At 35.8% G+C, this 1,140,437-nt stretch overlaps 5 protein-coding genes across 11 annotated transcripts; 2 read left to right on the top strand and 3 right to left on the bottom strand.

Moving 5' to 3' along the window:
- Positions 1 to 32,802: 32,802 nt before the first annotated feature.
- On the top strand, positions 32,803 to 158,386 carry Amacr (Alpha-methylacyl-CoA racemase). The gene is made up of 6 exons (XM_090406183.1): positions 32,803 to 33,014; positions 44,122 to 44,260; positions 60,727 to 60,870; positions 114,024 to 114,184; positions 145,202 to 145,400; positions 151,732 to 158,386. The coding sequence occupies exons 1-6, from the start codon at positions 32,907 to 32,909 to the stop codon at positions 152,124 to 152,126; spliced, it is 1,146 nt and encodes a 381-aa protein (XP_090262309.1). The 5' UTR covers positions 32,803 to 32,906; the 3' UTR covers positions 152,127 to 158,386.
- A 19,507-nt stretch (positions 158,387 to 177,893) lies between these two features.
- On the bottom strand, positions 177,894 to 449,229 carry LOC150098209 (uncharacterized). Of its 2 annotated transcripts, none has more exons than XM_090406181.1 (17): positions 448,850 to 449,229; positions 436,925 to 437,021; positions 417,383 to 417,524; positions 400,624 to 400,735; positions 381,054 to 381,236; positions 354,626 to 354,779; positions 327,653 to 327,782; positions 327,341 to 327,487; positions 320,948 to 321,011; positions 310,305 to 310,414; positions 301,161 to 301,307; positions 277,764 to 277,844; positions 261,340 to 261,475; positions 244,845 to 244,944; positions 200,041 to 200,141; positions 194,337 to 194,498; positions 177,894 to 179,288 (listed from the first exon to the last, which is right to left on the bottom strand). In XM_090406181.1, the coding sequence occupies exons 1-17, from the start codon at positions 448,881 to 448,883 to the stop codon at positions 178,060 to 178,062; spliced, it is 3,129 nt and encodes a 1,042-aa protein (XP_090262307.1). In that variant the 5' UTR covers positions 448,884 to 449,229; the 3' UTR covers positions 177,894 to 178,059. The 2 variants fall into 2 exon arrangements, with proteins under 2 accessions (XP_090262307.1, XP_090262308.1); XM_090406182.1 differs by having other exon boundaries at positions 448,935 to 449,229.
- A 49,894-nt stretch (positions 449,230 to 499,123) lies between these two features.
- Positions 499,124 to 620,098, top strand: LOC150098208 (non-canonical pre-mRNAs endonuclease FASTKD5, mitochondrial-like). 4 transcript variants are annotated; one of them, XM_090406300.1, is made up of 6 exons: positions 499,124 to 500,757; positions 529,929 to 530,047; positions 540,987 to 541,137; positions 590,554 to 590,629; positions 595,542 to 595,656; positions 619,896 to 620,098. In XM_090406300.1, exons 1-6 carry the CDS (start codon positions 499,380 to 499,382, stop codon positions 619,974 to 619,976), a joined length of 1,920 nt encoding a protein of 639 aa, XP_090262426.1. In that variant the 5' UTR covers positions 499,124 to 499,379; the 3' UTR covers positions 619,977 to 620,098. The 4 variants fall into 4 exon arrangements, with proteins under 4 accessions (XP_090262426.1, XP_090262425.1, XP_090262427.1 ...); XM_090406299.1 differs by having other exon boundaries at positions 590,524 to 590,629; XM_090406301.1 differs by lacking the exon at positions 590,554 to 590,629 and having other exon boundaries at positions 619,896 to 620,036.
- A 5,626-nt stretch (positions 620,099 to 625,724) lies between these two features.
- Positions 625,725 to 1,095,110, bottom strand: mute (gon-4 like protein muscle wasted). 3 transcript variants are annotated; one of them, XM_090406009.1, is made up of 27 exons: positions 1,094,345 to 1,095,110; positions 1,087,365 to 1,087,750; positions 1,050,957 to 1,052,220; positions 1,029,255 to 1,029,398; positions 1,012,532 to 1,012,684; positions 999,499 to 999,642; positions 992,920 to 993,069; positions 971,899 to 972,000; positions 963,654 to 963,824; positions 938,228 to 938,396; positions 918,297 to 918,422; positions 904,679 to 904,778; positions 896,792 to 896,912; positions 890,384 to 890,470; positions 857,747 to 857,897; positions 845,628 to 845,760; positions 835,793 to 835,952; positions 815,054 to 815,167; positions 770,394 to 771,260; positions 722,774 to 722,911; positions 706,664 to 706,816; positions 684,747 to 684,928; positions 681,299 to 681,497; positions 664,199 to 664,444; positions 650,078 to 650,754; positions 630,579 to 630,681; positions 625,725 to 626,030 (listed from the first exon to the last, which is right to left on the bottom strand). In XM_090406009.1, exons 3-27 carry the CDS (start codon positions 1,052,184 to 1,052,186, stop codon positions 625,941 to 625,943), a joined length of 5,910 nt encoding a protein of 1,969 aa, XP_090262135.1. In that variant the 5' UTR covers positions 1,052,187 to 1,052,220; positions 1,087,365 to 1,087,750; positions 1,094,345 to 1,095,110; the 3' UTR covers positions 625,725 to 625,940. The 3 variants fall into 3 exon arrangements, with proteins under 3 accessions (XP_090262135.1, XP_090262137.1, XP_090262136.1); XM_090406011.1 differs by having other exon boundaries at positions 1,012,532 to 1,012,678; XM_090406010.1 differs by having other exon boundaries at positions 1,094,388 to 1,094,403.
- A 24,080-nt stretch (positions 1,095,111 to 1,119,190) lies between these two features.
- On the bottom strand, positions 1,119,191 to 1,138,070 carry LOC150098206 (trypsin-1-like). The gene is made up of 7 exons (XM_090406486.1): positions 1,137,915 to 1,138,070; positions 1,133,719 to 1,133,852; positions 1,131,911 to 1,132,011; positions 1,131,690 to 1,131,768; positions 1,128,655 to 1,128,844; positions 1,125,269 to 1,125,408; positions 1,119,191 to 1,119,427 (listed from the first exon to the last, which is right to left on the bottom strand). Exons 1-7 carry the CDS (start codon positions 1,137,958 to 1,137,960, stop codon positions 1,119,272 to 1,119,274), a joined length of 846 nt encoding a protein of 281 aa, XP_090262612.1. The 5' UTR covers positions 1,137,961 to 1,138,070; the 3' UTR covers positions 1,119,191 to 1,119,271.
- Positions 1,138,071 to 1,140,437: the final 2,367 nt, after the last annotated feature.

Raw genomic sequence — 1,140,437 nt, 5'->3', positions numbered from 1 at the left:
GCAATGGATGCTAGGAAAGCATTGGAGTGTCACAGTGTAACTTGACAATTGTATTGCACTAAGACATGTTAAAAAAATAAATAAAAATAAAATAAATATGAAGTTAATTTCTAATAATATTTGTTTCCCGAGTAAGTCAATCATACTGATTCTTCGTTTCCTTTAGCTTTCAGTAAGCCCTTCGAGAGTTTTCTAGTTACCTTAGTGTTTTTATTGAGACACCTAAAGTCTCAATCTTCCTCTTGCATTGTACGATTTATTTGCACAGTTGATACGCTACTGATGTTTCAGGATAATACACACAATAAAAGAAAAGATCAATGGTAAAAACGTAAATAAGTATAGAAAGAAAACAGGTAACAAAGAGAGGCAAGTAAAGGATAAATATAATCAGGCTGATTGTAATAGCTGGATAATGAAATAAAGATTAAACAAATAGTTTATTTGTATTTCAGAATAGGAAGTGAAAGAATAATCTGCTGTCTGAAATCTAATGTTTTCTGTAATCTCTGTGAATTATTTCGCATTAAGAAAAAAAAAAAAAAAACGTATTTAAAAGTTATTGCTCCTAAATCCCAACTTGAGATAACACTCACTGCATTTTCTAATTTCCTAAAACTAAAAAAAAAAAAAAAAAAAAAGCGCAATGTAGTAATAATAACTGTAATAATGAAACATTAAAAATATGGTACTATTATTATTATTATTATTATTATTATAAACCCTACCCATAAAAACTAAATATCTCACTATCCGACATCCATCCTCCTATACACAAAGCGCTGATCCTAAAACCACAACCATCACATAGGTGAAAACAACACGCTATCTAGGACTTCACTTCGATGCTGATCAAAGTTGGAATAGCCATATAAACTACCTGCACAACAAATTGAGGATAATAGCAAGCAAACTATTTAAAGACAAACGATTTAAAGACATTGCCCTGACACACAAAAATACTAATCTATAAAGCATTATGTGAAAACATTTTAAGGTCCACAATCACATCATACGCATTCTGCGTAGACTACAAACTTAACAGGTTACAATGGTTGCAAAATAAAATGGTAAAAGTGATATTCTGGGAACAACCCACGCTTATGCGTGCAGCATGGACAGGGCACAAAATATTTAAGGTGAAACACTTACGCTACTACACAGTCATGTTAAAATATTGCTACAGCCCAACCTATAGAGGAACTACAACAACATATTAGATAACAAGACCACAGTCAACAAACTGCATAACATATAAGTATAGCAATCACTACGGCAAAGCCACCCGAAACTTCTACGTACCTGACATGATAAACAAACTGCCGTTCGACGACAGAAACCTAGGGACCTACAAGTCGCTGAAACAGGCGCTATATAAATATTATAGCGAGAATGAAAGTGAGAAAATTCATCTCTCTCTCTCTCTCTCTCTCTCTTTCTCTCTCTCTCTCTCTCTCTCGCTCTCTCTCTCTCTTTCTCTCTCTCTCTCTCTCTCTCTCTCTCTCTCTCACACACACACACCTCTCACACACACACACACAAAAAAAAAAAACCTATAACAAACCCTTCTCAAAAAACACCATTACAAGGACACAAATACGCCACATCCAAATCCTACCACACTTGCAAAAAAGTGTAACCGTGCACAAGCAGTAATAGTCTTCCGAGCACGTTCCTACAAACAGTAGAATCAACATCTGGCTTGAGATGGGTATAGAAATAAAACCACGAAAAACCCGCCATATATTATCTTCCTCAGATAAGCTCTGCAAAGCTTCTAGGAAGAAATCAGAAATATCATCCAAAGAAACAAGTAAATATTATAATCGATTTAATAAAAAGTGAATGATAGTAAATTTAAACGAATCATTGTAAATATGAATGTGAAAAAAGGTGTAAAACACATTGTTAATATCATTATTCATGCAATTTAAATAAGATATTTTCATAGCATTCTGTACTGAAAAAAGAAATTACATAGATAGATAGATAATCGTGTAATCTATCCTGTGCAACTGAACTATAATTGATTGTAAACTATTACTAAAATCGTTATTACTACTAATAACACACGAAATCTTGTACTATATGACTTGCGCACTGTACAAAGTATGAGATAAATTAGAATCTGAATTGAACCACATGTGAAAAATTGTAGTGTTATCTCTTAAATTGTATGCAGTTATATTAAGTTGTATATATTATATAAATATGTGTATTATATGTATATGTATGTAATTTAATTGACAAATAATAAAGTATTATTTGACATTAAAAAATATATAAATTAGTATTAGTATTATTATTAAGAGAGACCTCCAGGGAGTTAGGGACTCATCAAGAGAGGCCACATACTACACGCACTGCTATCATATTTATTCTTGAATTCATTCACGACATCCAATGGCGATCCATTCCAATCACGCACCACCCTATGAGAGAAAATTCTAGCCCTCACCCCTTCTAAGCAGCATTCATTCTCAGCTTCCAAGGATGCCCTCTTGTCCTTTCCCAACCTTCCATAAATTGAAAAATTCCATGAACTGAAATCCTTTATGGCCCTTTCACAAGTGTACGTCTCAATCATATCACCCCTCTTTCTCCTGGTTGCTAGTGTCTACTGTCTACAAATTCTCAGTCTGTCTTCATAATCAGTATTCCACAATCCTAATATATATCATTTTTAACACTCTCCTTTGCACACGCACTCTCTCTCTCTCTCTCTCTCTCTCTCTCTCTCTCTCTCTCTCTCTCTCTCTCTCGCTCCACTGTATCAGAATCACAAAGGAAACCAGGAGACCAGATCTACGCACAAAAATGAATACTTTATGTTATCTGCTCTTCCTATTTATATATTAAATGGTATGTTTTTGTCATCCTATTTACACACTTAGGAATTATATTTTAACTATGACTTGTGGAGCTCTGTGGAAAAGGCCTTTGTATCCATACTCCTAGGCAATCAGAAGAAAGACTGCTGCGAATTTGATTCTAGTCGCCGACTACAGGAACTCATTCTAAGGCTTACTTTGGCCGGTTTCTGAATTACTTGATTTCTGGCACAAGCAAGTAGGGTTTTTCCGCCCAGAAACTCTCTCGCAGAAATTTTATTTCCACAATTCAAGAAAATCGACCGTAGAACTCGGACTATTTCTGACAATGGTATTTAGTTTTGGGATTAGGGACCACGAGATGACAGATGTTATTTGCCGTGGTCTCTCTCCGGATTTCGATGAAAAATCCCTGAAAGCCTTAGGTCTGCTATCTGCGAGTGGCTCAGATCAGAATGAAGTCTGCAATCCACCAGTTTTTAAAAGTTAGCAAGGGCTAAATGGTCTCGCCTGCTCTCATTGGAGAATAGAAGGCGTTAGTGTATTTAAATTATGCACAAATGTGGTTCGTAGTAGAGACAGTGGATGGAGTGGATAGAAAATTTTAAAAATTGTTTGTCCTAACTATTTCTCTCTCTCTCTCTCTCTCTCTCTCTTTCTCTCTCTCTCTCTCTTTCTCTTTTTCTCTCTCTCTCTCTCTCTTCTCTCTCTCTCTCTCTCTCTCTCTCTCTCTCTCTCTCTCTCTCTCTCTCTCTCTCTCTCTCTCCCTCCCTCCCACTCTCTCTTGCTCAAGTCATCTCTTCGCATAATATGCTCAAAATATATTAACTTCTGTTTAATATTCACGTTTCCACGTTCTATAAAACTTTCTGGTTAATTTCTTGCTGTCCAATGCATTCTTAATGGTCTCTTCTACGTCCATAATTCAAAGGAATCGATATACTTTCTGTCTTTCTTTCTTAACTAACATAATTAAATTAATCGTTCAGGATCTGCCTCAGATTTTTCATCTATGAGGACTGTCTCATTACATATCCCAAATTATTTATTCCGGATGCAGTAGCGCACTCAAGATTTAATCTTGGGGGGAGGGGATTGTAAAATCGTAAAGATTTGAGAATATACACTACGCATCGCATACGACCTATGACTGAGTATCTGCAATGATCGCTAATTCATAAGTAGTATAGAAATAGAAGACACGACACAACATAAATAAAAAAAAAATAATTAATTTTAATTAGGAAAAGATTTTTGGAAATTTTTCTAGTGTTTTTTTTTTCCTTTTTCTTTGAGGGGGCCAGGGCCCTTGACCCCCATCTGTATACGCCACTGAGTGGGTGCATACCCTGTGAGTGTTACATTCACTAGATGTTCTTTTATTCTGATTTGGATTATTCAGTCAAACACTGTACCCCAAAATATATTTTCCATGCTCTCTTCTGACTATGATTACCAAACCATTTTCTTCTAAAATTTTAATGTCAAGAGTTATAAATCCTAAAGTTTTCAGTATTAAAGTAATCCATTCCTGTCCATTCAACTTAACATTATTGTTCCTTGGACGAGAAGTATTATTTGGTGATTAAAAGAAATTTCTTTCTTTCTTTCTTTTCTTTTTTTTTTTTTTCTGTTTCTTTCGGAGAAGAGGAAGGTGTCTTGCCTCTTCTCGTCTCCCTTATGGTATCCTCGAAAAGTTAACTAGCAGATAAGATATGAGTATCTTCAATAAGGTATTCATGCCCCAGTTATAACACAGTCGCATATACAGTGGATTCAGATATGAAGATTTCACTAGCATAATATGGTAGAAGCATAATAGAAGGTGGATGCAATAAAGCTTTTGCAGTCATCATCTTCGAAAACTGAAATTTCATGAAAAAAAAAAACCCTCCTAATAAGCAACAAAAATTAATCTTAAAATAAAATCTTAATGAACCTTTCCTTTTTACTACCCAAGATGTCCCCAAGTTCCCTTACATCAGCGTTACAACCGTTAATCACTGTATTAGTATTCGCATCTAGAAAATGAAGGACTTAAATACTTACGATTGGTTTTTGCAATTACTATTATTATTACTATTTATTCTAAATTAATTAAAAACATGATTTAATCACTTTATCCACAAAAAATCAGATACACGTCATTTAAAAAATAAAATAAAATAATATCACGGCATTTCCCACCTTTATTTTAATAAGTGATAAACAACAGTATTCAGATCTCTCCTTATAGCATAATAGCAATTTCTCATACACAATAGCACTATTGAAGGAAGTAAAAACTCTCTCAACCCAGTTTAGTTAAAATACGCGAATAGAATTTTGCTTTTATATATAAAAGACAGCATTTTTTATCCTTTCGTTTGCTTTCTAAATTTAGGTATCAAAATGGAGTTTTGCCGACTTGTAACTGAACTCCGCCGAGACAGCGATATTTTATTCTTGATGCCACCAAAGTTATTAAGGAGCAGTTATCGTCATGTACTGTATATTATTTTATTTTTGAAAGAAAATGACAAGAAATGGTAAATGTAGTATAGTTAAGGAGAACTACTAGAAACATTTCCCCTTTATTTTCAAGGTCTTTTACGTGTAATAGTCCTATGATATAATTACAGCCCTCCTGAATACCAATAATCCTACTGAATAACTGGTATTCAGTATTGGATGGACCGATGAAAGAACTGCGATCTTGTGGAAAACTATGCTTAGCGTGGTTAAAAATATTACAAACAAATGCAGATTTCGTAAGCTATAAGATTATGAGAGCACGATATAGGAACTGATGTAGAATCAGCATCTATGAGAAAGAAAGCACTACCTAGGACAAAACAGATGAGAAGTAGAATACCAATATCTTTCTATTATATGAACATCTTTATATGTTTCACATACATCGAAATTCCTCCTGTAGAAAGATGTTTCTATTTGTGCTGAAAAACACTTTTTTCATGATAGATTATTCAAATTTAGTATCAAATTCTAAGTCAAAAGATGTATAAGGAAATAAAATAAACGTTCCAACTTTTCCCATTTCGTCGATGTGGAAATCAGTTTTCAGGTTCTACTGAATGGTTTAGTATATCATGATGCAGCACAGTGGGCAAGGCTTTCACCCACCACACCAAAGTTCACCATGGCAACACTTCCACTGCGAGACCACGCAATATTTGTGAATATCATTTACACCTGAATATATCCACTCTCTATATTCATCTGAATGCTGCACTTATCATCATAGATACTACTGTTCAGAATGACTGACGTAAATACATTGCTGTCATGTATACTATACACAGTCTCAGATTGTCGGCACTGCTGATATACGACTTGTTTATTACTATTGATCCCGTAGTGCAGTTGTAAGAATGACGGGACACTGAGCCTCTCCCCACTGCAACATATCTAAATTCAATTCTTATCATAACGAGAGGAAGTGTTCCTTAATATATGACAAGACAATTTTATATGGGCTGTTCATCTAAAGCAAACAAGCGATCTCATACGCAAATACAATTTTTCTTCGAAAAACTCGGTTTTTCCCACATACAGGCAAATCAGCCAAAGAACAAACTCAATCAACAGACAAAAATGCTATCATTCGGCAGATGGCATAGTGTTTAGATGGAGGATTAAACCATGTGAATGAGGAGTTGAGTGAGGCGATATCCCGCAATGGGTCAGTAGATTCCCGGGAAACGTCACGTAATTTTTTTTAACACTTTATTATGTCTTGCATACATTACATTATAAAATTATAGAAATTACAAAATTTAAAAATTCTAAAAATTACATACATATAATAATAATAATAATAATAATAATAATAATAATAATAATAATAATAATAATAATAATAATAATAGTATTTTTTAAATTCAATGATTTTTATTATTAGAATTATGATTGCATATTATGCAAATTATAAAACATGTTCTTCTAGTTTTTTGTCTTTTTTTAAGAATGAATTTAATAATGAAATTTAATGAATTTAATAATAATAATAATAATAATAATAATAATAATAATAATAATAATAATAATTTCATCGATCCTTATAAACAAGAGTAAATGAGAGGTAAATGCCTGATGCTTTATAAAATCAGATGCTGTATACAATATATTCGGTTTCTAGTGAAGAATTTGTGAACCTTTTTCTATAAAGTTATTGTTATTGTAATGATTGTTGTTGTTGTTGTTTAAACGTAGGCAGTAGATTTATTATTTGGAGGTGATCAGCAGAAATGCAGAAATGACTTTTGCTACGAAGAATAGATGTAACTCAGCGTGTCACCATTCAGTGACGACGATTTCAGATTCTTCATCACATCCAACAGGCTGCAAGATCATACAGCGAAATGGCATTAAAATCCATTTTTACACGAGTAGACTACTCATGTGTAAAAACTATCATGTACCGCTATTCAGGGTGCAATACATAACAAACGCGAAAACAAAATCAAACAAAATTATTTGACAGAAGCAAGAACGCAAACTATTGTGTTTTAAAACGTTTTTCGCGGAGATTATTGCTGTTATTTGTGCAAAATAAAATTTCCCTTCAATAAATATTGATTGAAATAAAAATAATAAATGTTTGGTCTACTTTAGAGCAAGGTTTTTGGATTACTTAAGCTTAACCAACTTTTATTTTAATTATTATTACTATTAGTTCATTAATGCTGTTCATTATATATTAGTATTCATAAAATTTATCACCACAATTTGAGGGGTGCTAGCAAATTTTCAGATTTGAAAAGTGTTTTGCAAACAGTAATGCTAGAGCAGAATGTTTGCGAGCGAAGGCTTGTCCAATCGTCCACAGAACCCATCAAAAATTATTTAGCCAACCGATTACATTTTCTTTTCCATTATGAATGCGAATTTTTCTAGTGCACTAACTATACATGCATGCATCTTATCTTTTTATAAGAACATAACACTACTAGCACATCGGTTATTTATTTTTATACATAAATTGATATTATATGATCGAATATTTAGATATCGTCATTTCATGTTATTATTATTACTATTTTATATGGGCGTCTCCGCGTAGTGTATAGACTCATAGCGGTGATCCACTAATATCATCATTAACCACCGATATCAGTAGAATACTTGTTATAATTTACTTTGAAGTCATTCACCGACAAAGCACTCACAACTAGCAAATCATTCCACTTATTCACTGCTCTAAGCAAAAAAATCTCGTCCTCAGCTCTTGCTAACCACACTCTTATTTAATTTCCATGGATGACCTCTAATTTTCCTTACACGTCAAATACTGAAAATTTTCCGATAAAACCCCCTAAGCAATTTACATATCTCTATCATATCCCCACCTTTATCCGCTTATCAACCAGCTTCCGTAACCCACTGATATTCAATGTCTCGGCATATGGAGCACCCTACAGACTTTTGCCATCTTGGTTACTCGCTTCTGGATCCGTTCCACCCCTTCCACATCTCCAAAAAAACCAGGTGACCAGATCTGTGCACAAAAATCCAAAGGAGACCTTACGAAAGCCTTATTATATACAATAACCTGTGTTATCTTTAGATTCTTTTGCAAATGTCAGCAACTCTTTCATGTCTTCTCCCATACTACACTTTTCACCTTTTAGATCATTCGTATCTGCAAAAACAATCAAATCTTTCACTTTCCTTTCTGCTAATAGCTAATAGCTTCACTACCATCATTAATCTTTGTACCCGGGAAGCATGATTTCGTCATAATCTCATCAAACCAGCCTCTTATCACAGAATCAGTATAAATGTCTTCTTATACTCTCTGTTTCTTTTTTAGGAGAACATCTCTTTCTTTTCCTTCGTACCTGTTTTTTCTCTTTCTTTTCTCAGTGGTACCACTTGTTAGGGGTTTATTCAGTCCCTCAAGCTCGTGCTTCTTCCTGTGAAAGACCCCACCAAGCACGCTATTTCTTTCAGTACAACTATTAATTCACTACATCATCCATGCTTTTACTTCACTTACTAGCATCGTTCCCTCTCTGGTCTCCGATACCCTCTCTCTCTCTCTCTTTCTCTCTCTCTCTCTCTCTCTCATTATTCGCATGTCATCACGTCTTTCATTCGTCCCTCTTCACATGCCCTCACATTTTCTTGGAACCTTCTCATTTCCTCTCTTACCCTTGTACTCCCGCCCAATCTTTCTTTATTAGCTAAGCTTATGTGACGTGTCCTAATATTTCTATTCACTATCTTCCCGTGAGTCCTCATATCTTCCACTTTCTTTTTGACTACTCCTATTTATCTTTCCACAGAATGAAGAGTAGACAACGTAGCGCCAGATAGGAATGCAAGTCATCAATACGAGTCTCATCACTGTAAAGGTTTATGATTTAGTACTAACATAGAATGGACCCCGTTGATCCGTGCAGATTTCTTTTTTCAAAAAGCCTTCTGGAGGCAAGGTCTGATTATTCCAAACCGAGTTGAATTTAATCTAGAAGGTGTTGCCTTGAAAGATTGACAGAAGAAATAATACCCATACCAGATATCTGGTTATTACTTGACCCTGTGACAGCAGGAACCCAGAAATATCCTTAGACGTGATGGTTGAACTTCTTTTATTTTTACGGCTATTTCGCCTGCTTTCGTTTAGAAGTGCTCCTTTTTTGTGTGTGTCATTGACTTTCTATTCCTTTCTATTTCTGATAAATGGCCTGATAAATAGAACACTCAACCCAAATATAGTACAAAAAGAAACATGCTTGAAAATATACAATACTTTAGCAGTGCCCCACATTATTATATGGCAGTGAAATTTGGGCAATAAGCAAACAAGATAAACAAAGAATAAAAACAAGTGAAATGAGATTTATGAGAAGAACTGCAAAATACACACTATTAGATCAAAACAAGGAAAACGAAGACATTTTAAAAGAACTAAAAGTAAAATCAATAGAAGAACTAAACAATTATAAACAAAAATGGATTGAACATGTAAATCGAATGGCCAACCCGACACCCTAAACAAATACTAAAATATAAGCCAATTGGAAAGAGAAGGCAGGGTAGACCTCAAAAAAGGATATTGGATGGATAATGAGACCGGAACAGACCAATATGATCTATACCCGTAATTAGTGTTATGATGACGATGGCTTTTCTACTCAAAAATTCTTAGGGCATTATAGAGAATTTCGAATTTCGGACATACCTTGCTTGGATGTTGTTGGTTGTCTTCTTTCCGTGATGTGCATACTTCTGTTGTTAGGCTGTTCAAGGAAGGTTAGTAAAGGGGGGGGGGGGGGGGTTGAGGCAATGTGAGAGAACTGATTTGAAAAAAAAAAACGGATTTTTTATATAATATATCTATAATGTTGTTATTAAAGTTGGGCGGAGCGCTTTTTTTGGCGGGGGAAGAGATGGAATATTTTTTTTAAGGAAGGGGAAGGGTTTATCAGAAAATGCGTCAGGGGAGAGGGTTAAAGGAGTACGAATCGACCGTTCGTCATCTTCGGAAAGCATGGAGGAAGTGGATGCTATGTCATGTCGGCTTGGTGTTTCTGCCTTTGGAGTGTTTGTATTATTGCCTATTGGTCAGGGTCGTGAACTAATTTTTATGTCGTAGAGCTTCCAACACACGGAGATTATGTAGAGTCGGTGGACGTTGATTGAATTTTCGTCACATTTTATGCCTATCGTTTCCAATATTCTAAGCATTATTTCGTTATCTTGTCTGTCTATTATTATGGCCTTGTCGATTTGCGGGGTATGTTTCTGTTCAAGGGCGTGAGTTGCTATTTCTGTTTTCCCTGTACTTTGTATTCTATTTTCTTTTTGTTGTTGTGTTTTTTAGTGTTTAAATGATCTGGAATAGGAATGTTACAGTCACGGAAGTGTTTTTGTAGTCTTGCCCATAAAGACCTAATGCTAGAACCTGTATAGGTGACATCAGTCTTTTTGGCAAGGAAATTTGTAAACTAAGTTGTGGTGTTCTAATATTTCTTTGTGTGTGTGAGAGATTTAGTGGGTTTTAGAATTGTTGCCAATTTTTGGTTTGTGGTGAATAACAGCTTATAATCAGTATGTTTGAAAATGATATTATTATGATATTATTATTATTATTACACCTCCAGGGAGTCCAAAGTCTCATCGAGGGAGAGTGTGCCAACAGCATCGAACGATTGGTTTCCTTCCAACTACTAACCGCGCTCAAACTTGCTTAACTTTTTGCGAGCCATTAGTTGCAGAGGCTCTACCAATCGACCAACCTTTGCTGGCAAATTTGTAAGCTTTGTATGTGTTGTGGACGTATGGCAGTTTGATAACGTTTTGTGTTGAGAAGTTTGTTTTGATTGTAGGGTTGTTTTGACGGGTTTTTGCTGTCCTGTTAGCATAATTTATTAGTTGTGTAGGATAGTTTCGATTTTGAAAAATCTGTGTTAATTTCTTTATTTCTGTGTTGAGAGACACTTTTTCCAACCCCCCCCCCCACTTCCTTTAACAGCCTAACATCAGAAGTATGCATCACGAAAAGAAGATAGCCAACAACATCCAAGCAAAGCATGCCCAAAATTTCTCCCTCTATTATTCTGTTTATATTTGTCTCTATAATACATCAGTAATGCCCTAAGAATTTTTGAGTAGAAAGCCAATGACACAAAAAAGAGACACTGCTAAACGAAAGCAGGCGAAATAGCCGTAACAATAATAGTTTTTAAGAGGGGTATGACGGGAAGTTTCCCAGAAATAATACGTATGGTTCAACTTCTTCTGTCTTGTTATGAAGTATTAACAAAAGCTGAAAGAGGAGGCATTTCGCATAAGGCGAGGACCCCGAGCTTGATGTCTTGTATAATATAATGAGTAATCTGAGTGAATGTAGAAAACTCGAGTAGTACAGAACAATGGACTACTGCTTGACCATCTTTACGAGTCTGATCATTTGAAATGACGATGAGTGTCGACTAATTTAGCAGTAGTAAAAACGAATTACTTGTTGTTTTCTCAAATTAACTTAACCCCCCACAAGTATATATTTCGGGTGTGCTAAATATGCGTCACACACCTGGAAAACTTATAAAGATATAATTTTTGAGCAGTTATTTATTTGAAATAAATAATGAAGAGTTGTTATAAATATCAAGACATTCAGAAATTGACAGTAAATCAGATAAGGCGAGCGCTTTCGTCGAAGAAAGTCCTGACTGTATGTGACCTATGAAGAGTGAGATTTTCTATGTGATTTTTCTAATCGGAGTTATTCCTTGTGGTTCTCTGTTAGGCAACTGTATCCGACTGTATTGTGCTCACATCCTCTACGCTAAGTCGCACGAAGATAGACTAAGTTCAAGTCTAGTCGCCGACGGGAGGAGCTTATTCTAAGCCTTTCTTCGATCGGTTCCCCTAGTTAGTCGATCTCTGGCATGGGCAAGTAGGTTTTTTCTCCTGGAAACTTGGATTTTTCGTCACATAAACTCAAGAAAATCGACCGTAGAACTCACATTATTTCAGACAAAAACACATCCTGTTAGGATTACGTACCAAGAGATGGCAGCACTTGTTTGCCTGTTTCTTCATAGGTTGCTGCTTATAATTAGTGATAGTCTTGGGCCAGCTATCTCTGATTGGCTACCGGTGGATATTGAATTGACCACTCAGTCTACAAAAGCTAGACAGGGTTAAAAGGCCTCATCTCCCTATAACGGAATAAAAGACATTAGCTGATGTTTTAAATTTATTGTTTTATCCTTCTTAACAACTTGAAACACTGTTGAAGATATTTTGTGTACACCTATTTTAAACCAAGAATAAGTTACAAATTGTTAAACACGGTTAAAAAAAAAGTCGGCCTCTTGAAAATTTATGTAGCTTTTACATCTTGGAAAAGAAGGATTGAAGTAATGTATAAATAGAACGTTTTTTTCTTAATAAAGTAAGCTGGTTAAACAAATTTAATAATTTTTAATGATATTACTTTATCACATTAGAGGGTTGCTGTTGAGAACATAGTCTTAGTCATTGCTAACACTATTTTCTGATATAAAGATATGCAGAAATTCACATAGAGAGATAACACAAGAAATAAGAAAAGTATCTCTGACTATTACTAAGATAATAAGCCGAAAAGCTATTTTACCGGCGAATTTGTTAATTGAAAGGGAGATTACCATCTCCCTTTCAATTAACAAATTCGCCGGTAAAATAGCCTTTCGTCTTATTATCTTAGTAATTAACAAGTACACCACTTCGGCAATTCGATAGTAGAGGTATGTAAGTTTCGGTTCACTTAAAACCTTGATATTCCTACTCACTGATGAGACCTCAAAAAGGTTGAAACCGGTCTGGGTAGTGACCTCTTCTCATAATGTAAGACAGTGTATATACATCTCTTAGGAGCTGGGTTTTACATTATGAGAGAATATTAAAGTTAATGATGGATCTTGCTCCACCTTTGCATGGAGTTGCCCTGGTGTTGTACTATCCAAGTGATCATTTACACTTGGTTCCGCCGATAGTTTTTTCGGCATTGAAACTCTATGGATGTCGATGGATTTCGACCCGAGTTTCGTACCCGGCTATAAAATAAAACGGGATTTACCATCTCCCTTTCAATTATCTCTGACTATGTTCTTGTTGAAAGCGATATGTTCATATCGTGTATCACATGTATCATACTCCTGTGTCCTGGTCCAAAACACAGGAGTATGCAGATGGGAAATAGGAAGTGATCACTATTATTTTGACTACTAAAAAAACTAAATGTCATCGAAATAGAAGAAAGTTTTAAAGAAAATGTAACAAAATGTGTGTAAGAAAATTTTAAAGAGAATCAAATGTGATCAGCTTTCAGATATAAACTGCAGATACAGTTACACAAATACTATTCAGGAAAAACTGAGACTGAAAACAAGAATCAAATCTTGGAGATTCGGTGGAAGACAATAAGAAAATCAAAAATTAAAAACAGAAATAATAAAACATTGCTTGATTTAGTTAGAGAGCATACGGTTAGGTTGCACAGTAGAAATATCGGCAGGAGTCTACTCCATAGTGGATTCCGGTAAAGAGGCAGTCAAAGAAAAGAAAGCACATTCAAAGTTCCTGGCAAGTAAGTGAGCTTTTGTCTGATAGAATACAGACAAAAATGTAAGAAAGAGAAGCACTGCGCAAACCGCTAAACAGGACGATGGATTTGTCAAGAATATAGGAAATGAATATCGTGAAAATGGCAAAATATTCTGAAAATTATAATAACGGAATTAACTCGCGTAAATTATTCTTTATTCGTAGATTTCTTTATTCATCGATGCCATACCGAAAGGTCTTTAATGCTTCCTGTGATAGATTGAAACGCAAGTTTCATTCACTGGTGAGCCACCCCAAATCTAGTAATACTGTCATTGATACAGACAGAGTAGTGACCAACATATCAGGCCGCCCACTGACAGACAGCGAACGTTTCGTTCTGTCTAAAAAGCATAATTTTCATGTTGCTCCGAATAAAGTACCCATAATAGATTTTATCCATAGTATTGACACAGGTATTCGATCCTTACCCCAAAAAGCAGCTAACAGAACAAGATTCGAGTGTGCAAGAATTCTTTTTAACGCCAGGCCTCCGCGGCCGAACCTATCGTATGCTGGACAAAAAGCAGTGAAATCGCTAAAAAATAACAAGAACCTAATTATTACGAAAGCTGACAAAGGGAAGGCTGTAGTCATCCAAGACAGAAGAGAATACGAGAGAAAAAATATCACTGTTACTCCGCGACTATTCGACTTATAGGCCCCCTTCAGATTCTACTGGTAGTCAAATAAAAAAGCTTAATGCCCTTATAGAAAAAATATCGATATGGGATGAAGATAAAAAGAAAATACTAAAGATTAATACTAGATTATATGGTCTTCCAAAAGTGCGTAAGCCAGGAATTCCATTAAGACGGTTGTAGACTGTACAGGTTGTCTCACTTAAAAAATATCAAAATTTCCGTCAAATTTACTCACTTCTTCAACTAGAAGAACTGCTGCTTATATAAAAATTCTGTGGACTTCAGAAATAAAATTTCCGATTTGCATCTAGACGATTCGGAGATTATGATTAGTCTAGATGTTGTTTCGCTATTTACGAATGTTCCATTGGCGGACAGCATAGAATTACTACACCAAGAATTTCCTCTAGACATTGTCAAATTATTTGAATTTGTAATGAAGTCCGGTTATTTTTCCTTCAAAGACCAGTTATACCAACAAATCGAAGGGACAGCAATGGGTAATCCAATATCTCCTGCTATTGCCAACTACTTCATGGAGCATTTCGAAGAGCGTATCCTTGACAACATTACACCCAGACTTAACATTTGGTTCAGATATGTGGACGATTTTTGCCATATGGAAGGGCACCTCAGAAGAACTACAACAGTTTCTCTCAAAAATTAATGCACTTCATCCAAGGATCCAGTTCATCCTAGAAGTAGAAGTAAATAAGCAGTTAGCCTTTCTAGACCTCTTGATTCTTCGCCAACCAGATGGTTATCTACAATTCACAGTCTATAGGAGAGAGACTCATACAGGCCAGTACATCCATGCTGAATCACATCACCATCCCAGCCAAAAGGCAGGTACTATAAAAACACTAGTTCATAGAGCCCACTCCTTTTGTTCTTCAGAAGAACTTTTACAAAAAGAATTACAGTATATTAATTCCTCCTTCATATCCAATGGCTATAAGAAGGCCTTCATAAAATGAGTTTTAAGTAGTCGTGCTCCAGCATCCTCTTCAAGTACAGAAGAACCTACATGTATACCTATCCCCTATGTACACAGGGTTAGTGAACGCATAGCTAAGGTGCTAAAACCACTAAATATCTGTGTGGCTTTTCAACCCATCAGAAAAATCTCCACATTCCTAATGTCTCCAAAGGACAAGCTCCCACATCTCAGCTATCCAGGTGACCAGATTCCTTGCTTGTGTGGATTATCATATTTTGGACAAACAGGAAGATCTGCTCAAGTCCGGTTAGAAGAACACCAGTCGTACATCCAGTACCTTGAACCCGAACAGTCTGGAATTGCAGAACATGCCATCAACACCAGACATAGAGTTAAGTGAAACAAGACAAAAGTGATTCACGAAAGTCGGTTCCTAATGGAACGGCTATACAAAGAAACATGTGTAACATTACTTCCCCCAGCCTAAACAGATCCGATGGTCTACATCTTTCACCCTCGTGGGGAATAGTACTTTATAAAGCAGCAAATCTTTCCTAACATATAATTGTATACACATATATATATTTATATTTATATATATGTTTTATAATAATTTTTTTAATTATTATAATTGAATAATTAAATAATTATTATTTAATAATTAAATAACTAAATAATTATATTTAAATCATTAAAAAATAAATAAATAAATAATAATAATAATTAAATAAATTTAGGAAATTTAACCTTAGCTACTTAGGTGGCGCTTTGCGAATATAACAGTTATTGTTTAATTAGCCTTGTACATGTGTTGATGATGCCTTTGATACTCAGTTGAAAACTCTACGAATAAAGAATAATTTACGTGAGTTAATTCCGTTATTATAATAGTTAGTAACTTAAGAAGAATGCAATCAGGAGAACATATCAATACTTGAGGAAGCAAAAGCTACCAAAAATCCGATATGTGAAAGGGCAGCTGAAAGAGAAGTTATTCGACCAGAAATGCTCACACACATGAAAGTATAAAGTTATAAACACCTGTGCAGCTCAGCGAAAGTAGATGTGTCGTATACGGTAGCGCTTCCTAAACTGGACTGAAGGTTTTGTTGAGGGGGACCGTGAAATAAAGAAAACAAATTTTGAGTGTTTTAAGACTAAGTAGATTTTTTTTTTTATCTTAAAAGAAACGTATATAATTTTTATTATTTCTTTTTTGTTATTTTTTATATTTTAATGGAAAAAATCACATATTCATTGGTTCACAAATTTTGCTTCCTGCGTATTTCGGCGCTTAATGAATATTAGTAAATATATGCTTATTCATATAAGTTTCATTTCAAAGCAGAAATCTATGAATTGCAGTTTCAAATATTTCACCTGATATTGGCATAGCAGTATTGAAACGCATCCATCACATTAAATTGTTATTAAACTTCTTTTATGTTTTTAATTCTTTCTTTATTATTAATCGTTTTACGTTTCATGTGCTTGTGCTGCAAATGTTCAATAACAATATATCTATCTGTATAAAAATATAAGATAATGTATCATGTCAAATGTGTATTTAAGATGCTAAAATGTAATATTTGTATTTGATTTTTGCAATATTCGCTGTGTATGTTTTGTATTGAATATAAATACAATAAATATTAGAATAATATATGTCTATACTGTATTACGATTTTTTTTCGAAGGGGTCCTTGAAATATTTTAATTTTTCGAAAGGGGGCCCTGACATCCAGAACTTTGGGAAGGACTGGTCTATGGCACTAGAACGCCCGAAGGAAGACCGTCGCAAGTTCTATTCTAGTCGCCGACTAGAGGGGACCGGTTCCAGAGTTAGATTAGTCGATAGACAAGCGTGTGTATTTTTATCCCAGAAACTCAGATTTTTCGTCCAAACTCAAGAAATTTGACCGAAGAACGGCATTGTTTTTCAGACATAGTGTTAGGATGGGATACCACGAGATGGCTGCACTTGCTAGCCGCATGTATGATTGTATGATTAGTGATGGTCTTTAGACCGGCTCTCTCTGATGGCTACCTGTGGAGATTGAACTGACCCCCCCCCCCCCGTCAGTCTGCAAAAGTTAGGGATAAAACTGCCTCGTCTACTCCATACAGGGGAACAAATGGTTAGCTGATTTTTTTTGTTTTTTTATATTGCATAATTCCAAATGCGTGGTCAGAGGAACGAATTCCAGGTAATTGAAGTAAAGCTTTCATAGTACCGGTCTCTAAAAAGGGAAACAAAACTGAATATGAGAATTGCAGAGGAATTTCCCTATTAAGAGTTCTTAGTAAAATTAATGCAAGCATACTTGAGAACAGGCTCAGAAAAACTGTGGAATGGATACTTGGAGAAGAGGAAACTGGGTTCAGGCGAAATAGAGGTCGTCAGGACCAGATTTTCACATCAAGACAAAAGTTAAATAAATCACTGGAATATAACAATGATCTGTATTTAAGTTTGTAGATCTAGAAAATGCATATTGTTAGATGCCAAGAGAAACCTGTTTGAAACGCTACAGCTGTATGTAGTAAATGGGCTATTATACTGATCAATGCATAATCTATGTTTCAGTTGTACGTTAGGAGTTACAATTGAAAAAGATACAGGAAGATGGTTCGATGCTAATTCTGGTGTAAGGCAAATGGTACAGAGCTGCACTGTTATTCATCATTTATATGGATCGCATTATGAAAAATGGTGCCATAACAGTGCAGCTCTGGACCATTCGCCGTACACCAGAATTAGCATCAAACCAACTTCCTGTATCTTTTTCAATTGTATTTGGAGATGCTAATCTCAAGTCTTTGCTTTATGCAGAATAAAGTTATTTGGGATAGCAGAGAACAAAATCAAATTGGTAGGAATACTGTCTCGTATACAATTTAACTAGCTGCACAAACAACAATCTTCACAAAAATTTCAACTTAGTGATCTAAGAGCTGGACTAGAAATAAAAAAACGTGATCAATGACTGAAAACCACAATTATGAGAGAGATTAGGGGACATATAGAATCAATGGTAGAATATTGATTCTATATGTCCCCCAGGCAAGAAGGTTTTTCCTCCTGGAAACTCGGGTTGTGGTTGTTCATCCTGTAAACGTAAGAAAATTGACTGTAGTACCCACATTATTTCAGATAGGGTTAGGCACCAAAAGATGGCAGAATTTGTTTGCTAGTCTCTTCATCAGTAGCCACCTATAATTAGTGATAGACATGGGCCAGTTATCTCTGAATGACTACCGGTGGAGATTGAACTGCCCACTCAGTCTCCAAAAGCTAGATAGGGTATAAAGGCCTCGCCTACTCCCTATTAGGGAATAAAAGGAGTTAGCTGATTTATTTATTTTTTTATTTAAAAGTTAATGTTCAGAGTGTAAGTAATTATTCACCACATGTAATAAAGTCTACATATATTCCCTATTTAATAAATTTATATTCCATATTAAATAAAGTCTGCATTACATTAACAGCTTTTCTATTCTAGCCCATTTATGGCATCTCTAAACTTTTGTATTTTTAACTATCTACTTCCAGTATTTGTCTATGCTCTCTAAACAAGTAATAATAAAATTAAAGTATTGACTTCATTGATTTTTCTGGTAATTTAAATTTAATGCTTTCATCTTTAAAATGCTCTTCTATAACATATTGGAAAACAGTCATAATTTCCTATGTTTATTACTACTAAGATTGAAGTCATAATCTCTTTTATTCATTAATACTTATTTCTATAGGGCAGTCAGTGCTGCACGGTTCGTAGGAGATTCAATACTTTCTTCATCCGCTCATTCCCCGATTGTACGGCCTTCCAAAGATACGTAAAGAAAATATTCCTTCAAGGTCCATAGTTGAAAGTATTGACTCTCCTACATATAACTTATCAAAAAATTTTGCTACCTCCTTGAAAGACTTCGCAAAAATTCAGCTGACTTTGTCTCCAAGATAAAAAATCTCAAACTCAAGAATTCAATATCATGGCAAGCTTAGATATAGTAGCACCTTTTACTAATGTTCCCACCCAAGATGTTCTCACTCTTCTGAGAAACAAGATTTCAAAAAAGATGTTCTTTTTACTTTCACATTGTATTAATTCAGGCAACTTGAAGTTGAAGAGCCTGTGTAGCTCAGTGGATGCAAGGCCCAGTGAAGTATCATTTCTGTCCCAACCCAGAAACAATATATCATATTATGATGTTCTGTAGCAAAACGTCCAGAGTATGGAACACCATACAGAAACTCCTACATAAGACACAACCATTCTCTGAAAACACATCATTTTGGTTGGAAGACCAAAAAATGAAAAAAAAACAGAACTAATAATCATAATAATAACAATGTATGCAACATGATCCCACAGATGTGACAAAATACACGGAAGAGACACCAGACCAGACATACTAGCAAAAAATTAACAATTATTTAAAGGAAATTATCATAAACACTACACAAACCAAAAGCAAAACAACACAGCAATGGAGGAAACTCGGCCTAATTGGAGAAGAAGAAGGAAAAATAAAACTTATACTGATAATGGAACCCTCCCGTAGTTAGTGGTAAACAATAATGATAACCCACTGTCTGAACAAAAAGCATAATCCCTGACAAAGGTGCTGTTAACGTAGGCCCATTCGCCACAATGAGAGGAATAATGAAATAATGACAACAAGATATCAAATCTAATAAAAAAAAAATAATTTTAATTTAAAAAAAAAACAATAATTAAAAATAAATAAATAAATAAAAGTTTTAAAAAAATAATAAAAATATTAATAATAATATATAGGTACGCCTATATATAAGGGATAAGAATGTTATATATGTATATCTAATTGTGTAAGGAAAAAAAAAAATTGGAAATGTAAATAGCAAATTACTCCTTAAGATAAGTCAATACTATTCTAGTAATAAATATGTAGATTAAGATATATTACCACAAATATGTATATGTTCTTGTATATACAGACACAAGGACGGTAGAAATGTCAATTGTAAGAAATGCAGATAACATAAGTTCATAACATGAAAATAACCCAAAATGTTAATAGGATATGTTATCCATTTATAGACCTGTAACTAATTCTGCAATTCAGAAAACTTTTGTATATAAGAAATTACAGATTTACCTCTTAAGTTAAGCAAACAATATAATGTTAAAGCAATATGGTATTCATTTTTGTAAAAATAAGAGTGCCTACAAAAAAAAATCTGCATGAGATATAGAGATACTACCAAAATATATGCATATATAAATGTAAATAAAAACATAAGCAATGTATGTATTTTAAGAATAAGATATGCATTTAAATTAAGTTAATAAAATAATCATCCAAAATATGTGAACAAAGATATAGAATGAAGATATATGTATAACGAATTGTACATATGGAAAATGTCAATGCTAACATATATATGTATGTATATGTATGTATGTATATATATATATATATATTATGTATGTATTATATATATATATATATACATATATATATATATATATTATGTATGTATTATATATATATATATATACATATATATATATATACATACATACATACATATATATATATATATATATATATATATATATATATATATATATATATATATATATATATATATATATATGTATGTATATAACGAATTGTACATATGGAAAATGTCAATGCTAACATATATATGTATGTATATGTATGTATGTATATATATATATATATATGTATGTATGTATATATATATATATATATGTATATATATATAATACATACATACATACAGGGTGTTCAGGATAAATTTGACATATTTATAATTAATTATATTTTTCCGTAAGTTACATGTATTAACACACACTTCTCTTCATTTAAAAGTTTGGACCCTTCTTCATTCATATACAAGATGTCAGAAAGGATGGATAGCTGGAACCCACCTGAATCATGGAAGAGAATAACTTGTATCATGATGATTCGTGCCCGCCATCAAAATAAGGATATTACGACTGCTGCCCAATGCTCCCTGAATACAGTAAAAACAATCAGGCATGAACTAGAGACTTGCAATGGTGACTACGAGGATGTAGCAAGAAGAAAGATCCCTAGCAGACGATCTGATTGCGTTCGTACAGCAGAATTCCTCGCAAATCTGCAGGAACAGGTGTTGAAGAACCCTGGCATTGGAATTCGGGCTTTGTTCGTGGAGTTGCTAACTGTAGTCAAGCCCTGGATAACAAGGGTAGCCAATGGTAGGCCGTATGTATGGCAGCAGGATTCGGCCCCTTGCCACACCTCTGGGAAAAGTCAAAAATGGTTGTCTGAAAATTTCTACGACTTCACCAGTCCAAATGTTTGGCCTCCAAACTCCCCAGACCTTAACCCCATGGATTATTTTGTATGGGGCGCAGTTGAAAAAGACACCAATCGCACTTCCAGTAATACAAAAGCCCAGTTAATGGATAAAATTAAAACAGTTTTTGCGGCCCTTCCCAGGGAGACTGTAGCATCAGCTTGTTCGAGGTTCCGAAGCAGAATTGAAGCTGTGATCGATGCTAATGGTGGTTATTTTGAGTAAATCTTGTTGATAGTATTGTAATTAACTCTGCCTGTAATGTTTTTTTGTCAATTCATTAAATTTAATAGATACAAAGAAGATTTTCTTTTTCCTTACGAAACTGTCAAATTTATCCCGAACACCCTGTATATATATATATATATATATATATATATATATATATATATATATATATATATATATATAAACGTGAATAGACTGATCTGATAATAGAACTGATGATAGATCCTAGTTGATGTCATTAATGTGTAGATTGAACAATAATGGCCCAAGGACTGAACCCTGAGGTACACCACTGGTTACCTTAATGGATACCACATTATGTATGGATATAATGTATCCATTCCCTTTATCCAACTCGGCCGTAACATTGTTATAAAATATGAGCAAATTGCTAAAACATGCCCTTCCTTTAGTAAACCCATGCTGTTCCCTGCAGACTATGGAATGCTTGTCTGCCCATTTCTGTGTGCGAGTTCTTACCAACTTCTCTAAAATCTTCACTATCGCACCAGAGATACTAATAGGTTGGTAGTTAGACATATCAGTGTCTGCTACCCTTGTGCAATGGAACTATCATACATTCCTTCCATTCCTGTGGTATCATTCCTGAACTGAGACTCAAGTTATACAAATGTGTGAAAGGCCTAGCCAATTCAGCTGAACATTCCTTTAACAAACGGCCAGATATTCCATCTGTTCCTATTGACAAATTCTTACCCAGGTTATGCAAGAGCTCTTCAACCTCATTTTCATGAACCTCTAACTCTTCATCCAACGTAACAGTAGCACCATGCACAATGCTACATACACCTGGTTGATATATCTTAGCAAAGTGAGCACTCATTAACTGAACAATCTAATTAGCTTCCGACACTTGCGCACCATGTGCATTCAATAAAGTTATTCTTCCACATTCATTCATTCTTTCTTTTGCTTGCGGCATAACGATAAAATTCTTTTGGAATGCCTCTAGCTTGCATGGCCAATTTCTTTTCATACTCCATTTTAGCTTTTCTCACAATACTCATTACTTTTCTGGCCTGAGCTTTATATATTTCAAAACTCCTCTCACTCTTATTCTCACTATATTCTTTCCACATCATCTTCTTCTTGCAGATCCCTAGCTTAATAAGGCTGCACATCCATTTCACTCCCAACCTATTTATTCTTCGAACACTAGGGATACATTCAGATACCCGCCTCATTCAAGCACTTTTTCAAAGATTCCATGCATTGCTGACATTTTTTCCATTCAGTAACTGATACTGTGGGACCAAAGATGGTATTCTTCTAAGTTGATCATAATTTCCTGCTTTGTAATTCAGAATGTAGCCTGATTTAATTGGAGCTTCAATACAAGTAGATACTTCCCAAGAAAGAACAGCATGATCACCGTCACCAGTTGGTGGTAAAATAGCCATATTCTTGACAGAGATCCCTTCTGGTGCTTTGAGTAAATCCAGCACTGTTTGACCTCGAGTTCCTTCTTTCACACCTGCTTGAGAAAGTTATCTCGCAATAATTCAATAAATTCCTGTTCTTTCTAATCATGAGATTTCTCCTCTACCCAATCAATGTTTGGAAAATTAAAGTCACCCATAATGATCATTCACTTGGTACCCATAAAGCTAAATTTGCTACCCTACTTAAGTCATCTGATATCATTAGTAGCACTCCTCCTCCTCTTCTGTCATTCCTAAAAATAGTATATCCGTTACACTCGATCCCACTTACCATATCTTATTCTGATAGCCAGGTTTCTAATACCAACAATCTTAGGCAACATCGTATTCAATAAAGCAACAAACTCAACCCCTTTGTTCTAATGCTCCTGGCATTTGTGTATAGTCATAACAAATTACGACCTAGCCTATTCTTATAATTAGATATGCAATGTATTTGGTCTTGTTCTAGAATTTTCTCTTTTCCCTCCCCAGATATACTTAAAAGGTCAACCCAAAGCAAATTTTCCACCCCTTCTCCGCATAGATACCCATGTTCAGAGGCATTTATATCTTTATCATGTTTGTATACCATAGCTGAACTTTCACACACATTTTTCCCATTCCTCCCTTGATCTAGTTTCCCTGACTCTCTGCATTAAGTCTCATACGAAGAAATAATTTCTCCAGGCTTCTGATGCCAAGTGAATTCAAGTGCAGGTCATCATTCTTATACAAATCTTTTCTGCCATCAAACACCCCACACATATAAAAATTCACATCCATATCCAGAGCCGGTGCCTAGTCTTTTTCTTGTGTGTGTGATTTAATGTTCGGAGCCTTTCCAAAAAAAGTTTTTTTTGAATAAAGTGTGAATAAAACGAACAGGAAACAAATGAAAACCGCTTTACAGTATGATGTTACCTACGCATTAATCCTGCTTATACAATTTGTTTTTTACATGGAACAAAACAATTAATCATAAGTTGATTTATGATACATCAAAAAATAAAGAACTATTTTTGGTATATTTTCGTAAATTTTAATCAAAAATTACAGTTATATAATCGGGTCCAGGATACAATTTCAGAATTTATTTGTTCGTTTCCGGGAAGATCTGAAGGGGCCCGAACGGAAGACGACGTGCATTTATAATTATATGTACCATTCTATACTATTTGTTGTTCGTTTAAACTCTTATCTCATATTTTTTGACATCTTTTAGGCGACTGTGTATATATTGCACACTTCGCACACGCCACCAGCCGGCACTGTCCATATCTTTTTACATAGCCTGTGCGTGAAATCATTTGCTATAGTCTTCTGCCAGACTCACATAGCGCTTCTATTCGGTTCTGGCAAACTCGTAAGTGTATACGCTTGCATGTACATAACAATAGAACTGTAGCTCGGACTCCAATTCAAACATAACTAGTTTTTAAATGCTCTGTGTTCTAATGATGCAATGTTTTTTACGGTCTTTTATTTGCTTTTTATGTTATCACACCTGACGAAGTCGGCATTCAAACGAAACTAGTAGTGTGGTTATATTAAATTTACTTGTTTCTCTGTTATCTCGGAATTCAGTCATTAAATATATTTAACACACTGATTTGATATATATATATATATTACTTGGGAAAAAGGATTAAAAACGACAGGATTACAGTTCGTGATGGCGGCTCAGTGTTTCGTGTATTATTGATGGTGAATTGTGAATTTGATTGATATGTTTTTTAGCGATTTATGCTTATTCATTAATAATAGTAGTCAATTGCTTGCTACCATAAACAGACACTTTATTTTTCCATAGTGGTTTATCCTCCAGGTAAGTCAATTGAAATTATAAGGGCGATACGCTAGGCCTACTGCGCTAGTATCGCCATTGTTTCATATCTTGTAATCATAAGCAACTGTCTATTTGCAATCGTGACAAGGGCAAGTCATATCCTGCCCCACAGAACCGACTTTGGCGCCAATCATAGAGGCACCATATGAAGAACTAAATTTCAAAGAACTTCTGGCTATCTTCAAGCATGTATGCAATCTATTGCACACTAAATGGCCAGGTAAAGTCGTAATTCATCAAATAAAAGAGGTTGATTCAGATGACCCTCAACTCTGAACTTTTTCCCAGTTTCCATCAAGATAGCACCAGCGTAATAGAAACAGCTGCTGATGACAATTCCATTGCAGATCACAGCGATTATCAGGAGGTTCGCGCTCGCAAAAAACGCAAAACTGCAGTCTGAACCACCAAAAACGGATCGAAGAAGACGGTCCTGACCCAGACTCTCATACCTCCTCAAGGGAAAAGATACCTCCGATTATTCTGCGAGAAAAGAAAAAAATGGATGTCCCTAAGGATTATGATGTCCAATTTAAAGATTTCTTACGGTCAAACAAAGAATGTCACAGAAGGTATTAAAATACAGCCCTGCTCAGTGATGGATAATCGAAGATTGACTGGTGAATTGGATGCCAGAGGTACAGTATCACACCTTTTCACTAGGATCAGAAAGAAAGCTCAAGGTAGTAATCACAGGTGTCCTGGAAGACGTATCCATAGAAGATGTGGTTGCAGATCTACACCACCAAGACCTACTACCCGTTAAGGTCAGTAGAATGACAAAAAAATACTCCAATGCCACTGGTTTTAATTGAGCTCAGTCGAGCTTATAAGCACATATATGATCTAACATCCATCTGTGGACTAAAAATTACTATAGAACCACTAAGAATATGAGCTTCAATAGGGCAGTTCCACATGTCAAAGATTTGGCCATGCCCAGAAGATGTGCAGGACTGAATTCAGATGTCTAAAATGTGGGGTGGCCCACCCAACAAATACATGCACTAAACCAAAATCTACCCCTGCTAAATGTGCCAATTGTGGCGGTCCTCACACTGCCAATTACAAAGGATGCGCTCACAATCCAAGAAATAGAAAATCAGCAGCAGAAACAGTTTCTTCCTCACTCAGCACACCTATGTCAGAGATTACTTCACAGTTTCCTGGAGTTCAATATAAATGGTCAGACGTCCTTCAGACGAAGCCAGAGGTTCCCAAAAGAGTAATTCCGCAACAACAATCCAGGACATTTGCGGATGTAACTCGTCCTAAACAGTCATCCCGTGAACAGACAACACCACACACAAATCTGACAGCTATCATTACCTCTCCTCTCGCAAATATGCTGTTGGATTTTAGCAGATCCATCCCCTCACAAAGTTCTGCTAACAGATTTCTAAAGGACACACAGGCCATTATTTCAGCGTTCACTAATGAACAGTAAAAATTAAAACCAGAATTTCTAGAGATCATTGCGTGGAATGCGAACGGCCTGAGGAGTAAGATTTTAGCACTTCAAAATTTCGTCCAAAGACATCAGCCAGGTGTACTTTTACTAAGTGAGACGCACCTAAGACCTTCAGACAACCCCAAAATCTGTGAATACCAACTGTACAGAGTTGATTGACTATCCCACAGAGGAGGAAGCATGGCAATTTTCATTAAAAATTTCATCTCCCATCACTCCATAAACATCCCTCCTACCACCAACCTCGAGGTCACTGGCATTGAGATTCTCACGAGTTCTGTTGGCAAATTAAAAATCTTAGCAGCATATCATCCTCCACAAAAATCATTACTGTTCTCGGATTTGAACGCCTTATTCGATACCGGAGAGCCTATCATTGTGGCAGGTGATTTAAATGCCAAGCATTCAACCTGGGATAGCCGTTCCACGAACGAAAATGGAGAGATACTACGAAACTATGCTGGTTTCAACAACCTCCATATAATAGGTCCCGCTGACCCCACCCATCACAACACTTATGGTCGGGCTGATGTGTTGGACATAGCCATATTACAGCAGATCAGACTCCAATACAATTTAATGACGATTAACGATCTGTCATCAGACCATAACCCAATATGGTTAAAATTGGGAAACCTTTAAAAATTATCTCCCCCGCCTCACTCATTCATTCCTTGGGAAAGGCTCTCCAAGGGACTTCCAAAATGTATTGGTCCTGTTCCCATCATTAAATCAAAAGAAGAAATTTAAACAGCTGTTAAAAATCTAACAGAACGGATTAAAGCAGCCTGTGCAGCATTTACTACCCCTGTAACTACCCGCAAATCCAACCACTTGCCAGAAGATATTATGAATCTGATTAGAGAAAAAAAATAAGGCAAGAAAAAGATACCACAACACCAGGGTGCCGCAAGACAAACGGATCTTGAACAGGTTCAACTCTGCAGTGAGAGATGTTCTTGCAGCCTATAGAACTCAACTCTGGGAAGAAAAACTGACCTCCATCTCTACTGATAGCCACTCCATATGGAATCTCATCCGAAAGATTAAAAACAGAAATAAACCTGAAGCAATAAAGCTGAAGCAATAGCAAATCATTTTGAAAAACAATGTAAACCTGCATACGATCACCTCGATTTTAACCATATATACAAGATCCACCATAACGTCAGATATTCACTCAAGTCTGCTCTCACATATTCCACTCGAATTGCACCCACCTTACCTGCTGAAATATATGCTATTATTAAGAAGTTCAAGAACAAAAAGGCTCCTGGACCCGATGGTATCTCTAAGAAAGTAATAAAGCTTATTCCACATAGAGGCTTTATTACTTTTTTTAACTCCATCTTTATTACTTTTATTAACTCCATCCTTCGCTACAAACATTTCCCTTCCTACTGGAAAATGGCGGACTTTTCCATAAATCTGGAAAAGATCCCAGATTGCCTCAAAATTACAATCCAATCAGCCTCATCTCAAATCTCGGCAAAATTGCCGAGAAGGTAATTCTTACCTGACTCCAAGATTCAGTACTCTGACTAAATATCCTGCCTGAGGAGCAGTTTGGCTTTCGACAATTGCATAGCACCATGCAACAAATACACAGATTAATGGAACACATCATCATCACGTGTTTTCCTTGACATAGCCAGTGCATTTGACAAGGTTTGGCATTATGGTTTGCTATACAAACTGATATCATCTGGCGTACCAATCAGAATCATTCATCTTATAAAGACATACCTCTACGATAGGCGCATGCAAGTCAGGATATGTGGGGTAGTCTCGACACAAAAACGCATCTTGGCTGGATTTCCACAAGGATCCTTACTAGCACCAATCCTATTCTCCTTATACTTGTATGATATACTGCACAACCAATTATCTTCAATTAAAGCTCTAATCGCTGAGGATACAGCGATATTAGCCAGATCTTTAAAGCCTCACCTAGCCATCAAGAAACTGCAAGAAAACCTACTGCTAATCGTACAATATTTCTACAAATGGCGACTCCAAGTGAATCACCTGAAGAGCCGTCCTATTCTCTAGAAGATCAATGCTTCCTAAAGAAGATATTCTCCTTTTCAATACTAAAATTCCGTGGAAAACTTTAAATATTTTGGTATTTTGGTGTGATATTGGACAGAAAACTGACTTTCAGCTCCCATATCAAGACTCTCTGTGCAAACATATCAAGAACCATAGCTCAGCTCTATCCGCTAATTAACAGAAACGGTAAGCTGAGCCCCAGAATCAAACTTCTCATATACAAACGGATGGTTTGTCCAATACTCATCTACGCTTCACCGGCCTGCAGTCATACTTCAAATACTAATATTCTCAAATTACAACATATCCAGAATAAATGTCTCAGAATGATCCTGGGCGCCCCGTGGTTCATCCGAATTGTCCAGCTACATCGGGACACAAATGTCCCCTATATTTACACTTTCATGCAGACTATAGCGATCATATTCTTCTCAAAAGCATCTGTGCACCCTAACAAACTGATCCAACTGGCTGAAGATTATATATGCAGAACATTAACACAGTTATGGTATTTTTTCAAGCTACTTCATGTCTTGAATAAACGTGGTAATTTCACGCCGAGTGACGAAAATGTTGAATACCAAATAAAGACTAACACACACACACACACACACACACACACACACATATATATATATATAAATATATATATATATATATAGATTTAAATTTAGATTTAAATTAGATTTAAATTTAGCACCATCTGTGCGGTAAAGTGTTGCCAACGAGAAAAAAAAAGACAACGTGACAGCTGACAGTTCAGGGTTATTAAAAATGGAGCGCTACACTAAAGAACAACGCATTTCATTGTTGAGCAATATTTTAAAAATAAAAAGGTTTGGCAGCTACAGTTCGCAATTTTGATACAACATATGGTCGGAATAGTGATTTAACTTCATCAACTGTGAAAAGATTAATTTAAAAATTCAAGGAAACTGGATCAATTAGTGATCTTATACACTCTGGCCGTCCTTCAACAAGTCGTTCAACAGAAAACATCGAAGCAGTTCGTGAGAGTGTTGCTGAGAGTCCAGGAACATCAATTCGGCACCGTGATCTTGGATTGGGCATTTCAAGAAGCTCTCTATAGCGTATTCTCACGAAAGATTTGCATCTTTATGCTGTCATTACATTATGAGGGGAGGTCACTACCCAGACCGGTTTCAACCTCTTTTGAGGTCTCATCAGTGAGTAGGTAGACCTGAAAAATTTTTTCGGCATTGAAACTCATAGATCGTAGTTATCGATCTTGAGTTTCACTTACTGGCTATATAACAATATAGGATTCTTATCCATTTAACAGTTATGGTATTTTTTTCAAGCTACTTCATGTCTTGAATAAACGTGGTAATGTCACGCCGAGTGACGAAAATGTTGAAAACCAAATAAAGACTAACACAATCATCTATTCTGGAGTGAGTTTCGAATCTATTATTACTATTACTATTATTACGGGCAACTCCAGGGAGTCATTAGTCTCATCGAGGGAGGCCCCAAATCATATTCATCACAACTATCTGACATTCATACAGTATCTATCATACCTCGCCTTAAACTCATTCACTGTCACAGCATCCACTACAGACTCAGGGAGCGCATTCCACTCATTCACTACTCTAAAAGTAAAGAACCCAGCTCTAACACCTTTACTAACCACACTGTTGCCCAGTTTCCATGGATGTCCCCTAGTCCTCCCACAACCAGCCCATGTTCTCAAAAATATCTTCTGAATTAATTTTATAGAAACCCTTCAGTAATTTGAATGTCTCAATCATATCTCCCCTCCTCCGCCTATCAACCAATTTTTGCAACCCACAAATCCTCAACCTGTTCTCATACGGTTCATTCCACAGACCTGCTATCATCTTGGTCACTCGCCTCTGGATCCTCTCCACCTCCTCCCCATCAAGAAGAAACCTAGGTGACCAAATCTGAGCACAGTAGTCTAGATGGGGTCTTATCAAGGCTCGATACAGAGGAACAATAACCTGCTTGTCTCTGCTTGTCAACGTATTCTTCAGCAACCAAGTGATTTGATGAGCTGTTTTGGTCACTTTTGCAATGTGTCCCCTAAATTTCAATTCCTTATCCACCAACACTCCTAAATCTCGTGCCTCATCAATTTCCTGGAGCAGGGTTCCACCAATGCAGTAAACTGCCGCCAATCTTTTCACCCCAAAATGCATAACCTTACATTTTGCCACATTAAACTGACATCCATTCTCCTTAGCCCAGACCTCCAATCTATCCAAATCATCCTGCAAAATTTTGACGTCATCTGCATTCACTATTGCCCTACCCAACTTCGCATCATCCGCAAACAAATGAACTGTTCCGCTCAGATCATTTCCTATATCATTTATGAACAAATTAAACAGCAGTGGTCCAAGAACAGATCCTTGTGGCACACCACTAGTCACAGGCCGTCTTGTGGACTCTACTCCCGAGTAAACCACTCTCTGATATCTCTCCGTCAACCACCCTCCTATCCATCTCACCAACCCCATGTCCATTCCCATATGCTGCAATTTACTGATTAGAATTCCATGTGGAATCCTGTCAAAGGCCTTGGCAAGGTCCAGCAGAATCACCGTAAACCCATTACCCTTATCCAGTTCAGCCGTCACTGTGTTATAATACGTGAGCAAGTTACTGAGGCATGACCTACCCTTCACAAAACCATGCTGTCCCCGATACAGTATCCCATTTTCTTCTATCCAATCTTGTATTTTCCTATTGACTATTTTCTCTAAGACCTTGACAATGATTCCTGATATGCTAATCGGTCGGTAATTTACAACAGCAGTCTTGGAACCACCTTTATGCAGTGGAACTATTTTCCCCTCTTTCCACCCGCTCGGGACTAACCCAGACCCGAGACTCAAATTAAACAAAATGGTCAAGGGTACTGACAATTCTTTAGCTGCTTCTCGTACAACACGAGCTGGTATACCATCCAATCCCACAGATGTATTGACATTGAGGTTATGCAATAGACTACTCACCTCCACTTCATTAACCACAATTCCCGTATAATCTACTGGTTTATTCGTTTCTGCAATGTCACCACCTGGATGATATACTTTTGCAAAGTGCTCACTCAGTAACTCAACTATCTCAACTGATTCAGTTACCTCCCTACCATCGGCATCCTTTAAAATCAATCTGCCATGTACATTTTTCCTTTTACTTACTACATATCTAAAAAACTGTTTAGGATTCTCTTTAGCCTGCATGGCCAATGTTCTTTCGTAATCCTTTTTTGCTTTTCTTACCACACTCGTCACCCTTCTGGCCTGCGCTTTATACCGTTCATGCGCCTGCCGGTCACCCTTCTCCTTAAATTCCCTCCATAGTTGTTTCTTTTTTTGCAACTCAAGCTTAATGGTGTTATTCATCCATTTAACCCCTACTTGATTTATTATTCGGACTCTAGGTATACAGTCAGCCATTGCTTCATGCAAGCACTTCTTAACTACCTCCCATGCACTATCAACTTCTAGTCCTTGCAGTTGTATATGCCATGGCACTGAACCAATCAAACTCCTAAGCTTGTCATACTTTCCCGCCCGATAATTCCACATGTACCCTGTCTTAATTGAAAATTCTACACCTTTAGCCACCTCCCAAGCTTATTTAATTAATAAGGTATCTATAGGATAGCTTATTAATTAAATTAATTATTAATTTAATCCTTTATGAAATACATTAATGATATGATGCGTTAAGATGTGATTACTTTGAAATATTCAGATCCTAATAATTTGTTTTATTTTTTACTTTCTAACGAGTATAGCGAGGAGAACAACCGTAATTCCGGAGCTTTCTTACTAGTTTTTGATTTGTTCTTTTAACAGCAGTTTGGATTACGCCGGAACCAATAAGTGCTTTCTCTCTTCGTTATCACTAAAGGCAGAGAATGTGTATAGCGTATGGAAACGAAGTTTATAATAAACTTGCGCTTGAAAAGTTCGTGTTACATGTATGAGATAAAATGGCTCTTCGTGGGATAAAAGTTTTAGAACTGGCTGGCCTCGCCCCTGCGCCCTTTTGTGGGATGATTCTGTGCGATTTTGGAGCCACAGTTACAAGAATAGACAAGGCGAGTTTTGGCCTTTCTTTTCTAGTATATTACGGTGTTAAGAAAAAAAAAAAAAAGAAAAGAAAACCAAGTATTCCAATCGTATCTCTAATTTTTCTTTTGGTTTTTTAATTTTCTGGGGGGGGGCGCTTATAAGGTGGTCATCTTTGTGAGTCGTCACACTCAGATTTCTTGGATTTCGATTACTACTAGTGCAAAGCCCTCCGTGTTAGGCGTCACATGCTGCAACTTTTCCTTCTAGATGTTGAAAGTTTATTTTTCACTAGGTTAGACTATGATAAATTTAGTTTAATCCTTTATCCAAGTGAGAGCAAACAACGTTTGCGCCTGAAAATATCTTCAGGACTGAATATAGTGTTGTACTATCTTACCTGGGTAAGTAGTACAACACCAGGCAACTCGTAGCAAAGGTGGAGCAAGCTACCAACACTCCTATCCCAGTATCTCCCATACTGGGATAGGAGTTTTGTTAGCTTGCTACACCTTTGCTACGAGTTATATGTATTATATTATATTATATTATACTGGGATAGGAGTGTTGGTAGCTTGCTCCACCTTTGCTACAAGTTGCATGGTGTTGTACTACTTACCCAGGTAAGATAGTACAACACTATATTCAGTTCTGAAGATATTTTCAGGTGCAAACTTTGTTTGCTCTCACTGGGATAAAGGATTAAACTAAATTTATCATTTTCCTTCTAGACTTGATATATTATTCCTGGCATAGAGATTAACAATGACATCATCTGGAAGGTATAATAATTCTGAGAGGAATGAAATAGATTTATAAATACATAAAAGTCATATTTGTTTCTATTGATTGATGCTAAATTGCAAGCAACACGAGGGTACAGAATGCTCTGGTTAAAAGTGTTTATATTCCATAAAATGTGTTCGTCTTGAAGGGGAGAGAGGTTGTGAAGTATACTTTAGAAGTATAATATCGACCCCTCCCCCCACAAATCCTATTTTTTTTTTTTTTTGATGTACCAAAAGTACAGTAGATTTATCTGCAATGACATTTTATTATTATTACTACCCAAGACCCCCCATGGAGTCAAAAGATTCATCTAGGAGGTCCTTTTATCAAACACTCAAATTCTCTGAAGACACCACACTCTCAGGCAAGGCATTCCAATCATTCACAACTCTGCATGAAAAAAACTTGCTTCTCACTCCACTACTCACACCCTCCTTATACAGCTTCCAGAGATGACCTCTGGTTCTCCCCTGATCTCCCACTATTTTCTTTAGAACCTCTCCAGCATTGATCTTATAACAACCCCCTCAACAACTTGTAGGTCTCTATCATATCTCCCCTCCTCCTCCTGTCCACCAGACTCTGCAAGTTGCATCTTCTCAGTCTTTCCTCATAACTTGACATTCCAGAGGTTAAAAACTACCTTAGTCAGTCACCTCTGGACCCTTTCCAACATCTGTTCATCCTTCCGAAAACAAGATGACCAAATCTGGGCACAATAGTCCATGTGTGGCCTAATCAAAGCCTTATACAATGGAACAAGAATCTCCCTACTTCTACAAGGCAGTGTCCTCAACATCATTCCCAGAAGCCTTTGTGTTGTCTTCACAATTTTGGCTATGTGTCCCCTAAATTTTAGATCCTTATCCACTATCACTTCCAGATCTCTTATTTCCTCCACCTCTGACAATGTAGCCTCACTAAGCATAAATTCTGCATCCCATTTTTGTTTTCCAAATTTGAAAAACTTACATTTTGCAACATTGAACTCGCATCCCCGTTCCTGTGCCCAATCACTCAATTTCTTCAAGTCTTCTTGTAAGGCCACAACATCTTCTCTACTCTTCATGGTTCTTCCCAACTTTTCATCATCTGCAAACAACTGAATATCTCCATCCAAATCTTCACCAATATCATTAATGTAAGAGTTTAACAGCAATGTCCCTAAAACAGACCCCTGAGCACACTACTATGGATATCGCTCTCCCATACACAACTTGTTGATACCTATCAGATAGCCAGTCTCCAATCCAATGCACCAATGTAATATCCAACCCCATCCACTCCAGTTTGACTATCAACTTATCATGCAGTAATCTATCAAAAGCCTTTGCGAAATCTAAGTATATTACTGTGTATCCTTCTCCTCTGTTCATGGAAGCAGTCACCTTATTGTAATAAGTAAGTAGATTACTAAAACATGACCTCCCTTTAGCAAGTCCATGCTGTCCATCAAAGATAATACCATTGTTGTCAACCCAATTCTGGATCCTAGTTCTCACAAGCTTCTCCCACAGCCTTATTTACATCTAGTTTGCTCAACTCTCGCATACACCTCGTTCATGCTACTTTCCTATCATGGTGTCCATAGATATTTGATTCCAAACCATATGGGATATCATGAAGATGTTCCACTGGGAAGGCAGGAAGTTATGGGATATCAATAAATTAAACTCTTGTGGTCAGCTCTAAATTTGACATTTCTGCATTGCCACATTAATTACTATGAGTGAACTATATCAGTATATCTAGGCAATTTACCTCCATCTAGTTTTATTATTATGTGGACACCTCCTTGGAGTTTATAAACTCACTGTGGGAGGTCCATTAACATTTCACCAAGCACAAACCATCATTTGCACAGTACTTTGCATTGAACTCATTTGCTGACAAAGCACTTGTAGCTGATTCCAGTAACCTATCCCAAACATTTACTCTCCAAGCAAAAAATGTAGCCCACATGCCCTTGTTAACCACCATCACTCGATTTTGGGGATAACCCGTAGTTCTTATGACACTATTCAATTACTCAGAAATATTGGGCAAGGGTAAAGAATTATAAATTACAGAGTTTAGTGGATATGCAAAGGGTATGATATGATGAAAAGATATGACATAATAGGTTTAAGTTGGTGATAGACTTTTACAGGATTAATGCTGCAGAAATTATACAAAGAAACAGAAAATAAGAGGCCAGCAGTAGAAGTATAAAGATGGATATGGAAGAGTAGATTTTATATATGGAGAGTGTTGGAGCAGTGGAATGCATTGCCAGAATGTGTAGTGAATGAGTTTAAGCCTGTTATGATATATATCATCATTGTCAGCCATTGTCAATCCACTGCTGGATGAAGATCTTTCCAAGATTACTCCAAAACTGTCTGTCTATGGCTCTCCTTTCCCATGTCACTCCTGCGAATTTGATGATATCATCAATACTCTGTGATTTAGGATGGTGACGTGGTTGTTTTTTCTTTTGTGGAATCCAATCCAGTACTTCTTTTCCTTTCTTTTAGTGTTACATGGTGATCAGCATTTATTTCAGACAAATTATGGAGACTGCATAACCTTTCTGCCTAAGAGTCAATTATAAATATGATTATAGATAATCCAGGATCTTAACTCTAATATTACAACTCTCATGTTAATTCAGGACATTACTTTTGCTGTAATAAAACTATCTACATGAAATTGTTCTCTGATTTTGTTGTAAATAGAATATAGCTTTGATGTGGTATTTTATTTTATTTTTTTTTGCTAGAGGTCAGTCTAGTAGAATAACCATCGATCAAATCATTCTCTTTGCAGACTGTGGGAAATGTAATATAGCTTGTCTCTGTGTATATATATATATATATATATACTCCAGATGATGGATGACCTTAATATGAAAGTCAAAATGTCAGGAAATTAAAATAATTATTTATAACACAGCTGTAGTCTCCACAATTTGTCTGAAATGAATCAGTATTTCTTTTGTCCATTCTTGATCCTGTCTTCGAGCAGTATGCCCAGTTCATTGCCACTTAAGATGTTTCACTCTTCCTATGATGTCAGAGACAGACTTTGGTTTGATTTCTTATCCATGTATTGTTGGAGATGGAAGAAATAAGAGATCTGGGGGTGATAGTGGATAAGGATCTGAAATTTAGGGGACACATAGTCAAAATTGTGAAGACAACACAAAGGCTTCTGGGAATGATGCATAGGACACTGACATGTAGAAGTAGGGAGATTCTTGTTCCATTGTATAAGGCTTTGATTAGGCCACACATGGACTATTGTGCCCAGATTTGGTTACTTGGTTTTCAAAAGGATGAGGAGATGTTGAAAAGGGTCCAAAGGCGATTGACTAAGGTAGTTTCTGACCTCTGGAATGTCGAGTATGAGGAAAGAATGAGAAGATGTAATTTGCAGAGTCTGGTGGACAGGAGGAAGAGGGAAAATATGATAGAGACCTACAAGTTGGTAAAGGGTTGTTATAGGATCAATGCTGGAGAAATTCTACAGAAAATAGTGAGAGATCAGAGGGGAACCAGAGGTCATTCCTGGAAACTGTATAAAGAGCGTGTGAGTAGGGGAGTGAGGGGCAGGTGTTTTTCTTGCAGAGTTGTAAATGATTGGAATTCCCTCCCTGAGAGTGTGGTGTCTGCAAAGAGTTTGACTGTGTTCAAGTCAAAGTATGATGAGCTGTGTGTGATAAAAGGACCTCCCACAGGAGTCTTTGACTCCATGGGGTCTTCGAGTAATAATAATAATAATAATATTACTTTTGTGATCCAGTTTTGTGATACCAAGCATACTTCTTTCCATACTAATTTGTGTTGTCCCTAGTTTTTGAATTTCCTTTGTATTTAGTGTCTATTCTTGACAGCCAATGTCAGTATAGGAAGAATACATTGGTTTTTCTTTTATGGCATAATGGTCGTTGGCTTTTGAATGTTGAATGTAATTTTCCAAATGCTTTCCACATAAGCATCGTGCATCTTTTAATTTCATCCATGATATTTTGTTCATTGATATCTGTTCTTAAGTATATGCAATGATCTACTTGTTTAATTTTCTCATTATTGGTTTTTATTATTTCTGGGTGAACATAGTTATTAAACATAACCTAGGTCTTCTTTAGGTTTATCTTTAGGCCAGCTGTTTTGCTAGCAATTTGGAGTTCATGAATACGAGTCTATAATTCATGTGCAGTTGGAGAAATGATCTACAAATGCTTAGCAAAACTATTTACTTTATGCCTGAAGAAAAATGATGTACCAAGAACATGGAAGAAGGCAACCGTAATTCTGATATATAAAAAAGGTGAGGTAGAAGACTTGAACTACCAACTCATCATCAGCCTACTATCAGTGGTTTACAAAGTGTTTACAAAAGTCTTAGCTCATAGGCTTTGTACGACACTAGACCTAGCTCAACTAAATGAACAGGCAAGCTTTCAAAGTGGCTTTAGTACAATGGACCATATTCAAGTTGTACAACAGATTATTGAACAGTGTAATGAATGTTTTGGTTTTATTGATTATGAGAAAGCCTTTCATTCAGTAAAAGCTTGTGCAATACATACTTAAAGCATGACAAAACCAACAAGTGGAGGAGCCATACACCAATGCCACAGCAGCAGTTCATTTCAATGGAAACATCTCTACTGTGGAAATACAAAGAGGTATAAGACAGGGTGATACAATATCTCCAAAATTATTCACAGCGTGCTTAGAAAAATATTCAAACTTCTTGATTAGAAGGGAAAGGTCTGAAGATAAATGGAAGATATTTAAGCCATTTACTTTTTGCAGATGACATAGTTATAGCTGACCTTCTAAAAGTAGGTCAGCTATAACTCCATCCTCGCCTGCAGCTTTTCCATTTTGCAAGCTATGGATGCTCCACATAACTTCTTCTGGTAGAATCTGTGGTACTTCAGCTATTTTGCTATAACATATCTATCTCTGGTTATGGTCCCACCTTGTAGTTTGACTGCAACCATCAGTTTATTGCTTCTTATTTCTTCTGCGATATGTTTTCGGATCATTTTTCGCAGTTCAGTGTATCCAATTTTTTTCTGTAGGTTATTTGATTGTTTCATTTCTCTTTGTTTCTTCATAAGCTGTTTTGTTTCTTCAGAAATTTTGTCTTGCTTCTGTTCTGTGGTACCATATATTTCAAGTGAGCAGCATTGTAAAAGGTTTTTGATAATAATGTCATTACTTTCTGATGGATCAGCATTGTCATCTAATAAGATGTTTAAATCTATTGTTTAAATATGTTGAAATATATATTTTTTAATGTTGAGTTTGTTGTACATCTGTTTTGCTTTTGATCTTTGATCATTTTTCTTTCCTTTTGGCAGTTTATTTGAATCTTACTGCATACCATACGATGTTCACTTCCAATGTCGAAGGTGTTTATAACAGAGCAGTCTTGAAAGATGTTTTTCTTATTGGTGAGGATAGTCAATTTCACTAGTTTTTCCATGTCCACTTCCTATGTGTCTTTTTCTTGAAAAAAGAATTCATGATGTACAGGTTGTTCTTTTTGTGCAAATTCTATTAACCTTGCTCCTCTTGTCTTTCATGCCATATCCAAAATTTTCCATTGATCTTTCATTTGATTGTTGTATACCAATTCTAGCATTAAAGTCTCCCATTACAATTCTGAAATTATGTTTTTCTTCATTGTAAAGTTGGGATACATCATGATAAAAGTCTTCAGTTTCTTCATCAGTATGACTTATTGTTGGTGCATAGACTTGGATGATCTTAAGAGTGTATCTTTTTGAAATTTGAATAACAATACTTGCTATTCGATCAGATATATTGTCACGTTTTATTATGTTGTTCAATTTTTTGTTGATCATGAATCCAACTCCACTGATTCTTTCCTTATCTTGGCTTCTATAATATAGTATGTCTCCATATTTCGATTGAAGAATTTCTTCACCATTACGTTTAACTTCACACAGTCCAAGAATGTCCCATTTTAGTCGCTTTAGCTCTTCAGTTAGCTGTGCTTCACTGTTCAGAGTCCTGCAGTTTAAAGTTCCAAGGTCTACTTTCCAATTGCAGCATAATCTGGTTACCCAGGGATTCTCAGCATCCTTTGTCTTCATTATTATTATTATTATTCAGACCTCCATGGAGTCAAAAGACTCATCGTGGGAGGTCCTTCCTAAGAATATAAAGTCTGTCAAGATTCATCGAGGGGAGGTCCCCCTTAAGAAACACAAAGTCTATCATACCACTCCTTAAACTCATTGACCATTCTCGCTCTCACCACTCCATCAGGCAATGCATTCCACGGTTCAACCACCCTCCATGCAAAGAAACCACTCCTCACCCTCTTGCTCACAGTTTCCTTTTGTAACTTCCAGGGATGGCCTCTTGTCATCACTCCTTCCCGCTGTTCAACCAAGCGAAAGAACTCCCCAGTGTCAACCCTGTAACCACCTCTCAACAGTTTAAAAGTCTCATCATATCACCTCTCCTTCTTCTATCCACCAAACTCTGCAGTCCACATGCCCTCAGCCGATCCTCATAACTATCCTTGTACAGTCCTGAAACCATCTTTGTCATCTGTCTTTGTATCCTTTCCACAGTTAATTTATCCCCTTCAAATCCTGGGGACCAAATCTGAGAACAGTAGTCTAAGTGTGGTCTGATCAGAGACTTATACAACGGAATGATAACCCTTTTATCTCTGCAGGTCAGTGTCCTTCTAATAATTCTAGCAATCCTCTGTGTTACCTTTACCACCTTTGCAATATGTCTTCATGTTTAACTACCCGCTGCCATTGGTAGTAACAATCTGGCCTCTGGGAAATGAGGGTCATTTTATTTCTGTTTGGTTCATCTTGGAAGATTAGGCCATAAATTCACCACGCTGGCCCACTGTGGGTTGATGAATGGCAATATTTTCACATGGGATCACCAGTCTCAAAACCACTGGTTTATGGCTCTTTATTCAATATATTCAGAGCTGTCCTGATATCCAACGGGTGGTAGTCCGGGATTCCCCCTATCCACCACCCAGTAGCCTGTGGGAATCCCAAGCCAGAGGTGGTTGTGAGTGCCTCAACAGTGAATAAGATAAAGGAGATGCATGATGGGGGGGGTACTGAAAACTTCTGATAAATACCTAGAACAAATATGTCTGTTTGTGTAACAAGGGAAAGGCTGATATATATATATGCTGCTGGCAGAGTAAGGTTTTCCACCAAGTCTGACTCCATGGAGTTATGTTACAGATAATTACAGTAACTGTTAGTTTCATCAGTCTGTCCATCCACTTGAAACAATTTATTATTACTTACACAGGTATCTCTATGGAGTCGAGACTCATTGCACGAGACCCACACTACCCATTATTCACACGATACCTATCACACGAGGGTGTGCTGAGAAGTTGTGATAATCACCATGAAGGAATTGAGGTAGGACTATGTAACTTGCATATTATTCTACATATTACCCACAAAGTGTTATATACTTGTTACAATGCCGCTTCATCATTTGCAATCCTCTGAGAAAAAAGTCTTTCCCTTGTTGCACAAACCAAACATTTTTGTTTTAGGTGTTTATCAGAACTTTTCAACCTTCCCCCAATCATATATCTCCTTTATCTTATTCACTGTTGAGGCACTCATAACCACCTCTGGCAATCCACTCCACTCATTCACTACTCTCCAAGTAAAGAACCTAGTCTGTACATCCTTACTAATGGTACTCTTAGACAACTTCTGAGTGTGACCCCTTGTTCTCCTCATGTATTGAAAAATTTATTTTCTGTCAATCTTATAGAATCCTTTTAGTAACTTAAAGTTTCTCTCGTATCCCCTCCTCTCTCTCCTTTGCCAGTCAGCTAAACTCTGCAGCCTATACACCTTCAGTCTATCCTCATATGGAACATTCCACAGACCTGTCATGAACTTGGTCATTCGTCTCTGAATCCTCTCCACCACCACCACCTGGTTTTCTAGAAATGCATGTAACCAGTAGTGAGCTATGGAAATTTTGACAAAGGGGGCTTGCATCATCTAACAAAAAAAAAAAAAAATAAATAAATATATATATATATATATTTTTCACACAAAAACTTTTATTAATACAGCTTGTGTACAAATTCCAATCAAAAAGTATCAGAAGACAATCAACCTTTAAAGGCTATCATTTTTAAACAAATATTTCATGATCTATACATGAAATATTTGCACACAATCAACTGTGTTAATTTATCTTATAAGAAAAACATTTTTTAACTATCAAAATATAATAAGAATGAAATCTTTTATAAAACATTTGATTGGCTACTGGTTTTACCATACGATTGGCTACCAGAAGGGAGAAAGGTAAAGATAGTGCACACGCATATTTTATTTTCAAACTTGGGCTCATTCGTTATAGAGGAGTTGAAACAATAATTCCAAATAATCTATACTCTGCCGAATAGACTAATTTTTGTTAGGTTACCGTATGAGTTTGTCGCACCCTTCAGCAGCATGATGAGTATAAGGTTGCAAGCTAGGAAGGTAACAAGTGTAATAAGGAAAGAGAAATTGGCATATGAAAAGAGACTAGCTGAAACAGTAAAGCAACATCTTAGAGAATTTTATAGTTATGTTACTAATAGAAGTAAGGGTGAATATGGAAGACTAACTTTAGTTGCCAGAGGTGAAATAAGCCATATCTGCTGAAGATATAGTGTAAATGTTCAGTGAGCATCATTAGTGTATTTCATGTATGGGAGTAGGAGTAAGAGTAGTTTTGAACAGAATGAGAACAGAAGACTTAAAGGTCAAGAATGGGAAATGTTTAGAATATTAAGTAATTTTGATGTTAATAAAACTATGGAACTAGATGGGATATTACCAATGATGTTACAGGAATGTGTGAAAGAGGTGTCAGTGCATTTGACTTGGTTTGTTCAATGAAAGTTGACAACAGGAATAGTCCCAGAAGAATGTAAAGAATAAGGGAAAATCCAAATCAGTAGTGTCAAACTATAGAGTGTGTGCATATGTATCAAGTGTAATGGTGAAGGTGTTAGAGCCAGAATACAAACCTGGATTGATGGTTTTGAAAAAATATTTTTGAAAAATTAAAAAAGTAAACAAGAAGAACAAGGGGCTTGCAAGTTGAAAGTTTATTTTTCACTTGGTTAGAATATAATAAATTTAGTTTAATCCTTTATCCAAGTGTGAGCAAACAAAGTTTGTGCCTGAAAGTATCTTCAGGACTGGGGTAAGGTGGTGCAACACCAGGACGACTCCTTGCAAAGGTGGAGCAAGCTACTAACACTCCTATCTCAGTATCTCCCATAATGCAAAATGCATCTCCTTGCAGATATGTCTAATGTTATGCATTAAGGGAAGAGCCACTGGGTAGTGGCAGTGGCACACAAGCCGAACATCACAACAACGAACAAGGCGGCTCATTCGACCTGGTGCAAAGAGTGTGTGAACTGGATAATTGACCAATGGAAAACAGTACTCTGGAGTGTCGAATCAAGGTTCACCTCTTTCCAGTCTGATGTCAGGGCATGGAGGTAGCCTGGTGAGTGCTTTATCACAGTGTGTTGTACCCATAGCAAAGTTTGGTGACGGAGGAGTAATAGTGTGGGGTGCATTCAGCTGTTTTGGAGTGGGACCACTGGTCATTGTCCGTGGTTCCATGAAGGCAGCTCAGTATCTTGATATTCTGGATAGTCAGGTGCTGCGTACACTGTGGAGGTTTTATGGAATGGTCCCGTGTTGCTATCAAGACAACAATGTCCCATGCCACAAAGCTGCAGCTGTTATGGAATGGTATGAATAGATGGGTGTTAATCGACTGTCTTGGTCTGCGCAGAGTCTTAACCTCAACCCCATTAAACATGAATTGGAGCAGCAATTGAAGCCCAGAGCAGCACGTCCTCAATCTGTTGCTGAACTCAGTGCTGCTTTGATGGAGGAATGGAGACAAATTCCACTTGATGTCTGCTGCACATTGGTGGGAAAGTCTTTCTTAAAGGGTGCAGGAGGTGATCAAAGTCAAAGGTATACCCAATAATAGGGTTCGCCTGCTGGTATCAGTTGTAAATTGCTAAAGTGTCTGGACAATTATTGGTAGATAGTGTGTGTATATATAGTATTCATGAAGTTTATTAATATTTTTTTGTATTTCTTTTTTCTTCTATGTATTATGCACATGATGAAATCCTAGAAAGATGAAACTAGTAGTGCCTTTAAAATAAATTAGTTATTTTCTAATTTAATATTCAGCTATATAGTCATATAAGTGATTCTCCTTAATATATATATATACACACTCATATATGTATAGTATTCACGAAGTTTATTAATTTCAGCCAGGAATGCATATGAATATTGATAAACTTTGTCGAGGCAAGAGATCAATCGTTCTAGATCTCAGGCATCCTGATGGTGCAGAGGTATTCAAAAACTTGTGTACTAAATCTGATGTACTTATAGAACCATTTCGTGCAGGTAAATCTTAAATAACTTTGTTTCTATTAACTCAAAAATATGAACTGAGCTACTGTGTTCATTTTCAGAGTATCAATGAATTTTTTCATATTTTCATTAAATTAAAACTAATAATTTAATTATTATATTAATTTTAATTAATCTAGTAATAGGCTATTGATAATATGCAGTTGTTTCAGAATATCAAGTGATATCCTGAGACAACTGGTTGGCCGAGTGGTTAGCATATCCGCTCTCCAGCCAAAAGGCTGTGGGTTTGAATCCCACTGTGGGCATGGATGTTTGTGATTGTCTGTGAAAATAATAGTGGTGATGGTGGACAGTAGATGGCGTTGGTGTAGATGAGGCTGTTTGTGGATGAGGTTGAGTGGTGGAGATGGAGGATTGTAGAGTAGGTGCCCTCCCTCGATGAGTTTTAGGACTCCCTGGAGGTGTCACATGATAATAACTGCATATCCTTGAGTTGAGACAACTGCAACTTGATATCCTGTCTCAGAATATCGAGTGATATGTGCTGTTAGGTAACTTATTATTGATCAAATGCATACTAGAAAAGTGACAGGCATGATTACAAAAGAGATAGTGCAGCAGATATTGGCCAGTTAGGCCAAAGAAAATTCAAGGAAATTCTTCTCCAATGTGGCAAGCAAGAGGGAAAATAATTATGGGATGGTGACATTGGAGAACTGTAATGTTGGTAAAGATGTAGAAAGATTTTCAGTTAGGTGAACAAATTTTCCACATGAAGTATCCTTATGATTGACTACATGTATATGGAGGTTGTTGACCACATCACCTGCATCAATATCCCATAATATATATATCACTCTCTCTTTCAGATATTGCTATGCATTTTGGAAGGGTCACTACTTAGTCCACTTTTTATGTATATTGAGGTTTCATCCATGGAAGCTATTCTGCTTGTCAAAATTACACTTAGAAAATATAACTCATGCCGATTACAATGAAGTAGGACAAAATGTGTTATGGTTGTGTACAAATAGAATAACAGTAAAATGAGGAGACAGAATTCTCTTTAACAATACCAGTGATTTGTGTATGATTAGTCTGACAAGACAGTATCACAAACAAAGGATGGCAACCAGTGGTGTGCTGCAATGTTTGTCCTCCGGCCTTTGTTGTTTTAACTTATTTGTAAACGATATTCCATATGAATTGACTGGAGATCTTCAGTCATCTGTTACATTTGTGTATGATTAGTCTGACAAGGCAGTATCACAAACAAAGGATGGCAACCAGTGGTGTGCTGCAATGTTTAGCCAGAGGACAAACATTGCAGCACACCACTGTTGTTTTAACTTATTTGTAAATGATATTCCATATGAATTGACTGGAAATCTTCAGTCGTCTGTTAACAATGGAAAGTTGGTGAGAGTTATATGGATGTTATGTTTAGTTATATGAATGTTAATTTCCCTGCAAACTAAAAGTCTATTCAAATCTTTAACCTCCGTACTGGCCAATGTGGATGAAATAGTGACACCAAATTGCACTTCTTATCCATGTTATTCAATGGGTTTTAGAACTTTGTATATAGAAATTCGTATCAGATTTAGCTCGACATCTATAGATGTCGTGGCCGGTTGGGGGGAGGGGTAATAGACTTTTAGTTTGGACAGATGACTGAAATAAATTTATTAAATTTATTGTTATACTATTATTATTGCACACTCCATGGAGTCAGCAGACTCATCATGAGAGGTTCATTCAACTAAAAACATTTATCATGCTGAATCTTAAAATCCTTAACACCTTGCATTAACAACACATTCTGGTGATGCATTCCATTCATTGACAATTCTCCATGTAAAAGTTCTACTCCTCACACCCCTCTTCACCACACCTCTGCCGTTTCCCCCTCTCGCTTTCAACTACTCTTTTCATAATCTTATCTGGATTAATCGGATAAAATCCTCTCACTAACTTAAATGTCTATCATATCACCTCTTTTCCTCCTACCACCAAACTCTGCAATTCACTGCATAGCCAGCAGTGCAAAGCCCTGTATTGTTTTAGTTACTTGCCTCTGGACCCTCTCCAATGTCTCCACATGACACTGAAAATCAGGTGACCTGATTTGAGCACAATAGTCCAAGTGTGGTCTGACCAGTGCTTTATACAGTGGCACAACCACTTCCTTATCCCTACATGTTAGAGTTCTTCTAATCATAGCAGCACTACGATGTGCAGCCTTTGCAACACTAGCAATATGATCTCTAAACTTCAGTCTACTGTCAACCATCACGAAATCTCTAATCTTATCCATGTCCTGCTGTACAGCACCGTCAATATAGTACACAGAGTTATATTTCTGCACTCCAAAATGCAAAACCTTGCACTTAGTGATATTAAAACTACAACCCCGCTCCTTTGTCCAAGTCAAAAGTCTATTCAAATCTTCCTGAAGGGAATTAACATCAGCAGTGATACTTAATTCCTCCCAATTTTGCATCGTCAGCAAACAACTGAAGATCCTCCCAGTCAGTCCACATGATATATCCTTGACAGACAAGTTAAACAGCAGAGACCCAAGAACAGAACCCTGGGGCACGGCACTGATTACTCTCCTTTTTTGAGACACTGCTCCATTTTCACAAATGTCACAATCAGTGACACAATTCTTCTCTTAGAGAACAAATTCTGCCTAAACATTACGGACCTCTTCTTTATGACAAAATAATTTTTACCTGCAAAAGAAGGTATGGCTATGGACTCACCACTATCCCCCCCCCCCAATTGCTAACTTTTATATGGAAGTTTTTGAGCAATGTGCTCTAGATTCCTTGACTTTAAAACCTACAATTTGCTCCAGATACATTGATGATGTCTTTGTTATCTGGCCACATGGCCAGATAACAAAACCACCAAACGTTAAACACATTCCTTAGTCACCTGAACATACAACATGAGTGCATACAATTGAAATTGAAAATCAGAACTCGCTTTCTTTCCTAGATACACTGGTGACATGTCTTCCCTCAGGCAGTCTATCCCTCACTGTTTACCACAAGTCTACACATATTAGCTATTATATACATGCTAACTCATATCACCATCCTTCGCAAAAACTTGGGGTCGTTAACACCCTCAAAAACAGAGCTATAACAATTGCTCTAACGAACAAGCTCTTAAACAAGAATTACAAATTATTCACAATACATTTATAAATAATGGCTATAGCAAAAATACCATTAATAAAGTTCTTCATAAAACTTTCATCAAAAATAATATAGATTGTTTCTGATAATTTCTGATAATCCATACATTAAAGGGTATTAGAAAAAATACTGTTTTGGACTGCCTACCAAAGAGAGACATGCTTTACATCTTAGGGTACTTAAATGCAAAAGTGGGAAAGAGTATGAGTTAGGCTGGAGTGTGGCATGTTTGGTCTGAATGCATGTTTGGGTGAACGTAACACCCATGGTGAAAGACTGTTGGAATTTGCCCATTCTAATAGATTGGTTATTACCAATTCCACGACATACCTATACTTGGATATCTAACACTGATAGGTCAAAGCACCAGATTGATTACATCCTGGCTCTCCAGTGGTGGAAGACAAGCATCTTTGATGTGCATACTTGTCCTGAAGTAGATTGTGGTACAGACCATCAGCTAGTAAGAGCCAAAGTAAAACTAAGACTCCGAAAACTTCCAAGTCAGGCACATTCCACTAGATTGGATGTTAGAATAATTCCGTGGATTCATAGAAGAAACATCAACTCGGTTGGATGATATTTTGGAGATAAATGAGGAGAACTCACCAGAAATGTTTTGGAAAGGAGTCAAGGATACAGCCAAGAAGTATCTCAGCCCAATAGGAAGACCAAGAGACCTATGTATATCAGATTCAACATGGGAACTAATCAAAAGAAGGCGGTCGGAAAAACAAAGAATCACAAGAATATAAGAGGATATCATAGAGAAGTCAGAAGAGCATCAAGCAGGACAAGGAAAAGGTTTATGCTAATAAATATGAAGAGATAGAGTTTCAGATGAGGAGGCAAATTATAAAACGATGTTTTATTAATTCATCACCTAAAGCACAAGTTTAAGCCCAAATTGAATGTCATCAAAGACAGGAATAGAGCATTACTAACAGAAGAATTGGAAATTTCCAAAGACAGATGGAAAGAATACTGTTAGGAACTGTGCAATAGAGTGGATAAAGAAAATTTGGAGAAGCCCTCTTACCAAGAAAATTTCGATATGGAACCCGCCCCTCCAATTAGGCATGAAGTTGAAAGAGCAGTTAAGCAGCTTAACCAGCAATAAGGCCCCAGGTGCAGATGGAATCCCAGCAGAGTTAATTAAGGCCACAGGGAATGGAAGGATATGAGTGTTTCATAGATTGATTACAAGGTATGGGAGACAGGATCATGGCCTAGAGACTGGTAGAAGTCGGTTTTCATACCATTACATTAGAAGGGAGATATGAAGGCTTGCAAAAACTATAGAACTATTAGTTTAATATCTAATGCAAGCAAAATTTTATTGAAGATCATGCTAAATAGGATTGAGGCCAAAGTTTTAGGCAGAGATGCCTTAGGAACAAGGAGGTTTCAGGAAAGGTAAGGGCACCAGAGATCAGATTCTTTGCCTTAGACAGATCATAGAAAAATATAAAGAATTTAGACTCCTTCTGTGTTTCTTAGACTACTCTAAAGCTCTTGACTGTGTTCAGCATGTGAAACTGTGGGAAGTAATGAAAGGAATGAGTTATCCTCAGCACAATATCTGGTTGATAGCCAACTTGTACAGGGGGCAAGAAGCCACAGTAAGAATAGGTGTTGAATTAACTGATTGGCTTCAGGTTGGAAAAGGAGTTGGGCAAGGATGTTTACTTTCTCTTCACTTGTTTAGTATATATGCAGAGGACATCATGCATGAAGCATTGGATAAGCTCAAGACAGGAATTATGATAGGTGGTAGATTGATTATAATCTGAGGTATGCTGATGATCCCATACTCTTCTGTAATGACAAGGAAGAACTAGGACAAATTCTTGATAAAGTTAATAAGATCAGTAATAACAGAGGACTTCAACTCAATTCTGGTAAGACAAAGATTATGGTTCTCAAAGGAAATACAAAAACAGGGAATGCTCTTGATAAACAAGTGTACCTTAATGGAGAAAAAAATGAGGAAGTTAGCAAGATTGAGTACCTGGGATCCATTATTAATGTGAAGGGTTGCTATTCAGAAGACGTCAGAAGAAGGTTAGGAATGGCTAAAACAACAGTCAGAGACTTGTCTAAAATCTGGAAGGATTGATCTCTCTCTCCATGGGAACAAAGTAGGATTTTGGATGCAGTTGTTTTTCCAACAGCGACTTATGGATGTAAGACTTGGAACCTAAAGAAGTCAGATAAGAAAAGGATAGTTGCTTTTGAGATGTGGTGTTACAGAAGGTTGTTGAGCATGGAAAATTTTGAAAAATGAGCCATTGACTCTTCCCCCTCTTAAACCTTCTATCTGGCTAAGATATGTAGATGATATGTTCTCTGTTTGGCCTCATGGCCCAGACACATTAGATTTCTTCCTCAGTCACCTCAATAGTCTACATCCAAGAATCCAGTATATAATGGATTCTTGGATGTAGAAAAGGAAAATAACAATAGTTTACCCTTCCTAGATACCTTAGTAACATGCCTTCCTAATGGTAACCTTTCTTTCTCTGTATATAGAAAACCTACTTATACAGGCAGATACATTCACAAACTCTCCCACCACCACCCCTCCCAGCAATATGGCATTATTAAAACTCTGACCAATAGGGCCCACAATCTTTGTTCCAGTAAAACTGCCCTTTCAACTAAACTCAAACACATACACAACACCTTCCTGTCCAATGGCTATAATGATTCCTGAATTAAAAAAATAATCTAGTCCATCTCTTCAGAAGGATTTCAGAAATGCCATCACCATTCCTTACATCCGTGGTACTTCAGAAAAAATAGCCAGATCATTAAAAAAGTACAACCTCAATACAGCTTTTAACCCCACCGTAAACTTGCTACCCTTATCCGCTTCACTAAAGACCAGATCTCTCATCCATCAGTGCCTGGTGTATATAAAGTACCTTGTTCCTGTAAACTTGCCTACTTCGGACAAACAGGCAGGTCAGCATCCATCTGGTTAGAAGAACACAGTTCTTACATCTGCAAACACGATTATGGTTAATCTGGCCTTGCAGACTATGTTTTGGATACATCCCACAGGATATCCTGGGGAAAAACTACCATGCTCCACCATAGTAAATTCAAAAAAGAAAGACTATTCTTTGAATCTGCATCTGCTCAGGAATCAATCTAATTTAAACAAATACGGTTGCATTAAACTTCCCAAAATTTGGGGAACTTTAATTATCAGAGATCCCTCTTTACATCCCAGGCCACCTGCAAATGTCCATAGAGGGTGCACCACCTAGATAGGACTTTAGTTTCACTTTGTATTGTATTTGTGTGTGTGTTGTTACAAAAAGTTTTTTGTAATCCCCGAAGATGTCTCTGTGATGGATACGAAATATTGGCAGTATTAAAATTAGTTTTAATCCTTTCTCAGTGCTGTTAATATTCCATTAAACCTCTAACATGAATTCTTCACAGCACTTAAGCCTCAACACACGTAGAAGGTAAAGTTCCTGGAAAAGAGGAGGGGGGTAGACCATCAGTGAGATGGATGGTGTGTGTGTGTGGGGGGGAGAGTGACTAATCTTCAGAGAGTTGAGGCCTCCAGAAAAGCATAGAACAGGACTACATGGCAAGGCCTGGTGTGGTATACATAGATATCTGAATGATCATACAGCATCTGTGGATGCCCAATGAAATGTGATGACAAAAAATTAATAGAATTCTACACCATTATGCCACTTTTAAACCACCTATAAAATTAAAAAACTTATTCAACTAGTCTAAGGATCCTCTCTCCCTTCCCCATTGGCTCACCCCTGGAGGTTATTGTATCTATTTCACCTGTAACTTATCTTGTATTGAGGAAACTGGATGTACAATCCCTAAAAGAACATTAAATTTAACACTTTTGGTGAAGCAGGGCTGATCATGCTCTTAACACCCTACACCAAATTAATTGAAAAAGTACTTGTTCTTTACATCATACAAAAATCTGGTATGAACAGAAATTTAAAGAAGCCTGTGAAAATTTAATTAACCAACCTAATCTTAACAATAATGGTGGTATAAAAATCCCAAGAATTTGGACTGCAGACATTGAGCCCACTTAGTTCAAGTTTTCCAGCAAACCCTGACTTTAGGACTCTAAGCAGTATTTCAGCTTTTATTGGCCACCATCCATACTGGTTTGTTCATAATCTATATGTATACTTATATGAGTAACTTTTATGTGTGAACACGTTACTCTCTAGCTTAATTTAATTTTCTAACCTAATAAATTATAATAACAGGAATCTAGCTTTGATTAAGTAAGTTTTTTTTTTCCCTCCCGAGGTCAGGTCAGCAGTTTTAATGATTAACCAGTAACTTTAGTATACCATGTAGATTGTAGGGCAGCTTGCTTCTTTATTTATTTCATTTTATTTATTTATATTTAGTGTACTTAAATGTTTTGTTTTGCTTGTAATTGTTTGTACTTTTTCTTTTATTTTCAGTTTGTGTGTCATCTTATTTTGACACTATTTTGAATAATTAACAATTATGCTAGTAGTTCCTCAGCAGTAAGGAATGGTGGCGGATTCAGCTGCAGTTGCAAATGGCGTGTCGCCAAGTCCTCCATCATTTAAGAACTCTATTATAAGTAATATAATAAGGGACTTTGTGGCATGTAGTACATGCCACAAAGTTGGGAATTGAATATGTGACTTGTGAGGGGGGGGGGTGCATCTGTGCATAAAGTGAAGACAGTGGGAGGAAATGAATGCATTAGATATATCAATAACCGACCTTGTTGCTCCAGGAATGGGAAATGAATATAGGAAGATGAGTAGTATGATAGGAGAGAATGAAGAAAGAAATATGAATGAGAAAATAATAGTTGATAGTGTGGAAGGCATGAGTGACTGTGAAAGTTTAGGAGATGGTTTTGTTTGGGAGAGTGAATTCTGATTAAGAGTGACTGACCTGCAGAAGGAGATAGATGAGCTGAAAGAGGAGGTGGAATGTCTTGTGAATGAAAGGAGAAGTATGAAAGATGAGATTAGGAGAATGGAAGAGATAAATGCAAAGCGAATCAGAATAGGGGATAGAGAGAGTTTTGGGAATGATAGGATAGGAGAGAATTTTGGGAATGATAGAAGAGGAGAGAATGGAAACAGTAGGAGAGAGGGAATGAGAGAGGTATGGGAGTGCTAGAAGAGGAGAGAATGGAAATAGTAGGAGGGAGAGGTATGGGAGTGCTAGAAGAGGAGAGAATGGAAACAGTAGAAGAGAGAGAGGTATGGGAGTGTTCAAAGAGGAGAGAGAATGGAAACAACAGGAGAGATGGAATGAGAGAGAGAGAGAGGTATGGGAGTGCTAGAAGAGGAGAGAATGGAAACCGTAGGGGAGAGAGAGGGAAGAAGAGAGAGCCATGGGAATGCTAGAATAGAGAATAGGAGCAATAGAGGAGAGGGGATGAGAGAGAGATGTATGGGAATGAAAGAAGAGGAGAGAATGGAAACAATAGGAGAGAGGGAATAGTAAGAGGTATAATATATGGGGACTCAATGATCTGTGGTATTCAAGATGGGATGCATGAGGAGTGTTTGCCAGGCGGAACGATAGAAAGTGTGGCTATGGCAATTAAAAGTGAGGTGAAAGGGTGAATAAGATGATTGTGATGGTAGGAACAAATGACTTGAGTGGTAATGTAAGTCAGGCAGTGAGAGATATGAGATTTTTGCTTGAGGCTGTACAGAAGAAGACAGAGAGAGGAAAGATAGTGTGCATGTTGCCTAGGTATGATAATGATGAGCTGAACAGGAGAGCAGTAATATTGAATGACATAATAGCTAGAATGTGTGACAAGAGAGGACTGGAATATGTGGATGCTTGGAGTGCTTTTGAGGGCAGAGAGGAATTGTATGCAAGAGACCACTTACATTTGAATGAGGAAGGACGTAGGCATCTGGAGAGATTGCTGTTCTGAACAAGTCAGTGGGTCCCAGGGAGGATAGTAGCAGGGGATGGCTTCTTCTGGGAATGGCTACTTGGCAGAAGGGGGATGACATCAGGTAACACTGAGCCTAGTGGAGTCTAGAGGGGATAATGCTGGGTATAGAAATAACGATATTTATATGCTTTAAACTAATGCCAGGAGTATCTGGAATAAGGGAGAGGAATTGGTGGTGCAGATAGCATCAGCCTGGCCGAAAATTATTGGGATCACTGAGACATGGTTGACAGAAGAGGGTATAATAACAGGAATAGAAGTCACTGGGTACAGCATTTTTTGGCTGGATAGGAAGGGAAAGCGTGGTGGTGGAGTACTGCTTATGATAAGTGACGACCTATGTCCTCTAAGAGTGGAGGTTTTGGAAATCATTGACACTAATGATTTTGAAAGCATATGGTGCGAGATAGAGGTGGGCCAGACAGGATATTTAGTGGAGTGTTGCTACAGACCCAGGAGCACAGAGGATGGGGACCAGGAGATGTTTAGACACTTGAGTTTGGCAAGTGCAAGAAGAATGATTGTTATGGGAGATTTTAAATACAGTAGTATAAATTGGGGAAAGGAAGATGCTTGTAGCAATAAGGGAAGGGAATTTCTAGAATTCTTGAGGGACAAATGTCTTAGGCAACATGTAATAGAGGGAACAAGAGGTTCAAGAGTTTTGGATTTGGTTATAGCATCAGAAGAGTTGATAATTACTGAGATGACATCTCTCCCAACAGTTGGAGAGAGTGACCATATGGTTTTGACTTGGAAAAATGAATAGACATGCAGGAGTATCAAAGAGACGGGAACATATGTGGAATTATAAGGCAGGTGATTATAATAGTCTAAGACGTCAACTTGGGGAAGTTTCATGGAGGGAGGAATTGGAAGGCCAGGATATCATTAGTGCGTGGGAAATTGTGAAAGAATATTTGTTAGCAGCAATAGTAAGTTGTATACCATGAGTGAAGAAGAGGACATAATTTGGAGTAAAGTGGATGACAAACAATATTAAACAGGAATTGCATGCAAAAAGGAGGCTATGGAGGAGATATATGAAGACAGGTGAAGAGAAGATGCATGAAGAATATAAGACACAGGCCAGACGAATGACTAGCATGGTAAGGAAGGCGAAACTGGAATAGGAGAGGAGATTGGCCCTAAGATCCAAAGAAAATCCTAGGGAATTTTTTAGATATGTGGCCAGTAGGAGGAGAAATGACTGTGGAAGAATGATATTGTGGGATAAAAATGGGAATAGAGTGACTAATGCAGAGGACATCGTGGAATTGTTCAATGAACACTTTATTGGAATATTTCATCCTGGTGGAGTCAGTTTTAATACTAGAGGGATAGGGCATCTTCGAGGTTTAGAGGTACAGGAGGAGAGTGTATTTCAAATACTGAGTACTCTGGATGTCAGTAAAGCTGTGGGACTGGATGGTATTTCACCACTTGTTTTGAGAGAATGTGCTAGGGAACTGACAGTGCCTTTGACCTGTCTTTTCAATGAAAGTCTGGCTGCGGGAAAGGTGCCCATGGAATGGAAGGCAGGTAAGATAGTGCCATTGCATAAGGGTGGTAGCAGACTGGAAGTGTATATTTATAGGCCAGTTTGTGTGTCATCAGTAGTTGTTAAGATCTTGGAGAAAGTAGTGAGGAACCATATACAACATTGGGCAGATGAGGTAATGTTTTCTGTGAGAGTCAACATGGATTTGTGAAGGGGCGCTCTTGTTTTAGCAATATGCTAGCCTTTTATAATAAAGTTACAAGAGCATTAGATGAGGGAAAGGCATATACTGTAATTTTCTTAGACTTAGCGAAGGCATTTTACAGGGTATTTTACTGATATTTAAGTTGCAGCACATGGGTCTGGATGTCAGATTGGTCAACTGGATTCAGGATTGGCTGTCCGATAGGTATCAGAGAGTTGTGTATGGTGGGGCAGTTTCAAGGAGGCAGAGGGTTACAAATGGGGTCCCACAGGGCTGTACTGGGACCTATATTATTTGACCTTTATATCAGTGACGTTGTCAGTGGATTGCATGGGGATATTCAGTTGTTTGCAGATGATGCGAAGCCTGGAAGGATTATTAGTAATAGTGCAGATGTGGTAGCCCTGCAAGAGGATTTGAATAAGCTAGATAGATGGGCAAATGAATGGGGGTGTCGGTTTAATGCAGCAAAATGTAAGATCTTGAGGTTTGGGAAACATCGATGGGACGCTGCATACTCTGTGGGAGGAGTTATACTTGAGGAAGTAAGAGAGACAAGATATCTGGGGTTGATGATCAATAGAAACCAAATTTAGGAGACATATTGCAAAGGTGGTGAAGGTAACAGTGGATTGCTGCGATAATGAGAAGGACACTGACCTGCAGAGATAAAACAGTTATCATTCTGTTGTATAAGACTCTGATCAGACCACACTTGGACTATTGTTCTCAGATTTGGTCCCCATGGTTTGAAGTTCAAAGTTTAAAGCCTCTAGTTGCTTCAGTCACATGCTAGATATCGGAATTTTACCGATAGTTGTGGATGTACATATCATCATGTGTAAACATATTTTTTGTTAATAAACCTGTTTACTCCATAACATATATTGTTGTAGTTATTCAGTACTAGTGTTTCTTTCTTTTTGTTGTGTAATACTGTATACTAGGTGACCATGGTAGAGTGTACCAAGGTTAATATCTGATGATCGAGATATTTGCCCGAGTGGTGAACCAGCACACACGCATGCATGCACACACATACTCACTCTGATAATAAAATGGTGAAAGACAGATTTATCTAGGTCTAAATTTATTCAGAGGCTTAAAACTTAATCCCAAGTTTCAAGTGTGCTAGTGAAACACCAAATACATAGCCTTGGGATTAAGACTGTTTCTTGGATTAAAAAAAAAAAGAGAGAGATGTAGTGTAATTAAATTAATAAAAGATTCCTTCCTCATACATATTTCTGATAAGGAGATAGGAGTTCAACAAAATTTGGCACAGCCATACAACATATGAGCAATTTTGTCACATTCGACTGAGGTATATACACTTAATTTTTATTTAGGCTGCCATGTGAGCATATAATCTCACTGGATTCTTTGAAAAGTTGGGTTGTGGATAGGAAGTCATCGTAAATAAAGTTTTGAGCTTTATTATATTATAATAAAGCTCAAATCTTATAATATTATAAGACTCATCCATTCATGTAATATGTCTCTTCTATACTGGGTCAAATCCAAGTAAAATCATTATGGGTGCTGAAGCCACATAGTTATTTTATTTTAATGAAAGTGAGTTTTTTGTCACCCTGTCTTTTGGAATGGAGAATTTTTTTTTCTTTTTTTTCTCCCTGTCATCATGTTAATGATGGTGGCCATTTTTATCCAGTGCCTCCACAGAAATTTCACAATTTTGGATAGTTTTAAAATCATTCACAGCTTATTTCCAGATGGCCCAATTTCTGATTTTTTTTTAATTGTTATTTCAATGCTTAAGGTATGTACTTTGTGATTTCTTATTTGCATTTTCAGACAAACTAATTTTCTTCAAGATAGCATCCATCTGCTTTGTGTTCTTCCCATTTTATACTCTGTCCTGCATGCTTAGGTAGAATCCACAGATCTGATTTTTTGTGTTTTATTTTACACATAGTGGAATACGTATGCCTCATATAATCTTGATTTGAGTGTTTTTTCATGAAAAAAAATTGTCCCGCAGCTTGCAAAAAATTAAAAATAGCTGATCCTTGAACCTCCTTCCCAAAAAAAAAAAAAAAAAGGGGGGGGGGCAGACAGAAAAATTTGAAATTTTTATGAGAGATACCCACTCTGGTATTTTCATTCATTCAGCCTAGACAGCCTTTGAAAATCAAGAAAACCATAATATTCTTGTTGCTTCTTTCAGCATACAAGACATGCTTTTTTTTAGAATCTCCTGAATGGTGTGGAATAAGCATGCTATATTTGAATATTTAAATAAGCAGCATTAATGTTAAAGCAGAATAAAACTAAAAATATACCATATTTTGAAACATTTATACCAGTAACTCAGCTCTGCAGGCATTGTAATTTCATATCACTGCAGTTTGCAAAGAATATGTGCATTACAGATTGAAGTGCTCACAAAATATTTGCTTTGTTTTATCCAGTTTTAATTAGCTAGCTAGGTAATAAAAATAACTGTTACTCACCACTTAAATGTAATTTATTTTATCAAAGTATATGATCTTGTCAGTTTTAATAGCAATTCTATAGTAAGTTAATTTTAATAGTTATCGTTGTTATCAAAGACATCAAGCATAATCATTTAGTTGTGTTTTGAAATAACTGATGCTTGAGTGACTGTAGCAACTTCAAACTCTCTGAAGCAGAATAGTGGCAGATCCAATATTTTTCTTATCAACTGGAACATAGCTGTGATTCATTCTGGCACTGTCAATTTTCTCTGCTTTTTCAATTTTTTAAGTAGCTTGCCATTATGGTGAGTGTGTCTTCACTAGAATAAATTTTATACCAGCAGAATTTTGCTTTATAGCCACCTTGCAAGAGTATTGCTCATAAAAATTTCTAATTTTTTCTCCTCAGCAGATTGTAATGGTTTGCAAATTTTGAAGAAGTTTTTTTCATAGATCAAATGCTTCATTCAAGGTAATTTGGGGCATATCTTCCACTATATGTATAAATGAAACACACAAAAATCAGTTGTGGATTTACCTTTGAGCCTGCAGGCTATAATAAAAATGTGAAAAAAGAGCACTCAGAACACCTAAAGCACATGGCTGTCTTGAAAAAAAAAATTAGTTTGTCTGAAAATGCAAATAAGAATTAAAAAGTTAACATTATTAGCATTTAAATGGCACTAAAAAAAAAAAAAAAAAAAAAAAAAATTAGAAATCGGATAAACCAGAAATAAGCTGTGATTAATTTTAAAACCTTCTGAAATAGTGAAAATTCTGTGGATATGCCAAAATAAAATTGGGTGCCATATTTAATAGGATGTCAAGAAAAATCTAAAAAAAGTATTTTCTTCAATCTGTTTAAATAATTCACTTTCCTCGAAAATACAAAATTATAGCTTGAGTTTAATTTTTAATTTGATGATTTCACATAAAATGACCTACTAGCAATCAAAACTGTACTTAATAATGGTCTGCAAACAGTCAGTTTGCTAGATGTCCCACATGTGTAACTATTGTCATCCTTCGATTTTTATTTTTAAAGCTCCTAGTTTTTGTGAGTCTTCAGAGATAGTTTATTTATTTATTTTTCTTTTGTCTAGTGAAACTTCCTGAAGAAGCTATCAAAATGTAGTTTTGACCCTCGTTATTCATGTTAGAGATATAATTCTATGAACAAAGATAGTCCTGTTATCTCACCTACAAGGGTGGTCTGATAAGTTCTCAGCCTCAACCATAGATGGCAATACTATTGGCAAGATTTTTTTTTTTTTTCTAAGTTGGTACATCTGTCATAAGCATCCATGTGAAATTCAAGTCATTCTATCAAGTAGTTTGTTTTATACAGCTGTCTGAAGCAAAAGTGTTGTCCCTTGAAATGGATAAAATTGAGTATCATGTAGTTATAAAATTCTTTGTAAAAGAAGGTTTAACGCCAAAAAAATTCATTCGAAGTTCATAAAAGTTTATGGACACTCTTCTCCTTCGTTTTCGACAATTAAGAAATGGGCTGTCAAGTTTAAACATGGCCTTACCAGCCTTGAAGATGATCCACGTGAAGGACGTCCAAAAAGTGTAACAAAACCAGAAATCATTGACCAAGTGCATGATATGGTATTGACGGGTGAGTCAAAGTGCGTGAAATTGCTGAGACTATAGGCATTTCAAAAGAACGTGTAGGATATATTTTGCATGAAGAATTGCAAATGAAAAAGCTTTGTGCAAGATGGGTGCTGCGCTTGCTCACAGCAGATCAAAAATGCACTCGCATGAAAATCTTTGAACAGTTATTGGAGCGTTTTAATAAGAATAAAACTGATTTTGTGGTTCTATTTATTATTATGGATGAGACTTGGATTCACCATTACACACCAGAATGCAAACAGCAGTCAAAACAGTGGACAGAAGCCGGTTGTTTGGCACCAAAGAAGACAAAGTCTGTTCCTTCAACAGAAAAGGTCATAGCATTGGTGTTTTGGGATGCTAAAGGCATTTTGTTTATTAATTATCTTGAAAAGGGTAAAACAGTAATCGAGGAATCCGATCTTTTAAACAAACTAGATGAAAAATTTCATGAGAAAAGACCCAGTTTGCAGAAGAAAAAAAATCATCTTTCATCAGGACAATGCACCTGCCCACAAAGGTGTTTTGGCAATGGGAAAATTAAGGGATCTGCACTATGAATTGTTGGAACATCCACCCTATTTCCCCAATTTTGCTCCCTCTGACTTCTATCTCTTCCCAAAACTAAAACTTTTCCTTGCTGATCAGCGTTTTTCTTGGAATCAAGAGGTGATTGCAGCTGTAGAGGGGTATTTTGCAGATCGTACTGAGAACCACTACAGGAACAGGATAGTGGCGCTGGAATAAATGTATTAGTCTTAAGGGAGATTATGTTGAAAAAGAAAAATAATTTTGATATTATAAATTAATTTTTTCATTATTAGGCCAAGAACTTTGCAGACCACCCTTGTATCACAGTCTTAAAGACAAGAAGGGAGAGAACAAGGCTTCCCCTGTGGAAGTTGTGTAAGAGTGAATAAGGTTTGCAATCACACACAATAACTAGATATTTGATTTTAGAGTTGTTAATAGGTGGAATGGACTGTCAGAGGTAGTTCTGAATGCTTTGTAAGTAAAGGAGTTGATGGAGAGATGTGATTGACATTGTGTAACGATTAGCGTGAATCTTGCATGGTGAGTTTTTGGATTTCGTTAGTGAACATGGATATCATGCCATTGTGTCACAGAAGAGAGAAATCTTTACTCATTGAGGTCAATCCTCAATATAGAAAGAAATTTTATAAAGTTTTAATAATTATGTATTTGTACCTATTTCTGAAAAATCCTAGAAATTATTGTTTACAGGTACAGAAATTTGCACATGAAAAGGAATTAACTAATTTTTATAATAAATAGCATTCTGCCAATTAGTTTAAAGTAATTGTTAAAATGTTTACTATAAAGTGGCAAAATCAATTTTCTTTTGTATCGATGCACTGAATACAAAACTCATTTCATTGCAAACTTCTCTTGCTTTCAGTTGGCTTATGGATGAAAACAAACATATGAATATTTGTATAGCTTCAAATATTTCATGCTTCTAAATTTATTAATTTTAATGTAATGAGAAATGTATTTTTTCCTTCAGGTGTAATGGAGAAACTTGATTTAGGACCAAAAGAAATCCATTCCATAAATCCATCTCTAATTTATGCTAGACTTACAGGGTTTGGTCAAGCAGGGCCTTTAGCAAAAAGGGCAGGCCATGATATTAATTATATTAGTATAGCAGGTAAAGTATATCTCATATTATATTAGGTACCAATATCATTCTACTAATAATAAAGTGCAGTCAAATTAATTCTTGTTTTGCTAAAAGTTATTAAACCTGATATTCAATTTAGACTTATCCTACTTTTCAGCATAATCTCCTGCTTTGTCAAAATATGCTTTCTACAGTTCACTTCTCAAAAGTGAATTTACTACAGTTTATCCATTTTGGAAAATTGATGAATACATTATCAATTGTCAAAAAAAAAGAAAAAAAAAGAAGTTCCTAACAAGTCATTTTTAATAGTATGCTAGATTTAAATCAAGCATAAGAGTGTTTCATATGATTACAAGGATATGGTAGACAGAATCATGGCCTAGAGACTGGAAGAAGTCAGCTTTCATACCACAGCATAAGAAGGGAGATATGAATCACCTGTGTGACATTTTTGGAAGTAATGAAAAGAACTGGTTATTCTCAACACACTATCAGGTTGATAGCTAACTTGTACAGTGATCAAGAAGCCATAGTAAGAACAGGTGTTGGATTAACTGATTGACTTCAGGTTGAAAATGGTTAGGCAAGGATGTCTACATTCTCCTCACTTGTTTAGTATCTATGCTGAGTACATCATGCTTGTAGCATTGGATGAGCTCAGGACAGGAATTAGGATAGGTAGTAGATTGATCAGTAATCTGAGGTATGCCAATGATACCATACTCCTCTGTAATGACAAGAAAGAACTAGTACAAATTCTTGACAAAGTTAATGGTGCAACTGTTTCCTAGTGAAATGGCTGCGAGAAGGGAACCGACTGAGTTTGAAAGAGACATTGTGATGAGATGCCATGTTGCAGACCTATCTGTTCTGCAAATCGTTGACAAATCGGGCCATCCCAGATAAACAATCAGTGATACTGTACTCAGATGGAAGCACAGGGAGTCGACTGCAAGTGCTACCCACAATGGATGACCCACTACGCTCACCAAACATGAACTGTAGGTGCTACGAAGAACAACACAGGCCTGCAGAATTTGAGTCATGAAAAGTTGTCTGGAAACTATTAAATGTTTTTGATTTATATTTGACCACTGATTTCAAATCTCTTCCATTTTTCTCTATCACATAAGGATTTTTCACAAAACGGATCTCAGTATTACAGTGAAATAGCTTTAAAACGCATTATATTAAGTAAAATAACAGTATTTAAAATTTTCCGTAAACATTTTTGGAATGAAAGTATTGAAAAAAAAGTTTTGATCGAAGTAATTGAAGATTAATCTTTACTGCATAGTTTATATTTTGTTGTGGTGTCTTTTTCTTTTTCCTTCTTCTTTTTGAACTTTTTCTGCAAAATTCTTTTCCCAGGTCGTCTCTGTGCAACATCCAGCAATAGTCTGCCATCATGTGATATTCCACCTGCCCTGATACCTTCTTTCCATCACCTCGATGTCTTGGTGGAATCGCTCACCTTGCTGTTCACTGACAGTTCCCAGATTCTCAGGAAAGTAGTCTAAATTAGAGTTGAGAAAGTGCACTTTTAAGCTCATGGAGAATCCTAAATCCTTGAATTTTTATAGTATGTCTTCTACAATCATTTTATAGTTGAGATCAATTTGGTCACCATCTCTTTCAAAGCTTTCCATGCTTCTTTTTCAACAGTTGTCATTTTTTCTTCAAACAGTTTATCCTTCATAGGTAGACCAATAAAAATACCTTCTTTCAATTTTGCTATAGATAATCCCAGAAATTTTGCACAGATGTATTTAAAACACTCTCCTTCTTTCAACAAAGCCTTGACAAATTGCTTCATCAATCCCAGCTTTATGTGAAGCGGGGGTAAAAGGATTTTTCCTGAGCAACCAAAGTTTCCTGTAATACATTTTTACTTCCAGGTTCTAATGTGACTCTTTCTGGCCATTCCTTCTTGATCCAATATTGCTCTTGATCTCGGCTGTTCCACTTGCACATAAAGCATGGGTATTTGGTGTATCCTCTTTGCTAGGTGAATTTTTGCAACTTCTTGAAGCCATTACAAACACCACTTAAAATGGACACAGTTAAATGAATTTTAACGAATGACATCAACACTATTACACGACACTACGTAAAAACATTAAAAAAAACGCAAACACATTAAATTAAATCTTCACACTAACTTAGAAAATATGTCACATTTCAGAAATATAACCTTAGTAGTCAACGACTAAAGTTCATCTAAAGAATCGCAAAATAAAATGTGTCTGTGACCAACAGGAATGTCATCTGTTATCTCAGCCACCTGCACTTTTTTTGCATTCCTCCCTCCCTCCCTCTCCTATCTTAAGAATGAGAAGTTTCATGGAAATTTCTTTATTTACCATAAAAAGGCACTTCATAAAAGCACTTATATAACTAATTAGCTGTAAATAAAGGAGAATGAAAATAAATACCAATACACTGCATTTAAATCCAAATACTACTAATAAAAACGATAAAATTAGAAATTGGGTAAAATTGGTGGGTGATGGAATTTTTTTACTATTTCTTCTGAACTCAGCACCTAAAAATCTATAAGAATCAATTATCACTTCTCAGACAACTTTTTAATCGCAGGCCTGTGTAATATGTAAATATTGTCACTCGTTGGCCAACACATTGAATGTGGAGTGACTGGAACATTGACTGGAACATGAATCTGCACCAAAAATTCAGAACCGAGGCTCACAACATGGATTTCCATGGTAAGACTACAATACGCAAGTTGGGGATGCCTGGTGAATGTCTCTTACCAGAGTGCATAACCTCAACTATGAAATTCATAGGTGGCAGTGTGATGGTATGGTCCTGTTCTTCCAGGTTTGACCTCGGACCTGTGTTTGTGGTGCCACAAACATTGAACTCAGAGGTATCTGGACAATGCAATGCTTCCTACTTTGTGGCATTTCTATGGAACTGACCATTGTCTCTTTCAGCAAGATAATGCACTGTGTCATAAGGTTGCTGCTTTAACTGTGTGACTTGTGAACATGAACATCACCACACTTGACTGGTCTTGATAGAGCCATGATCTGAACCCTACTGAACATCTGTGGGATGAACTGGAGTGTTGAAATCAAGGGAGGATGTCCACCTCACAGCAGTCCAGGACTTCATTACATGCGTACAGGAAGAATGGTCCAAAATTCCCATTGATCACTAGCATATGCTTGTTGGAAGTATGACCCCGTAAGATTGCTGCAGTCATCATAGAGAAACGTGGTCTTACAGCTAATTTAAGGTGGGTGCCATAGCTGTTTGTTCCTCACACTATGGTGTCTGTTGACTTCTTTCCAAGCAGGTTATATATTCATGTTAAAGGATTCTGCTTTCCATTTTAGATAACTAGTGCAACTAGTAATGTAGTTCACTGCTTTGATTATGTAAGTAGCTAACTGTGAACATATTTCACTTTCAAACTTTTTTTTTGCTACTACTTATCTATGTACCTATTTTCTCCATGTGCTCCAGTTATCCATTGCAACTAATTTTTCTTCTTTGCAGCTCTCCCAACCAGATATCTGTTTCTTTTTTCTTTGACAAGTTAATTTAGGTCTTCCACTTTTCCTTTTCTTGGGATTTATGTAAAAGCTTCCCTTGGAATTTCTCTTTCCTTCTCAGTATGTTGCCAGTCCTGTTCCATCATCATCATTTTATTTCTTTATTTTTTGCTTTGTCTGTTCATATAACTCATTTTTTGTTATTGATTGTGACCAAAATATTAAATATTTTACACAAACACTTAAAAAACTATTTAATTTGCTTCTTGTTACTTTATCAGTTTACTTCTTTCTGATCCATATGATATGGCCTTTATATTGCTATTGAAATCATTATTTTAGTTTTATTATATTTAGATGATTCTATATATTATTGTCTTCTGAAAGCAGTATTTGTTTTCATCTATCTTTGTCATACATCATAATGATATACAAGCAAAATTCTGATTTTGCTAGTATATTAGTGCTTATTGAGTATGAAGAGAAATGGGCTTTGCAAGCTAAAGACAACTCACAAGAATTCTTTTGATATGCTACAAGTAAAAGAAAGAATGAATATGAAAGAATAACTCTTCTGCATGCAGATGGTGTGAGGGGCACAGATGCAGAAGAGGTTGTTCAACTAATGAGTGCCCATTTTGCTAAAAGCTATCAACCTAGTGTATGCAATATTGAGTTCACTGCTACCTCTTCTAAAGAAACTCAGGTATGAAGCTGTTGCACAAACTGAATAAGAATTCAGCGATAGGGATGGATGGGATATCAGCATGGGTGTTAAGAGTGTTCAGCTGAACTGGCTATTCTTTTGATGAGGCTATATAATTTGGGTCTCAGAACAGGTAAGATTCTTCAGGAATGGAAAGAATGTATAGCAATCCCATTGCACAAAGGTGGTGCAAAGACCGATGCATTCAAATATGAACCAGTCAGTATCTCAGGAGTGGTGGTGAAGATTTTGGAAATGGTTAGGAATCGCATTTAGAAATGGGTTGACAGGTAATCTACTTTGCAATGAACAGCATGGGTTTACTAATGGAAGGTTATGTTTTAGCAACTTGCTCATATTCTATATTAATGTTACCATTGAAATAGACAAACAGAATGGATACATGATTCTTTTGGATTTTACTAAGGCTTTTGACTGAATACAGCATGGAAGACTGTTGCATAAATTGGAGAATATGGGTTTGGATTATAAACTATTGGCATGGATAAGAGGATGGCTATCTGACAGATATCAAAAAATGGTATATGGGGATGCGAGTCTGCAAGATTTAAATTCTTATTCCATTAAATTCTTAAATCTCTCATCCAGACTCATCTTCTGGGAATGGATATCACAGATCAGTTAAATGACTACCTCCATGCTGAATTCTCCGAACATTTGATGCCTCGTCAACATCAGCCTACGCCTCATTCTACGACTTTGTCAAACAGGATGCAGAGAAAGAAGGCCTATGCAGCTATGCAGGCCCTCTATAAAAAGAATAGAGGACAATGTGCCAAGACCATCCTTGATGGTGCTTCCCCCTCCACCTCTAGCAGACTTTTATTTTGTTAAATTCTAAAGTACAGTCTTTTCTGCTCCGCCTCCACACTTCCCTGATGATGCTGAGATATTGATATTGAGGTCCATTCCTGCCCTTCAAATATACCAGCCGGTCTCCATCCATGAGATCAAAGCAGCTTTTCCATCCAATTTCTCCGCCTCTGGACCTGATGGCTTTCCTGTGGCTAGACTTCAGAAGGTGCCGTTGAAGATTCTTCAAGACTTATTTGACATTCTCCTTTCCAGTAAAGCGATACCACCATACCTACGTGCTTCAAGAACTCTCTTTATTCCGAAGAAAGAAGCTTCAAGCTGTGCATCAGACTTTAGACCTATTACCATCTCCCCTGTGATACTTAGACTCTATCATAAAATCTTAGTGAAACGACTTCAGCAACATATACAGCATGATTATAGAGGATGGCTGTACCGAGAATATATATCTTATTTCTTCTCTTCTCTCTGATTCCCGACGGCGCCTTAAGCCTCTATATATAGCGTCTCTGGACCTCCAAAAGGCCTTTGATAGCATCTCCCTTCCCGCTCTCCTTTGAGCGCTGTCTATTGTGTAGATGTCCAGAACGCTTTCTTTCCAATATTAGAACTATACTTGGGTAGCTCCATCACTATCACTATGGGGTCCCGTACGACTTCTATTCCCGCAGTGTTCACCAGGTGATCCTCTATCTCCCCTTTTCTTTAACTGTGTCACATAGATGGGTTTCTTCACTCTCTTCCTAGCCATATAGGCTATTCTCTAGGCGCTTCTTCCTTTAATGCTATGACTTTTGCAGACAATCTTATTCTCGTAGCCTCTACTAAGGTAGGCTTGCAGGAACTGCTTGACCGGGCAGTTGACTTTTTCTCTATTCGAGGCCTTTCTATTAATGTAAAGAAGTGCTACTCTTTAGCTCTTGTCCCCTTTGGTTGTGACAAGAAGCTTAAGGTCGAGACTTTAGAGGCCATTGCATTCTTTGACCATCCTGGAAGAGTGGAGATACCTCGGTTTCATGTTCACCCCAAAGGGAAGGTCTTCTGTCCCTTCTATCCTAGAAGCTGGGATCGCTTCTTTGAGGAAAGCTCCTCTCAAGCCCCAGCAAAGACTGTTTCTCCTCTCCCACTATCTCCTACCTTGCTTTTACCACAAGTTGGTGCTTGGTAGGACATCTATGTCGGTACTGTCCCGAATGTACAGGGCTATCTGTTCAGCCGTGATATCATGGCTCCCGCTGTAAAAATAATCATAATTTAAAATTCTAATTATTTTTACGTATTGTTTATGTTAGAATGTTTATTAATTTTAGTTTCGTAACATGCATTGTTGGCACTTGCGATGTGCCCGTTATTGAAATTGTTTTGTCAAAAATGATATGTAAAGCAGTTAAAAAATTTTATGTACTTACCGGATTTGAATAGTTGTGTTACTTTAAACAAATTTATTGTAATTTAAATTATCAAGTATTGTGTTTTGACGAGACATCCTCGTTACGCTAATGTAATATACGTGTCAGCCATTGTATTTAGTTTCTCGCTTGCCACTTTCATGGAGTGCGCATGCTCGCCAAGAAGTTTGATGTGTGATTGACAGCTGACAACCTCGGTATCGAAGCAATGGGAGAGTAAACAAGGAGAGTAGAACACAGACCCGCAGATATTCAGATTTGGAGGAATTTGAGTTTTTTTATGTGACAGTCGGAGGAAAATTAATAGTATATTCCGAAAAAGAAATCGTGGAACTATTAAGTTTAAAGAAGTATTGCTGTAGGCATTTTAAAAGGAATATTGGAGGAAACGCTAATTGGAGGATTTATAGTAAATTCTGAAAAGGAAATCATAGAACTGTTAATTTTTTAAAGTGGAAGAGTTAAGACTGTCAATAAACATTAGTGAATGAAAGAAGTTGCTATTTACGTTCTAAAGCAGGCATGGGCAACCTTTCCTAGTTCGGGGGGCCAAATTATCATTCTGTCCCCGAGTCAAGGGCCGGACCAAATTATTAAATAAAATAAATTAATATTAAAAGAATTAAAACAAGTTGCTACTTCATATTTCATTTATTTATAATATAATGCTTTGGTATAAAGCTCTACATAAATTTTATAATATAACGAACGACATAACAATTTAATGTGAAGATTGGCCTTGTACTTCAACTACGAGACTATCAATATTGACATTAATATTACTTAAGGATAATCGCATAGAATGTTCGAGGTTTTCGTCCGTTGTTCTTGTCTGTCTGAATTTTTGATTTATTGTATTTCATCCTCGAAAAAAACTGTTCACACATATATGTGCTTCCGAAAAGACAAATGATTTTTCTTGAAAAGGCACGTAAATTTGTGTATTTTTCTTCCACCAAATAAAATTTATAAAAATCCGTCAAAGCAATGTTGTTAAATTGTGATTTTAGCACTAAATCTGCCTGAAGCTCAATAAGTTCCATCTGTAAGTTTTCTGGCACATTATTTACATCAGCATCCATCGGACTAATAAAGATAGCGAATGTGGAGTCTTTGTTTTTGAAGTCAGCAAACCTTGTATCAAATTGCTCTATTAGTGCCTTCATCTCCATAACAATTATAAGGGATATTTTTATGAGTTGCTAGAGTAGGAAAATTATAACAATTTTTAGCTCTTATCTGACTTTCCAACAATCTTAGTTTATTACAAAAAGCTTTGACATGGCCATGCAGTTCATGAACCAATTGTCCCTGTTTTTGCAATTTAAGATTCACTTCGTTTAGGTATCCGGTGACATCTACAAGGAATGCTAAATCACACACCCACTCATCATCTTGGTTAATTGTGTTTCCTTTTATGTCCATAAAATCTGCAATATCTTGTCTCAGATCATAAAATCGTTTTAACATTTTACCTTTACTCAACCACTTCACTTCACAATAATCAGACACAGCTTCATAATCTGAAAATAGGTCTGCTAAATACTCCTTAAATTGGCAGTGATTAAGTGCACGTGACTTAATAAAGTTAATACTGGCTACTACAATTTCCATAACATTTGTGAATTTAATTGATTTTGCACACAGATTTTGTTGGTGGATAATGCAGTGAAAATTTGTTAAAATTTCCGAATGGATCATAGCCTATTGCTCTTTCATGAACTATTCCAATAAATCCCTTCTGTGCACCAACCATTGCATCAGTGCATATGCCAGATAGTGAACTCCATTTAAGCCCAAATCTCTCGAAGACTGTGTCGACTGTTTCAAATATCTTCGCCGGTAGTTGTTCCTTTTAACGGGTGAAGTGCCAATAATTCTTCTGTGATGTTGAAATTTGCATCAACTCCTTGAATAAATATTGCTAGTTGTGCTGTATCAGAGGCATCGGTGCCATCATCCAAAGCAATTGAAAATGCTTCCAATCTAGCAATCTTCTCTTTTAAACTTTTTTTGATATCATGAGCCATAATTTCTATCCATCGGACAACAGTATGTCTTGACAAACGAATATTCTCGAAGTCTTTTTTCTTTTCAGGACATATTATACTTGCAACATCCAGCAGACATTCTTTGATAAATTCTCCTTCACCAAATGACTTGGAATGCTTAGCGATTTTTTTCGCTTACCACAAAGCTGGCTTTGACAATACTGTGGTGCTGTGTTCTTTCCTTGTTGAACATTTGCTGCTGGATATTCAAGTTCTTCAATTTCTGTATTTCATCTTTTCATAGTTGTCCATCAATTTTTGGGTGATCCGCATGTCTCGAAGTAAAGTGTTTTAGGATACAGATTTGTTGCACAGCAAACATACAGGCAAACCTTTATTCAGAATAAAATAATAATCCTCTGTCCAGTTGTCTTGAAATTGATGATTCTCTGCATCTACTTTACTTTTTTTTGCAATAATCCCTGATATTGTCCCAAATTTATAAGTGATATTCAGAACTGTCAAACAAAACTGTCTTCTACACCGCAGGCACTGAACAGAACACAAAATCAACGCAGGCACCGAAGCACAACACCAACACAAGTACCAAACTGACACGTTGTAACACGTTCACACACGCCGCTGTCAAAGTGAGAAAGAGACTTTGGTTGGAGAAAACATAGTGTGTTTTGCGCAAGTCATATGACGTCAGCTTAATGTGAGTTAGTAGAACACACCATGTTTTCTCCCACCATGAATCAGACAAACTTCGCTGAAATAGATTAGGGCCGGATCAAAAGAAGTAGAGGGCTGGATCTGGGCCTGCGGGCCAGAGGTTGTCCATATGTGTTCTAAAGGAATGTTTGAGAAAACTGATTAAGAAGTTTCATCTGTATTAAGGATGCTGGATCTAACTATTATTTCTACTAAAAAGAGACAGAATTAAGTCAGGAAGAATTAATGTGTGCTACATAAGCAATGAGAAAGGATCCTGTGAAAATGAAGAATAAAGTCATATATCTTTGGAAAAGGGCCTTAACAGAGACAGAAATTGGCTATGAACATTTTGTCATTGTGCAAACAAAGTGTTTAGTCTAGTCTTAAGTGTAAGTTTATTTTTAAAAGGCCTTGGATCCAATTAATTTGTAGATAGTTATGTAATATTTGTTTGAAGTGTATTTATATTGTTTTTGTTATATTAAATGTATTTATTTTGGTCTTGAGTCAGTGAATTATTTGGATTCTGAAAGAAATAGTATAAAAGAGGTCATTGCACCAATCAGAGTGAACCCTTGTGCATATAAATAAATATAATAAAAGACTCTGAAATTAAAAATAATTGTTAGAAATACAGAGATTAAATAAAATAAATAAAAATTCTCCTAGTATTAACACCACTGCCGCCTGACACCCCCTACTGCATATTACCACACGAGGGTGAAGGACAGCAGGCTCGGGGTTCCATACCTGATCTACACCTGCAGCTGTCCAGAATTGTGAAGTTAGAACTATCTTCTTTCCCTATCTGCAGAGAGGCTTATAGCCCATTAATACAAGAAGACTTTAGGTGGGCCAAAGGCTGGTCCCATTATCAAGATACCTTAATTGAGTCAGCACCCGCAGAACACAAAGAGATGGGGCATCTCTGCTGCACTGTTCTGTAGATGGTGCTCCTTTAAAAGAGTCGTATCTGGTGCCTCTCCAGCATGATTGGGTAAGGGATGGCGCCAGACTCCTCCCTGGGTTCGAGTATATTGATAGTATCAGGACATGGATCAATGCCCTGCGCACTTGAGCCTGCACAGCTCAATGGGGTAGTGATGACTCAAACTGTAGGGCTGACTGCCACTACAGTGAGACATTGCCTCATATAGCCCAGTGTTGCTTCCACACCCATGGGGTCTGTGTATAGAGGCATGATGCCATGGTCTCCATTCTGAACAATTGCTTTAAGAACAAAGGTTGGGAGACTGCGGTGGAACCACATTATAGGACCTCCGCGGGTTTGCGTAAGCCAGACTTTGTGATTAAAAGAGATGGTGAAGTTTGGGTAGTTGATGTCCAGGTGGTGGTGGGAACAGGGCTCCCACTAGCCTATTGCCATAATAATAAGGTAAACTATTATAAGAATAATGAAGATCTAGTTAGCAAGATACAGGAGGAGCATGGGGCAACTCCGAGGTTTACTGGAACTATTATCTCCTTACATGCCGTATGGAGCTCAAATAGCTATAAGGACTTAAAACAGCTTGAGAAGGATATAAAAGTTCTTTCCTTGAGGGGCCCTACAGGACACACTGGTGGCATGGCATTGCCACCAGAGAATGACTACAATGATAACTAGAACAGGCATAGGGTAAAACACTTGTACAGGCTTAGGCCTATATCAAGTCTGGACATTATGTAAGGGTAGTACTGCCCATAATCAGTACAAAGATTAAAAAATATATAATAAAAAAATAAAATAAATAAATAAAAATAACTAGTGGTGTACCACAAGGATCAGTCCTTGGTCCACTCTTATTCAATCTGTACATTAATGATATTGGGAAGGATTTTACAGACGACATATAGCTGTTTGCTGATGATGCAAAGATAGGTAGGGTAATCAGGAATGTTGCTGATATGCAGTGCTTGCAGAATGATTTGAATGGGCTGGAATTGTGGGAATGGGAAAATAGATATCAGTTCATTATCAGTAAATGTAAAGTCATGCATTTTGGCATGATTAGATATCCAATGTCGTATTATATTGATGGGATTATGCTAGAAGAAACTGATGCAGAAATGAAATTTTACATGTGCTCAGGTCTTGTCTCCTGGTTTCCATTGTGATTCTGATACAGTGGAGAGAGAGTGCAAAGGAGAGTGTTAAAAATGATATCAGGATTGTGAAATTCTATTATGAAGATTGAGAATTTGTAGACTGCAGACACTAGCAAACAGGAGAAAGAGGAGTGGTATGATTGAGACATACAACTTCTGAAAGGGTCATCCAGGATTTCAGTTGATGGAATTTTTCATTTTATGGAGGGTGGGGAAAAGGACAAAATGGCATTCATGGAAGCTGAGAATGAACTCCGCTAAAAAGGGAGTGAGGGCTAGATTTTTTTCATAGGTGGTGCGTGATTGGAATGGATTGCTATTGGATGTGGTATGTGCAAGCAGTGTGAATGAATTCAAGAAGTATGACAGCTGGTGCGTGTAGTATGTGGCCTCCCTCGATGAGTCCCTGACTCCCTGGAGGTCTCTCTTAATAATAATGATCTAGATCCTCCAGCTATGATGTGAGATTGCATTTTATTCCATTTCTTATGCTTGTGACCTTTTTTCACAAATTAATATTAAACATTATGCATTCCCATTTCACACAGTCTAAATAATCTAAATCCTCCAGCTATGATATGAGATTCCATTTTATTCCTCTTTATACTTTTAACCTTTTTCATAATTCAATCAACAAGTATATATAATCCAATGCTAATATTTTAGACATAATGCATCTCCATCTCACACTGTTCCTCAATGTCAAACCATTCTGATGTTTGCTGTGATGACACAACGTTTACTTTCTTCATACATTTCTTTTATTATTCTCACATATATATTTATTGTTCTCACATTTTATTCATGTCTCTCTCTCTCTCTCATCACTGTCACTTGGCGAAATCTATAAAATTTGTGTATAGGATGTTCTAAATTCTATACTCTGTTCATTGATATTCCATAAAGCAACGATGTGCCATTGCTTTATGGAATTGCTCATGCCTTAATATCTTTTCTGTTTCATTTTTAATCCTATTTATCAAAATTTTACAAAAAGGAAAAACAAATGTGGGTCCTGACAATAGTCTAATTCTTTCCAAATTTTTTCACATTTATGTCATCTAATCAAAATTAATGAGATTTTAGTTAAAAAAATTAATACAACAGAAGACTCACATTAATATTTTTAGTAGCATAATAATTTCATTCAAGTATCACGGGCATCATCTTCATTATGAATTCAAAATTAAACAAGGCATAAGTAATATAACAAAGATTCACCAATGAGAACATGTCATCCACATATCCATATTTGAATAAAGTAGAGTAGCACTACTCTAAAGTTCCTAATTGATTTTTTTTTTTAATGCTGTAAAATATGAATGGATATGGTTGGAGACATTGTAGCAAAGTTTCCTAACTCTTTATACTCCATAAGAAAGTAGATTTTATGTAGCAGTTAAGTCTTTTTTTCACAGAATGTTATGTTTGGAGGATATGTCATGTTCAGCAAGTCCGGACTGTTCTGGCCAGTGGAATCTAATACATCCTAGATGTTCATTACGACAAACAGCCACATATCTGTCAGTTCGGCCAAAGCATGATATACCATAGGCAGATGGAATTTGATAGGTTAGGTCAAAGAAGGAAGTTTGTCAGTTGCAGAGATCAGAAAGAAGAAGTGTATTAATTGAGTGAAAAGCCACTCTGAGACCAACAGAATTAGTAATATGGAAATTTATTCAGAGATACCTTCGACACATTGGAGGGAAATACTGTTGACAGCATTTTTGGGAGATTGGTAATGGAGAAACTACATAACTGATATTGTTTACAAAGACTTGGTGAAGCCATTAGAGAATAAGTGGTTTTGATGAAATCTGTTCCTTGTGTTATCATTATCCTAAAACCCCATGGAGTCAAAGACTTATCTAGGAGGTCCTTTGTCATACACACAGCTCATCATACTTTGCCTTAAACACATTCAAATTCTCTGCAGACACCTGGCTTTCAGGCAGTGCATCCAATCATTCATCACTCTCCATGCAAAACACCTGTTTCTCACTCCCTGGCTCACACCCTCCTTATACAGCTTCCAGGGATGACCTCTTGTTCTCCCCCAATCTTCCACCATTTAATGAAAGAAGCCTCTTCAACGTTAATCCTATAGCAACCTCTTACCAACGTGTACAGTTCTATCATATCACCCCTCTTCCTCCTATCCACTAGACTGTAAATTGCATCTTTTCAACCTTTCTTCATATTCACCATTCCAGAAATCAGAAACTACCTTAGCCAATCACCTCTGGATCTTTTCCAACATCTGTTCGTCCTTTTGAAAACCAGGTGATGAAGAAATCTATGCACAGTAGTCCATATGTGGCCTAATCAGAGCTTTATACAATGGAACCAGAATCTCCTTACTTCTACAAGTCAGTGTCCTCTGCATCATTCCCAGAATTTGTTGTGCTGTCCTCAGAATTTTAGCAGTGTATCCTCTAGATTTTAGATCCTTATCCACTATCACCCCAAGATCTCTTATTTCCTCCACCTCCAACAATATATCCCCACAAAGCATAAATATTACATCTCATCTTTGTTATCTTTGTTTCCCAAATTTTAAAACCTTACATTTTGCTACATTGAGCTGGTATCCTCACTCCTATGCCCATTTACTCAATCTACACAAGTCTTCTTGTAAGGCCACAAATCTGCTCTACTCCTCATAGTTTGTCCCAACTTTGCTTCCATCTGCAAATAACTGAATATTCCCATCCAAATCATTACCAATATCATTAACATACAGGTTAAACACTGCTGTTTAACCTGTATGTTTAGGGCCATTGCTGGCCCTAAAACACCCCTGAGGCACACCACTAATGACCTTCCTCTTCTGGGATATTGCTCACCTATACACAACTTAATTGGCTGTCTCATACCTATCACCTTATTGTAATATCATCACCCTATTGTAATAAGTAAGTAGATTACTAAAACATGACCTTCCCTTAGGAAATCCATGCTATCCATCAAAGATAATACCACATGTCAACCCAATTCTGGATCCTGGTTCTCACCAGCCCTCTCCAATACTTTAACTACAAACTAATACACAGATAGACCTATAATTTGATGCTTGAATTCTGTCACCTTCCTTATAACGCAGTACAATCTTGCCTTCCTTCCACTCCTTTGGAACTTGATCCAGTGTAAAACTATTAAACAAATATGTCAAGGCAGATGTTAACTTCCTGGACACATTCTTTCTAAATATGTGCTAATATATCAAGTCCCGCAACCTTCTCCTTCTCACTTAGTCAATCTATCCTCTTTATCATCTGCTGCTTTCAAACTCTCCATGATGTCAAATTCACAAGGATGAAAGACCTTTATGAACTGCCCATTAAATATCTCAACTATATTCTTCATAGCAGTTGTTCTTATACCATTTTCTCCAATCAATGCCATCCTTCCATGATCATTCTTTTTTTTCCTTTTTTTTTCTTTTTCTTTCTTTTTTTTTTTTTTTACTCCTTTAGCTAACAGCTGCTCATACTGCACTTTTGCTACCCTTGCCAACCGAGTCACCCTCCTTGCCTATTCTTTGTATTCCTCGTGGAATGATTATTACCACTCATCTTATGTTGCCTCCATAATAACTTTTTCCTCTGTGTTGCAATACTGCCTGCTTAATCTCTTCATTCTTGTATTTCACACCTGCTTTATTTAACCTTCTGACCTTTGGAATACATTTACACATTGCTTCTACAGATTGTAGAAGCAATTGGAGATATCATCCAAACAGCATTGATCTCCTTTTCTGCCTAACTCCTCATTCTGCTACAGCTGCAAGCTGTTTCCTGAGCTTCTCATAATCACCAGCCTTGTAGTTCCACGTAAACCCTTTCCTCAGAGAAGTCCTCACACTGCGGGCAACCACCTAGGTAATCACTTCATTGTCACTCTCACCAACTGAAGGGTGATTTAATACCTCTTTTATAATAAGATCCTCTGATAAGATGAATTTCCATATAATGCCACTCATGGTTCTTTCATTACCGCTTCAATACCAACATTATTCGTTTTCTTCTTCTTCACTCTTCCATATATATCTACAGTGCACTTCATTTCACCGTGCATCCATCTCATCCCTTGCCTCGTCTTTGCCAACTCAGCTTTCAAATCTTGCATAATTTTTTTGCTATCATTCACTCTCTCTATTTTATCACCAGTCACTCTTTACTGTTAATTGCACTCTGCTTTTCAACTTTCCTTACATTCATATCGCTTTTGTCATTTTTACTACCATTGATTGTTTCATTTGATCACGTTGTTGAATAGTGCGATAGAAAGAGCAAAACAGCAGCTAGAGTGCATGAACAAAAGTAGACTGAATGAACCAACCAATAATAAAAGGTATGACAGGAAAAATAGACGTATGAATGTGAACATGAACAAAATGAAGGATAGAGTGCTGTATGGAGACTCGTTAGTACGAGGTGTGTTAGTAGAGGATTTGACAAAATCGTACCAACCTGGTGCGACCATAAAGGACGTAACTGCGTCTATTAGAGAGCAAAAGGAAAAGGTGAAAGAAATGATTGTTGTGGCAGGTACGAATGATTTGAAAGGAGATAAAATGGAAATGATAGAAGACCTGAATGAATTGTTTGAGGTAGCAAAAGAAAAGAGTGAGAGAGTTAGACTGATTAGTCTTTTGCCACGGTATGACAGTGAAATGTTTAAAAGGAGGGCTATAATTGCAAATGACTTTATGCGTGGGTTATGTATGACGAGTGGTGTGGAATTTGTGGATGTGTGGAGTGAGTTTGATGGGCGAAAGGATCTATATAAGATGGATGGCTTGCATTTGAATGGTTACGGTGTAAGAAGACTTGAGAAAGTGTTGCTGAATGTAGTGGATGTGCAAATTCAGGGAAACTAGATTTGTTAGGGGGGGGTAGAGATACAGTCCTTATGGAGGCAGTTGAATGTAAGAATGAATATAATATGCCAGAGCAAATAAGGACAACAAATCAGAGTGGGATAGTTAATATAAGGCATCAAGGTAGGGTTGGGGCTAATGGGGGTCTTAAATTCATGTACACTAATACTAGGAGTATTAGGAACAAGAAGGAAGAGTTTTGGGCCATGGTTGGGGCACTTCCAGACCACAGGTTATAGGTATTAGTGAAACATGGCTGACTGTAGATGATATAACTAGTGGGATTGAATGTGATGGGTATAGTGTGTTCAGGAATGACAGAGAGAATAAAATGGGGGGAGGAGTATTGTTGATGATAGCTGATGAGCTACAGCCAAGGAGAATAGAAGTTGAATTGCAGGATAGAGAAAAGAGCACATTTGAGGCCATTTGGTGTGAGATTGTGGCTAGCAGAACTAAATATACAATTGGGTGCTGCTATAGACCAGGTGATGGAAAAGATGGTGGTGACAGTATGCACAAGCAAATAGAAGAAATGGGTGGAAGGAGGGTGATTATTATGGGAGATTTCAACTATGGTCGCATTGATTGGAGTGAGGAGAGGACACACACGGGAGGAAGGAACTGGATTTTATGCGGTTATTAAGGGATAACTATCTGCGACAGCATGTAATGGAAAATACTAGCGGTCAGAGAGTGCTTGACCTAGTAATTACATCTGAGGATTTGGCTGTAACAAATATGACCACATTGCCACCAATCGGTGAGAGTGATCATAGGGTCTTAACTTGGGAGGTGGCTAAAGGTGTAGAATTTTCAATTAAGACAGGGTACATGTGGAATTATCGGGCGGGAAAGTATGACAAGCTTAGGAGTTTGATTGGTTCAGTGCCATGGCATGTACAACTGCAAGGACTAGAAGTTGATAGTGCATGGGAGGTAGTTAAGAAGTGCTTGCATGAAGCAATGGCTGACTGTATACCTAGAGTCCGAATAATAAATCAAGTAGGGGTTAAATGGATGAATAACACCATTAAGCTTGAGTTGCAAAAAAAGAAACAACTATGGAGGGAATTTAAGGAGAAGGGTGACCGGCAGGCACATGAACGGTATAAAGCGCAGGCCAGAAGGGTGACGAGTGTGGTAAGAAAAGCAAAAAAGGATTACGAAAGAACATTGGCCATGCAGGCTAAAGAGAATCCTAAACAGTTTTTTAGATATGTAGCAAGTAAAAGGAAAAATGTACATGGCAGATTGATTTTAAAGAATGCCGATGGTAGGGAGGTAACTGAATCAGTTGAGATAGTTGAGTTACTGAGTGAGCACTTTGCAAAAGTATATCATCCAGGTGGTGACATTGCAGAAACGAATAAACCAGTAGATTATACGGGAATTGTGGTTAATGAAGTGGAGGTGAGTAGTCTATTGCATAACCTCAATGTCAATACATCTGTGGGATTGGATGGTATACCAGCTCGTGTTGTACGAGAAGCAGCTAAAGAATTGTCAGTACCCTTGACCATTTTGTTTAATTTGAGTCTCGGGTCTGGGTTAGTCCCGAGCGGGTGGAAAGAGGGGAAAATAGTTCCACTGCATAAAGGTGGTTCCAAGACTGCTGTTGTAAATTACCGACCGATTAGCATATCAGGAATCATTGTCAAGGTCTTAGAGAAAATAGTCAAGAGGAAAATACAAGATTGGATAGAAGAAAATGGGATACTGTATCGGGGACAGCATGGTTTTGTGAAGGGTAGGTCATGCCTCAGTAACTTGCTCGTATTATAACACAGTGACGGCTGAACTGGATAAGGGTAATGGGTTTACGGTGATTCTGCTGGACCTTGCCAAGGCCTTTGACAGGATTCCACATGGAATTCTAATCAGTAAATTGCAGCATATGGGAATGGACATGGGGTTGGTGAGATGGATAGGAGGGTGGTTGACGGAGAGATATCAGAGAGTGGTTTACTCGGGAGTGGATTCCACAAGACGGCCTGTGACTAGTGGTGTGCCACAAGGATCTGTTCTTGGACCACTGCTGTTTAATTTGTTCATAAATGATATAGGAAATGATCTGAGAGGAACAGTTCATTTGTTTGCGGATGATGCGAAGTTGGGTAGGGCAATAGTGAATGCAGATGACGTCAAAATTTTGCAGGATGATTTGGATATATTGGAGGTCTGGGCTAAGGAGAATGGATGTCAGTTTAATGTGGCAAAATGTAAGGTTATGCACTTTGGGGTGAAAAGATTGGTGGCAGATTACTGCATTGGTGGAACTCTGCTCCAGGAAATTGATGAGGCACGAGATTTAGGAGTGTTGGTAGATAAGGAATTGAAATTTAGGGGACACATTGCAAAAGTGACCAAAACAGCTCATCAAATCACTTGGTTGCTGAGGAATACGTTGAGAAGCAGGTTATTGTTCCTCTCTATCGAGCCTTGATAAGACCCCATCTAGACTACTGTGCTCAGATTTGGTCACCTAGGTTTCTTCTTGATGGGGAGGAGGTGGAGGGGATCCAGAGGCGAGTGACCAAGATGATAGCAGGTCTGTGGAATGAACCGTATGAGAACAGGTTGAGGATTTGTGGGTTGCAAAAATTGGTTGATAGGCGGAGGAGGGGAGATATGATTGAGACATTCAAATTACTGAAGGGTTTCTATAAAATTAATTCAGAAGATATTTTTGAGAACAGGGCTGGTTGTGGGAGGACTAGGGGACATTCATGGAAACTGGGCAAAAGTGTGGTTAGTAAAGGTGTTAGAGCTGGGTTCTTTACTTTTAGAGTAGTGAATGAGTGGAATGCGCTCCCTGAGTCTGTAGTGGATGCTGTGACAGTGAATGAGTTTAAGGCGAGGTATGATAGATACTGTATGAATGTCAAATAGTTGTGATGAATATGATTTGGGGTCTCCCTCGATGAGTCTAATGACTCCCTGGAGTTGCCCGTAATAATAGTAATAATAATAATTAAGTAGATCACTCATTTGCTTTTTTTCAAAACTTGTTCACTACTATTTTGCTGCTCTTTTACACTGTCTATCTTTGCTATCAGATGAGCACTCATCCTTTTTGTGGCATTCTTACTACTATCACCTGCAATTACCAATATGTTACCACCTATCAAGTCCACATTCAGATCACACTTCACATGCACCCTCTTTCCATCTGTCTTAAATATCAGTTATTTATCGACATGATCTAACAAATACATATAATACACTGCACATTTCACAAAAAAAAAACTAAAATCAAAATTTAACTCTTGTAAAGACAAATCTGCCACCATCTTTCCTTCACTGGTTACTCTATTCTGCTCTAAGTTTAATGGTTTTGTAAACACACTCAAACAAACAAACAAGCCCACAAACTACAAACAAACTGCATGTGCATAACTTCTATTGCAACTCTTACACATGAACACACACACTTATTTAGAATTAATTAGTCAAAAATTTTATCTGCATCAGGAACCATCATCATCATCAAATTCCTGCCATGTACCCTCAAGGGGTGTACAGGATATGACAGTACTACATGAAAAAATTACATCATTACTAACTTCCTATCTACAATTTTCCTCCAAATCAGTCTGTTACTTGTCAAGACTCCAACATTATCAGATCTTATATTTCTATCGTCTAAGGCACTTTGTACCATATCAATCCACCTATATCTTGGTCTTCCTCTGGGTCATTTTGCTGCCAACCTGGCAGAGAACACTTGTTTTGCTAATCTTTCCTCTCCCATTCTATTTAAGTGACCATACCACTTGAGATTAGCTCTGCTAATGCATTCCTGGATGCTGACAATGTCAAGTTCTTTCCTAATATCCTCATTTTTAATATGATATTGCCATTGATGCCATCTGTTCATGCCTCTAATCTTTCTCAGGACTCTCATATCTGCAGTCTCTAGTCTTTGGTCAATTGTTTTACTTCTGACCCAGCTCTCAGATCAATAAGTTAAAACTGGTTTGAACACTGTCTTGTATATTTTAGTGTATATTTTAGCTAATTTAGTGTTCCGACTAATTTCTCTCTTATTCCATATGAATTTATTCAATTGACTTCCCACCATACCAGCTTTGCTGATTCTGTTGTCTATTTCTATATTTAATTTACCATCTTCAGTAAAAATCGTGCCTAAGTAGGTGAAATGTTTTACTTGTTCCACAGGCTCTCCATTCACAACACAGTTGACATTTTCAATGATTCTGCCTATTTTCGTTGTCTTTGTCTTTTTATTGCTGACCTTCATACCATATCTATTACAACAGCTATTCAATTTAGTCAGAGAATCTTGCAGACTTGTAGCGGATTTATTTAGCAGTATAACATCATCCACATAAAGCAAAGAGCTGACATTAACATCTCCAATTTTGATATAATGTTTAATACCACTTTCCTTCATAATGTGATCCATATAGATAATGAATAACAGAGGGGATAATGTACATCCTTGTCTCACACCAGATTTAACATTAAACCATCTTCCTGTACTTCCTTCAATTCTAACTGCTGACTTACAACTCAAATAAAGACTAAGTATTGCTTGATATAATGCCCCATTGACACCATATAACTGCAGCGTATTGAATAGCTTCTCTCTTGGCACCTTGTCATATGCCTTTTTCAAATCGACAAAACTTAAATACAGATCTTTGTTATATTCCCATGTTTTCTTTACTATTTGTCGTAAAGTGAAGATCTGATCCTGACAGCCTCTATTTGGCCTGAATCCAGCTTGTTCTTCACCAAGCTTTTCTTCCACAATTCTTCTCAACCGTTTCTCAAGTATACTTGCATAGATCTTGCCAGGAACACTCAGTAGGGAAATACCTCTGTAATTTTCACATTCAGTTTTATTTCCCTTTTTATATATGGGTACTATGAGAGCTCTACTCCAATCATCAGGAATTCGTCCCTCTGTCCAGGCATTCTGAACTATGCAGTGCAGCCACTGTAAGACTTTTATACCACCATACTTCAGCATTTCATGTCGAATATCATCTACTCCTCCCACATTTCAAGCCTTTGATGGCTTTTTCTACTTCCAGTATGGATATGTATTCCTGACTGCATGCCTGGTCAGTGTTTTTTATCACTGTGCTGTCATCACTGCTTGTTTCATTTAGCAGTTTTTCAAAGTAATTACTCCATACTTCAAGGATATCTTTTTCTCCTGTTTTCATGTCACCTTTATCATCTCTAACTCCTTTTACAGCACTCTTTCCTCCATTCCTAAGTTTCTTCAACAACCTCCAGAATATTTTGCCGCCTTCTTGATATTTATTTTCTATATTCTTGCCAAAGTCCTCCCATGACTTTTGTTTAGCTAGTTTTACACACTGTTTAGCTTTCTTACATTTGTCTCTGTATTCTGTAAGAGTAAAAGCTGACTTATTTGACAGGAACTTTTGATATGCTTTCTTCTTTTCCTTCACTGCCTCTTTAACTTCCTGTGTCCACCAGGGAGTTCTGATTTTTTTATCCTTGCACACTACCTTACCACATGTCTCTCTGGCAGAATCAATCAATGTTTTCTTCAGAGTTTGCCACTGAATCTCTAAAGTTTGATTCCTGTTCTCAAACTCTTTCATTTTCTTTTCAATAATTTTTGTGTATTTTAGTTTACAGTTCGCATCTGAGAGCTGCTCAACTTTTATTCGCTTTAAAACTTTCTTACATGTTATTCTTTTCAATATGAAATTCAATTTTATCCTGCTCAAGACTAAATAGTGATCACTTCCAATTTCAAATCCTCTGTACACTCTGGTGTCCTGCACCAGTGAGAAAACATCACTATCAACAATAACATAGTCAATGAGACTTTTCTTATTCCTAGCCTCTTCTCTACATGTGAATTTGTGCACATTTTTATGTTGGAACATGGTGTTAGTAATAACCAGTCCATGTCCTGAGCAGAAATCCAACAGATATTTGCCATTATTATTAGCTTTGCTCTTTTCTCCAAGTTTTCCCAAAATATTTTTGTATGTCTCACAATCATTTCCTACTCTGCTATTTAGATCCCCAACAAGGACCAACTTTTCCTTTTTCATTGTGTCAGTTGCTTTTTCTAAAGCGTCAAAAAATTCCTCCACTTCTACCTTAGTAGAACCTTCTGTGGGACCATAGGCACAAATAAGTCTCATTGTCCAGTTCCCCATTCTGATATTTGCCCAAATCACTCTACTTGAGACTGACTGCCATTCAAGAAGATTAGCCTCGTATTTTGTGTTGAATATTATGGCTACTCCTTCTTTTCCTTGATTGTCATTGCCTGATTATAACATTTTGTATTTATTGCTCAGAAAGATCTCACCAGTTTTGGTCTTTTTTGTTTCAGTCACCCCAATAATGTCGATCTGGTTCTTATCTAATTCCTCAGCTAGCTCCATTTCTTTGCCATTCAGACTTCTTACATTGATAGTACCGATCTTTAACTCTGGTGATGTTGAGTTGGGGTTTGTTTTCAGATTTGTTCCAGTAGCCGACTTTTCGCTGTTCGCCTGGTTCCCTGGTGAAAACAACGGTGGCCTTGTTTAACCGGGCGACACCCTAGCCGGCATGAAATTTTGTCATGTTGTACCATCATTTTTTTATTTTGGTTTAACCAATAAGAATAGAATTTGGTCGGCTAAATCCCAAATTGCCAGCCCATATCCTCGTTCGTTCAGTATCAAAGTAGATACCCAACAGGGTGCACCACGAGAAGGTGAGGTTTGGACATTAGGTCAGAAGCCCTGGTCGGTTCTCCGCATTCCTTTAAAGGCTATGTGGAGGTCTCCTCTCAGTTATACAGCTTTGACCCTTAAGCACCCCGCACCGGAACCTTCTTTTCGCAAACCTTCTAGTGAAATGCCACGTGGCAATCTCCTGTAATGTTAGTAATGCTTCAGTAGAGCAGAATCATTCAGAGCCTTTAGTAGAACCATTTGGGAAATGGTTCTACTAAAGAACTACACTGAGAACTACACTGGAAATGGTTCTAACCATTTCCAGGGTAGGCAAAACCGCAAGTGGCTTCCTCTTTTGGTCCATCTTGGTGCCATTCAAATTCCCTGCACCTGTGGTTTATCATACTTTGGCCAAACTGGCAGATCTGGTGCTGTTTGCTGTGATGAACATCTGGACAATATTAGATTCTTTAAGCCATAAAAATCTGGACTGGCTGAATGAGCTGCCCAAACCTAGAATTCTGTTATATAAAGAGAGCTGTTGAAACCTTGGCACATCCTCTTAATCTGAATAATTTCTCAGGCTTAAGCTAAATCCCATTAATGGGAAATTGTACACATAGCCCACCCTAGTTATTTTTTATTTTAATTTTTTATAGAATATAAAAATATTGTTAGGACTCTAGACCAGTTTGGACCATGCTGCTCTACTTTTCATTCATGTTAGTTAATGCATTCTCATTGTTCAGTTTTCATTTATGTTAATTGTGCCTTGTTTAATTTTGAATTTATATTGAAGATGCCTTTGATACTTAGGTAAAAATTATATACTATTTAAATATTAATGCATGTCTTCCATTCTTCCATTGTATCAAGTTATTGATTTAAATTTTCACATTTAGTGAGACTACCTTTCTTTGGAATTTATGGTTATCATTGTTTTTTTCATTGTTGGATGCTCTGAGACAAATATCTTAAACATAGCGTGCAATTTATCAGCAGCAATTTCTTTAGTTGTCTTTTGCATTTCTCTTGCTATATTGTCATTGTCATATTTCTTTCTACTCTTCATCTTGCCAATTGCATTCATTATTAGATATTCGTTCTAGTCTAATATTTGAATTCATACTATAAGTGTTCTCCATTATTTTACTCCTTATTATTAGTTATATTGTTTTGTACATTTAAAATGTCATTAAAATATTCTCTCCATCAATCTTGTTTTCTTCAGTTACACTGCATCATTTTTATCCCTTATTGGAAATACTTCCTTCTTTCAGTGCATGTTTTCCTGTCACTTTATATAATTTTCAAATTTGGCCTGACTATGCAGGCATCAGCTTCTTCTTCTGCCATATTGTCCATGTAATTTCTCTTATCATATCTTGCTGATCATTGAAATAATTTATTTCCAGTTCTTGATCAATAACCAGTCTTTGTTCTTTTTTACTTTCTTAATATGGAAATGGGCTCTTGCCACCTCATTGTATGCAGTAGCGACCAAATTAATCTGAAATAACTGAATTTTTATAAAGTTTTTGGTTTTAGTTCACTGTTTTGGTTGAGTGCTTCATGTTTTAACTGTCTTTATGATGCTTATTAATAGTGTTGTGCATTTTTTAATAGTGTAAACAAGTTGACATTAGTAGTGTTTTATTAATTTTGTGTAGCTGTAAAATGGATACATCTCCAAGAAAGTATTCACATACCCTTTCTCTGCACACATCCGTGACCTAAAGACAAATTGGCAATGAGTGTGGTATTGGTTTGGGTACTGTTAATGTGATTTTAAAAAGGTTTTGGGAGATGGGTAATTTTTCTTTTGATAGAAAAGGAAAACTACACTTACTCAAGATCGTTTACTAGTTAGGCAAAGCAAAATGAACCCAAGATTGTCTGCTAGACTTAAATAGAGACTTGGCAGCTAGTGGGATTAATGTTTCTGACATGATAGTCCATCGAAGATTGTTGGATGCAGGGAGCCACAGACCAAAAAAGAAACAACTTGATGAAGGTTATGCAGAAAAAGAGGCTCCAGTGTGCCAAAGTGTACAAAGATTGGACTGTTGAGAAGTGGAAGAAGGTCATGTTCTCAGATGAGTGCCATTTCTTTTTCTAAGGAGAGTGAGTATGCTGTTTGCAAATGAGCAGTTGAGACTACTTCTCCTGCCCACCTTCAATAAGCTCCTAAATACCCAGCTAAAAAAGATGTTCTAGGGTTGTTTTACACGACAGTACGGGATCGCATGTGTCTGTTGACGGTATGATGAAAGTGACCAATACATAAAAATATTGGAGAAAAGATTGGTCTCACAGATCCAGAAATACAAAGAACTCATCTTCCAACTGGATCTCGCTCCATGTCACATGGAGCGAGATCCACTTGGAAGCGAAAGAGTTCCTCAAAAATCACAACATCCAATTGCTTCAATGGCCAGGTAACTCTCCTGACATTAACCCCAATAGAAACTTGGGCCATAATGAAAAAGAGACTTTGAAAATTAAATTGTGATACAAAGGAGTACTTAATACAATCCATTATAAAGTATAGTTTCAAGATGCAGAAATAAGGAAAATGTGTTCTATGTTGGTAGAGTCCATGCCTAACCAAATTAATAAACTTATTATGAACAGAGGAACACATAAATTATTAGGTAAAGTTGGAGTTTAATTTTTGTACTTATTTTCTTGCAAAATTAAAATATTTCTTTGAAATGTGAGTGTTCAGATTAATTTGTTTGCTACTGTACTATCATAAAATTTTTCTGTTCCCTTTCTCATGTCATCTTCTGTGTGAGCTTTCTTTCTTCCTTCCTAATTTCTAGTTTGTCATTCTCCAGAATTTCCTTTAGTGTTACGCGGTGATCAGCATTCATTTTACACAAATTATGGACTCTACAACCATGTTATAAATAACTTTTAGTTTCCTGACGTTTCGATCTTAATATGAAGGTCGAAAGTCATCATCTGGAGTATACACACATATATACAGATACAAGCTAAATTACATTTCACATAGTATGCTGAAGAGACGATGATTTGATCAACGGTTATTCTACTGGCCTGACCTCTACTGAAAATAAAATAAATTAACTACATCAAAGCTGTATTCTATTTAAGACAACAAACATTCTTTCACATAGATAATTTTGTTACAGTAAAAATGATGTCCTAATTTAATATGGCAATTGCTATATTAGATTTAGGATCCTGGATTACGTGTGGTCCTATTTAAAATTAATTCTTAGGGAGAAAGGTTAAGTGTGTAGAATATGTTGTGCCTTCCATATGTTTGGGATCTTTAGACCATCATTATTGTTAAGATTAGGGTGATTGATAAGAATCTCACAGACCTCCTTAAATTTACGTTCATACCATGTTTTGTGTGATCTAAACAACATGTGCTTTTCCAGTCTATTCTATGTAAAGTGTTCAGAGCATGATCAGAAAGATCAGCTTGACCATAGTTATTATATTTAATGTGTCGTTTATGTTCCTTTTTTTCTGATAGGAATTGTGTATCCTGTTTCCCCTATATAGGACAAATTACAGGTGAAATGAATATGGTATACTCCAGTGGAGGGAGTGGATCCTTGGATGATTTGAGTAAGTTCTTTAATTTTGCAGGAGGTTTAAAGGTGGCTTTTAAGGTTGTATTTTTGTAGTATTCTGTTTATTTTGTCTGATATCCCTTTAATGTATGGAATGGTAACAGTTTTATTGTATTCTTGTTTTCAGGTGAGGTCTTGTACAGAATTTTGTTGATAGTTTTTTGGCAGTGATCATTTTTTTTGGAAGGTATTGCTGATAAATTTTAATTCATCTTGAAGTGCTTGTTCATTGGATAAAATCTTCAAAGCCTTGTTTTTTTTAGTGTATTAATAACCCCTAGTTTTTGTGTTGGGTGGTGGTAAGAGTTTTTGTGTATATATTGGCCATTATGTGTCAGTTTTCGGTAAACAGTGAAGGAAAGACTGCCGGAAGGACGATGTGTGACAAGTGTGTCTGGAAACGGAAGTATGTTCTGCTTTTCAATCTTAATTGTGAATTATATGCGTTTGTATTATTTGTTTAGGTGGCTGAGGAAAGTGTTTAGTGTCTTGTGGCCATGGGGGCCAGGTAGCGAAAACACCGTCAACGTATCTGAACCAGACTTTGGATTTTTAAGGAGAGGAATCTGGAGCACGTTGCTCAAAATGTTCCATGTAAAAGTTAGCAATGGGGAGGGGGATAATGGTGAGCCCATGGCTGTGCCTTCTTTTTGTAGGTAGAAAGTGTTCTGCCACACAAAATAGCCAGAATGTAGTATATGCTCAAGGAATGCTGTGATATCAGGATGGAATTTGTCCTGTAATAGAAGGATTGTGTTGTTTTTTTTCTTTATTTCATTCATTTTCAACTTGGGCATATCATATCTTATCCTTATTCAATTTACTGTCACCAAGTAATAATTAGATCTTACATTGGCTTCTTGCCTTAGTTTGCATTAAGAGTAGGCTTTTAAAACTATTCTTGATTGCATTGTAATTAGTTTGCCTTTTATTTTTACCTTTCAGTGACATTTGCGTCATTTATATACAGAGGAAAGTCAATAAGTAAATTGCAAAAAATTGAGAATATTTATATTTACATTTAAATATTCTCAATACAGATTTATTCTGCCCAAAGTAGAATAAATGAATTGGAAGTGAATTGTGTTGAATGGCATGCTCTTGTGTTCATTTCTTGTAGTCAAAAAGACTTCCTCCAAATGACATTCATAAAGAGATGTATCCTGCTTATGGTGAGAAGTATTTGTCATGTGTAGCAGTTCACAACTGTGTCCAGAAATTTTCACAGGGATGCTTGACACTTCTTGATGAAGGCCAGATGTTGAGATTGTGACAGAAGCCACTGTGAGGCAAGTGAAATATCTGAGATGACAGACGGATAATGATAGACAACATAGTGAGTACAATGAGTTGTTCTCATCCTTTCTTTGAGGCTTACACAGTGATCAGAATACATTTTGGAAAATTATGGAGTCAACTACTATGTTTGAGTAAAACTTTAGTTTAATATAAACCAAAATCCACCTAAAGTTTTACTCAAACATCATAGTTGTCTCCATAGTTTTCCAAAACGAGTTGTTCTCATGATCTAGACCAGTGGTTTCAAACTGGCGAGCCACATCTGGCCCCCGAAGCAATTTTACATGGCCTGCAAATGTGAATACATGTCAATTATGTATTTTTTGTAAATACGGTGCTTATAGTTTTAGAGACATAGAGATATGGAACTGAGCTTATGTGCGCATAAGATCAGTTCCATATCTACAATTTACAATCAGTAAATTTAGTTTGCCAGCCGACAGTTGGTGGCGCTTCAGTATTCTGCTGTTTCCAATGCACAGCTGTTCATATTGCAATATAGATGGAGACAAACTACCGTACGGCTTATAAAACCTGTTTATTTGTGCTTGTTGTTAGATCTACATTATATCAGTACCTATCGTTTAGAATTGTACATAACATTTGAGTGTTGCTTTCATACGAAAATTCATTTTGTTGAATTAAACTTGTAAATAAAATTATAATAGTGATTTTAATTAAGAGATTAAACTACAAGCCATGTCTTTAACAAAGAGTAAAAGAAAAGTGGATGAAGAAGGATGTGCTTTTCAAGATAAATGGGAAATTATGTACTTTTGTGGTGTTGTGCGCAATAAAATTATATGTTTTATTTGTAATAAGGGAATATCAGTTCCAAAAGAATAGAATTTACGTTGCCATTACGAAACGAATCATGAAGAAAAATTTGAAATGTTGGAAGGCAAATTGAGGGAAGAAAAGTTACAGTTTCTGAAATTTGGCTTACAACGACAACAAATTTTTTTTACTGAAGCAAATAAATCCAGTGAAGCAACAGTTCACGCAAGTTTTGCTCTCGCGCACATCATTGCAAAACGATCAAAACCATTTACTGATGGCAAATTCCTTAAAGATTGTTTGATTAAGTCTACTGAACTTCTTTGTCCTGACAAACAACAATTATTTAAAAATATTAGTTTGTCAGTTAGTACGCTTAACGTATTAAAGAAATCGCTAGTGATTTACGATGTCAGTTAAAAGAAAAAAAGTATAGATTTTGTAGCATTCTCAATAGCAGTTGATGAGAGTATTGACATCACAGATATAGCACAACTTGCCGTTTTCATACGAGGTGTTACAGATGAATTTGAACTAATTGAGGAATTATTGGAAATAATTCCTATGAAAGGAAAAACTGCACGGGATATTTTTTTCAAATAAAAACTGTAATAGATAAATATAAATTAAGTTGGGATAAAATGGTTGGATTTGCAAGTGATGGTACAGCTGCTATGGTTGGTAAAAAAAAAAAATGGAGTAGCAGTAAAATTAAGAAATAATAGTGAAAGAAGAAAAATTTCAGAATAAATTTTCACTATACATTGCATTATTAATCAAGAAGCACTTCATGCCAAAAGTTTGCAGATGGATAATGTTATGGAAACAGTAACTAAAACAGTAAACTTTATCCGTGGACGAGCTCCGAATCATCGAAAATTTGTTACATTGCTTGAAGAAATTGAAAGTGAGTACGGAGAAATGATTTATTATAACGAGGTGAGGTGGTTAAGTCGAGGAGCTGTATTAAAACGGTTTTTTGATTTAATAAATAAAATCAAAATTTTCATGACACAAAAAAATAAACCCATCGACGAGCTATGTAATGATACATGGATAACAGATTTAGCATTTCTTGTTGACTTAAAACCGGTCATTTAAATATTCTCAATAAAGAGCTGCAAGGAAAGAATAAACTTATCACTGACATGTATGCTTGTATTAAAGCTTTTAAAGTTAAATTGCAATTATGGGAAACACACAACTGGAATCAAAAAATTTTGTACATTTCCTACATCTTAAATCCTGCCCTATTATTTCAAATGAAAAATCTCAAGAATATGCAAGAAAAATAGCATTATTATGACAAGAATTTGAAGAAAGATTTGAAGATTTTAATAATTTGGAGTCTGATTTTACATTATTTTCATTGCCATTAAAAACGAACATGAATAACATACCAGAAAATCTACAGTGTGATATAAATCTTATTCAAAGATTTGAAGATACAGATTTGATTAACTTTTATTCATACTTGTCAAAAGATAAATACCCTCAGTTACGAATTTTTGCAATAAGAATAATCGCTTTGTTTGGGAGTACATTTATATGTGAACAGTTTTTTTCGCAGTTGAAAATGAATAAGTCTAAGAAAAGAACCTGATTGACCTATGAGCAACTACAATCCGTGATGAAGATAGTTTCTAGTAATTTTTCTCCAAGGCTACAAACTTTATCAGAATCGAAATGCCATCAAGTGTCAAGTTTCAGTAAGAAATAAAGAAGTTTATAATTATTTACATACAAACATATGTATTTTTTCTGTATGTGTCGAAGAAAAATTTAATAAATAAAAGAAAGAGAATAGGTTGTCATTATTTATTCTCAAGTTATAAAGGTTATAAAAGGGTTTCATAATTATAAAGGTTATAAAGGGGTGGTATCTATACATTAGGGGTAAGTACGGTTCAATATATATATATATATATATATATATATATATATATTCACTTTCATTTTGTTTAAAAAAAAAAATTCTGGCCCGTCAGCTGCTTTCACATCATGCATTCGGCCCGCATGCAATATGAGTTTGAGACCACTGATCTAGACTACAGCATAAGGTCTAGCCTACATGACAATGTGAGACTGCATATAGCTACAGGGAACCCTTAAGAGAATTCAAGAACTGGGAACTCCTTCACCATCCACCTTACAACCTTACCCTAAGCAACTTTCACCTGTTTTGCTGGTGATAGGAATTGGAAAAGTGCAGAGTTGGCTGAGACAACAGACAAAAGAATTCTCTGCTGCTGGTTTTGAAGGACTGATAAAGTGATGAAACAAGTTTATAAATGTTGAATGGGATTATATAGAGAAAGAAATGTTTTTCCGAGATTCATATTTCACTTGTTTTTGTTGTTTATATCCATTTGTAATGTACTTGCTGACTTTCCTTCATATTTCTTCATCCATAAAACAGTTTATGAAATGCCACCATTAAATTACATTTCTCATTTTTTTTTTTTTTTGACTGCATGCTTCATTATTTCTTTAATGAAGAAATAATGAAATGCTTCATTATTTCTTTAACTTTGGTATTCCCATCACCTATAAGAATAATATGTCATACTTCAGTATTTGCTCTATACATTTATGCAGTTTTTGATAAAAGATTTTTTTTCAAGATCCTTATTGTACGTTGTTGTATAAATCTGTATAATGGTTAATTTACTACCACTCCTCTTTCATGTTTTTTTCATTAGATCTTGCAGTATTTGATATCTATTTATAGTTCTCACTTTTCCACAACTTTCTCCACCTTGGTTCACTTTTTCCTAAAATATGTATTTTGTATTATCTAATTTTTCTAATAACTTGTGTCTTTCCATTTTGGAACCTAGTTCTAGCATTGCTTGTTGTAATTAGCATTTTTTGTTTAGATGAAGGTGGTGACCTTAACTGCCTCAAAGGTTACCGTAGTCTTTGCTCATGAAACTTCATGTATCATCCTCTTGCAATCTTATATAGTGATCACCAGGGACCCTACATGTCCATTCCCAACACCAGGAATACTGGATTGCATTTTCTCTAATCAGGAAATTTTTGTGGGGAAAGGGTATTTCTCTATTTTATTTTGCAGGGAACGGTATTAGAGTGATGAAAATCATCCTAATACCATTAAAATCGCCCTAATGCCCTTCATGTTCCTCACTAACCACCTATCTTATGTTTCCCAGCTATTCCAACAATGTTTTAAAGAGAAATTTCATGTGTTCATTGCTGTTGTGATATCACACACACCAGCAAATGCCTAATATCGAATCTCCACTGTTTGATCTTCTCTGGCTTAAAATCTCTTGAAGATGTTTTTCATTTGTTGCTGTATTGCATTCCCACTGATCTTGTTGACTTTCTATCCTCAAATCTCAAACTTCTGCAGGCCAACAACTTCAGTAGTGAAGTTCTGCTAAATTTACTGAAATATCCTTTTGGCACATACCATATGTGTGAATTATTTTCCTAATTCTCCTCCTCCTATCCATAAACAATACATCATTACTTTTTATTACTTAACTAGTCCCTGAAAACTGTCATTAAGTTAGTCATCATAAATTAAACCCTAAATTTCCATAGACTTATTTTCATTAATTATTATTTTTATTTCACCCTTTATGGAGTTGGCAGAATCATCATGGGAGTTCATTCAACAAATCTATCATACTGGACCTTAAAGTCCTAAACACTCCCTGATTTAGCAGCATATTCGAGTAATGCATTCCATTCGCCGACAATTTTTCATGTAAAATATCTACTCGCACCCCTCTTCACTACTCTCTTTTACAGTTCTCTCTAGATCTGATAAAATCTCCTCACTAACTTAAACGTCTTTATCGTATCACCTCTTTTCCTTCTATTCACCAAACTCTTCAGTCCAGATTTCTTCAACCTCACTCCATTGCCAGTATTCCAGAGTCTTGATGTTGTCTTAATCACTCTTCTCTGGATCCTTTTCCAATGTTTCCACATCACTTTGAAAACCAGGTGACCAAATCTGAACACAATAGTCATCTGACCAATGCCTTATACAGTGACATAAACACCTCCTTAACCCTACATGTTAGAGTCCTTTGTATCATAGTGGCACTATGTGCAGTTTTTGTAACACTAACAATATAATATACCCTCTAAACTTCAGACTGCTATCAACCATCACTCCCAAATCTCTAATCTCATTCACTTCCTGCAGTATGACACCAACAATATAGTACACAATTTTATATTTCTGCACTCCAAAATGCAACACCTTGCACTTATTGATATTAAAACTACAACCCCACTCCTTTGTCCAAGTCAAAAGTCTATTCAAATCTTCCTGAAGGGAATTAATATCAGCAGTACAACTTATAATTCTCTCTAGCTTTGAATAATCAGCAAACAACTAAAGATTACCAGTCAGTTCACATGATATATCATTTACAAACAAGTTAAACACTAGTGGCCCAAGAACAGAATCCTGGAGCACGCCACTAGTTACCCTCCCTTTTTGAGACGCTGCTCCATCATACACAACTTGCTGGTATCATTCAGAAATACGAGTGTATTTCTAATACACTCGTTACTTTATCATAAAATGCAAGTAAATTGTTAAAAGAAGACCTACCTTTACAAATCCATGCTGACCATCATAAAGAATACTGTATCAACCCAATCTTTTATTCTATTTCTAACCAATCTCTTCACCATCTTGACTATGACTGCATTTATGTAGACTGGTCTATAATTGGAAACTTCTGTCCTAGAACTATGCTTGTGGAATGGTATTATTTTGCCTTTTTTCCACTCCTTAGCAACCTTACCCACTGCAAGACTTTCATTAAATAACCAGATCACTGGCATAGCTAACTGTTGTGCACATTCCTTAAGAATACATGCTAATATGTCATCCAACATCTAACCCAATCAACACCTGATACATCTCTGATTCTTTCATTTCTAATTTTCTTAATACTTGCTTCCAGTCTATATATTTCATGGCATCATTTACAGCACTATGACATATGCTGATAAAGTGGTCATTCAATAATTCCACCATATCTTTTGCAACAGTTATTCTGCTGTCATGACTATCAACCAGTGTCAACCTGCTGTAATTATTCTTCCTCTTGCTTGCCCTATGCCGGCCTGGTTGGCCAAGTGGTTAGCGTATCCGCTCTCCAGCCAAAAGGCCGTGGGTTCAAATCCTGCCGTGGGCATGGATGTTTGTGATTGTCTGTGAAAATACTAGTGGTGGTGGTGGGCAGTAGATGATGGCTGTAGTTGCGGTTCATTGTAGTTGGTGGATTGAGTTGTGGTGACAGTGTTGTTGAGTAGGTGCTCTGCTTCGATGAGTCATTGGACTCCCTGGAGGTGTCACATAATAATATATTGTAAGAATTCCCTTGAATTAACCTTGACCTGACCAGCCAGTCTCCTCTGATATTGCACCTTTTCTTTTTTTTTTACCATGCTCATCAATTCTTAGCTTGCACTTTATACTCTTTATGGATCTGATTGCCACCAACTGTCTTGTACCTTCTCCATAGCAATTTTTTTTTTCAGCACAGCTTGTTTGATTTCACTGTTCGTCCATTATACTCCTACTCTATTTACTTGCTTAACCCTTGGTATGCAGTTATACATTGCTTATGTCAGATACTGCCTTATGAATTTCCATGCCCTGTCAACTGCATGTTTCTGCACAGCTTATCTACCCAACCCATTGATGCTAGTTGACTACAGATCTTCCCATAATCACCTGCCTTGTAATTCAGCAGTTATCTCTCTTTGGCAGTAACCTTTTCTTGTTTAACCACTTCCCAAATAAGTACCTCTTGATCACTTTCACCACCACTCCCAGATCTCTCATCTCCTTTACTTACTTTAAAGTTTCCCTACCAAGTGTATACTTTGTATTCCATTGTTGCTTACCAGATTTCACACTTGTAACATTGAACTGGTAGTTCCACTAACCTGCCTATTCATGCAATCTATTCAAGTCCTTGTGTAAGGCTATAACATCTGGTTGACTCTGCATTGCACTCTCCAATTTTGCATCAGCTGCATATCATCAGTTAAACCCATCCCAATATCATTAAATATACAATGAATAACAATAGTCCCAAAACTGATCCCTGTGGCACACCTCTAGTGATGACCTTTCTCTTTTCGGATACTGCACCCCCATATGCAACTTTCTTATGCCTAGCTGATAGTCAGTTACAGATCCAACTCAGAATTTTGTTATCCAATTCCATCCATTTCAATATATTTAACAGCTTATCATGTGGCAGTCTATCAAAAGTTTTTGGAAACTCTAAGTATACCACTGTATATGTAGCTCCCTTGTCCAAGACATTTGTTACCTTGTTATAGTACATAAGTAAGTTAGTAAAACATGATCTCCCTTTAACAAACCCACAAAGAATGCTGTTGTTACCAACCCATTTCTGTATCCTAATTTTCACTCTAGTACTTTCACCACAACTCCAGAGATTTACATATTTACCTATAATTTGTAGCCACAGCCTTATCAGCACCTTTATGCAGTGGAACAATTTTACTTTCTTTCCACTCTCTCGGAACCTGTGCTGTTGTAAGACTTATTAAACAGGCATGCCAATGCTACTGCCAATTCCCTGAAACATTTCCTTAGGATGCACAGTGATATGTCATCAACTCCTGTCGCATTATTGTCATCAAGTTTATTTATATCTTCATATATCTCCTGCTCACTCACATTTCAGCCATCCTCTTCTATGTCCTCTACACTTGGGTTTCTCATGATTTCACCCTGGTGAGAAACACCCATATAATTGATCACTGAGTACCTCAACAATGTCTTCTGCAGCAGTTACCATCCTGGTCTATAGCATTTTCATCCATTAACATCATCTTACCATAATCATTCTTCCTTCTACTTGCCACATATCTAAAAAAAAAACTCTGTAGGGTTTTTCTTTGCCTGATTTGCTAATTTCTGCTTATACTGTGCTTCTGTTGTACTTACTGAGTTACTCTCCTGGCCTGCTCTTTATACTTATCATGTAACTGATTATTTCCATTATTCATCTTGTACTACTTCCAAAGTGTCTTCTTCCTCCAGATTTCATGCTTAATGCTCTCATTCATCCATTTTACACCTACCTTATTTAGCCTTTGACCTTCCAAATACATTCACACATTGAAGCTGTTATGTATTTCTTTGTCACTTCCAAAAGCAGTATTTATTTCCTTGCCACTCAACTCTTTATTCCATGCTATAACTCCAAGTTGTCTCAAGCCTGTCATAATCACAAGCTTTGTATTTCCACATATATCCTTTTCTAACAGAAGTCTCTATGTGGCTAGCCACAACCCAGGTGATCATTTCATGATCACTCTCACCAACTGAAGGCAAGTGCGAACACCCACTCACAATTACATCTTCTGATGAAATGATAAGATCCAAAACTCTCAATCCTTGCATGCCCTCCTTTACATGCTGTCTGAGATAGTTGTCTATCAAAAACTCAAGAAATTCATTTTCCTTATTCCCAAATGCTATCTCTTCATTCCGATCTATACTGCCATAATTGAAATTGCCCATAATAATAATCACTCTTCTTTTATTCACTAACCCAATTTGTTTATATATTTCTTCATCACCACCCTCCCATTTCTCTGGTCTATAGCAACATGCAACTAAATAGCTCTTTCTGTCAACCTCACACCACACTGCCTCATAACCATTGCCACTATTTCCCTCTTTCATGTATACCTTATGTGGACATAATTCCCCTGCTATCATCAGCAGCACTTCCCCTCCTTTCTTGTCCTTTCTATCCTCATGAAAATTATTGTACCCTTCCATTTCTACTCCAGTTAGGAATATCATCTCTTCATTCGACCATGTTTCACTTATTTCAACGATTTTGGGCCGAATAAACTCAAGTGAAACCATTTCATCTCCATTATTTCTGATATTCCTGACGTTTGTAAATAAGTACAGCAGTTCACCTTTTGGTCTATAACCACTCCTACTCAAGGCACTTGTTAGTTGTGATTAACCTACCACACTTGCCCTTGCCCAATCATCTTTATCACCGCTTACCACGTGTCTTTTCAGTCTCAACTACCCCACTCACATCCCAATCTATTCCATTTCTATGCTGATCATTCCCATACGTACATTTGCTACTACTTACAACATTCACTCTCCCTGTGCCATGTCTCCGTGTTCATCCTCTTTATCTCTCACACTACTACTGTTTCCATTGCCAAGCATTTCTGTCTCCTCAACACCTCTTCTGACCTTTCACTTCATCTCTACTTGTGATCTTTTGCTTGCTTCACACACTGCACTTCCATCTAGCAACAGTTTCTCCAACGCACTTCAGTGTCATTCAAATCCATAACATGTATATAATTCCATTCTTCCCTCAAATACATGCCATACATCCACAAACTGCATTCCTTTCTCCTCATGCAGCTCTGTTAGTATACCATTCATGATTCTGGCTCTTCATCTCAACTCATGATTGTCATACCTTGGCAACACACACTGACAACCTTTTCCACTATACTGTTATCTTTCACTCTCCTCAAAAACCTCAAGATATTCGCCTTTACATTCTCTTTATGTCCACTTAAAATTTGTCCAAACAACCACCAATTATTCTCTTGCTCATTTTGTGTTCATCTCCAAAGCATGAATTATCTTGCTCATTCTCCCTCCTGGATAGTAGACCTTATGGGCTCTCTCATTAACCAATCAATAACTTAGAGAAGGCTTTCAACAAAATCAGATTACAGGATTCCTGAAAGTACTAGCATTAAGGAAGATACCACTGCAAATCATTGAAATGATCAAAGATATATACACAAAAGATGAATGTGCATATAAGATATCAAAATACAAATACACAAAAAAATCTCTAGAAGGAAAGGGATCAAACAAGGTGATTCTTTAAGTCCATGTTTATTTAACATAATCATAGACAAAAGAATAATATAATTTAAGAAACAGAAATTAAATGGAATAAAAATTAAAATAGAAATTTGGTTGGATATGCAGATGATGTAGAAAATGAAGATGATTTCCAAAAGCAATTATTCAAACTCCAACAGATATGCATCAATTTTAACATGCAAATATCAACAGAGAAATGATAACAATGGTAATTTCAAAAGAACTGATCAGATATAAATTAGAACTAAATGGAAAAATATTGACATTTAATACTAATGTAATGACAATTAAATACCTAGGAATAGCAGAACAGTGAAAATATAACACAGGATGAAGTAAAAGAACAATTCCTGAAGGCTAATAAAACATAAGGATGTCTAAATTCAACTATATGGAAAAATAAAGATGTAACAAAAGTAAGAATATATAAATCAGTAGTTGATCAATATTGCCATATACACATGAAAAACAAGAATAGAAACTTCAAAAATACAACAGATAAATACAGCATGTGAAATGAAAACATTAAGAAAGATAGTTAACAAAACAAAATTTGATAGAGTAAAAAAATGAAAAGATTTTTGAAGAATGTCCATCACAACTGATAAGAAAGAGAAGATTTGAATGGAATCAACATATTGGATGGACCCAAAAAGAATAGTTAAACTATTAAGAGACTGGAAGCCAAATACAAAAAGACCAGTTGGTGGACCAAGAAAGTGACAGGTAGACCACCTGCATCAAGGTATTGGGGATGCAACAAGCTTAAAGCAAGAAGACAACAATTCTGCATAATTCTTAACTAAATTAAATAGCTGTAACAATTGTGGTCTGTAAATCAGCAATAAAAAGAATGACTATGAAAATAGGCAAGCTCTGAAAACATCAGTTGCATCCTGAATGTTGAAGCTATATAACAAGTAAAACACTTGGTAGGCAAAATTTTTAATGAAGATGGCAAATTAAATATGGAAGTAACAATGGAAATAAGCAAAGCCTGTATAGTAACTAGTGAACTGAATAAATTTATATTTAATAAGAGAACTTAGCCAAAGTACTAAAGTAATTATAGACAAAATAGTGTTCAATCTAATTTTAATTTATGGATCTGAGAGCTGGTTAACAGCTCTCAGATCCATAAATTAAAATTTATCGGATCCGAGATCAGAAACAATATGATTTTTCTGATAAAACTTTGGTGCATGAACAGATGGCAATGGCAGAACCACATTAAAAATGAAGATATTAGGAAAGAACTTGACATTGCTGCTAGCATGCAGAAATGCATGATTAGATCTCACAGTTAGATTTAAGGAATGAATGAAGCACAGAAAAATAATTAAACACGAGTTTAATTATTAGAATCTAAATAAATATGGTTGTGTTGAAATTTCCAAAATTTGGGAAACCTCAGAAATTAATTCTTAGGCCTCCTACCCAACAGTACCTATAGAGGGCATCCTTCATAGAACTTTAGTCTTCTAGTCCACTGGTGTCTGACTCATTGTGTTGTGTGTTTTTGTTGTGCAATTACAATTTTAATAGTATATCTTTGATGATTTCTCTGTGACAGAGATGAACTGTAGGAATGATTAAACACCAGTTCAGTTATTTTTATGTGCTGTATTCATTTCGTTAAACGTGCCAAACCTAAATACTTCCATGAGTATAGCTAATTTCACTCTGTAAATGCAGAGGTTAGCAAACCAGGTGTTTGATACCAGGAAAAAGACTTGGTCCACCAAAAGCTCAGTGAATTGATATAAGCTTTTCATGTTGTACTATCATGGTATCCTGTACACCCCTTGAGGGTACATGTCAGAAATTTCACGATAAGTTTCATAACTGTATGTAGCTATTTGTGGATTCTGTTACATATATGCTGTTCGGCCATATTGGTGTATAATTCTGCAAATGATTATTATTATTACATGACACTTCCAAGGAGTCCAAAGACTCATTGAGGGGGGGGGGCATTCTACAACCCTTTATCTCCACCACTTAATTCAATAACTACACTGAACGCCACACAATGGCCTCTACTGCCCACCACCACTAGTATTTTTTTGTTGGTAAATTGCATGTGTTCTCATGGCTGATTTGTCTGTATGTGGAATGAGAACCCAAAGTTTCTGCGAGAAAAAAACCCTGCTACCTCTGTATGAGATCTGCTAACTCACCTTATTTTGAAAAAAACTCATATAAAGAGTCCTCTCTTCACAACAAGAATTGAACTAATGCCTCCTTTTCCAGTTGAAGGAATTGGAGTACTATCATTCTTCAAGCACTTAATATTGTAATGATGATATCTCGTTAACAGATGAAATGTAGGAATAATTAAATGTTTGTTTAATTATTTTTCTATGCTGTATTCATTCCATTAAACTAGCAATGAGTTTAAACCAGCATCTAAGCTTATATATATATATAGCATATAACCGAGACTAGAATAACAATTAAATTTATTCAAAACGCAACATGTTTCATCGGATTGTCCAACTTCTTCCGGCATGGGAACATAGAAAGCAAGTAAACACTATAAGAAACATTGTATCACTATAAAACGACTATTATAAAATCAGTTAGCTTTGAACTGTAGCTACAGTCCGTGTTGAAGTTCTATTGTTAAGTAGCTGTGTGCATCTGATTTCATGCGTGTGCCAGTATCGGATAGCAGAGCTGAAAGAGTCCAGTAGATTATAGCTGAGGTTATTATTTATGTGATGAGGGTCCATAACAATTTCCTTAGACTCGACTATGCGTCGCTCCACCTCGTCACGGCATATATGAAGGTTTGAGGTTGTTGTCCAGTTTATCTCATGTCGACGGCCTTCATCATTTGTGTTTACTGAAAACAGTACATGGCTTGACAGGGCACTTGCTCTAGTTCTTTTGTAGGCAATGTCTCTCTGATGTTCTTCTAGACGTAGGAGGATGGATTTTTCAGTTTGGCCATAGTATTGCTTCCCGCAGTCACACGTGATTTTGTACATTCCTGGGAATTGTAGATGGTTGTGAGCTTGTTTGTATTTGCTTAAAATCGATCTTAGGTTAGGAAGAGTAGAGAAACAGGTTTTTATGTTGAACTTTCTTAAAATTCTTCTTAGTTTCGTGGAGAGCGAGCTGATATATGGTAAGGAGATATAACCTTTTGGATTGTCTTGTGTTTCTGAGTTGTTTTGATGGCGGTGGTATAGATGCTTATTAATAGTTTTCGACGAGTAGCCATTACTTGTGAAGGTTCTTTGTAGATGTTGTAGTTCATTTTTTAGATCTTCATCATCTGACAGTATAGATCTAGCACGATGTGCTAGGGTTGAGATGATACCCACTTTCTGTGCAGGATAGTGATGAAATAGTTTAGAAATAGTTTCCAAAGATGCCATTAGAAGAACAAATGATGATGAGAGGATAATATTAGCTGATGAAAATGGTATATTGGTAACTGCTGAAGAGGATATTGTTGTGGTATTTAATGAACAGTTCATCAATGATAATGTAGATTTCAGTCCACACAGTTTATTTATTTATTTTTAACCTATTAGGCATGGTATGCTTTATTTTATTTTATTTTTTTTATTAAAACCTAGAGCTGCAGTAATGTGAATCTGCAGGAAAAAAGTGGGTTTTTCTCCTGTCATCTTAACATCAAACACCTGTTTTGTTAACTTTTCTTCTCTCATTCTGTTTAAGTGACTATAGCACTTATGTTAGCTCTGCTTACACATTCTTGAATGTTAGGAATGATTCCTTCTTAATATCTTGGTTTTTAATAATTCTGCCATTTGATGTTATCTATAACTTATTTTAACAGTATTACAACACCAGACTAACTAAATTATGAAAAAAGATGTTTATTAACCTGCTTATATTTTACTGGATTTCAAAGAAGCATCTTTAGAGCACATTACATGTTTCAGTTAACATGCGACAATGAGTAAGTGAAACAATTTAAATTGTAATGGACAAAAGATATAAAGTTCTATTTTAGGATCCTCTGATGTTGTAAAAAAGAAGTATTACAGCTATGTGGGAGTTGATCTTAAGATAACAGTCTCCCAAATTTTTGCATCCATACTTGTCCAGGTTAGGAGAATTCTTCATAGCAATGGCTGACTAAAAATAATCTTTCTGACCTGACCTGTAACAACTTCTATAAAGCACATTGGTTTCCTTCTGTCTAATCCTGTGTGAAGGTGTGTCCAAAGCGTGGTCTGCCAGTCCAGACTTGCAATAATAATGGTAGCAAATGTATTTTTCATGTTCTCCAAGGCAGATGTTAGCAGATCTTTTTGTCTGTCCATAGTAGGTCAAGTCACATGGAACTTCATACATATGAAGGTTATATTTTATTAGTACTTTGGCTATCTTTTCAGTTGTACCTCAGACATATGGAATAGGAATAGTGGTGTTTTGCTCTTGTGTGTTTGAGGAGGGAGGGAGAAGAGAAGAGAAGGCTATATAGTATTTTATCTATTTTGTAGGAGGTGTAGCTATTGGCTGGGAAAGTATGGCAAAGATATTTAAGTTTGATGAAAAGAGCCGCATTATTAGAACAAATAGCCCTAGCTCTGTATGTAAGTGTTTTTAGAATACCATGCTGTTGGGCTGGATGATGATGATGTGATTGCTTATGTATGTTATCTTCCTGCGTGTGTTTGTTTTCTATGAATGGAAAAAGATATTGAACTCTCAAAGCTGGGTGACTAAATATGTCAAGAAAAAGCAAACATTTTTTTTTTATAATTTAGTTGGTTTGGTGTTGTAATACCATTACTAATTTATGAATAATGTTCAATTCCTAAGCTTGTCTGTTAGATTGATGTTATTTGTTTGCTCACCAAACTTTTCTCAGAACTGTCGTATATGTAGTATCTAGTCTTTGATCAAGTGCTTTATTTCTAACTCAAATCTTGGATCCATAGCTTAAATCTGGTTTGAACACTGTCTTGTAGACTGCCAGTTTAATTTCTTTCTTATTTCATATTTGCAATTTCTCTCTTATTCCCTATGAATTTATTCAGCTGGCTCTTGACCATGCCACCTTTGCTTATTCTCCTTGCCTATTTTCATATTTGATTTGACATCTTCGCTAAAAATTGTGCCTAAATACCTGAAATATTTTACTTGTGCTATAGGTTCTCAATTCAGGATGCTGCTAATTTTTCAATGTTCATGCTTACTTTTATTGTCTTTTTCAGCATTTATTCAATTTAGATAGGGAATCCTGCAAATTTGTATTGGATTTATTTAGGAGTTATAACATCTGCATAAAGCAGAGAGCTGAGATTAACAACTCCAGTTTTCATATCAGGTTTAATATCAGTTTCCTTCATAATGTGATCCATATAGATGATAAATAACAGTGGAGATAATGTGCACCCTTGTCTCATATCTGAATTAACATCAAACCATGTTCTAGCACCTCCTTCAATTTTAACTGCAAAGTCAGATATAGACTGAGTATTGCTTGATATAATGTTTCTTCATGTTGGAGGTTTAATGGAGTATAACAGCACTATGAAAGGATTAAAAAAACTATTTTAATGTTTCCAATATTTCATCTCAATCACTGAACAAATGAACACTCATAAAACACACAGACACACACACACACACATACGTGCACGAAGAATTGGAGCCTACGGCTGCACTCAAAAATCAACTGGATTTAAATAAATACAGATGCAAGAAACTTCCCAAAATATGGAAAACATTAATCCTCAAAAATGAACTGAATTTAAATAAATAAAGATGCAAGAAACTTCCCAAAATATGGAAAACATTAACCCTCGGAGATCCAAGTTATGACCTAGGCCTTCTACTAATGCTCATAGAGGATGCCCAACTACATAGGACTTTAGGGTCAAATCCATATTTTTCATTTATTACTGTGTTGCCTTTGTGTGCTACAAGTTGTACTCTCTAAAGATGTCTCGGTGATTGAGACAAAATATTGGAAGCATTAAAATAGTTTTTAATCCTTTCTTACTGTTAATACTTTATTAATGAAGCTAGTGACATTAATAATACTCCAATGAAGTTGGTGACACGAACAAGGGGATGGCTGATGGAGAAACATTAATGAGGAGTGTATGGTGGAGTTCAATCAAGGGAAGAGGGTAAGTAGTGATATGCCATGAGGCTCAGTACTTGGACATCTTCTGTTTAATTTGTGCATTAATGATGTCAGGAATATTGGTGTTTGCGGATAATACTAAACTGGTTAGAGCGATATTCAATGAAGGTGTTAATTTAATTAAATTGACTATGTTGACAAAAGATGATGGTTATCAGTTCAGTTTGATATAGCTTAAGGTTACCCACTTTGGGATTAGAAGATTATATGCTGTGTGGAACTAGTGCAAGAAATTGATGAGACTAGGGGTTCGGAGAGTGTTAGTGGACAGAGGACTTATTGAGAAAATCGGTTCAGTAGTTCAAAATATCACTTGGATGTTGAAGAATATGGTGACAAGTTGAGAGTAGAGTACGAGTTATTATTCATTATTATTCCTCTTTATTATAAGAGTTGATACATAGATGCACGCTCTGCCATCTAATGTTTTGTAATTTATAAATTGCCTGTGTACCCTGGCCAATTTGCTAGTATGCTGGAAGAAAAACCACAGTTTTTGGATGAAAATACTTACTACTTGTAGGCGTAGGTTTTCTGTGGTTTAGCAGTTCATAAGAAAGATTCCGGTAATTGGACCACATGTTTATTAAGATAAATAACAATAAAAAAAACAGACAAATTTCGTAAGCCGTTTGACTTACATCTTCAGGGGTCAAAGGTAACTAAAAGTTTAAACACAAGAAATGAGAAATTACTCAAAATAGTTCATTCTATGCAGTTGTGGCCATCTAACTGTTCATTAAATTAAATATCTGAATGCAGATTCAGTGCAATGCTAAGTTTGAACAATGCTGGATGCTGTCACGTTCTGTTGTTCACGTTCACATTGTCTGAGGTTTGACTTGGGTATATTTTTTATCAATGCTGACTAAACTTGGTGTAGAATTAGGTCCTGGTTCTTGTTGCATTGCATTGGAATTCTAAGCATGTTTGCAGCTTCTTTAAATTTTCTTATGTAAACATTTTTTTCATTGTAAGACATGTTTGTTTTTTGCCAGAGTACATTATGGCCGGTGGAAATTGTATGGTATGCTAGGCCTGATTTGTGTTCTCTTCTCTTTTGCACGTCTTTTTGGTGTTCATTCATGTGAATTTCCCCTGATCTTCCCATCTGGTCTACATAGCAGGTGCCACAGGAAAACAATAAATTTTATAAGCACCTGGTTTTTTTAAAGGATGATGTGGAGGTTTTGGGGGATGTGGAAATCTTGAATTTTTTCCCAGAGGTAGAAAGCAACTTTGATGTTATGTTTGTTTAGTAATTTGGCCATTTTGTCTGTAACATTCTTGATGTGTGGGAGCATGATAGCGTTCTTGAAATCTTGCTTTTGTGAGATGCTCGTAGGAGGTGTGTTGAGGATTCTTTTTATTGTCTTAGGTTCATAACCTTTTTTTTGAGGATCCATGTTAAATATTTAAATTCTTCATTTCTCTGTTTTTCTGTGCTGGAAATATTATAAGCTCTGTCCCTCAAGGTTTTAATTAAACTTATTTTTTGTGAGGGGTGGTGGTGGTGTGAGGCCACATTAAGAAATCTTCCTGTGTTGGTGGGTTTTCTATAGATGGAGAAGGATAATTTATTATCTTTTTCATTGACTTCTATTAGGATATCAAGAAAGGGAAGTTTTTTATGTTCTTCTTGTTCCTAGGTAAATTTTATGTTGTTGTTGTTGTGTATATTATTATTCAGGTAAACTTCGAAAGCAGTTAGTTCTTCTGTTGTTCCTGGCCATATGATGAAAATATCATCTACATAGCATAGCCAAATTTTTGGTTTTTTATGATAATTGTTTAAAGCATTTTCATAATGTTCCATATATAGGTTAGCTAAAGCCGGGGAGAGGGGGGGGGGGAGCCCATAGCCAGTCCTTCTTTTTGTTCCCAAAATTTCTCTTGATACATGAAAAAAGTATTTTTTATTCAATGTTTATAAAGTTCTACGATGTCCGAAGGAAAAAGGTCTTCAAGGAGATTCACTCTTTCATTTCTGGGAACATTTGTAAACAGGTTGATTACATCCAAGCTTGCTAAGATGTCTGAAGGTCCTATGCATATATCTTTTACCTTCTCAATAAAATGTGCACATTTCTTAATGAAAGATGTTGTTTTTCCTGTGTGTGGTAAAATCATGTTTGTAAGGTGTTTTGCCAAATTCGAGGTCAGAGAATCTCTTCCATCCACTATTGGTCTTAAAGGAATACCTATCTTGTGTATTTTTGGTACACCATATATTCTTGGAACGGAGGTCTTTTTAGTTCTTCAGTCCAATTGGGTATCTTTTTAACTAGATCATTGGTTTTATTGTGAGTTCACCAGGTGGGATCTCTGTCTGAAGGTGTATAGAATCTTCAAGAAGAGTTTTAATTTTTTTGTTATAATCCTCAGATTCAAAACTACCATTGCATTTCCTTTATCCGCCTTAATTATAATGATATTTTTGTCTGATTTTAGTTATTTGAGGGCTCTGTATTCCATGTAAGGTAAGTTCCTGGGTGGTAATTTGCTTTGTAATAGCAATGCTGTGCTCTATATATGGATGAGATCTGATGTATCACCAGGCAAATTTCATATTCCTTTTTCTATTTGAGCTATGATGTCAATTTTTGGTAAGTAGCATGCCGTTAAAGCAAAGTCGAAACCTTTCAGAAGTAGATTGTTTTCTGTTTTTGATAGGACTCTTGAAGAAAGGTTAATTACTACTTTGGAGTAATCTAGATGTTTTCTTTGTTTTTCTTTTTTGTGAAGTAGTACATTAAATTTTTTAATTAAATTATGCTTCTTTTGATCAGAAATCGCTACAGCTTTGTTGTATGTGATATTGTCAATGTTGTTCCACAGGTTGGATGGAAGCGACGTGGCTAACTCATTGTTGTTAGATCCTGAATGGAGGATTTTCTAAGAAGTTGTTCATTCAGAATCTAACATGAAAATTTTAGCTAATTTGAGATAATACCTGCACACCAGCAGAAAGTAATAAGACTTTGTTGGTTGTATAAGAGAATGCATATTAATATGTGAATTGTATTAGAAATATTTGTAGTCAAAAACGGAAAAGTAAACTAGAGAATTATGTCAGATTAATGATTCTATGTAAAATAAATATGAGCTTAGATTTGTGTCCTATTAAGCTATCTCAAATAACGTAAGTCGGCAGACAGGTAATGAGTAACAGTGCAAAGGTCGCGTCTGAAATGCACGTATCGGTTGTAATGCTGGAGGCTACAGCGTACGTGGAAAATAACGTAAATAAGCGCTCTTTCCTTGAAGACAGCACCTAACAGCAATAGGGAGAGTAAGAATCATCTTAAGGGCATTAAAACTAAGGGTTGTGCGAAAAAAAGGATACAGCAAAAAGAGGGTCTAGAACATAGAATATAAGGCAATCCACACCATATTGCAAGGCTTTTTGTTCTGGATTTCATCTCGAGGATTCTTGACTGGTGGTCGGAGAAAGGACAAGCCAAGGTTCTATGATGTCGGACAGCGGGCCATTTTCCAGATTATGCTGAACAAGATTCCACGCGAATCATCAGCCTATGCAGAAATCGCACCAGTCGCTGGATGTCCCATCAGAAAGGAGCGGAGATAGCCCCCAGTCGCGGAAGAAAATAGTTAGAGTCCGGCAGCAGTAGAAAGGATGATGTAGCCAAAAGCCAGGCGCTGAAATAGCCGATCGAAGGATGACCAGAACAACACGTGATAGTTAATAGACCTTCAGAAAGAACTGGGTAACATGTAGAGATCTTTGTTATGTGTTATGGAAGTGATAGAAGATTGAAATTTATGTTTAATTAAGTAATGTGGACATTCCTTTAGAGAACTTGGATAAGATTTCGTATTTCAGACAGCAAATTCTGTTGGACAAGGAATTGTCAAGAATGAATCTAATTGTATGTGACTGAAGTAATAAGTGCATTTTGTTTAGTAGATAACCTTAACTGAGAAAGCAACAAGTTGTATAGTATGTACTCTATGAATAGCATGCATGAGAGAATCTTAATTTAGTGTAATATTGTCATTGCTTTCTATTGTTCTGTGTGATTAACAATTTGATCTGTCTAGGTGAACTTGATTAATTTAGAATTGTTTAATTATCTTAGCATGAGATTTAACTTAGCAAGAGATTTAGAAGTTTTAGTAATTTGATTCAATTTAGTTGTAATTGTCATTTAGTTCCGATAAACATGTTTTATTGCATATGCCTGAGTCATGCCTGAATTTGAGATATCAAATTATCACTTATAAAATTAGAACCATAGTGGGAGAAATTTTAGATATATATGTTTAAGTATATATATATATATATATATATATGTTTAATCCTCAGGGGCTCACTTTAGTGAGTACGGGTGTGGCAAACCCGAGGTACCTGATGCTGGACCATGCCTTACTTCATGTAATATATACATCTGTTATATTATCTGTAGACTGGTCCCTCCTCTTCCTCCCTTGATTCTTTCTTTCTTCTTGCTCCTTCCCCCGAATGCTATTAGAGTATTCGAGGGGAATCTTTCCTATTTTTCTATGTCATTTCGTCTTGTGCTAACAGGACATTATCAAACACTGTAACATGATCAGGCCATCAAAAAATGTTCATACCACATCATCCGTCGCGCGGGTTACCAAGGGACGCGTTCGGGTTTTAGGCAGAGGGACCCATTCGAAAAATATGTTACAGTCTCCCTTAGACACCACTCCTCAGCACTCTGCTAGAGGAAACTTCATCAATGGGCCTGCTACCCATTTGGGGAGGTGTTTATGGGCAGCGCAAAGAAATGGTTCTGCAAAAGGATGGAAATGGCAACGACAACGGCACCAGACTATGGATTTAGGTAACTGGAACATCTTCTCTCTGACAGGGAAGGAGTTGGAACTGGTCGAGGAAGCCAAGCGCTACCAGCTAGACTTATTCAGGCTTTCTTCAACCAAGAGGGGAGAATCTGGAACTGTCGACCTGGATAAGGGGTGGAAGCTCTACTACTCTGGTGTGAGCCCGACATTGTCTGCTCAGGCGGGTGTGGGGATACTCACAAGCCCCCAGCTGTCAGACTGTGTTGCTGAGTGGATCCCATTGGGGGGACGGGTATGTGTGTCAAGGCTTCAGATGGAAAACCATGATCTGGCTGTGGTGCAAGCCTATGCACCTAATCTGGAGTCAGAATACTCTGCCTTCCTAGAGGAAGTGGATGCTGCTTTTGACAGGGTGGCAGACATGGAATCAGTCCTGCTAATGGGCGACTTCAATGCACATGTTGGAACAGATGACCAGACATGGAGGGGTGTGATTGGGAGGAATGGTGCCCCTGACCTTAACGCGAATGGGTTGAAATTATTATGGGTTGAAAGTAGACTTCTGCTGTACTAACAGCTTGTCCATAATGAATACCTTCTTCTAGCACCGAGAAGTCCATAAGTATACCTGGTACAGGGATACACTAGAACAAAGATCTCTGATTGACTTCTTTATAGTCTCAGCAGACCTATTTTCCTCAGTGTTGGATGTTCGTGTGAGAAGAGGGGCAGAATTGTCAACTGACCACCACCTTGTTGTGTGCACTCTACGGCTTCAGAAACCAGATGCTACCATCAATGCTGGTAGGCCTAAGCAGCTATACCGCGTGAAATGAGAGACATTGGAAAATGAGGCTGTGAGGAAGAATTTTGCAGATGACATTTCCTCCAGGTTCAAAGAGATTCCCAAGCATACTGCAGATGTTGAGGAGGAATGGAAGCTGTTCAGAACGGCTGTCACTGCCTCTGCACTCTCATGGTGTGGCAGAAAGCGGCTCGGCTTGTGGCAACGGGCAGTGAGAAAAGGACACCTTGGTGGAACCAAGAAGTGCAAAAAAAACTGTCCAGGCAAAAAAGGAGTCCTACCTAACATAGCTTAGAGTCAGGTCACCTGAGATACGTTTGCAGTATGCTGAGGCACGAAAAACTGCTGCTAAGGCAGTAAAGACAGCAAAGCAGAAGGCTTGGAAATCCTTTGGAGAAAGATTAGATTCATCCTATGCAAATGCGAACAAAGTATTCTGGCAGACCATCTGCCGCCTTCGAGGGAGGAAATCGTGCACGGCAAGGGCAATTAAGGCCTCTGATGGTGCACTTTTAACAACCGAGAAGGATATCCTTCACAGATGGAGGGAATACTTTGAGAGCCTTCTTAACCTGGGTGGCCCAGCAGTTGTGGACATCCAAGAGGTGCAGATCAGGGCAATGACTAGTCTCACAGCAGAAGAGGTCCGTTTAGCAATAAAATCGCTAAAATTGGGCAAGGCTGCTGGCGATGATGAAATTTGGCCCAAAATGCTAAAAGCCTTAAATCGAGACGGTGTTCTCTGGCTGACTCGAGTGTGTCAGGCTGCTTGGATATCTGGGCGAGCACCAAAGCAATGGCAGACAGGCATAATAATACCAGTCTTTAAGAAGGGAGACCAGAAGGATTGCAGTAACTATCGTGGCATCTCTCTGCTCAGCCTGCCTGGGAAAGTGTATGCTAAGTGCTTGGAAAGACGGTGCAGGAGCATAGTTGAGTCAAAGTTCCAGGAAGAACAATGTGGCTTTTGTCCTGGTAGAAGCACAACTGACCAAATCTTCACTTTAAGGCAAGTCTTTGAGAAATCTTGGGAATATGCCAAGAATGTCTACACATGTTTTGTGGACTTGGAGAAGGCATATGACCAGGTTCCTCGGGATAAGCTTTGGCAAGTAGTACAGGAGTATGGAGTGGATGGTCAACTATTAGCTGCCATCAAGTCCCTGTATGAATGCCCAGAGTTTTGTGTCAGGGTAAACACCACAAAGTCTGAACCTTTCACAGTCTCCGTTGGCCTCCGCCAAGGGGGTGTTCTGTCACCCCTCCTTTTCATAATATTTATGGACTGGATCGATAGGCACAGCCGAGGCAGTGAGTGTGTCAGAATTGGAAAATGTAGCATTGGACGTCTGCTTTTTGCAGATGACCTAGTTCTGCTTAGCTCTTCCACAGATGACCTCCAGCGGACCCTGGATAGGTTTGTAGCTGTTTGTGCAGACGCCGGAATGAAGATCAGTGTGGCCAAAACTGAAACGTTTGTGGTCTCAAGACAACCACCCAGTGCACTCTAAATGTAAGTGGAGTCCCAATGAGACAGGTGGAGAAGTTTATATATTTTAAATACCTTGGGTCCATATTCACGAATGATGGAAAATGAGACGTAGAGCTAGATACTCGAATTGGCTTAGCAAGCTCAATATTGCAGGAGCTTGGCCGTTCGGTAGTATTGAAGCGGGAGTTAAGCCAGAAGGCAAAGCTGGCTATCTTCAATACAGTCTATGTCCCCATCCTCACCTATGGTCATGAGAGTTGGGTATTGACCGAAAGAATGCGGACACGAATCCAAGCGGCTGAAATGAGGTTCCTTCGAGGGATTGCGGAGCTGACAAAACTCGACAGAGTCAGAAGCTCTGCAATTCGGGAAACCCTCAATACTCAACCGCTGCTTCTCCGTGTTGAGAGATCACAGTTACGCTGGTACAGGCACCTGGTCAGAATGCCACAAGAGAGGCTCCCTCGGCAGGCCCTCTTTGCCAAGCCAGAGGGTGGGAGGCTACGTGTAAGGCCAAGGACTCGCTGGATAGACTATAATCAAAACCTTGGGTGGACACATTTGGGAATCCCACCAGAACATCTGAGCTTGGTGGCAGAGGATCATGACCATTGGAAGTTCCTCTTGCAGCTTTTGCTCCCACAACCCAATTAGGAAGAGTAGGCCTTGAAGATGTATATATGTATGTATGTATGTATGTATATGTTTAAGTAATAGATCATTGGTCACGACTGCAAAGTACCGATATCTATTTAAGTGTGTGTTTAGAGTGTATGCCAGTGAATCTAGGAATATTTCCCTGAACTTGAATAAATTCTGTTATAGGATACTGGCTGGCACAGTAAAAATACAAATTTGCCAGTATTTGAAAAGGAAATATCCCTAGGTGGAATCTGGTTAGGGTCATTTCTTAACACAAGAAATGATAGAGGTTAATGAAGTATATAAAATAAGAAATTTGAGAGAAACAAGGCAATGACAACAATGGTGCAGCAGGTAGGATTTTAAATGAGTAAGGTTTTGAATAAGAAAGGATTTAATCAAGAACAACTAATTAAATATAAATCATAAATCATATAAATAACATATTTAACACTGTGTAGAGTAAATGTATCTTGGCTTATTTCTGCTAGTTCTGATCTAGTGGCTGTAATCCTTTCTCTCAAAATTGCTTGTTCCATTCTTCAGTAAATTCTGTTAGCTTTGGTTGTATGGAATGCATTCTTGATTTGGATGAACTTAGGTACGATTTCATTATCTCTACATCGGATTAAGAATATTAGACGGTTGATGAAATTCAGGTGTTTAATGCGTAATTTCTCTAGTTGCATAACTTTATACCAAAAGCACTCACTGTGAGCGTCTAGTTGTAGGCATAGGTTTCTGTGGTTTAGCAGTTCATAGCAGTCCAATGCAATACAACAAAATCCAGGGCCTAATTCTACACCAAGTTTGGTCAGCATTGATAAAAAATATACCCAAGTCAGACCTCGGACAATGTGAACTTGAACAACAAAATGTGACAGCATCCAGCATTGTTCAAACTTAGCACTGCACTGAATCTGCATTCGGATATTTAATTTAATGAAGTTAGATGGCCACAACTGCATAGAATGAACTATTTTGAGTAATTTCTCATTTCTTGTATTTAAACTTTTAGTTACCTTTGACCCTTGAAGATGTAAGTCAAACGGCTTACAAAATTTGTCTGTTTTTTTTATTCTTATTTATCTTAATAAATAAGAATAAAAAAAACACTTCTCATATGAGATCAGCTAACTCACTTTCAATTGTTGAAAAAGCCCCATGCAAAGATTCTTCTCATCTTTTCTTAACCCAAATTTATAAGAACATCAGCCCAACAGCCAAGACAACCCAATTTATCCTAGCAGGGGACACCTTTAGGACTCTACGACCAATGCTTGTTGCCTTCTTCAGCCTCATTTGCATTCACATATCATAGTTTTATGTTCCCAGAAGATGGCAATGTAACGTTCTGAAATATTGCAAGGTATTGATTAATGTTTTTTAATTAATATTTTAGTATACATTGTCATTTCCTGAAAAATTTAAAGTCATAATATTAATATAATCCAAGGGAATTTCATCCGCTACAAATTACTGTTCTGTAATAATAATTACTGAACAGTCACACTGTCAGATGATGATAGTGGCAAATTGGAGAAAAACTTAAAAAAGTTTTCTGCTCAGTTTATATTTAACAAAATTTCGAAATATATAAAATAAAGAATAATAAACAGTCATAAAACCTCATGAATTTTTTATACTGAAAATAAAATATTTTATAATAGAATATGATATTTGTTAATAATTAAAATAAATAATAATGAACAAATAAAAATTGATTTCCATTTACAAAACAGCAGTGTTTGAAGTATTCTAGACAAAGAAGCCAGTTTAACTGTATTAATTAAATTTAATAAAAAAAAATACATTCTTTCTTTTCCATTGAAAGGTGTCTTATCTGCACTTGGTTCACATAATGAAAATCCTAATCCCCCAATAAACCTGCTAGGAGATTTTGCAGGAGGAGGTCTTCTTTGTGCATTAGGTATATGCTTGTCTATCATAGAGAGATATAATTCAGGAAAAGGACAAGTCATTGATGCTAATATGGTAATATGGTATAGAACATTGTGTCCAAACTTTAAATTAAGAAATATCATATTACTGAGAATAAAATGTACATTAATTTTGAATATCCCAAGTAAATAAATGAAAAATAACAATACACTCAATGCTTTTTATATACCATAGCCCCCCTTATCTGCGGATTCGCTATCTGAGGTTTCAGTTATCTGCGGTCAACCCTGGTCTGAAAATATTAATGGAAAATTCCAGAAATAGACAGTTTATATTTACATCAGCAAAGTGGATATTAGATCCAACATTATTTCAAAGCCAAATAATAATAAATTTACTTTAATCCTTTATCCAAGTGTGTGCAAACAGTTTGCACCCGAAAGTATCTTCAGGACTGGGGTAAAGTGGTACAACACCGGGCAACTCCCTGCAAAGGTGGAGCAAGCTACCAACACTCCTATCTCAGTATCTCCCATTATGCAAAACACATCTCCTTGCGGATATGTATAATGTTATGCATTAAGGGAAGGGCCACTACCCAGACTAGTTTTGACCTTTATTGAGGTCTCTTCAGTGGGAGCCAGACCCAAGTGGAGATACCAGGCAGAAGCATTAACAAGGTCATCTCCTCCTATAGGAGCTGCCAAATGGTGTGCCACCTTTTTATTAAATTACTCTGGATTTAGAGAAAGATGTTAAAAGTTTATTTTTCACTTGGTTAGACTATAATAAATTTACTTTAATCCTTTATCCAAGTGTGTGCAAACAAAGTTTGTGCCTGAAAGTATCTTCAGGACTGGGGTAAAGTGGTACAACACCGGGCAACTCCCTGCAAAGTGGAGCAAGCTACCAACACTCCTATCTCAGTATCTCCCATAATGCAAAACACATCTCCTTGCAGATATGTATGATAATGTTATGCATTAAGGGAAGGGCCACTACCCAGACTAGTTTTGACCTTTATTGAGGTCTCTTCAGTGGGAACCAGGCCCAAGTGGAGATACCAGTCCTTATAGTCCTTATAAGGACTGGCTTAAAGGGGCGAAGCAAGAATTCTTTTCATCTTCTCCGTTATCTGTAGAGGACAGTGTAGGGATAAGGTGTTATTGAGCTATTAAAGCTCTGATCATGGCAGGAGGGTAACAGCAATAGCCGTGCCTCAGTTAGAACTTCACTGGCTACAGCATTGCCATCCATTACCCTCCAAGGGTATTGGATTAAATGAATCAATCACCAGGCAAAAGCATTAGCAAGGTCATCTCCTCCTATAGGAGCTGCCAAACGGTGTGCCGCCTTTTTATTAAATTACTCTGGATTTAGAGAAAGATGTTAAACGTTTATTTTTCACTTGGTTAGACTATAATAAATTTACTATAATCCTTTATCCAAGTGTGTGCAAACAAAGTTTGCGCCTGAAAGTATCTCCCATATACTGAGATAGGAGTGTTGGTAGCTTGCTCCACCTTTGCAGGGAGTTGCCCGGTGTTGTACCACTTTACCCCAGTCCTGAAGATACTTTCAGGTGCAAACTTTGTTTGCACACACTTGGATAAAGGATTAAAGTAAATTTATTATAGTCTAACCAAGTGAAAAATAAACTTTTAACTTCAAAGCCGAATGTTTGTAAAAACTATGAAAGTTTTGCAAACTGACCTGAGAGCTTTCAAAATATAATCATCAGCATCCCCAAGTTGTTGCCTAAGCTACTTAAGTCAAGTAGGTAGTGCAAGCTAAGGCAACTCGAGGATGCCAATGATTGTATTCTCGTAAGTTCTCAGATCGGTTTATGAAACTTTCATAGTTTCCACAAACATTCGGCTTTGAAATAATGTTGGACCTAATATCCACTTTGCCTATGTAATTCTACATCACCAAAATGAACTGTATGGCTCTTTTTTATAGTAGTAGACAATTTGGCTGATCCCAGAGATAGTCCAACACCAGGGCAAGTTGCAAAGGTGGAGAAAGCTACATGCATCCTGCAGCTTTTTGGAAATCAGGAATACCAGGAATTGCACACTGTTCTGAGTAGTTCTCGGTTATCAGATCGATTTTCACAGTATCACAGTGCTTGTGTTCAAGTAACTCTTATTTTATTTAATAATGGTTCCAAAGTGCAAGAATAGTGATGCTGACAATTCAGATATGCCAAAGAGAAGTCATAAAGTGCTTCCTTTTAAGCGGGAAAAAAAAAAAGATGGAAGTTCTCGAGTTTATAAAATAATAATAATAATAATAAAATGTGTTGTTAATAATAATAAAAGGTTGCTAAGATTCCATTCATATTCGGATAACTTTATTACAGAATGTTGTTATAATTATTCTATTTTATTATTGTTGTTGTTAATCTCTTACTGTGCCTAATTTATAAATTAAATTTTATCATAGGTATGTATGTATAGGGAAAAAAATAGGATATATAAGGTTTGGTACTATCCACAGTTTCAGGTATCCGTGGGGTGTCATCGAACGTATCCCTCGCAGATGAGGGGGGGGATTACTGTATATTTTATACAATAAGCATGATCATATCTCATAATTAATCATTTATAATTTTGTAAAACGAGATTTTTTGTAATTAATTGACATTGGTTTACAAGTAGGAATTATAACTTGCAAATATACGCTAAGGTCATGAATATGATTAACTATGTGGTTTAATTACATGTATTTTTAAGCCAGTTTGTTTTACATGGATAAAAACCTGTTTCTAGGATGACAAATTTTTTTTATGCAAAGAACACATTGCATCATTCTACTAACTGCTGTAGTGGTCTACAGTAAGGAATACGATAATTGCTGTATATAGTGGAACCTCAACTTTTTATCCTTTTACAACTAGGATAAATTTCTCTTATGACTATGAAATTCTGGGCTACAGAAATGAAGGTGATCAGGATATAAATACATACATATATATATATTTCACCAGTGAAGATAGTTGATTGACTGAAATCATCCAATAAAACATTTTAACTAGTATGAATGATTTCTAATAACAGAATAAGCATAGTTTATTTTTTATCCAATAACTAAGTTTAATGTTACAAAATATTGCTTATATTATTTATATTTAAAAAAAAAAATTCACTGTGCCCAAATCACTTCATAGGTGCAGAGAGAATTAGTCTACAATCTGTGGTTGGAGAAAACATACTGGTGCTGTTTTTTTGTACTTTCTTTATCTTGTTTATTTCTTTGTTTATTGTCAGTTAAATTTAAAGTTATTTACAGGAGAGTATATATTTATGACCATGTATAGAAAGAGAAATACTGAATTTAAGAATACAAAATCCTTCACGATGTGGAAAGCAATAACAGCAGAGAAATGTGGAAATTTTAAGTCTTCACATTGGAACATGATGGAACTTGGAGACAACTAAAACTTGTTTTTTAAGTTTTAGTTGCCTAAAATTGGATAAATAAATTATTTCTGGGGACCACCATCATCAATTTCCTGCTATGTACCCCCAAGAGGTGTTCAGGTTACTATGACAGAACTACATGATTAAGTAAAGTTTACATTATTATTAATCTCCTGTCAGCAGTTTTCCTCCAAATCAGTGTGTTGCTTGTGAGCACTGCAATATTGTTATATCTAACATTTCATATTTCTAAGCTGCTTCTGACTGAATCAATCCACCTAGACCTTGGTCTTCCTCTGGGTCTCTTTCCTGTCATCTTGACATCAAACACCTGTTTTGCGAACCTTTCCTCACCGATCTCTTTAAGTGGCCATACTACCTTAGATTAGCACTGCTGACACATGCTTGAATTCTAATAATGTCAAGTTTCCAGGAACCATGTAACCCAATTCTTGATGCAAAGCTATGACAAATTAGGGTTGATTTATGAATGTTCACTTAATGACTTAGTGACACTTTCCATTTGTAAAATATCCAGCAGTTGGCTGTTATGCCTTTGTGATATCTTCTTTTACTTGTGTTGTGTTAATTTTATTAATTACTGTGCAATTGCTAACGTATGCTTATTCTATTTCGTTATATTGTTCTGCAATCTATATTATCCCTTTTCTATATCTAGTTCCTTTCTATATACTGTATTAATTTGACTCTTCCTGTTATCATTTACTCCACCTTCCGTATTCTTAACTCTTATACCTGAGAGCACTAGAAATTTGTTTTCGTTAATGACTGCGCCACCAGTGGTCCCGTCATGGTATAAGAAATAGTGATACTTCCAGTAGGTCTCTATCTAACATTAATCCTTTCTCAACTAAAATCCAGTCGTGGTCTTTATGCACTCCTTATCATAGCTATTATTAAATTCTCTCTTAGTCCCTTATTAACACCAATCAGTCATAGCTATTTTTTAACTCCCCGCTTGCAGGATGGAGTTTGTTTGGAAACATCACATTGCATATTAAAGATCAGGTGGTACTCCTTGAATATATATAACAAACGTTTATTAAATACTAAGACTGAATATACAACTCATACAATAGGGAAATTGCTTCTTCTAACTTTAGTTTAAAAGTTATGCTCTATATGACAAAACTTCTATAGCAATTTCCTACAATTATGCAACAGATCTTACAAAGATCACTGCAACAAAATATATAACTCCTAGTTTAAGCTATTATAGAACAAAACCTCTTTAGCAATTTCCTGCAACTATGCAACATAAAGCTTTAGAATTCACTGTTATCAATAATTAAAATTTCTAGCCTGATTACTTCTTGGGAAATTATTATGCTCTGATCTACACACCTACAAATTCCAACTATTCACTTGTATCAAATTACTCCTAGAATCTTAGCACTATAAACTTAGCAATCCATTTAAGATAGTTCTCTTACATTACATACAAAATAACATGTATTAAATAACTCACATGAGTTCTTTATCCCTTTAGTGCACTTCTTCACAGTTCGTCTCAGAGTCTTTAATTTCTTCTCCGTCTCGGGTTTTGGATTTCTCCTTAGAGGATCTTGGAGCACCGGTGTCTCATTTAGAATGGTTGGTGGGGTCTGGAATGCGGTTGTCCGGCGTCTTGAACTTCGGGCAAAGGGGTTCAATGATCGGAGCATATGCAGATTCGTCTAAGCGGCAACGCATTTTGGTCTGGCGCAGCTACTCCCTCTGTGGCTAATCGCTTCTGGCAACCATCCATCACAACGTCATCTGATCTGGATGACTTCCTTCTCCTCTTTGTCTCCTTCCAATCTCCATGTGTCTTAGCTGAAAACTGTTGATCTCGACAGTCAAAGATCCATGCCTTATATTCATTCTTCCACGGAACCCTGGATGAAGGATTGAGACCCCTGAACATTTCCGCTGCCTCTCTTGATCTTCTACTGATGCCAACTTCTCTTTCTCCCCTTATGTGCATTTTTAATCCGTTTTACTAGACTGCAGAACTATTCATGCTGCCCCCCCCCTTTACCACTGACCTTGAAGGTAGTCTTAGACTGCGCTTGTAAACAAAAGGTTTCTCTTACACTTTCTCAGATCACTAACATCAAATAAAATTCCAGTAGCAAAGGCATTGCCCTTGGCTTTAACATTTAATCATCTTTTGTTTATACAAGTGAGCAAGTAAATTCCCTTTTGGGCTTTATACATAGGCTCTTAGTATTATATTTACAGTAACAAACAAAGTTATTTTTGTAAGCTTTCTAGATGTGACCTCTGTAAAAGTCGATGCAAAGAGCCTTGAAAATTTTTGCTGCATCGAATTTTACAAATTGACCACTTAAGTTATAAAAGTGAGGGTTTACTGTACTTGATATGTTGTGGGACATTATTAGAGATCTGGTGGCATTCCACATCAGTTTCCTTTTTCAGTCTACTATAATCCTCTGTTCTTTGAGTGTTGGACACATCATTTCACACCAGTATGGAATTCACTGACAGAGTACTCTCTAAATAATCACTACATTCTTGGACAATTTTCCACCATCACTGACGGTGTGTCTGTTCTATAATTATTCTTCCTTTTTTGCTCATAATGTGGTGGAAGAATTCCCTTGGATTCTTCTGACATGCCAGTTTTCTCTCATGTTGCTTGCTTCTTTCCGTACTGCATTTACAGCCTCATTTTTATACTTTGTGCATCATTCCCTCTCCCTCTTATATCTTCTTCATAACAGATTTATTTCTTACACTGCTTGCTTAATTTCACTCTAGCCTCATTTATTCACCTGACTCTTGGTATAGAGAGATTGCTTTGGATAAAAGGTGGGAGATTTCCAAATAGACTTTAAGGAGTGGGAGAATCAATTGGGACATTTGACCTAATAACCAGACTGACCTCACCTTCACATGATGCACCCATTAAATAGGCATTCTCCCAGATACTGAATGAAAGAGGATGGACTGGCAATTTGTTAATTAACCAACAGTGGTATTCTTTATTGGCTTTGAACAGAAAAAACATGATAATACAACATGAATTTGAATATACTCAAACACAGTGGTAGTAGAATTGAAAATAGGCACCAGTAGCATAAGAACTATCAATGGAAAAGAAGTTAACTGGCAGAATAATTAAAAGTGCTATCGTTATTAAATTCCTGATATGTACCCTCATGGGGCTTAGAGGATACTATGATAGTATTACACAACGAAGTTTACATTATTACTAACTTCTTATCAATGTTTTCCTCTAAATAAGCGTGTTATCAATCAGAATTACAATATTGTCAGATATTATATTTTAATCTTCTAAAGCACTTCTAAAATCTGAAAGAATGGATCTCTCTCCACAGGAACAAAGTTCAGGATTCTGGATGTAGCTGTTTTCCCAACAACTACTTATAGATGTGATACTTGGAATCTAAAGAAGTCTGATAGGAAAAGGAATAGCTGCTTTTGAGATATGATGTTACAAAAGGCTATTGAGGACATCATATACTGAAAGGCAGGCAGGCAGACAGATTGGTGCTAGAAAGGATTGGTAGAACTTTAAGAATATTGACAGAAGAAAGTTGAAATACTTTGGACACACTGAAAGGATGGAAGGAGGGCTTCTCAAAACAGCAATTCAAAGTAAAGTGTTCCTGGAAAAAGAAGGAAGGGTAGACTCTCAAAGAGATGTATGTATGGGATTTCTGGAGTTACTGTTCTTCAGAGAGTTGAAGCCTCTAGAAAAGCATACAACTGGACCACCTGGCAAGGACTGGTGGGCACATCATTGAATATGGCATCTAATGATGTCCAATGAACAGAAGATGAAGAAGGCACTTTTTCTGCATTAATTTATCTAGGTCTTCCACAAGGTCTTTTTTGTTTCTAATATCCTGGCATCAGACACTTGTTTTCCTAACCATTCCTCTCTCTTATTCTGTTTAAATGACCATACCACCTCAGATGAGCTCTACTCACAACATTCCTGAATGCCAACAATATCAAGTTCCTTCTTAATATCTTCATTTTTAATATAATTCTGCCATTGATGCCATTTGTTCATTTCTGTAATTTTTCTCAAAGCTCATACCTGCTATCTTTAGTCTTTGACCAGCTGCTTTATTTCTACCTGTTTCTCAGATCCATAAGGAAAGATTGGTTTGAATATTATCCTATATACTATTAGTTTAGTGTTTTGACTAATTTCTCTTTTATTCATATAAATTTATTGGCTCCCTATCATATCAGTTTTTCATATTCTGTTGTCTATTTCTAAATTTAATTTGTAATCTTTACTAAAAATTGTGACTAAAATAGCTGAAATATTTTATTTATTCTATAGATCTTTATTCAGGATGTAGTTGACATTTTCCATGTTCCTGCCTATTTTCACGGTTTTTGTCTTTTTATTGCTGATTTTTATACCAAATTTATTATAGCAGTTATTCAATTTAGTAATGGAATCCTGTAGACATGTACTGGATTGATTTATCATCTGCATAAAGTAAAGAGCCGAGATTAACATCTCCAATTTTGATATCAGGTTCAATGCCACTTTCCTTTATAATGTGATTCATATAGATGATGAATAAGAGTTATATTCAAGCACTAATGAACAAGGAAAGAAAAGTAACTGTAACATTCGATATTAAACATGAACTTTTTGATTGATAGGAAATTTCAAGTCGCATTTCAAAATTAGAAATTGGCCAATGAAACTAATTTGTGCTTATGAACCCACACGAGGTAATACTAAGGAAGAAGTGAAGGAATTTTTTGAGTCATTAGAGAAGGGATCTGACAAAAAAAATGGGAAATTTCTTTGCTTGGTTACACAGTATATTATACTTGACAAGAAATTATATTTTGGTTTTAATATTACCCAAGCACAAAGAGAGTTTGCATATGAAATAATTTCAGCTTGTCTACTTGTATATAGAGGCTGTTGACTTTAAAGCAAGAATATAAATTCCTGTTATATACAGTAGACACATCATATATTGAACACTATTATAATGAGATGATGTGCTATAACAAACTCTGGAAAAATCCTTGTCCAGGCTCCATAGAACCAAACAGTAAAAGCTGAAAGTTTTCACTATAGACAAAACTTTCTAGCAAATGGCATCACAATCAAGGGACAAAGGAAATGACAGTAAATATAACAAAAGAAAGCTGCAGGAAATACTGTGTAATTATTAACACATGGAGTCAAAATACTCATTACAGGAGGTAAACACTGTCACACACAAAACCCATCAAACTGTGATTTAAATTCATTCAGTGCATCTGAATTTACCACAATCTTGAGCGACTTATTCCACTCACCAGCCATTTTCCATGCAAAGGCACATCATCCTTCTACACTTTCCAGGGATTTCTACCCATCTCCCATTATATAAAGCATTCCAGATTAACCTGGTAATAACTCCTTACCAACTTATAAGGTATAAAATGAGGTGTCTCAGTTATATCCTCTCCCCCCCCTCTTTTCCTTTTATTAATGAAGCTTTGCATTCCCTTAGTCTAACACATGGAAATGCTTATGTTGGCAGTACATATTAATTTATTTTCACAGTATTGATGACAACACAGAATGATAAGAAAATAATATTTATTAACTTACATATGTGAAACTTGTTGGAAGTGAGAAAATAAAGTAGCGGAAGCTAATTCTGAAAGCTATGAAACCGAAAGTGTTGTAATGAATGGGTTTAAATGGTAGTGAAAGAAATGTGAAAGAGTATAAATGAGGTGATTGAAAGTAGGGATAAGATAGCATATGTGAAAGTTAAACTGAAAGTGCAACAGACCTGGTTGAGATAGAGAAGAGCAGCAGGGAGGTAATTCAAGATATGAAAGCAGTTTTGGTGAAGACAAAATGTAGAGTGAAATGAGGAGAAAAACAGGTATGTATGCATGGAAGGGAGAAGAAGCCTGGAATAAAAGATGGCAGTGTGAAAGAGGTACTAGTGATTTGAGAGTGACCATGTATGAGGATTTGATTATTAGAGGTGTGGTAAATGATCAGGTGCATAAGGTTTGCTTTCTAGGGATAGATTGAGCAGAATGACTGAAGCACTAGATATGAGAATCAAGCAAAAGAGTTGGTGGTGGTGGTGGTAGTAGTAGTAGTAGGTACAAATGATCTGGATGGCAACAAGGAGAATGTAAGAATGGATATCAGGAGGTTGTTAAGGAGAGTAAAAGATAACAGTGTAGTAGGAAAGGTAGTCAGTGTTGCCCAGGTATGATGAGCCTAGACAGTGAGCGAGGATTATGAATGGGATGCTAGTGGAGATATATGAAGAGAAAGGAATTCATTTTGTGAATGTGTGAGATGAAATTTGAGGGACATGAAATTGTATAAAAGAGATGGGCTACATTTAAATGGATTTGGTGTGAGTCACCTAGAGAAATTATTGCTGTGGTAGAGGTGACATGGAAGAGCAGGAGTATAGGAGAGCTTGTGAATGCAGAAGTGAGTGGCAGGAGTGAAGAGAATGAAAGAGAAGGAACACAAGACAAAGAGGGAAATGGAAGTTGGGGTGAACAGGGAGACACTGCATGAGAAGAGTGGATGATTGGGATGACCAGGAATGTGTGTGTGTGGGGGGGAAGTGGTATGGAGGAGTCACATTTGAAGAGTAGGGTTGGGGAGGCTTGTTATATAGAACCAGAAATAAGCTAGTATTGTATGTTTAAAAATAGCAGAAGTATGCAAAATAAATAAAATGAAATTGTAACATTAATAGAGTATATTCATATTAAACTTGAACTTATATTGGCTTTATTAGTTGACCAGAGATTTTTTGAAAAATATATACAATTGTCTACAAATTTCAAATTTCACCAGCGGTTCTGTCTGGCTTCTTCAGGACATGTGTAACGGTACACAGAACTCAACATTTGCTAGTAAAAAAGAATGGAGTAATACTATGAAATAAATTAAACAGATGCGTAACATCATAAGCATGGAATGTGGTGTATCAGTCATTGTTTTTTGAGCATGTTATACAGTTTTTAGTGAAATAAAATTCTGGTAAGCTGAGCAAACTTATTAGGCTTTTCTGGATGTGTTTCAGAATCATTCCTTGATTTCTGTTTAGATTTTCTCCAGAGTGGACTACCACAGCAGCTTCTTTAAAGTTTTTACATCGAATATCCTCTTCTATATAGGGCATGGAGCTTTTATCCCAATCGATGATGTAGTTAGTGATCGAGAAGTGATGGGCTAATCCTGAAGTATCTGTTCTGTTGTTGTTCACATCTCCTACATGTTATTTTTTTCGAATTTCCAGGCTTCTCGATGTTTGCCCTATGTAATTTAATCCACAGGAACATGGAATGTTGTACGCACCTGCGTATTTGAAGAGCAACTCTGACGTTGAAGGACTTAAGGAATTTTGACACTGAGCCTGCATAAGGGATGACGATGGATGATGTATATTGTATGACAGGAGGTTGCTGTTATGGAAGGTTTCTATGAAGAATCTTTTTGATTATATTTCTTGGGTAACCATTGTTTACCAGGGTCTGAGATATGAGAGTGAGTTCATCAGGGAGATCTTTTTCTTTTGAGATAATGTTGGTCACTCTATTCTTAAGCATATGAATTATGCTAAGTTTCTGTGCAATATGGTGAGTCGATTTGAAGTGCAGATAATGTCCAGTGTGTGTTGGTTTGCAGTACCCAAGAAATATAATGAAAAAGATTCTTCATAGAAACCCTCCACAACAGCAACCTTCTGTCACGCAATATACATCGTCCATTGTCATCCCTTATGCAGGCTCAGTGTCAACAAAAATTGCAAAACTCCTTAAGTCCTTCAATGTCAGAGTTGCTCTTAAACCGGTCAAGACAATATGCCAGATTTTAAGATCACCAAAGGACATCAATGCCTTCTTCAAATATGCCAGTGTGTACAATATTCCATGTTCCTGTGGATTAAATTACATAGGGCAAACATCGAGAAGCCTGGAAATTCAAAAAAAAAAAAGAACGTGTAGAAGACGTGAACAACAACAGAACAAATACTTCAGGATTAGCCCATCACTTCTCGATCACTAGCTACATCATTGATTGGAATAAAAGCTCCATGCCCTATATAGAAGAGAATTTTCGATGTAAAAACTTAAGAACTAAAGAAGCTGCTGTGGTACTCTGCTATGGAGAAAATCTAAACCGAAATCAAGGAATGATTCTGAAACACATCCGGAAAAGCCTAATAAGTTGCTCAGCTTACCAGAATTTTATTTCGCTAAAAACTATATACATGCTCAAAAAACAATGACTGATACACCACATTCCATGCTTATGATGTTACGCGTCGGTTTTATTTATATCATAGTGTTACTCTGTTCTTTTTTTACTAGCAAACTTTGAGTTCTGTGTACTGTTACACATATCCTGAAGAAGCCAGACAAAACTGCTGTTGAAACTTGTAGACAATTGTATATATTTTTTAAAAAAAATCTCAGGTCAACTAATAAAGCCAATATAAGTTCAAGTTTAATATTTAATAAGTGACCAAATACGGCATAGAGTATGTTCACTCAAAAATTGTTGGAATCAGTGAGACATGGTTAGATGAGGATGACATTGGCAAAATAGAAATGGATGGAAAGGATGTTTTTTGTGAGGAAAGGCAATATAAAGGGTAGGAGGAGTATTGTTGATGGTAGTAGATGAGTTATCCCCATTTAAGGTGGAGATGAAAGGAGCAAACATTGGCAGTGGTTTTGGTGTGAGGTGGAGATGAACAGAATGAAATATCTAGTTGGGTGTTGCTGTAGACATGGTAATGTGGAGGACAGTGAGAAGAAAATGTAGGCAAATCAGTTTAGCTAATAAGAAAAGGATGATTGTATAGGTGATTTTAATTATGGTAATTTAGACTAGAATGAAGAGACAGCATCTGGGAGCAAAGAGAATGAATTCCTTCAGTTTTTGAGGACAGCTACCTTAGGCAGTATGTAACAGAGAGTACATGGGGATCAGGGGTCTTGAATTTGATTATCTCATCATGTAAATGAAGTGTTGAATCTCCCTCCATTTGATGAGAGTGACCATGAAGTGATTACTTGGGTAGTGGCCAGCCATATGAGGACTTCTGTGAGAAAGGGATATATGTGGTACTATAAGGCTGGTGCTTATGAATAGCTCAGGAGACAGCTTGCAGCTATATCATGGAATGAAGAATTGGAAGGAAAGGAGATAGTGCTGCTTGGGACCTGTTCAGGAATTGTCTGGCAGAGGCAATGTTGCATTCCAAAGGTCGAGGTCAAATAAGGTGGGTGTGAAACGGATGAATGAAAAGATGAAGTATGCAGTTTGGAAAAGGAAGACATTATAGATGCAGTATAACATGAGTGGTGGTAATAGTTGGTAACAGGAGTGTAATATGCAGAATTCCTTTTGCCCTCATTAGCTAACTGCCAATGAGGGCAAAAGGAATTCTGCAGTGTTTTTTTGATATGTGGTTAGTAGAAGAAACAATGATTATGGAAGGATGATACTGGTTGGAGAGAATGGTAGAATTAAGTTAAGGGGATAATAAATCCCTCATTATTTTAAAGCCGGATATGTATATACTTATTTTAAAGCCTTATCCGGCTTTAAATTAATGAGGGATTTATTATCCTCTTAACTTAATGTATGCAGCTGGAAAAAAATAGCCTCTTGGCTCTTTACTGTAGAATGGTAACCATTCAGGAGGATATAGTACAAATGTTAAATCAGCAGTTCATAAAGGTATTTCATCCTCGTGAAAATAACATCATGCAGAACTTGAGAGCAGCGAAAGGGATGAGGAGCCACTGGTGGTGAGTGAGCAGTATGTATGTGAGGAATTGAATCAACTTGATGTCACTAAAGCCATAGGACTGAATGGAACATCACTGCATGTCTTGAGGGAATGTTCTAGGGAGTTAACAACAGCTTTAACTTACCTCTTTAACATGAGTTTTAGATTTTCCCAAGTTCCAAAGGGGTGATAAGAGGGCAGAATTGTTCTGCTTCATAAGGAGAGTGGGGGGGGGGTGATAAGACTAAGGCTTTTGAATTTCTTTCTCTTTGTTTTGTCTGTTTTGTTTCTATTCGGCCAATCTCTTTGACTAGAGTAGTGGTAAAGGTATTAGAGAGGCTATTGAGGACCAGGACCTTGGATAGATTGCCACATGACAAGCTGGTAATTAAACTGAAACAGATCTGGGTGGATAGTAGATTAGTGCACTGGATTTGATATTTGCTGTCTGATAGGTATCAGCAAGTTTTATATGGGGGAAGTATCCTGGAAAAGGAAAGTCACCAGTGCCACGACCCAAGGGTTTGTTTTGGATCCATTGTTGTTTAACCTGTATGTTAATGATATTGGGGAAGATCTGAATGGGGATATACAGTTGTTTGCAGATGATGCAAAGTTGGGAAGAACTATGAGGAGTATAATGGATGTTGTAGCCTTGCAAGTACTTAAATACTTTTTGATTGGGAAAATAAATGGGGCTACCAGTTCAAGGTTTAAAGTTTGGGAAGCACAGATGAAATGCAAAATATAAGATTGTTGGGGATATCTTAGAGGAGATGAGGGATCTGGGAGTGTTGGTGGATAAGGACCTGAAATTTCAGGGATATTTTGCTAAAATTGGCAGGACAGCACAGCACATTATGGGAATGATGTGGAGAACACTGACATATAAGAGTAAAGATGTTCAGATTCTGTTATATAAGGCCTTGATATAGGATTACTGCACACAGATTTGGTCACCTGTTTTTCAAAAGATTGGAAAGGGTTTAGAGACGATTGACTAAGGTAGTTTCTGAGTCAATCGTCTCTAAACCCTTTGCAGTCTGGTAGACAGAAGGACAAGGGTGGGGAGGAGAAGGCATGATTGAGATATATCAGTTAGTAATGGGTTACTACTAGGTTAATGTGGATCAGATGTTTCATAGAATGGATGGAGATGGGAAGAACAAGAGGCCATCCTGGGGAAGCTGTATAAGGAGGATGTGAACAAAGGGGTGACGAGTAGGTTTTTTGCATGGAGAGTTATGGGTGGTTGGAATGCATTGCCTGCAATTGTGGTGTGAGTGTAGAGATAGTGAATGCATTCAAGTCACAGTATGATCAGGTGTGTGTGTGTGTAATGGAGGACCTCCTGTGATAAGTCATTCTCCATTCCATTGCATGTCCTTCCTGGAGGTCTAATAATCATAACAAAGCACACAAAATGACAACATGAAAAAGTATAAATGCAGAATAAGATAGACCTAGAAGAACCCGAAAGTATAAAAATCTAGAATTAATGTTTAAATCTTTAAAGGTTTTGTTGTTATGTTCCATCGAGTCATTTTCGACTCCTGGTGATTCTTTTCAGAATTTCCAAGCACATTCCAGTTGCTTCTTTAACTCCATCCACCCATCTAATTCTTGGTCTTCCTCTTCTCCTGCTTCCATCAACTTTAGCAAGCATCATCATCTTCTCCAGACTGTCATTTGTTCGCATAATATGTCCGAAATATGACAATTTTGCTTGATGATCATAGCTTCGAGGGAGAAATCTAACTTTATTCTGTCTATCACTGATTTATTGGCTTGCTTTGCAGTCCATGATATTCTTAGTAAGTCTCCGAACCCATAATTCAAATGCATCTATTTTCCTTCTTTCACTCTTTCTCAGGATCCAACTTTCACATCCATACAGTACCACAGGGAATACCATTGCTTTCATGATTCTGATTTTTGTTGTGAGGTTAATATCTTTATCTTTAAAGATCGTGCTTAAATTTGTCATTGCTTTCTTTCTGAGTAATAATCTTCTAACTTCTTCAGTACAATAACCATCTTTATCAATTCAGGATCCTAGGAGCACAAAATTGTTAACTGCTTCCATTTTCTCCCCATCTACTTCAAAATCATTAAGTTCACTTTGCCATAACTTTTGTCCTTTTGAGGTTAAGTTTAAGACCATATTTAGCACTTTCTTCTTTAACTTTCATAAGTTCCTCCAAATCTTCTTTGCATTCTGCTAGCAAGGTGGTATCATCTGCATAGCCCAAATTATTAATATTTCTTCCCCCAATTTTAATTCCAACTGAAGACTCTTCCAGCCCTGCCATTCGTAAAATGTATTCGCTGTACAAATTAAACAGGTACGAAGATAAAATACATCCTTTTCGCACCCCTTTACCTATTGTGAAATACTCAGTTTCTCCAAGATCTGTTCGGACAGTAGCTTCTTGTTCATAATAAAGATTCCTCAGAAGGATAATGAAATGCTCTGGGACTCCCATTGTTCTTAACACATTCCACAGTTTCGCATGATCTACAGAGTCAAAAACCTTGCTATAGTCAAGGAAACAAAGGAAACATTCTTTTGATATTCCTATGCTCTTTCTATTATCCATCTCACATTGGCAATTTGATCTCTTGTTCCTCTGCCTTTTCAAAATCCCGCCTTTTTATCTGGCATTTCTCTCTTCATGAATGGTTCCAGTATTTTCTGAATGATCTTAAGTAAGACTTTACTTGCATGAGAAATCAGTGCTGTAATACCTTTCTTCAATAAAGGTATATAAACTGATTTTTTCCATTCCCTAGGCCATATGATCCAAATTTGTTGACATAGAGCTGTTAAAATTTTAACTGCCTCTTCTCCCAGGGCTTTGAACAGCTCAATAGGTATTCCATCTCCTCCTGATGCTTTCTTATTGGATAGCTGTTGCAGTGTCCACCTCACTTCACTCTCTAGTGGTAAAAAATTACTGAGAAATTTGAAGAGCAGGATTATACACAGGAGTCCTTTCTGTACAGGGCTTCTGCATACTCTTTCCATCTTTCTTTGATGTCTACAGCTTCTGTAAGATATCCTTTGTGTTTACTTTTTAGTATTGTCACCTTGGCACTAAACTTCCCTGTTAGTTCTCTGATCTTTTTGAAAAGATCTCTTGTTTTTGCTTTCTTGTTTTGGTCTTCTATTTGTTGGCATTCCTCGTTAAAGTATTTTCCCTTGTCTCTTCTGGCTTGTCGTTGAAACTCTGCATTCAAATGCTGTACTTCCCTCAAATTTCCCGTGGCCTTCATTTTCCTTCTTTCCTGAGCAGTTTTGATGGCATCTTGTGACAGCCATTTAAACTTCTTCTTACAAACTATTGGAATATTCTTTCTTTGCTTCTGTTTTAATTATATCTTTAATCTCTTCCCATAGTTCATCTAATTCTCTTTCACGTTAATTGGGTGTGTTGAATCTGTTCTGTATACTAATATTGTATTCAGCTGGTATGTTTCCAAGGTCATATCTGATCGACATTTGTGTTGTTTTCAGTTTCCGTAATTTCACATGTATCGTAGCCACTAAGAACCCATGGTCTGTTCCACAGTCTGTTCCTGGAAAAGTCTTGACAGACTGAATTGCACTTCTCCATCTTTGTCCAGGTATGTAGTCAATTTGATTTCTGTATTGTCCATCAGGTAATATCCATTTGTACAATCTTTTGTGCTGTTTAAAGCAGGTGTTAGCAACAAACAAAGAATTCTCTGCACAAAACTCGACTAGTCTCTTCCTTGCAGTGTTACGAATACCTAAACCAAAACAACCTGTTATTCCTTGTTCCTCAGTCTCTCCCTCTTTTGCATTCCAATCTCCGATAAGTAGCCATAAATCTCGCTTTGGTGTTGCATCTATCACTTGTAACTTGCCATAAAATTCTTCAATGTCTTCTTCTGGTGCCTCAGTAGTGGGTGCATAAACCTGAATGATGGTCATATTCATTGGATGTCCACTCACTCTGAGAGAAATGATTCTGTCACTCACCGGATTATAACCTAATACATACCTAGCCATCTTTTTCCTGAGTAAGAAAGATACTCCATTTTTACGACTTGTCTCATGTCTGAGTAATACACCATGTAGTCCCTGACTGAAAATGGTCCATGCCTGTCCATCTAAGCTCACTTATTCCCAATATATCCAGCTTCTTGCACTCCATTTCCATCTTTATTATTTCCAGCTTACCTTGGTTCATACTTCTAACATTCCAAGTTCCAATCCTGTGGTTTCTTTTGAAACAGGGAGTCTCCCTTTTCCAACCAGCAACATCCATGACCAAGCTTCCCTCTGGGTTTGACCTGGACACATCATAAAAACTAGTTCTACTTGTGGAAGCCCTTTGTTCTTCCCCAGTTGCATGTTGGATGCCTTCAGGCCCGGCGTCTTACCATCTAGCACCATATCGTACTTTCTCATTTTTGGCATGTTCATAGAATGTTCTTGGCAAGGTACAGAGGTGATTTGCCATTGCCTTCCTCTGGAATATTTTTCAACTTTCCAGTCTAGATCTGCACTGTTCTGTGAAAATAGTCAATACCTCTGGAAGGATGTGACTCTTCGCCACGCAGTACGGTCTTGGTAAAGAGGAGGCTAAGTCTCTGTATTAGAGATGTATTGCGCATATCTTTACCCTGGAATAATTTCAAGTAAAGAAATTATCCTTTACCCCTAAAGGTTAGATGAGCTTAAATTAATGTTTCTTTAGGATTTACATTTAAGATCAAAAATTTAGTTCAAAAATTCTAGAAATTCTTGCAATTTCTTTTGTTTTGTTATCTGTGGTATCTTATGATATTTTTTTAATATTTTTTTTGTGATTTCTTTTTTCTGTTTCCTGTGATTCTTTAATTTCTTGAGAATTGTTTTGTTCTGTTTCTAGGGAATTTTGTCTGTCATGTTTTTCAATATTTATTTTGTGTTCTTTCCTGTGATTTCTTTTATTTCTTATGATTTATTATTATTATTAACATTTGACCTCCATGGAATGAAAGGACTCATTGCAGGAGGTCCATACTCTTTCATGCAAAAAGATCACTGAACTGTGCTGGGTTCAGACCAAATAGAAGTTGTCAGGATCAGATTTTCATTTTAAGATTGATAGTTAAGAAATAATGATAATAAAACAAGAATCTGTATTTGAGTTTTGTAGATCTAGAAAAGGCATATGACAAGGTGCCAAGAGAAAAGCTTTTCCACCTCAGGATCCAGTTTATCTTGGAAAAGGAAAACAACAACAGTCTCCCATTCCTGGATACTCTGATTATATAGCCAGAAGGATCCCTGGCATTTCCATTTACAGAAAACCTACACATACAGGTAGATGCATTAACTAGCAGTCACCCCCACTCCTCCCAACAATATGGAATTTGTTGCAAGGGAAGGTGTTCACAGTGCATGTGCAATAGTTAAGGGGTATCCAAGATGAAATATCATGCTGTATACCTAAGGTTAGCAAGGTAAATTGGGTAGAAGTTAGATGGATGAGTAGTATCATTAATCGTGAGCTGCAAATAAAGACAATGTTGTGGAAGATATATAAGGAGAAAGGGGACTAGCCAACTAATGAATAGTACAAAGGTCAGGCAAGAAAGGTGACCAGTATGGTAAAGTAGGCAAAATCAGATTATGAGAAATTAGACAAACAGGCAAAAGGAAACCCCAGAGAGTTTTTTTGTTATGTGGCAAGTAGGAAGAAGAATGACTGTGGAAGGATAACTTTAATGAGTGCAGATGGAAGATAGGTATTGGAGCAGACAAATTTTTAGGCTACTGAGTGATCATTTTGCAAAGGTATATCATTCAAGTGAAGATAATGTTATTTTTATTATTATTATTATTACATTACACCTCCAGGGAGTCCAAAAACTCATCGAGGGAGGGCATCTATTCTACAACTCTTCATCTCACTACTCCACCAACCTTCATCACCTAACACCAATGCCATCTACCGCTGACTACCACCACCAGTACTTTCACAGACAATCACAAACATCCATGCCCACAGCAGGATTCGAACCTGCTGCCTTTTGGCTGGAGAGCGGATACGCTAACCACTTGGCCAACCAGGCTGACAATATGTTGTGATAGAGGTGACAGGGACTAATGTTGAGAACAGAGGTTGAAGAATTGGAGGTACTTAGTATGTTGCAGAATCTGAATTGCATATACAGCTGTGGAATTTGACGGGATATTGACTTGTGTTTTACGAGAATGTGCAGGGGAAACTGGTGATGCCATTTGACTAGGCTGTTTAATTTAAGTCACAGCTCTGGCAAAGTCCCAAGAGAGTGGAAGGAGCGCAAAATAATTTCTTTGCATAGAGGATGATCTAAGTTAAAATTATAGACTGATTAGTATATCAGGAGTGGTGATAAAAGTACTGGAAAAGTTAGTCAAAAGAGAATTCAGGAATGGGTGGATAAGAGTATGATACTCTATGAGGGACAGCATGGCTTGTGAAGTGTAGGTAGGTCGTACCTTAGTGCTCTACTAACTTTTTTTTTATAATAGAGTGACAACTGAGTTGTATAAAAGAAGTGGCTACACAATGATACTGTTGGATTTTGCAAAGGCATTTGACAGGATACCATATGGAACTCTGTTATGCAAACTGCAACAAATGAGGATGGATAGGAAACTGTTGATATAGATAAAAGGGTGACTGATGGACAGATATCAAAACAAGTAGTATATGGAGGACTGGAATTCAGGAGAAGGCAGGTCAGTGGCATGCTGCAGAGTCTGTACTTGACCACTGCTGTTTAATTTGTACATAAATGATATAAGAAATTATTTGAAGGGAGATATTCAGTTGTTTGCTGATGGTAGGGTAATAGATAATTAAGGTAATGTACAGAGCTGGATTATTAAAAATAGGCTGATAGTATGGGCAAAATGTAACGGACAGCAATTTAAGGCATACATTCCTGTTCCTTGTAACATTTTTAATCCACTCAATGTGTACATGCCACTTGCATAGCATGCTACGAAATCTTTGACCATGTGATGAATAATGTAACCTTTAAATTGTGGTGGGCTGGATGACAATGTGTTGTAAGTTCTGGCAGTAGCTATGGTAAATGTGATCAAAGTTAGATACAGGGCAGAGAGACAAGAAAATTTCACCAAAAAAAAATCACACCAGTCATACAAAATGGTAGCAATTTCACTAATACAAACTTAAAAACCAGTATTAATAAAGATACATGCACAAATAAATCCTCTCTTAATACTGATAGTCGTCTTTTCCCTCATTTGACATTTATCTCTAGCAAGGGCCACTTCTCTGTTGCATGCTCACTGTCTGAAGATTTGGCAGGTACAGAGCCCTGTGTTATGTGGTGTGTGCATGTTGGAAGGTACATTTTCCCATTTGGGACTTCTTTTTGGATCATCATCCATTTTCTGTCTACTGTTGGATGAAGATCTCCCTTAAAATCCTCCATTCATTCTTATCTTGAGCTTTTAGTTACCACTGAGTTTCTGCCATCTCTTTGATCTCATTCTCTCCTTGGTCTTCCTGTAGCTCTCTTTCCATCTCTAGGATAGAAAGACTTTGTCCATTTTTGAGTATTACTTCTTGCAATATGAAGTAACACTCAAAAATTGCCATTTGGATCATTTAATAGCTGTCTTTCACTCTAGTCTGAGCTCTGACCTAAGTATTGCACTTTCTATCTAAATGGTAATATATGGTTTAAGTTAAGGGATATTACATCCCATATAGTTTCTTAGCTGAATAAGAAACTCAAAGAGTTTCATGCCGAATATAGTAAAAACTATATATATAAAGTTCAGCGATTCCAAGTGTAAGCAAATACCTGGATACTGCAGCACTGATCCCAAAGGGTAGTGCAAGCTGGGGCAACTCGTGGTAGAGGTGGAGCGAGCTCCGATCACTATTCTTGATGTTTGCCCATAATGTGAACTTAGCTCCTAGGAACTGTATTTTTGTTCACATTATGAGAGAAGGTCACTTCCCAGACCGGTTTCGACCTTTATTGAGGTCTCATCAGTGAGTAGCCAGACCTAGTTAATATCAAGTTTGTAGCGAACAGAACTTGTACCCCTACTACGAGTATTGCTGTAACCTCTACCACGAGTTGCCCCAGCTTGCACTACCCTTTGGGATCAGTGCTGCAGTATCCAGGTATTTGCTTACGCTTGGAATCGCCGAACTTTATATATATAGTTTTTACTATATTCGCCATGAAACTCTTTGAGTTTCTTATTCGGCTAAGAAACTATATGGGATGTAATATTCCTTAACTTAAACAAGTCATATGTCGCCGAATTGAAGCCTTTGGCTCTTCACATATCTAATGGTAATATATGGTATATAATAATACCAAGTAATGATCTTTCCATTTTCCTCTAGGGTAATCCTTAGCTTCTTTAGATTTTTAGTCAAAGTCCATGTTTCACTTCCATATGTCATATTCTACATATAATTTCTTTCTTTTGGTGTTGCACAGTGATCAGCATTCATTTTAGAAATGTCAGGAAATTAAAAGAGTTATTTATAACATGGTTGTAAATAACTTTTTTAATTTCCCGACATTACGATCTTCATATTAAGATCATCATTTGGAGTATATACAAGGACAAGCTGAGTTACATTACATACAGTAAGCTAAAGAAACAATGATTTGATCACCGGTTATTCTACTGGCATGACTTCTAGTGAAAAAAAAAAATTAAAAATTAATTATTTAGAAACTACATCAAAGCTAAATTCTATTTAAGATAACACAAGAAAAACATTCTTTCTTATATCGAAAGTTTATTTTTCACTAGGTTAGACTATGATAAATTTAGTTTAATCCTTTATCCCAGTGAGTTGCCTGGTGTTGTACTACTTACCCAGGTAAGATAGTACAACACTATATTCAGTCCTGAAGATATTTTCAGGTGCAAACTTTGTTTGCTCTCACTGGGATAAAGGATTAAACTAAATTTATCATAGTCTAACCTAGTGAAAAATAAACTTTCAACATCTTTCTCTAAATCCAGAGTAATTTAAAAAAAAAAAGAAAAAAAAAAAGTGGCAAACCTTTTGGCAACTCCTATAGGTAAACATGACCTTGCTACTGCTTCTGCCTGGTATCTCCAACTCTGGGCCTGGCTCCCACTGAAGAGACCTCAATAAAGGTCGAAACGAGTCTGGGAAGTGGCCAATCCCTTAATGCATAACAGTATACATATCCACAAGGAGATGTGTTTTGCATTATGGAAGATACTGGGATAGAAGTGTTGGTAGCTTGCTCCATCTTTGCTACGAGTTGCCTGGTGTTGTACTACTTACCCAGGTAAGATAGTACAACACTATATTCAATCCTGAAGATATTTTCAGGTGCAAACTTTGTTTGCTCTCACTGGGATAAAGGATTAAACTAAATTTATCTTATTCTTTCTTATAGTCTTCTTTCAGTAACAGTGATGACCTATTTTTAACATTACAATTGTTATTTTATATTTAGGATTCTGGATAATCTACAATCCTGTTTATAGTTAACTCTTAGAAAGAAAGGTGCTGTGGGTAGAATATGTGCCTTCCATATGGGATTTTTAGACCATCATTATTTTCAGATTGGGGTGGTTGATAAGAATCTCAAAGGCTTCCTTAAATTTGTGTTCATACCATGTTTTGGTGTGATGTAAACAACTGGTGCTTTTCCAGTCAATTCTATGTAAAGTGTTCAGGGCATGATCAGAAAGGCCAACTTCACCATAGTTATTATATTTAATGTGTCATTTATGTTCCTTTTCGTCTGATAGGAATTGTGCATCCTGTTTCCCCTAAACAGGATGTAATATATGGGATATTACAGGTGCAATAAATACGGTATACTCCAAGGTGGGCCAGCAGAGGGAGTGGGTCTTTGGATGAGTTGAGTAAGCTTTTTAATTTTGCAGGAGGTTTAAAGATGGCTTTGAGGTTGTATTTTTGTAGTATTCTGTTTATTTTATCTTATGTCCCTTTAATAGAAGGAATGGTTATAGTTTTATTGTAGTCTGGTTTATCTTTGTTTTTTATTGAGGTCCTGTAGAGAATTTTGTTAATAGTGTTTTGGGTGTAACCATTTTTTATCAGCAAAGTTATCAACAACACTTTTCTAAAAAATGGTTTCAGCCAAAATACTGTTAACAAAATTCTCTATAAGACTTCAATAAAAAACAAAGATAAACCAGACTACAATAAAACTATAATCATTCCTTACATTAAAGGGACATCAGATAAAATAAATGGCATTTGAGGACAGAGAGGAGTTGTATGCGAGATACTGCTTGCATTTGAATGAGGAAAGGATATAGGCATCTGGAGAGATTGCTGTTCTGAACGAGTCGGTGTGTCAATGCAGGGAAACTAGAATGCCCAAGGTGGATGGTAACAGGGGGTGGCCTCTTGTGGGAATGGGTACTTGGGAGTAGGGGGACGACATCAGGTAACGCTGAGCCCAGTGGAGTCTAGAGGGGATAATGCTGGGTATAGAAACAGTGGCATTTTTATGCTTTATACTAATGCCAGGAGTATCTGGAATAAAGGAGAGGAATTGGTTGCGCTGATAGCATCAGCCTAGCCAAAGATTATTGGGATCACTGAGACGTGGTTGACAGAAGAGGATATAATAACAGGAATATAAGTAGCAGGGTACAGCATTTTTCGGCAGGATAGGAAGGGAAAGCGTGGTGATGAAGTACTGCTTATGATAAGTGATGACTTATGTCCTCTAAGAGTGGAGGCTTTGGAAGGCAGTGAATAATGATTTTGAAAGCATATGGTGCAAGATAGAGATGGGCAAGACAGGATATTTAGAGGGGTGTTGCTACAAATCAAGGAGCACAGAGGGTGGGGACCAGGAGATGTTTAGACAGTTGAGCTTAACAAGTGCAAGAAGAATGATTGTTATGGGAGATTTTAACTACAGTAGCATAAATAGGGACAAATGTCTTAGGCAACATGTAATAGAGGGAACAAGATTTTGGGATTTGGTCATAGCATAAGAAGAGTTGATAATAACCGAGATGACATCTTTCCTACTAGTTGGAGAGAGAGTGACCATGTGGTTTTGACTTGGAAGATGAATAGACATGCAGAAGTATCAAACAGACGGGAACATATGTGGAATTGTAAGGCAGATGATTATAATAGTCTTAGACATCAACTTGGGAAAGTTTCATGGAGGGAGGAATTGGAAGGCCGGGATATCATTAGTGCTTGGGAAATTGTGAAGGAATATTTGTTAGCAGCAATAGTAAGCTATATTCCACAAGTCAAGAAGAGGACACAATTTGGTGTAAAGTGGATGACAAACAATATTAAACAGGAACTGCATGTGAAAAAGAGGCTATGGAAGAGATATAAGGAAACAGGTGAAGAACAGATACACGAAGAATATAAGACACAGGCCAGAAGAGTGACTAGTATGGTAAGGAAGGCAAAACTGGAATATGAGAAAAAATTGGCCCTAAGATCCAAAGTAAATCCTAAGGAATTTTTTTGCTACGTGGCCAGTAGGAGGAGAAGTGATTGTGGAAGAATGACATTGTGTGGATAAAAATGGGAATAGAGTGACTGATGCAGAGGACATAGTGAAATTATTCAATGAACACTTTGTTGGTGTATTTCATCCTGGAAGAGTAAATTTTAATACTAGAGGGATAGGGCAGGTTTAGAGGTGCAGGAAGAGAGCGTGTTCCAAATACTGAGTACTCTGGATGTCAGTAAAGCTGTGGGACTGGATGGTATTTCACCACGAGTTTTGAGAGAATGTGCTAAAAAACTGACAGCTGCTTTGACCTGGTTTTCAATGAAAGTCTGGCTATAGGAAAGGTGCTCAGGGAATGGAAGGAAGGTAAGATAGTGCCATTGCATGAAGTGGGCTCAGTACTGGGACCTATATTGTTTAACCTTTATATCAATGACATTGTCAGTCGATTGCAGGGGGATATTCAGTTGTTTGCAGATGATGTGAAGTTGGGAAGGGTTATTAGTAATAGTGATGTGGTAGCCCTGCAAGAGGATTTGAATAAGCTAGACAGATGGGCAAATGAATGTGGGTGTCGGTTTAATGCAGCAAAATGTAAGGTCTTGAGGTTTGGGACACTGCATACTCAATTGGAGGAGCTATACTGGAGGAAGTAGGGGAGACAAGAGATCTGAGTTTGATAATTGATAGAAACCTGAAATTCAAGGGACATATTGCAAAGGTGGTGAAGGTAACATAGGAGGGGGGATTACTTCAATAATGAGAAGGATGCTGACCTGCAGAGATAAGAATTATCATTCTATTGTATAAGACCCTGATCAGACCACACTTAGACTATTGTTCTCAGATTTGGTCTCCAGAATTTGAAGAGGATAAATTAACTGTGGAAAGGGTACAAAGGCAGATAACAAAGATGGTTTCTGGAGTGTGCAATGTTAGTTATGAGTATTGGCTGAGGGAATGTGGAGTTTGGTGGATTGAAGAAGGAGAGGTGATATGATTGAGACTTTTAAACCGTTGAGAGGTGGTTATAGGGTTGACACTGGGGAGTTCTTTCCCTTGGTGGAACAGCAGGAAGGAGTGATGACAAGGTGCCATCCCTGGAAGTTATGAAAGGAAACTGTGAGCAAGAGGGTGAGGAGTGGTTTCTTTGCATGGAGGGTGGTTTAACCGTGGAATGCATTGCCTGATAGAGTGGTGAGAGCGAGAACGGTCCATGAGTTTTAAGGAGTGGTATGATAGACTTTGTGTTTCCTAGGAAAGACCTCCCACGATGAGTCTTTTGACTTCTTGGAGGCCTAAGTTTGTTTTATTTTATTTTTTATATGATATGATAATATTTATTGATTGCTAAAATTTTTATACATACAATAAACATCTTGTGTGACATTGCACCTTATAATTTTACAGAGTTCAGCACTAAGTGCTGCAATTCCTACATTGGATTTCAATTAAAAATTTTAATAATACTTTTTTGCCTTTAAATTATGCATTCACAACACATGTTCTTCTAATATTAACAGTGAAGATTATACAGAATTTTTTGTATTTTTTATTTTATTTTTATTTTTATTTATTTATTATTATTTTTTTTTTTAAGTTTGAGAAAGAATAGTTATACATACAAATTTCTGCATTTGCTTATAAGTATTATTTGTAGATGAGTGAGGCAAGTTAATCCCACCTACTTCGAAGCTTGGGTTAGCTTTTATGAAGAGAGTGGGATTTAGCCTTCACTATTTGTGTTGTTGCTACTGTTTATGTCTGGGATGTAGGCATTGGATGCTAGTGATTTGTGATGTGTATATTAGTGTTAATGGTTTCTTAACTTTGTTGGTATACAGGGTGTTCGGGATAAATTTGACATATTTATAATTAATTATATTTTTCCGTAAGTTACATGTATTAACACACTTCTCTTCATTTAAAAGTTTGGACCCTTCTTCATTCATATACAAGATGTCAGAAAGGATGGATAGCTGGAACCCACCTGAATCATGGAAGAGAATAACTTGTATCATGATGATTCGTGCCCGCCATCAAAATAAGGATATTACGACTGCTGCCCAATGCTCCCTGAATACAGTAAAAACAATCAGGCATGAACTAGAGACTTGCAATGGTGACTACGAGGATGTAGCAAGAAGAAAGATCCCTAGCAGACGATCTGATTGCGTTCGTACAGCAGAATTCCTCGCAAATCTGCAGGAACAGGTGTTGAAGAACCCTGGCATTGGAATTCGGGCTTTGTTCGTGGAATTGCTAACTGTAGTCAAGCCCTGGATAACAAGGGTAGCCAATGGTAGGCCGTATATATGGCAGCAGGATTCGGCCCCTTGCCACACCTCTGGGAAAAGTCAAAAATAGTTGTCTGAAAATTTCTACGACTTCACCAGTCCAAATGTTTGGCCTCCAAACTCCCCAGACCTTAACCCCATGGATTATTTTGTATGGGGCGCAGTTGAAAAAGACACCAATCGCACTTCCAGTAATACAAAAACCCAGTTAATGGATAAAATTAAAACAGTTTTTGCGGCCCTTCCCAGGGAGACTGTAGCATCAGCTTGTTCGAGGTTCCGAAGCAGAATTGAAGCTGTGATCGATGCTAATGGTGGTTATTTTGAGTAAATCTTGTTGATAGTATTGTAATTAACTCTGCCTGTAATGTTTTTTTGTCAATTCATTAAATTTAATAGATACAAAGAAGATTTTCTTTTTCCTTACGAAACTGTCAAATTTATCCCGAACACCCTGTATTTTCCAGAGTTCGTTTTTTAATGTTCTGTGGTTATCTACGTGTTTTAACTTTCTTGGTAGGTTGTTGAGTTGCGTTGGTATCTGATGTGATCTCACAAATGAACCGTATGAGTTGTTGAAGGGTGTGAGGATGTAGAGAGTTGTTGTAGGTCGTGTTATACGATATGTTTCTCTGTTGTTTCGATAGATGATGTTGAAGTAATTCCTTGTTAATGTCATGTAGTGTTTCAGGTTTTTAATGCTCAGAATTCTGTGTATCGCCATGTGCTTGTCGGATATTGGTTGTTGCATGTAAGGTGTCCTGATCACTGTTGACACGATTTTCCTGTGTATTGTTTCTAATTTTGTTAGGTGGCTGGTTGGTTGATGTATTTGTATAGACTGTTATTCCGTATCTGAGTAGGGATTCGCAGATACCATGATATAGGAGTTTTTTTATGTTGGGTGGAATAATGTCTTTAACTTGGAAGAGTTTTGCTGCGATGATCCGGAGTTTGGTGTGTAGGTATTCTATATGTTTTGTCCATTTAAGGTGGGAATCTATATAGAGACTGAGGTATTTTGCATGTGTTACAGGTTTGATTTCGGAACATTGGCAGGTATTTTTGTTGTTAATGCAGCGGTATGTGTGACAATGTATCGATAGTGATGCAGGGCATATGATTCTTGGGTTGTGTATTATCAACATCTGTGTTTTGGTACCATTGATTAGAATTGCGTTTTGGTGGAAGTATGTTGTGATTTCATTTAGATCTTGTTGTGCTTTGCAGAGAGCTGTGTTAATGTCTGTGTGGACTGCTAGTAGTGCAGTGTCATCTGCGTATTGAAATATTTGACTTCTTATGGATATGTTATGAACATCGTTAATGTATATGTTGAATAGAGTGGGTGATAATATGGCACCTTGAGGTACACCGTGTTTTACTTGTATACTCCGACTGTGACATGTACCTATTTTTGTTACTTGTGTTCTGTTTGAGAGGTAGTTCTTGAACCATGTATGCAGTGTTCTTCTTATACCTATTGAGTATAGTTTGGTGAGTAGTATGTCATGTTCAAGTGTATCAAATGCTTTGGTTAAGTCAAGCAGTATAAGGACAGCATACTTGTTTTTGTCGAGGGCTTTGTTTATTGTGTCGGCAATGTCTTCTAATAAAGTAATGGTGCATTTTGTTTTCTGAAAGCCGTAATGGTTTTGTGAGATGATGTTGTACTTCTGTAAATAGTTCTGTAGTCTGGTGTGTGTTATTTTTTCTAGAATTTTTGAGATGACTGGTAGTGTAGCTATTGGTCTGTAGTTCTGAGTATCGTTTCTTTTGCCATGTTTGTATATTGGCATAATTACTGCAGTTTTTAGTTGTTGTGAAATAATGCCTGTGTCGAATATTATGTTCACGAGTTTCAAAAGTATTGGATTTGTTTGTTCAAAGTGTGTTATAAGGTCTGTGAGTCTTATTTTGTCTATTCCTGGAGGTGCTCTTTGGTTTTAGTTTTAGGAGTGCTTCTTTCAGTTCCTGTTTTGTTATGGGTGGAAAATACATCATTTGTTGTTGTTGACTTTGTGTTGGTAGTTTGTCTTTTTTGAGTTGTGTGATGTTGTTTGTGAAGGCGTGGTTGAATGAGTCTGCTAGTTCCTCTTGGTTTGTGTCCTGACCGAAGCTTTTTGCAATAAAATCTTGTGCTGAAGTTTTCTTTTTTCAGGTTACTAATTCGTTGAGTGTAGCCCATGTTTGCTTAACGTTGTCATTATATTCCATGAATTTTTGGAAGTAGTAGCGTCTTCTTGCCCTACGAATTTTTGTTGTTAGTTTATTTCTTGTGTTTTTGTATAAGGTTTGTAAATGTGTGTTACTGGGTGACTTTTTAAGTTTTTTCCATAGATTTTCTTTTTCAGTAATAGTATTTAGTATGTCGTCATTTATCCATGGATTGTTGTCTGTTTGTCGCCTCGTTTGTGTAGGTTTTGTTGCTTTTTTGTATATTTCTGTGAACTTTAGTTGAAAATTCTCGTATAATGTTACAGGATCGTTTATTTTAAGTAGGGAATTCCAGTCGGTATTTTTTACTTGGTTATCAAAAATGCTCTTTAGTATGATCGAGTTTTGCCGACTTTTGTGGTGGTGGAAGGGGGGGTAGGAAACGTAATAAAACGAAGTTGAGACAAAGTAGTGATCGGCAATTTTTACGCTAATTACTGATGATGTATATGTATGGATGGGAGCCCGTAATAATAATAATAACACAATTGTAATGTTAAAAATAGGACATCATTGTTACTGAAAGAAGACTATCTATGAGAAAGAATGTTTTTCTCATGTTATCTTAAATAGAATTTAGCTTTCATGTAGTTTCTAAATAATTAATTTGTAATTTTTATTATTTTTATTTTTATTATTTTTTTCACCAGAGGTCATGCCAGTAGAATAACCAGTAATCAAATCATTGTTTCTTTAGCTTACTGTGTGTAATTTAACTCAGCTTGTCCTTGTATATTTGTGTATACTCCAGATGATGATCTTAATATGAAGATCTAAACATCGGGAAATTAAAAGATTTATTTATAACACGGTTGTAAAGTCCATAATTTCTAAAATGAAGGACATATAATTTCTTCTTTACAGGCACCTTCTTATTGTGATTTTTTTTTTGCTATAGGTAAACATAGGTGGTCACTATAAATTTTCTTGTGTTCCATTTGTACTGGTTTTTTGGTAATGTATTTATTATTTGTTTTAATTATTATTATTTAGTCTATTATTTATTGCCGGCCTGGTTGGCCGAGTAGTTAGCATATCTGCTCTCCATCCAAAAGGCTGCGGGTTCGAATCCTGCTGTGGGCATGGATGGTTGTGATTGTCTGTGAAAATAATAGTGGTGATAGTGGACAGTAGATAGCGTTGGTGTGGATGTGTGGTGTAGACGGAGAGTTGTAGAGTAGGTACCGCCCTTGATGAGTCTTAGGACTCCCTGGAGGTGTCAAATAATAATAGTGAAAATTATACATTATTATTTTTTTTTGTCTTTGTTTATATTTAATCCTTTCTTTTTTACTTTCTGCATTCAATTTAGGTGATCATTTGTTTAAGTTCTTCAACAAATTGTATATGAATTGGAAAGTATTTGGTAATGTTTCTTGTTGGCAGAAGAATGAAATGGCACTTTTTTTTTGGTCCTAATCACATTGACTCCTTTCTTTTGTATTCTCTGGGAGTATCCACTGATCTTAACAAGAAGCTGGATTACTTGAATCCAGTGGGAATTGTCATAGGAGGTTTCATTTTTCTGAGTTCCAAAAACACTGTTTTTGGACTTTGACTAATTTAGCAGCTAATCAGATGTTTGATGTAGACTGGTTCTGATTAACTGTTACTGAATGCTAGACTATTAAATTAAATTAATATTAAAATAAGGAAATATAGTTGAATATTATGAAAAATTTGTAATAAAATATTCTTATATATATAGTGTAAATTATGTAAAATCCACAAAATATATGTGAAGCTAATATGTGTATTATTAGTTATATAAAATTTTACATAGCTTTTAGAAATAAGATGAAATAAAGTGGTAACTTATACAAGTATTATATTAAAATAATAATTTTATAGGTGGAAGGCTCTGCTTATATTAGTAGTTGGTTGTGGAAATCTCGAAAACCTGACATGCCACTTCCTCTTTGGGAAAAAGAAAGGGGCAAAAATGTATTGGATGGAGGTGCTCCATTTTATAAAACTTACAGAACAAAGGATGGTAAATATATGGCTGTAGGAGCTATTGAACCACAGTTCTATAGTGAGTTACTAAAAGGTAAGCACTTATTTATATTAAATGAACTCTTTACGAGTAGTGTTCTGAAGAATTCATTATTTAGCAGTATATTTTTTATGAAAAATGTCTGCTTGTTGAATAATAAGCTGATATTCATGATTATTAATAACCATTATGATCACATAAAAAAAAAACATTTTATTTAACTAATTTCTTATACAGTTTTTTAAATCATTCTGTAGGAATATGGTAAAAGACTATCAAAGACAAGAACTATCAAACATAAAAAGCAGGCTTAAAACTTATGTCTAAAAACATCAATAGAATGTAACATTAAAAAGCGATAGTGAACATCATGTAGCCTATATTATATGTACTTCGTTGTTCGTTTGGAATATGTATTATCCATTGTAAACTAACTTTGAAATTAAGATGTTTTCTGAAGAAGAATCATAACTGGTTAAGGATGAGACTTTTTTGTTACACTAAGCTGGGGAACCGGATCATCTTTATAGCTTCTTTAAATTTATAATAATTGAATTTGATATATGATATTTTTGTTAGTTTCTGAACTACTTCATGTTTTTTCTCCTTGTATGAAAGGATCTGACTTGTATGCTCTTTTTTTGTGAACATCATTTTGAAGGTTCTTTCATATGAATTTCTTCTGATTTGAGCCATTACCATCTGTCTTACATAATACATACTGTAGAAGTAGAAAATCTTGTATAAACCATGGGATGACTGGATTGATGATATCTTTTTCAGGGTTCTGAATGTCACTTTCAAGTTATGCTGTTAGAGACCACAGGTGTTTTATCTGTACGTTTTTAATGTATAGCACCTTTGTATTTGTTATTTTCCAGACTGTTGGGATTTTTAAAAAAACACTAGGTTTTTTTTTTAAAGCACTTTTTATTGTAACCATTTATTATGGGGACCTCTCAGATTAATCTAAGTGCTTTACCATATGAATATGAGATTGGATGGATATGATTCTGTCTAGCCTGTGTATTATTATCAATTACTGTATAGGCGAATTCTCTACTTATGAACCTTCAAGATACGAATAATTCATGTTTTTTTTTATGTGGTTCCCACCCACAAAAGGGTTATTAGCAAACCTATAGGACATTTATACTGTGGGTGGGTTAAGGAATCCCCCCATTTTTTTTTCGATTTTTTGTAATTTTTATTATTTATCTTTAAGTTTTTTCCATAGATTGCTGTAAAAGGAATTAGAGATGATAAAGGTGAAATGAAAACAGGAGAAAAAGATATCCTTGAAGTATGGAGTAATTACTTTGAAAAACTGCTAAATGAAACAAGCAGTGATGACAGCACAGTGATAAAAAACACTGACCAGGCATGCAGTCAGGAATACATATCCATACTTGAAGTAGAAAAAGCCATCAAAGGCTTGAAATGTGGAAAGGCAGCAGGAGTAGATGATATTCGACCAGAAATGCTGAAGTATGGTGGTATAAGAGTCTTGCAGTGGCTGCACTGCATAGTTCAGAAAGCCTGGACAGAGGGACGAATTCCCGATGATTGGAGTAGAGCTCTCATAGTACCCATATATAAAAAGGGAAATAAAACTGAATGTGAGAATTACAGAGGTATTTCCCTACTGAGTGTTCCTGGCAAGATCTATGCAAGTATACTTGAGAAACTGTTGAGAAGAATTGTGGAAGAAAAGCTTGGTGAAGAACAAGCTGGATTCAGGCCAAATAGAGGCTGTCAGGATCAGATCTTCACTTTACGGCAAATAGTCGAGAAAGCATGGGAATATAACAAAGATCTGTATTTAAGTTTTGTCGATTTGGAAAAGGCATATGACAAGGTGCCAAGAGAGAAGCTATTCAATATGCTGCAGTTATATGGTGTCAATGGGGCATTATATCAAGCAATACTTAGTCTTTATTTGAGTTGTGAGTCAGCAGTTAGAATTGAAGGAAGTACAGGAAGATGGTTTAATGTTAAATGTGGTGTGAGACAAGGATGTACATTATCCCCTCTGTTATTCATTATCTATATGGATCACATTATGAAGGAATGTGGTATTAAACCTGATATCAAAATTGGAGATGTTAATGTCAGCTCTTTGCTTTATGCAGATGATGTTATACTTCTAAATAAATCCGCTACAAGTCTGCAAGATTCTCTGACTAAATTGAATAGCTGTTGTAATAGATATGGTATGAAGGTCAGCAATAAAAAGACAAAGACAATGAAAATAGGCAGAATCATTGAAAATGTCAACTGTGTTGTGAATGGAGAACCTGTGGAACAAGTAAAACATTTCAGCTACTTAGGCACAATTTTTACTGAAGATGGTAAACTAAATATAGAAATAGACAACAGAATCAGCAAAGCTGGTATGGTGGGAAGTCAATTGAATAAATTCATATGGAATAAGAAAGAAATTAGTCGGAACACTAAATTAGCTGTATACAAGACAGTGTTCAAACCAGTTTTAACTTATGGATCTGAGAGCTGGGTCAGAAGTAAAACACTTGACCAAAGACTAGAGACCGCAGATATGAGAGTCCTGAGCAAGATTAGAGGCGTGAACAGATGGCATCAATGGCAATATCATATTAAAAATGAGGATATTAGGAAAGAACTTGACATTGTCAGCATCCAGGAATGCGTTAGCAGAGCTAATCTCAGATGGTATGGTCACTTAAATAGAATGGGAGAGGAAAGATTAGCAAAACAAGTGTTCTCTGCCAGGTTGGCAGGAAAACGACCCAGAGGAAGACCAAGATATAGGTGGATTGATATGGTACAAAGTGCCTTAGACGATAGAAATATAAGATCTGATAATGTTGGAGTCTTGACAAGTAACAGACTGATTTGGAGGAAAATTGAAGATAGGAAGTTAGTAATGATGTAATTTTTTCATATAGTACTGTCATATCCTGTACACCCCCTTGAGGGTAATGGCAGGAATTTGATGATGATGATGATGAGATAGTCTGGAAACCCTGCTCTAGAGACAAAATATGGAACTTTTTCAAGCCACTTCAGGCCTCCAGTAAACAGGGTGGTGGTCTCACATCAGGAGATGAAATTCATCTCTCACCTAAAGAGAATCACAAATCCATGCCCATGGTAGGATTTAAACCCACAACCTGTTGATTGGAGAGCAGGTATGCTAACCATTCTACCAACCAGACTGGTAAATTTATGAGTATTGCACAAACTAATAAATTGTGAATACAAATTCATGTTACAAACACAAAATCTCATGCTTATGAGCATTTTATGATGCACATGGAAAAATGTTCAGTTCTGGTGATTCTATGCCATATTGAATATTCTTCAGTTGCTGATTGTATTCCTCATGTTTGTGCATGTATTTCAGGGGTAATAATAATAATAAAAAAAGAATAGTATACATACTGTTCTATTTTTTATTACTCTTGAAATGTGCAAAACAAACAGATGTTGTGATTGTGCCAAAAAATATTCCCTTGATTTCAGCAGCAGGAACTAAACTGGATATAATATAATTAAGTGATCAGAAAATGCAAATTGCTTGCTTCAACTGGTTGTTTTTATAACATCAGTCATTTTAACAGTTGCAGCAGCTGTAAAAGTCAAACAAAAAAATTGTGATTATATTTGCAGTGCAAGCTGTGTTCAGTCTTATAAAGGATCCCACTTTGATAACTTCAACAGCTATGCCAACAGTAACTAAACAGCTGGTAGGGCCTCCCTAGCTGGACAGTTCAAGAGGTAGGTACCAGGCAATGAGAGATCAGGTTGGGGGTTTTGCAGGTTACTTTATCAAGTAAAAATCTTTAGCTCAGAACCTTTAACTCAGAAATTTTCAGACAAAAATGATGGATTACAAAGGAAAGGAAAAGATGATATTATAGGAAAAGATTTTACCTTCATCCAGGAAAGGATGAAGGTAAAATCTCAGATATTTTATAGGTAACCACATGAATGTAAGGAGTATAAATAAGAAAGGAATTCTGTAGTTATTTGAAAAAAGGAAATATCATTGTTCAATTAATGGAATGCTATTTAACGTTTTGGATTCAGAATTGAAATAGAAAAAAGAAAAACAAGTCTTAGTTTTTTAAGCTGCAAGAACATTTACAGAACATTGGCATGCTACAAATAAATGTACAAAGAAATTTAAAAAAAAAATGAAAAAATGATCAGTATCAATTTTTACTATTTTTGTAAAAATAGTAATATTTTATTACTAAATAGAAGTAAGCAAATAGTAAAAATATTTGGGATACTTGGGAAAAAGAAGAATGAGATGGCATGAGACCAGAACAGGCCACTTGGTCTAAAATTCATGTTAGGAAGAAGAAGAAGACTATTTTTGTATTAAGGTAATTTATTTAAGAAACATATTAAAAAATTAACAATATATATCATGAAAAAAATAAAATCTTTGCAAATATTAGTGTCAACTGTTAATGTGAGAACACTCATAACTGACAAAATACTACAAGAGCTGGAGAAAGCACTGGAAACAGTGAAATGGTCATGTTAGGCATGCTAAAATAAGAGAGGGTAGAATATGAGCAAATATGAGGGTTGTTTGATAAGTTAAACACATTTTTTTGGAAAAAAATCACTGTTATTTCTCACCATAATCTCCATCGAGGTCTACACATTTGGTCCAGCGAGTTTCCAATTTTTTCATCCCATCTAAAAAAGTAGGATTTGTCAAATTGTGCAAAATAGTCATTGACAGCCTTGATGACATCCTTGTTTGAAGAAAATTTTTTTTCCACCCAGCCAAATATTTAAGTTTGGGAACAAGAAGTCACATGGAGCCAAGTCCGGAGAATACGATGGATGTGGAACCAATTCGAACCTCAATTCGTGCAATTTTGCCATTGCAACAGCTGATGTGTGGGACGGTGCATTATCTTGATGAAATATTTATGGATAACTATATTAACTAGTGTAGTACTGTTTACTTCACTAAGAACTTTCTTTATCTTTGTTTTACACTACTGTAGCAATAGTAGTGCAAGATAAGTTTAGCCTGCATCCTATCTCAGAATTAATACACTGTAATCACAAGATTTAATAATTTCGATCTTAGTATGGAATACAACAGGTTTATTGGTCTTTTTTTCATTGAAAGCAACACCATTCTTACTTTGAAATTTATCTACCATTATTAACATAAATAAAATGTTATAAAGTTTATAATTCACAGCAAAACATGAAGAGATGTAAGGAGCAATGACATTATAGACAAACAGTTAATGAAAACTGAACATCGGTTGATTCATGTACGGTAGCATAATGTCACTAAAACCATTGTATGGGTGTTGGTCATAATTGAAAAGTATCTAATGAGTGGATTGTTGTAAGGTGTATACAATATAGGATAATTTATGCCAAACCATACAACAATCTGCTCATAGGATGCAGGAAATAGAATATAGATGAAACACTGAATATAGATCTAAACAGATCTGGCCTAAATTTGAAAGGAAAAAATATTGAATATTTTTTTCCTTTCAGTTTAATATACAGGGATGTTTCATAAAAAACCTGACTGGTTACAAATACTTGTTTGTAAAGCTACTGTAGGGGTAGTAAATAAACAGTGTTTAAAAGTGCAAAGTTTTTATTCTAAGTGTTGCAAATTAAAAGGATACCATATAGGTATCTCTAGTGAGATTACAAATATCAGGCCCATATTCAAAACTTCTCCCAGATCATACACATTCACTGATGTGATAATTTCTTATGTGTTCAAGTTCATTAAGAACTTGAACACGGCATGTTTCTTCAATTTTTTTCATTACTATCTTCATACAATCTTTATGGATTCTCCTGTATTATACAAGAAGTGGTAACCTTTTCTCGAAGAGTGGCCATTTTGCTTAACTCGTAGATTCATTGGAAGGAGACTTTAGTGGGAAATTTGATTACCTCTTTCTACTGTGTGACATTTGATTTATTATTTCAAAAATAACATTAAATCTGTTTAGTGCTATTTTAGAAAGTTAAAATACAATACAGCTGCTTCTTATGCCAAATAGTTGAAATGGATAAAACACATTATCTATGTTTACTCAACCAGAATTTTTGACTGTGTATTGAGGCTGTACTCGGTGCTAATTCAAATGAATAAAATGTTTAGATATAATAGTAGCGTATGTGATGTGGATCTTCTGACATTGCAAGCATTAAATTGGACCGAAATGCCAATTGGAGTTCAAATAGCTGGGTTTTTTAACTCACCTTGAAATTACTGATGTTTTATTTAATTATTTTTTTAACTTTTTTATGTATTTTGTATGTTTTTTATATATATATTTATTATGTCAGTGTGGATTTTTAAGAAACATACTTTAGAATGATCTTTTATTTATAGGGCTTAATTTAAGTGAAGAGAGTTATCCTCAGTGGACTAATTGGAATCTAAATGAGGAGATCTTTACCAAAGTATTTGCTTCAAAATCTCAAACAGAGTGGTGTGAGGTGTTTGATAACGTAGATGGTTGTGTCACTCCAGTGTTGACTTTGGACGAAGCTCCACATCATGCTCATAATTCTGCACGTCAGTCCTTTGTTAAATATGATGATGAATATTTTCCCCGTCCTTCACCACTTCTCTCTTGTAATAATGTTAAAATAAATCTTTGTGAACCATTAGTTGGTGAGCACACGGAAATGATTTTAAAAGAAATAGGATATAATGAGCAAGACATTCAGAAACTTTTAAAAAATGGAGTAATAGAAATTCAGAGTCAACGATCAAAATTGTGAAAATATATGGTTTAATCCAATAACTAAAATTCAATAGAATCTAGTTGCTAATAACTATTGGGTATTAACTAGTAAGTTAAACACATATATTCGTTATGTGAAGCATATTCATTTGAATTACTACTAACAGCAGCATGATATATTTCTAACAGGGCAGCATAACCACTACTTCCATCTATATTTTTGTAGATATCCATGTGATGTGATGTGATCATAGCATGTTGGGCCCCATCATGCTGGAAGATGCATCCTTGTGGTATTCAAAGGATTGCATAATTTTGTAAGATATTCAGGTACATTACACCTGTTTCTGTGTCCAGTCACAGAATCTGAAGTCTGAATACATCATGCATTCAGTTTGAGAGTCAGAATATTGTTCTATTACACTGTGTGACTTTTCATTTACATGCAATCCTTTGAAAACCATCCTTGTGGTATTCAAAGGATTGCATAATTTTGTAAGATATTCAGGTACATTACACCTGTTTCTGTGTCCAGTCACAGAATCTGAAGTCTGAATACATCATGCATTCAGTTTGAGAGTCAGAATATTGTTCTATTACACTGTGTGACTTTTCATTTACATGCAATCCTTTGAAAACCATCCTTGTGGTATTCAAAGGATTGCATAATTTTGTAAGATATTCAGGTACATTACACCTGTTTCTGTGTCCAGTCACAGAATCTGAAGTCTGAATACATCATGCATTCAGTTTGAGTGTCACAATATTGTTCTATTACACTGTGTGACTTTTCATTTCTCCTGGCCAACAGTTATGTCAAAAATATAAAAGGTGATCTCATCAGAGAAGACACCATGGTCAAGAAATATGTTTTCATCTTCTACCCACAATGATATTTGTGGTGCATGCATGTTTTGATAAAGCTCATCATTCATTTATAATTTCTGCACTAACTGAATGTTGTAACCTTGAAGTTGCAGTCTTTGTGCAACATTATGGGCAGTATACCATGGAATATGCAGTTTGTGACTGGAATTATGGGAGCTGTGCCATACTGTTTCAAGTTGATTTACATCCAGTGCCTGGTTACCTTCAACAGAGAACCAATTTACAACTGTTTGTCATTGCACTATGCTATTATTAATCATATTTGTCTGGAATTTCTTTACATAAAAACTGTAAACATGAATTCATCATCAAATTTCTGATATGTATCCTCGGGGGGGGGGGGGTTATATATGATACAAAAAATTTATATTATTACTAACCTCCTATTGATAGCTTTCCTCCAAGTTAATCTGCTATCTGTGAAAACTCCAATATTATCATATGTTATATTTCTGCCTTCCAAGGCACCAAGATTAGGTAGATTACCATATCAATCCACCTAGATCTTGATCTTCCTGTGGGTCTTTTTCCTGACAAAAATTCTTTTACTAACATTTCCTCTCCAATTCTAAGTGACCATGTCACCTGAGATTAGCTATGCTCACACATTCATGAATGCTAACTTCATTTTTAATATGATATTGTTTGTTCATGCCATGCGTTCACTTACTGATCCTTCTTAGAACTCTCATATCTATAGTCTCCAGTCTTTTATTTCCAACCCAGCTTTCATATCAATTAAAATTGCTTACTAAAGAAAAAGCCAAAACGCTTCATTTCAGCGATGTAAAATTACATAGGCAAAGTGGATATTAAATCCAACATTATTTCAAAGCTGAATGCTTGTAAATATGAAAGTTTCATAAGTTGGCCTGAGAGCTTACGAGAATATAATCCTCTGCATCCCCAAGCTGCTTTAGTGTGGACTACTTAAAAGATACGAGCACTGGTGAAGCATCCATATATTTGCTTTTATTAGTCCATCTAATAAAGGTTTCACTGGCCTGACAGCTGTTTAGAACTGGTTCTCTTCAGAGACCAGGCAGAAGCCCTAAGAGAGCAAAATCTCTTGTTCAGTACTAACGAAATTGAAATGTCAGAGAAATGTATTTTTCATAAATGAACTCTCGGTCGGTGCATAAAAGTAATTATGCACCGGCTTCATTTTGGCTGTGTAAAATGTTTTCACTGTCTTTTTCTTGCTTGATTTTCTTAGTAAATTTATTACAGCAGTTACTCAATTTAGGCAGGGAATCTTGCAGATTTGTACTGAATTTAATTTAGAGATTAACAGCTCCAGTTTGGATGTCAGGTTTAATGCCACTTTTCTTCATAATATGAAAAAAAGTGGCATTCTCATAAGCTCTCAGATCAACTTACGAAACTTTCATAGTCTCTACAAACATTCTGCTTTGAAATAATGTTGGATTTAATATCCACTTTGTCTACTTAATGCTAAAATTGGTTTGAACACTGTCTTACCTACAGCTAATTTAGTGGTCAAGGACTTTGTAGCTCAGTGGAAGCACCGTTTGCATCCTCTGCAGTAGGTTACCCAAAGAATGACTTTAAGTTTGATTCTGGTCACTGACTAGAGGGAACTTTTTCTAAGCCATTTTTAAACCAGTTCCTGAGTTAGTTGATCTCTGGAATAGGCACGCAGGATTTTTTTGTCCCAAAAGTGACTGTAGAAGCCACACTATTTCAGACAATAAGTGTTACAGTGAAGTACTATGAGATGCAGCACTTGTCAGCCATCTCTTCATCGGATTCTGCTTATAATTAGTGATAGTCTTGGGCCAGCTATCTCTTATTGACTACCAGTGGAGGTTTTAACTGTCCCTCTATCTCCAAAAGTTAGTGCTAAAATGGCCTTGCCTACTCCCTATATGAAAATAAAAAGCATTAGCTGATTTTTTAATTTTGGTTTAGTGTTTAGACTAATTTCTCTTATTCCATATAAATATATTCAGTTGGCATTGTATGTACCAGCTTTGCTAATTGTGTGGTCTATTTCCAGATTTAATGTGCCATCTTTACTAAAAAATTATGGTTAAAGAGAAAAATGGTGTACTCGTTCTTCATTCAGGATGAAGTTAATTTTAGTTTCTACCTGTTGTTTTCATCATCTTTTTATTGCTGATTTTCATAGCAAATTTATTCCCTGCAGACTTGTACTGAATTTATTCAGGAGTATAACATGATCCACAAAAATAAACAGAAGAGATTTTTAACAGCTCTAGTTTTGATATCTGGTTTGTCTTTTTTCTTCGTATGATCCATATACAAGTATAACTGGCAATAATGTTCACTCTTGTCTCACAACTGAATTAACATCAAACCATATTCTTGTACCTCTTTCGTTTCTAACTGCTGATTTACAACCTCAAATATAGACTGTGTTCTCAATATAATGTCTCATTTACTCCACCTGTAGTGTTTTGAAAGCTTTTCACTGGGAATTTTGTCGTGTCTTTTTTTAAGATCTACTAACTTTAGATCTTCAAAAAGATTCTTTTGTATTTTTGTATATTGGAATAGAACATATCCTTGTTCTATTCCAATGATTTCCATGACAACTATTTATTCCAATGACAACTATTTATCTTAAAGTGAGAATCTGATTCTGATAACCTGTATTTGGCCTGAACCCAGCTGATCTCCAAGCTTCCCTTCAATTTCTTTTAACCTTTTCTCAAATATACTTGTATAAATCTTACCTGGAACATCTGTAATTCTCACATTTAGTTCTCTTTCTTTATAGATACATATATACTATGAGAGCTCTACTCCAATCATCTGGAATTAATCTCTACCCTTCAGATCTCATGTGGTGAAGACACTAGAAAACTTTTATTTTTGTATATTTGAGCATTTCTAGTTGAATATTGTTAACTCTATTTGCCTTTCCAAATTTCAAGTTTTTGATGGGGTTTTTCACTACCTCAAGTGTTGATTATGTTTACCTAATTGCATTCCTGTTGAATATTTTCTACCACTGCTTGTTTCATTTAACAATTTTTCAAAGTAAGAATATCTTTGTGTTCTTACCAAAATCTTCCTATGAGTTTTGTTAGCTAGTTTTACAGAGTGCTTTACTTTTTTTATTATTATTAGCTATGCTCCTTTCTCCACATTTTCCCAAAATATTTCTATATGTCTGGTAGTCATTTAGAACTCCGACAAGGACAAACTTTTTCTTTGTGTCAGATGCCTTCCCTAATGCCTAGAAAAATCCCTCCACTTCTTCCCTAATGGAACTGTCTGTGGGTCTATAGGCACAAATAAGTCTCATTGTCCAGTTCTCCATTTATGATATGTATGTTCTCTGCATTCCTTTAAAGGTTATATGAAGGTCTCCTCCAAATTATCCAGCTTTGGCCCTTAGGTACCTCAAAACTTGAATTCAATAAGCTAAGAACACTGCACTATGAGTGCCATCATATTTGATGGCACTCATAGTGCAGTGCAGAATTTTTGACACATAGGACCACCTATTCTGTCAACTGCTATATTTATGAATTTTTTTTTTTTTGCCATTTATGAGTAAAAATATATCATTTTGTTATTTGTAGTAATTCTGCCACGTATACTGAATATCATTTATGAACACAGCAAAACCATTCTGGCTAAGTATATATATGTTGAAAGATTTAATATCAATCTCAGAAGTGTTGCTTTTAATTCTGAGAAGGTGTAGTTTAAGATAAAATTTTTCCAGCCAATTTTTGTTTACTAATAAGAAAAAACTAATAATTTATAATCATGGCCAATTTGTTTAAAATAATTATTCTTTGCAATTAATTAGCTCATAATTAAAGCTAAAATGTGATATACACAAATTAACGTTAATTTTAGTTAAAGTAATTTTAGTAAATAGTTAATTTGGTAATACTGTTGTTAATAGTAATGAGGGCTGCTACTGTATAGTGGCTACAGCACTTACAGCTACTATTTTTACTTTATGTAAATGTCTCTTAATGGATGTTATTTTTCTTGCTTTGTGCTAAATTTATATTTCAGCCATGACTGATCTACTAAACTACTGTTTTTAGAAACTGTGGTGTAATCTTAAATGAAGCATCTCCATGTACATTTGGAAGAATAGCATGTCCTTTGGTTGAAATGACCTGGACTTGAATCTCTTCTAGGATGTGAAGGGCATTTTCGTTCAAAACAAATCAGCTGAAGAATTGATAGACATAATATACTGAACTCATGGCCTTAGCTGCCTTTGTATAATCCTAAACAACAAAAGCAATGTAAAGAAGTAAGGAAAATGCTCTAAATCAATATCCTCTTCTTACTTTCCTCAAATCATTGGGTATGTTGCATCCCATTAACAGCCATTCCAAATGATGTTATTATTTTTGGTCATTCATATATACCTATTGAAGATATACATTCACAACATATGTGAATAAATCTACAGGACACAACACTCACTTGGACTTCACATGCTTTCTAACCACACTCTTAGTCAGCTCCCCATAAACTGCAAAATCTCACTTATATCTATCCTGTAAGATCTCCTTATATTAACATATAAGATCTTGTCTCCATCTATTCTTCCAGCTTTGAAGACCACATTCACAATCTCTCCTATATGTGCTATTCCACCAGCTATCATCTTGTTTTATTCTAGTTGAATCTTTTCAACTGTCTTCTCATTTCCTTAAAACTCAGGTGACCATACCTGCACACATTATCAGTGGATGTAATTGCTAAATATGTGTAAATATATCACAATCTTATATGAAACAAAAACCAGCTGAACCTAGTGGCCAAATAATCACAAGCTGTGTGTGTTTTGCTATTAGTATGAAGATATTTTGTATCACTTATGTAGTGATACAAAAAATCATCCACCAATAGTACTTTTTCAGATAATAAGCATGCAGGTTGAAAAATCTGAGTTTCAAGGAGGGGAAAAACCTGCTACTTCTGTTTGAGATCGGCTAAATGGGCAGATTGTTGAATCTGTGGTTATGCAAATGAGCTAAACAAATTTCAAAAACAAATGCTGAAGTTCATGGCTGCAAATGATTAATATTTTGTTGTATAAACATAGGTTCAATAACTGTTTTCTGTTTTTAATCTAATACATCAACTTAAGTGGTATTAAAAAAAAAACGTTTAGCCACCTGTAACTATACAAATAAAACCAAATTTCCAGTCAACATAGAATTAATTTCATTATTTCATAGGATGATGAGTATTTATAAGTAAACAAAAATAATTATGTATTATTTGAAAGCTTTACTTTTGTTTACATCTTGTAAATGTTATTTAAGATCTAATTGACATATGCTACTCATTTTAGCATTCAGGTTCCAAATAAAATGTGTCTATTTTGTAACTTCATAAGATAAAAATAACTTTTCAGAACAATAAAATTTAAATATAGAATATGCACTGATTTGATTGAAAGGATGAGATGATAAATTATTTTAGTCTTTAGACTGAGACTAGTATATTATGTATGTTAATTTCATACTTTTCTTCTTCTTTTTAGATAGTTTAGATATCTTTGTTTCTGGTATAGAAAAATCCTGCCACTTTCAATGACTGGAGAATAACACTTAAGTTGAATACCTAAATTTATAAAGAGAAAAAGCATTGTTTTTCATAACAAGGATTTCTTTAATGAACTGTGTGATCACCATGAAGCTTTTCATTTCAAAGTAAAATCTTTTGTTTGACATTTTAATTCTGTTAGGTTTGTAGCAAGTTTTTTTTTTTTTTTTTTTGCTGGTATTCATTAAGATATTTAACTCACAAGCTTTTTATTTGCTTATGCTTGGATAAAATATGGATGAAAACAATAACATACTTTCTTGTCAAGTATAATACATAACTGCTAGATTTATTTAGCTCATTTATTGATTTATAAACTGGCCAGGGTTGATTGGAAGGCAAGCCACTTCTTGTGTTCACAAAAAGATAAGTTCGTTCAAATTTTTTTTTTTTTTTTTCATCTACTAATGTCTGTTGTATCAACTGTCTGAAAAATGCACAGGTTTTCATAAGGAGCAAGATGTGTGCTTTCCATTGGACTGTGGCTACTGTCAGGTAATATTGGCAAGTAGCACTCATTACTTCTATAGTCATTGCATGGGCATATTATATTTATTTTGTGTGTGGGTGGGAGAGAGAGAAGTCCTGACCATGCAAGCATATATGAGCATAAGAAGAGGAACTAGGTAAAACAAGAGTTAACTTTATGAAAATGTCCATATAATTTATATATAAACACACAGAAAATTCCATCTTGTGGTTAGTTTTTTTTTTTCTTTTATTTATTTGCTCACTATTTTTTTTTTTTTGACATAAAATACCATTCAACTCAGTAAAAATAAAAAAAAAAAGAAATGAGTTGCTCATATTACAAGTCTTTTTGCTAGTTATTAAAAGTGCTGATAAAACTTATTATTGCAGACTCATCTTGGGAAGTTCATTCAACTGACATATTTTCATACTGAATCTTAAAATCTTTAACAACATATTCTGGTAATGTGTTCCATTCACTGACAATTCCCCATGTAAAAATTCTACTCCTTGCACCACTCAACTTCCAGGGATGACCTCTGGTTTTTCCCCTCTTGCCTTCTCCTCTTTTTTATAATCTAATCTGGATTAATCCAATGAAATCTTAAATGTCTCTATCATGTTACCTCTTTTTTTTTCCTATCTATCAAACTGCAATCAAACATTTTTTCAACCTTTCTTCATAGCCAGTAGTCCAAAGTCCTGATATTGTCATAGTCATCTCTGGACCTTCTCCAATGTCTCCAGGTGACCAGATTTGAGCACAGCAGTCAAAGTGTGGTCTGACCAGTGCTTTATACACACTGCCACAACCACTTCCTTATCCCTACATGTTAAAGTACTTATTATTATAGCAGCACTATGATGTGCAACACTACCAATATACCCTCTAAACTTCGGTCTACTGTCAACCATCTATATAATACACAGTCTTATATTTCTGCACCCCCAAATTCAACACCTTGCACTTGTTGATATTAAAACTACAGCCCCACTCCTTTGTCCAAGTAAAAAGTCTGTTCAAATTATCCTGACAGAAATTAACATCAGCAGTGCTACTTATAATTCTCCCCAACTTTGCATCATCAGCAAAAGACTGAAGATTCCCAGTCAGTTCACATGATATATCGTTTACAAACAAGTTAAACAACAGGGGCCCCAAGAACAGAACCCTGGGGCATGCACTCTCCTTTTCTGAGAGACACAGCTCCATCATACACAACCTGCTAGTATTGTTCAGAGAGCCAATCCATCTAACCCGTATACTGTTTTTGTGGTCACCTGGGTTTTAAGGAAATGAAGACAGTTGAAAAGATTCAACTAGAATAAAACAAGATGATGGCTGGTGGAATAGCACATATAGGAGATTGTGAATGTGGTCTTCAAAGCAGATTGTATGCAACTTATCATGTGATAATCTATCAAAGACTTTTGCAAAGTCCCAGAATATCACTGTATATGATTCTCGCTTATCTAACTCATTCATTACCCTATCATAAAATGCAAGTAAATTGCTAAAATGGGACTTACCCTTTACAAATCCATGCTGACCATCACACAAAAAATACTATGTCCATCATCCCAATCCCTCCAACTCCTTGACCACAATCAGTTATACAAAAATAGTACCACTCCACAAGCATGGAGTGGTGCTATTTTCCATTCTTTCTACTCCTTAGGAACCCTACCTGCTGCAAGACTTTCATTAAATAACCAGGTCAATGGCATAGCAACTGTGGTGCACATTCCTTAAGAATACTTTGCAACATGTCACCCATTCCCACAGCCTTATTAACATCTAACCCAACAAACAACTCTAATTCTTTCACTTCCAATTCTAATACTTGCCTCCCTTCTATACAGGGTGTTCGGGATAAATTTGACAGTTTCGTAAGGAAAAAGAAAATCTTCTTTGTATCTATTAAATTTAATGAATTGACAAAAAAACATTACAGGCAGAGTTAATTACAATACTATCAACAAGATTTACTCAAAATAACCACCATTAGCATCGATCACAGCTTCAATTCTGCTTCGGAACCTCGAACAAGCTGATGCTACAGTCTCCCTGGGAAGGGCCGCAAAAACTGTTTTAATTTTATCCATTAACTGGGCTTTTGTATTACTGGAAGTGCGATTGGTGTCTTTTTCAACTGCGCCCCATACAAAATAATCCATGGGGTTAAGGTCTGGGGAGTTTGGAGGCCAAACATTTGGACTGGTGAAGTCGTAGAAATTTTCAGACAACCATTTTTGACTTTTCCCAGAGGTGTGGCAAGGGGCCGAATCCTGCTGCCATACATACGGCCTACCATTGGCTACCCTTGTTATCCAGGGCTTGACTACAGTTAGCAACTCCACGAACAAAGCCCGAATTCCAATGCCAGGGTTCTTCAACACCTGTTCCTGCAGATTTGCGAGGAATTCTGCTGTACGAACGCAATCAGATCGTCTGCTAGGGATCTTTCTTCTTGCTACATCCTCGTAGTCACCATTGCAAGTCTCTAGTTCATGCCTGATTGTTTTTACTGTATTCAGGGAGCATTGGGCAGCAGTCGTAATATCCTTATTTTGATGGCGGGCACGAATCATCATGATACAAGTTATTCTCTTCCATGATTCAGGTGGGTTCCAGCTATCCATCCTTTCTGACATCTTGTATATGAATGAAGAAGGGTCCAAACTTTTAAATGAAGAGAAGTGTGTGTTAATACATGTAACTTATGGAAAAATATAATTAATTATAAATATGTCAAATTTATCCCGAACACCCTGTATATGTTAGCATTGACATTTTCCATATGTACAATTCGTTATACATATATCTTCATTCTATATCTTTGTTCACATATTTTGGATGATTATTTTATTAACTTAATTTAAATGCATATCTTATTCTTAAAATACATACATTGCTTATGTTTTTATTTACATTTATATATGCATATATTTTGGTAGTATCTCTATATCTCATGCAGATTTTTTTTTGTAGGCACTCTTATTTTTACAAAAATGAATACCATATTGCTTTAACATTATATTGTTTGCTTAACTTAAGAGGTAAATCTGTAATTTCTTATATACAAAAGTTTTCTGAATTGCAGAATTAGTTACAGGTCTATAAATGGATAACATATCCTATTAACATTTTGGGTTATTTTCATGTTATGAACTTATGTTATCTGCATTTCTTACAATTGACATTTCTACCGTCCTTGTGTCTGTATATACAAGAACATATACATATTTGTGGTAATATATCTTAATCTACATATTTATTACTAGAATAGTATTGACTTATCTTAAGGAGTAATTTGCTATTTACATTTCCAATTTTTTTTTTCCCTTACACAATTAGATATACATATATAACATTCTTATCCCTTATATATAGGCGTACCTATATATTATTATTAATATTTTTATTATTTTTTTAAAACTTTTATTTATTTATTTATTTTTAATTAGTTTTTTTTTTAAATTAAAATTATTTTTTTTTATTAGATTTGATATCTTGTTGTCATTATTTCATTATTCCTCTCATTGTGGCGAATGGGCCTACGTTAACAGCACCTTTGTCAGGGATTATGCTTTTTGTTCAGACAGTGGGTTATCATTATTGTTTACCACTAACTACGGGAGGGTTCCATTATCAGTATAAGTTTTATTTTTCCTTCTTCTTCTCCAATTAGGCCGAGTTTCCTCCATTGCTGTGTTGTTTTGCTTTTGGTTTGTGTAGTGTTTATGATAATTTCCTTTAAATAATTGTTAATTTTTTGCTAGTATGTCTGGTCTGGTGTCTCTTCCGTGTATTTTGTCACATCTGTGGGATCATGTTGCATACATTGTTATTATTATGATTATTAGTTCTGTTTTTTTTTCATTTTTTGGTCTTCCAACCAAAATGATGTGTTTTCAGAGAATGGTTGTGTCTTATGTAGGAGTTTCTGTATGGTGTTCCATACTCTGGACGTTTTGCTACAGAACATCATAATATGATATATTGTTTCTGGGTTGGGACAGAAATGATACTTCACTGGGCCTTGTATCCACTGAGCTACACAGGCTCTTCAACTTCAAGTTGCCTGAATTAATACAATGTGAAAGTAAAAAGAACATCTTTTTTGAAATCTTGTTTCTCAGAAGAGTGAGAACATCTTGGGTGGGAACATTAGTAAAAGGTGCTACTATATCTAAGCTTGCCATGATATTGAATTCTTGAGTTTGAGATTTTTTATCTTGGAGACAAAGTCAGCTGAATTTTTGCGAAGTCTTTCAAGGAGGTAGCAAAATTTTTTGATAAGTTATATGTAGGAGAGTCAATACTTTCAACTATGGACCTTGAAGGAATATTTTCTTTACGTATCTTTGGAAGGCCGTACAATCGGGGAATGAGCGGATGAAGAAAGTATTGAATCTCCTACGAACCGTGCAGCACTGACTGCCCTATAGAAATAAGTATTAATGAATAAAAGAGATTATGACTTCAATCTTAGTAGTAATAAACATAGGAAATTATGACTGTTTTCCAATATGTTATAGAAGAGCATTTTAAAGATGAAAGCATTAAATTTAAATTACCAGAAAAATCAATGAAGTCAATACTTTAATTTTATTATTACTTGTTTAGAGAGCATAGACAAATACTGGAAGTAGATAGTTAAAAATACAAAAGTTTAGAGATGCCATAAATGGGCTAGAATAGAAAAGCTGTTAATGTAATGCAGACTTTATTTAATATGGAATATAAATTTATTAAATAGGGAATATATGTAGACTTTATTACAAGTGGTGAATAATTACTTACACTCTGAACATTAACTTTTAAATAAAAAAATAAATAAATCAGCTAACTCCTTTTATTCCCTAATAGGGAGTAGGCGAGGCCTTTATACCCTATCTAGCTTTTGGAGACTGAGTGGGCAGTTCAATCTCCACCGGTAGTCATTCAGAGATAACTGGCCCATGTCTATCACTAATTATAGGTGGCTACTGATGAAGAGACTAGCAAACAAATTCTGCCATCTTTTGGTGCCTAACCCTATCTGAAATAATGTGGGTACTACAGTCAATTTTCTTACGTTTACAGGATGAACAACCACAACCCGAGTTTCCAGGAGGAAAAACCTTCTTGCCTGGGGGACATATAGAATCAATATTCTACCATTGATTCTATATGTCCCCTAATCTCTCTCATAATTGTGGTTTTCAGTCATTGATCACGTTTTTTTATTTCTAGTCCAGCTCTTAGATCACTAAGTTGAAATTTTTGTGAAGATTGTTGTTTGTGCAGCTAGTTAAATTGTATACGAGACAGTATTCCTACCAATTTGATTTTGTTCTCTGCTATCCTAATATATGAAGAATAAAATAGGAGAGAAATTTGGACATACCTTTTTTTTTGGATGTTGTTTTCTGTCTCCTTGTCCTGGCAATGTTCCTTCATCTGCTGTTAAAGGAAGGGAGTTTTTTTGGGGGGAAAGTGGGAATAAAGTAACATGGGAGAAATTATTTGAAAAAACCCGGGTTTTTTTATATGTATAATAATATTATTATTAAGGATGGGTAGAGAGCATTTGCGATAGGGGGATGAGAGAAGGATCTGAAGATAAAAGTTATTTTTTGGGGGGGAAGAGGAAGGATTTAAGGGGGTGGGAGCCATTTCGTCAGGCATTGTCTTCCTTTCCTACTATTTTATTCTTCATATACTGTATTAGTTTTATAATACTTCAGTAATGCTATAAGATTTTGGGTAAAGAGCCAATGATATTGTAAAAAAAGGGGCACTCCTAAACGAAAGTAGGCTATATTAGCCATTAAAATAATATCCTTCTATTTCTATTCCTGACATCACATCCTCTTCAGACAACAAAGTTTCACTTATTCCAATTATCTTTGGGCATACGGACTCAATCAATGCAACAAATTCAGCTCTCGTTTCAAAATACTCCTTACATTTGTGTACAAACATAACAATCTCTGTGTTCTCAAAGGCCATTGTACTAGTTATACCATGCCTCTTTCTTCACCTGACCACTCCTGTTTCCCTGACTCTGATTTCCATTCCTACCTGTTTCATCCTCGTCTTTATGCATTCCATCACTTTGTACTGCTGCAATCACATCTTCAACCCACATCCATCTCCCTTCTGTTGTACAGTCAGTTTAGTTCTGCTATCCTGCTCCACAAGTAGACTGATCTTTTGCTACATTAACTTCTTGACTCCGTGCCTTCTCAGAAAACAATACCCTTTCTAAATGCCTAACATTCCAATGCAATCCATCAACTTTAAACCATTCCAACTTTCCTTCAAATTCACTCCACAGATTTATAAATTGAATCCCCTTTGCTTCACACAACTCAGCCATCTTACTTATCTCTGCTCTCCTTCTCAATTCACTGTTGTCATATCTAGGCAACACACCTGCAACTTTTCCAATAACACTATTTTTCTTTACCTGCTGCAACAACTTCCTCAAGTCTATATCAACATTCTTTTTTTTCCCAGGCCCATGACTACCACTAATTTTGATGCCCAGTCTTTCCTTTTCTGCAATATATCAGTTATTTGCTTTATTGTTTCACCAGGAAAGCATGTTTTGTGCACTTTATTAGTCATCAGACCTCTAACGATCAAGTCTCCATACAATGATATGCGACTATCCTTTGACTCTTGCTTCGTAATACTAACTTCCTCTTTCTCATCAGCCCATCTCTTATTTAGATGTTTAAAATCCTCTTTCAGATGTTTCATCTCACTTTTCATTTTCACTAACTCTTACCTAAGCTCTTCTACTACCATCCTGACACTTGTTCCCATTTCTAATCGTTCTAATCTATCAAGACACTTTTTTACATACATTAATGCTTTCCTTCTTCTCATTTACCCTAACAGTCCACAAATCGTTCATATTTTTTGGTGCATACATATAGCCATTTTTATGATGCATCCGCTGCGAAAAATCCAAGCCAGAAGTAGATCTCCGTACCGAAGTATTATGTGTCACCGATGTGCATTTCTTTATGAGTGCCATTTTCAGAAGCAGAAGTACAAAGTAGCAAAGCACAGTATAAACAACAAAAAAATTTGAACAACTACTGAAGGTCACTTGTATCCAAACTGAAAAAATGCAGCACAATTTGCAATAAAAAGACTCGCTAATTAAATTTCACCAGACAGTGCACTGGAATTGCAAAGAAACTGTATTCTTGACAATGCATTGTGTAGTGTATACCCTCTAAGGACTAAATATTGTAACAACAAATAAAATTTTGTGACCATTTAATTTCAAATTGGTCTGTTACTTGTAAGGTCTAATGTGATTAGCCTTTATATTTCAATCTTTTAAATCATTCCTAATAATTTCACTCTATGGCATGTCATAGACTTTCCTCTATTTTTGCTTCAAACATTTGTTTTCAAGTGTTTCGCATTCCATTTTGAATATATCACCTAAAATTAAGACTCTACTTTCAAATTTTTTAATAGCAATATCAATTTCTTTTCTAATAATTTGGAAAATTTCCTTACATACCTGTGGTATCTGATCTATGATCAGCTGATTTTTTTATAATCTAGCTTCCACTTGATTTATATGTTAAAAATTGTTTGAACATTATCTTGTGTCTGATTTCATTACTGTCATATAAATATATTTAACTGGCTCCCAGCATACCAGACCTACCTTTTTTTTTTTTTTTTTTTTTAATTATCTATTTTCATATCTAATATCTTCACTAAATTTTTTTTTAGATTGTGAAAATGCTACCTGTTATACATTTTCACTGCTGAGAATGTAGTTAATATTTTTCTATCTACCCCCCCCCCCCAAGCTTTGGTTTTTAGTATTGATTTAAAATTTGTCATGGCAGGCTTATGTAAGCTTCAGGAAGAATTCAGCTTAATTAAATATCAGGTTTATATCCAATTTGAATGAATATAAATTAATGTTCAGCTGATTTATATTGATCCAAGAAATCTATAAATCAGTATAAGTACTGGTGGAGATGTACAACCTTGATCCCCGACTTATGTAAGAGTTAAGTTCTGCAAACTTGATGTAAACCGGATTATTCCCTCACTCATTAATCACAACCTACTGCTTACAGTACATGGATGTGGTAGTGCATTAACATGTTTTAAAGATTATTTCTTTTAGCTTTTTCATTCACAGGATGCACAAACAAATTAATTTCAGTATGTAATTATTAATGCATAGTAATATAATAAAGTATAAATAGTATGAGAAAATACAAGAAAATTTTTTTTCCTAAAATAAAGAGACAAAAGGCTTCAGTTCGGCAATGCAAAATTATATGTTATTAGATCCAGCATTATTTCGAAGCTGAATGTAGAAACTAGATAGAAGAGAAAATGTTTAATTTGATCACTCCATTTTCTGTATGACATTATCATACAGATGGTAGAGCAGCCAAAGATGACAGTGGTTTCCTTCTCTTCATAAAGCTCTCTCCATAACATATTAAAAGCATCATCTATTTCTCTCTGGACTTATAAGATCAAGAGGTATTAGGATCCATCTTCTGATTGATGAGTTTACCTTCATATTATGTTAAAAACATAACTTGACTGCTGTTATCCAGAAATTTTTGTCACGAAAAAAAGTGTTTCATCATGTGCACAGCAAGGGAAACCTATTTTAAAGATGTTTTTAATGCTTGCTATAACACAAAGTTCAACTTAAAAAATTTCTAAATGTGCAGAAGGACACGTTTTATATATAATAACATCTGGCATAAAAAATAATTATCTTGTAAGTACCAGATTTTTTTTTTCTTTATAATTTTCATCTCTACATCAATTTTTGTGCATTTACAGGTGGCTTCACTTTTTCCAATAATATGGAAGAAGCACACATGCACAAATATTTCTGCCTTGTAGATGACTGTGTTAGGTAGCATTGAGAGTAACACACATCCAGTAAGCAAAATTTTTATAACTCGAATTTTTTCATAGCCTTTTTTTAAGTATAATACGTGTAAGTCCAAATTTACCTAACTCAAACTGTCTGAATAAAGTTCCATTTATATGAGATTTAATATTATGAAGAGTTTGTCACTTCATCAATTTACTGATATGTACCCTCAAGGGGTGTTCAGGTTACTACGACAGCACTACATGATTAAGTTTGCATTATTATTATTAATCTCCTATCAACCGTTGTCCTCCAAATGAGTCTAATTTTCAGCACTTCAATATTGTCATATCTAACATCTCGTGTTTCTAAGGCACTTCCTGACCGAATCAATCCATCTAGAACTTGGTCTTCTTCTGGGTCTCTTGCCTACCATCTTGGCATCAAACACTTGTTTTGCTAATCTTTCCTCTCTCATTCCATATCACCTTGGTTTAGCTCTGCTGTCCCATTCCTGAATGCTAAAAATGTCAAGTTCCTAATATCTTCATTTTTAATATAATTCTACCATTGATGCAATCTGCTCACTCCCCTAATTTTTCTTAGAACTCTCATATATGTGGTCTCTAGTCTTTCATCAAATGCTTTATTTTTAAACCCACCCCTCAGATCCATAAAACTGGTCTGAACACTGTCCTGTATACTGCTAGTTTGGTGTTCTGGTTTGTCTCTTATTCCATATAAATTTATTCAACTGGCTCTCCACCATACCAGCTTTGCTTACTCTATTGTCTGTTTCCAAATTTAATTTACCATCTTCACTAAAAAGTGAACCTAAATAGCTGAAATATTTTACTGGTTCTCCATGCCAAATTTGTTATAACTATATGAGAGACTTGCAATAGATTTGTTTAACAGTACCACATTGAATAAAGCAAGAGCTGATATTAATATATCAAATTTTAATGCCACTTTCTTTAATAATGTGATCCATATAGATGACGAATAGAGTGGAAATTATGTGCATATTTTGTCTTACCCCTGATTTTACATCAAACCATCTTCCTGTATTTTCTTCAATTCTAACTGCTGACTTACAACTTAAATATAGACTATTATTACACAAGCGTACCACTGTAAAAAAAGAATTTTTTTTATACCGATATTTCAGAGCTCACATACTCCAAGCTAATACAGATCCCATCAAAAGTCAAACTCAACGACCTCTGCAGATCAAGAGACTCAGAACATACTGTGCAAGAACTGCTAGAATATATGGCTCACCTAAATTACATAAGAACAACTGTCCACTTAGATCTATCGTGGATTCTATAGGAAGTCCCATGTATAAAATTTCAAGATTTCTGTCTAACTTTCTCTGCACCCTTATTGGCCGATTCAGCTTCATCAATAAAAAAAAAATTCCTCAGAATTTCTTGCAAGAATAAAATACATAAAACTGGCTTCTGTAAATATAATGGTGAGCTTTGACATTGTCTATCTCTTCATGAATATCTCTCACAATGGAATAATAGAAATTCTACCCCAAAAATTTCCCATGACAGAGTGAACTTATTCTTCAAACTTAGTCATATCTGGTTACTTTGCCTGGACGGATAAAGTATACAAACAAGAAGGAATGGCAATAGGCTCACCACTATTACTTAACCTAGCCAACTTTCATCTAGAACACCAGGAAGAAAAAATCTTTTTGCTTGACCCTAAAACTATCAATCTGGCTGCTATACATAGACTTTGCAAGTCCGAAATCACATAGAACTAGAACTCCATTCATTGCTACAAAAAATCAACAACCTTACAATCTAGAATTAAGTTAATTCTAGAAAAAGAATTTCCTTCCTCGTTGTACACAACCAGTGGAAATAATATGAATCTATTTCCACATCAATATACCAAATGCCAACTTTTACAGGTCTCTATATCCCCAACAAGAATTGGAGACTGTCAACCAAATAGCCCTACTGAATGCATACATTCCAAGAATAACACTGAAAATGATTAACAGCTCTTCTATATAGAAGTCCACAGACTCCTATACCATATATTAAAAGCATTTCTAAGTGAGTGGCAAAAATTATGAGAAAATATATAAACTTATTATCTACCAACCAAATTCATAATATGTTGCCTTTTCCAAAAGACAAACTTTTACCATTGTTGCTACCTGGCATATATAAAGTACCATCTTCATATAGCTTGTCTTACTGGACAACAGGAAGATCTGTTAACAAATGTATCTCTGAACATCAAGACTACAGCTAGCTCATTAAACCTCACAAATCTGGCTGAAAACACCAGCCACAGGATCCAATGGGAAAAACATCAAATTGTTACACAGGTTCATGTATAAGCATGAACATTTATACAAGGAAAGTGCAGGAAATTGTCATCCATAACTGTATTAAACAAATTGTATTCTAAAGTTTTTTTTAAACTCAAAATTATCCAATTTAATTTTATTTTCAGCCCAATAATTTGTAACCAATGTCCGCATGACAATATATAGATATAGAGGGATTCCAATGTAATGCATGTGCTCTACTGTTTCTTTTATTTAAATTCCTTATTGTTGTTCTCTATCCACACAGATGATATCCCATATGTAAGACAAAATATCTGTATAATAAACCAATTTTTTTACTGTTGTACACATTTGATTCTATAATAAAGAGAAAACCATTAAGTTATCAAGTGATAATAAAAGAAAGAAATAACTTACATTAAAGACATTCTTTAAAAAAAAGTTACAACATTAAAACTATTAATAACATATGGAATAAACCATCACAGGGTTGAGGAAGACAACTAGATGACTACAACGGCATGGTTTCTTTACCTTATATCAAGAATGTTACAGACAAAATAGCAAGTCTTACAAGGACATAACTTAAAAGTTGCCTTTAGATCTCTATGAAAAATCTCCACAATGTTAAGATTGCCTAAACAACCTAGGAAGAGACCAGGAGTTTAGTTTATAAAATCTATTGCAATTGTAGTGTTCATTATGTTGAACAGATGTGATGTTCTGGAAAAATCCATCAAAACGAACATGTCAGAGATGTGGAGAAAAAATTAGTATTTAAATCTAGATTGGCTTTTCACACTACCAATGAAAACCATAAAGTCAATTGGCAAATCACCAAAATACCATACATGGAATTTAATACTTACTGTATTTACTCAAATATAACTTGCCCTCGCATATATCTTGCACCCCTGATTTTACTTTATGAAAAAATAAATGTAACGTCTCACATATAGTTTGCACATGATAAAAAGTTTAAAACTTTAAGAAATAGATAATGAATGTTGTCATGTAAGTTTTGGAATTTAGTTGAAGAGAATCAGCATTTCAACTCAGCAATCATCAACTTGCCTTTGTCGTTGAGTCATGCGATCTTTTGCTAATACCGCACATCATATGCACAGATGGAGGCAACCGGTAGAGGAAACATGAGAGAGAGAGCATTGACTTCTACTCAATCTTGAATTACATGCGGGGGATTAAGAGACTATCATTAAAACCATCGTGCAACTGGATTTTGAGACTTGGGATATGATTTTGTCAGAAATAATTAATTTAATTACAAAAGCATTATTGCAAAAGATTCAAATATATCGCATGATGAAGGTAAACGGCCAATAGCATAAATAACATTGATAATTAAAATTTAAATGCATTCATTTTATAAATAATGTGAGTAAGTATAAATTATAATGAATACAAGGATTTAATTATAAACGTCAGTTTAGTTTTTTCCTGAAAAACTTCGGTTTCTGAAAATCTCCCCATATATCTCGCACCACAATTTTTTAACTTTAATTTGGGGAAAACAGTGAGAGTTATATTCAAATAAATACGGTATGTACCCAAAATTAAAGAGAGTAGTAAGATGATATGTTCGACTCAGTGTAATAAAAACCGATTCCTAATATTAAATCAACTTTGAGAAGTATAAGATATCTACATATTGATAAATTAGGCTATGAGACAAAATATGCTATATCCTGTAACAGAGACCCAAACTTATGTTCTTGGATTCAACATCTGTCGTATGTTGAATGAATTAAAAAAAAAAAAGACTATTTGTTATCTCTTTATATTTGTGTTTATTGTATCAATCTGAAGTAGTACACAATAATGTTGTATGAAACTAGCCACTAATTTATTAAGTAGTTTGCTTTTTTATGCGATTTTTTACCATTTTTAATTTAATAATTATGAATACTATATAAGCTTTGGGAATATAAACTTCAAAAGATTTATTTGACTTGGAAACATTAAGAAAAAAACAAACACGTATATCTAAATTTAGCATGATATGAAATTGCGATAATTTAATAATGGAAAGTAGTGTGTGTGTATATATATTAAACAATGAAGAAACAGTAAATTAACTGACACTAGACACTCTGATTCATCTTCACTACATGTTTCACATGAAAACTCTGGAGCATTGTTATTAATGAAATTATTAACATGCACAGTTTCTCCCACCATGCTCATTTCTTCACTGGAAACAACGTTTAGCTGGGCACGTGTTTCCAAAACGGAACACTTTCCTGGCTTCATAACTTTGGTCATTAATTGTGGCCTTGAGCATGCTTATGAAAGTTCAGTAACTTTACACTTCAGTTTTGCATTGTGGAACTTCTGGAAATATTGGGCACTAGCATTAAATGTTTTAGCTGTAAATTACACTTTTTTTAAAGAATCATAAATATTTTATGTTTTTCTTTAATTACTTCAGTAGGAACAAACATTTTCTTTATTCTGATCACATTCCAAGAAGCTAGAATCCTTTCCAATTTTTCTTTAATAACTAGTTGAATAACAAACTCGACCTGCTTTAACTTTTACATCATTCTCTCTCTGGTGGTATGTAGTGTTGATTCACTTAGTCCACTCATTAATTTCATATCTTTCTTTTTAACTACACTCTTGTATCTGTTCTCACAAAACAAATTTTTCTTGTAACAGCCTTACTTTTCTTTTAAAATTTATTGGAATTCATATTGCAGGGTTCAATGAACTGAAGGAGAAATAAACACACACCAACTACTAAACAGGTAGGGAAAATTAAAATCTGAAGATAAACAGAGTAAAAACATTAAGGAGGAAATTAAACTAATACTAAGGTTTCTATGTACACAGAACCTACATGTGCTAGCCAAAATGGAAATTTCTAAAAAATGACAAATAAACCATGCAGTGCATGCTTGTGTGATATATACAGACAGTAACTTTAGATATTACTGTGTGTGTGTGTAAGCGAATTCTGTTAAGGTACGTTGCGAATAGTATACTTTGGCCCAATTAAGCAGCTGATCCAATTAAATGAAGTTGCATGATGTCAAGAATTTAAAAGGCATATAAGACAAAATATAAGTTTAGCCAAGTTTTTTGTTTATTGTGTAGCAAAAAAAGATTGGTTTTAAGTAAAATATTTGCCATAAAAATAACTTCATTTATGTGACAAAAGAATAACTGACACTGGGTTTAATACGTCATGATATTATAAATACTTAAACCAACTAGTTTTGTCACATATGCTAGTGACTTCTTATGGGTTAGGAGGAAGAACAAAAAAAAATACAATAAGGGGTAAACATGAGTCATTACAAAACCAAAACTGAACATGTAGAAACTGTTACACAAAAGTAAAAATAAAAACTTGTAGATAATTTGTTCTCTCACCTGACATCTTTCAACTACTTAAGCATTGTCTCAACACACAGTTCTTCATGCCTGTCTTTGTCGATCATGTGATCGATCTTATTATAGACAGACAGGAAGAACTGTGGACATCCACCTCAGTGAACATAAAAAATACATCCAGCACTATTGCTATGGTAAGTCAGGTCTAGCAGACCATGCCTTGGATACCCTTGCACACAAGATTATTATTATTACGTGACACCTCCAGGGAGTCCAGAGACTCATCGAGGGAGGGCTCTTACTCTACATCTCTCTGTCTCCACTCAATCCAACTACAATGAACCGTAACTACACCAACTCCATCTACCTCTCACCACCACCAGTATATTCACAGACAATCACAAACATCCATGCCCAGGATTCGAACCTTTTGGCTGCAGAGGGGATACGCTAACCACTCGGCCAACCAGGCTGGCATCAATTGGAAAAAAAAAAGTGCTGCACAGAAGTCGTTATAAGTCAGAGAGATTGTTCTTGGAATCAACAGAAGCCTTGAAACATACTCCAAACCTCAACAAGTATGACTGTATAAATTTGCCAAAGATTTGGGAGACAGTCATCTTAAGACCTAATTAATACATGCCCCCCCTCTCTCTCTTTTTTTTTTTCAACATAGATGGCGCCTAATTAGGACGTTAGTCTTTGTGTTGTATGTTACAATTGTTCAAACTATTCCCATTGTTATACTGGATTGTTGTTGTTTTACATACTGTGACAAACTGTTTTTGTGCTCTGAAGATGCTGGATAGCAAAATATTAGCAATAAGTTAATACATAGTTATTTTCTTATCAGTCTGTGTTCTTATCTATATCGTTAAAATTAATCAACTCATATAGGTTGCTACCTACATTTCTCTTCATTGCACCATATATAGCAAAAATTAGATATACATATGCTAAAAAAAAAGGGCAATCTCTATTACAGAAGATGAAGACACACTAAAAGACGAATTACATTCTCTTCTCCAACTACTGGTGGGCAATGGATATTCAAAGAAAATGATACAAAAAATTACTATTCTCTACTGCTCCACAACAAATTCCTGACATTCGTTACAGGGCCTCGGTTTCCATCCCTTATACTGGTAGACTTTTTCTCAAAATCGCCAATCTCATGCCATAAGAGTGGCTTTCAAGTCTATTGTGACTACAAGAGCTGTATTACCTTCACCTAAGGACCACAACTCTTTCAACAAACATCCTGGAGTTAATATTCCATGTTCTTGTGGCCTTGCTTAAATATGGCAAACATCTAGTAGTTTGGAAATTAGACGAAAAGAGCATATTGGAGGCATTAATAATAACAGAGAATAGAGTCAGGCCTAGCTTTTCAACTTCTCCTGCACTCGCCACAATATTGATTGGGACAAGAGCTTCGTACGTAGAAGACAACTTCAGTGCTATAACATCAAAGAGTCCACTCACAAGGCACACTCAACAGAAACCAGGGAATGATTTTATGTGATATTTGGAAGTCACACGCATACCTACTGAACAACTAATCCATGGCAGCTCTATGTATTTCTTTTTTTTTACTTGTGTAACAGTAACTACATGTTCGGTTATGTAGTGGTTCATGTCCCTTATTGTATTTTTTTTTTTTTTTGTTCTTCCTCCTAACCCAGAAAAAGCCACTAGCATTTATGGCAAAACTAGTTGGTTTAACTATTTATATTATTATGACCTATTAAACCCAGTGTCAGTTAATTTTTGTCACAGTTGTTTTTTTTTTGGTAAAAAAATCGACACACTTATAATTTCATTTATATACATATTAAATATGCATGCAGTTTTTAGCAATGAATGATGTTGTAGGAATTGATCGAATGTAGCCTATTGGTTTATTTTTATTTTTTTAATTGACTGAAATCAAACAATATCAAAACAGATATAGTATTGCCTCCCAACATGAAATAGAGTTGTGATATTTGGTAAAAAGTTTTTTTTTTGGTAAAAAAATCGACACACTTATAATTTCATTTATATACATATTAAATATGCATGCAGTTTTTAGCATTGAATGATGTTGTAGGAATTGATCGAATGTAGCCTATTGGTTTATTTTTATTTTTTTAATTGACTGAAATCAAACAATATCAAAACAGATGTTTAGTACAGATATAGTATTGCCTCCCAACATGAAATAGAGTTGTGATTATTATTATGTGATACCTCCAAGGGACTCATAATGGGCAGGTAATCGATTCCACTCCGCTACACACATCTAATTGTCTCCCCTACTACGTACAACTGCCATCTACTGACCATCGGTAGTCACTTGTTCAAACTCAGGAGTGTCATCACTTTCTTGTTCTTCTAATGTCCTTGATGTGTTTTCCTCCTCAAACTCTTCATTTTCATTATAGTGTTGAAACTACATCAATGAATGCAAACTTTTCATAATTTCTAATGTGGTTTATGTCTAAAGGGACGTCATTTTCACTGTCGGCCATATCTATGACTGAATGCTTAAAACTAGTGACAAAACAGGTTTGAATCGTCTTGTTGCTTATTCCTCAACAACTATCAGCCACATTTCTTGTAAAAGATTCACTTTTGCACACTGACTTCCTACCAGTAAATTTTTTTCTTGATTTCTGTTGTAATTCCATGTCCCAACTCATTTCTTAAAAAATTCAGATGTCATCCATGCATTTTTACTCGCATGGTACCAAACTGGTAAACTCTCCATGCCAATCCTTTAAAACACCGAGGCCTGGCTTCTTTTACAATAACAAACAGCATTCATTTATTAGTTCTTGACATATTTGATCATCATATAGCATTTGAAGCAGTGCTTTCACTGATCCAACTAGTGTAGCATGTTTACAACACCAGGAACCATCTGATTTGGAATGATAAAATATCCCTGTTTTTTCAGTATTGCAGATGTCACTAAATTTCTGAAGGAAAATTATGTAATTTTTTAAATGTTCCATGTGGTAGAGTTTACTGGCTGACCCAATTAAATGGACTGTGTCTGAAATAAATTAACCAAATTGCTTGTTATATTCTCATTTTGATTTTGTTCTTCCAGACTTGTCCCAATAAAGCAGCTACCTCGATTAACTGGCGGGCCAATTAACCAGAACTACTGTGCGTGTGTGTATATATATTTTTGCCTGTTCTTTTTTCATGACAATCAATTTTGTTTTAGTGACAAGCAGAATTCAGATTTCTGAAGCCCTGATAACATATGCCTTATTTGGTCTGTGCACGTCCTCTCCATAATGTTTCTTTGCATAGGGTACATTTAAGTATATTCAAATAATTAACACAAACACCATTAAATAAACAGCTCCACTTAACTGTTTACATGATTCCTACAGAACACAAAATATTTTTCATTATGTGTCAAAGAAAGTCACAGATAAATCTGTGTAGATCAGGTCTTCAGGTTAGAAGTGTAACAATAACATATTGATTATGTAGCTATTGGAAAATCGCAGATCATAAATGATGGAAATGAAACTCAAAATAATTATACAATTTCTGAAACTTCTTTTGTGAAGGAATTGGGTCAGGATCAGCTATGAAAATGACAACAAATATGTCAGTGCCATAACTAGGAAGAAGCATAGCATTCATCTGAGAGGAAAAGTATTTTATTTAAAAATACAATAAAAAAAATAAGTAGTTATATTTTACATTTGTTTTGAAGAAATTATCTCTAAATAAAAATCAACTGGAGAGAGGAAATATTTTTCTCAAGATCAGTGGGTCTTAACCTTTTCAGTGATCAGCACCCCCTTGAATATAAAAATAAGTTCTCACACCCCCTTGAAAAATGTGTTTGTATTTATTTATTGAAAAATAAACACATACATTTACATATACATACGAAACAATATCTCAATTTTTAATGGCTATGTTGTTGTTGTTTATTAAATTAAAGAAAATTAGTATTCGTTTTTACGTCAAACCACCTCGTTAACGTTTGTACTCAGAGTATGCGAACACGTGCATCCAGAACACGTGCACACGAACATGTGCTGGTAAGTGCGATGTGCTGAGGCAAAGGTAGAGAGGGTAAGTTGATATAGCATGCGGTAGTTTCCATCGAAAATTTAGAAACTTCTCTCGCACCCCCAGGGGTGCACAAACCCCAGGTTAAGAACCACTGCTCTAGATGTACAAATATCACCAGCAGTATTCTCAGTGGTTATGTTTCTGTAAAACTGCTTTAAGAATTCAAATAGATATCTTTTAATTATTATGTATAATGACTTACTATTAAGATTGACATAAACAAAACAACTCTTTTTCAAAGAAAGGTATAGCATTTCATAATGTCCACCTTTTTTTTTCTTTTTATTAAAAAAATATCAAAAAATCATATAATTATACTTTGGTATAAAAAGTACATATACACACACCTTTCTATAATTTCAGAGTAATACATTTGATTTCAGTAATTATTAATTCAAGTCTAAATCATCTAAATCTTCTCCTGTGTTGAATATTTGAGTCAACAGTTTCTTAGAAATCAAACTAACTTGTTTATTGGCTTTTGGAGAGGATGCTTTTTCAGGAGTTGTTTTACTGCTCTTACTTTTTATTTTTGGCATCTGTAATATGTTTCTAACATCAGCTAAATGCTGTTCATCTGTGTGAAATTTGTGTATGGAGTCCATAGCGATGTTTACATCTTCTCTACTAGAAAAAGCAAATTTCTGAAGCTTTGACAATACTGTAGAAGATACTTGAGAATTATTTTGGAGAGAGTTAGTTTTGCCCGTGTTTCCTTCAGATTCAGACAATTTTAGCTTTTCAACAGAAAGTGTAGTAGCAGTGTTTGCAACGGGCATATTAACTGAAGATACAGAAGGAGGTAAGGTTGGTGATAAATGCGAAGAGGAAAGAGATGCCAATGAATGCATATTTGGCATGCTGCCTTTACACTGAACTGAGTACTCATTTGAAATCACTTCAGAAGATGCAATTCTTAACCGTGGGTTATATTTAAAATTTTCAAGATGAGTAATCATATTTCTTGATTTTAAAGTTAAGGATTCCAGAGTGTCTTTGGATTTCAATGCATTGGATGTCTGATGGGAGGATTCACTTGATGATATTTCATCATTAATACTGTCATCAAGTGAAACTTTTAAGTCCTGAGAGTTTTCTGCAGTTTTCTTGCATTTTGATGGCCTTTTAACTGGATGGCGTAGTTTTCTTTTCATATGCGACTTTGTTGTTCCAGATTTTACCTTTTTAGCAGAAATGTTTTGAAAATGTAGTCTTTGACCATCTTCAGTTCCTGTGGTTTCAACTAACATTTCATTTAAATCTACAATTACATTCTTTGTTTTCAATCTACATTTTAAAGAAGAGTTATCTATATTTGTCTGTGCACCCATTTGGCATGACGTAGATGTTTTATCCTCTGCTATGATTATTTTACTATGGCTTTTTATCTTCTGAGATTGTGGATGTTGCTCAGAGACCTCATTGGCATGCTGCTTTTTTAAAGCAGAATGTTCAGTTTTATATCTTTCTTCTTCTTGTTTTCCTGCCTTCTGAGATGGGTAGCGCTTGGTAAATTGAGTAAAACACTGACTATCAAAAGTGTATTGTCCAGTTTTAATTCTTTCTGTTTCTTCCTCCAGAATGTCATTTAGTCCCAAATGTTTCAAAACAAGTGTAGCTATAAAAAAAATAAATAAATAAAATAATAATAAAGAATAGTTTTCAGTAGATTCTAAAGAAATATAGAATTGTATATATTCATCTGCTTCTGGTTGCCAGCTTTAATTACAGTAAACTTCCAGGATTTATTTCTTGTCCCACAGTTTCAAGAAATAATAAAGGCACCCACCCCTCCCCACATCCAAATGAACAGCTTTTCTAGTACATAAAACCAGAAGTTTCTCTATGTGTGTGTGTGTGTGTGTGTGTGTATTTCTTCAACTTTTTCTCAGACATGTGGCAGAGTTCGAGAAAAGGGATGTGTTAGGGAGGGGCTTTTTAATTGAAGAAATCGTTTCCTCACCATCTGAAACTAACTATTGTGCTATGCTTGTTTGAAGGGATGATAAAGTTCTGAATTTGTGTATCTTAAAAGCTGCATTAATTCAACTGTACTTTGTTAAAATTGTCTTTTATATACATTTGTTAAAGTTTTGTTAAAAACTGTTAAAATTGTAAAAAAGTGATCAGAGCTTACTCCGCCTTTACCACAAGTTGCCTCAGACCTGAAAATACTTCAGGTGCAAACTTGACTTACCTGTCTGTTTGCTTACTTGGAAAAAGGATTAAAACCAAGTTTATAGAATTGCTTGGTATCTTTAACATATAGTATACCCAAGGTAAAAAACTTTCTACATCTTTCTCTCATCCTGAGATTTTTATTTAATAAGGTCAAAGCACTTTGTGGCAACTTGTATAGGTAAAATTTATAAGCTCTGCATTACTTCAAATGCAGAGCTTATAAATCTCTGGCATCTTTGGGTCTGGCTCCCACTAATGAGACCTCAATAAAGGTCGAAACCGGTCTGGGTAGTGGCTCTTCCCTTAATGCATACATCATACATCTCTGCAAGGAGATGTGCTTTGCATTAGAGGAGATACTAAGGAAAAGTGATCAGAGCTTACTCCACCTTTACCATGAGTTGCCTCAGACCTGAAAATACTTCAGGCGCAAACTTGACTTACCTGTCTGTTTGCTTACTTGGGAAAAAGGATTAAAACCAAGTTTATAAAATTGCTTGGTATCTTTAACATATATATATATATATACAGGTAACCCTCATATAATGCAGATGTTAGGTTCCATAGAAATGCCGCATTATATAAATTGCGTTATGCGAGCCTTAGATCACATAGAAAAAGTAGGGTTAGGTTCCGAAATCGTTTTTTTTTTTTTAAATTATATAAACAACAGTGATATATCCAACAAAAACAATATTTTTATTTAATTCATGTAAGTTAAGAAAACATAAACTGTGAGATAAATACATATTATAAAAATTACAAATTGTACATAAATTTCATTGCATATAATGCATAAATGTTTTAGACACAATAAAATAAAGCGCATATTTTAATCGTCATCACTGTCTTCAGAAATAATATTTCATAGATGTTCTTTAAGTGGCCAGAGGTCACCACCACTTAAAATCTCTTGGACATCATTTGTTATAATTCCCATTGCATACTTCGGCTGGTTTAGTTATCAATAAGACTTTGCTTACCACTATGCTGCAATTTTTATTAAGTTCATAACATGGCGCTAAACAAATATCCAATTGTCTCGTGAATTTTCCGGAGCGCTCCATTGAGGCATCATTATCTGTAAAATAACTTTCTAACTTTCTTGCCAAGAAGGATTGCTAACTTTCTTAGCAATCCTGCTAATTTCTTTAAACTAAATTTTTTAACGGATTCATCACAATCAGAATCTTCGGCAGACCTTTCCCAGCCATTTGATTCGACGCCATCTATTAATTGTACCAGTTCCTCCTCATTTAAATCTGTTTCTCCATCAATTAATTCACTAATTTCGTTTTCAACCATATCGCAAAAGCCTTCTCCACCAAAAATGTGTGCAACGTTTATTATACGACTTAGCTCGGCATCCACTGGAGGTGAAGGCCATATTATTTTCCAGCAAGCATTTAGCATAGAGGGTTGTAATTCCTTAATGAACAGGGAAATCATTTTCACACAATTCAATATTGAAAACTCTTTCCACGCTTGAGGCAGTGTCATGTTTGGATTAGATTCCATTTTTTCCAAAATTAATTGGAATGTTAGGCGAATATAATATGACTTAAATGTTGATATTATTCCTTGGTCGAGTGGTTGAATAAGTGAAGTAGTATTACGTGGCAAAAAAGTTATTTTAATATTCGGATGGCTTAAATCTGTTGGGTGGCCTGGTGCGTTATCTAAAATAAGTAGAATTTTGAAGTCCATATTCATTTTCTTTGTGCAACTTTCTACATCGGGTACAAAACATTTGAAAAACCAATTTTTAAACATGCTAGCTGTAACCCATGCCTTTGTTGGCCCACCAATAAACTGGTAGAGTTGTCGAGCCCTTTCATCGCACGAGGATTTGCGGATCGGTTAATAAACATTGATTTTGTGATATAATCACCTGATGCATTACTACAAAACAGTACAGTAATTCTATCTTTGGAAACTTTGAATCCAGGAGCGGATCTTTCATTTTTCGAAATATAGGTAAGTTTTGGCATTTTTTTCCAATATAACCCAGATTCATCTGCATTGAACACCTGGTCTGCACTATAACCATCTTCTTCAATGATTTTTAAAAGTTCTGCTGGGCATTTCTAAGCAGGTTCTACGTCTGCTGATGCTGATTCTCCCTGGATTTTAAGATTATACAAAGAAAACTGCTTTTTAAAGTTTTTGAACCAACCCTTACTGGCACAAAATCCATGCTGAAAGATTTCTTCTAAAGAATCTTGATCATGTTCTTTTTAATTTATAAACTTTGAGAGCTTTTTGCTTAATAAGGTGTCCATCCAAAGGAATTTTCTTTTGAGTGCAATCTTCTATCTAAATTATTATTTAGATAGAATTTCTCTTTTTTTCTATTAGGATATCGCATACACGAGCAATGTGCTTTGCACTTACCGTTGACCCAGCAATAACACTTTCTCAGATTTTATGTTTATTTTGTTTGATTGTTTGAATTGTTGATTCATTTAAATTCAAAGTCCTTGCAACAACTGGTTTTTCTGCAATTTTCAACTGATCCAGCATTTTAATTTTTTCTTCGAGAGAAATGTTGGTTTTTTCCCTTTCATTGCAGTTTTAGTGTCCATTACAATAAAAATAAACTTTTACATAAAAAAAAAAGCATTATATATGTATGTAACTTACCAGAAAATAAACTGCTCAGCTCGAGAATAACACACTTATGATTTTTAATGCGCTTTCCTGGCAGAAAACAATTTTCAACAATAAACACTTTATACAGTAAATCCTAGGTGGCACATCTGAGAATTTTGCTGGCATGTCAATGATTTACAGGTGATATCCTTTTATATGCTTATAATTTATTCAACTTTTTTTTTTAATTATTACAACTTTACAAGTTGAATTTTGTTTTACACAAGAGAGCAGCTATAAAGACATGTATATGATTGTTGCAGTATTAACAAAAGATTGCACAACTGACAAAGACAACCAACAAATGTTGAGTTGAAATGCTAATTCTCTTCAATCAAATTGCATAACATTTGAAACTGTCATAACAACATTCACTATTAGTTTTGACAGGATGTCATTTATCGCTCTAGCAGAACTTCTCAATACCGACTGCCTCAACTCACACAAAGTTTCAACCCTTGGTTGAATTTTATGGCTGCTTGTTTGCTTTTGAGGTGGCAGGCAAATTCACACACTCATTATATGGGGTGCTTAAGGGTCAAAGCTATATAACTGAGAGAAGACCTCCACATAGCCTTTAAAGGAATGTGGAGAACCGACCAGGGCTTCTGACCTAATCCTCATCTTCTTGTGGTGCACCCTGTTGAGTATCTACCTGGATACCGAACGAACGAGGATGGGCTGGCAATTTGGGATTTAGCCGACCAAATTATATTCTTATTGGCTTAAACCAAAATACAAAATGATGGTACAACATGACATAATTTCATGCTGGCTGCGGCGTCGCCTGGTTAAACAAGGCTCCCCGTTGTTTTCTCCAGGGAACCAGGGCGAACAACGAAAAGTCAGCTACTGGAACAAATCTGAAAACACATCTCAACTCAACATCACCAGAGTTAAAAATCAGTACTATCAACATAAGAAGCCTGAATGGCAAAGAAATGGAGCTAGCTGAGGAATTAGATAAGTACCAGATCGACATAATAGGGGTGACTGAAACAGAGAAGACAAAACCGGTGAGATTTTTCTGAGCAATAAATACAAAATGTTATATTCAGGCAATAACAATCAAGGAAAAGAAGGAGTAGCCATAGTATTCAACACAAAATATGAGACTAATCTTCTTCAATGGCAGTCAGTCTCAAGTAGAGTGATGTTGGCAAATATGAGAATGGGGAACTGGACAATGAGACTTATTTGTGCCTATGGTCCCACAGAAGGTTCTACTAAGGTAGAAGTGGAGAAATTTTTTGATTTAGAGAAAGCAACTGACACAATAAAAAAGGAAAAGCTGGTCCTTATTGGGGATCTAAATAGCAGAGTAGGAAATGATTGTGAGACATACAAAAATATTTTGGGAAAATTTGGAGAAAAGAGCAAAGCTAATAATAATGGCAAATACCTGTTAGATTTCAGCTCAGGACTGGTTATTACTAACACCATGTTCCAACATAAACATGTGCATAAATTCACATGGAGAGAAGAGGCAAGGAATAAGAAAAGTCTCATTGAACTATGTTATTGTTCAATGAGAACTATGTTATTGCCATTGAACTATGTTTTCTTTCTGGTGCAGGACACCAGAGTGTACAGAGGATTTGAAATTGGAAGTGATCGCTATTTAGTCTTGAGCAGGATAAAATTGAATTTCATATTGAAAAGAATAACATGTAAGAAAGTTTTAAAGCGAATAACAGGTGAGCAGCTCTCAGGTGTGAACTGTAGACTAACATACACAAACATGATTGAAGAAAAATGAAAGAGTTTGAGAACAGGAACCAAATTTTTGAGATTCAGTAGCAAACCGTGAAGAAAACCCTGATTGATTCAGCCAGAGAGGCATGTGGTGAGGTTGTCTGCAAGGATAGAAAAATCAGAACTCCCTGGTGGACACAGGAAGTTAAAGAGGCAGTGAAGGAAAAGAAGAAAGCATATCAAAAGTTCCTGTCAAATAAGTCAGCTTGTGCTCTTAGAGAATACAGAGACAAATGTAAGAAAGCTAAACACTGTAAAACTAGCTAAACAAAAGTCATGGGAGGACTTTGGCAAGAACATAGAAAAGAAATATCAAGGAGGTGGTAAGATATTCTGGAGGTTGTTGAAGAAGCTTAGAAATGGAGGAAAGAGTGCTGTAATTAGAGATGATAAAGGTGACATGAAAACGGGAGAAAAAGATATCCTTGAAGTATGGAGTAATTACTTCGAAAAATTGCTAAATGAAACAAGCAGTGATAGCACAGTGGTAAAAAAAAAACTCAGCAGGCATACAGTTCAGGAATGCATATCCATACTTGAAGTAGATAAAGCCATCAAAGACTTGCAATGTGGAAAGCCAGCAGGAGTAGATGATATTCGACCAGAAATGCTGAAGTATTGGTGGTATAAAAGTCTTACAGTGGCTGCACTGCATATTTCAGAAAGCCTGGAAAGAGGGACGATTTCCTGATGATTGGAGTAGAGCTCTCATAGTACCCATATATAAAAAGGGAAATAAAACTGAATGTGAGAATTACAGAGGTATTTCCCTACTGAGTGTTCCTGGCAAGATCTATGTAAGTATACTTGAGAAACGGTTGAGAAGAATTGTGGAAGAAAAGCTTGGTGAAGAACAAGCTGGATTCTGGCCAAATAGAGACTGTCAGGATCAGGATCTTCACTTTACAACAGATAGTTGAGAAAGCCTGGGAATATAACAAGATCTGTGTTTAAGTTTTGTCGATCTGGAAAAGGCATATGACAAGGTGCTAAGAGAGAAGCTATTCAATACGTTACAGTTATATGGTCAATGGGGCATTATATCAAGCAATACTTAGTCTTCATTTGAGTTGAAAGTCAGCAATTAGAATTGAAGGAAGTACAGGAAGGTGGTTTAATGTTAAATCTGATGTGAGACAAGATTGTACATTATCCTCTCTGTTATTCATTATCTACATAAATCACATTATGAAGGAAAGTGGTATTAAAAATGATATCAAAATTGGAGATGTTAATGTCAGCTCTTTGCTTTATGCAAACGATGTTATACTTCTTCTACAAGTCTGCAAGATTCCCTGACTAAATTGAATAACTGTTGTAATAGATATGGTATGAAGGTCAGCAATAAAAAGACAAAGACAATGAAAATAAGCAGAATCGTTGAAAATATCAACTGAGTTGTGAATGGAGAACCTGTGGAATAAATAAAACATTTCTGCTACTAAGGCACGATTTTTAGTGAAGATGGTAAATTAAATATGGAAATAAACAACAGAATCTATAAAGCTGGTATGGTAGGATGTCAATTGAATAAATTCATATGGAATAAGAGAGAAATTAATCGGAACACTAAATTAGCTGTATACAAGACAGTGTTCAAACCAGTTTTAACTTATTGATCTGAGAGCTAGGTCAGAAGTAAAACACTTGACCAAAGACTAGAGACCACAGATATGAGAGTCCTGAGAGGCTTGAACAGATGGCATCAATGGCAATATCATATTAAAAACGAGGATATTAGGAAAGAACTTGACATTATCAACATCCAGGAATGCGTTAGCAGAACTAATCTCAGGTGGTATGGTCACTTAAATAGAATGGATGAGGAAAGATTAGCAAATCAAGTGTTCTCTGCCAGGTTTGCAGGAAAACGATCCAGAGGAAAACCAAGATATAGGTGGATTGATACTGTTCAAAGTGACTTAGACAGTAAAAATATAAGATCTGGTAATGTTGGAGTCTTGACAAGTAACAGACTGATTTGGTGGAAAATTGTAGATAGAAAGTTAGTTAGAAATGATGTAAATTTTTCATGTATTACTATCATATCCTGTACACCCATTGAGGGTACGTGGCATTAATTTGAGGATGATGATGATGGTAGAATTTTATTTGAAGTTAGCATTTGTGGTCTGTCATAATGACATCGAGAATTTCAAATGCAATAAAACAAACACTTATTTCATAATTGAAAAATTGGACAATAGTTTTTAGTTAGATACTGTGTTTCAGTGCAACATATGGTTTTGTTTGAGTCTATACAGCATAGTTTCTGTGAGAGGAGACGTGATTTATTAGTTAGTGCCGTTTTTATTCCAGCTGTATCTAATTGCACTCTTTGTTGAGAATTACATAGACTGCAAAAGCCTCTGTACCGTACCTTATTAAGGGATACAATAAAACTAAATTCGATACTTATAACTACTTGCACGATATGGGCAGACACAAATTTAATGAAGATAAAATTTGATTTTTAAATCCCGTGGTGAAAAATATATGAAAAAAAAAATTAAAGGGTTACTAGAAATTGTAGACTGCTTTATATCGAAACCGTGTTGAACAAGGGTTACTACAATTTGTAGACCGCGTTATATTGAAACCGCGTTTAACAAGGGTTACTACAAATTGTAGACCGCATTATACGAGGGTTACCTGTATATATAATTTTTATCATAATATGGAAACTCTGGTTTAGAGACCAAACATGGAACTTTTCAAGCCACTTCTAGCCTTCAATTAGCAGGGCAATGGTATCACACTGGCTGATGAAATTCATCTTTCACCTAAAGGCAATCACAAACATCCATGTCCAAGCAGGATTCAAACCCATAGCCTGTTGATTGGGGGCAGATATGCTAATCACTTGGCCAACTAGGTTGGCAAGCTGGCAAATGAAGCAATATGCATTTTCCTTGAATAAATTTTCAAGAAATACACACTACAATTACCAAATCTGGTACACAGTTTCTTCTTACTGTAACTTAATGCAATATGAAGATTTTATCATTTAAGATGGTATGGTCATTTAACCATCCCAATGGCCATGATTTTTTTTTTTCTCCCTTCCATTATGCAAAACACAGGTACAAAGTGTACCACCACAACTGAAAAAGCATGGATATAATGTTGTGGCTGATATATTTCATTCACCATTGACAGCTGTGTGGAAAGGTTGGCAGAACACATGTTTGATATGTGTTCTGCCATCTGCCATGATATATGTTCAGGATGGCAAGAAAATCACCAAGAGATAGACTGGTGTGTCTTTGTTGGTTATTGTTAGTCTGGTTGGTCTGGTGGAGAGTATATCCACTCATTAACAAACAGGCTGTGAATGCAAATACCACTGTGGGTATGTATGTTTCTGAACTTCTCTAAGTGGTAGATGAATGTCATCACCTAGTGGGAAAGCAGCATTCCTACTTACCAGAGGCTTGTATTAGCTTGAAAATGTTCCATGTTTGTTCTCTAGAGTAGAGTTTTTGGTTATCTAATCCTAATTGATCAATGGTATTAGTACTAAAGCACCATAAGTTAGCAGCATTTAGTGGGTGAGTTTCTTAAAAAAACAAATTGCATTTTGCATTCATCAAAAGGATATTTCTAGTTGTGGGTTATAATGTAATTTGCTAGGTAATTCTTTATGTGAATAATGAATTACATAATACAGTGAACGTTTCACCCTTTTTAATGTTTGCATAATACTATACAATCAACTTTCTTAACCCTCATATGGGGCCTCATATGAGGACATATAAAAATGATGTCCTAAGATGAGAACATCATTTTTAACATATACAGGGCACCAATTTAGAAAAATTAATGAATTCATGATAATACTGTAAGATTAAATGGTACTGTATCATCATTATATTTTTTTTATAAATGAATATAAAAATGCATGCATGAGAGGGTTAATTTTAAACCATATTTAAGGTGCAATGTTTAGCATATTTTTCATCAGGATTATAACAACCCTAAGGATTTATATTAGCATGCACTTTATGGACTAATTTACACAAATATCGTATCTGGTAAAGTAGTAATTATTTTAACCCTCCATCCACATAGGTGTGCAGTTACAATGAAATAAACATGTATTCATTTAGATGTGCTTGCAGGCTAATTTGCTGAAGTAAACAAGCTGATGAAAACAAACAAAAAAAAAAAAAGTCATTTTTGTCTGACTGAAAAGGCCTAGAAAAAATTTCTCACATTTTCATAGGATTTGAAATGTAACTTTCTCTTATCCTGGTAGGGGAAATGTATTCTTCTGAATGTGCCAGTGAGGTGTTTTCTTATCTTCTCCATCATCTACGGAAATCTGAACTGAATATTAACCTTAATGAGCTATGATGGTCATGAGGTGATAGAAGCAGATAAAATAGTCAAGTTACTGAGTAAACACTTTGCAAGGGCATATCATCCTAATGAGGTTACTGCATTAACATATGTGACAGCTCTCCCTCCTTCTTTAAAAAGTCTCTTTACTTTAGAACTAGAACCTTAATAAAAAATCTTAACCTAAAAAATTTAGACATCATGATCAGTTTTGATATTGCTTCATTATTTATCCATGTAACACTGACAAAGACTTGATGTGATTAAGCCACATTTTCCCCTGGCATTTGAAGTAGGGATGTACTGAACCATGATTTGGTTGAATAAATAAATACCGAATATATGGTTTGAAATTTGTTTACAAAATTTTAAATTTTGTAAACAAATATTTTGCAAAATGATGCTCATTAAAAATTTATAAAAAAATTTAATGAGTGGATTTTTTTTTGTTTGTTCAAAATTTATAAATATTCAATATTTTTCAAAATTATTCAATATGTTTTGGCCAAATAGTGCTTCAGTTCCTTTGGTTCTTACTTTCTAAGATTTCTATGTGGTCTGTTGAGAATTGATAGTTCAAAACAGCTGTCAGGCCACTGAAACCTAATCAATGCACCAATAAAAAGTGAATATACAGACTACTGGGCAGAGTTCATGTCTTTTAAATAGCTCAAGCCAAGGCAACTCTGATGTCAAAGGTTATATTCTCATAAGCAATCTTGTAAATTTTCAAAAGTTTGTAAGTTGATTTCTACATCTGGCTATAGAATATGGTTGAATCAATAATATACTCCATTTCAATATAATAAAATTATCATTAAATTTTATAGGGAACATTTATTTTGATGGAACTTTTGTTTTAAATTCTGAAATACAGAGATTAATTATTGATTTAATAGTCAAAATTAATTCACAATAAATGACAATGTAGGAAAAGGAATTTTTTGGGAGAAGTCTATGTCTGATTTCTTCATAAATATTTCCAGTTTCTGGAAGAACTCTTTTGATATGAATATGCTGGTAGTAGGTGCCAAAAGAATTGTACTGCAGAATAAATTACTCATTAACTTTCAAAAGTATTCTTTTTTTTTTTTTTTTTTTGGAGTATGGTTTCAGCCATAACATGATTACATTGGGTAACAGTCCATACTCAATTATCAAAAAAAAAAAAAAAAAAAAAGAATACTTTCGAAAGTTAATGAGTAATTTATTCTGCAGTACAATTCTTTTGGCACCAGCATATTCATATCAAAAGAGTTCTTCCAGAAACTGGAAATATTTATGAAGAAATCAGACATAGACTTCTCCCAAAAAAATTCCTTTTCCTACTGTTATACCCTGATAAGTTTAGAATGTCATGATTCTACTTATCATTGTATAACAGAGTATAAACTATATACAGTGCTTACTGAAAATACTTGTTATCTAGGTAATAGTAATGTGTATTTTATTATCAAGTGTATTAACAAGAAAAGAAAGGAAGAAATTGTAAAATATCTAAAAGAAGTGTTATGTACTAGTGTAAAAAGAAAAACTTGTTTACTTTGAGAAAAGGAAAGAATATTTAAAAAAGTATGCTAACGTTATAAGTGATAGTAATGCTTAAAATTTTGTCAAATTGTTTTATTATTTATAAAACAACATAAAGAAAATTAATCAAAAAAATTCTATACTCATGTATGCTCTAAGAGAAGAAGGGGGGAAAGCAAACCATTACCCCATACAGTCCCATGCTGGTGGAACGTGAGGGTGAGTAGCAAGAGAATCGGACGCTGTGATGTCACAGGTATGTAACAAATGATGTTCACGCCTTGGGTGAACGGCCAAGTTTACGATAGTGGCCGATAGGAGAGAGGGGTATAAAAGGGTTGAACCCCCCCCCCCCCTCGAGGTCTTCTGGTCTTAGTCCTTGTGTTCCTGAGTTGTGCTCCTGAGATCCTCGTGGATGTCCTGGGTTTTTACCTCGTGGTCAGTCATGTATCTAGGTGCCGATTCCATCGCTAGCATACAGAAGGAATGGTTGTCGGCGAAGATTCTGATTCCAAACTTCCATCACATAGTAGCAGGCTATACAGCATGAAGTGCCCGAGAAAGTTCATACCTGGAGTGCTAAGAAATTAGAGTTCCATAAAGAAGATCGCATATTGTCAATTGGAGGGAAAGAAAACAAAGCATACAGATAAGTAAAATTTTGTTCTCTGATTTGTGTGTGAAAGCAGAATCTAAGAATTGTAAAAGAATCAACTAGCAAAGAACTCTAAGAATAGTTAAAAATAAGGACTGTAGGAAAGTGATTAATTTGATCTAAAGAAAGTATTAAATGAATAGGCACTGTATGGTTGAAAATGTTAAACTTGTCCAGGAATATTAGAATGAAATTTGATCCTAGGAGTAAATGGCATGTATAATTGTTATTTCAAAAACTAGTAGTGCATAAAGGATATATTGTATGGAATAATTAAGGTTAAATGAATGGTGCCTGTATGATCCTTTATGACCAAGAATGTATGATTATTCCATAGCACGTGTATGAATTAAGAGCTTAATCTCACATAGAATTATTGTAACAAATAACCCAGAGACAATTATTATGAGGACATTAGGACAAAGAGAGCCAAGTGTGTGGAATATTATGAGTAATCTGATGAAATGTGTATTAGATTAATACCTGTTTATAAGAGGATTAATAAGATTGTGTCTAGAATGAGGATATATAATTAGAGATTGTTTAATTAAGGTTTATCGTGTTAAATAGTTGTAATAAGAGAGATATATACAAGGTTAATTGAAACAGTGTGAATTTTCATTTGAGTGACTTAGTATTGTTAGACTTGACTTAACTCTTAATCCTTATTGGATGAAAATCTTTCTTTGTGTAAATTGTATTGTATGTCTTATGTTAAATAAATTTTGCTATTCTTTAACTAAATCCTGTGTCTGTATGGAATTTAATGCACCACCTGTGAAATATTACGGATCTAAGCGGGGAACTCATTCAGTGTAAATTTTCGCTCATGATTGCAATTTTTGTGATACTTTGGCGAAGCTCTCTACCAACTTCTTGATAACATTTCAATTAATCTAAGGGTCCTAGGTGGTGCAGTTAAAATATAAATATTCTTAGGCTTTATGAGAGGTTGGTTGGGAAGATTCATCCGCATAGGTTTTGGCTTGACCCTCAGGCAATTCCTTTGTGAACCAGAGATACGTGTCACATAAGAGATCCCTTTGAGGTAAATAACGAATATATATGAAGATAGGGGACATAACACTACATTGTCATCTACATTTTTTTTTTTTGATTATTCATTAATGTCAAATAACATTTGTTGTTTGGTGGATTTACTTCGGATTTGGATTTGTTGTTGCACTGTGGTTTGTTACTTTAGTTTCATTGTTTTGTTTTACAAAAAAAATCAAAAATCAGCTAATGCCTTCTATTCCCTTGTAGGGAGTAGGTGAGACTGTTTTAGCCCTATCTAACTTTTGGAGAATGAGTGGGTAGTTTAATCTCCACCAGTAGCCAATCAGAGCTAGCTGTCAGAAGGCTATCATTTATTTTAAGTAGCAGTCGATTAAGAGACTGGCAAGCATGTGCTGCCATCTCGTGGTCTCTAAATCCATCACTATGATTGTGTTTTTACATGAGTAATCACAAATGTTTATTTCCTTTTTTCTGTATTGCCTAGATATTTTATTGTTTGCAAATTTTGAATCTTCACATTAATTATAAAACTTTCAAATATTGTTGCTTTTTTATTATTCATTGCCAAGACTGTACTCTTTTTTTTTTTTGCTATTTTAAGACAAATTTTAAGACTTCATAATATAAACTAAAAGTGCCAAAGAAATACCTATAGCAAATTAAACAAGCCTTTGTATATGCGAGATAAAGGGAAGGCTTTTCCTGATTCATCGTGTCGGTTGTGACACATGTAACAGAAATTTTTCTGCTTTGGCAGGCCAAAAAAACGAATCTTTCTACTAATTAAGTCAAAGCTGAATATTTGAAATAAGCTGAATTCAGAAGCAAAACTGAATATTTGAGGCATCTAACTGAAGAATTCAGATTCACCATGCATTCATGTATGTTTCATGGAAAGTAAAAATATACAAACAGCTAGACTACAATGTCCCCCCCCCCCCCCAACCAATTTCTACATGGAATTTCTAAAAAATCAAGCACTCAATACTGCTACATACTACAAACCAACAGTCTGGCTCTATTATGTAGATGATGTATTTTCTATTTGGCCTCAAGGCCTAGACAGATATCATAGAGATACATTTTTAGCATATTTAAACAGTGAACATTCAAAAATATATTTCACCATGGAAAAAGAAAAAACAACTGTCTTTAGTTCATATGCACACTAGTTACATAACTACCAAATGGTACATTATCCTTTCCTGTTTATAGGAAACTTATCCATCCCAACAGTACAGCATCCCCACTCAATAAACAAATACAAAGTGCAGCTGTTTGTCTGAATGGTGTAACGCTTGCCACTGAACTCGGTTATTTTAAAACTTTTTAGCCAATAGCACATTGGCTAAAAATACAACCACTGCATGTCTCCGTCTCTTTCACACCTGACACACAAGATCCAAACAAATTATTCCCATCCACTATATCCAGAGTACATCTGAAAAACCAGCTAGAACTCTTCATAATCGTCATGAAACTTTTGAACTACATATTACGCTAGCAACCTTCATTTGTTCTCTGAAGGTCAGCTTCATCCTGATATGTACCTGCAACATAGTCTATCCTGAACAGATTGTTACATCTCTTAACATCTGCCTTGAAGAACACAAAAGCTACATTTACAATTATCAGTACAGCAAAGAATTGCAGACCATCTCTGGATTGATGCAGTCTGTATTGTGTCTTGGAGAACCGAAGTGCATGATCTGAGATATTGGAGGAAGCTAATAACACTGAAAACTGAATTATGTAGTAATAATATAGTTTACATGGTGCACATTATCAGGAATTAATGATTATTATTAATTATATCAAGAAAATGTTGACAATGTAATTGATGAAAGTTGGTTCTGTTATTTAGCAACCAATCATTAATATTAGTTTTTGTTACTTGACCTTAATGTTCTTTTAGATTCTACAAGAAATGTTTTTTTTAAAACAAGACAAAACATTAATAATAAAGGTGAATTATGTTCATCAAAAAAATCATCAGCTAACACTTTTATTTTCTTTTAAGGAGTATGCAAGGCAGTGTTGGCCCCATCTAACTTTTGGAAACTGAGTGGGCAGTTCAATCTGCCTGGTAACCAATCAGAGATAGCTGACCCAAGGCTATCACTAATTTAAGTGTCACACTGTGAAGAGATGGCTAACAAGTGCTGCCATCTTGTGGTCCCTAACACAATTTTAATGTCTGAAATAGTGTGGGGTCTGTGGTTGATTTTCTTGAGTTTACTGGACGAAAAACTCAAGTTTCCAAGAGGGGAAAAACCTGCTTACCTGTGCCAGAGATCAATTAACTCAGGAACTGGTCAAAAAAATTTCCTTAGTTGGTGACTAGGATCAAACCCACAATGCCCTTTCTTTGGGTGGTCTAACACTGGGGAGTGCAAACACCACTTTCACTGAGCTACACAGGTTTCCTGTGAATTATGTTTAAAAATGAATTTAATGCATCAGCAGCCTGGAATATTTGAAATTATCATAATTTCATAAAAATAAATATATAGGGAAAGAAAAACTTCCAACCTTGTTGTATGTATTCACTTTCTGGATCACTGGGGAAAGCTGTATGGAGAGCATTCACTCCATGAATAAGAGCTGATCCTTGCATTGAAACCTCCATAAGTGTCACTGCAATGATAGCATCCCTAACTAAAACTTCCTCTTGAAACATCAGTCGTGCATGAGCTTTATAAATATATAGATAATATCATAGTATTATATAAATATAAGATACATATAAATATAGGTATTTAAGAAACTGATAAACATTACAATTATACATACATAACTTGCAACCAATTCTGCACTGACTAAATTATCATTATTTATATGATCTTTTATTATAATAAACTAGTTTCATTACAAACTTTAACCATGCTACCGGCCAAGACGTCTATAGACGTCAAGGTTATCATGGATGCGAAATGCATATTAAAATTGTAATATCATTGATATTACATTGAAATATATGATGGATACAAAGCATATGAGGATGCGTATTTGATCCATAATGGCTGCTAAGCTTATAACAGTTGTTATAAGCCTGGTAAACTTCAGCTTATAACAACTATAAGGCAATTTCTGCAATTTTATGATCAAAACACACGCACTTTGTGTACACACACACACACACACACACACACACACACACACACACACACACACACACACACACACACACACACACACACACACAGAGTCCATCAAAAAAATGTATACACACTTCAGCAAAAGAAAAACCTGTATAAAAATTGTAAATTTATATAGGCATCAAGGGATGAATACAAGTTACCTTTGACTTCTACAATTACATGAGGTACTCAAAGTGGTTACCCTTAGTGTCCACACTTATTATTACAGCGAACTACTGCGTGGGCAATGTTGGCCAAAGTGTCTAGTGGAATTGCTGCGCATGGCGTTTCAATTTCTTTCTGAAGGGCCAGCAGTGTAGCGGGTTTTCCATGATACACTACATCCTTTAGAGTCCCCCATAAGTAGAAATCCAAGGGTGTTAAATCAGGAGAATGTGAGTGGGATTCAACTGCACCTATCCATTGTCCCCTGAAAACTAGTCCTGCTGTTGATAGAAAGAATCATGTCCATAAAAGGTAGAGAAGCAAAGGGGAAATAGCGGTAGTGGTTTTCAGACAGTATGGTGTGATATAGAGGTGAATAGAATGAAATACTTCATTGGATGTTACTATCGACCTAGTAATGTAGAGGGTAGTAATCAAGAAATTAATAAGCAAATTGGATAAGGGTGATCATTATGGGTGATTTTAATTACAGCAATATAGATTGGTATGACAAAATAGCAACGGGAAGTAAAGAAAATGAATTTCTTGAATTTTTGAGGGCCAACTACCTCAGGCAGTATGTAACAGAGGGCACATGAGAATGAGGGTATTGGATTTGATCATCTCATCAGAGGATGTTATTATAAATGAGGTTTCAGATCTTTCTCCAGTGGGTGAGAGTGACAATGAAGTGATTACCTGGATGGTTACCCAACCATGTGAGGACTTCTGCGAGAAAAGGGTATATGTAGAACTACAAGCTTACTAAATAACTTAAGTAATTCACAACGTACAACAGAATATAAATTAAAGTAAACTTTAACTGCACCTATCCATTGTCCTCTGCACTATCAGGACTTTTAGGAGAAACAATAGTTTCCTCGCTTCTTCCTCATTTACTGTGTGTAGTGCCTGCGTGCACGTCTTTATTTTAAGTTCCTGTGAAGATGGCAACGTGACGTTGCGAAATATTGGAAATATTTATTAAAGTTTAATTTAATTTATATTCTATTGTACATTGTGAATTCCTTAAGTTATTTAGTAAGCATGTATAACCAATGTATAAGCCTTCCTACGAGAAGTAGAACTACAAGGCATGATTATGAGACGCTCAGGAGACAGCTTGCAGCTGTAGCATGTTATGAGGAGTTGGGTGGAAAGGGGAAATGTGAGTTCTGTGGAGGATATAATTGAGATAATTAATGAGCAGTTTGTAAAGGTCTTTCATCCTTGTGAATGTGACATCGTGGAGAATTTGAAATGAGAGCAGTGAACAATGAGGTTGAGAGACTGACTGTGAGTAAGGAAGAGGATGGGGACTTAATCAAACTTGATATTAATAAAGCTGTGGTACTTGATATATCACTGCATATATTGAAGGAATGTAAGTTGATAGTGAAACTGGAGTGTATGGGGTTGTATATTAGACTAGTGCATTGGCTTGGAGATTGGCTATCTGATAGGTATCAGCAAGTTGCATATGGGGAAGCAATATCCTGGAAGAGGAGAGTCACTAGTAGTGTGCCTCAGTCTGTTTTAGAGTTTTTGCTATAGACCTAGTCATGTGTAGGGTAGTGACCAAGAAATGAATAAGCAAATTGGATAAAGGTGATCATTATGGGAAATAGCAACCAGAAGTAAAGAATGTAATAGAGGGTGAGAAATGAGGGTCTGGATTTGATCATCTCATCAGAGGATGTTATTATACAGGAAACCTCACTTAATGTGATTAATTAATTCATCTATCAGTTAGCGCAAATTTGGAACAAAAATTACAGTATAAGCTATCATCATCATCATCATCAAATTCCTGCCATGTACCCTCAAGGGGTGTACAGGATATGATAGTACTACATGAAAAAAATTACATCATTACTAACTTCCTATCTACAATTTTCCTCCAAATCAGTCTGTTACTTGTCAAGACTCCAACATTATCAGATCTTATATTTCTATCGTCTAAAGCACTTTGTACCGTATCAATCCACCTATCATCAGAGATAATAAAAATCAGTTGCTTAAATATTTATTTAATGTCTAAATATTATTGAGTTACTTTTTTTACAAAAAAAATTAAGTAAAGATTTTTGAATCATGCTCGACATGCAATTTGCAATAGCTAGTGATCACTTCATCAAGAATTCGATAAACTTCAAAGCTTCATTCCATATCAAGATCAGCATCAACAAAATTTCATTAAAATTTCATTAACTTCTTCTTCATATGCACACTGTTCTTCTAAGTTTAAGGAGATCATTCTCGCTTAAATGTTCTGAATGGGAATCGAGCAATTTTCTCACATCTTCATTATCCAATTCATTAAATCCAAGTTCTTTTTCAATTATGCTGATTTCTTCAATAATGTTGGATCTTGTTAGTTTAAAGTTGCCCTCTGTATTGATTGCCTTCTAATAAAAGCATAAGATGATCTTTAGATACATTGTATCCTGGTTGAGATGCTTCAGGTTTATCTAGGAAAGTTTTTATTGATATACGCTTCCAAAAGAAACTAATTTCATCAATGTTGAATATTTCCAATTGTAATAATCACCTCAATTATGCTTTGCAATTCTTCAGGAAACTTGGCCACAGAATCTTTATCAACACTAGCAGATTCCCCAATTATTCTTACGTTATGCAGTCCAGTTTGATTTTTAAAATGGTCAAACCATCATAAACTAGTAGTAAAGCTTTTAGATTCCTCTTGAAATTTGGTCTCTTTCAGTGAGGTAAAAATATTGAGAACTTTTGCCTGAATATTCCCTGTACTAAGAGGTGTTTTTTTTTTTTGGTTATAATCCTCCATCCAGAGTGATAGAAGACGCTTCATCTCGATAATTAAATGGCTTCTATTTTGGGTGATCTGCATGCTTAAAGAAGCAGTATCAACTTTTCCTTGTTCTTTGTATTCTTTGCTCTTATTTAATATAGCCCAAACTGTAGACTCGCTGTGTCCCAGGTCTCACACAATCATTGTATTACTAGCATCACTTTCATGTGGTGCTAGTTTCACCACTCTTAATGACTTCCAGCTTTTCTGCTCGCTGCAAATTAGTGACAAAAAATTTCGCATAACGTAAAAAAATCGGGTTAACTGATTAATCACTTGCTTAAAGTGGGGAAATAGTATAATTTCACTCGATTGCACTAACTGATTATTGTGCATATTGAATTCGCGTTAAGTGAGATTTTCCTGTATTATGTTATTATGTTTAATCTGTATGTTAATGATATTAGGGAAGATTTGGATGGGGATATTTTGTATATGATGCAAAGTTGGGACAAACTATGAGGAGTAGAGTAAATGCTGTGGTCTTACAAGAAGACTTGAATAGACTGAATGAATCGGCACAGGAGTGGGGATGCCAGTTCAATATTATGAAATGTAAGTTTTTAAAATTTGAAAAACAAAGATGGGATGTAGAATTTACTCCTGATGGGGATATATTGTTGGAGATGGAGGAAATAAGAGGTCATGGTATGATGGTGGATAAGGATCTAAAATTTAGAGCATTATTGCCAAAACTGTGAGGACAAAACAAATTCTGGCAATGGTGCAGAGGACACTGACTTGTAGAAGCAAGAGATTCTGGTTCCATGGTATAAGGCTCTGATTAGGCCATATATGGACTACTATGCACAGATGTCACCTGGTTTTCAAAAGGATAAAGTGATGTTGAATCCAGAGTCGATTGACCAAAATAGTTTCTGATCTCTGGAATGTTGAATATGAAGAAAGGATGAGACAGTGCAGTTTGCAGATTCTAGTGGATAGGAGGAAGATGAGTGATATGATAGAGATATATTATACAAGATATCCATCTCGTATAATATATCAACGTTGAAGAGGTTTTTCATAAAATGGTGAGAGACTGCGGGAGAACAAGAGGTCATCCCTGGAAGCTGTATAAAGAGGCTGTAAGCCAGGGAGTGAGAAGCATGTTTTTTTGCATCTAGAGTTGTGAATGATTGGAATGCACTGCCTGAGAATATGGTGTCTGCAGAGAATGTGTTTAAGACACAGTGTGATGAGCTGTGTGTATTGACAAAAGGGACCTCCTAGATGAGTCTGTTACTCCATGAGATCTTAGGATGATGATAATAATAATAAATGTTATATCATTACTAGCTGGCATTTTTAATGAAAAGATAACATGAGTGAATTTGATCTCTGTCCATAAAAAACATATTTACAAGGAGGAAAGGGGTTTCGGGAAAGTTCTGATAAACACCTGGAACAAAAATTATATCAAAGCAACTGACATAACCACAAGAAAGAACATATGAGGATATAAGAACATAAGTTACCTCCATAACTCTGCTATTAGTATGTTCTTTCTTGTCATTATATCAGTTGCTTTAATATCATTTTGTTCTATGTGTTTATCAGAACTTTCCAGACCCACTCCTCATATAGCCGTGATGTAGTTTTTTATCACCAGAGTTCAGGCTAATAAAGCAACAGCTGAAGAAATTAGTGAATATATGATATGAATATGGTTTGAACTGTAATGCAACTTGTTTCTCTCTCTCTCTCTCTCTGTGTATATATATTTATATTCCAGATGAATCTTTTATGTAGGTCAAAATGATGGGAAATGGTAGTAGTTTACATAATTTTATTGTCACAAATAACATCTAATCTTCATTAAAAAATACTGCAATTTTCATTTACACTGGACATGTAACAGATTTAATGCCATTTACAATGGCAGCAAACTGCGTTACGTATCTTCTTTCCAGTACAACTTCATTATGTTTACGAATTTAAAGCTATAGAGATAATTTTGAATAATCCTGTGTTATTCATTATAATATACAAAAATGAGTCAAAAGTTGCTTAATAATCCAATAAAACTATTAAAAATAACTTAAATTTTAGCAATACTTCAAATATTAATTCAAAATATATAAAGAATATGACTAAGAACCTTGAGCCAGTCTGACCAAACTTTCCAGAAGCCTTATAGTGGTACGTGCAGCGTTGCGGGCATCTGCATTTCTTTGACACTGATAATATTTTTGAAGAATTCTGTAATAATAAAAGAATAACTAAGGTATCGCATATTATATGCAACGTACCTAGTCTAGCCATAAATACTGTTACAACTTGAACAGTTGTAACAGTATTCATAGTATTTATCACATAAACCTTTAATCTATCAGTAAATCGTTTACAGCTTTCAGCACATACAAACCACATGTATAACATGCATATAGCAGGCACTCAATGTTCAAAATGCCCCTCTTCTGCCTTCACACTCCCAAAATCTGTGAGAGCACATAATAATGGTGGCACACACAACATCTAATGGAAACACTACTATTGCTTTCTCAAAATCCACCTCAGGCTGGGGTTTCGTTTCTTGCAGGTTACTCTTTCAAGCTCTCTTAACACAATTTGAAGCCCAATGGATTTCAGATCAGAAGTTCCAAATGGCCAATCAGATGGTGATATCTGGTTGGACACATTTGCCTGTTGTGTGGTCCTCGCCTTGTGTGCAGGGTATGAGTCCTGTTGGAAGGTCTGTTGCCTACCGTGAAATAAGGTATTGTTCAGGGGCCATACCACAGATTCCAGTATCTTGATACAATTTGGCAGAGGTTTTGATTCCTTTCTTGCAGAAATGGAACTTTGATACCTCCCACAAAACCTTCACTGATGAGGGGTGATGACCGGGGCATGGTCCTCCTTTCGTGAAGAAATGCACCTTAGATACCCCCCCCCCCCACCAAACCTTTACTGATGCAGGGTGATGACCTCTCTGAATCCTGGGTGCTGTGCTATGCTATGGCACATGCTGTGTGACCATTTGGGACATATATCCGATCATTTTGGAAGTTAAACGACTCGTCAATGGTGAAAATCTTCTCATCTGTGAAGAAGATATTTCTGTGCCTGTTGTTCACATACTGCTGAAAAAGTGCCTTTGATTTTATCATCCTCTGCCACATAAGTTGTTGTGTTAGAAAGTGTCTAGTAGAATGATGAAAGGCTATCACCCTCCAGTCATCAGTTAGTACATGTGACATCATGTGTCTATTTAAGTTGAGTGTGCTGTCATGTGGCTTATGCAACCCACATTACAAAATTCACGTCAATTTGACTGTATGGTTGAATTTTTATTGATTATAAAAGTTTTAAGAGTGCATAGCACATCAGCACTCATCTTAATTGGTCCAGTGCAATAAATTATAGGATAACTTTGAATACTTTAATTTATCAATTAATATAATTTTAAATATGGAAAGCATAAAAGGTCAAATGAACAATAGCTATGCTTCACACACACCTCTTATGTGAGAAGTATGTAAGGTTTACGCTTCGCAGTGAGATTAGATTATCATTGGCAAATACTAAAGTGAGACATGGATAATTTGAATTTTGATATGTTAAATACAGCCATATAATATGCACAGAAATTGGAAAAAGTAATCACTTGGGATATTATTATTTTTCTGGATTGAATAAAAAAAAATGATGAAATAACTTGTTTTACTTAATTATTTAAACACAAGTTTCAACCTCCTTCAACTATAATCAGTCATACAAGCTGAAAGCTCTGGCAGAAAATGGGACAGTAGATCATCTACACCAGGGGTTCCCAATCTTTTTGTTTCCTAGAGCACATTCTAAAATACTGGTAGGGTGACGGGCACCATCTATTTTTTTCAAACAAATTTTTTGAATTCTTTTCTTAAATGAATACATACAAATTTTATATTATAATCAAATGTTTTATTACTTAAAAGTTTACATTATATAAAAATTTAAATATATATATATATGTAAGTTAGTGTAATCTTTGGCATTGCATTTCATTGGCCAGTGCTTCATAATTAGGAGAATATGATGATATTCCAGTTCTTAAACAATCATCAAGATACTCATCAGTGAGTCGTGATCTATATTTTGATTTTATGATATTCATGGTTGAAAACAATGATTTGCAAAGGTATGTGGAACCGAAAAACGATTTTATCTTGTATGCTGCTCTTTCTAAGAATGGAAACTTTTTTTCTATCCACTAGATTCCAGAAGTTTTCATCTGTTATATGAGATTTTAGCGTAATGTCATTCTGAAGATCCAAAATTTCTAGCTCCAGTTCTTCAGCATTTACTTGAACAAGCTTTGCAATGCATGCAGCTATTTAGCATGCAGCAAGTAAAAGGATTGATAAAAAAGTAGATCATTGGCTCAATGATAGTAAATTCCTGAAATCTCTTTTCAAACTGTTCTTTAAGCACTTGAAGATGTTTAACATCTTCAAATGCTTAAAGTGCCGATTGTTTATTTGAGGGATTTTCTAACAAACGTGAGATTATGTCAGCGATACAAGACTTACAATTGTCAAATAACACCATCACAAGAAGAACACATGTAATTTCAATGGACATACAAACTCAGTTAAAAAGTGACTTGGAAATATGTAACTGGTTCTCTTTACAATTTCACGAGTCAAGTCAACAGATGTATCAGACACAGCACAGTTAGCAGTTATGGTGAGAACTGCTAACACTGAGAAATAGTAACTTCACTGTAAAAGAAGATCTACTGAAAATATTACCCGTGAAAGGTGAATATATCACAACAAACAAACACAATTATCTTTAAAATTAACGAAACACTGTTTCCTCCCAGTCAGTGTTAAAATTATAGGTTTGTTGTCTTTTACTTGATTCGCTCATTTTAGGATTAAAAATCAAAATATTTCAAAAATTTAAGTACGAGACACCGTTAAAATTATGCACATATAACTAGCAACAGATAATGAACAACTTCGAATGCGCGTCTACTTTACATTGTATACGTTTAATACTCATCATGTGTCATTAATGCATGCGTCATATAACATACCATGAATTGTCGCGTGATGTGCACGTGATTATTTCAAACTATACGGCACACGGTTGAACAGCGGCGGGCACACACAAACTGGTCGACGGGTGCCGTGGTTTCTGCAGGCATAGGGTTGGGAAAGCCTGATCTACACTATTTCTCATTGTAAATATGTGCAAAAAAGTTATCAGTTATTCATAGAAAATTACTTATCCATATCAGTGTCCTAAACATGTCAGTTCATACTTCACGCATGCATGCAAAAGAGATGAAACTCAGAAAACAAAATCAGCAACATAAATAATAATAAAAAAACGGCAAAAAATTAATATCTGTAAGTTGAAAAGACTGGAATGATAGTCTAATCATGAGTATGATTAGGCATGTTACATGCAGTCTCTCTATTGTTGTGTAAACTCTATATATGACTGCTGACATAGGAGAGGTCTATAATGTACACGTCAATTAATGACTTCCAGATATCACGAAGGATCATTCCTTGATTTCTTTTAGTGTGCCTTTTGAGTGAATGACTTCAGAGAACTCCTTGAACAACCCGTCGAAGTAGTTCTCTTCTGAGTAGAGCATGGAGGATGCTTGCAAATTTACTGTATGATGTTCTTTGAGGATGTGCACTACAAGTCCACTTCTTTCTTCCCATTTGTTTTCAATGTTGCCTATATGTTCTTTGTTATGGATTTCAAAACTTCTCCCAGTCTGACCTATGTATATCTTTTCACAAGAGCATGGAATCTTGTATACACCCAGATGTTTATAAAATGGGAAGCGTAGAAAGCTTTGTAAGGTGTTGACTGGTTTGAAGGCTGTTCTGATGTTGACCGCCTTTAATATTTTGACTATTTTTCTTGATGCATTGCCAACGTATGGAACAAATACCATGCTTTGTAATTAATTTCTGGGCTATCACGGGATGGTTTGTCAGAAAATAAACGTTTCTTTATAGTATTTCGAGTATCCATTTTGGAGGAACTGATGAAATAGGATTTGAAGTTCTTGTTTTCGTTTGATGTCATCATTTTTTAGAATGTTTAAAGCTCTATTTTTCAAGGCTTTTAATTATACCTAATTTTTGTTGCGGGTTAATTATTTTTTGTGGTGTCTTTGGTAGTATCCATTTAGTAAAGCGGTTTGTTTCAGGGGTTTCCAATTCTTGTTTGAGAGATCCCTTGCAGGAACAAATTTTGTGTGCTCTCTACACTAAGGATTTTATGATACCATACTTTTGAGATGGATGGGGAGCTGATATACAGTATTATGAGTATTGCCTTTAAAAGTCTGTTTTCAGTAATAAGTGATAAAAGTCTGTTTTTCAGTAGAAAGTGATTTGGGTTCTGTTGGATATGTGTGTCCAGAAAGGAAATTCCTCTTGATGATTCTTTTGTTTTTAATGTGAATTTGATTCAGAATATAAATCAAATTTACATTTAAAAAAGAATCTCTTGAAAGATTCCTATTCTCATTATCTGGGTTTATATTCTCTCCCCAACCAGCCTCTCTAACACCTTCACTGCTACATCTGATATACACACTGGCATATAGTTGAACACCTTTGACTTGAATTCTTCCTGTGAGCAGTGTACTATTTTTTCCTCTTTCCACTCTTCTGGGACTGTTCCTGTCAGGCTGTTGTTCAGTAACCAAGTTAGGTGTACTGCCAGCTCTTTTACAAATATTCCCTTAACATCCTCCATTCCTACAGTCTTATTAACATCAAGCTTACTTAAAATTCTGAATGCTTTTACATTCTTGAACTGTCACTCTTCTATCCTTTTTCTTCCTATGATCCAACACCATTCACAATTCCTTTCATGAAATACTCAGAAAATATTCACTGAACATTCTATATCTTCCATAGATGTATTCCATTGTACCATTTCTAAATTCAGTCATTCATATTCTTCCTCTCCTCTAATAGCTATATAACTGTAAAATTCTCTAGGATTTTGCTTTCTTGCCTCAGTCAATCTCCTTTCATATGGCAATTTGTCCATCCTTGCAGCATTCTTCACCTTCCTAACCTGATCTTATACTAGGAGTGCCCTATTCTTTATGCCTTCTCTTTAACATCTTCCTCAGCAGCCCCTACTTAATTCTATGATCTATCCATTTCATCCCATTTATCCTCCTATTCTTAGGAATACAATCTGATATTGTTATAACAACTGATATCAAACCAATTTTCCACAATTCACTACAAGTAGATTTGCTTGATTGATAAATACCAGGTTTCTAACTCGTATACAAATGTTATTTATATTAGATATATTTTCTCTGCATGTTTTGTTGTCTAATATGGCTAAACATATCTCGACACCCAGTCACTCCGAGATTATATGGCGTGCCCAAAGTTCACAAGACAGACATTCCTTTATGTCCAATAGTTGATGACAGAAGCTTTCCAACATATCTTCTCTTTAAACACTTATCTAACCTCCTAAAGTGTCATATAGGATATACAGACTCATATTTAAAAAAAACTCTAAGCATTTTGTAGATAAACGTTCAAACAATCAAATTTCCCCATCAGATATGTTAGCCAGTTTAGATGTAGTTTCATTATTTACCAATGTCTCTGTTGAAGAATCAATAGATATACTTGAAAACCTATTTCCTCTGGACATTGCACATCTCTTCCAACATTGTCTAAAATCTTCATTTCTCACTTGGAAAGTAAAATTTTACTACCAAATATATGGTCTTGCAATGGGCTCACCTCTCTCTCCTCCGATCGGCAACGTATATGTAGGAAAAAAAAAGTTGAAGAATCAGCTATAGTACAGGCAACCTCAAAACCATAAGTATGGTGGAAATATGTCGATGACATCTTTATTGTCTGGAAATACACCCAGGAAGACCTGGAAGATTTTCTATATTTTCTGAATAATCAACATCCAAAAATAAAATTCACATTAGAAGTAGAAAAGAATGGAAAATTACCATTCCTAGATATCCCTGTCAACAAAAATATCACTGGAGGATTATCATTAGAAGTCTATCCTAGAATTTGGATCGCACATATTCAGCCCACTTAGTTCTTCAAGTTTTCAGCACCTGACTTTAGGACTCTAAGCAGTTATTTCAACTTTAATTGGCCACTATCTATACTGTTTTGTTTTAATTTATATCATATATGAGTAACTTTTATGTGAACAACAGTTACTCATATATGTATACATATAAATTAAAACAGTATGGATGGTGGTCAATAAAAGCTGAAATAACTGCTTAGAGTCCTAAAGACAGGGCTTACTGACAACTTGAAGAACTAAGTGAGCTGAATATGTGCCATCCAAATTCTTGGGATTTTTATGCCACCATTATTGTTAAGATTAGGATGGTTAATCAAAATTTCGCAGGCTTCTTTAAATTTCCGTTCAAGCCAAGTTATTGTATGATGTAAAGAACATGTACTTTTCCAATCAATTTGGTATAGGGGTTAAGGGCATGATCTGAGAGGTCTGCTTCACCAAAATTGTTAAATTTAATGTGTCATTTGTGATCTTTTTTATGGATAGGGATCATATGCCCACTTTCACCAATATCATACAAAAACTTGGTATGAAAGAAAATTTAAAGAAGCCTGTGAAATTTTGATTAATCATCCTAATCTTAACAATAATGGTGGCATAAAAATCCCAAGAATTTGGATGCCACACATTCAGCCCACTTAGTTCTTCAAGTTTTCCAGCAAACCTTGACTTTAGGACTCTAAGCAATTATTTCAGCTTTTATTGGCCACCATCCATACTGTTTTAATTTATATGTATACATATATGAGTAACTTTTGAGTGAACATGTTGCTCCCTAGCTTAATTTATTTTTGTAACCAAATAGATTGATCTACTAAGGTTTTCTTCCCACCAGAGGTCAGGCCAATAGTTTTAACGGTTGACCAAATCAATGTAACTTGAGCATATCACATACACTGTAGTGCAGCTTGCTTCTTTGTATATATGTGTATACTCCAGATGATGACCTTAATGTGAAGGTCAAAACGTCAAGTAATTATTTTAGTTTATATTAAACTGAAGTTTTACTCTAACATGGTAGTTGTTTCTATAATTTTTATGATGAATTTTAATTTACTTCTCTTTTTATATAGTAAAATAATGTTTGCATTATTTTACTATATAAATTTTATTCCATATTTGGGGTATTTCTCCTTTTTTAATGCATTCATTGAAGAAGATTTTTAATTCTTGCTTTAGAATAACCTCACCTTCTTTAATCATCTCAATTATTAAATCATCCTCTCTGGCAGCTTTAATGTTTTTCATTTGTTTTAATGCTTTTTCAGTTTCAAAGATTTCTAATGGAGGTATATCAGAGGTATTGTCATAGTCCATTTTGTCTGTTGATCCTGAAGTTTTCTTTCTATTCACTTTTATTTAGATTCATGTAGAAATTTTTGCTACTTCTGTGATTTCTTGTTTGCTAAATACTTTTCTTCCATTCTGGTGTTTGAGAGTTATAATATTCTTTCTTCCAACTGAAAGATTATTTCTTAGAATTCTGAAGTTTCTATTTTCATCAATGAATTGTACCCTTATTGCCTTATTTATTGCTGTTATTTCAATAGTTCCTCTTTTCCCTTCTGTAATCAAATGTTTTCTTTTTTCCATTATTTTTCCTTCTTCGTGGTCAATGCTTATTTGATCCTGTATTTGATGTCATTTGTATATTTTCTTTAAATTTCTTTTCCATTGATGCCTTGAAAGTATCCCTATCTGTGTAAAGTGTTTCAGCTTTTACAATATTTTACTTTTTTGTGATACAACTCTCTTAGCTTTCGCTGGTATTTCTATTTTCACTCTCAGCATTCCTAATGATCAGAAGTGATGCCAGTATGCTTTAAAACACTAACATCTTTGAAGATATGAATGTTCAAAGAAAGTATAAAATCTACTTCATTTTTTGTTGTCCCATTCAGGCTTAGCCAGGTCCATCTTCTGTTGGGTCTCTTCTTGAAGAAGGTATTCATGGCTTTGAAGTTAGTTAGTTGCAAGAAGTTGATCAGTCTGTCTCCCCTTTCATTCTGAAAGCCTAATCCCTATTTTCTTAAACGTTTCATTATTGTCCCTCTTGACTCCCAATTTAGAATTGAAATCTCCCATAACTATTGTATATTGACACTTATCTTCATATAGTGCTTTTTTGATGTCTTCATAGAATATTTCCATTTGATCATCACTTTCACTTGCTGGACTATAAACCTGTATTATTTTGATATATATTCTTTCATTAATATTTAATTTTGCAAAAGCTTACAAAACCTACTCTATCAGACAGTCGTTTATAAGTGGATATTCTACCTGAAATTTGTTTATTCACAAGAAAGCCAACTCCTTTTGATCTTAAATCTTCTGGTCCTGTCCAGTAGTGTGTATGTGCAAGGGAACCAGCAATGCCTGATTAGGCTCTTTAATTTAAGTCTCAGCTCTGGTAGAGTTCCAAGGGAGTGAAAAGAGGGCAAAATAATTCCCTTGCATAAAGGGAGGTTCTAAGACTGCAATAGCAAATTATAGACCAATCAGTATCTAGGTGTGGTGGTAAAAATACTGGAAAAATTGGTCAAAAAAAGAATTCAAGAATGAGTGAATAAAATATGATATTATATGAGGATCAATGTGACTCTGGTATGACCATCTTTTTACTATCTTTTTATCATAGAGTAACAGGAGAGTTGGATAAAGGAAAAGGCTATATGATGATTCTGCTGGATTTTGAAAAGGCTGACAGAATACCACATGGAACTCTGTTAAGCAAATTAGAACAAATAGGGATGGATATGACAAAGCATGTCTGCTGGACAGATAACAAAAAGTGGTATAAGGAGGGGAAGAATCGAGGCAAAAACAGGTGACTAGTGGTGTGCCACAAGGTTCAGTGCTAGGACCGTTGCTGTTATTTTTTGTACATAAATAATATAGAAAATAACTTGAAAAGAAATATTCAATTGTTTGCTGATGATGTGAAATTAGGTAGAGTAATAGTTAATCAAGGTGATGGGGGAGTGCTTGCAAAATGATTTAAATAGGCTGTCAGTATGGGCAAAAAATAATGGGTTTCATTTCAATGTGGAGAAATGTAAAGCTAGAGATTTAGGGGTGGTGGTAGACAGAGTTAAAGTTTCGAGGACATATTGCTAAGGTTGCTACAGTAGCCCACAAGATTACTTGGCTATTGAAGAAAACACTAACAAATAGAGATAAGGAAATTGTTATTCCTCTTTATAAGGCCTTGATATGTCCACATCTGGATTACCGTGCTGAAGTCTGACTGGGGATATGGAAGCTGTGGAGAAGATTCAGAGGAGAGTGACCAAAATGGCGAGTGGTCTGTGGAATATTCCCTATGAAGATAGATTCAGGTGTGTGTGGATCCCAGAAATTGATTGAAAGGAGAAAAAAAGGGGATATGATAGAAACAGTTAAGTTGCTTAAAGGGTTTTATAGGATAGATGCAAGGGAAATGTTTCAGCACTTGGCTAGAACAAGGGATCATCCCTGGAAGTTGAATAACGGTGTGGTGAGTAGGGATGTGAAGACTAGATATTTTGCTTGGAGAATTGTAAAAGAGTAGAATGGCTTGCCAATGGGTTGCAAGAGTCAACTGTGAGTACTTTGTCTGTTAATAGGTTCAAGGAGAGGTATGATAGATTGTGAGGATACATTAGGTCTTTTGCGATAAGTCTTCGGACACCATGGAGATGCCTGTACAATAATAATAATTAATCTGACAAAACTACTATATCAGATAGTTCTTTATAGGTCAATATTATTATTATGATTATTACGGGCAACTCCAAGGAGTCGACAGACTCATCGAGGGAGGCCCAAACATCATGTCAAGAACAACTATTCGACATTCACACAGTATCTATCATACCTCGCATTGAACTCATTCACAGTCATAGCACCCACAACAGACTCTGGCAGCTTATTCAACTCATTCACCACTCTCTCCAAGTAAAAAATCTAGCTCTAACACCTTTGCTAACCACATTCTTGTCCAGCTTCCATGTATGGCCCCAAGTCCTCCCACCACCAGTCCTATACTCACAAATATCTTCTGAATTAATCTTAATGAAACCCTTCAGTAATTTGAATGTCTCAATCATATCACCCCTTTTCCGTCTATCAACCAATTTCTGCAACCCACAAATCTTCGACCTGTTCTCTTAAGGTCATTCCATAGACCTGCTATCATCTTGGTCACTCGTCTCTGGATCCTCTCCACCTCCTCCCCATCAAGAAGAAACCCTGGCACCCATATTTGGGCACAGTAGTCTAGATGGGGTCTTATCAAGGCTCAATACAGAGGAACAATAACTTGTTTGTCTCTGCTTGTTAAAATATATTTTTCAGCAACCAAGCCACTTTTAGCCACTTTTGCGATCTGCCACCTAAACTTCAACTCCCTATCCACCAACACTCCCAAATCCCTTGCCTCATCAATCTCCTGGAGTACAGTTCCACCAATGTGATATACTGCTGCTAATCTTTTCACCCCAAAATGCATAACCTTATACTTTGCCACATTAAATTGACATCCATTTTCCTTAGCCCAGTCCTCCAAACTATCCAAATCATCTTGCAAAATTTTGACATCCTGTGCACTCCCTATTGCTCTACCCAACTTTGCATCATCAAGTGAACACTTCCTCTCAGATCCTTTCCTATATCGTTAATGAACAAATTGAAAAGTAGTGGTCCAAGAATAGAACCCTGCGGCACACTACTAGTCACAGGCCTTCTTTCGGACTCTACTCCTGAATAAACCACTCTCTGATATTCTATCTGAAATTCATTGGTTTACAAGAAAGCCCATTCCTTTTGATCTTAAATCTTCTGGTCCTGTCCAGTAAAGTATAATTTCTGAATGTAGTGGAAAACAGTTTTCCTCCTTTCTTTTAACTTCTGATAATCCAATAATGTCCTACTTTATCTTGTTTAGTTCATTTTCAAGTTCTTCTTTTCTATCCTGAGTTCCCAATGTTCTTAAATTATATGTTATTAAAGTTATAGATTAGTATTTCCTTTTGTGGTATTTGTCTTGTTCGTGAATTTATTGTCCTGTTGAACTATTGTTCCTGCTTCGTGAGATGTTCTCCCTCCAAGGATGGTTTAAAGCATCTCTGTCATATTCTTGGGAAGAAGTAGCGAAATCCAATCTTTGTCCCATTTGGACTTAGATGGCTTTTCTTAGAGGCCTTTTTTTCTTCTTTGTGACATTTGGGTGGTTGATGGGCTAATTTCCCACGCTAACCAGACATCTTGAGAAATGCATTTTTCTGCTTCTGTCAGCCTTTTAAAAGGCCGCTCCTAACATGGAGGCAGACACCCGTGTGACCACTACAGTACAGACATTACTGAAGAAAATTCATCCACCCATTCAACCACTGGGACTCAAGGTCTTCATCTGATGTAATGGCTGTTGACTTCTTTCTCTTCATCATTTGCATAACTGATAGCATCCTAACTGGGTGCTATCAGTGGAATCAGCTAAACCCAGTTTTTTTCACACAGTTGTTACTCCTCCCCTTCTCCTTTCTCATCCGGGATTGGGACTGGCAATGATAGAGTTGGATACACCATGATACTTTTGGATTTTGCTAAGGCTTTTGACAGAATACAGCATGGTGTATCCAACTCTATCGTTGCATAAATTGGAGAATACGGGATTAGATTATCAAATATTAGCATGGAGAATATGAGACTGGATTCAAATATCAGTGTGGATAAAAGGATGATGGCTGACTGACAGATATCAAAAGGTAGTATATGGGGATATGAATCTGCAAGATTTTAAGGTAACCAGTGGTGTATCCCAAAGATCAGTCCTTGGTCCATTGTTATTCAGTCTGTGTATTAATGACACTGGGAAGGATTTGACATGTGACATACAGCTATTTGCTGATGATACAAAGATAGAAAGGGTAATCAATAATGCAGCTGACATGCAGCGCTTCAGAATAATTTGAATAGGTTGGAATTGCAGGCATGAGAAAATGGCTGTCGGTTCAATTAGTAAATGTAAAGTCATGCACTTTGGTCAGATTAGATATCCAATGTCATATTATACTTGTGGGATTATGCTAGAAGAAACTGATTAGGTTAGGGATCTTGGAGTTTTAGTAGATAGGAAGTTGAAGTTCAAGGGCTGTATAGCAAAGATTGGAAACACAACTCAGACGATAATTGCAATGCTGATATACGATGTCATTTTGTCTCTTTACAAGGTCCTGATAAGGTCTGGTCTCTTTGTTCCCTTGGTGATTCTGATAATACAGTGAAGAGAATGCAGCAAAGGAGATCATTAAAAATGATATCAGGATTGTGGAATACTACTGATTATGAAGATAGATTGAGAATTTGTAGACTACAGACACTAGCAAACAGGAGAAAGAGGAATGATATTATTGAGACTTACAAACTTCTGAAAGGATCATACAGGATTTCAGTTGATAGAATTTTTCATTTTTAGAGATCTTTCGTTCATTCTCAGCTTCCAAGGATGCCTTGGGAGCTGAGAATGAATGCCATCAAGAAAGGGGTGAGAGCTAGATTTTTCTCTCATAGAGTGGTGCATGATTGGAATGGATTGTCATTGGATGTTGTGTGTGCAAGTAGTTTGAATGAATTCAATAACAAATATGACAGCTGGTACATTTAGTATGTGGCATCCCTCTTCATAATAATAATAATAATCTATCTCTCATTTTAGACAAATTATGGACTCTACAACTGTGTTATAAATAATAATTTTCAATTTCCTGATGTTTCGACCTTCATATTAAGGTCATCATCTGCAGTATACACACACATATATATATGCAGAGACAAGCTAAATTGGATTTCACACATTATGCTAAAGAGAATGATTTGATCAACAGTTATTCTATTGGAATAACCTCTAGTGAAAATAAAATTAAAATAATTGAAATAAAATAACTACACCAAAGCTATATTCTATTTAAGACAACATCAGAGAAACATTCTTTCATATAGATAGCTTTCCAGTAAAAATGATGTCCTAATTTAACATGACAATTGTTATATTAGATTTAAGATCCTGGATTATCTATGGTCCTATTCATAATTAACTCTTAGGGAGAAAGATTTGGTGGGTAGAATATGTGCCTTCCATATTCTTGGGATTTTTAGACCCTCATTATTGTTAAGAATCTCACAGGCTTCCTTAAATTTATGTTCATACCATGTTTTGGTGTGATGTAAACAACACTCTTCCAGTCAATTTTATGTAAAGTATTCATGGGCATGATCAGAAAGGTCAGCTTAACCATAGTTATTATACTTAATGTGTAGTTTATGTTCCTTTCTTCTGTGCATCCTGTTTAGCCCATTACAGGGCAAATCAGGTGCAATGAATACTGTATACTCCAGGATGGACCAGTGGATCCTTGGATGAGTTCTTTAATTTTGCAGGAGGTTTAAAGGTGGCTTTAAGGTTGTATTTCTATAGTATTCTGTTTTTTTTTTTTATTTGATATCCCTTTAATGTATGGAATGGTTACATTTTTATTGCAGTTTAGTTTATATTTGTTTTAAGTGAGGTCTTGTACAGAATTTGTTGATAGTATTTTGGCTGTAACCATTTTTTAGGAAGGTGTTGCTGATGGCTTTTAATTCATCTTTAAGTGCTTTTTCATTGGAAGCAAATCTTCAAAGCCCTATTTTTTGGTGTATTAATGACACCTAGTTTTTTTTTGTTGGGTGGTGGTAGATGTTTATGTGTACATATTGGCCAGTATGTGTTGCTTTCTGGTAAACAGTGAAGGAAAGACTGCCAGAAGAAAGATGTGTGACAAGCGTATCTAGAAAAGGAAGTTTGTTCTGCTTTTCAATCTCAATTGTGAATTGTACGCGTTTGTGCTGTTTGTTTAGGTGGCTGAGGAAAGTGCCTGAAGTCTGGCGGCCAGATAGTGAAAACTTCATCAATATATCTAAGTCAGAGTTTGGGTTTTAAAGGAGAGGAATCTAGAGCTCATTGCTCAAAATATTCCATGTAAAAGTTAGCATGGGGATGGGGGGATAATGGAGAGCCCATGGCTGTGCCTTCTTTTTGTAGGTAGAAAGTGTTCTACCACACAAATTAGCCAGAACATAGTACATGCACAAAGAGTGAGCATAGTGTGGAAGTAATTTTTTAAGTGTATCTTCAGGCCATGTAGTGACTGATTTAAGAAGCTTCTCCATTTTCTTTTTTATTTGATTGGCTGGGTCATAGTTAACAAGATGATAGGTGCTGTTGTCCAAGACTATTAGATTCATTTTTTCCAAATATGTAGTTTGATTTAGAATAACTGCAGCACTGCCTTTATCGGCTCTAGTAATTCTGATGTCCAAATTTAATTTTAGTAATTTCACTGCTGTTAATTCAGATTTTGTTAGGTTGCTAGTTATTGTTTTCGTATAATTTAAATTTAAAATATTAGAGGTTTCCAAATGTATTTTATCTACTATGGTGGTTGGGATAAATCTCAAGCTTCTTTCAATATGGTAAATAAAATCAAGTTTGTTAATCATTTTGGATGCCACAGCAAAGTTTAAATCTTTGCTGAGTAGCGAGAGTTCATCATTGTTCAGAGCATGGTTAGATAGGTTGACTACGTGACTGTTCACTGAAGTTGGTGGCTCCTGTTGTCCCCTTGCTTCTATAACATGGTTGTAGAGTTCATAATTTGTCTAAAATGAACGATGATCACCGTATAAGACTAAAGGAAAGAATAATCTATCTCTATTATCACATGTTGGTCACTGTTAATGCACTATCTCCATGTATCATGGAGATAGTGCATTAACTATCTGAATGATACATCCTTGCAAAGATCCTGCAGTAACTTAACTACATACTTCTGTCATCTCCCTACCATCAGCACTCATTAAATTTATCATACCATAATCATTCCTCCTATTACTATCACATAGTTAAAGAGCACTGTGGGATTTCCTTTGATCTGCTGTCCTAATTTCTTATCATAATGCCATACTGGTCACCCATGCTTTGTATTGCTCATGAGCCTGCTAATCACCTTTCTCCTTATATTAACTTCATAAAATTTTCTTTCTTTCTTTTTCTCGCTCCTGTTTATTTATGCAACTCATTTATTTAACTTCTACCTGATTTCTCTAAACACTCTTTGATTATTTCTTATGAATGATAGCATTCTTCCTTGGCAGATTCTCATGCCATGGCTCTTCTTCCAGCTGCCTCCTAAGCTTTTCATAATCACCCGATAGTTCTACATGCACCCTTTCTTAACTAAAAATTCCACGTTTGGCAACTTCCCAGGTCAAGCTGCATTACCACTCCTCTCCCAATTAGAAGCAATGTGGCTACCTCAGTTACTGACAAATTATTTGATATTATCATACTATCACAAGATCCAGCACTCAAACTCGGAGTTTTTCTTCCTCACATGCTCTTTCAGGTCATTATCTTTAATACCATGAAAATTCCATTTCCTTCTTCAATCCATGTTTCCTAATTATGTTCCCTTCCATTAATAATTACTCCTCCTGCACTCAGTGTACTAATCTGATAATGTATGCCATCCGCAGCTTCCTCTGCATACCCTGGCTTACAGTGGCAACTAACTATGAACGCTTTTTTGGATGCATTATTCTATCATTAGCAATACACCTCTCCCCATTCTCTCTGTTCTTGAAAATATAATATCCCTTTACATCCTAATGCCTAGAAATCTTTCCCCAGTTGAAGTAACCAATTTCAAAAAAACTCATTACCTTATTCAAATGTTCAGCATTCTTTTTCCTCCATAGCTTGCTAACCTCTAAGATTCTCTACTACATTACCAACTTCTTCCATTCTTTTCTGTCTTGAGCTCTTTCAGTCCAGTCCAGTCCAGGATTCCCATCTCAAGTAAGTCTTTTTAGATTATCCAACCCAGTGCTGCCATGGTCTTCCTCTAGATTGCTTTCCATCAGGCTTCATTTTGAATGCATATTTAGCCATTCTCTACTCACTCATTCTTTCCACATGTCCAAGCCATCTCAGTCTGTAAGCTCATGATGGGGGATCTATAGAGTTTATATAGTTCTTGATTATGCCTTCTCCATTCACCTGTTGTTTATCTCTTCTAGGTCCATATACTTTTCTGAGGATTTTATTTTCAAAGATCTGCAAAGCTTTTGCATCTTGGTCTATTATGATTCAGGCTTCTCCTCTATATAAAACAATAAGTCTAATGATTGCCTTGTATATTTCTGTTTTACCTCTGCTTGACAGGATTTTGGAAGATAGTAAATGATAAGGTCTATTGGAGGCATGTACTCTAGTAGTATTTCTGTACTAATTTTAGTATTTTCAGTAATTAATGTTCCAAGATATTTGAAGGAAGCGGCACTTTTAAATTTCAGGCTATCAATGGTAAACCGGTCATTTTCTCCTTGAATGTGATTTCAACATACTTTTAAATATTCAGTTTTTTCTGGTTGATTTGTAATCCTAGTTTTTCAGCAGAAGTTTTAAGTTTTCTGAATATTATTCTAAGGTCTTCAGCATTTTCTCTGACTAGAATTATATTATCTGCATATGCTAATATTATTGTTCTGCTTGTGTTATCTTATACAGTTTCTCGAATGCATTTTTCTAAAGCTAAGTTAAAAAGGATGGGCAAAAGGGCATCTACTTGCTTCATTCCTGTCTTAATATCAAGAGATTCTTCAGATCTAATTCCATTAGTCAATACCATACTTCTGCTGTCAGTGGTACAAATTTTGATTAAACATATTATCTCATGAGAATCCTTTCCTTTAACGTTACATGGCAATCAGCATTTATTTCAGTAAATTATGGAGACTATAACCATGTTAGGAATAATTATTTTAATTTCCTTATGTTTTGACCTTCATATTAAGGTCATCATCTGATATACAAAGATGAGCTATATTATATTTCAAACAGTATGCCAAAGTGACAATGATTTGATCAACCGTTATTCTACTGACCTGACTTCTAGTGGGAAAAAAAAAACTATATCAAAGCTATATCCTATTTATAACATAATCAGAAAACAAATTCATATCAATACTTTTAATACAGCAAAATTGGAAGCCTAATCAATAATTTAACATAGGTAAAGTCCGACCACAGATAAGAGAACCTCAGTTGGCTCAGTGCCAAGAAGAGTCAATTCATGTAGAAGGGGAGAAAGAAATAAGGAGATGTACAAATTGGTCACCAACATGCAAAATCACATGCTCTATACATAAAATTTTCCAACTGTCATACAAGCAAAATAATTACCACTTTAAAAACTACAATGATCATAAAAGAGGAGTTAATTATCTGTGGTCGGTTTATTTACCTATGTTAAATGACAATACTGTGGGAAAACAGTATTTGTTATATTAAAGGTAAGATCCTAGATTACTACAGTCCTAATTATAATGAACTCTTAGAACAAAAGGTTATGTGGGTTAAATATGTGCCATCCATATTCTTGGGATTTTTAGACCATCATTATTGTTGAGATTAGAGTGGTTGATTAAAATTTCACAGGCCTGTATAAATTTGTGCTCATATCACGTTTTTGTGTGATATAATGAACAGGTGCCATTCAGTCAATTCTATATAAAGTACCTAGGACATGATCAGAAAGGTCAGATTTACCATAGTTATTAAATTTAATATGTATGTTCTTTTTTTTTCCAGATAGGAATTATGCATCCTGTTTCACCTATATTGGGCAAATTACAGGTACAATGAAATTGGCATACTCCAGGGTGGGCCAATGGAGGAAGTGGTCCCTTGGAGGAGTTGAATAAGTTTTTTTAATTTTAAAGGTGGCATTAAGGTTGTATTTCTGTAGTATTCTCTTTATATGATATCCCTTTAATGTATGAAATGGACAGTTTTATTTTAATCTAGTTTATTTTTGCTTTCAAGTGGAGTAGTCTTGTGAAAAATTTTGTAGATAGTATTTTTGCTGCAGCCATTTTCAGAAAGGCATTGCTGATAACTTAATTCATGTTTAAGTGCTTGCTCACTGAAACAAATCTTTAAAGTCCTGTTTTTTAATGTGTTAATGACACTTAGTTTTTTTGTGTTGGGTGGTGATAAGAGTATGTGTGTATATACTGGCCAGCATATGTAGGATTAAACAATGAAGGAAGGAAGGAAGGACTGCTAGAAGGAAGACATGCAACAAGTGTTTCTAGAAAAGGAAGCGTGTTCTGACTTTCAATTTCAATTGTAGGCGTTTGTGATGATTGTTTAGGTGGTTGAGGAAAGTGTCTAATGTCTTGCAGTCCAGATAACAAAAACATTGTCAATGTATCTAAGCAAGACTTTGGGTTTTAAAGTAAAGGAATCTAGAGCACATTGCTCAAAAGCTTCTATATAAAAATTAGTAATTTGTGGGGGGGGGGATTATGGTTGTGCCTTCTTTTTGCAGGTAAAAAGTATTTTGCTGCACAAAATAGCCAGGCCATAGTACTTGGACAAAGAGTGTTATGATATCGGGAGGAAATTTGTCCTGTAAAAGAATTGAGTCATTGATTGGGACATTTCTGAAAAGGACAGAGACATCAAAATTGACTAATAAATCACTTTTTTTTTCAAGTGTGATGTACTTATTTTTGTTTACAAACTGTTGTGTGTCTGTAATAACTTTTTAATTTAATAATTTTTAAGTACTTATTCCTAACACGGTTGTAGTCTTCATAATTCACCAAAATGAGAGAAATTAATGTTATCTTATGAGGTATTCCTAGATCATCTAATATTCCCCGAAGGTCTTCTCTACGAATGCTATCCTATGCTTTCCTAAAATCTATAAACAAAATATGGACCTGGATATATTCCCATTTTTTTTTTTTCTAGAATCCGTCTTAGTATAAAAATCTGGTTGACTGTACACCTATTCCTTCAAAATCCTGTTTGATATTCATCTGTATTTTCTTGCATAAGGTAAGATTATTTTTTAGTAGAATATTAGATAAAATTTTGTAGCATGCTGACAGGAGTGATATCTTTCTCTAATTTTCACATTTAATTTTTGTTTCCCTTTTTAATATACTGGAATGATTAGTGATTCTTTCCATTCTGAGGGTATCTCTTCTTTTTCCATATTAAATTTAAGTTTGTGTATATGTGTAGTTTATTTACTTCCTCCATATTTGATGAGTTTGGCTACTATTTCATCACTACCTGGTGTTTTGTTGTCTTTCTTCTACTTTGGCTAGTGAAGGTTTAAATATTTCTGTGTGACAAGTATGATAAGTATTCTGTTTAAAAGTCTCAGCAGGTTCATCACAGTTTAGAAATTTGTTAAAGTACTCTCTCCACCTGTTTGCTATTTCATTTCTAGTGACTAATGTTTGTCTAACTATTGTTGTTTTCATATGTGGCTATGTTTTTTGGTTTCTAATTTCAATGAAAAATTTTCTAGGGTTATTTACTGTAAAGTACAGGTATCCCTTGCTTAACGCGGTTTTGCTTAACGTGGCAAAATTAATTGAGGCAATCCCTTGATATACGCGGCAAGAGTTTTCATCAATGCACCTTTAATCCTGTGGAGCTCGCAGCTGATCTGACAGATACGTGTAAAATGTTTAATATAAATATTCTTACACAATTCAGCGTATAGCTTGGAGGTCATGAGTAGCTGTGCATTCATATGTTACGAGTGATATTCTGCACTGTTTTTTTGCTGTCAGTTTGGTTTAACACATATTATGTAAAGGTTTGTGATATTTGACAGTCAATTGTACCTGAGAGATATACTGCGACCTCCGATGTCAGTATAGTATGGTTTAGTATTTTTTTTTTTTATTCTTTGTTCAATAATTTCTAGATTGTAATTGAAAATAAATAAACCATCATGTTACTTAAATATAAAAAGCCAATAGGCTTCACTTCGGTGATGTAACATTATTTAAATCTTTTTTCCGATTGATTCCAATCTTTGAGTTTCTTATTCGGTTTTGAAACAATGTGGGATTTAATATCCCCTTAATTTAAATAAACCATCATGTATTACTGAAATAGAGAGCCAAAGGCTTATTTATCATACATGTCCTCTAGGAGACGTGTTTTACATTATGGAAAATACTGAGGAAAGTGATCTTTACCTTTACTACGAGTTGCCCATATACCGCGACTTCTGATGTCAGTATAGTATGGTTTAGTTTTTTTTTTTTTTTTTTTATTCTTTGTTCAATAATTTCTAGATTATAATTGAAAATAAATAAACCATCATGTTTACTTAAATATAAAGAGCCAATAGGCTTCACTTCGGCAATGTAACATTATTTAAATCTTTTTTCCGATTGATTCCGATCATTGAGTTTCTTATTCGGTTTTGAAACGATGTGGGATTTAATCATCATCATCAAATTCCTGCCATGTACCCGCAAGGGGTGTACAGGATATGATAGTACTACATGAAAAAATTATATCATTACAAACTTCCTATCTACAATTTTCCTCCAAATCAGTCTGTTACCTGTCAAGACTCCAACATTATCAGATCTTATATTTCTATCGTCTAAGGCACTTTGTACCGTATCAATCCACCTATATCTTGGTCTTCCTCAGGGTCGTTTTGCTGCCAACCTGGCAGAGAACACTGGTTTTGCTAATCTTTCCTCGCCCATTCTGTTTAGATGACCATACCACCTGAGATCAGCTCTGCTAACGCATTCCTGGATGCAGACAATGTCAAGTTCTTTCCTAATATCTTCGTTTTTAATATGATATTGCCATTGATGCCATCTCTTCACGCCTATAATCTTTCTCAGGACTCTCATATCTGCAGGCTCTAGTCTTTGGTCAAGTGTTTTACTTCTGACCCAGCTCTCAGATCCATAAGTTAAAACTGGTTTGAACACTGTCTTGTATACAACTAATTTAGTGTTCCGACTAATTTCTCTCTTATTCCATATGAATTTATTCAGTTGACTTCCCACCATACCAGCTTTGCTGATTCTGTTGTCTATTTCTATATTTAATTTACCATCTTCAGTAAAAATCGTGCCAAAGTAGCTGAAATGTTTTACTTGTTCCACAGGTTCTCCATTCACAACACAGTTCACATTTTCAATGATTCTGCCTATTTTCATTGTCTTTGTCTTTTTATTGCTGACCTTCATACCATATCTATTACAACAACTATTCAATTTAGTCAGAGAATCTTGCAGACTTGTAGCGGATTTATTTAGAAGTATAACATCATCTGCATAAAGCAACGAGCCGACATTAACATCTCCAATTTTGATATCATGTTTAATACCACTTTCCTTCATAATGTGATCCATATAGATAATGAATAACAAAGGGGATAATGTACATCCTTGACTCACACCACATTTAACATTAAACCATCTTCCTGTACTTCCTTCAATTCTAACTGCTGACTTACAACTCAAATAAAGACTAAGTATTGCTTGATATAATGCCCTATCGACACCATATAACTGCAGCGTATTGAATAGCTTCTCTCTTGGCACCTTATCATATGCCTTTTGAAAATCGACAAAACTTAAATACAGATCTCTGTTATATTCCCATGCTTTCTTGACTATTTGTCGTAAAGTGAAGATCTGATCCTGACAGCCTCTACTTTTGCCTGAATACAGCTTGTTCTTCACCAAGATTTTCTTCCACAATTCTTCTGAACCGTTTCTCAAGTATACTTACATAGATCTTGCCAGGAACACTCAGTAGGGAAATACCTCTGTAATTCTCACATTCAGTTTTATTTCCCTTTTTATATATGGGTGCTATGAGAGCTCTACTCCAATCATCGGGAATTCGTCTCTCTGTCCAGGCTTTCTGAACTATGCAGTGCAGCCACTGTAAGACACTTCTACCACCATACTTCAGCATTTCTGGTCGAATATCATCTGCTCCTGCTGCCTTTCCACATTTCAAGCCTTTGATGGCTTTTTCTACTTCAAGTATGGATATGATATGTATTCCTGCCTGCATGCCTGGTCAGTGTTTTTTATCACTGTGCTGTCATCACTGCTTGTTTCATTTAGCAGTTTTTCAAAGTAATTACACCATACTTCAAGGATATCTTTTATTCCAGTTTTTATGTCACCTTTATCATCTCTAACTCCTTTTACAGCACTCTTTCCTCCATTCCTAAGCTCCTTCAACAACCTCCAGAATATTTTGCCACCTTCTTGATATTTATTTTCTATATTCTTGCCAAAGTTCTCCCATGACTTTTGTTTAGCTAGTTTTACACGGTGTTTAGCATTCTTGCATTTGTCTCTATATTCTCTAAGAGCACAAGCTCACTTATTTGACAGGAACTTTTGATATGCTTTCTTCTTTTCCTTCACTGCCTCTTTAACTTACTGTGTCCACCAGGTAGTTCTGATTTTTTTATCCTTGCAGACAACCTCACCACATACCTCTCTAGCTGAATCAATCAGTGTTTTCTTGAAGGCTTGCCACTGAATCTCTAAGGTTTGGTTCCTGTTCTTCAAACTCTTTCATTTTTTATTCAATAATCTTTGTGTATTTTAGTCTACAGTTCACATCTGAGAGCTGCTCAACTTTTATTCGCTTTAAAACTTTCTTACATGTTATTCTTTTCAATATGAAATTCATTTTTATCCTGCTCAAGACTAAATAGTGATCACTTCCAATTTCAAATCGTTTGTACACTCTGGTGTCCTGCACCAGGGAGAAAACATCACTATCAACAATAACATAGTCAATGAGACTTTTCTTATTCCTAGTTTCTTCTCTCCATGTGAATTTGTGCACATTTTTATGTTGGAACATGGTGTTAGTAATAACCAGTCCATGTCCTGAGCAGAAATCCAACAGATATTTGCCATTATTATTAGCTTTGCTCTTTTCTCCAAATTTTCTCAAAATATTTTTGTATATCTCACAATCATTTCCTACTCTGCTATTTAGATCCCCAACAAGGACCAACTTTTCATTTTTCATTGTGTCAGTTGCTTTTTCTAAAGCATCAAAAAATTCCTCCACTTCTACCTTAGTAGAACCTTCTGTGGGACCATAGGCACAAATAAGTCTCATTGTTCAGTTCCCCATTCTCATAGTTGCCCACATTACTCTACTTGAGACAGACTGCCATTCAAGAAGATTAGCCTCGTATTTTGTGTTGAATACTATGGCTACTCCTTCTTTTCCTTGATTGTCATTGCCTGGTAGGATTTAATATCCCCCTTAATTTAAATAAACCATCATGTATTACTGAAATAGAGAGCCAAAGGCTTATTTATCATACATGTCCTCTAGGAGATGTGCTTTACATTATGGAAAATACTAAGGAAAGTGATCTGGAGATTACTCCACCTTTACTACGAGTTGCCCATAAGGTTGCTTATGCTTACATCTGCCAAAACGTTTAGTTTCTATATATTCGGCACGAAACTCTTGTAGTTTCTATATTCGGCTATTAAATAATGTTGGATTCAATATCCACTTAATTTGTACCATCATGTATTATATTTGCAGTGTGTTTTCTTTATGTTTTATTGCTTGTTTGTCAAGGTCTGGAGAGTCATTTTGCTCGTTATCATAGAATTTGTGCCGATAAGAAAAATACTAAAACTTTAAATGACTCTTGATAACTTCTTTTGATAAAAAAAAATTGCAGGAAATAATGTAAGTACAAGTATTTAATAAAAATTTACTTTGCATTCATTTTTTATCTTTCCTAAAATAGTACCATATAAAACGAATTATTAATACAGTAATCGATCATGGACGAATTTTAATTTTTACATTGATTATTAGATTGATTAATGCAATTTTGATATACAAGGTAACATCGAGGGATTAATTAACCACGTTAATCGAGGGATACCTGTATTTCCGGATTTCTTCAGTCTTCATGTAAATTTTCTATTGTCTGATTATTTTATTGGCTTCCTTGCTGCTCTCTTTGTATCTCTGAGCAGTGTGAATATCAGTTGGGTTATTAAGCCAAATGCTAATATGTTTTTTCTTTACTGTCAATTCACATTCTTCATTACACCATTTTTATGGTGCATTTTACTTTGAATTCCAATTAAGTTATTTTTTGCTGCTACTTTTATGCTATCCTTGTTGATTCCAGATGTTTTCAGTATTTTCATTCTTTTCCAGCTGCATATTTTTTATTGTTTTAATTCATACTCACATTTTCTTCTCTCTTCTGTTTTATCTAATTTGTTAATACTGTATCTCAAATGATTCACATGTGCCGAAAAATATTTACTGTTTATTTTGACCTTAAGAATAGCACCAATTAGAAATGGTCAAACTTAGCTCCTCTGAAACTATGGATATTCTGGATGCAATTCCTATTTCTTCATATCAAATCTGATTATGATAAGGTCTATTTTGATTAAATGTATACCCATCAGCAGATTTCCATATTTGTTTGTTTGTGTGTATTCTTTCTCATGTGCTGCTTATTATTAAATTTCTAGATGCAGCCAAATTAATCAATCTTTCTCCATTAATATTTGTCTCTTCATGAAGGCAATGATTTCTAATAAATAAAAAATAAATTCCGTGTGATGATACAGCGTTCCCCCTTTTTACGGGAGTTCACGGTACCATCTAGTCCCCCCCCCCAAATTTTATCCGGGCTCCAGAACCGGCATAGGCTGACGAATCAGACCTATGGCTGGGTCAGTATTCCTGACTGTAATCTGTGTGTGTCCTCAGATGGGTTTGCCTGCTTACAGGATGAAAAACGGCAGATAAACTGGCGGGGAAAACCCTGCTGTCCATGCCTGAGACCGGCTAACTTGGCTATGGCTGAGGAAGATCCTTGAGCTCCTCACGTTATTGACGGCAATCAAACCTAGGACGCTCCTTCCCCAGGCATACAGTTGCGAAGCGCAAAGCCACTAGGCTAACCGTGTGGACATCTCTAATAGTTTTATATATATGTTTCTTCTTTTCCAATTTTTTTGCATTGAAATCTCCTAACAGAATGATTATATATCCTATTGTGGAATTTTTTCAAGGATTAGTTCCAGTTTTTTATAGAAGTCATCTTTTATTTCCTCTTTTGCAGTTTTTGTGGGTGAGTGTACATTAATAAAAGTTATCTTGAACCATTTTGCTTGTACTCTTAGCTTGCTTATTCCTTCATTAAAGCTTCAAATTCAATTGGAGATTATCATATTTTTTCCTAATGATAAAACCTGTTCCAAATTCATGCTTATTAGAGTTGTTTCCATCATAAAGTACCAGAAGATTCTCTTTCTGTAGATTATCTTCACCTGTCCAACACATAGCTTGAATTACTACTACTACTGTATACATTTGTATCTATTTAATTCACATATAAGGGTGACTTTCTTCATCTGACCCCTCCCCGTGATTTGTCCAGCATGAGAGGTCCTGCCGATAGCAATGCTAATGCCAGTAGAACCAACAGGATCATCAGAATGCACAGGCCTCCCAAAACAAGGTGGAGAAACTACTTGGGGGGAAGGCTTCCACCATTAGCATACAAAAATGAAGTGTCCCACTTGAGCCCACAACTACCCCGCATGTCCATTTCAAATTCATGACTTAAAAAACTACTTTCAGCATTTTTTGATCATCCTTACTTTCCTTAAGGGTGATCATTCCCAATTAAGAGCTCTAGTTTCACTGACTCAGCATTTCCAAAGCCTCAATGAATAATGCATTCTCCAGAGATGCCATTCAAGTGTGATCCATCAGTCATGAAAGGCCTTCTATCCATCATATTAACTCCATATATCTACAAATTGCATACCATTCTTTCTTCCAATTTACATGTTGACTCATTTTTGATCATGGCACTTCCCTTCTCTCATACCAGCAGCAAACTCACAATCTTCAATATCTCACCCCCCCCCTGCTTCTCTCAGTAACCCCTTCATATCCTTTTCATACCTATACTGCTCACTTTTCTATTTCCTAATCATTAACCCCCCCCCCTTCCAGGAACTATACAAGCTTTCCCGGAGTAAGTTTTTACAAACATGCGTGCCTTCGATGTGATTTGAACTTGCAGCCTTTGCTAAAAAACAAGCAGTGACTTTCACCAACTGAGCTACCGAGGCATTACATATATTAAGAATTATATTTTAGCAAACCTTAAAAGGAACATACACTGCTTGGAAAGAAGCCAATGGACAACACAGTATGAGGAACAAACAGCCATGGAATACACCTTATGTTGCAACGACCGCAGCAATCCTATGGGGCATACTTTCCACAAATGTACGATAGCAATTAATGGGAATGTTGGACCATTCTTCCTGTAGGCATGTAATGAGATCCTGGACTGTTGTGGAGTGGATATCCCTTGACCTCACCCGATTCTCCAGTTCATCCCACAGATGTTGGATATCACATAGTTACAACAGCAGCCTTGTGACACAGTGCATTGTCTTGCTGAAAAAGGAAATGGTCTGTTCTGCAAAAATGCCACAAAGTAGGATGCATTGCACTATACAGAATGTTCAGATACCTCTCAGAGTTCAATGTTCATAGCACCACAAACAGAGATTCAAGTTCAAACGAGGAAAAACAGGACCATACCATCACACTACCACCTCTGAATTTCATAGTTGATGGTTATGCACTCTGGTAAGAGATGCTCAGCAGGCATCTGCCACAAAAATCCATTTGCTTGGTATAGGGTATAGCATGATTCATCACTCCCTTCAAAGAGCATGTACATTCCCATTGTACATGCTCTTTGCACCACTGAAGATGACACTGTATGTTGGTTCGGATAATGTGAGGCTTCTATACTGCAGTCCTACCATGGAAACTCATGTTGTGAGCCTCGGTTCGGAATGTTTTTGTGCAGATTCATGTTCCAGTCGATGCCCAGAACTCCACATTCAACGTACCAGCCAATGAATGGCAGATGGCAGTTTTTACATATTATCCTTTATAGCATCCTACAGTCATGTTCATTTAATGTAGTGGGTCATCCACTGTAGGTACCACTTGCAGTTGACTCACTACACTTCCATCTCAGTATGGTATCACTGATTATTTATATGGGATGGTCCAATTTGTCAACAATTTGCCGAACAGATAGGCCTGCAACATAGCACCCTATCATAATGCTTCTTTCAAACTCTGTCAGTTCATTTGTCGCAGCGATTTCACCCGGACACAGTTGCACTGACTTGGGAGCATCGTATTCCTCCAATTTATACTAGCTATAAATATATGACTCATTGCATGGCACGATGCACTTTGCCCATGAGGGTGTCCACTAATTTCTTTCCAAGCTGTGTATAACCATTTTTATTTCTGTTCTGTCTGTACAACAGCTGAAAAGCTGTTGTACAGACAGAACAGCTTTCTTAAAATGCCTTTCAAAGGCATTTTAAGAAAGTTGCTTTTAAAAAGCACACTTTTTTTTTAATAGATTCAGACTTTTTAGGAATGAAGACCTTCAGCCCAAAAATCTTCAGTTCCAACTTAGCAGACTAAAGAAGTATAGTCATTGTACTCCTGTCTATATTTTGTTTCTGTCTATTCATTAACACAGGTAGAATTAAATGTATACAATGTCTTTACAACTTGGTCATACTCATACGCTGACTTGTGTGACCTGATAATAAATCTGATGTTAGATGGATGAACAATGATGTGAAGTTGGGTAGAAGAGGCATCTGTTTGGATGATCTCAGTTCAGTTCTTGGACATGGGAAAATGGATGTCAGTTAAATGTGAGTAAATGTACAGTCATTCACTTTGGCATAATTAGATATCCAATGTTGTATTATACTGGTGGGATTATGTTAGAAGAAATTGATGAGACTAGGGATCTTGGAGTATTAGTAGATATGAAGTTGAAGATCAGGGGCCATGTGGCAAAGATTGCAAATACAATCTTTCGTTCATATGTAAAGACAAGATGTCATTTTGCCTCTTTACAAGGCCTTGATAAGACCACACTTGGACTATTGTGCACAGGTCTGGTCTCCTGGTTTCCATTGTGATTCTTATATAGTAGAGAGAGTGCAAAGGAGAGTGTTAAAAATGATATCAGGATTGTGGAATACTGATTATGAAGACAGATTGAGAATTTGTAGATTGCAGACACCAGTAAACAGGAGAAAGAGTGGTTACATGATTGAGACTTACAAACTTCTGAAAGGGTCATACAGAATTTCAGTTGATGGAATTTTTCATTTTATGGAGGGTGGGGAAAGAACAAGAGGGCATCCTTGGAAGCTGATAATGAATGCCGCTAAGAAGGGAGTAAGGGCTAGATTTTTCTCTCATATATTGGTGGTTGATTCAAATGGATTGCCTTTGGATGTTGTGAGTGCAAGCAGTGTGAATGAATTTCAAGAATAAGCTATCCTACTTATTCTTGAATTATGTATGTAGCCTCCTTCTATGAGTCCCTGATTCCCTGGAGGTCTATCTTAATAATAATAATAATAATTTACAGAATGATTAAAAAAAAAAAAAAAACTTGAGTAGAACAAGAGGTGTGATTTTGTGAGAAAAAACACTGATAAAAGTTGAATGGGCAAGCTTTAGAAAAAGTTCACGAATACAAAATAACTAATAATTAAGGAATTGACAGCATACACTAGAAATATAAATTAAATAAACTTTAATATATACTTTCCGATATTTCGGCAAACGTCACGTTGCCATCTTCTTGGGAACTTATTAGAAAGACGAGTGCACACAAGTACTACATAACAGCAAATGAGAACCGAAGCTAGGAAGTTAACGTTTTCCTAGTCCTGATGGTGCCCCCTGGTGGGCTATATTGGTAGTTCTTGGCCTTTGGGCTGAAGTTTTTCTGATAAATGTTTCCCAAATTAGGGGCAGTCTCATGCATCCAAATTTTTTGAGGTTTGGCATGTTCCTAAGGGCTGAGGCTGATTCCATGAATAGTCTTTCATATTTGAACTTGCTGCGGTGTATTACTGTGGCTTTCTTCCATCTTATTCTGTAGCGAGTATCCAGAGCGTGGTCTGCAACCCCAGAGTGGCTGTACTTGTGAAATTGGATGTAATCCTTGTGTTCTGAGATGCTGATATTTGCTGTCCTGCCTGTTTGGCCAAAGTAGGACAGTTTACAGCTGCAAGGGACCTGGTATACACCAGGTAGGTCTAGGGGAAGTGGTTGGTCTTTAGTGGAGCGGATAAGGGATGCCAATTTTCTATGTGGTCTGTAACAGGTGATCAAGTCATGTTTTTTTAAGATTTTGTTGATTTTTTCCGAGGTGCCTCGGATGTAGGGAATGATGATGGATCTAGAGTAATATTTTTTGTGAAGGGGAGGGGGTGGTGGGTTGTGGATAACTGGGTTAAGTATTTTTTGGATTCTTTTTTTTTTGGGGGGGGGGGGGTAACCATTAGCTAAGAAAGTGTCACGGATGTGATTTAGTTCAGTAGTTAGGGCTTGATCATTAGAACAGATTGTTTTTGCCTTGTTGAATAGTGTCTTAATAACTCCATATTGTTGTGAGGGGAGGTGATGGGATTGTTGGTGAATGTATCTGCCTGTATGGGTGGGTTTTCTATAAACTGAGAAAACCAAGGTTCCACCAGGTTGGAGGGTGACTAGTGTGTCTAGGAAGAGGAGGTTATTGTTTGCCTCTTTTTCCAGGGTGAACTTGATTCTAGGGTGTTGGTTGTTTAAGTGTGTTAGGAAGGAGAGGAGTGAATCTGGGCCATGTGACCAAATAGCGAACACATCATCAACGTAGCAAAGCCATATGGTAGGTTTTTGTGGGGCTGAGTTTAAGGCTTTCTCTTCAAAAGTCTCCATAAAGAAGTTAGCCAAGGGTGGGGAAAGTGGTGAACCCATGGCTGTCCCCTCTATCTGTTTGTAGAATGAAAAAAAAAAAAATTCTAATGATCAAGCCCTAACTACTGAACTAAATCACATCCGTGACACTTTCTCAGTCAATGGCTACCCCCCCCCCACCCAAAAGAATCCAAAAAATACTTACCCCAGTTATCCACAACCCCCCCTCCCTCCCCTTCACAAAAAAGATTACTCTAGATCCATCACCATTCCCTACATCCGATGCACCTCGGAAAAAATCAACAAAATCTTGAAAAAACATGACCTGACCACCTGTTACAGACCACATAGAAAATTGGCATCCCTTATCCGCTACACTAAAGACCAACCACTTATCCTAGACCTACCTGGTGTATACCAGGTCCCTTGCAGCTGTAAACTGTCCTACTTTGGCCAAACAGGCAGGACAGCAAATATCAGAATCTCAGAACACAAGGATTACATCCGATTTCACAAGTATAGCCACTCTGGGCTTGCAGACCACGCTCTGGATACTCGCCACAGAATAAGATGGAAGAAAGCTACAGTAATACACCGCAGCAAGTTCAAATATGAAAGACTATTCATGGAATCAGCCTCAGCCCTTAGGAACATGCCAAACCTCAAAAAAATTTGGATGCTTGAGACTGCCCCAAATTTGGGAAACATTTATCAGAAAAACTTAAGCCTAAAGGCCAAGAACTACCAATATAGCCCGCCAGGGGGCACCATCAGGACTTTAGGAAAACGTTAACTCCCTAGCTTCAGTTCTCATTTGCTGTTATGTAGTACTTGTATGCACTTGTCTTTGTAATAAGTTCCCAAGAAGATGGCAACGTGACGTTTACTGAAATATCAGAAAGTATATGTTAAAGTTTATTTAATTTATATTTCTAGTGTACGCTGTCAATTCCTTAATTATTAGTTATAGTTCGCCCACCATTTCTAGATCCCTTCTTGGCTTTGTGCCAAGAATAGTCGATTCATGCTGAAGGGGAGAAAGAAATGAAGGATGTACGAATTGGTCGCCAACATGCGAAATCACGTGCTTTCTTGTCTGTCGCTGTACTAGTACTAGCTTGATTTTTGTTGTTCTCTTTTTGCATTAATTTTTTATTATTGATTTGTATGATGGATCCAGTACAGTCAACAAGTTCTATTGTTACACGTTTCAGTAGCTCTTGCAAAAGAATATTGAATAATATGCTGCCATTCTGCAAAAAAGAATCGTCAGAAGGCCGTCTTCTTGTTCCCCTTTCTCAAGTCATAAAACGTGCAAGTGCAATTGCGGGCGTATCGGGGTTGACTGTTAAAAGAATTCATAGGGAATCAAAAGGTGAATGTAAAAATTTAAATCTCCTAAAAAAAAAAAAAAAAGCGCCAGAGTAAAGAAAACCATCGAAACCGTAGCTTTGAATGATTTTGATGTAGACGTTATAAGAAGAGCTATTCACGAATTTTACGTATTCGAGAAAAGAGTGCCAACTGTTCCGAAATTGATTCCTGTGCTTAAAGAAAAAATTAATTTTCCTTGGAAAAGAGAAACTTTAAGGAAAATACTTCATGAAATCGGATTTTGTTTTAAAAAGTCCCAGAATAAAAGGAAACTTATCATGGAGTGAAGTGACATTGTTTTATGTAGAACGCAGTATTTGCACGTATTAACACTCTACGTACATTTTTCCAACTGTTATACAAGCAAAATACTTACACTTTAAAAACAACAATGTTCGTAAAAGAAAAGCTAAATTTTCCGACCTGTAATAATAAACAAACTCAGTTTGTTTATTATTACATCCCAGAAGACAGACTGATTACCCTATTATTGGAATGGATTCTCCTTTTTCTGACATGCGCAGTAGTTTCGAGGGACCTCAAATCGGTGGGCGAACTATATCATGTATAACCAGCGTATAAACCTCTCAACAAGAATCATGAATACAAAGATTTGGGAATTTTAGTTAAGATTAGGATTCTTTTCTGGACAACTGGGATTCCAACCGTTTTGGATATGAAAATACTCTTGGAATCAGATAAATATCCCAGAATTTTATTATTATTATTTTTTTTCCTAAATTCAAAATAAGAAGGTATGCTAATGTTACTCACTAAATCTAATATAATGTGCGATAACACTCCCTGAGTATGAAATTTTTGAATAAAGAATAAAAATTCTTACTCTCATGGTAAAATATTGGAACTTTGATATTTCAACGCAGTCCACAAATGCCTCAGATGACACCTATCATCCATATTGTAAGGTTTATTTAGTGTTACTAGAATTTTTTTTTTTTAAATTTTAAACCCCCGCAGTAAATCCCCCGCAATAAATGCCTGAGAGGCCCTTACTTAACAGGAAACCTAGGTCTGCTTCATGTTTGCTTTCATTTCCTGACCAGAGAACTCTTCCATCATTTGTTTCTTCTGACAGTGTCCATCTTATTTCTGAAATACCCAAGATGTCGCATCTCTATTTCTTCTTGAAGTAACTGCAATTTTCCAGTTGCCATGGTGTGCGGACATTTCATGTGCCTATTGATATTCCATCCCTTACAGACTTGAGTTTGATTTCTTTGTCTTTGTTTTCAGTAGCTGATTTTTTAATCCAATCCTGATTGCTCGATTGGGGATACGGACCTTGTTTCACTGGGCGACATCCGAGCTGGCATGAATCTTTTCTCTTGTTCTTTGGCATCAGATTTCAATCGTATTTTCTCTTTACTCTCAGCACGTCGACACTTATCTGACAAACCCTCAGTGTTCCTTGAAGAGCTTGGGAGAGATGTAAGAAGGAGAGGAGCATAAAGGTTATGTTCAGGCTTAGGGTAGCTAAAGCTCGCCTTGATGCAGTACCATCATTGGACTTCTGTGGCATTTTATAGAGTTATTGTAGTTTGTCCATAATCCATCATGTTCAGTTAGTATTGCTGCTTGTTGTTCAGGACTGTTTACTGGCTATTCGCAGCTAGTCACCATCTCTGGTAGCCATTCTCCGATCCGCAACCTGGAGACCCATCTGGTGGCAGTTTTGCCTCTAGGACTATAGGTGAAAGACCCCAGAGAGAAACTCCTCAATATCTAATCCAAAATCATCTCTTTAGCAATATTTTAGTAAGAACTCCAATGAAGAAAGTGCAAAATGTAATTAGTGTGGTTCTGCATTGTTATGCCAAAGCTGGTCAGGTCAAAGTTTAAACTTTGAGGCATTTGAACCAAAAACTGCTGTTATATGAAACAACAGGAAGAGAACTTCAAACATCATGACTTTATTTATTGCAGTAAAAACATTCCACTAACTTCTGCTGAATCAGAAAGAGCCCTTTCTGCATTTATAATCATTCATTTATCTGCTTATTTATAACCAAGTTGAGAATTTATCTTAGTGATAGAGGGATCGAATGGTTTTTTTTTTTAAGAAACAATTTTTTTAAAAAAATTTTAAGACAAAGGGTTAAAATTATTTTATGAATGAAGTTTGTTTTTCGATTTGCAAAGGCACTTAATTATAACTAAAGGAATATTTTAGCCTTATATTTGTCTTTTGCAGATGAATACAATGATAAAAGCATGTCCGCTGGAGGGCTACACAGCAGTGTGTAGTGTTTGCAGAGAGATCCCGAAAAGATAAGTATTATTTTGAGAAAAAATTGGCAATTGATTTAATCTTAACATAGTATTGTTTGTTTTTGGTAACTTGGTGTGTCTGTGTGATTTTTGGTGTGATTTCTACCTTTATTTAAACTAGTAGTTTAAAGATACGATTGATAGTGTAGCACATGGCGCATTGGTGCCATGTGCTACGCTATCAATCGTACAAAAACAATGCCGTCCAAAACTTGGCCATCTTTGTTGAAAAACTTTAGTGTAAGGGAATTCGTCCAGTTGTATGCTTTCCCGAAAGAGGCTGGAGTTTGGATAGATAATGATAGTGGTGGGAGACTGTGCTGAAAGTGTAAGGAAAGTGAGGAATTGAAGTGTGTGTCAGGTCGTGAGATTGTTGTTGTAGAAGAAAGCCAGAATGTGAGAGAAAATACTGGTTTGATAGTAAATTGTGATGTTGTACAGGATAGCAATGAGAGCAGTGATGAAAGAGAGAGTGAAAGTAATTATACACAGAGAGAAAATGGTGTGAATGATAAAAAATATGAGAAATTAGCTGTAATGAGTGAGATCGCACAATTATGCGGAGTAATACATAGGGCGAAGCAACAGTTGGAGCGTCTGCTTGCAAAACTCTTTCTCGAGCGCCTCGGCTAACGGAAATAAGCAAGCGTATGAAAGGAAAAATAAGTGTATGATTGGGAGCGTTTCAGAAATGAAGGAAAGAGTGTTGTATGGTGACTTGTTAGTACAAGGTTTGATAGATGAGAGTTTGACTAAATCGTACTTACCGGGTGCGAAAATTAAGGATGTAAGTGAGAGTATTAGAGCGCAAAAGCAGAGGGTGAAAGAAATGACAGTCTTAGTGGGAACAAATGATTTGAAAGGAGATAGATTTGATATGAGAGAGAACTTATTGGTGTGAGATTGAGATGAACGGAACAAAATGTACAGTTGGGTGCTGCTATAGATCAGGTGATGGAATAGATGGTGGAGATAATATGCATAGACAAACTGATGAAATGAGTAGAAGGAGTGTAATTATTATGGGGGATTTCAACCATGGTAACATCGACTGGAAGGAGAAGAGGACACATGTGAGCAGTGGTGTTCAACCTTTTTTACTAAGCGAGCTACTTTTCTACAAAAAGTTATTTGGCGATTTACTCTCTTACATATCAGTTATTCGGTGATCTACTCTCTTATATAGATCACGTTCCCCGAACCTGATATCCGATTACGGACAAATAAACAACTAAAAAAAAATACACAACTAAAAACTTTATTTGTCTATTTAAAAATTTATTTATCACTTTTAATTATTTTAATACAACAAATATTCTAATACAACAAAAAAAATATATATATATTGGAATAAAATATTTCTCTATTTTGGAAAACCAAAGTTAGAAAAAACAACAGATTGATTACAAACTCACAAGTTATAGGAAATGCTGGTTGATTAAAAAAAAAAAAGTCAATGTGAAATTTGGCATTGTTTGGACCTCGCAATATTTTCATAGTCAAGTTGATATGAAGAAGTGGCCAATCGCAGACAATCATCCAAATGATCATTTGTACTTTGGTTTCTTAATTGATTTTTTATGACAGTCATATTTGAAAAAGCAGATTCTGACAATCATGTCAATCTGAAACACGGCAGAATTTTTCACGCAATATCAGTTAATATTGGGAATTTTTCATGTGCATACTTCCAGATGACTTCATTGTTTATTGATTTTAAATGTAAACTATTCTGAATGTTTATTATCTCAAGTTCTACTTCAGCTTGGTTTATATCAAACAGCCCACAAATTTTATTTAAAATTTCTGTGATGTTCAAGTTTTCTTGAAATGGATTATTGATAAAAGATACAATCATTTCAGTTTTATTAAAATCTTTAAATCTTGAATTTATTTCTTCCTCAACTAATTGTATTTCATGAATAAATTCTTTTAAATTATTATTTATATATTATTATTGTTACAGGAAACTCCAAGTTGTCGACAGACTCATCGAGCGAGGCCCTAACATCATGTCTGGAACAACTATTCAACATTTACACAGTATCTATCATATCTTGCCTTGAACTCATTCACGGTCGTAGCACCCACAACAGACTCTGGAAGCTTATTCCACTCATTCACCACTCTCCAAGTAAAAAACCTAGCTCTAACACCCTTGTCAACCATGCTCTTGCCCAGCTTCCATGCATGGCCCCTAGTCCTCCCACCACCAGTCATATTTTCAAAAATATCTTCTGGATCAATCTTATAAAAACCCTTCAGTAATTTGAATGTCTCAATCATATCACCCCTCCTTCGCCTATCGTCCAATTTCTGCAACCCACAAATCCTCAACCTATTCTCATAAGGTTCATTCCACAGACCTGCTATCATCTTGGTCACTCGTCTCTGGACCCTCTCCACTTCCTTCCCATCACGAAGAAACCCTGGTGCCCAAAACTGGGCACAGAAGTCCAGATGGGGTCTTATCAAGGCTCGATACAGAGGAACAACAACTTGCTTCTCTCTGCATGTTAAAGTATTTTTCATAAGCCAAGTGATTTGGTGAGCTGTTTTAGTTACTTTTGCAATGTGCCCCCTAAACTTCAACTCCCTATCCACCAGTACTCCCAAATCCCTGGCCTCATCAATCTCCTGGAGTACGGTTCCACCTATGCGATATACTGCTGCTATTCTTTTCACCCCAAAGTGCATAACCTTACACTTTGCCACATTAAACTGACATCCATTTTTCCTAGCCCAGTCCTCCAAACTATCCAAATCATCCTGTAAAATTTTGACATCCTGTGCACTCACAATTGCTCTACCCAACTTTGCATCATCAGCAAACAAGTGAACACTTCCTCTCAAATCCTTTCCAATATCATTGATGAACAAATTCAAAAGCAGTGGTCCAAGAACAGAGCCCTGCGGCACTCCACTAGTCACAAGACGTCTTTTTGACTCCACTCCTGAGTAAACCACTCTCTGGTATCTCTCCTTCAACCACCCTCCTATCCATCTTACCAACCCTATATCTATCCCCATCTGCTCCAGTTTACTGATTAGGGTTCCATGTGGTATCCTGTCAAAGGCCTTGGCAAGGTCCAGTAGTATTACTGTAAATCCATTACTCCTATCCAGTTCAGCCGTCACTGTGTTATAAAACGTGAGCAAGTTACTGAGGCATGATCTACCCTTCACAAAACCATGTTGTCCCCCATACAATATCCCATTTTCATCTATCCAATCCTGTATTCTTTTCTTGACTAATTTCTCTAAGACCTTGACAATGATTCCTGATATGCTAATCGGTCGGTAATTTACAACAGCAGTCTTGGAACCACCTTTATGCAGTGGAACTATTTTCCCTTTCTTCCACCCGCTCGGGACTAAATCATAGTGAAGCATTTCTTGATTTTTTTCAAAAAATTTTAATAAATATGGAGATGTCTAAATTGACGGTCATTTTTATTTTTCTTTAATAAAAGTAAGGATTGTTGGAAAGTTTTTATTGAACTTAACATGTCAATTACATTTTTATCTCTACCTTGTAACTCTAAATTTAAGTTGCTTAATTTCGTACAGAAATCTACTAAAAATGATAAGTGTAACAACCATCTTTTATCACTCAATTGTGGATAAATATCTCCTTTTTCATCAAGAAAATTTTTTATATCGTTAATTAATACAAGAAATCTTTCTAAAAATTGACTTCAGCTGAGCCAGTGAACATTATTGTACAACAGAAGTTCCTGTAATTTAAATAACTGCCGTTGCAGTTATTTAACACGTTCGCTGCCAACTACGAGTATACTCGTAGTGGGTAAACCTGCTTCACAAGCCAGCTACGAGTATACTCGTATGACGCTTACCGCCGGGAACGAGATTATTGTAGTGACCTTGAAGAAGTGAAAATCCTTGGCTTGTGGGAATAGCATCAATACTGTGTAATGTCATAGATTGTATATGCTCTGTACAAGCCAACTACGAGTATACTCGTAGGACGTTTACCTCAGGTAACGAGATTATCATACTGACCTTGAAAAAGTAAAACTGCTCGGCGTAGGGGAACAGACCATGCCAAAGTACCGTGGCAGCGAACGTGTTAAAGAACTTTTGAAAATTATACCATTATTGGGAAGGACTAGGGGAGAAGACATTTTTTCGGCATTTGATAAATTTGTGAAACAACACAAACTTCTGCTTTTTAAACTTGTGTCTATTACTATTGATGATGCTCCTGCAATGATAGGTAATAAATCAGGCTTTTCCTCGAACAGAATTTACAATTTTAAATGTAATATCCAAAACATCTTCTGTGTTTAATCTTTTACTACACAGTACTTGTTGGTGAATAATAGTGATACATTAAAAAATCTGGATATTTGTCATCATTTTTACATAATGAAATGAAGCCTGATTTATTACCTATCATTGCAGGAGCACCATCAGTAGTAATAGACACAAGTTCAAAAAGTGGAAGTTTGTGTTGTTTCACAAATTCATCAAATGCATAAAAAATGTCTTCTCCCCTAATCCTTCCCAATAATGGTATAATTTTCAAAAGTTCTTCTTTACTTGAATAATCTTGAAATACCATTAACTGAGCAATATCAGTGAAGTCATTTGATTCTTCAAATGACTTCACTGATATTGCAACACACTGGTGAAAGTCTGATATTAACCTGGCCTGGAAACTTTTCTCCAGCAATTGGAACTCTTCCTTTCAGCAATTTGAAAGGAAGAGTTCCAATGTAGAGAAATTTCTGTACGTTGTCTGCGGCCTAGAAGTAGTCTCTCTCTCTAGCGATGTCTAGAACTGAGAAGCTCCTTTCTGGAAGCGGGAAACTCCTCTCTCAAGTAACATGGATCCGGGCAGTCTCTCTAATGGCGACTCTAGACCAGGCGGCCTCCTCTCTGACAGCAATTCTGGAACTGGAACCCCTTCTGCTTGTTTTAGTCCCTTTTTATTAGGCCTCTTCTGAGACCTCGCATGAAGTTTGCCAACCCCCAAAGAATCAGTATGAGTTTTTCATCTGAAGTTTCAAGTTCGCACACCTTTTGTTCTCCTCTGCTTTCTTTTGATTGTAAGTTGCCAGCCATCAGAAAGTTGTTTGAACTCTTTCTGACTGACTTCGGAGATGTTTACACTTAAAGCCTGCAAGTCTTTCTCATACATACAAGTTTCAATAACAATCTTTCTAATGCCGCCATGTACAGCTTCGGCGACAAAAACATTGCCTTTGTTTTTAACACTCTAACATATTCTTATTAAAGCAGTATATACAGTTAGCTTCAAAAGAGTTATTTACAAAAACATCTAATACAAACTCTACCAAGACAAACGAAGTTTATTTTTTTACAATATTCACACGGGACTTAACCTAAGTAAAAAATCGATGTAATGTGCTTTGGAATATTTAATATTTAAGCTACAATCGAGTTTTTACATTTTGCTTATAATCATATTCACTCGGCTCGCTGTTTGACTTCCACTGATCCAAATTAATTCATTTACCTGGACTTATAAGAAAATTACTGATTTGACAATTTTAACAAAAAATAAATAAACAATAGCAATACACTTAAAGCAAATTAAAAATAATACAAAATAATGATAAATAAAATATTATGTTTTCAGTTTTAACTAAATTTGTAAGTAAGGAGGAATACACAAGAGATCGACCAAAAATCGCTCCGCGATCGACGGGTTGAACACCCTTGCATGTGAGGAAGGAACCTGGATTTTATTCAATTACTAAGAGATAACTATCTGAGACAGCATGTAATGGAAAATACTAGGGGTTCGAGAGTGCTTGATCTAGTAATAGCATCTGAGAATTTGACTGTAATGAATATGACAATGTTGCCACCTATTGGTGAGAGTGATAATAGGTTCTTGACCTGGAAGGTGGCTAAATGTGTGAAATTTTCGATTAAGACATGGCACATGTGGAATTACTGTGCTGGCAAGTATGACAAGCTTAGAAGATTGCTTGGTTCAGTGCCATGGCATGTAAAACTGCAAGGGCTGGATGTTAATAGGGCATGGGAAGTGGTCAAGGAGCATTTGCAGGAGGTTGTGGTGGACTGTATACCTAGAGTCCAAATAGTAAATCAAGTAGGGGTTAAATGGATGAATAACACCATTAAACTTGAGTTGCAAAAAAAGAAACAACTGCGGAGGGAATTTAAGGAGAATGGTGACCTGCAGGCACATGAACGGTATAAAGTGCAGGCCAGAAGGGTAACGAGTGTGGTAAGAAAAGCAAAAGCGGATTATGAAAGGAATTTGCCATGCAAGCTAAAGAGAATTCTTTCAATATGCTGCAAGTAAAAGAAAAACTGTACATGGCAGAATGATTTCAAGGAATGCTGATAGTAGGGAGATCACTGAATCAGTCGATATAGTGGAATTACTGAGTGAGCACTTTGCAAGAGTGTATCATCCAGGTAGTGACATTGAAGGAATGAAGGAACCATTAGTTTATAGGGGAATTGTGGTGAATGAAGTGGAGGTGAATAGTCTATTACAGAACCTTAATGTGAATACATCTGTGGGACTGGACGGTATACCAGCACGGGTCTTAAGTGAAGCGGCTAAAGAATTGTCAGTGCCTTTGGCCATATTGTTTAATCTAAGTCTCGGGTCTGGGTTAGTCCCGAAGGGGTGGAAAGAGGGGAAAATAGTTCCAGTGCATAAAGGAGGATCCAAGACTACTGTTGCAAATTACCTACTGATCAGCATATCTGGAGTCATTGTCAAGGTCTTGGAGAAAGTAGACAAGAGAAAAATACAGAAATGGATTGATGAAAATGAGATACTGTATGGGGGACAGCATGGTTTTGTGAAGAGTAGATCATGCCTCAGTAACTTGCTCAGGTTTTATAACACAATGACGGCTGAACTGGATAAGGGTAATGGGTTTACAGTGATACTGCTGAACCTGGCTAAGGCCTTTGACAGGATACCACATGGAATTCTAATCTGTAAAATGCAGCATATGGGAATGGATAGGAGGATTGTTGATGGAGAGATACCAGAGAGTAGTTTACTCAGAAGTAGAGTCCAAAAGACGGCCTGTGACTAGTGGTGTGCCGCAGGGTTCTGTTCTTGGACCACTGCTGTTTAATTTGTTCATTAACGATATAGGAAAGGATCTGATAGGAACTGTTCATTTGTTTGCTGATGATGCAAAGTTGGCTCCGCAATAGTGAATGCACATGATGTCAAAATTTTGCAGGATGATTTGGATAGATTGGAGGTATGGGCTAAGGAGAATGAATGTCAATTTAATGTGGCAAAATGTAAGGTTATGCATTTTGGGGTGAAAAGATTAGCAGCAGTATATCACATTGGTGGAACTGTACTCCAGGAGATTGATGATGCCAAGGACTTGGGAGTGTTGGTGGATAAAAAGTGGCTAAATCAGCTCATCAAATCACTTGGATGCTGAAGAATACTTTGACAAGCAGAGATAAGCAAGTTATTGTTCCTCTGTATCGAGCCTTGATAAGACCCCCATCTCGACTACTGTGCCCAGATTTGGTCACCTAGGTTTCTTCCTGATGGGGAGGTTGAGAAGATCTAGAGGCGAGTGACCAAGATAATAGCAGGTCTATGGAATGAACCTTATGAAAACGGGTTGAAGATTTGTGGGTTGCAGAAATTGGTTGATAGGCGAAAAAGGGGAGATATGATTGAGACATTCAAATTGCTGAAGGGTTTCTATAGGATTAATGCAGAGGATATTTTTGAGTATAGGACTGGTCGTGGGAGGACTAGGGGACATCCATGGGAGCTGGGCAAGAGTGTGGTTAGCAAAGGTGTTAGAGCTGGGTTTTTTACTTTTGGAGTGGTGAATGAGTTGAATAAGCTGCCAGAGTCTGTTGTGGGTGCTATGACGGTGAATGAGTTCAAGGCAAAGTATGATAGATACTGTGTGAATGTCAAATAGTTGTGATGGACATGATGTTTAGGGCCTCCCTCGATGAGTCTAAGGACTCCTTGGAGTCGCCCGTAATAATAATAATTATGTTTATTAAATAATAAATAGCCACCACTGATGTTGAATGCAATTCAAGTATTAATGTATAAATGATATGTATAAATAATAAACTAGGCATAAGTAATTAATTACTGTGATTCTAAATGGGCATGTTATCACTAAACAATAAAAAAAATTGCCATTTTCTCAATATATCACTATTTCTTGGATTTCCTGGAAATCCCAGGATGAAGGAGCTGCATACAAAAAGAACAAAAAGATACCCTACTTGATATGAAATTTAAGATAAGGAATCATATTGGCAAGAAAATTTGTAAAACTTGCAGGCTAGAAGAAAGTAAGCTTATGCCATTATACAAGTCTCTGATCATAGCTCAACTTTGGTCTCTCAGATTTTTAACAGAATCAAAGGTATTTGGAGAAGAGTCACTAAGCACATCAAAGGATTGTATTATGCTAGTTATAATAATCAGTTATAAGTTGTAATTTGTTAATTTTATCCAACAGGAGATTTAACTGAAGTTTATATGATGGATCATGACAATGGTCTTCAGCAACTGGTTACAGAAGTAGCACATTTATGTAACTTAAAAAAATGTTGTATGGCCTGGAAGTTAATTAAAAATTTATGTATAATGATGATTTAATTTAGCACTGTTGGTCATGTTGGTACTATTGTTATGTGTTTGCATAAAATTAGGATAACTCAGAGAGAGAGAGAGAGAGAGAGAGAGAGACAAGATATATATGCATAAAGAATATATACAACCTATAGTTGGAAGTGTGAATTTTGTGAATAAGTTGATTTTAACTAAAACAGGCTAATTTTCCTCTGGTTCCCATCTCCATTTCGAGTTGCAATCAATGCTTACTCCCATCTGCATGGTCTGATTTTGTCTTCAAAAACAAAATTAACCCAAAACACATCTCGGGGAAAGACAGTTGCATATAACATGAAGGTATAAAGTATGAATTTGGTAATTTGTGAGTGAAAACATTTTTGCTTCATTTATGTCCCAGATAGGCTTAAGTGTTTTGGGATGATAAAAATGATCTTGTTCATGTTTCCTTTTCTACAAATTTACAGAGATAAGTAGTATTTGAGGAGATTGAGTTGTGAGTTTCTATCAGGAAGAGTAGGTGAGTTGGAAGTGAACATCATTAAAGTTAGAAGGCAAGTCTATGAGATGACTCTCATAGACTTGCTCCATTCGCTTTCTCATACATATTTTGCTCTATACCTTTTCCATTTTCATGGGTATCTTTGCCAATGAAGAGCATCCATTTAAACTAACTTCAAATCTATTCAACCAAGTTTGCATTCTCCTCTTTCATTCCATTTAGCACTATTCTTCAGAAGAGTCCTCATCACAATGCTCACTCCAACCAACTTCCTCATGAAGTATTCTCAACAGCTAAAACCTCCAGCTTTCAGCTTTTCAAGAAAAATATCAATAGGTTCCTTTTCCACAACCCTTACATATACTCTACATCGCACTAATGTGCTATAGGTTCTGCCACCTTTCATATGTGGGAGATATGTAAAACCCCAGCTGTTCAAGAAGCATATCAACAGATTCTCCCTCCTTAATCCACTTTCCATACACAACACCGATGTGATGCAGACTATGCAATCTCACTTGAAGTTGAACTTAGTTGTGAAGTTACTCCTTCTCTCTAAATACATATATAAACCATGGAGAATTTCACTCACCTTGTCTCTGTAAACCAGCAACTTCCTCAGAATACTTCATGAGGAGGTTGCTGGTTGGAGTGAACACTGTGATGAGGGCTCTTCTGAAGAATAGTGGTAAGTGGAATGAAAGAGGAGAATGCAGACTTGGTTGAATAATTTTGAAGATGGTTTAAATGGATGCTCTTCAATGGCAAAGATACCCATGAAAATGGAAAAGGTATAGAGCAAAATATGTATGAGAAGGTGAATGGAGCAAGTCTATGAGAGTCATCTCATAGACTTGCCTTCTAACTTTAATGATGTTCACTTCCAACTCACCTACTCTTCTTGACAGAAACTCACATCTCAATCTCCTAAAACACTATGATTTTGGTATCCTCATATATCTACATCACTATTCAGATGCACTCCCTCAGGCAGAGGCCTAGACAAATAGTAGACATAAGATAATTTGCTAGGAATCCACCTGAAGTGTTATCATTAGGTTCTACACTATATACTATTGCATGGCAGATGAGTAGAATAACCATTTCAAAGCTGTATCCCCAAAACGAAAAAATTCTGAATCTTTCCATGATGTCTCATATAATTCCAGATCATCATAAATAAGGCAAAAAGTAAAATAGCTAATCAATACAAAATTGAAAATTACTAACTAGCTCTTTTAATATTAATTATTCTTGTAATCAACTTTTTATATAAATAACTTCTGAACTCTGAGCTTAAAGTTTAATCTAAAAATTAATTTTCAATTACCTGGATAACATTATAAGTCACTAGCCTTGATATTTTATCTTTTTTTTTTTGTTGAATTATATAAATAAATATGGGACAAAACATCATACCATTTTGTTAGGGCAATAATTCATTATATTCATCTTGTGTTTGCAATATCAGTAACAGTGTATAGGGATTGTTAGCTGCTGATGATGTCAGAAAAAATGGATAATAAAATACTGAGTCTAATATAATTACTGATTGCATATTTGTTCTCTTGCGCAGCATTGTTAATTTCCAAAAAGTACAATGTCAAAAGAAAATTAGTCCATATTCATAGATTCCATAAACATGGACAAGAGAGAAAAATTTAAATATATGTGTGTATATAAAATTAAATAAATTAACAGCCCATAATTCTACCCACTGCAGGGTGAAGGCCTCTCCCATTGGGGGAGGTTTTGGGTCTACTACTCCCATGGTGACCCAGTCCATATTGGGAGAGTGTCACAAACATCCATGCATATGCGGGATTCGAACCCACAGCCTCTTGGCTGGAGAGCGAATACGCTAACTACTCGGCTAACCAGGCTGGCATATATATATATAGAAAAAAAGTGATAAAATGGAGGATAATATGAGAATAAATATATGAAAGCCTATATGTGGGATAGTAAACATTAGGTTAAGTACATTAGTTTGGTCCCAGTGATAATTACACATTATATGGCTCACATGCTGCCCTTCCCCCCTCCAGCAGTAAATTATACATCTTTGGATAAGTTGTGGGATGGATTTCTTTTCCTTTGGGTACTCGTGTTTTCCATTAAGAAAAATCATAAACTTGCACTGACAAGTTTGGTGAAGTTATACATGTTAGCCAAGAACAAACTTTGAATTGGTAATTCTTGAAGCTCCCCTACCATTCTAGATAGACTTAATACTATTAATACTAGTACTACTACTAATAATTTTTATTTAGAAAACTTTCGTTACTGTCATATGATTAGTTTGCATGTTAAACTGCCATCGATATAAATTAGAAAACTTCATACCTGTTGGTATTTTTTTTCAATTTTGGTTGAAGATTTTTTATCACACAAAAATAAGAGCGCATCTTTTCAATGTTCCAAGCTGGCTGGTGATTATGATTCACTAAGGAAATATCAGAATTATAAATAAAATCTCTATTTTAAAAATAAATATCTGCTATATAAATCAAGGGGATATTAAATCCAGCATTATTTCAAAGCTGTATTAAATCCAGCCTTATTTATTTCAGTAAATAAATATCTACTTTTTTAAAATTACAATTAATTATATTGAAAGCAAACCAAATGAATTAATTCTTTCTTACTAAATCACAAAGGATTATGAGGGCCTCATACTTGGGTAAAAGCATGATAATAAGATAGTGTGAAACATCAATTTTTTGCAAAGCAAGATATCATGTCTAGTAATGACCGCCAGACAAATGACACAAGTTACATGATAAGGAGTGTCTTAGTGGTGTCAACAGATTTTGCCGCTCCTTTTTTGACTTTATAAAGTTGCCTAACCTATAAAAATTTTTGTTTCTAAAATTGTCATAGTTTTATTTATTACATTTGCTTTCTATACCTAAAAACAATTCCAGCCAACTGTGGTTATAAGATAGTTGCATAAACACATTAAGTGATGGGATTTCTCTCTGTCTGCTCTCTGAACTATTATCACATCACCATCATATTATTTGTGGTTTAAGACAGTAGCGATTATTTGGTTGGCTAAGTCCCAAACTTCCAGCCCATTCTCAGTCATTCAATATCCAATGGATACCTACTAATGGGGCACACACCACATGAAGGTGAGGACTGGATATTAGATCATAAGCCCCAGTAGGTCTCCACATTCCTTCAAGACATTGTGGAAGTTTCGTTCCAGTTATTTGGCTCTGACCCTTTAGCAACCCTATATAGGAACACCACGGTGAACACAGGAAATTAAAGAAGCAGTCCTGGTAAAGAAGAAAGCATACCAAAAATTCCTAGCAAATAAGTTGGTAGATGTTCTAAAAGAATATAGAGAAAAATATGAGATCAAAGCTATGTGTGAAAATGGCTAAACAAGTGTCATGGGCAGAGTTTGTAAAGAATATAGAAGGCAAATATCAGAAAGGTGGAAAAATGTTCTGGAGGTTACGGAAAAAGCTTAGAAATGAACTAAATAGTACCATAAAAGGAAACAATGAAGATGATAATGGTAACATGAAAACTGAAGATAATCATCATCATCATCATCAAATTCCTGCCATGTACCCTCAAGGGGTGTACAGGATATGACAGTACTACATGAAAAAATTACATCATTACTAACTTCCTATCTACAATTTTCCTCCAAATCAGTCTGTTACTTGTCAAGACTCCAACATTATCAGATCTTATATTTCTATCGTCTAAGGCACTTTGTACCGTATCAATCCACCTACAGGGTGTTCGGGATAAATTTGACATATTTATAATTAATTATATTTTTCCGTAAGTTACATGTATTAACACACACTTCTCTTCATTTAAAAGTTTGGACCCTTCTTCATTCATATACAAGATGTCAGAAAGGATGGATAGCTGGAACCCACCTGAATCATGGAAGAGAATAACTTGTATCATGATGATTCGTGCCCGCCATCAAAATAAGGATATTACGACTGCTGCCCAATGCTCCCTGAATACAGTAAAAACAATCAGGCATGAACTAGAGACTTGCAATGGTGACTACGAGGATGTAGCAAGAAGAAAGATCCCTAGCAGACGAATTGATTGCGTTCGTACAGCAGAATTCCTCGCAAATCTGCAGGAACAGGTGTTGAAGAACCCTGGCATTGGAATTCGGGCTTTGTTCGTGGAGTTGCTAACTGTAGTCAAGCCCTGGATAACAAGGGTAGCCAATGGTAGGCCGTATGTATGGCAGCAGGATTCGGCCCCTTGCCACACCTCTGGGAAAAGTCAAAAATGGTTGTCTGAAAATTTCTACGACTTCACCAGTCCAAATGTTTCGCCTCCAAACTCCCCAGACCTTAACCCCATGGATTATTTTGTATGGGGCGCAGTTGAAAAAGACACCAATCGCACTTCCAGTAATACAAAAGCCCAGTTAATGGATAAAATTCAAACAGTTTTTGCGGCCCTTCCCAGGGAGACTGTAGCATCAGCTTGTTCGAGGTTCCGAAGCAGAATTGAAGCTGTGATCGATGCTAATGGTGGTTATTTTGAGTAAATCTTGTTGATAGTATTGTAATTAACTCTGCCTGTAATGTTTTTTTGTCAATTCATTAAATTTAATAGATACAAAGAAGATTTTCTTTTTCCTTACGAAACTGTCAAATTTATCCCGAACACCCTGTATATCTTGGTCTGCCTCTGGGTCGTTTTCCTGCCAACCTGGCAGAGACCACTTGTTTTGCTAATCTTTCCTCTCCCATTCTATTTAAGTTACCATACCACCTGAGATTAGCTCTGCTAACGCATTCCTGGATGCTGACAATGTCAAGTTCTTTCCTAATATCCTCATTTTTAATATAATATTGCCATTGATGCCATCTGTTCATGCCTCTAATCTTTCTCAGGACTCTCATATCTGCGGTCTCTAGTCTTTGGTCAAGTGTTTTACTTCTGACCCAGCTCTCAGATCCATAAGTTAAAACTGGTTTGAACACTGTCTTGTATACAGCTAATTTAGTGTCCAAATAATTTCTTTCTTATTCTATATGAATTTATTCAATTGACTTCCCACCATACCAGCTTTGCTGATTCTATTGTCTATTTCTATATTTAATTTACCATTTTCAGTAAAAATCATGCTTAAGTAGCTGAAGTGTTTTACTTGTTCCACAGGTTCTCCATTCACAACACAATTGACATTTTCAATGATTTTGCCCATTTTCATTGTCTTTGTCTTTTTATTGCTGACCATCATACCATATCTATTACAACAGCTATTCAATTTAGTCAGAGAATCTTGCAGACTTGTAGCGGATTTATTTAGCAGTATAACATCATCCACATAAAGCAAAGAGCTGACATTAACATCTCCAATTTTGATATAATGTTTAATACCACTTTCCTTCATAATGTGATCCATATAGATAATGAATAACAGAGGGGATAATGTACATCCTTGTCTCACACCAGATTTAACGTTAAACCATCTTCCTGTACTTCCTTCAATTCTAACTGCTGACTTACAACTCAAATAAAGACTAAGTATTGCTTGATATAATGCCCCATTGACACCATATAACTGCAGCGTATTGAATAGCTTCTCTCTTGGCACCTTGTCATATGCCTTTTTCAAACCAACAAAACTTAAATACAGATCTTTGTTATATTCCCATGTTTTCTTGACTATTTGTCGTAAAGTGAAGATCTGATCCTGACAACCTCTATTTGGCCTGAATCCAGCTTGTTCTTCACCAAGCTTTTCTTCCACAATTCTTCTCAACCGTTTCTCAAGTATACTTGCATAGATCTTGCCAGGAACACTCAGTAGGGAAATACCTCTGTAATTCTCACATGCAGTTTTATTTCCCTTTTTATATATGGGTACTATGAGGTTTAATACCACATCGGAAGCTCTACTCCAATCATCGGGAATTCGTCCCTCTGTCCAGGCTTTCTGAACTATGCAGTGCAGCCACTGTAAGACTTTTATACCACCATACTTCAGCATTTCTGGTCGAATATCATCTACTCCTGCTGCCTTTCCACATTTCAAGCCTTTGATGGCTTTTTCTACTTCAAGTATGGATATGTATTCCTGACTGCATGCCTGGTCAATGTTTTTTATCACTGTGCTGTCTGAAGATAAGGATATCCTAAATGTCTGGACTAATTACTTTGAAAAACTGTTAAAAATGGAAAAACTGAAAGAACAAGCAGTAAAAGAACTATAGTAGAAAAATTTCAAGAGAAATACAAACAGGAGACAAATCAATACTTAAGGCAGAAAAAGTTGTCAAAATGTGAAATGTGGAAAGGCAGCTGGATTAGATAATATTTGACCAGAAATGCTCAAAAATGGAGGTATAAAAGTTTTGCAATTGCTATACTGCATAATTCAGAAGGTCATATCCAGATGATTAGAGTAGAGCTTTCATAGTACACTTCTATAAAAAAGGGAATAAAGTTTAATATGAGAATTACAGAGGAATTTCCACTACTAAATGTTCCAAGTAAAATTTATGAAAACATACTTGAAAAAGAGGTTGAGAAAAATTATGGAAGAGAAACTGGGAGAAACTTGGTTTTAATCCTTTTCCCGAGGAAGCAAAACAATATTTTGCACGTGAAATACATTCATCTGAGCTACTCGTATATAGAGGCTAATGACTTCATATCACTTGCCTTAGTATGTATCCCATAATGCAACCCCCCCCTCCTTTCAGACGTGTATAGTGCTATGCATAATGGGAAGGGCCACTACCCAGACTGGTTTCTACCTTTACTGAGGTCTCATCAGTGGAAGTAGCTCAGACGTGAATATATTTCACACGGAAAACATTGTTTTGCTTTAATCCTTTTCCTAGGAAAAGGATTAAAACCAAGTATATAATTTCTTGGTATCATTAACGTATAATAAAGCCAAGGTAAAAAACTTTCTACAAAATGTTGTCAGGATCAGATTTTCACTTTACAACAAATAGTTGAGAAATCATGGGAGTATGACAAGGATCTATACTTAAGTTTTATAGATCTGGAAAAAGCATATGACAAGGTGCCCAGAGAAAAGCTTTTCAAAACACTTCAATTGTATGGAACAAATGGAACATTATACAGAGCAATACATAGTCTATAATTAAGATGTCAGTCAGAATTGGAGTTTAGAACTGAAGGAAATACAGGAAGATGGTTTGATGTAAAATCAGGTGTAAGACAAGGATGCCCGTTATCTCCACTCTTATTCATCATCTGTATGGATCACATTGTGAAAGAAAGTTGCATTCAACATGAATTAGAATTGGAGATATCAAACTTACCTCTTTGCTTTATGCAGATGATGTACTCCTTGACACATCCAGTGAAAGACTCCAGGATTTTCTAATTAACTGAATAACAGCTGTAACAAATTTGGCATGAAAATCAGCAATAAAAAGACCTAAACTATAAAAAGATCCAGGAACATATAAAACTTCACTTGCATTCTGAATGGACCTATAGAACAAGTAAAATATGTCAGCTATTTAGGCACAGTTTTTAGGATGGCAAATTAAATTTGGAAATAAACAGAATAAGCAAAGTTGGTATGGTTGGGAGTTATTTGGATAAATCTATATGGAATAAGAGAGAAATTAGCCAAAACATTAAACTAGCAGTGTACAAGACAGTGTTTCAACCAGTTTTAAGCTATTGATTGGAGAGCTGGATTAGAAATAAAGTCCTTAATCAAAGATTAGAGATCATAGATGATGGTTCTTAGAAAAATTAAGGGCTGAATAGATGGCATCAATGGTAGAATCATATTAAAAATGAACACATTAGGAAGGAACTTGACACTATTAGCATTCAAGAATGTATTAGCAAAACTAACAGCCATTGTGGAAGAGCCAAGTGTGGAATCTAGTCTCTCAAGCAAAAATATTGAATAGGGTAGTCAATTCAGGAAGTAAAGGTGAGTGGGACACTAAAGGGATGCAGCAGTATCAGGAACAAGAGGGAGGAGTTTTTTTTGCATTGGATAGTGCAACTTCGGCCAAAAGTTATAGACACCATATAACTGTAGCGTATTGAATAGCTTCTCTCTTGGCACCTTGTCATATGCCTTTTCCAAATCGACAAAAGTTAAATACAGATCCCTGTTATATTCCCATGCTTTCTCGACTGTTTGTCGTAAAGTGAAGATCTGATCCTGACAGCCTCTACTTTTGCCTGAATACAGCTTGTTCTTCACCAAGATTTTCTTCCACAATTCTTCTGAACCATTTTTCAAGTATACTTACATAGATCTTGCCAGGAACACTCAGTAGAGAAATACCTCTGTAATTCTCACATTCAGTTTTATTTCCCTTTTTATATATGGGTACTATGAGAGCTCTACTCCAATCATCAGGAATTCATCCCTCTTTCCAGGCTTTCTGAAATATGCAATGCAGCCACTGCAAGACTTTTATACCTCCATACTTGAGCATTTCTGGTCGAATATCATCTACTCCTGCTGCCTTTCCACATTTCAAGCCTTTGATGGCTTTTTCTACTTCAAGTATGGATATGTATACCTGACTGCATGCCTGGTCAGTGTTTTTTACCACTGTGCTGTCATCACTGCTTGTTTCATTTAGCAGTTTTTCAAAGTAATTACACCATACCTCAAGGATATCTTTTTCTCCCATTTTCATGTCACCTTTATCATCTCTAACTCCTTTTACAGCACTCTTTCCTCCATTCCTAAGCTTCTTCAACAACCTCCAGAATATTTTGCCACCTTCTTGATATTTATTTTCTATATTCTTGCCAAAGTCCTCCCATGACTTTTGTTTAGCTAGTTTTACACAGTGTTTAGCATTCTTGCATTTGTCTCTGTATTCTCTAAGAGCACAAGCTGACTTATTTGACAGGAACTTTTGATATGCCTTCTTCTTTTCCTTCACTGCCTCTTTAACTTTCTGTGTCTGCCATGAAGTTCTGATTTTTCTATCCTTGCAGACAACCTCATCACATGTCTCTCTGCCTGAATCAATCAGTGTTTTCTTCAGGTCTTGCCACTGAATCTAAAACGTTTGGTTCTCGCTCTCAAACTCTTTCATTTTTTCTTCAATAATCTTTGTGTATTTTAGTCTACAGTTCACATCTGAGAGCTGCTCAACTTTTATTCACTTTAAAACTTTCTTACATGTTATTCTTTTCAATATGAAATTCAATTTTATCCTGCTCAGGACTAAATAGTGATCACTTCCAATTTCAAATTCTCTGTACACTCTGGTGTCCTGCACCAGGGAGAAAACATCACTATCAACAATAACATAGTCAATGAGACTTTTCTTATTCCTTTCAATGTTTGTAAATGTAAAGTATGGTATGATTTTGGTATGATTAGATATCCAATTTTATATTATACTGGTGGGATTACCATATTTTTAGGACGATAAGACACGCCCCAAATTTATGAGACAATTTTTAGAAAAAATATATTAATATATAAAAATATTCACAAACCTTAAATTTCATTGTCTTTCTGCTGCTTTGTTTCCATGTTGTTTTGCATAATTTATTACAATCAATTTATAACTCACATTATATAAAAGTCTTTTTTGTTTTATACTCATGTTTATAGTTTTATGACAATAAAAAATTCAACGATTATAAAAATAATCCAAATGAACTGTTCAAAACCGCATACACTCACCCACTAACTACTATTGACGCCAGTAAAGTTTTCGTATGTAAATTTGGGATTCCCACATATGCAGCAAGATGTGTTTGGCTCACATCGAAAACACGGGAATCCAAGACTTACCCGGTATCACCTACCTTCGGACCATAAGATGCACCCTGATTCTAAGTCAATTTCTCTACATAAAAAGGTGCATCTTATGGTCCCACAAATACGGTATGCTAAAAGAAACTGATCAGACTAGTGATCAGTTTAATGCATTCTTGGCATTTTAGTAGATAGAAAGTAGAAGTTCAAAGGCCATATAGCAAAGACTGCAAATACAACTTGGAGAATAATTACAATGCTGAAACTAACTGTGACATGTAAAGATAAGGATGTCATTTTGTCTCTTTACAAGCCCTTGATAACACCTCTTGGACTGTTGTGTGCAAGTCTGGTCTCTTCATTTTCTTGGTGATTCTGATACGAGTGCAAAAGAGAGTGTTAAAAATGATATCAGGATTGTGGAATACTGATTATGAAGATAGACTAAGAATTTATAGACTGCAGATACTAGCAAACAGGAGTGATATGATTGAGACTTTCAAGCTTCTGAAAGGATCATACAGGATTTCAGTTGATGAAATTTTTCATTTTATGGAGGTTGGAGAAAGGATGAGAGGGCATCCTTGGAAGCTGCAAATAAATGCCACTAAGAAGATGAGAGATGAGGGAGATTTTTCTCTCACAGAGTGGTGCATGATTGGAATGGATTGACATTAATTGCTGTATGGTATATGCAAGTAGTGTCAATGAATTCATGAACAAGTAAGACATCTGGTGCTGGTAGTATGTGGTAAATGAGGAATACCTTAATAATAATATTCTACAGCAAAAATTGTTAATGTACACTAGTTTCCATAAATTAAGGAAGAAAGAAAAAATCATGATAACTCAAAAACTGTATGATGAAATTTTATGCAATTCAAAGAAAAGCAGTATGACATGAGATGTGACAGAAACACCCATGAAAATTGCAACTAAATTCAGTAAAATTCAGTAACTGTAATTCATTAACAGATAAGTACATGAAGACAATGGTCAAAATCAGGTTGTCAAAGTGCCTCAATAAGGAATGTGGTCACCTCTCACTGCAATACATCACTCACATTTCATATTTTTATAATTGCATCCAGGAGATCAGTTGGTAATAACAACCATTGCTCCTACAAAGCTCTTCTAAGTTCCTTAAGGTTTGGGGGGGGGGAGTTGAGAGCAGCAACACATCTACCTAGAACATCCTAGACATGCTAAATAGAATTAATGTCATGAGATCTGGCTGGTCAGTCTGTAAGTACTATAGTCTCTTATTGAAACTACTGGTCCACTAGCTTCCCCTGATGAGGATAAGAATTATCATCTTGTAGGTTAAATGTCTCCCATATAGCACCCACGTATGGATAAACATATGGATCCAGGACCTCATCTCTATAAGTTCTAGCATTCATAGTTCTGCTAGGAAGGAAGTACATACAGGTCATTGCATCAAAACCAATGAGATGCCTCCTCAGACCATCACACAACCTCCACTATAAGTGTCTCTTTCACAGATGTTAGACTGATGATAATGTTTCTGGTTCTCTTCAGAACAGAGCACACCTAATATTGCTTTGGAAAACAAACAATACCAACCTGCAATGATCTCAGGTCCAGTTGACATGGAACTTAGTTCATTCCAAACATTTTCTCCTCTGGTGTGGGGGAATGGGCATGCATCCTACTGGAAGAATAGCATACGGACCACTTTTATGAAGCCTTCTCTGCACGGTGGAAGTAGATATCAATGTTGCTGTAGTCAACAGACTGTAGCTAATTTGGGACAGCTCTCCTGTTTTGGCAACAACTATCTGTTGCCAAAACAGGTCGTATGGTTGTAGCTGGTGGCTTTCCTTCACTGTATCTCATGTTTCTTTGGCATGTAGTTTGTGATTGTTGGAATTGGTTTCACACTCTGTGAACTCCAAAACGACTGACAAGAAACCATCTGGCTACCTCCGGCTGACATTAGTCAACCTCTAGTCTTACGATGGCTTGCCACCTGAAATCATCAATTAAATGATGTCTTGCAACCATATCCAAAAATTTTGCTATCACAAAATATATTGTTCTCACTCCAGACCCAAAATGGAAAACTACTCCAAAACACCCACTTTTATGGATTTGTTAACCATTAATTTGCATATACCACTGACAACACCACTCATTTGATATAACCAGATTCAGCCTCACTTTTTTATATAATGTACCTGATTCTTGTGTTTTTTTTCTTACCCTCCCAGTTATCTTAATTTTTTTTCTTTGTTCCTTAATATACAGAAAACAGAGTATTATGAAATGAATAATAGTTAGCACATGTAATATACACTGGTATCCAAAACTTAAGGACGAACACCATTTTTCTGAAGATTACAACTACAAATTCAGACAAATCACCTTGTCGCAATTTGTATAACTGACAATTTTCAGTAGAAAGAAAGGTACACACTCAGATTTTTGAATTGCGCACAAACAGGTTACGAGGTAGCACTTAACAGGATAAAAAGCAAAAGTCTGCAATAAGAGCATTGTGTTTAATGGAAGCTCTTTTCATGAAGAAATAAAGTTGCAAACTTGGATCAACAGTTCTCAACCCTATGGTTGTGGGCACTTTTGCATCCATGGAGCTATTTGCATGTGCCGGCAGTCAATTATTAAATAAGGAAAAAATAAAATTAAAACTGGAAAATATAAGTCTTCTCCCAGTAATAATGTTTATTGAAATTGTAAAAAATTTTAACATTTATGTTATATTATGAACATTTTGTAATTCCTCTGTCTTTGAGTGCGAGTATTGGTACTGGTATGCAGATATGCAGATATCTCGATAAACTGCGACAAGTGGAGCTATATACCTGAAGGCCTGTAGTCTCCATCCCATTATCCACAGTGAATCGCAGAGCACATTTTCAGTAGTGTTGCTCCATAAAAATGGGCTAATGTACTCGTTACATATGAGAATCATTTTAGTCTTTCCTCTGATTCTAGACGCCACTTGATCTGGCGTGAAAGTGGTACAACAGGAAAACCTTGCTTAACACAAATTCGGTATGTGCGATAATCAGTTAATGCAATTGAGTGAAATGATAATATTTCCTACTTTAAGCGAGTGATTAATCAGTTAATGTGATTTTTTACGTTACGCGAAATTTTTTATTGCCAATCTGCAGCGAGTGGAAAAGCTGGAAGTCATTAAGAGATATGAAAGTGGCGCTAGTAATACAATGATTGTGCGATACCTAGGACACAGCGAGTCTACAGTTTGGACTATATTAAATAAGAGCAAAGAATACAAAGAATAAGGAAAAGTTGCTATTGCTCCTTTAAGCATGCAGATCACTGAAATAGAAGCCATTTAATGATTGAGATGGAGCGTCTTCTATCATTCCAGATTGAGGATTACGACCAAAAAGAATACCTCTTAGTAAAGGGAATATTCAGGCAAAAGCTCTCAATATTTTTGCCTCATCAAAAGAGACCAAATTTCAAAAGGAATGTGAAAGCTTTACAACTAGTTTAGGATGGTTTGACCATTTTAAAAATTGAACTGGACTGCATAACGTACAAATAATTGGGGAATCTGCTAGAGCTGATAAAGATTCTGTGGCAAAGTTTCCTGAAGAATTGCAAAGGATAATTCAGGAGAGTGATTCAACGTAGACGAAATTGGTCTCTTTTGAAAGTATATGCCAACAAAAACTTTCCAAGCTAAAACTGAAGCATCTCAACCAGGATACAAAGTATCTAAAGATCGTCTTATGCTTTTATTAGGAGGCAATGCAGAATGCAACTTTAAACTCAAGCCTATGTTAGTTTATTGTACCCAAAATCCAAGATCTAACATTATTGAAGAAATCAGCACAACTAGAAAAGAACTTGGTTTTAATGAACTAAATAAGAAAAAGCGAGAAACTTGCTCGATTCTCATTCAGAATAGTTAAGCGAGAATAATCTCCTTCAACTAAAAGAACAGCATGCATATGAAGAAGATAAGGATTGCAAACAAGAAAAAATGTTACGACTAAGATGCTAACTGCAAAAGAATTTGAGCTAGTTTTCAATCACATTGACTATGCTAAGGAAATTTTGTTGGATACTGTTCCTGATATGGAACAAAAGGAAAAACCTCGAAGCTTCGAAGTCTGCCGGATTGATTCTGAGTGAATCAATCCACCTAGACCTAGATCTTCCTCTGGATCTTTTCCCTGCCATCTTGGCAACAAAAAAATTGTTTTGCTGTTTTGTTTCCCATTCTATTTAAGTGACCATACCACCTTAGATTAGCCATGTTCATGCATTCTTGAATGCAAACAATGTCAAGTTCCTTCCTAATGTCTTCATTTTTAATATGATTCTGCAATTGATTCCATCTGTTCAGCCCCCTAATTTTTCTAAGAATCATCATCTGTGGTCTCTAATCTTTGATCAATGGTTTATTTCTAATCCAGCCCTCCGATTGATAACTTAAAACTGGTTCAAACACTGTTCTTGTATAATGCTAGTTTAATGTTTTTGTTAATTTCTCTCTTATTCCATATAGATTTATTCAAATGGCTCCCAACCATACCAGCTTTGCTTATTATATTCTCTATTTCCAAATTTAATTTGCCATCCTCACTAAAAACTGTAACTAAATATCTGAAATATTTTACTTGTTCTATAGGATCTCCATTAACAATGCAGCTGAATTTTTCAATGTTTGTGTCTTTTTATTGCTAATTTCTATGCAAATTTCTTATGGCTGTTATTCAATTTAGTTAGCAAATCCTGGAGACTTGCACTAGCTTAGTAATGAATTCTTCTTCTTCTGATGCAGGACATGCTGTTTTGGGTCATTATCCCTTAGCAACTACAAAAATTCTACTTCCATCTTGCCATGCCCCCTTTCCTCCCTCCAGTCTATGTCCCCATAATTCAAGTCTCCCATAACAATTGCTTGGCCTGCACTCATTGTACCAATATGCTGATATATGCAATCCACATCCTCTTGTGAATCCCTAGTCTATAGTAGCAGTCATAAATATATTTTGTCCTATTGGCCTCTATCTCATACCAGAGAGCCTCAAATAAATCATCTCTTCCATATCTAAAATCTTCTTTAATTTTTGATTGTAATAAATTTAGTTTAATCCTTTATCCAAGTGTAAGCAAACAAAGTTTGCGCCTGAAATTATCCTCAGGACTGAGGTAAGGTGGTGCAACACCAGGAAACTCCGAAAGGTGAACCAAGCTCTCACCACGCCTTGTCTCAGTATCTCCCATAATGCAAAGCACATCTCCTTGCAGACATGTATAGTGCTATGCATTAAGGGAAGGGCCACTACCCAGACCGATTTCAACCTTTATTGAAGTCTCGTCAGTGGCAACTTGTATAGTTTACCTATACAAGTTGCCAACAGGTTTACCACCTTATTATTGAATTACTCTGGATTTAGAGAAAGATGTTGGGAGTTTATTTTGCACTTGGTTAGACTATAATAAATTTAGTTTAATCCTTTAAATTAAATGTAAGCAAGCAAAGTTTGTGCCTGAAAATATCTTCAGGACTGAGGTAAGGTGGTGCAACACCAAGCAACTCCGAGCAAAGGTGGACCAAGCTCTCATCACTCCTTGTCTCAGTATCTCCCATAATGCAAAGCACATCTCCTTGCAGACATGTATACTGCTATGCATATACTACCCAGACCGGTTTCGACCTTTATTGAGGTCTCGTCAGTGGGAGGCAGAAGCAATAGGAGAGGTCATATTTACCTATACAAGTTGCCCTTCCCTTAGTAAATATGACCTCTCCTATTGCTTCTGCCTCCCACTGACGAGACCTCAATAAAGGTCGAAACCGGTCTGGGTAGTGGCCCTTCCCTTAATGCATAGCAGTATACATGTCCGCAAGGAGATGTGTTTTGCATTATGGGAGATACTGAGACAAGGAGTGATGAGAGCTTAGTCCACCTTTGCTCGAAGTTGCCTGGTGTTGCACTACCTTACCTCAGTCCTGAAGATATTTTCAGGCGCAAACTTTGTTTGCTTACACTTAGATAAAGGATTAAACTAAATTTATTATAGTCTAACCAAGTGCAAAATAAACTCCCAACATCTTTCTCTAAATCCAGAGTAATTCAATAATAAGGTGGTACACCTGTTGGCAACTTATAGGTAAATATGACCTCTCCTATTGCTTCTGCTTCAGTATCTCCACGTTTGGGTCTGCCTCCCACTAATGAGACTCCACATTTGGGTCTGCCTCCCTTGCTGGATATATGAGAGGCTCTGCATGGGGTAGGTTTTTGCCTGTCTCTGAGTAGAGCCACGGCTTAGATTATGGCTCTGTCTGGTGAGGGGTGAGCCTGACACTGGGTAGAGTCAATGCTGAGAAGTTCTTCTTGGTGACGGGGTGAGCCTGTCACTGAGTGGAACAAAGCTGAGTTGGGCGATCTTTCGGGATCGTCTAATTTTTAGAGAGGTCTTTACTTAAATACACCTCAATAAAGGTCGAAACCGGTCTGGGTAGTGGCCCTTCCCTTAATGCATAGCAGTATACATATCCACAAGGAGATGTGCTTTGCATTATGGGAGATACTAAGACAAGGAGTGATGAGAGCTTAGTCCACTTTTGCTCAGAGTTGCCTGGTGTTGCACCACCTTACCTCAGTCCTGAAGATATTTTCAGGTGCAAACTTTGTTTGCTTACACTTGGATAAAGGATTAAACTAAATTTATTATAGTCTAACCAAGTGCAAAATAAACTCCCCAACAAATTTTTGAGTTTGTTGATCGAAGTTCTTCAGCTACCATCAGCAGTCCACAACCTATCCTATTTCCTCTAACCTTCCAAAAAACCATTACATTCTATCTCTGTAACTATACCATTTTTGGCCAAATTGAGCCAACCAATGCTAAATACTCCTCTCCTTTATTTCTGATACCTCCAACATTTATGTGCATACATTTTAACACCCCTTTAAACCCACATTTACCCTTGTGTAATGTCATTACCAGTCCATTCAGATTTGAAACCTGTGAAGCTGCATTCAGCATTGCAGAATAATTTCTGTATACACACTCATTTGTCTCAGAGGTGTGAACCCATATGTGATTGCATCCCTCACAATACTTCTAGTTTCCCTGATTTTGCACTTCCTACCTCTCACTGAACTACACTTCCCGATTAGAAGTGTAGTGTCTATCTTAGTTATAGATTCATCTTCTGGTGCTATTATCATTCAAATGCAGTCCATCAGCCATTTGTCCATCAAATTTATTCCATATATCTATAAAATTGCATATCATTCTTTCTACACAATCTTCTCATTGACTCATTTGCACCTGTGGCTGTTCTTCTTTCAATCTTCTTTTTTGCTTCTATTAGCAACTCTTTCATAGAGAGAGACTGGTTAACATTCAAAACTGATGTTACACAGCACTTGTAATCTCAGTTATACCTATGAGGTCAGTTGGATTTTACCTTTACACTGATTAATTACAATAATTAATCACTGTAATTCCAAAGAAACAATGGTTAATTATTATAATTCAATATAGTTATAAAATCATTCAAAACAAACTATGAACAGTTAATCATGATATGGCCCAAAATTTGAAAGACATACATTAGAATATTTGAAATATGGATGGTATCATAGAGTTTCAAGGAACTTCATCAACTCAACAGCCTGGTCTTCTTCAGAAACTTCAGTTAATCTTGCTTTTTCTTGCCTACTGCTAAATTCTACGGTCCTAATATATTGGATCACCATCTAGCTTCCCAACTCGATCCAGATCTACCATATTTTTTCCTCTTCTAGTCCAGTAATGAACACCTTAACTGTCCTATTATTATCCATATATAGTCCACCCTGACCTAATCTGATGATTTTAATGTACTTGATAAATTTCAAAAAAAGAAGCGCAGAAGCTTGGGTTGATTCCAAAGCACTCTTTAGCAAGGGTCTATGGCATGGCGAGACTATTCCATGAAGTTGATGTAGTCCTGGTTTTTCCCAATTTCTAATCTCAGTAGAAATGCCCACCTATCTAACATAACAAAACAACACGAACAAGGTACTTGATAAATACCAGGTGAGAGAAAGAAAGATGTTAATTTATCCTTGATGAAGAGGACAATTTCCAAGATGCCATGGAGGTGGTGCATAGATTAAACTTGCTAAGAGCCTGCACTATTTGTTCTGACGTTCCTTTAAGATAGGATATGAAGATTTAACATTCAATTGTGGTCTGGTTGGTGGATAATATTTATTATCCACCAACCAGAACAAAGAACCAAAAAACATAACAGTGAGGATATATAAACTTCTCAACAGGAACTTCAACAAATAAGAAAATCATAAAAGCCATTCATTTCTTATATTCTTCCATCCATTCCCTCCCCCTTTTTTTTTTAACATATCCTCTCTACATTTATATAAATCCCTATCTTGTGTGCATCAGGTGTTCATTTTTATATCAGTCGAGCATACACTATATTCTCTCAAATGTGACTGTGTGAATGACATCATGACAGCCAAGTATCACTGACAGCAAAGCAAATTTTTCAGTAATGGCGGACTGGGTAATGTATGCTCATGGTGTGATGAAGTTCCTTTTCCAATTGATGATTATTTATTTTACTCAGTATAAAAAACATCTACAGGTATTTTAACCCGATCAACATAGGCAAGTATGTATATCTTACCAATTCTTCATGCTGCTGAATGATACACAGTTTTCTCTGATGACAGAGCTTACATTCAACGAAGCAGGGTTGGGCCTAACAGTCTTGCTAGTCAACTACAAACAGCGAAATTACAAGCGTTTCTGCTATATTCTTTTTACAGTAAAATATTGTTTTAACATAATTTTATTACATATAATGATATTTTTATGCATTTTTTATTCCATTTTTAATTAACTAAACTAACAATAATATTTTACATAAACACAATCATGTTAAGATATGTAAATATCTTAACATGATACCTTCATAGCATATCTTCACTTGTTGAAAACAAATGTCAATTTTCAGTGGTTTGAATTTAAGTGTTTCAATTTTTTTGAATGTAAGTTATTGACATAAATAATGACTATTTATGGAGAATAAGATAACATAATTACAAAGTTGTTCCTTTCCATCCAGAATATACGAAGATACCATTCTATCCCACTCTTCATTTCTTGTATCTAAAAGCACTAATACTAAATCAAAACGGCTCAGTAACGGACTGGCTACAGCTACATTGACAGAGAGAGACTGCAATGAAATGAAACATGATATAATAATATGAATATAGATATAAAATACAGGTAATCACTTACAGACTAATGTGAATACAGTACAAAAGAATTAAGAATATGTTTGAGAGATGCAGTCTTTCTTGTTATAGCTGCATTTCTCAAATCTGCATCTCTATAAAAACAACAACAGTTTGTTATTCTTCTCCCAAAAACACAGTCATCATCCTTGGTCTCATTCTGGGATTTGAAAAATGACTTACTCTAAAAATCTCAGTTACTTTGGATAAATTGGAAGTATACAGAAAGAGAAAAGAAGAACATATTGATTATATGTAAAAATAAATAAAATCAAAATTTTAAGAAATCCTCAGTCTGACCACAGTAATCATATACTACAGATTTACAATCTTTTATGGATAAGAGAGACATAAAAAAAATCAAGTTTCTTCAGTCAAACAAAGCTTTTCTTTCCAATCATGCATCACTTCTTCCTAAACATAAAATAAAACAGGAGTGTATGAAAGTGCTTCTTCGAAGCAGTTGCAAATATCCACACATTTTAAGAAATCAATCCTGTGAAGTATCCAAATTTAAATAAAACTTATTTGTTTGTTTTCCATTTGTTTTCCTTATGTTCCTAGATTCACATCTTCTTAAATGCATTGTCTTAGCCAGCGTTTCCTAAACTATGTTCCACGGAACACTGGTATTCCGCGGAAAGTGGACAAGTGTTCTGTGAAAAATTATCAAAATTAATATGAGCCTGGAATGGCTTTAAATGCTGTGACAAGTTCAAACATGTTTGAAAATCAGGTGCTCCTCACTTTACGTGTGGATTGTGCTATTAAGGCCATCGCACGCGCTGGCCTTGACTCAGCCACCTGCGGTTGTTGACACCTTCGAGTGCGAGTGAAGTATGGAGGTATCTATTCTAGGAAACGTGTGGTCACAAGCAAGGTCAATGTGATGCTGCAGCCTGGCATGCCTGTAGTGTGTACTTAGCTTTACATTGAATATGAGACTGATGATACTCAACTCTAATCAAGGTGTTCCATTAAAATTTCAGGATTTGTGAAGTGTTCCATCATAGGAAAAGTTTGGGAAACCCTGGTCTTAGCTATAAACAAGTTCACTACAATTATGCAAAAAGAAGATTGTATTAGACAGCCTGTATGAAAAAAAAAAAAGTAACCATACCGATACTTAATGTAGGATGGTGTACTTTTTCCTGTGGAAAGTTTTACTACTACTCAATCACAAAGTATATCATTCTTTACAAGAAATTTGATTATTATTTTGATCCTTTACTCAAGTGTAAGCAAACAAAGCTTGCATGTGCAGTACTTCACAACTAGTCTACCAGGGTCATTATGGGATAATGATTGTACAATACATAGTCTCTTCCATTCCCACCTTTCAATGGTTTGGCCTGTTCACACAAATAGGGCAAAGCAAGAATTGTCACCTTAAAAGCATATCTTCCCTAGCTGGAGAAAATACCAACTAAACCTATTGGTGGTAGATGTCTTTCCCTGTTCCAGTGAAACACCACCTCCCCTGCTTTTTTGGAACTGCAAAGTGGCTACTGCCATGTTTCATCTCCATAGTTGGATCTCATGTTTCTGTTCCTTTCCCCCATACCCATTTCTTCCTACGTGAATGTGGGTGATGCCCTTGCTGGGCATGTTCATTACACTGATTACTGAACTAGGGAGCCAGTATCTCCTCCATTTGAGGGTGCAGCAGTAAAGCAGCTTTCTGCAGGCTGACTGTGAATAGTACATACACAGAACTAAACATGATGGTAGCACACCATGTTGAAGGCTTCCCAATCAGCTGGCAAATAATCCTGCTGATGCTTACTCTGCCCCAGTCATGCCTGGAAAGTCCAAGTATAGAGGGGCAGGGGCATCATGCATTTGATCTTGTTAGACTCACCCTCAACACCACATGGCCTCAAACTCACTGCTAATTGGAAAATTGTTATCAGTATTGCAGTCATAGCTTTTTACCCCTAACTGGACTCAAATCATCCAATATCATTAGAAGCACACTACTGCTGATGCTAATGATATTGGCAGCACACTACTCCTCTCCTATTCTGTTTATTTTTCCTAAAAATACTTATAGTACTCTTTATACTCAATAATAGTTAGTATATCTGCCTCTGGTAGCCAGGCCTTAATAATTATAATCTGATAATTCCCATGAAATGGCCACCACACACACTGTCAAGTTGCTTTCCCTGTTTATATTAATCATGAACCAACCAAACTCCTCTTAATACATAATCTTGAACTATGTAACAAGCTCACAGTTGTATACAATTTATAATCTGTAATTCCCACAAATCAGCCACCACACACACACACAGTCATATTGCTTCCCCAAGGGCACTAAAGGGCATTTTTGGAAGGGTCAACTGCCTGTCATCTGGAGGTCCAATAAGAAGGCATGGGTGACACTTCAAATCTTCAAGGACTGGTTTACCAACCATTTTGTGCCAGAAGTTCAGAGGTACTGTACAGCCAAGGGTCTGCCATTTAAGGCATTGTTAGTGCTAGACAATGCCCCTGGTCACCTTGCCCACTTGGATGACTTTCACCCTAATGTTAAGGTGGTTTACAAACCACCAAACACCACAGCCCTTTTGCAGCCTATGGACCAGGGTGTTATTGCTTCCTTTAAGGCCTACTACCTCCGCAGGACATTTGCTATGGCTTTCAGGGCAACTGAAAAAGACAGGAACTTAACCCTCAAAGACTTTTGGAAATTGTATAGCATTTATAATGCCATACAAAACATTGAGCATGCTTGGGATGAAGTGAACCAGACAAATTTGAATGGTGTGTGGAAAAAACTGTGTCCTCAGTTTGTGAATGATTTCCATGGCTATGAGGAGACAGTTGAGGCTGTCACAGAGAAGGTTGTTACCCTGGGGGAAGCAGATGAATTTGGAATTGGAGGCCGAAGATGTCACAGAGCTTCTGGCATCTTATGGGGAGGAGTTGTCAGGAAGACCTCATTCAGTTAGAGAAGCAGCTGATTGAGGAGGAAATGGTTCCAACCCCTGAACCCAGGAGATTCACCACCAAGGGTTTAGCAGAAAGTTTTGCCCACACTGAGGATGGGCTGGCCAAGTTTGAGGCTGAGGATCCCAACACTGCTAGGTATACAAAGGTCTTCTGAGGAGTTATGGATTGCCTGCAGTGTTATAGGAAGATATACGAGGAGAAGAGGATGGTATCATTCCAGACTAGCCTGGAACGTTTTTTCAGGAAGGTAGAGAGGCCTGCAGCAGGTGTTGGGGAAGCAGATGAGCCTCAACTGTCTCTTCAGGTCCTCTTCCAGCCTCTCCATCTTCTTCAGTTGCACCTGCAGTATCTCCTGCACCTTCTGCAGCCTGTCCCAACTCTCCTTCCTCTCCAGCCAGCTCCTCCTCTTTCCATTAAGTCAGTCTCTCCCTCCTTGCAATGCCCCATCCAATGTGCAAGCCAACCACAGGATAAAAGGTAAAGAATTGTTTTCATTTTTGTTTTTTGTTAATCACCTGTGCAGAATGTACAGTTTCATTTGTCATTTTGGGGATTGTTCTCATTTTTATGTTTGTTTTTTTATTGCAGTTTCATTTTTGTCATTTTTCTGTACTATACAGTAATTATGTTCTCCCTTTCATTTTCCTATGGCCTAGTTCTGTTTCTTGATATATATACGTATGACTTTAGGGTGTTTTAGGTTAGGTAAGTAACTTAGGCTATGGTAATTCCGACTTGCATCGAAAATCGCCTTACGTCGGTCTATAGGAACAGATCTCCGACGTAACTCGAGGACTCCCTGTATATATATTATAAATTAATTAATTTTCTATTAATTTTTCCCCTATTAAAAACTTCCCGGCACGTCAGCAACTTTGATTTGTAAATTTTTGGCACGCGCTGGGACGTCAGCAACTCGATTTGTAAATTTTCGGTATGCACACATAAAAAGGTTCGCCACCACTGCTCTAGGCCATGAGGCCAAATACCAAATACATTTATATAAGTGCAGCTGTGCTGAGTGCTTGGTTTTCTAGAAATTCCATACAGATAATGGCTGGGAGAAGGGGGGAAAAGCATTACAGTTCCATCTACAATAATCTACTATTTATTCAACTACGTTGTGAAGTTAATTTGCAGTTCTGATAATTGAAGAGTTGGATAACTGAAGTATAATTACGTGGTGCTATACTAGAAGTTGGTTGACATGCAAGAGTTGTTTTGAAGGTCGGATAAATGGTAGATTATTGAAGCAGTTTGTATACTTTTCCTTTCCATGAAAAATAAAAGTGAATGTATGGTGAATGTGATTAATTCAAATTGTAGCTGAGTACCCTGACATAGAATGAGCTTAAAGAGAGGTATGAGCTATTGTGTGCATAAAGGTTAGTCTGGGTCACCTGATGAGTCTTCTGACACAATGCAGATACCCATATAATAGTGATATTCTTCTGTTGTTGTTCATACAGTGATGAAGAAATGTTATGAAAAACCTGTTAGCTTTCTCACTCTCTCTTTTTATTTATTTTTTTTTTCCTTCCTAAAGAAATTATTGTATTTCGGGGATAAAAATTCCAAGACTAAAGATAAGAATGTGCTAATCTTCAGCTTTGGAATAATTTTCTAGATCAGTGCTTCCCAAAACTTATGGATGACAAGGCCCCCCTTTGGAAAAATTAAAATATTTCACGGCCTCCCCATCGAAAAAAAAAGATCTTAATACAGACATATCTTATTATAATATTTATTGTATTTATATTCAATACAATTTATATTCAAGATTTTGGTTTGTAATCTTTTTTGTGTTTCTTATTAATACCTTTGAAACGAAACTTATATGAATAAGCATATATTTACTAATATTCATTAATCACCGAAATACACGCAAAAAGCAAAATTTGTTAACCAACACTAATGTGTGATTTTTTTCCATTAAAATATAAATAATAACAAAAAATAAATAATAAAAATTAAATACATTTCTTTTAAGATTAAAAAAAAATCTACTTAGTCTTCATGTTTTCATTATTTTATGGCTCCCTCAACAAAACTTACGGCCCCCAAGGAGGCTGTGGCCCACAGTTTAGGAAGCGCTGCTCTAGATATCATAAGAACTCCAAGAACTATGGATACAAAAAAGTTAAAGTGGTAGTTCCTGAAAAGAAGAAATCAACCTCACCAGGTCTTAGAACTCTCCTAGGACATCACAGGATAGCATATTTTAGCCACTCACATCTAAATGCTATCATATCTCTCTCTTTGAACCAAATATACACTCACCACACACACTCAAACCAGAAGGCCATGGACCTCACAGGCTTCCTAACTACAAGTATCCCTCACTACACACACTCAAACCAGAAGGCCGTGGACCTCACAGGCTTCCTAACTACAGGTATCCCTCGATTAATGCGGTTAATTAATCCCTCGATGTTACCGCGTATATCAAAATCACGTTAATCAAATCTATTAACGCGATTTTGATATACGCGGTAACATCGAGGGATTAATTAACTGCATTAATCAAGGGATACCTGTAGTTAGGAAGCCTGTGAGGTCCATGGCCTTCTGGTTTGATTGTGTGGTGAGTGTATATTTAGTTCAAAGAGAGATATGATAGCATTTAGATGTGAGTGGCTAAAATATGCTATCCTGTGATGTCTGGGAGAGCTCTAAGACCTGGTGAGGTTGATTTTTTCTTTTCAGGGACTACTACTTTAACTTTTTGGTAAATCAATGGTAAATAAAAACAATTTGTCCATGATCGATTACTGTATTAATAATTCATTTTATATGGTACTCTTTTAGGAAAGATAAAAAATGAATGTAAAGTAAATGTTTAATAAATACTGGTACTTACATTATTTACTGCAAATTTTTTTAATCAAAAGAAGTTAACAACAGTCGTTTAAACAGTTTTAGTTTTTTTATTATCGGCATAAATTCAAAATGACTCTCTAGACCTCGGCAAACAAGCAATAAAACATAAAGAAAAAACACTGCAAATATAATACATGATGGTACAAATTAAGTGGATATTGAATCCAACATTATTTCATAGCTGAATATAGAAACTACAAGAGTTTCGTGCCGAATATATAGAAACTAAAAGTTTTGGCAGATGCAAGCATGAGCAACCTTATGGGCAACTCGTAGTAAAGGTGGAGTAATCTCCAGATCACTTTCCTTAGTATTTTCCATAATGTAAAGCACATCTCCTAGAGCAGCGCTTCCCAAACTGTGGGCCACAGCCCCCTTGGGGGCCATAGGTTTTGTTGAGGGGGGCCTATGAAATAATGAAAACAAATTTAAAATGTTTGAAGACTAAGTAGATTTTTTATATTTTAAAAGAAACGTATTTAACTTTTATTATTTATTATTTCTTTTTTTGTTATTTTTTATATTTTAGTGGAAAAATTCACACATTGGTGTTAGTTCACAAACTTTGCTTCCTGCGTATTTCGGCACTTAATGAATATTAGTAAATATTGCTTATTCATATGTTTTATTTCAAAGCAGTGGTTAATTGTATTTACTTCGAATGCTCTCCAGGGAAGCTCCAAATCTTCCTGTCCCTTTCATCATGCGTTCGTAATCAGGGACTGTTGATATTGACTTTATATACATATCAAAACTCATTTTATATTATCACTGTCATCCGAGCTAGTTTTCTGTTACCAATAAAAGTTTCGCATATACTTCACACATGAAAAAAAGCTTAAACAAGTTCATGTGGGGAGAATAGTAACTCGCTTGCAGTGGTAAACAACACGCCCTCCCTAACAGCCACTATACTGCAGAGGCAATAAAAACAAGTGCTTTTATTATGCCAGTGAATAAGGTATGAGGAGTCTGTGTAATATATTTCTCAACAAATAGTGCAATTAGAGACAACTGGGATAAAAACACACTAATTAATGAATCACATGTACCCTCACACAGAAACTATGCTGTATAGACTGAAACAAAACCATATGTTGCATGGACAAACACAGTATCTAACTAAAAACTATTGTTATTAATTAGATGTGTGTGAGTTCGATTTAAGGCAGCAATAAAATTCAACCGAACGTGTTAAAATTCGTAAAAGTGTTAAAACTAAGTAATATATATATAATGAATGTTATGGCAGTTTCACATATGGAATTCGGTTCAAGAGAGTTAGCATTTCAACTCAATTGTTAGCTATGCTTTTATCTTTCATTTGCGCAATCTTTTGTTAATACTGAACCAATCATATGCATGTTTTAATAACTTGCCTTTACTGTCTGTTTCGCTTTAGGCTTAATTACCGTAAAGGGAGAAAAGTCACAAAACAGAAAAATGTTCCTGGTCCAGGGATTTCCTTATTCGGGTAATATTCACTAATTTCATGTTATCAGTCTGTGGTGTGCCAGTATCGGTAAGTGGTGATATTATTTGATCTATTCTACGTTAAAGCATTTAACCATGATATGGATAAGTGGCTGATAAAAAATATAAAAAAATTCCCGCGAACAATCAGAAGAAGCAGAAACAGACTCAAAAAAAAAAGGACAGTATTTCATATTTTACCAGAACAGCCCACATCATCTTCAGAACCAAACGGTAAGAGGCAAAAAATGTAATATATGCATTTGATTTTTGCAATATTCGCTGTGTATGTTTTGTACTGAATATAAATACAATAAATATTATAATAATATATCTCTCTATTACGATTTTTTTTTCAAGGGGGGGGGCCGTGAAATATTTTAATTTTTGCAAAGGGGGCCCTGACATCCAGAAGTTTGGGAAGCACTGTCCTAGAGGACATGTATGATAAATAAGCCTTTGGCTCTCTATTTCAGTAATACATGATGGTTTATTTATTTATTATAAAAAAACAACTAAACTATACTATACTGACATCGGAGGTCGCGGTATCTCTCAATATCACAAACCTTTATATAACATGTGTTAAACCAAACTGACTGCAAAAAACAGTGCGGAATATCACTCGTAACATATGAATGCACAGCTACGACCTCCAAGCTATACACTGAATTGTGTAAGAATATTGATATTAAACATTTTGTATGTATCAGTCAGATCAGATGAGAGCTCCGCATGGTTAAAGGTGCGTTAATCAAAACTCTTGCCGCGTATATCAAGGGATTGCCGCAATTAATTTCGCTGCGTTAATCAAATCCTGCGTTAAGCGAAACCGCATTAAGCAAGGGATACCTGTACATCCTTAGTTTCCTGGGATAATCCTAAGTTTTATCCCCCCCCACACACACCATAAGTTTCAAAATCTCAGCCATGTATCTGCTATGGTTGATGGTTTATTTGCACAAGGAAAACAAAAATCATACTGCACCATAGCAAATGTTACAACAGCACACAAGGTACATAAATAGTCAGAGATTAATCAGTAAATAATATGTATGTACAAAAATTAAGTTAAGCAATCGAGTATCTACATATAAATAAAATTTATAATCGCATGTGTTTTTATAAATTCTTTGTAAAAAGTTACAAATGTCATACAATTTGTCTGAGTGTATGGCTTGGCTAAATAGATAAAAATTTCATTCCTCTGTTATGTGAAGGGCTGGCACTCCACCAAAATATGAGAAGGAATAAGATGCATGTTTCATTTTTCACACATATGAGGTGGTATCAAAAAGTTTTGAGACTAGCTCTGTTTATGAGAAATTACTTTATTTATCTATGTTTATACATATAACTTTCAAAATAGTCCCCTTGCATATCAATACAGCGCTCCCAGCATTCTTGCCACTTCTGGAATGTGTCCTGGAAGTCTTCTTTTCAAAGCATGTCAAGCACCTTATGCGATTCGTGCTGGATCTCCACAATGGTGTCAAAACAGTGACCTTTGAGCTGGATCTTCATCTTCGGGAAGAGGGCGAAGTCTGAAGGAGCCAAATCTGGCGAGTAGGGTGGGTGCAGAAGTGAGATCATGTTGTTTCTGGCGAGAAACTCATGCGAGGAGAGCTCGGTGACAGGGTGCATTGTCGTGGAGCATCCAGTTTTTCGCACGCGACAGATCTGGTTGCTTTTGCCAATGTCGTCTCTCAGATGCCTTAAAACCTGGCAGTAGAACTCGCTATCGATGGTCTGGCCACTGAGGTTCTCAATGCACAATGCCACGAATGTTAAAAAAGATGCATGCACTTGGTCGAGCTGCGGACCTGCCTCGCCTTTTTCGGTCATGGAGATGATGGGCTCTTCCACTGTGAAGACTATTGCTTCGTCTCAGGAGCAGAAGGAACACTGTGTCGAAGTCTGCCAAGAACTTCGTCGGCGTGCTGTGGATGACTCATCCTTCATGTCGAGGATCATTACCTGTACACCCAAGTTTTGTCACCGGTAATGATCCTCGACATGAAGGACGGATCATTCACGGCACGCTGACGAAGTTCTTGGCAGACTTCGACGCAGTGTTCCTTCTGCTCCTGGGTCAGCAGCCTGGGGACGAACTTGGCAGCAACATGACACATGTTCAAATCACACGTGAGGATTGCCTGGACTGTTCCATATGACACACCGACAATGTTGTGTGTCATTGTGGAGTGACACACAACATGTTGTGTGTCACTCGAAACAACATGTTGTGGAGTGTTCTCTGACGATCCTCATGCACAAGTTGCTGAATGGTTTTGACATTTTTGGGGGTTGAGCACGTTGAAGGTCTTCCTGATCTCTCATCATCTTTCAGTGATGTTCTTCTGCTCTTAAAGCATGCATACCACTCAAAACACCTTGAACGACTCATTGCAGCATCGCTGTAAACTTGCCGAATCATGTCAAACGTCTCTGTGGCAGATTTGCCCAGTTTCATGCAGAATTTCACGTTTGCTCTTTGTTCTAACTTGCTGTCCATGATGAAATTGCAGATGTGGTAACGCAGGTGAGTCAGAATAGCATCAGTTGCACAGCTCCCGATGTACACAGGACGATGTCTTTTGGTACACTGACTTATGAAGGTAGGTGCTCCCTGTGACTGCAGCCTTGTGCTGCCATCTGTTGGCGTGTTACAAACCTAGTCTCGAAACTTTTTGATACCACCTCGTAAGTGGGTCATCAGCCCTCAGTAAATAAGCAAGTGAAAGATGACTGTGACCTATGGAGCCTAGCAAGAACAACTTCCTCTTTTCTGTTTCTATGTTGACTATACTGCCAATGCTTAATATCATGAAATTGTTTGTTAGTGCTTCCTGCTATTATGACTGACATTGGGCAATTAGCTCTGATCTTATAAACTGTCTGTATAAGGTACTGTCAAAAAGGAATGTACTAATCTAACAGCTGCAGTCTCATTTCCATTAATTCCTATGAACATCAAAATTAAGATTTTCATTTTTTGTACAACAGGTGTAACACCATACAACACTGAACGTAAATTATATATGGGAGAGGAGATAAACTGTAAAGAACTCGATGGGTCTGTATAAATTACATATTTTTGGTAGCACTTTTTTATATGCACAAGTGCTTTTATATGCACAGGTAGCTGAATGGCATAATTCTGCTGTATAATTACTGCAATCAGGTGGGATCAGTTGGAGATAGTAATGTCAGGAAACAGCAAATAGAAATATCAGTTTTTGAACACTCAGTATAGATGGGCAAGAAATCAGAGTGGGTTGCTCTGTGTGCATTAAACAATTGCAGGTAGACAGATGATTGTGTATGAGACTTCTGTAGTTGACAAAGTGAGAGTTGCAGGATGGAGTACAATGGAGGGATGTTATTATGTTGCAGGCAGTTGTCAATATTCATACCAACAGCTTGCATAGTCTCTTTAATATGCATATCAAAAGGACACATAGCAGTCTGACATGTTGAGTTTCCCATTGAAGAGAAAAGAGACGTTTTTAATAAATACAAGAAGGTGTCCTCTGAGACTTAAGTTATAGAGGTCTTTTAATATGCCATATCTCCAGGCTGTGTCAGAAGCTTTTTCCATGTCAAAGAACACTGAAGCAAGATCCTTGCTTCGTAATACATCTTTTATATAAGTTTCAAAACAGGCCAAATGGTAAAGTTGAACAATCTCTACAAAAGCCACATTATGCATTGGAGAGAAGGCTGGCATTAACCAATTTCTCTATTATCTTACAAAGGCCGGTGGTCAGAGCAATAGGCCGATATAATTATTTGCTTGTGTTGGATCTTTTCTTCATTTTGGGATATCAGTTATAATTGCTATCCCAATTCCGGATTCTTTTGCAAAGAATCTGGAAACTCTTCCTCTGCAAGTATTCTGTTGTAGAAGATGATGGAAGATGTTTTATCATTTCTTAATTAATGTTTCTTCAAGACCTACTGCACATGGGTGAGACAGTCAAAGAGCTATTTTTAGTTCTTCCTTAACAAAAGGCTAATTGTACAGCTCAAGCTCACTGGCAGAAAATTTAGCCACTGTTTCTCTTTCAATATCAAAAATTTAGGATGACATGAAGCTGTCACCGAGATTCTGACAACATTTTCTCCCAAAGTGTCTGCAACAGCTTTGTGATCAGCAACAACACATCCACTATGGTCTAACAAACAATGTGTTCCGTATCTACTTTTCATTTTTTACATTTTACCCCATTAAATTTTTGCATTGGTTATTTGATTAATCAATCAGGCAAACTGGATAAATCAGACAATCAGGATAAAATTGAATTTCATATTGAAAAGAATAACATGTAAGAAAGTTTTAAAGCAAATAAAAGTTGAGCAGCTCTCAGATGTGAACTGTAAACTAAAATACACAAAAATTATTGAAGAAAAAATGCAAGAGTTTGAGAACAGGAATCAAACCTTGGCGATTCAGTGGCAAACTCTGAAGAAAACATTGATTGATTCTGCCAGAGAGGCATGTGATGAGGTTGTCTGCAAGGATAAAAAAAATCAGAACTCCCTGGTGGACACAGGAAGTTAAAGAGGCAGCGAAGGAAAAGAAGAAAGCATATCAAAAGTTCCTGTCAAATAAGTCAGCTTGTGTTCTTAGAGAATACAGAGACAAATGCAAGAATGCTAAACACTGTGTAAAACTAACTAAACAAAAGTCATGGGAGGATTTTGGCAAGAATATAGAAAATAAATATCAAGAAGGTGGCAAAATATTCTGGAGGTTGTTGAAGAAGCTTAGGAATGGAGGAACGGGTGCTGTAAAAGGAGTTAGAGATGATAAAGGTGATATGAAAATGGGAGAAAAAGATACCCTTGAAGTATGGAGTAAATACTTTGAAAAACTGCTAAATGAAACAAGCAGTGATGACAGCACAGTGATAAAAAACACTGACCAGGCATGCAGTCAAAAAAACATATCCATACTTGAAGTAGAAAAAGCCATCAAAGGCTTGAAATGTGGAGAGGCAGCAGGAGTAGATGATATTCGACCAGAAATGCTGAAATATGGTGGTATAAGAGTCTTCCAGTGGCTGCACTGCATGGTTCAGAAAGCCTGGACAGAGGGACGAATTCCTGATGATTGGAGTAGAGCTCTCATAGTACCCATATATAAAAAGGGAAATAAAACTGAATGTGAGAATTACAGAGGTATTTCCCTGCTGAGTGTTCCTGGCAAAATCTATGCAAGTATACTTGAGAAATGATTGAGAAGAATTGTGGAAGAAAAGCTTGGTGAAGAACAAGCTGGATTCAGACCAAATAGAGGCTGTCAGAATCAGATCTTCACTTTACGACAAATATTCGAGAAAGCATGGGAATATAACAAAGATCTGTATTTAAGTTTTGTAGATTTGGAAAAGGCATATGACAAGGTGCCAAGAGAGAAGCTATTCAATCACTACAGTTAAATGGTGTCAATGGGACATTATATCAAGCAATACTTAGTCTTTATTTGAGTTGTAAGTCAGCAGTTAGAATTGAAGGAAATACAGGAAGATGGTTTAATGTTAAATCTGGTGTGAGACAAGGATGTACATTATCCCCTCTGTTATTCATTATCTATATGGATCACATTATGAAGGAAAGTGGTATTAAACATTATATCAAAATTGGAGATGTTAATGTCAGCTCTTTGCTCTATGCGGATGATGTTATACTTCTAAATAAATCTGCTACAAGTCTGCAAGATTCTCTGACTAAATTGAATAGCTGTTGTAATAGATATGGTATGAAGGTCAGCAATAAAAAGACAAAGACAATGAAAATAGGCAGAATCATTGAAAATTTCAACTGTGTTGTGAATGGAGAACCTGTGGAACAAGTGAAACATTTCAGCTACTTAGGCACGATTTTTACTGAAGATGGTAAATTAAATATAGAAATAGAAAACAGAATCAGCAAATCTGGTATGGTGGGAAGTCAATTGAATAAATTTATATGGAATAAGAGAGAAATTAGTCGGAACACTAAATTAGCTATATACAAGACAGTGTTCAAACCAGTTTTAACTTATGGATCTGAGAGCTTGGTCAGAAGTAAAACACTTGACCAAAGACTAGAGACCGCAGATATGAGAGTCCTGAGAAAGATTATAGGCGTGAACACATGGCATCAATGGCAATATCATATTAAAAACGAAGATATTAGGAAAGAACATGACATTGTCAACATCCAGGAATGCGTTAGCAGAGCTAATCTCAGATGATATGGTCACTTAAACAGAATGGGCGAAGAAAGGTTAGCAAAACAAGTGTTCTCCGTCAGATTGACAGGAAAACGACCCAGAGGAAGACCAAGATATAGGTGGATTGATACGGTACAAAGTGCCTTAGACGATAGAAATATAAGATCTGGTAATGTTGGAGTCTTGATAAGTAACAGACTGATTTGGAGGAAAATTGTAGATAGGAAGTTAGTAATGATGTAATTTTTTTCATGTAGTACTATCATATCCTGTACACCCCTAGAGGGCACATGGCAAGAATTTGATGATGATCAGGCAAACTGGATCCAAGAATGTTTTTGACTCTAACACCTCACATAACCTGCTTTAACCAATAATTTGTGGTGGGGTATCCTATGAAATCTCCCATGCTCTATGTTGATCTTTTTTCGGCTGCCTGACACTCTGGATTACACAGGCTTTAGATCCAGTGGAAATTGAGATGATGTTTTTGGAACTGAGGCTGTTGCTGCCTAGACAATGCAGTCTGCTACATACTTTACTGCTTCACTGATAGGTGTTTGACTATCTCTATCAACATTAAATTTCGACAGTCAAAAATAGCATCTTGGAGATAAGGTAAAGGAAAGCTACATGCTATAACTGCAGTGGGTGACCAATATCTCTGATTATCTAATCACAGAAACAGGAGTACCACCTCAAATCAGCTACGGTCTGACCCCGCATGCTACAGGAATATTGGTATCTGCTTCTGCTGTGTAAGGAAGGCTTCACAAATGTAGTATTATAAGACACACAAATATAACACCTTCACAAATATATGACCACACTGACTGGTAGTCAGTGTGGTCTTATCCACATACAGGAAAGATCATTTAAAACAAGCCAGGCTCCCCATCAACTGGAGCCAAGACCAATGCACAACACATTCGGTATAGTTTACAGATAAGTCCCAATTTGGTCTACAAAGTGATACCAGGGATCTGGGAGAACCAGAGGCACGTTATCATCAATCTAATATCTGTGAAAGGGACACTTATGGTGGACATCATGTGATGGTTTTGGCAGGCATCTTGTTGGTTTAATGCAATGACCTGTACGTGCTTCCTATCAGAACCATCAATGCTACAACTTATAGAGACAAGGTCCTGGACCCCTATGTTTGTCTGCATGTAGGTACTATAAGGGAGATATTTATCCTACAAGATGATAATGCTCATCCTCATCAAGGGAAGCTAGTCGACCAATACCTTCAAAAAGAGATTGTAGTACTTATGGACTGACCAGCCATGTCTCCTGACCTTAATCCTATTTAGCATGTCTAGGATGCTCTGGTAGATGTGTTGCTGCTCTCAAACCCCCACCACCACCAAAACCTTCAAAGACTTAGAAGAGCTTTGCAGGAGAAATGGTTGTTATTAACAACTGAGCTCTGGGACACCATTACAAACATTATGAAACACTGTTGTGAGTGATGTGTTGCATGAAGGGTTACCACATTTTCCTTATTGAGGCACTTTGACGTCTTATTTTGATCATTGTCTTCATGTATCTATCTGTTACTGATTAATTACAATTTTTGTGGTGTTTATATCTCATATCATACTGCTTTTCACTGAATTGCATAAAAATTCGCCCTATAGTTTTGAGTTATCATAATTTTTTTCTTTGTTTCTTAATTTATGGAAACCAGTCTATATTCAATATTCACATTCAGTGTGGTCTTATCCACATACAGGAAAGATCATTCAAAATGAGCCGGACTCCCCAGCAGCTGGACCCAAGACCAATGCAACACATTCGGTATAGTTTACAGATGAGCCCCAATTTGGTCTATAAGTGATACAAGGGATCTAGGGAGAACTAGAGGCACGTTATGAGATGAGGTCAATGTAATCAACATTTTCTTTGAAATAGCAACATTAGGAGACTGCTATACCATTTTGAGTCATTCTCAGATAATGTACTTTATCTTATGACTCTATTTTTTTTTTCTTTTTCATCAGGCCTTCCTACTCTTTATTGTCTCTCATAATGGTGCACTGCTGCTGTCAGGTACAGATGTTGCATGTGCCTCCAGAGTGTGGCATCATTACTCTATTCAAATCAATTTTTAACATACTCCACAACTCTAACAAGAAAAAATATTTATTGCTTAATGAGTAATAAAATTATTAAGGTACATAAAATACAAGAAGTGAAATAATCAAAAATAACAAAGCACAAGGTAAGTTCAAATATTCTTTCTCTAAACTTAAACAATGAAGTGCAGTTTTTACTTTCTTACAATGTAGCGCACCATTACGAGATATAACCAACTAATATGGTAGCTTTGACATGACAGCAAATTCTATTTAAATTCTACAGCTATTTTATGATTTTATGATTTTCAGATAAGTTTTAATCAACATGGGCATATAGTTTCTTTTATCTGTATAAACATTTCATTCATTAATAATGAACTCATGAAATTCAACCTAATTTAGCTTTCACGTGTATTTGGCAATGTGTAAATATATGTAAAGTTCACATATACTTATAATATGCTGTCCTCTTTCCATTCAAAAGGGACAGCATATTAAATATATGTTCATAGCTGTGAGATGCTAAACTTCAATCCATTGAAAAGTACTGCAAAGTGCCACACATGCAGATAGACAACATTATCATGCATAATGCTGTAATTATATTATTACCTGACTAGCATCATAATGTCCTTTTGGATTTGTTGCTGCAAAGACAGAACACTGACTACTCAATTTGCACACCAGTCCTGCCTAAAAGATAAATTTCAAGCAAGATGAGTAAAAGAAATAATATTTAATTAAAATAATATGTGCATATAAAGTAAATAAATAACTTCACCATGCCAGCATATTTCATATTTTCTGCACAGTACTTAATTTTTGAAGGAAAAATATGAACCAACAATAATAACAACTTATTTAATACAAGCCAAACCAGCTGTTAAACTATTGATTTCTAGAAATGTGAGGGCCCTTATGAGCTGGTGATTGTGCAATATAAAGCATCTCCCAGCCAAGTCATCCCCATCTTCCTGTGTTATAGCCCATTTTTACAAATGGAACTTTGGTGGGGTGAGCATTGACATTTAAATATATCTTCCCTAAAGTATATCTTACATGGGCATATCTCCACTGAACTGGCTACTACTATTCCTCCACTTTTTTCTAATCATGCACGAACTAGAGCAACCACAGGCCAACACCCAAATGTTGCCCAACTTCAAATATATCAAACAAACTTCTCATCCTCCTCCTTCATTCCATCTACCATTACTCTTTGGAACAATCTTCCCTATTATGCTTTTCCCACTGAACAGAACCTCCAATCTCTTTAACAAATATATCAATAGATTACTTATTTTCCCCACATAGCACTGCTATGTTAGAAGTCCTGTGAACTTTCATGTGTGTGTGTGTGGGGGGGTCATCATAAATATATATATATATAGGCTTAGTACGACTAAGATTTTGTATGACTACATACATTTTGTATGACTATATACATATGACATACTTTGTATGACTGCCAGCCTGGTTGGCCGAGCGGTTAGTGTATCTGCTCTCCAGCCAAAAGGCTGCAAGTTCGAATCTGGCCATGGGCATGGATGTTTGTGAATTGTCTGTAGAAATCTAGTGTTGGTGGCGGGCAGTAGATGGCGCTGGTATAGGTGCAATTAGTTCTGGTTGGTAGAGATGTAGAGTAGGTATCTTCCCTCGATGAGTCTTTGGACTCCCTGGAGGTGTCACATAATAATAATAATAATAATAATAATAATATACATAGGCTTTGTATGACTCTAGACCTAGCACAACCAAAAGAAAACAGACAAGCTTTCGAAGTGGCTTTACTATAATGGACCATATTCAATTTGTACAGCAGATTATTATACAGTGTAATGAATATCATTTACTATTATGTTATGTCTTAGTTTTATTGAAAATGGTTTTTATGAGAAAGCCTTTGATTCAGTAAAACCTTTGTGCAACACTTAAAGCATTACAAAAACAACAAGTGGAGGAGCCATATGTCAGAACCATCAAATCAGCATACACCAATGCCACAGCAGCAATTCATTTCAATGGAAACATCTCTACTGTGGAAATACAGAGAGGTATAAGACAGGGTGACACAATATCTCCAAAATTATTCACAGCGTGCCTAGAAAATATTCAAACTTCTTGATTAGGAAGCGAAAGGTCTGAAGATAAATGGAAGATATTTAAGCCATTTGTGCTTTGCAGATGACATAGTTATCTTTACTTCAACTGCACATGAATTACAAACTCGTATCCATGAACTCCAAATTGCTAGCAAAACTGGCCTAAAGATAAACCTAAAGAAGACCCAAGTTATGTTCAATAGCTATGTCCAATCAGAAATAATAAAAATCAGCAATGAGGAAATTAAACAAGTAGATCACTGTATATACTTAGGACAACTGATATCAATGGAGCAAAATATCATGGACGAAATTAAAAGATGCAAGATGCTTGTGGAAAGCATTTGGAAAATTACATTCAATATTCGAAGCCAACTACCATTATGCCTAAAAAGAAAAGTTTTTAACCAATGTATTCTTCCTATATTGAAATACGGCTGTGAAACATGGACACTAAATGCAAAGGAAATTCGAAAATTAAGAACAACACAATTTAGTATGGAAAAAAGTATGCTTGGTATCACAAGACCGAATCACAAAAGGAATATGTGGATAAGAAACCAAACCAAAGTCTCTGACATCATAGGAAGAGTGAAGCATCCGAAGTGGCAATGGACTGGGCATATTGCTCGAAGACAAGATCAACGATGGACAAAAGAAGTAATGGATTAGATTCCACGAGAGGAAAAACGACTATGATGCCAACCTAAATCACGGTGGATTGATGATATCATCAGATTCATCCAGAAGTGGATCAACAATGGATGATGATATATACATATATATAAAAGCAAAACATTGCCAACCCAGCGTAGCACTAAAACATGTTTTGAGGAAGGGAATAAAATCAGAGAGGAAATTTAAAAACAGAGAATGCGAAAATGTACAGAATCCAAAGAATATAATAAAATTGGCATTTGGCACTTGGCATTTAGATTATGAAAAAAAGCATTTAACTGAGTTAGACAAAAGTTTGGAAGGTAAGTAATTATCCCTCAGTAGGTGTATGAATTCCATTTCTTTCCTTTCAGTCTATATCTCCATAGTTGAAGTTCACCATAATAATCACTCGACCTGTACTCATGGCACTAATTTGCCAAAGCATGTCTTCCAGATCATCTGTGGAACATAGACCACAATCCACAAATCCTACATCACTGCTTCTGCACAACCTACATATTGATTCATTTGTTGCCAACACCCTCCTCCACAGTTTTTTAATGTTGAGTCCATACATGAGAGGTTGGTTGATCAACCTGTAGTACATTAGTACCGTGTATGGTAGTGGATTGGGAAAGGAAGAACTTGTTTACATTTGATTTAAATGACTGCATATTGTATTCCTTGGGAAACACAATGGGTGGTGGTGGTGGGGGGAACTGTTGCACAATACAACAGTTTCAGGGATAAAGGAAGAGAAAAAGAAACTTGTTCTGTTCATTTCTAGGTGCACTGTGAAGGGATGTTGAGCAGCAGCTGCATGTGTTCCAACAAGCTTAGTACTACGTGGGGGAATTATTGATGTTATTTCAGATGAGCATTTCCCATGGAAATATTTGTAGAATATAGATATTGCAGAAACGAAATGTCTGTGCAAAAGTGGGGAGGGGTGGTGAGTTGGTAAGAGATGAGTCATTAATAAGTCTAATTGCTCTCCTCTGTATTCAGTCAAGCATTTTGGGAAAGCTTTGTGGGCCCCACCCCATATGTTGTGAAAGCAGTATTCAATATCTGGGTGGATTTGTGATTTGTATAAGGTTAACAGCTGCTCACGGGTGAAGTAACGTCTTGAGCGAAAGAGAAATCCTAGTTTTTTAGAAGATGAGGATGCAATGGTTCTGACATATTTATGCCAGGAGAAGCTTGATGTCAGGGTAATTCCAAAAAGAGAAATCTCAAATTGTCTGGAAATTTGAGTGTTGTCAAAAATAAAACTTAGAGAAAATGGTTATTTTTTATGAAATAAGACAGTACTGGGTTTTATTAGCATTGAAATTGACTAAGTTATCTGAACCTCATTTGAGGATGGCTTGGAGATCAGAATTGAGGGCAGTGGGTTGAGGTGAGTTGTGTAGAGTAAGTTTATCAAATGAAAGGGAGGAGGAGTGCAATGTGCTGTCACTGCAAAACTGTGTATTGGGTTGGAGGTCAGCTGAAATAGGTCACTGATATATAGCAGGAAGAAGATTGGTGAGAGAAAGATGAAAGTAGAGTACGTAAGATGATAAAACAGGCTTCTAGCCTAGTCCTGAAAGAAGAATATAAAATGAAACTTTAAACTTTTAACTTTTATTTGTATATTTTCTTTTTATATGACTAATTTCAAGTGTTTTAGAGGAATGAAAAAGGTCAATAGCAGAATCAAATTAAAAATGAAGATATTAGAAAAAAGAACTCAAAATTATTAATATTCAAAATGCATACCCAGAGCTAGAGGATACTTCATTTTCCAAAAGAATAGCATAAAAAGAGAGGTGTCTCTAGAAAAACTGACAGGAAATAAACTAAGAAGACCAAAAGATCAAGATATAAGTGGTTTGATGAGTTAAGAGTGCTTTTAAAAAAAAGGAAAAGTAAGATCTTATAAAAATCATACACAAAAAATTTCGTATTTAAAAATTAAAAATTTTGTATTTCATACAAATATGATACATAATAAAAAAACTTTTATTGTTTTTTATTAAAGAAGAGATATCAAAGCTTACCAATATGTCTGTCTCTCTCAAATATTGGTAAGCTTTGATATCTCCTCTTTGTTTACCAATATTCCCTTAATTGACACCTTATCTCTCTTAGAAAACGTTTTTCCCTCTGACATCTTAGATCTCTTTTCCTTTGCCATTAACTCTGGGTATTTCTCTTGGAACAACAAAATCTACAAGCAGATAGAGGGAACTGCCATGGGTTCCCCCCCTTGCCAATTTCTATATGAAAGATTTCGAAAAACGAGCCATAGACTCAGCCCCACTCAAACCTACTATCTGGCTAAGATATGTAGATGATGTGTTCTCTATTTGGCCTCATGGCCCAGACACGTTAGACTCCTTCCTCAGTCATCTCAATAGTCTACATCCAAGAATCCAGTTCACTATGGAAAAGGAAAAGAACAATTGTTTACCCTTCCTAGACACCTTAGTCACATGCCTGCCTAATGATACACTTACCTTCACCGTATACAGAAAACCCACACACACAGGCAGATACATTCACAAACTCTCCCACCACCACCCCTCTCAACAATATGGCATTATTAAAACTCTTACCAAGAGCGCCCACAATCTTTGTTCCAGTGGAACCGCCCTCACTACTGAGCTTAACCACATACACAGCACTTTCCTCTCCAATGGCTACAGCGATCACAGTATCAAAAAAATAATCAACTCCTCCCCCATTCCCCGTCCTTCTCGTCAACAAGATTTTAAAAATGCCATCACCATACCCTACATCCGTGGCACATCCGAAAAAAAATAGCCAAGACACTAAAACAGTACAACCTACACACAACATATAAGCCCCACTGCAAACTTGCTACCCTTATCCGTTCTACGAAAGATCAGCTCCCTCCTCTCTCTCTGCCTGCAGTTTACAAAGTACCCTGTTCTTGTAAGCTGGCGTACTTTGGACAGACAGGCAGATCAGCATCCATCCGTCTAGAGGAACACAAGTCTTACATCTTCAAACACAACTATGGCCATTCAGGCTTGGCTGACCATGTTTTGGACACCACCCACAGGGTATCATGGAAGAAAACCACCATGCTCCACCACAGCAAATTCAAGAAAGAGAGACTTTTCTTAGAAGCAGCAGCAGCTCTCAAAAACCAACCAAATCTCAATAAATACGGTTGCATTAAGCTTCTGAAGATTTGGAAAACACTCATCACCAGAGTTCCCACCTTACATTCCAGGCCACCTACTACTGCCCTTAGAGGGTGCTCTACCTAGATAGGACTTTAGTGTCACCCACGTGGTTGGGCTTAGTATTGTTTGTTATTTGTGTATATGTTACATTAATTGTTTTTGTAATCCCTGTAGATGTCCTAGTGACTAGGACGAAATATAGGAAGTATTAAATTCTATTTTAATTCTTTTTGAGTGTTGTAAAAAATCCATTAAGCCTCCAACATGATAGTCGTTAAGCTTAAGAGAGAATTGTTTAATTAATCTAGTGGAGAACCAGACAAGTGAATTTTATAATATTTCCATGTCATTTTATACTTAATGAATTTGAGTTGAATTAATTTTAGTATGTGTAGTGTTAATCTTTTTATGTACCTTGAATTAGAATGAATAAATTGTTTTGTTTGTCAATTAACTTGCCTAATTCTGCCTGACCAATGCACTTCTCATAAAAAGACAGAACCTGTGTGACCTTAAGAGTAAAAGTAGCCACGAATGACAAATAGTAGAATTAAACGTTGCTTGACTTAGAGATAAAATTAGAGATATTTCCGTGTTGTGCTGGGGGTTTTTCTTGCGAATATTGGAAAAATATTCAATACCTCTACACGATCTCTGATGGCACAGTCGTAAATAAATTTTCAGAGATCAAGGTGAGAAAAAGCCAGCCATTTAGACAAAGGAATTAGCTCCAGTCAGAGGCAATTCCTAAATTCTAAAATACGAACACATGAAGTAGCATAGTCACGACCTTGAGGGGGGGGGAATAAATTCATAGACTGAAGGGATTAAAAGGTAATAGTCAATTTCAAGAAACAAGATTATACAGTTGGCATTACAACTTAAGTAAGAACAGAAGAAATATTGAGTATTGAAGTACAAACATTTTTAAAGTACAATAGAGAAAAATATCTAAATTTTACACACTACTCTATTAGGGTATTAATTTTTCCATAAAGCTGAGTTACTTGGCCTTGACATGCCACTGTGCCTAACATGTAAGGAGATGTTATTTTTTTTTTTAAATGTTTATGATATATTGCAATTAGTATGCTTTAAAAAAAAAAAAGTGAAACTGATTGATTGGCTAGTATGCTAAGGCTATGAAGTAAACATATTTGTTTCTGTAAATTGCATATGTTCTTGGAATAGTCTGCTTGCTTTGTATGATGAAATACTCAAGATTAAGAGGAAAACACTGATACATCTGTAAGAAACTGATAACCAGTTGAAATTAATGTGCATTACCCTGAATTGTAAAGTTCTCTTTCATATTGGTAAGATAATCTTTTAGTCGCAAACAATGATAAGTCACAATGCATGAAAATGAGAGGGAATCCAAATGTAATAAATGTCAAGTTAAATGACATATAGTGACCATGTGATAGGATTTTTTTTTTTTTTTTGATCTATTGGGACAGCCTTTGAAACAGTTATAGTTTTTGTGCCACGTTACACAACACAAGTTTTGATTCTGTCATTTCTTATAACCTCAGGTGGGGCAAAATTCACCAGTTATCTCTTTAAGCCAATAGTGAATATATGGATGATAAAATCCATAAGATAAATTTCATTTATCTTGTGGTAATGCTTTGGTGTTTCTGGAAGAGTTGACAAATCAAGATGAATTAGGCTGTTCAAAAACAAGTAAGAATAGCATTCATACATATTTGCATCTAAATACTGAGAAGAAAGCATATATATATATATATATGAAACGTACTATTAACTCGGGGTTGGGATATGTTCATTTTTCTAAATTAACTGACTTAAACCCGAGAATTATAACACAATGACATTTATTTGAAAAAATGCAACATGTTTCGTCAAGAATGACTTCTTCAGGTGATAAGAACATAGAAAGATAATAAAAGACACTTAAATTAACATTGACACACTCTAAAGCTATACAATTATAAAGCCATAATATTCAACTGTAAATTACAGTTATTATGAGCTTGAACTACAGTCCGAGTTAAAGTTCTATTGTTGTACAATAGAACTTTTTTTTTTTTTTTGATCTATTGGGACAGCCTTTGAAACAGTTATAGTTTTTGTGCCACGTTACACAACACAAGTTTTGATTCTGTCATTTCTTATAACCTCAGGTGGGGCAAAATTCACCAGTTATCTCTTTAAGCCAATAGTGAATATATGGATGATAAAATCCATAAGATAAATTTCATTTATCTTGTGGTAATGCTTTGGTGTTTCTGGAAGAGTTGACAAATCAAGATGAATTAGGCTGTTCAAAAACAAGTAAGAATAGCATTCATACATATTTGCATCTAAATACTGAGAAGAAAGCATATATATATATATATATATGAAACGTACTATTAACTCGGGGTTGGGATATGTTCATTTTTCTAAATTAACTGACTTAAACCCGAGAATTATAACACAATGACATTTATTTGAAAAAATGCAACATGTTTCGTCAAGAATGACTTCTTCAGGTGATAAGAACATAGAAAGATAATAAAAGACACTTAAATTAACATTGACACACTCTAAAGCTATACAATTATAAAGCCATAATATTCAACTGTAAATTACAGTTATTATGAGCTTGAACTACAGTCCGAGTTAAAGTTCTATTGTTGTACACCTGTGCGTGTGTGGAGTCACGCGATCTCCAGTATCTAATAGTAGAGTTGAAAGAGTCAGCCAAATTATAGCTAAGATTATTATTCAAATGAAAAGGGTCTAAGGTGATTTCCTTTGACTCGACAATGCGGCGCTCTATTTCATCATGGCAGATGTGTAGGTTTGGTCAATGTCCAATTTATTTCATGTTGGTGGCCTTCGTTGTTCGTGTTTATTGAAAGCAGGACATGGCCCGACAGAGCAGTTGCTCTGGTTCTCTTATAAGCAATGTCTCTCTGATGCTCTTCGAGACGTAGTAAGATAGATTTCTCTGTCTGCCCATAGTAAGGCTTTCCGCATTCACAAGTGACCTTGTATACACCAGGGAATTGTAGAAGGTTGTGAGGTTGTTTATAGTTGTTGAAGCGTGATATTATTTTTGGCAGAGTCGAGAAGCACGTTTTTATGTTAAACTTCTTTAGAATTCTGCTCAGCTTTTTGGATAGTGTGCTGATATATGGCAAGACGATATGACCTTTGGAGTCGTCCAGTGTCTCTACGTTGTTACGTTGACGGCGGGATAATTGGTTGTTAATACTTTTTAGAGAGTAGCCATTGTTTTTAAAGGTCCATTTAAGATGTTGTAGTTCCTTTTTCAGTTCTTCTTCATCTGACAGTACAGATCTTGCACGATTCGCTAGAGTTGATATAATACCCAACTTTTGCGCTGGATAGTGATGGGAGGACGCATGCAAATATCTGTCTGTGTGTGTTGGCTTTCTAAAAATAGAGACTTTAATTGATTCAGGCGTCTTGGTGAGTTTAACATCTAGGAAGCAGATGGAACTATTGTCTTCAATCTCCATAGTCAATTTTATATCTTGATGGCGGTTGTTTAAGTGGTCGAGAAACTTGTGAAGATTCTCAGTACCATGCTCCCATATGAGGAATATATCGTCCACATATCTAAGCCAAATTTTTGTTTTAAAGTAAAAGAGGAGATCGCCTTTTCTTCAAAGTCCTCGAAAAAAATGTTGGCTAACACAGGAGAGAGAGGGCTTCCCATAGCTAATCCTTTGACCTGTTTGTATAGTTTACCTTCGAATTCAAAATAGCCAGGGTTTACACAGTGAGATAACAGAGAGAACATTTTATTTGAAATCTTGTTTTTTAAAATATGGAGAACGTCCTGTGTCGGAACGTTGGTAAAGAGTGCTACCACGTCAAAGCTCACCATGATATCAGAAGATTTTAGTTTTAGGTCCTTTATTTTAGAGACAAAATCTGTTGAGTTTTTAATATAAGAAGATTTTCCCACATAAGCTTTTAACGATGACGCCAAATATTTGGATAACCTGTATGTGGGTGAGTCAATGCTGTCTACTATAGATCTCAGTGGATAGTTTTCTTTGTGTACCTTCGGGAGGCCATATAACCTTGGAATGAGGGGGTGTAAAGAGCGGATGGAGAGCCGTGTATTCCGTGGAATTTCTGTGGTCTTTTGTAGGAGATTATTTGTTCTATTGTGTATTTCTCTTGTTGGGTCTCTCTCAATTTCCAAATAACTATCTGAATTTAACAGTGCTAAGATTTTTTCTCGGTAGTCTATTTTATCTAGAACTACAGTTGCATTCCCCTTATCAGCCTTTAAGATGACAATGTCCTTGTTAATCTGTAGATTTTTAATTGCAAGTCTCTCACTAGGGGATATATTATCAGAAGGAGGTCTCTTCCTGAGGTTATTAAATGTAAGGCTTTTTTATCTTGTCACCTTGCAGTGACAAGATCAAAGACTAGCCATTCATCAGAAAAACATATCCCCGAACTTCAGGACTATACAGTAGACTAATGACTAACTCTAGCAAACACTGTAGTCAGAAACTGCTAAAAAGTTCTGTTAAGTCCCCTTGGCCCTTGTTATTGTAAAGCAGATTTTCACTATAGCAAACTCATCGCCATTTTACTTGTATGATCCCCATTGCTACATGTATTAAATAAGTGTTAAATGTAAAATTTAAATATAAATGAAATTAAATAAATTAAATGTATTAAATATAAACCAAATACCCATAAATACAAAATCAGACATTTTTTTTTAATCCCAGAATCCCTAATAGTGGTTTGGTTTCATTCTTCTAACACACCTACACATAGCTATAAATTGAATTTAGTTTTTATGTATATACATATATCAGACCCATGCTTGAAAGGCTGTATAGCACATCAGCGCTACATGTAGCAAGAGGTTAAGATGAGAAAGGAATCTGATGTGAGGAGCTTAAGACCAATCTTTGGGGGAAGACAGAATGGGGAAGGATATTCCAAAGGATGAAGGCAGACAGAATGAAAGAGGAGGAAGTAAAATTCATTAAGTTAGTTTGAAGCTGGAGAATGAATGGACGCTAATCAACAGAAGTTCATGTTCTAAGGTTTTGGAAACAGGTGTAGGGGATAATGGGCCAGTTCAACAGAACATTTTCCATAAAAATACCTAAGCAGAAGAGACATAAGGCAGAAAAACAGAACATCTATGACTGTGAGAATCTGTGAAAAAATGATCATCAGCTAATCAGACTGGAGAGTGCATGAAGTGAATTAGTGAGAAAGAGATCATCAATTAATTTCTTGACAGAAAGAAACATTCTTAGTCAGGTTACTAAAACTAATTTTTTTTATTACTGTAACAACCTGTTAACTTATCAGTGAAAGATGAAAATTAATATCCCAAATGAAAAGTGTGTGGTAAGAGTTGACAATTTCTGAGATGTATATCATAGGCTCAAATAAATACACAATAATGCAAAAAAAAAGTGGAAGAGTTTGAAAACATAAGAACTAAACCACTGAGACTGGATGGTAAAATCTGCAGAAAATACTTAGTTATTGATAGTTTTCTGCAAAGATAAAAAAAAATAAAAGCTTCCATGGTGAACACAAGTCAAAGAACAAGGGCATAAAAAAAAAAAAAAGGAAAAAATCACATATAGAAAATTCCTAGCTAGAAAATCAAGTGCTCTCAAAGAATACAGTAGAAAATGTAAGAAAGGTATATGGAAAAGTAGGGGGAAGAGAAAAACTCATGAGAATATTCTTAAAAAAAATATGATAAATATCAGGAAATATCATGAAGATAAATATCAGGAAAGTGGCAAAATGCTTTGAAGAGTACTTGTTTAAAAATGGAGGAAACAATATCCTCCCCCCCCCCCCAAAAAAAAGATTAATATAAAAGCTGCAAACAAAAAGATACTATTGATAGCTATACTATTTAATATAAAAAATAATTAAATGAAGTAATATAATATATGCCAATGCATAGCATTCCAGAAGCTATAAGATGATATTCTCATTGCAGGGCCTTATTACTTCTTATCTAGCTAATGATTATTGGTAGGACATTTAAGTTGCTTTCAAGTCTCAAAAGGAAATGAAAAGAGAACAATCTAATTAATCTTGGTACCTTGGCATGTCCAAGATAAAGAAAAGGTTAAAAGATATTAAATTAATTAATTACATAACTTAATAATTATACACAATTTTACAGTAGTGTAAACAGTAATAAGAGAGAGAGAAAGAGAGAGAGATAGCAAAAGCAAGAGTAGCAGCATTAATGGTATACAGAATGCTAAAAAAGAAAGTAATTATATTTATTGGAATAAAAGATAGAAATCAGGATTAAATAACAAGGTAATATGACTCTCTTTGGAGTATATGCACCAGTGAAAGGGGATGAAGAAAGTAATGAAAATTTTAACTCCCTCCTTATAAATAAATCCATATAAATAATAATAATATTATTATTATTTACACAGATACTCCATGGAGTCAAAACTTTTAACCAAATTTTCCAATACTTTAACCACAACTCCAGAGATATTAATTGGTCTGTAATTTGGCTACTTCTGTCTTGCAGCCACATTTAAGTAATGGAGCTATCTTACCTTCTTTTCACTCCTTGGAACCTTGGAGTGAAAAGAGCTGAGACTTAGATTAAACAACTTCATCAAAAGCACCGAAAGTTCATTTGCTCACTCTCGTAGCATGTAAACTGAAATACCACCAAGGCACTGCTGTATTCACATTAATATTTTTCAGTATAGTTCATCCACCTCAATTCTAACTTCAGTCTCTGTGACGTCAGCAACAGCAAAGTCACTATCTGGATGAGATACTCTTACAAAGTGATCACTTAGTAACTGTAACTGTGAACTATTTCTTCTGCTTCTGTTACTTTCCTACCATCAGAACTTAATAAAGTTAACTTTCCATAATCATTATTTCTCTTACTTGCTATGTAGTGAAACAACTCTTGTGAATTTACTTTGGCTGTTTAGCTAATTTTCTCTCAAAATCTGATTTAAACTTCCTTACCATACTTGTTAGCCATCATAGATGTCGGGGGGGAGGGGGGGGCAGACCCCCCTAGTAGATTATATATATAACAATGTAAACAATAAATTAGTAAAATTTGTTCTTGACAAAAGGGTTCACCAATTCAATTTCTTCTATGATGGTTGAGCAACCATCATAGAAGATGGTTTCATAATTTCAACAGCATTAAAAAAATTAACAGAAAATAAGAAAACCCCAAATATGAATTTGAATAAAAAAAACAATGACGAATGTAAGAATCAATGTGATGGATAGATCTGTTATTACCCCCCCCCTCACCTTATTCTATATCCAAACTTTTAGTTTAAAAGTCAGCCTACAGAGTAAGCTAACTTAATTATTTCTTCGTCTTCACTCCACTGAGAGCATAGGGCCTCAAGTTGAACTGCATGTATACATAATTTTTTTTTTTTCTTTTTTGATTACTGTTATTTTAAATGTTTCAGATTTGATTTAGGATGTTGTCTGTTAAAATGTGCCAAAAATGTGTCTAATGCATCTGGACCATGAGGTCAAACAGTAACTTAACAACATCAACTTAATACAGCCTGTTGGATTCTGATTATGTAGATATTAGAGTAGTTATTATTTGCTTCAGAATCCAACATGATCTTCCATCACAAAGGCTACATTTGTAAATAACTTAAATTATAATTTGATATCATGTAATTACCTTAATTATATCTAATATTTAATTGTTTAATCAAAGATATGTGTTAATAGTAATAAGATTCTGTATTAAATATTATTAAGCTATTTTATTTATTGTTATGTCAATATTATAGGAACTTGTATTTGTAATTTAACTACGCATTTATTGAAATGCAAATATTCTATTTATTCTTGTTTGTGAAAGTTTAACGTTATGTAATAACTGAATGTAGTGGTATAACTTTATGTAACGTTAGCGAAAATGTTTACGTTTATTTGTTGTCATGGAAACGCGTGAAATAAACGAGCGCGAGTGGAACAGAGCGAGGGCTGGAAAAAGAATAATAAAAAAATATAATAGGTAACAAGAGAGAGTTGGGATGGAAACTTGGAAGTGAAAGGAAGCAAGGGCATAAACTAGAGAAGTAGAAGTAAATGAAAGGTTCTTAAGGGCAGGAGTTAAGAGGATAATTTTTATAAGTGAGCAAGGACGAAGTGAATTTTATAGTTAGCTGAAAGTGAAGCCAGCAGTAATAATAAAAGGGAAATTGATGCTGTAATCGGATAATATAAAAAGCTGGACGTTCAAGGAAGAATTTGGAATAAACCCAGTTGGTCTAGAATTGCGGCTTATTTCCGATTTGCCCTAAGGAGAACCGCACAGTGTTTTAATTAGTTTATGAGTGGTAACAAGGATAGTTGAAGTACCCTGCAGTCGATGTCTGGATTTCTGAAGCGCGATTGATAGTGTTTTAATTATAACTGTGGATAAGTCTTGTAGATGTGTTCTTAAGTGAAATAAAAATAATTTAAAAGTTTGCTCACAACGTATTTGATGTACTAGGAACTATTTCCGGTAAGGACTATCTTAGTGTATTACTTCAATGCTCGAAGAATTGAGTGTTAATTACGCTACGCTTAACCTAACCTCAACTGTGGAAACTCTTTGTGATTGAGAGTTGAAGTTCAGAATTGTTAGAGAGATATTTTCAACTATTAGTGCCTGCGATATTTTGAACTTATAGCATGACTGAGAAGTGTGTGAAAACTGATTAGATAGGAAGTTCTATTATATTTATATATGTATAGGAACTTTGTAACTCAGAAGCTGAGAAAGTGTATGTGAAGGCTTGGAAGGTTGAACTAATGTGATTGACTTGGCTTAATGTTTGACTTGTTTTTATTGTTTAAATTAGAAGTAGAATTTATGTATGTGTTATATAGCTTATATTAAATGTTTGTTTTTGTTAATCAAAAGTTGTATTTTGCCTGAATCTCTTTTACTGCACCATTCATAAAATATTCGAACCAAAGCGGGTAAATTAAGTAAGTCAAATATACTCGGCCAGTATATATATTAAGGAGAAATAGTTGAGGGTTGATTTTTCTTCAATTCTTGAACTAATTCAGATATAGAGTGGCGCAGTCTTTAAATATAAATTTTCTCTATATTTGAATTAGAAACCAACTAGCAACTATTTTTAGGTTAAGAACATCGTAGTAAATAACATGTCGGATCCAAGGTACAGATGGTACAGATTAAGACGAAGTAGGATTCAACAAGCCAAACTATTGGTTTAAGTGTGGCTATGTTGAGTACTTGGTTTTCAAAATACTCCATATAGAAGTTAGCTGGGGGGGGGGGGTGACCCACTGCAGTCCCATCCAGCTGTTTGTATATTTTTCCTTTCTATAAGAAATAACTTGCATATATGATGAATGTAAATAATTCAATTATGTCAGAGACAATGTAGTTTAATGAGGTCAAGGTCTATCAAATGTAAATTAGTGATTACTGAATTAATATCAAAGTTGACCATGATGTCAGGATGTGTCAAGGTTAGATTTGTTTTTATTAATGTTTTAGAAGTGTGTAGAATTTTTAATATATGAGAGAGAGTTGACTGTAAGGGAGAAAAGTAATTTGGAATCATTGGCCCATTTGTATTGCTGATATCAGTGCTGATATTTCTTAAGGCGTATTTTTATTCTTGGGAGGTTTGGATTTAGTTAGAATACTAGCCACATCCAAACGAATGTTATTTAGCTATATACTGCGGGTGCAAGTTCATCAATACTGTGTTCCACTCTAGTCATAATTCCCAAAACTAGTAGTTTTTTGGGCACACAACAGCAAATAAGTGTGTTGACTGCATCTTCTGAGAGTGTTTGGTGACAACATATTCACCACTATGCATTCTTGTTGTGGTTGTGGACAGCTTTACTGTTGAAGAGCTTCAAATTTTTTGCAGATGCCAATTCTCAACCTTTCAGTTTCTTTACTAGCAACATTTTCAGAGATGGTGAACAGAACAGACCACAGTTCTGGATTAAGTATTTCAAGAAGCTCTTCTTGTAATGTGGTGATAGCAGTGTTGATTTTAACCAAGTATTGAAGCTTAGGTGCTGGTTTACACTCGTGATGCAGTTTAATGGAATAATTACAGCACAAATGGAAATAATTAAACAGCAGGTTTACTTGTTTCAATATTTCATCTCTGTCACAGAGACATCTCCAGGAATACAATGCTAGAATTGTAATAACACACAAGAAACAATAAGTGGAAGAAATGAAATTAGACTAAATGAAGACAAAAGTCTTATGAGAGGCGCTTTAATTCTTTATTCTTTATTAATTCTTTAATTTGGGAAGATTAATACAACCTTATTAAGATTGGGCTGTTTTTTTAAATCTGCTGCTGATTCTAGCTTTTAATTTTTTCAGGAAATGGCAATGTATACTAGAATATTAATTAAAACTTTAATCAATACCTTCCTATATTTCAGCAACGTTACAATACCATCTTCAAGGATCACAAAACAATGATATGCGCATGAAGGCACTAACACTAAGCAAATGAGGCTGAAGAAAGGCAACTGAAGTTGGTCCTAGAGTACTAAAGGGTTCTGCTAGCAGGCTAAATTGGGTTGCCTTGGCCAGCGGACTGATATTCTTAGAATGCAAGCTTCCCAAATTTGGGGGCAGTCTCATGCACCCATTGGCTAAAAAGGTGTTAAAGTCCAGTAGTTATATAGGGTTTTTATAATCCCATATTGTTGGGAGGAGGGGTGGTATGACTGCTAGTGAAAGTATCTACCTGTATGTGTAGATTTTCTGTAAACAGAGAAAGACAGGGATCCATCAGGCTGGTGTGTAATCAAAGTGTCTAGGAAAGGGAGACTGTTGTTGTTTTCCTTTTCCAAGGTAAACTGGATCCTTGGGTGTTGATTGTTTAAGTGTGTTGAGAAATTGTGGAGTGTATCTAGGCCATGTGGCCAAATAGCGAACAACACATCATCCACGTAGCATAGCCAAACAGTCTCTCCACCCATGGCCAACTTCTTTATGGAGACCTTTGAAGAAAAAGTCTTAAACTCTTCCACATAAACCCACTTTTGGCTGCACTAAATCTATCACCATTCCTTATATCTGGGATACATCCGAAAAACTAACAAAAATCCTTAAAAAACTGACCTCACAACTAGTTACAAACCACATAAGAAATTGGCATTCTCTTATCTGCTCCATCGAAGACCAGCTACTTCCCCTAGACTAACTTGGGGTATATCAGGTCCCTTGCAGTTGCAAACTGTCCTACTACAGACAAACAGGCAGGACAGCCAATATCAGGATATCCGAACACAAGGACTACATCTGGTTTCACCAATACAGCCACTCAGGACTTGCTATCCATGCATTGGACACCCACCATAGAATACCCTGGAAGAAGGTCACTTTATTACACTGCAGCAAGTACAAATATGAAAGATTATTCCTTGAATCACTGAAAAACTTCCCAAACCTCAACACATTTGGGTGCATGAGACTGCCCCAAATTTGGGAAGCTTGCATTCTAAGAACATCAGCCTAATGACCAAGACAACCCAATTTAGCCTGATAGGAGGCACCTTTAGGATTGACTTCAGTTGCTTTTCTTCAGCCTAATTTGTTTAGTGTTGCTGCCTGAGTGCACATATCATTGTTTTGTGATCCCTGAAGATGGCAATGTAACATTGCTGAAATATAGGAAATAAATATAGGAAAATAATTTTCCCAGGAAATGATGTCATTTCCTGGAAAAATTAAAAACCACGTATAACCAATGTACAAGTTTATCTACAAGAACTGCTACTGATTCTAAAAGTCTTTCAAGTTTATTTATTTATTTATTCTTATGGCATGAATAACAAAATGTGCAGTACAATACACTGTCATTTTAAAAACACATAAAATTAAAAGTCATTTTAAAAACCAATAAAATTAAAAGGTTACATCCATGTTGGTCAAAAAGATTATAGCTTCAGGTGTAGCACTTAAAAAGTCCAATATGTCTTCTGAATATTGTGACCCAATGTTCTAAGATAACATTGGGTCACAATATGATCCACAGTTTGTTTTTGAGTTCCACAATCACAATGTAGGAGATTGTTGTTTACCCCATTTAAAAAGCACATCCACACATACACCATGACCAGTTCGTATTCTATTAAGCAGAGTCCAGGATTTTTGTGGGAGGTGTGAGCAAGCATCAAAACTTTCTTGTAATTTGTTGAGAGAAAATTTTGCGATATCATCTGTCTGGCTCTCCCACTGTTCTTGCCACTTTTGATTCAGGTCGAAGTTAGATTGTAGTAGTAGTTGTGGCTAATTGTAGTGGTGGATGTCTCGATCTCAATCGTCGTACACTTAAGTCTCGGAAATCTAAGTGTATTGGTAGGGCTGTGTTCTCCTAGATGTTCTTATACTCCTGCACAGACTTGGTGGAACAATGTTGCTAAGAGCTGGAAGCCAGTGTGTGGGCGTTGATTTAATTGTGCCAGAAATCAGTCTCATTGTATTATTTAGTTGGTTATCAACAAGTTTAACATGCGTGCTATTTGGCCACACTGGTGAGCAATATTCGACAATAGAGAAAACTAGACCAAGAGCTTGTTTTACAAGAAATTGCTTGTAAAACCACATCAGCTAGGTAAATGGAATATAAAATTGTCATGACAACTCAATCAGCTGGCCTTCCTAAAGAGATGTCAGGAAACAAATCCCATTACAAACTGTCTAAGATTCTGACAGAAGTTTATATATTCTTTCCTGTATATTTCTTTAAAGAAATATTAAAGAAAGAAATTTAATGAAATATTTTTTAAAGAAATATAATGTCTACAGTGCTTTCAAACCTCATTTGAAGCTGGCTTCCTTGTCTGCTCTCCTAAGGATCCACTTACTCCCCTCTCTATTCTAGGTGTTTAAAAGGTTCCTTGTTCTTGCATCTTATCATATTATGGTCAAACTGGAGATCTACTAACATTTGCCTAGAAAAACACAAAAAATACATCCAGCACCATAACTATTGTCAATCAGACAATAGTTATGAGCAGACTATGCCTTGAATACCTTACACAGAATCAGATGGAAAAAAACTATGATGCTCCATCACAGTAAATATAAACTTTATAACCTATATGCATGACTTGCCTGCTACCATCTCATGAAGTTCTGTTATGCTGATGACACTGTAATTGCCATTCGACACAAAAACATGAGTCAGGCTGAAGAGGTACTTACAAAAGATCTGAAAACAATAGGTGAATATTACAAAAAATGGAGACTCCAGTTCAATCCAGGCAAAACAGAAGTATCAATGTCACTTTGAATATCTGCTTTGAAGGATGTTTACTATGACACAATAAGTTTCCAAAATACTCACGTAGTACAGAGACTGATATGCCATCCAGTCCCACTGCTGTGCTCACATTCATATTTTTTAATATGCTGAACACCTCCTGTTCATCTACCTCAATGTTGATATACATCTCTGTAACATCAGCAACTGTAGTATCACCACCTGGAAGATACGCCTTTGCAAAATGATCACTCAGCAACTCAACTATTTCTTTTGGTTCAGTCATCTTCCTACCATGAGCATTGCTTAAAGTCATCCTACCATAGTCATTTTTCCTCTTACTTGCTACATAACAAAAAACTCTTTTGGGTTTACTTTGGCCTGTTTGCTAATTCTCTCTCATAGTCTGATTTGGCCTTTCTTACCATATAGTCACCCTTCTTGTTTGCACTTTGTACTGCTCATGAATATGCTGATCACTGTTTTCTTTATATTTCCTCTACAATGGGTTTTTTTTTTTTTTTTTTTTTTTTTTGCAGCTCTTGCTTTATATCCTACTCATCCACTTAATTCCAACTTGGTTTCCTCCTGACCTTGGGTATGCAGTCTGATACTGCTACTCTCAAGCAATCTCTGACCACTCACCATGCATTACTGACATTCTTTCCTTGTAGCTTTTTCAAGCCATGGCACTCTTCCAAGATGATTCTCTCATAATCACCAGCCTTATAGTTAAACATAAACCCCTTCTTGACAGAGAACTCCACATGTTTGGCAACTTCTCACTGCATGGTCACTCTCTCCAAATGGAGGCAGTGTCTACCTTGGTTATGAATACATCTTCTGATGCTATTATCAGATCCAATACCCTCAAACCCCTTGTCCTCTCTATAACATGTTGTTTCATGTAATTATCCCTTAGCAACTGTATAAATTCCACTTCCATTTTGCCATGTCCCCTTTCCTCCCTCCAATCAATGTCCCCATAGTTAAAGTCTCCCATAATAACTGTTTGGCCTACACTCATTGTGCTAACCTGCCGATACATGGCATTTACATCTTCCTGAGGACCCCCTAGTCTGTAGCAGCACCCAACAATGTATATATGCCTCTATCTCACACCAGACAACCTCAAATGAACCATCTCCTTCAGACCTAAAATTCTCTTTAACTTGTAATTTTGTTGGTTGTAATTCTTCAGCTATCATCAGCAATACCTTACCTCCTGTTATGTTCCTTGTATCCTCCTTGAAAATACAATACCCTTTACATTCTATCCTTGTAACTATATCATTTTCAGTCAACCAAGTCTCACTGATGCCTATAATTTTTTGCCAAGTCGAGCTGATTAATGCCAAAAATTGGAAACCTGTGCTTCCATCCATTGAAATCCCATCCAGCATTGCATAATCATTACTGTACACATGCTCGTTTATCATAGGGGTGGCCAGACACATGCTTGATTTTCTCTTCCCTAATATCTCTAGTTTCCCTGATTTTGCACTACCACAATCTCACTAAACAACACTTTCTCCAAACATCCAACTCCCAAACCATTTAAATGTTGTCCTTCAGGCATATATATAAAAGTTCTTTTGTCCATGAAATTCACTCCATATATCAATAAACTGTACACCATTCCTCTTGCACTATCTTCTCATTAATTCATTGGCAATCAAGGCCCTTCTTCACAGTTCTGTTCTATCATACAAGGAAGCAGACTCACAATCTTTACTTTCTTACTCTTCATCTTTGCTTTCATTAACAACTTTTTCATATCTTCTCTCATTGCTTATTTCTCATAGATACTTTTAAACAATGCTTTGATCTTACCTTTTTTTTTCGCATTTCTGGTTTAGATAAATAAAGAAAAATTACAGGAAAGGAAATAAAAGCATTAGTATCCCCTCACTTGTATGAACAGCATTTACAATTCAGTGTAAAAATGGCTGAAAGCCTAGCAGAAAAAAAAGTTTTCACTGTAAATCACCTGATCGTCCTGGATGGTGTATAGCCATTTTGTGAAGCCATTCATGAAGGTATGGCCTGCCGCCACTATCAGGAGTTTGTAAAAAAAATAAATAAATAAATAAAAATAAAAAATGCAGTTTTGAATGAAGAAATTAAAAAGACTGCTGAATTTCTTGATAATATGGTAAAAAATGGACAAGCAATGCATTGCCCTTCCTGTGAGGTGATGAAAAAATGGGGATGTGACTGGCTAAAATGCTCAGTTTGCCAAACAGAAATCTACTGGATAACCAAAGGTCTGCGTTGGGGACCTAAGGGTTCTGGAGATATCAGTGCTGGATGTAGGTGTGGAGTAAATGGTATTTGGTGTCATCCACATTGTAATTATTGTCATTAAGGTTGAACAACAGTTGGAAATTAGCAAAAAGTTTCAGTTCTGGATCTTAGGCAAAGAACTAGCTATTGATAATGAGGCCAGGCTTCATAACTATAATATAACACCAGGCTGTCCAATTTTTCTTTATTAATGCTTCAATTTCTTACATTTTTCTCTTATTCAGGAAAAATGTTAGAAACCACACAGCTTACTTGCTAGGAACTTTTGATATGCTTTCTTCTTTTCTAGGAATCCTTCTTTAACTTATTATATCCACCATACAGTTCTCATTTTTCTATCATTCAGACAACTTCACCACACGTCTCCCTGGCTAAGTCAATCAGTGCTTTCTTGTCTATCAATGAGCATCCAAAGTCTTCAATGTTTAATTTCCCATTCTAATATCTGTCATTTCACTCTATATGATATTGCCTGCCATTCTAGATTGGTACTTCTTTTCAAAGATTTCAGTTTGTCTTGAATAACACTGAGGTCTACAGTTCACCACTAAAAAGACATCGATTATTTTTAAAACTTTCTTATATGCTTTTCTTTTCGGTATGATATTGAATTTAATCCTACTCAAAACTTAATGATTATTTACTGTTTCAAATGCTCTGTATACTCGTGTCCTGAACCAGCATGATGATATCCTATCAAGAATAACATGGTCAATAAGATCTCTATTATTTCTTGTGTCTTCTTTCCACGTGAATTTGTACACATCTTTATGCTGGAAAATGGCGTTACTGATTATTAGTTCATATCCTGAATGAAATCCAGGGTATGACAGATACCATTATTATTAGCTTTTCTCTTTTCTCCAAATTTTCCCAAAACATTTCTATGTGTCTTGTATTTGTCACCTACTCTGCTGTTAAGATATCCAACAAGGACCAACTTCTGCTTTGTGTCAGCAGGCAACCTTCTCTAATAACTCAAAAAATTCCTCCACTCCTTCCTTAGTAGACCTTCTGTGGGATCATAGCACAAATAAATCTATTTGATATTGCCTGCCATTCAAGAAGATTATCCTTGTGTTTAGTGTTAAATGCTGCAGTTACTCCTTCCTTTTTCTGATTGCTATTGCTTGAATATAACATCCTGTATTTGTTATTTAGAAGAATTTCACCAACCATGTGAAATTTTGATTTCAAAATCATGAAATCAAAGAGAGAGAGAGAGAGATTTATTTTATGTAGATCTGCCAAAATAAATCCAGCACCAGCTCTCAAGACTAATAACTTAAACTGAATAACCGCTATGAGAAATCTGGCATGAAAATCAGCAATAAAAGACAAATACTATGAAAATAGGCAGTGAGAACTGAATTCTCAATGGATAACCATCAGCAGAAACAAAATATTTCAGTTTCTTAGCACAATTTTTAGTGAGGTTGGCAAAGTTGGAAATAGATACTAGAATAAGAAAAGATGGTATGATGGGAAGCCTGCTGAAAAAATTTATATGTAATAAGAGTGAAATTATGTAACACTAAATTAGTAGTACAGAAGACAGTGTTCAAATCAATTGTAACTTGTCAATTCAATCTCAGATTTAAGAAATAAAATAGTTGTTTAAAGACTATTGATCAGAGATATGTTGAGAGTTCAGGGAAAAAAAAATGGCATTAATGGTGGAATCATATTCAAAAAATAAAGATATTAGAAAGAAACTTAATGTTGTTAGCAGTGAAGAATATATGAGAACTAATCCAAGGTGGTATAGTCATTAAACAAAATGAGAGGGGAAAGGTTAGCAGAATAGGTGTTTAATGCTAGAAATGGCAGAAACACACTCACAGGAAGACAAGATCTACATGAATTAATACTATTAGTAGTGCCTTAGAAGACGAAATGTGAGATTGACAATACTGGAATTCCTGATAAGTAACAAATCAATTTATAAGAAAAGTGTTGATAGTAGGCATAATAATGCAAACTTGTAGTACTATCATAGACAGTATCCTGTTATGTCCTTTGAGTATAACTGCTGTGAGAAATTTGGTTCATAGCAGTTATATACTGGAATTTGATAATGCTTTCAAACAGTCAAAAAGATACAGAATGTTATAAACCTTTCTCAGAATGTTGGACAACATTTAGCATTCATTGGAAAATATTTATGAATTAAACTGCTGTCCACAGGATAATTTTTTTTAACAATAATGCATTATATTTTTAAAATGTTAAAAAATGTTATGAAATTTGTAACTGGTGTAGGAATTTCTTGAACATAAAATATATACACATAACATATATATAAACATTTTTTTACAATATTTTAAACCTTTTCTGTTGAGAATTCCTGATGGGCGATAAGGCAAAACTATAAAAATTAAGAAATAAGAAAAGTACACTGATTATCACTATTATTACTGTGGTTTTAGTTCAAACATGTTTATTCACCTTAGCAACACTTATTGTCTGCTGTTCCATGGCTTCATGAATGCTTGAACGATCCTGTTCCCTGATGCTGTTAAACTCATCTATGCAACAAATACCACCATCTGCAAGGACCAACGCACCTGCTTCTAACTGCCATTCACCACTATCCTAAAAGAACAAAAAACTAAATTTTAATTTTTTTTTTTAATCTGAATATGGTGCACCTGCCTTCAAATATAACAAAATTTCAGATCTACAAGATATTCCAATATCATGTAGTACTAAATATTAGATACACCAGAACAAGTTTCCAGTATACTGTGAGTGAATCCATAAACTTATATAATAATTAACAAAGGACTCAAGTATTATGATAGCACAAATGGCTACAAGCTAATTCACTCTCTTCAACAGCAATGGCAACACTTAGAATCAACAGTAGACCAGAACAATAAAAATTAATGGGTACATGTTGTTATTATTATTATTATTATTATTATTTTATTTATTTATTATTTTTTTTTTTTGTGGCTGTTCCACAAACTTGTAATGGATCCATGAAAAATTTACATGGATCTCTTTCTAGTTTTAGCAGCCTTACTTAGACCAACTCAACTACAAAGTCTGTGGTATTGTAGTTATCCTATTGCATCACATGCAGTTTTCTTATAGGCACAGAACAGTACTTTAGTACTTCCTGAAATGGCAACTCCACCATTACAAAAAACATATTGTGAATACTTCATGTCTAACACTATTTCAGCTCACCATTTGTAAAAATCCAAGTTTAGAATTCATGTCATGAGTCACAAAATTTCTCTGCATGGATGCTTACAATTTCTTACATGATAACAATAATAGTATTAGTAATAATTAATAAGGTTTTTCTCCTGCCATCAAACACTTTTTCTTTCTTTTTCTTTCATTCAGATTAGGTGACAATACCACATGAGATTAATTCTGGTCACACATTTCTGAATGCTAATAATGCCAAGTTCCTTCTAGTATATTCAATTATTATATCATAATAATTAATATAATTTTAATAATTAATAGTTATATTGATTATTTAATATAACTTTATTAATAAGTTTAATTAATTAAACTTATTAATAAATTTAATTAATTTAATTAATAATCATTAATGACTTCCATTATTTTTAACCAAGATCTTGGATCCATAAATAAAAATTGGTTTGAACACTGTCTTGTGTGCTGCTACTTAAGTGTTTTTACTAATTTCTCTCATATTCCATATAAGTTTATCATTTTTTTCTCTCATGTTTGCTAATCCTGTCATCTAATTCCATATTTAATTTGCCAAATTAAATATCTCAGCTTTTTTGACAATAAAATAGATTGAATGAAAATAGCAGAAATATTGAAAACACAATCTGCATCATGATTTCAATATTTCTGCTATTTTTATTCATCCTGCAGATTTGTACTCTATTTATTTAAGAGTATAACATCACATTGTATAAAGTAATCAGCTGAGAATTAACAACTCCAATTTTGATATCTGATTTAATGGTAATTTCCTTCATAATGTGATCCATACTGATGAACATATGAATAACAGTGGAATGATATATACCCTTGTCTCACACTCGATTTTACATTTTAAAAAAATCATCTTCCTGTACTTCCTTTGATTCTAACTGCTGATTAACAAATCAAGTATAGCCTACGTGTTGCTCGATATAACATTCCATTTACCATAATTAATATTTTGAACAGCTTTTGTCTTGGCACCATGTTATGTCGATTTTCTAGATCAGCTAAACTTAAATACAGACCCAACTTATATTCCCATGATTGTTTCTTTTTAAATCTATTTGTCTTAAAGTAAAAATCTGATCATGGAAAACCTCTATTTATGAACTGTATCCAGCTTGTTCTTCTCTATGTTTTCTTTCCAAAATTTAGCTTTTTAGCTTTTTTTCAAGTATGTTTATATAAATTTACCTAGAATATTCAGTAAGAAAACTCCTCTGTAATTCTCACATTTGGTTTTATTTTTCTTTTTATAAATGGCACCATGAGATCTCTACTCTAATTTGGAATTTAATTTTCTGATCAGGAAAGTTGATCCTTTGGAATGCAGTGTAGCCACTATAAAACTTTGAAACATCCATATTTGAGCAGTTCTGGCAAAATATCATCTATTCTAGTTGACTTCCACATTTTAGGATTTTGATGGCTTTTTCTACCTGATCTCTTTGATTTATGACAGGATCATTGGAACAGAATCCTGTTGCAAGTCAAGGACTGACAGTACTTAATAATGTGATTTTTATTTAACGTATAGCTCACACATGAAAAGTTACATTACAATAATCATTTATATATATATATATAAACATAATACTTAATAGACATATGTATTATAATAATACATAATATAGTCATAAAAGAGACACTCAAAAATAAACTACAACTGTATGTCTAGGTTGATTATCCAATCAACTGCACTTGGTATAGCATGGATGAAGTCCAACAGGTTTCCATTGTATGCATGTTGGGCACATTCTACTGTAATATGATTAATTGTCAGGTGGGATGATCCATTGTTGCACCTGAGTGAGGCAATCATGCCCCATTTGTAAAGGTTGTATGCATATCTGCCATGATTGGTGTGGATTCTATTAAGGGTAGGCCAAGTTCGGATTCTATAAGGGTAGACCACTAATTCATGGAAGTCCCCTGTTGAAGTGTTACACCAGGACATTTTTCCATGTCTCCTTCATGTTAAAACTTGTCTCTGCAAGATTTTTCGCTGTTAAGATTGGGGGGTGCCTTGACTTTAACCTATTTATTTCTAGGGATGGGATGTCTTTGTGGATTGGGAGATCTTGGATTTCGATAATTTTGCTGTATTCATTTAGAAGAAAGTTGGATCTGCGAAGGTGTGGAGGTGAGATGCTGCTTAGCACTAGGAGCCAGTAGGTTTGGGTTGATTTCACTGTTCTAAAAATATGGCACATAGTGGTGTTAAGCTAAGCATCAACCAAGTACACATGGGTGTTGTTCAGCCATGCAAGCAAGTATTCAGCTGCAGAGTAAACGAGACCAAGAGCAGTGCAGCGAAGTGTTGCTGCTGACGCACCCAAAGTTGTTCCACATAATAATGTGATATTTCTATATATTATTAATTTATAGTCATAAAATTTGAAAACTATTTTTTATTGACTAGATTCAAAATATCTCCTTATAATGTGAATATCACTAATCTTTTCTCAACTTGCTCTAATTTCAGTCATAAAAAATGCAAATAAAACGGATTTTAAAAAAATATTGGTGACTGAGTGAAAAATTTTTGCATTTATATAACTTATACAGCTGTTTCTTAAAGATCTGATTGATTATAAGGGTGCTTAAGGATCAAAGCTGTATAAATGAGAGGAGACATCCACATAGCGTTAAAGGAATGTGGAGAACCGACCACGGCTTCTGACCTAATATCCAATCCTCACCTTCTCGTGGTGCACCTGTTGGGTATCTACCTGGATAAGGACGAACGAGGATGTGCTGGCAATTTGGGATTTAGCCGACCAAATAATATTCTTACTGCCTTAAATCAATATACAAAATGATGGTACAACATGACAAAATTTCATGCCAGCTGGAGCGTCACCCGGTTAAACAAAGCCCCTGTTGTTTTCGCCAGGGAACCAGGGCGAAGAGCGAAAAGTCAACTACTGGAACAAATCTGAAAGCCCACCCCAACTCAACATCACCAGAGTTAAAGATCGGTGCTATCAATATAAGAAGCCTGAATGGCAAAGAAATGGAACTAGCTGAGGAATTAGATAAGTACCAGATCGACATAATCGGAGTGACTGAAACAAAAAAGACAAAAACTGGTGAGACCTTTCTGAGCAATAAATACAAAATGTTATATTCAGGAAATGACAATCAAGGAAAAGCAGGAGTAGCCATAGTATTCAACACAAAAAACAAGTGTAATCTTCTTGAATGCCAGGCAGTCTCAAGTAGAGTGATGTGGGCTAATATCAGAATGGTGAATTGGACAATGAGACTTATTTGTGCCTATGGTTCCACAGAATGTTCTACTAAAGTAGAAGTGGAGGAATTTTTTGTTGCTTTAGAGAAAGCAACTGACACAATGAAAAACGAAAAGTTGGTCCTTGTTGGGGATCTAAATAGCAGAGTAGGAAATGATTGTCAGACATACAAAAATATTTTGGAAAAATTTGGAGAAAAGAGCAAAGCTAAAAATAATGGCAAATACCTGTTGGATTTCTGTTCAGGACATGGACTGGTTATTACTAACACCATGTTCCAACATAAAAATGTGCACAAATTCACATGGAGAGAAGAAGCAAGGAATAAGAAAAGTCTTGTTGACTATGTTATTGTTGATAGTGATGTTTTCTCCCTGGTGCAGGACACCAGAGTGTACAGAGGATTTGAAAATATAAGTGATCACTATTTAGTCTTGAGAAGGATAAAATTGAATTTCATATTGAAAAGAATAACATGTAAGAAAGTTTTAAAGCGAATAAAAGTTCAGAAGCTCTCAGATGTGAACTGTACACTAAAATACACAAAGGTTATTCAAGAAAAAATGAAAGAGTTTGAGAACAGAAAACAAACCTTGGAGATTCGATGACAAGCCTTGAAGAAACACTGATTGATTCAGCCAGAGAAGAATGTGGTGAGGTTGTCTGCAAGGATAGAAAAATCAGAACTCCATGGTGGACACAGGAAGTTAAAGAGGCAGTGAAGGAAAAGAAGAAAGCATATCAAAAGTTCCTGTCAAATAAGTCAGCTTGTGCTCTTAGAGAATATAGAGACAAATGTAAGAAAGCGAAACACTTTGTAAAACTAGCTAAACAAAAGTCATGGGAGGACTTTGGCAAGAACATAGAAAATAAATATCAAGAAGGTGGTAAGATATTCTGGAGGTTATTGAAGAAGCTTAGAAATGGAGGAAAGAGTGCTGTAAAAGGAATCAGAGATGATAAAGGTGACATGAAAATGGGAGAAAAAGATATCCTTGAAGTATGGAGTAATTACTTTGAAAAACTGCTAAATGAAACAAGCAGTGATGATAGCACAGTGGTAAAAAAACACTGACCAGGCATGCAGTCAGGAATACATATCCATACTTGAAGTAGAAAAAGCCATCAAAGGCTTGAAATGTGGAAAGGCAGCAGGAGTAGATGATATTCGACCAGAAATGCTGACGTATAGTGGTATAAGAGTCTTACAGTGGCTGCACTGCATAGTTCAGAAAGCCTGGACAGAGGGACGAATTCCCAATGATAGGAGTAGAGCTCACATAGTACCCATATATAAAAAGCAAAATAAAACTGAATGTGAGAATTACAGAGGTATTTCCCTACTGAGTGTTCCTGGGAAGATCTATGCAAGTATACTTGAGAAACGGTTGAGAAGAATTGTGGAAGAAAAGCTTGGTGAAGAACAAGCTGGATTCAGGCCAAATAGAGGCTGTCAGGATCAGATCTTCACTTTACGACAAATAGTTGAGAAAGCATGGGAATATAACAAAGATCTGTATTTAAGTTTTGTCAATCTGGAAAAGGCATATGACAGGGTGCCAAGAGAGAAGCTATTCAATACACTACAGTTATATGGTGTCAATGGGGTATTATATCAAGCAATACTTAGTCTTTATTTGAGTTGTAAGTCAGCTGTTAGAATTGAAGGAAGTAGGAAGATGGTTTAATGTTAAATCTGGTGTGAGACAAGGATGTACATTATCCCCTCTGTTATTCATTATCTATATGGATCATATTATGAAGGAAAGTGGTATTAAACATAATATCAGAATTGGAGATGTTAATGTCAGCGCTTTGCTTTATGCAGACGATGTTATACTTCTAAATAAATCCGCTACAAGTTTGCAAGATTCCCTGACTAAATTGAATAACTATTGTAATAGATATGGTATGAAGGTCAGCATTAAAAAGATAAAGACAATGAAAATATGTAGAATTGTTGAAAATGTCAACTGTGTTGTAAACGGGGGTAACCTGTGGAACAAGTAAAACATTTCAGCTACTTAGGCATGATTTTTAGTGAAGATGGTAAATTAAATATAGAAATAGACAACAGAATCAACAAATCTGGTATGGTAGGAAGTCAATTGAATAAATTCATATGGAATAAGAGAGAAATTAGTCAGAACACTAAATTAGGCTGTATACAAGACAGTGTTCAAACCAGTTTTAACTTATGGATCTGAGAGCTAGGTCAGAAGTAAAACACTTCACCAAAGACTAGAGACCGTAGATATGAGAGTCCTGAGAAAGATTAGAGGCTTGAACAGATGGCATCAATGGCAATATGATATTAAAAACGGGATATTAGGTAAGAACTTGACATTGTCAACATCCAGGAATGCGTTAGCAGAGCTAATCTCAGGTGGTATGGTCACAGAAAGATTAGCAAAACAAGTGTTCTCTGCCAGGTTTACAGGAAAACGACCCAGAGGCAGACCAAGATATAGGTGGATTGATATGGTACAAAGTGCTTTAGATGATAGAAATATAAGATCTGATAATGTTGGAGTCTTGACAAGTAACAGACTGATTTGGAGGAAAATTGCAGATGGGAAGTTAGTAATGATGTAAATTTTTCATGTATTACTATCATATCCTGTACACCCATTGAGGGCACATGTCAGGAATTTGATGATGATGATGTATCTTTAATGCTACTTTAAGTCTGTGACAAATCAAATGTCGTACAGAAGTTTCAAGTTTACCACTAAAGCAGTAATTCAAAGTGAAAAAATAAAGAAGTTAGTTTCACCTTTTTTATGGTATGATAATTACAGCAAAGGATGATGCTGTTTAAATTCATGTTTAGTGATGAAGTTAGTTACTTTTCAGATTAGGTAAGTATCAGAAGCACAAATTGTGCACTTGGGCTCATGAGCAAGGACTCTCCTATCAGGCTGTAGCAAGAATCCCTGAAAGTGAACATGATTTTGATGCTTAGTCCAAAGTAGAAAATGTGTAGATAATTCTTCTTCTTTATCACATTACTATTAGAAGGACCACCTATCTACACATATTTAGAGAACTTGTTGTGGTCATGGTTGTTACAGAACATTTTGCAGGGATTGAAGTTCCAGTAACATGGAGCTTCTACCTGTTACTGCATGAAGTGTGACAATTTCTTCTCAACTAACTATAATAATGTTAGATGAGATGAGCAGGACCAATTCCTCAGTCGTTCAACTTTATCCTCACTTTTCCATCTTTATGAAAGAGGAGAGGACATATGTCAAGAAATTTAATGATCTGAAAGTACAAATATGTGCAGTTGTGCATAATATGCAGAAGTTTAACATATATTAAATAGAGCTGCAGTAAAGATATTTAAATCTGTTTAAACAGCATTGCATAATTTGTTCAGCTATTGAAATGGAATAAAAGATGTATAAAAATATTGTTATATTGTTAAAATTTAAGCTGGCTGTCAGAAAAATATTCTGTTGTAAAGAGAATGAGGCAGCAGTGTTTGTAGTTTTGCTATCAGTAAGACTAGTGAGGGTGTTAAGCCTAACAACACCTCATGGTTAAAGTCACTGATGAAAACAATATATTTTATTTAGGAGCAACAAGAATAAATGAATAAATATGTGCCTCCTTTCATCACGGGAACTAAAGTCATCACTTACAGACATTTTTCTGCATGTTATATCTAAAAGACATCAAGTAAAAAAAAAAACCTCATCTTGAATGTGCCACTGACAAATGCACTGTGTTCACCATTATTAAATGCTCTTTGTTGTTTGTGATATCCAGCTATCATGTTAAGTTATTCACGCAGTAAAAATCACTGTATTATCAGTGATTTTTGCTGTATGAGAGTTTGCTGTACTGTGATATGCTGTAAAAGGAACGAATGTAGATGAGAAATAAGATCTGTAAACAATTTCCTTAAAAATCAAAATTAAATACCACGAAAGAATATTTTTTGTGTGTGTTCACTCGTGAAAACTTCCAAAGGATAAGGCAGGAATCACAACATTTTACCTTTGGTGGAAAAATGTTGTGACTGAAGACTGAAATCACTTTTTGTGATTGATGAATGAAAAAAAAACAATTACCTGACAACTTATTTGACCAAACTGTCAAATAAAAATACAAGTGTTTCAAAATAGTTGTGTTCTTGTTCATTGCTAGACAGTTAGCTAATTCTAGTGAATTTGGTTTCTGTTTTAACAGAACAGAGACAGAATATATTTGAAGGAAGGAAGGCACAGGTACAGATATGGATTTGAAGGAAGAGATATGGACTGACATTCTTTGTGTGTGATTGTGTGCAAGAAAATTTGATACAGTTGGTTGCCATTCCTCTTTGAGAATCTCCATTAATTCAGACTGCTCAAGGATTATTTTGGAAATCATTTTCCAAAGTTCAAGGATGAGATTAGTCAGATTTTCCCATACTACTGACTCTTTTGTATATATTTGATATGTTAACTGACTATGTCTTGGCAGACATTTTATAATTTTTATTATATCCATATTTTTAAGGTTTGAATGTGTGTGCAAGTGAGTACAAGGGTCATTATTTAAAATAGTTTTAATATTTTTTACATAGAATTTATAATTCATTTACACATGCACTGATAATAAAATGTTGGAAAGACATAGTTTTATTTTATTTAAATGCCTAAAAACTTGATCTTAATTTCCAAGAGAGAGTACGCATGCCATAGTGAAACAGCAAATACATGGGCCTGGAATAAGAATGATTAGTTAAAAAGGAAAAAAAGTTTACACATTCAGTTTCAATGACACATCATTTATGACAGGCTCAAGAAGTAGATTAATATAAATGGTGCAGCTATGACAGCATATAAACCGTTATCACAACCAAAGAAGAAATTTAATGCTGTGCTATTAGAAGTGAACAATGGAATCCTTAACTTATAACTCTTAATAAGAACTCAGTACATGTCCTGCTTAAATAATTTGATTGCTTACCATCTGTAGAGGATCTTTAGAGACAGAAGCATTTATAATCAATCAGGTCTTCATGAAATATCTTTATATAAATCTGTATATATTTATATAAATAAATAATGTGTGTGCTTATTTTTTTATTTTTATTTTTTTAAGGAGCATTTTTTATTTTTATTTTTTTAAGGAGCATCACCTTAACTGCCGAAACTGTAAGTCCAGCACTGGTGCTGCCAATTCCAGTTGTAAGGACTGAGCGAGAACTCATTTTAGCTGCATACTTCAAGAACTGAGATTTACCTGTACCTGAAATGTAAATAGTACTTTATTTATTTAAATATGCAAAATTGGGAGAGAAGAAAAGAAATTGCAATAAATAAATAAATAAAAATAAAAAAAAGGTAGGAAATTAGACTTTAAGGTGCTAGATTAATAGAATGCTACTTTCCTACATCACAAATATTACCACCTCCCAGACACAGCTGTTAGCGTCATGAAATATTTTATACATGTTTGATAAATTGGAGTAGATTACTTCTCTAAAAATAATAATAATAAATTAATAAGTAGAATTTTATCTAATGTGCTGTGAGCATCCTCACTACTTTGCACTGAGCAACACAAGCATAAATAATACAAATGATTAACAATATTAGACATAGCATTATGAAGTGTAGTAGAATGGCAGTCTTAATTACAACTAAATCCCAACAAGAACTAAGTAACAAAAAGTTTTTTTTCTTTTTTTAAAAAAAAGGAAGAAATAAATGTGACTGCAAACCCAATTAACAGTGATGAGAAGCATTAAGAAATATGCTTTTCTGATATTGAAGCCAAGCTAATTCATCAGATACATTCTAATCTAGACAACGTTGTAATGTTTTATAACTTACACTGTATGATCTTTCTGTAAGAAATCTGAAGAAAGAAAGAAATTTCTGTAAGAAATCTGAAATCTCATATTTCTATGTGAGACTTCAGTTTTCTCTGTGCAAACTGTGTCAGGAGGTAATTGTAAACCCTCCAAGTCCACACTGTTCTGACTCATGATACTAAATATATTTATTATGTTCTTCATGTCATATCAAAGGTATTAATAAATGTCAACAATATGTAGGATCTTGGTGTGTGTGTGTGTGTATATATATATATATATATATGGAAAAGCTTTAATGACTGTTACCGAGAGATAAAAAGATGACAAGATATATTTAAAAAGATACTACTAGTTTACTAGTTTCGTTGAATAGATCAACATCCTCAGATATCACAATCAAAGAAGTATATAAAAAATTACAGAGACTTAAAATTCTAATAACAGAACAAGTATAAAAAGACAGTAGCGTGTTTGAAAAACAAATGCGAGTATGAGTTCCAAACAAACGTATACTACGCGCTGTCGCGAGCGCGCCAGTACTGAACAGAAGCAACGTGTGCATCAGAGAGATTGTAACTCAGGCTGTTGTTGATATGAGAGGAATCTAGAGAAATTTCCCTGGATTCGACAATCTTTCTTTCAAGTTCATCATAGCACACATGGATGTTAGAAGTTTGAGTCCAGTTTACAATGTAATCTTAAATATAATCAGGATAGCAAAACTTCTCATTTTGACTCTACCTATCTAAAAAAAGTTGTCATCAATAAGTCTTCCCATCAATTATCTTTGGCAGAAGAAAGCATACTTGCTAAAGGTCTCAACTTTGTCACTGCTCCTACATCCATCCCTAGAGAACTTCTCTTAACAAAGATAGAAAAGGCAGCTTCTTTATTACCAAACAAAGAAGCTAACCTCCTCTGTATGGAAGCAATTTTCTCTATAAATAAAGCTAGACCTCCACCTGACAACATTTCTTACTCTGAAAGGACAGCTATCAAGTCCTTAAAAGATAATAGTAACATAGTTATCCTTCCGGCAGACAAAGGGAATGCATCTGTCATCTTAAACAAGTCTGATTACCATAATAAAATCTTGGAACTTTTAAATAGTGATACTTACTCAGAAATTGCTAGTGACTCTACGATGGAACTACACAATAGAACTAATAATTTATTAAAAACCACCTTAGAGTTACAAAGAAACATTCGGCTTTCTCTTAGGTCACTTCATCCCTTGATACCTCGACTGTATGGTCTCCCCAAGATTCACAAAACTAACTGCCCACTCAGACCTATAGTTGAGGGCATACACTCTCCTACTTATAATCTCTCCAAATATCTCGCGAGTTTTCTAAGAAATCTTTCTGGAATTTACTCTTCACATGTTAAAAACTCTGCAGATTTTGTTTCTAAAATCAAGGACATCAAACTTAAAAAAACAGATTTAATGGCCAGTTTTGATATTGTTTCTCTCTTTACAAATGTACCTGCTCAAGAAGTCCTCGATCTTCTCAAGAACAAATATCAAAAAACTCTTTGCTCTTCTCTCCCATTGCATAAAGTCAGGACACTTCAAATATGATAATAAGATCTACTTACAAAACTCAGGTCTGGCTATGGGCAGCCCACTCTCTCCGATTCTCGCAGATATATTTCTCAACGATTTTGAAGAAAAAGCTATTAACTCCTTTCACTTTAAACCAAAAGTCTGGTACCGCTATATTGATGATATTTTCCTCATCTGGGAAGACGGTGTCAATAACCTCTATTTATTTTTAGACCACCTAAACAAGTGCCATGAAAAAATCTCTTTCACCTTCGAACTGGAATCAGATGACTGCCTTTCCTTTTTAGACCTCAAACTTACCAGATGTGCTGAGAACATTAAAATCTCAATTTTTAGAAAGCCTACTCATACTGATAGATACCTTCATGCTTCCTTCCATCACTATCCCCCACAAAAATGTGGTATTATTTCCACCTTAGCTCACCAAGCCAAATCATTACTTACAGAAGAAAGAGAAATTGAAAATGAGCTCCTTTTTCTTAAAAAAACTTTTATTAACAATGGTTTCTCTCCAAAGAAAATTGACAAATTTCTTTCCCCCAGGCACTTAACTACTTCTGAAGCTCCCTCTTCCCCAAGAGCCTTCATCTCCTTGCCTTACATCAGCTCTCTTTCACCAAAACTGGCCAAGATTCTCAAGAAATTTAACTTCAAAACTTGCTTCACTACGCTTCCAAAACTTCGTTCATTACTTAGCAAACATAAACAGAAACATCTTCCTACTCAGTTTCCAGGAGTGTACAAGATTTTGTGTGATTGTGGAAAGCCATACTATGGACAGACTGCTAAATCCATCCCTCTACGTTTGGATGAACACTGTAGAGATATCTCCTATAACAGGACTAGAGCTAGCGCTCTCTCTAGCCACGTTCTCTTTTCAGCTAACGCAGACGAAGGCTGCCAACACATTGTAAACTGGACACAAACTTCTAACATCCATGTGTGCTATGATGAACTCGAAAGAAAGATTGTCGAATCCAGGGAAATTTCTCTAGATTCCTCTCATATCAACAACAGCCTGAGTTACAATCTCTCTGATGCACACGTTGCTTCTGTTCAATACTGGCGCACTCGCGACAGCGCGTAGTATACGTTTGTTTGGAACTCATACTTGCATTTGTTTTTCAAACACGCTACTGTCTTTTTATACTTGTTCTGTTATTATAATTTTAAGTCTCTGTAATTTTTTATATACTTCTTTGATTGTGATACCTGAGGATGTTGATCTATTCAATGAAACTAGTAAACTAGTAGTATCTTTTTAAATATATCTTGTCATCTTTTTATCTCTCGGTAACAGTCATTAAAGCTTTTCCATAATATTCCAACCGAGTAAAAATGAATTCTCATAATATATATATATATAGGATTTAAGTGGAGTAAAACAACTCTCATGCCACAGGTAGTATGCCCATAAGCTCTCAATCACTTTTAAAACTTTATGAGCGTTTTGAAGTAAACACTTGAAAATTTATAAAATGCACAGACTTAAAGACAGACTGAAAATTGTATTGGGAGGGCACATGGTTTCATACTACCAGAGTTGACTTGGAACAATAATAAACTGATGGCTGGTTTATTTAACATTATATTAAAAGAAAATTATACTAAACATCAATTATGTTTTATACTATGTAGGATCAACTCAATTAAAGTAAAATTCTCTAGCTGAGAGCACAATTATTGGAATGGAAATAATTATACCATATATTATAGTAATATAAATAAGTTTTTTTATTATTACAATCTAGTCTGAAAACTCACGCTAGAGGCCCATAATAACTATTATTTGTACAATACTTATTATACTTCCTGAACTCAATCACTTACAACCTTGACAATCCATTCTACTCAATCACCACTCTCTAAGCAAAAAATCTGTTTCAAGTTAACCTAGCCAAGAACTGTTCAACCTTATTCCTGAGACTTCTGTCATTAATATACATGCACTGCAACACACTTGGACCCATAGGTATCCTAAAATCTTTTAATGAGTGTCCTGTTCATATATGACATCTGGGAGACTGCATTCAGCATTCTATGATCTTTCCCAATAACACACGCTCACTTCAAGGGAGCCTGCATACATTCTCCCTAAATAGCTTTAGTTTCTCTAATTTTGTGCATTCATTCTCTCACTAAACAAAACTTTTTCCAGAGCCCAGCTCCACATCCATTCAAGTACAACATAATGTATGTATATATTAGGAACAATGTTTTTATGGCTAATTTTATACCTGAATCAAAAATTATTACTATGTACTAGTTTCATCTTCTCCCCAACATGTGAATGTATAAATAAAATAAGAAATTCCCACAAATACACCAAACACACTGATCACTACTACAAAAGAAGACTGCTCCAACTCTATGCATGCTTTGTTGGAGTTAGATATGTGCACATCTCTGTGTGGTTGAATCAATGTAGCTAGAACAATTTGATAAGATCTTTGTATATTTGAAAGAGTTTTTTCTTGGTCTCATAGTAAACATTAGTGTACCAGCTGTGAAGTACTCTGAATTACTTTGTGGCAAAAGTAAATTGGGAAAATGGTTTTCATTGAGGCCAAATTTCCTCAATGAAATTTTATTATGTTTATTCAACATAAAACAGTAACACAAATCCTTTCACACTAGATATTCACACCTGAAATAAAGTCCTTGAGAAAAAATAACAATATCAAAAATCATGTCAATAAATAACAATATCAAACAGTTCTATGCATATATTTTTTTCCATTCTGGTATAAAATTAGTTATATACATTAGTACAGATTCTCTATAGAAAATTTCTAGGGAACACACACAGAGAGAGAGAGAGAGAGAAAACTATAGTTTAGGTCGATTAACAAAGTAAGTGGCAAGAAATAGATAAAAGAAATTGTTGGAAAACAGAACAAAGGAAATGGCTGTAGAAATTTTTTTTTCCAAGTTGGTTATAAATTAAATTAACTTGCCAAGATTATATGCAAACTTTGTTTGCTTACACTTGGATAAAGGATTAAACAAAAATATAATTTCTTGGCATTTTTAATGTTAAGGAAATGGCTGGAATTCATGCACTCACAATAGAACACAAAAGACTGGAGGAGCCATATACAAAGCACACAAAATAACAACAAAAAAAAGTACAAATGCGAACAACAATGGGAGACATACGAAAGAGGATGAAAAATTCATAAATAATGTTTCAATTTTCAAAATGTTAAATTAGTTTGAAACCTATATGACATTTTCATAATAAATTAAATATGTGTGAAGTGTGTGTAATTAAAACAAAAATAACCTAAAAGCTTCAGCAGTTGAGTTTATAAATGATCACTTCCAATTATAAAGGAAAGGACACAAGTGATGAATAATTAACTTGTATCATTCAGTCTAAGGAATTAGCCCAGCTAGTTTGAAAAAGTCAGCTTCCAAATTAGACAGAGATAATGATTAGCAGTTGGCATAAGTTAATATTGTTCTGATAAAACTATAAAGTAAGACATATAGTGCAGCAATATAGAGCTTTTTTTTTTCATTTGAGGTTTAAATTATGAAGTTTGAAAATTTAATTCTTTATCCATAAAGTAAAAAATTTCCAATAAAGAACTTTTCAAAGACAAAATGAACCATTACAAAAGCTCTGAATTAAAGGAATAATGTAATTCCACATAGTCTTTTAAGAAATGCAAAGAACCGACCAGGTGAGGATTAGACTATTGGCTAATCCTCACCTTCTCGTGGTGCACCAATTAGTAGGCATCTGCTTGATACTGAACAAATGACGGTGGGCTGGCAATTTGACAATGTTTGGATTTCATAGCAGCTGGGACATTTGGCCATAATAGAAAAGAAGTGCAACTGGAAGAAAAATTAGAGAATTACCATGCCAAAAACATTATACCAAGCTTTATGTTGAAACACCATTTTCAACATAAAATTGTGCATGTTCACATGGAGAGAGAGAAAATAAGAAATAAGAAAAGTCTCACTGAATATGTTAATGTTACTGTTGCTAATGATATCTTCACAGTGGTTCAGAACACAAGTATACTGGGAGTTTGAAATAGAAAGCAAAAACACCATTCAGTTATGAATGGGATAAAAATGAATTTCATATCAAAAAAATAACTGTTAAGAAAGTTTTAAAAAGAATCAATGTCAAGCAGCTTTCAAAGGTGAACTGTAGACTCAAATATGCAAACAAAATTCAAGAAGAAAAAAAAATAATGAAAGCGTCTGAAAAGAAGAACCAAACTTTGGAATAAGTAACAGACCTCCAAGAAAATATTGATTAATGCAGCCACAGAAGCATGTGATAAAGTTGTCTGCAAGAATAGAAAAATCCTTGTAGACAAAATCATTGAAAAATGGAAAAGAAAAAGCCATAGAAAGCAAATAAGTCAGCATGTTCTCTGAGAAACATAGTGAAAAATATAAGAACACTGTGTAAAAGTAGCTAAACAAAATCATGGAAAGATTTTGGTAAGAATACAAAACATAAATATCAAGAAAGTGAAAAAATATTCTGGAGGCTATTGAAAAAGATTAGAAATACAGAAAAAAGTACTGTAAAAGGAATCACAGGTGACAAAGGTGACGTGAAAACTAAAGATATTCAAGATTCTGGAGTAATTACTTTGAAAAATTGCTAAATGAAACAAGAAGCAATAGAACGGAGGTAGAAATATTCAAAAAAAGATGTGATCAAGAAGGTTGACTGAGTGGTTAGTATACCTGCCCTCTAACCAACAGGTTCGAATCCTTAAATGGGAATGGATGTTTGTGATTCTCTTTAGGTGAGAGATGAATCTCATCACCTGGTGTGTGAGACTACCACCCTGCTTATTGGAGGCCTGAAGTGGCTTGGAAAGTTCCATGTTTGGTCTATAGAGAAGGGTTTCCAAATTAGTAAAAATAAATTTTAAAAAATACAAAAAATATATAAAATTGATAAAAAATAGAGGGAAAAAATACCCCCACCCAGGTACAAATGTACTACAGGTTTACTAATAACATTTCATGGGTAGAAACCACATATAAAAAAGGCCATTAAGACAACTGAAATGTAGAAATGCAGCTAATATTCAACCAAAAATATTCAAATATGAAGTATATAAGTTCTACAGTGACTTGCACTACATAATTCATATGGCTGGTCAAAGAGTTGAATTCCAGATGACTGGAGTAGAACTCTAATAATACCCACCTATAAAGAAAAGGGAAATAAATCAAATGTGAAAATTACAAAGGAGGTTTGTTTTTGAGTGTTCCAGGTAAGATTTATCCAAGCATGCTTAAGAAGCTAAGAAAAATTGTGAAGCTTTTTGTGGATAAGAAACATGTTAAACATCTAAAGTCCAGTATAAATTCCACATGGAGACTGTTGATCGATTATTTCAGTGAGTTTAAGCCTCTACTAGTTTTGCATAAATTATAGTACACTTCATCAGGAGAGTGAGCTAAAAAATATTATTATTAAGAGAGACCTCCAGGGAGTCAGAAACTCATCAAGGGAGACCACATACTACACACACACCAGCTATCATATTTATTCTTCAATTCATTCACACTGCTTGCACTCACAACATCCAATGGCAATCCATTCCAATCACACACTGCCCTCTAAGAGAAAAAAATCTAGCCTTCACCTCCCTTCTTAGTGGCCTTCATTCTCAGCTTCCAAAGGATGATCTCTTGTCCTTTCCCCCACCCTCCATAAATTGAAAAATTCCATCAATTGAAATCCTGTATGACCCTTTCAGAAGTTTGTAAGTCTCAATCATATCACCCCTCTTTCTCCTGTTTGTTACTGTTTGCAGTCTACAAATTCTCAATCTGTCTTCATAATCAGTATTCCACAATCCTGATAACATTTTTAACACTCTCCTTTGTACTCTCTCTCTCTCCAGTATATCACAATTACAACAGAAAACAGGAGACAAGACCTGCACACAATAGTCCAAGTAAGGTCTTATCAAGGCAGCAAGGAGACAAAATAACATCCTTATTTTATTAAGGAGGCAAAATAACATCCTTATCTTTACATGTGAAATATAATGACAGAGTTAAGCCAGAAGCAAATTAATGGAAACAGTAACACAGAATAATTGTTACAATGAGATAAAGCAAAAAAAGTATCAACCAGTGAAATAAAAGATGGGCATAGAAACAAACTAGACATGCATTGAGGAGAGAGAGAGAGAGAAATGAGATTCCAAAAATAGATTTGATATGGACCTGAAAAAAAAAAAGGGGAGGTTACTAACTTGGTAGAAGAATGACAGAAAATGAAAGGATGGTTGGGGAAACTTCAGAATTAATTGCAAAAGATAGAGGTGAACTAGGGAAGACAACTGTCAGCCTTATGTGCCATGGGAACACAAAGAGAATAGGTAGGTAAGTATGACTCTTGGTTAGGTTTAAGTTTGTGCTCCACTAAAAATTCAATCAAGATATCATTACTACTAAATACTTTGTGTAAGAAAACTTTTGCAGGAGCTTTAGCTATCTTACTAATTATTAAATACATCATGTATGTAAACTTATACCTTTGTTTTGTGACATTGTCTTTTCAAACAGAAAGGCATATTCCTAACATTAATATTGTATAATATTCAAGTATGCTAAGTGATGCCAGAAGCAAATTAATGGAAACAGTAACACAGAATAATTGTCACGAGACAATACAAAAAAAGTATCAACAGTGAAATAAAAAGATGAACATAGAAACAAACTAGATATGTACTAAGAAGAGAGAGAGAGAGAGAGATGGGATTTCAAAAATAGATTTGATATGGACATGGGAAAAAAAAGAAAAAAAAAGGGAGGTAATATACAAGATAGTCCGATAAGTTTCCACCCAGACTAACTTTTAGCGTTGACAGAAAGAAAACAACTGTGTCACGTTTCAACATAATCTCCCTTCACTTCAACAAACCTTTCACATCTTTGAATTAACATTTCTATGCCCTCCAAAAAAATAGTTTGTACTGTCTGCAAAATGGCCTAAAACTGCATCTTTCACCTCATTGTCATTTGCAAATTTTCTTCCTCGAAAGTCTTTCTTCAGTTTCAAGAATAGGTAGTAGTCAATGGATGCTAGGTCTGGGCTGCTGTGTAGGTATTCAATCTCCTGGAAGCCACAGTCCTTCACTGTAGCCTTCACGACAATAGCTGTATGAACTGGAACTTAGTCATGAAGCAGGTGAACACCATGAGTTAGCATTCCTCATCTCTTCTCCTTTGTGGCATCACGCAGTTTGTGCAGGAGTGAAGCATAATATTCTGCATTCATGATGGTATCCCTTTCCTTGAAGTCAATCAAGAGAATTCCGCAGCAATTCCAAAAAATTGTTGCCATAATCTTCTTGATGCACTGTGTGACCTTTGCTTTTCTCGGCAGTGCTTCACCTGGTTTGTGCCACTCCATGGATTCCCTTTTGGAAAGAAGATCATAATAAAGGACCATGGTTTCATCCCCAGTGATAATGGATTCCAGCACTTCTCTCTGATTCCCTTGAAAAAGCTCTAAAAACTTGCAAGAACAGATTACACGATGCTCCTTCTGAATTGAAGTTGAAGTCAGGTTCACCCAACTTGCACTGACCTTCATCGTGTGAAGCTTCTCGTGAATGATGTGAAAGATGGTTGTTATAGAAATCCCCAACCTTGCTGAGATTTTTTTGAGCTTCAGCTGTCTGTCATTGAGCAGTTCCTCCTCAATAAGAGAAACATTTTCCTTAGTCATCACAAGGATCATCTTCGATGCTCTCTCTTCCTAGGCAAAAGTGTTTAGCCCATTCCTTCGTAGTGGAATATGAAGGAGAAGCTTCTCCATAAACACCATCCAATCACTGTTTGATAGCACTTGGAGAAAGCCCTGCTTTGGTGAAAAACTTTATTACAACGCAGTACTCAATTTTTAACATTATAGCCACTTAGAATGCCACATGTTAATCAAACAAGTGTCTCCACCTGAATGATGCAGGTAGAGAGTTCAAACTGGTATGCTAAGGTCCTCATATATGGTGCTATCTGTCACATCCAGCATTTTAAAAATAGTGTAAATTTTGTATGTCAGGCCAGAAACTTTTGGAACCTATCTTGTAGCATGCTTTTATCTATTAATTGAATTTTATTTTCACCAAATATGAATTTTTAGTCAAAGGCTGATCATGTCATTATAGCATATTTTATTGTTGTGTCTATATCTGTCTGTGATGGATTGTTGATTTGTTTAAGATTGTTGATCTTGAAAGTACTAGTTCTTTAAATCTGAGTGATATGCCAGCATTTGATATAGATGAGATCAATATTTATTAAGTTGATTTATATTCTTATTGTGTTTTAAGTAACATTTTTGAATATTTCTACAATATGAGTGTTTCTACCAACTGTAGTTAGTTACCTGGATCACCGACAAGCAACAGATGAGATTCTCCTCTTACTTTGGTACCATTTTCATCTATTTTCTGTTAAAAAATAAATAACTGCCATTAGATGTATAATAAAAAATGCCTGAAAACTAATTGGAATATGCAATTTTCTAAAAATGGTACAATTGGTTTTTATTTTACATAAAAACCAATTGTACCAATTGTAAAATAAAAATTTGTTAAATTTGATTTACATTTTTTTTTACAGAAACCTTCTTTTCAATTAAATATTTTAAAAATAATGCACATATTTACATTCTTCTTTCTTGCTTGCTTGCTGAACCTCTAAGGTTCTTTGCTGAGAGCTCTTTCCACTTCAGCTAAGTCTTCTAGATGTTATCCATCCAACATACCATGGTCTTCCATTAGGCCTCATTTTGAGTCCTTGTTTAAGCATTTTGTCCTCTCCCCCCATTCTTTCGTGTTCGTTCTTTAGTAATGTTCATGAAAAGAATGCTTTGATTAGTGGACCTTTGATGTGTCAAAAAGCAGAAGAACTTGCAAAAAACAATAGGCAAAAAAAATTTCACTGCAACTGATGGATGGTTTAACAGGTGGAAAAAGTGAGAGAATATTGTGTACAAGCATATTCATGAAGAAAAAAGTACTGATTCTTTATCAGCTGACACCAAGTGGCCAAAAATTGTTGAATATGCAGACGAAACAGGACTCTATTTTCGTGCAATGCCTGAGCATACTTATATTTGATCTTTCTGATCAAAGGGCTTGGTCTATACCGACTGAGCTATGGAGGATCTGGCCATTATATAATTACTCTATATGAATTCAAAGAAAATTCTTTCACTTTCTCACTCTCATAGTTAAATTCATAAGGAAATAAAATCAAATAATGAAAAAAAAAAAAAAAAAAAACAGAGTATTCAGCAGAAAATTCTGAGTTTTACTTTGCCATATGAAAACTCCCTTTGCAGCATTTCTTTTATTGTTTTTACTCATTCTTTCACTCTGCCTTATCTCTTGAATTCCTTAGAAAATACAAAATTAAAAGTCATCACTTAACTAACATACTTGCATATGTCTTCTTTCAGTAAGCAAGTTTCCTTAAGCACATTTTCCTTTAATTTTTTGGAAGTAGGCATGAAGAGTAATTAATCAAACAATATGAATGCATTAACTAAGCAGTTCCAAATGCATTTCCAATAAAAGGAACTTTACTGCAGATTTAATCTTGCTTCTTGAAACATATACTACTTACTTCTCATATACGAAAGCTTGATAAATTATACTGTCCTTCAATTATTTGATCTTTGACTTTATTTGTCCTTCAATTATTTGATCTTTTGATTATTTGATATTATCTTAGCATTTCCTCTTTGAAAAGTAGTTAAAGATGCATATAAACACTTTTCTGATATCAGAGAACTTAATTTGATAATTTATTATACCTTTTCAACTCTCCTTCCCTGCCATGCTTGCCTACTCTTTGCTCACTAGCATTCTTGTTACCCAGCAACAGCTGTTCTAAAAACAACTAATGCACATGCCCAATACCAAGTTCAAAATGAAACTCAAGTGACAAAATGGCTGCTGTTACTACAATGCTCATATGTCATACAGTAATAATACATGATATACAGACACTAGTATAAACAAACATACAATAATATATATATACATATATATATATATATATACATCATTTCTATGTCATTCCTTAAGGATTACAAAATTTGGAGCTAGTTAACTACTTATAACTACATTTAAGTCTCCTTTATTAAGCTATCATTTTACCACATGGTGGTTATGATAATACTAACCTGTACAATCGCATTACAAAATGTGAACACATTCATATATATTTTTAGATTACTTTATCATATACCAACTGTTACAACAACAACACAAAAAAACCCATATTCATCATAAATGAAATTTTTACTCAGCGTATATAATACTGGAGAAAAATGAACATAATAAGCAAACCAATTATATGAGATTTTTACATATCCTCATGGACCTATGAGTCCAAAGAGAAATAGATGATGCGTTTAGCCTATTATTCAGAGTTCTGCGAAGAGAAGAAACAAGCTACAGTTATATCTCGAAATTTCATACAGAAGGTTAAATGGCCAAATTAAATTTTTTTTTTCTATTTTCTCATACTGTTTATACTTCCATTATATTACTTTGTTAATAATTACATCCTGAAATCTAATTTCTGTTTGCATCCTGAATGAAATAACATGGCAATGCACTACTACATATGCATACTGTATAAACGTGTAAGCAATAGGATGTAGAGTTAATAGGTGAGAGGTTAAATCCAACTAATGTCAAGTTTACAGAACTTAACTCTTACATAAGTCAGGGACTGTTCTGTATATATGAAACTATTTAATACAGTTGAGGTTAATAATTTCCCAAACTTAAAGGCAGTCATTACAATTAAGATTTGACCAATGAAGTAAGGCTTTTGCACTTTCCTTGAATAAACATTCATATTTATAAAAAGTTCTATGTAAAAATTTGATATTATCCCAGTGGATCCTGTGGCTAGTGTTGTCAACTCCATGTTGAGTAAGACTCAATTTATGAGGTTTGATAAGTCAGATATGATTCTAATGCTCTGAAATCTATTTTTTAATTGATCTTCCTGCTTGTTCATAATAAGACACATAGCAAGAGCACGGAACTTGGTACAAAGGACAAACTTTCGCCAATGCTGTTACCTGGAGTTTAACATCATAATTGAAAGTTTGTTCTTTGGAGAACATAAGGGATTGTGAATTTGACTGATAGGTTTGAAGGTAGCGGAGTTAGTATTTCCTCACAACCTTTGTTGCACATTCAGAAATGCCCTTAACATAAAATATAGAAATTCTGTGGTTCTTCTTCCACTGAATGATGTACAGGAAGACTATTAATTACTTTTTGTGTTAGTTTTGGGTTATAACTGTTTAATAAGGCCATTTGTTTGACAGTTCCCAACTCTTGTTGGAGAGATCCTACAGAGGAGCAAATTTGGCTCCTCTGTAGGATCTCAGTGGATACTCTCAAACAAACTATTATTATTACATGACCCCTCCAGGGAATTCAAAGACTCCGAGAGAGGGCACCTACTCTAAAACTTTCTGTCTCCACTAACTACAATGACCCACCATCTACATCAACGCCATCTACTGCCAAACACCACCACTAGTATTTTTACAATGACAAACATCCATGCCCACAGCAGGATTCTAACCCACAGCCTCTTCACTGGAGAGCGGACACGCTAACCACTCGGCCAGTTACGTGATTGATTATTAGAACATAATCAATCATGTTCCTGTGAATACCATCAGAGGAGACCTAAGTGTATTTGTAAATATACTTGTGCTTGAAATAAATGGTTATTCTGAGTTCATTTAGCTTATATACCTGGAGGAGTCTCTCACCATTACTGTGATTATGAATTCCCAACAGTTCTGTTACGCTTGTCTAGTAATTGAAATCAGTGCCAACCTTAGCATTCAAATTCCCTAAAATAACTTATTATCAACTTTCTTAAAACTGCCTAGTATATATTGCAGATCGTTTAACAAGCACTCTTTCTCTCCGTCATCTGAATCCTCAGTAGGGGCACAGAAATTAACCACATTCATATCTTTAATCCCAGTTTTAAATTTATCACTTAGGAGCCTTGCATTAATACAATTATATCCAAGAAGAGCATGACTTGCATTTCTATTAAGTAATGCAAATGTTTGCCTCATATCCAGAGTATATGAATTGAGTGATATCCTTCCAAATGTCAGCTTTAACTAATTCATCTTACACTGCTCAAAACAATTAGGGGATATTTTAGTTTCTGTCCGATAATTATAAATTTCTGCAAATAATTATAACTATTGGGTACTTATACATGAATAAATATTTCTTACTTATGGATAGGGTATAATTGATGAGATATTGTTTAAATAATCGATATTTATTACAAATTTAACAAATTATACATTTTAGCACGAAATAATTTTAACAAGAATAACAACAAGAATAGCAAAAATGCTTTTAATTTTTTTAATGGGGCATATGTTCCCCATTAATAGCCAAAACAGCGGTACATCTTGATTGCATGGACGGGATAAGAGGATCAAAACAGTTCTTGTGGGATGTTTCCCCACTGTTCTGTGAGAGCAATTTTGAGCTCTTGAAGCGATCGTAGTGGCACCAGTCGAGCAGAAATGTGCCTATCTAAAGTATCCCAGGCATGTTCAATTGGATTGCAATCCGGTGAACAGGCAGGCCAGTCCATTTGTTCAATACCTTCTTCCTCAAACCACTCTAGTACCAAATCTGCACGGTGTAAACGAGCACTGTCATCTATAAAAATGAATTCTTGGCCAACTGCAGCATATGGTTGAACTATAGGTTCCAAAATCTCATCGCGATACCTTTGGGCTATTAAGGAACCATTTCTGATAAAATAGAGATCAGTATGGCCACCTACACTTATTCCAGCTCATACCATCAAACTCTCACCTTGATGTTGGGATCTTTCACGAATGAAATGTGGATTATTTCTTGTTCCACTTTCATGCCATATCAAGATATGTCTGTTATCTGGTTGCAGACTGAACCTGGACTCGTTACTAAAAAGCACATGAGCCCAATTCTCATTTGACTAATTGTGGTGTTCCTGTTCCCAAATTCTTCAGACTCTTTTGTGATTTGCAGTAAGTGGAATGCAAACCATTGGCCTTTGAGCATATACACCTATGACATGAAGACAATTTTGTACTGTCTGTGTCAATACCAGTCTCCCTGTTGCTGCAGAAAGTTCGCTTTGAAGTTGTGTCACATTAATGCAGTAATGACAAATACTGATCATCTCTTGGAGTTGTTGATGATGACAAGGTCCAACCTTGTCCTTGCTTTCATCAAACATTTCCCTTCTCCAGAAAGCGATTCCAAAGTCGCAAGATTACGCTTTGAGATACACAACATGCTTCACCGAAAACTTGCTGCGTTTGTACAGCTTCTAATCGAATAATAGCTCTCCAAGCCATGGATTCTGGGATATCATGTTGCTCTGCCATTTTTAACAAAATAATGGGTGGTAGGTGACAGAAGTTTACAATTGAAGTGATAATTATGCACTATGAAAGTGAGTGCAACAAGCCACGCTTTTATACCCCTCACATGCTAATATGGCTAAAACACGTTTCGACAAGTCTTAGCATGATTTTGTACAGTTACGTGTTCTACACTGTTGTATATTAAGAATATTTTAAAATAAATGTGTTGCATTTGTAAATTATTTTTATAACTTTATAATTTACAAGAAAACCAAAATATCCCCTAATTATTTTGAGCAATGTACTTCTTGTAGGGCAAGAATTTCCAATTTGTGCCTATGAAATTCTTAAGCGAAGACATTAAGAAAAAGTCTTGGTTCAGTGTCCTTATGTTCTGGGTTCCCATGGAGAAATGATTTGTTGTTTGTTTCGGGGCCTAGCAAAATCAGTCCCCAAATCACAGGCATGGGGCAATTAAAGTATGTATCTTACAGTTCCCTTCAGCTTAAGTCACATAAACTAATTTTCAACAACATATTAGCTGAAGCTGGTGAAGCTTCCAGAAGCAGTGGAGTCCAGATTACCTCTGCTCCAAAATAATCAACAGCTGACATTAGGTCTCCTGTGTATCAGTCTATAAGTCAGGCAGCCCAAGCAAACAGAGGGACATAGGGATATAGTTAGTGGGTGAAAATATCAACCAGACATTAGTCCACAAAGTCAAGAAAAGCATCAGTCACCTTCCTATCAACATGGAAGGAACATTTGTTAAAATTAACAGAAACAAATTTAGTGTAACAACTGAACAGATAGAAGACCACATGCAAAAAAATTAAACTCTTCAACAAGGAGAAATCAAAGAAGAGGAAACAGAAAAACAAGCAAGACATCAACTGAATCTTCATGGGATTCCTTTGAAAAGCTCCTGGCACCAAATGGAGTTCATATTCTGAAGGGCTGAGATTGTTCATCAAGCTAAGGAATGTTATTAGCTATAAGGTAAGTTGTATCTAATAATGTGTGTGTGTGTGTATATATAAACTATTACACACACACACACACACACACACACACACACACACACACACACACACACACACACACACACACACACACTCTTTTTTAATAAAGGGTGAGAGAAAATAAATAAGAGACAGAAAGAGAGAAGTTATACTATTTATTAGTATAAATATGCCTACACATATAGGAATCTTTACAAATAGAAATAACAAATTTTCAACTGCAATTATTTATTTTCTTTTATTTTAATTTTTTTAAATATATTTTCTTTACTGTTTTACTTAGCCTTCTGAATATCAAGAAATCATACCTTAAGAAAAAACTTACTTGGACTCCCCCAGCTAAAATTAGTGAGACAGCGAGTTTCACCACATACAAGCCATATACCTGAGGACATAAGCTAGAGAGGATAATATTTCTTCCTTCAAGAGGCCTTCTTTTATGGTGTTCCCAAAATTCTTTTAGTTCCTCCATCTGAAATAAAGGAGTTTTTTTAATTAAAACTTTTACATGTATAAACATTAAAAAAAGCATATGCTTAACTTCTGAATTTTTTTTAAAAAAAATGTATAAGATATTAATACATCACTTAAAAATTAAGTAGAGATTTAGAAGACAGATTTTACAAAAAAAACTTACCAGTTCCTCTGAAACCACTGTTGATGTTGTATGACTGTTTTGAACCTCAACACAATGAGCATGAAGTATTAATTCAATATTACTTCTTGCATCTTGATATAATGGATTCCACCTTCTTAATAGTATTCCACTATAGAAAAATGCAATAACTGAAATAATTATAATATGCCAACCATGACTTTCTTAATATCTTAAATTATCATTTCTATAACAAAACTAAAAGGTTCCACTGACCTCTGGCTGATCTCACTGTAAAGTAATGCATAAGCATGCATTTATGGTGGAAGAATGGTCTGTTGTTGTTTTTAACTCTAATTTTGCAATTCTGCTTAAACAATATAATTTTTACAGCTTTTGTTTGATGAGGAATGAACATTCTATGGATATACTGTTGATACCTTTACTATTTATACAGGAGATCCTATGGATTTTTTCTGAAAAAACGGAATGTTTTAATTATATATTTGGTTTAATCCTTTATCCAAGTGTAAGCAAACAAAGTTTGCACCTGAAGTATCTTCAGGACTGGGGCATGCAAAGTACATCTCCTTGTGGGCATGTATAATGCTATGCATTAAGGGAAGGGGGGGGGTCAATACCAGACCGGTTTCGGCCTTTATTGAGGTCTCATCAGTGGGAGCCAGACCCAGAGGTGGTTACTAAGGTGGAAGTAATGGAGAAGTCATATTTCCATGCCAAAAGGTGTCACACCTTATTATTAAAATTCTCTGGATTAGAGATAAGTTGATGGAAGTTTTTTCACTTGGCTATGCTACCAATTATATATTTGGATTAATCCTTTATCCAAGTGTAAACATCTGGGTCTGGCTCCCACTGATGAGACCTTAATAAAGGTCGAAACCAGTCTGGGTAGTGACCCCTTCCCTTAATGCATAGCATTATACATGTCCACAAGGAGATGTGCTTTGCATTATAGGATACAAAGGCAAGTGATGAGAAGTTATACCCCCTTTGCCACGAGTTGCCCCAGTCCTGAAAATACTTCAGGTGCAAACTTTGTTTGCTTACACTTGGATAAAAGATTAAACCAAATATATAATTGGTGGCATAGCCAAGTGAAAAACCTTCCATCAACTGAATGTTTTAAATTTTGCCATTTCTAGTTGAATTTTCACAAACTATAAAAAGTAGAAAGACAATAATGGCCAACACCCGATATCCTAAACAAATACTAAAATATAAGGCCAATTGGAAAGAGAAGGCAGGGTAGACCTCAAAAAAGGATATTGGATGGATAATGAGACCGGAACAGGTGAATATGGTCTATACCTGTATTTAATGTTATGATGATGATGATAAAAATATAGTACCCTGTTTTGTGTGCCAACAATATAAAAGACTCATTCATAGCATATGCAATAACTTGAAAAATGCAACTTTACTCATATATTACTGTATACAAAACTGTATAGGAGGGATTAAAGAACAAAACATGACACATTCCAAGACCATTCACAACTAAGACTATCCATGGCGTTGCTTTTGGTATTTCTCTCATACAATATTATGCCTGCCTTTAATCAACAACCATCTATTCAATATAGGCAACTTTAATAGCTCATTTAATCAATGTTCTTCCCCTACCCATTATCACAATACAGACTAGATGATGTGTTTGGATACAATATACTAAATATTATAATTTGGTGGGAAAGATAAAATTTTCAAAAGCTAGTTATTTCATTAGAAGGTAATCTTCAAGCTGCAATAATACTAAGTATCTGAAATAAAAGGCATTGTTACTTCCAAACCTACTATACATACCAGCCAAGTATGTGTAGTAAGTTTGGACATGACCAAGTAGTAAAATACTTGGTCATGTGCATCACCATGTATTCTAAGCAACTATTTAAGAATGCTGCTGGTCAGTAATTATCAAAAGTGTTAATCAAATGAGAAAACAAAGGATCCTTCAGAGTTTGATGAAGGACTTATTGTGGATGCCAGAGCCATGATTTTGAAAACAGCAGAGCTGAATGGATCCTCAAAAAGTGAGATATTCCAGGTGTTTAATCAGTGGGAAAATAACCCACATTGCTTGTCGAAGAGGCATAAATTGTGGATGTAAGATAGTCTGTCAGGAATGAGATTGCCATCATCTGAGAGGACTTGTATGGACAAACGAAACTTCCTATGTGCAGCAATTGACCAAAGCATTTAATGAAAGCTATTTCCAACCCATATCTCACTGAACTATATACATGGAATTGAAGAGGATTGGTATTGGCATTAGCTAAAGGAGGTCCAAGATGATATTAAATAAAAGTTTCTAGTTCAGTGGTCAGTATGTGTAGTTGTGGTTGCAATTACCACTGTGGCTTAGATGTTTGATTGGCAATGATTTTCTCTTCCTAGTATGAAACTAAATCCTGTATAAGGGAGGAGTGGAGATGACTGTAAAGATATTATTTTTGGTCTAGAGAGTAGGATTTCTGGGTTATCTAATCATTAGCTCACACACACACAGCACTAACAGGCTATGGTCTTTTATAATCTTTTATGGGTGGGATTATCATAAAAAATAATTTATACAGCACTAAACATTCCAGAACATCATACATTGATTGCATAGCTTATTACTAATGCATAATGCTAATTGTAACAAGTCTAGAAAAATGATAAGTGTTGCTGTTTTAAATAGATTTAATGTACCTCATCTGATTTTTTTATTCCCACTTGGTTTGCAAAAGTTATGCCATGAATTTTTCTACACATCACAACAGTCTCCACATCAAATGGGAAATCTTCAACTGATGCATTGCACATAATTTCTCAATACACACAATCAGCAGGCAAAACAAATGTGTATTTGTCAACTAGAAGCTTTGATTTTTCACTTCACTGTTTTAAGAAAATGTAACTCTACACAAGGATTGAAAAAACAAATTTTCTACACCTACAATTTTCTACACTACTAGGAAGAGCAGCAGCTATACTGCTGAAATGAAATAGAACAAAGAGTGATAACCACTGCATTAAAATATTAACATATAAGTATTTGGTGACTAACCACAATCCTTTTTTGTGTCTGCTAAAATTTAGATAAGCTGAAGATGCTGCTTTCATAAAAAAGGATGTTTTCTGCATATTGATTAATGGTTGAATAGGAAAAATAATAATGGAGACAATTAATTTAAATTTATCATCTTTCTAAATGTGTAAATGATATTGAGATCACTTATACTTGAAAATGCATTCAGCATTTCCAAGTATGAATAACAATTTAAAGTATGAATAAGAAAAGTCCTGTGAGAGCAGTGAAATATAAATCAAATATAAAACAAGAAAACAGCTTATGTTCACTTTCTGTTAAGTGTCAGAATTTTTCTTCCTAAAATGATTAACTTCACAAATCCTATATATACACACTTTTTTTTTTGCTTAGTTATTTTATTATTATTTTAAACATTACAGTACCAAGGAAGGATGAGAATAAATAAGAAACTTATTAACATTAAACAATAACTGTATATTCTACTTTTGAGAAATATATAAAGGAAGTTGTTAAAATGAACAGCTGCTGAGGGGATGAATGAAAAAAAGAAAAATTTGTTTAGTGAAGTAAACAAGGGTACATGCCTAGCCACCATGCATGTTTTATAATGCCAATTCTGACAGAACAACAATCATATTAATCAGATATCATCATTATCAAATTCCTGACATGTATCCTCAAGGGAAGTACATATGAAAGTACTATGTAATCAAGTTTACAATATCATTAACTTCCTAGCAATAATTTTGCTCCAAATTAATGTGCAGTTTGTCAGATTTCCAATACTGTGAAATTGAAAAACAAAAAACAAAAACAAAAGGATATTGCAACATTCCATGTAACTCTGTAGAATATGCACAGGGCATCGGTTCCCAACTGGTGGTATGCGTAAGCATCTGTACTTTTAGTGTAGAAATTTTCCTTTCCCAACTCATTACCTCATTTCACTATTTTACATTAAGACAGGCACCCAGGAATAAAAGTGTCAGTATTTAAAAACAGCTATTTTAAAAACAAGGAGTTCAATTTATAGAAATGGCTTTAAAAGGGGTACACAAGAAGAAAAAGGTTGGGAACCACTGGCATAGGACAACAACTGGGGGCGGTTCGTGCATAGGCACTGCGGAACTGCAGCACCCCCAATTTTTCTCGATATATAAATATATTTATTAATTTATTTATATTTGCTTGTAATATTTAATTTTATAATCAACAATCCTATACAACTCTCTTATTTTGTATAAAAAATAATAAAAATCCATCTTGTAGCACTTAGAAGGGCAAAGGACATTAGCAGCACTGTGTTCCACAGTGTCATATTGCTATGCGCGCAAGCATATGCATGTCATAGTGAGATGAGAGCTATTAGCGTAATGCGGCACTGTCCATCGCACAGTTCCACTGTTGTCTATATGCAGTTTGCACCAGTAGTAGAGTGTTCGTAGTGCTTATCGTGTTTACTCTGTCTCTTTAAATATTTGGACATTACAATTAAAGGATTTAATTGTAATGTCCAAAAATCCATTCCTTTAATTACAATTAAAGGAATGGATTTTATTTTTAAAATCCATTCCTTTAATTATAATTTAAATAATTTAAATTTTTAAGTAATTTAAATATTTTTAAATAGTTTTGAATTATACTAAACTATATAATTTTATCGATAATAAACAATATTTTTTAATGAAACAAAACAAGAATATATTTTATTTTTAAGTAATTTTGAATCATACCAAACTGTATAATTTTATCAATAATAAACAATATTTTTTCATGTTTAATTATTTTTTTAATTTTTACCATAATTTTGATATTTTATTTCAAACACTTATACACTGTACTTACAGTGTGTATGTATAATTCAAAAGTTGCAGCACCCCCACGATTTCAAGCCACGAGCCGTCATTGGCAACAACTGAATATTACATCTTTGATAAACAGTGTTGAGTGAATCAGTAAAAGAATCATTTATGACCCTAACATTTCTCTTCTGCAGCAGTGAGTTGAGAATTTTAAAAGAACTTTCACAGAACCACCAAAAGAAGCACACGAGAAGTACGGCTGGAATTATATTATCTAGATATCTGAATGTTATAAAGAGTATGCAAAAAAGTTGGTTTTGTGAGAAATAAGATGGGACTGACATTTACAAACAATGAATTAAAAAGGATTATAGAATCCCAACCGAAATAATGATTTGGAGTGTATTTATGGTTTAATATATAGATATTGCAGAAGTTTATTATTTGTGTAGTGCCTGTCAAAAAAAAAAAAAAGGGAGTAAGTGTGATGCCATGTATGTGCCTGCTATAAGAAATCATAGACTGGATTTACAGTCAAATGGAAAAAATTGCAGATACATGGAATGAAGAAAGAAGATGAAATGGGCCTTACAGTACTCCAGTAATTACTACAATCTTTGGGCATAAAGATTAGGCCACTATCACGGCATTTTATATAGCTCCACCCATAAAAGGTTTTTCTATACACCTCTAATGCATTCATACCATGGATAGGCTAAGGATTTTTTAACATTTTTTTTATTAATTTTTCTGGTATTTTTTATTCATTTTTTACCTGGTCCAGAAACTCTGCTCAAGAGACCAAACATGGAACTTTTTCAAGCCACTTCAGGCCTCCAATAAGTGCAATTAGTAATCCAACTGTCAATGGCAGAGGGTAGACTATACTTCTGCATAATAAGTATCTCAATAAATCATCATGTCTGATATTTCTGACATTTTCTCAAAATGGCATACAAGACACAGTGATCATGCCACATAATATAATTTTCATTACTATTAACTTCTCATGAACAATTTTCTTCAAAATCAATCAGGTATTCATCAGTTTTTTTGTTTTTTTTATGTCATGATCTCTATAGCACATCAGCAGGCATAGGCAGGAGTAAGGTGTAAAGGAACTTATTAATATTCTTCTTGAATAACTGAAAACTGTAATTGAAGAACATTTCATCAGGAAGGTATTCCAGCAAAAAAGAACCAGATGGTATAAAAGAGAAAGAGAAGTAGGTTTAGTGGGTTTGCAGTAGGGATGCACAGACCAGGATTTGGTTGAAGCACTAAGTACCAAATATTTGGTTTGAAATTTGGAAGAAGCATAGTGAATTAAATTTTATAAACAAATGTTTTGAAAAAAAAACAAAAATTCATTAAAAACTGATAAAAATTTTTAATTAGCATTTTTTTTTTGTTCAAAATATTCATATATAATATTTAATTCACAAGGTTTAAAATTGAATTAAATCATGCTTTGGTCAAATTACAGAAAAAAGATAAAAAAAAAACTAATCATGAAACCACATGAAAAAGAATATATATATATATATATATATATATATAGAGAGAGAGAGAGAGAGAGAGAGAAACTTTAAAAGTTTTGAAAATCGACCAGAGGGCTTATGAGAATACAATATTCAGCATTAGAGTTGCCTCAGCTTGCACTACTAAAAAGATGCACACTGCTGAGGCATCCATATATTTGCCTGTCATTAGTCTGATTAAGGTTATACTGGCCTGACTTTTTTGAATTGCTGGTTCTCATTGAAGATAAAGCAGAAAGCTTAAAATTACAAGAATCATCATTCAATACCAAAGCGAACAGCAGTCAGTGCTAATTATCAAAGAGCCTAAATGTATTCATTTTGGCATTGTAAAATATAAAATCAATCCATATTTCATGCGCTACTTGAAAAGTTCTTAAGTGGTGCAAGATAAGGCAAATCCAATGCCAAGAATTATATTTTCATAAGCTCTCTTGTCTTTATTTGAAATCTGAGATTCCTTAATTTGAAATAAGTGAGATTCTGAAATGAAGGATATTATGGATTCATCCATATTTTATAACTAAATGTAGAAACAAACATAAATTTTTTGAAAATTTACAGAGAGATTGTAAGAACATAACCTTCTTCTCATAAGCTTTCTAGTAAATTTTCAAAATTAAGAAAATTTTTCCACATTTCTTACTTTCATTTGTTTCCGCATTTTACTATAAAACATTGATGAATCTGTAATATTGTCTATTATAATATTACATGAGACAAATATAAGCTTCTCAGCTCTATAGTTTGTCTCATGTAATATTATAATAGAGACCCACCACGAGACCACATATGATGATAGCTTTCTGATATAGCTTAGTTATAGCACTGAATGAATTTTTGTCTCCATTTCCACTTTTAAGTGTTTTAAACTTGATCAATTTGAAGCCTGGTGTTTCAGAATCATGAAACTTAATCCATTAAATAAAAAAAAAGTGAATATACAGACAGAGTTCAAGTCAACTCTGATTCCAGTCTTGTTCTCATAAGCTTGGTAAATTTTTGAAACTTCACTTTCTATCTACATTTGGCTATAAATTATAGATGGATCCATAATATCCTACATTTCAATATGTCATTTAATTTCAACAGAACATTGTATTTTTTTTAAAAAAAAACACAATATCGCATGAAATCATAACAAAATATTCCATTTATTTCTTGAAATAACAAAGATATTAATGGAACTTATTTTAAATTGTGAAATATACAGAATAATATAGATTTAATAATCAAAATGAATTTGCAAAAGATTATGATGTAGGAAAAAGCATTTTTTCCACTTTTTTTAAATATTTTTTTTAGTATCAATTTCTGATTTCTTCATAAATATTTCCAGATTCTAAAAAAAACTCTTTCAAGAAATATGCTGGTAGCTAGAAATTGTACTGTAGAATAAGTTTACTCATTAGACTTGAAACCCTTCTATTTGAATGGTCATACAAGATAAGGGGAGGCTTTTCTCAATTGGTTGTTGCATTTGTTATGATGCATGTAACAGGAATTTTTCTGCTTCAGCTGGCCAAATCCTGAATCTTTCTAATGATTTGGATGAAGCCAAATATCTGAAAAAATATGCTGAATTAGCTAAATACTTGGTGCATCCCTAGTTTGAACTGACTTATAAAATGATATGGGGCAGCCACTACCCATATTATTGTAGATTTAACAGAAAGGAAAGGAATGATTCATGCCAGTTCTGTGAAACAGCACTGTCTGTGAGATAGTGGTTGAAGCAAGCTGTTGAGAGTGGATAATCAATTAGCTGAACTGCCCTCTTAGAGATAGCATTAAAAATGGTTAAAGCTTTCGGTGTGCTCTAAACATGAGAACATTATTCTAAGCTTAGACAGATTCAGGATTTGCATAGAATTGTAGCTGAGATGAAAATTATCATTTGAGAAGAAAAGGATGATAATGAATGTTTATTTCTTGATCATCTAACTAGAGTAATTATTTGGACAATAGATCAAGTGTTAACTAATAAATATTTATTAAACCTACTACTTTCACCAAACTTTAGCTGTTGGCATCTTCAGGGTACAAGCGCTTAGGTTAAAAAACATTACACAAATATGAGTTTTAGAGTTATTTTTAGAATTTTACAGTTATTCATATTTGTGTAATGTTTTTTAACCTAAGTGCTTGTACCCTGAAGATGCCAACAGCTAAAGTTTGGTGAAACTAGTAGGTTTAATAAATATTTATTAGTTAACACTTGATCTATTGTCCAAATAATTACTCTAAAAGGATGATAAGTTTTTTAGAGGCTGAAGATGCTACTGATATTATCGTGTTGATGTTGTTAGGAAAGGCTAGAAGTGAATGTCAGATATATCACCTGAGAAGAGGGATCTGATTCCATCCGAGTGTCCCATTACTGAAGTGTAACTCAAATAATGGTAACTGTGAGGGGACCTTCCCATTTCTGTTGTGTATCAGGTTAGCAACAACAAAGGATGGACTAGCAATTTGGGACCTTGGACTTGATATAAAAATATGAAAATAAAATTAGAATGTTACTCAGGAACTCAAATATTTTCTTGAATTTTGTGCACAATTTGCATTAAAAGCAAAATCACATTTAAAAAAGAATAATAATAACATGATTTTAATGCAAATTACGCACAAAATTCAAGAAAATATTTGAGGTCCTGAGCACATTCTAATTTTATTTTCATATTTTTATACATCAAGTCCAAAGTCCATATCCCAAACTCCCAGTCCATCCTTCATTGTTTCTACATCCATGTCAGCTGACAAACAGATAACTACTAACATAACTAAAAAATCACACGTATGCCACTTTTATATTTAGTTATGAATCCTACACAAGTTTCACTACATATACAGGGTGTTTGGGATAAATTTGACAGTTTCGTAAGGAAAAAGAAAATCTTCTTTGTATCTATTAAATTTAATGAATTGACAAAAAAACATTACAGGCAGAGTTAATTACAATACTATCAACAAGATTTACTCAAAATAACCACCATTAGCATCGATCACAGCTTCAATTCTGCTTCGGAACCTCGAACAAGCTGATGCTACAGTCTCCCTGGGAAGGGCCGCAAAAACTGTTTTAATTTTATCCATTAACTGGGCTTTTGTATTACTGGAAGTGCGATTGGTGTCTTTTTCAACTGCGCCCCATACAAAATAATCCATGGGGTTAAGGTCTGGGGAGTTTGGAGGCCAAACATTTGGACTGGTGAAGTCGTAGAAATTTTCAGACAACCATTTTTGACTTTTCCCAGAGGTGTGGCAAGGGGCCGAATCCTGCTGCCATACATACGGCCTACCATTGGCTACCCTTGTTATCCAGGGCTTGACTACAGTTAGCAACTCCACGAACAAAGCCCGAATTCCAATGCCAGGGTTCTTCAACACCTGTTCCTGCAGATTTGCGAGGAATTCTGCTGTACGAACGCAATCAGATCGTCTGCTAGGGATCTTTCTTCTTGCTACATCCTCGTAGTCACCATTGCAAGTCTCTAGTTCATGCCTGATTGTTTTTACTGTATTCAGGGAGCATTGGGCAGCAGTCGTAATATCCTTATTTTGATGGCGGGCACGAATCATCATGATACAAGTTATTCTCTTCCATGATTCAGGTGGGTTCCAGCTATCCATCCTTTCTGACATCTTGTATATGAATGAAGAAGGGTCCAAACTTTTAAATGAAGAGAAGTGTGTGTTAATACATGTAACTTACGGAAAAATATAATTAATTATAAATATGTCAAATTTATCCCGAACACCCTGTATATCTATTCTATATATATAAAAAGATAAGCCGAAATTTGAAACGTTTTTATGTCACTTTTTTTGTCTTACCAGCCCGGAACTCGGGGGGTTGGGCACCGTAGTCCCCCCTAGTATGTATGTGTATATATATATATATATATATATATATAAACTACTAACATAGCACACAACAGGAAGGCAAGGACTGGACATGGGTCCAATGACCTTATTCTGTGCTACACATTCCTCACAGATTATGGGGAGATCTTTTCACAGTTACAGGTGCCAGAATGAGTTAATAGTGCCCTAAAATAATGAACAAAGTGATAAAAATCTTGTTGATTTTTTGATAAATTATTAGCTCGTAATTATTTTCCTCCCTCATACTCCAATATTTCTAGCTGAACTTTTTGATTTTCCATTAATCTTTTGGTTCCTTTAGTTTTGATTATTTCACTTAACCAGTATCAGTATTTAATTAATTTTATGCGATTCAATAATATAAAAGACTTTCTAATAATAATTTGATATGCAGATATTTCAATCTGAATCTAAAAGATCATCATCAGTACACAAGCAATTCAAAAGGTGAAGCAACAACAATGGATTGCTATTCCATTTCCACAAAGCAAGCTACTTGCTAGAGAGAAACCATATAACAAATGCAAAATAAATAAATAGAAAATAAACAAAATTTAAAAAAAGAAAAAGAAAAAAGAGGAGGGGAGTTATTATTTGCAATTTATTAGTATGAGAATCAAATTTTTGTTATGGATAGACAGTGATTCTGATTTAAGTTTGGATGATGTAAGGATGCTTCTGTACTCTCTTTGAACAATCCCTCTAGCTTAAAATAACACCAATGTAACAAGCAGTAAAGTAACAACCAAGAAAATTCTTTGCTTGACCTAATGTCTCATTCACATCATATAACTGTGGCATTTTGAACACCTTGTCATATGCCTCTATAAAACTAAAATACAGATCCTTGTAATATTCCCACATTTTTCAACTATTTGTCTTAATGTGAAAATCTAATTCTGACAACCCTCTTTTAGCCTGAACCAAGTTTGTTCTTCTCCAAGTTACTCCTCCCACAAATCTTACCTAGAACACTTAGTAGGGATATTCTTCTGTAATTCTCATATTTAGTTTGTTTTACCTTTTTACAGATAGGTACTATGAGAACTCTACTCCAATTATCCAGAATTTGACCCTCCAATCATGAATCATGATCCTTTCTGAATTATGCAGCGCAGCTACTGTAAAACTTTTATACTTCCATATTTGAGCATTTCTGTACTTTTCTGTATTTCAAGTTGTTGATGGCTTTTTCTATCTTGAATACTGATATGTTCCTAATTGCACTGTTCTTGAATATTTTCTACCATTGTTCCTTTACTGCTTGTTTCATTTAATAGTTTTCATTTTTGGCTTTATCACTTCAGTTTTCATTTCACCTTTATCACTTCAGTTTTCATTTCACCTTTATCACTTCAGTTTTCATTTCACCTTTATCACTTCAGTTTTCATTTCACCTTTATCATTTCTGATTCCATCTACTGTGCTCTTTCCTCCATTTCTAAGCTTTTTCAGCCTACAGAATATTTTGTCAACTTCCTGTTATTTATCTTCTATATTCTTACCCAAATCCTCCCATGGCTTTTGTTTAACTAAAAAAAAAATTTTTTTAAATAATAATAAAAATAAAAAAAAAACTTTTACACATAGCTTGCTTTCTTACATTTTTCTTTGTACTCTCTTGGAGCACATGTTTGAAAAAAATAAAAAGAATTGGTGTTCCTTTTGAATTTTCATATTTTAAATTAGTTTCACTTGCTAAGTCATAAGCAGAAACCTTGAAAGCGACTACACCTTTGTGTATGTTTTAGCATGTATGGAATGTATGTTTCCATGCCAGTGAGGATTACATTGGTATACGTTCGGTGCATATGTTTGGGTTGGAAGGCCAGAAGCAATAGTCCAGCCAAGGGAATGAGAATATGTACTGTTCCCCAACAACCACAACTTTCAGCTATTCATGAAAAAGGCTTAATAGTTCTTTTATAACCAAACTTCAGCCTACACTTCACATTAATGTGCTACAGGTTCTGCTACCTGTTGTATGTAAATATTAAAAAATACTCCTTTCTAGCATTTAAGTATGTAATCGCACTTTGTTTCACCCTTTTGGTTAAACTAACATGCTGACTCTGAAGTAATATTGCTACAAGATATCCCTAGACTGACAAATAAGCTACAATGTTTTACCAATGCATGAAATTAAAATTTGAAAACAAGATGCTCCTGCCTTTTCCAGGAGAGCATGATGTTCACATAAACAACACCAAAAATAAGACACAGGAGGGGGGGGGGGGGAATCACCAAATAGATATCACTTGTTAATCACGTCGCATTCTTCATCTTAATATCCCTCATCTGAAGCACTGTTAACATATATTTTTGGTCTCTGCACTAACAAATCCTGTTTACATGCACTGGCTCTTTCTCACACAGATCAACAAGATCAACAATTTCACTATATGACTAATTCTAAGAACATATATATACAGCCAAACTACCCAGTGTTAATAAAAAATCTTTTCTGTCATTATGTAGATGTTTCAGAATCACTCCGAGACATCCACATAATGCATTTGTCCTCCTACATAACTTACAGATTCGGTCACTCAAAATTATCCTTCCAAACACTTCTATGATACTGTGACAAAATGAATTCTAAAACTTTTCTCTCTTTCTTTCTTTTCCTCCCTCCATCTCTTTGACTTCTTCTGTCTTCTCATATCACACTTCTTGCCTTTCAAGTCATTCACCCCATAACCATTTCTTTCATTTTCCCTTTAGGGAAATCATTTCTTTCATTTTCCCTTTAGGATTCATCAATCTACATCACATTTAGGTCTTCATCTGAAAAATGTGTTTGACCTTTACTGTGAATCATGCTGCTAATCGGAGAATCTTCAGACTCTGCAGTCTCCTTTTTCCACATTTAAATCATGCTGTAGGTCAAATGCTTTTCCATCTTTTTTTATTTTAATTCGTCTTATTTGTCAAATATTTCTTGGAGACAGCTTACGGTGGTGCCATGACATGAGGAACTGCAAGGAAAGGATGTTAGCAGTGCTTGGGAAATGATCAACAGATCTTTTCGAAAAGCAATATCAAATTGCATCCCTAACCAGAAAGTCAGGAGAATAAATCAAGTTGTAGTTAAATGGATAAGTAATATCATTAAGTAGGAGATTAAATTAAAAATAAATAAATAAATAAAAACTATTCTGGGAGAAAATGTTCTGGAGAATATATATAAGGAGAAATGTGATCAGCATACACTCATGAACAGTGTAATTCATGGGGAAGAAGGATGACTAGCACAAGTGAGTAAGGAGATGAAATGAGAGAAAAGTAGCCAAATAGGCCAAAGGAAACTGGAGGTGTGTAGGATATTAAGAAATCTTACCATGAATGCCATAGGATTGGATGAGATACCAGCCCACGTCATGGGAAAATGTAATTGAAATGATGGTGGTGTCCATAACCAGAATCTTTAAGAGTTAGCACTGGTGGCATGCCAAGGGTGTTGCAAGAGGACAAAGTGTTCCTTTACATAAAAGAAGGCTATAACTCTAAGATTGTTTCAAATTATAAACTAATTAAAAATCTCATGAGTAGTGGTTAAGATATTAGAAAAGTTGGTTAAGAGCAGAGTTCAAGAATGGGTAGATAGAAATATCATACTCTATGGATGACAGCATGGCTCCATGAAGAGAGGTCCTAGGTCCTGTCTTAGTAATTTACTCTCTTTCTACAACTAAGTGACAGCTCAGTTGGCTAAGAGAAATGGATACACCACAATACAGCTGGACTTTCAAAGGTATTTCACAGGATACCACATGGATCCCTATTATGTTAGTTGGAGCAAGTGGGAATGGACATGAAGAGGGTTGCTAATGGCCAGAAATCAGAGAGTGGAATATGATGGAAAGAGAAATAGGTGACCAGCATGCTGCAGGACTTATTTGGGCCACTACTGTTCAATTTGTACATCAGTGATATTGGGGATGATCTAATAGGAAATATCCAGTTGTATGCTAATGATGTTAAACTGGGAAAGGCAAAGTTAATGTCCTGCAAGATTATTTGAATAAACTGACAGCATGGGCAAAGGATAATGGATAGATGTACAGGATTTTATGATAGTGAAAAATTAAACAATACTTTGGTGAATAAAAAAAGAAGTACATAAAATAATCAGAAACATCAACAAGAAATGAAGTCCAACTCAGAGAGCCATAAATAATGAAAATGGTAAAATCTTGATGAACACAGAAGATATAGAGGAAAGATGGACAAGAAAGATGAACAAGCCAGCCTGGTTGGCATATTCGCTCTCCAGCCAAAGGGCTGCAGGTTCAAATCCCACCGTGGGCATGGATGTTTGTGATTGTTTATGAAAATACTAGTGGTAGTGGTGGGCGGTAGACAGCATTTGTGCAGATGACGAGGGGTAGTTGCGGTTGGTGGAGAAGGAGAGCCATAGCTTAGGTACCCTGCCTCAATGAGTCTTTGAACTCCCTGGAGGTGTTATGTAATAATAATAATAATACTGTTCAGAGTTATATAATGATGAATTGAGGGAAATATCACCACCAAGCACAGATGGAGAAAGATATACTGAGGGATGAGGTTGTAAAGGCAATAAAACATCTGAAAAACTATAAAAACCCTGGGAATGATGAGATAACTGGAGAGAGAGGGGTTTAAACATGGTAGTGAGGTAATAATAGACCAACTGCACCAGCTATATAACATGGTAAAACACCAAAAGATTGAACAAGATCAATTTTAATACCTATGTACAAAAAAGGAAGCAAAATAAACTGCAAAAAATTACAGAATAATAGCTAGTACTTTTGATGATATTAACAGAAAGAATAAGGAAACTAATGGAAGAAAATCTGAAAAACAAGCAAGCAGGATTTCGAAGAGACAGAAGCACTATGCACCAAATACTAATGTTAAAATTAATTGTGGAGGAACCTTTATGTAAAAATAAATGTTTATGTTTTGTTGACTTTCAGAAAGCATTTGATAGTATAGATCAGAAAGTAGCATGGACTGTACTAGAATCCTATGGTTGCAGAACATCAACGACAATGCAGAGGCTGCTGTGAGAAACTGTGGAGAAATAGGAAGATGGTTCTGGATAACAAGAGACATGAGACAAGGAGGCACAATATCCCCAAGCATCTTTATCCTGCTTTTAGAAAGAACAATGGATGTCATAAAGGTTAATATAAGGGAATTTCAATTCAAGATATTAAGATAAAACAACAACTTGTGATTTGCAGATGACATAGTCATTATTGAAGTTGAAGAGGATCTAGAAAGAACAGTGCTAAGTTAAGTGAAGATGGAAAGAGATATGGGCTGATAATGAACATCGATAAAACAAAAACAATGATATTCAGAGAGAGAGAGCGAGAGAGAGAGAAGAGGATGAAAAAGCAATTAAAGGTCAATAATCAAGTGCTGGAAGAGGTTAGGAACTTCACATACCTGAGGAGCAACATGGCGCATATTTAGACTAAGAAAGAAATACGATCCCAGATGACAAAAGCTAAAGTAATCCTACAGGCAATGGACAAGATATGGAAAAGTAAATCAGTGGGCTTTTCCATAAAGTTGAGACTGCTGGAAACATGCGTATTCACAAGTGCTCTCTATGGTTGCAAATCACAAGTAATGGCAAAGACACTGTGAGACAAATATTGGCTTTTGAATGTTATAGAAAGATTCTTTGAATTAGATGGGTAGTACAAAAGGTAACAAATGAAGAACTGTACTGCAAAGAAAATCTAATGCAGAAAATAATTCAAAGGAAACTAAAGTTTTTTGGACATATCTGCAGAATGAATAATAGTAGAGAAATCAAAACCTTGATACATGGTACAATGGATGGTATAAACAGAAGAGGACAGCCAAGGTGAGAGTGGGTAGATGATGTGAAAGAGTGGAAAGAGTTTGCAGGATTTAAGTCATCAGGTGGTGGACAGAGAGAAGTGGCAAAGGATAGTGGAACAGACATTGGACAGAGGCAATGATGATAATGACTACATGAAAAGTTACATCATTACTAACTTCTGACCAACAATTTTCCTCCACATTAATCTACTATCAAAACTTCAATATTATCAATGTCTTCTAAGGCACCTTTTACTGTATCAATCCACCTAGATATTGGTCTTCCTTGGGGTCTTTTTCCTGGCAGCTTGGCAAAGAACAGTTGTTTTGCTAATTTTTCCTCTCTCATTCTTAATGGTATTAACAACACCAAGCAAATTATTTTATAAAAAAGATGTTTATTAACTAGCTTATATTTCCCTGGATTTCAATTCAGCATCTTCAGAACACAAAGCAGCATATTATAGTTTACACATGACAGTGAATAAGTGAAATAATTTAAATTATAACAGACAAAAGATCCAAAGTACTAATTTGGCACCTTCTAATATAAAAAAAGAAGTATTATAGCTATGTAGGAGTTGATCTTAACTCAAAAATTTCTGGCAAATTAATGCAACCATAGTTGTTCAAGGTTAGAAGAATTCTTCATAGCCATGGCTAACTAGAAAAATAATCTTGCTGACCTGTAACAACTTCTAAACAGCATATTGGTTTTCTTCCATTTAATCCTGTGTAAAGGTGTGTCCAAAGAGTGGTCTACCAGTCCTGACTTGCCAAAATAATGGCAGCAAATGTATTTTTTATGTTCTCCAAGGTGGATGTTAACAGATCTTCCTGTCTGCCCATAGCAGGCCAAGTCACAGTCACAAGGAACTTCATTGTTGGCCGAGTGGTTAGTGTACTAGTCCAACCAACAGGTCATGGGTTCGAATCCCAGTGTGGACATGGATGATCATGATTGTCTTTAGGTGAAAGATAAATTTCATCACCCAGTGTGAGATCACCAGCTCACTTATTGGAGGCTTGAAGTGGCTGAAAAAGTTCCATGTTTGGTCTCTAGAGCAGGGTTTCCAAACTATGTAAAATATTATAAAAAAATTACAAAAATATATATATAATTGATAAAAATGAAAAAAAGAAAAACTCCTTAGCCCACCCAAGATACAAATGTACTATAGATTTAGTAATAACCTTTTGCAGGTGGTAACCACATTATAAAAAAAAAAAAAAACTAGCATATGCTAGGGGATGGAGTTTATCCTTAGGTGAGCAGATCTAATTGAACATGCAGTTTAAATGCAAAGGTCATATTTTATTAGTACTCTGGCTATCTTTTCTGATGTACCTCTAATATAGGGAATAGGAACAGTGATATTTTGTTCTTGTATTAGAGGAGGGAGAAGTAATTGGCCCATGTAGCATTTTATCTATTTTGTAGGAATTATCACCATTTAAGTTCTGTGGAAAGAGTTGTATCATTAGAACAAATCGCTCTGGTTCTGTGTATAAGTGTTTTCAGAAAACCATACTGCCTTGCTCTGAAGATGCTGGTTTGAAATCCAGCAAAATAAAAGCCTGTTAATAAACATCTTTTTTATAAAATAGTTTGTTTCGTGTTGTTAATACTGTTAAGAATAAATTACAAATAACATTCAACATCTAAGCTTGTCTATTAGATTGATAATTCCTCTCCCATTCTGTCTAAGTGACTGCACTACCTGAGATTATCTCTGGTAACACATTCCTGAATGCTAAAAATGTCAAGTTCTTTCTTAACATCCTCATTTTTAATACGATTGCCACTGATGCCACCTCTTCACTCCCCTAATCTTTCTCAGAGCTCTCATATCTCTGGTCTCCAGTCTTTATTCATCTGTTTTATTTCTAATCCAGCTCTCACATCCATAAATTAGCATTGGTTTGAACACTGTCTTGCATACACCTAGTTTATTTTTTAGACTAATTTCTCTCCTATTCCATAAAAATTTATACAGTTGACTTCTCACTACACCAGATTTCCTAATTCTGTTGTCTATTTCCATATATAATTTGCCATCTTCATTAAAAATTGTGCCCCAGAAGCTGAAATATTTTACTTGTTCTATAGGTACACCATTCAGGATGCAGTGGATATTTTCAATGTATCTGCATATTTTCATTATCTTTTGTCTTTTTATTGCTGGCTTTCATATCAAATTTAGTACAATAGCTATTCAATTTAGTCAGAGAATCTTGCAGACTTGTACTTGATTTATTTAGAAGTACAACATTATCTGTATAAAGTAAAGAGATGAGATTAACATCTCCAATTTTAATATCAAGTTTGATGCCACCTTCATTATATGATCCCTATACATGATGAATAACAGTTGAGATAATGTACATCCTGTCTCACATCTGATTTAACATCAAACCATTCTCTTGTACTACCTTCAATTCTAACTGCTGAACTTACAACTCAAATAAAGACTAAGTATTGCTTGATATAATGTCCCTTTGACACCACATAACTGTAGTGTTTTGAATAGCTTTCTCCTTGGCACCTTGTTATATGCTTTTTCCAAATCTACAAAACTTAAATACAAATCCTTGTTATATTCCCAAGATTTCTCAGTTAATTGTCTTAAAGTGAAAATCAGATCCTGACAACATCAGGATCTGATTTCTAGCCTGAACCCAGCTTGTTCTTCAGTAAGCTTCCCTTCCACATTATTTCTTAGTTGTTTTTCAAGTATAGCTGTATAAATCTTACCAGGAACATTCAGTAGGGAAATACCTCTGTAATTCTCACATTCAGTTTTATTTCCCTTTCTATAGATGGATTCTAAGAGAACTCTGCTCGAATCATCCCGAATTCTACCCTCAAATCATGCTCTCTGAATTATGCAATGAGGCAACTTTAAAACTTTTATACCTCCATGCCTGAGCATTTCTGGTCAAGTATCATCTACTCATGCTGCTTTTCCACATTTCAGGTTTTTAATGGCTTTTTCTACTTCAATTACTGAAGTATATTCCTGACTGGATAGTTAGGAGTTTTCTAACACTATGCTTTCACTGCTTGTTTCATTTGGCAATCTTACGAAATAATTACTCTATAATTATATTACAAGAATATCTTTATCTGATTCTTTTTACAGTACTCTTTCCTCAATTTCTAAGCTTTTTCAATAGCCTCCAGAATATTTTACCACCTTCCTGGTATTAATTTTCTATGTTCTTACCCAAGTTCTCCAATGACTTTTGCTTAGCTATCACACTTCTTCACTTTCTTACACTTGTCTCTGTATTCTCTAAGAGAATAAACTTTCAATATGCTTTCTTCTTTTCCTTCACTGCCTCTTTAACTTAGGAGTCTACCATGGAGTTCTGATTTTTCTATCCATGCAACCAACCTCCCCACATTCCTCTCTGGCTGGTATCAATGTTTTCTTCTGGATTTGCCACTGAATCTCCAATGTTTTGTTCCTGTTTTCAAACTCTCATTTTTTTCTTGAATAATATTTATGTATTTTAGTCTACAGTTCACCGAAAAGTTGCTAGCTCTGATTCATTTTAAAACTTTTTTATATACTCTTTTCAATATGAAATTCAATTTTATCCTGATCAAAACTAAACAGTAATCACTTCCTATTTCAAATCCTCTTTATACTCTTGTGTCCTGAACAGTGGGAAACATTACTATCAGCTTATAACATAGTCAATGAGACTTTTCTTATTAGTAACAATTTGTCCATGTCCTGAACAGAAATCCAGCAGGCACTTCCCATTATTATTAGCTTTGCTGTTTTCTCAAAATTTTCCCAAAACATTTCTGTAAGTATGGTAATCATTTCCTACTCTGCTGTTTAAGTCTCCAACAAGGCCAAATTTTCCTTCTTCACTGTGTCAGTTGCTTTCTCTAATGCCTCAAAAATTCCTCGACTTTTTCCTTAGTAGAATCTTCTGTGGGAAGGCCCAATAGAGTTCAAAATTGTTCAGTCTCATTGTCCAGTTCATCATTCTTATATCTGCCCATATCTCTCTACTTGATACACTGCATGCATTCAAGAAGATTATCCACATATTTCAGTGTTGAAAACTATAGATACTCTTTCTATTCCCTGGCTGTTATTGCCTGAATATAATATTTTGTATTTGTTGCTTTAAAAAAAAAAGTCACTTGTTTTTGTCATTTTTGTTTCAGTCACACATATTATGTCAATCTGATACTTATCCAATTCTTTAGCTAGCTCCAGTTCTTTCCTATTGAGGATTCTTATGTTGATAGTACTAATTTTGAACTCTGTTGATGTTGAGTTGGGATGTGTTCCAGTAGCTGACTTTTTGCTGATTACCTTGGTTCCCTGACAAAAACAATATGGAACTTATTTAACCTGACAATGACCCAGCCAGCATAAAATTCTGTCTTGTTGTACCATCATTTTTCACTATAGTTTAAGTCAATAAGAATACAATTTGGTCAGCTATATACCAAATTGCCAGCTCATCCTCATTTATTCAGTATCCAGGTAGATACCTAACAGAGTACCATGAGAAGGTGGGGATTGGACATTAGGTCAAAGCCCTGATCGGTTCTCCACATTCCCTAAAAGGCTATGCCTCCTTCCAGCTATACAGCTTTGACCCTTAAGCATCCCCTTGATTATAAATTAAATTAAAAATGCCAAGAAATTATATTCTTGGTTAATCTTTATTCAACTGTAAGCAAACAAAGTTTGCAGGTGAAATTTCTTCACAAATATACTATTTATATACAGAGGCTAATGGTTTCATATTAATTGTCTTGGTATTATCCCATAATGCAAAGCACACATCCTTTTGGGTGTGTATAATGCTATGCATTACAGGAAGGATCACTACCCAGACTGGTTTAGACCTTTACTGAGATATGTTAAAGTACAGGAATAGCTCTTCAAAAACTCTAATCGATCTACAAGATCACTCTAAATCTCACTGAATGATCCTAAATGATCACTACTGAACCCATTACTCCCGACAGGAAACTTGGTGGCTCCATTCAGTGACAGCCAAAAACCTGCCATCAAGAAGAGCCTCTCTAATCCCCAGAAAGCAACTATTAAATGTCATCAGTGAGAGCTAGACCCACAAGAGATATAAAGGTTGAAGTAATGCAGAAGTCATATATATCCCATATACAAGTAGTGAAAAGGTGTCACACCTTATTATTAAAACAAATTAAATTAAATTATTAAATTAATCTACACTTGTGGTATTCTTATTCTAACAACTGCATAGTTGGTGATGGTAGAGGAAGATATTTCTACAAGGAGGAATTGCATAGTTTTTCCTGATGATTGCTAATGATTGGCTTACATAACCAATATCAAACTAAAACACTCTGGATTAGAGCTAGTTGTAGAAAGTTTTTTCACTTATTTATAAAGTAAATTAAAAATGCCAAAGAATTATATTCTTGTTTAATCCTTTATCCAAGCAAACAAAGTTTGCATATGAAATTTCATCACACACTTTGTTTGCTTACACTTGGATAAAGGATTAACAAGAACACGATTTCTTGGCATTTTTAATTTAATTTAGTTAAATTCAATACATGACACTCAACTGAAGTGATGACAAGATGATCAGATACAAAGATGCCCAAGTATGCTGATTATAACAACTATAACACAAGTGTCCCTCTAGAGACTGTTCCTCCTTCCAACTTGATCACTGCTCCTTGTCTCTTGCATGATGACTAGTAATTTTTTGACAGTAAATCTGAAAGTGTGCATCTTATAATCAAAGAAATATGGTATATAACTAGAATCAAATCTTTAAATTAAAGATACCAAGAAATTATATACTTAGTTTAATCCATTTTCCAAGTGTAAGCAAACAAAGTTTGCGGCTGAAGTATTTTCAGGACTGGAGCAACTCGTGGTAAAGGTGGTATGATTTCTCATCACTTGCCTTAGTATCCTCTCCTTGAAAATATGTATAATGCTATGCATTAAGGGAAGAGTCACCACTAAGACTGGTTTTGACCTTTATTGAGGTCTCATCAGTGGGAGCCAGACCCAGAGGTTTACGCTTGGATAAAGGTTTAATCCATGGATTAAACCAAGTATATAATTTCTTGGTATTATTATTATTATGGGCAGCTCCAAGGAGTCCTTAGACTCATCGAGGGAGGCCCAACATCATGTCAAGAACAACTATTCAACATTCACACAGTATCTATCATACTTCTCCTTGAACTCATTTACAGTCATGGCACCCACAACAGACTCTGGCAGCTTATTCCACTCATTTACCACTCTCCAAGTAAAAAACCTAGCTCTAACACCCTTGCTAACCACACTCTTACCAAGCTTCCATGGATGGCCCCTAGTCCTACCACTACCAGTCCTATTCTCAAAAATATCTTCTGAATTAATCTTATAGAAACCCTTCAGTAATTTGAATGTCTCAATCATATCACCCCTTTTCCACCTATCAACCAATTTCTGCAGCCCACAAATCTTCAACCTGTTGTCGTAAGGTTCATTCCATAGTCCTGCTATTATCTTGGTCACTCGTCTCTGGATCCTCTCCACCTCCTCCCCATCAGAGAAGAAACCCTGGTGCCCATATCTGGGCACAGTAGTCTAGATGGGGGTCTTATCAAGGCTTGATACAGAGGAACAATAACCTGTTTGTCTCTGCTTGTTTTTCAGTAACCAAGTGATTTGATGAGCTGATTTTGCCACTTTTGCGATGTGTCCCCTAAACTTCAACTCCCTATCCACCAACACTCCCAAATCCCTGGCCTTGTCAATCTCCTGGAGTACAGTTCCACCAATGTGATATACTGCTGCTAATCTTTTCACCCCAAAATGCAAAACCTTACATTTTTCCACATTAAATTGACATCCATTCTCCTTAGCCCAGTCCTCCAAACTATCCAAATCATCCTGCAAAATTTTGACATCCTGAGCATTCACTATTGCTCTACCTAACTTTGCATCATCCGCAAACAGATGTACAGTTCCTCTCAGATCCTTTCCTATATAGTTAATGAACAAATTAAACAGTAGCGGTCCAAGAACAGAACCCTGCAGCACACCACTAGTCACAGGCCATCTTTTGGACTCTACTCCTGAATAAACCACTCTCTGATATCTCTCCATCAACCATCCTCCTATCCATCTCACCAACCCTATATGCATTCTCATATGCTGCAGTTTACTGATTAGAATTCCATGTGATATCCTATCAAGGGCTTTAGCAAGGTCCAGTAGAATCACTGTAAACCCATTACCCTTATCCAGTTCAGCCGTCACTGTGTTATAGAACATGAGCAAGTTAATGAGGCATGATCTACCCTTCACAAAACCATGCTGTCCCCCATAGAGTATCCCATTTTCATCTATCCAATCTTGTATTTTCCTCTTGACTATTTTCTCCAAGACCTTGACAACAATTCCTGATATGCTGATCAGCTGTTAATTTTCAACAGCAGTCTTGGAACTTCCTTTATGCAGTGAAACTATTTTCCCCTCTTTCCACCCCCTTGGGACTAACCCAGACTAGAGACTCAAATTAAACAAAATGGTCAAAGGCACTGACAATTCTTTAGCCGCTTCTTGTACGACACGAGCTGGTATACCATCCAATCCCGCAGATGAGTTGACATTGAGGTTTTGTAATAGACTATTCACCTCCACTTCATTCACCACAATTCCCGTATAAGCTATTTGTTCTTCCATTTCTGCAATGTCACCACATGGATGATATACTCTTGCAAAGTGCTCACTCAGTAATTCTATTATATCAACTGATTCGGTTACCTCCCTACCATCGGCATTCTTTAAAATCAATCTGCCATGTACATTTTTTCTTTTACTTGCAACATATCGAAAAAACTGTTTGGGATTCTCTTTAGCCTGCATGGCTAATGTTCTTTCATAATCCGCTTTTGCTTTTCTTACCACACTTGTTACCCTTCTGGCCTGGGCTTTATACCATTCATGTACCTGCAGGTCACCTTTCTCCTTAAATTCCCTCCACAGTCGTTTCTTTTTTTCAGCTCAAGCTTAATGGTGTTATTCATCCATTTAATCCCTACTTGATTTATTATTCGAACTCTAGGTATACAGTCAGCCATTGCCTCCTGCAAAAACTTCTTAACCACCTCCCATGCGCTATCAACATCCAGCCTTTGCAGTTTTACATGCCATGGTACTGAACCAATCAAACTCCTAAGCTTGTCATACTTACCAGCCCGATAATTCCACATGTACCCTTTCTTAATTGTAAATTCCACACCTTTAGCCACCTCCCAAGTCAAGACCCTATGATCACTCTCACCAATTGGTGGCAATGTGGTCATATTCATTACAGTCAAATCCTCAGATGCAATTACTAGGTCAAGCACTCTCTGACCCCTAGTATTTTCCATTATATGCTGTTGCAGATAGTTATCCCTTAATAACTGCATAAAAACCCAATTCCTTCCTCCCATGTGTCTGTCCTCTCCTCCCTCCAATCAATGCTACCATAGTTGAAATCTCCCATAATAATTACCTCCTTCCACTCATTTCTTCTATTTGCTTATGCATACTATCTCCACCATCTTTTCCATCACCTGGTCTATAGCAGCACCCAATTGTATATTTTGTTCTGCTAGCCTCAATCTCACATCAAATGACCTCAAATGTGCTCTTTTCTCTATCCTGCAATTCAACTTCTATTCTCCTTGGCTGCAGCTCATCAGCTAACATTAATAATACTCCTCCCTCCATTTTATTCTCCCTGTCATTCCTGAACACACTATACCCATCACATTCAATCCCACTAGCTATATCATCTTTAGTTAGCCATGATTCACTAATGCCAATAACCTGTGGTCTGGAAGTGCCAACCAAGGCCAAAAATTCTTCCTTCTTGTTCCTAATACTCCTAGCATTAGTATACATGAATTGCAGACCCCCATTAGCCCCATCCCTACCTTGATGCCTTATACTAACTATCCCATTCTGATTTGTTGTCCTTATTCGCTCGGGCATATTATACTCATTCATACACTCAACTGCCTCCCTAAGGTCTGCATATCTACTTACCCCTGTTAATAAATCTAGTTTCCCTGATTCTGCACATCCACTTCATTCAACAACACTTTTTCAAGTCTCCTTACACCGAATCCATTCAAATGCAAACCATCCATCTTATATAGATCCTTTCGCCTATCGAACTCACTCCACACGTCCACAAATTCCACACCACTCAACCTGCATAACCCACGCATAAAGTCATTTGCAATTATGGCCCTCCTCCTAAACTCTTCACTGTCATACAGTCACTCTTTTCTTTTGCTACCTCAAACAATTCATTCAGGTCCTCTATCATTTCCATTTTATCTCCTTTCAAATCATTCGTACCTGCCACTACTATCATTTCTTTCACCCTTTGCTTTTGCTCCCTAATAGACTCGCTTACGTCCTTAATGGTCGCACCAGGTTGGTACGATTTTGTCAAATTCTCTACTATCACACCTCGTACTAATGAATCTCCATACAGCACTCACTCCTTCATTTTGTTTACGTTCACAATCATACTTTTTTTTATTGGCTGGTACACTCGGTAGACATTTGTGCATACGCTCCAGCTGCCACTTTGCTCTATGTATCGCTCCACTCAACAGTGCGATCTCACTTATTGCATCTATCTCATCTTTTTTATTATCTGTTAAACCATTAATTTGCTCTGTATTAATACCTTCATTCACACTTTCTACATTCACGCCCTCATAGCTCTCTGGTACAACCTCGCAATTTCTTATCATATCACTATTTTCTACATTCTGAAATTTGACAAAAATATCACACTCACGACCTGAAATACACTTTAATTCCTCATTTTCCTTACATTTTCTACACACATTCACTCCATTATCATCATCTAACCATACTCCAACCGCTCTCCACAAAGCATACATTTCGCAAATAGTACATTGAATAATCTCCTTTATATTACAGTTATTATTATACAAAGATGGCAAACCATTATTACTAGCCGCCATTTTCCTTCTTACTGGAGCCATGTGCATGCTTCTGTCGTATTTTATCAAATTAATAATTGAAACACCAAAAACACACAAACAGACACACTAAGATACGAAAAGCAAACAAAACTACGTAATATTCAAGCAAAATTGTCAATGATAACTTAAAATAACACTTATCTTATCAGGAGCTCTCAACAAACACTACAAACCACGAGTCCCTCTAGCAGCACCCCCCCCTATATCTTAAATTTATAGTATAATCAAGTGAAAAAAAAACTTCCAACAACCTTTCTCTAATCCAGAGTGATTAAATAATAAGGTGTGACACCTTTTGGCAACTGGTATAGGAAAATATGACTTCTGCATTACTTCAACCTTAGTATCACCTCTGGGTCTGGCTCCCACTGAGGAGACCTCAATAAAGGTCAAAACTCGTCTGAGTAGTAACCCTTCCCATGATGCATAGCATTATACATGTCTGTAAGGAGATGTGCTTTGCATTATGGGATACTAAGTCAAGTGATGTGAATCATACCACCTTTACCAGAAGTTCCCCAGTCCTGAAAATACTTCAGGCACAAACTTTGTTTGCTTACACTTGGAAAATGGATTAAACCAAGTATATCATTCCTTGGTATCTTTAATTTATAGTATAACCAAGTGAAAAAACTTCCAACGATCAAATCTTTGTTACCATTTTGAGAATTTCATTATAGAAATTATTACTGCTCACTTCTCAGCTTCACAACAGAAAAGAACCTAGTTATAGAAGAGATACTCAATGTTTTATAACCCTTCCCCCCCTTTTTTTTTCACAATAGTGCAGTTAGTAGGAATATTTATACAAGGGCTTGAAAATTGAAAACATACCTAATTTGTACATCATGTCCAGGCTGACAAGTATCAACAAGGTCATCTTCAAGAACAACCCACATTGACCTTGGTAAAGAACCAACAATCAAATGATGTACTTGTTCCTGAATCTTAATTTCTTGATAGTCTCGACACAGATTTGCATTCAGCTCTAAATGAATAATTCATAAAATTTTAAGATTGTTATTTTTACAATGAATATGGTGCATAATTTCATAATTTATGCATACTAGCATATGAATGTCAAAAACTGCTATTAAAAATATGGGGAGAGATACTAAATTCTGTTTCACTTTAAAATGTAGCTTGAATTCTTTTTTTTTCTTTCTTAACCTGCTTTATATATAACATACCAAAAACACTGAAAAAAAGAGCATGGCATACTTCATTATTATTATTATTACATTTTGGCTCTTATTTTTGATAAAAACATAAACTTGTGTTATATGTTTCTTTCCTGTTCTTTAAATCAGCAAAATCCGAGAAACTGAAGTTTCATTGTAGCTTACATTTAATGCATATTAAATTTATAATTCACAGTATTTCTAAGTAAACAATAGTTTACTTAGAAATACTGTAATAGTCATAATGAACGTATATAACATAATGAAAGTTTACAACAATAAAGAATGACGTATATAGAAGTATTAGAAGACATATGTATTTAATATGTAGAAGCAAAGTTATAGAAAACAATCAGCATGACTAGAGCAAAATGATACTTCAGAGAAAATTATAGACTTAAATCAACTTTAACTCACAGTAAGTATTAAACTGTAAGGTCAGAAGCCCTGGTTGGTTCTCTGCATTTCTTTAAAGGCTATGTGGAGGTCTCCTGTCAGTTATTCAGCTTTGACCCTTAAACACCCTTAAGGGTCAAAGCTACATAACTGACAGGAGACCTCCACATAGAATTTAAAGGAATGCAGAGAACCGACCAATTTCTGACCTAATTTCCAATCTCGTAGCATATCCTGTTAGGTATTTACCTGGATACCGAACAAACAAGGATGGGCTGGCAATTTGAGGCTTAGCCAACAAAACTGAATTCTTATTGGCTTCAACCACAATTTAAAATGATTGAACAACATGACAGATTTCACGCTGGATGGGGCATTGCCGGGTTAAACAAAGCCCAATGTTGTGTTCGCCAGGGAACCAGGGAAAATAGCAAAAAGTCAGCTACTGGAACAAATCCTAAAACCCACCCTAACTCAATATCACAAGAGTTCAAGATCGGCACAAGCAATATAAGAAGCCTGAATTGCAAAGAAATAGAGCTAGCTGAAGAATTGGATAAGTACCAGATCGACATAATAGGAGTGAAATGATTGTCACACATACAAAAATATTTTGGGAAAATTTGGAGAAAAGAGCAAAGTTAATAATAATGGCAAATACCCGTTGGATTTCTTCTCAGGACTTGGATTAGTTATTACTAAACACAGTGTTGCAACATAAAAATGTGCACATATTCACATGGAGAGAAGAGGCAAAGAATAGGAAAATTCGCATTGACTAAGTTATTGTTGATAATGATGTTTTCTCACTAGTGTAGGACACTAGAGTGTGCAGAGGAGTTGAAATTGGAAGTGATCACTATTTAGTCTTGAGCAGGATAAAATTGAATTTCATATTGAAAAGAATAACATGTAAGAAAGTTTTAAAGCGAATAAAAGGTGAGAAGCTCTCGGATGTGAACTGTAGACTAACATACACAAACATGACTGAAGAAAAAATGAAAGCGTTTGGGAACAGGTACCAAACCTTGGAGATTCAGTGGCAAATTCAGAAGAAAACATTGATTGATTCAGCCAGGCATAGGGTGAGGTAGTCTGCAAGGATAAAAAATCAGAACTCCATGGTGGACACAGGAAGTTAGAGGCAGTGAAGGAAAAGAAAAAAGCATATCAAATGTTTCTAGTAAATAAGTCAGCTTGTGCTCTTAGAGAATAGAGAGAATATAGGAAATAAATATCAGGAAGGTGACAAGATATTCTGGAGGCTGTTTATAAAGCTCAGAAATGGAGGAAAGAGTGTTGTAAAAGGAATTACAGATGATAAAGGTGACATGAAAACAGGAGAAAAAGGTATTCTTGTTGTATGGAGTAATTACTTCAAAAAATTGCTAAATGAAACAATCAGTGATAGCACAATGGTAAAAAACACTCAACAGGCATGCAATCAGAAATATATATCCATACTTGAAGTAGAAAAAGCCATCAAAAGACTGAAATTTGGAAAGGCAGCAGGAGTAGATGATATTTGACTAGAAATGCTCAAGTATGGAGCTATAAAGTCTTGCAGTGAGTGCACTGCATAGTTGAGAAGGTAATGACAGAGGGACGAATTCCAGATGATTGGAGTAGAGTTCTCATAGTACCCGTATATAAAAAGAGAAATAAAACTGAATGTGAAAATTACGGAGATATTTCCCTACTGAATATTCCTGGTAAAATTTATACAAGTATACATGAAAAACGGTTGAGAAGGATTGTGGAAGAGAAGCTTAGTGAAGAACAAGATGGATTCAGGCAAAACAGATGTTGTCACGATCAGGGAAATGAAAATTGTTCTTAACACATTCGCTGCCAACTACGAGTATACTCATATTTGGTATATGAGCCTCACAAGCCAACTACAAATATACTCATATGTCATTAGAAATATATACACATTAGCACAAGCATAATGTTTAATTTGCCATTTTAATAGCAGTATCAATTCCTTACATCCTCGTATAAAGTTTACCATGGAAATTGAAAAAGACGACAAGTTATCCTTTTTAGACGTCCTTCTCATCCGTTCACCTTCTGGTATTCTTACAACAACAGTTTACAGAAAACCAACTTTCACAGGTCGTTATATTCTCAAAGAATCTGCTCATCACCCTTGTCAAAAAACAGGAGTCACAAAATGTTTTATCCGACGAGCCAAAACTAACAGTTCAACTTCTCATTTATTACAGAAGGAACTTTCGACTATCAAACATCACATGAAACTAAATGGCTTCGCTGACTTTTCGATTCTTACAAACCAACACAGAACAACCAAGATTCAATATGTTGAGTTCCAATTCCTTACATTTCCGGGATTTCAGAACCAATTTCGAGAATTCTAAAGAAATATGATCTAACAGCCACTTATACACCTATTAACAAATTATCCAACCATTTTCCTTCATCTAAAGATAAACACTCGACCTTGTCTCTACCTGGTGTGTATCAAGTTCCTTGTAATTGTAATCTTTCTTACTTTGGACAAACTGGACATTCCATAGAAAAAAGAATTCAAGAGCATCAGTCATCAATTCAACACAACAAACCTGAGAAATCTGAATTAGCTCAGCATGGTTTAGAAACAAACCACAACATCCTTTGGTCCAAGACTCTCCTCCTACACAGATGTCACTACAAATTTGAATGTTTATTTAAAGAAAGTGTAGAGGGCTTACTTCAACGTCCTAACTTCAATCGTAATGACTGTATATCTATATCAAAAATTTGAGAAAGTTTAATCAGGATAACACATTAATTTTTTTTAAATTAATTAATTTATTTTATTTTTTTTTATCAGTCTAATGTTATTTAAGATCATTATATGAATTTCTGAATTAATATCTTTAATGATGTTTTTAAAAATGTTTACTCTTCTAATACTTAGTGATGACATCATGCAGCTCGTTCTATGTATGAATGATCAATTGTTTGTATTCCACTTTGTTTTTTAAAACTCGTATGTAGATTACTGACCTGCTATGCCAAGCACGAGTTAACCCATAATATAAGCACATTAATTTGGACCCAGGGCTTGTGAATAAAGTGGAAAGCACATCTGGGGGATTGGTAGAAGGAAAATAATTTCAGCAAAAGTATAGTATATTATAAGAGGTATTGTTGCTTAAACTGTGTATTTATTAATGCAAATAAAACAAATTTTTGAATTTTTTCAACATATACATATATTTATACACAATATATCATCATCTGAGTCATCGCTAGAGTCATCTGTAGGATTATAATCATCTTCGGAATCGGAACCAAATAATTCAGTCCATTCATCATCGCACATATTAGCATCATCATCAAATTCCTGATATGTACACTCATTTCATACAATTCAGTCCATTCATCATCGCACATATTAGCATCATCATCATCAAATTCCTGATATGTACCCTCAAGGGGTGTACAGGATATGAGAGTACTACATGAAAAATTTACATCATCACTAACTTCCTATGTACAATTTTCCTCAAAATCAGTCTGTTACTTTTCAAGACTCCAACATTATCAGATCTTATATTTCTATCGTCTAAGGCACTTTGTACCGTATCAATCCACCTATATCTTGGTCTTCCTCTGGGTCGTTTTCCTGCCAACCTGGCAGAGAACACTTGTTTTGCTAATCTTTTCTCGCCCATTCTGTTTAAGTGACCATACCACCTGAGATTAGCTATGCTAACGCATTCCTGGATGCTGACAATATCAAGATCTTTCCTAATATCCTCGTATTTAATGTGATATTGCCATTGATGCCATGTGTTCACGCCTATAATCTTTCTCAGGAATCTCATATCTGCGGTATCTAGTCTTTGGTCAAGTGTTTTACTTCTGACCCAGCTCTCAGATCCATAAGTTAAAACTGGTTTGAACACTGTCTTGTACACAGCTAATTTAGTGTTCCAACTAATTTCTCTTATATTCGATATGAATTTATTCAATTGACGTCCTACCATACCAGCTTTGTTGATTCTGTTGTCTATTTCGATATTTAATTTACCATCTTCAGTAAAAATCATGCCTAAGTAGCTGAAATGTTTTACTTCTTCTACAGGTACCCCGATCACAACACAGTTGACATTTTCAACAATTCTACCCATTTTCATTGTCTTTGTAATGCTGACCTTCATACCATATCTATTGCAACAGTTATTCAATTTAGTCAGGGAATCTTGCAAACTTGTAGCAGATTTATTTAGAAGTATAACATCGTCTGCATAAAGCAAAGAGCTGATATTAACATCTCCAATTCTGATATTATGTTTAATACCACTTTCGTTCATAATGTGATCCATATAGATAATGAATAACAGAGGGGATAATGTACATCCTTGTCTCACACCAGATTTAACATTAAACCATCTTCCTGTACTTCCTTCAATTCTAACTGCTGACTTACAACTCAAATAAAGACTAAGTATTGCTTGATATAATGCCCCATTGACACCATATAACTGTAGCGTATTGAATAGCTTCTCTCTTGGCACCATGTCACATGCCTTTTCCAGATCGACAAAACTTAAATACAGATCTTTGTTATATTCCCATGCTTTCTCAACTATTTGTCGTAAAGTGAAGATCTGATCCTGACAGCCTCTATTTGGTCTGAATCCAGCTTGTTCTTCACCAGGCTTTTCTTCCACAATTCTTCTCAACCGTTTCTCAAGTATACTTGCATAGATCTTCCCAGGAACACTCAGTAGGGAGATACCTCTGTAATTCTCACACTCAGTTTTATTTCCCTTCTTATATATGGGTACTATTAGAGCTCTACTCCAATCATCAGGAATTCGCCCCCTTGTCCAGGCTTTCTGAACTATGCAGTGCAGCCACTGTGAGACTTTTATACCACCATACTTCAGCATTTCTGGTTGAATATCATCTACTCCTGCTGCCTTTCCACATTTCAAGCCTTTGATGGCTTTTTCTACTTCAAGATAAGGATATGTATTCCTGACTGCATGCCTGTGGAGTGTTTTTTTACCACTGTGCTATCATCACTGCTTGTTTCATTTAGCAGTTTTTCAAAGTAATTACTCCGTACTTCAAGGATATCTTTTTCTCCTGTTTTCATATAACCTTTATCATCTCTAACTCCTTTTACAGCACTCTTTCCTCCATTTCTAAGCTTCTTCAACAACCTCCAGAATATCTTACCACCTTCTTGATATTTATTTTCTATGTTCTTGCCAAAGTCCTCCCATGACTTTTGTTTAGCTAGTTTTACACAGTGTTTCGCTTTCTTACATTTGTCTCTGTATTCTCTAAGTGCAAAAGCTGACTTATTTGCAGGAACTTTTGATATGCTTTCTTCTTTTCCTTCACTGCCTCTTTAACTTCCTGTGTCCACCAGGGAGTTCTGATTTTTTTATCCTTACAGACAACCTCACCACATGCCTCTCTGGCAGAATCAATCAATGTTTTCTTCAGAGTTTGCCACTGAATCTCCAAGGTTTGATTCCTGTTCTCAAACTCTCATTTTTTCTTGAATAATCTTTCTGTATTTTAGTCTACAGTTCACATCTGAGAGCTGCTCACCTGTTATTCGCTTTAAAACTTTCTTACATGTTATTCTTTTCAATATGAAATTCAATTTTATCCTGCTCAAGACTAAATAGTGATCGCATCCAATTTCAAATCCTCTGTACACCCTGGTGTCCTGCACCAGGGAGAAAACATCACTATCAACAATAACATATTCAATGAGACTTTTCTTATTCCTTGCCTCTTCTCTCCATGTGAATTTGTGCACATTTTTATGTTGGAACATGGTGTTAGTAATAACTAGTCCATGTCCTGAGCAGAAATCCAACAGATATTTGCCATTATTATTAGCTTTGCTCTTTTCTCCAAATTTTCCCAAAATATTTTTGTACGTCTGACACTCATTTCCTACTCTGCTATTTAGATCCCTAACAAGGACTAACTTTTCCTTTTTTTATTGTGTCAGTTGCTTTTTCTAAAGCATCAAAAAATTCCTCCATTTCTACCTTAGTAGAACCTTCTGCAGGACCATAGGCACAAATAAGTCTCATTGTCCAATTCCCCATTCTGATATTTGCCCACATCACTCTACTTGAAACTGTCTGCCATTCAAGAAGATTAGCCTCGTATTTTGTGTTGAATACTATGGCTACTCCTTCTTTTCCTTGATTGTCATTTACTGAATATAAAATTTTGTATTTATTATTCAGAAAGATCTCACCAGTTTTTGTCTTTTTTGTTTCAGTCACCCCTATTATGTTGATCTGGTACTTATCTAATTCCTCAGCTAGCTCCATTTCTTTGCCATTCAGCCTTCTTATGTTGATAGTACCGATCTTTAACTCTGGTGATGTTGAGTTGGGTGTGCTTTCAGATTTGTTCCAGTAGCTGACTTTTTGCTGTTTGCCCTGGTTCCCCTGGCAAAAACAACGGGGGCGTTGTTTACCCGGGTGACGCCCCAGCAGGCATGAAAATTAACATGAGCTTCTAATCTTCATATTAGCATAAACTTCTAATTCTTCATCGGTAAGCTTTCTTTTAATGGCCATGGTGTAATCGAAGGTTTTTATTTTGATAATTTTAAATAATTGTAAGACTAGATGCAATAAACCTTACTGCACTGAATGCTGAACATCACCGATTCTGAAATCAAGTTACACAGTCATCAGCGCATGTAAGACATAGTTGGGGGGTGATATGAGATAACTCGTAGTTGGAGTATACAACAAAATTCTGTCTGATAAGCCAGCTATGAGATAACTCGTACTGACCCTGTAGAAGTAAAAGTGAGGTAACAAACTATGCCCGAGGAGCGTGGCAGCGAATGGGTTAATCAATTAAATATCCCAAAAGAAAATATCATTGGTATAACAACAGATGGAGCTCAAGCCATGTCTAGTATGAATGTTGGTTTGTTGAGATTATTATTCAGAGACACAAAAAGATTAACAAGACATGAAATAATTTCTCACTGCATTTTGCACCAAGAAAATTTTTGAGTGCAAAAGTTTTGAAAATATCCAATGTTGTTCCACCCATTATTAAAATTGTGAATTTTATTAGATCTTGAGGACTGAATCATCATGAATTTAAGGAATTTTTGAGAGATATGCAAAGTGAATATGGCCATATTCTTTTTAACACCAAGGTTTCGGTGATTAAGTCATGGCACAATGCTTAAGCATGTGCATGATTCGAAGAGTGAAATTCAGTTATTCTTGGAGTTGAAAGATAACCCATTTCCAGAATTTAGTGACAAGGACTGGACGTGCGACTTTGCATTTTGCATTGATTGACATTACTCAACATTTGAATGAATTAAATGTAAATCTTCAAGGACAGAACAAACTTATTCATTAAATGAAATGTAAAATAAAAGCCCTTGAAAATAAACTAAAAATTTGGAATTGGCAACTGGAATCTAATAATATAGCTCATTTCCCAATTTTGAGAAAAGAAAATCCACCTGAAATGAAAAAATGTGCAGAGGAAATACAAAGACTACAAGAAGAATTCAGTTTGCAGTTCAAAAACTTACGCGAAAATAAAACTAATTTTGATATTTGCTCATCACCCTTTAATATAGACGTTGAAAGGGTTCCTAAAGAAATTCAAATGGAAATCATTGATATGCAAAGCAACACTGAACTAAGAAATAAGTTTCAAAACGATAGTCTTATTGACTTTTATAAGAGTTACTTTATAACAGATAAATTTTCATTGCTGGCTACCCATTCCAGTCAAATAATGAGTTTATTTGGTAGAACTTATCTGTGTGAACAACTCTTTTCAAAAATGAAAATTGTAAAAAATGATCGTCGAAATCACCTTGATGATGAACAACTAAAAAATTGTATTAGAGTTGCAATTTCAAACATAACTCCCAATATCGAAAAACTTGTTAATGAGAAACAGAGCCAAATATCTCGTTAATTAAATTTCAGCAGCTATTTAATTCCTTTTGATTAAAAAAAATTATGTATGTATACCTGTGTATATATTGAAAATATTATTAATAAAAAGTAAATCAAATTAAAAGAACTTTTCATTGTAAATCTATGTTAAAAATAAATCCCACCCATAAATTAAAATTTTTTGATTAATATATTAAATTATTTAATATTGTGTTCATTGCGGCCTGTATGGAATATTAAGTTTTCAACTGTGAACCACTGAAGAACAAAGGTTGTTCATTACTGATTTAGACAAAACCCTAACAGAAGGAAATATCAAATTAGCAGTAATAACAGAAACAAAGAAAAAACAAAAAAGGTTCAGATGTTGAAAGTTTATTTTTCACTTGGTTAGACTATAATAAATTTAGTTTAATCCTTAATCCAAGTGTGAACAAACAAACAACGCCGGGCAACTCGTTCACGAGTTGCCCGGTGTTGTTTGTTTGTTCACACTTGGATTAAGGATTAAACTAAATTTATTATAGTCTAACCAAGTGAAAAATAAACTTTCAACATCTTTCTCTAAATCTAGAGTAATTTAATAAAAAGGTGGCACACCGTTTGGCAACCCCTATAGGTAGAAATGACCTTGCTAATGCTTCTGCCTGGTATCTCCACTTGGGCCTGGCTCCCACTGAAGAGACCTCAATAAAGGTCGAAACTAGTCTGGATAGTGGCCCATCCCGTAATGCATAACATTATACATATTCGCAAGGAGATGTGTTTTGCATTATGGCAGATACTGAGATAGGAGTGATGTTAGCTTGCTCCATCTTTGCAACGAGTTGCTCGGTGTTGTACCACCTTACCTAGTCCTGAAGATACTTTCAGGCACAAACTTTGTTTGTTCTCACTTGGATTAAGGATTAAACTAAATTTATTACAGGTTCAGATGAAATGGATAATTACATCTATATCTATAGTGGAGTCAAAAAGGAAGAAAGAGCAAAAGCAGGAGTAATAATTTTTATTCACAAATCAATTTTAAAAAATATTACACATTACAAATACTGGAGGAAGAGAATTCTAGAATTAAGATTACAAATAAGCCGTCGCTTCCTGACTATTATTGGTGTCTATGCTCCAGAGGAAGGAGGATAGCAATGGCTTTTATTCAGATTTATAAAAAATAATAGATAAAATAAACACAAATGATTACTGTATAATGGGAGATCCAATTACTGGATAATGGGAGACTTTAATGTCAGAGTAGGGAACATTCCACTAGGTACATATATAGGAACAAATGGTGAAACAACATACAATAAAAATGGATACAGACTTATGGATTTTTCTGCATATAATAACTTAAAAATTATTAACACTTTTTTCAGGCATAAAGATTACCATAAATTCACTTGGGAAATAAGAAACCTAAAAAAGTATAAATAAACTATAATAAACTATATAATAGCTAATAGGAAAACAGCTAATATGATACTGGATAACTTGGTATTTAGAAGTGCAGAAATAGAATCTGATCATTATCACTTAGAAGGAAAATTAAGAATATCCCCAAGATGGTTTAAAATTGACCAAATCAGTGCTAAGAGAAATCTCCAGGAATCTTTCAGAGTTCAACTGTTGGATGATCAAAGTATCAACTACCTTTATTCACAAAGAATAAATGGAAAATTAGAGCAAATAAAAGAAAATGATGATAGAGAGATAGAATGAAATAATTTAAAAAACATATTGATAAATGCAGCAACAGAATGCCTTGAAACAAAAAGTAAATGGAAGAAGAGAAAAGAAATAAGAAACTGGGATAAAGCCATTGAGGCAATAATCAAAGATAAGAAAGAAGCACATAAACAATGGATAAACACAAAATCACTAGAAGCAAAAATTAATTATAAATACAAAAGAGCAATAGCAAAAAAAGCATGTTGAAAAAAGAATAGAGAAACATGGAATAACTTCATAGTGAAATTGGAAAGAGATCTTACTGTGACGAGACCAAATACATACAAAATTCTAAGGAATGTCAACAAGGAGGTAAAAGAGTGAAACTTGAAATAATCAGAGAGAAAGATAGTAACAAATCAAAAACTAATATAATGTTTACTAAAAATAAGATTACAAGAAATCCAACAAGAAATACAGCAAAAAATATCAGAGAAATCTCCTGGAGACGATGGAATAAATATAAAATTGTGCTTAAGGGTCAAAGCTGTATAACTGAGAGGAGACTTCCACATAGACTTTAAAGGAATGTGTGAAAACCAAACCGACCAGGGATTCTGAAAGGATGTCCAATCCTCACCTTCTCGTAGTACACCCTGCTGGGTATCTACTTAAATACTAAACGAATGAGGATTGGTTGGCAATTTGGGATTTGGTCGACCAAATTGTATTCTTATTGGCTTAAACCAAAATACACAATGATGGCACAACATGACAAAATTCATGCCGGCTGGGACTTGTTTTCACCAGGGAACCTGGGCGAACAGCGAAAAGTCAGCTACTAGAAGAAATCTGAAAGCACACCCCAACTCAACATCACCAGAGTTGAAGATCGCTACTATCAACATAAGAAGCCTGAATGGCAAAGAAATGGAGCCTAGCTGAGGAATTAGATAAGCACCAGATCGATACAATAGGGGTGACTGAAACAAAAAAGACAAAAACTGGTGAGACCTTTCTGAGCAATAAATACAAAATGTTATATTCAGGCAATGACAATCAAGGAAAAGAAGGAGTAGCCATAGTATTCAACATTAAATATGAGGCTCATCTTCTTGAATGGCAAGCAGTCTCAAGTAGTGATATGGGCCAATATCAGAATGGGGAACTGGACAATGATACTTATTTGTGCCTTTCTCTAGAGCCTCAAGAATTTTTTGAGGCTCTAGAGAAAGCTACTGACACAATGAAAAAGGAAAAGTTGGTCCTTGTTGGGGATCTAAATAGCAGAGTAGGAAGTGATTCTGAGAAATACAAAAATATTTTGAGAAAAGTTGGAGAAAAGAGCAAAGCTAATAATAATGACAAATATCTGTTGGATTTCTGCTCAGAACATGGACTGGTTATTACTAACACCATGCTCCAACATAAAAATGTGCACAAATTCACATGGAGAGAAGAGGCAAGGAATAAGAAAAGACTTTTGACTATGTTATTGTTGATAGTGATGTTTTCTCCCTGGTGCAGGACACCAGAGTGTACAGAGGATTTGAAATTGGAAGTGATCGCTATTTAGTCTTGAGCAGGTAAAATTGAATTTCATATTGAAAAGAATAACATGTAAGAAAGTTTTATAGCGAATAACAGGTGAGCAGCTCTCAGATGTGAACTGTAGACTAACATACACAAACATGATTGAAGAAAAATGAAAGAGTTTGAGAACAGGAACCAAATTTCAGAGATTCAGTAGCAAACCTTGAAGAAAACCCTGATTGATTCAGCCAGAGAGGCATGTGGTGAGGTTGTCTGCAAGGATAGAAAAATCAGAACTCCCTGGTGGACACAGGAAGTTAAAGAGGCAGTGAAGGAAAAGAAGAAAGCATATCAAAAGTTGCTGCAAATAAGTCAGCTTGTGCTCTTAGAGAATACAGAGACAAATGTAAGAAAGCTAAATACTGTGTAAAAGTAGCTAAACAAAAGTCATGGGAGGACTTTGACAAGAACATAGAAAATAAATATCAACAAGGTGGCAAAATATTTTGAAGGTCGTTGAAGAAGCTCAGAAATGGAGGAAAGAGTGCTGTAAAAGGAATTAGAGATGATAAAGGTGGCATGAAAACAGGAGAAAAAGATATTCTTGAAGTATGCAGTAATTACTTTGAAAAACTGCTAAATGAAACAAGCAATGATGATAGCACAGTGGTAAAAAATACTCAACAGGCATACAGTCAGGAATACATAACCGTACTTGAAGTAGAAAAAACCATCAAAGGCTTGAAATGTGGAAAGGCAGCAGGAGTATTTCTGTATTCGACCAGAAATGCTGAAGTATGGTGGTATAAAAGTCTTACAGTGGCTGCACTGCATAGTTCAGAAGGCGTGGACAGAGGGACGAATTCCCGATGATTGGAGTAGAGCTCTCATAGTACACATATATAAGAAGGAGAAATAAAACTGAATGTGAGAATTACAGAGGTATCTCCCTACTGAGTGTTCCTGGGAAGATCTATGCAAGTATACTTGAGAAACGGTTGAGAAGAATTGTGGAAGAAAAGCTTGGTGAAGAACAAGCTGAACTCAGGCCAAATAAAGGCTGTCAGGATCAGATCTTCACATTACAACAAATATTTGAGAAATCATGGGAATATAACAAAGATCTGTATTTAAGTTTTGACGATCTGAAAATGCATATGAAAAGGTGCCAAGAGAGGGAAGCTATTCAATATGCTACAGTTCTATGTGTCAATGGGGCATTATATCAAGCAATACTTAGTCTTTATTTGAGTTATAAATCAGCAGTCAGGATTAAAGGGAGTACAGGAATATGGTTTAATGTTAAATCTGGTGTGAGACAAGGATGTACATTATCCCCTCTGTTATTCATTATCTATATGGATCATATTATGAAGGAAAGTGGTATTAAACATAATATCAGAAATGGAGATGTTAATGTCAGCTCTTTGCTTTATGCAAACGATATTATACTTCTAAATAAATTCACTACAAGTTTGCAAGATTCCCTGACTAAACTGAATAACTGTTGTAATAGATATGGTATGAAGGTCAGCATTACAAAGACAATGAAAATAGGTAGAATTGTTGAAAATGTCAGCATTAAAAAGACAAAGACAACGAAAATAGGCAGAAGCATTGAAAATATCAACTGCATTGTGAATGGAGAACTTATAGAAGAAATAAAACATTTTTAGTTACTTACGCATGATTTTTAGTGAAGATGGTAAATTAAATATGGAAATAGACAACAGAATCAAGAAAGCTGGTATGCCAGGAAGTCAGTTGAATAAATTTATATGGAATAAGAGAGAAATTAATCAAAACACTAAATTAGCTGTAGTTTGAACAAGACAATGTTCAAACCAATTTTAACTTATGGATCTGAGAGCTAGGTTAGAATTAAAAACACTTGACCAAAAACTAGAGACTGCAGATATGAGAGTCCTGAAAAATATTAGGGACATGAAAAGATAGCATCAAATCTGATAATTTGGAATCTCGACGGGTAACAGATTGATTTAGAGGAAAATTGTAGATAGGAAGTTAGTGATGATGTAAGTTTTTCCTGTAGTACTATCACATCCTGTACACCCCTTAAGGGTACATGTCAGGAATTTGATGATGATGGTTCGGAAGCATTTTTCTGTAATGTATCTTGGATGCTTCACTTAACAAAAAACAGTCACTCATATCTATATGAGCAGTGCAATGCAAGGAGCATGATTTTTTTTTTATCCTTTTCTGGTTATCTCATTATCCAGGTATTGTACCCACAATTCAAATGTGTCTGCTGTCATCTAAGCTTTCACATTTAATTATACTCGGCAATGTTTTAATAACTTTGAAGCATCTTTTTTTGTTTCTTTCTTCCCATTGTCGATTACCAATAGTTTTAAGTTTTTGTGTGCCTGTCATGTTTTCAGCTAGCAAAATAGTAATTCTTTCTTTTGTCTTATCTCTCTCCCCCACCAAAAAAAAAAAGTTTCTACAGAATACAGAAGTATTCTGCTTGGAAGCAGCTTGTAGAATGACCGTTTCATTTGGATTAAATGCCACCTTGTATCATAATTCTTCATTACACTTCTTTTTTCCTTTTAAGTGTTCATGGTGAGGCATTTTCATCATAAATCAGTTTTAAAAGATTGTCTATGGCAGGGTTTTATGCAGCCATCAGAATATCTGAAATCATCTAGACCAAGATGAAATCATCTAGACAAAGCAAGTGATAAAAACCCTAACTACAGAAATAATGTTCAAGAAGACAGAATTTTCCTGTTACTCTTGTCGTGTGACCACTCGTGCATGTTTAATGGAAATAGACACCACTGTCTACTCTAAATTGCATCCATAAATTTCAAAAATGCATTCGGATCACCATGTAAGCCTAAAAGAAAGCATCCATAGTACCTTATATTGGAATTTTAGAGTTTAACTTGAACAATTCTGTGTATTATTATTATTCCAGTTATTTTGTGATTTTCTTCACTTTTACATTATTATTTTCCAATGCACTCTATTTAAGATTTTTTATTATTATTATTATTTAATATTTGATTATTTAACAATTTTAATTCCAACACAAGAATAATAAGAAAACAATTAACATTAAATCAATGTTTGATTTATATTTTAGATCCCTGAAACATGAATTTCAGTTAATATAAATACCATATACTGCTTACAAGACCACTACACTGATCCCAAGTATTTTAAGTGAAGTGCAGGGAAAGATCGTAAATTTGCTCCTTTCTTCAATGTAAACAATTCTGGCAAGGAACTATTGCAATATTATGATTCTCTTGCAACTAGAGTATTACACTACAGCAGTGGTTCTCAAAGGGTGTGCCCTAGAAGATTTCCGGGTGCACCCTGTGGTATTCCAGAGAAATGTGTGTCCAGATATAAAAATAAATATAGTTACTCTATTATACCTTTTCATTACGGATATACCGCTCTTTTTGTCAACACATCATTATTATGTTAATTAACAGCGGTTTTTCTTGCAAAGAGAACAAGAATATGGTTTATTCTTGTTGTGTATATTACTTATTTTAAAAGTGTTGGAAGTGGATGTTATGTGCATATTACTTATTTTCAGATAAATACACCCACATAAAATGGATAGATTTCTCAAAAAGAAGTGTGATATTGAAGAATCAGATTCTGGAAGTGACAAAAGTTAAGTGCAAGTAAGAAAGCAAAATCGCAGCCTACTGGCAAATATAAGGAAAGTTATTTAAGCTTTGGTTTCACTTGGGCCAGAAGTGAAGATCATCCTTTGCCACTATGTTTAGTATGTGGATGTAAAATGGCAAATGAATCAGTGCTTCCTAGTAAATTGAGTAAACATTTTAAAACTATACACTCTAATTTACAAGATAAATCTGTAAGTTTTTTCAAGAGATTGTCTGAACAGCAAACAAAAGCAGCAAATTCTTTTAAAAGTATAATGACTGTTTCTGATAAAGCTCAAATCGCTTCTTATCAAGTCTCAGAACTGATAGCAAAAAATATGAAAGATCATACTTTAGGTGAGTCACTTATTTTGCCTGCATGCAAAAAAAATGGTCATGACAATGCTAGGAAATGAAGCAGCAATGAAAATAAGCATGATTCCTCTGTCCAACGATACAGTTCACAGGTGTATTATAGAAATGTCTTCTAACATCGAGAAAAATGTATGCAGTAATAAACTTCAGTATTCAAATTTTGCATTGCAAGTTGATGAGTCAACAAACATTACCAACAAGGTGCAACTCTTAGCATTCGTCCGTTTTATTAATGAAGATCAAGTAGTAAATCAGTTTCTTTTTTGCAAAGAATTAAGTGTGTCTACAAAAGGTGAGGACGTTTTTGACATTTTGAATAGCTATCTTGATAAATGGCAGTTAACATGGAAGTCATGTGTAGGCATTTGTACAGAGCCCCTTCCATGGTAGGCTGTGTTAAGGGCCTTACATCTTTTGTAAAAAAAACAAAATGAGAATATTATCGTAACTCACTGTTTTCTTCGTAGGGAGGCCTTGATGGCAAAAACATTGGGAGAAAAATTAAGAGAAGTTTTAGATCAAGTTTTCAGATGGTAAACTTTATTAAAACAAGACCTGTCAAATCGCGTTTATTCGAAAAGCTTTGTATCGATATGTATTCATAACACAGACGGCTGCTTTTACACACTGAGGTGAGGTGGCTGTCAAGAGGGAAAGTACTTACGACAAGAACTTCTTGTGTTTTTTGAAGAGATGAAACAATTATATTTTTGTAACCTCCTTCGGTGCAAATTTTGGATTGCCAGGTAACAGTATTTGGCCGATATATTTCAGCAGCTCAATATTTTGAATACTAGCATGCAAGGGAAAGAAGAAAATATTCTCACATCCACTGACAAAATGAAAGCATTTCAGAGAAAACTACAGATTTGGAAAAGAAAAGCTGTTGAAGGTAATTTGGAAATGTTTCCACTGGTAAGTAACACTTGCATAAATGAAACACTTCCAATAATAGTTGAACATTTAACAAGTTTAGAAGAAAAATTGAGTTCTTATTTTCCATCACTTAACATTGAACAATATGACTGGATTAGAAACCCATTTATGGAAACTTCAAGTGATTTTGGTTTAACATTAACAGAAGAAGAAGAACTGGCAGCTATATCCACTGATCATGGATTGATGATTAAACATAAGGAATTGTCTCTTGAAGCCTTTTGGATTTCTATAAAAGAAGAATATGTGTCAATATCTAAAAAAGCTTTGAACATTTTACTACAATTTTCAACATCATATTTATGTGAATTAGGATTTTTTACCCTCACCACAATTAAGTGTAAAAAGAGAGGAACTCTTCAATGTATTGACGAAGAAATGAGAGTTTGCCTTTCAAATATATGCCCAAACATTGAAGCAATCACTAGGACACATCAGGCTCATGTTTCTCATAAACACAAGAATGAATAAATTTAAGGTATGTTTCATTTTATTTTTTTTTATCGTATTATTTTTTTTCTGTGATATTTAACTTAATTATTATAACATATTTCTCAGAAATTTGTATATAGTGCACCTACAATTATTTGTAGGATTTTAAATGTGCCCTGACTTCAAAAAGTTTAAGAACCACTGCACTACAGTATGAACAAGCAGCTAAATAATCATTTAATTTCTTATATGAAAATTAATTAAAAAAAAAAAAAAAAAGACAAAATAACTGAAGCAAATTCTGTTGCTTTTACAGCATATCAGAAGTTATAAATGGATGATACATATCTGAAATCTTCTTCTTTCATATATAACTGAAATTAGGCATCTATAATTAATTCATTTCATAAGGTAAAGAATTAAAGTCTGTTCTCTGCACCTATCAAATAATGATTTAGTTTTTATCTTATTGATAAAATGAAATTGCTATTATTTATACATGCAAGAAAAGAACTATTATCCCTTACAGTTCTTAAGAAAATAGCATCAATTTATACCAGCTGTCCATCATTGGTGTTACTCTTTCTCTCTCCTCCTTCACCTCTCTCTCCCCCCCCCCTATATGTTGAACCACCAATCAACAAGTGGCTTATACACCACGGCAGTATCAATCCCTTCCCCACTTCCCTATGTGATCAGGTTACCAATTACAGTCCAGTAAGTACAAAGCATTGTACAATATGAAAAAATAAATAAATAAATAAATAAATAATAGAAAATATCATGACCAAGCTGCATCAAACAAGTAACAAATAAGATATGAAAATCAATTTTAGTAAAACAAAACTAATGGTAATAGGAAGAAAAATGGAAGTAATCCAAATGAAAATAGGAAACAATAATATAGAACAAGTAAAGCAGTTCAATTACCTAGGATCAATGATCACTGAAGATCTAGACTATTTTGAAACCATCAAACACAGAATCAATAATGGATGGATAACAATGGGCAGACTACAAAAAATATGGAACAATAAAAGATTAAGCAAAGAACTCAAATTAAAGATATAAAACAATGATAATGCCCACAGTACTCTATGTCTCAGAATGTTGGATCTTAAGAAAAAAAGAAATGGATAAACTCAATGCTTTTAAAATGAAATGCCTAAGAAAAATCAATAGAACAAACTGGACAATAAGAAAAACAAATGAAAAAGTCTGAGAAGAACTTAATTTTAAAGAAATGATAATTACAGAATTAAAAAAGAGCCAACTAAGCTGGTTTGGATCAAGAATGAACCCAGAAAGACTACCAAACATTCATTAAATAGAATTAAAGGACAATCCAGCAGAGGAAGATCATGAAAGAAATGGATTGACAACATTAAAGAAAGCATCCACTTAAACTCCATAATAGAACTTCATAAAAAGACAGCAGACAGGAAGAAATTGCAAAAATTTGTCTTTGAGGAACTCAACCTGCACATGAGCAGAAGAGAAGAAGAAAAGTACAAAGTTGGCTTATCACCTAAATCAGTAAGCAGCATTTATGGGATGATTATTTAACGATTTTAATTCCAACACAAGAATAATAAGAAAACAATTAATATTTATATATAAGATAAATAAATATTAATTAATTTATTACTATTTTCATGTTGTGAATTAAAATATTAAATAAACTAATCATGAACTGTCAATAGAGAAACCTTTCTACCTGTTTGACAGTTATGGGATGCTCTGTCTGTTCCTTTCTTATACTTTATTTATTCTGAAATGGTTTCAATGTGGCCAATTTAAAAATTGGCCACACTGAAGCATGTCATCATGTATTGTTCTCTATAGTTTCTGCCATTGCACCTCAAACCATGGTGATCTTTTCAAAAGTAATTTAAAACTGAATATAATGCAGCTGTTATTATGCACTTACATTTAACTGATTTAGTGAAACATGGCTGACTGTAGATGATATAGCTAGTGGGATTGAATGTGATGGGTATAGTGTGTTCAGGAATGACAGAGAGAATAAAATGGGGGGAGGTGTATTGTTGATGATAGCTGATGAGCTACAGCCAAGGAGAATAGAAGTTGAATTGCAGGATAGAGAAAAGAGCACATTTGAGGCCATTTCGTGTGAGATTGTGGCTAGCAGAACTAAATATACAATTGGGTGCTGCTATAGAGCAGGTGATGGAAAAGATGGTGGTGACAGTATGCACAAGCAAATAGAAGAAATGAGTGGAAGGAGGGTGATTATTATGGGAGATTTCAACTATGGTCGCATTGATTGGAGTGAGGAGAGGACACACGGGAGGAAGGAATTGGATTTTATGCGGTTATTAAGGGATAACTATCTGCAACAGCATGTAATGGAAAATACTAGGGGTCAGAGAGTGCTTGACCTAGTAATTACATCTGAGGATTTGGCTGTAACAAATATGACCACATTGCCACCAATCAGTGAGAGTGATCATAGGGTCTTGACTTGGGAGGTGGCTAAAGGTGTAGAATTTTCAATTAAGACAGGGTACATGTGGAATTATCGGGCTGGAAAGTATGACAAGCTTAGGAGTTTGATTGGCTCAGTGCCATGGCATGTACAACTGCAAGGACTAGAAGTTGATAGTGCATGGGAGGTAGTTAAGAAGTGCTTGCATGAAGCAATGGCTGACTGTATACCTAGAGTCCGAATAATAAATCAAGTAGGGGTTAAATGGATGAATAACACGATTAAGCTTGAGCTGCAAAAAAAGAAACAACTATGGAGGGAATTTAAGGAGAAAGGTGACCGGCAGGCACATGAACAGTATAAAGGGCAGGCCAGAAGGGTGACGAGTGTGGTAAGAAAAGCAAAAAGGATTACGAAAGAACATTGGCCATGCAGGCTAAAGAGAATCCTAAACAGTTTTTTAGATATGTAGCAAGTAAAAGGAAAAATGTACATGGCAGAATGATTTTAAAGAATGCCGATGGTAGGGAGGTAACTGAATCAGTTGAGATAGCTGAGTTACTGAGTGAGCACTTTGCAAGAATATATCATCCAGGTGGTGACATTGCAGAAACGAATAAACCAGTAGATTATACGGGAATTGTGGTGAATGAAGTGGAGGTGAGTAGTCTATTGCATAACCTCAATGTCAATACATCTGTGGGATTGGATGGTATACCAGCTCGTGTAGTACGAGAAGCAGCTAAAGAATTGTCAGTACCCTTGACCATTTTGTTTAATTTGAGTCTCGAGTCTGGGTTAGTCCCGAGCAGGTGGAAAGAGGGGAAAATAGTTCCACTGCATAAAGGTGGTTCCAAGACTGCTGTTGTAAATTACCGACCGATTAGCATATCAGGAATCATTGTCAAGATCTTAGAGAAATTAGTCAAGAAAAGAATACAGGATTGGATAGATGAAAATGGGATATTGTATGGGGGACAACATGGTTTTGTGAAGGGTAGATCATGCCTCAGTAACTTGCTCACGTTTTATAACACAGTGATGGCTGAACTGGATAGGGGTAATGGGTTTACAGTGATACTACTGGACCTTGCCAAGGCCTTTGACAGGATACCACATGGAACCCTAATCAGTAATCTGGAGCAGATGGGGATAGATATAGGGTTGGTAAGTTGAATAGGAGGGTGGTTGAAGGAGAGATACCAGAGAGTGGTTTATTCAGGAGTGGAGTCAAAAAGACGTCTTGTGACTAGTGGAGTGCCGCAGGGCTCTGTTCTTGGACCACTGCTTTTCAATTTGTTCATTAACGATATAGGAAAGGATCTGAGAGGAAGTGTTCACTTGTTTGCTGATGATGCAAAGTTGGGTAGAGCAATTGTGAGTGCACAGGATGTCAAAATTTTTCAGGATGATTTGGATAGTTTGGAGGACTGGGCTAGGAAAAATGGATGTCAGTTTAATGTGGCAAAGTGTAAGGTTATGCACTTTAGGGTGAAAAGAACAGCAGCAGTATATCACATTGGTGGAACCGTACTCCAGGAGATTGATGAGGCCAGGGATTTGGGAGTGCTGGTGGATAGGGAGTTGAAGTTTAGGGGGCACATTGCAAAAGTGACTAAAACAGCTCACCAAATCACTTGGCTTATGAAAAATACTTTAACATGCAGAGACAAACAAGTTGTTGTTCCTCTGTATTGAGCCTTGATAAGACCCCATCTGGACTTCTGTGCCCAGTTATGGGCACCAGGGTTTCTTCGTGATGGGGAGGATGTGGAGAGGGTCCAGAGACAAGTGACCAAGATGATAGCAGGTCTGTGGAATGAACCTTATGAGAATAGGTTGAGGATTTGTGGGTTGCAGAAATTGGACGATAGGCGAAGGAGGGGTGATATGATTGAGACATTCAAATTACTGAAGGGTTTTTATAAGATTGGTCCAGAAGATATTTTTGAAAATATGACTGGTGGTGGGAGGACTAGGGGCCATGCATGGAAGCTGGGCAAGAGCGTGGTTGACAAGGGTATTAGAGCTAGGTTTTTTACTTGGAGAGTGGTGAATGAGTGGAATAAGCTTCCAGAGTCAGTTGTGGGTGCTACGACCGTGAATGAGTTCAAGGCAAGATATGATAGATACTGTGTGAATGTTGAATAGTTGTTCCAGACATGATGTAAGGGCCTCCCTCGATGAGTCTGTCGACTCCTTGTTGTTTCCCGGAACAATAATAATACATACTGCTGCATGGCTAACTGTAGGAATTTGCAGTACGCATATCTCCATATCCTACTGTGGGGTGGTTAAGGGTCAAACCTATATAACTGAGAGGAGACCTCCACATAGCCTTTAAAAGGAATGCAGAGAACCGATCAGGGCTTCTGACCTAATGTTAAATCCTCACCTTCTCGTGGTGCACCTTTATGTATCTACCTGGATACTGAATGGACTAGGATGGGCTGGCAATTTGGGATTTGCCAACCAAATTGTATTCTTATTGGCTTAAACTAATATACAAAATGATGGCACAACATGACAGAATTTCATGCCAGCCGGGGCATCACCCGGTTAAACAAGGCCCCCCCCCTTTGTTTTCGTCAGGGAACCAGAGAAAATATTGAAAAGTCAGCTACTGGAACAAATCCTAAAACCCACTCCAACTCAATATCACAAGACATCAAGATCGGTACTATCAACATAAGAAGCCTGAATGGCAAAGAAATAGAGCTAGCTGAGGAATTGCATAAGTACCAAATCGACATAATAGGGCAGACTGAAACCAAAAAGGCAAAAACTGGCGAGATCTTTCTGAGCAATAAATACAAAATGTTATATTCAGGCAATGACAATCAAGGAAAAGAAGGAGTAGCCATAGTATTCAACAATAAATATGAGGCTAATCTTCTTGAATGGCAGGCAGTCTCAATTAGAGTGATATGGGCAAATATCAGAATGGGGAACTGGACTCCTATGGTCCCACAGAAGGTTCTACTAAAGTAGAAGTGGAGGAATTTTTTGAGGCTTTAGAGAAAGCAACTAACACAATGAAAAAGGAAAAGCTGGTCCTTGTTGGGGATCTAAATAGTAGCGTAGGAAATGATTGTGAGACAAACAAAAATATTTTGGAAAAGTTTGGAGAAAAGAGCAAAGCTAATAATAATGGCAAATATCTGTTGGCTTTCTGCTCAGGACATGGACTGGTTATTACTAACACAATGTTCCGACACAAAAATGTGCACGAATTCACATGGAGAGAAGAGGCAAGGAATAAGAAAAGTCTCATTGACTATGTTATTGTTGATAGTGATGTTTTCTCCCTGGTGCAGGACACCAGAGTGTACAGAGGATTTGAAATTGGAAGTGATCACTATTTAGTCTTGAGCAGAATAAAATTAAAATTCATATTGAAAACAATAACATGTAAGAAAGTTTTAAAGCGAATAACAGGTGAGCAGCTCTCAGATGTGAACTGTAGACTAACATACACAAACATGATTGAATAAAAAATGAAAGAGTTTGAGAACAGGAATCAAACCTTGGAGATTCAGTGGCAAGTCCTGAAGAAAACACTGACTGATTCAGCCAGAGAGGCATGTGGTGAGGTTGTCTGCAAGGATAGAAAAATCAGAACTCCATGGTGGACACAGGAAGTTAAAGAGGCAGTGAAAGAAAAGAATAAAACTTATCAAAAGTTCCTGTCAAAAAAGTCAGCTTGTGCTCTTATAGAATACAGAGACAAATGTAAAAAAACTAAACACTCTGTAAAACTAGCTAAACAAAAGTCATGGGAGAACTTTGGTAAGAACATAGAAAATATATATCAAGAAGGTGGAAAGTTATTCTGGAGGTTGTTGAAGAAGCTCAGAAATGGAGGAAAGAGTGCTGTAAAAGGAATTAGAGATGATAAAAGTGATATGAAAACAGGAGAAAAAGATATCCTTAAAGTATGGAGTAATTACTTTGAAAAACTGCTAAATGAAACAAGCAGTGATGATAGCACAGTGGTAAAAAACACTGACCAGGCATGTAGTTAGGAATACATATCCACACTTGAAGTAGAAAAAGCAATCAAAAGACTGAAACGTGGAAAGGCAGCAGGAGTAGATGATATTTGACCAGAAATGCTCAAGTACGAGGTATAAAGGTCTTACAGTGGCTGCACTGCAGAGTTCAGAAGGCCTGAACAGATGGAATAATTCCCGATGATTGGAGTAGAGCTCTCATAGTACCCATATATAAAAAAGGAAATAAAACTGAATGTAAGAGATTTACAGAGGTATTTCCCTACTGAGTGTTCCTGGCAAGAGATATGGCAAGTATACTTGAGAAATGGTTGAGAAGGATTGTGGAAGAGAAGCTTGGTGAAGAATAAGCTGGATTCAGGCCAAATAGAGGGTTGTCAGGATCAGATTTTCGCTTCACGACAGATAATTGAGAAATCATGGGAATATAACAAAGATCTCTATTTAAGTTTTGTAGATCTGGAAAAGGCATATGACAAGGTGCCAAGAAAAAAGATATTCAAAGTGCTACAGTTATATGGTGTCAATGGGGAATTATATCAAGCAATACTTAGTCTTTATTTGAGTTGTAAGTCAGCAGTTAGAATTGAAGGAAGTACAGGAAAATGGTTTGATGTTAAATCTGGTGTCACACAAGGATGTACATTATCCCCTCTCTTATTCATTATCTATATGGAACACATTATGAAGGAAAGTGGTATTAAAACTGATATCAAAATTGGAAATGTTAATCTCAGCTCTTTGCTTTATGTGGATGATGTTATACTTCTAAATAAGTCACCTATAAGTCTGCAAGATTCCTTGACTAAAGTGAATAACTGTTGTAAAAGAGATGAAGGTCAGCATTAAAAAGACAAAGACAATGAAAATAGGCAGAATCATTGAAAATATCAACTGCATTGTGAATGGAGAACCTATAGAACAAGTAAAACATTTCAGCTACTTAGGCACTATTTTTATCGAAGATGGTAAATTAAATATGGAAATAGACAACAGAATCAACAAAACTGGTATGATAGGAAGTCAACTCAATAAATTTATATGGAATAACAGAAAAATTATCCAAAACAAAGCTGCATACAAGATAATTTTCAAACTAATTTTAACTCATGAATCGAAGAGCTGGGTTAGAAGTAAAACATTTGACCAAACACTAGAGACTGCAGATATGAAAGTCCTGAGAAAGATTAGGGGCATGAATAGATGGTATCAATGGCAATATCATATTAAAAACGAGGATATCAGGAAAGAATTTGCCACTGTCAGCATCCAGGAATGTGTTAGAAGAGCTAATCTTAGGTGGCATGGTCACTCAAACAGAATCGGAGAGGAAAGATTAGCAAAACAAGTGTCTGTCAGGCTGGCAGGAAAAAGATCCAGAGGAAGACCAAGATATACGTGGATTGATACAAGAAATATAAGATCTGATCATCTTGACAGGTAACAGACTGATTTGGAGGAAAATTGTAGATAGAAAGTTAGTAATGATGTAAATTTTTCATGTAGTGGTATTATATCCTGTACACCCTTTGAGGGTATATATTAGGAATTTGATGATGATACTCTGTTGTAAAAAAAAAAAAAAACTAATTTATGCTTTCTAGTTACAACACAATACATTGAAATGAAATAACACTAAAAATGAAATTATAAAATGACAAAAGAATCTAGTTTAATCCTTAGCTAATCAATGTTCAAAATAGTTCATAATGGCCAGTTCTTCAAACTCTGGTGGGTGGAAAGATGATCAAAACAAAGATTCTAATGCTTAGTTTGAGATAAGTTCGAAAATTCATAATAAAATTCATAGTTACCCAACTGAATTCCAGTACTCTTTGGAGTAGTTATATCCTCAGAATGGAGGTGGGGAGAGGCAATCATTTTTCCTTAATGTGAACCTTGACTTATAACAAACTATATCTCTGGCCCCTATGGGTTCAGTGTAGTGGGCATCTACTTGTACATAAGCAATGAACATGTGAATGAAATTTTTTATTCACATGTTCATTTGAAAAGTGACTACCCTATACAACTAAACTAAATCAACTGCAGATGTTCTCTGGGCAGTACATCTGTTATGCAAGATGAAAAACCAGAGTTTCTTTGAGGGAAAATTTTGCTCTCCCTATATAAAACCAGCTAACTGATAGTCGCCTTATAAAAGCACCTGATATTCAATGTGTGATGTAACCTTGTGTCTTTCAGATCAAATGACATTGTCACTGTTAACTCAGCTATAAAGGCATAATAATAATGAAATCATAACACTAGCTGACCTGGTTACTAAGTGGATAGTATATCCACTCTCCAATCAAAAATATGCCAGTTTAAATCCCACTGTGGGCATGGATGTTTGCGAATGACTTGAGACATGAATTTTATTGCCTGACATGAGACCAGCATACAGCTTATCAGTAGGTTCCATATTTCGTCTCCAGAGTAGAGTTCTGCATTGTGTTATCTTCAGCCCATCTAGCACTAATACATATGACTTTAGATTTACACCCTTTCATAGTAGGATTTACATTAAAAAACTAATTATAAATAGCTATGATAAAAATAAATAATGAATTTATTATATTAGTAATTTATTAAACTGGTAAAAAATAGTACATTAATGGAAATAAATGAAATCCTATTATGTGGTAGAATGAGATGCAAAAATAGCAAAACAGATAATTACCATCTGATAAAGGACTAAATTTGGTTGAGCTGCATTTCTCAGGATTAGGACAGCAAGAAGGTTTTTGCATAAGAAAATTCTGTTGAATATCAGCATTAAGAGTAAACTGAAACTTGCATTTGTTGCAAATATATTCTTTACAAAATTCTAACATCTTCACAGATGTTGTTCTTATGACAGTACCTAAATTCAAATAATGCAAAAAAAAATTTACGATAATGAAATTCACCAATCCTCATATAACTCATGAAAAGCATTGTTTCACAAACTCATCATATAGCAAAACGTAAAACTTAATGTGTGTGTATGAAAGACTATTATGCATGCATTCAACATCTACATGCCTTTCACATACAAACTCAGCTGAATACATGTTAAAAAGCATTCAACATTAACATGACTCTCATACATTTTACATGGAAGACTGATATACTTTATATGGAAGACATGAGAAAACATGTTAGAGTCATGAACAAATCACTATAAACAAATGACAATAAATATTTCACATCTTGAAACATAAGAGGAAATGAAGCTCTTTAAAAAGTATCTATATAAACATTATCTGAGTTTCAAAAATAAAATTTTTATGTGTATCTGAAGGGGTGGATATATTCTGCTACTTTATATTAGGAGGATAATGGCCTGTTTACACATTCCCACAGCTTTTGGTAAAATCGACAGAATATTTGTTGTATAAGAACTTAGACCATAATTGTTAACAATACTTTTTCAGTATATCTAAATAATTAACCTGCAAAGTCTCACAAAAAATGACTTCATCAGGCTTAAATTAATATCGCAGATAATTTTTGGGAAAAATAATATTTCATAACATATTTACAAATTCTAAGAATGTACAATAAAATAGAATTACTAAACACAATAATAAAGGAACATGACATTCTTTAACAATAATACGGTTATCAGATGTATAGAAAAGTTCAGATGTTTGCAATTGCACATCTTTGATTTTTTTGCAGTTTAATTCACAACAAAAGTAGAATAAGAAAACAAATAAGATTTATTTTAATTCTTTAGATGCTAATATTTTGCTGGTTTATACCCAAAGAGTCTTCAGAGTGCAGTTTGGTACAGCATGCAAACAGCAACAATCAGTTAAAAGTGGGAACAGTTTAAAATTGAAATCAAGAATACTAAGAATTAAAGTCCTAACTGGTGCCATCTGATAAAGAGAATATTAATTTGATCTTAAAACGACTGTCTCCCAGATTTTTAGCAAATTAATAGAGCCACAGTCGTTTAGGTTTGGGGAATGTTTCATAGCTGCTGCCGACTCCAAAAACAGTCTCTCCAACTTATAATCACTTCCGTGTAACATTTTGGTTTTTTCCATCTTATCTGAACAGGTGTCCAAAGCATGGTGTGACAGTTCCAACTTGCCATAAAATCTGTTGACATTCACCTCAAAGAACATAGATAAGAAATGTATTTTCCACAATGGTTATGACAAGTTGTGACTGGAAGACCATAATTTTGACTTCTCTTCCCACAGGGTTAGATGGGAGAAAAGCTACATAGAAGTCATTACAAGCTGAGAAGTTTGATAAGTTTTAATATACCAACTAGATTTTGAATGATCAATGAAGAAAGAAAGAAAGAAGAAATTTCAAATTGATCATTTGAAAGGTGAAATGCATGTGTGTGTGTTGAAAGTTTTTTTTTTTCAACTGGTTATATTATAAATTAAAGATGCCAAGAAATTATATTCTTGATTTAATCCTTTATCTGGGTGTAAGCAAAGAGTGTTTGCACGTGAAGTATCTTCATGACTGGGTTACTAGTATGTAGAGGCTAATGACATCAAATAAATTGCCTTAGTATCCCACAATGCAAATTACACATCCTTTCAGATGTGTATAATGCAATGCATTATGGAAAGGGTAGCCACATCCAGAAGAGATATCAAGGTTGAAATAATGCAAAAGTCATATATAGTTGACCCTTGAACAACATGTATTTGAATTGCATGGGTCCACTTATACGTGGATGTTTTTCAATAATTATACTGGAAAAATGTTTGGAGATTTATGACAATTTGAAGAAAATCGCAGACAAAAACCATATAGCCTAGAAATATCAAAAATATTAAGAAAAAGTTAGGTATATGTAGATACTAGTCTATTTTATCATTTACTACCATAAAATATACACAAATCTATTATAAAAAGTTAAAATTTATCAAAACGTATGCACACAAACACTTACACAGACCATCTATGGTACCATTCGCAGTCGAGAGAAATGTAAACAAACATAGAGATGCAGTATTAAATCATACCCATAAAATTAACTGTTATTAATTAATTAGCATAAAATAAAAAAATTATAATGATTCATTCACTAATGTATAGGCTAGGCTACAATGAAGCAATTGTATTGATTGCACTAGCTACCATAAAGTAATCAATCATACTGCTGCTTCTTCGTTATCAATGCATGAATCATCATTCATGTAAAGAAATATGAATTTCTTTTTCATGTTATCTTTTCATTTTTGATGTCTAGTGTTAGTAATATGTTTTGTTTTGTATCATATAAGACAATATTGATGTAGGTACTGACAGACAGATGATTCATCTTGTAAACAGATGGTGTAAACTTTCGGTATTGACAAATAGAGTACAACACCATAAATATATTTTCTCTTTCTCAAGATTTTCTTAATAACATTTTCTTTTCTCTAGCTTACTTATTGTAAGAATGCAGTATATAATACATATAACATACAAAATATGTGTTAATCAACTGTTTATGTTGTCAGCAAGGCTTCTGGTCAACAGTAAGCTATTAGTAGTTAAGTTTTTGGGGAGTCAAAAGTTATATGTGGATTTTTGACTGTGTGGGATCGGTGCCCTTAACTCCCACATTGTTTGAGGGTCAACTGTAACCATATTATGAAAATACTGAATTAGAGTTAGATGTCAAAAGAGATGTTGGCTCCCAGTGATGAGACCTCAATAAAGATCAAAACTAGTCTGGCTATTGGCCCATCCCATAATGCATTGAATTATACACATCTGAGAGGATGTGTGTTTTGCATTATGGGATACTAAGACAATGCAACTATTCACTATCCAGTCGTGAAGATACTTCATGCATAAACACGGTTTACATACACTTGGATAAAGAATCAACCGAGAATATAATTTCTTGGCAACTTTAATTTACAAATATATATTTGTGTATTTAAACCAGTGCTTCAAACTGTATTAATCTCAAATCTTCCTTACCTTAGAATCTTGTTCTGACATATGAGGTGGTGTATCAAACACCTCTCTAAATAGGCTCCATGCTATATGGGATGCTAAGACAATGCAACTATTCACTATCCAGTCGTGAAGATACTTCAAGCATAAACACGGTTTACATATACTTGGATAAAGAATCAACCAAGAATACAATTTCTTGGCATCTTTAATTTACAAATATATATTTGTGTATTTAAATCAGTGCTTCAAACTGTATTAATCTCAAATCTTCCTTACCTTAGCATCTTGTTCTGACATATGAGGTGGTGCATCAAACACCTCTCTAAATATGTTCTATGCTAAATCCAGAAGAAGACAATTCAGAAAAAAATAGATCCTTCTCGTACACTCCCTATATCATACAGGTATATTGATTTAGTTTTATGCTCTTCTATGGATATTTTCCTGGACACCGTTCTGTTCAGCCAGCTGACACTGTTCTTTCACTTCCATCAAAACCATAAACAAACAAGCTGCTAGTCAACAACCATTCACTATCCAGTTTCAAAAATGCCACACCAACATCTTATCTTCCTCTTTCATACCTTCTATCTCTGTGCTCTGGAACAAACTTTCCCACACAGATTTCCCTAAGGGGCAAAACCTCCAATCAAATCTTTTTGGGAAGAATTTGATGGAATATATCAACAAGTTCCATCAAATTCTTCCCAAAAAGATTTCTCTAAGGGCTACAACTTCAAGTACCTCTAAACACATACCAACCAGTTCCATCAAATTCTTCTTGACCACCTGCTCTCACACAGAGCATTGATGTGCTAAAGATATATGATCTGTTATGGGGGAACTAATAAAAAACAAGTTTAGTACTACTGTATATCTCATCATTAGAATACCTGATAACCCGAACCACTCCCCAAACACCCTAGATCTCTTTCTCACCAATGACCCTTCCAAATACACAGTGAATGTGGTGCCCCCCCCCCAGGTAATTCCAACTACAATCTAGTGCTCATGTCCTCCCTCATGCAACAATGCTTACACAGCCACTCTTATATACAAGGGTAGTTTGGCATTATAACAGTGCCAAGTGGGACAGCCTCCATAACTGCTATGCCTCATTCCATGGTTGGACAATTGCTTGTGAACCCAAACATGCACCAAAGTAATCCTCACTGACATAGAAACATACATCCCCATAGTACTCTGACCTGTCATTCCCTAACTGAACCCTGGTTTTCCAAAAGATGCACCAAGGCCGTACAAATGAAAAACCAAACATACCATAACTGGCTCAAATCAAGAATTCCATTCTCCTTTAGAGCTTATACTCAAGTCCAAAACAGATGCAAAAAAACAGTCAATGATTCAAAAACAGAGTTTGAAAGAGCAAAATAGTAGCCTGTCCAAATAGCAGCAATTGGTTGTCTCTCGCCTGTCTCTCGCCACAGCAATTGGTTGTCTCTCGCCTGTCTCTCGCCACAGCAATTGGTTGTAACTTCTGCCCAACACTACTGCCACCCCCATCATACCCAAATGGCTCTATTGCATCATCACCTATAGAAAAAGCCAATCTCCTGGCCTCACACTTTGCTCCCAATGCATGCATAACTGACAATTGTAAATGTCCCCCCCCGCAACCATTCCAGATGCCCCAATATCCTTTTGCCAGAAAGAGATCAGAAAAATACTGTCCAAATTAGACACAAAACAAAAAAGTTTCCTGGCCTTGGTGACATTCCTCCAATTGTCCTGATAGTTTGTGCACCAGAACTGACTCCTATCCTATGTCACCTATATATACTGTCTTACTCCACTGGTATCTATCGCACAGCCTGGAAATTATTCATCCCATTTCCAAGAAGGGTGACAAGTCACTGCCATCCAACTACCATCCTATCTCACTCTCAGTCCTGTCTAAAATAATGGAAAAAATCATCAATTCCCAACTCCTACACTACCTTGAAGGCACCACCTAATAAACAACTGCCAGTATGGATTCTATCACTGCTGATCAACAGGAGATCTGCTCACATATGTCATGGAGAAGTTTGGCGAATCTCAAGTGGTTCTGTCTGGAAGCACACTGTGTGTGGTGGTGGATGGTTCCTTATCCACCATTCAACTAATGCTGGGGTTCCACAAGGTTCTATCCTCTCACCAACCCTCCTGGGTTGATGAGAGGACAGACCAATATCGAAACAGACAAAAGAAGTCAACTGAATAAATTTATATGGAATAAGAGAGAAATTAGTCAAAACACTAAATTAGCTGTATGCAAGACTGTGTTCAAACCAATTTTAACTTAGGGATCTGAGAGCTGGGTTAGAAATAAAACACTTGACTAAAGACTAGAGACCACATCATCATCATCATCATCATCAAATTCCTGCCATGTACCCTCAAGGGGTGTACAGGATATGACAGTACTACATGAAAAAATTACATCATTACTAACTTCCTATCTACAATTTTCCTCCAAATCAGTCTGTTACTTGTCAAGACTCCAACATTATCAGATCTTATATTTCTATCGTCTAAGGCACTTTGTACTGTATCAATCCACCTATATCTTGGTCTTCCTCTGGGTCGTTTTCCTGCCAACCTGGCAGAGAACACTTGTTTTGCTAATCTTTCCTCTCCCATTCTATTTAAGTGACCATACCATCTGAGATTAGCTCTGCTAACGCATTCCTGGATGCTGACAATGTCAAGTTCTTTCCTAATATCCTCATTTTTAATATGATATTGCCATTGATGCCATCTGTTCACGCCTCTAATCTTTCTCAGGACTCTCATATCTGCGGTCTCTAGTCTTTGGTCAAGTGTTTTACTTCTGACCCAGCTCTCAGATCCATAAGTTAAAATTGGTTTGAACACAGTCTTGTATACAGCTAATTTAGTGTTCCGACTAATTTCTTTCTTATTCCATATGAATTTATTCAATTGACTTCCCACGATACCAGCTTTGCTGATTCTGTTGTCTATTTCTATATTTAGTTTACCATCTTCAGTAAAAATTGTGCCTAAGTAGCTGAAATGTTTTACTTGTTCCACAGGTTCTCCATTCACAACACAGTTGACATTTTCAATGATTCTGCCTATTTTCATTGTCTTTGTCTTTTTATTGCTGACCTTCATACCATACTAGAGACCACAGATATGAGAATCCTGAGAAAGATTAGAGACACGAACAGATGGCATCAATGGCAATATCATATTAAAAATGAGAATATTAGGAAGGAACTTGGCATTGTTAGCAGAGCTAATCTCAGGTGGAATGGTCACTTAAACAGAATGGGAAAGGAAAGATTAGCAAAACAAGTGTTCTCTGCCAGGTTGGAGGAAAAAGACCCAGAGAAAGACCAAGATATGGGTGGATTGATACAGTAAAAAGTGCCTTAGACGACAGAAATATAAGATCTGATAATGTTGGAGTCATGACGAATAACAGATTGATTTGGAGGAAAATTGTAGATAGGAAGTTAGTAATGATGTAAATTTTTCATGTAGTACTATCATATCTTGTACACTCCCTTGAGGATACATGTCAGGAATTTGATGATGATGACAGGTATGGGGTTGGTGAGGGATGTTTGACTAGAGGTGATGAGAAGAATGGTTTGGTTTATGTTTTATTGGCACAAGGACAACAAAGGTCAAACTGTGCCACAGCAAAGGTTACAGCAGTACATAAATAGTCAAAGATAAATTAGCAAATATGCATGTACAAAAATTAAATTAAGTAATGCAGCATCTACATATAAACAAAATTACAGCAAAGGTCACAGCAGCACACAAAGACAAATTAGCCAATAGGGTACATATCAGGAATTTGTTGATGATGATGATATGTATGTACAAAAATCAAGTCTGGCTATGCAGCACCCACATAAACAAAACCACAGCATAAGCCACAGCAGTACATAAATAGTCAACATAAATTAGTATATAATATGTATGTACAAAAATTACGTTAAGCAATGCAGTATCATATCTACATATAAATAAAATTACAGCAAGGGTTAGAGTACTACATAAATAGTCAAAGATAAATTATTAAATAATATGTATGTACAAAAATTATATTAAGCAATGCAGTTATCTACATATAGATAAAATTGCAGTCAAATGTGTTTGTATAAATTGATTTTTTTGTAAAAAGTTAAAAACACCATGCAATTTGTCTGAATCTGATAACATGCTTGAGTGTATAGGGCTCAGCTAGATAAGTAAAAATATCATTCCTCTCTCGAGTGAAGTGCTGGTACTCCACCAGAATATTACTAATGGTGAGATGGGTGTTGCATTTCTCACACCATAGGTGGGTCATTGGCTCTCAGTAAATAAGCATGTATAAGATGACTGTGACCTATTCAGAGCTAACAAGAACAACTTCCTCTGTTTGAACCCTATGAAGGCAAAACTGCCAAATTTAATTTCAGGTTTAATTTGGTATAGCTTATTATTAATCTCGCTGTTCCAAGATAGCTGCCATTAGGATAGCAGTTTTTGTATGATAATGTGCCGATAATCCGTGTGTGGTACAAGTGATTGGTAGATGATTAAGAAATGAACTGACCTTGTTGCAGTATTTGCAGCCTCATTTCCCTTAATCCCAACATGGCTTGGAATCCAATGGAAGCGAACAATGAGGTATAGCTTCCATAACTAAAAGAGGTGTTAAATTCAAGAGAGCACTACAGAGTACTTTACAAGTCTGAATACATTATGCACCTTTTGAAGCAATAGAATCTAATGTATTTTAATGCAATCTCTGTCACGTACAGCTCTGCTGTAAAGTTACTACACTCTGGTGGGATTTGTGCAGATATGATGATGTCTGGAAAGATGGCAGAAGATTCTATCAGGTCCTCCAATTTTGAATTGACTATGTAGGCAGGTACAAAATCAGAGTATTCAGTTCTGTGAGCTTTGAAGAGCTGCTATTAGACAACTGGAGGGCTGGAAAATTTTGGTAGCCTGATGAAAGAAAAGATACATGCTGACATGTTTGATTGCCATGGTGAAAGTGGATTTCACAGCTTCTGAGTTGTCTGCTGCAATTTCTAGAGCTGGTAGGAGAGCTTTTATCTGCAAAAAAGGGTTTTATGGCAGTCTGTTGAGTTGTACAGATTCTCAAACTGTTGGAAGATGACTGGATGTGTGGGGCTAGGCAGAGATTTTATTTTAGTTATGTATACCAGAGACAGGTGTTGGTGTCAAAGTGACAAAGGTGGTTCATTTGCCTTGACATACAGACTAGGAATAGCTCACATGCAAAATGCTCCAATTCTGTTGCAATTCTGATATCTTGATGGTGAAAGGGTCTAGCCATCACAGTGTACTCTCCCTGGCTGAAATATAGACTTTAGATCCATAGTCAAGTTTTGATCTTATCAATGCTCTGTACAGCTGAAGCATAGAATATCTATCAGCACCCCAGCAAGTAGAAAATAGGGTGCTTAAGGATGTTCATTGCTTTATGGCACTTCCCCCTTAATTGATATAAGTGAGGAAAGAATGCAAGTTCACTATCAAATATCAGTCCCAAGAACTGGGCTTGTGGCACAATTGGGATTAGTGATTATCCTGGCTGGAAATCTGGGTCTGGACCACGTCTGTGGCAGAAATGCACACAAATTGTCATCCACTGTGTAAATCTAAAAGTGCCCATTTTGAAAAATGGTTAATGGCTTGCTGCAGCTTCTTTCTATGACTCTCACATCATATGAATGACAGAAGATGGTAAAGTCATCCACATATAGGGCATTACTTAGTGCTGGAGGAAGTTCTTCTGTTATCGAGTTGACCTTGATTGCAAAAAGTGTGGCATTTAGAACAGAACATTGTGGGACTCACTCTTATTGATGGTTGCTGCCTGCAAAGGAGAGAGAAGTAACCACCCAGACTTGGAAGATTCAATTGAATAAGGAGTTTTTGATAAAAAGAGGTAGATCTTTCAGTATTCCAAATTTCCAAGCAGTGTCATATGTTTTTTCCATATAAAAACAAACCAATAGCAGATGCTCACATTTTAAGAAGGCATCTCTAATGGATGCCTCCATATATAGAGTGATATTTTTGGAAGCCACAATCTGGTTTCTGAAAGAGTTGTTGAGCATACTCTCAACTCTTCCTCTAATGTTTGTCTGGCCTGTACCCCATAGAATGTCCATTTAAATCTCCCATTAAAAGTAAGGGAAACGGTAACTGCATTATAACATGATCAAGGTCGTCTTCAGATATATCTGCGGCAGGAGGAAGGTAGATGCAGCATAGTGTTATAACATTTCCTTTTCTGACCAAGAGTCTTATAACAATTGTTACTATGTTGGTGCTAATATGACTTTGTTGTAAGGGGGTTGAACACAAGGATGGCAACTCCTCGGTGGGCAGGTCTATCCCCTGTTCTGTCCTTATGAATAATGGTGACATTATGGAGAATTGGATCATCATTCGACTTTAAGTACATTTCTGCAAGCCGAAGCATATAGGATTATACACTTCTGCAAGAGAGTTGATGTCATCCAAGTTTTGCCGGAATCCATGACAATTCCACTGTAGGAAGAATGTTTCCATTATTTCTTTTTAGTGATATCATCTGGCTTCCTCTGATGAGATTTTGTTTTCATTAGTCTTGGATTTTTCTTTATTGAGAATTGTGGATGGCAAGTATCCATAATTTCTTCTTCTGAAAAATATCCAAAACATCGTGAAAACTGCACATCCTCTAGGGTACTCGACATACTGACTGTTTTATCTTCCTGAGAGGGAGCAGAGGTATCCATGTTATCCATTGATAGGTCATGTAATAAAGGAATCTGGAGGCATATCTTTGATCCTCTATGGTGAGCGTTCCATTATTTTTTAGTAACAGGATTTTCATGTATGGGATGCTTTTAGGCATATCTTCAGGAGTGAGTCCATAATGACTCTCTCTTTCATTCACTCAAAGGAGACAGCAGTCATATCTTTCAGGAATGTTGTAGTTAGGAAAAAGTGGGATTGACATCCTTATCAATGTCCAACTGACACTTTCTTTAACATTGCCTTCTCAGCGTAAGAGATTTTGTTGTTGTCATTATTGTGGTATACTGCCTCCTGGTATGCAATGCATTGCTCTGTTTTTAACTTTTGTATCTCCATTTCATTCCTTTCATCTTTGGCATGCTCAAGAGTATGCAAGGTAATCTCTTTCACAGTTAGAGCATTTTGGTGTTTTCCTCTTACAGTCTTTATTCTCATGTTTTTTACTGCCACACCAGGCATAGATGGTTGAGTCATGACAGGCAGTTTGAGAATGACCATATTTCTAGTATTTAAAGCACTGTAAAGAGTTGGGATACAGAGCCATACTGGAGAGTTAAGATATCCTGCTTTGACAGATGATGGTTTTGGTTTGTTAAATGTAAGGATGAAGTTTCTGGTGGAAACCAGATGCCCATCTTCATCAGGAACATCAGGGAGGTCCTATTTGGATATTACACCTCTAGAAAAGTTTAAAGTTTTGTGCAGGATGACTGTGATCAGTATTCCCCCTGATAGATGTTACAGGGAGTAATTTTTCTGATTGTGCTAATGTAGCTGCTTCAATAAGGATATTTCCTGAATGCAGTAACTTTACAGCTTTTGGAGATCCTGCTAAATCTTTTAAACTCTTCTGGATGAAGAAAGGTGACATTTTTCCAACTGGACATTCACATGCTGAATGCAATATTAAGAACAGTGGTGTATTTATTGCAGAGTTAGAAACACAAAACTGATGTTTTTTTGTTTCTTACTTTGGTTCTCTGTTGATGATAATATGGTTTCTGAACTTGGTTGGGACTTGTTCAGAGCCCCTGATAAACAAAGAGGATGAAGAAGTATTCATTCTTAGGAGTAATTTAATTTGGCACCCGAGCACTCCATCCACCAGAGCTACAATGGATGCCCACTGACTGACAAGCAATGACTGTGCTAGGAAGTAGAACATCAGGGCCACCCCAAATGCTATAAGCACCATAACAAGCTTTAGGACCTGGACCATGGGGAAGGAGACTTACTGCAACACCCCTTACCCTTACAGGCAAGCGCACTAGCTAAGTGATCCTGGCCAGGCCATTTAGAATCACCTGTCTTGCTGAAGCAAAGGCCAAAGTAGTGCAAGACTACTAGGATCCCCTTTCTGGATGTACACAGGTCGCAACACATTGCAAACATGGTAAGCCATTAAATCTCAGTAATGGTAGTCTGGAAGATGGGATAGTAAAAAAGGCTTAGGAGAAGTACAGCAAAGAATATAAGAAGAAAAGCAAAGAAAACGAGGAAGAATGAAAATGCCAGTACCATCACTGCAAGGTCCCCTTCACTGCATACAGGTGCCTCACATGAAGAAAGGGTAAAGGAGGAGTAATCAGAGTGGAGTCCATGGGACTTGTTACAGAACCAGAAATGAAGTATCCAAAATAAATGGAACAAAATTGTTGCATAAATTGAGTTCATCTACCCATAAATTGTTGGAGTGAGATATGAATAGATGGGGATGACATCCTGACAGGAAGAGTAATGAAAGGATATGATGTTTTTAATGAAGAGAGAAAGAGCAAAACAGAAGCAGAAGTGTTGCTGATGGTGGAAAGGAAGTTATACCCAACCAAGGTGCAGATGCAAGGCACAAATAGTGAAAGTGGTTTTGAGACAGTATGGTAGAGGTGGGTGTTGCTACAGACCTGGTAATGCAGAGGGCAATGAGAAGAAAATGTATAGGCAAATTAGCCTGGCACATTATGAGTGATTTAATTTAGAGTAATATACAGTAGATTGGAATGAAGAAACAGCATCTTGGTCAAAAATAAACAAAATTGAGGTTTCTTAGAGGCAACTACCTTAGGCATTGGGTAACAAATAGTACACGAGGATCAAAGACCTTGGATTCGATCATCAGAAAATGTTATTATAAATGAAATATGAAGGCTTCTGTGAGAAAAGGATATATATGGAACTATGAGGCTGGAGATAGTGACAAATGTAGGTGATGACTTGCAGCTATATCGTAGAATGAGAAATTGGATGGAAAGGAGATCATTACTGCTTGGGCACTCAGGAACTATCTGACAGAAGCAATGTCTGAATGTATTCCAAAAGTCATGAGGTTAAATAAAATAGGTGTGAAATTGATGCCTTGAAGAGGTAAGGCATGCAACCTGGAAGCAAAATTCATTAAGGAGACAGAACAAGACAAGTGGCAATAATCAGTAACATCAGGAGTACAAAGTATAAGCAAGAAAGATGACTTGCTTGGTAAGAGTAGCAAAAGTGCAGTATGAGTGAGCAGAAGTTAGCTAGTGAGACCAAAAAAAGAAAAAAGAAAAAAAAAATCACAGAGAGTTCTTTGGATATACGGCTAGTAGGAAAAATAATGATTATGGAAAAATGACAATAGTAGGTGTAAAGGGTAGAATGATAACCACTGTGGAGGATATAGTTGAGATATTAAATGAGCAATACATAAAAGCATTTCATCCTCATGAATATGACATCATGCAGAACTTGAGTGCACTGGGAAGGAGAGAGAAAGCACTGTTGGTAAGTGAATGAACAGGAGATATATGAGGAGCTCGCTCAGTAAACTTGATGTGAATAAGGCTGTAGAACTTGATGGTATCACTGTGTGTTTTGAGGAAATGTTTCAGGGAGTTAAACAACAGTGTTCATGTACCTATTTAACATGGGTTTTAGAGGTGGCACAAGGTGATAAATGCTTTGGACAGGGAAGATGTATGCACAGTGATATAGTTATATTTCACAAAGGGCCTTTAATAAATTGCTACATGACAAGTTGGTGATTAAATGGGAAATGATGGGGTTAGATAGGAGATTGGTTGTCTAATAGGTATCACAAGTTGCATATAAGAAAGTAATGTCCCAGAAAAGAAAAGTCACTAGCGGTGTGCCATAAGGATGTGTTTTGGGGCCATTGCTGTTAAAATGGTGATATGCAAGTTGTTTGCAGATGATGGAAAGTTGGGAAGAACTATGAGGAGTAGAGTAGATATTGTAGCTTTACACGAAGATTTGAATAGACTGGCTGAATGGGTAAATTAGTGGGGTTACCAGTTCTATGTCGCAAACTAATGTTTTAACATTTGGGAAGCACAGATACAATGCAGAGTATGCAATTAGCAGGAAAGATCTTGAAGGAAGTGGAAGGAGATAAGGGTATTGGGGGGGGGGTATTAACAATGACTTTAAATTTTAAGAGACATACTGCTAATGTGAGGAAAACATAACATTTAATTCACAATATGATGAACTGTGTGTGTGTGTGTGTGTTTGTGTGTGTGTGTGTGTGTGTGTGTGTGTGTGCGCGTGCATGAAAGTGGACCCTGCAATGAGTTCTTTGGACTCCATAGAGGTCTGATGATGGCAATAGCAATAATTGGATATCTCATAACACTGAAGTGATAACTTTAAATTTGTTAGTATTGAACTGATAGTAATTTTTACATGCCAACAATCCCAGTCAACTCAAATCACTGCAAGTGCTACATGTCATTTGCATTCCAGATTACCCTTGCTGATCTCTGCATCATCAGCAAACAACAACTGTAGGTTTGCTGATGATGCAAACTCAAAGGGATAGGTTTGCAAAATAAACTTTTGAAATGGATTGGAGATTGGCTGACCAAGAAGTATTAGAAAGTGATATATATGGCGATGCTGAGTCTATCAGAAGGAGGGAAACCAGTGGTGCACCACTGTACTTGGATCACTGCATCTTAACATGTATTTTCACACTCAAGGTTCCAGTATATTAATGATATACTGAAACCTTGAGTGTGAAAATCAGTTATTTGTTGATGATGCTCAGTTAAGTTAAGCAGAGTAACAAGGAATATAGCTGATTTGAACAGACGTTACGTGATCAAATGAAAATGAATGTCAGTGCAGTGTTGCCAAGTTATGCACTTTGGATAGATGAGTACAGGCAGAATATAGTAAATGAAATTTGATGGAAGTGATTAGTGAAGCTAAACTTGGGGGGTTATATCTTACTTTAAAAGGACAACATCTGTAATATTGTATGCAGATATGAGTTCGAAGGCAATGGGAAACAGCTGGTAGAAGTATCCAAAATGATAACTGACCTATGGAATTTCAAATACAAGGGAATGTGGTATGCAAAGTTTGAGGAATAGATGGAAGAGAGAGGATACATGACAGAGGCATACAAGTTAATAAGCAGATCTCAGTACAGATACAAGTGATATTTTGCAGCTTATGAATGGTGGAGATAGACCTCTGGATCATCCCTAGAAGCTAGGGGTGATGTTGGGAAGCATTTGCAAACACACTCGTCACATCCCAGGTTCTTATGGAATGTGGTGAGTGTGGATGTTATGAGTGCATCTTTGGTGAATAATTGTTTAAAAAGGGATATGATAGGCATTTGGATATAAGTGTCCAAATGGGCCCTTCCTTTGATGAGGCATTATACACTCTGGAGGTGCATTAATAATAATAAAGTTATTACTAAATCTTCCTATGATTTTTAGCTAAACACATAACCATCATCATCAAATTCCTGCCATGCACCCTCAAGACTCCAACATTATCAGATCTTATATTTCTATTGTCTAAGGCACTTTGTACCGTATCAATCCACCTATATCTTGGTCTTCCTCTGGGTCATTTTCCTGCCAACCTGGCAGAGAACACTTGTTTTGCTAATCTTTCTTTGCCCATTCTGTTTAAGTGACCATACCACCTGAGATTAGCTCTGCTAATGCATTCCTGGATGCTGACAATGTCAAGTTCTTTCCTAATATCCTCGTTTTTAATATGATATTGCCATTGATGCCATCTGTTCACGCCTCTAATCTTTCTCAGGATGCTCATATTTGCGGTCTCTAGTCTTTGGTCAAGTGTTTTACTTCTGACCCAGCTCTCAGATCCATAAGTTAAAACTGGTTTGAACACTGTCTTGTATACAGCTAATTTAGTGTTCCGACTAATTTCTCTTATATTCGATATGAATTTATTCAATTGACTTCCTACCATACCAGCTTTGCTGATTCTGTTGTCTATTTCTATATTTAATTTACCATCTTCAGTAAACATCGTGCCTAAGTAGCTAAAATGTTTCACTTGTTCCACAGGTTTCCATTCACAACACAGTTGACATTTTCAATGATTCTGCCTATTTTCATTGTCTTTGTCTTTTTTATTGCTGACCTTCATACCATATCTATTACAACAGCTAATTCGTCCCTCTGTTCAGGCTTTCTGAACTATGCAGTGCAGCCACTGTAAGACTCTTATACCACCATACTTCAGCATTTCTGGTCGAATATCATCTATTCCTGCTGCCTTTCCACATTTCAAGCCTTTGATGGTTTTTTCTACTTCAAGTACGGTTATGTATTCCTGACTGTATGCCTGTTGAGTATTTTTTACCACTGTGCTATCATCATTGCTTGTTTCATTTAGCAGTTTTTCAAAGTAATTACTCCATACTTCAAGGATATCGTTTTCTCCCGTTTGCATGTCACCTTTATCACCTCTAACTCCTTTTACAGCACTCTTTCCTCCATTCCTAAGCTTCTTCAACAACCTCCAGAATATTTTGCCACCTTCTTGATATTTATTTTCTATATTCTTGCCAAAGTCCTCCCATGACTTTTGTTTAGCTAGTTTTACACAGTGTTTAGCATTCTTGCATTTGTCTCTGTATTCTCTAAGAGCACAAGCTGACTTTTTTGACAGGAATTTTTGATATGCTTTCTTCTTTTCCTGCACTGCCTCTTTAACTTCCTGTGTCCACCAGGGAGTTCTGATTTTTTTTATCCTTACAGACAATCTCACCACATGCCTCTCTGGCAGAATCAATTAATGTTTTCTTCAGAGTTTGCCACTGAATCTCCACGGTTTGATTCCTGTTCTCAAACTCTTTCATTTTTTCTTCAATAATCTTTATATATTTTAATCTACAGTTCACATCTGAGAGCTACTAAACTTTTATTCACTTTAAAACTTTTTTACATGTTATTCTTTTCAATATGAAATTCAATTTTATCCTGCTCAAGACTAAATAGTGATCGCTTCCAATTTCAAATCCTCTGTACACTCTGGTGTCCTGCACCAGGGAGAAAACATCACTATCAACAATAACATAGTCAATGAGACTTTTCTTATTCCTTGCCTCTTCTCTCCATGTGAATTTGTGCACATTTTTATGTTGGAACATGGTGTTAGTAATAACCAGTCCATGTCCTGAGCAGAAATCCAACAGATATTTGCCATTATTATTAGCTTTGCTGTTTTCTCCAAATTTTCCCAAAATATTTTTGTATGTCTCACAAAAATAAAAAAAAATGTAAAAAATAAAAAAATAAAAAAATAAAAACACACATAACCCTCTTACATTTTTCTTTATGCTCGCTCAGGGTACATGCTAATTATTTGCATGGGTCATACCTGGAAGTTGGTTAGGGGTATAGTCAGGAAGTAAGTGAAGTCAAAGTTCTTCTCATGGGGATATGGTGAATGTGTGTATATGTGAATGCATCTTTAATAAATGTGTTCAAGGAGAGATATGATAGGTATTTAAGTATGAGAGTCTAAATGGACCCTTTCTTGACAAATCCTTCAACTCCCTAGAGGTGCATTAATATAATAATAGTAATCTCACCAAATCTTCTCATTTTAGGTACTTTTACACATAGCTTTCTCATTTTTTCTGTATATTTTCTCAAGACACTTATTGACTTACTTGCAAGGAACTTGACATCTTCTTTCCCAAGATTACTTCTTTAACTTCTTCGGTCCACCATTAAAGTTCAGATTTTTCTATTCTTGCAAAGAATTTCGCCATGATTCTTTGGCTCAATCAATCAATGTTGTTTACAGATTTTTCTCTTCATTTTTTTTTTTTTTGTTTGTTTTGTTAAACAAAAGATGAAAGCCTTATATCCTCAGCAACTTTAAAAGCTAATCAAGAGCAGACTTTTATAAACATCCATGTTATGCAAGATTTGCACACACACAGATTTGCAGTACACAATCAGTGACTATTTCTCTACCCAGGTAATCTGGTTCTTGTTTTCAAACTCCTTCATTTTTTTTACTCCAATAATATTCATATATTTGAGTTTTATAGTTCACTTATGAAAGCTGTTCGACTTTGATTCTTTTTTAAAATTTTCATGTGTGTGTGTGTGTTTCTTTTCAATATGATATTCATTTTGATCCTGCTCAAAACTAAATGATGATCACTTCCCATTTCCAATCCAATATATACTCTTATCTTGAACAAGCATGAAGTTATCACCATCAAAAGTAATAGTCTATATGACTTTTCATATTTTTTTGTGTCTTCTTTTCTCCATATGAATTTAAGCACAGCTTTACATTTGGATTACAGTACTAATGAATTCCATTATCTAAATGGAAATCCAGCATGTACTCAACACTTATTAGCTTTGCTCTTTTCTCCAAATTTTTCCAAAACATTTCTATAGTAGTATTAATTTCCCACTCTACTGTTTAGATAACAAGGTTTTCATTTTCCATTATGTCAGCTGCCCTCTTTAATGATCTGAAGAATTCCTTTACTTCTTCCTTAGTTGAATCCATGGGGCCATAGGCACTAATAAGTCTCACTGTCTAATTTAGCACTTTGAAAGCTGCCCACTGCAGGCTTCTTGAAAATGCCTGTGATTCAAGAAGTTTATCTTCATATTTAGTAGTGAATATACCATAGTTGCTCCTTCCTTTCCCTAATCACTACATAATATCTAAGTTATTATTTAGCATATCTTGTCTGATTTTAGTCTTCTTCATCTCAGTAATAACAATTATGTCAGTTGAGTACTGTATTTCTTCTGCAAGTTTCACTTATTTTCCATTGATACGTATTATGCCCATGATACCTCTCTTCAATTCTGAGATTGTGTTTGTTCCAATAGCTGACTTGTCACTCTTCCTGGTTCCCTAACAAAAGCATCTTTAACCAGGCAATACCATGTTGATGAAAGAGAGATTGATAGAGAAGAAATACTGAAGGAGAAGGACTTTCCAAAGAATAGCAACTACAAGAATGACAGAAGAAGGATGGTTCACGTTTAATGTTGATATATATTGCGGGGTCTGGTTGGCATATCCGCTCTCCAGTAAAAAGGTTGCGGGTTCGAATCCCGCCATGGCATGGATGTTTATGAATGTCTGTGAAAATACAATTTTCACAGACAATCATAAAAAAAAGTGGTGGTCAGTGGTAGATGCTGTTGGTGTAGATGATGAAGGTAGTTGCAAGTGATGGAGACAGAGAGTTGTAGAGTAGATGCCCTCCCTCGATGAGTCTTTGGACACCCTGGAGGTGACAGCGATTTGTCATTCTTAAGAAATAACTACCAACCAAGCAGCATGTAGAAGTCACTGATATCAGTTCAGCTGATACTGGTAGTTCCTGGAATCCTTAGATATGCATACAGCATATCCAAGGACTTTGCAACATCATAAAGCAAAACCCAAAATTAGACTGATAATGCAAAAGAGAGAGTGAGAGAGTTAGTAAGAGGTCAAGCTAGTAAGAGGTCAATAATGAACTGGCCTTATGAAGAGAAAATTTTTAGGTATGGTTTGGTGATAAGCACTTTGATGTGATTGGTACATAGTAGTTATTCAGGAGATACAAAATACGTGGAGTGAAACAGAAATTCTTTTATAGAGGTTAGGGCAGCAGCTACCATATGTGATGATATATTTGCACCAGAAAAAATGTTCTTACAAAATATTAATCTAGTAGAAAAAAATATTAATCTGAGAAATCACATCTATTCAGGTCTGATGACCTGGATAGAGGTCCCCAGACAATATTAGGACAGTAAAAAGAGAGTGGTAAGTATTTTTCATATATATATATATAAAACTTTATTTATATGAATCATACATTTACAACATGAAAACACAGCAGAGAAGTGTAAGTGGATATCTACTCTATAATATAAAATAAGACTTTTTTTGTAACGTTTTTGTGTCACGTTTTTTGTCAAGTTATTTGAAACGTTTTGAAACTCAGGGCTATCTTGAGTGTCGAGTCTTCAAAATTTGAGTCATCAGAATTCAAGCAGAACAGGTATACCAGTCCAGAACTCAAGGGGGGTTGGGCGGCGTAGGCTCCGGGGGGGGACCTTTCGAACCTTCAAAATTTGAGTCATCAGAATTCAAGGAGAACCGGCCTACCAGTCCGAAACTCGGTGAAGTTGGGCGACGTTGGCGTCGGGCCCCCTGGTGTGTATATATATATATATATATATAATTTCTAGAAAAACTGCCTACTAATATTGTGAACTTACCAGCAATGCTTAGAAATTTGCCAACATCGGTATTCCTAGGAAGATTTGATCGCTGAATTTCTGCACAAAGAGGCAAAGCAGTAAGTCGGACATGTATATGAGATTTCATAGTCTGGAAGAAATTTTATAACTTTTACATAAACTTCTGATGTCATCCAGTCAACAATTGAAAGAATAAAAATTTACATCACAAACTATTTGCTCTCACAAGCACTGCTGTCAGAATAACTCTGTTAATAAAATAAAAAAGAAAAAAAAATTTAATTTAAAATAAATAAATAAATAGACATGGACTAAATGCATCAACTCTGTCAGGTTTTTGAATTATATTAAGGTGAATTATATTGTTTTAATATGATTTTTTTTATCAACAAATCATAAATAAGTACAGTAATTCTCATAGACAGGCTTATATGTTGGTTATGCATTACTAAATCACTTAAGGAATTGACAACGTAGATACGAATATAAATTAAATTACACTTTAATAAATATTTCCGATATTTCAGCAACGTCACGGTGCCATCTTCAAAAGGAACTTACAAAAAAGGCACTTGCACGTAGGCACTACAACACAGTAACTGAGAATGAAGTGATGAAGCTATTGTTCTCCTAAAAGTCCTGATTGTTTCCCTTAGCGCAGTGCTTCCCAAACTTCTGGATTTCAGGGCCCCCTTTATAAAAATTAAGTTTTTATAAAGGGGGCCCTTTATAAAAAATTAAAAAAAATTTCGCGGCCCCCTCGAAAAAAAATCGTAATTGAAACATATATTATTATAATATTTATTGTATTTATATTCAATACTAATTTATAATTTATATCCAAAAACATATGCAGCGAATATTGCAAAAATCAAATGCAAATATTATATTTTTAGCATCTTACATACACATTTGACATGGAACTATCTCAGATTTTTATATAGATAGATATATTGTTATTGTACATTTGCATATTGTACACAAGCACATGAAATGTAAGATGATTAGTAATAAAGAAAAAATTAAAAACATAAAAGAAGTTTAATAGCAATTTAATGTGATGGATGTGTTTCAATACTGCTACACAAAAAGTCAATATCAGGTGAAATATTTGAAATGGCTATTTTTAGATTTTTTTCCAATTCTTCCATTGATAAGAGGACCTATATTTATTTTTAATTATAAATAACAATGAAAATGCTGTTTCACAAAGGTATGTAGATGCGAAAAGAATTAACATATTTAAGGCTGCCTTTGCTAATGAAGGACATTCTTTTTGTCATCGAATCCAAAATTCAGATAAATCACTGTTAAGAAATTCTGATTCGAGGGTTGAATCTGCTCTCTTATCAATTAGTTCTTCTTGGGATAACCATGGAAGATTGCTAAATTGTAGAGAAGGAGCAAATGGTGTTATTATCCAATCATATTCTTTATCTTCATTCAAATTAGGAAAATATTTTTCGAAAACAACCACAGAATTTGTGAGGTGGTTAATTATTATCCTTTTATTTTCTGTTGATAGTAAAATATTATTTTCTTTAGCATATTTATGAAGAGAAATGAAACGCAACCAATTTTGATCACAAAAATGAGATGCTAACATGGGATTCTTATCAAGAAGAAAACTTCGTAGTTCATCTTTCAATATTAAAACTCGTTTCAGAACTTTTCCACGGGACAACCACCTTACTTCTCTGTGATATAAAAGAGTGTCGTAATTGGAATCCATCTCTTAGCATAAAATATGAAACAGTCTTGTATTAGTAGCATTAGTTTTTATATAATTAACTACAGTAGAAACGTCTGATAACACTTTACTCAGTGATTCTTCCATTTGTCGAAATACTAAGTTTTCTCTATGGATAAGGCAATGAACATGTCTTGCTTTCGGATAAACGTTTTTTACTTCTGCCACAAAACCTGAAATTCTCTCTGTCATGGCTTGCGGCACCATCAGTGCAAATTCCGACTGGCAAATGCACTTTTGCCAATCAAGTTCATATTCTTTAAAAAAATTATTCACTTTTTCAAATATATCTTTTTCTTAGGTTGTACCGGAAAGATTTCTGCAAAACAGTAGATCTTCATGAATTTGAAAATTATAGAGGTATCTAACAAAAACCATTGAATTAGTGTCCTTTGTATTATCCGTAGATTCATCAAGCGGAATGGCAAATGCATTACTTTGTTTGATTCGTGAAATTAATGTAGACATGGTATTATCGGCAATGCAATCTATTCTTCTTTTAACTGTGTTATTAGACACAGGAATTTTTTTTAAAAGTTCTGATATTTCGGAACCATAGATAGTTTCACAAATTTTTATTGCTGCTGGTAAGACGAGGTCTTCACCAATTGTATTAGGTTTCTTTGTTTTTGCAATTAACAAAGAAATTTCGAAAGATACTTTTACTAATTTGTCATTCAGTTTAACATGCTTTGAAAAACATTTAGTTTGTCGTTTTAATTCTTCTGCCTTTCTTTGAAAAAACTCAATTGTCTTACTCTTATATTCCCCATGAACAGTATCTAAATGGCGAAAAAGTTTTCCGGGTCGCATGCAATCATTTGATAACTGTTTACAGCAGATTACACACATAGGTTCGTTTGGATTATTACATGATGGTACAAACCCATATTTCAAATAAGAAAGATCGTATTTTCGAATTTTTTCATGAGACATTTTTTGCCTCTTACCGTTTGGTGCTGAAGACAACGCGGACTGTTCTGGTAAAATATGAAATATAGTCCTTTTTTTTTGAGTCTGTTTCTGCTTCTTCTGATTGTTTGCAGGATTTTTTTTATTAGCCACTTATCCATCTCAAGGATAAATTTTTAACGTAGAATAGACCAAATAATAGCACCACTTACCGATACTGGGACACACCACCACAGACTAACAACATGAAATTAGTGAATATTACTTGAATAAGGGAATCCCCATACCAGGAACATTTTTCTCTTTTGTGACTTTTCTCCCTTTATGGTAATTAAGCCTAATGCAAAACAGACAGCAAAGGCAGGTTATTAAAACGTGCATACGATTCGTGCGGTATTAACAAAAGATCGCGCAACCGAAAGATAAAAGCATAGCTGACATTGAGTTGAAATGCTAACTCTCTTCAACCGAAACTGCCATAACATTCACTATATATATATTTCTTAGTTTTAACACATTTACAAATTTTAACATGTTCGGTTGAATTTTATTGCTGCCTTGCGAAATCGAACTCACACACATCTAATTAATAACAATAGTTTTTAGTTACATACTGTGTTTGTCGGTGCAACATATGGTTTTGCTTGAGTCTATATATACAGCATAGTTTCTGTATGAGGGACATGTGATTCATTAATTAGTGTCGTTTTAATCTTAGTTGTCTCTAATTGCACTATTTGTTGAGAAATATATTAGCAGACTGCTCATAACTTAATCACTGACATAATAAAAGTACTTGTTTATCTTGCCTCTGTAGAATAGTGACTGTTGGGGACGGCATGTTGTTTACCGCTGCAAGGAAGTTACTATTGCTCCACGTGAACTTGCTTAAGCTCTTTTTCATGTGTGAAGTATATGCGAAACTTTTATAGGTAACGGAAAACTAGCTCGGATGACAGTGATAATAAAAAAACGAGTTTTGATATGTATATAAAGTCAATATCAACAGTCGCTTGATAACGAAAGCGTAATGAAAGGGATGGGAAGATTTGGAGCTTTCCCAGAGAGCATTCAAAGTAAATACAAGTAAAAACAATTAACCACTGCTTTGAAATGAAACTTATATGAATAAGCATATATTTAGTAATATTCATTAAGCGCCAAAATACACAGGAAGCAAAGTTTGTGGACCAACACCAATGTGTGAATTTTTCCATTAAAATATAAAAAAATAACAACAAAAAAATAAATAAATAAATAAATAATAAAAGTTAAATACGTTTCTTTTAAGATAAGAAAAATCTACTTATTCTTAAAACATTTTAAATTTCTTTTCATTATTTCACGGCCCCCCTCAACAAAACCTACAGCCCATAGTTTGGGAAGCGCTGCCTTAGTGGACTAAGTAGGTGTTCTTGGCCGTGGGGCTGAAGGTCTGCTGATGTAAGCCTCCCAAATTTGGGCCAGTCGCATACAACTAAATTTGTTGAGGTTTGGAGAGTTTCTTAGTGCTGAGGCTGATTCCATAAATAGTCTTTCGAATTTGTATTTGCTACGGTGTATTTCTGTAGCTTTCTTCCACCGTATTCTGTGGCATGTATGCAGAGCATGGTCTGCAAGACCAGAATGGCTGTACTTGTGAAAACGGATGTAGTCCTTGTGTTCCAAAATTCTGATATTCGCTGTCCTGCTTGTTTGGCCAAAGTAAGACAGTTTACAGCTGCAAGGGACCTGGTATACACCAGGTAGGTCTCGGGGGAAGTGGTTGGTCTTTAGTGGAGCGGATAAGGGATGCCAATTTTCTGTATTGTCTGTAACAGGAGGTCAAGTCATGTTTTTTTTAAGATTTTGGTAATTTTTTCCGAGGTGCCTCGGATATAGGGAACGGTAATGGATTTAGAGTAATCCTTGTTGTGGAGGGGGGAGGGGGGTTGTTGTTTGTAGGTTTCAATATTTTTTGGATTTTTTTGGGGAGATAGCCATTGGCTGAGAAAGTGTTGAGGATGTGATTTAGTTCAGTTTTTAGGGCCATGTCGTTAGAACAGATTAGCCCTGTTGTATAGTGTTTTCACCACTCCATATTGTTGTGAGGGGGGGGGGAGTATTGTTGGTGAATGTACCTGCTTGTATGGGTGGGTTTTCTATAAAATGAGAAAACCAAGGTTTCATCAGGCTAGCGGGTGATTAGTGTGTCTAGGAAAGGGAGGCTATTGTTTTCCTCTTTTTCCAGAGTGAACTTGATTCTGGGGTGTTGGTTGTTTAAGTGTGTTAAGAAGGAGAGGAGTGTATTAGAGCCATGTAGCAAACACATCATCAATGTAACGAAGCCATATGGTTGGTTTTTGTGGGGCAGAAGCTAAGGCTTTTTCTTCAAAGGTCTCCATAAAGAAATTGGCCAAGGGTGGGGAGAGTGGTGAACCCATGGCTGTCCCCTCTATTTGTTTGTAGAATTTTCCCTGCCAAATGAAATAGCCTGAGTTCACTGTGAACTGAAATAGGGATGAGATATCGGGAGTAAATTTAGCTTGGATTAGCTATAAAGTTTCCTCGAGTGGGACATTTGTGAATAAGGAGGAGACATCAAAGCTGACCATTATGTCAGTATGTTGGAGTGTAAGGTTTTCTATGCTGGCTTTGAAGTGGGCTGAGTTCTTTATGTGTGATGGTATGTTGCCAGTATAGTGTGTGAGCCCTTTGGCCAAATGTTTAACTAATTTGTATGTGAGGGAATCAATGCCATCCACTATGGGACATAATAGCACATTTTCATTATGTATTTTTGGGAGTCCATAAATATGGCAGGGGGGGGGGATATAGACTTAAACGGTTGGTAATTCTGTTGGTAACTTCTACAGGCCAAGAAGTGACTTTCTTAAGGAGCCTGTGAAGTTTTTTGATTTGTGAGTTGGTGGGATTGTATTCGATAGGGAGGTAAGTAGCCCAATCTAATAGAAGAGCATTAAGCTTACCAGTGTAGTCCTTTTGGTTAAGTACTACAGTTGCATTTCCCTTATCTGCTTTGGTGATAACTATTTCTTTATTACTCCTCATTTCCTACAGAGCTTTATATTCCTTGTTGGATATGTTGGTTTTTGGTGGTGTTGCTTTGGAGAGGACACAAGCTACATCCAGTCTTACACTGTTGGCGATTTGATTTGGAAGATGGCGGATTCCACGTTCGATCTGGATCATAATATCCTCACTAAGTATTTTTCTGGGAGCAATGGTGAAGTTGTGGCCACGTGAAAGCGCATTGAGTGCTTCAGGGTGACTGAAGAAAGGTTGATTGTGGTGTTGGTAGGAAGTTTTGGATTGACGGTCAAGTTCTTTTTTATTTCTTCTCCACCCCCTCACAACAATATGGAGTGGTGAAAACACTATACAACAGGGCTAAACTAATCTGTTCTAACAACATGGCCCTAAAAACTGAACTAAATCACATTCTCAACTCTTTCTCAGCCAATGGCTATTTCCCCAAAAAAATCCAAAAAATATTGAAACCTACAAACCACAACACCCCTCCCCCCCCCCCCTCCACAACAAGGATTACTCTAAATCCATCACCATTCCCTACATCCGAGGCACCTCGGAAAAAATTACCAAAATCTTAAAAAAAAACAACTTGACCTCCTGTTACAGACCATACAGAAAATTGGCATTCCTCATCCGCTCCACTAAAGACCAACCACTTCCCCGAGACCTACCTGGTGTATACCAGGTCCCTTGCAGCTGTAAACTGCCTTACTTTGGCCAAACAGGCAGGACAGCGAATATCAGAATTTCGGAACATAAGGACTACATCTGTTTTCACAAGTACAGCCATTCTGGTTTTGCAGACCATGCTCTGGATACGTGCCACAGAATACGGTGGAAGAAAGCTACAGAAATACACCGTAGCAAATACAAATTCGAAAGACTATTTATGGAATCAGCCTCAGCCATAAGAAACTCTCCAAACCTCAACAAATTTGGTTGTATGTGACTGCCCCAAATTTGGGAGGCTTATATCAGCAGACCTTCAGCCCAACAGCCAAGAACCCTACTTAGCCCGCTAAGGGGAACTATCAGGACTTTTAGGAGAACAATAGCTTCATCACTTCATTCTCTCAATTACTGTGTTGTAGTGCCTACGTGCACGTGCCGTTTTCGTAAGTTCCTTTTGATGATGGCAACGTGACGTTGCCGAAATATCGGAAATATTTAATGAAGTGTAATTTAATTTATATTCATATCTACATTGTCAATTCCTTAAGTGATTTAGTAATGCATAACCAACGTATAAGCCTGTGTACAAGAATATACATATATACTAAAAATGATCTACAAGTTTAATTGAATAAAGTCATACAAATAAATAAAACTTTGAATGTTTAGTTCATTTTTTCACTGTTGTTATTCTTGAACATCTGGCTGCAATATTTAGACTCAGCACATAAATACTTAACAAAAATCAAATACAGGAATTAAAAAAAAAGCAATGTCTTTATTGCTTCAGCTATGATTAGTACAGTCATAATTTAAAATGAGAACTCCTGAAGCCACACAAAAACGTTGCTATTTTACTTCCTATTAAAAAGGACAAAAGCTAAAAAAAATTCCCCTATAGCAAAATCCAATTTTGATAGCAAAAGGTCATTTAATGAATGTAAATGTATTTATTTTTAGCGAATATAAAAAAGTCACACTAAAGAGCCATCATAACATGTAAAAAGAAGTCAACCAATTTAGAAGGGCAACTCCGGTGTCTAAGGGTCAAAGCTCTATAACTGAGAGAAGACCTCCACATTGATTTTAAAGGAATGCAGAGAAACAACCAGGGCTTCTGACCTAATGTCCAATCCTCACCTTCTCGTGGTGCACCCTGTTGGGTATCTACCTGGACACTGAACGAACGAGGATGGGCTGGCAATTTAGGATTTAGCCGACCAAATTGTATTCTTATTGGTTAAACCAAAATAAAAAATGATGGTACAACATGACAGAATTTCATGCCAGCTGAGGCGTCGCCCGGTTAAACAAGGCCAAGTTGTTTTTGGCAGGGAACCAGGGCGAACAGCGAAAAGTCAGCTACTGGAACAAATCTGAAAACAAACCCCAACTTAACATCGCCAGAGTTAAAGATCGGTACTATCAACACAAGAAGCCTGAATGGCAAAGAAATGGAGCTAGTTGAGGAATTACATAATTACCAGATCGACATAATAGGGGTGACTGAAACAAAAAAGACAAAAACTGGTGAGACCTTTCTGAGCAATAAATACAAAATGTTATATTCAGGAAATGACAATCAAGGAAAAGAAGGAGCAGCCATAGAATTCAACACAAAATATGAGGCTAATCTTCTTGAATGGAAGGCAATCTCAAGTAGAGTAATGTAGGCAAATATGAGAATGGAGACCTGGACAATGAGACTTATTTATGCCTATGGTCCCGCAGAAGGTATTACTAAGGTAGAAGTGAAGGAATTTTTTGAGGCTTTACGAAAAGCAACTGACACAATGAAAAAGGAAAAGTTTGTCATCGTTGGGGATCTAAATAGCAGAGTAGGAATTGATTACCAGACATACAAAAATATTTTGAGAAAATTTGGAGAAAAGAGCAAAGCTAATAATAATGGCAAATATCTGTTGGATTTCTGTTCAGAACATGGACTGGTTATTACTAACACCATGTTCCAACATAAAAATGTGCACAAATTCACATGGAGAGAAGAGGCAAGGAATAAGAAAAGTCTCATCGACTATGGTATTGTTGATAGTGATGTTTTCTCTCTGGAGCAGGACATCAGAGTTCATAAAGGATTTGAAATTGGAGGTGACCACTATTTAGTCTTGAGCATGATAAAACTGAATTTTATATTGAAAAGAATAACATGTAAGAAAGTTTTAAAACAAATAAAAGTTGAGCAGCTCTCAGATGTGAACTGTAGACTAAAATACACAAAGATTATTGAAGAAAAATAAAAGAGTTTGAGAACAGGAACCAAACCTGTTCTCAAACTAGCTAAACAGAAGTCATGGGAGGACTTTGGCAGGAACATAGAAAAAATAAATATCAAGAAAGTGGCAAAATATTCTGGAGGTTGTTGAAGAAGCTAAGGAATGAAGGAAAGGGTGCTGTAAAAGGAATTAGAGATGATAAAGGTGAAATGAAAACAGGAGAAAAAGATATCCTTGAAGTATGGAGTAATTACTTTGAAAAACTGCTAAATGAAACAAGCAATGATGACAGCACAGTGGTAAAAAACACTGACCAGGCATGCAGTCAGGAATACATATCCATACTTGAAGTAGAAAAAGCCATCAAAGGCTTGAAATGTGGAAAGGCAGCAGGAGTAGATGATATTCGACCAGAAATGCAGAAGTATGGTGGTATAAAAGTCTTACAGTGGCTGCACTGTATAGTTCAGAATGCAGGGACAGAGGGACGAATTCCCGATGATTGGAGTAGAGCCCTCATAGTAGCTATATATAAAAAGGGAAATAAAACTGAATGTGAAATTTACAGAGGTATTTCCATTCTGAATGTTCCTGGTAAGATATATGCAAGTATACTTGAGAAACGGTTGAGAAGAATTGTGGAAGAAAAGCTTGGTGAAGAACAACTCGATTCAGATCAAATAGAGGTTGTCAGGATCAGATCTTCACTTTACGACAAATAGAGGAGAAATCATGGAAATATAACAAAGATCTGTATTTAAGTTTTGTCAATTTGGAAAAGGCATATGACAAGGTGCCAAGAGAGAAGCTATTCAATATACGCTACAGTTATATGGTGTCAACAGGGCATTATATCAAGCAATACTTAGTCTTTATTTGAGTTGTAAGTCAGCAGTTAGAATTGAAGGAAGTACAGGAAGATGGTTTAATGTTAAATTTGGTGTGAGACAAGGATGTATTATCCCCTCTGTTATTCATTATCTATATAAATCACTTTATGAAGGAAAGTGGTATTAAACATGATATCAAAATTGGAGATGTTAATGTTAGCTCTGTGCTTTATGTGTGCGATGTTATACTTCTAAATAAATCCATTACAAGTCTGCAAGATTCACTGACTAAATTGAATAACTGTTGTAATAGATATGGTATGAAGGTCAGCAATAAAAAGACAAAGACAATGAAAATAGGCAGAATCACTGAAAATGTCAACTGTGTTGTGAATGGAGAACCTGTGGAACAAGTAAAATATTTCAGCTACTTAGGCATGATTTTTAGCGAAGGTGGTAAATTAAATATGGAAATAGACAACAGAATCAACAAAGCTGGTATGGTAGGAAGTCAATTGAATAAATTCATATGGAATAAGAGAGAAATTAGTCGGAACTCTAAATTAGCTGTATACAAGACAGTGTTCAAACCAGTTTTAACTTATTGATCTGTGAGCTGGGTCAGAAGTAAAATACTTGACCAAAGACTAGAGACTGCAGATATGAGAGTCCTGAGAAAGATTAGAGGCTTGAACAGATGGCATCAATGGCAATATCATATTAAAAACGAGGATATTAGGAAAGAACTTGACATTGTCAGCATCCAGGAATGGTTAGCAGAGCTAATCTCAGGTGGTATGGTCACTTAAACAGAATGAGCGAGGAAAGATTAGCAAAACTTGTGTTCTCTGCCACGTTGGCAGGAAAATGACCCAGAGGAAGACCAAGATATAGGTGGATTGATACAGTACAAAGTGCCTTAGAAGATAGAAATATAAGATCTGATAATGTTGGAGTCTTGACAAGTAACAGACTGATTTGGAGGAAAATTGTAGATAGGAAGTTAGTAATGATGTAAATTTTTCGTGTAGTACTATCTTATCCTGTACACCCCTTGAGAGTACATTGTAGGAATTTGATGATGATGAACTCCAGTGTCTGCTGAAAACCAAATGCACTCCAAACATTTCATTTGTAAAATGTTCTAAGATGACAAAAGATTGGCACATGAATCATATCTATTCTATATATATAAAAAGATAAGCCGAAATTTAAAACATTTTTATGTCACGTTTTTTGTCTTACCGGCTTACCAGCCCAGAAATTGGGGGGTTGAGCGCCATAGGTGCCAGGGGGGAAGAGCCCCCCCCTTAGTGTGTGTGTATATATATATATATATATATATATATATATATAAAAGCAGCAGAAGATATGATGAAATGAGAAAAATAAGAAGTAAACTGGGTGCACATATTTTCTTTTTTTTCTAAAAAATAATAATAATAAATAAATAATATTTAAGAAAATACTTCAAATATTCAAAATTTCAAATATTTCAACAGTCTCATATATATAACGAGAGGGATAAAAAAACTGCCCTGGGCTCCTACCCTCTCATCAGTCCTAACAAATCTATTTATGAAAAGCTTCAAAAAGAAGACTATAGCCTATTGAAAAAAAAAAAAAAAAAAATTTCATTATTTTGTCAGAACAACAGAAGAAATGGGGCAATGAGGCAATTTTCTAGAGGATCATAGAAAATTACTGTTTTATGGTTTTATGTTTTATGAGTTGTCTGAGAAAGAAAAGAGATTGATCTCACCACTACACAGAAATTCAACCATATCTAGAAAATTCTGACATGCTGCTTCACATTGTCATCCATTATGAAAGACAGGCATGATAAAAAAATTATGAGACAGAGCCTACAACATCTCAAGTACAACAGAAAAAAAGGAATGAAGATCTCCAGCATCTGAGGCATACTCTCTCTCTCTCTCCCCCAATGGGTATGAACTGAAGATAATAGTTCCATCTGATAAACAAGATTTCAAAAATGCACTCAGCTTACCCTACATCAAAAATGTTACAAAGTTCAGTGATGCTTCATAATTACAATGCAGAAGATTTCTAGAGTCTTACATTTACTGAAACCTCCACACTCACCTATAGAAAATCTGAGAGCTCATAAAATTCACTGCTCTTGTAACATTTGTAATGTGGGCTAGACTGACCAATTCAAAGACATCCTTTAGTAAGAGCATTTAAAAGATGTGGAAAAGAAATGGAAGCACAGATTAGCCTTTTCCACAACAAATACAGCCCACCAAATATTATGGTTAAAAAAAAAGCAGAAATGCTGTATATTGACCACACTGTTTTATAAGGAAATTTAAAGAAGCATCAGAAATGCTCTGTACTCCCACACAGTATAACAAAAAAACAAGGTTTAATTGCACAATAAGTTTGGTCTGCACTCTTATCAAAAATATAACAACTGCAAATACGGGATATGACAAGAATTATGCCTCAGAACGTGAAAGCAACAACTAGATTTGTTCAATTGTTTGTATGTTATTTAAACCAATAATTTTTGTCACTCTTTTTATATGTAACAGACTGTTGAAGTTTTTGAAAAAAAAATCATGTGTAATTGTTATTGTTTTTTTTTTTTGTTTTCTTACAAGTCTTGTATTTGTAAGAAAACTAGATGATGCAAGTCTGAAGACTTTGAAACTTTTTTTTTTTTTTTTAGTTTAATAAAATTGGGAAGACTATTCCAAAGAGCTGAGGTTTAGGGAATGAAGGAGAATGAGAAATTAGCTTAATGGGTGTAGAGTTGAACTGTATATGGGTATAAACCAGCAGTTACTCATGTTGCTACATGATCAGAAGAAAGTGGAAGAATGGCAGTGGGTAGTTCAGTTGAGCAGTGCCCATGGAAATATTTACAGAAAAGACATAATGCAGCAATAGAGCATCTATAGAAAAAGCAACTGGAGAGTTAGTGAGAGAGAGAGAGAGAGAGAGAGAGAGAGAGGGATTTTCAATTAAGTGGACTGCTCTCTTCTGAATAGAATCAAGTATTCTGAGGGATCTCCTAGATGTGCCACCTCAAATGTAGGAACAATATTCTAAGGTCAGCAGATTTGATCTTCATAGTGTCAGGAGTTGAGTAGGAGAGAAGTACTGTTTAGAATGAAAAAGAACACCAAGCTTTTTGGAGGCAGAAGAGGCTATGGACCTGATGTGATTGTGCAGGACAATCAAGATGTGAAAGTCAACCCAAGAAGAGAAAGTCCTAGAAAAGTGAGGGAGAGAGTGAAGCATGGTCTTTCTTCTGGGAAATAAGACAGGACTGCATTTTGGTAGCATTAAAAATTATGAGTTTATCTTCACACCACTTGAGAATGGAAAGGAGATCAGTGTTTAAGGAATGAGTTAAAGATCTTGAAAAATGAACTACCTAAGCACTACAAGGTTTTGAAAATGAAAAAAAAAAGGAGTGGAGAGTACTGTCATTAGCAAAAATGTGAACAGGAATGGATATCAAAGAGAGGAAATCATTGATGTATAAGAGGAAGAGTGTAGGCAAAAGCACAGAGCCTTGAAATACACCAGCTTTGATTGAAAAATCTGACAGAAGGCAAACTATCCACCATGACCCACAATGAACAACTGCTGAGGATGCTGGAAATCCATTCACAAAGGGAAGGAGGAATAATATCATAACATGGTAGCTTTGTAAGAATCCATGATGCCAGACAATCAAATACCTTGGAAATATTAAGAGGATTTATGTGAGTTTCTCCTAATTTTTCCATGGGATGTGTTCAAAGGTGGGTTAGGTTGGCTAGGAGATATGCACATAACAAGAATGACAAAATCCATATTGGTGATCACTAAGTAGTTGATGAGTCTCCAAGCAGTGAAGCAATTGCCTGTTGACCTTTCCATTATTTATGAGAATATCCAAGTCAGAACAGTATGGCAATAGTTGGATGACTCAATTTTATATAGTTTTTTGGGGGGAACAGGCTGGACAAAACTTGCTTCTGAGCTGTTGGACAGATGGGTATGACAACTTGAAGAGACAATACAACATGGGTATTAGTTGTGGAGCACAAGCTTTTAGTACAACTGAAGGAACTGTACCATCAGGAACAGGAGACTTATTGGTATCAAGGCTACTAAGTATTTTTCTGATGACTTGACTTATGGTGAAATTTTAGAGAATGCATACTGTGAATAGTACATGGAATAGTGGGAGGAGATCTGCCTTGGTCATCTATACAAGAACTGGAAGAAAAAAAAATGGATACTAGAGGTCTGCCTTATCTTTATGAGATATTACCATTATACCATCAGCACATAAGAGCTGGAAACATGGGAGGTACAGAAGTTGCATACTACATGGCAAAGGACTGGAAGGCTTTGAATGCCATTTGAACAGGAAACAAGTTTAGCGCATTTGGCTCTTAACAATGTCTACTTCCGATTTGTTGACTTTGGCAGCTGTTACAAGCTGTAGTGTAAGATAAACAGACCAGTTTTTGACTTTAGACACTGAGCATATGCTGAATTTTTGGATTGGACTGCTTTGACAAAATTGCTGGAGAACAAAGATTTGGATAAGGGTTGAGGCTTGGAGTGAAGAATAAAAGCATTCAACCCAGTGAGACATTCTTCCAAAACCCTGGACTCTTTTCTTAACCAGCTCTCCCTTCAAATATGCTGTTGATGTTGACTCACTTCTTAGTAAGGCTGACTGTAACCTTTGCTAGAGGTCATCTTTCTTCCAATTATTTTCAGCCTTGTATCCTGTAGCAGTACACTTGTGCCAATTGGTATGACTTTTGGAATTTTATGGCTCATTTCCATAGTCTGATTACTCCTTCCACTCTTCTGGTCTCCTAGCACCTGCCCAAAAAATCCCAAAGGTCATCCCAGTTGGCACCACTACACTGACATGGGATACAAGGCTGAAAATGATTGGGAGAAAAAGTAAATGTGGACAAGATTATAGTCAGCCTTGCTAAGAAGAGAGCTAACATCAACAGTGTATTTGGAGGGAAAGCTGGTTATGAAAAGGGTACATGGTATCTGAAAAGTGAATTACTATCACCTATTGTGATGTTAATCTGGATGTTTTACATCAAATACAGAGAAACATGGTACTTCATTACAAAGGTGTCTGAAGAGTGAAGGAAAACATGGAATATATTATTTGAAAATGTAACTAACATTATTTAGAAATGAATTATTTCCTATGTTTTCAGACTTTTCAAGCCCACCTTGTATATGCAAAAGAGTAAAGTAATTTTTTTTAAAGAAAACTGTTTAACTTTGCTTTGGTATGCATATATTACTTCAAATATATGTTTACATTTTTATGTACTTGATTGTCTTTCACATTTGTATATACTCAGTTTTCTAATTCAACTGGAACAACTTAAATGTATGTGATCATGTGCACAGTGCTCTATTCTCCAAATCAGTTTTATGAGAAAGGGCATTTTCTCAAAACCTAAGGAAGAATAATATTTCTTAAAATTACAACTGCAAATTCAGACAAATCAGCATGTGGCAATTTGTATAACTGATAAATCTGAAATTTTCGAATTACACAAGGGGTCATGTGGTAGCACTCAACAGAATAAAATGCAAACGGGTGTGCTAAGTGAATTGTGTCTGAAGGAATCTCTTTTCATGAAGGAATAAACTTGCAAACTTGGATGTCTTGTAACATCTCTACCTTCTAGATGATTTCACATGGGGAAGAATTATTGGAAAGCTTGATGAAGGCTACAGAATTACTGATATTGCCAAAGAGTTTTGAATCACACATAGCATTATATTCAGGCTCTGAGCAGCATTTCAAACTAATGGAATGTGTTCCAGATGTTTGCTAAGAGGTTGCCCTCACTCTACCATGGAGCATGAAGACAGCTTTTTGGTTATAACAACAAAAAAAATTGATGCACCATAGCAGGTCAGCTCCATTCAAGCACAGGTACACAAATATCTCAACAAACTGTGACAAGATGTCTGCAACAAGTAATTCTATATACCCAAAGGCCTGTAATCTGCATCCATTTATCCACAGCTCATCATGGAGCATGTTTTCAGTAGTGTTGTGTCATAAAAATTGGACAAGACACCAATGGGCTAAACTGATTCTAGACGGCACTTCATCTGGCATGAAAGTGGTACTGCTTACTATCACAAGAATGTTCTTGAAAGGGATAGATATGGTGGTGGTGGTGCTGGTGTCATGGTATGTGAAGACATGTTAATGGATGCACTGAGCTACAAGTACTGGAAAAAGGGACTATAACTGGTGAACGATATTGCAACGAAGTTCTTCAACGTCATGTTTGATTGTTCCATGATGCTGTAGGCTAAGAATTAATTTTATGGATGACAATGCACACTACATTGTACATGAGAAGTAGAGATATTGCAGATATGAATCGAATCGAGTGCCCAGCATGCTCCCCAGATCTCAACCCTGCAGAACATGTTTGGGATGCAATAAGAAGATGCACTGCTGCTCGAAATTCCCTCCAGAAAACAAATAACGCCTTTTCCTTGCTCTGAAGGAAGAGTGGGTCAATTTGCCTCAAGAACTCCTGAATCACAAAACACCAATGGACTAATGTACTCTTTACAAATGAGAGTTGTTTTAGTCTTTCCTCTGATTCTAGATGGCACTTCATCTGGCATGAAAGTGGCACTGCTTACCATCACAAGAATGTTCTTGAAAGGGATAGATATGGTGGTGCTAAGCATGGTATGATGTTGTGAGAGCTGCATTGCAGTTCGGGACAGACATATTCCATACTGAAGTGTTTCTCCACTTCAGTATGGAATATGTTTTCTGTAAGCACTGTATGTTAATTCCTTAACTATGTCCTTGGGAAATTTGTAACTTTTGCCAAAAATATATTGCAATTTAATTGTATGAAATTTATAACACATTTTTTGTGTAATATAATTTATTAGTAGGCCAGCAAATAAATTTATGTTCACATTTGGCTGTAGTAGTTATGAAAATTTTTTCACATACAGGTAAAAAATGTTCTTCTTTGGCTTTTGAACACCAGCGTACAAGCATAAATCACTAGCAGCAAATTGTAGCTGAGTTCAATACAATATTTCTACTTTTGAAACTGTTATTAAATTTTTAAATTACTCTAAATTTTATTTTTGATTTCACTCTAAATGGGCTAATGAAACAAATTTTGAGGTCATTTTCAAATTCAACATTAAAAAAACCCATAAAATCAATATGCATATGCATAGCATGACATGTTGATATTAAATACTTTGATGCATGGATTAAATTAATTTTAGCAAAATTTATTTTGTAATTAAGTTTAGTTGTACAGTATATCAAAGCTCACCATTTTATCTTTGGATTCATGACAATCATATATTTCTTTCATTGCATTATAGAAGGCCATATCCAATGTGTGCAATATCTGGTAAGGATGAGTCAAAAGAGCCTCACTTATTTCAACACTACTTTCAAACAAAGACATAGCACTGAAAGAGAAATATAAATTTGCAAATACTCTGAAAATACTTATAAGAAGCTCATCTGTCAAAGCTACACAGTACAACACAAGCAAGTATGCTAAAAAACATAAAATTAATTTTGAAAAAAATCACCCTTTGCAGTAAAAATTCTATTGCCATTTGGATGACATATACAGAAAAGAAAATCTATGGGAACCAGCAGGAAGAATAATACTTCCCATCCTGTTTTACAGGAGTCTGAGAATAAATGAAAGTGTGAAAATACTGTTCTGAAAAAACAACAAATTTATTGCATCCCCACTTAAAAAATGCAACATGAATATGTAAACTGAAGCCTTCTCAGTGAACATTATCATAAAACAATTATTAAAGAAATATATATCCAAAATGCACATAAAATGTGTCCAGAAATATTTTCGCTGCAAGGATATCAGTAGAAAGAAGGCTAAAGAAATAACAAACATGTTTAAAATTGTGATTGTTGCTGCTCACTTATAATAAGTTATAGTTAAACATATATGTGTATGCAAGTGTTACAGTTAAAGCATATAATTTAGGTATTCTATGAGGGGGGAAGGATAAAACCCATGTGACATTTCCCATTTCCTCCAGGAAATGCTGGGTATATTTCCAGTAGGCTGATGAAGCATGTAATTAGGGCCAATAACCTATGTGAATTTATTGCTAATTAAAAGGAATAGAGATACAGAAAAATCATATAGTACAGCTGTCACTCCTTTTTCTCAAAGAGAAGTATGAAGCCCGTCAATGAAAGCCTCCAAGGAAGTCCACAAGCTGAAGCAGGAAGAGGTAGACACTCAAAACATCAACTCTGGAGAAACCCCACTCTTCATATCTACTTACAATGTTCATACTCTCTTAAGAGAAACCTGGCAAATTTCATGAACTTTGCACTGAGGCAGAGTCAGCAAACATTGATGTCTGCATCCAAAAACAGAGATAGAGAATAGATTTTGAACGGAATAAAGTCACATCAAGTTGCAAAAAATGGAATTTCATCTATGCATCAGCAGAAAAATCTGGTAATAGAGGTATCAGAATCCTAGTCAACCAAAGGATCTATAGTCATATTGCCAAAGTCTCAGAGAGAATAATGGTCAAAATAAAACCCAAAAGCAACAATAACCTGTACCTAAGCATCAACCAAGATTTCACGTGAAAACTCCAAGCATGTTTTCTACAATCAACTCTCAGACTTTCTCGACACTATCCCAACACACAATCGTCACATCATAGATGGAGATTTTAATGCACAAATAGGATCAGATATTTCAGGAATCACAAAATATTTTAATATAGGGTGGCCTTTCATGTACCACAGTACAACGGATGAAAATGGATATCTTCTAGCTGGGCAACACTCAACCTTGTCAATCTGAAGAGCACATTTCCACACAACCAGGAAAAAAATGGACTTGGGAACATCCAAATGGAACAAGATCACAGATTGATCATATTTTAATCAATGAAAAGTTGGTGAGATCAGCTCAAAATTGCAGAGCTTACAACAGTGCAGAAATAAATTCCAGTCATAGAATAATAAGTGCACATATAGAACTTCATCTTAGTGCTTTTAAACCTAAAACAATAATCACAAATAAATATCACTGGCATGACCTAGCTCTTCCTACCATACAAACTCAGTATAAAGAAGCACTACAAAACAAACTAATTGAATGCTCAATATCTGAAGAACCATCCCAGAGGTTTGCGTATATTGTACAATCCATCCATGAAGTAGTAGCAAAAACTTTTGTTGCCAAGACCTCATCTTCTCAAAGGAAATGGCAACTCATACCGCTGAAGAATTGGTAAAGAGATGCAATAACATTAAACAGCAATACATGAATCAGAGAATGCACAATCTGCATACTCAGTTAAAAGATGAAATACATATAACCTTTTGAAATGACAAGGAAAACCACATCCAGGCTATATGTCAAAAAGATCTCTATCAAAATATCCATAAAGTCAGAGAAATGTACCAGGTAGCTAATTCTTTATGCACCAAAAAGAGGACATCCAAAAAGACTAAGAATAAAATATAAAAATGCTAAGATACCTAAAGATAAAAGTGAAGAGCTCTTACTATAAAAGAACCACTTTGAAAAACTATTGAATAATTCATCATTCAACTTCACTACAGATGCCTTGCCAGAAATAATAATCCAAAAAAACTTCCCATTATATGTAATTTTTTTCTTCTTTCTCATCTGTCAGATGACAGGATGAGTCCCTATGAACAAATCTTTGCCATCTGGCTCTATCTCTGGCCATTTCTGTTATCTCTCTGAAGCTTGATAATTGTGATCTCTCATTCAAAGACTGTAGCCAGTGGTCTGCATCTTGATCATCTTCCTCTAATGATTCCATTCAAGACTATATTTGGTAATCTCTGAAAGGACATTCTCTGGAGGTGTCCAAATCATCTTATTTGCTGTTTAAGAATTATAGTTATGATATCTTCTCTTTAGTTTAATTAATGTTTGACTTGATCATTTGTTTTATGTTCTGACTATTGAGTCATTTATTTTTCTTAAGCATTTCATTTTGAATGCTCTGATTTTCTGTACTTCTTTCTGATTGAGTCTTCATTTTAGATGGAGGCTTTTGGAAATGCTGTTATTTTTCTAGATTTTGTTTAATTTTAGATGATCCTTTGTTAAGTCAATTTTATTGTTTCTGTGAGTAACAATTTTACAATGCAAGAATTTGAAACTGTGCTAAAAATCCAAAAGAATAAGAAAGCACCTGGATTAGATGGTATAACAGCAAAAGCCATTACATATGGTGGCAAAGAGCTTTGGAAACAACTGTTAAATATCTATAATACAGCTCTAGCTATGTCCAACATTCCATCACAATGGAGAGAAGGCCTAATATTACCAATATCCAAGAAAGCAATCTGAACAACCCAGAAAATTACAAAGGAATCACACTACTTCCTACCACACTAAAAATCTATAGCAGGATGCTTCTAAACTAAACTGAACCATATGTAACATCTCTTCTACTCATAAATCAAGCACTTGAAAAACAGAAGCACTGTTGAACACATCCAGTGTCTTATAGAGAGCAATATATATAGCTTATATCTAAGTTATAATAAAACAGTCAGAATTGAAGGAGGTATAATATGATAATCAGGTGTAAGGCATGGTTGTATGTGATCTCCACTGTTATTTATAATCTGTATGAACAGATAGTTAAAGAAAATGGTATTACACTAGATATTCATTCTCTATCCTATGATAATGTTACCCTCTATCCTTTACATTTAGTCAGTAAAGTCAAGTAAGTCATCAAACACCTTTTTATTCCCAAAGGTAGTAGATAGCACTGTAGAACATCTGTAATCTAAAGTTGACAAATGGTGCAGATGGCAGGATTTAACTAATAAACTAATATTAAAATAAACTAATAATAAAATTAACTACTACAGGTGCTTAAGGATCAAGGCTGGATAACTGGAAGGAGACCTCCACATGGCCTTTTGGGGAATGTGGAGAACTGAACAGGACTTTTAACCTTATGTCCAATCCTCACCTTCTCATGGTGCACCCTGTTGGATATCTCTACCTGGATACTGAATAAACAAGGATTGGTGGTAATTTGGGATTTAGCTATCCAAACTGTATTCTTATTGGCATAAACCATAACTCAAAATGATGATACAACATGATGAAAGTTTATGCTGGCTGGGGCATTGCTCGGTTAAACAAAGCTCCCATCGATTTCATCAGGGAACCAGGGTAAACAGTGAAAAGTCAGCTACTGGAACAAACCCCAACTCAACATCAGCAGAGATCAAGATTAGCACCATCAACATAAGAAGCATCAATGGAAAAGAAATGAAACTAGCAGAAGAAATGGATAAGTACCAGATTGACATAATAAGTGTTATCGAAACAAAGAAGACAAAAAACACATGAAATCTTTCTAAGCAACAAATACAAGATGTTATATTCAAGAAATAACAATCACGGAAAGAATCAGTGGCTATAATATTAAACACTAACTATGAGGATAATCTCGAATGGAAGGCAGTATCAAGTAAAGTGATGTGGCATAATATTAGAAAGGGGAACTAGACAATTACTTATTTGTGCTTATGGTCCCACAGAAGGTTCTAATAAGGAAGAAGTGGAGGAATTTTTCAAGGCATTACAGAAGGCAGCTGACACACAGAAAAGGAAAAGTTAGTCCTTGTTGGAGATCTAAATAGCAGAGTAGGAAATGATTACCAGACATACAGAAATGTTTTGACAAAATTTTGAGAGAACAGCAAAGGTAATAATAATGGTCAGTACCTGCTAGACTACTGCTCAGGACATGGACTAGTTATTACTAACACCATGTTCCAACATAAAAATGTGAACAAATTCACATGGAGAGAAGATGCAAGGAATAAGAAAAGTCCTCATTGATTATGTTATTGTCAACAGCATTGTTTTCCCACTGGTTCAGGACAAGAGTATACAGAGGATTTGAAATAGGAAGTGATCACCATTTACTGTCAAGTAGGATAAAACTGAACTTCATATTGAAAATAAGAGTGTGTAAGAAAGTTTTGAAACAAATCAAAGTTGAACAGCTATTAGATGTTAACTGTAGACTCAAATACACAAACATTATTTAAGAAAAACTAAAAGATTTTTAAACAAGAACATAACCTTGGAGATTCAGTGGCAAATCCTAAGGAAAACTTTGATTGATTCAATTAGCTAAACAAAAGTCATAGGAAGACTTTCGTAAGAACATTGAAAATAAATATCAGGAAGGTGGTAAAATATTCTGGAGGATATTGAAAAAGCTGAGAAATGGAGTAAAGAGTACCGCAAAAGGAATTAGAGATGATAAAGGGACATGTCACAGTGCATCGGGGTGTCCCCTTGGTGGTGGATGAGAGAGATAATCAGTAGCACTACTATGTAGGTCTCCTGGCTAGGTCCATGGGACCCACTAACCAATGACAGCTGCAGTCCTCCATTTATATTGGGGGTTGGATGGATGGTTCTGGCAGCCCATTCCGTAAAAAATGCTGCTATGTAAAGCATTGTCTAAACAGAAAAGAATTAAAGTCCGGGTAGTCTCAATATGACCGGAACGGTGGTGTCAGGGTGATATAGCAGGCCCTGCGGTATAGTCAGTCTGTGACTGCTATAAAGAAATTCAACGCAGAAGTTGCTTAAATATTGCTACTTGAAATGTAAGAGGATTGAATAAACATGCGAAATTGGCTAATGTGATGAGAGAGATGGAGAGATTGAATATTAGCATATTAGGAATAAGTGAAACTTTTTGGAAAAGATTATCATTTTTAGCAAAAACCAACAGCATGATACACATGGGAAAGTCCGGGTGGAAGATACAAAAATCAATTAGACTATATTGTAGTCAGTAAACGCTACTTCAATGGAATACGGAACTCAAAGGTGATGCCAAGTGCTGACTGTGGATCTGATCATAGACTGGTCTTAATGAAGATGAATATTCACCTGAAAACAATAAAATTTAAAAGAAGTCAACTCCTAAAATGGGATCTGCAAATGGTACAAAATCCGATAGTAAAATCAAAATTTAATGAAAATATTTCAGAACTGTTGTCTTCACAGTTGCAAAACAAAAATGAACCCTCTCAGTGGAATAGACTACAAGCAGCTATCATAACATCTGCTAAAAACCACATCAATAAACAAGAAGAAAGAAAGAAAAAAACATAGATAACTCAAGAGATAATCAACCTTATTGATGAAAGAAGAACATGGAAAAGAGCAAATGAAGAAGAAAGGTTAAGATATAAAACTTTGGATAAAAGAATCAAACAGTTATGTAAAATATTGAAAGAAAACTGGATAAATAGGCAGTGCACTGAGATAGAAGAATTACAAAATAGGAACAAAACCAGAGAAGCATTCCTGAAAGTGAAAGAACTTAATAGAAAAGCGAAATGTACACAGTCTAATAACATCAAGGACAAAGATGGAAACATAATCATTGATAAGGAAAAGATAAATGGAAGATGGGTGGAGTACTTATCAGATCTCTATGATGATGATAATGGTAACATGATAGATGATTCACGACATCTTAAGTTAAACGTAGCAACAGATAACACTCTACCCACAAGAAAGGAGGTAGAACACATAGTTAAGAATCTTCCTAGTAATAAATCCCCTGGGTGTGATAATATTCCAGCTGAGCTGCTGAAAGCTTTGATTGGCAATAATAACTATTTAGTGGAATCCATTCAGAATATCCATAAAACAATACAATTACCTGAAGGTTTTAGATCTATCTGCATACCAATTCCAAAGAAAACTAATGCACAAAATTGCGAGGATTACAGAACTGTGAGCCTAATATCCCATGCGTCTAAAATTATTTTAACCAGTGTTAACAAACAAATTAAAGAGTCTTAAGCAGTGAATTGAGTAAACAACAGAAAGGCTTCAGAAGAGGAATGGGAACCGTTAATGCTATCCTGGAACTAAAAATACTAATAGAAAGATCACTTGAAAGAAATAAGAACATTTACATATGCTTCATAGACTTTCAGAAGGCTTTTGACTGGGTAAAACATAATAAAATGTTCAATATATTAGATAAATTAGAGATAGAAGATCATGTACTTAGAAGATTATAAAAATGATTTAATGGTATAATTCAACGGTGTAAAATACAACAATCTTAGATATGCTGATGATACCATTCTAATAGCAGAAAACAGAAACAAATTAATCAAATTACTGCAGCTACTAACTAAAGAAGGTAAAGAATTTGGATTAGATATAAATGCAAAAAAGACCAAATTTATGAAAATCTCAAAAGAAAGCAGATCCGAGCCAGAAATATTCATAATCTCTTCGGATTCAATCTGTTATCTATACACAATAAAGGAATCTAATGAAAGTTTAAAAATTAAGTCATTCCCAGGAACAAAATATATGCAGAAAAACTGTTACAGATGTTTAGGAGAGACAGAGATATATATATTGCTAGGAATTACCATACAAATTTACCTATAATCCCTAAGTCCCAAAGGGCACAAGATGTCTAGGTGGTAAATGTCTTTCATTGCCTGGTGAATCACAACCACCTTGCTTTTTGGAGGTGTGAAGTGGCCACTGCCATGTTTCATACCCAGAGTAGGACCTCTGGCTTCTCTTCCAACCCCTTTCTTCAAACATGCAGTGCAGGTGATGGTTCTTGCCGGGCATGTTTAACACACTGTTATGATTATTCAACTAGGAAGCCAGTTTCTGCTCCATTTGAGAGTAGTACAGCAGTGAAACAGTTTTCTGCAGGCTGGCTGCCAGATAATGCATGGGACTGAACCCAATGGTAAAGAATCTCTTGGGGATACTTCCCGTTCAGCTGCCATATAATCCTGCTGCTAACTCTGCAAGGTCATGCCTAGAAGAAGACCAAGTCAGTGGTATGTAGAGGCACTGCAGAAGGCACATTTGGTCTGGAGTCCAAACACTCCTGTGTGAGAGTTATATACATGTCTCTCACCCTAGCTGCATGCCCCTGTTCTTTATGATTCCTGAATCAACATTAAAACTAATGTTTTAATGTTGATTCAGGAATTTCCACAAATTCCACAAAAAAGGAGTAACGTGCTTTTGTAAAGTCTGATATCCAACCTGGAATTCTACTTTTCTATCTGCTATGGCTCAATATTTCCTTACTTCACTTCATGACTGTCATGTGCTGCCTATCTGACAGTCTGACAATCATGTTGCACTTTTTTACTTATCACTAAAAATTGATTTCATACAAACTAATTACCCAAATTGTGAAACTGTCTTCCTAGGAGACTTTAACATACATAACGCAAACCGGATCCCCTACTCCAACTGCAGAGATCAAGCTGGAAGGAAAGCTGAGCCATCTGTTATCACTCATGACCTACTGCAGAGTTAACTTACCAACTGGTAAATTAACTCTGCAATAGGTCATGAAACCAAACAACCAGACAATCCTCATCATTCTTTCAACACTGTGGATATTTTCTTAAGTAGCTCTTCCACCAAATAGGCTGTGGATGTGTAGGATATCTATATTAAAATTCAGATATCCCACAAGTTTAAAATATAGAAATGAATGAAATTTAAGAAGTTAACATGATATTTATAAAGCTGTTAAACATTTGTTTTTGTATGTTGTGAGCAGGAAGTTTTGCAATGTTATTCTTATTTTTAGCTATTGAAGTCTTGCTTAGATATAAAATAAATTTATTTAAATTAGATATTAAAGATTAATTATGAATTTGTATGAGCTGTAAAAAGTTTTATAATGTTGGTACTGTTTGTACATAAACAAACATTGTTTATGGAAAATGTTGTCAATAGTAAAGGAAGCAAAAATGACCACTGTAATTCACTTCCTTGAGTGAAAGTAATTAAATGAACTTACCATAGTGCACAAAAGATCGAGAAATGAAGATCTATGATAAATTCAGGCTGTTCTATTGTGAAATTGTAATTAAGCAAACTATGGGAATTTTTCCCAGAAATAATACCTATATTAAATAAATGTTTCTGCACTGTAAATGATGGACTTGAGCAGAAGTTTCTCAGTTGCATTTCTGAGTATGTGCAGAAACAAAAAGAATGTAATTGAACATTGCTAAGCATTCAGCTGTCCATGGAGTAAGAAATGGAACACAGTAAGAGAAACTGTGGAGTTTCTGTCTTCAAAACATGAAGACTGGACAGAAATTAGAACAAAAGTTAGAAACAGAATTACCCAGGAGAGGATATCCTTGTATAAAGAGATAAGTGTAAAGTTTTTATTAGTCATTAATCCATATAGGATTTATTTCAGTTAAAGCTGAAAGGAGCTTTATTGCTCTCCAGTTTCATGTAGAAATGGGGCCAGTAAAGTTGTTTTATTTAGGATTCTCAGTCAACTACTGATCTGTTTTTAGTTATTTCTTCAGAAGCTTTCATATAGAAGGCAAGGTTGTTCTAAAGTGTTAAAACTAAGAACAGATCAACAATTCATTCTGAAGTGATGAGCTTTTAGTAGTTTATTCAATGGAGCGTGCTGCTATTTTCATATAGAAAGTACAGTTACACAAGTGTCTTGGATGAAGACAAGATTTGTTTTATTCAGTGATCTATGATTTTAAGGTGCAAGAAGAATTCGTCTTATGTTGCTGGCATAAAGAGAGCACCTTTGTTTTGTGTTAGTGTGAACTCAACAAGGAATAAAGTTCTCTAGGAGGCAAGAGAGTTGGGTTTCAGGAGTTTTGTCCAGATAGGACAATATCTGTTGGTTTATGTGACTGTAAAGAAGTTGTGTAGTTATAATGTTTTTCTTGTTGTGATTTGAAGAAAATGCACTGGTGCTAGCATAGTAGTCAGTTAATTTGATGTTGCATATATCTGTATTATTTTGGTTATAAGAGTGCAAAGACTCCATTTCTTAATGGGTTTAATTATCAAATAGGTTAAATTAAGATGTTAAGTTACATTTAAGATATCCTGGAATAGAAACATGTGTGCAAGATTTATTAGGAGTTTAGTTTAGTTTCAGATGTTTTTCTTTTTATTTTCAATTTAAGAGTTTTAACCACTCGGAGTGTGAGGAAGAATGTAAAGAATAAATATACACTCCTCCTCCCACCTCACACACACTATACAGATGTCTGCTCTTCCCTTGGCAACTGTGACCACAATCTTATTCAAGTTTGTGGTCACAGTTGCCAAGTCCATCTCTACAGTTCATCCTTCTCCCAGCAAACTCAGTCTTGCATCCTATGGTAAGAATTGTGCCAACTGGGATGACCTCCAGAATTTTGTATCCCTCTTTTCCAAGGTCAGATTACTGTTTTCACTCTCCTGATTCAAATATCTGCACTGAACTAATAATTGAAATAACCATCAGTGGAATGAATAGCTTTCATCCCCCACACCCCACTGCAAACCCCTGACCCATATCCAAGCCCTGGTTCTCAAGAAAATGAACCTCTGCAATCCAAGATAAAAATGCAGGATATTTCAATGGCTTAAATTAAAATCACCAGTTTCTCATTCGGCTTACATAACAGCCTGAAACAAGTGTATAAAAAGTCACCACTAATTTCAAAACAGCTTTCAGAAGAATGATATTTGCCTCCTGTTCAACTGGCAGTCTAGCTTTCCAGACCCATTCTGAGGTTGTTTGGCAAAACTTCTGCCCTTCCTTGTTCCCACCTTTCTTGCATCCTGATGGTACAATGGTAACCCCCACCCAAGGAAAAGACAGATCTCCTGGCATCGGCTTTTTTCCCACCAACTCTTGCTTGGAAGAACAAGGCTAAATTAAGATGTTAAGAAAATACACAAATTGTTCCCCAGAATTAACACCCATCCTTGTATTCTACTGGCATCTACCCAACAGCATGGAAGCAGGCCTTCATCCAGCCTACACCTAAAAAAAGGGAGACAAAAGTCAGCCATCCAACTATTGTTCCATTGCTCCCACCTCAGTGCTTTCAAAAGTGATGAAGGAGGTTGTCAGCAGCCAGCTTCTTCATAACCTGGAGACATGCATTAATTAGCAATCACCTAATTATGGATTCTGCCATTAATTCATTAGGACTGATGGAATATCAGCATGTGCGTAAAAAGAGTGTTCAGCTGAACTGGCCATTCCTTTGACCAGGATGTTTAATATGAGTCTCAGAACAGGGAAGATTCCGCAGGAATGGAAGGAATGTATGGTAATTCCATTGCATGAAGGTGGTGCAAAGACCAATGTATCCAACTATTGACCAATTAGTATCTCAGGAGTGGTGGTGAAGATTTTGGAAAAATTGGTTAGGGCTCGCATTCAGAAATGGGTTGACAGTGAATATCTACTTTGCAATGAACAACACCAATTTAGTAAGGGAAGGCCATGTTTTAGCAACTTGCTCACATTCTATAACAATTTTACCATTGAACTAGACAAAGGGAATGGATATACCATGATACTTTTGGATTTTGCTAAGGCTTTTGACAGAATACAGCATGGAAGAGTGCTGCATAAATTGGAGAAAATGGGTTTGGATTATACAATATTAGCATGGATAAGAGGATAGCTGACTGACAATATCAAAAAGTGGTATATGGGGGATCTGAGTCTGCAAGGTTTAAGGTAACAAGTGGTGTACCATAAGGATCAGTGCTTGCTCCAATGTTATTCAATCCGTACATTAATGATATTGGGAAGGATTTAACAAGTGACATAGTTATTTGCTGATGATGCAAAGATAGGTAGGGTAATCAGGAATGCTGCTGATATGCAGTCTTTTCAGAATGATTTGAATAGGCTGGAATTGTGGGCATGGGAAAATAGGTATCAGTTCAATGTCAGTAAATGTAAAGGCATTCACTTTGGCATGATTAGATATCCAATGTCATATTATATTGGTGGGATTAGGCTAGAAGAAACTGATGAGGCTAGGGATCTTGGAGTGTTAATAGATAAGAAGTTGAAGTTTAGGGGCCATGTGGCAAACATTGCAAATACAACTCAAAAGATAATTGCAATGCTGAAACAAACGTTCACATGTAAAGATAAGGATGTTATTTTGCCTCTTTACAAGGTCTTGATAAGACCTCACTTGGACTGTCTGCAGGTCTGGTCTCCTGGTTTCCTTGTGATTCTGATATATTCGAAAGAGTACAAAGGAGAGTGTTAAAAATGATATCAGGATTGTGGAATACTGATTATGAAGACAGATTGAGAATTTGTAGACTGCAGACACTAACAAACAGGAGAAAGAGGGGTGATATGGTTGAGACTTACAAACTTCTGAGAGGGTCATACAGGATTTCAATTGATGGAATTTTTTAATTTATGGTTGGTTAGTTGGTTGGTTTATAGTTTATTTGACACAAAAACTACAAAAGTCATACTGTGCCATACTAAAGGTTACAACATTAGCATTTACAGAATTGTAAACAATATGTCTGTACAAGAATCTAATTTCACAAAGCAGCATCTCTAGGTAAACAGAACTGCTGCAGAGGGCACAGAAACAAACAAGGTCAGAGGTTATTACAGTAGTGCAAAAATAGTTAACAATATAAGTTAATACATAATATATGAAACACTAAGCCACGGAATGCAGTATCTACATATATGTAAAATTATAATAGATGCCTTTATAGCAGTAGAAAAATAGGCAAAAAGGAATTATTATACAATATGCATGGATGAAAATTAAATTTAGCAATGCAGTAGAAACAGAATTTAGAATACATATAAACAGAATTACATCTAGTAAGATTACAACAAACATTATTATACTAATACTTAAAAAGTCAGAAAGGAATTATTATACAGCACTGATGCATAAAATTTAAGTTTAGCATTATGGTATTTACATATTAACAAAATTACAGCAGGGTGATACAAATATACAAGATCAAGGCCCATGGTAATACATAATTAGTCAGATTTAACCTAATGAATAATATATATGTATAAAAGTAAAGTTAAGCAAAAAAAAAAAAAAAAAGTATTTACATATAAACAAATTTATGGTCAAATGTGTTTGTACAAATTAATTCTTTCTAAAAAATTAAAAACATCATGCAATTTGCCTGAGTTTGCTAGCATTTCCCTGAGTGTATATGGCTTGGTTAGATAGGTAAAAATTTCATTCCTCTCTCATATAAATTTTTGATAATCTACCAGAATATGATGGTAGCTCTCAGTAAATGAGAATGTGTAAGGTGACTGTGACCTATGCGGAGCCAAGCAAGGACAACCTCCTCCCTTCTCTCTGTACGTTAACTAGAATGCCGGTGTTTAATTTCAGGTTTAATGTTATATAATTTGTTTGTTGGTGTTTCTTGCCATGTTAACTCCCACTGAGCAATTAGCTTTGATCTTATAAGTTGTCTGTATTTTGTATATGGAACTGTCAAATAGTATGTGGAGAAGGTATGGGCTGATTTAGCAGCTGCATCTGCAGCTTCATTTCCTTTTTGTGGCTGGGAATCCGGCAGAACTGAACATTAAAATTAAGGATTTTAATTTTGTGAAGCAGGTGTAGCACTTCATAAAGTACTGGATAAGGATTATACATAGGAGAGGAGATAGCCTGTAAAGAGCTCAATGAGTCTGTATAAATTATACACTTTTGGAAGCAGTTTTCTTTTATATGCACAAGTGCAAGCTGAATGGCATGTAACGCTGCTGTATAATTACTGCAGTCTGGTGGGATCTGATTTGAGATAATAATGTCAGGAAACACAGCAGCACAGCCAACAGAGGTGTTAGTTCTTGAACCATCAGTATAGATGGGTAAGAAATCAGCGTGTGCTGCTCTGTGCGCATTAAATAATTGCAGGTAAATGGATGATAGGGGTATAAGATTTTTGTAGCTGACAAAGTGAGAGGTTGCAGGATGGTGTGCAAACCTGCCATGGAGGAATGCTGTTATGTTTAGTGTAGCTAATGTTATCAACATTTATACTAACAGCTTGCACAGTTTCTTTAATATGCATACCAAAAGGATGTATAGTAGTTTGATGTGTGTGATATTGAGCTTCCCAATGCAGAGAGAAGATACGATTCCGTGTAAGGTGATCTGGGAGAGATTTTATTTTTAGGGTGTAATTAAGAGACAACTGTTTCCGTCAAAGTGATAGAGCCAGTTAATTTGCTTCTACATAGAGACTTGGAGTGGGTGAGGTGCTAAAGGCACCAGTAGCTATCCGTATACCCTGAATGGATGGAATCCAACCATCACAAGTTACTCTGTCTTGCCGAACCATAGACATGGGACCCATAATCCAGCTTTGAACGTATAAGTGCATGATAAAGATGGAGCAATGAAGCTCGATCAGCACCCCACCCAGTAGAGGATAGAGTGTGAAGGAGGTTCAAAGTTCTTTTGCACTTTTCTCTTAGTTGATGAATGTGTGCTAGAAATGTGAGTTTTCTGTCAAAAATGAGTCCCAAGGACTTGGTTTCTGTAGTTACTTGAATAACAGTAGTTCCCATTCTTAGTTCAGGATCTGGGTGATGAGTGCATTTTCGACAGAAGTGTACACAGACACTTTTTTCTGTCGAAAACTTAAACTCATTATTAAGAGTCCACAGAGAGACATGATCAATTGCTTGCTGAAGTTGTCTTTCAATTACCCTCATGTTACATGAGTGACAGTATATTGTGAAGGCATCAACATATAGAGCATTGTCTACAGTGGGAGGAAGCTGTTCAATGATTGAGTTGATTTTAATAGCAAAAAGGGTTACACTTAAAACAGAGCCTTGGGCAACACCTTGTTCTTGAAGATATGGTCGAGATAGCATACTTCCCACTCCGACTTGGAAAGTTCGCATGGACAGAAAATTCTTAATAAATATAGGGATGTGTCCTTTGAGACCTAGGCTATAGAGGTCTTTTAATATGCCATATCTCCAGGTTGTGTCATAAGCTTTTTCCATGTCAAAAAAAACCGAGATGTTCTTGCTTCAGAAATGCATCTCTTATACAAGTTTCTAACCGAACTAAATGGTCTAAAGTTGATCGATGTCTACGGAAACCGCATTGTGTATTGGAAAGAAGACAGTTGCTTTCTAAATACCAGAGAAGTCTGGCATTAACCATTTTCTCTAGTATCTTACAAAGACAGCTGGTCAGAGCAATGGGTCGATAATTATTTGCTTGTGTTGGATCTTTTCCTGGTTTTGGGATAGCAATGACAATTGACATATGCCAAGAATTTGGAAACTCTTCTTCTGCAAGTATTCTATTGTATAATAAGAGAAGAAGATCCACAGAAGATGATGGTAGATGTTTTATCATTTCATAATGGATGTCATCAGGTCCTACTGCGTAAGGTGAGATTGTAGGAGAGCTCTTTTTATTCCCTCCTTGACAAATGGCTGATTATATGGCTGAAGAATGTTGGTAGAAAAATTACGCCTTTGTTTCTCTTGCTGCTCTTTCAGTATTAAAAATTCCTGAGAATATGAAGCTATTGCTGAGATTTTAGCAAAAGTTTCTCCCAAAGTATCTGCAATAGCTTTGGGATCAGCAAGAACACTTCCATTATAGTCTAAGGTGGACAAACAATGTGTACTATATCTGCCTTTCATTTTCCGGATTTTATCCCATACAATTTTTGGACTGGTCATTTGATTAATTGATGTAGTAAATTGGATCTATGATTGTTTTTGACTCTGACGTCTTACAAAACGTGCTTTGGCTCGAGCACACTTAAAAGTTATTAAATTTGATGTGGTGGGGTATCTACGAAATATGCTCCATGCTCTATGTTGATCTTTTTTGGCTGCCTGACATTCTAGGTTCCACCAAGGCTTTGGATAGACTGGAAATCGAGATGATGTTTTTGGAATGGAGGTTGTTGCTGCCTGGACAATGCATTCGGTTATATATTTTACAGCTTCATTGATAGGTGTTTGATTGATGGCATCAGCATTAAATTTTGCAAGATGAAAGAAAGTGTTCCAGTCAGCCTGGTCCATTTTCCATACAGGTATCCATGTGGGTGAACATGGTTCCTGTGAAGACATTATACAAGGAACAGGAAAGTGATCACTTCCATATATGTTCTCTTCAACGTCTCACATGAGCAGTGGAAGAATGGAAGGGGGAACAGATTGTAAGAACAATTGCAGAATATGAGCAGGTCGGCATATGGAAGAAAGTATTGAGTTTATTATTTAGAAGGGAAAGGTTATTATCATCAAGAATTTTTTCAATAATTTGACCTCGTCTATTAGTGTTGGCACTACCCCATAGAGTATTGTGACCGTTAAAGTCACCCATCAAAAGTATGGGTTCAGGCAGTTGCGAGATAAGGTTATCAAGATCAATTTCATTTAACTCAGCATTTGGTGGTAAATAAATTGAACATACTGTAATAAGGAATCCCACAGAGAAGTGAATCGCTACCGCTTCCAGACAAGTATTAAGTTGGACCTGATGGAAAGGAGTATGACTGCCCACTAGGATAGCTACTCCTCCATGGGCAGGACCATCTCCAGTTCTATCCTTACGTACAACAGTGAAATTCCTAAAGGTACGGTCCTCACTGTGTCTTAAGTAAGTTTCCTGTACACAGAAACAGAAAGGTTTGTGTTTCTGCAACAACATCTTGATATCATCAATATTCTGGCAGATCTCACAACAGTTCCATTGTAAAAATTTTCCTATTGTTTTGATTTTATTGACTTGTCTGGTTTTCGAGAGGTTGAGGGCTTACCTTTGTCAGATTTATATTTATCCACTGTTTTAGGGAAGTATGGATAGCCAGTGTCCATCTCTTCCTCTGGTAGAGTGTTCAAAACATCAAATGTGTTAAGGTCAGTTGGTATGCTTAGTTTGCTTTCAGTGGGTATCGAGGTATCCATTTTTTCTGTGTGAATGTCTGGTGGTTTATCTTTGAGTGAAGTCTCCACCATAATTTTTTTGACTCATGAGTTTTCATTGAATGGGACCATTTTTGAAGTTGTCTCTGGAGTAAGGCCATAGGTCTTGTGATTAATGCACTTAGATCGTAAAGTTCAGATATGATGAAAATATCAAATGGTGGAATAGACATATATGTTTGAGTTGCTGTTGGCACTTTTTTAGTTGTTACTTTTTCAGCATAAGAGGATCGAAGAACAGGTGTAATGGTGGTTAGCTTTCTTTTTGCATCCTGATATGTTATGTTTTGTTCTGTTTTAATTTTTTGTATCTCTTTTTCATCTTTCCATTTCTGACATGCACGAGAATATGCCGGATGATCTCCCTGACAGTTGACACATTTCGCTTGTTTTTTCAAAGCAAGATTTATTTTCAGGTTCTTTACTACCACATCGGGCACAGGTAGTACAACCAAGACAGGCAGTTTGGGCATGTCCACATCTTTGATATTTAAAGCATCTCAGCAGGTTAGGGATGTACATTCTAACAGGACAGCTGAGATACCCTGCTTTTACAGATGCCGGAGATGTAGGTGTATCAAAAGTAAGGATGATGTTCTTGGTTGAGACCAGGCGACCATCCCTGCATATCAGGATGCACCTCACACCCGTCACTCCTTGATCTTTAAGCTCTGAACATATCTCCTCATCAGGAACCTCAAGGAGGTCCCATTCTGATATCACTCCTCTACTGGAATTGAGTGTTCTGTGAGGTGCTACTGCAATTTGTATTCCACCCATTGTCATTGCTCTCAGTAGTTTCTCGGAATGTTGTTTGCACATTGTTTCCATGAGGATATCACCAGAACGCAATTTCTTGACAGTTTTGGAAGGTGCTGCCAGTCCTTCTAAACCTTTTTGGATGAAGAAGGGTGACATTTTCCCAATTGGTTTTTCACCTGTTGCAAGAATGATTAAAAAGGTTGGTACATTTATGTTAGTATCCGATATCTTTTGTTTCTTACTTCTGTTTCCATATGCTGTGTCTATATTATCAGTACTTGGTTGGGACTTTGTTAGGGTCCCTGAAACATTTGAGGATGAAGAATTCATATTTAAGGAAATTTTTAATTCGGTGCCAGAGCTCCCCACCCACCACAGAGCCACACATGGACGCCCACTACCCAGCAAGCAAAGATTGCACTCAGGACTGGAATGCCAGAGCTACCCTGGATGCTATACCGGCACTGCAGCAGATCTACCATTAGGTGAGAGACTTACTGTAACACCATTGACCCTTGCAGGCAAGCCCAGTTTTTTTAGTTATTTTTGTCAGTTTTGCAGTTATGCATAATTGTGAGATTGTTTAAACTTATAAGTGCCCTGAAGATGCCAACAGTTAAAGTGTGATGAAACTAGTTGGTTCAGTTTAATAAAATTGATCAACACTTGATCTGTAAACCAAATATTATTATTATACTAATTTATGATCAAGAAAATACCTTCATGATAAGTATACAACTGTTTATGACATAAAACAGAATTGACATTATGTAAATAAAACTGATAATTAAATCAGAACTCTCTTTTTTTATTTTTTACTTGTCAAATAAAAAAATTCTCATTCATCACGCATAAGCAGAAGAGCACATTTTTCAAGCCGTGCGTGCATGCGTATGTGTGTGTGAGCGCGCGCGCACTAATGAGTGCATTCCTCTTGAATATTGTTGGAAATTTTTCCACTTGGTTATACTATAAATTAAAGATACCAAGAAATTATATATTTGGTTTAATCCTTTATCCAAGTGTAAGCAAACAAAGTTTGCACCTGAAGTATTTGCAGGACTGGGGCAACTCGTATATGGAAGCTAATGACTTCACATCACTTGCCTTAGTATCATTAGCTTCCATATATAAGTTGCTCAGCCCTGAAAATACTTCAAGTGTAAACTTTGTTTGCTTATACTTGAATAAAGGATTAAACTAAGTATATAATTTCTTGGTATCTTTAATTTATACCTCTTAAATATCGTCTACTACAGTTCTGTCACTGCTGGTTTTATTTAACAATCTTTCAAAGTATCTGATCCAAACACCCAGGACATCCTCATCTTCAGTTTTTATGTTATTTTTATCATCTCCGATTCCTTTTGCGGTACTTTTTCCTCCATTCCTAAGCTTTCTTCAATAGCCTCTAGAACATTTTCTCATCTTCCTGGTATTTATCTTCTATATTCTTATGAAAGTCTTTCCATGATTTCTGTTTATCTACTAACACATTTTGCCACCTTCATAGTATTTATTTCTATATTCTTACCAAAATTGTCTCAGGGCTTTTGTTTAACTATATTTACATTTTTCTCTATATTTTTTCAGAGCATATGCTGATTTATTTACTAGGAACTTTTGACATGCTTTCTTCTTTGCCATGACTGCCTCTTTAACTTCCCTACAAACACAGAGTTTAAGCTTGAAGATGAGAGCTACTATCAACACAGAGGTTTTTGTTATGCCACAATTTCGATTACTAAAAAATGGCTTGCAGAATTATTATTATTATTATTGCATGGCACCTCCATGGTATCCAAAGATTCAGTGTTGGCAGCTGCTCAACATTATAGATCTACCATCCAACATATTAGTTCATTACACCACCTACCTGCAACTACATAGTATTTTTATCTGTTAAATGCATATGTTTTCTGGTTAGTTCGATTTTTTTTTGGGGGGGGGGGTAGCAGAGTAATTTGAGAAAAACACTTTGATACCTTCATATGTTATCAGTTAACTCGTTTAATTCTATATATAGATTTTACTTTTCCTAAAATTTAGTCTCAAAACATGAATGCAGATGGCTTATTAATTATGTATTACTATACACCAAAATACCATATTTTACATTTGTTTTAATGGTTTTTCTATATTATCCTGGTTCCCTTCATACTATGTAACTGTGTGTGTGTGTGTACACAATGACGAACATTTGAAAGCTATGGAAAATTCCAAAATATACTTACTGTACTGATACTGAATAATGAAGAGTAACATCCTGATTCATTAGAATGGCTTCTAAATCATGATAATGTTGTTCAAGAGCATACAGTTTAATAATGACTGCAAAAAAAAAAAAATAATAAAAATAAGATTATGACAAAAAATATTTTCCCTATAACTGATAACAAATGAAGCAAAAGCATAACTGATATTTAAAGCTTTACTCAACTAACATTCTTCTTCTTTTCTATTACAAAATTAAGGATGAGACAAGTAAGATGCACACCTTATATGCCTGTTGTTATTAAATTCCATGAAAAAGTTCCATGCTTTGTCTCTACAGTTGGGTTTCTGGATTAACTACTGAAATCCATCTGATTATAAGCTTAGACTATAATAATTATACTAGGATAAGCTTACAGCTTTTTGTGGATAGGACTGACACTCATGCATACACACACAAAAATACTACTTCATATTCTTAACAAGATTTATACTCTAACCTTTTCAACAAAATGTTGAAAAGGTTAGATATCTGTTAAATGCCTGTTAACATTTATCTCCCATGTTAACAGACAACATTCTCTTTAACAGCAACAACTGCTTTGCTAATTAGAGCTGATAAAAAATTATATTCATTTCATCAATTATAATTAAATTCTTCTTTTCATCCAGGAATTAAAAAAAAAAAAGAATCATTTTGTTTTCGTATACTGCTGGACACTTAGTTATCAAGATTACTCAAAGTATCATAGCAAATTCTACACTAAACTAAAAACTGATAGCAGTTCCAATAAGAATCAAAACTACTCTATGTGTGGTAACTCTACTAAATGCACTCTAATAGAAATTGAATGTAAGAGGTATTATACTTCCCAAGAAGATAAACAGAGCAAGTAGGAGAGGGGGGGAGTACTACTGATGAGAGAGAGAGCAGAATAATTACAACCCAGAGGAGCAGAAATTTATCAAGAAGGTAGAACTGAGAGGCAATAAATTTGAGATTATCAGGTGTAAGACAGAGAAAAAAAGATACAGATGGCTGGTATTACACACTGGAAAATGTAAAGGAAGATGGAGAATGGCATGCATCAGCAGATTAGCTCAATTAATACAGAGATGTTATTATTAGAAAGCAGGGATTAACTATTATTAGAAATTTAACTAGGGACATGGAACTGAATAAGGAATGAACCCATGGCAGGAAGGAAATGGAATTTATGCAGCAATCTAGAGATCGTTACCTGAAACAACATGTGATAGAGAGACCATGATGTTTAAGAATGATGGATCTAGTGACAGCACAGAGGATTTTTCCTTAACTAAAGTAACCACTTTTCATCAGACCGAAAAATATGATCATGCAGTATTGACCTAAAAGGTTGCTAAGTATGTGAAACTACAGAGCCAATAATTATGAAAATCTTAGAAGCCAGTTTGGAGCAGTCCCACAGAAACTGCAAGAGATGCCAACAGTGAATAGGAAATAGTCAACAGATGTTTGAGGGAAGCAGTATCAGACTGTACACCTAGGATCAGGAGGTTAAATCTAGTGAGTTTAATGAGTAAGTAGTATTATTAAAGCAGGAGGTGAAAAAAAAAATGTTTTAGAGAGAGTATAAAAAAAAAGATGATTATCAAGCTCATGAGCTTGATAATCACTAAGAAGGCCGACTAGTGTGGTAAAGAAGCAAATCAAATAAAGTGAGAAAATTAGACACGCAAGACAATTGAATTCTTTTCCCAAAGAGTTCTTTCACCATGTGGCAAGTAGAAAAAAGTCTGATTGCGGAAGAATAACTTCAATGAATACTAATAGTGAGGAAGTGACAGAACTAGGTAAAACAGTTGTTTGCAATGGTGTATGAATCTAGATGAAAAACTGAAGTGATAGACGAGAAAGGGAACAATGTGAGAACAGAGGTAGAGCTGGAAGTGCTTAGAATATTATGAAATCACAATATGAATATAGCCATGGGAGTGGATGAGATACTGGAGTGTGTGTGTGTGTGTGTGTGTGTTATCAAAACGTGCAAGAGAAGTGGCAGTGCCACTAACTCTAGTTAGTCTCAGCTCAGGTAAGGCCTTAATGCAGTGGAAAGAACACAAGATACAGGCAGCAAACCAGGAGTGATGATTAAGTACTATACAAGTTGGACAAAGGCAGTATTCAGGAATGGGTGGATAATAAGATGATGCTCTATATCTCACGGGTCTTGCCTTAGTAAATTCTCACTTTCTATAATAAAGTGACAATTGAGCTGAATAAAGAAAATGGCTACATCACGATAACTGTTTAATGTGCAGTGGACTTTTGACATCATATCACAAATGAAAATGGATATGAAGGATAAGATGGAAGCTGATCAATGAGCAGTGTCCGGTGAAGCAGAATTCAGGAGATGGTCATCGGGAGTGTGTCACAGGCCAATGTACTTGTGCCATTGCTATTTATTACAGGGAATGATTTCAAATATTCAAATATGATTTCAAATATGATACAGGGAATGATTTCAAATATTCAATTGTTTGCCGATGATGTTAACTAAAAATAATGTACTGACCCTTCAGCATCATTTGAAGAGAATCTGAATCACAGAAAAGAGCAATCTTCTTGCTTGTTACTTTTCTCTAATTCTTACCCAGACAATTTTGGCAATTCCCTTCTGTCATTCTTAACACAAATATTCAATGTCCTCTTTCATTTTTTTTTTTTGCCAGTAAGAAATCAGAAGGATCTTGTCCAAACTAGATATCAAAAAGTTTTCTGGTGGTCCCGATGGGATTTCTCTGATTGCATTGAAGGTTTGTGCTCCAGAATTGACTCCTGTATAATTTTTATTTTCTTCTATTCCAGTGATGCCTATCCTGCAGCCTGGAAATCAGTAGTTATTCATTAAATTACTAAGAAGGACAACAAATCTATGGCATCTAATCACTGCTCAATTTCACTCACTTTAGTCCTTTATAATGGAAAATTCATTAACACTCAACTTCTATGCTACTTCAAATCCTCTCAACTAATAAACAATTGCCAGTATGAATTCCACTTGATCAACAGGAGTTATTCTTGCTTATGTTACCTATGTTTCAGGAATGTCAAGTTGCTCTTGATATATCTAAGGCATCTGACCATGTTTAGCACAAAGGCCTATTAAATAGACTTTCATCACATGGTCTGTCTTTTGCAACTAGGTTGCTGGCTTTGTCTGATGACAGAAAGCCAGCAATCACAGTGAACCCTGTCTGATAGTTTTGCTCAAGACTATCTTGTTTGAAAAACCTTTCATGGCTCCCACCCATGAAAGGTTTGTAAACCTATAGTACATTCGTACTATGAGTGAGCTGAGGAAAGGTGAGCAAATAAATAGGGATGTCAGTTTTTAATGCAACTAAATGTAAGATTTTGAAATTTTAGATCCATAGGAGGGATGATTCATACTCGTTTGGTGAAAGTATACTGGAATAAATGGAGGGAACTGGAGATCTTGGGATAATTTGTGTTTGTGTGTAGACTACATTCATTCTCAACTTCCATGGATGCCATCTTGTCCTCTCCCCACCCTCCATAATATGAAAAATTTAATCTACTGGTGTCCTATATGATGCTTTCAAAAGTTTGAAAGCATCATAGGGCACCTATATGATGCTTTTATTACATCACCACTCTTTTAACTGTGTTTGTGTATGAGAGAGAGAATTTGAAGTTCACAGGACATTGCAAAGGTTTTGAAAACAATTTAGAAAATTGCTGTATTATTATTATTATTACGTAACACCTCCAGGGAGTCCAAAGACTCATCAAGGGAGGGCACCTACCTACAACTCTCCGTCTCCACCACTCCACAAACCGCAACTACCTTCATCGTCTACACCAATGCCATCTACTGCCAACTGCCACCACTAGTATTTTCATAGACCATCACAAACATCCATGACCATGATGGGATTCGAACCTGCAGCCTTTTGGCTGGAGAGCAGATACGCTAACCACTCGGCCAACCAGGTCGGCAAATAAGTCAAACTGGTTGGCCAAGAAATACTGAGAAAGATATTTACCAAGAGAGATAAAAGGGTGATGTTCCCATTGTATAAAGTTTCGACCACACCACATCTGGATTTCTGTGTACTGATCTGGTCTCCAGGATTTGAAGGATGAATAGCCTAGGAGATGGAACAGAGAAAGATAATAAAAATGATATCAGAACTATACAATGTTGACTATGATGAAAGAACTGAAAGCATGCTGACTGCAGAGTTTGGTGGATTGAAGATGGGGGAGGGGGAACGATCTGACTCACATTTAAGCTGTTGAAGGGTTATTATTGAATTAGCACTAGGGAGATGTTTCATATGGTAGAACAAGGACAAGGAGCCATCCCTGAAATTTACAAAAGGAAATACAGTGGAACCTTGGTTGTCGAACATAATTCATTCCTAAAGGCTGTTCGGAAACCGATTTGTTTGAAAACTGAAACCATTTTCCCATAAGAATTAATGTAAAATGGATCAATCTGTTCCTGAACCCCAGATGATTGCTTATTTAAATCTTTATAACTTTTTTACTTCATGCAGAAAATCATATACAAAAACAATGAAAATGCATAGAATCTTGCACAAACACAATAAACAGATAAAATATAGACGAAAATTGATCGCCTCTTTATTTCTGAGTATTGTACAGATCGTTGATTTTGCCATACTGAACTGAATAGCAAAATCCGAGACACGAACGCCATTTTCATGTTTGGATATGATTTCTTTTTTCACCTCTATTGTGGTTCTAACAACTCTTCTTTTCGCTTTACTGCTATCACTATCCTTCTTCGGTCCGGTGTTTTATTTAATAATAATTTATAATAACACAAAATACAAAGAAAATCAAGAAAAGGTACTGCAAATTCAAGAATGTGAATGAGTTTAAGGAGAAGTATGACAGGTATTGTGTAAATAATGGCTAGTATGCAATTGTGTGTCTCCCACGATGAGTCTTTTGACTACATGGAGGCACTTTATTATAATAATAATAATATACAATAGGTGTCTAAAATTAATTAATTCTCCAGAAATTCCAGTAGGTGTCTGCACTGAGCAGAGGCTATGGCGTACCTGATGCTCTCCCACCGTAATCTCAGTCCACGGAGCACACAGTTGACAGTTGCCTGTTCAGGAACCAAGATTCTGTTCGGAAACAGGTGCATTTTTTGTTCAGAAAATATGTTCAGAAACCGATTTATTCAAGATGAGAGTCGTTCAACGACCGAGGTTCCACTGTAGTCAGTTTTAATTTATTTATTCTTATGGCAAAAAGAATATAATGCAGCTATAGGTCATTGTCTAGTCCAGAAAGCCAATCCAGGCCCTTATCTGTCTTGGAGGTTACCATGAAATTGGTGCCTTGGGCAGTCATTCACAATATAAGTGATTGACCTGGGCTATGAGGGGGGGGACATTCCCAATAAGGGTGGTCTGACAGTTTCCATTTGTGTAGTAGGTAGCTACATCTGCCCAGGTTAGTTCTGATCCTGTTGACAGATGAATAAATCTGCCTAGGAAGAGCAAATTAGACTGCAGAGCACAGGGATTTTCAACCAGGAAGCCACTTGTTGGGAAATTGTTGGACCAGTGTTCTCTCTGCACATTAGATGTTGATTGTAAGGCAGCTGAAGAGAGTTCGTCCATGGACCAGAAAGGGTTTCTTAATTTTAGGCGAGGACTAGGTGGATATTTGGGAGTCCAGTGCAGGAGAAGGAGAAGACTGCTCATTACTTTATTAAATTCTTTAATCAAGACTTGTCTTCTCTGTATATTTGGTGGAGCAATGTTGGATAGCACAGGCAGCCAGGGGAGTGGGGTTCGCAGTGTCCCACTGATTGTGTGCATTGTAGAATTTAGCTACAATAAAATAGATGATGCCCATTCTATGAATAACTTCATAGAATGGGCATCTATGATGTTAGTGTGTGCACTTCTGTCCCAGACACGGGGCACAATATTCTGCTGCAGAGACTAGTACAGATGACCTTAGGACTTCTGCCCCACAACCCCAGGTTGTTCCAGCAAGCCTTAAAATGATATTATTTCTCACTTAAATTTTGTTAGACAGGTTGGTGATATGCCTTTTATAGGTTACACTTCTATCCAGGCTCACCAGGTGAGGCTCATATTTGACCATCTTGCTGCAGAAAGAGAGGTTGAGGTGTCGATTTTCCTCTGCATTGTTTAGGTGGAATGCTGTGGATAGACACAGGTTTTATTGGATTTGGCTTCAGGTACCACTGCTTGAAGTACTCTTCCAGGATGTTAAGGTCTGTGTTCAAGGTTGTTTCCAAGTTGGCAAAGAAGGTAGATTGGTGTAGGATCGCTAGGTCATCAGTGTACATGTCATCAGCGTAATCTGGGCCTGCTCTTTTGCCCACCAATATGGACCAGGATCTTTCTGTTGGAGAGAATGGATTCAAAAAGCTGGAAAGTGTTTTTACACATTATAATACTGCCTACTTTTAGGAGGAGGTCCCTGATCCAGACTGTGTCATAAGCTGATGCTAGGTCAATGAAAGTGACTCTGATTTAAGTTTCTTCTGGAAGCCTGCCTTCAATCTGTATTGCCAGGGCCAGGACCAGGTCACAGCAGCTTCTCCCTGGCGTGAAGCCAGCTTGTTCAATTGGGAGTGCTCTTTCGATGAGTGGTTTTTTAAGAATTCTTTCAAAGAGATTAAAAATGGAGCAAAGCAAGGAGATAGGTCTTAGGTTCACATTATTTGGATCCTTCTCTGGTTTGGACACAGCAATTATTTTGGCTTCCCACCACAGTTTTGGTAGTTCTACAGTTGTTATATTTTTTGAGAACAGGGCAGCCAGCCATTTTTGACCTCGTTGGCCAAGATGCTTGAGGAACTTGGGGAGGAGACCATCTACTCCTGCAGCCTTGCCATTCTTAGTGAGTTTTAAAGCTTCTTGTACCTCTCCCAGAGATACTGGGCATACAAGTTCAGGAAGCTCGGTGCCCATTTTAAGGTTTTTTCTGATGATAGATTGCACGGTTACTTTCCTGGTAGAGCTGGAACGTATCTTGGAGGTTTTCAGTAGATGATTAGCCATTTGGTCTGGAGTTATCTCTGGTAGTTTGTATATTGTTGGTTCTGCCCCACCTAATTTTCTCAGAAGTGACCAGCTTTTCCAGCTAGTTTTGGTGAAGTCAAGGTCATGGCTGGTTGAGATCCATCCATCCTTTTTATTTTTGTTGAGAGTTGCTATGAGCTCTTTAGCAACAGTTGGGTCTTCAGTTTCTTCATATTTAACTAAAAGTTCAGTTTCCTTGCTCCAGCAGGGTGTAGGTTCTGTTCCATCTGGCTGAGTGAAAAGTGCCCTCTTGCTTGGTGTCGTAGATCAAATATAGGTTATGTGTATCCATCCAGTTAACCAGTGGTGGTTTGTAGTCAGTAAATATAAGTTTTTTGCATGGAGAGCAAAAATAGCATGGAATGCATTGCCTGATAGGGTGGTGAAAGTGCAACCAGTAAATGAGTTTAAGAAGTGGTGTAATACATTTTGTACTAACTTCCTATGATGAATCTTGTGACACCATGGAGGTCAAGAAAATAATGATAATTTTATTAATACCAGAGACCTCCAAGAGAGTCAGGGCTCACTGAGTGAAGCCCATATCACATCAGCTATCATGCCATTTCTTGAATTCATTCACACTACCTACACCTGCCACCTCCAAAGGCAATTCATTCTAGTCAAGCACCACTCTATGAGAGAATAATCTAGCTCTTCACCACCTTCTAGACTATATTCATTCTCAACTTCCATGGATGCCATCTTGTCCTCTCCCCACCCTCTATAATATGAAAAATTGAATCTACTGGTGTCCTATATGATACTTTCAAAAGTTTGAAAGTATCTATCATATGACCACTCTTTACCTGTTTGTTAACATCTGCAGTCCATAAATTCTCAATCTGTCCTCATATTCAATGTTCCACAATCCTAATATCATCTTTAACACTCTCCTTTGTATACCCTCCACTGTATCTACATCACCTCAGAAACTAGGAGACCAGATCAGCACATAATAATCCAAGTGAAGCCATATCAAGGCTTTGTAAAGAAGCAAAATTACATTTACACATCAATGGTTGGTTCAGCACTGTAATTATCCTCTGAGTTATATTTATAATCTTTATTATATGGCCCCTGAACTTAAAATTATATTTACTAAAACTCCAAGATCCCAAACTTGATCAGTTTCTTGTAGCATAATCTCACCAATATAATATGCCACCGGATGTCTCATCACACCAAAGTGCATAACTTGACATTTACTTATAATGAAGTAACTTTTACATATCCACAATTCCAGCCAACTCAAAATCATTCTGCAAATAAGCTGCATGTTAGTCATATTCCTAATTATGCTGCCTATGTTTGCATCATCAGCAAACAGCTGTATATCATTTCCAAATCCTGTCCAATGTTATTATTATTGCAGTAACCTCAATGAAGTCAGTAGACTCATTTTGGGAGGCCCACTCAACCAGCAGCAACATGTCTATCATATTGAACTTTAAAATAATTAAGCTTCCTGCATTCCCAATGCACTCTGACAGTGCATTTCACTCACCAACAACTTTCCATCAAAATAAAATCTACTCCTCATACCCTTCTTCACCACATCTTTAAACAACTTCCAGAAATGGCCTCTTGTTCATCCCATCTTACTGTCCACTCTTTTAATAATTCCTTCTATATTAGTCTGGTAAAATCCCTTAATCAACTTTAAGGCCTCTAATCATATCTCCTCTTTTCCTTCTATCCACCAAACTGTACTCCACATTAACTCAACCACTCTGCATAACCAACACTACAGAGTCCCAATATCACTCTAGTGATTCGTCTTTGGATCCCGTCTAGTGTTTTAATGAAAATTAGGCAATCAAATTTCTGTACAATAGTTCATGTGTGATCTGACCAGTGCCTCATGTAGAGACGCCACTACCTCCTTATCCCTACATGTCAATGTACCCTCAGAACTTTAATCTGCTGTCCATCATCAACCAAAGATCCCAAATCTCATCCACCTCCTGAAGCACAGCTCCACCAATGCAGTACATAGCTAAAAGTGCAGTACCTTTCATTTATTAATATTAAAATTACACCATCCTCATCTGTCCAAGCTAAAAGTCTATACAAATCTTCCAGTAAAAAATTAAAGCAACACTCCTGATAATTCTACCTAAGTTTGCATCATCAGCAAACATTCGAATATCCCAGTCAATCCATGAAATATCATTAACAAATAATTTAAATAGTAGGGGCTCAAGCACACTTCTGGTCACATTCCTTTTCTGAGACACTACTCCATCATACACAGATAGCTGGTATCATTCAGAAAACTAATCTTCCATCCATCTACACAATCTGTTATCCAATTCCATCTTCTGCAACTTATACACCAATAGGTTATGGTCATCGCTCAAATGCCTATGCAAAGTCCAAGAAAATCACTGCATATGAATCTCCCTTATCCGCAGTATTCATCATCTTATCATAAAATGTAAGCAGATTGTAAAACAAGACCTGCCCTTCACAAATCCATGATGACCATCATAGAGAATCCTATGTCCATCTGAATCCTGATTAGGAATAGAATAGCCTAATCAGTTTCTTCAATATTTTAACTACAACTGCAGATATATATATAGACCAGTCTATAATTGGAAATTTCTGTCTTAGAACCATGCTTGTGGAGAGGTATATTTTGCATTCTTTCCACTCCTTAGGAACCTTCTTCATTATAAGACTTTCATTAAATAACCCGATGAAGAGCATAGCTAACTCTTTTGCACATTCCTTAAAAATACATGGTGATATGTCATCCATTTCAACATCCTTATTAACATCTCAATCAAGCAACATACACCTCTGATTTCTTTTCACTTTTAATTCTCCTAATACTTGCCTCCCTTCTACATGTGTTGCACAATATTATTCGCACCAGTATGATATACACTGATGAAATGTTCATTAAATAATACTGCTATATCATTTGCAATAGTTACACTTCTACCATAACTAGAAGTGTCAATCTGCCATAATTATTATTCCTACTCTCATAATCTAATTTTAATTTTATTTTTTTAACCATGTTTGTCACCTTTCTGGCCTGCAGATAATATTCTTCATGCATCTGCTCAAAGTGTCTTGTGCCTCCTCCATAACAACTTCTTTTGCCACACTGCTTGCTTGATTTCACTGTTCATCCATTTCATTCCTAATCTATTTATTTATTTGCTTACATCTTAGTATGCAGTTATGCACTGCTTGTATCAGATACCTTCTCATCTCCCATGCAGTGTCAACATCTTTTCTACAACTGATTAACTCAATATATTGTTGCCAATTGAATATGAAGCTTCTCATAATCACCCACCTTATAGTTCCACATATACCTTCTTCTTGTCCACATGGTTAGCCTAGTGGCTGTGCGCTTCACAACCATATGCCTGGGGAAGGAGTGTCCTAGGTTCTTGATTGTTAACATTCAGGAATGTGTTAGCAGAGCTAATATCAGATGGCATGGTCACTTAAATGGAATGGAAGAGGGAAGATTAGCAGAACAAGCGTTCTTTGACAGGATGGCAAGAAAATGATCCAGAGGAAGACGAAGTTCTTGATGGATTCACAGTAAAGGTGTCTTACAAGGCAGAAATATAAGATCTGATAATACTGAAGTCATGACAGACAACAGATTAATTTGGAGGAAAATTGTAGTGTTATAATGTATCATGTAGTATAGTCCTCCCACAGTATAGAGAGCTGTCGTTGGAAGGCTGCCAAGAAGGGTCCATTCATGTTGAAGGGAAGAAAGAATTAAGGCGATGTATGAGTTGGTCACCAACACGCGAATTTACGTGCTTTATACGTAAAATTTTCCAACTGTTATGCAAACAAAATAGTTATCACTTTAAAAACTACAATGATCATAAAAGAGAAGTTAATTTTCCAACGTGTAGTAATAAACAACCCATCCCACAAGACAGATTGATTACCCTATAATCAGAACGGATTCTCCTTCTTTTCACATGCGCAGAAGTCTCGAAGGGTCTCAAAACTGTGGGCGTACTATACTATCATATCCTCTGCACTGCCTGAGAGTGTCAGGAATTGGATGATGATAAAAAGAGCTCCAGCACTACTAAAGCACTTTCTTTTGCAGACAACCCCCCCCCATACTATTGTTACAGTCTTCATGGGTTCAGAAGACTCATCAGAGGAGACTCTACACTGACACACTAACCATTATTCACACAATACCTATCATACTTCTTAAACTCTTCACAGACCAAGCACTCATAACCACCTTTGGCAATGCATTTCACTCATTCACCACCCTCCAAGCAAAAAATCCAGTCCTCATAATTTCGAGGTTGTAAACTGAAGATGCCAAGAAATTATATTCTTGGTTTAATCCTTTATCAAGTCTTGTTCTCTTCCTTCTTGTACTGTACAGAAAAAAATCCTCGGTGTCAATCCCATACTCCCTTAAAAAACTTATATGCTTCTATCATATCTTCTCTCTTACGCCAATCGGCTAGTTTTTTGAGCCCACTGCCCTTCAATCTATCCTCATATGAAACATTCCACAGACCTGCAACAATTTTTTTTCAATCGCCTCTGCACCCTCTCACGCTACTTCATCACCAAGGAAATTCAGGTGACCAAATCTGTGCGCAATAGTCCACGTGTGTCCTTATTAATGCCACATAAAGCGGAATAATGACTTCCCTATCCCTGCTTGTCAGTGTCGTGATGAACTGTTAGATAACCGTTTTGTCTCTGTTTAACTCACATCATTTTGATATACACTTTCTGAAAGTTACGAAAAAAAATAAAAACAATTAAACCAAATTTGATATTACATACTGTGTTTCATTACTAACCATCAATACTTTTATCTTTATTCAAACTGTTCATATTTTCCTACTCTATTTACGTATTTATCCTAATAATATTTCTACTGATTACATGATAATCCAAAAAGAACCTCTTCCAAACAAAGCAACAGCGAGTTCACACATGTAACACTGATTTTTATTGTAAATGAAGGACTTTAGCTAAAATCACTAAAAATACAAGTGTCTGGCACTTATGGATTCTTGTAATGTAACTGAACTGACGTAAACAAACAACTTGGTTAAATCTTATTAAATGGCTAATAATGCGAATAAAACGCATACTTAAACAACGCGCCAAACACCACCTTTCATAAATATATTTGAGTCACGTGATACAGTTATTTAATCTGAAGCACTCGTGCTCATTGACCTTCCACAGTGGTATTGCTACTGCGAAGAAAATATACAGTAGTATATTAACCTCCTAGAGAATTTCCGAAGTATTATATTTTAAAACTAAACCAGCATATTTCTATACTAGTATGACTCTGTTCTGATCTTTAGAAAATATTCCCAGTTCTCAAAAAATACAAAAATACAAATTAGAGAGAATCAAAGCTATAACCGATGGAAATAAATGAATAACATAAACGGATAACTGTCGTTAATTTTAATAACCATGTTTAATAACTAAGTTTAATAACCATGCATATCATTCAGCTAAAATCAGCTAACGCCTTTTTATTCCCCGTATACGGGGAGTAGGCGAGGCCATTTAGCCCTATCTAACTTTTGGAGACTGAGTGGGCAGTTCAATCTCCACTGGTACCAATCAGAGATAGATGGCCCAAGGCTATCACTAATTAAGCGGTACTCAGTGAAGAGAGACGGCTCAAATGTGCCGCCATCTCGTGGTCCCTAACCCTAACACAATATATTTTTTTAATGTCTGAAATAATGTGGGTTCTACGGTCGATTTTCTTGAGTTTACAGGACGAAAAACCGGAGTTTCCGGGAGGAAAAACCTGCTTGCCCGTGCCAGAGATCGACTAACTCGGGAACCGGTCGAAAAAAGGCTTAGAAAAATTTCCTCTAGTCGCCGACTAGACTCGAAACCAAGTCTTCCTTCGTGCGGCCAAGCGCGGTAGTTGGCAAACGCCACATCCACTGAGCTACACAGGCTCTAACCATGCATATCATTTAACATATTTATTTAAACCAGCATATCCTATATTGGTATGACCCAGTTGTGAAAATTATTCTGTTAAAAATTATTCCGGTTCTTCAGAAAAATATAAAATTCCATCACTCCACCAAAATTCATCACACACGATTCTCACGAAACGGCCAACACTACCGTACTGCTATTGGTACTACAGTATATACTTTTAATAGTTCTTGCTCCTTTTCGGGTTTTAATTCTTGCTTATCAAGCGGTTTTAGTTTTCATACTTTTCAAAATTTATAGTCCTTATGATATCATTTCCTTCTTTACCGGTTTTTTTTTTACTTGAAGATGTTATTAAAGCAACTTTCACAATATTTTAATATATCCTCCGAAATATCCTCGTCGTCTCAAGATCGCTACTTGATTTTGGTATCAACTGCAGAATGACGACCTCGGAGCAGCCATGAGTCCACATATTTGCTAGGGTTGAACTGAGTGAGAGGAGGTCCTACTATCCTGATGAACATCAGTGCAGAAGTTGTCCGTAGAAGCAGAGATGACCTAGATGAAGGTACTATAAGATTCATTTGAGAGAAAACCCCTTTTACATTCACTGGAAGATATTGCAATTGTGCCCAAAGTATGCCTTAGAGGAAGTAGTATGTCCTGTAATTCATTTTCTTGAAGATATTCACGGAAATCACGAACTGCTTCTCTTTCATTTAAGCGAAATTTGCGTGCTAACTTTTTAATTTCAGCTTCACCAAATGTCAGATGCTTCCTATCATTTTCCGGGCAATACTTGGAATCTAAAATCTTAGCACATTCGGGCAAATCAGCATCATCTCCTTCAAGCAGACGCTTTCCAACAGTTTCTTTCAGACTTTTATAAAAAGCAGATGAACTTATTGCAGGACTGTGTCTTTCATTTTTGTGGAGTTCAATCCCTTTGAATTTCATGTTCTACTGACTTTGAAGAGAAATACTGTAGTATGGACCAGGATTTTCAATTCTTTCTTCAAAAAGTTGAACTGTATTCTTTATTTCCTGTCTGCTTTGTACGTCAATATTTCTCTCTTGTAAATCTAGACTTAGTTCACTAAGTTCTTGGAGAGCATCACACATAAGGCCCAAATCAAGAACAAAATCGCATGACGTTATTTTTCTTAAAAGGCCCTCATAAAGAAAGCGATCTGTTTTGCTTCTTCTGCTATCTTCTTTAGACTGCAGAAAGTGATGGATGAGGGCTTCGAAGTCTTGTCACACTGCAGAAACAGTACGAAAGGTAGATGCAACCCAACGAGTGCTTCGGATTACCAACTTCTTAAAATTCTGCCAATTTTAAGAAGTTGAAGTTCTAGAGTCGCTGCACATTCCTGTAGTTCCCTAGCATTCTTAGGTGAAGCATGATAAGTCACATAAAGTTTGTCCATGAAACTCTTAAAGCGATTCACTCCTGCCACATTTTTCACTGTGTCACTAACAGATAATTCAAGGCGATGGCTAGCACAATGCAGAAAATAACACTAGGCAACTTCTCTTGCATTAGCCTCCTTACACCATTATGCACACCAAACAACATGGCTGCATCATCACAAGTTACAGACAATAAATATTCCTTTGAGTATTCATCAGATAATCCGAAACACTCAAGATGACTAATAAAAGAGTTTAGAATTCCTCTAGCAGTTACATCTGATAATTCAATCAAATCTAGGAAAAGACTCACAGGAGCCGAAAGTTCAGGAAGAACTATGCGAACAACAACAATCAATGTTTTTTTGGTTTATGCACAGTTGTCGATTCATTAATCAGTAAAGTAACGATATTTTGTTCTTGGAGTTCAATAGATTGTCTATTAATGTTTTTCTCATTTCATTTGCGATGTGGCTCACAATGTTATTGTAATTGCAGAATGTACTTGTATTTGCAGAATGAAGAAAACATTCCATTACTAGGCCATTAAGTTCCTGAAAATTTATTTCGTCTTCAAAGTTGTTAAATGAGCAGCCTGTGTAGGCCAGTAGAAGTGGCATTTGCACTCTACAGCGCTTGACCGCACGAAGAAGGGATTTGGTGGTTCCCTAAATCCTTTCTTATCAGCGACTGGAGGAAATTTTTCTAAGCCTTTTTTCGACCGGTTCCCGAGTTAGTCGATCTCTGGCATGGGCTAACGGATTTTTTCTCCCGGAAACTCGGTTTTTTCGTCCCATAAACTCAAGAAAATCGACCGTCGAACCCACACTATTTTCAGACATTAAAAATATTGTGTTAAGGTTAGGGATCACGAGATGGCGACACGCCTTCTTCACTGCGTGCCGATGAATCAGTGATAGCCTTGGACCAGCTATATCTGTTATTGGCTACCAGTGGAGATTGAACTGCCCACTCATTCTCCAAAAGATAGATAGGGTAAACGGCTCCGCCTACTCCCTATACGGGAACAAATAGGCGTTAGTTGATTTTTTTTTAAAGTTGTTAAATGATTGATTTCTTCTCTCAACTTATATAGTTGGGTGCTGCTATAGACCAGGTGATGGAACAGATGGTGGAGATAGTATGCATAGAAAATAGACGCAACGAGTGGGAGGGTTTTTTATTATGCGGGATTTCAACTATGGTAAAATTGATTGGAAGGAGGAGAGGACACATGGGAGGAAAAAATCGGACTTTATGCAGTTATTAAGGGATAACTACCTGAGACAGCATGTAATGGAATATACTAGGGGTTCGAGAGTGCTTGACTTAGTGTTTGCATCTGAGAATTTGACTGTAATGATTATGACCACGTTGCCACCAATTGGTGAGAGTGATCATAAGGTTGACCTGGGAGGTGACTATATGTGTGGAATTTTCAATTAAGAAAGGGTACATGTGGAATTACCGGGCTGGTAAGTATGACAAGCTTAGGAGATTTGCTTGGTTCAGTTCCATGGCATGTAAAATTGCAAGGGCTAGAGGTTGATAGTGCATGGGAAGCGGTAAAGTCAGTGATTACCTAAAGAGGTAATCACTGACTTTACTGGGTATATAGTCAGTGATTACCTAAAGAGGTAATCACTTATATACCCAGAGTCCGGATAGTAAATCAAGTAGGGGTAAAATGAATGAATAACACCATTAAGATTGAGCTGCAAAAAAAGAGACAAATGTGGAGGGAATTTAAAGAGAAAGGTGACCGGCTGGCGGCCCATGAACAGTATAAAGCACAGGCCAGAAGGGTAACAAGTGTGGTATGAAATGAAAAAGCGGATTATGAAAGGAAATTAGCCATGCCTGCTAAAGAGAATCCCAACTAGTTTTTTCAATATGCTTCAAGTAAAAGAAAAAATGTATATGGCAGAATGATTTTAAGGAATGCCGATGGTAGAGAGGTAACTGAATCAGTTGATATATTGGAATTACTGAGCGGGCACTTTGCAAGAGTATATCATCCCGGTGGTGATATTGCAGGAATGAAGAAACCAATAGCTTATATGAGAATTGAGGTAAATAAAATGGAGGTGAATAGTATATTAATAAACCTTAATGAAGTCCCTAGTGAAGCAGCTAAAGAATTTTCAATGCTCTTGAACATTTTGTTTAATTTGAGTCTGGGTCTGGGTTAGTCCCGATTGAGTGAAAAGATGGTTAAATAGTTCCACTGCATAAAGGAGGTTCCAAGACTGCTATTGCAAATTACCGACCAACCAGTATATCAAGAGTCGTTGTTAAAGATTTAGAGAAAGTAATCAAGAGAAAAATATAGGAATGAATAGAAGAAAATGGGATACTATATGGGGGAAAACATGGTTTTGTGAAGGGTAGATCATGCCTCACTAACTTGCCCGGATAAGGCTATTGGATATACAGTGATACTGCTGGACCTTGCTAAGGCCTTTGACAGGATACCACATGGAATTATTATCAGTAAACTGCAGCATATGGGATGGATATAGGGTTGTGAGATGGATGGGAGGGTGGTTGATGGATAAAAGAGTGGTTGATGGAGAGAAATCAGAGAGTAGTTTATTCAGGTGTAGAGTCCAAAAGACGACCTGCGACTAGTGGTGTGCCGCACGGGTCTGTTCTTGGACCACTATTAGTGGTCCAAGAATAGTAGTGGTAAATAGTAGTGGTCCACTACAATGTCATTTGTTCATTAACGATATAGGAAAGGATCTGAGAGGAACTGTTCATTTGTTTGCAGGTGATGCAAAGTTGGGTAGAGATGCACATGATGTAAAAATTTTGCAGGATAATTTGGATAGATTGGGGGCTTGGGCTAAGGAGAATGGATGTCAATTTAATATGACCAAGTGTAAGGTTATGCATTTTGGGATTAAAAGATTAGCAGCAATGCAACTGTACTCCAGGAGATTGATGAGGCCAGGGATTTGGGAGTGTTGGTGGATATGGAGTTGAAGTTTAGGGGGAACATTGCAAAAGTGGCTAAATCACCTCATCAAATCTCTTGGTTACTGAAGAATACTTTTAGGAGCAGAGACAGGCAAGTTATTGTTCCTCTGTATCGAGCCTTAATAAGATCCCATATTGAATAATGTGTCGAGATCTGGGTTCCAGGGTTTCTTCTTGATGGGGAGGAGGTAGAGAGAATCCAGAGGCGAGTGACCAAGATTATAACAGGTCTATGGAATGAACATTATGAAAACAGGTTAAAGATTTGTCGGATGCAGAAATTGGTTGATAGGCGGAAAATGGGTGATATGATTGAGACATTCAATTTACTGAAGGGTTTCTATAAGATTAATTCAGAGGATATTTTTCAGAACAGGACTGGTGGTGGGAGGCCATCTTTTGGAAACTGGGCAAGAATGTGGTTAGCAAGGGTGTGAGAACTAGATTTCTTACTTGGAAAGTAGTGAATGAGTGGAATAAGTTGCCAGAGTCTGTTTTGGGTGCCTTGACTATGAATGAGTTCAAGGCAAAGTACTGTGGAATAGTTGTTCTTGATATGATGTTTAGGGCCTCCCTCGATGAGTCTAGGGACTCCTTGGAGTTTCCCATGATGATGATAATAATAATAATAATAATAATAATAATAATAATAATAATCAGCAAACGCCTTTTTATTCCAGTATAAAAAGGGAATAAAACGGCTTCACCTGCTCCTAATAGGGAGTAGGTGAGGCCGTTTTTAGCCATATGTAACTTTTGGAGACTGAGTGGGCAGATCAATCTCCACTGGTACCCCATCGGTGATAGCTGGCCCAAGGCTATCACTAATTAAGCGGCACGCAGTGAAGAGAGACGGCTCAACGAGTGCTGCCATTTCGTGGTCCATAACCCTAACACTCGTATTTAATGTCTGAAATAATGTAAATTCTACGGTAGATTTTCTTCAGTTTACGGGAGAAAAAAAACCCGCTTGCCAGTTCCAGAGATCGACTAACTCGGAACGGCTCGAAAAAAGGCTTAGAAAAATTTCTTTTAGTCTTCCACTGTGCGGCCAAACGCCATTGTCTGCAAACACCACACTACTGTGCTACACAGGCTGTAATAATTTTTTTTTTATTCATCATCTTACAGAGTATTTACATATTTTTACATATTACATATATATATATATATTTTACAGTGAATTTCATACAAATTTTTCCGTTTTTTGTATTCTAATAATAATTTTTTTTATTATTGCTAAAATATTTATACATACAATAAACATCTTGTGTAATATTGCACCTTATAATTTTATAGAGTTCAGCACTAAGTGCTGCAATTCCTACATTGGATTCCAATTAAAAATTTTAATAATACTTTTTTGCCTTTATATTATGTATTTACAACACATGTTCTTCTAATATTAACAATGAAGATTAAACAGAATTTTTTGTATAATTTGTTATTTTATTTTATTTTTTTTAAAGTTTGAGAAAGAGTGATTATACATACAAATTTCTGTATTTGCTTATAAGGATTACTTGTAGATGAGTGAGACAAGTTAATCCCACCTACTTCGAAGTTTGGGTTAGCTTTTATGAAGAGAGTGGGATTTAGCCTTCACTATTTGTGTTGTTGCTACTGTTTATGTATGGGATGTAGGCATTGGATGCTAGTGATTTGTGATGTGTATATTAGTGTTAATGGTATCTTAACTTTGTTGGTATATTTTTCAGAGTTCGTTTTTTAATGTTCTGTAGTTATCTACGTGTTTTTAATTTCTTGGTAGGTTGTTGAGTTGCGTGGGTATCTGATGTGATCACACAAAAGAACAACAAGTTGTTGAAGGGTGTGGGGATGTAAAGAGTTGTTGTAGGTCGTATTATACGATATGTCTCTTTTGTTTCGATAGGTGATGTTGAAGTAATTTCTTGTTAATGTCATGTAGTGTTTCAGGTTTTTAATTCTCAGAATTCTATGTATCGCCATGTGCTTGTCGGATATTTGTTGTTGCGTGTAAGGTGTCCAGATCACTGTTGACACGATTTTCCTGTGTAATGTTTCTAATTTTGTTAGGTGGCTATATGATGTATATGCATAGACTGTTATTCCGTATATGAGTAGGGATTCGCAGATACCGTGATATAGGAGTTTTTTATATGTTTTGTCCACTTAAGGTGGGAATCTATATAGAGACCGAGGTATTTTGCGTGTATTACAGGTTTGATTTCGGAACATTGGCGGGTATTTTTGTTGTTAATGCAGCGGTATGTGTGAGTGTATCGATAGTGATGCGGGGCGTATGATTCTGGGTTGTGTATTATCAACATCTGTGTTTTGGTGCCGTTTATTAGAATTGCGTTTTGGTGGAAGTATGTTGTGATTTCATTTAGGTCTTGTTGTGCTTTGCAGAGAGCTATGTTAATGTCTGTGTGGATTGCTAGTAGTGCAGTGTCATCTGCGTATTGAAATATTTGACTTCTTATGGATATGTTATACACATCGTTTATGTACATGTTGAATAGAGCGGGTGATAATATGGCACCTTGAGGTACACCGTGTTTTATTTGTATACTCCGACTGTGACATGTACTTATTTTTGTTATTTGTGTTCTGTTTGAGAGGTAGTTCTTGAACCATGTATGCAGTGTTCCTCTTATACCTATTGAGTATAACTTGGTGAATAGTATGTCATGTTCAAGTGTATCAAATGCTTTGTAAGATCCAGCAGTATAAGGACGGCGTACTTGTTCTTGTCGAGACCTTTGTTTATTGTGTCGGCGATGTCTTCTAATAAAGTAATGGTGCTTTTTTGTTTTCTGAAAGCCGTATTGGTTTTGTGAGATGATGGACTTCTGTAAATAGTTCTAATAATAATAATAATAATAATAGCTTTGTAAGCAATTGGAAACACTTTTTCTGTTACCTCTTTATTACGAGAAAGTATTTAGGAAAACTTTCTCTAATGTTTCGTTTTTTTCTTCAGATTTTATTTTCTGGCACGCTTTGTTCGCTGCACTCTCCATATGATCGTAAACTTTTTTTTTTCGACATTAACTGCTGTTTGCAAGATTTTCCAGAATGACCGATTTTAACATTTGCCCACTCCGCTGAAATTTTCGGTCCCATGTGTTTATCGACGGCAAGACTTCCGACATCACGACACAGTTTACAGCCCAACATTTTATTCTTGACATACAGCCACGTTTCTCTCGCAGAAGTCATTTTTCTGCAAAAGTGTCCAACATTTCGGCCAATCATTATCAGAATCTGCTTCCTTTTGACCACGTGTAGCTTCTGTCTTGGTTTCGTGATCCTCTTCACCTAGTGCATTTTCGGTGCTAGTTTTCTGTTTTACAGGATCAAAAGTAGACTCAACATTTTCCATTTTCTGCTTCTTCGGCCTTCCTTTTTGTATTCATTGACATTAAGTAGCTACATATTTTATTCATATTGAACTTAAGAAAAAAGGTGCTGCCAGAAGAAAAGCACTGTATATATATATATATGGACAGGCTATATTTATTTCTACCAACTGCAAGGTGAAGGCCTCTCCCATTGTGGGAGTCCTTTGGGTGTACTACTCCCATGGTGACCCAGTCCATATTGGGGAGAGTAACAAACATTCATGCTTATGCGGGATTCGAATCCCCAGCCTCTTGGCTAGAAAGCGATACGCTAACCACTCGGCCAATCAGGCCTGCATATATTATTATTATTATTATTTTGTGACACCTCCGAGTCTTAAAGACTCATTGAGGGAAGGTATCTACTCTCCATCTCCACCACTTAATCCACTAACTACAGCGAAACCGCCACTACCGTCATAATCTACACCAACGCTATCCACTGTCCACCACTACCTGTATTTTTTGTCTGTAAATTGCATGTCTTCTGAAGGCCAGTTTGTCTGTATATGGGATAAAAAACTCAAGTTTCAAGAAAAAATATATATCAACCCATTTTAAATAATCCGGCAAGATCTGTACATTACCTTGATTACATCATCCGCTGTGTATCGTCAGCAAAACTGAATATCTCTCTTCAAATTAATACCTACAGTATATCATTTATGAACATATTAAACAGCAGTGGTCTAAGCACAGAGCCATGCAGCACACCACTTGCCACCTATCTTCTCCTCCATATACTACTTTTTGATATCAGTCAATTATTTACTCTCTTGCCATATTGCCAGTTTCATATCCATCCTCTATTTTTTTTTCAGTTTGCAAAAAAGAGTTCCATGTAGTATCCTGTAAAATGCCTACACAAAATACATCAATATATAATGTAACCATTCCCTCTTTAGAAACTCAATTGTAACTATCATAAAATGTTCGTAGATTACTATGGCATGACTAAGCTTTCACAATCCCATGCTGTCCGTCATAGAATATCGTATTTTTGCCTCGCCTACTCCCTATACGGGAGCAAATAGGCGTTAGCTGATTTAATTACCTACAGATTCCCGAATTCTCTTTTTTCGAACAACTTTTTCAGTACTTTTAGTAACACTCCTGATATATAATTCGTCTAAAATTTGCTACTACAGACACAGATCCTCCTTTATACAAGGGAATAATTTTGCCCTTCTTTCACTAGTCAAGGCATCGCCAATTCCCATACACATTCTTGTTAAACAAGAGCCGATATCCCATACAATCCCAAAACTGTATTTGCATTCAGATCTACAATATGCTAAGCATTTCCAATTCTTCAACCTCTGTTCTCACAGAGGTTGAAGAATTGGTATCAATCTCTTTTCTCACAGAGGTTGATAGCAATATCTTCATTGGATGATATATCCTTTCAAAATAAACACTCAATAACTCAAGAATTTCGTCTGCTTCCATTACCCCTCTACACAATTCACTCGCTAAATGTATACTTCCGTTCTTCCCCCTACTTGCCACATAACGAAAAACTCCTTGGAATTTAATTTCGCTTGTTCCGCTAATTAGTTCTTACTTAGCCTTATTTCCTTACTATAGTGGTCACATAAGACTCAGGCTTTCTTGCCTGAGTCTTATGTTGTTTCATGAGTTAATGGGTATCATTTCTCTTTATATACCCTCCACAGCATAACTGTTGTTTGTAGTTGATGTTTAATGATACTACTCATCGAACTCCTCTCCTGCCTTGGATGTACAGTGTGATATTGCTTTCTCTCAAGATATTTCTTGTTTACCCCTCCCCCTTCCACTGTGAACATTCCTCCTTTGTAGATCTTTATTCCATGTCAATAATTCCAGCTGCTTCCTAAGTTTATTAAAATCACCTGCCTTGTAGTTCTACGTATACCCTTTTATACTGAAATTTCCACATGTTTTGCTACCTCCCGAGCCAACTCTCCTGTCTACTCTATTTTCCCTGAAAACGCAAAATCCGTTATTCTATCCCTGTAACTACATCATCTGCTGTTTCGTAAGTCTCACTAATGCCTACAACGTTTAGCAAGATTACACTAAGCAATGCCATAAACTCTCGCTTGTTCCTGATACTTCATGCATTTGTAGAGAAATTTCAGCATCCCTTTAGGACGGAAACACTTTTAGTTTCTGAATTGACTACATTTTTCAATATTTTATGCTTAAGAGACTACATTTGTTTTCTGCACTTGTTATGGACAGGTATCTATAACAGGATTATGGACGGGTGCCTCCACAGACATTGGTCAACATCTAACTTAATTTCTTTAGTATTCCTGACTTTGCACTTCCAAACTCTCAGTGAACACTGATATCTCTAGACAACTAACACCGAATACATAAAAGTACAGTCCATCAGCATTCTACAAGTCTTGACGTCCATAAAAATCTGAATACTATTTTGCACTTTATTCAAAGCGCGATATTCAAGTAGTATGCAAATCGGAGTGCATATCATAGCCGATGTAGAAAATGTATCATGGCAGCTGAAGCAGATGATATTCTGAATTTTATATAAGCTACACCGCATAATTCATAAGGCCTATTAAGAAAGTCGAATTCTAAATGAGTCGAACAGAGCTGTCATGCTGCCATTAATAAAAAATAGAATAAAGATGAATATGAGAAATGCAGAGACATTTCCCTACTGACTGTTCATTGTAAAATTTATTCAAGCATATTAAAGAAGAGATTAAGAAAAATTGTGGAACATAAATTTGGAGATGAACCAGCTAGCTTCATGCCAAATAGAGGTGGTCAATATCAAATTTTCATTTTATGACAATAATGAAGATTTGAATATCCGGGAAAAGAATACTACAAGAGGCCTACAGAAAAGCTTTTCAAAACGTTACAATTATATGAGATAAATGAAACACCTCGGACCTCTGTTTGTGGTGCCACAAAGAGAAACCCGAGGCCAACCAGGAAACATAGAACCATTCCTGAACACCGCCACCTCTGAATTTCATAGTTGGGAATTGCGCGCTTTCGTTAAACACGTTCATCCGCAATCACGCACATCCACATTCGTCGATATGCTCGGTAGAGGGTGTGGCGTGAATTCATCGCTTCAAAGCACAGCTTTTCAAGCCTCTACGTCCCACTGTACACGTTCTTTACACTACTGAAGATGACGCTGCATATTGGTTTGAGTAATGTGAGGCTTGCATTTTGAGTTTCTGCCATGGAAACGATGTTGTGAACCTCTGTTCTGAATGTTTTTGTGTAAATTCGTTTTCTATTCTATGCACGGATTTCCACATTCAGCATGTTGGCTGACGAATGGCTTTTTTCACATGCTATCCTTCTTCGCACCCTACGGTCACGTTCGATGAGTATGGTGGATCATACTTTGCACTTCTCAGTGAACAATGATATCTCTAGACAACTAACACCGAATACATAAAAGCATTCGGTGTTAGTTGCAGTTGATTCCGTACGCTTCCATATCAGTATGGTAATACCAATTATTGAGCCGGGATGGCCAAAATTATCAACAATTAGCCGACAGATAGGCCTGCAACACAGCATCATATCACAACGCCTGTTTGAAACTCTGTCAGTTCCCTTCTCTCGCAGCTATTTCACTGGGACACAGTCGCACTAATTTGAGAGCATCATACTCCTCTAATTTATACCGGTTACAAACACTTTGCTTACGCAGGATGCACGACTGTTGACTTGTTTCTAATCAGTGTAGGTATAGCTGCCATCTTCTTATTACTTTTCTTTTCTTTTCTCTTTTTTTTTTGTTGTGGAAATCGCATATTCTGCAAGATCCTCATATTTTCTTGTTCTGGGAGAGACAATAGTTAATAACGGCAACAAGCACTTTGGACAAAAAAGATTCGGCAAGTGAATGAATTTTGGTGGTGCACGTAAATCCTAATGAGTACATCTGCACTTTCAAGCGACGTCTACCCTCTCAATTTGTGAATAAACTTGCATTTAATGATACTGAATAATACACCATAATAAATGGATTCATAAAAATCTTCATCCAAATTTTCAATTAAATGCAACGCAAAAGGCGTTCTCTAAATTTGAGATGTGGACTTGTTCGAATCATTTCATGTGATTTTGCCTGTTCCACGGTCGTTTATAGGGGAAACAATCTCTCTCTCTCTTTCTCTCGGTAACATATTTATTTCTGCCCTGTTGGAGATCTACCACAATTCTCCCCACTTTAATGATTATATGAACCTTCATTCTCCCAGCTGTTGAGTTTGATGAATTGGAGAAAGCTTCGATTATTTTCTTTGTCGAGCTAGGTCTCAATACAGGAGCCATTTCGTCTATTGCCTAGGCTGTAGGGGATCAGACGAAAATGTTAGTGTATTCTCAAGATGTTAAGATTAGGAATGCACATTATCGGTGAATTTTGGTCGCTACAGATTCCATTGAAAATGACTAACCATGATAAATGGGAAAGCTAGTAAACGTTATTATGATGCGAAAATCTATTATCCTAGTAGAATTAGTATTTTGCTGAACTATTATGTGTCGCTGATATTAATTGCTTGAAATAAGCTATATTACAACTTAATAAAAAATTTTAAGGTCAATAAAAGACTCAAGAGCCTGTGTAGCTCAGTGGGTGTGGCGTTTGCACACCATGGCGCTTGACCGCACGAAGGAAGACTTGATTTCCAGTATCGTCGGCGACTAGAGGAAATTTGGCTAAGTTTTTCGACCAGTTCCCGAGTTAGTCGATCTCTGGCACGGATTTTTCAAGAGGGATTTTTCTCCCGGAAACTCGGGTTTTTCGTCCTGTAACCTCAAGAAAATCGACCATAGAACCCACATTATTTCAGATATTAAATATATTGTGTTAGAGTTAGGGACCACGAGATGGCGGCACATTTGAGCCGTCTCTCTTGACTGTGTACCGCTTAATTAGTGATAGCCTTGGGCCAGCTATCTCTGATGGATACCAGTGGAGATTGAACTGCTCATTCAGTCTCCAAAAGTTAGATAGGGCTAAAAACGGCCTCGCCTACTTCCTATATATACGGGAATAAAAAGGCGTTAGCTGCTTTTTTTTTTTAAATTTTTTTATGAAATACTCAAGAAACTCGACTGTTGAATTCCCACAATTTCAGATAATAATATGAAAACGTAGGTACAAAGAGATGAGAGTACTTGCTTGCCAGTCTCTACATCAGTTGCGTTTATCATGAAAGAATTCTTGGGCCACGTATCGCTGATTGTCTACCAGTGGAGATTGAACTGTCCACTCATCCTCCAAAAGCTAGGTAGGATTAAAAGACTTTGTCTCTTCCCTATAAGGTAATAAAAGTCGTTTAGTTTATTTTGCATTCTGCCCTTATTTGTCCATAAAAAGAAGAAACCTGCATATCTTGGTCACATACTTCGTAACCAAAAATATAACATATTTCAATTGATTATAAAAGAAAAGAAAAATGGAAGAAGAGAACAAGGAAGACGAAGAAAATCTTGGCTGGCAGCCATCACACACTGGACTGGCATGAGCTGAGCCCTGACTGTTCAGAATGGCTGAGAATCACTCAAATTTTGCCAAGGTTGTCGCCGACTTCGGATAGGAGATGACCCTCAGAAAAGAGAAGTTATTTGTCAAATGCCTTCGTAAAATCAAGACGTTATAGTACAATCCTTGCTATATTCGGTATTGTAATTACCTACTTCCTTCTTTTGTTCTTCTTTACGAACAGTTGCTACAATTAAAACTGTCAGTCAAGTGAAGCAAAGCTCTTCATTCCATTTTATGATTCCAATTTCTCTCTACATAAAACTGTTTTCATGTTTTTTTTTTTGTTTTTTTTTCCCCAGATCTTCTATTTCCCCTTAAGTTTCATATCATATGTTCTTCTTGGTGTTAAATCTAAATTTATTCTTATTATATGTTCAAAGTACTCCAAGTGAAACTTATCATTTCTTCAACACTTGTAGTCTCAAAACATTCCTAATGCCAATATTTTTAATTCCTTCTTTCTTTCTTTCCTCGTTTTTGCCAACACTGACTTCAAAACCTTCATTTCGTTTGCTTGTCATTTTACTTGTCTTTTTTCCTTATTCATTTTGTCTCTGCTGCATAAGACAAAATGGACAATATGTAACTCTTCAGTTAACTAAAAGACTGCATTGAAGTGGGACATCACTGTCCCAAAGTGGACTAAGGACACTGTCAAAGAGATTTGGCTCAGTGAAATAGTTCACCATTCATCACTACAACGAATAGCAAAGTACACAATATACTTCTTTGTTGCAATCTATTATTAAGGGTAGATTATTTCGAATTACTAAATTTAGTCTTCACATATCCATGTGATTTATCTTACATGTTCTTCATCACGACAATTTCTTTTTTTGCTATGCATATCTTTTCTGAATCTTCCCAGTCTTTTTACTTGATTATCCTAATCAAAGACTTTTACAAATTATAAAAGTTATAATTAGGATTTTTCCACATCTAAAAATGTCTTCAGTAAGCCTTTTCCAAGTATTCCAAATTCCCAGTGTCTCTCCCTAGTTCAAAATTTCTATCTCCTTTATTTGTTTTTACCAAGTTTGTTACAACCACACCATAAATGTGGCTGTAAAATATTCCCAGTTTCTCTCCCCTACTTAAGCTTTCTTTTGTTTCTTACCATGTTTCTTATTTCAAAACACACCATAAAGATGATTGTAACAAGCCCATGATCTCCATCTAAATCATGAGATGGCAAAACGTTAAGACATTCCTACTCCAATTTTTATGATTCAGGGAAAAATGTATTGAAAATTTTTGCGCACTACTATAACATATATTTCCATTGAGCTGCCTTTTTTAACAACCCGTTTCGAATTTTTCCGAATATGTTTTCGAATTTTGTTTTGAGATAATTACTGATGATAAAATATCTAATAAGAGTTGTCATTCATCATTTTTTTGCCATGAACAATGGTCCAGAATTTTTTCTACACCTGGTCCATTTTGTTTAGCCTGTGCTTTATGATCTCCTATGGTGATTGTTCTCTTATTCTAACAAACACCTTCCAAGTGCCCATTATCATATCAATAATTCTATCATACTCTGTTACTACCTTACTGATCATAAAACCGACAATATTTTTGACTGGTCATCTAAGCCTTTCGAAAAAACTTTATCAAAAAAAAAAAAAAAAAAAAAAAAAAAAAAAAAAAAAAAAAATCAGCTAACGCCTTTTTATTCCCGTATATACGGGAGTAGGCGAGGCCATTTAGCCCTATCTAACTTTTGGAGACTGAGTGGGCAGTTCAATCTCCACTGGTACCCAATCAGAGACAGATGGCCCAAGGCTATCACTAATTAAGCGGTACGCAGTGAAGAGAGACGGCTCAAATGTGCCGCCATCTCGTGGTCTCTAACCCTAACACAATATATTTAATGTCTGAAATAATGTGGGTTCTACGGTCGATTTTCTTGAATTTACAGGACGAAAAACCCGAGTTTCCGGGAGGAAAAACCTGCTTGCCCGTGCCAGAGATCGACTAACTCGGGAACCGGTCGAAAAAAGGCTTAGAAAAATTTCCTCTAGTCGCCGACTAGACTCGAAACCAAGACTTCCTTCGTGCGGCCTAGCGCGGTGGTGTGCAAACGCCACATCCACTGAGCTACACAGGCTCTTCTGAAAGAACTTTATCTCTTTAGATAAAGTTCTTTTCTAATATTTAGAAAAAACTTTATCTCCTTTTAAATTCTTATGTTTCCATTTTTTTTTTCAAACCCAAACCATTTCCTCTACATTAGAACATCCCCCATAATTCTCTTCTTTACGTGTAAATGAAAATATTTCCAGTGATCGCGTTCTCAGTTTTCTTTACACTTCTGCTTCTCTATCATTTCTATCAGTCTGGCTTTGATTCCTTTGTTCCTTTTTTTCACTTAAATATCTTTGCCTGATTGCTGGGCCTGTTCTCATTTTCACCAAAGTCTTGCTAGCCATATTCTTCAAACATCCTAAAGAATTTTCATCCATCAGGCATCCTGTACTAATTTTAATAGTGCGTCTCGTATCCTTTCCTCTCGAACGTGGGGGTTGGACATTATAAAACTAACAGTACAGGTCAGTATGCAAAAGATTCATCGCAATCCAGCTCTGTGTTATGAACTTATCCAAATTATCCAAGACTTTCTCTGTGATTTTCCATGATGCCATCACTTTCCACTCTTTCAGGACCTTTCTCCTTGCTAAATTTTCATAAACAACTAAGTCAAATACACCGTCACTGTCAGATTTAGATTTTATATGTTCTTATGCTGGAAGTTTGAAGTCATACTTTTCTATACATATTCATGAGTTGGTCAATCTCCTATAAAGGCAGGCGGTTTTTTATACCGGAAAGTCAGGATTTTCGTCTTGTAAACTTAAGAAAATTGAAAAACGAATTTTGAATAATATTTTAGACAGTGCAGTACACAATAAAGTGTGGTAGAGCTAAAAACGACGTGAGAGCGACACTTTTCCGATTGTTTCACTGGGCTCCGTTTATAATTAGTTATAGTCTTGAATCAGCTATCTCAGTTAGGCTGCCACGGGAGATTGTACTTTCCCCTCATTTCTCTTGAATAGAACTAAAACCCCTCTTCTACAGCCTAATTGGAATAAAAGATGCTACAGATTTTATTTTTATTTATGAAAATTGAAGTTTTAAGTAACATTTGCTAAGGATGCAGTGGAAATGCTATGAGTAGTTTGTTAGTGTCTTTCGTGTAGGGATTAGGAATACTGCTGATTAACAGGAATTAGAGGAGAGAAGATTGGCAGATGAAGAACAGGAAGCATTTGGAACATTATGTTGCACCGATTGTAATTAGGCTGAGATATTTAATGACATTTTTAAAAATTACCTAATGCTTTGCATTTCCTTATACGGAATAGGCGAGGCCGTTTTAGCCCTATCTGACTTTTGGAGACTGAGTGGGAAGTTCAATCTCCACTAGTAGCCAACCAGTGATAGCTGGCCAAAGTTATCACTAATTTAAGCAGACCACAGTGAAGACACGGCTCAACAAGTACAGCCACCTCCAATGTATTTAATATCTGAAATAGTTTGGGTTCTACGGTCGATTTTCTTGAGTTTATTTACAGAACGTAAAACCCGAGTTTACATAGCGCAACTTGTAAAGGTTCAAAAAATATTTGTTGGTGGAATAACGTAGGACCCTTATAGGTTAGAAGTACGCTCTTCTGTAATGCAAAGAGCTCTTGCAATATGAATAAGGAGATGATAGTTCCGCTTCATAAAGCACTTATAGGCTGACCATATTTCTTTGAGAACGGGACATTGGGATGCCAAAAAGGATGGGGGTTATGTAATATTCTGTATTCATGAAAAAGTAAGTCGATAAAAAAAGTTTTATTACATAAACATATTGAACTTACATTATTCTTTAGTGACAGAACCCATACAAATATTTAGATAGAAGTAGAGGTGGGTCTGTATTTCACCACGTTCGTACCATGAATATTTTTCAGATGAAGTGATCTTTCGCAGCAAATTTCGGTATTTCAACACTTTATCATAAAACTTGTCACACTCCCAGACACTATTTTTTCTTACAACTAACATAGACCTCATTGTCTCAACACTTAATCTATATTTCTCCTTTGACCACATACTATTCATAACAGAAAATATTCTCTCATCAAGGGCTGTACTTCCTGGAAGACAAAGAATAAACTCTACAATATTACGAAGTCTTAAAAGTCTAGGCATTTTCGCTCATTTCAGAAAACAATTTGTACCCATTTATCAGATACATGAATGCTTTCTTTATTCCATGTATCCAACTGCCTCACAATTAAAAATTTTCAAGAGGATCCACTTATCGAATACAGGAGATTCTTCTGTTTCTGTGCTTGTGATAAGTTCCTCGTTCAAGCTGTCCTGTATTTATTTCCATTCAGGTTTCTTCCTTCGTAGCACCGACTTTAACTTCTCAATGTTTCCTAAACTACACTACCACTTGTTGACATATTCTAAGCTGGTTTCATAGAAATTCTCAATACCTCAAAAACCTAAGCCTCATTAATTTCTCTTGAATGTACAACATTTTCAGATTTTTTTTTTTTTTTTGACGTCATTATTTACAAACACTTCACTTTTTCTGGACTCTACATTGTTCATGGCTACTTCTGTAGCTGAAATATTTGGCTTTTTCAATTAAGCTCATGTATGTTGGGAACGTAGACACTTGATCTCTTGCAAATGACAATCACAATTTCAAACAGTTTTTTCAACATAACAGCGCATTTTTCTTGAGAAAGGAAATAAAAACGAAGCCCATCAAACATGCTTAACGTTCAGTCAATTGATGGGTCCAAGGACAAAAATCTTTTATTTCCATGCGCTAAGAATTTAGCTTAATTGTTTCCTGCAAAGTCACAAAAGTTTTTCAGTTCTTCTCTAACTGTGTATATCTTGAAGTATTTGTATACTTTCACTGCAAAAAATTCCATATCAATTGGTAAACAGTCGACAGCACATTGGAGACATTTGTCTATAATGTGTGCCCAACAGCCAATAATCTCTTCTTCAGTTCAGTTTCAAGTATTTGCCACACATTGTTTTCGCCAAGTCTTTTGCAACCACCAAAATTGGTGTTCGTGTTATCTGCATACAAAGAATCAATTTTGTTTTTTAAGGCAAATTTGTCACTTCTTTCCTTCAACATACCACACTGTTGGTCAAATGTTTTACCAGGTAAGGAAATCGTCTATAATTTTGTCTTCAACGCCACAATTCGGCAAAAAAGTACCGCACGACGATTGGAAAAAGTTTGATATCTTTTTGTTTGATGCATCAACTGAGTGTAATGTTTTTTATTACACATTTAATTCTATTGCTTCGCCCAGTATGTATGGTGATAAAACGTTGGTTTTTATTGCTTCTGATTTGATACGTACTGAATAAAATTTTGGTTCATAAATTTTAATTATCAATGTCGACAAGCAGTCATTTTCGCGAAAACTTTGGCCCCAACGCACAATATGATAAGCAACATGAGCTTCTCTTTCTTGCTGAAATTTTATCGTTTTCACTATCACTATCATGTCTCACCATAAACGAGCTAATGTTTTAAACTGAAACAAGAGTCTTTTCAGCATCCTTATGTTTCTGGCTACGTAAATTTGGTTGATGTCACTTTTGCTTCCATGAGCAACGGAAAGATGGACAGTACAATGTTGGTATACCACTTTTGTTCCATTACTACACAGCTTGTACAGTTTAATAAATTTGAATTCTTTCTGAAGATCGTCATTAAAACTACAGTTTCGTCTTTTTGACATTGCAAGGATAGACTTAAAGCTTTAAAATATAAGACTTAAAACTTAAAAAACAAGAATTAAAACTTTAAAAAATAAGAGTAAAAGTTTAAAAAATATGAAATTTAAACCCCCGGCATTGAATAACAAAGCCACCGGTTAGCATACAGGCAAAACAAAAACTAACGCTAGAGCAGAACAGACGCGTGTCTGAGAAGCGCAAGTGTTGCCAACATGTATTTTTTATTTTTTCCGAATAACTCACTGCAGATATCGATATTTAGTATCGAACAATGCGACTCCATGGTACAAATTACTGACATCCACGATATTGACATGCGATTATAGGTTACGAATAATAATTTATGATTGACCATTATCAAAGTATATTTATAGTTTTTTTTTATTAAAAACGGGACAAAATTGACATTTTTATTAAAACTACGGGACAAAATTGACATTTTTATTAAAACTACGGGACGACTGAAATATGAAAGAAGAAACGGAACTGTCCCGTTTTAAACGGTATGTATGGTCAACCTAATTAATTATGACTCATTTGAATTTCTAGGCACAGATCTAGTCAGTTTGCTCATTCACGATAAGGAAACATTGGATAGAGTACAGAATCGAATAACTGAGACTGTCTCATTACAAGTCTCATGACATGTCTGATCAATAAACGTCCACCGACGCTACATGATCTTCGAGAGTTGGAAGCTTCACAACATAAAAATTAGGTCACGACTCCGACCAATAGGAGTCAACACAAGTACACCAAAGACAGAAACACCTAACCGACATGACATGGCATCCACTTCTCCCACGAGTCCCGAAGATTACGGCTCACACCCCGTAACTCTCACCCCTGACTTTTCCTCTTAAATCTCTCCTCTTCCCCCCAAAAAAAATTCCTCTCTTCAGATCCTTCTCTCCCCTACTCCCAAAACGCTTTCAACCCAACTTAATAATAATGATATTTATACATATATAAAAAATCCCGAGTTTTTTCAAATAATTCCCCCACATTACTTTACCCCCACTTCCCCTCAAAACCTCCTTCCTTTAACCTTAACAGCATATGAAGGCACCTCGCCGGAATAAGGAGACAGAAAACAACATTCAAAAAGGTATGTCCACAATTTCTCCTATTTTTTATTTTTTATATTTTAGTTTTATAACACTCAGTAATGACCTAGAATTTTGGGTAAAAAGCCAACGACATTGTAAAAAAGGGACACTCCTAAACGAAAGTAGGTTATATTCGCCATTAAAGTAATAGTTTATTTTAGAGGAGTAACATGGGAATTTTCCCAGAAATAATATCTATAATGTCTCATGACTTTTGAATATAGGTATTATCTCTGGGAAAATTCCCATGTTACTCCTCTAAAATAAACAATAATTTTTACTCATTAAAAAAATATTTACTGAAATATTTACTCATTAAAACTTATTACTGTGGTTATTACGTATGTTTGTTTAGTCGTCAAACTATAATTTTATTTCTATAAGATGCTCTATTACAATTGAAGGAGAAGGGTTTCTAGAATTGCAACACATCTGCTGGTGAGAAGCAACATATAGGGGAAGTAAGGGTAGAATAATGGATAATGCGATAATGCAGTGAACATGGGACAAATTGCAAATCATAAACGAATGATTGCTATGTTGACTGAAATTATCCAAAAACTGATTGTCTAGCAGAGAAAACTCATGATAAGCATGAAGGAGAATTTATTGAGCTGTTGTAAGACAACTTTCTCAAGCAGCATTTCAACGAAGTAACTCGAGGAGAAAGAATTCTAGATTTGATCATAGCATTAGAACGTTTCTCAATTAATGATATGAATGCGTTGCAAGAATTGGAGAGTGTGATCACGTCATACTATCCTGGTAAGCAGCCAACTATATTCAGCACCGGTTACATGGCGAATTAAAATCTGGACTTACGAAAATCTCAGTAGAATAATATATTAGTCCCATGGTATCAGTTTCTCAATGGGAAGGATACCAACAGTGCATGGGAAGCTTCGATAAGGTGTTTAAATGATGCGATATCAGAATGTGTCCCTACAGATCGAAGAACGAATATGATGGGAGTCAAATGAAATATATAAAGCATATGCCAGAAAAGTTAGAGTCTAAAGGCATCCCAACATTATTTTATCGGTATGCTGAAATGTAAAGAAAGAATAATTGCCGAAAAATAGCATTGCTGAAAGCAGACAGTACCACTGTTTTAGAAGCAGATGTGAATGTTCAAATAATGAGTGCTCACTTCACTAAGATCTATTGACGTAATGTATGTAACATAGCGCACAGCGGTACAACTATACATACAGACAAATCGGCCCTTCAGAACACACACAATTTACAGACAAAAAATACTAGTTGTAGTGGTGGTGGAGGTGGGCGGTAGATGGCGTTGATGGAGGTGATTCGTAGTAGAGGTTCGGTGTAGTGGTTGAGACAGTTGTAGGTGTCCTCCCGCGATGAGTCTTCAGACTCCTTGGAGGTATCAGGAATAATAATAATAATAATAATAATAATAATAATAATAATAATAATAATAATAATAATAATAATAATAATAATAATAATAATTTTTTTAAAACATTTAATTGTCTCAGATAAATTACATACATAGATACAACAATAGTTTTATATACACGTATATATATATATATATATATATAATTACATAATATTTATAATACATTACAATTGTGAATAACAAATACTGGCCAGTTATTAATATTTTTAAATTATAATAATTTTTTTTTAAATAAATAATATTTTTGTTCACTGCTAAAATATTTACACATACATATATACAATAGTTATCTTGAGAATAATAGTAATAATTTTTTTTTATTTATTTAAAAAAAAAAAAATTATTATGTCTCAGTATAAGTTACATACAATGATAATATTTACAGTAATTACTATAAGGATTATACAGAATTTTTTTTTTTTATGTCTCAGATGAATTGCATACATAGTTGCTGTAGTAATTATATATATATAATATTTATAACGCATTACAAGTGTGTATAACAGATTATTGCAAGTTAGTAATTTTCCTCCTCGAAGCTTAGCAGAGCTTATCTGAGGAAGATAATAGATGACAGAGGGTGGTGGTTTCATGGTTGTGTTCCTATAGTGGTCACAAGCCAGGTGTTGATTTTACTGTTTGTTGGTACATGCTTGAAAGACTTCGACTGCTATTACAGTTTAACTTTTTTTTTCCTTTTTATTTTTGTGCAAATAGGGTTGGATTTAGATGTGGTGTGTTTGTTTCTTTGTCTTCTTGTAGTGATAGTTTTTGAGAGTGGGGTTGTCATAGGTTTGTGTGTGTGTGTGTGTGTGTGTGTGTGCATGTGTGGTGGGGAAGAGAGGGACAGGAATTGCTCTAATTTTCATTCTCGCTATAATATTTATATAGCGCCTGTTTCAGCTCTCTGTATGTTCCTAGGTTTCTGTTGTCGAACGGCAGTTTGTTTATCATGTCAGGTACGTAGAAGTTTCGGGTGACTTTGCCGTTGTGATTGTTGTACTTATATGTTATGTAGTTTGTTGACTGTGGTCTTGTTATTTGATATGTTGTTCTGGTTACTCTATATGTTGGGCTGTAGTAGTGTTTTAACATGACTGTGTAGTGGCATAAGTGTTTCACTTTAAATATTTTGTGTTTTGTCCGTGCTTCCTGCATTGGGTTGTTCCCAGAATATCAGTTTTATCATTTTATCTTGCAACCATTTTAGCCTGTTAAGTCTGTAGTCTCTGCGCAGAATGCGTATGATGCGATTGCATATCGTAAAATGTTTTCACATAGTGCTTTATAGATTAGTATTTTTATGTGGGTTGGGGCAATGTCTTTTAATCTGTATAGTTTGCTTGCTATTATCCTAAGCTTGGTATGTAGGTAGTTTGTATGGCTATTCCAACTTTGATCAGCATCGAAGTGAAGTCCAAGATAGCGTGTTGTTTTCACCTGTGTGATGGTTGTGATTTTAGGTTCTGCACTTTGTGTATAGGAGGATGAATGTTTGATAGTGAGATATTTAGTTTCTATGGGCAGGGTTTGGGGGTTTTTGAATATCATTAGCTTTGTTTTTCCAGGGTTTATATATATGCCGTTTTCGGTTAACCAGTTAGTGATTTGATTGATGTCGTGTTGCATATTTTTGTAAGCGATATTTGCATTGTTGTGAATGGATACTATGGCCGTGTCGTCTGCATACTGGAAGATTTTACTTTTTAGGGGGAGTTGGCTTATGTCGCGTGTGTATATGTTAAATAGAATGGGAGATAGGACAGCTCCTTGCGGTACTCCACAGGTTACATGTACCTCTTTGCTGTGTGCTTATCCTATACGTGTGATGTGCTTTCTGTTTTTCGTGTATGCTTTAAACCACTGGAGCAGACGACCTCCAATTCCGATATGGGTAAGTTTCGTTAACAAGGTTTTATGTGTTAGTGTGTCAAATGCTTCTGTTAGGTCAATGAAGACCACTAATGTTATTCTGTTTTTATCCAATGCAGCGTTTATTAAATCTGTGAAATCTTCCAGGAGTGTTGCTGTTCCTTTGTTTTTTTGAAAGCCATATTGTGTTTTGGGTATGATTTGAAATTTTTCAACGTATGTGGAGAGTTTCTGATGTACAATGCGCTCCATGATTTGGTTGATTACAGGAAGCGTGGTGATAGGTCTGTAATTACTTATTATGTTTCTTTTTCCCTGTTTGTGTATGGGTGTGATTAATGCAGTCTTCAGTGTTTCAGGTATGTGTCCCGTTTCGAAGATTTTATTTAACAGTTTTTGTATAATTGGAAGTAGGTCGGTTGAGTGTTTCTTGATGTCTTTTGGTCTGATTCCGTCTATCCCTGGTCCTTTGTTAGGATTAATTTGTTGAATTGCCAGTGATAGTTCTTCTTTTGTTACTGTGGGGAACCACATCGACTGGGTTGCTCATGGACCTAGTGGAGAATGTTCGTTTGTGTGAGGAAAGGTTGTTTCTTGTAGCTTTTGGACAGAGTTCACGAAGTGCTGATTAAAGTTGTTTGCCAACTGTTTGAGGGATTTGGGGTCGCAGGCAAAGCTGTGTTTTATTGTTTCTGAGGCAGTGATTCTGTGTATATTGTCCAGCATTTCATTAATTAGGTGCCAGGTTTCCTTTATGTCATTCTGCGCTGTTGTTAATTTGTTGCTGTAATAGTTTCTTTTTGCCGTTCTAATCTGGGTTGTTAGGAGATTCCGTTTTCTTTTGTATTCAGCTTTTAAAGTGATATTGTTTGGCGACTTCTTAAGTTGTTTCCATAGGGCATCTTTTCTTTGTATGTCTGTTAGTATGTTGTCTGTTATCCATGGATTTTGTTTCGTTTGGGGGCGTATTTTTATTTTTGTTAATACTTTGTTATATATTTTGTTAAATGCAAGTTTAAGATTATTATATACAGCTTCAGCAGAGTCTAGAGATGCTATCTGCATCCAGTCTGTTTTTCTGATTTCATCGTTCACTATTGCTTCGTTTACAATGCTACGATACTGTTTTGTAGTCTCAGTGATTTTTATGGGTTCTGGTTCAGTGTATAACTGCAATGCTGTGAAATAATGGGCTGCTAGTTTGCATGTTATGACGGCTGCTGTGTGGCTGTTTGGAGGGGCCTTTATATTTATATGATCATTGCAGGTTGAGGTTGTTGTGTTTCCAACTATCTCTTCTCGTGTATACGACTGTATGGATGAGGTTATGTTATATGCCGATAATAGGTCTAAGTATTGTTCTGTGTTGTTATTTATGTTCCTAATGTTTATATTAATGTCTCCTATTATTATCAAATATTTTGAGGTGCCTACTTTCGTGGCTGAAAGCCATCTGTTTAGTTCTTCTAGGAATTTTGTAGTGCTTAAGTTGGGTGGTCTATATATTGCGTTTAATATCAGGGAGTTTTCTTGTTTGATTTTTTAATTTCGATGCATATGTTTTCTGCGTATTCTAATTTATAGTTTATTTCTGTTACTTCTAGTTTATGTTTGGTAAATATTATTATACCACCGCCTCGTTTTGTTTGTCTGCAGTGTTTGTGTTGTTGGAAGTGTGGCATTTGGTAGGAGGTTGCATCTTCGTTTGTCGTAGATACTTCAGTCAGTATTAAAATGTCTATTTCGTCTATATCTTCCTTCAGATAAGCTTGCAGGGTCAGCCAGTATTTTTGAATGCTTCTGATGTTGATGTGGAGAATAGATAGTCCTTTTTTGGGGATTGTCAGTTGTTTCCATTCTGATATTGATTTCAGAATGTGGCAATTATCTTGTTCCGGGGCGATTACGTTTGATTGATGGTGTGCATTCATGTTGGTTGGTGTGCTGTTCCTTCTTTAGGAGTTGTCAATATTCCTTTCAATGTGATAGCCTGTTGAGTTCATCTACGGATTTTATTTCGATTGGTTTTGCGTCTTGTGTCTTTCTAAGGAATATTTTGCTGTCTCTTATCCATATAAACTGGTAATTGTTTTCTGTTTTTACTTTCCTTGTTTGGTAGAATATTTTCTGATAGTGTGGAGTAAGGTATTCAGACAAATATATTGGGATGCTGTCGTGGTCTCCTTTCAGATCCTTTACTACTGGATTTTTAATCCTGCTAGCTTTTATAAGTGTAGTTTTTGTTAGGCTGTTGGTGAGTCGCACTACGACGGGAGAAGGACGGGTATTATTTTCTCTTTTCCTTTTTTGTGGTAACCGATGCACTGACTGGATGTCTCTTGATTCAATGGGAGAGCCGATTTTTTGGCTTAGTTGCATTACAGTGTCTCTTAGATGTTCCGTAGCTATTTCTGGGAGACCATTTATGAGGAGGTCATTTTTGTGCTGCTGCTGTTGGTTTGAGAGCTCGTACTGTTGCTTTAGAGAGTTTAGTCCTTGCCGTAGGTCCGTTGTCTCTTTAATTAAATTATGCTGTCTTTCAGTTAGCTCTTTGACGCAGTTTTTAATTTCTCTAACGGTCTATAACATACCTTCTATCGAGTTATTATTAAATTTAATAAATTCTTCGTATTGGTTGAATTTTTCTGTAATTTGTGCGGTATGTTTTTTAAATAGTTCTCCAACAAAATCGATTAAACAGTCTTTTAGGTTTTGTAATCTATTTTCAAGTAATGCATTTAAGATTGCTCACCTGGGTTTCCATTGTTGTTTTCTTTGTTTTTAATTCCCTCTGTTGTTGACAGCTGTTTACTGCCTGCGGTTGTTTTCTGCATTGGCTGTTTTCCGCCTGCGGTCGAAGGCGACGTTCCTTTGTTGTCTCTGCAATGGGGACACTTCCACTCGTCACGATTCTTGTTTGATTTTCGCTGCCAAGTATTCTCGGACAATCCTGAACATAAAAAATGCATGTTTCTTTGGCAGTTCCTACATGTTACGTGGTTTTCTTCCCCCGTTAGGTCTTCTTGGCATTTGTAGCACTTCATATTTTTTGTTTGACGATCTTGCTGTATTTTCTAATATGGCGTCTTCCTTTGTTCTCTTCTCGCGTAGTTGACCAACGTATACTTCGAACTTTGAATACTTATATTTTACTTATTACTTAACAGATACTTACAGTTTTTACATCTATAATAATAATAATAATAATAAATATAATAATAATAATAATAATAATAATAATAAACTACATTGGATGAAAAGTTATAGGTGCATAAGAAGGAGATTGTAAATCCATTGCATAACCTGGATAACAATTCAGCAATATGAACAGATAATATATCACCATATGATAAAGGAATAGAAAAAATGTATGATAATCCTATTGCACAAATGTGGTGAAAAGATAGATCTGTCTATCTATCAACTTATCAGTATCCGTGGAGTGATTGTGAAAATATTATAGAAGTTTGTAATATGTTGTGTACAGAAATGGGTGAGAAAAAAAGCTACACTTTTCAATAAACAGAATAGATTTACTAAAGTGAATTCATGTCTGAGCAATTCGTTTAAAGTTTATAATAAAGTTACGGATGAGATGAGTTGGAGAAAAGGAATAGATAACGCTATGATACTCATGGGCTTTTCTAAGGCATTTGATATGATAACACTTGAAAGACTTTTGCATGAACTGCAGAATATCAATTAAAATATAAAGTACTGGCTTGGACAAATGGGTGGCCGGCAGACAAGTATCACAAAGTGGTATATTGAATAGAGCCTGACAGGAGATCATCAAGTATTTGCTGATGAAGCAAAGATAGGCAGGACAATTACAGATAACACTGACAGAGGGTGATTTGAATTGCCTGGAAGTATCCGTAAATGATGATGGCTATCAATAAAAGATTTTTATTTTGATAAAAAGTGTTTGAAGACTCAATCTCTTAATATGTTTAATGAGTGTAATGGGATGTTAAGGTTAATTTAGTGCATTTAAGTGTAAAGCTATGCACTTGGAGTGATGCGATAGCGAACGTATATTTACTGCTGGGATTATCATGGGAATAATTGACATGACCAGAGACTTGGAGTTATGTGGACAGGAATTTGATGTTCATGGTTCCCATAGCAAAAATTGCAATTACAGATGATAATTCATTTGCTGAAATGAACATTAACTTGTAAGGATGTGAAAGTAATTTAGCTTCTTTACAAATGACGTGATACGAATGCGGTTGGGTATATGTGCGAATGTCTTGTTGCCTACGTTCAAATGGGCTTAAGGAAGCCATGGAAATGATGCAAAGAACAGCTACACAGATGATATTAAGAATATGGAATGTAGATTACAAGGATAGATTGAGAGTATCTGGGCTCTAGGCACTGGCAGACAGTAGAAAGGGGGGGGGGGGTAATGTAATACAGGTGTGCTCATTGTTAAACTATTTAATTAGATAATTTAAACTGAAATATATAGATTTTTAATTGCCCCTTGATTTATAAACATACAATGCCAACCAGTTTCGCCAACGGAGCTGTTCGGCTTCTTCAGGGATTATAACGGTAAGAGAAAACTCAAAGTGGCTAGTACAGAGAAAATGGAGTAACATTATTATATAAATTAAAAAATTGAAACAGACGCATAACATTACACGCATGGAGCGTGTTGAATTAGTCACTGTTGTGTGAGCACGTTCTGTAGTTATGAGTGAAATGAAATTCTGGCAAACTGAGCGTTTTTTTATTAACGTTTTCCATATGTCAGATATTATCATTCCCTGGTTTCTGTTAAGATTTTCTCCAGAACGGAGGACTACTACGGCGAGGGCCGCGCCGTGCGGTTGAGCAGATTGTGCCCCGCACAAGGGCGCATAAAATTTAGAGGCACCATTTCACCATTTCACGGGAAATAATAATAAAAAATATATATATAAATAATTTTCTTATTCTTGAATTATATCATACTATATAAATTACACAATTACAGATTATTGTTAATGCAATAAAAATGAAATTTAAAATCAGTCGAATTGTTATGATTTTTTAATAATCTAACAATATTTTTAACTTAATATATCACCAGTTTTATTATAATTTGTTTGAAGTGAAACGTTATCAATATTACCACAGATTTTATTTCACGGATTAAGCATCGACTCAGCGAAAATTGTATAAATGTTCTCGATTGTTTATTATATTTTTAGTAGAAATTACAGTATTAGTCTAAGACAGATCGTGAACTCATTCTTACACTGTGCTTTGCCCTTTGTGGATGTGTGATTGTGACTGAAACAGTGACATGGTTCTGCAAATTTGGAAGGTAAGAAATTATAACATAATTGGTTTTTTTCGACAGTAAGCATTTTGTGAGACTTTAAAATAAAAAGGGCGGTAAAATTTACCAGCCAAAATAAATTTTGATTTTAATTGAACCTCTAGTTTTCACGAAAAGCATTTATAATTTTTTTTTAAAATAAATTGTAAATGACTGTTATTTTTGTTGTATAGTGGAATATTTTTCATTTTTTTTTAAATTTATAAATTTATCTATTATTTTCTTCTTAATCCCTTAACCGATTATCCCGTATATATACGGGTCGCTGCTGAGGGACTGTAGTCTGTAGACTTAAGATAACAACAGAACCATTTAGGAAAAGGGGATCAGCAGGGCAATGCATTAGTTGCCAAAAGTTTGGCCATAACCAAAGACTATGTAAAGCCGAGTTCAGATGCCTGAAGTGTGGTGAGAAACATCAAACCATTGCATGCTGAAAACCAAGATCCACACCAGCCAAATGTGCCAACTGTGGAGGTCCCCACCCAGCAAACTGCAAAGGATGCAACCACCACTCCAGAAATCACGGAAATACAAGACCCGTCCAACCTCCCCCAATCTGGACCACTCAAAGCATCTCAGCTGCACAGTCATCAAACCAACAAAACCCTATCCACAAAAGTCAGGAAAGGGCTCAACCTCCCACCAAGACCTATGCAGAAGCAGCCTGCCCAAAGGACACAATGCAGAGCAATCAAATAGGCTCCAATATCACAGCAATACTGACTGCCTCGCTAGCCACTATGCTGCAGGAATTCAGCAGAACAAGCCAACTCCATCCTCTACAAAGAGATTCCTGCAAGGAACCATTTCATACTGACAGCACTCAACAATGAATAAAACAAAAGTAAAACCCAACTCGCTTCTAATTGCAGCCTGGAATGCCAACAGCCTCACCAACAAGACACTAGAACTACAGGAATTCGCACAAAGACACAACCCGGACATAATGCTGATCAACGAGACCCACCTAAGACCTGCCAACAACCCAAAAGTGAGAGGATACACCATGTACGGAACGGATAGACTCGGCACCAGAGCTGGAGGCACTGCCATCTACATCAAACCGTACCTCCACCACAATGTCATATCCAACCCACAGGCTACCAACCTGGAGATTACAGGAATACAAGCCCACACAAACAATGCTGGAAGCTTCAAGATATATGCAGCTTACAACTCACCAAGCAACCCTCTACTGACAGCAGACCTGGATGCCGTCCTTGGCACCACAGACCCCCCACCATCATAGCAGGAGACTTGAACGCCAAACACACAGCATGGTTCAGCATCACCAACAACAAAAGTGGACGCATACTACACAACAACTCAACACTTAACTCAGTAGTAGCAGCAGGACCCACTGAGCACATTCATAAAAGCCCTCATGGCAGATCAGATGTACTTGACATAGCTATCCTTAGAAACATCAGTTATCAATACCAACTAGAGACGATCAATGAACTATCATCTGACCACAACCCAATCCTGATTAAACTTGGCATGCAAGACCAACTGGCCCCCCCAGCACACATTCATATCATGGGTTAGGCTAGCCAAAATCCTACCAGAATACATTATCCCTGTACCCATCATCCACAAAAAAGAAGAAATAGATGAAGCAGTAAGCAATCTAACAAACCAAATCAAAAAAGCACTAGAAGCAGTCACCAAAACCACAACCAATCACCCAACCAGACGGCTCCCAGAAAACACCATGGACCTCATCAGAACAAAAAACAAAGCCAGGAAAAGATACCACAACACAAGAGTCCCACAAAACAAGAAAACACTGAACAACTTGAACAACCAAGTCAGAAAAGCACTTCAAAACCACAGAAATCAAGATTGGGACAATAAACTGTCATCACTCAACCCAGAAGATCACACAATATGGAAATTTCTGAAGATCCTGCGCAACAAACACAACCCTCCCCCCCCATGCAAACTGCACATGGAAAGGCACACACTGATAAAGAAAAAGCAGAAGCAATAGCAGAAAACCTAGAAAAACAATGCAGCCCATCATATGACAACATAAACATCACCCACATATATAAAGTCCCAGCAAGTCAAGCGTACCTTAAGACAGACCTCAGACAAACCAGACAGCATCACCCCCACTACTCCAATAGAAATAACCAACAACATAAAACATCTAAACAACAACAAAAAAAAAGCTCCAGGTCCAGATGGAATTTCAAAAACAGAATCATCAAACTACTTCCTTCAAAGGCTATTGTGCACCTGGGTAACATAACCAATGCAATAATGAGGATACAACTTCCCCACTGCATGGAAAACAGCCAACATCATGCCAATAAAAAGGTCAGGAAACAATCCACAACTCCCGCAAAGCTACCGTCCAATAAGCCTGCTTTCCAAATTAGGAAAGATTGCTGAAAAAATTATCCTCTGAAGACTACAAGAAAAATCAGATCAATTTGGAATAATTCCAAATGAACAATTTGGCTTCCGCCGTGTACATAGCACAGTGCAACAAATACACCGAGTAGTGGAGAATATCACTCAAGGATACAACTGGAACCTTTACACAGCTGCAGTCTTTCTGGATATTGCCAAGGCCTTTGACAAGGTATGGGAACTGCTTCATCAAGGATTACTCTACAAACTCATTCAGGCCAACATTCCAACAAACCTTATCCATCTAATAAAATCATACCTCACTACAGATCCATGCAGATAAAATAAATGGAACCATCTCAACTAGGCGCCAAATCTTGGCAGGAGTACCACTGGGTTCCCTGTTGACTCCTTTACTTTTCACAATCTATGTGGCTGACATTCCACAGAACCTGAAGACTACCGTCACAGTCCTATATGCTGATGACACAGGTATAATGACAAGATCTCTCCGCCCACACCTGGCGATCAGTCGTCTCCAGGACACCATTACAAAGCTAGAGAAATGGTTCTCAGACTGGAGGATACAAGTAAACCTCATCAAAAGCTCAGCTATACTATTCACCAGACGCAAAGCCTTCATCCAAGATGACATTCAACTCCTCGGAAAAAAAGATACCGTGGCAGACAGAAACCAAATACCTAGATAAAAGCTAAATTTCAACAGCCACATCAAGCTCATAGGCACAAAGACATCCAGAACCATAGCCCAACTCTATCCCCTGATCAACCACAACAGCAAATTGGATACATGCAACAAGCTGCTACTATATCAGATGGTAATACGACCAGTAATGACATACGCATCCCCAGCATGGAGTCACACATCCAAATCTAACATGCTGAAACTATAGAGGATACAAAACAAATGCCTGCGGATGATCTTGAACGCCTCATAGTTCGTCAGAAACACGCAGATCCACAGAGAAACCGGAACCCCAGACATCCATTCTCTCCTTCATGACCATGCGGAAAAGTTCTTCAGCAAGGTACACTCTCATCACAACCCACTAATCAGACAAGCTTCCAGCTTGTCTGATATAGTGAACATGACTATCACAAACATAAAAGATCCAAGGCAATCCTGCTCTCAGCAGAACAGAGCTAACTCCATAGTTCACAAAGTCCAGCATAAGGCTCACAACCCCCCCCCCCCCCATCAAACTTCTCGACACAGACAAAGGGGAAAACAAAAAGCATTTTATGCTTCACTCAGCAAGCCAGTAACGTTGTTGTTGTTGTTGTTGTTGTTGTAGGGACTGTAACTAAAAATCTCGTATACATGCGGGGTAGACTATCGGCGTTCTTATTGGTGCGTCAGGCTGACTCGGCTCGATTTAAATTAATAAACATAGGTTATTCATGAGCTATAAAACTCTTTAGATGATCTAGATTTGTTTACACATTAACGTATACGTATATGTTACTGTGCAATTGACTTTTGTTTTATAACATATATTTATTGTTGTTAGTAATTTTTTTGTGAATTTGGATTATTCTTCACGTAAAATAAGTACGTCTATTATATTTTTGCCAAGTTTGAAAATCAGTTAAATTATTTCATTTTAGTTAATTATCTTATTTTGAAAACAAAGGATTTTTATGTTATGTTGGATAGATGTCTAGAAAATAAATAATTTTCAATAAGAGATTTATTTATATATTTCTTCTTGTTCTGGTTGGGAGACATTGGGATTGGGATCCTTTTACTAATTTCTTTAATAAATAATATTAATATTCTAGAAATTTCTTAATTATTAAACAATTACCAGAATGTAAAAAATATTAAATAAATATCACTGAGAAATGAATTAGTGGCTAATATCTCTACATGTTAATTTTCAAAAAAAAAAAAAAAAAACTAAAATGTAAGCATATTTATTATTCGAAACATCTGAAAAATCAAATTCTGTAATAAAAAAGTTTTGGGCTATTCACCTTAAAAAATAATAGTCGGTTAAGGAGTTAAAAAATACGTTTAAGGGGAAATTTCAGAAATTATTATTTATTTTGGCGGACAACTTTTACCGTTCTTCTTATTTTGAAGTCTAACCAAGTATGTTAACCCCTAGATGTCGGGAGAAAAAAAAAAAAGCCAAAGACGTTATCTGGTGCACAAAACAGGAAAAGACAATTGCAACGTGAACAACTGGGACATAAATTGACCAGATCGCTGAATAAATTTTAAACTTCAGGACCGCATTAAAAACGAAGAACAGAAAGTTCTCACGAATAATCAAATACTCAGTGTAGCTCTACTACAGAAAAAGAGAGGACCAAGATAACTATGAAGAAAAAATGTTACATGCAAAAATGAAACTGGACTGTCTACAGAAGTTGCAGCAGAAGAAATATTGGATTCCGATTCAGCGAAACCCGAAACTTCAAATTTTACTTTAAATTTTAATGTTAATTATCCAAGTACTTGGTCAAATCATATAACTGCCAAAGGTAGAGATTGTTTAGTTGAGCATTGTCTGTGTCAAGTAGTTAATAAAGAATTTTCCAAAGATGAATCTGGCCGCAAGTTTTCCGATTCATACTATTATCGAACTTTAGCAAATGTAGAAAAATGTTTACGAAGTTATTTAGTTTATTCAGAATCGCGAAATTCGGTTTTCTGTTATTATTGCAAAATATTTGGTAGTCAAAATTCCAAACTTACTAATGAATTCGGTTGTAATCATTAACCACATTTGAGTCATATACTAAAAATACACGATACAAGTTCCGCGCACATTAAAACTCTTCAAAATACAGCGAACTTAAAATGTCGTTGATTAAGAAATACATTATTCATCGCACACCAGAAAAGATTATACCAAACTGAGAAAAAAATATGGCAATCTGTTATAGAACGGTTAATCTACATAATACAATATTTATCAAGAGAGTGTATAGCTTTTATAGGTTCTTCACAAAACCTTTTTGAAAATGATAACAGCAATTTTTTAAAGTTAGTAGAAACTGTCGCTAAATTTGATTCGATAATGGCAGAATACTTGCATCGCATCCAAACATCACAAAAAATGAACATTGCTCATTATTTAGGTGATAAAATGTAAAATGAAATCATCCGTATAATTTCTGAAACTATAAAACAAAAAAGTTTAGAAATGGTTAAAGAGGAGAAATATTATTCATTAATTCTTGACACTACTCCGGGGTTTTCAATCTGTGGAAGATACCACTGGGCAAGGACTATTTGAATTTATAAAAAATTATTTAATATTATTGAATATAAACATTTCAGATTTACGCAGTCAAGCTTATGATAATGGTTCAAATATGTGAGGCAAACATAATGGACTGCAGAAAAAACATTTCTGCAGAAAAGGGCTTTTTTTATTCCGTGTGCTGCTCATTTATTAAATTTGTTAGTTAATGATGCAGCTAAGATATCCTGTGAAACTGTAAATTTTTGGGGGGTAATACAGGAATTATATAATTATTTTCAATATCTGTGAAGGTTGGGCTATATTAAAAAAACATTCTTGTTTTAAATTCAAAACCACTTTCTGCTACTAGGTGGGAAAGTAGAGTAGAAGCAATAAAGCCACTTAAAAATAATATCAATGAAATTTACCAGGCTCTTTTTGATATTATGGAAGATGAAACTAAAGATATCGATTCTAGAGTTCAGGCAGACAACTTAATTTCAAAGAGTTATTCGTTTAAATTTATTTGCTCTGTTCATGTTTGGTAAAATCTTAAGTCACCTAAATGTTGCAAGCAAAATAATGTAGAATCCGACATTTGATATAGGAAAAATTACAGAAAATCTTGATTATGTTATACAAGAATTAAATACTCGCCGAACAGACCAATATTTTGAAAATATTATTAGAACTGGAAAAGAAGTAGCAACGATCTTAATATTGAACCTATATTTCGAGATATTCTCTAAATAACAAAAACAAAAATGTTTGGTTACGAAGCATCAGATGAGACAACGCATAATCCTAAACAAAATTTTAAAACAAATTTTTCCTTCGCGATTTTAGACACGACAATAACTTCACTCACTGAAAGATTCATACTCTTAAAACAACATAGCGAGGACTTTAAAGTTATAAGTGACATTAGCAAATTAAAAGATTGGAGCGATGAAGATTTATTGAAACGTTGTAAAGATTTGCACTTAAAACTAAGCGACAATCAAGATTCCGACAATCGCGATATCGATGATAAGACTTTATTTGAGGAATTAAAAACTTTGCAATGTTTTATGAAAAAAGAGTCGGCTCCGCAGGATGTTTTAAGTTATATATACGAAAATAAATTAACTGACACGTTTCCGAATACTGAGATTGTAATGCGTATTTATTTAACCCTGCGGAGTTCGCGGCTGATCTGACAGATAAAAACAAATTGTTAATATAAATATTCTTACACATATGCAGTGTATAGCTTGGAAGTCATGAATAGCTGCGCATGCATATATTATCTGGGTATAGATAATATATCTATACATAGGGCATATATTACGAGTGATATTCCACACTGTTAATGCTGTTAATTTTGGTTTAACACGTGTTATATAAAGGTGTGTGATATTTCATAGTAAATTGTATCTAAGAGATACCGCGCCCTCCGATGTCCGTATAGTATTGGTTTAGTACTTGTTGTTTTTTTTTTATTTAACGTTGCAAATGGCTGGAAAATATATCGATTCGATAATCCATCAGCCTTTTGGTCTCTTGCAAAGGCAATTGGCCGTAACTTTTTCCCTACACTATTCCCACCTCTATACCCAGATGGCTCAATTGCAACATCACTCATAGAAAAAGCTAATCTCCTGGCATCACACTTTTGCCTCCAATGCACACATAACTGACAATGGCAAATGCCCTCCAGTCATTTCAACTGCCCAACATACAATGCCCTTATATCCTTTTGTCAAAAAGACATCACAAACCTGTTGTCTAAATTAGACACAAAAATGTCTCTTGGCCCTGACAGCATTCCTCCAATTATCCTAAAGGTCTGTGCATCAGAACTGATTCCTATCCTATGTCACCTGTACACACTCTCCTACTCCACTGGTATACATCCCAAAACCTGAAAACTGGCCTATTCAACTCATTCCTAAAAAGGGTGACAAATCACTGTCATCTAATTACCGCCCTATCTCACTCACTTCAGTCCTATCTGAAGTAATGGAGAAAACCATCAACTCTCAACTCCTAATCTACCTTGAAGGTACCCGGCTATTAAGCGACCACCAGAACGAATTCCGTCAAAGCCGTTCAACAGGAGATCTACTCTCATACATCACCCATCACTGAACAAACGCCATGGAGTAATTCAATGAATCCCAAGTAGTAGTTGCACTTGATATTTCCAAAGCCTTTGACCGAGTCTGGCACAAATGCATACTAAGCAAACTCCCATCATTTGGACTGCTTCAGGACTTCTGCAGATGGATTGCCAGCTTCCTGTCTGGACTCACGCTATGTGTAATGGTAGACGGCTCCCTATCCTCTCACCATCCAACTAATGCTGGGGTCTCACAAAGTTCAGTTCTCTCACCGACCCTCTTCCTTCTATATATCAATGACCTACTTCAGTTGACCTCTAACCCAATAAACAGATTTGCAGATGATAGCACATTACATTCCTTCCTTTCATTTGACAAACTCTACTCTACACAACTCACCTCAACTCACAGAACATCAACCACCACAGCCCTTAATTCCGACCTCCAAGTCATCTGCTAATGGGGCTCAGATAACCCCGTCAACTTCGACGCTAGTAAAACCCAGTTCTGTCTTATTTCTCACAAAAAAGAACCATTTTCCCCCAGCATTGTTTTCGATAACACTCAAATTCTCAGACAAGATGAAATTTCTCTTCTTGGAATTACCTTGACATCAAGCCTCTCCTGGCCTAAACACATCACAACCATTGCATCCTCAACTTCCAAAAAAAAACAAAAAAAACTAGGTTCTCTCTTTCGCTCAAGACGCTACTTCACCTGTTAACACTATACAAGTCACAAATCCACCCAGCTCTAGAATACTGCTCTCACATCTGGAATGGGGCTACAACAGTCCCATTCCAGATGTGAGAGCAGTATTCTAGAGCTGATACAAAGGAGAGCAATTAGACTAATAAATGACCATCCCTCACCAACTCACTCCCCCTTTCCCATACACGCTTGGTCTCTGCAATCTATATATTCTATAAATATTTCCATGGGAAATGTTCATCTGAAACAGCATTAATAATTTCCCCACCCTGTACTAAGCCGATTGGAACACGTACAGCTGCCGCCCAACATCCTATCACAGTACACCTCGAAACCCACAGAACAAGCTTCTTTTCCGTCTCATTCATCCCGGCTACTGCAGTACTGTGGAACAATCTTCCCCAGACATATTTCCCAAGGAATACAACTTACAGGCGTTCAAATCAAATGAACAAGTTTCTCCTTTCGCAACCCACCACACATATACGGTTCGAACGTATTATAGGTTGAACCAGTCAACCTCCTGTATATGGCCAAACATATATATACAGGGTGTCCCAAAATTCACGCAAGAAGTAATTTTGATAGAAAACACAGGTTTTTAATTAAAAATTGTAATTTCTTATTGATTCATAAAGTATACAGTATAGGTTTATGCATGGAATAGCATATCGGGTAAATGGCCTCCACGGCTTTGCTGACACATACGCACTCTTTGTCGAAATTTTCCATCACAATTTTGCATAAATGCGGCTGAATTTCGTTGATACAGCGCTCAATTTCCTCCTTCAAGGCGTGGGTGGTCGTGGGCTTGTTGGCATAAACCTTAGACTTCAAAAAACCCCAAAGAAAAAAGTCCAACGGCGTTAAGCCACATGATCTGGGCGGCCAATTATGATTAACAAAACGGGAAATTACACGACCAGGAAATGACTCATGTAGTAATTGAATCGTTTCTCGGGCTGTATGGCATGTGACACCATCTTGTTGAAACCACATGTCGTTCACATCCATATCTTGCAATTTAGGTACAAAAAACTGGATTATCATGTCGCGATAGCGAGCACCATTAACTGTTATTGCCTTACCATCCGCATTTTCGAAGAAGAATGGACCGATGATGCCTCCAGTCCAAAATCCGCACCAAACAGTGACACGTTGTGGATGCATTTGTTTCTCAACAATCACTCGTGGATTTTCTGAACCCCAAATGCGACAATTTTGTCGATTAACGAAGCCATCAAGATGAAAACGAGCCTCATCGTTGATGATGATTTTGTTCGAAAAATAAGCATCCACTTGTTGTTGTTCCATAATCCATTCAACGAACTCTCTTCGCTGTGTGTGGTCAGTAGGCTTCAGTTCTCGAGTCAATTGAACTTTGTAAGCATAAAGATGCAAATCTTTCGTGAGAATACGCTGTAGAGAGCTTCTCGAAATGCCCAATTCAAGACCACGGTGTCGAATTGATGTTCCTGGACTGTCAGCAACACTCTCACGAACTGCTTCGATGTTTTCTGTTGAACGACTTGTTGAAGGACGGCCAGAGTGTATAAGATCACTAATTGATCCAGTTTCCTTGAATTTTTAAATTAATCTTTTCACAGTTGATGAAGTTAAATCATCAACCAAAACATCAATCAAACAAAATCTATTCAGACCATATTTTGTACGAAAATTACGAACTGTAGCTGCCAAATCTTCATTATTTTTAAAATATTGCTCAACAGTGAAAATGCGTTGTTCTTTCTTGTAGCGCTCTATTAACTGTCAGCTGTTGCGCTGTCTTTTTTTTTTTTTCCTCGTCGGCAACACTTTACCGCACAAATGGCGCTAAATTTAAATCTTGCGTGAATTTTGGGACACCTTGTATATATATATATATATATATATAATTTTTATTATATATATATATATATATAATAAAAATAAATAAATAAAAAGATGTTGAAGAGATTCAACGATTTTGTTACTTGAGCCCGATGAAGAATTGAGAATGATAGAGTCTACTGTGAAAGTGAAAGTGATATTTGATAGTAAATTTTATCTGAGAGATACAGCGAACTCCAACTATTTGTTTAGTTGTTTTTTTTTTCTTTGTTGCTTTGTTCAATAATTTCTAGATTGTAACTGGAAATAAATAAACCGTCATGTATTATACATGTTTTTTTATCATGTATTATATTTGCACTGTTTTTTTTTTTTTTTTTAGCAGAAACTAGTAATGAATGTATACTCAGATACATGCGACCTACGCTGCAATGTTTTCGACAGCAATCTCTGCAGGGTTAACATTACCAATATTCGTAGCATCAGGGGAAAGAAGTTTTTCAAAACTGAAACTAATAAAAAAATAATTTGCGGTCAACAATGTCTGGAGAGCGCCTAACGGATTTATGAATTATATCAATTGAAAATAATACTATGAATTCATTAGACATTAAAGATATTATTAAAACTTTTGTGGCGGCTAAGGCAAGACGGATAAATATGTAATATAAATCTACAAAAAAAAAAAAAAATAGCTAACTCCTTTTTATTCCCGTCCTAATTGTTATATAGTTAAAAGCATATATCCAATTGCATTTGTACACCACGGCGCTTGGCCGCACGAAGAAAGACTTGATTTCGAGTCTAGTCGGCGACTAGAGGAAATTTTTCTAAGCCTTTTTCGACCGGTTCCCGAGTTAGTCGATCTCTGGCACGGGCCAGCGGGGTTTTTCCTCCAGGAAACTAGGGTTTTTCGTCCCGTAAACTCAAGAAAATCGACCGTAAACCCCACGTTATTTCAAACATTAAATACGAGTGTTAGGGTTAGCGAACCACGAGATGGCGGCACTTGTTGAGCTGTCACACTTCACTGCTTGCCACTTAATGGGTGATAGCCTTGGGCCAGCTTTCTCTGATTGGATACCAACGGAGATTGAACTGCCCACTCAGTCTCCAAAAGTTAGATAGGCCAAAACGGCCTCGCCTTCTCCCTATATATACGGGAATAAAAAGGCGTTAGCTGATTTTTTTTTTTTTTTATAAAAGTAATTTTTCTTTATATATATATATATATATTCTGTTGTATTTATATATTAAAGAAATAAACATTTTTGAAAATTTTTATTATTAAAAATTCCTTATTAATAAATTTTAGTGATTACAACGTTCTACTATTATTAAATAAAATTTATTTTTATGTATGCTTATAAACGGTTTTGTACTTTTAACAAAGTAAAATTTTTCGCAAACATTTTTCATGGAAACTTATTTTATGGGGACGCTGAAAAAGTTTTGCGCAAGGGTGCCTCCTACCCACAGCGCGGCACTGACTATGGCTTTTTTGAAGTTTCTATAATGGAAGTCTTCTTCTTGATAAGACATGGAGCTCCTATCCCACTCAATGGTGTGGTTTGTCATCGTGAAATGATGGGCTAGACCTGAATTATCTGTTCTGTTGCTACTAACATCACCTATATGTTCTTCTTTTTTTTTTTTTTTCGAATTTCAAGGCTTCTCGACGTCTGTCCTATATAGTTTCGCCCACAAGTTTCGGCCACACGCTGGAATGTTATACACTCCAGCGTGTTTGAAGAAAGCATTAATGTCTTTTGGTGATCTTAAAACGTGACGGACAGTCTTTACAGGTTTGAAAAGGCCTAAGAAGGTTTGTGATCAAACCTTCTTAGGCATTTCAACATCAAAGTTGCGTTCAAATTTGCAGACTTATCCCCTCCCCGTATATCACTTTTTGATATCTGTCGGTCAGCCATCCTCTTATTCATGCTAATATTCTATAATCCAAACCCACATTCTCCAATTTATGCAACAGTCTACCAGGCTGTATTCTATCAAAAGCCTTAGCAAAATCCAAAAGTATCATGGTGTATCCATTCCCATTGTCTAGTTCAATCGTAACATTGTAATAGAATGCAAGCAAGTTGCTAAAACATGATCTACCTTAGATCATGTCTTTTTATTGCTCATTCGAAAGTAGAGATTCACTGTCAATCCATTTCTGAATGCTAGCCCTAACTAATTATTCCAAAATCTTCGTCACCACTCCTGAGATTCTAATTGGCCGATGTTTCCAACCAGTGAATGAATGTTACCATACATTCTTGCCATTCCTGCAGAATCTTCCCTATTAAACAGTCTGGTCAAAGGAATATCCAGTTCAGCTGAACACACTTTTAGTACACGTGCTGATATCTCATAAGTCCTTATTGCTGAATTCTTATTCAGTTTGTGCAACAGCCCTAATACCTTGTCCTCATACACCTGAGTTTTTTCATCCAATAAAGAGGTAGCTGAGCTCAATGTAGTGTGCGCAAGGTTGGTAGCTCTTAACAAAATGAGCATTCATTACATGAACAACCTCCTATGCATCTGTAACCATCACGCTTTCTGTTTTTAGATGAGTTATTTTCATATTCATTCTTTTACTTGAAGCATGTCGATAGAATTCTTGTGGGTTGTCTTTAGCACGCGGAGCCACTTACTCTTCATACTCAGCCTTCGCTTTCCTAAAAACAGTTGGGACTATTCTGACCTGTTGCATATAATTATCATAATTGTCATCATCCTAATGCAAACGGTTTTCCCTTCCACATCATGCTTTTCTTACGAATTGCTCACTTAATAAGATTACACATCCCTTGAACTCCTACCCTAATTATTCTTCGAACTCTAGGGACATGTTCTGCTATGGCATAATTTAAGTATTGTTTAACTGCTTCCCATGCACTGTTGGTATTCTTCCCATCCAGTAACCCATCCCATTCCACTGAACTCAGTATACTCTTTAGTTGGACATAATTTCCTGCTATGTAATTCAGCACATGTAGCCTTTTCTGAATGGAACATTTATAAACTTAATCGCTTTCCAAGTGAGTCTGCATGATCACTGTCACCAACCGGAGGCAGAATAGTTATGTCTTAACTGAAACACCCTCTGACACTATAATAAAAGCTATCACTCTTTGATCTCGAGTTTCTGTTACATGCTGCTTGAGGAAGTTGTCCCGCGACAGCTAAATAACTGCATTTTCATTCTTCTTACGAGATTCTACCGCTAACACTCAACATTTGAATAATTAATGTCTCCAATTAAATTATTATTATTACTCTCATATTTTGTATTTGGTGATGCATTTCTCCCTCACTAGAAACGGATCCACCAGGTCTGTAACAACACCCCACTATGTAACTGATCTTGTTAGATTCCACCACACACCAGATGACTTCAAGCTCACTGCCACATGAAATACTATTAGTAGTAGTAGTACTATAATCATAGGTCTCAACTCTTAATGAATGCAAATTATCTGATATCATTAGCAGCACGCCCACTCCTCTCCTATCCTTCCTGTCCTTTCTAAAAATAGTGTACCCTTACACCCGATACCAATTAGCATGTCTAATTCTGATAGCCAGGTCTCACTTTGCCTACAATTTCAGGTCCCAACATATTGACTAAAATGTTGTGTTTAACCACCTCACCGGCCGTGACTTGTATATTCGTCAAGGTTACCATGCACGCGAAAACTGCATATTAAAATTATAATACCCTTGATATTATATTGAATTATATGATGGATACGAAACGTACAGGAGTGATGTATTTTATCCATATTGACGGCGATGTGTTTAACAATTGTCGGTATAATCACGAAAATATTTTCTCTATTCATAGCTCATACTTCCTGCTATCCATAATAGTATCCTATCTATTATTTGTAAATTTATTTTGGGAACTATTTCAGTTATATTTCTTTTCATATGTCATGGCCGTTGTAAACACCCCTTCAAATATTCTGTCCCATTTACGGTTCGTTCGCTCCATATATCTAGAATGCTGCTATAACACCTTCCATTTCCTGATGAATGCTTCTCAGAGGATTCATCTCTTCAGTTATCATTTTATAAAACTATCCGCATTTTCTGTTTATTCTATCTTGACGAAATAAATCATATCCAGTACGTCCCGTGTCTATAACAATGTCGTTCTGATACCGACATCTCGTTTTTCTGAAAATATGGGCTGAAGAAAAGGATTTAATGCGACATTTTCCCCAGATGTGTTCTCAATACTCCTGGCATTTGTATGTTTCTATGTGAATATGGGAATTAGCTGATTTGTATTTTATTTAAAAAATTTGCAATTATTATTACAACAATCCAGAGATATCGGAAGCAATTTTTGATTACTGTAATATTTGCGAATAGAGATAAAAGTGTTATGGTTTAAATCTAGAAGATAGAAATGATATCCTAGAATAGTTAGGACTAAAAGAGCTATGGGAATTAAAGGAATTAGGGTATTTTTAATAAACAATATTTGGTATACACCATTGACATTATGCAATTTTCAAATTAATTACACTTTTCTTTAGCTGATCACTCTCCCATCTTGGTAAAACACTGATGATGTTATTGCTTTCTCTTTGCATTTAATATTGATTAAAAAAACTTTCGTACCTTGTTGATTCTGTGGAAACAGGACATTTTTAAAACTATTTCTTCCCATACAAAGCCACACACAAACATGTAAAATAGAAATCATGTCTTTATTTCGACTAGTTTCCTAAAATACTTAATTACCATAAATCAGGTAATAACACGAACAAACTAAAAGCACGTATAATAATACGCCGATCGGAACACTTGGTCTGGAGGAGGAAAGCACAAATCAGGGCTGACAGCACCTCAATTGGAAACAAAACATCAAGTGGGATAGAAACAACTGAAATTCTCAATATCGATTATTATTTTTACTCAATAGAGTTCAGAGAATCAGCTGAAATGATGGAGCACTCTCCCCCCCTAAAGTGTAACAAAAACAAGGATGATTTTGTATCAAATCTGCCCTTCCTTGAACATTCTCGACACAGTCGTAGATACAAGTGTATCGAGATGGATCAAGAATCATATTTTGTTCTCTTATCTATCCCACGTTTTTTGTCTCACAACTGCTGATGTCTGTCCCCGTCCCACTCGCATTATTTGCTACCAAATTTTCTGATTTCTGCATGAAAATTCAGAACTTTACCATCATTCTCAATTCATTCTTATTTTCTGTTCCATAATGACTAACAAGCATTTGACCATAATCGGCCATCTGCTAGTTAAACTATGTAAGTTCATCAAAAATTCAGAATTGAAAAATGTATTTCAATAATTTGTAAACACCACGCATATACGTATCATAAATAAAATGAAACTAAATCTTTCTACACCTTTTATTTCCCAAAGGGAGTCAGTGAGACATTTATCACACTTTCAAGTCATGCTTAGAACAAGTCTTGAACATTACGATAATGATATATAATCCAAGACTATTAATGATTTCATATGCTTCCTAGATTGGATGGAGAGCATGACATGGAACTACACATTGCATGGTCCCCGAACCCTTATATTAGGTACTAAAATCTGAAATATCTGAGATTTTTACCAGCTGCTTCACAACATAATCTATCATCAAGATAAGCATGTTTAAAACATTACGAGATAGAATATATAGTATGTCCAATGCATTAATTAACATGAATGAAGAAATGAGCTACCTTAGGCTAACTTCTCCTCAGTGATTATGAACCCAAGAAGATGAACAAATTTCTTAGAACACTTCCAAATGTTCCTTTACTTAAACGATTAGAATTTTAAGAATGCAATCATGCTAACTTACATTAAGAATGTTACAAACAAAATGACTACGTTGATCAGTGAGTTCAACATTAAAGTGCCATTTTTACCATTTCATAAAATCTCGAGGTGCTTACATCAACAAAAACCTCTACATCATTTCAGGAAAAACCAAGTGGTTTATGAGATTTATTGCTATTGTGATTTGCTAAGTAGGAAAGACGAGAAGGTCAGAGTTGATCCACATGTCTGAACATGTAAAATGTGTCGAAAAAGGAAGGAATCAGGTTTTGCCATCCGCTACACTAATATAGGCCATCAAGAGTTGGGTAACAAAAAATGCCTTGTATTGATCATAATTGCTTTACACAAAAGTTCATGGATCCCTTACAACTGCTAAGGATCGCCACACAATGTAACGAACATTAAGGCTTACTCCTACATTACGTTTGGTCTGGTTTCATTAAAAAGATAACTGCTGTGGATTTAAGATACGGCACAAGTGATGCTACAGAATGTGAGAACTATCATTGTTCCAACACGTGTACAGTAATTAATTTAACGTTTTTTTTTATTCTGGTTACCTATTTTTGTGTACCATTTGTGAAGTTCTGATGACATCTAATATGTGTAGTTAATTGTTTCTAGTGTTTTTTTATTTGCTTAACTTTTGCTAGTACCCTGACGATGTAAGTCTGACGACTTACGAAACTTATACGGTATTTTATTAAACTCCTTATTTAAAAGCACGTGGTTTCTATCCCGCAAGTTGCTACAAAACTGCTAAACCACAGAAAACTTCCGTATTCAATATCTGAAATAGTGTGAGTTCTATTTTCAATTTTATAGTTTTGTGGATTAAAACCGCAGTACCTGAGAGAAAAACACATGTGCCTTGACTTATCAATTAACAACATATCTTTATCTGCAATATCATTTTATGGCTGTATCAAACAGCACCTTCTTCCAAGAGACCCATACTCCTCGATTGCCTAGACCTAAAACTCATTTGAACTTCGTACTGCAGTCACACTTATTCAACACATAACATCCCAGTACTGCTTCAGTGTTGATGTGATTCAGATACTCGATAATACTGTAGCTAGGTCAGGCGATTGCCGTGTTGTCTGTGATTTGCTAGTGGGAGGAAAGCAAATTATCATATTGCATGATCATAATGTTTATAGCTGTAAACCATGAAAGAAATCAGCTAATGCCTTTTTATTCCCGTATATAGGGAGTAGGCGAGGCCATTTTAGCCCTATCTAACTTTTGGAGACTGAGTAGGTAGTTAAATCTCCGTTGGTACCCAATCAGAGATAGCTGGCCAAAGGCTATCACTAATTAAGTGGCACGCAGTGAAGAGAGAACAAGTGCCGCCATCTCGTGGTCCATAAACCTAACACTCGTATTTAATGTCTGAAATAATGTGGGTTCTACGGTCGATTTTCATGAGTTTACGGGACGAAAAACTCGGGTTTTTCGTCCCGTCGAGAGATCGAGAAACTCGGGAACCGGTCGAAAAAAGAACCGGTCGAAAACCCGAGTTTTCGTCCCGTCGAGAGATCGAGAAACTCGGGAACCGGTCGAAAAAAGGCTTAGAAAAATTTCTTCTAGTCGCCGACTAGATTCGATACCAAGAAGGTTTTCTTTCGTGTGTTCAAGCGCCGAGGTATGCACACGCCACATCCACTGAGCTACACAGGAATAATGGAACAAAAATTAAAAAAAAATGAATAATGGCATATCTGGATATAAATTGCATTCATGACAAAATTCTTTTGTGTCAATCACTTCTTTGTAAAAAATTATGACACTTTGTACACTATGACCAGTAAGATTTGACATAATCCATATGGCTATACTAAATTAGTAAAAATTGCATTCCTCTCTCTCTCTCTCTCCACAGTGAAGTATTGCCACATCAACAGAACATGGCACATGGTGAGACGATATCACCTTCTTTGCACATAGGGGGATCATTACCCTTCAGTAGATAAAAATATATAAGATGGTCAGTGCAGACCCTGGTAAGAATAACTTCTCTTCGATATTTTTGTCGAGTAGTCTGCTAATTCATTAATTTCAAGCTTAATCAGATGCAATTTGTCAATACTTCCTGAGACGGTAACTGGCATTGATTAGCTTCGTTCGTTTCCCCTAAAATCTGCATTGGGAAGTGACAAATAAAGGCAGGATAAAATATGAGCTGATCTAGTAGCTGCAGTCTCATTTTCATTAATTCCAATGTCGGAAGAAATCTAGTACAACAGAACAACAAATCTCATTCTCCATTGAATTCCTTAGCTACAGCGAGAGGGTGTGGTGCACAAGTCTGCCATGAAGGAACATTGTTATGTTTAGTGCATATAATGTTTTCAACATTCATGCCAATAGCTGCATTATCTCTTTCACAAGCATATCAAATGGGTGAATGGAAGTCTGATGTTTATAAGATTGAACTTCAAAAAGTAAAGGGAAAAAATACCATCATAGGTAGGATGCTTAGGAAGAAACCTTCTTTTAAGGACACAGTTTAGAAACAATTCTTTCGTTTAAACCGATGCGGCGTGTACGTTTGCATCGACATCAAGACTTTCAATTGGAGATGTGGGAATGTACCAGTAGCTATTGGTACCCTGATGATGTATAGGATCCCTTTGCATCATTACAAGTTACTTTCCCTTGTCGACGTCGGAACCATTATCCAGCTTTCTTCGAACAAATGCACAATAAAATGGAAGGAAGCAAGATTGATTCGTGGTGTGGGTTCTGCAGTCAATTTTGTTGAGTTTCCGGAAGAAAAATGGATAATTTCAGATTATTCCTTGCCATTCCAGGGATTGAGTAACTCAGGAACCAGTCGAAGAAAGGTTTAGAAAAATTTCCTGTTCGTGTAGTTGGAGACTAGAGGAAAGTTTTGCTGTCCCATGCTGCTATCACTTATGAAGTTGAGATTTTCTGGGAAAAGAGGCTAGATGTGAGTGCAGAAAGTGTATTTTCAGAGAGATCTTGCATCCCACGTCATGCTATATGCTTCGAGCATAGAAGAAACGATTGCTTTGTAATCTGGAGATTTGTGGTTGCCCAGAAAGTTTTCTGCAACTAACTTAAAATGAGACTGTGCATTAGCTTCCTTTTGGTTTAAAACTTGTTCATATTTGTTCCCAATCTTTTATTCATAGTCTAATTTCTTTCCCGATGAAAATGCCCTCGTTCAGTTTTACATCACTGATCTTTGGAAATTTTTTTGTTTCAAATACTGAAACCCTGCTTTTTCCTTATTCATTTATTTCACCAAGTTTTTCACAAGTATAAGTTTGATGTGAAGTGGTGATTTTTCGTGTCTACTAATGGTACATGTTTAATATTCGTTTATCCAGGTGAAATGTGTACACAAAGGACACTGCTTCACAACGTAATGATTACTCCTGGTCCTACTGTCTCATTCTCATAGGAAGCAACAGTAGTTAGTGTATCCTATTTGTAACCCAATCAAAGTGGCAATGACTTTAATATCAGCGCAGATGTTCCATAATGTTTTCCAGCACTATCTTCATGTTTTCGTAGGTTTCCTTCATAGTAACTGAATGGGCTATTGGGATGATGAATGTAAGTCCCCATAGAAGAGCTTTCATACTGGGTTTTCACGAATCAATAGTCTCACTCACAGATCTTCCCGGGATTCCTCGTTGTGGCTTAATTACCTCTGTGTTATAGCTGTACGCGATTTGAGTATTCATGTTTTGTTTCTTTGCTTCATGCTGTTCAACATTTAAAATACAATGGGATATATTTGCAACATACAAGATAATTTTAACTCTTTGCAAGAGTGTAACTTTTAGTCTTGACGGAAGCATATCTCATGAAAGATTAACTTACCATGATACATGAATTCTACCATCGAATTCAAGTCAGTACGGTTTATAAATTAACTTTTTTTTATTTTGCATAAAGGCGATAAAGGAATTAATTCCTTAGCAAATTCCTCCGTGGACACGCGAGAACACCCTCAATTTACAGATAAAAAAAAATTTACTATTACCTTAGTTGATGGCGATGTGCATGATAGTCTTAGCTGTATAGAATGCGCTCTCGTAATGTGGCTCTTGGAGATATCAAGTAATAATAATCACAACATGCTCTAGTAGCAGTGATCTCACAATTTTGTAATACATCGCTTTTTTTTTCTTTCTGGCGTTTCCGCTTAAGCAACATATATATGAATGTTCTATAGTTACTATATAAATAATATCAAAAATGTAAGTAAATTATGCACTTCTTGATTTATCGAAATTCAGTTCACGTTAGCGATTCGTGAGATACTGCCAATTTCAAAAGATAAAGCTAGATGATATCTTTCATTCATTTTATCCTCTGCTATTAGCATTTGAAAATTTCTTTGCACGACGAACGTAATTTGTGCTTTTATTAACGCTCAGGCATGATATGCTAATTTTGGAATTTCGAGAGAAAGCAATAACCACTACGCTTTGTAAAAAAAAAGTTTTAGTGTGAAAAAAAAAAAATGTTTATGCGGGGTATTTATGTTTGGAAGTTTCTTCGTTTATCGACATGTTATTTCGAGTTTCTACAAAAAAGGTCGCGTTTTGTGAGAATTTATCGATTTCATTTTAAAATGTCAGTAATTTCTACAGGCTTTCAAATTTCGTCTTTGCACACTACTATAGCTACGAATATCAAATTTCAACAACCGAAAGAAAACCATTTTGCTCACAGCGTTATGGAACGTTTAGCTTCATATAATCAGTCAATCATCAAAGAGTCATATCTCGAAGATAATATATTTCGCAAATCAGCTTGTGGTGTTTTAGAAGAGTTTAAACTATTATCAAGAAAGAGCAGAAAGGAAAATCTAAATTTAAGCAATTTCGCCTACACCGAACTAATTACCAGTGTTTCTATGGAATTGCGTGGTATGACTGATGAAGAACTTAAGGACTGCTTACATTCCGTTTGCTTGTGGCCATCAGTATATAAAGCTAGTTCTTCTAATTTCAATCTTCTATGGAATGCTATTGATAGAGAATGTTGCGATCGCATTGAAAGATGGAATGTAGACCAGCAACTTTTAATTGCCGACTACTGGTTTCACCTACAACTAAGTCGTTTAACAAAATATAATTCTGTTTTGATAAACAATTTATATACCAAATTGCATTATTTACAATCTCATCAGATCGTGCAGTTTGCCTTTTATATCAATTTGCAAAGACAAGTATCACAATGTGTTTTATTGCAGCTAGAAACAAAACTTCTAGACATTGCTGAAAATCTAACGATTGAAGAGCTTGGTATTGTATGCTTAGGATTTTTTAAAACTTCTCATGGAATTTCTGATCCAGTTCTCTTAGAAGTACTTCTTAATAAGGCATCAAGCGAACTATATACAGCATCTAATCTGACCACGAGTGCCCTTCTTAAATTCTTCCGTAAAAGTGGATATATTTTTACAAAATCATCTGGTAATTCAAGTAGTGAACTTGCATTCACATATAAAAGGTTTCTAAATAAGTGTGTGCCATTTCTGTCAACATGGCACCCAACTGTATTAGTACATGCAGCTTTGTTAGCATCAAGTTTTGAAATATATCATCAAGAAATGCTTAATGGTATTATTTGCAATGTATCAGGAAAAACAGAAACCTTACGTCTAAAGGAAATTGATAAATTGTTATTTTGTGCAACATTTTATAGAAGCAATGACACACATGAACAATTTTTTCAGAATATAATAAATGAGTTAGGAACACATGCAAGAGAAAAAGAGATTCATAGGCATCCTGGTAACATGATTTCTAGTTTAATGAATCTTGCTATAGTTGATAAATATCCAGAAGTTTTGATTGCAAAAGTCTTCCACCCAGATTTTTTATCAGCAATAGGTATTGTACTGAGCATAATTTTTTGTACTTTTTTTTGATGCTATATTGTTTGTGTATTACTGAAATTTACATTTCCAGCAGATCAGTATTATTAAGTTATGATTTACTATTGAAATAAATAATAATGTTATGATTGAGCAATGTTATGTAGGTCAAGTGAATCATAACTGCATGTGGATTTCAAAGATGAGGGTCCATAACTGCTAGTCTGCTGTGGCAAGTGGATAGTGTGCTATTTGCTGACCAGTAGGTTGTATTAGCTGGCCTGGTTGGCCGAGTGGTTAGCGTATCTGTTCTCCAGCCAAAAGGCTGCGGGTTCAAATCTTGCCATGGGCATGGATGTTTGTGATTGTTTCTGAAAGTACTAGTGGTGGTAGGCGGCAATAGATGGCATTGGTGTTAGATGATAAAGGTTGGAGTAGTGAGATGAAGAGTTGTAGAGTAGATGCCCTCCCTCGATGAGTCTTTGAATTCCCTGGAGGTGTGAAGTAATAATAACAATAATAATAATGTAGTGATTTATAAAAATTTCTGATTATTTTATTTTACCTCAAGGGCTCACTTTAGTGAGTATGGGCATGGCAAACCCGAGGTACCAGATGCTGGACCATGCCTTACTTCATGTAATATACATCTGTTATATTATTCTGTAGACTGGTCCCTCCTCTTCTTTCTTTTGCTTCTCTCTCTCTCCTCTCCTTGCTGCTTCCCCCGATGCTATTAGAGTATTTGAGGGCTAGGGGTGAGTCTTTCCTATCTTGCTAAGTCATTTTGTCTTATGCAGCCACTGAAGGAAGGGCATCCAGTTGTAAAACTTCAATGCCAGCTCAAACTATGATATGAGTCAAAGAGGAAATGATATAAGGGCTAGGACTTACCCCTTAAGCGACGCACAGCCACATCGCCCTACAGCTGCGAGAAGTGGAGGGCTACCGCATCAAGGGCAGATGTGGCTAAAGAAGTGAGCCCAGCAGGTGGAGAGGATGTTGCGAGTGGGACTACTGAATGTTGGAAGCATGACTGGAAGGGAAAGAGAGGTGGCAGACATGATGAGGAAGAGGAAGTCGGACATTTTGTGTGTGCAGGAGACAAGGTGGAAGGGGGGAAAGGCAAAGGAACTGGGAGATGGATATAAATTGTTCTACTCTGGAGTGAATAACTAGGGAAGAAATGGTGTAGGAATTGTGGTGTGAGGCAGAATGAAGGGTGAAGTACTGGAAGTAGGTAGAAGGAACGACAGGGTCATGCGAATGAAATTGGGTCTTGGAGAAGAGCGGGTGGTCATATTATGTGTATATGCCCCACAAGCTGGTTGTACAACAGAGGAGAAAGATGAGTTCTGGAACGTGTTAGATGAAGAAATGAGGGAACTGGAAGAAAATGAGATGGTGATTGTTGGAGGAGACTTGAACGGACACATAGGGAGACAGAATAGAGACTGTGAAAGGGTGCATGGTGGCCACGGAGTGGGTATGATGAACCAGGAAGGAGAGAGGGTTGTGGACATTGCAGTAGCGTTTGATCTGACAATTGTGAACTCGTTTTTCTACAAGAGGGAAGAACATTTGATAACATTTAGGAGTAGTAACAACAGTTCACAAATTGACTACATTTTGACTAGAAGAAAACATCTTAAGGTTGTGACAAATTGTAAAGTAATTCCAACAGATCAAGTAGCACAGCAACACCGACTGCTGTGCACAGACTTTAAAATAAGATCGAAGATAAGAACCTCTGGATGCCATGGGATGAAGACAATTAAGTGGTTTTGCTTAAAAGAGGAGAGTGTGAGGAATTGTTTTAGGGAGAGGGTGTTAGAGAGGATTTCGGATGAACTGGAAAGTGTACAAGATTGGTGGAAACATAATTCAAAAGTAATCCTGAGCTGTGCAATCGAAGTGCTTGGTGAGACATCTGGAAAGATTAGAGAGCAGAAGGAAGGTTGATGGTGGAATAATAATATACAAGTGGCAGTGACAGCTAAGAGGAAGGCAAAGCAGAAGTGGGATGAGTCGAGTGGAAGAGGACAGAGAGAGAAAGCAAGAAGCCAAGAGAGTTGTGGCACAGGTGAAGGCCATGGCATATCAAGATCTGTATGATCAATTAGAAACAAAGGAAGGACAGAGAAAAATTTACCAACTAACGAAATGTAGAAATAAAGGAGCAAAGGACATCTTACATGTGAGGCAGATCATAGACACCGAAGGAAGAGTATTATGGAGGGATGTGGACATAAGAAACAGATGGAAAATATACTGTGAAGCACTTTTGAATGAGGAAAATGCAAGGACTCACAGAGAAGATGGGCAGCCTTCTGAGGGGATGGTGCAGAACATCAGTAGAGTGGAAGTGACAGAGGCCATGAAGAGGATGAGGAACGGAAAATCATTGGCTCCGACAGAATTCCAGTGGAGGCATGGAAGGCACTGGGGGAAGAGGGAATTGACCTGCTGTGGGACCTGTTCATGAAAGTTTGCCAACAGGAAAATATACCTGAGGAATGGAGGGAGAGTACTCTTGTCCCTATCTACAAGGGTAAAGGGGATGCACAAGACTGTAAAAATTACAGAGGAATAAAGTTGATGTCCCACACAATGAAAATCCTAGAAAGGGTTCTTGATGTTAGATTGAGGAAGGAGGTGGAGATTGCAAAGGAACAATTTAGCTTCATGCCTGGTAGATCAACAACAGATGCTATCTTTGGGTGGCAGCTGATGGAAAAGTAACCAGAAAAACAAAGGGAGCTACATCTGGCATTTATTGATCTGGAGAAAGCATACGATAGAGTGCCAAGGCAAGAAGTCTGGACGTGTCTGAGGGAGAAGAAGGTTCCAGAGAAATATGTCAGGTTGGTGCAGGAAATGTACAGAAATGTGAAGACAAGTGTTCAGACCTATCTGGGACAGACAGTTTTCAAGTAACAGTTGGCTTGCATCAAGGGTCAGCATTAAGTCCATTTCTGTTTAATATTGTGATGGAGGTGGTAACAGAGGAGGTGAGAGAAGATGCGCCTTGGATAATGTTGTATGCAGATGACATCTTGCTGTGTGCAGATTCAAGATGAGAAGCAGGAACTAAACTGGAAGAGAGAGGTATGAGACTGAGCAGAAGTAAGACAGAGTATATGTGTTGCACAGTGAGCGGCAGACAGGAGACGGATCTGGAGCTGGAAGGAAATGTCATCAGGAAAGTGAGAGACTTTAGATACTTAGGTTCAACAGTGGAAGAAGATGAAGGAAGTAGGATGCAGGATACAAGTGGGTTGGAGGAACTGGAAGGAGATGGCTGGAGTGTTATGCGATAAGAGGGTGCCGATCAATCTGAAAGGCAAAATCTGTAGGACAGTAGTGAGGCCAGCTATGACATATGCTATAGAAACTTGGGCCCTGAGGAAAAATAACATCAGCAGGATGGAAGTAGCAGAGATGAGAATGCTTAGGTGGATGTGCAGTGTGACCAGAAAGGATTGTCTGAGAAATGACTATGTCAGGGGAACAGTAAAGTTATGAACTTAGGAGCGAAAATACAGGAGGCAAGGTTGAGATGGTTTGTTCATGTGATGAGGAGGGAGGATGAATATGTAGGAAGAAGGGTCATGCAGATGGATGTGTAAGGAAGGCGGAAGTGTGGGCAGCCAAAGAAGAGAGGGAGCTGGTAGAAGAGGACCTGAGGATGAAGAACTTGGATGTGGTGACAGCCCAAGACAGGAAGGTGTGGAGGAGACTCATTATCAACAGTGACCCCACTTAAGTGGGAGAAGCTGCAGAAGAAGAAGATTTTATTTTACCCTTATCTTACTCGTACAATAGGATTACAACTTTTTGTATGTGTGGTTGGCGTATCTTCTCTCCAGCCAAGACGTGCAGGTTTGAATTGTGCCAAAAGTATGGTTGTTTGTGATTGTCCAACTAACCATTCGCCATATTATTATTATTATCTCTGGCAACTCCAAGGAGTCAACAGACTCATCAAGGGAGGCCCTAACATCATGTCAAGAGCAACTATTCAACATTCACACAGTATCTATCACCTCGCCTTGAACTCATTCACGGTCATAGCACCCACAACAGACTCTGGCAGCTTATTCCACTCGTTCACCACTCTCCAAGTAAACAACCTAGTTCTAACACCCCTGCTAACCACATTCTTGCCCAGCTTCCATGTATGGCCCCTAGTCCTCCCACCACCAATCCTATTCTCAAAAATATCTTCTGGATTAATCCTATAGAAATCCTTCAGTAATATATCACCCCTTTTCCGCCTATCAACCAATTTTTGCAACCCACAAATCTTCAACCTGTTCTCATAAGGTTCATTCCACCGACCTGCTATCATCTTGGTCACTTGTCTCTGGATCCTCTCCACTTCCTCCCCATCACAAAGAAACCCTGGTGCCCATAACTGGGCACAGTAGTCCGGATGGGGTCTTATCAAGGCTCGATACAGAGGAACAATAACTTGTTTGTCTCTGCTTGTTAAAGTATAGTCATCATAAACACTATCTCCAAAGATGTCATCATGAGTAATTAACAACCACTGAATGGTGGTAGGCGGCAGTAGATGGCATTGGTGTTAGATGATAAAGGTTGGAGTAGCGAGACGAAGTGTTGTAGAGTAGATGCCCTCCCTCTATGAGTCTTTGGATTTCCTGGAGGTGTGAAGTAATAATAACAATATTATACTGCTGTAATCTGTGTCCTGGTGCAATGTTATCTTTGATGTCATTGCACCATAAAAATCAAAACTAACTTACTGATCTGCTGGACTAATCTGATTTTTTACTTTTCATCCCACACCTGATGTAGTTTTTTCAAAGGCAGGGAGGATAGATTATCTGTCTTCCTGTCTTTGAAAAGGACTCAGTGGTTGTTAATTACTCATGATGACCATCTTTGGAGATAGTGTTTGTGATGACTATACTTCACTGTCTGTGCTCTCACTCTCTCTCTCAGACAGTATGCTTTCCATGGTCCAGGAAAAAAAGTCACTCCTTAACCCTCTTGGAATGGCCTCTTTCCTTGCACCTTCCCTTTGTTATACCATACCAAAGAACTCTCCAATGTCAACCCTGTAACTGCCTCTCAACAGTTTAAATGTCTCAATCATATTGCTTCTCCTATCTACCAAACTTGCAGTTGACATTCTCCCAGTCTGTCAATTATATATTTGGTTTAATCTTTTTCATAAGCAAACAAATTTTGTGCCTGAATTATATTTTTGAAGATATTTTTGAGAACAGGGCTGGTGGTGGGAGGACTAGAGGACATCCATGGAAGCTGGGCAAGAGTGTGGTTAGTAAGGGTGTTAGAGCTGGGTTCTTTACTTTTAGAGTGCTGAATGAGTGGAATAAGCTGCCAGAGTCTGTAGTGGGTGCTGTGACAGTGAATGAGCTTAAGACAAGGTATGATAGATACTGTGTGAATATCGAATAGTTGTGATGAACATAATTTGGGGCCTCCCTCGAGGAGTCCTTAGACTCCTCGAGGGAGGAGTTGTCTGTAATAATACAATATTATTACAGACAACTAACCCAGATAATCCCTTAATGCATAGCATTATGGGATTATCTGGGTTAGTCCCGAGCGGGTGGAAAGAGGGGAAAATAGTTCCACTGCATAAAGGTGGTTCCAAGACTGCTGTTGTAAATTACCGACCGATTAGCATATCAGGAATCATTGTCAAGGTCTTAGAGAAAATAGTCAAGAGGAAAATACAAGATTGGATAGAAGAAAATGGGATACTGTATCGGGGACAGCATGGTTTTGTGAAGGGTAGGTCATGCCTCAGTAACTTGCTCACATATTATAACACAGTGACGGCTGAACTGGATAAGGGTAATGGGTTTACGGTGATGCTACTGGACCTTGCCAAGGCCTTTGACAGGATTCCACATGGAATTCTAATCAGTAAATTGCAGCATATGGGAATGGACATAGGGTTGGTGAGATGGATAGGAGGGTGGTTGACGGAGAGATATCAGAGAGTGGTTTACTCGGGAGTAGAGTCCACAAGACGGCCTGTGACTAGTGGTGTGCCACAAGGATCTGTTCTTGGACCACTGCTGTTTAATTTGTTCATAAATGATATAGGAAATGATCTGAGAGGAACAGTTCATTTGTTTGCGGATGATGCGAAGTTGGGTAGGGCAATAGTGAATGCAGATGACGTCAAAATTTTGCAGGATGATTTGGATAGATTGGAGGTCTGGGCTAAGGAGAATGGATGTCAGTTTAATGTGGCAAAATGTAAGGTTATGCATTTTGGGGTGAAAAGATTGGTGGCAGTTTACTGCATTGGTGGAACCGTGCTCCAGGAAATTGATGAGGCACGAGATTTAGGAGTGTTGGTAGATAAGGAATTGAAATTTAGGGGACACATTGCAAAAGTGACCAAAACAGCTCATCAAATCACTTGGTTGCTGAAGAATACGTTGACAAGCAGAGACAAGCAGGTTATTGTTCCTCTGTATCGAGCCTTGATAAGACCCCATCTAGACTACTGTGCTCAGATTTGGTCACCTAGGTTTCTTCTTGATGGGGAGGAGGTGGAGAGGATCCAGAGGCGAGTGACCAAGATGATAGCAGGTCTGTGGAATGAACCGTATGAGAACAAGTTGAAGATTTGTGGGTTGCAAAAATTGGTTGATAGGCGGAGGAGGGGAGATATGATTGAGACATTCAAATTACTGAAGGGTTTCTATAAAATTAATTCAGAAGATATTTTTGAGAACAGGGCTGGTTGTGGGAGGACTAGGGGACATCCATGGAAACTGGGCAAAAGTGTGGTTAGTAAAGGTGTTAGAGCTGGGTTCTTTACTTTTAGAGTAGTGAATGAGTGGAATGCGCTCCCTGAGTCTGTGGTGGATGCTGTGACAGTGAATGAGTTTAAGGCGAGGTATGATAGATACTGTATGAATGTCAAATAGTTGTGATGAATATGATTTGGGGCCTCCCTCGATGAGTCCAATGACTCCCTGGAGTTGCCCGTAGTAATAGTAATAGAAATCATACACATCTGCAAGGAGATGTGCTATGCATTATTAGATACTAAGGCAAGTGATGAGAAGTTATACCACCCTTTGCCATGAGTTGCCCCAGTCCTGAAAATACTAAAGGCTCAAACTTTGTTTGATTACACTTGGATAAAGAATTAAACCAAATATATAATTGGTAGCATAGTCAAGTGAAAAAACTTCCCCCCCCGCAGTCTGTCCTCATAACTAACATTGCACAGTCCTGATATCATCATTGTTATCTGCCTTTGCACACTTTTCAAGGTTAATTTATCCTCTTCAAATCCTGGGGACCAAATTTGAGTACAATAGTCCAGGTGTGGTCTGATCAGTGCTTTATACAGTTGGATGACAACTTTTTTATCTCTGCTGGTCAGCACCTTTTTCAGTATTGCAGCAGTCCTCTTAGCTAAGCTAGTATATAGAACTATTCTTAAAATAACCAATGATTAAATTATGTTGAAGGAATACTATGACAGGATACTATGATAGTACAACATGAAAAGCTTACCTTATTACTAAATTACTAACTTTCTATTAATAATCTTCCAGATTAGTCTGTTATCTGCTAGAATTCAGTTTTCACTTTCACATCTTATTATTGTTCAGAACTCCATAGAGTCATTAGACTCATCATGAATATCCTATGTTAGATAAGTCTATCATACCATTCTTAAACTTGTTTACTCTTGAAACCCTATCAGGCAATAGATTCCATAGTCCACTCATTCAGCAAAAAAGCCATTTCTCACCCCAGACTATAACAATCTCCCCACATCTTAGTATTGCTCGTGGACTTTTTAATGTCATCTTGGCAATAAACAGCTGCCTTGCTAATCTTTCCTCTCCCATTCTATAAATGAATGTACTGTCTGACAGTAGCTCTACTCACACACATTCTTGAATGCTAACATATGAAGTTCCTTCTTGATATCTTCATTTTTAATATGACTCTGCCCTTAATGGCATCTGTTGACTAGTGTAATCTTTCTCAGAACTTCCATATTTGTGGTCTGAATTCTTTGATCAGTTTGAGCATTTCTGATATCCATAAGCTAAAATTGTCATGAATGTTGTCTTGGCTGCTAGTTTAGTGTTCTAATTTCTTTTCTCCATTGCCATCTACCCCATCTTTTTTTTTTTGGGTGTAAATTGCACGTGTTCCATGGCCGATTTGTCTTTACGTAGAATGAAAAACTGTAGTTTCCATGTAAAAACATCCTCCATATGAAATTGGCTAACTCGCCTTCAATTGAAAAAAAAAAAGTCCATATAAAGATTCCTCTCATCATGATCAAAATCAAACTCAGGTCTTTTCGAATCGAAGGGTGTAATGCACTGCTGTTCTTCCAATTATGTTACAGAGCCACTTAATTTTGTTAACTGAAGTTAAAAAGGAGTTTGTTTAGAAAGTTATTTTTATTAAATAAAAAAAATATGTTTTGTCCAGTATGCAGCTACTTGCCAGCTAGCAAAATCTACTCACACGGGCAAGTGGGAGATTGATACTGTAAGAGTTCTGCTTCAGTCATCTGGAATTTCACCTTCTGACCATGAATTATGCAATGCAGCCACTTGTCAAACTTTCATACCTTCATACTTGAGCATTTTTAGTCAAATATCTTTTTTAGTGCCTTCCCACATTTCAGGTTTTTTTTTTTCTACCCCTTCCTTCAGTTATAGATATGTGTGTGCCTGATTGCATTCCTCTTGAATATTTTCTACCAGTGTTTTGTCACTTCTTGTTTCATTTGTTAAAAGCTTTTTCAAAATAATTTAAACATCAGGAATAGTTATCTTTAGTTTTTGTGTAATTCAAAGACTCCAAAGACTGAGGGAGAGTGAGTGCCTACTCTACAACTTTCCGTCTCCACCACTCAATCCACCAACTACAGCAAACTGCATCATCTACACCAATGCCATCTACTGCCCACTACCACCACCAGTATTTTCACAGATAATCACAAACATCCCATGCCTACGGCAGGATTCGAACCTGCATCCTTTTGGCTGGAGAGCAAATATACTAACCATTCGGCCAATCATTGTGGATTTGTTTTACATAAATCTTTCTTTCATTTCTAAGCTTTTTAATAGTCAGGAAATTTAGCTCCTTTCTGATATTTATCTTCTGTCTTCTTTTGACTTTTGTTTAGATATATGCTGCATTGCTTTTTTACACTTTTCTTTGTATTCATTTAGGTCATCTGCTGAGTCATTTGCAACTTTCACTATGCTTTCTTCTTTGCAGGGCTGTTTCTTTCATTTCTTGCATCCATCATGGAGTTCTGATTTGCTATCCTTGCAGATAGCTTCATCACGTGCATCTCTGACTGAATCAATGTTTTCTTCAGAATCTGCTACTGATTCTCCAAGGTTTGGCTATTATTTTCAAACTTTTTTATTTTTCTTCCAATAATTAGTATACTTAAATTTGCATTTCACTCTGAAAGCTGCACGATTTTGATTCTTTTTTAAAACTCTTACATTTTTTTTTGTTTTCAATATGATATTGTTTTATTCTGCTCAAAACTACATGGTAATCACTGTCTATATTAAATATCCCCTGTATATTCTTATGTCCTGAGAAGATATCACTATCTGCAGTAACATAGTGAGACTTTTTTTTTTCATTCTCTTATCTGTTAGAACCTGGTGTTGGTGATGACTGTTCCATATCCTGAACAGAAATCAAACAAGTATCTATCATTGTTAGCAGGTATTTATCATTATGATAAATACTAATGATGCAAATACTAACAGAATGCCTGAAGGGGCATATGGTGGCACATCTTCTGGATGAGCAAGCTGGATTTCGAGATTGAAGTACAGTGCAACAAATACTCGCACTAAGACTAATGCTATTAGTCTTAGTAGCAGAGAAAGCTCGAAGAAAGAACAAAAAGATATATTGCTGTTTTGTGGACTTCCAAAAAGCATTTGATAATATTGACCAAAATATAACATGGGCTGTCTTGGAATCCTATGGTGTGGACAATAAATTGATCCACCTGCTGAAAGATATAAACAGCCAAGCACAAGCAAAAATCAGAATAGCAGGTGAGACTGGAGATTGGTTTGCCACTAGTCAAGGCACATGGCAAGGGGACCCAATATCACCAATCATCTTCATCACACATCTGAGAAGAACACTAGATAAGATTAAAGAAGAAGGTGGAGGCATTTCAATAAATGGCATGAGAATAAACTACCTCTGCTTTGCAGATGACATCATCCTGATTGAAGAAGACACAGCAAGGCTGGAACAGACATTGCAAAAACCTATACACAGAAGGAAAAAGATATGGACTAAATGCCAACTTTGAAAAAACTAAAACAATGATATTCGGACAACAGGAGTTACTGAACAGAGTTACGATGGAACAGATTTCAACTGGAAAATGTGGAACACTTCACATATCTTGGATGCCACATGATGCATGACTTGGACCCCAAAAAAAGAGATAAAAATTAGAATAGCCAGAGGAACAACAATTTTAAAAGCCATGGACAAAATATGGAAGAGCCGAACTATAAAGATGCAAACTAAACTGCGCATTGTAGAAACCTGTATCTTCAGCAGCATGCTCTATGGATGTGAGGCCTGGGTACTCCTGAGAGAATCTGAAAAGAGGATATTGGCATTTGAGAGGAAGTGCTATAGAAAGATCTTGAGAATAAACTGGATACAGATAGTGAACAATGAGGAAATCTACAGACGAATACAACCAAAAGAAAACCTGATCCAGAAAATAATCAAAAGGAAACTACGTCTATTTGGCCATATATGTAGAATGAATGATGAGAGAAAATTAAAAACGTTTCTGTTTGGAATGATTGAACAAAAGAGGAAGACCAAACATAGAATGGGGCGATGACATTGTCAAATGGTGCGGAAACTCTATATACAATTGAGTCATCTTGCACAAAACAGAATGCAATGGAAGAATCATATCAAAATGGCAGCAGACACCTACAGGCATTGGACCCATGGTTGTTGTTGATGATGATTTATCATTAGGGAATGTGGAAGAAATTGATTATTTTTTTAATTCTGTACCCATTGGAAAGGAAGGTGTTGTGTATGTGTGGTGAGTTTGGTTGAAAGGGTGGTTTCACTGGGACAAAGATTGTGGGCTCTATTGGTTAGAGTTTTAATAATGCCATATTGTTGAGAGGGGTGGTGGTGGTGGGAGAGTTTGTGAATGTATCTGCCTGTATGAGTAGGTTTTTCTATATACAGAGAAAGAAAGGTTACCATTAGGAAGGTGTGTTACTAAGGTGTCTAGGAAGGGTAAACTATTGTTATTTTCCTTTTCCATCATAAACTGGATTCTTGGATGTAGGCTACTGAGGTGACTGAGGAAGGAGTCTAATGTGTCTGGGCCATGAGGCCAAATAGAGAACACATCATCTACACATCTTAACCAGACAGGTTTTAGAAGGGAAGAGTTTATGGCTCGTTTTTCAAAATTCAATTCCTTCCCCATTCCCCGACCATCTCTTCAGAAATGCCATTACCATACCTTACATCCGTGGCACATCAGAAAAAATAGCCAGGTCGTTAAAAAAATAAAACCTCCATACAGCATTTAAGCCCCACTGTAAACTTATTACCGTTATCTGTTCCACCAAAGATCAGCTCCTTCCTCTCTCTCAGCACCTGGAATATGTAGTGGTTATCATGTAATTTTGTTGTTTTGTAGTTATGCATAGATAACTTTAAAATTAGACATGTATATATAATGTGTGTGTGTATGTGTTGTTCCTGTAAGCTGGCTTACTTCGGACAGATCAGCAACCATCTAGTTAGAAGAACACATCATACATGTGCAATCATGATTATGGTCAGACTGGCCTTGCGGACCATGTTTTGGATACAACCCACAGGATCTCCTGTAAGAAAACCACCACGCTACACCATAGTAAATTCAAAAAAGATAGACTGTTTTTAGAATCTGCGGTGACACTCAGAAATCAACTGAATTTAAATAAATACGGTTGCATAAAACTTCCCAAAATTTAGGAAACATTAATTATCAAAGATCCCTTTTTACATCCTAAGCTACCTGCGAACGCCCATAGAAAGTGCACCTCCTAGATAGGAATTTAGTTTTACTCACTTGTTTTATTTATCACTGTATTGTATTTGTGTGTGTTGTTACAAAAAATTATTTGTAATCCCTGAAGATGTCTCTGTGACTGAGACAAAATATTGGAATCATTAAAATTAGTTTTAATTCTTTCTCATTGCTGATAATATTCCATTAAACCTCCAACATGAACAAATTAGATTTATAGTGATGCTTAAATTTCTGTAGCTGTTGTTATTATTCCTGTTTCTGGAACAGGAAACTACATAGTCATGGAATGCAAATAAATAATTTATTAGCTAAAATTAATTATTTAGAAGCCAATGTTTAGCTAGTTTTAGCTAGCATCATTAGAGGCAATTTAATACTACACACTCATTGAAGACACAAACCAAAATAACCTGCTGAACAGGGACCCTACTCACATCATTCAATAATATATACAACAAAAAAAGCCTTGCAAAACTTCTTAAAAAGAACAACAAATCCCCCCCCCCCCACAAAACTAGACTATATATACACTACATCAGCGGCACAACAGATAAATTGGGCTCCTTGAAATGACACAGAATCAGAACAGTATACAGAACTCTAAAGAAATTACCTATCTAAAACCAAATCAAGGATTGCCTGGACCATCTCTTTTTCCTGGGTGTTTATAGCATCCTCTGCCAGTGTGGAACTCAACATGGTTTAGAGATGGGACAAACTACTTTGGTCAGGAAGAAAGAGCATAATACATCTGAAATGGAGAACCAAAAAGTGGACTCTCTCAACATGCCTTAGAGAAAGACTTCATAAGAAAGCAAGGCTACTTCACAAATTATTATTATTATTATGTGACACTTTAAAAAACTCGACGTAGTTTAAAAATATCAAAGCCCTTTACATCGATTTTTTACATAGGTCAACTCCCATGAGAACTGTAAATAATCTTGTTTGTTTCAATGTATATTTTGCAAAATATTAATGTAGTTAGCCCTGTGGGAAGTGTATGTATTTAATGTTTTAACATCAAAAACAAAGGCAATACTTTCCCAGGGGAACTTTGTATATGTATATAGTTATGTGTAAGAGCGCAGGAAAAGTTGTTTACTAGTTTTATATATAAGAGTTGCTTACTGCGCTAACACCTTTAAAGATAGTATCTAAGAGTGCCGCTAGGTTTAGAGAAGTTTCTGCGGCCCCAAAAGGAGAAGCAAAGTATCAAAGAGATCCGCTTGTTTTAGAGACAAGTTTCCGCACCTAGCAAAATACGATCAAAAGATTGCACAGAGGAGAACAAAGAGCGGGTTAAACTTAAAAGAAGATAAAAGAGTCATGCCGAATTCTTTGGGGTTTACTACCCTTAGTGCAAGGTTGTGAGATCGCAAAATAAAAGGGACTGAGCCAAGCATAAGGGGTTTCCCGGTTCCAGTCCGTTTCCAGAAAGAGGAGCTTCCAGGCCAGAGAGAGAGAGAGGGCTTCCAGACATTGCCGAAGAAGGAAAGGCTTCCAGATGCCAGAGAGAGAGGGATCCCAGTTGAGAGTTGGCGGCAGGTTTTGTTTCTTGGAGGGCACAGTTCGAGCTATTAGAGACAGCAGTCATCCAGGCATTTTCAGCGATCCAAAGCAGAGGAGAAAAGGTGATGTAAATTACCCACGGCAGCTTCGCTTGGAAGTTTTTCTTTTTGCCATGGGAGAACAACCTTTTGCCAGAACTGAATGAGTATTGCAGTCCACAGCCCGCTATTTTCCCGATGAGATATTACCGAAGCCAAACATTCCCGAGGAAGCTCAAGATCTGAGATGAAAGAATTGCCTTAGAACTTTTTGTGCAAGACTTTTGACTGAATGTGCGATACAGAGCCTTTGTAAATTCCATACTTTTGTACAATTCCTCTATAGAAAGACTTTTAAGAATTTGGTTAATAGCAGTAAGAAGTGTCATTAAGAGAATCGATTGGCATATTGGAAGTTGATATAAAAAATTGTAAAGCTAACTCTCTGTTAAGTTATCTAACCTCTTTGCAAGTAAACTAGAAGTTTAATAAGTTGAATTTTGTAAGCGGAGAGTAAATAAGATTGTGAGTTAAAGAAGTTAATTAGTGTTAAACTAAAAAGGTTCTAATTTATGCTAAAGATTTTATAAATGGATAGAGAAAGCAATCTCCCTATTGTTTAATTCATGTATAATTTGTAAATAAATGTGTTTTGATTATTTGTTAAAAGAGTGCTGCCTGATCTTTTATTTTACAACTGCACTGTTCTTAAATAAATCGGACTTGTGAGCCGGAAGTAATTTAAGGCAATAAAAACGCAGTTCAGTTACTTACGGACCACGACTGTTAAAGTAAACATTGATAAAAGTAACTTCGCTCGTAAGAGAGAGGGAAATCTACTGGACGTTTTATTTAGTCTTATGCCAATTAAATGATATATTGGTGGTGCAGTCTGACAAATTTCCAGTATTCATAGGCATTCGACTAGTAAATAAGGAAGGTGGATAATCATAGTACGCAGTAGAGTAAACGAGAAAGAGCTCAGTAGAGTAAAGCTTCTAAGAAGAAAGATATAAAGAATAAAGATAGTAATTAGTATAAAGAATAGAAAAGATAAAGATATTATATATAAGAAAAAATAATATATTTTACAATGGCTCAGACACTAGAAATTATTACAGCACCTCCAAGGAGTCCAAAGACTCATCGAGGGAGGGTACTCCACTATTCCACAACTTTTCGTCTTCACCACTCAATCCACCAACTACAACGAACTGCATATCTACACCAATGCCATCTTCTGCCCACCACCACTAATATTTTCACAGACAATCAAACATCCATCCCCACAGTGGGATTCGAACCTGCAGCCTTTTGGCTGAAGAGTGGATACACTAACCACTCGGCCAGCTGGTTTTAATCAGAGAGAGAGACTGTTTCTGTAACCAGCACAGGTTCTACAGAACCTAGTTAACTATAACAGAATGGACTGTATCATTTTACATAGATTTTGGCTCACTGTTCTATTTACCCATCAGTATTAACAACGGGAATCACCATACAGAGTGGTGATTCCACTGTCACCTTCCTTGCATGTGACTGTCCTGTTACGTGCAACATTGCAATTTATCACTGCCCACTCATTTAAGAAACAAACCAAAATGACCAGATAGTGATAAATTGTTTCTGGTAATGCTATGTCAGCTTGTAAATAGTTTATTTTAGCTAGTAAATTATTTATTTGTATTTCATGACTATATTGTTTTCTGTTCCAGAAACTTCAATGTGAAGAGTAAGTCTTATTGTCCATTCCCCATTATGATGTTTGCCCACATCACTATTTGATATTGCCTGCCATTCAAGAAGATTGTGTTTGGTGTCGAAGAATATATATTCTCCTTCCTTTCCTTGAGCATCATTGCTTCAATATAACATCTTGCAGTTGTTATTCAGAAAAATCTCACCTGTTTTTGTGCTCTTTATTTCAGTAACACTTATGTTGATGTGACACCTCTCCAATTCTGCTTCCATTTCCACTTCTTTTCCATTTTGTGGTGGCTATCATGAATTTTACAATTGTGAAGTTTGAGATTGCTCCATTAGCTGATATTTTCTTTTCACCTGGTCCCCCCTCCCTCCTAAAAAAAAAAACAAAAAAAAACACAGTGGTCCTTCTTTAAGTGGGTGAATGTCTCATCATGAGCTTTTATCTTGTTATAGCATTATAGTCATCTTGTTTAAGCTAATAAAGAAGATCTTGCTGGCTAAATTGCCAGTCCATCATCCTCTTTTGTTCATTAACCAGTTAGATACCTATTAATGCGTTGCACACTGAGAAGATAGGAATTGGACATTAGGTCTGAAACCCCAATCTTTTCCCACATTCTTTAAAAGGTTATGTAGGTGTCTCTTCTCTGTTATCTATCTAGTTTTTGACCTTTAAGCAAAGCATTACTCAGATCTCCCCTCACATGTCCTATTGTGCTCAGATTTGTTCACCAAGTTTCCATTTTGATGTGGAAGTACTGGATAAGATCCAAAGACAAGTAACTAAGGCAATATCAGGTGTCTGAAATGTTGATTATGGTGAGAGATTGAGGGAATATAAATTTCAGAGTTCAGTGGATAGCTGTAAAAGAGATGAGATGGTAGAATATTTAAGTTACTGAGGGAGGTTTTATCATATTAATACAGAAGGGATTATAAATACAGGAGGATGAGAGGCCATCCTTAGAAATTAAGTAAAAGTGTGGTGAAGAGTGAGAGATTTTTATGTAGAAAGTGGTGGGTGCAAATGCATTGCAAGAATATATTGCAAAATGCCAGGAGTGTGAATGAGTTGATAGTATATTGCTTGCTGATTAAGACTTCCTTAATCATGTGCCACTCCCATGGAGCTTTGTTATAATAATATATTATTTTTAATATTATAATATTACATGTACAAACAGTGAATGAAAAACAGACATAGTACAAATGTTTCAAAAAGAACTGGTATAATCATCTGTGCATTTATGGAAGTCTTGCTTTAGAGAGCTGTAATTGTTTTATTAGTATAATAGAAATTAGCATGAAAAAAAAATTGTTATAACACCACTAAAAGCAGTGTATACTTTATTGATGATAACTAGATGGTTAATTATCAAATGGATTATTTGCAATATTAATATTTTACATATTTTAGAATTGCAGAACCTTAATCATGTTTAGTTGGTAATATATGATTTTTTTTTTGACATTTTCTTAACCATTTCTTTCTCCAAATACACTGCTGATGTAAGCTCTCCTCTTTACAACTCTTACAGTAACCTTATCTGCTTCTTGATAGATCATCCTTCTCCTAGTCAATCCGAGCCTTGTACTCTCTGACACAAACAGTGGTGTCAGTTGGGAGGACCTTTGGAATTTCTGTGCCTCTTTCCCACAGTGTGAATATTGCTTCAACTCTTCTAATTCAAGCACCTGTCCCATTCTAATATTAACTGAAATTATTCTTGCTGGGATGAGTTCCTTTATTCCTTAGTCTACTCACTCAAGATCCCTAATTCTTTTCCAAATTTAAATTTTTCAGCAAATGTGCCAAAATGGTCTAAGCTAAAAATTAAAATGTTCAAGGTGTGTCCTCTATGGGCGTTTGTTGGTGGCCTAGGATATAACATGGGATCTTAGATAATTAAAGTTTCCCAAATTTTGGGAAGTTTTATGCAACCGTATTTATTTAAATTCAGTTGATTTCTGCGTGCCACTGCAGATTCTAAAAACAGTCTTTCTTTTTTGAATTTACTATGGTGAAGCATGGTGGTTTTTCTCCAGGAGATCCTGTGGATTGTATCCAAAACATGGTCAGTCTGATTGACCATAGTCGTGATTGCAGATGTGTGATTTGTGTTCTTCTAACCAGATGGTTGCTGATTTGCCTGCCTGTCTGAAGTAAGCCAGCTTGCTTCAGACAGGTTTTACTATATAATCCAGGCACTGAGGGATGAGGGAGCTGATCTTTGGTGGAACTGATAAAGGTAGTAAGTTTACGGTGGGACTTAAACGTTGTGTGGAGGTTGTACTTTTTAAGGACCTGGCTATCTATTTTTTCTGATGTGCCACAGATGTAGGGTATGGTGATGGTATTTCTGTAGTCCTTCTGAAGAGATAGCCAGGAAATGGAGGAGGAACTGATTTTTTTTTTTTTTAAATTCTGTAATCACTTTAGCTATTTGAAAAGGAAGGTGCTGTGTATGTGGTTGAGTTTGGTTTAAAGAGAGGCTCCACTGGAACAAAGCTAGTGGCTCTATTGATTAGTTTTAATAATGCCATATTGTTGAGAGGGGTGGTGGTGGGAAAATTTGTTAATGTATGTGCCTGTGTGAGGAGGTTTTCTGCATACAGAGAAGGAAAGGTTATTATTAGGAAATCGTGTAACTAGGGTTTCTAGGAAGGATCGGCTATTGTTATTTTCCTTTTCCATTGCAAGCTGGATTCTTGGATGTAGGATAACGAGGTGACTGAGGAAGGAGTCTAAATTGTGTGGGCCATGAGATAGAGAACACATCATCGACATATCTTAGCCAGATAGAAGATTTGAGAGGGGCTGAGTCTGTGGTTCGTTTTTTGAAATTTTCCATGTAAAAATTGGCAAGAGGGGTGAGAGGGTGGAACCCATAGTGGTTCCCTCGATCTGTTTGTAGAACAACTAGAATTGATGGCAACATTTTCTTGGAAGAACAAAATCCTCCCCCATTCCCCATCCATCTCTTCAGGACTTCAGAAATGCCTTTATTTATAACCAAAACTGTCCTCTTTTGCAATATTTTAAGAGAGAAATTATAATACTTCATGTCGAGTGGTTAGTGTATCTGCTCTCCATCCAAAAGACTGCAGGTTTCTCGTAATTGTCTGTGAAAATACTAGTGGGCAGTAGATGGCATTGGTGTAGATGATGCAGTTTGCTATAGTTGATGGATTTGAGTGGTGGAGGCAGAAAGTTGTAGAGTAGGTGGCTCTCTCGATGAGTCTTTGGACTCCTTGGAGGTGTCACGTAATAATAATTAATTATAATAATTAAAAAAAAAATAATAGAAACTGAAATAAAATACACCAAAGAAAGCACCTGTAACAAATGCAGCAAGCTTTGTATGAAGTGGTGCAAGATAAGGGGAGGCTTTTCCTGATTCACTGTGTCTGTTACGATGCATGCGACAAGAATTTTTCTGCTTTGGCCAGTCGAATACCAGATCTACTGATTTGGACAAAGCCAAATAACACACTGAATCATTGAATACTGAAGCAAAACCAAATATTTGGTGCATCCTTACTTATTATACTACACATAACATACTACATGTTAATTAAAGAAATTCCATTATAAACAATGTATAATCAAAAAGGTTTTGATTAAACTTTCTATAAAGGAATAAAAGATGTTAGCTGATTTTTTTTTAACTGGAATTTATTTAATAAGATGAACAACAACTACCATAGAAGCTTATTTTCTTCAGCCTATTTTTCAGCCCAAGATGTATAACATTGCACTTTGTCACATTGAACTGCCAGTTGTTAACCTTTGCTAACATCAATTTTTTTTTTTTTTCTCATCATCCTGCAGAATCTTCACGTTACCTTTATTAACTGTTATCTTTCCCCTCAGATGTTGGCGATAATTTTTTTTTTTTTGGGGGGGGGAGGAGACATTTCTATGGATGATTTGATTATTTGAGGGGAAAACTCTTTTAGTCACCTGCTTTCTTGACTCTTTCTACTATACACTGCTTTAATTTTTGTGATATCATGTTAAATATTCAGGTTTTCTTGCAATATCATGTTAAATATCTTTGCAAAGTTCTGTAATAACATGGAATAAGATTCAAATAAGAACAAATATGAATATGTATAATATTCATATTTGTTCATTCCAGTTCTGCTCTTAACCATCTTTTCTAATATGTAACCATGCTTGGGATATTGATTGGTCTTTAATTTGCTTTCTGTCTTAGAGTCACTTTTATCTAAAGGAAGTTTCTTTTCACTCCCTTTGTCAGTGCTGAAACTGAGGCACTGTCAATTTTTTTGCAATTATTTGTAAACACATGGGCTGATATTTCATTTGGTCATAACCTTTCATATTGACATTGAGATTGTATAATATCCTAAGTATCTTTAGTTCATTTACCTCTGTTATCACATTAGTTGCAGCCCAGTTGGCCGAGTGATTAGCATATTGGCTCTCAATCCAAGAGGCTTGAATCCCTTCGGGGACATGGATGTTTATGACTGTCTTACTATTTGTGGAAAGGGTATCTGTGATCTGCTAGCAGAAGGCTTTACTCCCAGTGAGGTATAGGAGTGACCAGTGACATCACGTGAATAAGTAACTATCACTTTAGTCTCAGTTACATCAATCACTGCATTGTATCCACCTAGAAGATACATGTTATTCTAGATACTCAGCAATTCAGCTATTTCATCTGCTTCTGACAACTTCCTATCATCCACATTCAGTTAAGATTATAGTCCCAAAATCATTCATCCTTTTATTCACCATGAGGTAAAAAAACACTTTATTCCTGTGGCATGCTGAGACAGTTTCCTCTCATAATCTGATTTTGTCTTTATTATGCTCTCATGCTTTTGTACTGCAGATCATCTTGCTGATCAAAAGTTTTCTTTATATGCCTCCTCTCGTAATGATTTTTTAAACAAAAACTGCTTAATGTCTCTATTTATTTGACTTCCATCTGATTATCTTTTTAACTCTGGATATGAAGTTTGATACTGCTTCCCTGCTATTACATCATTTTCTGTTCACTGCAAACACCGAAGTTTGTTTGCTCCTATTAGTTGATCATAATCACAATTTGTGTATTTTCACATGTACATTGATTATCTTCTTAACTGAAAATTACATGTTTAGAGTAATCACTGTGTTTCTCTCTCTCTCTCTCTGCACCCCTCCCTTTAATAATTATTTTCTTGAGCATCTTCATGGAGTCGAACACTAACTGTGAGAGGGTACTGCTAACCATCATTTCCACAATAACTATCATACTTCCTCTGCCAATACAACACATTTCAGTTAAATGGCTTCACAATTTAATTCACAGATGAAAAAAAATATACAAAATTGGAATTTTAATTTACTGAGAGGGAGGATGCTACATCTCAGCAACTAGCTTTTTATTAGTCGGAGTGTCATTGCTACATTTAAAGTCTATTATTTGAGAGGAAAGATTGTCTATGTTCACTAGGCATCTACAGATGCCGTATGGTCACTCCGATGCTCGATGATGTTCCACACTAGGCCGCACCATGTAATCCTGTTGTTTGCCCTTCTGGCAGCCTTAACTCTCTGAAGATCAGTCACTCCACACACGCCATCCATCCATCTCATTGATGGTCTACCCCTGCCTCTTTTTCCAGGAACTTTACCTTCTATTACTGTTCTTAGAAGTCCTCCTTCCATCCTTTCTATGTGTCCAAAATATTTAAATTTTCTTCTGTCAATATCCTTAAGGAGCCTTAAAGTTCTACTAATCTTTTCTAACACTTATTTGAGAGGAAAGATTCTCTGTCTGTGTTCACTGGGCATCTACAGATGCTGTATGGTCACTCCGATGCTTGATGATGTTCCACACTAGGCCGCACCATGTAGTCCTGTTGTTTGCCCTTCTGGCAGCTACATTGTGTCATTGCTACATTTAAAGTCTATTATTTGAGAGGAAAGGATTAGACAAGCTAGTTTTTTTTTTTTTTCAAGCCATAAAAGCTACACTGTGATATGAGGCCATAACTTTGACAGATTTTTGGAAATGTTTTAATATTACAAGAAACATTGCTGAATCATGTCTTGAAGTAACTGCTAGCAGTATGAGAGCTGTGTGGTGGTATGTTTTACCACATTGTGGGAATGATTTCACTAGTGTTGAATCACAAATTAAAATATTTCTGAAGACATTGTAGACATTCGGAAAGGTCTTGGATTTGAAACTGGATACTGACAATATGTGCAGATACATTGATTCACATTCAAGTTACCTAGATAATGAAATGAAATTCTCATGGAGATGGATCAACATGAAGAAGAGGAAGATATATTAGATGAAACTGTTGCTGAAGTGGATACAAAAGAATTATCATTAAATGAGCTTTTGACTTTTATCAAGAAAAATAGACAATGTTTCCAATTTTCATTCATGGATGCTGATTCCAATAGTGAAGCATTAAAGTTCAGCAAGCATTGCAAAGAAAATGAAGAAAAAATCCATGCAAACTACATTGTTTAAATACATTTTATCTTAGAGGCAGATCAAGCAGGTATCAGACTTGGCAACTACCCAGGGAGCGTCAACTTTTCCAAATGTGGAAATGATTTAAAAAATTTTTTGACTATTCCTATTTCCATTTCATTGGAAGAAAGATTTAAACAGTATGGTGCTGTTGTATATGGAATAACAAGTATTAAATAACATCGATACTTCAAAAATAATTGATGAATTTGCCTAGAGGAAAATCCTGGTTAAAATGTATTTACTTTTTATTCCAACTTATATATTTTTTCCCCTGAAAATATTTTATTTAGATTTTATGATAATTTTAATTTTTATATTGTTTTATATATTTTATGCCTGATGTTATTATAAAGGAAATTTATTGCAATGTTTTAAAACATTGCAATAAATATTAAATATAAAAATATTAAATCACATATTATGTGTGTTTATTTTTTTGTTATAGTGAAGCTCTAGTTCTCTTTGTAGCATATACATATATAAACATTTTTTAGGGGCCAATAAATTTTACTGCTAGGATTCCCCAGCTGGCTTAATCTGCAACTAGTTTTTCCAAATAAAAACTCATGTTCAATTATCAACAATAAAAATCTTCGCTACTTTTTCATTTTATTTTAATCTTTTTTTAATTTTCTGTATGCATTAATTAGTATTTCTGGTGAGCTTTCAAATGATGCATAATTATTATTATTATTTTTTTATAGACCCAGTGCTGTGTCTGTTTGGAACACATTACACTATAACACATTATAATAATATTTTAAACAGTGTGTTTTTTTGCACAGCACAGAACTTTTTTGGCACCTGTTAACTGCACTATGTAAGGTATTATATAGTGCTTTATTAATTTGATGGGGGAAAAGTATTTAATTCCGTAAACATCACAGTCCCACCCATCCCCATGATCATCACCAACTCCTAGGTTAAGAAGCACTGTCTTAATATTTTAAGCATAGAATAACTAATTTAATTTTGATGTATGTATTATTTTTTAAAATATTAAAAACACTGATATTTTACTATGGCACCTTATCACAAGCATCCGGATGCCATACCTAATGTGTTTTTGAACTAGACAAGACTAGTCAGCTTGATTAAAATGGTGTTAATCACTTTGACACTAGACAGATTTTATGTAATAATAAATCATGTTTAATTTTGTCAAATCAAACAAAAAAAATAGGGCCTATGTAGATCAGAAGTCGCATTTGCACTCATGGCGCTTGGCTGCAATGAAAACCTTGGGTTCGAATCTCTAGTCACCGACTAGAGGAACATTTTCTAAGCCTTTTCTTGACCAGTTCCTGAGTTAGTCGGTCTCTGGCACTGGCAAGTGGGTGTTTTCCTCCTGGAAACTTGGGATTTTCATACCATAAACTCAAGAAAATAGGCCATCAAATATTATTTTCAGACATTAAAAATAAAAAATTAATTAATCTTAAATTAATTTTAATTTAAAATTCCTATGCGAGAACAAAAAGGTGTTAGCTGATTTGATTTGCTTTAATTTTGTTACTTACATGCTTAATTAAAATACAAAAATTTTAATAGAGTACTCTACATGTTTTCGTTTCTTCACTGCAAAATAGAGCTTTTTATACCTCAATACTTAATACAGCATACCAAATAATTGACAGAACTCCTACACTAGATAAATTTTAAAAAATTTATTACTCCCATACACGAAAGGCAGAAGAGCCTATATCAAACAAATCCCATGTATGGGCAAGGGTTAGGAGTAGAGTAATTTGTTGATATTCTTCTTGAACTGTTGTAGGTTGTAGTCCTGTGGAAATGCTTTTTGGGGAGGCTGTTCCACAGAATTGAGGTGGAAAAAATGAAAGATGACTGGGAGTAGCAGGTTCAGTGAGTGTGCAGTTTGACTTAGAATGAATGTTGAGCATCTGTTGCTCAAGTTTCTGTAGAGCTGGCAGAAATGGGAAGCATAATGTATGCTAGTTCTGCTGAACAGTGGCCATAAATATCTGTAGATATCTATCTGTGGGATAGCGGTTAAAGTGAGTGTGTAAGAGATAAGTCATTATAGTCATAGGAGCATGAGAGCAGTATTTTAAGGTTGGTTCAGATTTGAGATTTATACAGAGCAAGTGACTGTTTGGGAGAGAAGTACTGTCTTGACCAGAAAAAAATGCACACTATTTTTGAAAGCTGATGATGCTATAGAAGTGATATGATTGTGTCAGGAAAGGTTTAGATTAAGAATTAGTAATCTTTTGTGTGTGTGTGTGTGAGAGAGAGAGAGAGAGAGAAAACGAGCAAATCAGTGTTTTTGGAAGCATTGAAATTGACTAGGTTGCTTTCATTTCATCAAGAATATTATGGAGATCAGTGTTCAGGGCACTTATTACAGATGATCTTGAAGCTTGAGATGTTTGAGCACTGCAAGACTTGTCATATGAGTAGGATGAATGTGGTGTGCTAGCAAAACTATGAATAGGGTTTGCAGTCAAAGAGAGAGCAGGTCATTTATATAAATCAGGAAGATGGTGGGTGAAATGACAGAGTCCTGAAGGACACCAACATTGACAATAAAGTCTGAAGAGCAAACACCATCCATCATTACACACAAGGATCGATCTGCAAGAGAATTAGTAATCCAGTAAGCAGTCCCAATGATGGTAACTTGTTGAGAAGTGGTTGATGCCAGACACTGTGAAAAGCCTTGTAGATGTCAAGAGTAATGACCTGCGTGTCTCCAAACCTTTCCATGGAATGAATCCACATGTGTGTGTGACTTAGGCAAGAAGATCTTCTATGGATCCATACTGGTGGTCACTCATTATGTAGCAGTTATCAAAGTGTTGAAGTTGACTCTTGGTAATCTTTATCATTACTTTAGACAAAATTGATGTGAGAGCAGTAGGTCGATAACTTGAGGGATAATTTTTATCTCCCTCCTTTTTTTTTTTTTTTTGAGAACTGGTTGTATGTGAGCTTTTATCCATGTTGTAGGGTGGATGTCAGCAATGATAAAGAACATTAGTTAAGGTGCAGATCTCTTGAGCACAGTGGATGGCATTCCATCAGGACCAGCTGCCTTTGTGGTATCCAAGTTATGCAAGATTCTTCTGATGTCTTTTTGGCAGAAGGTCACAGGAGACATGAGATGCAATGTTCTGTGCAAAGAAGGAGGTAATTTGCCACAGTGATCTATTGAGAAGTTGGAAGAGAAGAATGAAGCCAAGACACAGCCTTGTTTATAGGTGATGTTACAATGCTACTCTTAGGGTGAGATATAGCACAAATGGACAAAAGTTGCACCCAACAACTTTAAAGGACCAGAAAGCATGACTGCCAGTGGCACAAGCAGCAAGTTTTCTATATTTATCCTTGTTGAATTTAGACTTTGCTCTTTTAATTGTAAAGTGTTGCTGACAGCTGTGTAGGCCGTGAAGGAAGCTGGTGTTTTGGTCTAAAGCCACTTGCAATAGGCTGTTTGCATTTCTTGGACAGCCTTGTCATACTTCTTGGAGAACCATGGCTAAGATATGGGTTGGGAAATTTGAACAGAGTAAGGATGAAAGGTTTAATTCCAGTATGGATTATTTGTGTCCTGTCTCAGTATTGTTAAATAGAAATTCTGGGTGTGTGCGTGTATACACACACACACACACACACACACACACACACACACACACACACACACACACACACACACACACCATGCCTCTACAATTTTACAGATTACTAAAATTCATAAACTTAGAACACCAGTGTAGTTAATAGAAGATAGATTGGTTAGTGTGACATACAGACTAGCCAATCATTGCAAAATCATTATCACAGGAAGCAGAGAAAACACAATACATTTCCTGTCCTGCATCTAAAAGAAAGATGCTTTGACATTGATTCTTATTTACTAATTTACTCCTTAATGATGTACTAACTTTAAAAATGGCTTATTGGATATAATGTTCTTTTCTCCAGGGGTTCCCTGCTCCTTCATCTAAACCTCTCCACTCTAACTTCTGGAGAGATTAGACCCAAAAGGTATCAAACATCGTTGAAATCCTCCATCTTCTTACACATAAATTTATTTACAGTTTAGCTCCATGGCCCAAACATGCTAAATTTTTAACATAGCTAAATAGTGTGCACCCTGGAATCATTTTTATATGTTTTTACCCTTTTTACTTTTATTGGAAAATAAATTAACTAGTCACTAGAGGTAAACTGCTATTTACAGTCTGCAGAAATTTCTTCACACTAACAAATATATATGATGTCTTTTTTACATTTTCTGTCCCACCCAACAATATGGTGTTCTTGAACTAATCTTTGTCTTACTGAAACAGCTACTTCATAAAGAACCAGCCTTTCTAGAAAGAGCATTCATTTTCATTGGCTACAATCCATATAAAATTAAACATAATAATAACCCATTATCTCCAGTTCCTTATCATCATATAGAGACTATATCAATGCAGTATTGATATGAGGACTCTCAATTTTTTTTTTAATGATCAAACAGTTCTTTCATACCTGTTAGGAAACTAGTGTTCTACCCAGACATCCATACAATTCCACATAGCTGCATGCTGTTTCCTTCAGGCATTCCAGATGTTTTTTCTCTATTCAAAGGGAAGAATATCACAAATATATAATTTATAATAGTAAAAATTAATTATATTGGTTTTAGTCAACTATGCTATAATGTTGGAAGACCAGGACTTAGTGTCTGGTCAGCAAACATTGATTTAAAGAGATTTGTCTGCCTAAATAAATTCTGATTGGTGACAATGTCATTTAGAAAGGTAATAACCAGTCAGAATATGATTACATTATAAATAAATTATTATTATTATTATTACGGGTATCTCCATGGAGTCAGTAGACTCATCGCGGGAGATCCAAACTAGCAAAACAATATCTGTCATATCTCTTCTTGAATTCATTTACAGACGAAGAGCTCACAACTAAGTCAGGCAATGAATTCCACTCATTCACCACCCTCCAGGCAAAAAACCTTGTTCTGACACCTTTGTTAACCACACTCTTCTTTAATTTCCAGAGATGACCTCTTGTTCTTCCATCACTATCACACAGCTGAAACATTTCCCCTGCATCAATCCTATAAAAACCTTTTAGTAATTTGAATGTTTCTATCATATCCCCTCTTCTTCGCCTATCAACCAATCTCTGCAATCCACAAGCTCTCAATCTATCAATGTAGGGAGCATTTTTTATATCACTCACCAACTTGGTCACTCTTCTCTGAACCCTCTCCACAGCCTCCTCATCTCCAAGGAATCCAGGTGACCAGACCTGAGCACAGTAATCCAAATGTGGAAATGCTTTATAAAGGGGAATAATAACCTCTTTATCTCTGGATGTCAGTGTGTTCCTCAACAACCAAGTAATCCTATGTGCAATCTTGGACACCTTAGCAATGTGTCCTCTGAACTTCATCTCCCTATCTACCAATACCCCTAAGTCCCTAGCCTCATCAATCTCTTGGAGTACCTTTCCATCGATGTAGTACACAGCTGGTAATCTTTTAATCCCAAAATGCACGACTTTACACTTTTCCACATTGAACTGACATCCATTTTCTTTTGCCCATTTTACCAGCTTATTTAAATCCTCCTGCAAACTTTCAACATCAGCTTGATTTTTTATTGCACTACACAACTTTGCATCATCAGCAAACAACTGAATATCTCCCTTTAAGCCGTTTCCTATATCATTTATATACAAATTAAACATTGGCCCAAGCACAGAGCCCTGAGGCACACCACTGGTCACCTGCCTCATTCTGGACTCGGCTCCTCCATACACCACCTTATGGTATCTCTCCCTGAGCCATTCTCCTATCCATATCACCAATTTAATATCCATTCCCATCTGCTCCAATTTGCGTAACAGTGTTCTATGGGGTATCCTGTCAAAAGCCTTAGCAAAATCCAGAAGTACCACTGTGTAGCCAGTTCCTTTGTCCAACTCAGATGTTATTCTATTATGAATAGTTAATAGATTGCTAAGGCAGGATCTACCTTTAACAAAACCATGTTGGCCTCTATAGAGTATCATATCCTGATCCACCCATTCTTGAATTTTGTCTTTAACTAACTTTTCCAATATTTTTACCACTACTCCTGAGATGGTGATTGGTCTGTAATTCAATAATGCAGTTTTAGAGCCACCCTTATGCAAAGGAACCACTTTGCCTAACTTCCACTCCCTAGGGACCATACCAGAGTTCAAACTTAAGTTAAATATCCAGGTGAGAGGGGTTGACAATTCATTTGCACATTCACGCAACACCCGAGCTGATATTCCATCTAAGCCTACCGCAGTGTTTGCATTTAAGTTTTGCAATATATTTAATACCTCTGATTCTTTAGCTTCAATTCTCACATTAGGTATTGCTGTAGGTATAGAGATATCCTCACTTGGGTGATAGACTTTTGAAAAGTGATCACTCAGTAACTCGACTATTACATCTGATTTTGTCACCTCAATACCATCAGCACCCACTAAGGTTATCCTTCTGAAGTCATTCTTCCTCTTACTTGCCACATAGCGGAAGAACTCTTTGGGATTACCCTTGATCTCTTTGGCTAAGGTCTTCTCATAATCTGATTTAGCTTTTCTTACTATGCTGGTAACCTTCCTAGCTTGAGCCTTGTACTGCTCATGGGTGTCCTGATCGCCTTTCTCCTTGTAAATTCTCCATAACATTTTCTTTTTTTGCAGTTCAAGCTTGATACTACTGCTCATCCATCTAATGCCTGCCTTGTTTGACCTCCTAACCATGGGGACACAATCTGATATTGCTTTCCTCAGATACCCGCTGATTTTATCCCAAGCACTGCTAACATCTTTCCCTTGCAATATGTTCTGCCATGGGATGGCTGCAAGCTCACTCCGAAGCTTGTTATAATTGCCTAACCTGTAGTTCCGTACATACCCCTTCTTAATAGAAAAATCCACAGATTTTGCAACCTCCCAAGTCAATACCACATGATCGCTTTCACCAACTGGAGGTAACGAGGACACCTTACTTATGCATATAACCTCTGAACCAATAACCAGGTCCAACACTCTCACACCACGTGTCCCTTCAGTTACGTGCTGTTTCAAGTAATTATCTCGTAGAAGATGTATGAATTCCATTTCCTTTTTGCTATGTGATATTTCCTCCTTCCAATTGATATCACCGTAATTAAAATCCCCCATAATAATCACCAAGCCTTCACTCATTGCACTAAGTTGCTGATGCATGAATTCAATATCTATTATTAATTAGATAGATTGAAATATTTTCTTAAAATTGTTCTTGCAGTAAAGGAATCCCTTAACTATGAACGAAAAATAGCAGCATTTGATTACTGTGTAGAGGTGGAATGTCCTAATTATCATGGCCCAAGATTTGATCATGAAAAGAGGGGACATATAATACAGGTAGAATATTAAATATATATATATATATATATACACAGGGTGTTCGGGATAAATTTGACAGTTTCGTAAGGAAAAAGAAAATCTTCTTTGTATCTATTAAATTTAATGAATTGACAAAAAAACATTACAGGCAGAGTTAATTACAATACTATCAACAAGATTTACTCAAAATAACCACCATTAGCATCGATCACAGCTTCAATTCTGCTTCGGAACCTCGAACAAGCTGATGCTACAGTCTCCCTGGGAAGGGCCGCAAAAACTGTTTTAATTTTATCCATTAACTGGGCTTTTGTATTACTGGAAGTGTGATTGGTGTCTTTTTCAACTGCACCCCATACAAAATAATCCATGGGGTTAAGGTCTGGGGAGTTTGGAGGCCAAACATTTGGACTGGTGAAGTCGTAGAAATTTTCAGACAACCATTTTTGACTTTTCCCAGAGGTGTGGCAAGGGGCCGAATCCTGCTGCCATACATACGGCCTACCATTGGCTACCCTTGTTATCCAGGGCTTGACTACAGTTAGCAATTCCACGAACAAAGCCCGAATTCCAATGCCAGGGTTCTTCAACACCTGTTCCTGCAGATTTGCGAGGAATTCTGCTGTACGAACGCAATCAGATCGTCTGCTAGGGATCTTTCTTCTTGCTACATCCTCGTAGTCACCATTGCAAGTCTCTAGTTCATGCCTGATTGTTTTTACTGTATTCAGGGAGCATTGGGCAGCAGTCGTAATATCCTTATTTTGATGGCGGGCACGAATCATCATGATACAAGTTATTCTCTTCCATGATTCAGGTGGGTTCCAGCTATCCATCCTTTCTGACATCTTGTATATGAATGAAGAAGGGTCCAAACTTTTAAATGAAGAGAAGTGTGTGTTAATACATGTAACTTACGGAAAAATATAATTAATTATAAATATGTCAAATTTATCCCGAACACCCTGTATATATATTCCTATTTATATATACTGACTTAGATCCGAGAACTAGAAATAACAATTAAATTTATTCAAAACGTAACATGTTTCATCTGATTGTCTGATTTCTTCAGGCGTGGGAACAGAGAAAGCAAATAAAAAACACTATAAGAAACATCGTATCACTATAAAAACGACTATTATGAAATTCAGTTAGCTTTGAGCTGTAGCTACAGTCCGTGTTGAAGTTCTATTGTTGGGCATCTGCGTGCGTCTGACTTCACGAGTGTGCCAATATCGGATAGCAGAGCTGAAAGAGTCCGGTAGATTATAACTAAGGTTATTATTTATATGATGTAGGTTTATAACAATTTTCTTAGACTCGACTATGTGGTGCCTCGCCTCATCACGGCATATATGAAGGTTTGAAGTTGTCCAGTTTATCTCATGTTGACGGCCTTCATCATTTATGTTTACTGAAAACAGTACATGGCTTGACAGGGCACTTGCTCTAGACGTAGGAGGATGGATTTTTCCATTTGGCATTAGTATTGTTTCCTGCAGTCACACGTGATTTTGTACACTCCTGGGAATTGTAGATGGTTGTGGGAAACTAGAGGTAAACTGCTATTTACAGTCTGCAGAAATTTCTTCACACTAACAAATATATATATATATATTTTACTTAAAAAACAACACATAAGAAGTTAATACATTTTTAGGATATATAAAAAAAACTATGCTTACACAATACCACATTATGTCATGAAAAATGGAGACAGTATTATGTACAGACACAATTGCCATTCTTATTTGGTATGTTTGCCTCAGAGGCTATAATTTGGAAGGTTTCAAAAAAAGGATATATATGTGGAACTGTAAGGTAGATGATTATGGAAAGCACCAGAGTCATATCTCTCAATACCATAGATGATGAACTCTAAGGGAAAGGAATTGATAGAGCATAGTAGTTGGTTGAAGCATATCTAACACAAGTAATGTTTACACTATATACTATAGTCAGACAAATAAGGTAGAAGTGAGATGGAAGAATGGTGAAATTAGACAACCGTGTGATAGGGGAAAAATTGCTGTTGTGGAGAAGCTATAAAGTAGAAGTCAAGGACAGATTCGTGAGGGGTATCAGATTTATGCAAGGAAAATGACAAGTATGATATACTTGTATGGTTACTCAACATTACTAGGTTGCTTATCTTCTTTTTTTTATGGTAGTTCATTAATTGTTTTCTGTTATCAATTTCCTGATGACTGCTGGAGTATTGTAGTCATCTGTACTTTCACTCTTTTTCCTGTACATAAATGACCCTCTCTTACTGATTTCAAATCCTAGCCACAACTGTAAAGCTGCCTTGCAGAAGTCCAACCCCACCTTATCCACATGAGGTGGAAGTAGCAAGAAGTAGGGGATTGCTCTGTAGGATGAAGTACCAATACAGTAGCATGACAGTTTTCTTTTGTCTAATTGTTATGTCAAACCCTGTAGAAAACCTTGATTCATGCAATGTGGATGTTTCTTGTAAACATCCACATTGCATGTTTACAAGAAACAAAACTAAATCAAAATCTGAAGCTTCAAATCAAAGGCTATTCAACATTTAAGGAAATACAGACTGGATTGTTCTAGCGTAGGTCTAGCTATACTCTTACAGACCAAACAGATTAAATATAAAGAAATTGTATCAATTACATACAGCAATATAAATAGTAACATAGAGGCTCAAGCAGTCAAAATATTTCTACCAAAACACATTATTACAATAATCAGTGCATATCACCCAGATAACATAGATATAAACACAGTGCTACTTAAGCAACTAAGTCAGTGTTTATCATATCACCCAGATAACACAAATATAAACACAGACCTACTTAAGCAACTAAGTCAGTCTCAGATACAAAGAAAGCCCAACTTGGGGCTCCTCACAACTAGATTGGAAAGGAGCACAAATAGAGGACATAACTGATGATCTAAACCATATCTCTCAAAAACAACAGGTACAGAATCAGCATTAGACATCACAACAGTAGATTATGAAACTGCAAATCTTACCTAGTGGAAAATGCCATCAGTGATCATAGACCTATTATCACAACCATTAATTTACAATTAGACCAAAAACCACAAACAAAGAGATCTTGGAACTTCAGAAAAGCAAATTGGCCTAAATGCACACAGCCATTAGAAAGTCCACACGGTTAGCCTAGTGGCTTTGCGCTTCACAACCATATGCCTGGGGAAGAAGTGTCCCACGTTCGATTCCCATCGAAGACGTGAGGAACTTAAGGATCTTCCTCAGGCATAGCCAAGTTAGCCGGTCTTGGGCGCAGGCAGTAGGGTTTTTTCTTCCAGTTTATCTGGCGTTTTTCATCCCGCAAGCAGGCAAACCGGCCCTGTGAACATGCACTTCTACAGCCAAAAATATATCCCACCCCAGCGGCAGACTAGGCGACAAGTCGTTAGGAGTGATACAAGTATTTGCATCTAAGTAACACGCGGACCCTGCATAGGAAGCAGGAATAACGTGTTGTGAAAGAAGACACATAGCCATTAGAAACTATTGCACTTACACACCTACTAGTGATCAGCAACTACTAGAATTAACTAACAACATATAGACAGCTGCAGAAAATTCAATTCCCAGAAGACACAGGAAAAACAATTGGGTTCCATTTTGGAAAGATCATAATATCAATGCTATGATCACTGAAAGAGATATTCTCAACTATTATCAATGAATAGTTAAAATAATACAGAAGAAAACAGAGAGAAGTTGATAGAATTAACTAAAAAAAATTAAAGATGAAATTTCAAACTGCAAACAAAAAAAGTGGGGAGAATTCTGCAATAGACTAGATCCAAGAAAAGACTCAACAACACTGGAATATCATCGGATTATTAAATAACACAACACTTCCAGATACTGATCACTCTTCAAACACAATCTCCTCAGGAATTAATACAGCAGCAACAAATAAACAGATGGCAAATATACTAGCCAACCATTACTCTAAAGTAAGCAAACTACAATACAACAAAGAAGACAAAAGGCATAGAAAAATTGCAAAAAATCTGCTAATTCAATCCAGAACCTATCCTTCTGAAGACATTACTCAAGACCTCACAATGATAGAATTAGAAACAGCAATTCGTCAAATTGATCGTGAGAAATCGCCCGGAGTTGATCTTATCTTTGGACGCATGATTAAAACATGGGAGAAAGAGCCAAAAATCTGGAAAACCTCAGTCATTATACCCCTACTAAAACCTAACAAAAACCCTAGTGACTGTAAAAACAGACCAATAGCTTTAACTAGTACTCTCTGTAAACTAAATGAAATGATAATACATACTAGACTTATGAATTGGCTCTTAGAAAATAACAAGATCAACTACCATACTGCATACAGATCTCAACACGGTACAGAAGATCAATTATTTCATCTTTGCCAATCAGTCATAGATGGCTTTCAAGAAAAACCATCAAAGAAGACAAGAACAGTCTTCTTGGATCTTACAGCTGCCTTTGATTGCGTTTGGAGATAAATGTTAATAAAAATTGCATACGATACTAGAATAAGGGGAAATGCATTAATTTGGATTTCAGATTTCATGAAAGGAAGAAAAATTAAAGTAAAAGTTAATGGAATTTATTCCAGCATGCATTTAACTTGGAATGGAGTCCCACAAGGTTCTGTTTTAAGTCAACTTCTATTTCTCATCTATGTGGAAAATATTCATCCTCACATAATAAATGCCACAAAAATAGCATGCTATGCAGATGATAGAGTGATCTGGTACACAAGCAGCAATCCTCAGCAATCTGAAAAAGTCATAAATAATTCAATAAAAGACTTAGAAAGATGGGCAAAGGAACTTAATTACAAATAAACCCAGAAAACACAAAACTGAGTGTCTTCTCCTCAGATAGAAAAAATAGACACAATTACAACTCCCCCAAAATCAAAATATATAATACCAAAACAGGAAAAATAGTCTCCAAAATACTTAGGCCTAACCCTAGATACTAAACTGAAATTTACAATTCATATTACAGATATATCTATTAAAGCTCTTAAAAAGCTTAATATCATCAAAAGGCTTTGTGGAACAAAGTGGGATGCAAAACGAAGACACTCAAAATTACATCTATGGCACTCATATGACCCACTATAGAATATGCCTCATCAATCTGGGCTCCAGCTTCTACTAGCTCAAAAGAAAAACTTGACAGAGCACAATCAAGAGCAGCAAAAACTATTATAGGTGCAGTTTCATCCACAAATAATTTAAAAGCTCAAAAAGTGTGGGCTTCACATACTAGAAGACAGAAGAAAACTCTACACAGTTAAATTCACTAACAGAATCAGGAGCCATCAACAGGATCATATCTCATTCAGGACTTTCGATGCCAGGACAGGAAAATCTAGACCCTAGTGTATTGTGAAGATCATATTGTAAAGTAGATGACCTCTAAAAAGATCATCTACTTTGCAATATGATATGAAATTAGAAAACAGATCGACTTAGAGCAGCTGTCCATTGAAATAAGAAAAGAGCCATTCTTTTCCACTATAAAACTACTTAAAAACACAATTATTAACTTAAATCTCCTAGAACCTTGTTCAAAAAGGATTCACAGCATGAAAATAAAAGAAAAGGACTTGACAGTGTATGTCACTTAAATAATCTAAACCATGTCATTGCTACACTGATGGATCATCTGATGAAGCACTCAACCAAGGAGGATCAGGAATTTTTGTAACTCTACCTGGAAGTGAGGAAACACAAATCAAAACCACATTTGTCAAAATAGCCTCAAACTTCATTTGTGAATTAACAGCCGAAAAGCATCTCTCAAGTTCTATCTAATTCAGTAATAAACATTACAGAAGGAATAGCCATCTCCAGTGACTCAAAATCTGCAATTGAAGCATTAAAAAATGGAAAAACAAAACTCACACAGGAAATTAATGAACAACTAACAACTTTAAATTTGAAAAATAAAAACTGTACACTGCAATGGATACCAGCTCATGTAAATATTGAAGGCAATGAGTGAGCAGATAGACTAACCAAAGAAGCAAGACACTTACCTTAAAAATTACACTCACTATCACTAACTGATGCTAACTCTGTTGCAAAAATAAGTTTGGTAAAACAAACTATCAAAAAGAATGAAATTGGTGAAATTAATGAAAATAGAGAAATAACCACATTCATCACCAAACTAAAGATGCTAACAACGGAACATTTTAAAGGCGTGAAAATCCAGCTGGACGGTACCAGAAGCTATGAAATATGCAAGAATTGTCCAGGAGTCGAACTAACACTTGCCCATATCTATTCTTGTCCAGCAATTGCTGCTGCTGCTCTAAAGAAAATTGACAATAACCCTAGAGAAAAGCTTTACTCCATCAAAGTTCAACAGAATACCAAATTCTACAGGCCACCGATCATATCTAATAGCTCTTTCACAGACTTGACACCAGCAACAACAATAGCTGTAAAGCTGTGGATAGGATTTGCATTGATGATAGCACACACCATTCCTCTTCTTCATTTGGCAAATCTTGTCATTCAAAGCTACAAGCACTTCAGTAATCAGTGTCTTATGTTGTGATCTCCTTGCTCTTTAATGGGACAAGGATAAACTTGTAAATGTCAACACTACCAAAATGCATTTTTGTTTTATTTCACATAAGAAAGGTCTCCTTTATCCTGATAACATTTGATAATATCCAGATTTCCACACATAATCAAGTTTCAACTCAAGAGACACTAATACATTCCAAATCTGTCTTACCCTGGAAACTGCTCACACCATCCCAAATATTGTGAGCAGTATTTCAAGGTTGGAATATTCTTGACACATTTGAGTGATTGACTAATAACTCCTCTCAGATTGACTCTGTCATAGACATTCTCTTTCAGTTTTATGCTTATTTTATAGATATTTTCTTGGACAATATTCTAATGAAACTGGCCACTATCATTTTTCCACTTTCTTCTAAGGCTGTAAGAATATGAACAGTTGCTGTCAGCATCTAGCTTCAAACATGCAACCTAACTTCTCTTTATATCTTTCATTCCTTTGCTTCTGTTCTTTGGAACATCCTTACTCATTTTGTGTTTGCCAAAGACAAAACCTTCAGTTCCTCAAGAAATAAATATCTTTGGGCGTAATCGCAAAGTTAAAACCTTTTTTGAGAATGTCAGATTCATTTTTTGTGAGACTATGATTTGACAAATTAAAGATCACTTTGTCGTCCAGGAGGTTGTTTTGTGTCCGATATTTTTTCTTGTAAAGTTCATTGAATTTTTTAATTTGTTTGTCTTTATAAAGTTTGAAAGTTTTTACATGACTGCGTTGTATCATTTGATCTATTTGGTTCCATATGGTATACTCTAAATTGTTAGAAATGTCATCAAAGAACTTACGGCAATTAATATCACTTTTATTTAGTTCGTACCTCGTGTGTTGAATCCTTTCTCTTACAAGCGCCAATGAAGTGCGTAGATACATTTTTTTAGCTGATATAGAGTTGATATGACCTCTGACTATGAGGAACTTTGGAATGATGGAGAATTCCCTGCAACGTTTAAGGAATGTTAGGTAGTTCAAAAGTTTGGCCTTTCTGCATTTTTCGCTTTCCATGCACTGAACTTTTTATTTCATTAAACTGTTTAAATTAAACATATTTGGTCGTTTGAAAATTAAACATACAAACTTATTAATAATTAAGGGGATACAAATCCCTTGTTGTTCAACAAGGTTATAATATACAAAATATGTTATAATATGTTATTATAAAATATGTTTTATGTTATAATATACAAAATAAGTTTGTATTATTATAACATAAATTGAAAACCGTTTGGCTTTCAATTTGTTATAATATACAAACTTATTGTTTTAATACTGACCATATTGTAATGCGTACAAACATCTTACATTCTTTGCCTACCAGTTTCGCTAGCAAACTGTCCAGCTCTTTCAAGTCATTGACGGAAAAGCATAAAAAAACTAGTAAATGCAAATTGAAAGGAACATAAAAACGTTGTAAACAATCTAGTAGCTAAGGTTACACGTTCGCATGACAGAGACTGAGAGGACTTATTGTTCTTATTCATTATCACGCATGCGTGTTTGTTGTAAACGCGTAATGTGATTACTGGCTAGCTGTAGTTCAGATGGATTTAGAAAGAGGATCAGGTTTTTCCACGAACTGTTCAGAATAGTACCCTGATTTCTGTTGAGGTTTCCGCTGGTTATTAACACTATTGTAGCTTCCTTGAATAAACAATGTCTGTAGTCATCTCAACACGTCTCCTTATGATAGAAAGGCAATCCTCAACTTGAAGAAAAACAAAGATATCATCATTACCGAGGCTGATAAGGGAAATTCAACAGTTATCCTTAACTCTAAAGACTATCATGATAAGTTAAACGTATTACTATCAGACAACTCTACCTATAAGATCCTAGACAGAGACCCCACCATAAAAAATCATAATGAAACAAACCAACTAATCAAAAATTGTAACATTTGGCCAGAAGAAGTGAAGAGAACACTAAAATCCTCATATCCCATCATTCCCAGACTATATGGGACACCTAAAATACATAAAAAGGATATACCTCTTCATCCAATTGTTGATAGAAGGTCATCCCCAACTTACCTTTTGGCCAAGCATCTTGCAAACTTATTAAATAAAATAAGATCAACAGAATCCTATATCAAGAATAGTCAGCACTTTGTACATAAACTCCAAGCCATTATGATTGCATCAACAGACATGCTAGCCAGTCTAGTTGTTGTATCCCCTTTTCACCAATGTACCAGTAGAAGAGGTAATAAACATCATTCAAGACCTCTTTCCTCTAGACATTACACAGATGTTTAGACACTGCCTTCAGTCTAATTTCTTCAAGGGTAACAACACTATATACCAACAATTAGAAGGCCTAGCAATGGGAAGCCTGCTATCACCATCTTGTGCAACCTTTTCATGGAAAAACTTGAAAAAGAAATTCTCTCCACAATCTTCCCTAGACCATCTATATGGTGGAGATATGTAGATGATAATTTCATTATATGGCAAGACAGCTTAGAAAACCTAAAATCGTTTGTGAATAAAATCAATTCAATACATAACAAGATAAAATTCACTCTGGAAGTAGAAAACAACAGCCAACTGCATTTTTTAGACATCTTGATAAAGAGACAATGAAATAGTGTCAAATTATCTATTTACAGAAAGCCTACAGACACTGGAAGATATCAACATTATACTTCAAACCATCACAGGACACACAAACTGAGCATTATCCATATGTTGAAAAATAGAGCCCAAAAGTTTATATCAGAAGAGGAGGATACACAGACTGAACTCTCACTAATGGCCAACACATTATCACAAAATGGATATCCTCCGAACATCATCAAAAAATATCTATACGGTGACAACCTCAGACAAGAAGAATCAAGCTCCCAGCACATTTCTACTGTAGTGATCCCTTTCATCAGGTCAATTTCTTATCAAATAGCCAGAATACTAAAAGTCTACAACATCAGAGTGGTCTTGAAATCAAGCACCAGCATCATACAGGTTGGATCCCCAAAAGATAAGGTGCCATTCTACAAATATCCAGGAGTATATTACATTCCTTGCTCCTGTGGTCTTGCGTACATCAGACAAACTTCATGGAGTTTAGAGATCAGACAAAAAGAACATGTTGGTGATGTAAACCACAACAGAAGTATTTCTTCTGGCTTAGCACATCATTTCTCTACGTCTAACCACATGATAGAGTGGCAAAACAGCTCCATGTCATATTTGGATGACGACTATGGACATCGTTTATTCAAGGAAGCCACAATAGTGTTAATAACGGGCAGAAACCTCAACAGAAATCAGGGTACTATTCTGAACAGTTTGTGGAAAAACCTGATCCTCTCTCTCTCTAAATCCATCTGAACTACAGCTAGCCAGTAATCACATTAGGCATTTACAACAAACACGCATGTGTGATAATGAATAAGAACAATAAGTCCTCTCAGTCTCTGTCACGCGAATGTGTAACCTTAGCTACTAGATTGTTTACAACGTTTTTATGTTCCTTTCAATCTGCATTTACTAGTTTTTTTATGCTTTTCCGTCAACTCCTTGAAAAAGCTAGACAGTTTGCTAGCGAAACTGGTAGGCAAAGAATGTAAGATGTTTATACGCATTACAATAATGTCAGTATTAAAACAATAAGTTTGTATGTTTAATTTTCAAACGACCAAATATGTTTAATTTAAACAGTTTAATGAAACACAAAGTTCGGTGCACGGAAAGCGAAAAATGCAGAAAGGTTAAACTTTTGAACCACCTAACATTCCTTAAACGTTGCAGGGAATTCTTCATCATTCCAAAGTTCCTCATAGTCAGAGGTCATATCAACTGTATATCAGTCAGCTAAAAAAATTTATCTGCACTCTTCATTGGCCCTTGTAAGAGAAAGGATTCAACACACGAGGTACGAACTAAATAAAAGTGATATTAACTAAAGTGATAATAAAAAAAAGTTCTTTGATGACATTTCTAACAATTTAGAATATACCATATGGAACCAAATAGATCAAATGATACAATGCAGTTATGAAAAAACTTTCAAACTTTATAAAGACAAACAAATTAAGAAATTCTATGAACTTTACAAGAAAAAATATCGGATACAAAACAACCTCCCGGACGACAAGGTGATCTTTAATTTGTCAAATCATAGTCTCACAAAAAATGAATCCGACACACAAATATCTTCTTTCCATTTGAAATCTTTCTTGCATATATGTACTAATATGGCATAAGTTTGGCACTCTTTTGTGTATGGATTTGATATTTAAAAAAAAAATTATTTAAAATTTAGAACAATTCTGTAAGTTCTCTAAAGCAAATATTTTATATTTTAAGACATATGATATAATAATAATTTTTTTTATTCTATCAGGCATACATGAGTAGAATTCCACATAATCACTACAGTGATTTGACTCATCAAGAAAAATTGCTTTTATTTATTAGTGGAGGACTTAATTCTCTTGTGGGTGGAACTCAGTACTGGAGTTTCAGACACATATTACCTCATTTCTATTCTCCAGGTAAGAATCATATTTATCATTTTGATTATTGCAGCTGTTTTAACATTGGCTTGAGTGGCCATTATATGTATGCTCTCTGCTTGCACAGTGACATCATTATGCTTATGAATGCATTAAGCACAGCTAATATAATGCATATTTTTATTAAACAATAGTGTAATACTCATATTAACATTATTTTTTGGATGTAATTCAGATTGGTTGACTTTTTGGTAATTGTATGCATGCTATTTCAGACTAGGTAAAAAAACAGTTTGCTTGGGGTAAAAAAAAGTGATTAGAAATAAATACTTGTAATTAGAGTTCAGACTTCTGAATCATGGGAGGTCTAATGAGTTGTTTCAATATAATATATAAAAGAGGCTGCTGCTAGTGCGTGAAGATGGATGCAACTTGTGATGTGAGCTGTTAAAAAAAGATTAGTATTAGTAGTAAGGAAAGATATTATTGTGTTTATTTAGTAACAATACTGGTTTTTAAGTTTGCACTATTTAAAATGACGATTTTTTTTTTGTATAATTGTGTGGTATTTTATTAGGATTTTACTGTCAAGGTATTGTCTTCATGTGTATCAATTATATTCAATATGGTAGCTGCCAGTTTTAGTACTACATCTAGCCCTCACCTTTTAAAGACTACATTATTTGTAACTTAATTAATGATTTTGTATCTTGCTATAAAATCTTCACTTAGGTTACAAGATGCATACATACACATGTGGTATCTATGCATCTTGTTGTTTAAAAATGTAGCAGGTCTGAGACAGGGTGTGTGTGTGTGTGTGTGTGAGAGAGAGAGAGAGAGAGAGAGAAATGTAGGGCAGTGGGAAGTGCTGGGAGACATAAGTGTTTTGATCTTGGGATTTAGTGGTGGTGTAGATAGTGCTTCTGAAACAGTGATTTTCAGTTTGTGGATGCCAGTCGTGTGGAAGAGGATGGAGAGAATGTTAAAGACCTACATATAAATTTAAGTTTGGACAGTTAAGCAGACTGAGATGGTTTGTCTGATGGCTACAATTGTGTTTGTGAATGTCAATTGAAAGCAGAATGTGTGGAGAGAGAAAAGAACTCCTGAGAAAGGAGATGGAAGGAATGAAGACTGAGTTAAGGAGGGAGAACGAAGATTTTGGGAGGATAAAGAGGTTGGCTAGTGTGAGAGGAATAAAGTAGGTGTAAGAGAATGTCATCATTCTCTTACACCTACGGGAAGAGAGGAAATTGTAGAAAGTCATGAGTGTAGGAGCAAGGGACAGAGAGGTGAGAGGGATGAGGGGGGGAGAGAGAGAGAGAGAGAGATTGGAACTAATAAGAAGTCAGATGGAACAATAGAGTATGGCAATGGTAGCGAAAAGGGGTGAAAGTGTGGAGGAGATGATAGTAATGGTTCAGACAAATGACCTGAGAGGAATCGTGAGAGTGACCATGCAGTCCTGACTTGAAGGATGAATAGGCATGTGAAGGAATCAAAACAGAAGGGAGTTATGTTGAATTATAAGGCAGGTGACTATCATAGACTTAGAAATCAGCTTGCAGCAGCATGCAATTTGAAATCGATGTTGGACATAGTGCAGCAGAAATGTGTCTGTGGAAAGATAGTGTGTTGCTCCAGTATGATAATGAGGAAAAGAGCAGTGATGATGAATCAGATGATAGCAAGAATGGGCAGGAAAATAGGTCTGGGATATGTGGATGCATGGAGTATGTTTGAGGATAGAAGAGAGCTATATGCAAGAGATCAATTATATTTGAATGCAGAAAGTTACAAGTATTTCGAAAGACTGTTATTTTCTGATGAGGTGAGTGTTGGGACAGGAAAACTAGAACTGCACAGGTGGAATGTTGTAGGTTGTAGTGGCTTGAGAAATGAAGGAGTATACACTATATTACAGAGCCAGGTAATATGAGGGGAATAATAATGACTATAACAATACTAGCAGTCCACTGGTTTTTCTGTATACAAATGCTAGGAGCATTAGGAATAAAGGAAGTATATTTATGGGATTCATTTACTTAGTCTCTCCAGAGGTTTTTGGTGTGAGTGAAACTTGGTTAACTGAGGAGATGTTCTAACAGGGATAGAAATTGAAGGATATAGCATATTTTGGCAGGATCAGGAAGGTAAACGTAGTGCCAGAGTGTTACTCATGATAAGAGATAGATTGTGCACTCTCATGGTGGAGAATCTCAGTGGAAAAAACCCTAATGGCTTTGAGAGTATATGGTGTGAGATAAATGTTTATAAGACAAGATATTTAGTGGGATGTTGCTACAAATCAGATAATACAGATGGTGATGAGCGGGAAATGTTTAGGCATTAGTTGTGGAAAGTGTGAAGCAAGTGATCCTTATAGGGGACTTCAAGTATAGTGATATAAACTGGTCAAAGGAGACAGTATGCGGTAATAAGGGAACTAAATTTCTGGATATCTTCAGGGGCAGCTGTCTTAGGCAGTATGTGGTGGAGGAAACATGAGGATTAAGAGATTTGATCATAGCATCAGAGGATCTAATTGTGACAGATGACATACTTGCCCCAGTTGGTGAGAGTGACCATGCAGTCCTGACTTGAAGGATGAATAGGCATGTGAAGGAATCAAAACAGAAGGGAGTTATGTTGAATTATAAGGCAGGTGACTGTCATAGACTTAGAAACCAGCTTGCAGCAATACAATGAATGAAAGAATTTGAAGAAGGGTAATTAGTGCATGGGAGAAAAAATTGTTGACAGCAATGACAGATTGTATATCTTGAGTGAAGAATTCGGAGTCAAATGGATGACAGCAGGAATTGCAGAAGAAAAAGAGATTATGGAAGGCATATAAAGAGAGGTGGAGAGCAGTTGCATGAGAAAAATAAGCCTCAGGCTAGGAAAGTGACTAGCATCTTAAGGTGAGAAAAATTAGAATATTATAGGTGACTGGCACTGCAATCCAGGGATAATCCCAAAGAGTTTTTTACTATATGGCGAGTAGGAGGAAAAATGATAGTGGATTGATTATCTTGCTTGGTGGAGATGGGAATCAGGTTACCAAAGCAGATGACATTGCTGAGCCATTTAATGATCACTTTATTAGTGTTTTATCATGGTACTACAGGCTTTATTCCTAGAAGGATAATGAGTGGTGAAGTGTTAGAAGTGAATGAAGAGTATGTATACTGAATATGCTAAATGCCAATAAGGCAACGAAACTAAATGGAATTTCACCACATGTTTTAAGGGAAATGTGCTATGGAACTGACTGTGCCATTAACTTGGCTGTTTAATGAAAGTTCCAATGCGATAGGTTCATGGAGAGTGGAAGGAGGTAAGATATCATTGTATATCATTGTGTAAGTTGTGATTGAATGGAGTTATCAGACTATAGGCCTGTTTGTATTTCTTCTGTAGTTAAGATTTTGAAGAAATTGGTGAGAACTTGTATTCAGAATTGGGCAGGTGAGGGTAATATTATTTATGCAGGCCAGCATGGATTTATTAAAGGGCACTCTTGTTTTAGTAATCTGGTTTCCTTTTTCAATAGAGTAACAAGAGAAGTGTGGATGAAGGTAATATACACTGTCTTTTTTGGATTTTTCCAAAAGTAGTACCACATGAAAGTTGATTTTTAAGTTGCATCATATGTGTTTGGATATCAGGCTAGTGGATTGGAGATTGCTGTTTAATCTTTATGTCAATGATGTTGTCACAGGACTACGGGGAATGTTCAGTTGTTTTCAGATGATGTGAAGCTTGAGAGGTTATTAGTAATAGTGCTGATATTTTGGCTCTTCAAGAGGAGTTTAATAGGCTGGAAAGGTGGACAAATGAATGGGGATGACAATGTAATGCAACTAGATGTAAGGTTTTGGTGGAGTTATACTGGAAGAAGTGGAGGAAGCAAAGGATCATGCGGTGATTGCAGATAGAGATTTGAAGTTCCACGGGTATATTGCAAAGATTGTGAAGACATCTCAGAGAATTGCAGCATTGTCAAGGAGAACATTGACCATGAGAGATAAGTGTGCTGGTCCCATTGTATAAAGTTTGATCTGACCACATCTGGATTTCTGTGCTCAGATCTGGTCACTGGGATTTGAAGGGGATGAAGTAACCTTTGAGAGGGTGCAGAGATTGATAACAAAAATTATCAGGACTGTACAACATTGATTATGAGGATAGAAGGTAACCTTGTAGAACAAATGATCTAGACATTGAAGATATTGAAAGGATATTATTGTATTAACATTGAGGAGATTTTTCATATGGTAGAACAAGGGTAAGGTCCAAGGACAAGGGGCCATTCATGAAAGTTGCAAAAGAAGGTAGTGAGTAAAAGAGTAAAGAGTAAGTTTTTTTGCATGAGAAGTGGTGAACATACAGACTGTGGATGAATTTAAGGAGTAGTATGATAGACTTTGTGTTGACTAATGTTAACCTTCCATTATGAGTCTTGTGACTCCATGTTGGTCAGGAAAATAATAATAATAATGTGTGTTGTGTGTGTATGCAAAATAGAAAAGGCTGCTTCTTTTCTCCCATTTGAGGAAGCAAAATGATTGTGATCAGAATCATTCTTTGCAGTTAACCAAGCAAAACCATCAAAAAATAGTGTTACCAGGAATGCCAAGCCTTAGAAAATTTCAAGGAAAATGAAGATGATATAATTCTTCCTGCAGACAAAGGAAATGTCACTGTAGTCCTAGATACTGAGGAATTTAATTACAAGATGTCTCAGTTCCTTCATACCAATATTTATTTGGTTCTTGAGAGAGAGAAAGAAAGAAATATGACTCGAGAACTTCATAACCACAATAATAATCTCCTCAAGACCACTTTGGAATTCCCTAGAGAATTAAGATTATTCTCTGCACACTCTCATTCCTTGCCACAGATTATGGTGTACAACAACAAAAAAATACATTAGGAAAACACTCCACTGAGACCAGGTATAGAAGGGATTGACTTTCCTTCTTATAAGTTATCTAAACATCTGGTTAAATTATTGAAAGCTTTAACAGGGTCTGCTAACTTCTGCATTAAGATTTCTGAACGCTTCGTATCCATGATTAAAAAAAAATACATTGTCAAAGAGATGAAATCATGGCCAGTTTCGATGTCACTTCTCTCTTTATTAATGCACCCACGAAGTATTAGCGCTTACAAGATAAGTTATGTAGAAAAGTTATGACACTTTTGATTCATTGTATAAATAACATAGTTACTTCCTATTAAAAACACTATCTACAAACAGATTTTGGCCTTGCTATGGGTAACTAATATTAAAGATTGTTCTAAATAGGATTGAGGCCAAAGTTGAGGCAGAGATGTGTGAGGAACAATCAGCTTTTAGGAAAGATAAGGGTACCAGAGATCTGATCCTTTGCCTTAGACAGATCATAGAAAAGTATAAAGAATTTAGACTCCCTATGGTAATGCTTCAGAGACTACTCTAAAGCTTTTGACTGTGTTCAGCATGTGAAATTGTGAGAAGTAATGAAAATAATGAGTTTTCTTCAACACACAATTAGGTTGATAGCTAAGTTGTACAGTGAGCAAGAAGTCATGGTAACAACAGGTGTTGGATTAACTGATTGGATTCAGGTTGGAAAGGGAGTTAGGCAAGGATGCCTACTTTCTCCTCACCTGTTTAATATCTATGCCGAGGACATCATGTGTGTAGCATTGGATGAGCTTAAGACAGGAATTAGGATAGGTGGTAGATTGATCAGTAATCTGTGGTATGCTGATGATACAGCACTTCTTTGTAATGACAAGGAAGAACTAGGAGAAATTCTTAACAAACTTAATGAGATTAATCCTAGCAATACACAGATTATGGTTTTTTCAAAGGCAATACAGACAGGGAAGCTCCTGAGAAACAAGTGTACTTTAATGGAGAAAGAATTGAGGAAGTCAACAAGTTCGAGTACCTGGAATCTATTATTAATGTGAAGAATTGCTGTTCAGAAGATGCCAGAGGAAGATTAGGAATGGCTAAAACAACAGTCAGAAACTTGTCTAAAATCTGGAATGATTAATCTATCTCCACAGGAACAAAGTTGAGGATTTTGGATGCATTTTTCCAACAGCGACTTAGAACCTAAAGAAGTCCTATAAGACCTTTAGGTTCCAAGGAAAAGGATGTGGTGTCACAGAAGGCTGTTGAGGATATCATATACTGAAAGGCAGACAAACCGATGGGTACTAGAATTGATTGGTAGAACTTTAAGGTTCCTTAGAAAAGAGGTAGGCCCTTGGAAGGGATAGGCCATCAGTGAGATGGATGGTGTCTGGAATGACTGATCTTCAGAGAGTTGCAGATTCCAGAAAAGCATACAACAGGACCACCTGGTGAGGACCGGTGGCACTGAGCATCTCAGTTACTTTACGGCATCTTGATGATGTCCAATGAATAAATGGATATGGTAAAACCCTCTGTCACCTGTACTAGCAAATATATACTTAGAAGCCTTGGAAGAAAAAGTTGTAAATACCTTTCCATTAAAACCAAGACTGGAAATGAAATATCGATGATGTGTTCTTGATTTGTAGCCATAGTCCAGATTCACTCCAAGAGTTCTTGAACCATCTTAACAACCTACATCCTAGAATTCAGTTTACATTGGAGCTAGAAGTTAATGGTTCCCTTCCCTTCTTTTTCTGGATGTAAAACTAACACATTCATTGAAAAAACTGAAGACCTCTATCTACAGAAAACCTACACATTTTTACATATATCATCATGCTCAGTCTTATCAATAACCACCCCAAAAACTTGGTATCATTTCTACTTTGGGAACTGCACACATACTCTCATCAGTGAAGAAATTACCAAACAGTTATTTTCTTTTATTGACTTTTCAGAAGTTATCATAAACAGACTATTTTTTAAGCTCCAGTTTAACCCACCTGCACACTATATTGAAATATTGGAAAACTAGCGGAACATTGCGCCTTTTGATCAGATTTTCAGCGTGATGAGGGGAATCCTTATATGGGGTTTTTTAATTGAAGGTGAGTTAGCCAATCTCATATGGAGGTGGAAGGGATTTTCATCCCATGTACAGACAAATCGACCTTCAGAACACACGTAGTTACAAACAAAAGTACTGTTGTTGGTGATGATGGGTGATAGATGGCATTGTGATGGTAGGAGTGTTATAGTAGGAGAATTAAGTAGTAGTGGAGAGGATGAGATGTCTTTAGTGAAGTAGAGTGCCCTCCCACAATGAGTCCTTGGACTCCCTAGAGGTGTCACATAATAATAATATAATGATGTGGTGGGATTCGCACGGTTAGCCGAGTGGCTATGCCCTTTGCAACCGTATGCATGGGAAAGGAGTGCCCTGGGTTTGATTCCTGTTGCTGAGAGGAGCTTAGGATCTTTCTTAGACAGCCAAGTTAGCTGGTCTTGGGCATGGACTGCAGGGTTTTTCTCTGCAGTTTGTCTGGGATTTTTCCTCCTGCAAGTGGGCAAACCGGCCTTGAGAACATAATGCTTCTACAGACAGGATACGCTAGGAGACATTGGGCCAACCACCTTATCCTCTTATAATGGATGAGGTTATAAGGAATAGAAACCCTTGACAATGATGTGATGTTTTATGTGCTTTCCATATATCAGCTTCGTTTCAACCAAGTTGGCAAAAATTCTCAAGAAATATAAAACCCATACTTCATTCACTTCTCAACCAAACTTCAATCCTGGCTTTGCCTGGTAAAACCAAAACACAACAGGGCATACCATTCTTGGTGTGGCTGCAGTTCCCCATGACAAATGAACAAATGATTTGAGCTTTGTGTTGAAGAGCATGTCAGAGATATCACAAGGGCTTGAAAATTGTGCTCATCTGCATCAAGCAAGAATTTTTAGTTGACAAGTTAAAAAAAAAAAAATCAGAAGAGATGCTTTGGTTTAATTGTTAGTTTTATTTACATGATGCCAAGTCTGTTTTGTGTCGTAAATAATTTTTCGTATGTCAATTATCATTGATTTGTCATAATGGAATACAACCGATGAGAGGATTACACATTCATCATTAGAGAGTGATGTACCACAATTAAGTGATGTAACATAATTAACTGTACCACAATTAACTGATTATATCATTACTATGATATAATCTTAATTGTGGTACAGTAACCTAAAATAGATACACAGCAGACATTGGTAATTAGTTTATTTCTTATCTAATGATGGAATATGTAGAATTTGACCATTACTAGTAGATACTAAAATTTAGAGAGTTGAGAAAGAAGTATTTATTTTCCCAAAATATTTGATTATATTGATTGTAACTTAAATGTTTTTTTCAGTAGTTTTCTAAGTTACCACCGTGTGATATGACATCACTGGACCTGTCCATCTGACAGTTTTTTGGAGTCATTAAGAAATGCACTCATGTAATTATGTGTAGACTTAAGAGTTTTGTTTTATTGAGAGTTTTCAGTGTTTGTTTATAAAGGTAGAGAAAAAAGTATAAACTGTTTGCTTTTTCTTTTCCCAATAAAAATGGTTCAAGACATGAGTGTTAGAAGAAAAAATATGATATTATTAATACAAATTATTATTAATATCAATAGTATGATTATTAATACAAAATAATCATAATAAATGGTCTTGTATCACTTCATCATCATCATCAAATTCCTGAACCCTCAAAGGGTGTACAGGATATGATAGTACTACATGAAAAATTTACATCATTACTAACTTCCTATCTACAATTTTCCTCCAAATCATTCTGTTACTTGTCAAGACTCCAACATTATCAGATGTTATATTTCTATCATCTAAGGCACTTTGTACCATATCAATCCACCTATATCTTGGTCTTCCTCTGAGTCGTTTTCCTGCCAACCTGGCAAAGAACACTTGTTTTGCTAATCTCTCCTCGTCCATTCTGTTTAAGTGACCATACCACCTGAGATTAGCTCTGCTAACGCATTCCTGGATGCTGACAATGTCAAGTTCTTTCCTAATATCCTCGTTTTTAATATGATATTGCCATTCATACCGTCTGTTCACGCCTATAATATTTCTCAGGACTCTCATATCTGCGGTCTCTAGTCTTTGGTCGAGTGTTTTACTTCTGACCCAGCTCTCAGATCCATAAGTTAAAACTGGTTTGAACTCTGTCTTGTATACAGCTAATTTAGTGTTCCGACTAATTTCTCTCTTATTTCATATGAATTTATTCAATTGACTTCCTATCTTACCAACTTTATTGATTCTGTTGTCTATTTCCATATTTAATTTACCATCTTCACTAAAAATCGTGCCTAAGAAGCTGAAATGTTTTACTTGTTCCACAGGTTCCCCGTTTAAAACACAGTTGACATTTTCAACAATTCTGCCTATTTTCATTCTTTTTATCTTTTTAATGCTGACCTTCATACGATATCTATTACAACAGTTATTCAATTTAGTCAGGAAATCTTGCAAACTTGTAACGGATTTATTTAGAAGTATAACATCGTCCACATAAAGCAAAGTGCTGACATTAACATCTCCAATTCTGATATCATATTTAATACCACTTTCCTTCATAATATGATCCATATAGATAATGAATAACAGAGGGGATAATGTACATCCCTGTCTCACACCAGATTTAACATTAAACCATCTTCCTGTACTTCCTTCAATTCTAACTGCTGACTTACAACTCAAATAAAGACTAAGTATTGCTTAATATAATGCCCCATTGACACCATATAACTGTAGCGTATTGAATAGTTTCTCTCTTGGCACCTTGTCATATGCCTTTTCCAGATTGACAAAACTTAAACACAGATCTTTGTTATATTCCCATGTTTTCTCAAGTATTTGTCGTAAAGTGAAGATCTGATCCTGACAGCCTCTATTTGGCCCGACTCCAGCTTGTTTTTCACCAAGCTTTTCTTCCACAATTCTTCTCAACCGTTTCTGAAGTATACTTGCATAGATCTTGCCAGGAACACTCAGTAGAAAATACCTCTGTAATTCACACATTCAGTTTTATTTCTCTTTTTATATATGGGTACTATTAGAGCTCTACTCCAATCATTGGGAATTCCCTCTGTCCAGGCTTTCTGAAATGTGCAGCCACTGTAAGGCTTTTATACCACCATACTTCAGCATTTCTGGTCGAATATCATCTACTCCTGCTTCCTTTCCATATTTCAAACCTTTGATGGCTTTTTCTACTTCAAGTATGTATTCCTGACTGGATGCCTGTTGAGTGTTTTTTACCACTGTGCTTTCACTGTTTGTTTCATTTAGCAATTTTTTGAAGTAATTACTCCATACTAAAAGAATATCTTTTTCTCCCGTTTTCATGTCACCTTTATCATTAACTCCTTTTACAGCACTCTTTCCTCCATGTCTAAGCTTCTTCAACATCCTCTATAATATCGTATACCGCCTTCTTGATATTTATTTTCTATGTTCTTGCCAAAGTCCTCCCATGACTTTTGTTTAGCTAGTTTTACACAGTGTTTAACTTTCTTACATTTGTCTCTTGTATTCTCTAAGAGCACAAGCTGACTTATTTGCCAGGAACTTTTGATATGCTTTCTTCTCTTCACTGCCTCTTTAACTTCCTGTGTCCACCATGGAGTTCTAATTTTTCTATTCTTGCAGACAATTTCACTGCATGCCTCTCTGGCTGAATCAATCAGGGTTTTCTTCAAAGCTTGCCACTGAATCTCCAAGGTTTGGTTCCTATTCTCAAACTCTTTCATTTTTTCTTCAATAATCTTTGTGTATTTTAGTCTACAGTTCACATCTGAGAGCTGCTCAACTTTTATTTGCTTTAAAAGTTTCTTAAATGTTATGCTTTTCAATATGAAATTCAATTTTATCCTGCTCGAGACTAAGTAGTGATCATTTGTGATTTCAAATCCTCTGTACACTCTGGTGTCCTGCACCAGGGAGAAAACATCACTATCAACAATAACAAAGTCAATGAGACTTTTCCTATTCCTTGCTTCTTCTCTCCATGTGAATTTGTGCACATTTTTATGTTGGAACATGGTGTTTATGGCATGAATATTTTTTCTTCATAGACTGATAAACACACTAATACAAAAGTAGTTAGCATATTTATTTGCTTCAGCACTGGCAAATATACAGTGTAAAAATTAATTACCCTGTATAATTACCATGGCATTAACAAAAGCTCATAAATTGACCACGTCTACAAATAAACATGAGAGATAGGTATGACATAATAGGCGATGGTGGTAGAGTACACCCAGGCTAACATCTGACAAGTATGATATTTGCTTGGCTGGTAAGCCAGCACAAAATTTTTTAAACCCTGGATTTCCACTACACACCCAATGAACTGGGATAGATGCTAAATCATATATAGATGTTATGAGGAACTCAAAGGAAAAAATTGGAATCAGCAGAAATTGTACAGAACTCTGTTTGCCTTAATGTGAACCTCATTTATAATTTTTCTGATTGTTACTTCCCTGTTATTCAACTGTGGCATAAGCTAGACCAAAATCTCTTACATGTGCGCAATAGTGCAGCTAGTCCAAGAATTCCATTTTTGATTTAATACTATGTAGTTGTATGCAAATAATGTTTTTATGTATTTCTGAATTTTTTTCACTTTTATGTTATGAACTCAATGAAATCTTCTAGCAAGACAAAACTAGGTTAAAAACTATTTATTAAATAGTTTTTTTTCCCTATTTTATTATCTTTTGGCTTTTATAGTCATTTAAGTTAAAAATGTCTGATAGCCTGTTCCATTAAATATATGTATATATAAAACATCTAGTATTTGGGAAATACTTCAAAAGACCATTCCATAGACTGAGATAGATGAAATAAAAGGTGATTAGTGATAATTGTGTTATTTATTACAAAACTAATGTAATAAAAATAACTAACAATGGATTTATTGGTCGTAAAGATTTGATACTACTACTAGTTACCTACTAGTATTTACCTACTACTAGTTTCACCACATAAACTAGTGGCTTTCTGTATTTGGATGAACATACAAATATAAACAAACAACAAGCTTTGATTATGAATCAATACATTGCTAAAAAAATACCGAATGCGTAGGAACCGTTACACAAGTACAATAGAAATACATGGAGCGTGGGTACTGGCACATGGTCAATCACTGTTCAGCAGGTGTGGGAACTGTTAGTCTTCTTTCTATGACATGGAGCTCTTATCCCATTCAATATTATGGCGAGTATTGTAGAAATGCCAACCCTGAACTGTCCCCCTCTGTTGTTGTTGATGTCTCCAATATGTTCCTTTTGTCTTATTTCTAAACTTATCGAAGTTTCTCCTATGTAATTACGGCCACAAAAATATGGGATGTTGTAAACATGGAAAGTTTACAACAGGTTTGAAGGCTACTCTGATGCCATGAGATTTCAGGAGATTAGTAATTTTTTGTGAAAGTTCACTAACAAAAGGATGAAATTGAAGTTCTGTAATGAATGTCATGGATTTGTTGTAGAGAGGGATCAGAGAGTAGTATTCTTTTTGCTTTTTTTTAGGATATCCATTGCTGATCAATAGTTGGAGAATAGAATGTAATTCTTCTGTTAATGTTCCTTCATCTCTTATAATAGAGATCGCCCTCTTTTTCAGCGTATGTATATGGGTGGTCTGAAAAGTTCTTGGCCTCGACCATAGATAGTAACACTATCAGCAAGATTTTTTTTTTCCAAGTTGGTACATCTGTCATAAGCATCCATGTGATATTGCAAGTCATGCTATCAAATAGTATGTTTTATACAGCTGTCTGAAGCGAAAGTGTTGTGTGTATTCCCTTGAAATGGATAAAATTGAGTATCGTGCAGGTATAAAATTCTTTGTAAAAGAGGGTTTAATGCCAAAAGAAATTCATTCGAAGTTCATGAAAGTTTATGGGCACTACTGAGATAAAGAGCCAATAGGCTTTACTTCAGCAAAGTAAATTTATTCAAACTGTCCTTAGTATTTTCCCATAATGTAAAACACAACTCCTAGGCGATGTATGTTGTTATACGTTATGACAGAATATCACTACCCAGACCGGTTTCGACCTTTTTTTTTGAGGTCTTGTCATTGAGTAGGTAGACCTAGATGTAAATACTAAGGGTTCAGTAATATTAACAAAGCTTATTTCTTTACTGTACGAGTTGCCAAAAGGTGCACTAATAAATTGCTGAGATAAAGAGCCAATAGGCTTCACTTCGGTTTATGGGCACTTTTCTCCTTCGTTTTCGGCAATTAAGAAATGGGCTGCTGAGTTTATCTTCTATGATCATCTTCAAGGCTGGTACGTGGCCATACCAGCCTTGAAGATGATCTACGTGAAGGATGTCCAAAAAGTGTAACAGCACCAGAAATCATTGATTAAGTGCATGATATGGTATTGGATGACCGCCAAGTCAAAGTATGTGAAATTGCTGAGATATAGACATTTCAAAAGAACGTGTAGGATATATTTTGCATGAAGAATTTCAAATGAAAAAGGTTTTCACAAGATTGGTGCTGTGCTTGCTCACAGCAGATCACATTTGCACAAAAACACATTCGCATGACAATCTCTGACTAGTGCTTGGAGCGTTTTAACAAGAATAAAACTGATTTTGTGAGTCGATTTATTACTATGGATGAGACTTGGATTCACCATTACACATCAGAATCCAAACAGCAGTCAAAACAGTGGACAGAAGCTGGTTGTTCAGGGCCAAAGAAGACAAAGTCAGTTCCATCAGCAGGAAAGGTAATGGCAACAGTGTTTTGGGATACTAAAGGCATTTTGTTTATTAATTATCTTGAAAAGGGTAAAACAATAACCGGGGAATATTATTCTGATCTTTTAACCAGACCAGATGAAAAAATTCGAGAGAAAAGACCCAGTTTGCAGAAGAAAGAAATCATCTTTCATTAGGACAATGCACCTACCCACAAAGGTATTTTGGCAATGGGAAAACTAAGGGATCTGCACTATGAATTGTTGGAATATCCACCCTGTTCCCCAGATTTGGCTCCCTCTGACTTCTATCTCTTCCCAAAACTAAAACCCTTCCTCACTTGTCAGCGTTTTTCTTCGAATCAAGGGGCGATTGCAGATCGTACTGAGAACCACTACAGTGATGGAATAAATGTATTAGTCTTAAGAGAGATTATGTTGAAAAATAAAAATAATTTTGAAATTATAATTTTTTTTTTTTGATTGTTAGGCCGAGAACTTTTCAGACCACCCTTGTACAATGCCCAATTTGAGTGAAATATGGAACGAGGAGAAATGTGGATAATGACCTGTATGGGTTGGCTTATGGTACACACACTAAGAGAAATGTCTTCGTCTACCATCATCATCATCATCATCAAATTCCTGCCATGTACTCTCAAGGGGTGTACAGGATATGATAGTACTACATGAAAAATTTACATCATTATTAATTTCCTATCTACAATTTTCCTCCAAATCAGTCTGTTACTTGTCAAGACTCCAACATTATCAGATCTTATATTTCTATCATCTAAGGCACTTTGTACCGTATCAATCCACCTATATCTTGGTCTTCCTCTGAGTCGTTTTCCTGCCAACCTGGCAGAGAACACTTGTTTTGCTAATCTCTCCTCGTCCATTCTGTTTAAGTGACCATACCACCTGAGATTAGCTCTGCTAACGCATTCCTGGATGCTGACAATGTCAAGTTCTTTCCTAATATCCTCGTTTTTAATATGATATTGCCATTGATGCCATCTGTTCACACCTATAATCTTTCTCAGGACTCTCATATCTGCGGTCTCTAGTCTTTGGTCAAGTGTTTTACTTCTGACCCAGCTCTCAGATCCATAAGTTAAAACTGGTTTGAACACTGTCTTGTATACTGCTAATTTAGTGTTCCGACTAATTTCTCTCTTATTCCATATGAATTTATTCAATTGACTTCCCACCATACCAGCTTTGCTGATTCTGTTGTCTATTTCTATATTTAATTTACCATCTTCAGTAAAAATCGTGCCTAAATAGCTGAAATGTTGTACTTGTTCCACAGGTTCTCCATTCACCACACAGTTGACATTTTCAATGATTCTGCCTATTTTCATTGTCTTTGTCTTTTTATTGCTGTCCTTCATACCATATCTATTACAACAATTATTCAATTTAGTCAGAGAATCTTGCAGACTTGTAGCAGATTTATTTATAAGTGTAACATCATCCACATAAAGCAAAGAGCTGAACATTAACATCTCCAATTTTGATATCATGTTTAATACCACTTTCCTTCATAATGTGATCCATATAGATAATGAATAACAGAGGGGATAATATACATCCTTGTCTCACACCAGATTTAACATTAAACCATCTTCCTGTAGTTCCTTCAATTCTAACTGCTGACTTACAACTCAAATAAAGACTAAGTATTGCTTGATATAATGTCCCATTGACACCATATAACTGCAGCATATTGAATAGCTTCTCTCTTGGCACCTTGTCTTATGCCTTTTCCAAATCGACAAAACTTAAATACAGATCTTTGTTATATTCCCATGCTTTCTCAACTTTTTGTCGTAAAGTGAAGATCTGATCCTGACAGCCTCTATTTGGCCTGAATCCAGCTTGTTCTTCACCAAGCTTTTCTTCCACAATTCTTCTCAACCGTTTCTCAAGTATACTTGCATAGATCTTGCCAGGAACACTCAGTAGGGAAATACCTCTGTAATTCTCTAATGCAGTTTTATTTCCCTTTTTATATCTGGGTACTATGAGAGCTCTACTCCAATCATCAGGAATTTGTCCCTCTGTCCAAGCTTTCTGAATTATGCAGTGCAGCCACTGTAAGACTCTTATACCACCATACTTCAGCATTTCTGTTCGAATATCATCTACTCCTGCTGTCTTTCCACATTTCAAGCCTTTGATGGCTTTTTTTACTTCTAGTATGGATATGTATTCCTGACTGCATGCCTGGTCAGTGTTTTTTACCACTGTGCTGTCATCACTGCTTGTTTCATTTAGCAGTTTTTCAAAGTAATTACTCCATACTTCAAGGATATCGTTTTCTCCCGTTTTCATGTCACCTTTATCACCTCTAACTCCTTTTACAGCACTCTTTCCTCCATTCCTAAGCTTCTTCAACAACCTCCAGAATATTTTGTCACCTTCTTGATATTTATTTTCTATAATCTTGCCAAAGTCCTCCCATGACTTTTGTTTAGCTAGTTTTACACAGTGTTTAGCATTCTTGCATTTGTCTCTATATTCTCTAAAAGCACAAGCTGACTTATTTGACAGGAACTTTTGATATGCTTTTTTCTTTTCCTTCACTGCCTCTTTAACTTCCTGTGTCCACCAGGGAGTTCTGTTTTTTTTATCCTTTCAGACAACCTCGCCACATGCCTCTCTGGCAGAATCAATCAATGTTTTCTTCAGAGTTTGCCACTGAATCTCCAAGGTTTGATTCCTGTTCTCAAACTCTTTCATTTTTTTTCAATAATCTTTGTGTATTTTAGTCTACAGTTCACATCTGAGAGCTGCTCAACTTTTATTCACTTTAAAACTTTCTTACATGTTATTCTTTTCAATATGAAATTCAATTTTATCTTGCTCAAGACTAGACAGTGATCACTTCCAATTTCAAATCCTCTGTACACTCTGGTGTCCTGCACCAGGGAGAAAACATCACTATCAACAATAACATAGTCAATGAGACTTTTCTTATTCCTCGCCTCTTCTCTCCATTTGAATTTGTGCACATTTTTATGTTGGAACATGGTGTTAGTAATAACCAGTCCATGTCCTGAGCAGAAATCCAACAGGTATTTGCCATTATTATTAGCTTTGCTCTTTTCTCCAAATTTTCCCAAAATATTTTTGTATGTCTCACAATCATTTCCTACTCTGCTATTTAGATCCCCAACAAGGACCAAGTTTTCATTTTTCATTGTGTCAGTTGCTTTTTCTAAAGCCTCAAAAAATTCCTCCACTTCTACCTTAGTAGAACCTTCTGTGGGACCATAGGCACAAATAAGTCTCATTGTCCAGTTCCCCATTCTCATATTTGCCCACATTACTCTACTTGAGACTGACTGCCATTCAAGAAGATTAGCCTCATATTTTGTGTTGAATACTATGGCTACTCCTTCTTTTCCTTGATTGTCATTGCCTGCATATAACATTTTGTATTTATTGCTCAGAAAGATCTCACCAGTTTTGGTCTTTTTTGTTTCAGTCACCCCTATTACGTTGATCTGGTACTTATCTAATTCCTCAGCTAGCTCCATTTCTCTGCCATTCAGGCTTCTTACACTGATAGTACCGATTTTTAAATCTGGTGATGTTGAGTTGGGGTGTGTTTTCAGATTTGTTCCAGTAGCTGACTTTTCGCTGTTTGCTCTGGTTCCCTGGCGAAAACAACGGGGGCCTTGTTTAACCGGGCGATGCCCCAGGCCGCATGACATTTTGTCATGTTGTACCATCATTTTTTATTTTGGTTTAACCAATAAGAATACAATTTGGTTGGCTAAATCCCAAATTGCCAGCCCATCCTCGTTCGTTTAGTATCCAAGTAGATACCCAACAGGGTACACCACAAGAAGGTGAGGATTGGACATTAGGTCAGAAGTCCTGGTCGGTTCTCCGCATTCCTTTAAAGGCTATGTGGAGGTCTCCTCTCAGTTATACAGCTTTTTACCCTTAAGCACCCCACCTTCATCTACTTGTTTCATAATTAAAATGTCTAGAAAAGGTAATTTTCCTTCATTCTCAAGTTTTTTTTGAATTCTTGGTTACAAAAACATGACTCAGCTACACTGTGTAATACGTAGTGACATATTATGAATATGTTACATATCTCCACCAAATTGATGTTTTAGGATTTATAGATAACAAGACATCATTTTCGAACTTTTCCATGAATAAGTCTGCACAAGGAAACATAAGTCTGCCCGTTGTAAAGCCTGAAAGTTGTTTATAGAGTTTTCCATTCCATCGGAAAAAATTTGAGTTGAGTTGAGACAGTGTCTATAGAGTTGAGAGATGTCTTGAGGGAACAGATTATCTTTAAGTATCATAATTTCATTCACAGGAACATTTGTAAATAATAATAACAGCCAGGCTATCCAAAATGTCTGTTTTTGAAATTGAAATTTCTCCTAGTTTTTCTACAAAGTGTTGCATATTATTGATATAGGCATCCATGTTTTTTATGTTGGATCCATATACGAGAGGTTGGCTGGTCAACCTATAGTACTTTAGTTATATTGTTCGTGGGATGGGAAAGGAGAAACTTGTTGACATTCAACTTAAAAGCCGGTATATTGTATTCTTTTGGAAATGCATCAGGGGGAAGACTGTTCCACAGTACAGCAGTAGCAGGGATGGAGGAGGAGGAAAAGAAACTTGTTCTGTGGGTTTTAAGGTGTACTGTGAAGGGATGCTTGGAGATGGCTGTATGTGTTCCAATGGGTTTAGTACAGAGTGGGGGGAGGATTATTGATGCTGTTTCAGATGAGCATTTTCCATGAAAGTATTTGTAGAATATACAAACTGCAGAGACTAAACGTCTATGTGAAAGTGGGTGCAATGAGTTAGTAAGAGATGGATCATTTAACAGTCTAATTGCTCTTCTCTGTATTGAGTCACGCATTTTGAGGGAGCTTTTAGGAGCCCCACTCCAACTGTGAGAACAGTATTTGATAACTGGGCAGTTTTGTGATTTGTATAAGGTTAACAGCTGTTTTGAAGTGAAGTAACATCTTGAGTGAAAGAGAAAGCCTACTTTTTTGGAAGCTGAGGATGCAATGGTTGTGATGAGAGGCGTGATTGTGATGATTACCATGACATCAGGCCAGGAGAGGTCTGATGTCATGGTAATTCCTAGAAGAGAAATTTCATCTTGTCTGGGAATTTGAGTGGTATCAAAAATAATACTGGGGAGGAAATGTTTCTTTTTTGTGGGAAATAAGACAGAACTGGGTTTTACTAGCATTGAAGTTGACGAGGTTATCTGATGAGGATGCCTTGGAGGTCCAAAGGGTAGTTGTGCTTGATGTTCTGTGGGTTGAAGTAAGTTGTGTAGGGTAAGGTTTATCGAATGAAAGGGAGAAGTGCAATGTGCTGTCATCTGTATTGGGTTGGAGGTGAACTGAAGTAGGTCATTGACGTACAGAAGGAAGAAGGTCGGTGAGAGAACTGAACCTTGTGGGACCCCAACATTAGTTGGATGGTGGAAAGATATGGAGCTATCTACCATTATGCATAGTGTGCATCCAGACAATCCATCTGCAGAAATCCTGAGACAGTCCAAATGATGGAAGTTTGCTTAATAAGCTTTTGTGCCAGATCCGATCAAAGGCTTTAGAGATATCAAGTGCAACTACTTGGGATTTGCCAAATTTTTCCATGGCATATGTCCAGAGATGGATGATATATTAGAGCAGGTCACCTGTTGATCGGCATCGACAGAATTCCCTACTGGTGGTCGCTTAATAACTGGGTGGGTACCTTCAAGGCAGAGTAGGAGTTGAGAATTGATGGTTTTCTCCATCACTTTAGATAGGATTGAGGTGAATGAGATAGGGCAATAGTTAGATTGCAGCGATTTGTCACCCTTTTTGGGAATGGGTTGAATATAGGCCAATTTCCAGGCTTTGGGATATATACCAGTGGAGTAGGAGTGTGTGTATACAGACAGCATAGGATAGGATAGAAGTTCTGCTATGCAGACCTTCAGGACAATTGGAGGAATACCATCAGGGCCAGTAGCTTTTTTTTTTTTTTTTTTTGTGTCTAATTTTGGCAACAGGTTTATGATCTCTTTCTGGCAAAAGGATATAGGGGGCATTGTATGTTGGTCAGTTGGAATGACTGGGGGGGGGGCATTTGCCATTGTGAGTTATGAGTACATTGGAGGCAAAGTGTGAGCCAGGAGATTAGCTTTTTCTGTGGGTGATGTTTGCAAATGAGCCATCTGGGTATGATAGGGGTGGGAGTAGTGTAGGACAAAAGTTGCGACCAGTTGCTTTGGCAAGAGACCAAAAGGCATGGCTGCTGCTAGGACAGGACAGGCTGCAAGGTTCCTACTATTTGCCAATTCAAATTCTGTTTTGGAATCATTGATAATTTTTTTTGCATCTGTTTTGGGCTTCAGTATAGATGCAAAAAAATTATCAATGATAATTTTTTTGCATCTATACTGAAGGAGGATGGAGTTCTTAATTTGAGCCAGTTGTGGTATGCCTGATTTTTCATTTTTACAGCCTTGGCACATCTTTTGTAGAACCAGGGTTTGGATAGGAGATGGCAGTTCAGAGAAGTGTAGGGAATGTATGTTTTCATGCCAGTGAGGATTACTTTGGTGATATGTTTGGTGCATATGTTTGGATTGGAAGACTGCAAACAATAGTCTAACCATGAGAATGAAGCATAGTAGTCTGCGTACGCATTGTTGCATGGGGCAGGAGATGAGCAGAGTGGTCAGAATTACCCAGGAGGCTCACTACATTCACTGTATATTTGGAAGGGTCATTGGTAAGGAAGAGATATAGGGTGTTTGGAGAGTGATTTGGGATATCTGGTATTCTGGTCGGCTTGTATACAATTTGTGTAAGGTCGTTGGTGATGGTAAATATTTCAGCGTTTCTGCCTGCAGGATCTGTACAGCTGGAAGAGTAAAGCCAGTTGGTGTTATGGACATTAAAATTACCTAGGAGGATTATTTCACTATTAGGAGAGTGGGATTGAAGGAAATTAACTTTTGAGGAGAGGAAATTAAAGAGCTCGGAGTGGTTGGTGGTATTAGGAGAGTGATACAGACAGCAGATGAATTTCACTGAGTGGGGGAGGGATATTTTTAACCAAAGAAGGTCAAAGTTGGGCGATTCTAGGTTAGGTGCTCTCTGGGAGGCTATGTCAAAGCGGATATATGTGCACACACACACACACACTACTTGCGATTGGCTGCTGGTTGTCGAGTATCTCGAGCTTTGTTTCCAACTTTCAGATTTTGGACGAGAAAGTATCGATTGTGTTATTAAGGTGTTGTTCGAGATTTTAAATTTATTTGCCTAGGTTCAGCAGCTATTTAACAGAAGGAAGGCACATCGAACAGAAAAAAAGACTGGTTCAGTTCGATAAAAAGCTTGAACGCCGATTCATCTATTTTCGTGCAGGAAGTATGTAGCCAGTTGCAACAAAAATTGCACGATATACCTTTTTTCCTTTCGATAACTTCAGATTCACAAGTGCTGCACTTGGTATTGTCTTTGGTTTGTTGGCTATTGGCTGTGCTATGCTGACGGGACTCGAAGTAATCTTTCATTGTTGGCCTTTGTTGCCACCATCTTTACTTCACACAGTAGGCATAACAGGCACTTTCATGTGGCTGTTTTTTTAATTGTAAAAATAACTGATATGAAGGACTATGGGTATTTACAAGTTGTGTAGAAATAATTGGCTCCTTTGTACCCTCTGTTTTCCATTTATTCCATTTACTGGTTATTTTGCACAAAAAAGATACTTGAAATTACGATAAAATTTGGGAGAGAGCACAAGTTTAATGAAACATGTTCATAGGCGCTGCCTATCGGAACTCGTGTATCTTATGTCCTCCTTTAGAAGATGAGCAAGATGTTTTGATAATATTCCTCTTTGACCGATTCATAGATGGTATATCTATGACTCGGTCAAAGAGGAATATTGGTCTTGTATACTTTTGGCGATCCATATAAATGTGGAATTAACAGATGCATGGATTTCAATTTTTGATTAAGATCCATGGGCCTTGTAGTCATGTTGTGTAAAAGGTTGTTGGTTTCTACATGTTCATCCAAGTAGGGTCAGAATCTAATTGACAGTAAGTAGAGGTATCAGAGAGTAAAATTGAAATTTTAGAGACATATAATCCGTCATATTGAAGATAATACGATCTTCATTATACTATAATATCTTTATTCTTCTTTAAATTAGACAGTACTCTTTTTTCTTAGGAGCTGATATTCTTTTTAGGAGGACAAGAATTGCAGTTTTTAATCTAATGTCATTTGCAACAGGTTCTGATAGAGAGTAAAGGGCCTTTTCTACTTTACACATAATATCTATTTTAGGAATGTGTTCTGGTGTGATTGCAAAATTGAACCCTTTTTTAAGTTGCTAACTTTTGCAGGTGTCAAGTTGTGATCTGAAAAGTTAAAAAGTACCTTATCTGTTAGAGTAGTTCTCGATTTTCATATAAATCGTTAAATTTCTCGATATGGCTGTTTTGATCTATCGGAAAACATCTTAGCTATGTTACGTGAGAGAATACAATTCTCAAGGTGTATACTCTGAACTAAGTTTATTCTTTGTGTCTTGATTTACACTGCACTCTAATAGCACAGATGCTCACCTATGGTCCTGTCTAGATAATATGATCAACGATATCTACAGAGGTGATTAGATAAAACTTATCTAATCACCTCTGTTGTACTTACTGAGTTACTCTCCTGGTCTTCTCTTTATACTCTTCATGTAACTGATTATTACCATTATTTATCTTGTACTGCTTCCAAAGTGTCTTCTTCCTGATTTTATGCTTAATCTACTCATTTATCCATTTTACACTTACCTTATTGACCTTCCGAATACATTCACACATTGATGCTGCTGTGTAATTCTTTGTCACTTCCAAAGCAGTATTTATTTCCTTACCACTCAGCTCCTTATTCCATGCTATAGCTCCAAGTTCTCTCCTAAGCTCTCATAATCACAAGCCTTGTATTTCCATATATATCCTTTCCTCGCACAAGTCTGCATATGGCTAGCCACAATCCAGGTGATCATTTCATGATCACACTCACTAACTGGAGGCAATTTCGAACCCAAATTCACAATTACATCCTCTGATGAAATGATCAGATCCAAGATTCTTGATCCTCACATGTCCTCATTTACATGCTGTCTGAGATAGTTGTCTCTCCAAAACTCAGATTCATTTTCCTTATTCCCAAATGCTCATTCCTATCTATACTGCCATAATTGAAATTGACCATAATAATCATCCTTCTTTTATTCACTAACCCAATTTTTTATATATTTCTTCAACACCACCCTCCAATTTTTCTGGCTTATAGCAACATGCAACTAAATATCTTTCTGTCAACCTCACACCACACTGCCTCACAACCATTGCCACTCTTTCCTTCTTTCATGTCTACCTTACGTGGACATAATTCCCTTGCTATCATCAGCAGTACTCCCCCTCCCTTCTTGTCCTTTCTATCCTCACAACAAATACTGCATTCTTCCATTTCTGTTCACATTAGGATATCATTTTCATTCAACCACGTTTCTCTTATTCCAATGATTTTGGGGTAGAATAAACACAATCAGTGAAATCATTTCATCTCTTATTTCTGATACGTTTGGAATTTGTAAATAAACACCACAGTTCGCTTTTTGGTCTATAAGTGCTACTGAAGTCACTTGTTAGTTGTGATTTCTCTACCACACCTGCCCAGTCACCTTTATCATACTTACCACATATATCCGCTCAGTCTCTACTTCCCCTCCCACATCCCGATCTATTCCATTTCCATGTTGATCATCCCCATACATGCATGCATACATACATACATTCACTACTACTTCCAACATCCACTCTCCCTATGCCATGTCTGCCTATCCACCCAGTCTCTCCCCCCACCATTTCCCTTTTCCTCTTGCATTCCTGGTCTTTCTTCATCTTTCCGACTACTATGGTTTCCAATGCTAAGCACTTCTGTCTTCTGATCTTTCAATTAATCTTTTACTTCTGATCTCTTGCTTGCATCATACTGCAATTTCATCTTCCAACATTTTCTCCAGTTTGCTAACTCTAGGGCCATTCAAATGCAATCCATCATGTCTATATAATTCCATTCTTCCCTCAAATACATGCTATACATCCACAAACTGTATTCCCTTCTCCTCAAATACTCTGCTAGCATATTATTCATGATTCTGGCACTCGGTCTCAACTCATCATTGTCATACCTCAGCAAATTTGTTGATGTTTGGAAAGTTTTACAGGGCTGAAGTAGATTCAAGGAATAGCCTTTCATATTTGTATTTGCTGTGGTTAATAGAATGGTCTTCTTCCAGCATATCCTGTGATGATGTCCAAAGCATGGTCAGCAAGTTCTGAGTGGCTGAATTGGTGGAACCTGATGTAGTCCTTGTGTTCAGAAATTCTGATATTGGCTGTCCTGCCTGTTTGGCCATAGTAGTAGGACAGTTTGCAACTGCAAAGGATCTGGTACTTAAGGGTACGTAAGGGGTGCTTAAGGGTCAAAGCTGTATAACTGAGAGGAGACCTCCACATAGCCTTAATAGGAATGCAGAGAACCGACCAGGGCTTCTGACCTAATGTCCAATCCTCACCTTCTCGTGGTGCACCCTGTTGGGTATCTACTTGGATACTGAACGAACAAGGATGGGCTGGCAATTTGGGATTTAGCCGACCAAATTGTATTCTTATTGATTAAACCAAAATAAAAAATTATGGTACAACATAACAAAATTTCATGCCGGCTGGGGCGTCGCCCGGTTAAACAAGACCCCCGTTGTTTTCGCCAGGGAACCAGGGCAAACAGCGAAAAGTCAGCTACTGGAACAAATCTGAAAACAAACCCCAACTCAACATTACCAGAGTTAAAGATCGGTACTATCAACGTAAGAAGCCTGAATGGCAAAGAAATGGAGCTGGCTGAGGAATTAGATAAGTACCAGATCGACATAATAGGGGTGACTGAAACAAAAAAGACCAAAACTGGTGAGATCTTTCTGAGCAATAAATACAAAATGTTATATGCAGGCAATGACAATCTAGGAAAAGAAGGAGTAGCCATAGTATTCAACACAAAATACGAGGCTAATCTTCTTGAATGGAAGTCAGTCTCAAGTAGAGTAATGTGGGCAAATATGAGAATGGGGAACTGGACAATGAGGCTTATTTGTGCCTATGGTCCCACAGAAGGTTCTACTAAGGTAGAAGTGGAGGAATTTTTTGACGCTTTAGAAAAAGCAACTGACACAATGAAAAATGAAAACTTGGTCCTTGTTGGGGATCTAAATAGCAGAGTAGGAAATGATTGTGAGACATACAAAAATATTTTGGGAAAATTTGGAGAAAAGAGCAAAGCTAATAATAATGGCAAATACCTGTTGGATTTCTGCTCATGACATGGACTGGTTATTACTAACACCATGTTCCAACATAAAAATGTGCACAAATTCACATGGAGAGAAGAGGCTAGGAATAAGAAAAGTCTCATTGACTATGTTATTGTTGATAGTGATGTTTTCTCCCTGGTGCAGGACACCAGAGTGTACAGAGGATTTGAAATTGGAAGTGATCACTATCTAGTCTTGAGCAAGATAAAATTGAATTTCACATTGAAAAGAATAACATGTAAGAAATTATTATAATTACAGCTATTTTGCCTGCTTCAGTTTAGGAGTACCCCTGTTTAGATGTCATTGGCTATTTACTCATGGATTCTTAGGGCATTATGAGTGGAGATGTACTATATGTAGCTTAAGGAATAGAAAATTGCACATACCTTTTTCTGGGTGTTGTGGCTTTTCCTCAGTCTGCGATGTCGAAAACTGCAGAGTGTGTGTGTGGGGGGGGGTAGTCAGTTTGGTAGAATAAGTTAGAAAAACCCGGGTTTTTTTCGTAATATATATAAACATATACTTTTATATAGGGTGGGGAAAAAGTGAAAGGGTTAATTTTTTTAAAATAGGGAGGGGGAAGGGGAAAGGTGGTTGACGGGGTGTGGACCGTTTCGACTATTCGTGGTCGTCATCTGAACACATTGGGAAAGTGGAAGCTATGTCAGGTCGGGTGAGTGCTTCTGCTTTAGAGGTGTTTGTGTTGTCTCCTATTGGTCGGGGTTGTGACCTCAATTTTATGTTGTGAAGCTTCCAAACCTCAGAGATTATGTAGGGCCTGTGTACGTTGATAGAGTTCGCGTCACACTTTATAGCTATTGTTTCCGATATTCTGAGCATTGTTTCATTGTCTTGTCTGTCTATTATGATGGCCTTGTCTATCTGCGGGGTGTGTTTTTGTTCAAGGGCGTGAACAGCTATTTCCGTTTTTCCTGTGTTTTGTATACGATTTTTCTTTTTGATGTTGCGTTTTTTAGTGTTTAAATGTTCTGGAATGGGGATGTTACAGTCACGGAAGTGTTCTTGTAGTCTTGCCCATAAAGACCTGATGGTGGAACTGTGTAGGTGATGTCACAGTCTTTTTGGCAGGGAAATTTATAGACTACATTGTGCTGTTCAAATATTTCTTTTTGTGTGTGAGGTTTGGTGGATTTTAGGAGGTTTGCCAGTTTTTGGCTTGTGGTGAATACCAGTTTGTAGTCAGTATGTTTGAAGATGTATTTATAGGCTTTGTATGTGTTTTGGGTGTATGGTAGTTTGATAATATTTTGTGTAGGGAAGTTCGTTTTGGTACTTGGGTGTTTTGGCGGTTTTTTGCGGTTTTTAGGGGGTACTCCTAAACTGAAGCAGGCAAAATAGCTGTAATTATAATAGTTTATAAAGAGGAGTAACATGGGAGTTTTCCCAGAAATAATATATACACATGTAAGAAAGTTTTAAATTGAATAAAAGTTGAGCAGCTCTCAGATGTGAACTGTAGACTAAAATACACAAAGATTATTGAAAAAAAATGAAAGCGTTTGAGAACAGGAATCAAACCTTGGAGATTTAGTGGCAAACTCTGAAGAAAACATTGATTGATTCTGCCAGAGAGGCATGTGGCGAGGTTGTCTGTAAGGATAAAAAAATCAGAATCCCTGGTGGACACAGGAAGTTAAAGAGGCAGTGAAGGAAAAGAAAAAAGCATATCAAAAGTTCCTGTCAAATAAGTCAGCTTGTGCTTTTAGAGAATATAGAGACAAATGCAAGAATGCTAAACACTGAGTAAAACTAGCTAAACAAGAGGACTTCTGCAAGAATATAGAAAATAAATATCAAGAAGGTGTCAAAATAATCTGGAGGTTGTTGAAGAAGCTTAGGAATGGAGAAAAGAGTGCTGTAAAGGAATTAGAGATGATAAAGGTGACATGAAAACGGGAGAAAAAGATATCCTTGAAGTATGGGATAATTACTTTGAAAAACTACTAAATGAAACAAGCAGTGATGACAGCACAGTGGTAAAAAACACTGACCAGGCATGCAGTCAGGAATACATATCCATACTTGAAGTAGAAAAAGCCATCAAAGGCTTGAAATGTGGAAAGGCAGCAGGAGTTGATGATATTTGACCAGAAATGCTGAAGTATGGTGGTGTGAGAGTCGTACAGTGGCTGCACTGCATAGTTCAGAAGGCCTGGACAGAGGGACGAATTACCAATGATTGGAGTAGAGCTCTCATAGTACCCATATATAAAAAGGGAAATAAAACTGCATGTGAGAATTACAGAGGTATTTCCCTACTAAGTGTTCCTGGCAAGATCTATGCAAGCATACTTGATAAACGGTTGAGAAAAATTGTGGAAGAAAAGCTTGGTGAAGAACAAGCTGGATTCAGGCCAAATAGAGGCTGTCAGGATCAGATCCTCGCTTTACAACAAATAGTCGAGAAAGCATGGGAATATAACAAAGATCTGTATTTAAGTTTTGTCGATTTGGAAAAGGCATATGACAAGGTGCCAAGAGAGAAACTATTCAATATGCTGCAGTTATATGGTGTCAATGGGGCATTATATCAAGCAATACTTAGTCTTTATTTGAGTTGTAAGTCAGCAGTTAGAATTGAAGGAAGTACAGGAAGATGGTTTAATGTTAAATCTGGTGTGAGACAGGGATGTACATTATCCCCTCTGTTATTCATTATCTATATGGATCACATTATGAAGGAAAGTGGTATTAAATATGATATCAAAATTGGAGATGTTAATGTCAGCTTTTTGCTTTATGCGGATGATGTTATACTTCTCAATAAATCCGCTACAAGTCTGCAAGATTCTCTGACTAAATTGAATAGCTGTTGTAATAGATATGGTATGAAGGTCAGCAATAAAAAGACAAAGACAATGAAAATAGACAGAATCATTGAAAATGTCAACTGTGTTGTGAATGGAGAACCTGTGGAACAAGTAAAACATTTCAGCCATTTAGGCACGATTTTTACTGAAGATGGTAAATTAAATATAGAAATAGACAACAGAATCAGCAAAGCAGGTGTGGTATGAAGTCAATTGAATAAATTCATATGGAATAAGAGAGAAATTAGTAGTAACACTAAATTAGCTGTGTACAAGACAGTGTTCAAACCAGTTTTAACTGATGGATCTGAGAGCTGGGTCAGAAGTAAAACACTTGACCAAAGACTAGAGACCACAGATATGAGAGTCCTGAGAAAGATTATAGGCGTGAACAGATGGCATCAATGGCAATATCATATTGAAAACGAGGATATTAGGAAAGAACTTGACATTGTCAGCATCCAGGAATGCGTTAGCAGAGCTAATCTCACTCAGGTGGTATGGTCACTTGAACAAAATGGGAGAGGAAAGATTAGCAAAACAAGTGTTCTCTGCCAGGTTTGCAGGAAAACGACCCAGAGGAAGACCAAAATGTAGGTGGATTGATAAGGTACAAAGTGCTTTAGACGATAGAAATATAAGATCTGATAATGTTGGAGTCTTGACAAGTAACAGACTGATTTGGAGGAAAATTGTAGATAGGAAATTAATAATGATGTAATTTTTTTTTTTTTCATGTGGTACTATCATATCCTGTACACCCCTTGAGGGTACATAGCAGGAATTTGATGATGATGAAGGATCTGGTAGGTCTAAGGAATGTGATTGGTTTTTGCTGTTTATGTGGTCTCGGATGATGGCAGTGTAACATTGATGAATTATAGGGAAGTGTTAAAATTTTTATAACATTTTAGTATACGCTTATATTTCCTGAAAAATAATACTTATGAGTAACCAAAGATATTAGCCAATCTGCCAGAATTACCAACCAATTAATTTATCAGAAGTGGTTGTTAAAGTATTGGAAAAGTTAGTTAAAGGTAAAATTGAACAGTGAGTGGATAGGGATGCAATACTCTCTAGTGGGCAGCATGGCTTTGTAAAGGGTCTTAGCAATTTTTTCACATTTTACAAAAAATGATAGCAGAATTGGATAAAGGAAATTGCTACACTATGATACTTCTGAACTTTCCAAAGGCATTTGACACAATACCACATGGAAGACTATTACAAAAGTTGGAGCAGATGGGAATGTATATGAAGCTAGTAGCAATAATGGGGGATGGTTGACAGAGAGATACCAGAGATTAGTATATCATGGAGTGGAATCTAGGAGAGTGAGGGTGACTAGTGGAGTACCTCAGAGAAAGTACTAGTTAGTACTATAGGGAAAGATTTAAGTGTGTGTGTGGGGGGGAGGCTGAGATATTCAGTTGTTTGCTGATGATGCAAAGTTGGGAAGAGCAATAATTGATAAAAAATGATGCAGAATGTAAGGTGTGCTATTGATGAGATTGGATTGCAGGAAGTTCGTGAGTCTAGAAACTTTGGAGAGAATGGTGAAACAAGAGTTGAAATTCAGAGGATATATTGCAAAAGTTGGTAAAATAGCTCAAAGGATTACCTGGATGTTTAAAAACATGCTAACAAGTAAAGATAGGGAAGTTATTATCCTTCTTTATAAGGCTATGATTTGGCTGTATCTAGACTATGCTGCACAGCTTTGATTACCTGGATTTTTTGGGGATCAGGAGGGTGGTAGAGAGGATTCAGAAACAAGTGACAGGTCTCTGAAATGCTCCCTGAGGATAGGTTGAAGATGTTGGTGTTTACAAAGTTAGTTGATGCAGAAATGAGGGGGACATTACAGAAACTTATATTAAAGGGATTTTATAAAATTGATGTAAAGAATAATTTTCAGTATATTGCAAATAGAGAACTAGGTGTCATCTATGAGAGTTGTGTAAGTCTGATTAATAAGGGTGTGTAGACTAAATGTTTTGCATGGAGAATGGTCAATGAGTCGAATGAATTGCCAGAATTAGTTGTGACTTCCCTGACAGTGAATGATTTTAAGGAGAGGTATGAGAGCTTTTGTGTGCATAATAGTTTGGGTCTCCAGACTCCTGGAGATACCGTATAATAATAATAATATATAGAAAATGTATGAATTCCTTTTTGTTTTAAAAATCGAGACATAGGTTGAAGAATTCATCATAACATATTAATAACAAAATCGCTTATGTTAATTTAAATATCTTTATTTGTAAAATTTTTGGCTAAGTTACATATTCATTGTTCATGCAATTATAGAAAAACACACGCACAAAAAAAATTCATTTGAAAAGTGTGTGATATTATCTGCTTTATCAGCGTCTGGAGAATCACTCCATCAGCATTAATAGATATCGAAAATAAATTACAGTAAAATAATTTAGTTAATAAATTATTTTTAAACGTAAACATTAAATTAATTACAAATTAAGGACCACATGGATGGTGAGTCAGTATAACTTCCTAAAATTGAGAAAGTTTAGACCAGGAGTCTTCAACGCATGGCCCGCAGGCCACCTGTCGCCCGCTGAGCTCTTTGCCATGACCTGCTGGCCATTTTGAAAAAATAACTACTTAGCATTAAAATACAATTAAATAAAAAATAATTTCAATGAAGCTGCGGGCCACTAAGTTATACTGCAGTATTTAGAATTGTAAGATGCTTTCCAGATTCACAAGAAATGCTGTGCATTTGATACGTTACCTAAAATCCTATAAAAATAAATATTAAATAGACATGCTTCTTCAGCCATCTACTAGTGCCAAATGGTACTTAAATAGCACTAATGTTGCAGGGAGATGGCTGAAGCAGTAGTTCGTTTGAGTGCGGTGTCTAGTGCCTTCCAGATACATCTCGAAGGTTCTCAATACTTTGTTATTTTCATATAAATACAAGAGTATCTCATCCATAGTCAGTCAGTTGTGAACAGTGTGATATTTGTGTATAAGCACACACAGGTTTGTTGTGTCAGCCATAATCTATTGTGGTTTTATATTGCCAGACTTTTTTCATTAATGTGAGATATTCTCCATGGATAATAACAGTTACATGGCAATTTTGGATTCACCTTCCATCACTATGGCGTCTACGGTAAAAAGCATAAATCAAGTGATTCTTGTCGGGTTTTTAATGAGAAGTGGACTAATTTGTACTTTTTTCTGCCGATCGACAAGCCAGTGTGTTTAATTTGTCATCAGTCAGTGTCAGTATCAAAAGAATTCGATACAAATCGACACTATGAGACAAAGCATGCATCCAATTTTGATCACCTGCAAGGGCAGCTTCGTGTGAATAAAGTGAACCATCTCCAAATTGATTTAAAATGCCAGCAGGGTACATTTAAAAGGCAGAGGGGAAGAGAGCGAAGCATGCATAAAAGTAAGTTATGTAATAGCTGAAAAAATTGCTAAAAAATCAAAAGCCTTCTCGGACGGCGAGTTTGCAAAAGAGTGTCTCATCGCTGCTGGGGAAATTCTGTGCCCAAATAATAAGGAAGTGTTTAAAAAACCGAGTTTGTCTGGGGTAACTGTAGCACGACGTATTGAAGAACTTGCCAATAACATTGAAGGAACTTTAAAAAAATGGTCGCCCAAATTTACATCATATTCACTTGCTTTAGATGAGAGCACAGATGTGAAGGATACAGCACAACTGGCTCTTTGTCCGTGGCATTGATCAACAATTCACTGTGACAGAAGAACTGCTAGCGCTCGCACCTATAAAGGGAACGACGAATGGCACTGATATTCTTGAAGCTGACAAGAAAACGCTCCAGCATTTCGACCTCAGCTTAACCAACCTTGAGGGTGTGCTAACTGATGGTACCCCTGCTGTGGTGGGAAAGGACCAGAACTAGAAGGAAAAGATTTCATCCATTACCACTGTTTAATCCACGAGGAGAATTTGTGTGCGAAAACTGTTGGATTTGAGAATATCATGAAAGTTATTGTCTGTTATTGTGACTGTTGCTATTGAAAGTTATTGTGACTGTCGTCAACATTATTAGGGCAAGAGAATCATCAATTCCAAAAGTTTTTGACCCAAGAGTGCGAAGCGGATCACGGCAATGTGGTTTATTATAGTGATGTGCATTTGTTGAACAGAGGGAAGGTTCTTAAAAGAGTCTTTGACTCAAGGAGCGAAATACAGCAGTTCATGCAAACCAAGGGGAAGCTGATTGCAGAATTCAATGATCCAAAGTGGATGACAGACTTTGCTTTGTGACCGACATCTCGTTGCATATGAATGACCTAAATACACGGCTACAATCCAAAGATCAACTGGTGCACACTGTTTGATCACATCAAAGTTTTTGTGGCCAAGCTCAAACTTCGGGAGGCACAACTCGCAAAAAAAAAAAAAAGACTTAACTCATTTTCAGCTTCTCGCTGAGTCCAGCTGTTCATCTCTTGATGAATACGTTACAAAACTAGCCATGTTGCGAATTGAATTCGAAGAGAGATTTAGTGATTTTCATAACCAACAGTTTTCTTTACATTTTTTTTCAATGCAATGCCATTCAGTGTTAATGCTGCCAAAATGCCAGGCTCAATATAAATGGAGCTGCTTGAACTCCAAAATAACTCTTCTTTGAGAGAAAAATTATTCAGTGTGCCCTTGCTTGCATTTTACAAAGACTACATTTCTGAGGACGCATTCCCTGATCTTTGCCGGCATGCTTTGAAGATGTGTGCTTTGTTAGGAAGCACATACAAGTTCTTCTCCAGAATGAAGCATGTTAAGGCCAAGACAAGTACTCAGATTACGGACCAACATCTCGAGAATACCCTGTATAGTGACTTTCAACATTGATACCAACATCGACAAGCTGGTTAAGGAAAAGCATTGCCAAGTTTCCTATTGACATTGTAAAAAAATGAATGTTTTTCTTCATTAAATTATATTTTTTCAAGTATTCATTGTATTTATTTATCATGAATCTGACTCCTACCCATTGGTGAGCTATGGAAATTTTAACAAAGGGCTTGCATCGTTGAGCAAAAAAAAAAGCAATATTTCACATGTCATAAAAACTTCTATCGCAAAGTGATAGAAGTTTTTATGACAGACAATCTATAAATAATTAATAAATATTATCTAAACACAGTAATATTGAAATACGTCATATTTCTCTTTTGTTTTTATACTTCAAATGATAATCAACGGTACCAATCAAGGTGCATTATTTTATAGTCCTATTTATTTATATGTGATTACCAAAAGTGAATTCTTAATTGTCAAATGGTAGTAACAGTAACTATACTATTTTTATAGAATAAAATCACTTTCGAGACGATGAGACGATTTTACATGAAAAAAAAATAACTCTCGCTGTCTAGTGCACATTTACCTAAAAAAAAAAAAAAAAAAAAAAAAAAACTCACTCCTTTACAGGTTAATATTTACAAACAATTATTTTAAGGAAATACTTATGACAAAATGCCGAAAAATATGTTTTATAGTGAGAGAAGATCTCTTCATTATTACGATATTATTCATCACACTAAACGCTCATTCAGCTTCATCACTACAAACTGCAATTGTAGCCATAATCACTTTGGCTTTTTTCACCGTGCTGGGAATTTCGTTTTGTAACTTTCCAGTCAAAGCCATTTCACTAAATCTCTAAACTTATTAATTTTAATTTCATATTTCAAAATAAAATTTAAAGATCTTATTCTCTTTTCTCCTAACCATGGACACGTAACTTCTTCCATATTCCATGTTTCAGGATAACATACATTTAAAATGCTTTTCAGTTCTTCATCTTCCAAATCCTCATAATTTTCATTTTTAAGTTTAAAATTACTTTGCTGCATTAATCTATCTTTTAAAGACAATATAAGAGACTTTAGTAATGTTTCTCACGGTAGTTTGTGAATCTGATTTTGCTTTCAATTGCTATTCGTTCAAATTCTTTTGATATTAACATGGTATCAATTTTAGATTCATAAGAACCTACAGAATTTTTAAAATCATTAATTGCATTAATTGTTCGCACGATTAAGAAGTTAGCCCATATAATACTTATATTACGACTTTGTAGAGCTTCTGACAGATAGGATAATTCCTATAGGATATCAATCATTAATGCTAGATCTTTTAAAAATTCCAAATTGAGAACCTGGTTTAAAAAGCCCTTATATTTATCGTTCGATGCAAAATGCTTGCATAGAGCTGGGTAATTTCTCCACACAGCAGGAGCTGTTGATAAACTGGAAGCTTACCCATTGTGGTCCAAACACACGGGCGATCTTTAAAATTTAAATACCAAGTCCTTTTGCAATCGTATTTAATTCTTGTTAATCTTTTGGTGATTGATGATAAAAAGCATATAATTTATCCATAAATATTTCAAAATGATTTAGTTCTTTAATGTTTTTTTATCAAATCGTCTAATGCTAATTGTAAATGATGAGCTACGCATTGCCAAATCACAATGTTGGGAAATTTTTGTAAAAGTTTCATTGCAACATCTGATTTGTTTCTTAACATTACACTAGCTCCATCAGAACAAAATGCAATGAGACGATTTTTTAAATAGTTATCAGAAAATCCATATGAATTTAATGTAGCAATTATACTAACATGTATACATTCCATGGTGGTATTTTCTAGTTCTACAAGATCTTCAAAAATCATACAAAAATCATACATATTTTCTAGTTCTACAAGATCTACAAAAATCATACATGGTTCAGTAAGCTCAACTTGTATGTGAATAACTAAAACACTTATTTTCGATAATGTTGTCGATTTATCTGCAATTATAGAAATTTTGCAATTTTTTTTATTATTTTGGAGAATATTTCTAATTTTATTTGTTTAGAACTATATTCAACTATTCTAATTCCTGAGAATCTAGAATGCAATGATAATCCTAGATCAGTACCATTTTTAATTTGCAGCTCGATTAAATCTGGTAAATCAGACATTGGTCGGTTTCTCTTCACCAAACTATAAACAGAATTAAACATTTTTGAAGTTATCAATATTTCTTTTTCATTTAGTTTGTCAATTAAATTTGGTAATATAGATTTGCTACATTCTTCATTTATTTTTATGATTTTATTATGAGCAAATGATTCATTATGTTTGGATAACTTTTTACACAGAGATGCAGTTCTTGAGTGTAGTGTTTCCATTTGGTTCTATTTTCATTTCTACCCATTCCTTTGATAGATGACAACTTTTTTCTCCTTCAACACTTAAGTTTTTATATTTTGAGCAAACACGACATCCTAATTTACCATTTTTAACTTCTAACCACTTCTATTGCATTTTGGAATACAATGCTTGCTTCTCGCTCCAGCAATCAGGTAATTGATTTTCTTTTTCTCCTCCAACTTTTTGCATATTCATTGAATCAATGTGCATATTATCTTCAACTTCATCTTCAGTAGAATCACTTTTCATTATTTTTTCTTTCCCAAAAAAATTTAATAAATTTGACTGTCTTTTCATGTTTCACAGGTAAAAATACTTTTACATAAAAATAAAATTTGCTGAATATACAGTTTTTAAATTTATTATTATTTTTGAATTTTAAATACAAACAATTGTTACACATCAGTGTAGTGATGAACACAGAACTAATGTCCAGTGGAACAACCCATTGATGACAGTTTTACGAACATTTGATTGGCTACCAGAAGGGACAAGGGTAAAGATAGCACATGCGCTTATTTTATTTTCAAACTTGAGCGCACTCATTATAGAAGAGTTGAAACAATAATTCCAAATAATCTATACACTGCTGAATAGACTAATTTTTGTTAGGTTACCGTATGAGTTCGTCACTTAATATATTTCAAAAAATTATTTAAATTAAGGGGATATTAAATCCCACATTGTTTCAAAACCGAATAAGAAACTCAAAGATTGGAATCGGAGAGTTTCTTGCCGAATATAGTAAACTATCTGATTCCAATCTTTGAGTTTCTTATTCGGTTTTGAAACAATGTGGGATTTAATATCCCCTTAATTTAAATAATGTTTATATCACCGAAATGAAGCTTATTGCTCTTTATATTTAAGTCAAAAAATTATGTTTTTTTTTTTTTTGAAAAAAAACAAGAAGAACAAGGGGCTCGCAAATTTGAGAATAATTTAATGCAGGGCTCCCGCGAGCCCCTTATAGCTTTCCACTGCTCCTACCTATGCTCTTAAAGCTGAGTTTGTTTATTTTTATAGGATTTTATGTAAAGTGTCAAATGCACAGCGTTCCTTGTGAATCTGGAAAGCATCCTACAATTCTAAATACTGCAGTATAGATTAGTGACCGGCGGGCTTCATTGAAATTTTTAATGCAGCCCGCACTGTCTGAAAGGTTGAAGACTCCTGGTTTAGACAATCCTTTTTGTTCAAGTTTGGGTTGTGAATGTGTGCTTCACAGCTTTCTTTGTACAGTTTTTCTAGAAGAAAATAATTTTTGTGTAACACTTTGGTTTTGTTTCAGTGAATCCTGTGTTTTGTAGATAATGCATGGCTCGCTGAACCAGATTTGTAAATTCTAAGATAAGAAAGAGGAGGATATTTGTCTTTAGGAGAGATAAGGATGGTATTAAGTTTGCAAACTGAATGGAAAGAGACTTGTAAGTCAATCTTTCGATGTAGTCTTGCTTTTTTTTCTGAAAGTCCTTTAACATATGGAATACAAATTCTGGTAATTTCTTCCTGAAGTGGATTAAGATAACAGCCATAATTTATGGAGAGCATGTTTTTAAGTTAACATCTGTGTAAAAAAATATCTATTAAAGAGTGCAAAATGCATAGATTATTTTTCTAAAACATTGCAGGCAAGCTCATTTGATTTCAACTTGTTGAAAAATTAAAGAAGTTTTTCATTCACCTCAATTGCATTTCATTTACAGATGTGCTAGGTTTTCGTTGCTAATTAATCATATCTAAAGGAAAGAAACTTATTTTGTATCAATGGTAATATTGATTCTATTATTACTGAATTATCTAATATATTATCTGTTGATAAATTTGATACCATTTATAAGATTTTGAAACTCAGCTAATAAACTTTTTCTGTTAATTAAAATTAATTAACAGAAACTTCTGTTAATTAAAAATCAGAAGTTTCAGTGTGTTTATTGAATAAGAAATATATTCATCTTGATAACCAGTTTGACTTTTCAAAAACAGTCATTAATATTTTAGGCCATCTTCCAAACACCACTCCAATTATAGACTTCATGTATAATATACATAGGTAGGGCCGGCTCTACAGACAGTGCAAGACGTGCATTAGCATGGGGCGTCAAGTATTTTTGGAGGGGCAAAATTGACATAAACTATATGAAAAATAGGCCTTTGTAACCATTCATATATCTCCTGGAAAAAATCTCTCTAGAAAAGAATTTCAAGCCTTATTTTCTTCGAAAGCAATATAAACATAGTTATTACTAAGGTTGACAAAGATCATGCAGTTGTAGTTCATGACAATTATTTTAGAAAACTTAATTTTCTACTTCAAGATCATTATATGTACAGAAGCATGTAATTGTATGCTCTGTATAAATATGTAGAGACCCAACTCAATCACAGATCAGTAAACTAACAGCCTCTTGGCTGAAGTTCATTCTTTGGATGAAGAAACAGTAAAAAAGGCTATCATGCTTTTGTTCCAAGAAAAAAAAAGTGCCATTAAGACCTATTGCGAACTGCATAGGGCATCTGACTTATAAACTTTCAAAATACCTATCTAATCTTTTTCCTGCATTTACAAGAAACTGCTTCTTTCATAAAAAATTCAATTGATTTTAAGAATAAAATTTCAGGATTTTCCTTTCAACCCACAGATGTAAGTTTTGATGCAGTCTCACACTTTACAAATATCCTTTTGACAGATACGATTCACTAACTTCATAATGACTTTTCTTCTGACATTGTAAAATTATTTCATTTGTCATTAATTCAGGGTACTTTAGCTGCCAGAACAAACTATACGAACAGATAAAGGGAACTGCAGTGGGGTCTCCCCTTTTCCCAACTCTAGCTAATTACTTTATGGAACATTTTGAACAACAACATATTATTATTATTATATGACACCTCCAGGGAGTCCAAAGACTCATCAAGGGAGAGTATGCCAACAGCATTGAACGATTGATTCCCTTTCAACTACTAACCGCACTCAAACTTGCTTAACTTTTTTTCGTGAGCCGTTAGTAGCAGAGGCTCTACCAATCGACCAACCTTTGCTGGCTATTTTTTTATGACCAACATATTCTGAATGTTTTTTTTTCATCTAAAGCACATATGGGCAAGCATATGTGCTTTAGGTGAAAAAAATGCTTTAGGATCTGGCCCTAATCTATTTCAGCAAAGTTTGTCTGATTCATGGTGGGAGAAAACATGGTGTGTGCTACTAACTCACATTAAGCTGACATCATATGACTTGCGCAAAACACACTATGTTTTCTCCAACCAAGGTCTCTTTCTCACTTTGACTAGCGGTGTGTGTGAACATGTTACAACGTGTCAGTTTGGTACTTGCGTTGGTGTTGTGCTTTGTTCAGTGCCTGCATTGATGTTATGTTCTGTTCGGTGCCTGCATTGATGTTGTATTCTGTTCAGTGCCTGCGGTGTAGAAGACAGTTTTGTTTGACAGTTCTGAATATCGCTTATAAATTTGGGACAATGTCAGGGGTTATTGCAAAAAAAAAGAAAAGTAGATGCAGAGAATCGTCAATTTCAAGACAACTGGACGGAGGATTATTATTTTATTCTGAATAAAGGTTTGCCTGTATGTTTGCTGTGCAACGAATCCGCATCAACAAAGAATACAACTTGAAGAGACACTTTACTTCGAGACATGCGGATCACCTAAAAATTGATGGACAACTACGAAAAGATGAAATACAGAAGTTGAAGAAGAACTTGGATACCCAACAGCAAATGTTCAACAAGCAAAGAACGCAGCACCACAGCATTGTCAAAGCCAGCTTTGCGGTAAGTGAAAAAAATCGCTAAGCATTCTAAGTCATTTGGTGAAGGAGAATTTATCAAAGAACGTCTGCTGGATGTTGCAAGTATAATATGTCCTGAAAAGAAAAAAGACTTCAAGAATATTCGTTTGTCGAGAAGTACTGTTGTCCAACGGATAGAAATTATGGCTGATGGTATGAAAAAAAGTTTAAAAGAGAAGATTGCTAGATTGGAAGCATTTTCAATTGCTTTGGATGACAGCAAGGATGCCTCTGATACAGCACAACTAGCAATATTTATTTGAGGAGTTGATGTGGATTTCAACATCACAGAAGAATTATTGGCTCTTCGGCCGTTAAAAGGAACAACTACCGGTGAAGATATATTTGAAACAGTCAACACAGTCTTTGAGAGATTTGGGCTTAAATGGAGTTCACTATCTGGCATATGCACTGATGGAGTCCATGCAATGGTTGGTGCACAGAAGGGATTTATTGGAATAGTTCATGAAAGAGCAATAGAACTACAGATCCATCCAGAAAATTTAACAAATTTTCACTGCATTATCCACTAACAAAATCTGTGTGCAAAATTGATTAAATTCACAAATCATGGAAGTTGTAGTGCCAGTATTAACTTTATTAAGTGACGTGCATTTAATCACCGCCAATTTAAGGAGTATTTGGCAGACCTAGTTTCGGATTATGAAGATGTGTGATTATGATGTGAGGTGGTTGAGTAAAGGTAAAATATTAAAATGATTTTATGGTCTGAGACAAGACATTGCAGATTTTATGGACATAAAAGGAAACACAATTAACCAAGTAAAAGATGATGAGTGTGTGTGTGATTTAGCATTCCTTGTAGATGTCACTGGATACCTAAACGAACTGAATCTTAAATTGCAAAAACAAGGACAATTGGTTCATGAACTGCATGGACATGTCAAAGCTTTTTGTAGTAAACTAAGATTGTTGGAAAGTCAGATAAGAGCTAAAAATTGTTATCATTTTCCTACTCTAGCAACTCATAAAAATATCCCTTATAATTGTTATGGAGATGACCTGAAGGCACTAATAGCAATTTGATACCAGGTTTGGCGACTTCAAAAACAAAGACTCCACATTCACTATATTTGCTCGTCCAATGGATGCTGATGTAAATAATGTGCCAGAAAACTTACAGATGAAACTTATTGAGCTTCATGCGGATTTAGTGCTAAAATCACAATTTAACATTACTTTGACAGATTTTTATAAATTTTATTTGGTGGAAGAAAAAAAAAAAAATTTACGCACCTTTTCAAGAAAAATCATTTGTCTTTTCGGCAGCACATATATGTGTGAACAGTTTTTTTCGAGGATGAAATACAATAAATCAAAAATTCGGACAAGAATGACGGACGAAAACCTTGAAAATTCTATGCGATTATCCTTAAGTAATATTAATGTCAATATTGATAGTCTCGTAGTTGAAGTATAAGGCCAATCTTCACATTAAATTGTTATGTCGTTCATTATATTATAAAATTTATGTAGAGCTTTATACCAAAGCATTATATTATAATTAAATGAAATATGAAGTAGCAACCTGCTTTAATTCATTTAATCTGGCCTTTGACTCGGAGACAGAATGATAATTTGGCCCCCCAACTAGGAAAGGTTGCCCATGCCTGACCTAAACCATCAATTTGGTACAGATATGTTGATGATGTGTTTGCTGTATGGAACTTGTCCAATCATGAATTTCTTGAAAAAATTAATTCAGTAAAGCCACTAGCCACAGAGTAGCCGCTAGAGGGCTACATGGTGTGTAGTGTTTTCAGAGAGCTCCCGAAAGCTAAGTATTATTTTGAGTGAAAATTGGAATATTGGTTTAAATCATAACGTAGTATTGTTTATTTTTGATAGCTTGTTGTGTCTGTGTGATTTTGGTGTGAATTCCGCTTTATTTAACTTAGTATTTTAAAGATACGTTTGGTAGAGTAGCACATGGCGCCAATGTGACGAAAAATAATGGCGTCCAAAAATACGTCTTTGCTCAAAAACTTTAATGTAAGGGAGTTTGTCCAGTGTGATGTGTGTGGGATGTATGCTTTCCCTGAAAGAGGCTGGAGTTTGGATGGACAATAATAGTGGTGTGAGACTGTGCAGAAAGCGTAAGGAGAGTGAGGAATTGAAGTATGTGTCAGGTCGTGAGATTGTTGTGGTAGAAGAAAGCCAGAATGTGAGTGAAAATAGTAGTTTGATAGGAAACTGCAATGTTGTACAAGATGGCAATGAGAGCAGTGATCAAAGAGAGAGTGAAAGTAATTATACAGAGAGAGAAAATGGTTTAAATGATGAAAAAAAATGATCAATTAGTCGTAAGGAGTGAGATTCCACAGTTACGTGGAGTAATTCACAGTGCCAGTTGGAGTGCCTGCAAAACTCTTTCCAGAGTGCCTCGGCTAACGGAAATAAGCAATTGTTTGAAAGGAAAAATAAGGGTAAGAGTGGGGGAGTTTCAGAAATGAAGGAAAGAGTGTTGTACGGTGACTCGTTAGTAAGAGGTGTGATAGATGAGAGTTTAACTAAATCGTACTTACAGGGTGCGAAATTTAAGGATGTAAGTGAGAGTATTAGAGTGCAAAAACAGACAGTGAAAGAATTGATAGTTGTGATGGGTATGAATGAATTGAAAGGAGATAAATTTTTTATGAGAGAGGACTTGAAAGTATTGTTAAAGGTAGCGAAAGAAAAGAGTGACAGAGTTAGGATGGTGAGTCTGTTGCCGCAGTATGACAGAGAGGAGTTTAGGAGGGCCATAATCACAAATGACTTTATGCATAGGTTATGCAGATGGTGTGGTGTGGAATTTGTGGACGTGTGGAATGAGTTTGATGGGTGAAAGGATTTGTATAAGATGGATGGCCTTCATTTGAATGGATTTGGTGTGCGGAGACTGGAAAAAGTGTGGCTGAATGAAGTGAAAATGGATGTGCAGAACCAGGGAAACTAGAAGTATCAAGGAGGGGGGGGGAGTGGATATATGGACATCAGTGAGACAGTTGAGTGTAAGAATGTATATAATGTACCCGAGCCAGTACTAAGGACAAGAAATCAGAATGGAATAGTTAGAATAATGCATCAAGATAGGGGTGGGACAAAGGGACCTCTGCATTTCATGTATACTAATGCCAGGAGTATTAGGAACAAGAAGGAAGAATTTTTGGCCTTGGTTGGCTCTTCCTGGCCAACCAAGACCAAAAACACAGGTTATTGGCATTAGTGAAACATGGCTGATGGAAGATGTTATAGTTAGTGGGATAGAATATGTAGGTTATAATGTATTTAGGAGCGACAGAGAGAATAAAATGGGGGAGGAGTGTTATTGATGATAGCTGATGAACTGCAGCCAAGGAGAATAGAAGTTGTATTGCAGGATAGTGAAAAGAGCTCATTTGAGGCTATTTGGTGTGAGACTGAGACTAGCAGAACAAAATATATACAGTTGGGTGCTCTATAGACCAGGTGATGGAATAGATGGTGGAGATAGTATGCCTAAACAAATTGATGAAATGAGTGGAAGGAAGGTATAGTTTGCCCACTGTTTGTAGATCTCTCCTTGGCATTTTGCCAAGAATAGTCGATTCATGCTGAAGGGGAGAAAGAAATGAAGGATATACGAATTGGTTGCCAAAATCACGTGCTTTCTTGTCTGTCGCTGTACTAGTATACTAGCTTGATTTTTGTTGTCGCTTTTTTGCATTATTTTTTTATTATTAATTTGTATGATGGATCCAGTACAGTCAACAAGTTCTGTTGTTGTTTAACAACAGAACTTGTTGACTGTAGTTTCAGTAGCTCTTGTAAAAGAATCGTCTCCTTGTTCCTCTTTCTCAAGTCATAAAATGTGAAGTGCAATTGTGGGCATATCGAGGTCGACTGTTAAAAGAATTCGTAGAGAATCAAAAGGTGAAGGTAAGCCAAAATTTAAATCTCCTAAAAAAAAAGCGCTAGAGTAAAGAAAACCATCGAAACCGTAGCTTTGAATGATTTTGATGTAGATGTTATAAGAAGAACTATTCACGAATTTTACATGGTCGAGAAAAGAGTGCCAACTGTTCCGAAATTGATTCCTGTGCTTAAAGAAAAAATTAATTTTCCTTGGAAAAAAACTTTAAGGAAAGTACTTCATGAAATCAGATTTTGTTTTAAAAAGTCCCAGAATAAAAGGAAACTCAACATGGAGCGAAGTGACATTGTTTTATCTAGAACGCAGTATTTGAGAGCAATAAGAGATTTCAGGGAGGAGAAAAGACCGATTGCATATCTAGATGAAACTTGGATTGATAGTAATTTAACTTATGGAAAATGTTGGCAGTCTAAAGAAGAATGTGGAGTGCTACAAACCGGAAATGCCTCGCGGCGCATAATAATTTTGTGTGCGGGTGGAGAAATGGGTTTTTTTTACCGAATTCAAGCTTACTATACAAAGCCAATTACCATAGGCAAATGAATTCTACGATCTTCAAAAAGTGGGCAGAAGAAAAACTGATTCCAAACCTTCCTAAAACTGCTGTTGTTATAATTGATAATGCTTCATATCACTCTATTCGATTAAACAAAGTTCCAAATTGGTCAAATAAGAAGCAAGTTCTTATGGATTGGCTCTCTGCAAATAACATTTCTCATTCCCCAGATATGCGAAAAATTGAATTGCTTAATTTGGTCAAAAGAAACTCGCCCACAACTAAACTATTTAAATTCGACACGATGCTCAAAGAGCATGAATTTCTAGCTTTGAGGCTACCACCATATCATTGCAATATTAATGCTATTGAGTATGTTTGGGCAGAAGTGAAAAGTTTCATTCGCCATCGCAATGTAACTGGGGATATTGACATGTCGAAACTTTTTAAGCTTTCAGAACAGGCGACTGAAAGTATTACAGTTCAAAACTGGGGAAAATATCTTTCATGTCACCTCATTGGAAAATATGTATTGGGACAGTGACGGAATTATCGAAGAATTATGTAAACTTTTGGTGATCAGTTTAATTGAAAGTGATGGCGATTCAGACACCGATTCAGATGACTATGAAGATTAAAAGGATTTGATAATGGTATTTTTTTTCCAACCTTTCTTTTTGCATGGGTTTGTTAAAAGAGTCACAACAAGGCATAAATAATTAATCGGTTTAGGACATCAAAGTGTCTCAGTTCTCTCAACTGTAAGTTTAGAATATCTAAGTTTACTTGAAAAAATTTCTGTTTTTTTCATTATAATTATTTTTATTTTATAGAAAACTTGCTTAAAAATAAACTTAGTTAAATTTTTGTTTTATGCTATACCTTTTTTAATTTTGTTAATACTCTACGTACATTTTTCCAACTGCTATACAAGCAAAATAGTTACACTTTAAAAACTACAATGTTTGTAAAAGAAAAGCTAAATTTTCTGAACTGTAATAATAAACAAACACATCCCAGAAGACAGATTGATTACCCTATTATCGGAATGGATTCTCCTTTTGCTGACATGCGCAGAAGTGTCGAGGGACCTCTAATCGGTGGGCGAACTATAATTATTATGGGGGATTTCAATTATGGTAACATTGATTGGAAGGAGGAGAGGACACGTGAGGAAGGAACTGGATTTTATTCAGTTACTAAGGGATAACTATCTGAGAAAGCATGTAATAGAAAATACTAGGGGTTTGAGAGTGCTTGACCTGGTAATAGCATCTGAGAATTCGACTGTAATGAATATGACCATGTTGCCACCTATTGGTGAGAGTGATCATAAGGTCTTGACCTGGGAGGTGGCTAAAGGTGTAGAATTTTCGATTAAGACAGGGTATATGTGTAATTACCGTGCTGGCAAGTATGACAAGCTTAGGAGATTGCTTGGTTCAGTGCCATGGCATGTAAAACTGCAAGGGCTGGATGTCGATAGAGCATGGGAAGTGGTCAAGGAGCATTTGCAGGAGGTTATGGCTGATTGTATACCTAGGATCCAAATAGTAAAACAAGCAGGGGTTAAATGGATGAATAACACCATTACGCTTGAGCTGCAAAAAAAAGAAACAACTCTGGAGGGAATTTAAAGAGAAAGGTGACCTGCAGCCACACGAACGGTATAAAGCGCAGGCCAGAAGGGTAACGAGTGTGGTAAGAAAAGCAAAAGCGGATTATGAAAGGAAATTAGCTATTGCAAGCTAAAGAGAATCCCAAACAGTTCTTTCAATAGGTTGCAAGTAAAAGAAAAACTGTACATGGCAGAATGATTTTAAGAATGCCGATGGCAAGGAGGTCACTGAATCAGTCAATATAGTGGAATTATTGAGTGGACACTTTGCAGGAGTATATCATCCAGGTGGTGACATTGAAAGAATGAAGGAACCATTAGTTTATATGGGAATTGTGGTGAATGAAGTGGAGGTGAATAGTCTATTACAGAACCTTAATGTGAATACATCTGTGGGATTGGATGGTATACTGGCACAGGTCTTACGTGAAGCGGCTAAAGAATTATCAGTGCCTTTGACCATGTTGTTTAATCTGAGTCTCGGGTCTGGTTTAGTCCCGAAGGTGTGGAAAGAGGGGAAAATAGTTCCACTGCGCAAAGGAGGATACTGTTGCAAATTAGTGACCGATCAGCATATCAGGAGTCGTTGTCAAGGTCTTGGAGAAAGTAGTCAAGAGAAAAATACAGGAATGGATTGATTAAAATGAGATACTGTACAGGGGACAGCATGGCTTTGTAAAGGGTAGATCATGCCTGAGTAATTTGCTCAAGTTTTATAACAAGGTGACAGCTGAACTGGATAAGGGGTTTACAGTGATACTGCTGGACCTGGCAAAGGCGTTTGACAGGATACCACATGGAATTCTAATCCGTAAACTACAACATATGGGAATGAATATAGGGTTGGTGAGATGGATAGGTGGGTGGTTGATGGAGAGATATCAAAGAATGGTTTATTCAGGAGTGGAGTCCAAAAGACGGCCTGTGACTAGTGGGGTGCTACAGGGTTCTGTTCTTGGACCACTGCTGTTTAATCTGTTCATTAACGATATAGGGAAGGATCTATGAGGAACGGTTCATTTGTTCGCTGATGATGCAAAGTTGGATAGGGCAATAGTGAATGCAGAAGATGTCAAAATCTTGCAGGATGATTTGGATAGATTGGAGGTCTGGGCTAAGGAGAATGGATGTCAATTTAATGTGCCAAAATGTAAGGTTATGCGTTTTGGGGTGAAAAGATTAGCAGCAGTATACCACATTGGTGGAACTGTACTCCAGGAGATTGATGAGTCCAGGGAATTGGGAGTGTTGATGGATAGGGAGATGAAGTTTAGGGGGCGCATTGCAAAAGTGGCTAAATCAGCTCATCAAATCACTTGGTTGCTGAAGAATACTTTGACAAGCAGAGATAAGCAAGTTATTATTCCTCTGTACCGAGCCTTGATAAGACCTCATCTCGACTACTGTGCCCAGATTTGGTAACCTAGGTTTCTTCTTGATGGGGAGGAGGTTGAGAGGATCCAGAGGCGAGTGACCAAGATGATATCAGGTCTATGGAATGAACCTTATGAGAACAGATTGAAGATTTGTGGGTTGCAGAAATTGGTTGATAGGCGGAAAAGAGGAGATATGATTGAGACATTCAAATTGCTGAAGGGTTTCTATAGGGTTAATTCAGAAGATATTTTTGAGATCGGGATTAGTGGTGGGAGGACTACGGGACATCTATGGAAGCTGGGCAAGAGTGTGGTTAGTAAGGGTGTTAGAGCTGGATTCTTTACTTTTAGAGTGATAAATGAGTGGAATAAGCTGCCAGAGTCTGTTGTGGGTGCTATGACAGTGAATGAGTTCAAGGCAAGGTATGATAGATACCATGAGAATGTCGAATAGTTGTGTGGACATGATGTTTAGGGCCTCCTTTGATGGACTCCTTGGAGTCGCCTGTAGTAATAATAATAATAAACTGAGAATCAAATTTACTCTGGAAGCAGAAGATAACAATTGTCTTCTTTTTCTGAATGTTCTCATTTTACATCAACCAAATAGTAGTCTACAGTTCTCACTATATTGAAAACCAACTCATATTGGTAAATACATTGATTCTAACTCACATCATCACTCTTGTCAGAAATATGGTGTAATCAAATCTTTAGTCGACAGAGCTTATAAAATATGTTCTACAAAAAAGCTAGCAATAAAATAATAATTACAGCCATCATCTTAAATTCGCCTCAAGAAGAAATTGCCAGAATTTGTATTCTATTTTAAAGGACTTTCAGAAAAAATAACAAGACTACTTTGACAGATTGAATTACAAGTCTCTCTCTCTGTCCAGTTTGAAACTTAATACTGTCCTTATCTCTTCTAAAGAGATAAGGACAGTATTCTGGATTTTTTCGGAATCCCCTGCTCTTGCAGCTTTATGTTATTATGGACAGACTGGTCGTTCTGTGCAAGTTCGTCTTTAAGAACACCGGGAATACATTTCACTAAAGGAATTCAACAGATTCGGTTTAGCAAGCTACACATTATCTACAAAACAGGATTCAGTGTAACAAAACCAAGATGTTACACAAAAGTTTTTTTCTGGAAAGACTATACAAAGAAAGCTGAAAAACACACATTCACAACCAAATCTGAACAAAAAAAAAGGATTGCCTACAGCTTTCTCAATTTTGGGAAGTTATATTAACTAGTACTCACCATTCTTATGTTCCTTAATTTGTAATTAAATGTCATTTATATTGAAAAATAATTTATGAACTAAATTATTTTATTGTAATTTTTGGATATCTGTTAATTCAGATAGAGCCATTCTCCTGTGCCAATAGTGCTCACGCACTTTCAATTGAATTTCTCTTTTTTTTTTGTGCTTTCCTATAATTGTATTGACAATGGCTATGAAACTTAGCTGAAAATTTTATTAATAAAGACATTTAGTGAGAGTGTTATTAATATGTTATGATGTATATGACTTCTGCATTAATTCAACCGTGATATCTTTCTGGGTCTGACTCTCAGTGATGAGATCTGAATAAAGTTTGAAACCAGTTTGAATAGTGACTCTTCTCATCATGCATATTGTTTTCATCTTCTTTCATTTAGTGAAGCAGCAGAAAATCAAAAGTTTACACTATGAAAAGGAAAGTTTCCCCATAGTGCACAAATAGCAACTATTGCTAGTAACCTCAAATTGAATGCAATATATACAGTTGACAAAAGTTTATAAAAGAAGAATAAGTATATTTCTTAATCAAATATGAGCATATGAAAGTACTAAAAGAACGGGAGCTCTGATTTTAGAAATGGACATAGTAAGGATTCATTAATTGATGTAAATTTTCCAAAAACAATTGGTGAAAATTCCATATATTTTATTGTAACTGTATTTTGTCCCTAATACCAAAGGAAAGTGAGAAAAAATGTTTTTGCCTGCTAGGAATGAATTTTAAAAAAATCTTTTAATTTATATATGTAAGTTAATAGATATTTTTTTAAATGAAATTTTTGATGTGACCAAGTTGTGGGATAGCATCATTCTAGGGATCTCTATTATATGAAAAAATCCACTGTCCAAAGACTCCATTTTCCAAGTTGTTCAAATGATACAGATTTCACTGTATCAAAGCATCTTATGCTGTGGGTCAGTGAATTAGTTCAGTTAATTATGTGCATTCTTTTCACCAATTTGTTATGTGGGTTAAAAAAAACCCCGATTCTTTGGGAAGAAAATCCATGCCACCTCCTTATGAGACCTTATGTAAAGATGTTAGGCTCCATTGTACAAGCCCTTCAAATTATTGGGGCACAGATTTGGTCATCTGGTTTCCAAGGAACTGAACATGCTTTGGAAAGATCCAGATAACAGTAATTAAGGTGATGTCAATATTGTAAAATTGGTATGAGGACAGATTGAGAGAATGCCATTTGTAGAACCTGTAGAAGGAGGAGGAGGAACAGGTCATATGATTAAGACATAAGCTGGTAAAAGATTTTGCCAAGATTAATTGTGGTGAAGATTTTTCATAGAGTAGAATAAAGGGAGACAGAAAAAGGAATAAGTGGTCATCCCTGAAGTTGGGAGCAAGGAGCATATTTTGTGCAGTACTTTGTGAGTGGAATGCATTGGCTGAATGTGTATTGAGTATGGAAACTGAATGAGGGTAAGACAGTTTGACCGAGCATTTTTGTCTGTGAGTGTGAGAGAGAGTGAGAAACAGTCAGGACCTTCCTGATGAATTTAACTTCATAGTGATGCTAATGATAAAAAAAAAACTTTCTGCATTTGAATGCAAATGACTGAGCATTTTTGTCTATGAGTGTGAGAGAGTGAGAAACAGTCAGGACCTTACTGATGAGTTTAACTTCATAGTGATGCTAATGATAAAAAAAACTTTCTTTTCTAATAGATATTGTTTTATGTCTCAATTCTAAAAAAGAACCACTGCCTGTTTTTGAGAGAGTGATGCAGTTTCCACAGAAGGAAGTGATGAAGCCCCTAGACAGCAACAAATGGTAAGGGCTGTTGACTGTTCATTAAAACAGATTGTTATCTCTAATTCCTTCATTTTAAACAAATATCAAAATATTTTTAATAAAACTGGAAACAGTAACTGTTTTCAGTTTTGCCTTTGAAGGAAGTGTTATTTGGAATAAATTTGTAATCTATGTTATTTGTATTGTTGTGTGTTTGCACATATATGTTGTGTCAGCAGTGTCCAGATCACTTTTGTCATGTTCTGACATGCTGATTTTGTAAAAGGCATGTGAGATTTTTATACATAATTAAAACAATATTAAATAATTTATAATTAAAAATGGTAATTTTCAGATCATTATTCTGTTTTCATGATACTTGAGATCATTAACATTAATCTCGAGTTGGTTATTTCTCTGTCCACAGTCTTTTATAGTATCCTTATGACTTCATTACATGCTCTTGTTAGCTGTTTTGTAAGAGTGACAGATCTTCCATCCATTTTGAAGACCAGATTTTGTGAAAATGTCTGATAATATTTCTACATTTATAAGTGAGATTTGAACTGTTTCTTTTTTGTACAAGTGATACATGATGAAACCACTCAGTTACAGATTTTAAAATACTAGTGGTGCATTGAGCTTGTTCCACTCACTTTACCATTGTAGATAAAGGAACACAAATAAAACCAAAATCAGAGTATCATCAAAGTCCACATTTTGTCTTCAAACATATTAGTTAAATTTAGATTGTACATGCAAACAGACATTTCTGATTTTAGCCATTTGTTGGTGAATCTAGCATACTTGGAAATGTGGAGAATCATGGGTGAATTAAAGTGATATTCAATTTATTGCACGCATGGATGGTGTTATTATCCCATCGTCATAAAGACTTACCTGTTGAGTTGTCTAGAAATCTTCACTTTTAACTCCCTGATTATCTTTATGTGCTATCAAATCTCAGTGCATTATCACCAAATCTGTTATTCATGGGTCAAAAGAGGAGCTGGGTGCTACCCTCTGGATTATTTAAGAGGATGATTCTCTTAAACATATCAAATGTCTAAGAAAATCATCCTCTAATATATTCACAGCTGAGGAATTCCAAAAATGAAAGATTCATTGCATCCACAAATTGCCAGTTGGGTAAAAAAAAAAAAAAATGCTGCTTCCAAGCCTCAGAACCATCTGAAAAGGCCATAGTAAACTTTTCTCCACTGGCCTCAAAGTAGAAGCTGTTAGCATCCTGAGACACAGATAACCTTCCTAAACACAGCCTCTTCTGGAAGAAAAGTAAAGAACAACAAAAAAGACAGGAAAGCAGATACTGGTAATGCTGATGTTGTCTTAAACCACCATTATTGCACACAGATCAAACCATTCACATGCTCCTCAAAAATGTCATTTCCTGATCTATATCACAAACAAATTTAAACCATATAATTCCAGCTCCTCCCTGGATATATGGACTGCCAAAAATCCACAAACAGAATGCACCATTGCATCCATTTGTGGACATTGATTCATCTGCCTACAAATTAGCTATATACTTAACCAAACTACATTTTCAGTGTGCTAGTAACACCTCTTTGCACATAGAAAACTCTTCTGTCCAACGTAAAAAACTTCACCCTCCACAGCATCTTCATAGTGGTTAGTTTGGATATCTCGTCTTTGCTCACCAATTGAAGATGCCTTTGACCTAAAAGCTAAATTTTCTCCCAATATGTTGGTTGGTTCAGTTTACCATGAATTCTGGCTGTTTTGTGTTGGCAGGGAAAATTCTACAGACAGACAGAAGGAACCAGCTATGAGCTCTCCACTTTTTCTTTTCCTGGCTAACCACTTTACAGATATTTTTTAAGAAAAAGCTTTAAACTATTATACCCAAACCTCCTGTATGGTTTTGCTCTCCAGTGATGGGTTTTCCACATACAGTCGGGTCTCTTTTTATGCAGTAGATACATTCCACAGAAAACCGCATATAAAAAATCCCACAAAAAAAACCCAACTTACGTTGAAAAATTAGGGATACATTCCATAATTTTCTAAAACCGCATAAAACCGAAGCAGTGAATTAAAATAAACTTAAAATCGCATAAAAAGTTTATAAAAAATTCAGGAAAATAAGAATGCCTAAGTTTGTTTTAAAGCTTTATTCATTTAATTTTATTGAAAAGTAATTTTTTTTTACATTTTTTCATCACCAGAAGAGATAGTCAGTGCATCAGATCTGTATGGTAAAGGCAGTGTTTCTTCACAAACAGAGTTAACTTACCCTCATTCTGTGCTGTTTTTTTTCTTCTGACAATGTATTCAGTGATTAAACTTTGCAATGATGATTTTAATAATTTTTTATACAGCTCATGATATCCAGACATACAGTTCTTCAGCTCATGTTGGCATTTAAAGGCTTGTTCAGAATTTGTATCATTGGGTAAAAAAAAAACAAAATGCTGCTTCCAAGCCTCAGAACCATCTGAAAAGGCCATAGTAAATTTTTCTCCACTGGCCTCAAAGTAGAAGCTGTTAGCACCCTGAGACACAGATAACCTTCCTAAAAGCAGAAGAGGCTGCTTTTAGGAAGAAGAGGCTGCTTTGATAATGACAAACTGTGCAATGAATTGGAAAATCAAGAAAATGATTTTCCAATTCATTGCACAGTTCAGGACTTTCTTGAATTATATTTGCAGTGAGGGGGACAGATATTTCTTCTGCTTCACTATCATTTTCTGGATCTTTGACAATATCTAAAGTTAATCGATATCCAATAATATTGTCACTTAAGGCATTATCCACAAGCAATTCATCTACATCATCCTGGCTAAATGTATCAAAACCTTCTCCACCAATTTCATGTGCCAAAGTAATGATTTCAGCTGATAATATAGATGTTTGAATATTTGCACAGTTTGCAACACATGCAGGCCTAGCTGCTTTCCAGCAGGCATTTAAAGTTTGTGGTATTATTTCAGCAATAGCAGATGCATGATTTAAACAGTCCAAAATAGAAAATTTTTTCCAAACGTCAGTTACTGTTAATGATTCATTTTCTAGTTTATCCAATATAAATTGAAAAGTGTGTTTAATGTAATATTTTTTAAAAATAGCAATTATGCCTTGATCTAATGGCTGAATAATGCTTGTTGTAATGGGTGGAAGAAATACCCTGCACATTTGGATGTTCTAAATGCAGATGACTTGGTGCATTGTCAACAATTAATAAAACTTTAAAATCGAGAGCTTTTTTGCTTCACATATGTTTCCACTTCTGGTACAAAGCAATTATTGAACCATTCAGTAAATACAACAGTAAATAATTTGGCACTTAGTTTTGTGCCAGAAATGACAGATTTTCTTATTGCAACTTCATTCTTTTTAATTGCTCTTATAGTAGATTAGCCTAAATTAAAATATTTACCAATCGCCGTAGATCCCTCTCCTTTTGCTAAGCGATCTAAAATTGCAATTTTCATTTCCAAAGAAATTGCTTTTCTTTGGTGCTTTTTTTTCTCCATTGGGCCAAAATAAATCTTTAAAATAAAAATTAGAAAAATTTAGACTTATGATAATGAAAAGTCAAACACTTACTCACATGCAAAATTAAACTTCATGGGCACTCACTGCTTACATGTTACTCACATTATGCCAGAATGCCAGAATGCGCTGTTCATAATGAACACGCTGTTCATTATGAACAGCGTGTTGCTGTTCCTAATGAGCATGCATTCCTAATGTGTTGCCCTCAATTTGCATGAAATATGCACTGCACAACTTCAAAACTGTATAAAAAAGATGGGCATAAAAAGAGACCTGAGTGTACTTTAATTCTCTGTGAACACTTTTCTAACACATTTAAATAACCAAAATCAAATTTATTTTAAAAAATGAAAATAACAACAGTTTGCCCTTTCTAGATAGTGCTGATGAATGATGAATCCTTGCCATTATTTTTTAGAGAAGAATCTAATACACAGGTAAATATAGCCACCAAATATCATACTGCCACTCCTCTCAAGAGTATAGCATTACTTTGGTCCACAGGGAAAATTGATTATATGCAATTGATTCTCCAGGTATCCTTGGAACTTCAGTAAATTATTAAAAAGTGTTATTGTTAGTACCTAACTATGGAATCTCAACAACTCCTGCTGTTGAGACTCCACAGCCAGACCTAGGAAGATACCAGTGTTGAATTAATGCAAAATTCATATATTTCTCATACAAGTAACTAAAAGGTATATCACCTTATTATTAAAGTATTTTGGATCAGAGATACATGTAGAATGTTGTTTCACTTGGTAAGAAAGTATACTTGCCAATAAGTTATATTTTTATTTAATCTTTTATCCAAGTGTAAGCAAAGTTTGTATGTGAATCATCTTCACCCTAGGCTACTTTTAAATAGAGGATGATGACTTCACATCAGTAGCCCTAGAGCCCAAGTATCCTGTAATGCAGAACTATATTTCTTAGCAAGTATAATTTGCTTCCTAACCAAGTGAAAAAACTTTCTACGAAAGTTAATGAAGAAAAATCTATTACAAATGGAGTATACAGTAGTTAACCTTAAATACACAAAACATTACATTGTATTTTAGTGGACACCCTGTAGCATGGAGTTTGTCATTTGTATAACATAATTGTATATAATAAATATACTATTTTAGTAATCAGAACTTTTACCAGTTATGGAATATCAGAGACCAAGAAGTCTAGCTTGTAAAAATAATTCCGAAAACTGCAAAATTAAATCACTAATAATGACTACTAACCATCTATAATATGTTATTTATGACAAAAAGATATTATCTGAATATATTTATCGGTATAATATCCTAGATTTAAAAAAAAAAATCAAGACCTTGTGTGAATAATGTAAGATTTGGGAGTTTTTTTTGGTTAAGTTTGATTATCTGAAGTAGAAATAATGTCATACCTCTTATAGGATCTGTATTACGGCTTTTGGTAAACAAAATTATGCAGTGGAAGATAATTATCAAGTGGGTATTAATATAATGAAGAAAAGACAGTTACAAAAATTAGGATTCCATGTTATCGACGTAAGTATTTTTGCATTTATTTTTATAGAACAATATTAAAAACTAATATTACTGTAATATATTATAGCATTAGATACCTTGAATGAGTACTATAACTTTGCTGTAATGTCCCAGGTGTTGGTTGGTTTATTGGGGCAAGGGCATACTGCACCATAGCAAATATTACAGCACTACACAAGGTATTAATAAATAGGCAGGAATAAATTAGTAAATAATAATAATAATATAATAATACAAATAAAAATAATAATATGTAAATAATGCAAAAATCAAGTTAAGCAATGCAGTATTTACATATAAATAAAATTTATAATCAAATGTCTTTGTAATTAATTTTTTGTAAAAAATTAAAAACATGCAATTTGTCTGAGTCTGAAACATCTCCCTGAGTGTATGTGGCTTGGCTAGATAGGAAAAAATTTTATTCCTCTCTTGCGCGATGTGGGCACTCCACTAGAATACAACAAATCATAAGATGTGTGTTACATTTTTCAAATATAGATGGGTCATTAGCCCTCAGTAAATAAGAATGTGTGAGATGACTGTGACCTATGCAGAGCCTAGCAAAAACAACTTTCTCTCCTCCGTTTCTGTGTTGACTAGACTGCCAATGCTTAATTTCAGGCTTAATATCATGTAATTTGTTTGTCAGTCTTCCTGTCGTGATGACTACCACTGGGCAATTAGCTTTGATCTTATAACTGTCTGTAAGTCTATATATGGTACTGTCAAACACTACATTGAAAAAGTATGAGCTGCATTGGCAGTCTCATTTCCCTTAATTCCAATGTAATTGGGAATCCAGCACAACTGAACATCAAAATTAATGGTTTTCATTTTGTACAACAGGTGTAATAGCAACATTGAATGTGGATTATACACAGGAGAGGCGATAGCCTATACAGAACTTGATGGGTCTGTATAAATTACATGATTTTGGTAGTGATTTTTTACATGCACAAGTGCAAGCTGAATGGCATACAACTCTGCTGTATAATTACTACAATCAGGTGGGATCTGTTGGAAATAGTAATGTCAGGAAACACAGCAGCACAGCCACTGTTAGTTTTTGAACAATCAGTATAGATGGGCAAGAAATCAGAGTGAGCTGCACTAAACAATTGCAGGTAGACAGATGATGGAATACGAGACTTCTGTAGTTCACAACATGAGTGGTTGCAGGATGGAGTGCTAACCTGCCATGGAGGGATGCTATGTTGTCAATCAACATTCATGCCAACAGTTTGCATAGTAGTCTCTTTAACACGCATACCAAAAGGACACGTGGTAGTCTGATGGGTGTGGTATTGAGAAAATAACTTGGAGAAAAGAGACTAGTCCACATAATATGTTCTGAAAGAGACTTTATTTTTAGGTCACAAGTGAGAGACAACTGTTTCCGTTTAAGATTTAGAGCCAGTTCATTTGCTTCAACCTAAAAACTTTGAGTGGGTGATGTGAAAAAAGGCACCAGTAGCTATCCACATACCCTGATGACGAATGGGGTCCAACAATTTCAGGTTATTCTGCCTTGCAGAACCATAGACTTGAAATCTATAATCCAGCTTTGAACGTATATATGCATGATAAAGATGAAGCAGTGAAGATTGATCCTCACCCCATTCAGCAGAGGATAGAGTGTGAAGGAGAGTCAGTTCTCTCTTGCATTTTTTTCTTAGTTAATCAATGTGTACAAAGAATGTAAGTTTTCTGTCAAAGATGAGTCCCAAGAACTTGGCTTTGGTTGCTACTGGAGTAATAGTTTGTCTTATTTTTAATTCAGATCTGGGTAGTGCATTTTTGACAAAAGTTTACACACACTTTTTTTCTGCTGAAAACCCATTACAAAGAGCCCATAGAGAGACACGATCAGTTGCTTGCTGAAGTTCAGTTACACTCATGTTGCGAGAGCGACAGTAAATTGTGAAGTCATCAACATATAGGGCATTGATTACAGTAGGAGGAAGCTTTTTGTGATTGAGTTAACTTTGATAGCAAAAAGTGTCACACTTTTTGCTATCAAAATGGGAAAAACATCCTATTCTTGAACTGGGTAGAAAGGAAGAAATAAGAAAATTCAGTTGTAAACTTATACAACTAACAATTGAAGACACCTGTACTCTCATAAAATCCAAATAACAGTTGGAGAACAGCAATAAACAGATGGCTGCAGTCAAACTAGGAGATGGGAACATAACCAGAGATAGATATGCTATAACAAAAAGAATTGAAGAATTTTAATCAATGTTATATCAGGATGATGTAGCAAATGAAGAAGAAAAAGACAACAACTATGAAATGACTAGAGTATCACAAATTCTACCAAAAGTTATGTGGATATCCAAAACATGCAAAATGAAAAAGCCAAAGGTGAGGATGGAGTCATAGCTAAACTTCTAAAATGATCTACAGAATCTTGGCAAACTTTTTACCAATGTCTGAAGAAACATGATATACCAAGAGCATGGAAAAAGTCTACCCTTACACACACACACACACACACACACACATATGCAAAGGTGAAGTAGAAGACTTGAAGAATTATCAGCTCATCAGTTCGCAATTGGTGGTTTACAAAGTGTTAGGTCATAGGCTTTGTGCAGCTTCACACAACTAAAAGAACAAGCAAGCTTTCGAAGCAACATTAGCACAATGGACTGTGTTCAAGTTTTAAAACAGATTATTGAAGATTTAACAAATACCAGCTACCATTATGTCTTGGTTTTATTGATTATGATTCAGTAAAAACTTGTGCAATACTTAAAGCATTACGAAACTAGTAAGTGGAGGAGGAGCCATATGATGTCAGGGCCATTAAATCAGTATGCACTAATGTAACAGCAACAGTACATTTCAGTGGAAACATTTCTACTATGAAAATACAATGAGCCATATGACAAGGTGACACAATATCTCCAAAACTATTCACTGCATGTCTAGAAGAAATATACTTACTTTTTGATCAAGAAGGAAAAGGTCTGAAGATAAATGGAACATATTTAAGCCATTTATGCTTTGCAGATGACAAAGTTATCTTTATTTCAAGTGCACATGAATTAAATTACAGACTCGTATCCATGAACTCCAAATTGCTAGCAAAACAGCTGACTTAAAGAAGTTATGTTCAATAGTTGTGTACAGACAGAAATAACAATCCGTAATAATAATAAAAATGAACAAGCAGATATCAATGGATCAAGATATTATGGAAGAAATTAAAAGACATGCAATACTTGAATGGAAAGAATTTGGAAAATTACAGTCAATATTCAAAAGTCGATTACCATTATGCTTGAAAAGGGAAGTTTTTAACCCATATATTCTTCCTATATTGACATATGGCTGTGAAACATGGACACTGAATGTAAAAGAAATCCAACAATTAAGAACAAGAGAATTTAGCATGGAAAGACGTATGTTTGGTAGCCCAAGTCTAGATCATAAAAGGAATACATGGATAAGAAATCAAACCAAAGCCTCTGACATCATAGAAAATGTGAAACATCTGAATATGGCTCAAAAACAAGATTAATGATAGACTGGATTCAATTGCACAGGAGGAAACACAACCACAACACCAACCAGAATCACACTAGATTGATGATATCATCAAATTTTCAGGAGTAACATGGGAAAGAAAAGCCATTGACAGTTTTGGAATCATCTTGAAAAGGCCTTCATCCAACAGTGGATTGACAATGGAATGTGATGATTGTAGAACATCCATATGCATATACTGATGACCTACATTATATTGAAGTTGTACATTACAGTTTGAATTGAAAGAAGTGCAGGAAGGTAGTTTGATGTAAAATCAAGTGTAATGGAGAGGTGCACACCAAATCCAGTCTTATCATTTACATGGATGACATTATGAAAAGGTGGGATTAAACTTGATGTTGGTATTGGAGATAACTCTTTGTTTTATCAAGTCCAGGATTCTTTAACTAAACTGAATAATAGCTATAACAAATTTGGTATGAAATTTAGCAGGAAAAAAGGACTAAAAAATGAAAATGGGCAGGAACACGGTAAACTTAAACTGTATCCTTTTTTTCTTCTTCTATAGGTTCTCTAGGGAGAACTTACAAGTAAAACATTTTGATGTTTAGGCACAATTTTAGTGAAGAATATAGAAATAGAGAACAGAATAAGCAAAGCTAGTATTTTAGGAAGTCAGTTGAATAAATGTATACAGAATAAGAAAGAAATTAGTAAACTAGATAGCATACAAGACTATGTTTAAACCAATTTTAACTTATGTATTTGAGAGGTAGGTCAGAAATAACAAAGTTGATCAAAGACGAGAGACCACAGATATCAGAGTTCTTAGAAAATTAGGTGATAGATAGCATGAATTCTTGACAGAATCATATTAAAATTGAAGATATTAGGAAAGAATTTAACATTGTTAGCATTCAGGATGTGTGAGCAGTATCTAAGGTGGTAGAGTCACTTAAACAGAAATGAGATAGAAAAGGTTGGTAACATATGGTTTGATGCTAAGATGGCAGAAAAGAGACTTAGAGGAAGACCAAGATCTAGCTGGATTGATTCAGTCAAAAGTGCCTTAGAAGACAACTGTATGTGATATGACAAAAATGGAGGGTATAAGTAATGGACTAATTTGGAAGATTGATAGGAGATTAATAATAATGTAAACTTAATCACAGAGTTCTGTCATAGTATCCTATACATCCCTTAAGGGTACATATCAGGAAATTGATGATGATGATGATAAAAACCATCAGGAGTTATATTTCAATAAAAAAAAACAAAAAAAAAACATTTGAGTGAATGATAAGAGAATTAAGAAGTATTAAATGATAAATCCTTAATGGCAGTGATATTAAGTAAATTGGTTAACACTGTGGGAGCTTCTTATTCCCTCCTTCAGGAAGCCAAACTCATTCTAGTATTTCATTCTTCAGGAAGGTGATGAACTAGTTTATAGTTAATCATCTTCCTGGGTATTTTATCATATGTCATTCATTCTAGATGCTCTTTCCATTTAGTTCTATATATTTCTGTGATTTCTGTTATTGTTGTTTGAAAAAGTAGTTCTTTCAATATGTCTTAATTTCTCTCTTATCTAGTCTTGTATAAACTACTGTTCTTCTATATTTCATTTGTGCTGCAATGATTCTTTTCTTATTTCTTTTGGTTATTGTCCATGTTTCGCCGCCATATAATAATGTTGGCTTTGATAAAATATACATTCGTAGTCTGCTTCTTTTCTTTTTTTTGGTAACTGTTGCTGGCTTTAATGTTTTGTTTGTTATTCCAGTTACTTTGGAGAATTTATTAATTTTGTTAAAAGTGTCTGAATCTTCATTATAACTTAATTTAGCTGAAATAATTAAAATTGTTGACTTGTTTGATTTTTTACTGTCTATTACTTCTCTTACCTGTTTTAGTTCGGATGGGCAGTCCAGTGAAACTTTGAATGCCATAGGGTTATTTTTTTTTTCTCGAAAGATTAACATATTAAATTGTTTTAGTATTAAATTCAGTTTATATAAGCTTTTTATAGATTATTTTCAGTTGTTTCAAATATCACTTGGTGATCAGCAAAGAGTAAGATGGCTAAGATAAATTTTTTATTTGAATTCCTTCTTTGTTAATCTCTATTCTTTGATTATTTCATTCATATATATTCCAAATAATATTGGAGAAGGGGATCATTCTTGTCTTTAACTGCTTTTTATGCTTATTATTGTTTTTTATATGGGCTGTAGAGGGATTTTAATAAATTTATAGGCAAGTTAATTTTTTAATATATCAAAAGTTTATATCTGTCTTGCCAAAAGCTTTTTCATTATCTGTGAAATGCTAGATCTCCTAAGTTGAATTATCTTCTTTTCTCAGTTAGTAGTTTGAAGCTGAATATAGGATCTCTACAGGATCTTCTTTTTCTAAAACCATTCTGTTCTTCGTTTATAATTTTTTCTAGTATAAGGTTGATTCTGTTCTTCAGTATTTTGGCATATATCTTATAACTCATGTATAATTTATTCCTCTCTATTAGAAATGTTTTACTGGTATTATTCCAGATGAAAGAATCAGATAGGGCATTATAATTTTTATTGATCACTCCACTAGTTATGTGAAAATTCTTGTGTTTCATATCATCAGAAGAAATAAAGTAAAAGAACAGGTTTTACCAGGTAATGTACATAATGAAATGTTTAAAAAACTGGAATAAAAATGGAAAATGTGCATTTGCTATGAAGTTGTTTGCTGGTTCATGGTCTGCTGCAAACTCTGGTAACTGGGTGTGTGTTGCGTTGAATTAGAGAAGACGACTTGATGATGTAGAATCATTCCATATTTTAAGTTGGTGTTGAGGATGTTTAATTGTTTTAGCTGATTCCTTCAATGCTCCTGAAAAAAAGTTGTAATCTATGTGGAGCATATTGGTTTGCTGTCACAGTACTTGATATTTAGTTTCGGGTGTATGTGCTGCCAGTCCAGATTTGTGTTTCTTTTCATTCTGTATGTCCTTGATGTGTTCATATCTCCTCTTTTCCGCCTATCAACCAATTTCTGCAACCCACAAATCTTCAACCTGTTCTCATAAGGTTCATTCCATAGACCTGATATCATCTTGGTCACTCGCCTCTGGATCCTCTCAACCTCCTCCCCATCAAGATTTCTCCCAACCTGCTTGTCTGTCGTATAGGGTGGCCCATAAGTTTTGAAGCAGTTTAAACATCTAATAACTTTTTTATTTATTAATTATTTTAATTATTTTTTGTGTTATAATGAAATACAGAACCTGCAGATTTTTTTATTAGTTATAAAAAAACCACATCACGTATTGGCTTCACAAAAACAGACCCTTTCTATGGCATGTTCCATGACAGCTGTTTAATGTTTCTGGCTGCAGTGCCCTAATTTCTGCATAAATATTCTCTTTTAGCTGTTAGATTATCTGGGGCTTGTTCATATATACTTTTTCCTTTAGGTAACTCCATAGGAAGAAGTCAGGAGCCATGAGATTTGGAGAACCTGATGGCCACTTTATTGCAGATAATTGCAATTATATAATTTTGGTTCATTGTTGGGTTGTGATCTTTTCCATAATTTCCCAAATGTTCCTTAGAATACCTGGAAAAAAATATGAAAAAATTAATAATCAAAAAAATTATTTGCATTTTAAATCCTTTCGTAATGATCGACCACCCTGTATATAGTGCAAACCACAAGTACAGTTGATCTTGTAGACACCAGGTTTCTTGAGAGATAGATGGAGAGATTTTGGAATTTCAGGAGATTAGTGATCTTGTTGAGATCTCTAATCTCCTGACAGCCATTTTTGTATTTTGTTGATGTAGTCTCCTTGATATTTTGTCTGTGACTAGTTGTATATAAGGGAGAATCACTGTTCCTATGATGAAGTTTCACTTTCAGCTGACTGTCTAAGAGGTTGATGTAGAATTTTGTTGACCAATGTCTACTGAAATCATTCTTTGGTAGGATGGTGCTTAATAGTCAAGCTCTTGGTTTCTTTTATCTATATTAGTAGAGATTCTGTAAGTTCTGTCATGTAGGGAATGAATAATGCCTAGTCTTTGCACTGGGTGGTGATGGGATGTGGCATGCAAATATCGTGCTGTTCCCTTTCTCCCTTGTTAGCAAATCTGTTCAAGTGGCTTGAAGAAAAATCCATCCAGCACTAGGGAACACAACCTAAAGTTTAGCTCAGATATGTTCAATGACATATTCATCATTTGGCTTAGCTCTGTTACCCAGTTAGAACAATTTCTCACATACCTTAATAATATCTACTTGTGGATTAAATTTACTGGTGAATTGGAGGTAATGTAGTGTCCCTTTTTAGATATTCTTTTAGATATCCCAGAAGAACACGCTCAATTTCTCAGTGTATAGGAAGCCAACAAACACTGGACGATATCTGGATGATTCTGGTCTTTTCTCATTCAACATGACATGCTCGAAGTTACCAGTGGTTTACAACAAATCATGAAACAAGCAAGTAACTTCATAGCAAAAGTGTGCTTTCCATTGTTATTCTATTTTTTTTTTTTTTTAAATATTTCATTATGTACGTTATCTGTTAAAACTTGTTTTTCAGTCTATTCATGTATTTCTCCTGATGATGTGAAATACAAGAATTTTCACAAAACTAGTAGTGTGATCAATAAAAACTATTCTGTCCCCTCTTGTTCTTTCATGTGGCATAATACTGGTGAAACATTTCTAATATGTCCTCAATCTACAGAAGTCTACACAACAATTATTCTTTTATTAATTGTCATAGTTATTCTTACTTCCTTTTTTAAAGATGGGAATGACAGTTGCATAGTATTGTCATTCAGTATTCTTCCTGTGCTATATATTTTGTTCATTAAAGTAAGAAATCAGTGAGGCAATCTATTTCCTGCATTTTTTATAAGTTCTATTGGGATTTTATCTTCTCCTGGTGATTTTTCATTTATTTTAATGCTTCATTTATTTATTCTGATGTAGCATTATTTGAGAGACAATTATCAGTTGCATTTTCTAAAAATATTTTAAATGTGAATTCTGACCATCCATTTCCTTTCCAGAGTTAATAATATTAATAATAATCTATCCATTGTTGATCATCTATCTTTCCAATATCTGTTGTTTCTTTTTGTAAGAACATTATTTCTTTATGCTTCATATATATGTATTCTTTATGATGGTCAGCATAGGTTTGTTAGGAGGAGGTCATGTTTTGGCAATCTGCTTACATATTACAAATTGACAAATTCACTCGGACAGACCAGATGGACCACCTAGATCAGGAAAAAAAAAGAAAGAACATAAAATCATATCTGTAGGGATAACCAAAAAAGCAGACGAGTGCAACATATCTTGGAGAAAGAACATTTCATCACGTGTATGAAGTCAGTCTTCTCAAATAATTTAAATTAGAGAGAGAATGTTTTTTGACGTGGCACAAACTCTACAAAACCCGATTAACTGCAATAGAACTGATGGTTTGATCATGCACAGATTTTGGCACACTGCTCTATCTTCCTGTCAGCAATTAATAACAGAAATTGCTACTAAACAGAGAGAGAGCCACTATCACCTTCCATGTGTGTGATTGTCCTTGTTCTTGAACTCGCTTCATTCCCTGTCTATATGCCTCTGATCATGCTATATTGAGCTGAGATTAAGGACCTTCATACCATATCTATTACAACAGCTATTCAATTTAGTCAGAGAATCTTGCAGACTTGTAGTGGATTTATTTAGAAGTATAACATCATCTGCACAAAGCAAAGAACTGACATTAACATCTCCAATTTTGATATCATGTTTAATACCACTTTCCTTCATAATGTGATCCATATAGATAATGAATAACAGAGGGGATAATGTACATCCTTGTCTCACACCAGATTTAACATTAAACCATCTTCCTGTTGTCTATTTCTATATCTTACAGTGGCTGCACTGCATAGTTCAGAAAGCCTGGGCAGAGGGACGAATTCCCGATGATTGGAGTAGAGCTCTCATAGTACCCATATATAAAAAGGAAAATAAAACTGAATGTGAGAATTACAGAGGTATATCCCTACTGAATGTTCCTGGCAAGATCTATGCAAGTATACTTGAGAAACGGTTGAGAAGAATTGTGGAAGAAAAGCTTCCTTCAATTCTAACTGCTGACTTACAACTCAAATAAAGACTAAGTATTGCTTGATATAATGCCCCATTGACACCATATAACTGCAGTGTATTGAATAGCTTGGCACCTTGTCATATACCTTTTCCAAATTGACAAAACTTAAATACAGATCTTTGTTATATTCCCATGCTTTCTCGACTATTTGTCGTAAAGTGAAGATCTGATCCTGACAGCCTCTATTTGGCCTGAATCCAGCTTGTTCTTCACCAAGCTTTTCTTCCACAATTCTTCTTAACCGTTTCTCAAGTATACTTGCATAGATCTTGCCAGGAACATTCAGTAGGGAAATAACTCTGTAATTCTCACATTCGGTTTTATTTTCCTTTTTATATATGGGTACTATGAGAGCTCTACTCCAATCATCGGGAATTCGTCCCTCTGCCCAGGCTTTCTGAACTATGCAGTGCAGCCACTGTAAGACTCTTATACCACCATACTGGTGTCCTGGACCAGGGAGAAAACATCACTATCAACAATAACATAGTCAATGAGACTTTTCTTATTCCTAGCCTCTTCTCTCCATGTGAATTTGTGCACATTTTTATGTTGGAACATGGTGTTAGTAATAACCAGTCCATGTCCTGAGCAGAAATCCAACAGGTATTTGCCATTATTATTAGCTTTGCTCTTTTCTCCAAATTTTCCCAAAATATTTTTGTATGTCTTACAATCATCTCCTACTCTGCTATTTAGATCCCCAACAAGGACCAACTTTTCATTTTTCATTGTGTCAGTTGCTTTTTCTAAAGCGTCAAAAAATTCCTCCACTTCTACCTTAGTAGAACCTTCTGTGGGACCATAGGCACAATTAAGTCTCATTGTCCAATTTCCCATTCTGATATTAGCCCACATCACTCTACTTGACACTGCCTGCCATTCAAGAAGATTAGCCTCGTATTTTGTGTTGAATACTATGGCTACTCTTCTTTTCCTTGATTGTCATTGCCTGAATATAACATTTTGTATTTATTGCTCAGAAAGATCTCACCAGTTTTGGTCTTTTTTGTTGCAGTCACCCCTATTATGTCGATCTGGTACTTATCTAATTCCTCAGCTAGCTCCATTTCTTTGCCATTCAGGCTTCTTAAGTTGATAGTACCGATCTTTAACTCTGGTGATGTTGAGTTGGGGTTTGTTTTCAGATTAAAACCAGAAGGTGTAGGAAGGGAGGGTTTATATGGCTGTATGGGATGAGTTTGATGGAGAAAGGAATTTATATATCAAAGATGGGCTATATTTAAATGAATGTAGGAGTTAATGTTTCCAAAAATTGTTTAATGGGAATGTGGATATCAGATCATGATAATGAGAGTTATTGGGATAAAAGGAAATGAGGATAGCCTGTAGAAAATAATGTTCACAAGGATAAGATAAATTTGATGGGGAATGGCAAATGATTAAGGGCAAAGTCTGAAACTGTCCTTAATCATTTGTATACACCAATGCAGTAGAGGGCATTTTTAGAGTTTATAGCTTTGATTCTTACAGTATATCTTCAAATCATAAGGATAACAGAAACATGACCAATAATGATATCTTGACTAAACAAACACACGTAAAATTTTCCACAGGTTTCATTGTACAATAAATGATATCTTGATAGGAATCAAAGTTGATGAGTATAATATTTTTAGAGAAGACACAAATGATAAAAAGGAAGGAGATACTGCTGCTGATGATGATTATGATGATTTGTGTCCATGTAAGTTTGAGGAACTAGAGGGTGGTAGTTTCTTTGTTTTGAAAGTGTTTGATGTGAGATAAACATTACTGGAGAGAGAGAGAAAAAAAAAAAAAGAGAAAGATTTAGTTTCAGGTTTATTACAGATGTGGAAATAACAGATGAGAAAGAAATGTTCAGGCAAATTAGTTTATCTAGTGCAAAAAAAAAAGGATTATAATAATGAGTGATTTTAATAAATTTAGTTTAATCCTGTATCCTTACCTTTGTAAGCAAACAAAGTTTGCACCTGAACATATCTTCAGGACTGAGGTAAGGTGGTACCACCTTACCTCAGTTTGCTTACACTTGGATAAAGGATTAAACTAAATTTATTATAGTCTAACCAAGTGCAAAATAAACTTCCAACATCTTTCTTTTAATCTAGAGTAATATAATAATAAGGTGGTACACCTGTTGGCAACTCGTATAGGTAAATATGACCTCTCCTATTGCTTCTGCCTCCCACTGATGAGACCTCAATAAAGGTCGAAACCCGTCTCGGTAGTGGCCCTTACCTTAATGCATAGCATTATACATGTCTACAAGGAGATGTGCTTTGCATTATGGGAGATACTGAGACAAGGAGTGATGAGAACTTGGTCCACCTTTGCTGTGAGTTGCCTAAGTGTTGTACCACCTTATCTCAGTCCTGAAGATATGTTCAGGTGCAAACTTTGTTTGCTTACACTTGGATAAAAGATTAAACTAAATTTATTATAGTCTAACCAAGTGCAAAATAAACTTCCAACATCTTTCTCTTAATCCAGAGGGATTTTAACTTTCAAAATATAAATGGAAGGAAGAAAGAGCATATAGAAGAAAAGAAAGGAAATTTCTTAAGAGGTCTATCTCATACAGTTGGTGATGGAGGAAACTCATGGGCTAAACATATTAGATTTAGTAAGTGACATCAGTTGATGTGATTGTGAACAGGATATTAACTTTATCACCATCTTGCCACCTGGTTGGTCGAGTGGTTAGCATACCTGCTCTCCAACCAACAGGATGTAGGTTCGAATTCCACCATGGGCACGAATGTTGTGATTGTCTTTAGGTCAGAGATAAATTTCGCCTGTCATCCTGCTTATTGGAAGCCTGAAGTGACTTAAATAAGTTCCATGCTTGGTCTCTAGCGCATGGTTTCTAAACTATGTAAGAAATAAATTAAAAATACAAAAAAAAAATATAAAATTGATTAATAAAAAAAGATGGAAAAAAAATATTGTACAAAAATGTACTATAGATTTGCAAATAATTTTTTGTGTGTGGGAACAATACAAAAAAAGTTTGTATGAGTTGATCATATAATCCTGATCTAGGAGGCACAAAAGTATGTAGAAATATCTGAAATAAGTGGATACATGTGGAACTGTAGGGCAATGGGATTATGAAAGGCTCAGGAAACAGTTCTCTGAAAAAAGGAACTTTAAAGAAAGATTAATATGGCATGGGAGATAGTTAAGAAATATTTGGTTATGGCAATAACACACTGGGTGCCTAAATCCAAAAGGGTAAATGGCAGATATCCAATGATTGTGTATATAGGAACTGTTTCTCTGAGGACTACAGTTACTAGTGAAGTCCCACAAGGTTTTGTTTTTGGGTTAATGTTATTTAACACGTTCGCTGCCAACTACGAGTATACTCGTAGTAGGTATATGAGCCTCACAAGCCAACTATGAATATACTCGTATGACGCTTACCGCCGGCAACGATATTACTCATACTGACCTTGAAGAAGTGAAAGTGCTTGGCGTGCAGAGTGAGCAGCAAAAGTGTGTATACTCATAGTTGGTATATGAGCCTCACAAGCCAACTACAAATATATTCGTATGTCGATTACCGCCGGCAACGAGATTACTCGTACTGACCTTGAAGAAGTGAAATTGCTTGGCATGCAGTAACAAACTATGCCCAAGGAGCGTGGCAGCGAATGTGTTAATCAGCTGTTAATGATACTACAATTGTTTGCATGCAGATGATGCAAAGATGGGGCAAAACTTGCTTGAGCAATTTGATTAGACTGATGTGTGGACAGACAAGCGGGATTTAATTTCAACACCAGTAAATAAGCTTTCGTGCTTTGTAATTTGAAAATGTAACACTGTTACATCAATGTAACATAATACATAGATGGTATTATGTTACACGAGGAGGTGGAGGAAGTGAGGGATACTCTGGAAAAGGTTCAGAGCCAGATGACAAAAGCATTATCAGGTTTGTGGAATATTAATTATGATGATGGGTTTTTACTTTAGGATAGATGAATTTTACTTCATCATCATCAAATTCCTGCCATGTACCCTCAAGGGGTGTACAGGATATGACAGTACTACATGAAAAAATTACATCATTACTAACTTTCTATCTACAATTTTCCTCCAAATCAATCTGTTACTTGTCAAGACTCCAACATTATCAGATCTTATATTTCTATCGTCTAAGGCACTTTGTACCGTATCAATCCACCTATATCTTGGTCTTCCTCTGGGTCGTTTTCCTGCCAACCTGGCAGAGAACACTTGTTTTGCTAATCTTTCCTCTCCCATTCTATTTAAGTGACCATACCATCTGAGATTAGCTCTGTTAACGCATTCCTGGATGCTGACAATGTCAAGTTCTTTCCTAATATCCTCATTTTTAATATGATATTGCCATTGATGCCATCTGTTCACGCCTCTAATCTTTCTCAGGACTCTCATATCTGCGGTCTCTAGTCTTTGGTCAAGTGTTTTACTTCTGACCCAGCTCTCAGATCCATAAGTTAAAATTGGTTTGAACACAGTCTTGTATACAGCTAATTTAGTGTTCTGACTAATTTCTTTCTTATTCCATATGAATTTATTCAATTGACTTCCCACCATACCAGCTTTGTTGATTCTGTTGTCTATTTCTATATTTAGTTTACCATCTTCAGTAAAAATTGTGCCTAAGTAGCTGAAATGTTTTACTTGTTCCACAGGTTCTCCATTCACAACACAGTTGACATTTTCAATGATTCTGCCTATTTTCATTGTCTTTGTCTTTTTATTGCTGACCTTCATACCATATCTATTACAACAGCTATTCAATTTAGTCAGAGAATCTTGCAGACTTGTAGCGGATTTATTTAGAAGTATAACATCATCCGCATAAAGCAAAGAGCTGACATTAACATCTCCAATTTTGATATCAGGTTTAATACCACATTCCTTCATAATGTGATCCATATAGATAATGAATAACAGAGGGGATAATGTACATCCTTGTCTCACACCAGATTTAACATTAAACCATCTTCCTGTACTTCCTTCAATTCTAACTGCTGACTCACAACTCAAATAAAGACTAAGTATTGCTTGATATAATGCCCCATTGACACCATATAACTGCAGCGTATTGAATAGCTTCTCTCTTGGCACCTTGTCATATGCCTTTTCCAAATCGACAAAACTTAAATACAGATCTTTGTTATATTCCCATGCTTTCTCGACTATTTGTCGTAAAGTGAAGATCTGATCCTGACAGCCTCTATTTGGCCTGAATCCAGCTTGTTCTTCACCAAGCTTTTCTTCCACAATTCTTCTCAACTGTTTCTCAAGTATACTTGCATAGATCTTGCCAGGAACACTCAGTAGGGAAATACCTCTGTAATTCTCACATGCAGTTTTATTTCCCTTTTTATATATGGGTACTATGAGAGCTCTACTCCAATCATCAGGAATTCGTCCCTCTGTCCAGGCTTTCTGAACTATGCAGTGCAGCCACTGTAAGACTCTTATACCACCATACTTCAGCATTTCTGGTCGAATATCATCTACTCCTGCTGCCTTTCCACATTTCAAGCCTTTGATGGCTTTTTCTACTTCAAGTATGGATATGTATTCCTGACTGCATGCCTGGTCAGTGTTTTTTATCACTGTGCTGTCATCACTGCTTGTTTCATTTAGCAGTTTTTCAAAGTAATTACTCCATACTTCAAGGATATCTTTTTCTCCTGTTTTCATTTCACCTTTATCATCTCTAATTCCTTTTACAGCACTCTTTCCTCCATTCCTAAGCTTCTTCAACAACCTCCAGAATATTTTGCCACCTTCTTGATATTTATTTTCTATATTCTTGCCAAAGTCCTCCCATGACTTTTGTTTAGCTAGTTTTACACACTGTTTAGCTTTCTTACATTTGTCTCTGTATTCTGTAAGAGTAAAAGTTGACTTATTTGCCAGGAACTTTTGATATGCTTTCTTCTTTTCCTTCACTGCCTCTTTAACTTCCTGTGTCCACCAAGGAGTTCTGATTTTTTTATCCTTGCACACAACCTCACCACATGCCTCTCTGGCAGAATCAATCAACGTTTCCTTCAGAGTTTGCCACTGAATCTCCAAGGTTTGATTCCTGTTCTCAAACTCTTTCATTTTCTTTTCAATAATATTTCTGTATTTTAGTCTACAGTTCACATCTGAGAGCTGCTCAACTTTTATTCGCTTTAAAACTTTCTTACATTTTATTCTTTTCAATATGAAATTCAATTTTATCCTGCTCAAGACTAAATAGTGATCACTTCCAATTTCAAATCCTCTGTACACTCTGGTGTCCTGCACCAGGGAGAAAACATCACTATCAACAATAATATAGTCAATGAGACTTTTCTTATTCCTAGCCTCTTCTCTCCATGTGAATTTGTGCACATTTTTATGTTGGAACATGGTGTTAGTAATAACCAGTCCATGTCCTGAGCAGAAATCCAACAGATATTTGCCATTATTATTAGCTTTGCTCTTTTCTCCAAATTTTCCCAAAATATTTTTGTATGTCTCACAATCATTTCCTACTCTACTATTTAGATCCCCAACAAGGACCAACTTTTCCTTTTTCATTGTGTCAGTTGCTTTTTCTAAAGCCTCAAAAAATTCCTCCACTTCTACCTTAGTAGAACCTTCTGTGGGACCATAGGCACAAATAAGTCTCATTGTCCAGTTCCCCATTCTCATATTTGCCCACATTACTCTACTTGAGACTGACTGCCATTCAAGAAGATTAGCCTCGTATTTTGTGTTGAATACTATGGCTACTCCTTCTTTTCCTTGATTGTCATTGCCTGAATATAACATTTTGTATTTATTGCTCAGAAAGATCTCACCAGTTTTTGTCTTTTTTGTTTCAGTCACCCCTATTATGTCGATGTGGTACTTATCTAATTCCTCAGCTAGCTCCATTTCTTTGCCATTCAGGCTTCTTACGTTGATAGTACCGATCTTTAACTCTGGTGATGTTGAGTTGGGGTTTGTTTTCAGATTTGTTCCAGTAGCTGACTTTTCGCTGTTCGCCCTGGTTCCCTGGCGAAAACAACGGGGGCCTTGTTTAACCGGGCGACGCCCCAGCCGGCATGAAATTTTGTCATGTTGTACCATCATTTTTTATTTTGGTTTAACCAATAAGAATACAATTTGGTCGGCTAAATCCCAAATTGCCAGCCCATCCTCGTTCGTTCAGTATCAAAGTAGATACCCAAAAGGGTGCACCACGAGAAGGTGAGGATTGGACATTAGGTCAGAAGCCCTGGTCGGTTCTCTGCATTCCTTTAAAGGCTATGTGGAGGTCTCCTCTCAGTTATACAGCTGAATTTTACTTTAAGACAGATAATCTTCTCAACAACCAGATGGCACCACTGTTACAGCAACCAAAGAAAAAGCCAACTTCCTTCCATCACTCTTTTCCTCTAACTCCTTCATAGACAACAAAGACAGATCACTTCCATACCATCAGCTGAGCACCATATGTCTCCTATGGCCTTTTGGCAGAAAGGCATAAGAAGAATATTAGACATCATGAACACCACAAAGTTGTCTGATCCTGATGGCAACTCTCTTATTGTACTCTGTGTTCCAGAACTAACACCTGGCCTCTATCATCTCTTCAATCTTCTGTACTTTTGGCACCTATTCCATCCCATGGAACCTAAGGTATATCCATTCCATTCCTAAAAAAGAGAGACAAAAGCGAACTGTCCAACTACTGACCAATTGCCATCACCTCAATCCTCTCCAAAATAATGGAGAAAGTTATCAATGGTTATCTTTTTCACTACCTAGCTCACCAGTTAATCAGAGACCACTAGTATGGGTTCTGCCAATCCAGATCCATGGCTAATATCTTTGCCTTCATAACTCACCACTGGGCACGTACCATGGAAAGGTTTGGAGAAACATGTGCTGCCTCTCTTCACATTTCCAAGGTTTTCAATTGTGTTTGATATCAAGGCCTGCTTTACAAACTGTCTTTTTTCAGTCTACCTGTCACGCTCTGTAACTGGTTAGCTAGCTTTCTCTCTCTCTCTCTCTCTCTGGTCATTCATTGTATGTCATGGTGGATGGCACCCTCTTCAAGCTTTGACACCAATGCAGGAGTGCCTCAGGACTCTGTTCTCTCACCTATCCTCTTTCTCCTATACATAAATGATCTACTCTCAATCACTACAAATCCTATCCATAGTTTGCACCTTCCACTCATCCTACTCCTTTGACAAACCATGTAGTTCCCAGACATTCCTTACATCAAGATCATCTGCAACCAATGCCTTAAACACTGATCTCCATACCATCCTTCAGCAGAGCAATAATCAAGGACTAGTCACTCTCAGTGTATAATTACATCATCTGCTGTTGTTAGCCAAATCTCACTAATGTCCATAACATTTCATGAGGTTGCGCTAATCCACGTTAAAAACTTCTCCTTATTCCTGATGCTTCTAGCATTAATATGTGGAAACTGTAGCATCCCCTTTGGCCCCTAACCACTTTTACTTCCTGAATTGACTACTCCATTTGATATTGTTGCCTGAGAGACTATATCTGCATTTTTTGTTCATTCACATGCTCATTTTCTGCATGAGTGTCTCCAAACACACACGTGTGTGTGTGTGTACGCCTCCATCTTCCTTAATTTCATTAGTTTTCCGGACTTTGCACTTCCACCTCAGTGAACAAATCTCTCTTTCTCTAGACAACTAACTTCATTAATCCACTCAAGTGTAGTCCATCAACATTATACAAATCTCCATCAAACTTAGACCATAGGTCCACAAACTCTACATCATTCTTTCTGCACAACCTCTGCACTGATTCAAAGCTATCATTGCTCTCCTCAGATTGCCTCTCTCTTAGCATGGCAGCAGAATTACAAACTTCATCTTCTTGCTCTTCTTTTTTCACTTCTTTCAAAAACTCTTTCATATCTTCCCTCATACAGTACTTCTCACCTCTCAGATTTGGTTCAAGCCAAAGCAATCAATTCTTTCACCTTCCCTTTCAGTTCTAACTGGGAAACAAGATTTTGTAGCATTTCGTGAAGGACTTCCCTTATTATAGAATCGCCATAAACATCATCTCCTTACACTGTTTTACTTATTTATTCTTATAGTCTTCATTTTTGCTTTGGATCTCTTGTATATTTCAGTTCTCAGATCTTATCTCTTGCTGTTTTTGCAGTCTTTCAGTCTAGTGCTTTGTCTTGTGAAGGGTTACATGAAAGCACACTGTTTTCTTATCCAGTCTTCTATGTTCTCCCAAACTTCTGCCATGGCACTTCAGTATTATCGACAATATTTACATTTTCCAGTCTTCTATCAGTACTCTATTTGGCTGTCATTTAATTTGTTTTCACCACTACACACCAGTTTTGTTTTCCTTTCACAAATCTTTCAATTTTTCATGACTAATACATCTCACAAATTCTTCAATGGACAAACTTACACAAATTTCATTCACCCAACAAAGACGTCTTGACTACCATTGTTCTGCTACTCATAGGTGCCAGTCTGAATAACTTGGTCTATCATGCACACTTATAAAACAAATAACTACAAAAAATTATCTCAGTATCATTAACAAAAATTTGAAAAAAAAAATGCTTATCTTTCAGCAGCAATATGCAACATTCACTAAATATCCTCGAACCCAGTTATTGTCAGATAATTGTCAAATAATCATCATAAATCAGCTCACCACATTTATGTGCATCCACTGCGTAGGTATGATTATTGCTGCATAATTAACGTGCTGAAACTAATACAAGGTATATCAAAATTATGTTAATCCTTATTCTTGTAACATAATTATATGGAATGAACATTGAATTTTTTTTTTTTTCTCAGATATAATTTTACAATAAATGTGTTTTTCCATTTAAGTGTTAACATAATTTTGACATATTGTATTTGGTATGAGGTCATTACATGGGTTCTTGGAGAATGACCTCGTAGGATTTCTTTTCTTATTCCTTAGTTGATAATTTTATAAGGCTGTTTATCATGTTCTGTACAAAATAGCATTTTCCCCAAAACAGAAAGACATGCTCATTAAGAAAAAGGAGTTTAAATGCTGTATCAGGAACAGATTTATCTGTATTTATAGCAGTGGTTTATTAAATATTTATTACAACCTGTTAAACTGTCATCCTAAGGGGAAATCTGTACAAGATTGTTACTGTAAATGAACTGGATTATGTGGGAAGTTTTCGATATTGAGACTACATCTTACAACTTATGAAACTAGTCGGGTTTTAATTGCTTATTTTTATTAAATTCTTTATTTACATCATTATGTGGTCTCAGTATCAGAAACTTTCCACAGAACTGCTAAACCACATAAACCTGTGTTTCCATGAACTTAATTATGCTTGATACCATGCACCTAACAGCATTCTCAGATGTGTAAACATATCATATGACTTAAATAACTTGTATGTGATAATTAGCATTTTCAGAATACTTAGCCCAGGCTGACAAAATGTTCAGTCATTCACTAATGTCCACATTATTGCAAGTGTTGTGACTATTCCCAGGCAAGGCTTATAGCCTTGCCTGGGAATAGCCACAACTAATGTGATGTTTAGCCATCAAATTGTTCATCAGTTTGATGGCTAATGTTTGTGAACAAACAGTTTGTTTGTTTGTAAAGTTAATGTTTGCTAGTGAACAACACTAGTACATCTCTAAGCTGTCAAGCTATCTGAAAAGAGTTATATAACTTCCACGCTGTGGTAGAACTTCAACTCACAGATTTGTTGAAAAAAGTGAAGGGTTTTGCTCATGGTGACTGAGTGGATAAAAGGTAGATTTGTTGTTCCACATTGATAGATTAAGGTAGCAGCTGAGGGTAAACTCCACACAAGAAACCACTCAAGATGTTCTGTTTCATAACATAGTATTCACAGTTGTGTGTGCATGTACCTTTTATGTACCTTTTACCCCAATTTCAAGAATCAAGCCATCTTTATTTCATTCTTCATATTTTCTCTTCTCTTTTCTCTGGTTGAGCAAGCCATTCAATAATATTCAGTTTGGCCCTAAGGACCAAATTCTCTGTTCTAGATAGCTCTTATTTCTTAAAAAGTCCCAAAATATCTTTCACATGTTGAAATTTTTTTCAATTGGTTACACTAAAAATTAAAGATGCCAAGAAATTATATTCTTGGTTTCATCCTTTATCCTAGTGTAAGCAAATAAAGTTTGCACGTGAGGTTACTTCACGACTGGGCTGTTTGTGTAAAGAGGTTAATGAACTCACATCAGTTGCCTTAGCATCCCATAATGTAATGCACATATTCTTACAGACATGCATAATATTATGCATTATACATGTATCATGTACATCAGTTGTGTTCAACCTGTCGATCGCGTCGATTTTTGGTCGATCTCGTGTATTCCTTACTTACAAATTTAATTAAAACTGAAAACATATTTTATCATTATTTCGTATTATTTTTAATTCGCTTTAAGTGTATTGCTATTGCTTATTTATTTTTCGTTAAAATTGTCAAATCAGTAATTTTTTTATAAGTCCAGGTAAATGAATTAATTTGGATCAGTGGAAGTCAAACAGTGAGTCGAGTGAATACGATTATAAGCAAAGTGTAAAAACTCGATTGTAGCTTAAATATTAAATATTCCAAAGCACATTTACATCGATTTTTTACTTAGGTTAAATCCCATGTGAATATTGTAAAAAAATAAACTGTTTGTCTCGGTATAGTTTGTATTAGATGTTTTTGTAAATAACTCTTTTGAAGCTAACTGTATATACTGCTTTAATATGTTAGTGTGTTAAAAACAAAGGCAATGTTTTCATCGCCAAAGCTGTACATGGCAGCATTAGAAAGATTGTTATTGAAACTTGTATGTATGAGAAAGGCTTGCAGGCTCTAAGTGTAAACATCTCTGAAGTCAGTCAGAAAGAGTTCAAACAACTTTCCAATGGCCGGCAACTTGCAATCAAAAGAAAGTGGAGGAGAACAAAAGGCATACCGAACTTGAAACTTAAGATGAAAGCCTCATACTGATTCTTTGGGGGTTGCCAAACTTCATGCGAGGTCTCAGAGGAGGCCTAATAAGGGACTGAAGGAAATGAAGAAAATAAGGGACTGAAGCCAGCAGAAGGGGTCCCAGTTCCAGAATTGCTGTCGGAGAGGAGGCTGCCCAGTCCAGAGTCGCCGTCAGAGAGACTGCCCGGATCCACGTTGCTTGAGAGAGGAGTTTCCTGCTTCCAGAAAGGAGCTTCTCGGTTCGAGATGTCACTAGAGCAAGACTACTTCTGGGCCGCAAACAAGGTTTCAAATTGCCGAAAGGAAGAGTTCCAATTTCCAGAGAAAAGTTTCCAGGCCAGGTTAATGTCAGGCATTCACCAGTGTGTTGTGTTTTCATTACAATTTGATGAATTACACAACTTCACCGATATTACTCAGTTAATGGTATTTATTCGCATGGTATTTCAAGATTATTCAAGTAAAGAACTTTTGAAAATTATACCATTATTGGGAAGGACTAGGGGAGAAGACATTTTTTTGGCATTTGATGAATTTGTGAAACAACACAAACTTCCGCTTTTTAAACTCGTGTCTATGGTGTCACTGATGGTGCTCCTGCAATGATAAGTAATAAATCAGGCTTCATTTCATTATGTAAAAACGATGACAAATATCCAGATTTTTTAACGTACCACTGTATTATTCACCAACAAGTACTGTGTAGTAAAAGATTAAACACAAAAGATGTTTTGGATATTACATTTAAAATTGTAAATTCTGTTCGAGGAAAAGCCCTGCAACGGTGGTTATTTAAACTACAGGCAGATGATGATAGGGAACTTCTGTTGTACAGTAATGTTCGCTGGCTCAGCGAAGTCAATTTTTAGAAAGATTTCTTGTATTAATTAACAATATAAAAAATGTTCTTGATGAAAAAGGAGATATTTATCCACAGTTGAGTGATAAAAGATGCTTGTTACACTTATCATTTTTAGTAGATATCTGTACAAAATTAAGCGATTTAAATTTAGAGTTACAAAGTAGAGATAAAAATTTAATTGACATGTTAAGTTCAATAAAAACTTTCCAACAATACTTACTTTTATTAAAGAAAAATATAAATGACCGCGAATTTAGACATCTTCCATATTTATTAAAATTTTTTGAACAAAATCAAGAAATGCTTCGCTATGATTTAAAAGAATTTATTCGTGAAATAGAATTAGTTCAGGAAGAAATAAATTGAAGATTTAAAGATTTTAATAAAACTGAAATGATTGTATCTTTTATCAATAATTCATTTCAAGAAAACTTGAACATCACAGAAATTTCAAATAAAATTAGTGGGCTGTTTGATATAAACCAAGCTGAAGTAGAACTTGAGATAATAAACTTTCAGAATAGTTTACATTTAAAATCACTAAACAATGAAGTCATTTGGAAGTATGCACATAAAAAATTCCCAATATTAACTGATATTGCGCGAAAAATTCTGTCGTGTTTCAGATCGACATTCTTGTCAGAATCCGCTTTTTTATATATGACCGTCATAAAAAATCAATTAAGAAACCAAATTACAAATGATCATTTGGATGATTGTCTGCGGTTGGCTACTTCTTCATATCAACTTCACTATGAAAATATTGCGAAGTCCAAACAATGCCAAATTTCACATTAACTTTTTTTTCTTTTTTAATCAACCAGCATTTCCTGTAACTTGTGAGTTTATAATGAATCTGTTGTTTTTTCTAACTTTGGTTTTCCAAAATAGAGAAATAAATATTTTATTCCAATGTTTGTTTGTTTGTCTTTGTTGTATTAAAATAATTAAAAGTGACAAATTTTTAAATACACAAAGTTTTTAGTTGTGTATTTTTTTTTTTAGTTGTTTATGTGTGCGTAATGAGATATAAGGTTGGGGGAACATGATCTATATAAGAGAGTAGATTGCCGAATAACTTATTATAGAAAAGTAGCTCGTGTAGTAAAAATGGTTGAACATCACTGATGTATATGTATGCATCAGTGGGAGCCAGACCCAGAGATATACCAAGGTTGAGGTAATACAGAAGTTATATTTCCATATTGAGGTCTCATCTTCATGAGACCTCAATAAAAGTTGAAAGCAATATGGGTAGTGGCTCTTCCCATAATGCATAACATTATACATGTCCCTAAGGATATGTGCATTGCATTATGGGATACTAAGGCAATTGATGTGAAGTCATTAGCTTCTATATACAAATAGCCCATTCATGAAGTGACTTCACATGCAAACTTTGTTTGCTTACACGTGGATAAAGGATGAAACCAAGAATATAATTTTTTGGCATCTTTAATTTATATTTATCATTCACATCAGTCATAGATTTTATTTTTTTACTGGCAAAATAAAATATTATTAGTTTGTATTCAAATCTGAAAAAAAAAAAAAAACAACTTCCAGAGTGTTTTTGTCTAGAAAGATGACAACAATTTTCATTTTAAATTGACTATTAAGAACTGCATTTAACATTTCTGGTTTAATTTTCTTAAATCTAAATATAGGTTCCATGGGTTCAGTTCACAAATATGTCAAAAGGAAGAAGAAAGCAGTATTTGTATGTAAGAATATTTGAATCCAATTGATAATTATATTTTAGTCTGTTTGACTCATCTTTGTAATTATGTTAATTAAATTTAGAAAATAAATTATGTATAGCACTTTTAAGTATTAAATTTATACAAAGAATAAACAATATTCATTTCTTGTAAAACAGTTTTTTTTTTTCACATTTATTTACACACTGATTGCAATAATAAAATTAAACTTTTGGAGAAATTTAAAACTTAAGTTGCAGGAAGTTATGCAGTAATTCACAAGAAACCCTAATTTCATTAACCAGATAATTGTGCTTTAAACCTTAATATTCACTATTGGAATTTTTAAATTTCTTATTGAGACAAGGAAGACAAACATGTTTTACTGACAGTACCTGGCCACAGATGGAAACACTTGTATTTTCATGTTTTTTTTTATTTATTTATTAATATGATGTTTGGTATACTATAATTATAACTCACTTGTTGGCTGAATGTATTGTTTCTCAAATATGACTAATGTTTCAGCAGTATTTGCAAAAAGCCAGCCTAGTTTAGATAGCATACCTGCTCTCCAACTAACAGGCTGTGGGCTTGAATCCCACCTTGAGCATGCATATCGTATAGCTTGCATTTATAAGCTTTTTTAAAGCCACATGAATTTTATGTGATGCAGTTCTGTATAACATATCTTGATTTTTTGTTTGTTTTTTTTCTAGTCGGATTAGGAATTTATTCCAGGTTACGTATGTCCTGGAATTAAAAAGTTTTATGATTACTCTACAGGCCAAACATGGAACTTTTTCAAGACACTTTAGGCTTCCAGTAAGCAGGGCAGTAGTCTCATCTCACACTGGGTGATGAAATTCATCTCTCACCTAAAGACAGTCACAAACATTCATGCCCCAAGGGGGGGGGGGATTCAACCTTGTGACCTGTTGGTTGTAGAATGGGTGCACTAGCCATTTGGCCAAACAGGCCTAAGCTGATAAAGATTTTTGGATTATGTATGTTTATGTAGTAGTTAGAAAAATAAAATACCATTATTTCACTATCGCTAGCCTGTTTGGAATCGATGGAGAGGTGACAGGCTGATACAAATTACTTGGGCTTGACTATGTCGGAAAAGTTCTCAGCCTTGATGGGCAACACTATCGGCAAGATTTTTTTTTTCATAAGTTGGTACATCTGTCATAAGCATCCATGTGAAATTGCAAGACATTCTACCAAATAGTTTTTTTTTATATATAGCTGTCTAAAGCAAATGTGTTGTCTGTATCCTTTGAAATGGATAAAATCGAGTATCTTGCAGTTATAAAATTCTTTGTAAAAGAAAGTTTAATGCCAAAATAAATTCATTCGAAGTTCATAAAAGTTTATGGGCACTCTTCTCCTTCGTTTTCAACAATTAAGAAATGGGCTGCCGAGTTTAAATGTGTTTTGGGATGCAAAAGACCTCGTCAGTGTTTTGGGAGGCCAAAGGCATTTTGTTTATTAATTTATCTTGGATTATTAAGATAATTATTAATTATCTTCAAAAGGGTAAAACAATAACTGGAGAATATTATTCCAATCTTTTAACCAGACTAGATGAAAAAATTCGTGAGAAAAGACCCAGTTTGCAGAATAAAAAAGTTCATCTTTCATCAGGACAATGCACCTGCCCACAAAGGTGTTTTGGCAATGGGAAAATTAAGGGATCTGCACTATGAATTGTTGGAAATCCATCCTGTTTCCCAGATTTGGCTCCCTCTGACTGCTATCTCTTCCTCAAACTAAAACGCTTTCAGAATTTGCTATGAGAAAAATGTTCTGAGCTTTCATAATGTAATGTAGCAAATGTTGAGTTAACCACTTGGTTTGGGCCAGTACAGTTGAGATACTTATCTATTGAAAAGTGTACATGCCCAAATCACCTCATCCAATTAGATTCCTTCCTTAACACTAAACAGTTCTCTTTCCACTCCTCCCACTTGGCATCTGCCTGCCTATATGTAGTTTATGTTGTATGAATTGCCTGTTTAACTTGATCTAAAGTTTGAAAAATTTTAACTGCACATTACCATTTATACAATCCTTTTTCTTCTTTTATACTTTTCTTTCTTGATCCCCCCTCAACTTAGCTTCTTATTGTCATATATAGTTATATTTTAATACCTTTTATTCTGTTCTTGGCATTTCCTAAGCTGACTTTGGTCTCTTTTTTGTTGTCAACTTCTAGATAAAAAAAATATCTATTTTCAATGCTAAATCCATTTAGCAAAATGTCCCATAAATGCTACAAGAAATTCACTATAACACTGTTGAGTGGTGCCTTTTTTTTTTAAGAAAAGTTTGATTATTGATATATAAAAATAAAAAGCTCCAGCTCAATGCATTGTGTTGAGCAGTGCCTTTTTTTTAGAGTAAAATTTTGATTATTGTTAAGAGGCCTAGCCCAATTTCTGTATGAGGGTGGTCTGAAAAGTTCTTGGCTTAACAATGAAAAAACGAATTTATAATTTCAAAGTTATTTTTATTTTTCAACATAATCTCGCCTAAGACTAATACATTTATTCCAGCAGTGCTCCAGCGCTATTATCCCGTCCCTGTAGTGGTTCACAGTAAGATCTGCAAAATACCCCTCTATAACTGCAATCACCTCTTGATTCAAAGAAAACCGCTGACCAGTAAGGAAGGGATTTAGTTTTGGGAAGAGAAAGAAGTCAGAGGGAGCCAAATCTGGGGAATAAGATGGATGTTCCAACAATTCATAGTGCAGATCCCTTAATTTTACCATTGCCAAAACACCTTTATGGCAGATGCATTGTATTGATCAAAGATGATTTTTTACTTCTGCAAACCAGGTCTTTTCTCACGAATTTTTCATCTAGTCTGGCTAAAAGATCGGAATAACATTCTCCAGTTATTGTTTTACCCTTTTCAAGATACAGTAAACCTCGATTTAACTGACAAAATTTCCGGTCCATATGTCACATGTGAAAATTAACACCCTGTTAATTTTAAAATGCTTTTAACCAAGATTTGCTTATAATTAAATTAACAGGTTATTTTTTGTTATTAATTTCCTGTTATTTTTAACAAATTTTGGTGAATAGGCCATGTTGGAAACCAGGTCTTTTCTCACGAATTTTTCATCTAGTCTGGCTAAAAGATCGGAATAACATTCTCCAGTTATTGTTTTACCCTTTTCAAGATACAGTAAACCTCGATTTAACTGACAAAATTTCCGGTCCATATGTCACATGTGAAAATTAACACCCTGTTAATTTTAAAATGCTTTTAACCAAGATTTGCTTATAATTAAATTAACAGGTTATTTTTTGTTATTAATTTCCTGTTATTTTTAACAAATTTTGGTGAATAGGCCATGTTGGAAAAACACTGTAGTAATTTAGCCAACATAAACGATTCACCACTCATAAAACATGTTTGGCGAATGATTAGGACGTAATCACACCAATCACAGTGTAATTGGTTATTTTGTCATATGGCGTGACTTTCTGTTGCAGTTTTATTACACACATTTTCATAATTTTAGGGAGTTAATTGTAAAAACACAGCAGAATTCAAAAGTTTAAAAAAAAAAAAAGTTTTTTTCAAAGCAGGAAACTAAGTGCCTCAACATCTAAAAGTGTGAAAATTGTGTGTAAAACAATATTTTTGTTATTACAGTGCTAATATTGATAAAATGTTACAGTATAATGTTAGATATTTTTATTTTAAAAAATTCGCAATCTTAGCCCCTATTAGTCCGTTAAATCGAGGATTTACTGTAATCAATAAACAAAATGTCTAGCAAACCCAAAACACCAATGCTATGACCATTACTGCTGATGGAACGACTTTGTCTTCTTTGGCACTGAACAACCAGCTTCTGTCCACTGTTTTGACTGCTGTTTGGATTCTGGTGTGTAATGGTGAATCCAAGTCTCACCCATAGAATAAATCAATGCACAAAATCAGTCTTAACAAGAATAAAACTCCAAACACTGTTCAGAAATTTTCGTGCAAGTGCGTTTTTGATCTACTGTGAGAAAGCGTGGCACCCCATCTTGTGCAAAGCTTTTTCATTTGCAATTCTTCATGCAAAATATATCCTACATGTTCTTTTGAAATGCCTATAGTCTCAGCAGTTTCACACACTTTGACTTGCCGTTCATCCAATACCATATCTTGCACTTGATGAATGATTTTTGGTGGTGTTACACTTTTTGGATGTCCTTCATGTGGATCATCTTCAATGCTGGTACGGCCATGTTTAAACTCGGTAGCCCATTTCTTAATTGTTGAAAACGAAGGAGAAGAGTGCCCATAAACTTTTATGAACCTTGAATGAATTTATTTTGGTGTTAAACCTTCTTTTAAAAAGAATTTTATAACCGCACGATACTCAATTGTATCCATTTCAAGGGATACAGACACTTTTCCTTCAGACAGCAGTATAAAACAAACTACTTGATAGAATGACTTGCAATTTCACATGGATGCTTATGACAGATGTACGAACTTAGGGGGGGAAAATCTTGTCGATAGTGTTGGCATCTACAGTCGAGGCTGAGAACTTTTCAGACAACCCACGTAAATATTTTAGGGATATAGGCTCTCCCTATGTTATTCCCTCTTGTTGCTTTTCGCTGTACGTAGCAGTTTTTTTTTTTAAGACAACACTCTTCTATTACCTCCCCATCTACTAAAATATTTTAAATTAAACTTGCCAAGAAATTATATTCTTGCTTAATCCTTTATTCAAGTGTAAGCAAACAAAGTTTGCACATGAAGTATCTTCACAAGTAGGTTATTTATGAGGAGGATCTGGAAAGTTCTGATAGACAAATAGAACAAAAATGATATTAAAGCAACTGATATAACCACAGGAGAGAACATGCAAGGTTATGTTCTTATATCATTGTATCACAACTCTGCTACTAGTACGTTCTTTCTTGTAGTTATATCAGTTGCTTTAATATTTTGTTCTAGGTGTTTATGAGAACTTTCTAGACCTCCCTTCGTATATACGGAGACCGATGACTTCCCATAATGGAAAGCACCACTACCTAGACTAATTTTAACTTTTATTCAGGTGTCGTTAGTGGGTGCTGAACCAAGAAGAGATATGAAGGTTGAATTAACACAAAAATCATATATTTCCAATATAAAAATAGTGAAAAAGTGTATCACTTTATTATTAAAATACTTTGGATTTAGAGCTAGTTGGGGAAAGTTATTTTTTTCACTTGGTTTCAATTTAAATTAAACTTGCCATGAGAAATTATATTCTTGTTTAATCCTTTATCCAAATGTTAGAAAACAAAGTTTGCACATGAAATATATTCATGATTAGTCTACTTGTATATAGCCATCCACTGGTACACCAACTCAGTATCCTGAGTTGGTGCAGCTAAGGCTTGAAAGTCATTCTATAAATTAAAGATGCCAAGAAATTATATTCTTGATTTAATCCTTTATCTAAGTGTAAGCAAACAAAGTTTGCACCTGAAGTATTTTAAGGACAGGGCAACTCATATATATATAGAAGCTAGTGACTTTACATTACTTGCCTTAGTATCCCATAATGCAAAGCACATGTCCGCATAATGTATAAATTCTCCCAATAAAGTTGAAACCCAGACCGGTTTTGACTTTTGAGATCTCATCAGTGGGAGAAGACCCAGAGGTGTATCAAGGTTGGAGTAATGCAGAAGTCATATTTCCACATACAAGTAGAGTGAGAACGCAATTTATTCATCATTCCTATTGTTGTGAAGGAAAATTAAATAAAATCCAGTTTTCTAATTTGGTATATCTATTTATTTACATAAAAAAAATATGTACAAACACGAGGTTAAAATTGCAGTAAACACCTGCAACTGTATATATAAATATCAGTTCATATTTACAGGTAAATTTATCTTCATGTTCGGCAACTTCATATTGCTTAACAGTTCCGATTCCTTTAATAGTAAATAACCTCTCAAAACATTTTTAAAAGTAGTTTTTGCTGACTAAAAATTATTCGCTGTCATCACAATCTGTGTCCAATTCATCATCGCTTTTCTGATCAGAAAATAGCTGCATTAACTCCTGAAATCTGCTTTTAACCTGAAATATAAAAAAAAATCATAATTAATATTCAAACTATATCTTATAGCTACTTTCTTTAAGGAAGCTTAACTATTTCAGTATACAATAATGTGCAGAAGATTTTAAGCAGGGAATGGTTATCTACTTCATCTTCAAGAGGTTTCTCAATATAAGTAAAAAACTTTTTCCAACAGAAGACTGGAATGATAGTTATCCTAGTGTTCAGAATATATACTCTGATTCTCTGTTGATTAATACACTTGTATTAATCCCTGTTGATGCCGATTTGACTTCGATGAAATATAGGATAAGTAAATAATTTTATTTATTAACTTCCTTAAACAATATACAAAATAATAGTTTAATCAAGTATCATTAGGCATGTCGTGTAGTCTCTGTATGTATGTATGTGATTGCTGGCATAGGAGAGATCTTAAATATTACACATTTAGTGTGCCTTTTGAGTGAATGACCTCAGAAGACTACTTGAACAATCTGTTGAAGTAATTTTCTTCTCTGCAGGGCATGGAGGATGCTTGCCAATTCTTTGAGGATATGTGTTGCTTATGTCTTTGTTATGGATTTCAAAACTTCCCCAGTTTGACCTACATACATTTTTCCACAAAAACATGGAGTGTTGACTGATTTTAATATTTGGGTAATAAAGAAGAGAATAACCCAACTGCATTGGAAATAATTTTGACAGTTTCAATTTCATTGTATTTTGTCATCACTAATTCTTCTCGCCATAGATTAAATGGACTTCTATGATCACTTCTGACCCATACCCAACTGCAGTATGTAGATTTCTTTTTTGGTCATCTGTTGACCAAAAAAGAAATCTACATTTCTTTTTTGGTCAACATACACACGGTAGATGCCGCTTATTATGATCACTTTGGCACAGTAGCTTTTCGATAACAATAACTGGCTGTTAAGATTAAGCAAAGGATATAAAAAATTGCAACATTTATTTCAATTTATTGTTACAAACAACATAAAATTTGTTTGAATATATAGTACTAGGGTTTTCCGCCCATCCCCCCGAGTTCCCCTTGAATTCTGATGACTCGAAAAGGGGGTCCCCCGCGACCAACTCCCTCAGTTCCACACTGGTAGGCCTGTTCTCCTTGAATCCTGATGACTCGACACTCAGGGTAGCCCTGAGTTTCAAAACGTTACAAAAAAAGCCTTTTAATTTTATATTATAGAGTAGAAGTAGATAATAGTTCATGAATAAATTGCTCATACTCATAATTTCAACAGTTGTTGCACGCTGCGACGAAGCATTTGCAGAGCTTCTAAAATTTGTTCTTCTATACTTGTACAATGACAGTGTCATAAATATATCAAGCTGCTTCCAATGTAACCACCACTTCAACATTTTTCAAATTCTTCTTTTGACATACCATGTGGGGTTTTATCAAAAATTTAATTTGTAAGATATTCAAATTCTTTCAGACTTTGTTTTAAAAGGTCCACCCTTTTTTGGAAGTAGTTTTTAATAATCTTCTCTGAGATTTGCTTTCATGACATTGCTTCACCAAAAAAAGGTGAACTTTTTTAAAGCAAACTCTGAAACTCCTAAAGAATTTGAATATCTTACAAATGAAATTTTTGATAAAAACCCCTGATAGTATGTCAAAAGAAGTTGAAAATTGGTTTGCAACTGCACCAGATTGGTCTTTTATATAATCAAGTTCAGCTATAACGCTCACATGAACTTCTCTGTGATAATAAGCTTGTATGATGCCTTTGGTCACACGGCTGAATTAACGATGTAGTGTTTGAAGGCAAGAAGATTACTTTGTTCTTTAACAATAAATTGTTTGTGTGTTAGTTGTCTACTAACAAGACAATTTTTCACTTTAATTTAAGATCCCACTTAACTAGCCGTTGAAAATGACATTGGTCATCCAAGCATTTGCACTAGAACAGTAGTCAACAAGCAAACTTTTGACGCCTTAAAAATGTCGAATGCGCCATTGTAATAGAAAGAGAGATGTTTATATAATATTAATCCTACCGGCTACACCATTATTTAAATATAGGATTTTTATTAATTTAATCCTGTATATAGAAATGATCTCTTTTTAAATTTATTTCCGAGTGTATCTATATATGCACAAGGGTTCACTCCGATTGGTGCAATGACCTTATTTTTACCATTTCTTAGAGAATCCAAAAAAATCACTAACTCAAGACTAAAATAAAAAATAATATAACAAAAACAATACATATACACTTCGAACAACTTTACATAACTACAGAATTAATTTTTCCAAGGCCTTTTAAAAATAAACTAACACTTAAGACTAGACTACTTTGTTTGCACAATGACAAAATGTTCGTAGCCAGTTTCTCTGTCTGTTAAGGCCCTTTTCCTGAAGATATGACTTATTCTTCATTTTCATAGGATCCTTGCTCATCACTCATGTAGCATACATTAATTCTTCCTAATTCAATTCTGTTTCCTTTCCAGTAGACATAATTAGATTCAGCGTCCTTAAGACAGATGAAACTTCGTAATCAGCGCTTCTTCGAACATTCCTTTAGAACGTAAATAGCAACTTCTTCTTTTATTCACTAATGTTTATTGACAGTCTTAACTCTTCCACTTTAAAAAAAAAATCTCACAGTTCTATGATTCCCTTTTCGGAATCTATTAATTAATCTTCCAATTAGCGTTTCCTTGAACATTCCATTAGAACGTAAATAGCAATTTCTTCTTTTATTCACTAACACTTATTGACTTAAATCTTTAAAATTTCATAACCCTATGATTCCCTTTTCGGAATCTACTATTAATTTTTTTCTGACTGTCACATAAAAAAACTCAATTTCCTCAGAATCTAAATGTCAGCCGGCCTGTGTTCTTATTTCTTTCCAAATGCTGTTGTCAGCTGTCAATCACACATCAAACTTCTCAGCAAGCATGCGCACTCCATGAAAGTGGCAGGCGAGAAACTAAATATAATGGCTGACATGCTGTGTCTCCGTTAGTGTAATGAGGATGTCTCTTCAAAACACAACAAAACAGCAGATTTTACACAAGAGTGGTTGCGAAATTTTTAAAATGTACAGCCACAAATATCAAATCCGGTAAGTACTTCAATTTTTTTTACTTCTTTACATATCGCTTTGATAAAATAATTTCAATAACGGGCACATCGCAAGTGCCAACAATGCGTGTTATGAAACTAAAACTAATATCGCTTTGATAAAATAATTTCAATAACGGGCACATCGCAAGTGCCAACAATGCGTGTTATGAAACTAAAACTAATAAACACGATATGTAAAAATATTCAGAATTTTAAATTATGATTATTTTTACACAAGCATTTGCACTAGAACATTAGTCAACAAGCAAACTTTTGACGCCTTAAAAACACTGAGGATTTTTACATTTTCCAATCACAAGCTCTTGGTTCTCACCTTTCATATTAGCACAACAGCGAACTGTCGCTCGCTCTTTTGAAGATATAAATACTTTAGTACTTTCATTTTTAAACAAGTATGCTCAAGGATTGCACGAAAATAGTCCTGTTTTGTCTGCATTATAAATATCCAGCAATAAAATTTAGCCACTCGGTCTTAATCCACGCATCAGGTGATAAAAAATCAGCACTTTTTTCTTCACTAAACATGCCTGTACACAATATTCTCTTGCTTTTTCCACCTGTTAAGGTGAAATTGTTTTTGCAAGTTCTACTTTTTTGATGGATCAAAGGTCCATCGAAGTTCTTTTCACAAACATCACTAAACCAAATTTTTAATACTGATTCAATTTGAGTATCCTTACAAGATCGGACTCTCTTCTGATCCATGTTCTCATTAGTAAGAGCTGAAGTTTCAATGTTTGAAACTTCAGCTCTGTCTCCAATCTGTTTTTTTTTTTTTTAGATTTTACACAAGAGTGGTTGTGAAATTTTTAAAATGTACAGCCACACTACGCTGACTCATTTTGGGCAACTTATCATAGCACTCCAAAATTCTTTGCTTTTTTACTTGGTTCTGCCATAATGCTAAGGGGCACTTAAAGTCAAATTCACTTACTGAAAGAATGCATGAAAATAAACTCAAAAAATCACAATTCGATTGTATTTATACCCACCTGCATGTGGAAGATTTAAGATTAAAAGAAGATTAAGACAAAAGTCAGATTTCAACAAATGTTCTCCTGATTAGCCCTTAAAGTTCTTAATTCTGAGTGGTGTGTTTTGGGACTGAGTGATAATATTATCAGCGATCACACTAAGCAGATTCTACTGTATATCATTTTAGGAACATACCTAAAAGAGATGGATTTAATAGAAATTTAATTGTAATGTTTTCATTTTCATTCCAGCGGATATTTAATGCTTTCATATGAACACATAAGTCTAAACCAATTTGAAAAGGAAATATCACAGGTATTGGTATATACTACAAGTTCATATGAAACCTAGTTACTGAGCAATAGATGTTTGAAAGTGTTCAATTCATTACATTTACTTAAAAGGTAACAATTTCAACTCATACAATAATTAATAGGTTCCAAGGATTTTTTTTTAAAAATACTACCTGTTCTATATTTCTGGAATCTATTTCTTTTGATACTTGCATGAAAGCTGCTTCCGTTTCACCAAGTTTTTGACATGTCTGAAGTAGCATTTTATCTTCTTCTCTGAATAGAATGTAACATGTCAAATTTCATATTTTGAGGTAAACATTAAATGATATACATAAAATGACAAAACATCATTTCTGAAACAGTTATAAGTATGTGCAGTAGACAGGATGGGAAGGGAGAACAAAGAAACGGCAGGATCCAAACCTGAAGAACATAATACAGTGACATGAAAGAATACAAACACAAAAGAATGAGAAAGATACAAAATTATAAAAAAATTCAGAATTAATGTTTAAACTTCAAAATGTTATGTTTGTTATCCAAGATCTTCAGGATGAACTATGCGCAGCAGACTTGTACTATTAAAATCAAATTCTAAATTGGAATAGTTTCTTGCTTTATGGATAAAGAATTTTTCAAAAAAAAAAATGAGCTGTTACACACACTTCATAATGTTTAATTAAACTTCAAATTAAAGAAATGCTACATATATATAGTGCCATATTTCTTTAATTTACAGTTCTAAGAAATCATTTGGAAATCAACTTGTTCGCATCCAGATGTGCTGATCACTTTCCCACCCTCTCCTTAAGCTGACTAATGTGTACTAATATTCACCACTTTTTGTCCAGTTTCTTTTTGGAATTGAAAGTGGCAAATTATAAAAAAGTTAAGTGACTTAAAGTTTAAGTAATTTGTAATTTAAACATTAATCCTGCATTTTCATACTCTTTTAGTTCTTTCTTATATATCGCTTATTATTGTTTAACTTTGTACTTTTTTCTTAATGTTGTCATCTTGTGTTCTTTAGGTTTGGTTCCTGCCAATCCCCCCCCCCTTTTTTTTTTTCAATTTCTCTCAGTTTCCTTTGTTCTATGGAAATGGAGTGCATGTGGAAGTTGACCTGTTTCCTGTAATTCACTAGATTCTGTCATCATTGTATGATTTTTTGTTCAGTTTCCCATTTCCTGTTGGGACATCATTTGGTAGGAAATTCAGTTCAGATCATTAAGTAAGAGTTTTGAGCTTTTACTGATTGCAATAGAACTTATTTCTTTTGACTGGGACCTTTCCATAGTTTGTTGCAGCATCATTTTGTTATATCATGTGTTTACTGTACATGGTGTAATGGTAGCCACTAAACATAGTACAAATATAATTTGCAATTTACCTGAAATTAAAATATTAATAGTAAGGAATATAACAAACATAGTAGTTACAACAGGAAGCCTAAGATGACACATCTTGGGACTACTGAACTTGAGTTCAATATTTATAATAAGAAACCATGTTTTGATAGCTAATCACAAATCTTTATGATGCAGGATCTCAAGAATATAGGTAAAGGTAATTGCATTTAATATGACTGTTACAAACTTGATTCTGTATCTTTAATCAGTTGTTACAGGGCTGAGCAACTAAACCCCCAAGCATATGCAAATTAACAGATAGAACATTCTAAAATTTAGCAACTTCAGAACAATTTTTGGCGAAGAGAAAAACTGAATAAATTTATATATACAAGGAGAGAAATCAGCCTGGTAGAAATCAAACAGCATTTAAGTAAATTTTAATATATGAATCTGAGAACTTAATTAAAAAAGCATCATTGGCAGAACCATATTGAAAATTAATAGAATAAACAGGAACTTGACATTAGTATTCATGAAAGCATAAGCAAAGCTAATAAAAGATGGTATAGGTCATAGACGGTGAACCTATGGCATCCGTGCCAGAGGTCGCATGTCAACTATTTACAGGTGATATCCTTTTATACGCTTATAAATTATCCAACTTTTTTTTTTTCTTTTCTAAATTGTTACAATACGTACACTACAAGGTTAAATTTTGTTTTACACCAGAGAGCAGGTATGAAGACGTGCAAATGATTGGTGCGGTATCAACAAAAGATCGCACGACCCAAAGGCAACCGATAATTGTTGAGTTGAAATGCCAAATTCCATAACATCTGAAACTGTCATAACAACATTCACTACATATTTCTTATGTTTTAACACATTCACAACGGGGTGTCGTTTATCGTTCCGACGAAACTTCTCATTACTGGCAGGTTCAGCTCACACAAAGTTTCAACCCTTGGTTGATTTTTATTGCTGCTTGTTTGCATTTGAGCTGGAAGGGAAACTCACACAAGCATTATATGGCATGTTTCAATTCGTGGTAGAATTTTATTTGAAGTTAGCCTTTGTGATCTGCCATAATGACATCAAGAATTTCAAATGCAATCAAACAAACACTTATTTCATATAATTGAAAAATTGGACAATAGTTTTTAGTTAGATACTGTGTTTCCTGTGCACCATATGGTTTTGCTCGAGTCTATACAGCATAGTTTCTGTGAGAGGGAAAATGTGATTCATTAGTTAGTGCTGTTTTTATTCCCGCTGTCTGTAATTGTACTATTTGTTGAGAAATATATTACACAGACTGCAAAAGGCTCTGTACCTTATTCAGGAATACAATAAAACTACTTGTTTTCTTGCATTTGCAGTATAATGGCTGTTGGGGAGGGCGTGCTGTTAACCACGGGGAGCAAATCGCTATCGCCTCGACGTGAACATTTTTCATGTGTGAGGTATATGCAAAACTTTTTAATGTTTTTTTTTTCGTAAAGTAAAATCAGGGGTGCGAGTTATTTTTGAAGAAATATGGTAAGCGTTTTGCCGACAAGTTGACATCCTTCTCAGCTAACTTCGATGCATCAATATTTTTCTCACTACCATTTTTTTTTTCAAACCAACATCATTAAAATCAATTTAACTGAGTAATATTATAAATTTATAAAATAAATAAACAGATTAATTTTCTATTAATTTTTCTCCCTATTAAAAACTGCCCAGCATGTCAGGAACTCGATTTGTAAATTTCTGGCACATGCACATAAAAAAGTTCGTGCTTCATGGATAAATATTATTAAACAGAATGGAAGATGAAAAATAAGTGAAACTGACTGGACATGCACTATGGCACCAATGAATTAATAATGAACTACAATTTCATTATTAATTTAATCTTTACTTCATTAAAGTAAAGATTAAATTAATAATGAAATTGTAGTTCATTACAAGGTTTAATGGAATAAAACAGCAAAAATAAGAAAACACACATTTAATCAATACTATATTTCATCTCTCAGTCAATATTAAAATTGTAACACACACACAAAAAAGCACAAAACACATGGAAAAGATTAGAAAAGCATGAAATCCTGTGAAGGATGCCTAAGAATTCAAGTTTCCCCAATCTTGGGAAGTTTAATACATCATTTTTATTAAGATTAGATTTTTTTTTTTTTAAATACGTTGTTGATTCTAAAAAAAGTCTTCCAAATTTGTATTTGTTGTGGTAAACATAATAGTTTTCTTCCATTTAATTCTGTGCAAGATTTCCAAGGCATGATGCAGATCTCCCAGTTTGACCATGAACTTTATAAACACCTGGAACAGAGGAAGGAGATTCGTGATAGAGTGGGTGAGGGGACCAGTTTCAGATGAAGTTCTATTCTATCCCTTGTTTCTGATACTCATAGCATTCAAGTTATTTGCATGCTTTTTTGTATACTATTATTCTCCATGACACAGATGGACAACCTACAGATCTCTGTTCTTATTTAGTGCTTTACATATGCCGACATCTCTGCATATGCTTGATAAGTCCAAACTGGATAAACATGGTCATTCTCTCCTCATAATCATTTCCATTATTTACACAACATTGTGACTCTTAACGCACAGATTCTCACCATTACTCCCATCATATCTTCATTTTTAATATGATAATGCTGTTGATGCCATCTGTTCACCCTCTCAATCTTTCTCAGAAACCTCCAGTCTTTGAATGTCAAACAGCTCAAAGATCCATAAGTTAAAATTGGTCTGAACAGTATCTTGTATACAACTAGTTTAGTGTTTGGACTAATTTCTCTTATTTAATATAACTTTATTCATTTGACTTCCTATCGCACTAGCTTTGCTAATTCTTGTCTATTTTTCTATTTTATTTGCCATCTTCACTAAAAATTGTACCTAAATAAGATGCAATTGATTTTTTAATGTTTTTGCCTATTTTCTTTGTCTTTTTATTATAGCAGTTATTTACTTTAGCAAGAGAATCCTGCAGACTTGCACTGGATTTACTTAGAAGTATAACATCATCTGCATAAAGTAAAGAGCTGAGATTAACATCTCCAATTTTTATATCAGGTTTAATACCACTTTCCTTCATAATATGATCCATACAGATAATGAATAACAGTGGAGATTAATGCGTGCTCTTGTCTCACACACCTGTTTTAACACCAACCATCTTCCCATACCTCCTTCAATATCTCATTCACACCATATAACCTTGGCATTTTGAACAGCTTTCCTCATGCCACCTTGTCATATGCCTTTTCCAGATCTACAAGACTTCAAGTATAGATCCTTGTTATATTCTCATGATTTCTCAACTATTTGTCTTAAAGTGAAAATCTGATCCCAAAAATTACTATTTGGGCTGAACCCAGCTACTTCTTCTATGGTTTTTCTTAGCCCTTTCTCAAGTATACTTGCATATATCTTACTAGGAACACTCTGTAAGGAAAGTTCTCTGTAATTCTCCTTTTATAGATCGGTACTATGAGAGCTCTACTCCAATCATTTGGAATTTAACTCTCTCACTCCACCTTCTGAATTATACAATGTAGCTATTGTAAATCTCCATCTATGAGCATTTCTGATTGAATATCATCTATTCCAGTTGCCTTTCCACATTTCAAAGTTTCTGATGGCATTTTCTTCAAGTATTAATATATATTCCTGATTACATTCCTATTGAGCATTTTCTACCACTAATGCTATCGATGGATTCATTTAGCAACCTTTCAAAGTAATTACTCTAGACATCTCGAATATTTTTATCTTTGGTTTTTATGTTACCTTTATCATCTGCGATTCTTTTTACATTTCCAAGCTTTTTCAATAGTCTCCATAATATTTTGCCACCATCTGGATATTTATTTTCTATTACCTCACATCTTCATATGATTTTTGTTTAGCTAGCTTTACCCACTGCTTCACTTTCTTCCATTTTTCCTCTATTCTCACAGAGCACATGCCAGGTACTTTCAATATGCTTTTTTCTTTTCCTTGATTGACCTTTAACTTTCTGAGTCCACCCTATAATTCTGATTTTCCTACTCTTGCATACAATCTCATCACATGCCTCTCTGGTTAATTGTTTTCAAAATCTTTCATTTTTTCCCCTTGAATAATGTGTATTTGAGTCTACAGTTCACCTCTGAAAGCTGCTTGACCTTTGATTCTTTTTAAAACTTCCTTGCACATTCTTCTTTTCAATATGATATGCAGTTTTATCCTGAATGGTGATCACTTCCTATTTCAAATCCTCTAGCATTTTGAACCAGTGAAGAGACTGCTATCAAAAAATAACATTTCTTTCTTTCTTTTTGCATCTTCTCTCCTTGCGAATTTTTATACTCTTTCATATGTTGGACGATGACGTTAGAATTATTCCATGTCCAACAGCAGTCCAGCTGATACTTAATATTATTATTAGCTTTGCTCTTTACTCCAAGTTGGAGATCTAAACATGCTGCTGTTTAGATCTCCAACAAGGAACAACTTTTCCTTTTTTTTGTTGTGTCAGCTGCTTTCTCAAAAATTCCCTGCACTACTTCCTTAGTAGAACTTTCTGTGTGACCATAGGCACACTTCCTTTTATATCTCTATATGTTGCCATGCATTATGGGATGAGTCACTGTCCCAACTGGTTTTAAACTTTTACTGAGATGAAAATATGAAATGTTATCATTGGCCTAGCATGATATAGGATAGCAAGAGAGGCTGATATAGTAAAAAGGGTAGAGAAAAGGTCTCATCTCTTATGTCATCAAGCAGCCAAAGGCCATGTTTTTTACCCTTCTGGTTGAAATTCGGGCCTGTTCATCTCTCCAGTTGACCTTAAAACCACAGTGGAGGACTAAGAGGATAGAAGTGTGAGAAATATTTCATAATAGGAATATAGACAGTTTTATTTTTCTCTGATGAATACACAGGTCAAGAAGGCAGTTGTAGCCTGCATTTTCAATGCTAATGCACTTTCATTTGAAGGCAATCTATATGCAATTCTCTTACTTTAATAGCACAGAGGGTCACACTTAAGACAGAACCTTGCAGAACTCCCTCTTCTTGATGATATGGCTGAGATGCATTTCAAGTTTATTAAAAACAGGGACACCTACCTGTTTTTAATAAAAACAGGTAGGTGTCCCTCTCAGACCAAGATTAAACAGGTCTTTCAATATACCATTCTCCAGGCTCTTACAAGCTTTTTTCATGTCATAGAATGCTGAAACCACATGTTCTCATATCAGGAAAGTGTTTCTTATAATGTTTCTAAACATACCAAATGGTCCAAGGTTGATTGGTGTCTGCAAAAGCCTTCTTTACAGCCTCTGTGCTGAGAAGAAGTTTGTTGCTTTCTAAGTACCAGAGAAACCTTGTATTTACCATTTTTTCAAAGACAGACTGTTTCTCTTGTTGCTCTTTCAATATTAAAAAATCAGAACGATATGAGACTGTTGCTGAGATTCTAGCAAGTGGCAAAGATTTCTCCCAATATGTCTACAATAGCTTTGGAATCAGCAACAATATATCCATTATGTTCTAAGGTAGACAACCATTGTGTTCTGTATCTATCTTTCATCTTACAGATTTTATCCCATACAATTTTTGCACTGGCAGTTTGATTAATTAATGGTTGTAAACTGAATCCAGGATTGTTCCTGACTCTGACCCAAGCGTATTTGAATTCAAGTAAGTATAGTATCTACGAAATATGTCCCATGCTCTATCTTGATCTGTTTAGGCTGCTTGACACTCTGGGTTCCACCAAGGCTTTGGATAGTGGAAATCGGAATGACGGTTTTGAAATTGCTGTGGTTGCTGATTGGACAATATAATCTGTTACATTCTTCACCGCTTCATTGATAGGTGTTCTGGCTGACTGTTTAATATTAAATTTTGCAAGATTGGAAAATGTATTCATTTCAATAATAAGATACTGTGAGTTGGCACAATCCAAAATATTCTAAAACAGAGGAGGAGTGCTAATAACAGGAAAGTGATTGCTTCCATACAATTTTTTTTTTTTTTTTTTTTTTTTTTGTGACGTCCCATGTGAGCACTGGAAAAATGGCAGGGGAGCGTATTGTAAGGTCAGGTATGCATATTGAAGGAGGTTTTACTCCGTTAATACAGGCGAGGTCATAGATGTCGAACATTTGCTCAATGATATGACCTTGTCTTTTTGTGTTGGCACCCCCACAGAGTGTTGTAGTTGCAATATTATTATTACTATTATTATCCCGGGCAACTCCAAGGAGTCGACAGACTCATCAAGGGAGGCCCTAACTCTTTAAACCATCCAAGAACAACTATTCGACATTCACACAGTATCTATCCTTGCCTTGAACTCCTTCATGGTTGTAGCACCCACAACAGACTCTGGCAGCTTATTCCACTCATTCACCACTCTCCAAGTAAAAAAACCTAGCTCTAACACCCTTGTTAACCACATTCTTGCCCAGCTTCCATGCATGGCCCCTAGTCCTCCCACCACCAGTCCTATTTTCAAAAATATCTTCTGGATTAATCTTATAGAAATCCTTCAGTAATTTGAATGTCTCAATCATATCACCCCTTTTCTGCCTATCGACCAATTTTTGCAACCCACAAATCTTCAACCTATTCTCATAAGGTTCATTCCTCAGACCTGCTATCATCTTGGTCACTCGTCTCTGGATCCTCTCCACTTCCTCCCCAATATGAGATTATTAAGGTTCGTTTCATTTAATTCATATCCCAGTGGTAAATATATCGAGCATACTATAATAAGAAAGGACAGATAGGCAAATCGCTACTGCTTCCAAAGCAATATTATGCTGAACATGATGGAAAGGAGTGTGACCGCCACCATGAGCAGGAATCTCCAGTTCTATCCTTGTGTATAAGAGTGGCATTCTAGAAGGTAGGGTCCTCACTGGGCTTTACATACATTTCCTGCAGACAGAAACAGAAATGCTTGTGTTTCTGCAGCAGGTGCTTGATATCACTGATATTCTGACAAAACCCATGACAGTTCCATTGTACAAATTTCTCTATTGTATTGTAGACTTGTCTGATTTCAAGGAGGTTGAGGACTTACCCTTTTCAGGTTTATATTTCTCATTAGATTTTGGGAAGTATGGACAACCAGCATCCATCTCTTCCTCTGGAAAAAATCCAGTATATATCATCAGATGTGTCAGGATTACAAGGTAAGTTCAAGTTACTTTCAGTGGATACTTAACTATTATCCATTTTTTCTGTGAGAGGGTGTGGTAGTTTGTCTTTAAGTGATAACCTTATAAAAGTTTTTGACAAGTGGGTTCTCATTGAATGGAACCATTTTTGGAGTTGTTTCTGAAGTGAGACAGTATATCATGTAATTGATGCACTCAACAGAGCAGCAGCCACAACATAAAGTTCATGTCTTGTGAAATAGACAAGTGTTTGAGATGCTGTTTGATACTTTTTAGTTGACATGAGGATCTCAGGACATGTATGAAGGTGGTCTAAAAAGTTCTCAGTCTTGAACATAGATGACAACACTATCGGCAAGATTTTATTTTTTTCCCTAAGTTGGTACATCTGTCATAAGCATCCATGTGAAATTGCAAGTCATTCTATTAAGTAGTTTATTTTATACAGCTATCTGAAGCAAAAGTGTTATCTGTATCCCTTGAAACGGATAAAATTGAGTATCGTGCAGTTATAAAATTCTTTGTTTAACGAAGGTTTAACAGCATAATTCTTGTAGAAAGGCTTATATGCTGGTTAAACTGATAATTAATACTTAAGGAATTGCCAGCGTACACTAGAAATATAAATTAAATAGACTTTAACATATACTTTTCGATATTTCTGCAACGTCATGTTGCCATCTTCATGGGAACGTAAGATAAAGACACATGTACGCAAGTACTACATAACAGCAAATGAGAAACAAAGCGAGGAAGCTACCGTTTTCCTAAAGTCCTGATGGTGCCCCCTGGCAGGCTATAGTAGTTGTTCTTGGCCTTTGGGCTGAAGTTCTTCCCTTGATGTATGTTTCCCAAATTTGGGGCAGTCTCGTGCATCCAAATTTGTTGAGGTTTGGCAAGTTCATAAGAATTCATATTTGAACCATGAGGCTGATTCATGGAATCAGCCTCATGGTTCAAATATGAATTCTTTCATATTTGAACTTGCTGCGGTGTATTACTGATAATCCAGAGCATGGTCTGCAAGCCCAGAGTGGCTGTACTGGTGAAATCGGATGTAGTCCTTGTGTTCTGAGATTTGCTGTCCTACCTGTTTGGCCAAAGTAGGATAATTTACAGCTGCAAGGGACCTGGTATACACCAGGTAGGTCTAGGGGAAGTGGTTGGTCTTTAGTGGAGCGGATAAGGGATGCCAATTTTCTATATAGTCTGTAACAAGTGGTCAAGTCATGTTTATTTTTTAGGATTTTGTTGATGTTTTCTGAGTGCCTCGGATGTAGGGAATGGTGATGGATTTAGAGTAATCGTTTTTTTTTTTTTTTTTTTTTTTTTTTTTGGGGGGGGGGGGGGTTGGCTATTGGCTGAGAAAGGGTAAGGATGTGATTTAGTTTGGTGGTTAGGGCCCGGTCATTTGAACAGATTAGTTTAGCCCTGTTGAATAGTGTCTTAATAACTCCATATTGTTGTGAGAAGGGATGGTGGGATTTTTGGTCTGCCTGTATGGGTGGGTTTTCTATAAACTGAGAAAACCAAGGTACCATCAAGTTGGCGGGTGACTGGTGTGTCTAGGAAGGGGAGGCTATTGTTTTCCTCTTTTTCCAGGGTGAACTTGATTCTAGGGTGTTGGTTGTTTAAGTGTGTTAGGAAGGAGAGAAGTGTATCGGGGCCATGTGGCCAAATAGCGAACACATCATCAACGTAGCGAAGCCATATGGTAGGTTTTTGTGGGGCAGAGTTTAAGGCTTTCTCTTCAAAAGTCTCCATAAAGAAGTTGGCCAAGGGTGGGGAAAGTGGTGAACCCATGGCTGTCCCTCTATTTGTTTGTAGAATTTTTCTTGCCAAATGAAATAGCCTGAGTTCATTGTGAACTGAAATAGGACTGAGATATCAGGAGGAAATTTAGCTTGGATTAGCTCTAAGGTTTCTTTGAGGGGGACATTTGTGAATAAGGAGGAGATGTCAAAACTGACCTTTATGTTGGAGTGTAAGGTTTTCTATACTGGCTTTGAAGTGGGCTGACTTTTTTATGTGTGATGTGTGTTGCCAGTATAGTGTGAGAGTGCTTTGGCTAAATATTTAGCTAGTTTGTAAGTGGGGAAATCAATGCCATTAATCACCCTGGAAAAAGAGGAAAACAATAGCCTCCCCTTCCTAGACACACTAATCACCTGCCAACCTGATGGTACTTTAGTTTTTATCTGCCCATACAGGCAGATACATTCACCAACAACCCTCCCCCCCCCAACAATATTAAGACACTATTCAACAGGGCTAAACTAATCTGTTCAAATGACCAAGCCCTAACCACTGAACTAAATCACATCCTTAACACTTTCTCAGCCAATGGCTACCCCCCCCCCCCCCAGAAAAAAAAAAAATCCAAAAAATACTAAAACTAGATATCCACAACCCACCTCCCCCTTCACAAAAAAAATTACTCTAAATCAATCACTATTCCCTACATCCGAGGCACCTCGGAAAAAATCAACAAAATCCTAAAAAAACATGACTTGACCACTTGTTACAGACCATTTAGAAAATTGGCATCCCTTATCCTGTCCACTAGAGACCAACTTCCCCTAGACCTACCTGGTGTATACCAGGTCCCTTGCAACTGTAAATTGTCCTACTTTGGCCAAACAGGCAGGACAGCAAATATCCAATTTCACCAGTACAGCCACTCTGGGCTTGCAGACCATGCTCTGGATACTCGCCACAGAATAAGGTGGAAGAAAGCCACAGTAATACACTGCAGCAAGTTCAAATGAAAGACTATTCATGGAATCAGCCTCAGCCCTTAGGAACATGTCAAACCTCAACAAATTTGGATGCATGAGAGTTCCCCAAATTTGGGAAACATACATCAGAAGAACTTCAGCCCAAAGACCAAGAACACCTAATATAGCTTGCCAGGGGACACCATCAGGACTTTAGGAAAATGGTAGCTTCCTTGCTTCGTTTCTCATTTGCTGTTATGTAGTACTTGCTGCACGTGTCTTTATCTTAAGTTCCCATGAAGATGGCAATGTGACGTTGCAGAAATATCGGAAAGTATATATTAAAGTTGGTTTAATTTATATTTCTAGTGTACGCTGTCAATTCCTTAAGTATTAATTATCATGTTTAACAGCATAAAAAATTCATTCGAAGTTCATAAAAGTTTATGGGCACTCTTTTCCTTCGTTTTTGACAATTAAGAAATGGGCTGCTGAGTTTAAACAGGGCTGTACCAGCCTTGAAGATGACCCAAAAAGTGTAACAACACCAGAAATCATTCATCAAGTGCAAGATATGGTATTGGATGAATGGTGAGTCAAAGTGCATGAAACTGCTGAAACTATAGGCATTTCAAAAGAACATGTAGGATATATTTTGCATGAAGAATTGCAAATGAAAAAGCTTTGCTCAAGATGGGGTGCAATGCTTTCTCACAGTAGATCAAAAACGAATTTGCACGAACATTTCTGAACAGTGCTTGGAGAGTTTTATCAAGAATAAAACTGATTTTGTGCATTGATTTATTACTATGGATGAGATTTGGATTCACCATTACACAGCAGCAATCAAAACAGTGTACAGAAGCCGGTTGTTCAGCGCTAAAGAAGACAAAGTTGGTTCCATCAGCAGGAAAGGTCATGGCATCGGTGTTTTGGGAGGCCAAAGGCATTTTGTTTTTTAATTATCTTGAAAAGCGTAAAACAATAACTGGGGAATATTATTCTTATCTTCTAACCAGACCAGGCAAAAAAATTCAATGCACCTGCCCACAAAGGTGTTTGGCAATAGGAAAATTAAGGGAATCTGGACTATGAATTGTTGGGAAACTTCCACCCTATTCCCCAGATTTGGCTCCCTCTGACTTCTATCTCTTCCCAAAACTAAAACTCTTCCTCGCTGGTCAGCATTTTTCTTCGAATCAAGAGGTTGATTGCAGCTGCAATCAACTGTAGAGGGGTATTTTGCAGATCTTACTGAGAACCACCACAGGGACGGGATGATGGCACTGGAGCATCGCTGGAATAAATGTATTAGTCTTAAGGGAGGTTATATTGAAAAATAAAAATAATTTTGAAATTATAAATTGTTAGGTGGCTGAGAACTCTTCAGACCACCCTCGTATAGTGCTGCTACTGAACTTCCTTTTTTTTTTATCCTGATATGATATATTTTGTTCAGTTTTTGTCTTTCTTTTTCATCTTTCCACTTTTGACATGCATAGGAATATGCTGGATGATCTTCCTGATAGTTGACACATATAATTTTCTTTGTAGAGCAGGATTTATTATCATGCTGTTTACTACCACATTGGGCTAAGATGGCACAGTCATGACAGGCAGTTTGGGCACATCCATATTTCTGTCATTTTAAGTAATTTAGTGGATTAGGGATATACAGTTTCTTGGAGTCTTAGGAGTATGAAAAGTAAGGATGATATTTCTGGTTGGAACCAGGTAACCATCCCTATGGATCAGGATGCACCTCATACTTGTCACCCATTGATCTTTCAGTTCTGAATCTGTCTCCTCATCAGGAATGTCAAGGGAAACCATTTTGAGATCACTCCTCTACAGGAATTGAGTGTTTTATGAAGTGTGACTGTTACTGGTATTCCACCAATTCATGTTGCTCAGTGTAGTATTTCAGAATGTTGTTGACATGATGTATCTACAAGGACATCACCAGAATGTAGTTTCTTAACTGTTTTGGGAGAACCTGCTAGTCCTTAAACCCTTTTGAATAAAGAAGGATTACATTTACCGTTTTTTTCCGGTGTATAAGACGCACCCAAGAAATTTAATACAATTTTCTGGAAAAAACCTAAACTTTAAAGTATGATTTAAAAAAAAATGGATAAAACAATAGGTACTTTTTAATAGTAAACTGACCTTTCAGAAACCTGCAAAACCCATGTCACTGTCATCTGACTCTTCTCTATCATCATTAATTTCTTTTCTTTTTTCTTCCTCTTGTTCTTCATCATCATCTTCATATAAGAAATAATCTTCACTTCCATCAAGGCCATTGCTAATTCCACATTTCAAGAAAGATTTAACAATAGTTTGTTCATTCATTTTCGACCAAGATGTCTTAACCCACCCGCACACTTGAGAAGTTGATGGCTGTTTCAGGGCACCCTTTGGTGTTAGCTGATGTACACTGACATTCATCATCCACTTGTTCCACTCTTCCCTCACAAAGACTTTAAAGGGTTTGTTTAAAGATATATCAAGTGGCTGCAGTTGTGATTTAAGTCCTCCTGGTATGACAGCCAATTCAGTTTTGCACTCTTGGAATTTTTGTTTGATTGAATCCTTCAGATGAGCCCGGAACTGATCAAATACAAGAAGAGCTTTCTTCTTTAGTAGTGTGCCATTCCTTCTTTTCCATACTTTATCTATCCACACTTTCATGCCACTTTCATCCATCCAACCTTTTTCATGCACATGTACAATCAGTCCTGTTGGTATTTTTTCTTTAGGCAGAGTCTTCCGTTTAAAAATTGTCATTGGTGGCAGCTTCATATACCATCAGCACAACATGCAAGAACTACAGTGTAGTGTGTTTTTTCATGTCCACTGGTTTTGATTGTAATGCTTTTCTCACCTTTCTCAGCTACGGTTCTATTTGAGGAAACATCAAAGGTTAGAGGCATTTCATCCATACTGGCTATCTGTCCCATTTCAAAATTGTAATTTTTTCGATGTTGAATCACATATTTATGAAAAGAAATAATTTTGTCTTCATATTCTTTTGGTATTTTTTGACTGATTTTTGTTTTTGTACGCATACAAAGTCCACTGCGTTTCATGACGCACCACCTTTAAAATCTTCAATGTTACACTCACAGGCTACTTTGACTACATGTGTACGAATAATTTTTGTTGAAATGGCAATGCCATTTTGCCGATTTTCTTGCACCCATTTCAAAACTTCGGTCTCTAGTTCTGGCCACATCAATTTTTCCATGTTCCGCGTGTTTTTCACTATGCAAATTGTACAAAATCTCCTTCTGACCATGCCAAGTTCTAATAATTTTTTCTGTAGGCGGAGGTCCAAAATGTCTTTCAGCTTCCCTATTCCTGTGTTCTTCTGCATATTTTACAACCTGCAATTTGTAACTTGAAGTATATGAAAGTCGCCTGTTTTTTTTCCATCACTAAAATCTACGGGGAAATATCAAACTGAACACAAAATATCTCAACACGTCAACTCAATACTGATAAACATTGGTAACTGATTACTCGGATAAGATATGAAACTTGAATAGGGACTCCCCATTCTTAGCCAATGACGCGTTAGAAGTCACGTGAAGGTCACGCATCAATTTGATTGCACCATTAACTGCCTACAAAGATCTTGGAACATAAAAGGGAGTGCGTATGACTTTGAAAAGAGGAAACAATCTTTACCTTCATTATATAAGACGCGCCCCATTTTTAAGATGAATTTTTAAGGTAAAAAAGTGCGTCTTATACACCGGAAAATACAGTATATTGGTATCACGTCTTTTGTTTCTTATTTCTGTTATCGAAAGGTGTATCAATAGTATCATTACTTGGTTGTGACTTCTTAGGGCCCTGAAACAATTGAGGATGAACAACTCATGCTTGATTGTTCCGTGCCAGAGCTCCCCATCCACTACAAAGCATACATGGACACCCTCCAGCAAGCAATAACTGGGCTCAGGAGTGGAATACCAAGGCTACCCTAGATGCTATATGAGCACCAGAGCATGCCTTGAACCCTGTCTACAGACCTGCTTTAGTTAAATTCAATAAATAACATGTGAACGTGAAATTCTGCGTGAAACTGGGCGAATCTGCCACAGAAATTTGACATTATTCGGGAAGTTTACGGTGATGCTGCAATGAGTCATTCGAGGTGTTTTGAGTGGCATGCATGCTTCAAGAGCGGAAGAACATCACTGGAAGACCTTCAATGAGCTCAACCTCCAAAAATGTCAAATCATTCGGCAACTTGTGCATGAGGATCGTTGGAGAACACTCCACAACATTGCTGGCTGCCATTGTTGGTGTGTCATACAGAACAGTCATTCCCTAGGCTACTGAAGGAATGCTGCGTCGAAGTCTGCCAAGAACTCCATCAGTGTGCCATGGATGATCCGTCCTTCATGTCGAGGAACATTACCAGTGACGAAACTTGGGTGTATGGGTACGACCCTGAGACGAAGCAACAGTCTTCACAGTGGAAGAGCCCATCATCTTGATGACCGAAAAAGGCAAGACAGGTCTGCAGCTCGACCAAGTGCATGCTCATCATCTTTTTCGACATTCGCAGCATTATTCATCGAGAATTTGTCCCCAGGGACCAGACCGTCAATAGTGAGTTTTAAGGCATCTGAGGGAGGACATTCGCCGAAAGCGACCGGATCTGTGGCACATGAAAAACTGGATGCTCCACGACGACAACGTACCCTGTCACCGAGCTCTCCTCACATGCGAGTTTCTCACCAGAAACAACATGATCTCACTTCTACACCCACCCTACTCACCAGATTTGGCTCCTGTGCACTTTGCCCTCTTCCTGAAGATGAAGATTCAGCTCAAAGGTCGCCGTTTTGACACCATTGCGGAGATCCAGCACAAATCACAGAAGGCGCTTGACACACTTCGAAAAGAAGACTTCCAAGAACGCTGGAAGACTATTTTGAAGGTGATGGTGTGTAAATAGATAAATAAAGTAATTTCTCATAAACAGAGCTAGTCTCAAAACTTTTTGATGCCACCTCGCAACTTCCAGACTATGTTGAAAGACGTGAACACTACCAGTATAGTAAAAAGTGTTGGAGAGTGTTTGGCATCCGTTTTACATATTTTTTCTACCTTTGTAAGCCATATAAGTATGTCTAATACACGTTTCCTTAAAAACAACAGGAAGGTGGCAAGGTATTCTGGAAGCTATTCAAAAAGATTAGAAATGAAAGAAAGAGTACTGTAAAAGGAATCACATGATAAGGTGACATGCAAACTAAAGATGAAGATATCTTAGATGTCTGTAGTGACAGTTACTCTGAAATATCGCTAAATAAAACAAGACAGCATGGTGGAAGAAACATTCAAGAGAAGTGCAATCAGGAGCATATTAGTACTTGAGTAAGAAAAAGCCATTGAAAACATGAAATTTAGGACAACTGGAGTAGATATTTAACTAGAAATGCTCAAGTTGCTACTGCATAATTCAAAAGGTCTGGTCAGAGAGTCAAATTCTCAGATGATTGGAGTAGAACTTTCAGTATCCATCTGTAAAAAAGGAAAATAAAACAGAATGTGAGAATTAGAGAAGAGTTTCCTTATTGAGTGTTCCTGGTAAGATTTATGCAAGTATACCTGAGAAAGGGCTAAGAAAAGTTGTGAAAGGAAAGCTTGGAGAACAAGCTGGGTTCAGCCCAAATAGAGTATATCAAGATCAGATTTTCAACTTTAAGACAAATAGTTGAGAAATCATTGGGATATAGCAAGGATATTGTACTTTAGTTTGTATATCTGGAAAAAGCATATGACAAGGTGGCAAGAGAAAAGCTACTTAAAATGCTAAAATTATGTGATGTGAATGGGACATTATCAAAATCGGAGATGTTAATCTCAGCTCTTTACTTGATGCAGATGATGCTGTACTGGATTTAGAATTCTACAGGATTCCATAACAAAATTGAAATTGACTGTAGTAATAAATCTGGTATGAAAATCAATAAAAAGATGATGAAAATAGGCAGGAAACATTGAAAACGTAACCTGCATCCTGAATTGAGAACTGAATGGAAAATCTTGAGATAGTACACATTAGCAAAAAAGCCACTTTAATGTTGCAATTATGGAGCAAGGTTCCAACTTTCTGTAACATTTTTGATGTAAGGTAACGTAATTGCATTTTTGAAATCAATTACATTTACTTTACATCAAGAATGTTTCAGCCAAAGTTGCAACATTGCTTTGTGATTACAATAACATAGCAGATCAAGATTAGCCTTCCATGCAAGAAACAGAAATGTTATATATTGATCATAATTGTTTTACAGTAAAGTTTATGGAAACCTCAGAAATGCTCCATATCCCCATGCAAATCCTACACCAAGTTTGGTCTGCTTTTATCAAATATGTAACAATCATGGGCCTGAGATATGACATGCATCATGCCACAGAATGTGGCAGCAGCAACCAGCATTGTTCCAATACATACATATTAATTAATATTTTTTTTCTGGTCACTTTTTTTTTATATGTACTAGTTTTGAAGTTCTGATAAATATCTGCTATGTATAATTAACTTTTTCTAAGTTTCGTACCCCTGCTGATATAAGTCGAACAATTTACAAAACTTGTCGGGTTACACTGTTTATTTTAATAAACCTGTTTTATGGTTAAAAACATGTGGTCTCAATACTGGAAATTAAATGAAAACTTTTTTTTCTCCTCAACAGTTCTTATACTTATATAATGTGGGATTTAATATCCCCCATTATTTCAAAGCCGAATAAGAACCTCAAAGATAGGAATCAAAGAGTTAACTATAAAAGTTTCGGCGGATTATAGCGTAAGCTAAAGCACATAATTCAACACTAGGGCAACTCATAGCAAAGATGGGTAAAGTTCTGAACACTTATGAGCGCACTTTTTTGACAACTTGTATAGCAAAGTATTAAGTTCTCTTCGCTATAACCTCAGCATTATCTAGGGCTACCTACTCACTGATGAGACCTCAATAAAGGTCGAAACTGGTCTGGGTAGTGACCTTCCACCATAATGTATAACATCATACATCTCCTAGGAGATGTGATTAACATTATTCTCTGAAACCTACAGGACAGAAAACTGACCTAAGGTAGAAGGTTAGGCTAGAAAACTTACCTTTTGGCCAATTTTCTATCATTAACCAAAGGGTCATCAGTAATATAGTCGAGGGAAGAAGGGTGGGGGGATAATTCATGTGGTTTTAAGCAGCGTGTTGGGCCTGTCATTGCACGCAATGCTGAAAAGTGAAAGGCTTATTATTATTATTATTACGTGACAACTCCATGGAGCCCAAAGACTCATCGAGGGAGGCATCTACTTTACAACTCTCTATCTCCACCACCCACAATCCACCAACCTACAATGGACTACACCAATGCCACCTACTGACCACCACTACCACTAGTATTTTCACAAACAATCACGAACATCCAAGCCCACAGCAGAATTCAAACCCACAGCCTTTTGGCTGGAGAGCGGATATACTAACCACTCAGCCAACCAGGCCAGCTGATGTACGTAACATTTTGAATACTGTTTTTAGCACACACTCTCTCTCTCTCCCTAAAGATGCCCTTGTAAACATGCAGCAAAATATATGAGGCAATAAATCTGACATTTTTTTACATGTTTTAAAGCATTATTCATATTTTTAGTATGTGTGACATACTTGTTTCTCCTAAAACATCAGACACATATCAGGAGTTATTTAGAAAAATGGTCCCAACTTTATTATGTGCAAAAGTGAAATCCAATTATTTGACAATTAATGCTGCAGTAAGCAACTGCTGCAATGGTAGTATTATTATTACATCACACTTTTATGGTGTTGAAGAACTCCTTGCATGAGGATACACCATACCACACAGTCCCATTATCTATTACTGAACCCTTCATCAATACAATATGTCACCTACAGCTTACTAATATTATTTTTGCCTGTATGCAGGGTGAAAAACTCCACAACCTGTATGAAATTTGCTAACTTGCCTTCAAATGAAAAAGCCCATATAGCTCATAACTAGAATTGAACTTGCATCTTTTCCAATCAAAGGGAATATTGTCCCATCATTCTTCTGTAGACTTAAATATGGTAGTATACTGATAATATCAATTAAAAATTATAAAAACTTACTACTTCAGTAAAATCTTTAGAGGATAGCATTATGAAACTAAAATTCATTGCATCCCAGTATATAATGGGCTTGCATCAAAGTATTTTATGATGAAATTATATTCCAAAAGAACATAAGCTTAAATTTCTGTAATCTTATTCATAATGAAATAAAAGATAAACCTAATTAAAGTAATAATATGTCGAAGCATTTTGTAGACTTTAAATCATGTTACATACAATTAATATAGTTTTGCTCACCTAGTCCATCTTATTTCTGAAGATCCATCACCTATCTTTCTTGGAATAATATCACATCTGTCTAGCATAAAGCCAATTCCTATAGATACTTCGCTGGTGCTGTTTGACAAATGTTTAGGTTGACTGAGTTCTGATGCATTATTTGCAGTCATAGAATGTGAAATAAGCTTTACATCTGCAGCCTGTTTTGAATTTGATGTATTTTCTGCACTACAAGATCCCACTTTCTTGTTTTTAGTACTGCTAACATCATTTGATTTTGTTGATCCATCCCTCATGCAATCTGTGGATGTGGTTTCATTTTGGGATGCATCACGATTATTAAGTTGTATGACATCTCTGAGATGACTAAAATCAGCAGGGATATGACCAGATAAGTCACTAGTGTCTGGAGGTAGAATAGCATTTTCTGTTACTACATCAGTAGGTACAGGAAAATTAGACAGAGAGGTGTCTTGAGACAATTCTTCTAGCACCCCAAGTAGAGGGTGTTCGGTCTTTTGCTTTTCTTTCTGTGAAACTTTTGAAACATCAGGTCTAGGAGATTTATGGTTATCTGGTGACAAGACATTATGTACACTATCAGAAGTAGGAATTTGTGGTGCTAGTATTTTTAAAGATTCTGAGTTTTCTGGAGTTAATGGACTTTGTATTTCTGATGCTGAAGTCTTGGCTGCCTAGTTAATTAAAAAATGTCATATTAAATATCGTATCACAAATTTGGCACAGAAATGAATTAGATTAAATTCAGGTTTACTGACAAAATTGCCGAAAGAAACAGCAGCAAATCTGGTGCAGTTAATAAAACACTTCTATACACAATTTACTGATAACATATGTACTAAATGTATATGTATGACAGGACCACCCATGAAAGGTTGAACCTGTCATACATATACATTTAGTACAATGAGTGAGGTAAAAGTCAGATAAAACATAAGTTTCTTTGCTCTAGAGGGATGCAGTACTTTGAGCCACTTCAAGCCTCCAAAAAGTAGGATGATGGTCTCGTACTAGTTGATGAAAATCATCTACCGCCAAAAGATGTTTGTAAATATTCTTTCTATAATTGAATGCAACTTCACAACCTGGGTTAAGAAGAAACAATATTCATTAAGCTAGTCAAGCTGGCAAACACTTCATATTGTTTCTTCTTAACCCAGGTTGTGGAGTTGCATTCAATTATAGGAAGAATATTTACAAACGTCTTTTGGCGGTAGGCGAACAGCGGCATTGCTTTCACCCAAAAGTGAAAGCGACGCCGCTGTTCGCCAGTGCTCCAGGTGAGCAATTGGGACTTCCTCATTCAAGCTTTCGATGTCATACGAAGAACATGTGTCATTTTATGAATGCTGAGATGGCAGACATGCACCTCGTTTACGGTAATGGACGAGCCACTGTACGAATGTATTGTGAAAGGTACCCAAACAGACGTGTACTGCATCACCAAATGTTTGCGCATCTGCATCTGTTTTTGTGTGACTATGGATCATTCAGGGATCACGGGCATGATAATGGGTGGCCACGATCGACGTGAAATCCTACCATGGAAGAGGAGGTGTTGCATGCAATGGACAATAATCCAGAGACAAGTACATGAGCCATTGCCTCTGCTATAGGAGTATCTCGATCCAGTGTATTGTGCATTTTGCACTTTGAGTCCTTACATCCATTTCATCTGCAACGGGTCCAGTTATTAATGGACGAAGATTATCCTCGACGTGTGGAATTCGCGCAGTGGTTTCTGCAGAAAAGTGCTGTAGACCCTGATTTTCCAACTTGTGTTTGTTCACGGATGATGCTTCATTTACCAGTGAAGGGGTCTTCAATCACCACAATACTCATGTGTGGGCCCATGAGAACCTACACTGTGTGCGATCACATGCTGCACAACAACGCTTCGCCATTAATGTATGGTCAGGTATTATCGCTGACTGTTTAGTTGGCCCACACCTGTTACCACCCTGACTGGACTCCCAAAAGTATCGGACCTTCAATATTTGGACAGGTCCTTTGGAGGCTCGATGGACCCGTCGCATGGCCCCCATGCTCACCTGATTAATCGAGCATTGATTTCTTTCTGTGGAGGACCCTTAAAGCCATGGTGTACAAAATGCCTGTTGCCTCTGACATGGACCCCATGGCAAGAATCGCCATTGCCGCTGCTAATATCTGGGAGCTCCAGGTATTTTCAAAAATTTATGGCAATCAATGCGGTGTCAGGCATGCATCGCTGCTAATTGTCATAACTTTGAGCACCTGATGTGAAACCATATTATGTATCCAACTACTATCGAACTGTTCAGTTATGACTAATAAAGTTTTTTACACTACCTTGTGTTATTTCCGTATCTTTGTGTCCCTGTTAGTACCTTCCAGTGGCGTTTTTGGTCATGCTTTCCTATGTGAATATGGTTGATTTTGATGTTCTCTATCTCTCCTCAAAGTTTGTAATTAGAATTTTGAACCACCCTGTATATCAAAGATACTAATGCTACACTATTACATAAATGTCTCCTGGTACTAAGGCTTATATGTTGGCTGTCCTATTCATAATTGTATTTTTTTTAAGGAAATTGCAATGTAGACTAATATATCAACCAAAATAAATTTAATTAATAGTTCCAATATTTTGCCAAACAATGCTTATCTCAACTGCTTCTAGAACCTTGAAGGTTCTAGAAGCAGTTGAGATAAGCATTGTTTGCTGTCGCTTGTAGTTAGTCTGTAGGCAGTTATAAAAGAAACACATGTGAAGTTGCTTTGCCAGAAAACCCAATTTGTACTGACATCATGGAACGGCTGACAGTGGAGCCAGACTTGCAGGAGAAGATCATCACATGTGATGACAAGTGGATTTTCCAGTACAATCCAGAAACAATCAATGCACCGGGAAACTCCCATGTCACTGAGAATGAAAAAAGCAAGATTGAGCAAGTAAAATTGAATGCAATGCTAATCATTTTTTTTTATGTCAATGGCGTAGTAATGTCGAATGGGTACTAGAGGGTCAGACAGTTGACCAACATTATTACCTTGAGGTTCTGAGAGAACGAGTGAGGAAGAAGAGACCCGATCTATGGAAGAAAAATGCTTGGATTCTCCATCAGGACAATGCTCCAGCCCATAGTGCTCTGTCTGTAAAGCAGTACCTAGCTGATAAGAAGATCCCAGTGTTGGACCATCCACCTTATTCACCAGACTTAGCTCCATGCGACTTTTACCCTTTTCCAAAGTTGAAATCCGCATTGAAGGGCACCCATTTTCAGTCAGTGGATGAGGTAAAGGAGAAAATGGCAACGTTACTGAAGCAGATAACACCCTGATGACTTCCAACAATGGAAAATTCGTATGCAACGGTGTATAGATAGAGGAGGGGAGGGATAATAATTAAGTTGTACAATGGTAATAATAAACCACATTTTTGCAACCAGTCTCATTATTTAATAGCCACACCTCGTATATATGCTATTCTACTTTAGGAACCTGTGCATGTGCTCTCATCAGCTATGAAGAAGAAGAGATTACCAAAGATTTAAAGCTGCTTTTATCAATTTTTCAGAAGAATTGTTATTGCAAACAGTTGCTTTCTGAACAGTTTTCACCTTTATTAAACCTTTTTAATGTGAATGTGTTTTCTGTTGTGTGAGTTCCCACTCCATCAGAGAATTACAATAGTTGAAGAGAACACCAATTTGCAAGATTAAGGAAGTTATTCTTTCACTTTAACAAGGTACAAGGTCTTGACATGACACATGGACTACTGTTTTCAGATATAGCTTAGTTGCCTGGGTTCCACTGAAGATGATATCCGCCCTGTAGAATTTTGCATGTGAGACAGAATGAAGAAATACTTTTCAAAATTTGAAAAATAGAATGAAGAGAGATGATATGGTAAGAAACGTTTTATTCTATCAATACTGCAAGGGAATCTTGCAGTACTGATAGAAGGGCATTTTGCAGCTCATGGTAGGTGGAGGAAGAATGCAATCATCCCTGGAAACTGAGTAAGGTCATGATAGTGAAGCATATGAGGTTAAGGCATGTGTGTGTGTGTGGATGTGAGTGCATATTTGGGATACATTTTCAAAGAAAGATAGTAAAAAGCCCTTCCTTCATGGGTCTTTCACTCCTTGGAGCATGTGTAATAAAATATTTTTTATGTCAAACTCATCTCCAAAAGAATGGACAACCATATCACATTTTAGTGCAAGTGGTGGGCTAAGGATTAGGTAATCCAGGAACCCCAAACCAGAAGCCAAACAACATTGACTTTTTAAGCCATTTCAGGTCTCCATCACTATCAAAAATCATGTACCTTCTAAAAACTTTCACAAATGTCCATGACCCAATGAAATTCAAACTCGCAGCCTGTTGGCGAGAGGGCAGAAATGGTATCTACCTGCCCAAACAGGTCTGCAAAATAGTACACACAGACAAAATATTTAAAATAAAACATCTCTTTTAATATACATTTATTTTTAAAATTCTCTTTTATCATTTATCAAATGCAAGGATATCATTAGCACCAGAGCCATACCAGTTAAACAAAATTAATGACTTTTAAATGTAGCATGTTATTTTTTGTCACCAACAAGCATTATAAATGAATAAGATATTAGGTAAATAGTACCAAATCATTGTGATTTCTTCAACAAAATACTTGTAAATGCTGGCCTGGTTGGCTGATGGATAACCAACAGGTTGCTAGCTTGAATCTTGTTGTGGATATGGTATTTGTAATTATCTTTAGATGGGAGATAAATTTCACTGTCCTGTTATTTGATTTGAGGACTGAAGTGGTTTGAAAAAGCTCCATGCTTGATCTTTAGAGCAAGCTATATTATGTAAATAAAATATACATAAAAATATTTAAAAAACAGCCTCACCCACAGTGCTAATGTAGTATACATTTACAATCTCTTGTCCATGGAAATCATATAAAATATCATCAGTCATCAATTTCTTGATATGTACCTCCAAGGGTTGTTCAGGTTACTATGATAGCATTACATGATTAAGTTTACATTATTATTAATCTCCTATCAACAGTTTTCTTCAAAATTAGTCTATTACTTGTAAGAAACTAAAATATTGTCATATCTAACATTCATTCTTCTAAAGCAGTTCTGACTGCAATCCACCTGAACCTTGGTCTTCCTCTGGGTCTCTTTCCTGCCATCTTGACATCAAACACCCTGGTTTTGCTAACCTTTCATCAAACATTCTATTTAAGTGGCTATACAACCTTAGATTAGCTCTGCTTACACATTCTTGAATACTAATATGTCAAGTGTCAAGTTCTTTTCTAATATCTTCATTTTTAATATGGTTCTGTCATTGATGCCATTGGGTCACTCTCCTGATTTTTCTCAGAACTCTCGCATCTGTGGTCTCTAATTTTTGATCAGTGGGTTATTTCTAACCAACCTCTCAGATGCATAACTTAAAACTGGTTTCAACACTGTCATGTATACTGCTAATTTGGTGTTTTGGCTAATTTTTCTCTTCCATATAAATTTATTTAGCTGGCTAGCGGCCGTACCAGTTTTGCTTACTTATGCTATTGTTTATTTCCAGATTTAATCTGCCATCATCACTAAAAACTGTGCCTAAATAGCTGAAATATTTTACTTCCATAAGGATCTCCATTCAGAATGCAGCTGAAGTTTTCTATGTTCCTACCTATTTTCATAGTTTTGGTCTTTTTATTGCTGGTTTTTCATGCTGAATTTGTTCCAACTATTATTCAATTTAGTTAGAGAATACTGGAGATTAGCATTAGATGTGTTTAGGAGTACATCATCTGCATAAAGCAAAGAGGTGGACATCTCTAATTCTAATATCAGGCCTAATGAGATAATGCACATCCTTGTCTTACCCCCAACTTTACATCAAACCATCTTCCCATATTTCCTTCAATTCTAACTGCTGACTAACAGCTCAAATATAGACTAATGTTCCATTCACCATACAACTGAAGTGTTTTGAAAAACTTCTCTCTGGGCGCCTTGTCATATGCCTTTTCCAGATCTACAAAACATACGTGAAGATCCTTGTCATATTCCCACGATTTCTCAACTATTTGTCTTAAAGTGAAAATCTGATCTTAACCTCTATTTGGCCTGAATCCAGCTTATTCTCCAAATTTCTCTTCCACAATCATCAGGAATTCGACCTTCTGTTGAAGCCTTCTGAATTATGCAGTATAGCTACTACTCCAGCTGCCTTTTCACATTTCAAGTTTTCGAAAGCTTTTTCTACCTCAAGTATTGATATGTACTCCTCTTTGCATTCCCCTTGAAAATTTTCTAATATGGTTCTTCACTGTTTGTTTAACAGTCTTTCAAAGTAATCCAGACATCTAGGATATCCTTATTATCATGTCACCTTTATCATCTTTGATTCCTTTTACAGTACTCTTTCTTCCATTTCTAAGCTTCTTCAATAGCCTCCAGAACATTTTGCCACCTTCCTGATGTTTATTTTCTATGTTCTTATCAAAGTCTTCTCATGACTTTTGTTTCACTCAGTGGTGGCCTGTGAGGTTTTAAGTGTGGGTGCTGCCTATACAAAATAATTTAAAAAAAATTGTTTTTTTCCTAATCAGTAACTAATTTATTAATAAATAAATCTACAGATTTATTTATTAATAAATGGGTTACTAATTAGGAAAAAAATGATTTTTTTAAAATCATTTTGTATAGGCAGCACCCCCACTTAAAGCTTCACAGGCCACCACTGGTTTCACTACTTTTACACACAGCTTAGCTTTCTTACATTTTTCTCTGTATTCTTTTAGGACATCTGCTGATTTATTTGCTAGAAGCTTTTGGTATGCTTTTTTTTTCTTTTACAGGATTGCTTCTTTAATTTCTTGTGTCCACAGGTATTCTTATTTTTATATCCTTGCAGACAACTTCACCACATACCTCCCTAGCTAAGTCAATCAATATCTTCTTCAGAGTTTGCCAATGAGACTCCAAGGTTTGGTTCTTGTTTTCAAACTGCTGTAAATTTTTTTCAATAATGTTTGCATACTTGAGTCTACAGTTTACCTGTAAAAGCTGCTTAACTTGAATTCTTTTTAAAACTTTCTTACATATTGCTCTTTTCAATGATATCCATTTTTGTCCTGCTCAGTACTAAGTAACGGTCACTTCCAATTTCCCTGTACACTCTTGTATCCTGAACCAGTCTTATGATATCATTATCAACACAACAATGAGGCTTTTCTTATTTCTTGTGTCTTCTTTCCATGTGAACTTGTGCACATCTTTATGTTGAAACATGGTGTTAGTAATGACTAGCCCATGTCCTGAGCAGAATTACAGTAAATACCATTATTATTAGCTTTGTCCTTTTCTCCAAATTTTCCCAAAATGTTCCTATATGCCTGGTGGGATTCATTTCCTACTGTGCTGTTTAGATCTTCAACACGGACCACTTTTTCCATTTGCTTTGTCAGCTGCCTGTTCTAATGACTCAAAAATTTCTTCCACTTCTTCTGCAGGACCATAGACATAAAAAAGTTTCATTGTCCATGTCCTTATTTTGAAGTTGCCCACAAACTCTACTTGAAACTCCCTTCCAAGCAAGAATTTTATCTTCATGTTTGGTGTTAAATGCTATCACTCCTCCTCCTTTTCCTTGATCATTATTGTCTGAAAATGGCATCCTATACTTATTATTTAGTAATATCTCATCCACTTTTGTCTTCTTTGTCTTTTAAAGCCAATTATATCCACATGATACTTTTCTAATTCTTCTGCAACTTTCATTTCCTTTCCAATAATATTCCTTATATTGATGGGTCCTATCTTCAGTTTTATTCTGATGATGGGTTTATTCTTCCTCTTCTAGGTGTTGAGTTGGAGTTTGTTCCAGTAGCTGACTTTTCACTGTTCAGCCTGGTTCTGTGACAAAAACAATGGAGGAAGGGACTTGTTTAATTGAGTGACACCCCAGCTAAGCCAATAAAAAGTACAATTTGGTCAACTAAGTTCCAAATCGCCAGTGCATCCTAGTTCATTCAGTACTCAATAGATACCTACTAATGGTGCACCACGTGAAGGTGAGGATTGGACATTAGGTCAGAAGTCCCAGCCGTTCATCCACATTCCTGAAAGGCGGTGTGGAGGTCTTCTCCCAGTTATTTGGCTTTGACCCCAAAGCAACTCCAAATATTAACAAAAAAAAAAAGAAAGAAAGAAATACTCTAGAACTTTTAAAACATCCCATGAGGAGTAAGCAAAGTGACCTTAGTGCTAACAAACTTTATGAAGTCAGGCAGCAACTCTCCAGCCTTCACTGATAATGAGCTGATGAACCAAGGGTTTTAGAAAAGATAGTGGACAAGTGCTTGTCATCTTTTGGCACTAAACCCTAAAACTTGTGTTATTGTCTGTAGCAATGAGTTCTATGGTCAGTTTTTTTGAAATGTGGGATGAAAACCTGAGTTACCTGGAGTTTTTAAAACAATTCTTGCTCTTATCAAATACTGACTAACTTGGAAATTGGCCAAAGTAAAGCCTAAAAAAAGTTCCTTTGGTCAGAGACTAGAAATTATAATGGTCTTTCTTGAGGTAAGCTATGGAAGCAAAATGTGTCATATCTAAAGTTACAAAGGTGCCATAAATTAATAAATAAATAAACTCAAATGAGTTATCCAAAAATTTTAAATTTCTTGCATGATATCAAATTATATTTTACTGATTTTATTCATAATTATCTGATGTCTATATCGACTAGAATATATTTTAGCACAATATAGCTGCATTGTAATGGCAAGTTAAAACACACACCACATGATATATTATGTGTATACAGCATGTAGTGTTGTATTCTCTACTTGTACATTATCGTTATATTTCATTCTAAAATACTGAGTAAAAGCTTGGTAGTATTAAGAAAAGTTAAATTTAGGATTTGTTTTGTTTCCTTTTATTTAGTTTGAATATTACAGAGAATTTATTTGCCAGAAAGGCTTGAATTTTTGAAAAAGGCTTCTGCTTTATAACCTGTTTAGCCCTTTAAAAACATTTTTTTAAATATTTATCTAGTGAACAGAAAGTTCACTAGATAATCATACATAGGGCATGAATGGATGGATGATTGTAAAATCCTTCTTTCAAGCTTGATTTTTACAAAAACTTTTTTTCTTCATGTCTTGGAGAATTTCCTATATGTCTAAATAAGACTTCTTCTCCGATGATTTTAAATAGATAAAAAAAAAAAAAATGGAGGAAGAGAGCGAGCTGAAAGCTGGTGGCACACAGGATCATTCTTAAATTATGTCAAACGTTTGTGGGGAGGGGGGGATAAGGAATGATGATGTTTACATCCCTAAGTGGAAAGCCTTTTTTCTTAGAAAATGTTCAGTTTAAGATTAAATTTAACATTTTAAAAATCTTAGAGATTTTTTTTTGCAAAGAGAATCCAGTTATTGAGTTATTTATTAAATGTTTTTTGACAATGTTCATATATTAGTATAATGCATACGTATTACATGTAATTATTGCAGATGCAAAAACCAAAATAAATTCATCTCGAAATTTTCAAGGCAAAACATTTCATATTTATTATCACAGTAGTTGAACCTAGAGCTGATTAACGATGAACAACCCAAATGGTCTATTTTCCTTCTATGTATAAAATAAACATTTCAGGTATAACTTCCACCACTATCATGGATAAACGAGAAATTAATTACAATGCATAAATCAGAAATTGGCGGCTGCCTCATCCAGCATGTGTAATTTAGCTTATTGAAGCTTTTAACACATTAACGAAAGAAGAGATTCTGCAAGTCTGCTTGTTCATTTCTACATGAACAGATTTGACTACAAACACATGCAAAAGATTAGTAGAAAGCTTTTTTTTTTAAATAAAAGTATAATAATTTTGCACTGAGATTTTGTCGACTATATATAGTTTGGTTTGCCAACCTGGTGACCAAATTCACAAAGCATGTGAATTAAAGTGCACAAAAAAACTGTGCACTTTAATTGCCTTTCTTTCTTTGAAATATTCTAAAAGAAACATGAATCCACTTTGATAATTATAACAGTCCACTTATGTAGTAACAGACTACAATACTAATATTATATGGGTGCCTCCAGGGAGTCAGGTACTCTTTGAAGGGGAAATGCCCTTTGTAGGTCATGCAATGCCTAAATGGCTAATCATACCTTCCTTAAAAACATTTACTGAAGATGCACTCACAATGTCCACTGGTAGCTTATCCAATTTGCTCACCACATGCCATGAGAAAAACCTGGACCTCATTATTACTGCCAAAGATGACCCAGAGTTTTCCAACTAACCTGTCACGAGCTAGAAAATTTTCCTTATAAGATTCTCTAACCAACTTATATGTTTCTATTACATCTCATCTCCTATTTCTCAAACTTTAAATGCTACATTCCTTCAGTCTATCTGGCCTGTGAATTCTGCATATGCAGAATTCACAGGCCAGATATTATCTTGGTTACTGAGTGCTGAATCTTTTTTTATTTTCCTCATCTCCATGAAATTAAATCTAGGTGACATTATTTACAAGAACTTCCTTATTCTTAAAAGTTAGTGTCTGCTTCAACATCGCAGTTATTTGATATGATGACTTAACTACTTGAACAATTTGGCCTCTTAACTTCAAATCACTATCTTCTATTAATCCTAGGTGAAGCAAATCCCTATCAATATAGATAATACTCAGTCTGCAATGTCTTCAGTCTAAAATGCACATTCTTAGTAACATTAAACTGACATGCATTAACATTTAATCACAGAATCAATCTGTTTCAAGTCAGCTTGAGGATTTTGTAATAATAAGATAAGTATAACCTAATTCTGCATCACCATCATATAATTTCTGTAAAAATATCGATAAATAGGATTAAAAATGAAGTAGAGAAGATATTAAGACATGAACAAGCTGGTTTTAGAGCAGGCGCAGTATTGTGTCATTTTTACTTTAAGGAACATAACTGAACAAAGCATAGAATTTAGATGCTCATTATACCTAAATTTTATAGATTTTGTTAAAGCATTTGTTAGTACTGACAGAGAAACATTATGGTTAATCATTAAGTTATCGAATTCCTGACAAATATGTGAAAATAATCAAAAAATGTATAAGGGAAATAAAAGCTGTGTTCTTGCACAGCAAAGAATATCTGAATGGTTTGTGATAAGATCTGGTATAAAGCAGGGTTGTGTAATGTTTGGGTTATTGTTAAATCTAGTCACTGATTGGAATATGAGAAAAGTTACAGGTACAAGAAGAGGAATTAAATGAAATCCACTGGCACAGTTAGAAAATCTAGATTATGCTGATGACATAGTTTTGATATCATCAAAATATAGTAATATACAAACAATATCAGAAGACTTGTATAAAACAGCTGAAATGGTTGGCCTTAAATATGCCTAAACAAAAGTGCCTAAACTAAACAGCAAATGCTACAAAGAGTTAAAAATCAATCAGCATGCTGTAAAAGAAGTTAAGAATTTTACATACTTGGGGGAAAATGTAGATACTGAAGGTGGAACAGACAAAAGCTAATGCTGCTTTCAGAAAATTCAATGATATATAGAAATCTTCAAAATATAATAAAAACAAAATAAAGATCTTCAAGCTGCCCAATAGCAATTAATGTTAAGGCCATATTATTATATGGATCAGAGACACGGAAACTAACCAAAAAACAGGAAGCTAAATTAAATACATTTAGGAAGGTATACAGTTATTTGATTCTTTTTTTTATATTGTGAAGTGCATTTTAGGACATTGGCTGTTTAAATGCACTAAAAAATGTACCTAATGGGTCTGTCATGGCATCAAATAGTAATCGCATCATTTATATAGCACAACCAGACCACTGGTTTATAATTATATATAATTTTGGAAGCTAACAAAAAAAAAAACAGAAAAATTAAATACATTTAGGAAGAGTAGACAGTTATTTGGTTCTTTTTTATATTATTGTGAAGTGCATTTTAGGATGTTAGCTGTTTAAATGTACTAAAAATGTATTCAATGGGTTTTTCATGGGACCAAATAGTAATCATATCATTTATATAGCATGGCCAGACCACTGGTTTATAATTATCTTAAAAATTAGCACTTATAATCATCTAAAAAAAGGATGTACTATTAAGGGGGGAAAATTTGTGTTTTATTTTATCACTGCTTTTTTGGAAGCCCTTATTTAAAAAAATAACATCAAATATTCACTGTGCAGTGTTTTTATTTATTTTTATGTACATCTTATCCACAACTACAAACTTTTAGTACATTAGTATCATGGGAAAGCTAAGAGTTAGATAATCTGAAAACTCTGCTCTGTAGACAAAACATGAAATTTGTTTAACCTACTCCAAGAAGCATGATGATGGTTGCACGCTTGGCAACCACCTAAGGACATTCACAAATATACATGCTGATGGTGAGATTTGGACCTATAGCCTATTGATGGAGGAAAAATACATTATCCACTTAGCCAACCAGGCTGGTAAGGTTGGTTGAGCAGTTGACATACTAAATGGTATTTCTGTTTACTGTAAAATGTCTCAGATTTTATACAGAATAATGCTAATTAACTTCTGTCATAAACTATTCCAATTTGTTACTCCACAAGAGATTTGTCTAAATTATAAACATATAAAATAACTTATTTCCTAATACAGTGGAATTTTTTTTTTTTTTCATTTCATAACACACACACACACAAAAAAATAATAATTCTTCTTTTACAGTTTCATCAATCTGGGATAAGGGCATGCTATACACTGAATTATTTCTGTAATAATAATAATAACAGTCATCTGATTATTTCATCCTTTTCACAATTCCTTTTCTACATAAATACCTTGTAGCAAAATACATGCACAGAGAAAGAATAAGGCAATAGAGATTTTTTGTAATAAAGGAAAGAAGTGAAAAATGAATAATATTTTATACTTTTCAAAGTATGATAAATTTGTTTCAACATTTTGTTTGCAATAAAAAACTAGAGCTATGTTATATTTCTCCCATCAGATAATCTGGAGACATAAAAATTAAAGATAACAAGAAATTGTATACTTGGTTTAGTCCTTTATCCAAGTGTAAGCAAACAAAGTTTGCACCTGAAGTATTTTCAGGACTGGGGCAACTCGTGGTAAAGGTGGTATGACTTCACCTCACTTGCCTTGGTATCCCATAATGCAAAGCACATCTCCTTGCAGGCATGCATAATGCTATGCATAATTGGAAGGGTCACTATCCAGATCAGTTTAGACCTTTATTGAGGTCTCATCAGTGGGAGCCAGACCCAGAGGTGATACCAAGGTTGAAGTAATGCAGAAGTCATATTTCTCATATACGAGTTGCCAAAAGGTGTACCTATCTCTAATCCAGAGTATTTTAATAATAAGGTGTGACACCTTTTGGCAACTTGTATATGAGAAATATGACTTCTGCATTACTTCAACCTTGGTATCACCTCTGGGTCTGGCTCCCACTGATAAGACCTCAATAAAGGTAGTAATTTATAGTATAACCAATTAGAAAATTTTTCAACAACATTCTGGAGACAGTCATTCTTAAGTTATCTTTTACTGATCACATTTAACTTATTGTCTCTGAATTAATTTTGCTTTTTATCCATCCCAAGAAGGTGTCTTGACAAGACATCAGTTATTTTCAGTCATAATAAGAATTGTTTCTGCATTCTAATTGAGTGTTATGTGTGTGTGTGTGATTTACCACAGCTGTAATTTGTGCTCTAAGTTTGAAATCCAGCAGTTATTAGTAGATAAATTGTGATATGTGTGAATAAACTTTATTTTGTTCGTCTGTTGTTTATACTCTATTATAAATAGCTTCCAACACCTAAGCTTGCCATTATGTTTATAGAGCTTAATTATTTTTATGAAATTGTGGATATAACTCACAACACCATAGACTATTCAGTTAGAGAAAATGCTACTTCATAAAGTTATTTCCCATATATATAGAAGGTACAGTAGAAATCTTTTTATTTTAGTTATATAAAAAATGCTATTTTAATATAATGAGTTTTTCACTCTTCAACATATAAGAAAAAATATACTTCATTAAATACTATTAAGAATAACCTCTTGGTCATGATCATCAAGGAGCTCCTCTTCTCCCTGGCAGTTGAGAGTTGCTGGACTTGGACTGAGACTAGAAAGTGGTGAATCACTGCCTTGGACACTTGAAGGACTTCCATCATGAACTGGTTCTAGTGTTTCTATTTTCAGTGGTGTTTGTGAATGCTGCAAACCTTCTACAGAGTGGTAAATAATTTGTGCAGGCTTCAGTACCTTCCCTGTTTGTATATAAATTCTTCCATCTAAAAACTAAATATTAAAAACATTAAAATTTTTTAAAAATATTTTATCTTTTAAGATATATTACTGAAAAATCAGAATACAATACAAAATGCATATAATAATAATAATATGAGATATACTTGGCAGTCTTGTGCCAAAAAATCCTCCTATCCTTCTCATCCATCTAGGACGGGTTGAGTCCCCTCCTTAGTGAGGGGTTACTGGCATACTAATGCAGCTGGTTCACCATCCCCTAAGGACGATATTCTGGACTGTATCCGACTGTATTCACGGAGCCAGTTTGCCTGCTTGCAGGATGAAAACCTCCAGATAAACTGGGGGAGGACCCTGCTGTCCATGCCCAAGACTGGCTAACTTGGCTATGGCTGAGGAAGATCCTTAAGCTCCTCACGTCGTTGACAGGAATTGAACCTAGGACACTCCTTCCCTAGGCATATGGTTGCAAAGCGCATAGCCACTAGGCTAACCTCGCGGACGCCAAAAAATAAATAAATAAAATAAAATACTGACATTCTTAAACCAAGCTGCACTTACTAGATAAAGCCAACCTACATTTTTTCATGCAAAGGATTAAAAAAAGTCTAACTTAAAACTAACATCATACTATTAGTTAGACATGAGAAGCCACAGAATCTATATTTTACTACTGCCATGTTGTGGGTAGAGACTGAGCAGAGAAGAAATTTACTGATGCTCTATTTAAACAGACAGAGCTTCGGTCCTTGGGAAAATACTTAAAAGTTGTTCTAGAGAATGAAAGTACATGGAAAATATTAGAAGCTGGTTCAATGGACCTGAACTTTAACTGCATGAATGATGAGGTAGATAATGTTATCCTCTTGAATAACTGCACTGCAAAAGTTGTTCAGCAAAATTAAATAACTGTTTAACAAATTTAGTATGAAAATCAGATAAAAAGGCAAACTGAACTGTAAACAGAAAATATTAAACTATATTCACAGTAGTGAACCAAAGTAGGGATATTGCACATTTTATTAATTTCAGTGCAATTTTTATTGACAATGGTAAATTAAAATGGAAATAGATAATAAGAATCAAGGTTAGTATAGTGGAAAGACAGTGAATAAAATTATATGGAACAAGAGACAAATCATCTCAAAGACCAATTTAGTTTTGAAGGACTTCCATCATGAACTGCTTCTAGTATTTCTGTTTTCAGTGGCATTTATGAATGCTGCAAACCTTCTACAGTGTGTGTGTTTGGGTATTGGTAGAATAACATTAAAAATGAAGAAAACAGAAAAGAACGTGACCTTCCTACTATGTGTAAGCAGAGTCATCCTAAGTTGGTCATTTAAGCAGAATGGGACATGAAAGACCAGCGAGCGAGGTGTTTGAAGCAGTTATGAATGCATTAAATGATCAAAAAGAAAGTTGTCATATTTTTTGCTTGGTTATCAAGTAAATAATATTCCTGTTTTAACTCTACACCCAGGCTTAAGCAAAGTTTGGGTGTGATGTATCATGACAAGGCTACTGTTGACTTCACATCAATTTCCTTAGTATTATCCTATAATGCAAAGCACACTACCCAGACCAGTTTTGACATTTATTGAGGTCTCCTTAGTGTAAGCTAGACCAAGTAATGAGGTTAAATCAGTGACGAAGTCGTATATTTTCATTTTCAAAATACTCTGGATCAGAGGTAGTCGTAGAAAGTTATTTCACTTGTTATCAAGCAAATTATATTATTGTTTTAATCCTATATCCAAGCATAACAAAGTTTGCGTGTGAACCAGGTTACTAGAACATAATAGAACTGTTCTAGGTTTTGCATTGATAACCATGCAAAAAACTTTCTATAATTATTTCTGATGCACAATATTTTTAAAATAAGGTGACAGACCATTTTACTACTTGTTGCTGAAAAATATAGTGTGTACCATAAGCCATGGAACATTCTATAGAAAGGACCCATCTTTGTAAAGCCAAAAATGGAAGGCATTTATGTGATGTGGTTTTTCATAACTAATAAAAAAAAAACCTACTGATGTTAAAAAAACTTGTGCAATTGCTTCACAAAGATGGGCCACCCTGTATATGACTTTAGTATTAATTTAACAGTATCTATTGCAGCATTGCAGAAGATGATCCATGGTTTCTGTTTCACCACATGAGCAGCTGTCATTGTCTGTGTAGCCCCACCTGACCATATTTTGCTTTGATCTACCCATTAACATTAACTCCATATAATTGCAGCATTTTGAAAACCTTTTCTCTAGGCACCCTATCATATGCCTTTTCCATCTACAAAACTTAAGCAGAGTTCCTTGTTATATTCCCATGATTTCTCAACTATTTGTCATAAAATGAATATATGATCTTGACAACTTATATTTGGTCTAAATCCAGCTTTTTCTCCTCCAAGTTTCTCTTCTACAATTTTCCCCAGCCTCTTTTCAAGTATGCTTTCATAAATTATACCTGGTTAATAGAAAAATTCCTCTGTAATTCTAACATTCAGCTTAATTCCCCCTCCCCCTTTTTTATGACCATGCCCAACACTGCATAATTCCATGCTGAAGAATTATACAGTGTTGCTACTGCAAAACTTCTATACCAATATATATTAGCATTTCTGGTCAAATAACAGCTGCTCCAGCTTCCTTTCCACATTCCATGTTTTAGATGTTTTTTTTCCAACCTCAGATATGTACTCCTGTTTCTACTACTGTTCTGTCACTGCTTGTTTTGTTTAGCAGCCTTTCAAAGTAATTACTCCAGACATCCAGAATTGCTTAAGAGTCAAAGCCAAATAACTGGGAGGAGACTTCCACATCACCTTTAAGGAATGTGGAGCTTCTAACCCAATGTCCAATCCTCATCTTCACATGGTGCACCCTGTTAATAGGTATCCATTGGTACTGAACGAGGGCGGCTGACAAATTTGCATTTAGCCAACCAAACTGAACTCTCTATTGGTTAAACCACAAATACAAAGTGAAATACACAGTTAATTAATTCTCTTGTGAGAATTAATTAACTATGTGGGTGGAGAGCAGTGCTTTAATGCACATTTCTGATTATAGTTTATCTCGAAACTGTTTATGAGAGAATTAATTACTATGTATTTCACTTTGGGAGCATGCATCTATTACTCCCCACCCCCAGTGAAGAAGACAAAGAAATATTATCAAAGATCAATTTTAAAATTTCTTCATTTCATGAAACACTAGCATTGGGAAATAAGGTGAAGATTATTATTTCAACACAAATGAGATTTTTCCCTAAGCTGATTTTTACAACATAAAAGGATTTATGTAATTTTACTGTCATTTTCTTTAATAAAATTATTCAGAGGTGCACATGATCTTAATTTAGCCCTGTAAAACAATAATAGCCTTCATTCAAAATCTCTTCACTGTACTGTACAGAAAAAGTGAACTCAGTTCCAAAACCTATAATCGAAAGCACCTCGTTTTCGAATTAGTTCAGTAAAAAAATAAAAGTTAGCATTTTAAGAAAGAAACAGGAATTAGGGAACTCCCACTCAAGAAATTAAAATCTATTTAATTAAACAATACAGAAATACAGATAGAAACTATATTTTATAAAACATTTCTTGTTTTGCCTTCGTTTTTCATATATGTGCATCCTTAAACAATATTATTTCAATTTTCTCATGAAGAATTTTTACTGTGATGAATTGTCAGCAAAAAAATTTTTGTGAACTCACACAAAGACCTTGGAATGAGGCAAAATTTGTCACTGTTCATTTCAGCATTGCAGTTATCCTCTGAGTTGCATTTGCAATCTCTGCTATATGGCCTGTGAACTTCCATTCTTATCTACTAAACCATCAAGATCACTAACCTGATCACAATCTTCTAGCATAATCTCACAAATATATGACATATGATATCTCATTACATTGAAGTCCATAACTTTACATTTATTAACACTGAACTAAGAACCATTTTCATGCCCTCAATTCCAGCTTACAAGTACTGCATATCAGTTGCATTCCTCATTACTTCATATCTTTCCATCATCACAGCAAACAGTTGTACGTTACCTGTCAGATCCTTCCCAATGTCATTAATGCAAAGAATGAATAAAAATTGACCAAGGACTGATCCCTCTGATGCACTGCTGGTCACCTTAAATCTTGTTGACCCCCCCCCCCCCCACTGTTTGTGATATCTGTCAATTAGCCATTCTTCTTATTATTACAGGCTACTTCAAGGGGTAAGGGATAATTTCCTTACTGGGAATTATTCCAGGGTAAAGATATGCGTACATCTCTAATAGAGAGGCTTAGTCTCTTTACCAAGACCGTACTGTGTGGTGAAAGAGTCACATCCTTCCAGAGGTGCCCCCATTTTCACAAAACAGTGTGGATCTAGACTGGAAAGTCGAAAAATATTCCTGAGGAAGGCAATAGCAAACCACCTCTGTACCTTACCAAGAACATTCTATGAACATGCCAAAAATGAGAAAGCACGATATGATGCTGGATGGTAAGGTCCCCCCCCCCCCAGGCCTGAAGGCATCCAACATGCAACTAGGAAAGAATAGAGGGCTTCCACAAGTAGATCTAGTTTTTTTATGATGTGTCCAGGTCAAACCCGGAAGCAAGCTTGGTCACGGATGTTGATGGCTGGAAAAGAGAGGCTCCCTAAGGCTCCCTATGAAACAAATGGAGCACAAGAAGCTGGTTATATTGGGAATAAGTGAACTTAGATGGACAGGAATGGGCCGTTTTCAGTCAGGGGACTATATGGCATATTACTCAGGACTTGAGACAAATCATAAAAATGGAGTATCTTTCTTACTCAGGAAAAAAATGGCTAGGTACGTATTAGGTTATAATCCAGCGAGTGACAGAATCATTTCTCTCACAGTCAGTGGACATCCAATGAATATGACCATCATACAGGTTTATGCACCTACTACAGAGGCACCAGAAGAAGACATAGAAGAATTTTATGGCAAGTTAGAAGAAGTGATAGGTACAACACCAAAGTGAGATTTATGGCTACTTATCAGAGATTGGAATAGAAAATGGGAGAAACTGAGGAACAAGGAATAATTGGTTGTTTTGGTTTAGATATTCGTAACACTGCAGGGAAGAGACTAGTTCAGTTTTGTGCAGAGAATTCTTTGTTTGTTGCTAACACCTGCTTTAACCACGCTACCGGCCAGGACGTATCTATACGTACAAGTTTCAATGGATGCGAAGTGCATATTAAAATTGTAATACCACTGATATTACATTGAAATATCAGATGGATACGAAGCATATGAGGATGCGTATATGATCCATAATGGTTAAACAGTACAAACAAAGATTGTACACATGGACATCACCTGATGGACAATACAGAAATCAAATCGAGTATATACTTGGACAAAGATAATGGAGAAGTACAATTCAGTCTGTCAAGACTTTTCCAGATGCAGACTGTGGAACAGACCATGAATTATTAATGGCTACGATACGTGTGAAATTACAGAAACTGAAAACAACACAAATGTTGATCAGATATGATTTTGGAAACATACCAGCTGAATACAATATTAGCATACAACAGATTCAACACACTCAATTTGTGCGAAAGAGAACCAGATGAATTATGGGAAGAGATTAAAGATATAATTAAAACAGAAGCAAAGAAGAATATTTCAACAATTTGTAAGAAGAAAAAGTTTAAATGGCTGTTAGAAGATGCCATCAAAACTGCTCAGGAAAGGAGGAAAATGAAGGCTACAGGAAATTTGCAGGAAATATGGCATTTGAATACAGAATTTCAACGACAAGGGAAAATACTTTAACCAGGAATGCCAACAAATAGAAGACCAAAACAAGAAAGGAAAAACAAGAGATCTTTTCAAAAAGATCAGGAAACTGACAGGGAAGTTCAGCACCAAGGTGACAATACTGAAAAGCAGTGCTTTTTTCTGGAAAAAAAGGTGCCGGTACCATGAAGATATTATTACAGCAACTTCCACACTTTTAACATATCTTCCGATATACCTTCATCGCCTCTAGATTGCTTCATGCTTTTGGTATCAACTGCAGAATGATGACCTCAGAGCAGCCATGAGTCCACATATTTGCTAGGGTTGAACTGAGTGAGAGAGGAGGTCCTACTATCCTGATGAACATCAGTGCAGAACTTGTCCGTACAAGCAGAGATGACCTAGATGAAGTTACTATAAGATTCATCTGAGAGAAACCCCCTTTCACGTTCACTGGAAGATATTGCGATTGTGCCCAAAGTGTGCTTTAGAGGAAGTAGTATGTCCGGGACTTTATTTTCTTGAAGACATTCAACTAACCATGGACTGCTTCTATTTCATTTAAGTGAAATTTGCGTGCTAACTTTTTAATTTCAGCTTCACAAAATGTCAGATGCTTCCTATGATTTTCCGGGCAATACTTGGAATCTAAAATCTTAGCACATTCGGGCAAATCAGCATCATTTCCTTCAAGCAGACGCTTTCCAACAGCTTCTTTCAGACTTTTATAGAAAGCAGATGAACTTATTGCAGGACTGTGTCTTTCATTTTTGTGAAGCTCAATCTCTTTTGAATTTCATGTTCTTCTGACTTTGAAGAGAAATACTGTAGTATGGACCGGGCGCCTAAAATTCTGCCAATTTTAAGAAGTTGAAGTTCTAGAGTTGCTGCTCATTCCTGTAGTTCCTTAGCATTCTTAGGTGAAGCATGATAAGTCACATAAAGTTTGTCCATGAAACTCAAAGCGATTCACTCCTGCCACATTGTTCACTGTGTCACTAACAGACCAAAGCATTCAAGGTGATGGCTAGCACAATACCAGAAAATAACAATAGGAAACTTCTCTTACATTAGCCTCCTTACACCATTACGCACACCAACAAAACACGGCTGTACCATCACAAGTTACAGACAATAAATACTCCTTTAAGCAATCTTCAGATAATCCTAAACACTCAAGATGACTAATTAAAGAGTCTAGAATTCCTCTAGCAGTTACATCTAATAATTCGATCAAATCTAGGAAAAGATTCACAGGAGCCGAAAATTCAGGAAGAACTATACGAACAATAATAATCAATGTTGTTGTGTTACTCACAGTTGTTGATTCATCAATAAGTAAGATATTTTGTTCTTGGAGTTCACTATATTGTCTATTAATGTTTTTCTCATTTCATTTGCGTGTTAATGCAAGCATTTGCAGAATGAAGAATATATCTCATGTCTAGGCCACTAAATTCCTGTAAATTTATTTCGTCTTCAAAGTGTTAAATGATTGATTTTTCTTGCAACTTTGTAAGTGGTTCGAAACACTTTTCCTGTCGTCTTTATTAAGAGACAAAGCATTTGGGAAAACTTTCTCTAATGTTTCGTTTTTTGCTTGATTTTATTTTTTGGCATTCTGCACTCTCCTTATGATCGTAAATCTTTTTTCTTAATGACATTAACTGTTGTTTGCAAGATTCTCCAAAATGACCGATTTTACCATTTGCTCACTCCCCTGAAATTTTCGTTCCCATGTGTTTATCGACGACAAGACTTCTGACATCATGACACACTTTACAGCCCAACCTTTTATTCTTGGACATACAGCCACTCGTTTTTCTCTTAGAAGTCATTTTTCTGCAAAAATGTCTAACATTCGGGCCAATCATTATCAGAATCAGCTTCCTTTTGACCACGTGGCTCTTCGGTCTTGTTTTCGTGATCCTCGTCACCAAGTACATTTTCGGTCTAGTTTTCTGTTCTACAGGATCACAAGTAGATTCCACAATTTCTGCTCCTTCAGCCTTCCTTTTTTTACTCATTGGCATAAAGTAATTACTTATTTTACTAATTTTGAGCAATGATTGCACTGATTTAACTTAGATTAATTCAAAACTCACGTGAACATCTGCCTGTTGCAGAGTGAATACAGAACTCATAAACTGTTAGCTTGGTCCACCTTTGCTAAGAGTTGCCCGGTGTTGTACTACCTTACCCCAGTCCTGAAGATATTTTCAGGTGCAAACTTTGTTTGCTCACACTTGGATTAAACTAAATTTATTATAGTCTAACCAAGTGAAAAATAAACTTCATCATCTCATCATCATCTTCCTTTTACCCTCTTTTACCTTGCGGTGTCGAGGGAAAAAATAAACTTTCAACATGATATTGGAAGCAATCGGAAGTGAACACAACTTCCTGTTTCCGGTTGCGTACGAACCTATGAAACAGGAAAGCAGGGTACCAACTTATGAGTAATCAAGACTGAAAATTCAATTCGTGAACACAATGCCATCTACCGGAATATTTATAATACATTTTGCTGTCAATAAATCACAAATTTTTAAAAACTTAAGAAAAAAGGTGCCGGTACTGCATACCGTTGCATACCACCAGAAAAAAAGCACTGCTGAAAAGTGATCACAAAGGATATCTTACAGAAGTAGCAAACATCAAAAAAAGATGGAAAGAACATACAGAAGTCTTTACAGAAAGGACTCCAAAATTACTGAAAAATTTGAAGAGTAGGATTATACACAGGAGCCATTACCACTGGAGAGTAAAGTGACGTGGGCTCTGCAACAGATATCCAGTAAGAAAGCACCAGGAGGGGGATGGAATACCTATTGAGCTGCTCAAAGCCCTAGGAGAAGAAGCAGTTAAAATTTTAACAGCTCTATTGTCAATGAATTTGGATCACAACTACATGGCCTAATGAATGGAAAAAAAATCAGTCTATATACCTTTATTGAAGAAAGGCAATGCAAGAGAGTGTGAAAATTACAGAACTATAGTACTGATTTCTCATGCTAGTAAAGTCTTACTTAAGATCATTCAGAAAAAAATGGAACCATTCATGAAGAGAGAAATGCTAGATGAACAGGAAGGATTTCTAAAAGGCAGAGGAACAGGAAGGATTTCTAAAAGGCAGAGGAACAAGAGATCGGATTGTCAATGTGAGATGGATAATAGAAAGAGTACAGGAATATCAAAAGAATGTCTACCTTTGTTTCCTTGACTATAGTAAGGCTTTTGACTCTGTAAATCATGTGAAACTGTGGAATGTGATAAAAAATAATGGGAATACCAGAGCATTTCATTATCCTTTTGAGGAATCTTTATTATGAACAAGAAGCTACTGTCCGAACAGATTTTGGAGAAACTGAGTATTTCTCAATAGGTAACGGGGTGCAAGAAGGATGTAATTTATCTCCGTACATGTTTAACTTGTAAAGTGAATACATTTTAAGAATGGCATGGCTGGAGGAGTCTTCAGTTGGAATTAAAATTGGTGGAAGAAGTATTAATAATTTGTGGTATGCAGATGATACCACCTTGCTAGCAGAATGCAAAGAAGAAAGTGATAAATATGGCCTTAAACTTAACCTCAAAAAGACAAAAGATATGGCAACATGTGAACTTAATGATTTTGAAGTAGATGGGGAGAAAAATGGAAGTAATTAACAATTTTGTGCTCCTAGGATCCCGAATTGATAAAGATGGTTATTGTACTGAAGAAGTTTAGAAAAAGATTATTAATAGGAAAGAAAGCAATGACAAATTTAAGCAAGATCTTTAAAGGTAAAGATATTAGCCTCGTAACAAAAATCAGAATCGTGAAAGCAATGGTATTCCCTGTGTACTGTATGGATGTGAAAGTTGAACCCTAAGAAGGAGTGAAAGAAGGAAGATAGATGCATTTGAATTATGGGTTTGGAGACACTTACTAAGAATACCATGGACTGCAAAGCAAACCAATAAATCAGTGATAGACAGAATAAAGCCAGATTACTCCCTCGAAGCTACAAATCATCAAGCAAAAATTGTCATACATTGGACATATTATGCGAGCAAATGACAGCCTGGAGAAGATGATGCTTGCTAAAGTCGATGGAAGCAAGAGAAGAGGAAGACCAAGAATTAGATGGGTGTATGGAGTTAGAGAAGCAACTGGAATGCACTTGGAAATTCTGAAAGATATGGCCAATCTGAATGGAGAGTGTATGTTCATAAAATCACCTAGAGTCAAAAAATGACTTGATGGGACACCCCCCCCCCCCTCTCTCTCTTCAAGGAGTCCTTAGACTCATCGAGGGAGACCCTAAACATCATGTCAAGAACTATCACATTTGTCCAGTATCATAGTTTGCTTTGAACTCATTCACAGTCATGACACCCACAGCAGACTCTGGCAACCTATTCCACTCATTCACTACTCTCTCAAAGCAACAAACCTGGTTCTAACACCCTTGCTAACTACACTCTTACTCAGTTTCCATGGATGGCTCGTAGTTCTCCCACCACCAGACCTGTTCTGAAAAATTTCCTCTGAATTAATCTTGTAAAAATCCCTCGGTAATTTGTATGTCTCAATCATATCCCCCCCCCCTTTCCATCTATCAACAAGTTTTTGTAACCAATAAATCTTCAACTTGTTCTTGTAAAGTTCAGTCCATCTGCTACTACTTGGTTACTCAGCTCTGGATTCTCTCCACTTCTGCTTCATCACCAAGAAACCCTGGCACCCAGATCTGCACGCAGTAGTCAAGATCGGATCTTATCAAGGCTTTATAAAGAGAATCAATGACCTTCTTAGCTCTGCTCTTCAAAATGAATCAAATTTACTGAATCTGCTCTTCAGTAAATCAAATGATCTGATAAGCTGCTTTAGCCACTTTTGCTATGTGCTCCCCCCCCCACTAAACTTTAACTCCCCCAAGTCTCTGGCTTTGTCAATTTCCTGGAATACAGTTCAAATGTGGTTTATTATTTAGTGTGTGATGTAAAGTTCTCAGGATATTACATAAAAAAAACATAAAAACAATTGTAAAAATCATATTAAAAGGGATACAATAGGTTGAAATGATTAAACATTAAAGTTAAGAATCAGAGCTTAATCCTTAAATCCCAGATCCACTCCAGGGATTCTGGGGTCAGTTTAAAAGAGTCCTCTTTAGTGCCTGAGAATGAGTAGATAGGGCATTCAAGCAGAATGTGCTTGATAGTCTGGATCCCACTTCCACATTCACAGTTTGGAGTATCAGACTTGTTCCATTTATGCAAGAGATGTTTACATCTCCCATGTCCTGTTCTGATCCAAATTAAAGTGGTCCATACATGTCTAGGTGGGGTCAACCTATATATAGGTGGGGTGATACAAGATTACTCATAGTTGGCCTATGAAACAAAATTCTGTCTGATAAGCCGGCTACGAGATTATTCGTAGTGGCCTTGAAGACGCGAAAGCATTTGGCATGCGGGGGAAAACTATGCCCGAGGAGCATGGCAGCGAATGTGTTAAGATGTTCTCAGCTTTTTGGAATGTAGAATGTTGAGATGCAATGGCAATATGATCAGCATACATGAATCTCCTTGATGTTGTCACTGTGATATCACTAACATATAAGTTAAAAAGCAATGGGGTGAGAACTGACCCCTGAGGTAGGCCATTTTTAATCTTAAAGAATTGACTTTTGGATTAATTGAGAGATATTTGTATCCATCTGTCTGCTAGTATTTGATTAATTAGGTTGGCTAGTTTTGGTGATGGGGTAGTTTCTAAGAATTTTAAAATGAGATCCTCTCTTCACACCGTGTCATAGGCAGCAAAGAGGTCCATGAATATCGCTACTATTTTTCAATTGTTTTTCAAAGCTGTTCTCTATGAAGGTTGTCAAGGCCAGTACTTGATCACAACAACTTCTGTCATGTTTGAAGTCAGCCTGTTCCTGAGGAGTTCTATTATACATACTTGGAGAAATTCTGTTGTATATCATTCCTTCCAGAAGTTTCAGGCAGATGCTTAGCAAGGCAATAGGATGGTAGTTGGAAGCAATTGTGGGGTCTTTGACAGGTTTTAAGATGGCAATGGTTTTAGATGTTTTAAAAATTGATGGAAGCATGCCAGAGTCCAAGTTGCTTCACTCCAAAATGCATAAACTTACACCTCGCCACATTAAACTGACATCCATTCTCCTTAGCCAAGTCTGCCAATCTATCCAAATCATCCTGCAAAATTTTGACATCATCTGTATTAACTATTGCTCTACCCAACTTTGTTTAAACAGCAGTAATGATCCTAGAATAGAACCCAGCAGCATGCCACTAGTCACAGACCTTCTTTTGAACTCTACTCCTGAATAAACTGCTCTCTGATATCTCTCCATCAACCACATCTCACCAACCCTATATTTATCCTCGCGTGCTACAGTTTACTGATTAGAATTCCATGTGGTATCCTGTCAAAGCCCTTTGTAAAGTCCAGCAGTATCACTGTAAACTCTTTATCCAACTCAGCTGTCACTATATTATAAATCAGTGAGCAAGTTACTGAGACACTACCTTTCACAAAAAACCATGCTGCCCTCCCCCGATACAGTATCCGATTTCCATCTACCCATTCTTGTATTTTGCTCTTGACCACCTTCTCCAATACTCTGACAACAACTCCTGATATGCTGATCAGTCAGTTATTTGATACATCAGTCTTAGAGCCTCCTTTATACAATGGAATTATTTCCATTGCATAAAGGAGGCTCTTTCCACCCCCCTGGGACTAACCCAGAGTTGAGGCTTAGATTAAACAATATGGTCAAGGGCACTGACAATTCTCTCGCCGCTTCACATAAAACTCGAGCTGGTATACCATCCAATCCCACAACTGTATTCACATTAAGGTTCTGTAACATGCTATGGTCCACGTGGTCAGCCTAGTGGCTATGCACTTCATAACCATATGCCTGGGGAAGGAGTGTCCTAGGGTTCGATTCCCATCGACGATGTGAGGAGCTTAAGGATTTTTCTCAGCCATAGCCAAGTTAGCTGGTCTTGTGCATGGATAGCAGGATTTCCCCCCCCCCCCCCCAGTTTATCTGGGATTTTTCATCCTGCAAGCAGGCGAACCGTACCCATGAACACACACGGATACAGCAGAGGAGTGGTAATCCAGCTGCATTAATATGCTAGTAACCCCTCATTAGGAGGGGACTCAACCCATCCTAGACGGATGAGAAGAATATGATAGGATAGGAATATGCTAATATGCTATGTTCTGTAATAAAACTCAAGCTGGTATACCATCCAATCCCACAGCTGTATTCACATTAAGGTTCCATAATATGCTATGCACCTCCATTTCATTTATCTCAGTTCCCATATAAGCCTTTGGCTCTCTTGTTCCTGCAATATCACCACCTGGATGATATACTTTTGCAAAGTGTTCACTTAGTAATTCTACTATTTCAACTGATTCAGTTACCTCCTTACCATTAGCATTTATTAAAATCATTCTGCCATATACATTCTTTCTTTCTTTCTTTCACTTGAGGCATATTGAAAAAACTGTTTGGGATTATCTTCAGCATGCATTGCTAACTTTCATACTCTTCTTTTGCCTTTCTCACCACACTAGTTATCCTTTTTTGCCTTCTACTGTTCATGTGCAGGCTGATCACCTTGCTCCTTAAATTCCCTCCATATTCCCCCACCCCTAGCTTAATGATGATATTCATCCATTTAATTTCCACTTGATTTACTCTCCTGACTCTAGGTATTTATTATCTCCCTCAAATGCTCCTTTACCACTTTCCACTATCAATATACAACCTTTGCAGTTTCACATGCCATGGTACCTATCCAAACAATCTCCTAAGCTTGTCATACTTACCAGCCCTGTAACTCCACGTATACCCCTGTCTTAACTGAAAATTCCATACATTTAGCCATCCCCCAGGTCAAGACCATATGATCACTCTCACCATATGATCATTCATTATAGACAAATTCTCAGATGCAATTATTACTAGATCGAGCACTTTTGAACCCCTAGTATATTCCATCACATGCTGTCTCAAGTAATTATATTCCCATATTCCAATCTATATTCCCATAGTTGAAATCCCCCATAATAATTACGTGTCCTCTATACTCATTGAGTCCATTTTCAGATGCATACTATCTCCATCATCTTTACCATTCCCTGGTTTATAGCATACCCAACTGCATATTTTGTTTTCCTGGCCTCAATCTCAAACCAGATAGCCTCAAATGTGCTATTTTCACTGTCCTGCAGTTGAACTTCTACTTTCTGTGGTTGCAGTTCATCGGCTATCATTAATAACACTCTCTCCCTATCTTTTCTCTCGATCCTCCGTGAACACGCTATACCCTCCCATTTTATCCCACTAACTATATCACCTTCTGTTAGCCATGTCTTACTAATGCCAATAACGTTTGGCCAGGATGAACCAACCAATGCAAAAATTCCTCCTGCTTGTTCCGAATGCTCCTGGCATTAGTGTACATAAAGTGCAGAAGATCCTTACGCCCACTGCTACTACTAACTATCCCATTCTGGTTTGTTATCAGTGGTACTAACTTAGGCATACTATACACATTCTTACACTCAACGGCTCCACTAATGTCTACATATCCACTCAACAGCCCCGCACCCCACCCCCAAAGTTCTAGTTTCCCTGATTCTGCACATCCACTTTCACTTCATTCAACAACACTTTTTCCAGTTTCTGAATGGCAAATCCATTCAGATGCAAACCATCCTTATAAAAGCCCTTTTGCTCATCAAACTCACTCCACACCACTCCCCTTGCATAACCTACACATTATGTCATTCACTATTATGGCCCTTCTCCTCAGCTCTACTCTGTCACACCACGGCAACAGACTCACTATCTTAACTCTCTCACTCTTTTCTTTTGCTACTTCCAGTAATTCATTCATGTCCTGTTATCCATGTTGATAATTTATAATCAAGCCCATTTCCTCCAATTTATGCAACAGTCACTCATGCTAAACCCTGCCAAATGTCAAAAGTATTATGATGTATTCTTACCCCTTCTAAAGCCCAGTGGTAACGTTATTATGAAATGTGAGCAAGCTGATCAAATATAATCTTCCTTAGCAAACTCATGCTATTCATTTCAAAGTATATACAGTCTGGTAAAAGGAAAGCCAATTCAGCTAAACACTCTTCTAGCTGATATCCCATCAGCACAGCATAGCTCCTATTGCTGAATTCTTATTCAATTTGACTAAACAGTCTAGTACTTCCTCCTCACACACACCTGAGTTTCTTCATCTACTGAAGAGGTAGCAGTGAGCTCAAATGTTGTATACATCATGTTGATAGCTTTTAGCAAGATGGGTACTCCCTAGTTGAACAATCTCTTTTGCATCTGACATCCACGTATCTTCTGCATTCAGCAGTATTATTCTTTCACATTCATTCTGTTTACTTGTAGCATAATAATGGAATTCTTTTGAATTGTCAAACTAGAGCTTGCAGAGCTAGTTTCTTTTCATACTCAGACTTAGATTTCAGTACAATACGTGTAACTTTTCTGGTCTGCACCTTATAATTTTCATAACTGACCATTATTCTTATCTACACAATATTCTATCCATGTCATTTTTTTTAATTTTTTAAAGAATCTCTTGCTTAGCAGAATTGCACATCCATTTTACTTCTACCCAATCTATTCTTCACACTCTAGGGACAAATTTTAATATTACATCATTTAAGTATTTTTCAATGCATTCCATGCCAATATCCAATCCTTCCCATTTAACAACCAATAACTTCCTGCTTTTTACTTAAGTATGTAACCTTTTCTGAATGGAACATCCATATACTTTGCTGTTTTTCAGATCAGTAGAACATGATCACTGTCACAAATCAGATGCTGAACAGTAATCTTTATACATACCCCCCCCCCCCCCGACACTATAATATGTCTAAACACTCTTCAACTTCATGTTCCTTCTGTCACATGCTGCTTGAGGAAGTTTTCTCACAATAGGTCAATAAATTTGCCATTCATTCATTCCATATGATGGTTCAAATGGTCGTGAGCCCTTTTATAGGGAAGTACAGCACCACCACCTCAATCCCCCCCCCCATTTTTATCCAGGCTCAGGAGTGGCATAGCTGACAATTCAGACCTATGGCTGGAAGGATTGTCTTAAGTATTCCTGACTATATCTGTGTGTGTTCACAGGGCCGGTTTGCCTGCTTGCAGGATGAAAAACCCTGCTATCCACACCCAAGATCGGCTAACTTGGCTATGGCTGAGGAAGATCCTTAAGCTCCTCATGCCATCGATGGGAATTGAATCTAGGACACTCCTTCCCCAGGCATATGGTTTTGAAGTGCATAGCCACTAGGCTAACCACACGGACAATTTGCCATCATTCTTCTCATGAGATTTCACTGTTACCCAATTAGTTTTTCGATAATTAAAGACACCCTCACTTTCTGGTAATGCATTTAATTGTTATCTGCAACCAATCCACTGGATCTGTAACAGCATCCTGCACTGTATTTGATCCTCTTCAACTCCACTTTACACACTAGCGGAGTTACAAAGTTTAGTTGATAGTGGGGGGAAAAAAGGATATAATATATGTTACTAAAACAGTTAGATGACAATGAATATTTCAGTACAAGATTTTACACAGGAGGACAAGCGATCATGTATAGAAGTTGTGCAAGGGTATAGTTACCAAAGGCATGAAGACTTTTTTTTTTTTTGAGAGTAGAGTGAATTAATGGAATGGATTGCTAGAGGAAGTGCATGCCTGATGATGAATGAGTTCAGTAGAGTTATGACAGACATGTGGGCCTCCCAATACGAGTGTTTGGGCTCCATGGAGATGAACATATAATAATATGCTAAATACAGATAACTCTTATTTATGTAGGCCATGCATATTGTTATGGATTTCATGATGACCACTGACCACAAAAAAATAAACTATTTCTTTGCTAGGGAAAAAAAATGTACAAATTTATACAAGTAAAAGAAAGAATTAAAAGAATGAGTTAAGAGCATTGCAACATCTGTAAAGAACAATGTACAGATACTTTTCTTTTACCTTTGTCCCACACTGAATGCAGTGTCGGTTTCTATTCTGCATACGAAGATCATTTGATTTAGTGTGACAGATACATGGACACTGTTTACCACCATAGTTGTCATCTGTTTCTGGAACTATAATTTCTTCAACACTATCCTCACTAGTATTTTCTGCATCAGTATCTGGTATTGTTACCTCTTCAAATTCTGTCATTAAGCTATGAAAAATAATTAATAATTGATACAATTAAATTACAACAAAATAAAATGCAGTATTAACATGATCATTAATTCATTTATTCATTCATTAACTCAGCCCATTCTCCCATTGTTGTGTCAACATTTCAGAATGAATTCATTTTGCCACTAAGACATCATTTTAGTATATTTAGTATATAGTAACTATATACTAAATATACTAAAGGCAGCCTACTTCCACTTGTCAAAAGTGGCTTGATAAAGTTCCATGTTTGGTCTCCAGAGCAAGTTTTTAAATTCTTCGCCCACCTATGGTATGAATGTACCACCAGGTTTACTAAAACTTTTTGTGGATGGAAGCCATAAAAAAAAAGGTTATAAGACTTCCCTCAAATATATAAATAGCCTAATTGTGAAGATACTTAATGCACAATTTTTTTTTTTTTGCTTACATCTGGGTATAGAATTAAATAAGAATATAATTTCTGAATGTCTGTCATAATTTATTTCTACAAAAGTAAATGAAAGAGCAACAAAACACAATTCTGCTGCTAATCAAAATCTATGAAATAAGCATCATACTAGATTATGCTAAAGCATTAATGACTGAGCATAATAATTGAAATCTAATAAGCTCTGCTTTTACATTACTATTAGAAATTATTTTACAGTGAATCAGAGATAAAACAGAAAAAAATGCTGAATCAGGTTAGAATGAAACTTAGACAATAATCAGGACAGTAAATGTAATATTTAAATTAAGGAATATCTGCCGAAAGCTACAGAAGCATACAGAAGTAGAAAAAATAATCCTTGTTTTCTGATTTGAGTATGCATATAAGAGAATTACAGTAATAATAAAATAAATGCATGAGAATAAGGGACTTGTATGCAAAACACACGTCATTTGTTCTGCCCAATGGCCAAACAAGCCTTCTGGTCTCATTCCATCTTTTCTTCAGTCATCCCTGATTTCTGTCTTCCAACTGAGTAGCATCAGAGTATTTTCTGGGTAGTCTTGAACTGTCCATTCTTTCAATATGTTCAATCCACTTTAGTCTCTTCACTGTAAGATCCTTTCAAAAAATTCTGTATCCCACCATTTCAAGTTCTGACAGTATATCATCCTCAATCAACCAAGTTTCACTTGTGCCAATTATCTTTGGGCATACAGATTCAATCAATACTACAAGCTCTTTGAGGTCATCCCATCAACACCTCACTCTGCCATGCTATAATCACTTCCTCATCTTTGTATTCACAACCTGCTTCTCAACCCCCTCTGACACTTAGTGGTACTGATTTTGTATAAATCCTGTGTACTCTTAGTAAACAACAATCGCTCCAAATGATGAACACCAAATCCATTCAAATGCATTCCATCAACTTTGAATCATTCTAACTTCCCTTCAAATTCATTCCATACATTCACAAATTGAACACACAATTCAGTCATCTTGTCATTCAGTATCACTGCTCTCCTTCTAAAGGTCACTACTGTCATATCTGGGAAACAAACTAACCACTTTCCCAATGATACTATTACCTTTCACTTCCTTGTCTCATTATCCAAATCATTTGTGCACACCACTACCACTAATTCTGATGCCTGTTCCTTCCTTCTATGCAACGCATCTGATATTTGTTTTATTGTACCACCTGTAAAATGTCTTGTGCACCTTATTTTTTACCACACCTTTAATGATTCACCATATAAAGCAACTCTATCATCTTTAGATACTTACTTCATATTAACCTCTTGTCATTTAAGTCAATTATTCTCTTATTTAAATGTTCAATTTCCTTCTTCATACATTTAATCAGGCAATTTAACCAGTTAACATTTTCATTAACTCTTACCTAAGCTCTTCCACATCGCTTCTATTATTACTGTTGCAAGCACTTCCATTCATTTTCTGATTATTCCAGTTAACAATGTTCTCACCTTTCATCGCACTTCTCACATACCATAATACATTCCTTTTTGTAGTTCAATCTAACACTCCATAAATCTTTAACGTTTTTGGATGCATACATAAAACAATTGTCGCATCTTATCCACTGCAGAAAGTCCAGGGAAAAACTCGATCTCCAAATATGTTCAAAATTTTAACATCCAACGGTATGTAGGATGCAGTTCCATTCCAGTGATAAAGAGGATGCAGGTTTTTAAAAATGTACAAAATTCCTAACAGAGAATAATTTTCGATCTGAAATAAAATGTAACAGAGTATATTTTTTATAAGGAATTGGATAAAAGGATATATTATATATGGTGCTATTGGAGAATATTTAAGATCATGTGGATAAGGGAAAATAACAAAAAACTAATAGGAAAGTATGAAAAAAAAATAGTAATAACATTATACACACTGCTAAATGAAGCTGCAAGAAAAAGAGGACTAATACAGGCTATGAAACTAAAAGTTCTGGTAGTAATTGTGTTGAATCCATGAAAGTATGATAAATTATATATGAACACAAAAAGAACCATTTAACAAACAATAATTAATGCAGATATTTCAGTTTAAGTATCTAAAACCATCTTCAATGCAACATAATGGATAATGGAATTATTTTCATGTGCAGTTGTGAGAAAGCAAGGTAAACATTACTATTACAATCTCATTTAGTTTTTTTTTTTTTTTTAATTTTTAAATATAGTTTCATTTATAATCCTTCTGAATGGAAAGGATGTTGATGTAAATATTCACTGAAATGCAAATACACTACAAAAAATACATCTAAACCAAAGATAAAAAGCAACAAATATCCATTTTTGTGCTTTATGAATAATTGAAGCATCTTAAAAAACACTAATTTGAATTTCTTTCTGTGAACCTTCTAAAGCATTTTATGAACTGTAGTTTGCCCAATACTTTAGAACTAAATGGTACATTAGCTCTAAATATCAGGAATGAATTCTCTCAAGTTTATTAGTGCTTGATTCAATTAACTGAATCAATATTGCCAGTTAGTTGGGATAATTAACAATTATGAATGGTTAATATAAATTATTAATATAAATTTATTTTATATTAATAACTTTATATTATTATTAATGTAAAGTTAATATAAATATGAAAATTATGAATGGTTAATATAATAGAGTATTAAAAATAAATAATTCTCCCCTTAATAAGTAGGCTCACAGAAACATGGTTCATGGAGCAGATACATAACATACAGATATTATAACAATATATTTGCATATTCACAAGTAATATCCACTTTCATTCAGAAATGCCATCTGGTGAAAACAAAATTACCTTTCTGGAGGTGGCTCATCAGGCAATAACTGCAAAAATTCTTCTAATAAGTGGCTTTGACTACGTAACAGTGGTTGCAAAGCAGAAAGAATTCCTGATGATGTAAGATCTAGTTGGTGTTGTAGTTGGCTGAAAGTTTTTAAAATCCTTTGTATATGTTGTGGATTTGGACTAAAATGAACCTACATATAAAGAAATCCATTTCTGTTTATATCTACAAACAAATTAAAAGGCAAGATAATTACATTGCAAAGAGTTATCGTATGGTGTGTGTATATATATATATATATATATATATATATATATATCTTTGTCAAAACTTTTGTTCAGAAATTAATAATCTAATAGTGTGCTACCCAAGATAACGGTATGCTCTGAACTCATATCTTATCAATGCTGAGAATGCAAAATAAAAGGACTTGCACAGTACTTTGATTTTATTTTTCATATTCTGATACAGACAACTCATTTCCCATTTTGCAAGTAGCATGCAGTAAACTGATAGCATGTGATAATTAAAAAATAACGCCAGATAAGAAACATTTTTGCACGTAAGAAACATTATGCTTTTACATGATTAAACACTCAGAATTATAGGTACAATGTATTTTACAAAACTGCTGTTAATGAAAAACATACATTTCCATTTTCTAAGTCCATCTATTCTGAAAAGACATAATTTATAACAGTGATACTTTTTTGAAACTTTTTTCTTAGCATTCAATTTTGTCTTATGTGATGATAGAAAGGTTAGTATACTTTGCATGCTAATGCAATGTGTAAACGTTCAGTAACTGAACATAGCTTGGAGAACAGAGTGAAATTAACGATAAGTTGGCAAGTGTGGTTGATGGCAAACAAGTGTGTGACTGGTGATAAAATAACAAAAGTTGATAGCAAAAAAAGGAGGCAAGATTTGAAAGCTGAGTTGGTGCAGTTGAGGCAAGAGATGAGATGGATGCAGAGTGAAATGAAGAGAACTGGAGATATGGAAGAGCAAAGAAGACAAAAACAAATGATGCTGGTATGAAAAAGATAATAAAAGCACCACTAGTGGCATTGTATGATGATTCAATTACCCTGGACAATACACAATTTGCTTCTGAAATGAAAACAGCAATTCTTCACTAATTTCAATTACCATTTGGCAATGCTATATTTCAATCTCCTGTAAAGTGTCGATGTCATTTGCTGTTCCTGTGGTTTAGAGTGAGCCAAGCAATCGTGAAAATGACTGCTACTTCTACATGGTACCTTGTGATGCTTCTCGTAGAAGCATCACAAGGAAAAAGATGTGTATAATAGTGTACCTGAATATACCATCTGCTCTCCAACCAGTTCCGCACAGTGAAGGACTTCACATTCCTGAACCTCTGAAATAATTTTTAATTGATTCGAGGATGATGAGAACTGATGTTGGGTTCTCCTAAGCCTTCAGAGTCTAATGATGATCCATACGTTGGCCATGGTGCATCATCTGTGCCACACATTCTCACACAATAAGAACTAAATGATCTTGTTGGGGTTCTGGAGCTGTCAAAGGCCAAAGCAGGGTTACTAGGATCAAGATTTCTACAATGGAATCTTCTCAAGGAAAATGTCAGAGTGACCTTGTTTCGCACTCGTCATGAGCAGTTTGCACCTTACTTTTGAAAGGAAGATGTCATTGTGTTCTGCTATGATGTAGGTCGCCCGATGATTGCTCTTCAAATCAAACAGAATGGTAACTATTCATAGACTCGTCGAAATTGAGTCTCAAGGTGATGTTGCTGCATAATTGAAACCAGATTCCATCTGTTTCAGTTGAAAGAAACCTATGACAAGCTAAAACAGTTATTGGATTGTCTTCAATACAGCAAGTATGGTTGGCATCTCTGTGGTAACTTGACAGTAGTATCTGTATTGATGGGTCTGCAGCTGGGATATATAAAATACTGCTGTTTTTTGTGTGAATGGGACAGCCGATCAAGGAAATCTCTGAAAGTCAGAGAGAAGAATGTGCAATACCCAGCACTGGCAGAAACACGCACAATTCTGCTACTGCATATACACATGAAACTCAGTCTGTTAAAAAAACTTTGTAAAAAGTCATGGAAAAGACTGGACCAGCTTTCAAGCACCTGGCTGACAAAATCTCTTGATCCAGTGAAGCAAAAATTAAAGCGGGAGTTTCTGTGAGTCCTCAAAACAGAGACATTTGACAACCTGCTACAGGGTGATGAGAAAAGCTTGGGATGTGTTTTGTCTTGTGTAAACTGACTTCCTTGGAAATGTCAGGGCAGAAAATCTACAAGGAACTGGTTTAGGACTTGTCTCTGTATCACAAACTGGCTGCAATATGTCCTTTAAATACACTTGCTCCATGAATTTCTTCCTCGACAACTGTGGCATGGTTAGTGATGAGCTCAGTCAGCATTTCCATCAGGAAATTGCAATGATGGAAAAACAATATAAGGGAGTGCTTAAGGGTCAAAGCTGTATAACTGAGAAGAGACCTCCACATAGCCTTTAAAGGAATGCGGAGAACCGACCAGGGCTTCTGACCTAATGTCCAATCCTCACCTTCTCGTGGTGCACCCTGTTGGGTATCTACTTTGATACTGAACGAACGAGGATGGGCTGGCAATTTGGGATTTAGCCGACCAAATTGTATTCTTATTGGTTAAACCAAAATATAGAATGATCGTACAACATGACAAAATTTCATGCCGGCTGGGGCGTCGCCTGGTTAAACAAGGGCCCCTTTGTTTTCGCCAGGGAACCAGGGCGAACGGCGAAAAGTCAGCTACTGGAACAAATCTGAAAATAAACCCCAACTCAACATCACCAGAGTTAAAGATCAGTACTATCAATGTAAGAAGCCTGAATGGCAAAGAAATGGAGCTAGCTGAGGAATTAGATAAGTACCAGATCGACATAATAGGGGTGACTGGAACAAAAAAGACCAAAACCGGTGAGATCTTTCTGAGCAATAAATACAAAATGTTATATTCAGGCAATGACAATCAAGGAAAAGAAGGAGTAGCCATAGTATTCAATCTTCTTGAATGGCAGTCAGTCTCAAGTAGAGTAATGTGGGCAAATATGAGAATGGGGAACTGGACAATGAGACTTATTTGTGTTTATGGTCCCACAGAAGGTTCTACTAAGGTAGAAGTGGGGGAATTTTTTGAGGCTTTAGAAAAAGCAACTGACACAATGTAAAATGAAAAGTTGGTCCTTGTTGGGGATCTAAATAGCAGAGTAGGAAATGATTGTGAGACATACAAAAATATTTTGGGAAAATTTGGAGAAAAGAGCAAAGCTAATAATAATGGCAAATATCTGTTGGATTTCTGCTCAGGACATGGACTGGTTATTACTAACACCATGTTCCAACATAAAAATGTGCACAAATTCACATGGAGAGAAGAGGCTAGGAATAAGAAAGTCTCATTGACTATGTTATTGTTGATAGTGATATTTTCTCCCTGGTGCAGGACACCAGAGTGTACAGAGGATTTGAAATTGGAAGTGATCGCTATTTAGTCTTGAGCAGGATAAATTGAATTTGATATTGAAAAGAAGAACATGTAAGAAAATTTTAAAGCGAATAAAAGTTGAGCAACTCTCAGATGTGAACTGTAGGCTAAAATACACAAAGATTATTGAAGAAAAAATGAAAGAGTTTGAGAACAGGAATCAAACCTTGGAGATTCAGTGGCAAACTCTGAAGAAAACATTGATTGATTCTGCCAGAGAGGCATGTGGTGAGGTTATCTGTAAGGATAAAAAAATCAGAACTCCCTGGTGGACAGAGGAAGTTAAAGAGGCAGTGAAGGAAAAGAAGAAAGCATACCAAAAGTTCCTGTCAAATAAGTCAGCTTGTGCTCTTAGAGAATATAGAGACAAATGCAAGAATGCTAAACACTGTGTAAAACTAGCTAAACAAAAGTCATGGGAGGACTTTGGCAAGAATATCGAAAATAAATATCAAGAAGGTGGCAAAATATTCTGGAGGTTGTTGAAGAAGCTTAAGAATGGAGGAAAGAGTGCTGTAAAAGGAATTAGAGATGATAAAGGTGACATGAAAACGGGAGAAAAAGATATCCTTGAAGTATGGAGTAATTACTTTGAAAAACTGCTAAATGAAACAAGCAGTGATGACAGCACAGTGGTAAAAAACACTGACCAGGCATGCAGTCAGAAATACATACTAGAAGTAAAAAAAGCCATCAAAAGCTTGAAATGTGGAAAGGCAGCAGGAGTAGATGATATTCGACCAGAAATGCTGAAGTATGGTGGTATAAGAGTCTTACAGTGGCTGCACTGCATAGTTCAGAAAGCCTGGACAGAGGGACGAATTCCCGATGACTGGAGTAGAGCTCTCATAGTACCCATATATAAAAAGGGAAATAAAACTGCATGTGAGAATTACAGAGGTATTTCCCTACTGAGTGTTCCTGGCAAGATCTATGCAAGTATACTTGAGAAACGGTTGAGAAGAATTGTGGAAGAAAAGCTTGGTGAAGAACAAGCTGGATTCAGGCCAAATAGAGGCTGTCAGGATCAGATCTTCACTTTACGACAAATAGTCGAGAAAGCATGGGAATATAACAAAGATCTGTATTTAAGTTTTGTCGATCTGGAAAAGGCATATGACAAGGTGCCAAGAGAGAAGCTATTCAATACGCTGCAGTTATATGGTGTCAGTGGGGCATTATATCAAGCAATACTTAGTCTTTATTTGAGTTGTGAGTCAGCAGTTAGAATTGAAGGAAGTACAGGAAGATGGTTTAATGTTAAATCTGGTGTGAGACAAGGATGTACATTATCCCCTCTGTTATTCATTATCTATATGGATCACATTATGAAGGAAAGTGGTATTAAACATGATATCAAAATTGGAGATGTTAATGTCAGCTCTTTGCTTTATGCAGATGATGTTATACTTATAAATAAATCTGCTACAAGTCTGCAAGATTCTCTGACTAAATTGAATAGCTGTTGTAATAGATATGGTATGAAGGTCAGCAATAAAAAGACAAAGACAATGAAAATAGGCAGAATCATTGAAAACGTCAACTGTGTTGTGAATGGAGAACCTGTGGAACAAGTAAAACATTTCAGCTATTTAGGCACGATTTTTACTGAAGATGGTAAATTAAATATAGAAATAGACAACAGAATAAGCAAAGCTGGTATGGTGGGAAGTCAATTGAATAAATTCATATGGAATAAGAAAGAAATTAGTCGGAACACTAAATTAGCTGTGTACAAGACAGTGTTCAAACCAGTTTTAACTTATGGATCTGAAAGTTGGGTCAGAAGTAAAACACTTGACCAAAGACTAGAGACCACAGATATGAGAGTCCTGAGAAAGATTATAGGCGTGAACAGATGGCATCAATGGCAATATCATATTAAAAATGAGGATATTAGGAAAGAACTTGACATTGTCAGCATCCAGGAATGTGTTAGCAGAGCTAATCTCAGGTGGTATGGTCACTTAAACAGAATGGGCGAGGAAAGATTAGCAAAACAAGTGTTCTCTGCCAGGTTGGCAACAAAACGACCTAGAGGAAGACCAAGATATAGGTGGATTGATACTGTACGAAGTGCTTTAGATGATAGAAATATAAGATCTGATAATGTTGGAGTCTTGACAAGTAACAGACTGATTTGGAGGAAAATTGTAGATAGGAAATTAATAATGATGTAATTTTTTCATGTAGTACTATCATATCCTGTACACCCCTTGAGGGTACATGGCAGGAATTTGATGATGATGATGATGGAAAAACAATATCTGGGGAAATTGGTCCACTTCCATGTCAGCTGACTACTGTTGGATGCTTGCTAAAGATGATCCTGAGCAGCTATACAAGCAACAGGCAAAGCAACGTCATTCATAGAAGCAGACATTTACCAATATATGAGATAATTATGTATTACTCTATTATATAAGAAACTATTGAGGATTTCTCACAAACTGTAGCCAATTTTGCATTTTCATTGTCATAATCGTGTTCAGCACCTCAAAATCTATAAGAAATGACTAAATTAACATGGGGCATGACTTATGTAAAATGTTGTTGTTCAGTGTTATTAGAGGTGTGATAAATGAGAAGATGCACAAGGTTTGTTTTCCGGGAGGTAAAATGAATATAGTGACTGATGCATTAGATATGAGAAGTAAGTGAGCAAAGGAGTTGGTAGTGGTAGTAAGAGCAAATGACTTGACTGGGAACCAGGAGAATGTAAGGCTCGATATCAAGAAATTGTTAAGAAGGATAACAGATAATTTTGAAGGAAGAACTGAATCATATAAGAATGATGAACTGCATTTGAATGGTTTGGTGTGAGTCATTTGGAGAGACTGATACAAGGGAGAGTAATGAGTACAGAGAAGCAATGCGAAAGAGAGGGAGAGATTGAAGTGGTGGTTATGAATGAAGTGGGTCGCATGAGTGTAGGGAATGAGAGAATAAGTGTACAAGGGAAATAGGGAGACTCAGGGTGGACAGGGGAGCACAGTGTGGGAAAGGCTGATGCTCCAAGAGGACATGAATGTGTATGTAGACAAAAAGGGAAGGGTTGACCTGGGATGTAGAGAAAACAGTTGGATTTGAAGAAGGTTCTAGGATGAGTAAGGAGAACAAAAAAAATGCTTTGAGGAAAGTATGAAGTCAAATTTTTTTATTTTGTTATTATCCCATGGTATTATTACACCAAATCATACAGGTCAAATTCATATATTTTATACAGCACCTTTTCTGGATTGTTATAAAGTTCACATTTGGATATATTCATACAATTTAGTAAATGCATTGGCGATGCTTCCTCGATGTTACAGATTTTACAGATGGGGAAGACTTTTTTTAATGCCACTGCTAAACTTGATTGGGCTTGTGTGGCCGGTCTTGAGGCGAGAGATCATGGTAGTGGCACAGAAATTAAACTTGGAGTTGAGGGTAGCTCCTGGTTTTTCTGCTGAATACCAGTGGCGAGTCATGTCCTGGAGAATCATTCTTTTTGAGTGGTTTTTCAGTGGTATCACTTGATGTTGCAGCCATTTTTGCTACTTCATCTGCAGTTTCATTTCCTTTTAATCCCACATGGGATGGGATCCATTGGAAAATTATTTCAGAATCCTTATGTAGTTTATGTTTTTTGCTATGTCTCTAAGTATTTCTTGATGACTATTGTACAGTTCTTAATAGCTTGAATGGCTGCTAAGGAATCTGTGCAAAATATAAATTCTTTTGGATTTTGTTTATCCAAATGTTGCAGTGCTGTGTTAATGGCTATTAATTCTGCATAGTATGAGTTGCATCCATTACTGTTAGTTGTTTTTAGTTCTATATTTTGAGAGCCATAGATGAGTATGCCATTCCCAGAATTGCCATTTGGATTTTTGGAGCCATCTGTGTAGATCTTATTGAGTTAAGTCCATATTCCATTATTTTTGAAAGAGCTAATGACCTCAAGATTTCAGGGTTTTCTAGGCTTTTTTCCTCAGGTTTCCCTATTTCAAAATTGATAACTATATTTGTCTTGTCTTGATTTGGAGGAAATGCTGGGTAGTTGGCTATTTTATTTGGACAATCCAAGGGAATTTTATTTTCCATGATTTTAAGCACTGTTGATTTTTCCTTTATTCTGTTCGTTGGTTGATTGCATTTTTAAAAAGTTCACTTGTTCTATGATGTGCAAGGTTGGCTTTTTCTCCAAATTTAGTAAGAATTTCTTGCCACCTAATTTTTAAAGTAACAAGGTTGGATTCGAATTCTACTATTTTTCCAGGAGTTTTATTCCTTAGTCCACATATGATTCTAGCTGCATTTTTCTGAATTTTTATAAGCTTGTCTAACTGGTTTGTGATGTTTGCATCCAGATAGGCGAAGCATATTCCATTATGAGTCGGATAATAGAGGTGTATGTGACTTTTAAAGTTTTAGCATCGGCTCCCCACTCTTTACCTGAGATATTTTTCATATTTAGTCTTCTTTTTGCTCTGACTGCAACACTGTTGATATGTTTATTGAAGCTAAGTGATGGATCCAGAGTAACTCCAAGGTATTTGGGGTTTTCATTAAATGTAATTAGTTGATCTCCACTTAATCTTTGGTCTCCACTTTCTGAGGTGGGTATTAATTAAATACACAAATTTCTGATTTAGTAGGGTTAATTTTGATTTTTTGGTTTTTGCAATATGTAGATAAATTTTCAATGGCTTTGTTTAAATGACCTTCTGCTATTTCTAGGTTGTTGTGAGCTGAGAATAGGACCAAATCAGCAAACATATCTATCTTTGTTTCTTTATTTATATTTTTATTTAAGCTGTTTAAGTAGATGGAAAAAAGGAATGGGCTCAAAATGCTGCCTTGAGGAAGTCTCCATCTTACTTTCACTTTCTTGGAAAAGGTATTATTTATTCCAACTCGAATTGTTCTATTTCTTAGAAAGTCATAAATACAGTTTAGAACTTTCCCTTCTATTCCAATATGGCAAAGTTAGGAAAATAGTTTCTGCCTCCACACCTTGTCAAAGGCATTGCTAAAATCTATAAAAGCCGTAATGGTGGATTTGGTAGGTTTGGTCTGGAAGTTATCGTGAATTGTCTGGGTTAAGTAGAAAAGTTGATCAGTTGTTGAGTGATTTCTTCTAAAGGCAGCCTGAAAATGTGGTAGTATACTATTTTTGTTTAGATAGTAATTTTGCCTAGAATTGAAGTCAGTGAAATTGGTCTATAACTTCCTAGTTGGTATTGAGGTTTGTTAGGCTTTAAGATTGGTATGATTGTGGCTGTCTTCCAGCCTTTTGTAGCTTTTCCTTGTTTTAGGCTATTGTTGTATAGGCAAAGTAGCCAATCTAGGGCTAGGGAAGGAAGATATTTGATTATAATTACTTGTATGTTATCTGGTCCACATGATTTATTTATATCTAGTCTCTCCAAGGCATTTCTCAATTCAGAGATTGTAAATGGATCCCAGAATAATTTGATTTTATATTTTGGGGAATTTGTTTTTCTGCTGTCAAGCCTGTTTTGATATTTGATGGTCTTTCCTAGTATTCATCTCGTTTGCTTATATTTTGAAAATGAAAGGCCAATGTATTTGCAATCTCCCTGTCTCCAATTTTGATATTTCCATCTGTATCTTTTAGAGTGTTAATCTCACTTGCCTTAGGTCTCTTTATAAATTATTAGTCAGTTTCCAAAGTTCGGTATCTGAAGTGTTTGGATTTAAGTTGTGGCAAAATTCTTCCCACCTAGTTCTTTGTAATATATTATATTTTTATTTTTAATTTCAGCATTTATCTTGTTGTACTCAATCCTGGTTTCTGGAGAGCTTCCAATTTTTAAGATGTTAAATAATTCATTTCGTTTCTGGCAAGTTCTTGGTGAACCTTTGTGTAGTTTGAAATAACTTTTATCCTGTAGCCTTTGGGATACTTTTCTTTGCTGCATTTAGGATAGTATTCTTCCAAGTTATGTAGTCTTTGTCTAAGTCATCATGGTATGTGTGATCTTTCAGCATTTTACTTACTTCATCCGTGTATGTCTCCCAATTTGCCTTCTGGAAGTTCCAATGATATTTTCTTTTTTGGGTGGGGCTAGTCATTTTTGGGTTCAGATTAATTAATATTGGGATATGGTCGCTTCCTACTAGTTCCAAAACAGATTAAATAGCTTTGTCGTGAAGATTTGGAGACACCACAGTAATATCTAGGGTATTTTTTGTACCATAAGAATGAGGCCAATAAGTGGGTTCTCCACTGTTGAGAGTTATTAGTCCTGTTTCATCTAAGAAATTACTCAGATTTTCTCCTCTTGGGTTTATTTCCTCAGAACCCCATAACAGGCATTTGCTATTCATGTCTCCTAAGATAGCGGAGTTTTCTTCAATGAGATGGGATAGGCTGGAAAGATATGGTCCAGGTTTGTCAGGAGGATGATAACAATTGAATATGTTTAATGGCATTTTACTTGGTTCCAGTATTTGGATTCCTTGTATTTCAGTTCCTTCTGCTACTATGTCTAGCTCAACAACTTTATATGACAAGTTTCGGATTAGTGTCAGAAGCTCTCCTCCATTTTGGTCAGTAGACCTAGCTTGTCATATGATATCATAGTTTTTAATGTTTAGTCTGCTGGTTTTATGGAAGTTTTTTCACTTGGCTATGCTACTAATTATATATTTGGTTTTATCCTTTATCCAAGTATAAGCAAACAAAGTTTGTGTCTGAAGTACTTTCAGGACTGGGGCAACTCATGGCAGAGGTGGTATAAGTTCTCATTGCTTGCCTTAGTGTCCCATAATGCAAAGCCTTGCGGACATGTATAATGTCCGCAAGGAGATGTGTTTACAATGCACACAATCAACTTCTTCACGTTTATATCTGAGAGAAAACAGGGGTTGGAATGCTGCTATAAGAGATGACCATGCCACTATAGAATCCACTTTTGTTCATTTAACTGGCACAAACTTAATAGGAGTTTGGTCCAGTTAAAGGAAAACAGTGAATTCTATAGTAGCAGGGTTTCTTAGGCAAAGCTAGCAAATAGAGAACTGTATATACCAATTCTTTATATGCTACCATTAAACACATGCCATTTGGTAGATGGGAATTGATGATACAATATTATTTCACTGTTACGTTGTAGCTTTGCCTAAGAAAAAGATGCCATAGTAATATATGTATTTTGCTTTTTCTTATGTGGTTCTCACCCACAAATTAGATTATTAGAACCTACACCACATTTGTACCATGCTAAGGTACAAATGTGGTGTAGGTTCCCCCATTTTTATCAATTTTATATATTGTTTGTAATTTTTTATTTATTTTTACATAGTCTGGAAACCCTGCACTAGAGACCAAACATGTAACTTTTCAAGCCTCCCATAAGCGGGACAGTGGTCTCACACCAGGTGATAAAATTTATCTCTCACCTAAAGACAATCACAAACATCCATGCCCATTGAAGTATTCAAACCTGCAACCTGTTGGTTGGAGAATGGGTATCAATAAGGATGTGCTGAATATTCAGTTTTGCTTTGGTATTTGGCTGATTCAGTAGAGAGGTTCATTCTCATTCCCACCAAAATGATACTCCTAGTGGACACCATGTGATCATCCCTATGTATGAGTATTCTCCTCTTTGCTGAATCTTCTTGGTCTTTCATTTCGGGTGAGATCTCCTCATTTGGGTCATCTGGATGCTATACTAGCATGAGCAAGTGAGCTATGTGCACTGTCCCCAGACCATAGGGAAGGAGACTTACTGCAACACTGTTAACAGTTGCAGACAAACCCATTAGCCAATTGATCCTGACTAGGCCATCCAGGAATGGTCATCTCTTGCCAAAACAAGAGTAGTGCAAGACTATCAGGATCACCCTTTCCTGTCCATGGATTGCACTGCACTGCACAGCAAACATAGAGGAAAGGTAAGATCTTAGTGATGGTAGTCTGGATGATAAAAAAATAACAAAGATTCAGGAAAAGTAGAGTGAATAATATGAGAAGAAAAGCACAGAAAAATAATACAAAAGAAAAGGATCAGTACTATCACTTGGAGGTCCCCTCCACCACGAACAAGCGCCTCACATAGAAGGGTGTGAGGCCTGAAATTTCATTCTTCTGACTCTAATTATACACTTTAATTCCTTTTTATCTACATGTCAAAGACCAAGTTAATTTGTAGCCAGCCATACTGCCTTTATTCCAAAGCCTAAAAGAGATTTTAATCAATAGCTAAAGGCCTATTTTTCTATCTAATATGGACTAAAGATTTTTTTTTTTTTTGCACTGTCAACAACAGGTTCAACATAAGAACGAGTTATATAATCAAAAGCACACAGGTCTACGGAAATCCAGGCTAAGCAGTAGAGTTTAATCTGTTCCTACTGTGTTATTTACTACGTCTAGTTAATATGAGGGGGGGGGGGGGAAGCATCTAATGGCAGTACTCTGTGGATGTTACTGAAGTATTTGATAGTGTCTGGCATTCCTGTTCTGCTCTGTATTCCTCATTACACAGGAGTGGGCAAAAGGCTACTATCTATCAATAAAGGAGCCTAAAACAATACCTGCCTCCTGGTCAATGGGTTCCTACTGTTCAGAACTGGATCTGATATTGACTATCAGATCCAGTCCATATTCAAAAAAGGAGCTAAGTAAGGTTGTCCTCTTAGTCCCTTGTTCTTTGTATTAGTTCTGAAACATTTTCTTGCAAGAAGTTGACAATTCATACAGTGTGAATGAGATAACAATTCTCTCAACTATGGAGGAAAATAAAGTATTACCATATGCAGATGATGAATTAGGTACTTTGAAGGATAATAATTCAATATACCACTTTCTTTGGTATTTTGGAAATTTTCAGCAAAGTCAAAGCACTAACTACCAACAACGAAATTAATTGCCTTTTGAGAAATCTGTGTATCAAGAGAGCAATCACTTAGACAGGCCCTTTTATTATTTTTTATTTCTATTTCTATTATGTCAGCCTGGCTGACCGAGTGGTTAGCGTATCTGCTCTCCAGCCAAAAGGCTGTGGATTCAAATCCCGCTGTGGGCATGGATGTTTGTGAGTGTCTGCGGAAATAATAGTGGTGGTCGGCGGCAGATGGTGTTGGTGTAGTTGCGGTCAGTTGGTAGACTGAGTAGTAGTGCAGGTGCCCTCCCTCGATGAGTCCTTGGACTCCCTGGAGGTGTCAAATAATAATAATAATATTGATCTTATGTAGAATAAGCAGAAAAACCTATAAGCACATCAATGCTGCATGTGGAATACAGGTGAGGATTGGGAAAGAAGTTTATTGATATTTTATTGATACAGTACATGATACAATATATAAATCTTCAAACAGCTCTTCAAGAAAAATTTCAATAAACTTCTTCATTCCCAACCCATACCTGTATCCCACATGCAGAATTTATGTGCATATAGGTTCTTCTACCTCTTGTTGTGGCATCAATAGAAGGCTTGCTTTATTATTATACAGTACTGCATACTATATAGTGCAGTATACTGTATATAGGTGAGAGGATTTGAAAAATATTGATTTAATTTGTTAAGCAATCTTGCTTAGTTTATATTATCTCCTGCACTATCTTTTATAGAACCAATATGATTCAATTATTTTTTTTTCGTTTTTTTTTTTTTCTGTTAAATGTATCTTCCTCAATGATCTTAATAAAAATGTGTTCTCATATTCTGAGTTAATACATATTATTTTTATCAGTCCCACTACTAACTTTCCTATAATTTTTATAGCAGAATGTAAACTGTTAACTTGCCAATGTCTTAAACTACTTTTAAGAATTATGTTCATTAATTCCCTTATCATTCATTTTGGTTTATTTCTGGAATGATAATATTTTATGATATACATACGAGCACAGTAAATACAGTCAACTCTCAGTCAGCTGTCAATCAAAACACCACAGGTAAATGCTATGTTAAAAGAAATTCATTATGGCAAACTATCTGCTATAATTGTTCCTGGGATCTCCACAAGTTTGCCATATGACTGTATAACCATATTCAGGCTGGACACGGACAAATTGTCCCATGCTTTCTGTAATTTGATGAGAAAATGTACTACTGTTTTCAGAATATATAACTGCTAATTAAGAAAATTTCTAGAACACTCCTTTTCTTAAAACACAGATGGATTAAATTTTATGCTTCAAAATAAACATGAGGACTTTTATTCACGTCTATACTTTCAGAAGAATAACTAGAATCCTGGCGTTAAGGCTTATACATTGATTGTCCATTGTCTTATGTTGTTTAAGGAAATTGACAACTTAAGCTTGATAATAATTAAAAATATCTAATTACTATTTTCTATATTTTGCCGACGTTAAATTGGCATCTTCAGGGGATTGATACAATAGTATTAAATGCATGCATGCAGGCACACTTCAGTAACAAAGATGAAAACAGGAGAAATACAGGGAGATACAAAGCCAATAGATTATGCTATCTATTGGCTTTGATTGGGTGTTCTTGGCCATTCGGCTGACTTTCTGCAGATGAGGATTTCTGATATAAGGGGTAGTCTATTACAACCATATTTCTTTAGGTTGGGATAGTTGGTAAGAGCTGCATCAGATTCGACGAAAAAGCCTTTCAAAGTTAGATTTGCTGCTTCGATGGCATAAGGTGGCTTTTTCCACTGGATCCTGTGTTAGGTATTCGAGGCATTGTCTTCTAATCCTGAGCAGCTGTAGTGGTGGAATCAGATATTGGCTGTTCTGCCCCGTTTGTCCATAATAAGAAAGGTTGCAGCTGAAGGGTGACTGGTACACTCCAGGTAAATCCAGAGGTTGTAGCTAGTCTTTGGGGCAGTGGATAAGGGCTACTAGTTTTTTGTGTGGTTTATAAGTGGTAATAAGATTGTGTTTTTTTAATATCTTGGCCACCAGGCACAAGAGGGAAGCTCACAGCTCTACCTTTAATTTGTTTGTAGAATTTTCCTTGCCAAACAAAATAGTCCGAGTCATAGTAAACTGAAACAGAGCTGAGATATCTGAAAGAAATTCTGCATGAAGTGTGAGTCTTGTACACTGAACTTAAAATGGGCTGAGTTTTTGATATGTGATGAGGTACTGCTAGTAATAACTGGATTAAAAGTTTAGCTAGTCTGTAAGTGGGTAAGTCTATACCATCTACAATTGGGAGTAGAGGGGCATCCTCTTTGTGGATTTTTGTAAGTCCATAAATAGGATGGGGGAGGGATCTGGAATTATAGGGTTTTAGTTTGTTGGCCACATCTACTGGCCAGAAAGTAAAAATTTTTTTTTAGTGGTCTGTGAATGGTAGTAATTTGTGTGTAGGTGGGGTTCAAAATTTAGTACATGGTACCACATGATTTACAACAAATTAGGACACATTACAATGAGATCAGCCAGAATAATAATTAAATATGAAAAAAAGGAAACTATACATAACTTATATACAATAAATATGGTCAGATGTTCCTCCAGTATCTTGCGCAATCAACTGCTCTTTCTGTGCAGGATATAAGGTCCTCTTTTGTGCAAGGCAACAGAAGAAAGGGACAAGAAAGAAGGTGTTCCATGGACATGGACTACCTCACTGGCCCAGACAATTGTCTGGGCCAGTGAGGTAGCCCCATTTGATGAGGTTTTGTTTGCATTGTCCTGTCGTTTGAAGTCTGTTGAGGCTTTTCCAAGTATTCCAGTTCAAGTGGGCACCACATGGAAGATGTTCGGCTGTTGGAATACCAGCTGAATATCTTATTTTCAGGATACAGTGAAAGCCATTAGTGAAGTCTTGTCTCCGGGAGGTTTTTAGGTGGTTCAACAGTTGCCAGGAAGCTATGCCGGGATCTTAGTCTTTGGGGTGCTACGGTCTGGCCGAATAGTGGATGGCGTTCATCATTCATTTGTCTGCTTCTTTCATCAGCTGAGAATGCAGATCTTTAAATTGAAGGGGGTGCAATACCAGCCAAAGTATACAGGTCTTTTAGTGGTGTTGGTTTCAGGCAACCTGTAATTATGCGGCAGCTTTCCAATGCTGGATCAAGTTTTTCAGCATGGCAGGATCTGGACCATACTGGGTAGGCATATTCAGCAGAAGATTAGCAAAAGGCCAAGGCAGAAGATCTTAGTGTGCTAGGGTCTGCACCCCATTTGGAGGAGGTAAGCTTTCTTAGTATGTTGTTTCTTGCATTCACTTTTGCCTTTGTCTTTTCTATGTGAGTTTTATATGAGAGGGTGCGATCGAGAGTCACACCAAGGTAGATTGGGTTCCAGGAATGTTCCATATTAGAGCCTTCCCAAGAAATATGTAGCTTCCTGATGGCTTCCTTATTGTTAAGGTGGAAAGGGCCAGTCTGGGTTTTCAAGGGGTTTGGTTTTAGTTGATTGCTGGTATAGTATGTGGTTAGACTATTTAAGGCAAGTGATAGAGTAGTTTCAATGGACTTGAAATTTTTTGATTGAGTAGCTATGGCCAGGTCATCAGCATAGATAAAATTTCTAGTTCCTGGAAAGATGGGGAGATCAGTGACGTAGATGTTGAAATGGTGATAACACACTTCCATGGGGGAGGCCATTTTTTTGGATGTGCCAGCGGCTCTTCCTACTCCCCAGGTCCACGTAAAAGCATCAGTTTTCCAAGAGTGATTGGATCAGGAGGGCAAGGCGATAGTCTCTAGTTATTCTGTATATTTTATTTCTGAGTGTGAGGTGGTTTATGGTATCATATGCTGCTCCTGTGGCTAGTTTTTGCTCATAACCATTTTCTATATATTGAGTAAGGTTGAGAATTTGTGATGTGCAAGATTTGCTTGGTCTAAAGCCAGCCTGCTCGGCAATAAGATGGGGTTCGATTAGGGGTTTGTAGCCTATTCAAAATTAATTGTTCATAGAGTTTAAAGAGGTTGCTGAGTAGTGATATCCGTCTGTAATTTTTTGCTTCTGTTGGAGTTTTCCCTGGTTTCAGAAAGGCCACCACTTTGGCATGTCTCCAGATAGTTGGTATCCTTAGGGTTCTGAGGAAGGTGTTGTATAGGTTTAATAACCACTCTTTAGTCCTGGTTCCAAAATGCTTAATCTGTTCATTACAAACATCATCAAGGCCTGCAGATTTTCTAGGTTTTAATAGGTTTCTGGAAGCGTTGAGTTCAGTGATGGTGAAATCTGAGTTAATCATATTTTGTTCCTCACTTGGTGTTCTAAGTATCTTACTTTTTGTGTGCTTTTTAGTGAATTTTCCATTCAGCAGCAGCTGGTGAGCAATTTGATTAGCTGCAGATGCTCATATGGCTTAGTGAAATCTTCCTTATTCTGTTGATAAAGTTCCATGCCTTTCTGCTACTATGGGTCATATCAATCGCTTCTATTTCTTTTTTACATGAGGAACACCTTTCCTCTGCCATCTGGGAGCATAATTTTTCTCCTGCTTGGATAGTCTCTTCTGAGAAGGGGTTGGTGTTGTAAAGTTGTAAGTAATCATAGGTAATTGTAAAATAGTAGGTGGTAGGTGGATTGGTCTTTAAGAAGAGTGGTCATTTTTTTTATATAATCTATGTGGTTTAAAAAAAACAGCAGGATTATTATTCATTTTGCTATTTTTTAGATGTAGAAGGACTTTATATTCTATGGTGGGCAGGTTGCTTCAGGAGGTTTGGTTAGTGAAGGCACAGGCCAAACCTCCATCTTGGGCTATTTTGAAGACTCTACAACCTCCCAGCTAGCAAGACCAACAATATTAGGCTCAATGTAGCCAACATGCTATCACAGGCAGAACCTCCTGCAAGCAATCTGCCCAACAGAGAATACCATATAACACATGATGTATATAACAGAGTGAAAAACTATTGGATTAAACAATATGCACATGCAATTGAACAAAGCTAGTTATTGCTTCATGTTCTGCAGCATAATATGAATCATATTCTAGATTTGCTGTTGTTCATTACAAACATCATCAAGGCCTGCAGATTTTCTAGGTTTTAATAGGTTTCTGGAAGCCTATTCATAATAAATGCAAACCAAACTTGGTGTAGGAATTAAACATCTGTTTTTGTTGTTTTTACACTAGGTGTGTTTCTGTGGTTGGGGAGATGGTTTAGAGCATTTCTATTTTTTTTGCTAAATTAACTAGTGGAATGTATTTGTTGTGTGAAAGGCTAATCTTGATCTATGTTTCCCTTTCTTTTTCATGTCCTTTACATCAGATCTCACCCTGGATCATCCCATCTGGCTTACATAGCAAATGCCACAAGAGTTTTTATTGGAGTTTCTTTACTGGTGGATGTAGGTTTCAGTCATTGCAAGAACCTAGATCTCATGTACATTGGGAGAGAAGTCACTTTAATGTTGTAATAATGAAGCATCACTGTCCATAAATTTCTTGTTATAGACATAATAATATTCTCCATAACATTCTTGATGCAAGGTAAGATGGCTGCATTTTTGAAATCATGTTTATTAGAAAGAACTGTCAGAGGTGTGTCTAAAATACTGTTAATCATCTTCAGTTCATACCCACTGATGGAGAGAGACCAAATGAAACACAACCAAAATGAAGAACCTATTAGAATACACAAATACCTAGGAGGGTTTAGACTTAGATCCACATGGCACATAAAAAACAAAACCAATGACTCAATTAAAAAATGACTCAGCTGGCTGAAAGAACCAAAGAAATCTCTAACATAAAAACATCTTTAGCTCCAAGAATATATGGAGCATCAAAAATCAATAAAACCATAAGGTCAGTTGCACCCTATTGTGGATGTGAAAGATTCAACTTCCAACTTTACAAAATATCTTTAAAGTCTGGTAGTTCCACACATTGGAAAAACAACATGATATGTAAAAAATACTTTATTTTATTGAAAGAATAGTTATTGAAATTTTTATATTGAATAGTTATTGAAAAAGAAAAAGATTTAGAAAGAATCTTCAGATATCCTGGCAAGTTCAGACATAGTCAGTCTCTTCACCAGTTTCCCTAGGGATGACAAAATGAAACATCTTCGTAAACTCTTTTTTCTCCAGACAAGGTTAGGCTATTCAGACATTGAATGAAAAACATACTCTTCAAATTCCAGGATAAAATTTTAGAACAGATGCAAGGATTTGTCATAGGTCTGCAAACCCCCCCCCATCGCTACTCCTAATAAGCCTATTTATTGATTTATATCTGTGCAGCACGTTGCTATATATTGCTTCATGCCACCATCCATTAAAAAAAAAAAAAAGCCATCGAAATGCCATAAAAATCAAACTCGACTGTGTTACATTGATGATGTTTTCATTATTTGGTCAAGAACAACAGAAGTATTAGGTCAATTTAAAGATTCCCTGAACAGCTTCCACCCAAACATAAAATCCACTTCAAAACTTAAGGATCGCAGAAAATTCCTGTTCCTCAACATCCTTTTCAAAGCATAAGAGATAAATGGCTGACTTTTTCAGTATACAAAAAACCAACCATGATTAAAACATTATAGGGGAGAGCCTACAGTATCAGTACAACAAGGAAGGAATGACGACCTCATTACTTTCAATGGATACAAACTAAAGAAAACAAAATTTTAGACACACCTCTGACAACTGCTTCTAACAAAACAAGGTGTCAAAAACGATCAGTTTAACCTACATCATGAATGCTATGGTCAAGAGTGCAGCAACTTCTTAATTACAACATTTAAGTGGTTCTATTCTAAAGTACAAGATTTCTGGATTTTTGCATCCACTGAAACCTCCACATCTGCCAATAAAGAACCATGCGTATATAAAATTCATTTCTCTGGCATTTGCTATGTAGACCAGGCAGGATGATCTAAGGAGATCCACATGTCAGAACATGTGCAAAAACTGGGGAAGACAACAGTTGTAAACGTGATATAGATATTGTAAAATCTTGTATAGAAAGAATTTTGCACAAAATTCTTATATACCAATTTTACTTAAGAAAGAAAGTCAATGATAAATACTTGCAGTTTAATTTACAATTTTTCATAAGTGTTTTTGTAATCTGGTAAAATATTAGAATGACATCGGTATATAAGAATGACAAAATTCTTATATACCGATCTTACTTAAGAAAGAAAGTCAATGCTAAATACTTGTAGTTTAATTAACATTTTTTTCATAAGTGTTTTATGTAATATGGCAAAATATTAGAATGAATTGCTAAATTATTTTGACTGCCAATATTGTACAAACAAAGATATAGCCCAGACAGGATTAGAATTGTAGACCTGAGGCTATTGCCAGGCACGAAGGTCAGTGAGTTATGGGGGTTTTCCCTCCATGACTCAGCAATTTCGTAAGGGGGAAGGAATTCCTGGTAGAACATCCAGGGAACTTGATCTGAAGAAGTTCCACGGTCATGAAGGTAGAATAAAAAGGAGATAGGTGCTCTGCTCCTGGCTATGGGCTGGCTCGCTCTCTGTTCCTGATTTGTTCTGGTGTCGCTTCGAAGAGGTTCCTAATTCTAGCCATTCCAAAGATGGAGGAAGGATATCCCCACTAGCAGTATTTCGATGATGATAGGAGATTTTTAATTAAGGTGTTGACCTGTTCGAGAAGTCCCACTGGGAAGTTCTTTAAGCGATCTCAGAGAATGCTGAATCATCGTAGCCATGGAATAGTGTCTGTTTGCAGTTCTAACAGGAAAGAAGAAGATTGTATTCGTGATCTCGAGAATCTTGAATGCTGAACTGGCTGAGACAGGTTTCAAGTAAGATTAATGTAAAACTGTTATGGATTGTGAACCTTAGAGCAAGGAATGTTGATCATTTAGTTGCTAGCATAAAGTTATGAAGTCGGAAACTGTACTTCTAGATTATTGTGAGATTGTTATCTGCAGAGTGATGAGCATTTGTTAATGTTAAGAGTTGATGTTGGAAGGGAGATTGAATGAGAGGCTTAGTTAAGCATAATTCTATTAATGATCAAAGATAAATGGAGTTGAAATGTGTATGAAATTGACCATGTGTCTGATGTATATGTGAACGTAAATATTTGTCTTTGTTTTAAGCTAAAGGCTAGAAGAGTTGATTTAAGTAATTTAAGAACCAGACATGTGCGTTGCATTGATACTTAGCTGAATTGAAAGGAACCAGATAATTTTGATCTGTGTGAAATCCTATCTCTTTTATGTTGTAATTACCATGTCTTAGTATGAATAAATTGGTTTGTTTGTTAATAACTTGCCTGACTTCGACTTACCAATGCACTTCTCATAAAAATATAGAACCTGTGTGTCCTTAAAGTAAAAATCAGCCACGACTGACAAAAGCATCAAAACTTTCTTGTAATTCTTTGAGAGAAAATTTTGTGATGTCATCTGTCTGGCTCTCCCACTGTTCTTGCCACTTTGCTTCAGGTCAAAGTTAGATTGTATTAGTAGTTGGGCTAATTGTAGTTGGGCCCTACCAATACAGATCTCCTAGACTTAAGTCTGGGAGATCTGTATTGGTAGGGTTGTGTTCTCCACGATTTTCTTATACTCCTGTAAGAGAGCCTTAGTCCTGCACAGATTCGGTGGAACAATGTTGCTAAGAGCTGGAAGCCAGTATGTGGGCGTTGATTTAATTGTGCCAGAAATCGGTCTCACTGTATTATTTAGTTGGTTATCAACAAGTTTAACATGTATGCTATTTAGCCACGCTGGTGAGCAATATTCGGCTCACCAAGAGCTGTAATCCGCAGATTATCAGCTGTTGCTCCCCATGTCATGTCTATTAGTTTTTGTATTATGTTGTTGCAGGTTCTTAACTTAGCAGAAACGTTTGTTAGATGTTGCTTGTAAGAGAGCGTGCAGTTCAGGGTCATGCCCAAGGTAATTAGACTATGGTTGTTTGAATTAGGAGCTGTAAAGGCAGAAAATTAAAGCTATAAAATGCTGTAAGGGAATCAGTCAGAGCAGATCAAAGAGTGGGATTTCTAGGTTTGACAACCTTTGGCAAGGAATGTCTAATGTAATAGAAGCATATCTTCCTCTCTTTGGAAGGGAAGGCATCAAGCAAAATGTAGTTGGGATACATTTTGGCCTCCCAGTTGATCATGGAGGAGGCCAACTGGGATTTGGTTAGGACAGCAGATCATGTTTTGATTCTCATAAGATGTGGATGTGCATATCAGAGATGTTTGAGAGAGTGGGAGAACCAGACAGATGACATCATTTGATGACTAGTGTTGGTGAAATGGATGTGGAAGTGTTTTTTATTGGATCAAATTTTGCTGTTATTTTTTGCAATTTTTGTTGTATTTTTCATATTTTTGTTATGTATGTAGTCATGTATATTAACAATAATATATCATCATTTAAGCATTGCAAAATAATTTACAGTATAATCTATATAAAGTAATTATATTTATAAAATATTCTTTGATGATCTATCTTTAGGAAAGGCACATGAATAAAAAAACCATACCTCAAGCTTTCTCAAAAAGGCTCGTATCTTGCTCAGTGTTAAATATTCAGCAAGCTTTCCACATTCTTTTGCTTGTTCAGGTAATAAAAAACCAACAAAATCATTAACAAGAGGTGGGTGATCTTCAAGAATTGCTTTGATATCTTCATAGAGCTGTAAAACAAGTCAGGTTTGAAAAACGATGTTGATATACCTAGTCTAGCCATAAATAGTTACAACTTGAAAAGCACATAAACCTTTAATTTATCAGTAGATCATTTACAGCTTTCAGCACATAGAAACCACATATATAACATGCATATAGCAGCACTCAATGTTCAAAATGTCCCCCTTTTGCCTTCATGCATGCCCAAGGTCTGTGAGGCCACATAGCAACAATGGCACACACAACATCCAGAAGAAATGCTACCACTGCTTGCTCCAAATCTACCTTCAGGCTGGTGATGCTGGGATGTCGTTTCTTGCAGGCCACTTTCTCTCTCAATCTCCAACCACCATTTGAAGTCCAACAGATACATATTGGGACTTCCAGACAGCCAATCAGATGTGGTCAGGCACATTCACCTTCAATCACTGTTGTCTGTTTCTCGCCTTGTGTATAGGGGGTGTACCACAGGTTCCAGCACTGTGTTTGGTGGAGGTTTTAATCCCTTTCTCATAGAAATGCAACTTGGATACCCCCCTCACAATATGTCATCCCCACCAAACCATCACTAACATGGGGGCGATGACCTCTCTGAATCCTAGCTGCTATGGCACTAGTTGCATGACCAACATGGGTGCATACCCGATTGTTTTGGCAGTTAAATGACTCTTCGAAAATCTTCTCATCTGTGAAAAGAGTATTCCTGTGTCTGTTGTTTGCATACTGCCAGAAAAATGCTTTTGATTTTATCACCCTCTGCTTCATAAGTTGTGGTGTTAGGAAGTGTCCAGTAGAATGGGCTCTCATCCGCAGGTCATCAATTAATACATGTGGCATCGTTCTCCGTGAAACATTCATCTCTTGCGACATCACTTTCTGCGTTCTCACAGAATATGGCAAAGGAATGTCTTCACATTCCTCACAAACTGTTGCATCTTAATGCAGCGTGGTTAATCTGTTCTTTGGCAGTCATATATGTCTTCTGTATCATTACAACAGTTAATAGTGCAATACATACACATCCTACTGATGTCAAGTGTTTTTAGCATATTGAAAATAAAAGGTGGCTGCATTCCAACCTTGTGAAGTGTTATTACAGCTACATGGTTCTCATAATCTCCCCACTGCATGCTAACCCATACAGCTAGACTAGACAACTCTCTCCTTACTGATAAACATGAAAATGTTGGCTGTGCACAGCACTACTAACAGATCCAGGCTTGCACAATTCTGTGGGCAGTGCTGGGATATGTAGAAATTATAACAGTATTTATGACAAGACTGTGCAGTGTTTTCTAGTACCATTCAGTTTATATTATTTTAAGTAACCACCTTTATATTCCTTTTTCATATTCTTTTTCCACCTCCCACACCACAGAAGATATGTTTGTTAAGAATCATTTGACCTCAATACAATGGAGACCAGAATAGTTACAAACATGGTGTAATATTTTTTCTTTTCTCTCCTGTCGTGATTTATGATCTTAATCCAGAGTATTTCCCTCATATAATTTTCTTAACCCAATTTCAATAAACGTTCTTTGCTTGATGCATCAAGTTAATACACTTTAATTGCTATGCAGGTCTCAATATTTAATCTGGGCCGTTAAACTTTCTTAAGAGTAGTGCACATGGATTGAAGACAAAGGGATTGCCACTGGATAGCACCAATTCCTTTGTTTCAGTGATGGTGCCAGTTCCTTTTCAGATTCAGAGAAAATTTCTATTATACTGCACCACCCTAAATCATAGACTATTGAACAATGCAAAATCAAGGAACTAGAACTCCGTTTAGTACACTGTCTAATATCTCTTAAGCAGTTTTGTTAAATTCTAAATTCATCAAATAACTTAAATTCATTTCACAGTCGTAGCCTCCCTTGTATTTTACCTCCCTCCTTGGTCCTAACTTAATGAGCGGTGCAATAGAAAGGAAATCAGGCAAATCATCAATTAATACCAAAGAAAAACATTTAGTTACAAAATCAGACAATTTACACTTTATTAACAAATTCTGACATAGAATTTCACTAACTTTAGGGAGTGACTATATCAACTGAAATTTTTAATTCTCCCATAATATGATAAAACATTATTTCAAGTAGGAAATTCTATCAAAGGTCAACTATCCATTTTTCACATAACAATGCTAAAAGGTCATTCATTTATCAATAACAAAATTATCTCAACGTGCTTCCACACAATTCCTCCATCCAAAACTTAAAGTTCCTCTACTTCCTTTAGCATAATCTCTAAAGTCCTTTCATTAATCGAAACATTATAAACCTAAAGTCCTTTTTACAATTACAGGTTGTTCCCCTCAACACAATTATATAACAGATCAAAATTTTACATTACCAAAGGCTGGGGAATTATTCAACCTTCACATACATCTCGACAGAGCTTTGTTTCCTTGATCCTTCTCTTAATTGATCTCATCTGCACTATTCGACTGATGGACTCGGACTAGACACATCTCGGCCAAAAGGTAAGTCCGGCTCGCCGCTCTCAGGTCGACTGGCTCAGCATGGCTTATTGATCTCCATGGTGATCAGGAACTCTGCTCCGCTGGGCTACTCCTTGACCAACAAACTTGCCATAGATACCTCAGCGTGCTCCAACGACCTCTGTCCTGATGACCACTCCAATTCAGGGGGAAGAGAAAAAAAAAGGCCACGAACTAGCGCCGCTACGCTTTTGAAATCATGCACCCGATGTTCCCTCTCTACGTCATCCTGCTCTCTCCCTTTCCCACGACACCTTACTTTTTTCAGCACCTAGTGCCACACTTTCCCCTAGTGTGCTTTACGGAGGGAACCCGCGTGTGCATCCTACTTAGTGCACGTGTTTAGTTTCAGGCCATCATTATCTAATCCGATTATCTTTCTCCCGGCATTTGCACAAAATCCACATAGTTTAAACATTAGAAAATTTATGATAATTATTTACAACATGTGCATAGAAAAGTTTTACTCAAATTACTAATGTTGCTTATAAATTACAATTAGCTTTATTTCTTCTGATATACCAATATTGGCCCCAGGAATGCTATTGCATGTTAAATCTGAATGAAACATAAATGGATTTAATTTCAGTTTCATTCAGAATTTAACAATGGAGACAAGAGAGTTAAGAAAAATTTCTCTAAATTAACAACAGTGCAATTATCAACAACAAACTCAGCCTTACATCAGAAGTCCCAAATGAAAGTTTAGAGAAGAAAAAGATATATTCTTACAGCAAAGTGAGTAAAAGTAACAAAAGTTCATTCACTCAGCTTAGATTTGTACTATAAGCAGTTAGATCTTTTAAGTTCTCTTAAGAAGTGTTAAGTTAAAAATTATGGAAATGGCTTAGTGTTCACGTAATTTAGAATTGCATGCAAAAAAAACAAAAAACAAACAAACCTGTAATATAGTATGATTATGATTAAACAACAATGAGCATTTTATATTAAGAATTCAAATAATTTAAATAAAAGAAAAAATTATTTAATTAAAAAAGACATTTTTAAAAAAATAAACCCCTGGAGACTCAAAAGACACATCGCATTAGTCCTCACTCACCCAGCAATAACATATCTATAATCTGAACATTAAATTCAATGACAAGCCAGCAGTATTACCTTCCTATCATGCCCTACATGCAGAAAATCTATTTCTCATTTCCTTCTTCGCCACACATTTATACAACTTCTGGAGATAACCTCTCATTTTTGTCACTCCCCCAATTTTATGTATAAATCCCATTCATATCAAATTCAGAAAATTTATTCAGAATGAATAAATCCTATCCATTCTGCCTACTGACTAAACTGCAATTACATTTCTCAATCTCTCCTCATAACCCACAGTGTAGAATCCCAATATTGACTTAATTCATTCACCTGTACAGTCTTAATAGTTTATTACAGTGAAACCAGACAGCCACATTAGTGCACACTAGTCCAGGTGGTCTAAGAGTTGTACAGTGATACAATCAGGTCTTCATCTCAACATATCAGTGCCCTCCTCATCATATTAACAATGCACTAAGTAATCTTCACAGTGCTTTGCACTGTAATTGTTCTTCCTCATCATATAATAAGTAGCAGAGCAACTATAAATTTTCTTTAACCAGCTTTGCCACACTTTCTCTCACACATCATGTTTATTTTATGCTCCTTTCTCTGCTCCTTAAATTTCTCACTCGTGATCATTGTTCATCCAGTTGTAGAATGACTATGTCAAATATGTCCTAACCAATTCTCATGCTCTATCAAGCTCTTTTCCTGATTATCATTCTGTGTGTGTACACACTTTATGCAATTCTATCAGATGCATCAACCTGGTGTTAAAACACATCTTTGTGAGTGTTAAGAAAAATTATGAGTCAATATCTATTTGGTGCAATCACTTTAAATTTAATGCTTCTTGGAATCCAGGAAATGACTTAATACCAAATAAAAATAAAAATATAATATATATATATATTGAATAAGACTGAACAAGAGGTATATAGAATATGCAATTTCAAATTAATAAATATAAACCTATTTTGGATCCAAGGGATTCTAATTACTAGAAGTGTTATCTTTGAGATCTCTTTTTTATAATTACAGAAGATTAATCATTCATACATTAACTGACTCACACTACTACTACTAACTGTTTCACAGATTAATGAATATTATTAACATAACTGTCAATCTACAAAACTGAGTATCTTATTTCAAAATTGTGGATAGAATAATTGTTCTTTAGAGAGTGTTCTCTACAAGGCTTTTTCTTAAAATGTAATTTTTTTTAAAACTTCTATAAGACTATACTGTCTTACCTTAGGCAATCTCAGATAAGGAAATCTAATCACAAAATCACTTTTACCTATGAAAATAATTTTTCTTAATATCTTAAAAATAAAATATATCAAGAAAAATAGGGCTCTTCTTCATATGCACTGCTTAATAAATGGTCTAATTTCTTAAGAACCCTTTATTTCTTAATAACAATAATCAATTTATCATGCCATCTGCGCCTTTGAAATAGAAACTTTTTTCCTTTTAGTGTTTTTTTTTTTTTTTTTTTTTTTGAACACTAGAAGGAAATTTCAACAATTAGAGTTTGAGAAACTATGACATTAATAAAACTGATCCACTTTTAAAGCTCAGCACCAAATCTGTATAGAAACAATTTAATTCTATCTTAGAAAGGTACAGTAATTTCTCAATTAGTGTGTGTCAGATTAGTGCGTTTTCGATTAGTTTGTCATTTTTTTTCGATACCCAAATTCGATTAGTGTGCCTCTAAAATTCGATTAGTGCGCCTATATACATCTTAAAAATAAATGTTACAGATTTTAAACATTTTCTATCTATACATTTTTATGGCTAACTATTTTAAAAAATCACTCACTAGAATGAAATAATTTAGTTACCTATTTAAAACATTTTACAAAGTTATTTTTAATGGCCTACTACGCTACTTCCATATACACTATGTTACAAATTTTTACCGCCAAAATTTGTTGTCTGCTATAGTACGCCCACAGATCCGAGACCCTTTGATACACTTCTGCGCATGTCAGAAAAAGGAGAATCCATTCCGATAATAGGGTAATCAATCCGTCTTCTGGGATGAGTTGTTTATCATTATATGTCAGAAAATTAACTTCTCTTTTATGATCATGTAGTTTATAGTGTGGTAACTATTTTGCTTGTATAACAGTTAGGAAATTTTATCTATAAAGCACGTGATTTCGCATGTCGGCGACTAATTCGTACGTCCTTCATTTCTTTCTCTCCTTCAGCATGAATTGACTATTATTGGCACCAAGACAAGCGAAGCTGTACCTTCTTCTCCCTCAGACACTTCCAGACTTCTTGCCTTGGCACTCTATTGTATGCTTTCTCCAGATCAATAAATGCCAGATGTACCTCCCTTTGTTTCTCTTGATACTTTTCCATCAGCTGCCGCCCAAAGATAGCATCTGTTGTTGATCTACAAGGCATGAAGCCAAATTTTTACTTTGCAATCTCCACCTCCTTCCTCAATCTAACATCAAGAACCCTTTCTAGGATTTTCATTGTGTGGGACATCAACTTTATTCCTCTGTAATTTTTACAGTCTTGTGCATCCCCTTTACCCTTGTAGATGGGGACAAGAGTACTCTCCCTCCATTCCTCGGGTATATTTTCCTGTTGGCAAACTTTCATGAACAGGTCCCACAGCAGGTCAATTTCCTCTTTCCCCAGTGCCTTCCATGCCTCCACTGGAATTCTGTCGGGGCCCACCGATTTTCCATTCCTCATCCTCTTCATGACCTTCGTCACTGCCACTCTACTGATGTTCTGCACCATCCCCTCAGAAGGCTGCCCATCTCCTCTGTGAGTCCTTGCATTTTCCTCATTCAAAAGTCCCTCAAAGTATATTTTCCATCTGTTTCTTATGTCCACATCCCTCCATAATACTCTTCCTTCAGCGTCTTTGATCTGCCTCACATATAAGATGTCCTTTGCTGCTTTATTTCTACATTTCGCTAGTTGGTAAATTTTTCCCATAGGTTATTATGTAATATATATATATATATACAGGGTGTTCGGGATAAATTTGACAGTTTCGTAAGGAAAAAGAAAATCTTCTTTGTTTCTATTAAATTTAATGAATTGACAAAAAAACATTACAGGCAGAGTTAATTACAATACTATCAACAAGATTTACTCAAAATAACCACCATTAGCATCGATCACAGCTTCAATTCTGCTTCGGAACCTCGAACAAGCTGATGCTACAGTCTCCCTGGGAAGGGCCGCAAAAACTGTTTTAATTTTATCCATTAACTGGGCTTTTGTATTACTGGAAGTGCGATTGGTGTCTTTTTCAACTGCGCCCCATACAAAATAATCCATGGGGTTAAGGTCTGGGGAGTTTGGAGGCCAAACATTTGGACTGGTGAAGTCGTAGAAATTTTCAGACAACCATTTTTGACTTTTCCCAGGGGTGTGGCAAGGGGCCGAATCCTGCTGCCATACATACGGCCTACCATTGGCTACCCTTGTTATCCAGGGCTTGACTACAGTTAGCAACTCCACGAACAAAGCCCGAATTCCAATGCCAGGGTTCTTCAACACCTGTTCCTGCAGATTTGCGAGGAATTCTGCTGTACGAACGCAATCAGATCGTCTGCTAGGGATCTTTCTTCTTGCTACATCCTCGTAGTCACCATTGCAAGTCTCTAGTTCATGCCTGATTGTTTTTACTGTATTCAGGGAGCATTGGGCAGCAGTCGTAATATCCTTATTTTGATGGCGGGCACGAATCATCATGATACAAGTTATTCTCTTCCATGATTCAGGTGGGTTCCAGCTATCCATCCTTTCTGACATCTTGTATATGAATGAAGAAGGGTCCAAACTTTTAAATGAAGAGAAGTGTGTGTTAATACATGTAACTTACGGAAAAATATAATTAATTATAAATATGTCAAATTTATCCCGAACACCCTGTATATATTCAATTAGTGCGTTTTCGATTAATGAGCCTGTTTTAAAGAACGCATTAGGTGCACTAATCGAGGGATTGCTGTATTAAGAATAGGAATCTGGAATGTTCATAGGAAGTATAATCACAAAATTACTTTTACCAGTGAAAATAATTTTTCTTAATATCTCACAAATAAAATAGGGCTCTTCTTCACATGCACTGCTTTACAAATTATCTAACCTTTTCTCTTTGTTTCTTAGCCTCTCGCAGACAGGAAAACTAGATGCACTCCAAAAAGAAATTATCATTTAAAGTTTAAACATATTAGGCCTTGTTTAAACCCAATGGAGAGGATGAGGCTATTTTGTGATCAAGATGAATAATAGAATTCTCCGGCTTACAAGAATCTATCTACACTGGAGTAGCTGTGAAAGTTGACAGCAATACAGCAAAAACTGTACTTACTATCAACTGTATCAGTGAGAGAATTATGTCCTTAAGGATTAATGCAAAATACCTACCTCATATTTTTTCAGTTTTATGCTCCTACAGCTGAAACTGACAAGTATATTATTGGCATCTACAATGAACTAAACAAAGCATTCTGAAGAATATCAAACAAGGACACTGTAATACTCCAAGGAATCTAAATGGCAATGTTGGATGTAGAAATGAATTGCAGAAGAGTATATGGGAGGTATGGACGTAGATTAGAATTATAAATCAGAGGTGAAAAACTACTAGATTTCTGCATTGATAATGAACTGTGTAACAACATAATAGAAGATTTTACACATGAAGATCACCCAGAGACAAATCTAGAAATCAAATAGATTATATAATGATTAGAAACAGATGGAAAACTATGGTGCAAAACTTAAAGACTTGTCCTGGAGAAGACCATAATTCCCCAACATCTTATCCAATTAATAAGTCAGCTTTATAACCAAATTATGATAAGAATTATTAACATGTTATCAGATTGGTTCTGTTCACAGAACAAAAGCAAGGCAAGGTTGTATTCTATCTTTTGGAGACTGTTCAATCTCTATGGTGAGGAGATTATCAATCATTCAATGGATGAAATAGAGACATTGATAGGTCACTCAAGAACCATTAACTTAAGATATGCTGATGATAAGATACTAAGAACAGAAAATGACATGAATATAACAACATAGCTTAACACATGGATTCAAATTAACATCAATAAAACAAAGCGGCTGATCCTCAATAGGAATCATAATGGAAACAGGACTGCTTACTAAGCGGTGGTGGCTGGTGATACAATTTATCTGTAGTGACACTGCTCAATGAGCAGTGTCGGTTTCAACATTCCAATACTGTTAGATCACAGTGTATTTGTTTCACTGTTAGATCACAGTGTAAAAATTATATAATGATAATTTTTCATGTAACAATAATTGAGAAAATATAATTACTTTCATATTTTCAACAGTGACACGCGTCATAAATCAGCCATATATCTATAATGAATAAATAAATATACATTATTTTAACAGAATAAATAAGATATACCAAAAATATTTCACTCTCACCATGAACACACACCAATAATAAAAGTTTCGTATCTCATAGAAATAACGCATAAGTATACAGTTTATCTATAGCAACACTGCTCGTTGAGCAGTGTCGGATTCACTTGTTACATGCAGCGACAAGTGTAAACGAATATTGGCGAGTCTAGCCGCACCTGACCGAACGTGATAATTCCGACACTGCATTAGATCGCAGTGCATATGTTTCATAATCTAAAGCATTAATCAAACAATTCCAATTATTAACTATTCATGTTGAAACATAAGCTGTAACCTTTAACATGTTGTATTGCATTTATATAATGTGTAATATATATGTAATATATATTTCATTATTTTTTTCCTTGGGGGTGCTGCAGTGTTGCAGTGCTTATGTACAAGCCACCACTGTTACTAAGATAGAAAAAGTCAATCACTTTATCTGTGTTCATTGCTCTTTGCTGATGGAGGTCATATAGAAGAAGTAAGAAAACATAACAATGGAAAGATCAACAACGATTCAGCTCACAAAGATGTGAAAGGATGAAAAATATCTATCAGTATTGAAAATCAGACTGATGAGATTCTTGATTTTCTCTGTGGTTCTTTATGGCTCAGAATCTTGGACACAAAAGAAGGCAAGAAGAAGATCAATGTTTTTCAAATATGAGCCTAGAGAAGGATGCTTCCAGATCCATGGACAGAGCAAAGAACCAAGTTGATCATCAGAGACAAATTGAATCTTGAAATGAGTCTCTGCAACATGATGGAAAGACAAATCCTCAAATATATCGGACACATCTTAAGAAGAGGGGGGAGAGACTGAAAAACTCTTCATGCAGGGCAAGATGCTAAGAGCTAAAGAAAAATGAAGAATGGCAGAAGACAGGGATAGCCAGGGAAGAGAAATACATTGGATCACAAGTCCTCAGTCAGAGACTGATTAACAAGAAGATATAAGTTTACTACACAGCTTTCCATAATTCATATACATCCTTCTTGACTAAAACCTTCTCCTGCTTGGCTAGCTCAAAAGTCTGTACATTATGATCACTCTCTCAGCAGCTGGTGGCATTGTTAGTAACTCATTCATGACTACATGAATACCTCTAGTAACTTATTCATAAAATACTAAAGTTATCTATTACTTTCAATTCACATTCCCATAATTAAAATCCCACATTAGGATCATCTGATTTTATTTGTCAAATCAATTTGTCTAAATATTTCAGCAATCACTGTCCTCCAAATTCCAAGATCTAGAATAACATTTTAATCAGGTATGCTATTTTATTCATTTCAAATCATATCAAATAATCTCAGCACTGGTATTTGTGAGACTCTAATTACAAATACAAGATGTTATATTCAGGCAATAGTGATCATGGAAAGGAAGCAGCACCTATAGTATTCAACATTAAACAAGACAATAAGTTTCTTGAATGGCTGGCAATATCAAGTAGAGTAGAATGAGTAAACATTAAAATGGAGAACTCTAAATTATACTTGCCAAGAAATTATATTCCTGTTTCATTCTTTATCCAAGTGTGAGCAAACTGTATCTTTTGACTAGGCCACTATTTTTTTGTGCCTGTGGACTCACAGAGGGTTCTACTAAGGAAGGATGAAGGTTTTTTTTTTTTTTTTTGGTCATTAGAGAAGGCAACTTATATAAAGAAAAAGTTGGTCCTTGTTGCAGTTCTAAACAGCAGAGAAGAAAATGAATAGCAAATATACAGAAATATTTTGGGAAAATTTAGAGAAAAAACCTAAGCTAATAAAAATGGTAAGTACCCGCTGGATTTCTGTTCAGGATATGGACTAGTAATTACTAATACCATAATGGAACAAAGATGTACACACATTCACAGGAAAAAAGACAAGAAATAAGAAAAGTGCTTCATTCACTATGTCAATGATAACTTCGCACTGGTTCAGAATACAAGAATATAAAGGGGATTCGAAAAAGGAAGTTTTGGGGCAGGATGAAATTGAAATCACATTGAAAAGAAAGGTGTGTAAGAACATTTTTAAAAGAATCAAGGTCAAGCAGCTTTCAGAGGTGAATTGAAGACTCAAATGTACAAATATTAACAAAAAATGAAATTAGTAAGAAAATAAGAACTAAATGTTAAGAGATTTAGCTGTAAATGCTGAAGAAAATATTGACCAATTCAACCAGTGAGGCATGTGATGAAATTGTTTGCAAGAAGAAAAAAAATTAGATCTCCATGGTTGATTTAGGAAGTTCCTGGTAAGTAAATTGGCATGTAAACAAAAGTCATGGAAAGTCTTAAACACTGCATAATTGACATATTTTTTTATTTTATTTTTTAAATCTGATCCAAACATAAAAGGACACAAGACCTATAGCATATTAGTGCCATGTATGGGCAAGAGAAAAAGAAGAAAGGAGGAATCTGTTTATATTTTGTTTGAACAGCTGAAGGTTGTATTCTTTGGGGAAGGCAGATTGGGGGAGACTGGTACAAAGAACAGAAACAGAGAAAATGAAAGAGGAGGCAGTGAAGTTGGTTTGGTGAGTTTCAAGATGAACTGTAAAAGGATGTTGGTTAGCAGTGGCGCTTTTTCTCATGATTTCGGAGGAAAGTGGAGTAATGATAGTGACCAATTAAGCAGAGCACTGTTCATGAAAGTATCTGTAGAAGAGGTACAATGCAGAAACTAAGCATTTGTGTGAGAAAGAAAGAGAGAGAAACGGGGGGGGGGGTTGAAGTGGATATGTGAGAGTGGGATCATTAATTAGCTGGTTTGCCTTTTCTAGCTAGCATCGAGCAATATTAGAGAAGATTTTGGTGTACCACCACAAATATGGGATCAATATTCCATGGTTGGGCAGATTTAAGGATTTGTATACTGTTAGCAGCAGTAAAGGTGCGAAAAAGTAAACCAAGTTTTTTGGCAGCTGCAGTGGCTATAGTTGAAATGTGGTTGTGCCAGGAATGATCAGAGGTGTAAGTCAGTCCAAGAAGGGAAATATAATTGTGTTTGAATATCTCAGTAGTACTGAAGGTAAGGGGAAAAGATGCAAGCTCTTTCTTGCAAGAAATTAGACAGGACTGAGTTTTGGTGTCATTGAAGTCTGCAAGGTTGTCCTTGTCCCATTGGGACTGGAGTTCAGACCATTGGTTGTGGTGGATATTGAGGATTCTAATACTTGAGCACTACAAGGTTTGTCAATGAAAAGGAGAAATGGAGTGTACTGTCATCAGCATAACTATGGATAGAATTGGAAGTCTGTCAGAACAGGTCATTTATATACAAGAAGAAGAGAGTGGGTGAAAATGGAAGTAATCCTGCATTGGTGGGAAAATGCCTTTGTCACAAGGTCAAATTCTAGATTATTGGAGGAGAGCTTCTGTGAAAAGGGAAATAAAACAATGTGAGAATTATGGAGAAATTTCCTTAGTGAGTATTCCAGAGATAAGCTTATTCCAGATAAATAAGCTTATCTCAAGTATGCTTTACATAAGCATACTTAAGAAAAGGCTAAGAAAAATTTTGGAAAGGAAACTTGGAAGAGAACAAGGTGAGCTCACACTAAACAGAGATTGCCAGGATTAGATTTTCACTTTAACACAAACAGCCGAGAAATCACAGGAATATAGCAAGGATCTGCATTTGAGTTTTATAGCTTTGAAAAAGACATGAAAGGTACCAAGAGAAAAGCTATTCAAAATGCTATAATTATGAGGTGTAAATGGTGCATTATACCAATCAATATATACTGATTGATATAATATAGCATATATAGTCTATATCTGAGATGGCTTGATGTTAAAGCAAGTGCACATTATTTCTACTGATACTGATAGCATTATGAAGGTAAGTGGCATTACCTGATATCAAAATTGGAGATATTCAACTCAACTCTACTTTACACAGATGATGTTATAATCATTAAATCAATACTTCAGAATTATTTAGCTAAACTAAATACATGCTGTAACAAAGTTGGCATGAAAATCAGGCAATAAAAAGACAAATCAAAACAGTCAGGAATGTAGAAAATATTAACTGCATCCCGAATGGAAAACATATATTATTATTAAAAATATTTCAGTTATTTAGCGTTTAGCAAAGATAGTAAATTAAATATGGAGAAAGACAACAGAATAAGCAAAGCTGGCATGGTAGGAAGTCAAATGAATATATTTATATGGAATAAGAAAGAATTTAGTCAAAACACTAAACTATCTGTATATAAGATGACATCATGACAGAAACTTGCCATCATTAGCTATGAGAACTATACTGAGCAGAACTAATCTCAAATGGTATATGGTTGCTTAAACAGAATGGGAGAAAAGAGGTTAATAAAACAATGTTTGATGTCAGGATGGAAAGAAAAAGATCCAGACAATGATCTAAGAGAATTAATGCAGTAATAAGTACTTTAGTAGACTGAAACATAAAATCTGATAATATGGATTCCTAAGAGATTATTATTATTACGGGCAACTCCAAGGAGTCGATAGACTCATCGAGGGAGGCCCTAACATCATGCCAAGAACAACCATTCGACATTCACACAGTATCTATCATACCTCGCCTTGAACTCATTCACAGTCATAGCACCCACAACAGACTCTGGCAGCTTATTCCACTCATTCACCACTCTCCAAGTAAAAAACCTAGCTCTAACACCCTTGCCTAGCTTCCATGTATGGCACCTAGTCCTCCAATCACCAGTCCTATTCTCAAAAATATCTTCTGAATTAATCTTATAGAAACCCTTCAGTAATTTGAATGTCTCAATCATATCACCCCTTTTCCACCTATCAACCAATTTCTGCAACCCACAAATCTTCAACCTGTTCTCATAAGGTTTATTCCATAGACCTGCTATCATCTTGGTCACTCGTCTCTGGATCCTCTCCACCTCCTCCCCATCAAGAAGAAACTCTGGCACCCATATCTGGGCACAGTATTCTAGATGGGGTCTTATCAAGGCTCGATACAGAGGAACAATAACCTGTTTGTCTCTGCTTGTTAAAGTATTTTTCAGCAACCAAGTGATTTGATGAGCTGATTCAATCTCCTGGAGTACGGTTCCACCAATGTGATATACTGCTGCTAACCTTTTCACTTCAAAATGCATAACCTTACACTTTGCCACAGTAAATTGACATCCATTCCCCTTAGCCCAGTCCTCCAAACTATCCAAATCATCCTGCAAAATTTTGACATCCTGTGCACTCACTATTGCTCTACCTAACTTTGTATCATCAGCAAACAAATGAACACTTCTCAGATCCTTTCCTATATCATTAATGAACAAATTGAACAGTAGTGGTCCAAGAACAGAACCCTGCAGCACGCCACTAGCCACAGGCCATCTTTTGGACTCTACTCCTGAATAAACCACCCTCCTATCCATCTCACCAACCCTATATCCATCCCCATATGCTACAGTTTACTGATTAGAATTCCATGTGGTATCCTGTCAAAGGCCTTAGCAAGGTCCAGTAGAATCACTGTAAATCCATTACCCTTATCCAGTTCAGCCGTCACTGTGTTATAAAATGTGAACAAGTTACTGAGGCATGATCTACCCTTCACATAACCATGCTGTCTCCCATACAGTATCCCATTTTCATCTATCCAATCCTGTATTTTCCTCTTGACTATTTTCTCCAAGACCTTGATAACGATTCCTGATCGGTCGTAATTTACAACAGCAGTCTTGGAACCTCTTTTATGCATTGGAACTATTTTCCCCTCTTTCCACTCCCCCCTAGATAATGGACTAATTTAAAGGAAGATTATCAGTTGGAAAGTGGTAATAATGTAAATGTTTCATGTAGTATTATCACAGTATCCTGTATACTCCTTGAAGTACATAGGAATTTGATGATGCTCTTCATGTCCTATTTACAAGTTAAAGTGTCATTACTGCACAAATAATAATAAAATGACATAAATGGTTACATGTTGGAATGCTTCAGGATATTAGTGTAATAAGAGATCAACAATTTGAATGCAGCATTTCCCAAACTGTCATCGTCTACACCCCAGTACTGATTTTTTTGGGGAGGGGAGGGGGGGATTACTCATCCTTAGATAACATAAAATTCAACACATCATGTTAACTTTTGAAAGTTAACATCATGCTAACTTTCAAAAGAGCAAAGCAGGCTATAAAATAAAAAATAACAAGTAACATTAAATGACAGAAATGTGCAACTATTTTTTATTCAACATGTATGCACATACACACACAAAGAAAATATACACTCTTTATCAACTGCCTAAGATATCAGATATTTTACTGATATTATAAATCTATTTATTTCATCACTTCTGCATACATACATGTATGTATAAGTGATGGGCCTGCAACTATTTTTTATTCAACATGTATGCACACACACACAAAGAAAATATACACTCTTGGTCAACTGCCTAAGATATCAGATATTTTACTGGTATTATAAATCTATTTCATCACTTATACATACATGTATGTATAAGTGATGGGCCTGCAAAAAATTATTCAGAAAAATCTATATACAAAAGTGTTTGTCATAACTAGCCTTGTTAAAATAAACACTAATGTACATTTTAAGCAGATTTTCATTATCCAACCCAAACTGGAGACTATTTGGAGACTTTTTAGTGGCATGAAAAAACGTGTTATTTTCTAGCAGGGATCACATTAATATTAAGTAACTTTTTGATGATAGCATTATGCAAAATTAAACAATGTATTGTAGAATGATAAACAATTCTAAACATAACCAGGCATTCAGTTTTTGCAATTTCATTTTAACATTTTCATACTTGCAAACAGTTACTTTTTTCTATTACTCAACAGATCAATGAAAACTCACTAATAAGATAATTATGGTTACTGTGTGCTATAAATATTGGCCAGCACCTATTTATTGGATAAGATGAAAAAATGTTACATTATTGCTTATAAATTACTTATTAAAAATGTTCTTACCTGTACAGCACTTTTATTGCTGCTTTCAAATTCACATAATGCTTTTAGAAACATCTGATAAGTAGTGGAATTATTTTCAAGGGCCTCCTTAACTCTTAACATATAGGATTGGGCAAACATCAGTTCCCTCTCTTCTTTCTGTAAAAATAATTGTTAATTGTTCTTATTTTAAGATTTATTCAGTACTTCATAAATAGGTCTATTTTGGTTTAATTGATTAAAAATAATAATAATAATAGCTGATGTGGCAAACTAATTTAGCATATAGCATTGGGCATTAGTGCCCTTAATTTTCATGACATTAGACAACATAGTCAACAAATGTATGAGTTCAATTCTGTCTTTATAATAAAGTAAATTATTCCTACTTTATTAGCTTATAACTGAATTAATGTCACCATCTTAATAGTGAATGAATATTAATAATAATATTATCTACCAAATATATTTGTGGCATTATCTTAAGAGAAAGCAGACAAATCTGGTCTGCATAGGAGAGAAGGGTATATAGATGGAGAGTAGACATTTTTTTTAGTGTGAAAAGGCTGCAGCCAACAGTACATTGGTATCAGCACAATGAGTGGAATGATGATACAGAAATAATATTCTAGAGACCAAACATGGGACTTTTTCAAGCTGCTTCAGGCTTCCAATAAGATTTGTGTTCTTGCCCAAGGAAATGCAACTGATCTGCTACCTAAAGATATCCAAAAAACAGCTATGCCCATGCTGGGATATGAACCTAGAACCAGTTGGTTGCAGAGCAAATATGCTAACCAATTGGTCAGCCAGGATGGCAATAAAGGAAGAAGAATAACTGATAAAAATCTGGACATATATTAGTGACAGACTATAGCACACCAGAGTTCGAGTGAGATATCTGTCTACCCTAGCATTTCTCATTCAGACAAATGTCTCACTAGTCAGGTGTCATTATGGGTGAAGAACAATGGTCACCTAATATATCACAGTTACATATTCAATCTTGGACCTGATCAATTTATAAGTTTTCTGTCAATGCCATAGCTAATTGTTACTGTTGGTAAATTACCAGAGCTGAAGCAAATATTCTTTCTTTTAAGGTTACATGGTGATCAGCATTCATTATGAAGAATTATGGAGACAAACTATCATGTTAGAGAATTTATTTAATTAGATTAAAATAATATTCAATGCTTGAACCTTCATATCAAGGTCAACCTCAGAAATATATAAATATATACACACTAGATCAGCATATGCTATGGGTTACATATAACTGCTTTGGTCACTGTTGACCTTAACCTGACCTGTGATGTAGAGAAAAAATCAATTAAATTGGTAAAACTACATTTGCAGTTTAGATAAGGGTTTAGTTTCCTATAATTCTGTTATTTACAGTTCTGTTGTCTGAGAGCCATCAGATCATTATCAAATTACATTTCTATTCTTCCCAGCATCAAACATGTGGGTTATTCCTGATTGAAAATTGTTGGAGTTCTTTATGTGGATGCTACATGGGTTGTAGATGAGCCATCTAAATCCGTGAGACTTTTAAGCCATCATTCCTGCTGAAATTGGGTTGTTAGATAAGCATTTCGCAGGACTTCCTTGAATTTATGTTTGTACCAGTTTTGGTCTGATGTAAAGAAAGTGCCAAAGGATTACCTTTCCAGGCAATCCTTTGGCACTTTCAGCTGCTAGGTCAGAAAGGCCTTATATAGGGTAGGCAAGGGAAGGATGATAACCCTTAGAAGCTCTGAGCACACTTGTTTATTTTCATTGATGGTTTAAAAGTGGCCTTAAAGTATATTTTTGAAGCTTTTTTTTTGTCTGTTCTTACAAATATTCCCCATATATATATATATATATATATATTGGATGGTTATGGCCTATTGTAATAATTTACGGGAGGAAGGGGGAGAAGCAGGGAATCCATAAGCATGGTTTCCCCCCCCACGCCCTGTAGGTGGCAATGGGTTTGCCACATGAAACAGCTGGACTAAAGTATGTAGGCAGAGAGGACAGTGATGTCAGATGGATATTCGTTTTGTAAAAAACTGGGTCAGTCATTTGGATATTCATGAAAAATGCAGTTACATCAAAACTGACTAATAAATCTCCACAGTTGATTGCAGTGTCCTTAATTTTGTTTATAAAATGTTTTTATGTTGGGGGGGGGATGACCTACAAAATGCTTGTGTGTGTACCAAGTCCAGTGCCAATTTCTGGGGCTGTTGATTCCATCAACTCTCCTCGTTCTCCTTTCGTATTAGGCCTAGTGGCCCATTATGTTCGTGTTAGGCATGGCCTATTACAAAACCACAACTGCCTCGAGGATAAGGTGGTTAGCCCTATGCCTCCAGGTGTGTCCTATGTCTGTAGATGCACCCATTCACAGGGCCAAGGGAAAAAAACCTGAGTTTCCAGGTGGAAAAAACCCACTACTATCTCCATATGAGACTGGCTAACACACTTTTAGTCAAAAGAGACCAGATAATGGTTCCTCATGTCTTGGGTTCGATTCCTTGGACAGGAATCAAACCCAGGTCTTTCCTGACCAAAGGGTTTTGTCTATAACAACTGAGCTATGGAGGCTCATTCTATCAACTCTAGTGGTATGTTATTTTTATAAATTTTTGGAAGGCCATAAAATTCTGGGGGTGTACATAGTGTGGTAACAACTTTTTCACCATTTCTGTCTGCCATGTGGTTACTAACTTAAGTAATTCTGTTTTATTTTTAATGCAGTCTGTTGGATTATAGTTCAGTGATTGGTATGTGTTGTTCTCAGATATCAACTGGTTCATTTTCTCAAAGTAAGCTGTTCAGTTAAGAATGATGGTAACATTATTTTTGTTTGCTCTGGTAATAACAATACCTTTATTTGTTTTAAGGGATTTAATGGCTATTATTTATTCTTTAGCAAGATTATTCTTTGGTGGTTTATATTTTTTAGGATGATTGTTGTTTCCAACCATACTTTCATGGCTATATTAGCAGGAAAAGATTTTAGACTTCTTCCAATATGATATATAAAATCTTGTTTTTAATTGATCTTGGTGCAATTGTGTAGTTTAGGAACTTTCTGAAGAACCAAAGTTCATCATTTTTGAGACTGTAGCTAGCTCCTTCTCACGTTGTAGTCTGTGGTTGGATGTTGCTTCTCAGGACATTGCTGGTGTGTGATTGCTTGCTCCTGGGTCCAATGATTCTATGTTATCTGTTGATTTTTTTGTGTTGTTTAAGTCTTTGAAACTTGCCTATAAGTTTCTCTTTCTCAAGCTGTGCTTTGCCAAGTTGTTGGTTATTCTTTCATAAACATCCCAAATATCTGGATTTACAAAGTTCGCCAGATCTAATTTCAACTTCAAAACTTGATTTTGAGGAAGGGCCAAATTTTTGCCAAGCACTTTCACTTATGTGAATTTTTCTTTCTTGCTTGATGCAGATGGGTAACATATTGCTGTCTTTACAATGTTTTAAAATGGCATGTTGATTAATCAAAACAAGAATCCTAATTTTAAACTTATCATGATGATTGTAATGCTTGTGGGTCAAATCTCCATGGATTATGACAATTCTCTTTCAGGATTACACAATGATCAGCATTCATTACTGAATGATTATGGAGATAAACTACTATTTAGAGCAACTTACTTTATTGACATCGAAATAACAATACTAGATAGATGTCGCACCAGCAACCCTACCCCACATAGGTAAAACAGAATGTAGAATCCCAAAATGTAAACAAGAATGCAAACGACACATCAAATTCTTTTGTTATGGAAAAGCAGACTTTTCTGACTATGCACTTGAAATGTGCCAAAGGACTGACTAGAAATGCATCCAAAATGCTCTGGAGTTTACATTAGACCAAAATTGACTCAAACATAAATTCAAAGGCGTCTATGAAATGCTTATCTAACAACCCACTCTCAACAGAAATGATGGCTTAAAAAGTCTGAAGGATTTAGATGGCTCATCTACAACCCACGTAGCATCCACCTAAAGAACTTCAACAATTTTCGTTATCAAATGTAATTTGATAATGATCTGGTGGCTCTCAGACAACAAATAGAACTGAAAATAACAGGAAATAAGAGTAAATTAAATCTTTACCTAAACTGCAAATGTGATTTTTCCCACAGCAGAGGTCATCTTCAGATATATTTATTTCTGAGGATGACCTTGATATCAAGGTCCAAACACTGAATATTATTTTAATCTAATTAAAGTAAATTTAAAATAAATTCTTTAACATGGTAGTTTGTCTCCATAATTATTCATAAATGAATATTGAACTAGATATGTTTAAACAGTTATGAGTGTGTTTATTAGTCTATGAGATGTAAAGAAAAAACATTCTAAATGGCTTAATTAAAGATACCAAGAAATTATATACTTGGTTTAATCCTTTATCCAAGTGTAAGCAAACAAAGTTTGCACCTGTAAATTTTCAGGACTGGGACAACTTGTACATAGAAGCTAAGCCCGTCACATCACTTGCCTTAGTATCTCATAATGCAAAATACATATCCTTGCAGACATGTATAGTGCTATGCATTATGGGAAGAGTCACTACACGGACCGGTTTCAACTTCCACTGATGAGACCTTTATTGAGGTCTCATCAGTGGAAGCAAGACCTGGAGGTGATACTAAAGTTGAAGAGGAATGCAGAAGAGTAATACTAAGGCAAGCGATGTGAAGTCATTAGCTTCTATAAATGAGTTGCTGCAGTCCTGAAAATATTTCAGGTGCAAACTTTGTTTGCTTACACTTGGATAAAGGATTAAACTAAGTATATAATTTCTTGGTATATCTTTAATTTATAGTATAACCAAGTGAAAAAACCTCTAACAACTAATTCTAAATGGCTGTTAAAAGAAGTATTCAAATAGTGGAAGAAAGAAGAAAAATGAAGAGAAATAAAGAAAGAGTTAGACAATTGAGGGGAAATCTCCAGAGACAGGCTATAAAAGATAAAGAAAAATGTCTAAACAAAAGGTACAAGAAAATTGAAAAAAGGAGTAGTATGAAGTAATTCAGGAAAAAGTTTGATGGAAGAAGTGAAAAGAAAAGATGTAAAGAGTATGTAGATGATTTGTACAAGAAAGATATTAATATTGAAGGAGGATATGAAAATAGATAATTTGTTGAGGAAACCATGATAACGAAAAATTAAGTGATATGGACAATGAACAGTTGTCAAAAGGAAAAGCTCTGGAGCTGACAGAGTGGTCAACGAAATTACTTAGATCTGGGGATGAAGTAGTGAATATATTAACTGAAATTTGCCAACAGATTTGGAAGAAAATATACTGGCCTAGAGAATCCCCAACATATGCAAGAATTACAGAACCACAGAATCATTTCACATGAGTAAAGTTATGCTGAACATGATCCAAAAAAGGCTGGAATCATATGTGTATAGAGAAATGGTAAAAAAACAGGCAGGCTTTAGGAGAGGTAGAGGAATTAGAGACCAGACAGTGAACAGGAGATGGATTATGGAAAGAATAAGAGAATTTCAAAAGGAAGTATTTATCTATTTTATTGATTATAAGAAAGCTTTTGATTTTGTGGATCACAACAGATTGTGGAATGCAATGAGAATACCTGATCAGAGAACTGTTTGAACAACCATGAAGCTTCATTTAAAATCAGTCTTCAGAGAAACAGTGTTTGAGTAGAAAAAGAGATGAAGTAGGGTTACTATTATTATTTACACAGATATCCCCCATGGAGTCCAAAGACTCATTGTGGGAGACCCACAATACCAATCATATGACTCCTTAAATTTATTCACCATTGGGGCATTCACAACCTCTTGCAATTCATTTCACTCAATCACCACTCTCCAAGTAAAGACTAGTCCACACACTCTTAGATAATTTGCACGAGTGACACCCCTTGTTTCCCCCTACTCCTCATGTACTGAAATTACTCCCAGATCTCTAGCCTCATCAATTTCCTGTAATCCAGTACCATTAATAGGATACAAAGTGTGTATAATCTTTTCATTCTGAAGTGCATTACTTTACATTTTGCAACATTAAACTGACAACTATTGTCCTTTGCCCACATTGCCAATTTATTTAAACCATCCTGCAGACTATCTACATCACCTATATCAACCCTCCCCCAGTTTTGCACCTTTCAGCAAACAACTAAATATCCCCTCCCCCCAAATCTTCTGCTATATCATTAATATATAGCCCTGGGACACCCTGCTAGTCACTCTCATTCTCCTTGATTTCATTCCACCACACAATACACTCTGATGTCTATCAACCCCGCCCTCCAAATCCATGCCACCAGTCTCATATTCATTCCCATTTGCTCCATCTTATGTAAAGTTTTCCCATGAGGTATTCTGTTCATCGCCTTTGCAAATTTCAGCAGTATCACAGTGTAGCCATTTCCTTTATCCAATTATGCTGTTGCCTTATTATAAAATGTGAATAAAGTACTAAGGCAGGATCTACCTTTTACATAGCTATGTTGTCTACTACAGATTATCATATTTCTATCCACCCATTCCCGAATTTTACCTTTATTCAACATTTCCAATACATCAACACCACACCACAGATTATTAGTCTGTAATATGTTACTTCTGTCTTGGAGCCATGTTTATGTAATGGAACTATTTTATCCTCTTCTCATTCCCATGGAACCTTGCTAGAGCTGTGACTTAAACAACTTCACCAGAGACACTGCCAGGTTCTCTTGCACGTGAGCTGACATTTGTCCAGTCCCTCTGCTGTATTCACATTTCCATATGTTGAGCAACCTCCCAGAATAAGACTGCATGTTCAATTTCTTCAATCAGGGATAGAGTTGCAACTGTAGTTATAAATAGATCTTCTGATGCTATTACCAGATCCAACATTCTCAATTCTCACAACAGTCTCCGTCACACTAAATGCAAAGTTACCACCTGGATGTTATTCGCTTACAAAATGATCACTTAATAACTCAACTATTTCTTCTGCTTCTGTCACTTTCCCACAAACAGCACTGAGTAAAATTACTCTTCTTAATAATTTTGTTTGCTATGTAGTGCAAAAACTCTTTTGGATTTACTTTGGCATGCTTAGCTAATTTTTTCTGAAAATATGATTTAGCCTTCTTTACCAAACTACTTTACCTTCTTTACCCTTCTTGCCTGCATTTTGTATTGCTCATGAACATGCTGATCACATTTTTGTTTGCATTTCGTCTACAATATGTGCTAACCACTCAGCCAGCCTGGCTGGCCAAGTGGTTAGCACTGAGTTGTAGAGCAGGTGCCCTCCCTCGATGAGTCTTTGGACTCCCTGGAGGTGTCAAATAATAATAATAATTAATACTTTCTTTTTTTTTTTTTTTTGAAGATGACCTGATCTGACCACTTCCCATGTACTAAAGACATTCATTCCATGTAACTTATTATGGCATGGCATTACTCCAAGTTTGCCACCTAAGTTTGTCATAATCACCAGTTTTGTAATTCCACATAAATCCTTTCTTCACTGAAAAGTCCACATGTTGAGCAACCTCCCAGAATAAGACTGCATGTTCAGTTTCTCCAATCAGAGATAGAGTTGCAACTGTAGTTATAGATAGATCTTCTGATGCTATTACCAGATCCAATATTCTCAAACCCCTGGTCCTCTCCACCATGTGCTGGTTCAGGTGATTATCCCTTAGTAGCTGTATAAATTCCATTCCCATTGTGCCAAATGCCCTCTTCTCCTTCCAATCTATATCCCCATAGTTAAAGTCCTACCATGATACTGCTCGGCCAGCGCTCATTGTGCTGCGAATCTGCTGATGCAAGGCATATACATTTTCCTGTAATCCCCAGGTCTATAGCAGAAACTTACAATATATATTTTATCTTATCGGCTTCTATTTCATACCGGACAGACAACTAAACCATTTCCCTCGGATCTACAATCTTCCTTAATTTCTAATTTTGTTGGCTGAGGTTCTTCAGTTATCATTAATAATACCCCTCCTCATGCCCAACTTCCTCTGTCATCTCTGAAAATACAATGTCCATTATATTCTATTCCAGTAATTATATCATTCTGTCAACTAGGTCTTGCTGATGTCAATAATTTTTGACAAGTTCAGCTAACCAATGCCAAAAAACTCCTCTCCTTTATTTCTGATACTTCTGGCATTCATGATACATGCATTTCAAAATTTCCTTGGGCCCACAGTTATCCTTGCATAATGTTATTAGTTAGCAATTTAGACTCGAAATCTGATAAACTTCATCCAGCTCTTCATAGTCATTCCTGTGCTCATGCTCGTTTATCCTAGGGGTGGATAAATATATATATTAGCTGTATATTTTTGCTCTATCATTTAAATATTTATAGTAAATATACTGAGAATGGCTGACTTAGACAAACATCCAGCTGGAATTAAACTGGGATTGTGGCAAAATAAATAAAAAAGAAAGAACTTAAGATATACACATGATATAACTCTCATAGCAGAAACTAAGGAAAATCTGGAATGGTTGATTCTGTTAGTTAAGAGAGAAAGCAAAATAGCCTGGTTTAATTTAAACATCAGCAAAATAAAAGTGATAGCTTCTGACAATTTGGGTGAATTTATAATTGAAGGAGATAAAATAGAGGTAGTTAAAAGTTATGATTTACTTGGGTCCAGAATAAGAAATGACAGTCAATGTTATTATTATTATTATTATTCAGGCCTCCATGGAGTCAAAAGACTCATCGTGGGAGGTCGTTCCTAAGAACATAAAGTCTGTCAAGACTCATCGAGGGGAGGTTCCCCCTAAGAAACACAAAGTCTATCATACCACTCCTTAAACTCGTTGACCGTTCTCGTCCTCACCACTCTATCAGGCAATGCATTCCACGGCTCAACCACCCTCCACGCAAAGAAACCACTCCTCACCCTCTTGCTCACAGTTTCCTTTCGTAACTTCCAGGGATGGCCACTTGTCATCACTCCTTCCCGCTGTTCAACCAAGTGAAAGAACTCCCCAGTGTCAACCCTGTAACCACCTCTCAACAGTTTAAAAGTCTCAATCATATCACCTCTCCTTCTTCTATCCGCCAAACTCTGCAGTCAACATTCCCTCAGCCGATTCTCATAACTATCCTTGTACAGTCCTGAGACCATCTTTGTATCTTTTCCACAGTTAATTTATCCCCTTCAAATCCTGGGGACCAAATCTGAGAACAATAATCCAAGTGTGGTCTGATCAGAGACTTATACAACGGAATGATAACCTTCTTATCTCTGCAGGTCAGCGTCCTTCTCATTATTGCAGCAATCCTCTGTGTTACCTTCACCACCTTTGCAATATGTCCCCTAAACTTCAGGTTTCTATCAATCATCAACCCCAGATCTCTTGTCTCCCCAACTTCCTCCAGTATAACTCCTCCCATAGAGTATGCAGCATCCCATCGACGTTTCTCAAACCTCAAGACCTTACATTTTGCTGCATTAAACTGACACCCCCATTCACTTGCCCATATATCTAGCTTATTCAAATCCTCTTGCAGGGCTACCACACCTGCACTATTATTAATAATCCTTCCCAGCTTCGCATCATCCGCAGACAACTGAACATCCCATTGCAATCCACTGGCAATGTCATTGATATAAAGGTTAAACAATATAGGTCCTAGTACTGAGCCCCATGGGACCCCACTTGTAACCCCTCTGTCTCCTTGAAACTGCTCCACCATACATAACTCTCTGATACCTATCAGACAGCCAATCCTGAATCCAGTTGACCAATCTGACATCCAGACCCATGTGTTGCAACTTAAATATCAGCTTATCATGTGGCACCCTGTCAAATGCCTTTGCTAAGTCTAAGAAAATTGCAGTATATGCCTTTCCCTCATCTAATGTTCTTGTAACTTTATTATAAAAGGCTAGCATATTGCTGAAACAAGAGCGCCCGTTCACAAATCATGTTGACTCTCACAGATAACATTACCCTCATCTGCCCAGTGCTGTATACGGTCCCTCACTACTTTCTCCAAGATCTTAATAACTACTGATGACACACGGACTGGTCTATAATTAGATACTTCCAGTCTGTTATTCCAGTCCCTTATTCCAGATACTCCTGGCATTAGCATAAAGCATATAAATGCCATTGTTTCCATACCCAGCATTATCCCTTCTAGACTCCACTGGGCTCAGTGTTACCTGACATCGTCTCCCTTCTCCCAAGTATCCATTCCCACAAGAGGCCACCCCTGCTATCATCCTCCCTGGGACACACTGACTCGTTCAGAACAACAATCTCTCCAGATGCCTACGTCCTTCCTCATTCAAATGAAAACGGTCTCTCGCATACAATTCCTCTCTTTCCTCAAACGCACTCCAAGCATCCACATATACCATTCCTCTCTTGTCACACATTCTTGCTATTATGCCATTCAATATCACCGCTCTTCTACTCAGCTCATCATTATCATACCTAGGCAACACACACTATTTTTCCTCTCTCTGTCTTCTTCCATACAGTCTCAAGCAAAAACCTCATATCTCTCGCTGCCCGACTTACATTACCACTCAAGCCATTCGTTCCTACCATCACAATCATCTCATCCACCCTTTTGCCTCTCTTAATTGCCATAGCCACCCTTTCTATTGTTCCTCCTGGCAAACACTCCTCACGCATCCTATCTTGAACACCACGGATCATTGAGTTGCCATACATTATACCTCTTACCATTCCCTCTCTCCTATTGTTTCCATTCTCTTCTCTTCTTTCATTCCCCTAGGTTTCTCTCATTCCCTCTCTTCTAGCATTCCCATACCTCTCTCTCCCCTACTGTTTCCATTCTCTCCTCTTCTAGCACTCCCATACATCTCTCTATTCCCTCTCTCCTACTGTTTCCATCCTCTCGTCTTCTAGCATTCCCATACCTCTCTCTCATTCCATCTCTCCTACCGTTTCCATTCTCTCCTCTTCTAGCACTTCCATATCTCTCTCTCTCATTCCGTCTCTCCTACTGTTTCCATTCTCTCCTCTTCTAGCACCCCCATACCTCTCACTCATACTCCCTGAATTCTCTCTCTCTCCTACTCTGATTCTCCTTGCATTTATCTCTTCCATTCTCCTAATCTTATCTTTCATACTTCTGCTCTCATTCACAAGACATTCCACCTCCTCTTTCAACTCATCTATCTCCCTCTGCAGGTCAGTCAGTCTTAATCTAAATTCACTCTCCCAAACAAAACCATCTCCTAAATTTTCACAGTCACTCACACCTTCCACACTATCAACTCTTATTTTCTCATTCATATGTATCTTTTTTTCATTCTCTCCTATCACACTACTTGTCTTCCTACATTCATTCCCCGTTCCTGGAGCAACAAAGTCGGATATCGATATTTCTAATGCACTTATTTCCTCCAACTGCCTGCATTTTGCACATATACGCTCTCCGCTCTCTTTCACAAGCCACATATCTAATTCCCGAGACGCATACATGCCGCAAGTACTGCATGCCACAAAGTCCCTTATGATATTGCTAATAATTGAGTTCTTAAATGGCGGAGAACTTGGCGATACGCCACTTGCGACTGCTGCTGAATCCGTCATCATTCCTTACTGCCGAGTAGCGTAATCGTTAATTATTCAATTAATAAATTCCGTTAAATAAATAGAAAAAAGTACAAACAATTACAAGCAAAACAAAACATTTAAGTACACTAAATAAAATGAAATATAACTAAATACAGTAATGAAAACTTGGCTTCGTTTTGTCTTCCACCATTATTCATTCGATTCCGAAGATAACCAAAATATATTATATATTATATGTGAAGAAAAAATTAAGTGAAACATAGCTATGAGAGAAAAAGCTATATTAAATGTAAGTTAAACAAAAAGTATGAAAGACAAAGATATTAAGGCTATGAAAGCTGGACCATTAAGAAGAAAGACAAAAAGCAAATTGATTCATTTGAATTATGGACATGGAGGAGACTATTAAGAATCTCAACGGTTGCAAGAATGACTAATAAGGCTTTAGAGAATATGAAGATAGAATGCTCCTTGGTGGCAATGGTCTCTAACAGGAGTTAATGTAATTTGGACATACTATTCATCCAGATGAAACACTGGAAAAGGCAGTTATGTTAATGAAGACTGAGGGCACGAGAAGGAGAGGAAGACAGCAAAAGAGTTGGATGGATAACATAAAGGAACTTAGCAACTGCTGAAAGAAAAGACAAGAGACTGAATGAGATGGAGAGCCTTTGTTCACTAAATCACCAAGAATCAAAATGACTGAATGGCACATAACAATAATATGTGATCATGCATAATTTCAGTTTTATCATAATATTATGCCTTGAATCATTCTTTCGTGAAGCAAGTCAGTTTCTTCTATGTCTGAGTGTAAAAACATGCAAAATACTCTCAATATAATAAAACTCTTAGGCTCTCCACGTATATTAACTAATCCGACAGGTTTAGTTAATATCTGATAATATCCAAAACATTGGCAGATGAACAGTGATGTCATATAATGTGACAAGAACCCAGAAATCATTTGAAAAATTTATGTTATGTTTTAAGAATCAATATAAAGAAATTAAAAATTTTGGGAAAATGAAAAATCTCTAATAATTCTTTCTCAACTTTCCATGCTTTCAAACTTTATTTAATATCTAATGATGGAATATGCAGAAATTAACTGCTGCTGTCCCTGTACATCTTTCAAGTTACTGTGTTGTGCTCAGTCGGTTACTTGGTGGTATGTCTAACACTCTTTAAAAAAAATAAATAAAAATTGGCTATCAAATTAATGACCATTTCTCTCCCTTAGTCTTCAACAAAATAATGGCAATAATCATTAATAGTGAATTTTGTCATTATCTGGAAACCCACCAGTTAATTAACAACCACCATTAAGGATTCCACCATCCATGGCAGATCTCCTAGCCAACATCACATGTTTCTAAACATATGTCAAGGCTTGAAGAGATGTGTACTCCATATTTCCAGAGCATATGATAGGATCTAGCATCAAGACATGCTCAGCAAACTGCATGAGGTTTTATCACCAATCATCTTTTACTCTTATATAAGTGACCTTCTCCCACTAAAGAATAAAATTATCCATAGTTTTGCTAACAATGGTTCCAACCCCCTACCTATTTGACAAATAACTTCACAGTGCTCAAGCATTCAAGCTCATCTACAACCATTACCTTAAACATTTTATACTATTCTTCAATGGAGTGAGGATAACATAGTGGTCTTCAATGCTAACAAAGTAATACAAAAAAATGTTCTTAATTTACATTCCATTGTCTTTGATAATATACAAATCACTAGACACAATGAGATTTTCCTTCTCAAACTGATATTTACCTATAGTCTTTCCTCACAAAACTCATCAGTTCTTCCTCAACCTCTAAAAAACATCTGCATTATTTGCAACTCAAGATGTTACTTTCCACCTTCCTAGCTACTAATTCTACACAAATCTCAAGGTCTATTTCACATGATTGGAACATGGCTTTCAGTGTAGTTAATGTTCTTAAAAAATAAATAAAATAACATAAAAGAAAAGAAAAAGAAAACAGAACATGAAAATTTTAGAGAAATTTCTCTACTGACGTAAGACTTATTATGGAAGCATACTAGAAGATTTGTGAAAAACTGTTGAAGAGAAATTTGGAGAACAAGTTAGTTTGTTTCAGGCCAAATAAAATTGTTGGCTGATTTCAGGTCAAACTTAGACATTGCAAGGCTTAATCTTTGAGATGAACATAAGCATGAATTAGTTCTAGAATTACCACAGTTACCCGAGTAAAAAGGTAGGATTAGGTGGGAGATGATTGTCATCATCCAGTGTGAGAACACCACCCAGCTTACTGGAGGCCTGAAAGGGCTTGAAAAAGTTCCATGTTTGGTCTCTAGAGCAGAGTTTCTGAACTAGGTAAAAAATAAAAAAAAAAAAATATATATATATGTATAAAAATTTTTTTTAAAAAATTAAATCGATTATCATCATCATCATCATCATGCATATCAAGGATTTAGGCATAGCATGGCCTGTTCCGGCCTTAGAAGTCATCGTTGAAACGTTTAAGAGGACGTCCTAGTTTTCTTTTTCCTAATGGCTTGTACTTTAAGGCTTGTTTTGGTAATCTTTCTATTTTCATTCTTTGAACATGTTCCATCCATTTACGTTTATATTTTTTATTTTTTCTATTACTGGTTCTTGGTTTAATTGTTTCATAATTTCTTTGTTTCTTTTGTGATCAAATGGGGTATACTTTGCAGATTTTCTCATAAACTTCATTTCTGCTGTTGTTAACCTTTGTTTGTCTTTTTGTTTTATTGTCCAGATTTCGCTTCCATATATTAAGACTGGTAGGGCTAATGTATTGTATACTTTTAGTCTGGTTTGTTTTTGAACTAGGTTTGGTTTAAATATAGAGTTAATTACATCTGTTATTTTTAAATATTTTGCAATTTTTACGTTTATATCTTTTTCATTTTCATATGTGATCATACATCCTAGGTAGTTAAATGAATTCACCTGTTCTAAGATCTTGTTATCTATTACTATTTTAGTTCTTGCTGGATCGTGTCCTTTAAAGGCCATAGTTTTTGATTTTTCTGTTGATATTATCATACCATATTTATCTCACTGGAAACCTCATTTAGATCTAAAATAGCTTTCTGTAAGTTATCTTCGGAATTTGTAATTATTATTCGGTCATCGGCAAAGAGGAGAGCGTTTAAGTTTACTGTAGGAGAAAGTTTAATTCCTTGATGTAAATTTTTATTCCATTTTATTATTATTTCATTTAAGTAGATATTAAAAAGAGTTGCTGAGCTCTCTCTCTCTCTATATATATATAATCTAAAATTGATAAAAATAGAGAGAAAAAAAAAATCCTTAGCCCACCGATGGTACAAAATGTACTATTAGTTTGCAAATAACCTTTTGTGGATGGCAGCAATATAAAAAAAAAATAAAACAACAACAACTGAGTATCTGTTTAAAATACTTCCACAATTATGTGAATATAACAAATATCTGTATTTAAGTTTGGTATATCTGGTGAAGGCTGATAAGGAGAGAAGGGAAAAGCTGTTTAAAATGTTAAACTTATATAGTGTAAATGAATCATACATGGTGATATGCAGTTTATACTTAGTTGTAACTAGGGCTTCTGAGTCCTGGCTATTTTACGGTTGCCAAGACATATATTTTTTGAACGCTCTGAGAATTCTCAGGATGTGCACCTTCGGTAATGAAAATGAATGTTAAATACATTTATTATTTGTTATATTTTTTATAAAATATGTCCATTACTGTTTAATAAACGGCATAATTAATGCACAGTCAATTTTCAACTGAGCATTGATGTCTAAATTTTTGTATCACCCTTTATAGATACAATATACTTTATTCACAAAATGATTCCAAATTCTTGCATTCTTATGTCTATAATATTTTAAATAATTAATTGGAGAACATTTTCTGGGTATAAGAAATAACCTTAAATAAAATATTTTCATGTCAGCTGAAATGAACAATATTGAAATACTTTTTATTTCCAAAATAATTCCATTCATCCAAAATTAGATTAAAATATGTGATTCTTTTAATTCTTTATAGTGATTGGATTTTTTTAATTCTTTAATTTTTCATATTTGCTCTTCTCTTTAATGTTCATAAAATTCCAAAATTTTAATTCAGCTTTGAAATTGATTCGCATATGAAAGAACCATTGGCAGTTATTCAAACAGAGATTCCATTTTTGGTGGCCAATCTGAATACAATCTCATTTCATTTTGTTGTTTTACAAATTTTTTTTTTTTTTTTTGGTTTAAAAATGGCTGTTCACAGCCTGAATTCTTTTGAGCCATCTGATGGTTCTGTATTTTCCTCAATCCTTTTTTTTTTTTTTTAATTTAATCAATGTATAAATTCTATGCAGCATAAAAGTCCTTTACTTTCAAGTCCTGAACTACAACATGAAAGTCCTTTGAAGTACTGAGAGAGAGAGAGATCTTGCTCATTTAATCAATAAACCACCTGATAAGAGGGCTAATTCAACAAAAACCAACTAGAGTGGAAAGTGCAATAAAAATGTCCACTACATATGGTAGTTCTATTATATTTGATTTATATTAGCCATATAATAATATTGTTGTATTATATTTAAAAGAAACACAAACACAATCAATGTGTTATAAAATAACAACATATTTATTTGCAGTCATTAAATAAATTCATTAATTCATAATAAAATTTTAATAATTAAAATAATTAAAATTTTAGATTATAAACTGTTTATAACACTTTTTTGATTTCAGATATGTAAATTTAAGATTATTAAACATCTCGAGTCTCAAGCTAATTTTCTCAGGCCCCAAAACAAGAAAAATTAAATACATTTAATTAAAAATTTTCACAAACAATAAACATCATCATCATCATCATCAAATTCCTGTCATGTACCCTCAAGGGGTGTACAGGAATTTTTTGGTTGCCAAAAGTGCACTATATATTAGTAGAGATTTAGTAGTAATCTCATCAAATAATCTCATCAAATATTAAACTTAATGATACAAAGAAATATTTGGCCAAAGCTGTATAACTGAGAGGAGACCTCCACATAGCCTTTAAAGGAATGCGGAGAACCGACCAGGGCTTCTGACCTAATGTCCAATCCTCACATTCTCGTAGTGCACCCTATTGGGTATCTACTTGGATACTGAACGAACAAGGATGGGCTGGCAATTTGGGATTTAGCTGACCAAATTGTATTCTTATTGGTTAAACCAAAATAAAAAATGATCGTACAAAATGACAAAATTTCATGCCGGCTGGGGCGTCGCCCGGTTATACAAGGCCCCCGTTGTTTTTGCCAGGGAACCAGGGCGAACAGCGAAAAGTCAGCTACTGGAACAAATCTGAAAACAAACCCCAACTCAACATCACCAGAGTTAAAGATCGGTACTATCAACGTAAGAAGCCTGAATGGCAAAGAAATGGAGCTAGCTCAGGAATTAGATAAGTACCAGATCGACATAATAGGGGTGACTGAAACAAAAAAGACCAAAACTGGCGAGATCTTTCTGAGCAATAAATACAAAATGTTATATTCAGGCAATGACAATCAAAGAAAAGAAGGAGTAGCCATAGTATTCAACACAAAATACGAGGCTAATCTTCTTGAATGGCAGTCAGTCTCAAGTAGAGTAATGTGGGCAAATATGAGAATGGGGAACTGGACAATGAGACTTATTTGTGCCTATGGTCCCACAGAAGGTTCTACTAAGGTAGAAGTGGAGGAATTTTTTGAGGCTTTAGAAAAGGCAACTGACACAATGAAAAAGGAAAAGTTGGTCCTTGTTGGGGATCTAAATAGCAGAGTAGGAAATGATTGTGAGACATACAAAAATATTTTGGGAAAATTTGGAGAAAAGAGCAAAGCTAATAATAATGGCAAATATCTGTTGGATTTCTGCTCAGGACATGGACTGGTTATTACTAACACCATGTTCCAACATAAAAATGTGCACAAATTCACATGGAGAGAAGAGGCTAGGAATAAGAAAGTCTCATTGACTATGTTATTGTTGATAGTGATATTTTCTCCCTGGTGCAGGACACCAGAGTGTACAGAGGATTTGAAATTGGAAGTGATCACTATTTAGTCTTGAGCAGGATAAAATTGAATTTCATATTGAAAAGAATAACATGTAAGAAAGTTTTAAAGCGAATAAAAGTTGAGCAGCTCTCAGATGTGAACTGTAGACTAAAATACAGAAAGATTATTGAAAAGAAAATGAAAGAGTTTGAGAACAGGAATCAAACCTTGGAGATTCAGTGGCAAACTCTGAAGAAAACATTGATTGATTCTGCCAGAGAGGCATGTGGTGAGGTTGTGTGCAAGGATAAAAAAATCAGAACTCCCTGGTGGACACAGGAAGTTAAAGAGGCAGTGAAGAAAAATAAGAAAGCATATCAAAAGTTCCTGGCAAATAAATCAGCTTTTACTCTTACAGAATACAGAGACAAATGTAAGAAAGCTAAACAGTGTGTAAAACTAGCTAAACAAAAGTCATGGGAGGACTTTGGCAAGAATATAGAAAATAAATATCAAGAAGGTGGCAAAATATTCTGGAGGTTGTTGAAGAAGCTTAGGAATGGAGGAAAGAGTGCTGTAAAAGGAGTTAGAGATGATAAAGGTGACATGAAAACAGGAGAAAAAGATATCCTTGAAGTATGGAGTAATTACTTTGAAAAACTGCTAAATGAAACAAGCAGTGATGACAGCATAGTGATAAAAAACACTGACCAGGCATGCAGTCAGGAATACATATCCATACTTGAAGTAGAAAAAGCCATCAAAGGCTTGAAATGTGGAAAGGCAGCAGGAGTAGATGATATTCGACCAGAAATGCTGATGTATGGTGGTATAAAAGTCTTACAGTGGCTGCACTGCATAGATCAGAAAGCCTGGACAGAGGGACGAATTCCCGATGATTGGAGTAGAGCTCTCATAGTACCCATATATAAAAAGGGAAATAAAACTGAATGTGAGAATTACAGAGGTATTTCCCTACTGAGTGTTCCTGGCAAGATCTATGAAGTATACTTGAGAAACGGTTGAGAAGAATTGTGGAAGAAAAGCTTGGTGAAGAACAAGCCGGATTCAGGACAAATAGAGGCTGTCAGGATCAGATCTTCACTTTACGACAAATAGTCGAGAAAGCATGGGAATATAACAAAGATCTGTATTTAAGTTTTGTCGATTTGGAAAAAGCATATGACAAGGTGCCAAGAGAGAAGCTATTCAATACGCTGCAGTTATATGGTGTCAATGGGGCATTATATCAACCGATACTTAGTCTTTATTTGAGTTGTAAGTCAGCAGTTAGAATTGAAGGAAGTACAGGAAGATGGTTTAATGTTAAATCTGGTGTGAGACAAGGATATACATTATCCCCTCTGTTATTCATTAACTATATGGATCACATTATGAAGGAAAGTGGTATTAAACATGATATCAAAATTGGAAATGTTAATGTCAGCTCTTTGCTTAATGCGGATGATGTTATACTTCTAAATAAATCCGCTACAAGTCTGCAAGATTCTCTGACTAAATTGAATAGCTGTTGTAATAGATATGGTATGAAGGTCAGCAATAAAAAGACAAAGACAATGAAAATAGGCAGAATCACTGAAAATGTCAACTGTGTTGTGAATGGAGAACCTGTGGAACAAGTAAAACATTTCAGCTACTTAGGCACGATTTTTACTGAAGATGGTAAATTAAATATAGAAATAGACAACAGAATCAGCAAAGCTGGTATGGTGGGAAGTCAATTGAATAAATTCATATGGAATAAGAGAGAAATTAGTCGGAACACTAAATTAGCTGTATACAAGACAGTGTTCAAACCAGTTTTAACTTATGGATCTGAGAGCTGGGTCAGAAGTAAAACACTTGACCAAAGACTAGAGACCACAGATATGAGAGTCCTGAGAAAGATTAGTGGCATGAACAGATGGCATCAATGGCAATATCATATTAAAAATGAGGATATTAGGAAAGAACTTGACATTGTCAGCATCCAGGAATGCGTTAGCAGAGCTAATCTCAGGTGGTATGGTCACTTAAATAGAATGGGAGAGGAAAGATTAGCAAAACAAGTGTTCTCTGCCAAGTTGGCAGGAAAACGACCCAGAGGAAGACCAAGATATAGGTGGATTGATACAGTACAAAGTGCCTTAGACGATAGAAATATAAGATCTGATAATGTTGGAGTCTTGACAAGTAACAGACTGATTTGGAGGAAAATTGTAGATAGGAAGTTAGTAATGATGTAATTTTTTCATGTAGTACTGTCATATCCTGTACACCCTTTGAGGGTACATGGCAGGAATTTGATGATGATGATTATCTTTATAATTCTATTTCTGAAATTGAAATGTTATCTGCCAAATTTTTAAATATCATTTCATTTATTTTTTTTTTAATTTCAACTCTTGTTAAAAGTTGAATTCAGTAAAATAGCAGTAAGAAAGAATTAAAAATAGTACTTAATTATTCCAAAATTTTATCCCAGTTACAGAGATATCATCTGGGAGTACAAAATGAGGTTTGTAACACACACACACACACACATATATATATATATATATATATATCAGAAAACTAACTGAAATATCTGGATGAAAGACAAGCTACTTAGTAAATCTCAAACCTTCTATCTAGCTAAGATATGTAGATGATATCTTTTCAACTTGGTTTCATGGCCTAAGCACATTAGACACTTTCTTTGTCACCTCCATAGTTGTAAAATAACAAATAACATATCCGATTGTGTTTCTTTTAAATATAATACAAGAATATCATTATGTGACTAATATAAATCAAGTAGAATGGAAATGCTAATGTAATAGACATTTTTATTGCACTTGCCACTCCATATGGTTTTCATAGAATCAGCCATCTTATTAGGAGGTTTGTTATTAAACAAAGGCAAGAGCTATATCAGTATCCAAAGGACTTTCACACTGCAGTTCAGAACCTGAAAGTAAAGGACTTTCAAGGAAACTAATAATAGTTTTTAGCTTTTCTATACATCTTGGTCACCTGTCCTTTTCATTATACAGGAAACCCACTCACACAGACAAATACATAACTTGTTCTCCCGAATTTTATCATAATTGCAAGTCTTATTTGTGCAAAATAACCAGTAAACAGAAAACTAACAGAGGGTACTAAGGAACCAATTAATTCCACACAACTCGTAAGTACCCATAGTCTTTCATATTAGTTATTTTTACAATTAAAGAAAGAGCCACGTGAAAGCACCCGCCATGCCTACCGTGCAAAGTAAAGATGGCGGAAACAAATGCCAACAACGAAAAATTACTTCTAGCCCCATCAGCATAGCCCAGCTGATAGCCAACAAACCGAATATGAACTGCTGCAGCTGCGAATCCGAAGTTACCGAAAGAAAAGAAGGTATATTGTGTGATTTCTGTTGCAACTAGCAACATACTTCCTGTGCGAAAATAGATGAATCGCCACACAAGCTTTTTATCAAACTGAACCAGCCTTTCTTCCATTAAACAGCTGCTGAACCTATGCAAATGAGTTGAAAACCTTGAACAACACCTTGATACCATGATCAATACTTTCTCTTCCAAAATCCGAAAGTTGAAAACTAAGCTCGAGATACTTGATGACCAGTGGCTAGCCGCAAGTGCACCTGCCCGCAAATGATCTAATCGCATCAACGGTACACGAGTTGCTTGAGGCCAAAAACAGGATACTCAATGGCATTGTTCTGAACTTTCTGGAGGAAAATGGTAAATCATTAAAAGAAGACATTAGCAAACTAGGAAGTGAATGCCACTTCAATCCCAGAAATACGTCAAATACCATTGTTTCAGACCCATAAACAAAAGAAAGGATGGAACGAACTTCCCATGTCATGTGAAAGTGATACACCGACAAACACGTCCAAATTAATAAAGGCGATAATAGCAAGCTAAAGGACAGTTTCCTCCAATTCATGCGTATATGCTCGACCTGATTTAACCTTTGCACAAAGGGAACAAGAATACCAACTTCAAAGACTCAAAGAAAAATGCCAAAATGGAGACAACAGCTGGACCATAAACTACAAGCAAACCAAACTAGTGCAAAAACCAAGTGACACTACTAGTAGCCACCAAGGAAACCAGCATGCAGGCACTGCATAGGAAACATGCAAGACCCTTGTGGTCAAAGTCATGCCTCACAGAACCTTGTATATCCATTACACCAACGTCCGTGGTTTCAACTCCAACCTTAACAGTGTCCACTATCATCTGCAGTCCACCAAACCCCACCCACTCTTTTTAACAGAAACTCAAATCTCACCTTCCTCAACTCTATCCATCTCGACCATCCAAACTATACACTATTTAACTCCTTTCAACCCAAGGGTAGTATCTGCGCATAATATCCACTCTGATATGACTTACCAGAGAGCACCTAACCTAGAATCGCCCAACTTTGACCTTCTTTGGTTCTTTGGTTGAAAATATCCCCCCCCCCCTACTCAGTCAAATTCATCTGCTGTCTCTATCGCTCTCCATACCACCAACCACTCACCACTCTGAGCTCTTTAATTTGCTCTCCTTAAAAGATGATTTTCTCCAGTCCCCCTCTCCTAATAGTGAAATCATCCTACTAGGTGATTTTAATGTCCATAACACCAACTGGCTTTCCTCTTCCAGTTGTACAGATCCTGCAGGCATAGATGCTGAAAAAACTTTGTCATCACTAACGACCTTATACAAATTTTTTACAAGCCGACTAGAATACAAGATAACTCAAACCACTCCCCAAATATCCTAGATCTCTTCCTTACCAATGACCCTTCCTAACGTACAGTGAATGTAGTGAGCCACCTGGGTAATTCTGACCACAACTTAGTGCTCATCTCCTGCTCCACATAGCAATTCTTACACAGTCACACCACACAAGAGTAGTTTGGCATTATAACAGTTCCAAATGGAACGGCCTCCAAGACTACTCTGCTTCATTTCCAATGGTTGGACTATTTTTTCCAGTCTTCGAATCCAAACATATGCACCAAACGTAACACCAAAGTAATCCTCACTGGCATGAAAACATACATTCCCCACACTTCTCTGAATTGCCATCCCCCTGGTTCTCTGAAAGATGCGCCAAGGCTGTATAAATGAAAAATCAGGCATACCACAACTGGCTCAAATCAAGAACTCTATCCTCCTTCAGCGACTATACTGAAGCCTGAAACAGATGCAAGAAAATTATCAATGATTCCAAAACAGAATTTGAATGGGCAAAAAGCAGGAAACTCGCAGCCTGTCCAAACAGCAGCCATGCCTTTTTTGGTCTCTTGCCAAAGTAACTGGTCGCAACTTTTGCCCTGCACTACTCCCACCCCTATCGTACCCAGATGGCTCATTTGCAACATCACCATCACCCACAGAAAAAGCGCTAATCTCCTGGCTTCACACTTTGCCTCCAATGCACACATAACTGACAATGGCAAATGCCCCCCTCCCAGTCATTTCAACTGCCTAACATCCAATGTCCTCTGTATTATCCTTTTGCCAGAAAGAGATCATAAACCTTTTATCAAAATTTGACACAAAAAAAGCTCTCCTGGACTTGATGGCATTCTTCCAATTGTCCTGAAAGTTTGTGCAGCAGAACTGACTCCTATCCTATGCCATCTGTGCATACTATTGTTATGGTTGGTTTTTATCTCCCCTTTGTATAATGCTATTTGATTTAATGATCACTACTCTTTCCCTTACCTTATTATATATGTTGGCCCCTGTCTGCTATCTTTGACCCTTATATATCCTTAAATTGTCTGCCTGACATTTGAGTATATGATCTTACTGCTAATCTGATAATCTCTAAATTTAGGGAACTGCACCAGCCTGGGCTTTAAGGACAGAGTCAAACTCAGCCTAAGGATGGTTATAGAGTATCAGATGCTACTAAAATAATTCGCTTGAAATCAGAAGCCGTAGGTTTTCTAGTCTATTTGCAGTCGTGCCCCCTTTCCTTTCTTACTTAGGATATCCCCGCGCACGTATATAATCACCAGGTTCGTATTTTTATGAAGGGTCTAGGTCAGTCAACATGGTCAGAAAAACAAGCATGAATGGTAACATACAAATTTAATGAATTCATAATTAATTACAATACAAAAACAAAATTTATATTAATGCTAGATTAAAACTCTTATTTCTCTCACTCTCTCATTCTTAGATAACCACAGATTTCTTAATCTCTACAATACTATTCCTTTAACTTATCAAATATCTAGCTTACAACTTAATAGGAGCCAGCTAGGTATTTGGCACATTATTAATCTCCCTCAAGTAGGTCACGACAGAATCTCCAGTAAATTAACAGTTCTCAGAATTCAGTCTAATGGTATAGAGTCATTCACACATATAATAATTCTTCATGCCTATCTATATCATAAATTTCGAGTTACACTTTCTTCTATTTCTGTTAGTCAAGTTCTCTAAAGGGCTGGAATATGTAAAAGTACTTATCTACACTATCTCAGGTTCTTTCGAGATTTTCTCCGTCCTTCCTTCTTACGAAATTCTGGCTGCCTTGGTTCTGTTGCCATGTGGGAATCACGTGCTTTCCCTGGATAGGGTGCTCGGTTTCTACTAAGGATTTATGTCGATGTTATTCCTTACCAACAGCCTGCATTCAAGATTTGCCGTGTTCTGTGGCGGTGCCATACTGGGTTTTCTCGGAGATCAGATCTTAAAGATAAGAACTGGATCACAATGACCACTCGAAGCACACAGTGAGAATACAGGAACAAACAAAACGGGGCGGGGGGGTTTCAATTCTGTGTTGCAGGTTTTATATGCTCCCCAAGAGCGCCACCTTTCCGAGTTTGACCTCTCCTTTCGTCCTTCTGATTCATCCCTGACTGGGTGACTTCACCGGTCTTCATACGGGGCTTTCCAATTCAGGGAATGTATGTGTCTTGATGTTTTCTTAGAGGTAGCACCCACGGACGCTTATGCTGCTATTGTAGTATTGGGCGACCTTTGCCCATTCTTACGAATTGTTGGCATTCTTTCACGTGTAGAAATTCACTGATAATTACTCTCATGTGAGCCCTTTTTGTTGACTTACAGTTACATTAAAGTATAAACACACTAACTACAATACAAACAGTTCTTATTCTAATTTGCCAGTTGTTATTTCTTTTAAAACATAGTTAAATTGTGCCCAATGATAAGTATGCTCATTTAATGGATATCGTCTGTTAGACTCTGGAAAGGTAACCTCATTTAGAGTGAGGTCGCCCATTTCAGATCTAACACTATCTTACTCTACTAGCATATCCCAAAGCCTGGAAATTGGCCTATATTCAACCCATTCCTAAAAAGGAATGGGTTGTATTGGTATTTTGTAAAATATTGGTAGTTAGATGACAAATCGTTGCCATCTAACTACCAATAAAGTAATGGAGAAAACCATCAATTCTCAACTCCTACTTTACCTTGAAGGTACCCAGCTATTAAGCGACCACCAGTATGGATTCCGTTGATGCTGATCAACAGGTGACCTCATCTCATATATCACCCATCTCTAGACAAATGCCATGGAAAAATTTGGCAAATCCCACTTGATATCTCTAAAGCCTTTTACTGGGACTTGCACAAAGGCTTACTAAGCAAATTTCCATCATTTGGACTGCCTCAGGACTTCTGCAGATGGATTGCCAGCTTTCTGTCAGCACACACACTATGTATGATGGCACGGCTCCCTATCCTCTCACCATCCAACTAATGCTGGGGTCCCACAAGGTTTAGTTCTCTCATCGACCCTCTTCCTTCTGCATATCAATGACCTACTTCAGTTGACCTCCAACGTAACACAAGTTTGTGCAAATGGCAGCACATTGCACTCCTCCCTTTCATTTGATAAACCTTACCCTACACAACTCACTTTAACCCACAGAACATCAGCCATGACTTCCCTTAATTCAGACCTCCAAGCCATCCTCCAATGGGGCTCAGATAACCTCATCAACTTCAACGCTAGTAAAACCCAGATCTGTCTTATTTCCCACAAAAAAGAAACATTTTCCCCGAGTATTATTTTTGATAACACTCAAATTCCCAGACAAGATGAAATTACACTTCTCGGAATTACCTTGACATCAGGCCTCTCCTGGCAAAATCACATTACAGCTATTGCATCCTCAGCTTTCAAAAAAAGGATTTCTCTTTTGCTCAAGAAAGAAAACAGCTATAAACCTTATACAAATCACAAATCCATCCAGCTACTGAATGCTGTTCTCACATTTGGAGTGGGGCTCCTAAAAGCTCCATCAAAATGCTTGATTTGATAGAGAGGAGAGCAATTAGACTGATAAATGATCCATCTCTTACCAACTCACTCCCCCCACTTTTACATAGACGTTTAGTCTCTGCAATTTGTATATTCTATAAATATTTCCATAGAAAATATTCATCTGAAACAGCATCAATAAATTTTATAAATATTTCCATTTAAAAGATTCATCTGAAACAGCATCAATAAATATTTTATAAATTTTTCCATGGAAAATGTTCATCTGAAACAGCATCAATAATTCCCCCACTCTGTACTGAGCCCATTGGCACACGTACAGCTGCCACCCAACATCCTTTCATGGTACACCTTGAAACCCACAAAACAAATTTCTTTTCCCTCCTCCTTCATCCCTGCTAGTGCTGTACTGTTCCACAGTACAGCACTAGCAGGGATGAACTGTGGAACAGTCTGTCCCCATAGAACATCATGACTTCCCTTAATTCGGACCTCCAAGCTATCCTGTATATTGTATTCCCCAAGGAATACAATATACAGGCTTTTAAATCAAATGTCAACAAGTTTCTTTCATATAGATAGTTTTGTTACAGTAAAAATGGTGTCCTCATTTAACATGATAATTGTTATATTAGATTTAGGATCCTGGATTACCTATGGTCCTATTTATAATTAACTTTTAGGGAAAAAGGTTAAGCAGGTAGAAAATGCACCTTCAAAATAATGACGGAAATTTTTTTGGGATTTTTAGACCATCGTTATTTTTAAGATTAGGGTGATTGATAAGAATCTCACAGGGCTCCTTAAATTTACGTTCATACTATGTTTTGGTGTGATGTAAACAATAGGTGCTTTTCTAGTCAATTCTAGGTAAAGTGTTCAAGACATGGTCAGAAAGACCAGCTTGACCATAGTTATTATATTTAACATGTCGTTTATGTTCCTTTTTTCTGATAGGAATTGCAAGTCCTGTTTCCCTTATATAGGGCAAATTACAGATGCAATGAATACAGTATACTCCAGGGTGGGCCAGAGGAGGGAGTGGATCCTTGGATGAGTTGAGTAAGTTCTTTACTTTTGCAGGAGGTTTAAGGGTGGCTTTAAGGTTGTATTTTTGTAGAATTTTGTTTATTTTATCTGATATCCCTTTAATGTATGGAATGTTTACAGTTTTATTGTAGTCTTGTTTATTTTTGTATTTAAGTGAGGTCTTGTACAGAATTTTGTTGATAGTATTTTGGCTGTAATCATTTTTTAGGAAGGTATTACTGATAACTTTTAATTCATCTTTAAGTGCTTGTTCATTGGGGCAAATCTTCAAAGCCCTGTTTTTCAGTGTGTTAATGACCCCTAGTTTTCGTGTTGGGTGGTGCTAGGAGTTTAAATAGTGAAGGAAAGACTGCCAGAAAGAAGATGTGTCACATGTGTATCTAGAAATGGAAGTGTGTTCTGCTTTTCAATCTCAATTGTGAATTGTATGAGTTTGTGTTGTTTGTTTAGGTGGCTGAGGAAGGTGTCTATTGTCTGGCAGCCATAGGGTCAGATAGCAAAAACATCAACATATCTAAGCCAGACTTTGGACTTTAAAGGAAAGGGATCTAGAACAAGTTGCTCAAAATGTTCCATGTAAAAGTTAGCAATAGGAGGAGGGGAAATAATGGTGAGCCCATGGCTGTGCCTTCTTTTAGTAGGTAGAAAGTGTTTTGTCACAGAAAATGGGCAGAACATAGTACACGAACAAGGAGCACTGTGCTATCGGGAGGAAATTTGTCTTGTAATAGAAGGATTGTGTTTGCGATTGATTGCGACATTTGTGAAGAGGGCAGAGACATCAAAAACTGACTAATAAATCGTGTTTTTCCAGTGTGACGTCTTTCATTTTGTTTACAAAACGTTTTGTGTTTTTAATATAAGAGAAGGAATGACCTACCAACTCCTTGAGTGTTGACGCCAGTTTCTTGGCTAGGGCTGTCTATACCTTTGACTATCGACCAGAGTGGTGTGTTTTGTTTGTGAATCTTTGGTAGACTGTAAATTCTTGGGAAGCGAGCATAGTGCAGAAGTAATATTTTAATGGTATCTTCGGGCCATGTGGTGACTAATTTAAGTAGCTTCTCCATTTTCTTTTTTTATTCGAATTGGTTAAGAAGTTGATAGGTGCTGTTGTCCAAGACTATTAGATTCATTTTTTTCAAATAAGTAGTTTGATTTAGAATAACTGTGGCAGTGCCTTTATTGGCTCTGGTAATTATGATGTCCGGATTTATTTGTAGCAAATTCACTGCTGTCAATTCTGATTTTGTTAGGTTGTTGGTTATTGTTTTAGTATCATTTAAATTTAAAATGTTATAGGTTTTTAAATTTAAATTAAAAATGTTATTTTAATATTTAATAGAAGAGAACTTCTAACATTTTAAATTTAAATTATACTAAAACAATAACCAGCATCCAAGGATCCTCTCTCTGCTGGCCCGCCCTTTAGTATACCATATTCATTGCACCTGTAATTTGTTCTATATAGGGGAAACAGAATGCACAATTCCTATCAGAAAAAAGGAACATAAACTACACATTAAATATAATAACTATGGTCAAGCTGGTCTTTCTGACCATGTCCTGAACACTTTACATAGAACTGACTAGAAAAGCACCTATTGTTTACATCACACCAAAACATAGTATGAACGCAAATTTAAGGAGCCCTGTGAGATTCTTATGAGAATGGGAATCTTTTCAATGAGTTAATTAAATCAGCTAGAGAAGCGTGTTTATCCTAAAGATGAAAATTATGGTTCTAGGAAATACAGACAGAGAGTGCCCTGAAAAACAATAACTTAATGGGGAAATCATTGAGGAGATAAGCAAATCAGAAATCCGTTATTAGTGTGTAAAAATGCTGTTTCAAAGACATCAGAAGAAGATTAGAAATGGTTAAGATGATAGTCTGAAAGATCAGATGTATCAGTACTGAAACAAAGCCAAGGATTCCAGATGCAGCTGTTTTTTCCAGCAGCTATTTATGGATGTGAAACTTCGAACTTATTATTATTAAGAGAGACCTCCAGAGAGTCAGGCACTCATCGAGGGAAGCCATACTATTTGCACCAGCTGTCATACCTGTTCTTGAATTCATTCACACCACTTGCACATACAACAGCACTCCATTCCAATCATGCACTAATCTATGAGAAAAAAATTCCCTTCTTCACAGTATTCATTCTCAACTTCCATGAATAACCTCGTGTTCTTTCTTGACCCTCCATAAAAATGAAAAATTCCATCTACTGAAATTCTGTATATTCCTTTCAGAAGTTTGTCTCTCAATCATATCACCCTTCTTTCTCCTATTTGCTTGTGTCTACAGTCTACAAATTCTCAATCTGTCTTCATTCCATAATCCTGATATAATTTTTGACATTCTCCTTTGCACTTTCTCAGAATCAATTCATGGTGACGGTTCAATGGAATATTTACATCACTAGGAAAGGATTAAAACTAATTTTAATGCTTCCAATATTTCATCTTGGTCACTGAGACATCTTCAGGGATTACAAATAACTGTTGTAACACACACTCAAATACGACACAATACTAAGTGAAACATGTGGGTGACTCAAAAGTCCTATCTAGGTAATGTGTCCTATATTGGCATTTGGAGGTGGCCTAGGATGTAAAGTAGGATCTCTGATAATTAATGTTTCCCAAATTTTGGGAAGTTTTATGCAACTGTAATTATTTAAATTCAGTTGATTTCTGAGTGCACCTATGCATATTTTAAAGTCTTTCTTTTTTGAATTTACTATGGTGAAGCATGGTAGTTTTTCTCCAGGAGATCCTGTGGGTTGTATCCATAACATGGTCTGCAAGGCCAGACAGATTGACTATAGTCATGATTGCAGATGTAAGATTTGCGTTCTTCTGAATCAGTGCTTCCCAAACTGTGGACCGCGGCCCCCTTGGGAGCCATAGGTTTTGTTGATGGGGGGGGGGTGAAATAATGAAAACAAACTGAAAATGTTTTAAGATTAAGTAGATTTTTTTTATCTTAAAAGAAATGTATTTAATTTTTATTATTTCTTTATTTTTTATTTCTTATTTTAATGGAAAAAAAATCAAACATTGGTGTGGGTTAACAAATTTTGCTTCCTCCGTATTTCGGCGCTTAATGAATATGAGTAAATATATGCTTATTCACATAAGTTTCATTTCAAAGCAGAAATCTAAGAATTGCAGTTTCAAATATTTCACCTGATATTGGCAGTATTGAATCGCATCCATCACGTTAAATCTTTCTTTATTACTAATCGTTTTACATTTCGTATGCTTGTACTGCAAATGAACAATAACAATATATCTATCTATATAAAAATATGAGATAATGTAGAATGTCAAATGTGTATGTAAGATGCTATAAATGTAATATTTGCATTTGATTTTTTGCAATATTTGCTGTGTAGGTTTCGTATTGAATATAAATACAATAAATATTATAATAATATATGTCTATATTACGATTTTTTTTCGGGGGGGGGGGGGCTGTGAAATATTTAAATTTTTCCAAAGGGGGCCCCTGACATCCAGAAGTTTGGGAAGCACTGTTCTAAATGGATGGTTGCTGATCTAAGTAAGATCAGCATACAGGAACAGGGTACTTTACGTACTCCAGGCACCGAGAGAGGAAGGAACTGATCTTCGGTAGAATGGATAAGAGTAGCAAGTTTATGGTGGAGCTTAACAGCTGTGTGGAGGTTGTACATTTTTAAGGACATGGCTATTTGTTCTGATGTGCCACAGATGTAGGATATGGTGATGGCATTTCTGAAATCCTTCTGAAGAAATGGCCTTGGAATCGGGGAGGAACTGATTATTTTTCTATTAATTCTGTAATCGCTGTAGCCATTGGAAAGAACAGTGTTGTGTATGTGATTGAGTTCGGTTGAAAGGGAGGTTTCCACTGGAACAAAGATTTAGGCTCTATTGGTTAGAGTTTTAATAAAGTTGTTGAGAGGGGTGGTGATAGGAGAGTTTGTGAACTATATTTCCTTTCCCATCGTAAATGGGATTCTTGGATGTAGGCTATTGAGGTGACTGATGAAGGGAGTCTAATGTGTCTGGGCCAAGAGGCCAAATAGAAAACACATCATCCACATATCTTAGCTAGATAGAAGGTTTGAGAGGGGCTGAGTATATGGCTTGTTTTTCAAAATTTTCCATGTAAAAATTGGCAAGAGGGAGGAACCCATCTATTGGTTAGAGTTTTAATAAAGTTGTTGAGAGGGGTGGTGATGGGAGAGTTTGTGAACTATATTTCCTTTCCCATCGTAAATGGGATTCTTGGATGTAGGCTATTGAGGTGACTGATGAAGGGAGTCTAATGTGTCTGGGCCAAGAGGCCAAATAGAAAACACATCATCCACATATCTTAGCTAGATAGAAGGTTTGAGAGGGGCTGAGTATATGGCTTGTTTTTCAAAATTTTCCATGTAAAAATTGGCAAGAGGGAGGAACCCACAGCGGTTCCCTCTATCTGTTTATAAATTTTGTTCTTCCAAGAAAAATAACCAAAATTGATGGCAGAGGAAAAGAGATCTAAGATATCAGAAGGAAAAACGTTTTCTAAGAGTATTAAGGTGTCATTTAAGGAGATATTATGTACTCATTCTTTACTCAGTGTTTACTGAGGTGATGTCAAAGCTTACTAATATATCTATATTTTTAAAATTAGATTTTCAATCAAGGTTTTAAAATGGGTAGAGTTTTTTTATATAGGATGTGGTAAGTCAAGTGAGGGAGGGTAAAAGAGTTAACTAGCTGCTTTCACAGTTTGTAGCATGGTACATCGGGGGGATTAAGTTTGTAGATTTTTGGTAAACCATATATCCGGGGAGACGTGAACTCAAAGGTTTGAGTTTTTTGTAACATCCAGTGGCCAGGAGGATACTTTTTTAAGTAAGTTTTTTAATTTTTTAACTTGCGTTTTTGTGGGATCATGCTCTAGTGGAATGTAGGTAGTGTGACCTTGTAGACCATGTTATGGATACAACCAATAGGATCTCCTGGAGAAAAACCTGGAGAATCGGCAGCGACACTCAGAAATCAACTCAATTTAAATAATTACAGTTGCATAAAATTTCTCAATATTTGGGAAGCGTTAATTATCAGAGATCCCACTTTACATCCTAGGCCACCTAATAAAATGCCTATAGAGGATGCACCACCTAAATAGGACTTTAGAGTCACCCATGTGTTTCACTTAGTATTGTGTTGTATTTGAGTATGTTACAAGAGTTGTTTGTAATCCCTGAAGATGTCTCAGTGACTAAGACGATATATATTGGAAGCATCGAAATTAGTTTTTAATCCTTTCCTATTACTGAAAATATTTCATTAAACCTCCAACATGATGTCCTCACAGCACTTAAGCCTCAACACAAGTATCAGAATCACCACAGAAACCAGAAGACCAGACCTGTATGCAATAGTTGAAGTGAGGTTTTATCAAGGCCTTGTAAAGAGGCAAAATGATTTCTTTATCTTTATATGTCGAATTTTTCGGCATTGCAATTATTCTCCGAGTTGTATTTACAATTTTTGTTATATGACTCTTGAACTTCGATTTCCTGTCTACTAAAACACCAAGATCCCTAGCCTGATTTTTTTTTTTTTTTTTTGCATAATCGCACCAATTTAATGACATTGGATATCTAATCAACTAAAGTGAATGACCTTACATTTATTAACATTGAACTGATAGCCATTTCCATATGCCCACAATTCCAGCCTATTCAAATCATTCTACAAGTATTAAATATCAGCTGTATTACTGATTAACCTGCCTATATTTACATCATCAGTAAATAGCTCTTTGTCACCTTCCCAATGTCATTAATATACAGATTGAATGACAGCGTACCAAGGACTGATCCTTGTAGTATACCACTGGTTATTATTATTATTTTTTTTTTTCATTAATCTTTGTACTGGTTATGAGCAGTACTACCCTTACACCATGTCCAAACGTGATATAGGCATAAGCCTTTACAACTGTTTTACCCTATGCCTGTTCTAGTTATCATTGTAGTCATTCTCTGGTGGCAATGCTGCGCCACGAGTGTGCCCTGTAGGGCCATCAAGGAAAGAACTTTTATATCCTTCTCCATAAGCCCAAGCTGTTTTAAGTCCTTATAGCTATCTGCGATCCATACGACATGTAAAGAGATGGTGGCGCTGGTAAACCTCAGAGTTGCCCCATGCTCCTCCTGTATTTTACTAACTAGATCTTGGTTATTCTTATAATAGTTTACCTTATTATTATGGCTATAGGCTAGTGGGTGCCCTGATCCCACCACCTGGGCATAAACTACCCAAATGTCACCATCTCTTTTAATCACTAAGTATGTCTTATGCAAACCCATAGAGGTCCTATAATGTAGTTCCGCCGTGGTCTCCCAACCTTTGTTCTTAAAGCGGCTGTTCAGAATGGAGACAATGCTGTCATGCCTCTGCACGTGGACCCCATGGGTGTGGAAGCAACACTGGGCTATATGAGACAATGTTTCACTGTAGTCGCAGCCAGCCCTACAGTTTGAGTCATCACTACCTCATCGAGCTGTGCAGGCTCAAGTGGGCAGGGCATTGATCCTCGTCCTGATAAGGTCAATATACTCAAACCCAGGGAGGAGTCTGGTGCCATCCCTAACCCCAATCATGATGGGGAGGCACCAGATATGACTCTTTTAAAGGAGGCTTAAGGCAGCGTCGGGAATTGGAGAGAGAAGAGAAGAAAGAAGATATATATTCTTCGCACAGCCATCCGAAGTGATAAAAGCTTTCTATCTATAATCATGCTGTATGTTTTGCTGAAATCGTTTGACTAAGATTTTATGACAAAGTCTAAGTATCACAGGGGAGATGATAATAAGTCTAAAGTCTGATGCACGGCTTGAAGTCGCTTTCTTTGGAATGAAGATAGTTCTTCAAGTGCATTGGTATGGTGGTATTGCTTTTCTGGAAAGGAGAATGTCCAATAAGTCTTGCAGAATCTTCAATGGCACCTTCTGAAGCCTAGCCACCAGAAAGCCATCAGGTCCAGAGGCAGAGAAATTGGATGGAAGAGCTGCTTTGATCTCCTAGATGGAGATAGGCTGGTATATTTGAAGGGCAGGAATGGATCTTAATATCGTAGGTTGGTCATCATCAGGGAAGTGTGGAGGTGGAGCAGAAAAGACTGTACTCCAGAATTTAACAAAATCATCATGTAAGCCTGCTAGAGGATGGTCTTGGCACATTGCCTTCTTCCTCTGCTTCCTATTTGACAAAGTCATTGTAGAATGAGATGTAGGCTGATGTTGACAAGGCATCAAGTGTTCGGAGAATTCAATATGGAAGTAGTCATTTAACTGATCTGTGATATCTATTTCCAGAAGGTGAGTCTGGATGAGAGACTTAAGAATTTGATGATTATATTCCAGAAGAGGAGGATTGTCTAGATATGATATCAGTCTGAGAATCAAAGCCTCTTGTTCAACAGCAGGATGGTGGCTGGAAGATGAAGAGGCAGGGACAGGAGATATGGAGATATTACCTGTCCCTACCTGTGGCGGATGGACTGCCAATTCTCGAACTAAGGCTTTGTAACTGGCTATCCATCTATGACACTTGATGGCATCCAAAAATTCTTAATGGGAACACCTTAAATAAAGCCTCATTGATGTTCTTTATCCCTCGAGCCGTCAACTCGATCTCATGAGCGGTGAGGATATGTTCTTCTTCAGCAGTCCAACGTGCTTTGACGCACTCAGTTCTTATTGTGTGATGCACACCAAGGCTGACTGCGGTGGAGAATGCACAATCGCAGATCTGACAAACGAAATGTCTAAGATTTGGAACTCCCTGACTGCCAGAACAAACATGATGATTACTTGAAGAAATGGGTTGATGACAGCCTTGCAGACCTTTCTTTTAACTTTCTTCCTGAGGACGCCGCTGGTACGGGTGGTAGGATCACCTACAAACAGGAAACAGACATCTGGAATCACACTCGACGAGTTTCCTGGCTCCGGCCTGTAAGAGTTGGAGCCTTCATCTGATGAGTTATTGCAAGCAAGGAAATTTAACCCTACCAGGGCTGCTATCCCTGGAAAGGAGGAATAGCGTAGCAGGCCAGTCAGTCACCCGAAGGTATCCAGGAATCATCCCTAGGAGGCCGCCTACTGCAGCACTTGCGAAGTGTCTCAGGGGATGTGCAATGTTGCAGACTCACATCCCCCATATACCACTTTCTGATATCTATCAGTCAGTCATCCTCTTATCCACACAATAGTTCATAATCCAACCCCATAATCTTCAATCTATGCAACAGTCTTCCATGCTGTATTCTGTCGAAAGTCTTAACAAAAATCCAAAAGTATTGTGGTGTATATCCATTACCCTGGTCTAACTCAGTGGTAATATTCTTGTAGATAAACTTATACGTTGGTAATACATAACTGTTCAGATTTTAGGGAAAGACAATGTATACTAGAATGTTACATTGCCATCTTCAGGGAAAATAAAAATAATGATATGTGCACGCAGGCACACTAATCAAATATGGCTGAAGAAAACAACTGAAGTCGGTCCTAGAGTCCTAAAGACGACCCCCCCCACCCTAGTGGGTTGATGTTCTTAGAATGCATGCTTCTCATATTTGGGGCAGTCTCATGCAATCAAATTTGTTGAGGTTTGGGGAGTTTTTTTTTTAGAGCTGAGCTGATTCCAGGAATTTCTTCCAGCGTATTTTGTGGCAGATGTCCAAAGCATGGTCAGCAAGTCCCAAGTTGCTGTATTAGTGGAACCAGATATAGTCCTTATGTTCAGATATTCTGATATTAGCTCTCCTGCCTGTTTGGCCATAGTAGGACAGTTTGCAACTACAAGGGACCTCGTATACTCCAGGTAGGCCTATGGGAAGTGGCTGGTTTTTGGTGGAGCGGATAAGAGATGACAAATTTTTTATATGGTTTGTAACAAGTTGTCAGGTCATTTTTTTTAGGATTTTTGTTAGCTTTTCACAAGTATCCCAAATATAAGGAATAGTGATAGATTTAGTAGTCTCTATTTTGGAAGGGGGGGGGTTGTGGTTAAATGGTTTTAATATTTTTGGGGGGGGGGTTGTAGTTAGGGCATTGTTATCTGAACTGATTCATTTTGCTTGTTATATAGGGTTTTTATAATCCCATATTATTGGGAGAGGGGGAGGGGTAATTGCTGGTGAATGTATCTACCTGTACGTGTAGGTTTTCTGTAAACAGAGAAAGCTAGGGATCCATCAAGCTAGCATTTAATCAGAGTGTCTAGGAAAGGGAGATTGTTATTGTTTTCCTTTTCCAAAGTAAACTGGATCCTGGGATGCTGATTGTTTAAGTGTGTTAAGAAGTTGTGGAGTGCATCCAAGTCAAGCAGCCAAATAGTGAACACATCCTCTACATAGCATAGCCAAACAGTAGGTTTGAATGCATCTGAGTTTAAGGCTTTTTCTTCAAAGGTCTCCATAAAGAAGTTAGGCACAGGTGGAGAACCCATGGTTGTCCCCTCTATCTGCTTGTAGAATTTCCCTTGCCTAACGAAATAGCTTGAGTTCATGGTGAACTGAAATAGGACTGCGATATAGGGAGGAAATTTGGCTTGGACGAGGTCCAAGGTATCTTTGAATGGGACATTGATGAATAAGGGAGGAGACATGAAAACTGACCATTAAGTCAGTGTGTTGGAATGAGAGATTTTATGTGTGAAGGTGTGTTGCCAGTATATTGTGTGAACACTTTGGTTAAATGTTTGGCTAATTTGTATGTGGGAGAATTGATGCCATCTACAATGGGATGTAATGGCACCACATTCTGTTTATGGATTTTTGGTAGTCCATATATTCGGGAGGGGAGGGTCTAGAGTTAAAAGGTTTTAGTTTGTTAGTCACTTCCACGTGCCAAGAAGTAACCTTAAAGAGCCTATGGAGTGTTCTGATTTGGGAGCTGGTGGGATCATATTCTAATATGAAGGTAGGTAAACCGATCTAACAGTAAAGAGCTTACCTGTGTAGTCAGTTTTGTTTAGAACTACAGTGGTTCCCCTTATCTGCTTTAGTAATTATTATTTTACTGTTGTTTTTTTATTTCCTGCAGAGCTTTGAATTCTTCTTCAGCTTGGGTAAGAACACCAGCTACATCCAGTCTGATACTGTTGACAATATGGTTGAGAAGGTTGCGAATACCAGCACATTCTACCTGTATCATTATTTCTTCAGAAGGGATTTTTTTTCTGTGCTACAGTGAGGTTGGGGTCTAGCCCAAGTGCGCTGATTGAGCACTTGTGCTAGGTGTCAGGTATCAGGGTAAGGGATAAGAGGTTTATTGATCAAGATGCTAAAACATAACCTTCCCTTAATAAACCTATGTTGTTTATTGCAAAGTAAAGATTTTCTGTCAACCCATTTCTGAATGTAAGCCCTAACCTACTTTTCCAAATCTTCATCACCACTCCTGCTGAGATACTGATTGGTCAATAGTTGGATATATATAGGTCTTTGAACCACCCTTGTGCAATGGGATTACAATACATTCTTTCCACTCTGTGGAATCTTCCCTGTTCTGAGACCCAAATTATATAGCCAGTTCAGCTGAACACTCTTTTAGCATCCGTGCTGATATCCCATCAGTTTCTATTGCAGAATTCTTATTCAAGTCTGAAATCTTATATAATTCTTAAATGTCTGTTCAGAAAATGATAGCTGCTTTTGAGATGGGATGGTAAAAGACTGTTGAGGATCTCAAAAACTGAAAGGCAGACAAATGGATGATTCTAGATAGGATTAGCAGGACTTTTTAAGAGTCCTTAAGGACAATGAGAGAAGAAAGCTTGAATTCTCTGAAGCCACAACAGGACCACCTGGCAAGAATTCATGTGGCAAATCATCAAGATAAGGAACAAACATATGGCATCTGCTGATGTCATATGGTTGTTCCTTACCTTGGAACATACATGCCACATGTATTTTTTCTAATCTTCAATTAGAGAAAATGCACAGACCTTCCACATCAGATAAATAACTTAGGCTTCATTAACATGTCAGCAGTAATGAAGGTTGATTGTTTCAGATTTATAGCCAAAGCAATTAAGGCTATAAAACCATACAGTTGCAGTAGTTACTGCAACCGTATGGCATTATGCCTGTAAATTGTGTGTGTGTGTTCGTTCTTCTGGCTGGTTTGCTGTTTGGCAGGATGAAACACCTAAGTTTTCTGGAAGAGAAAACAGTGCCACCCCCAAATGAGACTGGCTAACTTACCTTCAAATGAAAAAAAAAAAAAAAAAAAAAAAAAAAAAAAAAAAAAAAAAAAAAAAAAGCTTTATAAAGGTGTTTCGTGTCTTAGAAGAGCTTCGAACCCTTGCCTTTCCTTCCAGCCAAAGGGTACCATCTGATACAAACCGAGTTGTGGAGACTCCACTGAAGGAAGATCTGATATTTGGTTAATACCAAAGTAAAGGCAATGATGTGTGGTGCATGGAACACATTATTAAGGAAACCGATCACAAAGCTGGCATAAAAATATTGTATATATTAAACAATTATAAAGCCTTGGATAATGCCTTCCTTTATTATTACACGAATGATACGAATAGGTGTATGGTGATATTGTTGCTCCCATTTTTTATAGTTTTAAAGTAGTTCTAACTCCCATTTTTAATTTGAAAGTGTTCCCAAGTAACTCTACTTGTCACGCCGAAGAACAGTGGTATAAAATTCACCGAAATCGGCTAAGAAGAAACCAAATTTTGAAGTATTGAAAACTGAACAGAGAGAACTGCGGTCAACAATGAGTGAAGAATGTCGCCATCTTTACAATCACGCCACAACTGCTCAAGGGAAGAAAGGTGAGTCATGATGTGTATCAAATGACTGGAGGATTTATCATCCAACGGAAATCAAATAACCTACGAAATGCAGTAGGATTCTACACTTAAAATGTGCCGGCTTTTCAGAAACAACCTGGCAACGTAAATCCAATGCAACACACGAGGAACGGAAGTGTGTACTCTGCAGAAAGAACAAAGAAATGCACCTATGGCAGCCACCTACGATGCAGCCGATCATACCGGAGGCAAAATCAGATGGCGAACTAAACAGACAAAAAAATGTAGGCGAGTCCTATAATTTCAACTCTTTAAATATATTAATAGAAAACGGTCTAGAGACCGTAAAAGCCAGCTTAGTAGATCTTGTGGAAAAACTCTTTGACAAACAGAACGAAAAAATAACAAAAAAATCTAGCGAATATGAAGATTTGGTCAAACATAATAATTTAGCAGCGATAGACATTGCAAATGGTAAATGACATTAAAATCCGCATTAAGGCACTAAATGACAGGCAACACAATTTGATGAAAGAGACATCCGAACATCAAGAACTTCATTCTCTAAAACTACAATACAAACATTTAAATCAGCAACAACATAAAGAAGATCTTGTCATGAATGGTCTTCCTGAAACTGCATCTACAGAAAACCTCAGAGACGTAGTTTTTAAATTAGGCCAAGCAATTGATATCCCCCTACAGCTTAACAACATTCAGACTGTAAATCGGATTCCTAGGAAAAACAAGGCTTGCCACGACCTGCACCAGTCATAGTTCGTCTTACAAGCAAGTCCACAAGAGACAATCTCATAAAAGCTAGCAGACAGAAAAAAAACAGTTGCTAAGGATTTAAACGCATTGCAAGACAATACACCAATCTTCCTATCCGAATATTTAACACCATTCAACCAGAATCCATTGTACCAAGCAAGAAAAGCAAAAAACAGAAAAAAATTACCAATTTTTGTGGATCAGAGATGCAGATATTCTTCAGGAAGTCACAAATTTCAAAGCCAATACTAATTAAAAGCTCAGAAGACATAGAAAGGCTGCCATAGTAAAAAACAAAAACAAAAGTCTCCTAATTAGTTCAAAAAGAAGACCATAATAAAAATGAATGTGAACCATCAAGACAGATGCAATAACAGCAGAACATACTGGCAATTTCGCTTTGATGAGACCTTTCAGATCATTCATTTGACCTCCCAAACATAAGCCTACTTCCAACACAGCAATCAAATCAATACAAAAAAAAAATATCTAACTGGTGTCATACTCAGATAAGTTCGTTAAAAAGCTTCGAGGATGCAAGCAGAGACATTACATCTCAACAGAGATAAAAAAAAAAAAAAAAAAAAAAAGAATTATTTACTACATTGAAGTGCTGTAGTTACAGCAGTTAAAAACATTAAAAGCAAAAATTGTAAAATACAGGGTGTTCGGGATAAATTTGACATATTTATAATTAATTATATTTTTCTGTAAGTTACATGTATTAACACACACTTCTCTTCATTTAAAAGTTTGGACCCTTCTTCATTCATATACAAGATGTCAGAAAGGATGGATAGCTGGAACCCACCTGAATCATGGAAGAGAATAACTTGTATCATGATGATTCGTGCCCGCCATCAAAATAAGGATATTACGACTGCTGCCCAATGCTCCCTGAATACAGTAAAAACAATCAGGCATGAACTAGAGACTTGCAATGGTGACTACGAGGATGTAGCAAGAAGAAAGATCCCTAGCAGACGATCTGATTGCGTTCGTACAGCAGAATTCCTCGCAAATCTGCAGGAACAGGTGTTGAAGAACCCTGGCATTGGAATTCGGGCTTTGTTCGTGGAGTTGCTAACTGTAGTCAAGCCCTGGATAACAAGGGTAGCCAATGGTAGGCCGTATGTATGGCAGCAGGATTCGGCCCCTTGCCACACCTCTGGGAAAAGTCAAAAATGGTTGTCTGAAAATTTCTACTTCACCAGTCCAAATGTTTGGCCTCCAAACTCCCCAGACCTTAACCCCATGGATTATTTTGTATGGGGCGCAGTTGAAAAAGACACCAATCGCACTTCCAGTAATACAAAAGCCCAGTTAATGGATAAAATTAAAACAGTTTTTGCGGCCCTTCCCAGGGAGACTGTAGCATCAGCTTGTTCGAGGTTCCGAAGCAGAATTGAAGCTGTGATCGATGCTAATGGTGGTTATTTTGAGTAAATCTTGTTGATAGTATTGTAATTAACTCTGCCTGTAATGTTTTTTTGTCAATTCATTAAATTTAATAGATACAAAGAAGATTTTCTTTTTCCTTACGAAACTGTCAAATTTATCCCGAACACCCTGTATATATAAAACTTACTGTTATACTATAAATGCTGTTTAAAAAAATGTAATCTTATCCAATTGCAAATTATAAATTACCATCTATAGTAACTATTATTAACACATTATACAAGTAACAGAAAAATTTGCATGAAATTCACTGTAAAAAAAAAAAAATTATGTACATTTACATTAAAAAAAATATCACTGTACTCTACATTTTGTACTGAACAAAAAATGTAACAGTATGCCTAAAAATAAGTAAAAAATAAGAGAGACCTCAAGGGAGTCAGAGACTCATCGAGAGAGGCCACATACTACACACACCAGCTATCATAGTTATTCTTGAATTCATTCACACTGCTTGCACTCACAACATCCAATGGCAATCCATTCCAATCAAGCACCATCCTCTGGAAGAAAAATCTAGCCCTCACCTCCTTCTTGGTGGCATTATCAATCAGCTTCCAAAGATGCCCTCTTGTCCTTTCCCCATCCTCCATAAATTGAAAAATTCCATCAAACTCAATCATATCACCCCTCTTTCGCCTGTTTGCCAGTTATTTTGCAATTCTGAAACGAACGTTCATGTAAAGAACGTTCGTTTTAGGATTGCAATTATCTTTGGAGTTGTATTTGCAATCTTTGCCACATGACCCCTGAACTTCAACTTCCTATCTATTAACACCCCGAGATCCCTAGCCTCATCAGTTTCTTCTAGCCTAATCCCACCAATAAAATACAACATTGGATATCTAATCATGCCAAAGTGAATGACTTTACATTTACTGACATTGAACTGACATGTTCAACTCTCACATGCCCACAATTCCAGCTTATTCAAGTCATTCTGCAAGTATTGCATATCAGCAGCATTCCTGACTACCCTACTTATCTTTGCATCATCAGCAAATAGTTGTATGTCGCCTGTCAAATCATTCTCAATATCATTAATGTACAGATTGAATAACAGTGGACCAAGCACTGATCCTTGTGGTACACCACTTGTTATTTTATTATTATTATTATTATTTTTTTATTAATCTTTGTACTGGTTATGGGCAGTACTACCCGTACATCACATCCAGCCATCTCGTCCAAACTTGATATAGGCCTAAGCCTTTACAAGTGTTTTACCCTATGCCTGTTCTAGTTATCATTGTAGTCATTCTCTGGTGGCAACAACATGCCACCAGTGTGCCCTGTGAGGCCCTCAAGGGAAGAACTTTTATATCCTTCTGCATAAGCCCAAGCTGTTTTAAGTCCTTATAGCTATCTGCGCTCCATACGACACGTAAAGAGATGGTAGTGCTGATACACCGCAGAGTTGCCCCATGCTCCTCCTGTATTTTACTAACTAGATCTTGGTTATTTTTATAATAGTTTACCTTATGATTATGGCTATAGGCTAGTGGGTGCCCTGTTCCCACCACCTGGGCATCAACTACCCAAATGTCATCATCTCTTTTAATCACTAAATCTGGCTTATGCAAACCCACGGAGGTCCTATAATGTGGTTCCACCGCGGTCTCCCAACCTTTGTTCTTAAAGCGGTTGTTCACCAGAATGAAATTCACGGTGTCATGCCTCCGCACATGGACCCCCATGGGTGTGGAAGCAACACTGGGCTATATGAGACAATGTCTCACTGTAGTGGCAGCCAGCCCTACAGTTTGAGTCATCACTACCCCATCGAGCTGTGCAGGCTCAAGTGGGCAGGGCATTGATCCTCGTTCTGATAAGGTCAATATACTCAAACCCAGGGAGGAATCTGGTGCCATCCCTTACCCAAATCATGCTGTGGAGGCACCAGATATGCTCTCTTAAACGAGCACCATCTACAGAACAGTAAAGTAGAGATACCCATCTCTTGTGTTCTGTGGGTGCTGACTCAATTAAGGTACCTTGATAATGGGACCAGCCTTTATCCCACCTAAAGTCTTCTTGTATTAATGGGCTATAGAAAGCCTCTCTGCAGACAGGGGAAGAAGATAGTTCTAACTTCGCAATTCTGGACAGCCACATGTGTGGGATCAGCCATCTAAGTGATGGAACCCTGAGCCCGCCATCCTTCACCCTTGCGTGGAAATATGCAGTAGGTGTGTCAGGTGGCAGTTGGAGCCATGAGATCATGGCTCCAACTGCCACCTGACAAACCTACTGCATATATCCGTTCTCCGAAACAGTCTTTCCCACTATCTCCTACCTCGCCTTTACCACAAATTGGTGCTTGGTAGGACATATATCTCGGTAAAGATGAGGTAGGAGATAGTAGGAAAGGAGAAACAGTGTTTGCTAGGGCTTGAGAGGAGCTTTCCTCAAAGAAGCAATCCCAGCTTCTAGGATAGAAGGGACAGAAGATCTTCCCTTTGGGGGTGAACATGATACGAGGTATCTCCACTCTTCCAGGATGGTCAAAGCATGCAATGGCCTCACGTACAGGGAAAACTCTATAGTCTCAACCTTAAGTTTTTTGTCACAACTAGAGGGGACAAGAATAAGATAGTCTGCAGAAAAGAGGAGATAGAGGATCACCTTGGCGAACACTCTGCACCGCGGGAATAGAAGTCGCACATGATAGTGATGGAGCTACCCAAGTATAGCTCCATGACATAGGAAAGAAAGGGTTTCTTAAACCTTGCAGACTCAGATCCCCCGTACACAACTTTCTGATATCTGTCAATCAGCCATCCTCTCATCCATGCTAATATTGTATAATCCAAACTCATTTTCTCCAATTTGTGCAAGAGTCTACCATGCTGCATTCTGTCAAAAGCCTTAGCAAAATCCAAAAGTATCATGGTGTATCCATTCCCCTTGTCTAGTTCAATGGTAACATTGTTATAGAACGTGAGCAAGTTGCTAAAACATGACCTTCCCTTACTAAACCCATGTTCATTGCAAAGTAGAGATTCACTGTCACCCTGTTTCTGAATGCGAGCCCTAAGCAATTTTTCCAAATTCTTCACCACCACTCCTGAGATACTAATTGGTCGATAGTTGGATACACCAGTCTTTGCACTGCCCTTGTGCAATGGAATTACCATACATTCCTGCAGAATCTTCCCTGTTCTGAAACTCATATTAAACAGACGGGTCAAAGGAATGGCCAGTTCAGCTGAACACTCTTTTAGCACATGTGCTGATATTCTATCAGTCCCTATTGCTGAATTCTTATTCAATTTTTGCAACAGCTCTAAGACCTCAGCCTCACACACCTGCATTTCTTCATCTAGTGAAGAGGTAACAGTGAGCTCAATGTTGCATTCACCAGGTTGAGCTTTTAATAAAATGGGCACTCATTAACTGAACAACCTCTTCTGCATCTGCAATCCTCACGTCATCTGGATTTAAGAGTTATCCTTTCATATTCATTCTTTCTTTTACTTGCAGCATATTGATAGAATTCTTGTGGGTTATCTTTAGCATGCAGAGCCAGTTTCTTTTCATACTCAGACTATGCTTTCCGTACAACAGTAGTGACTATTCTAGCCTGCTGCTTATAATGTTCATAAAGGACGTCATCCTTATGCAAACGGTATTTCTTCCACATTGTCCTTTTCTTACGAATCTCTTGCTTAATAAGATTACATCCATTTGACTTCTACTCTATTTATTCTTCGAACTCTTGGGATACATTCTTATTTATTCGTATGGAGTTTCCTCCCTTTTTCCTCCCCTGTCCCTATTGGGACGAGTTGAGCCGCCTCATGGGGGGTTAGGTATTTATGGCTGTAGATCCATGTGTGTTCACGGGGCCGGTTTGCCTGCTTCCGGGATGAAAAACGGCACATAAACTGGAAGAAAAAACCCTACTACCTGCGCCTATAGCTAACTTGGCTATGGCTGAGGAAGATCCTCAAATTCCTCACGTCTTCGACAGGAATCAAACCTGGGGCACTCCTTCCCCAGTCATATGGTTGCGAAGTGCACAGCCACTAGGCTAACCGCGTGGGGGACACATTCTGATATCGCATCATTTAAGTATTGTTTCAATACTTTCCATGCACTGTCGATATTCTTTCCATCCAGCAACCAATCCAATTCCACTGAACTCAGTATACTTCTCAGTTGGTCATAATTTCCTGCTTTGTAGTTCAGCATGTAACCCTTCCTGAATGAAACATTCATAAACTTAGTCACTTCCCAAGTGAGTACTGCATGATCACTGTCACCAACCAGATGCAGAATAGTTACGTCTTTAACTGAAATGCCCTCTGACACTATAATCAAATCTAACACTCTTTGCCCTGGAGTTCCTTCTGTCACATGCTGCTTGAGGAAACTGTCCCACAACAGCTCAATAAATACATTTTCATTCTTCTCATGAGATTCTACTGCTACCTTATCAACATTTGGATAATTAAAGTCTCCCATTATGATTACTCTTTTTGTGCTCATCTTTTGTATTTGATGCATTTCTTCATCACTAGCAACCGATCCACCATGTATGTAATAACACCCCACTATATAATTGATCTTGTTAGATTCCACCTCACACCAGATGGCTTCAAACTCAGTGCCACATGAAATATTATTAGTAGTAGTACTGCAATCATAGGTGTCAACTCTAACTAGATTCAAATCATCCGATATCATCAGCAGCACAACCCATCCTCTCCTATTCTCTCTATCCTTACTAAAAATATTGTACCAATGACACATGATACCAGTTAGTAGGTCTGATTCTGATAGCCAGGTCTCACTAATTCCTACAATCTGAGGTCGCAACATATTGACTAAGGCAATAAATTGTATTCCTTTGTTTCTAATACTCCTAGCATTCATGTACAGACATAATAATCTACCTGTTTTTTCTTTTGTATTGTCTTGTCTGCAATCTGCCTGATACAGTTGGACAACTTGCCCATCTTTATTCTTCTCTAATGCCTGACACATGTAGACATCTTTGCATACATTTGATGGGTCCAAACTAGATGAACACAAACCTGAAATCATTCTCTCCTCATCAACATTACCATGACAAAGCCCATTCGCAACATCAACACAGGTATATAACATTGTCCCTCTTACACTCGCATTCACCCCATTGCTCACTTTATAATTTAGTTTCCCGAGTCTCTGTGTTAAGACTCATACCAGTTATTAGTTTTTCTAGACTCTTGATACCAAATGCATTCAGGTGTAGGCCATCCCTCTTATACAAATCCAGTCTTCCCTCAAACTCACTCCACACATACAAAAATTCACATCCATTCCTTCTACGCAGACTACTCGACAAATCGTTTGCCATCGTAGCCCTTCTTAATTCATTTTTATCATAGCGAGGTAAAATACTGACGATTTTCACTTTCTCACTCTTCACTCTTGCTTCTTCCAACAACCCTTTTATGTCCTCTCTCTCTCATACTGAATTTATCACCAGATAAGTCGTTAGTATCTACTAAGACTACTATTTCTTTTACTTTTCTTTTGTGTTTTGGAATTGCATGTGTTATATTTTTAATTTTTGCTCCAGGAAAACTCGATGTTATAACCGCCCGTCTATAGCATGTTTTTTTTATAGAGTCACCATACCAAATAACTTCTTTCTTTTAAACTAACAAAGTCACTTACCTGATTTCTGTTATTTCCTGATTTAACTATTTATTTGCTTTGTTGTTTCTTATTTTCCTGTTCATTTTTCTTTTTCTCCCTAGGCTCATTTAAATGCCTCTCTACTTTTTGCAATTCCCACATCGTCTCCCTGATTATCTGCTTCAACTTCGCTATTTTGGCAGTTAATTCGTTTTCATTAACCTCCTCCATGTGTACAATAACCTCATTAGCAGGGCTAACCTTCTTGTTCTCGCTTGCGGTGCTGTTTTTAGCATTACATTTCTTGCCCTTTTTTTTGGCACCATTTTAAATGTATACTAAATATTGAATCATCTTTATTAAAATATGTGATAAAATACTAAATACACTATAAAACAAGAGAAAGGGAAAACAATAAAAACTGATGAAAATCACCAACTTTACAGGAGCACTGTTTTTTATGCAAAAATATAATTGAGAAAAAGCATTTCTTATACAGAAATGAAAATATTGAAAAGATAAAACTTTTTATGATAAGAAAGATAAAGTTATCTGTTCAGACTTTGAGACCGATGGGATGGGAAGTGTCTAAACCAGACTAAATGAACACTAAACCACTTCCATTACATGATACTCAAAAAACCAATTTTTGTTTCATTTTTATCAATAGTTAAAACAAAATTAGTAATTTTTTTATAATTTTTCCACTAGAAACACTTTGCACTCATTGCAATTCTGAAAAGAAATTTCCAATCATTCAAGCAGAGGCAATATTTTATTCAAAACACACAACATATTCATAACTATAGAAAAATTTCAGAACTTGTGTTGATATAATCACAAAGCTTCATTTATACAAAAATTGAATGCTACTCAAATCATAAATATTTTATAAAGAAAAGACCATCTTATGTAATTAAGTTTTCGATCTAACCTTTTGGCAAATTTAAAGAGATGAATAGAAAATCAGAAATTAATACAGATTTACTTACTTTAGGATCAGATTCTATCAGATCTGGTGCCAGCAAAACTAATGTTGATTCCAGTTCTCTTTGTTGTTTATTTTTCTTCTTTATAAGAGGATGATGTTTATTTTTACAAATTGTACTGCTAGCAGCCATCAGTGCTGCTAGATCTTGTTCATCATCTAGAGCCTCATCCTCAGCCTCTTCATCTCCATCCTCGCAGTTATCCATTTCATTCTGAGAATCAATTTCACATGCAGTATCATTCTCTGGATGATGTCCATCATCAGCATCTGATATATCTTCTGCAATTGAGGTGTTTTGTGTAGTATTATGTGATGAATGAACTTCTGATGGAATTATTGGATTTGATATCATTATCTGTGAGTGACTTTGTTTATTAGTTTCATTCATATTATTCTGTTGATCAGATATATTCTGTTTTTCACAAGTAGGATTTTTTACTGCATTACAGATATTATCACTACTACATGCACTTGAACCTGTACTTGTCCTTTCATTATTTATCAAGCATAATGGTTTGGGCATAAGAGGTCTTCTGCATTGTCTTTTATCTCCTGACTTTTTTACTGGAGTGGATGGTAATAAAGGAATTTTAGGGAGTAGTCTTCTTCGATTATTATACTTTTTGAGGATGGGTGAGATATGTTTTAAAGGAGATACATGTTTCTGTGGTGTTCGGCATGGGCGTGGAAGAATAAGATTATATTTCTTTTCTGGAGTTGTGCATAACCTAGATGAAACTGTAATATATCCAGAGTTCAGTGATGCAGAGATGGTAACAGCAGTCCTACTTGCTGTAACTGATGCTTTTGGTGGAGTCATACAGGGAGCAATATGAATATCATGTTGTTTTGGACAAACGTATGACTTCTGTAACATGAAAAGAAAGATTATTATTATTTTATATAAAAAATTATATCAATAACAGTACATAAAGTATTAAATGAAAGAGTATAAATAAACACACACACACACACACACACACACACACACAGACACAAATCAGTCCTAAAAAAACTAAAAATTTCACAGGCAGGTCCTTTCAGAACAAGAATTCTCCAATAAGATTAATTACTTTTTTTATTTCATTTCATAGAAAACAGAGAAAGCATATGGTTTAATTTGGGATGACATAAAAGAAAATTCACTTATTTGAGAACTGTGATCTCACTGCTCATTTGGGTTGACAGTTGATAGGTGTAATTTCGAGAATAAGAAGAGAAATTGTTAGCAAGATAATTATGAGAGAATAAATGGAAGATATAATAGAAGGAAAAGAACAAGGGGATGGAGGATGGGGGGGGGGGGAAGTAGGCAGGCAGGCAGAAGATACCCAGTGAAATAAGTTATACTCTTATCTACACTGCTTTAGAATGAAGTCAACGAAGACAGAAGTTATGAGAAATCCCCCAATTTGGGCACAAAATGAATACCAGGAGAGGCATAGTAAAAAAATCAAAGTTTACAGTAAAATCATAACTAGAATTGGAAGATCATATAAATATCTAAATATTTTATTTTAGAAGTGGAAGGCAAAATGTAGTCTCTAAATTTATAGAATGGTGTTCACTTTTTATTGGAAAGGCCTCAGTGAAGTAGCACTTTCCTCTGAATTACTTTTTCTAGTCAAGTTTTGTGCAAAGATTTATTTTACTTCTAAAGGTGCATTTATTTTAATGACTTGAGAAAAACACTCTCATTAATAGGAACACTGGTAAACACTACACATATATTTAATAAGGAAAACTAGTAAAAAGTGAATATATATTTAATGGGAAAATAGATAAAAAAAAAAGGGAAGATATGTCAGCAATGACCAAAACTTCTTTGGTGCAGGCTATGGTATTTTTATTTATTTATTCATTTTCATGAAGAAATCTTATGTACTTTGTTTTTGATATACTACCAACTAAACTTCTATGACTCATTTCCTTTGCTGGATTACTGTTTTCAGTATTGTTGTTCAAACATATGCACTGAAAACATCAATAAAGTAATTTTTATTGGTATGGAAACATTCATTCTCCATTTCATTTAAATTCTCATATCTTATCTAAGCCTGGACTCCCTAAGATGTGTGCAAAGTTGTAAGCAAAGTTCGAGGTTATATTGCAAGTGGTTGTGTAATTTAGCACTTGTGTGAAATTAGCGATTTTTATTTGTTTTGTTGTGTTTTTTTCTCAGAAAATTACAGTATTATAGTGTATTAGTGTAGATTTTTGTGATTTTAGGGGAATTATCACAAAAAAAAGTAACATTTTTATTGTGATATTGTTGGTATGCCACCAATGTGATGAAAAATGGTGGCAAAGACCATGTTACCTGGCGATTTGAATTTGCAGGATATTGTTCACTGCAGTGCATGCAAAATGTATATGTCGAGAAAATTAAAGAATATGTGGAAGGAGATTTAAAGTGGACAGGGAGAGAGTATGTATTAAGTGTTTTGAAAGTGAGTGTCTGTTAGGTGATTAGAACACAACAAATACCAACAATAAGATGGAAAACTATGTTAGTAATATCGAGGGTGCTGCCATGGAAATAGAGGAGAAGGAAATATATATCAATGAAGAACCGGTGTGCTTAAATGTTATTCTTCATCGGACAAAGTGCAAAATTAAAAAACTGCAGAAGCAGCAAGAGTTAAGCGGGGGCAAAAAAAGAAAGAAGCAGGTGATGATAAAAAAAAATAAAAATAAAAAAATCAGCTAAAGCCTTTTATTCCCTTATAGGGAGTAGGCGAGGCCTTTATACCCTATCTAGCTTTTGGAGACTGAGTGGGCAGTTCAATCTTTACTGGTAGCCAATCAGAGATAGCTGGCCCATGTCTATCACTAATTACAGCACCCACCGATGAAGAGGCTAGCAGACAAGTGCTGCCATCTCTTGGTACCTAACCCTAACAACATGTTACTGTCTGAAATAATGTGGGCACTACAGTCGATTTTCTTGAGTTTACGGGACGAAAAATCTGAGTTTCTGGGAGGAAAAACCCGCTTGCTCGTGCCAGAGATCGACTAACTCGGGAATCGGCCGAAGAAAGGCTTACAAAAAGTTCTTCCAGTCGGTGACTAGACTTGAACTTAAGTCTGACTTCGAGCGACCAAGCGCAGAGGACGCAAGCGCCACTTCCACTGAGCTACACAAGCCTAAAGCAGGTGATCCAAAAGAATAAAAAGGACTGACTGAACAAACAAGAAAAACAAGTTAAGGAGAAAATTATGCATGGAGACTCAATAATCAGGAGTAATTAATGAGAGTATGACAAAATCGTGTTTCAAGGGTGCAAAAATTCATGATATAAGCCATGCCATCCAGATGCAAAAAGATAAGGTGAAGGAAATGATTGTCTTGGTTGGTACCAATGATCTGAGAGGTGAGAAGCATTCTATGAGGGAGGATGTAAAGGAGTTGTTAGAAGAGGCAAAACTGAAGAGCAAGAAGGTAAAGATTGTAAGCCTCCTACTCAGGGTCGGTGGAAGCGGTCATGCAGAGCATGCAGGTGCCGCTACGAAGGGGGCGCTGGGGCACGGGTCATAAGTTCATTTTTAAGAAACAAAATTTTTATCATAAATAAGGCCGGATACACCGAATAAAAATTAAAAAAAAATTGGATATTGCCGGCTGTTTACAATTTTGCAGTGAGAACAGGCTAAATGCTTGCCTCCAGAATCTAATATGAAACGGCGAACGGTTTTTATACGCAGAAACGAATTTTCATACAAAATATTTGTTGCTACGTAACCAGTCATATGGTACTGTAAAAACTCGATTGTAGCTTAAATATTCCAAAGCACGTTACATTCGATTGTTTACTTAGGTTAAGTCCCATGTGAATATTGTAAAAATAAACTTTGTTTGTCTTTGTATAGTTTGTTTCAGATGTTATTGTAAATAACATCTCTGGAAGTTAACTGTATATACTGCTTTAATAAGAATATGTTAGAGTGTTAAAAACAAAGGCAATGTTTATATCGCCGAAGCTGCATGTAATAGATCTACATGGCGGCATTAGAAAGATTGTTATTAAAATTTGTTTGTATGAGAAAGGCTTGCAGGCTCTAAGTGTAAACATCTGCTAAGTCGGTCAGAAAGAATCAAACAACTTTCCAATGGCCGGCAACTTACAATTAAAAGAAAGCGGAGGAGAACAAAAGGCGTGCCGAACTTGAAACTTAAGATGAAAGAATCATACTGATTCTTTGAAGGTTGCCAAACTTCATGCAAGGTCTCAGAGGAGGTATAATAAAAAAGGACTGATGCAAACAGAAGGGGCTGCAAGGATCTAGAGATCGCTGCAGAAATAGAAGTGGCCCGGTTTCAGAGATGTCCACAGAGAGACAGGAGAGGCTGCCTGGTTCCAGACACTGTCAAAGAGGAGGCAGCTCAGTTCCTGACATTGCTAAAGCTGCCCGGTCCCAGACGTTGCCGAAGAGAGACAGAGCTGCTCGGTTTCAGACATCGTCAGAGCATCCCAGATCCAGACGTTGGTTGAGAGAGGAGTTTTCCGCTTCCAGAAAGGAGCTTCTCGGTTTGAGACGTCGCTAGAGAGAAACGACTTCTAGGCCACAGACAGGGCTTTCAAATTGCCGAAAGGAGAAGTCCCAAACACCATAGAAGAGAAAAGTTTACAGTCCAGAGGGATCCTGATTGACAGTTGACAACAGTTTCATTTTTCTTGGAGGCGGCATTTTCAGTTTCATAGAGTTGGCAATTCAAGCTACTTGAGATGGCAGTCATCCAGGCATTTTCAGCGAGCCCAAGTGGAGGAGAAAAGGCGAGGCAAATTTCCCGAAGTACCTTCGCTCGTAATTTTTTCTTTTCGCCGTGGGAGAATAACATTTTTCCGGAACTGTACGAGTCCCGCTACATTCCCAATTAATATAGTCGAAGCCAAAATTCCAGATGAAGATCTGAGATGAAAGAATTGCCATAGAACTTTTAGTGAAGGACTTTTGACTAATTGTGAGATACAAAGCCTTTGTAAGTTTAAAACTTTTATATAATTCCTCGTATAGTGTATTAGAAAGACTTTTAAGATATGTGTTTAATGTTTAATAAGGTTAAAAAGTGTCCTTAAGAGAATCAATTGGCATGTTAGAAGTGGATATCAAATTTGTAAAGATAACTTAACAGAGAGATTTAGGTAACCTCTTCGAGTAAGCTTGGCATTTAATAAGTAAAATTTGTAAACTGAGAGTAGATAACGTTTTGTGTTAAAGAAAGTATTTTAAAGTTGAAGAAAAAAGGTTCTAAATTTTGCTAAAGAGTTTTTATAGAAGGATAGAGAAAGCAATCTCCCTAATGTTTAAATTCATGTACATTTCATAGTAATTTGACTTTCTTCTAGCATAGTACGTAATAATATAAACAAGAGAGATTCTGAGAGAGAGAAAGCACGCACAGCCACATTAGAATAACGGAGAATAAAGTATAGAGTAAAGAAAAAAGACATCACAAGTAATTAATAGAAATTACAAGTGTACAAAGTTAAAATAATAATAAAATTTTACAATGTCACAGTAATGACAGGATAGCAACAGTAGATTTATAACAGTACACATCTCAATAGGCTACTGACAGTAGCGCAGTGCAGACTATTGTTTCATCTCTGTGTCGTGTTGTGTAATAATTTTTTGTGGGTATAAAATAGAAATGAAATCAAAAATTAAAAAAAAAGTTATCTAGTGCACAAAATCATAAGTGTCATGCTGTGAAAGAAGCAGATGTTAAGAAACAGACTGGGGCTCTTAATAAATTTGTTAAAATATTAAAATATTCTGATGCAGATTGTAGCCAACTCGATACATCAGAGTTGACGAACCATGCACATCACCAGTTTGAATGAAAGTACTATTACAACTGTTGAACAAGATAACAAGACGCAGGATTTAAGTGAAAAACAGTTAGGAGAAGATTTAGTTGTAATTGACCACGAAATTAACACATTGTTAGTCTCTGTAAATTAAGAAGATCCAGGTGAATGGGGAAATATTGATGAAAAATTACGAGTTGTTTTAATTGAAATGGGGCATGTTCAAAAGAAGAATATAATATATCCCAGAGATACATATGGTCATAAATTTGGCGACACGTATTATAATAGAAAAATGGAAAACAGGGAGCTCGTGCCAAGAACATGGCTCATTTATTCCAAAACTTTAAATTCTGTTTTTTGCTTTTGTTGCAAACTTTTCGCACCTACTGAATCAAGTAGTCTTGTAGAAGGTTATAACGATTGGAGAAAATGCAAGTACAACTTTGCATAGACATGAGACTAGTTTAGCTCACATGAAAAATTTCTTAAAATGGAAGGAACTTGATAAAAATTTAAAAAACAAAACTACTATTGACTGCCAGACTCAAAGCATGTATGAAATGGAAAAGAAACATTGAACGAGTGTTTTAGAATGCTTGATTGAAATTATAAAATTCATTGGTAGACAAAATTTATCTTTTCACAGATCATCTGATAAATTATAAGAAAGGAATAACGGCAATTTTTTAAAATTAGTCGAACTGTTTGCGAAGTTTGATCCCGTTATGGAAAATCATGTTGAACGGGCCCTACAAGGAAACAATAGAGTACACTATTTGAGTAAAGACAGTCAAAATGAAATATTGGAAACTTTAAGTAAGGCAATCAGGGATACAATTTTATTATCAATTCGAAAATCTAAATATTCCATAATTTTAGACTGCACACCTGATGCAAGTAAAACAGAACAAATGACCATTATTATTCGCTTTGTTTCCTGTGACAATGGAATTGTCAAGATCAGGGAAAACTTTTTAGGTTTTGCAGATATATCAGATTCCACAAGACGTGGTTTATGTGCAACAATAGTGTAACAACTGGAAAAATTGAATATTCCCATTGAAGACATGCGAGGTCAAGGGTATGACAATGGGGCAAATATGAAAGGGAAAAAATATGGGCTCCAAAATTTGCTTTTGAACAAAAATCCTCGAGCTTTTTACGTGCCATGTGCTGCTCATACTCAAAATTTAATCATTAACTATGCAGCCAAAGTGAATGCAGATACAAATAGTTTCTTTGCAATTATTCAAGAAACATAAAATTTCTTTTCAAACTCTTACAAACGTTGGGCAATCCTTTTAAAGTTCGTAAAAAAATTAACATTGAAACAGCCATCAGAAATGCGATGGAGAATCGCGTTTCTGCAATCAGCCCTCTACGATATCACTTAGAAGTTTACGATGCACTTTTTGAAATTTTAAATAATGAAAATTTTCATAAAGAAACTCAGCATGAATCACAAGAATTATGTACTAAAATAAAGGACTACAAGTTTATTTGTTCTCTTATAATTTCGCATGATTTACTTAACAGAATAAAACTTGTGAGTAAAATGCTTTAAGACAAAACTATGAACATTACACTTGCTTTAGAATCTATCGAAAACTTAAAAAAATATTCTTACAAGAGTATCGATCAGATACAAATTTTAAAGAAGTTCTAAAAACGGCAAAATAACTGAGTGAAGAGGTGGTTGGAGAACAAGAATTTGAAACTGGTACGGAAGTTAGACGATGAAAGAAGGCACAACAATTTGACTACGAGCATCATGACGAAACGCCACAATCGCCAGAAGATAAATTTACAGTGAATGTGTTTTATACACTTCTAGACGTTGCAATGTGTTCGTTAATAGAACGTTTTGAACAACTGAAAACATATTATAATTTCAATTTATTGTATAGATTACTACAAATTAATAACGAAGATTTCCGAAAAAAGTGCGACAAGTTAGAGATTCTCTTGAAGGACGGCGACAATAAAGACGTAAATGCAATAGAACTATATGAAAAGTTATGTGCTTTCCAGGATATTTTTCAAAAGGATAATTTAAATATTCAAAACCCTTTCGATATTCCTTATTTTATTGTGTCCAATAACACTGGCCAACAAAAAAAAAAATTTTTCTGCTGATTATGATCTGACACTTGTTTTTTACTAATTTGGGTGCGCTGATTTCAAAGATCAAACCCATTTTTCTCTATCGTGTCAAGTTTTTCCTCTATGGCATTTTCTTTTTGCTAATTTGTAAGTTTTTGATAGTTTTAAGGAGGCAGTACTATTTAGAGGATCAAAAAAATCGATTTTTTAATATTATTTTCTGAAAGTATGTACTTTTAAAAATCTGTTCCTAACTTTATATCAAGAAATTCGAAAAATTCCCGAAGATATAACCCATTTCTCATTATTCGTTCCATATGCTTTCAAAGACCTTCGATTCCTGCTACTTGAATTTTGTACAAATATTTACACTGTCAAATGTTCATCAGTATCAGCATCAACAAGTCCTGACTATTTTAATTCTATTAAAACATTTGCAGCAGATATTCAACACTCCGTCAAGGTTCAACTTTAATCTTGCAGAATAAATTTTTATTCCTCTTTATTCATTTCTTCTAATACTGTCTTCTGGAACAGAATTTTTCAAATCCATTGTTAACAAGTGTTTTTCTTTTTCCCTTGACTTTCTCCTAATCCATAAAAAAGTTAAGTAAAATAGCATGCTAAATAATCAATACATTTCTGATGGGCTACAGTAGGTAATTCTGTGAGGCCTAAAATTGGTATGATGAGATTTTTATTTACTGTTTTCAAGGTCAAAGCTGTATAACTGAGAGGAGACCTCCACATAGCCTTTAAAGGAATGCAGAGAACCAACCAGGGCTTCTGACCTAATGTCCAATTCTCACCTTCTCGTGGTGCACCCTGTTAGGTATCAACCTGGATACTAAACGAACGAGGATGGGCTGGCAATTTAGGATTTAGCCAACCAAATTGTATTCCTATTGGTTAAACCAAAATACAAAATGATGGTACAACATGACAAAATTTCATGCCAGCTGTGGCGTCGCCCGGTTAAACAAGGCACCCCCTTTGTTTTTGCCAGGGAACCAGGAAGAACAGCAAAAAGTCAGCTACTGGAACAAATCTGAAAACACACCCCAACTCAACATCACCAGAGTTAAAGATCGGTACTAGCAACATAAGAAGCCTGAATGGCAAAGAAATTGAGCTAGCTGAGGAATTAGATAAGTACCATATCGACATAATAGGGGTTACTGAAACAAAAAAAAGACAAAAACTGGTGAGATCTTTCTGAGCAATAAATACAAAATGATATATTCAGGCAATGACAATCAAGAAAACAAGGAGTACCCATAGAATTCAACACAAAATATGAGGCTCATCTTCTTGAATGGCAGGCGGTGTCAAGTAGAGTGATTTGGGCAAATATCAGAATGGGGAATTGGACAATGAGACTTATTTGTGCATAAGGTCCCACAGAAGGCTCTACTAAGGTAGAATTGGAAGACTGTTTTGAGGCTCTAGAGAAAGCTACTGACACAATGAAAAAGGAAAAGTTGGTCCTTGTTGGGGATCAAAATAGCAGAGTAGGAAGTGATTGTCAGACATATAAAAATGTTTTGCAAGAATTTGGAGAAAAGAGCAAAGCTAATAATAATGGCAAATATCTGTTGGATTTCTGCTCAGGACATGGACTGGTTATTACTAACACCATGTTCCTACATAAAAATGTGCACACATTCACATGGAGAGAAGAGGCAAGGAATAAGAAAAGTCTCATTGACTATGTTATTGTTGGTAGTGATAGTGATGTTTTCTCCCTGGTGCAGGACACCAAAGTGTACAGAGGATTTGAAATTGGAAGTGATCACCATTTAGTCTTGAGTAGGATAAAATTGAATTTCATATTGAAAAGAATAACATGTAAGAAAGTTTTAAAGCGAATAAAAGTTGAGCAGCTCTCAGATGTTAACTGTAGACTAAAAAACACAAAGATTATTGAAGAAAAAATGAAAGAGTTTGAGAACAGGAACCAAACCTTGGATATTCAGTGGCAAGCCTTGAAGAAAACCTTGATTGATTCAGCTAGAGAGGCATGTGGTGACGTTGTCAGCAAGAATAGAAAAATTAGAACTCCATGGTGGACACTGGAAGTTAAAGAGGCAGTGAAGGAAAAGAAGAAATCATATCAAAAGTTCGTGGTAAATAAGTCAGCATGTGCTCTTAGAGAATACACAGACAAATGTAAGAAAGCTAAACAGTGTGTAAAACTAGCTAAACAAAAGTCACAGGAGGACTTTGGCAAGAATATAGAAAATAAATATCAAGAAGGTGGCAAAATATTCTGGAGGTTGTTGAAGAAGCTTAGGAATGCAAGAAAGAGTGCTGTAAAAGGAGTTAGAGATGATAAAGGTGATATGAAAACGGGAGAAAAAGATATCCTTGAAGTATGGAGTAATTACTTTGAAAATTTGCTAAATGAAATAAGCAGTGATGACAGCACAGTGATAAACAACACTGACCAGGCATGCAGTCAGGAATAAACATCCATACTTGAAGTAGAAAAAGCCATCAAAGGCTTGAAATGTGGAAAGGCAGCAGGAGTGGATGATATTCGACCAGAAATGCTGAAGTATGGTGGTATAAAAGTCTTACAGTGGCTGCACTGCATAGTTCAGAATGCCTGAACAGAGGGACGAATTCCCGATGATTGGAGTAGAGCTCTCATAGTACCCATATATAAAAAGGGAAATAAAACTGAATGTGAGAATTACAGAGGTATATTCCTACTACGTGTTCCTAGTAAGATATATGCAAGTATACTTGAAAAACGGTTGAGAAGAATTGTGGAAGAAAAGCTTGGTGAAGAATAAGCTGGATTCAGGTCAAATAGAGGCTGTCATGATCAGATCTTCACTTGATGACAAATAGTGGAGAAATCATGAGAATATAACAAAGATCTGTATTTAAGTTTTGTCGATTTGGAAAAGGCATATGGCAAGGTGTCAAGAGAGAAGCTATTCAATATGCTGCAGTTATATGGTGTCAATGGGGCATTATATCAAGCAATACTTAGTATTTATTTGAGTTGAAAGTCAGCAGTTAAAATTGAAGGAAATACAGGAAGATGGTTTAATATGTTAAATCTGGTGTGAGACAAGGTTGTCCATTATCCCCTCTGTTATTCATTATCTATATGGATCACATTATGAAGGAAAGTTGTATTAAACATGATATCAAAATTGGAGATGTTAATGTCAGCTCTTTGCTTTATGCAGATGATGTTATACTTCTAAATAAATCCGCTACAGGTCTGCAAAATTCTCTGACTAAATTGAATAACTGTTGTAATAGATATGGTATGAAGGTCAGCATTAAAAAAAAGACAAAGACAATGAAAATAGGCAGAATCATTGAAAATGTCAACTGTGTTATGAATGGAGAACCAATGGAACAAGTAAAACATTTCAGCTACTTAGGCATGATTTTTAGTGAAGATGGTAAATTAAATATGGATAACTTATGGATCTAAGAGCTGGGTCAGAAGTAAAGCACTTGACCAAAGACCAGACACCGCAGATATGAGAGTCCTGAGAAAGATTATATGCATGAACAGATGGTATGAATGGCAATATCATATTAAAAACAAGGATATTAGGAAAGAACTTGACATTGTCAGCATCCAGGAATGCGTTAGCAGAGCTAATCTCAGGTGGTATGGTCACTTAAACAGAATGGGCGAGAAAGATTAGCAAAACAAGTGTTCTCTGCCAAGTTGGCAGGAAAAGTACCCAGAGGAAGACCAAGATATAGGTGGATTGATACGGTACAAAGTGCCTTAGACGATAGAAATATAAGATCTGGTAATGTTGGAGTCTTGACAAGTAACAGACTGATTTGGAGGAAAATTGTAGATAGGAAATTAGTAATGATGTAAATTTTTCATGTAGTACTATCTTATCCTGTACACCCCTTGAGGGTATAAGGCAAGAATTTGATGATGATGTTTTTTTATTATTTAAATTTATTTATAGTGTACTCCTACTTTATGATCCTCCTCCATAATTTTATGATCAGTATAAATTCTATAAATCCTATTATGAGTGTATGAAATGTTGGGTCACAGAAGTGAGGCAACTGGGATTTGTATCCATCTAGAGTAGGTTATCAATCAACTGAAACCACATTATACAACTTGAAAATAAACTTCTTCATTTATTGTTAATTTTAAAGTCAATTACAAGGGTGGTCTGAAAAGTTCTCGGCCTTGACCATAGATGGAAACACTATCAGCAAGACTTTTTTTTTTTTTTCTAAGTTGGTACATCTGTCATAAGCATCCATGTGAAATTGCAAGTCATTCTATGAAGTAGTTTGTTTTATACAGCTGTGTGAAACAAAAGTGTTGTCTGTATTCCTTGAAATGGATAAAATTGAGCATCATGCAGTTATAAAATTCTTCGTAAAAGAAGGTTTAACGTCAAAAGAAATTCATTTGAAGTTCATAAAAGTTTATGAGCACTCTTCTCCTTCATTTTTGACAATTAAGAATTGGGCTGCTGAGTTTAAACATGGCCGTATCAGCCTCGAAGATGATCAACGGGAAGGACATCTAAAAAGTGTAATGACACCGGAGATCATTTATCAAACGCACGATATGGTAATGGACGACCGGCGAGTCAAAGTGAGTGAAAGACTATAGGCATTTCAAAAGAATGTGTAGGATATATTTTGCATGAAGTGCAAATGAAAATGTTTTGCACAAGATGGGTGCTGTGCTTGCTCACAGCAGATACTCAATTTTATCCATTTGAAGGGATACAGACAACACTTTTGCTTCAGACAGCTGTATAAAATAAACTACTTGATAGAATGACTTGCAATTTCACATGGATGCTTATAACAGATGTACCAACTGAGAAAAAAAAAAAAAAAAATCTTGACGATAGCGTTGCCATCTATGGTCAAGGCCAAGAACTTTCCAGACCACCCTCGTATGTACAGGATTATTATTAATATTATGTGACACCTTCAGGGAATCCAAAGACTCATCGAGGGAGAGTGTGCCAACAGCATCGAACGATTGAACCCCTTCCAACTACTAACCATACTCAAACTTGCTTAACTTTTTGGGAACCATTAGTAGCAGAGGCTCTACCAACTGACCAACCTTTGATTGCATACAAGCTATATAACAATACATTACACAAAGGTAAGATGAATCTAAATGTTTGTTAATTATTTACCTCTGGTGGGAAAAAAAAATTAAATTAAAAATAAAAATAAATTAATTTAAAATAAAGAAATAAAAAAAATAGAACTACATTAAACAATTTCTAAAGTCCTTTCATATTAAGATTTTTTTTCTGTTTGAGGTTGTTGTTCTGGATGCTATATGGGTTGAAGATGAGTCCTCCAAATTCTTGGAATAATTAATCCATCATTCATGTTCAGATTTGAATGATGTGTCAGCATTTCACAGGCTTCTTTGAATTTTCTTTCAAACTAGGTTTTCATGAAATTACTTAATTAGTGATTTTCCAATCAATTCTGTGGTATGTTTGGAGTGCATGGTCTGGCAGGCCTGTTTCACCATTGTGGAGGTATTTAATATGGTATTTGTGTTCATCTTTTCTAATTGGAATCGTGCATCCTGTTTCCCCTATGTAAGGTAGATTAGAGGTACACTGAATTTTGTAAACTCCTGTGTGGGCTAGGTATGGAAGAGCTATGTAAATTTCTTAATTTTGCAAGGGGTTTGAAAGTTGTCTTAAAATTGTATTTAATATCCAGACTCCAGAACTAAGAATTTGAAATTAGTAGCCAAATATCTGTAAAACAATGGCTACAATAAAAAAAAAAAAGTTAACAAAATCCTCCAAAAAAAATGCCATTAAGGAAAAAAGATTACAAGAATACACAGCCATACCATACATTATGGGCATTTCGGGAAAAAAAACAGAACACTAATTAAGTACAATATTTTTTTAAAATTCTTTCTTTTTTTTTTTTTTATTAATTTTTTAAAATTTATTTTTAATTAATTTATTTTTACTATTTTTATTTTATTTTATTAGTTTTTTTTCACCAGAGTAATGGCTAGGGTAAATGATTAACAAACATTTAGATTCATCTTACTTTTGTATAGTGTGCTGTCATGCAGCATGTATCCTATACATGTATGTTTTCCTGATGGTGAATTATCTAAATATGTTTTTTAATATTTCGACCTCAATACAGAGGTCGAAACGTCGAATGTTACTTAATAAGAAAAGTAATTATTCTAATACATGCGTTATGTCTTCATAAATTCTTCACTACTAATTTTTGAAAATCTCAGCTGCACTCAGGAATGCCTTGCCATCATGCTGCAGGAAAATTTCTTGAGTTCAAAAGAAATTATTTGTCATTTTTTTTAATTTTAATTTAGCTCAGAAACAGTAAATAATTTTTTCTTACTTAAACATTTTAAACATATTTAAAAATCATTATTTAAGAGTGTTATTTTAGTTCTGTTTTATTTTGTAGTTCAAACTGGGAACAAATCCTCAATTCATGACATTCAGCCTTAGCTATCAAGGAACCAAATAGGTCATAACAGCATGGGCTCACTGCATTTATTTATTTATTGTTTATTTAATTTAATTTTATTAAATGTGAATTTCACTCTCCAAAGGTTGAAAACCTATTGTACCATGCCTTGGCTAAGGTCAGATAATTTGGAAACCCTGCTGAAGCGACACCAAATATGGAACTTTTTTTTTAGGACTCTAAGAAACAGTTTGGTAATTTCGTAGGTGATGAAATTTGTTTAATACTTATTTTGGGATCTAAGTTTAATCAATAATAAGTTTAAAATTTATTATAGTCTAACCAAGTGGGGAAAAAACTTCCAAATACTATCATATCCTGTACACCCATTGAGGATAAATGTCAGGAATTTGATGATGATTACAAGATAAAGTACAACATTCTTGTAATGACGTTTGATGTTATATTCTTTCATAACAGCAACACTTTTATGAGAAAGAAGACAAAGGAGCTCACCCCCATTTTCAATGTACTTACTGTTCCATTCATCATTAAGCCTTTTTCCTTCATTTGCAATTTTACATTATCTTCAACCTATTTTTGAAATTATTTTTAAACAAAAGATATAATAATAGTATATCTTTGTTTAAAAACTGAAAATAATAGTTGATGTTATTGAATTATATTAAAAGACAGACCAGGGAACCTGACTGCAAAAGTGAGCCAGAATCTTGGTTTTCGGCAGATGAAGTCGCCTCTGTTATCCCCCCACCCATGATGATTCACACAGTTGACTTTTGCCAAGTTGCATGGCGATATCACAAAGTATAGATATAAAATAATTTTTAATTTATTATTCATATTAAAAAACATATTTAAATAATTCAACATACAGGCCACATGCCATGTAAGTATGGTCAACCTTTTACAGACCACCAAAAATGCACGTTTGGGAAAAAAAGTGAAAAACTGTCACTTCTGCAGTTTTTCAATTTTGTGGTGTGTCCTATGAAGGATAAAATTTAAGCACATTATTTCTTTATTGATATCCATTTCCTTCCCCTCTATTTCCATGACAGTACAGTCAACATTATTAACATAATTTTCCATCATTGCCTGCCGGTTACCTACCCATCTTAAGAAGTTATCTCTCAGCAGGTGTATAAATTCTATTTACTTTCTGCCAAGTGATCTTTCTTCCTTCCAGTCTATATCTCCATAGTGGAAGATCCCTTATAACAATCACTCGACCGGTACTCATTGTCTTAATTTGGTGATGCATGTCTTCCAGATCATCTTTGAAACTCCCTGGCCTATAGCAACAACCAACTATATATTTTGTCTTATTGGTCTTAATCTCAAAAGAACTAAAACTGCTTCAAATGAACAACCACCACCCTCCCACCAGTCTCCTATTCTTTTTGGTTGCAATTCATCTGAAGCATTCAGGAGTGCTCCTACAGATATCCTAACTTCCCTGAAAATGCTTAACTCTTCACATTCAATCTCTGTAACTATATCATCTACTTTTAGCAAAGTCTTACTAACACATATAACTTTTGGCAATGCCAATCAAGAAAAAGAAGGAGTAGCCATAGTATTCAACACTAAATACGAGGCTAAACTTCTTGAATGGCAGTCAGTGTCAAGTAGAGTGATGTGAGCAAATATCAGAATGGGGAATTGGACAATGAGACTTATTTGTGCCTATGGTCCCACAGAAGGTTCTATTAAGGTAGAAGTGGAGGAATTTTTTGATGCTTTAGAAAAAGCAACTGACACAATGAAAAAGGAAAAGTTGGTCCTTGTTGGGGATCTAAATAGCAGAGTAGGAAGTGATTGTCAGACATACAAAAATATTTTGGGAAAATTTGGAGAAAAGAGCAAACCTAACAATAATGGCAAATACCTGTTGGATTTCTGCTCAGGACATGGACTGGTTATTACTAACACCATGTTCCAACATAAAAATGTGCACACATTCACATGAAGAGAAGAGGCAAGGAATAAGAAAAGTCTCATTGACTATGTTATTGTTGATAGTGATGTTTTCTCCCTGGTGTAGGACACCAAAGTGTACAGAGGATTTGAAATTGGAAGTGATCACTATTTAGTCTTGAGCAGGATAAAATTGAATTTCATACTGAAAAGAATAACATGTAAGAAAGTTTTAAAGCGAATAAAAGTTGAGCAGCTCTCAGATGTGAACTGTAGACTAAAATACAGAAAAACTATTGAAGATAAAATGAAAGAGTTTGAGAACAGGAACCAAACCTTGGAGATTCAGTGGCAAGCCTTGAAGAAAACCTTGATTGATTCAGCTAGAGAGGCATGTGGTGACGTTGTCCGCAAGGATAGAAAAATTAGAACTCCATGGTGGACACAGGAAGTTAAAGAGGCAGTGAAGGAAAAGAAGAAATCATATCAAAAGTTCACGCAAATAAGTCAGCGTGTGCTCTTAGAGAATACACAGACAAATGTAAGAATGCTAAACACTGTGTAAAACTAGTTAAACAAAAGTCATAGGAGGACTTTGGCAAGAATATAGAAAATAAATATCAAGAAGGTGGCAAAATATTCTGGAGGTTGTTGAAGAAGCTTAGGAATGCAGGAAAGAGTGCTGTAAAAGGAGTTAGAGATGATAAAGGTGACATGGAAACGGGAGAAAAAGATATCCTTGAAATATGGAGTACTTACTTCGAAAAATTGCTAAATGAAACAAGCAATGATAGCACAGTGGTAAACAACACTGACAGGCATGCAATCAGGAATACATATCCATACTTGAAATAGCTTCAAATGTAGAAAGCCAGGCATGCAATCAGGAATACATATCCATACTTGAAATAGCTTGAAATGTGGAAAGGCAGCAGGAGTGGATGATATTCGACCAGAAATGCTGAAGTATGGTGGTATAAAAGTCTTACGGTGGCTGCACTGCATAGTTCAGAAAGCCTGGACAGAGGGACGAATTCCCGATGATTGGAGTAGAGCTCTCATAGTACCCATATATAAAAAGGGAAATAAAACTGAATGTGAGAATTACAGAGGTATTTCCCTATTGAGTGTTCCTGGTAAGATTTGTGCTAGTATACTTGAGAAATGATTGAGAAGAATTGGCAAGAAAAGCTTGGTGAAGAGCAAGCTGGATTCAGGACAAATAGAGGCTGTCAGGATCAGATCTTCATTTTACGACAAATAGTCAAGAAATAATGGGAATATAACAAACATCAGTATTTAAGTTTTGTCGATCTGGAAAAGGCATATGACAAGGTGCCAAGAGAGAGAAGCTATTCAATACACTACAGTCATACGGTGTCAATGGGGCATTATATCAAGCAATACTTAGTCTTTATTTGAGTTGTAAATCAGCAGTTAGGATTGAAGGAAGGAAGATGGTTTAATGTTAAATCTGGTGTGAGACAAGGATGTGAGGCAAGGATCATAATATGATCCATATAGATAAAGGAAAGTGGTATTAAATCTGATATCAAAATTAGAGATTAGAATTTTTTTAACGATACTTGTGACATAATGATTAGAAATATATACACGTTAGCACAAGAATAATGTTTAATTTGCCAAATATTTCGGTCTGAATATTACAGACCATCTTCATTATAAAGAAATATTTGGCAAATTAAACATTATTCTTGTGCTAACGTGTATATATTTCTAATCAAAATGAGAGATATTAATGTCTTTGCTTTATGCAGACAATGTTATACTTCTAAATAAATCTGCTACAAGTCTGCACGATTCCCTGACTAAATTGAATAGCTGTTGTAATAGATATGGTATGAAGTTCAGCAATAAAAAGACAAAGACAATGAAAATAGGCAGAAACACTGAAAATATCAATTGTGTTGTGAATGGAGAACCTGTGGAACAAGTAAAACATTTCAGCTACTTAGGCACGATTTTTAGTGAAGATGGTAAATTAAATATGGAAATAGACAACAGAATCAACAAGGTTGGTATGGTAGGAAGTCAACTGAATAAATCCATATGGAATAAGGGAGAAATTAGTCAGAACACTAAATTAGCTGTATACAAGACAGTGTTCAAACCAGTTTTAACTTATGGATCTGAGAGCTGGATCAGAAGTAAAACATTTGACCAAAGACTAGAGACCGCAGATATGACAGTCCTGAGAAAGATTAGAGGCATGAACAGATTGAATCAATGGCAATATCATATTAAAAACGAGGATTAGGAAAGAACTTGAAATTGTCAGCATCCAGGAAAGCATTAGCAGAGCTAATCTCAGGTATAGTCACTTAAACAGAATGGGCGAGGAACGATTAGCAAAACAAATGTTCTCCACCAAGTTGGCAGGAAAAATGACCCAGAGGAAGACCAAGATATAGATGGATTGATATGGTACAAAGTGCCTTCGACAAGTAACAGACTGATTTGGGAGAAAAATTGTAGATAGGAAGTTGGTAATGATGTAAATTTTTTATGTAGTATAAGGGGGACCGGAAAGTAATCAATTTTTTGAACTATAGTTTTAATATAAATTTTATTAAGAACAAATTAACATTATTCAATTCTATAATCGCCATCATTAATTATAACCTTACTCCAAACATCTACTAAGTTTAAAATTCCTTTTTTGGAAAAAGTTTTTTCTTTGGAGGTAAAAAATGAATATGAAACTCCTTTGGACATCATCTTGCGAATGGAAGGTTTTATTTCTTATGCTGTGTTCTAAGGACCTGAATAAGTGACAGTCACTAGGGGCAATATCTGGCGAATATGGAGGATGTGGTAGAAGTTCCTAACTGCCTAATTTTTTCTTGAGTCATTCTTGCAGAATGTGGTTTTGCATTATCTTAATGCAAAATTACCCCTTTTCGATTGATAGTCTTACTTTGTTCCATGAGTTCATAGTGAATAATTCCATGAATATCCCACCAAACGCACAACAGAACCTTTTGTGGATGAAGTCCATCTTTAGGTGTTGGAATTAGAGTTTGATTTGGAGAAAGCCACTGTTTTTTGTGTTTATTATTCTTATACAGTACCCATTTTTCTTCACCAGTTATGACTCGTTCCAAAAAGGGGTCATTTTGCTGTCTGGTCAACAATGATTTGCAAATCGCCTGTCTCTGTGCTTTGTTTTCTGACAGTTCATGTGGTACCCATAAACCCTGTTTAAGAACCTTGCCACTCTTATGTAAGTGCTCTTGGACAGTTGACCATGATGAATTAAGTTTCTCTGCTAATTCTTGTATGGTTTGCTTTGGATCTGATTCAACGAAAGTCTTAAGAGCATCGTCATCTAGAGTAAGAGGTCTTCCAGATCGAGGACGATCAGAGAGATCAAAATTTTTTTCTGCAAATCTCCTAAACCTTCACTGACATTTGTTAACCTTTAATACGCCTCCATAAGTTGAGCAAATGATTTTGGTAGCCTCAATAGCATTCTTTCCTTGGTGAAACAAAAACAGCACACAATGACATAAATGGTGCTCTTCAACTTTAGAGTCTGCCATATTAAAAAAAATCTAAAATTAAAAAAAAAAAAACAGATTTTTTAAATAGAAACGTAATGCTAATATTTAAATAAAAATCAAATTTAATAATTTATGTGTTATTTAAGAAAAAACAATCAGCTAAAAATGACCTATTAAAAATAATTGATTACTTTCCGGTCCCCCTTATACTATCATATCCTGTACACCTGCTGAGGGTACATGGCAGGAATTTGATGATGATGGTAAGTTAGCTGGTAGCTTATGGAGGTGATAGGACTTTAATCATTTGAGTTCAACACTGGTTCTGATTTTTTCTTGTAGCTTCAATATATGCTTTTTTGACTCAATCAGTTAATGCTTTATTCAGATTTTATTACTCAGCATCTCCAATTTCTTGATATCTATTTTCTATATTCTTAACAAAACCTTCCCATGACTTTTGTTTACCTACTTTTACACACAGCTTAGCACTCTTACATTTTTCTCTGTATTCTATTACGACATCTGCTGACTTATTTGCTAGGAACTTTATGTTTTCTTGCCCACGACTACTACTTTAACATCGTGTCCACTATAATGTTCTTATTTTTCTATTTTTGCAGACTTCACCATATACCTCTCAAGCTGAATCGAGCACCGTTTTCTTTAATTTTGCCACAGACTCCAAGGTTTAGTTCTTGTTTTCAAACTGTTTTATGTTATCTTCTGCAATGTTTTGTGTAGATGATTCTACAGTTAACCTTTAAAAGCTGTTCACCTTTAATTCTTTTTAGAATTTTCTTATATACTATTCATTTCAATGTCCCATCTATTTCACATTTTGGGAGAGAAAGAATGAAGTGACTGATATGGATATAAGGTAGAATTGTCAAAGTGTTGTGGAGAAAGTAGCAGAAGCAGTAAATGATAGTGCACAAAATACAAATGAGAATTTGAAGGAAGTGGTTGAATTTAATAATGTGGATGATGAGATGCTAGCACAGGAAAAAACTGCATGCTTACGAGGACTCCTTCACAGGTCAAAATATGAGCTTGAGCAACTGGGACAGAAGGATGGAAAATGAAAGAAAGAGTGAATGGGAAAAGCATAAAATTGTGAAAAACTGGGAGAAAAGAGATAGTATTGTATGGAGATTTGATGATAAGAGGTATATTTAATGAGAAAGTGATGAAAGCATGTTTTCCAGATGTGAAGATAAAGGATGTTAATGAAGCTAGTATGTAGAAGAAAGAAGCAAACGATCTGCAATGAGAGACGATATGAAAGAGTTGTTAGTGGAAGCAAAAATGAAGAGTAAGAAAGTAATGTGAGTCTGCAACCTAAGTATGATAGGACAGAACTGAGAACAAGGGCCAAGACTACCAACAATTGTGCAGGAGGAATGTTGTACAGTTTATTGATGTATGGAGTGAATTTGATCGATGAAAAGACTTATATATGCCCACTGGACTACATTTAAATGGTTTTGAAGTTAGATGTTTGGAGTAAGTGTTGTTTAGTAAGTGTGGTAATGCAAAACCAGGGAAACTAGAGATATTAAGGAGGATGAAATCAAGCATGTGTCTGGCAACCCCTATGATAAATGAGCATGCATACAGTAATAATTATGTAATGCTGAATGGGATTTCACAGGTTTCCAATTTGAATGCGTTGGTAATGACATTACACAAGGGTAACGATGGGGTACAGAGGGATGATGAAATGCATACAGGAAGTATCAGGAATAAGGGAGAGGAGTTTTTGGCATTAATCAGTTCGACTTGGCCAAAACTATAGGCATAAGTGAGGCCTGACTTACTGAAAATGATATAGTTACAAGGATAGAATGTAAAGGGTATTTATTTTCAGGGAAGTTAAAGGGAACAGGATAGGAAAGTACGGTACTGCTGATGATAGCTGAAAAATTACAACCAACAAAATTAGAAGTTAAAAAGAATTTTAAGTCTGAAGGAGATGGTCCATTTGAGGCTGTCTAGTGTGAGATAGAGGCAAATAGGACAAAATATGTTGCTGGGTGCTGCTATAGACTGCAGATTAGCACAATGAGTGTATGGTAAACAATTATTATGGAAGACTTAACTATGGGGGCATCAATTGGAGGGATGAAAACAGGCATGGCAAGATGGAAGTGGGATTTATACAGAGCAAAGGAATAATTATATGAAACAACATGTTATAGAGGGGACAAGGGGTTTGAGAATGTTGATCTGATAATAGCATCAGAAGATATATCCATAGCCAAGGTAGACACACTGCTTCCAATTGCATAGAATGACCTGCAGTCTTGTTCTGGGAAGTTGCCAAACATATGATATTCTCTGTCAAGAAGGGGGGGTTTATGTTCAACTATAAGGCTGGTAATTATGATAGAATCAGGAGACATTCTGGAACAGTGGCATGACTTGAGAAACTACAAGGAAAGAATATCAGCAGTGCATTGCAAGTTGTCAGAGATTGCTTGAAAGTAGCAGTATCAGACTGCATAGCCAAGGTCAGGAGGATAAACCAAATGTGAATTAAGTGGATGAGTACGAATATAAAGCAAGAGCCAATAAAAAGAAAATATTGTGAAGGAAATATATAAAGAAAAAAAGCGATCAGCATACTCATGAACAGTACAAATTGCAAGCAAGGAGAGTGACTAGTGTTGTAAGAAAGGCCAAATGAAACAGAGAGAATTAGCTAAACAAGCAAAAGTATATGAAAAAGAGTTTTTTTCATTGTGTAGCAAGTAAAAGGAAAAATGACTATGGTAGGATGACTTTAAACAATGATAATGGAAGGAAGGTTACTGGACTTAAAGAAATAGTTGAGTTACTGAGTGATCATTTTGCAACGTGTATCTTCCACTGGAAGATTTTACAGTTGAAGTTACAAAGACACATAACAACACTAAGGCAAATGACGAGGTGGTGTTCAGCATATTAAAAAATATAAATGTGAACACACCAGTAGACCTGAACGTCATATCAGCCATATACTATGTAAACGTACAAGACAATTGGTATTGCCTCTGATGAAGTTGTTCAGTACAAGTCTCAGCAAGGGTGCTTAAGGGTCAAAGCTGTATAACTGAGAGGAAACCTCAACATAGCCTTTAAAGGACTGTGAAGAACCAAAAAGAGTTTCTAACCTAATGTCCAATCCTCACCTTCTCATGGTGCACCCTGTTAGGTATCTACTCGGATACTGTATGAATGAGAATGGGCTGGCAATTTGGGATTTAGTCACAAAATTGTATTCTTATTGGCTTAAACCACAATATAAAATGATGGTACAACATAATAGAATTTCATGCTGGCTGGGGCATCACCTGATTAAACAAGGCCCTTGTTGTTTTTGCAGGGAACTAGAATGAACAGCAAAAAAGTCAGCTACTGGAACAAATCCTAAAACACACCCCAACTGAACATCACCAGAGTTCAAGATCGGTACTATCGACATAAGAAGCCTGAATGGCAATGGAGCTAGCTAAGGAATTGGATAAGTATCAGATTGACATAATAGGGGTGACTGAAACAAAAAAAAGACAAAAACTGGCAAGATCTTTCTGAGCAATAAATACAAAATGTTATATTCGGGCAATGACAATCAAGGAAAAGGAGTAACCATATTATTCAACACTAAATACAAGGCTAATATTGTTGAATGGCAAACAATTTCAAATAGAGTAATGTGGGTAAATATAAGAATGGGGAACTAGACAATGAGACTTAGTTATGCCTATGGTCCCACAGAAGGTTCTACTAAGATATAAGTGAAGGAATTTTTTGAGGCTTCAGAGAAAGCAACTACCACAATGAAAAATTGGTCCTTGTTGGGGATCTAAACAGCAGAGTAGGAAATGACTGTCAGACATACAAAACTATTTTGGGAAAATTTGGAGAAAAGAGCAAAGTTAATAATAATGGCAAATACTTGTTGGATTTCTGCTCAGGTCATGGACTGGTTATTACTAACATAATGTTCCAACATAAAAATGTTGGGCAAATTCACATGGAGAGAAGACAGAAGAAATAAGAAAAGTCTCACTGACTATGTTATAGTTGATAGCAATATTTTCTCAATGGTTCAGAACACTACAGTGTACAGATGATTTGAAATTGATCACCATTAGTCTTGAACAGGACAAAATTGAATTTCATATCGAAAAGAAGAACATGTAAGAAAATTTTTAAAGCAAATAAAAGTTGAGCAGTTCTTTAAATGTGAACTGCAGACTAAAATACACAAATATTGTTGAAGAAAAAAATAAAAGCATTTGAGAACAGGAACCAAACCTTGGAGATTCAGTGGCAAGCTTTGAAGAAAAGCCTGATTGATTCAGTCAGAGAGGCATGTGGTGAGGTTGTTTGCAAAGATAGAAAAATCAGAACTCCATGGTGGACACAGGAAGTTAAAGAGGCAGTGAAGGAAAAGAAGAAAGCTTATCAAACGTTTCTGGCAAATAAGTCAGCTTGTTCTCTTAGAGAATACAGAGACAACTGTAGGAAAGCTAAACATCGTGTAAAACAAGCTAAACAAAGGTTATGAGAAGAACATAGAAAATAAATATCAGCAAGGCGGCAAGATATTCTGGAGGCTCAGAAATGGAGGACAGAGTGCTGTAAAAAGAATTAGGGATGTTTCAGGTGACCTGAAAACTACAGAAAAAGATATCCTTGAAGTATGGTGTAATTACTTCGAAAAATTGTTAAATGAAACAATCAGTGACAGCACACTGGTAAAAAACACTGACCAGGCATGAAATCAGGAATACATATCTATACTTGAAGTAGAAAAAGCCATCAAAAGTCTGAAAGTGGAAAGGCAGCTGTAGTAGATGATATTCGACTAGAAATGCTCATGAATGGAGGTATAAGGAACTTACAGTGACTGCACTGCATAATTCAGAAGGCCTGGACAAAGGGATGAATTCCAGATGATTGGGGTAGAGTTCTCATAGTACCCATATATAAAAAGGGAAATAAAACTGAATGTAAGAATTACAGAGGTATTGCTCTGTAATTCTTGCATTTATGTTATATTTATGTTAGATTTATGCAAGTATACTTGAGAAACAGTTGAGAAGGATTGTGGAAGAGAAGCTGGATTCAGGCCATATAGAGGCTGTCAGGATCAGATTTTCACTTTACGACAAATAGCTGAGAAATCACGGGAATATTACAAAGATGTGTATTTAAGTTTTGTAGATCTGGAAAAAGTATATGACAAGGTGCCAAGAGAGAAGCTATTCAAAACACTATAATTGTATGGTGTCAGTGGGGCATTATATCAAGCAATACTTAGTCTTTTTTTGAGTTGTAAGTCAGCAGTTAAAATTGAAGGAAGTACAGAAAGGTGGTTTAATATGTTAAATCTGGTGTGAGACAAGGATGTACATTATCCCTTCTGTTATTCATTATCTATATGGATCACATTATTAAGGAAAGTGATATTAAACCTGATATCAAAATTGAGGATGTTAATCTCAGCTCTTTGCTGAGATTCATCTCAAGAGAAGCTTGAAAAGACCCTGGAAAAGTGGAGAAAGGTATTGAATGAGAGAGGCATGAAAATTAACCGGGTAAAGACCGAATATATGTCAATGGGGAGTGACAAGGATATGATCATACGACTCCAGGGTGAAAGGTTAACTTCAGGGAAGAAATTCAAGTAGCTTGGGTCGGTCGTCGAGAGGAATGGTGACCTGTATGAGGAAATACAGCACCGAATAACATGCGGTTTGATGAACTGGAGGAAGATGAGCGGAGTCCTGTGCGACAAGAGAGTGAGTTGCAAAACGAAAGGAAAGCTGTATAAGATGGTGGTGAGGCCGGCGATGCTCCATTGGTGTGGAGACGTGGCCTATAATAAAGGCACAGGAGAGGAAGATGGAGGTGGCAGAGATGTGGATGTTGAGATGGATGAGTGGTGTGACAAAGGAGGACAGGATAAAGAATGACTACATCAGAGGGATGATCAAGGTGGGACCAATTGGTAAGAAGGTACAAAAAAGCAGGCTTAGGTGGTTCGGTCATGTAGAGAGACGGAGTGAGGAGTATGTTGGTAAACAAGTGAAGCATATGGAGGTGGAGGGAAGGAGGAAAAGAGGCAGGCCCAAACTCAGATGGAGGGATAGGGTGGCAGAGGATCTTAGGGAGAAAGGATGGAGTCCCTGGATTGGAGAATCTGGAAGAAGATTAAAGATGGGAACGCCGACCCCGTTTAACACGGGATAAGGCATAGCGAAAGAAGAAGAATCTCAGCTCTTTGCTTTATGCAGATAATGTTATATTTCTAAATAAATCCACTACATGCCTGCAAGATTCCCTGATTAAATTGAATAACTGCTGTAATAGATATGGCATGAAGATCAGCAATAGCAAGTCAAAGAAAGTGAAAATAGGCAGAAGCATTGAAAAATATCAACTGCATTGTCAATGGAGAACCTATAGAACAAATAAAACATTTCAGCTATTTGCGCATGATTTTTAGTGATGATGGTAAATTAAATACGGAAATAGACAACAGAATCCACAAAGCTGGTATATGATAGGAAGTCAACTAAACAAATTTATATGGAATAAGAGAGAAATTAGTTAACACATTCGCTGCCAAGTACGAGTATAGTCGTAGTTGGTATATGAACCTCACAAGCCAACTACGAATATACTCGTGTGTCGATTACCGACCTCCTATGCCAAGCGCAAGTTAACACCATAGTATAAGCACCTTAATTTGCACCCTTGGCTTGTAGGTAAAGAGGAGAGCAAGTCTGGGGGCTTGGTAGAAGGAAAATAATTTCAGCAAAAGTATAGTATATTATATATGAGCCTCACAAGCCAATTAAGAATATACTCGTATGTTGATTACTGACCTCCTATGCCAAGCACGAGTTAACCCGTAGTATAATCCGTAATTTGTAAATCAAATTACACCTTTAAACAATTTTCCACGCACAATGGTGGTTTTTTCTGGCACACAGGAACAATAACAATGTTTCCCGTTGTTGTTTGTTTCATGTACATACTCGGCATGTCTTTGCCAGGCGATTCTTTTTTTTCTGTAGGTGGTAAAATTTCCAAATAATGTAGATCCCAAATCCTGCTGATATTCTGTGACATTGTAAGCTCATCCATTCCAACAAAAACTGAGATTAAATTTATCTCTAAATTTTAATGAAGTCATTGCATTTCCAGTAACTATATTATAAAATTTATGCGCATTTTGAATGTATATATCAAAAATGTGTATTGCCAATTTCTTTGGCCATCTAATTGTCTTTAGTAAGGTGGAATAGTAAGAAAGCATTTGATCAGAAAGACTGATGCCTGACATACCCAAATTATAGTCCCTAACGATATTTTGTTTTAACTGAATTTAACCATTCCGATTTTTCGCTTCAACCATTTCATACGCCAACTATGAGTAATCTCATAGCTGGCGTATGAAACAAAATTCTGTCTGATAAGCGAGGTCAGTATGAGATTACTCATACTGACCTCGAAGAAGTGAAAGTGCTTGCATGTGGTAATAAACTATGCCTGAGGAGCGTGGCAGCGAACGTGTTAAAACACTAAATCAGCTGTATACAATACAGTGTTCAAACCAATTATAACTTATGGATCTGATAGCTAAAAGAAGTAAAACACTTGACCAAAGACTAGAGATCACAAATGTGAGAGTCCCAAGAAGATTAGGGGTGTGAACAAATGGCATCAATGGCAATATCATATAAAAAACAAGGATATTAGGATTTGGTTTGGTTTATAGTTTATTTGGCACAAAAACTACAAAGGTCATACTGTGCCATACTAAGGTTACAACTATACATAAGCAGTTAAAGAAAATTGTAAACAATATATGCCAGTACAAAAATTAGGTTCAACAAAGCAGCATCTACATAGAAACAGAATCTCTGCAGAGGGCACAGCAACACACGAGGTTAAAGGTTATAGTAGTACAAAAATTGTCAACAATACAAGTTAAATAAACAAAATGTGTGTACAAGCCAAGGAATGCAGTATCTACATATAGCTAAAATTATAACAGATGTTTTTACAGCCATACATAAATAGGCAAAAAGGGATTATTATACAGCATGCATGCATAAAAATAAAATTTGGCAATGTGGTATCTACATATACACAAAATTACAAGAAGGTTACACAAATATATAAGGTGTCCTACAGCAATATATAATTAGTCAAAAAAAATTAGTAAATAATATGTATACACAAAAGTTAAGCTGGGCAACGCAGTATCTACATACAAACAAAATTACTGCAGCATTTAAGGCAGTACATAATTAGACAACAATATAAGTTAATAAACAAAATGCATGTAAAAGATCAAGCTGAGGAATGCAGTATCTACATATAAGTTTACTACAATAAGATTACAACAAATGTTATTACAGTAATACATAGAGTTAAAGAGGAATTATTATACATTATGTATGCATAAAAATTAAGTTTAGCAGTGTGGTATTTACATATTAACAAAATTACAGTCAAATGTGTTTGCATAAATTAATTCTTTGTAAAAAAATTAAAAACATCGTGCCATCTGTCCGAGTCTATCAGCATCTGCCTAAGTGTATATGGTCTGGCCAGGTAGGCAAAAATTTCATTCCTCTCTCGTGCAAAGTGCTGGGCACTCTACCACTATATGATAAATAGTGAGATGTGTATTGCATTTTTCACACATGGGAGGGTCATTAGCTCTCAGTAAATAAGAATGTGTAAGATGACTGTGACCTATGAAGAGTCTAGTGAGAACAACTTCCTCTCTTCTCTTTATTTGTTGACTAGAATGCCAATGCTTAATTTCAGGTTTAATGTCATATAATTTATTAGATATATAAAGAGCCAAAGGCTTCAATTCGGCGACATATAACTTGTTTAAGTTAAGGGATATTACATCCCATATAGTTTCTTAGCCGAATAAGAAACTCAAAGAGTTTCATGCCGAATATAGTAGAAACTATATAAAGTTCGGCGATTCCAAGCGTAAGCAAATACCTGGATACTGCAGCAACTGACCCTAAAGGTAGTGCAAGCTGAGGCAACTCGTGTCAGAGGTGGAGTAAGCTCCGATCACTATTCTTGATATTTACCCATAATGTGAACTTAGCTCCTAGGAGCTGTATTATTGTTCGACATTATGAGAGGTCACTACCCAGACCGGTTTCAACCTTTATTGAGGTCTCATCAGTGAGTAGGCAGACCTAGTTAATATCAAGTTTGTAGCGAACAGAACTTACAACCCTTCTACGAATTTTGCCATGAGGTGTCCTAATAAATTATTAGATATATGAAGAGCCAAAGGCTTCAATTCGGCGACATATAACTTGTTTAAGTTAAGGGATATTACATCCCATATAGTTTCTTAGCCGAATAAGAAACTCTGATGAGATGAGACCTCAATAAAGGTTGAAACCGGTCTGGGTAGTGACCTCTCATAATGTCGAACAATAATACAGCTCCTAGGAGCTAAGTTCACATTATGGGTAAATATCAAGAATAGTGATCGGAGCTTGCTCCACCTCTGACACGAGTTGCCTCAGCTTGCACTACCTTTAGGGTCAGTTGCTGCAGTATCCAGGTATTTGCTTACGCTTGGAATCACCGAACTTTATATAGTTTCTACTATATTCGGCATGAAACTCTTGGAGTTTCTTATTCGGCTAAGAAACTATATGGGATGTAATATACCTTAACTTAGACAAGTTATATGTCGCCGAATTGAAGCCTTTGGCTCTTTATATATCTAATAATTTATTAGGACACCTCATGGCAAAATTCGTAGAAGGGTTGTAAGTTCTGTTCGCTACAAACTTGATATTAACTAGGTCTGCCTACTCACTGATGAGACCTCAATAAAGGTCGAAACCGGTCTGGGTAGTGACCTCTCATAATGTCGAACAATAATACAGCTCCTAGGAGCTAAGTTCACATTATGGGTAAATATCAAGAATAGTGATCGGAGCTTGCTCCACCTCTGACACGAGTTGCCTCAGCTTGCACTACCTTTAGGGTCAGTTGCTGCAGTATCCAGGTATTTGCTTACGCTTGGAATCGCCGAACTTTATATAGTTTCTACTATATTCGGCATGAAACCCTTTGAGTTTCTTATTCAGCTAAGAAACTATATGGGATGTAATATCCCTTAACTTAAACAAGTCATATAATTTGTTTGTTATTGCTTCCTGCCATGATGACTGCCATTGAGCAATTAGCTTTGATTGTATAAACTGTCTGTATATGATACTGCCAAACAGTACGTGTAGAAAGTTTGAGCTAATTTAGCAGCTGCATCTGCAGCCTCATTTCCTTTAAATCCAATGTGGCTGGAATCCAGCACAAATGAACATCAATATTAAGGATTTTCATTTTGTGAAATAGGTGTAACACCTCATAAAATACTGGATGTGGATTATGCACAGGAGAGGGGATAGCCTGTAAAGAGCTCAATGAGTCTGTATAAATTATATACTTTTGGTAGCAGTTTTGTTTTATATGAACAAATGCAACCTTAATGGCATGTAACTCTGCTGTGTAATTTCTGCAATCAGGTGGGATCTGGTTGGAGATAACGTCAGGAAACACAGCAGCACAGCCAACAGAGGTATTAGTTCTTGATTTCTTGCCTATCTATACTGATAGGCAAGAAATCAGAGTGTGCTGCTCTGTGTGCATTAAACAATTGGAGGTAGACAGATGATGGGATATGAGATTTCTGCAGCTGACAAAGTCAGAGGTTACAGGATGGTGTGCAAACCTGACACGGAGGGATGCCATTATGTTTATTGTAGACAATGTTGTCAACATTTATACCAAGAGCTTGCATAGACTCTTTAACACGCATACCAAAAGGACATATGGCAGTTTGAAGTGCGTGGTATTTAGCTTCCCAGTGCAGAGGAAAGAGACTAGTCCAAGTAGGATGGTCTGGGAGAGACTTTATCTTTAGGGCATGATTAAGAGACAACTGTTTCCATCGAAGTGATAGAGCTGGTTCATTTGCTTCAACATAAAGACTCTGAGTGTGTGACGTGTGAAAGGCACCAGTAGCTATCCGTATATCCTGATGATGGATGGAATCTAACCATCGCAGGTTACTCTGTGTTGCAGAACCATAGGCTTGAGACCTATAATCCAGCTTTGAACGTATAAGTGCATGATAAAGATGGAGCAATGAAGCTCAATCAGCACCCCACTCAGTAGAGGATAGAGTGTGAAAAAGGGTCAACGCTCTCTTGCACTTTTCTCTTAGTTGATGAATGTGTGCTAGAAATGTAAGTTTATTGTCCAAAGATCAATCCCAAGAATTTGGCTTCTGTAGCTACTGGAATAGTGCATCCCATTCTTAATTCAGGATCTGGGTAAAGAGTGCATTTCTGACAGAAGTGTACACAGACACTTTTTTGTGTTGAAAACCTAAACCCATTACTAAGAGTCCACAAAGAAACATTATCAATTGCTTGCTGAAGTTGTCTTTCAATTACCCTCATGTTACGGGAGTGGCAGTAAATTGTGAAGTCATCAACACAGAGAGAATTGTCTATGGTGGGAGGAAGCTGTTCGGTGATTGAGTTAATTTTAACAGTGAAAAGCGTCACACTTAGGACAGAGCCTTGGGGAACACCCTGTTCTTGATGACATGATTGAGATAACATATTTCCCACTCAGACTTTGAAAATTCACCTGGAAAGAAAGCTTTTAATAAATACAGGAAGGTGTCCTTTAAGACCCAGGTTATAGAGATCTTTTAATATGCCATATCTCCAGGCCGTGTCATAACCTTTTGCCTTATAAAATTTAAAAAAAAAAAAAACTGAAACAAGGTGTTCTTGCTTCAGAAATATATCTTTTATACAAGTTTCTAAACTAACCAAATGGTCTAAAGTTGAGCGATGTCTACGGAACCCACATTGTGTATTGGAGAGAAGATTGTTGCTTTCTAAATACCAGAGAAGTCTGGCATGAACCATTTTTCTAGTATCTTACAAAGACAGCTGGTCAGAGCAATGGGTCGATAATTATTTACTTGTGTTGGATCTTTTCCTGGTTTTGGGATAGCAATGACAATTGACTTATGCCAAGAATTTGGAAACTCTTCCTCTGCAAGTATTCTATTGTATAGAAAGAGAAGAAGAAGATCTACATGGTAGATGTTTTATCATTTCATAATGGATGTCATCAGGCCCTATCACTGCACTAGGGTGAGATAGCAGGAGAGCTCTTTTTAGTTCCTCCTTAAAAGGTTGACTGTATGGCTTAAGAACATTGGTAGAAAAATTTAGCCTTCGTTTTTCTCGCTGTTCTTTCAGAATTAAAAATTCTGGAGGATATGAAGCTGTTGCTGAGATTCTGGCAAAATTTTCTCCCAGAGTGTCTGCAATGGCTTTGAGATCAGCAATAACACTTCCATTATGGTCTAAGGTAGAAAAACAATGTGTTCTATATCTGCCTTTCATTTTCCAGATTTTATCCCATACAATTTTTGGACTGGTCATTTGATTAACTGATGTAGTAAATTGGATCCATGATTGTTTTTGACCCTGACACCTCACATAGCGTGCTTTGGCTCAAGCACGCTTGAAAGCTATAAGGTTTGATGTGGTGGGATATCTACGAAATATATCCCATGCTCTGTGTTGATCTTTTTTGGCTGTCTGACATTCTGGGTTCTACCAAGGCGTTGGATAGAGTGAAACCAAGATGATGTTTTGGGGATGGAGGCTGTTGCTGCCTGGACAATACACTCTGTTATATGTTTTACCACTTCAATGATAGGTGCTTGAATGATGGCATCAGCATTAAATTTTGCAAGATGAGAGAAAGTGTTCCAGTCAGCCTGGTCCATTTTCCATATAGTATCTGTGTGGATGAACATGGTTTCTGTGAAGACATTGTACAAAGAACAGGAAAGTGATCACTTCCATATATGTTCTCTTCCACATCCCACATGAGCAGTGGAAGAATGAAGGGGAGGGGAGCAGATTGTAAGATAAATTGCAGAATATGAATGGGTAGGCATATGGAAGAAAGTATTGAGTTTATTATTTAAAAGGGAGAGGTTATTATTATTAAGAATTCTTTCAATGATTCAACCTCATCTATTAGTGGTGGCACTACCCCACAGAGTATTGTGACCATTAAAGTCACCCATCAAAAGTATGGGTTCAAGCAGTTGCAAGATAAGGTTATCAAGATCAATTTCATTAACTCCGCATTTGGTGGTAAATAAACTGAACACACTGTAATAAGAAATCCCATGGAGAAGCGAATCGCTACTGCTTCCAGGGAAGTATTAAGTTGGACCTGATGGAAAGGAATATGACTGCCCACTAGGATAGTTACTCGTCCATGAGCAGGACCATCTCCAGTTCTATCCTTACGTACAACAGTGAAATTCCTAAAGGTACGGTCCTCATTGGGTCTTAAGTACGTTTCCTGTAGACAGAAACAGAAAGGCTTGTGCTTCTGCAACACAACCTTGATATCATCAATATTCTGGCAAAATCCACGACAGTTCCATTGTACAAATTTTCCTATTGTTTTGGTTTTATAGATTTGTCTGGTTTTCAGGAGGTTTGAGGACTTATCTTTGTCATATTTATATTTATCAATTGTTTTGGGGAAATATGGATGGCCAGTGTCCATCTCTTCCTCTGGTAGAGTATTCAATACGTCTGATGTGTTAGGGTCAGTTGATAAGTTTAGTTTATTTTCACTGGGTACTGAAGTATCCATTTTTTCTGTGGGAGTATCTGGTGGTTTATCTTTAAGTGATATCTTTGCCACAATTTTTTTTTGACAAGTGGGTTTTCATCGAGTGGAATCATTTTTGGAGTTGTCGCTGGAGTAAGGCCATAGGTCATATGATTGATGCGCTCAATGAGAAGTACTTGTGATCATGAGGTGCAGGTATGGTGAAATTATCAGATGGTGGAACAGACATACAAGTTTGAGTTGCTACCGTCATCACTTTCTTAATTGTTACCTTCTCAGCATAAGAGGATCTCAGAGCAGGTGTGATAGTAGCTAGCTTTCTTTTTGCATTCTGGTACGTTATGTTTTGCTCTGTTTTCATTCTTTGTATTTCTTTTTCATTTTTCCATTTCTGACATGCATGAGAGTAAGCTGGATGATCTCCCCCCTACAGTTGAAACATTTAGCTTTTTTTGTACAGCAGGATTTGTTACCATGCTCTTTACTACCACATCGAGCACAGGTAGTAAAACCATGACAGGCAGTTTGGGCATGTCCATATCTCTGACATTTAAAGCATCTCAGAGTTAGGGATGTACATTCTAACAGGACAGCTGAGATACCCTGCTTTTACAGATATTGGAGACTTAGGTGTATCAAAAGTAAGGATGATGTTCTTGGCTGGAATTAGGCGACCATCCCTACATATCAGGATGCCTCACACCTTGATCTTCAAGTTCTGAACATATCTCCTCATCAGGAACATCAAGGAGATCCCATTCTGATATCACTCCTCTACAGGAGTTAAGTATGAGGTGTTACTGTAATTTCTATTCCACCCATTGTTGTTGCTTTCAGTAGTTTCTCAGAATGTTACTGACACAATGTTTCCACAAGGACATCACTAGAATGCAATTTCTTAACAGTTTTGGGAGGTCCTGCCAGTCCTTCTAAACCTTTTTGAATAAAGAAGGGTGACATTTTCCCTATTGGGTTTTCACCTGTAACATGAATGATTAAAAATGTTGGTACATTTATGTTAGCATCAGATGTCTTTTGTTTCTTACTTCTGTTTCCATATGCTGTATCTACAGTATCAGTACTTGGGTGGGACTTTGTTAGGGCCCCTGAAACATTTGGGGATGAAGGATTCATAGTCATGAAGTTTTTGAGCATAGAGCCACCCGTGGATGCCCACTGCCTTGCAAGCAATGACTGCGCTCAGGAGTGAAACGCAAGGGCTACCCCAGATGCTATACTGGTACTACAGCAAGCCTAGGATCCCAACCCCAGACCATGGGGTGAGATGCAATACTGTTGACCTTTGAAAGAAGGCTTTCCAAGTAGTGCAAGACTATCCCCCTTTCCAGATGTCCACGGGTCGCACCGCATGGCAAACACAGCGGCAGGGCATTGGATCCCAGTGATGGTGGTCAGGATAAAAGGATAGTGAAAAAGACTTAGGAGAAGTACAGCGAAGAATACAGGAAGAAAAACAAAGAAAAAGAAGAACGAAAAGGGCCAGTACCATCACTGGGACTGGGAGGTCCCCCTCCACCACAAACAGGTGCCCCACACGGAGAGAGGATATTAGGAACGAACTTGACATTGTCAGCAACCAAGTATGCGTTAGCGAAGCTAACCTCAGGTGATATGGTCATTTAAACAGAATGGGACAGGAAAGATTAGAAAAAGAAGTGTTCTCTGCCAGGTTGGCAGGAAAAAAGACCCATAGGAATACCAAGATATAGGTGGGTTGATACGGTAAAAAGCACCTTAGAACAGTGCTTCCCAAACTTCTAGATGTCAGGACTCCCTTTGGAAAAATTTAAATATTTCACGGCCCCCCCTCGAAAAAAAACTGTAATATAGACATATATTATAATATAATATTTATTGTATTTACATTCAATACAAAACATACACAGCAAATATTGCAAAAATCAAATGCAAATATTACATTTTTAGCATCTTACATACATATTTGACATGGCACATTATGCCATATTTTTATACAGATAGATATATTGTTATTGTACATTTGTAGTACAAGCACATGAAACGTAAAATGATTAGTAATAAAGAAAGAATTAAAAACATAAAAGAAGTTTCATAACAATTTAATGTGATAGATGTGTTTCAATACTGCTACAATATCGGTCAATATTAGGTGAAATATTTGAAACTGCAATTCTTAGATTTCTGCTTTGAAATAGAACTTATATAAATAAGCATATATTTACTAACATTCATTAAGCGCCGAAATACACAGAAAGCAAAATTTGTGAACCAATGTGTGATTTTTGCCATTAAAATATAAAAAAAAAAAAAAAAAAAAAAAGAAATAATAAAAATTAAATACGTTTATTTTAAGATAAAAAAAAAATCTACTTAGTCTTAAAACATTTTAAATTTGTTTTCATTATTTCACGCCCACCCCCCTCTCAACAAAACCTACAGCCCCACAGTTTGGGAAGCACTGCTTTAGAAGATAGAAATATAAGATCTGATAATGTTGGAGTCTTGACAGTTAACAGACTGATTTGGAGGAAAATTGTAGGTAGGAAGTTAATAATGATGTAAATTTTTCATGTAGTACTATCATATCCTGAACACCACTTGAGGGTACATGTTAGGAATTTGATGATAATGAAGTCTCAACTCTGGCAGGGTTACAAGGGAGTGGAAAGAGGATGAGACAGTAAGTATTGCATAAAGGTGGCTCCAAGACAGCAGTAGCAAACTACAGCCCAATTAATATATCAGAAGAGGTTGTTAAAGTATTGGAAAAGTTGGGGAGAGGTAAAATACAACAGTGGGTGGATAAGGATACAATACTCTGTAGTGGGCAGTATAGCTTTGTAAAGGGTAGGTCTCTTGTCTTAGTAACTCATTCACATTTTATAATAAAGTGTGAATGAGTGAAAACAACATTGATCTGGTATTAACTCATTCACACCTCATCCATGCTGCTAGCCTTATATCCACTGAATGGATATGAGGCTAGCAGCCTGGATGGGTGGTGGCAGACAGACACCAGTAGTATATGGTAGAGTGGAATCTAGGAAAATGATGGTGACTAGTGGAGGGGATATTCAGTTGTTTGCTGATGATGCAAAACTAGGTAGAGCAATAGTTGATAAAGGTGATGTAGATATCCTGCAGGATGATTTAAATAAATTGACAATGTGGGCAAAGCATAATGATGAAAAGGTTGCCGGCCTGGCTAGCTGAGTGGTTAGCATATCTGCTCTCAAGCTAAAAGGCTGCAGTTCGAATCGAACCTTGCGTATGGATGTTTGTGATTGTCTGTGAAAATCTATTGATGGATGTGGGCAGTAGATGGCATTGGTGTAGATTGGTAGTTGCAGTTCGTGGAGACAGAGTTGTAGATTCTTGTAGAAAGGCTTATATGTTGGCTATCATGATTATTAAATTATTCAAGAAATTCACAACGTATACTGGAATATAAATTAAATTAAACTTTAATAAATACTTCCTATATTTCGGCAATGTCACATTGCCATCTACATGGAAACATACAAATATGACATGTGCACACAGGAACTACAAAAAGCAAATGAGGCAGAAGGTAAGAAACTACTGTTGTCCCTAAAGTCCTAATGGTGCTCCCTAGCAGACTATATTGTGTGGTCTTGGCTGTTGGGCTGATGTTCTCATGATGTAAGTCTCCCAAATTTGGGGCACTCTCATGCATCCAAATTTGTTGAGGTTTGGAACGTTTTTTTTTAGAGCCGAGGCTGATTCTATGAATAATCTTTCGTACTTGAACTTGCTGCGGTGTATTACTTTCACTTTCTTCAAATGTATTCTGTGGTGGGTATCCAGAGCATGGCCTGCAAGCCCAGAGTGGCTGTACTGGTGAAACCGGATGTAGTCCTTGTGTTCTGAAATCCTGATATTCGCTGTCCTGCCTGGACCTGATACACCTCAGGTAGGTCCAGGGGAAGTGGTTGGTCTTTGATCGAGCGGATAAGGGATGCCAACTTTTTATATGGTTTGTAACAAGAAGTCAGGTCATATTTTTTAAGGATTTTGGTTATTTTTTCAGAGGTGCCCCAGATGTAGGGAATGGTGATAGATTTGGTGTAATCTTTATTGTGAAGGGGGGGGGGGGGGTTGTGGTTTACTGGTTTTAATATTTTTTGGGGATTGTAGCCATTGGCTAAGAAAGTATTAATAATGTGGTTTAGTTCTGTAGTCAGGGCATTGTCATCTATGCCTTAATTTTGCCCTGTTATATAGTGTTTTAATAACCAATAACCCCATATTGTTGTGAGGGGGGGGGGAAGTTGGTGAATGTACCTGCCTGTATGGGTGGGTTTTCTATAAACAGAGAAAACCAATGATACATCAGGCTGGTGAGTGATTAGAGTGTCTAGGAATGGGAGGCTGTTGTTTTCCACTTTTTCCAAGGTGAACAGGATTCTGGGGTGTTGGTTGTTTAAGTGTGTTAAGAAGGAGTGGAACGTATCTGAGCCATGTGGCCAAACAGCGAACACATCATCCACGTAAGTTTTTTTTTGTGTGATGGTGTGAGAGTGCTTTGGCTAAATATTTAGCTAGTTCTTACAAAGCGGGGAAATCAATGCCATCCACTAGGAGACGTAATGGCACATTTTCTTTATGTATTTTTGGGAGCCCATATAATAGGGGGGGGGGTCCTAGAGTTAAAAAGTTTTACTTTGTTGGTAACTTCCACAGGCTGAGAAGTGACCTTCTTAAGGAGCCTATGGAGTGTTCTAATTTGAGAGCTGGTAGGATTATATTCAATAGGGAGGTAGGTAGACTAATCTAATAATAAAGCATTAAGCTTACCTGTGTAGTCCTTTTGGTTGAGAACCACTGTGGCATTTCCCTTATCCGCTTTGGTGATTACTATTTCCTTGTTTTCCTTAATTTCTAGTAGATCTGTGTATTCATCTTTGGATATGTTGGCTTTTGGTGGTCTTGCTTTGGTGAGAACACCCACTACATCCAGTCTGATATTGTTGGATATGGTTTGGAGGGTTGCGTATTTTACCACGTTTTATTTGGATCATTATTTCCTTGGCAGGAATTTTTTTAGGAGCTAAGGCAAAATTGTGGCCACGTGCAAGAGCAGTGAGTGCTTCAGGCTTCAAAAGAACGGAAGAGAGGTTGACTACAGTTTTGAGTGGTTGCTGTAGTATGGGGGTAGAGTTCATTTTCAAGGTTATCAAATTTCTTGATGTGATGACTACATATTTTATCAAATTCTTTGTTGCCGAAGTGCACAAGACGTCATAGAGAATTGTCCAAAGCTCATGGTTCAGCGTGCTTGAAATCTCCTCTTCTAGCGCCCTTAAAGCTTTGTTTTCGTTGGCTAGGAGAACATGTGTGGTGGCAATTTGTTCTCGTAGTAGGGCAAAGCTAGCGAGATCATAAATCCAGAGAGCTTTCTGTGAAGAGAACTAGATATAGATATCTTCAGCTTCAGTTGACCGTACTGGCGGCCCTTGCATGCGATAGAATCTCAGTGGATGATAGTAATTCTTGTAGAAAGGTTTATACATTGGCTATACATGATTATTAAATTATTTAAGGAATTCACAACATATACCGGAATATAAAATAAATTAAACTTTAATAAATACTTCCTATATTTCGCCATGAAGATGACAAAATATATCCTATATTTTGCTATCTTCATGGGAACAAACAAATATCACACGTGCACAGAGGAACTAAAAAAAGCAACACATCATCACCCATAAAAAACTCAGCCCACTTCAAAGCCAGTACAGAAAACCTCTCACTCCAACATATTGGCATAATGGTCAGTTTTGACGTCTCCTCCCTATGCACAAAATGTCCCACTCAAAGAAACCTTAGAGCTCATCCAAACCAAATTTCCTCCCGATATCTCAGCCCTATTTCAGTTCACAATGAACTCAGGCTATTTCATTTGGCAAGGAAAATTCTACAAACAGATAGAGAGGACAGCCATGGGTTCACCACTTTCCCCACCCTCGGCCAACTTCTTTATGAAGACTTTTCAAGAGAAAGCCTTAAACTCTGCCGCACAAAAACCCACTATTTGGCTTCGTTATGTTCGTTATTTGGCCACATGGCTCAGATACATTCCACTCCTTAACACACTTAAACAACCAACACCACAGAATCCTGTTCACCTTGGAAAAAGAGGAAAACAACAGCCTCCCTTTCCTAGATACTGTAATCACTCGCCAGCCTTGGTTTTCTCTGTTTATAGAAAACCCACCCATACAGGCAGATACATTCGACTATTCCATCCACCCCCTCACAAAAATATGGGGTTATTAAAACACTATATAACAGGGCAAAATTAATCTGTTCAGATGACAATGCCCAACTACAGAACTAAATCACATCCTTAATACTTTCTTAGCCAATGGCTACAACCTCCAAAAATTCCAAAAAATATTAAAACCAGTAAACCACAAATCCCCCCCCACCACACACACACACACACACACACACACACACACACACACACACACACACACACACACACACACAAAGATTACACCAAATCTATGACCGTTCTCTACATCCAGGGCACTCTGAAAAAATAATCAAAATCCTTACAAAATATGACCCGACTTCTTGTTACAAACTACATAAAAAGTTGGCATCCCTTATCTGCTCAACAAAGACCAACCACTTCCCCTGGACCTACCTGGAGTGTACCAGGTCCCTTGCAGCTGTAAACTGTCCTACTTTGGCCAAAACAGGCAAGACAGTGAATATCAGGATTTCAGAACACAAAGACTACATCCAGTTTCACCAGTACAGCCACTCTGGGCTTGCTCTGGATACCCGCCATAGAATATGTTGGAAGAAAGCCTAAGTAACATACCGCATCAAGTTCAAGTACGAAAGATTATTCATTGAATCAGCCTCAGCTCTAAAAAACGTTCCAAACCTCAACAAATTTGGGTGACTTACATCATGAGAACATCAGCCCAACAGCCAAGACAACTCAATATAGCCTGCTAGGTGGCACCATTAGGACTTTAGGAACAACAATAGTTTCCTATCTTCTGCCTCATTTGCTTTTTGTAGTTCCTGCATGCACGTGTCATATTTGTATGTTCCCATGAAGAGATGGCAATGTGACATTGCCGAAATATAGGAAGTATTTATTAAAGTTTAACTTAATTTATATTCCAGTATACGTTGTGAATTCCTTAAATAAGAGAGTTGTAGAGTAGGTGCCCTCCCTTGATGAGTCCTTGGACTCCCTGGAGGTGTCATGTAATCATAATAATAACTTGGTGTATCATATTGATGGTACTGGATTTGCAGGAAATTGATGATGCTAGGGACTTGGGGATAACAGTGGACAAAGAGATTTCAGAGGGCATATTTCAAGAGATGTTAAAATAGCTCTAAAGGATAACTGGGATGTTGAGAAACATGTTAACAAGTAAAGGAGTTATTTAAATTAAGGGGATATTAAATCCCACATTGTTTTAAAACCGAATAAGAAACTCAAAGATTGGAATCAAAGAGTTTCATGCCGAATATAGTAACTATAAAAGTATCGGCGACTATTAGCATAAGCTAAAGCACATAGTACAAACTTGGGCAACTCGCAGCAAAAGGTGGAGAAAGTTCTGATCGCTATTCTATGTATTTCACACAATGTAAAACCCATCTCCTAGGAGATGTATGATGTTATACATTATATTATGGTGGGAGGCCACTACCCAGACCGGTTTCGATCACATTTTGTGAAATACTAAGAATAGCGATCAGAACTTTCTCCACTTTTGCTGTGAGTTGCCCTAGTTTGTACTACGTGCTTTGGCTTATGCTAGTAGTCGCCGATACTTTTATAGTTACTATATTTGGCATGAAACTCTTTGATTCCGATCTCCGAGTTTCTTATTCGGTTTTAAAACAATGTGGGATTTAATATCCCCTTAATTTAAATAATGTTTACATCGCCGAAATGAAGCCTATTGGCTCTTTATTTTAAATAAAGATAAGGAGAAGGTTTGTTGATTACAAATTTTATTTGAAAATTTGAAAAGAGGGGACATGATGGAAACTTATACGATATTAAAGGAGTTTTATAAAAATCGATGCAAGTGAAATTTTTCAATAGATGATGAATAGAAAACAAGAGGGCCATCTATGTAAGATAAGGAGGTTATTATCCCTCTCTATAAGGCTATGATTCGGCCATATCTTGACTATCGTGCAGATTTGGCCACCTGGGTTTCTTGAGGACCAGGAGGTGGTAGAGAGGATTCAGAGATGAGTGACCAAGATGGTGACAGGTCTGTGGAATACTCCTTACAAGAATAGGCTGAAGAAGCTGAAGTATTCCACAGACCTGTCACCAAGATGGTGACAGGTCTGTGGAATACTCCTTACAAGAAGGTTTGTGGATTACAAATTTTATTTGATAGGCAGAAAAGAGGGGACATGATGGAAACTTATACGATATTAAAGGAATTTTATAAAATCAATGCAAGTGAAATTTTTCAAAAGATGACAAATAGAAAACAAAGGGCCATCTGTGTAAGTGGTGTGGTTATTATTATTATTATGTGACACCTCCAGAGAGTCCAAAGACTTATCGAGGGAGAGTGTGCCAACAGCACTGAATGATTGATCCCTTCCAACTACTAACTGCGCTCAAACTTGCTTAACTTTTTGCTGAGCCATTAGTAGCAGAGGCTCTACCAATCGACCAGCCTTTGCTGGTTAGAAATGGTGTGTGGGCCAGATTTTTTGCATGGAGAGTGGTGAGTGAGTGGAATGGTTTGCTAGAATTGGCTGTGAGTTTCCTGACATTGAATGGATTTAAGAAGAAGAATGATAGGATTTGTGTGTATAACGGTTAATTTGGGTCACTCACAATGAGTCTCTGGACTCCACGGAGATGCCATAAAATAATAATTTTTATTATTATTAAGCACTTAGCATTACACAATGGTCACTTCCAATTTCAAATATTCTACACTCCTGTATCCTGAACCAGCATGAAGATATCACTATCAACAACAATGACATAGTGAATGAGACTTTTTTTCTTTTTCCTTTCATCTTCTCTCCGTGTGAACTTGTTCACATCTTTATGTTGGAACATGATGTTAGTAATGATTAGTCTGTATCCTGAGCAGAAATCCAGCAGATATTTACTGTTATTTTTAACTTTGCCCTTTTCTCCAAATTTTCTGAAAACATTCTTATATAGTTGGTGGGATTCGTTTGCGACTCTGCTGTTTAGATATCCAACAAGAACCACTCTTTCATTATGTTAGCTAGCTACTATGATGACTTGAAAAATTTCTCTACTTCTTCTTTAGAAGAACCTTCTGTGGGATTATAATGAAATTTTCCTTATTAATCCTAGATGTCAACACAGTCAAAAGCTCTGGAAATGTCAAGGGCAACAGCAGAAGTTTTCCGAACATTTCCATGGTATGTGTCCATTTCCATTCCCGTGGTAGGTGATGTAATCTACAAGGTCAGCTGTAGATCTTGAATGCAGAATCCATACTGGAGGAAACTTTGCCCAGGTCATCAATGCAGGAATTGGAAGAGAAGACTGATTCAAGTTTACAAGAGGAGAATTGACAACCACAGTATATCTGGAAGGGGAGCTTGTTAGGAAGAGGTAAAGAGTGTTGCCAAATTGGAGGGGGTTGTCTGGTATTTTGGTAGTAAGATTGATGATCTGAGATGGGTCACTGCTGATGGCAAACACCTCAGCATCTCTGTCTGCTTGATCAGTGAAACTGAAGAAGGGGAACCAATATGAGTCGTGGACATTGTTCACAAGAAGGGTGACCTCACTACTGCGGTACTTTAGAGAGAGAACGTTGAAGAGGTCAGAGTGGTTGATGGAGTTTGGAGAGTGATAGAGGGAGGCATATGTAAAGGGCAGGTTGATTTGCAGTCTCTGCCATGGTATGTCAGTTCTGATGCAGAAGTGCCACCCTTGTGACAGAAAGAGCTGTGCAATCTGTAATTTGGGCAGTTAAGGTGTACAATGGCTTCTGAGGTTGCCAGTTGGGATTCAGAAAAGAATAGTAGTTCTGGTTTAGATGACTGTTGTTGGTGGGGGTGGTGCACATCATTTATATTGCTGTTTACGCCATGGATGTTGGTGAAGTGAATATGGAAATTTTTTTTTTGGTAGGAATTAGTGTTGGCAAGTTGTTTGGTTGGATTTTTGATGTTTTTTTTTTTTTTTAAACCATTTTATGTGGGATAATTTTTGAGATCTGCAGTAGAAACACATTTCTTTTGGTTGTGGTTAATCGTGTTTGGTAAGGAAGAGATAAAGGAAGTCAGGCATGCACTAAGAGATGATAGACATGCAAACATACCACCCACACAGAGGGGAAGTCAGTCTCCTGTTCTTAACAGTTCTTCCTGCAGTCACAGCACTTGGTCTCCCTCCAATCACAAACTGGCAAAATATATGGTTAGAGGATTTATCACTAGCTGATCTGAAAGCCTCCAGGTTTGGCCCCATGCTATCCAGTGGCTGACCTGCAGAACCGTTTTACTGCCATACCCTCAAATGGGGCAAGGTCCGAGCCCCCTACTGTGAGATTAATATGTCACTGAGAGCACTGCTCTCACTGCATGCAGGAAGAGTGGTGGAGGGAGGACAGAAACTGGATCCATATATGAATTTTCCATAATTTCTAATATAATTCCTTCCAGGAATAATTATCTTTACTCACATGTATTTGGATGTAACCATAGAAATTTCAAAGTCAACAAGAAATATGTAATAAAAGCAAAGCAAACCTTAACATCGCTTATATGTTAAAGTGTAATTCATAAAAGAAAATGTTTACTTTTATTTTGATAAAAGTAAACTGGATAGTTCAGACTATCCAGTCTGAACCAAATTTGAATCTGAATGATAATTAAAAAGACATGCTTGACAGATGTTTGTTCATATGGCATTCTGCTTATTTATCACTGTCCTACTAAAAGAGTGCTTAATAAAATATACTGAAATATGCTTATAAAATAGTACATAACTACTGAATAGAAAATGTATGTAATGCAAAATTTCTAAATGCATGAGCACTGATCTTTCTTACCATCCAAGCAGGTAATAACTCTAGAGGATACTGAAATGGTGATAACATTTTAGTAGAATCGAATGGCTTTAATTTTCTTGGAATTGGTGGAGCCTTTTTGTGCTCAAAATAATACTAAAAGGGAGAAAAGGGGGAAAAAACATTCAAATATGAGTACAAAAAAAAAAAAACAATCATATAAAAAACATAGTATTATGAAATAACTGGTAGCATACATATTATCATCATCATAATCATCATCATCAAATTCCTGCCATGTACCCTCAAGGGATGTACAGGATATGATAGTACTACATGAAAAAAATTACACCATTACTAACTTCCTAACTATAATTTTCCTCCAAATCAGTCTGTTACTTGTCAAGACTCCAATGTTATCAGATCTTATATTTCTATCATCTAAGGCACTTTGTACCGTATCAATCCACCTATATCTTGGTCTTCCTCTGGGTCGTTTTGCTGCCAACCTGGCAGAGAACACTTGTTTTGCTAATCTTTCTTTGCCCATTCTCTTTAAGTGACCATACCACCTGAGATTAGCTCTGCTAATACATTCCTGGATATTGACAATGTCAAGTTCTTTCCTAATATCCTCGTTTTTAATATGATATTGCCATTGATACCATCTGTTCATGCATATAATCATTCTCAGGACTCTCATATCTACCATCTCTAGTCTTTGGTCAAGTGTTTTACTTCTGACCCAGCTCTCAGATCCATAAGTTAAAACTGGTTTGAACACTGTCTTGTATACAGCTAATTTAGTGTTCCGAACTAATTTCTCTCTTATTCCATATGAATTTATTCAATTGACTTCCTACCATACCAGCTTTACTGATTCTGTTGTCTATTTCTATATTTAATTTACCATCTTCAGTAAAAATCATGCCTAAGTAGCTGAAATGTTTCACTAGTTCCACAGGTTCTCCATTCAGAACACAGTTGACATTTTCAATGATTCTTCCTATTTTCATTGTCTTTGTCAGAGAATCTTGCAGACTTGTAGTGGATTTATTTAGAAGTATAACATCATCTGCATAAAGCAAAGAGCTGACATTAACATCTCCAATTTTGATATCATATTTAATACCACTTTCCTTTGTAATGTGATCCATATAGATAATGAATAACAGAGGGGATAATGTACATCCCTGTCTCACACCAGATTTAACATTAAACCATCTTCCTGTACTTCCTTCAATTCTAACTGCTGACTTACAACTCAAATAAAGACTAAGTATTGCTTGATATAATGCCCCATTGACACCATATAACTGTAGCGTATTGAATAGCTTCTCTCTTGGCACCTTGTCATATGCCTTTTCCAAATCAACAAAACTTAAATACAGATCTCTGTTATATTCCCATGCTTTCTCGACTATTTGTCTTAAAGTGAAGATCTGATCCTGACAGCCTCTATTTGGCCTGGATCCAGCTTGTTCTTCACCAAGCTTTTCTTCCACAATTCTTCTCAACCGTTTCTCAAGTATACTTGCATAGATCTTGCCAGGAACACTCAGTAGGGAAATACCTCTGTAATTCTCACATGCAGTTTTATTTCCCTTTTTATATATGGGTACTATGAGAGCGCTACTCCAATCATCGGGAATTCATCCCTCTGTCCAGGCTTTCTGAACTATGCAGTGCAGCCACTGTAAGACTCTTATACCACCATACTTCAGCATTTCTGGTCGAATACCATCTACTCCTACTGCCTTTCCACATTTCAAGCCTTTGATGGCTTTTTCTACTTCAAGTATGGATATGTATTCCTGACTGCATGCCTGGTCAGTGTTTTTTACCACTGTGCTGTCATCACTGCTTGTTTCATTTAGCAGTTTTTCAAAGTAATTATCCATACTTCAAGGATATCCTTTTCTCCTGTTTTCATGTCACCTTTATCATCTCTAACTTCTTTTACAGCACTCTTTCCTCCAATTCCTAAGCTTCTTCAACAACCTCCAGAATATTTTGCCACCTTCTTGAGATTTATTTTCTATATTTATTGACAAAGTCCTCCCATGACTTTTGTTTAGCTAGTTTTACACAGTGTTTAGCATTCTTGCATTTGTCTCTGTATTCTCTAAAAGCACAAGCTGACTTATTTGACAAGAACTTTTGATATGCTTTCTTCTTTTCCTTCACTGCCTCTTTAACTTCCTGTGTCCACCAGGGAGTTCTGATTTTTTTATCCTTGCAGACAACCTCACCACATGCCTCTCTGGCAGAATCAATCAATGTTTTCTTCAGAGTTTGCCATCTCCAAGGTTTGATTCCTGTTCTCAAACTCTTTCATTTTTTCTTCAATAATCTTTCTGTATTTTAGTCTACAGTTCACATCTGAGAGCTGCTCAACTTTTATTCGCTTTAAAACTTTCTTACATGTTATTCTTTTCAATATGAAATTCAATTTTATCCTGTTCAAGACTAAATAGTGATCACTTCCAATTTCAAATCCTCTGTACACTCTGGTGTCCTGCACCAGGGAGAAAATATCACTATCAACAATAACATAGTCAATGAGACTTTTCTTATTCCTTGCCTCTTCTCTCCATGTGAATTTGTGCACATTTTTATGTTGGAACATGGTGTTAGTAATAACCAGTCCATGTCCTGAGCAGAAATCCAACAGGTGTTTGCCATTATTATTAGCTTTGCTCTTTTCTCCAAATTTTCCCAAAATATTTTTATATGTCTCACAATCTTTGTATGTAGTAAATTTGTATGTGTACATATTATGGAACTGTTTTAGGAAATTCAAGAGGTAAAACTCATGATCATAACTGGTTGCTTGGGGGAGGGGGATTGTGAGTCTCCTCAGCAAGAATTCTGTTTGGCACTGAGTTTATATCTATGTAATTTCTAATTATCCATAGTATGCCTATATACTTTTAAATTACAGTGCATAACATATGCAAACAGGAACAATCTTTTAATATGCACAGGGATTTATATATATAAAGTATCTGATAGGGGTGCTTAAGGGTCAAAGCTGTATAATTGAGAGGAGACCTCCACATAGCCTTTAAAGGAATGCGGAGAACCGACCAGGGCTTCTGACCTAATGTCCAATCCTCACCTTCTCGTGGTGCACCCTGTTGGATATCTACTTTGATACTAAACGAACGAGGATGGGCTGGCAATTTGGGATTTAGCCGACCAAATTGTATTCTTATTGGTTAAACCAAAATAAAAAATGATGGTACAACATGACAAAATTTCATGCCGGCTGGGGCGTCGCCCGGTTAAACAAGGCCCCCGTTGTTTTCGCCAGGGAACCAGGGCGAACAGCGAAAAGTCAGCTACTGGAACAAATCTGAAAACAAACCCCAACTCAACATCACCAGAGTTAAAGATCGGTACTATCAACGTAAGAAGCCAGAATGGCAAAGAAATGGAACTAGCTGAGGAATTAGATAAGTACCAGATCGACATAATAGGGGTGACTGAAACAAAAAAGACCAAAACTGGTGAGATCTTTCTGAGCAATAAATACAAAATGTTATATTCAGGCAATGACAATCAAGGAAAAGAAGGAGTAGCCATAGTATTCAACACAAAATACGAGGCTAATCTTCTTGAATGGCAGTCAGTCTCAAGTAGAGTAATGTGGGCAAATATGAGAATGGGGAACTGGACAATGAGACTTATTTGTGCCTATGGTCCCACAGAAGGTTCTACTAAGGTAGAAGTAGAGGAATTTTTTGAGGCTTTAGAAAAAGCAACTGACACAATGAAAAAGGAAAAGTTGGTCCTTGTTGTCGATCTAAATAGTAGAGTAGGAAATGATTGTGAGACATACAAAAATATTTTGGGAAAATTTAGAGAAAAGAGCAAAGCTAATAATAATGGCAAATATCTGTTGGATTTCTGCTCAGGACATGGACTGGTTATTACTAACACCATGTTCCAACATAAAAATGTGCACAAATTCACATGGAGAGAAGAGGCTAGGAATAAGAAAAGTCTCATTGACTATGTTATTGTTGATAGTGATGTTTTCTCCCTGGTGCAGGATACCAGAGTGTACAGAGGATTTGAAATTGGAAGTGATCACTATTTAGTCTTGAGCAGGATAAAATTGAATTTCATATTGAAAAGAATAACATGTAAGAAAGTTTTAAAGCGAATAAAAGTTGAGCAGCTCTCAGATGTGAACTGTAGACTAAAATACAGAAATATTATTGAAAAGAAAATGAAAGAGTTTGAGAACAGGAATCAAACCTTGGAGATTCAGTGGCAAACTCTGAAGGAAACATTGATTGATTCTGCCAGAGAGGCATGTGGTGAGGTTGTGTGTAAGGATAAAAAAATTAGAACTCCCTGGTGGACACAGGAAGTCAAAGAGGCAGTGAAGGAAAAGAAGAAAGCATATCAAAAGTTCCTGGCAAATAAGTCAGCTTTTACTCTTACAGAATACAGAGACAAATGTAAGAAAGCTAAACAGTGTGTAAAACTAGCTAAACAAAAGTCATGGGAGGACTTTGGCAAGAATATAGAAAATAAATATCAAGAAGGTGGCAAAATATTCTGGAGGTTGTTGAAGAAGCTTAGGAATGGAGGAAAGAGTGCTGTAAAAGGAATTAGAGATGATAAAGGTGAAATGAAAACAGGAGAAAAAGATATCCTTGAAGTATGGAGTAATTACTTTGAAAAACTGCTAAATGAAACAAGCAGTGATGACAGCACAGTGGTAAAAAACACTGACCAGGCATGCAGTCAGGAATACATATCCATACTTGAAGTAGAAAAAGCCATCAAAGGCTTGAAATGTGGAAAGGCAGCAGGAGTAGATGATATTCGACCAGAAATGCTGAAGTATGGTGGTATAAGAGTCTTACAGTGGCTGCACTGCATAGTTCAGAAAGCCTGGACAGAGGGACGAATTCCCGATGATTGGAGTAGAGCTCTCATAGTACCCATATATAAAAAGGGAAATAAAACTGAATGTGAGAATTACAGAGGTATTTCCCTACTGAGTGTTCCTGGCAAGATCTATGCAAGTATACTTGAGAAACGGTTGAGAAAAATTGTGGAAGAAAAGCTTGGTGAAGAACAAGCTGGATTCAGGCCAAATAGAGGCTGTCAGGATCAGATCTTCACTTTACGACAAATAGTCGAGAAAGCATGGGAATATAACAAAGATCTGTATTTAAGTTTTGTCGATTTGGAAAAGGCATATGACAAGGTGCCAAGAGAGAAGCTATTCAAAACGCTGCAGTTATATGGTGTCAATGGGGTATTATACCAAGCAATACTTAGTCTTTATTTGAGTTGCAAGTCAGCAGTTAGAACTGAAGGAAGTACAGGAAGATGGTTTAATGTTAAATCTGGTGTGAGACAAGGATGTACATTATCCCCTCTGTTATTCATTATCTATATGGATCACATTATGAAGGAATGTGGTATTCAACCTGATATCAAAATTGGAGATGTTAATGTCAGCTCTTTGCTTTATGCGGATGATGTTATACTTCTAAATAAATCCGCTACAAGTCTGCAAGATTCTCTGACTAAATTGAATAGCTGTTGTAATAGATATGGTATGAAGGTCAGCAATAAAAAGACAAAGACAATGAAAATAGGCAGAATCATTGAAAATGTCAACTGTGTTGTGAATGGAGAACCTGTGGAACAAGTAAAACATTTCAGCTACTTAGGCACAACTTTTACTGAAGATGGTAAACTAAATATAGAAATAGACAACAGAATCAGCAAAGCTGGTATCGTGGGAAGTCAATTGAATAAATTCATATGGAATAAGAAAGAAATTAGTCGGAACACTAAATTAGCTGTATACAAGACTGTGTTCAAACCAATTTTAACTTATGGATCTGAGAGCTGGGTCAGAAGTAAAACACTTGACCAAAGACTAGAGACCGCAGATATGAGAGTCCTGAGAAAGATTAGAGGCGTGAACAGATGGCATCAATGGCAATATCATATTAAAAATGAGGATATTAGGAAAGAACTTCACATGTTGTCAGCATCCAGGAATGCGTTAGCAGAGCTAATCTCAGATGGTATGGTCACTTAAATAGAATGGGAGAGGAAAGATTAGCAAAACAAGTGTTCTCTGCCAGGTTGGCAGGAAAACGACCCAGAGGAAGACCAAGATATAGGTGGATTGATACGGTACAAAGTGCCTTAGACGATAGAAATATAAGATCTGATAATGTTGGAGTCTTGACAAGTAACAGACTGATTTGGAGGAAAATTGTAGATAGGAAGTTAGTAATGATGTAATTTTTTTCATGTAGTACTGTCATATCCTGTACACCCCTTGAGGGTACATGACAGGAATTTGATGATGATGATGATGATGAAGTATCTGATATCACATGATGAAAAAATTGTTGGAGAAGTTGAACATCAGAAGGAATAAGCACCGTTTTAATTAGGTTACATATATTACTAAATGCAATTACAAAGGTTAAAGATAGCTTATACTTAATTAGTTCAAATTATAATGTATGTTCTCAGCTGATGTGCAAGTGTGAAAAATACTAATAATTACAGACGACAACAACATTCATTTTATCTTATTGATTTACTTATTCCTTTAAGATGGATTTGATAATGGCTTTTAGTATCTGTATAAAGTCTAGCTACCACTGATGAGACTTCAATAAAGGTCAAAACATATCTGGGAAGTGACTTATAATGTAGGGTATTATACATACCATGTAAAGGGAGTGTGCTGTGCATTATGGGATATAAAGAGCAAGATTATATATAGTACACTAGTCTCTAAATACAAATAATCATGAAGATATTTCATGTGCAAACTTTGCATTTATTTATTCTAGGATAAATATAGATGAAAAGATTATAATTTCTTGTCAAGTATAATACAGTTTCAACTCTGTAGAAAAAACTTACTATAGCCCTCAGAAATGATAAATGCAAGAAAAGCAGCTGAGCTAAAATAGATAACACTGATTTTAACTTGAATATATATATATATATTGAAAATATAAAATTTATAAACTGGCTACAATGCATAATTCAAAAGACGTGGTCAGAAACCTGAATTCCGGATGATTGGAGCAGAGTTCTTGGAATAAAGAATGCATCACTGTAATGAAAAAACAATGTGAAAATTATAGACAAACTCCAACTCCACATCTAGAAGAAGACTAAACCCATCATTAAAACTGAATATAGGAACCATCAATATAAGGATACTAATGGAAAGGAAACTGAACTTGCAGAGGAACTGAAAGAGTAAACCACATTGATGTAATTGGCATTACTGAGACAAAGAAGAAAAAAACAGGTGAGATTTTACTAAATAATAAGTACAGGATGTTATTTTCAGGCAATAATGATAAAGGAAAGGAAGGATTAGCAATAGTATTTAACACCAAACACGAAGATAAAATTCTTGGGAAGGCAGTTTCAAGTAGAGTTTGTGGACAAACTTCAAAATGGGAACATGGACAATGAAACTTTTTTTGTGTCTATCCCACAGAAGAAGTGGAGGAATTTTTTGAGTCATTAGAACAGGCAGCTGACATAAAGAAAATGGAAAAAGTGGTCCTTGTTGGAGATCTGAACAGCAGAGTAGGAAACGAATCCCACTAGAGTTTCATTTCAGTAAAATTAAAGACATCACACACCAGAAAAAAGTGATTTGCTTTTTGCCCATGTACTATGTTCTGGCTATTTTGTGTGGCAAAATACTTTTTACCTTGTACCTGCAAAAAGAAGGCACAGCTATGAGAGCAATGTTATTGTCCACCCCAGTTGCCAACTTTTATATGGAAGCTTTTGAGCAACATACTCTAGATTCCTTTACTTTAAAACTCGAAGTCTGGCTTAGATATGTTGACAATGCTTACTTTCCTTAGTTACCTAAACAAACAATACAAACGCATACAATTCACAATTCAAATTGAGAGTCAGAACTCACTTCCTTTTCTAGATACGCTTGTCATGTCTTCCATCTGTCTGTCTTTTCTTCACTTTACCATAAACTTACACACACACACTGGCTAATACATACACAAACTCTTACCACCACCACCAAACACAAAAACTCATCAACACACTAAAAAACAGGGCTTTCAAGATTTGCTCCAGTGAATAAGCACTTAAACAAGAATTAAAAGTTATCAGCAATACCTTCCTGAAAAATACCTGCAGCAAAAATACTATCAACAAAATTCTTCACAAGACTCCACTTAAAAACAAAAATAAACTAGGTTACAATAAAACTGTAGGCAATCCATACACTAAAGGTATATCAGATAATATAAACAGAATACAGCAATCCCTCGATCAGTGTGCCTAATGCGTTCTTTAAAACAGGCACATTAATTAAAAACGCACTAATCGAATATAAGAACCTATGGGAAAATGTATAATTAGTTCCTCAGATTTCGTTTTTAACCCTTAATTTTTTTTATAAAAGACTTAGGGTATGTCTCAGGGTCTAGTTAAAGGAAAACCATGAGGCTGAAAGACAATAAAACATATTCAGAATATAAATTTTATTATTCTACTTCTTAACAAAGAATTGAGCTAATGCAGTTTGGCGGGCATTTTGTTTCTTTTTTTCATACAACCGATGGTATGGCCCTATTGCTTCTTCTTCTACAAATTTTACTGCTTCTCTCTTCATCAGGGTCAGCTTCTAAGCATTGCTGCTTAAAAACTTCGATTGTAAGAAAAATATTTTCAGATTGTTTCTGTGATCTCTCTTTTGGCTGACTATCAATGGTTAAATTTTCTTCATATTCTTCGGAATCTTCCTGCTGTGCATCTAAATTTAGCAGGTTGGAATCACTCAATTCTTCAGAATGAGATTTAACTAACTCTTGGATGTTATCATTGAAGGGGAGAAAGAAATGAAGGATGTGATTTCGCCAACATGCGAAATCACGTGCTTTAAAGATAAAATTTCCCAACTGTTATACAAGCAAAACAGTTAGCACTTTGAAAACTACAATGTTCATAAAAGAGAAATTAATTTTCCTACATGTAATAATAAACAACTCCTCCCAGAAGACGGATTGATTACCCTTTATCAGAATGGATTCTTCTTTTTGTGACATGCGCAGAAGTGTCGAAGGGTCTCGAATCTGTGGGCATACTATAGCAGACGACATAAATTTTGGTGGTAAAAATTTGGAACATAGTATATATAGTGTACATGGAAGTGATGTAGTATGCCATTAAAAATAAATTTGTAAAATGTTTTAAATAGGAAACTAAATTATTTCATACTAGTGAGTGATTTTTTAAAATAGTTAGCCATAAAAATGTATAGATAGAAATTTTTTTAAATCTGTAACATTTATTTTTAAGATGTATATAGGCACACGAATCGAATTTGGGTATCGAAAAAAAATGATGCACTAATCGAGGGATTACTGTACTACTAAAATATAATCTTAATGTCACCTTTAAATCTCCTGCAAAATGAAAGAACTTACTCAATTCATGTCCGCACAGTTAGCCGAGTGGCTATGCGCTTCGCAACTATATGCTCAGGAAAGGAGTGTCCTGCGTTCGATTCCTGTCGCTGATGTGAGGAGCTTAAGGATCTTTCTCAGACATAGCCAAGTTAGCCGGTCTTAGGCATGGACTGCAGGGTTTTTCTTCCCAGTTTATGTGGGGGTTTCCTCCTGCAAACAGTCAAACCGGTCCCATGAACACACGCCTCTATAGGCATAGGATACCTCCAGGAATAAGGAGTAATCAACCTATTCTGTAGGATTACGGTTCCAAATACCTACACAGTAAAATGTGTAGGTCTACACATGAACGTAAATTAGGATAGGACTCAACTCATCCAAGTACTAACTTCCTTCACTCACCCACACTGGAGTATACCGTATTCATTGCATCTGTAATTTGCCCTATATAGGTCAGTAGAATGACAGTTGATCAAATCACTGTTACTTTGCTTACTATCTGAAATGTAATATAACTTGTTTTTGTATATATATGTTTATACTCCAGATAATGACCTTAATCTGAAGATCGAAATGTCAGGAAATTAAAGTAATTATTCCTAACACAATTGAAGTCACCATAATTTTACTGAAATGAATGCGGATCACCATGTAATACTAAAGGAAAGGGCCTTATATAAATCCTTCCTTTCTTCGATCAAACTCACTCCACACATCCATAAACTGCACACCATTCCCTCATGCACAATCTGTGTACTGACTTATTTGCAATCACAGGACTCTGTCTCAGCTCTCCTCTATCATATCATGGGCAACAGACTCACAACTTTTATTTTCTCCCTCTTCTTTCTTGCATGCACTAGCAACTCTTTCATATCTTCTTGCATACTACACTTGTCAACTGCTAAATCATTTGTAGCAGCCAAAACCATCTTCACTCTCTGCATCTTTAGAGCATCACTGACATCCTTAATTCTTAAGACTAGGAAAGAATGCTTTCATGAAGCATTCCTCTTATCAATGAATCACCCATACCAAATCTACTCCTTATTCTCATGCTTTTGCTCTTTCATACTCTGCTTTATGTCACAGAATTCAGTCATTCACAGAAGTAGACATAAATATGAAAGATATTTTCATAAATCCACCTCTGCTTTACCAAATTTTCTCAACCTATGTAAATTTAGAACACAAAACCACCATAATATGAAATACTCATCTGTTCATCAGCAGTCCAAAAGCCAGGAATACTTAATCATGTCCATTAGGTAGCTTCTTTTACAGCTTCAGTTATTTTTTCACTTGCTTCAATATTTTCCGTTTCACTTATTCATTTATGTTGTGTCTGCATGCTCAAGTATCTACACTTGTGTACTGTTCTAGGCCAAATTTGTGAAATTTAGATGATAATTATTTTACTTATATCATCTGTGGATATTTCCTTTCCAAAAATTTTAATATAAGGAAATGGGTCAAAAATATGGAGAGTTGGCATATATGTATTTGTTTGTTGTACCATTATAAGCAAGTGAGTGGAATAATTTGCCCTTAGGGGTAGTGAGTGCATTTAGTGTGAATAAATTTAAGGGGAAGTATGATAGCTGGTTTGGTGATTTATAGCCTCCCTGGAGGTTTCAGATAATAATAATAATAAAATAATGCATACAGTTTAATCCAAAACAAAACACAGTCTAGTTAGCCAGAATCCAAGCAGATGTTTATTAATGAAGATTTTCTACAGGAAGGAAATGATGGCCATTTGGTCAGAAATTTCCGGTCAGTCTTAATTTCACAAGATTTCATCAGGTGTAAATATACAAACTAGTAGACAAAATAGTGAGGACTAACAAAGGTGACAACCACTATGTAGTTATAGAAGAGACTGATGTTTTTGAAAATAACTATTCTAACTTTTATCTAACTAAATTTTTGTTCTAACCAAAATTTTTAACTGTTCTGGTGTTCAGCCTTATAAACTTTAGTCAAATATATATATATATATATATATATATACACATACATACACACACACACACACACACACACACACACATATATTTGATTTCATACAAAAAATTATACAAAAAAAAAATTTTTTTTTTTTGTATAATTTTTCTAGTCTTCATTAGTTAAGCACATTCATTCACGTTTTGCATGTTTATGCATTCATGTGTTTAACTAATGAAGACTAGGATGTATACTCAAACAAAATACTTTGGTTAATATTTAGATGTTTAGGATTTAATGCTATTTCCAAAGACTCCCAGAGTTCTCTCTCTGTTGTATCATAGCAACTGTGTAACAGTTCTGATTTATCCCATAAAAATTTAATGTCTCATTTGCAAAACATCTTGTGGGTCAGCTAAAGAGAGCCTGTGATGACAAAGCTAAGGCTTCACTTCTATGATATTCAATATCTTAAATGTGTTCTTCAATGCACTGTTCAATCGATTTTTGTCTGTCCATAGCAGGATGACTGGAAATCGCACCATAGCCGAGAAACACCTGGATACTGAAGTAGGCTATGTCGAAGTTTTGCAGATTGGAGCAGTGATCTCATCTTGATAAAGGGGCTAAATACTATTTTGATTTTATATTACTTTAAAACTAGCAAATTTTATTATTCTAGTTTTATGGAAATAGAACTAATATATGGGAACATTGAAAACTTATATTGGAACCAAAAGGCATCTGTTCAAGTTGATGACATTATTACAGACTCCATTAACATCAAACGAGGAGTAAGGCAAGGATGTGTGCTGTCACCTCTTCTTTTTAACATATACTCAGAAGCCATATTTCAAAAAGTCTTGAAAGGAAGAAGGGAAGGGATTAGTGTAAATGGTGAAATCATCAGTAACATCCGATATGATGATGACACAGCTCTCCTGGCTGACAATATTCAGGATCTTCAAAATCTTCTGGAACTAGTGAATGAAGAGAGTGAAAAAATGGGATTAAAAATAAATATCACCAAAACTAAATTCATGGTCATAAGCAAGAAACCAATTCTTAATTCAGCACTTTCTTTAAATGGAAAACAAATAGAAAGAGTGGCAAAGTTTAAATATCTCGGATGCTGGTTAAATGAAGATTGCAATCCAGAAATGGAAATAAAAGAATTGAAATGGCAAGAAAAAAATTTTCGCTTGATGAAATCAACACTGAGTAACCGAAATTTAAATTCAGAGCTTAGAGTATGCACGGTTAAATGCTATGTATGGTCTATACTGCTGTATGGTGCAGAAACTTGGACCTTGAAGACAACATCAATAAAAAGACTTGAAGCCTTTGATATGTGATTATACAGACGAATGTTAAAAATCCCATGGACAGCATAAACGTCCAATCAGGAAGTACTGGAACAAATGGGGACATCACGTGAACTTTTAGATACCATAAAAAGAAGGAAAACTGCATATCTTGGTCACCTACTTCGTAATGAAAAATATAAGATACTTCAATCGATTATATAAGGGAAGATAAATGGAAGATGAGGAGAAGGAAGACGAAGAAAATCTTGGGTGGCAGAAAATCAGACTGGCATGAACTGTGAGAGACTGCTCAGAATGGCTGAGAATAGCTCAAAATTTGCCAAGGTGGTCGCCGACCTCTGATGGAAGATGGATCTCAAAGAAAAAGATATGGGAACATAATGAATCCTATTTTTTTCTTCTTCATTAGCAATTTCTCTGGTCTTATGTCAGTTGAGTAGTCTGGAAATGGTGTGGTCATTATAGCCATTTGGAGCAAAGTGTTTCTTAAATGTTGAAGTTCTTTAGCTAGTTTTCAGTGATGAGTCAGGCCCCTTGCTCCTAGTGTGGAAATAATACCCAATTTTTGAGGTTTATAATGATGGGGTGAGGCATGTAGATATCTGTCAGCATGTCAGTATGGGACTTGTCATCGGGTTTATATTTATCAATTGTTGTTGGGAAGCATGACAGCCAGTATCCATCTCTTCTTCTCGTAAAATATTCAATGCATCTGATGTGTCAGGGTCAGTTGGCAAGTTTAATTTACTTTCAGTGGATACCAAAGTATCCAATTTTTCTATGGAGATGTCTGGTGGTTTATCTTTCAGTGATATCTTTGCCACAATCTTTATGACAAGTGCATTCTCATTGAATGAAACCATTTTTGAAATTGTCTCTGGAGTAAGACCATAGGTCAAGTGATTGATGCACACAACAGAAAAGCACTCGCAATCATAAAGTTTAGGTATAGTGAAATTATCGGATGGTGGAACAGATGTTTGAAATGCTGTTTACAATTTCTTAGCTGCCATCTACTCAGCATAAGGGGATCACAGAACAGGTGCAATAATGGTTAACTTCCTTTTTGCATACTGATATGATATACACTCAGGTCTCTTCTTATGCACATCATTTTTATGCAGTGCATATTTCATGCATATTCTGGGTTTCCCTGTTGTACATAATGGACTACACAGCACATTCTGGTGTAACATGAGTAATGCGTACGCAGTGAGCGTCCGTGAAGTTTAATTTTGCATGTGAGTAAGTGTTTGTTTTTTGATTATTGTAAGTCTAAATTTTGCTAATTTTTATTTTAAAGATTGAATTTGGCTCAATGGGGAGAAAAAAGTACTGAAGAAAAGCAATTTCTTTGGAAATGAAAATTGCAATTTTAGATCGCTTAACAAAAGGAGAGGGATCTATGGCGATTGGTAAACATTTTAATTTAGGCGAATCTACTATAAAAACAATTAAAAAGGTTTAAGTCACAATAAGAAAATCTGTCATTTCTGGCACAAAACTAAGTGCCAAATTATCATCATACTCAAGAGAAGCTTTATTAGAAAAAAGGAATGAGCGCTCGTAATTTGGATTGAAGAATTAACTCAAAGAAGAATTCCTATAAGGCATTATTTAATTAAACAAAAAGCTCTTCGGTTTTATGAACAGATGAAACAACTGGAGCCATCTACTTCCGCTTCCCAGGCTGATAAAGAATTTTTGGCTACAAAGGATAGCTAACGGATTTTTTAAAAAGGAATGCACTTCATAACATGAAGATTACAGGCGAGGTTGCAGCAGCAGATGAAGCAGCCATCAAAAATTTTCAAGAGAAGTTAGCCAAAATTATTGTAGATGGTGGATATTGTCCCGATCAAGTGTTTAACGCTGACAAAACAAGATTGTTTTGGAAGAAAACGTCTAGTCGAACTTACATCGCAAAGTCTGAGAAAAAAGCAAGTGAGTTTCAGGCAAGCAAATATCGAGCAACGTTGTTACTTTGTAGCAATGCATCAGGGGATCGAATGTTGAAAGCCTTCCTAGTAAATCGATCTCTAAGACAACGTACTCTAAAAGGCAAAGATCTAAAACATCTGCCAGTATATTGGATGGCTAATACAAAGGCCTGAGTAACAACTGCTGTATTTACTGAATGGTTCAATAATTGCTTTGTACCAGAAGTGGAAACATATATGAAGCAAAAAAGCTCTCGATTTTAAAGTTTTATTAACTGTTGACAAAATACCAAGTCATCCACATTTAGAGCATCCAAATGTTCAGGTAGTAGTGTTTTTTTCCACCCAATACAATTATTCAGCCATTAGATCAAGGCATAATTGCTACTTTTAAAAAATACTACGTTAAGCACACTTTTCAATTTATATTGGATAAACTAGAAAATGAATCATTAAACAGTAACTGACTTTTGGAACAAAAATTTCGATTTGAACTGTTTAAATCATATTGCATCTGCTATTGGTGAAATAAGACCACAAACTTTAAATGCCTGCTAGAAAGTAACTTGGCCTGGATGTGCTGCAAACAGTGCAACCATTCAAACATCTACATTATCAGATGAAATCATTACTTTGGCACATGAAATTGGTGGAGAAGGTTTTGATACATTTAGCCAGAAGAATGACATAGACGAATTGCTTGTGGATAATGCCTTAAGTGACGATGATATTATTGGATATTGATTAACTTTAGATATCGTTGAAGATCCAGAAAACAATAGTGAAGCGGAAGAAAAACCTGTTCCCCGCCCCCTCACTTCAAATATAATTCGAGAAGGTCTTGAACTGTGCAGTAAATTGGAAATTCATTTTCTTGTTAATGATACCAATTCAAAAAGAGCCTTTAAATTGCGGTATCCAGAACTGTGTTTCTGGATACCGCAAGCTGTATAAAAAATTAGTAAAATCATCATCGCAAAGTTTAATCATTGATTACGTTGTCAGAAGAAAAAAAAACCAGCACAGAAGGAGGGTGAAGCTAATTCTGTTTGTGAAGAACCATTGCCTTTACCATACAGATCTGATGTGCTATCTCTTCTGGTGATGAAATGATTTCGCATCAGTTGGCAAACGTTGCCAAATATTGTCTAATAGCAATGATAATTCTGATGAAAAAATGTAAAAAAAAAATGTTACTTTTCAATAAATTAAATGACTAAAGCTTTAAAACAAATTGGGCATTCTTATTTTCCTGAATTTTTATAAACTTTTTTTATGTGATTTTAGGTTTATTTTAATTCATTGCTTCAGTTTTATGAGGTTTTAGAAAATTATGGAACGCATCTCTAATTTTTCAACGTAAGTTAGGTCTTTTTTGTGCGATTTTTTATATGCGGTTTTCTGTGGAACATATCTACCACATAAAAAATGACTCAACTGTATTTTGTTCTGTCTTAATTTTTTTTTTTTTTTTTTTTTTTTTGTACTTCTTTTTCATCTTTCCATTTCTGACATGCATGGGGGGTTAGCTGGATGATATCCCTGACAGTTGACACATTTTGTTTTCTTTGTTGAGCAAGTTTTGTTATCATGCTCTTTACAACCACATATCGGATATAGGTGGTAGAGTTTGGACATGTCCATATTTCTGACATTTAAAAGTACCTTAATGGATTAGGGATGTACATTCTAACAGGACAATTGAGATACAGATGTTGGGGGCTTGGGTGTATCAAAAGTAAGGATGATGTTCCTGGTTGGAACCAGGTGACCATCCCTACATATCAGGATGCCTCACACCTGTAACCCCTTGATCTTTAAGCACTGAACATACCTCCTCTACAAGAATTGTGTTTTATGAGGTGTTACTGTGATTGATATATCACCCACTGATGCTGCTCTCGGTAGTTTCTTGGAATGTTGCTGACACAATGTTTCCACACCAATGACACCAAGGATATCACCAGAATGTAATTTCTTAACAGTTTTGAGATCCTGCCAGTCCTTCTAAACCTTTTTGAATAGAGGATGAATTTTCATTAGTGGCTTTTCACCTGTTGCATGGATGATCAGAAATATTGGTACATTTATACTAGTATCATATATTATTATTATTATTATAATAAAAACCTCCATGGAGTCAAAGACTCATCGTGGGAAGTCCATTCTTAAACACACAATTTATCATACCATGCCTTAAATACATTCACTGTCTCTGCACTCACACACTCTCGGGCAATGCATTCCAATCACTCACCACTCTCCATGCAAAAAAAACCTGCTCCTCACTCTCTTGCTCACACCTTCCTTATACAGGTTCCAGGGATGACCTCTTGTTCTCCAGCTATCCTCACCCATTCTATGCAACACCTCCCTGACATTAATCTGGTAATAACCTCTTAACAGCTTATGTGTCTCAATCATATCCCTCCCCTCCTCATTCTATCCACCAATTTCTGCAAATTGCATTTTGTCAATCTATTTTCATACTCTACATTCCAGAGACCAGAAACCACCTTAATCAATCGCCTCTGAACTTTTTCCAACGCATTTTCATCTTTTTGAAAATGTATTCAAGTCCTCTTGCAAAACTACAGCATCCGCTCTACTCCTGATAGCTCTCCCCAACCTTGCATCATCTGCAAACAACTGCATATCACCATTCAGACCTCTCCAAATATCATTTACATACAAATTAATCAGCAATGGACCCAAAACAGACCCTTGATGTACACCACTAGTAACTTTCCTCTTCTGGGATATCACTCCTCCATACAAAACTCGCTGATACCCATCAGACAGCCAATCTCCAATCCAGCAAACCAATCTACTGTACAGCCCTATCCGTTCCAATTTAATTACCCGCTTGTCATGTGGCAATTTATCAAATGGCTTTGCAAAATCTAAATATACCACTGTATATGCGACACCTTTATCCAACGCATTTGTCACTTTATTATAAAAAGTAAACAGATTGCTAAAGCATGATCCTCCTTTAGTAAATCCATGCTGGCTGCCAAAGAGTATTTTTCTGTTGTCAATCAATTCTGAATTTTAGTCCTAACTAACTTTTCTAATACCTTGACCACAACTCCAGACACACAGACTGGTCTATAATTCAAAGCCTTACTCTTATCACCTCCCTTATGAATTGGAACAATTTTACCCTCTTTCCACTCTTTTGGAACTTGACCCAGTGAGAGACTCATGTTGAAAAGATATGCAAAAGCTGTTGTTAACTCTCTGGCACATTTCCTCAAAACACGTGGTGAAATAGCATCAAGTCCCACAGTCTTATTTATATCAAGTCTATTCGATTCCTCATATACCTCCTGTTCACTTACTAACAGTTCCTCCTCCTCCTCCTTTCCCACTGCTTTCAAGTTCTGCATGATGCCGCATTCACAAGAATGAAATACCTTTAGAAATGGTTCACTAAATATCTCAACTCTATCCTCCGCAGCAGTTATCATTCCTCCGTTTTCACCAATCAATTCCATCCTACCATAATCATTCTTTCTTCTACTGGCCACATATCGAAAAAACTCCTTAGGATTTTTTTTGGGCTGCTTTAGCTAACTGCTGCTCATACTGCATTTTTGCTACCCTTATCAAGCTAGTCACCTTCCTCGCCTGTTCTTTGTACTTCTCATGCAACTTGTTATAAATACCCTCTTAATCTTCGGAATACACTCTGATATTGCCTCCACCAAATAGTTCTTGAGTATGGCCCAAGCAGCATTGATATCCTTTCCATCCAGTTCCTCTTTCCAATTTATTATCGCAAACAGTTTCCTGAGCTTTTCATAATTACCAGTCTTATAATTCCACATATATCCCTTTCTAACAGACGTCCTCGAATGACTGGTCACCCTGCAAGTGATCACCTCATGGTCACTCTCACCAACTGGTGGAAGATTTGACACCTCATTTATAATAACATCATCTGATAAGATGATCAAATCCAATACTCTTGATCTCGTGTATCCTCCGTTACGTGCTGCCTAATTATCTTTCAAAAACTCCAAAAATTAATTTTCTTTATCCCCAGATGCAGTCTCTTGCTTCCAGTCTATATTACCATAATTAAAGTCACCCATAATGGTAACTCGTTTCTTGCTAGCTAGGCCAATTTGCCTATACATTTCCTTCTCATTACCTTCCATATTACCAGGTCTATAGCAACACCCAATTAAATATTTCATCCTGTTTACTTCTACCTCACACCATACTGCTTCAAAACTGTGACCACTATTTGCAGTCATTACCTCTACTGTCAATAACAATCTCTCCAGCCAACTCACACCAAAACCATTTAAATGCAGCCCATCTTCTTTATAAAATTCCATCCGTCCCTCAAATTCCTCCCACACATTCACAAAATGCACTCCATTCTCCTCACATAACCATGCTAACATATCATTCATACTCTTTGCTCACCTCCTCGATTCATGACTATCATACCTTGGCAACACACTAACTACCTTTCCTACCACACTGTTATCTTTTACTCTCCTTATATCCAATCTGGCATTTTCCTTGTTCCAATCGAAATCATTTGTTCCTACTACAACCACCAACTCTTGTGCTCTCTTATTCCTCATGTCCAATGCTTCAATCACTCTCTCCATTCTACCACCAGGAAAACAAACCTTATGCATCTTTTCATTCACCACACCTCTAATAATGGAATCTCCATAGAGAGCCACTCTCGAATCATTCGATATGTCTTTCACATGGTCATCTTTCCTTCTACTATTTTTCACTCTTCCATGTATGCCTGTATTACTTTTCATTTCGTGTAGCATGCAGTTCATCTCTTGCCTCATCATCATCAACAACTCTGTTTTCATGTCCGCACCCAATATATATTCCTGTCTGACATTTTCATGTAGTTTCATATTATGTCTTTGGATATTTTTGGTTGTGCAGCATCTACAGCAGACCTCACACTGATGTTCTGACAAGGATATCCAAGGATAATTAACTGACCCATTTTCCTTCTCCTGAGCGACATTCTGATCCTGTAGTGGAAGCTGCTGATCATGTATTTTATGAATGTTTGGCGTAACAGCAGTAGGCCTGGATGTATCCCAAGACATCATCATCACGGATCTACCGTCTTGATGTGAAGAACTGTCACACGGTGAAACTGCAGCTCCAGGTAATAAGAGTGAGACACCACGTTCGATATCTTTTATCATACTTTGTGCAACTTGAAAAGAAGTAGATAATACAGGTGATACAGAACAAGGAACTAATATTTGGCTATCTGTATATATATCCTTTGTTTTTTACTTTTGTTACCAAATGCTGTATCTAACAAAGTCCCAACCAAGAGGTTGGGACTTTGTTAGAATCCTTGAAATGTTTAAGGACGAAGAATTCATGCTCAAGAGGTTTTTAGGTTCAGTGCCAGAGCTTCCCAACCACAACAGAGCCATGCATGGATGCCCAATGACTGGCAAGCAATGACTCACTCAGGAGTGGAATGCCAGGACTTTCCCAGATGCTATACTAGCACCACAGCAATCTCTAGATCCCAAGCCAAGACCCTTGGCTTGGGGTCCAGTCTCTCAAAGAGGTGAGAGAGACTTACTGCAACACTGTTGACTATCGTAGGCAAGCCCATTAGTCAATTGATCCTGGTCAATTCATCCTAGACCAATGAGTGCAAGACTATTATCAGGATCCCCCTTTCCAGATGTCCATGACATCACTGCACAACAAACACAGCGGCGCAGGGTGTTGGAGGATCTCAGTGATGGTAGTCTGGAAGAAAGGATAGTAATAAAAAGTGCCAGTACCATCACTGAGATCTGCACCACCACAAAGAGTGTTCCACGGGGGGGGGGAGGACAGAGGCATCTGGAAGAAATGGATCTCAGTTTTATGTATCTATTTGCTTCAATTATAAATATATTTCTTCTTTCATGAAAATTCAATATTTCATTTTGATGAATAGAAATTTTGTACATAGAAAGAGGCAGTAACATCATTAAATTATTATACCAAAAATGCTAAAACTCTAATCAGGTACATCACAACAAAAATAAAAATACATAGATTAATTTTAAGAATAAAAATTTATTTTGACATTACCTTAATAGGATTAATGACAGTAGATTTGGCATTCTTCATATTTTTAATACGTAATCGTATTTGTTTTTCACTTTTTGTAGGCAGCAGATATGCATGAATTAACTGAATATATGGAATGTGGTTTAAAGGAATGAATTCTTCTAAACCAAGTGATATCAAGCTGCAAATAAAATAAAATATATAATATTATTATGTAGCTTGTTATAATAGATAAATCAAAATAGCAAACCTTTAATGGTAATAGAGCTGCCCTTATATTCCAACTTACAGACTGAAAATTAATACTTTAATTAAATTTATTATATTAGAAAGAGCAGTAAACAGACATACCTGGACTTGGTTGGGACTTTGTTATTAGACTGAATATGAAGAGAAATTGGTTCTACAAACTAAAGACAATTTGGAAGAATTCTGTCATCATGCTACAAGATTTGGTATTTTTCATATTTTTAATATGCAATCGTATTTGTTTTTCACTTTTTGTAGGCGGCAGATATGTATGAATTAACTGAATATATGGAATGTGGTCCAAAGGAATGAATTCTTCTGAAGTCAGGGATGACACACTATTTAATAAAACACTGGATAATTGAGCCAAAAATATTATTATTACCAGAGACCTCCAGGGAGTTAGGGACTCATTGAGGAAAGTCACCTACATTAGCTGTCATACCTGTTCTTGAATTCATTAACATCCAGCATTCATCACCTCCAAAGGAAAGTCATCCATATCACCCATGGTAGTTAAGAATGAATGCAAACAAGAAAGGAGTGAACTCATTCCAATCATGCACCACTCTTATAGAGAAGTGCATCATTGGAATGAGCCCACCCCTTTATTATTATCATACAATGTGAGCAAGTTACTCAAACATTTCCCTTAATAAACTCATTGCAAAGTATAGATTTTCTGTCAACCCATTTCTGAAAGGCTTTTTCCAACTTTTTCAAAATCTTCACCACCATTCCGAGATGCTGAAAGATTGATAGTTGACACATCAATCTTTGTCACCCTTGTGCAATGGAATCATCACACATTCTTTCCATTTCTGTGGAGTAATCTATGTGCTGAGACTCAAATTACTTAGCTATGTCAAAAGGCACAGCCAACTCAGCTGAATGCTCTTTTAGCATTTGTGTTGATGTTCCATCAGCACAACACAGCTCCTATTATCAAATTCTTATTCAGTTTGTGCACAGCTCTAGTACCTTCTCCTCATACACCTGAGTTTTTTCATTCATTGCAGCAGTAGAACTGAGCTCCATGTTACATATACCAGGTAAATAGCTCTTAGCAAAATAGACACCAATTAGTTGAACAGGTCTCTTCTGCACTTGCCAATTGCATACCATCTGCATTGAGCAGCATTATTCTTCCACATGCATCATTTCTTTTACTTGTAGCATAATATAAAAATACAAAATTCTTTCAAATTGTCTTTAGCTTGCAGAGCCAGTTTCTCTTCATAGTCAGACAGCTTTTTGTACAAAACTACTTGAAAATTTTCTAGCCTGGACCTTATAATTTTCATAACTAATGTCATTCTTATGCACAAAGCCCCTTTCACATTTTCTTAAGAATCTCTTGCTTAATAAGATTATACATCCATTTCACTCCTATCCTATGTATCCTTTAGGATTTCCTTAGGAATACATTCCAATACTGCATCATTTAAGTATATTTTTAATGCTTCCCATATACTGCCAATATCCTCCACACCTAGCAAACAATATCATATAACCAAACTTAATATTCTCCTCAGGTTTCCATAATTTACTGCCTTCTAGTTCGGCATGTAACACCTTTTCCATATGGAACATCTGTATAGATCACCATCAACAACCAGTGGCAGAGCAGTCACCTCTTTCAATGATGTCCTCCTTCAACACTATAATGAGGTCTAACACTTTTTGACTTCAAGCTTCTGTCGCATGCTACCTGAGGAAGTTATCACACAAAAAAAAGCTGAATAAATTTGACTTCATTCTTCTCATGAGATTTCACCACTACCCAATCAATGTTCAGATAATTAAAGTCACCCATGATGATTACTTGTTTAGCACTCTTCAGACTGATTTAGTGATGCATTTTATCATAACCAGAACTGATCCACTAGGTCTGTGACAACACCAAACCATGCATTTAATCCTTTTAGAAACTCTCTCAAACCAGATAGCTTCAAACTCAGTGTTAAATGGAACCTGTTACTATTATTGCAATCATAACTTTTTACCCACCTAACTGCACTCAAATCTTCTGCTATCATTACCAGTATATCCTCAACCCCCCTTCTATCCTTCCTAAAAATACTAATATCCTTTACACTCTGTTGATTGTAAAGGATACAATTAATGTGTGTGTGTACACGCACGCACATGTGTATCTGAGACTTAGGTCTCACTAATGCCTATAATTTGATGTCACAACAAATTCACCAAGGCACCAAACTCTATCCCTTTGTTTCTAATAATCCTGGAACTTGTGTAGAGATAAGTTACCTCTGGGCTTTTTAATTTATATTCACCTCTATAGTTTACACGATCCAGTTGGACAACTTGCACGTTTCTACTGACATATAATGCCTCACTTATGCAGATTCTCCTTTCACATATGAAAAGTCAGTTGAGTACACAATCTTCATTTCATCGTAATTACCTCTATGATTATGCATTTTCATATCATTAACACAGTTGTATTACTTAGCCACTTTTATGAACAGATTCTCAGCATTTCTCCCATCATTCTCCTTTTCCTGACTCTCCTATCCCCCCCCCACCCAAACCATCACCTTTGTTTCTGCTGTGACGGAAATTATGAAAGATATTGTTTTGATGGAATAGAGGCCTTAGGAAATGATTTAATTTTTACTGTTCCATTCTCCCTAAAATTATCCAAGAAAGAATACATATGTTTTGAGGCCAAAAATGACCCCAACAAAGATATGTTTTTCAAAAAGATAGAGTATCAGAAATAGTAAAAAATGTAAAACACAATCTCTCCTACCTTTCATAAACTATACAAAATTTAATATTATTAAGTTTTAATAACAATAAACAGAATCTGCAAAAATAAAATAAAATAAAACGTCTAATAATAATAAAGTTATATAAGAAGAAAGGAGATTAGTAGGCTCATGAGTACTAGAGTACATGAAAGGATGATCCGCATAGTGCGGAAGGAAAAATCAAATGAGCAGGCCAGAGGAAATCCCAGAGCTCTTTCACTATGTCAGAAGTAAAAGGGAAAATAATTATGGTACGATAACTTTGATGAAAGTAATAGTAAGGAGGTGATAAAAGCAGACGATACAGTTGAAATACTAAATAAAGTAATCAATATGAGAACAGAGCTAGAAAAACTGGAAGTGTTCAGAATATGAAGTAATCTCAATCTAGATACAGCCATGAGACTGGATGGGATATCAGCTTCTATGATCAGGAAAATGCAAGCGAAATGAGAGTGCTCCTAACTAAATTGTTATTTAGATCTCGGCAATGGCAGACAACCAAAGGAATGGAAAAAGGGCATGACAGTTTTGTTACATAAAGGAGGCTCAGTGATACAGGTAACAAATTACAGAACAACCACTGTCTCAGTGGTGGATAAGGTATTAGAAAAGTTAGTTAAGCCAGAATTCAGAGGATATCAACTGTTTGCCAATGATGCAAAAGTGAGGAGAGCAATTGTTAATACAGGCAATGTACAGCTTCTAAATAGACTGGGTTTGGTCAAAGAATAATATCTGCCAATTCAATATGTCAAAGTGAAAAGTCGTGCACTATGCATTATACAGATGGAATTGGACTACTAGTAAATGATAATGTTAGGGACTGAGAGATAATGATGGATACAAATTTGAATTTCAAGTAGGCATATTACAAAAAAAAAAAAGTTCAAAGCATTTTAACTTGAATGTTATGAAATGCAATAGTAAGCAGGGATAATGAAATTCTTATTCCTGTTTATAAGCATTGGTATGACTACATCTAGACTATTGGGCACAGGATGTAGTCATCTTGGATCTTTGGAGGTGTGAAAGTTTTGGAGAGGGTTTAGTGGAGAGTGATTAAAATGGTGACTGTTTTGTAGAGTGCTATCGTTATTGTTACTTGGAATTATGGACAGAGCAACTAAAGTCATGAGGCCAGGATATTTAGCTGTAAACTGTTATGTGTTCTTCTGGACACTTTGTTACACAGCTACCAAGATAAGTAAAATGAGAGATAATAAATTTAGTTTAATCCTTTATCCAAGTGTAAGCAAACAAAGTTTGCACCTGAAGTATCTTCAGGACTGAGGCAACTCATGGTAAAGGTGGACCAAGCTCTCATCACTCCATGTCTTAGTATCTCCCATAATGCAAAGCACATCTCCTTGCAGAGATGTATAATGCTATGCATTAAGGGAAGGGCCACTACCCAGACTGGTTTCGACCTTTATTGAGGTCTCGTCAGTGGGAGCCAGACCCAGAAGTGGTGATACTAAGGCAGAAGCAATGGAGAAGTCATATTTGCCTATACGAGTTGCCAAAAGGTGCCTCACCTTTTATGCACTATGCATTATACATCTCCACAAGAAGATGTGCTTTGTATTATGGGAGATACTAAGACATGGAGTGATGGTCCACCTTTACCATGAGTTGCCTCAGTCCTGAAGATACTTCAGGTGCAAATTTTGTTTGCTTACACTTGGATAAAGGATTAAACTAAATTTATTATAGTCTAACCAAGTGGAAAAAACTTCCAACTTCTAAAATGAGAGACTTGCTCTAAGGCAAGCATATCCCTCCCACCCCACACACACCCATGAAACTACTCATGAAGAGATAATGAATTGTGTGAATTTTTTAAATTTTAAAAAGTTCAAGTACTTTAATGCAGTTGTGAGCTGAAGTGATATGCAATTACTGCATGCTTTGCAGGATGAAAAATGTTGCATCTCTGTATCAGACCACTAACTCACCTTCAATTGAAAATCCATGGGGAAATGAAGGTTTTTCGGTTAAAAACATTTAACTGATAGGTAGATAGTGATAGCTAAACTGAAACAGATGGCATTAGATAACAAAGTCGGACAAGTATCAGCAGGTTCCATATGGAGGAGTAGTATCCCAAAAGAGACAGGTGGAGTGCGACCAGTGATCTGTTTCAGGACCATTATTGTTTAACTTGTATGTTAATGACATTGGGACTGGCTCAACTGGAAATGTGCAGCTGTTTGCTAATGATGCAAAGTTGGGAAGGGCTATGAGAAGTAGCACAGGTGTCGTGACCTTGCAGGAGAATCTGAATAGGCTATGTGAGTGGCCAACTGATTGGTGCTATCAGTTTAATTTGCAAAGTGCAAGGTCTTGAAATTTCATAGGCAAGGTTGGGATGTAGAGTATACTATTAATGGAGAAATTTTCAAGAAGTGTAGGAGATGAGAGATCTGGGAGTGATGGTTGACAGAAACTTGAAATTTAGGGATCACATTGCTAAAATTGTAAGAACATCCCAACAGATTATGGGAATAATGAGGCAGACATTGACAAGCAGAAGCAAAAAGATTATAGTTCCCCTATATAAGGCTTTGATCAGGTGATATATGGACTACTGTGAGTAGATTTGGTCACCTAGAGGTGACCAAATCTAGATCTTTTCCAAATTGGATAAAGTCCACAGAAGGTTTACTAAGTTAGTGTCAAGTCTATGGAATGTAGGATACGAGGAGAAATTAAGGAAATGGAACTTACACAGACTTGTGAATAGAAGAAGAGGGCATATGACTGATACATATAAGTTGGTAAGGGATTATAACCAGATTAATGTGGAGAAGATATTTCATATAGTATAAGGAGGCAAGGGTAGAACCAGAAGCCATTCATGGAAGCTATAAATTAAAGATATCAAGAAATTATATACTTGATTTAATCCTTTATCCAAGTGTAACCAAACACAGTTTGCACCTGAAGTATCTTCAGGACTGGGGCAACTCATGGTAAAGGTGGTAATTTATAGTATAACCAACTGGAAAAACTTTCAACATTCATGGAAGCTGTTTAAGGAGGGTGTGAGCAGGTGAGTGAGAAGAAGGTTCTTTGAATGGAGAGTTATTGTAGAACGGAATGCACTGCCTGAAAGTGTGGTAAGTGCAGAAACTATGAATGAATTCAAGGCACAGCTCAATGATCTTTTGCCATGAGTGAGTATAGACCTTCTGCAATGAGTCCTTTGACTCCATGGAAATCAAATATTATTATTATTAATTATATTTAATAATAATAAAGAGTTTTATATTAGATACTAATATAAAGGTTTTTATACTAGATGATAAAGATCTCTTTCAATACATAACTAGATATGTAAACAAGGGGCCATTCCAGGAAGTTGCATAAGAATCTGGTTAGCAAGAATATAAGGAAATTATTTTTTGCTTAGAGAATGGTAAATGAGTGGAATTGGATGTTACTGTGGCCTTCCACAGCGAGTGTTTGAACTCTGGAGATACCTGGGTAAAATTCCTAACATGTATCCTCAATGGGTGTTCAGGATATAATAGTACTACATGAAAAACTTACATCATTACTAACTTCCTATCTACAATCTTCCTCTAAATCAATCTGTAACGTGTCAAGACTTCAACATTATCAGATTTTATATTTCTATCTTCTAAGGCACTTTTTTACTCTGCCACATCTTGGTCTTTTTCTTGCATAATAATACTTGTTTTGTTAATCTTTCCTTGTTTTGTTAATCTGTTTAAGCAACCATACCACCTGTGATTATCTGATAACACATTCCTGGATGCGAACAATGTCAAGTTCTTTACTAATATCCTCTTTTTTAATATGATATTGCGATTGATGACATTTGTTCACACCCCTAATCTTTCTCAGGGCACTGATATCTGTGGTCTCTAGTCTTTGGTTAAGTGTTTTATTTCTACCCCACCTCTCAGATCCATAAGTTAAAATTGGTTTGAACACAGTCTTGTATACAGCTAATTTAGTGTTTCGACTAATTTCTCTCTTATTCCATATAAATTTATTTAGTTGACTTCCTACCTTTTGATTCTGTTGTCTATTTCCATATTTAATTTATCATCTCACTAAAAATTGCACCAAGGTAGTGAAATATTCTATAGGTTCTCCATTCGCAATGCAGTTGATATTTTCAATGCTTTGGCCTATTTTCACTTTCTTGTTATTACTGATCTTCATACCATATCTATTACAACATTATTCAATTTAGTCAGGGAATCTTGCAGGCTTGTAGTAGATTTATTTAGAAGTTTAACGTTAGAACTTTTTTTATATAACATCATCCGCATGAAGCAAAGAGCTGAGATTAACATCCCCAATTTTGATATCAGATTTAATACCACTTTCCTTCATGATGTGTACCATATAGATAAAGAATAACAGAGGGGGATAATGTACATCCTTGTCTGACACCAGATTTAATATCAAACCATCTTCCTGTACTTCCTTCAATTCTAACTGCTAACTTACAACTCAAATAAAGATCAAGTATTAGTTGATATAATGCCCCATTGACATCATATAACTGTAGCATTTTGAATGGCTTTTCTCTTGGCAACTTGTCGTATGCCTTTTCGAGATCTACATAACTTAAAATACAGATCTTTGTTATATACCCATGATTACTCAACTATTTGTTGTAAAGTGACAATCTGATCCTGACAGCCTCTATTTGCCCTGATTCCAGATTGTTTTCATCAAGATTCCCTTCCATAATCCTTCTCAACCATTTCTCAAGTATACTTGCATAAATCTTACCAGGAACACTCAGTAGAGAAATACCTCAGTAATTCTCACAATTCAGTTTTATTTTCTTTTTTTATATGGGTGCTACAAGAGCTCTACTCCAATCAGCTGGAATTTGTCCCTCTGTTGAGGCCTTCTGAACTATGCAGTGCAGCCACTGTAAGACTTTGATATCTCCATACATGAGCATTTCTGGTCAAATATTGTCTACTCCTGCTGCCTTTCCACATTTCAGGCTTTTGACAGCTTTTTCTACTTCAGGTATGGATAGGTATTCCTTATTGCATGCCAGTTGAGTGTTTTTTTTATCATGCTGTAAAACTGATTGTTTCATTTAGTAATTTTTCAAAGTAATTGCTCCATACATCAAGAATATCTTTTTCTTCAGTTTTCATGTCACCTTTATCATATCTAATTTCCTTTTGCAACACTCTTACCTCAATTTCTGAGCTTTTTCCACAGTCTCCAGAATATCTTGTCACCTTCTTGATATTTATTTTCTATGTTCTTACCAAAGTCTTCTCATGACATTTATTTAGCTAGTTTTACACAGTGTTTAGCTTTCTTACAGTTCTCTGTATTCTCTAAGAGAACAAGCTGACTTATTTGCAGGAACTTTTTATATACTTTCTTCTTTTCCTTCACTGCCTCTTTAACTTCCTGTGTCCACCATGGAGTTCTGATTTTTCTATCCTTGCAGACAACCTCACCACATGTCTTTCTAGCTGAATCAGTCAATGTTTTCTTCAGGATTTGCCGCTGAATCTCCAAGGTTTGGTTTCTGTTCTCAAGCACTTTTATATTTTCTTCAATAATATTTGTGTATTTTAGTCTGCAGTTCACATTTAAAGAGCTGCTCAACTTTTATTTGCTTTAAAAACTTTCTTACATGTTCTTCTTTTCGATATGAAATTCAATTTTGTCCTGTTCAAGACTGATGGTGATCACTTTCAATTTCAAATCATCTGTACACTGTAGTGTTCTGAACCAGTGGGAAAACATTGCTATCAACTATAACATAGTCAGTGAAACTTTTCTTATTCCTTCCGTCTTCTCTCCATGTGAATTTGTCTGCATTTTTATGTTGGAACATTATGTTAGAAACTGTTCCCAATCCTGTCAACCCCAATGTGATTCTCAGTTACATCCTTTCTAATTGTTACATCTTTGCTATTCTACTATGGTGTACTCATGCCATAGCTTCATTCATCTACTCAACAATGCAGTTAGATCCAGAATTTCTTCAAATCAACAGCAATCCATTTTCAATTTAACATTATGGCAGTTGTACTCAAGTAATGTTTGCTCTATGTTTCTCCAATTTTTTTCCCCTTCTATGTTCTGCGCCCAATAAAGTCTTCCAGCAAGATGAATCCAGTCATGCCATTTTAGAAATTAATAGATCTTATTCTAATTTTTACTGTTCTGCCCTAGAGGAAAAAATTTATGACTATAAAGATAGTTATAAGTTTTTTTCTCCTAATGTCCAATAACTGGGAAAGCCTGTTTCATCAAATATTGATACAGTGGATAGTTTGCTAAGTGATTTTCTTTGGCATAACATTGTACCTACGGGCTTCAGAGAAGATTTTGGTATAGTGAATGTCGACTGCATATGACTATAGGATTCAGTGCCTCAAACTTGCTGAAACTTATCTATCCTTGCTGAACATTTATTAACATTCCTTTAACACATCACAGTTCAGTTAGACTAGATTTTAACTGCTCCTTTTAAGAGTATCTCAAATTTTCAGAGTACATCAACATGCCAATACATCTACTGTTATGTGCTTATGTTCATTTTCAATTGTGTTACTTATAATTTTTGTTAATTTAACATATTGACTATGATTTAAAATTTATTTATATTTTATTTTGTTTTCTTCTCTCTTTCTCTCTCCTCTTTTTCAAGATAAAGGTTTTCATTTTGCACTCATAAATAGGACTATAATGAAGATATTGCTTAATACATTTGGAACTGGAAGGCTTTTCTACTTGCTATAATACAAAAAAATGTATCAAAATATAATACAAATGATTTTAATAAACACTGTCATTGCACTTACTAATCTTCTGCTAATGTGAAAGCAACTTTCATTCCTTCAGAATTTGGAGATAATCCACATAATGGTAACAATTCAGGATACATAAACACTGGGCTAAAAACAATTTGTCTCTTAACTTGTTCTGGTATTCCAACTGGATGGGGGTATAAAAAAAAATAAAAACCATAACTATATCAGTGAATAAATGGTCAAAGTACACATTATTTTAATATTTGATTTCTTCTTGGTTTATGCATTTCTGAATATAAATGAAAATTATACACCACATAAAATTAACTTCATATATGCTAAGTTCTAAAAACTGGATTTATTTTTGTGATAAATATATATATATATATATATTAAGAATACAGCCAATAAGTTTCACTATTCAAATATCTGGTAGCATTATCATGACATCAGCATGTTTCCCCATGCATTTTAAAAGAGCTGTTAATAATAGGATAGTATAGCAATCATATTATTAACAGCAATGATACTGTTAGCACACTGTATGGGGTATTCATCATTACATGTGTGGTAAATAACAAAATGCGCAAAAAGTTTTATGAGTAGCACAAAATAACTGAGGCTCTGTACAGAGGAAATAAATAGTCACCAGCATTAGTGGCAGTTGTGGACAAAAAAAACTTTGAAAATGAGAAAAAGGATACTGAGGAAGTTGTTGCAGGCTCCAAAGATAAGAAAATAGTTGGAAAACTAGTCAGCATGTTTCCCATGCATGACAATTCTGAGTTCAGAAGGACAGACGAGACAACTGCACGATGGCCTCACACAATGCATAGAACAAATAAATATGAAAGTTGGACTGCTTTAAAAACAGATGGAATGCATTTAAATGAGTTTGTTGTAAGTCAGGAGATACTGCTGTATGATATGTGAGAGAGAGAGAGAGAAAGAAACATGAGAAGTCATTTGTGGAAAGCAGACAAAACAATGATTAATTGCAAGACAGAATGCATGAGAGAAAGGAAGTGGATGGGGGTATGATAAAGATGATGTAGATAGGAAAGCCTTGAATATCTGGAGAACTATAAGGATGAAAATGGAAGGTTTGGCAAGGTAATGGACTGGTGAGAGTGCTGCAGAATGATGACATGTTCATGACTTTTGAAATGTCAAATGGACTGTTATGCTTGTAAACTAATGCAAGGAATACCAGAAATGGTGGAGCTGAATCTATGGCATTGATAGTCAGAATGCCTGCCTAAAGTTAATTGGCATAAGTTAAATTTTAGTTAACTTAGATAAATATGCAGGCAGGAATAGAAAAGGAGGGATATAGAATTTTCCAGGAAGATAGTAGAGGAAAATAAACAGGAGGGGAGGATTTCTGTTAATGATCACAGAGAAATTGTGACTACTAATAGTGGAAATGGAAAATGATGTGATGGTGTTGAAGCTAAAAGAAATACACAGCATAATTAACAGAAAGGCAGAAGGTAATGACTGAAATATTTAGAAAAATGGCAATTAAATGGAGCATGATCCTCAAAGTAAGGAATTTTAATTACAGAATGTCGATTGGAAGAATGTGAATTTTTAAATTTATAAGGGATAACTACCTTAAAAAGCATACAAAAGAAATAATACAGGATTTTAAAGTGCTGGATTTGGTTACAGCTTCAAAGGATGTGGTTGTGAATGAGGAATCAATGATGCTGGTTGGTAAGAATGATCATGTGATACTTGAGAAGTGATCAAGCAGGAGAATCATCAAGAGGACTTATTTTTAAAGGAAAAATAACCAGAATAACCAGAAAAATAATCATGATCAGTTTAGATATTGTTTCTTTATTTACAAATGTGCCTCTTTCGGAAAGTATTGAATTACTACAACAGGAATTTCCTTCGGATATTGTAAACGTATTTGATTTTGTAATAAATTCTGGTTATTTTTCCTTTAAAAATAAGTTGCATCAACAAATTGAAGGAACAGCAATGGGTAATCCTCTTTCTCCTGCTATCTCCAATTTCTTTATGGAACATTTTGAACAACGTATCTTTGACAATATTTCTCCCAGACCTATGCAATGGTTCAGATATGTCGATGACATTTTTGCTGTATGGAATGGCTCTTCTGATGAACTTCAACAATTTCTCACTAAGTTAAACGCATTTCATCCTAGGATCAAGTTTACCCTAGAAATAGAATCAAATAAGCAGTTAGCCTTTTTAGATCTTCTAATTCTTCGCCAACCAGATGGTAACCTACATTTCTCAGTTTATAGAAAGAAGACTCATACAGGCCATTATATCCATGCGGAATCTCATCACCATCCCAGTCAAAAGGCAGGAACTATTAAAACACTGGTTCATCGGGCCCACTCCTTTTGTTCTACAGATGATCTTTTTACAGAAAAACTACAATACATAACTTCTTCCTTTCTATCTAATGGTTATAAGAATTGCTTCATTGAAAGAACTTTGAGTAGTTTTAATATGTCTTCCTCTTCAAACAAAGAAGAAATAACGCGCATTCCTATCCCTTATGTACAAGGCATCAGTGAACGTATAGCAAACGTTTTAAAACCACTGAATATTTTTGTTGCCTTTCGACCATTTAGAAAAATCTCCACCTTTCTCACTTCTCCTAAGGACAAGCTTCCACATCTTAATCATCCAGGTGTCTACCAGATTCCGTGCTCTTGTGGATCATCTTATTTCGGACAAACGGGAAGATCTGCCTCTATTTGGCTAGAAGAACACCCATCTTATATTGAATACTTTAAACCTGAAAAGTCTGGACTTTCCGAACATGCCATCTTCACTAGACACAGAGTTCATTGGAGAAAGACAAGAGTTCTTCACAAAAGTCAGTTTCTCATGGAACGCCTTTATAAAGAAACATGTGAAACACTACTTCATTCTCCTAACTTAAACAGATCCGACGACTTACGTCTGTCCCCTTTATGGGAGATAGTACTTTACAAATCAGCTAATCTTTCCTAACTTTTTATTGTATTAATTTTTTTTTTTTTTTTTTTTTTTTTTTTTTTTTTTTTTTTTTTTTTTAGGAAAGTTATTGACCTTTTTAGTTATCTTACACCAGCTACTTAGGTGGCGCTTTTTGGAATTGTCGGTTAGTGTTTAATTTTGAGCTTAATGTACTGAGGATGCCTGTGACACACAGGCGAAAATTATACTAATAAATAATCTTTCTACGTGAGTTTTTTCCGTTATTTATTGTGTACCGATATATTAAAAGATGTTTACAAGAATGCAGTTGCAGCAGTTAGAATAGGTGATGATTTTGAGGAAATGTTTTAGAATAAGCAGAGGTACTAGACAGGGGAACCCAATATCACCAAGCATTTTCATTGCACATTTAGAAAGAGCAATGGATAAAATGAAGGAAGGTGCACAAGGAATATGTACATGGGATGAAAATTAACAATCTGAGATTTGCAGATGACATTGTTATTATGGAAGAAGGTGAAAGAACTACAAAAAAAAAAACAAAAAAAAAAAAAAAAACATTGAAACTGTTAAATGAGGAAGGAAAGAGATTTTGGACTTGTGATGAACTTGAAAAAAACAAAGACAATGGTATTTGGTGAGAAGAACATGAAACAAAAGATACAAGTAGATGGAATTGATATAGAAAATGTAGAACAATTCAGATATTTGGGAAGTAAAATGACATGATTTGGACTGTAATCGAATTACATCTAGAAAAGCAAAGTGATCAGCCTGCAAACAAAACTAAGAGTGCTAGAAACATGCATCTTTAGCAGTGTGTACTGTATGGATCTGAAACATGGATCATAAATAAGGAATCAAGAAAAATAATTTTTGCATTTAAAAGAACTTTTTACAGGAAGATTCTAAGAATAGGACGGGTACAGAAAATCACAAATGAAGAGCTCTATTGGAAGATACAACCAAAGGAGAATCTAATGCAGAAGATTATAAAATGGAAGCTGCAATTATTTGAACACATCTGCAGAATGAGTGAGGACCGGAAGATAAAGACATTCATGCTTGGCATTATGGATGGTGTAAACATAAAAGACAGACCATACAGAGAATGGATAGACAACAACATGAAGGACTGGTGTGGAATGGATGTACAGAAACTGCAACATTGTGCACTGGACAAAGAAAGGTGGAAGATGATAGTGAAGGAGGCATTGGACACCAATGGACAGAGCCCATGGTGGTTCATGATGATGAAAGAAAATACCTGCTTTGATTTACACATTACTTGTACTTTACTAAAGCAGAAGCAATGTAAAATTTGTGGTTGTCTTACATGAGTATAGCATAAAATAAACATTTTGAAATTTTGTCTTATACATCCAGTCACATGGCAATTTTTTGTACACTATTTTTTAAGGCAAACACTAAACTCAGAAAATTTATTTCACATGCCACAGGTCTGGTTTGGCCAAATGGTTAGCATATCCATATGCCAACCAACAGGCTCTGAGTTCTAACCAGTGGTGAGCTATGGAAATTTTAACAAAGGGCTTGCATCGTCGAACAAACAAGCAAACAAAAAAAAAGCCATATTTCACACAAACACTTTTATTAATACAGCTTGTGTACAAATTCCAATCAAAAAGTATGAGAGGACAACCAACCTCTAAAGGCTATCATTTTTAAACAAATATTTCATGATTTACACATGAAATATTTGCACACAATCAACTGTGTTAATTTATCTTACATAAGAAAAACATTTTTTAACTATCAAAACATAATAAGAATGAAATCTTTTATATCTTTTATAAAACATTTGATTGGCTACTGGTTTTACCATACGATTGGCTACCAGAAGGGAGAAGGGTAAAGATAGCGCATGCGCTTATTTTATGTTCAAACTTGGGCGCATTCGTTATAGAGGAGTTGAAACAATAATTCCAAATAATCTATACACTGCCGAATAGACTAATTTTTGTTAGGTTACTGTATAAGTTAATATGTTTCAAATCGTCGTTTAATATGTTTCAAAAAAAATTTTTGTTCGAAAAAATAAAAAAGTACACAAGAAGAACAGGGGACTCGCAAATTTGAGAAAAATTTAACAAAGGGCTCGCGCAAGCCCCTTATAGCTCACCACTGGTTCTAACCCCCACCCCCAACATAGATGTGAATATTCTATAAATCTGAATGATTAAAATGGTGACTGTTCTGTTGAGTGGTCCATTAGCTGAAGGCAGAAATGAGGGGAGGAGATATGGTATGAACACATAAAGTTAAAGAGTTTTATAAAGCTGATGCTAAAAAACCTTTTCAATACATGACTGGATGGGAAGAAAACATTATCCCCAGAAGTTGTGTAAGAATGTAGTCAGCAAGGGTGTGAGGACTGCTAGATTTTTTACTCAGGAAGTAATGAATAAGTGGAATGGGTTAAGAGATGGTCACATGTACTTTGTGAGCAAATGACTTTAAGGAGATATACAATTGGAGTTATGTGAATAATGGTTAGTGTAGTCTTCAGACCCTATGAAGATGCTCTCATATATGTAAAGAAAGGCTTTTACCATTAAGCATTTTTCATAATAATGCTTAATAATAAAAACAACACCAAGAATAAAAAAATATACATCATTAAACTCGCTAATATTTTGCTGGTTGTCTTCTCAGCATTATCAAAGCACAATGATAACTGTTACAGGCACACTGCACTAAACTATGTAATTGTGGAAACAATTTAAAATTGTGACTGACACCTAATGTCCTTATATGGGCCTCAATGGGTCAAATAACTATAAAGTTAATTTAGAGAAGTATGGCTATTAGGTCTTAAAATGATATTTTCCTGATTCTGATTCTAAGAATAGCCTCTCAGACCTGTAACAACTTCTATGTAATATAGATGTTTTTCGCCATCTGATCCTATGTGAAGTATCCCAACTTGCCATACAGATGATCATGGATGTAATTTTTGTGTTCTTCAAGGCAGATGTTAACTGATATACCTGTCTGTCCAAAATAGGCTAAACTGCAGGCACAAGGAACTTTATATGGAGTTATGTGAATAATGGTTAGTTAATAGTTCAGGATGTTCAAGAGGATGTAGATGACTTTTAGGAGAATGTATGAAGGTAGCTAGCTGAATGAAAGGGTTTGAAAGTGGTATGGAAATCATATTTGCAGAGAACTTTGGCTATTTTTCTGATATACCCTTAACATATGGGATGGAAATGGGTTTTGCTATAACCCTATGGGTGTGGAAGGGATGGGAAGAATGCATATATTAATTTATCTGCAGTATTTTGTAGCTATTGGCTAAAAATGTGACATAACTGTGACAGTGTGCCTGTCAGTTATCATTGTACTCTGATGATGCTGGGTAGAAAACCACCAAAATGTTAGTGGGTTTAATAAATGTGTGTGTGTGTGTGTGTGTGTGTGTGTGTGTGTGTGTGTGTGTGTGTGTGTGTGTGTGTGTGTACACACACACACACACACATATATACATATATATATATATATATACATACATACATACTGTTAAGCATTATTATGAAAGATGCTCATATAATAATAAATGCACATACAAAAATACTTATTATGACAGACAAGACAGAAAGAAAACAAAGTAGACATTAAATGCAGAGATGGGCAAAACTGCAATATCAGGAAGTAGTGATAGGCTTAAAAAATGTATTCTTGAGGGGGGGGGAATAAATAAATAAGCACTACCTTCAAGGAGTCTGTGTTTATATAGACAATGGAACAAAAATAGTGAGTAGCACAATTAGTCCATACATTGTAAAAATAATCATAATTTAAAATTCTGAATATTTTTACATATCGTTTATTAGTTTTAGTTTCATAACACGCATTGTCGGCACTTGCGATGTGCCCATTATTGAAAATTTTTTGTCAAAGTGAAATGTAAAGAAATTAAAAAATTGATGTACTTACTGGATTTGATATTTGTATTACTTACAGAAAATTTATTATAGCTTAAAATATCAAGTTGTGTTTTATGAAAACATTCTCTTGTCGCTAATGGAGACAACGTGTCAGCCATTATACTTAGTTTCTCGCTTGCCACTTTCAAGGAGTGCGCATGCTCGCTGGGAAGTTTGATGTGTGATTAACAGCGGACAGAAAGTGTTTGTTCGGTATCGTAGTATCGAAGAGAAAAAAACAAGAGCGTGTTCGGAAAGAAATTAGAACACAAGCTGGCAGACATTTAGATTTGGAGGAACTTGGGTTTTTTTTATGTGACAGTCGGAGGAAAATTAATAGTAGATTCGAAAAAGGAATCGTGGAACTATGAAGTTTAAAGTGGAATAAGTATTGATAATTAAAAGGGAAATATTGCTATAGGCATTTTAAAAGGAATATTGGAGGAAACGCTAATTGGAAGATTTATAGTAGGTTCCAAAAAGGGAATCGTAGAACTGTGAATTTTTTAAAGTGGAAGAGTTAAGACTGTCAATAAGCATTAGTGAATAAAAGAAGAAGTTGCTATTTACGTTCTAAAGGAATGTTCGAGAAAACTCTGATTAGGAAGTTTCATCTGTCTTAAGGACGCCGAATCTAATTATTATTTCTACTGGAAAGGAGACAGAATTGAGTCAGAAAGAATTAATGTGTGCTACATAAGTATTGAGAAAGGATCCTACGAAAATGAAGAATAAAGTCATATATCTTCGGAAAAGGGTCTTAACAGACAGAGAAACTGTCTATGAACATTTTGTCATTGCGAAAACAAAGTGTTTAGTCTTAAGTATAAGTTTATTTTTTAAAAGGCCTTGGATCCATTTAAATTTGTAGTTAGTTATGTAATATTGTTTGAAGTGTATATATATGGTTTTTGTTTTATTAAATGTGTTTATTTTGTATTTTGGTCTTGAGTTAGTGATTTTTGGATTAAGAGGTCATTGCACCAATTGGAGTGAACCCAATAAATAAATATATAGGTACAGTCAGAAATAAAAAATAATTGTTGAACAGAGATCATCTCTATATACAGGATTAAATAAATAAAAATCCTATATTTGAACAAAGGCGCAGCCGGTAGGATTAATACTATGATAATATCCTCTATATAAACATCTCCAAATATTAACACCATATTCATACCATAATAAATCCAATCAAACATGCATAGTTCAGCTTCTTTAATTATTACTGAAAATAATTCAACAATCAAAAAGGTGACCATTTCATATTCATAAAGAAGTCTGAACAAGTGGTCATAAATATGTCAATAAAAGCATCTTTAGGAATGAAATAATCATATTCTAGCAATTTAGGAACATAATCTCCAAAATCTTCAACTGTAGCGAGCTGCCCAAATAGCCAGTCTGGTTGATTGAGTGGTTAGCATATCCACTCTCCAGGCTGCAGATCTGAATCCTGCCAGGGACAAGGATGTTTGTGATTGTCCTACTACCTGTTTACCATATGTATGGTTGTAACCTGCACCAGGGCACAGGTTACAACAGTAACCTGTGTCCTGGTGTGGTATGACATGTCTTTGCACCATAAAAATAAAAAATAACTGCCTAAATAATCAATCTACATCTATGCAGTTCATCATAGCATTAGAAACAGATGGTGCTGTTTCTTTCCTTGATGTTTATATCAAAAAAATTCAATAATAACTGTTTTTGATGTGTACCATAAACCCACAAACAGTAATAAATGCTTTCACGCATGACTGAACCACCTGTGGGGTCAGAAGTCATGAGATATAGAAATGTTCAAGCAGAAGCATTTATTTAAATTCGTTCTTCTCTTAATCTTTGCAGTGCTCTGCAAAGATTATGAAATATTCTAGAGCCTAACAGAATGACATGAGTAAGAAGCTGATCAACAATGGGAAGGAAAATAGATCTTTACATATAAAATTAATACCATGTGAGAGCAAGGTTTTAATTTTATGATTTGTAAAGATCTATTTTCCATCTCAGAAATAAGTTGAATATAAGAATATAAGCTAATTTACAAACTACGCAATGGAAAAAGAGAGTACAAAAAAAAAAAAGACAGAAATCTTTAGAATAATAGGTAAAAAAAATTACCATCAGGAGCAAAAAATTGTTTTTTTTTACATATTTAATTCATTAAAATTCAAATGAACTCTGGCAAAAAAAAAAATAAAGGAGACATCAAGTGGTATATCTGGAAATGAAGGGAAAGTAAGAGGTCATATTTTTCTATGATAATGTAGGAGCCATCTAGATGCATAAGGTATAAAAGCAGAGTTGAATAAAATTTACATTCTCTGATAGGGGAGATCAGAAAATGAAACTACCACTTGGGAACGATTTCAGCCTTAATAAATCGGTTCTGATCAAAAACCAATTTTGATCAGAAATCGATAATAGTAGGTATATCAGCAGTTGCAAGCAGCTATGTTCACAACCATCTTCCCTTTATCTAAGCCTTGGCATATTACTTGGAGAATTGAGGCTTAGATAAAGAATTAGAATTCTAAGCTGAATAAAGTGGAAAGAGTGCAAAGGAGAATGTTAAAAATGATATTGGGATTGTGGAATACCGATTATGAAGACAGATTGAGAATTTGTAGACTGCAGACACTAGCAAACAGGAGAAAGATAGGTGATATGATTGAGACTTACAAACTTCTGAAAGGGTCATACAGGATGTCAGCTGATGGAATTTTTCAATTTATGGAGGGTGGGGAAAGGACAAGAGGGCATCCTTGGAAACTGAGAATGAATGCTGTTAAGAAGGGGGTCAAGGACTAGATTTTTCTCTCATAGGGTGGTGCATGATTGGAATGGATTGCCATTGCATGTTGTGAGTGCAAGCAGTGTGAATGAATTCAACAATAAGTATGATAGCTGGTGCATGTAGTGTGTGACCTTCCTTGCCGAGTCCTTGACTCCCTGGAGGTCCCTCTTAATAATAATAATAATAATAAAGAATAAAAGGTTTTCATACCTATAAAAATTGTTTTAAATGCAATCACTGTTTGAATTTGAAACACTAAAAACCATAATAAATAAATGACAGATTCTTAGTATTTATTATTATTATTTCAGGCCACCATGGATAGTGAATAGTGATAGGTATTGTTGCATATAGAATGAGAGCACCGCACAAAATGAATCTCATGAATATCATTCTATACACAACAATACGTATCCTTACATTTACTATCCACTTAGGCAATTTATTCTACTCCCCTAACTTCCTCCATGCAACTTCCAGGGATGCTTCTTGTTCTCTCATCACATAGAAATTTGCACACCACTCCTACATCTCTCTGATAAGCTGTTTTGGCCAACTGGTAAGTCTGAAGCCAAGTTCTGAAAATCACATTACCCCAATCTATTCTTACATTCCATATTCAACAGTTATTACTTATCTCTTAATGTCCCATTTCCAATATCCTATATATTCAGGATAAGAAAACTATTCTACCCATTGGCATCATTTCTTAATAAGGCAGCAATCCACTGAGCGACTTTCATAACTTTTGCAACATCCCTTAAGCTTCAGCCCTTTATCCACTATCATACACAGATCCTCCTTCATCTTCTCTACTTCCTAGAGTGCAATTCCATCAACATAGAATGCTGTATACCATTTCTTCTGAATAAAGTACAAAACTTGTTAAAACTGATATCACCTTCCATTAGTCCAAGAAACCATCCAATTCAAATTGTCCTGAAGTGACACGTCATTATTCTTTTCTAATACTTTTCCACAATCTTAAGCCATTAATCTATTATTCATTCCAATTCTCCTCAATTTTTATACCAATTTATCATATGATATTCTATCCAAGTTTTTTCAAAATTCACAAAGTTTACTGTATATGTATCTTCAGCATCCAATGTATGTGTCATTCTATTAATATCCCAATTATAAATTGCAACCAGTTATTAGAACCAGGCTTCCCTCTGCTGAGATTCTTATTTTCACTGATTTATTTTACAAAATAAATTGGGGGAAACAGGACACACCATTCTAACAAGAAAAGACAAAAACAAATTCCTTCACTGTGGTAAAATAAGCCTGTCAGACCATGCACTTCAAACATGTAACAGAATCAACCGAAAGGGTACCAAGTCCCTACACTGCACCAAAATCTGGTTTGGAAGAAAACTCAAGGACTTGTGAGATGCTGAAACATCATCCTAATCTAAACAAGAATGATGGATTGGTAATTCCAAGAATCCAAATGCAACTTATACAGCATCCAGAACATGATGGCAGACCCCTAACATGAAAAAACCTTAAGAGAAGAAAATGTTAGAGATGTGTTTGATGTAGTTCCACTGTAATTTTTTTTAATCATCTGTATATTATTATACTTATTAATTATATAAAAATTATTTTATTTATGCTAATTATTTAATTTATTATATATATATAATTTTAATTTTTTTAAAAAATTTTATTTATTTTATTTCACCAGAGGTCAGGCTAGTGTAAATGATTAACAAAGCATTTAGATTTACTTACAATTAAATAAGTTAATTAACTTTACTTATAGTTAAGCAAATGTTATTTGCTTAATTGTAAGTAAAGTAATTACCCCAACATAGGCATTTTGCCTCCATAAATTCCACACAATGAATCAAGTTTACTCAATTCCCCATACACCTGCTCACTCATCATCAGTCCCTCCTACATCATACTCTCTACACTAGCTTCTCACAATCATCGTCCTCACAAAGATGAAGGCAATTGATTATCTAATACTTTTTCATAAATTTACTCTGTGACCTTTTGCTAAAGGTCATTCCATATATTGTCTATCCTAACAATAAAAAAATGAACATATATTTGTTCTGATTCTTATCTTTACCAACATTGGTTATTCTCCCTATCAGAGCCTGGTTCAGCTAAGTGCAACAACTTCCTGCCATTTATGTTATGTGTGCTATTCTCCTGACTATGTCCTTTCAGATAAATGTCAGAAAATAAATGTTACTATGCAAATTTGTATTAGGAAGGTGAGGGCATGAATTCATGTTTATCCTAAGAAATGGGCAAACTGTATCTATAAATGCTTAAAGAAACCCATCCAGAGAGAGTCAATGCAGACAATTTTGTTAAATAATCAATCTGATTATTTAACAAAATCAATTGTTAAATGAATTTCCAAAAGAGCAGTTTCAATTTTATGATAAAAAAAAATACATATATTTCAAAAAGGAATAAATTACCTCTTGTTCTTTTCGCTTTTGCATTGAACTTAGGACAATTAATTAAATTGGAGTGAGATACCAATTCCAGTGCACCAGAAAGGTTAGAGGCATTAAAAGCTGATTTTTGACCATCAGGTAAATTTTTTTTGGCAAACTTATCAAGTTCTATCTGTAAAAGAATTACACACAAATTAGAATCATATTACAAAATTATAACAAATTTATATAAGATATTCAACAACAACTAACAATAAATAAAGCATTTTTTAAAAAATTTATTTAACATGCTTATTATTATTATTAATGAAACAAAGTAGCAGGCTTACAGGTAAATAATATCTCTACTTTTACAACTCAAGTTGTTAGTTGTTCTCCAACTTAGATTATAGGAAATGAAATTTATAAGAAAGACTTGCCAAGCTATTCCTGGTTGGTATTGATGATGAAGCAGGATGACTTCTTGTAACTGGGGATCACTGAGAATAATAGAGTAAATAATAATCTTGTAGATGATAGGTTATGCTTGACAAGATGCAATAAAAGATGTATTAAAAATTCAGGAGGATATGAAGCTGTTGCTGAGATTCTGACAAATCAAAAAGTAGTAACGTTATGCATAAGTATGGGCTCAGGCAGTTGTAATATAAGATTACCAAGTTCCATCTCATTTAACTCATGACCCCATAGTAAATAAATTGAATATAATGTAATAAGAAATCCCATGGATAGGCAGATCACTACTGTTTTCAGAGATGTATTAAGCTGGACAGGATGGAAAGGAGTATGGCTGCCCAATAGGATAGCTACTCCACCATGAGCAGGATCATCTCCAGTTCTGTCCTTGTGTACAAGAGTAAAATTCCTTAAGGTAGTGTAGAAAGGTTTATGTGTTCGTGTTACATGTTGATGAATTTTGACAGTATGTATTAGAACACAGAATGATAAATAAATAAATAAATATTTATTGACTTATTGCTGATATTTCACTGGTGATCTTCAGATACCCCTGCACACAGGGGTATCTGAAGATGCTGGTGTTATAACACCAGCATCTTCAGAGCACAAACACAGTTTGTCACAGTATGCGAGACTACAACATGGTGTAACAATGGGGCTAGTTTGAACAATTGTAGCAACAACACAAAGACTAAAGTTCTAATTAGGCACTCTCTATATTTTAAAAAAAAAAGAACAGAGAGAGAGAAATCAGGTACTAGTTATGTCTTAGGATGACTGTCTCCCAAATCTTAAACAAATTTATACAGCCATACTTGTTGAGATTCGGAGTATGTTTCAAGGCTTCTGTTGCTTCTAAGAACAATCTCTCTGACTTGTAAAAGCTTCTGTGCAGTATTTTTGTTTTCTTCCAGTTGATCCTGTGTGCAGGGGTATCCAAAGCATGGTCTTCTAGGTCCGACTTGCCGTAGCGATAGTGCCGCAGTTCTTCCTGTTTGACCGTAGTAAGCTTGATCACACAAGCAGGGTACTTTGTAGACTCCTAGATGAGATAAAGGAGAGATGCTGTCCTTGGGTGAATGGATGAGAGTTGCTAATTTGACACACAGTCTGAATACAGTGCATAGATGATGTTTATTGAGAACTCTAGATATCTTTTCGTTCTCCATGGTGGATAGTGGGAGGGGTTTCTTGGGAGCATTTAGTATTTTGTCTATCTTATGAGGATTATAGCCATTGGCTAAGAAGGTGTGGTATAAGTAAGCCAGTTCAGCAGCAAGAGCATTGTCGTTGGAACAGATTGCTCTCGCTCTGTGGGTTAGCATTTTTAAGATACCATACTGTTGAGAAGGGTGATGGTGCGATTGTTTGTGTAAATATCTCCCTGTATGTGTGGGTTTTCTAAAAATTGAGAATGATAAGGAACCATCAGGAAGATGTGTGATTAGTGTATACAGGAAGGGCAGACAGTTATTAGCTTCCAATTCCATTGTAATGTGCATTTTTGGGTGTTGGCTATTTAAATGCGCTAAGAATGTATCCAATGTGCCTGGGTCATGTGGCCAAATAGCAAGCACATCGTCAACATAGCATAGCCAAAGCATTGGTTTAAGAGTGGCTGTATTGATAGCTAGTTTTTCCAGGTTCTATGTAGAAGTTGGCTAAGGGGGGAGGGGAGAAAGGGGGGAAGCCCATAGCTGTCCCATCTTATTGTTTGTATATTTTCCCTTTCCATGTGAAATATCCAGCATGTCTTGTGAATTTAAATAGTTCAAATATATCAGGAGGAAAGTGCTACTTTAGCAGATCAAGGGTTTCAATTAGTGGTACATTTGGGAATAGTGAGGTGATATGAAAACTCACCATTATGTCTGATCTTTTTTTAAAGTATGCTGTTCTAAAATACTTTTTAGGTGGGCAGAATTTTTGACAAAGGAGGGAGAATTGTCTGTGCGAGTGGCTAGTAACTTAGCTAAATGTCTAGCCAGTTTGTATGTGGGACTATTTATACTATCCACAACAACAACATGATGATCTCACAGCACAACAACAACATGGTGTAACTCTGTAAGGGTGTTACACTATGTTGTAATCTCACGTACTGTGACAAACTATGTTTTGTGCTCTGAAGATGCTGGTTATAACACCAGCGAAATATCAGCAATAAGTCAATAAATAATTGTGTTCTAATATATACCATCCTTAAGGTAGTGTTCTTACTAAGTTTTAAATATGTTTCCTGCAAACAAAAAACAGAAAGGCTTGGTTTCTGCAGTAAAATCTTGATATCATCGATATCTGGCAAAACCGATGACAGTTTCAATGTAAAAATTTACCTATTATTTTGGTTTCAGAAACTTGTCTGATTTCCAGGAGGGTTGAGTGCTTATCTATGTTGTGTTTTAAATATTCAGTACATCATCTAATGTATCAGGATTGTTTGGTAAGTTTAATTTACTTTCTGTGGATACCGAAGTATTTATTTTATTTCTGTGGAGTATCTGGTGGTTTGCTTTAAGTGATATCCTAAAGATCATAACTCCGTCTACAAACATCCTGGGATCTACATCATGAAAATTATGGAAACAACTACTGTGTTAGAATAAAACTTGAGTTTAATATAAACCAAAATAAACATTTGATGTTTCGACCTTCACATTAAAGCCATCATCTGGAGTATACACATATATACAAAGAAACAAGCTGCACTACAATCTATATGGCATGCTAAAGTTACAGACCAACTGTTACGGCTACTGGCCTGACCTCTGGTAGAAAAAAAAACTTCACTACATCAAAGTTAGAGTCCGATTATTATTATTATCATCTATTAGTTTATAAAATTAAATTAAGCTATTTGTAAGCAACATGTTTACAAAAAAGGAAAAAATTAATAAATAATAAATAAATAAATAAAATTACTTATATAAGTATAAATATAAATTAAAACCAACCGCTATAACTGGTATTGTTATAGCTCTGATTCTGAGGGTGTTAAATTAAAAGAATTAAAAATTATTAGCAATACATTTATAAATAATAGCTATAGCAAAAATACTATTAATAAAGTTCTTCATAAAACTTCATCAAAAAATAATATAGATTACAGTAAAATCATAGTTATCCCATACATTAAAAGATTATCAGAAAAAATTAATAGATTCCTACACCATTATAATCTTAATGCCACTTTTAGACCGACTTTAAAATTAAAAAAACATATTCAATTCTTCTAAGGATCCTCGCCCCCCCCCCCCCCCCCCATTGGCACATCCTGGAGTTTATTGCATCTATTGCACCTGTAACTTACCTTATATTAGGGAAACTGGGCGTACAATCTCTATCCACAAAAAAGAGCACAAATGACACATTAAATTTAATAATTTTGGTGAAGCAGGACTCTCAGATCACACTCTTAACACCCTACACCAAATTGATTGAAAAAGTACTTGCTCATTACATCATACAAAAACTTGGTATGAACAGAAACTTAAAGAAGCCTGTGAAATTTTTATTAACTGCCCCAATCTTAACAATAATGGTTGCATAAAAATCCCAAGAATTTGAATGTCACACATTCAGCCCCACTTAGTTTCCAACAAACCCCGACTTTAGGACTCTAAGTAATTTTTCAGCTTTTACTGGCCACTATCCATACCAGTTGGTTGTAATTTATATTTATATAAGTAATTTTTTAATTTTTATTTATTATTTATTAATTTTTTTCTTTTTTTTTAAAATGTTGCTCTCCAGCTTAATTTAATTTTATAATCTAACAGATAATAATAATAAGAGCCTCCGTAGCTCAGTCAGTATAGATGATACCCTTTGGTTGGAAAGACATGGGTTCGATTCCCATCGGTGATATGAGGAACCTTTATTTCGACTAAAGGTGAGTTAGCCAGTCTTATATGGAGATAGAGGGTTTTTTCCTCCCAGAAATTCGGGTTTTTCATCTCTCAGAATAGGATCGGTGAAAGGTAAAAACATGCATGCTGATGCTGTCACAGTCAAAAATACCCCCCCCCCCCCAAAGTGGCAAGCCTGGCAACAGGCCAGTTGGGAATGGTACTAACAAAAGTCGCATCAAAAAAATGGAATATGTGGAACCTGCATTTGGAAGTGGGATAAAAATGCAGAGGAAGAAGATAATAATAATAATAATAGAACTTTAGCTTTGATGTATAAAGTTTTTTTTTTTTCACTAGAGGTCAGGCCTAGATTGTAGCGTAACTTGTTTCTTTGTATATATATGTGTATACTCCAGATGATGACCTTAATGTGAAGGTAAAAACATCAAGTGTTTATTTTGGTTTATATTAAACTAAAGTTTTACTCTAACACGGTAGTTGTTTCCATAATTTTCATGATATATTCTAATCACCGTGTAAGCATGAAGGAAAGGATCCTGGGGCCTACAGAATTCCATGCTTCCATGAAAATAGACGGAAAGATTGAAAACATCAACTGCATCCTCAATGGTGAACCTATTGAACAAGTAAAACATTTCAGCTATTTAGGCACAATATTTTGTGAAGAATGTAAATTAAATATGGAAATAAACAGAATTAGTTAAGTGGGTATGGTAGGAAATGAGCTGAATAAATTTATATAGAATAAGAAAGAAATTAGACAAAATACTTAATTAGTTGTATATAAGCCAGTGTTCAAATCAATTTTAACTTATGGATCCGAGAGCTGGGTTAGAAATAAAATGCTTGATAAAAGACTAGAGACCTCTGATATAAGAGTTCTGAGAAAGATGTGTAGAGTGAACAGATGGCATCAATGGCAGCATCACATCAAAAATGAGGATATCAGGAAAGAACTTGCCATTCTTAGCATTCAGGAATGTGCTAGTAGAGCTAAATTCAGGTGGATACTCACTTAAATAGAATGGGGAAGGAAAGATTATCAAAACAAGTATTCTTTGTCAGGTTGGCAGAAAAAAAAACTGAGAAGAATTGGAAGTTGGTAATGGAGTAACTTTTTCATGTAGTACTATCATAATTATCCTGTACACTCCCCGGTGGGTGGTACATATCAGGAATTTGATGATGATAAATCCAGTACAGGTCTGCAAGATTCTTCCCTGACTAAATTGAATAACTGCTGTGATAAATTTGGTATGAAATTCAGCAATAAAAAGACAATAAAAATAAGCAGAAACACTGAAAACCACAACTCCATTCTGAATAGAGAAAGCGTAAAAATAATCATAATTTAAAATTCTGAATAGTTTTGGTTTCATAACACGCATTGTCAGCACTTGCGATGTACCTGTTATTGAAATTATTTTGTCCAAGTGATATGTAAAGAAATTAAAATATTGATGTACTCACTGGATTTGATATTTGTATTACTTACAGAAAATTTATTATAGTTTAAAATATTAAGTGTTTGTGTTTTTTGAAGACATTCTCTTCTTGCTAACGTAATCTGCGTGTCAGCCATTATACCTAACTTCTTGCTTACCAGTTTCATGGAGTGCGTATGCTCGCCAAGAAGTTTGATGTGTGATTGACAGCTGACAAGAACAGCGTTTGGTATCAGAGTAACGGAGAGAAAACAAGAGAGTGTTCGGAAAGAAATAAGAACACAAGCTGGCAGACATTTAGATTTGGAGGGACTTGAGTTTTTTTCATGTGACAGTCGGAGGAAAATTAATGGTAGATTCCAAAAAAGGAATCGTGGAACTATGAAGTTTAAAGTGGAATAAGTATTGATAATTAAAAGGGAAATATTTCTATAGGCGTTTTAAAAGGAATTTTGGAGGAAACGCTAATTGGAAGATTTATAGTAGATTCCGAAAAGGGAATCGTAGAACTGTGAATTTTTTAAAGTGGAAGAGTTAAAAGACTGTCAATAGGCATTAGTGAATAAAAGAAGAAATTGCTATTTAAGTTCTAAAGAAATGTTCGAAAAAACTCTGATTAGGAAGTTTCATCTGTCTTAAGAACGCCAGATCTAACTATTATTTCTACTGAAGAGAAGAGAGAATTGAGTCAGGAAGAATTAATATGCGCTACATGAATGATGAGAAAGGATCCTATGAAAATGATGAATAAAGTCATATATCTTCAAAAAAGGGGCTTGACAGAGAACATGTTGAACTTTTGAGCCTGGCTATGAACAATTTGTCATTGTGCAAACAAAATGCTTAGTCTAGTCTTAAGTGTAAGTTTATTTTTAAAAAGGCCTTGGATCCAATTAATTCTGTAGTTATAGTTATGTAAAATTTTTTGAAGTGTATATATATTGTTTTTGTTTTATTAAATGTGTTTATTTTGTATTTTGGTTTTGAGTCAGTGATTTTTTTCTGAAAGAAATAATAAAAAAGAGGTCACTGCACCAATCGGAGTGAACCCTTGTGCATATATAGGTACACTCAGAAATTAAAAAAAAAAAAAAATTGTTAGAAATAAAGAGATCAAATAATAAAAAAATCTTTTCTTTAAAACAAAAGTATTACAAAAGTCAACCATTTTAGCTATTTAAATAGGTAGTTTTTAGTGAAGACTGCACTTAAATGGAAATAATCAGCAGAAATAGCAAAGCTGGTATGGTAGGAAGTCAAAGGAATAAATTGATATGGAATAAGAAAATATGGAATAAATTTATATGGAACCATCAAAATATTAAACTACCTGTATACAAGATAGTCTTCAAACCAATTTTCTTATAACTTATGGATCTGAAAGTGTACAGGTTAGAAATAATACCTCATCAAACACTGGAGACCACAGATATATCAGTCTTCAGAAAGATTGGGAGGTGGGAATAAACAGATTGCATCAATGGTGGTATCATATTAAAAATGAGAACATTAGAAATGACAACAGATTAATTTGAAGGAAAATTAGTAATGATGTACAATTTTTAAGTAGCACTATCATAATATCCTGTATACTAAGGGTACATTGAGGATGATGATTACCTAATTTTTTTTTGTTTGTTTCTAACAGTATTTTATATAAAGAATCTATAAAAAAAAAAAAAAAAAGATGTGTTCATAGCCTTTCCTTTTTCCAGAAAATATATATTTAAAAAACACAACTGTAAATTATACTTTAAGAAAAAAAAATTTTAAAAAAGTAACAAAAATTTAGAAGTTTCCAAAAAAAATGCATCGTTTGGAAACCTGCTTGAAAACAAACAAATATGGAAGCACTCAATATATTGTAATGTGAAATATATATATAATTTTGACAAGAAATTATATTGTTTAATCCTTTACCCAAGTATAAGCAAACAAATTTTGCAAGTGAAACATCTTCATGACTAGGTTACTTGTGTATAGAGGGTGTCAACTTCACATCAATTGTCTCAGATCCTCTCATAACGCAAAAACATTATGGAAATGCCCATTATCAAGAGAGGTTTCAATCTTTATTGAGAAACTGTTAAAGAGGGGGTTGCACTCCAAAAACTCTAGACATCTAAACGATCACTGTAAATCTTACTGAGTGACCTAAAAGAATCACTAAGGCTCCTAACTCCTAATCTGAACCACTCCAAGACAGGCCACTCAGCAGTTGTTCCACTTCACTGATAGGCAAAAAACCTGCCACCTGCTCTAAACTCAGGAAGCCAAAAGAAATACATTATTAAAATGCCAATAGTGGGGGCAAAGCCCAGGAAGATTATAAAAAAGGTTGAATTAATGTAGAAGTCATATATTTTTCATATACAAGTATATCACCTTATTATTAAAATACTCTGGATTATAGATAGTTCCAGAGAGTTTTTACACTTGGTTGCAAAGTAAACAACTAGATTTGCCAAGAAATTATATTCTTCTTGAATCCTTTACCTAAGTTTAATCCATGACCAACATGAATATAATTTGTCAAATATTACTTTGTAACTGTGAAAAAAAAAGTTTTCTGCAATCTCCGATCTAGATTAATTTAATAATAAAGTGATACAATTTTTTCCATTGATGAGACCTCAAGAAAGGTTGAAATTGGTCTGGGTAATGGCTCATCCAATAATGTTTTTGCATTATGGGACAGGTGGCAAGTGAAATGAACTCAACAGTTTCTATATACAAGAAGCCTACTTGTGAAGATTTTCACTCAAACATTGATGAGGATTAAACAAAAATGTAATTTTTTTTTATTAAATATAACTTACTTTGTAACCGAGTGAAAAAAAAAATTACAAAACTTGGAAAATATATCAAAAAATTTAATTTTAAAAATTGGAGTGAACATGTGTAAAACAGGAACATGTTCATCTTTTTCAACTTGTTCACTAAGATGAAGTTTTGCTTTCAAATTTATAAACTTTTTTTCTATATCAGAATGTATAAGCAATCTTTTATGCAATGGAACTCCCTACTACAGATGATTTATGATTATCATTATTCAGGTCTCCATGGAGTCAAGAGATTCATCGTGAGAGATACTTCTTGGGAAACACAAAGCTTATCATGCCACTCCTTGAACTCATTGATTGTTCTTGCTCTCACCACTCTATGCGATGGGATGTGGTTAAAGTTATGTTGGTGAAAGAAAAGCAAACCATTTCATTCATTTGTGAAATTATTTTCACTAATGTGATATCAATAATGATATCATGGACCTATCTTGGGGTAATTTTAACTTCTAGGAGTATGGAAACTAAAATTAACTGCATAATAAATTTCACTTTAAATTAGGATAACCCATTTAGGGAAAAAATATATATAAATTTAAAAATATTAAAGAATAATGAATAAAATTCAGGATATAAAATGGAGAAGTAATCAACTCTAAGATATAAAAGTACCAAATTAAAAAAAACAATGGTAAAAAATTAATGAGCAAGCTCAAGATATATGAATAATAAATTAAAACCAAATTATGCAAATAATACATAAAATTCAAAATATAAAAGATATATAAAAATATGAAAAGGTAAAGTTTCAAAAAACAGGATATAAATTTCTGTATGATGCAAAATAAAGTAAAATGGAGATTTTAATATGCATAAAAACCTGAAGTATACTGAAATATAAGTGCACATGAAAATTGGAAAGCAATAACAAGAAATGGATGACATTATATTGTTCACTTTACCAGATGAAAAACTGTTTTGGATGAAGTGTTTTCAGAAATGTGGGAGGTTAGAAATGCTTCCTAAGTACTTTGCATCAATGGGAACATAGTGTTTGACTGAAGGTTGGATGAGGTCTAGGGTGTCTTTGAGTGGGACATTAGTGAATAGAGAGGTGCCATCAAAACAGACTTGTGTTGGAGTGTGAGGTTTTCTATACTGGCTTTAAAGTGAACTGAGGTTTTTATGTATGAAGGTGTGTTGCCAGTATACTGTGCGACTTTACATAAATGTTTGGCTAATATGTATGTGAGTGAATCAAAGCCATCCACAATGAGAAGTAATGCCACATTTTGTTTTGTTTATGGATTTTTGATAACCCATATATCCGGGGGGGGGGTATGTTTTTTAGTTTGTTGGCGATTTCCACAGCACAAAAGGTGACCTTTTTAAGGAGCCTGTGAAGTGTTCTGATCTGCAAATTGCTGGAATCACAGTCTAAAGAAAGTAAAGTAAAGTAATCTTGAAATAAGGAGGCAAGCATACCTGTGCAATCTTTTTGGTTTAAAACCACAGTGGTAACTCCTTATCTGCTTTGGCAATTACTATTCTACTGTTGTTTTTAATTTCTTGCAGAGCTTCATATTCTTTCCTTGAGAGATTGGTTTTAGTGATTTTGCTTGAGTAAATACACTGGCTACATCCAGTCTGATGTTGTTGCAGTCATTGTTTTGTGATCCCTGATGATGGAAATGTAACACTGCCATAATACAGGAAAGTATTAATTAAATTTATTATAATTAATATTTGGTATATGTTGTTATTTCCTGAAAAATCAAAATTATGAACAGCCAGCGTATAACCCTTTCTACCAGAATTACTGTAATCTGTATTTAGAGAGAGAGTGGTTTCTGTTTCTGAGCAAAAGGAGAGACAAGAGTATTTCATTAATTATTAAAGAATTGTAGCCATTACTTACTGAAAGTATGAGAAACATACTTCAGTTCAGCTGTGAAGGAAGATCCGGTTTAGAACAGAGGTTGATGACTCAGTGTTAACAAGAGTTTACGTAATGTGATATTATTCAAAGCGAGAGATATGAGAGTTTATAGTCTATACTATAAAATGTGATGGCAAGAGTACAGGGAGACATGATTTTAGTATGCAGAAGAGCTAGACTACTGTTATTTTCTTTTTCAACTGTAAACTGGATTCTCATATGTTGGATGTTGCTCTGGAAGAAGAATATTCATTGTATGTAATATGTCTCAGCCATGTGGCCAAATGGAGGACATCATCGGTATATTTTAGTAGAGCTTCTGTATTTCAGTCATATTAATGATATTTGAGTCTAAGGGGGACCCTGTAACCCCTAGAGAGTGCATCCCCTGGGTGGCGGATAGGGGAGCCCACCATGTGTGTGTGTGTGTGGTGGGGTGGTCCGAATATACTGAATAAGGATTCGTGGACCAACAGGGCCAATAATCTTGATTGTAAGGGAAGTGGCACTCCCATGGACCCCTAGCTGGATCTATCCTCTCCTTCTACTTTGAGGAAGATCCACTTACTTTAATCTTTCCTATAAGGCTTTATCAGCCAACTCTTCTTATTTTATGACCCTTATGCTATTAGAGTACTCAAGGGCCATGGGGTCTTTTCATTTCTGGCCTTAAAACTATGCCCTCTCTATAAACCTTACTATAATTCTTCTATAATCTACTCTTTCCCCCTTCAATATACCCTATTCCTCCTATGGGTTTAAATTCGAAAGAAGGCTAGTTCAGAAGCTTTAAGGTAGCAGCCCTACCACTGAACTATTCCATCATCAGGCTAGTCCCCTGACACGGAGCACATAATTCTACTTGTAAGCTGACAGAAAAAGATAATCGGATTGAATCTATGGGAAACAACCCTGGAATGGAAAAGGTAAAACAAAAATGGAAACGACAAAATATAATACACATAGCAAACTGGAATGTAAGAGGAATAGCGTATAAAGAAATAGAATTATACCAATTATTAAATGAAAGAAATTTTAAAATAGCAGTAATCACTGAAACAAAAAAGAAATTAAAAGGAACTATGAGAACCGAAAATTTTAATGTGATATACAGTGGAGTCGAAGCTAGAATAAAAATATATAGAGGCTATTTAACAATAATTGGTTTATATGCCCCAGAAGAAGGAAGAGAACAGGATAATACTGATTTTTATAATCAGCTACAAAATAATAAAATAAATAAAAATGATTATGTAATTTTAGCAGAAGACTTAAATGCAAGAATTGGAAACACGAAAATTAATAATAATATAGGAATACATGGAGAACATACTCTAAACAGGAATGGTAAAAAAACTGATTGACTTTGTAGTTTATAATAACCTAAAAATAATGAATTCCTTCTATAAACCATAAAGACATACATAAATATACTTGGGCAGCAAGAGGATGGAAATCAATATTAGATTTCCTTTATATTAAATGAAAAGACATCAAAATTTTCACTAGATGTTAGAGTTCACAGAGGATATGAAATAAGCAGTGAACAAAGAACAAACCAATATCTAGATAAAATAAAACAAAATGAAGAAATAGAATGGCTTAATATAAAAACGATACTAAATGCAGCAGCAAATGAAAGCTTAGGAAAGACCAAAAAATTCAATAAAAGGAAAAAACTGAAGATCTAGGATGATACAATCAAAGAAATAATCAAAAAGAAAAAAGAAGCCTATCACAAATGGTTAAGCAGTAAAAGATTAGAAGATGAAATAAAATATAAAAGAATAAGACCAATAGCTAAAAGAGAAGTCAGAAAAAGACAGAGAATCATGCAACAAATTTCTTTCTAATTTAGAACATGATTTATATAAAATAAGACCCAATGTATACAAGATTTTGAAACACTTAAATGCAGATATCAAAGAAAACATAAAATTAAACACCGAATTGAAATTAGAAGAATTTCTAAATTACTACACAGAATTGTAGACAAACAAATATTTAAAAAAAGACAACTGGCAAACAATTAACGAAAATGAAAAGGAAATAACTAAAGAAGAATTAGAAATCACCCTGAAAGAAACAAGAAACAAAAAATCACCTGGAGAAGATAAGCTAGGTTCAGAATTATATAAATACACAGGAACAAGATTCAAAGAAATACTCTTATTATTTTAAAATAAAATTTATTCAACTGGTATCCTCCCAATAGAATGGAAAAAAGCAATTGTGATTCCTATCTTTAAAAAAGGTAACAGAGATGACCTTAAAAACTATAGAGGTATCAGTATACTAAATTCCTGTTACAAAATATATATATATAGCAGAATCTTAAATAGTAAACTAATGAAATATTCCGAAAATTTTATTTTAGAAGTACAGAATGGATTTAGAAAAGGACAATCATGTATAGACCCAGTCTTTTGCCTAAAATTAATAATAGAGAAAAGAAGAGAATACAATTTAGAAACACATAGTGCATTTATTGACTTTGAAAAAGCATTTGACAAAGTTAAAAGAAACACATTTTTAACATACTAAAAGAAAGACAAACACCAAATAATATCCTAAAAGCTATCACAAGTATATATGAAAATAATCAAATACAAATAAGATTAAATCACAAGCTATCATATACGAGAGAGATAAACCAAGGGGTCTGACAGGGATGTCCCCTCTCAGCAACTCTTTTTAATATCTACTTAAATGAAATAATAATAAAATGGAATAAAAATTTACATCAAGGAATTAAACCTTCTCCTACAGTAAACTTAAACACTCTCCTCTTTGCTGACGACCAAATAATCATTACAAATTCTGAAGATAACTTACAGAAAGCTATTTCAGATCTAAATAAGATAGCCAAAGATTATGGTATGATAATATCAACAGAAAAATATAAAAACTATGGCCTTTAAAGGACAAGATCCAACAAGAACTAAAATAGTAATAGATAACAAGATCTTAGAACAGGTGAATTAATTTAACTACTTAGGATGCATGATCACATATGAAAATGAAAAAGATATAAACATAAAAATTGCAAAATGTTTAAAAATAACAGATGTAATTAACTCTATATTTAAACCAAACCTAGTTCAAAAACAAACCAGACTAAAAGTATACAATACATTAGCCCTACCAGTCTTAATGTATGGAAGCGAAATCTGGACAATAAAACAAAAAGACAGACAAAGATTAATAACAGCAGAAATGAAGTTTATGAGGAAAAACTGCAAAGTATACCCTATTTGATCACAAAAGAAATGAAGAAATTATGAAAGAATTAAACCAAGAACCAGTAATAGAAAAAATTAAAAAATATAAACACAAATGGAAATTGGAACACGTTCAAAGAATGAAAACAGAAAGATTACCAAAACAAGCCTTAAAGTACAAGCCATTAGGAAAAAGAAAACCAGGACATCCTCTTAAACGATTCAACGATGACTTCTAAGGCCGGAACAGGCCATGCTAAGCCTAAATCCTTGATACGCATGATGATGATTAATGATATTTGATTGGAAAGACCTGGGTTTGAATCTCATTTAGGAGGAGGTAGAGAATCTTTATAAGGGGATCAGCTAAAGGCAAGTTGTCATATCAGCAAATTGCCTTTAGCTGAAAATGTGGCCAAATCATAGCCTTATAAAGAGGGATAATAACTTCCTTATCTTTACTTTTTAGTGTGTTTTTCAACATCCGAGTAATTCATTGAGCTATTTTACCAACTTTTGCAATATGCCCTCTGAACTTCAACTCTTTGTCTGCCATTATTCCCAAGTCCCTAGCCTCATCAATTTCCTGCAATTCAATACCATCAATATGATACACCATATACAACTTTTCAACCCAAAATGCATGACCTTACATTTTGCAACATTAAATTTGACAATGATTATCCTTTGCCCACAATGCCAATTTATTTAAATCATTCTGCAGGATATCTACATCACCTTTATCAATTATTACTCTCCCCAATTTTGCATCATTTGCAAACAATGATGCAAAATCTTTATGGCCCTGAAGTACTCCACTAGTCACCCTCGTTCTCCTAGATTTCACTCCGCCATATACTACTCTCTGGTGTCTCTCTCTGTCAGCAACCCCACCCATCGATGATTCATATCCATTCCCATTTGCTCCAACTTTTGTAATAGTTTTCCATGTGGTATTCTGTCAAATGCCCTTGCAAAGTACAGCAATATCATTGTATAGCCATTTTCCTTATCCAATTCTGCTGTCACATTATAAAATGTGAATAAATTACTAAGACATGAACTGCCCTTTCTTTACAAAGCCATGCTGCCCACTATAGAGTATTGCATCCCTATCCATCTACTGTTGGACTTTACCTTTCACCAACTTTTCCAATGCCTTAACAATCACTCCTGATTTATTAATTGTTTGTAGTTTGCTATCTCTGTCTTGGAGACATCTATATCTTACCTCTTCCTACTCCCCTGGAGCCCTGCAAGAGCCGAGACTTAGATTGAACAATTACATAAGAGGCAATGCCAATTCTCTTGCACATTAGCATAGTACACAGACTGACGTGCCTGCTGTGTTCATATTGATATTTTTCAATATGCAGAATACCTCCTATCCATCTACCTCAAATTTGATATCTGTGTCTGTTACATCAACAACTGCAAATTTTCCGCCTGGATAATACACTTTTGAAGATTATTCAGCAACTCAACTATTTCATTTGCACCTGTCACCTTCCTACTATGAGCATTATTTAAAGTCATCCTACTATAGTCAATTTTCCTCTTACTTCCTGCATTAAAAAAAAAAAAAAAAAAATCTCTGGCCAGTTCTCATGCACTACTGACATTCTCCTTATAGCTTCTCATGCCATGGCACTGCTCCAATGTGACTTCTAAGTCTGTCATTATTATCAGCTTTATAGTTCAACATAAGCTTTCTTAACATAGAATTCCACAAGTTTGGCAACTTCCCAAACCAAGACTGCATGGTCACCCTCCCAAACTGGAGTGTCAGAGTGTCTACCTTGATTGTGGATATATCTTTTGATGCTATTACCAGATCCAACACACTCAAATTCCTAGTTCCCTCTATAACATGTTGTTTCAAGCAATTATCCCTTAGCAACTCTATACATTCCACTTCCATCTTCAAAATGGAAGAAGGGATTTTCTTCCCCAAAACTCTGGTTTTTGCACCTGTCAAAAATAGACAAGCCATCCAGAGCATGTAATTTGCAGAAAAATTTACATTACAACAAATTGCATTTTATTAGTTTCATAAGATGGTGCCGAACCTGTCTATATAGGCCTAATCAGACACTTTTTTTTAATGTTCTGAGACCAGGAAATCCAAAATGTACAACCTACCATTTGTACATTTTGTCCTTCCAAATGAAGTAGCTACCATGGATGGCAAAATAAAGAAATTAATATCTTGGAAAGAAATATTTTAAAATGATAAGGAGTCAGGTAGGGTGATACTGGTGAACAGAGAAGTGTTGTCATATATCATGACTGACCATAATATCAGTATCACTTAAAATTAAATTCTCAAAGATTTAAAATGGGTAATTTTTTTTATTATATTTTTTATTTTTTTTTTATAAGAGGCAGTAGAAAGGAGAACTAGAAGTTATTATTATTTTTTTTTTCACAACATTCATTTTACACTTGTATTTACTAATATTACTGACAAGTCACTGCAGCATTGCTATCTACCCTTGCAACGACTTTTTTAATTTTTACATAAACTATAAAGAGCAGAGAGCTGGCTGCTAGAAAGATTTCTTTTAGGAGATGATGTTCCTGAGATTGCTGGCATCACTGAATATGATGTTGCTAGCAATATCTGCAGGTAAGTTATAGATGCATTTTTTATGTGTATCATGAAGTCTAATGCAGGAATATGATGAAGAACTATGAAGCTGATTCTTCAAGTCTTTTGGAAGAATGGTTGATGGAAACTTTAAGGACTGAATTTGGGAATTAGAAGTATAAAGGCTGTTATATTTTTTTTAATGTGCTTATTCCTTATTTTAAGAAATTCCTTATGTACTTCTCAGAAATATCAGAATGCACTAAAGTTCTGGTTGAGAATATATATTGAAAGGACTGTTTGTTGGGATAATGGCCATGATACAGTGAAGCGCTGACATGAGTGGCAGCAACTTCATAGAGACCTTAAAAAAAAAAGTTAACATTTTAGCCCCCCCCCCCAAAAAAATAATGAATTACTTAAAATTCACAAACCTGATAATCCTCTATGATCCCTTGACATGATTCTGATTCCCCATCTTCAGATTAGCCAAGCAGTTAGCAAAATCTTTCAACTCCTTACTAGCCCTACCTCATCTTAGATTTAAAAAAAAATATCTACCAATTTCATATCTTTAACTCAAATTTTAGTTTTAAGCAATATGTGGTGTGACATCACTTACTTATTCATCAGTAGCCTCCCTGCCATCTGGCTCTCTATTATTAATTAAAAATGTTTTCTGCATGCTATGATTTGATATCTTCAATTATGCCATTCATGCCAGCTACTTCACTTAAAAAGACAAAATGTACAAACAGAAAAAGGTACTTTCATGGAATCTTCTCCCCCCCCCCCCCACACCCCTCTCTAGCCAATATCGATATGGATTCCTTTAAAAAGATGATCTAGACTTTGCTACACTTAAAACTTCTGTTTAGCAAAGATATATTGATGATGTGCTCCTGCTCAGTCACAGGCTGAAACACGTTAGACACAATCCTCCACCAGCCAATATATCAAAATCCAATTACCTACTGAAAAAGAAAATAACAATAGTGTGTCTTTCTAGTTATTTTAATCACACATTTTCAAAATAGTACTCTTTCTTGACAGTTTACAGAAAACTTACTCTCATAAGCTAATATATTCACAAACATTCTCATCATCTTCCCTCCCGATGTCAGAAAGGAATATCATCTTAAAATTCCTGAGATGTACTCTAAAAAGGTGTACACAGAATACTATGGTAGCAATAATTGAAAGTCTACATTATTATTAACTTTCTATTGACAATTTTTATTCCAAATAAGTCTGTCATCTGTCAGTACTTGAATACAATTAGATCTTCCATTTTGGTCTTCTAAGGCCCTTCTAACTGCATCAATACATGATTTTGGACTTCTTCTGGACCTCCTCCCTTTCATCCATGCATCAAACACCTGTTTCACTAATCTTGCCTTTCCTAATCCATTGAAGGTTCTACACCATTTGAGACTCACACTGCTCTGCTCACACATTCTTGAATGTGTGAGCAGAGCAGAGCAGTGTGAGTCTCAAACTCCTTCCTAATATCTTCATTTTAACATGATATCATCATCTGTTCACTCCCCTTAATTTTTCTCTCATATCTATGGTCCCCCAGTCACTGATCAACTGCTTTATTTTTAAGCTATAATAAATTTAGTTTAATCCTTTATTCAAGTGTGTGCAAACAAAGTTTACACCTGAAAGTATCTTCAGAACTGGGGTAAAGTGGTACAACACTGGGCAACTCCTTGCAAAGGTGGAGCTACCAACACTCCTATCTCAGTATCTCCTATAATGCAAAGCACATCTCCTTGCAGATATGTATAATGTTATGCATCATAACATTAGAGAAAGATGTTGAAAGTTTATTTTTCACTTGGTCACTCTAAATCCAGAGTAATTTAATAAAAAGGTGGCACACCGTTTGGTAGCTCCTATAGGAGGAGACCTTGCTAATGCTTCTGCCTTGGTATCCAGTTGGGCCTGGCTCCCACTGAAGAGACCTCAATAAAGGTCGAAACTAATCTGGGTAGTGACCCTTCCCTTAATGCATAACATTATACATATCCGCAAGGAGATGTGTTTTGCATTATGGGAGATACTGAGATAGGAGTGTTGGTAGCTTGCTCCACCTTTGCAAGGAGTTGCCCGGTGTTGTACCACTTTACCCCAGTCCTGAAGATACTTTCAGCCACAAACTTTGTTTGCATACACTTGGATAAAGGATTAAACTAAATTTATTATAGCCTGACCAAGTGAAAAATAAACTTTCAATATTTTTAACCTAACTTTCATAAGTTAAAATTGGTTTTGTCCTTTCTTTCATAGTCACATGGGGATCAGCATACATTATGGAAAATTTTGGAGATAACTATCATAATGAATAAAATTGAACATATCCTGTATACAGCTTGCTGGTTGATGAATTTCTTATTTCATATAAATTTATTCAGGTTAACTTTTCACCACACAAGATTGCTTTTTGTTATTTATCATGATCACTAAAAATTTTACTTAAATACATGATATGTTTTACTTTTTCTATAGATTCAGGGTGCTGCTGAAGTTTTTTGTTCCTGCCTATTTTCAGAATGTCTTTTTTTGCTGAATTTTATATCAAATTTGTTAGAGCAGTTATTCAATTTAATGAAGAAATCCTGCAGAGTTGTATTGAATTTAATTAAGAATTGAATAAATTCATATGGAATAAGAGAGAAATTAGTCAGAACACTAAATTAGCTGCATACAAGACAGTGTTCAAACCAGTTTTAACTTATGGATCTGAGAGCTGGGTCAGAAGTAAAACACTTGACCAAAGACTAGAGACCGTAGATATGAGAGTCCTGAGAAAGATCAGAGGCATGAACAGATGGCATCAATGGCAATATCATATTAAAAACAAGGATATTAGGAAAGAACTTCACATGTTGTCAGCATCCAGGAATGCGTTAGCAGAGCTAATCTCGGGTGGTATGGTCACTTAAACAGAATGTGCAAGGAAAGATTAGCAAAACAAGTGTTCTCTGCCAGGTTGGTAAGTAAATGACCCAGAGGAAGACCAAGATATAGGTGGATTGATATGGTACAATGTGCCTTAGATGATAGAAATATACGACCTGATAATAATAATATTGGAGTCTTGACAAGTAATAGACTGATTTGGAGGAAAATTGTAGATAGGAAGTTAGTAATGGTGTAAATTTGTCATGTAGTACTATCATATCCTGTACACCCCTGGAGGGTACATGTCAGGAATTTGATGATGATATAACATTAAATGCATATAGTGCTGATATTAACATCTCTAATTCTAATATCACACCTAATGCCACTTTCCTTCATTATGTGATCCACACAGATGATGAATAACAGCAGAGAGAGTGTGGACCCTGTCTCACATCTGATTTTACATCAAACCATCTTGCTGTACTCTAAATTAAAGATACCAAGAAGTTATATACTTGGTTTAATCCTTTATCCAAGTGTAAGCAAATAAGTTTGCACCTGAACTATTTTCAGGAGTGGGAGAACTTGTATAAAGAAGCTAGGCTTTGCATCACTTGCCTTAGTATCCCATAATGCAAAGCGCATCTCCTTGTGGACATGTATAATGCTATGCATTATGGGAAGGGTCACTACCAAGACAGGTTTCAACCTTTATTGAGGTCTCATCAGTGGGAGCCATATTTTCATATACGAGTAGTCAAAAGGTGTCAACACCTAAAGGTGTGACACCTTTTGGCTACTCGTATATAAAGATCGAAACCGGTCTGGATAGTGATCCTTCCCATAATACATAACATTATACATGTCTGCAAGGAGATGTGCTTTGCATTACGGAATATTAAGGCAAGCAATGTGAAGTCATTAGCTTCTATATTGTTACACCCTGATATCTTAAGAATGTAAAATTCTCAGCTATCATGGTGTAACATGAAGAATAAATAAAATAAATTAGAACCCTGCATAAAAGATAATAGTTGAATTAATAAAAAGAAAAAGAAAGATTCTTGCATCCAATAAAATATATATTATATAAAGGTTTTGTTAAACTAACTAACAAAAGAAAGAATATATTAATGTTGTGATATGATTTAAATGAGAAAAGTTAAATAAATAAGACAGAAAAGGATTAGTCATAAAAGATGGTATGTGAGAGGGTAGAGATTAAGTTATTAAGTAAGTTCATAGAAAATTTTTGGAAAGGGGATTAAATTAGAGGTTAGCAAAGGAAAACAACTGACTATCGCTCAAGGCCGATTCCCGGATTGAGACATCATTATGGGCTCGCCGATCAAAGGACGTTTGGCAGAAAAACACCACCCTAATTGGTCGGTGAATGAAAAACAAGTAAGGGGCGGAGAAAAGAAGTTAGAAAAAGTACCGTTAGGAGAATAGGTATAAAAGGGTTGGAACCCCCCCCCCCCCCCACAAGGCTTTTTTGGTTTTGGTTTGGATTCTGTTCCAGGAGAGCCCTTCGCGAGCTCTTTCGTAAGGATTTCACGATGTTTTCCTGAGTGGCAAGATAGGGGTTATATCTCCACGCCACAACACGGAAACGAAAGTGAGCGGGATTTCGATTCCGTATTACCTATGTGAGAAGCGAAGAATGCCATATAGTCGAGGAGAAGAAAGCACATTCTTTGTGTTTCGACTTCAGTGACAACTACGAAAAACGGAGAGCTGTAGAGATATCGATATCCACGTCACGAGTTGCACAGCCAATATATAGATGATTCAGAGTGTGTCTAAGCATAGTCCAACTCAAAAAGGAACATAGGAGAAGCAGATTATTAGTGAGGTTATATCAAGATAGTTCAATCAGAAGAAGGTAAAGGTCCATATGAAAATCCCAAGAAAGAAAGGTACTGTAAAATATATCTAATGTTAACTAAAATTTGTCTGTGATAAGTATCATTATTCTAATACGGAACTGTTGAAGTGACCAAGGAAAATTTATTCTTTACTTTAGTATCTGACAGAATAGTATCTTTAGTATCTGACAGAATATATTAAAAGTAAGCTGGCTAGTGTTAATGTTATGTGAAAAGTTAAGTGTCCTGAGAATTTTGCATGTCTATTGTATTGTATTGGAAAGTTAAAATGCCATAGTCATGTGTTAGTGCAGTAAAAGGTTTAGTTGATCTACTTATGTTTGAATAGTTGAATAGTGTGAATTAAGTAATTGTGTGTCCTGAGAATTTTGCATGTCTATTGTAATGTATTGGAAAGTTAAAATGTCATAGTTGTGTGTTAGTGCAGAAAAAGGTTTAGTTAATCTATTTAAGTTTGAATAGTTAAATAGTGTGAATTAATCTTATTTGTCCATGTCAAATGAATTTACGTGTTGAATGTGTATGGCGGCATGATCATAATACTCATTGTAGGATCATAGCCTAATTACTTGTATTAAGCTAATGTTAGTTTGTAAGTATTTAGTTTAGCATTGAATTGAGTAATCACAAAAATTGATTTGTATCATGTTAAGGAATTTAATAAACCTTTGTTCAAATGATAAAAGAGTTGTCTGAAATTGCTGTCCAATGCACCACTTGAAAAATACGAACCTAATCACGTGGGAAAATAATGTTAAGAAACAAGATAAAGTTTCACGACTGCAACATAGTTACACTTTGACATATTTGAGTTCTTTCTCCTTGTTTTTGTATATAATATCTCAAACTAAATATCCCAAAAGGCGCAGTATAAATACAAATATTAGGGGTACTAAGGGGAGAAATAACTTAAGTATTAGTATAAGTTTTGGTGATATCTCGTGCGTAGATAATAGAAGAAAACATAACTCGTATAACTTGTAATAAGTATTATTGATATAATGTTCTGTCCACATCATATAATTAGTGTTTTTAAGCTTCTTTCTTCAAATCTTGTCAAATGCTTTTTCCAGCTTTAAAAAAAAACTTGATCATGACAAATCCATATTTAGCCTGATTCTCTAACTTTTCCTTCAATATTCAGTAGGGAAATTCCTCTGCAATTCTCACATTCAATTTTTTCTCCTTTTTACAGACTGATAAGTATGAGAATTCTACCCAACTGGAATTTGTCCCTATTACCAGGTCATCTGAATACAGTGAAGCTACTATGAAGCTTTTATGCTTTCATATTTGAGTATATCTGGTTGCAAAATATCATCTACTCCAACTGCTTTTCCACATTTCAGGTTTTTGATAGTTTTCTACCTCAAGTATTGGCATGTACCCCTCATGGCATTCCACTTGAATATCTTCTACCACCAGTCCATCACTGCTTGTTTCATTTAACAGTCTTTCAAAGTAATTACTTCAGCCATTCAGAATATTATTATCTAAAGTTTTTATGTCACCTTTCTTATCTCTGATTCCTTTCATAATATTCTTTGCTCCCATACTAAGCTTTTCAATAATCTCCTGAATATTTTGCTACCTTACTAATATTTATCTTTTATATCCTTACTGGTCTTCCCATGACTTTAATTTAGCTGCTTTTACACAAATTAGCTCTCTTACATTTTTCTCTATACTAGGGCATCTGCCAACTTTTTCTTTGTTAGGAACTCAGTTTACTTTCTTCTTTTCCAGGACTGCTTCTTTAACTGTTATGGTGTTCTTATTCTTTTGTACCGTTGCAGACAACTTCACCACGTGCCACCCTAGCCGAATCAATGTTTTCTTCAGAGTTTGTCACTGAGACACCAAGGTTTTGATCTCACTTTCGAACTGTTTCACTGTTTCTTGAATAACTTTTTTAGAGATAAGTCTACAGTTCACTTGTAAATGCTGCTCAACTTTAATTCTATTTAAAACTTTCTACATATTGTTCTTTTCAATGTGATATTTTTTTTTTTATCCTAATTAAACTAAGCGATGATCACTTCCGGTTCCAAATCCACTGTATACTCTTGTATCCTGAACTGGCGCATGGAGATATCGCTATCAACAATAACAGAGTGAGGCTTTTCTTTCCATGCCAACTTGTGCGCATTTTTATTTGGAATATAGTGTTAATAATGACTCTGCATCTTGAACAGAAATCCAACAGCTACTTACCATTATCAGACTTGTCCTTGTCACCAAAATTTTCCAAAACTTTTCTCAATGCCTGCCGGGTTCATTTCCTACTCTAACTGTTCAGATCTTCACTAAGGATCAGATATTTTTGATCCTTAGTGGAGATCAGAAAGATCAATTTGATGTTTCTTTATGTCAGCCACCTTCTCTAATGACTCAAAAAATTTCCTCAACTTTTTCCTTAAGAGAACCTTCTGTACAGCCAGAGGTATGAATGTTTCATTGTTCATTTCCCCATTTAAAGTGTACCTATATAACGGCAAGTGCCTTCCCTCATTAAATTTATCTTCATGTTTGGTATTGGAAACTATTGCTGCTCCTTCCTTTCCTTGATCTTTATTATCCAAATATAACCTCCGATACTTATTTTTTTATAAATCTTAGAAAGTCTGTCAATTTTAGGAAGACACACAATAGTGTGATTTTAATTGCTGAACAATCGTAGACATGAAGTGAATGATTCAAATAGCACGACAGTCTTCTTTTCATGCAATTGGTTGAGTTATAATTCACCTTATGATATGTGTTACCATCTGAAGTTGACTGAATTTTTTTCTAGTTAAGCTATTTTGTCAAAAACATTGGTGGAATTTCCTTTGCTGACTGGTGATAAATATGCTTTTGTTGATTTTCAGTATTTGATGGTTATTTTGTTGAGATTGATGGCTCAGTTTTTTTTTTTTTTTTTTTTTAAATTCTTAACAAGTTAGCATCACCTATTCATGTTATTTGAAGGGTCTAATTTTCCTGTTACTTAGGATATAAGAATACAAGTTGACAAGGTTGTAATGACGGTGATTATGAGTCACTGTTGGCTATTTAATGATGACATATCAATCAATTCTAATATATTTTTCCTATTTATAAATGTCCTAATCAATAATACATATTTATTTTTTTACATAACAAATTCTCATTCCATATCACCTGCATTTTTTTGCTGTTTTAGATTCTGATCACAAACAACTTTTATGTTGAAACTTTTGAACCATGTGCCCCTTTAGAGTCCAAAGCTGGCTCAGATCTGAGCCAACTTTGATGGCATTTATGTAATTTTTAATCCCACTGCTGCCAAACTTTGGGATTCTTCCTCAGCCACCCATGGACACAACTTAAAATTATACAATTCGAGTGGATATTGAAAAACAATTCAGAGGGGAACTTAATTATCTGGAAACACTGAACTTAAATTTCTATAGGATGCTTATTCTTTGTTATGTATTGAAAACCAATAATACGAATACACACACAAAGAATCCTACCATCACTACCCATCACAAACACCAGGTTCTATTAGCATCTTTTTTTAAAGGATGCTAAAAAAAAAACTCTTCTCTGTAATGAGTACTCTAATCTACTCTAATGAGTAAGCTAGAAAAAATTAATTTAATTTTGTAGCATATTCATAAATAGTTATAATAAAAAAAAGTTAAAATTAAATTACTCTGGATTTAGAGAAAGATGTTGAAAGTTCATTTTTCACTTGGTCAAACTATAATGAATTTAGTTTAATCCTTTATCCAAGTGTGTGCAAACAAAGTTAGTGCCTGAAAGTATCTTTCTTCCTTGGTATCTCCACTTGGGCCTGGCTCCCACTGAAAAGACCTCAATAAAAGTCGAAACTAGTCTTGGTAGTGGCCTTTTCCTTAATGCATAACATTATACATATCTGCAAGGAGATGTGTTTTGCATTATGAGAGATACAGAGATAGGAGTGTTGGTAGCTTGCTCCACCTTTGCAAGGAGTTGCCCAGTGTTGTACCACTTTACTCCAGTCCTGAAGATACTTTCAGGAGCAAACTTTGTTTGCATACACTTGGATAAAGGATTAAACTAAATTTATTATAGTGACAGTGGTTCTGAAGCAGTATAGTGTGAGGTGGAGGTAAACAGAATGAAACATCCAGTTGGGTGTTGCTACAGACCTGGCAATGTGGAGGGCACTGAGAAAGAAATATATAAGAAAAATTGGTCTAGCTAATAAGAAAAGAGTGATGTGATTATGGGTGATTTTAGTTCTGGTAATATAGATTGGAATCTGGAGGCAAAGAGAATGAATTTCTTGCGTTTTTGAGGGATAGTTATCTTAAGCCATATGTAACAGAGGGTACATGAGGATTGAGGGTCTTGGATGTGATTATCTCATCAGAGAATGTTATTATAAATGAGGAGTCAATTCTCCCCCCCCCACACACACACTTGGTGAAAGTGACCATGAACTAATTACTTGGGTGGTGGCCAGTCATATGAGGCCTTCTGCAAGAAAGGGATATGTGAAACTTTAAGACTGTTGACAAGCTCAGTAGGGAACTTGCATCTATATCATGAAATGAAGAATTGGAAAGAAAGTAGATCAATGCTGCTTGGTCTCTGCTCAGGAACCATCTGGCAGAGACAATGTCTGAGTGTATTCCAAAGCTAAGGAGATTAAATAAGATAAGTGTAAAATAGATGACTAAAAAGGTGAAGAATACATTCTGGAAAGAAAAGGCATTGTGGAAGCAGCACAAAGTGAGTGGCAATAATCAGTTTCATGAGAAATACAAAGAGCAAGCAAGGAAGCTGACTTGCTTGGTAAGGGTAGCATTAGTGCAGTATGAGCCAGTGGTGGCCGGTGAACATTTTAAGTGGGAGTGCTGCATATACAGAATAAGAAAAAAATAATTCATTTTTTCCTAATCACTAACCAATTTATTAATAAGTAAATTTACATATTACAAAAATTGCTTTATTAAAAATATTTCACCCTCACTATGAACACACACCAATAATAAAACTTTCATGCACAGAAATAATGCGCGCAAGCATACAACATATATGTATGCTAGCGACACTGCTCGTTGAGCAGTGTCGGTTTCAACATTTCGACACCATTAAATCGCAGTGCATTTGTTTTGTGTAATGATAATTGAGAAAATACAATTCTTTTCATATTTTCAACAGTGACACTTGTCATAATTCAGCCATGTATCTATAATAAATAAATAAATATACGTTATTTTAATAGAATAAAATAAGATATACCAAAAATATTTCACACTCACCATGACACCAATAATAAAAGTTTTGTATCTCACAGAAATAATGCACGCGAGCATACAGTTTATCTGGAGCAACACTGCTCAATGAGCAGTGTCGGATTCACTTGTTACATGAAGTGACAAGTGCAAACGAATATCGACAAGTCTAGCCGCACCTGACCGAACGTGATAATTCCAACATGAGTTAGATCGCAGTGCATTTGTTTCGTAATCTAAAGCGTCAATCGACAATTCCAATTATTAGCTATTCAATCAATGTCAAAACATAAGCTGTAACCTTTAAACATGTTGTATTGCATTTATATAATGTTTTAAGCATTGTTATTATTTATAAACACAAACAAAATTTAATTTTTTCATTTTTTCTTGGGGGTGCTGCAGTGTCGCAGTGCTTATGTACAAGCTGCCACTGGTATGAGCAACAGTTAGCTAATTAGGCTAAAAGGAATCCTGGGGAGTTTTTTTTGGATAGATGGTCAGTAGAAGAAAGAATAATTACGGAAAGATTATACTGGTTGGAGAGAATGGTAGAATGATAACCACTGAAGAGGATATAGTAGAGATATTAAACGAGCAGTTAATAAAGTTATTTCATTCACGTGAAATGAAGAACTTGGAAGTGGTGAGATGGGAGGAGGAAGAGCCACTGATGATAAGTGAGCAGGAGGTATACGAGGAAGTGAGTAAAACTTCATAGAATTTGATGGCATATCATTGCATGTTTTCAGGGAATTAACAACAGATTTAACTGACTGCAGCCTTAGTTATGAGAAAGTTTCATAAAAGAGGTAGAAATAGAAAATGAAAGAAGAAGTGGATTCAGTAGACTTAAAGTGGAGTGTGCTAACTTTCTCCTTGCAGTTTTTATATGTTTAGGAAAACAGGAAGAAAATGGAGAAGGATGGATGACGGTTCTGAGGAACAGCTACTGTCAGTGTACATACAGTAAAGGCATAAAGATGAAATAAGTCCATTTGTGTGATGGCCACTGGAGTGAACCTGTCAGAGAAATATAAATTAACTGATAGAGGCTTAAACATAAGAAAGGATTAAAAATAATATTTAATTCTTCCAATATCTCATTTCAGTCACTGATAGTCAGAAATGTGAGATGATTAGATGGGTATGAGTCAGTGCGAGACTTAAAAAAAAAAAGCTCTATCCATTTTAAAACTTCCATTGAGAATTTAACATTAAATGATACAGATATTCTGGTTATCTTTCACATATCACCTTACTGCTCTCCAATATTGCCTTAAATGATACATTACTTATTAAAAAAATGTTTTCCTCCTGATATCACAGATATCTTTTCCATTGCTATCCATTCTGGATAGTTCTCTTGGAAGCATAAAATTTATAAACAGAGGGGTAGCACTATGGATTCTCCTCTCTCACACCCCATGCTAATTCTTTTATGGAATATTTTGAAAAACCAGCTCTTGACTCAGTCCTTCTCAAACCTTCTATCTAGTTTAGAGATGCATTTGATATGGTCTCTATTTGGTCTCAGAGCCCAGATACATTACACTCTTTACTCCCTCACTTCAACAGTCTTCACCCTAGAATCCAGTTTATAATGGAAAAGGAAACTAATAATAGTTTAGCCTTTCTAGGCACCTCAGTAACACAGCTATCTAATGGTAACCTGTCTTTTTCAGTATACAGGAAGTCCACTCACACAGTCAGGCACATTCACAAACTTTCTCATTACCCCCCCCAACAATATAGTACAGTAATCCCTCAATTAATGTGCCCCCGATTAGTGCATCATTTTTTTTTTATACCCAAATTCGATTAGTGCACCTGTATACATTTTAAAAATAAATGTTACAGATTTTAAAAATTTTCTATCTATACATTTTTATGGTTAACTATTTTAAAAAATCACTCACCAGAATGAAATAATTTAGTTCGCTTTTAAAACATTTTACAAAGTTATTTTTAATGGCATACTACACTACTTCCACGTACGCTATGTATACTATGTTCCAAATTTTTACTGCAAAAATTTATGTTGTCTGCTATAGTACGCCCACAGATTCAACACTTCAACTTCAACCACAACTTCAACACTTCAACTTCAACCACAACTTCAACACTTCAGCACATGTCACAAAAATGAGAATCCATTCTGATAATAAGGGTAATCAATCCATCTTCTGGGATGCGTTGTTTATTATTACACGTCACAAAATTAACTTCTCTTTTATGATCATTGTAGTTTTTAACTATTTTGCTTGTATAACAGTTGAGAAATTTTATCTATAAAGCACGTGATTTCGTGTATTGGCGACCAATTCTTATGTCCTTCATTTCTTTCTCCCCTTCAGCATGAATTGACTAGTTTTGGCACCAAGCCAAGCTCTACAAAGTGTGGACGTACTATAATTACATAGCGTTTTAATTATTGTATCTCGTGTTATAACCTTTGCAATGTTATACGAGTCTTTTCTCAAGCTTTAATCATGAGTAAAAGAATTAGTGAGCAAAAAAAGTGGATATGTGTGAAAAAGATTTGAAAAGTAATTTCATTGGAGAAAAACTTGAAATAATAAAGAAAAACGAATAAGGCGAGTCAAGAGCAAAGATAGGACAAGAACACAAAATGGGTGAATCAAGTATAAGAGCAATTTTAAGTAAAGCTGCTGAATACAGAGAAAAAGGTAAGTCTGCTTCAAGTTTATCATGGATGCAGACTACTCAAAATCAAAGTATTATAATGATTTAATTAGATAGACTTCTTTCTACATGGATCAAAGATTGTAACCAAAACGGATCCCGCTAAGTACTGATCTTATTAAATCAAAAGCATCAAGTCTATTTGCAATGAAAGAAAGGGCTATCAATGATGTAAAAGAAGAATTCTACGCTAGTGCTGGGTGCAACTGGGTTTGAGCGATTCAAAAAGAGAAATGGCCTACATAATGTTCGAATTACAGGCAAAGCTGCAAGTGCAGATAAAGAGATGGCCGCAAATTATCCACAGATTTTGAAGATAATTGTGGAAGAAGGGGACTATTGTGACCAACAAATATTTAATGTCGATGAAATCAACCTTTTTGGAAGCAAATGCCTTCCAAGACTTTTCTGGAAAAATCAGAGAAATCTCAGTCTGGTTATAAAGTCACAAAGGATAGAATCATTCTTCTATTAGGTGGCAATGCCGAAGGTGATCTAAAGTTAAAACCCATGGTAATTTATAGGGCACAAAATCCTAGGGTTCTCAAAGGCATTAATCAAGCTTTCCTCCCAGTTATTTGGAAATCTAACAGGAAAGCATGGATTACTAAATCTTTATTTGAAAGCTGATTCAGAAGTTATATTCATCCAACAGTTGAGAATTTTTGCAAGCGAAATAATCTTGATTTTAAGGCTCTGCTTATTTAGACAGTGCACCTGGTCACCCTACTTCTCTTGATTCATTGTGTGAGAATATTAAAGTGATATTTTTTACAGCCAAATCCAACTTCTCTCATACAACCTATGGACTGGTGAATTATCGCAACATTACGGCATACTACCTGATGTAAAATATATGTCTTTTCTTGACATTATCTTATTCTGGCTTATTTATCTGCATTCTTACTTAAACTTATTCCCCCCCCCCCTGTTTTTCTGCGGTTAGCTAGACCTCGTGTTGTAAGTCTATCTAATGTAATGGTCCCTGAGCAATCGCACAATATCAATTAAGAAATTTATTTCATCTTAACGACTGCACCACTTAATTGATCTTTTTATGTTTGAAAGTCAGGGCAAGAAGATAACAAGAAATAAGTTCATCATCAAATTTCTGACATGTAGCCTCAAGGGGTATACAGGATATGATAGTACTACATGAAAAATTTACATAATTACTAACTTCCTATCTACAATTTTCCTCCAAATCAGTCTATTACTTGTCAAGACTCCACTTCTACCTTAGCAGAACCTTCTGTGAGACCATAGGCACAAATAAGTCTCATTGTCCAGTTCCCCATTCTCATATTTGCCCACATCACTCTACTTGAGACTGACTGCCATTCAAGAAGATTAGCCTCGTATTTTGTGTTGAATACTATGGCTACTCCTTCTTTTCCTTGATTGTCATTACCTGAATATAATATTTTGTATTTATTGCTCAGAAAGATCTCACCAGTTTTTGTCTTTTTTGTTTCAGTCACCCCTATTATGTCGATGTGGTACTTATCTAATTCCTCAGCTAGCTCCATTTCTTTGCCATTCAGGCTTCTTATGTTGATAGTACCGATCTTTAACTCTGGTGATGTTGAGTTGGGGTGTGTTTTCAGATTTGTTCCAGTAGCTGACTTTTCGCTGTTCGCCCTGGTTCCCTAGCGAAAACAATGGGGCCTTGTTTAACCGAGCGACGCCCCAGCCGGCATGAAATTTTGTCATGTTGTACCGTCATTTTTTATTTTGGTTTAACCAATAAGAATACAATTTGGTCGGCTAAATCCCAAATTGCCAGCCCATCCTCGTGTGTTCAGTATCCAGGTAGATACCCAACAGGGTGCACCACGAGAAGGTGAGGATTGGATGTTAGGTCAGAAGCCCTAGTCGGTTCTCCACATTCCTTTAAAGGCTATGTGGAGGTCTCCTCTCAGTAATACAGCTCTGACCCTTAAGCACCCCAAAAGAAATAAGTTAATACTTCTAAACAATTTCCTTTCACGCAAGTCGTGGCTTGTTACTGCATTCTATTCCCGCAGGCTCGTTAATATTTTCAGGATAGTGCATTGGCTGGAATGAGAACCAGGAAATTACAAAACAAAAACATGTTTATTATCAAACTAAAAGACATGATACAGAGCATATAAAAGTTAATTGAAGATTAACTTAATCAAAAGCATTTTAACACACAAAATTTACTTGCTATCTGAGCAACAGAAAATATAGTGCTTTCACTATCAGAAAAACTTAATTTGCCTTGATATAAAAGTGTCTTCTATGACACAACTCGACTTACAAGCATGCATAAATATTCTAGGAGGGATTACGTTTTACTTTCTTTCAACACATTCAAAACTTAAATAATACTAATTCAGACACTATCACAATCAGTCTATAAATTGGACATACTTAACAATACATATACTTCCGTTATTTCACATTCAATTTACCCGCTAGTTAACAAGTAACCTCTCTCAATCCTTTACGAGTTCAAGGTGCATTCACATAACACATTATAACAAAATAATGGTTTACTTGCTAACAATCTTGAGAGGAAAGTCCGACTTACATTCGGTAATACACATTGAAACTGGAACGTCTTCCGTCCGATCGATTCTTGAGAACTTTCCTTCATCGGACGCACTGGGGTTCTGCCGTAACTACTGGGATCCTAGAGCGAGCTTGCAGTGGTGAGACATCAGGAGATGACGGCGGGAAAAACGATTCTCCTGGATTGCAGGGAAGAGCTCCCGCAGACCTCACAGGTGAAGAGCCAAGCACACGAGACCAAGGATCAAAAAGCCTAGAACCACGTGCTGCATTGCCTTTTATTCTATTCTCAGTCCTTTGTTCTAAATTCAGAGTATTCCAGGATTAGCCAGAAGCAATATAAGAACTGACGTCATCGCTGGCCGCCAGACCTCACGATTTTGGTGGTATTCAGTGCTAATCCAGCTCAACTCCAATTAAGCTTTTACAAACAAGTCTAAAGTGCAGGTGCATTCTAACAGTAATTTATATTAACACATCTTACTAAGCATATTTTGTTCTTATAAAGTTAGACAAAAAAATTGTAAAATCTCTACCAAAAATTATTTCTCGCAAGATTTTACACTGAGAAGAACATTTAAATAGGCAATAGAAGCAACATCTGGTGACAATTCTATGACATTAGTAGAATTCTGGAAGAAATTTAATGTTAAATCTGCTATTGAAAATATTCATCAATCTTGGAATGAGATTACTGCTAGCAATATGCGAGCCATTTGGAAGCACATTCTTCCAATTTTTTTTTGCTACAGTGAGTGAATTTTTATAACGGTGTTTATTAAAGGAGACTATTGTGTATCACTCAGCATGACCTATGAACAAGAAGATTAAAATTCAAAAGCAAAACGATATATAATACACATAATAATTATCATCTTGATAACAATGTTTATGCTATGTCAGGGATTAATGTATATATTAAGATAATTTACTCTGAATTAAATGAGGGTTTATATTTATACTAGTGTAATGAAAAGCATATACTTCTTTTTATATATATAAAGAAGTATATTTACATTTTTTTGTAAGTATATAATTTTTTAATACTCACAAGTAGCAGCTGTGCCACTTCCTTCAGAGGTTTCAGTTCTGTACTACTTAAAGAGAGTAGGTAAATCTGTGTCAGAAGCTGAACATGCTGCAAAGAAAAGAAAGAAATAGACCATCACTATCACACAAAGCACAGAACTATTCAAGCATTTAGTTATAAGCAGGATGTTAATGTAATACATGATAACTTTCAGAATCTTGAATAAGTATGTAAAAATAGTAAAACAACACAGAATTTTTGTGGGAGTTTAATATTTAAATTAATTTATTAAGATTATAATAGTCACCCTCACATAGAGTTAACCTCATTTGCAGCCACAAAAAATACACAAGTGAAGCAAGTTTAGGTGACAAGACTGAATGCTAACTCTTCACATTCATTCTAATAATATCCATTGCAAATTTGAACTTAAAAAAAAAGCTGTTGGAAAAAACATACAAAATTTTATCTTTTATCAAAAACTGTTGTAACAAATAAGTATTGCTTACTAAATTTTAGAGAAATTATTCAGTAGAGTGTGAGTTGGTAGAGATGAAGATAAGAGTTAGCATAGCATAACAACATAGTGACTGATACTGAACATGCATCAGTCACAATAATGGATGTATATTCAGCAATACCGCATGGGTTTGAGACAAGCTGCACTACAACTGCATCTGTTTGCAAATTCATGAGATGATGGAGAAAAAGATGCAGCTCACAGAAAATTGCTAGATGATGGATGCCTTATAGTGAAATTACAGTGCTGATCTACACAACTTACTAAGGCAAACTCAGGAAACATAGGAATAGTTTGTTATAGTAAACAGTTTGATATCAGGAATTTCCTTTTGGATAGCATTACACATAATGCTGGAGCATTTTGAAGAGAAAATGCTAACAACATTTTGGTACTAGTGGCAAGTTGATAACCAGTGATGTTACTGCAGCCTTGGTGCCACTCACTTCTAATTAAAGCATGGAATCTTCAATAACTTGGTTTTTACTGGGAAAAAAAAAAGTATGCAATTGCAGTGACAAAGTGAAAAATGTAACAGCAATTATAAATTTTTGAAGAGAAAATACTAAAAACATTTTGGCAGCGGCAATAAGTTGACAATTGAGCCAATGTGTTAAGAGAGACTAATCTTGGCCGCAATTGTTGAGTAGCTTACACCATACTGAGTACAATTTCAAACTGGTTTTATTCTGTAGAAAGCACATATTTAAGACTGGATTTGATAGGGGAAAGCCTTTGATGTGGGTACTCTTGAGTATATGATAGAGAACACCAGAAACAGTTATTTGGTTTTTGATTAAAACTATAAATGAAAAGATCATTTATGGTTGTTATATCTGTCCAATACTTTGTTAACATAACTGCCCAGTTTATCCATTTCAAGTATATCAATGTAAGAGTATTGCCAAGTTGGATACCTAGTTATTTTTGCTCACTATCCACACACGTCAATATTGTGTCTATCAGGAGAAAAATATGATGTCCCCATCCCCAAAAAATGACACATGACTAGAATGTATAATCATTTTGAAATGACATCCTTGTTTTATCCATTAGGAGTATGGTAATACATTGATGAGCTGGTTATTTATTTCCAACAAAGCACTCTTTTGTGCTATTGAATGATACCTGAAGAGCAATTTGTTGTGTGTGTGTGTGTGTGTGTGTATATATGCATCTGAGTATGTGTTAAGGACATCCAAATGTTCTCAGGACTTCAGAAATATATCACTGTTCTACTATGCCAAAGACTTTTTAATGATCAAAATTCATTCTGAATGTTTGCAAAATAGATGGGGTTCCTGATTTGGAAGAAGTTTCTCATCTATTAATCTTTGAGGCAAAGTTTGGTCGATAAAATCAATTAGGGTAAACCTTAATTAGTTTGAAATTACAATGGAAATAATTTTGCAATCAACAATGAAGATTAGAAAAATTAGTCACTGGTCTCAGATATTTATCAGGTCTCTAATATTGAGAATGAAACTGGCTACGAAAATTATGGCAGATTGTGGAAGTCAAACAAAAGAAGGTTCTTTCAGAATATGAAGGAAGCATATCCTGAGTTGATCTTAGAAGAGTCAGAACACTATGATGTGAATCAAGTCAGGTTCGGAGGATCATTTTTCAACAGGACATGCTATTTTAGCTCTTTCTAAAGCTTTTCTGAAATGTGGGAAGATTCTTTTTCGTTCTTCTCAAAATTTCTCTGAAGACTTCTAGGAGGAATCCATGGTGTTGAATTTGGTTTCATAATATTTCAGTATTTCTAAAATGATTTTATTTTTGTACATCTGTATGGTGCTATCATGTAATCTCATGAATGATGAATGAGATGCTATATTTTCCATAGCCTATTACTTCGAGTGAGAACAATACTTGGTGGCAGTTTGCGACAGATTTATGTGTTAAAAATATTAAATGTTCTCCAGAAATCCTCCTGCTGTCTACCACAGAAGACTACAGCAAACCTGTCACCATCCCATACATTCAAGGTACATGTAAAAAGATATTTAGTGCTTAATAAACATCAGCTACACACTGTATTAAACTTTATGTCAAATTGGCAACTCTCATCTGTTCACCAAGGAAGAGTCTCTTCTTCTTTATCATATCCAGGAGTCTATGAAGTGCCCAGTTCATGTGATCGAGCTTATTATGGACAGACAGGATAAACTGTGGACATCTGCCTCAGTGAACCTGGCACTGTCATTATGGCAAGTCGGGTCTAGCAGACCATGACTTAGATACACCTGCACACAGGAAAAAAACAAAAGTGCTACACAGACGTTTATAAGACATAGAGAGATTGTTTTGGAATCAACAGAAGCCTTGAAACATAATCCAAACCTCAACAAGTATGGCTGTATAAATTTACCAAAAATTTGGGAGACCGTAATTTTAAGACCAAATTAATACCTGCTTTCTCTCTCTCTTTTTCCAACATAAATGGTGCCTAATTAGGACTTTAGTCTTTGTGTTGTCTGTTGCAACTGTTTAAACTAGTCCTGTTGTTATACCAGATTGCTGTTGTTTTGCATACTGTGACAAACTGTTTTTGTGCTCTGAAGATGCTGGATATAATACCAATGAAATATCAGCAATAAATAGTAATTATTTTCTTATAAGTCTGTGTTCTCATCAATATCGTTAAAAATAAAATTTTAATCCTTTACACAAGCATAAGCAAACAAAATTTGCATGTGAAGTATTTTCACAAAGTCAACTTGTATATAGAAGAGTGTCTCCACATCTATTATTTGCTTATGCTTGAGTGAAGAAGTAAAATAAGAATATATGTTGTCAAGTAAAATATAACATACTTTGTACCCTAGTGAAAAACCTGTCAATGTGCAATGTTAATCCAAAATGTTTTAATTATATGATACACCATTTTATTTGTATATGGAAAATATATGACTTCTGTTGATTTAATTTATTTTAGTATCTTGCTAAGTCTAGCTTTCACTGATGAGACCTCAATAAAGGTCGAAACTGGTGACCCACCAATAATGCATAGCAATATACATATCTGAAAGGAAGTGTGCTTTGTATTATGGGATACTGAGGCAACTGATGTGAAATCATCAGCCTCTATATACATGTAGACTAGATGTGAAGATACATCAATTACAAACTTTGCTTATGCTTGGGTAAAGGATTAAAACAAGAATATAATTTCTTGTCAAGGATAGTATACTTGCAGGTTTTGATAAACTCCTTATAGTATATGGAGAATATAGTGGTAAATAATGTTGATGCTTATTTAGGAGAAAAAGTATGGGTATGCACATCCCTGGTATTGGTGAGATCTTCAAAGAGAGGAAAATGTTAACCATGACACACACAGTGAACAATCAGAGATAGAAAACTTGTTACTCAATAATGAAAAGAGGCCAAAATGTGGCAGTTTTTAAATTAGGCATGCAGACCAAAGTTTCTCATTTCTCATGGGTAGAAAATAATAACCAGAAAATCAGCACTGCAATGAAAATGACAGAATACACATTAATGTCACTGCTTAATTCATGGATGTCCAGGTGATGAAAAATGTGACCGCTGATGAGGTGACGAAAGAAGTTTAATTACTGCCTTTCATTTTTTTTTTTTTTTAGAATGGCTGAACACAAACTTGCTCTCATGGTGTAGGGTAGATATTGGATGAGTATGAGTTATAATAATACAGAACACCAGTTAATTATATAGCATATAAATTCTGATCACTGCTGAGAGACATACTATTAAAACCAGAAGACTCGTTAGTAATCCATGCTATTTGGGTTCATAAATCTTTCCAGTTGCAAGACAAGTAGTGAGATGTTTCTGTCATAGTTAAGAGATTTTTTCCTTGTCATCTATGAGAGAGGAGTATTTCCAAGAAGTCAGCTTTATTGGTGTGTAGTATGAAAGTATCATATGTTATATGGTACTTCCATATAGAGCAAAAGTTGACCCAAGGTCTTGGCGAAGAGCAAAAAGCTATGGCTACCATTAGAGCAAAAGGCAAATTTTCTGTATATGACTCTTTCAAAGTTGGATTTCTTGATAATTCATTTGAAGCTATATTAGCTGCAATGTAGAACATGTGATGGAGGTGGAGATTTTGTCTCAAGCAATTTGTGATTATGCCGATTTTATTTACGTGAACTGCTTTGCCACTTGGAGAACCAGATATTGGATAATGGGTAGCAGTTATAAGTGGAATGGAGGGATGATCTTCATTCAAGTACTAATTATTTCAATTATTCAGCCAGAACAGATGTTTAGATCATAAGAATGGAAAGGATCATCATAAGGGAAAAGTAGAACTCATCACAACAGAAACATCTGATATGACACCAGTATAGTGGAAAAGGACATACACAGATGAAAGAGGTCTGCTCCATGTTTTAAAGGATACTTGATGACATCCAAATTGCTAAGATGGATAATATGGTATTGTGGTGTGTAGATAGACAAATGCATGAGGTCAATAATATCAGCAAATATACTAGCACTTTTTCCCACCTAGATCAGAAAAAAAAAAAAAAGTTTGAATTGTGAATCTCCAATGCTTAGGCAGTTAAAATGCAGAAAATCAAACTTCAAAGATAAATATTCAAGGATGTTGGGATAATCCAGAGAGCACAATGAATGCATAAGAATAGGATGCGAAAATTTTGAATTAGAGAGGACTGAAAAGAGGAATGCTCAGTTTGGTATCATCTGATAAGGGATGACAGATGTCACAAATGCACAAGTATCATTCCTGTAGGATTTTTTATTATTTTTTAATTAAAAGAGAGAATGATAAATATCTATTAATTTTATAACAAAGTAACAAAACAATGCTTTTGAAAGTTTAAAAGTTTTTAATGTGAGTTTCCAAGATTACAAGATTTCCATATTTACAACTTCAGCATGAGAGCACCTTTGGTAATGTACTAATTAAAAGAAGAAGGATTCTGCTCAGGACTTGTATTTCACCTTTTATATTCTTCTTTGGTCTCTGTAAAGCTTTCAGGATCCATACTTGGCTTTTGAGTTAGACGAGGATTTTTCCAGATTTGCTGACACTGTCTTGAACTGTTAATTCTCATAAAACTCCTTTTATCAATACACACAATTTCATAATTGTTATACTTTTATAAGTGAATACTTATCTAGATAAAATGAAGAATGAGGTCCTTTTTAAAGAAGCCTTTTTTTATGCTCTTTAATTGGATGTTTGTTGCTTATTTTTTAAAAATCTTTTATTTATTTATTTTATTTTATTTTTTTTGCTCTGCTGATATTATAATTGTTTCTGATGCCTTTTATAATTAATTAAAGAGAAGAGTGAAATAAAGACAGGAACATATAGTGCACTAGTGAAAGACTTGCAAACAAATCTTCTCAGAGTGTTCCTAGTCTCTTAACCATATCATAGGCTTGACAGTGTCTTCTGCACAATACCACTACATTTATTCCCTTCAGACATGCTCTAGTAGATTAAGTAGAATAATTATACATTACCATCAGTTTCAGACCCAGGTACTATCTAGTGGCCAGCCTGCAGACAACTTTACTGCTGTTTCTTAGAGGGAAGATCAAAACACTTATATCATGTTTAGGCAACTTGGTGATTATTACAAGTGCATATAAGAAGGGAAGAACAGAACAGAAAATAATTTATTCCATGCTTCTATTATTATAACTATTATGCTATTATTGTTCATTTTTAACTTTCATCAAACTAAAAAAAAAAAAAGTGAAACAGTCCTGTATGATGATAATGAAATACTTTTTTGAATAATGCAAGTGTAACAATTTGCTGTGATTTTTTTGAATTCTACTTAAAGACAGTGTGAATAGCAGAAATGGTACTTAAGATTCTAAAAAAATATTTTATTTCTTTGTCTTGTAAATAGTTAAGTTTGCATTAACTTTACCATTCTCATTTGTTCATCGAGCTGTTCTCTTTCTTCTGCTGATATCGGTGAAATATTTCTTGCAAAATTAAGACTTCCAGTTTCACACTTAGCTACAGAGCTTGTAGTAGGATAGGTAATGCTAGAAATAAGTCGAAAACAAAAACATCAAAAATCATCATCTTCATAACATTTGAATGTATCTTCAAGGGGTGTACAGGATACAATAGTATTATATGATTAAGTTTACAATATTATTATTAGCTTTCTAGTAATAATGTACCAAAACAAATTATGGTAAAGAATGAAGATATCAAAAATAGCATTAAAAGTTATGTTAATCCTAATTAAACTTTGAATTTGCTTTGAGTTTGAAGGTGTTTCACAACACATAATATGAAAATCATATACACACTTTAATAACAATGAATCAATATTTATTATTATTATTATTATTTAACACCTCCAGGGAGTCTATGGACTCATCGAGGGAGGGCACCTACTCTACAACTCTATCTTCACCACTCAATCCATCAACTGACCGCAAATAACACCAACGCCATCTACTGCCGACCACCACCACCACTATTTTTTCCAGAGACAATCACAAACATCCATGCCCACAGCAGGATTCAAACCCACAGCCTTTTGGCTGGAGAGCAGAACGCTGACCACTCGGCCAGCCAGGTCGGTGATGAATGCTATCAAAAATTGGGTGTAGGGTAGTGATTCTGAGTCTCAGCAATTTTTCTGAGGACACAAGGCATTTTTTTCAAAGCAACAATTTCTGGGATAATCACTTTCACTCATGAAAATAATTTTCAAGTATGTTTGTTATTGATTATTTATTGTATTGAAAGTTTTTTCACTTGGTTATACTATAAATTAAAGATGCCAAGAAACTATATTTTTGGTTTAATCCTTTACCCAAGCGTAAGCAAACAACATTTGCACATGAAGCATCTTCGTGACTAGGCTACTTATATACAGAGGTTAATGAGAAGGGCAATTGCCTCTGTTAATTATCTAATTTTGTATATTTGCTCTTCTTTTTTCATGTTCATAAAGTTAAAAATTAACTTTAAGATATCTAATTGGTTCTTTAGTAATCCATAATTTTGTTCTGAAACAGATTCACACATCTAAAATTTTGCTGAAAATGGAACTGAGATTCCATCTTTGGCGACCAATCTATATATGATCTTATTTGTAAATATCTTTAATTTATAGTATAAATAAGTAAAAAAGCATTTAACATCTCTAATCCAGAGTATTTTAATAATAAGGCATAACGCCTTTTTACTATTTGTATATGGGAAATATATGAATTCTGCATTATTTCAACCTTGGTATCTCTTCTGGGTCTGGTTCCCATTGATGAGACCTCAATAAAGGTCAATTTAGTCTGGGTAGTGGCCCTTCCCACAATGCATAGTATTATACACATCCAAAAGGGTGTGTACTTTGCATTATGGGATAATAGACAAATGATGTGAAGTCATTAGAATGACTTCACATCATCACCTCTATATACAAGTAGCCCAGTTGTGAAGATATCCGATGTGCAAACATTGTTTGCTAGCACTTGGATAAAGGATTAAATCAAGAATATAATTTTTTGGCATCTTTAATTTTAGGTGATTTATGATATTTTCATAAAATGCATGAACTGCTAAATAAATGCCATGATTAAGGCAGATTAAATTTTCAACTGTGCTTTCACATTCAAATTTCACCACCACTCTCACTCCATCTGTCATTATAGCACAACATGTTTTTCAAAATTATTCCAAATTCTTGCATTCACAAGTCCATAATATTTTGATGAACATTTTTCCAGATATATATGAACTAATCCTCAGTTAAAAAATTGTCATCTAAATGAACACAATACTGAAATATATTTTATCTCCAATTTTGATGAACATTCCAGGTATATATATATATATATATATGAATTAATCCTCAGTTAAAAATTTGTCATCTAAATGAACAACAATATTGAAATATCTTCAATTTCCAATACTGTGCACTCATTCAAAGTAAGACTAAAAAAATGGTGATCTAACACTGTTAATTCTCTAATTTTTGATATTTTCTCTTCTTATGTCATGTTCATAGAAGTCAAAAATTACTTTAAGATATCTGATTGGTCCTTTGGTAATTTATAATTCAGCTTTGAAATTTATTAGTGTATAAAATCTTATGGCAACCAATCTAAATTGTGATTTCACTTAACTTTCTTGTAAATGGTGATCTGATTCTGTTAATTCTCTAATTTTGAATATTTGCTCCTCTTTTTTTCATGTTCATAAAAGTCAAAAATTAACTTTAATATATCTGACTAGTTCTTTGGAAATGCATAAGTTTGCTTTGAAAATGATTCACGTATAAAATTCTGCTGAAGATGAAACTGAGATTCCATCTTCAGCAGCCAATCTAAATACAATCTCATTTAACATTGTTTTACAAAAATTTTAAATTTTAAATTTAAAATAGCTCAAATTAATTCTATCTGAGCTACTTTAAAGTTCCAAGTTTCTCTCAACACTTCTTTTAAAGCATGATTCTTGCAATACCTTATCAATCCATTAGTTTGTTCCCTTATATGAAATTTTTCTTTTGAACAATTATCTGCACTGAGCTGTTTCCTCATTTTTTGATTTTTTTTAAAAGCATTTTCAAACTTCAGATTGATTTATTTTCAATTTGAAGCTAAAGTGAAAATATTAAAATTCATCATTTATAAATAGGGAAATATAAACAGAAATATTAATATAACAACTCCTGAAGGCATAGTCTAGATCATAGGTGGCCAACAGCAGGCCTGCGGGCCGCATGGGTGCCCACAACATGATTTTGTGTGGCCCGCGGCAGGATGAAAACTATATTAAATTATATGTATTATCAATTTAGCTATTAGTTTCGACCGCAGATTTTTCGATTGATATACTAGTTATATTCATTATTTTTGAAGACAGAAACAATTTATATTCTCAACTTCTTTTTCTTCTTTCACTATGCCTTATCCCATGTTAAATTGGGTTGACGCACCGATCTTTAACCTTCCTCTTCCAAGTTCTCCGGTCCAGGGCATCCTTTGGACTCCATCCTTTCTCCCTAAGATCCTCTGTCACCTTATCCCTCCACCTGAGCTTGGGCCTGCCTCTTTTCCTCCTTCCCACCACCTCCATATACTCCACTCGTTTACCAACATACTCCTCACCCTTCCTCTCTACATGTCCAAACCACCTCAGCCTACTTTCTTGTATCTTCTTGCCAATTGGTCCCACCTTAACCGTCCCTCTGATGTAGTCATTCCTTATCCTGTCCTTTGTCACACCACTCATCCATCTCAACATCCACATCTCCGCTACCTCCGACTTCCTCTCCTGTGCCTTGGTTATAGGCCACGTCTCCGCACCATGGAGCATCGCCAGCTTCACCACCATCTTATACAGCTTTCCTCTCCTCTTACAACTCACTCTCTTGTCACACAGGACCCCACTCATCTTCCTCCAATTCATCCAACCGCATGTTATTCGGTGCTGTATTTCCTCATCCAAGTCACCTTTCCTCTCGACAACCGACCCAAGGTACTTGAATTTCTTCCCTGAAATTAGCCTTTCACCCTGGAGTCATATGACCATATCCTTGTCACTCCCTGTTGACATGTATTCAGTTATTCACCTGGTTAATTCTCATGCCTCTCTCTCTCTCTCTCTCTTCCCAATGCCTTTCTCCACTCTTCCAGGGTATTTTCAAGCTTCTCTCGGGATGATTCGCATAGAACAATGTCGTCGGCAAAGAGAATGCTCCATGGTGCCTCCTTCTTGACATCCTCCAAAAACAATTTATATTCTCAACATGGAATCAAAATTGCATTAAAAAGATTACTCAATATGCGAATGCACTTTCTCAACTATGAGGGCTGTTAAATTGTCAAAAAGAAGCCAACTGACTGATGACCACCTTCAAGATTTGTTACGAATATCGTCATCGTTGAAAATCGACTTTGATAAACTAGTTGCCGCACATGAACGCCCACAGTGTTCTCATTAAGTAGTGTTACATGTAAAAAAACCCAGAAATATGTAATTAAATTTAATTTAACAACTTATATTTAAACCAATCAAATATTTTATATTGTTCTCCCAGTAATAAAATGATTTAACAAATATAGTAATTCAATACATATAACTATTGCTTTGAAAAAATGTAGAGTTTATTTTTATTTAAGTTCTGTCTAAAAGTGTGTGGCCCGTGACACTACCACTCATCATATATTGGCCCTCATATAGAATGAAGTTGGCCATGCCTGGTCTAGATGAAAGTGAGCCAAGTTGCTCTGTGTTTGTGCCAAATGATAAATGTCAGATGGTTCATGAACTTCATCTTCAGTATGGATATGTATTCCTGATTGCATGCCTGTTGAGTGTTATTTTACTACTGTACTCACTGATTGTTTCATTTAGCAATTTTTCAAAGTAATTACTCATCCATCAATTTTCATGTCACCTTTATCATCTCTAATTCCTTTTGCAGCACTCTTTCCTCCATTTCTGAGCCTTTTTAACAGCCTCCAGATATTTATTTTCTGTGTTCTTACCAAAGTCTTCCATGACTTTTGTTTAACTGTCTTACATTTGTCTCTGTATTCTCTAAGAGCACAAGCTGACTTTTTCACCAGGAACTTTCGATATGTTTTCTTCTTTTCCTTCACTACCTCTTGAACTTCCTGTGTCTATTTGATTTTTCTATCTTTGCAAACAACCTCACTACATGACTCTTATTCCTTGTCTTTTCTCTCCATGTGAATTTGTGCACATTTTTATGTTGGAACATTGTATTAGTAATAACCAGTCCACGTCTTGAGCAGAAATCTAACAGGTATTTGCCTGTATTATTAGCTTTGCTGTTTTCTCCAAATTTTCCCAAAATATTTCTGTATGTCTGATAATCATTTTCTACTCTGCTATTTAAATTCCCAACAAGGACCAACTTTTCCTTTTTTATTGTGTCAGTTGCTTTCACTAAAGCTTAAAATAATTCCTCCACTTCTACCTTAGTAGAACCTTCAGTGCGACCTATGGTCCCACTGAAGGTTCTACTAAGGTAGAAGTGGAGGAATATTTGCCCACATTACTCTACTTGATACTGCCTGCTATTCAAGAAGATTATCCTCATATTTAGTGTTGAATACTATAGTTACTCCTTCTTTTCCCTGATTGTTATTGCCTGAATATAACATTTTGTAGTTATTGCTTAGAAAGATCTCGCCAGTTGTTGGATGGGAAGGATATCGACAGTGTGTGGGAAGTGCTTAAAAAAATACTTAAACAATGCAATATCAAAATATGTTCCTAGAGTTAGAGAAATAAATAGAGTAGGAGTAGAATGGATGTGTAAGCTAATTAAACAAGAGATTCATAAGAAAAAGGTGATGTCGAAGGAATATCATGTCCATAAGGATGTTGTCAGTTATGATAATTATAAGCAGCAGGCCAGAAGGGTCACAAGTGTTGTATGGAAAGCTAAATCTGAGTATGAAATGAAACTGGCTCTGCAAGTTAAAGACAACCCAAAAGAATTCTATCATTATACTACAAGTGAAAGAAAAAATGAATTTGAAAGAATAACTCTACTCGATGCAAATGGTACGTGGGTGACTGATGCAGAAGTGATTGTTCAACTGATGAGTAGCCATTTTGCTAAAAGCTATCAACCTGGTATATTCAACACAGAACTCGCCGTTACCTCTACACCGTATGAAGAAACTCATGTATGAGGAGAAAGTACAAGAGCTGTTGCACAAACTGAATAAGAATTCTGCAATAGGAATTTTAGTATTCTACCATAGATGCTAAAAGAGTATTCAGTTGAACTGGCTATTCCTCAGACCTAGCTATATAATTTGAGTCTCAGAACAGGGAAGATTTATGATAATCCCATGCACAAGAGTGGTCCAAAGAGCAATGTATCCAACTATCGACCAATCAGTATCTCAGGAGTGGTAATGAAGAGTTTGGAAAAGTTGGTTAAGGGTCACATTCAGAAATGGGTTGATAGAGAATCTCTACTTTGCAATAAACAGCATGGTTTCCTAAGGGAAAACATGCTGTTCATTGCAAAGTCGCTAAAACGTTGCAAATGTTTTAGCATCATTGGCATCACCCATTCTATAATAATGTTACCACTGAGTTAGACAAGGGGAATGGATACACTATGATACTTTTGGATTTTGCTAAGGCTTTTGACAGAATACAGCATGGAAGACTGTTGCATAAACTGGAGAATATCCACGTTAAACTATTACCTCTCATACCTCTTATCCATGCTAAACTATTAACATGGATAAGAGGATGGCTGACTGACAGATATCAAAAAGTCATATATGGGGTGTGTCTGCAAGATTCAAAGTAACTAGGGGTGTGCCTCAAGGATTAGTGCTTGATCCACTGTTATTCAATCTGTACATGAATGACATTGGAAAGGATTTGACATGTGACATACAGCTATTTGCTGATGGTGATGCAAAGATAGGTAAGGTAACCAGAGTGCTGCTGCAGATATGCAGCAGTACTTGCAGAATGATTTGAATAGTATGAAATTGTGGGCATATGGAAATGGCTATCAGTTCAATGTTAATAAATGTAAGGTCGTTCACTTGGTGTGATTAGGTATCCAATGTCATATCAAATTGGTGGGATTATGCTAGGAAAAAACTGATCAGGCTAGGGATCTTGGTGTTTTAGTAGACAGGAAGTTGAAGTTTAAGGGTCATAAAACAAAAATTGTAAATGCAACTCTGAGTTGCATTTACAATTTTTAAAGATAAAGAAGTCATTTTGTTTCTTTAAAAGGCCTTGATAAGACCTTACTTTTACTATTGCATGTAGGTCTGGTCTCCTGTTTTCCATGGTGATTCTGTTACAGTGGGAGAGAGAGTGTGTGTGCTAAAAAGAGTGTCAAAAATTATATGAAGACTTTGGAATGCTGATTATGGAGACAGATTGAGAATTTGTAGGCAGCAGACACTAGCCAACAGCAGAAAGAGGGTGATATGATTGAAACTTACAATCTTCTGAAAGGGTCATACAGGATTCCAGTTGATGGAATATTTCTTTTTGGAGGGTATGGCAAAGACAAGAGGGCATCCTTGGAAGCGGAGAATGAATACTGCTAAGAAGGGAGTGAGATCTAGATTTTTCTCTCACAGTGATGCACAACTGGAATGGATTGCCAATGGATGATATGTGTGCAAGCAGTGTGAATGAATTCAAGAACAGGTGTGACAGCTGGTGCAAATAGTATGGCCTCCCTTGATGAGTTCTTAATTCCCTGGAGGTCTCTCTTAATAATAATAATAAAACAAATACTATGCCTGACACATGATACAGATGACAGCTAATATATATAAAGAGTGAACTATGATATATGAAGTATTTTTCTGATTTCTATTGTTGGAAATTTAAATTTTATAAATTTTCAGCTGATATTAAAATATCCCAGGTAATTTTAAAGTGTATACAGAATATACTGCAAAATGCTTCACTTTATAGACACAGATGATACAAAGTAATAGGAGCCATAATATTTTCATCAAGATAACTTATACTGCAAAGAGTGATTCCAGTCTCATCTAATTATCATTTAAATCTGCTTTTTAAGGATTTGATCTTTGCAAAATTAACCCTAACACAAAATTAATATAATACTATAATTCAGAAATTTAAGTTTTGTAGCAAAAAAAAAAAAAAAAAAACACAACTTTACTAGTTTTTAAAATAACATATTTCTAATTTTTCTTGAGACAATTCATTTGATTTAAACTTTTTTTTCCACTTGCTATTTATTCAAATACTTTAATACACACACACACAAAACACCTGTGTGTGCTTATCTTACCTATGATTTATATAATTAGATACTTCTTCTTCTTCTTCAACATCATGTTCTTGTTCAGCTGCTTCTAAGAGTTCGACAATCAACTCATTCAGCTCTTTTTCTGTTAAATGTACATACATTTAAAAAAAAAAAAAATTATTAAGCGTTATGATAAAAGATAGACAGTTTTTTTGTGTTTTTTTTTTTTTTGTTAAAAGAGCATATCTAAAATACTGTAAGACGTAACTTAATGCAGAATGTTTACATAACTAATGTAAGCAGACAGAAAAGTATCCGAATCATATATAATATAAATATGCAAGATTTATAAAATGGAATGGAAAGAGAGAGAAGATTTATGCATAGCTATGCATTTCATTTAATTTCACCCTAAAATCAAAATAAGAAGAGCTTTTAAAGGATATAATAAACCTGCAGTCCTATAGTGCTCAATGCATGTTTAAACAAAACAAAAGAAAATACACTAATGGAGCAGCAAATAAGAAATGCAACTTTACTGACAGGAAAACAGCACAAAATGAGATAACAAATGTCACACATAAAGATAATGAAATAAATCACAAATGGATACATTTCTCACATTTGAAATGCAGTTATTACTAATACTATGCACAAGCAAATGTAGATAGGGTGTATGTCAGTCTAAGAAGAGAAATCAGATTCTGATAGTAAACTTGAATAACCTGATAATGTCATCAGGAAAATCTACTTATAAAAGTTGTCGAGTTTCTAGTTTCTTGATTTGTAAATAGTTAAACTACATCAAAGGAAACCATCATTTCACTCTTGAAGATGAAGATATTCATCTTCAAGAATAATCTATACCAACTTCTCTGAAATCTAATAAGTGTTTATTCCTACTGTGCAGCTGCAACCAAGACACACATCATATGTATGCCAAATGACTCATTCTTGTATTCATAATTTAAATGTTGTTACCAATTCTTCTACCTTCTCCCTTGTGACATATTGAGCGAAATATATAGAAGTAATAAATTCTATTTAGTTTTCTCTTATATGTGTGTGAAGCAATTATTTAAAACATTATAACTATGGCTAACGAGGATGTCTCTATTAAAAGTCTAGTAACTTATTCTTATGGTGAAGATTACTGGAAGCCTGTCAGAAATTTTGCTAAGCTACATTTAAAGAACTCACACTTGCAAAACTAACTTATGTTTCTAAAATGATGTTGTAATGCTGGTTTAATTCCCAATTTTATCAAAAAAATGAAGGAGACTATTAAATCTTACTCTGCTCATAATATTTACCAAAGAGCTAGAAAGGTCCTATTATCAAAAAGGATACATTATGTTAAAAGGCTCTTCTTTTCTATTAACAATAAAATCTCTGAACTTGAAATTCTACTAAAGAATAATCTTAGTCCTGACAAAGATTAACATTTCAACTTAATTTGTAGAATTTCTCTTTCCTCAGCCAGACGTGCTCATTTAAATATTAACAGCAGAAGTGGATTTGTAAGTGTGAATTATTAGCCACCAGTTTGTTCAGCAACCACCCAGCTCTGTCCATGAAAAATGGACAGAGCTGGAGATAAATTTAACTAGCTGTCCTTTTACCGGTGATGAATTAATATTAATCATACTGTCCAAAGATCCAGGTTTTGCTGTAACACCTTGTCATCTGCCTCATTTAGACTATGGCAAGTGTAGAAAAAGACATTAGAGAATTACATATGGATAATGCTAATAAGCTAAGGTTTGAGATCGCACAGATATTAGCTAACCCCTGCCCTCTGTTCTGAATATTTCTTTACCTGAATTACAAACTCTCCAATCTTTACACCAGAATGACTGTTATAATTAAGTCTGACAAGGGAAATGCAACAGTTCTGATGGATACTACTGACTATAATTGCAAACTTAATGTTTTATTACAAGACAGATTCACTTATAGCATAATCAAAGATCCTACACAAAACCAGCTAAACAAATGAAATAAATTATTAGATCAAACATATTCCTTAGATACTAATACTACTGAAAAATTAAGGACTCATCATGTTACAAACATGATGGGGGGACAGCCCCATGTATTCATGGCCTTACTAAAGTGGACAAATCTGATTATCCATTATGCCCAATAGTTGATTTCATAGGATCTCCCTACTCGTTATTTAGCAAAATATCATTCAAGACTTCTATGAATCTTTACTTGAAAAAAAGTGACCTCTTATATCAAAAATAGTTTTGACTTCAAAAAATAAATTAAATATCATCTTCAAGAGTCTGAAATGATGGTTTCCTTTGACATAGTTTCACTGTTTACAAATATACCACTTTGAGAAACTCTACAGCTTTTACAAGTAGATTTCCTTAATGACCTTGTCAGATTATTTAAATTTACTGCAATGAGTAGTCCTACATCACCTGCTTTGGCTGATTATTTTATCGAGCATTTAAAGGATAGGATTTGTAACACCATTTCTTCTCGGCTTCGCATTTGGTTATGCTTTGTAGATAATATCTTTGTGATCAGGTCAACTGAAAATTAGCTCCTTATATATTTGCATCATGCTCACCATGGTGGTTGTTCTGGAGATAAGGTAGAGCAGTAGTTTCTCCGTTTGCTTTCTGCTCCGCAGTATTATAGACGTACACAATATAATCATATTGCCATCTGCAAATCTCTGATCACAAGCTTTTCCGTCATCATTTGGCTTCAACCTTGTGTCAGTACTGACAATGCTGCTTCCCAATGTCAGGGGCGGTGACCCCAGCAGGTACTTATTTAATGGCGGCACTACTCGCCATGTCACTGAGTTGTCATTGGGCTTTGTGAGGTTTTAAGTGAGACAGAGTTGCCACTTCTGCTCCCCCACGCCCTGATAGCTCAGTCGCTGTTGGTCCACGGCTGCTTATTCGCCAGATTGCTCTGCTTATATTGCAGCTAACCTCCATATCTGAAGGCTGTTCCCCGATCCGCCACCTGGGGACGCACCCGGTAGTAGTCAGCTCTGCCCTGAGATATTTGCATCAAGTTCACTATTGTACATGTGAACTTGATATTTGCATCAAGTTCACTATTGTACATGAATCTAACAACAGTCTCCCTTTTTGGATACTCTAACACATTGCAACTCTGCTGATAATATTGAATTTTCTATTTACAGGAAGCCATCCTTTACAGGCAGATATATCCACATATCTTCAGATAATCATCCTTCACAAAAAATAGGTATTATCAAAAGCCTTGTGCACTAAGCATGCACAATTTGTTCATGCTTTCTATTTTATTCTATTACTTAATGGATACAGCAAGACCTTGTTACAGAAACTTTTGATAATTATCATTCCTCTCCAAGATTTGCAATCTGATGTTAGAAGGATCCACATCCCCCAACTTAAAGGAATATATCTGAACAAATAGCAAGGACCCTTTGCAGATATAATCTGTATACCACCTTCAAGCCAGCCCAGAAGTCATCATCATCTTTCTTATCCCTATCAAAGAAACATTATCACCTCTATCTTTGCTACTTTGGACAAACTGGCCATTCTGCTAAAATCAAAATCCAGAACATGAAAATTACATAAGATTTTCTTCTCATGACATCGACACTAGACATTAAAGTTCACTAGAACCATATCAAGATGCTACAGTACAGTAGATTCAAATCTGATTGTCTATTTTTTTTCTGATTGTCTATTTGAATCGTGTGAAGCCCTAATGTTAATCAGACAGACTGTATGCCTATCTCTAAGTTTTGGGAAATGACTGCTGTTCACTGTTTATAATTTTTTTTTAAATTGGTTAATTAATTATATATCTATATCCACTTCTCTGAACTCTAATAGTAATTCTCCTACTGTACAGCTGCAACCAAGACACATGATATTATATGCATGTCTCTATTAAACATTTATAAACATCAAGTACCTTCTTACTGCTCATGCAATGCGATTTTAAATGAAGATTCAGATCTTTAGTTAAAAAAGGTAAAGTAAGTTTTAAGCAAATCTGCACAAAATACCTGATTCTCTTTCTGCAAAAACTTCGGATTTGGCTCAGTTCATTTTAAAGGTGAATAACTGATTACATCTCTATGACTTGGGCATTCCTTAAATGACCACTTCAGATAAAAAAAGAAAGCTTTCTGTTTATTTCTAACTCACAACAAGCAGCCTGACTAGTTGCTAATAATGTTTTTTTTTTTTTGTTGTTGTTGTTTTGTTTTAATAGTTCCATATAATATTATTGGCAAATCTGTTGGAAATTATATACTTTTCTTAGTAAATCATCTTTCGTGTTTGATACTGGTATCATATACTATGTCATCAGCAGAATAGATTAGATTTACCATATACTTATTGATTTTATTTCATTAAAATATTGAATAATAACAAATCCCCTAATTCCTTTCTTCAATTTATTTTGTTTCATTATTATAGTACCTTATCACACACTTATTATCTATATAAATATCTTTGATAAGTTTAATATTTGTGTTTTTATCTTTTCATTTTTATATTGAAAATATTTTATAATTCTATATTATCAAATGGGGGAGGAATAGCTTAAGGATCAAAGCCAAATAATTGGGAGGAGATCTCCACATCGCCTTTCAGGAAAGCAGAGAACTGACTGGGGCTTGTGACATAATGCTAATCCTCACCTTCATGTGGTGGACCCCGTTAGTAGGTATCTACTGGTTACTGAACAAATGAGGATGGCTGGCAATTCCAGACTTAGCCAACCAAACTGTACTTTTTATTGGCTCAAACCACAAATGCATATGATGGTACAACACAGTGAGATTTCACGGTAGCTGGGGCATCACCTGGTTAAACAAGATCCCTGCTGTTTTCATCAGGGAACCAGGGCAAACAGTGAAGCCAGCTATTGGAACAAGCTCCAGCTCAACATCTCGAAGAAGAATAAACCCAAAATCAGAACTGAAGATAGGAACCATGAATATAAGGAATATTAATAGAAAGGAAATCAAACTTGCAGAAGAACTGGAAAGTACCACATGGACATAATTGGCATTACTAAAACAAAGAAGAAAAAATCAAGTGCGATATTACTAAATAATAAGTATAAGATGCTATTTTCAGGCAATAATAATCAAGGAAAGGAAGGAGTAGCGATAACATTCAACACCAAACATGAAGATAAAACTTATTGATTGGAAAGCAGTTTCAAGTACAGTTATGTGGGCAAACTTCAAAATAGGGAAATGGACAATGAAACTTATTTGCGCCTATGGTCCCACAGAAGGTTCTTCTAAGGACCATAGAAAATGGAAAAAAGTGGTTCTTGTTGTATACCTCAAAAGCAGAGTAGGAAATGAATCCCACCTGATGAATAGGAACATTTTGGGAAAATTTGGAGACAATGGCAAAGCTAGTAATAATGGTAAGTATTTACTGGGGACTTGCACAGGACACAGACTAGTCAATACTAACATCACATTTAAACATAAAGATGTGCAGAAGTTCACATGCATAAGAATAATGCTTGTTAATGACATAAGAGCATACAGAGGATCTGAAATTAGAAGTGACTATTACATAGTACTAAGCAGGATAAAAAAAATATATCACATTGAAAAGAACAGTATGCAAGAAAGTTTTTAAAAAGAATTAAAGTTGAGCAGCTTTTGCAGGCAAATTGTAGACTAAACTATGTAAACATTATTGAAGAAAATTTGCAGCTGTTTGAAAACAAGAACCAAACATTGGGTCTCAGTGGCACTCTCTGAAGAAGACACTGATTGATTGATTGATTGATTGTATTGTATGAAAGGATAGCAAAATAAGAATACATGGTGGACACAAGAAGTTAAAGAAGCAGTTCAGGAAAAGAATTATTATTATAGGTATCTCCATGGAGTCAGTAGACTCATCGCGTGAGACCCAAACTATCAAAACAACATCTATCATATTTCTTCTTGAATTCATTTACAGATGAAGCACTCACAACTGAGTCAGGCAATGCATTCCACTCATTCACCATCTTCCAAGTGAAAAACCTCGTTCTCACACCCTTGTTAACCACACTTTTCCTTAATTTTCAGGGATGACCTCTTGTTCTGCCATCACTATCACACAGCTGAAACATTTCACCTGCATCAATCTTATAAAAATCTTTTAGTAACTTAAATGTTTCTATCATATCCCCTCTTCTCCGCCTATCAACCAACCTCTGCAAGAGAAGAAATCATACCAAAAGTTTCTAGCAATGTTTCTTAGCTTTTACACAAGCTAAGCTATGTGTAAAAGTAGCTAAACAAAAGTCATCGGAAGACTTGGGTAAGAGTTTGTAAAATAAATATCAGAATGTTCTGGAGGCTATTGAAGAAGCTTAGAAATGGAGGAAAGAGTACTGAAAAAGAAATCAAAGATGATAAAGGTTACATGAAAACTGAAGATAAGGTAATCCTAGATATCTGGAGTAATTACTTTGAAAGACTGTTAAATGAACCATACTAGAAAATTTTCAAGAGGAATGCAAAGAAGAGTTGATATCAATACTTGAAGTAGAAAAAGCCGTCAAATATTTAAATGTTGAAAGACAGCTGGAGTAGATTATATTCACCACAAATACTTAAGTATGGAGGTTTAAAAGTTTTGAATGAGCTACACTGCATAATTCAGAGGATCTAGACAGAGGGTCAAATTCCCAATGATTTGAATAGAGCTCTCATAGTACCCATCTATAAAAAAGGGAATAAAGCTGAATATGAGAATTACAGAGAAGCTTCTCTACTGCGTTTTCCAGGTAAGATTTATGAAAGTATACTTGAAAAGAGGTTGAGAAAGACTGTGAAATCATGGGAATGTGACAAGGATCTATAGTTAAGTTTTGTAGATCTGTAAAAAGGTATACAACAAGGTGCTGAAAAAACGTTTTTCAAAACACTACATTCATTTGGGGTGAATGGAACATTATAAAAAGCAATACATCGTCTATATTTAAGTTCTCAGTCAGCAGTTATAATTGAAAGAAATACAAGAAGATGGTTTGATGTAAAATCAGGGGTAAAACAAGGATACACATTATCTCCAATCTTATTCATCATCTATACAAATCACATTATGAAAGAAAGTGGGATCAAGCCTGATATTGAAATTGGAGATGTCAAACAGTTCTTTGCTTTATGCAAATGATGTTGTTAACTAAATACATCTAGTGAAAGTCTCCAAGCTAACTAAACTGAATAACAGCTGTAACAAATTTGGTATGAAAATCAGCAATAAAAAGACCAAAAATATGAAAATAGGAAGGAACATAGAAAACTTCAGCTGCATTCTGAATGGGGATCCTATAAGAACAAGTAAAATACAGGGTGGACATAAAATAACTTTCCCTCTTTGGAGGCATATGTAACTACCACCACTGCCCTTAATTCCGACCTCCAAGCCATCCTCCGATGGGGCTCAGACAACTTTCTCAACTTCAACGCTAATAAAACCCAGTTCTGTCTTATTTCTCACAAAAAAAGAACCATTTTCTCCCAGCATTGTTTTCAATAACACTCAAATTCACAGACAAGACTAAATTTCTCTTCTCGGAATTACCTTGACATCAAGCCTCTCCTGGCATAAACACATCACAACCATTGTATCCTCAGCTTCCAAAAAACTAGGTTTTCTCTTTCACTCAAGACGCTACTTCACCTCTAAACAGCTGTTAACACTATACAAGTCACAAATCCGCCCAGCTCTTGAATACTGCTCCCACATCTAGAGTGAGGCTCCAAAAAGCTCCCTCAAAATGCTTGACTCAATACAGAGGAGAGCAATTAGACTAATAAATGACCATCCCTCACAACTCGCTCCTCCCACTTCCACATAGATAATTAAGGAATTAAGGGCAGTGGTGGTAGTTACAGATGCCTCCAAAGAGGGAAAGTTATTTTATGTCCACCCTGTATTTTACTTGTTCTTATTGGATCTCCATTCAGAATGCAGCTGAAGTTTTCTATGTTCCTTCCTATTTTCATATTTTTGGTCTTTTTATTGCTGATTTTCATGCCAAATTTGTTACAGCTGTTATTCAATTTAGTTAGCTTGGAGACTTTCACTAGATGTATTTAGTTAACAACATCATTGGCATAAAGCAAAGAACTAAGTTTGACATCCCCAATTTCAATATCAGGCTTGATGCCTTGGTCTCTGCAATCTGCATATTCTATAAATACTTTCATGGGAAAGGTTCATTTGAAACAGCATCAATAATTCCCCCACCATACTAAGCCCATTGGAACATGTACAGCTGCTGCCCAACATCCTTTTACAGTATACCTCGAAACCCACAGAACAAGTTTCTTCTCCTCCTCATTCATCCCTGCTACTGCAGTACTGTGGAACAGTCTTCCCCCTGACGTATTTCCCAAGGAATACAATATACAGGCATTCAAATCAAATATAAACAAGTTTCTCCTTTCGCAACCCATCACCCATATAAGGTACTAATGTACTATAGGTTGACCAGCCAACCTCCTGTATATGGCTTTAGCTACAGATGCCTCCAAAGAGGAGAAGTTATTTTATGGCCAACCTGTATTTCAGCTATTTAGGCACAGTTTTTAGTAAAGCTGGCATATTAAATTTGGAAACAGAAAGCAGAATAAGCAAAGCTGGTACGACTTTGCTTATAAATAATGAGAGAAATTAGAGAGAGAGGAATAAGAGAGAAATTAGCCAAAACACCAAACTAGCAGTACACAAGATCATGCTCAAACCAGTTTTAAGTTATGGATCTAAGAGTTGAGTTAGAAATAAAGCCCTTGATGAAAGACCACAGATATGAGGGTTCTGAAAAAAATTAAAGGAGTGAATCAATGGCATCAATGTCAGAATCATATTAAAAATGAAGATATTAGAAAGGAACTTGACATTATTAGCATTCGAGAATGTGTCAGCAGAGCTAATCTAAGGTGATCCACTTAAATAGAATGAGTGATGAAAGGTTAGCAAAACAGGTGTTTGATGCCAAGATGGCATGAAAGAGACCCAGAGGAAGACCAAGGTCTAGGTGAATTGATTCAGTCAGAATTGCCTCAGAAGAACAAAATTTAGATATGACAATATCGAAGTGGTTACAAGTAACAGATTAATTTTGAGAAAAATTGTGGATAGGAGAGTAATAATAATGTAAATTTAATCATGTAGTGTTGTCGTAGTAACCTGAACACCCCTTGGTGGTATATATAAGGAAATTGATGATGATAATATTTTTGAATGGCATATATATAAAACAAAAGATGGAGGAGTTATACTGATATTAGATATTCTATTAAATTTTTCAAATAATAATAATTGATAATATCAAAAAATATTATTAATGCTATGTGCTTGTCTTTTATCCTCAAAACTCTTATATCTATGATCTCCAATTTTCATTCAATTTTGCTTCAAACTCTTTTGGGCACAAGTTAAAAGTTTAAATGTTATCTTGTATGTACTCGTTTGTTATCGAGTTCAATTTCTCTCTTATTCTGTATATATTTATTTAAAGCCTCTTATTTTGTATATATTTATTTAAAGCCTTACACTTTGCTATGTTGACCTTTTCCGATTCATTCACCCATTCAAAAAGTCTATTCAAGACCTTCTGAAAGGTTATAACATCTATTGTACTACTCATAATTCTTCCCAACTTTGCAAATTAAACAGCAACAGAAACCAAACAGATCTTTGGGGCACATCATTATGGACCTTCCTCTTCTGGGATATTGTGCCCGAATACTCAACTTGCTGATACCTATCAGACAGCTATTCTCCAATCTAGTCCACTAATCTAGTATTTTACTCATCTGTTTCCATCTAATTACTAGCTTGTGATGTAGCAATCTATCAAAGGATACTTCCAAAGAAGTATCCAGATACTTCTGGGTAAATCTGACTCATGTTCAAAAGGAAAGTTAAAGCTGTTGTTAATTCCTTGGAATATTCTGGCAGGACACACAGTGATATACTATCAAGTCTCACAGACTTCTTATCAAGTTTACTCAATTCCTCATATACCTCCTGCTCATTCACTCTAAGTGGCTCTTTTTCCCCTCCTTGGTCTCAAGAAAAGGATTTTTTAAGTAATCTTTTCCAGATTCTGTCAAATATACCTAAAATAAAAAACACATTCATGAACTGAATAAAATATCCCTCCTCCCCTTCAAAACAAAAAGTGCCACATGCGCCTATGTAATGTATGCGCACTGCTCGAGAAAAAAGTGAACAGATACTCCCATGGGAAAGGTTCATCATGCCAGCTGGTATAAATTGAAGGAATATGATGCACCCAAGTCAGCACAACTGTGTCCAGGTGAAATGGCTGCAAGAAGAGAAGTGATGAAGTTTGAAAGAGGCATTGTGATAGGATGCCATACTACAGGCCAATCTGTTCAGCAAACTGTTAACAAATTGAGCCATTCAGTCAACAATCAGTAATACCATATTAAGTTGGAAACGCAGGGAGTCAACTGCTAGTGCTACCCACATGAATGACCTGCCACACTCACCAAATGTGGTATTGGGTGCTACGAAGGATAATATGTAAAAACAGCCGATTCACTGAATGCGGAGTTTCGGGCATCTACTGCATGAAAACATTCAGAATCAAGGCTCACAACATGCATTTCCATTGTAGGACTGCAATATGCAAGCCCCACATTACCCAAACCAACATGCAGCATTGTCTTCAGAGGTTCAAAGAGCATGTACAATGGAATGCAGAAGCTTGGAAAGCTGTGTTATGGAGCAATGAATCATGCTACACCTACCAAGCATTTATCTATCCCTGCTGGTCCTCTGTTTACATGTTGCTTTTATCTATAATACCAATCAACTCTTCTAATGCCTAGACTAATTATACATTATAAATCTATGCAATAAAAAAATGTAAGCAAGTATGTTTATATTATGATATCAGTACATTTATAAAAAAAAAAAAAGTCATATTGAAATTCTAGCATACCTTATTTTACTCAGTAACAAATAATACTTGAAATGAACAATAAACCACACTGTGTGCATGAAAAAAATATGAGTTTGAACACCAATGTATACAAGCATATACACATGAAAAGTGCATAATGTAAACACATCAGATAAAAAATTATGGAATGCAAACTTTAATCATTAATATGGAGTTATATCACCACCTGCTTTAATTACATCTTGGATTTTTTTTGTCATGCTGTCAGTATGACTTATTATCACATGCTTATCAAGTTTATTCCACTCCATGGTTAAAAGATGCCTTAATTCCACCAAATTTCTAGGGTGTTGATGTTTCTTCTTTATGGCCCTTTCTAACATGTCAAAGATTTAACATGTGGAATGTCTTTCTTAACAGCAACCAAGGACTAATCTTGCCAGTGATCTGGAAGACCCTTATCAGATCCTTTAACTCGCCAGAACTGAATTATAGTGCCAACTATAGAACGTTCCTAAATAACAACAAGTGATATCATGCACGCTCTATGCATGTATTGTACGGGCTCTGTTCTTTGTTTAATATAATTGGAATCGGTTGATTATAGTTTGTAACAGTTTTTTACTTTTTAGTGCCTTACATCAGTTATGTACCCTGAAGATGCCAACAGCCTTAGTTGGTGAAACTAGTTGGTATAACATAGTGGTTTATTATATGCACTTGATCAATATAATCCCATTAAAAGTCTTTCCAGAGCTTTTTGGTCAAGAAAATTAAAAATTTTTTAACACTCCATAATTTAAAAGTGTCAGATAATTCATGGATTTCATGTGATTGGGCACCTCAATGAACGGGCTAACTCTAGCACTTGAAATACAGCCCTAAAACATGACTGCCACCTTCTTGTTGCCCAGCTCTTCGGACACATTCTGGGCTAAATGCTTCTCCAGCCTTCTGCATGACTCTAGAGCAGCTACTTTGGAATATAAGCACAATCTGGATTCGACAGACCATATTATTCATCCCCACTGGTCAATGGTCCAGTGACGATGCTGTTTTGCCCAAGCAAGGAAATTTTTCTTCTGGTCAGTTGTTAACTTAGGATGTTGGAGACTGGCTATCTGATAGGTATCAACAAGTTGTGTATGGGAATGCAATATCCAAGAAAAGGAAAGTCACTAGTGGAGTGCCTCAGGGATTTGTTTTAGGGCCATTACTATTTAACTTGTATATTAATGATATTGGCGAAGATTTGGATGGAGATATTCAGTTGTTTGCAGATGATGCAAAGTTGGGACGAACCATAAAGAGTAGTGAAGATGTTGTGGCCTTGCAAGAAGACTTGAATAAATTGAGTGATTGGGAAAGCAAATGGGGATGTGAGTTCAATGTTGCAAAATGTAAGGTTTTAAAATTTGGAAAACAAAGATGGGATGCAGAATTTATGCTTGGTGAGAATATATTGTTGGAAGTAGAGGAAATAAGAGATCTGGGGGTGATAGTGGATAAGGATCTAAAATTTAGGGGACACATTGCCAAAATTGTGAAGACAACACAAATACTTCTGGGAATGATGCGGAGGACACTGACGTGTAGAAGTAGGGAGATTCTTGTTCCATTGTATAAAGCTTTGATTAGGCCACACATGGACTATTGTGCCCAGATTTGGTCACCTGGTTTTCAGAAGGATGAAGAGATGTTGGAAAGGGTCCAAAGGCGACTGACTAAGGTAGTTTCTGATCACTGGAATGTCGAGTATGAGGAAAGATTGAAAAGATGTAATTTGCAGAGTCTAGTGGAGAGAAGGAAGAGGGGAGATATGATAGAGACCTACAAGTTGGTAAGGGGTTGTTATAGGATCAATGGTGGAGAAGTTCTACAGAGAATAGTGGGAGATCAAGGGAGAACCAGAGGTCATCCCTGGAAACTGTATAAAGAGGGTGTGAGTAGGGGAGTGAGAGGCAGGTTTTTTTCATGCAGAGTTGTGAATGATTGGAATGCCTTGCCTGAGAGTGTGGTGTCTGCAAGGAGTTTGAATGTGTTTAAGACGCGGTATGATGAGATGTGTGTGAGATAAAAGGACCTCCTAGATGAGTCTTTGACTCCATGAGGTCTTGTTTAATAATAATAATAATAATAATAATGTCACGACTGAAAATGCCTAACCCATGCAGTTCTGTCCATAGTGCTCATTCTGAAACTAGTTTATTGGGTCCAGCATTGTACTGTTGAAGCAGTTCTTGACGAAACTGGAAATGTTCAGTTGCTGATAGTCATCCCAAATGCAGCAATCCCGATTTGTCATTATAGAGTTTCTACCACAGCTGCTCTGTCTACGGTGATAGCTTCCACTATAAATGGACACTGACAGTGGATTCAGACACTTCAACAAACTCTGCCACCTTTTGAAAGGAATGTCCATATTCTTGACCAAAAACAATGGCACCCTTTTGACACTTGGTAACATCACCTTTATGACCCATGGTTGTACCTGTAAAAGAGAACATAGAATGCCACAGATGCATTAACCGCACATCAACAATCATATTCCACCAGTTTTACTCTACATATATGTATGACTCTTTACATTCATCAACTTTAAAATTATATACATGTTTCAATTAGCATTCTATAATTTTTTGTCTGGTGCATTTATAATGAATATACTCATTGTATTAACTAATATTAAAGGTTAACTTTAAATTACAATACCTACTTGTTATTTTTACAGCACGATCATTTCTAAAATCCCACCAGTCTCGCACATCTTCTTCTTCAAGAAAATTGTACTCTGGATCATCTTCTCCATCATCATCTGCTTCACTTGTTTTATTTACAGAGTCTTAGAGAAAATAAACAATGAAATTAGATTCAGAGTTCTCCAATATGTAATTCTGCTTGTTAAAAAAGACAAAAAAAAGTTGCACTTAAAACTTTATATTTCAACACACCTCAACAAATGGTAATTGTATTTAATTCTGTTTTCTCTTATTATCCGCTTATGTATTTGAGATGCCAACCATCTAAGTCTCATAGGCAACAGGTAGATATCATTTTGTGAAAAAAATTGCATTACTAGGATTTGAAAGAGAGGGAATCCTTCTAAATTTAATTAATAATACTTTTTCTTAATTCTTTTCTTCTGCAGCTTATCCCACTTAAGTAGGGTTGGTGTTTTTAGTGAGTCTCCTCCACATCCTCCTGTCTTGAGCTGTAACCACATCCAAGTTCTTCATCCTAAAGTCCTCCTCCACCAGCTCTCTCAATATCTTCTTCTTTGGCCACCTGTGCTTCCTCCTCCCCTGCACATCCATCTGCATGACCTTTCTTCCCACATACTTGTCCTCCCTCCTCATCACATGACCATACCATCTCAACCCTGCCTCCTGTATCTTCGCTCTTAAGTTCATAACTTTCACCATTCCCCTAACATAGTAATTTCTCACACAATCCTTTCTGGTCACATGGCACATCCACCTAAGCATTCTCATCTCCACTACCTCCATCTTGCTGATGTTATTTTTTCTCAGGCAATATCCTGAGATTTTGCCTTTTAGATTGATCAGCACCCTCTTATGACACAGCACTCCAGCCATCTCTCTCCAGTTCCTCCCTCCTGCTTATATCCTGCATCCCACTTCCTTCTCAGCCTCCATCCTCTTTCACTATTGAGCGTAAGTATCTAAAGTCCCTAACCTTCCTGATAACATTTCCTTCTAGCTCCAGATCTGTTTCTTGGCTGCCATCCACTTTGTATCACATATACTGTCTTGCTTCTGCTCAGTCTCATACTACTCTCTTCCAGTACTTTCCTCCATCTTTCCAGTTTAGCTGCCACTTCTCTTGATTCTGCACAGAGCACGGTGTCATCTGCATACAACATTGGCAAAGGAGCAGCTTCTCTCACCTCCTCCATCACCACCTCCATCACAACATTAAACAGGAATGGACTTAATGCTGACCCTTGATGCAAACCAACTATCACTTGAAAACTTTCTGTCTCTCCCAGGCAGGTCCAAACTCTTGTCTTCACATTTCTGTATATCTCCTACACCAACCTGACATATTTCTCTGGAACCTTCTTCTCCCTCAGACACCTCCTGACTTGCCTTGACACTCTATTGTATGCTTTTTCCAGATCAATAAACACCAGGTGTACCTCCCAATGTTTCTCTCAAAACCTTTCCATAATCATTATTATAAAAAAAAAAGTAATAATAGTTTTTTAATTAATTTAAATAAAATTTAATTAATACTAGTTCTATCTGTGCAATTCTTATAATGAAGTAAACTTATTCGTACAGGTGAATTTTTTTTTTTTTTGTGATTGAAAGATATGTAATCATTTCTAATTTTATTAAAATAAACAAATATTTATTTTCCAAGGAAAATTTCTTTGCTATAAGAAAACATGAGAGAAACACCTGTATACAGGAGGTGAACTTAAAGGCAACCTTGTTTCAAATGAATATGCAGAAAGGAGAAAAAAAATTACCTACAAAATGATTCGTATTAAATTTATCTAATTATTAAATGAATCAAACAGAAATTACAATTTTGAGGTTATTATAAGGTTCAATAACACAACTACTTCACAAAGCTATAGTCTGATATTATGGCTAGCACATCAATGTGCCAAAAAAAGCTAAAACTGCAACAGTTTCAGTCATGCTAAAAACTCTTGCAGCTTCTCCTTGTCCTACTGCACAACCAACAGAATAGCATAATGATAATATGATATGATAATATTGATCATATTCATGCTAGAAAACAAATAACAGAAAAAACAGAAGAAAACCAATTGCCTCTCTGTTTAGCCTTACTGATTATGAAAAAGCATCTGATTCCATCAAAACTAATACAATAATCAAAGCACTTCAGAATCAGGTAGTTCCTGGAGGATATATGGATCTCCTCCAGGAATTAATAAAATAATCTGTTCAACACGTGTGTTTTTGTCCCTAAATTTATAAATATGAATGCTGATCACCATGTAACTTTAAAAGAAAGGAAATATACTATACTGCAACAGCAACCAACTTCACACGAGTAGCAATAAAATATCAATTGAAAAAGGTGTCCGACAACAAGACTATCACCCAAAATCTTTACAGCAGTCCTTCAACAAATATTTAATAATATAAACTGGACAAACCTTGGTATAAAAATTAATAACAGAAACTTAACACACTTAAGATATGCAGATGATATCATAATTTTTGCAAACACTCCAGAAGACCTTAATATAATGATAGAAGACCTATATCATGAAAGCAGAAAATTCGGTCTGCAAATAAACAGAGAAAAAAAAAACTAAAATCATGTTTAATCATTTTGTAACACCAAAAAACATAATAATAGAAAACAATTTCTTGGAAAGAGTCTTTTCATATACATACTAAGGTCATCTCATTGATCTAAACTGTGGACTCCAAAAAGAAATAAATAGCAGCGTTCAACTTGCCTGAAGTGCATTCAGAAAATTAAAAGCATTTTTCAAAACAATCATGTCCCACTCTTTTTTAAAAGGAAGACATTTAACCAGTGTATACTTCCAGTCATCACATATGGTTGTGAAACTTGGTCTCTAACAAAAGCACTGGCAAATAAACTAGCAACAACTCAAAGAAAAATGGAGAGGCTGATGCTAGGCATCACATTAAAAGATAAGAAGTGAAACACCTGGATAAAAAGCCAGACTCATATCACCAATATCATTCTTCACCATAAGTGACTAAAATGAAAATGGGCTGGACATCTATCCAGAAGAGCAGATGAGTGATGGACCACCATACTAATGAACTGGATTCCAAAAGAAGGGATGAGGACATCCTAAAAGGTGGAGTGATGAATTATCAAATTTTGGTCAACCACTGCCAAGAACAGAGAAAGGTGGAAAGAACTGGAGGAGGCATTTGTCCAGCAGTAGACAGAAAATGACTGAAAAGAAGAAGAATTTGATATGGAAAGTGAAAATAACATGATATGGAAAGTGAGCACTCAAAATGCAGGATTTCATCAGTATTTTATTTCACAAAATGCTAAATACTAGTGGTTATGCTTATGGGTTTCCTTCTGGAAGCTTTCAGGAAACAGAAATACTTGCATAGAAAGCAGTAAAATACACAGCATTGTAAGATATATCAATAATGATAATTTTGGCCAATGTCTGTGATTGTTTAGCTATATGATGCAGAAAAACTCAAAATTTTAATATTCTTAAACACATAGCCCATTAATGAAGAAACATCAGATAAAGTTACCTATGAATCTGTGTTCAATATATAAGTCATACTATAATGATTGAAAAACTGGAAATTATTCAATAAATACCTTTCATCAGAGATGTACAATTGTATCTCAATTCCTGGAGGCAAAGCTCCATTTAAGCTCTCCCATCCAAATACAAAAAATAATTTGTCGCATGCGCAAAATATAAACCCACAATCAAGTTATATATTTTAATTTAATACTCTCTAACAAATAACAGTAAACTGATAATTTGCAATTGCATAAATAACTAAAATTAGTACCTTTATCATATGTCAACAAAAAAAAAAAGGTATTTCATTTGCAATCAATAAACCTAGAAATTTTTTTTCAAAAATGTATGATTATAGTAATATGAATAATAAACTCACCTTGTTTTAGTCATGCTCTCATATACAAATCATTGATAACTCTAGAAATTTAAATGAGAAAATTTATAATCATAGTTATGAGAATAATACTATGGGAATATTCCCATAAAGGGGAATAGTTAAGTGGCATGAGTTAAGAATCAGTTGTCGTGTGGGCTGCAGCAAGTAAATTTTATATTTAAATGTGTGCCAATATGGCTAAATTGTAGAATAAGTATTACTGTGGGATATCTGAGTCTGAAACTCAGTGTTTGGATAAACTTCTTAAACAATATTATCATAAATTCCTTGTTTTTGTTAGCACACTGATACAACATGGCAGTGAAAGGCAAATCTTGTGTAGGTCTGCACAGAAGACAAATAAAGTAAATGGCATGATTTCTCAAAAATGGTATGGTGCCATATATGTAGTGTGTATCTATGGGAAGATGCCGCATATATTTATGAAGGCTCAATAAGAGAAAAAAAGCAAGGGTGGGTACGTGGGTGGTCTGAAAAGTTCTCGGCCTCAACCATAAATGGCAAATACTATCAGCAACATTTTTTTTTCTTAGTTGGTACATCTGTCATAACTATCCATGTGAAATTGCAAGCCATTCTATCAAGTAGTTTTTTTTTTTTTTTATACAGCTGTTGGAAGCCAAAGTGTTGTCTGTATCCCTTGAAATGGATAAAATCGAGTATCATGTGGTTATAAAATTCTTTATAAAAGAAGGCTTAACGTCAAAAGAAATTCATTCAAGTTCATAAAAGTTTATGGGCACTCTTCTCCTTTGTCTTCAACAATTAAGAAATGGGCTGCAGAGTATAAACACAGCCGTACCAGCCATGAAGATGATCCATGTGAAGGATATCCAAAAAATGTAACAACACCAGAAATCATTGATCAGTGCAAGATGTGGTATTGGATGACCAGCGAGTCAAAGTGCGTGAAATTGCTGAGACTATAGGCATTTCAAAAGAATATGTAGGATATATTTTGCATGAAGAATTGCAAATGAAAAAGCTTTGCACAAGATGGGTGCCGCACAGATCAAAAATGCACTCGCATGAAAATCTCTGAACAGTGCTTGGAGCATTTTAACAAGAATAAAACTGATCTTGTGCATCGATTTATTACTATGCATTAGAGATGGATGCACCATTACACACCAGAATCCAAACAGCAATCAAAACAGTGGACAGAAGCCGGTTGTTCAGTGCCAAAGAAGACAAGGTCATGGAATCAGTATTTTTGGGATGATAAAGCATTTTGTTTCTTAAATTTTACCCTTATCTTGAAAAGGGTAAAAAAATAACTGGGGAATATTATTCCGATCTTTTAACCAGACTAGACGAAAAAATTCACGAGAAAAGACCTAGTTTGCAGAAGAAAAAAATCGTCTTTCATCAGGACAATGCACCTGCCCACAAAGGTGTTTTGGCAATGAGAAAATTAAGGGATCTGCACTATGAATTGTTGGAACATACACCCTATCTCCCAGATTTGACTCCCTCTGACTTCTATCTCTTCCCAAAACAAACTCTTCCTCGCTGGTCAGCGTTTATCTTTGAATCAAGTGGTGATTGCAGCTGTAGAGGGGTATTTTGCAGATCTTACTGAGAACCACAACAGGGACAGGATAATGGCATTGCAGCATGGCTGGAATAAATGTATTAGTCTTGAATGAGATTATGTTGAAAAATAAAAATAATTTTGAAATTATGAATTCGTTTTTGCATTGTTAGGCTGAGAACATTTCAGACCACTCACATATAAAAAATTATATATTCGGTTTTGTAACAAGTGAAGCGTATATGAAGTGTCAAAGAAGCCAAGTTAGTTGGCTTCTTTGACACTTTATACGGTTGACTTTTGTAATGAACAAAAGGCTATAATGATTTTAAATTAAACATATTCCCATAGGTATTTCTGTACTGAGTGTTTCTGGTAAGATTTATACAAGTATACTTGAGAAACAGTTGAGAAGGATTGTTGAAAGGAAGCTTGGTGAAGAACAAGCTGGATTCAGGCCAAATAGAGGCTGTCAGGATCGAATTCTCACTTTCCGACAAATAGCTCAGAAATCATGGGAACATAACTAAGATCTGTATTTATGTTTTGTAGACCTGCAAAAGGCATATGACAAGGTGCCAAGAGAAAAGCTATTCAAAATACTACATTTATATGGTGTCAATGGGGCATTATATCAAGCAATACTTAGTCTTTCAGTTGTAAGTTAGCAGTTATAATTGAAGGAAGTACAGGAAGATGGTTTGATGTTAAATCTGGTGACAAACAAGGATGCAGATTATCCCCTCTTTTTTTTTTTTCACTTGAGGTCAGGCTAGTAGAATAACCATTGATCAAATCATTGTCTCTTTGGTATACTGTTTGAAATGTAATATAGCTCTCTGTATATATATGTGTGTGTGTGTGTGTGTGTGTGTGTGTGTGTGTACTACAAATGATGACCTTAATATGAAGGTCGAAACATCGGGAAATTAAAGTAATTATACTAACGTGGTTGTAGTCTCCATAATTTGTCTGCAATAAATGCTGATCTCCATGTAACACTAAAGGAAAGGATTCTGATAATTCATGGAGATTTGACACACAAGTGATGCAATCACTATGGTAAGCTAAAGATGCATGTTTCTGTTTTGATTAATCGACTGGCATTTTTAAAATGTTGTGGAGATAGCAATCTTTTACCCAACTGCATCAAGCTGAAAAGAAAATCCACCTCAGCAAAGGCACTAAGAATATATAATTGTATGGCGAAAGTGATGCTTAGAGAACTGATTTAAACTACTTGCAAAAACTTAGCATTTGCTCAAAATCAGGTTTGAAATTTAAAATCAGAGCTTTTTAAACGGTTTAAATCCAGATATTTGGGATATCCTTGAGAGGATTACAGACAACTCTGCTAATCATATTCTTGAAACAAAGAAAGTAAAACTTATATCCAAATTTCATAGACTTAAAGATCAACAATATTCAGATAGCCAACGGAAAAATTTGAATTTCTGCACAGTAAATGAAAACAGCCAACCACAAGCCAATGATAACGATAACCAAACAGAAGCAAGTGATAACAGGAGCCACCAACTGCCTTCAGTGAACAGTCATGTAATCAACCTTTCTAACCACACCCTGAATAATGGTGAACTCTCGCTACTTAGTAAAGGCTTAAACTTTGTGTGGCACCCAGGACAATTAACAAATTAATTTTATATACCATATTGAAATAAGCTTAAGATATCTCCCAACCACCATAGCTGATAAAATACATTTGGAAACCTCAAACCTTTTAAATTTAAATAATACAAAAACAATAACCAACAACCTAACCAAATCTGAATTGGCAGCAATGAAATCGTTAAAAAAAATCCATACATCGTGATTACTAGAGCTGATGAAGGCAGTATCTGTTATTTTAAACCGAATAACATTGTTGGAAAAAATGAATCAATTAGTCTCATACAACAGCCCCTATCAACTTTTAACTCTAACCCAACTAATTGGATAAAAATGAAAATGGAAAAATTACTTAAATGAGTCACTTCTAGGCCCAAAGATATAGTTATAAAACTACTTCCACACTATGCTCATTCCACAAGAATTTACTGTTTACCCATGATTCAACAAATGGAACATACTGCTCTGGCTGATAGTTGAAGATATAGACAGCCCCAATTATCGTCTAGCCAAGCATCAACAGTCAACAAGTTGGTAGGTCATTCCCCCTCCTATATTAAAAGCACACAACACTTTGTAAACAAAATTAAAGACATCACACTGGTAAAAAGTTATTTATTAGTCAGTTTTGATGTCTCTGTCCTCTTCACAAATGTTCCAATCAATGACACAATTCTTCTCTTACAGGACAAATACCCTCTCGATATCACAGTGATCTTTGCACATGTACTGCATTCTGGCTATTTTGTGTGACAAAACATTTTCGACCTACAAAAAAGAAGGCACAGCCATAGGATCACTGTTAATCCCCACACCCTCAAATGCTAACTTCTGTATGGAAAAGAAGCTTTTGAGCAACATACTCTAGATTCCTCTACTTTAAAACCTAAAGTTTGGCTTAGATATGTTGACGATGTTTTTGCTATCTGGTCCCATGGCTGCCAGACATTAGATAGTTTCCTCAGCCACCTAAACAAACAATACAAACGCACAATTCACAACTGAGATTGAAAGTCAGAACACACTTTCTTTTCTAGATCCACTTGTCACACATCTTCCTTCTGGCAGACTTTCCTTCACTGTTTGCCAGAAGCCTACATACTGGCTAATATATATACGCACACACTCTTGCCACCACCCAACACAAAAACTATGTGTTATTAACATATTAAAAATACAGAGCTTTGAAGATTTACTCCAGTGAACAAGCACTTAAACATGAATTAAAAGTTATCAGCGATACCTTCCTGAAAAATGGCTACAGCAAAAATACTATCAACAAAATTCTTCACAAGACTCCACTTAAAAATAAAAATAAACTAGATTACAATAAAACTGGAACCATTCCATACATTAAAGGGATATCAGATAAAATAAATAGAATACTACAGAAATACAACCTTAATGCCACCTTTAAACCTCCTGCAAAATTAAAGAACTTACTCAACTCATCCAAGGATTCACTTTCTCCGCTGACCCACCCTGGTACGCTGTATTCATTGCCCGTGTAATTTGCCCTATATAGGTGAAACAGGATGCATAATCCTATCCGGGGAAAAAAAAAAAAAAAAAAAGGAACATAAATGGCACATTAAATTTAATAACTATGGTAAATCCGGCCTTTCTGATCATGCCCTGAATACTCTACACAGAACTCACTGGAAAGGCAGCTGTTGTTTACATCACACACCAAAACATAGAATGTTTTTTTAATTTAAGGAGGCCTGTGAAATTCTTATCAACCACTCTAATCTTAACAGTAATGATGGTTTAAAAATCCAATATGGAAGAATATGGAAGGCACAAATTCTATCCACACAGCCTTTCTGTCTAAGAATTAATTATAAACAGGACTGTACTTAATCCAGGATCTTAACTCTATTATAACAATTCTCATGTTAAATTAAGACACCACTTTTGCTGTAATAAAATTATCTATATGAAATTGTTCTCTGATGATGTTATAAATGGTATATAGCTTTGTAGTTATTTTATTTATTTATTATTTTATTCATTAATTTTATTTTTTTTTTCATTAGGGATCAGGCCAGTATGATAATAGTTGATCAAATCATTGTCTCTTTGGTATACATTTTGAAATGTAATATAGAATTCTCACTCTCTCTCTCTCTCTGTGTGTGTGTACTACCGATGATGACCTTCATATGAATGCCGAAACGTCAGGAAATTAAAGTAATCATTTCTAACATGGTTGTAGTCTCCATAATTCATCTTAAATGAATGCTGATCACCATGTAACACTAAAGGAAAAGATACTTGTATACTGGGCTGACTTCACATTAATTGCCTTAGTATCCCACAGTGCAAATCATATATCCTGCCAGGTGTGTATAATATTATGCATTATAGGAAGGGCCACTACTTAGAATAGTTTTGATCTTCAATAAGGTCTCATCAATGGGAGCTTTGTTTGCTTACACTTAGATAAAGGATTACAAGAATATAATTTCCTGGCATTTTTAATTTAGTTGAATGATGCAATTTATAAAGGTATCTGCATAAGGTATCCCACAATCAAATCACACATCCTTTCAGGTGTGTATAATATTATACATTATAGGAAGGGCACCTACCTAGACTAGTTTTGACCTTCAATAAGGTCTCATCAATGGGAGCTTTGCTTGTAAGAGAGAGAGAGAGGATTAGAAAGTGTTGTTGAAAGAAGCAAAAATGAAGAGTAAGAATGTGAAGATTGTGAGTTTGGATGCCTTGGTATGATAGAAGGGAATGGAGAAGAAAGGACCATGACTGCTAATGAGTCAATAAGAAGATTGTGCTGGAGGAATGGTGTCAGTTTGTAGATTTATAAAGTGAATTTGAATGGTTTGAAGTTAGATGTTTCGAAAAATTGTTTATGAGAGTTAAGAAATGCAAAACCAGGGAAACTAGAGAAGTTGCGGAGGAGAATCAAGCATGTGTCTGGCCATCCCTGGGAAAAATGAGTGTGAGTGCAGGAACGACCATGTGGAAATAGCCATCCCCCATGATTAAATCAATGTGAGTGCAGAAATCGAACCGTGAACAGCTGCCATGATGTTCGTCAGATTTTGAATCTGAATGGAATAGTAATGACATTATGCAAGGAGATGTTGAAATGCATGTATATGAATGCCAGATCAAAAATAAAGGAAGTTTGCCTTGACCAAAAATTATTGGCATCAGCAAGACCTAGTTGATGGAGAACAAATAGTTACAGGAACAGGATGTAATCAATACTGTATTTTCAGAGAAGATTGAGGAAATAGACAGGAAGAATGGGTATTATTAATGATAGCTCAAGAACTTTAACTATCATTAATATAGATTAATGATAGTGTGAGATAGAGGCTAACAGGACAAAAACACGATATTTTTAATATCTGAAAACAGTGTGGACTCGTCGGCCAATTTTCTTGAGTTTACAGGACAAAAAAACCTGAGTTTCTGGGAGAAAAAACCCGCTTGCCCGTGACAGAGATCAACTAACTTGGGAACCGGTCGAGAAAAGGCTTAGAAAATGTTCCTTTAGTCAACGACTAGATTCGAACGTCTTTCATCGTGTGGTCAAGAGCACTAGAGTGCAAATGCCACTTCTATTGAGCTACACAAGACTTCAACTACGGGGAGGAAAGGGCACAATTACTAAGGGATAATTACTTGAAACAGCAGCTGATGAAGGAGACCAAGGGTTTGAGAGTGCTGGGGCTGGTGAAAGCATTAGAAAATCCATCTATAACTAGGGTAGCTGCTATACCATCAATTGGGGGAAAGTGACCATTTAATCTTGTTCCAGAAGGTTGCTCAACATGCAATTTTCAGTCAAGAAATGGTTTATGTTTAACTATAAACCCTTTGGTAAGGAAGACTAAATCAGATTAGAAAGGAAAATTAACTAAGCAGACCAAAGTAAATCCAAGAGTTTTTCACTATGTAACAAGTAACAGAATGAATGATTATGAAAGGATAACTTTACTCTGTACTGATTGTACAAAAATGAGAGAAGCAGAAGAAATAGTTGAGTTGCTAAGTTATCATTTTGCAAGTGTATATCATATACAGTTGGAGACTTTGCAATTACTAATGTGAGAATTGAGGTAGATAAACTGGAGGTACTCAACACAATGAAAAATATCAGTGTGAATAAGTAAGCAGTAGAACCAAACAGTATTTTAGCTTGTGTGGTATGAGAAAGTGCAATAGAACTGGTAGTGCCTCTGATGAAGTTGTTTAATCTAAGTCTCAGATCTGGCAAGGTTCCAAGGAAGTAGAAAGAGAGCCCAAGATAGTTCCACTACATAAAGGTGACTCAAAAACAGAAGTGGCTTGTACCAAACGTAATGGATATCCTTGTTTTTTTCATCATATTCCATAGTTTTTCTCTGTGTATTTTATCAAAAAATTTTCTCGTAATCTATTAAGGCCACATGAGTCTCTAAATTAAATTCTCATCTTTCAATAATTTGTTTTAACACACAAATAATGTCTATACATAATTTCCCATGTCTAAAACTATTTTGTTTTTCCGACTGTTTGCAATATTTCTAACTCTTTTATTCAGAATTTCACTATAAATTTTGTAACCTGTATTTAATAAAGTTATTCCTCTGTAATTTCTACAATCATTTCAGTGTCTTTTCTTAAATACAGATATAACCTTAGCTTTTAACTAATCTGATGGAACCTCATATTTCCTCCACCAGGTATTTATTAATTTTAAGAATCTGTGATGTAAATATTCTCCGCCATATTTCCAAAGATCCATGTTTATGCCATCTAATTGGTTGTTTTTCTATTTTTTTGATACTTTAATGGCTTCTTTTAGTTTTTCCAATTTTATTGGTTCTATATCAGTGCTGACTTCATTATCATTTTCTGTTATTAAATTTTGGTCATACCATAAATTCTTATAATGTTCTATCCATTGTTTCTCTTGTATTATGTTGATTTGTCCTGTATCACTTTTTTTGTTGTTTAATTTCCTTAATATTTTGTAGGCTATGTCTGGTTTTCCATGCATGTCTTCTTTTATTTTATTAATAAATTTGTCCCAAGAATCTTGGTGAGCATTCTGTACTATGGCTTTTTAGCTATATTTCTTTTTTTTTTTTTTTTTTTTGTATATTTCTTCTGTTTCCTTTGTATGTTTTTGAAGGAGTAATTCGTGTGCTATTTGTTTTTCCTTTATTGCATTTTCTATATCTGTGTTCCAGATTTTTAATGTTTTTCTTTTTAATATTTTAGTTTTCTCTTCAATATCGGCTTCTTTTTGGTAATCTGTTAATCGTGACTGATACAGCATTCTAATACTTTCTTCTTGTAAAAGACATACTTTGTAATATTTCATAATAGAAATGAAATAGAAAATAGAAATAAGAAATGGAAATATTTCTATTTCATATTCTACATGCTAGTATTTCTATTTTAGAGACTACAAAATAATGATCTGAAAAATTTCATTTCCTTTGTAAACATATACATCTCTCACACATGGAAGTAGTTTCTGATTAGTAATGATATAATCAATTATAGATCTTGTTTCTCTGCCATTCCAAGTATATTTATTTATATTAATTTTTGAAAAAAAAAAAGAATATAAATAAACATACTTGGTTATTTTAAGATTATTGAAAGTACAGAAGTCTAATAGTTCTTGGCCATTATTATTCATACAAATTTCTCCATATTTTCATAAGACACTTGGGGTTGGAAATAATCCAACTCTAGTTGGATTATTTCCAACTCTAGCATTAAGATCTCTTGCTATTAATATGCAGTCATTTTTATTATATTTATTTAACAGTTTTTCTAGTTCCTCATAAAATTGTTTGGAACCCTCTTTCCTACCTTCTTCAGGGGCATATACTTCTATGATATTTAAGTAACTTCTATTTGTTTTTAATTTAACTGTTATAATTCAATCATTTACAAAATTGTGCTTTCGTATTCTATTCGTATTATCGATTAAAATGGAATTCTATTTGATTAAAATGGAATACTAGAAGCTCTGATATGTTGGTCCACTCCATCATGTAGTATAATAAAACCATCTATCTTTTGTTCCCTTTAATTTTTTTTTGTTTGTTTCTGCTATCACGACTATTACTTCATTGTTACACTTTGCACATTCGACATGCTTTTTTTAAAATGTAAGAGATTCCTAATCATTTACCATTGTTCTTTCTTGGTCGTTTTCCATTGTTTCGGCGCATTATTTTTGGATACTGTGATTGTGATTTCTGCATACTTTTAAATATTCAGTTTTAACCTGGTTGATTTGTAATCCTAGTTTTTCAGCAGCAGTTAAAGTTTTCTAAATGTTATTTTAATGGAATAACATTTAGAATCTTTAGCATTTTCTCCAATGAGTAATATTAATGTTCTGCTTGTGTTTATTATTATTATTATTATTTTGACACCTCCAGGGAGTCCAAAGACTCATCGAGGGAGAGTGTGCCGACAGCATCGAACGATTGGCCCCCTTCCAACTACTAACCGTGCTCAAACTTACTTAACTGAGCCATTAGTAGCAGAGGCTCTACCAATCGACCAACCTTTGCCGGTATCTTATACAGTTTCTCTAATACATTTTTTTAATGCTAAATTAAAAAAGATGGACAAAAGGGCATCTCATTGCTTCAATCCAGATCTAATTCCATTAGCCAATAGCAAGCTTTGGCTGTCAGTAGTGCAAATTTTGATTAAAGGAATTATCTTATGAGGTATTCCTAGTTCATCTAATAATCCCCAAAGGCTTTCTCTATGAATGCTATCATCATTAACAGCTTTCTTCAGTCCACTGCTAGATGAATGTTTCTTCCATTTTGGCTGATCTTGTACATCTCTCCATCATAACATCTTGTAATCTCATTGTCCCATCTTACCACTGGTCTACCTAGTTTCCGATAACTAGTTCTTGGTTATTGAAAAACTTTGTTATTAAATGCTATCATATGCTTTTCTATAAATTATTACTAAATAACTTAAGAAATTCACAATGTACGCTAGAATATAAATTAAATTAAACTTGAATATATATTTCCAATATTTCGGCAACGTCACGTTGCCATCTTCAAAGGAACTTAAGATAAAGACACGTGCACGCAGGCACTACACACAGTAAATGAGGACGAAGCAAGGAAGCTAATTTTTCTCCTAAAAGTCCTGATGGTGCCCCCCCTAGCAGGCTATGTAGGTATTCTTTGCTGTTGGGCTGAAGGTCTCCTGATGTATGTCTCCCAAATTTGGGGCAGTCTCATGCAACCAAATTTCTTGAGGTTTGGTATGTTTCTTAGGGCTGAGGCTGATTCCATGAATAGTCTTTCAATAGCCTTTCTACGAGAATTGCTTTTCTATAATCTATAAAAAAAATATGGACCTGCAGATTATATCCCCTCCCCCTTTTTTTTTTCCTAGCTGTCTAAGCTGAAAAATCTGATCAACTATTCATATACTTCTTTGGAACCTTTCTTGAAATTTGCCTATATTTTATTCAGCATAAGGCGAGATTCTTTTTAGTAAAATATTAGATAAAATTTGGTAGCCTGCTAGCAGTAGCAATATCCCCTGTAATTTTTACATTCATTTTTATATACTAATGAAATATTACAAACTAATGAAATATTCCGAAAACTTTATTCTAGAGGTACAGAATGGATTTAGAAAAGGACGATCATGTATAGACCCAGCCTTTTGCCTAAAATTAATAATAGAGAAAAGAAGAGAATATAATTTAGAAACACATATTGCATTTATTAACTTTGAAAAAGCATTTGACAAAGTTAAAAGAAACATATTATTTAACATATTAAAAGAAAGACAAATACCAAATAATATCCTAAAAGCTATCACAAGTATATATGAAAATAATCAAATACAAATAAGATTAAATCAAGAGCTATCATATACACGAGAGATAAACCAAGGGGTCCGACAGGGATGTCCCCTCTCAGCAACTCTTTTTAATATCTACTTAAATGAAATAATAATAAAATGGAGTAAAAATTTACATCAAGGAATTAAACTTTCACCTACAGTTAACTTAAACACTCTCCTCTTTGCAGACGACCAAATAATAATTACAAATTCTGAAGATAACTTACAGAAAGCTATTTTAAATCTAAATGAGATATCCAAAGATTATGGTATGATAATATCAACGGAAAAATCAAAAACTATGGCCTTTAAAGGACAAGATCCAGCAAGAACTAAAATAGTATTAGATAACAAGATCTTAGAACAGGTGAATTAATTTAACTATCTAGGATGTATGATCACATATGAAAATGAAAAAGATATAAACATTGCAAAATATTTAAAAATAACAGATGTAATTAACTCTATATTTAAACCAAACCTAGTTCAAAAACAAACCAGGCTAAAAGTATACAATACTTTAGCCCTACCGGTCTTAATGTATGGAAGTGAAATCTGGACAATAAAACAAAAAGACAAAGATTAACAACAGCAGAAATGAAGTTTATGAGAAAAATTGCAAAGTATACCCTATTTGATCACAAAAGAAACGAAGATATTATGAAAGAATTAAACCAAGAACCAGTAATAGAAAAAATTAAAAAATATAAACACAAATGGATGGAACACGTTCAAAGAATGAAAACAGAAAGATTACCAAAACAAGCCTTAAAGTACAAGCCATTAGGAAAAAGAAAACCAGGACGTCCTCTTAAACGATTCAACGATGACTTCTAAAGCCGGAACAGGCCATGCTAGGCCTAAATCCTTGATATGTATGATGATGATTTTTATATACTAGAATCACTGGTCATTCCACAGGTATCTATCTCTTCTTTTTACAATATTAAATTTACCAGCTTATGTATACAAGTGGTTAATTCACACACGCCCCATATTTGATGAGTTCAGCTACTATTTCATCAGTACCTGGTGCTTTGTTGTCTTTGGACTGCTTTATACTTTCTTCTACTTCAACATATTCTGTTTAAGACTCAGGAGGTTCATCACAATTTAGCAGTTTGTTAAAGTACTCTATGCACCTATGTTTGCTATTTCATCTCTAGTGACTGGTGTTTGTCCATTGCTATTGCTGATTATAGTTGTTTTCATATGTGGACCTGTTTTTCAGTTTCTAATTTCTAAGGTTATTTAATGTAAAGTATTTCCCGATTTCCTCAATCTGCTCAAGTAAAAAAAATTTTTTTTTTTTGTTGTATGATTACTGGCTTCCTTGCTGCTCTCTTGTTATCTCTGAACAGCATGAATATCAGTTGATTAATTAAGGCAAATGCTTCTATCTTTTTTTCTCTTCTGCCAGTTCATATTTTTCGGTAAACTATTTTTTATGTTGCATTTTACTTTGAATTCCAACTGAGTTTTCTGCTGCTACTTTTCTGCTATTCACAATGCAATTTCATATGTTTTCAATATTTTTCAATTTCTGTTTTAATTCTCACTCCTATTTTTCTCTCTCTTCTGTTTTATCTAGTTTGCTCATATTGTATCTTAGTTGATTTTCATGTGCTAAAAATATTTACTGTTTATTTTAACCTTAACAATAGTAACTATCAGAAAATGAATGCAATTCCTTTTACTGACAATATTATCTATAAGACTGAATGTATGTCCATCAGGAGATTTCCATGTCTGTGTATATTCTTCCTCATAAACATAGTGCTGTTATTATGAAATTTCTGGATGCAACCAAATTAATTAATTTTTTTCCATTAATATTTGTCTCTTAATGAAGGCTTTGGTTTCCAATAATATTTTTTATATACAGGGTGTTCGGGATAAATTTGACATATTTATAATTAATTATATTTTTCCATAAGTTACATGTATTAACACACACTTCTCTTCATTTAAAAGTTTGGACCCTTCTTCATTCATATACAAGATGTCAGAAAGGATGGATAGCTGGAACCCACCTGAATCATGGAAGAGAATAACTTGTATCATGATGATTCGTGCCCGCCATCAAAATAAGGATATTACGACTGCTGCCCAATGCTCCCTGAATACAGTAAAAACAATCAGGCATGAACTAGAGACTTGCAATGGTGACTACGAGGATGTAGCAAGAAGAAAGATCCCTAGCAGACGATCTGATTGCGTTCGTACAGCAGAATTCCTCGCAAATCTGCAGGAACAGGTGTTGAAGAACCCTGGCATTGGAATTCGGGCTTTGTTCGTGGAGTTGCTAACTGTAGTCAAGCCCTGGGTAACAAGGGTAGCCAATGGTAGGCCGTATGTATGGCAGCAGGATTCGGCCCCTTGCCACACCTCTGGGAAAAGTCAAAAATGGTTGTCTGAAAATTTCTACGACTTCACCAGTCCAAATGTTTGGCCTCCAAACTCCCCAGACCTTAACCCCATGGATTATTTTGTATGGGGCGCAGTTGAAAAAGACACCAATCGCACTTCCAGTAATACAAAAGCCCAGTTAATGGATAAAATTAAAACAGTTTTTGCGGCCCTTCCCAGGGAGACTGTAGCATCAGCTTGTTCGAGGTTCCGAAGCAGAATTGAAGCTGTGATCGATGCTAATGGTGGTTATTTTGAGTAAATCTTGTTGATAGTATTGTAATTAACTCTGCCTGTAATGTTTTTTTGTCAATTCATTAAATTTAATAGATACAAAGAAGATTTTCTTTTTCCTTACGAAACTGTCAAATTTATCCCGAACACCCTGTATATCTTCCAATTTTTCTATTGATATCTAACAAAATGATTACATCCTGTCATGGAATTTTTTTTGAGGATTAGTTCCATTTTTTGATAGAATTTCTTTTATTTCCTCTTCTGCACATTAATAAAGGTTATTATGAACTACTTCTTTTTTTTTTTTTTAATTCTTAGCTTGTTTATTTTTTCATTAAAAGCTATAAATTCAATCACAGATGACCACAATTTCTTTTTCTAATGATGAAAACCTATTACAAATGGATGTTTATCACAGTTATTTCCAACATAAAGTACAAAAGGTTATCCTTCTTTAAATTACCTTCTCCTCTATCATATCTCTTGCATTGCTACTATATCCATTTTATATTTATTTAATTCATGTAGGATTTCTTGAAATGCTCCAACTCTGTACAAGCTTCTTATATTCTGTGAACATCTTCAAAAACCATTATTCCAAGGCTTGGGTCGATATCCATCTAAGTCTATCCAGTGAAGATTACTTGGTACTTGTACTGGCACTTGGTAACTGAGTAGTGATTATTAATAATCCTAGCAGCATCACTCACATACTGAAATACTGCTAATTACTCTTTTTTTTTTTTTTTATTAGAAACAAAGATTAATTTGCTTAGTCCCATTTTCCATCTGAGTTTGACCTCATGAAAATTTCCAATTGTACTTTTCTGATTGCAGAGAGCGGCTTTTATTTATTTTAAACCCATGCATCAAGTCATGTTTATTTTTTTTAATTTCCATGAATCAAGATTTACTTAATTCATAAGTTATATTCATAATTAATGCTTTTTACTTAAGTATAAAGAGCTAATAAGCTTCATTTCGGCAATGAAAACATTACTTAAATTAAGGGGATATTAAATCCCACATAGTTTTAAAACCGAATAAGTTTTAAAATCAGAGATTTTAAATCAGAGAGTTTCTTGCCGAATATAGTAAACAATAAAGTATCGGCGACGCTAGCGTTAGCCAATGCAAGTGATCCTAGTACGTAGTACAATACCGGACGACTCGTTGCAAAGGTGGGGGAAGTTCAGATCGCTATTCTTAGGTATTTTCCATAATGTAAAAACACATTTCCTTGGAAAACTCGTTCGCAGAGTATATAAGTTCTTTTCGCTATACACTTCGGTATTAGGTCTAGCTACTCACTGATGAAGCCTCAAAAAAGGCTGAAACCGGTCTGGGTAGTGACCTCCCTCCATAATGTAATAACAGCATACATTTCCTAGGAAATGTGTTTTTACATTATGGAAAATACCTAAGAATAGCGATCTGAACTTCCCCCCACCTTTGCAACGAGTCATCCGGTATTGTACTATGTACTAGGATCACTTGCATTGGCTAATGCTAGTGTCGCCGATACTTTATAGTTTACTATATTCGGCAAGAAACTTTCTGATTCCGATCTTTGAGTTTCTTATTCGGTTTTAAAACTATGTGGGATTTAATATCCCCTTAATTTAAGTAATGTTTTCATTGCCGAAATGAAGCTTATTAGCTCTTTATACTTAAGTAACTTAATGGTTGCACCTGTTTGGAAAACTCGTTCGCAGAGTATATAAGTTCTTTTCACTACACTTCGGTATTTAGGTCTAGCTACTCACTGAAGAAGCCTCAAAAAAGGCTGAAACCGGTCTGGGTAGTGACCTCCCTCCATAATGTAATAACAGCATACATTTCCTAGGAAATATGTTTTTACATTATGGAAAATACCTAAGAATAGCGATCTGAACATCCCCCACCTTTGCAACGAGTCGTCCGGTATTGTACTACATACTAGGATCACTTGCATTGGCTATGCTAGTGTTGCCGATACTTTATAGTTTACTATATTCGGCAAGAAACTCTCTGATTGCAATCTTTGAGTTTCTTATTCGGTTTTAAAACTATGTGGGATTTAATATCCCCTTAATTTAAGTAATGCTTTTTATTTTCATTACATTTCATTTTATTTTCATACAAAATTAGAGGCAGCAAAACAGAACAGGCATGTAACAGAGAATATTACATGGACATATTAATATTAACAGCATAACATTAGCCATCTCTATTTAAAACAAAAATAGCTAAATAGCAACTAAAATATTTTGATTAAATATAAACACTTTTTTAAAATAAAAATGCATGCAAAACTTGCTTTATTACCTAGTGGCAATGACAACTCATTAAGGAAGTTATTCCACTCTTCATCATCACATTCAGTATTATACATATCTATTGTAATATCTGGTGCAATAAAAGCTGCTTCTAAAAATGCCAATGAAGTATCATTTAAGGGTAACTTAGATCTTGTTCTCAGAGCAATTTTATCTATCTGAAAATAAAATTGGACTAAAATTTTATACAGTAAAATATATTAAACAAACACGTGAATGATAAGTAGAACATAAATCATAATTTTGAAATTTCTTAAAAAAAAAAAAAAAAAAAATGTCCACTAAAAATTAAGTGGATATTAAATCCAGCAATATTTCAAAGCCAAATATAGAAGCCATAAAAGTTTTGTATCAAATTTGATCAGAAAGTTTACGGGAATACACTCATCGGCATTTACGAGTTGCCGTAGACCAGAGAGCTTACGGTCTAGGACAACTCGTAAATGCCGGCAAGTGTATTTCCATAAGCTCTCTGGTCAAATTTCATTCGAAACTTGTACAGTTTCTATGTTCGTCTTTAAAATAATGCTGGATTTAATATCCATTTAATTGTTGCATTGCCGAAGTGCAGCCTTTTGGCTCTTTATTTTAGGGAAAAAATAAATAAGTAAATAAGTAAATTGTAGTATAGCACATAGTGCTATACTACAACTAGGAACACTGCATGTCGAAATACTGTAAAACCTCAATATAATGGACTAATTCGGGCATGGGGTGTCCGTTATATAATAAAGTAGATTTTCAGAATGCATCGGCCAGCAAGCGTTAAAACTGCCACAGAAAGTCACACCATGCAATAAAAGAACCAATTACAGCGCAAATGGTGTGATCACGTGCTAATCATTCAGTGAACATGGTGGCCGACTTAAATGAGTAGTGACTCATTTAAGTCAGGTAAAGTACTACAGTGTTTTTCCAACCTATGATAGCCTATTCGCCAAAATTTGTTAAAAATAACAGGAAATTAATAACAAAAAATAACCTGTTAATTTAATTATAAGTGAATCTTGGTTAAAAGCATTTTAAAATTAACAGGGTGTTAATTTTCATATGTGACATATGGACTGGAAATTTTTCCGTTAAATCTGAAGTCCATCAAATTTAAATAGAGGGTTTACTGTAATGCATGTTCACGACTGCTGCTGCTTTAATATTACAACCATTTATGAAATAAAAAATTAACATTCAACATGTGAAAAGTCGGATGCTTGAAGAAAAAAAACATTAAAGATGCTGATTTTTTCAAAGGAAGCGTTTCTGACCTTTCTTTAGTCAGAAATATCAATGACAGTGCATAAAGTGATAAGTGGCTTCCAGAAAGAGAGAGAGAGTGATGTTCACTAGATAAGTAATATCTGAACAAAAAATATATTTCAATGAAGAAATAAGAAACGATAAGGTTCGTTTTGAAACAAACAAAAAAAATTCAACGATGACGATACTAAGAATTTTGAGTAATAAAACAAAAATAGCAAGAAATTGTCTGTTTTACAATGAACAGAATGAGTTCTGTTTTTGCCCATATTACAAAATATTTTTGTAATATGGGCAAAATATTATATATTATTCAACAAAATATTATATTATTATTTTGTAATAATATAGAGTTCTTGTTGGTGACTGATTATTACATGAGATGGATAAAGGAAATAAATACACTAAACATAAGAAGCCTGAATTGCAAAGAAATGGAGCAGGCTGAGGAATTGGATAAGCACCAGATCGATATAATATGGGTGACTGAAACAAAAAAGACAAAAACTGGTGAAATCTTTCTAAGCAATGAATACAAAATGTTATATTCAGACAATAACAATCAGAGAAAAGGAGGAGTAGCTATAGTATTCAACACTAAATATGAGACTAATCTTCTTGAATGGCAGGCAATATCAAGGACAGTGATGCGTGCAAATATCAGGATGGGGAACTAGACAATGAGACATATGGTACCAAGGATGGTTCTACTGAGGTAGAATTTGAGGAATTATTTGAGGCTTTAGAGAAAGCAACTAACACAATGAAAAAAGAAAAGTTGGTTCCTGTTGGCGATCTAAATAGCAGAGTAGGAAATAATTGTCAGGCATACAAAAATATTTTGGGAAAATTTGAAAAAAAAGAGCAAAGCTAATAATAATTTCAAATACCTGTTGGATTTTTGCTCAGGAGATGGATTGCTTATTACTAACACAATGTTCCAACATAAAAATGTGAATGGAGAACCTATACAACAAGTAAAACATTTCAGCTACTAGGTACAATTTAAGATGTTATATTAAATTAAGAAATAGACAACAGAATCAAGAAAGCTGGTATGGTAGGAAGTCAACTAAATAATAAATTTATATGGAATAAGAGAGAAATTACTCTGAACACTAAATTAGCTGTATACAAGACAGTGTTCAAACCAGTTTTAACTTATGGATCTGAGAGCTGGGTCAGAAGTAAAACACTTGACCAAAAACTAGAAATCACAGATATGAGAGTCCTGAGAAAGATTAGGGGCATGAACAGATGGCATCAATGGCAATATCATATTAAATACGAGGATATTATGAAAGAACTTGACATTGTCAGCATCCAGGAATGGTTAGCAGAGCTAATCTCAGGTGGTATGGTCATTTAAACAGTATTAATAAGAGTATTAAACAGAATGGGAGAGGAAAGATTACCAAAACAAGTGTTCTCTGCCAGGTTGGCAGGAAAAAGACCCAGAGGAAGACAAAGATATAGGCGGATTGATACAGTAAAAAAAAGTGCCTTGGAAGACAGAAATATAAGATCTGATAATATTGGAGTCTTGACAGGTAACAGACTGATTTGGAAGAAAATCAGGGATAGGAAGTTAGCAATGATGTAATTTTTCATGTAGTACTATCATATCCTGTACATCCCTTGAGGGTATATATCAGGAATTTTATGATGATGATCCAAAGATGTGGGTTAGAAATAAACACTTGACCGAAGACTAGAGACCACAAATAGGAGAGTCCTGAGAAAAATTAGGAGCGTGAACAGATGGTATCAATGGCAAAATCATATTAAAAACAAGGATATTAGAAAAGAACTTTACATTGTTAGCATCCAGGGATGTGTTAGCAGAGCTAATCTCAGGTGGTATGGTCACTTAAACAGAAAGGGAGAGAAAAGATTAGTAAAACAAGTGTTCTCTGGCAGGTAAAAAGACCCAGAGGAAGACAAAGATGTAAGTGGATTGATACAGTAAAAAGTGCCTTAGAAGACAGAAATATAAGATCTGTTAATGTTAGAGTCTTGACAGATAACAGATTGATTTGGAGGGAAATTGTTGATAGGAAGTTAGTAATGATGTAAGTTCTGCATGTAGTACTATCATAATACCATATACTCCTTGAGGGTACCCTCAAGGAGTGTACATATCAGGAATTTGATGATTGTGTTGCACTTTTCTAGAACACCACATGAAAGGTAGTTGTATAAACTGGAGAATATAGGATTAGAATAAAAATCATAGGCTTGGATAAGTGGATTATTGAAAGACAGGTATTAGAAAGTATCAATAATTGTTGTAACAGTTGGTCAGTAACTTTAACAAATCATGTAGATTGTAGTGTAGCTTGTTTTCTGTATATAGTGCATATGCTCCAGAAGATGACCTTGATATAAAGGTCGAAACATCGAAAGTGAATTTTAGTTTATATTAAACTAAAGTTTTACTCAAACATGGTAGTTGTCTCCATAATTTTCCAAAATGTATTTGGATCACCGTGTAAGCCTAAAAAAAAGGATTCACATCATCCATGGAAATGATACCCACAAGCGTTGCAATCAGTATGGTAAGTTAAAGATACATATTTCCCTCCTGATCAATCGGCTGGCCTTTTTAAAGAGATGCAGAGACAATAACCTTATTCTTATCTGCATTAAGCTGAAAAATAAATTTACATCCGCTAAAGCACTTTGTATATATGACTGCACAGAGAAAGCAATGCTTAGAGAGCAAATCCAAACAGCCTGCCAAAACCTAGCAATAACTCAAAATTGTTTCAAAATTGCAATCTGAACTATCGAGTTATATAAATCCAGATATTCTACAAGTACTTGGAAGAATTATTGACAATTCGTCCAAATATATCCTGGAAAATAATAAAGAAAAACTCAAGGCCAAATTTCACATTTTGAAACAACGGCAAAATATGGCTGCCAATCATACAAATCCAACCAATCAGGAGATCTCCTCCCCGGTAAACAGCTCCAACAGTGAACAACAAACAAGGGAGACAAGGAGCAACCAACCACCTGCAAGCAAGAACCGTGTGATCAACTTATCAAGCCACACCTTAAATAGCGGCCAACTTGCGCTAGTTGAAAAAGGCCTTAACTAAGCAATAGCACCTGAAAAGGTCAATAAATTGGATTTTATTTACCACATAGAAAGAGGCATTAGGTCCCTACCCAACATATTAGTAGATAAAATATGATCAGAAACCAGCAATGTTCTGAACAATAAGAAAACCATACATAACAATCTTACAAAAATGGAACTAGCAGCGATAAAGTCATTGAAAGCCAACCAAGACATCATTAAAACGAAATCAGATAAAGGCAATGCCACTGTCATCCTTGACAGGTCAACATCCATCCATCAAATGAATCAACTAGTATCCGATAACAGCACCTATCAGCTGGTAAACTATAACCCAACAAACAGGATAAAGAATAAAACAGAGAAACTACTTAAGTCTGTCACTTCATGGCCATCAGACATGGTTAAAAAACTTATACCCGCTCTCCCAGAATATATGGTGTCCCGAAAGTACACAAACAAAATGTGCCACTTCAACCTATTGTGGAAGGAATAGATAGCCCTAATTACCACTTAGTCAAGAAATTAGCTTCAGCATTCAAGGAGTTGGTAGCTCATCCCCCCCCCCCCCACATAAAGAACACACAACACTTTATAAACAAAATTAAAAACAAAACACTCAACAAAGACGACTTATTACTCATTTATTTATTCATATGATGATATAACAGCCGTGAGGCCCCTTTTACGGGGAACTATGGCACCATCTCAGTCCCCCCCCAAATTTTATCCGGGCTCGGGACTGGCATAGGCCTGGCGAATCAGGTCTATGGCTGGGTCTTAAGTATTCCTGACTGTAATCCGTGTGTTCACAGGGCCGGTTTGCCTGCTTGCGGGAGGGAAAACCCCAGATAAACTGGGGAGAAAAACCCTGCTGTCGATGCCCAAGACTGGCTAACTGGGCTATGTCTGAGAAAGATCCTTAAGCCCCTCACGTTGACGACAAGAATCGAACAGGACACTCCTTTCCCAGGCATATGGTTGCGAAGTGCATAACTACTAGGCTAACCGTGCGGACACTTATTAGTCAGTTTCAACATTTCTGCCCTTTTTACAAATGTCCCAATCAATGACACATCCTTCTACTACAGAACAAATTTCCACCTGACATTACGGTCCTCTTTGCCCATGTACTATGGTCTAGTTACTTTGTGTGGCAAAATAAATTTTACCTACAAAAAGAGGGTACAGCCATGGGCTCACCACTATCCCCCCCCCCCATCGCTAACTTCTATATGGAAACTTTTGATCAAAGTGCTCTTGATTCTGCCACTCTAAAACCTACAGCATACCTTAGATACATTGATGTGTTCGTTATCTGGCTGCATGGGCAAAAAATGCTTAACACATTCCTTAGCCACCTGAACAAACAACATGGACGCATACAATTTACCATCGAAATTGAAAATCAGAACTCGCTCCCGTTCCTAGATACACTGGTCACACATCTTCCTTCAGGCAGTCTATCCTTCACGGTCTACCACAAACACACATACTGGCCAATACATACATGCTAATTCATACCACCACCCATCACAAAAATATGGAGTCATTAACACCCTCAAAAACAGAGCTATATCAATTTGCTCCAACCAGCAAGCTCTGAAACAGGAACTAAAAATCATCAGCGACACATTCATAAATAATGGCTATAACAAAAATACTATCAATAAAATACAAATCAATAAAATATAAAATAAAAAACATCAACAAAAAAGAATCTAGACTACAGTAAAACCATAGCCATCCCATACATTAAAGGGTTATCGGAAAAAATCAACAGAATCTTACACCATTATAACCTCAATGCTGCCTTTAACTTGCCTACTAAACTTAAAAACATATTCAACTCCTCTAAGGATCCTCTCCTTTTAGCATATCCTGGAGTTTATTGCATCCACTTCAACTGTAACTTACCATACATTGGTGAAACAGGATGTACAATCCCTATACGTACGAAAGAATATATAAGACACATTAAATAACAATTTTGGTGAAGCAAGCCTCTCAGATCACACTCTTAATACCTTACATCAAATCGACTGGAAAAGTACTTGCTCTTTATGCCATACTAAAACCTAGTATGAAAGAAAATTTAAGGAAGCCTGCGAAATTCTGATAAACCACCTAAATATCAACAATAATGGTGGCATGAAAATTCCAAGAATTTGGATGGCACACATTCAGCCCACCTAATAGGTAGTATCCAGCATACATCGGGACTCTAGGCAACCTCAGCCAGTATTGGAAACCATTCCATACCAACTGGTTGGAATGTATATGTATGATCATGGTGTTAATATATATATATATATATATATATATATACACACACACACACACACACACACACACATAGACTTGTTGTTGCTCCCAGTGTAATTTTACAACCAGTAGATAATATTAATAATAGGACTCTAGCGTTGATGTATATTTTTTATTATTGGCAGAGATCAGGCCAATAATTGTTGTAACGGCTGGTCAGTAACTTTAACAAACCATGTAGATTGTAGTGTAGATTGTTTTCTGTATATAGTGCATATGCTCCAGAAGATGACCTTGATATAAAGATTGAAACATCGAAAGTGGATTTTAGTTTATATTAAACTAAAGTTTTACTCAAACACGGTAGTTGTCTCCATAATTTTCCAAAACGTATTTGGATCACCGTGTAAGCCTAAAAGAAAGGATCCATGTTGTTCAGAGGGATGGTGGTGGCGGCAGAGTTTATGAATATATCTGCCTGTGTGCTTAGGTTTTTTTATATACGATGAAGTAAGGTTTACTATTAGGAAGGAGCATAACTAAGGTGTCTAGGAAGGATAAACTATTGGAAAAACTTTTATTGGGATTATATTAATCAAGTGTATATAATAAACAACTAAGTTATACCAACTAGTTTCACCAACTAAGTCTGTTGGCATCTTCAGGGTACATAACTGATGTAAGGCACTAAAAAGTAAGAAACTGTTACAAACTAAAATCAACCGATTCCAATTATATTAAACAAAGAACAGAGTGCGTACAATACATTCATAGAGCGTGGATGATCTCACTTGTTATTTAGGAACATTCTATAGTTGGCACTATAATTCAGTTCTGGTGAGTTGAAGGATCTGATAAGGGTCATCCAGATCACAGGCAAGATTAGTCCTTGGTTCCTGTTAAGGTTTTGTGTACAGCGGGCAACTGTTGTGGCCTCCTTAAAAATTCGGCAGCAGAAGTCCTCCTCCATGTAAGGAATTGTGCTTCTATCCCACTCTATGGTATGGTATGGTTTGTTCTTGAGAAATTTAACACTAACCCCGATTTTTCTTCTCTGTTATTATTGACGTCACCTATATGTTCTTTTTGCCTAATTTCAAGGCTCCTTGAAGTTTGGCCGATGTAATTCAAGCCGCACGAGCATGGTATGTTATAAACCCCAGCATATTTGGAGAAAGGATGGCTATCTTTTGGAGATCTTAAGAATTGTCTAATCGTTTCTGTGGGTTTAAAGGCCACTCTTATTTTATGTGGTCTAAGGAGTCTAGCAATCTTATTGGAAACTGTCCCTAAGTATGGAATGACGATGGTAGAAATATAACGTGCATCATTTGTTGTCTTTATCGGGGTTCAGAGAAAAGTTTCTTGTGGACGAGTCTTCGAGGAAATCCATTCATGGTAAGGTTAGTGGATATCAGGGATAGTTCTTGTTGATCTGTTGTAAGGAGAGAGGCACGGTTCTTCAACATGTGTACAATACTAAGTTTCTGAGAAATGTGGTGTGACGAAGTGAAATGTAAATAACGTCCTGTATTGGTAGGTTTGCGGTAAACTGAGAGGTTGATACCACCATTCGGAAGCTTCTTAAAGTGTCCAGAAATGATAATTGGTTATCTTCTTCAAGTTCTAGAGTGAATTTGATTGTGTGGTGTAGAGAGTTGATTTTCTTAAGAAAGTCAAACAGGTCCTTTTTTGTGTGGTTCCAAACGATAAAGACATCATCCATGTATCTCCACCATACTGTGGGTTTAGGGTCTGTTTGAGTTAAGATTTTACTTTCAAAATCCTCCATAAAGAGATCAGCACAAGATGGAGAGAAGAGGCTACCCATTGCAAGGCCAGTCAATTGCTGATGTATGGTTTTATTCCATAAGAAAAAGTTTGATGTTAAACAATGACGGAACAGTGAAGTAACGTCTTGTGGGAGCAAACTTCCTAAAATGTTGATCACTTCCTCCACAGGGATGTTAGTGAATAGAGATGTAACATCCAGGCTGGCGAGTAAATCCGTATTGGAGATAGCGATGTTGTTCAGTTTCTCAACGAAATGTTGCGAATTTCGTATATAAGTGTCCGAATTATGGATGTGAGGTTTGAGGAGGCCTGCCAGGTGTTTAGATAACAGATAAGTTGGCAAATTGATTCCATCCACAATCGGGCATAGTGGTATTCAATTTTTGTGTACCTCAGGAGTGCCATATAGTCTTGGTGTTAGTGGATGCATGGATTTCAATCTTCGTTTTAAGTCTGTAGACCAGTTCTTCGTATGACGTATTAAATCGTTGGCATCATTGTGGTTCTTTAGTGTTGGGTCTGTGACTAGGACACGGTAGGTTGATGTATCCGACAATAAGCTGTTAATCTTATCTTCGTAATCACTGGTGTTTAAAATCACTGTTGAATTTCCCTTATCTGCCTTCAATATGATAATGTCTTTCTTTTTCTTCAAACTATACAATGTTCTTTTTTCTAGATTAGTGATGTTTTTGTTAGGAGTTCTGGAAGATGAGAGGAGGATACTATTTTTTAATCTAATATTATTAGCTATTGGTTCTGGTAACAATGAGACTGCCTTTTCTATATTACAAATGATATCCACTTTAGGGACATTATGAGGTGTTATCGCAAAATTAAAACCTTTTTTTAAGTATACTGAGCTCTGGTTTTGTTAATACATGATCCGATAAATTAAAAATAGCTCTGCTGTCTGGTATAGAAGATTTGGACTTAAAACGTTTTGTATAAAGTTCATTAAATTTTTTGATTTGGTTTCGTTTGCTTGTTGTAAAGGCTTTATCATAGCTAGTAGCGACCATTCTATTCAAATGCGACCATATATCTTGATCTAAAGTACTAGAAATATCGTCATAAATCTGATAACAGTCTAGATCTATTTGGCTTAAAAGAAATCTGGTATGTTGTATCCTTTCACGTAGAAGTGCCAAAAATTGTTTTAAAATAAATATGTTTCGCTCGTCTTGAATGGAATTGTTCTTTTAAAAATAGAAACTTTGGAATAATCTTGTTATCTCTACATCTTTTCAAAAAAGTGAGGTGATTTAATAGTTTGGCTTTTTTACATTTAAGAAATTCAAAACGGCGTACCTTTCTTTTGGTTTCCCCATGGATTCTATTCATGTTAAAAAACGTTTTAATTTTCTTGACCAAAAAGCTCTGGAAAAACTTTTATTGGGATTATATTGATCAAGTGTATATAATAAACAACTAAGTTATCAAAAAAAGAACATTGTACGGTTTGAAGAAAAAGAAAGACATTATCATATTGAAGGCAGATAAGGGAAATTCAACAGTGATTTTAAATACCAGTGATTACGAAGATAAGATTAACAGCTTATTGTCGGATACATCAACCTACCATGTCCTAGTCACAGACCCAACACTAAAGAACCACAATGATACCAACGATTTAATACGTCATATGGAGAACTGGTCTACAGACTTAAAACGAAGATTGAAATCCATGCATCCACTAACACCAAGACTATATGGCGCTCCTAAGGTACACAAAAATGGAATACCACTATGCCCGATTGTGGATGGAATCAATTCGCCAACTTATCTGTCATCTAAACACCTGGCAGGCCCCTTCAAACCTCACATCCATAATTCGGACACTTATATACGAAATTCGCAACATTTCGTTGAGAAACTGAACAACATCTCTATCTCCAATATGGATTTACTCGCCAGCCTGGATGTTACATCTCTATTCACTAACATCCCTGTGGAGGAAGTGATCAACATTTTAGGAAGTTTGCTCCCACAAGACGTTACTTCACTGTTCCGTCATTGTTTAACATCAAACTTTTTCTTACGGAATAAAACCATATATCAGCAAATGACTGGCCTTGCAATGGGTAGCCCCTTCTCTCCATCTTGTGCTGATCTCTTTATGGAAGATTTTGAAAGTAAAATCTTAACTCAAACAGACCCTAACCCCACAGTATGGCGGAGATACGTGGATGATATCTTTATCGTTTGGAACCACACAAAAAAGGACCTGTTCGACTTTCTTAAGAAAATCAACTCTCTACACCACACAATCAAATTCACTCTAGAATTTGAAGAAGATAACCAATTATCATTTCTGGACACTTTAAGAAGCTTCCGAATGGTGGTATCAACCTCTCAGTTTACCGCAAACCTACCAATACAGGACGTTATTTACATTTCACTTCGTCACACCACATTTCTCAGAAACTTAGTATTGTACACATGTTGAAGAACCGTGCCTCTCTCCTTACAACAGATCAACAAGAACTATCCCTGATATCCACTAACCTTACCATGAATGGATTTCCTCGAAGACTCGTCCACAAGAAACTTTTCTCTGAACCCCGATAAAGACAACAAATGATGCACGTTATATTTCTACCATCGTCATTCCATACTTAGGGACAGTTTCCAATAAGATTGCTAGACTCCTTAGACCACATAAAATAAGAGTGGCCTTTAAACCCACAGAAACGATTAGACAATTCTTAAGATCTCCAAAAGATAGCCATCCTTTCTCCAAATATGCTGGGGTTTATAACATACCATGCTCGTGCAGCTTGAATTACATTGGCCAAAACTTCAAGGAGCCTTGAAATTAGGCAAAAAGAACATATAGGTGACGTCAATAATAACAGAGAAGAAAAATCGGGGTTAGCGTTAAATTTCTCAAGAACAAACCATACCATACCATAGAGTGGGATAGAAGCACCATTCCTTACATGGAGGAGGACTTCCGCTGCCGAATTTTTAAGGAGGCCACAACAGTTGCCCGCTGTACACAAAACCTTAACAGGAACCAAGGACTAATCTTGCCTGTGATCTGGAAGACCCTTATTAGATCCTTCGACTCGCCAGAACTGAATTATAGTGTGCCAACTATAGAATGTTCCTAAATAACAACAAGTGAGATCATCCACGCTCTATGAATGTATTGTACGCACTCTGTTCTTTGTTTAATATAATTGGAATCGGTTGATTTTAGTTTGTAACAGTTTCTTACTTTTTAGTGCCTTACATCAGCTATGTACCCTGAAGATGCCAACAGACTTAGTTGGTATAACTTAGTTGTTTATTATATACACTTGATCAATATAATCCCAATAAAAGTTTTTCCAGAGCTTTTTGGTCAAGAAAATTAAACCTTTTTTAACAAGGATAAACTATTGTTATTTTCTTTTTCCATCATAAACTGGATTTTTGAATGTAGGCTGTTGACTTGACAAGGGAAGGCGTCTAATATGTCTGGGCCATGAAGCCAAATGGAGAACCATCACCTTCGTGTCTTAGCCAGATAGAGGTTTGAGAGGAGGCTGAGTCCATGGCTCAGTTTTCAAAATTTTTTCCATATAAAAATTGGCAAGAGGGGATGGGGGGGGGGGGGGGAGGACTCATAGCAGTTCCCTCTATCTGTTTGTAAATTTTGTTCTTCCAAGAAAAATAACCAGAATTGATGGCAAAGGAAAAGAGACCTAATATGTTAGAAGGAAAGAAGTTTTTTTTTAAGTTTTAAAATCAGATTTAATCTTTTCCGAGTGCTGTATATATATATATATATATATATATATATATATATATATATATATATATATATATATATATATATATTCTATTAAGCCCCTAACATGAAGTCAGGACAAGAGCTTCCAAACAAAAACAAAAGATGGCATACTTTTAGGACTATAAGCCTCCCTGTATTTTTCCCCATTTTCCCTCAGTTACTGAAGTAGTGCCTGTGTGCATGTGTTAATACAAGTGTGTTATTCACTTGTCTAATCGACAGGGGAATAATACAAATGTATTATCTGCATTCAAATACATACCATTACTGCATAATAGTAATGGACTGCATTTGAATGATTTTGGTGTGTCATTTGGGGAGAATGCTTCTGGGGGGGAAGGGGGGATGATTGCAAAGAATGAATTTGAACAAGTAAAAAGTGATGTGTGAGAGAGAGCAGAAAAGTAAGGAAGGAGGGATTGAAGTAGTGCTTATGAATGGAGATGTGGGTAGCACGAGTGTAGAGAATGAGAGAACAAGCATGCAAGACAGACAGGGAAACAGGAAGACTCAGGGTGGACACAGCACGAGAAAGGTCGATGCTCAAAGAGGAAGTGATGTGTAGTCGGGAAAGGAATGGGATGGCCTGGGATGTAGAGAGAACAGCTGCATTTGAAGAGGGTTCTGGGATGAGTAATGAGAGAGAGAGAGAAATGAGCCGATGAAGGCATGGAGAACTCACATCTAATAACAAGATCAGCAAAACTTGTTGTAGATCCAGAAAGGACTGTTATATTTGTATATGAATGCTAGAAGTATTAGAAACAAGGGGAGTGAAACTTACATTGATCGAGTTCATTCACCCAAAAATTTGTTAGAATGAGTGAGATGTGGTTGGATGAGGATGACATCCTGACAGGAATAGAGATGGAAGGGTGTGATGTTGATGTTTGTCAACGAGATTGATAACAGAAAAGGAGTTATGTCCATACAAAGCAGAGATGCAAGGTGCAAATAGTGGTGGTTTTAGGTAGTATATGTGAGACAGAGGTGAAGAGAATGAAATGTTTAGACAGATGTTGCTATAGAGGGTAGTGACCATGAAATGTATAAGAAATAGCCAAGCAGATAGGAAAAGGGTGATAATTATGGGTGATTTTAATTCTGGCCATATAGATTAGAATGACAAGATAACAACTGGAAGTAAAGAAAATTAATTCCTTATGTTTTTGAGGATCAACTACCTCAGGCAGTATGTAACAGAGAGCAGCACATGAGGATCTTGGATTTGATCATCTCATCAGAGGCTGTCATTACAAATGTGTCAAATCTTTGTGAGAGTAACCATTAAGTGAGAGTAACCTAAGTGGTTGCAAACCATGTGAGGACTTCCATGAGGAAAGGGTATATGTGGGACTGCAAGGCTGTTGATTATGAGAATCTCAGACAACTTGCAGATGTAGCATGGAATGAGGAGTTCGATGGAAAGAAGATCAATGCTACTGAAGTAGCATTGATCTACTTTCAAGAACTATTTTTTATTAAATAATTTAAGGAAATTACAATGTCAACTAGGATATACATTAAAATAAATTTTAATATACTTCAATATTTCGGCAACGTCACGAAACATATTGCCATTTTCAAGAAACTTTAGAACAAGACACGTGCACGCAGACACAACAAACAGTAAGTGAGGAAGAAGCAGGAAGCTATTATTTCTCCTTAAGTCCTGATGGTGCCCCCTAGTGGGCAATGTTGGTATTCTTGGGCGATTGGGCTGAAGGTCTTCTGATGTAGGTTTCCCAAATTTGAGGCAGTCTCATGCATCCAAATTTGTTGAGATTTGGATTGTTTCTTAGGTCTGAAGCTGATTCCATGAAAAGCCTTTCATATTTGTATTTACTACGGTGTATTATCGTGGCTTTCTTCCTAGTCTCTCCTCCTCATCACCCACTGCTCTCATACTCTCCATGATGTACATTCAAAGCAGTTATCCTTATCATTTTTTTCCAATCAATGTCATCCTACCATAGTCACTGTTTTTTTTTTTTTTTGTTGGCTACATATCAAAAGAAATCCCTAGCTGTTTTTGGCTTCATTAGGGTATTCTTTAGGTATATCCTGGCTTCATTAGGTATATCCTAGTTGACGTAATTTCCTTAAATTATTTAGTAAAAAATGCATAACCAACGTCTAAGCCTTTCCACGAGAATTTCAAGAACTATCTAGTAGAAGCAATGTCTAAATGTATTCCCAAGGCCAGAAAATTAACTAAGGTAGGTGAAATGGATTAATTAAGAGATTAAGCATGCAATACACAGAAAAAAAAGGCATTATGGAGGCAACCTACTAGGAGGCAGTAATAATCAATTCCACAAGGAATACAAAGTAAGTGCAATGAGGGTGACTTGGTTTGTAAGGGTAGCAAAAGTGCAGGCTTCAGCACTGCCCTAATGAAGCCAAAAACAGCTAGGGATTTCTTTTGATACGTAGCCAGCAAAAAAAAAAAAAAAAAAAAACAATGACTATGGTAGGATGATATTGATTGGAAAAAACTGGTAAGGATAACTGCTGTGAATGTACATCGTGGAGTATGAGAGCAGTGTTGTGAGCGAGCGAGAGTTATATGTGGAAGTGACATAAACTAGATGTTAATAGGGCTGTGGGAATAGTGATATATCACCACATATTTTGAGGAAATGTGCCATGGAAATGACAGCAACCTTGGCATATTTGTTCAATGTGAATCTTACAGTGGATCAAGTTCCAAAGGAGTGGAAGGAAGGCAAGATTGTACTGCTTTATAAGGGAGGTGACAGAACTCAAGCATTGAATTATAGGCAAATCTGTGTGTCAAGCATCATGGTTATTCTTGGAGCAGTTAGTGAGAAGATCCAGAATTGACTTGACAATAGTGGTGTTATCTTTTGATGGACAGCATATATTTGCTAAAGGGAGGTCATGTTTTAGTAATCTACTGACTTATTACAATAAGACAGCATTGAATGAGGGAGATGGATACACAGTGGTGTACTTCGATTTTGCAAAGGCTTGAGTACATGATAAGTTGATGGTCAAACAAGCAGATGAGGCTGGATATTAGATTAATGCAGTGGATTGGAGATTGGCTGTCTGATAGATATCAGCAAGATATCTATCAGACAGCAATATCCTGGAAGAGGAAAGTCACTCTATTGGTGAGTCTCAGGGATCTGTTTTAGGGCTATTGCTGTTTAACCTGTATGTTAATACAGGTTAAACAGCAATACTGATGAAGATTTGAATGGGGAATTTCAGTTGTTTACAGATGATGCAAAGTTGGGAACTATGAGGAGGAAAACAGGCATTGTGGCATTTCAAGAGGATTTGAAGAGAATAAGTAAATGGGTACAGATGTGGGAATGCCAGTTAAATGTGAAATGTAATGTTTTAAAATTTGGAAAAGTTGGGATGTAGTTTTTATGTTTGGTGGGGGATATACTGTTGAAGGTGGAGGAAATAGATCTTTGGGTGATGGTGGATAGGAATCCAAAATTTAGAGGACCTGTTGCCAAAATTGTGAGGTCTGTATAATAACAATGAATTCTGGCAATGATGAAGAGGACACTGACTTTGTGAAGTAAGGAGATTCTGATTCCAACGTATGAAGCTTTTATTAGGCCATGTAATTACTGTGCACAGATATGGTCAACTAGTTTTCAAAAGGGTGAAGAAGTATTGGAAAGAGTCCAGAGGTGCGTGAGTAAGGTGGTTTCTGGTCTCTAGGATGTTCAGTATGAAGGAAGGTTGAGAAGATGCCATTACAGAGTCTAGTGGATAGGAGGGAGATGGAGAGGGGGGGGGGGATATGACAGAGACACATAAGTTGGTAAGGGGTTGTTATATGATTAACATTGAAGAGGTTTTTCATAAAAATGGTGGGAGAACAAAAGGTCATTCCTGGAAGTTGTATAAGAAGGGTGTGAGCAAGGGGGTGAGAAGCAGGTTTTTTGCTTGGAGAGTTGTGAATGATTGGAATGCACTGCCTGAGAGTGGTGTCTCCACAGAATTTGAATGTATTAAAGGCTTGGTATGATGAGCTGTGTGTATGACAAAGGGTCTCCCACGATGAGTCTGATCCTGGGATAATAATAATGGGGATCTTGGGATAATAATAATAAAATTTTATCAAACCAAGAACCCCTGTAACATTCTCTCAAACTTTATAGATCGCTATCATATCATCCATCTTTCTTCTGTCTACCAGTGTCTGCAGTCCACATACTCTCAATCTATCCTTGTAATATCTACATTCCATAATCCGATATCATCTTTGTAACTCTTCTTTGAAGCTTTTTTTTTTAGCAGCTCTTTTATCCCTTTTGAAACCAAATCTTCTCACAGCGGTCCAAGTGCAATCATACCAAGGCTTTGTAAAGTGGCAAAATGACTTCCATATCCTTACATGTCAATGTTTGTTTCAACACTGCAATTATTCTAAGTTGTATTTGCAATTTTTGTTATCTGACCTTTGAAAACTTTAATTTTCCTTCAACCATAACTTCAGAATCTCTAGCCTTGTTAGTTACTCCAAGTATAATCCCACCAGTATAACATGATGGGGTGCTTAAGGGACAAAGCTGTATAACTGAGAGGAGACCTCCATATAGCCATTAAAGGAAAGCGGAGAACCGACCAGGGCTTCGGACCTAATGTCCAATCCTCACCTTCTTGTGGTGCACCCTGTTGGGTATCTACCTGGATACTGACCAAACGAGGATGGGCTGGCAATTTGGGATTTAGCCGACCAAATTGTATTCTTATTGGCTTAAATCATCATCATCAAATTCCTGCTATGTACCCTCAAGGGATTTACAGGATATGACACTACTACATAAAAAATTATATCATTACTAACTTCCTATCTACAATTTTCCTCCAAATCAGTCTGTTACTTGTCAAGACTCCAACATTATCAGATCCTATATTTCAATCATCTAAGGCACTTTGTACCGTATCAATCCACCTATATCTTGGTCTTCCTCTGGGTCGTTTTCCTGCCAACCTGGCAGAGAACACTTGTTTTGCTAATCTTTCCTCTCCCATTCTATTTAAGTGACCATACCACCTTAGATTAGCTCTGCTAATGCATTCCTGGATGATGACAATGTCAAGTTCTTTCCTAATATCCTCATTTTTAATATGATAATGCCATTGATGCCATCTGTTCACGCCTATAATCTTTCTCAGGACTCTCATATCTGCGGTCTCCAGTCTTTGGTCAAGTGTTTTACTTCTGACCCAGCTCTCAGATCCATAAGTTAAAACTGGTTTGAACACTGTCTTGTATACAGCTAATTTAGTGTTCCGACTAATTTCTCTCTTATTCCATATGAATTTATTCAATTGACTTCCCACCATACCAGCTTTGCTGATTCTGTTGTCTATTTCTATATTTAATTTACCATCTTCAGTAAAAATTGTGCCTAAGTAGCTGAAATATTTTACTTGTTCCACAGGTTCTCCATTCACAACACAGTTGACATTTTCAACGATTCTGCCTATTTTCATTGTCTTTGTCTTTTTATTGCTGCCCTTCATACCATATCTATTACAACAGCTATTCACTTTAGTCAGAGAATCTTGCAGACTTGTAGCAGATTTATTTAGAAGTATAACATCATCCGCATAAAGCAAAGAGCTGACATTAACATCTCCAATTTTGATATCAGGTTTAATACCACTTTCCTTCATAACGTGATCTATATAGATAATGAATAACAGAGGGGATAACGTACATCCTTGTCTCACACCAGATTTAACATTAAACCATCTTCCTGTACTTCCTTCAATTCTAACTGCTGACTTACAACTCAAATAAAGACTAAGTATTGCTTGATATAATGCCCCATTGACACCATATAACTGCAGCGTATTGAATAGATTCTCTCTTGGTACCTTGTCATATGCCTTTTCCAAATCGACAAAACTTAAATACAGATCTTTGTTATATTCCCATGCTTTATCGACCATTTGTCGTAAAGTGAAGATCTGATCCTGACAGCCTCTATTTGGCCTGAATCCAGCTTGTTCTTCACCAAGCTTTTCTTCCACAATTCTTCTCAACCGTTTCTCAAGTATACTTGCATAGATCTTACCAGGAACACTCAATAGGGAAATACCTCTGTAATTCTCATTCAGTTTTATTTCCCTTTTTATATATGGGTACTATGAGAGCTCTACTCCAATCATCGGGAATTCGTCCCTCTGTCCAGGCTTTCTGAACTATGCAGTGCAGCCACTGTAAGACTCTTATACCACCATACTTCAGCATTTCTGGTCGAATATCATCTACTCCTGCTGCCTTTCCACATTTCAAGCCTTTGATGGCTTTTTCTACTTCAAGTATGGATATGTATTCCTGACTGCATGCCTGGTCAGTGTTTTTTAACACTATGCTGCCATCACTGCTTGTTTCATTTAGCAGTTTTTCAAAGTAATTACTCCATACTTCAAGGATATCTTTTTCTCCTGTTTTCATGTCACCTTTATCATCTCTAACTTCTTTTATAGCACTCTTTCCTCCATTCCTAAGCTTCTTCAACAACCTCCAGAATATTTTACCACCTTCTTGATATTTATTTTCTATATTCTTGCCAAAGTCCTCCCATGACTTTTGTTTAGCTAGTTTTACACAGTGTTTAGCTTTCTTACATTTGTCTCTGTATTCTGTAAGAGTAAAAGCTGACTTATTTGCCAGGAACTTTTGATATGCTTTCTTCTTTTCCTTCACTGCCTCTTTAACTTCCTGTGTCCACCAGGGAGTTCTGATTTTTTTATCCTTGCACACAACCTCACCACATGCTTCTCTGGCAGAATCAATCAATGTTTTCTTCAGAATTTGCCAATGAATCTCCAAAGTTTGATTCCTGTTCTCAAACTCTTTCATTTTCTTTTCAATAATCTTTGTGTATTTTAGCCTACAGTTCACATCTGAGGGCTGCTCAACTTTTATTCGCTTTAAAACTTTCTTACATGTTATTCTTTTCAATATGAAATTCAATTTTATCCTGCTCAAGACTAAATAGTGATCACTTCCAATTTCAAATCATCTGTACACTCTGGTGTCCTGCACCAGGGAGAAAACATCACTATCAACAATAACATATCTAACATCCTAGGAATAAGAAAAGTCAATGACACTTTTCTTATTCCTAGCCTCTTCTCTCCATGTGAATTTGTGCACAATTTTATGTTGGAACATGGTGTTAGTAATAACCAGTCCATGTCCTGAGCAGAAATCCAACAGATATTTGCCATTATTATTAGCTTTGCTCTTTTCTCCAAATTTTCCCAAAATATTTTTGTATGTCTCACAATCATTTCCTACTCTGCTATTTAGATCCCCCACAAGGACCAACTTTTCCTTTTTCATTGTGTCAGTTGCTTTTTCTAAAGCCTCAAAAAATTCCTCCACTTCTACCTTAGTAGAACCTTCTGTGGGACCATAGGCACAAATAAGTCTCATTGTCCAGTTCCCCATTGTCATATTTGCCCACATTACTCTACTTGAGACTGACTGCCATTCAAGAAGATTAGCCTCGTATTTTGTGTTGAATACTATGGCTACACCTTCTTTTCCTTGATTGTCATTGCCTGAATATAACATTTTGTATTTATTGCTCAGAAAGATCTCACCAGTTTTGGTCTTTTTTGTTTCAGTCACCCCTATTATGTCGATCTGGTACTTATCTAATTCCTCCGCTAGCTCCATTTCTTTGCCATTCAGGCTTCTTACGTTGATAGCACCGATCTTTAACTCTGGTGATGTTAAGTTGGGGTTTGTTTTCAGATTTGTTCCAGTATCTAACTTTTCGCTGTTCACCCTGGTTCCCTGGCGAAAACAACGGGGGCCTTGTTTAACCGGGCGACGCCCTAGCTGGCATGGTTTGTATTCTTATTGGTTTAACCAATAAGAATACAATTTGGTCGGCTAAATCCCAAATTGCCAGCCCATCCTCGTTCGTTCAGTATCAAAGTAGATACCCAACAGGGTGCACCACGAGAAGGTGAGGATTGGACATTAGTTCAGAAGCCCTGGTCGGTTCTCCGCATTCCTTTAAAGGCTATGTGGAGGTCTCCTCTCAATTATACAGCTTTGATCCTTAAGCACCAATATACAAAATTTGTACAACATGACAAATTTTCATGCTGGCGCTGGGGTGTCGCCCGGTTAAACAAGGAGGTTAAACAAGAAAGATTGGAGGTGTGAACAGATAGCATCAATGGCAATATCATATTAAAAACGAGTATATTAGGAAAGAACTTGAAATTGTCAGCATCCAGGAATGCATTAGCAGAGCTAATCTCAGGTGGTATGGTCACTTAAACAGAATGGGCGAGGAAAGATTAGCAAAACAAGTGTTCTCTGCCAGGTTGGCAGGTAAACGACCCAGAAGAAGACCAAGAAATAGGTGGATTGATATGGTACAAAGTGCCTTAGATGATAGAAATATAAGATCTGATAAAGTTGGAGTCTTGACAAGTAACAGACTGATTTGGAGGAAAATTGTAGATAGGAAGTTAGTAATGATGTAAATTGTTCATGTAGTACTATCATATCCTGTACACCCCTTGAAAGTAAATGTCAGGAATTTAACGATAATGATGATGATATAACATGCTGTTAGATAGTGCATCATGCCAAAGTGTATAACTTTAAATTTACTAATACTGACTTACTAACACCTATTAATTACTAATCTTAATAAATATAGTCTAATTAAACTTCCTAAGATTGGGTAACTTTAATTCTTAGGGCTCTAGCTCAACATCTAAGGCTGGCCAATAGTGCCCTCTGTGAGTGCTGAAGATGTCTAAGTGACAGAGACAAAATATTCAAATAATTAAACTTGCCATTTAATTATCTCCCTTTGTGCTGTAATTATTCCATTAAACTGTATCACAAGTATCTGTGCATTACTTTTGAATATAGCTACTCATTCCTTTCTCTGATCATTGTAGTTCTTACTTAGAAGAATCTCACCTACATCAATTTCAATTATGTCGATGTGGCACTTCTCCAATTTTTCTACCAGTCTCTTTATTAACACATTCGCTGCCATGCTACTTCGGCATAGTCTGTTCCCGTACGCCGAGCAAATTATCTTCCACAAATTCAGTACGATAATCTCGTTGCCGGCGGTAAGCGTCATACGAGTATACTCGTAGTTGGCTTGTGCAGAACATATACCTTCTATGAGAATACACAGTTTTGATGCTAGCTCCACAAGCCAAGCATTTTCACTTGTTCAAGGTCAGTACAGTAATCTTGTTGCCGGCGGTAAGCATCATACGAGTATACTCGTAGTTGGCAGTGAACGTGTTAATGATACTACTGATAACTATGGTGCTTATCTTGAATTCTACCATTAAAAAGCCAGTTACTGAGTTTGTCCGAGTAACTGGCTTTTTAATGTTCTCCTTGGTTCCCTACTGGTAGTTCACTGGATTTCAAGCTTTGAAAAAATTTTTGAAACAGAGTATGAGGTATTAACAATCAAACAACCATCAGTAACCATTCAAAAATTATAATAGACAAAATAAGCAATATCCTACCATAGCAACCTCTAGGGCTGGATTATTTAAAGCACAGCTTCCCATTTTCTTGGTTCAAGGCAGCCTTAGGATCTCAGTAATTTTTCAATGGCATCCATAGGCCGAAAGAAATATGTAACTATTCCATTTATTAAGTAGTAAAGACTACTTAATAAATGGAACAAATGGTACCCTTGTGAGTTCAATGCAGTACCACTGCACAGAGTTTGGGAACCACTGATTCAAAGTATTTTGGAGAAATTAATATCATATCATCATCATCAAATTCCTGACATGTACCCTCAAGGGGTGTACAGGATATGATAGTACTACATGAAAAATTTACACCATTACTAACTTCCTATCCACAATTTTCCTCCAAATCAGTCTGTTACTTGTCAAGATTCCAACATTATCAGATCTTATATTTCTATCGTCTAAGGCACTGTGTACCGTATCAATCCACCTATATCCTGGTCTTCCTCTGGGTCGTTTTCCTGCCAACCTGGCAGAGAACACTTATTTTGCTAATCTTTCCTCGCCCATTCTGTTCAAGTAACCATACCACCTGAAATTAGTTCTGCTAACGCATTCTTGGATGCTGACAATGTCAAGTTCTTTCCTAATATCCTCGTTTTAATATTAACTATATTAATTTCAGAAAAATTTACTTAATTTTTCTTACATTAATAGAGTTAGGAAGTCAGAGAGCTCCATGAATTTTAGATTCTTGTTCATGAAAGTTTAAGACATGCAGCTCTCTACATAAATTCAGGAATAAGTGATTGCTTGTGGATGCTTGCATCTTCGAATGCAGATGATGTGAACCCAGGGGAGTTATAATTATAAATATAAAATTACAATTATTATTATAATTATAAAATTACAAAATTATACCAGGGGGAGTTCTGTTTCTTCAACATGCTCCTAAATGCAGACTTAGTAGGGCTAATTTGCTGTTCAATAATTATTATCTGAATAAACTATCTGAGGAAAGCATGTACATATTGCTTCCCTCTGAAGTGTAGTTAATTTTTTATGTATACTCATAATGTGACATACAAGCCACATCATCTCCTTTACATCTACTGTTGATCTTTATAGATAACAAAAACTGCAGCTCACATAGTGAAATTAGTGCAGATAACTGCCAATTTTTAAGAAAAAGGAAGTTATTCTCCCACTTTATAAGGGTTTGATAAGACCACAATTGGTCTTATGAAAATCTTGAAAAGTGGAAGATTATGGTCTTACCAGGTGACCATATCTATATAGAGTTATGGTCAGCTAGTTTCCAAAGAGATGGGAGATAGGTGGAAAGATCCAGAGGCAGGAGGAGATCAAGGAGAGAGAGAGAGAAAGCATGTGGTCTTCAAAGTCTGAGAAATAGATGGAGGAGAGAAGCTATGATAGAAACATACAAGCTAAAGTAGTATTTACAGTATAGATATAAGTGAGATTTTGCCACTTATGTTGGCAGAACTTGAAATCTTCTCTGGAAACTAGCTAAAGATGTGAGGTTCAGATTCTTTTCATAATGAGCATGTGGAATAGGCTAGCATTAGATGCAGTGTCTTCAGTGAATGTGTTCGAAGATATATGTGTGTGCATGTGGCAAGTATTAAAAATATGGCTGAAATGGCCCTCTTTAATGAAACCTTAGACTTGAAGGAACATGCATGATGATAATAATAATAATAATGTGTGTGTGTGGGAGAGAGAGAATGATGATTGGCCAATTCAACAGGCATGCCAGATATTTTATAGCACCTTTCTGTAGACCTAAAAATATCAACTCATCAGGACATGTACTCCAAGCATTTCACAGAGATTGTGGCCCAAGCAGATTTCAATGTGTACCACAGTTAACTCAGACTGGCTCATTCCACAAATACACAACACTGTGGAACCATTCTGAATATGTACCACATATTCAGAATGATTACCACACGATATGAAACATTACCGTGCTGAAATAATCCTTACTAGAAAAATAAATGGTTGAATACAATGGGATGCACCTGGTCTGCAACTAAATTGAAATAGCTTATAACATTCAGATTTGCTTCACCGGGATCAAGGCTTAATGCATGATAATAAAATACTGCCTAGGCCTGGAGGTAATCCCATACCCTATCTATCATCAGCATGAAACAAACAGAACCAAAATTTCTTTAAATGGCTGACCTTTTCCCACAATTGATAGCACTGGTACTCCTATATACACACACTGTAACATTGCCTTTTTTTTTTTTTTTAGCTGAAACAGCAGAATTTTATTATGTCATCTGCTGCTATGTCACATTTATAAGAGACAATGCACTGTGCACTCTGACATGCTCCTTTGCAGATTTCTGTTGCATTGCCAAATCACTGATTTTCAGTCCACCCATAAGACTGCATAATTCTCATAATCCTCCACTGGCTCTTCAACAAGTTGCCTCTGGCTACAGGACAGCTACCTCCTGGATGTTTTTCTGTAATAAATTTAGTTTAATCCTTTATCCAAGTGTAAGCAAACAAAGTTTGCAGCTGAGTATCTCCAGGACTGAGGCAACTCGTGGTAAAGGTGAACCAAGCTCTCATCACTCCTTGTCTTAGTATTCTCCATAATGCAAAGCAACTAAACTAAGTTTGCACCTGAAGTATCTTCAGGACTGTACAAGGAGTGATGAGAGCTTGGTCCACCTTTACCACGAGTTGCCTCAGTCCTGAAGATACTTCAGGCACAAACTTTGTATTTAAATGAGAGCTTGGTCCACCTTTACCACGAGCTACCTCAGTCCTGAAAATACTTCAGGCGCAAACTTTGTTTGCTTACACTTGGATAAAGGATTAAAACTAAATTTATTATAGTCTAACCAAGTGGGAAAAAAAAAAAACTTTCAAGATGTTTTTCTGGTTGCTGGCCTATTCTTGGTACATTCTAGATCAGTGCTTCTTAAACTGATCTGGAGTGAACTAAGAGAATGCAAAATTATGCATAAAAATAATTCTTTTTTGCAGATCATATAAAAATTTTTATAAAATATCAGAAAGGAATTATGACAATGAACCATCATCAGAAAAAATGTTAATCAAAAAAACATATACATAATATTGCAAATAATATAGTAACATAACTATTCTGGGTGGTAGGGAATTGTATTCTCCCCCACCTTGAGAATAAATCTCAGGATGGTGGGGATGCAATCAGTAATGATCAATAATCAATATGAGGTATGAGCAGTATATCTGTGATTTAATGTTAATTCTTTATTCATGTGGTACAAAAAAATAAGAGATTAACAGTCAAGTTCATAAACACCTGTCTGTAAGTCCACCATTGCACATAATTAAGTGATGTTATCTGTAACAGTGCATCTGTAATGTTTATCTGATAATGACTGCCTGTCCAATAAGATAGATTCTTAAAGATACAATGCCACGAAATCCATGGTGGAGTTGAACTGATATGAGATTACGTTAGATGGACATGAAGCAAGTATACTTGTCATTGCCAGTTTTCACTACCTGGTTTCTCTGTTTAGCAAGAAAGAAAGGGCTGCTAACTTTCAGACCAGGTAACTGCAAATCCTTCTAGTAAAACTGAAAAGACTCAAAGTATGAGAAAAAGCAGCAGCAGCAGCAGTTCTGAAAGAAGATAACCTAATCGCAATTCTCCACTTTATTTTTAAGAGAGGAGTATATATTTTACTTTGCATGCACACATACCTCTTTATCATGCTGCAGAATAGCTGGTTCCAAATCAACAGATTCAACAGAAAGCTGTGCATCATTTCCTTCATGCTGTTCATTTAATATACTAGCTGGTGCTGCAGTAGCTGTTAGAGCAGATCCACTTTCATGGAGAATCATTACATCCTTTATATCTTCAGTATGACACTAAAATTTCAAAATAAATGTATATATATTAATATCTTAAATGAAATTAATACAGAATGCATTTTAAAGCACAACCTATTTCTAAAAGCTACAATACAACAAGCAAATTATTTAAATGCATCACAAAATGTAGCATCATTTTAAAATGACATGTGGCTCTCAAGATCTGAAAAAAGAAAACTGAGAAGAAGGAAAGCAACAACAACAAATGGCAGAATGGATTCACAAGAATGGGCCTTATAGTAGATGTGAATCAGGATTATCAAGAACTTATATAAGATGGATAGGATAGGGATATATGTGAATAAATGTTTGGTAATAGACTTTCAGGGTCTCTGAATTTCCACTGTCAAACAATTCTTGAGAATAAACAGAAAATGAGAGTTGTGAGGATGAGGAAAAATTCAGTACAAAGCATAGAGATAACAGTTGTCAAAACAAGTAATTATCAAAAAAAGGATAGTGGCCTCTTGGATAATTAGAAACTCATCAACTGAGTAATTCTGAACTGATCTAATGTAACTAAAAGATAAGGAGATGTCCATGTTATGAACGTAAGTTATGCGTGTTCTTGGTCTAGTTTGCTCATTTGAAGGAAGAAAAATTCTTTGTCAATTACATTAAGGACTACCTCAGACTTGGATAAAAGGCCAAGAAAATTTTCAGATAAACAAACAGCCAGGTTGTTATATTACAGCTTTCTGATACCATTATCAGAAAGGCACAAAAACATTTTAAAAATAATGCACATTTAGAATTCTATTTCAAACTAGATTATTAATAATGATAAAACTTGAGACATTAAATGAGAAAAGCTAGACGGAAACCAAACTCTATGAATGGAATGTGAAGTTCAAGACTGAAAAAGACTTCAGGTGAAGCCACAGAATATTCAGGGTATCCTGAAACTGAAAATCAAGTCCTGCTATCATGATAGCAAGCATATTAATATCCAAGTGTGTTGATTTGTTCTAATTCTATGGAATGACTTCTTGTTGCTCAAACTCACAACAAAAATGTAATTAACATGCATTTCAAATTGAGCAATCAATGGTTATCTGGCACTATACAAGAAAGAGTAGGCTTATGGTTATTACAGATTCATTGCTCAAATGAGTTTTTGATGGAGAGGGATACCAAAAGAGTTAGTTTACTTCTGCTTCCCTCCAAATTTATCATACTACTCTAATAAGGATGAGCTCCACGCAAACACCATCCTCATTAGAGTAATGTGATAATTTAATCAGTTTTCAGCTAAATCTGGTCATTCATATATCCTATAACACAGAAAACAGTGTAAATATACATACAAGTACAACTGGAAAATAAGAATGTCTTAAAATGTCTTACTAATGGAAACATTTTATGGCATCCAATGAAAGTACACATTTAAAAGACCTATTCTTCCTTGTGCACTGTCATAATAATTATTCACTGTTAAAAAGATATGAAGGCTGAAGCGTAAGTCCTTTGTATGTTTGTGTTGTGAAATTCAAAAATGAAAAAAAAAGTCACTATTAGTTACATGTGCTATAGAAGCATTAGTGAAGCAAATTTCTGGTATTAACTGTACTTGTGTCTGGAGAGGCATAAATGTGTTTTTCATGTTCTAATGATTTCTTAGCCATCATGGCTAAGAAATCATTAGAATATGACAAACATCTTTGGCCATCAGGAATAAGTCATACATCATATTAGTTGAAAAAGTTTGATAAATCATAACTAACTGGCATGATTCAGAATGACTTCAGGAAATCTATGCATTAATAAGGAAATGATTCCTCATATAATTAACCAAGATTTGAAGAAACAAAAGATAGTGTACAGTATGTTCTTACAGTTCTTCCATGTGCTAAATGAACGCTGCAGAGAATACACTGAAGTTATTGAAAGAAACCCTAAACTTCATGAATTTTTATAGGTGAAAAGATGTGTTTTCAGTAGAAACGAACTATTGAAAGTGCAGAATGCAAGTCAAGAATCTCTCACAAAAACAAGGTAAAAAATCAGACAGTACTGATCACGTTTTATGATCGTGCTGGGGTGCTTAAGGGTCAAAGCTGTATAACTGAGAGGAAACCTCCACATAGCCTTTAAAGGAATGTAGAGATAGGACCAGGGCTTCTGACCAAATGTCCAATCTTTACCTTCTTGTGGTGCAACCTGTTAGGTATCTACCTGGATACTGAACAAACAACGATGAGCTAGCAATTTGGGATTTAGCCGACCAAATTGTATTCTTATGGTACAACATGATAGAATTTCATGCCAGATGGGGCGTCACCTGGTTAAACAAGACGCCTGTTGTTTCGCCAGGAAATAAGAGCAAACAACGAAAAGTCAGCTAGTGGAACATATCCTAAAACACGTCCCAACTCAACATCACTAGAGTTCAACATCGGCACTATCAAAAACAAAAGCCTGAATGGCAAAGAAATGGAGCTAGCTGAGGAATTAGATAAGTACCAGATCGACATAATAGGGATGACTGGAAGAAAACAGACAAAAAAAAATTGGTAGGATCTTTCTGAGCAATAAATACAAAATGTTACATTCAAGCAATGACAATCAAAGAAAAGAAGGAGTAGCCATAGTATTCAACACTAAATACGAGGCCAATCTTCTTGAATGACAAGTAATATCAAGTAGAGTGATGTGGGCAAATAACAGAATGGGGAACTGGACAATGACACTTATTGGTGCCTATGTTGCACAGAAGGAATCTACTAAGGTAGAAGTGGAGGAATTTTTTGATGCTTTAGAGAAAGTAACTGACACAATCAAAATGGAAAAGTTGGTCATTGTTGGGGACCTAAATAGCAGAGTTGGAAATGATTGCAAGATATACAAAAATATTTTGAGAAAATTTGGAGAAAAGAGCAAAGCTAATAATAATGGCAAATACCTGTTGGATTTCTGCTCAGGACATGGACTAGTTATCATTAACACAATGTTCCAACATAAAAATGTGCACAAATTCAAATGGAGAGAAGAGGCAAGGAATAAGAAAATTCTCATTGACTATGTTATTGTTGATAGTGATGTTTTCTCACTGATGCAGGACACGAGAATGTACCAAGGATTCGAAATTGGAAGAGATCACTATTTAGTCTTGATCAGGATAAAATTGAATTTCATATTGAAAAGAAGAATACGTAAGAAAGTTTTATAGCGAATAAAAGTTGAGCAGCTGCTGTCAGCTGTGAACTGTAGACTAACATACGCAAATATTATTCAAGAAAAAATGAAAGAATTTGAGAACAGGAATCAAATCTTGGAGATTTAGTGGCAAGCCCTGAAGAAAACACAGAATGATTCAGACAGAGAGATATCCAGTGAGGCTGTCTGCAAGGCTAGAAAAATCAGAACTCCAGACACAGGAAGTTAAAGAGGCAGTGAAGGAAGAGAATAAAGCATATCAAAAGTTCCTGGCAAATAAGTCAGCTTGTGCTCTTAGAGAATACAGAGACAAATGTAAGAAAGCTAAACACTGTGTAAAACTAGCTAAACAAAGTTCTTACCAAAGTCTTCATGGGAAGACTTTGGTAAGAACATAGAAAACAAATATCAAGATGTTGGTAAGATATCCTGAAGGTTGTTGAAGAAGCTCAGAAATGGAGGAAAGAGTGCTGTGAAAGGAATTAGAAATGATAAATGTGACATGAAAACTGCAGAAAAAAAAATATCCTTGAAGTATAGAGTAATAACTTTGAAAAATTACTAACTGAAACAAGCAGTGATAGCACAGAAGTAAAAAACACCCAACAGGCATACAGTCAGGAACACATATCTGTACTTGAAGTGGAAAAAGCCATCAAAGGCCTGAAATGTGAAAAGGCAGCAGGAGTAGATGATATTTGACCAGAAATGCTGAAGTATGGAGGTATAAAAGTCTTACAGTGGCTGCACTATAGTTCAGATGGCCTGGACAGAGGGACAAATTCCAGATGATTGGAGTAGAGCCCTCATAGTATCCATATATAAAACTGAATGTGAAAATTACAGAGGTATTTCTCTACTGAGTGTTCCTGGTAAGATTTACGCAGGTATACTTGAGAAACAGTTGAGAATAATTGTGTTAAGTATACTTGAGAATCGGTTGGGAAGGATTGTGGAAGAAAAGCTTGGTGAAGAACAAGCAAGATTCAGGCTAAATACAGGCTGTCAGGATCTGATCTTCACTTTACGACAAATAGTTGAGAAATCAAAGATCTGTATTTATGTTTTGTAGATCGAGAAAAGGCATATGACAAGGTGACAAGAGAGAAGCTATTCAGAACACTACGGTTATATGGTGTCAATGGAGCATTACATAAAGCAATACTTAGTCTTTATTTGAACTGTAAGACAGTAGCTAGAATTGAAAGAAGTACAGGAAGATTGTTTAATGTTAAATCTGGTGTGATACATTATCCCCTCTGTTATTCATTATCTATATGAATCACATTATGAAGGAAAATGGTATTAAACCTGATATCAAAATTGGAGATATTAATGTCATCTCTTTGCTTTATACAGGCAATGTTATACTTCTAAATAAATCTGCTAAGTCTGCACGATTCCCTGACTAAACTGAATAACTGTTGTAATAGATATGGTATGAAGGTCAGCAATAACAAGACAAAGACAATGAAAATAGGTAGAAGCAATGAAAATATAAACTGCATTGTGAATTGAGATGCTATTGAACAAATGAAACATTTCAGCTGCTTAGGCACAATTTTCAGTGAAGATGGTAAATTAAATATGGAAAGCTGGTATGGAAGGAAGTCAACTGAATAAATTTATATGGAACAAAGAGAGAAATTAGTCAAAATACTAAATTGGCTGTATACAAGACAGTGTTCAAACCAATTTTAATTTATGGATCTGAAAGTTGGGTCAGAATTAAAATACTTGGCCATCTGAAGTTAAAGACTAGTAACTACAGACATGAGGGTCCTGAGAAAGATCAGGAGCGTGAACAGATGCTATCAATGGCAATATCATATTAAAATCGAGGATATTAAGAAAGAACTTGACATTGTCAACATTCACAAATGCGTTACCATAGATTATCTCAGGTGGTATGGTCACTTAAACAGAATGGGTGAGGAAAGACACACACTTAGCAAAACAAGTGTGTGTCTCTGTCAGATTGGCAGGAAAAAGACCCAGAGGAAGACCAAGATACAGGTGGATTGATACTGTAAAAAGTGCCTTAGATGATAGAAATATAAGATCTGATAATGTTGGAGTCTTCACAGGTAACAGACCGAATTGGAGGAAAATTGTAGATAGGAAGTTGGTAATGATATACATTTTTCATGTAGTACTGTCATATCATGACAATACCATGACATGTACTATCATGTCATGATAGTACTACATCAAATTTGATGTAGTACTGTCATATATGACAGTACTACATGGGCAGGAATTTGATGATGATGAAATTATGCACATTCATTCCAAATGGTTAAACCACTGTTAAATATTAAGAGGTTCAGAAATGCTTGCTGTAGGAAATCAGTCATGAGTAGTTTGAATATCAAAATGCAGGTAAACTGTTTACTCTGCAGCAACAGTGCTCGAAGTCATAAAGCATTCATTGTTAATTTCTAGCTAGTGGGAGAGAACCCTCCCCCACCATCCATCCACTACTTGACACACTTTCTCGAATGACTTTTTCTGTTTGCAAAACTAAGCCAGGCATGTTCAGTCTAAGTGAGATCCATCATGCAAGTCGAATGACTATAAAGTCAGTCTTGCTCCTTTGTTTATACTACCTTACAGCTCATGTGGTATGCAAAATTCACTATCTTTTCTCACTCACAGTGCCATATTTCTCCTGTTGGAGAAATATGGCACTGTGAGTGCCATATTTCTTTTTTTTAACTTTTTTTTTTTTTTTTGTCAAAATTTCTTCCCCATGAATCTGGTTAGGATACCTACAAAGTTTGAGGGTATTTCATCTACTGGTTCTCTCTACAGATTGTACATATACAATCTGTATACATATACAAAGATGTTATTTTAATAACATGGACACCAAAGAACTTTAAACAGTATACCAAAAGAGGCCTTTCACAAGTCAGTGTAGTAATCTGTTATTTTCTTTCAGTAACTTTCAACTTACTATATTTAAAAGCATGTGAAATCATTTCTCTTTCTTTTGATTTTTTTTCCCAATTATTGCAACTATGTTTCCTTTAATATGAATCCTGTCCATCCTGTCTTCAAACTAATCAGCAACTGCAGTGAGACTTGAACCTAGGTGAGAGATGATACTCTATCTACTTGGTCAATCAGACCAGAAATACATGCACAATCTGTAGAGAGAACCCTTAGATGAAATACCCTCAAATTTTGTAAGTACCCTAACCAGATTCGTGGGGAAGAGATTTTGACAAAAAAAAAAAAAAAAGTTAAAAAAATGACCAACAGGGGAAATATGGCACTGTAAGGAAGAAAAGATAGTGAATTTTGCATACCATGTGAGCTGTAAGGCAGTATAAATGCAGGAGTAAGAAATTTGACTTGCATGATGGTTCTCACTTAGCCTGAACATGTCTGGCTTATGAAGTCGTTCTACAGGATTGGAAAATGCTGCAGCAGCATTTGCAAATATAGATGCCTAACGACTTTGCAAAAAGGTCCGGCGACACCAAATGTAGTAACATGGTTCATCGATTTGAAGAGAGAGACAAGCAGTTTCCCAGTCCAATCAGGAAGAGGAAACAAATTATAAATTCAATTGCAACTGCAATTGTTGAGCTGTCAAATTAGAATGTTGTAGGTTCATGCAGTGCTCTGGCATGGCAAGACAATTAGATTTGTCATAAATAATGCTATAGAGAACTTTGCATAAAGTGTTGCAGTGTTACCCATATAAATTCAGCCACAGCCAAGAGTTGCAAAAGGGAGATGTCAGCATCCAAAATACATTTACACTGACATTTCTGGTGCACACACACAGAAGTGGATAAGGACTGGCCTTGGAACATCTTATGGAGTGATGAAGCACATTTTGTTTGTGTGAGTAAAACTCTCAAAACTGCCACATCTGGGCTACACAGAATCCCCATGCTTTTCAGCAAATCCCCTTAGGTTGCAGTATGGATAGGATTTACAGCCAAATTCATTATCAGGCCATTTTTCTTGGAAGAAATCCATCAAACCAGACCTGCGATCTGCACAGTCATGGTTATTAGTTATCAGCTGCATCATCCCATTCACAATCACATCTACAGTGAAGAGGATGCTTGAACACAAGTCTTAATGGAAGATGAAGCACCTCCTCACATAGATGTGAAGTTCAGCGATTATTTCACATAGTATAGAATAATCAGTAGCTCATTTTCTATGAAACAGCCACTGATTCACCAGACATCAACCACCATGACTTTTGGCTTTAGGGTAACCCCAAAAGCATGGTGTATTAGGACAAAGTTCTCTGCCTGGGAGATTTGAAAGACAAAATTGCACATCATGTGTGAAACCTTTTGACAGATCAGTTGCGTTTCCACTGTAGACAATGCTGTATGGCAGAATAAGCTATTGGTTCTGTACAAACACGAACACATTAAACATCACCTTCATTGATCATCCAGATTTCCTTGATAGTTCCTTGCAGAATGTCAACTCTGTGATGTTTTTGTATCACATTATTTTATGAAAAGAGCATCACTGAATAACTTTGTTTGCCACTGACTCTAAATCATGTCACAATCACATACCATCAAGTTAACATCAACGTAATTTTCTCTGGCTAACAGAGCCATATTTTCCTTATCAGTCCTTTTTGAACTTTTTTTTTATTGTCAAAACCTTTTCGCCATGATCTAGTTGGGGTATTTCACCTACTGGTTCTCTCTATAGATAGCTCTGAATAGGGACTTTAATTTAAAACACCCTGCACATTTGATACCTACCTCTACCTATTAAGAAAGAGAAAACACTATTAAGTACTGCTAATTATGACATCTCATAATTAAAATTACTAACTACTTTTGAAGAAATGCATTTTCATAATATACTCATTCATTTTCTAATCCTATGCATTTAATTTTGTTATATTAAATAAGTTCAATACCTCTTCTTTTTCAGGTAGTTCATAGTCATCAGAAGTGTTCTCTTCATCAGAAAATTGTTCATCTTCTGAATCTTTAGGCATATCTACTGTAGCAGACCATGGCTATTATACCGAAAAAAAGAAGACAACAGAAGCTATTAAACAATAAAAGTGATAACAGTTTATATTACAAATATTACCATAATATACTTAATATAAACTATATTATCTATTCAGTCTTAACATGCTGGCATTTCAACCTTTCTATTGCATAATTTTCTTCTTTAAATATTTCAATAAACAGTGTTTTGCATTTTTAATAAATAACGTGATTTTAAAATGAGAAAGAAAGGGTGCATTGGGAAGATGTGTAATTAGAGTATCTAGAAAAAGTAGGCTATTATTACTTAAATAAAGAGCCAATAGGCTTCACTTCGGCGATGTAACATTATTTAAATTAAGGGGATATTAAATCCCACATTATTTCAAAGCCGAATAAGACACTCAAAGATAGGAATCAAAGAGTTTCATGCCAAATATAGAAAACCATAAAAGTTTCAGCGGACTGTAGCATAAGCTAAAGCACATAGTTCAACACTAGGGCAACTCGTTGCAAAGGTGGGTAAAGTTCTGATCACTATTCTTAGTATTTCCCATAATGCAAAACACATCTCCTAGGAGATGTTTGATGTTATACATTATGGAAGGTCACTACCCAGACCGGTTTCGACCTTTATTGAAGTCTCATCAGTGAGTAGGTAGACCAGATAATACTGGGGTTATAGCAAAGAGAACTTACATACTTTGCTATACGAATTGTCAAAAAGGTGCAGCCATAAATTACTTAAATAAAGAGCCAATAGGCTTCACTTCGGCGATGTAACATTATTTAAATTAAGGGGGTATTAAATCCCACATTATTTCAAAGCCGGATAAGAAATTCAAAGATAGGAATCAATGTAAGCTAAAGCACATAATTCAACACTAGGGCAACTTGTTGCAAAGGTGGGTAAAGTTCTGATCATTATTCTTAGTATTTCACATAATGCAAAACACATCTCCTAGGAGATGTTTGATGTTATACATTAAGTAATTTATGGGTGCACCTTTTTGACAACTTGTATAGCAAAGTATATATGTTCTCTTTGCTATAACCTCAGTATTATCTAGGTCTGCCTAGTCACTGATGAGACCTCAATAAAGGTCGAAATCGGTCTGGTAGTGACCTTCCACCATAATGTATAACATCGAACATCTCCTAAGAGTTTTGCATTACGGGAAATAAAGAATAGTGATCAGAACTTTACCCACCTTTGCAATGAGTTGTCCTAGTGTTGAACTATGTTCTTTAGCTTACGTTACAGTCTGCAGAAACTTTTATAGTTTGCTATATTCAGCATGAAACTCTTTGATTCCTATCTTTGAATTTCTTATTCGGCTTTGAAATAATGTGAGATTTTAATATCCCTTAATTTAAATAGACTATTATTATTTTATTTTTCAATAGTGAACTGGATTCTGGGGTGCTATCTGATGAGATGGAGGAGGGAAGAGTAACGTGTCCGAACTGTGTGGCTAAACAGAGAACACATCATCAATGTATCTTAACCAGATAGAAGGAGAATGTTCAAGATCAGCAGTATCAAGAGCATGTTTTCCAAAATGCTTCATATAATAATTAGCTGGGGGGGTCCATGGCTATACCCTTAATCTTTTAATAAATAGTATATTTCCAAATGAATTAGCTAGAATGAATGAATAGTAAGATTATTTAGAGTTTCTGAAAGAGTGATATTGGTAAAAAGGGAGGTGACATCAAAGTTAAACATATAATTTTCTAAAACTAAATTTTGGATTAAAGATTTAAAATAAGTAGAATTTTTAATATAAAAAGAAAAATGACCTGTAAGCATGGTTAAGAATTTAGCTATTTGGCTAACTTAAAAGAGGGAGAGTCAGTAGCTATTCAGGAATGGAGATGGTTTCTGCATTTATGAATTTTTAGCAATCCATATATACAGGGGGATGAGTAAAGAGCGAGGTTTTTTTTTTTTTTTTTTTAAACTATTTCATGAGGCCAAGATATGACATTTTTAAGGAGCCTTTTTAATGTTTTCTTTCGAAAATTGGTGGAATCATAATCTAGTGGTGTATAAGTAGTGTAGTCTCTCAGCAAGACATTCATCTTGCCTTCTGTGAATATAATCTTCTGATTATAGAAGATCACTGCCAAGAAAACCCAGCTTTCTAAAGTCTTTCTTTCTTTTTTTTTTTTTTTAAATAAAGCAAAAGTAACTTATCATAATCAAGCCAGGGACAATTGTCGTCCTACTATAACAAGTATGATAAAGCTGCATGTTCTCACACTTCACAACATAAATGCAGCTGTATCCTAGGTTTAATTAGAGAGCAGTTGTGTGAGAAAACTTGATCCATTAGAGGGGGCCCATTTCACATTGCATCATCATCTTCTAACGCAAGGAGTTCTGTTGATACTATGGCGAGGACTATGAGAGCGACTACGAGAATAACGTCTTCGTGTTGAGACGGGACCGTGATCTTCTGCTTCCTCCATAACCACCGCCGCACCAACTACAGGTCAAGGTCCAGGCTGGAAAGCCAATTCAAGGCCTCATCCGTCCTGTAGACTACCACTGTGAAATTGGTGCCTTGGGTAGTCGTACACAATATGAGTAATCGTTTGAGCCACGAGAGAACAATCACAATAAGGGTGATCTGACAGTCCCATTTATGTAGAAGGTAGCCACATCTGCCCTGACTAATTCTGATCCTGTTTATTGACGACCAAATCTTCCTAGGAAGATCAAAATCAGGCTGCCGAGCACAGGGATCCTCTACCAGGAAGCCGTTTATTGGAAGATTGTTGGACCAGTATTCTCTCCATATGTCAGATATTGATGGCAGCGCAGCTGAAGAGAGTTCATCCATGGACCAGAGAGGCTTTCTAGATTTGAGGCATAGACTAGGTGGGTTTATGAGAGTCTGATGTAGGGGCAGGAGTGGATTGCTCACTGCTTTATTAAATTCCTTAATCGAGGATTGTCTTCTCTGTATGTGTGGTGGAGCAATGTTAGATAGAACAGGCAGCCAGGAGAGAGGGGTGCTTCTCACTGTCCCACTAATTGTGAGCATGATAGAGTTTAGCTGGGTGTCTATAATGTTAGTGTGGCACTTCTTTCCCAGACAGGGGCACAATATTCTGCTGCAGAGAATGTGAGGGCTAGTGCAGGCGACCTTAGGACTTCTGCACCACAACCCCAGGTTGTCCCAGAAAGCCTTGAAATGATATTATTTCAATTTTATTGGAGAGGTTGATGATGTGCCTTTTATAGGTTAGGCTTCTGTCCAGGCTCACCCCAAGGTATTTTGGGTGAGGCTTGTGTTCTACCATTTTTCCACAGAAAGAAAGGTTCAGTTGTCGATTCGCCTCTGTATTGTACAGGTGGTATACTGAGGACACTGTTTTCGTTGGATTTTGCTTCAAGTATCACTGCTTAAAGAACTCTTGCCAGGTGTTCAGTTCTGTATTTGAGGTTGATTCTAGGTTAGTAAAGGAGGTGGATTGATGTAAGATCGCTAGGTCATCGGCATACATATACTTGCTTGATCTGGTATGAGGTAGATCATACACATAGATGTTAAAAAGTATAGGGGATAACACAGAGTCCTGAGGAAGATCGATGTGAAGGAATCTGGGCCTGCTCTTTTTTCTGCCAATATGGACCTGGATCTTTCTGTTGGAGAGAATAGAATCAAAAGTTGGAAAGTGTTTTTTTTACACTTTATAATATTTCCTAGTTTTAGGAGGAGGCCCCTGATCCAGACAGTGTCATAAGCAGATGTTAGGTCAATAAAAGTGACTCCAGATTTAAGTTTCTTCTGGAAGCCTGCTTCAATTTGAGTTGTCAGAGCCAGGACCTGGTCACAGCAATTTCTTCCTGGCCTGAAGCCAGCTTGTTCAGTTGGTAGTGCTCTTTCAATGAGTGGTGAAATTCTTTTAAGGAGAATTCTTTCAAAGAGCTTAAAGGTGGTGCAAAGCAAGGAGATAGATCGCAAGTTTTTCACATCATTTGGGTCTTTCCCTGGTTTGGACACGGCAATTATTTTTGGCTTCCTGCCACAGCTTTTGTAGTTTACCAGTCATGATGATTTCTGAGAAAAAGGCAGCCAGCCATGTTTGGCCATGTTGACCAAGATGTTTTAGGAACTCTCAGGGAGTATACCATCCGCTCCTGCAGCTTTGCCATTCTTGATAAGTTTTAAGGCTATTTGTACCTCTTCCCGAGATACTGGGTGTACGAGTTCAGGAAGCTCCGGTTCCATCTTCAGGATGGAAACCTTCCACCATCTGGTGGAAGCTTGTACAGCAATTTTCCTGGTAGAGCTGGGATGAATCTTGGAGGTTTTCAATAAATGGTTAGCCATTTGATCAGGGGTTATCTCTGTTGTTTTGTGTTGTTGGCTCTGCTCCACCTAATTTTCTCAGAAGTGACCAGCTTCTCCAACTAGATGTGACGAAATCAAGTTCATTGATAGTTGAGATCCATCTTTCCTTTCTGTTTTTATTGAGGATTGATATGAGCTCCTCAGCAACTTTGATAGTGAATGTGAAACTGAAGATCCAACTTTGATAGTTGGATCTTCAGTTTCCTCATATTTGGCTAGGAGTTCCTCACTTTCTCTACTCCAGCATGGGATATATTGTTTTCTGTAGCCTCTAGGTATAGAGGCTTTTGCTGCAGATTTGAATAGTTTAACAAATCTAGGATAGCAATTAGGGTGGGTGAAAGTGCAGCATTTATTCCATCAAGCCTCTAATGGTTTGCTCGATTTGTTTCTGAAATGCAGTCCAGTTGGACCTGAGGAGATTCCATCTAACGATTGGTGTTCCGCTGATGACTGAGATTGATGTTCCTATCTCTATTAATGTAGGACGATGTTGACTATTACGGAATCTGTTAAGGATGGTTCTGGTTGATGGTAGTCTTCGGAGTCTTTAGTGACTATGCACAGATCTGGGGTGTAGGTTCTGTTCCATCTGGCGAGTAAAGTGTGCCGTCCTGCTTGGCATCATAATTCAAATACAAGTTATATGTATCCATTCAGTTAGCTAGATTATTACCATCCCGGCTGTTAGAGGAATAGTCCCACATGGTATGATGGGAATTGAAATCGCCAACATAGATAGCAGGGTGAGGAGGAGGAGGTCGGTCCATCTGATCAGGCCAGGATTGTGATGGAGGTTTGTAGACATTGTATATGGTGATATTTTTAACTTTAATACCTATGGAGTATTCTGTATCAGGAACACTTTGGGTTATATCCTTGAGACCAGGCCGGATATAGGTTGCTAGGCCATGTTTGAGGTGGCAGTTATAAGACACGAGAAGGAGTCCTGGGATCTTTAGTCTATTGAGGGCTGAGTCAGGCACATGGGTTTCCTGGAGAGCCAAGACGTCAATTGCTTTATCTTTGGTTATTTTGCCGATGACTTCGGCTTTGGATTTAGATAGCCCTTCTATATTTAGGGAACATATCTTGAGGTAGTGTTGATTAGGGGACTGTAACATATTTTTCGAAGCTTACCCTCCACCTAAACAAGCAACGCAATCCTTGTTATTCTGGGCAATGATCGAACCGGCATGGAACTTTTTGTGTTTTGTATTCATCATAATTGTGAGTAGTCCAGCAGGCTTGGAAACCTATGGACGCCTTGTCTGAAGCACCAACAATGTACCACAAGGCAACACTACTGGCGTGGGAACACAGGAAGGCTGTCTCAATCCCCAGTGAAGTTTGAGAAAGGATGTTTGCTATGTCAAGCCTGATATTATTGCCGATTGCAGGAGGCAAGTTATAAATACCATGTTATATGTGCTGCATGAAACCTGAGACAGAGCTACTGGAAAGTTGTGACCGAGGCTAAGGACAAGCTTTTTAGACGAAAGGTTAACTATACGTGCAGTATTTATTCCACCAAGCCTCATAACAAGTTCAAACTAGCAAATAAGTCTAAATAGATTATTGTTTTATTTCTAACCCAGCTCTTGGATCTCTAAGTTAAAAGTGGTTTGAACACCATCTTATATACAACTGGGTTAGAATTTATTTTCTTTTCCTATTTAATTTGCTACTTCACTAAAAATGATACCTGAATAGGAAGGAATATTGGTAGCAATATTCCTGCCTAACTTCATAGTTTTGTCTTTTTACTGTTCATTTTCATACCAAATTTCAGCTAACAGGTTAATAGTTCTATTAACTTGGTTACAACCCCAAAAAAAAATATAAAAACCAATGACATTTTCTCTCAACATCCTACAAAGGAAGAAGTTTGCAGAACTCCTTAAGGCATTTATTTCAAGTATGTGGAATGAAGGATTTTGAAGAAATTCCTACTCACAGCCAGCTTCAAGTTCATTAACCAAATGTGCAATCTTTGAATACTTCTCCAAAAGATAAAGTGCCACTATGGCTGATACCTACTGGTATTGATCAAATTCTGTGTTCGTGCAACTTGTCTTATTTAACCAAATTCCTATGCTGAAGCTTTACAATTTAAGTTAGGCCAATGTAGGTCTAACTTAAATTGTAATAATTGCCCTTCTGTTCCAAACGTTTGGTAAATTATTATTCTCAACTGAATTGAATCTTTTTTTATATATAGTCTGAGGAACAAACAGACATGGCACCGACCTTAATAAGATGTAGGACCTCCTGCTGCGATGACTGCAATCCTACAAGGCATATAAGATCCTGGACTGTTGTGCGCAATGTCCTTTGACCTCACTGAATGCTCCAGTTCATCCCAAAGATGTTCAATGGGGTGAAGATCAAGACTCTGGAGGGCATTCCAGAGTGTGATGTTCATACCTATGAACAATGCAGTTACAGTGTCAGCCTTATGACATGGTGCATTTCTTGCTGAAAGAAACAATGGCTAGTGCATAGAAATAATATGAAATAGAAAGCACTGCTTGTCCAGAATGTTAAAATACCTCTCAAGGTGCAATGTTCATGCACCACAAACATAGTTCTGAGACCAAACTAGGAAAAATAGGACCATAACATCACACAACCATCTCCGAATTTCACAGTTGGGGTTACACACTCTGGTAAGAAACATTCACAAGGGATCTGCCACACCCACCAACCCATCTGCTTGGTGGAGGATGTAGTGTAGCGTGATTCGTCACTCCATAACATAGCTTTCTAAGCCAAGTCTCACTGAACATGATGCTGCATGTTGGTTCAGGCAGTGAGGGACCTGCATATTGTGGTCCTACAATGAACCCATGTTGTGAACCTCAATTCTGAATATTTTTGTGCACATTTGTGTACCAGTCTATGCCCGGAGCTCTGCATTCAATGTGTTAGCCAACGAATGGTGATTTTTACATATTATCCTTCATAGCACACCCTACAGTTACATTCAATGAATGTGGTGGGACATCCAATGCAGGTAGCAGTTGCAGTTAATCTCTGCTCTTCCATCTCAGTATGGTATCACTGACTGTTGAACTGGCATGGCCCAATTTGTCAAACAGATAAGCCTACAACATGGCATCTATCACAATGCCTCTTTCAAATTCTGCCAGTTCCCTTCTTGTAGCCATTTCACCCAGACATAGTTGCACTGGCTTGGAAGCATCACATTCCTCCAATTTATACTGGTTACAAACATGCGACGTTACATTGCATGATGCACCTCATTCACAGGGATGTCTACTGACTTTTTTCCAGGCAATATATATCCCAACAATGCTTCATCCTAGCTACTACATAACTGCATGTCTAAAAAAGGTTCCAATGTAATGCATGTTCTCACTGTTGGTCTGTATTCAAATTTCAATTATTCTGTGATCCACAGTAATGTTTTATGAGGCATAAAACAAAATATTTATTAATATGATTAATAAATTGGTATTTTATTGTAGCATATATGTTGTGTGTAAATATGGAAGTCCCATGGGTGTCTTTTCACTAAAGTGAGCTAAATGATTCATGAAAATGCTCATTGCAATTTCTCAAGTTATTTGTGAAGCAGAAATGTATTTATTATTATGGAATCATCACCTACTTTAGACTATTCTCCCACTTTGTTATGCAAAGCACAACAAAGATGCAGAAGTGGAAGAATATTCATGCATCCAATAGATATCCACAATCACCTGATTAATGATGTTAATTATAATATATATTAAATAATAATTATTTATTATTATGAATTTTCAACCTCATTCTAAATGCAAGGAAAATGTATTGCCTTATATTCTTTGCATAAATTACACTTTTTTTTTTAAACATCAACTCATTCACTATCTAGTTATCTGATCATGGGTGGCCTCCAATGAATGTGATAAAGAAGTTTTGTTTTCAACCAGGAGATAGCATCTTATGTATTGATTTAATCATTCCTTAAGTTAATTCCTTCATAGACTGTTCCTGCCAAAAGTTAGTATGAACAGAGATACTCTCAAAGATAAATTAGCTTAATAATATAAATTACAGCTGTTTCCAAAATGTGAAGTACTATAAAAAAGTATTCTCAAACATTTTATTTTGTGTAACATTAAAGAAAAAAAAATTAATTTAACAAGACCAGTTTTCATTTGTGTGCAGTTATAATACAGTATTGTTGTAAGCTCACAGTTCACAACATGAACTTATTATAATTATGTTGGTGAGCATATATATTGAAAAGGGGTTTCAATAGTGTTATTTAAAAAAAAAAAACACAATTATCTTGCAAAACCCCAAGTCAGAGACTGGATTGCATTATTTATTTCATTTTCTGTAGCTTTCATAAACTTGTCATTCCCGGAATTATTTTATGGATAATTTATATAAATTTGCCCTTCATTATGGACAATAAATGAAAGGAATGCAAACTACACATTTTGCTTTTGTAAAGCGCAAAATGGCAGGTACAGTTTTGTACGTGCTGTTTTGCACTTTTCAAAAGGTACAGGAACCAGAGTAAACTAAAAACTTCTGTTGTGTATCATCAACTAAAGACAATCAAGACATGCTTTCTAGACAAATGGTGCAAGGAATTTAAATGGTGGTTCTACGAAGATGAAGTTGCATTCCATGTGAGCAGTCCCAAGATATAAAAAACATCTTGGGACTGCTTACAGAAACTCTAGATTACTACAAGATTTTTTAGGTCTTTTTAAAGCAGAAATATTTAGGTTTCACGAGACACCCAATTTTTATAAAAAAATGCTGTGATACAGACTTGGATAGAAATGGCTCAGGAAATAGATCTCTAACTGCTTTTCAAAGAAAGATGAATTCTAAAATGTTTGAACATCTGAAGTGCCTTTTTAACACATACTATTATAAAGCAAAATTTAATAAGCCATTTACTCATTTCAAAAATGAGTAAATGGCCAGTAACAGAACAGTATCAAAATTACATGAAAAGTAAAAAATTTGTGTCGGCTACTGATGTTGTTAAACAAAAAAATAGTTAAGGAAATCAAAGACTCTGTTAGTGAGTTGTCTAGATGTTTCTTCAGATATTTCAAATGAGGAGAAACTCTTTCATCATATGAGATGCATAGATAAAAATCTTAACAAGCATTTGTTAAAATAATTCCTCTCCAAAATGTAACTGCAGTATTCAACAGATAAGAGTGAAATGAACCAATTCTTCTTGACATGGACAACTAGTAATTGGCTAGCAAGCAGTGGAAGAGACATACATGTAAAATGATGGGGGGGAAAAATTACACACAACTTTTACGACAATACATACTACTTGTGAGTAAAATTTTTTGTGATCTTACTAATATTGTGCACGTTTCACTTCCATATAATATAACATAGTTTAACTAAAATATTGAATATTCTTAATCTTGTATTACTTTGTACTAAATTTGGTTTAAATACATCATTAATCATGCCTATAATTTTTGTGAATTTATTAATTTTATGTTTCAGAATTGTTTATTCAGTGCTGCTTATATTCATCATTATCATCATCAAATTCCTGCAATGTACCCTGAAGGGGGTGTACAGGATATGATAGTACTACATGAAAAAAATTACATCATTACTAGCATCCTATCTACAACTTTCCTCCAAATCAGTCTGTTACTTGTCAAGACTCCAATATTATCAGATCTTATATTTCTATCGTCTAAGGCACTTTGTGCCGTATCAATTAACCTATATCTCGGTCTTCCTCTGGGTTGTTTTCCTGCCAACCTGGCAGAGAACATTTTACTAATCTTTCCTCGCCCATTCTGTTTAAGTGACTATATCACCTAAGATTAGCTCTGCTAAAATATTCCTGGAAGCTGACAATGTCAAGTTCTTTCCTAATATCCTCGTATTTAATATGATATTGCCATTGATGCCATCTGTGCTCTAATCTTTCTCAGGACTCTCATATCTGCAGTCTCTTGTCTTTGGTCAAGTGTTTTACTTCTGACCCAGCTCTCAGACTCAAACGTTAAAATTGGCTTGAATACTGTCTTGTATACAGTTAATTTAGTGTTTTGGCTAATTTCTCTCTTATTCCATATAAATTTATTCAGCTCACTTCCTACCACACCAGCTTTGTTGAATCTGTTGTATATTTCCATATTTAATTTACCGTTTTCACTAAAAATCGTGCCTAAATAGCTGAAATGTTTTACTTGTTCCACAGGTTATCCGTTCACAACACAGTTGACATTTTCAACGATTCAACCTATTTTCATGGTCTTTGTCTTTTTATTGCTGATCTTCATACTATATCTATTACAACAGTTATTCAATTTAGTCAAGGAATCTTGCAGACTTGTAGTGCATTTATTTATAAGTATAACATCATCTGCATAAAGCAAAGAGCTGACATTAACATCTCCAATTTTGATATCATGTTTAATACCGTTTTCTTTCATAATGTGATCCATATAGATAATGAATAACAGAGGGGATAATGTACATCCTTGTCTCACATCAGATTTAACATTAAACCACCTTCCTGTACTTTCTTCAATTCTAAGCTAACTTACAACTCAAATAAAGACCAAGTATTGCTTGATATAAAGCCCCAGTGACATCATATAAACGTAGTGTTCTGAATAGCTTCTCGCTTGTCACTTTGTTATATTGTTATATATCGCTTGTCACATTTTACAAAAGTGACAAGCTTCTCGCTTGTCACTTTTGTCACTGAACAAAACTTAAATACAGATCTTTGTTATATTCCCATGATTTCTCAACTATTTGTCGTAAAGTGAAGATCTGATCCTGCCACATGTATTTGGCCTGAATCCAGCTTGTTCTTCACCAAGCTTTTCTTCCATAATTCTTCTCAACCGTTTCTCAAGTATGCTTGCATAAATCTTACCAGGAACACTCAGTAGGGAAATACCTCTGTAATTCTCACATTCAGTTTTATTTCACTTTTTATATATGGGTACTATGAGAGTTCTACTCCAATCATCAGGATTTGTCCTTCTGAAATATGCAGTGCAGCCACTGTAAGACTTTTATGCAACCATACTTCATCATTTCAGGTTGAATATCATCTATTCCTGCTGCCTTTCCACATTTCAAGAATAAGATGACTTTTTCTACTTCAAGTATGGATATGTATTCCTGATTGCATGCCTGGTCAGTGTTTTTTCAACATAGCAATTTTTCGAAGTAATTACTCCATACTTCAAGGATATCTTTTTCTCCCGTTTTCATGTCACCTTTATCATCTCTAACTCCTTTTACAGCACTCTTTCCTGCATTTCTAAGCTTCTTCAACAACCTCCAGAATATCTTATCACCTTCTTGATATTTATTTTCTATATTCGTGCCAAAGTCCTCCCATGACTTTTGTTTAGCTAGTTTTATACAGTGGTCAGCTTTCTTACATTTGTCTCTGTATTCTCTAAGAGCACAAGCTGACTTATTTGCCAGGAAATTTTGATATGCTTTCCATCACTGTCTCTTTAACTTCCTGTGTCCACCATGGTGTTCTGATTTTTCTATCCTTGCAGACAACCTGACCACATGCCTCTCTGGCTGAATCAATCAGGGTTTTCTTCAAAGCTTGCAACTGAATCTCCTAGGTGTGGTTATTGTTGTCAAACTCTCATTTTTTCTTCAATAATCTTTCTGTATTTTAGTCTACAGTTCACATCTGAGAGCTGCTCATCGTTTATTCGCTTTAAAACTTTCTTACATGTTATTCTCATAGAATAACATGTAAGAAGCCTGATTGGCAAAGAAAGGGAGCTAGCTGAGGAATTAGATAAGTACCAGATCGACATAACAGGGGTGACTGAAACAAAAAAGACAAAACTGGTGAGATCTTTCTGAGCAATAAATACAAAATGTTATATTCAGGCAATGACAATCAAGGAAAAGAAGGAATAGCCACAGTATTCAACACTAAATACGAGGCTGATCTTGAATGACAGGCAATATCAAGTAGAGTGATGTAAGCAAATATCAGAATGGGGAACTAGACAATGAGACTTATTTGTGCCTATGGTCCCACAGAAGGTTCTACTAAGGTAGAAGTGGGGGAATGCTTTGAGACTTTAGAGAAAGCAACTGACACAATGAAAAAGGAAAAGTTGGTCCTTGTTGGGGATCTAAATAGCAGAGTAGGAAATGATTGTCAGAAATACAAAAATATTTTGGGAAAATTTGGAGAAAAGAGCGAAGATAATAACAATGGCAAATACCTGTGGGATTTCTGCTCAGGACATGGACTGGTTATTACTAACACCATGTTCCAACATAAAAATGTGCACAAATTCACATGGAGAGAAGAGGCAAGGAATAAGAAAAGTCTCATTGACTATGTTATTGTTGATAGTGATGTTTTCTTCCTGGTGCAGGGCACTTGAGTGTACAGAGGATTTGAAATTGGAAGTGATCCCTATTTAGTCTTGAGCAGGATAAAATTGAATTTCATATTGAAGAGGTCACCCTTATTATGTCGATCTGGTACTTATCTAATTCCTCAGCTAGCTCCCTTTCTTTGCCATTCAGGCTTCTTATGTTGATAGTACCGATCTTTAACTCTGGTGATGTTGAGTTGGGGTATGTTTTCAGATTTATTCCAGTAGCTGACTTTTCGCTGTTTGCCCTGGTTCCCTCGCAAAACCAACGGGGGCCTTTTTTAACTGGGCGACACCCCAGCCGGCATGAAATTTTGTCATGTTGTACCATCATTTTGTATTTTGGTTTAAGCCAATAAGAATACAATTTGGTCGGCTATATCTCAAAGCCAGCCCATCCTCGTTCGTTCAGTATCCAGGTAGATACCCAACAGGGTGTGCTACAAGAAGGTGAGGATTGGACATTAGGTCAGAAGCCCTGGTCGGTTCTCTGAATTCCTTTAAAGGCCATGTGGAAGAATCCTCTCAGTTATACAGCTTTGACCATTAAGCACCCCTATACCATGATAATAAAATTATTACCTTGTTCAATCGGTTTGTTATTCAGAACAATTTTGTTTCTTATTGGTTCTTTAAATGTCATAACTTTTGTTTTTTCAGATGATATTTTCATTCCAAATGTAGCATCTGGTCAAGGTTGTATAAAGCTGTAGTTCATCTTCTGTATTAGCAATTAAGAACTGATCATATTTTACAATAATGTTACAAGTGAATTGGATAAAGGAAATGGATATACACTGATACTGTTGGATTTTGCTAATGAATTTGACAGGATAGGGTATGAAATGCATTATGATATGCCTTTCATATCCTATGAAAGGCTGTTGCATAAACTGGAGAATATCGGTTAGAAATATATACTCTTGACTTTGATAAGTGGAGTTGACAGATAGTTATCATAGAATGGTATATAATGGGTATGAATTTGACAGAATTAAGGTGACCAGTAGTGCTCCCCAGGGTTAGGTCCTTCGACCATCATTGTTCAATCTATGCATTAATGATATTATAAAGGGGCTGACAGGGGATCTTCAGTTGTTTGCTGATGATGTAAAGAGAGGCAGGGCAATCAGCAATGCTACTCATACCTAACATTTACATAATGATTTGAATAGGCTGAAAATTTGGTCAAATGATAATGGCTATCAATTCAATGTTAGTAAATGTAAAGTTATGCCCTTTGGCATGATGAGATTTCCAGTAGCACATTATATTAGCACAGTTAGGCTACAAAAAATTGATGAGGCTAGGGATATAAGGGCGGATAGGAGTTTGAGGTTCAAAGGTCAAAATAGCAAAAACTGCAAATACAAATCAGAAAATAATTGTGATGTTAAAACGAACCTTGACATGTAAGGTTAAAAAAGTCCTTTTTCCTCTTTACAAGGCCTTAAGAAGACTTCACTTAGTCTACTGTGCACAGATTTGGTCTCCTGGGTTCAAAGAGGATAAAGAAGCTGTGGAAATGGTGCAAAGAAGAGTTACAAAGATTGTATTGGGTAGAACAGATTGAGAGTATGTGGACTACAGACCCTGGTTAACAGGAGAAAGAGGGATGATATGATAGAGTTCTTTAAACTTCTGAATGGGTGTTATATTGCCTGTGAAATTTTTCATTATATGGAAGGTGGGGAGAAAATACAGGAAGTTAAGTTTGTTCACAGTTAAGAAATGGGTAAGAGCTAGATTTTTCTCTCACAGAGGAAGTGGAATATTTTGCCACTCAAAATGGTGAGTGCATGTAGTGTGAATAAGTTTAAGAAAAGGTATGACAGCTGGTTTTGGTGATGTATAGCTTCCTTAGAGGTCTTAATAATAATAATAATAATAATGTGTATATAATAATGTATTTAGTCAGTAATTTGGTTCTAATTAAATTAAAAGAATGGTAATCTGTAAATAACACAGTCATTCTTTTAATATCTCAGTAACATATATTAAAAAGGACTGGAAACAAGTTACACTCCTTCCTTACTTATTGCTGTTGTGTCCCAATTTACGATTATTAGGCTTTCAACTATCCTTACATGTGAAACTCTATTTGTCTTTATCCAAATCTTATCTATATGCGAGATATCACTGAAATACAAATATTCAAGCTTCTTCTCCCCTTAGTGTCCCTAAATATTTATTTTATACTGCACCTTTCAGGACATTTAGTTTAAGATATAAATTTCAAAAACAAGGAGCAATTACCAAAATATGTCTGAGTGTGAAACTAATATGCAGTCGTGACCTTTATCTCGTAACTTAACAACCCCCCCCCGCATGATTAGGTTCGTACGTTGTTACAAGTGGTGCATTGAGCGGCAATCTCATTTTTTATTCTAATTTGACATGTACTAAAGTCCTAGTATAATTCATTAATCCTTTCAATTGTTCAGTAATTGAACAATGACTACAGTTACATATGATCTGAATTGACACGAGATTTTACAGTACCTTTTGACTTGGGTCTTCTATAATGGTCTCTACCTTTTTCTGATATTTTACCTTCCTAGGACAAACTCTTCTATAACTTATCACTCCTGAGTTCTCTTGGCACTAAGATGGGCTTTCACAATCTTTACCTTACATTCTTCAATCAAGGACATACATAGGATCATCTATTCTATGGCTGTGAAATTCACCACGTGGGCACTGACTTCTTTATAGAATTTTCTTTCTCTCATTACGATCACTGGACGATGAAACACACTGACATTATCTTCTTTCTTTTTAACTAAATGGCATCCCTCATTTCTTACAACAGGAACACGGAATCGAAATCCTGCACACTTTGTTTCCTTATTGTGTCGGACGGAGAAAACTCCTAACCTGTCACTCAGGAAAACCGCGTGAGACCTATCTGAAGACTCGTGAAGAAAACTCTGAGGAAAAAAGCCACTTGGGGGGGGGGGGTCCTAACCCTTTTATACGATGACCCCTACTGGCACCTTCTTCAATTTCTTTTCTTCCCACCTTACTGGAGTCGATTTCACTCCAATTAGAGTGGCATTTTTCTGTCAAAACATCATGCGGTCCGTGTGCATGCGAATGACACGTGACGAAGTCTCAATTTGGGAATTATGACCTTGAGCTTCGGTTTTTGTTTAAGCTAATCGCTACTAAATTAATCCCCTTTCCAAAATTTTCCAAGAATTAACGTGAATCTTTAATCTCTTATTTCAAGTGTAAAAACTAGCCTCTCACATACAAAATCCTATGACTAATCTTCTTTGCTTTACTTAACCTTATTTTATCATATCACAACTGTAATAAAATTTCCTTCTTTTTATCATTTAGTTCAACAAACAATTTCAGCCATATTTTTCACTTGGATGCAAGCATATTTTTCTTTCTTTTAATTTTTTATATTCGTTACTTTCAAAGGCTCTTAACGATATCTGCTTAGGAACAAGCTTGCTTGCTTACTTAGTTGTCTATACAGGGTTTTTAATTCTTCTCTTGGTACATCATGATAATTGAAATTTTCACATTCTTAAGTTATCAGGGTGTAACACTGCTCTATTTTTATCCAATCTGTCGATGTCATTGGTTTTTACTGTTACAACATTTTTTTCGTATAGATTTCCAACAGCTTTATGGAGATAATTCAATTTAACTCATATTTCAAAGAGTTTTTTCCCTTTTAACTAGATCCAAGGGTTTTTCATAATCTAAGAATAAGAGAGGAGTATTTAGGTTAAATTTCCTTTGTTTTTTAATTAACTGTTTTCAAATGAAGACTGAATCAATACAAGAGTGACACTTTCTAAATTCATTTTGTTCATCTACTAAATGTTTGCTAAAATAAGACCTGCAAAATCTCATCAACAAAAATATGCTGTCATCTATATAAGATCTATAAGTCCCACTTATATAATGGAATTACCGTACCTTCCTTTCACTTCTTAGGAAGTGTGCTTGTGCTGAGACTTAAGTTGAACAACCAGGCCAAGAACACTGCTAATTATCTTGCATATTCTTCCTTCATCACTCATGCCAATATCCCATTCAGCAGTGTTTTTCAAAATGTGATCAATTCAGAGAGTTGCAACTAGCTTTTTTTGTGTGTGTGAAATAGAATAGAAAATATCAGAGCAGATCTCTCTGATTTTGTAACTTTAAGACTTTGATCTGATTTCATAGAAGTGTTCAAATGTAACTATAAAACACAAACGGTTACTAGACTCACTAATGTGAATAAAATATTTCCTAATTTTTTCTTATGCTGTATTTAAATGCCAATAAAATCACATTTAATGTTAATTTTGTTACATTTTTGTTTCTACACTACTTCATTATATATAGTATGAGCATGTACTGTTTTTGTGAAACTGTGTGTGTGTGTACTGGGTGGTGATGAAAAATGTATTTCCTATTGTGTGCTGCAGTCAAAAAAGTTTGAATCAATACTTATAACAAACTCACATACATGTAGCATACAATCACTCCTGTCCTTCTATCAAGTTCTTTTTCAGCATTCAAAGATGCTGGGAGGTGGGGGAGAAGAAAGGATGTGTGTACTTAAAATAAAGACATTCTTAATGTGAACAGTTAACTCAATTCTTTGTTATGCATCTAACACTTTCCTCCATTTGCATTCATTAAGATTATTAAATAAAAGGAAGTAAAAAGAAGAATGATCTCAAAGGTCATTCTTCCTTTTACTTACCACATATGTAAAATTCTCTTAGATTTCCCTTTGTCTGTTCAGCTAGCATTTTTTCAGTCTCATTTCCCCCTCCTCAGGAAAGTCAGCAAATCAGGCCATCCATGATAACAAATCCATTCTCTAACAAACATACTGCATTTTTGATTCTGCCTTCTTGGACTTGGATGTTCATGAATGTCTTTAGGTGGTATATGAATTTCGCTGTCCAGTGTGATGTCTCACTCTTGAAAGGTTTACAACCTTTCATGAGTGAGTCTTCATTAAAAATATCTCCTCTTCTAATACTGAATCTATAACATTTTGCTTTTCATGCTACTAACTCCAATGTGAGTTTATTGTGGATATTATCAGATATATCTTTTTCAGGCACCCTCTGACAACTTCCTATTAAAATAAATTATATATAGATATATATGTATATATTTAAAAAAAAAAAAAGAAGCTAAATTAGAAATGGTTCATTAACTAAAGTTTGCTGTTTATCTACTCAGTGTTTTGTGCACATGCATCTCCATAGTGATTTATGTATGATGATAATTCAGGCAAATCTATTAGCTTAATCCACCTAATGATAACATTTATCATTGAGTGGTACTCTAAAGAAACAGACAACATTAGGAAACATAAGTCTACAGGATGACTGAGAAATTTAAATGCCATTTTCCAAATAGATGGGTAAGTGGAAAAGGGCCAAAAGCAAGGAAAACCAGTGGCATTTTCAAATACCAACATATTTTTTCAACATAACATACATGTTATACATTATGTTAAAAACATAACATACAGCATGTATGTTATGATTTTAAAACTTACCTGCAAAATTTAAGATTTTAACAATCACCTCTGAAAATTTTATTTAACTTGTTTTAAAATATCGATAAAATACTGAGCTTTGTACATATAACTAAACTAATATAGATGAATGTATTAACACCTTGTTAAACACATATTTGTGCATATTAATTTTAGGTAATAGTTTTTAATTTCTTGTAAATAATATACAGTTATACCCCGAAGTTATGTGGTAGGGTGGGACCAACAAAATGCGCGTAAGTTGAATTCGTGCAAGTCAGGGTATAATTTTGCATGTAATTTATATAAACAAATATACAAAATATTCAGATCCCCAGATCTCAACCCCATAGAACACAGTCAGGGTGCAATAGGGAGACAAACCACTGCTCAAAATTTCCCTCCAGAAAACAAACACGACCTTATCCTTGCTCTGAAGGAGGAGTGGGCCAGTTTGCCTCAAGAACAACTGATTCACTTGGTGCTAAGCGATACGATGTGAGAGCTGCATTGTGATTTGGGGTGGACATATTCCATACTGAAATATCTCTTTGCATAGTTTTCTGTAAGCACTGTACATTAATTCCTTAACTATGTATTTAAGAAATTTGTAACTTTATTGCAATTTAAATTATATGAAATTTATAACATTTTTTGTATAATATAATTTATTAGTAGTATGCTGGCAATAAATTTATGTCCACATTTGGCTGTAGTTATGAAAATTTTTTCACATACAGGTAAAAAGGTAGTTCGTTCTTAGCGTTTGGACACCAGTATATTAGTGAATGTGTATATGAGGATGATCAACATAGGAATGGAACAGTATATATGGGGGATGAGGGGTGGAGACTGAGTAGATATATGGGGTAAGTGGTAGTTAAGGTGATTGGGCAAGGGCAGATGTGGTGGAAAAATCACAACCAAAAGGTGGGTTGGGTAGGACTGATTATAGACCTAAAAGTGAACTGCTGTGTTTATTATCTGTAAGATACCATGAGCATCAAAAATAGGGGAAATTAAATTATTTCATTGCTTGAGTTTGTTTGCCCAAAGTTTGTTGGAATAAGTGAAACATGTTGAATGAGAATGGCATCTTGACTAGAATAGAAATGGAAGAGTGCAATGTCTTGCACGAGGATAAAAAGAACAACAAGGTAGGGAGTAGTGCTGCTGATGATGGCAGGGGAATTATAGTGGCAATGGCTTTGAGGTAGTGTGGTATGGGGTGAAGGTTGACAGGAAGAGATATTTAGTTGTATGTTGCCAAGGGATGTGGAGGTTGGTGATGAAAAATTGTATAAGAAACTTAGTTTGGTGAACAAGAGAAGTGTGATCATTATGAGTGATTTTAATTATAACAGTATAGACTGAAATGAAGAGACAGCATTTGGGAATAAGGAAAATGAATTTCTTGAGAGACTACTATCTTAGGCAGTTTGTAAACGAGGGCATGTGAAAATTGAGAGTTTTAGACCTGATCGTTTCATCAGAGAAAGTGAATGTGAGTGGGGTTTTGCATTCACCCCCCCTCCCCCAGCTGGTAAGAGTGATCATGAAACGATCACCTGTGTTGTGGCTTGCTCTGTCAAGAAACAATATATGTGGAATTAAAAGATTGGTGATTAGAAGAAGCTTGGGAGATAGCTTGGAGCTACACCATAGAATGAGGAATTAAGCAGTAAAAAAATAAATGCATCATGGAAACTAGCAGAGAGATACTTAACAGCATCAATGTGAGAATTTATTCTGAAGGTCAAAAGACTGAATAAGATGGGTGTCAAATGGATGAATGAGGGAATTAATCATGAACTCTGTGTTAGAAGAAGGCACTTTGGGGGGGGGGAGCATAAGAGAGAATTAAAAGATTGGTGATTAGAAGAAGCTTGGGAGATAGCTTGGAGCTACACCATAGAATGAGGAATTAAGCAGTAAAAAAATAAATGCATCATGGGAACTAGCAGAGAGATACTTAACAGCATCAATGTGAGAATTTATTCTGAAGGTCAAAAGACTGAATTAGATGGGTGTAAAATGGATGAATGAGGGAATTAATCATGAACTCTGTTAGAAGAAGGCACCACTTTGGGGGGGAGCATAAGATGAATAATGGTAATAATCAGTTGCATAAAGAGTATAGAGAGTAGACCCAAGAATGATGCATTAAGTCCAGCAAATCCATATGAGGCCTTGATCAGGCCTCACATAGAATATTGTGCACAGATTTAGTACTCTGGTTTTCATGGTGATGAGGATATATTAGAAAGTTAGTCCAGAGAAGACTAACTGGTCTTTGGGATATGAAGACAGACTGAGAGAATGCAATTTGCAAATCCTTATGAACAGGAGGAAGACAGGGAATATGATTGAGACATTTAAGTTGGTCAAGGGTTATTACCAGATTAATGTGGAAGAAATTTTTCATAGAGTGAAAGATGGGAGTAGAACAAAGGGACATCCCTGGAAAATGTATGAGGAGGTTGCGAGCAAGGGCATATTGCATGGAGAGTGGTTGGTGATTGGAATGCACTGCCTGACAATGTGGTGAGTGCAGATATGTTGAATGAGTAAATTATAGTTTAATGAGCTTTGTGTGCAACTCCCATGATGAGTCTTTTGACTCCATGGAAGTCTGGTGTTAATAATGTATAATAGTAATAATATATTTACCTCTTCTTCTTCTTCTTCATCATCATCATCCTCTGCTGTTGGTTCATATTCTTCATCTGAGGTGTTCTCATCTTCAGAAAACTCTTCTTCTAAAAGTTGCTTGGAGGTAGATGACTTGGGAATATGCACTGAGGAGACAGGCCAAGGAAGCTAAATCAAAAGAAATATTTAATAAAAATGTATATAATGACATATACCAATTAAATAAGATTTTAATTCTGATATTCAAAAAATCCTTGAATTTTCATACAGGATTATGTAGCAGTACTTCTGTTATTTGATTCATAGATTTTATTATTCAGTCATTGTCGCATGTGTGCTGACAATGACTGAATGAACTGCTGAAATCAAAGGGGTGAGATGTGAAAATAGCCAAAAAATGCATGTAGAAAATTATTTTTTAGATTTATTTGGTAATTCCAAAGGAAGAGAGCTCATGACCCAAAGAGGGGAAAAGGAAAAAAAAAACTCAATGCATCGGTACAGTACAGTATGCCACAGAAATACTACATCTGAGATCATTATGAATTCTTCACTTCTTGGATATTTCTGACTCTGGGGGGGGGAGTAGTATTTTGTAAATCTCCAGAGAAAACAGAAAGTTAATCGAATGATCCAGTTTTATGAGATGTAATCAAAATATGCAATGAATTTATTTTTTTTTTACTGACTAAGTTTCACAATACTATTACTTTTATAGCTTTAAACCCATTTACATTCTCAATGTTGTGCAGTCCTTATGGAGGAAACTGCTTTGAGTAATTTGGAACTGTCATAAAAATTGCAAACAATGTGCTCATTTTTATAAATGAATCTTTATTTATTATTATTATCTGAGACCTCCAGGGAATCAAGGACTCACTGAAGGAGGCTCTCAATCACTCAAACCAACTATCATACCTTCAAGGGCATATTATTCCACTCACTCACTGCTCTCTAGGAGAAAAACCTAGCTCTTATCCCTTTCTTGACTGTAAATAAATTTAACTTCCATGGATGACCCCGTGTTCTCTCCCCACCTTTCATATAACAAAAAATATCAGTTGATATCCTATAATTCCCATTCAAAAGTTTATAGACCTGCAATCTGTCTTCATAATCTAAATCCCATAATCCAGATATAATATTTGTAACTCTTCCTTGCACCCTTTGTACAGCTTCTTTATTCCCTTGGAACCCGGGAGACCAAATCTGTGCACAATAATCCAGGTGTGGTCTTATCAAAGCCTTATAAAGAGGCAAAATGACTTCCTTATCCTTACATGTCAAGGTTCACTTCAACATCGCAATTATCCTCTGAGTTGTATTTGCAACTTTCGCTATGCGACCTTTGATAATTTACACTCACTAGCATTAAATTGACAGCCATTTCATTTGCCCAGATTTTCAATCTATTCAAATCATTCTGTAATTACTGAATATCAATAGCATCCTTGATTGCCCTACCTATCTTCGCATCATCAGCAAACAGTTGCACATTTGATGTTAGACTCTGCCTGATGTCATTAATGTACAGATTGAACAATAATTGCCCAAGGACCGAACCCTGGGTACACCACTGGTCACCCTAAATCTGGCAGATTCCTTGTGATATCCTATCAAATGCCTTAGAAAACTAACATTATCATCATGCCTAGATGGCAAACCTATGGCATGCATGCCAGAGGTGGCACATCTGAGAAATTTGTAGCCACGTCAATGATTTATGTGATATCCTTTTATACACTTATAAATTATTCAACCTTTTTTTTTTTTTTTATTGTCACAATATGTGCAAGTTAAATTTTGTTTAACACAAAAGAGCAGCTATGAAGATGTGTATATGATTGGTGCGGTATTAACAAAAGATCGCATTACCTAAAGACAACAGCAACCGACAATAGTTGAGTTGAAATGCTAATTCTCTTCAACCGAATTCCATAACATGTGAAACTGTCATAACAACATTCACTATATATTTCTTAGTTTTAACACATTCATGACAGGGTATCGTTTATCATTCCAACGGAACTTCTCATTACTGGCAGGCTCCACTCACACAAAGTTTCAACCCTTCGTTGAATTTTATTGCAGCTTGTTTGCATTTGAGCTGGCAGGCAAACTCACACACTCATTATATGGCATGTTTCAATTCATAGTAGAATTTTATTTGAAGTTAGCCTTTGTGATCTATCATAATGACATCGAGAATTTCAAATGTAATAAAACAAAACACTTATTTCATCTAATTGAAAAATTGGACAATAGTTTTTAGTTAGATACTGTGTTTCCCATTCAACATATGGTTTTGCTTGAGTTTATACAGCATAGTTTCTGTGTGAGGGGACATGTGATTCATTAGTTAGCACTGTTTTTATTCCAACTGTCTGTAATTGCACTATTTGTTGAGAAATACAAATATAACTTGCCCTCGTACATTTGTTGAGAAATACGAGTATATTACACAGATTGCAAAAGGCTCTGTACCTTATTCAGGGATACAATAAAACTACTCGTTTTTCTTGCATCTGCAGTATAATGGCTGTTGGGGAGAGCATGTTGTTAATCGCGGGGAGCGAGTTACTATCGCCTCGACGTGAACACGTTTAAACATTTTTTGTGTGCTAGGTATATACAAAACTTTTTAATGGCATTTTTTCGTAAAGTAAAATCAGGGGTGCAAGTTATAATATGTGAGGACAAGTTATATTACAGTAAATACAGTAAGCATTTCGCCAACATGTTGGCATCCTTCTGCTGCTTCCTCTGCTCAGCTGACTTCTATGGTGAGTTACAATGCATAAATATTTTTCTCACTTTTTTTTTTCTAAACCAACAACATTAAAATCAATTTAATAATACAATAATCAATTTTACACTGAATAATATTAAAAATGTATATATAAATAAATATTATAAATAACTTTAATAAAATTATATTTAATAAAAATTATTTATAAAATATAAATAAATATACATATTATAAATAAATAAATTAAGTTAGATTAATTTTCTATTAATTTTTCCCGGAGCGTCAGCAACTCAATTTGTAAATTTTTGGCACATGCACATAAAAAGGTTCGCCACCACAGTCATAGTGTATCCATTCCCTTTATCTAACTTGGCCATAACACTGTTATAAAATATGAGCAAATTGCTAAAACATGCTAAAACCCATGCTGTTCCTTGCAGAGTATAGCATGTTTGTCTACCCGTATGTATTTTTTTTTTTTTTTTTTCCTGTCATGATTTGTTTACAGACTATTCATAATCTGTAACACAGTTACACTCTCTCCTCTTCCTCCTTCTAATCACCATCCACATTTAACATTATCTTTTTTTATCTACTTTGGTATCACAATTGAACTGCTAATGAATTATAAGGTTAAAGGCTGAAATTTGTCAATTTCAGGTTCAAAATTGCATCCATTATTATTTTATCCTCTTTTTTTTTTAATTTCTAATTAAAAAGAATTTGAATTATTAATTTCTTAATAATTCAATGTGTAATTCACATCATTTACAGTCAAAAATTTGTGGTTTGAACATTATTATATTATATGGGCATCTCCATGGAACCTGAAGACTCTTCATAAATGCCCACACAACTCATTATTGACACTATGTCCAACATACCTCTCATCAAACTTGTTCATTGAGAAAGTACTCAACCAATTCCCTAATTTCCAACTCTCCATACAAAAATATCTAGGTCCTTTCTCTTACAAACATTTTTACACAACTTCCAGTGGTCACCACTTGATCACTTTCACTTCCATCCAGTTATGAATTAAAAATTTCTTTACCATCTATTCTATAAAGCCCTTTCATGCTACCTATCACCTTAACTTCTTAATGGAAACTAAATTATCTATTTCTCCAATCATTATTCACTTCTATGTTTACCAATTACATGAACTGATGTTTTTAAATGTCAATGGAGACATTTACATATAGGTTCCCTCTGTTATCCCACCTTCGAGTGAACCTAGAATCCTTGCTTTATGATCCTTTCCTTCATTGTGCCTACAGATCACATAAAAAATCCTTCATCGGCTCTCCAAAGACCAGCCACAGTCCCTAGAAGTTTCCAGTGTCTGCCAGCTACTGATGCAGCATACATACCTATTATAATATGATCCAACAGGCAAGACAGCCAATATCAGATTTGCTGAACACAAAGACTACATCTGATTCTATCACTACTGTCACTCAAGGCAAGAAATGCTGAGGTATGATGGTATAAAGGTCTTACAGTGGCTGCATAGTTAAGAAAGCCTGGACAGAAGGCCGAATTCCCGATAATTGGAGTAGAGCTCTTATAGTACCCATATATAAAAAGGGAAAAAAAACTGAATGTGAGAATTACTGAGGTATTTCCCTACTGAGTGTTGCTGGCAAGATCTATGCAAGTATACTTGAGAAACGGTTGAGAAGAATTGTGGAAGAAAAGCTTGGTGAAGAACAAGCTGGATTCAGGCCAAATAGAAGCTGTCAGGATCAGATCTTCATCTTATGACAAATAGTTGAGAAAGCATCGGAATATAACAAAGATCTATATTCAAGTTTTGTCGATCTGGAAAAGGCATATGACAAGGTGCCAAAAGAGAAGCTATTCAATACGCTACAGTTATATGGTGTCAATGGGGCATTATATCAAGCAATATTTAGTTTTTAATTAAGTTGTAAGTCAGCAGTTAGAATTGAAGGACGTACAGGAAGATGAGACAAGGATGTACATTATCCCCTCTGTTATTCATTATCTATACGGAATCACATTATGAAGGAAAGTGGTATTAAACATGATATCAAAATTGGAGATTTTAATGTCAGCTCTTTGCTTTATGCGGACAATATTATACTTCTAAATAAATCCACTACAACTCTGCAAGATTCCCTGACTAAATAATGTCAACTGCGTTGTGAACCTGTGGAACAAGTAAAACATTTCAGCTACTTAGGCACGATTTTTAGTGAAAATGGTAAATTAAATATGGAAATAGACAACAGAATCAACAAAGCTGGTATGGTAGGAAGTCAGCTAAATAAATTTATATGGAATAAGAGAGAAATTAGCCAAAACACTAAATTAACTGTATACAAGACGGTATTCAAGCCAATTTTAACTTATGGATCTGAGTCAGAAGTAAAACACTTGACCAAAAACAAGTGACTGCAGATATGAGAGTCCTGAGAAAGATTAGAGGTGTGAATATATTGCATCAATCGCAATATCATATTAAAAACGAGGATATTAGGAAAGAACTTGACATTGTCAGCATCCAGGAATGCGTTAGCAGAGCTAATCTCAGGTGGTATGGTCACTTAAATAGAATGGGCGAGGAAAGATTAGCAAAACCAGTGTTCTCTGCCAGGTTGGCAGGAAAAACGACCTAGAGGAAGACCAAGATATAGGTGAATTGATACTGTACAAAGTGCTTTAGATGATAGAAATATAAGATCTGATAATGTTGGAGTCTTGACAAGTAACAGACTGATCTGGACAAAAATTGTAGATAAGAAGTTAGTAATGATATAAATTTTTTATGTAGTACTGTCATATCCTGTACACCCCTTAATGGTACAAGGCAGGAATTTCATGATGACGAGGTTGTTATATGAACTCAATAGGTTAAGTTTGCAAAATAAGTTAGTGACATGTATTTGAGAGAAAGTAGTGACAGACAAGTATTAGAAAGTGATGTATGGTTACAATGAGTCTATGATGAGGAGGCGAGATAGACCTGAAACCATTTGTCCAGGTTATTTCCTGCAGATTGAATGGAGGACATTGTAGACGAAGTATTATATTAATGAGAATTTGGTGAAAGTAGTCAATGAAGCTAGAGACTTGGAATTGTCAACAGTTAAAGTTTAGGGATCACATTTTTAAGTTATCAGATTGGATAACAGTGCTGTTAAAGAGAACACAATAATTTGTAGAAATGAAGTTATTCTGGCACTTAACAAGGCTTTGATAAGACCACATTTGTACTACTGTATACTTTCGAGGAGATGGAGGAAAATGGACAAAAAGATTTAGAAGCAGGTAACCAAAATGATAGTGAGGGAATGTGATCTTCAAAGGTTGAGGAATAGACTGAGCAGAGGAGATAAGATATAAACAAAAAACTGTAAGACAATCTTATTGGTATAAACAAGTCAGATTTTGCAAATTATGGATAGTGGAGGTAAAACTCAAGATCGTTCTGGAAAGCTGGCTAGGGAGCATGTGAGATCCACTTTCTTCACATAGCACATAGCAAGTCAATGGAATGAGTTGCCAGTAGATGGTGTGTGTCCTCAGTAAATGTATTCAAGGAGAGACATGATAGGCATTTAAATGTATCTAAATGTGCCATCACTTAAGTCACTGGAATCCCCACTGGAGCATCCACAATAACCAGTTTGGCTACATGAAAGTTTATCTGGATAAAAAAAAAAAAAAAATTAAACATTAATTGAATAATTTTTTTTTTTCAATTCAATTTAAGTAATAATGCTTTTTTTTCAAATCAATTTACATTATAATATTAGACTAGATGCTGATATATATATAAAAAAAAAATTTTTTTTTTTTAAATATATATATATATTTACAGCTTTCTTTTCTTCAAGTTCCTTTGCCTTGGATCGTGTAAGTTTTGGCACATAGAATGCTTCTTCTGCATCGCCATATTCTCCTGCATCGGATTTCATAGTGTTTCGAACCATGGCTAAAACATATTCATTGGTAATAACATGCTGAAATAAAATAAATCTCATAATTAGAAACTGCCATATTAGCAGCCTTTTTTGATGCAAATCAAAATGCAAAAGGATTATTATAAATACACTAAGATTACAAAAAAGAGCCAAAAGGCTTAATTTCAGGGATATAAAACAAACAGAAATAGATAATATTAAACATACAACCTTATTTCAAAATCGAATATAAATAGAAACTTTGATCACAGCGCTTATGAGAATAGCTGCCCAAAGTTGGGGTTGGATGGATTCACTTTCCATGCACTTGCACAAAATATATCTCATCTTCCTTTTACCCTCTTTTACTTTGCAGTGTCGAGGGTTTATTAATCATCAGACCTCAAACGGCCAACAGGACAAGGTGATCAGCCCTACGCCCCAGTGTATCCTATTCTTGTAGTGTTGAGTTCTCAAGGCTGGCTTGCCTGCTTTGCAGGATGAAAAACCCCAGAATAAACTGGGGAAAAAAACCTACTCTCCATGCCCAAGACCGGCTAACTTGACTATGGCTGAGGAAGATCCTTCAGCTCCTCACGTCTCCGACGGGAACCGAACCAAGGACACTCCTTCCCAGTCATATGGTTAACCCAGTGGCACACAGCCACTGGGTTAACCATGAGGACTCCACAAAATATAAAAAACAAATAAATAAAATTAACCCTCTAAGCAAAACAGTATAAGGCATCAGGAATAGACCAAATTCTGAAAGAAATTCTACAAACCTGGGTGAAGAAGAAAAAAGTGAACTATTTAAAATGATCAATCAATTGTACACAACAGAAAAAATTCGAAAAGATTCCGAGCAAAGCATTACATTCTCAATTTAAAAAAAAAAAAAAAAGTAAGAGCACAAGAATGTGAAGATCACCAGATGTTCAGTTTAATACTCCAGTCTTAAAATCCTAACTGGAATCATTATTATCATTATTGCACAGGCACCTCCATGGAGTCCTAAGACTCCATATGGGAGACCTAAACTATCAACACAATATCTATCATAACCCTCATTCAAACCATTAAAAGACAAAGTACTTACAACTGACTCAGGTAATACATTTCATTCATTCATTCATTCACAACTCTCCAAGTAAAAAATTTAGTTCTCATGCTCTTGCTAACTACTCTTACCCAACTTCCAGGGATGACTTCTTGTTCTGCTCCCTCTAGTCAAGTGATGCAACATTTTTCCTACATCGATCCTATAAAATCCTTTAAGCAACTTAAATGTTTCTATCATAACCCTCCTTTTTTGCCTCAACCAACTTTTGCAGTCCACATGCTATCAATCTATCCTCATAAGGAGCATTCCACAGACCACTCACCATCATGGCCACTTGCCTCTGGATCCTCTCCACTTCCTCATCCCCAAGATTGTCCCCTGGATTCCCCATCTCCTTTGTTATTGTCCTTCCTCATTCTCTTGATTATCTACTGTCACACTGAAAGAAAAATGGAAGAAAAGCTACCTGATGACTAATTTGGCTTCATAGAAATAAAGACAAGAGAAGTTATACGGTTTGAATGATCACAGAAAAAGCACTTCTGTACTTATGACATTCACTGATACAGAAATATCATGGTCAAACACCTCAAAAATCAGAAGATAGATTATAATGACAGGAGACTAATTTATCAGCTATATAAAAATCAAACTGCAGTCATAGGCAAAACAAAGGAGAGAAGCTAAAACAAGAAAGAGCAATAGAAAAGAATGTGGACTCTCACCCTTATGTAATATTTACAAAGAGGCTATGAAGAAATTAAACGAAAAAAACCAATACATTATGGAAAATTATGGAGACAACTACCGTGTTAGAGTAAAACTTTACTTTAATATAAACCAATTCTTGTAGCAAGGCTTATACGTTGGTCATACATAACTGGTAATTAGCTTAAGGAATTAACAACGCATCTTAATTAAAGCAAACTTTAATGAATACCTTCAATATTTCAGCAACGTGACGTTGCCATCTTCAGGAACATACAAATATGGTATGTGCATGCAGGCACTAACAAAAGCAAATGAGGAAGAAGGCAAGAAACTAAAACTGTTCCTAAAGTCCTAATGGTGCCGCCTAGCAGACTAATTGGGTTGTCTTGGCCATTGGGCTAAAGTCCTCATAATGTAGGTTTCCCAAATTTGTGGTAGTTTCATGCACCGATATTTGTTGAGGTTTGGAATAATTTTTTAGAGTTGCTGATGATTCCATGAATAATCTTTCGTACTTGAACTTTCTGCAGTGTATTATTTTAGTTTTCTTCCAACGAATTCTATGGCGGGTATCTAAGGCATGGTCTGCCAACTCAGAGTGGCTGTACTGGTGAAACCGGATGTAGTCTTTGTGTTCTGAAATCCTGATATTCACTGTCCTGCCTGTTTGGCCAAAGTAGGACAGTTTACTGCTGCAAGGGACCTGGTATATACCAGGTAGGTCTACGGGGAGTGGTTGGTCTTTGGTAGAACGGATAAGGAATGCCAACTTTTTATATGGTCTATAACACGAAGTCAGGTCATATTTTTTGAGGATATTGGTTATTTTCTCAGAGGTGCATTGGATGTAGGGGATGGTGATAGATTTAGTGTAATCTTTATTGTGGAGGGAGGGGGGGGGGTTGTGGTTTACTGGTTTTACCATTTTTTTTTATTTTTGGGGGGTTATAGCCATTGGCTAAGAAAGTGTTGAGGATGTGGTAGTTCAGTGGTTAGGGTGTCGTGATCTGAGCAGATTAATTTTGCCCTGTTGAATAGTGTTTTAATTACCCCATATTGTTGTGAGGGGGGGGGGGATTGCTGGTGAATGCATCTGCCTGTATGGGTGGGTTTTCTATAAACAGAGAAAACCAAAGATCCATCAGGTTGGCAAGTGATTAGAATGTCTAGAAAGGGGAGGGTGTTGTTTTCCTCTTTTTCTAAGGTGAACTGGACTCTGGGGTTTTGGTTGTTTAAGTGTGTTAGGAAGGAGTGGAGTGTATCTGAGCCAATTGTTGGTAAACACTGTTTACCAACAATTGGAAGGCCTAGCAATGGGTAGCCCACTGTCACCACCTTGTGCAGACCTATTCATGGAAAAGTTGGAAAATGAAATTTTTATCAAAATTACACCTAAACCATTGATATGATGGAGATATGTTGATGATATTTTCATCATTTGGAATAAAAACATGGAAAACCTACAGGTGTGTTTAGAGAGAATAAACACTGCACAACAAAATTAAATTTACTCTAGAAGTTGAAAAAAACAGACGACTCCCGTTCCTAGACATGCTGGTGAAAAGGCAGGAAAATAATTTTAAACTCTACATATACAGAAAACCTACAGATACTGGACGTTATTTACATTATTCTTCTAACCATCATAGATCACAAAAACATAGCATCATTCACATGTTACGGAACAGAGCCAAAAAGTTTATTTCAGACAAAGAAGAGGTACAGACAGAACTTTCTCAAATTGCTATAACACTCGCAGAATGGTTTTCCTACAAACATCATCAACAAATACCTTTATAAAGACAACCTCCAACAACAAGGAACAGTCGCCCAGTATGCTTCAACAGTAGTCATCTCTTATGTTGATTCAGTCTCTTCAAGATTAGCGAGAATGTTAAAATCTCACAACATTAGAGTGGTATTTAAGCCAACTACCACCATCAGACAAGTATTAAGATCTCCTAAAGACAGTGTACCATTTTTCAAATATCCAGGTGTTTATAGAATTCCATGTACGTGCGGTCTTTCATATATTGGGCAAACTTCAAGAAGCCTGGAAATCAGACAGAAGGAGCATGTTGGGAATGTGAATCACAACAGGACAGTCTCCTCAGGCTTAGCACATCACTTTTCTACTTCCAACCATGTAATTGACTCGGAAAATAGCTCTATGCCATATTTAGATGATGATTACAGTTACAGAATTTTCAAGGAAGTGGCAGTGGTATTAAGAACAGGCAACAACCTCAACAGAAATCAGGGTGCCATACTGAAAGATATATGGAAAAACTTAATCAACTCACTCAGTTTAATGGAACTACAATACATGAAAAATCATGTTACATGTGTTCATACAACACGTATCCATGATACTGACTGAAGCTTCTCAACACATGCACGCATATGTTCAAACTTTACTGCCTAACAGTTAACGTTTCTGTATTCTCCCATATATTTTTGTATGTACCATTCAAGTCTTGACAAAGCTAGACAGTTGCTAGCGAAACTAGTAGGCAGGATTATACTAATATATGTATTAATTAAAGAACCTATGGTTTCATAACCACAAAAGTCTCACTTTTTAATATTATAGCGTATTAGTGTAATTTTTCGTGTTTTAGAGTATATTTATAACATTTTTATTGTGATATTGTCGGCATGCACCAATGCGACGAACAATGGCAGCAAATACTATGTTGTCCACCAATTTGAATTTGTGGGATATTATTCAGTACAGTGTATGCAAAATGTATGCATCAAGAAAATTAAAGAATATGTGAAAAGAAACTGAAACAGGAGACAGAGTATGTATTAAGTGTTTTGAAAGTGGGTGTTAGGTGACAAGAATGCGACAAATACCAATGATAAGAAGGAAAATGGTGTTAATAATATCAAACGTGCAGCCGTGGAAATAGACGAGAATGAAATGGATAAAAAATAAAGAAATAGCGCACTTAAATGTTATTCTTCATAGGACAAAGTGTGAAATTGAAAAACTGCAGAAGTGGCTGGAGTTAAACAGGGCTGGGGAAAAAAAAAAAAAAAAAAGAAAGCAGGATGATCCAAAAAAATAATAAAAATCAACCAAACGAACAAGAAAAACAAGTTAAGGATAAAATTATCTAAGGAGACTCAATAATCAGGGGAGTATTAACGAAAGTATGACAAAATCATGTTTCCTGGGAGAAAAAATTCACAATATTAGCTATGCCATCCAGATGCAAAAAGGTAAGTTGAAGGAAATGATTGTTTTTGTTGGTACTAATGATTTTAGAGGCAAGAAGTATTCTATAAGGGAGGATGTAAAGGAGTTGTTAGAAGAGGCAAAACTGAAGAGCAAGAAGGTGAAGATTGTAAGTGTCTTACCACACTATGATAGAGGCGAAGTGAGAAGGAGGGCATTGATAGCCAATGAGTCTATATGTAGATTGTGCAAAAGGAATGGTGTAGAATTTGTGGATCTGTGGTCTCTGTTTGAAGGATTTGTACAATGCGATGGGCTGCATCTGAATGGTTGTTAAGTTTTGTTTGGTGTTAGGTGTCTGGAGAGAGAGCTTTGTTCACCGAGCATGCCGATGTGCAAATTCAGGAAAACTTAAGCAATTAGGGTGGAAGCAAGTGAGTTTCTGTGAAGGCACCCAGGGCCAGATCAACACCTTCTTGGGCCCCCAGCAGGAAGAGAAATGTGATAGGGGTCTCACATTTCCTAATGTTCGGTAATAATAATAATAATAGTAAGATACTTATTGATTTTGAAATCCAAGCAATTCCATTGGTGGATGTGAAGGCGATATTCAAAACAAAAATAACACAAAAATTCACTCCTTCCCACCCACATGCTTCCCCATAACAAAACTAACATTATAAAGTGACTTTTCTACATTTGATGTGGCAAAATCATGTATTAGGTCATCAAAATTAATATTTTGTAAAATCTCATGTTCAATGATCATTAAACTTAGGTGGTTTAATCGTGACTGTGCCATGCTGTTTCTTAATTCATTTTTTAGTAATTTCATTTTAGTTCACACTAAGACAATTGGGACCCCATAAAGAGTGGGCCCCTCCATCTGCCGGGTTCGCTGTTACCTTAAAACGGCCCTGCAGGCACCCATGAAGCAAGTGAGTGTGAGAATGACCAAGTGAGGAATCTAGTCTCTCAAGAAAAAATACTGAACAAGGTAGTCAATTTAGAAAGTAAAGGTTGGTGAAGAAATAAAGGGATGTTGCCATTTCTATGTACTAATGCCAGAAGTATCAGGAACAAGAGGGAGGAATTTTTGGCATTGGTTAGTGCAACCTTGCCAAAAGTTATAGGCATTAGTGAGACTTTGCTAACAGCAGATGATGTAGTTACAGGAATTGAATGTGAAGGGTTTAGTACTTTCAGGGAAGATAGGATGGAGGGGGTATTGCTGATAATAGCAGATGAATTGCAACCAAAAAAGAATAGGAGACAGGGGAAGGTGGCTGTTCATCTGAAGCAATGTGAGTTCATTTGAGATTAAGACCAATAAGACAAATTGTACAGTTGATTGTTTCTATAGGCCAGGGAGTTCCGCAGATGATCTGAAAGATATGGATCACCAAATTAGTAAAACGAGTACAGGTCGAGTGATTATTATGGGGGACTTCAACTATGGAGATATAGACTGGAAGGAAAAAAGATCACATGGCAGGAAAGAAACAGAATTTATACACCTGTTCAGGGATAATTACTTAAGGTATGAGGGGGGTCTGAAAAATTTTCAGCCTAACAATGAAAAAACAAATTTATAATTTCAAAATAATTTTTATATTTCAGTATAATCTCCCTTAAGACTAATACATTTATTCCAGTGATGCTCCAGTGCCATCATCACATCCCTGTAGTGGTTCTCAGTAAGATCTGCAAAATACCCCTCTACAGCTGCAATCACCTCTTGATTCAAAGAAAAATGCTAACCATCAAGGAAGAGTTTTAGTTTTGGGAATAGATAGAAGTCAGAGGGAGTCAAATCTGAGGAATAGGGTAGGTGTTTTCCAACAATTCATAGTGCAGAACCCTTAATTTTCCCATTACCAAAACACCTTTGTGGGCAGGTGCATTGTCCTGATGAAAGATGGTTTTTTTCTTCTACAAACCAGTGTAACATTTTTATATACGTATATAGTTATTTTATGTACATTTGTATAACATTAATTTTATCTTCAATGTATTTTCCTTCTTACTTTGTTATTTTTGTGTCTGCTTAAGATTGTGTAAAATGCCTATATGCTCTAAACTAAATATTATTTAGTTTAATCCTTTATCCAAGTGTGAGCAAACAAAGTTTGCGCCTGAAAGTATCTTCAGGACTGGGGTAAGGTGGTACAAAGGTGGAGCAAGCTAACATCACTCCTATCTCAGTATCTCCCATAATACAAAATACATCTCCTTGCGGATATGTATAATGTTATGCATTAAGGGAAGGGCCACTACCCAGACTAGTTTCGACCTTTATTGAGGTCTCTTCAGTGGGAGCCAGGCCCAAGTGGAGATGCCAGGCAGAAGAGATACTTTCAGGTGCAAACTTTGTTTGCTCACACTTGGATAAAGGATTAAACTAAATTTATTATAGTCTAACCAAGTGAAAAATAAACTTTCAACATCTTTCTCTAAATCCAGAGTAATTTAATAAAAAGGTGGCACACTGTTTGGCAACTCCTATAGGTAGAGATAGCCTTGCTGATGCTTCTGCCTGGTATCTCCACTTGGGCCTGGCTGCCACTGAAGAGACCTCAATAAAGGTCGAAACTAGTCCGGGTAGTGGCCCTTCCCTTAATGCATAACATTATACATATCTGCAAGGAGATGTGTTTTGCATTATGGGAGATACCGAGATAGGAGTGATGTTAGCTTGCTCCACCTTTGCAACGAGGTGCCCGGTGTTGTACTACCTTACCCCAGTCCTGAAGATACTTTCAGGTGCAAACTTTGTTTGCTCACACTTGGATAAAGGATTAAACTAAATTTATTATAGTCTAACCAAGTGAAAAATAAACTTTCAACAAAAAAAAAGCCTATATGCTCTAACCTCAGACTCACTTATAACACTATTATCCTACTTCAGTCCGTTCATAATCTACTTGGCTTACCTCCCCCCTTTCAATGTCGTAAAGTATACTTTACGACATTGTTTAAATTAAAGTACACACGTGTGCTAGTAATATCATTAAGCACAAGCTGCAGAAGAAGAAAATGGAGGGTATATACAGAGAAAAGTGACCAGCAAAGTCATGAACAGTACAAGGCTCAGGCAAGAAATGTTACCAGCGGGGCAAGGAAGGCAAAATTCAATTATGAGAAGAATCTAGCCAAGCAGGCCAAAGGAAATCTCAAAGAGCTCTTTCGTTATGTGGCAAATAAGAGGAAGAATAACTATGGATGATTAATCGTAATGAGTGATGGTCATGAGGAGACAGAAGTGAATAAAATTGTTGAGTTACTGAGTGACCATTTTGCAAGGATATATCATCATAGTGAGATTACTGCTTTAACCTATGTGAAAGACACTCATGTGGGAACAGAGATGGCTGAACTGGAAGTTCTTAGGATATTGCAGAATCTCAATGTAAATACAACTGTGGGATTAGATGGGATATTAGCTAGGGTTTTGCGAGAATGTGCAAGGGAACTGGCAATGCCTTTGACTAAGCTGCTTAAGTCTCAGCTCTGGTAAAGTTCCAAGGCAGTGGAAAGAGGGCAAAATTACTTCTTTGCATAAGGGAGGTTCTAAAGACTACAGAAACAAATTATAGACCAATCAGTATCTCAGGTGTGGTGGCAAAAGTACTAGAAAAACTGGTAAAAAAAGAGAATTCGAGAATTGGTAAATAAAAATATGATACTGTATGAGAGTCAACATGGTTGTGAAGGGTCAGTCATGCCTTACTATTTTACTAGCTTTTTATAATAGAGTAAGGTGAGTTGGATAAAGAGGAAACGGTCATTTTGCTGAGTTTTGCAAAGGAATTTGACAGCGTACCACATGGAACACTGTAACACAAATTAGAACAAATGGGAATGGATATGACACAGGTTAAGTGAATAAAAAGATAGCTGCTGGACAGGTATCAAAAAGTGGTATGTGGAGGTGGGGGGGAGAATCCAGGCAAAAACAGGTGACTAGTGTATCACAAGGTTCAGTGCAGGGACTACTGCTGTTTAATTTGTACATAAATAATATAGGAAATAACCTGAAAAGAAATATTCAGTTGTTTGTGATGATGCAAAATTAGGTAGAGTAATAGTTAATCAAGGTGATGTGGAAAGCTTGCAGTAAGATTTAAATACGCTGTCAGTATGGGCAAAAGTTAATTGGTGTCAGCTTAATGTTGAGAAATGTAAAGTTATGCATTTTGGGATAAATAGATTACAAGCTATGTATCACATTGATGGCACTGTACTGCAGGAAATAGATGAAAATAGAGACTTGGGGGTGGTGATGGATAGAGAGTGGAAGTTTAGAGGATATATTGCTAAGGTTGCTAAACTAAAACATAAGATTACTTGGCTAGTGAAGAACACATTAACAAGTAGAAATAAAGTAGTAGTAATTCCTCTTTATAAGGCCTTGATATACATCTGAATTACTATGCTCAAGTCTGGTCCACCGAGTTTCTTGAGGATGAGGAAGCAGTGGAGAGGATTCAGAGGCAAGTGACCAAGATGGTGAGTGGCCTGTGGAATGTTCCCTATAAGGAGATATTGAAGGTGTGTGGATTGCAAAAGTTGGTTGATAGGAGAAAAAAGAGGGGATATGATAGAAACATTTAAGTTGCTTAAAGGATTTAATAGGATAGATGCAGGGGAAATGTTTCAGCACTTGGCTAGAGGGACCAAAACAAGGGGTCATCCCTGGAAGGTGAATAAAGGTGTTGTCAGTAGCAGTGTGAGGACTAGATTTTTTGCTTGGAGAGTGGTGAATGAGTGGAATGGGTTGCCAGAGTCAGTTGTAAGTGCTATGTCTGTTAATGGGTTCAAGGAGAGGTATGATAGATTGCGTGGATAGATTGGGTCTCTCGCCATGAGTTTTCGGACTCCATGGTACTAGTATAATAATAATAAGAAGAAAAATATTAATAGTATTAATTTTTCTTCTTTAGAATAATTTTTTTAATGTTTTTATGTCTTATATTTCAATACAATTCTTTTTTTGTTTATTAATATGTACTGATTGTCGTCGTTTATGATCATTTTTAACAAATACCATCAAGTAATTTAGTAAAAATTTGCAAGCCAATACAAGTTTAGGGATGTTGTAGTTGTGATAATCAATGATCAATATACATGTCATCATCCCTACTAACACTTTTACTGTTGTCTTCTCAGCATACCAGATGTTATTGCTACTTTTGTGGTATACTACCTCTTTGTCTCCTTATAAGTGATGCATGGATAGCTTTTATTTTTTTCTATCTCCTTTTCGTCCTTCCATTTTTGTCATGCTCAGGAACACGCTGGATGGTATCCTTCACGGTTAGAGCATTTTGGTGTTTTACAGTCTTTGTTCTCATGATTTTTAGTGCGACATCAGGCACAGATGGCAGAGCCATGACCATATTTCTAACATTGAAAACAGCATAAATGGTTCAGGATATAGAAAATTACTGGGCAGATGAGATAACCCACTTTGACAGATGTTGGTGGTTTTGATGTGTTGAAGGTAAGGATGATGTTCCTGACAATCATCCTCACCTTCAACTCATCCTGATGGAAACAAGGTGCCCAGCCCTATGTATCCTTATGGCTGTCACCCCGTGGTCCTTCAGTTCAGAGCAGATCTCCTCAAGAGGAATATCGAAGAGGTTCCACTGTTACACTAAGCCTCTAGAAAAGTTTCAAGTTTTGTGTATGTGGGACTGTAATCAATACTCCCCAACAGATTGGAAGAAGTAATATTTTGGATCGTATTTCTGTTGCTGCTTTAATAAGAATATTCCACAGTGGGCATGAATGTTTGTCTGTGAAAATACTAGCGGTGGTGGGCAGCAGCAGATGACATTGGTGTAGATGATGATGGTAGTTGCGATTGGTGGAGACAGAGTTGTAGCATAGGTACCCTCCCTCAATGAGTCTTTGGAGGTGTTATGTAGTAATAATAATAATAACAATCTCCTGAAAACACAACTTTCTGTATAGATTTTTGAGATCCTGCCAACCCTTCTGGATGAAGAAAGGTGACATTTTTCCAAGTAGGTGTTCCCCTGTTGAATGCAGAACTGATGTTTCTATGGATTATGAACATGGTTGGAGCTTGCTGTGGATCTTCGATAAACAAGATGAAAAATTATTCATTCTCTAAGGAGGCTTCATTCAGTGCCAGAGTTCTCCACCTGCCATGGAGTCAAACATGGATGCCCACTCTTCAAAAAACAATGACTGCACTCAGGATTTGAATGCAAGGGTTGTCCCAAGTGCCATACAAGCACCAGTAAGCTGTGGATCATGACCCCAGACTGACTGCAACACTGTCAGTCTGGGGACAGGTCAAGTGATTTTGGCTAATCCATCCAGGAATACTCATCTTGCAAAAGTAGTGCAAGACTACCAGGAGCTCTGTTTCTGGATGCCCATGGGTTGCACCAAACAGCAAAACACTTGTATCTTCCAGATGGTGGTCTGGAAGATACAACAGTAAAAAAAGAGCAGAAGTAGAGCAAAGAATATAGGAAGAAAAGCATACTATCATCATCATCATCAAATTCCTGATATATACCCTGAAGGGGTCTACAGGATATGATAGTACTACATGAAAAATTACATCATTACTAACTTCCTATCTACAATTATTCTCCAAATCAGTCTGTTACCAGTCAAGACTCCAACATTATTAGATCTTATATTTCTATCTTTTAAGGCACTTTTTACTGTATCAATCCACCTATATCTTGGTCTTACTCTGCTAACCTGGCAAAGAACACTTGTTTTGGTAACCTTTCTTCTCCCATTCTGTTTAAGTGACCATACCATCTGAAATTAGCTCTGCTAACGCATTCCTGGATGCTGAAAATGTCAAGTTCTTTCAAATTTACCATCTTCACTAAAAATCGTGCCTAAGTAGCTGAAATGTTTTACTTGTTCCTAGGTTCTCCATTCACAATGCAGTTGATATTTTCAATGTTTCTGCCTATTTTCATTGTCTTTTGTCTTTTTAATGCTGACCTTCATATCTTTTATAACAGTTATTCACTTTAGTCAAGGAATCGTGCAGACTTGTAGCAGTTTTATTTAGAAGTATAACATCATCTACATAAAGCAAAGAGCTGAGATTAACATCTCCAATTTTGATATCAGGTTTAATACCACTTTCCTTCATAATATGATCCATACAGATAATGGAATAACAGAGGGGATAACGTACATCCTTGTCTAACACCAGATTTAATATTAAGCCACCTTCCTGTACTCCTTCAATTCTGGCTGCTGACTTACAACTCAAATCTAGACTATGTATTGCTTGATATAATGCTCCATTGACACCATATAACTGTAGTGTTTCAAATAGCTTCTCTCTTGGCACCTTCTCACATGACTTTTCCAGATCTACAAAACTTAAATACAGATCTTTGTTATATTCCCATGATTTCTCAATTATTTGTTGTAAAGTGAAAATCTGATCCTGACAGTCTCTATTTGGCCTGAATCCAGGCTTGTTGAATATTACCATGTCTAAAACACAGTCATGTCTTATTTCATACCAGAAAGATTACACTTAATCTCTGCTCATGTTCTATAATACCCAGATCTTCTGACAATATCAATATTTTAAAATATTGATATTGTCAGAATTGATCTTCTTATTGATATTGTCAGAATTGATCTTCTGACAATATCAATATTTTAAAATATTGATATTGTCAGGAGATCTGGGTATTATAGAACATGAGCAGAGATTAAGTGTAATCTTTCTTGTATGAAATAAGACATGACTTTCTATCTACTTCTATCTTTTAGAATCCCTTATACTGTTTTCCACCAAAGGACTACAACCTCTAGTTGTTCAAAAAACATATCGAAAAATTTGGTTAAAATTTCATTTTAACCAAAAAAACATGATGTTCATGTATAAGTTTCATGGCCTTTAGTGTAAAAAAAAATAAATTAAAAAAAAATGGGATTCATGCAAAGATATTATAAATAATAATACTCACCCGAAGAATATTTTTAACATTTATTGTGGAAAGTCTATTTTTCTGTGCAGTATCTTCTAAAACATGGTCAATTTCTCCTTCCATTCCTTCAATCATTTTCTCTACTTCTGCATTCAGAGGTTCTTTTTTTTTTTTTTTAGTGGGGCTCTTTTTCTTAGCAAATACACAAAACAAAGAAGAAATTAAACATTGCACATCTTATTTAATAAACATAAAATTATTTTGTGACAAAGTTCTTTTAGAACAAAATAAAGTTTTACTTTTATTTTATTAAATAAGAAAAAAGTTCTAAGGTCACCAGACAGTTTGCAGAATATATGCAGAAAATATTTCTATTCTGTTTTCCTTTATTATGATTAGGAATTCCAATATTGTATTCAGACTACAAAATAAACAAATCAAATTTACATGTCAATTATAAGATAAACTGGAAATTTATGGAAAGAACAACATATTTAAGATGATAAAATTGATTTAATAAACTAATTTGGATTTCATCCACACTTCACTTGAATTAATCACGATACATGACAGTTCATAACTAAAACAAACTAAAAACTGCCCAATGCTTAAAATATTAAACCGTTATGTGTAAGCACGAGTCAGCCAAAATCAAACATCTTAATATATTTTACTAATTTGTACTGAATCAGGATTATTAAATTTAGAAAATTATAGTCTGCATGGTTAGCCAAGTGGCTATGCACTTTGCAACCATATGCCTGGGAAAGGAGTGTCCTGGGTTCGATTCCCATCATTGATGTGAGGAGCTTCGGATCTTTCTCGGACACAGCCAAGTTAGCCAGTCTTGGCCATGGACTGCAGGGTTTTTCTTCTCATTTTATCTGGGGTTTTTCATCCCACAAGCAGGCAAACCAGTCTTGAGAACTCAATGCCTCTACAGATATAGGATACACTAGAAGGCATAGGGCTAACCACTTTATACTCATACAAATGTTGCAGTTAAATGAATAGAAAACCACAAGGTAAAAGAGGGGTAAACGAAGATGAAAATTATAGTGCTGTAGATTCTTAGTTTAAATTTTGATCACCAAACACTACTTTTCAGGACTTCTGCTGTAAATGGATCATTAATGGGTGGGTAACACACAATATATAACTTATCATAGCCAAATCAACCCACCCTTCCTATAGTATGATCTCTCTTCACAAATGGGACTCTCTGGCAAGGAAAGCATACCTTTCCTGTTGGTAGATGACTTTCTTCACCCACTTAAACACCATCACCAGCCTATTTGTTGGAAGCAAAGTGGTAACTGCCATGTTTCTCCTCTCCAGAGTAGGGTTTCTGCCCTTTCCCTTTCTTCCTGTATGTAGTATAGTTGGTGGCCTTGCTGGGCATGCTCTCCACACCATAATTACTAAAATAGGCAGTCATTATGCACTTTCTCCAAGTGACGGTCAGTAAAGTGTTTTTGGTAGGACAGCCAAATGATGCTAGCTTGATATGCTAGGTTGTGTCTGGAGGGAGTCCAAACTATAGTACCTTGCAAGGGACATTGTTGAGCCCACACATGAATTAAAGTCTGGGTCCTTTCTGTGTAGAAGTCATGTTCATATCAAGTCCTTCGCCCATACTACATACTCCTGCTCTATAAATTTTCCTAACATTCTAATATGAAAGTTGGTATAAAAAATGAATCACTGCAGTTGAGAAAATAAAAAAAAAGAAAATGTAAATTCAAATAATATCAAAAACAGAACAAAAAAAATTGCAAAAAAAGAATACCAGGTAAAAAAAAAAAGGTTTTCCACAGTATATTATGCAGAAGGTCTTGCATGTGTGTGTGTGGGGGGGGGATCACTTTTGTCACGTGATATTCCATGCCAAAAGTTATTGGACCCAGAATCTCCTTTATATGATCTGCTTTTGCTTAATATTTCCTTGCTTCATTTAATGCTCTTCTAACTTTTTATTTTTCATTATTTAAACTATGAAAGTTGACTGCATACAGCCTAGTCACCCAAAGAGTGATATAAATTTCCCTGATATTTCAATGTTCATAATTGCAACTGGCTCCTCCCCAATCCTTCTCTAACTTCACAGATCATACTGGAAAAGAAGACAAATTGCCTCATATCAGTAATAATCTAATGCAAATTTTCAGCCTATTTATTAGAACACCAGTTAATCCACATCATTCTCCCAACAGCCTAGACCATTTCTTAACCTGCTCTTCCTCCAAATACAGGGATGACATTAGCTCACCTACTATTAGCTTCAATCATAACCTTGTCCAAATTATTTTTACTATAGATTATCCTTTTCCCACACAACTTCAGCCCAGTTATCCTATGGAACTACAGTGATGTCAAATGGGATGACTAAAGAGATTTCAACGCTGCTTTTCCAAGGATTGATTATTACTTCTGCTCCCTTGATCCAAGCTTATTCTGTTTTAATAAATGAAATTATTTTACCTGGGATGAGTGCCTTTATTTCCCTTTTTACTCAAAATCTCCAACTCTAATCCAATCAATGGTTTCCAAAAAAAAAAAAAAAATGTGTCAAACCAGCCTAAGCTAAAAATGCACCATACACTCAAATGGCAGTCAAGACTACTGATCCCTTTCCGAAGCTGATGGACAATACTTCTGTCCTGTTACGTTTGTTTCTACATCTCTCTTATCGTGAAAAGTGCCAGCATCTTCTAAAGATAAGGCTGATTTCTTCTCCTTCAACTCTTGTTTAGATGATAAAGGCAAATCTCAGCTACCACAAACCATCTACAGTATGCTTCTGCCTCCACCACAAAGAGAGGCAGTGCCAGAAGAGGTCTGAAGTTTAAGAAAGGCAAATTTGTAAGTATATGCAACAGTATTCTGTTCATCATCCTAAAAGAATGACATCATTAAATGTACTTAGAACAGATGAAATCATTTGCTGCTCCGATTCATTTTTTATATAGCAAGAACTATACATATTAAAACATATTATGGAATTAAATGGATAACGCATGAAAAAAAAGCCATATCACTGACTCATATAATTGAACTCCCCAGGATACCACAATGGAAAAACAGTTCCTATGCCTTATTGTTGGAATTTCAGAGCCTGTTGCAAGAATAACTTTATAAAAATGCTCTCCCTAATGAACTACACATGCGATAAGCAAACAACAGGAATATGTGCAATAAACAGACAGAAAATTTGTATCATGAATTGAGCCTTATGAGTTTTTGTGGTTATGCTGAAATTTTTGAGAGTTAAAATACAAAGGGCAAATAATTTTGAGCTGAATAAAACTTCATTAGTACTATACTCCTTAAGTGTAGCTTCCATTAAATAATAAGAAATCTTTAAAATACCACAGTAAACAAGAATCAAATCAACAAACGAAAACAATTTTTTTTTCATCCTTCATTATTATTATTATTATGTAACACCTCTAGGGAGTCCAAAGACTCATCGAGGGAGGGCACTTACTCTACAACTCTGTCTCCACCACTGAAATCCACCAACTACACCAACACCATCCAAAGCCCATCACCACCACTAGTATTTCCACAGACAATCACAAACATTCGGATACACTAACCACTCGGCCAACCAGGCCGGCATCCTTCATACAGATATAAATTAGCCTTCAGAACACACGCAATTTACAGACACAAAAGCTGTTGGTGGTGGTGATGGCAGTAGTTGGCAGTGATGATAGTTCTATATAGTGGAAGAATTAAGCAATAGGGGAGATAGTGGGATGTGTGCAGCATAGTGGCGTGCTCTCTTGCACTGAGTCCTTGGATGCGTTAGAGGTGTCACATAATAGTAATAATAATGATTAACATCTCATCTTCCTTTCCCTCTTTTACCTTGCGGTGTCGAGGATTTATAAATTATCATAAGGTGGTCATCCCTACACCCCAGCGTATCCTATGTCTGTAGGATACGCTGGGGTGTAGGGATTTGAGTTCTCAAATCTATATGGGGGATTTATATGCTGGGGTGTAGGGTTTTGAGTTCTCAAGGCCAGTTTGCCTGCATTGCAGGATGAAAAATCCCAGGATAAACTGGAGAAAAAACCCTACTGCCCAAGACCGGCTAACTTAGTTATGGCTGAGAAAGATCCTTCAGCTCCTCATATCACCAATGGGAATCGAACCTAGGACACTCCTTCCCCAGGCATATGGTTGCAAAGCACACAGCCACTAGGCTAACCACATGGACTTAATAATGATTAACAATGGATATATAATGGTATATATACTTAGCTGGAACTACTTTTCAAAATATAATGTACATCGTATCCAAAGTCTGTATGAGATTTTTGATGATCTTAACATGAAATCTATCTTAACAGTGAAGCAACTGATATTGAAGCCAAAAGCCTCTATATAAAAGGGTGGTCTGAAAAGTTTTCAGCCTCGTCCATAGATTGCAACACTATCGACAAGATTTTTTCTTTGTAAGTTAGTGCATCTGTCATAAGCACCCATGTGAAATTGCAAATCATTCTATCACGTAGTTTGTTTTATACAACTGTCTGAAACAAAACTGTTGTCTGTATCTTTTGAAATGGATAAAATTGAGTATCGTGCGGTTATGAAATTTTCTTTGTAAATAAAAGAAGGTTTAATGGCAAAAGAAATTCATTCAAAGTTGATAAAAGTTTATGGACACTCTTCTCCTTTGTTTTTGACAATCAAGAAATGGGCTGCTGAGTTTAAACATGGCACCTTGAAGATGATCCATATGAAGGACATCCAAAAAGTGTAACAACACCAGAAATCACTGATCAAGTGCACGATATGGTATTGGATGACCAGCAAATCAAAGTGAGTGAAACTGCTGTGACTATAGGCATTTCAAAAGAACGTGTAGGACATATTTTGAAGGAAGAATTGGAAAAACAAAAAAGCTTTGCACAAGATGGGTGCTGCACTTGCTCACAGCAGATCAAAAACGCACTCGCATGAAAATTTCTGAATAGTGCTTGGAGTGTTTTATATTACTATGGATGAGACTTGGATTCACCATTACACACCAGAATCCAAACAGCAGCAGTGGACAGAAGTTGGTTATTCAGTGCCAAAGAAGACAAAATCGATTCCATCAGCAGGAGAGGTCATGGGATCGGTGTTTTGGAATGTTAAAGGCATTTTGTTTATTAATTATCTTGAAAATGGTAAAACAATAACCGGGGAATATTATTCAGATCTTTTAACCAGAATAGACGAAAAAATTTGTGAGAAAAGACCCGGTTTGCAGAAGAAAAAAATCATCTTTCATCAGGACAATGCACCTGCCCACAAAAGTGTTTTGGCAATGGGAAAATTAAGAGATCTGCACTATGACTTGTTGGAACATCCACCCTCTTCCCCAGATTTGGCTCCCTCTGACTTCTAACTCTTCCCAAAATGAAAACACTTCCTTGCTGGTCAGCATTTTCCTTCGAATCAAGTGGTGATTGTAGGTGTAGAGGTTTTTTTGCAGATCTTACTGAGAACCACTAGGAACAGGATAATGGTGTTGGAGCATCGCTGGAATCAGAGGCATAGCTGGGGGGGGGGGGGGGGGGGCAGAAGTGGGGGGTCCGCCCCAGGCAGCACTGTGAACATTTTTGAACTTTTGCAGTTAATTCTAAAATACAGTCTCAAGAACTCAGTTCCAACTATTGTAATATTACAGCGAATTTTCCTCACAATTGCTGTAAGTGTTGCTAGTTGTGAGAGGAGTTTTTCTAAATAAAATCGATTAAGAATTATCTACATTACTATGAAATAGACTTGGATAATGTCATCGACGATTTTGCTAACAGAAAAACAAGTAAAATAACATTTTAGAATGTTGAAATTAAAGTTTTACTTCAAAAATAAACAGTGTCTTAATTTATTTCCCTATAAGTCGTTTTGACTTTTTGTAGTATTTTTGGTGTGTACTGAGAGGGGTGGCAAACTCAGAGACCACTCCAGGCGGCAAAAGCTAGCTACACCGCTGGCTGGAATAAATGTATTGGTCTTAAGGGAGTTTATGTTGAAAAATAAAAATAATTTTGAAATTATAAATTTGTTGTTTCATTGTTAGGCCAAGAACTTTTCAGACTACCCTCGTACAAGGAGAGATCAGTCATAAATATATTTCACATACAAACTTTGTTTGCTTACATTGAGTAAAGGATCAAAATAAGAATTAATTTCTTGTAAAGCATAATGTACTTTGTAACCAAGCAAAAAAAACTTTTACAACTGATCTAGTCTTTTAATAATATGATGATACACCATTTTACTACTTATACAGGGTGTTCGGGATAAATTTGACATATTTATAATTAATTATATTTTTCCGTAAGTTACATGTATTAACACACACTTCTCTTCATTTAAAAGTTTGGACCCTTCTTCATTCATATACAAGATTTCAGAAAGGATGGATAGCTGGAACCCACCTGAATCATGGAAGAGAATAACTTGTATCATGATGATTCGTGCCCGCCATCAAAATAAGGATATTACGACTGCTGCCCAATGCTCCCTGAATACAGTAAAAACAATCAGGCATGAACTAGAGACTTGCAATGGTGACTACGAGGATGTAGCAAGAAGAAAGATCCCTAGCAGACCATCTGATTGCGTTCGTACAGCAGAATTCCTCGCAAATCTGCAGGAACAGGTGTTGAAGAACCCTGGCATTGGAATTCGGGCTTTGTTCGTGGAGTTGCTAACTGTAGTCAAGCCCTGGATAACAAGGGTAGCCAATGGTAGGCCGTATGTATGGCAGCAGGATTCGGCCCCTTGCCACACCTCTGGGAAAAGTCAAAAATGGTTGTCTGAAAATTTCTACGACTTCACCAGTCCAAATGTTTGGCCTCCAAACTCCCCAGACCTTAACCCCATGGATTATTTTGTATGGGGCGCAGTTGAAAAAGACACCAATCGCACTTCCAGTAATACAAAAGCCCAGTTAATGGATAAAATTAAAACAGTTTTTGCGGCCCTTCCCAGGGAGACTGTAGCATCAGCTTGTTCGAGGTTCCGAAGCAGAATTGAAGCTGTGATCGATGCTAATGGTGGTTATTTTGAGTAAATCTTGTTGATAGTATTGTAATTAACTCTGCCTGTAATGTTTTTTTGTCAATTCATTAAATTTAATAGATACAAAGAAGATTTTCTTTTTCCTTACGAAACCGTCAAATTTATCCCGAACACCCTGTATATGGAAAATATATGATTTCTGCAAATGATTTAATCTTAGCAAATTCCTGGGTGTACCTCTCTCACTCATGAAGGTCGAAAAGCTCAGACTGTTTGTGAATACTACAACATTCTGTGCTTAACTCTAAAATTGCTACCACATTATGGCATTAACATTCTTTCCATTAATAAAAGTAAAATTTGGTATAAAGAAATCTTTAACCTCTTTTGCCACGAACTTCCACAGTTGGGTATTGACAACAACACTTTGTTACTGAAGTTCCAAGGATACCAAAACAGGAGGGATCTTGATCTGAGAATTGCATAGTCACCTTCCAGTCAATACTGTCAAATGGAAGTACTTAACACTGGAGATCCAATCTGTGGCATCTGTCACCTATCAGAAATATGCAGAACAAGAGGCAGCTGTCCTCTTGTTCTGCATATTTGGAACAGATTATGTAATGTGTTGAGCATTCCATTATTACAACAGAACAGGTTCCTTTTTTGCAGTACCTGCCACATGTGAGCAATGCGAAGAGAATTTTGATTTCTATAATTAATGAAATAAAATACCATTTATGGAAGGTTAGGAATAAACATGGATTTGAAAACCAGCAATATGACATACGAATGTTTTGGAATGACTTCTAATGGAACTATATTGATCAAGTACATATAATAAACAACTATGCTATACCAACTAGTTTCACCAACTAAGGCTGTTGGCATCTTCAGGGTACATAACTGATGTAAGGCACTAAAAAGTAAAAAACTGTTACAAACTATAATCAACCGATTCCAATTATATTAGACAAAGAACAGAGCACGTACAATACATGCATAGAGCGTGCATGATCTCACTTGTTGTTAGGAACGTTCTATAGTTGGCACTGTAATTCAGTTCTGGTGAGTTAAGTGATCTCATAAGGGTCTTCCAGATAACCAGTCCTTGGTTCCTGTTAAGGTTTAGTATACAGTGGGCAACTGCTGTGGCTTCTTTAAAAATTCGGGAGTGGAAGTCCTCCTCTATGTAAGGAATTGTGCTTCTATCCACTCTATGATATGGTTCATTCTTGAGAAATGAAAAGCTAACCCCGATTTTTCTTCTCTGTTATTATTGACATCACCAATGTGTTTATTCTTTTTGCCTAATTTCAAGGCTCCTTGAAGTCTGGCCGATGTAATTCAAGCCACACGAGCAGGGTATGTTGTAAACTCCAGCATATTTGAAGAAAGGATGGCTATCTTTTGGAGATTTTAAGAATTGCCTACTCGTTTCTGTAGGTTATGCTGGAGTTTACAACATACCCTGCTTGCGTGGCTTGAATTACATCGGCCAGACTTCAAAGAGCTTTGAAATTAGGCAAAAAGAACATATTGGTGATGTCAATAATAACAGAGAAGAAAAATCGGGGTTAGCTTTTCATTTCTCAAGAACGAACCATATGATAGAGTGGAATAGAAGCACAATTCCTTACATAGAGGAGGACTTCCACTCCCGAATTTTTAAAGAAGCCACAGCAGTTGCCCACTGTATACAAAACCTTAACAGGAACCAAGGACTAATCTTGCACATGATCTGGAAGACCCTTATTAGATCTCTTAACTCACCAGAACTGAATTACAGTGCCAACTATAGAATGTTCCTAAATAACAAGTGAGATCATGCACGCTCTATGTGTGTATTGTACTAACCCTGTTCTTTGTCTAATATAATTGGAATCGGTTGATTATAGTTTATAACAGTTTTTTTACTTTTTAGTGCCTTACATCACTTATGTACCCTGAAGATGCCAACAGCCTTAGTTGGTGAAACTAGTTGGTATAACATAGTTGTTTATTATATGTACTTGATCAATATAGTCCCATTAGAGCTTTTATGGTCAAGAAAATTAAACGTTTTTTAATACAAATGCTTTACAATATTGCATTGTGGAAATTTTATTGTACAGTCAGACAATTTTTATACTTAGAAAGAAGCATTCTAAGGAAAATTAAATTTTTGGCTAGGTGGTGCAGACCATCCAGATTATGCAATATTCACCAGCGAGAGAAAATTGTCTATTGTTACTGTAAGTTTTTTTAAATGGTTCCATCCTCTTACTTCAATGTGGTCTTATGGTCAATTACAAGAATGACTGGAGAGCAATCCCAGGCACACACACACAGAGAGAGAGAGAGAGATAGGCCAACTCAAAGTGGTTAACTCCAAAAAGGCTAACCACCTGAGTATCAGTCATCTTTGCAATTGAATTTCAATTGGTCTTTTGGATGTTCATCAGCATGACACTGATGAAAAAGTAAACAATGACAGCATTTGGCTATATAATGATATAAATGAGCCAAGGCCTTTATCTCTGATACTATCTATCTGTCTTTTCTTTCTCCTAATACTATCATACTCTCTTGCACCCCTATATGAACTACTCTAGGCCTATGATGCACAGCCCTTTACTTTTTCACCTGAATAAAGTGATGACATTTATTAATACTCATTATTGGATTTGCTTACTTTCTGGGGGAGGGGGGGGGATTCTAGTTGGTGACAGGTTTTGCCTGTCATTCGGGTGAACCACCACTAAGTTTCCTGTCCTGGAGTGATGACTTTAGTAGTGGTCATTCATGGTCACTCAGTGAGATTTAGAGTGACCATGTAGATCACTCAGTGTTTGGAGAGGTATATCCCTTAAACATACACTAGCAGCCAAAACTGTTGAAATCTTTTAGAAAAAGTATATTTTTGGAGGTTTGATGGCTCATAACACCACTTTTTTTTGATGTAATACCATAAAATTATATATCAATGGAAAGATAATTTAATCAAGAATGTAATGCAACAAAGTTTGTTCAATCATTCTATGAAAAGTTATAGCCAAATAATCAGAAAAAAGAAGCACAACTTGTTTAGGTTGATATGAAGTAGCTTTCCTTCATTTGAATGTAGCCAATGAGCATGAGTGTTCAGAGAGCCAATCAGGTGTCATCTTGTTTTGGCAATGAGCCAATATGGTCACAGTAGGATTCAGCTATTGATGTCATGTATTGGAGCTGAGAGGAGGACATTTGTCAGTATGTTATGTGATTGCTATCAAGTTGGTTGGGTTTTTTTTTTTGTGTTCTTTCATTTAGTGAGCTTGTAAAACGTAATAAAATTAAAGAAATGGCGCAAAGAGTTGACTAGTCACCCAGAAAGCGATGTAAAATAGTACTATTAATTGAACAAGGCTACAGTTATGAAGAAATTAGAAGAAAAATTGGTGGAAACTTAATCAAAGGTGGCATTTCTAAATTTTTGAAGGGGTATACAGAGACTCAGTCACTACAAAACCAGACTGGTAAAGGCAGGAAAGGGTGCACAACAGCAAATGATGATAGAAGAATTGAGAGACTCTGCCTATGTGACAGAAGAAAATCATCTGGATGTATATAAGATGAAATGGCGCAATACAATACAGTGTGAAGTTGAGTGCAAGGACTGTTTGGTGCAGAATGCAGGAATTTGGTATAAATGCTAGAATTCCATGAAAAAAGCCATTTTTCTCTCTCAAACAAAGGTTGAAAAGATTAAACTTGGCTAAAACCCATGTTAACTGGACAGCGGAACAATGGACAGTGTTATTTAGAGTGATGAGACCAAAATCTCCTTTTGGTAGTGATGGCATAAAATACGTAAAGAGAAGAATCGGAGAAGATTTGCATCCTGATTGCATTACACCTACCGTGAAACACCCACTCAGTGTTATGATCTGGGGTTGTATGACATCAAAAGGTGTGGGCAGAATTAGCATGATTAATGGGAATATAAATGCCCAAAAATACATAAATGAAATACTTGAGCCCAACCTGAAGCCTTCCGCACATGATCTTTTCCAAGATAATGAAGCATTTATATTTCAACAGGATTCAGCTCCATGTCATGTTGCTGCTGCTGTGTGCAAAAAGTGGTTTCAAGATAATCATATTCCACTGCTGGAATGGCCTGGGAATAGCCCAGACCTTAACCCAATCGAAAATCTATGGAACCAACTAAAGAAACTTGTTAGTCAGAAGCAACCCAGCAATAAAATCCAATTAATAGAAGCAATAATTCAATCTTGGTTTCACATTATAACAGCTGCAGAACTAAAAAACTTGGTTCGCTCCATGGGAAGGCATTGGAGGGCCATAATTAACACTAAAGGTTACCCAACTAAGTATTAACTCACATTGTGAGAATATTTTTTGTATATCTCATTTTTTTCTATCTGTTTCACTTTTCTTCTTTATAACTGCTGTTCTAATAAAAAATCCTTCAAAAGTTATTGCATTACATTCTTGATTAAATTATCTTTCCATTGATATATAATTTTATAGTATTAATCCAAAAAAAAGTAGTGTTATGAGCCATCAAACCTCAGAAATACATTTTTTCCAAAAGGTTTCCTCATCTTTGGCTGCTAGTGTAAATGATTATAATGGTCCAAGAGTTGAGAATGTTCCTAAATATTACAACATTCTGTGCTTAACTAAAGACTGCTATATCATTTTGGCACTGACATTATTTCCATTAATAGCAGCAAAACTTGGTATCAGGAAATCTTTAACCTCTTCTGCCACAAACTTCCACAGTTGGGTACTAACAATAATACTTTGTTTAATAACTTACTAAGTTCCAAGGATAACCTAACAGAAGGAATGTTGCTTGAAGAATTGCATATGATCAACCTAACAGTAAATGCCATCAAATGAAGATACTTTAACATTGGAAATCCAATCTGTAACATCTATTACAGATTGGAAACAGTAGAACATGTGTTCTATAGCTGCTTTCTGCCCTGCATATTTGGAGCAAATTATGTAATGTACTGAACATTCCATGACTTACAACAGATAAGGTTAAGTTCTTGCAATCTCCCCCCACACCCCAAAAAAAAAAAACTGTCAACAATGAAAAGAAAATTTTGATTTTTCTAACTGATGAAAAGTTAGGGGAAAAACCTTCAATTGAAAACCAGCAATATGACATACATATGCTTATAATATTGTATTATGGAGATGATATTGTTCAATCTAACAGTTTTTTTTAGAAAGAAGCATTCTAGGAGAAATCAAATTTTCGGCTAGGTGGTGGTGGTGTAGACCAGTGCTTCCCAAACTGTGGGCCGCGACCCCCTTGGGGGCCGTAGGTTTTGTTGAGGGGGCCATGAAATAATGAAAACAAATTTAAAATGTTTTAAGACTAAGTAGATTTTTTTATTTTAAAAGAAACGTATTTAATTTTTATTATTTCTTTTTTGTTATTTTTTATATTTTAATGGAAAAATTCACACATTGGTGTTGGTTCACAAACTTTGCATCCTGCGTATTTTGACGCTTAATGAATATTAGTAAATATTGCTTATTCATATGTTTCATTTCAAAGCAGTGGTTAATTGTATTTACTTCGAATGCTCTCCAGGGAAGCTCCAAATCTTCCTGTCCCTTTCATCACGCATTCGTAATCAGGGACTGTTGATATTGACTTTATATACATATCAAAACTCGTTTTATATTATCACTGTCATCCGAGCTGGTTTTCTGTTACCAATAAAAGTTTCGCATATACTTCACACATGAAAAAAGCCTTAAACAAGTTCATGTGGGGAGATAGTAACTCGCTTGCAGTGGTAAACAACACCCCTCCCTAACAGCCACTATACTGCAGAGGCAATCAAAACAAGTACTTAAATATAAAGAGCTAATAAGCTTCATTTCGGCAATATAAACATTATTTAAATTAAGGGGATATTAAATCCCACATTGTTTTAAAACCGAATAAGAAACTCAAAGATTGGAATCAGAGAGTTTCTTGCCGAATATAATAAACTATAAAGTATCGGCGACCACTAGCATGAGCTAATGCAAGTGACCCTAGTACGTAGTACAATACCTGACAACTCGTAGCAAAGGTGGTGAAGTTCTGATCGCTATTCTTAGGTATTTCCCATAATGTAAAAACACATTTCCTAGGAAATGTATGCTGTTATTACATTATGGTGGAAGGTCACTACCTAGACTGGTTTCAGCCTTTTTTGAGGCTTCATCAGTGAGTAGCTAGACCAATTAATACCAAAGTGTATAGCGAAAAGAACTTGTATACTCTTCTAGTATAGCAGAGTATATAAGTATATTTGAAAAGAACTTATATACTCTGCTAGTATAGCAGAGTATATAAGTTCTTTTCGCTATACACTTTGGTATTAATTGGTCTAGCTATTAATTAATACCAAAGTGTATAGCGAAAAGAACTTGTATACTCTTCTAGTATAGCAGAGTATATAAGTATATTTGAGTATATTTGAAAAGAACTTATATACTCTGCTAGTATAGCAGAGTATATAAGTTCTTTTCGCTATACACTTTGGTATTAATTGGTCTAGCTACTCACTGATGAAGCCTCAAAAAAGGCTGAAACCGGTCTGGGTAGTGACCTTCCACCATAATGTAATAACAGCATACATTTCCTAGGAAATATGTTTTTACATTATGGGAAATACCTAAGAATAGCGATCAGAACTTCACCACCTTTGCTACGAGTTGTCCGGTATTGTACTACGTACTAGGGTCACTTGCATTAGCTCATGCTAGTAGTCGCCGATACTTTATAGTTTACTATATTCGGCAAGAAACTCTCTGATTGCAATCTTTGAGTTTCTTATTCGGTTTTAAAAGAATGTGGGATTTAATATCCCCTTAATTTAAATAAAAAAACAAGTACTTTTATTATGGCAGTGAATAAGGTATGAGGAGTCTGTGTAATATATTTCTCAACAAATAGTGCAATTAGAGACAACGATAAAAACACACTAATTAATGAATCACATGTCCCCTCATACAGAAACAAAACCATATGTTGCATAGGCAAACACAGTATCTAACTAAAAACTATTGTTATTAATTAGATGTGTGTGAGTTCGATTTCCCAAGGAGCAATAAAATTCAACCGAACGTGTTAAAATTCGTAAAAGTGTTAAAACTAAGTAATATATATACATAATGAATGTTATGGCAGTTTCACATATGGAATTCGGTTGAAGAGAGTTAGCATTTCAACTCAATTGTCAGCTATGCTTTTATATTTCGGTTGCGCGATTCACACCAATCATATGCACGTTTTAATAACCTGCCTTTGCTGTCTGTTTCGCCTTAGGCTTAATTACCATAAAGAGAGAAAAGTCACAAAAGAAAAAAATGTTCCTGGTCCGGGGATTTCCTTATTCAGGTAATACTCACTAATTTCATGTTATCAATCTGTGGTGTGCCAGTATCGGTAAGTGGTGATATTATTTGATCTATTTTACGTTAAAAAATTTAACCCTAAGATGGATAAGTGGCTGATAAAAAATTTTAAAAAAATCAGAAACAGGCTAAAAAAAAAAAAAAAAAAAAAAAAAAAAAAAAAAAAGGACAGCATTTCATATTTTACCAGAACAGCCCGCATCATCTTCAGAACCAAACGGTAAGAGGCAAAAAATGTAATATTTGCATTTAATTTTTGCAATATTCGCTGTGTATGTTTTGTATTGAATATAAATACATTAAATATTATAATAATATATCTCTCTATTACGATTTTTTTTGAGGGGGGACCGTGAAATATTTTAATTTTTGCAAAGGGGGCCCTGACATCCAGAAGTTTGGGAAGTACTGGTGTAGACTACTCACATTATGCAATATTCCCCAGAGGAAGGTAAAATTCTGTCTATTTTTATTATAAGAGGTTTTTATAAGGCTCTATCATCTTAGTTCACAATGGTCTTAATGGTTAATTGCAGGGATGACTGGAGAGCAATCCTAGGCAGAGAAACCCAGTATTGGTCTTTTGGTCACATGAGACTGGTGGAAAAGAATAGCCTTCAGCTACATACTGATATAAAAGAACTGAAGGCTCAATTTGCTCTCTCTCTCTCTCTCTCTCTCCCCATCTGTCCAAAGTGCACAAAACTAGTAGAACAGTACTCAGCTACATATTGACATAGAGAGAGTGCACAAAACTAGTAGAACAGTACTAATAATTTTTTTTCATCCCCCAGAATTATGCAGTCATTACCCTCAAACTCTCAAAAATATCATGAATTATCTTTGAAAGTTTTTTTAATAAAATTAATCCAAACAAGACTTTATTCAAAACCATCTCTTGAACAAGTGAAAAATTTTAGGAGTCCACCATTAATACATATCTGTTTTGTATAATAAAAGTCCAGTCTTCTAAAGTTTCAATGTTTTAAATATTAAGTTTACAAAAATGGATTCTTTAACCATGACAAATCATATGAAAATATATATTTATTTCACAAATCTTGAAAATATCACAATTTAAAAAAAAAAAAAAAAAAAAAAAAAAAAGGACAGCATTTCATATTTTACCAGAACAGCCCGCATCATCTTCAGAACCAAACGGTAAGAGGCAAAAAATGTAATATTTGCATTTAATTTTTGCAATATTCGCTGTGTATGTTTTGTATTGAATATAAATACATTAAATATTATAATAATATATCTCTCTATTACGATTTTTTTTGAGGGGGGACCGTGAAATATTTTAATTTTTGCAAAGGGGGCCCTGACATCCAGAAGTTTGGGAAGTACTGGTGTAGACTACTCACATTATGCAATATTCCCCAGAGGAAGGTAAAATTCTGTCTATTTTTATTATAAGAGGTTTTTATAAGGCTCTATCATCTTAGTTCACAATGGTCTTAATGGTTAATTGCAGGGATGACTGGAGAGCAATCCTAGGCAGAGAAACCCAGTATTGGTCTTTTGGTCACATGAGACTGGTGGAAAAGAATAGCCTTCAGCTACATACTGATATAAAAGAACTGAAGGCTCAATTTGCTCTCTCTCTCTCTCTCTCTCTCCCCATCTGTCCAAAGTGCACAAAACTAGTAGAACAGTACTCAGCTACATATTGACATAGAGAGAGTGCACAAAACTAGTAGAACAGTACTAATAATTTTTTTTCATCCCCCAGAATTATGCAGTCATTACCCTCAAACTCTCAAAAATATCATGAATTATCTTTGAAAGTTTTTTTAATAAAATTAATCCAAACAAGACTTTATTCAAAACCATCTCTTGAACAAGTGAAAAATTTTAGGAGTCCACCATTAATACATATCTGTTTTGTATAATAAAAGTCCAGTCTTCTAAAGTTTCAATGTTTTAAATATTAAGTTTACAAAAATGGATTCTTTAACCATGACAAATCATATGAAAATATATATTTATTTCACAAATCTTGAAAATATCACAATTTAAAAAAAAAAAAAAAAAAAACTTGGAGGGGAGGAGAATGGTGAATTCCTAATAATTTTATTCTACAACCTTTTCTAGCCATTTAGCAAGAAAATTTATATATAAACACCATACAAATGACCCTTGTGATGGCAAATTCATAGGGACCTCAAATAGTTTATTACAGGGGACAGTTTGCTATTATGTGTATTTCATTAAGACTAACATGGATTCATTAAATCAGGGCATTTGGCAATGGTATTTGTTATAGTGGGAGTAGAGTGTATTCATAAAATACCATAATTCCACATACTTTTAGAATATTCTTCACTTTCACTGCAGTACGCATATCTTTCTGAGAAGGGCTAAGCTTATCCTCTGCTTTCTCTCCTTCAAACTGTTTATCTACTGAAGCAAATAAAAATTCTTCTTTTCTCTTTTTAATGGTCTTCTTTTTCTAATTACACAAAAAAATAAACAAATACCAGTTAACTCATAACCAAAAAATCAAACTTTTTTAAATTTAATCAAAATAAATATATAAATAAAAAAATCCCACAAACCTAGCCAAAAACTTGTAGCATTTTCCTATATCTTTGTAAGGAAAATCTCCAAGAACACTTGTCAGAGAAATATAAAAGAATCTAAAAGAAATTAAATAATCATTGAAAGAGTATGCAGGATGCTTAAGGGTCAAAGCTGCATAACTGAGAGGAGACCTCCACATAGCCTTTAAAGGAATGCAGAGAACTGACCAGGGCTTCTGACCTAATGTCCAATCCTCACCTTCTTGTGGTGCACCATGTTAGATATCTACCTGTATACTAAACAAACGAGGATGGGCGACAATTTGGGATTTAGTCAACCAAACTGCATTCTTATGGGCTTAAACCAAAACATAAATGATGGTACAACATGACAGAATTTCATACCGAAACAAGGCCCCAGTTGTTTTCGCTAGGGAACCAGGGCAAACAGCGAAAAGTCAGCTACTGGAACAAATCTGAAAACACACCCCCTCCTCAACATCAGAGTTCAAGATTGGTACTATCAACATAAGAATCGTGAATTGTAAAAAAATGGAGTTAGCTGAGGAATTAGATAAGTACCAGATCAACATAATAGGGGTAACTGAAACAAAAAAGACAAAAACTAGTGAGATCTTTCTGAGTAATAAATGCAAAATGTTATATTCAGGCAATGACAATCAAGGAAAAGAAGGAGTAGCCATAGTATTCAACCCAAAATACGAGGCTAATCTTCTTGAATGGCAGGCAGTCTCAAGTAGAGTAATGTGGGCAAATATGAGAATGGGGAACTGGACAATGAGACTTATTTGTGCCTATGGTCCCACAGAAGGTTCTACTAAGGTAGAAGTGGAGGAATTTTTTGAGGCTTTAGAAAAAGCAACTGACACAATGAAAAAGGAAAAGTTGGTCCTTGTTCAGGATCTGAATAGCAAAGTAGGAAATGATTGTGAGACATACAAAAATATTTTGGGAAAATTTGGAGAAAAGAGCAAAGCTAATAATAATGGAAAATACCTTTTGGATTCCTGCTCAGGACATAGCCCAGTTATTGCTAACACCATGTTCCAACATAAAAATGTGCACAAATTCACATTGAGAGAAGAGGCAAGGAACAAATGAAGTCTCATTGACTTTGTTATTGTCGACAGTGATGTTTTCTCCCTGGTGCAGGACACCAGAGTGTACAGAGGATTTTAAATTGGAAGTGATCACTATTTAGTCTTGAGCAGGATAAAATTGAATTTCATATTGAAAAGAAGAACATGTAAGAAAGTTTTAAAGCGAATAAAAGTTGAGCAGCTCTCAGATGTGAACTATAGAATGAAATATACAAACATTATTGAAGAAAAAATGAAAGAGTTTGCGAACAGGAACCAAACCTTGGAAATTCAGTGGCAAGCCAGAAGAAAACACTGACTGATTCAGCCAGAGAGAAGCATGCTGTGAGGAAAGAGTGCTGTAAAAGTCGTTAGAGATCCTAAAGATGACATGAAAAATGGGACAAAAAGATATCCTTGAAGTATGGAGTAATTACTTCGAAAAATTGCTAAATGAAACAAAGAGTGATAGCACAGCGGTAAAAAACACTGACCAGGCATGCAATCAGGAATACATATCCATACTTGAAATAGAAAAAGCCATCAAATGCTTGAAATGTGGAAAGGCAGCAGGAGTAGATGATATTCGACCAGAAATGCTGAAGTATGAATGTATAAAAGTCTCACAGTGGCTGCACTGCATAGTTCAGAAGGCCTGGACAGAGGGACAAATACCGATGATTGGAGTAGAGCTCTCATAATACCCATATATAAAAAGGGAAATAAAACTGATTGTAAGAATTACAGAGGTATTTCCCTACTGAGTGTTCCTGGTAAGATTTATGCAAGTATACTTGAAAAATGGTTGAGAAGAATTGTGGAAGAAAAGCTTGGTGAAGAACAAGCTGGATTCAGGCCAAATGGAGGCTATCAGGATCAGATTCTTCACTTTACGAAAAATTGTTGAGAAATCATCTGAATATAACAAAGATCTGTATTTAGGTTTAGATCTGGAAAAGACATAACATGATGCAAAGTGAAAAGCTATGCAGTATGCTACAGTTATATGTTGAAATGGGGCATTATATCAAGCAATGCTTAGTCTTTATTTGAGTTGTAAGTCAGCAGTTAGAATTGAAGGGAGTATAGGAAGATAGTTTAATGTTAAATCTGCTATCAGACAAGGATGTACAGCAATCCCTCGATTAGTGCGCCTAATGTATTCTTTAAAACAGGCGCATTAATCGAAAATGTACTAATCAATATAATAACCTATGGGAAAAAGTATAATTCATTCCTCAAATTTCTTTTTTGAACCTTAATTTTTTTATAAAAGAATTAGGGTATGTCTCAGGGCCTAGTTAAAGGAAAACTATGAAGCTGAAAGACAATAAAACATATTCAGAATATAAATTTTATTATTCTACTTCTTAACAGAGCTAACGTACTTTGGCGGGCATTTTGTTTCTTTTCTTCATACAACCAACGGTATGGCCCTATTGACTCTTCTACTCTTCTGCAAATTTTACTGCTTCTCTCTTCATCAGGGTCAGCCACAAAGCATGCTGCTTAAAAACTTCGATTGTACGAAAAATATATTCAAATTGTTTCTGCATAATCTCTTTTGGCTGACTATCAGTGATTAAATTTTCTTCATATTCTTTGGGATTTTCCCACTGTGTATCTAAATTAGGAGGTTGGATTCACTCAATTCTTCAGAATGAGATTTAATTAACTCTTAGATGTTATCATTAAAGGGGAGAAAGAAATGAAGGACATAAGAATTGGTCGCCAACATGCGAAATCACATGCTTTATAGATAAAATTTCTCAACTGTTAAACAAGCAAAATAGTTAACACTTTAAAAACTACAATGATCATAAAAGATATGTTAATTTTCTGATGTGTAATAATAAACAACTCATCCCAGAAAACAGATTGATTACCCTATTATCAGAATGGATTCTCCTTTTTGTGTCATGCGCAGAAATGTCAAAGGGTTTCGAATCTGTGGGCATACTATAGTAGATGACATAAATTTTGGCAGTAAAAATTAGGAACATAGTATACATAGTGTACATGGAAGTAGTGTAGCAAGCTATTAAAAATAACTTTGTAAAATGTTTTAAATCAGTAACTAAATTATTTCATTCTGGTAAGTGATTTTTTTCAAATAGTTGCCATAAAAAATGTATATATAAAATATGTTTAAAATCTGTAACATTTATTTTTAAGATGTATATAGGCACAGTAATCGAATTTTGGAGGCGCACTAATCGAATTTGGGTATCAAAAAAAAATGATGCAGTAATCGAAAATACACTAATTGTGGGTGCATTAATCGAGGGATTACTGTACATTATCCCCTCTGTTATTCATTATCCATATGGATCACATTATGAAGGAAAGTGGTATTAAACCTGATATCAAAATTGGAGATGTTAATGTCAGCTCTTTCCTTTATGCGGATGATGTTATACTTCTAAATAAATCCACGACAAGTCTGCAAGATTCCCTGACTAAATCGAGTAGCTGTTGTAATAGATATGGTATGAAGGTCAGCAATAACAAGAGAAAAACAATGAAAATAGGCAGAATCGTTGAAAATATCAACTTCATCGTGAATGGAGAACCTATAAAAGAAGTGAAACATTTCAGCTACTTGGGCACGATGTTTAGTGAAGATGGTAAATTAAATATGAAAATAGACAACAGAATCAACAAAGCTGGTATAGTAGGAAGTCAAGTGAATAAATTCAGATGGAATAAGAGAGAAATTAGTCGGAAATCTAAATTAACTGTATACAAGACAGTGTTCAAACCAGTTTTAACTTTTGGATCTGAGAGCTGGGTCAGAAGTAAAACACTTGATCAAATACTAGATACTGCGGATATGAGAGTCCTGAGAAAGATTAGGGGCACAAACAGATGGCATCAATGGCAATATCATATTAAAAATGAGGATATTAGGAAAGAACTTGACATTGTCAGCATCCAGGAATGCGTTAGCAGAGCTAATCTCAGATGGTATGGTCACTTAAATAGAATGGGAGAGGAAAGATTAACAAAACAAGTGTTCTATGCCAGGTTGGCAGGAAAACGACTCAGAGGAAGACCAAGATATAGGTGAATTGATATAGTAAAAAGTGCCTTAGAAGATAGAAATATAAGATCCGATAATGTTGGAATCTTGACAAGTAACACACTCATTTGGAGGAAAACTGTAGACAGGAAGTTAGTAATGATGTAATTTTTCATGTAGTACTATCATATCCTGTACAACCCTTGAGGATACATGGCATGAATTTGATGATGATGAAAGGGTATGTAGAACTGGAAAAAGCAAAATTCACATACTCGTCTAATTTCACTGCACCTGTTATTACTTCAGCATGATAACTTGAAAAAAAATGATCCCTACATATCCAAAGTTGGTTTCTTTATTTTAACATAAATTTATCTGGCAGTCTTTCAGAGTAGCAGCAATGATTATATAGTATTTTTTGATTTTACAATTCTTATTTTAATATATTAATTATCATAAACAGATTATAATTTTTATTATATCATCACTATTACATTTTCCTGAAATATACCTCAGTGGGATATATATAGGGTCAACGTCAAATATTCAGGGTGTGTTAGGTGGGCGGTGCTCGTCCACGGAATAGCAATATCACTGATATTATATTTTTGCATTTATTCCCGTTAAAGACTTCCCTAACTGTTTCCAGATTTTGCGTGATTCCAAAAATAAACACAATATACTAATGCTTCATGAAGAGGACACTTTTCAATGCGTAAGCATTGCATCACATTCACGTTAATAGCTCAGGTGCGCATTCAAAAATACATACACCTTTGAGACCGTTGAAAAGATATACAGATGGTGCAGCAGGTCAAATTCTTAGCATTCTTAGCTCTGAGACAACAGCACCTAGAGGCTGTGATTGGTTATTGTGTTAACCAAACCAATTGAACATTGTCATTAAATTGGTTCTGTTTTCAGTTTCATTCGTTTTGCATGCTTGAAGTATGAACTGATACGGTAGGCAAGTTTTTATATATAATATAGACAAGTTTTTAATGTATAATTTTTAATAAATTTATAACTTTTTTGCCTATATTTACAATGGGAAACAGTATTGTAGTCGAAGAAGATAAGCCTCATCCCCCCCTCCCCCAAAATTTACACCTTTCAGTAATTCAAATATATCAACCAAATATAGCATTCTCCTTTGAAGATATATTTTCTAATATATCTTAAAACAAACACACTGTCCCTCACTCTATGCAGATTTGGTTACAATTAATTGATAAATTAAAGTATTCAAAGTTATCCTATAATTAATTGCATTAGACCAATTAAGATGAGCACCGATGTGCTTTAGACTCTTAAAACTTTCATACATCAATAAAAATGCAATCATACAGTCAAACTGAAATGAATTTTGTAGCGCGGGTTGCATAAGCCACGGCGGCACACCCAACTGAAATTGGCATGCAATGCCACTTTATAGGATATTATATTAACTAATAATTAGGATTTCATTGAGTTTTCTATTAAGAAATTTCATTCAACTTCCGTTATTATTATATTTTCAATTTCATTGGTATATTTTTGTCTTGATACACACACTGCTTGTGTATCAAGTGTGTGGAAATCAATAGACACTACCACGAACAAGGCGCATCATGCCTGTAATTTGTACCAGTCACGTGTTTGTAACTGGTATAAATTGGAAGAATACGATGCTCCCATGTTAGTACAACTGAGTCCAGGTGAAATGGCTGCAAGAAGGGAACCGATGGAGTTTGAAAAAGGCATGGTGATAGGATGCCATGTTGCATCCCTATCTGTTTGGTAAATTGTTGCTAATTAGGCCATCCTAGGTCAAGAAACATTGATACCATACTGAGATGGAAGAGCAAGGAGTAAAATGCAAGTACTACTCACAGTGGATGACCAACCACACTCACCAAACGTGACCCTACAGTGTTATGAACGATAATATGTATTAACATGTCAACCACCATTCGTGGGCTGACAAGTTAAATGAGAAGTTCTGGGCATGGACTGGAACACAAATCTGCAGAAAATACAATCACAACCAAGGCTCAAAACATCGGTTTCCACGGTAGGGCCATGGAAACCGATGTTTGCTTACCGAAACGTTGCTTACCAGAGTGCACAACTCCAACAATGAAATTTGGAGGTGGTGGTGTGATGATTTGCCCTGGACCTCTATTTGTGGTGCCACGAACACTGAAGTGGTATTTCAACATTCTGGATAATGCAATGCTTCCTACTTTGTGGCATTTCAATGGACCTAACCTCTATCTCTTTCAGCAAGACAATGCACCATGTCATAAGGCTGTAACTGCATTGTGGATATGAACGTTACCACACTTGACTGTCCTCCACAGAGCCCTGATCTCAATCCTACTGAACATCTGTAGGATGAGGAATGAATTGAAATGTCGGGTGAGGTCAAAAGACATTTGCCTCCACAAGAGTCCAGGACCTCATTACATAGTTATCAGAATGGTCCAAAATTCCCATTGATCACTACTGTTCGCTTGTGGAAAGTATGCCCTATAAGATTGCTGCAATCATTGCAGAAAAAGGTCCTACATCTTATTAAGGTAGGCAACATGGTTGTTTACACCTCACACTATGGTGTCTGTTGGTGACTTCTTTCCAAGCAGTGTGTGTGTGTATTCCTCTCTCTACACACGTGCTCACACACACACACACACAGAATGTTTGGAAACATAATTAACATGTTCTAGATGTCATTATAAGCAGTCACAATTCACATATGTTGTGGATCAATTTATTATTATAACAGTAATCGCTATGAAGTCAGCATCATGGGAAGGCCCACTTAAAAAGCAAAAGGTCTATCATATTGAACCTTGAAATCTTTCTACTCACTGCATTCACAATACATTCCGCTTAACAACCACTCTCCATGTAAAAAAAAATCTACTCCTGACACCTCTTCATTTCATAATATCTTGACATGCCATCCCTGGAAGTTATGTAAAGATATTATGAAATGAAGAGGTGTCAGTAGTAGTGGAAAGAATGACAATCAGATCCACCACTTCACTAACCAGAAGTTCCATCATATCACCTCTTTTACTCTTATCTACCAAACTCTGCAATCTACATTCCTTCAACCACTCTGCATAGCCAATATTCAAGAGTCCTATGGAACCTTTTTCACTTGGCTATGCTACTAATTATATTATTATTTTATTATTATTAAGAGAGACCTCCAGGTAGTAAGAGACTCATCGAGGGAAGCCATATACTATACACACGAGCGATCATACTTATTCTTGAATTCATTCACACTGCTTGCACTCACAACATCCAAAGGCAATCAATTCGAATCAACCACCAAAGTATGAGAGAAAAATCTAGCCCTCACACCCTTCTTGGCAGCCTTCATTTTCAGCTTCCAAGGATGCCTTCTTGTCCTTTCCTCACCGACCATAAATTGAAAAATTCCATCAAATGAAATCCTGTATGACCCTTTCAGAAGTTTGTAAGTCTCAATCACATCACTCTTCTTTGCTAGTGTCCGCAGTCTACAAATTCTCAATCTGTCTTCATAATCAGTATTCCACAATCCTGATATCATTTTTAACACATTTTAACACCTTTCTCCAAAATATCAGAATCGCAACAGAAACCAGGAGACCAGACCTGTGCACAATAGTCCAAGTGAGGTCTTATCAAGGCCTTGTAAAGAGGCAAAAAAAAAATCATCCTTATCTTTACATGTGAACGTTCGTTTAAGCATTGCAATTATCTTTTGAGTTGTATTTGCAATCTTTGTCACATGGCTCCTAAACTTCAACTTCCTATCTATTAACACTCCAAGATCTCTAGCCTCATCAGTTTCTTCTAGCCTAATTACACCAATATAATACGATATATTGGATTTTATCCTTTATATATACTACCAATATATTGGGTTTTATCCTTTATCCAAATGTTAGCAAACAAACTTTGTGCCTGAAGTACTTTCAGGACTGGGGCAACTCGTGGTAAAGATGGTATAAGTTCTCATCACTCCTTAGTATCTCCCATAATGCAAAGCACATCTCCTTGAGGACATGTATAATGCTATGCACTAAGGAAAGGGCCACTACCCAGACCGGTTTCAACCTTTATTGAGGTGCTGTTTAAATAAAGACCTCTCTAAAAATCAGGTGGTCCCTCAGACCACTCCCTACGAGTGACCGAAGGACTGTCCAACTCAGAAGAGGCTCCACTCAGTGACAGGCTCATTCCACCACCAAGCAGAGCAATAATCTCAGAGGTGGGCCCCACTCGGAGACAGGCAAAAACCTACTCCAAGCAGAGCCTCTTACATCTCAGGGAAAGCAACCACTTCTGCACAAAGAAACATCATGGGAGCTAGACCCAGACGTGGTGATACTAAGGTGAAGTAATGGAGAAGTCATATTTATCTATACGAGTTGCCAAAGGGTGTCAACACCCTATTATTAAAATTCTCTGGATTAGAGATAAGTTTATGGATGTTTTTTCAGTTGGCTATGCTACTAATTATATATTGGGTTTTATTCTTTATCCAAGTGTTAGCAAACAAAGTTTGTGCCTGAAATACTTTCAGGACTGGGGCAACTCATAGTAAAGGTAGGGTCTGGTTCCCACTGATGAGACCTCAATAAAGGTCGAAACCGGTCCGGGTAGTGGTCCTTCCCTTAATGCATAGCATTATACATGTCCATAAGGAGATGTACTTTGCATTATGGGAGAGACTAAGGCAAGTGATGAGAACTTACACCGTTACAATGAGTTGCTCCAGTCCCCATCTGAAAGTACTTAAGATGCAAACTTTGTTTGCTAACACTTGGATAAAAGATAACACCCAATATATAACTAGTAGCATAGCCAAGTGAAAAATCCATAAACTTATCTCTAATCTGGAGAATTTTAATAATAGGGTGTGACACTCTTCGGCAACTTGTATAGATAAATATGATAAACATATTTTATGATAAACATATATATGATAAACATGTTTTAGCAAACAAAGTTTGTGCCTGAAGTATTTTCACTTCCACCTTAGTATCACCACCCTCTGGGTCTGGCTCCCATTGATGAGACCTCAATAAAGGTCGAAACGGGTCTGGATAGTAGTCCTTCCTTTAATGCATAGCATTATACATGTCCGCAAGGAGATGTGCTTTGCATTATGGGAGATACTAAGGCAAGTGAAAATACTTCAAGCACAAACTTTGTTTGCTAACACTTGGATAAAGGATAAAACCCAATATATAATTAGTATTCTAGAGTCCTGATATCGCTCTAGTCATTCATCTCTGGATCTTGCTGGTGTTTCCACACCACAATGAAAACCCTATATCCAAGGCACCTCGGAAAAAATCACAAAAATCCTAAAAAACATAACTTAACTTCTTGTTACAGACCATATAAAAAATTGGCATCCCTTACCCGCTCTACTAAAGACCAACCTTCCCCCCTAGACCTACCTGGTGTATACCAGGTCCCTTGCAGTTGTAAGCTGTCCCACTTTGGCCAAACAGGCAGGACAGCAAATATCAGAATTTCAGAACACAAGGACTACATCCGGTTTCACCAATACAGCCACTTGGGTCCTGCTGACCATGCTCTGGATACCTGCCATAGAATAAGGTGGAAGAAAGCCAGGATAATACACCGTAGCAAATACAGATATGAAAGGCTTTTCATGGAATCAGCTTCAGCCCTAAGAAGCGATCCAAACCTCAACGAATTTGGCTGCATGAGACTTCCTCAAATTTGGGAAACCTACATCAGAAGACCTTCAGCCCAATCGCCCAAGAATACCGACATCGCCTGCTAGAGGGCACCATCAGGACTTTAGGAGAAATAACGAGCTTCCTACTTCTTCCTCACTTACTGTTTGTTGTGCTTGCGTGCACGTGTCTTGTACTTAAGTTATTGAAAATGGCAACGTGATGTTGCCGAAATATAGAAATATATTAAAATTTAATTTTAATGTATATCCTAGTACGTTGTAATTTCCTTAAATTATATAGTGAAAATGCATAACCAACGTCTAAGCCTTTCCACGAGAATCACGATTATCCACAGAGATGTTATCGCACGTAAAGCACGCCATTACGGTAAATTGAAGTTGAAGCTAGCAAGACAAATGAATCGTCTCGCCTTCCTGAAGCGCTGCCAGGATAACCAGTTAATCCCTAACTGTGTGAAATTCAAGCACCATTTCTCTTCGCAAAAGGCACTTCGTATTTACAACCGTGCCAGCCAAGCCTTACTCAGAGAAGAACAAATTGCCGCCACTCGCCGTTTCCTGAGTGAAGCTAACTCAGCTATACAGGCACTCGAGGATGACCTTTCAAACACCTTAAGCCACAAAATTTGGTCAATTTTATACGACATCTCGTGCACTGCAGCGGAGAAACAGTTTAAAATAGTTCGAGATCGACACATCAAAAAATTCGAAAATTTAAAAAAAAGGTTGCGATCTCGAAACCACAACTTCCTACTGAAACGGTAGTCAACCTGTCGTCACTTAGTGTAAAACCTGAAACACTCGACGCCCTCACACATGGCCACAACTTTGCCATTGCGCCCAGAAGAACCTGCGGAGGAAATTATGATACAAATTGAATGCGGGATCCGACACCTTTCAAGCCACGTCGGCAACGATATTAGACTGGATGTAGCTTGTGTTCTGAACAAAGCTAAACCACCTAAAACCAACATGCCCAGTAACAAAATTAAATCTCTATTAGAATTAAAGAAAAACAAGAAAATAATAATCACCAAAGCTGACAAAGGGAATGCTACAGTATTGCTTAACCAAAAAGATTGCACAGGTAAGCTGAAATCTCTATTGTTAGATCGGGCCACTTACCTCCCTATCCAGTACAATCCCACAAACTCACAAATTAGAAAACTCCACAGGCTCCTTAAGAAGGTTACTTCTTGGCCTGTGGAAATCACTAACAAATTAAAACCATATAACTCCATGCCCCCCCCCCCACACACACACACATTTATGGACTCCCAAAAATTCACAAGGAAAATGTGCCATTACGTTCCATAGTGGATGGCATTGATTCCCCCACATACAAACTAGCTAAACATTTGGCCAAAGCTCTCTCACACTATACTGGCAACACACCTTAATACATAAAAAACTCAGCCCACTTCAAAGCCAGCATAGAAAACCTTACACTCAAACACACTGACATAATGGTCAGTTTTGATGTCTCCTCCCTATTCACGAATGTCCCACTCAAAGAATCTTTAGAGCTAATCCAAGCTAAATTTCCTCCCGATATCTCAGCCCTATTTCAGTTCACAATGAACTCAGGCAATTTTGTTTGGTAAGGAAAATTCTACAAACAAATAGAGGGGACAGCCATTGGTTCTCCACTCTCCCCACCCTTGGCCAACTTTTATATGGAGACTTTTGAAGAGAAAGCCTTACACTCTGTCCCACAAAAACCAACCGTTTGGCTTCGCTATGTAGATGATGTATTCGCTATTTGGCCACATGGCTCCGATGCACTCCTCTCCTTCTTAACCCACCTAAACAACCAACACCCCAGAATCAAATTCACCCTGGAAGAAGAAAAAAACAACTGCATTCCTTTCTTAGACACACTAGTCACACGCCAGCCTGATGGAACCTTGGTTTTCTCAATATATAGAAAACCCACCCATACAGGCAGATACATTCACCAACAATCCCACCACCCCTCCTCACAACAATATGGAGTCATTAAGACACTACACAACAGGGCTAAACTTATCTGCTCGAATGACAATGCCCTAACCACAGAACTAAACCACATTCTCAACACTTTCTCAGCCAATGGCTATTTACAGACCATATAAAATATTGGCATCCCTTATCTGCTCTACTAAAGACCAACCTTCCCCCCTAGACCTACCTGGTGTATACCAGGTCCCTTGCAGTTGTAAGCTGTCCTACTTTGGCCAAACAGGTAGGACGGCAAATATCAGAATTTCAGAACACAAGGACTACATCTGGTTTCACCAATACAGCCACTTGGGTCTTGCTGACCATGCTCTGGATACCTGCCATAGAATACGGTGGAAGAAAGCCAGGATAATACACCATAGCAAATACAGATATGAAAGGCTTTTCATGGAATCAGCTTCAGCCCTAAGAAGCGATCCAAACCTCAACAAATTTGGCTGCATGAGACTTCCTCAAATTTGGGAGACGTGCATCAGAAGACCTTCAGCCCAATCGCCCAAGAATACCAACATTGCCTGCTAGAGGGCACCATCAGGACTTTAGGAGAAATAATGAGCTTCCTACTTCTTCCTCACTTACTGTTTGTTGTGCCTGCGTGCACGTGTCTTGTACTTAAGTTCTTGAAAATGGCAACGTGAGATTGCCGAAATATAGAAATATATTAAAATTTAATTTTAATGTATATCCTAGTACGTTGTAATTTCCTTAAATTATATAGTGAAAACCACAATGAAAACTAGATTAGAAAATTTCAGCACAATTCTCTGCCCAATGCCTCATAAAAAGGCACCATCACTTCCTCCTTATCCATACATGTCAATGTGCTTCTTATCATAGCAAGCAATATGATGTGCAGTCATCGCAACACTGGCAATGTACCGTCAGAACTTTAGTCCATTGTCAACCATCACACCAAGATCCTGAATCTTATCCACTTCCTGAAGCAGCTCCAACAACAACACAGTAAACAGCCTTATATCTCTGCCCCCGAAATGCTGCATCTTGCATTTATTAATATTAAAACTACAACCCCACTCATTTTGTAGAAGAAATGAAATGTAGCACCTTGCATTTATTAATATTGAAAATACAACCCCAGTCATCTTGTCCAAACCAAAATTCATTATTCAAACCTTACCATAGAGAATTAACACAGCAATACACTTCATAATTATACCTAATTTTGCATCATTGGTAAACGTTTGAAGATTAAAAGTTCAATCCACATTTTTAAATACAAAATATGCCAACGTGCTATTTGTGTATGGTTCTGCAATGAGAGTGGATGGCTGCATAAGTGAAATATTCGCAATGATACCCGTGTGATTCATCATCACTCAACATTTGCAAATGTATATCATTATTGGAATGAGACTAGTTCATTCCATGCAGAACATGTGCAACAGAATCATGAAGATGATACATTCTGAATGCAGCATAGCATAGCAAAGCTCACACTCAGATGTATGTAGAATTTCACAATTTGTGTTCCACACACCCAGGTACTCCAGTGGCCTTATCAATATCACCTGTGTTGAATTTTGAATAAAAATAATTTTACTAAGAAATATTTCATTCAGAATTTAACAAGAAAATGAAAAAAACTAAAAGGGGAAATGCTTGTAAATAAGTGAAGATACCAATTTTGTTTAAAGAATTATACTAATACAAATTTTGTAATATTAATTAAAGGTGAAAGATGTCATTTATTTGTAAAAGATTATAATGTAAGAAGTTTCTTTATAAGATATATGTTAGAGCCTAATAACGAAGGATCAAAGTCCATTAATGACAACCTTGGATAAACCTAGCCAACGGCAATTTGCTTATGTGCGAATGGCACGCGCACAGTGTTTTTTCCAGGAAGACGTGGCAATCGTACAGAAGATAGGAATGAAATAGGAGCTGGGTGCAAAAAAAAAGAGAAAGTTTTGGGTGAAAGAGGGCACTAGAGATACGAAGTATAAAACGGGTTTGTCCCCCCCGTTTCAAGGCTTTTTAGGTTTTTTCATCTGGAGTTGTTGGAGAATTTTGGTGGAGTCGGGAAGAGTTCCAGTTCGAGATCTAGTTGATAGCGGGCAGCTATTCTCTGCTGTCATTTTGCGATGTCAGGCGGAAGGAATAGAGGAAGAAATGTTAGGTACCTTTCCGAGTAAGCCTGAAGAAACTGGCCGCAACATACGTCCACGTGGATCGATTCAATCCATGCTATTTCCAGTCAAGAATGCGATGAAAGGACAGAACAAAGAAGGCCAAACCTGGCCGTGAATTATAATCACCAAGGACGAGATCGAACATTCGGAGAGAAATTATAAAGAAAGGATAGACAGAATAAGTTAGAGGAATGTGGTAATGTAAAACCCTTTTTAATTCCTTTGTTAACAAAGAATGGAATAATGTGTCATGGAAGAAATGAGATGTTAGGTTATATAACTCTAAACTTGTATGAAGGACTATAGTAAGATTTTAGATACCAGTGTTTAGAACCAAATGGCTATTTCCTTAATATTTGTCTGAATGAGTAGTGGTTAATTTGCTATAAGTAATGATCTATAGAATTATCGATGTGAATGTTTTAAGAATATGTGTAAGATAAGTAAAAATATTTAAAGGATGCTAGCTAGAATTTTGTGTAATGAAATGAGCCTATTCTTAGATGTGATATGTGAATTACAGTTGATATGTCTAACCTTATAACATGGGATAACTCTATTCTTATTGAGTGTATTTTATTGTAAATGTGTAATCTTTTGAATCTAATAAATGTATCTTGATTATCCTAACCTGTTTTGTGCCTTGATTTGAATCCAATGCACCGCTTGGTAATATTTGAATCTGAGCGGGAGAGAAATATATGACAGAGACCACAACTGCAATCAAAAATGTTTTAAGAGAGAGAGATAAAATTGATATAAGTAATTAATAGATTGATTTACTTAGTATATTTTCTGAGGGTTACTTCTTCGTTAAAAGGAATTTCAAACCTAGGGATCTGGCTGGCACAGCGTGAACAAATAAATATTGCCAGAACCTGATTATGAGATAACTCCAGACCGTTATTGCAGAGGATCGGACTCCATTCAGAAGTCTGCCCTTTCTCAATTTATTTAATATACGTAATCATTCTAAGAATCTGCCAAATTGTGAGGATAGATTTAACGGTGAATAAGATAAGCGATAGAAGAAGTAGAACACAATAAAGAATAAAATTAAAAGAAATGTCAAAATATAACACCTGGAAGGAGTATGATACAATTTCCCAAGATCACACACCCCTTGAACAATTTTGCAAATGTCTCCAGGCACATCTGAATGTTCTTCCTCACATTCTGTTTATGACTAAAGCCCAACACATCCATGATGGGATAAACAACACACAGAAATTCCAACCTTGGATAGAATAAAATCTATACAAGGTTACTGGATTTCACAGAGACTTCTTACAGCAGATTATCAGAGATTATCTCAAAATAATAACCTATTACTGAATTGAGAGGATGCTTTATTTGCAACATAACCAAGCACCACCACAACTTCAGATGAGTGATGATAAGTATGTATTGAGGAATGCTCAATACACATTTTCCCAGTAGATGGATAAGTAGTGCACTTGCAGTGAAAGGTCAGGTGACATCCCATTAGCTTCTTTCTGGGGACAGCCTCAAGTCCAAGGTGTGTATAGCTTCAGTAGCCAGAAATACTACAAAAGCTGGATATAGGTGACATTTAAAAGATGGCTGTCAACCCATGCAATGCACAGCAATGTAATAAATTTGGTTTAATCCTTTATCCAAGTGTGAGCAAACAAAGTTTGCGCCTGAAAGTATCTTCAGGACTGGGGTAAGGTGGTACAACACCAGGACACTCCTTGCAAAGGTGGAGTAAGCTACCAACACTCCTATCTCAGTATCTCGCATAATGCAAAACACATCTCCTTGCGGATATGTTTAATGTTATGCATTAAGGGAAGGGCCACAACCCAGACTAGTTTCGACCTTTACTGAGGTCTCTTCAGTGGGAGCCAGGCCCAAGTGGAGATACCAGGCAGAAGCATTAGCAGGTCATCTCTACCTATAGGAGTTGCCAAATAGTGTGCCACCCTTTTTTAATAAATTACTCTGCAAGTGCAAATAAGAAGGTGGCCGCAAAGTATCCAGAGATTTCAAAGAAAATTGTGGAAAAAGGGGAGCTGTTATGACCAATAAATATTTAATGTCGATGAAATCGACCTTTTTTTTGAAGCGAATGCCTTCCAAGACTTTTCTGGCCAAATCAGAGAAATCTCAGCCTGGTTATAAAGTCGCAAAGTCAAATGAAATTACTGCTAGCAATATGCGAGCCATTTGGAAGCACATTCTTCCACAATGTGCAAATGATTTCAGAGGCTTTTCAAATGAATCTAAGAGTTAGTTAAATCTCATTCTGAGAAATTAAGTGATTCTGACCTGTTAAATTTAGATGCACAGCAGGAAGATCCTGAAGAATATGAAGAAAATTTAATCACTGACAAGAAGCAGTAAAATTTGCAGAAGAGTAAATAGGGCCATACCATCTGTTGTATGAAAAAAAAAAAAGAAACAGAATGCCTGCCAAACTACGTTAGCTCAATTCTTTGTTAAGAAGCAGAATAATAAATTTATATTCTGAATATTTTTTCTTGTCTTTCAGCTTCATGGTTTTCCTTTAATTAGGTTCCGAGACATATCCTAATTCTTTTATAAAAAAAAATTAAGGGTTAAAAATGAAATTTGAGGAACAAATTATACTTTTTCCCATAGGTTATTATATTCGATTAGTGCATTTTCGATTAATAATTTTTGATCAATAATATTCAAATTCCAATATTTGTCAGAGCTATAATAAAAACAAATAGAATTGTGTTGTAAAGGTAACTTTAGTATGAAAAACAATAAGATTATAAATAAGAAATGTTGAATAATATAAAAGTAAATGAATAATGCAAAATAGTAAAAAAAGACTGCAACACACAAAAGTAAATATGAATTGTAACAATACTTGTAAGAAAAGTACTAAACCGTATCAAATAATGTAAAAGCAATTGTAATAAGAATGATTTGATAAAATGTTCAGTAACAAAAATTAAACAGTTTGAAATAACTCAGATATTAATTATAAAATTAGTTAAAAGAGTAAGAAGAATTCTTTTTTTAAAAGTCGCCTCGCCTACTCCCTATATACGAGAATAAAAAGACGTTGGCTGATTTTTTTCCCCCGAGGGCCCGGTCCCAACAAATTTACTCATAAATATCTTTCCAAATTTTTTTAACATTCATACATTAACATAAGTATTAATAATTAATTATGGCATAATCATAAAGAGTATTAGTACACTTATGTATACGGTGTGGCATGTTGACAAATAGAAATTACATTTAAATTGGTTATCAATCACTGGACTAATGAAATCTTGTAGCATGTCGTAGTTTCTTCAGGCAAACATCATTAAATTAATTTGTGCTAATTTTCATTGACATATCCCATTCTGATCACCAAATATATTTATAATATTATTATAAGTACTTACGAGTAAATACAGACTGTTTCTCTTGTGTACTAGTAGTATTCCCCTCCTTTTGTATATCCTGGAGATCTTTGTAGGCTTGAGGTGGATGACTCACTATCTGTTCCATCACAAACACCTTCAATAAGAGATTTCTTAATACCAAAATTAAACAAAGTGCCTTGTCTCTTATTCATATTAATTTTAACTCTGTATTCCTATTACTTTTAAAAAAATCACGGCACTCCGGTTTCAGAACAAGCATTTTTCCTTGAACTTATTCACCAACAAAGCACTTACACTGACCTCTTGCAACCTATCCACCACCCTCCAAGCAAAAAAAATCTAGTTCTCATATTCTAACTAGCCACACTTACATAATTTCCAGGGGAACACCATTGTTCTCTTACCTCTTGCCATGTATTGGAAAAAAAAAAAAAAAAACTTCTGTATCAATCTTATAAAATTGCTTTAATAATTTATATGTTCCTATTTCACTTCCCTTCTTTTATTTCTATTAAAATAAGTTATATAATTAAAGCACAGGTCAAGCAGAAATTAATAACTATGACATTAACTAGGGGTGCTTAAGGTTCAAAGCTGTATAACTGAGAGGAGACCTCTACATAGCCTTTAAAGGAATGCGGAGAACCGACCAGGGCTTCTGACCTAATGTCCAATCCTCACCTTCTCGTGGTGCACCCTGTTGGGTATCTATTTGGATACTGAACGAACGAGGATGGGCTGGCAATTTGGGATTTAGCCGACCAAATTGTATTCTTATTGGTTTAACCAAAATAAAATAAAAAATTATGGTACAACATGACAAAATTTCATGCCGGCTAAACAAGGCCCCTGTTGTTTTCGCCAGGGAACCAGGGCGAACAATGAAAAGTCAGCTACTGGAACAAATCTGAAAACAAACCCCAACTCAACATCACCAGAGTTAAAGATCAGTACTATCAACATAAAAAGCCTGAATGGCAAAGAAATGGAGCTAACTGAGGAATTAGATAAGTACCAGATCGACATTATAGGGGTGACTGAAACAAAAACGACAAAAACTGGCGAGATCTTTCTGAGTACTAAATACAAAATGTTATATTCAGGCAATGACAATCAAGGAAAAGAAGGAGTAGCTATAGTATTCAACACAAAATATGAGGCTAATCTTCTTGAATGGCAGTCAGTCTCAAGTAGAGTAATGTGGGCAAATATGAGAATGGGGAATTGGATAATGAGACTTATTTGTGCCTATGGTCCCACAGAAGGTTCTACTAAGGTAGAAGTAGAGGAATTTTTTGAGGCTTTAGAAAAAGCAACTGACACAATGAAAAAGGAAAAGTTGGTCCTTGTTTGGAATCTAAATAGCAGAGTAGGAAGTGATTGCCAGACATACAACAATATTTTGGGAAAATTTGGAGAAAAGAGCAAAGCTAATAATAATGGCAAATACCTGTTGGATTTCTGCTCAGGACATGGACTGGTTATCACTAACACCATGTTCCAACATAAAAATCGCCACAAATTCACATGGAGAGAAGAGGCAAGGAATAAGAAAAGTCTCATTGACTATGTTATTGTTGATACTGATGTTTTTTCCCTGGTGCAGGACACCAGAATGTACAGAGGATTTGAAATTGGAAGTGATCACTATTTAGTATTGAGCAGAATAAAATTGAATTTCATATTGAAAAGAATAACGTGTAAGAAAGTTTTAAAGTGAATAAAAGTTGAGCAGCTCTCAGATGTGAACTGTAGACTAAAATACACAAAGATTATTGAATAAAAAATGAAAGAGTTTGAGAACAGGAATCAAACCTTGGAGATTCAGTGGCAAGCCTTGAAGAAAGCCCTCGTTGATTCAGCTAGAGAGGCATGTGGTGAAGTTGTCTGCAAGGATAGAAAAACTAGAACTACATGGTGGACATAGGAAGTTAAAGAGGCAGTGAAGGAAAAGAAAAAAGCATATCAAAAGTTTCTGGCAAATAAGTCAGCTTTTACTCTTAGAGAATATAGAGACAAATGCAAGAATGCTAAATACTGTGTAAAACTAGCTAAACAAAAGTCATGGGAGGACTTTGACAATAAATATCAAGAAGGTGTCAAAATATTCTGGAGGTTGTTGAAGAAGCTTAGGAATGGAGGAAAGAGTGCTGTAAAAGGAGTTAGAGATGATAAAGGTGACATGAAAACTGGAGAAAAAGATATCCTTGAAGTATGGAGTAATTACTTTGAAAAACTGCTAAATGAAACAAGCAGTGATGACAGCATAGTGGTAAAAAAACACTCAACAGGCATGCAGTCAGGAATACATATCCATACTTGAAGAAAAAGCCATCAAAGGCTTGAAATGTGGAAAGGCAGCAGGAGTAGATGATATTCGACCAGAAATGCTGAAGTATGGTAGTATAAAAGTCTTGCAGTGACCGCACTGCGTAGTTCAGAAAGCCTGGACAAAGGGACGAATTCCCGATGACTGGAGTAGAGCTCTCATAATACCCATATATAAAAAGGGAAATAAAACTGAATGTGAGAATTTCAGAGTTATTTCCCTACTGAGTGTTCCTGGCAAGATATATGCAAGTATACTTGAGAAATGGTTGAGAAGAATTGTGGAAGAAAAGCTGGGTGAAGAACAAGCTGGATTCAGGCCAAATAGAGGCTGTCAGGATCAGATCTTCACTTTACGACAAATAGTCGAGAAAGCATGGGAATATAACAAAGATCTGTATTTAAGTTTTGTCGATTTGGAAAAGGCATATGACAAGGTGCTAAGAGAGAAGCTATTCAATAGGCTACAGTTATATGGTGTCAATGGGGCATTATATCAAGTAATACTTAGTCTTTATTTGAATTGTAAGTCAGCAGTTAGAATTGAAGAAAGTAAAAGAAGATGGTTTAATGTTAAACTGGTGTGAGACAAGGATGTACATTATCCCATCTGTTATTCATTATCTATATGGATCACATTATGAAGGAAAGTGGTATTGAACACGATATCAAAATTGGAGATGTTATGTCAGCTCTTTGTTTTATGTGGATGATGTTATACTTCTAAATAAATCCACTACAAGTCTGCCAGATTCTCTGACTAAATTGAATAACTGTTGTAATAGATATGGTATGAAGGTCAGCAATAAAAAGAAAAAGACAATGAAAATATGCAGAATCATTGAAAATGTCAACTGTGTTGTGAATGGAGAACCTGTAGAATAAGTAAAACATTTCAGCTACTTAGCCACGATTTTTAGTGAAGATGGTAAATTAAATATAGAAATAGACAACAGAATCAGCAAAGCTGGTATGGTAGGAAGTCAATTGAATAAATTCATATGGAATAAGAGAGAAATTAGTCAGAACACTAAATTAGCTGTATACAAGACTGTGTTCAAACCAGTTTTAACTTATGGATCTGAGAGCTGGGTCAGAAGTAAAACACTTGACCAAAGACTAAAGACCGCAGATATGAGAGTCCTGAGAAAGATTATAGGCGTGAACAGATGGCATCAATGGCAATATCATATTAAAAATGAGGATATTAGGAAAGAACTTAACATTGTCAGCATCCAGGAATGCAGAGCTAATCTCAGGTGGTATGGTCACTTAAACAGAATGGGCGAAGAAAGATTAGCAAAACAAGTGTTCTCTGCCAGGTTGGCAGCAAAACGACCCAGAGTAAGACCAAGATATAGGTGGACTGATACGGTACAAAGTGCCTTAGACGATAGAAATATAAGATCCGATAATGTTGGAGTTTTGACAAGCAACAGACTGATTTGGAGGAAAATTGTAGATAGGAAGTTAGTAATGATGTAATTTTTTTCATGTAGTACTATCATATCCTGTACACCCCTTGAGGGTAGATGGCAGGAATTTGATGATGATGTGAAATTATAAACAAAAATTGCATTTCATAACTAACCTATACAGGGAACTGTCTACAAATTAAAGAATAGTAGCTCCTGATGAAAATTCACTACAGTATATTTTCTTGTACCATATGATCTGACTAGTTTAGTAGTTTGCTATGTTAAGAGAGTTTGCTATAGTCTGAGGTTAACTGCATTTTTTTAAACCATTTAATATATCTAATAATGAAAATTGATAATTTTCACCTACCTGAAGAACATTTTTATCATCTAATGCAAATGTTTCTCTATGAACAGTATTTTCTGAAATGATGGACCCATTTTCCCACTGTGATTCCTCATGTGGTCTTTCTAGCTGTGCACTTAAAACATCTTGTTTTCTTTTTTTAATGGGTTTCCTTTTCTTATTCTCACTGTCAGATTTTGCAAGGTGTTTGATGTTTTCCTTCATTTCAGGTGTAAGCTTTCTTTTACGAGTACTCCTTCTCAGAGAAGATACGATGGAAGTAGACTGTGTTACTGGATAAACGGATATATGTTTATCGGCTTCAACAGAAATAGCCTCCTTTCTTTCTCTAGAACTTTTAACTATAGGTTCACAAAGACTGGTTCCAAATGAACTAAAAGATTCCACAATTTCTGGTTTAACCATGTTCAGAGTGCATTCAGATGCTTTTGAATGAGGTATAACTGATCCATCATTCACTTCTTCAATTTCTGATAACTTTTTTGTATCACTGTTAATGTTAGCAATTTCTTGAATAGATCTAGTAATAATTTCACTGTACCCACAATCTTTAGAAATAATAATCTCTGGAAAACTTTTTAAAGTTTTATTTGCATTTTTACAATTCTCAGATTTACTTTTCTGTTCAAAATTTTCAAGAGGATTCTTTGGTAAAAGTTGAATATTAAATGTTTCCTCTAAAAATTGGCTATTCTGTTCAATTAATTGTGGGCTAGACTGTATTATATTACATTCAACACTCTGGGAAATGTGCGAATCAACACAGGTTTCTTGAATGTTACTTAAGCCATATATGTTATCCTTACTTTCTGAAGAAACAGTTTCATCTATTCCAATTTTACTATACTGACAGTCATCAGAATCTGAAATGAGGTTTGATTTGGGGAAAGACAAATCGCTGGCTTCAAGTGCAAGATCTATAATTGATTGTTTTCTATCTTTAATTGTATGATGGCTTTCACTTGTTTCAATTTCTTTTGCAAGGAATAAAGGTTCCCTCACTTCTTCACCTGTATTCATAGTACTAAGAGTAGACTCTGGCAAAAATGAATGGAGATGTTCATTTTCTTTTTCTGAACTACAGATATGCGTACTGCGCTTATTTCCTGGAAGAGTTAGTGTCCAAATATCTGAGTGACTGGATAAAACAGTTTCTTCATGATCTATAGGAAGTAAAATTCTATGTGGATCTTTTTCTCTTGTGGCTGCTACTGTTTGAAGCTTCTTATGCATGGCTGCATTATAAAAAATGCATTCTGGAACATACCTAAATAGATAAATAAACAATATATATAAAAACAACACCAAAATACAATACGTCCCATTTATCAAATTTAACAACATACACTATAAAAGGTTGCATCAAAATATGTATCAACAATTAATATATATACAGGGTGTTTCAAAAAGAATGTCCCAATTTAAAAATTGTATATCTCTACAACCAAGAACCACAAATGAATGCGACTTGAACCATGTGAACGGCCTTGGCCCATAGTTTTTTTTTTTTAACAGATTTTTGTGCTAATCTGTTAGAGGACATGGAGGACGGCACCTTCCTACAAAGGTTGATTTTTAGTGATGAAGTGACCTTTCATCTAAGCAGTAAAATTTCGCGTCTCAATGTTTGGATATGGGGACTTGAGAATCCACATGAAATTGTATGACATGAACGTGATTCACCAAAACTTAATGTTTTCTGCGCGGTTTCTGTTAGAAAGGTTTATGGCCCTTTCTTTTTTGAGGAAAACACTGTTACGGGAAACTCCTATCTTGAAAGGCTGCAGGACTGACTACTTCCACATCTGAATGAAGAATCTGAAGATTACATTTTTCAACAAGATTGAGCACCGCCACATTGGAACCTCCAAGTTCGTCAATTTCTAAACAAAAGATTGCCTCAGCATTGGATTGGATGCACGGGACCCCACGACTTGGCACTACACTCTTGGCCTCCTAGATCTCCAGACATCACACCTTGTGACTTCTTTTTATGGGGATATGTAAAAGACTATGTTTACGTTCCTCCATTACCTGCTGACTTGGATGAGCTCAGAACCAGAATCACGGCTGCAGTAAATTCTGTAACAGAAGACACTCTCAGACATGTTTGGGATGAATTCAGCTATCGGCTTGATGTTGTCCGTGCAGCAGGTGAAGGGCACATTGAGCATTTGTAATTGTGGTGAGTGAAACTTCAGGCCTTGCTTCATACTTGATAATTTATTTTGTAACTGTACCACATTTTCATTATTAAATATAATTATTTGAAATCGGGTCATTCTTTTTGAAACACCCTGTACATCGATATCCTGCTGATAATATAAGGACAGAGCAATTTTAAAATACTCAGGGGGGGGAGGAATATGACAATCATATGTAGGTGTATACATCACTTTTAGCAATTATATGTTTGCTTGCAAGATTTAACATGAAAAGTATTTTCAAGAATTCATCCTAATATGCAGTATACTGTTAAATTTTATTTTCCCAAGCTGCATATTATGAATATACAGCTTCGATACACTTTCGATTCAATTTCAGTTTCCTGAGAGCCAAAATAAACAACGTGACAAATACGATAGACAAACACAAAAGAAAAGTACAAGCCTACAAGCACATATATCAATAGTGATAAATGTATGAAAGGGCTGCTGGAAGAAACAAGAAGCAGACAGAAAACTAACACAATGGAATTGTTAGTTTATCATCAAGATACAACAGTATAAAGTTAAGAAGGTTTATGATAGCAAATGATTCAAAGTGACGATGTGTAGAAGAAGTGAAGGTGTTTTGGGATGTATGAAGTGAGTTTGATAGTAGAAAAGACTTGTATAAGAGGGATGGCCTGTCATCAGGAGCCTGGAGAAATTATTTACTGGAGGAAGATATAATGCAGAGAGTCAAGGAACGCAACGTAACGCTAAGAATGTGTGCAAGTTTAGCTAAGGTATGCAAATATGATAATGATATGAATGTCAATGAGCATGTTTCTTATACACACATATTCACAAGAATATACCGTATTTACTCGAATATAACTCACCCTCGCATATATCTCGCATCCCTGATTTTACTTTACGATAAAAGAAATTAAAAAGTTTTGCATATATCTTGCACGCACAAAAAGAATTTAAAACTTTAAGAAATAGATAGTGAATGTTGTTATGACAATTTCAGATATTTTGGAATTTGGTTGACGAGAATCAGTATTTCAATTCAACAAACTTCAGCTTGCCTTTGTCAGTGAGTCACACGATCTTCTGTTAATACCACACCAATCATATGCGAGACCAAAAGTAGCAACAGCAAATAACAGATTCATACCCATTTTCAGTGTTGTTTTTTTTTTAAATCATGGTGATCTTATAATTCCAAAATGATAAAAGGACAAGCAATAATGAAACTGTTTTAATTTAATTATAGAAGCACTGTAGCAAAAGATTCAAATATATCGAGTGATGAAGGAGAGCGGCCAATCGCATAAATATTGTTGATAATTAAAATTTAAATGCATTCATTTTATAAATAACATGAGCAATTATAATGAATACTGAGAATATAATTATAAATGTCAAATTAATTTTTTCCTAAATAAAAAAAATTGAGTTTCCAAAAATCCCTGCATATATATCACACCATGATTTTTTTTAATTTGGGGGGAAAAATTATGAGTTATATTCGAGTAAATACAGTAGCTATTTTATTACTACAAATATTTCAACCAGAAACTTAACTGGTTATCAGCAGTGCATCAGCATAATCACAATGAAGCTATAACAAAGAATGTTAATCTTATTAGAGCTGGATGCCACCTATTTGATAGTTACAATAAACCAAGATTACAATTAAGGGCCTAAATTTAAAATTAAGCAATTTGAAATAAAATAAAATTCAATAAAATAAAAGGGACTTCCCATTGTGGTTCCTTCAATCTGTTTATAGAATTGCTTCCTGCAGATGAAATAGCCTGAGTGCATGACAAAGTTGAACAGTTCAACTATGTCTGGGGGAATCTCCTCTGATAACAGCTAGAGTGTGTCAGTCAAAAAACATACACTTGCAAATAAGGACTGGATATCAAAGTAAATCATGAGGTACACACCTCATGATTTACAGGTTGAAGAGTTAATTTTTTTATTTTTGTCAAAAAATGATGAATCCATAACAAGAGGTTTGTGTGTGGCCAGTGCAGGAGTTAAAAAAATATGAGCTAGGAATTTGGTTAAGCAATAGATGGGGAGTCTATGCAGTCCACTATGTGTGCGAGTAGAACTCCTTCCTTATGTATTTTTGGAAGAGCATGGACCAAAATGGATCTTCAATTTTTTGATATCTTCATTTTGACTAATCGCATTGTTGAGTAAAAAATTAAGTTTGTTAATTAGGCTGTTGGTAGGGTTCTGAGAAATCTGATAAGTGGACTGCTCTTGGAACAAAAGAGAAATTTTTTTTGTTGTACTCAATGGTGTCCATAATAACAACAGCTTTATCCTTGTCTGCTTTCGTTATGGTGAGATGGTTTATTATGTCTGAATGACTTTAGAGCAGTGATTTCAATATTCATTTGGATTACTGCCCCCTTTTCCAAAAAAAAAATTTATTTAGTTTCCCCCTCCCCAGAAACCTTTCTAAGACAGATAGATACAGAAACAAATTTGCGTTTTATTATGCATCTAGTAGAGATTTTTGAAGTTTGGAAAATAAGTCAACTTGGAACTGAAATTTTAAAACTATTCATTGAAATCGACAAAAGAAACATAAATTGCATGTAAACATAAGACAAGTTGGAGCTGAAAATTTAAGAACACTATTAAAATTAAGAAAACAAACATAAATTGCACATATGTAAAAATCGCACGTAAAATAGTAAATAATGATCAGTAATATTAAAAACAATCCTAATGTTGACTTTGACTAATGTTGATATTGACTTATTCTACAAAGATCTGACAGAGACAATAGAAAAAATACCAAAGCAAGATGTGCTAATTATTGAAGGAGATTGGAATGCCAAAGTTGGAATAGATAATGATGGTTGGGAAAAAGTCATGGGAAAATATGGTTTCAGAGAAAGAAATTAACAAGGTGAAAAATTGTTAGAATTTGCTGTGGACCACGAGATGATGATCTGTAACACAAGATTCCAACAAAAGGAGTGTAGAAAATGGACGTGGCGATCAAATGATGGGAAAACCAAAAACACGATTGATATGATTATGATAAAAAGAAGATGGATAACATCAGTACAGCAATGTCGAACTTTTTCAAGAAGCGGATATAGACTCGGACCATAGTTTAGTGATTGCAAACTTCAAGATGAAATTGAAAAAGAAATATAAACCCCAACATCAGAATAGAAGAGATATAGCACGAATAAGTGAAGCAGAAATAGGAAGAAGGTACAGAACAGTGTTAGCAGAGAAACTTAAAAGTGTGGAGAAAGAAAAAAACTCGAATTTAAGAGTGAAAAGAGTAATGAAGGCGATAGAAGATGCAGTTCAAGAAACGGTACCAGAAGAAGAGAAGATCAAGAAGAAATGGATTACACAAGAAACACTGAAGTTAGTACAGAAGAAAATAATGTTGAAGATAAGAAGGGATACATCAGAACAAATAGAAGAGCAATATAGAAGAAAGTGTAATGAGGTGAAAAAAGCAGTCAGAATGGATAAAATGAAATGGTTAGAAGCCCAATGCAACAATATAGAACAGTACTATGGAGAGCATAAAACAAGGGAGGTATACAAAATGATCAGAACCATTAATAGAAAGTGGCAACCAAAACAGACCACAATTAAAGATGAAAGGGGCAAAGTATTGATGAATAAAGAAAAAATTGTACAGCGGTGGACAAGATACTGTAGTGAGTTATATGAAGAAAAACTAGATTCAGATAGCATTGGGAAACTCACTGAAGAATTGAAGCAGATGTCACCACCAGGTGACATCTGCTTCATTTAAATTTAATATAATATAATGCTGTGTCATTTCATTATTTAATTTCATATCAAATCACTTAACTTTAAATTTGGGCCTTAATTGTAATATTGGTTTATTGTAACCCACCCACTAGATGGCATCTGTCACATGGCTCAGCTCTGTAAGGATTAACATTCTTTGTTTTAGCTTCACCTTGTGATTATGGTGATGCACTGATGATCAGTTAGTTTCTGGTTGAAATATTTGCAGTAATAAAAATACATGTGTATAATAAATGTTATAATGGCACAAGTTCCATTAAAACTTTGTCAATGAGCATTATTATGAATTTGGTGAAGAGGTGGTATGAGGTTCAAACTTTTAGGGTGTGTTTGGGAATGTAAAAAGAAAGTTATTATCCAATCATGGCTAGCAAAAACTGCAGATGTAAGTAAACAAAAAAAGCCAAGAGATAACTTGTGATGACTATACACAGCCAGGAGCATCAGGAACTAAGGGGTTGAGTTTGTTGCTTGGGTAAATAAGTTGTGGCCTAAGATACTTGGCATTAGTGAAACCTGGCTCTCAGTCATACATAAAATCTGGAATCAAGCATAAATGATAATATTATTAGGAAGGACAGAAAAGACAGGATAGCAAGTGGGGAGGGGGGGGGGGTTTGTGCTCATGATATCATTTGACTGGAGTTCATTTAGGGTAGAAGCTCATGAAAACAATAATATTCAATGTAGCTATGAGTGCAAGATTATTTGGTATTAGGTGAACTAAAAGGAAGAAATGCATGGTCATGTGTTACTACAGACTTGGCAGTTCAGTTGCTGGGGACAATAAAATACATCCCCAAATTACCTTGATTGGCATTAAAAACGATTAATCATTACAGGCGACTTAAATTATCCAAACATTGAAGCATTGATTAGGTAGCAGAGAAAACTCACAATAAGATAAGAGAATTTTTTGAGCTGTTGACGGACAACTTTCTCAAGCCACATATCGAAGAAAAAAACTCAAGGCCATAGAACGTTAGTTTGACCATAGCATCAGAATGGGACCTCAGTTAAGGATGCAACTGTTTTATCAGCAGGTGGTGACAGTAACCATGTGTCATACTGGTTTAAGAATTAGCTAAGTATATGGATGTTCCAAATAGGACAGGTTATATGCTGAACTACAAAGCTAGAAATTATAATAAACTCAGGGATTGAAGATAAAACAGAGTGGGAATGAAATGGATGTGCAACCTTATTTGAGAAAGAAATCCATAAGATGACGAGGAAGGAATACCATGTGAAGAGGGATGAAAGAAGTTTATGAAACATATAAAGCTCAGCCAAAAAAGTTCCAAGTATTGTATGCTAAATCTGAGTATGAAAACAAATTGGTTATGTAGGATTTATACTGGCAATCCAAACAAATTTTATAGGTTGTGCAGCAAGTAAAAGAAAGAATGAATGTGGAAGAATAACTTTATTGAATGCATATAGTATCCTGGTGTTAGAAGTAGAAGTGAATGTTCAAATAATGAGTGCTCACTTTGATAAGATCAACCTCATGTATGCAATATGGAGCAGTGTTACCACTACAGTGGAAGAAGAGTCAGATGTGCATAAGGATGTACTAGAGCTGTTGCATAACCTGGATAAGAATTCAGAAATAAGGAAAGATGGGATATTAGCATGTTGTACCATCATTTTGTATTTTGGTATGTAAACTGGAGAAAAAGATATCCTTGAAGTATAAAGTAATTACCGTAATTATCGCGTATAATGCGAAAAATTTATGGTAAAAAATACTACTTAAAGTTAGGGGTTCACATTATATGCGGATCCTAAAAAATATAACATCTTATTAGACTTGCACACACAATATATGCTACCTAATGCCTATGCAACCAAATCTACTTGACCCACTCGCATTCAGCGACCGAGCGTGCATCGTATCTGCGCATAAAGCTACTTACATTACTGGTTTTGCGTGCAGATACGATGTGCGCTCCATCACCAAATGATAAAGCACAGTTAGGTATATCGGTTTAACCACAGTTCATTTTAAATATTATTCGTTAAACAAACCTAGCCAAAAAATGAGCCAACAGAAACGTAAACGTTCATCTTTTGACGCAGGATTTAAATTGCGTGTCGTGCAGTTTGCAGAAGAACATAATAACAGCGTTGCTATGAGAGAATTTGGTGTAGCAGAGAGTAATATTAGACTTTGGCATAAGCAAGAAGACAGTCTTGAAAAAATCCCCAAAACGAAATGTGCCCGTCGTGGAGATGTAGCATCCTTTCCAGAACTCAAAAAAGAGCTAAATGAATGGATTTTGATGCAACGACAAGATGGCATTATAGTAACAAGAAATGCAATTCGTTTTGAGCACTACAACTCAAGAATGGTAAATTCAAGTACACACCAGGTATTTCATCTTTTCTTGCTTCGCCTGGGTGGTGCAACAGATTTATGGAACGCAAAGCATTAACATTACGACATTGAACAAAAATTGCGCAGAAGTTACCAAAGCAGCTTGAAGAAAAAGTGCAGTCCTTCCATAAATTTATCATAAAATTACGGAAGTGTCACGGATATGAACTTTCCCAAATTGGCAATATGGATGAGACGCCCATGTACTTTGATATGCCTAGGAATCAAACAGTAAACTCAGTTGGTGAAAAGGGTATCTTCATAAAAACAATGGGACATGAAAAAATGCATTTTACCATTGTTCTAGCATGCATGGCAGATGGAACCAAATTAAAGTCAACAGTGATATTTAAAAGGAAGAAAATTGCGAAGCATATGAAATTTCCACCAGGTGTAATTGTTTGTGCCAATCAGAAAGGTTGGATGGATGAAGAAAGTGTATGGATCAAGTATGGAACATACGTCCAGGTAGCTTGATACGTCAACAAAGCATGCTAGTCTGGGATATGTTCCGGGTGCATTTAACAGAGGCAAGCAAAGAGAAAGCACGTGAACTATGTACAGACCTAGCAGTCATACAGGGTGGTCTAACTTCCATTTTGCAGCTGCTTGAATAAGCCATTTAAAGATCACTTACATGAAAAATGGAGAGAATGGATGTCATCTGATTTGGTGAAGATGACAAAGGGTGGAAATTTTCAGAAGCCTGAGATCACCCTAGTCACCAGCTGGGTTAAAGAAGCATGGGATTCGATACCATCTGAAATGATTTAACACTCATTTCTTAAATGTGGAATAAGTAATTCAATGGATGGATCCGAAGATCACGTCATATACGAAAGCGAGGATGATGCACAACAAAATGGAGAGCATGAAGACGATGACGACAACTGCTACACTGATGACACAATCCCTAAAGATGAATTTATAAATGAAATGTTTGATGACTCAAAAGATGAAGAAGAATTTAAAGGATTTTGACATTTTGTTTTAAAATAAATATTTCTTCCATTAATTCGTATTGTATTATTTATAATGTTATGGAACAAGATTAACAGATCGCATTATATGTGGACATGGCATTTTAGGGTTAGTTGTCAAACAAAATTTCTAGTTCGCATTATACGCGATAATATACAGTACTTTGAAAAATTGATAAATGAAACAAGCAGTGATAGCACAGCGATAAAAAAAACACTCAACAGGCATACAGTCAGGAATACATATCCATACTTGAAGTATAAAAGCCATCAAAGGATTGAAATGAGGAAAGGCAGCAGGAGTAGATGTTATTCGACCAGAAATGCTGAAGTATGGAGGTATAAAAGTCTTACAGTGGCTGCACTGCAGAGTTCAAAAGACCTGGACAGAGGGAAAAATTCCCGATGATCGGAATAGAGTTCTCACATTACCCATATATAAAAAGGTAATTAAAAGGAATGTGAGAATTACAGAGGTATTTCCCTACTGAGTGTTCCTGGTAAAATTTACACAAGTATACTTGAGAAAAGTTGAGAAGAATTGTGGAAGAAAACCTTGGTGAAGAACAAGCTGGATTTAGGCCAAATACAGGCTGTCAGGATCTGATCTTCACTTTATGACAAATAGTTGAGAAAACATGGGAATATAACAAATATCTGTATTTAAGCTTTGTCAATCTGGAAAAGGTTATATCAAGCGATACTTATCTTTATTTGAGTTGTATGTCAGCAGTTAGAATTGAAGAACATACAGAAAGATGGTTTAATGTTAAATCTGGTGTGAGACAAGGATATACATTATCCTGTCTGTTATTTATTATCTATATGGATCACATTATGAAGGAAAGTGGTATTAAACCTGAAATCAAAATTGGAGATGTTAATGTCAATTCTTTGCTTTATGCAGACGATGTCATCATCATCAAATTCCTGCCATGTACCCTCAAGGGGTGTACAGGATATGACAGTACTACATGAAAAAATTACATCATTACTAACTCCCTATCTACAATTTTCCTCCAAATCAGTCTGTTACTTGTCAAGACTCCAACATTATCAGATCTTATATTTCTATCATCTAAGGCACTTTGTACCGTATCAATCCACCTATATCTTGGTCTTCCTCTGGGTCGTTTTCCTGCCAACCTGGCAGAGAACACTTGTTTTGCTAATCTTTCCTCTCCCATTCTATTTAAGTGACCATACCACCTGAGATTAGCTCTGCTAACGCATTCCTGGATGCTGACAATGTCAAGTTCTTTCCTAATATCCTCATTTTTAATATGATATTGCCATTGATGCCATCTGTTCATGCCGCTAATCTTTCTCAGGACTCTCATATCTGCGGTCTGTAGTCTTTGGTCAAGTGTTTTACTTCTGACCCAGCTCTCAGATCCATAAGTTAAAACTGGTTTGAACATTGTCTTGTATACAGCTAATTTAGTGTTCCGACTAATTTCTTTCTTATTCCATATGAATTTATTCAATTGACTTCCCACCGTACCAGCTTTGCTGATTCTGTTGTCTATTTCTATATTTAATTTCTTCAGTAAAAATCGTGATTAAGTAGCTGAAATGTTTTACTTGTTCCACAGGTTCTCCATTCACAACACAGTTGACATTTTCAATGATTCTGCCTATTTTCATTGTCTGTGTCTTTTTATTGCTGACCTTCATACCATATCTATTACAACAGCTATTCAATTTAGTCAGAGAATCTTGCAGACTTGTAGCGAATTTATTTAGAAGTATAACATCATCCGCATAAAGCAAAGAGCTGACATTAACATCTCCAATTTTGATATCAGGTTTAATACCACATTCCTTCATAATGTGATCCATATAGATAATGAATAACAGAGGGGATAATGTACATCCTTGTCTCACACCAGATTTAACATTAAACCATCTTCCTGTACTTCCTTCAATTCTAACTGCTGACTTACAACTCAAATAAAGACTAAGTATTGCTTGATATAATGCCCCATTGACACCATATAACTGCAGCGTATTGAATAGCTTCTCTCTTGGCACCTTGTCATATGCCTTTTCCAAATCGACAAAACTTAAATACAGATCTTTGTTATATTCCCATGCTTTCTCGACTATTTGTCCTAAAGTGAAGATCTGATCCTGACAGCCTCTATTTGGCCTGAATCCAGCTTATTCTTCACCAAGCTTTTCTTCCACAATTCTTCTCAACCGTTTCTCAAGTATACTTCATAGATCTTGCCAGGAACACTCAGTAGGGAAATACCTCTGTAATTCTCACATTCAGTTTTATTTCCCTTTTTATATATGGGTACTATGAGAGCTCTACTCCAATCATCGGGAATTCGTCCCTCTGTCCAGGCTTTCTGAACTATGCAGTGCAGCCACTGCAAGACTCTTATACCACCATACTTCAGCATTTCTGGTCGAATATCATCTACTCCTGCTGCCTTTCCACATTTCAAGCTTTTGATGGCTTTTTCTACTTCGAGTATGGATATGTATTCCTGACTGCATGCCTGGTCAGTGTTTTTTTATCACTGTGCTGTCATCACTGCTTGTTTCATTTAGCAGTTTTTCAAAGTAATTACTCCATACTTCAAGGATATCTTTTTCTCCTGTTTTCAAGTCACCTTTATCATCTCTAATTCCTTTTACAGCACTCTTTCCTCCATTCCTAAGCTAATTCAACAACCTCCAGAATATTTTGCCACCTTCTTGATATTTATTTTCTATATTCTTGCCAAAGTCCACCCATGACTTTTGTTTAGCTAGTTTTACACACTGTTTAGCTTTCTTACATTTGTCTCTGTATTCTGTAAGAGTAAAAGCTGACTTATTTGCCAGGAACTTTTGATATGCTTTCTTCTTTTCCTTCACTGCCTCTTTAACTTCCTGTGTCCACCATACAGTTCTGATTTTTTTATGCTTGCAGACAACCTCACCACATGCCTCACTGGCAGAATCAATCAATGTTTTCTTCAGAATTTGCCACTGAATCTCCAAGGTTTGATTCCTGTTCTCAAACTCTTTCATTTTCTTTTCAATAATCTTTCTGTATTTTAGTCTACAGTTCACATCTGAGAGCTGCTCAACTTTTATTCGCTTTAAAACTTTCTTACATGTTATTCTTTTCAATATGAAATTCAATTTTATCCTGCTCAAGACTAAATAGTGATCACTTCCAATTTCAAATCCTCTGTACACTCTGGTGTCCTGCACCAGGGAGAAAACATCACCATCAACAATAACATAGTCAATGAGACTTTTCTTATTCCTAGCCTCTTCTCTCCATGTGGGTTTGTGCACATTTTTATGTTGGAACATGGTGTTAGTAATAACCAGTCCATGTCCTGAGCAGAAATCCAACAGATATTTGCCATTATTATTAGCTTTGCTCTTTTCTCCAAATTTTCCCAAAATATTTTTGTATGTCTCACAATCATTTCCTACTCTGCTATTTAGATCCCCAACAGGACCAACTTTTCCTTTTTCATTGTGTCAGTTACTTTTTCTAAAGCCTCAAAAAATTCCTCCACTTCTACCTTAGTAGAACCTTCTGTGGGACCATAGGCACAAATAAGTCTCATTGTCCAGTTCCCCATTCTCATATTTTGTGTTGAATACTATGGCTACTCCTTCTTTTCCTTGATTGTCATTGCCTGAATATAACATTTTGTATTTATTGCTCAGAAAGATCTCACCAGTTTTGGTCTTTTTTGTTTCAGTCACCCCTATTATGTCGATCTGGTACTTATCTAATTCCTCAGCTAGCTCCATTTCTTTACCATTCAGGCTTCTTACGTTGATAGTACTGATCTTTAACTCTGGTGATGTTGAGTTGGGGTTTGTTTTCAGATTTGTTCCAGTAGCTGACTTTTCGCTGTTCGCCCTGGTTCCCTGGCGAAAACAACGGGGGCCTTGTTTAACCGGGCGACGCCCCAGCCGGCATGAAATTTTGTCATGTTGTACCATCATTTTTTATTTTGGTTTAACCAATAAGAATACAATTTGGTCGGCTAAATCCCAAATTGCCAGCCCATCCTCGTTCGTTCAGTATCAAAGTAGATACCCAACAGGGTGCACCACGAGAAATTGAGGATTGGACATTAGGTCAGAAGCCCTGGTCGGTTCTCCGCATTCCTTTAAAGGCTATGTGGAGGTCTCTTCTCAGTTATGCAGCTTTGACCCTTAAGCACCCCAAATCCACTACAAGTCTGCAAGATTTCCTGACTAAACTGAATAACTGTTGTAATAGATATGGTATGAAGGTCAGCAATAAAAAGACAAAGACAATGAAAATAGGCAGAATCATTGAAAATGTCAACTGTGTTGTGAATGGAGAACCTGTGGAACAAGTGAAACATATCGGCTAGTTAGGCACGATTTTTTAGTGAAGATGGTAAATTAAATATGGAAATAGACAACAGAATTAACAAAGCTGGCATGGAAGGAAGTCAACTGAATAAATTCATATGGTATAAGAGAGAAATTAGTCGGAACAGTAAAGTTTGAACACAAGACAGTGTTCAAACCAGTTAACTTTTGGATCTGAGAGCTGGGTCAGAAGTAAAACACTTGACCAAAGACTACAGACAGCAAATATGAGAGTCCGAAGAAAGAATAGAGGCACGAACAGATAGCATCAATGGCAATATCATATTAAAAACGAGGATATTAGGAAAGAACTTGACCTTGTCAGCATCCAGGAATGCGTTAGCAGAGCTAATCTTAGGTGGTATGGTCACTTAAACAGGGCAAGGAAAGATTACCAAAACAAGTATTCTCTGCCAGGTTGGCAGGAAAACGACCCAGAGGAAGACCAAGATATAGGTGGATTGATATGGAAAAAGTGCCTTAGAAGATAGAAATATAAGACCTGATAATGTTGTAGTCTTGACAAGTAACAGACAGATTTGGAGGAAAATTGTAGATAGGAAGTTAGTAATGTTGTAAATTTTTCATGTACTACTATCATATCCTGTACAGCCCTTGAGGGTACATGGCAGGAATTTGATGATGGGATATTAGCAAGGGTGCTAAAGGAATGTTCAGCAGAACTAACCAGGCCCTTGTCATGTTTGTGTAATGTGAGTCTCTCGCAAAGCAGAATTGTAACAGTAAGATTATTCGGTAGCTGATTGGGAAGTCTTGTAAAGCATTACTGTTAAATATGGTTTCATTTTCTAATGGCAGATTTGCTAATAACCATTTGAAATTAGTATCCTTGAAAAGATCTTTCCAAGGTGAAAGAATACAACTCTGAAAACATCAAGTATATCACATGCTGGAAGAAATTAGTAAAAAGTAAATTGGGTATTTGTTCAAGATTCTAAGTATGGATTTTAGTCACTTTGGGTTTCCAAATAAACAAATGGATTTCTGCTGTGTGATGATGCTCACATGGCATGTAGTGGTGCCTTTCCCTTGAAGAGTGTGGATGCTACACCTTGATCCTTGCCCACTGAACTTCATCACAGTTCAGTGTACTCCACTTGATTGTATGCCCTGAACAGCAGTTCCATTAACATTGTAGATTTCTGAGGTTAAGCTGCATGTACTGCAGTCTTGAGAAGAATAGCTTCATTTCTCAGGCTTAGGTGTTTGTTTAAGCCTCACAGTTAGGTTTAATGGAATGAATAAAATACAGATAAATAATTACATAGGTGATCATTATGATCTTTCATTTGTCACACATCTTATGGGATGCAATATAAAATTGTAATAACACACACATACAAAATAAGTGGAAGAAGTTTGACTAAAAGCCTAAATTCTTATGAGGCATGCACACTTTGGATGCTGTTGGGTGTGAGGGTCTAAGAATTAATGTTTCCCATATTAATTCTTAATTTAACACATAAGTTTAACACATCCATATTTATTTAGATTAGGTTAGCTTTTTAAATCTGCTGCTGATTCTAGAAAAATTTCTTAAGTTTGTATTGGGTATGATGAAGTATAATAGTTTTTTTTTCCCCATTTGATTCTGTGCATGATAACCAAGGCATGGTCAGCTAGATCTGACCTACCATAATTACAACAGTAGATGTATTTCTTGTATTTTCCAAGATGAATGCTGGCAGATCTTCCAGTTTGTTCATAATATTAAAACTAAAGTTTTGGCTATTTTTTTTTCCAGGTTCTCATATATAGGGAAGGGTAATTGTATTACTATAATCTCTGTGTTAAGAGTAATGTGAGATGATTGGAGGAAGAATTGTTTTTTCCTCCTGTCCAATCTGTTTTGAATTGCAGCCATTGGACAAGATGGTACAGCAAATAAAGGAGAGTTGAGTTCTCTGGGAACCTGGTTGAAAACAGGGATTGGAAGCTCTCTTGACAAGGATTTTAATGCCATATTATCAAGAGGGAGGTTGTATCTGTGTGAGTACGTTTTCTGTTATGCTCTATAGCAAATATAAACATGAAAGACTTTTTTTTAGAATCAGAAGCAGACTAAAAAAAAAACAATCTAATTTAAATTTACACAGTTGTGTTAAACTATCCAAGATTTGAAAAACATTCTTAAGACCTCCTGTCAAACAGCCAAGGCTAGACAACACCCATAGAGTGACACCCACAGACATAAGGCTTCTAGTCTAACTTCTATTTACTGTTTTTTATGTTGGTGTGTTATTATAATTTTTATATTATATCACAGATGTTTCTGTGACAGATGGAATATTAGAAGACTTAAACTTGTGTTTAATTATTTCTCTGTGCTGTATTCATTCCATTAAACATAATAATGAGAAATCTTCATTTCTCATTTTGACTTTTATTAGCTTTTATTATTATAACTTTTTATTTAAGGATCAAAGCCAATAACTAGGAGGAGACCTCGACATTGCCTTTCAGGAATGCAGAGAACCAACTAGGGCTTCTGACCTAATGTCCAATCCTCATCTTCATGTGGTGTGCCCCGTTAGTAGGTATCTACTGGGTACTGAACAAACGAGGATGGGCTAGCAATTTGGGACTCAGCCGAAACCAGAAATAGAAACCACAAATGCATATGATGGTACACGATGAGATTTCATGCCAGATGGAGCATCGCCCAGTTAAACAAGGCCCTGCTGTTTTTGTCAGAGAACCAGAGCAAACAGTGAAAAGTCAGCTACTGGAACAAGCTCCAACTCAACATGAAGAAGAAGAAGAAACCCAACATCAGAAGAACTGAAGATAGGAACCATCAATATAAAGAGTATCAATGGAAAGGAAATTGAATTTGCAGAAGAATTGGGAAAGTGCCATGTGGACATAATTGGCATTACTGAGACAAAAACAGGTCAGATATTATTATTAAGAGAGATCTCCAGAGAGTCAGGAACTCATTGAGGGGGGACCACATACTACATGATCAGCTGTCATACCCGTTCTTGAATTCACTCACACTGTTTGCACTCACAACATTCAATGGCAATCCATTCCAATCATGCACCACCCTATGAAATTTTCGTGCCCCAGGCGAGGTACGAACTCATCACCCTCATCTTCTGCTCAGGACATCAGATTATGAGACTGATATGCTACCTACTGCACTGCTAAGGCACATAGGCATATTACTAAATAATAAGTATAGGATGCTATTTTCAGGCAATAATGAACGAACCTGAAGATAAACTTCTTGATTGTAAAGCAGTTTCAAGTAGATTTATGTTGCAAACTTCAAAATAGGGAAATGGACAATGAAACTTATTTGTGCCTATGGTCCCACAGAAGGTTCTTCTAAGAAAGAAAAGAAAAGAAAGAGGAGTATTTTGAGTCATTAGAACAGGCAGCTAACATAAAGAAAATGGAAAAAGTGGTTCTTGTTGTATACCTAAACAGCAGAGTAGGAAATAAATCTCAACAGGCATATAGGAACATTTTGGGAAAATTTGGAGAAAAGGGCAACGCTAATAATAATAGTAACTATTTATTGGACTTCTGCTCAGGACACAGATTAGTCATTACTAACACCATGTTTCAACATAAATATGTGCATGAGTTCACATGGAGAGACAAGAAATAATAAAATCCTCATTGACTATGTCATCGTTGATAGTGATATCATAAAGCTGGTTGAGGATACGAGAGTGTACAGAGGATTCGAAATTGGAAGTGACCATTACTTAGCTAAGCAGGATAAAAATGGATATCATGTTTTACAAAACAGTATGTAAAGAAGTTTTAAAAAGAATTAAAGTTGAGCAGCTTTTACAGGTAAATTGTAGACTCAACTATGCAAACATTATTGAAAAAATTTGCAGCAGTTTGGAAACAAGAAGCAAACCTTGGAGTCTGTGGCAAACTCTGAAGAAGACATTGTGATTCAGCTAGGGAGGTATGTGGTGAAGTTGTATGCAAGGAGAGAAAAATAAGAACACCATGGTGGACACCAGAAGTTAAAGAAACAGTATGGGAAAAGAAGAAAGCATACGAAAAGTTTCTAGAAAGTAAGTGAGCAAGTGTCATTCAACCAGAAATACATAAGTATGGATGTATAAAAGTTTTGCAGTAGCTACACTGCATAATTCAGAGGGCCAGGACAGAAGGTCAAATTCCCAATGATTGGATTAGAGCTCTCATAGTTGTCGTCGTCCAGTAGCATCCTCTAGCAAGAAGGTTGCAGCAGATGAGCAGCTCTTCTCCATTTCTCTCTGTCTGTTGCCTCCGTCATTCTTAAATCAGTCCATTCGACGATGTCATTGAATCACTCTCTAGTTGGACTTCCATGTCTTCTCTTCCCCTCAACTTTCCCTTATAGCTATAGTACCTATCTATAAAAAAAAAAAAAAAAAAAAAAAAGGGGGGGGGGGGGGGAATAATGCTGAATGTGAAAAAAACTGCAGAGAAATTTCTCTACTGAGTGTTCCAGATAAGATTTATGAAAGCATACTTGAAAAGAGGTTGAGAAATATTGTGGAAGAGAAACTTGGAGAAGAACAAGCTGGATTCAGGCCAAATAGAGGTTGTCAAGATCAGATTTTCACTTTAAGACAAATTGTTGAGAAATTGTCAGAATATGACAAGGATCTGTACTTAAGTTTTGTAGATCTGGAAAAAGGCATATGACAAGGTGCCCACAGAAAAGCTTTTCGAAATCCTACAATTATATGCTGTGAATAGAACATTATACAGATTAATCCATAGTCTGTATTTAAATTGTCAGTCAACTAAAAACTGCACCTAAATAGCCAAAATATTTTACTTGTTCTATAGGATCACCATTCAGAATGCAGCTGAAGTTTTCTATGTTCCTGCCTATTTTCATACTTTCGGTCTTTTTATTGTAGATAATGTACTCCTAAACACATCTAGTACAAGTCTTCAGAATTCTCTAACTAAACTGAATAACAGCTGTAATAAATTTGGCATGAAAATCAGCAATAAAAAGACCAAAAGTATGAAAATTTAGGTGCGGTTTTTAGTGAAGATGGCTGGTTAAATCTGGAAATAGATGGCAGAATAAGCAAAGCTGATTTGGTGGGTCTTATTCCATATAAATTTATATGGAATAAGAGAGAAATGAGCCAAAATACCAAACTAGCAGTATACAAGACTGTGTTCAAACCAATTTTAAGTTATGGATCTGAGAATTGGCTTAGAAATAAAGCACTTGATTAAAGACTAGACTACATATATGAAGGTTCTGAGAAAAATTAGAGGAGTGAACCAATGGCAGAATCATAGTAAAAATTAAGATATTAGAAAAGAACTTGACATTTATTAGCATTCGAGAATGTGTCGACAGAGCTAATCTAAGGTGGCCACTTAAATAGAATGGGCAAGGAAAGGTCAGCAAAACAGGTGTTTGTTGCCAAGATGGTAGGAAAGAGACCCACAGCAAGACCAAGATCTAGGTGGGTTGATTCCATTAGAGCTGCTTAGAAGAACGAAATGCTAGATATGACAACATAGGAGTGCTTGCAAATAATAGACTAATTTAGAGGAAAATTGTGGATAGGAGATTAATAACTTAACACTTACTAACAGTGAACTGACAGCCATTAGCATTTATCCACAGTTCTGGCATGTTCAAATCCCTATGTAAATGTTGTATATCAGGAGCATTGTCCTGCCAATATTTGCAACATCAGCAAACAGTCAAACATATACTGTCACATTGTTCCCACTAATTTCATTAATCTATAGAATGAATAACAGTGGTCCATGGATGATGACTTAATTCTGGCAGACTCCCACTTTCTCATACCTGCCCATCAGCTACCCATTTATCCAAGTTAATAGTTTATATTGCAATCCCATCTACTCCAGTGTCTGCAACATCTCTCACATATCTCATATACCTTAGCAAAGCTCAACAGTATCAAAGCATATGCATTCCCTCTGTCCAACTCAGCCATTATAAAATATGAGCCAATTGCTTATATACGCTCCCTTTAGTAAACCCATGCCATTCCTTACAAAGTACAGCTCATTTGTCAACCCATTGCTGTATATCTTTTCCTTTACCATCAATTCCAGATATTTTTCTTGGAATAACAAAATTTACAATTAAAGAGAGAGAGAAAACTGCTATTTGTTACCCCCCCCCCTCTTGCCAATTTTTACATGGAAACTTTGAAAAACAAGCCACAGCCTCTCCTCAAACCTTCTATCTGGCTAAGATATAATAAATTTAGTTTAATCCTTTATCCAAGTGTGAGCAAACAAAGTTTGCACCTGAAAATATCTCCAGGAATGAGGAAAGGTAGTGCAACACCAGGCAACTTGGAGCAAAGGTGGTCCAAGCTATCATCACTCCCATCTCAGTCTCTCCCATAATGCAAAACACATCTCCTTGCAGATATGTATAATGCTGTGCATTAAGGGAAGGGCCACTACCAAGACTGGTTTCGACCTTTATTGAGGTCTCGTCAGTGGGAGCCAGACCCAGAGGTGGAGATACCAAGGCAGAAGCAATGGAGAGGTCATCTTTACCTATAGGAGTTGCCAAAAGGTGTGCCACCTTATTATTAAATACTCTGGATTTAGAGAAAGATGTTGAAAGTTTATTTTGCACTTGGTTAGACTATAATAAAAAAACCCAGACTGGTTTCGACCTTTATTGAGGTCTCGTCAGTGGGAGCCAGACCCAGAGGTGGAGATACCAAGGCAGAAGCAATGGAGAGGTCATCTTTACCTATAGGAGTTGCCAAAAGGTGTGCCACCTTATTATTAAATTACTCTGGATTTAGAGAAAGATGTTGAAAGTTTATTTTTCACTTGGTTAGACTATAATAAATTTAGTTTAATCCTTTATCCAAGTGTGAGCAAACAAAGTTTGCACCTGAAAATATCTTTAGGAGTTGCCAAAAGGTGTGCCACCGGTGGTACATGGAGATACCAAGGCAGAAGCAATGGAGAGGTCATCTTTACCTATAGGAGTTGCCAAAAGGTGTGCAACCGGTTTCGACCTCAATAAAGGTCGAAACCAGTCTGGGTAGTGGCCCTTCCCTTAATGCATAACATTATGCATATCCGCAAGGAGATGTGTTTTGCATTATGGGAGATACTGAGATAGGAGTGATGATAGCTTGGACCACCTTTGCTCCAAGTTGCCTGGTGTTGCACTACCTTTTCTTATTCCTGAAGATATTTTCAGGCACAAACTTTGTTTGTTCACACTTGGATAAAGGATTAAACTAAATTTATTATGGCTAAGATATGTATGTAATGTGTTCTCTATTTGACCTCATGGCCTAGACACATTCGCCTCTGAAGCCTCAATAGTCTACATCCAGGAATCCAGTTTATGATGAAAAAGGAAACTAACAATAGTTTACCCTTCCTAGACACCTCAGTAACATACCTTCTAAATGGTAACCTCTCTTAAAGGCAGATATATTCACAAAGTTTCCCACCACCATCCCTCTCAGTAATATGCAGCATTAAAACTAACCAACAGAACTTACAATCTTTGTTTCAGTGGAACTTCTCTTTCAATAAAACTAAACCACATACACAACACCTTCCTATTTAATGGCTATAGTTCTTATGGAATCAATAAAATAATCAATCATCCCCCCTCCCTCCAGTCTTTCAACTTCTCTCCATAAGGATTTCAGGAATCCTATTAACATCTCCTACATGTGATACATCTGAAAAAAGCCAGGTTATCAAAAAAAAATGCAACCTTTGCACAGCATTTAAGTCCTACTGGAAACTTCCTACCCTTATCTGTTCTGCTAAAGATCAGTGACCTCCTCTCTTAGTGCATGGAGTATATAAAGTGCTCTGCTCTTGCTAGTTGCTATACTTTGGACAATCAGGTAGATCAGCCACCATCTGCATAGATGAAAACAAAACATATCTGCAATCCGATTACAGTCAATCTAGTGTTGCAGACCACATACTAGATACCACTCACAGGATCTTTTGGAAAAAACACTACGCTCCATCACAGTTAATTAAAAAAATAATAATAAAATACTGGTTTTAGTATTTTTTGGTTTGACAAGGCCCTAACTACTGAACTAAACCACATCCTCAACACTTTCTTAGCCAATAGCTATAACCCCAAAAAAATCCAAAAAATACTAAAACCAGTAAACCACAACCCCCCTTCCCCCCCCCTCCACAATAAAGATTACACCAAGTCTATCACCACCCCCTACATCCAAGGCACCTCTGAGAAAATAACCAATATCCTCAAAAAATATGACCTTACTTCCTGTTACAGACCATATAAAAAGTTGGCATCCCTTATCCGCTCTACCAAAGACCAACCACTTCCCCTAGACCTACCTGGTGTATACCAGGTCCCTTGCAGCTGCAAATTGTCCTACTTTGGCCAAACAGGCAGAACAACAAATATCAGGATTTCAGAACACAAAGACTACATCCGGTTTCACCAGTACAGCCACTCTGGGCTGGCAGACCATGCCTTAGATACCCACCATAAAATTCGTTGGAAGAAAACAAAAATAATTCATTGCAGCAAGTTTAAATACGAAAAATTATTCAAAGAATCTTCAGCAGCTCTAAAAAACGTTCCTAACCTCAAAAAATTTGGGTGCATGAAACTACCCCAAATTTGGGAGACTTACATTATGAGAACTTCAGCCCAACTGCCAAGACTACCAAATTAGCCCGCCAGAGGGCACCTTTAGGACTTTAGGAACAATATTAATTTCTTGCTTTCTTCCTCATTTGCTTTGTGTTAGTGCCTGCGTGCACATACCATATCTTTATGTTCCTGAAGATGGCAATGTGACGTTGCCGAAATATAGAAGTTATTCATTAAAGTTAGCTTTAATTAATATACTTTATATGCGTTGTTAATTCCGTTAAACTAATTACCAGTTACACGTTTATTAAGCTAAATGACAATAAAAAACAAACAACCCGACAAGTTTCGTAAGTCGATTGACTTACATCTTCAGGGATCAAAGGTAACTAAAAGTTTAAACACAAGAAATGATCAAAATAATTCATTATATACAGTTGTGGCCGTCTGTCATTAAATTGAATATCCGAATATAGATTCAGTGCAATGCTAAGTTTGATTGTCATTTAGCTTAATAAACATGTGGTCCAATTACCGGAATCTTTCTTATGAACTGCTAAACCACAGAAACCTTTGCATACAATCTCTGACCATTTCCCATGCACTACAGACATTCTTAGTTTGTTGCTTCTGAAGCAACTTAGCACTGCTCCAAGATGCCTCTTCAGTCTGTCATAATCACCAGCTTTCTTCTTCTCTTCCGCTCTGGTGGGTTGAGTTCTTCAAAGATGAATTTTTGCCATTTCTTTCTGTCTGCTGTCTTTTTATGAAGTTCTATTATGGAGTTTAAGTGGGTGCTTTCTTTAATGTTGCCAACCCATTTCTTTCTTGGTCTGCTGGGCTGTCCTTCAATTGAACGTGATTCAATTCTACCATTTAATAATATGTTTGGTAGTTTTTCTGGGTTCATTCTTGAAACATGTCCAAACCGGCTTAGTTGGCTCTTTTTTTTTTTTTTAGTGCTGTAATTATTGTGTCTTTAAAGTTAAGTTCTTCTCTGACTTTTTCATTTGTTTTTCTTTCTGTCCAGTTTGTTCTACTGATTTTTCTTAGGCATTTCATTTCAAAAGCATTTAGTTTATCCATTTCTTTTTTCCTTAAGATCCAGCATTCTGAGCCATAGAGTACTGTGGGAATTATCATTGTTTTATATATCTTTAATTTGAGTTCTTTGCTTAATCTTTTATTGTTCTATATTTTTTGTAGTCTTCCCATTGTTATCCATCCATTATTGATTCTGTGTTTGATGGTTTTGAAATAGTCTAGATCTTCAGTGATCACTGATCCTAGGTAATTGAACTGCTTTACTTGGTTTATATTATTGTTTCCTATTTTCATTTGGATTGCTTCCCTTTTTCTTCTTGTTACCATTAGTTTTGTTTTACTAAAATTGATTTTCATATTATATTTGTTACTTGTTTGACGCAGTTTAGTCAGGATATTTTCTAATTTTTCTTTGCTGTCTGTAATGATATCTGTCATAAGCATACTTTATGTGTGTTATATTTCTTCCAGTTATAGTTATGCCTTCACACATCTGTAGTCCTTCGTCTACTACTTCTTTTAAGTACAGGTTGAATAAATATGGTGACAATGGACAGACTTGCATAACTCCTTTTTAAATTGTTATTTGATCTGTTTCTATGTTTTTGTAATTCACTATTGCTTGTGTTTCTGAATAGTAATTCTAGATACAATTTAATAGGTATTTGTTGAACCCTCTGTTTTCTAGAATTTTAATGAGTTTGCTTCTATTAATATTTACTGAGTCAAAAGCTTGTTGGAGATCAATAAAACAGCAGTAGAGTTTTTTTTTTATTTTTGTCTCCCATAAGATCTGCTAATCTGTTTAATGTGAAAATTGCATCTATTGTGCTTCTAGTATTTCTAAATCCCATTTGCTCTTCTTCCACCTGTTCTTCATAGGAATGTTTAACTCTGTTTTGAAGAATCCTAATGAATATTTTATAGCAATGGCTTAGAAGGATGATAGATCTATAGTTAGTGCAGGATCTGACATCTCCTTTTTTGTGGATGGGTATGATCTGGCCTGTTCTCCATTCTGTTGGTAAATTTCCTTTCCTTAGTATTTTGTTGAACAGTTTCCTTAGGTAATTTATTATGCTTTCTCCCCCTTTTTCTAGAAGATATTTGAATGTTGTCTATGCCTGGTGCTTTATTATTTTTCATTTGTTTGATTGCTCTATGTATTTCTTCGTTTAGTGTGTCTTTTGTGTCAGAAGTTTCTTCTGGGTTGAAGGCGTCTTGATCTATACTTTCTTCAGCTGCAATGTTTCTTTAAAATGATTAGTCCATATTTCTTTTATTGTTTCATGGCTACTTGTTGTGATTCCATCTTTTTGCAATATTGAAACTGGGTTGGCTGAGTATGTTCTAGTTATCTCTTCAACTATTTCATAAATGGAGTCATGTTTTTTATATGCTTCTTCACATATTCCAGCTTTTTCTTCTAAATATGTGATTTTTGCTAATCTGCATTTTTTGTCCATTTCTTTTTTCAAATTTTTGTATAATATTCTATTTTCTTCATTACCTTCTTTTGAGAAGTTAGTTTTAGATATTCTTTTTTTCTCCCATAAGTCCAAAATCTCTGGTGTAAGCCAATCTTTGTTTGCTAGTATGGTAGCCCAGGTGTTTTGTTGCTGTTTCTTTAATAATTTCTTTACCTTTTTTCCAAGACTTCGAGACCGTATCTAAAGCAAGATTATTTAATTTTTCTTTTAATGTTCTCTGATAGTTAGATCTTGTTAAGCTATCATTGAGATGTCTATCTTCTTTTGTTTTTGGTGGTTTATTCTCTTTCTTTTGAAACTGATTTTTAGTTTGGCTGATAGTAGTTCATGGTCTGTATCCATGTCAATCTTTTTTAATGTTTTGACATTTTGGAAGGAATGTTCCCATTTCTTATTAATGATTATATAGTCTATACAATTTTTGATTTCATTGTCTGGTGATGTCCAGGTGTATTTGTGCTGTGGCCTGTGGTATTTGTGATAAGGTATTTGTGATTAACAGTTGATTTATGTTGCAAAAATTAATCAAGTCCTCTCCTCTCTCATTCATCTCTTCATGACCGAATTTTTCCATTATTTCTGCTTTATCTTCAGAGTACTGACCAATCTTTGCATTAAAATCTCCCATAATAATCAGGATATCTCTTGTACTTGTTCGCATAATTTCTTCTTGTAGTTGTTCAAGAATGTCAAGCATCTTAGCACCGCTCCAAGATGCCTCCTCAGTCTGTCATAATTACCAGCTTTATAGCCAAACATAAACCCTTTCATGACAGAGAAAATTCCATGTTCAGCAACCTCCCAAAAAACAACACTGCATGGTCATTTTCCTTGATTTGAGGCAAAGTGCCTTAAAACCACAATGCAAAATTATGGTAGAACATGAGAAAATTTCATTCAGGCTTAGGCATCACCCAGTTAAACAAGCCCCCCCTCCCCTGTTGTTTTTGTAAGAGAAACAGAGTGAACAGTGAAAAGTCAGCTACTGGAACAAATCCTGAAACACATCCAAACTCAACATGACCAGAGAGTTAAAGATCAGTATTATCAACGTAAGAAGCATCAATGACAAAGAAATGGAAATAGTAGAAGAATCAATTAAGTATCAGATCAACATAATAGGTGTGACTGAAACAAAAAAAGACAAAAATAGGTGACATCTTTCTAAGCAACAAATACAAAATGTTATATTCAAGGAATGACAATCAGGGAAGAGAAGTAGCAGCTACAGTATTCAGCATTAAATATGAGGATAATCTTCTTGAATGGGAGGCAATGTCAAGTAGAGTGATGTGGGCAAATATTAGAATGGGGAACAGGTCAATGAGACTTATTTGTGCTAATGGTCCCACAGAAGGTTTACTAAGGAAGAAATGAAGAAATTTTCTGAAGCATTAGAGAAGGCAACTGACCCAATGAAAAAGGAAAAGTTGGTCCTTGTTGGAGATCTAAACAGCAGAGTAAGAAATGATTACTAGACATACAGAAATGTTTGGGAAAATTTGCAGAAAAGACCAAAGCCAATAATAATAATAGTAAACACCTGCTGAATTTCTGTTCAGGATGCGAACTAGTTATTTCAAACACCATGTTCAACAGAAAAAAATGTGCACAAATTCACATGAAGAGAACATGCAAGGGGTGCTTAAGGGGCAAAGCTGTATAACTGAGAGGAGACCTCCACATAGCCTTTAAAGCAATGTGGAGAACCGACCACGGCTTCTGACCTAATGTCCAATCCTCACCTTCTCGTGGTGCACCCTGTTGGGTATCTACTTGGATACTGAACGAACGAGGATGGGCTGGCAATTTGGGATTTAGCCGACCTAATTGTATTCTTATTGGTTAAACCAAAATAAAAAATGATGGAACAACATGACAAAATTTCATGCCGGCTGGGGCGTTGCCCGGTTAAACAAAGCCCCCGTTGTTTTCGCCAGGGAACCAGGGCGAACAGCGAAAAGTCAGCTACTGGAACAAATCGGAAAACAAACCCCAACTCAACATCACCAAAGTTAAAGATTGGTACTATCACAACATAAGAAGCCTGAATAGCAAAGAAATGGAGCTAGCTGAGGAATTAGATAAGTACCAGATCGACATAATAGGGGTGACTGAAACAAAAAAGACCAAAACTGGTGAGATCTTTCTGAGCAATAAATACAAAATGTTATATTCAGGCAATGACAATCAAGGAAAAGAAGGAGTAGCCATAGTATTCAACACAAAATACGAGGCTAATCTTCTTGAATGGCAGTCAGTCTCAAGTAGAGTAATGTGGGCAAATATGAGAATGGGGAACTGGATAATGAGACTTATTTGTGCCTATGGTCCCACAGAAGGTTCTACTAAGGTAGAAGTGGAGGAATTTTTTGAGGCTTTAGAAAAAGCAACTGACACAATGAAAAAGGAAAAGTTGGTCCTTGTTGGGGATCTAAATAGCAGAGTAGGAAATGATTGTGAGACATACAAAAATATTTTAGGAAAATTTGGAGAAAAGAGCAAAGCTAATAATAATGGCAAATATCTGTTGGATTTCTGCTCAGGACATGGACTGGTTATTACTAACACCATGTTCCAACATAAAAATGTGCACAAATTCACATGGAGAGAAGAGGCTAGGAATAAGAAAAGTCTCATTGACTATGTTATTGTTGATAGTGATGTTTTCTCCCTGGTGCAGGACACCAGAGTGTACAGAGGATTTGAAATTGGAAGTGATCACTATTTAGTCTTGAGCAGGATAAAATTGAATTTCATACTGAAAAGAATAACATGCAAGAAAGTTTTAAAGCGAATAAAAGTTAAGTAGATCTCAGATGTGAACTGTAGACTAAAATACGCAAAGATTATTGAATAAAAAATGAAAGAGTTTGAGAACAGGAATCAAACCTTGAAGATTCAGTGGCAAACTCTGAAGAAAACATTAATTGATTCTGCCAGAGAGGCATGTGGTGAGGTTGTCTGCAAGGATAAAAAAAATCAGAACTCCCTGGTGGACACAGCAAGTTAAAGAGGCAGTGAAGGAAAAGAAGAAAGCATATCAAAAGTTCCTGTCAAATAAGTCAGCTTGTGCTCTTAGAGAATATAGAGACAAATGCAAGAATCTAATACTGTGTAAAACTAGCTAAACAAAAGTCATGGGAAGACTTTGGCAATAAATATCAAGAAGGTGGCAAAATATTCTGGAGGTTGTTGAAGAAGCTTAGGAATGGAGGAAAGAGTGCTGTAAAAGGAGTTAGAGATGATAAAGGTGACATGAAAACTGGAGAAAAAGATATCCTTGAAGTATGGAGTAATTACTTTGAAAAACTGCTAAACGAAACAAGCAGTGATGACAGCACGGTAAAAAAAAATGATCACGCATGCAGGCAGGAATACATACCCATACTTGAAGTAGAAAAAGCCATCAAAGGCTTGAAATGTGGAAAGGCAGCTGGAGTAGATGATATTCGACCAGAAATGCTGAAGTATGGTAGTATAAGAGTCTTACAGTGGCTGCACTGCATAGTTCAGAAAGCCTGGACAGAGAGACGAATTCCCGATGACTGGAGTAGAGCTCTCATAGTACCCATATATAAAAAGGGAAATAACACTGAATGTGAGAATTACAGGAGGTATTTCACTACTGACTATTCCTGGCAAGATCTATGCAAGTATACTTGAGAAACGGTTGAGAAGAATTGTGGAAGAAAAGCTTGGTGAAGAACAAGCTGGATTCAGGCCAAATAGAGGCTGTCAGGATCAGATCTTCACTTTACGACAAATAGTCAAGAAAGCATGGGAATATAACAAAGATCTATTTAAGCTTTGTCGATTTGGAAAAGGCATATGATAAAGTGCCAAGAGAGAAGCTGTTCAATACGCTACAGTTATATGGTGTCAATGGGGCATTATATCAAGCAATACTTAGTCTTTATTTGAGTTGTAAGTCAGCAGTTAGAATTGAAGGAAGTACAGGAAGATGGTTTAATGTTAAATCTGGTGTGAGACAAGGATGTACATTATCCCCTCTGTTATTCATTATCTACATGGATCACATTATGAAGGAAAGTGGTATTAAACATGATATCAAAATTGGAGATGTTAATGTCAGCTGTTTGCTTTATGCAGATGATGTTATACTTCTAAATAAATCTGCTACACAAGTCTGCAAGATTCTCTGACTAAATTGAATAGCTGTTGTAATAGATATGGTATGAAGGTCAGCAATAAAAAGAAAAAGACAATGAAAATAGGCAGAATCATTGAAAATGTCAACTGTGTTGTGAATGGAGAACCTGTGGAACAAGTAAAACATTTCAGCTACTTAATCAAGATTTTTACTGAAGAAATTAAATATAGAAATAGACAACAGAATCAGCAAAGCTGGTATGGTGGGAAGTCAATTGAATAAATTCATATGGAATAAGAGAGAAATTAGTCGGAACACTAAATTAGCTGAATACAAGACAGTGTTCAAACCAGTTTTAACTTATGGTTCTGAGAGCTGGGTCAGAAGTAAAACACTTGACCAAAGACTAGAGACCGCAGATATGAGAGTCTTGAGAAAGATTAGAATCATGAACAGATGGCATCAATGGCAATATCATATTAAAAACGAGAATATTAGGAAAGAACTTGACATTGTCAGCATCCAGGAATGCGTTAACAGAGCTAATCTCAGGTGGTATGGTCACCTAAACACAATAGGCAAGGAAAGATTAGCAAAACAAGTGTTTTTGCCAGGTTGGCAGGAAAACGACCCAGAGGAAGACCAAGATATAGGTGGATTGATGTGGTACAACGTGCCTTAGACGATAGAAATATAAGATCTGATAATGTTGGAGTCTTGACAAGTAACAGACTGATTTGGAGGAAAATTGTAGATAGGAAGTTAGTAATGATATAATTTTTTCATGTAGTACTATCATATCCTGTACACCCCTTGTGGGTACATGGCAGGAATATGATGATGATGATGAGAACATGCAAGAAATAAAAGTCTCAATGACTATGCTATAGTTGATAGCAATGTTTTCCCACTGGTTCAGGACACAGGAGTATACAAAAGAGTTAAAATAGGAAGTGATCACTATTTAGTTTTCAGCGAGAGAAAATTCAATTTCAAATTGAAAAGAAGAGTGTTTAAGAAAATTTTGAAACATATCAAAGTTCAGCAACTTTTAGAGGTGAAGTGTAGAATCAAATACACAAACATCATTCAAGAAAAAATTGAAAGAGTTTGAAAACAAGAACCAAACCTTGGAGATTCAATGGAAAAAAGAAAACATTGATTCAGTCAGAGAGGTATGCAGTGAGGTTGTCTATAAATATAGAAAAATCAGAACTCCATAGAATCAACAAGTTGATGAGGTAGTCAAGGAAAAGAAGCAAACATATCATTAGAAAATACAGAGAAAAATTTAAGTAAAGCACTGTGTAAAACTAGCTAAACAAAAGTGATGGGAAAACTTTGGTAAGAACATAGAAAATAAATATTAGGAAAGCAGCAAAATATTCTGGAGGTTGTTGAAAAAGCTTGTAAATGGAGGAAAGAGTTATTATTAAAAGTAATCAGAGATAATAAAATTATTATTAAAACTAAAGAAAGATATTCTTGATGTCTGGAGTAATGACTTTGAAAGATTGCTAAATGAATGAAGCAGTGTCAGCACAGTGATAGAAAACTCCCAACAAGAATGCAGTCAGGAGTACATAACCATACTCGATGAGTATGGTTATGAAAATGCCACCAAAAGCTTGAATTGTGAAAAGGCAGCTGGGGTAGATGAAATCCAAGAAATATCAAATATGGAGGTATAAAATTTTACAGCAGCTGTACTGCATAATTCAGAAAGCTTGGTCAGAGGGTCAAATTCCAGATGATTGGAGTAGAGCTCTCATAGTATCCATCTATAAAAAGGGAAATAAAACTAAATATGAGAATTATGGAGGTATTCCCTTACTAAGTGTTCCTGGTTAGATTTATGCAAGTACACTTGAGAAACAGGTAAGAAAAATTCTGGAAATGTTTGGTGAAGAACAAGCTGGATTCAGGCCAACTAGAGATTGTAAGGATCAGATTTTCACTTCAAGATAAATAGTTAAGAAATCCTGGGAATACAACAAGGATTTGTATGTAAGTTACTACATCTGGAAAAGGCATATCGCTCTTCAAAACACAGTTATATGGTGTAAATGGGACATTATTTCAAGAAATACGTAGTTTCATTGAAGCTGTAAGTCAGCAATTGAAATGAAAAAGGCACAGGAAGATGGTTTGGTGTTAAATCAGATGGGTGCACATTATCTCCACTGTTATTATCTATATGGATCACATTATTAAGGAATGTGGTATTAAATCTGATATCAAAATTAGCAATGTTAAGCTGAGCTTTGTACTTTGTGCAGATGATACTATAATTCTGAATAAATTCAGTACAAGTCTTCAAGATTCCCTTGAGTAAACTGAATAACTTTTATAATAAATTTGGTATGAAAATCAGCAATTAAAAGACAAAGACAATGGAAACAATGAAAACATCAACTGTATCCTGAATGGTGAACCTATAGAACTAGTAAAACATTTTACACTATTTAGGCACAACTTTTAGTGAAGATGGAAAATTAAATATGGAAATGCAATAGAATTAGTAAAGCTGGATAAATTTATATAGAATAAAAAAGAGGTTAGTCAAAGGACAATTAATCTTACAAGACAGTGTTCAAACTAATTTTAACTTATGGATCTGAGAGCTTGGTTAGAATAAAACACTTGATAAAAAAAAATGGAGATCGCAGTATGAGAGTTCTGAGAAAGATTAGGGGAGTGAACAGGTGACATCAATGGCAGTATAATATTAAAAATGAGGATATTAATAAAGAACTTGCCATTGTTAGCATTCAGTAATGTATTAGTAGAGCTAATCTTAGATGGCATGGTCAGAATGGGAGAGGGAGAAACAAAACAAGTGTTCTTTGCCAGGTTGGAAAAAGACCCTGTGGAAGACCAAGTATAGGTGGACTGATACAGTAAAAAGAACCTTAGAAGACAGAAATAAGATCTTATGATGTTGGAGTCTTGACAGATAACAGATTAATTTGGAAGGAAATTGTTCATTGGAAGTTAGTAAAGTGTGGAGGGTGGTTGAGCCGTGGAATGCATTGCCTGATGGAGTGGTGGGAGCGAGAACGGTCAGTGGGTTTAAGGAGTGGTATGATAAACTTTGTGTTTCTCAGGGGGGGACTTCCCCTCGATGAGTCTTGACAGACTTTATGTCTTAGAAAGGACCTCCCTCGATGAGTCTTTTGACTCCTTGGAGGCCTGAATAATAATAATAATAATAATAATAATAATAATAAATTAATGTCACTTGCCTGAAATTTTTATAAAATAAACTAAATGTGTGTAGTCGGTATCATTAAAATCAAAAATAACCTAAAAACTTCAGCAGTCAATTTTATAATTGACAATTACAATAATTACAAAGAGGGAGAGGATATATCTAGCATAAATTAATGTCACTTGCCTGAAATTTTTATAAAATAAACTAAATGTGTGTAGTCGGTATCATTAAAATCAAAAATAACCTAAAAACTTCAGCAGTCAACTTTATAATTGACAATTACAATAATTACAAAGAGGGAGAGGATATAAGTGATGAACATTAGCAGCCTGCATTAGTATGCATAAGAAAGGAAAAGTGATTAGCACATTGGTGTGAACAAGTCAGGTTCCTAATTAGACAGAAACCCAATGATGGATAAGAAAAATGATATTGCTCTCTTAAAGAATATGGCACAATATATAGTGTTTCATTAATTCGAAGTTTAAAAGTTATGAAGTCTGTTAGGTAGCTATAGCTAATTATGCCTGAAAGATTCCTTATTGTAAAAGACTATTCCAATTTAGAATTTTTGATTTTAATGGGATGGTTTGAACATAATAGTTCATTATGAAGATTTCCACTAAGAATGAATATTTTATACAATTATAATACACTGATATGATTATAATAGAAATTTAAACATTAATTCAGCATTTTCACTTTTTATAATTTCATACTCTTCTAGTTTTTTTTATATCTCCCATTACTTGCATTTATACATTTTTCATGTTATTGTTTTGTGTTCATCTTAGGCTTCCCGACATCATGTGTATTCTGTCATTAATGTTAAACTTCCATAATTTCCTTTTATTCACAATTTTTGTTTCCACGATTTCTTTTGTACAGTTTTACACTATACTCTTTATGTATGTTTCCTACCATACATAAACATCATTCTTTCATCAACATGCAATTCCCCACCATTTCCTTTGTCACTTATTGTGACATCAGTTACTAGAAAATTCAGTACGTCATGAATATTCTGAGCTTTAACTGTTTTTAATAGTGAGTTTAAAATAGAACTAGTTCTGTGGGACTTAGACAAGGGATTTTCCACAGTTCATTACAGCACATCATTTTATTATAGTGGTATTGCTGTAAAAGTGAATGTCTACTGTATGTGATAAGGCAAAACAAAGGAGAAGGCAGATAAGTTATGTGCCACAAAGCTCTTTTCTTAGACCTCTGCCACTGTTTAATCTATACATTAATGATACTGGAAGAAATTTGATAGTGAATATCCAGTTGTCTGCTGATGATGCTAAACTAAAAAAGGCAATAATCAACAAAGTTGATGTAAGAATCCTGCAAGACAATTTAAATAAACTAACAGTGTGGGTAAACGATAACAACTGTCACTTCAGCATAGCAAAGTAAGGTTATGCACTCTATAACGAAAAGATAAGCTACATACAATAATTCAACTGGAGTTCAAAAATTGGTGATGTCACAGATTTAGGGTGACAGTAGATGGAGTTGAAATTGAGGGAGAGCATAGAAAAAAGTAGATAAAATAAAATGATCGTCTGAATATTAAAAAACACAGTGACAGTTAGAGAAAAGGATTGTATTACTCCACTTTGTAGAAATTATATGACCAATTCTGGATCACTATGCAAAGATATGATCACCTGAGTTTTACTGGGGATAAGGAAGTGGCAGATCCAATAATAAAAAGAATAAAAAAATAAATTGCAAGATCTCACAGTATGGGAAACCTGATAAATAACATTCTAACTCACAGGCTTAGGTGTTGGACATTACTCATAACTTACTTTAATGGTATTACAGCACTAAACAAAAATAAATTATAAAATGATATTTATTAATTGGCTTGCATTTCATTGAATTTCACACCATCATCCTCAGAGCAAAACAATATGTTACAGTTTACATACAACAATGAGCAATTGAAACAATTCAAATTGTAACAGAGAAAAAAAATCTGAAGTCCTAATTCTGTACCCTCTCAGTTGTATATAAAAGTATTACAGCTGTGTAGGAGTTGATCTTAAAATGACAGTCTCCCAAATTTTCAGCAGATTAATGCAATCATACTTGTTAAGGTTAAGATAATGCTTCATGGCCATTGCTGACACTAAAAAATACTCTTTCTGACCTGTACTCACTACTATATAGCATACTCATTTTCTTCCATCTAATCTTGTGCAAAGGGGGTTGTCCAAAGCATGGTCTGTCAGTCCTGACTCACCCAAACAATAGTAGTAAATGTATTTTTTTCTATATTCTTCAAAACAGATCTGGCCAAATAACAAAAACACCATCAACAAAGTGTAAGTAACCCTACTAAGGGTTTGAAAGTAGTTACATGGAACACTTTGAGAACAAAGTACTTACCACAGCTAATTTCAAACCATTGGCATGGATATGCTTCGTTGGTGTGTGTTTGCCATTTAGCTTCATGGGCAAGACACTTTGGATTCTTTTGTGACTTACCTAACAGCCAACAAACCAAAATTCACTTCACATTAATAAAAAGAATCAACTGATTGCTTTTTCTTGATGCATTAGATGCATGCCTTGCAGATGGTTCATTATATTTTTTCCATCTATAGAAAACCAACAGAGAGAGAGGGAGAGAGAGAGAGAAAATCACATCATCATCATCATCCCCAACAGTATAGAATTCTAAAAACCTCAATGAACTACTGCATAAGGCTGCTGCTGTAACTGCCTGGTTTGGGGACATGAACATCACCACATTTGATTGCCCTCCACAGAGTCCTGATCTCAACCCTATTATGCATCTGTGGGATGAACTGGAATGTCAGGGGAGGTCAAGGGATGTCCAGCCCACCAAGTCCAGGACCTCATTACATGCCTACAGGAAGGATGGTCCAAAATTCCCACTGATCGCTATTATATGATTGTGGAAGATATGCCCATAGGATTGCTGCAGTCACTGCAAGGAAAGTAGATCCTACATCTTATTAAGGTGGGTGCCATGGCTGTTTGTTCCTCACACTATTGTGTCCATTGGCTTCTTTCCAAGTGGTGTGCATTCGCTATCATTATGGAAAAGTCTGGACTGGATACACTTTGGATAGCCCTTAACACAGGATTAGATAGAAGTAAAACAATGTGCTATACTGAAGTTGTAACAGGTCAGAAAGACTATTTTTAGAGTCAGCAATGCTAATGAAGCATTCTGTTGACCTTAACAAGTACGGCTGCACTAATCTGCCAAAATGTGAGAGACTGTCATCTTAAGATCAATGCTTACTAAACTGTAATACTTCTTTTATACAACATTAGAGGGCACCAAAATAGGCCTTTAGATGTTTTCTATGTTACAATTTAAATTGTTTCACTTACTCAAATATCACGTTTAAACTGTAACATGTTTTGTTCTGAGGATATTTTGAAAGCCTGTGAAATATAAGCTAGTTAATAGACATCCTTTATAATTTATTTTTGTCTGATAAATAACAGATTAATCTGGAAGATAACTGCTGATAGGCAGCTAGTAAAAACGTCAACTTAATTATACTATAACACTATCCTGTACATCCCTTAATGACACCATCAGGAAATCATGCTAGAGATTATTATAGAATATTTATCTATTCAAATACAGTATTTTTAATACTAAATATTTCACATATGTTTTAAATGGAGTGAAACAACTTATGACATATGCTAACAAATTATCATTTTATACATATATCAGTTCATGTCCATGTTTTTCAATAAGGATGTGAACCTCTGTAACTCAGTCGATATAGATGAAGTCATTTGGTCGGAAAGAGCTGGATTCGATTCCTGTCCATGAAATGAGGAACTTTTATCTGGTCTCTTTCGACAAAAGGTGAGTTAGCTGGTCTCATACGGAGGTAGAGGGTTTTTTCACCAGGAAACTCAGGTTTTTCGTCCCTCAAAACAAGCAAACTGGCCCGTGAACATGGATCTACAGTTATAAAATCCATACTTAATCCCTCATCAGGAGGGCTCAACCAGTCCTAAGGGATGGTTGAGAAAAGGGGGGGGGGAACCCCACACAAAATAAATAAAATAAGGATATGGATTATCTTCATCCCAGATAATTGAAAATTTAACTGACTTTATTCAGATCAGTTAAACTGATACTGTTATTTAATGTACAGGATCACTATGAAAAGAACTATGTACCTGTGCAAACTCAGTTGTACACTCACCTGATCAATAGCTGCCAGTACGAATTCTACCACAGGTAATTCTACAAATCACACGAATATCACCCATCCTACAGCCAATTTTAGAAAAGTTGCTAGGGAAACAGAGAAATCTAGGCTGCTGCACTTGATATTGCCAATGCATCTGATAAGATCCGGCACAAAGATACCTTCTGAGCTAGCTCCCATCATATGTTCTTACTCCTGTAGTGTGTGTGGTGTCCGGTTTACTTTCTGATCAATCATTGCACATGATCGAACAGCTTTTCATCCTGCAATCCTCTTCTTCATTTCAGAAACTTTACAATATACATGCAGAAAAGATGCTAAAAATAACTATGATCCTTAAATCCCAACATACATATCATCTTTAATGAAGAAGGATAAACCTAGTTAATAAATAAGTAAATGTTAATATCATTCACAAAAAAATTTTAAGTTTCACATGTTACTTATTACTCATACATCAGCAGGCTTCTTCAGATATTATAGATATAATATATAGTAAATTAAATTAATAACTTAAAAATCATAACACATCTGCATAAATACAAGTTTATCCAATTTATTTTTCTCTTATATTGTCTGAGATTTTAAGTGTGTTGTACCACATGACTGTAAGAATTATAAAACTCAATGGTACCTCTCTCTACCTTCTCCCCCTCCCCAAATGTGTACAACTAAAGAAAGACTAGTAACAAACTTGTAAAAGAATAACTCCTACATTCTAGTTTCAGTTGCACTGCTCAGAAACAGTCACTTTTACTGCTTGCTTCTTTCACCTTTGTTGGAGTTATGGATTGCAAACAACAACAAGTGATTTATTCCAGTTCACTGTATTTATTTATTTTTAACATGAATCCTGCCCACAAAAATTATAAACATATCATGGCCTTTAGTACGTTTAGTACCATAGGCTAGCTAAGAACTAAATACACCATGCTAGGTGTACTAAAAATTACTTTTTTCAAGATTTAAAAGCAGGATAGTGGTTTCTCACTATGCAATGAAAAATATCTGTAGCGTAAAGACTTTTGCAAGCACGCATGTATGTATGCCACAGTGGTATTCAAGTTCATGGCAATTCATGTTGGTTGGAAAGTGAAGACTGTCCACTATCCAACCAACGGGCAAAGTTCTAAGTTCCCCAGTATGGAAAATCATTGAGATATGTAAAACACAGTAACTTGATAAACTAGCATTTGTTTTGTTTTTCTTTTTGCATTCCATTAATCATGTGTTTGTTTTCTTGAATCCTAGACTACTCTTTTTCCTCCTATATAAAACATGCCTCGTGATCACCAAATCTTTACAGATACCCATTTTATTTTTTACTGAGAGGAGTTTTTGATGCATGAAGGAATGCAGACAATCGTGATATTAAACAAATGAAATTCAATAAGTAGTTAGTGTAACTGAGCATATATTAACTATGTATCATGGTTATGTTTTTGGAAGATGGGGTTAACAAGTGGATTTATCAGGATTAATCTTGGTTCTCTGCTGTTCAATCAATATAATAACATTAGAATTCACTTGGGCAAGGTTTATAGAGTATGTACAACTGATGTTCTTGCATTCTCAACCAAATATCCTGTTTGTCCAAAGTATGAAAGAAGACATTCACAAAGAACCTGATTAACATTCAAGAAAGAAAAGGACCAGGACTATTTCTCATAGGAGGTAACATGGAGGAGAGTTTAATTAACATGAAAAATCATCATCAAATTCCTGGCATGTACTCTCAAGGGGTGAACAGATGATGGTACTACATGAAAAATTTACATCATTACTAACTTCCTATCTACAATTTTCCTCCAAATCAATCTGTTACCTGTCAAAACTCCAACATTATCAGGTCTTATATTTCTGTCTTCTAAGGCACTTTTTACCATATCAATCCACCTATATCTTGGTCTTCCTCTGGGTCTTTTTCCTGCCAACTTGGCAGAAAACACTTGTTTTGCTAACATGAAAACATAATAAATAAATAACTTTAAAAATAATAAATAATGCACTAAATTATAGCAATGTATGGGATTACAGCTCTTAAGAACAGGGCTTGTATGTATCAATAATATGCTGGATTTTCCTTGGAATAAAGCTATTCTGGTGCATAATTCTTAAGGAATTATGCAGCAGGATTCACAAATTAACATCAAAGCTAGTCACATTCCCTCATATTCAATCAACTTCGAGTTGGCAAATGTAAAAAGAGACTACTACTTCCATTCTGAACACAGACCTATTGAATATAGATCAGCAATGAGATATGTAAAACTAATAACCAGTTTCTCCAAGCAATCTTCCACTCTTAATAAATAATGAATCTCCAACTACAAGTTTGATTCCTTCCTGTTAAAGCAAAAATCTGCACTTGACAACCTTTTCAATACTAAAAATCACTACACATTCTTTAGAATGAGAAATGATTACAACATAAGCACTTGAATCTGTCTACATTATTTTACCACCAGTATTCTGTGCTACTGATTACTATGGTTAATATTTGGCTTATGAGTAAGTGTCCTTCTCCGGAAACTAAGAATGTAACTTTTTATGTAGTCTTTACTCAACTGAACTCATTAGACTCTTAGCTGTTTCCATAATAGACCACAGAGATTTCAGTAGCACCCAATGTAAAAGGAATTGTGAGCATCTGTAGATACATGAAGTGAATTTGATGGTGAAAGGTCATACATATGGTGCTGGCAAGAAGAGTGATCAGCAAGGTAAGGTAAAATCAGTAAAGCAGGCCAAAGGAAATTCCATGGCAATTACTGCATGGCAAGTAAAAGGACAATTAGCAATGGAAGGATAACCTTAATGAATACTAATGGTAAGAAAGTGCTAGGTGCAGAAGAAATTGAATTACTGAGTGATTACAAGTGAGTCATCCAGGGCAGATAATGAAGACGGACTGTGACAGGAAATGACACAGGAATGAAGTTAGAAAAACTGGAAGTGTTTATTTAATTTCAATGTGAATTCAGCCATGGGATTAGATGGGATATCAGCCCATGTGTTACAATATTGATGCAAGGGAAATGATAATGCCAGTGACTAGGCTGTTCGAGTCTCAGCTCTAGTAATATTTTGACCTCTTTCCATTCCATTAACACGTTCCCAAGGGAATGGAAAGAGGTCAAAATAATTCCTTTACACAAAGGAGGCTTCAAAACAGAAAATTAAATACCAGTCAGCATCTAAGGAATAGTGGTTAAGGTGTTGGAGACGCTGATCAAAGGCAGAATCTAGAAACAGGTGGATTCTCCATTCTCCATCTAGAAACAGGTGATTTCCCCATAAAGTATCGCATTCGATACTCTATGGGGAAAGGAGGGAAATGGCAAGGTTTGTGAGGGCATGATACTACTGGACTTTGCCAAGGCATTTGATAGGATATTCATGTAACTCTTATCATAAACTAGAGCAAGTGAAAATGAATATGAAGCTGGTGATGTGGATAGGGTGTATTTAGGAGAAGGTAGGCATATCAAATCAAATCAATGTCCATCATCATCACTAGCTTCATCAATTTCCTACAATCCAGTACCATCAATATGATAAAAAGTATGCAATCTTTTCATTCTAAAGTGCATTAACATACATTTTGCAATACTAAATTGACAACCATTGGCCTTTGCCCATACTGCCAAATTACTTAAATCATCCAGGATATCTACACTGGGAATGTAATCCACTGTATGAAACAACATTTAGTCATGGTCTGTCTATTATCTATCATGTGGTATTGTTAACCTTTCATCTCTTCAACTGTTTGACAGTTTTTGATGTTGGCAATGTTTGTAAATATAGGTGACACAACTAGTTATTAGACCACTGTATTATGTCGGTTCAACTGCATTGTACTTTGCAAATTTGCTTCTTGAGAGATGAAAAACCACTTTCTAGTAGTAAAAATCTTGCCATCTCTGTATTTTCACACAGAATTTTTAAGTTGAAGAGCTTTAAATATTTCACAGTGTTTCAAATAAAAAATAAAATAATCAGCTCATGCCTTTTATTTCCTTATAAGGGAGTAGGTGAGGCCTTTTAACCCTATCTAAGTTTTTTGGAGTTCAATCTCCACCAGTAGCCAATCAGAGATAGCTGACCCATGACTATCACTAATTATAAATGGCAACTGATGAAGAAATGGTAAACAAGTTCTGCCATCTCTTGGTACCTAACTCTAGCATGATATGTTAATGTCTGAAATAATATGGCTTCTACGGTTGATTTTCTTGAGTTACAAGGACAAAAAATCTGAGTTTGTGGGAGAAAAAAACTGTGTTGGATGGAATCAAATCTGGATGTTTCACCAAAGGACAAACCAGACTGAATGGTTGATGGCTAGCATATTCACTCAGGTTTGAATCCCATTCCCCATGGATGTTTGTGGCTGTCTTGAGATGGGTTTCAAAATCCAGTGCAAGACCCTATTTCTTACAGCCTGAAGCAGCATAGGCTTGAAAAAGGTCCATATTTGGTCTCTAGATTGGAGATTCCAGTTCATGTAAAAAAATAAATAAATAAATAAAAATTTTAAATTCCTTTGACCACCCACACTATTAGTGTTCTAAAATAGGTTTACAATTTTTCATTAGTGGTAGTTGCATATTAAAAAAAAACCACATCCTTACACTCACAGACTTTAATGTGATTTGATAATGAAGAAGCAGTTTATTCAATGCTAAAATACATTCCTCTATTCAATTTTAGCATACCTAGCATGACCTGACTTAATAAATTATACTTGCCAAGAAATTATATATCTGTTTGATCCTTTATCCAAGTGTAAGCAAATAAAGTTTGTGTGTGAAGTATCTTCAGGACTAGACTACTTGTATATACAAGCTGATGACTTCACATAAATTGCTTTAGTACCACATAATGCTATGCATTAAGGGATGACCACTACCCAAACCAGTTTCAACCCTTACCAAGGTCTCATCAATAGGAGTTAGATCCAGGAATATAACAAGGTTGATTTAATAGTTTTCATATACAGACAATTACAAAAGTGAGTGGCAGATGTATTCATGTCAAAAAACAAGACAGCAGTGTGGTAAATGCTTGTGCCAAAAAGACAAGCAAAAAGAGCAAAAAAAAAAACAAGCACCACAAAATGAAGAATTCAGGAATGAGTGAATGTGAATAAATATGAATGACAAGAGTTCAAGTTGGATATTAAGAAATCTCAATCCATTAGATTTGGATTTCAACCCACATGTTAAAAGAAAGAGTAAGAAAAATAGCTATGGTCCTAAGCAGATGGTTTAATTCTTGGCTAGCACAGGCAAAATCACAAAGAAGCAGAAAGAGGACAAGATAGTTACACAAACTCTAAGACAGATGTAACAAACGAAAGACAAATAATTGCTATCTAGGATGGTGGTTAAGGTATGGGAGAAGTTGGTGAAAGGCAGAACAGAGGAATGGATGGATAGGAATGTGATATTCAATGGTGAAACAGCACAGAATAGTGAGCAAGAAGTTTCATTTTAGCAGCTACACTAAGATAATACTAGATTCTTTGTGAGTATTTGAAAGGTTACCACACAACCTTATTCCAAAAACTGGACATGCAGCTCATGACATGGATAAGTGGGCAGCTCATAGACATATTAGAGATATTTGGTGAAGTCAAAGCAAGGAAAAGACAGGAGACTTGTGGTGTGGTGCAAATCTCTGGATTTGGACAGCTTCCAGTTTAATTTGAACATTACCAATAGTGGGAATGATTTCATAAGAAACAGATGTTTACTGATGAAATGAAGAGAAAACACTAAGATAATTTAAACTGATTGGCAGTTTAAATGCAAAAATAATAAGAAGAATAAAAAGCAAAGAATAATGTTTACAAGTCCAATGTCACAATTGTGACTTAGTTTGGATGTAATAACTACAAGATGTGTACTATACTATACTACACAGATGGGATGGGACCATAAAAAAATTGATAAAAGAGATTTGGGGGAGGGGGAGAAAAGCACAGAAAGTTGAAGTACAGAGATATATTGTAAAAAATGAAAAAAAAACTTAAGGAGGATCACTTGAATGTTGAGAAACACACTGACAAGTAGTGATGGAAGTTATCCCTTTATAAAGACATTGATAAAATGATACCAAGATTGCACAGATTTAGTAGTTTGAATTTCTTGGGGATGAGGAAGAATTGGAGAGCTAAATGAAGTGTCCAAACCAGTGGTTCATCTGTAAAGTGCTCTAAGAAAGACATTGACAGTTTAGCAGTTACAAAGTTCAGTTAGCAGGCAGAAAACTGGAGATATGGTAGAACCACATACAATATTAATGGGGTTTCATAAAGCAGATGATGAAGAAATTTTTCAAAACATTTAATGGAGAGAATTACAAAAGATCACTCCTTGAAGTTGCATGAGTGTGACTAGTATGAAAACCAGTTTTGCTTGGAGAGTGCTAAAGTGGAATGAGTTGTCAAATATAGTGTACTTCCATACTCTGTCAGTGCAAGAGCTTAAGAAAAATTATGATACGCATTTTGTTAACATCAATTAATGTGGACCTCCAGTAATAAATTCTCAGAAGCATCTTTGAATATGCTTGTGTGATAATTTTCCAGCCTCATTATAGCAAACAATCATATACAGATCTTTTCCGATTTGTTTCTGCCATATTTTAACAACATATGCAAATTGCTACATTAGCTGCTGTGAATGCATATTTTGCTTATTTGAGAGATTAATATTAACAGTGAACTATTGTTTGCAATACTTATTAAAACAGTACTTTATGAATATTTTTACAATACTTTTTACATGAATAGCAGTGATGCTCAATAAGAGTGCCAATGCTATATATACACACACACACAAACTTTTGGACTTGGTACTGATTCATTAAGAACTAACCAATCTATAATGATAAACCAGAAAAAATGCAGTAAAGAATATCTTGAAAACTTCTATACAGTCTATTCTATTTACGAAAGAACTTACACATTGCCTGCTTAATTATTGTTCATATAAAATTCATTCTTACAGTATGATTAGGATTTACGGACCACTCAAGAATTTCATTGTCTTTCCGAGGTTCTCAACTTATTGTACAATAACTTGGCCAAACTTCATAGTGCTTTTTATAATGCCTTGAGATTAGTCACTTGAAAATGCTATTTACAAAAGATTGTTCTACAGATGGCAGAATGAAAAAAAAAATGTTAAGTATATTATCAGAAGAGTATATGTCCAATAACTACAGCAATAAATACCTATAACCTATCGAAATTTACACCATACTTAAACTGTTCCCTCCACTACATAACAAACACACAGACGAACACAGCAGTTATTATTGGGTTGGATCACATTAGGGTAAAGTAATCGGCAAATGTTGTGTTTGGTTTGCAGACACACAAATACATATCACTAATCCTATCAACATTAGTTTGGCATACGGACTCCATGGAGTCTTGGAATAATAATGCCAATAATGCGTAATCAAAATGTTGTTCCAATAAACATCATACCTAAAACTCTCAAAAATATATATACATAACTCCAAAAGTAGTGCAATGCTCATTCATACTGGAGCAAGATATCAGAATAGGTAAACAACAGCCGTCACTTCCGCTAATTCTCTCCTATGCTTTTTTTCAAATGTACTTTTTAAAATCCAGACAGAGGCTGCATTTTCGTGGCATTCGAAAGATACAATAGAATATCCAGAATATTTTAGAGACGATTCCAATCTTAAATTCATTCCAAAAATGATTTTACAAAGCAGTTGATAACTCGCATATACAAAACACGAGGATATCACTACAACATATCCTATGCCACCAATTAGGTGAAGTGTCTTCACCTAAAATAATCAACCAATTGGGCTATTTGGTTTGCTACCAAATGAGCAGGTAAAAACTATAATAAGCAGGTAATGATTGTAAACCCGGAAGGCTATTCTCTCTTAATCTTCTAAAATTTTTTTTTTGGTTGTTGTTGTTGTTCTTTCCTTTGGAAGGGGAGGGGAAGAATTTGGTTCATATTTATCTGGGATTACAAAGAATGTTTTAACAGGAAAACATGCATGCTTGAGACTGCCAGCACTTGGATAATAACAACTACTAAACATGCACCTTTTCACAAAAGAAATGAATCAGTACCATCAGTGGCGCACCCACAGGGAGAGTCCTGTTCCCCCAAAGAAAAAGGAAAAACACACTAGAAAACTTTCCAAAAATCTTTTCCTAATTAATAAAATGTATTATTTATATTTATGTTGTGTCGTCTTCTATTTCTATACTACTTATGAATTAGCGATCATTCTAGATGCTCAGTCATAGGTCGCATGCGATGCATAGTATGTATTCTCAAATCGTCTACTCACTCTCCCCCCCCCCAACATTGTGCGCTACTGAGTACCATCATATTCATTGTATGCTCAAATATTATTATTATTCGTGACACCTCCAAGGAGTCCGAAGACTCATCGCGGGAGGACACCAATATAGTTGGGCGCCCGGGGGAAAAGGGGACCTGCACATCCCCCAAAAAAAAGAAAAAGGAAAAAACACTAGAAAATTTTACAAAAATCTTTTCCCAATTAAAATTTATTTCTGTTATTTATGTTGTGTTGTGTCTTCTATTTCTATACTACTTATGAATTAGGGTCACATAAGATAGGAATACCGTATAGCTCTTGGCAATCACAGCCGCTCTGAACCCAAGGCGAACGAAGTAGTGCTCGGGCGGACCGAGCGCTACTTCGTTTGCCGGAGCCAGGTCAGAGAGGATCACGGGTACCATGTATTGGTGATTACTGCAGATACTCAGTCATAGGTCGTATGCAATGTGTATTCTCAAATCGTCTACTCAACTCTCCCCCCCCCATGATTAAACCCTGAGTTCGCCACTGCTCAAATATCTAGTAATATTTAAATGTCAGTTTGTTTTTTTGTTTTCATTCGGAATTTTTTCTAAAAAAAAGTGTGAAATTGTAGTCTGAAACCACTTTAAAAGTAGCTGGAATTCAACATAATCGCTTGAAACGTAAGAAAAAATACTTCGTAAACATAAAAATGAGAAATGTATTGTTTAACGCATTTAAAAAAAATATGTATCTTCTTTCGAGGACATCATCAGAGAGAAAATATATTTTACCCACTCCATCTATTGTTATGACCGTGTGTGACATATGCCACTTTAAATCTCACCCCTTCCCCAACAAAGTGATCCTTATTATACTTTCTGCAAAATCCCGAATCTTCTTTTAGTGATAGCTGTTGTCACAAAAGCGGTTATGGAGAGCAAGTTTGGCAGTATAAGTAGAAGAACTTCGAATTATAATGAATGCATTTTACACACAAAATGGTGCTCTGTATTACCAGAAGCTTCTATAACATCAGTAATGGTGGAAATGCCAACTATGATTGTTACTGTTAGTATGCCTTGCTGAGGGTTTTCATTTTCACAGTAATCTGACTCGACATTTAAACTAACTGGATCTAATTATGGTCTGGTCTTGAATCTCAATATGGAATAAATACTGTGCCACCGATAATCCTTAGAGAAAGAGACGCCACCGCTGCTATATGCCTCTGCTCAGGCTGCTCTACTCGAGTAGACTAATACTCAGGATACCTTATAACAATCGCTAGTAATTAGGAGTAGAGACCATTGCAAGTGCCTCGAATCCATTTCTTCTGGAAGCATTGCCAGATTTCAACTTAAGTCTCAGTGACAATTGGTGTATGTGGCCAGCTGAATACAGTTGGTAGATAAGCTTTGATTAGGGAAATGATTTTGTTGAGCCCTTAAATAACATTTTTCCACAGACCTAGCAAAACTTTTCTCTCTATAAGGACGCTGACCAAGACTTTTTTTTTTTTCGTTAATGTCCTCACAGAAGAATTTTACAGATTATAGTTGGAGATACTACAGGAACTTAGATAGACTGCAAAAGGTGATATGTATAAAGTGCCTTAAACATTGGTCTCCGTAGCACCCTTCAGAGGAGACAATATCCTAGACACCTTCAATTCTTCCATGGGTGGAACTGTTTAGCAGAGCTAGCATCCATGTCATATAGCATCCCTCATTTCTGCTAAACCTACAGAAACATGGCAAACAGCTGCCCGTATTCTTCCACAGTTAAATTGCTTACTCACTAAACCTGCTATTACTAGTTGTACTTTATTCCATCTACCTCAGTTCTGTGGAAGTCTTCCTCATGAAGTATTCCCTTGAGGACCACACACGCACTCAAGTTCTTTGAGAAGAATGTCAATAGATTACTTTCTATTGACCACACTCCCCATACACACATGGAATGTATTTGCTATAACTATAGAATCACACGTGTACCACAGTTGCAATTAATTTATTATACAAATATTTCGTCGTATGCATCGTAAAATATCATTAGTGTGAACATTGAACAACAATAAGGAATTTGAATAAAAATAACATGTTTTAAATTGTAATCCCTCTATGTATAAAGTCGAGGATTCATAGGTTAAAACTATTGGACGAAAATAAAAATTAAAATATTTGTTCCTCTCCCCCCCCCCACAAAAACAAAAAACATTAAGATTGCAATTTATTCAATACAGTTCAGAATGACAACTTCCCACATTTTAGGAATAGTAAAGCAGTCATTACGATTGAATTTAGGTCGCTGAAGTAGGACTTCAGCACCTTCTTTGTATAAACTTCATGTTTTGAAATGGATCCATATAACAGCTTGGTGTGTTCCTATTTGATCCTGTGGCTAGTGTTTTCAATCTCAAGTTATGAAAGGACAGATTTGTGAGGTTTGATAAGCCAGATGTAGCTCTGATATTCAGAGATACATTTATTGACAGATCTTCCTGATTCTCCATTAATAAGTTCTAGGAAGCATGAATAGTGAGAGTTTGTCTTGTGAAGATGGTAGCAGTTTATGAATTTGGTTGATGGGTTTATAGGTGAAGATTAGTTTATTTTTTTTTCTATGGTATATTAGTGCTATAAACTTCTTGTCTTGGTTGCTGTGTAGGAAAAAAAATCAGCTAACCCCTTTTATTCCCTAATAACATTAACATTAACATTTCTGGCTAGATGGGTGAAGCAAAATTGCTTTTCATACTCCCCTTTGTCTTTTAATGGTAGGACTTTAAATGGAATGTTTGTGAGCTTTATGCTCGCCCATTGAGGGCAGTGAAGTTAGTTGTGTTCAGCTGAACTTAAGATAGACTTTGGTCTTTTATATTTGTTGATTTCTTCTTCATTATATTCCGAGGCTTCCTTGATTAAAGGGTTTGGGTGGTTACTTGTCTTGGTAAAGAACTTCTCAGCTAGATTTTTGAGAAGGGAAGAGATATAAGGGATATTAACTTCTCTATGGATCTGGGTGTTTCTTATGTACCAGGGGGCATCCAGAATCATCCTCAGGCTCTTATTCTGTAATCTCTGAAGTTTTAGAATGTTTGAATTTGCGGTGTGGCTCCAAGCTGGGGATGCGTAAGTGATAACCGGTCTAATTGCCATCTTGTAGATTGTTAATTTTGTTTGCATATCCAGTTTACTTTTTCTGTTGATCATAGGGAAGAGCTGTGCTAAGACGTTGGATGTCTTAGAGGTAATGTAACTAATATGTTTGCTGAATAGGAGTTTACTATCAAGAATCACTCCAAGATATTTAACTTCAGTCTGCCATGGAATCTTTACTCCCAATAAATAAATATCCTCCATGGTGTGAATTTTCTTTCTAGTGAACAGTATGGCTGAGCTTTTCTGGGGGTTAACTTGGATCCTCCAGTCTGCCATCCATTTTTCTAAGGTGTGTATGCTATTTTGTAATCTTTTAGTTGCCAGTTTTGGGCTCAGTGATCTTGCCATCAGTGCAGTATCATCTGCATATAATGCAGTGAATGTTGTTCTTGGGTTCAGAGGGATGTCTGCTACATATATTGAAAACAGTAGAGGTGCCAGAAGAGATCCTTGAGGTACGCCTGCCGAGATCCTGCGTCTGGTCGAAACCGTTTCGCCTACCCTGACCTGCATGTATCTGTCTTTCAGGTAAGAATGTATTACCTTTATTAGCCTGACTGGAAAATTAAATTTTATCAGTTTGTAGAGAAGACCTTGATGCCATACTTTATCAAACGCCTTCTCTGCGTCGATGAAGATGGCAACTGTATTGAGTTTCCAGTTGAAACCTTTAGTAATAATTTCTACCAGCCGGTGCACTTGTTGGGATGTACTATGGGCCCTACGGAAGCCGAACTGTTCATTAGGCAAAATTCCCAACTTATCTGTTTCTGCTTGGAATCTTGAGAGGATCACTTTCTCTGTTATCTTTCCGAGGCAGGATAATAGGCTTATGGGTCTGTAGCTTTCAGGTAGGTGAGCATTTTTTCCTGGCTTCTTCAGTGGCATGATTGTGGCTGTTTTCCATGTAGAATTGAAATGCTGGAATCTAAAGATGGCATTTGTAATGTTAACGAGATGGACTATGGCCTTTCTTGGAAGTAGTTTTATTATTCTATTAGTTATGCCATCCGGTCCTGGGGCTTTTTTATTGTTTAGATGGGAGATGATATTTATCATTTCTGTTGGATTAGTAGGAGTGATAAGTTCTGACTTGACATTGTTCTGTCTTAAGGTTGACCTAACATAACGATGAATCTTGTATATAAGGTTGATATTTAAATTAGTATACGATGGGTTGCACTGAGATTCTAGATTATCTACTATTGCCTCGGCTTTCTCTTCATCTGCATAGGCGAGGTCTTTATACCCTATCTAGCATTTGGAGACTGAGTGGGCAGTGCAATCTCCACCAGTAGCCAATCAGAGATATCTGGCCCATGTCTATCACTAATTATAGGCAGCACCGATGAAGAGGCTGACAAATCCTGTTAGGGTTAGGCACCAAGTGCTGCCATCTCTTGGTGCCTAACCCTAACAGGATATGTTATTGTCTGAAATAATGTGGGTACTACGGTCGATTTTCTTGCGTTTATGGGACTAAAAACCCGAGTTTCCAGGAGGAAAAACCCGATGCCCGTGCCAGAGATCGACTAACTCGGGAACGGATCGAAGATAGGCTTAGAAAAAGTTCCTCCAGTCGGCGACTAGACTTGAACCTAGGTCTGATTTCGAGCAGCCAAGAGCAAAGGATGCAAGTGACACTTCCACTGAGCTACACAGAGATTATTTGGAAGAATTAATTATGTTCTTCCGAAAATGGACACCTAGACAATATATTAAAGATAGCTCTGAACAGTGCACAAAATTATGAAAAAATGGGAAATGGGAAAAATGAAAAAGAACAAAGGTTTACCACTGTGAGGTGAGTAAAAGGGTGGTTAGCAGACATTTTTATTGGATAAAGAGTTTTTGCTTAAAGGGCTTTGAACGAATGAAGTGGTTTCATGTAAGCGGTTGGCAGTATATTATCAGTGAGTGATTTGATTATAATGGTACCCGTGCGGTTAGTCTAGTGGCTTTGCACTTCGCAACCATATGCCTGGGGAAGGAGTGTCATAGGTTTGATTCCCGTTGACGACGTGAGAAACTTAAGGATCTACCTCAGCCATAGCCAAGTTAGCCAGTCGTGGACATGGGCAGCAGGATTTTTCCCATTTCGTCCTTGTGGGATGAAAAACACCAGGTAAACTGGCCATATGAACACACACGGATTACAGTCAGGAATACTGACCCAGCCATAGGCCTGATTCGTCAGCTATGCCAGTTCCGGAGCCCGGATAAAATTTGGTGACGACTGAGGTGGTGCCGTACCTCCGCGTAAAGGGGACTCACGGCCATTGTATCATCATACGATTATTATTATGATTATTATTATTATTATTATTATTATTTTAATGGTTATGAATAATAGTTACTATAACCTTCTCACATGAGTCTTTGAACTCTGTTTAGATGGCCGATTAATAAAATATATAAATAACTTTATTTGTAAACCTACCAGGGAAGGGGGGGGGTGATCTTTTTAGTCCAGACTAACTTTTTGAAGACATTGAGAAGGCATGACATGCACTTCGGCCTCAAATGATAACTGAGCTTAAGACACTAAACGAATTAAAATAGTGTGAGTTTTTATGTTGATTCTTGATTAGTACAGTTTTAAATCCAACTTTCCAGAAAGAAAACCCTACTTGCTTATACAAACATTAACTGATTTGGGAACCTGCTAAAGAAAGTTCCGCTCTATTCAATGATTAGCATTGAATGAACCTCTAATACGATTATTATTATGATTATTATTATTATTATTATTTTAATGGTTATGAATAATGATTACTATAACCTTCTCACATGAGTCTTTGAACTCTGTTTAGATGGCCGATTAATAAAATATATAAATAACTTTATTTGTAAACCTACCAGGGAAGGGGGGGGGTGATCTTTTTAGTCCAGACTAACTTTTTGAAGACATTGAGAAGGCATGACATGCACTTCGGCCTCAAATGATAACTGAGCTTAAGACACCAAACGAATTAAACTAGTGTGAGTTTTTATGTTGATTCTTGATTAGTACAGTTTTAAATCCAACTTTCCAGAAAGAAAACCCTACTTGCTTATACAAACATTAACTGATTTGGGAACCTGCTAAAGAAAGTTCCGCTCTATTTAATGATTAGCATTGAATGAACCTCTAATAGCCTTTATTTATGGTTAAACAAGGTTCTATAAATTAAGGATTTCAAGAAATTATATTCTTGGTTTAATCCTTTATCTAAGTGTAACCAAAGTTTGCATAAAGTAACTTCATGACTGGGCTACTTGTGTACAGAGGATAATACCTCAACGTTATTTACCTTAATACCCATGGTTCTACCAGGTTAACAACATTAACAATGATAATAATTTAAGGGAGAAAACCGCTGTCGACTATAAACAGAATTAGGTTATTGAATGGCCTCAACATTTATAAACATCAAAAATGGTTTTATTATACAAGTAAAAATAATTATTAAGCATGATAAAAAGAAAAAGATTTCCAAAACCAAAACTCGATGCACCAAATTAGGCATAATATATATATATATAATAAATTTTTTACCTTGGGGATATTGTATATTAGGATAACCAAGTTATTTTAACTCCTAATCCCAAGTATGCAAACAATTAAGTTTGCACCTGAAACAAAGTTCAAGTCTAAAGATGTTACAACACCAGGGCAATTCATTGTAAAGATGGGTAAAGCTCTGATCACTGTTCTTAGTATTTTCCATAATGTAAAGCACATCTCACTAGAAGATGTATACTGCAATGCATTATGGGTGGGGTCACTACCCAGACCGGTTTCAACCTTTTTTGAGGTCTCCTCAGTGAGTAGCTAGACCCTAAATGCGAAGGTTATAGTAATACGGAGCCTTATTATTACGAAGCCTTGTTGCAACTCCGTATTGATAAGGCTCCGTATTACTATAACCTTGGTATTTAGGGTCTAGCTACTCACTGAGGAGACCTCAAAAAAGGTTGAAACCGATCTGGGTAGTGACCCCACCCATAATGCATTGCAGTATACATCTTCTAGTGAGATGTGCTTTACATTATGGAAAATACTAAGAATAGTGATCAGAGCTTTACCCACCTTTACAATGAATTGCCCTGGTGTTTTAACATCGTTAGACTTGAACTTTGTTTCAGGCGTAAACTTAATTGAATTGTTTTCATATTAGGAGTTAAAATAACTTGGTTATCCTAATATATATATATATATATATATATATATATATATATATATATATATATATATATATATATATATATATATATATATATATATATATATATATATATATATATATATATAGGATTAGAGACAACGAGGTCGCAATAAGAGTTTTTGTGGACATGCGTCCATGTTTGATCTCATACGGAATACTTAATCCAAAAGTTTATTATATATAGTAAAGTTTCTGACAAATTCATAAGTAAAGCATATTTGTCACAAACATACCACCAGACCCGTAGCTAGGTGGGTGCGAAGGGGGCGGTCCGCCCCAAGCGGTATATTGAACCTTTTTGAACTTTTGTGGTTAATTCTAAAATATAGTCTCGAGAACTCAGTTCCAAATATTGTAATACTGCTGCGAATTTTCCTCACAATAGCTGTAAGTGTTGCTAGTTGTGAGAGGAGTTTTTCTAAATAAAATTGATTAAGAATAACTTACATTACTATGAAATAGACTTCACCATTTTCATCGACGATTTTTCTACAGAAATACAAGAAAAATAACATTTTAGAATGTTTCAAAAATTAACACAGTGTTTTAATTTATTTCCCTATACGTCGGTTTTGACTTTTTGTAGCATTTTTGGTGTTTATTGAGAGGGGAAGCAAACTCAGAACAAAATCTCTAGCTACACGACTGGGAACCACGAATGTGTGAGGTGAAGAAAATGCAGTAAATGTGACTATTTTTGAGTGTCGAATATCAAAAACTTTAGAGAAAATATGAGATCTCATATAAAGATGCCAGCTAAAGAAATTAATTGTATAGTTAAGTGTCACAACAGCACAGATTGGAAGTAAGACGAGACATGCTGTTTTCGGATGGAATGAATCTGAATACTATTCTCATCTCACAGAACGCAGAACGTTACTGTCTATAAGGGTGAAGCAAAATGCTTTTATAATCGCTGCTATCTAGTAAGGTTACTGTGTAGGGGAAAGTTTATGAGCTAAGTGATCTGCCCAAGTGGGTGCTAGTTATACATCCTCGTTAGAAATTAGGATGGCCTTAGGTTTCCTATATTTGGAGAAATCTGATTCATCACAATTTGCTGCTTTGTACTAGTTCATTTGGATGTGAGGATGATGTTGAGAACTTTACTGCTAAAGATTGCAGGTAAGAGTAGATATAAATGTTCAACCCGATGAAGTTGAACATTTCTGATATACCATGGCGCATTTAAAATTATGCATAGGCATTTGTTTTGTACTCGCAGCAGTTTGAGGATATTTGTGCTTGAAGTGTGGCCCCAGACTAGGGACGCGTAAGTAATAATGTGAAGAATCATCAATTGATCGAGGAGCAATTTGATTTTGGTATCAGCTTACTATTACTATTGATAAGAGGGTAAAGCGGTGCTATGACTTTTGATGCCTTTGTACATGAGGCTTTTGTATGTAGACTAAAGGTTAGTTTTCTGTCTAGCAGTACACCGAGATATTTGGCTTCTGTTCTCCAGAGAATCTTGATATTGAATAGGAAGATGTCTTCTTTAGGAGATATTGAGTTTTTAGTGAAAAGCATGGCGATGCTCTTCTGAGGGTCCACTTGCAATCTCTAATTGGAGAACCAGTGCTCTAGTTTCAGCAGGTTTTCTTGCAGTTTCTTGTTGACAAAATACGAATTAATAGATCTGGCTAGTATAGCTGTGTCTTCAGCGTAGAGGGCAATGATAGATGACATTTGTGTTGTGCTGTATGTCCGCCATGTAAATTGAGAAAAGTATCTGTGCCAGTAGTCACTCTTGAGGCACTCCTGCCAAGATTCGTCGCTGGGTGGATAATACATCATTTAGTTTGACTTGCATTCGTCTACCACTAAGAAATGATTTTATAAGGTGGACTAGATCCAATGGAATTCAGGCTAAAATCAGCTTGTACGGCCATTGTACCATCATACGATTATTATTATTATTATTATATAATTGATACACAGTCAAAACAAGATATCATATAAATAAAAATTTGACTGGTGATTCAGAACAATTCAGATTCTACCCAAGAATCTAAGAGTAGTCCATCAGGTAGCGTCGTAAAATATGGACTGTTCCAAGTAATGCTGCTTTTTGTAGGTCATATGGGGTCACTTCAATGATTTTCAATTGCTGTAAATAGTTGGACAGCTTATTTGAAGTTGTGCCAAGTGCACCGATAACTATTGGGATGACTTTGATGTGTTTAAGCCACAGTCGGCCAATTTCGATTGCTAGATCTCGATAAAAAAAAAAAAAAACTCGATATTTAGTAATTTTTTCCAGTTCTTTGTTGTTAATGTTGTTATCACTGGGTACTGCAATATCCATAATCTAAACCTGTCGATGTTCGACAATTGTGATGTCAGGTCTATTGTGTTCCAAATGTCAATGAAATGTTCCAAATGTATTCTAAAGTTCCAGAGAATTTTTGCTGTTTCGTTTTCCAATACAGTCTCTATTTTATGCTGCCACCAGTTATCAGAAGTAGAAAGCCATATTTTTTGCATACATGCCAATGAACTATTTTGGCCACTTGAACATGCCGGCATTTATAGTCAGTTTGAGCTATTTTGTTCCAGGCACTGATTAGATGTTCTACAGGCTCATCTTTCTGATCGCATAATCTGCATTTGCTGTTTTTGCTTTGATTGCATTAGTTTGTAATGCCTGTTCTTGAGTTGCTAGAATAAATCTTTCTGTTTCTTTTTTAATGTATCCTTGTTGAAGCCATTGCGATGTCTTGTTCACGTCAATTTTGTCCTCAGTATCTCGAAGAAATTAGCCATGCAAGGGTTTATTTTTCCAGCGCACATATCGGATATTTTGTTGTTCCTTTTTGTAATCGGATTTGTTTCCTGTTGCTTTTAGAAGGTCCTCTTGTGTGATTGCTTGAAGCATTGTCTCAGAACTAGTGTCAATGTAATTTCTTAAACCAACTTCTTCTTCCACAGTCTGTCTCACTTGCAGCAGACCCCGTCCACCTATTCTCCTCGGTAGGTACAACCGGTCAGCATCACTTCGTGGATGTAATTCATGATGCATAATCATTAGTTTTCTAGTTTTGCGGTCTAGTTTGTCCAGGTCTTCTTTTATCCAATTTATTATGCCAGCAGTGTATCGGATCACTGGTATAGCCCAAGAATTCATTGCTCTAATTGTATTTAATCCATTTAGTTTTGTTTTCAGAATATTTCTAACTATTTTAATGTGTTCTGATGCTGCCTGTTGTATAACTTTCGAGTGGAGAATATCATTGGCTTCTAATATTCCTAGGTATTTATAGTGTTCGTCAGCTGAAATTGCTTTTATATATTTCTCTTGATCAAAATTAAAATTGCTAGAGTCAAAAATTTTTCCTCGATTAATAGATAAAATTGCGCATTTATCTAAAACCAAATTCCATGTTGATGTCCTGACTGAAAATACGAACTGTGTTCAATAAAGAATTTATTTGCTGGGCCGATTTTCCATATAGCTTCAAGTCATCTATATACAACAGATGGGAAATTTTAATATTACATTTAGGAATTTCATATCCAAGTTTTGTTTTCTTCAGAATCATAGACAAAGATATAAAAGAAATGTTGAAGAGCAATGGTGACAAGGAATCACCTTGGTTATTATTATTATTTTTTTATTATTTTTTTATTATTATTATAATGGTTATAAATAATGGTTACTATAACTTTCTGACATGAGTCTTTGAACTCTGTTTAGATGGCCGATTAATAAAATATATAAATCAATTTATTTCTAAACCGAGCAGGGAAGAGAGGGGTGTTCTTTTTAGTCCTGATTAACGTTTGAAGACATTTAGCTACTTTGGACCATAGCTTTTGACAAGCTATGGTGCAAAGTGCCATAGTTTGTCAAAAGCCTTTTCTAAGTCAAGAAAACTGCTCCGGTGTATTGGTGCCAATTGTAGCTTGTGGGTAATGAACTCAATTAGTCTATGGATTTGTTGGGTAGTGCTGTGAAATAGGCGAAAGCCAAACTGTTCTATAGGAAAGATATTTAACTTGTTTACAGAGACTTGATTTCTGAAAAGGATGACTTTTTCTGCAATTTTGCCAAAATTAAAAATCAGACTTATGGAACGATAACTTTGAGGCTGCTGTGGATCCTTGCCGGGCTTATAAATAGGAACCACGTCTGCCAACATCCATGCAGAGGGAAAGTACTTGAATCTGAACATGGCATTTATTATTGTTGTAAGATGTACAATGGCCTTTTGGAGCATCAGTTTAATAACTATATTGGATATGCAGTCAGGCCCAGGAGCTTTTTTTATTCTTTAGATTTTGTATAATGTCATAAATTTTAGCTGGAGAGGTAGGTGTGAATTGGCTGGTACAGGTATCAGACCGTTTTAGCACAGATATGGAAGCTAGTTTGTCTTCACATAATTTGTTTCTGTGGGCTTTAAGTGTATCTCTCACTGCACTGTTATGTTTGTTGAGAAACTTTTTGTCTTGGGGTTCCTGGTGTTATCTTTTTCTTGCCTTATTTTCCCCTGATTAAGTTTATGATATCTTCTGGTATTCGTTTAGGCTTAGCAGCAGTTGAATTTGAGGTGATAGATGATAAGGCTACGTTGATTTAATGAGCAAGTTTATTGACTGCAGATTCGACTTCTTCCTTGGAATTAACATGAGGAACAGGACCAATGCAGTTTGGGAGCATTTTGGCTAATTTTTCCCAAGGTATGAAGGTGTGAGGCAAAGGGAACAGTCCCTTCTGATTACCCAGTTGGAGCAGGATAGAATTGTGATCTGAGGATAATTCGTTCAGTGATTCCGGGTTGTACTATAATTTAACATTCTGGAGGACAACTATATCCAAGACGTCGGAGGAACCAATCTGACTGTGATGAGTTAGTACTGAGGGGTCAGCCATAGCTGTGCAATTAGAACTTGAGAAGTTAAACAGGATACGGCCATTCCTATTTGTAGACCTACTGCTCCAGGCATGATTTTTGCGTTTAAATCTCCAGCGATAATGACGGGAACTTTACTCTTAGGATGGCATCTAGATCAGAGGAAAACAGTGTTTTTGATCGCGGATTGTAAGCAGCATAGATTTTTAGTTTTCCGACGGAGTTAGTGATGACATTGATTCCTGTGATTTCGAGATTAGTGGTTGTAGAGTTGGCTGCAGAATGATGGTTGATGTAATTTTTGATGAGAATGGCTGTACCACCACCTTTATATTCGAGTCTGTCATTCCTACAAAGCTGGTATCCTCTGATTTTGAGGTTGTCAGCAGGTCTCAGGTGAGTTTCATTAATTAATAATATATCCGGATTGTATCTATCATTGAATTCTTGTATTTCTAGTATTTTGTTTTTGAGACCGTTTGCGTTCCAAGCAATAATCTTTAGAGAATCATGTTGAGTCTTTTCGTATACATCAGAGAGTGTTGATAAGATGGACTGTGTTTGCTGTAAAAACATTTTTGTTGTGCTTAGTGATGGATTTGAGTTACTGAAATCCTGAAGCATATTTGCAAGACAGGAGGGGATGACAGCTGTTATATTTAAATGTGAATTAGGTAGATTCTGGTCATGGATTGTCTTTTTGGAGCGGGCCAAATCGGCATATGTCCTTGTTTGTTGTTGAAGGTTCATCTTCTTGGGGGGGGGGGGCTCAGTTAATGGTGGGTGAGCAACTGTCGCCCTGATCGAACTGGTGGGAGACTGATGAGCTTGTGTTTCACAAGCTCTCGTTTTAAATAATGAGGTAGACTGACTGATTGACTCAGTCTGCCTGTTTTTGGAGTTGTAAATACACCCTCTGTAGTTAGGAAGGTGAGGGCCGCCACAATTAGCACACTTAGCAGGGGCAGTTTTTGGCTTGGCACAGGTATGTGTGGGGTTGGTCTCATCACATTTTAAACATCTTTACTGAGCTTTGAACAACTGGGCGTGACCATATTTTTGGCACCTGTTGCACTACCCAGAAAAAGCTCTCTTCCTAAGTGGTTCCGGCGAGATTCTTAGTCCACAAATTGACTTCAAGTTGTATATGTTTTTATAAATATTATGGATCTCCACAAGAATTAGAGGCATAGCGGTCTTATTTGATCTGTACACTCTGCTGATCTTTATAGGAGGCAGATCCTGCAATAGGAGGTCAGCAGCTATTTCATCAATGTCAATATGTCTTCGGATACTCCTCGGAGCACCACTTTCAAATTTTTTTCCGAGGTAAGTGAGAATGTATGATACTGAATACCTCTGATGTCCATCTCTTTAGTTAGGTTTCTGTAGTCTGTCACTGTAGCAGTCTGAATTTTGATGCCCTCGTCTATGTTTTTGGAAGTGGAATAGTGTATCTGCAGGTTGGCCATAGTGGATCTTAAGGCTGTCCATCTCTGCTTTTCCCTTAGAATGACTGGGGGGCACCTTTTCATTAGGGGAAGCAGAGGAGTGTGTATTGGGAGCATCTTCATCCATGCCTATATCATTTGTTGGCTCCGAGGCGAGAGTTTTGCGTTTCTTGCGCGCGTGCATCTCTCCTTGATCAGAGGGAGTAGTGGCAGAGATCACTAGATCAAGTTTTTCCTCCATTTCAGGAGTGTCTTCATTTTCATCATCGTCAGTCCGGGGTAAGGAATAGAAATTTAGGAAGCTGGACCATTCAAGCTCGAATTTTTTGAGAAGTTTTTTTATGAAGCTGGATGCTAGCCCTTTATCAAGCGAATCAGTGATGATATCAGGATCGGTCATACCTGCAGGCCATTTCAGCTTGAACTTTTTTTGAAGCTTATTTATGAAGATAAGTGCCGGCTCTTCATCGAGCAAGTCTATGATGGCGTCAATATCCGACAACCGCATCTCGACTGAATTGCGTATGAACGCAGGTAAATCCTTCAAATCTAGGGACCTGCTAGCAATAGTTCTGTAGACTGAGATAGTCTACTAGCAAAGTTTGTGAGAAAAGGTTGAGTGTTGTAGTGTTGTGGGAAGATGCCTTGAAGTTGCTTGCTCAGCTCGAATTTCCTACCTCCCTAAGAACCATACATCCACCACTGGTTCTCATATCGGGTGGGGCCTACGGGGCCGTAGACCTCATATACGTCTCGTGCAGAGGGGGGGAAGTAGGAATTCGGGCAGGGCTAGACCCAGTGCAATGCAAGATTCACGGAATGCCTCCGCAAGTAGTGAAGTACAGCCTAAAAATGCGCAGCGACTAGCAGTGAAAAATAATCACGTCGGTCGGTCAAACTTGCCCGTCAAACTCCATTCTCATCTCAATGAGAGCCATTTTTATTATATCCTTTTCAATTCAAAATAGATATGTGGTGTTACAAGCAGGTAACAGAATTTTCTTCAGACAGTTAAAGTTTCTGAATCTCATTTCGCAATGACATTTCGTATCACCGTTTTCATGACGGTTATATGAAAATGCATTGCTTTTAAATTTTGCATGCACTGTTTGCTGCCTTTCAGAACGTGTGCCAACCAGTGGTGAAGCGCAGAGACTAGAGTTTCTAAAATTCTCTCCAAATTCTTATTATAAAATAGAATTCTGACATTGTTTTGTTAAAACAGAAAAAGAAGCAATATTATTCAAATTCTGCAATAAAATTATCACCAGTATCCTCACCCAAATGTAAAGTAATCTGGTATACCATAGCACTCAAAAATAATTTAGGGATATGTTCTCGTACTGACGTTGATAAGGCAGCATGTTATTAGAACTTCCCAGTTTGTGGATACTGCATATAAGTTCTGTAGCTGAATACACAAATAGATATGTTATGTAGTTTGAAATAGTACTGCTGTTGGGTACTTTACAATGCAAAAACCTTTGTATATGTTGTTTAAGTGACAGTGATTTAGCCAATCGCATACAACAGTGGCAGAGTTTTCCCTCTAAGACATTCGGGTCAGGTTAATCATCCCAAAAAACAGACATACACGCCATTAACGAACACATTAAACCGTTTCATAAACTTGGCTGCTTCGATCCTAATTTCAAACTAAATAAAAGCCAACTTAAATAATATATCAATTCATAATATATGTTAATATCTTAAGTTATAGATTCTATTCAATCTCTACTATTTCTACTTAACAATCTTCTTTTATTAGCGAATATGATTTTTAATGATCATCTTGGAGTGTTCATATGTCGTTATCCTATAAGTTTAGCATACTTCAACTTTTATGATCGTGATCGCTTCCCTCTGGCGTATGTTAATCTCATAGTCAATTAGAGTTTTCTTCGTGACATAACTGTTAAGATGATTAGTTTGAATGTAAACCTAGTTATCAAGAAAATGTTTCAAGGACATTACTGAAAAAAAAAAAAATCTCCAGACCCTTTTACAGAAAACATCGATACTTCTGCACTCACCCAGTATGTCAAATGGTAAGTCCCCCTCCAATGTACCACATGATGTATTAAATCTTTTTTCCAGAGGAAATGATGGACGTTGCCTCTCCATATTTCCCAAAATCAACTGACAAGCCCCTCAACCACTTTGAAATTTGATTAGTCTACAAAACCAAAAGATTAGGTAAATTCTTAGAGTGAAACTGTATTATACAACATCCCTTCACAGTACACCTAGAAACAAACAGAACAAGTTTCTTTTCCTCTTCCTTCATCCCTGCAACTGCTGCACCATGGAACAGTCTCCCACCTGCTGTGTTTCCCAAGGAATACAATTTAAAGTCATTCAAATCAAATGTAAAAAAAATTCATCCTTTCCCAACCCACCACCCATGCACGGTACTAATGTACTATAGGTTGACCAACCAACCTCCTGTGTATGGGCTCAACATAAAAAATATAAAAAAATAACAAAAATCAGTAATTTAAATTGTAATAAGTCAATTTTCATTGTGTTCCCAAAACAAAGAAAAGACGCAACACAAGCAATACATCACCTATTGGTTTGATAGCTATCTTTGTATGATATCAGTGAAAGGTTAATGCCAGACTTTTATGGTATTTAGAAAGCAACGATTTTCTTTCCAACATACACATTGCGCCTTTCGTAGGCATCGTTCAACTGCCCGTTCTGTAGTTTCAGTTTTCTGGTAATATGGCATACTAAACTATCTCTAAAATCTAGGTTTCTAAATTTAGAAAATTAGAAATTTTCTGTCACACTCTTTTTTGTAATTTGGCTATTTGGAAAACACAGTACGTCTTGATAGCAAGTGAAGTAGGAATTGCATATGATCCCATCCCTTAAAAGAGAGGAATATTCTGTATGTTCGCATGAGAATATTTAAACATTTTCTAGTATTTTAATTGGATTATTAGATGCACTTTAATTAACAACAGATTCAATGTCATCGCACAAACAGTGTTTCTAATAATTATGAGAAAAACAACAATGAAAGGTGCAGAACAAAGTAAAGAAATTGTAGGCGTTGGTTTCTGTGGTTTAGCAGTTCAAAAGAAAGATTCCGATATTGCGTCCACATGTTTATTAAGATAAATAAAAATAAACAAACCGACAAGTTTCGTATGTCGTTTGACTTACATCTTCAGGGGTTAAAGGTAACTAAAAGTTTAAACACAAGAAATGAGAAATTACTCAAAATAGTATATTCTATGATGTTATGGCCGTCTAACTGTTCATTAAATTAAAAACTCCGAATTCAGAATCTGTGTATGCTAAGTTTGAGCAATGCTGGATGTTGTCGCGCTCTGTTGTTCACGTTCACACTGTCCGAGGTCTAACTTAGGTATATTTTTTATCAATGCTGACCAAACTTGGTGTAGAATTAGGCCCTGGTTCAAACTTAGCATGCACAGATTCTGAATTCGTATTTTTTAATCTAATGAACAGTTAGACGGCCATAACATCATAGAATGGACTATTTTGAGCAATTTCTCATTTCTTGTGTTTAAACTTTTAGTCACCTTTAACCCCTGAAGATGAAAGTCAAACGACATACGAAACTTGTCGAGTTTGTTTATTTTAATTTATTTTAATAAACATGTGCCATTACGGAAATCTTTCTTTTTAAACTAAAGAAAGCCAGAACAGGAAGTGTAAACAAATGCTAGAGAAATTACTAAAGTTTAAAGATGACGGAAATAATTCCAAATTAATTTTGCTACACATACATCCACTGAGCTACACAAGAGCCTGTGTAGCTCAGTGGATGTGGCGTTTGCACACCACCGCGCTAGGCCGCACGAAGGAAGTCTTGGTTTCGAGTCTAGTCGGCGACTAGAGGAAATTTTTCTAAGCCTTTTTTCGACCGGTTCCCGAGTTAGTCGATCTCTGGCACGGGCAAGCAGGTTTTTCCTCCCGGAAACTCGGGTTTTTCGTCCTGTAAACTCAAGAAAATCGACCGTAGAACCCACATTATTTCAGACATTAAATATATTGTGTTAGGGTTAGAGACCACGAGATGGCGGCACATTTGAGCCGTCTCTCTTCACTGCGTACCGCTTAATTAGTGATAGCCTTGGGCCATCTGTCTCTGATTGGGTACCAGTGGAGATTGAACTGCCCACTCAGTCTCCAAAAGTTAGATAGGGCTAAATGGCCTCACCTACTCCCGTATATACGGGAATAAAAAGGTGTTAGCTGATTTTTTAATTTTGCTATATTTTAAATTGAATTGTTTTAAAAAATTCAAATATTTTTCAAAAATGAACTGTGGCTACGAAATTAAGAAGTAATTACCCAAACGTTGATTCCATAATCATTTTTCATGTTTGTTGAATAAATGACTGCATTTGTCATGCAACCGTGATGTACTAATGTTTTAATTATTCCAGCCTTTTGACTGGGATGAAGAAGAGATTCAGCATGGATATAACGGGCTGCAAGCGTCATCTTCCGCTTCCATCTGAATCTTTTGAATTGGATCGTTGAACTAGCGTTTGTAAGATCCGATTCAAAAAATCCACAACATTTTTAAAAGATCTTTTAAAAGGCGTTTTTTTTAAAAAAAAAAAAAAAAGATCAAATTCACCTTCGAAAAGTAAACAAGCAGCTAGTTTTTTACATATTTTACATATTTTAATTCTTTGCTTAGCTACATATCTCAGTTTTCCAGAAAATGAATCAAACAGGCCGTTATATTATATCCACGATAAATCTCATCATCATCCCAGCCAAAAAGCTGGATCTATTAAAACATTAGTACGTCGTGCCCATTCTTTATATTCTTCAGACGAATTGTTACAGAACGAATTACATCATATCAATTCCACCTTTTTATCTAATCTTTTTAAGGATTTTTTCATCAAAACAGCTTTTAACAGTTTCTGTACCTTTTAAAATACAGAAAAAACAACTTGCATTCCTACCACTATGTGCAAGGCATTAGTGAAAGCATAGCGAAAATTCTAAACCCACTGAATATTTTTTGTTGCCTATCGCGCCATAGGAAAAATCCCGCCTTTCTCGCTTCTCCTAAGAACAAGCTTCCACCTCTCAATTATCCATGCGTCTACCAGATTCCTTGCTGTTGGGTTATTTTATTTCAGACAAACAAGAAGATCTGCTTTTATTCAGTTAGAATAACATAAGTCTTATATGAAATACCATGAGCCTCAATAGTCTGAACTTGTGGGGCATGCTATCAACACTAAACATAGAGTTCATTGAAATAAGACAAGAGAGAGAGAGAGAGAGAGAGAGAGAGAGAGAGGTATTCATAAAAGTCATTTTCTCATAGAACGGCTTTATAAAGAAACGTGTGAAACTTTACTTCACTGTCCTAACTTAAAAAGATCCGATTGTCTGCTTCTATCCCCTATGTGGGAGATAGGAAAGATTAGCTGAATTTAAAAGTACTAACTTTATATTGTCTGAATATACATGTATATAAATTTTAAATAAGTTAGATTACTGAGCTTTTTATAGTTATCTTACATTAACTTACATTAATTACATTGCGCCCTTCGATTGGAATAGGCCTAAGTTCGATTCTCGTCGCGACGGGAGGAATCTTTATCTGGTCGATTTCAATCGATGGTGAGTTAGCCGATCTCATACGGAGGTAGCAGGGTTTTTTCTCCCGGAAACTCGGGTTTTTCATCCCGCATACATACAAATCGGCCCTTCAGAACACACGCAATTTACAGACAAAAATTACTAGTTGTGGTGGTGTTGGAGGTGGGCGGTAGATGGCGTTGATTCGTAGTAGAGGTAAGGTGTAGGGACAGTTGAAGATGTCCTCCCGCGATGAGTCTTCGGACTCCTTGGAGGTATCAGGAATAATAATAATAATAATAATAATAATAATAATAATAACTACTTAGATGGCGCTTGATTGGCATTCTGTGATCTTGTACTTATGATACTAACAATACTTATGATACTTATGCGAAAATTCTACGCTAATAAAATATTTTACGTGAGTTTTCCTCACGTAAAAGTGCGGAAAAGTGAAAGTATTATAACACGTAGATGTTATAATGCTTTCAATATGCCAACTCACGGTGTTTGACCATTGAAACAAATAACTTCCGTGTCACAAGACTTGCATTTTTCAAGCAAACATCAAAGAGTATTTTCAAGCAGTCCGTATATTCTCTTGGCTGCCTAATTCTCCTTATTTGAATCCCATAGAACACATCGAATCAGCCTCAAATATGTGAAACGCCAGTGCCTCGCTCGATGGCTGATCTCATGGACTTTTTTTTGTATAGTTGGTCCAGAATACGTCTCGACACCTGTGATCTAGTGGAGCCAATGCAAAGATAGGTTCAAGCGATTATCCCAGCCAAACGAAGACCAACACTGTTAGGTTGATGGTCACAATTTTTTGGTGCGTGAGTGTATATATAAGAAGTTTTTCAGTTGAAGATGGCTAATCAATCATTATACAAAGGCTAGAAGAAGCAGTGCTATATTCTTAAAAACTCGGTTTTATTTCTTTGGAAACTGACCTGAGAGAAAACGAAATGAATATAGAGTAATGCAAAAATGTTTGAGAAAATTGTTTTTCAACACATTGAAGTCGAGTAATATCACTTTTGCATACTTTTCCACAAAATTGTAGATGTTTATTCATTTATCCCATTATGGTACTACAGCATCTGACCAAACAGAAACATTCAAAGGGAAATATCTTTATCACAAATGACAGGAAACTGCAAAACTATTGCAATCCAGCCATTATGTGGATAGATCAAAGAGATGGAAATCATAGGGTGGAAGATGAGGACCATGTTATTGATGATCCACCATGCATGTGTAGCCCGAATTGGATAGCAGCATACTCGAACGGATATTAGCATGCAATTGCTTGAGAGTCATATTCAAAAAAGTTTGCGAGCATCCTTAAGTTGCTTTACCATTCGAACTGTTGTGTAGTCAAGATAAATGATTCTTTACAGGCATATCTATCCAGTGGGATGTCTGGTTCTTATGTAACGTATCTTTTGTCACTAGCACGAACATTATACTGAAACAAATCAAAATATCTTTTTTGTAACCTAACATATTACAACTGTGTTAACTGGTGCATAATGTTGTATATGTAATACTGTTAATATGTATTAATTAAATCGTGTTTTGCATCACTGCTACATATGAACATATTACTAGTCATTCTCCTATCTTGTCAACCATGGTATTGTCACAACAATACTGGTGTGATACCATTTCTAGTTCTATCGTAAAGGAATTCCTGTTAATTTTTATTTTTAAACACACACACACTTCATGTTGTCGTCCTTCAACATTGGCCGAGAATAAAACGTGGTTGGATAGGGCACTAGCACGAACTCTATTATAAGAAATGTCACATTCGTTTTCTTCTAGGCGGAGAGAGAGAGAGATAGACTTCTCTGTCTAGCCATAATATGGTTTGACGCAACTGCAAATGATTTTGTATACTCCTGGGAACTTAAGAAGGTTGTGTTTTACTTTAAATTGACTGAGGTAAGATCGGAGTTTTGGAAAGGTGGAGAAATATGCTTTAACATAAATTTCTTCAGGATTTTTGCTAGTTTAGGAGAAAGAGAACTTATATACGGTTAGGAGATGTAGGCGGTTGGGTTTAAGTTATCTTCATTACTATGTTGATTACGTACACTAAGAGGATTATAGATATTTTTAGGGGAGTAACCGTTATTTAAACCGTTATTAAATTCTTGTTGAAGTTACTCTTCTTCTTCTGACAATAAGGATCTTTCCCGATGAGCTAGTGTGGAAATAATTCCTAATTTCTGAGGGGAGTAGTACTGAGACGAAGCATGTAGGTATCTATTGGTGTGTGTTGGCTTTCTAAAGATAGAAATCTTGAGGCCATCTGTTGTTCTAGTAAGTTTTATATCTAGAAAAGCTAAAACACCATTAATGTCTGGTTCGGATGCGAAGTTGATATTTTGATGAAAATTGTTTAAATGATCCAAAAAGGTTTGTAAGTTTCATGGACCGTGCTCTCAAATTAGGAAAATGTCTTCCATGTAACATAGCCAGATTTTGGGTTTCAGTGTGTCGCTTACAATTATATATATATATATATATATATATCAGTGTGTTAAAGATACCAAGCTATTTTAAACCTAGTTTTACTCCATTTCCCAAGTAAGCAAACAGACAAATAAGTCAAATTTGCGCCTGCACGTAATACAAGTCTAGCTGACCCTGCAGGTAGTGCAAGACAAAGGTAACTCATGGTAAAAGTAGAATAAGCTCTGATCACTAATCTTAATATTTACCCATAATGCAAAGCACATCTCCTGGAGGAGATGTATGGTTCTTTGTATTAAAGGCAAGGGGCCACTATCCAGACCGGTTTCGACATTTATTGAGGTCTCATCAGTGGGAGCCAGGCTGGAAATATCAAGATTTTAGTAATACAGAGCTTATAAGTATTTTACCAGAACAAGTTACCATAAGGTGTTTTAACCTTATTAAATAAAAATCTCAGGAGGAGATATAAATGTAAAAAGTATACCCAAGGTAAAATACTTTCTATATATATGTGTATATATATATATATATATAATCTTCACGTTTTTATCTCTGCAAACGGAGAAGACAGATTTCACATCCAGTCTATACATTAACTGTCACCTGTTTATACGTATGAAGTAGTCCTTAATCTATATTATCTTTGTTATGCTTTGCATATGATTTATGTGTTTATTCCAATTCACATCTGCATTGAGGTAGAGTTCAGATTTTTCATTATGTTAACCTGCGTGATGATTGTCATTCTACAAGAGTTAATATCATCAGCATAACAAAATGAATGAAGTTTTGATTATTACATATTTAGTATCAATTAATTATGTTTGAAGGTTTCTAATTATCAAGAATTTTATTTTATCTAAGTTTAAGTGTGAGGAGTTAAACTAATTGTAAATTCAACTAACGTAAATTCAAAGAAAACTCTCTGAATTTGCAGAGTTTTCTTTGAATTAGTTTTCTCTGAATTAGTCTCGTCTTGCTTTTCGTCTGATAAAATATGCTGCACTGCTTGTTTATTCCTTCTTTTAACAGGTGCATTTTTTATCGTTTGATCTGCAGAAAAAGCACTTCCATTCGTGGATGTTTTAAAATTAGATTTATGTTGCAGATAGCTTCAGAAATTCTTAAACAAAGAAATTACAGATTTCTTCCATAGTTTCTGCATGCTCTGGTCTCATAGCCTTAGTTGCTTCTGTAGTAATTCCCTTGACATCCACTTCCTACGAGTTACTTTCCACTTGGAAACCTTTATAGTCAAATTTATGGTTTAACTAACTTCTCGGACTTTCCTTTCCTTGTGAATTATTACAAATTGGTGATTTTGTTTTTCTATAGTTGTTTAACTACGATCTGTTTCTAGACTTTGAACTCTTGCAACGCCTTATTTTTGATTATTTATACATCACTATCTTCAGCTTAATGGAAAAAACACTTTTATGTTAAGTGTCAAAAAAAAAAAAAAACCTTCAAAACTTGAGAAAAAGGAGCTATCTTGAAAGCGCGTGTATCACTAGTTCTAATAACTATTTTGAAACAAGATAAGTTCTCTATAAACTTCTCGCGCATATTCAATGTATTTTCCAGCTAAATAGCATTAGTGATACCACTGTACTATGGAAGGTGTCTAACACACTATAATGAGATAAGGTAGGCAATATTCAGTTCAAATTAAAGTAATTCATGTGTACAAAGAAGAAGAGGAGGACGCAGTGTGGATCACATGTACAATCTCTGGGTTTATTATTACAAACTTAAAAAAGCACGAACATTTTTCATACTGCACAGGAATGACATAATTCAGAAAACATTATTTTCAAGCCAATCAATAAAATGAGAAACTCTAGTATATACTCCTGGAGACTCTGCACGTGCGCATCCATAACCCCAAGAGACAACACCTACAAGAAAAGCTTTACCATTGACTCGTTGAATTAGTGGCCCACCAGAATCACCCTAAAGGGAAAAAAGCAGTCGATGAGTTTAATCATATGTCTTTGTATTTAACAATTTTATTATTTTCAGTACACCATAAGCCACAACATAGCTATCGATAAGATATATCAGGTTTATAATATAAAGCAAATAAATAACATGTCCAAAAAAAAGTGTATTCCATTACAGCTTTCAAAGGAATATTTATCGGCTGTTCGTAAATGCAGTTACCAAGTTTTTATGTGAAAAAAAGAGATGTGGCCAAAAGTCTATTACTTAAAGTACACTTAACCATACAATAAAACAATGGTGCACCCAGAAAGGGGTAGGCCAAAGGGTCCTGGAACCCCCAAAGAAAAATGAAAAAACACCAGAAAAATTTCCAAAAATATTTTCCTAATTAAAATTCATTTTTTTTTTAAATTTATGTTGTGTCATGTCTTCTATTTCTATACTACTTGTGAATTAGCGGTCACATAAGGTGGGAATACCTTATCATCATCATCAACAACAACCATGGGTCCAATGCCCGTAGGTGTCTGCTGCCACTTGATATGATTCTTCCATTGAATTCTGTTTTGTGCAAAATGACTCAATTTGTGTATAGAGTTTCCACACCATTTGACGATGTCATCGCCCCATTCTCTGTTTGGTCTTCCTCTTTTGTTCTTTCCTTCAGTCATTCCAAACAGCAACGTTTTTAATTTTCTCTCATCATTCATTCTACATATATGGCCAAATAGACGTAGTTTCCTTTTGATTCTTTTCTGGATCAGGTTTTCTTTTGGTTGTATTCGTCTGTAAATTTCCTCATTGTTCACTTTCTGTATCCAGCTTATTCTCAAGATCTTTCTATAGTACTTCCTCTCAAATGCCGATATCCTCCTTTCAGATTCTCTCAGGAGTACCCAGGCCTCGCATCCATAGAGCATGCTGCTGAAGATACAGGTTTCTACAATGCGCAGTTTAGTTTGCATCTTTATAGCTCGGCTCTTCCATATTTTGTCCATGGCTTTCAAAATAGTTGTTGCTCTGGCTATTCAAATTTTTATCTCTTTCTTGGGGGCCAAGTTATGCGTCATGTGGCATCCAAGACATGTGAAGTGTTTCACATTTTCCAGTGACTCCTGTTGTCCGAATATCATTGTTTTAGTTTTTTCAAAGTTGACAATTAGTTCATAACTTTTTTCCTTCTGTGTATAGTGTTTGCAATATCTGTTCCAGCCTTGCTACGTCTTCTTCAATCACGACGATGTCATCTGCAAAGCAGAGGTAGTTTATTCTCATGTCATTTATTGAAATGCCTTCACCTTCTTCTTTAATCTTATCTAGTGTTCTTCCCAGATGTGTGATGAAGACGATTGGTGATATTGGCTCTCCTTGCCATGTGCCTTAACTAGTGGCAAACCAATCTCCAGTCTCACCTGCTATTCTGATTTTTGCTTGTGCTTGGCTGTTTATATCTTTCAGCAGGCGGATCAATTTATTGTTCACACCATAGGATTCCAAGACAGCCCATGTTATATTTTGGTCAATATTATCAAATGCTTTTTGGAGGTCCACGAAACAGCAATATATCTTTTTGTTCCTTCTTCGAGCTTTCTCTGCTATTAGTCTTAGTGCGAGTATTTGTTGCACTGTACTTCGATCTTGTCGAAATCCGGCTTGCTCATCCGGAAGATGTGCCTCTATATGGCCCTTCAGGCGCTCTGTTAGTATTTTTATCGGCACTTTGCCAAGATGAATCATTAATGCAATATTTCTGTAATTAGTGCATTCTAAAGCACTGCATTTCTTATGAAGAACAACCAAGACCGATTTTTTCCACTCTTCGGGGGCATACCCTGATCTCCATATTTGTTTTATAGTCTTATTCACCTCCTCTTCCAAGATGTCATTTTCAAAGATCTCTGCTGGTGATGAGATTGCTTTTAGTTCTTTGATTACTTCTGTTGCAGTATTATTTAGTTGATTTTGATATAGTTCGCTGCAATACCTTATAGCTCTCGGGAATCACGGCCGCTGTGTGAACGCAAGACGAACGAAGTAGCTCGGGCGGACTGAGCACTACTTCGTTTGCCCGAGCCGGCCAGAGGAGATCACGGATATCATGCATGGGCGATCATTGCAGATGCTCAATCATAGGTGGTATGCGAGCGATGCGTAGTGTGTATTCTCAAATCGTCTACTCAACTTGCCCCCCCACAGACACACCCAAGATTAAATCCTGCAATAAAGTGATATAATAGATTAAATTATAACATATGACCATACAATAAATAAATTGGACTTCACTGGACAATTATATTCATGTACTTGTCAAGCCCACCATAGAATACCTATTAATTGTCAAAGCTAGCTTTGGAGTGCACATGTGATAATTTCAGCTTGAATTGCTATTAGATTCTGCGGCATCTGAAGACGGCAACACAGGATTAAAGCAGAATATTGGCAGTCAACATGTAAAAATCCCCAAAGGTGCAATAAATTAACTATGTGAGTATGTTGCAATTTAGTATCTAGGACGAAAAAAAAAATAACATACACATACACACACACACACACACCCAAACTTTGTTAAGCTGTCAGAATGATGAACAATACGAGCAAATAAACATTTTGAGAATGAATTAGGTTGTTAGTTTCACGTTCGAGATTTAGGTCTGTTAACTGTTTTGGCACGATGGACTGATTCGACATGTAGTCCTTTATCCTTTTCTAGAATTTGCCACGATTTTCTGTATTAAGGAATGTTACTGAGCACTTGGTTCGCTCAATGTGATCTATTGAGTACCAGTGATTTTTTTCTTTTTCCCCTAAAAAAACAAACTATTTGTTTAGTCTGCGGCTAGGGGGCAGACCATAACGGGCCTGGAATATTATTGAGCCTTTGACTCGCCCATTTAGGACTTCTGGCAGTGGGTTTTAAAAACTTACCTGTTCCGTATGGTTTCAGGACATGTGTGTTTTGCAGGGTCATGCTCAATGTAGTCGCTTAGTGGGTTAGGGTGGGTAGCAACATTCGCAAAGAATTTTGCTGCTTTTCGGTTATGGAAGTTTTGATCTCACGGATATCGGCTTCTCGGTGAACCTTTCTGTTTCTTGCGAACCATGGTGTGTTAAATACTATTTGTAAAGATATGTTTTGAATTGTCTGTAGTTAACTACCATTTGAATCCGCTGTGTGACTCAACGAGCGTGAGCCATACATTAGGATTGGCCTGATCAGCATCTTGTATAGCAACAGCTGTTTAGCAGGCTACGACAATTAAGTAACGGATATAGCTGCTCCATTGCTCTATTTGCTTTTGAGCAGACATGATCGACCTCAGTTGTAAAGCGAAGCCTAGTTGTACCTCTAATTATTTGGCTACTGGTTGCCAAGATGTACAACATAACATGATGTTGTATAGCCATGACATAACAACTTCTCCCTCCAGGGACGCTCGTCTTCTTGTGAACAGCACTGTAGTGCTGTGGTCTGCATTAACATCAATTCGCCTTTTTTTTTTGAACCCATTGTTCTAGTATTGAGAGTGCGTTTTGCAGTTGCCAATCAAGGTAGCAATGAGTGGCCTTTATTTGCAGTGTCACCTGCGTAAAGGGCCATTGTGGCGACAATTCCACTTGGGATGTCAGTCACATAAGTAGTAAAGAACAAAGATGATAGGCGAGAGCCCTGAGTGATGTTGCATTCAGACAATCTAATTCACTGTAGCTTCACTCGGAGTTTGCGAACTTGGTTAAACACCAGTCCAAGTGGGAATCTATCCTGCAGGAGTTTGAAAAGAAGCCCATTCTACCATATTGTGTCGAATGCTTTGGCAATGCCCAGGAATATTTCCCCTGTGTTCTGCTTCCAGTTGAACCCTACGCTGATATTCTACACGACTCTAAGAATTTGTTGTTCTGTGGAGTGGTTCTCCCAGAATCCAAACTGCATATCGGGGATGAGAATTACTTCATTAGTGACTTTCTGCAGTTTAATTAGTGTTATCCTTTCAGCTATTTTTTTCCCTGATGGGTGATAGTTTCAGGAAAATGAGTGCTGCTTTTCCTGTTTGGGGATTAAGAGCACATCTGCTATTTTCCATCGTGCAGGAAGTAGTGGTGTCTTAATATTGCATTAATAATAGCAACAATGTGCATTATGGCTTTATGTGGCAGGCATTTGATGATTTTTTTAGAAATCCTATCTGGGCTTGGTGCCTTCCTATTCCTAAATTTGGTGATGATTTTACTTACCTCAGTAGGTGATGTCAGTTGGATGAGGGTTATGTATTCCGTGCGTGTTAGCGTATAACAGTGTCAGGTGTACTTTACTGATGAAGTCTAGATCCGCATGGATGTAGTTTGGATTACACTGCTTCTCTAGCCTTTGCGGCCACGTTCCTCGTGGATTGATGGAAAGATTTAAGGTCTATGCGTGGAGCCTTTATCATTTCCAAAGCGTCTGGTTCTCTGTGTTTAAGGACTGAAGTTTTGTCTCCCACTGTTGATTTCGATAGTTTTTAAGTGTATATTGAACTTCCTTTGTAGCCCGATTGAGCGCTTGTCAGTTTTCTATTAGGGCCGGGTTCTGTTTTTGATCCCATCCGGAAGTTGGTCAGAGTTTGTGCGCAGCTCATCCGCCGTGACAGCTGTTAATGCAGTTGCTATCTGCTTTTCTAGCTCATAATTAAGTCAATGATTTTTTCCTTCGAGTCGACGGTTGGAAATGGGCTAACAGATTCGTGTAGAGCGGTTGTTAGTTTTTTCCATTTGACAGTTGGGACCAAATCTGGGTTATTTTTATGTTGTAAGCCCAGTTGTAGTAAAAGATTTGGATCTCTTATACCAGATAAGAAATATTCTTTTTTAATCCTTTATCCAAGTGTAAGCTCGAATAAACACGAGCAAACAAAGCTTGCTAGTGACGTATCCTTACATCATGCGCAAACTTTTATTTGTTAGCACCTGGATAAAGGAATAAACAAAAATATAATTTTTGGCAAGTATAATTTACTATGTAACCAAAGTGAAAAAACTTTTCAGATTTAAGTCGTGTTATGAACCTCAGTAGCTCAGCGAAACCTACAATGTCCTTTGGTTTCGAAAGATCTGGACTTAAAATTCTGTCTAGGATACAAAGATCCTTTACAAGGGCTTTTTTTAACCGAGGATGGGTTAATCAGTGTCATACGGAAGCGAAAGGGGTTTTTCCTCTGGGAAACTCGGGATTTTCATTTCGCAAGATAAACAGACTAGTCTTGAACATAAGCTATTAACAGACAACAAATGATTATGCACATAGGATTAATCGCCCTAATGCTACAACAAATTCTTATTGTTAATTAACCTGCCTATTTTTTTATTTCTGCTGCAGGCTAAAAAATTCAAGTTTCATTAACCTTCTGGTTGAAACTCTCTTCCATCCTGTCTGGGATATTTAAGTTTCTCATTATAATAATATTTTAATAACATTAGAGCAATTAGTATGAAAGCTATGGATATAAAATTAAAGCAATCCGTTGAATATAACTTCTTATAGAAAATTTAGATTTGCTAAAGAGCAGGTTGATTTGCATAGGCGTAATCTCAAGAAGTAAGAGAATATAATTACAGTGAAATTGATCATGACCTAAAAAAATAAATAATGTTTGTAATTCCATGTTCACTTATAATATATAAATGTATTCATAACGAAAATGATTGAATGGTTAGTTATCAGAGATAATCTTTATCCATTATGTAATCTAAAATTGGAAGGGATTTGATTGGTCAAATGCAGAATGCAATTACTGCATGCTCAAATCAAATAAGTATTCTTATGGTTTTTCATCAATGCCATTTATATCATATATTTTCCAAAGCTTATAATACCTGACAGGAGTCCTTTCCACCTTCTTCATAACCAGCACAAATCATGGAATCGGTGATTTCAGAGCCATAGGCTTTCTTACATTCATCATTTGTTAATAGAGGAACATCTACAACCTGAAGACTGCCTGATAGTCTACCACCTAAAGTTTTGTTAAACACAAGTTTAAATAAAGAATACTGCCGTTATTTTATATTCAGTATAGCATTGCAGAATTTTTTTTCAAAAACTTTTTTATTATATATTTAAATATCTCTATGAAAACACACACACACACACACACACACACACACACACACACACACACACACACACACACACACACACACACACACACACACACACACACACACACACACACACACACATGGAAGAAATTAAAAGAATCAAGATGCTTGGATGGAAAGTATTTGGAAAATTACAGTCAATATTCAAAAGCCAATTACCACTATGCCTGGAAAGAAGAGTTCTCTTCGATGTATTCTTCCTATATTGGCATATGGCTCTGAAACATAAACACTAAATGCAAAGGAAATTCAAAAACTAAGAACAACACAATTTATTATGAAAATAAGTATGACTGGTATCACAAGACTGGGTCACAAAAGGAATACGTAGATAAGAAATAGAACCAAAGTCTTTGACATCATAGGAGGAGTGAAACATCTGAAATAGCAATGGACTGGACATATTGCACGAAGACAAGATAAACAATGGACAAATGAGGTACTGGATTGGATTCCACGAGAGGAAAAACGACCACGGCGCCAACCCAAATCGCGGTGGATTCATTATATTATCAGATTTGAAGGAGTGACATGGGGAAGGAAAGCGATAGTCAGGCAGTTTTGGAGTAATCTTGGAAAAGCCTTCATCCAACAATAGATTGACGGTGGTTGCTACTCACAGTTTCAAACAACTACGAGTATTGGGGTTTAAGATCACGAGAAGGGTCGCACTTGTATTTTAATCTTTCCCGTGTTGTGTATTATGGTCCATCGAGTCGTTTCCGACTCCTGGCGACTCCACGAACCTACACTCTCCATTCCGATCTGTCCCTGATTCAACATTCCATGAATCTCTCCCGTAGATCTTGCAAATCATTGATAGCCCTGAACTCGGTATTCTTAATAACTTAGTGGATATCAGTTGCCAGCCGATTTCCAAAATATTTATCACCACCATTACATCAAATTTCTGATATGTACCCTCAAAGGTATACAGAACATATGATAGTACTACATGAAAATATTACAGTAAAAATCTGTAAGTTACAGCCCAAAGAATTTAGGCTTAAAGATTCTGCCTATTCCCTTTGGGGAACAAAAAAAGAGTTAGTGATTTTATTTATTTATTTTTTTAAATATCCATCCCTGTTGAGATTCATTCCAGCCGAGAATTAACGGAGATTAAACGTTCTGAAAAGAAATCTGGGTCTAGCAAATACCAATATGCGTCAGATCGTTCAATAACATTGGTACACTGAATCATTCCATGATGCTTTTTGAGACATCTGGAACACAATTTGGAACAGTATGAATTATTCTGCCCAACTATTCAGTTACACTAATAAAACTACTTTTTGGTCTCTTCCGTTGTGTGTTTGGTTGTTATAGAAGGCAATGATCTATTATTATTGTTATTATTTGACACCTCCAGGGAGTCCAAGGACTCATCGAGGGAGGGCACCTGCTCTACAACTCTGTCTCCACTACTCAATCCATCAACTGACCGCAACGCCATCTACCGCCGACCACCATTACCATCAGTACTATGTACATTCCTGTTTTTTTTTGTTTTTTTTTTCCCTTTGGCAGTAATAAGATGCAGCGATTGTTTTGATGATTGGAGACAAAGAGAGTCCATTTTTTTTTTTTTACCTTAACTGATTTGTCTTACACTTTATGCATATGCATTCAAACGTGTAACAGATTATCTCAAGGACTTCGATTATCACAATATACAGTTTTGCTGTAAGTTGTATCATTTTCTGGTGAGGATCATCATGAATAGGGACTTCAATAGTGCATATTATTCCGTGATGTAAATGAATGTTGTTGTTTGTAAACGTGATAATTATTTTTTTTTTTATTATTATTACGTGTTCTTCATGCACATTACTGAGCTGTGTGAATTTCGGTTTGTGCTGTGCTTGTTGTATGTTTTTCGATATTCAATATCTATTCTCTCTCTCCGTCAAGCTTGTTCTACCGTTTCCTCCAATCGTACAGTTGTTTTATTTGATTGTCACGTGCGCTTATACGGAATTAGCACTCTCTTTTGCTTATGACAATCGTGTCAGTCAGCTTAAACAATTAATATTCTTTCTAACTGGTTATTCTAAGGTGTATTTATCAATCGATTTCTGGAGCATTCCTTATTAATACGGCATGCAACAAGTAAAACAATATAAGAATACAGGATATATGTTATTATGAGCTTTCAAGGTATACAGAAAGATTATGAAATGCATAACTTAACAACAAGTTCAGTAAAAGAAGATTCACTTCCTTAACTAAGTCTTTTTTCTATAGGCAATTTGCATACAAGAGCCTTGAGTTGAAATCTTGCCTGTGACATTATTTACAATTATGACCGTTCAAATAAGGTCCAGTTGGCGAGTGGATAACCTATCTGCTTTAACTACCTATAGGTCTAGTTTCAATTTGTGTTATGATTTTCATCGATTGACCACCAGCATTTGATAGAAGCCTGAAGTGACTTGGAAATAGTACCGTGTTTGGTTCTAGACAGAGTTGACTAGTTACCTGACGTTTGACACACTCATGTTGATAGGTGTGCTATAAGTTTACAAATTATTTTTTTATAATTAATTACAAATTAAATACAAATTTCTATTTTTTTAAAAAAAGCTAAGTAACAGTCTTAGACAAGAAGATTATTTCCCTGATAGCTAAATTTTTTTTGCCATAGAAGGAAGACGAGTTGCCATACGGAACACATCTGTTATGCGTCTATGTTCCTTATGACAATCGAATTGCTGAACTACTGCTATTATAGTAAGGTTTCAATCCAATATCGTCTATCTCAAATTAGCATTTAATGAAAAACCGAAGACATCCATTTTTAGATGCAGTTTAAAAGAGTATATGACAGAAGTATAAACTTAACGTAATATATGAAGCTAGTGTTAATAATGCACCAGGCTCATCATTAACACTATATAGTATATCTAACATAAGGCACATAAACATAATGTGCCTTATGTTATATATCTGAAAGGAGCAGCAATCTCCTTTCAGAAGGATATAATTTAATTTAATTAAATCAATAACAAAACTAAATAAGTTTTAGAAATATAAGGAAATTTTGTTTTCTAAAAATGTACATTATTATTAAATTAAAATTTAATTATCAAATTAAAAACCTTCTGAAGTTGATCCCCATCCGGATACCGTAGCAGTTCCACTAAAGTTTTGTAGCTTTTTGGGAAGGCAAACACCGTTCACGTATCCATTAGTTTCTCCAATCTTAATTGGAGTAGTTAATTTCAAAATAGCGATATCATTTTCAAAAGTATAAGCTTGATACGAAGGATGGACTATGACGTTGGATACCTAAATCATAAATATCGATAACAATAAAATTGATTGATTTGAAAATGCGGAACAAATAAACTCAAATAAATAAACAAATAAAATACTTAAAATTACATATATAATTAAAACAGATATATTATTTGATACTATTTCATATTCGTTCTTCATATCATTTATTTATCCGAAATACTTAATGTGTTTCTTTTAAATACCAGCAAGAAAGGGAAACTAATTTGACATCTTAACCTGTAAGTAACTAATGGAGCTTTTCTAGGTTCTATTTCATTTTGAAACAGGCAGGTAGGGTTTTAATCCCCACAACAAAAGAAAACCCCCCGTGAAACTCAAACCCCTTTTAGACAAAAAAATATGTAGTTAGTGACCAGGAGATGGCGACAGTTGTCAGTGGTACTCTCTCTCTCTCTCTCTCTCTCCTTTAATGCTCATAAATAATTCAGAGCCTTGGGCCAGCTCTAGTCCTGGCTATGTGAAGATTGGATGCCTATGATCTTCAAAAAGTTAGTTAAAAGTGCCTTGCCAACTTGCTTTGAAAAAAAAGACAGGCATTTTATCTGTAAGATGTAGCAATGTCTTCACTATGAGACCCAATTTTCTATTAAACTTGTAACCAAGTTTTCTCTCTGCGTTATTCCTAACAACGCCTCCATTTTTATGGAACGTGGTAAAACGATATTGTCTTATTATGCATTTATCTGAAATATTTGATGCTGTCGTAAAATTTTTGATCTCGTTGTATATTTCTTATTATCTTTTATTATCTACTCTCTTAATTATACTTATTGTACTTATCTCTACCACTTAATTTATCCTATAAGTATCAACATTCTCACTGGGCCGATCTTTAACTATAAGAATGATGCTAGTGGTTTGGGGGACAAAGGGAATACTAATGGTCAATGCCAACTCCCTTGTCTCTACACTGGTTCTAATTCCTTTTTTGGATTCAGGGAAAATTTATTTTTCACTGTGCCACCCCGAATCCTAGATTAACAAAGAATGTAGAATCAAGGAACCAGAAACATTTTAGCTTACAATCTTATATTACTATAGGTTACGTTTGCAGTCGTAGCCTCACCATAAATTAATCTCCCGCTGTGGTCCGTATTTTATGAGTAAGTGCAAAGAGAAGAAAATCAGGCAAGTCAAAAGTTAAACAAAAAGAACAAAACATTTAATTCAATTGATACATAGTACACATTTATGAATACTCTCTGATTAAATAATCTGCAATTGCTAAGGAATGAGCACTAATTTCTTAGATTCTCTATATCTATCTTAGCATGTATGACAAAGAACTTCATTTATGATTTATACTTGAAAGATCACACTTATTCATCAATATTAAAGAACATTTGTTAACTGAATTACTAATGTAGCTTCACGCGTTCTCATACAATTTCTCTCACAAAATTCTCATAACTTATTCCATCATTAAAAGACACAATTCCTAGAGTCCTTCCTAAAATTTACAGATATCCTTCTAGTACGCATTTACATAAAAAAAAAAAAAAAAACTAGACTGTACGTTACCAATTGCTGGGGAAATTAATTGGCCACCTCACATATCTCGTCAGGACATTTACTTTCGACTCCACATTCCTTCTGCTTTTTCTGAGGCATTCTTCAAGGGTTCGATCTGCACATACTTCTGCCTCCGAAAATAAGTAGACGTTATTCTCTGGTGAACTGGCTCAACATTGGTGAATATCTTCTGCTGGGCTGGTCGCCGATTGGTAAACTTTCGGGAAATCTACGGCAAAGTTCCTCAGTCATTATCTCGAATCCGCGGGGAACGAGGGGATGCCACGAGGAGGCTCCACACACCACGGCAAGACCGTACGAGACCCGGAGCGTAAGAGAGCACAAGCCTAAGAGTAAGAGGGCTTTTTCTTGCGCTGCACGACTTTTTAAATTGCGCGCCACACGTTAACTCTACGTCTGAGTAAAACGATCCTTCGGGTTTCTCGCACTTGCTGAGTTTAGAATGATCTATGGGATGGGGGGGGGGGATCGCCTGAGTTTTTTGGACACTTCCCTTCACTTATATAGTGAAACTGGTCTGAGTTGTGGCCCTTCTCATAATGCATAGCATTATATATGTCTGAAAGGAGGTGTGGTGTACTTTGCATTATGGAATACTAAGGCAATTGAAGTGAAGTTATTAGCCTCTGTACACAAGTAATCCAGCTGTGATATTACTTCACGCACAAACCTTTTTGTTGTTGTTGTTGTTGTTTGTTTGTTTGCTTACACTTGGATAAATGATTTAAAACTAAGAATATAATTTCTTGGCATCTTATGTTAAAACTTGGCATATATATGTATGTATGTATATGTATATATATTTATATGTTACACGATATATGTTATGTGTCCATTTTTTTTTTCGCCATCCTTTTAATAAACTAATACATAAGATGGATGAACTTCGCCAGACACAACACAAAATATACGTTACGTATATTTTGTGTTGTGAACTAGAACTTACATGAACTAGAAGTTCTGGGTTATTTCAATGTAGACATTTTCTATAACAACATGCAAGTAGTAAGAGATAAGATTTCAACATGCAAGCTGAGTGGTAAACTAGCAACATATCTCAACTAGCCTCAGTATAATAGATAAAGGCAATCTATAGATATTTCTGATGGACATCGAAGAATTCTCTGGTTTTCCGTTCAAGAACTCGGACAAGTTGTTCATGGAAAATAGTCCAGGATGGGTATCAAATGAAGAAAAATAGAATGGCAAAAATTGATGAAATAGCATAAAACTAAGCTATAACGTAAGGTTAAATTTGGGACAGCATTGTATGATAACAGTCGAAATAATTCAAAGCTACCTGGTGTCTTGAGGTATATTGTCTATTCTGATCTTGGTCCTGCAAACCCACAACCACATCATACACATTTCTGGTATCCCTATAAATAAATACACATACATATACATTTACACATGAATATTTATCCAGTTATTGCAAATCATATTTAATAACTAAAGACTGAATATTTTTACGAATAATTTTATATAAAAAAGAAATTAATACAGAATATTTACTCTTACCCTTCAACACAATGGGCAGCAGTGATAACCAAATTCTCATTCAATACTGATGCTCCACATATGTGAGCAGCGCCATACCAGGTCCTACGTTGCAATGAGACCTATAAAGAACAGTCAGCTTGTTATAAGCATGATAGTTTAGAATAATTTCGGAAAATTGTCTATAATTGTAACATTTACATTTTCAAATCAAAAGACACGAGACGCCTGCTGATATAAGTAAAAAGTGACAACGAAGACGTTTTGTTTATATTTGCACGTTTTAAAAATGAGAGTTTTCTTACCCTCGTTCGTAGTACTACATGAATCGTGGAATGCCTCCATGGACTATAAATGAGACCCAGTTTTCACTTGTACTCTTCCATTTTTGTAGCATAACTATTCACTTTGGAATACTAATACTTAATCGTTGCCAAATAGCGCGCATATTTTACCTACATGACATCTAACATTCATTTTGCAGCGCCCGGTTGGCCAGGTGATTAGAGTCCGCTTAGTAGCCAACGGGCTGTGAGTTCAAATCCCACTATGGCATAGATGTCTGATGTCGGTTAGGTAGTAGATGAATTTCATTGCCTAGTGTATGACAATTATCCTGCTTATTGGAGGTCACGAGAAACTTGTGAAGAAGTTCGATGTTTGGTTTCAAAACCACGTTTGCGTATTTTTTAACCCTCAGTCTAGTTACAGTTAAATCTTTTATAGGCCAAAAAATTTGAATATTTCATAGTCGCATCCATATTTATCCGATCAATGGTGTCCCTTGACATCTGGTAAAATAGTATATCTCTCGATATACTTTTTTTTTTTTTTGCGAGATGCACTGAATTAGAGAAATGTTGACCAGTTAATTTTTAAAGCCATTTTTTAAATGTTTTACCAATTTATATTCTGTAATCGTACTTAACAAAGACGGCTGCTTCAGTTAAGTTACAACTGAATTTCTGTTTGCGAAACTACAAATTTTCGATCTCAAATCCTCCCCCCCCCCCGAAAAAAAAAAAAAAAAAGAATGAGCAGGGCTCCTTCATTTTTAACTTTTCGTAGGGAATGATCAGTCTTTTCCATCCATCACGTTTCACTAAGGAGTGAACTCGACCTATCCATTGACAAGGCTTTAAGGAGAGAGCACAACAGAAAGCCTTAACATTCCCATTATTATCTGTAATACTGTAAGTTCTGCGGTCGAAAATATTTTCATCCTGTTTTTTTTTTCCATAGCCAGAATTTATGGAGATTTTCTTGCATTCTGTTTTTTTCTTAGAGATTTTTATTTCTTAATTAGCAAAATAAACAGAGAAATACCGATTGATTAATTTACATTTATGTAACTTATATTTCCAAGTGAAAATAGCAGAAACTTACTTCGAAATGTATTATATTTATAATTCGAATATAATAATAAATAATAAACAAACACAAGTTAATAAACAAACGCACCTAAGAAACACTGACTATTTATTAGATATCCCGTGATTTTAAAATGAGTCTAAGAATTTCTGAGTTCTTTCGCGCAGTTTTATCTACTTATAAAATAACTCAAAATGCATATCTGGTCAAAAATCTTTCTCATCTGAGCACGCCATATCGATTTCCAGAAGTTACGGCTGAAAGAGTTTCATTCCCTTTGGAGAATGAATATGTGTTAGTTTTTATTTATTTAATTAATTAATTTTAGTGTCTTGATTGATAAAACATATTGATTAAAAATAAGAACGCTTCCTTATATTCGTGCAAAAAGTTGAAGAAACTCCGGTCTTTAAGTCCACTTTTTTTCTTTTTTTTTTTAAATCAAAAATATTTGTTACCTGCCAGGGAATCTCGCCGAGCAGGGCAATACGACCTCCAACGATTCTGTCTCCATCATAACTAATTTTACTCTCGCCACATCCAGGAATGGAAAGATCTGATTTTCGAGAAGTCAAGGCATCTTTCGGAATAGCTAGAATTAAAATGTTCATAGTAGTTTATAGCATTAATTGAGGAGTGAAATAAATACATAAATAAAACTTAAACACACACGCACGCACTGTTAAAAATCGTTGCGATACTTGATAGCAACCATTCTTTTCTAAAACCTGATTCAAAGTACAAACGATTCATGCAAATTAATGAAAAAATAATAGGTTGGCAAGCCGTGAGTGCACGAAAAATTGCTGCATAATCATAGGAATGTGTCCATCGAAAATGGTGGTATTTCATGTCTAATAGTACTCTGTGATTTTCAACAATTTTATAGCTGTCCATTTTTTTTAAACAAAAGTGAACATATTTCTGTCACCGTCATGAACAGAAGTAACAAAAAAGAATACACTCCAAAAGTGACAAAAGAAGAATAAACAAGAGTGAATAAAACGAACGTGTATACTTAAAAAGCTCTGATATTTAGTTCTCTTCCTTTTCTTAAGATAAAATAATAACTCCCTTTAAGTGTGGTTATGACGTCAACTCAAAAAATAGTAGTACATATGCAACTTTTAGTCCAAGATAATTAGATAGAACCAAGTGCACTTTTTAAAGATTTAATTTGGTTTAGTCTGAATCTCTTAGATGTTGATCAGTACTGCAGCATATCATTTTCCATAGCTGTTTTATTTTTTCACTCCCTCAGGCTTTAAAACACACACACACACACACACACACACACACACACACACACACACACACACACACACACACACACACACACACACACACACACACACACACACACACACACACACATTCAGTAAAAGTCATTCGGCTCGCAGCCTATCGGGGTAATTTCAGATTAAATGTAATCATCACAAATTTCAAAATGAAATGAAGAGCTTAAAAGTTTAAGCCTATAAAGAAAGCTATGTGAAAAGTCTTAGTGACTACACACGAAGGAAGATGGAAACTAAATTGATTGTTTTTTTTTTTTTTTGGTTAAACGCGTATCTAAATAAGTATTGCAATGTTATTGGTTATTTGTATCCTTGAAACTGTTAATTAAATAATTATCAGCAGTTTCGGGTTTAACTAATAGAAATTCTTGTATAAATGTACTTATTTTTAAAAGTAATATATATATATATATATATACAGTATATGATAGTACAGTTGATGCTTTAAATTGCTTTTAAGTTAACGTGTTCACAGTGTTTTGAATATGCAATTGTTATTACATTGGCTCCTCCACAATCCGCTCTTTAGTTATTTGCAAGTAATGTTCATAATCAATTAATACTAACAGTTTTCAATCAATAACCCTCTAACTCACACAATGCCCTTTCAAACATCTTTTTAAACTCATCCTCTGATACATTCACAACTACCTCTATCAACATATTCTGCTCATTCACCATCTTGATCTCTTCAAGAGGAAAATCTGCACCTCACTCTCTTGCTGATCGAATTCTTATTCTTCATGAATGATGGAAGTTGAAAAATCTCGCCTCAAAACCACGTTATCTCTAGCCACCTATTTAACAAACTGCAAACCACAGTCTCTTAATCAGTCCTCATAGTCAGCGTTTGATTCCAGAAATCATCGTGGATAATCGCCTGTGGAAGCCCATTGGACAATATCTGGTCTCTCCAACTGCGATTTAATCAACGCATTGAGATAATGCCACAAACCACTTTTTTTTGGTTGAGATTTTAGATTTTTTTTGCAATCACTTATTAATCCCCCCCCCAGCCATTTAAACTCTAATTTATTTAAGAAACTTTATCGAAGGCTTCTGCAAAATCAGGAACTTAAGAAATATTACGACATGATCTTCGTCTGTCTTCAGTACTCTTCAGTAAATTGTTGAAGCAAGACTTCCCATAAAAAAAAATTCAAGTTGCCTTTGCGAAACATTTCCCAATCAGATTTGATATTCTACTTACCAACTTCTTCAGAACCTCCACTGTTCGCTCCCAAAATACAGATTGGCTGTAATTAGATATATCTATTTTGGAATCATCTTTATGTATCACCCTGCTTTCTATCCCTCCAGGACTTTTCTTGTTGGTTTCAATGAAAACAATTAATTAAAAAAAAACACTTTTCTTATTAGAGTATTCTCTTTAAATAAATGGTAACAACACGTCAAATCATGTTATTATTATTATCACTGGATATCAAGTTTACTGAAAAAGTGACACTTTCTTCAGCTTTCATACTATCTTCTCCTTCCATCCTGGCACTAGACACCTGTGTATTTCCACTGGCATAAAATGCACGTACAGAATAGTAATCCAATAATTTTGATATATCTGGTTTATTCTAATTGTTCCCCATCTCTAGCATCAATGATCTCTGCTTCCGCAGTCACTTTTTTTACTAGATCATAATAACTACTGAAACTCTTAGAATAATTTTAACTTGCGCAACAGTCTTCTTTCATGTACTAATTTTTCTTTCTTACCACATTTGTCACTTTCTTAACCTGCACTTTATATTGATCACGAAGTTGCTTACTTCCTTCTTTTTTTTTTTTACCACTTCCTTCTTATGTGCCACCTGTTAACTTTCATCACCGAACGCGATGCAGTCCGATATCCTTCTCTTCAAGTAACGTAACAACTTCTAGTTGTTAGATTTACATGAAAGTTTACTAACCATCGAGTGATGATCAGTTGCGATGCTTGCCTGGTTGAAATCAAGTGCTGTAGCCCATTCTGTTATAATGAGCCTTGGTAGAGCTTCTGCTACTAATGGCTTACGCAAAAAGTTAAGCAAGTTTGAGCGCAGTTAGTAGTTGGAAGGGAAATAATCGTTCGATGCTGTTGGCACACTCTCCCTCGATGAGTCTTTGGACTGCCTGGAGGTGTCACATAATAATAATAATAATAATAATAATAATAATAATAATAATAATAATAATAATAGTAATAATAAAATTATTACATTACACCTTCATGGAGTGCCAACACATCGCAAGAAATTACTACACACGCTATTTGACAATCCATCCAACTACAGTCCCATTAAATATTTATTACCTATAGTAGGAGCATTCTTTAATGTCATCTTTTCTGAATAATAGACCCTGATTGTACATCTCTCGGTAAATTCGATTTTTTCAATTTATATTAAGTAGGCATTCTTTAATAATTCGAAATCAGTACCGTTTTTGTGAAGGTTTCCGGAAAACACTCAAAAAACAGAGAACCACTTTGAAATGCTTTGATCAATTATCGGTGATTAGGTAAGAATAAAAAACAATGATGAAATCTCTCGTGGTGTTAATTTACTTATTTATATATTATATAATAATTTATCTAGGTAGCAAAAGTTTATTATTTTGAACACCATGTTTCGGCAATTAATAGTATTTGTTATACCGCAGCCTAATTTCCGTTTTGAACGAGGTTTCACTTTCCCATGCCTTCTTGAGAAAGTGTTCCGAAACGGCTTGCCGGCACATTTCCCCATCCCCCATTACAGCAATACCGAGATCATATTCTCATTAAGAACGATAACCGGAAAGTACTAAACGCAAACAGAAATTTAAAATAATTTAATTGTTAGAAAATGAAAATCAGTGAAAAAACAATAATACTGAAAAAAGTGATTGTAATAGTGTAATTAATTTAAAGTTATATATTAATTTCATTTAAAGTTTTAATTAATTTAATTCATTAAAAGTTGTTTTCGGAGCAAACTGTTGTTGCTGGAAATAGACAGCTTCCATAAAGCTAGACAACCGGAAGAAAAATTGTTATTCATTTGATTCCAGTTGCTGCCTTGCGAAACTTCCCAGTAACTCTCATTATTTCAGACAGGCATGCTAGTTAGGGTTAGAAATATGAGATGGCGGTAGTTGTCTTTTGCACTCTCTTCATCTCTAAGCCTACAAATCGCCGGTAGCCATGAATCCTAACGGTGATCACCAAGGATGGAGACCGGCTGCCCACAAATTTCCAAAAGACTAAAAGGCGTAGAGGATTTATTCACTTTTCATCAATGGAAGCATAATGATGCAGAAAGAAGTTATTGTAATAGTATAATATTTAACTCTCATAGATAAAATTGGATATTTACTCTTACCTGAAGCCAAAAAAAGGCTACAAATAGCAACAACGAAACTATACATAGTAATAAATAAAGTGCAGTATGGAAAACACTAGAATATGTATGTTTTTCAGATTCCTTTTATAGTCTATTGGACATGGGATTTAGTACAACTTAATCCAAAGAAAGCTGCTGGATTTAACCAGAAAAAACTTGTCAAATTCTGTTACTATTTTATAAACTATTTTTAATCTTGTTCATATAACCCAACAAACTAATAAGATAAAAGGGACAATATAGATAATCACATAAGCTACTCTAGCGATAGACGTGTCTGAATACAGCATAATTCAGAATATTCGTATGTAGCGTCACCCACCTTTATTTATTTATATTAAATATTGCACGACCATGACTGCACATTGAATATCTTTTATTTCTTAATCCTGCACAAATATCAACTTGGTGTATTAAATCGTTGTAAATAATGATAACGTTAAGTATTTCATCCATAAGCAGTATATTTCAATAGGTTTTAAATGTCATGTCGTTCTTTATATTATCATCGCGAAATTTATAAGCATTACAAAGTAAATAGTAAAACATTCATCGACGAATAGTCAAAGCTACCCAAGGCCAATCAGATAGACAATGAGTACTGGTGCGCTTATACACAAAACAGTGCTATTACCAAAATTACTTTTCCGAAACCTAATATCTTTCTTAGATATTATAATAACTTTACTAACTGAATGCTTAAGAATGATCAGTACCTCTGTTTTGAATATTTCTTTCTGTTTCCCTTTCTCTCCCATAATTCCAATAACCTCTTTTGAATACAGGAAATGCATGTAATGTTATTACGATGTTACCTAATCACATGTTACTCCGATTTTGATTTGACAATATGCCTCTCTCTCTCTCTCTCTCTCTCTCACACACACACACACACACACACACACACACACACACACACACACACACACACACACACACACACACGGTTAGCAGATAATATAAATTTCACTGGGTGTAGTGGTCTCTCGCAAATGAATCTTGTAAATACATGAAGGTAAAAATAAATTAATTAATTAAAATAGCATTATCGATTAGATATTTGAAATTCGTAGTTCTCTGTACTAATAATCAAATCAAAAACGGGATAATATTATAATAATAGAATTGTAATAGAATGATTCATTAATATGTGTTATTTCTGAACGAATTACGCACATTGTGCAACAGGAGTATCCCTTCTGAAAATTAAAAACAAGCAAAAAAGCATAAAGAAATGAAAACTATTTTATTTGTATGTATGTAACACAGGAACTTGATTACTTTTTTTTTAGTTAATGAATATAACTATTTCTTCCAATAGTTTAGTAATTTTGAAACTAAGGTAAGCGAAGACCCAGAAATTTTGAATATTACTGATTCTGACGAATTACTGTAATTCGTTCAGAATTAGGGATATTATAGTAATTTTGAGTTATTAACTAATGCATCTGAATGAACAGGAAATGTTTTAATGGATCCAATATATTTCAATTAGCTAATCGGTAATTAAAGTCAATAGGATATAAGGAATTCTCGAAGTAACTAAGAACTCTAGAAATATACCATCTTCTAATTTCATTCTTTTTTCCTTTTTTTTTTTTATTCTTATGATAGAAATAAAACTAAAAAAAAGGTAATTTATTGCTGCTCTCAATATGATTGGTGAATTCGGAATTTTTTTTTTTTTTTTTTTCCAATGGTTATATTTACTATAGTGGCTTCGAAAGTGCACTCTGAGATACCTGTTCACATTTCAGAAATTCATTCTGCTGATTGCAAGCCATCATTAAAACTTACTTAAACCATTTAAATTAGATCGTTATAATTGGAATCGATTAAACTTTGAGGGGAGAACTGACGTTTAATAGCACGTGAAACCTTGTGGAGCACCACCCAGTGATCCATATGTTGAGAAACTTTGCTGGAATACATTGCGTGTGATGAGGAAGCGATATCCGAGAAAGAAAGAAGGGAAAAAAAACGTTCCAAAATTCACCAACAGGAGCGTTCTATGATGTACCGAATGTGTATGTAGCAATTTTTAAGATGTGTAGTAGATGTATAAGAAGGAGAAAAGCGACACAAGCATAAATAACACATTTTTATTCACTTCCATTATCACCCAAGGGCTGTATTATTCAATGTACTGCCCTTCCCGGTATGCTACAAATTGTATCCTTTGCACAGTGTGTTCATGGCAGAACGCTGTTAGTCGGGATTGATGTTGAGCACATGCTGCGTTATGCTGTCTTTCCGTTGTGCTCTGAAGATGTTGGATATAATACCAGCAAAATATCTGCTAATAAGTTAATAAATATTTATTTTCTTATCATTCTGTGTTCTGAATCAATACCGTTAAATGAATTAAAATGTACTGCCAACGCATAAGCCTTTCTACTCGTTTTGAAGAATAATTTTTTTTTTCATAATTATAGATTTAATTTAATGTGCTTGTAGGCAACTTCCGTTTTCTAGAAAATGATGCCTTTGTGCACGATGAAT

The sequence above is a fragment of the Typopeltis vanoorti genome, chromosome 16, assembly GCF_054136105.1.
Source record: "Typopeltis vanoorti isolate ZY-2024b chromosome 16, IOZ_Tvanoo_1.0, whole genome shotgun sequence".
NCBI classification, from domain to species: Eukaryota; Metazoa; Arthropoda; class Arachnida; order Uropygi; family Thelyphonidae; genus Typopeltis; species Typopeltis vanoorti.
The sequence above is the reverse complement of the archived record's forward strand: the minus strand, read 5'-3'. Positions and strand labels throughout refer to the sequence as shown.

Excerpts from the sequence above, each read along its gene's own strand:
- Amacr (XM_090406183.1), top strand. The coding sequence starts at position 32,907 with ATGGCTCTTCGTGGGATAAAAGTTTTAGAACTGGCTGGCCTCGCCCCT. Across the intron at positions 33,015-44,121 it reads CAGTTACAAGAATAGACAAG|CCAGGAATGCATATGAATAT; the intron begins GCGAGTTTTGGC and ends TATTAATTTCAG. Across the intron at positions 44,261-60,726 it reads TATAGAACCATTTCGTGCAG|GTGTAATGGAGAAACTTGAT; the intron begins GTAAATCTTAAA and ends TTTTTCCTTCAG.
- LOC150098209 (XM_090406181.1), bottom strand. The coding sequence starts at position 448,883 with ATGAACAGTTTGAATAAAGATAAAAGTATTGATG. Across the intron at positions 327,783-354,625 it reads GGACATGATGTACAAATTAG|TGGAATACTATTAAGAAGGT; the intron begins GTATGTTTTCAA and ends ATTTTTCTATAG. Across the intron at positions 244,945-261,339 it reads GGATGGAAAGGAACAACTTT|TGAATCATAATCACCAGCCA; the intron begins GTAATTATGTTA and ends ATATTTCCTTAG.
- LOC150098208 (XM_090406299.1), top strand. The coding sequence starts at position 499,380 with ATGTTTATGCGGGGTATTTATGTTTGGAAGTTTCTTCGTTTATCGACA. Across the intron at positions 500,758-529,928 it reads AGATTTTTTATCAGCAATAG|TAAAGGAATCCCTTAACTAT; the intron begins GTATTGTACTGA and ends TTGTTCTTGCAG. Across the intron at positions 595,657-619,895 it reads TAGGATTCCATGTTATCGAC|GTTCCATGGGTTCAGTTCAC; the intron begins GTAAGTATTTTT and ends ATCTAAATATAG.
- mute (XM_090406009.1), bottom strand. The coding sequence starts at position 1,052,186 with ATGCATAAGAAGCTTCAAACAGTAGCAGCCACAAGAGAAAAAGATCCA. Across the intron at positions 972,001-992,919 it reads ATGAAGAAGAAGAAGAAGAG|CCATGGTCTGCTACAGTAGA; the intron begins GTAAATATATTA and ends TCGGTATAATAG. Across the intron at positions 626,031-630,578 it reads ATTCCAGAAATATAGAACAG|GTTAAAAGCAGATTTCAGGA; the intron begins GTAGTATTTTTA and ends TTTATATTTCAG.
- LOC150098206 (XM_090406486.1), bottom strand. The coding sequence starts at position 1,137,960 with ATGTATAGTTTCGTTGTTGCTATTTGTAGCCTTTTTTTGGCTTCAG. Across the intron at positions 1,133,853-1,137,914 it reads TAGCCTTTTTTTGGCTTCAG|CTATTCCGAAAGATGCCTTG; the intron begins GTAAGAGTAAAT and ends TTTTAATTCTAG. Across the intron at positions 1,131,769-1,131,910 it reads GCTGCCCATTGTGTTGAAGG|GGATACCAGAAATGTGTATG; the intron begins GTAAGAGTAAAT and ends ATTTATTTATAG.